The sequence below is a fragment of the Marmota flaviventris genome, chromosome X (assembly GCF_047511675.1).
Source record: "Marmota flaviventris isolate mMarFla1 chromosome X, mMarFla1.hap1, whole genome shotgun sequence".
NCBI classification, from domain to species: Eukaryota; Metazoa; Chordata; class Mammalia; order Rodentia; family Sciuridae; genus Marmota; species Marmota flaviventris.
In genome coordinates, this window is record NC_092518.1 from 105,622,596 (window position 1) to 106,776,028 (window position 1,153,433).

Sequence of the window (1,153,433 nt, forward strand, 5' to 3'; positions counted from 1 at the left end):
TGAGATGTACCTGATTAGTTCTTACAGCAAGCTCTTGGGGAGAGGCTCTCTGTTTCCTTCATTCTCAGTTTCATTACTTCTCTTTGTACTTAAATCTGTAAGTCACTTCTCTCCATCTACTTGCACTTTCCTTTCCTTTCCTTGTTTTTTTTTTTTTTTTTTTTTTTTTGTAATTTGATCACTCTCCTAGTCAACTTTCCCCTAAAGCCATCAACACATGTTATCACTTTTTTGAGTACTCCATTTTGAGTGCAAAATGGTCTGGGCAAATGTTTTACATAAAACAGGATAATTATGTGATATTTAGGATGATCATGCATCATAATTCTATGTACATTTTAGAAGTCATCTTTTCCAACACATTCATTTTTTCAAGTGGGAAACTAAGTCCCAAAGAATCAGAGGCACTACACTTATGTAGTATTTGCAAATTGCTTTCATAATTATCTCTATGTTTCACTAACCATGCAGGGCAATAGCTATTATTTGTATCTTATATACAAGAAAACTGGAAATTGAGGCTCCAAATAGTTGAGTAACTTCCAAGTCTCACACACAGAAGAGGCAGGAATCCTGATCTTCTGCTTTTTCCATCATACTCCTCTATTTTCTACATAAGGCTCAAAAAAAGAGAAGTATTGAACTTCTTTATGGGATGTACAGAGGTAGAGAAAAGGGATTGTGGAGGGGAAAAGTTGACCCACAGTGAAATTTATTATTTCTCCTGAAGAGCAGCCTACTTCTGCATATTTGTCACAGCACTTCTGACAGTTGGTGTAGTGCTGATAAGATACCAAGGGCACAGACACAAAGATTAGTTTAGACACAAAGCAGCATGGGTAACTTCAGTGGTCCTTAAGAGACACTTTGTCCCCAGGGAGCATCAGTACTGCCAGTTGGCAGACACAAGTAATGGGCAAGACCATGCTTTGTAACTCTTTGTGGATAAGTAAGAATAGAGTTCCTTTATCTGCTTTATGTGAGCAATTACCCTCTGAATTTTAAGGTAAGAGGGAATACAATATATTCCCTCACTTAAATAACCCTTACTTTTTCAGATGTTTTACAGTTAAAACTAAAATATGGAAGTTTAAATTGTAAAATGTGCCTGCATATGTATATGTACATTGCACTAATGATGATAAGCTTTATAATAACTTGAGTTCAGTATAAAATATTCCCCAGACAGCATCCTAATGCTACTTATGGTAAAACACCTTTTTAGCACACAGCCTCCAACAACTTGGTAAGAATACCTGAAATGCTGTGAGTAGCAGATTTAACATATCACAACTTCCCTTTTGTCTTTTATTCTCACCTAGATTCTAAAAGTTCTGAGTATCTTTTGGGGACATACTAAAGATGCCATTGTTGAGTCATATCTCTATATATTCAAGGTACAATATTTGGCTTTGGCTGTGGAATTCAAGCAATTTTCTTACACAATTATTTGAATTCTATATTTTGCCTTTCCCAGCAGTACCTTTGGCTTATTCAGCATCTTCATCTGTGAACAAATGTGTTCAACATGCAATATCTTATCTACAAGGAGTGGGTAAAACAAGATGACAAGTCTTGAATAATAGCTCTGTCTTACACCAAGCTGTTTCATACTCAGTTGTGTTTTAAGAACTTTACCTGTATAATGAGACTAACACCAAGGAAAAAGTGTTTGTTTCACACTGAGCCAAACATGGGTATTTTTATCCAACTAGCAGATTATTTTCTCTAAACTAAAAATGTAAATAGAAAGAACTACAAAAATAAACTGATTGGTTATTCTGAAACAATAGTGAGAAGTAGATCTTAAGCTGAGAAATATGTTTACCATGCTGGTTATATATACATCTGGTGGATAGAAAAAAGTAATACCACAGAAACTTTGGGTAACTGTCATAACAGAAAATTTCCAAGAAGGAAATAGGAACTGTTCAGGTGTGGATCACATATTCAGCTACTGATTTATAAAAATAGCTTTCTACCTAGTCTTACTTCTCCTTAATTCTATTATTTACACTAGTACTTGCCGCAATCTGGCTGGGCACAATTCAGGAGCCACTTGTCAACAGAAACAAACTTTATTTTTAGAACACACACACCACACCACACAGCTCCTCAGGAAAAACCCTCAGAGTCAAACTGCCACCACTGGCTTCTCACAAGCCTCTCCACCTCCCCCACACCTCCTGCTCTTGAGGCCCATTGGCTGGGTCGTGTGGGCGGAGCCAAAAAAGTCCCCCAATGAGCAGCTCAGTGGTCTGAAAGGGTGGGGAAACAGCCCAATGAGCATCACTGCAGAGGAGCCAATCAGTTGGCAGCTACAAGTTTGCTGGGGCCGCTGTGAGCCAATCATCAGCTGGCAGCTGGAAGTTTGCTGGCAGCTGGAAGTTTGCTGGGGCCCCTTCGGCTGTGGCTCTCAACAAGTACTGGAGAATCATTTTAAAATGTAAATATGAAAAAATGTTAACTATTTTCACTCTCTTACTTAAATTTATTCAGTAGATTCATATTGAACTTTGGATAATGTACCATTTCTTAACATAATTTAATAACCCTGCATGATCTGAAACCTTCACACATATCATCTCTGCGGTAACTCAATATCCCAGTCATAATGAATTAACTTCCATTTGGTTACATTGTTTCCTCAGCTTGGAACACTCTTCCTAGTGAGCCTCTTCCCCTCCATACCCACACACTCATCTTATTTCTCCTTTGCCTTGATAGTTCACATTCTTCCTTCAAGTCTCAGAATAGATGTTAATTTAGAAAGACTCTTTTCAGTAGCCCTATAATATAATCGTGTGATATCCTGTAAATTATATGTCATGGATCACAGTGATTAAAATGTATTCATTTAAATTTTAGTCTATTTTACTAGACTGTGTTCTTCAAAGCCAAGAACTACTTATTCAATGTTGTAAACAGATTAACACAATAGCTAAGAGTGACTCTGGAATGACTGTATGAGTTCAAATCTTGTCTCCATCACCTTGACATTAAGCAGGTACTTGACATGTTAGTATCTCAGTTTTCTCATCTACAAAGAAAAATAATAATAACATCTATCTCAGAAGGTTGCTAGAATGATTACATGAGTTAATATGTGTTATGCATGTGCATTTATTATGTGCTCTATAAATATGAATTGCCATTTGTCTTTATCCATAATATCAAATACAATGCTTGGCACATAGCACATACTCAGTAAATACCTGATGAATGAATTAGTGAATGAATGAATTAATTAATGAAAATAGAGTTTTTTAGGTTTTATTGGTAACTAGTAATCTCCATAAGAGTAGGGATATAATCTATTCTCCTCGTGACTGAGTTCTAACTGTTGAACAGTTTCAGGCATCAGGTAGTTTCTTCCTTCTTATAAATTATATGAATTCAGGAGATGAAGAATTCTAACTTAGCATGTCAGTTTATTGTGGAAAATTGTTATTCAAAACTTCAATAAATGAATTTCCAAAATCAAACAGAAATACAAAACCCAAATATTTCCCTGTAAACTATTATGCTATTTTATCATCATGGGGGATAGAGTCAAATTGTAGTTGGTCTCAATGAAACATTCCAGCAGTATGATTCATACCAAAATAAAAGGAAAAAAAAGTAAAAGAAACCTTTACAAAATCCACTTCTGCTTTTGAAAACATTAAAGGCATTACTTCCAAAGTGCTACGTTCAAGTGAATACTCCCACTGATTGTACAAGTTAATCCTAATATAAAATGTCTTTGAGAGTAAGATTTGAACTTTCTAACTGAACCATAGCACTCAAGGGAAAAGCGAGCAGAACTGTTCTCTACTGCATGACTGTACAGTATATGTGGGGATAGTTTTCACTGCATACATGGGAGAGATGCACAATCTTTGACGCAGCCTAGAAAATAACCAGGGGTTCATATCCTAGTGCCAGACTTTGCTGCCCAAGTTGCTTGACCTTTCACCTGTAAAATGGGATTGAGATCAACCTTACACTATGAAATTGTTGTAAGCATTAAATAAGATCCTGAACAGAGTGCACAGCATGGTGCCTGGCACAGGTTACTCAACAAATGGTAGCTATTTTTATTATTATGGACTTTAACCTTTAACATTTTAATTTGTTGGCTAATCATCTGAGCAGGAATGCAGTAGCCATTTGCCAAATGTAAACACTTACCACCTTGGTGACCTTTGCAAGAGAGCCTTTTCCTATGAGCAGCACAGAAAGTTTCTTAAGTCATTATATTTCAGTTGAATATGAGAGCCTTGGCTCTTCAACTTTCTAGCTCTGTGACCTTGTCCAAGTTCTTATAACCTCTTTGTCTTAGTTTCAGAAAACATAAGTACTAATGGTATCAACTTATAGGGTCATTCATTGTGAGGTTAAATGAAACTGTTTATTATAGTCCTGAACACAAAACCCAGAACATTATATAACCTTGACAAATTTCAGCAATGATAATGAAAGAAAAGGCTTATCCATGGCTCCTTGAAATATACTTGATATTCCTTAAGTATAATTTGTTGAAGAGTCACATGAAAGTATGAGTATAATCTTGAGAAGAGTATATTTAGGTGTGAAAGAGCTACTCCATTTATTAAGCAACTACTATATCCAAGGTACACTTTGGTATACTTTACAGACCTTACATTAATCCTGACAGCAATACAGTGTGGCATACATGAATATTCCCATTTAAAACACATCATATAAAATGTTTCCGGAAAACAACACAACTAAGAAATAAACTTAAGCAACAAGCAGAATTGAGATCTGATCTCAGGATTGTCTAACACCTATGCCTGTGTTCTTTTCACTGCATCTTTAATCCATCATTTTGAATTTATTTACCACATTAGCTAGCTGTCATTGGCAAGAGAGAGGGCCCCCAAGGATGATGGAGGGCAAGTGAGTACAAGAAAGAAGGAGAACAAAAGAAAACAGCTCAAACACTCATGTGGAAGGCCCTAGTCTCTGACACTTTCTCCAATTGCCTCAAGGTACAATGTTTTGCTTGTGCTTTTTTTCTGTAGGTTTATATTAATTCTCCAAACTGTGAAAAATTATGCTAAGTCTCAGTATTTTAATTTCCTCAGCACTATATGAAATGTTCTGACTTTCTTTGCTCTGCCTCTGCTTGTTGACTTGCCATTTTTCTTTTTGCTTTTTAATTCATGCAGAACTTCCCTTCACCTTTTCATTATAGAGCATTTTCTGCTTTCCCCCCAATTGACCTGAATCTCTCTCAATGCTCACACTGCTGGTGATAACTGCACATCTCTATCAAGTAGACATTAGGGGGAAAATAACAACATCATACAGGGGCAGAGGGTACTATTTAAATGGAATATATGGGTAATATGCCTGTGTTTTGTTTTTTCATTATTTCATCTGCTTTCCCATCATCTCCCTTGCCACTGAGAAAGATGTTTTGTTTACATTCCTTTTTTGTCCTTTAGAGCTCAAAGTCCACTTGGCCCTCCTCACATTCTGGACATGCAGACTGATTTGTGACATCATGAGTATAGCCAGACAGAAAATTGCAAAGTTATCCATACTAAATAATCTAAAAGGAACAAGGTGCCACAGTGAGGAAGTGGGTCAAGAATGTAGCATCAAAGAAAGTGAACATTTCTGAAAATTCTAGATCTTTCAACTGGATGCTGGACTTGTTGAGGTACTTAGTAGGTATTTCTATCTCATCTAAGAATCTCTGGAAATTCACACCACACCAAACAATGATGTACTATTATAAAGCCTCTTCCAAAGGAAAAGCTACTAAGACAGTCAAATTTAAAATCTTCTCAGTTAAGCTCTCACCACCTTTGGAGCTGTCCTTGGTAGTTCCCAATGTGCTTCAATTTAAGGTACAATTCAGACAAAAAATAAAGAGGTTTCTCCTTATTTCTCAGACTTTCAAACTTCTCTTTTCTTCCTTACCCATGGATCCCACTTGGTTAAACTGAGTTAACAAGTAGGAGGACTAAAGAGACAATTTGAGGAAACTGCTTCCAAATCTATAGGAAAGTAATAGATCAAATTGAGCATTTGTAACTTGATGTATTTGTATGCATAGCTATCACAGATCAAGGCAGGCCTGGGGAAAATCAATAAAAAACAGAATTATTAAGAGATGCATTCGTTGAAGTCCTGTTTACATTTCTAGCAGCTAGTATAATGATGTGTTTGAATTTGTACCTTTCCCCCTTCATTATAGCCAGTTGTGCCCATCAATTTAAGAAGCCAGGGACTGGACTAACACAGGGTGAATTGCCAACTTCCATTTCCTCAGGAACATGCAGCCTTAATCAATATTTTCACCGAATAATAGGTCTTAAGAAGAAAGAGTATGGTGTCTGAGTAAAGTTTTTAAAAAATGGTTAACCTTCACAGAAGAACTATAAACGGGACCCTAATTGACCCTAAATTTGCTAACAGTAATTCCCTGTTCTGGAACATTACACAAGTTTACCTTTTGGGAAGGACAGCTTTTCAATAAAAAAACACTGAAATAGCGAAACAGGTCTTTCTGGCTGACTTGGCAGAAAACTCTTACAAAGGACACAGCTAATCCCTTCCCTAGTACAAGTTGAAAACTTACCACCCACATTCCTCCATCACCTTTCTACATCCATGCCCCAATATTGTTGATTTTTTCCCCATGCTAGAGTCAGAACCATCCTTTTGCCAACTTCACTTCCTTACTTTGATCATAAAAATGAGAAGAAAGTTTTTCTTTGAGAGTTCATGACCAATACTTTTTTCCTTCTAAGTGTAAGAAAGACACCAGAGGCAGCAAGGTTGCTCCTGGAGTTAAAAAAAAAAAAAAAAAAAAAAAAGAATACAACACCCTCTGTTAGTGTAGAAATACCTACGGGTAATCTCTGTATTCTACATCAGTATCCTCACATCTAACTAAATGGAATTTTAGTGTAGGAAACTCATATTATAAAACTGCAGCTTGAAAACTACTTAAGAAACATAAAGAAATATTATACACCCCTTCCATAAAGAGATTTTCTATACAGATAAAGAAAATTAAGTCTGCATTTATATCAATGTTTTTCTTTTATTTTACATTTTAAGCAACTTATTTATGTTTTGTTTTCAATTAATGATCTATTTTTAACAATATTTTGTAATAGATGGGAGTGCAAGTGAGATTGCTCCTGCTATTGCAATGTAATAACTTAGGAAATGACATGGTGTTCTTCTGTTCAGCCATATCTAGGCCAGCTTAAAGTTTATTGCTGTCACTGTTGAATTGATTTTGTGATCTGAGAACGACTGATCTGCCAACAATGAAACTGCTAATCACCCTCAAAATGCATTTCAAAAGATCTGTTAGTGGTACAATCTTTGCAGCTTTTGTAGAAATCTAAAAATATTTTAAAATAAAATGTTTAAATTCAAAATTGTAAAAAAATGGACTTGGCTCTTTTTACTGAGTTCTGAGTTTTTGTCCACATTGCATAAGAAAGCGATATGTTTGTTGTGAATGTAACTAATGAGCAAGAACAGAGGCTGGGAGAAAACCTAGTAAGTGACTTTATTGCATGTACCTGGTAAGTCATAATAGAACATGGCGAGATTGTAGTAGCAAAGTGAGGTTGAAAGGTAAGAGGTTTCTATGTTACAAAAAATAAAAATAAAATGCCAATTAAAAGAAACACCAAGTATCAAGGGGAGACAGAAACCCCTAGTTCAGGATTCATGGAGTGCCTTGGCAGTTATCAGACAAAAGAAAAAAATCACAATCAGAATCAGAAACAAGGGTAGATCGTAAGACTCTGGATTGATAAGCAGTCTATATATTACTAGTGTCAACTTACAGCTTCACATTAATTTTATGTTAATGCTACAACAAATTATCCTAGCTGCTTAAAAAGCTAATTATTTATCTGAAAGTTCTCTAGAACAAAAGTTCAAGTAGGTTTGCCTGGGTACTTTGCATGCTCAGAAGGCCCACATCAAGTTGTTGGCCAATGATTTTCCTGGAAGCTCTAGAGGAAAATCTGCTTCCAGGGTCATTTCAGTTTTGGGTAAAATTCAGTTCCTTGCAGCTAAAGGACAGAGTCCCCATTTCCTTGATGGTTATCAATTGGGCATTGTTCTCAGCTTCTAGGGACCACCTACCTTCTTTCCCTTATATTTCCTTTCATCTTGAAAGCCATGAACAGTTTGGAAAACTTAGTAGGCTTTGAAACTCTATTTTTCTGTCTTTTAAATTTTTTAAGTGTTTATTTTGCTTTCAAGGGCTCACATGATTACAGTGTCTTATGCTAACCACCTACCAGATAATGCAGAATAATATATAGTTATTTTAAAATCAACAATTTAGTAACAACCCTGACAAAGTCTGACTTTTCATGTAAGGCATATACACAGTCCTGGGGATTATTGAGGGGAATCTTTTTGGAGGTTAACAGTCTCCCTCCCACAGGCTCTCAGTTGAGATGCATCCTAACGGCATGTACTGTGCAGCCTCCACCAGCATTTACTGCCTTTGCTCCTTCTATTTCCTCACATATATGATGATCTTAATGCATCAGAAGTAAAAGCAATGAATAGAATCCTGCTGCGCTCCATTTCCTATAATGTTACTACATTCAGGAGGCAAACATTGAACATCGATTAAGCATCAAATTATCTTAAAGTACCCAAATTATTAAAGATTCTAAGAAAGTGTTTAACTGTAAATTACTATGTCGATAGCTTCTTATTTCATACAACTCTGAAAACAGTGCTCGTTTGGGTGTGAAAGGGAACATTTGCAAATAACACCTCTGGGGTGCTCCCCAAATCGGGTACATTAAGAAGAGAGGGAACTGTACTTATGCTAAATTTAACCCTGTACCATCAGAATTGTAGGGAGAAGATTCACATTGTTTAGCGTTTCCCATAAACCTAGACAAAAGTGAATGCCTTCTTTACTGAAGAATTCAAAGCTCAGGAGCCTGCCCAGGAACAGGACTAGTGATGGCTCTAAAATGCTTTTTATAAATCCATTTGTTGAAGAAGTTGAGACAACCAAAAAAGGCTTTAATATATCCCTTCTGAAATACCTCTGTAATTGATTTTTTCCTCTACTTTTTATGAACTGACTATAGAACATGACTACAAGGCTAGCCTACTGACAGAAGAAAAAATAGTATAAACTATACACAAGGCACAAGAAATCACAGCATTGTCTCCTCCGGGGATGTTCCAAAGCACTAATCCGAAGGATATCTGATCCAAGTAGCTCAGCTACACAATTTCTGCATTTTAAAATGTAAATTGATTCAGTGAGTCATTTAAATTTACTTTATCTGATTATCATTAATACTTCAATAAAAGGCTTAAGAAATGAAAAATTGAAATTCTTTTAACTCTCAGAGCAGCACTGTGTTCACTTGCAAGTCTTTTTCTATCAACAACTACAAATGGAAAGTCCATGGGTATTTGGAAGAATCCTTCATTTAATGACTACTAACTAATGAGGTTTGTTAGGTAAAAGGGGTTCATTACCATAGCAGATCATTCACTTGCAAGAAATGTTTTACCCCTTCATTTCCATGGTTGTTTTGTTTAAAATAATGTTCTGTATCTCAGCAGACATTCTTACTTAAAGAAACAGTTGTTTTAGAGGATTAAGGAGTGTTTTCTTGGGTTTCATTGAAACATATTTTTTTCTTTGTATGTATGATTTTCATTTGTACTTCTATTTCTCCCATGTTGCTCTCTTTTACCCTAAATTCAGATATAACTGTTTGATATGTCATATGCCATTTTATTCATAGTTAATATTTTTTTCTCTCCAACACTTTCTGAGTCTTCACATTTAAAGACAATGAATTTGCTATGCATGTACTCTATAAATAGAGATGGTAAATCTTAATTATACTTTCAGATTGCAGTGCCTGATTCCAGCTGTGCATATGAATGTTTGTGATCAGGATGTATGTTCCAGTATGTTTATTTTTAATCCAAAATTACATCCTTCACAAGCCAAGACCAAATGTAAAATGATCAAATTTTATTTACAGATGTGTATCAATTGCTTGTAAATCATACTTTTCTCGATATAGCTCTCTGAGAGTTTTCCTTTGCCTGTAATCTGGGGGAATATGTGAATTTGAAAGACTTCTCACTAAAAGGTAGATTTGCTGACAATGCTTGCCAAAGTGAGGTACCCCATACCCATGCTTGGCAGGCATAAGACATTTCTAAATGCTTCTCTGGATGGTTTTCTAGATTTCTGTACTATTTAGGAGATTCAGATTTGAAGACTGAGACAGTTGCACTCCCTTAGGCTATTCACAAAGATCACCAGTACATGAAATACAAGCTGGATTGAGTACATCTTCTAATGTAGGATCAAGCTGACTAAAGAAAAATAAAAGAAGGAACAAAGAAAGGAGGAAGGGAGAGAAGGAGGAAGGGAAGAAAGGAAAAAAGAACAGACTGCAATACAGCATCCTTTAAACTAAATTAACACATTTTCTATCCTTCTCTAAGTAGTCACCCACAGAAACCAAGACTTACTTTTGCTCTGCACTGTGTGTTGATTTGACTAATGGAAATGCATTTTGGATAATTTGATAATCCATATCTTTCCTCATTCTTCTTTCGAATACTTATAGGAGATGGTAATTGGAATACATATGTTTTTATTAATTGTTGTACAAGAAGCAAAAATGGTAAGTTTTAGACTAAATAAGTAGTAAGTAAAATGGCAGAAGTATTTATTATTATATTTTTAGACTTTACCTATGGCCAATGTTATCTACACTTTATCTAAGAGAACTGGGCCTGATTTGTGGACAGGTTGAGTATTTAGGGGACTGTTAAACAGCCTTTTAACTAAAGTAACACTAACCCAAAAGTTTTGGGTTGCATATGTATATTGTTTGAGAAGAGGAGGCAGGATATTGATTGGTTAATTGGTGTTTCATTAGTGAAAGCTTTTAATTAAGTAATATCTCAACAGCTAAAGTTTACATAAATACAGTGGTTACTGTTGACATTGACAAATCACTTCCATATGACAAATTCAAGTCACTTATAATATCTGAATTTAACTTTACAAAATCATAGACACATTATCAAAAAACATGTTAAAATTCAATATACTGAATTTTGTTTCATTTGAAACTTTATCAGCACTTGTTATTTTATTTATTTATTTATTTATTGCAATACTGAGGATTAAAGTCAAGGCATCACTTGTGTTAGGGAAGTACCCTATCACTGAGTTACATTCTCGGCTCTTTATATATGTATTTTGAAATAGAGTTTTGCCCAGGCTGCCTTGAACTTGTGATTGCCCTGCCTTACCTTCCCAGGTAGCTGGAATTAAGTATGAGCCACTGTGCTTGTCTCTGGCTTATTTTGTCTTTGTTCACCCATTCTTAATGGAGTAAGGTGATATCTCCTTGTGGTTTTGGTTCACATTTCCCTGATAATTAGTGATATTGAGCATTTTTTATATGCTGTTGGCCAATTGTATGTCTCTATGTCTATTAGAAATATCTATTTAGGTATATTGTCCATTTTTTATTTTTATTTTTGGTTTGCAATTGAGTTTTTGGAGTTCCTCATACACCCTTCATCAGGAGTACAGTGTGCAAATGTTTTCTTTCATTCTGTAGGTTATCTTTCCACTCTGCTGATTGTTTCCTTTGCTATACAGAAGAGTTTTAGTTTGATGTAATTCCATTTGTCTATTTTAGCTTTTGTTTTCTGTGCTTTGGGTCTTGTCCAAAAAAAATCCCTTCCCATTCCAATGCCCTAAATCATTTCCCTTATGATTTTTTCCTAGTAGTTTCATTATTTCAAGTCTTATATTTATGTTTCTAATTGATTTTGAGAAAATTAGTATTTCAAAAAAGCAATTCACATAGTGCTCTCCTCCTCAAAATACTCCAGTGGCTTCCTATTATCACTGCACATAGAATAAAACCAAACTCTATCTCATTTCAGCCCCTACAGATCTAACTTTTGCCTTCCTTTTTGATTATATTGTATAGCACTGTCCCCTAATTCATTACACATTGCAGTTACAATGGCCTTCTTACATTTCTCAAATGCCCATGCATTTCTCATATGCCATCCAACCACACAGCTTTTGTATCCTTCCTTCCTTCTGCCTGTAATCCCCTGTCTTATAGTTTCACAGAGCTGGTTCCTTGTCATTCCAGTCAAAGCTCAAATATCCCTTTCTCATATAAATCTACTCTAATCTCTCAGTCTAAAGTAGATCCTTCCTCATTTCCATTTAAATCATTAAAATATTTCTGTTCATGTTTGAGAACAGTGTCATTGTCTCTCTGTCTAGCTACTATATCTCCAAAGTATATCTCCAAATATTGTTGAGGTTGTAGTAGGTACTTACTAAATATTTGTTAAATAGTACATATCATTACCTTAGTCGATGCAGCTTATTTTGCTTATATTTGGTATTTTTCTTTCTTTTCTTATTTTGTAAATGATATTATAATAGTCAAACTCATTTTTAAAATATTTTTTTTGGTTTCCCTTTCTGGCCAAGATGCCTGAACTTTCTATATAATCTGGAGCATGGAATCTGTAAATAGTTGAGAAGGATAATCATACATATACCTGATGTATACTCCAAATGCAGCTGATTTTTGTAAACTCTCTCACAAACTTTCTGTTTTCTTGAGAACACGATTTTGGTACCATAAAATGGATGTTACTTTGAGTTGGTGAGTTCATGAGTATGAGCAGATTCATTCTCTTACCAAATTAAAATTGTTCTAACTCTAATTCATTTACAGTTTGGGTTTCCTCCAGAGATTAGGACTGTTATATAAAATGAATCTACTTAATATATATGATTACAAGTTACAAATACCAGTACTAGGTGAGTAACAACTTCTATAATTGAACATCTTCAGAGCAATGGAATGATTTTGTCTGGACTATAGTCCAGGACTTTCACTATAACTGTCTGCTTGACTGAGATTGTAACTCAGTTTCTTACTTTTTGCAACTAAATTTTATATTTAAACATCAGTTTTGAACAAACATTACCAATTCAAGAATATTATTTTGACAATTATGGGGGCAAGGACAGTGGAATCTCCCTTCTCTGGCCCCCAATCACCATTTGGAGTAGAGAACACCTGAAGATTTTGATATGTATCACCTTAAATTTGAATGTTTGATAGATTGTTATTTGATACATGTTGTAGCTAGAGAGAAAGTGTGGCATTGGTAGTAATTTGTATTTTTGTTGTTTGTTATTTATATTGTTGCATTTCAATTAAACCCAGTCCCACAAGAGCAGCATTAATCCATTCATGAGGGCAGTGCCCCCATCTCCTCTCAGTACTGCAAAATTGGGGACAAATTTTTCAACACGTGGATTATGAAGCACAAATTAAAAGTATAGCACTAAGAAATAAGAAAGTCATTGCAGTATGCACAGTATGCACTTACTTGTAATTTTTATTGTATTTCCTCCATAGTCATCTGTTTTTTCTTCCAGATGCCAGGGTAGGAAGCATGCGTAGAATTGGCATGGTATACCTGAGCAATGATGAGATAATGTGTACCCCTGGTTTTGGTACGTTAAATCATAGATTTTTTTCCCATCTTTATCCTTTGCTATATATCCTTTACACTGTTCATGAGTTTCATCATTGCTGCACTGAACTAGGGAAACAAAATGGGAGATTGGCTCACTTTCATACATATCCACAAGGCATGAGTTAAAAAATACTATAAATAAATAGCAGAAAAATCAGCAAAGGTACAGGAATAGGAAAGGAAAAGTGGAAGGAGGAGGGAAGGAAAAGTGGAAGTACTGGGGACTGAATTAGAGCAAATTATACTCCATATTTTTATAATTATGTTAAAATGAACACTGATATTATATATAACTAAAAAGAACTAATAAAAAATAACAGAAAATGGAAAATTTGGGGGAACTTGTGTTTGAAAAAGGTTCACTAAATCTGGCAACCTTTCTTTTCTGATTTTTCCTTCTGTTTGGGGAAGTCTTTGTAACATGTACATGGGAACATGCACTAATGTAATTTTCATTCCAGTTCCTTTCCTGTGACTGTGACACTGGCTTCATCCCCTTAGGCACTGGAGTACTCACTGAGAGTCTGACACCAAAAAGAGAGAAGAAATGACAAGCTAAAACACTAATATAAAGTTGAAAAGCAAGATACCAAGCAATGTCAATAGTGTGAGCCTAATCTTTAAATGAAGGAGATTATCTTCATATATATATATATATATATATATATATATATATATATATATATATATACTATTACAAAATATATATTTGGACTTCTATCTTCTGACATACAATTCCTAAAAATCTTCAGAATCTCTGAAGGGATGAGAGTATCTTTTGTATGCTAATGAGATGATTGGTGGCAGAGGTTCCTATGTAGCTTCAGGATGATGGGTAGTCATGGGAAAGAGCATGATTAGAAAGTTGAGACTTTTAACTCCATCCCCCAACCTCCAGGGAAGGGAGAGTGGCTGAAGTTTGAGTTGATTACTAACTGCAATGGCGTAACAATTGTATCTATGTAATGAAGCTTCCATTAAAACCCCCAAAAGACTGGGTTTTAGAAGCTGTGGACTGCTGAAAATATGGAGGTGCCTTTGGGATGGTGTGCCTGGAAAAGTAAGAAGTTCTGCACCCCTTCTTCCATGCATCTATGCATCTCTTCCATTGGTTGTTCTCTTGTGTCCTTTGTAATATCTTTAATAATAAATGGGTAGACATAAGCAATGTGTTTTCCTACATTCTGTGCATTGCTCTTGCAAATTAATCAAATATGAGAAGTCATGGGACCCTCATCTTATAGCTTGCTGATCCAAGGTATAGATGACAAACTACTACTTGCAACTGTTGTCTATAGTGGAAGAAAGTCTTGTGGGACTGAGTCCTCAGCTTGTGTAATCTGACATTGTCTGCTGGTAGTGTCAGACTGAATTAGAGGACACCTAGCTGGTTTCTGCTGCAGAATTGTTTTGCTGCTGGAGAGAAGACCATGCATATTTTGATGACTTGGGTTGAAGTATACTGTCCTGTATTGAGAGTGACTATGCAAGAGGGAGAGGAAAAAAAAACATTTTGGCTTTTTCTCCCCTTTATCTATAACAACATTTAAAAAGCTAAAATGAAATATACTCCTTTCTTTTCTGCAATTTCTACATGTTCTCTAGTGAGACTACTAATTATTATAAATGAAAACAACAGAGAACTTTTAAATTTAACAAAGAACTCTTTTTAATATAAAATAAAAAGAAATGAAAAACTAATAAACCAACAAAGAAGAAATTTCTATTACAAGGAATAAATGCCTATATGGAAGGGAGAGGTTAGAAATACACATGCCCCTTGTAAGGGAAATACAAACTACTACTACTACTACTGCTACTACTAGTATTACTACTACTAATAATTGCCACTTAGAGCATTGTTACAAGATGCTAGAATCTGAAGCCCTTAATATACTAGGCCAGGAAGCCACCCACAACATTAATTTTGACCTACTGGTTTCTGTACTTCACCAATATTTCCTCTACATTGTTTTCTAGAAAAGTTTCATTTTCTAGAAAATGGGTATAAAACACTGATCCCTGTTTCTCTCTCTACTACCTGCAACAAAGATATGCCATTGTGCTCATTAGCATGCTTTTAAATACTTCACAGACTATCTAAGGTATTTTAACTTTTCTGAGACAAAATCTTTCAATGTGTTATTATTGCATTTTATAAAACATTAACTCTTCCTTTCTTCCAAAAATAGATAATCATTAGCTTTTTCTATTTAAATACTGTGCTCTTCAGATGAATTGAGCCTCATATATATTGCATTATCTTGATACATTTATTTAAGTTCTGTTCTTTACTTTAGCTAAAAAATGGGTCATTTCCCAGTAGAAAATCATAATAAAAATAGTCCATCCGCAAATCACAAGTGCATCCAGACACCAGATAATATTGGTTTTTAAGGGAAACCCATTGAGGCCTTTATGAGTATAAAGTTTCTGACTCCCTTATATTTTACTGAAATTATGGTGATTTAAACTGCCATAATAAACATTGTTAATAACATACCCATAATATCATCATCTTGGCACTGAGTTAATATGAAAATTTGTATTATTCTCTAGGCTTAGAGGGAGACATTAAAGAAGATGTGAACTTAAAACCATAGTAGCTTTACCCTGGTGAATTACCCTGGTGAATGGACATGCTGTTTGTTTATTAGCAAGATTCAGGTGCAATTGGCACCCTGTTTATACATTAGCAACTTGAATTTTGGTCACATTCACCCTATGAATACATAGGACATTATTCATTAATTAGGATATAATTATAAACTTGCTTTAGTTATCTGACAAATGTGTTAATTAGGCTCTCTCTAAATTATAGTGATTACATTTACTTCCTTTAGTGACACGTTCTTGAGATGTAAATGGACTCTGATACCCATGTTTGGCTCCCTTTGTGAAAAGAATCCAAGCATAGTTACTTTCCCATTCAGACTCAGTTCATAGGGACACAACCTACTAGGACTTGGGACTGAGATTCATTGGAGTTGTGAACTGAAAGGGTTTCTGAATTAGGGTTAATATAATACCCTGTCAGTCAATTCAACCCAGGTAAATTATATTCTGAGGCTCCCGCTATACAAAAAAGGAGCAGGCTCACTACAGGACCCCCAGTCACTAAACAACACAAGGGATGAGAAGATGACCAAATAAATAAAGAAGCTTATCTCTAGTTGAAGATATGTGTCAGCTTTTCATCACTATGACCAGAATACCTGAAAGAAAAATTTAGAGGATAAGAATTTTATTTGGGGGTCATGTTTTCAGAAGTTCACTTCATAGTTGGCTGACTCTATTGCCCTGGGCTCAAGGTGGGGTGGAGTGTCATTGCTGAAGGGAATGTTGGAAGAAAGCAATTCACTTCATGACAGCCATGAAGCAGAGAGAAAAGGAGGGTGGCACAGGGAAGATGCACCCTTCCAGGGCATGCCCCCAGTGACGCACCTCCTCCAGCCCTGCCCCACCTGTCTAGAGTTACCCCCAGCCAATTCATTCAAACTAGAATAGACTAGTTAGGTTACAGCTCTCACAGTCCAATCACTTTACTTCCAAACATTCCTGCATTAACACAAGAGCTGTGGGGGGACACTTCAAATGAGAACCACAACAGTACACCTGCTTGTACATTTATATTTCCTTTACCCCAACAGACCCTTTCTAAAACCTGAATGCCCTCAAACTGTCCTTGGCTGCTCACTGTGAGCCTCTCTCCCAGGCTTCTTTTCTCAATTACTACTTACTCTAGACCATAAGTTCCTTTTTCTCCTTTGTTCTTTGTTTCATGGGCCTAATATGATAAATGATGTCAAGTATCCTTCTACCTCCATTATCTCCAGACATATTTTTGTTCTCCTAAGGCCTTCTGTGTCTTGTCTCAAAGAAGTGATACTACAGTTGTATGTGCTTGTGGTTTGGAGGCAAGCTTTACAACCCACAACCAAGGCACAGAGTGCCAAGATAAGTACTACAGGTGATACTGAGCAAGGACTCACTGACTGACATACATAGCAGACAATACTACTGAGATAGGATAGAAAGAATAAAACATATAGGTAGAAGGGAGAGAAAAGAACTGCCTCCCCCATACCAGTTTTCTCTCCAAGGTGTCAACTCCAAATTTCTAGGAAATACACAAAATTGACTCATAATCTGAGGATTACTGGAAATCCACCTACTTATGAAAATTGCCCTATACATGTTAATTAGATCACGAATACATGTATTTGTAGAATAGATCAAGCAAAGGGGAATATGAAGCATCTAATATAGAGTATTTTTTCAAATGTTATCTGTTGATCAGATAATGGAGAAAATGATAATCTAAGGATCCAAACCACCACAAAACATCTTGTAATCACCAGACTGATGTTATCCCCACATAACTTCCCATGCCCACTCCTTAAAAAGTTTTCTTTAAAAAGAGGAGCCTAAAATTACCAAAGTGCTTCTTCTTCTTGAGATAGTCTGCATTCTCCCTTGAATGTGTACTTCTTGTTTCCCTAGATAAATTTCTGTGCTCAATACCTGGCACATGCTGCAATTATTTTCCTTCACTTACATCAAGGACCCCTTTGTCCTGAGTTGAGGTCTTCAGGACTACCTTGGACCATTTTCAGGAACACTATGGCTCAGGTTTTTGCAAGAAGAAAGAGATGTATTGTGAGGTCAACTAGTAAGGATGCCAGAAGCTGGGGAGAAAAACCTCAAGTCTGTCTCCAAGACCAGTTGGTACTGGGGGAATTTATATGAAGAGAGAAGGGAGAATCTACTTGTTGATTGGATAGCAAGAAGTAGTTTTACAGTTCTTTTCTGCAGGCATTGATGTTCACCATGCCTCTTTACAGGTTCTATTTTTCTTTTGAGGAGGATCATGTCTGTTCAGGGAATTTTTGAGCTTATGACAAAATGTCATTGACCAGATGAGCTGGTATCTTTTGCACATGTTTATTCTTCAAAGACTGGTTTAAATAGTCCTTGAGTAAATTCTGGAGGCTTTTCTCTGAAAGCAACTTAAGCACTGTAGTATTTCAAGTAGTTGTACTTAAGTGTGTCCAGGCCTCAGATAATTTCACAGGAAATGCTCCTTCATTGTCTCTGCATTCCTGAAGAGGACCGGCTACTTTTCAGGTCTTTGCTTTCTCGAGCTGTAAAATGGTGTTCTTCAACTCAAAGTTGAAAAACCATTATCAGGGAAGAGTTGGAAGTTTTCAGTGACTATCTAGACTAAGAATGGCAAATAGGTTTTATCCCAAGGGCCAATTTTATTCTATTAATACTCTCTGTACATTGTGTAATGTTAAATAGAATTCCGATGCCTTGCCTGGGTTCAGTGGTAAAGAATACCATCATTGGTTAGTACTGTCTACCACTAGTGTAAAAAACAGGATGTGGCAGCTTGTTTGTCAATCTTTTTTTTTTCTTTTTTTTCCATTTTATACAAGGGTTATCTCAATTAACCTGTCATTTTTCTATGTGAAAAGGCACAATGATGATTGGGGATTGCAATACTTTATTAGCTTAGAGATGGTACCACCAGATGTGGCATACAATCTACTTTTACTCTTACAAAATTCTGTTTCCAGGCACTTCAGAATTTATAACAGTATTCCCTAGTACAGCAAATGTCACCCCTAGGTAGTGGTGGAGATGGGTTGAAACAACATCCATAATTCCTTTGTAATTGCCACCTTTAAATTCACCTTTTTCAAGTAGAGGCAGAAAATATAATAAAATATAGCTATGTTCCATGAACAAAAATTAGAATTTCTCATTAGCTACCAATATTGACATTGGTTACAGTATTAGATTCACTCCTATCATATAGTGAAAGGGCAGTCCAGACCATGGATTGGATAGTATATTTTTCTGTTAAGTAAAATAAGAGAGTTACAGTTTGGGGGCAGTCCAGGAAATACAGATCTTCATGCACAAGAGTTAGACTGAGAATTTCAGATTCCAGAGACATTAGGATAGAGAGGAAAAATTAAAAATAAGGCATTTTACTATCAAATATTTTATCTTCAAAAAGTTGATACTTTGGAAACGACATTCTAAGTACTAAATAGCAGTTCTATCTCCCACTGTTTCTGAAGAACAACAAGTCCAGGTATGCCAACATAAAAGTGATTTACGATACCCTAACAAACAACTTTTTGTTTCACCAAACCTGGAGCAGGCTAAAGAAAAGGTAATTAGAAATGAGACAGTCAACAAAAATATGCAAATGAGAGGCAAACATGGTAACCAATATAGCAAAGATTGAGAAAAAGGAAAAGGAAAAACTGTGGAAAAAAAAAGCCAATTGCATAAAGAACACGAACAAAGCTCTTAAATAAATATAGAGGTCCACAAGACCCTCAAATTAAGGAGACTACCCTAAGAAAATTCTTCCCCCAATGAAACCACAAAAAGACAAATATTAAAAGTTAGCCTCAACTGCATGAACGATAGAAGCTAAATATATGAATAGGTGACAAATAGTGACCTCTTCTACCTAGGTATAAGATTTGTATAAGAAAATAGCCTCATTCCCCAAAAGCCCTCTTTAGTGTTCTGCCTTCTGAACTGCTTCATGGAGATAAATTAAGTGTTTTAGAAACCCTATGCACTAGGAAGATTGTTGTTTTCTCCTCGATGAAATTTTAAGATAAAAATAATAGTAAATCATTAAATAAACATAAAGCCAACACATTTACATTTTTGATGATGACTAATTCAATTAAACTTGGATATTTTGTAATTTTTTAAAAACAGTGTTAACTGACTTCTTTTTTTAAGTTATCAATGGATATTTATTTATTACTTACTTACTTACTTACTTATATGTGATGCTGAGAAGCGAACCCAGTGCCTCACACTTGCTAGGCAAGCGCTCTACCACTGAGCCACAACCTCAGCCCTAAACTAGGATATTTCTTATAAAAATGTCAAATGTCAAATTTTTCCTGAAAATACTTCTGGTGCCCTATGAATACATCCAGTTGCCTTATGCTTAAGGAAACCAGTCTTCCTTTTACAAGATGTACAATGGTTGGATTGATAATTCCAGGTTCCAGAGACATTAGGATACAGAGGAAAAATTAAAAGTAAGATATCTCACTATCAAATATTTGATATTTGATACACAGAGACAGAAGGAGGGAGGGAGAGAGTGAGTGTTAGGGTCTGTAAACAAGTCAAGATGGCGCCTGCCATTTTGCCAGAGGGAGTGGTTTGTGAAGTAAACCATTAAGTGTGGAGATTCCTTATTGGTTGACTGCTGTATCTAGTTTATGTTAATTAAGATAAGCTGTGTGTAATGTATATATACCCCTCCTGTCCTACAATAAACGGCTCCCACTCTTGCTGTATCAATCTAAACAAGTTGTTCGTCACCCCCCCACCCCCGGGGTTATTTTGCTGCAGCCTGACTGCAGCAAGTGAGAGCAACTTGTTTATAAAGTAAACAGTATTCAAATCTAACAGAGTCTCTCATCTAGATTATCTAGTTATTAGATAATAACTAGACTAGAATGGCATCTCCACCATTTGGTTGGCTTTCAGGTTAATCTGGTTCATAATATCTGGCAGCTGTGTCTTTGGAGACAATCTCCAGGCTTAACGAAACTTCAAAGGTCATAACCATGATAACAGTGGTTAGCAGAAATTCTGAGAACATCAACAATCAGGAGGCAGATTTCCCCCACATCCATGGAAAACACAATCAAGTTCAGTTTCTGAGCTGTGAAATCTGAAGCTGGGAAAGTCTGAGTTCCTTTTCTAGGGCAGTGATAGCAAAGGCAGCAGCACCTATTTGTTCAAATTACTTTTGTTTTGCATTATATAATTAAACTGCAAAATTGCTCTTAAAATTAAATTTATAATTTAGCTCTAGGGCTCCTAGTAGACTGAATTTTTACCTGCTCTACTTACCCTATAATAGAATAATGATTAAAAACTTGGGGTTTAGAATCAGGCTTCAGTTTGGGGAACATGTTTGAGTTATTTTGAATTCTTATATTTCAATTTGTTCATCTTCCATATGAACCTGAACCTCCTCTGGTGTGTTTCATTATAGTTATTTCCACCAGCATATAACTAAGCAGCTGCTAAATCGAATGTAGGAATACATATTAGCTTAGACTACCATAACAAAATATCACAGACTATGTGGCTTAAATAAGAGAAAATTAATTTCTCTTAGTTATGGAGACTGGAAGTCAGAGATCAAGATATTGTTCTGTGTCTTAAATGAGACATTTCTATCAGTATGCAAGTATTCCTAGTTTCTCTTCTTCTAAGGTCAGCAGTCCTATTGAATTAGGGTGCCACTCTATATCCTAATTTAACATAACTTTCCTTCTTAAATGCCTTATCACTAAATGCACTCACATTAGAGATTAGACTTCAGCCTATAAATTTGGGTAGATTTAACTCAGTCCATAGGAAAGTAATTAGAAATGCATTTCCCAAACTTAATGTACCATCAAGACCTGTTTTATATGATTACTGAAATATCTCTTGAATTAACCAAATTCACTCTAAATTCACCACAGTGCACTGATTCAAGTTGTCATGATTAACTTTTGCCTGAATAAATACAATCATTTACTGATTTCCTTTCATCCATTCTCTTTATCCTCTATATATTTTCTAATTAAGCAGAGTAATCACTTCAAAACACAACAGGACATCTTCCTCTTTAAAATCTTTCACCTGTCGCTCATGGGCTGAAATCCTTAACACACTTACCACATGATCTCACTTCTCCTTAACTCTCCATCCATACTTATGTTATTCATGCTGCTGCTGCCACACTGGCCAGGTTTTATAGTTATCCAAAAGCCCCATGATTCCTTCCCTACAAGCTTTTGCATATGCTATTTCTCCACTCTCACTCCCTCAGGGAAGCCTTTCTTGATCTTCATGACTAGCACAATCCCCCTAATTATACATTCTTGGAGCCACTTTTAAGACTTATCACAGTTGCAATTTTAATTTATTTATAAGATTATTTGATTATTGTCTGCTTTTCCCACTAGACTGTAAGCCCCTTCAAAGTATTGCTGTGAGGATTGAATGAGATAATAAATGTAAAATACTTTATCCAGAGCATGGCCCTTAGTAAGTGCTAAATTGATTTTAGCTTTTATCCTTTTGGAGTTGGAGGAATTTTCAGCCATTGCATATATTCCACTGGTTGAACTTAGTTTTCAACCCTAAATTCATTACCTTGCTTTATCATTTTGTTTAACACAAGCTACCCTTGTGTATGGTTAGCTCTCAATTAATTGTTTGCTACTATAATTCTTATTATAATTCACTGATTCTCTTCTATGTGGAGCTCTGTCTATGCCTCTTACTACTTATGTGAACTTGGGCAATTTGCCTAACTTTCCTGATGATAAGGCAGACTTTAACCAGCTGCTATCAAAATTAGCTGAATACAATGATTTGGGGAGAGAAAGTGCTATGACATATTATTTATCCTCCCTCACATTCTATGCAGTGGATTCATGCTTTCCTTTCTTTGTAGATCTAGAAAGCAAAAAGCATCTTAGGAAAAAAATGTTTTATACTCAAAGAAAACAAAACATTGTCTTCACTATGAGAGAGCTGATTTTAGATTCTCTTTGGGAATCAAAACAATTCTATCTTCTTCAAGTGCCAGGAGAATATTCATAAAATCCTTGTCCTTCTGTGAGATGGTTAGAAAGAGTGCCAATATGAGCTGCTTATTCCCTGGTGGAAATGTTCAGACCTAAATGCACTCACCTCCATTTCCAGCTCATCTTTGTCTTTCCTATGGTTGACAGCTGGGCCTTCAACAGTAACTGCAGATGGAGCTGCTTTAAGATAAGAATATTCAAAAAACTCAAATTTCAAAAACATCAATTTGAGAGTGATTATTCTCATTACTGGATTCTGTCTTGACAAAAAACAAAAAACAAACAACAAACAACAACAACAACAACATGGGATTACTTTAAACAGTGATCTCCCCCAGGGAATTGAAGTGTTCATTCACACACCATTAACTGAAAGAGAGGACTTTGGGGAGAACGTAGCCAGCTGAGAGGCGAGAACAAAATCACTTAAGTTGCAGCCTTAGGAATCATGTCATGACAAAACAATTGTAAATAAAATGTAAGCAATTTTGCAATGATAAGGTTGTAGAGGAAGGGGAAATGATTTACAAACCCTACATTTGTACACACCTTTTCAGTCTGCTTTATCTCCAAAATAAGAACATTGTTCTAAAGGATCTAGACTCTAGATACCCTGTTAGAATCAAAGAATGTCAGAGCTGAGAGGTGCCCCCCGCCCTCACACACAGTAAGCCACAGAGGATAGAAATCTACTGGGACATTGTTGCCATTTGAGAACATGATTGCAACAGAGTAAGTGCTGAAAAATAGAATGCGTGTAGCTCTGAAGGAGGGGAGAATTGAAGAAATTGTGTAATATGTCAGATCTCAGTAGCATATCTATTCTCTGTTTTCTTTTGCACCAGTTTAGGTAGCATCTGATATATCTGGTATAGTGTAGTAGTTACCACTACAGGTAGCTTATATTGAAATTCTTACTGTTACTTACACATCACTTACTAACACTCTGACCTTGGACAAGTTATTTCTTGATCTCAGTTTCCTCACAGGCAGGCAACAATATGTGTAAGAAGGTTACAAGGATTAAATCCATGTAATTAGTAAACTGCCTATCCCATAGTAGGTACTTAGCAACAACTACTAATTATTTCTATTAAATACTGTATGAATATTATAATATTAAATACCAGTTCCTTGACCAGATGTTCTCTACAAATTAAGTGCACAATGTGTACATAAAATGTCTCCAAAATACAGATTAAATGTTAGAGAAGTATTTAGTTGCAATACAATATTTTTTTCTTCCAAATGAAATTCATTTAGAAAAACAAGAGCAAACTGAATGAGGGTTACACAAATAGAATATTGAAAAGTGAATATATATATATATATATATATATATATATATATATATATATATATATATATTTTCATACTGTCAAACACTGGAACATAAGACATTATGTGAAAGGTCTGTGGAGAAATGGGAAATAACTTACACATTGAGACAGAATATTTAATGATGTGGAGAAGTATGAACAATACATAATTAAGGAAAATAAAAAGTCACTAAAATAACATGTACAATATGATATATTCTACATTTACATCAATCAATATGTACACACATTTTTTAATTTGGAAAAGAAGAGGTACACTATATAATTCATATAACTATATCTGACCAGTTAGATAGCAAATTTTTCATTTTAAATCTGCATTAAAATATTTTTATGCAAGCCAGGTGGGGTTGCACACACCTGTAATCCCAGCAGCTTGAGAGGCTGAGGCAGGAGGATCGGGAGTTCAAAGCCAGCCTCAGCAATGGTGAGGTGCTTAGAAACTCAGTGAGATCCTGTCTCTACATAAAATACAAAATAGGGCTGGGAATGTGGCTTAGTGCTTGAGTATCCCTGAGTTCAATCCCTGGTACAAATATATATATATATATATTGCAAAAGGGAATCATCTGTTTGGATGTTTCATTTCTGTTTTACCTCAAGTATCTGCCAATTTTTCCCTAGGTGTGGGAAAGAGAAAAAAGTAATCATTCATTAGATATCTCTTATGTATCAAGAAAAAATATATATGTACATATATACACATATATATTGTATCTTATAAACACATATACCTAGACACACATACACACATATATGTATGTATACACACATATAAATTATAGCTTATGTATACACACATAAATTTTATGTATTGTCTATATATAGAAAGTATAGACATAAAATATATCACACTGATCTTGCAAATTAAGAACAATTATCTTGGTTTTAAAGTGTCAAGTAGTTAAGAGACGGGATAGGAGACACAGATTTCAGATGCTAATTTTCAGAGTCTAATACCAAACTAAACAAACATTAACTGACCAGCTGAGTAGAAATAAACTGATCAGTTTTGAAATATTTTATGAAATATATCTCAGAGTAACCTAGCCCACACTCACTCCATGTAGATGTAACAGTCAACTACAAAATTCACTGAGTTATTTTTTTCTATTTTGAAGGGTAAATGAAAAAAATCTCAGTATTATGTGGTACCTGAATAAGAATGAGAATACAGTGTGATTTGAAATTGTTTGGCCCCAATCTCCAAGAGATGAGATTCTATATACTGTAGATATAAGTAAAAGAAAGCACTGTTTCTTAGTGTTTACCCAGTGGTTCTTTGACACTTTCAATTCACACGACCAACACAGACAACCATGATTGTTGATTTGGCCCAAATATTTGGCCCCTAATATAAACTCCTTAGATTTAACAAATAATCTGTCTGATGTTGCATGGAACTGTCTTAAACTGAATTGGTCATAACAAATCCAGTAAAGTAGGATATTCAGCCTATTACCCAGCAAGTAAAAATTCCAGATATATTACATAGCTTGCAGTACTCACAACTAAACCTACCACCTAGGAAATCATGTCTCTAAAATAAAATTTTCCCCAGTAAAATTTGACCATGAACTCTCTCATAAACCAATCACCTTGAATGTCTGTTCACTCACATTGCTCTGATTTAAGGCACATAGTAAGCAAACTACAGATTTCCTCCTTTTACAAAGTTTGCATGTAAACAAAATTTTACATTTAGCACTTGCTTTTATTTGTGAAAAATAAATTGTTCATGTTGCTCCTCCTCTGTATTTGAGTCCCTTCCCTTTTTCACACCCTTAACACCATACCACTTAAGTCTGACTTACTATAATCATGTAACTCCAATTCTTCAATAATAGTACCTCATTTCCTTAAAGAAAAATCTACATGCCTCTCAGTATAACATAAAAAGCCTTTCATGATCTTTCCCTTTACCTGTGACTTACAACTTATATGCCCCTCACCTAGCTTTAAACTTCTTAAAATTTCCCAAGTATGTCTCATCATTTTTGTCCATGATCTTCTTTTTGGAAAGCTATATCTAGTTATAATTTCTTAAATAATCTACTTTTTTCATTATAAAAAAGTAAAAATACATTATAGGGAATAATGTAGTAAATGCCTATGACTTGTAAAAATATGAAAAAAATGTTTTTGATAAGAGAGATTCTTTAAGTTCCTTTATGCTCTTCTTTTAAGACTAGAAGCAATTACTTATGTAAATCACAAGTGTACTTTTATCAAAGTGTTTATACATGTATTACATATATGTAGGCTCATAAACTAGTTCTAAAATATTTTTGTATAATGTAAAATGTATACACACAACTAGTGAAATTTGTGTATAAAACTCTGAAACTAACTTCATTCACTTAGTAAGTTCTTTCTTACATCTACCCATAGATAATTAGATTTAGATCACCAACAGACCCCAATACATCTAATCCCATATTGATGGATATTTTAATTTATTTCCAATTTCTGTTACAAATAATGCTACATTAAGAATCCCTGTATAAATCCCTCATATGTATTTACAAGAGATTTTCTAGGACATCTAGAAGAGAACATGCACATTTTCAATTTTTTCTGAATTTAATTTTATTTCATTTTTTTCCAAGCAGTTATATCAATTTGTAATTTCACCACTATATTCCTTTTTCTGCACTTTCTCCCACATAGGTCTTTGGACTTTTAAATAAAATAATATGAACATATCATAATTTACTTGCTTCTTCAAATGCTGATGGGAATTTGGAAAGTTTCAGATTTTGCCTTTTATGAATAAAGATGCTATGAAATTTCATAAATAAATCTTTGTGGGGACAGGCACTTTTTTATTTCTCTTGAATAAATAACTATAATAAAAATTATTGGGTCAATTCTGTTCATATAAATATAGAGAAGATATACTTTCCTCTTTTTTTCCCCACTAAGTACAAATAAAAACTCTTGGCAGTATATATAAAGCATAAGAAGTCTCTAAAATGTGGAGAGAAGATGACAGATGAGATAGATATCTTGGGACACAAGAGACAATCCACATAGTGGTAAATACTCTGGGTATACTTTTTTTCTTCATATATACTGGGTTGTAGCTAAGAAGCTGGAAATACTTTAACAAAATAAGTACAAATAAAATAGACTTTGTCTCCCCCATTACAAACATGTTGTCTCTGCGTGCTGAGTCAGTGTGGAGAACAGGCAGACTCAGGATAGCTCCACCAGTATCCGTGGAGACCACACTGGGTCCGAGCAGCATCTTTGAACACATTGCCCAACATCACCTCCCCCCCAACATGGCCTGACACTCCATCCCTGAAAGCAATTGCCTCCATCTTGGGATGCTGACATCGCCATCTTTAGTTTCAGCAACTCCCAGGATGGAACACTGGATGGGCAGGAGAGGTATTGGAACCCTGCAGGGGCACTGTGAAATAGCAGTAAAGCTGTGGATCCTCAGTGCTAGAAGAAAAGACATGAACTGCATTTAAAAAAAGGGGGGGGGGGAAAGATGCCCCAAACAAAACAAGATATTATATTATTAGAATCCATGGCTAGCTCAAACGAACAAATGACAGAGAAGGAGTTTAGGAGGTACATAATAAAATTTTTTATGAATTAAAGGATATATAAGAAAACAAATACAGGCACCAATAGATCATTTCAATAAAGAGCTACATAAGCAACTACAGGAAGCAAAATATTGCTTCAGTAAGGAGATAGAGGTTCTAAAGAAAAACCAAACAGAAATCCTTGAAATGAAAGAAAACAATAAACTAAATTAAAAGCTCAATAGAAAGCATTACCAACAGATTAGACCACTTGGAAGACAGGACTTTAGACAATTAAGACAAAATATATAATCTTGAAAAGAATGTAGATCACAAAGTGAAGATAGTAAGAAACCATGAGCAGAACATTCCAGAAACATAGGATAACATAAAAAAACAATAAATTTAAGAATTATTGGGAAAGAGGAAGGCATAGAGTTCCAAACCAAAGGAATGAACAATCTATTCAATTGAATAATATCAGAAAATTTTCCAAACATGAAGAAAGAATTGGAAAATCAAATACAAGATGCTTACAGGACACCAAGTGTACAAAATCACAACAGATCTACACCAAGGCACGTTATAATGAAAATGCCTAGCATACAGAATAATGAGAGAATCCTAAAAGCCACAAGAGAAAGGAATCAGATTACATATATGGGGAAACCCATTAAGATCTCTGCAGATATTTCAAACCAGACCAAGATCCTGGAACAACATATACCAAGCTCCAAAAGAAAATAGATGTCAACCAAGAATCTTATATCCAGCAAAACTAAGCTTTAGATTGATGATGAAATAAAAACCTTCCATGATAAACAAAACTTAAAACAATTTACAGGTAGAAAGCCAGCACTAGAGAACATTCTAGGAAAGATATTCCGTAAGGAGGAAATGAAAACCAACAACAAAAATCAGCAGAGAAAGGTACTACACTAAAGGAAAAACTAATCAAAGGAGAAACCAAGTCAGTTTAATACCAAAAATAAACAAGAATTGCTGGAAATATAAATCAAGTATCAATAATAACCTTGAATGTTAATGGCCTAAACTTACCAAATCAAAAGACATAGACTGGTAGATTAGATTTTTTTTTAAAAAGACTCAATAATATGCTGCCTCCACGAGACTCATTTCATAGGAAAAGACATCCAGAGACTGAAGGTAAAAGGATGGGAAAAAAAAAACATACCACTCACTTGGACTGTGGAAAGAAGTAGGAGTTTCCATCCTCATATTAAATAAAGTAGATGACAATCAAAAGAGATAAAGAAGGACATTTCATACTGCTGAAGGGAACCATATACCAACAAGACATAACAATTATAAATACATATGCCCCAAACAATGAATCATCTACGTTCATCAAACAAACTTTTGTCAAGTTCAAGAGTCAAATAGACCACAACACAATAATTCTAGATAAACAAAACTTAAAACAATTTACAGGTAGAAAATATCTATTTTATGACTAGATAGATCTTCCAAACAAAATCTGAACAAAGAAACTACAGAACTCAATAAAACAAGCAATAATTTAGACTTAACTGACATATATAGAATACTTCTTCTATCAGTGAGTGAATACACTTTCTTCTCAGCAGCATATGGATCCTTCTCTAAAACAGACCATATATTATGCCAGAAAGCAACTCTTAGCATATACAAAATAGGAGAGATACTACCCTGCATCCTATTAGATCATAATTAGAAATCAATGATAAAATAAAAGCAACTGTAATAGCTGGAGACTAATATGCTACTAAATGAACAATGGATTGCAAAAGACATCAAAGAAGAGATTTAAAAATTCCTACAGGTACCTGAGAACACTGATACAACATATCAAGATCTCTGGAACACTACGAAGGCAGTAGTAAGAGGAAAGTTCATTGCATGGAGGTCATTCCTTAAAAAAAAAAGAAAAAAGTCAATAAATAAATGACCTAATATTATATCTCAAAGTCCTAGCAAAAGAAAAACTAATCAACACCAAAAGCAGTAGAAGAAGGGAAATAATTAAAATCAGAGCTGAAATCAATGATATTGAAACAAAAAAAAGCAACTGAAAAAATGAAAAAAACAAAATGTTAATTCTTTGAAAAAATAAATAAAATTTATAAATTTCAGCCATGCTAATGAAGAGAAGGAGAGAGAAAACTCAAATTAATAACATCTGTAATGAAAGAGGAACTGTCATGACAGACACTACAGATAATGAAGATAATTTGGAATTATTTTGAAAATTTGTACTTCAATTAAATAGAAAATACATAAGGCATAGACAAATTTCTAGAGTCACATGATTTGCCCAAATTGAACCAGGATGTTATATACAATTTAAACAGAACAGTTTCAAGCATTAAAATAGAAGACACCATCAGAAGTCTACCAACTAAGAAAAGGCCAGGACTGGATGGATACACAGCTGAATTCTAAAAGATCTTTAAAGAAGAACTAATACTAATACTCCTCAAATTATCTCATGAAATAGAAAAAGAAGGAACACTTCCAAATTCATTCTATGAGGCTAATATTCATGTTGATTCCAAAACCAGGCAAAGACACATTGAAAAACAAAGAAAGAAAGCAAGAGAAAGAAAGAAAGAGAAAGAAAAAAAGAAAGAAAAAACTTCAGACAAATATCTCTAATGAACATAGATGCAAAAATTCTCAATAAAATTCTGGTAAATTGAATATGAAAGCATATCGAAAAAAAGTGCACCATGATTAAGTGGGGGGATACAAGGTTGGTTCAACATAAGGAAATCAATAAATTTAATTCATCACATCAATAGACTTAGAGATAAAAATCATATAATCATCTCAAACGATACAGAAAAAAGCATTTAACAAAACACAGCACCCCTTCATATTCAAAACACTAGAAAAAACTAGGGATAACAGGAACATACCTCAACATTGTAAAAGCTATCTATGCTAAGCCCTAGGCCAACATCATTCTAAATGAAGAAAAAGTAAAAGAATTCTATCTAAAAACTGGAACAAGACAGGGATGCCCTCTTTTACCACTTCTATTTAACATAGTTCTTGACATGCTAACCAGAGAAATTAGACAGATGGAAAAAATTAAAGGGATACTGAAAGGAAAAGAGGAACTCAAATAAGCACCATTTGCCAATGACATAATTCTATACCTAGAAGACCCAAAAAATTCCACCAGAAAACTTCTAGAACTAATAAATGAATTCAGCAAAGCACCAGGATATAAAATCAACACCCATAAATTAAAGGCAATTAATCAGTGACAAACCCTTTGAAATGGAAATGAGGAAAACTTCCCCATTTACAATATCCTCAAAAAATAAAATACTAACGAATCAACTTAATGAAAACTACAGAACAGTAAAGAAAGAAATCAAAGAAGACCCTAGTAAATAGAAAGATATCCCTTGTTCAAATAAGTAAGGTTGAAGCATACAATATCTACATACAGTAAGGCAGATCATGTTGAATGTCTGAAAGCAAAGGCAGAGAAAATATCTGGAAATCAGCCAGAGGAAAGTGACATCTTACCTATAAGGAATAAGAAATTCAAATGGTGGGTTTAATGTTCACAAGTAAATCTACCATATTAACATACAAAGAGGAATTTTAATTTTATAATACCAGCAGCTCTGGTGGCTGAGGCAGGAGGATCACAAGTTCAAAGAGACTCTCAGCAACTTAAAGAGGCCCTGAGGAATTTAGTGAGACCTTTTCTTTAAATAAAATATAAAAAGGGCTGGGGAATGTGGCTCAGTGGTTAAGCATCCTAGTCCTAAAAATTGAATTATAATTATATATATATATATATATATATATATATATATATATATATATATATATATATATATATATTAGCAATAAACATGTGGATACCAAAATTTAAAATAAAGTGTCATTTAAAATGGCTTAAAATATGAGAAACATTTATTGTAACTCTAACAAAGCATGTACAGCAGTTGCATAAGAAAAACCACACAATGGTAATGAAAGAGATAAAATAATGTCTAAATAAAGGGAGAGCCAATCCATTTTTATATATTGGAAGCCTCAAAGCAATAAAAATGCCAGTTTTTCCCAGATTAATAAACAGCTTTTGTGTAATTATAATTAAAATCTTAGTAAGAATTGCTGTTAGTACAGACAAGGTACTTCTGAAACTTTCATATATATATGAAATAACTAGAATTACTCAATGAAATTCTGGAAAAAAACAAAGTAGGAGAATTCAGTGTATCTGGTCACAAGACTAGTAAAATCATCACAATATTCAAGAATTAAACTTTGAAACTACTCAGGAAATCATAGAAAAACAATTTACAATATAGGCACAGAAAACAATTTTATGAATAGGTGATAGCTCAGGAAATAAAAACAAGAACTGGCAAATGGGATTATATAAAATTAAAAAGCTTCTTCATAGCAAAGAACAAATTCATTAGAGTGAAGAGACAACCTACAGAATGGGGAAAATCTTTGCTAGCTATTTGTGTGGCAGAAGATTGAAATCCAGAATAAACAAAGAACTCAAAAATCTTAAAATCAAAAGAATAAGTAATCCAATAAAAACCTGGCAAATAATCTGAAAAGATACTTCAAAAATGAAGAAATACCAACACTAATAACCAATACATATGTGAAAAAAAATGTTCAATATCTTTAACCAACAGGGAATTCTAAATCAAAACATCTGTAAATTCCTCCTTACCACAGTCAGAATGGCTATTATTACAAAAATAAATAAGAAATTCTGGAAAGCATGCAGAGAAAAAGGAACTCATATATACTGCTGGTGGGAATATAAACTAGTATAAAATACTTTGGAAGGGCTAGGATTTTGGCTCAGTGGCACAGTGCCTGCCAAGCATGTGTGAGGCAGTGGGTTCGATTCTCAGCACCACATATAAATAAATAAAATAAAGGCCCATTGACAACTAAAAAAAAATCTAAAAAAATACTATGGAAGTTTGGAGGTTACTCAAAAATCTAAAAATACAAATACCATATGATCCAGCTTTACCATTCCTGTATGTATACCCAAAAGAAATAAAGTCAGCATACTAAAGTAACACCTGCATACCTGTATGTATTACAGTCCTATTCATACTATCCAACTTATGGAATCAGTATAGGTGCCCTACAACAGTGAATGGATAAACAAAATATGGTATATATACACAGTGGAGTATTATTCAACTAGAAAGAATGAAATCATGACATTTGCAGAAAAATGGATGAAACTAGAGGGCATCTTGTTAAGCAAAATAAGCCAGACATAGAAAAACAAATATTGTATGTTTTCTTTAATAATTTGCTGCAGTCTGGCTGGGCACAATTCAGGAGCCACTTGTCAAAAGAAACAAACTTTATTTTTAGAACACACACACCACACCACACAGCTCCTCAGGAAAACCTTCAGAGCCCAACTGCCACCACCGGCTTCCCACAAGCCTCCCAACCTCCCCAACTCCTCCTGCTCTTGAGGCCAGTTGGCTGAGTTGCATGGGCGGAGCCAAAAAAGTCCCCCAATGAGCTGCTCCATGGTCTGAAAGGGCGGGGAAACAGCCCAATGAGCATCACCGCAGAGGAGCCAATCAGTTGGCAGCTAGAAGTTTGCTGAGGCCGCTGTGAGCCAATCATCAGCTGGCAGCTGGAAGTTTGCTGGCAGCTGGAAGTTTGCTGGGGCCCCTTCGGCTGTGGCTCTCAACAATAATTGGAAACTAAAAATGCAAAGCAAAGTAAAAGGATGACCTAAAAGTAAAGAAGGCAAAGGGAGTAAGAGTTGAGTAATTGGAGAGGAAGATAAGAAAGGGTAGTATGGAAGATCAATATGATTAAAATACAATATATTCATGTGTGGAAATATCACAGTGAATCCCATCTATTTGTACAACAAATATGAATTAACATTTATAATAAAAATAATAACTGAGACTTTGTGGTGTTTACATAGGGCCATGTAAATAGATAAATAGAATAAAATAGACACAAACAGGAAAAGCATATACAACTAAATTTTGAAGAAGGCAAAAAATTCAATAGAAGTCTATACAAAAAAATGCTACTGGAATAATTACACTTTATATTCATAAGCAAAAAAGTACCAAAATAACTTGACATGTTTTATACCTTCTACAAAAATTAACTCAAACTATATCATAATCCAAGTTTAAAATATATCAGTATAAGACATTTGGGGGGAGACAGAAATCTAAGGATCCAGGCCTAGGCAGAGTTCTTACATTTTTTTCACCAGAATCATAATTCATAGAAATATAAATTGAAATTCATCAACATTAGAACAATTTGTGCTATGAAATACCCTGCTGGGATGGGAAAGTTTATTAGCAAAATCATATGTCTGACAAAGAACTAGTATGAAAACCACCTGAAGAACTCATACACATCAATAGTAAAAAAAATAAAATAAAATAAACAATTCAATTAGAAAGTAGCAAATAGAGTTCTCATTTATGTTCCCACATGTAGAACTTGAAAGTCAGCACTCCATCCTAATAAAAGGAAAAGAGATTACCAAGTGGAAAAATCAACAACTTCTCTTGGATCTTGGATCTTCTCTTAGATCTGTAAGAAAGGTGATAACACATGGCAAACTGATCCCCACTCAATTGGACAGACTAACAGCTAAAGAAAATATGGTCTGTATATTTATACAGCCATAAAAAGAATTAAACCATGTCATTTGCAAAAAAAAAAAAAAAAATGGATGGAACTGGAGGACATCATGTTAAGCAAACTAAGCCAGACACAGAAAGGTAAATATGCATGATTTCTCTCATAGGTGGAAACTGAAAAACTAACCAAATAAAAAGATGACCTGAAAATAAAAGAGAGAAGGGGACTGAGGGAAGGGACTGATACAGAGAGTTGCAGTGCACAGAATGAGTAGAAACCCACAAATTGAAATGTCTGTGGAATCTAGTGATAGCACAGGTCAACTTCAACAAATTTCTGAAGATTCAGTGTTAATAACCCTGAGAGCTAAAATCTTCAGGTGTGCCCACACATAATTACAATGTGACCTCACAATTTTGTAAGTTTTATGTCCTGGAGCAAATCAAGTTCTCATTATTAATATCAGAGAAAAAAACTTCTCCCATTTCTGATGAGGACGGGGAGAACCATTTAAAAATTACTAGAGAATTTTATTGTTAATAGGATCTGCATAGAGGAGAAATTATGTAATCAGAGTGTAATATTCTGTTTTTTTTTTTCCCAGAGACTAACTGACATGAATAAAAGGAAATACCAAACTGCAGACCCTTGTAGCTCTCCATGTAAAAAAGGGAAGTAAGTCCAGCCCAGTTTAGACATCCTCTCCTACTTAAGGGGCATAAGTATGACTAAGAAGTACAGCTGCAGTTCATAGTACTGTATTATAGACTTATTAAAAGATTGAGACCTAATAACAGGAATATATAACAAACCTTCACCTTCTTCTCATACCTTACCACTACACTCTAAAGGCTTTTCTACATTCATCCTTTTACTAAATATTGTTAGTCAGATTTTCATCACTGTGATATGTCTGAGAAAAACAACTTAAAGGAGAGAAGGTTTATTTTGTGTCATAGTTTCAGAGGTTTAAATCCATAATCAGCCAGCTCTGTTGCTCTGGGCCTGAGGTGAGGCAGAAAATTATGAGGAAAGGGCATAGTAAAGCAAAATGGATCATTGTATGACATCCAGGAAGCAAAGAGAGAGGGAAAATGGAGCCAGGGACAAGAATTATCTTTCCAAAGAACACCCCCAGTGACCTGCTTCCTCCAACCTCCCAACCTCCTAAAGTTTCCACTATATCACACTAATGTCATCATATTTTAACCCATCAATAGATTAATCCACTGATAAGGTTAGAGCCCTCATCATCCAATTACTTCCCCAAAGCCCTACCTCTGAACACTGATTTATTTGGAACCAAAGTCTCACCATAAAAACATGCCCCTGACCCCCAAAATATCATGCCCATCTCACAATTCAAAATGCATTGAGTTCATCTCCAAGAGTCCTCAAATTATCAACAGCTCAAATATTGCTCAAAAGTCCAAGTCCAAAGTTTCCTCTGAAACTCAAGGTAAACTCTTGGCTGTGAACCTCTATAAATATAAAAAAGAAAGTTATATAATTTCAACATACAAGGTCACAGGGTAAACATTCCCATTCCAAAAGAAGAATGAGGGATAGAAAGGAAGAATCATACAAAAAGAAGACTTAAACTCAGCAAGGGAAACAGTACTATTTCTAAATTTCCAAGTCCAGTATCTAGGGAACATGGTAGCAAGATGTGGGCTTCAAAGGGCTTATTCAGCCCCACCCCATGACCTTGTCAGTTACAATCCAGAAAACCCTGCTCTTAGACTGGTTCTACTGATTACCTGAGGCTTTCTGCAGCACATGTTCCACATTGTTGGTATCTATACATTAAGGGTTGTCCACTGCATCTTCAGTTTCACTCTCACAGACTCACGAGTCTCTGTCTCAGAGTCTGCCAACAGAGATTCTTATCCTGTCACAATAATGCATGTCCCTCACCAGGCTTTCCTTTTAAATCTGAGTTGAAGCCACCATGACCCTGTAACTCTTGCATTATTCATGCCTGCAAAACCAGCACCACATAGACAATGCCAAAGTCTGCTGCCAGTGGGAGTAGTAGCTTATTCTGTATTACAGCTGCAAAAACATCTATGTTCCTGGATGGCTGAGCATAATGAAGTGATTCCAGGGGAAGGAACATTCTAGGCTGCCCTATGTAAGCAGGGTGCTGAGATGCTGTCTTCTCAAAGTAAAGCCTGTTGAGAGCCACAGCCGAAAGGGGCCCCAGCAAACTTCCAGCTGCCAGCAAACTTCCAGCTGCCAGCAAACTTCCAGCTGCCAGCTGATGATTGGCTCACAGCGGCCCCAGCAAACTTCTAGCTGCCAACTGATTGGCTCCTCTGCGGTGATGCTCATTGGGCTGTTTCCCCGCCCTTTCAGACCACGGAGCTGCTCATTGGGGGACTTTTTTTTGGCTCCGTCCATGCGACCCAGCCAATGGGCCTCAAGAGCAGGAGGAGTGGGGGAGGTTGAGAGGCTTGTGGGAAGTTGGTGGTGGCAGTTGGGCTCTGAAGGTTTTCCCGAGGAGCTGTTTTGTTTGGCGTGTGTGGTTCTAAAAATAAAGTGTGTTTCTTTTGACAAGTGGCTCCTGAATTGTGCCCAGCCAGACTGTGGAATTTGGTGGGCCACATGGGGAACGACTGAGGGTAAGTGATAAGGTAAACTGTTCACCCCTGAGGGCAGGGTGAGAGGATGGGTAGCCATTTTAAGATTCTTCTTTTGTTTTGCTTCACTTTTGTTTTAAGTTGCCTGTCCCTGGAGATGAGTGAGACGGAAGAAAAACCACTCACATCTGAGGGAAAACTACTTGCGTCTGAGGAACAGATAGGGAGAAAGGACGGATGGACATTTCAGGAGGATAGAAAGGCTATAATGATTTTCTGTTGTTCCACTTTTGTTTCATTCTGTTTCAGTTTTGTTTGGCGTTATCTTGTTGGGTTGTATTATAGTTATTGTAGAAATATTCAAGTAAAAGAGAAGGTCTCTCGAGCTATTCAGACAGAGAAAAAAATTCAAGTAAAAAAGAAGGTCTCTCGAGCTAGTCAGACAGAGGAAAAAAATCAAGTAAAAGAGAAGGTCTCTCAAACTAGTCAGACAGAGGAAAAAATTCAATTAAAAGAGAAGGTCTCTCGAACTAGTCAGACAGAGGAAAAAATTCAAGTAAAAGAGAAGGCCAATCAAGCTAGTCAGACAGAGAAAGAAAGTTTAGAGCAGAAAAAGCCATCAGGGGAAAAGTTACAACAGGAGACTGCTACTAACACCTTTCTATCACAAGAGGGCGTAAGTGTCCAACCAACAGCGCCACCTCTACAGGAGACTGCTACTAACACCTTTCTATCACCAGAGGACGTAAATGTCCAACCAACAAGGCCACCTCCATATGCTGGGAGGCCCCCAACCCCAGCAGTTGATAGATGGGATCCTGAGACAGGATCTCAAATATTAACATGCCCTGTATTTGAGGCAGGAGGGCAGCAAATTCACCATGCTTTAAATTTCAAAACAGTGAAGCAGTTAAAAGAGGTTGTAACAACCTATGGTCCTCAAGCACCCTTCACTGTAAGCATGGTCGAATCCATTAACAACTTGAACATGACGCCAGCAGATTGGGCTAATATGTGTAAAGCTGTGCTAAATGGAGGACAATACCTGTTATGGAAGGTTGCCAATGAGGAATTTTGCAAGGAGACGGCTAGGCGAAATGCAGCAGCTGGTTATCCTCAGAGAAATCTAGATATGTTGTTAGGAAAGGGACCTTATGAGGATCAGCAGCAACAAATTGCATATGATCCTGGCGTATATGCACAAATTGCTGTAGATGTGGTTAGGGCATGGAAGACTTTACAAGGACATGGAGGTTTACAAGGTCAATTATCTAAGGTAATACAAGGAGCTAATGAACCTTACGCTGAATTTGTAGATAGGCTTATTCAAACAGCTACCAGAGTTTTGGGGAATACAGAACAAGCAATGCCATTAATAAAACAACTGGCTTATGAGCAAGCGAATCGTTGGTGCAGAGAAGTCATTAGACCATGGAAACATGAAGATTTAAACACATATATTAAATTATGTAGAGACATTAATGAACAAGGGCAAGTCGTGACAGCTGCAGTAAAACAGGCTTTACATGCCAGACCAAGAATATGCTACAATTGTGAACAAACAGGACATTTTAAAAGGAATTGCCCCATAGGAGGAGGGTTTAACAAAACTAGGTATCAAAGGAGTAGAATACCGGGTATTTGGCCACGATGCCGTAGAGGGAGACATTGGGCTAATGAATGCCGTTCTCAAACCACCAAAGAGGGTACTCCATTATCAAAATATGAACAAGGACCAGGTGTTTATCCACGATATCGTGGAGAAAGGCATCGGGCTCCATTGCCAAAAAATGGACAGGGGGCCCAATGCTCCGGGGCCCAAGACCACAAATATATGGAGCACTGGAAGAACCCAGCAACCCCATCAGGGTAGTGCCCAGGACACATTGTCCATTAGATCCCTCATCAGACAAACCAGAGGGAGTGCAGGGTTGGACATTTGCGCCTCTGCCAGAGCAGTACTAATTCCAGAGATGGGAGTTCAAATCATTCCCACAGGGGTAAAAGGACCTCTTCCCAAAGGAACAGTAGGCTTATTATTGGGACACAGTTCTTCTATTTTAAAAGGACTTATGATAAGTCCTGGGGTAATTGATCCCGATTATGAAGGTGAAATAAAAATTATAGCCAGTTCTCCAAAGGGTATATCAGTAATTTCACCAGGAGATAGAATAGCACAGTTACTAATAATACCCAGCCTACATGATAAATTTTCCAGTCTTACTGTAGAAAGAGGTTCCAAGGGATTAGGCTCCAAAGGTGTACATTGGGCTATGCTTTCTTTAAATTTAGATTCTCCTGAGCCGCCCCCTCCCCCTGCGCCGGCATAGTAGAGGGAACTGGGACCAAACACAGAGCAGGCCCAGCGGCCTGCTGAGGGGCAGAGCCGCCCCCCACCCCCCTCGCCTGCCAGGTAGGGGAAGGGTGACCACCGACAGAAAAGGCCCAGTGGCCCGCGGCGGGACAGAGCTTCCAATCACTCCTGCAAGGTAGGCGGGCCTGCGACCCACCGGCAGAAGAGGAGCAGCGGCCTGCTGAGAGGCAGAGCCGTCCCCTCCCCCCCGCGCCTGCAAGGTAGTCGGAACTGAGACCACCATCAGAACAGGTCAGACCTGCAACCGAGAGACAGAACAGGCCCAGTGGCCTGAGGAAGGGTAGAGCCGCCCCCCCCACGCCTGCAAAGTAGGCGGACCTGCGACCCACTGGCAGTACAGCCCCAGAGGCCTGCAGAGGGGCAGTGCCGCTGCCTGCGCCTGCAAAGTAGGCAGAACTGCGACCACCGACAGAACAAGCCTAGCGGCCCGCAGAGGTACAGAGCCGCCGCCCGCGCCTGCAAGGTCGGCGGACCTGCTACCGACTGGCAGAGCAGGCCCAGCGGCCTGCCGGCGTGGTAGGCACATTGCCCCAATTGGAGGAGGTGCAGAGCCGCCGCCCGCGCCTGCGAGGGAGACTTTGCAACTATACAAGACCAATATAAATATATAGGGGGAAAATTCAATAGCACAACAGTTTCACCAAGAAGAAAGGAACACGAACAGTATGAAGAGACAAGGAAAGAAAGGACCACAAGCATTGCAGGTCAACTCAACGTTAGAAGAGGTAATAGCTGCAGCTGATGGAATGTCAGATAAAGAATTCAGGGTATACATGCTTCAGATGATCTGGAGTCTCAAGGAAGACATCAGACAGCAAAATCAGACAATGAAAGATCACTTCAACAATGAATTACATAAACAAATCCAAGAAGCAAAAGATCAACTATACAGGGAAATAGAGGTTATAAAAAACAAACAAACAGAAATCCTAGAAATGCAGGAAGCAATAAGCCAACTTAAAAACTCAATTGAGAATACTACCAGCAGAGTAGAACACTTAGAAGACAGAACATCAGACAATGAAGATAAAGTATTTCAACTTGAAAAGAACATAGACAGCTCAGCAAGACTGTTAAGAAACCATGAGCAGAACATCCAAGAAATATGGGATAACATCAAGAGACCAAATTTAAGAGTCATTGGGATACAGGAAGGAACAGAGTTTCAAACCAAAGGAATGAGCAATCTATTCAATGAAATAATCCGAGAAAACTTCCCAGACTTGAAGAAGGAGACAGAACCCCAAATCCTAGAAGCCTACAGGACGCCGAGTGTGCAAAATCATAAGAGACCCACACCTAGACACATTATAATGAAGATGCCCAACATACAGAATAAGGAGAGAATTTTAAAAGCTACAAGAGAAAGGAAGCAGATCACATTTAGGGGTAAGCCAATCAGGATAACAGCTGATCTTTCAACACAGACTCTGAAAGCTAGAAGATCCTGGAATAACATATTTCAAACACTGAAAGAAAATGGGTTCCAACCAAGAATTGTGTTTCCAGCGAAATTAAGCTTCAGGATGGAAGATGAAATTAAAACCTTCCATGATAAACAAAAGTTAAAAGAATTTGCAGCTAGAAAACCATCTCTTCAAAACATCCTTGGCAAAACATTACAGGAAGAGGAAATGGAAAATAACAATGAAAACCAACAGTGGGAGGTAGGACACTAAAGGGGGGGAAAATAATCAAAGTGGAAAACAAACCATGTTTAGTAACATAAATAAACAAATATGGCTGGAAGAACAACCCATATCTCAATAATAACCCTAAATGTTAATGGCTTAAACTCACCAATCAAGAGACACAGGCTAGTAGAATGGATCACAAAACAAGACCCAACAATATGCTGCCTACAGGAGACGCATTTGATAGGAAAAGACATACATAGGCTGAAGGTGAAAGGTTGGGAAAAATCATATCACTCATATGGACTTCGGAAACAAGCAGGAGTATCCATACTCATATCAAATAAAATAAATTTTAAGTCAAAGTTAATCAAAAGGGATAAAGAGGGACACTACATACTGCTCAAGGGAACCATACACCAACAAGACATAACAATCATAAATATATATGCCCCAAACAATGGTGCAGCTATGTTCATCAAACAAACTCTTCTCAAGTTCAAGAGTCTAATAGACCACCATACAATAATCATGGGAGACTTCAACACACCTCTATCACCACTGGACAGATCTTCCAAACAAAAGTTGAATAAGGAAGCTATAGAACTCAATAACACAATTAATAACCTAGACTTAATTGACATATATAGAATATACCACCCAACATCAAGCAGTTACACTTTTTTCTCAGCAGCACATGGATCCTTCTCAAAAATAGATCATATATTATGTCACAGGGATACTCTTAGACAATACAAAGGAGTAGATATAATACCATGCATCCTATCTGATCATAATGGAATGGAACTGAAAATCAACGATAAAAGAAGGAAGGAAAAAGAATACATCACTTGGAGAATGAACAATAGGTTACTGAATGATCAATGGGTTATAGAAGACATCAAGGAGGAAATTAAAAAATTCTTAGAGATTAATGAAAACACAGACACAACATATCGGAATCTATGGGACACATTGAAAGCAGTTCTAAGAGGAAAATTCATTGCTTGGAGTTCAATCCTTAAAAAAAGAAAAAACCAACAAATAAATGATCTCATACTTCATCTCAAAATCCTAGAAAAAGAAGAGCAAAACAACAGCAAAAGAAGTAGAAGGCAAGAAATAATTAAAATCAGAGCTGAAATTAATGAAATCGAAACAAAAGAAACAATTGAAAAAATTGACAAAACTAAAAGTTGGTTCTTTGAAAAAATAAACAAAATCGACAGACCCTTAGCCATGCTAGCGAAGAGAAGAAGAGAGAGAACTCAAATCACTAACATACGGGATGAAAGAGGCAATATCACAACAGACACTTCAGAAATACAGAAGATAATCAAAAATTATTTTGAATCCTTATACTCCAATAAATTAGAAGATAGTGAAGGCATAGATAAATTTCTTAAGTCATATGATCTGCCCAGATTGAGTCAGGAGGATATAGACAACCTAAACAGACCAATATCAATTGAGGAAATAGAAGAAACCATCAAAAGACTACCAACTAAGAAAAGCCCAGGACCGGATGGGTATACAGCAGAGTTTTACAAAACCTTTAAAGAGGAACTAATACCAATACTTTTCAAGCTACTTCGGGAAATAGAAAAAGAGGGAGAACTTCCAAATTCATTCTATGAGGCCAACATCACCCTGATTCCTAAACCAGACAAACACACTTCAAAGAAAGAAAACTACAGACCAATATCTCTAATGAACCTAGATGCAAAAATCCTCAATAAAATTCTGGCCACTCGGATACAAAAACATATCAAAAAAATTGTGCACCATGATCAAGTAGGATTCATCCCTGGGATGCAAGGCTGGTTCAATATACGGAAATCAATAAATGTTATTCACCGCATCAATAGACTTAAAAATAAGAACCATATGATCATCTCGATAGATGCGGAAAAAGCATTCGACAAAGTACAGCATCCCTTTATGTTCAAAACTCTAGAAAAACTAGGGATAACAGGAACATACCTCAATATTGTAAAAGCAATCTATGCTAAGCCTCAGGCTAGCATCATTCTGAATGGAGAAAAATCGAAGGCATTCCCTCTAAAATCTGGAACAAGACAGGGATGCCCTCTCTCACCACTTCTGTTCAACATAGTTCTCGAAACACTGGCCAGAGCAATTAGACAGACGAAAGAAATTAAAGGCATCAAAATAGGAAAAGAAGAACTTAAATTATCACTGTTTGCAGATGACATGATTCTATACCTAGCAGACCCAAAAGGGTCTACAAAGAAACTATTAGAGCTAATAAATGAATTCAGCAAAGTGGCAGGATATAAAATCAACACGCATAAATCAAAGGCATTCCTGTATATCAGCGACAAATCCTCTGAAATGGAAATGAGGACAACCACTCCATTCACAATATCTTCAAAAAAAATAAAATACTTGGGAATCAACCTAACAAAAGAGGTGAAAGACTTATACAATGAAAACTACAGAACCCTAAAGAGAGAAATAGAAGAAGATCTTAGAAGATGGAAAAATATACCCTGTTCATGGATAGGCAGAACTAACATCATCAAAATGGCGATATTACCAAAAGTTCTCTATAGGTTTAATGCAATGCCAATCAAAATCCCAACGGCATTTCTTGTAGAAATAGAGAAAGCAATCATGAAATTCATATGGAAAAATAAAAGACCCAGAATAGCAAAAACAATGCTAAGCAGGAAATGTGAATCAGGCGGTATAGCGATACCAGACTTCAAACTATATTACAGAGCAATAGTAACAAAAACAGCATGGTACTGGTACCAAAACAGGCGGGTGGACCAATGGTACAGAATAGAGGACACAGAAACCAATCCACAAAACTACAACTATCTTATATTTGATAAAGGGTCTAAAAGCATGCAATGGAGGAAGGATAGCATCTTCAACAAATGGTGCTGGGAAAACTGGAAATCCATATGCAACAAAATGAAACTGAATCCCTTTCTCTCGCCATGCACAAAAGTTAATTCAAAATGGATCAAGGAGCTTGATATCAAATCAGAGACACGCCGTCTGATAGAAGAAAAAGTTGGCTACGATCTACATACTGTGGGGTCGGGCTCCAAATTCCTCAATAGGACACCCATAGCACAAAAGTTAATAACTAGAATCAACAAATGGGACTTACTCAAACTAAAAAGTTTTTTCTCAGCAAAAGATACAATAAGAGAGGTAAATAGAGAGCCTACATCCTGGGAACAAATCTTTACTCCTCACACTTCAGATAGAGCCCTAATATCCAGAGTATACAAAGAACTCAAAAAATTAGACAATAAGAGAACAAACAACCCAATCAACAAATGGGCCAAGGACCTGAACAGACACTTCTCAGAGGAGGACATACAATCAATCAACAAGTACATGAAAAAATGCTCACCATCTCTAGCAGTCAGAGAAATGCAAATCAAAACCACCCTAAGATACCATCTCACTCCAGTTAGATTGGCAGCCATTATGAAGTCAAACAACAACAAGTGCTGGCGAGGATGTGGGGAAAAGGGTACACTTGTACATTGCTGGTGGGACTGCAAATTGGTGCAGCCAATTTGGAAAGCAGTATGGAGATTTCTTGGAAAGCTGGGAATGGAGCCACCATTTGACCCAGCTATTCCCCTTCTCGGTCTATTCCCTAAAGACCTAAAAAGAGCATGCTACAGGGACACTGCTACATCGATGTTCATAGCAGCACAATTCACAATAGCTAGACTGTGGAACCAACCTAGATGCCCTTCAATGGATGAATGGATAAAAAAAATGTGGCATTTATACACAATGGAGTATTACTCTGCATTAAAAAATGACAAAATCATAGAATTTACAGGGAAATCGATGGCATTAGAGCAGATTATGCTAAGTGAAGCTAGCCAATCCCTAAAAAACAAATGCCAAATGTCTTCTTTGATATAAGGAGAGTAACTAAGAACAGAGTAGGGTCGAAGAGCATGAGAAGAAGATTAACATTAAACAGGGATGAGAGGTGGGAGGGAAAGGGAGAGAGAAGGGAAAATGCATGGAAACGGAAGGAGACCCTCAGAGTTATACAAAAGTACATACAAGAGGAAGTGAGGGGAAGGGGAAAAATAATACAAGGGGGACAAACGAATGTCAGTAGAGGGGGCAGAGAGAGAAGAGGGGAGGGGAGGGGAGGGGAGGGGTGATAGTAGAGGATAGGAAAGGCAGCAGAATACAACAGACACTAGTATGGCAATATGTAAATCAATGAATGTGTAACTGATGTGATTCTGCAATCTGTATATGGGGTAAAAATGGGAGCTCATAACCCACTTGAATCAAATTGTGAAATATGATATATCAAGAACTATGTAATGTTTTGAACAGCCAACAATAAAAAATTTAAAAAAAAAAAAAACAATTTAGATTCTCGCCCCATGCTAAAACTAAATATTCAAGGACATGAATTTAATGGACTACTGGATACAGGTGCAGACCTTAGCATCATCTCTCGTCAAGAATGGCCAAAACATTGGCCATTACAACAAGCCACTCAAACGCTTCGAGGCCTAGGAGTGTTGACTAATCCCCATAGAAGTGCAATGCTATTAGATTGGAAGGATCCTGAAGGATGTGAAGGAACTATACAGCCATATGTATTGGATCATCTTCCCATAAATTTATGGGGACGAGATGTCCTAGATCAATTAGGTTTGACATTAACAAATAACATCAACCAAAATGCACCCAGTATTATGACTAGACAAGGTTTTAGGAAAGGAAAAAGATTAGAAAAACAAGAACAAGGTATAGCAGCACCAATACAAATAGATCAAGGAACGGACAGACATGGGTTGGATTTTCAGAACAGGCCACTGAGACAATATGAATTACTTGGAAATCAGAAAGACCAGTATGGGTTCCTCAGTGGCCCCTGACTAAAGAAAAGATACAAGCAGCCCATGACCTGGTCAAACAACAATTAGCAGAAGGACATCTACAACCTTCTGTACCTTCCCATAATACTCCCATTTTTGTCATCAAAAAGAAATCTGGTAAATGGAGATTATTGCAAGATTTAAGAGCCATTAATAATGAAATTGTTATTATGGGACCTGCTCAATCAGGGATTCCTCAATTGTCTGCTTTGCCAAAAACTTGGTATGTTTTAGTTATAGATATTAAAGATTGTTTTTTTTTTTTCAATTCAAAAGCCTTTCAAAAGAGTTCATACTTTCATACCCTCAAGCCTCCTATGAGTGGAGTTTGACCAATTCCTGAGATTCCCTCAAAGCATCTTTACTATTGTCACAGGGCAAATTACTTGGCTTCTTTTTAATGAGGTTAATATTTTCAGTCACCATGCTCTCCTTGGCCCCAACTTTATAAGGGCTTCTTTCTGGTGCAATTTTTCAAAACTTATTTATTTCTTTCCTTTTATTTTCCTATTATCACAGTAAACCTGGCTAAAATCAGCCATCCATATCCATGCCTCCACCTAAATATTGTGCTGCCTTGAAATTACTTAGCCAGATTAATTAGTCCATTACATTTAAATTTAGCATCACATAAAATCTCAGGAAATTGACAAAATATGGATGATTTTTTTTTGCCTGAATATAGCACGTATACCCTTTAGTTGCTAATAGATTTCTCAGTCTCATCTGAAACCTCATGACTTCATGAGCATAGTCTTTACTGTCTGCGTTCCTGTCAGCATCCTGATCTTCTAAATTCCTATTGTAATTTCCATTAAGCTCTTTTTTAAAACATTTTAGGGCTTTTCTATCCTGAATCTCCAAACCTTTCCAGACTCCTCTCATAAACCAGCTGCAAAGGCTTCTGAATCTCATGGTTACTATAGTCACATTAATGGCTCCACTTCTCTAATCATTTGCTTTACCAGATAAAAACTACATGAATCCCTGATAGCTGAGTATGGGCCCAAAACTTCAACACTACCCACTTTCAGGGCTAGCTGATTCAGCAGATGAGTTGTTGCAAATTACGTACATAGTGGATTCCGATTTCCATGGCCACCATTCTGCTGTCTCTATCATTCAACATTTTCTGAGGTCTGAATAACATTGGCATTGGGTTCCTTAATATAGCATTTGGTTTATCCTGTAAGTTCAGTTCTGCTTGCCAAAAGTGGTCCACCAGGCATTCACATTCCATGTCTGGCTCCATGCTAGTCAGCCATGCATCTTAAGCATTTAAAGTTTCAGAATAGGTTCCGATCATTTTGGCTCCAAGACCTCTAACAAGAACTCCATTTCTAACCCCTGCTGCATTGGGTACCAAGCTTCCAAACAATGAGCTGTCAGAGGATAGTCCAGATCCAAATCATAACAAACAGTGCATCATGTGTGGCTATAAAGAAAATGACAAGATGTAACAAAGGCAAGAAATACAGTTTGAAGAGACAAAGTAATCATCACAACCAGATACAGCAGGTACATTGGAATTATCTGACTGGAATATAAAACAACTATGATTTGTATGCTAAGAACTCTAATAGACAAATGATATATAATAATAGATGGAGAGGGTAAACAGAGAGATGGAAATTATAAGAAAAAAGAAGTTCTATTACAAGAATAATATTTTTGATGAGATTACTTGTGAACTGGACACAACTGCGGAAAGAATCTTTGATGAGGATATGTTAATAGGAACCTACAAAACTAAAATACAAACAAGAAAAGAATGAAAAAAAAAACAGAATAAAATTCCAAGAACTAAGAGAAAGCCACAAAAGGTATATCATACACATGATGGGAACACAAGAATAATAAAAAGAACAAAAAAAAAATATTTGAAGCAAGAATTACTAAGAATTTTACCTCTAAAGTAATTTCAGACAACAACCACTCTTCCGGGAAGCTCATAGAACATCCAACAGGATAAACTCCAGGAAACTATACCCAGACACACTATATTGAAGAAAAAAAAAAACAAATTGAAGATAGGGAACAAATCTGAAAAGAAGCCCGGACAGCAAAACAACTTATCCATACAGAAGGAATGATAAGAATTTTATTTAACATCTCCTCAGAAAACATACAATCAAGAAGAAAGTGAAACAAATATTTAAAGTATTAAGAGAATAAAACCAGTTTAGAATTCTATACCTATAAAATTATCCTTCAAAAGCAATAAAGGAGAAAATAATTTCTCAAATAAAATTGAAATAATTTGTTGCTAATATACATGCCTTGCAAAAATATTAAAAGAAGCTGATTACAGTGAAGGAAATTTTAATAAGTAACATAATTGGACAAAAAGAAAGAATTGATGAACATCAGAAAAGGAACAAGTGAAAGTAAAATAAAATTTTATTTTAATTATTATTAAAATAGCAGATGAAAATTTGTTCAAAATAATGAAAAAGCATTAATATATGTATTCATAAATATATATGTGAATCTCTCTATATGTAGATAGATAGATAGATATGTTTGCATATACTTACATAGAAGTGAAATGAATGACAGCAATGATCCAATGGATGAGAGGGAGGTATTATGATTATTTTGTCATTATATTGTAGTCACAATACCTGTGAAGAGGTATCATATTATCTGAATGTGGATTTGGATTCATTGTAAATGTATACTGCAAACTCTAGGACACTTATTAAAAAATGTAAAAAAAAAGTTAAACTAATATCCCCCCAGGGAAGATAAAATGGAAATATATAAAGGCTTAATTGAAACCACAAAGGCAGGCAAAGAATAGAAATCAAAAAGAAGCAAAGAGCAGTTGTAACAAAAAGAAGATAGTAACAAATATGGTAGATATTTGTCTAATTATATCAACAATCACTTTGGGTTTCAGTGATCTAAATACACCAATGAAAAGATGGAGATTGTTTTATAGATATTTCCTAAGTATAATTTATATAGATATTCAAGGTTTCTGTTTCTTTATTGATCTCCTGCCTAGATGTTGTATCCATTACTTAAAGTGAAATATTCAAGTCTCCAAATATTACTGTTGAATTGTCTGTTTCTTCTTATAATTCTGTACACTTTATGTAGGATGACCATTTACATTCTCTGATGTTCTGTGATCCTCCAAACTAAAAAAAAAATGCTTACTCATAATAACCCCAAGCAGCTCATTTTTATTTACCTCTGAATACTTTAACTTCTATTCATATTTCTGCCACATACATATTCATACTTCTTATTTTCAAGCTTAAACAACATTTTAAGGTGTTAATGCAGCTTAGAGTATACTGAATTAATTTAATTTTAATGCAGCTTAGAGTATACTGAATTAATTTAATTTTCAATGCACTTAATTCTAATGTTTAGAGTATTTTGAGTGTATTATTTTGAAACCCCCTTTTCCCTTTTTTCCACTTCTTCATCTGCTTATTATCTACCATTGTTCAGATTTGTATCCTGAAAAAAAGCTTCACTTGAACTTCCAGGATAAGTTTGGTGACTCTCAATTGTACTCTCATACCACTCTCTGCTTGACTCCATCATACATCATACCACTTATTACATTGCATTTTCTCCTGACCAAATCAAGAAGTCTTTGAGGCAATTATTTATTTTACTAATCTATGTATCTTTAAGAACTAGCATTGTCCCTCTGACATAGTAAATTTTTAATATTTATGTATTTAATGAAGAAATTTCAGTACATATTTCCACTTATTCTTTCATATCATGAATCCAAACTGTAAATGATGTTTCCAGTTCAATAAAGATAATATGGAAGGAGCAAATGCTGTCCAAAAACAAAGCAAAACAAAAACTTCCTAGAAATAATTTCTTTCTTTCTTATTCATCTGTAACCACTATCAGTATCAGTTCACTCTAACTTTATTTTTGTCTGTAAATATTTCAAAATGAATAACAGAATCAATTCTCAAAAACTTTCACCTGGGAACTGGGGTTGTGACTCAGCAGTAGAGCACTCACCTAGCATGAGTGAGCTGCTGGGTTTGATCCTCAGCACCACATAATAATAAATAAATAAAATAAAGGTATTGTGTCCAACTACAACTAAAAAAAATTTTAAAAAAACCTTTCGACTGGCTCAAGAAATGATTAAAGGTATAGTTAACATAAACAGATGTAAATTGCTGTAATTAGACTTAAATACTCTAAGATGCAGAAGACCTGGAATAATATCAGGACATCTGAAAAAGATCTAGGAATTTGGATTGAATATAAACCCAATATGAATCAATCACACATGAATATAAAGTAATTTTTGTTACATACTAAAATTTTAATATCCCACACAAGCGATTACTAAATACTGACTTTATTCCAATGTACCATATTTTAAGAGGACTGTGTAAAAATAAGAAAACTGTATATAAATATAAAATAATCACAGAATAAAGGTTACCATATTGAAGCTTCTTGATATCATGTTAAACAGCAAAGTTATTTTTTTATATCAGAGATTGAACCCAGGGGTGATTTAATCACTGACACATATCCCCAGCTCATTTTTATTTTTATTTTTTTAATTTTTTTATTTTGAGACAGTGTCTTGCTGAGTTGTTTAGGGCCTCCCTAAGTTGCTGAGGCTGGCTTCAATTTGCCATCCTTCTTCCTCAGCCTCCCAAGCCACTGGGATTACAGAATAAAGTTCTTTATTACTTAAAAATAAAAATAGTATTTGAAGGAAATAATGTCTTTAAAAGTCCAATGTTCATTCAAAGTCATACATATCATTTAAGGAATATATATGTGCCTAATATGAGGCTTATTTTACAATAAAATGGGCTCACCGATTTTGAAAGATTAGCTTTCTGGGAACAAATCTACAAAAACTTGTAGGTAATTACAAAGCAAATGAACAAAAACTTTGTTGTGTTAGAATTGGAAAAAAAATATTAAGACACTATGTTAACCACAACTGCAAAGTAATTTAAGCATAAAATTCTTTAATATGACAACAATAAATCTATCTTCTAGTGACAATAAAGATTTCTGCACATTGGAATCACCTGTCTTCTACCTCTAGTGGTTTAATTTATATGGCATATAATCTAAGTATCAGAAATTTTTGCATGTCTCTGTATGATTATAATGTACAAGTAGTTTTGGGAACCACTACTTTGTTATTATTATTTATGATGATAATAATATCTACCTTAATTGCACATCTACTGTGGGCCAAGAATATAGAGCAACTCTTTGTGGTATGCTTAGTACTATAATGCCCATTTTATAGATGTATCCCTCACTCCAATAATAATAATAAGAGCTAAAACCAATTTATCACTAAGATGACTTTCCAAAAGTCACATTCCTGGTAAATACCAGATTCAGTATTCAAGATCAAGTATATTTAACTTAATACTACTCTGTGCATAATACTTTACATACTATATTAAGGTAGTAACAATGCAGTAGCTATATTATTGAAAATTTTCCTGGATATGATATCTTGGTACATTGAATGGTATTTTAAATGCACCTGGGAGCTTGTTATTTGTAACAACCCTGTAGCAAATACACATTCATCTTCTACATTACTCTCGAGAATATAGCTTAGCAACAGGAGCTCTTGTAAAGGAACCTTCAGGATTTAATAGACAATAAACACAGATTGATTCAGTAAATGTAGTGCAAATACCAAAACAACTAATGCATTTATACTTGGGCTACGTTAATAAAAGTATATCTAAAGTAAGGGAGGTGATTATCTGGGCTCTGTTTTAGTCAGAACATCAGCAAAAATACCCCAACACTACCACAATTCGCTGCACCAACAGATAGTTCAAAATGCATACAGGTGAGCTCACAATGTGTCCAGGCAAGTTCTGCAAGCAGTTCAGTGATGGCTATTGTAGAAGGTGTAGATTGGTTTTATCTTTGATTTCACCAGCACTGGGATGAAGATAGGAATTCTGGCAATAATGGCTAAAGAAAAAATTATGTAACATTACAGAAGGCACTAAAAGAAAACAATTTTCTTAACAATTTACATTGTCTTCACCGGCACTGGGATGAAGATAGGAATTCTGGCAATAATGGCTAAAGAAAAAATTATGTAACATTACAGAAGGCACTAAAAGAAAACAATTTTCTTAACAATTTACATTATCTTTAAGAGAATTATTAAATATAATGAAAAGGAAAGGTGAAAGTAAACAAACAGATCTGTTAACCTTCTTTTTTGTTTACATATTAAAACAATCCTCAACAGTTGTTTACCCAATATAAATTAAACCATATAAATCACGTGAAAAAAAAAATATTTGGATCCATTTTATCATGAGCGCTCATCATATATGATATATGGACATTCAAACATATAACACAAAACACAAGTGTGCACACATAACATAATACATACAACACATAACATTATAGTAAAGGCCTTATAACTTTTTACAGGTGAAATCTCCATTGCAATGTTTAAAAACTCTATAGTCAAAAAATAGAACTGATCAGCAAAACATTAACCTAGGTCTGTATGAGCTCAAAAAACAAAATAGAACTTCATGATATGGCAAAGGGCAATAATAAAATAGATATTGAAAAAAGCATCCTGGTTCTGTTGCAGATGTAAGAATAGCCAAACTGGAGTTTTGGATATCAGTTGTTATGGATTTGAGCCAAATCATCTTCTTTTTGGTCTGTAGAAATCGCTTTAGTTAATCTTTCTGGAATCCAAATCGGCTGCTGTTCTCCCTGTGGAAACACATAAACAGACCCCCGACTCCAGACAATCACTGGGTCAGGACCTTGGTTAATCTCTCTGGAATCCAAATCGGCTGCTGTTCTCCCTGTGGAAACACACAAACAGACCCCCGACTCCAGACAATTACTGGGTCAGGACCTTTCCATTGTCCTGTTAGAATATCCTTCCAAAGTACCTTGGGCTTATGTACATTTTTTGGACACATATGCCTTTCCGCAGCACTAAGTCCTGATGAATCCAAATTTAAAAAGTTTAGAGTAAAAAGGGTTATTTTAAGTTTATCTTTGGGGAATATATACCCCTTCCCAATTCCTTCTTTTTGCTTTAATAAGTACATTTTAATAGTTTGATGAGCTCTTTCAACTATGCCTTGTCCTTGTGGATTGTATGGAATTCCTGTTATATGAGTAATGCCAAATGTTGAGCAAAATTGTTTAAAAGAGGTAGAAGTATAACCAGGACCATTATCTGTTTTTAACTGTTTTGGGACGCCCACAGTGGCAAAATTTTGTAAGCAATGAGCTATAACATCTTTAGTTAATCTTTCTGGAATCCAAATCGGCTGCTGTTCTCCCTGTGGAAACACATAAACAGACCCCCGACTCCAGACAATCACTGGGTCAGGACCTTGGTTAATCTCTCTGGAATCCAAATCGGCTGCTGTTCTCCCTGTGGAAACACACAAACAGACCCCCGACTCCAGACAATTACTGGGTCAGGACCTTTCCATTGTCCTGTTAGAATATCCTTCCAAAGTACCTTGGGCTTATGTACATTTTTTCTCCGGAATGAAGGGAGCCCATCAAAAATCCAGAAGAAGTATCAACTGTAACATGCAAATATTTTAATTTTCCAAATTCTGGCAAGTGTGTGACGTCCATCTGCCAAATATGGTTAGGTATCAATCCTCTAGGATTGACTCCAAGATTAACTTGTGGTAAAAAGGTCACACAATTTTGACATTGTTTTATTATTTGTCTAGCTTGTTCCTTAGTTATTTTAAAACGCTTTTGTAAAGTATTAGCATTGACATGGAACTTTTTATGAAAATTTATAGCTTCTTCTAGTGTAGAGAAAATATGTATGTCATGTGTAGTTTTATCTGCTAAATCATTGCCCAAACTAAGGGCTCCAGGCAATCCTGTATGTGCCCTGATATGTCCTATAAAGAATGGATCTTTTCTGTCCCAGATTAGACTTTGTATAGTGGAAAGCAAAGAGAAAACAGTAGAAGAAGGGGAAATCCTACCAGCATCTTCAAGAGATACTATAGCATTAACTACATACTGACTATCAGAAAATAAATTAAATACAGAATCTTTAAACATCACAAAAGCTTGTAAAACTGCATTAAGCTCTACCTTTTGAGCTGATTGTTTGGGTACTAAAAATGTAAAAGTTTGATCAGGGGTAACTACTGCTGCTGTACCATTATTTGACCCATCAGTGAATATATTTGGAGCATTCATGATAGGTGTTTTTCTTGTCATTTTTGGAAAAATTACAGGATGCAATGACCAAAAAGACAATAAAGGATTAGATGGTAAGTGGTTATCAAATGAAACATTAGATTTGCACATGATTATTGCCCAAGTATTTAACTCATTAGCTAACTCATCAATTTGATTCATAGTATATGGAGTAATAATTTTATTGGGAGAAATTCCAAACACTCCCTTTGCTGCTTTTATTCCTTTGAGTATTAATTGTCCTACAGCCTCAGGATACCTAGTAAGAATAGTGTTAGGAGAATAAGATAAATGTATCCATAATAATGGACCTTCTTGCCAAAATACTCCTGTAGGAATATTTTTTGTTGGTAGTATAATAAATAATAAAGGCAAACTTATATCAATTCTATCCAAATGCATATTTTCCATATATGTTTCAATGATTTTTAATGCCTTTCTTGCTTCAGGCGTTAACATTCGGGGTGAATTTGGATCTGATGGACCTTTTAGGATATCAAATAAAGGTCCCAACTCTCCTGTTGGTATACCTAAATAAGGCCTTATCCAATTTATGTCTCCTAATAACTTTTGAAAGTCATTAAGTGATTTGAGTTGATCTACTCGTATTTGAATTTTTGGTGGACGGACCATGGTTGAGGATAATAGAACTCCTAAATAATTAATTGGAAAATTTAATTGTACTTTATCTATTGCTATCTCTAGATTATAATTTTTTAATAAGTTTGTAAGTGTGGCATAACATTCTAGCAATGTGTTTTTATCTTTGTGTGCTAATAATACATCATCCATATAGTGAAATATTTGTAGTTCAGAATTTTGATTTCTAAGTGGCTGGATTGCTTTGTTAACATAAATTTGACACATAGTTGGGCTGTTAGCCATCCCTTGAGGGAGTACTTTCCATTCATATCTCTGATCAGGACCTTCATGATTCAGTGCAGGGATAGTAAATGCAAAACGTGGACTATCCTCAGGATGAATTGGAATTGAAAAAAAACAATCTTTAATATCTATAACTAAAACATACCAGGTTTTTGGCAAAGCAGACAACTGAGGAATCCCTGATTGAGCAGGTCCCATAATAACCATCTCATTATTAATGGCTCTTAAATCTTGCAATAATCTCCATTTACCAGATTTCTTTTTGATGACAAAAATGGGAGTATTATGGGGAGATACAGAAGGTTGTATATGTCCTTCTGCTAATTGTTGTTTGACCAGGTCATGGGCTGCTTGTATCTTTTCTTTAGTCAGGGGCCACTGAGGAACCCATACTGGTCTTTCTGATTTCCAAGTAATTTTTATTGTCTCAGTGGCCCTTTCTGAAAATCCAACCCATGTCTGTCTGTTCCTTGATCTATTTGTATTGGTGCTGCTATACCTTGTTCTTGTTTTTCTAATCTTTTTCCTTTCCTAAAACCTTGTCTAGTCATAATAGTGGGTGCATTTTGGTTGATGTTATTTGTTAATGTCAAACCTAATTGATCTAGGACATCTCGTCCCCATAAATTTACGGGAAGATGATCCAATACATATGGCTGTATAGTTCCTTCACATCCTTCAGGATCCTTCCAATCTAATACCATTGCACTTCTATGGGGATTAGTCGCCACTCCTAGGCCTCGAAGCGTTTGAGTGGCTTGTTGTAATGGCCAATGTTTTGGCCATTCTTGACGAGAGATGATGCTAAGGTCTGCACCTGTATCCAGTAGCCCATTAAATTCATGTCCTTGAATATTTAGTTTTAGCATGGGGCGAGAATCTAAATTTAAAGAAAGCATAGCCCAATCTACACCTGTGGAACCTAATCCCTTGGAACCTCTTTCTACAGTACGACTGGAAAATTTATCATGTAGGCTGGGTATTATTAGTAACTGTGCTATTCTATCTCCTGGTGAAATTACTGATATACCCTTTGGAGAACTGGCTATAATTTTTATTTCACCTTCATAATCGGGATCAATTACCCCAGGACTTATCATAAGTCCTTTTAGAGTAGAAGAGCTGCGTCCCAATAATAAGCCTACTGTTCCTTTGGGAAGAGGTCCTTTCACCCCTGTGGGAATGATTTGAACTCCCATCTCTGGAGTTAGTACTGCTCTGGCGGAGGCGCAGATGTCCAACCCTGCGCTCCCTCTGGTTTGTCTGATGAGGGATCTGATGGACAATGTGTCCTGGGCACTACCCTGATGGGGTTGCTGGGTTCCTCCAGTGCTCCGTATATTTGTGGTTTTGGGCCCCGGAGCATTGGGCCCCCTTGTCCATTTTTTGGCAATGGAGCCTGATGCCTTTCTCCACGATATCGTGGATAAACACCTGGTCCTTGTTCGTTTTTTGATAATGGAGTACCCTCTATGGTGGTTTGAGAACGGCATTCATTAGCCCAATGTCTCCCTCTACGGCATCGTGGGCAAATACCTGGTATTCTACTCCTTGGATACCTAGTTTTGTTAAACCCTCCTCCAATGGGGCAATTCCTTTTAAAATGTCCTGTTTGTTCACAATTGTAGCATGTTCTTGGCCTGGCATCTAAAGCCTGTTTTACTGCAGCTGCCACAATTTGCCCTTGTTCATTAATGTCTCTGGCATCTAAAGCCTGTTTTACTGCAGCTGCCACGACTTGCTCTTGTTCATTAATGTCTCTACATAATTTAATATATGTGTTTAAATCTTCATGTTTCCATGGTCTAATGATATCTCTGCACCAACGATTCGCTTGCTCATAAGCCAGGTGTTTTAGTAATGGCATTGCTTGTTCTGTATTCCCAAAAACTCTGGTAGCTGTTTGAATAAGCCTATCTACAAATTCAGCATAAGGTTCATTAGCTCCTTGTATTACCTTAGATAATTGACCTTGTAAACCTCCATGTCCTTGTAAAGTCTTCCATGCCTTAATTGCATCTGCAGCAATTTGTGCGTATACGCCAGGATCATATGCAATTTGTTGCTGCTGATCCTCATAAGGTCCCTTTCCTAACAACATATCTAGATTTCTCTGAGGATAACCAGCTGCTGCATTTCGCCTAGCCGTCTCCTTGCAAAATTCCTCATTGGCAACCTTCCATAACAGGTATTGTCCTCCATTTAGCACAGCTTTACACATATTAGCCCAATCTGCTGGCGTCATGTTCAAGTTGTTAATGGATTCGACCAAGCTTACAGTGAAGGGTGCTTGAGGACCATAGGTTGTTACAGCCTCTTTTAGCTGCTTCACTGTTTTGAAATTTAAAACTTGGTAAAATCGCTGCCCTCCTGCCTCAAATACAGGGCATGTTAATATTTGAGATCTTGTCTCAGGATCCCAACTATCAACTGCGGGGGTTGGGGACCTCCCAGCATATGGAGGTGGCCTTGTTAGTTGGACACTTACGTCCTCTGGTGATAGAAAGGTGTTAGTAGCAGTCTCCTGTAGAGGTGGTGCTGTTGGTTGGACACTTACACCCTCTGGTGATAGAAAGGTGTTAGTAGCAATCTCCTGTTGTAACTTTCCCCCTGATGGCTTTTTCTGTTTTACACTTTCTTTCTCTGTCTGACTAACTTGAGAGGCCTTCTCTTTTACTTGAATCTTTTCCTCTGTCTGACTAACTTGAGAGACCTTCTTTTTTACTTGAATCTTTTCCTCTGTCTGACTAACTTGAGAGACCTTCTCTTTTACTTGAATCCTTATGTCTTCTCCTTCCTCTACCATTGTCTGAACTGAAGGCTTTGGACTAAGCAAACAAGATACGAACGTCCACAATGGCAATGTGCCAACTGGCAGAGTCCCTGGGCTTTTCTTTTCTATTCTTTTTAAATCTTCACCATGATGGTTCCATTGTGATATATTTAACAACTCCTCCTTAAAAAGCCATGGGCTACATTTTTGTATTGTATCAACGTATGCCCTGACTGCTATTGATTTTACTGGGATGCCTCCTTCCTCTAACAATTTACTTAACACTCTTTCAGTTTGTTTTTTACTAATTTCTGATCCCGTATTTCTACTATAATACAACCCAACAAGATGACGCCAAACAAAACCGAGACAGAATGAGATAAAAAGGGAACAACAAAAAGTCATTATAGCCTTTCTATCCTCCTGACATGTGCATCCGTCCTTTCTCCCTATCTGTTCCTCAGACGTAAATAGTTTTTCCTCAGATGTGAGCGGTTTTTCTTCCGTCTCACTCATCTCCAGGGACAGGCAACTTAAAACAAAAGTGAAACAAAATAACAAAAGAAGAATCTTAAAATGGCTACCCATCCTCTCGCCCTGCCCTCAGGGGCGAGCAGTTCACTTACCCTCAGTCGCTCCCCGTGCGAGCCACCAGATGCCGCAGTCTGGCTGGGCACAATCAGGAGCCACTTGTCAAAAAAAACTAACTTTATTTTTAGAACAAAACACGCCAAACAGCCTCTCAGGAAAAACCCCTCAGAGCCTCAACTGCCACCACTGGCTTTCCACAAGCCTCTCTCTCCCCCCACAAGCTTCTCTCTCCCCCCACAAGCTTCTCTCCACCTCCCACAATCCTCCTGCTCTTGAGGCCGATTGGCTGGGTCACGTGGGCAGAGCCAAAAAGTCCCCCAATGAGCAGCTCCGTGGTCTGAAAGGGCAGGGAAACAGTCCAATGAGCATCACCGCAGAGGAGCCAATCAGCTAGATGTTGCTGGGGCCAAGGAGCCAATCAGCTAGATGTTGCTGGGGCCGCTGTGAGCCAATCATCAGCCGGCAGCTGGATTGCTGGCAGCTGGAAGTTTGCTGGGGCCCCTTCGGCTGTGGCTCTCAACAGTTTTAGTCAGAACATTCTAAAGTATTGTGTACAGTTTGGGGATTCTACCCCTTTTTATCATTATAGTGAAGTATCACAGGCTCACAATTATCAAATCTAAAATACCTAAGGATAGACATATTTCAAAAATTCATTTTTTCCAGTTTATAAAGATAACACAGTATCAAACTCTGTATTTATATAGCACATCCAGTGGGACCTAGGAGATATATATATATATATATATATATATATATATATATATATATATATTTGCATCAGTTCAGATTTTGATGCAGAATAATTCAGGTCAAGTCAGGTTTAGTGGCCAAATAATATGAAAAATGCTTTTACCTTTCAGGGTTTTATTTAATTTCTGAATTACATATAAAATGTTGTAGAATTATGTATAACCATAATACTAAAGATTCAAACAAAACAGAAAGAGCTAAAAAGAAAAAAAATTATTCTATTCCCTAACCCCTAATCTAAGGTTCAGAGATGTGATTAATTTTAATCATTTCTCTTCATGGATCTCTTTCTGATTGTTTCTGTAACTCAAAATACCATGTTTATACATACATATTTCTTGATTTATAAATCTGTAAGCTAACTTTTCTGCCAATATATGATTAGCTTATTCTACTTCCCCATTTCCTCCCTACTAACCCACTACCACCCCTTATAAATCTATACTAGTCACATTTTTATTTTTAGTTATAACTGTACATAATAAACTTCATTTCTTAACCGTTCAATTTTAGGTGGTATCTTTACCTTTCTTTTTGTGTAGAAAGAAATACTAGGTCTCATGCTTATAAAAGAAAATAGCCATAAGAAAACAGACATAAAACATTGTCATAAGAATCATAGAGCCTAAAGAAGAAGAAACTCAAGAAAAAGATGAAAGTTGTCCTCAAACAGTTGAAGGGCTGTCATGAAGATGGATGAACACTGAGTATTGGAAGTAATATGGAGTCTACAAGACAGATTGAGGATGGGTGTAAACAAAATTTTAAAGGGTAAAGTAGGACAATCAAAAGATTGTATAGACATCTTAAAGAAGTAGTGAGTTCCCTTTTAACAAAAAAGTGTTAAACAGGAACTTGATATTCTTTCGGCAGGAAAGTTATAGAGGAATTCAAATGTGGTTAGTGTGGACTAGATAACATTTAAGGTATTTACCATTCTGAAAATCTAATACACAGTTATTTCTTGGTCTCTAGGATCTTTTACAGTTAAAATTAATCTATAATCCTATGATATTTGTCTTTATAGCATTATGACTAAAACAAATGATCTAGATTTTCCAGTAAGTTAAGTTTCTATCGTCTATTGAATCCAAATCTTTCAGAATTCTGTACTTCTATTACAAGAAGTTTCACCACATTCCTTCTGAAGTCCCCACTAGTTGTCCCCATGCACAACTAGTTTTTTGAAGATAGCAAAGGAACTAAAAAATGTTTATTTGTGTTATTTTTATAAGCCATAGTCCGGGAAAACAAGAGAGAAGGGAGAAAGAATCAAATAAGCAGAGATTAATTTTGTCTGAGAATTGAGACTGAGATGTGAGGGGGGCAAGAGGGTAAGTTGACAAGATCATCAAAGAAATCCCCATTTTTCCAGTTTTTTGCCTATTGAAAAAAATTATTTCAAATTTAAACCCCAGGTCTCCAATTTATCCATTTGTACTTTTGGTGAGAAGGTAGCTATGCTGTTGCAGGTAAATGTGCAGGGAATTTCCCTTACATCCTTATCCTTGAAGATGATGGAGGTGGTTGGAAACATCTCAGGAACATGTAATAATAAATAGAAATTTATAAAGTGGAGAAAGACCTTAATATTTGTTGTCCTAGCACATCCAACCACAAATTATTTTCTTCCTCATTTCCTTTCTTTAGGTCTTCATTTAAAAGTGTTAAACAAAGTCTACACAAGCCTTAAATCTAAATGAATTATCAAAGGTTGTTTGACCTATTATGTTTTATTTTGCAGGCATGCCTATCATAAAGTTCAAGAGTAAGTATTCTTTTGCATATTCCTGTCTCATCTTATCAGCATTTGCTATGATAAAATCATAGAAGGTAATGCCTCCCACTGAATGACAGGCTTATCCATGTTTGTGAATGCATGCAAATACTACTGAATTGCCATGAATATAAATATATACATGCTCTCAAATACATGAGTGAAAATTAAATGTCTATGGTGAAACTTTTTAAAGAAATATTTTAATAATCCATATGAAACTGTAGTTTCAGCAAAACAACATAAAGTCCAAAGTAATTATTCTTAGTTTTGTTCTATTTTCTCAAAAACCAGCATATTTCCTTAAATGATGGCACTTAAATTAAGCTCCCACACATCCAAAACTTTCCACATGTGTGTATACATGCATACATATACACATTCCAGCTCACAGTCACAATATTTATCCACTCGTGTATTTTGAGCCCAGGAGCAAATACATGATACATCCATTTATTTCTGGATGCAGAGGTGGTCATAAATTGTTTGAAGTAAGCCTAGGGAAATATATCTAGGTTTACCAGACAGAGCCTACTTTAATCTAGAAAAACAAGGACTGAGAGAGTGAAGTGAAAACAAGGACTGAGAGAGTGAAGTGGTGACTAGTCATGAATTCATAAAGGAAATGAGGAGAATGATTTTGGTTGTCAATCTCTATAACATTGAACTAGAGCAGAGATGCACAAACATAATAAGAAACTTGAAATTGCTCAGATTGTCACCAATAAAAGGAAATCTTATATCACATAGCAATAAGATGGTAAATTAATAGGATTTTCTATTTAAAGAGGCTGTCATGATGAGTTTCAAAAATTATTTCAGCTATGTCATGGATAACTGTCACAATGATATGTAGACCACTAGCATGATGTGTAAGTCAAGTTTTCATGGAATATGGTTGTCTTAGTCTATTTTGTGTTACTATGACAGAATACTAAGAAAGAGTAATTTATTAAAAACTATTTCTCATAGTTCTTGAGGCTGAAGATTCCAACTTCAAGAAATTGGAAGATTTGGTGTCTTTTAACATCTGAGGCTTGATTGCCAAGATGGCACCTTGAATGCTGTATCCTCCAGAGGGAAGATACATGTTCCTCACATGAAAGACAAGTGGAAAAGCTAAGATAAAATGAGGAAAGGTTGAACTCACCCTTTTATACTGACGCCAACCTTACCCATGAGGGCAAAGCTCACATGCTTTCATAATTTCTTAAAGATCCCATATCTGAGTACTGTTAAAATGTCAATTAAATTTCAACACAAGTTTTGGAGGGTACAAATATTCAAACCATAGCAACAATCATTTTTAAATGTTTACCCTCAAAAATCTTCTTATTGTTTTCCATTTATTGCTATGTCTTTATGAACTGAAACCATGCCTTGAAGACATGTTGTAAGTTGTATTAACAAAATGTTAATTAATTGTGCCAAATAAATGCTCCTAAATGACCTGTGTAGTATAAGGTGGGGAAATGAGATAGTCAAGAGAACTTAAATTAAATACATGTGATCAACAAGAGGCAAAAGAAAATAAATCAACAGTTGTGGAAAACTGAGTAAAGGGTACATGTGACCTCTCTGTTTTTTTTTTATCTCTATGACTCTATAATTATTTCAAAATTAAATGGTATTAAAAGCCAGTCCATAATAAGTAAACATTTGATCAAACATGATGAAATTAATAGGAGTTAAGAGAGAGGTACCAAGGAGAATCCTGGCCTACATGATTACAGAATTTACAAATCAATCACACTGAGATTGTTTTCAATCTCTATACATTACTCATAGAAGGAATGGTCTAACGGGAGTGTTTTCAAATTCATGCTTAAAGAAGTAAGTATCAACAAGGACTTCTTATTATCACAAAGATATTTATAGAGATTGACTATTACTAATTTTCTGCCTTTAAGAATACAGGTTCTGTTCTGAAGGCCCAGGATAGAAATAGAACTGGGTTGTCCCATGCAGGCCAATTCCTTATCTTCCTCCAGCCACACCCAAACTCAACTGAACAACTATTGTGCTCTTATATGCAATGATGCCACACTCTTCATAATAGGGTGTATGAGAAGAGCCCTCATGCAGACAGCTACTGCTAAGTAGAATTAACCTGGGAGAACATCCCCAAATTGTTTTATATTGCAGATGATATCACCAGGCCACCTAAAACTTCCCTCACAAATAAATACATTAACCTGTCTCAAAAAATATGAGGTTGGAGTAGAAAAGTATTTTTCCCAAGACACTGGGCTCTGCATGGATAAATCCAGTAAACTAAACAGGATGCTTCCCCCATATTCCTCATGCTTTCCTTTTGAATGTACAGCTGATTCCTGAAAACACAAATGTTTTACTTCTATGTGGGCTGTAAAGGCATGTCTGTTAATGTACAAACCTTTAACATAGGACTTGTCATTGAATCTTTTTTTAATATTTATTTTTTAGTTGTAGTTGGAAATAATACCTTTATTCCAGTCATTTAGTTTTATGTGGTGCTGAGGATCGAACCCAGGGCCCCACAAGTGCTAGGCAAGCGATCTACCTCTGAGCCACAATCCCAGCCCCTCATTGAATCATTTTTGTAGTGAATGTTTCCAGTGGGTTTTGAGTACTAACTTTTATTTGTTAATACAGAAACTATCAGGGAGTGAGGGTGTGGGGGTAGGGGGATGGAGATAGAGGAGGGACAAAGCCTTCACTGTGTTGTCCTGGACTGTATTGGGATTCAGATTGGCTAAAGATGAAAACTTCTCTCCAGGCACTGGTGAGTGAGCTGACAAGCTGGAAATCACTCCCACAGCCTCTTTAAGGCTGTCTTTAAAAAAATATTCCTTAAACCCCACACCTCTTCCTCTCATGTCAATTGCAGCAAGATAAATGTTACATTAGATCCCATCACATACTTTCAATTAAAGAGGCCTTGCAGCATGTTAGTTTAATTTGAATGCAAGCACTTCATTTCTTTTTCTATTTTTTTTTCTTTTTTTTGAAGTTGGGGAAATGATAAAGTGTGCTACTTTGGAGCATTATGAACACCCTGAGTCATTAACCAGGTGAGTAAAGAGGGTATGAATGGGTTCCCTCCCCTCCACCCTTTTTAATTTTAATTTGCCTTATGTCTGGTACAATTCTGCCACTGACAGAACATTTCCTATCCATCCTACCTGAGTTACCAACCAACAAGGAGAAAGTGTGCCAAGTCATAGTAAATATCTATCCCATTACTTCTTTGCATATCTGGATTTGGGCAATCCATGACATCAAAAGAAGGTTACAAAAAGGTGAGTAAAAGAAAAAAAAATAGGTTACAAAAAGAAGCCAGGGGGAGAAAAAATTCAGTGATAAGCAGTATTCCTTCAGCACCCAGATGGCACTGGGTTTGGGGGATGTATGCCTTAGAAGGTCAATAAGAAAGGGATCATAAATTTACCAAAGTTTATGAAGGATGAATAATAGAAGATGGTCCTTCATGGATGCATGAGGCAAATACTGAGACATGTGGTTTTAAGGGACACTCTGGAAAGCCCACTTCCACCACCTCTATAATTACTCTGACAATTCACCTCTCTCTCAACTAAGGGAAGATTCCATATATGGGGAGCCCTAGGTGAAGCTATGCATTAGCTTGAATTCAGTAAACATGGCCATGCTGCACTTTTCATTCTGATTTACAAATCATCCTACAAAGAAAGTTATAGTGATTCCAGGTAGAGAGGAGATAGAGGAATCAATAAGGGATATATAAAAGAGATTGAAGAAGACATTCTCAAGAATGTTGACTTAAATTCAACAGAGATCTGTCTTGTATGCAAAATCTCTAGCCTTTCTGTACTCCATGCTATCGAAAGGTGTTGAGAGCCACAGCCGAAGGGGCCCCAGAAAACTTCCAGCTGCCAGCAAACTTCCAGCTGCCAGCTGATGATTGGCTCACAGTGGCCCCAGCAAACTTCTAGCTGCCAACTCATTGGCTCCTCTGCGGTGATGCTCATTGGGCTGTTTCCCCTGCAAGCAGTTCAGTGATGGCTCCTTTTGGAAAAATTATACCACCGATGATACCATCAGCAAAAATACCCCAACACTACCAGAAGTCGCTGCACCAACAGATAGTTCACAATGCATACAAGTGAGTTCACAATGCATACAAGTGATACATAGTCCAGGCAAGTTATGCAAGCAGTTCAGTGATGGCTATTGCAGAAGCTGTAGATTGGTTTTATCTTTGTCTTCACCGGCACTGGGATGAAGATAGGAATTCTGGCAATAATGGCTAAAGAAAAAAATTATGTAACATTCCAGAAGGCACTAAAAGAAAACAATTTTCTTAACAATTTACATTATCTTGAACAGAATTATTAAATATAATGAAAAGGAAAGGTGAAAGTAAACAAACAGATCTGTTAGCCTCCTTTTTTGTTCACACATTAAAACAATCCTCAACAGCTGTTTACCCAATTTAAATTAAACCATTTAAATCACGTGAATAAAAAAAAATATTTGGATCCATTTTTTCATGAGCGCTCATCATATATGATATATGGACATACGTACATACAAACATACAACATAAAACACAAGTGTGCACACAACACATAACATAATAGTAAAGGCCTTATAACTTTTTACAGTTGAAATCTCCATTGCAATATTTAAAAACTCTATAGTCAAAAAATAGAACTGATCAGCAAAACATTAACCTAGGTCTGTATGAGCTCAAAAAACAAAATAGAACTTCATGATGTGGGAAAGGGTAATAATAAAATAGATATTGAAAAGAGCATCCTGGTTCTGTCGCAGATGTAAGAATAGCCAAACTGGAGTTCTAGATATCAGCTGTTATGGATTTGAGCCAAATCATCTTATTTTTGGTCTGTAGAAATCACTTTAGTTAATCTCTCTGGAATCCAAATTGGCTGCTATTCTCCCTGTGGAAACACACAAACAGACCCCTGACTCCAGACAATCACTGGGTCAGGACCTTAGTTAATCTCTCTGGAATCCAAATCGGCTGCTGTTCTCCCTGTGGAAACACACAAACAGACCCCCGACTCCAGACAATTACTGGGTCAGGACCTTTCCATTGTCTTGTTAGAATATCATTAAAAAGTACTTCGGGCTTATGTACATTTTTTGGACACATATGCCTTTCCGCAGCACTAAGTCCTGATGAATCCAAATTTAAAAAGTTTAGAGTAAAAAGGGTTATTTTAAGTTTATCTTTGGGGAATATATACCCCTTCCCAATTCCTTCTTTTTGCTTTAATAAGTACATTTTAATAGTTTGATGAGCTCTTTCAACTATGCCTTGTCCCTGTGGATTGTATGGGATTCCTGTTATATGAGTAATGCCAAATGATGAGCAAAATTGTTTAAAAGACGTAGAAGTATAACCAGGGGCATTATCTGTTTTTAACTGTTTTGGAATGCTCACAGTGGCAAAATTTTGTAAGCAATGAGCTATAATATCTTTAGTTTTTTCTCCGGCATGAAGGGAGCCCATCAAAAATCCAGAAGAAGTATCAACTGTAACATGCAAATATTTTAATTTTCCAAATTCTGGCAAGTGTGTGATGTCCATCTGCCAAATATGGTTAGGTATCAATCCTCTAGGATTGACTCCAAGATTAACTTGTGGTAAAAAGGTCACACAATTTTGACATTGTTTTATTATTTGAATAGCTTGTTCCTTCGTTATTTTAAAATGCTTTTGTAAAGTATTAGCATTGACATGGAACTTTTTATGAAAATTTGTAGCTTCTTCTAGTGTAGAGAAAATATGTATGTCATGTGTAGTTTCATCTGCTAAATCATTGCCCAAACTAAGGGCTCCAGGCAATCCTGTATGTGACCTGATATGTCCTATAAAGAAAGGATCTTTTCTGTCCCAGATTAGACTTTGTATAGTGGAAAGCAAAGAGAAAACAGTAGAGGAAGGGGAAATCCTACCAGCATCTTCAAAGGTTACTATAGCATTAACTATATACTGACTATCAGAAAATAAATTAAACATAGAATCACAAAAGCTTGTAATACTGCATTAAGCTCTACCTTTTGAGCTGATTGTTTGGGTACTAAAAATGTAAAAGTTTGATCAGGTGTAACTATTGCTGCTGTACCATTATTTGACCCATCAGTGAATATATTTGGAGCATTCATGATAGGTGTTTTTTCTTGTCATTTTTGGAAAAATTACAGGATGCAATGACCAAAAAGATGTAAACAGCTGTTGAGGATTGTTTTAAAATGTGAACAAAAAAGGAGGTTAACAGATCTGTTTGTTTACTTTCACCTTTCCTTTCCATTATATTTAATAATTCTGTTCAAGATAATGTAAATTGTTAAGAAAATTGTTTTCTTTTAGTGCCTTCTGGAATGTTACATAATTTTTTCTTTAGCCATTATTGCCAGAATTCCTATCTTCATCCCAGTGCCGGTGAAGACAAAGATAAAACCAATCTACAGCTTCTGCGATAGCCATCACTGAACTGCTTGCAGAACTTGCCTGGACTATGTATCACTTGTATGCATTGTGAACTCACTTGTATGCATTGTGAACTATCTGTTGGTGCAGTGACTTGTGGTAGTGTTGGGGTATTTTTGCTGATGGTGTCATCCGAGGTACAATTTTTCAAAAAGGAGCCGTCAATTGGCTTGGTGTATCTTCCTCCCTTCTGCTTGTGATGGTCATTCAGCTAAAATTTGGGGGCCAACAGAGGTGAGGCAAAGAACCTCACCCCCCCGCTGGTACAAAGACCTATCCACAGGTGTGGCTGTATGCTGAACCGGTAGTCAATAATGGGTAAGATCCAATTGCAATTGTACCAACCTAAGACAGGAGGCTGACGCCTTGAGGTCAGCTCATCCAATTACGGGTAAGGACCATATGTACTATTGGACAACCTAAGGCAGGCACGGTCCCTAAGCCACATGCTTGTTGTTTAAACAGAGAGGGGGAGATGTTGAGAGCCACAGCCGAAGGGACCCCAGGAAACTTTCAGACTGCCAGCTGATGATTGGCTCACAGCGGCCCCAGCAAATTCTAGCCAATTGGCTCCTCTGCGGTGATGCTCATTGGGCTGTTTCCCCGCCCTTTCAGACCATGGAGCTGCTCATTGGGGGACTTTTTTTGGCTCCGCCCACGCGACCCAGCCAATGGGCCTCAAGAGCAGGAGGAATCGAGGAGGTTGAGAGGCTTGTGGGAAGCCGGTGGTGGCAGTTGGGCTCTGAGGGTTTTTCCTGAGGAACTGTGTGGTGCGGTATGTGGTTCTAAAAATAAAGTTCGTTTCTTTTGACAAGTGGCTCCTGAATTGTGCCCAGCCAGACTGCGGCAGAAAGGGACTAAGAATCTACCCACATATGGATATCCAGTTTCAGAAAATCTTTCATTTGCCACCTCTGCTGAAGTCAAAGGAATTATTAAAGCACCACTTGCCATGGGTAAAAGTTGGAAAATGCAGAAATAGTACCTGTATCTATATCTACCTGTGAGCCAATCAACAGCAAAGCTCCACTCCATTATAATACATATTGAAGGACAAATTTCTTTAGTATCTTCACAATATTTTTGGCCTGAGAACTTTCAAAAGACTCAGTTTTGGCTAAGGTAAGGCAACAGAAGACCAACTTCAAGTGGAAGACTGAAGCAGATACATAATTTGTAGATCCCACTGTATAAAATGGGTGGCCTTCTTAAAATATTAAGAAGTTCAAGACAGTGGCAGCAGAACATTAAGCCAAAAATGGAACTCTTTGATGGATTCCAGAAATGAGTCATTAAAGGAGATGCCCCTGAACAGCCAATATAACAGGTCAGGATCTTTTCTTCAGAATATCTATTGTAATAAATGTGAAAGGAACAAATCATGAAGGAAAAAAATGCCAGGTGTGGTGGTGCACCCCTGGAATCCTAGTGGCTCAAGAGGCTGAGGCAAGAGAATCACAAGTTCAAAGCTAGACTCAGCAACTTAGTGATACCCGTTTCTAAATTAAAAAATAGAAAGGGCTGGGAATATGGCTCAGTGGCTAAGCACCCCTGAGTTCAATCCCTGGTACAAAACAGCAATGAAAAAAAAACACTTATCGTCACTGATGTTGATTTTTTAACTCAGGGTTTACGTTTGTCACTGCTGCTTTTAATTCCTTAGTCAGGAGTATTCTGAAGAGGTTAGCAAGAATAATCAAATAATTTTGAGAAGAGTCTGTTGACAACCCCTCCAGATAATGGGGGAAGGTGAAACTCCATTTTTTTTTCTATCTTAATCACATCTCTACTTTAGTAATTCTAGATTCAACTATAGCTAACCTGTATAATGTTCAAATAATTTATAGTCTTTTGGTGGTACCCTGAATAATTCATACCATTGTTTTTCCCAGGGAAATAAATTCTCTTTAGATACTAAGCCTTCTAATTCCTGTGAATTTTAGTAGAAACAGTAAAGAATTTGGATGTCTTTCTAAGAGGAAGCTCCTTAGTCCAAATAGAGTCCCATGTGACCTGGAAACATGAAACGCATTGGTTATGATATAAAGATATGGGATGCTATGTTATAGGAAGAATGAAGTTTGCTGCTTAAAATGCCAAGGTCAAGTATGATCCCATCTATGTCTATTAATGTTGCTTTTATATAATTATGGAATATTACATAATATTCTATAATAGTTTCAGACTGACACTTCACCTTGATTAGTCATCTCATTGCTCTACCAGTGACCACACTAAAATTTATGAGAGGTTAGATGATTCAGAGTAATTTGTTTCACTATATTTTCAACTCAGATACATCTTTAGCTTCAGACTCATCTATCTCTTTTCCCATAGAACATAACCACTTGTATTTTCCCATGGAAAATTCAAACTCATCATATCCAGTATGAAATTTCTCTCCCATTACTATCTTTACCACGTCCATATATCAGCTTTCAAGGTCTCTATCCTGCTTCCATTCAGTTGCAAAAGTGAGTCCTCAGGATTATGTTTGAATTTTTTTATTTATTATTTTTAAAAAAATTTTTAGTTGTAAATGGATCTTCTATTTTATTTATTTATTTATATGCAGTGCTGAGGCAAACCCATAATTTCATTCTTCTGTAAGGCAGAGTAATATTCTATTGTGTATTCCTACCACATTTTCTTTATGCATTCATCTGTTAAAGAGCACCTAGTTTGGTTCCATAGCTTACCTATTGTAAATTCAGCTGCTATAAATATTGACATGGCTTCATCACTATAATATGCTGATTTTAAGTCCTTTGGGTCTATACCAAGGAGCGAAATAACTGTGTCAAAAGGTTGTTCCATCCAAAATTTTCTGAGGAATCACCATATTTCTTTCCATTGTGGTTGCATCAATTTGCATTCCCACCAGCAATGTATGAGTGAACCTTTTCTCTCACATCCTCACCAAAATTTATTTTTACTTATGCTTGATTCTTAATTTTCTCATTACCTATCCTTCATAGCTGAGGTGAGAGTTGAAGGAGAATTTAAGTATTAGGGACAAAGTAAGTCATTCCTCAAAAGGGCACCACTCTCAAGCCAGAAAAGTGATGGCAGAATTGTTGGCAACCCATGTAATATGGGTAGATGAACAGAATAACTATAGTGACTAAAGTAGAAAATCAAATGGAGGTCAAAGAACCAGTGTCAACACAAGCAAATACAGGGAATAGTGTTAAAAACAGAACTGGGTCCAAATCCCAACAACACTGCTGATTAGCTATGTTATCATAAGTTAGTCTCTCCATTTTCTTTTTTTTTTTAAATTTTTAGTTGTACACGAACACAATACCTTTATTATATTTGTATGTGGTGCTGAGGATTGAACCCAGTGTCTCACACTGCTAGACAAGTGCTCTACCACTGAGCCACAACCCCAGCCCTAGTCTCTCCATTTTCATGTTTATAAAATAGAACAGTGGTCAACAATTTTTTTTTCATGAATGACAAGGTATTAAATATTTAGGATTTGTAGGCTGCACATTCTCTATTAGAACTACTTAATTCTGCTATTGTAGCAAGAAAGCAGCTTTAGACTATGTGAATATTTATGTGTGTCTGTGTTCCATTCTAACTGCATTTACAAAAAATATGCAACAGGACATTTTTGACCAACTGGGCACAGTTTGATGATCTCAGAATAACCTATGCTGTGGTAACAAATTAACCTATTAATCTTAGAGATTGAACATAATAAAAGTTTTTTTTCTTGCTCACACCTCACCAAGGTGGATAAAATGCCTTCCCCCATCTTAAAGCTAATGTCATCAGAACAGGTGGTCTCTAAATTAGCATAAAAAGGGGAGGACCAAAGTATTCCATTGATTCACAAAGTAGCTTACATAATTTCTGCCTACTTCATATTGGCTAAAATTCAGTCTTATAGCTCAACTGTATAGAAAGATAGAAAAATATAGAGTAGTATATGAATATCTGATGAAAAACTATAGTCATTGCCAAATGAAGTGATAATAATTCTGTTTTATATGGTTGTTAGGATTGAATGTATATAAAACAGCACAGTGTCTGACACATAAGTATCTCTCAATAAGTGTTCAGTCACTACCAACTTCTAATCATTTCACTTATTGGAATACCATAAAATGCTTTTTACATCCATATAAAGCTAGTGATTGAATTTACATTGACCTTCCTTTTCACATTATATTTCTTCAACTTCTGACATTTTCATATAACTAATATGTATATCTTTTATACTCTTGCTTAAATATGATTTTTTATTTAACTTTCCCAAGCAGAATGACTAGGGCCCCTCCTCTTCCACCATCACACTTAGTACACACCATGAGTATTGTAATTTGCATGTTGTAATATAATTTGTACACGTATACTTCTTCAACCAGACTATGAACCTAGTAGGGAGAGAGCAATATCATTTGTGCCCATACTTGAGCATTTACCATAGAGTCTTATATATAGCTAGCAGTCAATGAGTGCTCAATAAATTCAATTGTTTATTCTTTTTCTTTGGAAGTTTTTAAACATTTGTTTTATTTATATGACTTTTATCAGTGTGTTGTTCTAATAAATTTTTAAAAACATTTATTTATTATAATTAGGTATATATGACAGCAGTATGCATTTGATTCATTGTACACAATTTCAGCACAACATTTCTTTTCTCTGATTCTACATAATGTAGTGCACACCATAATTGCTGTCATACATGTACCTATGATGATGATGTCCATGTCATTCTACCATCCTTCCTGCCCCCATGTCCCCTCCCCACCCCACCTTCCCCTTTGCCCAATCAAAGTTCCTCCTTTTTTCCCATGCCCCCCCCCCCGCACCAGGGAATCAGCATCCACTTATCCAGACAGAACATTCGACCTTTGGATTTGGGAATTGGCTTACTTTGCTTAGCGTGATATTCTCCAACTCCACCCATTTACCTGCAAATGCCATAATTTATTCTCTTCTAGTGCTGAGTAATATTCCATTATTTATATATATACCACAGTTTCTTTATCCATTGATCTATTGAAGGATATCTAGGTTGGTTCCACAGTTTAACTATTGTAAATTGAGCTGATCTGAACATTAATGTGGCTGAGTTACGATAATATGATGATTTTAAGGTATAGACAGAGGAGTGGGATAGCTGGGTAAATGATGGTTCCATTCCATTCTATTCCAAGTTTTTTAAGGAATCTCCATACTACTTTCCAGATTGGTTGCACCAATTTGCAGTCCCACAAGCAATGTATGAGTGTGCCTTGTACCCCACATCCTTGCCAACACTTATTGTTGTCTGTATTCTTGATACCTGCCATTCTGATTGGTGTGAGATGAAATATTAGAGTAGTATTGATTTTCATTTCTCTACATACTAGAGATGTTGAACTTTTTTTTTCATATATTTGTTGATCGAATGTATATCTTCTTCTGAGAAGTGTCTGTTCAGCTCCTTAGCCCATTTATTGATTGGGTTGTTTGTTTGCTGTTTGTTTGTTTGCTTGTTTGTTTTTTGGTGTTAAGTTTTTTGATTTCTTGATATCTTTGAGATTAGTGCTCTATCTGATGTACGTATAGCAAAAATTTGCTCCCAAACTGTGGGCTGTCTCTTCACCTCATTGATTGTTTCTTTTGCTGAGAAGAAGCTTTTTAGTTTGAATCCATCCCATTTATTAATTCTTGATTTTATTTCTTGTGCTTTAGGAGTCTTTTTTGTTAAGTTTTACTTCAAATCAATTTTATTTTTTAAATTTATTTTAATTAGGTATATATGACAGCAGAATTCATTTTGATTTGTTGTACACAATTTCAGCACAACTTTACATTTCTATGGTTGTACATGATATAGTGTCACACCATATGTGCAGTCATACATGTACATAGGCTAATGATGTACATCTCATTCCACCATCTTTCCTGCCCCCATGCACCCTCCCCTCCTTCTCCCTCCCCTTTGCCCAATCAAAGCTCATCCATTATTCCCATGCCTCCCCATTCCCCATTTTGTATCAGCATTCACTTATCAGAAAGAACATTAGGGCTTTGGGTTTTGGGGATTGGCTTACTTCGCTTAGCATGATATTCTCCAACTCGATTTACCTGCAAATGCCATAATTCCATTCTCTTTTAATTTTAATGCTGAATAATATTCTATTGTGTATATATATACCATAGTTTCTTTATCCATTCATCTATTGAAGGGCATCTAGGTTGGTTCTACAGTTTAGCTATTGTGAATTGAGCTGCTGTGAACATTTATGTGGCTGTGTTACTATAGTACGATGATTTTAAGTCCTTTGGGTATAGACCATGGATTGGGTTAGTTGAGAAGAAGCTTTTTGGTTTGAATCCCTTCCATTTATTAATTCTTGTTTTTTTGTTTTTTTTATATGGTTTTTTTATTGGTTGTTCAAAACATTACAAAGCTCATGACATATCATCTTTCATACATTTGATTCAAGTGAGTTATGAACTCCCATTTTTACCCCAAATACAAATTGCAGAATCACATCAGTTACACATTCACAATTTTTACATAATGCTGTATTAGTGACTGTTGTATTCTGCTGCCTTTCCTATCCCCTACTATCCCCCCTCCCCTCCCCTCACATCTTCCCTCTCTACCTCATCTGTTGTTGTTGTTAAGTTCTCTCCCTTGTTCCCCCCCGTTTCCCCTCACAACCTCTTACATGTGATTTTGTATAACGTTGAGGGTCTCCTTCCGTTTCCATGCAATTTCCCTTCTCTCTCCCTTTCCCTCCCACCACTCATCTCTGTTTAATGTTAATCTTTTCCTCATGCTCTTCCTCCCTGTTCTGTTCTTAGTTGCTCTCCTTAAATCAAAGAAGACATTTGGCATTTGTTTTTTAAGGATTGGCTAGCTTCGCTTAGCATAATCTGCTCTAATGCCATCCATTTCCCTACAAATTCTATGATTTTGTCATTTTTTAGTGCTGCATAATACTCCATTGTGTATAGATGCCACATTTTTTTATCCATTCATCTATTGAAGGGCATCTAGGTTGGTTCCACAGCTATGAACATCGATATAGCAGTGTCCCTGTAGCATGCTCTTTTTAGGTCTTTAGGGAATAAACCGAGAAGGGGAATAGCTGGGTCAAATGGTGGTTCCATTCCCAGCTTTCCCAGGAATCTCCATACTGCTTTCCAAATTGGCCTCACCAATCTGCAGTCCCACCAGCAGTGTACAAGTGTACCCTTTTCCCCACATCCTCGCCAACACTTGTTGTTGTTTGACTTCATAATGGCTGCCAATCTTACTGGAGTGAGATGGTATCTTAGGGTGGTTTTGATTTGCATTTCTCTGACTGCTAGAGATGGTGAGCATTTTTTCATGTACTTGTTGATTGATTGTATGTCCTCCTCTGAGAAGTGTCTGTTCAGGTCCTTGGCCCATTTGTTGATTGGGTTATTTGTTATCTTATTGTTTAATTTTTTGAGTTCTTTGTATATTCTGGATATTAGGGATCTATCTGAAGTGTGAGGGGTAAAAATTTGTTCCCATGATGTAGGCTCTCTATTTACCTCTCATTGTTTCTCTTGCTGAGAAAAAACTTTAGTTTAAGTAAGTCCCATTTGTTCATTCTTGTTATTACCTCTTGGGCTATGGGCGTCCTATTAAGGAATTTGGAGCCCTACCCCACAGTATGTAGATCGTAGCCAACTTTTTTCTTCTATCAGACGCAGTGTCTCTGATTTGATATCTAGCTCCTTGATCCATTTTGAGTTAACTTTTGTGCATGGCGAGAGAAAGGGATTCAGTTTCATTTTGTTGCATATGGATTTCCAATTTTCCCAGCACCATTTGTTGAAGATGCTATCCTTCCTCCATTGCATGTTTTTGGCCCCTTTATCAAATATAAGAAAGTTGTAATTTTGTGGATTGGTTTCTGTGTCCTCTATTCTGTACCATTGGTCCACCTGCCTGTTTTGGTACCAGGACCATGCTGTTTTTGTTACTATTGCTTTGTAGTACAGTTTGAACTCTGGTATCGCTATACCTCCAGATTCACACTTCCTGCTTAGAATTGCTTTTGCTATTCTGGGTCTTTTGTTTTTCCATATGAATTTCATGATTGCTTTATCTATTTCTACAAGAAATGCCGTTGGGATTTTGATTGGCATCGCATTAAACCTGTAGAGAACTTTGGGTAATATTGCAATTTTGATGATATTAGTTCTGCCTATCCATGAACAGGGTACATTTTTCCATCTTCTAAGATCTTCTTCTATCTCTCTCTTTAGGGTTCTATAGTTTTCATTATATAAATCTTTCACCTCTTTTGTTAGGTTGATTCCCAAGTATCTTATTTTCTTTGAGGATATTGTGAATGGAGTGGTTTTCCTCATTTCCATTTCAGAAGTTTTGTTGCTGATATACAGGAATGCCTTTGATTTATGCATGTTGATTTTATATCCTGCCACTTTGCTGAATTCATTTATTAACTCTAGCAGTTTCTTTGTAGACCCTTTTGGGTCTGTTAAATATATTATCATGTCATCTGCAAATAGCGATAATTTAAGTTCTTCTTTTCCTATTTTTATGCCTTTAATTTCTTTTGTATGTCTAATTGCTCTGGCTAGTATTTCAAGAACTAAATTGAATAGAAGTGGTGATAGAGGGCATCCCTGTCTTGTTCCAGATTTTAGAGGGAATGCCTTCAGTTTTTCTCCATTTAGGATGATGCTAGCCTGAGGTTTAGCATATATAGCTTTTACAATGTTGAGGTAAGTTCCTGTTATCCCTAATTTTTCTAGTGTTTTGAACATAAAGGGATGCTGTACTTTGTTGAATGCTTTTTATGCATCTATCGAGATGATCATATGGTTCTTGTCTTTAAGTCTAATGATGTGGGGAATAGCATTTATTGATTTCCGTATATTGAACCAGCCTTGCATCCCAGGGATGAATCCTACTTGATCATGGTGCACAATTTTTTTGATATACTTTTGTATTTGATTCGCCAGGATTTTATTGAGAATTTTTGTATCCAAGTTCATTAGAGATATTGGTCTGTAGTTTCCTTTCTTTGAAGTGTCTTTGTCTGGTTTCGGGATCAGGGTGATGTTGGCCTCATGGAATGAATTTGGAAGAGCTCCTTCTTTTTCTGTTTCTTGAAATAGCTTGAAAAATATTGGTATTAATTCTTCTTTGAAGGTTTTGTAGAACTCCGCTGTATACCCATCCGGTCCAGGGCTTTTTTTGGTTGGTAGTCTTTTGATGGCTTCTTCTATTTCTTCCTTTGTTATTGGTCTGTTTAAATTGTGTGTGTCTTCCTGACTCAATCTGGGCAGATCGTATGACTTAAGAAATTTATCGATATCTTCACTATCTTCTATTTTTTTGGAATATAGGGTTTCAAAATACTTTCTAATTATCTTCTGTATTTCTGTAGTGTCTGTTGTGATATTGCCTTTTTCATCCCATATGTTAGTAATTTGAGTTCTCTATCTTCTTCTCTTCGTTAGCATGGCTAAGGGCCTGTCGATCTTATTTATTTTTTCAAAGAACCAACTTTTAGTTTTATCAATTTTTTCAATGGTTTTTTTGTTTCAATTTTGTTGATTTCTGCTCTAATTTCAATTATTTCTTGTCTTCTACTACAGTTGCTGTTGTTTTGCTCTTCCTTTTCTAGGTTTTTGAGGTGTAGTGTGAGTTCATTTATTTGTTGTTTTTTTTCTTTTTTTTGAGGCAAGAACTCCAAGAAATGAATTTACCTCTTAAAACTGCTTTCATTGTGTCCCATAGATTCCGGTATGTTGTGTCTGTATTGTCATTTTTCTCTAAGAATTTTTTTATCTCCTCCTTTATGTCTTCTGTAACCCATTGATCATTCAGTAGCATATTGTTCATTTTCCATGTGATGTAGGATTTTTCCTTCCTTCTTTTATCATTGATTTCCAGTTTCATTCCATTATGATCAGATATGGTGCATGGTATTATCTCCATGCCTTTATATTTACTAAGAGTTGCCCTATGGCATAATATATGGTCTATCTTTGAGTAGGATCCATGTGCTGCTGAGAAGAACGTGTATCCACTTGATGATGGTTGATATATTCTATATATGTCGGTTAAGTCTAGGTTATTGATTGTGCTGTTGAGTTCTATAGTTTCTTTATTCAGTTTTTGTCTAGAGGATCTGTCTATTGGCGAGAACGGTGTGTTGAATTCACCCATAATTATTGTGTTGTAGTCTATTTGACTCTTGAACTTGAGGAGAGGTTGTTTTATGAACGTTGCAGCTCCATTGTTTGGTGCATATAAATTGATAATTGTTATGTCTTGTTGGTGGATGGTTCCTTTTAACAGTATATAGTGTCCTTCTTTATCCCTTTTGATTAACTTAGGTTTGAAGTTGATTTTATTCGATATGAGTATGGCCACTACTGCTTGCTTCTGAGGGCCATGCGAGTGGTATGATTTTTCCCAACCTTTTACCTTCAGCCTGTGTATGTCTTTTCCTATCATATGAGTCTCCTGAAGGCAGCATATTGTTGTATTTGTTTTTTTGATCCAGGTTACTAGCCTATGTCTCTTGATTGGTGAGTTTAGGCCATTAACATTTAAGGTTACAATTTAAATATGATTTGTACTTCCAGTCATGTTTATTTATTTATTCATTTTAGTTTGGCTAGTTTTTACTTTTTGGTTATTTTCCTCCCCCTTTACTGAGATACCTCCCGCTGTTAGTTTTGGGCACTATTTTTCAATTCCTCTTCTTGTAGTATTTTGCTCAAAATGCTTTGCAGTGCTGGTTTTCTGGCTGCGAATTCTTTTAGCTTTTGTTTATCGTGAAAGATTTTAATTTCATTGTCAAATCTGAAGCTTAATTTTGCTGGATACAGTATTCTTGGTTGGAATCCATTATCTTTCAGCGTTTGAAATACATTGTTCCAGGATCTTCTCGCTTTCAAAGTCTGTGATGAAAAATCAGTCATTAACCTAATTGGTTTACTCCTGAATGTAATCTGCCTCCTTTCTCTCGTAGCTTTTAATATTCTCTCCTTGTTCTGTATGTTAGCTATCTTCATAATTATATGTCTTGGAGTTGGTCTACTACGGTTTTGGATGTTCGGGGTCCTGTAGGCTTCCAGGATTTGGCAATCCATTCCATCTTTCATCTCTGGGAAGTTTTCTAGGATTATTTCATTTAATAAGTTGTCCATTCCTTTGGTTTGAACCTTTGTACCTTCTTCTATCCCAATGACTCTCAAATTTGGTTTTTTTATGAGATCCCATATCTCTTGGATAGATTTCTCATGAGATTTAAGCATCTTTTCTGTGTTGACTATATTCTTTTCAAGTTGATAAACTTTGTCTTCATTATCTGATGTTCTGACTTCTACTTGATCTAGTCTATTTGCAATATTCTCGTTAGAGTTTTTAATCTGGTTTATGGTTTCTTGCATTTCTAGGATTACTGTTTTTTTTTTTTTTTAATCTCTATCTCCTGGTAAAGTTCGTTCTTTGCAGTTTGAATTTGTTTGTTTAGTTCGTTTTCAAAATATACTTTCATTGCTTGGACTTGCTGTCTCATGTCTTCTCTAATATTCCGTTCCATCTGAGTTAGGTATGCCTTGATTTCTTTCCCTGTCCATGTTTCTGATGCTTCTAGGTCCTCCTGTAGATTCAAGTTGTTCTGTATTGTTTGTAATCCTTTTTTCCCTTGTTTTTTCATGTTGTTCACGTTACTTTCCAGCTCTGTTTGACTGCTTTTAACTACTTTCTCCTATACATTTGTTTTGGCTTTGTATATCTTTGTTGTCTCTCCTTTGTGGTGGGAGATTATGCCTAGAAATGTTGGGCTTTATTGTACTTTAAAGCTAATTCATTCAATTCATAAAAGGCTTCCAGGTTCTGTATGCATATTGTGATTTGTTGTTTGTTCTTAGGACTATATGTTTAGGTTAGGTACTATGATGGTACGAGGGTTAGTATGTCTTGGCTACTTTAGAAGATTGCTCTACTGAAGGTGGATACTAACAGGCAATTGGATCAGGGTGTTGGTAGTAGCTAGGTATTTAGGAGCCCTATAGACAGCCTCGAGACATTCACCTATTTGCATTTAGACAATTACACTTAATGGAAGACGTAATGCTTGGGATGAAAGTTGGGGGGTAGGGGAATGAAGGTGCTCTTAAAAAGAAAGAAGGAGAGAGAGATAGATTAGAGGAGAATGAAAATAACAATAAAACTTGAAACGGGAAAGAAAGAGAGAAGGAAAAGGGGAGAAAGGAATGGAGAGAGAAGAAGAAAAAAAAATTGAAGTCTTAGAGATCCACTTTCTTCTCTTCCAGTAGGCGGAGCTGTGCCCTCCGAGCGGAGCTTCTGCCCTCTACCTGCTGATAGCAATCCCTGTAAGGTGGCTCCTGGGAGTCTCTCAGACTTGTCAGTCCAGAGCCGTTTCACTTCTCCGGCCCTTCACCCCTTCCTCCTGTCAGCCAGCCAGCCAGGTCCTGTTCACCTGAAGCGGTTCCCCAGAGATCTAGTTACACTTGCAGCCCCACTGTGTGTCCCATTTAAGCCCCAGTGCTGTGGTAAACTGGCGGCTAAGACCTTGGGAGTCACCGCTGGTGATATGGGGGGTTGGGGGTCAGGGATCCCCTCTGCTTCCCTACAGACACGACCCCTGATAGGTCCCTGAAGTTTCCTGGATGCTTGTATCTGGATGGGGAGGGAGTCACACACCTGCTAAAGTGGATTCTGCTGGGAAGGAATTCCGTCGGCCGAACTCCGATGAGGTCACCTCTCTGCTATGGCGGGCCCCAGGCTCCTTGCCGGAGTGTCCGAAGGGAGGGGTGGGACTGGTCCGTCCCCGGTTGGCCTCAGCTCCTGGCTCACTATTTCATGAAGGCTTGGCTAAAGACTTCTTCCTGCCAAGCTGTGTCTCGGAGGCTAGTGGGACCCAGTCACGTTGGCTGCGGGCAGACGAACCAGCAGCTGCACCGTGGCGCGTGGAGTGAGGCTGGCGGATCTGGACCTCTGCGTCTCGTTGCAGGGATTCGTTCCTCTAGGGCAAACTGTTGCTTTAAAAAATCCTAGTAGCTCCCGGCCAGTCTCTCTTCAGTGGAATTTTGCTAGGAGATTCTCCGTTGGTAGAATCTAAGCGTTATCTATGCGTCTTTATGACCCCATCACTGGGGGGGTATTGAAAGCGCTACCTCCGCCCGCCACCATGTTGGATCTCTCTAATTCTTGGTTTTATTTCTTGCACATTAGGAGTCTTATTAAGGAAGTCAGGGCCTAATTTGATGTGATGAAGATTCCGGCCTACCTTTTCTGGTCTAATTACTAGGTCCTTGATCTACTTTGATTTGAGTTTTGTGAATGCTGAGAGATAGGGGTTGAACTTCACTTTGCTACATATGGATTTCTAGTTTTCCCAGCACCATTTGTGGAAGAAGCTATCCTTTCTTCAATGTATGTTTTTGGCTCCTTTGTCTAGTATGAGATAACTGTATTTATGTGGTTTGTTTCTGTGTCTTCTATTCTGTACCATCAGTCTATATGTCTATTTTGGTGCCAATACCATGCTGTTTTTGATACTATAGCTTTGTATTATAGTTTAAGGTCTGGTATTTTGATGCCTCCTGCTTCACTCTTCTTGCTAAGGAGTGCTTTGCCTATTCTGGGTCTCTTAGTTTTCCAAATTTATTTCATGATTGCTTTTTCTATTTCTATAATGAAAGACATTGGGAATTTAATTGGAATTACATAGAATCTGTATAGCACTTAGGTAGTATGGCCATTTTTACAAAATAAATTTTTTCTATACAAGATCATGGGAGATCTTTTCATCTTCTAAGGTCTTCTCCAATTTCTTTAGTGTTCTGTAGTTTTCATTGAAGAGGTCTTTCGCCTCCATTGTTAAGTTGATTCACAAGTATTTTTTTTTTTTTGATGCTATTCAATTGGTTAATCTCAATAGTGGGAAATTAAGGTCCTAGGCAGCCTGAAGTTATAGTGTGAAGACAAATGGGGGACTTTTCAATGCTTTTATCAGATATAGTCTTAGTACTTATTGGTAGCTCTATACCATGAGGTCTGGCCCAAAAGAATCTCTTAATATAAATTTACCAAAACCTGCAGAAGACAGAAGAGAAGAAAGAATAGCTATATGTTACTGTAGGCCCCCAAAATATGTTTTATTTTTCAAGGTATTCAGTCCTTTGAGGTGAAGAGTTGACCAAATCTATGTATAACAAACTGTGTGAATAGAATATTTTTTCTGGAGCATTTTCACTGTTATTTCACAGTGGGTCCATCAAGATACTTGTGAAGCCTATTGAACCAGTCATCTGTAGCCCAGGAACTAATGACCCTGAAACCTGGGCCTTCTTACTGCCATTTTCTTAGTGTTTATGCTTTGAGAGATCCCCAAAGCAGCATTGGTATCATCTATTCTGCTAGGTCTCTCATTCTTAGTGGAAATCAACAAATAATTTTCAATTTAAAAAGTCCGACATTGTTTTCTCAATTCACACTTTCAAATAATGTTTTTAATTCTTCCGTTGTATTCAGTGCTTCATTATAGTCACTGTTTTTTTTTATTTTAATTGAATATATTTATGGGGCACATTGTAAAAAAAAAAATTGATACATGTATACAGTGTGTAATGATCAAATGAGGTCTATCTTCCTTATGATTATTTAAGATAAAAATAGTAATCATAGTTGTAATGTCTTGAGCAGATACAATGTGCTGAACACTTTATATAAACTCCACAAAGTACTTTGGAGGTTTAAGAACAATTCCAACCTGGGAACCCTGATTTGGTTACTGCTCAATTTGGCTAACCAGAGAAAACCATCACCTCATGAAACCACTGAATATGGTAATATTTGTTCCTTGTCACTATAGTTGGAGTCCCCATAATTTCAAGGGTTGGCCCTGACCAATATCCAGTATTGCAAGAAATGGGAGACAGTATACAATGGTTAAGATAATACAGTTGTTAAGAGGAACGACTCAGAACTCATACTCCTTATGTTTGACACTTCCCAATGTATGGTTTTTAAGCAGTTACTTGATTCTGCTAATCCCATTTTCCCATGCACAAAAATAGAATTAATGATAGTGCTTATTGTAAAGATTAATTGTGAAGGTTAAACAAGACAATGTTTTTGAAGCATTTGGTAAAATTTCAGGCACATAATAAGCATTCATTAAAATTGAACTATTATTACATTGACTTCATTGAACAATTTTGGAGACACATGTTAAGTGATATATGAGAACATCCCAGGGAAGAATTTCCAAAATATTTATAGTCTAACAAGCAGAACAGTATAAACAGTTGTAAATGGAGAGTTCTTGAGTCTATATATTAACTGAAAGCAAATCCTATGTTTCTTAAGTAACTTTTGGAAAATAATTTGATTACTCTGGACCTCAGCTTCCTTGTCTACATAAGTTGCAAATCTGTGTTAATTTATTGTTATTTATTTATTTGCTCACTTATTTATTTATTTTGGTACCAGGGATGGAACCCAGGGGCACTCTACCACTGAGCTACATTCCCAACCTTTTTATTATTTTTTTAAAATTTTGAGGCAGGGTCTCTTTAAGTTGCTTAGGACCTCACTAAGTTACCATGGGTGGTCTTACCTCAAACAGAATCCCCCTTCCTCAGCCTCCTGAGCTGTTGGGATTAAAGGCATGCACCAGGACACCTTGACTACCTCTTTTAATTTATTAAGAAAGTCCACTGTAGGTCTGTGGTGTTGCCTCAGCGGTAGCATGCTTGCATAGCATGTGTAAAGTACTGGGTTAAACCCTCAGCACCACGTAAAAATAAGTAAATAACGTTATTAAAAAAGAAAGTTCACTGTTCAGCTGGTTTCATAAATAGGAATAATAATAATAATAACAACAAGAACTACCAACAAAGCAGAGTGGCTTTAGTCACATTGCACATTTGACTGTAACCTTTTTAAAAAAGTCTCCAACAAGTGACCTAATTGGAATATTATTGCCTGGTGACCTCCTCTAAAGGTGAGGTGATGTCTATTTTGGTTTCACTGAAGCAGGGGAGTTTGCTAACTTTAGGTATCATTTTTTGACCAAAGCCAATGATGAAATCTCATGTTCAGATTCCTGGTGAAGTTGAAACTTTAAAAATGCAAGAACTGGGGCTGAGATTGTGGCTCAGCAGTAGAGCGCTCGCTTAGCATATGTGGGGCCCTGGGTTCGATCCTCAGCACCACATAAAAAATAAATGAGTGGAATAAAGGTATTGTGTCCAACTACAACTAAAAATATATTTTTAAAAATGCAGGAACTGTTGATTATTCAAGGACAGAATCCACTGAATGTATAAAATCTGCCACCTACCTAATGTCTTGTCAGGCTAACTAACGCCTTTTTAAAATAATTAGCAATAGCAGAATTATCTTGGTGTAGAATCATAAAACTTATTATGCAAATGTAGCCATAAGCACAAGTAGCATTTCTAAGGTGCACATATGAAGGGTTAAATTTATAACAGTGCTGCTCAAATTTGTGTGCAGGCAGATAAGGAGAGGGGGGGTGAAATAAATTCAGCTATACATGTGACTCAAGATTACCTTGAAGAGTAATCTTCATTATTATATAGAAATCCAACCTCTCTTAAGGGGAAGTAAATGTTCCCTCACTTTAAATACCTGTTCTAGCTCTGAAATTTTCATATTTTTTGGCAAAATGGGAGAATAATGCATACTTCACATGGCTGAAGTGAAGATTCATGGTAAATATTCAATTAATGTTTATCCTTTCATATCATATTCATGCCCATTCTAATATGGGACAAGAGCATGAGAAAGAATTGGAAGGAGAGAAATTTCAGGATTTTAGCAATAAAACAACATTTTTCATGGATGTTGTTGATGAGCTATTGTTATAAACACAGAGGTGAGGGCTTTTAACAATAGAGACAGGGAACTGGACAGTGTTTTTTGCAAAATATGTTAAGTAAATTTTCAACAATACTAAGGGTACAGGAAGTTGGGAACCATTATGCATATGTAATGGAATCTACTCAGGAGAAAACACAAATAGATGCATATTATACAACATAGCCAATCTGCATTCTTAAAACTAAGGTCATATCCAGAAAAACAAAGACTAAAGAATTGTTGTAGAATAAAGGACTCTAGAATCATAATGGCTAAATGCAATATGTGATCTTGGAATGGGTCCTGAACTGGAAAAAAATAGCTATAAACACATTATTGAAATTACTGACAAAATTTGATTATAGTCTCTGAAGTAAATACTATAATTTTATTGAAATTAAATATCCTGATTTTTATAATTACACTATAGTTATGCAAAATAATGTGTTGCTCTTAGGATATATATATATATATATATATATATATATATATATATATATTGGAAATATTTGGAGCAAAGAGGAATAATGTCTATGAATTAATGTCCCATTATTAGAGAGAAGGAGAGAGTAAATAAGTCAAAATCAAAATGTAAATAATTGCTATTTGGTCAAAGTAAGTAAAGTATGAATCATTGTTATTTCAACTGTTGAAATATATGAAAATTTTAAAATTAAAATCAAATTAATTTGTGATGAGGGACATAAAAAAAACAGTACAAGGCTATGACAAAGGATACATAACAGGTTTTCCTGAATTCTTGGGTAGAAGAAGAGCTCAGGGAAAACTTGCCAGAGCAACTAACATCTAGGTTGTTATACAAAGAATAAATTATTCCTTAGATAAAATGATGTGGTGCGGGGGATATTCCATACAATAAAAGCAGCATACATGAAGGCCTAGAGGCAAGAAAAAGGAGAATGATTGGTTTAATATAGCAGCTTCACTCTCTGCAGTTTCAGCTATCCATGGTCATGAAGATGAAATATATTTTGACAGCATAAAACCACATTCACATAACTTTTATTAAAGTATATTGCTATAATTGTTCTTTTATTATTAGTTATTGTTGGTTATCTCTTACTGTACCTAATTTGTAAGTTCAACTATATAGGAGGAATATATGTAAAAGAAAGACTATATTATATACAGAGGTGGGTATTATCCATAAGTTCAGGCATCTACTAAGGACCTTGAAACATGTCCACCATGGTTGAAAGGGGACTACTTGTAACCGAATACACAAAGGTGGCAGTAGTGAACAATGAATCTGGAAATGGAATCTGGATCTAGAGCATAGTGGGCCTTTTGGGAAATAAATATTTGAACAGAGGTTTTTTAAAATGTGTGATATGTAAGGGAAAGTTATTGGCTTTGATTTGTGGTTTTCTGGCAAAGTGTCTTTAGAAGGCTTTCATTCTGGAGGCTTGGGTGGAGGAGGAGAAGAGAAAATTTTCTTGAGATTTCTTATGAATACAATAGACTAGGAAAAGAGGATAATAGAAAATCCTGAATACTGCTCATTCATAAATTCTAAATCCTCAGAAGTTTTCTACTACAGAGCACAATACTATATCACCAGTGATAGAAGGCACACTTTAAGGCAAAGTCCTCTTCTCAATGAAATCACAGAACCAACATCTGGCATAAACTGAAAGGAAGGACAGCTGGGAGGATATGTTCCTGAATATAGAAAGCATTCTGATGTGCAGGTTCTTTTTCTTTAGGATAGATAGTTTAGTATAGGCAATAAAAATTAGAATGGCTATGGGTCCTAGGAAGATTCATATAGAAGTAGATCAGATATAAGAAAAGCAATGTATAGTCAAAAAAGGACTGTACATTCATCTCTCTCTCTCTCTCTCTCTCTCTCTTTCTCTCTCTCTCTCTCTCTCTCTCTCTCTCTCTCTCTCTCTCTCCTGTTCTCCCTGGAAACAATGTAAGATGGAATAAAAGCACAAATCTGGAATGTGAAAAGAGAAAGGTGTACAGGTGTACTGATGATGAGAGACTATGAAGAAAAAAACATGGTGGCAATATATCTTAAAACATTACCCAATAGTTTATTCCTTCCTTGAATTTAATGGAAGCCCAGTTGATAATAGTAGGCACATCCAATGTATTCAGCAAAGGGAATTGATCAGGAGCCCCACTGACACAGGGGAAGCTCTTGCAAACCCTGCTGGACCTGATAATTCCCTCCACTGCACAAACATATCAGGTAGTCAGGCAACATCAACAAGGGGACTCCTGCTACAAGAACTTTGCCAGGACATGGTCACTCTCTTTTTCCATCAGAGAAACATTAGATAGTTGGTTGGCACTGTGATAGGGGAGATCATAGTATAATAAATGGACCATCCCAAGAAGTAGCACCTATCCCTATTGGGCCTGAGACCATTGTCCCAAATCTGAGATACCAGATGACCCAAAAAAAGTGAGCCATGTCAAGTACCAGCCAGGGAAGTTTTCTTTATTCCTCCAGGATATAGATTCCTTATCCCAAACTACAGAGGTTCTTTCCGCTCCTTTATTCAGTGCTAGTAAGATTAATGTGAGCCCAGTGACACTAAACTAAACAAACCAAAATATAACTACAAAGACTCAGTAAATGAAATTGTTATTAAATGTAGCTCACAAAAGTAGGCTAGGAATGGTATGCTAAACCTAAATGGCATGATTGTCTGCTACAATGAAAGATTGAAATAATACTCAGAGTCTTCTAATAGCTAAAATATCCAAAATATAATAAAAAATCACTCATCATGCCAATAACCAGAAAATCACAAATTAAGTGAGAAAAGTCATTAAACTGATATCTACATCAAAACAAATAATGTATATCTAAAAAGAACAAATTTAAAAATGAATTATATTCAAAACTATCCAAATTTTTAAAATGTGAAAAAAAACCGATGCTGGAATATTTTGACAAAAATAAATAAATAAAAATGCTTCAACAATCAATCACAAATTCCCTTAAAATGGTAAAATAGAAAATCTCACCAAATAAATACAATTTATTTTTTAAAAAAATTGAAATTATATGAAAGCAAAGAAATACAATAACTGAAATAAGAGATTCATTGGATTGGCTCAGTAGTAAACTGAAGATGACCCAGCACAAAATCACTGAACTTGAGGTTCAAATTTACCTAGACTAGATAACAGAGAATAAGATCAGAAAACAAGACCAGCTCCTCACTGGAAAATGACAAAAAAATCCAATGTTTCCATTATAAGAGGCCTGGAAAGGAGACTAAAGGTGGAGCTGGAAGAGTATTTGAAGAAATGTCTGAAAACATCTCAAATTCATGCCAAGACATAACATAATTAAACTTCTAAAGACAAATCAGACAAGTATGATTATTAGTATCAAACAATATTCTGCTGCAGTGTCAAGAGACAATATGGAATAGTGGGAACTCCAACAAATTAACAGTATATTCTCTCTAGTTCTATTTGGCTCCAGCTAGTTGGAAAGTCAGGCATGATTTATTTATGTGTGAAACCTAGCTCTTTAAGGCAAGCAACTAATTCTGTACATTTTAAGTCAAGCTTCCAGATAGTTGTGTAGCAAAAAATAGTGACTCAAGAGCCTCAGTTTGAATTCTTACTCTACCATATAATTTTGGACAAATCCATAATTACCTAAGTATCAGATCTTCATATGCAAAATTTTGTAAACATACTAATTCTATGTTTAGATGTTTGACTTCAGACCATTTTAAAACTGCATTTCAAACGCTAGGATTGTGGCTCAGAGGTAGAACGTTTGCCTAGCACAGGTAAAGCCCTGGGTTCCATCCTCAGCACCACATAAAAAAATTAATTAATTAATTAAATTTTAAAAAAAGAAAAAAACTACATCTCTGTCTCTTCTGCTACACATCTGAAAATCTGATAAGAAAGCCAGGGGGCTCTCTCCTTTAGTAATGGCAGAAGATTCAAATCATGGAAGTTCCTGTTTTTGACTAGTAACCCTTAGACCAGTCCCATCCCTAACCATAGAAAAAATCCTAATCCAGTCTCTTTTCTCCACTCTCTCAAGTTGTTTTTACACCAGTTTCAGGAGCCTAATATGCAATTCCCACAAAACTTCATTAGATAACTAATAAATCTCTTCATAATCTCTTGGTGTGTGTGTGTGTGTGTGTGTGTGTTAGCCTATACATCTGAATAAAATTTTGATAAGGGCCCAGCATGTGTCTCTAGAGTACTACAACAAATAGGAATTATAATATTCACCCCACAAATTTCCCATGAGGAATAAATAATATCAGAAAAATCTCCTGGCCACAATAAGTGCTTAACAAGTAGCAATTACCATGACAAAGAGTATAGGTGAATAGAATTTTCCCCAAACCCTTTTTTCTCCTTTCAAAAATGTAACCTTTCCTCTCTTTCAGTGACAGTTGAACAATTCAGTGGGTTCTAAGGCTTTGGTAGTGGGCAGAAATAAGACCATCTAGTAGGGGTTAGAACTGCTATGGCTTCCTTCCAATTCTGATAAATTCCTAATATATGCTCTCAAAATGGTTCTGGTTCATTCACTCAGAATGCCCAAGGAAAACTTGAAACTAAACTGACCCACAGATGGTTTTTGTTGAGCCCACAGAGTGTTTTGAAAATATTTTCACATTAGTTGCTAATAGTTTAAAATCATGAGATACCTTATAAAATTCTGGGTTATTAGTTTTGTTGAAACTTTGGAAGATCTAGCATTACTGTACTCATATTGCTTAACTAAATAGTAGCTGCCACCTTACCTGAGTAGTAGCTGCTCACAATTCCATATTATTCCATATTATTTCCATCACTAGGCCCTATATCAAATGCTTTTTATCATTATTAGTTCACTGTAAATATTTCTAACAATTGAGAATTATTTTTCTATGCCAGTTTATAACAAAAATAGGAATTAAAATCTAGACTATATCATAATCAATTTTCTGATGCTATAGCAAAATACCTGAGGCTCAATACTTAATAAAAAGAGATGTTTATATAACTTACAGTTTTGGAGGCTGATAGTCCAATATCAGTGGCCTTATCTGATCAGCCTCTGGAGAGGGCCACATAATGGATGACATCACAATGGTAAGAGTGTATACAGATGAGATCATATGTTAATATAGGAAGCCAGAGAGATTCAGAGGCCAATCTTGCTCTTTTTTAAAAATATTTTTTAGTTGTAGGTGGAGATGATGCCTTTATTTTTCTTCATTTATTTTTAAGTGGTGCTGAGGATCAAATCCAGTCCCTCACCCACACAAGGTGAGCACTCTACCACTGAGCCAGAAACCCAGCCCCCAATCTTGCTCTTTTAATAACAACTCACTTACATAGGAACTAATTGGGGCCTCAGAAATCTACATTAATTCTCTCCAAGGATGAAATACCCAGTGACCAAACCACCTGTCATGAGGCCCCAGTTCTTAAAGTTTCCACCACCTTGACACTACCTTATATTGGAACAAAATTCCAATACAAGAATATTTTGGAGATGTACTCAAATGGTATCCAAACTATAACAAAGAAGGTCAATATTTTTCCAGAAAAAAAAAGGAATTTAAACCCAGCATATTACACTCAATGATATACTCTTGCTGGCTCCCATAGCAATCACAAGGATTATTTTATACCAATAGAAGATTCAATGGGAGAACTACCAACCAAGAATAGTATATATGGAAAAATTGTACTTTAAAATAAAGGACATGTAAGACTTTCCCAAATAAGCAAAATCTGAGGGAGTCTATCATCACTAGACCTGCCCTAGAAGAAGTGCTAAAAGGAGTTTTATAAGTTAAAATGAAAAGATGCTGAAAAGCAACATAAAAACATGTCAAAGAATAAATCAATCTGATAAAGGTAAATATACAGACAAACACATATTATAGCAATACTATAATGGTACAACATAAATCACATTTAACCCTGATATAAAAATAAAAATTATTAAGAATGTATATAACCATAAAACTTATTATTATATAATAACTCTACCTAATATGATTAAATTGTTGAGATCTTTGAACAATATGGTGCATATAGTTAACAATATTGTATATGTAAAATTTGCTAAGGCAGATGTTATGTTAATAATCTTATCACAAAAGAAGAATGAATAAATAACAAAAATAATGGAGGTGTGAGAAAACTTTGGATGAATATATTTATGGTCTTGATTGTGATGGTGAATCTCATAATTAATTAATTTATATACATTAGTTATATATATATATCTTTTTATTTGTCAACCATACATTAATAAATGTTTTAAAAATAAGCTTTAGGGCTGGGGTTGTAATTCATTGGTAGAGCACTTGCCTAGCATGGGTTCAATCCTCAGCACCGCATTAAAAACAAATTAAAAATTTAAGGTTAAATTCTTTAGAAAATAAGATTTAATAGGGAACTAATGAAATAAGAGGCCCTTATAATAATGTGTTTAATTACTGTACAAATCAACCCTTATGAGATACTTTAGAAAAATAAAATGAAAATTCTTTTTGTTGTTATTTGGAACCTTGATTCATGACTTAATTTTATTTAATCCATTTCTCACTGCCAGCAAATATGTACCACTGAACTTCACTGTGTTTCATTTTGTATCAAATCTGGTATTGAAGGAAGCTTCATTTCATATAAACACAGTAAATTTAAGATTCTTGGGTTTCAAGTACAGGGGGATATATTTTTTCAGGTGTTCAGTAAAGCCTCAGGGCCAGACTTGCCTGAAATATGACTTCCAACAGCCAGCTATGATGCATAGTGTTATGTTTTGATATGAGGTGTCCCCTGAAAGCTCATATGTGAGATAATGCAGGATTGTTCAGAGGTGAAATAATTAAATTATGAGAAGTATAACCTAATCAGTGGGTTAATCCATCCACTAATATGGATTAACTTGGTGGTAACTTTGAGGGTGTAGGATGTGGCTGGGGGTGTTCCCTTAGGGATTATATGGTCTCTGCTCCTTGCACTGAAGCTCTCTCTGCTTCCTGGCTATCATGAGCTGAGAAGTTTTCCTCTTCCACGCCCTTCTGCCATAATGTTCTGCCTCACCTGGGGCTCAGAGCTTTGGAATTGGCTGACTGTGAACTGAACCTCTGAAACCGTGAGCACCAAAATAACAATTTCCTCCTTTAAGTTGTCCTTATTTGGTATTTTGGTCACAAGGACAAAAAGCTAACTAAAATACACAAAATTCTGCTTCACAGTCTTTCCTTCAGGTTAGGACATATAAGTTACCTAAAAATGTAAACCTGATAAGGTTGAGATAAAATGGGTACCCTTTTAGGGTATGTATCCTAAGTTGATATGAGAGCAGTCTATAATCCATCTGTTATATAGCAAACTTTGATGTGAATTGTGGGCAAAGCCAAGAAAAGATTCTAAAATTCCTAGATTCTAAAATCTAGAAATCTAGTTAAGAAAAAACAATAAAAGATAACTAAGTCAAGCTTCTATTCAAATGTAGGGATTTTGTTCTCTGTACTATACTGAAATGGGACTATCCAGCTTCCAGAAAGCCTACTGCTTTAAAAATTAGCCCATTCCATTCTCTCAATTCTAACCATTGGCTATTTTAACTCTCTATTGATTCAAAATACAGCTCTCTCTGCATCCCTTTTCTTATTCTATTTCAAAAATTTAGAATGACAAAAAAACTCATTAAAATTATACAAGAATTTACTACTAATTTCTACATTCTCTTAAATAAACATGACACTAAACTGACAGAGAATAGCAGCCAAAGTCACATTTTCAACAAAGGAGAATACTCCTCCCTAATCTTGTTTTCCCTGTGATTAATCTTCACAGTATAGAAAAATATCTTTTCTCAATGAGGTTCCTAGAGAATAGAATGAGTCAAGTGCAAATCAAATAATCAAGTGATCAAAAGAGGGGAAAATCCAGTAGTTTGAAATCCTAGGCTATTAGCAGTTTCTGATTCTTGACTGGGTTACAAGTGGCAATAATTATTCCTTCATGAACAAATCTGAGGATCAAGTAACACCGCTGAGATTAGGAAATGGGAAATTGCTCACAGCAATCATTATTTCATCATGATTAACCAAAAACTAATGGGTTTGGTTTTTAAGTAGTGCTTGTTTTTTTCTGTTGTAATTTCCTACTTAATTATAAGGATTACTGTAAAAGCATACCTGTAAGTTATGGTTTTGGCCTACTGGAAATGCTTATCCACATTCATCTACTGAGAGTCCTGAGCTTGCCATGAAGCATCCTGCCAAGAGCCACTAACAGTCTTTTCTAATAGTTCTCTTGGGGTCATGCCACTGATTTCATGCTTTGCATAAATATCATGTTGCTTAAACCTTCCACATAATCAGAATAAATAGCAAATCTGTTTCCATTAATTAAACATATTAACTAAATGTTACATTAGGAATGCTATAGATTTTCTCTCTTTTTACAATATAGAACAAGGTAAAAAAAATTGAAAGGTATGGCATATGGGAATGAATTTCCCCACTGAATGATTTGAAATAAGTCAATCTGGAATCCATTTTCATTTACTGCAGGAACAAGTTATTATTGACAAAAGGAGATAAATGACAATTTCACACATACCTTCAACCTTCATTCAATGATAAAATTTTCAAAATCTGTCAATGAGGAATATAAATAATTTCTAAACCCACCTATATAATAATGAAGTCATTAATATCTGATTTCTCCAGAAGAATTAATCAAGATTGATTCCTTAGTAAGGAATAGCAATGCAATTGGGATTTAATGAGAAGGATAGCTGATTCTAGTCCAACATGAGATTTAAAAGGAACACTTAGGAGAAAGCATGGGTAAATTTCTTCCACTTCTCCTATTAATCGAATTTGGTTTGGGTTATAAGTCTTCTTTGTATATCTTACAAACACAAGTTGCCAAATAAATACAAGCCTGTCTTACTAGCCTTTCCTTACATGATATCTTTATTCATATTACATTGAAACTGTAATATTTGGCAGAAAGCTATGGGATAACTGTAACTAAATAATTCCTAGGCATCAAAAGATGAGGTCCTCAGCTGAGGTACATGACCTTGAGCATGTCCTTCAGTGTCTCCAAAGAGGTCAGTTTACCACTTGTAAAATGAGTGCAGAGTTTTCAAGGTCCCTTCCAATTTGAAAATTTATTTGAACTTTTTACCCTATATATTTAACATTGTTGGTCCTTAGCCAGTGGCTATGTAGTATCCTATAATGATTAACAAATTGATTTTGATTGTACTGACTAATCTTGTATATTAGTCAGCTTTTTGTTACTATAATAAATGCTTGAGATAAATCAACTTATTAAGAGAAAAGTTTTATTTTTTTCACAGTTTTCAAGGTTCCAGTCCATGATGGATCCACTGTATAACTTCTGGGACTGTGGTGAGGCTGCATATATCATGGTGGGAAGTACATGGTGAGGCAAAGCTGCTTATCTCATGGGCCGAAAGTGAAAAGAGAAAGAGACTGGCTCCCATAATACATTTGGAGGGCATTGAATCCCCAATGACTAGAAGACCTCCCATTCAGTACCCTCCTTAATGTTCCCACCACCTCCCAATAGTATCAATATAAGGATTAAGACTTTAACACATGGGTTTGGTGTTAGGGTCTGTAAACAAGTCAAGATGGTGCCTGGCATTTTGCAGAGGGAGTGGTTTGTGAAGTAACGCCAGTGAGCCATTAAGTGTGGAGATTCCTTATTGGTTGACTGCTGTATCTAGTTTATGTTAATTAAGATAAGCTGTGTGTAATGTATATATACCCCTCCTCCGGTCCTACAATAAACGGCGCCCACTCCTGCTGTATCAATCTACACAAGTTGTTCGTCACCCCCCGGTTATTTTGCTGCAGCCGGACTGCGGCAGTTTGGGGGGGTACATTTTAGATTGAAATTATAATATTCTGCCCCAAGCCACCAAAAGCTCATGTCCATTTCACAATGAAAAATGAATTTAGTCCATCCATAAGAGTCCCCAGTCTTAATGGTTCCAGCATTGCCCAAAAATCCAAGTTCAAAATCTCCTTGAGACTCAAGGCAAACTTATATATGAGACTCTCTAAAAACCAGAAGGAAAGTTACATAATTCTGAGACAATGAAAAAGGGTAAACACTCCTATTCCAAAACAATAGGGAAATAATAAGGAGGGATCAGAAAAATCAAAACACAGCAGGGCACACATCAGATCCTAAATCTTCATTTCTGTCATCCAGAGCACATAGTGGTCAAATATGGGTTCCCAAGGGCTTGGGCAACCCCATCCCTGTTTATTTACTGTCTGTGCCCAACAGGGCCTTTCTCTTTGCTGCCAAAATGTTCTACAGTGTTGGCATCTCTAAATCCCTGGAGTCTTTACTGCCACTCCTCACTTTCAGAGCTCTGTGCACTGTCCTGCCAAGGGCTGCTTGCAGGATTCTGACCCCAAAACACACAGGCCTCCCAGATTTTCCTCTAAAATGTCACTGGAAACTTTCATGAACCCCAAACTCTTGCATTCTGCAAGCCTGCAAAACTAGCATCATATGGATGATGCTAAGGTCTGCCATTGGCATACTATACCTGGACCCATTTGAACCATGGCTGTAGGGGTTTGCAAGTGCCTTGGCAGCAATAGTTTCCTTAGCAGCACTAGGTGAACAAGACACACCAGGGTTTTCATCTGAAAAGATGCTACCCTGGCAAGTTTTTGAAAACATTTGTTCTTTTTTATCGTCAAGCCTGTGATGAATGAGTGGGGTTTTACCATATCCTGAGATGTCCTCAAGCCTCTTTTCTATTGCCCCAGTGTAAAGCATTTAGCTTATTTCTAATGATGCTAATCTCTTTAGCAACTTCAGTCTCCTTCACTGCACCTTTAAATGCACTCTCTTTCTGGCCAAACTGAAAAATTGCCAAATCTGTCTACTCTGTTCTTTTTTTGCTCCTGATTTACATTGTAAATTTGGCCCAAAGCAGCCAGTAATATTACTGTTACTTCCTGAATGCCATGCTGCCTTGAAATTTCCTGTACAGTTAAAGTAGTTCATCAGCTTTAAACTAAGCCCCCTAACAAAGTCTCAGAGAATGAACATTTTTTCCAAACTCTTTTACCATGATGTAAAACAGGTGGCCTCTATTCAAATTTCCATCAGAGTCTTCCTTTCAATTCGAGACTTTATCAGCATGACCATACTGTCCACATTCCTATCAGCAACCAGGTCTTCTGAGACTATAAGAGAATCACCTGTTAACTGTGCTTGGAGCAATTAGATTTTTTTTTAATTCCTCCCAACTTTTCCAAACTCCTGAAAATAAATTCTAAAGGCTTCTTTGCATCATCTAGGATACAGCAACAACTGCTCTACCTGTCAGTACCAATTTTCTACATTAACCAGTTTTATATTACTGTAACAAATGCATGAGATAAAGCAACTTACAAAGATAAATGGTTTATGTTGACTCACTGTTTTGAAGGTTCAAGTCATGATTTATTGACTCCATTGATTTTGGGCCTGTGGTGAAACATGACAGCTTGGCAGGAAGCATGGCTTGAAGTAAAATTTCACCTCATCCTGGCTGGGAAGTGAAAAGTGAGAGACACAAGGCTTTTGTAATCTCCATTGAGTGAACATCTCCAATGACTGAAAGACTTCCCACTAGGTCCTACATCTTAAAATTTATAACACCTGCAAATAATGCCAAGCTGGGGACTAATCTTTTAACACATGGACCTTTGGGGAACATTGAAGATCTAAACTAAAATACAGCCATTAAGGTTAAACAAAGTTGCAAACATATTTTATCAGCTTTATGGTCCTTCAAAAAGTAACATTTGGGTTTTATTCCATAAGGCAAAATCAAAATAATTTGGATATAAAGCAAGAAAAGAATTAAGTCCTTTGAAGATAACCAAACTCTGTTTAAAGAAAATTAAAATTATACCCATGATTTAAACAGTCTACCTACATCCATATCCCCTTAGTGTTAGGCTCCTGAATATACAATCCCTTTGGCTAGTGACTAGAACTGATTGATAGGTTTGGCAAATCCCACAGGGGAAGCTTTCTATGAAAGGAATTACTGGCTTTGAAAAATGCAGTTATTAACCTTGAGCATCTTTAATCGCCCACCAATTAAGCATAAGCACCCTTAAGCTCCCAGTGATTAACCTTTATTACCCCAAGTTGCTCCCACAGGCTCTCCTACTTACTTAAAGACAAAATAGCAGAATGACAAACTGTAATACTTTTAACCTTTTCACAGTGTATTTTGGTTGTACTGATGTAAAAAGAATACTTTATTGCCCTTGAAAATGTGTTGGTTGCCACAGTGAAGAAAAATGTTCTAAGATGTCTAAAGTATTTGAGTCAAAGGTTCTGGGCAAAGGTTTAGGGAATGCAGTATCCTGACCTAGGGTATTGAAAAAGCGATAGACTAATGGTGAGGAGATCTGGATTTTATATCCTATTCAGAATGAATAGAACAACTGAAGACTCACCAAAAATTCTCTGGGCCTCCATTTTCTCAGGTATAAATTGAGGGCATTGTAGTAAATAATCCCTAATGTACTTTTCAGCTCTAATATTCTATGAGTCTGATCTGTTGTTCTGTGATGAGCCAACAGGAACTAATTCAAACAAATCATTTTATTTGGGAACAGAATGATGAAGATAGGTATAATTGATTACTTTTCTGATTGCATTTGGACTTTGGGCAGTTACCAGAGTATAAACTGGTATGTGTGTGTGTGTGTGTGTGTGTGTGTGCATTCCCATAAACTAAAGTACATACACTCAGAAAACATAGCAGACATGTAGCTTTTAAGCATTTCAAAAAACCTCACAGAATTTCGATTTTTTGTTATCCTTTGCTAAGTTTCAATTTATATATCTAGATTTTTGCGGCAATTTATTTGTAGCTACTCATTGTACATTTGGGAAGGTGCTTCCAGGCAGAGACCAGCACTAGAAGTTCATAGGCCTAAAGGTAAGATGTCCTATGGCTTGGCTAAAAACAAATGTATAATACATCATATAATTTTCTACCAGCTAATCCTTTTACTAGAATAAACAGAAAATTTTCATAATAAATATACCATTTACTAATCACCGCAGCACTAAGAGTAACCAATTTTTTGATATTATTGCAATCCAGAGGCAAAACCCTTGAGTAGTCATTTGGGAGTAAAAGCATAAGCCTGAGATAGGGTCTGTAACTTGTGACAGTATAAAGGGAGTACTAAATTGCACAGAAAGAAAAAAAAATGAAACATTATTTTCTATAATCACTCTTCATAGGAAAAGAGGAACAGTGTGGAAAGAATAGGGGAAGTAGAAGAAACAAGGAAAAAGGTGGGAGGCTGAAAACAGAGCTGCCCAAAATAGTCCAAAATGTTTTAAAATAAAATGTTTATTAAGAATTCAATTTAATAGCTCTTACACTGCTGAAATCTTATGGTACTTTGGATCAGCCTCTTTGAGGAGGGAATGATCATGTTGTATGAGTAGGAAGAAAGAATCAAGGGATGTTTATCACATATATTTACATACCTAATCCACCACACTTCTCAGCTCTCTCACAGTTAGGTAGACACGTAACTTATCCTGGCCAATGGATATTTACTTCCAAGCTGAAGTAACTTCTGTTGAGAAACTCTATTGCTGCCTTATTGAAAAGACCAAAGTTTCTATATTGGTAGATCCACCATCAGCTTTGATCCCTGAGTTACCATGGGAGGCAAAGCCTCACACTGACCTGCATTGGATAGGTAGTGTAAAAGAGAAATTGTGTTTTATTAAGTCATTATGATTTAGTGGTATAATTATATCCTTAATATTTGTTAATATAATATAGGTTTTTCTAATATGTTATTTTCAATTAAATTCTTTATTAAAATAATTGTTCCCATGATCTCCTAAGATTATGAAGATATGCTTATAGATTCTTTTGCCTTTAGTTAAGGAAACACTTGGTCAAGATAAAAACTGAATCAAGAATAAAACTAAAAGCTCAAATATTAATCATGTATAAACACAAATCCAGAAAATTGAAACATCAGTTCTTAATCTTAGTTGGCTGACCTTTGTCCCATTGGCACCATTCAGAGCCAGGATACCCTTTCATGTACTTCTAGGAAAGGAAGGGGCTCAGAATCCAAGCTTAATAGCCTCTTTTTTTTTTCTTTTGGAGAATATGATGGAGAATTATTTCTACATAGTTTTCTATTCTTCCATTATACTATTATTTCATATAGAATATTAATATATACAATAATTATAATGTTTTTCCTTAGGAACACTATTACTCTTTGTTCATTTTTAGATACTGAGTTATGATATTAAGCCTGATTATTTTGTACAAATGTGTTCCTACTTATACAATACTTCCATTATCCTGGCCACTGGCCAACCTATATATGTATATGTATATCTGTGTGTGTATGCTCTTTTAATCAGTCAAATTATTTCAAAGACAATTCCTATAAATTAAAAGAAATTTCTATTAAATGTAGATTTTAGAACAGGCTGGAGTGGAGTGAGTGGTATGCAAGAAAATGAATTGCTTAGAGCTCCTTTTGTTTGAGGCATAAGTGATGGCCTCAGCTGTTGCCCCATGAACCTACCACCACATTTATGTAACACCACACATCCCTTGAACTGTTTCTAAAAACTAACTAAGCACAGTAAGAATATTAAAGCATGTTCCTTCTGACTAAAAGTGGAACTTTTCTGACAAGTGACTTTGGTTCAACATCTTCCTTCAGCCTGACTAAACCATTCTTGGAAATGTGGTTAAGTCTGAGTCTATTTCTCCGTCATTTTCTCTTTTGTTCCATAGTTTTCTGTCATGAAAAATGATCCAAAGGCTCTTTTCATCTTCTCTTCCTCACTTTTTGCCAAAAAATATGTTACATGTCTGAACAATTCTGTCTGAACATCTATTTCTAGGCAGAAACTACTTGTGTTTCAAAAGAGATGAAGTGATTTTCTTGCTTGCAACATTTTCTTGATTTGGCAGTTTCTGTACCCACCAACCACCTAGTTATTTTAATGAAAAGGAAAAACTTATTAACGAAGTTATTTCACATATGAAACAACACTATGTTTGGGAAAATTTGTATTGTTTTATGATTATTTTTGTTAATGGATCTTCTTGGAGAAATACCTCAAAAGCCAAACTTCAATAGTAACCAATGGGATATATCTTGAAGTGTCAGGGAATTCCAACTGCTTATTTTGGGAAATAGAGTAAAAAGAGATGGGAACCCAAGATTTTATAGTAGAAAGTGGTAATAGATATATCTTATCTCTTGATTTATGGGAAAGAGGAAAACAGATTCTTCACAGAAAAAGAAGACTAATAAGAGTTTTACTAGGTAGCAACCTGTAGAAGACTACTTAACAAAGTGCTTAATCCCAACTTTCAGAGATATTATATTAATATATTTTCCTAACATTTTGGTTATATAAGATCTTCTATGATGCACAAGCCATCAACAAGGATTTATTAAATTTTAATAACATTTATTTGTACATCCTTTCAATCAACCTGTGCTTCATTTAATTCACTTATTTAATTCTTACTGTAATTTTATGTGATAGGTACTATTTTACTCATTTTTCAGAGGAAGAAATGAAGGCACCAAGAGATTATGAGACTAACCCAAGCATACACCTATTAAGTGGCAGAGTCAGGATGTAACATTCCAGAGTGCATGTCCTTAACCACCACATTTTGATGACTGCATCTCATGCTTTTATAAACAACATAGCCTAAGTTTAGCTGAGTATATTAAATTACAGAATAGTCTTGTTTTCATTCATGGACTAGAACAGAACTGATAGAGCAGTCTCCCTACACATACCACTACAACTTCCTCTAAGACAAGAAAGGTGAGAGCAATATCAATTCAGGGGAGAAAAGTAATTTTCAGAATATGTGAGATAACCATTATCCAAGGGATGAATTGGCCATAGCAAAGAGGAAAGAACTGGAATAATGTTTCAATCTGTATGTATACTAATATGAAAAACAAATCCTGTTCTTGCCTTGTACCCTCTGACATATACTACAAGGGAATGAAGTTTGAAATGGAGAAAATAGATCCTACTATTCTTTTGAGGCAGGTTAACATGCCAGATTACCTTTGATTATATTTATAGGTCTATTTATATTTATGAGTAGGGAAAAGACTTCAATATAGTAAACTATCAATTAATTATCTCTGATATTGTCAGACTATGGTATTTTGATTTTTCCTCACCTTTTTATATGGATATTTTGCATTGGCTATATGAATATATATTGTTTTTTATGTTCAGAAAACAAGTTAGTAATATGTGATAGGTAGATTCCTTTTATTTTACATAAATTTAAAGTTTACAGCATAATGTTATGGGATACAGATAGTAAAATCATTACTATAGTGAAGCAGATTATCATACCTATCATCTCACGTAATTGCATTTTTGTGTAACATGAGTAGCTAAAATCTATTTATTTAACAAATACTACTAATATAATATACTTTTATTAACTTTAGCCCTCATGTTTTACATTAGATCTCTAAATGAGTTTATTCTACATATTTATGATTTTGTATTCTTTGTCCTAGATTCCCCATCTCCTCCCTCCTGCCCATGGTAAATGCTTTCATTCTCTATATCTGTATAAACTGAATAGCAAGAAAACAAGCAATCCAGTTTAAAAATGGGCAAAGAAACTGAACAGACATTTCTTCAAAGAAGACATACAAATTTTCAACAGGTATAGGTGCTCAACACCACTAATCATCAAGCAAATGCAAATTAAAAACACTGACATATCCCTTCACACCTCTAAGGATACTTATTATCAATAATAAATATAGGAAATGGTATGAAGAAAATACAATGTTTATGGGAACATAGATCATTATAGTTATTCATTATGGAAATCAAATTATGGAAGCTCCTTAAAAAGTAAAAATAGAAATACCACATCACCCAGCAATTCCTCATCTGAGTATAATACTATTCATAAAGGAGAAATAAAATCAGTACCTTGTATATCTGCATCCACATGTTCACTGTAGCATTTTTCATAATTGTGAATATATGGAAACAAACTAGGTGTACATTGATGGATAGATAAAGAAAATGTGTTACATATAAATGCAATGGGATATTAGTCAGCTTTTTTTTTTAAAAAAAAAGGAATTTTTGTCATTTGCCATAACATAGATGGACTTGGAAGATATTATGCTAAGTAAAACAAGCCAGACAAGAAAAAGTAAATTTTTTACTTGAGATATAACTCACAAAACATAAAATGCAACATTTTAAAATATACAATTCAGTAATATGTAATATCACAGAGATGTGTAACCATCATCAAACAATTGAAGTTTAGAATAGTTTCATTACCCAAAACAAAAACATGTATGCATTAGTTGTCACTTGCCATTCCCTCTCACCCTGGTAATCATTAATCTATTATTTTTCCCTATGAATTTACCTGCTTTGAAAATTTGATATAAATGGAATAATAAAACATGTGATATTTTGTGCCTGTAATGTAATGTTTTTAAAGTTTATGTATTTTGCAGGATGTATCAGTAATTTATTTCTTTTATACCTACATAATATACCATTGTTTGATATATTACATTTTCTTTATCTACATTTGCATTGATGGACATTTATGTTATTTACACTGGTATATACTAAATAGTGCTGCTATGAGCAATAATATAGAAATTTTGAGTGATCATATGCTTTCAATTCTCTTGAAAATATAATTAGGAGTAGAATTACTAGATTATATAATCTTCAGGGAAAAAATGATAATCTATTTTTTTCAAGTGGATGCACCAATTAGGTGATTCCAATTTCTCCACATTGTCGCCAATATTTCTTATTTTCCATTTTAAAAATTATCATTATATCCATACTAGTGAGTATGAAGCGGTATCTGCAGGTGATTATGATTTGCATTTTCTTGATGGCTAATTAAGTTAAACAACTTTTCATGTGCTGCTTGGCCATTTGTATATATTCTTTGGAGAAATGTATATTTAAATCCTTTGTTTAATTACTAATTGTGTTATTTGTCTTTTCACCACTAAGTTGTAGCAGTTATTTATATATTCTGGATAAAATTCCTTCTCAGTTATGGGATTTGGAAAAAATTTCCTCCCATCATGTGGAATTTCTTTCTACTACTTTACAGCATTCTTTGAAGCATGATCATTCTAAATTAAGATAAAATCTAATTTATCTATTTCTTATTTTTTCTATTGGTGTCATATTTAAGAAACTGTTATGTAATCCGAGGTCATTAAAATTTACTTATACATTTTTTTATAAAAATTTTGCAGTTTCAGTTATTATATTTAGACCTATGATCCATTTTGAATTAATTTTCACATATAGTGTGAAATAAGGGTCCAAGTACATTCTTTGCATGTGAATATGCAATTGTGTCAACACTACTTATTGAAGAAACTGTTCATCTTCCACTGAATGTTCATCCTATTCATGTTTAATGTCAGTTGACCACAGATGTATGGATTTATTTCTGTACTCTTTATTCCATTGGTTTATTTGTTTATGCTCATGTCAGAATGACAATGTCTTGATTATAGTAGTTTTGTGCTAAGAGTTGACATCTGGAAATATGAATCCTCCAACTTTGTTCTTTTTCAAGATTGCTCTGGCTATTTTGAGTCCCTCAAATCTTCACATGAATTTTAGGGTCATTTTATCAATTTCTGAAGAATAGCAAGCTGAGATTTTTATAGGTATTGTGTAAACCTATATATCAGCTTGGGAGTAGTTTTCAAATGCTTGGACATGGGGTCTCTTTCCATCTCTTCAGATAGAATTTAATTTCTTTCAAAAATATTTTTAACTTTGCAATGTACAAACTTTGCAAATATTATGTTAAAGTTATTCCTAAGTATTTTTTACTTTATTGTAAATGAAGTTATTGTATTAATTCCATTCTTGGATTAATAATTGTTAATGTCAAGAAAAACAATTGATTTGTGTATAGAGATCTTATATCTTCAAATCTGTTGAACTCCTTTATTAGTTATAATAGTATTTTTATGCACACTGGAGGATTTATTCTGCCATCTTGCTTATGTATTAGTCTCCTTATTTTCTTATTTTTATAAAAAATGTCTAGATTGTGGTAAATATACATTACATAAAAAATAATACTTTTTATTCTTTAAAATCTTCACTTTCAATTCTGATTTTAGTTATTTTAAAATAAATATTTATTTTTATTATTTTTTTGTCTTTTTTCTTTCAATATATGTGTCCTTAGATGTTGAGTTCTACTTTTTTCTTTTTTGAAGTCATTCTTTAAATCTGTGTCTTTTGAATGGGGAGTTTACTCCATTTGTATTTAAAGCAATTACTGATAAGGAAGGATTTATTTTTCATTTGTTATAGTTTGGATATGAGCTCCCCAAAGGTCCTGAGTTAATGCAGAAATATTCAGAGGTGAAATAATTGCATTATGAGAGATATAACTTCATAAGTCCATCCTGGTTGAATGGACTAGCTGGGTGGTAACTGTAGGAAGGTGGGGTATAGCTGGAAGAGATCATCTTCCATACAACCACTTATTACCTGCTCAGTTATAATAGTTTCGTTGAGGATTCCATAGGGTTTTCTATATACAAGATTTTGTCATGAACATAGAAAAAAATCTCCTTCTCTTTTTCCAATGGTATGACTTATTTTCCTTTTTACTGCCTATTGTTAAAGCGAGAAATCCCATTACACTGCTGAAGATGCAAGAGAAGATATTTTTGCTTTTTTCCTGATCCCACAGAAACTTCTTTCTGCCTTTTACACTAAGTATGACAGTACTTATAGGTTTTTCTTTGATTTTTTTTGGTTAAATTTAGGTAATTCCATTTTACTCCTAACTTATTAAATGATTTTATCATGAAATTGAGTAGGTTTTGTCAAATCATTTAAACAAATTTTCACATCTACTGAGATGATCATGTGGGATTTTTCTTTGATTTTATTAATGTGGTATATTACATAAATTGATTTAAATTGTTGAACCAAAGTTGCATCCCTGGAATAAATCATACTTTTCCATGATTTACAATATGTTTTATATGTTACTGCACTTATTTTGCTAAAATGTTGTTAAGGTTTTTTGCATTTGTAGTCAGGAATAACGCTGTTCTTTAGTTTTCTTATTATATCTTTATCTCACTTTTATATCATGGTAATACTGGCTTCATAGAATAAGTTGGGAAGTGTTTTATTCTCTTTCATTTTTTCAAAGAGTTCAAGAAGGATTGGTATTAATTTCTATGTGTTTGGTAGAAATCACCAGGGAATCTATCTGTTTCTGGGCTTTTTGTGATAATCCTCTAATTACTAACTCAGTATCTTAGTTTTTTATCTGTCTATTCAGATTTTCAAATCTTCTTACATCAGGTTCAATAGTTTCTATCTTCTAGAAATTTATCACTTAATTTATGCTATTGAATTAAGTGTTATACAATTGTTTCTAGTAGGTCCTTACAATATTTTTTACTTTCTTATGTAAAGCATGTAGTAATGCCTCTCTTTTATTTATGATTTTAGTAATTTAAATCTCTCTTTACACCAGATCAATTTTATTAAATTATTGTCAATTTTGTTACTCCCTTCAAAAAATCAACTTGTTGATTTTCTATATTATTTTTCTAGTCTCCATTTCAGTTATTTCTGCTATAATCTTTATTTCCTTCCTTTTATTTAAGTTTACTTTTTGTTTTTTTTTAATTTTACATTTAAGTTATCAATGTCAGATTTTACTATATTTTTAATACAGGAATTTGTAGCTACAAATTTTTCTTAAGCATTACTTCACCGAATTCCAAAAGTCTCAATGTTTTTACCTTTACTCATTTCAAAGTATTGTCCAATTACTCTTGTGATTTCTTCTTTACCCCACTGGTTATATAGAAGTGGTTTTTTTTATTTTTAATTTTCACATATTTGCAAATTTGTCAAATTTTGTTATTAATTTCTAATCTCATCCCATTTTGGGGAAGGAACATATTTCATATGGTTGCTATCCTTTTAAGTTTATTCAGACTTATTTATGGCCTCATGTATGATACTTATTCAAGATGTTCAATGTGTACTTAAAGAAAAATGGATATTGTATTCCTGTTGAGTGAAGTGTTATATAAATGTTTCTTAGGTCTAATTGGTTGATAGTGTTGATTAAGCCTTCCATTTACTTTTTGAATTCGTATCTAGTTGTTATATCCATTATTGAAGGTGGGGTAACAAAGTCCGAAACTATTATTGTTCAATTATTACTTCCTTCAATTCTGTTTCTGCTTCACATATTTAAGGGATGTGTTGTTACATGAACAATATGTTGATAATTGTTATTTTATCCTGATAGATTGAAACTTTTGTCATTCTAAACTATCATCTTTTGTTTACATTAACAACTTCTTCAAGTTCATTTTGTCTCCATCTATCTATCTATAGCCATTATCCCTCTTCTATTACTATTTTCAGAGTATATATTTTCCATCCTTTGACCTTCAACTTATTTTTATTTTTAATCTAAGATATCTATTATGTAGTTGGATTATGTTTTTTTAATCCATTCTGCCAATGTCTGACTTTCTTTTGGAGTACTTAATCCAAATACATGTAACAAACTAATTGATGAGGTAGAATTTATGGCTAACATTTTGCTACTGTTTTTATTTATCTTGTGTAATTTTTTCTCTTTTATCTCATTATTGTCTTCTTTTGTGTTGAATATATATTTCTTAGTATACCATTTTAATTCCCTTGTTGTTTCTTTAATTATATTAACTTTAGTTACTTTCTTAAGTGTTTGCACAGGGGATTGTAATTAGCATTTTATAGTAATAATTTAGTTCAAATTAATATCAACTTAATATAAATTACTTATAAAAATATTTATTTCTATCCTTTGTGCAGCTTTTATTATATAAATTAAATATTTATATAATGTTCCTCCATTAATACATATTTGTAATTATTGATTTATGTAATTGTGCTTTAGATAGCTAAAAACCCACAATGTGCTGGGCATGGTAATGCATGCGTGTAATGTCAGTGGCTTAGGAGGCTGAGGCCATGGATCACAAGTTCAAAGCCAGCCTCAGCAACTTATTGAGGCCCTAAGCAATTTAGTAAGACCATGTTTCTAAATAAAATATAAAAATGGCTGGGGATGGGTGTCAGTTAAGTGCCTAACCTGAACACCTCCAACCTACCAGATGAATTAATCTTGCAACACTTTCAATGATCACCAAATAGTTCTTGAACTAAATCTTCTAGCTTACTCAGAAACAGTGGGAAGAGTGCATTAATGAGGTTATATTTCAGTAATCATCTATTAAATATTTCTTCCTATGGAGACAGGGAATTATACAGGGTTAATTCTTATAACAGCAAACAATTGACAATTTCATCATTGGTAGTCTCAAATAACAAGAAAATCCGGGGCAATCATTTTTTTATATTAAATGAGATGTCAATCTTTATTTATACCATTTAAAAGTCACGAGTAAGTGATGATGTCACATATTTCAGAGGAAATGCCATAAACCCCAGAAAAATGTTCTCATCAACACATATCATAAAGAATTTAGCTGAATCTAAAAGGAATTACTATACTCTCATATGAAGTCCAAGCCATCTAGATTAAAATATTATCTAATTGATATTTTTGCTGCTGGGAAATATTGGAGGATGTTTACAATTAGCTATTAAACCTATTGTTTTTCAGTCTACTTAATTTTAGGGAATTAAACAAGAAACAATGAATGAAACAAAAATAGTGATAAGTTAAGAAAATAGAGTCAATTGGTTCTAATTGATGATATGGATAACCTGCAAGAAAACTATCAAGATTTGACTGTGCTTTATATTTACCTATAAAAAGTTGCTTACTTTGAATATCTCTTGATTTTCTCTTTAAACGAAAAAACAATTCAAGAAGTGGCTCAAGGAGATTGGAAGAAAAATGTGTGTTGACAGATGGGCAAGCCTTCCAGTGCTCTGCTGCCAGGTAAAATGAGTCCACTGGATTTGCTATCCATTTCTACCACAGCTGTGAGGCGGCTGGAGGCACATTTCACTACTTGTTAGTGCAGACCCAGTCCATTTGGAAACTGTCATGGGAAATAACAATTTGACATTTAATAATTCATTCATTGCTAAAGTCAATATTTTGGAATGGTTTGTGAGGCATCCCACATTTAATAGCAAGAACTTGAGCTATAGCTAGCAAGGTCATAACACCTTACTGGTTTTGAGGCTTGGAGTTTAATAGTTCAAAAAAAGATGGCTCCTTATATGCACACAACAACTCATGGAATTTTATTCTTTAAGATCTGCAAAATGGCAAACTTAGCTTAGAAAAATTAATAATTTGTAATTACTAACAACTACAGTTTATGGAATATTCCTTTCCAAGTAGAGCATATTATAAAAAAGGTTAACCTTACTTATGTGATGAAGGTGGGAAGAGAGAGTGAAAATAACATTCATTGAGTCCAGAGATTTTATATATGCTATCTAACTTAATTCTCAAAACAGACCTGTGATATTGGTATTACCCCCAATTTCACAAATAAAGAAAGTGAAGTTATAAAAACACTAAGTTGCAAAAGACCATACAACTAATAAGCAAATTAATTAGATTTAAAGGCAGATGTTTGTGACTTTAAAAGCTGTATACCTTTTATTATATCATGTTAGTCCCAAAAACTTGTAGGCTAATGTAATTCAAGGCTAAGTTCAGTGAGAAATTTTTCATGATTGAAAAAGGAATAAAGGAAAAATGAAATTATACCGTGAATCCCTGCTTTAGTGCTGAAAATCTATCTTTATGAATATATCTTTTTCTCTCATGCTTTACATCAGTTAAAAAATGGAAGAATATATTCTGTGGGCCAGAATTCTGCAAATTCTTTCCACAGAACATGAATACTGGGTAAATTTAAGGTTCATTATCTGACAAAAGGGTTAAATTAGTTTAGCAAGATGCTTGGTTAAACAAAGTTAAACAGATTTCTTTGCTGTTGAATTTTTCTAAGCTTTTTACATGTGAATATGCATGGCAAAGTTCCAAGAAACACTGTGGAAATGCAGGGTTTCCTAAATGTATCTTTTCACAGGAACTCACTTTACCAAATTTGTTTCACAGAATGCCAGCTTGAGAAATCCTCTTCTGTGCTGTTTCAGTGACTGACACCACAGTGTGAAGGAAGACAAGCAGGTTTGCTAAGGAAAGAGGGGCAAGGGCTTGAGACCCTGAGAATCAGGAAGATGTCTACAAAACTGCAAACAAGGAATGTAGAGTTTCTCCTTACAATCTATAATTTTGCTCATGGTTGACTATACTTAAAGAATTACTAAGAAAAACAAGGCTTTTGATGCCTGGTCACCAATATACAATTTCTTTATACAAACCACTGATAAATAGCTATGAATTGGAGTAAAAAAATTGTTTCCATTGCTCTTTCACTGAGACCAGTGACATGTAAATGACAATTTTTCCCATTGGTTTGGGATATGATGACAGCACTCAATCACCAAATACACGTGGACCAGACCACAGAGAAGAACTAGTGGCATTATGCAAAGATGGACTAAAATGAATGAATATAGCTACAGTTCTCACCAGTGTCAGCCATATGTGTAGTTACAGTATATAGTTGTTCAAATGTCATGATTTATGCCTCCCTGCCCTTAAATACCTTCTTCTTCCCCTCTCAAGGAAATTATAGTGCCTAGAATTCTTCCACTGAAGATAGATTCTTTGGGTTAAGTATTACCTTCTTTGACTTCCATTTACAAATGTAAAAATACCTCCAGAAGAATGAAATATGAAATCCTTTACCATAACTAATTTATCGGAAATTTTCTTTTGTGGTAAGAAGAATGGGGTGCCACACATGAGGGTGGGATCTGTAGCATATCGAAACTTTTCTTTCCAATTTGACTTTGGGTACTAAGCCAACAAAATTCTACAAAACAAAGCAAGTTAAAATGGCTCCCTGCACTCTTTCTTTCCCCCACTTGTCTAATAGCCAGAAGCCTCTATAGCTAGGGATAGATAACCAGACCAGGAAGCTTGACACTTCTGTCAGGGCCAATGTAGAAATAGGTATGAATTATAGTGTTGATGAGAGCCCTGCCCTAACTTGTTATTTGGAAATGACTCTCAAACATATATTTGGAGAGATAATTAAGATTCATGGAACAACTAAGAACTAAAATATGTGGTAGTAGCTATAAAGAAAATAAGATTTCCATTGAAGAGGAAATAAGTTTGAACAGGAATAATCAGGGAAGCTTTCTGGAAGAAGGAGAACTTGAGCTTACTTTTGAGTTCAAAAACCCAGAATGAGATAAAAGAGTGGTAGTTGTTTCTGTAGGATCAAGCAGAGTTAGCAAATTGGTTTCATCTCTTGTTCCAGTTCCAAACAATATAGAGAGGCTGCTGGCTGCCTAGAGCACCATGTTGAGAAGAATGCTGAAACTGTTACCAGGCTCAGCATAAAACAGCACAATGATCAACTAGTGATATATGCCATAGGCTACAAACATTCTAGGTATGGAAGCAAGAGCTCTCCAAAGGAATTTTGATCTGATATTGATAAGATCAAACATCTGAAACCCACCTGGGCTGAAAGAAATCAATAGAATAAATTCTTTCTACCACTGGGAAATTCTGTTCCCTACACTATAGAACTTGAAATGAAAATTTCTATAACCATGTCTCAGCATTAACAGGCAGGAGACACCCAGTAACATGGAAAATTTATATTTTTGGTTTAGTTGAGTTCAAACCATATTTAATGGTTTAAAAAATAATTAACATGGGCTTGGTTTGAAAAATTATGTATGCAGTGAGAATGTTAAACACAGCCTGCTTAAATGTCTGAGAACTAAAAGGATCTATTTCTATTTGGTGCCAATTTCTGGCTCTACACCAGATGGGCCTACTAATGGCTGTGGTCCTGTGAGTTTTAAGAGGAACTGAAGGGATGGAAAAGTTCAATCTTAATGCTTCTCCTCACTACCCACAGCATGGCTCTTCTCATAATTATACCTCTTAGAAGTCAGAGAAATCTATGTCCTATTCAGTATATTCTTGGTTTTAATGAATCTAAGATTGTATTTAAATATATTATGTTTGGTGAGCTTTGCTTTTATCTCCAACAAATTGTCATGTTTCCCTTTAAGAGAATGCTTTGCATTTGGTTGTCATAGCAACAAAATGTGCTAGTAGGCTGAAAAACTGACATTTCCCCCTGATGTTTATTATTCATGATGCAGACACCATTTCCCCCAACACCTCCATCAGCACTAAGGGGTCTCTCCATTTAAATGTAAATTGACCATAAAAAGATAAAAGACTCTACTTTTACTGGTCATGAAAGGTTCCTGTCTTTGCCATTTTTTTTTCTTTCTTCAGTGCTTCTGATTCAAAAACTCCATAAAGGAGATGATCTTTAAAAGTTGAATGGACATTTGCCATTCCACCAAAATCTGGGACCTTTCTTATGTACACATTATACAAAAGGAGAGGGAAAATTGTTCTTACCAACAGAGGGAATAACCCTGGCTAACATTTATACAGAGAAATTTACACTTTCAAAGAATTTGCACAAACATCTCAACCAGCTGTCTCTTCTGGACTCTAGACAGGCTTAAAATGCAATGCCTTCTATACAATGTTCAAAACAAAAGCATACAAGATCATTGTGCTTCCTGTTTTAAAATAAGATATTCACACTTCCTTCAGGAGTACTTCATAAAATGAGGGTTTCTACAGGGATATGGCTCTGTGAGACCACACAGAAGTACTGCTTCCCACAACCTCATCTAGCCTCTCTTTCCTCAGACAACCTGTTCAGCAGTTTTTCCCCCATGAATAGAGGATAGAAAAAAGGTTGAAAACTTCAACCCATTTAACATTTGTATAGTATGAAACCACAGAAGCAAATATATAAGTGAACTCCTCTTTCTTGTTCATTTCCATTTTTAGATATTTCAAAGTAAAGAACAGTCATTTTAATTTTCAATATTTTGGGGATCAAATGGATAGGACTGAGATTTTGATCTGGACATGAAGGAACTAATTGTTTGAATTGGAAAAAATGCTTTCCTGAAGGCTTTGGAAAAAATGTTTTAATGCCAACTCCAACTCCTAATAATTAGAATTTATAAGTACTTTCATATCAATAGAGTAATCTTGCAATTAGAAGCCTATAGTCAGGGAACTGAAGTCCCCTTCATTTCTCCTAATTCTATTTATTCCTAGATAAAAATTTCTCTGAACTAATGGCACATTTTCCTGCCATTAGTGGAATTAAAAATACAATATCCCTTTTTCTCCGTCTTTTGTTATTGTTATTGTTGTTGTTAAGACTCCCGTAGAAGCTCAAAATTTATGCTGGGAACATCAGTGATGCCTTTACAGTGGCAAGGCAGTGTGGCAATATAATTAGATACTCAAGTAGTAAAAATAAGACACACTCTAAGTTCTTGCTATGCTACTCGTTAGGCAAGTGATCATGAAAAGGTAAACTCTCTATGCTTTCATTTTCTCACTAGCAAAATTTTAAGAGATAACAGTGGGATTATTCATGTTATATGCTTAGCCCAATATTTGGCATACAGTAATAGCGCCCTGAATGCTAGTTTTGTTTATTAATTTGGAAGCAAGTACTAAGTAAACATGTCAACACCCCTAGAAAGTTGTTCTTTAGCCAAGTATTTGAAGTTTACTTATTTATTTATATTTGCTTTTGATTTCATCAAAAAAAGGGTAAAGGATCTGTTATAGGCCAAGAAAATTAGCAAATCTACCAGTGGATGATTTTTGCCACATTCACAATAGCTTTATAGAATCAAATTAAGAGAGCATTGAAGTCACCTAGTTAGAAACTACTTGAGATGCACACAGTAATGTTGTTATTAAAAGTCACCAATGAAATATTCTATATTCCATCATATTTTTCTTGGGTCTATTTGGAAACTCTCTGGCTAATATTCAAAACAACTTATTTCCTCTTCAATGACAAAGAAATACTGATCTTCATGCTTGTTTTACTAACCCTTAAATGAGCAAGAATTTAATCACAGAATTTTGGGCATCAGATTTGAAAATGATGTTGGAGATTTGCTAATCTGAAGAACTCCATTTAAAGATGAAAACATAAGGCTGTCATGAAAATTGACATGCCCAAATCCATGAAGATAGTTCATATAGCCTGAAATCCAAGTTTCCCACCTCCCAATCCATTGTCTATTCCATGAAATCATTCCATGAAGCACTGACTCTGTGATAGACCAATATTGCTACTTGTCTTAGTTTGAATTCTCCTGCTAGAGGAGCATGGGACAAGAACTTGGGTACAGATAGCTCACATGGGAAGTGATCCTAAGAAACTCTTAGTCAATAAGTGGGAGGAAGGGAAGAGAGAGAAGATAGTAAAGTGTGTGTTACTGAGTAAATTATCCTGTGAAAAACTGAATCTCAATCCTGCTGGAAATCAGGTAAAAAAAAAAAAAAAAAAAACATTTAGAAAGCATCTCAGAACTTTCCTTAAGGATTGGATGGTTAGGGAATTTATTCACTGATCTCCTATCCCCAAGTTGTTGAGAATTAGCTTCAAGCACTTTAACACCATCACCTTCCCAGGCTGCACCTTTGTGGGGGCCAGCAGTCTCCAATGCTTTGAAGATAGAGCTGACACACAAAAGCATAGACACTATAGAGTGCTTAATATGAGATGAACTGCCCTCTACAACTATACTAAAATCAGATGGACTGAAGGGGATGTTGTAAGAGACAATACAAGTATCTGTTACACTACTGTTTACTAGTATGCAATTATTTGCCTCTACTGAACATTATTAACTATTCTATAATAGGGTGGAACCATATGAAATTAAAATGCACAGTGATGTCCTGCCAATTCTAATCTTAGGTAATTGAAACCTCATGTGCAATTCTCCAGTACTTCTCTTTCCCTGCCATAGCACTCATGGGGGAGGCCTTGAGAGGCAAAAGACCAAGGCACCTAGACTGTGGTCATTATATGAGGGACAGCTATCTTTTGGAGTCATATTGTTGACATGGTTCCCAAGCTTCCAAAACATTCAGCCAGCCTATTGGTCCCTGCTGAGAAGTGGCAGCGGAACAGGGAACAGTGGAGTGGTGACCCAGGTGGTTGGAGCACAGGCAGTGAGCATGGTTTGTTGCTGCATGGAGCCTGCCATGCAGGTGTGGTGGGCCTGAGGCACTGCAAGCCAAGGAGTGCCAACCTGTCACCCTTTGGCAGCCAGATCTGGGCATGGTATGAATGATTGTTTCAAAAGACCACCACATGCAGTGCTGCAGCCCAGAACCTGTAAGCATAGACCATCCAACAACCTCAACCTCTCACTTCCTGACCTGGGTGGAGAAAATGGAAGTGGGGAAGACCTGTATGGAAGTTGGGACTCAAGAGTTGATCAGAGTTAGTACTTTTCCAAATGCTAATTAGCACAAGTTTGGACCCATAGCAGTGACCCAAGTGCTATAGAAACCCCTAGACTAGCACTCTCAGACAGATAAAACCTGCTATTGGATTCCCTTTTACACTGTAAGAGTTCTATTCCTTTGGCATTCTTCAATACATCTTACTCTTACACTCACTCATCCTGTTCTGTGAATTTCATTGTTTGAATTCACAAGATAAGAACTGAGAAAAAAAAAGAAATTGACAGGGAGCTGCTGGGGTCTGCTGCCACACTGGAGGGCATAACCCACCATTAAGAGCTGCAACACTTCTTAGCCAACACTTCTGGCCTGCATGTTTATGAAGACCCCATCCACCACCAGAAGCAGAGACTCAAGTTTCATCTCAAAACATTGGTTTCATTGGGAATCATAGTGGACTCTCTCTAAATAATAAATATACTTTTGTGGTGTTAAGCCACTGATGTTTTGGATCATTCTTATTAATACAATATGCTTATCCTTTTCTACATAATAGAGTTGTGCCATGTTCAAGTCCAATATCTTAATATATTTCTGAATTTGTAAGAATATACCATAGTGAAAAATTCTATTCTATCTTAACTGTTCTTTATAAGCATCACTATATTTGTACAGAGGTTGGTCAAGATTTGGGCTACAATCTGTGAGCAGAATAAAAGCAAAGTTAATGAGGAGAGTGGAAATATATTTTAGACCTCATTATTATAATACTCTTATCATTAAGATAATAAGTCAAACTATAGATTAACTTATAAAACTACCATGCTGTGGTTTCAATACTTGTACCCATGACAGCACTTCAATATAGTAGTAAAGAAAATTATTCTAACACTGATTCATTTCCTCATCCATCAAAAAATCCTGTATTAAGGAAACAATTAAGAATATGAGCAGAGAGCCTACTGAATGGGAGAAAAGTTTTGCCACCTGCATCTCATAGCATTAAAATCCAGGATATATAATGAACTCAAAAATCTTAATATCAAAAAAATGCACCAATAACCCAATCAATGGGCTAAGGAACTGAACAGACACTTCACAGAAGAAGAAATATGATCAGTCAACACATATATGAAAAGATGTTTAACATCAGTAGCAATTAGAGAAATGCAAATTAAAACTACATTCAGATTTCACCTCATTCCAGTTAGAATGGCACTTTTCAAGAATAAAAGTAACAATAAATGTTGGCAAGGATGCAGGGGAAAAGTACATTGATACATTACTGGTGGGACTTCAAATTGGTGCAACCATTGTGGAAAGCAGTATAGCAATTTATCAGAAAACTTGGAATAAAACCACCATTTGACCCAGTTATCCCACTCCTTGGCATATACCTAAAGGACTTAACATCAGCATACTTCAGTGACACAGCCACATAGATGTTTATAGCAGTTCAATTTACAATAGCTAAACTGTAGAACCAACCTAGGTACCTTTTAACAATGAATGGATTACTTTGCTTAGCATGATATTCTCCAACTCCATCCATTTACCTGCAAATTCCATGATTTTATTCTCTTTTAATGCTGAGTAATATTCCATTGTGTATATAAAACCACAATTTCTTTATCATTCATCTACAGAAGAGCAACTAGGTTGGTTCCACAGTTTGTCTAATGTGAATTATGCTGCTATAAACATTGATGTACCTGCATCACTGTAGTATGCTGTCTTTAAGTCCTTTGTATATAGACCAAGGAGTGGGCTAGCTGGGTCAAGTGGTAGTTTCATTCCAAGTTGTTTAAGGAATCTCCATACTACCTTCCAAATTGGTTACACCAATTTGCAGTCCCACCAGCAATGTATGAGTGTACTTCTCCCCCACATCCTTGCTACATTGTTGCTTGTATTCTTGATAACTGCCATTCATTTGCAGATAAATGGATGGAGTTGGAGAATACCATGCTAAGCAAAGTAAGCCAATCCCCAAAAACCAAAGGCCAAATGTTTTCTCTAATAAATGTATGAAGAACATACATTCCTGTCCCATGCCACCCCCCTGTCCATAATGCAGGGGGGTGGCATGGGACAGGATGAGTGGAAGAACTTTGGGTTGGGCAAATGGGAGAGAGGGGAGTGGAGGGGACATGGAGGTAGGAAAGACGGTGGAATGAGATGGACATCATTACCCTAGGTACACATACAATTGCACAAATGGTGTGACCCTACTTCATGTACAACCAGAGAAGGAAAAAAATTGTGCTTCATTTGTGTACAATGAATCTAAGAGCATGCTGCTGCCATCTATAACGGATTAGAAGAAATAAAAACCAGATGAATGAATAAACACAATGTGGTATATATATAAAATAGAGTATTACTCAGACATAAAGAAGAATTAAATTTTGGTATTTGCCAGTAAATGAATGGAGCTGGAGAATACCATGCTAAGTGAAATAAGCCAATCCCTAAAAACAAAAGGCAGGATTTTTTTCTGATATGCAGATGCTAATTCACAATAAGAGGAGGGGCTAGGGAAGAATAGAAGTACTTTGGATTAGACAAAGGGAATGATGGGAGGAGAGGAGGGCTGGGATTAGGAAAGATAGTAGAATCAATCAGACTTGACCATCCTATGTGCATATATGATTATATAACCAATGTAATTCTTTTTTTTGGGGGGGGGGGGGCGAAACAAAGTATAATAATTTATTAAAGCAAAAACAGGCACAGTGGCATACGCTTATAATCCCAGCAGCTCGGGAGGCTGAGACAGTAGGAATTACAAATTCAAGGCCAGCCTCAGCAACTTTGCAAGGCCCTAAGCAACTTAGTGAGACCCTGTCTTAAAATAAAAATTTTAAATGGCTGGGGATATAGCTCAGAGTAAAGTGCCTCTGGATTAAATCCCCAGTACCCCCCCCAAAAAAAAAGGAATTTATTAAAGCAAAGTGAAGCAAAGTTCTCATGCTTGGGAAGGGACCTCAGAGGGTTTTCAGTCAATGTCTAGGGTATTGTCTAGGGTTGATAAGGATCTATATATTTAAGAAAGTAAGCTTCTTACCCAATCCTGGGTCAAATACTCTGTGTCCAGGAGGCATTCATGCAGCCTCCAGTCCAATCAAAATATTGATCATGCATTTTTCCTTCTTTGGAGAAGCTGTGGACTCCAGGTCATGTATGTCCCAATTTTAAAATAACCTTTTTCAAATTTCTCAGCAAAAGCCTGCAGCTGCTATTTGTGCTCTGCTTCTTCTACATCACATAAACCAGAAGAATGGGAAGTTATACTCCTTATATGTATAATATGTCAAAATACATTCTACTATTATGTATAACTAATTAGAAGCAATAAAAAATAAAATTTAAATTGTAAAACCCCTGTTATTTAGCATTACAATAGGCTATGCCATTTTGAAGCCACATCCCTGATGAGAACATTTAGCACATCCTTGTTAGCAAAGATTGAAGATGTTCAAAGACACTTTTATCCAGGGTATATAAATGATATAAATATTACTACAATGATTTTTCATTACTTTATTCTATTTTGGACTGAGAACCATGTCTTTAAATGCCTTCCAGAAACATATAAATAGCAGACAGGCCCAACCTTCAAACTTCTGGTCTTGGATTCATCACTGTGTAACACCTCTTGAATTTACCCATGGATGATGCCAACTCACATAGTTTCTGATCTTATCATAAAGTAGGACTTGACAAATACCTGAATCTGAATCTACTTTTTTCTTCACTGATTGGGTTTGTTTACCTGTCCCTATTTTCTCTGACCTGTTTTTAATTTTTATACCTTTTATGTAGTACTGACAACAATGCAGCAAATGTACTCTGGAAATGAGAGAAACAGGATACTTATTGAGAATTTTATTTTCTCTAAGGCATCAGGAGCCTTCCCAGGTACCTGGATATCATGGTCTGTACCAGCAATTTTGGTGAAGAAATTCTAATGGACATTCCAAATGTCATGCAAAAGCATTCTACAGTCCCATACCTAAAGATGAATGTGTTAAGATGCATTTATTTTTCTTGCATTTGCTTTCAGAAATAAATTGGTACAATGCAGTCCTTTAGCTACATGAGTATGACTATTTCCATTGGGTAAGGTAGAAGAATAATGTTCAATTCTTATACTTCCTCCAAATGATTATATTTGAGCCTAATGGTGGCATTTAAGTCATTTTTCTTATGCTATAATTAAATTAACTTAAATTAGTTTCTCTCTCACCTCACCCTCATCACAGTGCTTCCTACAATTGCAGTGCTTGGAATTTCTTTTTATCCACTAAAAATCTGGGTAATCTCTAAAAGGAACTATTAATATGTTAGTTAAAATAACACTGAAAGACATTGTATAATAGTGAGGCAAGGGTCAGGGAGAGGTAGGAGCAAGAATTCTGAAATCGTTTTTTAACAATAATGCTTTGTTTGTTTAGTCAGTAAATGTCTGATTTGTGAAATATATTTCCAGGGAGTGTCCGTGATATGTATCCATATGAAGATATGTTCAAATTTTACAGGAAGACAATCCAATATGTGTTAAGATATATAAGTAGATATAGATATAATGTGTACAGATAATATATAGATAGATCAATAGATGGATGGATAGATAGATAGATAGATAGATAGATAGATAGATAGATAGATATGCAAGAGGAAAGAGTTCTTAGAGAAATTTCCAAATTTCCATTTGATGTGTGCCTTTGGAGTATAAATAGTATTTAATCACATCTAGATAGTATGATGATGAAGTATTTCAGGCAAAGGGAATAGATTACATAAGCAAATGTATCAGGGTAGCAAAATTAGAGCAGATACTTCAGGTTGGCTGAGATATATGATTCATGAAGGGGAGTAGTGCTTGGTAAATCCTGAGAGGCATATTCAGAGCCAGATCACAAAGGATCTTGAATGACAGACTGAGGGACTTATACTTAATTTAGTAGATAATGCAGTACTTACGATAAATTTTGAACAAGACTGTGGTTCAGAAATATTAACCTGTCAGCTGTGTGTACAATGAATTAGAAGTGTGTATGTGTATTAGAGTAGGAATGTGTGTGTATGTGTGTGTGGTTGGGGGAAATCAATATAAATGCAAAGGCATATTATACAAACATACCTTTAACCTACATATATTTTACTACATATATTCCATAACTTTCTTTGAAAGCATTTTGATATATTTTGTTTACCATTCCACTTGAGAAATTTATACCCTAGAGTGAGCCTTTGATGGAAGCATAATTGCATTATTTCTTTGGCTGATCTCTCATGTCCATGTGGGACTCTCATAATGTTATAGTTTGAATATGAGGTACCCTCTAATAAACTCACATTATAGAAAATGCAGGAATGTTCAGACATGAAATTATTAGATTATGATAGGTATAACATAATCAGTGCATTAACCCATTTAGTGGATTAATAATTTGAAAGGACTACTATACTGGGTGACAACTGTAGGCAGGTGGAGCATGGCTAAATAAAGTGGGTTACTGGGACCTTGCCCTTGGGGATTATATTTTAAACCCAGTCTCTTCTCTCTGCTTCATAGGTGCCATTAGGTGAGCAGTTTACTTCTTTCATGCCTTTCTTCAATGATACTCTGCCTCATCTACATCCCAGAGCATTGGAGTTAGTCAGCCATGGACTGAGACTTCTAAAACTATGACTCCAAATAAACTTTTTCTCTTATAAATTATTCTTAGTGGGTATTTTGGTCATAATGATGAAAATCTGACTAACATACAAATTGTAGCATCTCACCATGCTGTCTGTGTGATTCTATAATTAAAATAAATGTATTTTGTCTTATTATAACATTGCTCCTAAACTCCAGCTAACTGCATTATCTACTTCTTAAAAGAGGAGTGATCCATTTCAATTCTAGAGCAATTGCAGGCTGGACAGGACAATTTGCAGCATGATGTCAGCTTCCAAAGGGATTCTTTCTTAAAAGTTTTTCATTGACTTTTATAATCTAAACTCTATAAAGGGTGTTATTCTTGTGTGTTGTGATAACACAAGCAAGAATGAAATAGAGTTTTAAATAAGTCTGGTATTAGAAAGAGACCAAGATGATCTATATCAGAAGTTTCATCTACAGTAGTGTTTTGTTTTTGTTCTGGTTTCTGTTTTGGCCGATTGGTAACTCCTAAATTTGAGGCTCAGCCAACAGGTTTAATATAAAAAGTTGATATTTGGTAGAATTAGCAGATAGAGTCAAGGGTGAGGGCTAACCTAATGAGATTAGTATTGGACAAATTAAGTTTGAAAAGCTAATGGATCATCCAGATGTCAAACAAAAAGTTAGAAGTATTGACATGGTCCTAGGTCACTGATTTTCAAACTTTACTACACATTGGATTCACCTGGGGAACTTTTAAAAATAATAACTCCTGGTTCCTATGACAGACATTTTTATTTAATTATTATTGTGTACATTTTTGTCATTGGGAGTTTTATAATCTCTCCGAATAATTCTAATGTGTAATGGGAATCACTGACATATGCAGTAAAATAGAAGTTAAAGATGGAAACTTATGATTAATATAAAAATAAGTGATTAAGGCTATAAGAGTGTTGGTGATTACTTAGCAGATATAAGATAATGATAGAGAACCAGGCACAGGGGCACATACCTATAATCTCAGTGCTTGGGAGGCTGAGACAGGATGATCACAAGTTCAAAGCCAATGTTAGAAAAGTCCTAATCAACTTAATGAGACTTTGTATCAAAATAAACTATTAAAAAAAGGGTTGCAGATGTGGCTTGGTTGTTAAGTGCCCCTAGGTTCAATCCCCAATTAAAAAAAAAAAGATAATGATAGACGGCAGAGTCTTGGTGGACTCTTTTCCAGTTGTTGGCTATAAAAAGGGAATAGATGGTAGACAATGGAGTTAAAGATGTCACCACTGGCCACAGACAGAATAAAATTATGAAAGAAATATCTAGCACCCCATATCATGAATAATATCTATAATTTCTATGTGTCAAGATACCACATGTGGTACTTAGCATCATTATCATCATCATCATAAACAGCAACAACACTATTAGCAGCAGCAGCAATGGTAACCAACAGTCACTGAATAGTCACTATGTATCAGTGCACATGAAATGTTTTGGGAAATTTACACACATTATTTCATTTAATCTTCACAACAATCCTATGGTACCTCTATTTTATAAATAATGAAAATGAGGTTTAGACAGCTGAAGTCATTTTTCCATTAGTAAAACTATAGTTTAATATAGAACTATCTGACTATAGAGCCTAAAATATGCACTCTTCATATGTTTCTATTGGTTCAGGTAGTAACAGAAATGTTACTGTTACCTGGTAGTAACAGAAAATAAGGTGGCATTAATTCTCGAAACAAATTTCATATCCCTCCTTCATTTGATCCATTTAGAGAGGATACTATTCTACAAATGAGAAAACTGACACAGAGAGAGTATATGTGACTTCTTTAAGGTCACATAATTTTATTGATGGATCTTGAATTAGGGTAGCAAAAAGATTTGTAGATTTTACAAACTTTCTTCCTGAAAGATGTCCATGACCCACCATCTCATGCTGACTGGATCAGATGCCTGTCTTCTGTGTTCCCATGGCATGGTACTCTGAGTTTTTCCTCATGAACACCTACCATACAACATTATAATTGGATAGGTAACTATCTCCTTCCTTAGACTATTACCTCAGTGAGAACAAGAATCTTGCCTCTCTTATTTGCTCTTATGTACCAAACCTTTGAGCTAAACCTAACATCTATTAGGCACACAGTAAAAAGTGATTGAATTGAATTTATTGAACATTCCTTAGATTACGAGTAGAAAATAGACATGAGGCCAATAGTCCTTGTCCTGTACACAAGCTTAAATCTGGTTATTAACTACCTTATGTGTTATAATAATCATCAAAAGATGCAAGAGATAAGGATGGAGGTCTAATGCATAGCCACACAATTTTCTAGAGTCTTCTCACAAAACGAAATACCTTCCTTTCTTTTAAGCTGTTGATGGACTTTTATTTTATTTATTTATATGTGGTGCTGAGATTCAAACCCAGAGCCTCACACCTGCCAGGCAAGCACTCTACTGCTGAGCCACAACCCCAGCCCCTCCAAAGCCATCTTGAGAAAGAAGAATGAAGCTAAAGACATCACTTCTTCCAATTTCAAAATATATTACAAAACTGTCATAATTAAAACAGTGTGGTATAAAGTATGACATAAAGACAGATATATGGAACAATAGACTGGAATACAGCCCAGAAATAAATAAACAAACAAATAAATAAATAAATAAATATACACATACATATAGTCAACTGATCATTGACAGTAGTGTCAATATTTCATTGGGAGAAAGGATAGTTTGTTCAACAGATGGTACTGGGGAAACTGGATATAATCTACATGCAAAAGAATTAAATTAAATCCTGTTCTTATATGATACACAAAAATCAATTTGAAATGCATTAAGGACTTAAATATAAAAGCAGAAACTAGAAAGCATAGAGGAAAAGTTTCTTAATGTTGGATTTGTCAATTGTTTCATGAATACAATAGTGAAAGCATGGACAATAAAAGAAAAAAAAGTTTAGTGGAACTACATCAAACTATAAGGTTTCTGTGCCTTGAAACAATCAACAGAGTAAAAATGCAATCTACAGAATGGGAGAAAATATTTGCAAACCATATATCTTATAATTTGTTAAATATAAAAGGAACACCTACAATTCAATAGCAGAAAAACTAACAACCTAATTTTAAAACTATTATAATTTTGCAATCTCACTTCTGCATATTTATCCAAAAAGATTAAAATCAGGCTCTAAAAGACATGTCTGCATTCCCATGTTCATAGAAACAAAATTCTCAATAGCCATAAGGTAAAAGAAATCCAAATGTTCCACTACAGAATGAAAAAGAAAATGTGTTACATCCATACAATGAAATATTACTCTGCCTTAAAAATGAAGGAAATTCTGACATGTGCCTCAATGGGGATCAAACTTGTGAACATACAGTTACTGAAATGTCATTCAGAAGACAAATACTGAATGATTCCACTTATGTGAAGTATATAAAATAGTCAAATTCACAGAATCAAATCATGGAAAACTAATTTCCAGAGACTGGAGAAGAGGGAAATGGGAAGTTATTAATCAGCATGTACAAAGTTTCAGTTATGAGTCACTTCTAGAGATTTTCTGCACAATATTGTACCTATAGTTAGTAATAATGAATTGCACACCTAAAGATATGTTGAGTATAAATCACATGTTAACCACTTTACTGTAATAAATTTAAAGTTTAAAATATTTTAAAAATCAACAAAGCAGCAGTTATGAAGGCAAAGGTAATTATTGACTTCCAAAGTGGTAACTTGACTTCATTCACTATCAGCTACTTTTGCTGAAAGAATAGAGAAGGGGTGGGGAATATGGAGTCAGATTGGGAATATTGTGTGTTGAGCTTAAAACAGACCCTGGAGGATCCAATATTTTTGGATTTGACTAAATGTTTATATGAACTAGTTTTCTAATGAATTGCTTTTCTCCTCAAAGCACAGGGAACATTTACAAGAGAGATAAGGAAGGATCTCATCAATGTGACTATGGCTTTTTATATTTTATTATTAAGTTTTTACATAGGGGATTAAAAATATAGACAACATGAACTGTGCCCTTGAGGCAATTATACCTGGGATATACACAAAATTAGCCATTTAAGGATAACATCAGTGTGACTGCATAAAAGTGGTAACTATATATGTAAATGTACTAGGAGAGAGTCACCATCAGAAAGATCAAAGAAGAGACTAGTGGAAACCCCTTCATGTGCACAGAATCACAAAGAAAGAAAGTACCTTGGGCTTGAGACAAGACTTGGAGCTCACCCAGGTTAAGACAAGCAGAACCATTCATCCTGAAATCTATTACCATATTTTATTAAGGTTACTTTCAAGAAGTGGGAAAGAGCTAACAAGTTTTAGTCTCAATAGAAAATTAGTAAAATTAATGAACCTATAGGCCCAGGCACCCTCACTTGTGGGCTTGTGAAACAAAAAGATTTCAGAAAGAGTTTAAGCTCTGTTATTTGCTTTGTTGTCTCACAGAAATTTCTCTGAATGTCTAATCCTATGTTTTGTTGCCAAGACACCCACCAGTCTGCAGTAGGCTTAGTTTATGCTAAGCAAAAGAAGAAAATGAACTCCTGGGAATTCTGCAGAAACCATTTTTAATACTGAAACTCTTCATGTTGTTATAGACTTTTTTAAAATAGGAATTTTGGTCCCAATTTTTTCAGTTTTTGTAAAACTGGACAATTCAGGAAATGAAAGAGCATGGGAAAACAGCCAGGAAAGAACCAAAAAGATTTGGAGCATGGGTTTCAAAGGACCCCAAGTAGAAAGTCAAGAAAATGACTCATCATTTTAAGGTTTTCATAAAAAATGATAAACTGGGGCAATCTTCTATATAATCTGAAGTACCTTCAGAATGTACCTGAGCCAGGCAACTAATATCAAAGACACTTGCTTCAACTCACTTAAAGGAAATGTAAGATGAGTAGCAGGTAAAATGAAATTTGCAGGACATCTTTTACTACCCACAAAGGAATGGTTGTTGAGCTCTTACTTTACCTTTGCAAAAGAACCAGAAACAAACTTTTTCATTCTCTCATTCTTCACACGAAGTGGCATCTCCTTTGAAATCACAAAATCAAACATTCCACTCCACAGCACAACATAATGTTCTTTAAGTTCACTTGCTTACATAGCTTTGTGGAAAAGGGTCTATTTTATCAAGACCTCTTCTCAATTTTTTCTATTTATCTGTCCCCTCCTGCTTCAATTTCAATTTCTCCACAAATTATAGTTCAACATCTTATTGGCTTTTTACAGATTTAAGTGCTGTTTTTCTTTCTTTCTTCTCTTGCACTGCCAGTAAAATATCAACACTACATAAATACTACCCAGTCATGTGATTTTTTTTAAAGAGAGAGAGAGAGAGAGAGAGAATTTTTTTAATATTTATTTTTCAGTTTTCGGCGGACACAACATCTTTGTTTGTATGTGGTGCTGAGGATCGAACCCGGGCCGCACGCATGCCAGGCGAGTGCGCTACCGCTTGAGCCACATCCCCAGCCCCCCAGTCATGTGATTTGTGACTTGCAACTAAAGGTTTAAATTTAATGCAGAGAATTCTGGGGACAGGAAAATTGGACATTACTTATAAATTTATGACAAATTATCAATTTGGCACTAAACACTTAAAAAAAACTTATGTTTTTCCTAGTGAATTTTCTTTCTCTTTATGCAAGAACTAGATTTTAGTAGTCTCTTTCTTCCAACCCACCAAACTCACATTCTTCCTGCTAATCACACTCTTGGGGAAGATTTTGACTCATATATAGAATATAACCTTCAGATAGGAATCCATTTTGTTATACCAAATCTTCAAAACTACTTGCATCCATGTTCATATTTTCCCACTTTCCTTTAATTATAATAGGAAAGTAGTCTTCATACTATCAAAGGCCAAATCTAATGGAATTCTGTGTTGCTAAATCTAATGGATCATGTTTCAGTTCTCATCTTGACCATTTTGATACTAATGTTTGACTGAGTTAACTGCCCTATATTTGAAACTCCTTATATTTCTTTCAAAGTTTCTGGCTGCTCTTTCTAAAGTTTCTTTTTAATGTTATTACAACCTCTCTTCTGACTTTCAGATATGTATATAATATGTTTCTATTTGTCATTCTATTTCTCACAGGTGTTTCAAGCTTATGTTCAGGACTGGAATCAATTTTCCCACAACATCAAAAGAAATTATGTCCCCTTTCCAGTGATGCTCATCTCTCCAAATCATACTATTACCTATCCTTATAAACTTAAAAGAAAATAAATAAAATAAAAATTTTAACAAGTCCCTGAATTACCAACCACTGTTACCCTTATATCCTGCCAGTACTCTTCTCTTCCCAATAAGACCTAGCCCTTCCAGCTTTCTCATTTCCTCAAATGTATCTCAAGGGCTTGGTGCAAACTGTTCCTTCTGTCCTGAATACTCTTTGTCTCTTGCTCCCTCCTACTTATTCTTCAGTACTTGACTTAGATGCTTCTTATTCACATTAGATTTTCCTGACCTGTAATTTAAGTTAGATTTCTTTATAATTTGTGATTATAAGTTTATTTTCATGATTTCTTGATAAATATCCGTATTACCATGAAATTGTTAACTTCATGAAAATGGGGATTACTCTTTTGTTCATCGCTGTACACAGTACCTACCACAATACTAGTACATAATTCAAAAGAATTAATGAAGAAATAAATGCATGACTGAATAATGATAAAGCATTAGTTGAATTCCCAATGTTAATAGAAGGATTGCCTTTATCACCTCAATTATTAAATATACCTGTAAAAGTGTTAACCAATTAAATAAGACATAATAAAAGATACAAGAGCTTTAATCATTTGAAAATAGGTGCCAAAATTCTCAGTATTTGCTAACTGCTTACCCAAAAGTGAGATTCCACTGAAAAATTTATAGAATTCTTAAGATGATTTAATATGGTAACCAGTTTCAAACTAAATATATAAAGTAAATATTTCTTCTACCAGAAATAACCTGTTAGAAAGTAGGACGTATAAAAGATTCATTTCAAGTAACAAGGAAAAAATGTAACAATTGAGTATAAATAACTTCAAGTTACAGGTGTCAAAGCAAATGTGACACTGGTGTTCATCTCTGAAACCAGCTGAAAACAATAATGAGAAAGAGAAATGGAGAAAAAAATTACATCTTCAATGAAATAACAACAACAAAAATCTCAGTAGACACTCAAGTTCCAATCAATGAATTAGGTTGTTCAGTGAGGAGAAAATTGGACCTAGATGAATGAAGAACATAAGAGTAGAATACAAGCCTCAATAGTGGATCCTTGGTAATATTAAAGGTAATATAAAGGAGATGTACATCCTTATGGTTTATAAAATATAGTCTCTCTGGTTTAGTCAGCTTATTTGCTGCTGTGACTAAAAGACCTGACAAGAATAAATTTAGAGGAGGAAAAGTTTATTTGGGGGTTCATAGTTTCAGAGTTCTTGGTCCATAGACAGCCAGCTCCATTCCTCAGGGCTAGAGGTGAGTCTGAACATCATGGCAAAAGAATATGGCAGAGGGAAACGGCTCACATCATGATCAGCAACAGAGAGAGACTCCATTTGACAAATACTAAATATACCCCAAAGTCATGCCCCTAATGCCCACCTCCTGCAGCCACACCCGACCTTCCTTCAGTTACCACTCAGGTAATCCCCATCAGGGCATTAGTTCACTGATTGGGTTAAGGCTCTCAACCCATTCATTTAACCTCTGAATGTTCTTGCATTATCTCACACATGGGTTTTTTGGGAGACCCCTCACATCTAAACCATAATGATCTTTGCTTTCTCTTATAACTGTAAAATAGCAAAATAAAAAGACAAACTGAGGGAATAATAGATTATTCTTCCATCAATGGGGGCATGTGGGCAAAAGATCATCAGCATGCAGTTCTATGATATAATTATATGAAACACCTGTAATATACAGGCTTGTCATGGGAGGAATTGGTGAATTCTAGATAGGGCAGAGGGGAGGGAGGGAAAGGGAGGAGGCGGGGGATTAGCAAGGATGATGGAATGTGATAGACATTATTATCCAAAGCACATGTATGAAGACACGAATTGGTGTCAACCTACTTTATATACAACCAGAGATATGAAAAATTGTGCTGTATACATGTAATAAAAATTGTAATGCATTCCACTGTCATGTATTTTTTAAAATCAATAAAAACATAGGCTTCATTGCTGGTCAGTATTCCAGTGGTTCTCACCAAGGTTAGTACAACCTTCCACCCCTAGAGCAGGGATTTCCAAGCCTAAACACTAAGGGTATTTTGAATTACATAATTCCTTATTGTGGGGACTGTCTTATAAACTATAGGATATCAATAAGCATTCCTGGCCTCCTAGTTGTGACCATCAATATTGCCTCTAGATGTTTTCAAATATCCATGTGTTCACTATAAAGATAAAACCGGGCTGGGGATGTGGCTCAAGTGGTAGCATGCTCGCCTGGCATGCATGCGGCCCGGGTTCGATCCTCAGCACCACATACAAAGATGTTGTGTCCACCGAAAATTAAAAAATAAATATTGAAATTCATTCTCTCTCTCTCTCTCTCTCTCTCTCTCTCTCTCTCTCTCTCTCTCTCTCTCAAAAAAAAAAAAGTTTTAAGATAAAACCAAGAGGGGATGGATTTATTAGGAATTGGCTTACACAATTGTGGAAGCTTAGAAGTATTATGATAGGCTATCTGCAAGCTGGAGATACTGAGATGCCAGTATCATGGGACAAGTCCAAAAGCCTTAGAACCAGGGACCCTAACAGTATAACTCTCAGTCTGAGACTGAAAACTAAGAACCAAGGAGGGATTGGGGGTTGGTAGCATAACTTCAGAAATCTAAAGGACAGAGAATCTGGAACTCTGATGTACAAGGGAAGGAGAAGCGTATACTAGAAGGAAATGTGAAAGAAAGGGAATCAATCTTTCCTCACCTTTTTCTTCTATCTGGGCCTTGAACCATGTTTGATGCCCACTCATATTGAAGGTGAATCTTTGCCACTCAGTCCACCAACTCACATGACAATCTCCTCAGGAAACACCTTTTCAGATACACATGAAAATAAAGCTTTACTGGCTATCCCTTAATCCAGTCAAGTTGATATTTAAAATTAGTCATCACTGTCCGTTAGTGGACAAAATCATCCAGGTGGACAACCACTACCAGAGGACATCTGTAAATGTATAGGGGGTGTTTTTGATTGTCACAATGATGAGGGGTTGTTGCTGGAATTTAGTTATTTCGTATAAATCTTCATTTATTCCCTATGACCCATGTTGAAGAAGAATTGAATGAAAATTTCCAAGCCTGGCTAGAGAAAGATAATAAATTTTAGTTTAGATGCAAGGAAGAAGTTTTTATTTAGATTATATTGGATTTGGGGCTAAAGATATTTCTCAATGATACAGAGCTTACCTAGCATATATGAGGACCTAGATTCAATTCCCAGCATTATATATTGGATGTTTTGACACCTAAGGTTAGATTTTTTTAAAAATTAATGCCTAAAATTGACCAAAAATCTATGAGGTATACCTAATATGTCACTTAAGGACGAGAAAGAAACATCCAATAAAATATGTTTGAAGACAGTGGTGAAAAAAATTTGATTATTGAATTCATAATGTCCAACACACTTGATAATTTAATTATGAAAAGAACTCATATTATGCTGGAAAACATGATGCACAAATATTATCAACAAATCCGCGAAAGTAGCTAACTTCAAAATTAAACAAAGGCTTCTAAAGGCATCCATGCAAAATAATCACTTATGAATGGAAATAAGAACTCAGATGGTCTTAATTCTCTTGCTAAAATATAATATAACAATATTTTAAAATTCTCAGGGAAAGAAATTATGACCAAAAATGTTATGCCCATCCAAGCTATCCTCAAAACATAAAGGTATCTGGAATTACTTTCAACATGCAAGAACTCAGGATATAGAGTAGATCTAAGTAATTCTAAGAAAAACAATAATTCAGCTCAAAATCAAAACAAGCAAGAGAAGAAAGTGGATTTTAAAATAATGTGAGAGACCTGCATGTAGGGGTGCATGCCTGTAATCCCATTAATTACCCCATGTAACTTCCCTTCCCCTCCCAACCCTCTGCCCTATCTAGAGTTCCTCTGTTCCTCCCATGCTCCCCCTCCCAACCTCACTATGAATCAGCTTCCTTATATCAGAGAAGACATTGGGAATTGTTTTTTTTTTTTTTTTTTTTTGGCGGGGGATTGGCTAACTTCACTTAGCATTATCTTCTCCAATGCCATTCATTTACCGGCAAATGCCATGATTTTACTCTCTTTTATTGGTGAGTAATATTCCATTGTGTATATATGCCACATTTTTTTATCCATTGATTTATTGAAGGGCATCTAGGTTAGTTCCACAGTTTAGCTATTGTGAATTGTGCTGCTATAAACATTGTTGTGGCTGTGTCCCTGTAGTATGCTGTTTTTAAGTCCTTTGGGTATAGACTGAGGAGAGGGATAGCTGGGTCAAATGGTGGTTCCATTCCCAATTTTCCAAGAAATCTCCATACACTTTCCATATTGGCTGCACCAATTTGCAGTCCCACCAGCAGTGTATGAGTGTACCTTTTCCCCCACATCCTTGCAAACACTTATTGTTATTTGTTTTCATAATCGTGCCATTCTGACTGGAGGGAGATGAAATCTTAGAGAGGTTTTAAATTGCATTTCTCTAATTGCTAGTGATGATGAACATTTTTTCATGTATTTGTTGAGTGATTGTACATCAGCTTCTTTGAAATGTCCCTTCAGGTCATTGGGCCATTTATTGATTGGGTTGTTTGTTTGTTTGTTGTTTAGCTTTTTGAGTTCTTTATATACCCTACAGATTATTGATCTATCTGATGTGTGAGGGGTAAAGATTTGCTCCCAAGATGTAGGTGCTCTATTAACCTCAAAGATTCTTTATTTTGAAGAGAAGAAACTTTGTAGTTTAAGCCCATTCCATTTATTGATTATTGGTTTTAATTCTTGTGCCACAGGAGTCTTATTAAGGAAGTCGGGACCTAATCCCACATGATGAAGACTGGGTACTAATTTTTCTTCTATTAGATGCAGGGTCTCTGGTATAATTCCTAGGTCCTTGATCTACTTTGAGTTGAGTTTTGTGCATAGTGAGATATAGGAGTTTAATTTCATTTTGTTGCATATGGATTTCCAGTTTTCCCAGAAATATTTGTTAAAGAGGCTATCTTTTCTCCAAAGCATGTTCTTGGCACTTTTGTCTAATATAAGATAGTTGTAGTTTTGTGGGTTAATCTCTGTGTCCTCTATTCTGTACCACTGGTCTACCAGTCTGTTTTGGTGCCAATACCATGCTGGTTTTGTTACTATTGCTCTGTAGTATAGTTTAAGGTCTGGTATAGTGATGCTACCTGCTTCACTCTTCCTGCTAAGGATTGCTTTAGCTATTCTGGGTCTCTTATTTTTCCAGATGAATTTCATGATTGTTTTTTCTATTTCTATGAGGAATGCCATTGGAATTTTGACCAGAATTGCATTAAATATGTAGAGTGCTTTTGGAAGTATGGTCATTTTGATAATATTAATTCTGCCTATCCAAGAGCAATGTTGATCTTTCCATCTTCTAAGGTCTTTGATTTCTTTCTTTAGGGTTCTGTAGTTTTCCTTGTACAGGTCTTTCACCTCTTTTGTTAAGTTGATTCCCAGGTTATTTATTTTTTGAGGCTATTGTAAATGGGGTAGTTTTCCTCATTTCCCTCTCAGAGGATTTGCCACTGATATACAGAAATGCCTTTGATTTATGGGTGTTGATTTTATATCCTGATACTTTGTTGAATTTATTTACGTGTTCTAGGAGTTTTCTGGTGGAACTTTTATGGTATTCCAGGTACAGAATCATATCATCAGCAAATAGTGCCAGTTTGAGTTCTTCTTTTCCTATGTGTATCCCTTTAATTTCTTTCATCTGTCTAATTGCTCTGGCCAGCGTTTCAAGAACTATGTTAAATAGAAGTGGTGAAAAAGAGCACCCCTGCCTTGTTTCAGTTTTTAGAGGGAATGCCTTCAATTTTTCTCCATTTAGAATGATGTTGGCCTGGGGCTTAGCATAGATAGCCTTTATGATGTTGAGATAGGTTCCTGTTATCCCTAATTTTTCTAGTGTTTTGAACATTAAGGGGTGCTATGTTTTGTCAAATGCTTTTCCTGCATCTATTGAGATGATCATATGATTCTTGTCTTTAAGTCTATTGATGTGATGAATTACATTTATTGATTTCCATATGTTGAACCAAACTTGTATCCCTGGGATGAATCCCACTAGATCATGGTGCAAGATCTTTTTGATATGTTTTTGTATTTCATTTGCCAGAATTTTATTGAGAATTTTTGCATCTATGTTCATTAGAGATATTGGTCTGATATTTTCTCTTTTTTTTGATGTGTCTTTGTCTGGTTTTGGAATCAGAGTGATGTTGGCCTCATAGAATGAGTTTGGAAGTGCTGCCTCTTTTTCTATTTCCTGAAATAAATTGAAGAGTATTGGTATTAGTTCTTCTTTAAAGGACTTGTAGAACTTCGCTGTGTATCCATCTGGTCCTGGACTTTTCTTGGTTGGTAGACTTTTGATGGTGTCTGCTATCTCGTCACTTGAAATTGATCTGTTTAAATTGTTAATATCATCCTGATTCAATTTGGGCAAATTATATGACTAGAAATTTGTCAATGCCTTTAATATTTTCTATTTTATTGGAGTACAGGTTTTCAAAATAATTTCTAATTATCTTCTTTATTTCTGTAGTGTCTGTTGTGATATTTCCTTTTTCATCACATATGATAATGATTTTTCTGTCTCCTTCTCTTCGTTAGCATGGCTAAGCATCTGTCAATTTTATTTATATTTTTCAAAGGACCAATTTTTTGTTCTGTTAATTTTTTCAATTGTTTCTTTTGTTTCAATTTCATTGATTACAGCTCTGATTTCAATTATTTCCTGTCTTCTTCTGCTTTTGGTGTAGATTTGTTCTTCTTTTTCTGGGGCTTTGAGATGTAGTGTTATGTCTTTTATTTGTTGACTTTTTCTTCTTTTAAGGAATATACTCCATGCATGAACTTTCTCTTAGAACTGCTTTCATAGTGTCCCAGAGATTTTGATATGTTGTGTCTGTGTTCTCATTCACCTCTAAAAACTTTTTAGTCTCCTCCTTGATGTCCTCTGTAACACATTGTTCATTCAGTAGCATACTATTTAGTCTCCAGGTGTTAGAGTGGATTTTATTTCTTATTTTATCATTGATTTCTAATTTCATTCCATTATGCTCTGATAGAATGGGGTAGTATCTCTACTTTTTTATATTTGCTAAGAGTTGCTTTGTGGCATAGGATATTGTCTATTTTAGAGAAGGATCTATGTGCTGCTGAGAAGAAAGTATATTCTCTCATTGAATGTTTGAATATTCTCTATATGTCAGTTATGTCTGATATTGATTGTATTATTGAGTTCTAGAGTTTCTTTTTTCAGTTTTTGTTTGGAAGATCTATCTAGTGATGAAAGAAGTGTGTTAAAGTCACCCAAAATTATTGTGTTGTGGTCTATTTGATTCTTGAACTTGAGAAGAGTTTGTTTGATGAACATAGCTGCTCCATTGTTTGGGGCATACATATTTATAATTGTTAAGTCTTGTTGGTGTATGTTTCCCTTGAGCAGTATGTAGTGTCCTTCTTTATCCTTTTTGATTGAGTTTAGTTTGAAGTCTACTTTATCTGATATGAGGATGGAAACCCTTGCTTGCTTCCACAGTCCAAGGGACTGGTGTGATTTTTTCAAACCCTTAACCTTCAGTCTGTGAATGTCTTTATCTATGAGATGTGTCTATTGAAGGCAGCATATTGTTGGGTCTTTTTTTTTTTTTTTTTGATCCAATCTGCTAGTCTATGTCTTTTGATTGGTGAGTTTAGGCCATTAACATTCAGAGCTATTATTGAGACATGATTTGTATTCCCAGCCATTTTTGTTTATTTTTGGTATTTAACATGAGTTGGTTTCCCCTCTGATTAGATTTTTCTTTAGTGTAATCCCTCCCTCTGTTGATTTTCATCATTGTTTTTCATTTCCTCTTCTTGGAATATTTTGCTGAGGATGTTCCATAATGCAGGCTTACTCATTGGAAATTCTTTTAAATTTTGTTTATCATGGAAGGTTTTAATTTCATCATCAAATCTAAAGCTTAGTTTTGCTGGATATAAGATTATTGGTTGGCATCCATTTTCTTTCAGAGCTTGGTATATGTTGTTCTACAATCTCTTGACTTTGAAGCTCTGGGTTGAAAAATCTGCTGAGATACAAATTGGTCTCCCCCTATATACAATCAGATTATTTTCTGTTGCGGCTTTTAAGATTCTGTCTTTATTCTGTATGCTAGGCATTTTCATTATAATGTGCCTTGGTGTAGATCTGTTGTAATTTTGTACATTTGGTGTCCTGTAAGCCTCTTGTATTTGGTTTCCAATTAGTTCTTTATGCTTGGGAAATTTTCTGATATTATCTCATTGAAGAGATTGTGCATTTCTTTGGTTTGAAACTCTGTGCCTTCTTCTATCCCAAAGACTTTTAGATTTGGTCTTTTGATGCTGTCCCATAATTCTTAGATGTTCTGTTCATTGTTTCTATCTTTCTTCACTGTGTGATCAACTTTATTTTCCAGATTGTATATTTTGTCTTCATTATCTGACGTTCTTTCTTCCAAGTGATCTAGTCTGTTGGTTATGCTTTCTATTGAATTTTTTATTTGATTTATTGTATCCTTCATTTCAAGGATTTCTGACTGTTTTGTTTTTCAGAGTCTCTCTCTCTCTCTCTCTCTCTCTCTCTCTCTCTCTCTCAAAGTAATCTTTTGCTACCTGTATTTGCTCTCTTATCTCATTGTTGGAGTGATCAATTTTTGCTTGTATTTGCTCATTTAGGTCATTCTTTAATTCAGTGATCATTTTAATTATGAACCTTCTGAACTCCTTCTCTGACATTTCATCAACTTCACTGTCCATAGTTCTGTTGTTATAGTGTCCTGGTTTGTTTGGGGTACTTTCCTCCCTTGTTTTTTTTTCATGTTGTCTATGTGTTTTCCTTTATTGCAGTGTGGATCTGAGATATTACAGTTTCTTCTCCATATTCTTGTAGTACCTGTGCAGATTGTCTGTACCGCACCTTGATGTTGGGCTTTCCGACCCTGCTGGTGTCCCTCAAAGGATGCTACTGCATCCTGGATCTGGGTCCTGAGGAAGTTGGAGTGGGTGGGTCCCTCCTGCGGTAGTCTGCTAGTAGGAAGGGGCAGTCCTGCTCCAAAGGCTAGGTTCTGGCAGTGTCTGCCCGCCAGGGGAGGGGTGAATTTGGCCTACTGAAATCCTGGATCCCTCATGGGTTTTTGTGAGCCATCTGGGCTGGATCTTAGCTCCCGCAGTACTGCATTGGTCAGAAGGGGTGGTCCTGCACCAGAGGCTAGGCTCTGGTGAGTGTCTTCCCCACCAGCAAAGGGGTGCACCCGGCCTGCTGTATGCCCAGGCCCTATAGAGGCCGATGTGGGTGGATCTCTCACATTATACATTTTTAATCTAGAAAATAGTAGCCCAAGATATTTATCAATAAATAAGAGTAGAGAATATATATATGGCTTATATATGACTTTACTAATGTACCTAAAATAACATTCACATCTGATGAGTTAAAAAGAAAAACTTGAAGTATATTTTATTTTTATTTATTTTTTAGTTGTAGGTGAACACAATACCTTTACTTTATTTGTTTTTATTTTTATGTGGTGCTGGAAATCAAACCCAGTGCCTCATGCATGCTAGGCAAGCACTTTATGACTGAGCTACAACCCTGGCCCCTTGAACCATAATTTTTTTCTCTTTCATTTTTTTATTAGTTGCTCAAGACAATACAATGATCTTGACATTGAACTTGCCAAAATTTTTTTTAAATCCAGAACAATAACAATATGAAATAGTAAAATTTTACACAACAAAGGAGAATGAGGAGGGTAGGATGTTATTTGGTACAAAAATTAATTATAAAGTTACAATCATTAGAATAATAATAAACATACATATCTATGTGAAATTCTAAATATCTTGAAAAATAGATCCCAATCTGTACAAGAATGAGTACATTATTAGGTACCATTGTAAATCAATGAAAACATAAAGAATTCTTCAATAATGATGCTGCAACAGTTCGTTGGCAATTTGGAAATTTAGGAAGAATAGGTATTTTAGTTTATGCCATCTTCCAAGATAAATTCTAGATGGATTAAAAACATGAATTACTGACTTATAGTAAATGATGCACTAATTTCATGAACAAAATAAAACAATAGTTTTTAGATGCCTGGCTTACCTCTCATGAAAGAGAACAGAACAGGTGACAGAAACAAAGAACAGTAGGTAGTAGACTTATAAGCTAATTCTCCAAAAGCCCCTACAAATAAAGAAAATTTAAATAATCTAATAGAGTACAAGAAAGTAAAGAGCAAATAGAAAAAGGATGGTAGGTGGAAAGGATAAAATAAGATGACAAAATAAATTTGAGTGTTTGGTAAATACAATAAATATAAATTGACTAAGCTATCAGGTTGAAAGCCAGATATTCACAAAAAGAAATTTAAAAAAGAAATAATCTTTTCAAAGAATCCATTGGCAATAAAATGGCTTAAAGCAAAAAGATGGATAAAAACATAGGACCCATAATTCATCTATTCCTCCCATGCTCCCCATCCTTACCCCACTATGAGGCATCCTTCTTATATCAGAGAAAACATTCAGCATTTTTTTGGGGGGGGATTGGCTAACTTCACTTAGCATTATCTTTTCAATGCCATCCATTTATATGCAAATGCCATGATTTTTATTCTCTTTTATTGCTGAGTAAAATTCCTTTGTGTATATATGCCACATTTTTTTATCCATTCATACAATGAAGGGCATCTAGGTTGGCTTCACAATTTAGCTATTGTGAATTGTGCTGCAGTAAACATTGATGTGGCTATGTCCCTATAGTATGCTTTTTTAAAGTCTTTTGGAATCTAGACCAAGGAGAGGAATAGCTGGGTCAAATGATGGTTCCAGTCCCAATTTTCCAAGGAATCCCCAACACTGCTTTCCATATTGGCTGCACCAATTTACAGTCCCACCAGCAATGTATGAGTGTACCTTTTCCCCACATCCTTACCAACACTTATTGTTGTTTGTATTCTTAATAGCTGCCATTCTGACTGGAGTGAGATGATATCTTAGAGTAGTTTTGATTTGCATTTCTCTATTGATAGCGATGATGAACATGAATTCTAGATGGGGCAGAGGGGTGGGAGGGAAAAGGAGGGGGCAGGGGATTAGCAAGGATGGTGGAATATGATAGACATCATTATCCAAAGCACATGTATGTAGACTCAAATTGGTGTCAACATACTTTATACACAGCCAGAGATGTGAAAAGTTGTGCTGTATATGTGTAATAAGAATTGTAATATATTCTGCTGTCATTTATTTCTTAAAAAATTAATAAACAATAATAAAAACATAAGACCTATAAAATCAAAGCTGGAGCAATTATTTGTATTTCAGAAAAATTAACTTTAAAGAAAAAGGACCAATTGCTATTCATGATTAGAAAATAATATATGAAATTACATATATAAATATATTTATAAAATTTTTATAAATACTAAATGTGAATGGATCATTTTATGCATCTGAAAATATAAAATGTTCAATACATGGGCCAAACAAAACATTGTAATAGAAATTTGAAAAAAAGTGAAAATAATGAAAGAGCTATGAATCATAACTCAGGGAATTCAGCTAAAATAGCAATATATCAATAAGTGCTTACTTGATATGCTGGTATTAAAAAAGTCTAAGTTTCAAAATCTCAAGAAGTTAGAAGAAAATGAGAAAACATAAGGAAATTATAAAGACCAAAATAATATATATGTTATATAAAGAAAATTAGTTAAATTAAAAATGAAGCAATGCAGAGGATTAATAATACAAAGGATCAACAAACTAGTATTGAATCCAGTCTTTGAAAAGATTAGTAACATATGGAAACCACATATTAATTGTGATCATGAAAGAGAAAAGAAAAGGCAAATTAATAATACATGGAATGAAGATATAACTTGTGATATACTGGAACCAAAATATTCAAAATCATAACTACTAATATTAAAAAAAACAAATCAATCTTATTTTTAACATATATACAGTTTATAAATAAAATATTAGCAAACCAAATCAAACATGTATTTTAAAACACATGATGACCACATGTAGCTTAATCCAGGAATGCAAAGATCTTTCAATATTAGAAAATCTGTTTCTATAAATAATAATTTTAAGATTAAAAGGGAAGTATGAAATGATAATGTGGATACAGAAAATTGTTTTTGAAAATCCAATGCCCATGAGCTGGAGTTGTGGCTCAGTGGTAGAGTATTTGCCTAGCATGTGTGAGGCTATGGGTTCAATTCTCAGCACCACATCTAAATAAATGAATAAAATAAAGGTCCTTCAACATCTAAAAAAAAAATTTTTTTAAAGAAAATCCAATGCCCACTTATGAATGAAACAACCATTTTTAGAAAACCATGAATGCACTGAATCCTCCTCAACCTAATATAAAGCTATCAACTCCAAACCAATAGTGGACATGTTAATAGTAAAATATTTGAAATATAATATTCCTTATAAAGTTAGGAAAATAACAAGAATGACTTCTGTTGCTGTTTCTGTTAAGCACACAGTGGAGATAGTAGTTGATATAAAAAAGGAAAAGATAAAGGTCTATGGATTAAATATGAAGAATCAGAATTGCTATCATTAACAGTTGATTATGCTATCAAAGAAACCTATATAAACTTGTACCTGTTTGCTAATATGCAGAAAATATTTTAAAGTTCACAATTGTTCCCAAGTTGACCAATAAATTCAAGGAAATTCCAATATAAGTTCCAAATGGATATTAATAGAGGACAACTTGATCCTAAAACTCACTTGGAAACAACAAATGCATAAAAATAATCAAGAAAACATCAAGGAATAATAATGAAATAAAATTTGCCTTACCAGAGATAAAGATTCATCATAAAGCTACAGTAATTAACACAGTGGTAGCTGGGTCAGGGAAAAACAAAACATTGGGAGAGAACAGAAAGACTAGAAAAAGATATTTTTATGATGTGTGTTATGGTTTGAATCTGGAATGTCCCCCAAAAGCTCATGGGTTGAAGGCTTAGTCCCCTGTATATCAATATTCAGAGGAAGTGAGAGTGTCCTGGAGGGGCTCAGACCCTAGGAAGAAGGTTTGGGATTCTGGCAGTTGGAAAAAGTTGCAAACCTAGTTGAGATAGTAGACATGCTTTATTTGAAGGCAGCAGCAGTTCCCTGAATGTTCCATAGGACTTTTCTATGTGCAGGCCAAACAAAGAAGGCATGGTTCCAATAGGTTACATAGTGAGCACATGATCACAAGCAGATATTTATGACCTTGACTACATATGCTGAATCAGGGTGTTTATGACCTTGACTACATATTAAAACAAAACCACCTAGAAGTCTTGATGTGGGAATCTAAATATAGACATCTTGGGCCTTCCCCACATGGGGCTTTTGGTAAGTAATTGAATCATGAGATCTCTAATCCCATCAATTGATTAATCAATTGATGGATTCATAGCTGAAGGGACTACTGGGAAGAGGTAGAAACCGTAGATTGAAAAACCTAGTTGAAGGGAATGGGTGTTTGGGAGCATGCCATTAGATATATCTTGTTCCTCCTCATGCTCACTCACACATGCACCCCTCTCTTGTGTGTTCTTTCTCTCTCTCTCTCTCTCTCTCTCTCTCTCTCTCTCTCTCTCTCTCTCTCTCTCTCTCTCCCTCTCTCACCATGAGGTAGCAGCTCTGTTCCACCATGCAGCTGCAGTCATCCATTAACATGAGAGCACAAGAGGAGGCATCTGGCCCACACTGAGTAGTAATGCTACTTTTGTTATAAATCCAGTTACATATACTATAATTTGGATCTCAAATGTTCCTCAAGGCCCTTGTGTTAACAGTTTATTCTACCATGAATTCTCTGTCATGATGCTGTACCTCATCACATACCCATAGCATTGATGGAACCCTCTGAAACCATAAGCCAAATCAAATCATTCCTCCTTTAATTTGTTATTCTCAGATATTTTGTCACAGTGATGAAAGTTAACACACTATAACAAATACTTGAGACAATCAGTTTATAAAGAGAATAGTTATCGTTTGGCTCATGGTTTTAGAGTTTCTACTCCAAGATCAGGTGGAGTCATTGCTTTTAGTGTAGGTGCTATATGGCAAAAGTAGGGAGCACATGATGGAGCAAAACAATTTACTTCATGATGAGGAAGCAAGAAGGAAGATGCTGGGGTCCCATAATCATTTTCAGGACATATCCTCAATGACCTGAATACTTCCTACTAGGCCACCATTCAAAGATTCTACTACATCCCAAAATCAACATGGGCTGAAGATTAAACTCTTTTTTTGTTTGCTTGGTACTAGGAAATGAACCCAGGCATGCTTAACCACTGAGCTACATCCCCAGCCCCTTTTTTATATTTTATTTTGAGACAGGGTCTTGCTAAGTTGCTTAGGGGCTCACTAAGTTGCTTATGGCTTCATTAAATTGCTGAGGCTGGCTTTGAACTTGTCATCTTCCTGCTTCAGCCCCCTGAGTTGTTGGGATTATAGGTGTATGCCACAATGCCTGGCATGGAGATTAAGCTCTTAACACATGGGCCTTTCCAGAACATTTAAGATTCAAATTAAAGCATATAGCAACTTGATATGTAGCATTGCTACTTAGTGTGGGCCAGATGCCTCCTCTTGTGTTCTTGTGTTAATAGATGCCTCCAGCTGCTGAACAGGATACAGGTAACCACTGCCCACACTTGGAAAGTCTCCCTTGCTTCCCACTTTTAGCTCACTGCCAGTGCCAGAGGAGCTTACCAGCAATCTGGCCTAAATACTCTCTGGCTGACTGACTGGTCCCAGGAGATCTACCAGTTCAACAACAAATATATCCATCCAGCCAATCAGACTCCTTACCTTGGAGCACACTACCAACCTTTATCCTTTTACCAGTCATACCTTTGAAACAAAATAGCTCCTCTTGGGGATTAGTTTCATTGTAGCCAGGTTTCAGAATATGAGGGGAAATTTTGATAAAATTGGAATAAAGAGGATCATAGAAGAAGTTCTGATTGTAGAAGAGCACCAGCTACCCCATGTGCTAGTGCTATAGCTGGGAACATATTTCTTCAAATTACCTGGTAATCAGCTCAACATAGGAGAAGATGAAGTTGAAGGACTAAAACACTTAATAACAGACGTGCTATGTCATCAAGATGGAGTCCTGGGCCATCATTGACTGTATTGGTAACTGATAGAGATCAAATTCTGAACTTCCTTAGACTCCTTATATTTCCACACATATTACAAAGCCCAAGAATCATGAGAGGATTTTTCTGGTTCAGCTTCCAGAGGAAGATTTGTTTATAGAATCTATGATATACAAAGTGTCAGCTACACCATTTTTTGAGCTTTATGACAGTGTAACAGGATATGGACCCATTATTTCTAGTCTCCCTCAGCTGTTGAGCAGGTTCAATTCTATCTAAAACTTAATTCCTGCACAATGTAGAAGTAAAAGAAACCATCTCTGAACAAAGCTATACACAGTGTAGAAGTAAAAATGTACAATTGGGGGGGTCTCTCTTTCCTGATCCCTAAACTGCCACCTACTTTTTATTTTTTGAATAATAAATTTAGCCAGCCATGGTGACACACATCTCTAGTTCTAGCTGCTCCAGGAACTTGAGACCAAATAGGCAACATAGAAGACCCTGACTCAAAAGTAAGTGAATAAATAAGGAATAAAAAGTCATTAGCAATGTAAACAAATGTGATAACTTTTACATATTTTTGGTTCTACTCATATTTTTGTACATTAAAGAAAATGAAATTTGTATTTTTACAAAATTTCTCATTGAACTACAAAACACATTTATAAAGTGAAAACAAATCACAAACCACAAAGATAAAAGCTGATAAATGTCACCACATAAAAATATAAAATTTGTAATACATATATATAAATGATGATTACACATATAATCAGTATTGTTAAATTAAAAGTTCACCCTCAAAATCTATTAATCAATGTTGAACAATATTAATGAACAATACTCCATAAGGTTAATGCTTATTCAGTGAGAGCACCATTTTTATCAACCACTAGTGGGATTTTAAAGTGGATGACCTTTGTGAATAGGAATTAATAATATTAAAAAGAACATTAATATTGTTCATACTAAAAATAGACATTAACCTGATAAAAATGATAATGTCTAAGGAATGACATGACAAAAGTGACATAAATTATATTTTATTCATTTTTATTTTTTGTATCAGATTTGTATTAATTTTATAATTTGAGTTACAACTAATTTGTAATTTAAAATATTTCAATAAATACAAGTTTTTTATCATTTGGCCTTAAATTTTACTTTTAAGGGCACCATCTTAGGGAATTAAATAGAAATGGGCACAAATTTGATATAGCAGCTGATCTTTATATATTTATAATACCCAAATAGAGACACAACCTAAATATTAAACTATAAATGAGTAAATAAATACTTTGTGGTGATAGACATGATAAAATAACATTTTGATATTTAAAAAATGTTTTTAAAATACAAAAAGAATTGCAAAGGATACCTCAGTGATGCCATTTAGTGTTAAGTTAATGGAAAAGGCTTTGCAATATAATCCAGATTGAGGAAGGGACAAATGGTTTTTATTATAAGGTCATGGTTATGGTGGCAAGTGAGCAATAGTCTCCTATGAGGATCCAATAAATGGTTCTGGAAGGAAAGAAATTTTCCCTTTGAGATTTCCTTTTTTTTTGTTTGTTTGTTTATTTTGTTGTTTCCAAGAACATAAAAATATCAAAGAGCAAACCTCAACCTAGAATGGAGAATCACCCTGATATCCTTCCTTCCCCATATCTACCTCCAATTATATAGGACTCAGAATTTCTCTCTCTCTCTCTCTCTCTTTCTCTTTCTCTCTCTCTGAAATAACAGTTTCAACAGACAATACATGGTAGAGGCCAACAGTTTACATGTAGAGAAATAAACCTTTTTTTAATATAAAGAGGAAAGAAAAGCAAGATGGGGAGGAAGAGGGAAAAGAAGGAGAAAGGGAGAGAGGGGGAGGGAGAGAAGAAAAGAGACAGAGAGCAAGATGGATTAATTGATTGATTGACTTTGACCTAAGATTTGTGAATATCTGATAGAGGGATAATAGGCACAGAAGAAACAGAGGAAACGGACACTTCAAGAGGGAAGATAGAAGTTAAGCATGAGGAAAGGAAAGAAAGCGATCTTCTTCACACAGCTAGATTGAAACCCACATGAGACAACAAGAAAATGTGACCAATGCACTTTCTTTTTTTTACTTTATAATTTTTTTGTTTTAATTAGTCATACATGACAGTAGAATGGATTAATGAACTTTGTTATATCATACATAAAGGGTATAATCTCTCATTTTTCTGATTGTACATATTGTAAAATTATATCAGTCATGTAGTCATATATGTACACAAGGTAGTAATGTCTGTTTTATTCCGTTATCCTTCCTATCCTCTCCCCTCTCTTCACTCCCCTCTACCTAAACTAAAATAACTCTATTTTTCCCTAGTGCCCCACCCTTATTATGAATTAGGATCCACATAGCAAACATTCAGCCTTTGATTTTTAGGGATTGGCTTATTTCACTTACCATGATAGCCTTCAGTTCCATCCATTTACAGGCAAATGCCATAACTTCATTTTTCATTAAAGCTGGGTGATATTCCATTGCACATATATACATATATATCTATATCTATTATCTATATCTATATATGCCTATATATAGATATAGATATCACATTTTCTTTATCTATTCATCTATTGAAGGGCACCTAGGTCAGATCTATAGTTTAGCTATTGTGAATTGAGCTGCTATAAACATTGATGTGGCTGTATCACTGTAGGATCTGATTTTAAGTCCTTTGGGTATATGCCCAGGAGTGGGATAACTGGGTCAAATGGTGGTTCCATTTCAAGTTTTCTGAGTAATCTCCATACTGCTTTCCAGTATGGTTGCACCAATTTGCAGTCCCACCAGCAACGTATGAGTGTATCTTTGCCTTCATATCCTTGCCAACATTTATTATTATTTGTATTCTTGATTAATTGACATTCTGATTGGAGTGAGATGAAATTTTAGAGTAGTTTTGGTTTGCATTTCTCTAATTGCTAGAGATGTTGAATATTTTTTCCTTTATTTGTTGATTTAATGTATTTCTTCTTCTGTGAAGTGTCTGTTTAGTTGCTTAGACCATTTATTGATTGGGTTATTTTGGTTTTTGGTGTTAAGTTTATTGAGTTCTTTATATACCCTAGAGATTAATGCTTTATCTTATGTGCATATAGTAAAGATTTTCTCCCAATCTGTAGGCTCGCTCTTCACATTATTGATGTTTCTTTTGCTGAGAAGCAGCTTTTTAGTTTTAATCTATCCCATTTATTGATTATTGGTTTTACTTCTCCCCACTTTAGGGGTCGTGTTAAGAAAGTCAGATCCTAGGCCAACATGGTGAAGCATTGGACCTACTTTATCTTCTAGTTTACATAGGGTCTCTGTTCTAGTGCCTAAGTCTTTGATTCACTTTGAGTTGAATTTTGTGCAGGTGAGAGAGATTTAATTTCATTTTGTTACATGTGACTTTCCTTTTTTTTTCCCAGCACCATTTGTTGAATAGGCTATCTTTTCTCCCGTGAATGTTTTTGGCCCCTTTGTCTAGTATGTCTCTGTGTCTTCTATTCTGTACATTGGTCTACATGTCTGTCTTGGTGCCAATACCATGTTGTTTTTGTTACTCTAGCTCTATAGTATAGTTTAAGGTCTAGTATTGTGATGCCTCCTGCTTCGCTTTTCTTTCTAAGAATTGCTTTGGCTACTTTGGGTCTCTTATTTTTCCAAATGAATTTCATGATTGCTGCTTCTACTAGAACAAGACAAGGATGCCCTCTTTTTACCACTTTTACTCAACATTTTCCTTGAAATTCTAGCAAGAGCAATTAGACACAAGAAAGAAATTAAATGGATATGAATAGGAAAAGAACTCAAATTATCACTATTTGCTGATGACATGATTCTATTATTAGAAGATCAAAAAAATTAAACCCCAGAAAACTTCCAGAACTAATAAATGATTTCAGAAAGGTAGCAGGATATAAAATCAACACTCATAAATCAAACACACTCTCCTATACATCTGCAATGAATCCACTGAAAGATAAATTAGGGAAACTACCCCATTCACAATATACTTAAAAATATAAAATATTTGGGAATCAATCTAATAAAAGAAGTGAAAGACCTTTACAATGAAAACAAAATAACATTAAAGAAATAAATTTAAGTAGACCTTAGAAGATGGAAAGACTTCCCATGCTCCTGCATAGGCAGAATTACTATTGTAAAAATGGCCATACTACTAAAAGCATTATGCAGATTTAATGCAATTCCTATTAAAAACCCAAGGATATTACTCATAGAACTAGAAAAACTAATGTACTTTCGATAAGAAGACAGAAAAAGAGGGAAAAATTAAGGGCTCACCAAACAACTTTAAATGTACTGTCTTCCACCATGACTCTACAGTTTAGATTTATCACCTAGGAACTTGAGTATAAAGCAGCTTGAACTCCTTTCTGTGATGTCTATTTGTGAAGGTAATAAGATAACTTGCAGAAGGAGGGGAATAAGCATTCTATTTCTACAGAATAACAAGTAATGTCTATGGATGTTAGAGGAGATATGCCAAAGAGGTAATAACTCATCCAGAAAATTTGCCCTTCATCTCCTCCTCTAAGAGAATATGTAAAGATTTATCATATAGGTAACAAATAATAAGTAACCTATCCTAGAGTACACACATACATAAATATGTATACCAAAATTTTTATGCATATATGTATGCATAAAAAAATAAAGGAGATGCCCTGAAATATTATCAATGTTTTCCTGGGATTTGGAATTATAGTTGATATTTATTCCCTTATACAACATGATAATCTTTCAAAATATTTATTGATGATTTTTTTTCCTTCTTGGTAATTCTTTTTGTCCTACAATACATTACACAATTAAAATTAGAACCTAGGAAATGAAAATCAAACCCACAATGAGATATCATCTCACCCTAGTCAGTATGGCTATTATTATAGAAGATAAAAAATAACAAATGCTTGTAAATTTGTGGAGAAAGAGGAACTCTCATACATAGTTCATGGGAATGTAAATTAGTATAGCCATTATAGGAAACAGTACTGAGGTCCTTGACAAACTAGAAATAGAAGTACATATGACCCAGCAATCTAATTCCTGGGTATATACCCAAATGAATTGAAATCAATGTGTCAAGAGACACCTGCACTCACATGATTATTATACCACTATTCACAATAGCCAAGACATTAAATCAACCCAAGTGCCCATGGACAGATAAAGAAAATGTGGTGTGTGTGTGTGTGTGTGTGTGCATACAATAGAATATTATTCAACCATAAAACAAATGAAATTCTGTCATTTTCAGTAACATTGATGGAACTGGTATTTATTATTTTAAGTAAAATAAGTCAGGCACAAAACACAAATGCCTCATGTTTTCATTTATCTGTAGAAACTAAAGGTTGATCTCAATCAGGTAGAATAGAATAGTTATTACCAGAACCTGAGAAGGGAACAGCAGAGGATAGTATAGTTAATGAGTACAAAGGTACATTTGGATAGAAGGCATAATTTCTAATGCTCTGTATCACAGTAGGATAATTATAATTAACAACAAGTACTTGATTGTTTCAAAGTAAATAGTAGATAGAATTGGGGAGAAAATAATCTAGTAGAGAAGGGTTAGTTGAGAAAGAAATGATAAATGTATAAGGTGATAGATATACTAATTACTCTGATCTAATCACTATTTTGTGTACATTTATTGAAACATCACATTTTTTATACACTGTCCGGCAGCCGAACCTAGAGGTTGGAGCTGGGCTGCGTGCCGAGCCCTGTCCTCCGAAGGCTGGACTGCAGCCTCGAGTGTCTCGGTGGCCTGTTCGCCGCTGCACCTTCGGGCAGAGCCTGCTCTGGGGTCGTTCTGCACCCCCCTGCCAGGGGACCCGTGCTCCGGAGGAGGGGGACGGAGAGCCGCGGCGGCAGCCGCTTGGGCCCCTGGGGCCGGGCACAGGGCTGAAGAGCTGCGGAAGCCAGGGCGGCTCTGCTACGGTCGCAGACAAGCGTGGCCCAGAGACAGCGACAGCGGCAGGGTTTCATTTCTAGAAATCTGGACTGGAAACAGAAGCAGCAGTTTGTATAATCCCAAGAACTTGCTTATACCAGGAAGCTGTAAGGGCAACATGAATAGCATTGAGGAGATGTAACATGGTGGCAGGCGCAGAGAGATCAAGTCTCTGACATCTTCAACTGCGCGGGCATAGGGAGCCGTAAACTGTCTAAATGCTGTTTGCTCAGGATCACTAGGCAATGCTGAGCTGACGTGGATCTGGGGTGTACAGGCTGGGCCCCTCAGAACACACACACAGAGCCTGAATCGTAAGCAATTAAGCTCCGGTTCGCCTGCTTCCTGTGACTCAGCACTAACGATCCCGCTGAAATAATTGGCCGGCCCTTAGGAACTTACAGAGGTAAAAGCCAACCGAGCCTTCATAAGCAGTGGCCACAGGACTGAAACGGGGATTGGGAGAGACAGTCAGGACCCACCCGTTGCATTGGTCACCTGGCAAAGGGAACAAACGGTCACCATTTGCATGGGATATCACCATGGCAGAGAAACGGCGTCACGGGCGGAGGAGATAACTGCATTGAAACCAGCGCGACAGGTGTGTAATCCCCTAGTCATCTCTCTCCACACAGCAGGGAAAACTTAAGGGCCACTCCCAGCTCTCCTGTGAACGCAATAACCAGACCGAGGGAATCAGGAGTAGCGTGGGACTCGCGGCGCGGAACTCCCGGCTACCGCTCCCACCAGTGCTGACAACTGAGGTCTCTTGCACCAGCTACCGGGGGCGTGGCTACAGGAGGGCAAGCAAATTCGCTGGGGGATCTCAGCCCCAAGCTCTACAAACTTAGGGTCTGAGGGAGGCAAACAGGGAGAGTGAGCCCAGGTGTTCATGAAAACAGGGCTCCCAGGAGCAGCAGGCCTGGCGTGTAGCCAGTATTGTGGTGAGCGCCACAGGTGAGCACGGCCTGGCTTGAGGAAACACAAGACAAGGCCCTAGACACTCAGGATTGGAGACCCGCCCAGTCTAGGAGAAAGAGCGGCTGCACAGTGAATGGTTCCCACCTGTTGAGAGGAGAAGCTTGGCCCAGTGGGCACAGCGCCACCTACTGGAAGAGAAGTTAATAGAACTCTAGGACTGCATTTATTATTATTATTATCATTTTTTTTTCTTTTTCTTTTTTGTTTTTTTTTCTTTCTTTTTTTCTCTTCTTTTTCTTTCATTTTCAATTTTTATTTGTTGTTGTTCTTTAACTTTTTTCAATGTTTCTATTTTTTTTAATTTTTTTTTATTTTATTATTATTTTTTTTAATTTTAATTTTAATTTTTTATTATCACTATTATTTTTCTTAAAAAATTTTTTTTTTCATCTTTCCTTTCTTTCTTTATTATCTAATCTTTGTTATTCTTGTTTCTTTTGTCTTTTAATTTCTTTTCAATTTTCTTATTCCCCCTTCCTTGAATTCTACCTGCCTACTCTCATTCTCTTTAGTGACTTCTTCCCTTCCCTTCTAATATCTTTCCTCTCAAGCATCAAATAAATCTACAAGAGTAAACAGTAACTCAGCAGTCAAACAGAACAAGAAGAAACATGAGCAGCATAAAAAAGCAAGGAAGAAAAGTAGTACAAACAATGAAGGACAGCCTAAATATTCAGGAGGACCTAGAGTCAGCAGAAAAATGGTCATATAAAGAACTCAAGGAATACCTTAGACAGATGGAATGGAACCTTAAAGAAGATACGAGACAGAAAATTCAAACAGTGAAAGAACACTTTGAAAATGAATTACATAGACAGATAAAAGAAGAAGTTAAGCATCTTTATCAGGAGATTGAGATTATAAAAAAAAACCAAACAATAATTCTAGAAATGAAGGAAACGATAAACCAAATTAAAAACTCAATTGAGAGTATCACTAACAGAGTGGAGCAAGTAGAAGCCAGAACATCAGATAATGAAGACAAAATATATCATCTTGAAAAGAGCCTAGCCAACTCAGAAAGGCTGGTTAAAAACCACGAAAAAAACATCCAAGAGATATGGGATAACATAAAGAAACCAAACCTACGAGTCATTGGGATAGAAGAAGGTACAGAGATTCAAACCAAGGGAATGAGTAACCTGCTGAAAGAAATAATTACAGAAAACTTTCCAGAAATAAAAAAGGAAACGGATATACAAATTGTAGATGCATACAGGACACCGAGCACACAAAATCACAGTAGACCAACGCCAAGACACATTGTTATGAAGATATCCAATATACAGAACAAAGAGAAAATACTAAAAGCTACAAGAGAAAGGAGGCAGATTACATTCAGGGGTAAACCAATAAGGTTAACAACGGATTTTTCATCACAGACGCTGAAAGCGAGAAGATCCTGGAACAACGTATTTCAAACACTGAAAGACAATGGATGCCAACCAAGAATTCTGTATCCAGCAAAATTAAGCTTCAGGTACGATAACGAAATAAAAATCTTTCATGATAAACAAAAGCTAAAAGAATTTGCAGCCAGAAAACCAGCATTGCAAAGCATCTTGAGCAAAACACTACACGAGGAAGAAATGAAAAACAATAACCAAAACCATCAGTGGGAAGTGCCTCTATAAAGACAGAGGGCGGGGGGAAAGCTAACCATGGAGAAACAAACTAAATTAAAAAAAAAAAAAAGAAGAAGATAAATAATCAAACATGGCTGGAAGTACAAACCATATATCAATAGTAACTCTAAACATTAATGGCTTAAACTCTCCAATAAAGCGACATAGGCTGGTAACATGGATTAAAAAAACAAATCCAACAATATGCTGCCTCCAGGAGACACATCTAATTGGAAAAGACATACACAGGCTGAAGGTGAAAGGTTGGGAAAAAATATACCACGCACACGGTCCTCGTAAGCAAGCAGGGGTGGCCATCCTCATATCGAATAAAATTGACTTCAAGACTAAATTAATCAAAAGGGATAAGGAAGGACATTATATACTGTTAAAAGGAACCATTCACCAACAAGACATAACAATTATCAATATTTATGCACCAAATAATGGTGCTGCGACGTTCATAAAACAAATTCTCCTCAAGTTCAAGAATCAAATAGACCACAACACAATAATTATGGGTGACTTCAACACACCTCTCTCACAATTGGACAGATCCTCCAAACAAAAGCTGAATAAAGAAACTATAGAACTCAATATCACAATCAACAACCTAGACTTAACTGACATATATAGAATATATCAACCATCATCAAGTGGATATACTTTTTACTCAGCAGCACATGGATCCTCCTCAAAAATAGACCATATATTATGCCATAGGGCAACCCTCAGTAAATATACAGGGGTGGAGATAATACCATGCATTTTATCTGATCATAATGGAATGAAACTGGAAATCAATGATAAAAGAAGGAAGGAAAAATCCTACATCACATGGAAAATGAACAATATGTTACTGAATGATCAATGGGTTACCGAAGACCTAAAGGAAGAAATCAGAAAATTCTTAGAGATAAATGAAAATACAGACACAACATATCGGAATCTATGGGACACAATGAAAGCAGTTTTAAGAGGGAAATTCATCGCTTGGAGGTCATTCCTCAAAAAAAGGAAAAACCAACAAATAAATGAGCTCACACTTCACCTCAAAGCCCTAGAAAAGGAAGAGCAAAACAACAGCAAATGTAGCAGAAGGCAAGAAATAATCAAAATCAGAGCGGAAATCAACGAAATTGAAACAAAAGAAACTATTGAAAAAATTAACAGAACTAAAAGTTGGTTCTTTGAAAAAATAAATAAGATCGACAGACCTTTAGCCATGCTAACGAAGAGAAGAAGAGAGAGAACTCAAATCACTAACATACGGGATGGAAAAGGCAATATCACAACAGACACTACAGAAATACAGAAGACAATTAGAAATTATTTTGAAAACCTATATTCCAATAAAATAGAAGATAGTGAAGACATCGATAAATTCCTTAAGTCATACGATTTACCCAGACTGAGTCAGGAGGATACTCACAACTTAAACAGACCAATAACAATAGATGAAATAGAAGAAGCAATCAACAGACTTCCAACCAAGAAAAGCCCGGGACCGGATGGGTATACAGCAGAGTTTTACAAAACCTTTAAGGAAGAATTAATGCCAATACTTTTCAAGTTATTTCAGGAAATAGAAAAAGAAGGAGCTCTGCCAAATTCATTCTATGAGGCCAACATCACCCTGATTCCGAAACCAGACAAAGACACCTCAAAGAAAGAAAACTACAGACCAATATCTCTGATGAACCTAGATGCAAAAATTCTCAATAAAATTCTGGCGAATCGGATACAAAGGCACATCAAAAAATTGTGCACCATGATCAAGTAGGATTCATCCCTGGGATGCAAGGATGGTTCAATATACGGAAATCAATAAATGTTATTCACCACATCAATAGACTTAAAAATAAGAACCATATGATCATCTCAATAGACGCAGAAAAAGCATTCGACAAAGTACAGCATCCCTTTATGTTCAAAACATTAGAAAAAATAGGGATAACAGGAACTTACCTCGACATTGTAAAAGCTATCTATGCTAAGCCTCAGGCTAGCATCATTCTCAATGGAGAAAAATTGAAGGCATTCCCCCTAAAATCTGGAACAAGACAGGGATGCCCTCTATCACCACTTCTATTCAATATTGTTCTCGAAACACTGGCCAGAGCAATTAGACAGACGAAAGAAATTAAAGGCATAAAAATAGGAAAGGAAGAACTTAAATTATCACTATTTGCAGATGACATGATTCTATACCTAGAAGACCCAAAAGGGTCTACAAAAAAACTACTAGAACTAATAAATGAATTCAGCAAAGTGGCAGGATATAAAATCAACACGCATAAATCAAAGGCATTTCTGTATATCAGCGACAAAACTTCTGAAACGGAAATGAGGAAAAACACTCCATTCACAATATCCTCAAAAAAAATAAAATACTTGGGAATCAACCTAACAAAAGAGGTGAAAGATTTATATAATGAAAACTACAAAACCCTAAAAAGAGAAGTAGAAGAAGATCTTAGAAGATGGAAAAATATACCCTGTTCATGGATAGGCAGAACTAACATCATCAAAATGGCGATATTACCAAAAGTTCTCTATAGGTTTAATGCAATGCCAATCAAAATCCCAACGGCATTTCTTGTAGAAATGGATAAAGCAATCATGAAATTCATATGGAAGAATAAAAGACCCAGAATAGCAAAAGCAATTCTAAGTAGGAAGTGCGAATCAGGCGGTATAGCGATACCAGACTTAAAACTATATTACAGAGCAATAGTAACAAAAACAGCATGGTACTGGTACCAAAACAGGAGGGTGGACCAATGGTACAGAATAGAGGACACAGAGACTAATCCACAAAGCTACAACTATCTTATATTTGATAAAGGAGCTAAAAGCATGCAATGGAGGGAGGATAGCATCTTCAACAAATGGTGCTGGGAAAACTGGAAATCCATATGCAACAAAATGAAACTGAATCCCCTCCTCTCGCCATGCACAAAAGTTAACTCAAAGTGGATCAAGGAGCTAGATATCAAATCAGAGACTCTGAGTCTGATAGAAGAAAAAGTTGGCTACGATCTACATATTGTAGGGTCGGGCTCCAAATTCCTTAATAGGACACCCATAGCACAAAAGTTGATAACAAAAATCAACAAATGGGACTTACTTAAACTGAAAAGTTTTCTCTCAGCAAGAGAAACAATAAAAGAGGTAAATAGGGAGCCTACATCATGGGAACAAATTTTTACTCCTCACACTTCAGATAGAGCCCTAATATCCAGAGTATACAAAGAACTCAAAAAATTAGACAATAAGAAAACAAATAACCCAATCAACAAATGGGCCAAAGACCTGAACAGACACTTCTCAGAGGAGGACATACAATCAATCAACAAGTACATGAAAAAATGCTCACCATCTCTAGCAGTCAGAGAAATGCAAATCAAAACCACCCTAAGATACCATCTCACTCCAGTAAGATTGGCAGCCACTATGAAGTCAAACAACAACAAGTGCTGGAGAGGATGTGGGGAAAAGGGTACTCTTGTACATTGCTGGTGGGACTGCAAACTGGTGCGGCCAATCTGGAAATCAGTATGGAGATTCCTGGGAAAGCTGGGAATGGAACCACCATTTGACCCAGCTATTGCCCTTCTTGGACTTTTCCCCGAAGACCTTAAAAGAGCGTACTACAGGGATACTGCTACATCGATGTTCATAGCAGCACAATTCACAATTGCTAGACTGTGGAACCAACCCAGATGCCCTTCAATAGATGAATGGATAAAAAAAATGTGGCATTTATACACCATGGAGTATTACGCAGCACTAAAAAATGACAAAATCATAGAATTTGCAGGGAAATGGATGGCACTAGAGCAGATTATGCTTAGTGAAGCTAGCCAATCCCTAAAAAACAAATACCAAATGTCTTCTTTGATATAATGAGAGCAACTAAGAACAGAGCAGGGAGGAAGAGCAGGAAGAAAAGATTAACATTAAACAGATAGATGAGGTGGGATGGAAAGGGAGAGAAAAGGGAAATTGCATGGTAATGGAGGGAGACCCTCATTGTTATACAAAATTACATATAAGAGGTTGTGAGGGGAATGGGAAAATAAACAAGGAGAGATACGAATTACAGTGGATGGGGTAGAGAGAGAAGATGGGAGGGGAGGGAGGGGGGATGGTAGAGGATAGGATAGGTAGCAGAATGCAACAGTCACTAGTATGGCAATATGTAAAAACGTGGGTGTGTAACTGATGTGATTCTGCAATCTGTATTTGGGGTAAAATTGGGAGTTCATAACCAACTTGAATCTAATGTATGAAATATGATATGTCAAGAGCTTTATAATGTTTTTAACAACCAATAAAAAAAAAATTAAAAAAAAAAAAAAAAAAAAAGAAACATCACATTTTTCCCTCTAAATATGCTCAATTACTATGCGTTGATTAAAAATAAAAATATATTTAAAAATTGGACTCTGACACTGAAGCTTATTGCCCCTGGGAATGTAGGACAAACAATAACCCAGCAATAACAAAGAATCAAATTTTATTACATTTGAGTTTCACAATAATATTGTGAAGTCCTTGGTTAGGATAGTATAAAAGCCAAAGAAACTTTGGTTTGCTAGAGTGAGGCACTTAAGAGAAGAAGAGTACTTCAGAATTCTAAAAACCTGCTTTTTCATATCAAGATCAAAGACTGATAGTCCCAAGGTTTACATCTGAACTATCTAGTAGGGAAGAATTTATAATACAGGGACAGTTTTCAGCTATAAAAAAAAAAGAGGACAGAAAGATCTTTGCTGTACTGGGGGAGAAGTCTGGAGAGGCTTTAGAGAGAAAGGAAAACTTCAGATGTTAGTGGGCAACTATGGTTCCTGATTCTCTCTCCAGGTCAAAAACAAATGAAATGAAAGGGAAGATAGAAAGAAATTCAAATAGATTGAGAATTCTAAAAGTGCCCCACTTTCCAGTTGTATTGTTTGGAGAAAGGAGACTCTAAGATTGTCTTGGATTACCATAAACAGCAATGTAGCATGTTTAGGCAGAGAGGAATTAATATATCATCAATTTTCCCTAAATCTCAGGAAGTCTTAAAAGTTTCCAGGGATATGAATGGAGTAAGGAAAATGACTAAGAATTAAGAAATTGTACTGGGTGTGGTGGTGCACATGTGTAATTTCAGTGGCTTGGAAGGCTGAGGCAGGAGGATCACAAGTTCAAAGCCAGCCTCAGGACTTAGCAAGGCCCTGAGCAACTTAGTGAGATCCTGTCTTAAAAAATACAACAAGGTCGAGGATATTGCTGAGTGGGTAAGCACCACCGAGTCCAATCCCTGGTACCAAAAGTGAAAAAAAGAAAAGAAAGAAATTGCATGTCTGCCAAGATGTCAACATAGCACAAGGAATGGGAACTAAATAGTAGAAGATGCAAATCAGACCACTAAAGCCTAATACTGTTAAACTTGATTGAGGTTTTCAGCAACTCACTTATCTATATGAGCTAAACAAGGGGGAGATTCTATCAGTATAAGTTTACTACCAGGCTTCCCATCCTTTCACTTATCCATTTATCCTACCTCCAAATCATGACTATGTATTACTCATACCAAGAAGGAGCATCATACAAGTAGGAGCATCAGCACTGAATGCAGACAAGGTGATACCCAACACTAGGCTAGATAAATATATAAATATAAATATAGGTGTATGTGAGCATACACCTCAGTGGAAGTCAAAACGTATAGAAGGTTAACACTCAGACCCAAAGAAAATTAGTACACCCAGAAGAAGGGAGGAGGAAGAAATGAATGAAGAGAATCATAAGGAAATGAGTTTAAAACTATAAGTACTAAAGATCTATGATATTTAAGACTAAATTTACTGAAGATAGTTGAGACACAGGTTAATAAGCTAGATGAAGTTCAGTTATATGAAAATAAATAACATGGTGTTCTTGTTCATCTGAATTTGTAACTGTAAAATTGTCTACTTACTCTCTTTCTTTAAAGTTTCTAGAATTTTCCAAGTTCATTGCATATTTGCATTTATTTCTTTGAACCTCAACAAAACAAATATTAAAATAAAACTATCAACATTTTCAAAGATGCAGATTAATGTGTTATTTTTAAAGTTTGAGACTAGTAATATCTAAATTTATATCTAGAGTCATTATAAATGAGGAAGTTCTGCTTCAGAAAGTAAAGTGAACAACTTAAAAGCTGACAGGGACTTGTTAATATATTTTAAATTAATATACATCAAATCTGTTAGAAGCTGCTAAGATCTATATGTAAATGTCTGGAGAGAAAATTTTTGCCCTAATAATAGTAAAAACTTCATTTTAAATAAAAAATTGACATTTGATAAATACCTTGCTAAAGGTATAAACAAAGTGCTATGGGAGCAAATGCTGGGGAGCCATTAGCTCCTTTGAAAGGTCCATCAATCTTTTGCAAGTTGACTCTGCAATCCTAAACATATAAAATGATGACAGTGAACAATGGTATTTCCTTTTGTTTGGAAATTTCCATAATGGACACGTGATAGAAGTCAAAGTAAAAGGGATGTAATGGGATCCTTGCTGTCCTGGAATATATATGGTATAACTAAGGACAGAGAAGTAAAAAATATTCTGTCATTGTTGAACTCAAACCAGGAATTGAAACTCTTAGGACTCTGACAGACATGCATTTTTGGTTTATAATTTTCTTTTAAATAAACTTACCCATATACTATGCTTTCCAGTTTGTCACTGCACACATCATTCCCTTTTGGAAGTACAGTTATTATACAATAATAAAGAATAGATATTCTAGAATTCTGAGCACTTGAATTGAAATTGAAAATCTAACACTTTCTAGGCATGTGACCTTGGAAAAATGAGTTACTCTCCCTGAGTCTTGGTTTTCTTGTCTTTAAAATAGAGACAGTAATAGGAGAGTCCTGTTGAGAATTAAATGACTTAAAACTTATAAAGCATTTAGAATAATGCCCAATACACAATAAGTACTGCATAAAGTTTTTAAAAATAATTATTGACTTACCTCTAGCATAATTATGTACCTTCCATGGGCCCTGAAAACTTGTGGGCTTATATATCTGGCTTAATTTTGTCTTCAAAATGATTTCATCTTGATCCTCCATAGAAGGGATTTGGATGACCTTTTTTTAATGGTGGAAAATGATGGATTCCAAAGGGTTTTTTTTTGTACATCTCTTCCTTATATGTACCATGTGACTGACTCATTGCCATCATCATATGAAATCTTCTGAGCTTCTTAAATTATGGGGATACTAAGGGGCACAAGATACAGTCCTTGTCTTTGAGGTGATTACTGTCCAGTGCGAGAAAATGAAATTGTACATGGCAAGTAAGCACAGTAGAATATTGCATATGCTAAGTTATAGGTGAAATAAGTCTGTTGAAGAAAGCAGTAATCACAGAAAGATTGGATAGACTGATTCAGGTCTATAAAGAATATGAGAATGAGTAGTTCTTGAAAGGAAAATAGGACTTAGATCTAAGAATTAGATAAATGAAGGAATTATGAACAAAACCCATGCTAGCAAAATTATATAGGCAAGAATATATCTGCAAGCTTTTGAGCAATTATGCACAGATTTGAGTAGGGAGTTGGTTGTATGTCAGAAATTATAGGAGACAAGGCTAGACCCATAGATGAGGACCAGACTGAGGAGAACTGGGAATCCCAAATGAAGGCTCTAGGTTTTATTTTGAAAGTAGTAGTGAGTCAATCAAGATTTTTAACACTGGGAGAGGTTGGGGAGAGAGAATGAATTGTTTTTGCAAGGTAATATTTTTATGACAATTAATCTATTAGCAGGGCATAAGATGGATGGAGTGAGTGGATATTAGAGCAGTTAGGACACTAGAGAGGTAACATGAAGACTAGCTGAGAGACTGTTGAAATAAACAGTCTGAGATTAAGTTAACCTAGATTGGTATCAGAGTGAAACTATGAACCTGGAACTGAAAGGAGGCAAGCCAAAGATATTACTCGGGAAACAGAATCTTTCATTTTTTAATCAAATTAACTTCTCTTCATACATCAAGAGGATGAGTTAGTTATTCAAAAATTATGTTCTCCCATAGCTATATGGGCATTTATCTACACTGAGGAAAACCAAACTATGCTGTTAAAATAACTATTTCTTCTTAACTTTTAGGTTATGGGGTCTGTCTTGTTTCTTTGTGTTGTTTTTGTGTTTGTTGTATCTCTAGAATCTACAACAATGTCTAATATATATTAAATTTTTAAGAAGTATAAAATAGAACCAAATATGAATAAAGAAGTAGGTTTTGAGGCTACTTTGTATTTGGAAGATTAAGAGAATATTACAAAAAGAAGGAGTTCTAGATGAGGAGCAAACTAGGGGGAAGTTCCAGGAGAGCTTTAAAAATCAATATCTTCTCCTCTCTCTCCTTCTCCTTCTCCCTCCCTTCCTGTGTGCATTTAAATAACTTGGTGCACATTTGTTATAACTATAAAAATTAGGCTTCATTGGGAATGGAAATCAGGAGCAATCTGTTTGAGGTTGAACTATGGAAGGAAATAGAGCATCTGGGTGATATGCTATATGAAATAGGTAGAGAAGTTTGGATACCTGAGATGGAGAACCTAATTAAAGAGTGGATTAGGGTTCTCAAGGACTAAAAACATTCCTTGGACAATAACAATCAGATAAATGCCACCATGATTTCCAATTTTGGGGTTAACTTTCCACTATCCCCGAAAAGACAAAGTTGCATAGTACTAAAAGAAATATAGCCATGTTACTCTTGGGTTCATGTAGTATTTTATAAATTATATTTGTACTCTCATATCCATAGGATGGGAAAGTGTTTTTCCTAAAGACTATCTTTTAAACAATTAGAAAATGTAGAAAACTATCTTATCTCCTAAGGGTGAAAACTATGTCTTATCTCCAGAGTTAAAAGAGCTTATGAAACTTGACAATTTCCAAGTGGCAAGGCATACGAACTTCTCAGGAGGTATCTGCTTCCTTTTATCCTGAGATAATCACTAAATTATTTGTCTACAATCTATATCTCTGGACGTAATATAACAGCAATATGCCTCAAATGGCTCATAATCATCAGTGAAGCATGGATCTTACTCAAGAAGGGGCATACACTGAAGTTTACTAATTGTTCCTTGAATTACACTGAATTGCACTTGCAGGGATGATGACTGAGCTAGCCACATGTAGCCAAAAACCACCCAACTGTGATATTTCTAGTCAAGGTTTCGGTACATCTGTGGCTAGAAAGTAGAGCAAGAAAACCTAACACATCTAATGAGGCAGAGTGAGAAACTAGGATTTTCATGGGCCTTAGAATAAGACATCCATGTATTTGAGTCCTTTCGTTGAAACTATCTCTGTGAACTTGAGCAAGTTTATTAATTTCTCTGAGCTCCAGTACTATATCTTCAGAATTAAGATTATAATAATGTCTACCTTCTACAGTGATTATTAGGATCAAACAGGGTATTTACAAGCATCAGGGAAGCAATATTGGCCTCATAAACTTATGTGCCTTAACCAAGTGAGTAAAGCATTGTATCATTGCAGCTACACTAGTATGGCAGACAGAGTAATGTCCTCCCTCCAAAGGTGTCCACACCCTAATCCCCACAAATATTTTACATTACATGGAAAAGGGGATTTTTTTCAAATGTTATTGTTAAAGATCCTGAGAAGGAAAAAAAGTATTCTTCATTATTCTGGTGGGCTTCACATAATTACATAGGTCCCTGTCAGAGGAGGCAAGAGATTCAAAGAAAAAGGAGATGTGATGATGGAAACAGAAATTGAACTGATATACTTTAAAGTTGGAGGAGGGAAGCTTAAACTAAGGAATGCAGATGACCTCTGAAAGCTGAAAAAGTTAAGGAAACTGATTCTCCCCTACAGCCTTCAAAAGGAACACAGCCCTATGGACACATTGACTTGAAGATTTTTTTTATCTTCAAAAAAGTAAAATAATAATTAATGTAGGTTTAAGCCACTACGTTTGTGGTAATTTGTTATTTCAGAAATAGGAAACTAATATATTGACATTTGGAATAAAGGATTCTGCATACTGTCATCATTATTCAAAAAATAGTTTTATAGATGGTTTCATCAAATATGTCCATAGCATGGCACCATAGCACTCATTGTCTATAAAATAGCCAAAAAACCCTCCAGAAATCTTTTTCCAAATCACAGCATCACTCAGGAACATGAGCCCTCAATGGTCATCACTAGTAACATTTCTTACAACATGGCCATAGATTTCTAACATGGGCCAAATGAATTTTTTATTGATATTTGTGACTTTCCTCATGGATAATTCTCACTATGTGGCTACAAGAGATAGGAAAAAATGATGTTATCATTTCTTTTACCATTTAAGGAAAAATTTCCTGCTTTATACAACTGTGTGTGCATGAGGGTTGGTTCCAATTGAATGAATGATTGGTACTGTTCCTATGGGTAACATAAGCCTTCTGGTTTCTGCTCAGTAGACTCTAATATCACTTGATGCTAAGGTGATGTGGGCACCACTTCAACTGTCCAAGTGAGCCATTTGTATTGCTTTGGTGTGAAACAGGGAGATATGTGCTACCATAGAAATGTGCTTAGGTAAGATGTTTGCCATTGTCCCAGGAGGTGTACATAAGTTCAGAAGAGAATAAGACATATTCGAATGTTCACTTTCACTGGATTAGGAATTTGCTCCTTTCAATTTTATAAAATCACTGAAGCATTTTCTTTCAGTACTAAACCAATGCTGACTTGTTTTTTAAAAAGACAACCTTACCATGTAATGCATTTTAACTGTGAAAAGAATGGTTGGGAATTCTGTTCCTTTCTCCATTATTTTGAATTTTTTAAAATATAGCATTCAGTGTAAAATTCACTATGGACAACAGTGTTTACATTCTCCTGTCAGTGTCAATATATTCAGCTTTACTTTTTAAAGAAGCAAGCTTCTGTCTGTTGGACATAAAATCTTAACTATTTAGTTATTGGAGGGAAAATAGCAGATATACTCTGAGAAGACCAAACTTTGTATTTCCCTTACATATTGGTTATGGAAATTCCAGATGTCTAATAGTCAGATGCATGTAATCTTTACTTAACTAATGGGATCTCTACACTAATCCCTTCCTTTTAGGCAAATGACCAATATTACAACTTGTCTCAGAACTTCATACAATGTCTGGAATTTATGGAAGAATTAATTCATTCATCCCTCCACTTGTTCAACAAATATTTATTGAGCACCTATCTTTTACTAGGAATATGTGATGGGAATATAGAAGAGAATAAGATACATCCTTGCCCTCATGTCTAACAATTGGTACATAATAGACATGTATAATATGCCTGATAAATGAATAAATTTATTCATTCATTGATAGTTCAAAAGTTAACTTCTATGGGTATGTGTGATCATATGGTATTTAGAATTTAACTGGGTAGAAGACACTATAGCAGTAATGAATCTCCTATATCTAATCATCTACACCTATGTCACTGATGATTCTCATTTTAAAATGTAACCTCTGATGCTAATGATAACCCTGCAATCTTCAATGATGTTTACTATATTCTTATTAAAACAGGAAAGTAGCCTCAGATACTTTAAGCTAGAATTGGGAATGTTGGGGAAAAAGTAGTTTTAAGTATCCATAAGTAAATCTAATTATTTCAGAGTCTGTAAAGAGTAATGATTTCTAAAGAACACAAGATATGGAGTCATGTAGCCTGGATTTGAATTTCAGCTCTGTCATGGGGATTTATATACCTTTCTAAACTTCAATGCAATGTTTAAGATGGGGATAGTAATACTGAACCATCAGAGTTCTAAGAATTAAATAAGATAATTCAGGTAAATCATGTATCATAAGGACATATACATATTCTTTTACTGTAACAGAATACCAACTTAATCAACAAAAAAGTAAAAGGTTTATTGTGACTCACAGTTTCAGAGGTTTCAGTCCAAGTTCTCTTTGCCCTGTTGCTGTGGGCCTTCAGTGGTAGTACATCATGGCTGGAGTGTAATAGAGGACACCAGTTCATCTCATGGCAGCTGAGAAGCAAAAACAGAAGAAAGTGCTGAGATCTCAATATCCCATTCAAGGGCATGCTCCCAATGACCTAATTTCCTTCAAATAGGCCCCAACTCTTTAAGGTTCCACTGACTCTCAATAGTGCCATGGGGTGGGAATCAAGCCTTTAATGCTCAGACTTTTGAGTGACATTTCAGATCTAAACTATAAAATTATTGTTATCATTTTGGTGTCATTATGCTGATTTTTCACAGATTCACTTAAATTAAGAGTCTACTCTATCTTGGCTACTCAAACCTCATGGACTTTTAAATGCAACCACAAAAGAAATTGTGTCACAGAGAAAAATAATGTGACTTTGGTTCTCCTTTCTGATCCAAACATCCCCTCCATGATATCTTCTTTGCCTCTTTAGTTTTAAGCACCATTACAATCACACACACACACACACACACACACACACACACACACACGAAAGGGAGGCATAGAGCTAGAGATGCTATGCCAGTGGTGATGGATTGATGGATTGATAGTTTCTGCTGGGGATGATTTGTTGAGAAGGATCCTGAGATTGCACTGGGAATCAACACATAAAACTAGCATGATTGATTAGTAATGTGTGTCAAGTACTGAAATTAGTAAGTGATATCATGTATACTTTATTATGAAGAAAGGATAGGTCATTACCATTTCAGTATGATTTTAATCTATCTTTAAAAGAAATTTGTAATACATGCCTTTTAAGTTCTAATGCATATTTTGGAATAAAAGTCTAGGCTTCTTTGTTAATTGATTTTATTTTTAAATACATGACAGTAGAATGCATTACAATTCTTATTACACATATAGAGCACAATTTTTCGTATCTCTGTTTGTATATAAATTATGTTCACACCAATTCATGTTTTAATACATGTACTTTGGATACTGATGTCCATCATATTCCACCATCATTGCTAACCCCCTGCCCTATCTAAAGTTCATCTATTCCTCCCATGCTCCCCTTCCCTACCCAACTATGAGTCAGTCACCTTATATCAGAGAAAACATTCGGCATTTGTTTTTTTGGGATTGGCTAACTTCACTTAGCATTATCTTCTCCAATGCCATCCATTTACCTGCAAATGCCATGATTTTATTTTTTTATTGCTGAGTAATATTCCATTGTGCATATATGTCACATTGTTTTTATCCATTCATCTACTGAAGGGCATCTAGGTTGGTTCCACAGTTATCTATTGTGAATTGTGCTACTATAAACATTGATATGGCTGTGTCCCAGTAGTATGCTCTTTTTAAATCTTTTGGATATAGACCGAGGAGGAGGGATAGCTGGGTCAAATGGAGGTTCCATTCCAAGTTTTTCAAGGAATCTCCATACAGTTTTCCATATTGGCTGCAGGAATTTGCAGTCCCACCAGCAGTGTATGAGTGTACCTATTTCCCCATATCCTCAACAACACTTGTTGTTTGTATTCATAATAGCTGCCATTCTGACTGAAGTGAGATGAAATTTTAGAGTAGTTTTGATTTGAATTTCTCTAATTGCTAGATATGATGAACATTTTTTCATATATTTGTTGATTGATTATATATCCTCTCTAAGAAGTGTCTGTTCATGTCCTTGGACCATTTATTGATTGGATTATGTGTTTTGTTTTGTTTTTTTTTTTTTTTTTGGTGCTTAGCTTTTTGAGTTCCTTATATACCCTAGAGATTAGTGCTCTATCTGATGTGTGAGGGATAAAGATTTGCTCTCAGGATGTAGACACTCTATTCACCTCACAGATTATTTCTTTTGCAGAGAAGAAAGGTTTTAGTTTGAGTCCATTCCATTTATTGATTCTTGTGCTATAGGATTCTTATTAAGGAAGTTGGGGCCTAATCCCACATGATGAAGATTAGGGCCTACTTTTTCTTCTATTAGATGCAGAGTCTCAGGTTTAATTCCTAGGTCCTTGATTCACTTTGAGTTGAGTTTCGTTCATGGTGAGAAATAGTGGTTTAATTTCATTTTGTTGCATATAGATTTCCAGTTTTCCCAGCATCATTTGTTGAAGAGGTTATTTTTTTCTCCAACACATGTTTTTGGCATCTTTGTCTAATATAAGATAATTCTAATTTTGTGGGTTAATCTCTGTGTCCTCTATTCTGCACCATTTGTCTACTGGTCTGTTTTGGTGCCAATACCATGCTGGTTTTATTACTATTGCTCTGTAGTATATTTTAAGGTCTGGTATAGTGATGCTACCTGCTACACTCTTCCTGCTAAGGATTTCTTTAGCTATTCTGGTTCTCTTATTTTTCCAGATGAATTTCATGATTGCTTTTTATATTTCTATGAGGAATGTCATTGGGATTTTGATCAGAATTGCATTAAATCTGTATAGTGCTTTTGGAAGTATAGCCATTTTATAATATTAATTCTGCCTATCCAAGAGCAAGGTAGTTCTTTCCATATTCTAAGGTCTTCTTTGATTTCTTTATTTAGGGTTCTGTAGTTTTAATTGTATAGATCTTTCACCTCTTTTGTTAAGTTGATACCCAAGTATCGCATTTCCTTCTCAGAGGATTTGTCACTGATATGCAGAAATGCCTTTGATTTATGAGTGTTGATTTTATATCCTACTGCTTTGCTGAATTCATTTACTAGTTATAGAAGTTTTATGGTGGAGCTTTTTGGGTCTTCTAGGTATAGAATCATATCCCCAGCAAATAGTGCCAATTTGAGTTCTTCTTTTCATATATATATATATATATATATATATATATATATATATATATATATATATCCCTTTAATTTCTTTCATCTGTCTAATTGCTCTGGCCAGTGTTTCAAGAACTATGTTAAATAGAAGTGATGAAAGAGGGCATTCCTGTCTTTTTCCAGTTTTTAGATGGAATGCCTTCAATTTTTCTCCATTTAGAATGATGATGATGTTGGCCTGGGGCTTAGCATAGATAGCCTTTATGATGTTGAGATATATTCCTGTTATCCCTAGCTTTTCTAGTATTAGGCTTCTTATTAAATAATTTTCTGGCATTAGAAAGGAAATAAGTGTGTTTTGAGGGTACTATTGACTTTCTGAAATCATATCATATGATATAATGACGTACTTTACTTTTGCATAAGTTGGGCCTCAATTTTGTGATTCCACAAATTATTTGCCGTACACAAATATAAGACAACCTACTTCCTTTAATAAAAGTTCCACTAATGACCTATCAAAAGATGACATTGTATATTCATATGGTGGGATACTAATCAGCAACTAAAAATGAAAGAATTACTTATACATGCAATATTAATAAATCTCACAGTTTGCTGAGTATAAAAGGCCAGACACAAAAGGCTACATATTATATAATTCTACTTATGTATATGAATTTCTAAAACATGCAGAACAACTCTTTGCAGCAGTTCTCAAACTGGATTGTATTATAGAATTACCAGGAAAGCTTGTTACACATAGTTTCTGGCCCCCATTCCCTGTATTTCTAATTCAGTTGTTCTGCGATGAGGCCTGAGAGTTTGTATTTTTACTGAGTTCCCAAGTGATGTGGTTCAGGGTCCACACTTTGAAAAACAGTGATATATGGTGATAGAAGTCAGAATAGTGGTTAGTTATACTGTATGTATATGGGTATATAGAGGGAGTTATTAATAGGGAAGGGATACAAAGGAACTTGTTTGGAAGGTGTTAATATTTTATATCTTAACCTGGGTCATCACCTTGTAGATATATACACAGGTAAAATATTACCCAACTGTACCCTTTACATTTGTGACTTACTCTCTATATACTGTATATAAATTTTACCTTTAATTACAGGAAAGAACATAGGCTTTGAAATCAAACACATTAAGTTTACATTCCTAGCTCTGCCACTTACATTTCTGTGGCATTTGGCAAGATAGTTCATTTACCCAAGCCTTAGTATTTTCATAAATAAAATTGGGTTAATAATAATACTACCTCATATGGTTGTTAGAATCAAATAAGATGATCCTTATTATAAGGTACTGAGTATTATACTTTGCATAGAGTAAACACTTTCCAAATGTTTGCTATTATTTGGCGACATGAGTCTAAGTATATGTATCAAGTAGTTCTTCCTCATCTCCTACCACACACTCCTATTTATCCTCTCCATTTGCACTGGCATTCTTCATCTTAGAAAAGCCTTCAGTATGGGCTGGGGTTGTGGCTCAGCAGTAAATTGCTTGCCTAGCACATGCGAGGCCCTGAGTTTGATCTCAACACCACATAAAAATAAATAAATAAAGGTACTGTGTCCAACTGCAACTAAAAAATAAATATTAAAAAAAAAAACAGAAAAGTTCTCAGTATCTCATTGCTTAATACCACCTTGACTAGTGAGCTTCTACTGAAACAAAACTATTTCTCCATAATACTGGCAAGTCCTGACCTGGAACCACTTGCCTCCCTGATTGCAAATGAACAGCTGTCTCAATCAAGACAGGTGTACCTTGGTGCTCATCATGGGCACAGAGTGTTCCCTGAATGTTGCTGAGAGTCCCTGAACTAGGTAAACCACCCATGAAATCCAATTCAACTTAGGAAAATAGGTTATAAGTGTGACTCACTGAAGATACCTCTCTGAGGAAATAATCCTGGCAGTGGTTAGCTCCAAGGACATAAACTTGTAGAGGTAAACATATCCGGGTCACAGATTCAAGCTTTTTATCCCTGTTTTCCATGATGCTATAACTTACGCTCTCTATATTTCTTGGTTTTAGGCTCCTTAAATACCACTAATTCTCAAAATGCACTCTAACTAGAAATTTATCTTATTAACTCCCTACTTCCCCCTCTTAACTCACGATATCAGGTATTATTCTCTATTTAATTTGATGCAAAGAATACTGCCTTAGCCCTTTCCCTGTGCAAGCACTGTGCTATGTGATACAGATACAAAACTAAAATGTACCTGATTCCTGTCCTTGAGAATTCTGTGAATGGAGTAAAAAGGCCACATAAGTAGATGTTGATAGATAAAGCAAGGTGTATCCAGGTGACACTGAAGAGAACTACCTATATTAGAAGGTAGTTTTTTTGTGAAATAATAAACAAATGCTTCCTGGAATAAATCACCTTTTCAGATCTTTAGAATTAGAGGAAGTAGGCTAAAGCCAGGAACTTGTTCTGGTATAAAAGAAGAAAACACAGGTTTGGGGTGTTTGAATGGGGAGGTGAAAGGAAATGTAAGGACAAGTGTTTATGTGTAGTTAGGGATGAAATACGCCAGAGAGGTTCAAGGAATGATGGGCTTTGTTGGACCTAGAAGTAGGCATGAGTCTAGCCGTTTTGCTAATGATCAGGGTTTATCCACAACAGAGGTAAATTAAGGCTCTTTTTTGTCTTACCTTTTAGTGTGCTCCTATATGACCAATCCCCAAAATGACTTTTATGGGCCTGGGAATACAAGCCAAAAGAGCATACAAGCTACTATTAAAATAAGAAGAAGTTTGACAACAGCCCCATGACACAGGTTAAAAAGCTATACACAACTATGAGAACTGTTCTGCTCTTTCCCAACCCATCTCCACCCAACTGAGGGAAAAAAATAAACATTTATAAATTGGGGAGTTGAAGAGCCAAGAATAGGTGCAATAAAATATGTTGCTTTTGAAGATTGATTTTGTGCTTATTAGTGGGGAAAAAGCAGCCTCACTTTTATTACGAAGGCTTGCAATTGATTAGACAGAGTGAAGACTCATCATTTTTCCCAGTGTTTTTATTAAAATGAATAAGGCATTTTGTTTTTCACAATATTATTATGCAATTGCACAGCACATTTTTGCACCCCTCTGTTTTATAAGGTTCTTCCTGCAGGCAGTCCTGTTATATAACCCTAACCCTGGCCCTTTATAAATTGATCATGTTGCAGAGGTACTACTAACTCATTGTCCTCCAAGTAAGCATCTGAAATGTCATCTCTTAAAACTGGGGCCTGTTCTTAGGATTCTATTAGGAGTCCAATCATTCATTCTCTGTTCATGGTGATATCCTTTGAAAAGTGGTGGATCATCACTCATTTTCAGATAGGAAAAGAGCTGACCCCAATCCTATCAATACTTTATATGGAGGGTAAATGATATTCAGTAGAGAAAAACACAATGGAAACATCAAAAAGTGAAATTGTTGTACACATATATGTATGTGTATGCGCACATGTTTAGAGAGGGGAGGAGGAAGAAAGAAAATCCTTATTGAAATCCCTTTAACCATTTATCTAAATTGTAAAGGGAATACTGTAGCCAGGTGATGTATTTTATCTCAAAGGAAAATAACATCATGCTACATGAGCCACCAAAACAGCAGTGTAACCTTGAGTAAATTAAGTCCATTATGTGCATGCTACAGTGGCTCTCCTGACCTAATCTGTAGATGATTTCATTGCAGCATAGGCCAACCAAACTGCTTCAGTTGCCATGATGGGGTTCAGGGTTGCTGCAATATCCAAACTCTGGGGAGTAACATATATGCAGAAATCTGGATGAGTTTCTAGGTTTTGAATAATTCTTTAGCCTCAAGCTATCATAGTACCCCATCAGCTCACCATTAAGCATATTCTCGACCAAAAGAAAAGTTGGGCAAGAAAATGAGCTCTAGATCTAACTCTAAGCACTGGCTTCAGACCTCTTCAGTCTGCAGAGAGTATTTTTTATGGATGCTTCCAGTAGCATTTTTTATAGTACTCTTTTGTATATAACTTTTTTGTTGCTGTTTAGTTGTTGATGGACCTTTATTTTATTTATTTGTATGTGATGCTAAGAATCAAACCCAGTGCCTCACACATGCTAGGCAAGCACTCTTCCACTGAGCTACAACCCCAGCCCTGTCAATAATATTGTATTGCAATTTTCACGTGTATTTCTGAATGTGTGTGTGTGTGTGTGTGTGTGTGTGTGTGTGTGTGTAGGGACAGATAGAGAGAGAATGAATATCTGCCCAACTAGTCTCTAATTTTCTTGAGAGTAAAGAACTTGTTGTTTACCTCTTTCTTCAGAGTGACAACATGGAACACTGCTTAACTATGCCAGCTCGGAAGTGAATCTCTCTGGCTTCAAATACTAGTTCTATCACTAACAAGATGTGTGAGATTTAATAAGTTATTTAGCTTCTCTGAGACACATTTTTTTTGGTTGGTAAAATAGAGATGATATTACTTCATACCTCATAATTATCTTGAGAATATTATATAATATGAAGATAAGTATATGTGGAGATCATTTGTAAAGCACTCAGAGCATTGTTTGGCACATAGTAGCATTTAATAAAGTTAGCTAGAATTGTGATCACTATTATCTTAAAACTCAGAAAATACAAAGCACACATGAGCTAGAAGTAATTGCCTATCTATCACATGCATGTGTTTTATTTATTTACTGAAAAGATTGCAATAGTAAAATATACTTATCCAAAGAGTTTCAAATAAGGTAGACATTTTAAAAGTATACAGGCAAAGTGATCCCTTAAGACTCCCCCCATCAATAGCACTCCTTTCTTCAGATGCCATGGGAAACTCATATCCTATAAGACTTTTTCCTATGCAAATATATTACATTGAGGTTCTTTTCAAATTTTACAAATTGAAATTGATGTCATGTTATAAATGCTCTATTGTAAATTGTTTTTATATCTCAACAATTAATCATAGGAATATTTCCATACTTCTGTGCCCCTGTATCAAATACACCTCATTTAAAACAATTAGAACATTTTACTCAGACATAGTGGTTGAGTTCATGCCAATAGATCATATATGCATAGACTTCTATTTCATTCACATTCTTGTCCTCTTTCTCCCCACCCCCATTCTCCTGCCTCTATTCTATTGCTCTTCCTTTCATTCATCTACTTATTTATTTTTTATTGGTTCTATCTATATATAAAGGAGAAATTCCTGTGGTATATTTATATGCACATAGCATGAATTTTTAAAATTCATTCTCCGTTTTCTCACATTTTCTGTCCCTCCTATCTCTCTCTGGATTTTGTTCTTCTACTCTACTGATCTTCTCTATATCTTTATGCTATCTGATTCTACCCTCCTTATTTCCTTAATTTTGCTCTAGCTTCCATATATGAGAGGAAAAAATTGACCCCTGAATTTCTGAGACTGAATTATTTCACTTAACATTATATCCTTCATTCCCATCCATTTACTAGCAAATGCCATAATTTCATTCTTATTTATGGCTGAATAAAATTCCATTGTTATATATACACTACAATTCCTTAATTCATTCATATATAGACAGACACCTTAGCTGGTTCCACAACTTGGCTATTGTGAGCTTCACTGCTATGAGCACTGATCTACCTCTATCAATATATTATGCTGATCTTAGTTCTTTTGGATAAATACCAAGGAGTGGTAGTATTAGTGGTAGTGATAGTAATTCCATTCCCAGTTTTGTGAAGATTCTCCAAACTACTTTCCAGAGTGGTTGTACTAGTATACAGTCCCACCAACAATGTACAAATGTGTCTTTTCCTCCACATCCTCGCCTACATTTACTTTTATTTGCATTCTTGATCATTTCCATTCTGACTGGCAGGAGATCAAATCTTAGTGTAGTTTTGATTTGCATTTCCCTGATTGCTAGGGACATTGAACATTTTTCCATATATTTGTTGACCATTTGTTTTTCTTCTTGTGAGAAATATCTATTTAGTTCTTTTGCCCAGTTATTGATTGGGTTATTTTTTCAGAGGTATTAAGTTTTCTGAGTTCTTTATATATTCTGTATATTAATGCCCTGTCAAAGGAGCAGCTGGAAAAGATTTTCTCCCATTTCATAGATTTTCTCTTCACTCTCTTTATCATTTTCTTTGCTGTACAAAAGCTTTTTAATTTGATGGCATCCCAATTATTGATTCTTGTTTTTATTTTTTGAGATTTAGGGTTCATGTTGAAGAAGTCAGTGCGAGCACCAATGTGATACAGTATTGACCCTATGTTTTCTTCTAGCAGGTGTGAAGTTTCTAGTCTAATTCCTAAGTCTTTGATGCATTTTATTTGAGTTTTGAATATTCCTCATTTTTAAATGGCAGCATAATATTTCATTACATGAATATGTTATAATGGTTCACCATTGTTCAGCGGGTGGGCAGTCAGGCTATTACAATGAAATCTACAATAACCATCTTTTTCATATGCCTCCAAATGCATATGCAGGTGTTTTTCTGGGATATCTTCATAGACATAGAATTTGGGGGCTGATATACTTGATTTAATATTTTATGGATACTGCCAAACCATCTTCCAAAAGGTTATGACTATTTACACTTGTACAAGCAGTATATGAGTACATTCTCCCCACATCCTTTCCAACACTAATAAATGTTTATTTATTTATTTATTTATTTTTGTCTGTTTGAAGAGCTACAGTGATATCATGGTATTTGAATAGGAACGTTTCCCCAAATGCTAGGCAACCCACATTGAAAACCTCACTTGTATGTTCTTTCATACACAGGGATAGCTCTGTAAGAGTTTGAAAAAGGTTCATTTGCCATATTTGATAGTGATAATACCGCCCAAGACAAATGGATTTAATGCTGCCATTATATTCTGCTAGCTATACCTTTTTTTTCCAAACACTGCAGAAAGTTGCTCCCTGAGATATTGTGCACAAACCATTTAAAGATATTGTATCGTCTTTGCCTGCAGAATCGCATCATGCTTTCAGTGCTGCTGCATCTTTATTAGGATTCATCTTTCATGAACTAGGGCTCCCATCCCTCTAGATATCAGTCTCTCTTCTCTACCCCAAAATACCTCTTTCACCCAGGGGAAAGAATGAAACTAATATTTTCTAGGACCAACCACATACCAGGAAATATATTAGGCCATATATATTTTTTCATACCAAAGCCTCATAGCAACTTTTTGAAGCAGAAAAAGTACTTTTATCATCTTTATTGTGTAGATTAGAAAACTGAAACTGAGGCACAAAAGGTTCAATAATTTGTCCAAGTCCACACAGGTAATAAGTGGAAGAGCCAAGATTGCAACCTAGGATTGTCTCTTTTCAAAGTCCATGCTCTTCCCACTGCACTATAGTCTATTTCCATTTTTTGGAAGCATTTATATTGCATTATGAGACTTCTTATTTAAGAACACCTGGATGCAATCTTTTGTAAAATTAATTCATCAACCAACTAATTCCCAGTGTGAGAAAAGTGCTGTCTTGTGTTTTTTAAGTTAGAGAGTTATTCCAAATGTACTTTTGCTTTTCACTACAAAGTTTCAAGATTTTTAGTGAACTTTCTTTGGACTTCAATCAGGCTGCTGAACATTCAATTATGGCCTTTTGTATCACCATTTATAATGTAAACAACAGTGAATTCAAGAGGAAAATAATCAATGCTAAGGAAACAACACAAATTGGCTGTTCTAAAAATTCTGTCCCTGTCAAGATGGAGATGCTCAAAATCATGCTTTGGACTAGAGAGAGGTAAAGTTAATTTTGGATGCTCCTGCCTGCCTCTGAGTGTTAACCTTGCCCTCCACCTTTGCCATCCCACAGTACCCTCAAATATGCATTCAATAGAGTAGCTCTTATTCTCCTGGTCCATATTTCAGATTTAACACTTGACTAAAATTAAGTAATCTGTGACTCCCTCATACTACATTTTAGGGGGTAAACCACAACTAAGGAACTTATGCCATCAAATATCATTCCAAAATGGTACTGACATTTAAAAAAAAATATCCAAAATTGCCATGTCAGCCCCCACAGGATAGAGTGTCTTGTAAACTACCTTAATCTCCCCCACTGTGATTGAAAGCAGACACAAAGAAACACAGATTGGAGAAAATACAAGTTTTTCTGGTCTCTTCTTGTATCATGGTGCATACATATCCACAAAGAGATTCTTTGTCATGACAATATTCAACACATAGAGGATTATAGCCTCTTAATCCTGACAGTCAGGTTTATTATTATGATAGATTACTCTTAATATATTTCTAAAACAAGGGTAGCCAATTCTTTTAGTATAGAGCCCTTAGTGTTAATAAGGTTTTTCAATGGCAAGGTTTCAAAATCCTCTGTTAATCTTACATTTTTGAACTACTGAGATTGTCTCATTGATCATGAACAATCCCACATGATCAGTCTTTGATAGGAAAACTACATTAAAATATGCACAGGCATATTGGCCCAGTATTTGTTTTATGACAATTTAAATATTTGAAATTATGTGTCAGAGTTTGAATCTGGAATGTTCCCCCAAATCTCATGTATTAAAAGCATGATCCCCAGGTACAGCAAAGTTCAGAAGTGGGGCTCTTAGGCAATGATTGGATCATGAGGGTTCTGATCTCATCAGTGGACAAATCCATCTGATGGATAGCTGAATGGACTAGCCATGCAATGGATAGTGAATTTGTAGAACCAATGTAATATTGAGTAGGTCACGTAGTCTCCCTGAGGTTCTGTTTTCTCAAATGTAAAATGGAGATCATAATATTGTTTACCAGGCTGGAAGAATATCTTAGTGGAAGACCACATGCCTACTTGGAGGAAGTAAGTAATGGCATACATGTCCTTGAAGGGTCTTTCTTCTCTCTGGCTCCATCCTCTCTCTCTCTCTCCTTCTCTGCTATCTGACTTCCAGGAGCTGAAGAGCTTTCCTCACTATGCCCTCCTGGCATGATTTTTCCTGCCTTGGCACAAACTGACCATAAACTGAATCCTTTGAAACTGTGCAACAAAATAAATCTTGTCTTCCTCTAAGTAGTTCCAGTCAGACATTTTGGTCACAGCAATCTAAAGCTCATATAATACACTATGCATGAAACCACCTTTAAAGTCTAACATAGAAAGAAATGCTAATGGTTGACTTGGCTAAATATTTTAGCAATCCTCAAATTATAACACCTAGGTAATTATATAAGCCACCCAAGGATGTGGCAGTCCCCAGTTAAATTATCTGACTAGAAGATAGTAACCAAGGATATAGTCTCTGAAATCAGGTATGGTTAATTTCAGATCCTGGCTCCACCAGTTACTAGTTATGTAATTCTAGATCATGTAGCCTCTATGAAGTTCAGTTTTCTCATTTGTAAAATGGAAATAATAATAATGTTTACCAGGCTGCAAGTATAGGTCAGTGGTAGAACACATGCCTAGCATACACAAGGCCCTGGGTTCAATTCCCAGAACAAAAAAGATAAAATAAAATTTAAAAAAGAAGTAAGGTGGATTTTGAGGATCAAACAAGCATATATATATTTTAAATGCCTAAAATTGAATAAGCACTCAGTAATACTGATTAATACTCAGTAATAACAATAATACTAAATTGCAAATAGCAATATGCATTCTTTTATATGCTACATATTCTAGACTGGAGAACCAAAGTGAAATAAACAACAGACCTGTTCTGGAGCATTTAATTGTCTATCCACTTCTATCTTAGATAGCTAAAACCATCTGAAACTTGCTGCTGAAAAAAATTTGTTAAATATAATTCCCCATTTATGGATGCTTTTGTTACATTCTACCAGTCGCTTACACCATAACAAATTGGTTTTGTGCCTTCTGATCATAAAGAGTAGAGTTTAATAAGCCATACTGGAAAAAGACTCTTGTCAAGAATCTCCTCTAAAAGATCTGCTTCTGCCTTTGACCTTTACCTGGTATTTGCTGAACAGAATCCCCAGAAAGCGAAATACTGTTGAAAAGTGTCTCCAGTTTTCTAAGACAAGATGCCACAATTCTCAGTCTGAGAGCTAAGAGGTTGCTTAATAGTCATTAACTATTTTTCCCTAGTTAACATGAGAGTTGTTCTCGTATCAGGAAGAGTAATCCAGGTATTGTGCTATGAATACCAACCAATTTCTCTCAGAAATGAAATGACAAAACATTAGATATAACAGGTGGATGCTTAAAAAGTTGATCTTAGAGAAGTTGAGAATAGAATGGTGGTTACTAGAGGCTGAGGATAGTAGTGGAGAGATGGAATGGGGAGAGGTTGTTCACTGGGTTCCAAGTTACGGAAGCTCTGGTGTGCTATTGCACAGGAGGGTGATTATGTGCTATACATTTCAAAAAGCTAGAAGAAAGAATTTTTAAAGTTTTTACCATAATGAAATAATAAATATCTTAGGATATGTTTGCATTTAACATTATACATGTATCAAAACATTATATATATATATATATATATATATATATATATATATATATACCCAGTAATATGTATAATTTTATGTTTTATATATTAGTTAAAATAAATTTAAATAAGGAAAACAACAGAGGCAAAAAAACCCTTATAGACTGAGCATGAGTTTGATAAATTAGGAAACAGGCCCAAAGATAAAAGAGAATACCCAGAGAATCCCTATAAATCTCTAGCAAAACTGAGGTTAGAACTGTCATCTCCTGGTTCCTAGTCTAATTCTTGAAAGGTTCAGCTCCAGGTCTGAATCTTATGAAGTTTCTTTCATGTCTGGCTACAGACAATTATAAGTATTTGCTTGGAAGGCCTCATGGGGTAAAGCTGCTCTCCCCACACCAGACTTGGTACACAGCCAGTGCATTGCAATTTTCTGGAGGGAGTTATAGTAAAGAATTCAGGCTGCTCCTTTTGAGCCAGCCATATTCTTCCCCCCTTCACACACACCACACACCTGTTTTCACATCCCAAGCACCTCTATCTGAAGGCCAAATTATGTGGGCTTCAACTGAGATAGTTTCAGGCATCTCTTCTTTGACTCAATATATTTTTGCTGCTAGTGCTTCCCTCGCTCCTTATCTCCAGCCTACATGTTCATAAAATGAAGGAATCTATAGTTAAGGATTTCTCTGCAGTAAGAACTACCCCCACCTGTACTATATCCATTTGATCTTTGCCCAGTGCTATTGTATTCCATGGGGTGAAATGGCTCCCCCATGGGGTAGTTGTCACCATTTTAGCCTCTTGTCTGTACCATTGCAGTAAGTAAATAAAAATTCAATTGTTATTTTCAGTTTTATTTATTGTCCTAATTGACCACCTTGCCACCTGGCAGATTGAAAGCTTGAATCCTCTTTCTAATCTGCTACTCTATTCTCTTGCTTGAGAATGCCAGGAGCTATTTTGAAGAAAGCCTATTTTGTTGCATTTAAAAGCAACTTGTGAAGTGTAGATTCTGGGAAATCTCTAAATTAAATATATCCTTATGACCTTATTAATATCTAGAATCCATCTTTTAGTGGTTTTTAAACTTTAAGTTGTATCAGAATTATGCAGAGACTTTAAAATGCTAATCATTGGGTTTTAAATCTAGACATTTTATGTAGTAGGTTGAGGATGAGGATCATGAATTTTGAATATCATACTTGAAGAAATACTGAATTAATGAAAATAATCATCAAAATATAATTCTACACAAAAAGTAAATAATTACTCTGTATATGTGCGTGCATGGATGCATGTGCATGCACACGCACACACACACACACACACACACACACACAACAAAATTTCTTTGCCTTGAAATAGCCAGATACATTGTATAGGTTGCTAATCTGCTTTGGAACTAGATATTTGATATCTATCACTGGAGTTTGATTGAACTGTTTTCTTTAATAAAATATAAAGGAATACAAGATAAAATCTGGGACTCTTAGCAATAATCTTTCTAAGGGAAATCTCAATGTTTGTATGGCATGTTGAACTTAGAAGAATCAATTCAAGCCTGCCTGATGCCATATTTCAGTGGCAGAAGCTGTTTCTGTATATAAGAAAAAAGTCTGGCAACCTCAAATAAGAGCAGGAAGATCCTACATCGAGCCAAATCTCTTGGGATGTAGAATTGATGGGAGGTCTTAATTAGGAGTCATTAAGGCTCACAGTCTTACCTGATACTACAAAAAAGAACCATAGACTTCCTTTCTGATCTTTTTTTGCTTTGTTTTGAAACAAGGATGGATTTATTCTTCTTCATTGCACAAGTACACTGGAGAGAATTTAGATTTAAAATTGGGCTCTTCTACTTCTGGAAATTAAAAAAAAAATGTTGGCAAATATAACTCTCTGAGCTTTTATATTACAAGTAGAACAGATATAAAAAGATTTGGTTATTACAAGCTATCTATGCAATAATACATAGTGAAAACTTACCATGTTCCTGCATATGGGTTATCATTGAAGAGTAGCTGCAAATTTTATCATCTTCATCATAATTATTACCATCACCATCAACATAATTAATACCCATTATTTACATTAACACACTTGTTATCCATTATAATTATAAAATTATATAGTTCTCAAATTGTTTCCATATACTATGCCCACTTTTAAAGTCTTATTTTAATTGACTTATTATTGCATATGTTTATGGTGTACAATGTGATATTTTGATATTTATGTGTGTTATGCCTCATGGAATGATAAAATAAGGCTAACTGGTATATCCATCATTTCAAATGTTTATAATTTCTTTGTGGTAAGGACTTTTAAAATCCTGTCTTTTACGTATTTTGAAATATATATTATTATTATATTTCAAATGATGGGCAATAGGTTCCCAGATATTATTCCTCCTAACTGTATCTAGTACTCATTAACCAACATCTCTACTTTCCCTATCCATCCTTATACCAAGTCTCTGTTAACAACCATTCTACTGTCTATTTCTGAGTGTGATTGTTTTGGAATAACTAAGAACATGCAGTGTTTTTCTTTTTCTAGCTTATTTTACTTAATGTCCTATAGATCCATCCATGTTGTGGCAAAAGACAATTTCCTGTGTATTTAAAAGCTAAAGTGTGCTCTACTATATATAATATTTTCCTTATCCATTCATATGTTGATAGGCACTTAGATTGATTTCATATCATGGCTATTGTAAATAGTGCTACAGTGAATGTGAGAGTGTAGATATCTCTCTTTGGCATGCTGATTTTAATTTCTTTAGATATATACCCAGTCATGATATTGATGGATCATGTGGTAATCCTATTTTTAGTTATTTAAGGAAACCCCATTCTATATTCCATAATGTCTGTACTAAATTTATAATACTACATATAGTTTATATGGGTCCTCTTTTCTCCACATCCTCACCAATATTTGTGATCTCCTTTGAACTCAATGCCTCATCAGCAATTACATATACATACCCATGAATGCTAATTTCTAGTTTGGACTTTCATTAGTTCCTCATTGCCTACTGGGTAACATGTAAAGTCTTCATTCTGATACTAGCTAAAATTTATTTTAGATCTCTTCTACCACTATTTTTACCACACATATTTTACCTATTTTGAATTTCTTATGGTTTCTAGAACTTATGTGATCTTTTCCAGCTCTCAGCTTTTGTTACTTCCCCCACTAGAATGGCTTTCTTATGAATGTCTCCAATGAATTCTTACTCATTCTTCCAGATACACTCTAAATTTCACATTTTTTATGAAGTCTTTTGTGCCACAGAAAACGCTGGAGAGTTTTGCTTGAATTCTCTTTTTGAGCTCAGTGGAGGTTTCATGACTACTCTGTAGACACTACCTGAAGGAAATATGTAATTCTACACTACTAAACAAACAAAGCAGAAATATTGTATTTTATCCAATGTCCTAATGAACTATTAAAAACAACACTGGTACTAAAGTCATTGCTATCTTTTCAATCTTTAAAAATCAAAAGCACAGACTTCTCTCTGATTCTTTTCTTCCCTCCAGGCAACCCATATCCACTTAGTCTCTACACTCTGCAGTTTCAACTTTTTAATCATCTTGTAAATGATATAATTATCTATAATTATCTTTCCATTCCAACAAACATCATCTCTTGCCTACATTACTGCAACAGCCTCTTAAATAGTCTTTCTTCCTCCAATATGGTCACCTTTCAATCCATACTCAAAGATGCTTACCAAAGTACTTTTTTTTGCTAAAATGAAAACCTAATCATGTAACTAGACAACTTAAAATCCTCTAGTGACTATCACCTCCTCTATGGAGACCAAAAGTGTTACTTTGACCTTTTATAGTCACCACCAACTATATTTCCAGGTTTGTCTTTTTGCTATGACTCCATGAAATGTTTATACCAGCTAAGTTCAATGCTTGTAGAGATCCTGGAGCACACATAAAATTTTATCCAACTATACTTCTGCACATGTAAATTTTTTGCCTTTACATATTTTCTATGCTTTTCCCCCCAACTATTACTGACCTAACCCATGTTAGATCATCTTTGGTGTTTCAAGTCCATTTAAAACTTACCAATGGTTGTGCAGTTACTCTAGCAACTATTCCTTTGGTCCTTTAACCATGATTTTTAAATATTATGCTACTTATCCAGTTACCAGTCTGTATTCCCCATTAGACTATGAATTGCTTTAATGTAGTAATCTGCCTTCATTCATCTATATTGTAGTCAGCACCTACCACAGAGTCTGACATTCCAAAATATCCAAAAGTTATTCCAAAAACACCCATTTAATGCCTCCTAACTCTATTTTTCACAGCCCTTTCTGCAGAAGTGGGCATATAAATTCATTAAATGCTTGCTGAGGAATTAATTACCCTAATGGGTTCCAAGAAGCCTTTACAACAAAGGCCTCTCAACAGCAAATAAAACTATAACACATTTTCAAAGTATGCCAGAAATTGTTACTGAAGATTAAAATTTGGGTTATTTTTGTTTTTGTCTTTGAAGTAGTGACTATGTATATAAAGCAGAACTATCATCCAAATCAAGGCAAGAAAACAAATGAAAATAAAAATAAATCAGGATGTTTGGATTCAGTGTGTTCATGTCCACCTAAGAGAATGATATTAAAATGTATTGTCATATTGGTGTTTGTCCTTCCCATCAAAAGCAGAAAATCAGCCATGAAACTAAACTGTTATATGGATTATTTGTATATGATGTTTTCTTATCCAATGATTCACTTGATTTTCACAATCCTGAAAAGTCACCAGGGTAATTTTACCACATTTCTTTGTCTCTAAGATGCTACAAATTATAAGAAGAACTATCAGTTTAATTATAACTTTTCTGAGAAAAAAATAAGTAACATGTTAAATGGATCTTAAGACTTTTCCTGAAAGTAAAAACTTTTTTTTTGTACCATGGAATGGACCCAGGGGTGCTTAACCACTGAACCACATTTCCAGCCCTTTTTGTTTTTTATTTTGATGCAGGGTCTCACTGAGTTGCTTAGGGTCTCAACAAGTTGCTGAGGCTGGCTTTGAACTCATGATCCTCCCAGCTGCTGGATTACAGGCATGCACCATGGGTGCCTGGCCTCCAAAAACTTTAAATTGTGAAAAAATAAACTTTTATATAAGACTTGGAATTCAGGGGTGCTTAAACATTAAGCCACATCCCAAGCCATTTTATTTTTGTTATTTTGACACAGGGTATTACTAGGTTGCTTGTGGCCTTGCTAAATTGCTGAGGTTGGCCTTGAACTTGCAATCTTCTGACCTCAACCTCCCAAGCCACTGGAATTATAGGCCCATGTCACTGTACTTGGCCTGACCCATTTGATAGGTAGAACATTTCCTTTCTATTCTATTAGATTTTCCTAATATCTGTTCAGTGGAAAAATATCTTACAGAAATATTAATAAGCTTCTGTAATTAACTCAATTTGAGAAATTGGGAGTTTAAAAAATGTAGGCTTATTTACTATATAACTTCTCACAGCTTTTATTATACTAATTAAGGTACATTGTGAATTTTCAAGATAAGATTAAACTATACAACTTATGCAAAATTATTTGAACATGGAAACTTTTCCTCCCTCCTATAAAGTACTTTGTGGGGCTAACATTTGATGGGACATAATAGGAAAGCTATACTATACAAAGATAGAATTTCATCAGCTTCCAAAAGGCATGGACCACAATGCTCAATTTGTTTCCTGTCACCTTCAATGATCATATACAGGAAAGCATCAAGTGGTATATCTAATTGCCTAACCCTGGATCTAATTTAACTTTAAGAATGCTGAAATTAGATGTTCTATTCAAGAAAAACTAAAGAAACAGCCATCAACATAGTCATTAGTCAAAACATTACTAGTTTGGCAGTTGTCACATAACAAGACCTAGAAAAAAATTGTAGTTCTAAAATCAGAAATATATTTTTGTTTAAAATTTATCTATATTTATGATATCCTCAAAAATCTATTGCAGATTTTTCATGTTATTTTTCAACAGCAGCTATACAATGTCCCTTAGTCACTAGAAACTTTCATTCATTTATCCAACAAATAATTCCTGAATACCTAGCATTTGCCAAGCATTATGCTGACACTGAATATATGATGGTCAATAGGACAGAGCTATCTCTACCCTTGTGATACTCACAATCTAGACTAGGAAAAATTGATATAGAAAATATAATCTAATAAATATTTCATCCAAGTCTAGATATACAAAATGCTGCAGAGCATGGAATATTTACCTGCATAATTCATTCCCCAAAAAGTCTCAGTCTGAAATATCTGAATCAGAGATTCAAGTCTCTCCAAAGGAGAGCCAAGTGCTTAACTTAATAGAATGATTGGCCCAGCTTTTCTGCTTCTATTGCCAACAAAGTGCTGTGCTTACTGATGCCATGTGATTCCAAAGACAAAAAAAAAAAATATCTAACATCTTCACCAATGCCACAATTTTATCTGCACTCACAATAAATAACAAACAACATTTTTAAATGTATTTACAGAAATCTATCTGCCAGGTCCTGATGAACAATTGTTTATTTCAAAGATATTAGAATTTTTTCCAAGTTTCATTATCCAATGGACTCACCATAAGGAAATTACAGCTATAAAATACCTGCTAGACTGCTACCAATCTGTCTCCCAGCCAGTGCCAAAAAAACAACAGAAGCACAGAGTCCCTCACAGTATTAAAAGCACTAAACACTACTCTGCTGCCTAGAGTTTTCTTTGTCTCTTCTTTTCACTTTATAATACTTGAAAAATTTCTCCATTTTGATAGAGAAGAACACATTAATCTAATACCTACCTTCATTGATTGAATATTTTGTTTTTGTTTATTACCTTAAATGATAAAAATTTTCAACTATTTATAAAGCAGGTGAACTCTCTTTGTCTCTAATTTTAATGAATTTCTGATTTTACACCCATCTCCAACTTTTTTATGGTATCTATCATGTAACTTTAAGTTTTATATTTAATTGGAAAATAATAATTGTATATATTCATGGGATATAAAATGAAATTCCAATACATGAACATATTGTAGAATTAGCAAATCTGCATAATCAGCATATCTATCATCTCAAATTTATCAATTTTTGTGGTGACAACATTAAAAATTCTCTCATTTAGTTATTTTGAAATATACAATATATTATTATTATCAATTGTACTTTGCAATAGGACACCAGAACTTATTCCTACTATCTACTTATAACTTTGCCTTACAGTTTCTCTAACCACTCTACTACCTTCAGCCTCTGGTTAACCACCGATCTACTTTCTACTTCTGTGAGTTCTAATATTTTAGATTCCACAAACAATTGAGATACTTTGATATTTGTCTCTCTGTACCTGGTTTATTTCCCATAATGTAATATCCTCCATGTCTATCCATGTTGTCAGAAGTGACAGGATTTCTTCTACTTTTAAGGAATATTATTCAATTGTGTATATATACCACATTTTTGTTATTCGTTCTCCATTGATGGACACTTAGATTGATTCCATATCTTGAATATTGTGGATAGAACTAAAATGAACATGGGAGTGCAGCTATCTCAATCTTAAATGTTTCCATTTCTGATTCCAAAACTTTAATAATAGAAATAAAAAGGGAGGATTAAGGACCAATATATATGTTTTTCAAAAAGACTATAGAGCATTCATTTGTGGGGTCAACCAAAAATAATGTTTTCCTGTGTTTCTTATTTTTAAATCTGATGAAATCTTGCAAACTTAACACAGATTATTATATTGAGTGTGCTAGGTGTGCTAACAGGAGCTGGGCCTAACAGGCGGTTCATGAGCTTCCCTAAATTCTGGTCTGACCACTCACTGTTTAGGTTTATGAGAATGACTTCAAGAGAGGAATACCACACATAAGAATAATCAGACTCATTTCCAATTTGTGTTTGCTGAAACACTTGAACTATGAGCTCCTGTAATTATGAGGCCCTTAGTAAACACAAAGAGCAGGTGATATTATATATGACAAAATAATAATAGGTATTACCAGTACCTTATATCATATTACATCTCATAGTAAGATTTAGAAGACTTACTATCCGCCAGATATTTTTTTTCTAAATACTTCTAAGGTATCAACTTAATTCTCACAAATGCTGTGTGGCAATGTCTTATTTCAAAATACCAGCTTTTATGGTATTAGCATCAAAATAGAAATAAAGACCAATGGAATAGAAGACACAGAGACAAACTCACATACCTACAGCTATCTGATATTTGACAAAGGTGCCAAAATTATATGTTAGAGGAAAGATAGCCTTTTAAATAAATGATGCTTAGAAACTGAATACCATGTGTAAAATAATAAAATTAGATCCATATCTCTCACCCTGTACAGAAGTCAAATCAAAATGGATCAAAGACTTAGAAATTAGACCAGAAACCTTGCAACTTCTGGAAGAAAACATAGGGTGAATACGCCCTCATATTGGTGCTGGTACCTGCTTCCTCAATAACACCCCTAAAGTTCAAGAAATAAAAATAAGAATCAATAAAAGCATCAAATTAAAAAGTTTCTACATGGCAAAGGAAATGATTAAGAGTATGAAGAGAGAGCCTACAGAATGGGAGAAAATCTTTACCAGATGCTCTTCTGACAGGGGATTAATATACAGAATATAGAAAGAGCTCAAAACACTTAACTAAAAAACCCCAAAAGCCCAATTGATAAATGAGCAAAACCTAAATAGACATTCCTCAAAAGAAGAAATACAAATGGACAACAAATATATGAAACAAAAAGTTTAACATTTCTAGCAACCAGGGAAATGCAAATCAAAATTACACTAAGATTTGATCTCCTCCAGTCAGAAGGTCGATTATTAAGAACACAAATAATAATAAATTCTGTTGAGGATGTGGGAAAAATGTACACTGATACACTGTTGATGATACTGAAGGTTAGTACAACTACTCTGTAAAGCAGTATGGAGATTTCTTAAACACCAGGCATAAAACATACTAAAGCAAATACAGCCACTTCAATGTTTATAGCAGCATAAGTCACAATAACCAAATTATGGAATCAACCCAAAGGCCTATCCATAGACGAATGGGTCAAGAAAAATGTCATATATATGCACAATGGAAGTTTTACTCAGCCATAGAGAATGAAATAATGGCATTTTCCAGTAAATGGATAGAAAAGGACACTATCATGGTTAGTGAAATAAGCCAGTTTCAGTAAATCAAATGTTGAATGTTTGTTTTATCATATGTGAAAACTAGAGCAAAAGAAATGAAAGAAGATGTTGGAGGGAGATCAGATATCAAATATATAGGGAAGTTCAGTAGAGTAGAAAGTGAAGAATGAGAGGGAAAGAGATGGGAAGAGGAGGAAATATGAAATGCATTTACAAAATAATGTTATGTGCATATGTAAATGTCCAATGGGAATTTCACCTTTATTATATAAAGTACTCATTATAAGTAAATAAATAAGCTAAAGGAACAGTAGAGGAAGGAGAATAAGGGGAGGGAGGAAGAGAAGGAAAGTGAGAGGAGTGGAGATTGAAACCAAATTCCTTGCTTGTATGATTTTGTCAAAATGAACTCAATGCTATGTATAACCATAATGCTATAATAAACAAACAAATCAAAAATTAAAAATTCAGGCTGGGGATGTGGCTCAAGCGGTAACGCGCTCGCCTGGCATGCGTGCGGCCCGGGTTCGATCCTCAGCACCACATACAAACAAAGATGTTGTGTCCGCCGAAAACTAAAAAATAAATATTAAAAATTCTCTCTCTCTCTCTCTCTCTCTCTCTCTCTCTCTCTCTCTCTTTAAAAAAATTAAAAATTCTACTTTTATAGGTAGAGAAATAGAGGTATGGACATATTTATCCATGGTGACAGTTAATCAGTTATTAAGCTTGAATTTTGTAGCCACTAGTTGCTTTGTATTCCCACTCTCATTCCCCTTCCCCTGCTTAGCTCATCATCACAGGCAACAACCTTCAATATTCCTTGTCCTCTGGCTTCTAAGTATGTTTAGTGAATGGGAAACATTAGTGGAAGATTGTAGTGCAGGAATTGAGAAAAAGCAAGATTCAAATGTCCTTCCTTCAGAGCTGCAGGTCTCTCCAGGCAGCCCCCCACCCTCCACTTCAACCAAACAGCTTAGCTGTAGGTTTGGGCAACAACCCTGCCTTCCATTGTCCCTATACTCCTAGAACTAGAAGCAGTTTCCTGTTGTTACCTTACCATCTCCTCCTTGACGTACCAAGGAGTCCATCACTCATTTAACCATGCTTCTATTAAATTTACATTGACTGCATGGTCTAGAGTAGTTTCTGTTCTCCTGGAAAAACCCTAAAAAACAAAGCTTTGGATTCAGTCTATTCCCAATTTATGAACTTAAACCCTGTTATCTTACCCTACTAAAAAAGAGTTTATTTCCATGGAAATTTTCAAAGGATCTAAGAGATGAATAACATATCCTAGAAGCTATCATCTTTAAATCATCATTGGCTAAGGTAGCCCACAACTATCACAGAGCTTCATGCTTGACTTTAAGGTTGGTGGGAACAGTGATTGTGCCTGTTTTGTTCATTGTTGTCTCTCTAGTACTTGGCAAAATGCCTGGTATGTACTTGGTGCACAATATATATTTGTTGAATCACCACCTGAAATCCACTATATTTTCTTTTCATGCAAATAAAATTATGACAAAATCTGTGTCTTGTAATATTTGTTCAGCATTATACCTATTCTAATATGCACATATAACATGCTGTATGTGCATTGCAGATATTAATAGCAAACATGGGCTTAGGAAAAAAAACTACCTAAACTGATTTCAATCCTATTTCCACAGTTCATCAGCTATGTGAATTTGTGCATGCTACTTAAAATCTCTGAGCTGAAAAAAAGAGATTAATATTGAGATTTATTTCTTAGTGTTGTTATAAGAATTAAATGAGATAATATTTGTTAAATGCCTGCTACAGTACTGGAACATGATAATTGTTAAATAGAAGCAAATGTTGCTCTTACTATTGTTGTTCTTCTATTCGTATTATCATTACTATTGTTGTTATTTATACTTTTACCTTTTTTAAGTGAAGGCTTATGTATAACATTTTCTCGGGAGGTAGGAACTCTTAAAAATCCATTTTCTGCCTACAATACCCTATAGCTTCTGCTTTCTCCATAACTCCCTGCTATAGAAGCTGAAGGCCTTTAAAATTTAAGACTAAAACTCATCAAGTCCTTGAGCCTCCCTGCCAGTGAAGAAGAGTTTGTATTATTTTATCTGCCCTTAGTTTAGTACCAGTATGTCTAAGGAAAGCCCATAGTTATGACATATTGCATAAACTTGAGCTTCCTTACAACTTCCTGCTATGTTTATTTTATGTATATAACTGAGGTTCTGATTTTGTTTCCAGACTACTTCAGTTTCTTCTCTGACTGTAGGCCTAGGTCCTTGACTCCCTGATTAGCTTTTACTGATAGGGACATAATCCTCATTTCTTGTTCTCAATAAATGAACCTTATAAAGAAGTACATTGCCACCATACTTCTGTGTATAGAGTTAGCCATTGTTTGGAAACTTCTGCTTATGAACATCAAAATACCATTCAATTATATTAAACTACCCTCCCTCTTGGAGATATCTGCTAGTTAATTCTAAACATGACACTAACTACTAGCTTACTCCTTTAGAAACTATTGTTAAAATGGTTTAGACCCACAGCTCTTGTCGTGTTCTCTTCTGGGTCATTTTTCTTCCCAACTGGCCCTATAAAGCCCTAGTGAATTTTGTGACCCAGATTATACAGGTGATAATAGTTTTCATCCCAATACTATATGCAGTTAGGTTTAGCCCACACATTTTATAAATGTGAATGCTGGATTTATTGGACCCCAAAACATCCAACCAAGTCTGCTTCAAAGACAAAGCTATAACTTCAAGGCTCTTACCTTTTGCAGCATGAGTGCTCACCAAGAAAACATCCTGCAAGATTACCAGTCCCTCTGCTGTTGTTTTTATCCTTCTGGAAAACTCTTTCAAGTATCATATACCATTAATCCATTGTCTTCCACAATGATTCCCTTGCAAAGAAAGTGAATTTTGTGCAACTAATGATATCAGGAATAAAACTGATATATATTCTTATCTATCCACACACCCACGAAGTTTGTTATCAGTACTAAGGGGAATATAATTATTCTCATTTCACCAAAGTGTACCCCCAAAGAGACAAAGAACTCATAGGCTTGGATTTACATAGCAATGGAAGGATGGAAGGCCAAGTTAATTGCCTCATCAAGTGAGATGTTTAACAACATTCTTTAAGTTAGGAAAATGAATTGAGTATGATGTCAAGCCAGCCTTCATGTCAACAGTTACACTCTCCAACTGAGATGACAGTCCATTCAGAATGTCAATTCCAATCCAGAGTATCAGAATGATCGTTCAAATCTTACAAGAGTAAAAGACCCCATCACCGCCTCTTGTTTGCCCCTCTCGTTGTCAATAGGTAATAAATTGCCTCAGTGCTATATAAGAATTTTTCTAATGATTTATTATACAAATAACTAAGGAGAAAAAGTCTCCAATGGCATAATGTGCATAATGTGCATTTTAATTGGAAGGCAATTTAGATATTTATTTAGGCCATGCTCATATACAAGTTATTTCTAATGATGGAAAGCTGCTTTGGTGGAACTAATTATGATAAATTACTAACAGTGGTTGCAAACATTAGCTGTTCAGCCAAAGTGATCAATAGAACAAAAGCCAAACTTAGACATAGTTGTGAATGCTTTATATGAACATCTCACAGAAATTTTTTAAAAAGCCTATCCCCACTTATCCTTTTTATTTTAACAGAGAATGACTCCTCCAAGTGCATTAAGATCTTCTCAGCATTGGAAAAGTTATTTTATGATATAGGTATATGAGTTCCTAGATCTCAAGACATAGGACTCTGGATTTTCCCATAATATACTTAATTCACAGAAGAACTGGGGTGCTTATACAATGTTGAAGTATCCTAAGTAAGCTTCACTTTTCTCAGAAATCAATTTTATCTTGAGATGAGAATGCTGGGCTTAATGGGAACCAGTTAGGTAAAAATTTAATTTTGTAAATAGTTCATTTAATCTCACATTCACTGTCAATGAGAAAATAAAATGAGGCAATTTCCATATGAATACAAATCAAGTGCTACAGAAATGCACTTATAATTATGCAAAGTCTTACATTTAAAAATGGGTTGTACAATTGAAATTTTTGCTGTCCAAAACCATCTTACTCAAGAGTGAAGCTATTTTTCTGCTTCAGACCTCATCACAAAAGCACATTGGTTCTATGCATTGTAAAATACTCTAGAGTCAGTAGAACTTCCTATTCTTCATTGGTATTTTGAAGGCACGTACCACAATGAAAACAGATTATGCCCAGAAATTTTGGTTCCCAGTTTGTCAGAAAATGCTTCATGTATGAAGACTTTACATTTGTTCCCTTACTTAAGAACTGCAAAGTATGCAAATAACTAAAACCCCTGCTTATCCATCACTCATTTTTGAAATAAAACATCACAAATATAAACTAAGCCACTCATATATCTTTTCCTGTTCCTATTCCTTCTCTTATCCCTCAAAGTAAGCATTCTTGTAAATTTGTTTACTATTTCAACATGTAGTTTTATTCTATTCTTTATACATATACACCCGTAAACAATACATAATACCATTTTACATTTTATGGTATCGTACTGTGCATATTTTTATATAAATATTTTCTTTTATTCACTCAACATTTTAGTTTTTAAGATTCATCCATGTTGCTGCACACAGCTCTAGCTTAATAATTTGTACTTCTGTATGCATTCCATTCTCTTTGTGTATCAAAAATAAATAATTTTTTCTCAGTATCTGTACATTCAAGTTGTTTGCATGTTTTTGCTATTATCACTAATGCCGCTGTGAGCACGTTATCTGACACTCAAGTGTAAGAGTTTCTCCAGAGGGTACGCCTAGTCTTGGAATTACTGGACTGTAGGGTATATGAACATCTTCAGCTTTATCAAATAACGTCAAATTGTTTTCCATAGTGACAGTACCAATTTACATGGCCACCATAGCATAAGAGGGTTTCTATTGCCTTTTTTCTTAGAAAGTTATTTTATTACCTCAATATCTCTTGGCTCCTATAATACCATATCATTTTTTTAAGTGGCCCCAAGTCAGTCATATTGATTATCTGGGGTCTAGCTAGAGAGCCAAATGAATCATTTCAAGTTCCTATTTATCAGCTTAGCCAATCTCAGGACAAAATCAGCACAAGACATTTATCATTGGTAAATTTCCCCCTCTTTCTACACTTTCAACTCCTACTGATCTGATGCCTCTCCTCTCAGCACAGACATGCCACTACCAGTCATCATTTGTGTTCCAGCCAGTTCCCATTATCATCATAGCTTACCTATCAATCACTTGTTCATTTATTCCTTTGGTAACTACTCAGTTTTACAACAATGTAGACCAAGTGCCTATAATATTCCAGATACACTGTGACAGGGTTTTAAATGGTGGCTAATTGATGTGGTTAAAAATGAAAGGAAATTTCAGAATGGACAAGACTGATGCCTCTTATACTTATGTTCCCACCTTTTTTTTCTTTGTCAGAAAATCTGATCAATTAAATCAAGTTGAGTAATAAAGAAGCAATTGTTAATTGAACACCTACTTTGAACTAATGTATCTACTGCTGAAAGTGACAACATGTTCACTTTATATATAACATATTTCTATGGTAACATGGTCGTCCTTGCTCTGATGCAAAGGAAGGAGAATGTAAGCCGTAATTTACTGAGGGTAATATCATTATTTCAGGCATGAAATTATTATGTCCTTTTAATTCCATAATAGCACTATCAGAGAAGGATTATTATTTTTTCCACTTGGTGAAAAGGAAACTGAACTTCAGAGAAAATCAGCAACTTGCCCAAAATTTCATATAAGGCACTGATCTAAGATGCAAATCCTGATCTAACCTTACCAATCCATGGCCTCTTGTGACTGATAGGATTTTTAAACAGCATGAGCCAGAAAAGGAAAATGCATTTTTCCATTCCAAGCCACTATATGCAGGCCAGAGAGACAGGATGTAATTTGCTGATGTGATTTTTGCCAAGAAAACATCAAAGGAATCTTTAATCACTGTGAGTGGGCTGAGGTTCCATTGCCCATTATAGATGGTGACTCCCTCAGGACAAGGTCACAGTACACAATTCTTGATACACTGCCCAGTCTGGTTTTATGTCATAAGAGCTAAGGGCTATACCTCTGGATTCAGGATGCTTCCACAAAAAGGTTTCTGAGAATCCCTTAATGAAGGGCAGGGCCAAGACAGAACTATCTGAGAGGCTATAGGGAGTCCTTAAACTCTCTTTTCAATGCATACTACTTCTCTAGACTCAGCAGCTAGCCAGAAAACTGAGACATTATGGAGTCAGTTCCAGAGTATCAGAAAATGGCATCTGGCAGCTGTATTGTTGCTACTAGGAGGAACCTGAAAGTCAGATCTCTGTTTAGATATCACCTATTGTGGAAAGCTTTCCTTCACTACCAAAGCCTGGGCTAGTATTCTTCTTGTGAACTTCTGCAAATCCTTGTGATTCCCCTACTATAACACTGACACCACTCACTCTATTATAATTGTGCTATTTCCTGCCTGTCTCCTCCATCAAGACTGAGCTCTATGAAAGGTAAGACCATATTTGTCATTTCACTCTTCTGTCTGTAATGTCTATCACATTGGTTGGTACAAAACAGGCACTCATTCAGTGTAGGCAAAATAAATTAATGAATTAACAAATTCCATTCTGGCAGAGAATTTCGTCTCTCTCCACAGAAGAGACCTCAAAGTGGTTTGGGTGAAGCATTATAAGAAGGTGGAAATCAGGATCTCATTGATTGTAAAAACAGCTAAAGCACTTACTGTGCACTTACTATGTGTCAGGTATCATTATACTTTATATTTATTAACTTATTTAATCCTCACAACAACCTTATGAGACAGATGCTATTATTATCCCCATTTCATAAACAAGGGTCTGAGACATAGGAAAGTTCAGTGATTTACCCTGTGTCATTCATCTGGGTAGTGCTAGAGCTGGGATTTGGATCTAAACTCTGAATCCAATGTCTGTGCTCTAAGTCACTTGGATAAATCATAAAAATACAAATTTATTGGGGTGGGGATGTGGCTCAAGCGGTAGCGCGCTTGCCTGGCATGCGTGCAGCCCGGGTTCGATCCTCAGCACCACATACAAACAAAGATGTTGTGTCTGCCGAAAACTAAAAAATTAATATTAAAATTCTCTCTCTCTCTCTCTCTCTCTCTCTCTCTCTCTCTCTCTCTCTCTTTAAAAAAATACAGATTTATATTGTTACTTTTGTCCCACACTAAGTGCTAGTAATTCTATAGCCACTGTATTTTCTTATGCCTAGGGTCATTAAAATCCTTTAGACTAGACTGTACTTCTTGAGAAACATGATCCTTTCTCATGTATATATACCCTGAGATTCAAAAATATTTTGATTGTTCTGAAAAAGTACCATGCTAAGCTCTGCACAAGATCACCTATAGTTGAATCATACTAACATTGGATCTTACATAAACTATCATGTCTTGGGCTCTGGCATGATTTGAATTCCCAGGTCTGACATTTATTAGTGATAGGGCCTTGTTATGGTTTAAATATAAGGTACCCCACAAAATCTCATACATAAGACAATGCAAGAATAATCAGAGGTGAAGTGATTAGGTTATGAGAGTTGTAACCTGATCAGTGGATTAATTCACTGATAGATTAACTTGGTGGTAACTGTAGGCAGGTAAGATATGGTTGGAGGAGGCAGATCACTTTAGAATTTCATTTTATCCCTGGTGAACAGAGGCTACTCCCTCCTCCCCCCACCCCTTCCTTGTTGCAATGTCCTGAGTTGATTTCCTTTGTTGTGCCCTGCTTCCATGATATTCTGCCTTACCTTGGGCCCAGAGAATTGGAATCAGCTATCTATGGACTGAGATTTCTGAAACCATGAGCCCCAAATAAACTTTCCTACTTTACATTTTTTTGGTCAGGTTTTTTGTTCACAGTGACACACACACACACACACACACACACACACACACACACAAATGCTGAGTAAAACAGGCTTTAAACATACTACATAAACTCTGAATCTCAGTTTCTCATCTGTAAAATGTATCTCAAAAAATACTCTGAGCGCCAAATGTATTATGTAGAATGTTTAGCACAGTGCGTGGCATAGAGACACCTACTAAATATAAACCCCACAGATAACATTTATATATAAATATAAGATAATATTTGTATATTTAACTGAGATAATTTTAGGATTATACTGGCCTAATTCACTTATATTAATATAAGTTTAACCTGTGGGATTTATTTTCTTCCTTTGAAAACTAGGGATCCCACTACATATTTTTAAAAGTGTTGACTAACAGAAATAGGGAGAATATGCCAGCAACAGGCTATATCGTGCTATTGCCCCCCACCCATTTTCTCTTTCTTCACTCACATCCAAGCTTCACCATTATACTAAAACTATACTAAAACTACTCTTTAAAAGGTCAGCTATAAGTTCCAAAATGTCAATCCTAATGCTTTTTCTCAAACCTCATTCTATTTACTGTCTGCTAGTTCTTTATTTTTAATTGATCACCTCTGTATGTTAAACTTCTCCCTTATCAGTCCAAAATTATATTGTTGCTAATATTAGTACTGCTGCTGTTGCTACATGGAAATATCTCTTTAACTAGATGTTCCTCTCTTCCAACATCTTTCATAGACAGTTGCCAAGGTTATAGCCCTGGCACACTCTACTTCCCACTGAGCTCACTCTTTCTGGGCAATCACATATACTCATGCAGCTACAAGAGCTCGCTCGGTATAGATGATCCTCAAATTTATGACTCTGACCTTAACCTCAACTGAGCTCAAGTCCTACATGTCTATTTCTTTCTGGATATTAAGCTTGACAATCTATCCTTTCTTCCTCCTTAAACCAGCATTTCCTCCTATGTTTCCTGTTCTTAGTTAATGCTCTTATCACCCTCCCAAGACACCAAAGCTTGAAATCCTAGCAATCTCTTTCAGTTGCCTTTATTACTTTTTGTCCAAATTCAAATAGTAGTTAGTAAGCAACAATAGATACCTCACTGATTGTAGTCTCAACCTGCACTACTACACCTTTCAATTACCCCAGGTTCATAAACCTAATAAGCCACTTTCAGATCTAAAATGCATTAACACTATGGTAACAATTTTAAAACTGCAAATGCTTCAATCCAGTACTCTTGCCTTCAAAGTTCTTTACTAATTAACCCCCTTCTCAACTTAATATTATTCCATTTGGCATTTCCTGAGGTGGACTTAGGCTTCATCACAGAATTTTATACATTCAAGTTATTTTCTCTGCTTTTACTGTTCTACACAAGTCTCTCTTCCTTCAAAGACATCCCATTTTTCAAAAGCATACTCCTCCTTTATACCTCCCTGAAATATCCACTCAACCACATAGTCATCTTCAAAGACTCATTGAAAACTTCTCTTTCTTATAACCCCACAGCACCTAAATGTAACCTCTCTTATGGAGATTTCTATAGTCCATCTTATAACTATCTGTATTTAAGATTTTCTCTTGGACTAGTGTTTGTGTGCATGTGTGTGTGTGTGTGTGTGCGCGCGCGCGCGTGCGCACATACTTTAGAGTAATTGAGCTTTATGTACTTTCATTCTCCAGAATTTCTGAAATCCTCCTCATCAGAGAATCCTATGGAGTCTCATGCACTCCCTGAGTAGGTAGTCTTTAGAAAGCTAATTGAGCTTTAGCACCCAGTCTAGTGAATGGCCTCACTAGGGAATTGAACCTGTAAACCTCTACCTCACTATCAGCAGCCTGTAACAAGGAAGTGAGTCAGCCTCAAAAATTGACAATTTCAAGAAGCCATCAACTGAGATAATCTTAGGATTGCACTGGCCTAATTCACTGCCTTAGACAAATGTGTTAAGGATAGATGCTTATAAAGCACAGTGGGCAGCCTGTCATCTTGGGCTTATCATCATTAATTCACCCTTAAAATTTAAGTGATAAAATTATAGTACATTAATAATTCCCAGAAAATAATACTGATAACAGCAGGTAATTTTTGAAAACCGCTACCCATGTTTCAATAACAAATCCTGAATACAGTTGTGCTTAAAGTAGAGAAAGAAATGGAAATATTCCAATAATTATGTTTTATGGTAGTAATAGTTTAGAGTTCTAGCTTGAAGTTGTTTTGTATATCCTTTATATTTTAAATCTCTAGGTAACATCATTTAGAATTTTGTTGATCAAATGTCCTGGCATGAAAAGACAGTGGAATGAATTTGACATAACTTTCCTATGTTCATAGATAAATACATGATCAGTAAAACTCCACATCATGTACAGCAACATGACAAAATACACTCTACTGTCATGTATGACTAAAAAAAACCTAAAGAATCAGATAAAAGCACAAAAAAAAGAAAAAAGAAAAAAGTCCTGGCATAAGCTGATCTCACTTGATAGTGCTGCAATCAAAGAATTGCTATGGTCCAAGTTTCTTTCTTTCTTTATTCATTCATTCATTCATTATATGACAGAAGAATGTATCACAATTCTTATTACACAAATAGAGCACAATTTTTCATATCTTTGGTTGTATACAAAGTTTATTCACACCAATTCATGTCTTCATACATGTACTTTGGATAATAATGATCATCACATTCCACCATCATTAATAACCCCCTGCCCCCTCCCTTCCCCTCCAACCCCTCTGCCCTATCTAGAGTTCCTCTATTCTTCCTATGCTCCCTGTCCCTATTCCACTATGAATCAGCCTCTTTATATCAAATAAAATATTCAGTATTTGGTTTTGGGGGATTCCTAATTTCACTTAGCATGATATTCTCCAACTCCATTAATTTACCTGCAAATGCCATGATTTTATTCCCTTTTATTGATGAGTAATATTCCATTGTGTATATATGCCACATTTTCTTTATCCATTCATCTATTGAAGGGCATCTAAGTCGGTTCCACAGTTTAGCTATTTTGAATTGTGCTGCTATAAACACTGATGTGGCTGTGTCCCTGTAGTATGCTGTTTTTAAGTTCTTTGGGTATAGACTGAGGAGAGGGATAGCTGGGAAAAGTTACTTTTTTTGAGTTATTTTTTATTTGTTCTTTTTCTTGGTATACATGACAGTAGAGTGCATTTTGACATATTATACATGCATGGCATATAACATTCTAATTAGAATCCCATTCTTGTGGTTGTAAAAGATGTGGAATTTCACTGGTGGTGTATTCATATATGAATATCCAGGTAACTTCTAAAAGTCATAGGGCCCTATGGATAAAAAAATGTGGTATTTATACACAATGGGATATTACTCAGCACTAAAAAATAACAAAATCATGGCATTTGCAGGGAAATGGATGGCATTAGAGCAGATTATGCTAAGCGAAGTTAGCCAATCCCTAAAAACAAATGCCGAATGTCTTCTCTGATATAAGGGAGGTGACTTAAAACAGAGTAGGGAGGAAGAGCATGAGAAGAAGATTACCACTACCACAAAATAAGGAAAAGAGGTGAGAGGGAATGGGAGGGAGAAGGGGAATTGCACGGAAGATGGAAGGAGACCCTCATGGTTTCACAAAATACATATACGATGGTGTGAGGGGGAAGGGAAAAAGAAAAAGAGAGAGAGATAAGTGTCACAGTAGAATGGGTAGAGAGAGGTGAGGGGAGGGGAGGGGAGGATAGAGAGGGCAGCAGAATACAGCTGACACTAGCATTGCTGTGTGTATACACATGGATGTATAACCAATGTGATCTTGCAATCTGTACACGTGGAAAAAGGAGAATTCATACCCTATTGGAATCAAATGTATGATATGTCAAGATCATTGTATTGTCTTGAGCAACTAATAAAAATAAAATAAAATAAAAGCCATAGGGCCCTAGAAATGTTCTTGGCTCCATACTACCAAAGCACAATACATGACAGTCCATTTTCTATAAAAATAAGATTATTTTTATACCAAAGGACCACTCAAGAGTGGACAATTTAGAAAAAAAAAATATAGAGGATTAATGTTTAAAAGCAATGCATTTGGAGTCTACCAGACCTGAGTTTGAATCCTTGGCTTGTCTACTTCCCTTTGACTACTTAATTAATACCCCTTCTCTTAAGTTTCTTGTAAGACAGAGCTATTAAAATTCATCATTTATTGGAAGATTATGTGATATAATATACATAAGGTACCTGACACAGAGGAAGAACTCAATACATGGAACTAATCTCATTTTGAATTGATATATAGCATAAATCCAAAGTTGTGAACTTGATTTTCATGTGGGTCAGTTCACATATTCATGGATGTATTCAGCAAACTCTTTTGCCCTGAGGTATGCACAGGGAAAACAATCCTGAGAGTCCCTTCCCCTTTGGAACATACAATCTAGAAGACATCAATAAGAGATATCAAGGTTTCACAGAGGAAAGTATTCTAGGGCTTTAGAGAAGCCTTTTTGGTGAAAATGAGGGCCATGTTCAGACCTGAAGGAAGAGTAACTATTGCCAGGATAGAGAAAAGAGGAAAAAATGGTCTTTTGCTACAGGAGGATAAGCATGAGTAAAGACTTGCTGATATTTCTATTCTAACAGAGTACACAATCCAATCACATGCAGTCATTTATATGGATTTTCTTATACTCTAAGCCCTTAGAGAGAAAATAGCCCAGTCAGGAAAAATCCACCCAATTTCTAGGAGAATAACTGAAACTGTATGCTATTCTGATAGAATGAGCATTATTTTACTGTAATTAGGATAGCATTTACATAGGGTTCTCAAAGACCTTTAAGATACCAATAAGCAGAATTTAGTGGGGAAAATGGTACTTTAGTTAAACTTGGTAAATTAAAAGCATTTTCAATTTATTAATACTAGTTCTAAGAGATTTTAGGATGCATGAAGATTTCAATAGTTGCCTGGGAAAACTATTATGTGGGTCTAAACCAGGAAGTTGGTCTTTGTCAGCTATTATCTAAATCAGAGATTTGTGTGTAAGAGTTACAGCTTTGTTGCAATATCGGCTACCTTCAGCACTTCAAAGGGTGCTCAGGATGAGACTGGTGTAGCCAGAGTCTTGTACTATTCGGATCTGGCAGTGAGAAGTATTTTTTCTTTACTATAGTAGGAAAATAATTGTCAATGTCATGACAGGAAAAGAATTGAGAAACATCACTATGAAGTTCCTTTTCTAAAATTGAAACTGCCAGCCTGCATTATATCAGGGCTAGAGAGTTAAGGACATCATCATTGCTATGGTTAGGATAAGAGGTGTCTCCCATAATGCTCATAGTTAGATGATACATGAATGTTTAGAGGTGAAATCACTAGATTATCAGACAGATAGTCTAATTGGTAGATTAATCCATTTGTTGGACTAATAATTTGAATGGAATACCGGAAGGCAACTACAGGTAGGTAAGGTATGGCTTGAGAGGTAAGTCACTGGGGGGTGTAATCTTTAACTACATTTTGTCCCTGGCTCCTCTCTTGCTATTTCCTGGCTGTTATGAGCTGAGGGGCTTTCTTGCACCATACCCTTCCATCATGATGTTCTGCCTCACCTGTGGCCCAAAGCAGTGGAGTCAGCCACCTGTGGACTGGACTGACACCTCTGAAACCATAAGCCAAAATAAACTTTCCCTCTAAGCTCTTGTCAGGTACTTTGGTCACAGCAATGAAAATATCATAATTATCATCACTATCAGTCTCATCATCATCAACATCATCACCAGTAGTATTTCTTTTTCTTTTCTGGTTTATTTATTTCCCATCTCCATTCCAAAAATAGAAATTATATTAAGAATTTACAATCCTTTCTAAATGAAAATGCACATGGTCAAAATACCCTTTTAATTATGAGCATACTATTTAAGTAATTACCAAACATTACCGATTTAACTTATTAGAAAGAGCTCAATTTTAACTTCTAATTGGATTTACTTCCAATAAAGATGTTTATTGAGTATCCCTACCATTGCATGGGTAATGTTTATGGCAATTTCCTCTAATATTCTTCACAGTAACAACTGTTACCAAACAGGGTAATTAAGTGACTTCAGGTCCTACAGCAGTAAACACAGAGCAGGGACTGGATCCTCATCGTCTGACTTCATTGGTGGTTTCTCAGCCATTTTGCACTAGAATCCTTGCTGTCAAAGTTTACCTAGGAGGTACCTAAGATGCTTCTAAGTTTCAGTTGGGGGATTTGGGCATCTATGACTTGGATTTTCAGCACGCTTCAGAGAACCTTTTTTATGTTTCATATTTTGGAGTTTTCTGGAATGTCTTATTTGACATAGGCAGTCTGCAACTAAAAATTAGTTGAATTCCAATTTAACTACATGCCCTGCCTCTTAATTTCCATATCTCTGAATAGGAGGGATAGAGGTTCCCTTCAGTAACTGTGATTACTATTACCAATAGTATTTCTATTATTAAAGCAAAGTGTCCCCTATTCTGAAACATTCAGTTATGTTCTCACAAACAATCTTGTTTTGTTCTTGGTGTCAGGTGGTAACCAGAATGAATAGGATTATAATTTATTGAATAGAGAAGGCCATCAATCTTAATCAGAAGCCATTGTGAATGTAACTAATTTTTGACAGTACCACCCCCTATTTAGGGGGTGAGACTGGGTATTCATCTATCATCATATGAATAAGTCCTAAATGTGGCTGTATATGTACATAGAGGCATCATGAGACACTTTCTTCACACAATTGAAAATAGACACTCATCTAGAAAAGTAATGATGGAAAGAAACCCACCCCCTCAGTGTCCCTTCTTTTCTTCTTAAAAACAAAAGTGAACCAACCTTTGTAAATATCACAGTTTGGGCTTTTGTTTTCTCCGAAAACTTGTTTCAAGGGCCATTAGGGTAATGTTTCTGGATTTGCAGCTCTCCTGTCAGTCTTTGGCAGACTCCCCAGTAGAAGCCTCCTAATTGGCTTTCAGTGAGTCACTTTTATTCACCACAGATATCCTTAAAACCTTTCCCTCTCTGGAAACATAGCCTTTCTAAAAGAGCCTAGAATACATTGAAAATGTAGGTGTCTGGATGGGAGTATGAGATTGGGGAACCACACTAAACTGGTACTTTGACAGTTGTGAATAGTCCCAAAATGTTTCCACTATGAATGTGCTTCAGTAATGTTAAGAAATTCAAAACAGTTTGACAAGTTTCTGTTTGGCTACTGTGTTCACAATCTGATTAGCTAATGCCCAGAAGGGCAATTCCACCAAGACAGCTCCTAGTAAAGAGAATTTATGACTGTGTAATACAGTGATTGACCCTAAGCACCCATAAACTGTTACCTAGGGCACCAGGACTTCTTCAGAGCCAGGAAAAGTAAAAGAGTAAAATAAGATATTTTTCAACATGTAAATGTGTTCACCTTCCAAACACCTTTTTCTTGTCTTTGAATATGACTTTATTACCCCCATTTGGAGCTCAATTTACATATTGGCTCTGCCAATCTAATATCTGTGCAACCTTAAGATAACTAGCCTCTCTGAATCTCATGTTCGTATTTGTGAAAAAATGGGATTATGTATTCATTCCCACCTCCCAGGACTTTTGTGAGTTTAGATGTAAGCTCATTTTATATGTGAGAACACTTAACACAGGATTATTGTGAATTTATATATGAAAACACTTAGCCCATAGGTGATCAATACCTGTTAATTTTCTTTTTATTGACTAAAATGTTTGAATTAGGACTTGCTAGTAAGAGACATAAATATAGAGAAGACACTTGAGGCTCAAATATCTGCCCTATGCAGAATGCCAAAATAATCCTAATCTTAAAACTCTCTTCTGCCTAGTTGATGCCAGTTTTCCCGGTAGGATGCAATCTACCACTATATCTGTTATCCATAAGAATTTGCCTCTAAAACTTAATACTCTTTTGGGCTGCTCTTGGGCATTGATCTCTTAAGATGAGATATCTGAGCAGAATTCTTTGAACCCTATATTTTCACGTGCAGCACTTAGCTTTCCTAAAGTTCTTTCCTCTGCTGCTACTGAATAAATGACCCTCTAGTACATAAGTGTTGATGAATGCCCTAATTCTTCTAATATATTAGACTTTTAAATCATATTGTTTAGAGAGATGGAGTGCTCAGAAAGGAAATAGAGTGTGACAAAAAGTCAAATTGAGCTCTTACTTTCTTATTATTAGGATTGATATTTGTGAAGTTGAGGTGCCATTAAACCCAGGGACTGTCCCTCTTGTGTTTCCCAACCTTCCTTTTGATCATCTCATCAAAGTGCTTTGCACACTGTATTGTTACTTATTTCTGATATCTTTTAGGTCGATAACTATGTCTTGAACTTCGTCATAAACTCAAAAACTTAGGTTATGCCTGAAATATTATAGATGTCCAGCTAATATTTCTCAAACAATATAATAAATGAATAAAGGACTGAACGTTGGCAAAACAACTTACAAATGTTTTATGAACAACCTTCAAAACCTTCACAGTCCCTCCCTCCACTTCACAGTTCTATTCCTAAAGTTACAGAATCAAACATGGCGGCGGGGGGGGGGGGGGCTGTCCCTTTCTCTCTGAGAAAAATAAATTAATCATTAGAAAAGTCCCAATATGCCAGCTGTGCTTGTTGATTTCCAGCTAAATACACAGTCCATTATTTAACCCCAGGAGAAAGAAAAGAGAGAACTGAAATTCACACTATTCCCCAGTCTGAACATATATTGTAAATGTGCCATTTTTCTCTGTATGATTTGTAAATGTTGGCCCCAGTGAAAATGACTCACCCCCTAAACTGAGCTAGCAAATACATGGATGAAACCAGTTGAATGGCATTACCTGGGATGTAATAGCAGAGGTTCAATACAAAGCATTTCCTAATAGTCTATAGAGAACTTTAAATGAGCCACTATATACAAGAAAGTCAACACAGTATTTAGCACATAGATAATTGCCTTACATATCTGAGTTAACTGGCTAATTTCTTCCTCAGAGAGCCTCAAGTGGTCTTCTTAGCCTTCAACTTGCTCTTTAGTGTACCTTCAAACAAAAATGACCTGGAACAGTTACACATATCCCTTCCTACATGATGACTTATTTGTTGTTCTTCCAATCTAGCCAAACTACAACTGTATAAAATCCCAATTTATCCACTTTGGATCAGTCATTTTCCAATGCCCCTCCTTTTCCCAACCAAAGTTTTACTTCTGTTTGAAAAGATCATTGCCCTTCATACCAGAGACTTCCCAGTTTTTAATAATCTATTACACCTTTACCCTTCTTGAAGGAGCCAGAGTTCCATTTTTTTAAGAACAATTAAAAGTATATTGAAATGAGTTACTTTAAAAAAAGGTTTATATAATATTGTTTCCTTGAATACTATGTGCTCATTCTCACTACCCATTCCCACTGTACCCAAATTTAGAGGAAAACTATCCCTGCCAATACCAGTTTATGATTACTTTTTCCTTCTCTTGAACTTGGTCAGCATTTTCTACACAATTCCCACAACCTGCTCCTTCCAATCTCCTAGTTTCATGAAAATATTTGGAGTTTCATCAGTGAGGTGCTCATTTGTCTTCAACTTCTTCTGAATTTCCCCTAACATTTTGCCTTAAGATAGATAGTTCCTGGCACACAATAGGGATTTGTGATATCTTATTGAATGAACATATCATCTTTCACTGAGTCATGATCCCTGTAATAGACAGGACTCAGGTATGAATGGTTCCTCTTTCATTGCAGTCTTTCCCCCACAGTAGCTACTTCTCTGACATCTGGTGACTTCAAGCCGCAAAACACCCTCAATGATGTTCTACCAGGCCTAAGCAGAGCAAACAAGAAATAGCTCTCTTTCATTATTTTATTTCCAATACCGAAGTTCAGCAAGAGATCATGGAAATACATAGTCTATCCTTCTGAGCCATCTTCTTGTTCTCCTTCCTATAAAACAGATGTTTATCAGCTATAATACTCTCTAATGTAGAAAAGCATAAAAACAAGGATATTGTCTAACTTAATGGAAAAAAAAGGTATTTTAATTTAACCTGAATAAACAACTTAGTAGCCAGTGATTACATCTGAAACATGAGTGAAAGTAAGTACCTCTATAGTAAATAGGAGAAAAGAGTTTTACAATTTAGAGATTAGAAAGTACCACTCAGAATTTAGGTACCATTTTCATGTTGAGACTAAGAGGAAGACGCCTACTTAACAATAAGTATTTTTTTCTCCCTGTGTGATGCTCCTATATCCCATCAGAACTTCCTAAAGAATAGACCATGCATTCCAAAATTTAGTCCATCCTGACAGAATGAAACAGAATTTTCTGGAGATTTCCAACAATGTTAAAGCTATTGAAAGAAAAAACCATTGTGATAAGGCAGAAAGACTCAAAATAGTTCTGAGACTACTGAAGAAAGAGTAGAAGGGAAAAATGATATTATCTCATTTAATATACTCTATAACTCTATGAGATAAGTATTATTATTATTCCCATTGGGTAGATGAAGAAACCAAGGCCAACTAGCTGTCTAAAAAATTTTAATACTTTTAATCTTCCCATTAATTTTATAAATAAATAAAGTACAGATAAAGACAAAGATGTTATTATTAAAATCACACAGTCACTAAGTAGCAATATCAAGACCTGAAAACTTCTAACTCCAATTCTAGTGTTTTATCCATCATTTCAAGTTCCTTTCTTTTCCAGCCCAAATCCAAATCCTCTACCTCAAAATGTTTCTTTAATTTTTATCCTCAATTTGTCTATAGGATATACTTTATTATTTCTGGATTATATTATGTTTTTCAAATAATATTTCTTGAGTGTTATGTACAAGGTGAGGCATTGGTTCTTAGAAGGGAAAATAAAATGGAAAAATTCCAGTTCTGCTGGCATTTAAAATGTAGCGAGCAATACAGACATTAAATGATCAATAAATAGATAATTACAAACAAATGCAATTAAGGAGTACTATAGAGAATGAGTATACAATAGCAGAAATAATTTTGGTTTGGATGGGGTATTTTCAGAAAAAGTATTTCAGAGGAAATGAATTATAAACAGAGGTAAGAAAGATAAGTAGGTGTTGGTAAAAAAGAGTGTCCAGTATTCTCACTTAGAGGCTGTGTGTTTGATGGCTTTATTCATTCAATAAAATTTAATGTTTATCCACTTAAATATTATTTATATTTCTGAAGTCACTTCATTTTCAACCATTTAGTATAGAATAGTGAGCAATTAGATGCTTTAGAAAAATGTTCTGACAGTAATTTTATAAAAGGAGCCAAAGTTTATCTTAAACATTGATTGGTTAACTTTACCTAAAAGTATTGTTTCCAAAAAGTTTACAAGCTGCCTGTAAAGGAGGGGCATTGCTTGAAAAATTTACCAAAATGCTCCGTACTGAAATGATCAAACAATTCTACCTACAAGGATTATTAGCAATTTCAGTTCTTCTTCCCATATATTTCTACCAAGTGCATCATAATACCAATTTATTTTTATATTGGTTTGCTATTTGGTATAAGATGTTAACATTATTCTAATACTACACAGCTGAATAGGGAGTGCAAAGAGAACTTACTCACATATTTGGCAGGCATATACCAAGCTAAGATAAATCTATCTCATTCAAAAATGAGTTAAAATGACATAAAACCAACACAAGATCAATGAAATTGTTCTGTCATAAAACAAAAGGGAAAAAAAGTGAAGCAGGAAGTGAAGGAGAAGCATGAATTTGAAAAAGATTAACTACAGGAAACAGAAATTAATTTAAAATGGTATCTGCTTTATACTGATCAAAATTCAAAAATTTAAACTCTGAAATAAGGAACTTGTTTAAAAGACAAAAAACATTAGATTTAGGAAAGAAATTGGTTGAGTCAAAGAATATCAGGAAGCAAATAATGTTACAACACATTTTTAAATAGTATTATAAGATTTTGCTTCACCATTTAATAATGAATCAATGAATCTGCTCTAAATATCATTTTATTTTATTTCCATAGATCAATGAAGAGAAAAGAAAAAGTAACTAGGACCAAAATAACTTCTCCTGACTAGATAAAAAATTGTAAATATATATATATATATATATATATATATATATATATATATATATATATACACACACACATATATATACATATATATGTGTGTATGTATCAAATGAGAAAATGGTAACAATATTTTTAAGATCAACGTCAGTAGGTTAAATATTATAAAATTGGCAAGAAATTTCAAGTTCTTACCATATACAGTAAAAAAAAAATGGCATTAGTATTGCCCCAAAGTTAAAGGTCACATTTAATAGAGGATAACACCAATATTTTGAAGGTAGGATATCTTAGAAGAATTTTGTGCAAACAGTTCAGTCAAAAATTCAATTTTATGATGACAAGATACAGAGTAAGTATTCATTTAACTTTAGCTAGCCTTTTATCCCACCTAGCTTGTGTTGTTTTTTATTCTTTGTACCTGATTTGTACATATTATCCAGATAGTTCTTATCTTTACAACAAAGAACAACTTGTACAGCTCTTTGCATTTTTAAAAACACTTTTGCACAGGGCGTTGTGGTGCATGCTTGTAATCCCAGTGGCTTGGGAGGCTGAGGCAGGAAGATCTCTAGTTCAAAGCCAGCCTCAGCAATGGCAAGGTGCTAAGCAACTTAGCAAGAGCCTGTTTCTAAATAAAATACAAAATAGGGTTGGGGATGTGGCTCAGTGGTTGAGTGCCCCTGAGTTCAATCCCCAGTACCAAAAAAAGAAAAAGAAAAAGTAAAACATTTTGCTATAACACTCTAGAAAATAGGCAAAAAGATATGAAAAAACAATTCACAGAAAAAGAAATACAAAATACTTCTTCAATATTTGAAACATAAGACAAAAACAAATTAAATCTATATTGTGATAAACCATGTACCTATGAAATTGTACCTATTTTAACCTATAAAAATTGGCAAATATCCAAACATTTAATTAAGATCACTCTGTTGTTGGGGCTTTGGGAAAGTTGTTCTCTCTTACGTGGTTAGTGGGAACGCTAGATGATACAACCTCCCGTATAGGGGAATCTGGCAATATTTAACAAATTACACATGTATTTACCCTCTACTGAGTGAACTCACTGTGTTAGATAGCTTTGTGTTACTGTGACCAAAATACATGACAAGAACAACTTAGAGGAAAAAAGACTTCTTTTGTTTGGCTCGCGGTTTCAGAGGTTCAGTCACAGTCAGCTGGCACCACAGTAGAAACAGCATGGAAAAAGAACATGTCAGAGGAAAGCCATTTGACTTATGGCAACCAGGAAGCAGAGAAACTACAAGGAGCCAAGGACAAAATATAGCCTCCAAGGGTGCACCCCATCACCTATTTCCTCCAATCATACTCCACTTGCCTACAGCTACCATGCAGTAGTCCATTCAATTTATTAATCTATCAAATGGATTAATCCACCAATGAATTACAATACTTATCATTGCCTAAAAGCCCCATCTCTGGACTTTGCTGCTTTGGGGATCATGCTTTCAACACATGAGCTTTGGGGGGATATTCCAGATCCAAACCATAACACCTACTTCTAGGAGTCTATCCCAGTGATACATTGTTAAAAACATATATGGCATATGATGGTAACTACTCAGTTCAACACTATTCGTAATATCAAAAGAATAGAAACACTCAAAACATTTATCAGTGGGGCACAATTTGGATAAACTGGAACATTCACACAATGGACTACCTTTTGTCCATAAGAAATGAAATGAGGCAGGTTTCCATATTACTCTGGCATTATCTCAAGAATATACTCTTTTGTCAAAATAAATAAATAAAAGGTGAGGTCAAAACAGAGTGTTATGGAATGCTAGGTTTATATAGAAGAGTGAGAAAAGCCATCAATTATAGATATCCAAATTTGCTTTTATTTTTGAAAAGATAGAATGGGGGGATAAATAAATATTTTTTAATGGTTACCTATGAAGGGTGAGAGGGAGTAGGGCAATAGACATAGAGAGAAAAGCTAGACTTTTCATAATGTAACTTGTTTTATTGTTACTTTGGAACAATGTAAACTAAATTAAATTTAAAAGGCAACTATTAAAAGCAAAAATAAAATTCAATAAATTAATTTAATTATATATAAAGTTATTGGCCTAACCACGCAAAGAATTATTTCAAGGGACTTTAACACATAGTAGTCTAATTACACACCCAAAGGACAAAAAAAATTAAAGGTAAATACAAAGAATTCTCAAGTTGCTCTCAGTAGTCACTTTGATCATAATAATATTGTTTGTTTTTAGTAACTCCTTTGTTAGCAATAATATATTTATGTTATTATTTTGAATGTATGCATAGTAAAGAGGCCATTATATTTATGTAATAATCACCCGAGTTTCAGCATAAGATAAAAAAGAGAAATATAATTAAAGAAATTAAGTAAAACCTCATAAATTCAAATTAAAAATTAATATGGAATTACAATCTTTCTAGATAAACCCACTAAAAAGGTATGAAAGGTGGCCACTGTATTCAAAGTACTGAAAAGATAGAATGTCCCCTGCAAGGCCCTAAGCAGAACTCAGCAAGGAAAACATATAAGTAAATATGTGAGTACAGTTCAATGGGCAGTATTCAGTAGAGTTGATAAGTTCAAGCTAAATAGAGTTTCTCTGTAATGCAGAGTACATGAAAATGGAACACAAAAGAATAAAGTTGAAATGAACTATATACAAGATGGAAAACATAGAGATAATTGCCTTGAATGTAGAGATAGACTCCTTGGAAAAGAAGCAAGAAGGAAAATATAAAAAAAGAATGCCTTCCAGAGATGGATCAAGACCTAATTCAGCAGATAGATACCAGACTAAATTTGACTTTCAAGTGATTAATCCCTAAATATATACATATGATTTTAACTCCAAAGATAAAGATTCTTATAAGTATTAAGATACATTTTTTAAAGTCTGTTATCTACAAAGAAAATCAATATTACCTCAGTTTTCTCTTCTACAAAATGACTGGGAATAAACTACGTATTTTTTTTTGTAAGAAACATGCAAAAACCAAGCAATTAGGAAATATTAAAAGAGTAGTCAAAGGTGAATGAGGCAAATACAAACAAAATGAAATCTGACTCGTCAATATTGACATTCAAAGCAAAAAGTAGAATCCAAGGCAAGAAGCACTCTTTAAAAAGACAAGGGAAGTCAATGTTTATTGATAATTGCTTCATGACTCACATCCTCATATTGAAATTTTTCTTTAGTGTGTCAAGCAATATGAGATTGGAATAAGTGAATAATCGTTGAAATGTAAAATAGATCTTATTCATGATGATAACCAAAAATATAAAATATCTTTTAGCCAAAATTATAGAAATACCTATGAAGAAAAGTATAAATTTTAAACTTAAAATATAGAAAATCATCAAAATGGGATAATTCACTTTCCAGAATAAAAAGATTTATATTAAAATTGTGCTAATTATTCCCAGACATGTAAATTTAGTGCTACTCTAATCCAAAACACATAGATAATTTTTGACCTCTATAAAATATTTTTGAAATTTATAGAGAGGAAACAATGGGATGAATTTGCACTACTAGACACTGAAGTACATTACAATATTTTAAGAACAGAAAGAGAAAAAATAGATATGTCAGAGAAACAAATTGGAAAATCTAGGAGGATAAACCAATGTACTTAAATATATGAGCTCTAATAAAACCAGCATTAAGTCAGGCACGGTAGGATCGTGAGTTCAAAGCCAGCCTCAGCAAAAGCAAGGCACTAAGCAACTCAGTGAGACCCTATCTCTAAATAAAATACAAAATAGGGCTGGGGATGTGGCTCAGTAGTTGAACAGCTCTGAGTTCTATCTCTGGTACCAAAATTAAAATAATACTGGCATTAAAATGCATTTAGGATAGATTATTTAATTATAGCAACTCTACAATTGGTGAACATTTTCTAAAACTATGAAGTTATAATTACATATTGAAAAGTTAAATGAAAATTGATTGCAAGAAAATTTCATGAGTATCTGTGATTTGGGTTAGAAGACCTTTCTAAATATGAACATGATAGTTTTTACCATATACAATTCATTATGCTATGCATGATCCATTTATGCCCATGGTGACATAAAAATTGTTAATATTTTCATTTCCATTTTATAGATGAACAGCATGAGGTTTATAGAAATTAAGTGACTTGCCAAGACCACACAGCCAGTGAACATCAAACAAGGGATTGAAGTACAGAATCACATGATTCAAGAGCCCACTATCATTGTAAATAATATAGTGGTTTATAAGTTACAGAATATCCATATGAAAGAATGCTATATGACCATTAAAATCATAGTGCAAACTAGATAGAGACAGGAATATGTTCATGATTTGCTGTCAAATACAAAACTTTTATATTTTGGAGCATGTATTTTAAAATGTATGTCTTTCTAATAGTACAACAACAATTACTTTATATGTGTCCACAAAAAAATAATAGAAAAAAAGGATCAAGTTTGTGTTTCCTTGTTTCCTCATCACAGAATACCTGTGGTTGATAACAGTACAGGTAGCTGAGATTGTGACCATTGTGAACATGTAGATAAGATCATTGATAGTGATTTCCTGGATTCCCCATATAACCATGTTTCCTGAAAGTGTCTTGTGACATCTCTTACCACAGTCCTTGCAGTGGTTATGTAAGCTATTAATTTCTTGAATCATTATATGCAATTCTCTATGTAAAATAGCCAGAGTAACTTCTGCTTTTCTGAATGGACACTGATTGATTCAGGATTTAGTATCAGAAAATGGTGATACATGCTTCCTGGGAGATGCCAAAGACACCATAATCTCCTAAAAGGGATTGTACATTTTTGTAGGGAATAATATTCAGTTTTCCATTAAGCTTTTTATTAGCAGTGTCTGTGTACTTCAGCAATAAGAGGTCTGTGCTAATAACTGTAAAGAAAAATAATATTAGTACTAATCAACTCCATTAACTTAAAAAAACCTACTTAGGAGAGATGTACCTAGATATAGATATTGAATTTGAGCATCTTCAAGACCTTGCTCAAAGGGGAAATTGGCCTTAGTCCACTGAGTTTTATAGTAAATAGGTCTGGCTTATTTCTTATAATAATTAATCATTATCATTATTATTTATAGACAGCTTTATTAAAATAGAATTAAATTGAAGATCAGATTAAGCAGAATTCAAACTAAGAAAAGTCGAAAGCCTAGAATAAAGGGCCAAAAGGGAACGGCAGTGAGAGATTGTAATAATAATAATACCTTGGATTTATATAGCTCTCATCCTCCCACAAGCACAATGTGAATGTGAACAGCATATATAAGAGGATGAAGTAAATGCAATTTTGGTTTCTCAAGCCTGGATTTTAAAAACTCTGACAAAAGAGGCCAGGAAATGGAGAATCAAAATCTTTAAGACCAATTTGAAAAATCTTCTCATAGAAATACATATTTCAAAAATTTGTTTGCTGTTCCTGTTAAGGGGATGGCATTTTCAAAATAAAGTCAAGATTTGTATGCTAAAGATAATGAGATCAAAATAAATAAACAAATAATAGATGATATATTAGTGTTACCATCCTTCAGATATGATAATTAAAACTTTACCCTGTCCATTAGATTTTCCTAAGTTGCCTCAGCTACAAGTGATTTCTGAACTCCTAATCGGATTTTGCAGAAGTCTCATGGGGCACACGTGTGTGTGTGTGTGTGTGTGTGTGTGTGTTTGTGTGTGTGTGTGTTCTTATATCTCACCAGACCACTTATTCCCAAGCTTATATTCTTTAGAATCACTATATGAATCTACTAAAAACTATATATGGGATAATAATTGTCAGAGACTTTGATTCAGTTAGTCTTGGGTGGCCCCAAGAACACACATTTTTAATAAACACTTCTGGTCATGCCTAGACTGTGACTTCTTTGTGGGTAGGGACTTTGTTCCATGTCATATACATCTGGATATTACTAAAGTATGTTATATAATCCTATGCATACAAAATATTACTCAATAATTATTTATAAGATGGATGAATGAAAATTGAATAACCAAATATACCAGGTTATCTATGTAATCTGCAATATTTTCTCTAAGTGCTGTGGAGTACAGAGAAAGGTATATTATATGGGCTAAAATGACAGTTTTCCTGAAGGTAGATGTTGCTTGAATTGAACTCAGAAGAAAGGGGGGTATTTGGGACAGAGAAAATAAAAGGCAGGGAAGGTATAATAAAGAGTGAGCAATGATACATGGAGTATATCCATAGAATAATCGTTAGAAATTCCAAAGTCTGTACTTATCCCTGTATTTAAGTTAGAAGATATAGGTCTCCCTAATGTTTGAATATGGTTTGTCCCAAAAAATTCATGTGCTAGAAGCTTGGTCCCTAGTGTTGAGAGATGGTGGAACTTCTAAGAAGTGAGAGTTAATGGGAAATGACTAGGTCTTTAGGAGAGATTAATGCTTCTATCACAGGAATGCATTTCTTCTCTCATGGGTCCTATGACAGCCAGTTGTTATAAGTGAACCTGGAACTTTCCCATCTCTCTTTCTGTCTCTTCATATCATCTCTCCTCCCACATATATTGCCACCATTGTGACATGTATCTGCCATGAGGCCCTCAATAGAGCTGAGTAGATGTCATCACATGCTCTTGAACCTCCAAAACTGTGAGATAAGTTAACCTCCTTTCTTTATAAAATACCTATCTTCAAATATCTCATTATATCAATACAAAAAGAAGTAAAACATATCTCCTTTAATTTCATACATGAGCTAGAGATTTTCACTCTGCTCCTATAATAACCAAGTAACTTCCATTTTTATAACATGTTTCTCAAGGGTCTTCAGCTTAAATATTCACATGATGTACAGAACCCTTTGGAATATAGTCCTCCCACATATTTATCTTAAATACACACACACACACATCTGCTTTTGTAATTTTGCCAAACTCTTGCTGTTCTTAAGGATACAGTGTCTCTGTGACTTTGTTTCTTTTATACCACAACTTCTAGCCAGAACAATTTCTCACTTAAAAACTAGGGTCAGATATCACTATTGGCGTAAGCATCAAGAGATCTCCAAGCACTGGAATAAATTTCTCACTCAATGCTACCATAACTTCTTGGGCACCCCAATCATATCACTTAATACACTGTATTATCATTTACTCTAGCTTTTTCACAAACATATTATCCTCCACTAACATAGTCAGAAAAAGCAAGAGAGAATATTTATAGCCTTGGAAATCCTCTCTGTGGTAGGCAGCTTCTCATGACTTCCAATTATCTCCACTTCTTGCTATTTATCTCCTTCTGTGATTCTTTCACCTTTGGTGTAGGCTGATTTGTAACCTCTTTGTAATAAGTGGAAGACAGCAAAAGTTATGATATGCTACTTTTACGAGTACGATAAAAAATAACTTCAGTGCTGAGTTCTACTAAACATTTAAAGAAGAACTAACATCAATTCTCCTTAAGTCACTCCAAAAACTACAATAATTCTTTTAAACACACTCTGTGAAGCTAACATTACCCTCATACCAAAACCAGAGAAGGATATAACCCCCCAAAACCCCCCTACAAACCAATATTCTTCATGAATATGAATGTAAAATTCCTCAACAATGTGGTAGGCAAATTAAATTCAACAGCACATTAAAAACAGTCATCATGATCGAGTGGCATTCATCCCAGGGATGTAAAGATAGTTCAACATTCACAAAGAATATATATGATATACCATATCAATAGAATGAAGGACAAAATTGATATGATCATCTTAGTAGGTACATAAAAGGCATTTGATAAATTTCAATATCCCTTCATGATAAAATCTCTGAAACATAAGTATAGAAAGAAAATAATTCAATAAAATCCATTTATAATAAGCCAACTAACATTACACTGAATAAGGAAAGGTGGGAAACTTTCTGAGATCTGGAACAAGACAAGGATGTCTCTTTTCACCACTTTTACTCAACAGAGTAGTGGAATTCCTAATTAGAGTAGTAGGGAAAGAGAAAAAATAGAGGGCATCCAAACTGGAAAGGAGAAAAAATTATAAAACACTGATGAAACTAACTGAAGAGGTTATAAAAAGTAAAAACAAACAAACAAAAACACCATATGCTTATGCTCACAGATTAGAAAATATAATATTTTTATTTTTTGAGGCTTCTGAATTTATTCCAATTCAATGAATTCTGATATTGTGAAAAGACTCAAATGCTCAAATACATCTGATCTATGTGAATGGCATAGTTTACAACAGACAGTACCTCTGTCTGTAACTCTCCAATTCTACCACACCAAATGAGTGTCTAACAATTCAAATTTGATACTATATACCTGAAATGAGCATTGGTTACCACAGGGTTAGGGATTTATTCTAGAAGACCATTCCCACGTGGGTTTTCTTTTTATTCTTTTTTTTATTATTAGTTGTTCAAAACATTACAAAGCTCTTGACATATCATATTTCATACATTTGATTCAAGCAGATTATGAACTCCCATTTTTACCCTGTATACATATTGCAGATTCACATCGGTTCCACATCCACTTTTTTACATACTGCCATACTAGTGACTGTTGTATTCTGCTGCCCTTCCTATCCTGTACTATCCCCCCTCCCCTCCCCTCCCCTCTCTTCCCATCTTCTCTCTCTACCCCATCTACTGTACTTCATTTCTCTCTCTTGTTTTTTCCCCCTTTCCCCTCACTTCCTCATATATGTAATTTTGTATAACAATGAGGGTCTCCTTCCTTTACCATGCAATTTCCCTTCTCTCTCCCTTTCCCTCCCCCCTCTCAACCCTTTTTAATGGTGATCTTCTTCTCATGTTCTTCCTCCCTATTCTGTTCTTAGTTGCTCTCCTTATATCAAAGATGACATTTGGCATTTGTTTTTTAGGGACTGGCTAGCTTCACTTAGCATAATCTGCTCTAGTGCCCTCCATTTCCCTGCAAATTCCATGATTTTGTCATTTTTTAGTGCAGAGTAATACTCCATTGTGTATAAATGCCACATTTTTTTATCCATTCATCTATTGAAGGGCATCTGGGTTGGTTCCACAGTCTAGCTATTGTGAATTGTGCTGCTATGAACATAGATGTAGCAGTATCCCTATAGTACGCTCTTTTAAGGTCTTCAGGGAATAGTCCGAGAAGGGCAATAGGTGGGTCAAATGGTGGTTCCATTCCCAGCTTTCCCAGGAATCTCCATACTGCTTTCCAAATTGGCCGCACGAATTTGCAGTCCCACCAGCAATGTACAAGTGTACCCTTTTCCCCACATCCTCCCAGCACTTGTTGTTGTTTGACTTCATAATGGCTGCCAATCTTACTGGAGTGAGATGGTATCTTAGGGTGGTTTTGATTTGCATTTCTCTGACTGCTAGAGATGGTGAGCATATTTTCATGTATTTGTTGATGGATTGTATGTCCTCCTCTGAGAAGTGTCTGTTCAGGTCCTTGGCCCATTTGTTGATTGGGTTATTTGTTATCTTATTGTTTAATTTTTTGAGTTCTTTGTATACTCTGGATATTAGGGCTCTATCTGAAGTGTGAGGAGTAAAAATTTGTTCCCATGATGTAGGCTCCCTATTTACCTCTCTTAATATTTTTAAATGTCCATATTATCCAGAGATGTGTGAGGCTTCAATATCTACCAAAATACCAATGACAATCATCACTGCATTTTAGGGGAAAAGTTCTAATATTTAGAAGGAACCATAAAAAACACCAAAGAGCCAAAGCCACCTTCAGCAAAATGAACAAAGCAGGAGGCATCACATTAACTAACTTCAAAATGTAATGGAGAGCTATAGGAATCAAAACAGCATGGCAGTGCCATTAAAAGAAATATATAGGGCTTGGGGGTTGTGGCTCAACAATAGAGCACTCGCCTAACACGTGCAAGACCCCGGGTTTGATCCTCAGCACTACATAAAAATAAATAAATAAAGTAAAGGTATTGGCAACTACAACTAAAAAATAAATATTAAAAAAAGAGATACATAGACTAATGGAACAGAATAGAGAGCCTAGAAGTAACCCCATAAATTTATAGCCAACTGATGCTTTACAAAGATGCTAAGGACATGCATTGAAGAAAGAACAGACTTCTAATATGTGGCATTGGTAAAATTGGATATACACATGTAGAAGTCTGAAGCTACAATCCTATTTCTCACTACTTACAAAAATCAACTCAATGTGCATTAAAGATTTAAGTATAAGACAAGAAACTACTAGAAGAAAACAGGAAATGCTTCAAGGTATTGGAATAGGAAAAAAAAATTTGTACAAGACCTCCAAAACAGAGGAAACAAAAGCAAAAATAGACAGGTGGGATCATATCACACTAAAAAGTTCTCTATAACAAAGGAAATGATCATGAGTGAATAGACAACATACAGAATGGGAGAAAATATATGCAAACTACACATTTGACAAGTGGTTGATATCCAGAATGCATAAAGAACTCAAGAAACTAAAAAAATACCCTTTGATTATGAATATTTCTATATTTTAGATATTATGAAAAATGCCATTATAAATATTCATGTTCAAGTTTTCCTGTATAAATACATTTCCATTCTCTTGACTATATATGTTATATAAATGGAATTGCTGGATCATAGGTAATTCTATATTCAACTATTTGAGGAACTGCCAGACTGCTTTAAAAAGTGAATACACTGTTTTATATTCCCAGTGGCAGTGTATGGGTGTTATAAACTCCACACATCCTCAGTAGCACTTGTTAATTCTTATTTTTTATTCTCGCCATCCCAGTGGGTATGGAGTATCTCTTGTAGTTTGGATGTGCATTTCCATGATGACTCATCATGTTTTGGCCATTTGTATATATTTTTAAATAATTATATATATAAAAACACATACATATATGACTGTCATATAGAATATATAAATAACTAGGTTATATGTCTTTTAACTACCGAGTCGTAAGAGTCCTGTATATATTCTATGTACCAGTCATGCATCAAATATATAACTGGCAAATATTTTCTCCCATTCTGTCAGTTGTCTTTTCACTTCCTTGATAGTGCCCTTTGAAGCAAAATGTTTCTAATTTTGATGAAGTCCAATATTTCTATTTTTTCTTTTGTTGCTCATGCTGTTGGCCTCATATCTAAAAATCCATTGCCAAATCCAAAGTAATGAACATTTACTCAAACGTTTTTCTCAAAGAGTTTTATAGTTTTAGCTCTTACACATAGGGATTTGATACATTTTTAGCTCATTTTTTAATATGATGTGAGATAATGATTCAAATCCATTTATTTTTGCTTAAGGATATTTAGTTATACCAGACCATTTATCAAAAACAAATAAAAAACAGCAAATATTCTTTGTACTTTCAATGATCATGACATCCTTGTCAAGAATCATCTGACCATAGATTTATGAATTTATTTCTGGACACTAATTCCATTAATTTGCTCTATATATCTGAACTCATTTCACTACCATCTTGTCTTGATTACAATTACTTTGTAATAATATTTCAAGTTGGAAAATGTAAGCCTTTCTATTTTGTTCTTTTATTCATGATCATTTTGGATATTTTTAGTTATTTATGATTCTATATAAACTTTAGGATCAGCTTATCCATTTTCAGAGAATGGGAAGTTGTTGTAATTTTAATAGGTATTGTACATATTTAGAGACACATTCTTGAGTTTTACCATTTAAACAATATTAAGTCTTTTGATGAATAAATACGAGATATTTTTTCCACTTATTTACATCTTATTTAATCAATTATATCATGTTTTGTAGCATTCACAGTATAAAGTTTGCATTTCTTTTATTAAATTTATTCTTAACATTTTTGGGTTTTTGATGTTATTTTTTCTTAATTTATTTTTCAATTGTTCATTGCATTTCATACTGACCATGTAATCCCACTGAACTTATTTATTAGTTCTAATAGTTTTTAAATTAAAGTATTAGTATTTTCTGTGTACAAGGGTTGGGGATGTAACTCAGTGGCAGAGGGCTTGCCTACCACATGCAAGGCCTTGGGTTTGTTTTACTTCTAATTTTGGTAGTAAAGTATTCAGTAGTTCACCATAAGTAGAGATTTATCTGTGGGTTATTCACAGATGTCCTTTATTATATTGAGGAAATTACTATCCATACACATTAGATGAGTATTGTTATTTTTTTAATCATGAAAGCTTTTGGATTTTGTCAAACATCTTTTTTTATCTACTGAGATGATCATGGAATTTTTTATTTCCTTTATTTCATTGATATGTTACATTACATGAATTAATTATTAAATGTTAAACAAATCTTTCATTCCTAGGGTAAATTCCCATGTGGTCATGATACATGTTTTAGTCACCTTTTTCATTGCTGCAATCAAAAGACTTGACAAGAATAATACAGAGGAGGAAAAGTTCCTCTAGGGCCTCACAGTTTGAGAGGTATCAGTCCATTTACAGCAGGTTCCATTCTTCTAGGTTCAAGGTGAGGCTGAACATCAGGAAAAAAGAGTGTGTTGGAGGCAAGCAGCTCAAGACATGATGATCAGGAAGCAGAGAGAGAGATTCCACTCACCAGATACAAAACATATACCCAAAGGCACACCCCTAATGTCCACCTCCTCCTGCCATCAGTTACCACTCAGTTAATCCCTGTTGGGGAATTTGTTCACTTTTTGGGTTAAGTCTCTTCTAACCCAATCATTTCACCCCTAAACCTTCTTGCATTGTCTCACACAGGAGCTTTTGGGGAACACCTAATATCTAAACCATAACAGTATATGACATTTTCATATGTAGCTGGAGTTCAGTTTGCTAATATTTTGTTGAGATTTTTTTCCATCAATATTCATCAGAGATTTTGGAGTTTGGTTTTCTTGTGATGTTTTTGTTTGGATTTGGTATCAGGATGCTACTGGTAACACAAAATGAGATTGTAATTGTTCCAAACTCTTCTACTTTTTTGAAAATGTTTGAAAAATTGTTAATAATTCTTCAGTAAATGTGTGGTAGAATTCAACAATGAAGCCTACCAGGCATGAGCTTTTCCTTGTATTTTTTATTATTAATTCAATATCTAGATTGCTTATGTCTACTTGAGTACATTTTGGTATTTTGTGTCTGTCTAGAAATTTGTGATTTTATCTAGGTTTTCTAATTTATTGTTATATAATTGTTAATAACATTCATTCTTTTGTAATATGTTCCATTTATGTAATGTAGATACTTATGCTCCATCTTCCATTTTGATTATAGTTCTTTGAATCTTTTTTTCTACTTAATTTAGATAAATTATTGGCAGTTTTGTTGATCTGTTCAAAGAACCAACTATAAATTTCTAAGTACTGCTATAGATTTATCCCATAAACTGTGGTACCCTGTGTCTTCACTAATTTTCATTTAAAAAGTACTTTCAACTGGAAATCTATATGCAGCAAAATGAAATTAAGCCCCTATCTCTCCCCATGCACAAAATTCTACTCAAAGTGGATCAAGGACCTAGGAATTAAACCAGACATCCTGTGCCTAATAAAAGGAAAAGAAGGCCCAAATCTTCATCATGTCAATTTAGGCCCCGAATTTCTTAATCAAACTCCTATAGTGTAAGAATTAAAATTAAGAATCAATAAATGGGATGGATTCAAACTAAAAAGCTTCTTCTCAGCAAAACAAATGATCAGTGGAGTGAAAAGAGAGCCTCCAGAAAGGGAGCAAATTTTTACCCCATGCACATCAGATAGAGCACTAATCTCTAGGATATATAAAGAAATCAAAAATCTTAACACCAAAAAACTAATAACCAAATCAATAAATGGGCCAAGGAAATGAACACACATTTCTCAGAAGATGATATATAATCAATCAACAAATATATGAAAAAGTGTTCAACATCTCTAGCAATTAGAGAAATGCAAATCAAAACTACTCTAAAATTTCATCTCACTCCAGTCAGAATGGCAGCTATTAAGAATACAAACAATAATACGTGTTGGCAAGGATGTGGGGAAAAAGGTACACTCTTATATTGCTGGTGGGACTGCAAATTGGTGCAACCAATTTGGAAAGCAGTATGGAGATTCCTTGGAAAAGTTAGAATGCAAACACCATTTGACCCAGCTATCCCACTCCTCAGTTTATACCCAAAGACATACCACAGTGATGCCACATCAATGTTTTAGCAGCACAATCCACAATAGCTAAATTGTGGGTCCAACCTAGATACCCTTCAGTAGATGAATGCATAAAGAAACTGTGGTATATATACACAATGGAATATTACTCATCAGTAAAAGAGAATAAAATTATGGAATTTGCATATAAATGGACGGTGTTGGAGAATATAATGCTAAGTGAAGTAAGCTAATCCCAAAAATCCAAATGCTGAATGTTTCCTCTAATATGAGGATGCTGATCCATAATGGGGACAGGGTGAGGGGGAACATGGGAGAAAACTTTAGATAGGGCAAACAGAAGGGAGGGGGAAGGTGGGTAGGAAAGACAGTGGAATGAGATGGACATCATTACCCTAAGTACATGTATGAAGACACCTCAGCACTTCTAAGATATTCTAGATTCTTGCACATTCTCCTTCCTACCTCTGTTTTCCACCCAATCCCATGATTGGTTATCCTCTCTTCTGAGCAGACCTGGGATCCTCAGAGACCTCACATTGTCTTTTCAAAGCAGGGGGCTCAGGGCTGTAGGCATTCTCCTCTACTTTGCCTGAAGCATTCCAGGGACTTCCTTTGCTTCCTCAGTTTCCTCTCCCTCAAAAACCATTCCACAAATACCTGCTGCACACCTGCTGAGCGGGAGGGATTGGGCTGGGGGAAGAGGAGGTGGGAGAGGGAAGTTGAGTAGCCATGAGGCATACCCTGCCTTCGTGGGGGGTAAAGCAGGAGGGGCTGTGGGGGGAGCCCCAGAGAAGCTTTGGAAGCTGCTGCACCTGAGCTCAGTCCTGAAGGCCACCAAGCAGTAGGCCAGGCCAGTGAGGCCTACAGGCTCTCAGGAAGCCAGGAGGGGAGATCCAGGTTCTGAGGCAGGGCTAGTCCCCTCTTCTGTACTTTATGGACAACCAGACATGGATAATTGTGCCCTATATGTGTACTATGAATTTAAATGCATTCTGCTGTCTATACAACAAGTTAGAATTAATTAATTAATTTTAAAAGTACTTTCAAAAGCTACTTTTTTATTTCTTCTTTCAGCCATTGCTAATTTAATAGTATGTTCTTCACATCTACATATGTGTGGGTTTTTCTAATTTTTTTGTTATTTCTTTGTAATTTCATTCCATTTGGTTAGAAAAATTGTTTGTCATAATTTTTACCTTTTCAAATTTGCAGAGCTCTCTATTATTGCTCAACTTTTGGTCTATCCTGGGATATGTTCCATGTATACTTGAAAATAATTTGTTTTCTGCTGGGTGATCTATTAGTAGCTGACTTACAGTGTTCAGTTCTTTTATTTTCTTGTTGATCTTCTTACTTATTTTATCTATTATTAAAAGTAAGAGTACTTATGTGTCTAACTATTATTGTTGAACAGTCCATTTTTCCCTTTAATTCCATCACTTTTTGTTTCATGAATTTTAGCAATCTGTTATTAGGTTCATATAGACTAATGATTGTTGGATATTTTTATGAATTGATAATTTCAGCATTACAAAGTATCTCTCTTTATCTATAGTTACATTTTTACTGTTTGCCAATATTGATATAGACACTCCAGCTTTCTTTTTGCTATTATCTGTATGATATATCATTTTATTTCCTTTAAATTTCAATCCATTCATATCTTTGAATCTAAAGAGTTTTTCCTGTGGACTATACAGTTGGAAATATATTAAGACAGTCTGACAATTTCTATCTGATTATTTAATCTAATCATAATTAATGAGTTTATTCAGATAGTTTAATTTATATCTGCCATTTTCTTTTGTTGTTTTCTATACATTTCACATCTTCTCTGTTCCTCATTTATTGCTTTCTTCTTCATTAAATTAGTATTTCCTATGTAGCATTTTAATTTGTCTAATGACTGTTTCACTATACTTTTGAGTTATTTCCTTAGTGGTTGCTTTATGTCTTTATATATACAATTCCACTTCTCAGATTCAGTTTCAGGTATACTAACTTAATTATAGTGGCAAAGAAATGCACTTCTATATTGTTCTACTTTCTCTTTTGTGTTATTATATATACTGTGTCTATAAGTATTAAAACCCAATAAGAATTATTATAATGATTACTATACATAATTTTATGTTTTAAAAATATCTGAGACAAGAAATAAGTGCAAGTACATGTATATAACTTTTGTTATATTATCCTTCTTATTTGCCATTTATTGTTAATTTCATTTGTTCCCATGGATTTGAGTTTCTACTTAATTTTTTTGCCCAATGTACCTTTCTTTCCACTACCTCCTTTGTGATGCTATTGGCAAATATGTTACATTTCTATATAAGTCCAACATTACATTTTATATATATATATGTATTTTTATGCATTTTATATATATATGTATTTTTATGCAGTTGCTTTTTAAATAACTTGAGAAAAAAGAAGTCATTTATACAATCTTTTCTACATACATAATTACCTACTCATATTCTTTATTTCTTCTGTGAATTCAAATTACTGTCTATAGTCATTTGTTTTTATCCTGGAAAAATTCCTTTGGTATTTCTAGTAAGGCCTCTATGCTAGAAACAAATTATCTCCTTTTTGTTTATCTGGGAATATCTTTATTTCCTACTTATTTTTTTTTTAATTTTTTATTTTTGGTTGTTCAAAACATTACAAATTTCTTGACATATCATATTCCACACTTTGATTCAAGTGGGTTATGAACTCCCAACTTCACCCCATACGCAGATTGCAGAATCACATCAGTTACACATTCATTGATTTACATATTGCCATACTAGTGTCTGTTGTGCTCCGCTGCCTTTCTTATCCTCCACACTCCCCCCTCCCCACCTCTCCCCTCCCCTCCCCTCCTCTCTCTCTACCCCCTCCACTGTATAACCCTGAGGGTCTCCTTCCATTTCCATGCAATTTCCCTTCTCTCTCCCTTTCCCTCCCACCTCTCATCCCAGTTTAATGTTAATCTTCTTCTCATGCTCTTCGTCCCTACTCTGTTCTTAGTTACTCTTCTTATATCAAAGAAGACATTTGGCATTTGTTTTTTAGGGATTGGCTAGCTTCACTTAGCATAATCTGCTCTAATGCCATCCATTTCCCTGCAAATTCTATGATTTTGTCATTTTTTAATGCAGAGTAATACTCCATTGCGTATAAATGCCACATTTTTTTATCCATTCGTCTTTTGAAGGGCATCTAGGTTGGTTCCACAGTCTTGCTATTGTGAACTGTGCTGCTATGAACATCGATGTAGCAGTGTCCCTGTAGCATGCTCTTTTTAGGTCTTTAGGGAATAGACCAAGAAGGGGAATAGCTGGGTCAAATGGTGGCTCCATTCCCAGCTTTCCAAGAAATCTCCATACTGCTTTCCAAATTGGCTGCAACAATCTGCAGTCCCACCAGCAATGTACAAGTGTACCCTTTTCCCCACATCCTCGCCAGCAATTGTTGTTGTTTGACTTCATAAGGGCTGCCAATCTTACTGGAGTGAGATGGTATCTTAGGGTGGTTTTGATTTGCATTTCTCTGACTGCTAGAGATGGTGAGCATTTTTTCATGTACTTGTTGATTGACTGTATGTCCTCCTCTGAGAAGTGTCTGTTCAGGTCCTTGGCCCATTTGTTGATTGGGTTGTTTGTTCTCTTATTGTCTAATTTTTTTAGTTCTTTGTATACTCTGGATATTAGGGCTCTATCTGAAGTGTGAGGAGTAAAGATATGTTCCCAGGGTGTAGGCTCTCTATTTACCTCTCTTATTGTTTCTTTTGCTGAGAAAAAACTTTTTAGTTTGAGTAAGTCCCATTTGTTGATTCTAGTTATTAACTTTTGTGCTATGGGTGTCCTATTGAGGAATTTGGAGCCCGACCCCACAGTATGTAGATCGTAGCCAACTTTTTCTTCTATCAGACGGCGCGTCTCTGATTTGATATCAAGCTCCTTGATCCATTTTGAATTCACTTTTGTGCATGGCGAGAGAAAGGGATTCAGTTTCATTTTGTTGCATATGGATTTCCAGTTTTCCCAGCACCATTTGTTGAAGATGCTATCCTTCCTCCATTGCATGCTTTTAGCCCCTTTATCAAATATAAGATAGTTGTAGTTTTGTGGATTGGTTTCTGTGTCCTCTATTCTGTACCATTGGTCCACCCGCCTGTTTTGGTACCAGTACCATGCTGTTTTTGTTACTATTGCTCTGTAGTATAGTTTGAAGTCTGGTATCGCTATACCGCCTGATTCACACTTCCTGCTTAGCATTGTTTTTACTATTCTGGGTCTTTTATTTTTCCATATGAATTTCATGATTGCATTCTCTATTTCTACAAGAAATGCCGTTGGGATTTTGATTGGCATTGCATTAAACCTATAGAGAACTTTTGGTAATATCGCCATTTTGATGATGTTAGTTCTGCCTATCCATGAACAGGGTATATTTTTCCATCTTCTAAGATCTTCTTCTATTTCTCTCTTTAGGGTTCTGTAGTTTTCATTGTATAAGTCTTTTACCTCTTTTGTTAGGTTGATTCCCAAGTATTTTATTTTTTTTGAAGATATTGTGAATGGAGTGGTTGTCCTCATTTCCATTTCAGAGGATTTGTCACTGATATACAGAAATGCCTTTGATTTATGCGTGTTGATTTTATATCCTGCCACTTTACTGAATTCATTTATTAGCTCTAATAGTTTCTTTGTAGAACCTTTTGGGTCTGCTAGGTATAGAATCATATCATCTGCAAATAGTGATAATTTAAGTTCTTCTTTTCCTATATTTATGCCTTTAATTTCTTTCGTCTGTCTAATTGCTCTGGCCAGTGTTTCGAGAACTATGTTGAACAGAAGTGGAGAGAGAGGGCATCCCTGTCTTGTTCCAGATTTTAGAGGGAATGCCTTCAGTTTTTCTCCATTCAGAATGATGCTAGCCTGAGGCTTAGCATAGATTGCTTTTACAATATTGAGGTATGTTCCAGTTATCCCTAGTTTTTCTAGAGTTTTGAACATAAAGGGATGCTGTACTTTGTCAAATGCTTTTTCCGCATCTATCGAGATGATCATATGGTTCTTATTTTTAAGTCTATTGATGCGGTGAATAACATTTATTGATTTCCGTATATTGAACCAGCCTTGCATCCCAGGGATGAATCCTACTTGATCATGGTGCACAATTTTTTTGATATGTTTTTGTATCCGATTCGCCAGAATTTTATTGAGGATTTTTGCATCTAGGTTCATTAGAGATATTGGTCTGTAGTTTTCTTTCTTTGAAGTGTCTTTGTCTGGTTTAGGTATCAGGGTGATGTTGGCCTCATAGAATGAATTTGGAAGTTCTCCCTCTTTTTCTATTTCCTGAAGTAGCTTGAAAAGTATTGGTATTAGTTCTTCTTTAAAGGTTTTACAAATTCTGCTGTATACCCATCCGGTCCTGGGCTTTTCTTAGTTGGTAGTCTTTTTATGGTTTCTTCTATTTCCTCAATTGATATTGGTCTGTTTAGGTTGTCTATATCCTCCTGACTCAATCTGGGCAGATCATATGACTTAAGAAATTTATCTATGCCTTCACTATCTTCTAATTTATTGGAGTATAAGGATTCAAAATAATTTTTGATTATCTTCTGTATTTCTGAAGTGTCTGTTGTGATATTGCCTCTTTCATCCCGTATGTTAGGGATTTGAGTTCTCTCTCTTCTTCTCTTCGCTAGCATGGCTAAGGGTCTGTCGATTTTGTTTATTTTTTCAAAGAACCAACTTTTAGTTTTGTCAATTTTTTCAATTGTTTCTTTTGTTTCGATTTCATTAATTTCAGCTCTGTTTTTAATTATTTCTTACCTTCTACTTCTTTTGCTGTTGTTTTGCTCTTCTTTTTCAAGGATTTTGAGATGAAGTATGAGATCATTTATTTGTTGTTTTTTTTTTCTTTTTTTAAGGAATGAACTCCAAGCAATGAATTTTCCTCTTAGAACTGCTTTCAACGTGTCCCATAGATTCCGATATGTTGTGTCTGTGTTTTCACTTATCTCTAAGAATTTTTTAATTTCCTCCTTGATGTCTTCTATAACCCATTGATCATTCAGTAACCTATTGTTCATTCTCCAAGTGATGTATGCTTTTTCCTTCCTTCTTTTATCATTGATTTTCAGTTTCATTCCATTATGATCAGATAGGATGCATGGTATTATCTCTACTCCTTTATATTGTCTAAGAGTTGCCCTGTGACATAATATATGATCTATTTTTGAGAAGGATCCATGTGCTGCTGAGAAAAAAGTATAACTGCTTGATGTTGGGTGGTATACTCTATATATGTCAATTAAGTCTAGGATATTAATTGTGTTATTGAGTTCTATAGTTTCCTTATTCAACTTTTGTTTGGAAGATCTGTCCAGTGGCGAGAGAGGTGTGTTGAAGTCTCCCATGATTATGGTATGGTGGTCTATTAGACTCTTGAACTTGAGAAGAGTTTGTTTGATGAACATAGCTGCACCATTGTTTGGGGCATAAATATTTATGATTGTTATGTCTTGTTGGTGTATGGTTCCCTTAAGCAGTATGTAGTGTCCCTCTTTATCCCTTTTGATTAACTTTGGCTTGAAATCTATTTTATTTAATATGAGTATGGACACTCCTGCTTGTTTCCGAAGTCCATATGAGTGATATGATTTTTCCCAACCTTTCACCTTCAGCCTATGTATGTCTTTTCCTATCAAATGCATCTCCTGTAGGCAGCATATTGTTGGGTCTTGTTTTGTGATCCATTCTACTAGCCTGTGTCTCTTAATTGGTGAGTTTAAGCCATTAACATTTAGGGTTATTATTGAGATATGGGTTGTTCTTCCAGCCATATTTGTTTATTTCTGTTACTAAACATGGTTTGTTTTCCTCTTTGATTATTCCCCCCCCCCCGTTACTGTCCTACCTCCCACTGTTGGTTTTCATTGTTATTTTCCATTTCCTCTTCCTGTAATGCTTTGGCGAGGATGTTTTGAAGAGATGGTTTTCTAGCTGCGAATTCTTTAAACTTTTGTTTATCGTGGAAGGTTTTAATTTCATCTTCCATCCTGAAGCTTAATTTCACTGGAAACACAATTCTTGGTTGTAACCCATTTTCTTTCAGTGTTTGAAATATGTTATTCCAGGATCTTCTAGCTTTCAGAGTCTGTGTTGAAAGATCAGCTGTTATCCTGATTGGCTTACCCCTAAATGTAATCTGCTTCCTTTCTCTTGTAGCTGTTAAAATTCTCTCCTTATTCTGTATGTTGGGCATCTTCATTATAATGTGTCTAGGTGTGGATCTCTTATGATTTTGCACATTCGGCGTCCTGTAGGCTTCTAGGATTTGGGATTCTGTCTCATTCTTCAAGTCTGGGAAGTTTTCTCGTATTATTTCATTGAATAGACTGCTCATTCCTTTGGTTTGGAGCTCTGTACCTTCCTGTATCCCAATGACTCTTAAGTTTGGTCTCTTAATGTTATCCCATATTTCTTGGATGTTCTGCTCATGGTTTCTTAACAGTCTTGCTGAGCTGTCTATGTTCTTTTCATGTTGAAATACTTTGTCTTCATTGTCTGATGTTCTATCTTCTAAGTGTTCTACTCTGCTGGTAGTATTCTCCATTGAGTTTTTAAGTTGGTTTATTGCTTCCTGCATTTCTAGGATTTCTGTTTGTTTGTTTTTTATAACCTCTATCTCCCTGTATAGTTGATCCTTTGCTTCCTGGATTTGTTTGCGTAATTCATTGTCGAAGTGATCTTTCATTATCTGATTTTGCTGTTTAATGTCTTCCTTGATACTCCAGATCATCTGAAGCATGTATATCCTGAATTCTTTATCTGACATTCCATCTGCTGCAGCTGTTACCTCTTCTAAAGTTGCGTTGACCTGCATTGCTTGTGGTCCTTTCTTTCCTTGTCTTTTCATACTGCTTGCGTATCTTTCCTGCAGGCGCGGGCGGCGGCTCTGCTCTCTCCTTATTCCAATTGGGGTGTTGTGGCTACCACGCCGGCAGGTCACTGGGCCTGTTCTGGGCGCTGGCGGCAGCTCTGTTCTGCCCCTACTCCAATTGGGGTGACGAGTGTACCACGCCGGCAGGCCACCGGGCCTGATCCGCCGGTCGGTTGCAGGTTTGCCTACCCTGCAGGCGCGGGCGGCGGCTCTACTCTGCCCCTACTCCAAATGGGGTGACGTGTCTGTCGTACCGGCAGGCCAGTGGGCCTGTCCCGCTGGTCGGTCGCAGATCTGCCCACCTTTCGGGCACGGGTGGCGGCTCTGCTCTGCCCCTAGTCCAATTGGGGTGTCGTGACTACCCCGCCTGCAGGTCGCTGGGCCTGTTCCTGGCACGGGCGGCGACTCTGCTCTGCCCCTACTCCAATTAGGGTGGTGTGTGTACCACGCCGGCAGGCTCCTGGGCCTGATCCGCCGGTCTGTCGCAGGTCTGCCTACCTTGGAGGTGCGGGCAGCAGATCTGCCCTGCCCCTCCTACCACGCCTGCGGACCCCTGGGCCTGATCTGCAGGTTGGTCACAGGTCTGCTCACCCTGCGGGCATGGGTGGCGGTTCCGCTCCGCCCCCACTCCAATTGGGGTCACGTGGCCACCACACCAGCAGGGCCTGATCCGGGCGTGGGAGAAGGATCAGCTCTGCCCCTACTCCAGTTGGGGTGACGTGTGTACCACACTGGCAGGCCACTGGGCCTGACCCGCCAGTCTGTGACAGGTCTGTTTACCTTGCAAGCGCGGGCGGCGGTTGTGCCCTGCCCCTCCTACCACGCCCATGTACCACTGGGTCGCGGGTCTGCCCACCTTGCGGGTGCGGGTGGCGGCTCCGTTCCACCCCCTCTCCAATTGGAGTCACGCGGTCACCATGCTGGCGAGCCGCTGGGCCTGCTCCGGGCACTGGCAGCGGCCCGGCTCCTCCCCTCTGGCTCGACAACAAATTGAAGAGACTCGGGTGTCTGTGCCTCACCCCCCCGACCTGGAGACCAACTGTTTCTGTCGCCACTGGTACTGATGAAGTTCTCTCCTCCGCCGCTTTCTGATGACATCAGATCTCTGCCATGTTGGTATCCTATGCGAATGGCAGCATTTCGTTCCCCTTGCCGGGCAACCAAAGCAACGGGTGAGTCCTGACCGGCCCTCAGCAGGACCCGGACCGAGAAGCAGTTTCCGGGGGCTCCTAGCCCTGGGCCAGGGCAGTTCCGGGAGCCGGAACTCGGCCGCTTACTGCTCGGTGTATGCTCTGATAGGAGCAGGGTCCAAGAAGCAGCCTCTGCAGGCTCCCCAGCCCTGGGCCAGGGCGGTTCCGGGAGCCGGAACTCGGCCGCCCCGCGCTCGGTGTTCGCTCCGATAAGATCAGGTTCTAAGAAGCCCCTAGGCACTGAACCCTAGCAATCTGTCTGCAAGCTGCAGGCGAATGGCAGCCTGAAATTACCTGTTCTATGACTGAATGAGCTGCGGTCAGTCGAAAACAGGGATGGTGACGTCAGCTTTCCAACATGGTGGCCGCTGGTCTCCTCTGTGGTCTGACCGGTGTGGAGAACCGAGATGGACCGCTTCCTTCCCCCGTCTCGAACCCAGAATTCAGCCCTGTGTACGGTGCTTGCACGGCTGGCAGAAACTGCAGCGCTGTATCCCTGCGTCGCTATCTCCTCGTTTCCCAGCGCGCTGCAGACTCTAGCCGCGGGGCGATTTGCTGAATAAGCAGTGTTACCCTCCGTGCGACAAACCTCTCGCGTTTGAGTCCCCGTAGCCGATCCTCGTGCGATGGAAATCCTTCCTCCAGGTTCTGGAGCACCCCACTATTGCTGGAAATTCCTAACAAGATATCCTTTAGCCGTCCTGACTTGTCATACTCCCACACAGTGAAGCAGCACACGGGGGCAATGCACTCCCCCCGCTGCCATCTTCCTCTCCTAAATCTCCTATTTATTTTTGAAAAAGTAGTTTATTGGATATAGGATTCTTGATTGATTGTTTTCTCTTGGTGCATTTTGAATTTGTTATGTCAATGCCTTCAAACCTCTGTTGTTTCTTTTTTATTGATTTTTTTAAAAAATAAATGGTAGCGGAATGCATTACAATTCTTATTACATGTATACAGCACAATTTTTCATATATCTGGTTGTATATAGTGTAGGTGGACACCAAATCATGTTTTCAAACATGTACTTTGTATAATGATGTTCATCACATTCCACCATCCTTGCTAACCTCCTGCCCCCTCCCTTTCCCTCCCACCCCTTTGCCCTATCTAGAGTTTGTCTATTCCTCCCATGTTCTCCCTCCCTACCCGACTACGACTCAGTCACCTTATTTTAGAGAAAACATTTGGCATTTGGTTTTTGGGGATTGGCTACCTTCACTTAGCATTATCATCTCCAACTCCATCCATTTACCTGAAAATGCCATGATTTTACTTTTTTATTGCTGAGTAATATTCCATTGTGTATATATGCCACATTTTTATATCCATTCATCTACTAAAGGGCATCTAGGTTGGTTCCAGAGTTTAGCTATTGTGAATTGTGCTGCTATAAACACTGATGTGGCTGTGTCCCTGTAGTATGATGTTTTTAAGTCCTTTGGGTATAGACCCAGGAGAGGGGATAGCTGGGTCAAATGTCGGCTCCATTCCCATATTTCCAAAGAATCTCCATACTATTTTCCATATTGGCTGAACCAATTTGCAATCCCACCAGCAATGTAAGAGTGTACCTGTTTCCCCACACTCTCACCAACACTTATTGTTGTTTGTCTTCATAATAGCTGCCATTCTGACTAGGGTATGATGATATCTCAGAATAGTTTTGATTTGCATTTCTCTAATTGCTAGAGATGATGAATATTTTTTCATGTATTTGTTGATTGATTGTATATCCTCTTCTGAGAAGTGTCTCTTAAGGTCCTTGGCCCATATTGATTTTTTTTTTTTTTGGTGCTTAGCTTTTTGAGTTATCTATATACCCTAGAGATTAGTGCTCTATCTGAGGTGTGAAGGTTAAAAATCTGCTCCCAAGATGTAGGCTCTCTGTTCACCTCACAGATTGTTTCTTTTGCTGAGAAGAAACTTTTTAGTTTGAATTCATCCCATTTATTGATTCTTGGTTTTAATTCTTGCACTATAGAATTCTTATTAAGGAAGTTGGGGCCTAATCCCACATGATGAAGATTAGGGCCTACTTTTTCTTCTATTAGATGCAGATTCTCTACTTTAATTCCTAGGTCGTTGATCCACTTTGAGTTGAGTTTTATGCATAGTGAGAGATAGGGGTTTAATTTCATTTTGTTGCATATGGATTTCCAGTTTTCCCAGCACCACTTGTTGAGGAGGATATCTTTTCTTCAATGCATGTTCTTGGCACTTTTGTCTAATATAAGATAATTGTAATTTTGTGGGTTAGTCTCTGTGTCATTTGTTATTTCTTTTAAGAAGCCAACTGTTAAACTTAGTGTGTATAAACCAAGGAGAGGGATAGCTGGGTCAAATGGTGTTTCCATTCCCAGATTTCCAAGTAATCTCCATACTGTTTTCCATATTGGCTGCACCAATTTGCAATCCCACCAGCAATGTGTGAGTGTACCTAAGTTAAACTTACTGGGGCTTGTTTGTACATAAGTCATTTTTTTTTTCTTGAAAAATTTTATCCTTGCCTTCTACTTGCAGAATTATTATTATGATGTGTCTATGGATCACTTTGCATTTACCCTATTGGTAAGTTACTGAGTTTCCTGGATATATAAATGGATGCTTTTCAATAATATTAAATAAATTTGGGGAGTTTTCAGAAACTATTTCTTCAGAAAATATTTTTATGTTCCTTTCTGTATTTTCTGTCCTTCTGGTACTACCACTGTGTTTATAGGATTGCATATAATAGTTCCTCATATTTCTCTAAGGTTCTTATTTATTTTTTTATTTCTTTTCCTCAGATTATATAACATCTATTGATTCTGCCAGTTTAAATATGCTGAGGATCAAATACTAGAAGATGAGCTAATTTGTTAAACTGATTTCATTTATTGCACTTTTCAACTCAAAATTTTCCATTTCTTTATTTCTATAATTTCTATCTCTATATTTATATTTTCTATTTGATTTGACATTGTGATTATCTTTCATTAGTTGTTTGATCATGGTTTATTTTATGGACATATTTATTATGAATCCTTTGAAATCAGTGTCTATTAAATCTGGTATCTGTTTACTCACAGATATTTTCTTCTACCTGTTTTTTGCCTGATGCACTCCCCTGTTTTGCTGAATATATCATCGTTTTTTTGTTAGAAAGTGAACATTTTAGATAATGTATAAAATTCTGGGAAGCACTCCACACAGGGTGTGTTACTTTTATTTTCTATTAAATAACTATTATTTTATTGAAGCTTATAACTCTCTAGGCTATAGTAAGCCTCTGATGTTTCCCTCAGAGTAAGGAAAATTGCATGCTTCTCTCTGAGTTACCCCCTACACATACATAAGGAGATTTGTGCTTTGTGGAGGGGCATGAACAATTCCCACAGAATTTTTTAACTTGCCTCAGTTACCACATTATGAGCTGATACAAAGGCAATTAGAGCCCTACCATTTTTACTTCACTAAGATAGAACCTCTCTCCCATGAATGAGAACTGAAAAGTGGTAGCCTCACCTTTCAGATGAACTCACTTAGAACATAGACTCAGCAGTAGGAAACTGAGGGCAAGATGAGATATATTATCTCCTGTGCCTCACAAGAGGATAGCCTTTCAACTGGGAATTAGAATCTGAAGCTTTATGTTCTTGACTATACTGATTTAGGGCAATCTCTACTTCACTGACCTGGGATAGCAAATCAAGTGAATAAATTATTCTTGATTCAAATACCACAGGCTCTCATTGTTTTTACTGAGTTTTGGTAGACTTTATTAAATAAACATTTCTTCACTTGATGTATGCCTTTAGGACAATTTCCAGATACATTAAATTAAAAAAAAAACTATTTACACCAGTTTATCTGAAGAGCCCATCCATTGAGCTCCTCACTGTCATGGCAGAAGTGGAACCCCCTCTCTCTACAGATAAGGTGGATCTAACTCACTCTATAGCTGTCTCGAAATAAATGAAGCCAGATTTAATGTTTATACTTAATTAACTTTCTTTTCTGAGAGACATTGCTTTTATATAAGTTTAAAAATACTACAAAAAGAATTAAAGGTGTGGGGAACAGTCTTGTGAGTAGTGGAGGTGGGCAGCTTGACCATTTTTGGGACAAAGAGGCTGTACTTTCAGTACTTATCCAACAATTTTAGAAACAATAAAAAATTAATTCTTTCACAATAATAATTCCTACATTTTCCAGAAGCCACTGGATTTCTATAATTATGATTCTCAAAATATCAAAACACCATGCTCACTAATAAATATTAAATAAGTTTAAAAACTTGGAAATGCAATCTGATATTCCAGGAGTATTTGCTGGAAACCAGCTATGTGTAGAGAAATATCATTAAACATTCTGTAATAATAAAATGAAGTCAATGACATGAAGAATTTGCAAGATAATGGGAGAGAAAATTAATACTCCTGAAACAGCCAGAAAAGTCATTTTTAAACAATACCAAGTTCAAGCAATATACCACTCTATTAATGGAGTAGTGGATATGAAAACTATATTCCAATATGTATCTTGGAAGAGGTGAGATGGACTAAGGTTCACATGTTTTAAAAGTTACAATGAACACTTATACGTCAGCCAAATAATCTAATTCTAATTGGCACAGAAAATACATTGCTTTATTGCAGGATAAATGGTAACATAGATGCGATTTAGAATTTTTAAAATAATTATTTCATTAAGTTGCAGGCACATCATGTAGACATACACTCATATATTCTTTCTACCCTGGATATTTACCACCAGTGCCTTTGTAAATTCTGATTAATGACATTTGGCAGACATTTAATTGTTGGATATTACATAGAATATGTACACATTTTTAATTGTAAAACCTTAAGATCCAGTCATCCCGTCAACAGCCACATTTATAGTAAGTCCCCTCCACAAACTTTTTAAGCAGAAGGTATGGATTCATCTTATTGAATTCATGATCAACAAGTGTTCACAGTTAACAAGCAATAGCACATACTATAAGTAACTAGCCCCATTCTAACAATATTATGAGATTCCAACATTAATAATTTACTACACACTGAAATTATGAAAATAATAAAGGATAATATTGTTTAAGGAAAAATTGTTTGATTTTAGAGTTTATAAGATAATTTGCCAAATAAATTTTCATTATTTAGAAGTTAAGAGTGAAGGAGCGGGTATTATTAAGGTCCCTATTTCACAAAGCCTAAATAATTGTCTGAAATATGAGTGATTGAATCAATTGGTCAGGGATAACACCTCAAAGTCATGTTTAACTTTTTTATCCCCAGTCATTATTCCTCCTAATTATTATATATAAATATGATATTTATGAACATTGATAGACATGCAATGAGTGCTCAATAAATAGCATTAGGTACAATATAACTATTTGGTAGACTGAATAAATTTAACTGCCCTGACAAATATCTTAACTCAAAAAAAACAGTCAGGTATAGAGTCATTCCTGAGTGGTCAAGTACTGTGGTATTTATTCAGTCAGATGCATATAATACCAGATTAAAACTACTAGGCAACCTATGGAGTTCATAGGTTCACAGGTTTCATAACATGTTAATCAAAGATTGTCACAATAGGGTCACTACAACTGCTTCTACATTACACTTTCTTTAGGGCACATAAGCATTTGAAATTTGAGTATCCTAAAGAATCCTTGCTTGTAACCCCCATTGTATTTGACAGGGCTATCATATATTTGATCTTTACTCTCTGCTCAGGGAATATGGTTCTGCTCCAGGCTCAATCTGTTTCCAGGGTAATGAGTTGAAAAACCTTCAGAACTGAAGAGTTTTAAAAATATTTTGCATTAAGATAAAATTCATGTAATCTAAAAGTCATCAATTTAACCATCTTAAAATACACAATTCAATAGTTTTTAGTATGTTCAAAATATTGTGCAGGCATCATTAATACCTAACTCCAGGCTACATTTATCCAGAAAGAAACCCCATGCTTGTAATGCACTCACTACCAATTTCCTACTCTCCCAAACCCTGAAAAGTGCTAATCTTTCTGTTTCTCTGAATTTATCTGTTCTTTATACTGAATCATAATGTTAGTCAGCTTCCTGTCACTATGAAAAATACTTGAGGTAATTAAGTTACAGACAGAAGGTTAACTTTGGCTCACATTTCAGGAGGTCTCAGTCCATAATTGGTCCTAATGCTGTTGGGCATTTGATGAGGTAGCATATTCTGGTAGAGGAATGCAACAGAAGAAAATCATTTGCCTCATACCTGGGAAGAAAAAGAAAAGAAGTGGTTGGTTGGAGTTCCACTATCTCCTTTCAGTTCATACATCCAGTTCTACCTCTTAAAGTTTCCACCACTTCCTAATACTCATACTCTGGAGATCAAACCTTTAACACATGAGCCTTGGTGGGGGGGGGGGGGGAGATATTTAAAATCCAATTCAGGTACATATAATATGTGACCTTTTGTGTCTAGAATATTTCACTTAGCATGTTTTCAATATATCCATGTTATACAATATACCAGTAATTCTTTTATAGCTGAATAAAATTGAATTAAATGGATTCACCACATTATGTTATCTATCCATAAATTGATGAATAATGGGATCATTTTCACTTTGGACTATTAACATTTGTGTACAAGTTTTTATTTGAACATACATTTTCAATTCTCTAGGTATGAAAATATGTTTTTCATTCTCTTAGGTATATGCCTAGGAGTAGAATTGCTGGTTCATATGCTAATTCTGTTTTACTTTTTGAGGAATTACCAAACTGTTTTCTACAATAGCCTCATTATTTTACACTTGCATTAGCAATATATCAGAGTTCTGATCTTTATATCCTCATCCATGCATTTTATTTTCCATTTAAAAAAATTCTAGACATCCTAATGGGTGTGAAGTTGGTTTTGATTTGCATTTTGCTAAAAACTAATGTATTGAGCATCTTTCCATGGGCTTGTTGGTCATATATATATGATCTTGATACATGCGTATTTTTAAGTTCTATCTTCATTTTTAATTGGGTCATTTGTCTTTTTGTCATATAGTTGTAAAAATCCTTTATATATTCTAGATACTAGACCCTTATCAGATGCACGATTAAACATTTTCTCCCATTCTGTTGCTTGTCTTTTCACTGTGTTTATAATGTCATTTGATGCACAAAAATTTTAAATTCTGGCTATGTCCAATTTATCTGAATTTTTTTGTTGCTTGTGCTTTTGTGTTATATTTAGGAAAATGTGGATTTAATGAAAGATCATGGAGCCTTACACTTAACTTCTTTTTAAGAGTTTTATAATTTTACCTCTCACCTTTAGGTCTTTGATACAGTTAATTTTTGCATATGGTTATCTGGTTGTCTGAGGACCATTTAATGAAAAGACTATTCTTTCCCCTACTGAATGGTTTTTGGAAAACTTGTCAAAGATCAATTGACCATCAGTTTATGGGTTTATTTCTGGACTCTCAATTTTAATCCATTAATCTCTATGTCTACACCTCATGCCAAAACTATACTATTTGGTTATTGTAGCTTTGTTTTTATTTTATTGAAATTGAAAAGTGTTAATCTTTCTACTTTGTTAGTCTTTCTCAAGATTATTTTTATTATTTTGTGTCCCTTGAAATTCCATATGAATTTTAAGATGATCTTGTCTATTTCTGCAAAAATAAAAAGGCAGCAGAAAATTTGACACGTATAACATTGAATCTGGAGAAAATTTGGAGTAGTAACATCTTCCAATCCAATTTTTCCATTTATTTAGGTCTTCTTTAGTTACTTTCAACAATGTTTGTAGTTTTATGTATTCATGTTTTACCTGTTCTTGGTTAACTTTATTCTTGGGTGTTTTTTTTTTTCTAGATGTTATTGGTTTCATAATTTCATTTGTGGATTGTTTCCTCTGTATAGAAATATAGCTGACTTTTGTAAATTGATATTGTTTCAACTATGCCAAACTCATTTATTTATCTAAAAGGTTTTGTTTTGTTCTTTTCTTAGGGTTTTTTTTTAATATAAGTTCATAAAACTGCAAATAGACATAATTTTATTTCTTGATTAATAAAGTATACAATCTTTTTTTTTTCTTTCCTAATTGTCTGGGATATAATTCCTGGTGCAATGTTGAATGGAAGTTATGAGCAGATCTCATTTTATTGTTCCTGATAGTAAGGAGAAGGTTTTCAATATGATGTCAACTGTGGGTTTTTCATGGATGCCTTTTATCATTTTGAGGATGGTCCCTTCTATTCCTAGATGTTGAGTGTCTTATCATGAAAGGGTGTTGGGTTTTATCCAATGACCTTACCACATCTAATGAGATAATCACATAGCATTTTTCTTTCATTATATTAATATGTTGTATCTTAATCTGTTTTCTCTTGCTAATAATATAATGTCACAGACTTAGTAAATTATAAATAAAAGAGGTTTATTGTAGCTTCCCGTTCTAGTCTAAGGTCAAAGAGCCACATTTGATAACAGTCTTCTTTCTGGCAGAGTCATGATATAGCATAGAGTACCACATGGCAAAAGACAAGGAACATATGGGAAATCTAAAACAGTTTTTCTAACAGACCCACACTCCAGAGAACCTGTTAATCCATTAATCTGTTAAATTTATAAATGGATTATTTCTACTCAACCCATAAGAGTCCCATGAGATCCTACCTCTTAAGATCACATAATGAGTATTAAATTTAAATAAATTTCAAAGTGAATGAACTGTATTCAACACAGCACAGTGTATTACATTGATTGAAATTCTTATGTTGAACCAACCTTGCACTTTTCAGATAAAGCCCATATTGTCATAGGATATCATTATTTTATAATGCTGCTGGACTTGCTTCACTATGATTTTATTGAAAAAAATATTTACATCCATATTTACAAGACATATTATTCTGAGAAGTAAGGTTAGAAAGACAGTAGAATCAAAAGCCCTGGTATCTCTTTCCCCCCATGGACACACAATACCTGGGCCTCTGAGAGAAATATGTAAACCTGTTGAGGGTCTCTCATACCTGGATATACTAAAAGCAGTAATAAGATGGGAATTCAGATCAATAAACACATACATGAAGACAAAAGAAAGATCTAACTTTAAATCTCACACAGCTAGAAAAAGAAGACAAAAAAGCCCAAATTTAGAAAGAAGAAAATAATGAAGCTAGAGTAGAAACTAATGAATTAGAGAATTGAAAAGCAATAGACTAAAAGGAAACCCAATTAAGTGTGGTATTTTGAAGAGATAAATAACATTGACAAACTTTTAGTTGGACTAACAAAAAAGTACTCAAATAAATAAAATCAGAAGTGAAAGAGGAAAAATTATAATTGATTCCACAGAAGTAAAATGGACCATAAGAGATAACTATGAACAATTATTAGCCAACAAACCAAATGACCTAAAAGAAATGGATAAAGTGCTAGAAACATATAAACTATCAAGACATAGAAATAGAAAATCTGAACATATTTGTAGATAGTAAGGACCTTGAATTAAAAATCACTCAAAAATAATAACAACAGAGCTTAGGACCAGAGAACTTCACTGGCAGTTCTACCAAACATTAAAAAAAAAAAATAATGACAATCCTTCTTAATCTCCAAAAATTTGAAGATTAATAAATACTTTTAAGTTCATTTTATGAGGCCAGCATTACCCTAATACTAAACAAGATACTAGAAGAAAAGAAAAATTACAGGTTATTATATTTAATGAACGTAGATGCAAAAATTCTCAATACTAGCAAACTAATCCCAACAATACTTTAAAAGTCATAGACCATGACTAAGAGGGATTTATCCATTAGTCCAATGCAAGGATAGTTCAACATATGAAAATGAATTAATATAATACACCACACTCACAGAATAAAGAATAAAAATCGCATAATGCAGATAGAGCATTTGTCAAATTCCACAACCTTTCATGATAAAAACTCTCAATAAATTAGAAGAAAGAAATTACCTCTGCATATATGAAAAGTGCATAGTTAACATTACACTCAATGGTGAAAAACTGAAAGCTTTCCTTGAAGTTCAGAACCGAGTTAGGATTCCCACTTTCTACCAGTTCTATTCAACATAGTACTGGAATTCCTAACCAGAATAATTAGGTAAGATAAATAAATAAAAGTATCCAAATCCAAGAGGCAGAAGTAAAATTATCTCTGTGGATGAGATGACTTTATGTACAAAAAATCGGGAAGACTACACACACATACTGGAAAAAAAAAACTGTTAGAACTAATAAGCAAATTCAGCAAAGTTGTAGCATACAAAACTCAGGGACTTTTATGTACATAAGGGAAATTAAAAATATGATCACATGATAGCATAAAAAAGACACTATACTTAGACAAGACAACCAAGAAAGTGAAAGCCTTGTAAACTGAAAACTATGAAACATTGATGAAAAAAATTAAGGACACAAGTATATCACATGTTCATGGATTGAAAGATTTATTATTAAACTATCCATAATGATACAGTATAATTTTTGTCAAAATCCCATTGACATTTTTATGGGTATAGAAGGAACAATTCTAAATTTTCTTATGTAACAACAAAAGAACATGAATATCCAAAGTAATCATGAGGAAATTAAACAAAGTTGGAGCCAAGTCACTTCCTAGTTTCAAAATATATTACAAAGCTATAGTAATTAAAGCAGCATGTCTTTACTGGCATAAAGACAGATATGTGGAACAATACATCATAAAGGAGCTCAGAAACAAATCTATGCATATATGGTCAAGCAATCATTGATTAGAGTACTAAAAATACATAGTGGAGGAAGAAGCATCTGTTCAAGAAATGGTGTTGGGGAAACAAAAGAATGGAATTGGGTTCATTTCACAGTATACACAGTCAACTCAAAATGCATGTGAGGCTTAAATGTAGGAACTGAAAGTATAAAACTTCTAGAAAAGAACATAGGAAGAAATCTTCTTGACATTGGATTTGGCAATTATTTCATAGATAAAAGACCAAAAGCACAGAAAATAAAAGCAAAAATAGATAAACAGGATTATACTTAATTAGAAATCTGCACAGCAAAAGAAACAATCAACACAGTGAAAAAACAACTTACAGAGTGGTATAAAATATTTGCAAACTATATATCTCATAAGGGGTTCATTTCTAAAATATATAAAGAACTATAATAATTCAGTCACCAAAAAATGAATAAGCCTATTGAAAAATGGAAAAGGACTTGATTAGACAAATTTTCCAAAACAGACATAGACATGGTCAGATATATGAGAAGCTGCCTAACATTACCAATAACCAGAGAAAACTGATCAAAATGACAATGAGATATTTATTATATCATACATGTTAGGATGGCCAATACCATGATGATAAGAAATAACAAGTGTTTGCAAGAATAGGGAGAAAAGAGAACACTTATACACTGTGGGAGGTAATATAAATCAGTACAAACATTAAAGAAGACAGTATGATGGTTCCTCAAGAAATTAAAAATAGAACTACCATATGATCCAGAAATCACACTTCTGAGTATTTATCCAAACGAATTAAAATCAGCATCTTGGAGAGATATTTGCAATCCCATGTTCATTGCAACATTAGTTACAATAGCCATGATGTGAAAACAACCTAAATGTCCATCAGTGAATTAGTAGAAAAAGAACATGTAGTATATGTATATAATAGAATAATGTTTAATCTTTATAGAAAGAATCCTTTCATATGCAACAACCTGAATGAACCTGGAGGACATTATGCTAATTGAAATAAACCAGTCAGCAAACAAATACTGCATGATCTCATTTATATGAGGTAGCTCCAAATAATCAAACTCTAGAAACAGAGAGTAAAATGAAAGTTAATAGGGCCTAAACATAAGGGGAAATGGGGAGTTTCTTTTCAATGGGCATTAAGTTTCAGTTAAGCAAGATAAATAAGTTCTAGAAATTAATTATACAACATTTCAGCTACTCAGAGATTATAGTATTCTTTGGTCACATTATGACCCTTTTTTTACATTTCTTATTGTCTTATGTTAATTTTTATACTTTGGAAGAGGTAGGGGCTTTTTTCAGTCTTTTTAGACTTAACTTTGTCTTTCGCCAGTCAGCCTGCCCAGAAATTCTGAACAGGTCATCTGGTGTGGTCCAGGGGCAGGTTTAATGCTGGAGTCTTTGGATTGTCTGTCCTAGTGTCTGGGTTATAAGGTAGGTGGGCCTGGTGCCTGTACCTGAGATATTGTGGCTGAAGCCTGAATCCACTGAGGTATACCTAATGATTAGACCTGAAAAGATGGGCCTGGAGACTGTATCTATGGGGACCAGAGTATAGATGAGTGGGTACACAGAGGTTAAACTGGTAATGAGATGGAATTTGAGTTTGAGTTTGTGAGGGCTCGAGCAGAACTGGGCCAAGCCTAGAGCCTGAGTCTGCAAGGGCAGTTTGGAGTCCTAGATTCACTGACATTGGCTTGGAACCTGAATCTGTAGGAGTAATCTTAGAGCCTCAGTTTGTGGGGTTGAGAATGACACTGGGAATCTAACAGGGTAATTTGAGGCCTTGTATGTGCTGCAGCAGGCCTGGACTCTGGGTCTACTAGTACCTAGGGGGCCAAAGACTGACCTGTTACTGAGGCCAGGGTAAAGCCTGGGTCTGTGGGGGCTTGTCTGGAGCCTAGAATTTTAGGTACTGTCCTATTGGCAAGAGCTACTGGGGTCAGCCTGGGTCCATGTGGACAGACCTAGAAACTGTATCCACCAGTATCAGTCTAGAAATTAGTGTGTAAGGGGGTAACCTAGAGGCTAGGTCCAAAGGGCTGGGATGGATGCTGGGTACACAGGGGAGGTCCTGCCTGGGTTCATGAGGGCCAGACCAGTGATGGGGTCTACTGAGACATATCTGAAAACGTGGTCTATTGATGCATAGAATTACAGGGGTCATCCTGGAGGGTAGAATCTTGGAAACTGTCCTGGATAGGCCTAAAGCTTGTACTCACAGGTTGTAGGGGTATTACCCTGGAATAGGGTGGGACTCAATCCTTTCATCTATAGGGGCCAGACTGGAGGATGGGCACCAGGGTACTGGCCTGATGACTAGCATTGGGGTGATTAGCCTAATGATGTAGCAAATATGAGGTCTGAGTCAGCCTGCAACCACTAGGAATGTCCTGGTGGGGGTAGGTATAGACCAAGGTCACTGCACAGGCCTGGAGCTGTAGGATCTGGCCTGGGGCCAGGATATACCTGGTGGCTCAGTCTGCAGATACTGGCCTGCTCGGCTATGGGTTTTAGAGGGGCAAGTCTTATATTGGGTTCTAAAGCGAAGTCCTAAATTTACTCCCCTCTCCTTCCCCAATGTGAAGATATCTGTCTGCCTCCACACTGTACTGCCCGTGGTTGGGGACAAGTGGCAAGGGTAATGTCCTTCCTGGCCTTCCTATCCTCTTGAATTTTCCTTTTCTTATTTCATATTCTATACCCAGCTATTATGGTCCCTCACCATGATTCCTTAGCTCTTGTCAAGGTACTTTTATTTCATTTAATTTCATGGATAGTTCTTTATTTTATGGAGGTTTCTACAGGGATGGGGGTTATATTCTAGAGAGTTTTATTTTCACCATCTTGCTGATGTCCCTGCCGTGATGTATAGTATCATGCCTATAGTTGACTATACAGCATTATACACTTAAATTTTTAAGAGGGTAGATCTCAAGTGTTCCTATTTTGATTTTTAAAAAATGAAAATAAAAATAAAGGAATAAAATGGAAAAAAAAATATCAGTCTTTGTTTTTCTTTTCTTTTGATGTATCTGCCTAGATTTTATATCAAGATAATACTGGCTTCACAGAATAAGGAAGTGTTCTCTCCTCTTCTGAATTTTGGAATATTCTATGAATGATTGGTGTTAATTACCTTTAGAGATATGATAGAATTGAGCAGTGAAGCCATCTAATTCTGGCATTTTTATTGTTGTTATGAGAAGGTTTTTGATTATTAATTCAAATCTCTTATTTTAGTAGTTCTATTCAGATTTCCCAATGTTATATCATTTTTGGTAATTTGTGTATTATTCAAATTTTCCCATTTCATCTATGTCATTTAATTTGTTGGCATCCAGTTATTCACAGTATTTTTTTAAAGACTATTTTTAATGTCTTTATTTTATTTATTTATTTTTATGTGGTGCTGTAGATCAAACCTAGGGTCTCACACACACTAGGAGATCGTCCTACCACTGAGCCATAACCCCAGCCCCCTCAGTATTTTCTTATGGTCAATTTATTTCTGTCAGATCACTAATAATGACTTAATTTCATTTCCTGATTTTAGTAATTTGAGAATTCTGTCTTTCTTTATTCTTAAAGTTTTTAAAATTATTTTTATCTTTCTAAAGCATAAAATTTTAGGTTGGGTTTGTTGATTCTTTTCATTTTTGTACTGGGGATTGAACCCAGGAGCACTTTACCACTGAATGCTGAGTTACATCTCCAGATCCCCAGTCCTTTTCTTTTTTTTTTTTTTTTTTTTTTTTTTTTGAGACAGAGTCTTGCTAAGTTCCTCAGGGTCTCACTAACTTGCTGAGGCTAACATCAAACTTATGATCCTATTGCCTCAGCTTTCCAAGTTGCTGGGATTACAGGTATGTGCTACTGTGCCTGGCTGGTTTATTGATTTTTATACTGTTTTATAAGTATCTATTTTATTTATATCTGATCTAATCTTTATTATTTCATCAAATAATCTTCATTATTTACAGCAAATGAGTATAAGAACTCTTTGTAGGATGATAAAATGTTCTGACCTTGGATTGTGGTGTATACATAAATTTGTGTATTTACAAAAAATTATTGAATTGTATTCTTAAAGTGGATTCATTTTTGTATGTAAATTATACTTCCATAAACCTTTTATTTGATTTGTTGCAGAACTGAGAACTGAGTCCAGGGGCGCTTTACCACTGGGCTACATCCCCAGCCCTTTTGTTTTTTAGTTTGAAACAAGGTTTCACTAAATTGGCAAGGCTGGCATTGAAACTTGTGATCTAGCCATATTCTCCCTGCCATAACTTCCTAAACTGCTGGGATTACAGGCATGCACCACTGCACCCAGCCATAAAACTATTTTTAAATATCTCCAGTTCTACTGCTTAATGAATAGGTGATCTGCAGCAAAATAGTTAATTTCTCTGAGCTTTTATTTTATCAATTAAATGAGAATAGTTTCCATGTCAGAGGTTTATCTTCAGAATTATTATACATCATGAATATAGAATTAGAGATAATGCATATAAAGTATCTAACTCAACTCTTGGCATTTCATAGGCTTTCAATAAACATCAGTTAACTTTCTACTTCTGTTAAATGGTGGTGGTGGAGCCAGGCATGTTGGCGTACACCTGTCATCCCAGCATTTTGGAAGGCTAAAGTGGGAGTATTACAAGTTCAAAGCCAGCTGCAGCAACTTAATGAGGCCCTAAGCAACTCAGTGAGACCATGTCTCAGAATAAAAAGAAAATTAAAGGGCTGGGGATGTGGCTCAGTGGTAAAGCACCCCTGACTACAATCCCTGGTATGTATGTATAAATAAATAAATAGTGGTGTTGGTGATGATGATGATGATGATGATGTTGATTATGATCTCACACTTTGAAATAGAAGAAATTAGAAACCTATATAGTCCATGTTTAATTGGAAGAACAAAAGAATACAACCAAACTGGTACTTAAGAAAACACTGGTTTATAAAGTGTATCCTCAGAAGTATTTTGCTTTAAAAAAAACTATGTGTAATATTCGAAATTTTTAGATAACTGAGGCTTAAAAGAAAATCACATAATTTGTTCTAGTTATAGAGTTCATTGTTCACTTCACATCTCTAGCTCGAAGAAAGGAAAAAAAAATTAGGCTTGGGCCTTCTTCCACAGGTCTTAAATTGTGGTACACAATGAAGTCCTCAAAATGTTCACTTTCAGAGCACTTTTCAAGACTTAAATTTCCCCTTAATGGTTACTTGGGCTTAGAGTCCAGTTTGACTTTTGCTATAAGTTTCTTCTCTTTGTTCAAAGTCTATAAAAGGAAGGATGTAGTGGAGACTTACAGAGCTATCCTCAGAGCAGTTAGAAAATGAAGTTATCACATATACTCAGACTTGGGACAGACCTTTCTTAGGAGATACCTAACAGAGAAAGTCACCAATTATCATCTCAAGTTCCCGAAACAGTAGACAACCCTGCTAAATTTATGTTGATTTGGTTTTAAATGGCTTCCCATTCAGGAATAGCTGTTTTATTCCCCATAGAACCATAATGATATGGAGTGAAGATGTGAAAAGAGAGGGGGACAGAAGACAAGAAGATTAACATACTAGAATGATTCTTTTCTCAACAACTGGCTTGGCAAATGTGATCATCATTTGAATTCCCCATACCCTGGGTTCAATCCCTAGTACTACCCGCCCCCCGCCAACATACACTCACACACACACACACACACACACACACACACAAAAAAAAAAAAAAAAAAAAAAAACTTCCCAAAACAAATATCCCAATGGATAAGACAGAAAATGTGTTGTCTCTTAGGACCTATATCCTTGTAAGTCATGGTATGTCACTCCCAATGTTCTCTAATGTTTGAAACAGTCATGTGCCTGCCTAGATTCAAGGTAAAGGGAATTTGACTTCACCTGTTAAAATGGTAGTAGCAAGACTATATTGTAAAAGAGCATGTGTGATGGGAGATATTGCAGCCATGTGGAAAATTGTTTTAGTCAGCTTTTTCACTGCTGTGAGTAAAGGACCCAAATAGAACAACTGTATAGGAAGAAAAGTTTATTTGAGAGCTCATGGTTTCAGAGGTCTTAGTCCAAAGAAGGCCAGCTCTATTCCTTGGATCTCAAGGTGAGGCCAAACATCATGGTAGAAGAGTGTGGCAGAAGGAAGCACCTCACATGGTTATCAGGAATCAGAGAGAGTTTCCACACTCCAGAAACAAATATTTACCTAAAATTGATGTTCCAATTCCCACTTCCTCCAGCCACATCTCACCTGCTTCCAGTTACCACTCAGTTAATCCAATCACAGATTATTTCACTGATTTGGTTAAGACTCTTACAACCCAATCATTTTTCCTTTGAAACTTCCTGCATTATCTCACATGTGAGCTTTTGGAGGACACCTGACATCCAAACCATAACAAAAATATAATAAGCCACACATCCTCATATATTTCTTAATCAAAGTAGCAAACAAGCTGTTGAGGTAATTTTGCCAATGCCTGGTCTCCTTCTCAGATCCATTGCTTCGTACCTTGATGTGTTTTGTTGGGTGCATAAACATGGTCTAAGTCACTATAGAAAGAAAAGTTCCATATTTACCTTCATGAGAAGAAAAGTATCTTATGTGAAAATACTCCAAAGCATGTAAATATTGGTTTCAAGTGGTTCTTACATCAAAATACACTCATGATTTGAGCACCTATTATGTGTTATAAACTGCTAGGAGCTATGAAACTCAAGAGAAGTAAATTATATGATTTCTCTTCCTAGAGTTTGGTAAGATTTCACAGTGCTAGAATAGAAATCAGATAACTTCATTCCCATTTCCCCCATGATCATAAGCAAATCATTTATCTTGTCACTAAATAACTTTGTTCATCTAGCAAAGGGAGAATCTGCCCTATCTAAATCAAAGATTTCTAGCAGATGGCAAGAGCTCATATTTTAGAAGAATGAAGCACTAAATAAATATGAAATATAGTCATCTTTGGAAAGAAATATGTCTGTACCCCAAAAATACCACACAAAGTAGGTACCAAATTTACAGAAAATGACCAATCACTAATTCATGAAATACAGGAGAGAAAGCATCAGTAGTGAGGGCTCCATGATTAGAAAACCTGAATATTATTGTTGGATGTATTAATTACCTATTGTTGCATAGCAAGTCTTTCCAACACTCCAGGTCATACAATAATTTCTTCTTATTGTAATAGGTCTTCAGATAGCCTGGGTTTGTTTAATCTAAGTTGGGTAAATTTGAATCCAAGTTGTGGGATAGATCCAGATCTGCTCCATGTTTCTCTCCTCTTCCTTGGACCTGTGAGGTAATTCAGGGAAAATTCAACTTATAGTTATGGAAGAAGCACAAGATCAGCTAATCTCAACTAGATAGGCACATTTTTCAAATTGTTCCTAGAAACACAACTGTTAACAACACATTGACCAAAAAAAGTTACATTTCCAACTCCAACATCAAAGGACAGAGACATTTTTTTCTGTATCATAGAACCATTGCAAGGAAGTGAATATATGTTACCACTATAAGATACTAAAAAGTGTGATCAGTAATTTCATCTAACACAATAAAGGGAGGTAAGAAATGACAGTAATAACTAAAGCCTTGTTGATAGTATATATAGGGCATGGGACTAGAGAGAAGGACAAAAATTATAGGGAGAGTTAACATAAGATGTGTAACTCAAGACTACATTATGGATATTTCTAATATCTAGGACATGGTGTTTGGAAGAATTTATCCCTTCAATTATTTACTTAAAAGGGAAAATTGGATCAATGTGAGGTATCTCTGTTGCCTATATATGCCTAACAAATCTTAAAAAGCTAAGTGAATTGGAAATAAAAGAATGAGTATTTGGTGGTTTTAGGGTAATTCCTACAGCTTTCCTAGAACCATCTGTGAGGTGAGTCTTGGCAAAGGAGCAAATTAAATAATAGTGTCATTAAGCAACATGCATATTCATGCAGATGCTGTTGTTTACACATTCTTTTTGGTCATGACTAAATAAAACATACCACCACTTATGTGCAAATCACCACATAATGATTGTGCCATACTTCTAAATGACTCAAGGGGGTGTTATTGAGTGCAGGCTTTCCAAATCCCAAGGAATTATGGTTAGCACCCAAACTAAAGGTCAGTTGGTTTGCTCTGTTAGATTTAAGAATGAAGGATGAGCAAGATTGTGAACCCAGGAAAGAAAGGCATCTGTAAACTCAAGGGCTTGGGCCAAGATGAATCAGATGCCAGATAAGTCACAAAAATTAATAGTTCCCATAGAGGAGAATGAAGAAAAAGGGAAGAAGAGAACTGGTGTTACTGAGTGTCTACAATATAACAGGTACCATGCTAGGTGCTTTATACACATTGCCTAAAGTAATCCTCTTGTTGATCCCTTGAGATATACAGCAGTTTAGTCTCATTTTACAGATGAAGAAACTGAGACTCATCAAGGAAAAATGACTTCCTTAAGTTCACACCAGTTAGTATGCTATAAAATAGCTTGGTTCTCTCTGAATATACACTTCACATCCTCTCTGAAGTCTACATTCTTCCACCACTGCATGTTATCTCCACATAAACAAGACAAACATATCTGGGGAAATGTTCAGGCAAATAGTATATACTAAGGTAACAGAGAATAAGCACAGGATAGGGCAGGGCAAGATGAAGATTAGAAGTGGTAAATAGAAACTAGAAAAAAAAGTAGCACAAACAACAAAAGAAAATTCTTAAGTTGTGTTTACAGCCCCAAGTAAGAAATAATCCTGAGTGAGACTGTCCTGGAGCCTTGGAAAGGACAAATAGAGACATATGTCTGAATGCTCAGCACCATTGGCTGGCCAGTAAGGCCTTGCCTTCAAAGTACTTCTGTTAGAGGCTCTCCCCTGATAAGCCCTTTATGTAGATATTAGCACAACTGGCTTCTTCAGCCTTTCAAACCAGTGAGTAGCTTGTGCAAATATTAAACTGGAAAGAAATGGCATTGCGTGAACTCTATGTTTGTTCCTCTGCTGGCCCACTGAACATTAATGTTTGCAGAAAAAGCTGTTTACAACTGCTTACTCTGATCCTCTCAGCAAAGAGCACTAGAAGACTAGCATTTGTGTTAGGAAACTGCCATATAGGGGCTTGAGGAAAAGAGCAGCAGATAGAGCTTCTCTTTTTTCTGAAAACTGGGATATCTTTTGAGAGCACTGATGGGGGCGGGGAGTAAGGCTGGTATTAGACCATTAAATAAAAGATAGAATTTATGATAAAGTTTTGTATAAGTCAATTTGATGTAGAATAGGAATTCTTGAATGACAGGAATTGGCCTTTTCTGCTTACTAGAAAGGCTGATCACACATGTAAATGATCTGAATCAGGCATTTGTCGATTGATTTTAGGCATTTTCTCATTGAAACATAAAATTCCATACTTAAGTTTAAATCCTTCAGATTGAAACGCATTTTCATCCCTGCCAAAAGGTAAGCATCCTTGGACACTGTAACTCTTATATCAGCTCTGCTTTGCTGGACACTTTAATCAAAAATATGGATTAGCAAACTTATCTTTCACATAGTAAATAATTTTGTTTTTCACCATGTCTCTTCAATTCTACTCTTATAGCACAAAAATACCATAGACAATGTATAAAACAATAGATAGGGCAGTATTACAATAGAACTTTTTTTAAAATGGTGAGTCAAATTTTCCTGACTTCTGATCTAAAGATAAGTTGTCTGAGAAGGGGAGCTAAGATACCTGGGCAGAGGAGGTAGAAGGAAAGATTGGAGCTGCCCTCTAGGCATCTAAGTGGGTTAAGGCCATTATTACTGCCACCTATGTGGCAGGGATGTACATTTTTATGAAAAAAAATTCCTGCTCTTTCACCACATTTTCACAAGGACTTATGACCCCACAAGGAATCTAACAACACAGAAAAGGGGGAAACATCTTGTCCTGAAATCTTACTTTATCCTGGGCAGACCCTCAGCCTCATCTTCCATTGACATTCAGTAACCACTGTCTGTCCACTCACACATGTTTCTACAATCTTTCTGGAGAAAACACATTCGTTTCATATTTTATTCCCTTCTAAACTCCTTTTGGTGGGTATTTATTTAAATTACAGTAAAAACATATATTCATCAATGACAGGATGAGTTTTAGATTTTACTTATTCTTTACCTGATCCTGTCTAATGTAAATAAAATGATGTACTTATAGCTAATTAGCCAATTAGTGTTCTACCAGACCCTGAGCCTATCTTTCATTCTTTTTTATAGAAATAAAGTGATTGTAGATATACAGAAATATGGTGGTCAGAACTAGCTATCCTTGTTATTCAAAGATAATAAATAGTGGACTGAGTGGGTGGATTGAGGTTATAACTTGAGGTATAAAAATGAAAGTTTGGGGTTTAAAATTTTTTTAAAAAAATTTAAAAAAAAACATGACATTTCTTGGATGCATAAGAGAACTGAACTCACAGAGCAAATCACCACCCCAAAATCTGGAGAGACTACCATGTCCAGAGAGACATAGCCCTTAAAATTCATATACCTGTAACATAAGCCACAGAAATCCTTAAACTGTTACAAACATTTAAATGATTACTGAGACAAATTTCTGAAGGCTGAATAAAGACTACTTTGAGACTGAGAAACTTCTAAGATTATAGGGGAACTCTGAACACTTATGTGGGCTTTCACTCTGGGAATTTACTAGTTTCTCATGGTGAGAATCTGAAAATGATCTCCTCATGGTCCTGAATGGTACTCATTAATAAATAATTTATATTATTAAGTATTTTTAGAGAGAAGTATAAACTATATGCCAACAGAGGAAATAAAGTAGAATTACCGAATACACTCAATTAAAACCAGAGAAGACAGGAAAAAATAAAATATGAAACTAACAATACTTTTACAAAGATATATTAACCTAACTATAACAATAATCCATTAATTTTGAATGGTTTAAATACACCAGGAGAAAGAGATTCCAAGAGTAGATTTTAAAGACCCAAATATTTGTTGGTATCTTATCCATAAGAATATTGCTTTAAGTATAAAGTCACATATCTGTTAAACATTTGTGGACAGAGAAAGCTATCATGCTAACATTAATCAGAAGAAATCTGAAGATATTGTATTAATTTCAGAAAAAAATCATATTTCAGAGCAATGGAAATTATGAGGGATAAAGAAGGACATTGCATAATGATAAAAGAATTCTTCCAGAAGACATAACAATTATAAATGCACATACAAACTGCAACAGCAATATTTATAGAAATAAAAAGAAATAGACAAATCTATTATTACACTTTGAATTTCAATACTCCTTTCTCAGTAATTAATAGATTAAGTAGACAGAAAATCAGTAAAGATATAGATGACCACCATGGCATTATCAATCAACATGATCTAATTGATATTTATAGAAGATTCAATCCAATAAAAGAATTCTATACACTCTGCTTAAGCTTACATGGAATATTCACCAAGAAAGACCACACTTCTTTCACAAATTATGTGCCATAAAACTATACCTTAAAATTTATGAAAAAATATAAATCATATAAAGCTTGTTTTGAACCGATAGCTATAATCCCAGCTACTCAAGAGGCTGAAGTAGGAGGATTGCAAGTTCAAGCCTTGGCAACTTAGGTAGAGTACACTTGGTAGAGTACAGCCTTGGCAACTTAGGTAGAGTACACCTGGGTTCAACATCAAGTAGAAGGAAGGAAAGAAGGAAGGAAGGAAGGAAGGATGGATTGTTGATTTTGAGGCCACAATGGAATTAAACTAGAAGCCCAAGATATTTCTGGAAAAATGACCAAATACTTAGAAATTACACCACATACTTCCAAATAGCCATGGCTCAAAGAAATCTCAAGAGAAATTTTAAAATATTTTAAATTTAATATAAATGAAAATATATCTTGTCAAAATGTGTGATTCAGTAAAGCAATATGAAGAAGTTTGTTTTTAGTGTTAAATATATAGATTGTTTGGAAAAGATATAAATTAATACTCTATATTTCTACATCAGGAAACAATAGAAAGAAGAAACTAAATCTAAAGTGATCAGAAGAAAGGAAATAAAAAATATTAATGTACAAATTGATAAAATTGAAAAAAACAAAGAAAATGGACAAAACCAAAATTTCATTATTTGAAAAAAAGCAACAAAATTGATCCATAGCTAGCCAAGATAACCAAGAAAAAAAAAGAACATAAAATTATCAATATCACGAATGAAGGGTAGGTCAGCACTACTGATTTCCTGGACTTTAAAAGAATGAGGGAATAATCTGAGTACCTAAATTACCACAAATTTGATAACTAAAAAGAAATAGACCAAATCCTTTATAGACAAAAACTACCCAAACTCACCCTATTAGAAGTAGATAACATGAATAGTTCTCCATCTACTAAAGAAAATTAATTCTCAGTTTGAAAACTTCCAAATACAAAAATAAATATGCCAAGCTGAAATGGATTCAGTCCTGAATTTTGCAAAATATTTAAGGAAGATGTAATTTAAAAATTGATAAATTTTTCAGAAAATTATAAAAGGGAACATTCCTCATTTTATATGGCCAGAAGTACTCTATTACAAAAAACAGCAAAGAAAACTTCAGATATGTATATCTTATGAACATAATGGGAAAATCTTGATGAATATTACTAAATATAGTCCATCAATATATAAAAAGAATAATATATAACATCCCATGAAGTTCTTTCTTCCAGGAATATAAGACTGATTCAGGAATCATAATTAAATAACAAAATGTGACAATACCAAATACTGATGAGGATACAGGGATACAAAATAGCACAGCTACGTTGGAAGACAGTTTGTTAATTTCTAATAGACATTTCTTACCATATGACCCCCAAATCATGTTTCTAAATATTGTCCAATTGATTTGAAAACTTATACCCACAGAAACATCTGCATGTGAATGCTTATAGCAGCTGTATTCATAATCATCAAAAACTGGAAGCAACCAAGTTATGTTTCAATAGGTGGATAAACAATCTACACTGCATTTATACAATATAATAGTATTTAGTGATAAAAAGGAATACACTATAAATCCATAAACATTATAGTTGAGTCTTAAATGCACATTGTTAAGTGACAGAAGACAGTCTTAAAAGACTACATTTTGAATGATACCATTTTTATTATATTCTGGAAAAGGTAAAACTATAGATATGCAAAACAGACCAGCAGTTACAAGGGATTTTCAGGATGGGAAGGAAGGCTTTATAAGCAAACCACATGGAATGTTTAGGTCAATGAAATTATTCAACATGATATTGTAATGGTAAATACATGGCAATGTGTAGTTGTTAAAACTCATGGAAACTTTAGCATAAAAAAATTAATCTTCATGTGTATGAATTAAAGAAAACCTCACTTATGTGATCTTGGGATCCAGGGTATAATGTATGTATGGGGGAAAAAACCTAAAAATGTTACAAACTTCACTGACGCATATGAGGAGAACATTTTGACTAAGTAAACTTAGTCAAAAGTTCCTTTGGAAATGAGTGGGATCTGTACAACCTAATGCAAAAGGAAACTTTTATAAGCACTGTACTCTACTTAGTAAAGGTATTTCCCATGGAGATATGGATTAACAATTCTGAAACCTCTGTGTGTATACTGGCATTGGGCAATAAGTAAATGAGTAGCAGTTGGTAGGAGTCAGGGTTCTCACTATTCAAGAGAGAGGCTACATACAGATAAGCAAGGGGGAAGCTCAAATGATCCACATGGTAATGATTAAGAATCAGTGACATCAATAAGAACATATGATAAGCTTAATACAATTAAAACATGATTTCTAGATAATTCAATATAGATAAATGTATATACTTGAATTAGTAATAAACACATGCATTCCCTATATCTGCTAGTTGAAAGGACCTGTAATAAATTTAAATGCAGTAGCAACAAGCACAACCAGTACCCACATCTTGTTTTCCAATATCATTCTCCAATAAAAGTAACCTGGGTCCCTTGGAGAAATAGCTGATTCAAGGGCTGGGGCTGGAAATATACAAGATGAACCTGGAACATCTTGACATGCCTGAAATAAAGGAAGTGCTCCAAAGCACAAACACATAACCAACTAAAAGAGATTGCAATGGTCACAGCTGGAATAAATAGAGCAGCAAAATTAATGAGGTAGTATTACCGAAGTAAAACCCAAAGTATAAAAGAAACATTCAAGAGTTCATACAGTTATAAATTGTGAATAAATATATAAATGGGGGAGAACAGAGAAATATTCCAGGCAGAAATCCAAAATAATTATGTAGATACTCTATCTGCAAAGAAGTGAAGCATAAATCTCCACAGTTCTTAAATTTGGGCTCCATATAGTGACTTCCTTTCAAAGAGGACAGTATGGAAAAAAGAAGAGTAACTTTATAACAGAGAAACCTGACAAATCCTATCTCAGTCAGATTAACATCAGCAGTGATAAGTCATTTGGACAGCATGTACCCTTTTTATGATGTAATAAGAATAGCACTGTACCTCTGTGATCTTCCTTCTCCAAACCGATAGACACAATCTACTCACAGAAGTAGAGAGTAGAATGGTAGAAACCAGAGCCTGGGCACAGAGGTTGGAGAATGACAAGATTTTGGTCAAAAGGGATGAAGCTTCAGTTACACAGTAGGAATAAGTTTTAGACATCTCCTGAACAGCATGGTGACTACAGTTAATAATAATGTGTTGTATGTTTCAAAAGTACTAAAAGAGTATTTTAAATGTTCTCACCACAAAAAACATGTGCAGTGATGGATATGTTAATTAGTTTGATTTAATCATTCTAGAATGTATGCATATATCAAAACATCACATTGTATCCCATAAATATGTACAATTATTACTTGTCAGTTAAATTTTTTAAAAAGGAAAATCTGATAAAATATCACAGTGAAGAAGAGCCTTAAAGAAAACATGACAACTAAATATAATGTGGTATCTTGGATGGGATTGTGGAATGGAAAAATGATATTAGACAGAAAACTAAGGAAATCTAAATTATGTGTGGACTTTCATCAATAATAATGTATTAGTTTTGGTTAATTAGTTATGACAAATGTACCATAGCAATATTAACAATAGCATGAGGACATAGAAGTATTCTTGAATATGCTTACCACATTTGTATATCTAAATATACTATAAAATTAAAGGTCTGTTAATTGTTATTTTTAAAAGGCAATCTTTATCCCAAAATGCTTATTCCCAGCTCATTTCCACATAACCTGAAGTGCTTCCATAGAGAACCATAACTTTTGAGTTTTTATTTTATGAAGGAAGTCCTCCTGGGTACCTCATTAAGCATTATTATTATCTTGATTAACATTTGAAGAGGGTATTTTCCTCACTGAGGAGAAGGGAGGGTTACTATATGCCTGCAGTGCCAGAGCAGAGACAGATTGGTACCCTAGCAAAGGGCACCAATCCTGAAAGCCAAGGTTCTGTGAGAAAACCTACAGAATATACACAGTAAACAGGAAAGCAAATTGAAGTAGCTCCAGAGAGGAGGGTCTGCTAGCTCCTGTCAACTGTTACCTCAAGGGCCTCAGCTTGGTGTCATAGTAGTTCTTCAAGAGGCTCTCTCTTATAGAAATTCACAACATCTCAAATTAAAAGCAGTCTTTCCCTAGTAATTTATTACTTTTAGAACCTTACACAAATAACAAGGGAATCTTAGTAGCACTTGACTATCTATTTTGTCACAAGTTGCAGGAAGGCTGAGAAGAAACGGTTAGGGAATGGGTAAAAATGAAAAGAAATGCAAACTCAGATGCTTTCCCTTCCAGACATGTTGCAACTCATGTCTGGATTCAGTTTTGTATAGGTGAAATCTCACTTAGCCAAATCAGCGAGCTTGTGAAAACATCCTGGGGCAAGGGTGAGAGAATCAAATTTTATCAAGCAAATGTTGTTTTCTCCTTGGGTCTAACATAACTTCAGATCTCTTGTATATTCTTATCTCTCCGATCTTCAATGTGGTATGACCCCCCCCCCCCAGCATGAGTTTCAAAATTCTCAGTCTCCTCCTCTAGTTTCTCTGTCAACTAGTTAAATATAAATCTGTAACTGAATAATTAAAAACAGAAAAGCCTCCTATTTAATGGTTTGCCACTGTGACTCTTTCTCCTTGAACCAATAATTTTTTCTGGCTATGTCAATTAGCCTTCTCTTATGCATCTGTAGGCCTTGCTTTTCTTAAGCAAAGCATATGTCATCCTAGGTTTTTTTTCCCCACAGAGGAGCCTTTCACGGGCAAAGCTGGACAAAAAGAGAAACAGTCTGGACAAAGAGGTAGCACACCTACATAATCATCAGAATTGCCCAAGGACCTGGTTAAAAATAAAGAATTCCAAGACATGCCCCACATCTCTTGAATGTGAATCCCTGGAGGTATGGCTTAGGAATCAATATGCTAAAAATCATAACAATTTAAATTTAATCAAATAAGAAAAATCCCCCTGGTGATTATGATGATAAACCAGTTTTGAAAACACTGGTTTAGTCCACATACCAACTACAGATTAGCAGTCAGAACAACCAGACCATGTTAAGTGACTCCATATGGTTGGAATATTGCCAAAGAACCCAGTAGCATGTTGACAGAGGAGATGTAAGTAACAAATGGTTATTAGATTCTTTTTCATTTGTGTTCACAATTTTCCTGCCTGGAGGACAGGGCCAAGTTTTCCATCTCTTTACAGTCAATATAAGAAACATATTTTCCTTTGCTTTGACTCAAGAAATAACTTTCCTACTTCTTAATTCAGTATCACTTTAGCCCCTAGAAATCACTGTAAAATTATCACATTTCCATGTCTTAGTGTAACAGACATATGGGAGCAGTACCAGAATTTAAAGACTAATTCATAACCCACCAAACAAGAACAGAAACATTCACAAGAAAACACCTAGAATTTTCCAGGTTAGGATGACTCTCTAAATGCCCAAAAGGCTGAATCACAGGCAAGGTATTGTGGTGAATGGCCCCCTGAAATCCTTTAACTCATGATTAGAATGGCTTAAAGGAACAGGATTCTCGAACCTATACAATTATCTCTAAATTCGACTTCCAAATACACTCTAGAATTTCATTTTCTGTGATATACTACAATGAATACCACAGTGGGAGCCAGGAGACACCTTGATATTTGTATATTTCTGTTGTCAACCAATTGAGTAATCTTAGATGAATCACTTTTCTTCTTTGAACCTTAGTTTTTACATCTATAAATGAAGGAATTGTAATGAATAAGCTTTTAAAATGGTAGCACCGACTTGTCATTCAACCTGGTAAGGTCATTTGTAGTATGGGTTCTATACTTCTCAGGGCTTCAGCTATTTGTAAGGAATCCAAAAAGCAACTCCAAGAGTTACTTGTTTGTTAGGAAATTCAGCCACAGAGATTTTCAATATTTTCCCCTACTTCCTTTTGCACTAGACTCACCTGTTTGGCCAGTAAACTACCTAAACACTAAAAAGGGAGACAGGACAAACATTCTCAACATTGGTGCTAACTGTAAAAGGGTCTGTCAGAAACCCATGACTCTGAAGGTAATTAAGTTCCATGAATGCCAAAGGAAATAGTGTAAAAGGTATTATCTCAAACCAAAATTCCTGAAATTAGGTAAAATTCTAAGAGCTGCTCTATTGGGACAGGATTATTCAATTCTGGCATCATGTCAGCCAATAGAAATAAAGACAGGGACAGGGGCCCATACTTATCATCTGATCTCTTCTCTTAGAAGGTACAAATTAATATAATGAGTGATTATTAGGGGCCCTTAGGCTCTAAACAGAAGGCTCTCCCTCTCCCTTGTTTCTTTCTAGCCATCCTCAACCTGGGATTATGATTTCTGATGAAATAACCCTCTTTTCTGGCCAAACCACAGACACAGGCTTATGCTTGGTTTGGTTTAAGGATAGTGATTTTTTTTTCCTTTTTTTTCCATTTTTTTTTTCTAATGTGGGTTGGCAGGAGGAAGCAAGGGTATTATTTTTGTCCCAAAACATAGCTCAAGTTTCTCACACTATAAAGTTAACCAGCCTCATAAAACATCACGACAACATCCTTGCTTCTTCCACTGAGAGCCCATAAATAACAGAAGAGGCCACAGGAAGCCCATTTCTCCCCAAAGCATAGAAAGATCATTCTATAATACTGTTACCAGAGGTCAGGACCTATACCTAAGTATATCCAACTACTGAATAGTATAGTTAGCTCTGAGGAGACACCGTGGGGTGATTGGCAATACAATACACTGTCCTTTACCTGGAAAAAAAAAAAAAAAAGGTATTCCCCATGACCAAGTGAGGCCACCTTTCCAGAAAGCTGTAAAATCTCTGAACATTCACAATGTTAGCCAAAATCCATCAGACTTATTGCCAAAATTTATGACCATTTTTTTAATGCTTGGGTTAACATTGTCATAAAAATTAGCAAAACCCCCTGGAATTTAACATTCTACTAATTCCCATGTGAATCTTAAAGGCTGGTAGGCACTGAAGATATGAGATAATCCTGAAAATAAACTTTTCCCAGGTACATATCTTCCTATACTCTAGACCTTCTCTTTATAAGGATCCAAATTACAGGACACACTCTGAAATAGGGAATAGTGTGGAAACTTTTCAGGCCAATTGGGTAAGATGTGAATTAACCAACATAACAATTTACTCATTACCTTGTCTACAAAGACTTCAATCCTCTCTGCCAGGATTATTTAGTACCATATTTTAACTTCAGTGTTATTCCAACCTCTCAGATCAACCAGGACCTGAGTCAAAAGGAAGTTAAGAAACACATAACCAGTACACTGTATTAGAAAGCCTCTCTGCCTTTTTAGTTCGTGTTGGTTTGTTCCTTATGCTCAAGGTCTGTTGCACTTCCTTATTTTAATAACTCCCAAAAGAAAGTTAATAAATGCTTAACTAGTACAACCTGCAGATCCTCTTCTGCTGTAATACTGAGGGATATTTTGTTGTTGCTCCTTATGATCAAAGTCTGTCACATTTCCTTGTTTTAACATGTTTTTCTATACTTGATACCTGAGATTCCCAGGAGCATTCACCTGGTTCCTACAACTACACTCTTCCCATAGCTTGAATGTTTGTTCTGTGGCCTATTCCTAAGAACCCCCAGTATTGCTTGCTGTTTCCCACTAGGTTGATATGGTTTCTAGCCTTCAGCCCTCCTTGATCTGGCTTGTCTTATCATTACCCAAAATTCAGTTCTTTTTTTATTTGTTCTTTTCAGTTATATGTGACAGTAGAGTGAATTCTGACATATTATACATACATGGAGTATAATTTATTCTAATCAGGATCCTATCTTGTGGTTGTACATAATGTGCAGTTACACTGGTTGTGTATTTATATATGAACATATGAAAGTTCTGTATGATTCATTCTAGCATCTTTCCTATTCCCATCTCCTCTCTTCCCTTTATTCCCCTTTGCCTAATCCAATAAACTTCTATTCTTTCCTACCTTATTTCCTACCCCTCTTATTGTGTGTTAGTATCCACATATCAGAAAGAACATTTGGCCTTTGATTTTGGGGGGATGACAGTCTTTTGATTTTTTTAGCATGATAGTATCCAATTCCATCCATTTACTGGCAAATGCCATAATTTCATTTTTCTTTCTGGCTGAGTAATATTCCAATGTTTATGTGTACCACATTTTTCTTTATCCATTCATGTGCTGAAGGGCACATAGGTTAGTTCCATAGCATAGCTATTGTGAATTGAGCTGCTATAAACATCGATGTAGTTGTGTCACAGTAATATGTTGATTTTAATTCCTTTCATTATCTAATACTCAGTTCTGAAGACCCAGAAATGTTCAGTGTGACCTGGATCTCAACTGAGGTTAACTATGATTCATGATAATTTTATTCACTGTTAGAAGCTAGTAAATGACTGGGAATGTAGCTCAGTGGCTCCTTGGCAGAGTACCCTGAGGTTCAATCCCCAGTACCCAAGATAAAAAAAAAAAGCAAGCAAGCAAGCAAGCTAATAGCTAGGTACTCAGCTCAGGGAAGCCAAGAAGCAGATAGAAAGAAAGTGGAAGTGGCCAAGGACAAGATATAGTCCCCAAGTGCCAGCCCCAGTGACCTACTTTCTCCAGTCACATCCTGCCTGCCTATAGTTACCACCCAGTAGTTTATTTATTAATCCATCAAATGGACTAATCTACTGATGACATAAGAGTTCTTATAAATCAATTGCTTCCCAAAAGCTCCACCTCTTGACATTGTTGCATTAGGTAACATGCCTTAAACACATGAGGTTTTGGGGGACATTCCAGATCTAAAATATAGCTGACAGATTCTATTACTCACTTACAATGGTTACTTCATATGTCAATTAAACTAGAAATACATTACCTAGTTATTCGAACATTGTTTTACATTTTAATGTATCTTGCAGATGTGGTTAACATCTACAATCAGTGGACTTTAATAAATGAAGTTATCCTTGATAATGTGGGCAGGCCTTATCCAATCATTTGGAAGGCCTCAAAAGTAAAACTGAATCTGGGCACGGTGGCACATGCCTGTAATCCCAGCAGCTGGAGAAGCTGAGACAAGAAGAATTGTGAGTTCAGCCTCTCAACAGAGACACACTAAGCAACTCAGTGAGACCCTGTCTCTAAATATAACACAAAATAGGACTGGGGATATGGCTCAGTGATCAAGTGCCCCTGTAGCCCTCCCCCCACAAAAAAAAAAAAGCAAAACTGAGTTTTCCTGGAGAAGAAGAAATTTTACCTTAAGACTGCAGCATCAACTTCTGCCTGAGTTTCCAGCCTGCCAGGCTTCCCTAGATATTTCAGATGTGCTAGCCCCCACAATCAAGTGAACCAATTCCCTGAAATATATATGTCCTATTTCCTCTGTTACTTTGCATAACACTGACTGATACTCCACTTTGACAGATAAAGAATGAGATTCAAAGTAGTTGAGCAAGTCATTCAAGGTCAAACAGCTAGTAAGTGTTGAGAGATAGGAATTGAATCTGAGTAGACTGACTCCAAATGGCATATGCCACACCCTGCATTTGCTGAGATATCTGAATTCATTTGTTAAAAGTGCCTGATCCTGATCCTACAACTCTCATGGAAATACTTCAGGGATCTGAATACCTATTAAAAAATTAACTATAGTTCTTATTATTAGGGATAATTATAGTTATCATTTATTAAATCATTCCTATATGCCAGTTATTGTAAAGAGCATTTTGTATCCATTATTTATCCTCACAACAGTCCTATAAGGTAGCTAATATTACCATCATTTTATAGATGGTGAATACAAGGGTCAAAGATATTAAATAACTTGTCCAAAATTACACAGTAAATAAATGGCAGAGCTAGAGTTCAAGATCATTGCCCTAACCTGACTTCTCCTCAACTAGTGTGAGTAGAACCCAGTGGTTACCCTGCCTTAAACCCTAAGGAGTCATTGTTAACCTCCTTCAAATAGTCAGTTGACTATTTGAACTATAGAGTCATGTCTCTGTTTGCTTAAGGTTCTTGGATCCTGAACAATCTCCCAAATCAACTAAGCATCTAGAATAGTTTCTAACAGCGCTGGATCTGTCATGTATACTCTGAAACTGCAGCCACCACTTCTGGAACCTGTTTCAAGAAGGCACAATTTATGAGGTATGTTCTTTAAAAAGGTAGTAAGGAATTAAAATGTCAAGTCTTCTGAGTCTAAGGAATATGTTTTGAAGGAAAAAAAAAAACAGATTCAAATCTCTGTGAACTTCATTCATCAACTAACTTTTCTGACCCCAGTTTCTTCATCCATAAAATATAAATAAGAATTTGTATAGGATTACAAAAAATTAAAGCCAGCATAATTTAGAGACAGATGCACACCCATTTTTATTGCAGCACAATTCATAATAACCAAATTATGAAACCCAGCCTAGGTATTCATCAATAGATGAATGAACAAAGAAAATGTGGTGTATATACACAATGCAGTTTTATTCATCCATAAAGAAGAGCAAAATTGTGTAATTTGCAGGAAAATGGATGGAACTAGAGACCATAATTTTGAGTGAAGTAAATCAGACTCATAAAGAAAAGCACTGTATGTTTTCTCTCATATGTGGAAACTAGAGGGAAAAGCTGAGGAGAGGATATCATGAAACAAGAAGTGATACTGTTAGGGTAAGAAAAAGGGGTCAGGAGGAGGGAGGACAGGAGGATATGGAAGTACTGATGAATTAATTTGATCAAATTGTGTTTATATATATATATATATATATGAATATGCCACAATGAAACACAATTATGCATAGTTAACATGCCAATTTAAAGTAAAATAATTGATATGGGATTATTTGGGGGATTAAAAGGTAATATGAGGCTGGGTGCAGTGACACATGTCTTGAATCCCAATGGCTCCAGAAACTGAGGCAGGAGGATCCCGAGTTCAAAGTCAGCCTCGGCCAAAGAGAGGTACTAAGTAACTCAGTGAGACCCTGTCTCTAAATAAATATAAATAGAGCTGGGGATGTGGCTCAGTGGTCAAATGCCCCTGAGTTGTATCCCCAGTGCCCAAAAAAGAAAAAAAAAAGGTAACATGAGGAAGACATTATGACAGATTATGGGCTCACCAAATGTGAGCTATATATGATCACTTATAAAACCTTCAGCTCTAACTGTTGAGGCCTCAGGCTAACCTGAAATCTCAGCAAGTACCCTGAGAGCTCTGACTAAGCTTCAAACTGGAGATAAACTGTTCCAACACAAATATAGCCATGCCAGAATAATTTACCAGATAGAATCAAATAATCCATAAAAGGAAATTAATGGTGTATTCTAACCATAATTTCAGTAATATTAATGTTATATTGTTAGAGAGACAACATTATTATTATTTCAATTCAACTCTGGTTCTCAGAGCTCCTATGTAAAATCCTGTGCTAGGTTTTAGGGTCATAGAGAATAAGACATCATTTTATCTTCAATTGACTCATAGTGTACTATGTGCATGGGCATGGGAGAGTGAGGATAGAGTATTTTACTTAGCTTATACTTACATGACACTATTTATGAACAAATTCACATAAAGTAGTAGCTAGGTACTACTTTAACCATTTATTAAGAGCTTTATATCAACCCTATGAAATAGTTAACATTATTGTTATTACTACTACTGTTTTAGAGATGAGAAACTGAGGCACAGAATTATTTGACTAAGGTCAGTCGACTAATACATGACAGAGCCAGGAACTGAACGTAACTCACTCAATTACTGAGATCCAATAAGACTTCATCATATTCACACACTGATAGGGAGTACCTCCTTGTGAAGATTAGGACAGCCCAAAAAGGCTCCATAAACTCTAGGGATTGGTACATGGTATTATCCTCTAAGAAATAAGTAAATTCCCTAATCACAAAGCATAGAATGACCAGAATACCAAGTAATGAATTTGGGTATGCCTACTCATAGAATAGACCAAAATATGGGAATTCATCTCTTTATAAGCTATTTATAAGTCAAGTATCTGGGCCTAGCCTACTTAGATGCCTCTAGCTCAAGATCTTTCATGAGGTTATAATCATCTATTAGCCAGGGCTGCAGTCCCACCTGAAGATGTGACTGGGGTAAAATATACAGCTGAGTTCATTCATATGGTTGTTGTCAGGATTCAGGTCTCTTTAAGTTACTGGTCAGAGCACCACTGGCCTTCCCTAGATATCTACTTCAACTGCTTCTTGGGCACCTCCATAGAGCAACTCACAACAAAGCAGCTAGCTTCCCTCTGAGTAAGACAGGTAGAGTAATCAACCAAGACAGAAGACATCATTTTCATAACCTAATATAGGAAGTAATATACTTTTCTTTATGACATGTTCTATTTGCTAGAAGAGTTGCTATGTTCATCTTAAACTGAAATGGAGGGGATTACATAGTACCTGAATTTCAGTAGTTGGGGATTTGAGAACAATAATCTTTAAAATTGTCCATCACAGTCTCTGACATCATGTAAAGGCAGGAAGCTATACATTTACTGACCTAATCAAGTTAGTCACTGGTCTGACTTGTTGCGCTCATGTACCAGAACACCTGCACATTTAAATTCAGAAGGAATACTTGTATTGAAAATGAGACCCTAAGTCTAATAATATAAGCTACACTAATAATTTATTTGTACTTCTAATATTTTAATTAGTTTAATGTGTCCTTATTTCTACATTTTTGTCAAGCAGATTTTTTTAAATGCACTAAAGTTAGACTCTTCCTTTCTTAGTTCATCACCATTTCTGTCCCATATTCAAAAGATACATGTTGGTTCAGTTCTAGGCAGACTTCTCTAACTAATCTTAACTGGCACAAGGGGTCTTCTTGACTGAGACCCAAGTCAATTCCTTTAAGGCACATATATAGACAATTAATAGCAGGTTATGTGTTGAATTTGGAATTGATAAGGTTGATGTTTTCCCTACCTTAGGTAGAGGCAGTTATACCCACAGACCTGTAATCATATATGATATATAATTAAAAATTTGTAAAAACAGAGCTACCATCACTGGAAAAGAGAACAAAGTGTATAATTTGCCTCCAAGACAAATGCTTATTTCAGTATTTCCTGTTCATTTCTGTCAATATTACCAATTTTCTGGACTCTAGACTATCATAAATCTCCTTAGTTCTTTCTTCATGTCTTAGTTGGACTAATAAATATTAATTTTGAACATGCTTAGATTAATAGTAACTGCTTGATACTGCTTATTGCCTTAGGTTAACTAAACTTACTTATAGGAAAAGTGAACTTAATTTTTATTAAACAGTTTGTTCCACTATTTATAGCTCTTGGCTCATCTCACCTTATAGAAGCAAAACACAAGTCCTGGTTCCTCCTGTCCACCCTCCATCTAAATGTTACTTATTCCATACTGTAAAATTACCCTTTTAACCTTGAACAAATTCACTGTCTCTATCAAGAAACCAATACCTTTGGGCACAGACTTCTTGTTACAGTCCCATCTAAGCCTATACTGCCTAGGCTTTATATAAAACTTGAACATATTATTTCCAATTCCCTACATTTGCCATCAAATGTACCTATTTCCTGTTCAGTTCCCTCAGTGTTCTCCATCTGATGAACTAAATCATGCTGAGCTGTTGATTGCTTGGAATATCTTAATGATATACTCTATGTAAAAGTATCCTCACTTTGGTTACTGAAAATGAAAATGCCACTGTATAAAGAGAATAGCAATGGTAACGTTTCTGGCACACTGGCAAAACATTAGAAATTTGACTTGGGATATAAGGATATAATAGTAGTACCCTTTAAGTCACACTATAGTTGACCTCTTGATCCACTTACTCAAAGGTCTAGTCCTTTATAGAATAATATATATAATATTGTATAAAGAGAAAAAAATGGTTCTGGAAAAGAATCACATCACATTGACACACTAAATCTGTTCTTACCGACACATCTAACTACTTGAACATTTCCTGGGAAACCAAGAATTTCTTCAAAAGGCTTTTACTCTTTTATTTTAGATAAGTGGACAACAATATATTGTCCATCCAGGACCTTCCAATTGGCTCCCCTTTTACAACTTTGAAAGCATGATTACCTTCATATGTCAACTCCCTATGAAATTAACCAAATTAATCTTAAATATTCCATGATCTCCATTAAAAATGGAGAGAAAAATCAAGCACCATTTTATAAAGCATTGTTTCCAAGGCATAATGTGTTCCAAGATATAAAAAATTGCTTGATAAATGAACTTTTGGAAGTCAACTCATTTGCAAGTTCAGAACTGCCTATGTTATGCAAGTGGCAGTTTCCCAGCATTTTAAACTCTATGCTAGAGAAGATCTTGTAGCTCTTTGTTAATCAGAAGAAATCCAAATCTTTTCCATGGTGTTTTTTACCTCTTCTTACCAACATATAGTGAGAGACATATACCACCATTCCAGACTGGGTATAAGGACATTTTGGTGTATTAAAAAAATTCTTTGGTAGTTAAGGTATTTTGAGCTGTCAAACTCTTTTTTTCCTACCATGTGTACACTGTTTCCAAAGTGACTCATAAATAAACAAAACATACCTGAAAACTTCAAATAAATGTCAATATAAATGTCATTCCCTTTCTGGAGAAGGGTAAGAAACAAACCCAATGTCCAGATTAAAGATTTAGTCAAACATCACTCATCATATATGTCAACACCACACAAATTGATTCCTATGTCCTATATTTGGCACTTGCAGGATAGAGGCCAATGTACTTGGCTTGGCTTACACAGCCATTCACATCAGGCCCCAGGTTAACTTTACAAGTTCTTCTCTCTTTCTTCCTACACGTGAGAAAACTGAGTCTGGGAGAGATTGTGTAGAATGTATAAATTTCTCAGAATTATGTGGTAAGTGGAGGAGCCAGGATTCAAACCTATTCATATGACTGGATTTTGAGTTATAAACCTCACTAAGGGACAGATACTGGCCCAAGGACCCTACAAATTTTCAAAGGTCATTTCACTCTTGGTATCCAGATTTCACATGCCTAAGATGAAAAAGTGCATACTATATATTTGGAAGATTTTTAGCATCATGGTTTAAAAAAAAAAAAAAAAGGAGTTCTAGTTCACAAGACTATCCATGCATTCAGCTATTGCACATAATAACTGATCATTCTGAACTGAGGATCCAATATCTGTAAGGGGAAAGGGAATGGTGATCAAGGGAAGTCAGCTAGATGGACAGATGCCTAGTGAGTGTATGTCCATGTGGGAAAGTTCAGGGACTATTGCCTGCTGTGTCCTAGGAAGGCTCAATGTCCATCAAGAGAAAGAATCTATTGGGATTTGCTTAACAGTGCAACACAACAAATGGAATAAGAGTCTATTCAGCTACTTGGAGCAAGAAAAAAGTAACAGTGCCCACTGCCTGTGTGGGTGTTCTTGGCCTTTTCCAGCAAGGTGTACGTTTAAAAAAAGATTAGTACAATAGGGCACGAACAGTCCTATTGAAAACAGCCGCCTGCATAGACTTGGCAGATTTGTACTGTGGAACAGTTCCGCCTGACATTTAAAATGTGGCAAAACTACTTAAATTCAATTTAAAAATAAGTTTTCTATAGCCCCTTATTTTTTTTCTTATAAGCAGGAGTTCAATGAAGATGGCATCACAAGCTTTTCATGATGCCCTTCACAATGAATGCTTGCCAAAGACAAGAATATGTGGCACTAAGTGATGACAAGCTGATTAGACTGTACTGATTTCCAGGCTTGTACCCAAGAAGGCTGCTCCCTCAAGAAAGAAAACTTGTGGGAGAAATTCAGGTTCGAGTTGGAAGCTGGGATGAAGATCCAAACCACTGCAGCCAAGTTCACAAAACAAACATGTGGTCTTCTCTCTGGTAATGAATGATTCCTCATTATCAACAAATGGCAAAGAGTAAAGGGAATAGAGGGGACACTTTTGAAATGTCACCTAGGGACCAGTGACTTGGACCTGATTTGTGAAAGTGATTGCATTTGATGAAAAGGGCTGCAAAACTATGGCTAAATAACTATAATTATTCGTATTCTACAGTATAAACATTTCTACATATTCTACAGTATAAACATTTGAAATACTTTCTGAAGACCTCAGTAGAAAAGAATTCTTTTACTCCAAGAAGATACTGGCTCAAAAGCATTTGTCCATGTTCTCCTGCTTTCATCCCAATGCCTTCTGCTGGAACCATGGCAAGTACCTATAGAAACATATTGTTACTATATAATAAAAGCTTCCTTGTCTTGAGCATTGTAGAAGAAAGACCACCTTTCTGTCTAAGCTTCTGCTTCTTTCTTTGATAGTATCTCCACAAGGGAATGGTGAATAAGTATACTTATCAATGACAGCTGAACAGTAAGAATATTATTCCAGAATACATTCATAGCACTTTTTCATTTATACTTCTAGAAAGGGTCTATATCCTTGATTAAGACTTAGTCATCCTCTTCTTCCAAACATTCTTATTATCTTCCCACCTAAGGAACATATATAGCATTTTCAGTTGTCTCTGTGTGCCATTCCATGTGGCTGTTTGGATCAAAACACTCAGGAACCTTTTTTATTGATTGATTGGTTGTTTCTTTTTAGTTATATATAATGTTAGTATTTATTTTGACATAATTATAAAACCATGGAATATAATTTTCTCTAATTCAGTCCCTGGTACTTCACCTTACCCTCTCATCCTCCTTCCCCCATTCCCTTTACTCTACTGATCTTTCTGCTATTTACATACAGGGTTTTTTTTAGTGTCTTGTGTATACATAATGGTGAGATTCACTGTGGTATGTTCATATATGTGCACAGGAAAGTTAGGTCAGATTCATTCCACTATTTTTCCCTTATCCTATCCCTCCTTTCTTCCCCATAATCCCATTAATCTTCTCCATTGATCTTTCTTCTATTTTTATGGAATTCCCCATCTTCTCCCTCCCTCATCCTCTCCTCTCCCCTGCCTTATTTTTGGTCTAGCTTCTGAATATCAGAGAAAACATTTAACCTTTGACATTTTGGGGGTCTAACTTATTTCACTTAGTATGATGTTCTCCGGTTCTATCAATTTAGTAGCAAATGCCATTATTTCATTCTTCTATATGACTGAATAATTCTTCTATATGACCAAATAATTCATTTTGTATATACACCACATTTTATTTAACCATTTATCTGCTGAAGGGCACCTAGGTTTGTTCCATAGCTTGCCTATTGGGTAAAATTGATGTGCCTGCATTCCTATCATATGCTGATTTTAGATCTTTTGGATATATACCAAGAATGTGATTGCTGGGTCATTTAGTGGTTTCATTCTAGTTTTTGAGAATTATCCATCCTGCGTTCCAAAGTGGTTGCACTTATTTGCAAACCCACGAACAATATAGGAGGGTACCTTTCCCCCACATCCTTGCCAACACTCATTTTTTATTTGCATTTTATTAATAGACATTCTGACTGAAGGGAGATGAAATTTCAATATAGTTTTTATCATTAGATAAATCTTAGTTTTTTAAGTTAGATCTTTGTAGTTATACATAGAAATTGAATTTATCTGGACAAACTCATACATGCATGCAAACTGATTTCAGTTCATGATCCCCACTTGACCCTACCCTATCCCATTCTCCTTCCTCTATTAGACTTCCTTTCATTATTGATGTAGTTATGATATGCATTTTCTCAATTGCTAGAGATGTTGAACAGTTTTTTAATATATTTGTTGGCCATTTGTATTTCTTCCTTCAAGAAGTATATGTTTAGTTCATTTGCCGATTTATTAATTGGGTTATTTGGGTTTTTTGTGTTAAGGTTTTTGACTTCTTCATATATTCTGGTATTAATGCCCTGATGAACAGGTGACAAAGATCTTCTCCCATTCTGTAAGCTCCCTCTTCATGCTCTTACTTGTTTCCTTTACTGTGCAAAACCTTTTGATTTGATACCATCCCACTTATTAATTTTTGGTTTTATTTCTTGAGCTTTAGGGGTCTTGTTAAGAAAGTCAGTTCTCATGCCAATATGTTGGAGTGTTGGGACTACATTTTTTTCTAGCAATTGCAGAGTTTCCAGTCTAATTCCTAGGACTTTGACCCACTTTAAGTTGAATTTTGTGCAAAATGAGAGATACAGGTCAAGTTTCCTTATTCTACATATGGATTTCCAGTTTTTCAGGACTCTTTTTAAATCTGGGTTCCCCCCTCCCATTTGCTCTCCACTTAACCAACTTTGCCTCAAATAGGAACATCTGATCACACAGATTCCAAGATTAGGATAATGATGTAGGGATAAGGAAGATACTCTATTAAGCCTCTGATTCAGTTTAAGAACCCTATATTGTGAGTTATTGATCATGGATTCAGTAATTAATGAAATAGTGATTAGATTACCATTTGGCTATGTTCTTTGCACATAGCTTCCTTGATGCAGAACCCTGCAATGAGGACACAAAAGGAAAAAAAAAACAGACTTTAGAGTCATGGGCTATAATACCATTCTGAAATCACCAAAACCCTACCCATAGCTCCTGTTCTAAAACGGGAAATATATCTTGCCTAATTGCTGAACTAGATACATATCTTCCCTTTCACCTCCATTTTCACCATTCTCTTATCCATCCTTCTCATTATATATGAACTGCCTAATTAGGAAATCTTTTTATGTCACTCTCTTCCTTAAACATATTTACCCATGATTTTAGTATGGTTTTTATAAGACTCTTTCAAATCTCTCCCTGGGCAACTCTAAGTGAGTGGTTCTCAAAATTTGTGTTGACAAGAAGCAATTGGTATGTTTTTCCTACTCCAGAAATCCATCCATTAAGTATGAGAAGCCTGGAATCTGCAATGGAACAAATACTTCAGATTATTTTGACATAGATAATCTAAGGACCATATTTTGAGAAGTATTTCCTTGTGGTGTTACAGACTGGCTAACCAACTTCTCCTTACATTCTTGTTCTCCCCCTTAGCTGATTCCCCTACTGTTTCTGAAATACTATGTTCATAGACTTAAAATCTTGAGTTATAATAAACCTCAAAGATCATCTAAGTTTATTTCATACTCTATGTAATCATTTCCTCCATAGATTGTCTCACAGGTAAGTCTTCAGCTTCTGTCTCTGTTCTCTGAGTTGCATAGCTCTAAAAAGCCCAAATTTCATCTGATAAGAGAAACATCTAGACTGGTAGAAAAAGCACTGGGCCTAGTCAGACTATAGATCATGACTAACTTTCTAAATAATTTTATTGTATTTTTATGCCTTTGTTTTATTTATTTATTTTTAATGTGGTGCTGAGGAATTAATCCAGTGCCTCACATATGCAAGGCAAACACTCTACCACTGAGCTACAACCACAGCTCCTTCACTGAATTTTTAGCTTTGTGTTCTTGAGTAAATCACTTGATGTATCTGAAGAAAGGCATTAAGATGAAAGGCAGTATGGTGTAACAAAAGTATGGACTGGAGCCCAAACTGATGGAAATCAAACTTTAGCTCTGCTTGTTATATTACGATTTGTAGATGTATGATCTTAGACATGTTACTTAACCCCTCTGTGTCTCTGTATCTGATAATAAGAGTCACCAATGTGGGGGAATGTAAATGAGTATATATGCACAGCCTTTGGCACATAGAAAGCACAATATAAGTGTTAGCTATTAATGCATTCTGTTAAATTGGGATAAAATACCTATTTTAATTACTTCATATGGTTGATATAAAAATTTTAAAAAATTATCATACAGCAGGATGTATGTTAAAATGTTCAATAAAGTACCATATAAATATTATCAGATTTGGTTGAAATCTGATAGCTCTAAATCTAATCTCTGAATGCACAAAGTACATCTAGCATTTGAGAGTTAGAAAGTGAAGTTTATACCTATTATCTATCCCATCTTTCTAGACTGTAAAAACTTTTAATATCTATAGACTTAATAGGACTTCTCTCTATGTCTTCAACCAATTCATTAATAAAAATCATAAATGTAATATCATTAGAAATTTCCTTGTTTATTAATTAGTATGACCATATTGGAGTTATTTCATTAGTTATGGAAACATTTAATAGTATTGCCATCCAGGCATTTAAACAAAAATAGCAAATGTGTATTGAACAATTACTAGACACTCTCCCAAAGTCCTTAGATAACTGTCTTAAGGATTTTGCATACATAAATATATCTTACCCTCATAAGAATTCTATAAAATATTATTTCTTTTTTAATTTTTTAGATGAACACAATATCTTTACCTTGTTTATTTTTAAACGGTGCTGATATACTGCTACTGAGCCATAAGCCCAGCCCCAGTACTATTTCTATCTTGATTTTATAGGTAAGAAAATGGAAACACTGAGTGATGAGATCAATTGCCTGAGATTCCACATCTAATAAGTGCTAGAGCTATGATTTTAAACCTACATATCTGATGTCAAATTCCACACTCAATCACTATAATATGCCTTTGCTTGTTATTGAACAAATGAATTGAAATTAATTTGTCATAACATAACCTTTCATGAGCCATAGTAGGCCCTGGTAACCACCACTGCCTTTTCTTAGTGGTTACAATACATTTCTTTATGAATCCTCTAGAGAATTCCACTAAAGATTTATGTCAAGATCACTGGCCTAAAATTCGTAGTGTATGACCCCCTCCTTTTAAAATATGAGATTATCAGTACTTTTGTAATTGCATTCTGTCAGAGACCCCTCTAATTGTATTAATATGGCATTTTATGACCTGTGAGTAAGAAGACTGCTTGTATATCATAATTAAAAGTCAACTTCCAGAATTCTACTAAATATTTAATGAGTGTCCTTGGCAGAAAGGCAGAAAATCTAACTAAAATCTCAAAAAAAAATTTCTTTAAATCTATTCACTATGAAAGAAAATGAAGCAGAAGACAAGAAAGTTTATATTCCAAGCAGACACTTGTAATTATCACATTGGACCACGCATCTGTCTAGCCACCTTCTGTTCACAAGATGAAATTAAAACTGTTGGTGTGCTGGCTGCTATTCCTGTTAGCTATAGTCACCTCCTATTTCCCTGCAGGTAGGAATGTTCTGCTATTTCATTCACTGCTATTAAATTTCACTGACATTTTGAGAAAGTCAAGTGACCCTTCTGCTTTTATTTCCTTGCCCCTACTAGGGACTGTTACCTGTTTGCCCCCAGAAAAAAAAGCTAGTTATTGCTATTTTCTTTTATAGTTTTTCCTTTTATCATTTTGATGACTTTTCATGGAGAAACTTTATGTTAGTACTTGATTAGGTGGGAGGTGAGAGAAGAAGAAGAAGAGAAATAAATAGCTGCCTTTGATTCTTGGATATGAACCATGGCAGATTTTTGGTCAAAACTGTTCAGGTCTTTATTAATTTTGTGCAAATTATTAACCTCACAAGTTGAAAAAGAAAATCCTAGAAAAACTTATATCAACATTTTCCAATTGTGTACTGTAAGTTCAAAGTTATTTTTTATAATTGTTATGCTTTATTAGTGCAATAGTTTTAAATAATATCAGGGTTCATTTTGATATAATCATACATGCATGGAATATAATTTGAGAACAAAATAAGGAAACTGGGTTTGGGTTCCATGAAAATAAAAGAATAGTGGAGCAGAGGAAATGGATTGAGAGGAAGGGATTAAGGACAGGAAAAAGGAGGAACTGCAGAATTAAATTGGTCAAATTTTTCTATGTACTACATGAATATACCACAGTGAATATTACTTTTATGTATCTCTATAAAGCACTAATTAAAATTTTTAAAACTATAAATAAGTATGAAAGTTAATTTTTAAAGAGAGAATTTTTTAATATTTATTTTTTGGTTTTCAGTAGAAACAGCATCTTTATTTTATTTTTATGTGGTGCTGAGGATTGAACCTAGCGCCCCACGCATGCCAGGTGAGCGTGCTACCACTTGAACCACATCCCAGCCCTGAAAGTTAATTTTTTAAGGTGTGTCAGGGGAAGGAGGTGATATACTCAAAGAAATTTTAGGAATTCTTCAACATTTTCTATGTAAGTAAATATTTATAATTTCAACTTAAATAATTTTAATTATTTACAATTTCAAACATTTATATCTTTACCTTATGAAAAATGTTCATCAAGTACTCACTGTATTTCAGACATTATTGAAAAGTGCTAAAGATGGAATGGTGAAAAGACAGATACAGTGCCTATCTCATGGATCTAACATCCTACCTCATTGGGGAGACAGCAAATATACAAGTTGATGAGTGAATAAATAAATAAGGTAATTATAGATAATAGTAAATACTTTGAACTAAACAAAACAGAGGGAATGAGACTGAGCATGGCAGGAGAATGAGTTGGAATCACTTTAGATAGAATCATCAGGGAGGAGCTTTCCAAGGAAGCAATATTTGATCTGAAACCTATAGTCTTGTTCCATTGTTAAGAGTAAAGAGAAGATATAAGCACTGAAATAAAAAAATATATTGTAAGTTCTCTAAGACAAGGAAGAAAAATAGCAAAAGAGATAGTATTCTGGAATAGGTTAATATAAGGGGAAAGAATGGTACCAGATGATATTGAAAAGAAAGTTTGGGGCCAGCTCATAAAGGGCTTTGTAAACTCTGGTAGGGACTAAATGGTTTTGAGCAGGAAAGTGCTTAATTCCACTTACATCAAGAATTTGAGAAGTCCTGCCTAAAGAAATCTGCTTAGCATTTTTAATCCAGTAGTTCCCAAGGACATTTGATCACTAAAGACTTTTATCCCTATAGAATACATACTTACATCTTGTATAATAGCATCCCATAGCATACCAATTTAGGAAATATCTGCTGAGATAAATTTGTGGGTAAAATATTCATTTTTCAGTAATATGGGTGATATGGGGATATGTTGAAAATATAGATGAATATAGGCAGACAAATGAAGTAAACAAATACAAACCTATATGCCCTAGTTTTAGACCTGGTACTGAGTAGATCATAAGGTTAGACTGGGTTTAGAAATGAGGACATTATTACATTAATATGAAATAATCATATTTTCTGCTCTCAAACATTGCCTCTGGTTGTTCTCAGTAATATTTCTATTTTACCTAGTCTTCTCCCCAACCTTTGCTCATAGAGAGACCTGTGGGGAAAACTGTTAGATGAAGACCTACCTTTGTGTGGTTCACTTTAAGAAAATAATCAGTAATTCACTGTTATTTCTTGTAATATGTATTTTTCAGAAAAGAAAAAGAAAGATAGGGAAGTGAATAAGAAAACACAAATCAGCAATAGTTCGGATAAAGAGGATATTCAAGTTGAATCTATGGAGATCTCAACATTATGGATCCTCCCATAAACAATGTCATTTGTTTCTTTGGGGATATCAGAATAATAAAAACAACATATGCTTGAGCAAAAAAGAGGAATTTAGGGGGTACAGCCTAGTTGAGCAGTTAAAAGCCTAATTCAGATGTGGATTCCAGGACCAGTACTGCTATTTACTAGCTTCAATTAGACAATATGGCCCTTGGTACTCAGAATTCTGGAACTAATGGAGAGAGAACATATTTGAAATGCCTCTGGAATTGGAAGTCAGAGGAGATGAGAGGGAAAAAATTTAAAGGGAGACCAGGAGAAGAAATGCAGCTTCTAAAGAATTAAGATGGGAGGGCTATGGTCTAGTTCACTGGTAGAGCACTAGCTTAACATATAAAAGACCCTGGGTTTGATCCCCAGCATCATAAAAATCAATGAGATGAAAACATATGAAAGCTATTCTCCATCTTATCGCCTAGCCAAATGAAATCCTATAATAGGCTGAAATAGTCATCACCTACCGGATCCCCTTAAGAAACTGAGGAATAGGCCTATTACCTATTGTAACCTTTCTTTGGATTTAGCATTCAAGAATTTCTCTCAGCCCTTCTTGACCCTTTTTCTATGTTGAGCCTGCATGCTTCCTAAGGTAATGGATTCCATATGTCTACCACCTGCTGGATAAAATGGTATTTTTACTTTATTGCTTTCAAGCTACTACCTCTAGTTCCAAGTAATAGTACTTGTCTTTGATGAGTTCTAAGTGTTTTAAATATATCCCCCAAATAACCCAATGACAAGTGGACTGACAATTTTTCTCCTGAGAATCTTGGCTAATATAACTGCATTTGGTCCTCAAGGGATTCAGAGTCAGAAGAAACGCTCTAGTCTCATAACTTGTTCTAATTTGCCTTGGCACTTAAAATCCCTCTGATTAAGATTTTATACTGGGTAAAGGCAGCCCAATAAATGCAAGCCCATTTTAGAAGCCTATTAAAATGCAAGAATGTCATACCTGAAGCCAAAAGCAACCACTTAACACCTTGATTTACTTTTTTTTTCCATGTTAGATTCTGTGAACCTGGAACCATGTTTGGATTGGGAAAGAGTGTATAGGGGAAGCCATAAATCATTGAGGATCTGCTGCCTAGTACGCAGTATCACAAGAGTCAGTATGGCAGCCCTGTACCTATGCAGAGGAAATAAGAAGGCATAAAGAAGGATTTCAAACAACACTGATTTCAATAAAATTTATTTTTTGAACATTTTTAGTTGTAGGTAGATGCAATACCTTTACTTTATTTTTATGAGGTTCTGAGGATTGAACCCGGGGCCTCATGCATGCTAAGCAAGTGCTTTACCTCTGAGCCACAACCCCAGCCCCCAAATTTAAATTTTCACCTCCTCCACTATGGAATTCTTTATATTGTTTCATTACTTCACAGTGTCTGTTCTAAGATACAGGTCCAGAACCATGAAATGAAGCTATTTTAATTCTCTTCACAAATAACTGATTTAAATGGATCACTGATGATAAATAATAAAAAGTAATGTTTCATTGGACAGATCATCTTCCTGAGAACTTTATTTGGCCTTTGAGTGTTTTCCAGTTAATCTTCTTTATGTGGAGATTTTAATTGACTCCATGAAGCCCTCAGTTTGGCCTCTTTGACTCTATCTTCTCTGAATCTGTCAGTAAAATACCAATACATCATTTTGCCCAAGACCTACATCTTGCTAATGACACTGGTCCAGTACAAATTGAGTTCAAGGATAATCAGTATTCAAGTAATGACTCTGTTAATAGAACACTATGTTTTCCATTAAACTTAACAAATAGTTCTTGAGCATCTACTAATCAGGACTATAGAATGCATAAGCATAAATTTGAAAATAAATCTCCATCTTTAAGAAATATATGAAAAGAATATGAACTCCCTCTCCTATACATCATTCAATATTTATTTATCACATTATTGTTTACTGTCAAACTGTGCTAGGAATTAGGTAGGGGATGGAAAACATCCCTTGCCCTCAGTGAGCTTTGCATCCCACAGACATTTGTAGTTTATTTTTGTATTATGCTCAGCTCTTCTTAGTTTACCTAGCATAAAAGCTTTTTATTTAAGTATTTATCTTATGTATCTCTTAGGAAATGCATCCATGGAGTACATGATATTTAACATAGGGTTAGAAAGATTTATCAAAGAAGCATGAACAAGAAGACATTTGAGTTATAAAAAAAAGAGCATGAGTAGAGTGATGGATGTGTCTGAGATATACAAGTAGACAAGTTTGGCAGAACAATAGAGTTTATGAGGTGAATAATAAAATGTAAAGCTGGAAAATTGGAATTAATAGAAATCTGCTATAGTTGGGATCTAGAATGTCTTCCAAAAAATCATATGAGACTGATGAGCTGCCCACTGAGGCTTGGTGGCCAGGTTGATGTTATTAGAAACTGGTGGAACCTTTCAGAGATTAGGCCTAGTGGGATGTACTTAAGTCATTAGACCCATGCACTTGAAGATGATTTGGGGACTCCAGTATTTTCCTCATCTTCTCTTTTGCTTTCTGGCCATGAGGTAAGTTTACTCTGATATGGCCTCATACCATAATATGCTGCTTCACCACAAGCCCAAAGCAACGAACCACCATTCGTGAACTACAACCTCCCAAATTGAAAAACAAAATAAACCTTTTCTCTTAATAAGTTGGTCATTTTGTTTTAAATATAAAACTTACTATCACAATACCAATGAGAGCCTTGAGTTCTGGCATAATTATAAATTCTATACTTAATTCAGTAAACTAGGTTAAATTATATAGGACCATATATATCTTGTAAGTTTAGAATTTTTTGAACAAAGAAATGACACAGCCAAATATAAAATCCTAGATGATTAATCTGACATCGTGTATATTGAATGACTAGGAGGTGAAAAAAACAGGAGGTAGAAAAATATGTTAGGTTTCTGTAACAGTCCAGAGAAAAGGCAATAAAGGCCTAGACTAGGAGAATGTCAATGAGAATAGAAAGGAGTGGGTGGGTCTAAAAATAAAACCTTCCTGAATTGGGAAATGACTAATTTAGGTAGGAGAAATCAAAAAAGATGCCAAAGGTAGGGTGGAAATAAGAATTAATCATAGTTTTCACATTAGTTATAACTGAAAGATTTCTAAATTTTGTTTTAATTTCTAGGGGTTTTCAGGAGAACCTTTCATTTCAAATTGAGTTCAGCAATGTTAAAAAGAAATCAGAAGTCCATATAATCCATTTATCTATGAGTATGACTACTCAATTTCAATGCAAGCTTACTGAGCATCTACTATGTCCTAAGCATCCTTTAATACAATGGGGATAAAAAGGCAAAGTAAATTAGCATGGTCCTATATTTGAAAGTTTATACCTTGTGTTGGGCATGGTAGTGCATGCCTGTAATCCCTGCAGCTCAGGAGGCTAAGGCAGAATTGGCTCCATGAAGCTACGAGTTTTTAATGGTCATTACCAGTTTAATAGAAACACAGTGTTCTATTAACAGAGTCATTACTTGAATACTGATTATCTTTGAACTCAATTTGTACTGGACCAGTGTCATTAGCAAGATGTAGGTCTTGGGCAAAATGATGCATTGGTATTTTACTGACAGATTCATGGAAGATAGAGTCAAAGAGTCCTTTTACAAGTTCAAGAACTTTTGCAAGTTCAAAGCCAGCGTCAATAATGGCAAGGCACTAAGCACCTTAGTGAGACCCTGTCTGTAAATAAAATATAAAACAGGACTGGAGATGTGGCTCAGTGGTTAAGTGCCCCTGAGTTCAATCCCTGGCACCAAAAAGAAAAAGTTTATATCTTGTGGAGTGGATAGAAAATAACCAAGTGTTATTAATTCAATACATATTCCATGAATGTGCACGTTATGTCAGACTCTGTTATAGGTTTTGTGAATACAATAATAAGCAAAGCAGACAAAACTCCCTTCTCTCATGGAAGTTATATTCTAGTTGAGAGACTGGCCCACCAAAATTAAATGAGATTATTGCATATAATACTAACTGCTATGAAAGAACAGAAGTAGGTAACAAGATAAATTGGCTGTGGAGATAGGTTTTCCTTTACATAGGGTGGTCATGGAAGGGATCATTAAGGAGGAAGCCAATCATGCAAAATATCTAGAGGAAGAATACTCTGGGCAGGTAGAAAAGCACATACCAAAGTCTTCAGAAGGAAAAAAAAAACATGGTAATTTCAAATGATAGAAATAAAGCCAGAATGAACAAGAAGAACAGAGATAGGAAGTTTGTAAGATGTGGATATTGTTTGTCACCAATAAAACTCACATTGAAATTCAACTCCTATTATAATGGTATTGGGAAGTAGTGTGATCTTTAAGAGATTATTAGGATATAAGGGCTCCACTTTCATGAATGAAGTAAGGTTTTTCTCCAGAGACTGGATTAGGTATCCCAGGAGTGGGTTGGATATCATAAGACTGAATTAGTTACCAAATTAGTTTGTTTTAAAATGGAGGCCAACCCACATGCTTAGGTCCTTCTGCATGCCACTATTTCCCCTTATACTTCTCTGCCATGAATTGCACAGAACATGGTCCTTACCAGAAGCTAATTGGATGCTGGCTCCATGCTCTTGTACCTCTAAAACTGTGAGCAAACTAAACCTTCTTTCTGTATAAATTATCCAGCCTCAGGTATTTTGTTAAAGCAATATAAAATGGACTAAGGGACATAGGCAAGGACATGGAGAGTTCTGTATATCTTGGTAAAGAACTTCATTTCACCCTGCATTTATCAAGGGTTTTAAGAAGTAACATGATTTAATTTATATTTTAAAATGATAACTTTGGCCAGGCATGGTGGCACATGCCTGTAATCTCAGAAGCTTGGGAGGCTGATGCAGGAAGATCATGAGTTCAAAGCCATCTTCAGCCCTGAGCAACTTAGTGAGACCTATCTCAAAATAAAATATTAAAAAGAGCTGGGGATATGGCTCAGTGGTTAAGTGCCCCTGGATCCATTCCCCAGTGCAAAAAAAAAAAAAAAAGACTAAAGACTATGGCTGCTGGGTTGAAAATAGACTCTTGAAGGACAAGACTAAACAGGTAGACCTATTAGAAAATTATAAATATGCATGTACATCATTATGTATCTTGCCTTTTATGGAAATACAATATTTCTACCTTGCAAAAACAAAGAGAGAGAACCTATAATATGAAGACTTACCTATCACTTGTCAGTTTTTCTTCCATTATAGAGCAATAAAAACATACTTCATAGTAAGTGATATGAAATTATATCAATTTTCAGCCATTTAGGCAATTTGAACCTTCAACAAATATTTATTGAATGGTCTTAAGTGATAAGCACAGTACTGCACCCTAAGGATACAACTGTAAGCAAAAAAAACCAAAAAGACTCTTTTCCTTCATGGAGTTTTTGATCTTCTGTGGAAGACAAACATCTATGAAATGTACACACAATCACAAACTATGACAAATTCTATAAAGAGAAAACAGACTGTTCTATGAGCCTTCTCTATCATGCATATTTTGCAATGAGCATACATGGTCATCTACATTGCCATATAAGATTAGGACACAAGTAAAAGGGATAAATCCATATAAGAAAGATGGCAAGTTAGATTTCCAATTTATCAGTGCAACTTCATGGTCAATTCTAGTCCTACTTTGCCATTTATCATGGTCAATAACTGCACTCCCAATATCAGGGAAAACATGAATTGTAACTCACTGCATTAAAATAAGAGAGATATCCCCAAAAAAGAAATAAAACAATGCCATACAAAATCTGTTTGGGATCTGGGGTTGTGGCTCAGTGGTAGGGTGCTTGCCTAGCACATGTGAGGCCCTGGGTTTGATTCTCAGCACTGCATAAAAATAAATAAAATAAAGGTATTATGAGCAACAAAAAAAATAAATATTAAAAAAAATATTTTTGGTACGTAGCATAGAACTGGATGAGACTTAGAAAGAAACACTGATCAAGCAAGAACTTTGCCATAAAATATTTGTAGTGTCATCTCCTCTAAGAGGGCTTTCTTGATTGTTTCCACTGTGCCAAGACCGAATAAGGCATCCTTCTCTGGAGTCACATAGCACATGCACTTTATTCTATGATTCAATTCTATAGTCATTGCATTTTAACTTGTCTTTCTTCCCTAACTAGACAATAACTCCCATAAGGCCAGTGAAATCAGTCAGCTTGTTCACTGGGATATCACCATGTTTCAAATAGAAATAGCATATGATGGACATTCAATAAAAGTTTCATGAATCAACAATATAAGGTAAAAGTAATAAGTACCATGAGTAACATAGATAAGCTGCTACAGTTATTTATTAGAGGGAGAAGACACTTCCAACTGAGATGAATCAGAGAAAGGTTAGTGCTCATATATGAAGGTAGACAAAATTATATGGGCATGAGGAAATATTGGCAAAGTGAGTGTGAAAAAAAGGCATGGAAATGGAAAAAATGTCAGGCATGCTTATTAAATTAAAAAGAGAATATGAGAGGAAGGGAAAGAAGGGAGATTAGAAAGGTAGGTTAGGGCCAAAGTGTGAAGGGCCTTGGCTATGTCAGATGCAGGGATTTGATCATCTGACACGTGGTCCATTCTTCTACAACATACAAAATTTGAAACCAGATCTGTATTCTAGTCCTACTTTGCCATTTATCAGGTATGCAACTTAAGGAAAACTTTTAAACTTTGGTGGTCTCAGCCTGTAAATCATTGATACAACATATAGAAATGTTAACTACAGCAATGGAAAATGAAAGTGAGTTCTTTCTTTCATCTATCAAATTTGAGAGCCTCTAGTGACATCAAAGTAGAAACATCTCATGAGCATTAGAAATATTTGGAGGATTTAAAAGGAGTATGGGTTATTAGAAATGGAATAATAATAATTTTTTTAGATCTATTGCCCAGTGTGGTGAATACAGCTATATAGCTGAGTAATATACATTTCAATGTCATTGGGAGGGTAGATCTTGAATGTTCTCAGAAGTTGTCAAATATTTGAAGTAATGGATGGGTTGATTTATTTGATTTAGCCAATTAACAATACTTTAAAATCACAATATCACATCGAATCCTATAAAATGTATAGCTGTTATTTCTCAATATATAATAAAAAATAAAATTCTGGCTTGCTGGTACACACCTGTAATCCCAGTCTGTAATCTCCCAATTTGAGAGGCTAAGGCAGAAGGATCACAAGTTCCAGACCAGATTTGTCATCTTAAAATGACCTGTATCAGAATAAAAAATTAAAAGGGCTGGGTATATAACTCAGTGGTAGAATGTTTGCCTACCATGCGTGAGGTCCTAAATTTAATCCCCAGGCATAGGAAGGAAGGAAGGGAGGGAGGGAGGGAGGGAAGAGAGAATAGAAGAGGAGAGGAGAGGAAAGGAGAGGAGAGGAGAGGAAGAATAAAAGAAAGGGAGAGGGAGGGAGAAGTGGTAGGGGTAGAAATATTGATTTGGAAGTCATAAAGACAAGACAGATAGTTGAACCCATAACTTTTAGATAAATAGAAACAGTATTCATAGTTGATATCTGAAAAATAATTTTATTGAAAAATGCTTTTGATTAGTTTCGATCAAATTTAAGAAATATATGTGAATAACAAAAATATTTTACTATTAACATTCTGCTCCCAGATCCTCTTGTAGACATGGACATACCAACTTTTCAAACTAATTCTAGATATATGCAATTTTTAACTACCCAAACCTGTACTGCTTCTCATCCCAGAAGCTAAAAATCTCTAGTGAGAGAAGTAACTAGACTATATATACAGTTCTTATTTTATATCATTGTCATGTAAAGCTAATTTATGCCTTTCTAAATTCTTTTGTTAATTATTTGAGTTTAGGAAAAACTTCTGAAAAAACTAACAATATTTTCCCTGTGACTTCATTTATATTACAGAGTTCATCAGATCAGAAGTGGGTGAATAAATTTGAAACTTTCAGATACCCCCACTCCTCACTTTATGCTCTAAACAGGAGGAATACTATGACATAAATTTAAATATTCACCATCAAATCATCTAGTCTATCTTCCTGCTTCGGGGGGTAAATAAGAGGGTGATAACTAATAATCTACAGATGATGTGTCAACCCCTGCTTCATTTGACTGGGATCCTGATTCCCTGCTCTATTAGGGGTTGAATTTTGTCTCTGTATTTTGAGCTAAAACCTGGAGATATGCTTCAAACCTGAAAGATTTTTCTAACTACAGACTTTTCTCCTGTATGACTCAGGTTATCACGCCTATACTACTGCCAAGCACCACCCATGAGATCACCCTTGGAAAATAATGTTGATGATTGATGGAGCCAAATTTCATCAAACCAAATCACTTTGGACTTTGGGTCCTCTTCCACATGGTACAATACTGTAGGTGGGTTGGTCATCTTGAACCATATTACATCACATATTTCTCTTTTCCTATTTGTCTGGGCTTCTAAGGTATCATGCATATCTAGCAGTTAAGCTGCTAGAAATTTGGCAACAAATATGTGGATGGCTCAGCACAAATTCGTTTCTTACTATTAGAAGAACAATGCAAACATATGCCACCAGTATTTTCCACAGTGATGAAGCTAAGCCAAAATGCATTTCAACTCAATAGTCCATAGTGGATCAACAATACCAACTTTCGAGATAGGCCTACAATAAGGCACTACAGCTTTCACACACACACACACACACACACACACATACACACACACACAAATACACATGGACTTGAAAATGAATTATTAAGAAATCAACACATAGTAAATGAGAAGAATAAACACTCATTTTCAAGAAACTGACCTTTTGCAGAGCAGCAGAATTAGACTTTAATATGATAACTGTATTAATATATGTAAAAGAAGGATGTATCTATAAAAAGGGTAAATTGGGCAGATAGACACAGGGAAAATTATATTCAATGAATAAATATTGACGTTTGGCAGTACCCATCCAAGCACTGTTTAGGGGAAGGAACACAGAAATCAAAGGATTTTGTATTCTGATTCCATTGTCTCTGCTGTGATTGTGAATATAGGAAATTTCAGACAATGAACATCAAAGTATGGTATACTCATTAGAAATGCCTAACTTTTTTTAACATGTGCTAATCTATCTTACTTTCATATCATTAAATATTCATTTCACCAAACTCCCTTGAACTGATTCAAATATCATCAGGCTTCATAGTTAAGTGACTTGCTTAAGGTCATACAGTTTTGTTTTAGCTTTCCATATCCATTTACCTAGAAGGAAAAGTCATGTTGGTTATACATTCCTAACTCTTGGTAAATTTATTTTGCATAGTTATTTAATACAGTGGTATTCTGATTATGATTTGACTTCCCATGTAGGTTATTCTGAACAGAGAATTTCTGGTTATACCAAAACATGTTTTGGTCTATCTAGCAAGTATATTCTTCAAGATTCATTAATACAGTGTTGGTCTAATGTTATACATTAGTCTTATGACAATAATTACTATGCATCTGCCTTTTAGCGATGTATCTACTCTCAGTGTACTGACAATACCAAATGTCTAAACAAACAGGCTGAATGTTACATCTTAAATGAAAGTACAAGACCCAGTATATTGAATATTGACTAGTGACTTATTTTTGGAGACATTCAATTGTTCATTACCTAGGCAAGGTATCAGGCATTTCCAGTGTCATTTGTGATTACTAGTAAACATTTTGTTGAGTCTCTATAATTGCCCAAAATAATTTTATTTGATATATTTTAAAAGCATGCATTGAGCACCATGTCAGGAGTCTTACATCACTTATTTCTAATATTTAAGTAACTATTTTATATATTATTATAATTCTCCCCAATTAAAAATGAGAAAAATGAGGCTTAGGAATGTTAAGTAATTTGCTTCAGGTCCTAAAGAACGTAAATGGAAGAACTTTGGTTTGATCCCTATTCTGTAACTCTAAAATCCATAATCTTTAAAAACTATTATAATTGTATCATGTCACCAATGCTTCTTTAGATTTACTCACATTCATGCTAGTTTATTTGCTCAAAAATCTATTTTGCACTTCAGAGATTCTTTCTCAGTTAATTTTCCTCCTTCCTGAAGTACACCCTTTAGTAGTTTTAGTGAAGGTTTAGTAAAGTTAAACCCTAAGTTGCCATTTATTTCAAAATTTCTTTGTTTTATTCACACTATTTTTTATTGGTTAGAATTAGGTTCATCTGCAAGTGAAAAAAATAGCATAAACAAAATGAAGCATAGTTTCCCCTTACTACAATATAAGAAATCAAGGGACAGTATAGTGAATCCACAACCATCAAGAACCAGATTCCAGATCTATTTGTTGCTGTATAATTCTCAGTGTCAGATATCAAAATGTCTACTACATTCCAGCCCTTATAGGGGTTTGACAACCTTCTTTCCTTGCCCATATTCTTGCTGGATGAAATTTGGACATGACAGAAGTTCTCATATGGAACATTTGACAGCAAATGCTAGAACTTTTATGATATAGCTTTTTACTAATACATTTCTGGAATATGAATAGAGTTTAAATTCAAGCCCTAAAGCTACATTCAGGTGGGCCTGTGATTATAAATTCATAGGAAAGACATTTTCTCTGCCAAGAACACAGGCTGAGACAAACTCTTTTGCCATATTTCTCTGTGAAGGAAAAGAGTTTTCCTAGTACATTCTTTCATTGTATATGATATCAGTTTAATGTGGAGGTCTCAACTCCCATACCATGTATGAGTGATAAAACTCAAGTCTTGGTTACAAATATCCAAACCTTCAACATATCCAGGGAAATCACAGTGTTAGGTCACATGTATCACTCTGGATTTTAGTTCCTCTTTGTTTTGGGTCCCTGGAAATGTCCTCTCTATTTCAAAAACCCAACTATGCCTTGAAACTCTAAGTGTTCTACTGAAAGCACTGTTAGATTTTGGCTCTTGAATATCCCCCAAAGGCTAATGTGTTGAAGGCTTGGTCCCCAATGTAGCAATATTCAGAGACAGGGCTTTGGGGAAGTGATTGGACCATGAGTGCTCTGACCTCATCAATGCTTAATTCATTGTAGGTTCATAACTGAATGGGCTATTAGAAGGTGATAGAACTGTAGGAGGTGGGGTGTAATTGAAGGAAGTAGGTCACTGTGAGTGTGTCCTGAAAGGGTATATCTTGTCCCCAGCCCCTTTCTCTCTCTCTTCTTCTCCATCACCATAAGGTGAGCAGCTCTGCTCTACCACATACTCCCTCCCATGATGTACTGCCTCATCAAAGGTCCAAAGCAAAAGTCCATGGCCAAGTAACCATGAACTAAAACATCTGAAACCATAAACCAGACTAAGTCTTTCCTCCCTTAAGTTGTTTTTCTTTGGGGGGGGGGGTATTTTGTCACAATAATAAAAAGTTAACACAGCACACTCCATGGATTCAGGCATTTGTAATCATTTAGTTCACATCTTTATCACCTAAAACACTGTCTGAAACATAGAAAAAGTGTTCAAAGTATTTAGTAAGTGAATAAATTAATTTTATGCTGAATTTCTAGTGTTTTGTAGCTGGAAGTGGGATGGGAGTTTTCATATTATCTAGTCTAAAATATTACTAGAAATAAAAGTTAAATTCATGTCCTTTTCACTATGTTATGCTAATGCTGATGGTTACACTTACAGTGAGATTTCAGTATATATTTTTGCTAAGTTGGTCTATGGAAACTATTCCTAGTGAAGGCAGTTGGGGGAAAATATCCACAGAGAAAAATCCTCTGCAGTATAATTTTCATTACCACAGTGTATTTAGAAATTGGATTCTCTAACTGCATAGGTGCAGTGCAACCAGATTATGCATAGAGGTAAATTCTAATTCAGCACTAGCTGAGAACTAAGAGACTGTCAAAAGCTTCCTTGGAAAGTTATCTAGATGTAACACTCTCTCATCAACAGAGCTCCATACATCACTGGTGAGTAATAGCAGTGCCGTTTCCTGCATACTTTCTATGTGCCAGGTACTCTTGCAAATGCTTTACACTTACTAACTTATTTACAGATGAAGAAACTGAATCATAGAAAGGTTAAGTAGTTTGTCAAAGGTCACATAGATAATGGCAGAGCTGGGGTTTTTCCAAGAAGACTGGCTTCAGAGCACATAGACTTAACAATTATGCTATGCTACCACATATTTATTTGTTTTATCTATTCCTATCCTCAGTCCTTTTCTAATAAGAATGTTAATGCTCAAATGGGAAAATATAACTATAGGGTTAAATAGTTTTATTCTTTTTGCGAGAAGTCAAAAGTTAGTCTGTAGTATCATCTGCCAATGGCATTGCCACAGTTGGGTTTGTCAGAGCAACTGAAGAGGTATGAATAGGGATTAAAGCACTTTTTTGCCTTTTACCTCAATGGATCATTCAATTTTCTATTGAGGACATCACAAAGAAAAGTAAAGAGAAGAGTGTCTCATTAGCTCTTCAAAATGGGAATGAGCATACAGTGAGCACATATATAGTACCTATCAATCAAAGTCCTCACTCAAAAAATAAAGAGAATATATGTTTTTAATACAAGATTCTTGGGGCTCTTCACTTAAGAAAATGATTTAGTCTAGTCTGGTACACATCAGTGAATATATTAGATTGGCTTCAACTGGCAGCTGCAAAGGAAAATTTAGAGAAAAGTCAAAGTTAGAAAAATCACTAAAATATCCAGGTAACAAAACAACCTTGCTGTGAGTTTACTAAACCAAATCAATGGAACTATTTAAAGATGTTGAGGAGATGCATAAATAATGCAAATTGATTCAATTTTATTTTTTTCTGCACTGTTTTCCTAATGATTTAACTTTTAGCTTGCATGCTCACACTGCTATATGAGGGTGCATTTCAGCAGTCAATTCTATAGTAATTACAGATATTAAGGATTTAGCACATTGAAGAAATAGCTCAGTGAGACAGGCTACATGTAACACAATTAGAAGATACTATATATAAAATTGGTCACATTTTTATAAATTGTATGTGATATGGAAGAAATGGACAAGTAGTGAAAGGCAAACATGTTGCTGGCAAAGAACGGGAAAGGCTAATAACAAGAAACATTTACAATGTTCCAGGCATTGGATTTATTATATTATATACTCACTAGATTGTAGATGCTTCATTGTTATGAACTGCTTGCTGTACATTGTCATGTCTCATATCTGAAACCATGTAAGATGCTCATATGGGGTGCATTTCAGCAGTTTATGTATCTAATATACACAAAAGTCTGAAATGTAGTTGCTATTTCCATCCCCATTTTAGAGGTGAAGAAACTGAGACACAGAACAGTAAGTTTACTTTCCTAAACTGATAAGACAGAAAACTGCTAGTGCTGGTACTTGATCTCTGACAATCCAGGTGTATAGTGTGATTTCAGCCATTGTACTATACTGTCTCTCATAATAAAAAGTGAACTATTAAAAATAATTAAACAAACTTTAGAGAGTTCATTACTGTTTTGAATGCTGAGAGTGTAAGGAGAAGCATAAAATTGAAGAAAAGAGATGCTAATGCTTTCCAGGTATCTTGGAGATTATAGGGGTTTCAAGATGATCTTAATACAAGCTTCTAAAAAGGTCATGGGGAAATTGGAAAATGGCATTCATTGCGTCCTTTAGTAAGCCCTGCTTGGGCTTTGCTTCAGGAGAAAGACTTCATCTTAATGATAAGATGATGTGCAATGAATGTAGCCATAAAAAGAATCTCTCTGTAGGCGCCTAAATCCTTAGTATCCCCATGAAAATTCTCATGTCTGAGGAGCACTTTATACCACTGTATTGCATTTTATTTTCATCAACTTTTCCATACTTAAAATCATTCAAATCAAATGGCTTAAACTCACCAATTAAGAGACACAGGCTAGTAGAATGGATCACAAAACAAGACCCAACAATATGCTGCCTACAGGAGATGCATTTGATAGGAAAAGTCATACACAGGCCGAAGGTGAAAGGTTGGGAAAAATCATATCACTCATATGGACTTCGGAAACAAGCAGGAGTGTCCATACTCATATCAAATAAAATAGATTTCAAGCCAAAGTTAATCAAAAGGGATAAAGAGGGACACTACATACTGCTCAAGGGAACCATACACCAACAAGACATAACAATCATAAATATATATGCCCCAAACAATGGTGCAGCTATGTTCATCAAACAAACTCTTCTCAAGTTCAAGAGTCTAATAGACCACCATACAATAATCATGGGAGACTTCAATACACCTCTCTCACCACTGGACAGATCTTCCAAACAAAAGTTGAATAAGGAAACTATAGAACTCAATAACACAATTAATAACCTAGACTTAATTGACATATATAGAATATACTACCCAACATCAAGCAGTTACACTTTTTTTCTCAGCAGCACATGGATCCTTCTCAAAAATAGATCATATATTATGTCACAGGGCAACTCTTAGACAATATAAAGGAGTAGAGATAATACCATGCATCTTATCTGATCATAATGGAATGAAACTGAAAATCAACGATAAAAGAAGGAAGGAAAAATCATGCATCACTTGGAGAATGAACAATAGGTTACTGAATGATCAATGGGTTATAGAAGACATCAAGGAGGAAATTAAAAAATTCTTAGAGATAAATGAAAACACAGACACAACATATCGGAATCTATGGGACACATTGAAAGCAGTTCTAAGAGGAAAATTCATTGCTTGGAGTTCATTCCTTAAAAAAAGAAAAAAACCAACAAATAAATGATCTCATACTTCATCTCAAAATCCTAGAAAAAGAAGAGCAAAACAACAGCAAACGAAGTAGAAGGCAAGAAATAATTAAAATCAGAGCTGAAATTAATGAAATCGAAACAAAAGAAACAATTGAAAAAATTGACAAAACTAAAAGTTGGTTCTTTGAAAAAATAAATAAAATCGACAGACCCTTAGCCATGCTAGCGAAGAGAAGAAGAGAGAGAACTCAAATTACTAGGATACGGGATGAAAAAGGCAATATCACAACAGACACTTCAGAAATACAGAAGATAATCAGAAATTATTTTGAATCCTTATACTCCAATAAATTAGAAGATAGTGAAGGCATCGATAAATTTCTTAAGTCATATAATCTGCCCAGATTGAGTCAGGAGGATATAGACAACCTAAACAGACCAATATCAATTGAGGAAATAGAAGAAACCATCAAAAGACTACCAACTAAGAAAAGCCCAGGACCGGATGGGTATACAGCAGAGTTTTACAAAACCTTTAAAGAGGAACTAATACCAATACTTTTCAAGCTACTTCGGGAAATAGAAAAAGAGGGAGAACTTCCAAATTCATTCTATGAGGCCAACATCACCCTGATTCCTAAACCAGACAAAGACACTTCAAAGAAAGAAAACTACAGACCAATATCTCTAATGAACCTAGATGCAAAAATCCTCAATAAAATTCTGGCCACTCGGATACAAAAACATATCAAAAAAATTGTGCACAATGATCAAGTAGGATTCATCCCTGGGATGCAAGGCTGGTTCAATATACGGAAATCAATAAATGTTATTCACCGCATCAATAGACTTAAAAATAAGAACCATATGATCATCTCGATAGATGCGGAAAAAGCATTCGACAAAGTACAGCATCCCTTTATGTTCAAAACTCTAGAAAAACTAGGGATAACAGGAACATACCTCAATATTGTAAAAGCAATCTATGCTAAGCCTCAGGCTAGCATCATTCTGAATGGAGAAAAACTGAAGGCATTCCCTCTAAAATCTGGAACAAGACAGGGATGCCCTCTCTCTCCACTTCTGTTCAACATAGTTCTCGAAACACTGGCCAGAGCAATTAGACAGACGAAAGAAATTAAAGGCATAAAAATAGGAAAAGAAGAACTTAAATTATCACTATTTGCAGATGATATGATTCTATACCTGGCAGACCCAAAAGGCTCTACAAAGAAACTATTAGAGCTAATAAATGAATTCAGCAAAGTGGCAGGATATAAAATCAACACACATAAATCAAAGGCATTCCTGTATATCAGCAACAAATCCTCTGAAATGGAAATGAGGACAACCACTCCATTCACAATATCCTCAAAAAAATAAAATACTTGAGAATCAACCTAACAAAAGAGGTGAAAGACTTATACAATGAAAACTACAGAACCCTAAAGAGAGAAATACAAGAAGATCTTAGAAGATGGAAAAATATACCCTGTTCATGGATAGGCAGAACTAACATCATCAAAATGGCGATATTACCAAAAGTTCTCTATAGGTTTAATGCAATGCCAATCAAAATCCAAACGGCATTTCTGTAGAAATAGAGAAAGCAATCATGAAATTCATATGGAAAAATAAAAGACCCAGAATAGCAAAAACAATGCTAAGCAGGAAGTGTGAATCAGGTGGTATAGCGATACCAGACTTCAAACTATACTACAGAGCAATAGTAACAAAAACAGCATGGTACTGGTACCAAAACAGGCGGGTGGACCAATGATACAGAATAGAGGACACAGAAACCAATCCACAAAGCTACAACTATCTTATATTTGATAAAGGGGCTAAAAGCATGCAATGGAGGAAGGATAGCATCTTCAACAAATGGTGCTGGGAAAACTGGAAATCCATATGCAACAAAATGAAACTGAATCCCTTTCTCTCGCCATGCACAAAAGTTAATTCAAAATGGATCAAGGAGCTTGATATCAAATCAGAGACACGGCATCTGATAGAAGAAAAAGATGGCTACGATCTACATACTGTGGGGTCGGGCTCCAAATTCCTCAATAGGACACCCATAGCACAAAAGTTAATAACTAGAATCAACAAATGGGACTTATTTAAACTAAAAGTTTTTTCTCAGCAAAAGAAACAATAAGAGAGGTAAATAGGGAGCCTACATCCTGGGAACAAATCTTTACTCCTCACACTTCAGATAGAGCCCTAATATCCAGAGTATACAAAGAGCTCAAAAAATTAGACAATAAGATAACAAATAACCCAATCAACAAATGGGCCAAGGACCTGAACAGACACTTCTCAGAGGAGGACATACAATCAATCAACAAGTACATGAAAAAATGCTCACCATCTCTAGCAGTCAGAGAAATGCAAATCAAAACCACCCTAAGATACCATCTCACTCCAGTAAGATTGGCAGCCATTATGAAGTCAAACAACAAGTGCTGGCGAGGATGTGGGGAAAAGGGTACACTTGTACATTGCTGGTGGGACTGCAAATTGGTGCAGCCAATTTGGAAAGCAGTATGGAGATTTCTTGGAATGGAACCACCATTTGACCCAGCTATTCCCCTTCTCGGTCTATTCCCTAAAGACCTAAAAAGAGCATGCTACAGGGACACTGCTACATCGATGTTCATAGCAGCACAATTCACAATAGCAAGACTGTGGAACCAACCTAGATGCCCTTCAAAAGACGAATGGATAAAAAAATGTGGCATTTATACGCAATGGAGTATTACTCTGCATTAAAAAATGACAAAATCATAGAATTTGCAGGGAAATGGATGGCATTAGAGCAGATTATGCTAAGTGAAGCTAGCCAATCCCTAAAAAACAAATGCCAAATGTCTTCTTTGATATAAGAAGAGTAACTAAGAACAGAGTAGGGACGAAGAGCATGAGAAGAAGATTAACATTAAACTGGGATGAGAGGTGGGAGGGAAAGGGAGAGAGAAGGGAAATTGCATGGAAATGGAAGGAGACCCTCAGGGTTATACAAAATTTCATACAAGAGGAAGTGAGGGGAAAGGGGAAAATAATACAAGGGGGAGAAATGAATGACAGTAGAGGGGGTAGAGAGAGAAGAGGGGAGGGGAGGGGAGGGGAGGGGGGATAGTAGAGGATAGGAAAGGCAGCAGAATACAACAGACACTAGTATGGCAATATGTAAATCAATGGATGTGTAACTGATGTGATTCTGCAATTTGTATACGGGGTAAAAATGGGAGTTCATAACCCACTTGAATCAAAGTGTGAAATATGATATATCAAGAACTATGTAATGTTTTGAACAACCAACAATAAAAAATTTTAAAAAAATAATTCAAATCAAATATATATATGAGCATCTAGCATGGTTTCAGATATGAGTCATGACAATGTACAACAAGCAGTTCATAACAATGAAGCATCTACAATCTAGTGAATATACAAGGAATACCTATGAAATTATTACTAGAAAAGGCATTTTATATTAAAATACTTATGCAGTACAAAGAGTAAATACTTAAGAGAGTCAGATAAGAGAGAGAAACTGAGCTGAGTGGATCAGAGGCTTCACATAGACTTTGAATATGAGTTAGACCTTGAAGGATAGGGGACTTAAAGTGATGAGAGAAGAAAGAAGCAAAGGCATCCCTAGTCTGAAGAAACAGTCTTCCATAGGCCTTATGGACAATTGGTATAATACAGGGACCTGAGCATCCCTGGAGCTATTTCAGGTCAGAATCTTTCATAAACCAGTGTAATTTGAGAAGCTAATTTATTAATTAAAGCTACAAGTCAAGTCGGAGAACTCATAAGCTGAAGGCTAGAAATGCAAACAAATATTAGGAACCTGAGTACCTACAGCTACCAAGACCCAGGGCTGTGTGTTTTGTGACCAGACATACCTGGGATTGAATTCCTCTTTGCCATGTATTGAGTATCTGAGCTTTGTCAAGTTTTGTAATTCAGAATTCTGAGTTCATTTACTTATCCACAGTATAATGATAACAATACCTTCCATGTGATAAGTTATAGAAGAATTAAATTAGACCATATATATTAAAGAATCTTAATACTATAAAGGTCTAAATGAGTGTCAGTTATTGTTGACTATTGTTACATATGGTACATGACAAAATTATGGAGGGTCTTGGAGTCAGGAAAAGTTTACTATGACTTTCAATGTGAGATATGTACAGCTGCCTACAGTAGTGAAACAGAATCTTATAAAGCCTAGTTGTTTGCTTAAATATACATCTTTAGATTCTAACAAATTCCATTCCCTCATACATGTCCAAATAGCAGTGATTTCCATAGGGAACTACATTATTGAGAAGCTGATAAGAATGTGCCACATCCCTAGGTGATGTTGGAACAGTAAAAAGGTTAAAATCCCATTAATCTAGAAACTTATTGCAGTATTCAGACTATGAGGTGATAAAATGATAGCAATAGCAATGGAGAGAAAGGAACAAATTTGAAAGATATTAAGACAAAATTTAAAAAGACATGAAACATGTTTAATCTGTATTTTAAAATATTTTTCTAAATGTACATATTCAAGTTATACAAAGTGTTAATTTGATATTCAATTAGATTTTGTAGTGGGCTAAGGAACTAGGCAGACACTTCTCAGAAGAAAATATACAATCAATCAACAAATATATGAAAAAATGTTCAACATCTCTAGTAATTAGAGAAATGCAAATCAAAACTACTCTAAGATTTCATCTCACTCTAGTCTGAATGACAATTATCAAGAATACAAGCAACAATAAGTGTTGGTGAGGATGCGGGGGCGGGGGAAGTATACTCATACATTGCTGGTGGGACTGCAAATTGGTGCAGACAATCTGGAAAGCAGAATGGAGATTCCTTGGAAAACTTGTAATGGAACCACCATTTGACCCAGCTATCCCACTCCTCAGTTTATACCCAAAGGTCTTAAAAATGGCACACTACAGCGACACAGCCACATCTATGTTTATAGCAGCTCAATTCACAATAGCTAAACTGTGGAACCAACCTAGATGCCCTTCAGTAGATGAAAGGATAAAGAAACTGTGATATATATATATATATATATATATATATATATATATATATATATATATATATATATATATATATACACACATACATACACACACACATACACAATGGAATATTACTCAGCATTAAAAGAGAATAAAATCATGGCATTTGAAGGTAAATGGATAGAGTTGGAGAATATCATGCTTAAGCAAAATAAGCCAATCCAAAAACACCAAAGGCCAAATGTTTTCTCTGATAAGTGGATGCTGATACATAATGGGGAGGGGGCAAGGGAAGAATGGAGAAACTTTGGATTGGACAAAGGGGAGATAGAGGAGGGGGCATGTAGGTAGGAAAGATGGTGGAATGAGAAAGACATCATTACCATAGGTATGTGTATGATTGCACAAAGGTGTGACTCTACATCGTGTACAACCAGAGAAATGAAAAGTTGTTCTCCATTTGTGTACAATGAAATGAAATGCATTCTTCTGTCATGTATAACTAATTAGAACAAATAAAATAAATAATGATAATAATAAATTGGAAGTCTGTGTTGATCATAGTATCAATATGAACCAAAATTATAACTTGCAAAATGTATGAAGAAATCTGAGATTTATTTACTCAAAAACAATTGTTGCACACCTACCATGCATCAGGTACCATATCCTGGGTACAGGTGTTAAGGAAATTCACCATCAGTAAATGATTTTAAGACAATAATAACACTGACTTTAATCATTCTTCTTTTATTATTAACATGAGCTAAAGATGTTAGAAAAATAATTCCTCTCCCTGCCTGGGAGGATCATTCCATCAATCTCTTTCCCACCTCCAACTCTGAGTACACTTCAGGAATCCATATATTTTTGACTATGAAGTTCATGCTCTGTTCAGTAGAGCATTGTCTTTCAATCATTTTTAATTAACATCTTTGGTAAGAAATATATTTGACATTGTGACCCAATATAAACATACATATGTGACAGGTATACACTAGATAGATGGACAGAAAAAAACAGACCTACATGTACACATATATAAAATACTGCCACATAACTGACATAAAAGTTTCATGAGGTACTACTACCACTACTGTGGGCAATGCATGCTAATATTTTCTACTCTATTTTAATTAATTAAATTAATTACTCTATTTTAATTAATTTTAAAAGGAAAAATAGAGGTGAATTCTTTCCTACTAAATTTATTTCATAACTAAGTAATGGGCTGTGACCCACAGTTTGAAAAATACTTCACTGTAGTATAATACACCATACTCACTTCCAGATATAGTTGGACAGAATGTCAAATGATGGAGAAATGTCAGCTTGGGTTGAAGTACTAGCCATGGAAATTCTCAAAGTATAAAACTGAAGGACTGTATTTGTATATCCTGCAACTGAATTGTTTTTCTCTATAATATGCTCCAAATCACTTTTTTGCTACCTAAAACCCTTGAAAAAAAATGTTGGTGTTTTTGTTTTGTTTTATTTTGCTTTGTTTTATTTTTGCAGCCCACCTACAGTATTCAACTTGTAGTCTGACACCATTCTAGACTGCAGTGACATAGTTTTTAAGGAAGAAGAAAAAAATCTTAATTCGCTTGTCTTTGAGGGAAAAAGTCTTTGAAATTTATTCAGAGCAGGAGCTAGGCAATGGGGAAAGAATTCATACTATAATCCTCAAAGGAGTAGAACATGAATTGAATTAATGTTTCTTTGGGATATGGGATTCTCTTCTTATGAATAAAATCTTTTGAGATCAGGTAGGAAGTTGTAACCATTTTTCTCTTTTATTACTTTTTCTGATATGTTGCTTTGAATATTTGGGTTTATATTGGCAGTGAGTGATGACCAACAAAGCAGCCTGATTGTGTAAACCATCTTCCTGGGTAGATTTTATTTCACAGAATCTTTTTCCTGTATGGATATCTGAAGGAACCAGATAACACCTGTGATACCATTTAGTTCAATCATGTTATTATTTCCTTTGACCATATTATAGGTTCGGAGACTCCTTAATGCACATGTTACCTATTTCTATGGTCTCTTCCTAAATGGAAGCCAAAAAGTACAGTCTGTTTTAAGTGTGTCTTTATGATACTGGCTGGTTAATTCAGCCTGTATAATACAATAATTCAAATAATTCAAAATGAATGAAATTTAAAAGTAAACTAAGTTTATCCAGGATTTGATGAAACTTGAGCATGGATTAATAAACCACTTTCATCAATTTGCTAAGTAATGTCAACCAAAGTTTGCCCTTTGTTCCCCTTATGATGATGTTTCATTATGCATTCTCATTTAGCTAGTTTATTCAGCTCCTTCTTAGCATAGACCATTCAAACTATTTCTTTTCCTCATTTTGTCTGACTTGATCAGCTGAGAAAAGTTTTACGTTATAGTACTCTGATGAATACTGGTTTGATTAAAAGTAACTAACTTGCTTAAACTGTTCTATGGTTGTACTATGCCAGTTCAGTTATTTGACCAATCAATTAACATTGGAATAAATTGATCATTCAATCTGATCTAAATTGAAATAAATATGGCAGATAGGAAAACCTGAAAAAAATTTCTTTTTTTTTATTGGTTGTTCAAAACATTACAAAGCTCATGACATATCATCTTTCATGCATTTGATTCAAGTGGGTTATGAACTGAAAAAAATTTCATTGCTTTTTTTCCAGTTATATAACCTCACCATTCATTGAAAAAAAGAATGAACTCTTTTCTCCAAACAACCAATAGAAAATATACTAAATGATTAATAGAAAGATTGACTAAGTTCTTAGATCTAAATAAACATAAATTACCATTTTTTTTGGTACTGTTTTTTTTTAACTCAGGGGTGCTTAACTACTGAGCTACATCCCCAGCCCACTTTATATTTAGAGACAGGGTCTCACTATGTTGCTTAGGGCCTTGCTAAGTTGCTGAGGCTGGCTTTGAACTCACAATCATCTTGACTCAGCCTCCCAAACTTCTGGGATTATATGAGTCCAAAGGCCAGAAAGGACAAACATCTTAGCTCACCAAGTCAGACAAGAGGTGTTCCCTCTTACTCAGCCTATTTGTCTTATTCAGGTCTTCAATGAATTGATTAATTGTGGTAACCCACATTAAAGAAGGCAATCTGCTTTTTTTTTCCCTCCAGTCTAACCATTGAAACAGTAATCTCATTCAGAAACATCCTTGCAGATAGACCTAGAATAGTGTTTTACAAAATGTGTGGGCATTCCATGGTCCAGACAAGTTGACACCTAAAATTAACCATTCCTGGTTGTTTTTCTGCTAACTTTTAAGGTAGCCTCATGATGTTATCACCTTAAGGATATTTGTACATGATATGAGTCGATTTCATTTAGAGCTGGGATCTGTAGCAGTCTAAATGCTATAGAGGAATGGGATTCAGATGTCTTCTTAAACTAAAGAAACTAAACAAATTCTTCATCTCTAACTTATCATAGTTCCATCATGAGACTTATTCTTTTGGGATAAAGCAATGTAGGTGACATATACTAAAATGTACATATCTATGGAAGGGAAACATACTATTTACTACATTGACAAATTGGTTTAAGTTAGTTGTCAGGTAGCTTAAAGAAGTCCCTTTGTAAATGAGAATTGGGGAAGGAAAACTTGGAAATGGAAAGATCTAGGCTGAGAGTATAGCCACAAAGTAAGAATGTGTGTGTGTGCGTACATGTGCACACACGCACACAAGGGACAACTGATGGCAACAAGGAAGAGACATGTGAAATAAAGAAATGGCACCCAAAGGTCAAGTAAGAAGGAATTAAGGACATTTACTATTTTATCACTTTTTCTGAACCAGTTTTGATTGTCTGATGTAGATTAAAAATGAACACACTAGTTTGCTATTCTGGAGATATAGTGGAATCAATCTGGTCAGTCACACGCAAGTCAACTTTTTTCTTGGATCCAATCTATCTATATCTTCCAGCAACTCCGCCCCTCATCCATCTTTTCTCTACTGCGAAAGATCTTCCTCAGCCTCAAGTATATTTAAGGACTTTATTTATATAAACATTTCAGTCTTGTGAATGAAAATCAGAAGACTCCCTATGATTAACACAGACTGAGTCCTAATTTCACAAAGCTCATTCACATTTGGGAGGGGCACACAATGAAATTGTCCAATGTTTCTAAAACTGTGGGACATTAAAGAAGCAGAAGGAGGTTGTTCCACTGGATATATTTTCTCTTATCTTAATTAATCACTGTCCAAACCCCAAAGTTGTACAAGACCCAGAAGATCTTACCCAGAAGACCTAACATAAGTAAGTATAAATTAATTGTTCTTTTGCCTCTTTACTGGCATGCGTAGAATGTTTTGCAGGTGGTCAAATGATATTAATTATCTACAACAAAGGGGAGGATGCTCCTAAATGAACCAAGAGGTAGAATTTGGCCTAATATATTACTCAGAATGAATTCCCAGTGAGCACTAATAGTCTTTATAACTGTAGCAGCAAAGGCTGTCTAGGTAAATACAGCAATTAGTTTGAGCTCAGGGGGAGGGAGCCCAGTATGCAGAATGGAAAGTATTTGTATCTTTTTCATTGAAAAACAATTGAGAAGACATATTCAGAAGCCAGAAAGAAATAAGGAAATAAAAAGGGGAAACCCATAAAAAGAAAGGAGATTAGTAGAATAGAGGAAGGGGACTGAGGGAAAGTTAGGAGGGACAGGAAAAGGGAAGAACAATAGAACAAAATTGACCAAATTATGCTATGTAGATATATGAATATACCACAGTGAGTTTCACCTCTGTGTATATCTATAAAGCATCAATTAAATAAATAAATAGAAGGAATACCAGTAGAGTAGAGGAAGAAGGTCAGGAGGAGGGAGATGTGGAGGAAAAGTATAAGCACTAGGAATTGAAATAGGGTAAATTATTTTCTATGCATATATGAATTTGTCAAAATGAACCCCACTATTATGTATAAGTATAATGCACTAATAAAAACATTAAAAATAATTGAGAAGAATAGCAAAGATTGGTAACATTGGTTGTATAACTATAATCCACTAATAAAAACTTTAAAAAAATTAATAGCAAAATCTTGAAAGTGGGAATAGTGATTAAATACACATAATTTGTTTTATGACTTCAAAATCATTGAGATTATCTTATACCATGAAAAATTATTACACTAGTACCTGCAGGTATCTACTGTCCCTATAAAGAGCAAGAATTAATCAATAAGATCAAGGTCATACATTGGCAAAAGTCTGCTAGGCAAGACTCTTTCTTGATTGAGTAGAGGGTCAGTGCTTTAGATGTGATTAATTTGTAGAAGAGAAAATATCTCCATTATAGGAGCCACTTCCTGCTTCTATGTTTTTGCTGAGAATGGGGAAAAAAAAACCTGACATTGGGTATGAGATCTGACATTGGCTTCAGTACTAAAAATTTGCCTGGTATTCAGAACTAAGCCATGTTGTTTTCCTGTAGAACATGAACAATCTCACAGAATAGCAAAATTAGACAAGGTCCTTCTGAAACAACAATAAAGTGAGACAAATAATGCTAATTCATAATTTTCACCTAAAAGCAAAGAAAACAAATCATGAATGTGAGTACCAATTTCTTGGTTTTTTTGACAACTATTCTCAATTCATCTTTCCTTCCTCTGAACTTCTGTATTAATGATTATTTGTGATACAATATTGTACGCTTAGTTATGCATTGTTTTAGAAGATAATTGTTAAAGGGACAAAATTTTAGTTTTTTGGAAAATAAAAAGAATGGAATATTCCATGATACATAGCTGCTATTTTTAGTATATGTGGAAGCAGGGAGTAAGCTTGTGATGAGTGATCTCAAGGAGAACTTAGTGTTTACTCCAGGAAAGCAGATTTGGACCCTACATAAGCAACTACCTTCTTAAGTCAAACATCTAAATAACTAGTGGATAACTTCAGGAAAAGAGATCCCTATTGATAAGAGTATTCAGAGAAATAGCAGGCAACCTCTCTACTGGTATTGTTATGGACTGATTTGAAAGTTAAGTCAGGCTGACCCCATTCTACTCAGACATCTCACTTGGTGCAGGGAGTTGGCGCCCCTTCCTGTAAGAGCCCACTCACACAGAAGCTGACACTCCCACCCACTTGCACCCTGAATATAATGTCTTTAAACTATGGAGCTGTTCTGAGTAGATACAAGAAGTATGAATTCTAAGAATGTTGTTAGTTGGTACTTCCATTTTATGACTTATGATTATACCCACCCCCTTCTTTGTGGCTTATCTATAGTTTAATTGGCCCCTCCACCCACAATCAGTGTCTGGGCTGCACAAAGGTCTGCTTTCTGCTCCCTTGACACTGGTCAGAATAAATCCTTTGTCTTTTCTTCAGAAAGACCCAGAGTTTTATTTGGAATTTTAGAATTATCCCTTAACAATATGACCCAGGAATATTTAAGGATCAGAAGGCAGGCCGAATTAGATGTTTTGCCAGAGTCTTTAAGGTTCTTAAAAAAAAATCAATGATTTTTATGCATTTTTCTGTATTTATGTATGTATACAAGTCATCCCCACTGTACTAATAGCTAACTGCTGCAAGAATCTACCTTTCTTATTACTTTATCCTCCAAATTCCTACCCTGTATAACACTATTCTAGATCTACAATGAGAGCACAATAATTGCTTCCTCACTTTAATATTCCCACTAGAAGGACACTGCTAACTGGGCCACCACCCTCTGGGATTTCCAGCAGTAGTAGGCAAGATCTAAGTTGAGAATACAGTGCTGAAGTCATTATGCCACACTCCTTTATTATTTTTCTTTTAAGATTATATTTTTAGGGACCTAGTGTTCCAAGATATTAGACCATGTACGTGTTTTCACAGGTTCTTTGCCACGTTCACACAGGTTGCCAACTCTTTTGAGTGTATCTGTATTACCTACTAACTATAATATTGACCTTGACAATAAGCAGCCTCATTATTCTTTTCTGTATCTCCTTTCTCTCCATCCTATATTCATACTTTGTCATGCCCTTCTTTATTCCACTGGAACAAATAAAGAAGCAGGCATGCATGGTAGTCAGAGTGTATAAACCCAAAGCACCATCAGGCTGCACAAGCACTAGGCTAGGTCCTTCTCTGGGCTGTGCAAGCAGGCAAGTGTCTCCCTACATAGCTGATTGATGAAGTGCCCATTAATTAGCATCTTAAGACTAACACCAGAGAAAAACCATAGCCTATGAACAAAGCTTGTGATTCATGATTTCCTCCTTTTAACTTTATTGCTTTTACCTCACAGGAGACCACTGTAGTAAGCTCGTTAAGCAGTAAAATGCCATTTGAGTAGGTAGATTGAAGAGTCAGTTGAGAAGGGAGACCTAAAGCTTGCTTGAGAAACAAATTATGATTAACTGAATGCAAACTAAAAGTCAAACACAACAGGAACAGCACAATTAAACGCAGCCATGTTCCTTTCCTTTCGCCTGAGAGCACTAGCTACAAGAGCTCTCTTTCCCTCTTATTTATTGGCCTGTAATAAAATCTTGTTGGATGGGCATAATGGGAATTTTCTGAGTTGAGGGACTATATTGTGTCTGGATATAAAGATGGTAATCATCTTTATTTATCTATGACCCTGAAGTCACACCTACCTCAATATAACTACCAGACTATTAGCTTCTGTTCTGCCTTGAAATCTCAATAGCAATGAAGAGCACCTTCTGACACTTGATCAGTCCTCGAAATGATCCTCTCACACTGTGTTTTATCTAGCCTCATATTTTATTAGGGTTGATATTGTCTGGGAGTTCAATCCTTGAGTTGAACGAGCCAAGGCGAGGTTTTTCCTGTTTCCAATTTGGCTTGGTGAGAGAGGCTTAAGCAATTCAATCGAAGTTGGGTAACTTGAGATATTTTGTTAAAGGATACATTTTTTTTTCAAATACCAGAGGCTATGTTTACATGCAAAAATCAGGCTGACCAAAATAAGAACATTAACAGGTTGAATTCAACTAACTTAAGGCATAGAGGGGAAGGGAAAGACAGTTTCAATATATGTAAAAAATCCAATTTGACTGAATTGTTGGTACCACTAAACACTTGATTCAGTAGCATGTGGGCAAAGCTAATATGTCATTGTGTCCTCCTTTTCAAGAGAAAAAAAAAGAAAGAAGGAATAAATTGAGGTGATCCTGATATAGCACCTACCACAATTCTGGGCATACTAGAGACATTCATAAATAATTATTGACTGATTAATTGGCCAGAATACCTCTTGAAAATAGTAGCCTAACCTTTTACATTACCTGCAGCTTCCATCCTAGCAGCTTTGGGGGAAGGCTTAGTCATAAGTCTAGGGATAGAGCCAAAATAAAATGGACTTTTGAATTTTTGTCTTGGTTTCCTAGAAACATTTCATTATCTCTGAGTTCTGCCACTTAGTATTTCATATGTCTGTACATTTTTGTTAGCCTGCTAGACTTCACAGACAAGCAAATAAAAGGATTAAGAATTTTCTTTGGAGAAAAAAAAAAAACACCACAGAACATAATGTCAATATTTCACTTTGGTAGAGCCATAATTTACTGGGTCTTTAATAATGTAACTTTTGCAGAATGAAGAAAGGTCAGACTTCTATCCCTAAATCACCTTTACGATAATGGCAGTTTTTGTTCTTCTCCACCATTGTGAGATCAATCCTAGCCATCCAGAGGTCAGTATTTTCATTATTAATACTTGGGTATGATTTAGATGCCCTTTTCCCTAGTGCTATCTATTGGTTTCTCCCAAATGTTTCCCAAAACTTCAGATAATAGGATTATGGAAGAAAAGATATTTGGAACACATTTCCTCAGTTTCTCTTTCATGCATCTCACAAGAAAATGAGGTATAGCTGTTATACTATTCTCACAGGAGCTATGATGAATGAACTGTAGATCCACTAAAGACAGAAAATTAAAAATAAAACCACAAACATGACTTCTAAACAAAGATCAAAATGGAACTCATAAGTGTGTTACTACTGTTTGGAAACATCTAGAAGCTAGGGTGTCATCTAATAGCAACCAGCCTATACTCAGTCAATTTGGGTTAAATAAGTAAATCTGTATTTTACAGTCATACATTTATACAATCCACTACATGGAAGGACTCCATTTAATCTACTTACATTTATCACCTCTCAAGACAAGCCTAAATAAAGAAGCTGAGTTGATGCCTTCACATTTTCAAACCTGTGGTTAAATACCACTTAGTAGATATGTTTAAAATTCTGATTCCCAGATATTACTCTCAGATATACTCAGATACCAGCTAATCTCAGAGATAGCCTGTAAAAATACATTTTTTATTGGTTGTTCAAAACATTACAAAGCTCTTGACATATCATATTTCATACATTAGATTCAAGTGGGTTATGAACTCCCATTTTTACCCCAAATACAGATTGCAGAATCACATTGGTTACACATCCACATTTTTACATAATGCCATATTAGTAACTGTTGTATTCTGCTACCTTTCCTATCCTCTACTATCCCCCCTCCCCTCCCCTCCCATCTTCTCTCTCTACCCCATCTGCTGTAATTTAATTCTCTCCCTTGTTTTTTTTTTCCCGTTTCCCCTCACAACCTCTTATATGTAATTTTGTATAACAGTGAGGGTCTCCTTCCATTTCCATGCAATTTCCCTTTTCTCTCCCTTTCCCTCCCACCTCATGTCTCTGTTTAATGTTAATCTTTTCCTCCTGCTCTTCCTCCCTGCTCTGTTCTTAGTTGCTCTCATTATATCAAAGAAGACATTTGTCATTTGTTTTTTAGGGATTGGCTAGCTTCACTTAGCATAATCTGCTCTAATGCCATCCATTTCCCTGCAAATTCCATGATTTTGTCATTTTTTAGTGCTGTGTAATACTCCATTCTGTATAAATGCCACATTTTTTTATCCATTCATCTATTGAAGGGCATCTGGGTTGGTTCCACAGTCTAGCTATTGTGAATTGTGCTGCTATGAACATAGATGTGGCAGTATCCCTGTAGTATGCTCTTTTAAGGTCTTCAGGGAATAGTCCGAGAAGGGCAATAGCTGGGTCAAATGGTGGTTCCATTTCCAGCTTTCTCAGGAATCTCCATACTGCTTTCCAAATTGGCCGCACCAATTTGCAGTCCCACCAGCAATGTACAAGAGTACCCTTTTCCCCACATCCTCGCCAGCACTTGTTGTTGTTGAAGGGCTATATTAAAAATGTATTTTTATTATGAAGTCAAATAAAAATATATTTTTAATATAGCCCTTCACGTGAGTAAATACAACTGGTCAATAAGCCACCCTTTGAAAAACAACAGCAAACATAGTAGGTGTGTGATTATTCCACAAAGGTCATTGATCTGTCACTGAAGGTAAAAATGTTGTCATTTTAATGTTAAAATAGAGTATCCCTTTAGAGTACTACAGTAGTCATTATGCCAAAATATAAGACTCATTTCATCTGACAACAGATTTGAGGGGTGTTATGATTTGGATATGGGGTGTCCTCTAAAAGCTCCTATGTCAATGCAGGAGGTGACATGATTGGATTGAGAGATATAACCTAATTGGCCCATCCTATTTTGAATTTACTGACTGGATGATAACTGTAGGCAGGTAGTGAGTGGCCAGAGAAGGGAGGTCCCTGGGGGCATGTCCTGGAAGGGTATATCTTCTGTGAAACCCCACCCTAACCCCTCTGCTTCCTGACCCTGTCATGAGCTTAGCAGTTTGCCTGTGCCACACCATGATGTTCTGCCTCACCTCAGGCCTAGAGCAATGGACTGGCTGACCATGCATTAAACCTATAAAACCGTGAGCCAAAATAAACTTTTACTTCTCTCGAGTTGTTCTTGTCAGGTATTTTAGTCACAGCAATTAAAAATTGAGTAACAGAAGTGGGAAAGTAGATTCTGTGTGGCTAGAAGGCAAACTTTAACTTTCCTAATACATTGTTTAGATCTGTCCTATTCTTTTTTTATTCTTTTTCTAGTTGTAGATGCTGAGGATTGAACCCAGGGCCTCCCACATGCTAGGCAGGCACTCTAACACTGAGCTACAACTCAAGGCCCTGTCCTATTCTTTCCAATGAACTACATGCTTGCTGAAGGCATGATCAATCTAAGAAAAATCTTTCAAAGGCAGTGCTTTACCATGTGTTCACTAGACAGAGAATGATAGCATGTCAGAAGTATACAGGGATCATTGAGTCTAACCTAATTGTTTTATTTCTATCCCCACTCTCCCTGGGTGACCTTACCTTTTGTCCATGAACCTGTTCTCTTTGGTCTCATTTTTATAGTCTCATTTCTTGATACTGCCTTGATAACTTCCCTGGTCTCAGCCACTTTCCACTGTGGTTTGCAGTACCATAATTTATCTATAATGTTCAAGGACTTGTTTGATTTCTCATCTGATTTGCCATCTACTGGTCTTCCACCACCACTTTGCCTAGTCCTGTAGTTGCTCAGTATGACATTCTACTATGATTTTTCCCTTTAATTAATACCTTTTAGAAACTTTATAATGTTTAATTTTCCTCTTCTAATAAATGAGAAAAAGCAAAGGTGCTCAATCCCTATAGAGAATAGGGTGTCAGAAAGCAAGGAAGGCTACTTTTTAAATCCCCAATTTCTTGATCCTATCTATGGCTCCTCAAAGATGCTCTCATGGCATCCGATGGCCAGACACCTGGGCCACTGCCCCTAACACTCTGGATCATGGTTTTAAAAAATCACCACTCCCTTGGATTTCTGCCTCCTCTATAAAGGCCAATGAACGTTTTAAATATATATTTATTTTTTTTGTTTTAGGTGGACACAGTATCTTTATTTATTTTTTATGTGGTGCTGAGGATCGAACCCAGTGCCTCATGCATGCTAGGCAAGCACTCTACCACTGAGCCACAGCCACAGCCCCACCAATAAACCTTTGAAGCTCCATATTTTACTTTGAAAACAAATGCTCCCAGCATTTTAAATTATTATCATGCCTTCCTCCTTTTAACACTTTCCTCCTTTTACTTCTAGAATAAAATTTACATGATTTTCTGGTAAAATTAAACTTCTCTATTTGAGGAAGAAGAAGGAGTGGAGGTCAATGAATCAGGCCCCCTGAGTTTCCCACTTACCTTCCCATACTCATATTAGCCTTATAATAATTCAGTATAATCCCCAAGGCCCCTAGAAGTTTGAAGAGTCTGAACTGTATGAAAACATGTTCTACAAACAATTATGGGTGATACATAAACAGTATTCACATTTTAGATCACTTGGGGCTAAATTAAATTCTGTTACAATAATCAGATGACTATCTAATTAAAGACTTAGACACACACATACAAATTTGTGCAGCAGCACATTAGAAACTATATTTTTCAACCTGGAGAAGTGAATAATAACAACAATAGAAACTACTGTTTATTGAGTGAAAATAATGCATTAGGCACCATAATAGTTACCATAATAGTGGCTTGCATCATTTATTGTCCACAGCAACCATACAAGAAAACTGTGATTATTCCCATTTTACATATGATAAAATTGAGGTCAGAGAGGGTACATGGGTTAGTTTTCCCATCTAAGTGACAAATTTTCAGACATTTCACTAACCCCAATGCCTTTCTTCTTTACATCACATAATGCAGCACTGAAATATTGTCTCAACAGAATATCTAAAAACATTTCCTTGAAACTCTGTGCTTATCTCCAGTAGAGACAATACAGCAGTAAAGCAAAAGAATTTGAAAATAAAAGCTGAGCCAAGAATCAGTGGGGGAAAAAAAAACATGACAAGTTGGGTGTTTCAAAGCAAAAGAGTCCAGTGTGCCACAAATTTTTTTCAATATTGAACCACGCAAATGCTCTCTAATCAGCAGCAGTGCAGACATTTTGGGTTTCACTTTTGAAATGAATGTGAAAACTCTTGGTCTAGTATCTCAACACAGCTGTTTCAAGTCCCCTGGGAAGGACATTGAGAGAAGGCAGTGTTGGCATAGTGGAGATTTTGTCAGATGATTCCTTTCCACATTAGACTCTTTGCAGAATATTTCATTTATTTAACCCTATCATATCTGGTATCTCACAAGAAATCATTTTATATCAAAGACAATTTTCCTTAAAATTTGTGGGACTTAGCATTTTAATAGGCACCATTGTTTCTTCTGATCAAAAACAATAGGTCAATTTTTTAATATCATTTGTCATTTAACTGCTTGCCTAGAAGGGTATTTGTTTCTGCAGTCTATCCCTCTATTTATATAAATCCTCAATCTGAAGTCAGTGCCTCCCCTCTCCTTTCTGCTGTTCTCTCTGTCTCCCCAAGCTCTAATACACACACTGTCCTTGTTTCTATGTGATCCTTAGTTCTTAAGGAATCTTCTATTTCTAACCTCTTAATGATCTTTCTTACACTCCTTTCCAGGATGTCTATCCTGTTTGGCTGGTCTTTAAGGTACCACCTACCTTAATCCCCATCTTTCTGGGAAGATATGATTTAACTGCCTACATGGGTCTGATTCCTATCCATGCCCACATTTTCCATCAATACTTAAAGAGTTTCTAACAGAGTGCTCCCAGTATTCCTTCCCACAGCTCCATCCTTGACTCTAAGTTTTTATGCCCTACTTTGAGGGCTGTGTGACCTTGCATTAATTTTATATTATGGTTTTCAAACTATTAGAGAACTTGGGGTTTCTACTGGATTACTCCAAAGCCACAATGGAGTAAAAGGAAGATTCAGGGATTGTAGCTCATGGAGCCCCACTAAGGAAAGCTTCATTCAGAGCAGTCCCATTCCTATCTGGTTTTCATATTGAATTTCACAAAAATTTCATTTGAAACAGTCTGCCCAAAATATTTAAGATCTATACATCTATCCATCCTTTAACATTAACCTAAACTTAGTAATTCTATCTTTACTTTATGACTCAATTAATCCCCAATCCTGCTGCTAACAGGTAACAAGCTACAAATTTCTCTGTGAACAAAGACAGAACTTCAACCAAAACCAGAGAACAGATTTGAGCTCTATGCTGTCAACATTTGATATTGCTGAATTTTGTTTCATTTCAAGGAAAAAACCATGAGGATAAATTTGAGAATCTCAAGAAGTGCTACATCATTGGACAAAGGGTAAGCTTAGAGTAGTTCTACATGAAATAGTTTGATTCTAATAATGATATTAAAGATGTATTTCTCTAATCAGCTAAGATATCAAAGTCTGAAATATTACAGAAGGGAACTGTGAGTGGCAATAGCATCCTAGCTACACCATAATTTAAATCTCTTCACAAGGACTCCTTGAAACATGGGGAAAAGGAAGATGGTGAATGGATCCCAATCAAATCACTGTGGCTACATAATTACTTTCAGAATAAAGCAAAGTGGAGTGAAGGGAGGTGTGGCTTCAGAAAATAGTTATGGCCTTTAACTATATGAGTCTGAGATAACTGAATTTGGGTCCCTAAATATGTTTAATGCCTCCTTATGAATATTGAACAGAGGATTTATACCTGAGTCTAAATTCTTAGCTTTCCTCATATTGCATTCATTACTTCTTCTCACTCTCTTTTGCAGGACCTCCCTCCACTTTGAAATCTCCAAATGAGTTATTCTATATCTCAGTTTAAAGCCCTTTTTCTTTTTCTACAAACTCCCTCTATATAATATAATCTGTTCTCACAACATTAAATGCTGTCTCCTCTATTCCATTTTGCTTAAGCCACAAGGGCCTCAGTGATAAGCAGTCTTTATTCAATGGTCCCCAATGATGCCTACCTCATAGTATTCAAATCCTTGTGTAATTCTCTTCATGTGAGTAGAGAATGAACATAATGACTTGCCTTTAACAAAAAGAATACGGCAAAAGTGATGGTGTATCACTTTAGAGATTTACAGACCAAATCTGGATTCCTTCCTGTTCAATCATTTCATGCTGCTGTGCTTGATTGCTTTGAGTGAAGCCAGCTGCCACATTATCAGCTTCTTTATGGAGAGGGCCACATGCAACGAAACTGAGGGATTTTTCTAAGCAACCACCACGAAGGGACTGAGGCCTTCAGCCCAACATCCTGTGAGAAACAAATTCTGCCAGAAGCCGTGTGAATAAGAAGTATTTCCTCCCCAAGTTAAACACTGAGATATCTGCAGAATGGCTAATACCTGGGTTGTAGCCTTGGGAGATATAAGTAGCCAGATGAGTCACACCTAGATTCTTGACCTATAAGTACTGTGAGAAAATAAGTAATTTTTGTCTGAAACCACAAAGATTTGGGGTAACATTATATAGCAATAGATAACTGCTATAGTTTGAGTCTGCAATAACCCCCAAAGGCCTATGTGTTATAAGGCTTGGTTGACAGTTTGGCACTATTAGAAGGTGTTACAACATTTAAGAAGTAGGGCCTAATGGGAGGTCTTAAGAACTTGAAAGTGTGCCTTCAAAGGGAAGAGAGGGACTCTAGCTCCTTTCTGTCTTTCCTGACCCAGCCATGAGGTAAATAGTTTGCACTGCCAGACACTCATGTCATCATGTGATACCCCTCCCCCCTATAGGCCTAAAATCATTAGATCTACCCAGTTTGGGACTGGACCCTCCAAGTGATCCTTTTCTCTCTTTTTTCAAATATACTATTTTTAAATACCTTTATTTTATTTGTTTTATTTTTATGTCATACCAGGGATCAAACCCAGTGCCTCATACATTCTAGGAGAGCACTCTACCACTGAGCTGCAACCCCAGCCCAGCCTTTTCTTTTTAAGTTTATTGGTATCAATATTTGCTATAGTGATGGAAAGCTAACTAACAAAAGAACTAACACAGCTTCCTTCAACAAACCAGAACATGCAGACTTTAAAGCTTTTATACTATTTTCTGTCTGAGGTACATAGCATTCTCTGTTTCCTTCCAGTTTTTCTCAAGTGACATCTTTTCTGAGTAACCTTCTCTCATCACCTTTTATAAAAATAGCAATCACTCCTCAGTACTTCTAATAACACCATATTTTATTTTTCTCTATCTCATTTACTTCCATAGGACAAATCATATATTTATTAAGTCATTATTTGTTTGCCCCATCAAAATGAAAATTCTATAGGGGGCTTGTGATAGTATTCATTTTGTTCAGGCTATACTCCTATTACCTAGACTTACCTATTTATGGCATATGAGGAACACTGCATGAATGAATCAGTTTTCCAGTTCACAGTACAGAGTCATAGAAATTTTAAAACATACAGTTCAGGAGTGAGAATTGAATGAAGGGCCAAGAAGATATGTCTACCAAGACTTCAGTCTCTAAAGCATGGGAAGAGGAATAAAAATAATGCAGAAGTCCAGAAATAACAGGAAAATAAGTAGAATTGTAATAAGATTGTAAAAGTAATGCCTTGGATAGTATCTAGAACTAAGAAGTAGAGGTGGAAGTTGTTTGAAATGGTCATACTAGGACATATTTTGTACTAAAAGTTGACATAATTAAAATATGAATTGAATGTCACAGTATCACACAAAGAGAAAACTTATAGGTAAATTCTAGTCCTTAGGCTTAATCAACATTTAAGGTATAGGTAACAATTAGAGAAGAGATGTTTTTTGGAATGTGGGGCAGTAGAAAATCAAATATTTGGGTTTGAATATATTACATTTGAGGCATTTTCAGATTTCCAAATACCAGAGTTGTAAAGCTATAATATAAATATGAGTATCATCCATAGGAATAGATGAATTCCCTTAAGCAATCTGTACACATAAAGAAAATGGCAAAAGCTTTATCCCTAGAAAGTTGTCAGTTATTAGAGTTAAGAGAGAGGAAGAGGATTCACAAGAGATACTAAGAAGGTGGAAAATCAAGAATGTTACATTCTAGAAACAAATTAAGGAATATGTTTCAAAACAAGGAAATGCATGTGGTCATGGAATTGCTCCATTCAGATTTCCCTTGCAGGGGCATACTTAACCAGCAACCTCAGCTTTTTCACTGTCCTTTATCCACTGTGCTATTTGTGTTGAGGCCATGTTTTCCTTGAACTCTTGCCAACCAATGACTGAGCACAGTGCAGGGACTCCTCAACTGTGATTCCAATAACTCATCTTACTCCTTACTTCCTTTTCACTTTCACCAGTTTCTTACCTGCATTGCAGACCAAGATTCTCCCTGTCTCCTCTTCTTCCCTCCCTTTTATCATTCATAGACATTGTACTCAACAATTTTCTTATGACTTTAATTCCATCTTGGTATGTTTTATTTTGATATGAAACCCATTATTTTGTACAATCAGCATGTGCTAATAATTATAATAAAATTACCAAAAATAAAATTCCAGAACCTACAAAAAATAAATAATACCATCTGCTCCATGGAGGCCACAAATCGAAACCAAGGGATTAATTGTATCAATGACATTAAAAGGTAAATTAGGAAGAGGAAAGAACAACATATGACTATTGGATTGAACAAGATGATGGCCATTCATGACGTTAATAAGAAGCTGTTTTAAAGGGTAGGAATGATAGCCATATGAAGCAGTGATTTCATTTCCTTTCGATATATATCCAGAAGAGAATTTGCTTGGGGGCAGAAAATGGTGACATATAAGTCAAAGGATACAAAATAGTAAATAAATAGACTTAAGAAGTTGAAAGATCTAATATGCAACATGACCACTATAATTAATAATAGTGTTATATAAAGTTTTTGTTAAATTATTGTAGCTGCTATTGCCACAGAAGGGAAAAATGTATAATTATGTAAGTGATGAATATGTTAATTTGTTCCATTATAGTAATCATTTGACTGTATATGTATCCTATAAAATAATTTTGTTTACTTTGCATATACATGATAGCATTTGTTTTTAAAAATAATAAAATGAAAAGTAAAGGGTGAGGATGAGAGTCTGATTGGAGTTTATTCAAAAAATAATAAGAAATAGAGACATTGGGTACAGATGACTATTTTTAGGAGTTTTGCTATAAAAGGAAGCAGAGAAAGGGGAGAGAAGCTGGGGGAGAATGTAGGGTCAATGTTGGATTTTTTTTTTAAAATGGAACAAATTACAAGATGTTCATATAGTGATTCTAATGATCCACAAGGTGGATAAATTTGATTCTGCAAGAGAAAGAGAAGATAACTTCTGGAGCAAAATAGTTGAAAAGGAGAAGGGGTGAGAGATGAGAGATCCAGCACCTATGCAAAGGATTGACCTTAGACAAAACCAGGGACAGCTCATCTATTGTAAGAAGACAACAGAGGTGGGTTGGTATATTTGGTTGTGGGAAGATGAAATAGTTTCATTCTGATTGCTTCTATTATCTCAGTGAAATAAGGCAATCAACTCAAGCTGAGAAGTAAAGGGACTGTTCGAGATTTGTAAGGGAAGTAGATGAAAATAATTGTCTGGGAAAATGGGAGTTCAAATTGAATTGAGAAGTAAGTTAGGACAGTACTAACGGCTCCTTTGATATTTATAGGTTTAAATTTAAAGTTAATCCAGTCAATATAGCTGTATTTTTTTCCAGGCAGGTAGGTTTGGCCACTTCTGTGTAGAATCTGAGTTGGTGGAGTGCTAGATTAAGCCAGGGTTAAGGATTTTTGGTGAAGATAATAGAGAAAGTGCTTCAGTATTTTGCAAAACTGTGGTGATGATAAAGAAGAAATGAGACTATAAGTAGGTCACAAACAGTTAAACAAGTTGGGGAGTCAAGAAATTGGAAATCCAATAAGTATTTAAAGTAGTATTGAGAGAGCTACAAGATCAAAAGTTAGGAGTGTATGAAAAGTAAGATGCTTTAAATCAAGTTTTTGAAAGAAGTTCAGCTTATTAGTAATGACACAGTCTAGACTGTAATCATAGAAATAATTGGCTGAGATGGTAGGAAAGTCAAAATAACTGAATAATCCAGAGAATTAGAGCTGGGGTTAATAGCTCAGTGGTAAAGCGCCTACCCAGCACATGTAAGGTACTGGGTTCAATTCTCAGCACCACAAAAAAATAAACAAATAAAATAAAGGTATTGTGTCCATATACAACTTAAAAATAATTTTAAAAAGAAGTCAGAGAATTAAAAGATATCTATATAGATACTCATGGCACCAAGAATGATAAAGGAGAAAAGAGAAGTCAGTGAGTCAAAAACCAAAATTACCAATAAATGTGGGGAGTGACTAGTAATTCAGCATATTACTCTAACAAGGAAGGTGGCTGGTATGATGCCTAAAATTTCAGCAAAGATTAGTTTTTTATTAGCGTATATGTTTATACATAATATTGGGGTTCATTTTGACATAATGATACAAGAATGAAATATAATTTTTTTCCAATTCAGACTTTTGTATTTTCCCTTCCCTCCACTTGCCCTGTTTCCCTTTTACTACTGTACTGGTCTTTCTTCTATTTGTTTACAGTTTTTGAAATCAGTGCATTATAGATATACATAAAGGTGAGACTCACTTTGTTATACTCATATATATATATATATATACATAGGATACTTAGGTCAGAATTATTCCACTGTTCCTACCTTTCATGTCCATCCTCCCCCTCACCACTCCCCATCCTTCCTTTGCTTCCAGATGTCTGTCAACAGATGAATGAAGAAAGAAAATGTGGTATATATACACAATGGAGTTTTACTCAGCCATAAAGAAGAATTAAATTATGGTATCTGCTAGTAAATGGATGGAAATGGAGAACACCATGCTAAGTGAAATAAGCCAGTTTCAGAAAGTCCAAAGCAAAGTGTTTTCTCTCACATGCAGAAGCTAGAGCAAAATAAGGAAAAAGAAGGGGAAATGTCATTAAAATAGAAGAGAGATCAGTAGAGATTAGATTTTTTGAAAAGAGTAGGAAAGAGAAACCTGAGAAATGTACAGTGTATGAAATAAAAACAATTATTACTTGTAAAGGTTGCAGGGGAAGTTGCAGCCTCAAAGAAAGCCAGGACTCACTTGGAACAAGAATGAAAAGTAGATAAGGGGGAGAACATGATATTGGGTCAGATTAAGAGAATGTAGAGAATGAGGGATAGCCTGGGGATTATATATCTGGGCATGACTGAGGTAAATAGATATATAAGGCATGAAATGTTGAGCATAGAATTGGGTTTCTTAAGGTAAGGTAGGTAATTAGATCTAATTATAGGCTTTTTTTAATTAAGAGATGGTCTTTGAAGCAGTTTGTAATGGTGATGCTGACAGTGTTAAGGAAAGTTATCACATTAAATTCAGGAAAAAATACCATGCTCAACCCTTCAGTTGGTAGTGCTATACCTTGGGATGGTTGGGCTTCACTGAAGCACATAGAACTGGAGCCTCTTTTAAATCCAATTCTGTGTCTAGAAGGAGGGAATGGCCTCACAAAGTGGACATGGAGCTCTGAAAGTCTTAAAGTCTAGTTTAAATCTAGAAGATTTCCGTGGCCTTTTAAAATAAATTTTATCAATTTCAGAATATAGTAGGCAATGTTGAAAAGGATTTTATCAGGAGCTCATTGAACTACTTTTTTAGGTGTTGCTAGTTATACTGGGGTGGGGAAGAGATCATGTGGTCAATTAAGTTGGGAAATGCTAGGTTAAAGAAAGATAGAGGTTTCTTCTCTGCAGGTTAAAGAAACATAGAGGTTTCTTCTCTGCAGAACATCACAGAATCCTTTATATGGAAATGTGATATATCTAAAAGAGGTTTATGAGGGTAATTGGGGATGTGATACATGATAGAGTTACTCCTACAGCATCACCAAGCAAACCCAGGTTTAGAGATGAGAAAGGAAGAGCTTTAGATCCTGAACCTGTGCTGAAAAGAGGAGACAGATATGCATATATACACTGGCAATGTGCTACCAAAATGCATAAATATGATTTTATGAATTCAATCTTTGTCTTGCTATAGTTTGGATCTTGAACATCTCTCAAGGGTTCACATGTTAAAGGCTTTGTCCCCAGAATACTGTTAATGAGAGGTGATGGAATCTTTCAAGAAGTGGGGATTAGTAGGAGGTCTTTAAATCACTGGGAGCATGACCTTGAAGACTACTGTGGGACTTGATGCCCTCTTTGCTCTCTTTTGCCTCCTGGTCGCAAAGTGAGCAGTTTTGCTCTATTATACACCCCCACTATTCATGAGCTGCCTCACCACAGACAGAAAGCAATGTGGGCAATAGATCATGGACTGGAACCTTCAATACTGTGGACCAAAAAAAAACATTTTCACTTTACAAGTTCATTATATCTATCATTTTGTAATAGTAACAGAATGCTAATCTATACAATCCTTTGCCCCTTTCGTCTGTATAACCATTTAGAGTCACTTTTTCTTTACTGAAGGATTTTCAAAGCGTAGTGGCTCTTGATACTTCAGCTTTTAGTTTACCTTACACAGTGAATCACTGAACTTAAAGGCATCTGGAATGATTGGGACACAGCAGTTTTTCCTTTTATTTTTTGATGAATCACTTTCTAAAGTAAATATTTTAAACTTATGAATAACTCTCCTTAATTCATGTGGTGCGTATGCAAAACCCTATATCAGAACTTACAAGAATAACAACTCTAATTCAAAATTATGGTGAAGAAAAGGTATTAACTACACATCATTGTCAATTTTACTCATTTACACATCCTACCAATTTGATCTGTTTCTTAAATTGAAGTCATCAAGAAAGATAGATGTTTCATAATCATCTAACATAATGTAGTGAAGCCATTCTAATAAAAGTACTTAAACCCACTATAATTTTCAGTTGGTCAGTATCTTCAAGCTTCATTGTATACAGTACAAATAAAGAATCAAGTTTGGAAAATAAATTACATGTTACTTTAAAATACCATTTTACTTATATCCTTTCCATAAAATAATGGAATGAATTATAGGTTGCATATTTTAACATGTATTCCCTAAAGAGTGATGGAGTTTAGTCACTTAAAAGTGACCATTAATTAATGTTCTATAACTGGTAAGAAAAGAAAAAAAATCAAAATACAGGATCCTAGTTACTGGTTATTTCCCTATCTCTAATCCATCAGACATTGGCAGCCTTATAGTTGCTATACAAGTTTAGTATTATGGAGAACATAGAGTTGACACCTCTGAAATTGTTGCTGCACCAAACAAAAGAAAATGAAATATGAGCTTAGAGGTTAACATTAGCTTAAGTAGAAATAACAAAATGAAACTGTTTTAGACAAAATTCTGAGAAAACATGGGAATTCTTTATTTTCCTTTTTTTTTTTTTTTTTTTTTTTTTTTTTTTGTACCAGGAATTGAACCCAGGAGTATTTAACCACTGAGCCACATCCCAGTCCTTTTAATTTTTTTATTTATTTTGAGACAGGGTCTCACTAGGTTACTTACAACCTTGAGTTGATGAGCCTGGCTTTGAACCTGTGCTTCTCCTACCTCAGCCTCCCAAGCTGCTGGGATTACAGGCATGCACCACTGCGCCCTTTGGAGGTTCTTATTGTTGGTACTTTAGGTTTTCAGGAAAATAATAATCAGGAACCTATTTTGGATCTGTATCATTGTTGTACTCTTAAAAAAAAAAAACACTACCCATTTCCATGCCTGAAGAAATGCAGTATAAAAGCTATTGGGAACCAAGGTGTGATGACTGATAATCCTGTAAGGACTGGGACCATCAAATCTGCCAAAACTAGGATGAAGATTGAGATGGTGAGAGAAAGGGATCACTCAAGTTTCAGTTGTGGGAGACACTTTAGATACTTTATCTCATCTGATTCTCAGAAGAGCCCTATGGATTAGTAGAAATTAAGTGACAGGTTAGAACAGACAGATCCAGGATGCTATCCCAGGTCTGTATCATACTGGTTAAATGTATACTCATTGCAAAACTTTCTCCAATAAATTATTTCTCTTTTACAAAATCCTAAATGCAAATTTATCTTCCAAACACTTATCTCCCTTTCTTAAAAGCAGAATGTCAAAGAAAAAAAGAAATATAATGTTGGGTTTTTTTTCCTAGAGATTCTTTGACACCTAAATTCCATCTAAACCACATCCTACTGAAATTTAATTTTATGAATAAACTCCAAATGAGATAACAAATTGCATACATTTGAAGAATGCATTACATAAGACTTTGTCTTTAATGACAAAAATACAGCATACATGTATTTTTAAATTTTCACAACATCAGCACAAGGTAGAATCTACTATGTGATGGGTACTGTGTTAAGCATTCTATCCGTAGTACCTGTCAGAATCCATGCAGGAAACAGATGGCACACTAAAATGGGATAATTGAGAGTTTAATGGAGAAACTATTCACAAAAGGTGAGTGAGATTAAAGGATGGCACAGTTTGCCAGAGTTAGCAATAGCCAGAAGCCTTTTACCTACTTTGCTGAAGGATAAAGGAAATAGGAACATTTACAGGGCTTCAGAAAATACTATAGCTGAACCTATAGTTGTAAGAGACAGAGACACCTGACAAGAGTTGTGACTTTAGTTAAAGGAATATAGCCAATTATAACTCATGACAGATTTTAAGAGAGGGACCTGGGATAATAAATACCCATATTGTACTCCTGATTTCTAACCTCCTCGTGGTTGAACCCAACCAGAACCAGGAAAGCAAGGGAGGCCCAGCTTTCTTATGACATAGAACAAAGTAGAGCTGGGGTCTAGGGAAGGGAAAGGAGACTATTCAGCATACATGCATTTTTGAATCTTCACAACATCAGCACAAGGTAGGTCTGTGTTTATATAAAGACAGTGATTTGTGACTAGTTGGTGCTGGATGAGGGTTATACTATAATCCCAGATTATAGATGAATAAATTGAAGTTTAGAGAGAATAATTTGCCAAAGTTCACAATGCTAGTCACACGTAGACTCATATCAATCTATCTGAATCCAGAGATGTCATGCACTACCTAAATTGCACAACAGCATCTCTCATGGAACATTTTAAAATTGAATCACCCAGAGCCATATAAAAAGCTCCTGAAAAAGCACTCCTAGAGGGCCCAGAAATGTATATTTTAAAAGTTCCACAGATGTCTTTGATGTGTGTATTAGGGTTGAGAACCAATGACTTTTTAAATAATTTCCTCAAAAGTGAATTTCCATAAGTCACTTAACTTCTTAGAGTCTCAGTTATATTAACTACAAACTAAGAAATTATTAGCATCATAGAACTGCCGCTACAATTAATGGGGGATATATATGTGTACATACATATATACATATATATACATATATATACACACATATATATACACACATAAATATATATATATATACATAGCTATTTTATATATATATATATATATATATATATATATATATATATATATATATAATAGCTATCTATATATCACCTAGCATGATTTCTGAGATAGAAGGTACTCAATAAAATATCTTTTCCCTTTTATTTCCTCTTTACTTGTCCTAAAACCTAGATTTAGAGTAATTGACCCTTTTAGCCAGTATGGTAATATGGGTTTACATACTCTAAGTGCTAGATATTTCAGAATTATGATTCCTGATCTCAACAAAGCATAGTATAACTCTCATCCAGCACCAACTAATCACAAGTCACTGTCATTATATAAACCCATAATAATAAAAATACACAAAACACCTAATGTGATAGAAAAAGTAAGGACATTAAAATGTTAGTAATCATATAAACCATGCATAATTTTATAAAATAATATTGATTTATTATTTTTTCCCATAGAAGGAATAAGTTACTGGCATTAACATATTTCTTCAAACGCTGCTCTCTCCCTGAATATCATCTACATGTGTGGTTTTACCACTTTTTAAAAAATATTTTTTAGTTGTCAATGCACTTTATTTATTTATATGTGGTGCTGAGAATTGAACCCAGTGCCTCACACATGCTAGGCAAGTACTCTACCACTGAGCTATGACCCCAGCCCTGGTTTTGCCACTTTTATGCTCCAAGCTCACACATCTATAAATTCAGTCTTGAATTTTCTTCTGAGTCCAAGTCTCAAGTGTTCAAATGCCTACTGGGCATACCTACCTACATGTTCCACAAACACCTACACATATCCAAAATTGAACTCATAATGTGGTCTGTTCACAACCACACCTTCTCTATTCCCTTTCCTAACTAATGGTACTAGCTATAAAACTAGTAGTCATCTCTTCCATTCAAATGGTAACCAAATACTATTAATACTATTAATTCTTTGACCCCACTATAATTGAATTATCTCTTTCCATTTAATGAATACTAAGATTTTCCTGATTTTTTGTTCTTACAAATATTACTGCAATAGACATTCTTTTATGTATCTTTCTAAAGTCACAAAATTTTGATCTTGATTTTTAACTTAGCTTTTTAATAAGTAGGGCATTGGCATGGTTCAAAAATCCCTCCCAATCTATCCATCATCCACCTAGAAACTACTCCTCCATCTCTCCAGATAATTGCTCTTAGTAATTACTTATGTATCCTTCCATTGTATTTGTATGCATTTACGAAAGAACACAGATATATATTATTACATCCATTTTTATACAAAAGATCACATGCTTTGATGTTAAAATCAATTTTTAGATTAAATTTTGTGTTATTAAGGTGTTATATGAGTCAATTATAAGGACCCTATTCTAGAGAATAGAAAATTTAGAGATGAATAAGAAAAATGAAAAAAAGATGAATATGACTGGGCCTATTTCATTGACTCTTGTTAAGTGAATTTAAATATCTTTTATCATCCACATTAAAAGGCTTTGCAGACCTTTCAGATACAAACTAGTTAATGGCCTTAGCATTTGATAGAAATATATATATATATGGAATTTTTATTAGATTAGCTGTCAAAAATTTATGATTAAAAAAGAGACAAGAGTGGTACATGATCACCTAAATCATTCCACATTAAATTACACACTACTGGCATGTGTGCTGATTGGAAATATTTTTTAATTATGTTCATTAATTTTTTTGTAAGAAAATGATAGCCCAGGGAGATGGAGAACTAAAGACAACCTTCAGTCAATGTAGGAGTCACTTTCTCAAAAACTGTGGAAAACTCCACCTATAAGATAAAAGCAAACTGCAACAACTTTTGAGGAAAGTCATTTGGCAAACATATAAAAACACATTGAAATTGCATATAGGTGTGTGTGTGTGTGTATGTATGTATATAAATATACATATAGATATATGTCTTTTAACCTAATAAACTCACTTCTAAGGATGTAAGTCAAAATGCAAAAGAAAATGATAGGAGCTATTATTTTATAAGATCAATATTTAAAAACAAATGTCTGTGAATGGAGTAATTAATATATTTCATATATGTCTAAAATATTATTATTAAAATAGTATCAACAAAAATAAATATGGAGATTTCACCAAATTATTTTAATGAAAAAAGCAGGTACTCGAGAGAAATTTTTTCTCATGGCTGATTCATGAAAAATATTGGAAACTAGATATAATTGGATCCCAATTTTATGATAAATGCATGAAAATTATGAGGGGAAAATACATACTATAAAGGCAATTTTAAATTCTAGTATTATGAGTAATTTTAATTTTAATTATCTTTAGTTTTTAAATTTTTCAAATGTATACCAAAGGCATATATTGTTTTATAATTATACAGTTATTTTTATGTACAAATTGGATACTCCAAAAAGGAAGTATTTTGCAATAACCATATAAAACACAATAGAAGTCCACTTATAGCTATTATGGACTATTCTGCAGCAGACCATTCTTCCATCCCTGAGCAATTAGAAAAGTTGGATTTAAATAATAATAATAATATGCTTAATCGGTACAGAATTTTCTTTTCAGGTGATGGAAATATGTTGGAACTAGATAGAGACAATGAATACATTAAATGCCATTGAACTGTTCACTTTAAAATGGTTAATTTTGTGTTATATGACATTCAGTTTTTAAAAGAATCTGTTTAAAGGCCTCAGAAAGTTATCAGATAACCAGGAATTGAGGGAATAAGATCCCAGAGCAAAGAAAAATGTCTTAGTGTGATCTTGCCATTCTATGTATTATTACCCCTTGAAACATCTGTTAATTCATCAAATGCCTTGTCCTAGGTGCTGAGAAATAAATGGAAAGAAGTTTCTAAGGAAAGAAGCTAAGTATAGCTTTCAGCAGTCTTATGGTGCTGGGCATATTTGGAAAAATATTTTTCAACTGTAATTCAGATCCTGTCAAGAAGGAGAGACTATGCTAAATAAATATCCTAGTACTTTACTTGGGATCCCTGAAAGGTTATATCATTATAGTAAAATAAAATCATAAATAAGCCATATTTTACAAAGACTTAATGAAACCTAACCTTAAATAAGTTTGATCCTGATTTAAGTTACCTACTACTACTCCAACTTCTTGATAAAATTTAAAGAAAATTCTCTCTAAGCTTCTACAATTAAAAAAACCATTGTGTGTGAAATTATCATGCATACCAAAGACCAAGAAAAAATAGTCAATAGTAACAGTGTACTGTCTACATATATGTGTGTGTGAATTTAATCAAAATGTTCACAAAAATGTACACATGTAAAAAATATGCAAGAATGTTTAGAGCAGCACTGTTAACAATAGACAAAATCTGGAAACAACACAAAACTCCAACAGTAGAATGAATAATCACTGATGTATTCACACATTGGAATCAGTGCAGCAATAAAATGAATAGACTACTGATTAGAGGCAACAAGTGTGCATTAACTTCACAAATATGCTGTTGAATGAAACAAGACCAAAAATTATAAAAATATATACACATAAAATATATATTTAATTTATAATATATGAAATATATCTAAATTGTGATAGATGTCAGGATAGTAGTTAGCTTGGATGAGGTGTAGGGAAATAACTGTGAGGGACCTATATGGGGCTTCTGGAGAGCTGGTAATATTCTGTTTCCTTATTTGGGTGGTAGTTACATAAATTTGCACATTTTGCAAAACTTCATTAAGCTGTACATTTATTATCTGAGTAATTTTATGTTTGTATGTTATGCTTCAGTTAAAAAGCTTGCTTTAAAAATCCAAACTGGAATGATATGTTACTAGCAAAACTTCTGGGGTATTGTCTGTTGGCTACTCACATGGAGTGAAAAATTACAACTATCTGTTAAGTTCTGTGCATGGTTCCTTGGAGAAGTGAGGGGAAAAAAAGGTAGAGTACAGTGAAATTAACTTTTCCCTATTTCTCCTTCCCCCTACTCTCCCCAGCCTTTTATACAACTGTTATGGGTCAATTTAAAATAATGTTTTTTGTTTTTATTTTTTAATTAGAGACATGTTCTCTGCCTTGGGAAACGTACATCCTGAGAGAAAACACTTCCCCACAAACATTGCACCATCTTAAGTTATGCCTGGGTTTTCAAATGAGTTCCTTTCTGTACCTTTTGACTTCTCTAAATATGATAGATATCTTGGGAACCAAATGGTTTTCATTGTTAACCAATCTAGGCAGGTTCTACCTTCTGTGTGAATCTGACTAGAATTGGCTGATAATCATTAATCTATCCCATCAACATTCCTACTTCCATATCATTGATATTCCATATCAAAAAGACAGAAAATAATATATGCTAATAAGGATATAGAGAAAGGGAAACTTTTATATACTATCGATAGGAATGTAAATTAATAGACCCATTGTAGAAAACAATGTAGAGGTTCCTCAAAAACTAAAAATATAATTATCATATTATCCAACCATCCCTCATCTGGGTCTCTCCCCAAAGGAAATGAAATCAGCATATCAAAGAGATACCTGAATGCCCATGTTTATTGCAGCACTGTTCAAAATAGTCAAGATATGGAATCAACCTAGAGTCTATCAATGGATGGAAAAAGGAAATTCAGAATATAAAATGGCATATTATTCAGCCTTACTAAAAGAAATTCTGTCATTTGAGACACCATGGATGAAACTGGAGTACATTATGTTAAGTGAAATAAGCCAGGCATAGAAAATCAAATATCACATGTTCTTACTCATATATTAATGCTAAAAAAATTATCTCATAGAGTAAAATAGTAGTTAATAGAGTTTGGAAAATGTAGGGAGAGGAGGTAGAGAGGGATTGGTTAACCAGTACAAAAAAATGGATAGGAAGATAACATTCTAGTATTCTGTAGCCTAGTAGCATGGTATAGTTAATAATAATTTATTATAGATTAAAATAGCTAGAAAACAGGATTTTGAATGTTCTCAACACAAAGAAATTATAAATATTTGAGGTGATGGATATGCTAATTACTCTGATTTGATCATTGCATCTTATATAGATATATCAAAACATCACACTGTAACCCATAAATATGTACAATTACTACATGCCAATTAAAAATAAAAAGTACATTTAAAAATTCCTGCTTCCAGAGACACAGATCATCAGAGAGATTCATTTATGTGTGCTAATCTGAGCTACCTCCCCTCTTCTGTGTGCTAAATGTACTGCTTGACAAAGACTTCAGTTGTCTGTGAACTCCCTAGCAGACTACCCACAACCATGTCCCAAACATTTTCTATCCTTCTTAGTTGTTCACTTCTGAACTTATCCCAGTATGGTTCAGAAATTAAACTGACGTGAGAAAATTGAAGTATCAGGTATGAACTCCTTCCTTTTCTCCTGTGCATCAGCCTATCTAGGTTGTCACTTATCCTTTCTTCCTTGCCTCTTGTCTCAGAGAAAGACAAGCCTGTCCTTATCTACAGGGATAAAGTCTGTCCTTATCTATTCCACTGATCTAGTTTCTTTCTACTGTTGTGAAATAATGCTCAGTTACCCCAGGATAACTAGTCTTTTGGAAGTTACATACAAAGTCATATGAAGTCAATACAAATAAAAGCAAGAACTAATTTATTGATCACAACTTAGTGTCTGGGTACCTCTTTTCAGAATCTCCATCAAAGAGCAAAGCATATCATCTATGTTATTGCCTAACCCCATGATTCTTCAGGCAATGTTGAGGTATTGGGCTCTCTAACTTTGTATTTGAAGTCTTTGACCTGTTAAGCTCCCTGGCTCTGGGAAGACTGTAGCTAGAGCTTCTCTCTTTTTATAGCTGTAAATACTTAATTTCTTATTTCATAGAGCCCTGAGGAAGGACTAGTAGTTCCACCCCTTCTTTCTCTAATTTTTTCTATACTTCTTATACTTTTGAAGTATAGAAGAATTTGAGTATCCTACCCAGAGGAATTTTCCCTAGTTTGGTTTCAATGGAAAACACTTTAGGAGCCTTATCTCTGTGAATCTATAGCCTCTTAGCTCTAATGAAGAATCAAACCTTCATGAACTTTTTTCTTCAATTATTATTATTATTTCCTCATTACCTGTAACTTCAACTCCCTTTCCTCTTCTTTCTTGTTCTCTCCTCTGTTCCTCCCCTTCATCTTTGTCTTCACTGCTCTCTTTCCATAACTCCCTCCCACCCCTTCCCTTCCTCCCTTTTCCATTGGCTGCTTTTCTTCTGCCCTTCTACCTACAAATATAAACAGGTACCAGTGTTTCTGATCTTGAAAGCATAGTCATTTTAACTTTATGTCCCCTCTAAATACTCTTCTATATTTTATTCAAATCTAAAACTCTCAATGGAATGAATAGTTACTGAATCTTTAAGTCTGAAATATTGCTAATATACTAAAAATTTTCCTGTCTAAAGTACCCAATGACTTCCTAATCACTAAATCCAATGTCCTTTTCCAATTCTCTTCTCCCATATTTCTCTTCTTCATTTGGCATTCTGAACCAAACACTCTCTCCTTCATTTTTTTCTATGATACTTCATTCTCTAGGTTCTGTTTTTATGTCTGTTAAGGCTGTATCTCTGTCTCCTTGGCTGTTTCCCCAAGGTGTCTGTGTATACTCTTTCCCTTGATGATTTTGCCTACTTGCTTGGCTTAATTATCCCTTTTATGCAAAGAAACATCTTTATTTCTAATGGCAACCTTCTCCCCCAAGCTCTAGTCTTGTACATGTGCCTAACTGATAAACACCCACACCTGGATTCTACAGAAATTTTAAACTAAACTAACTAAATTCACTACTTCCTCCACAAACCTAATGCGTTCTTATTTCTGTTGAGAGCACCATATGTCACCTAGACTTAAAACCTCAATGATTATGAATTCTTCATTATTTCTCTCTTCCAATATCCAAACAGTTGCCTCAACATGTAAGATGGCTATTTATAATCTCTCTTGTTGAATTTTCCTCCTTGGTATTGTCAATGTCATCTGTGCAGCTCAGGCCCCTATCCTTTGATGGCCAGATGTCTGCTTCAGGCTCTTAGTTAATCCTCCTGCTTCTAGAATCTCCTCCTTAAACCATGCAGCATGCACTTGTTTAATCTTATTAATAGCTGAATTTTAAAAGCTCTATACCTCCCTACAAACTACAAATTAAAACCTACTTTACTTGGCATTTAAATTCCCATAGGGTAGTCTTGACCTACCTTTCCAGATTTCTTTCCCATTCATCACCCATATGAATCATAAGCCCCAACCAAAACTGCCTTGTGCCTTCCTGCCTCTATGGCTTTGATTACAATATTCTTTCTGTTTTTCCCTTTGCTAATTAAGCTATGAGGTTCTGCTCAACTAGCAGATCTACTTGATCCCTCCTTCCCAAAGTACTCAGTCTCCCTTCCCTGACATCATTTGTACTATTCATTTGGCATGTTTCTTAAACTGCATTGCTTTCTAGTTATATAAGCACAAACATTAAACTATAAGTTCTTTGACCTTATAATGAATTAGAAAATACCTGAGACAGGATTGGATTGTAACACATAGTTTTCAAATAAATGGAATAATTTAGTAAAAGCCAATAATGTGGTTTTGACCTGAAAAATAAACTATAACTTTCATGGAGATATTTCTCTGACCATTCAAGCCAGTAGCCTTATCAAATTATTAGTTTAATGTCATATGATTTTGGCCTCTTAAAATTTTCAGGCAATTGGCAATAATTCCATCTAATAATTTATAGAGATTTGAATGAAGCCTCATTTACATATATAATTTTAATCTGATTTTAAGTGTTTCCTAGAAATAGTTACAATAATAATTCTTACTTCCTACAACTTCTGTGGATGTTTGAATAGTTTTCTTATAAGTAATATGATGACTACAAACATGAGGACTCTCTCAGGTCTGTCTTGTTCTTAGGCAAAGGTAAGAATAAAACTGATTCTTGCCTCAAAATACTTCTATAAACTTGTGTGGATATACCAATCCTCATCAACCCTGGCAGTCCTTCTTATGATCTTTCTTCCTAGGCATAACTGAATATTTCCAATGCTAGTTATATGAGTGGGTTATTTTTAGAGTAAAATTCCCATGGATTTCTGGAAAATCAATGCAAATTAATCTTTGAAAATTTTATAACCTTATAGCAACAAACAAACCACCAAAACATTTAAGGCCAGGCAACCTCCACAAATCTCATATCACAAACTAGAGATTATATTGGTGGTAGGAACTGGCAGAATATCTGATGTTTAAAATAACATCTTCACCTACTACTTTCGCCTATTATATCCTATACCATTTGTCCCAAGTGAAGGTCAAAGGGTACTCCTCCACTCAGGCAAAAAACAAGTGAATGACTATTTCACAACCAATACTAGCCCTAAATAAGAAAAGCTTATAAACGAGTATATTATTAAAATGAGAGTACTGTCAAATTAAAACTTGAGCATTGGAAACAAACCACTGCACTTAGGAGCAGAATTTATTAATTATTTGGCTTATTTGTATGGAAGCTTCATAAGTAAATGTTGCTTTAATTTAATATTACTGATAAAGTTTTCAGATAAGACTTGGAACAACCTAAATGAAGAAGTTTTATTTAAAACCTCACAGAGGAAAGATAATTTCCTAAACATAGGTAATAGATCATATATTGGTCTCCTGTCTTCCTAAAACCCAACTTTAATTGTAGTAAACGATTTTTCAAAAAAATATATACTTACAAGGACTGAGAACAAAAGACGGTACACTAGAAAACTCAATGAAATTTCAGAAGATTGAAAGTAGAGTTGAGGTAATGAATTTAACAGAGTGAAGGATGTTACAATCTAATATTTTGCAGAGGGAGATGGTATTCTCTAGAGAAAAATCAGCTTTCCCTGCAGAACAAGGAAATGTCAGGTCTTAGAGGCACCAGGTATCACACAAGACAGGGATGTTGCACAGAACAGAAAACAATGAGATGATTTCCAGGTCTTTCTACTGAGCAATTGGACCTCCAGATCCCAATGATTGCCCTGAACAGCCAAGTATCTACTTTCTCTCCTAAAGGAGATAAGAGGTTTACACTTTAAATATATTGATCCTAAAGGCTTTGAACATGGTAACACCAGACATAATAGAGGATGATGATTGTATGTAAGGCTGAAAAGAGGAAGTTTAAGTGCTTATTGTGTAGTGAAATCTGACTACAGAAAATAGAGGCTGATATTCAACACCCAAAAGTAGTGGACTAGATCTCTAAGGAAAGAAGCCAGAAAAAAAAGGAACCCAATGATTCCCAGCCAGCAATCTCTCCTAATACCTTTGAAATTATAGATTAGTTGACTACTGCTTGTCTAACTAGGCAGCTAGTAAACCTTACCATGAGATATCAACATACAGTCTTACTTTCTCGGCATTCTGTAAATGGTAGAGGCTATCATTAAAGAAGAATGAAGAAACCATGAAGAAATTCATAGGCTCTGTACTCAGTTTGACCCAGATTCTATTGCTGTCTTTATCTTTTTCTGATTGTAGTGACCTCTCTAAGCCTCACTTTCTACCTGTAAAGTAGGAATGATAATAAAAGTCCCACCTTCAAAACACTGTAGTAAAAATTAGATAAAATATTTATTTATTGCTGGATAACAAAAAAAAACATAAAAAATCATACCATACAATAATAAACATCTATTTTTGCTCTGGAGTCTATGTGTTGCCTTGGCAATTTTGTTTATCTGAGGTGGGATCCGTGGGCTCCCTCATGCATCTGTGGCCAACTGCAATGGCTAGAGCAGCTTTGTTGATATTAGCTGGACATTCTCACATATTTAGAGCTTTAGCTAAAACAACTGAGCTGACTTGACTCCATTCCATGTCTCTCATTGAGCTACAGGCTATGCTCAGCATGTTCTCATAGAAAAGGCAAAGGAGTAAGATAGGAATTGTGCACACAATTTCCAAGTCTCTGCTTACATCATGTATGCTAATATTCCATTAGCCAAAGTAAGTCAAATGGTCCATCCCAGAGTAAGAATGAGAAAGGACATCACAATTACAGGGCTCAGGATGAGGATTTAGGATGACCATTCATTAGAACCATAATGTAATCAGTCTTCCACAGCACTTGAGAGAGAAAATGACTTAGCTTCCCAGATCCACTTTCCAAAAGTTATGACTATACAATGGTTTGGCAATAGTTTTCTTATAACAAGTTACTGCTTATCTGAGCTTTCTTGGGTAGAGTTCTATTCTCTGCAATCAAGAAATCCCTTATTAAAAGAGTCCTAAATTTAGTGGAAATAATTTATGACAAATATACAGAGTAGTACACAATGGCAATAAGTAAAACTAAAACAGAGATCTGTGTGTGTGTGTGTGTGTGTGTGTGTGTGTGTGTGTGTGAGAGAGAGAGAGAGAGAGAGAGAGAGAGAGAGAGATTGATTCTTGGTGATGAAATCCATAGCTTTGTACATACTTGGGAAGAACTCTACCATTGAGCCCTAACACTTGTATTTTGTTGGCCAACTAAGTCAGATTCCTTTAACCTTAGTACTGATGAAGAGTTGTTTAAGGATGCTTCTTTTTCCTTTTAATTTTGCTGTGCTTTTCTTTCATTTTAATCTGCTGGGATTTGGAAGAATTCACTAATTTTATGGTAAATCACTAAGACAAGGCACATTTGACAATTCCTGTGTGATTAAAAAAATATATATGCTGCCCTACACAGACAAACCCAGTACTTTGAGTTATCTATTTCCAAGCTGCCTGTTTCAGCTTCAAGAGATATCTGGAAATATTTCACTCACTTCAGAACTTCCATAAATATTCAATGAGACTGAGTGACCAGAATAGATCTGCACATTTCTTCCCTTTGCAGAACATGTAAAGAGCGGAGAGACGTTGTGCTGATTTCCAGCTTTGATTCAGAAAAATCTTGGCTCTCAGAGCCCTGAGCATCTGTAGCTCCACACCCACCTGAGCTAATCTTGAATCAGCTGCTGAGACACGTCCAAGGATTTGAACACTCACATAGACTCACTAAAAGCTCTTCACGTGGGTTCTCTCAACCATCAACTCTTACTAATATAACATTTAACAGAGACTGATATAGAGCTACTAAACACCCTGCACTGCTGTGAGTTACCTAAGCATGCATGATAAAATGAACCTTCTAAGGGATCTAAATCCTGGGAATTTTTACACTTATTATCTTTAATGATATAATCTCAAGTATCTGATTTGGGTTGTACCCCTTCCCAGAACCAAGTTCCAGTGGGTATCATAAGCCAATGTGAAATTGGCCTGGTTATAACATAATATTTTCCACCTAGCCTGGGTCCTTACAAAAGAATTCCAGATTTGCTGATGGTTTTAGCTCTTATATCTGAAAGTACACCAACATAGAATGCTAGAGATGGCTGCATTTTCAGTTTCATAGATATTTTACTAATTTAACACTGGCTATCCAAAGCCTCAGCAACACATTTCTTATGGAGAAGAGGAAGCTCAAACTGCACAGTTCAGAGCAGAGTGTAGAGTTTTACAAATGATCTATTGACATTTATTTAATGTCTATATACAAACATAGTCCTACCCTTTAATTCATAGTTCATCTATTTCAGTTACTTTGATCAAGAAGACAATAAATGAAATCTCTCCAATTAGAGTCACAAGGCCTTGAAAGAAGCTTTAATAGTATTAATCATGTACTTTTATTATATACAAAATCTTCTCTTGTTAAGATTAAAGAATTCAAAATAGAGGAAGTGCAAAGATGAGGAAACAATAGAATTTTTCAGTGAAATTATTTAGGGTATTTTTTCTCATTAAGGGAGAAGATGAAAGGATTCAAAGTGGCCAATTTGAAGAAGCCTAGAATCCCGAAGGTCCAAGAGTTCTATGAAAATATTTCTGAGAGGTCTTTCCCTACTACAGCAATAGTGGAAGTGAAGCCTAAATGAATGGATTTTCTAGTTGCCTCACAGCAAACATCTCTGTCATATGCAACAACTGAAACTAAAACAAATCCTTTTGTTTAGTAAGCAATTCATTGAACACAAATTGTGGGCAAGGATAGTGCCTCTTAAAGTTTTTATTGATTGAAGCAAAAGCTTTATTTAAACATGTACATGTCCATTATAACAATAAATGGCACTTCTGATCCATAGAAACCCCTCTTAAGTAAAAATCCTCTTCTAGGCTAGGGATTTGGCTCAGTGGTAGAGTATATGCTCATCATGTGCAAGACCCTGGTTTCTATGCTCAGTGCAAAAAATAGCCACCAATACTTCTTAAGGAAATAGTCTGTCCTACAACATATAAGTTTCAAAATCTTGCTACTTCCTACCTTTAAAAACCTCTTCTGCTGCTATTCCCACAGAGCTCTCTGAAAATTCTTTAACTCTTGACACCATGAAATACTTTCCATACAACAAATATTCCAGATATAGTCAGTTTTCTTTACCTTCACACCTGTTGTTTCCCCCATTTTTCCCTTCCTCTTTACTTATCATTTAAATACTTAGCCTTGGGCAACCATCTCAGTCCAAGAATAATCATTCCTTTGGTCTTGTTTACCAATCTGTATAGAGAATCCAACATATTCTGATACTGTAACTATTTCTAGGAAACACTAAAAATCAAATTAACAAACTATTCAAATGCAAGCAAACTGCCACTATTTCCTCATCCCCAGGCTCCCTTGTCCTTGGGACACAGGTCATGATTTTGATTAGTTCATTTTTTGGTGTTTTTCTGGGTTCCTTAATTCATCCCCCATTTACAGAGTTATATATGACAATTTGGCAGATACAAAGCTCTTTGTCATGACTCAATTGGCATTTTAAATTATTTTAATTTCAAGAGAGGCAGCAGTGACACAACCATTTTTAACCACTAACTACTTAGAAACTTCCCTATTTAGGCAAATCCATTCTTGCAGGTAGAATGAATTTCATGATAAATTGAATCAGCAATTCACATGTCAAACTGAAGAGACTTTAGTTTCCACCTCATGGTACTTGTATTTGGAAGAATTCTCAGTGGCTTTGGAAGCTCTACTACTGTTAAAGGACAAAACTCTTAAGTCAGTATTCAGCTCAAGGATGATAAAAAATTATAATAAACCTACCCCTAGAACCACTGAGCAGAACCCAGAAAGAAAAGAAGAGCCCTGGGCTTCCTGAGAACTTGTTGAAGTTCAGAGAACCCCAGGGAAGGCCAAAGACAACAGGAACTAACCGTAAAACCCCAAGGCCTATAAGATGATTATTTATACTGACTGCAACTGAAACAGAAATAGCTTTTCATTCCTACCCCTATTCCCTGAAGGAGACTCATTGATGGGCATGTGTTTGGAAAATGTATATAATGCCATATTTTTAAAAAATTGATTATACATACAGTCATTCAAAATCTACAAGTTCAGGGCTGGGGCTATAGCTCAGTGGTGGAGCAGCAGCCTCGCATACGTGAGGCACTGGGTTCGACGCTCAGCACCATGTAAAAATAAGTTAATAAAGATATTGTGTCCACCTACAACTAAAAAATTTTTTTTTAAATGTACAAGTTTGCATACATAACATACATCCACAAGACTGACAAGAGAAAAAATAAAATAAAATCTGAAGCCTAAGTATGGAAACCCAAAGCAAAACATTATCATGTAATAGAATGAAAAGCATTGGCCTCCTCATCCATATTTGAAAATCCACTTAAAACATCATGAGAAATATAAATGCCAGTTAAAAGTGTTTATCTCAATAAAACATAGTGAGATTTGAAAGGGGTTAAGGGTAGACCTTAACTTTTTATTGTATATGTAGTTTACTCTTTATTTTTTACAATAAGTATGTGTTCATGTATTATTCATAAAATGAACAAGAGAGAAAAATAGTGTGGCCTGAACTCCTGGTGTTCATGACACATATATCAGATATTAATTAAACAAAAGTTTCCCCTCTTTGCTTAAATTTGGCATACCTACTAGGACTCATTCTTTGATTTGATATTTTATTTATCTGTCCCTTAGACATTTACTAGTATGAACATATTGTAGTAACCTTCCAAAATGCAGTCTAACATAGGCACATACCTCCACATACCTGCCTTTTCACCATTGTCTTCAAGCTGCTTATCAAAAGTTGTTGGAGGAAGGGCTGGGGTTGTGGTTCAGTGGTAAAGCGTTTGCCTAGCATGTGTAAGGCCCTGGGTTTGATAGTCAGCACCACATATAAATAAATAAAAAATAAATAAAGGTATTGTGAAAAAAAAGTTGTTGGAGGAAAGAGTAAGGAAATCTTATGAAAAACCAAGGTCATCACCATAATCAAATATAGATTGAGTTAGCCAGTGAGTTAACTAGTTGGAATGATTGAGTCTGTGTTTCAAAAATCCATGCTTCACTGTGTTTTACGTTATATGTTTGTACATGTGTGTTTGAAGTCATTTTTCAAACAAGGGTTTAACTGCTTTTTCTTTAACACATCAATAGGTAGTTATAGGTAGGTAGGCAGGCAGAGAGATAGATAGCATTAAAAAATCCTTTGACTCTGATATTCTAGAGTTTATAAAAAATAAAAAGCACAATTTTCATGTACAAAGACTGGTCACAAAAAGGATACATATTCTAAAGCTTATTTTTATATTCTAGAAGTATTAAATAGATGCATTTGATGTTACACATGCCTACTATCTTCAGCAACGGAGCAGCAGGATTCATATTTCAATTTTGCTTATTCTTATTTGCAACAACTCACACTGGGAAAACCCTCCTGTGTTGTAACAACATAATTCCTTTCAAAGACTGTTTCTTTTCTTAAACTACATTTTAAAAGAAACTCTCACTACAAAGGACATTTCACTGTGCTCTTTGAATAGATAGGTAATGATATTGTGATATTACTGAGAATTATGCAAAATGAAACAAGATCTAGGGAAGCAAGTATGGTCACATACATGTCACCAAAAAGGCTTGAGAACTCTTCTGTGTTGAGTTTTGGTGACCCCCTGTTCCTTAACACAACAAAGACCACATTCATACACAGATATCCATGTAAATATGTTGGCCACTATATTATTTCATCTAGTGATTAGAAGGGAAAGTATATTATCATTGAACACACAGGAATAACTGAAAAAATAATGATATGAGGGAATTGAGACAACAAGTATTTACTGTAGGCTCTTAGAAGGATTGGCAGTCAAGGGAAAAGTGAAAAGAAAAATGATTTTAAGATTTCCTGTTCTCAAGGAACTTTCAATCTAGGTCCAGAGGAAAGATCAATCTTTGTGAAAAATGTAGAACAGTTAATATCCAGAACTAATTTTAACTCTCATAAAAAGTCATGTTCCCAAACTTTTCCCCTCCCTAACCAACTTAATGAATACAAATCTCTGATGGTAGAGATCAAAAATCTATATTTTAAGAAGCTCTTCCCTGGGGCTGGGGTTGTGGCTCAGCGGTTGAGTACTCGCCTTGAACATGGGAGGCTCTGGGTTTTATCCTCAGCACCACATAAACATAAATAAATAAAATAAAGATGTTGTGTTCAACTACAGCTAAAAAATAAATAAATATTTTATAAAGAAGCTCTTCCACTAATTATGATGATGAGTCCAGTTTGGGAACCACAAAAGGAGAGATAACACAAGAGTATATAAGGAGGTATTAGATAATTTGGGGTTGAGAGGAATCAAAATGCGTGAGGTAATTAGAGAATAATAGGATCTATGAGGCAGGACTGATCAGGAAAGATTTCCTAGGGAAGGTGAGACTAAGAATTCACCTTGAAGGACAAGTAAGTTTTTGACTGACAGGAAGAAAAAGGTATGATATTTCAAGAGGGATAATATGAAATGATCCAAAGGATGGATGTGAAAATGAACAATTGCAGAGCACACCAACAAACCAGCATTTGCAGAGGGACCACTATTGAGAAACAGAGTGAGAGATCATACCTATAAGGGGGAATTGGGTTCCTAAAATACCTAAACCAGGGCACAGTGCTATATGCGTGCAATCTCAGCGACTTGGGAAGCTCATACAGGAGGATCACAAGTTTGAAACAAGCCTTAGTGAGAATTTGTCTTAAGAAAAAAAAAAGAGGCTGAGAATGTAGTTAAGTAGTAAAGCATCACTGGGTTCAACTCCCAGTACCACCAAAAAGGAGCAATGCTTTGTTATGGTTTAGATATTAGGTGTTCCTCGAAAGCTCATGTGTGAGACAATGCAAGAATGTTTAGAGGAGAAATGATCGCGTTATGAGAGCCTTAACCTAATCAGTGAATTGATCCCCTGTTGGGATTAACTGGTGGTGACTGATGGTGGATAGGGTGTAGCTGCAGGAGTTGGGTCATTGGGGGTATATATTTTGCACCTAGCGAGTGAAATCAATCCTCTCTCTCTCTCTCTCTCTCTCTCTCTCTCTCTCTCTCTCTCCCCCCCCCACCCCCACCCCCCGATCATCATGTGAGTTACATTCTTCTGCCACACTCTTTCTCCATGGTATTCTACCTTATTGTGAGGCCCAAGGAATGGAGCCAGCTATCTATGGACTGAGATCTCTGAAACCATGAGCCCTTAAATAAACTGTTCCTCCTCTACAATTGTGCTGGTTGGGTCTTTTAGTCACAGCAGCAAAAAAAGCTGACTAAAACATGCCTAGAACAAAAATGTTTCTTCCAGGAACCATAATTTTGATAGTCTTTGCAAACAGATATTCCTTTGATTGCAGAAAAGAGAACAAGATATGGAAAAATTGGACAAAATAGAAAATGCAGTACCTTCTTTGTGGAACACAAATTACTGCCAGCCTCTACAATAACTCTAAAAAAGCATCAGATGATAGTTCCAGAGCAAATGCTTAAAACTCAGTGGTTTCCTATTTCCCCTAGGATAAAAGGCCAAACTATTAAGCATTACTTTCAAGGTGCTTTATAATCTTTCCCTGCTCTTGTCCTTTATCATACTTCTTGCTACTCATGTCATTGCACTCCATGCCCCAGTCTTACTGAACTATTCTATGAACCCTAACAGTCAATTTAATTCTTTCCCTGCCTTTTCTCTGCCTAAACTACTCTACCAACTTGGTTAGCTAATTTTTACTTACCTTCAAATTTCCTCTTAAATTGATCTCCTCCAGTAATCCTTCCCTGATGCTTCAAGTCTGTAGTCTGTGACACTCTTATGCCCTAGACAGAGCACTTTGTACTTGTCCCCATTTGTGCCCTGATTAAACTAAGGCAATATACAAAACATTATATAAGTACCATCTATTTTATGTCTCTTTGGTTAAATAGGGTCCTGATCCTGACATCAATTAGGTCACAATGCATCCTATTTACTATTATAGCTGCAGTGCCTAAAAAAGCACCTAGCACATATTACATGCTCAATAAACATCTCCTGAAAGAATTGGATTTCTATAATTAATTCAATGAATAAATGAATGAACAAAGAAATAAGTACAGGTACCATTAGAACAAACCAAAGGCCCCATACATGGCTTTCAGGCTGGGTCATATTGATAAAATTAACCTTCCAATCATTCCACTAGTAACAAAAGAAACCCAAGCAAAAAATTTTGCAAAATTTCTCTTTTCACTAATACCCCAAGAGTGATTCAGAACTTTCATTTTTCACTTTGCACTATCAGTGGTTAATGAAGATATATATCAAAATAGAAAAATTCTTGCATGAACGTGAAGGCAATAATGAAGCCAACTACATGATTACCTGCTCTCCAGTACACAAAAATGCTCCCTCAACTATTATTGATCAGTCAGCTGCTATTGTCACACCCTCTACACAGACAGCTATGGCACCTGTCTATTTAGCATAAGAGAAGCTGAAATTCTTGAAAGACTTAATAATTTTATACTCAGATGTTACAACATTCATCTGGCTCTGGTAATAGGGTTTCAATCTCTTGTTGAATCAAGCTCAGTTGCCTCCCATTTGATATACAATGCAAGTGAGACAAACTGAAAGTAATGCTGTTTAGCAGTTTTAGTCTCCTATTAAAAATTTAGTGGCCTCCAATATCAAATGAGAATCCATTTGATATCACAGATGTGCCCTGATTAAACTAAGGCAATATACAAAACATTCTAATTCATCCCAAAGACCAATTTGAAAGTGAGCAGTTATTTGCTTCTCAAAAACAGTAGAAATGAAACAAAATATATTTTATTTATTTTTCAAAAAGATTCACAATAGGATGTTGAGATAGTGAGTATTCCTAGTGCGTTGGAAACATTTTATTTACAACTATCCTATTTAAATATATGCTCTTGACAATATTATTTAGGATAATATAAAAAAAAACATAAGTTTTAAAGATGAGGAATTTAAATCTCCACTCTTCCACTTCCCAATATTGCACTTACTAGCTATATGCTACAAGTCTAAAGTTCAAAAAGGTTAAATAACTTGCCCAGTTTCCTCATACGTAAAATGAGAATAAAATGCCTACTTTACAAGGCTGCAGTGATGATTACATTCAGTAATAAAGGTGAAACATTTGGTAAGTGTGAGGCTCTCCATGAGTTCTATATTTTGTGACTGGTACATAATGCTAATTTTTGTTTTACTCTTTTTTTTTTTTTTTGTGGTGCTGGGGATGCAACCCAGGACTTCACACATACTATGTAAGTGCTCTACTCCTAAACTACACCTCCAGCCCCATGATTGTCCTTTCTTATTTATGTTTTCAGCAGCACAGTGTTGGAGAGTACATGGGTTTTGGTATCAAACAGCACCGAACGCAAATTCTAGTTCCACTATTCCTACCTTGGTTTAACCCATTATGTCCCATCATACTATATAGAATTGAACACTTGGGACTTAGTAGGTTAACCAAGTTATTCAGTATTACTGAGTTTTCACTTCCTTATCTACAAAATGCATTTAGTAAACCTACATCCTGGAGGTTGTTGGAAACAATGAAGATAACATTTTAAATGCTTATTTATCACAGTACCTGGCACATTGAAAGTCCTCAATAAATGGTAGCTATTATTATCCTTGTAATTACTGTCATCATTTACTCCATAATGAGGTATACTTGTGTTAAATTACTAAAGGAAACCTCAGCTAGGCCAAATAAATAACAAAAAAATACTTAGGAAAATTTCAATGGTTGATTCTAGCTATAGGTCTTTAAAAGTTGATTTGGTAAAATCATCATGAAGATAAAATTATCCACTAAATCCAAAGATATTTGAGTCATGTAGACCAAAATTGTTGTTCAAGAAATTATTCTTGTTGAGGTGGTTGTGTTATCACAGTGTGTACTCAGCCTAATTTTGCCTCTCATCAACTTGAACCAATTATTTGATGTTATTCAACTTACCTTGGAATAAGAATCAACATTTATTTTTAAGATTGCATAATCGAATAAACACAGAAGTCAGCAATGTGTATGAGAAACACACATGGATGATATAGAAGGAATGTCTGCTCTGGATTGGAAGTTGGCATAGATAATCTTTAAATTCCCTTCAAACTCTGAAACTCTAAATCTCTAGACTCTCACTTGCTGTATGACTGCGACCCAGCAGCTGTACTTTTCTGGGACTGGAACTCTCCATCTATAAAACAGGGCTGTACTTTTATGGGACTGAATCTCTCCATCTATAAAATAGGGGAGTTGGCTCTAACATACTGTGGTTTTACTTTAATCACTATAGTATAACTATGAGGGCAGAGAAACTGAAATTCTGATAGCTATTGCTCTTAGAAAAATCAACTCCAAATAAAGCTATGGGAAAATTTTCTCCCCCTTGTCCAGGGTCTGTGTCATTCATTATAAAATCACAGTGAAGTGATTACTAATTTGCTTGGCAAATGCAGACAAGAACAAAATCAAATCAGAACCTTCAAGAAATACCCTTTATTCTAGGATTGGAGTTTAATTTAGTAAGAAATTGTTTTAAGGGGCCTATACTGATACAGCAGGTGAGAACAACTACCTTTGGAAACACAAATACCATAGAATTCAAATCCTCTGATAATCAGGCAGGAGAGAACAGGAGATATACTTCACAGGGACAGTTTAGGGGAGAAAAAGATCTATTGAAATTTTGACATTACATGTGAAATGAACCCTTGGCAGAAGACAAAATGGGGATCAGATATTTTAAATTTGCTTTTGATGATACCTAGTAAAATGCAGGCTAACCATAAGTATATAAAAGCAAATTTCAAATTTCTATTATATTTTTGCTATATTCTGCTGTAAGGAAATTGTGGCTAGCTAAACTTCAGACAGCTATCAGAGCAACAATGACCTTAGACATTTCCTGCCACAATGCAGACAGTTCCAGAGAATGTTGCTGCAGCAACCCTTTTGAGCCTGGCTCCTACAACTGCCCCATGAAGTTCCTGAACCCTCAGTTAGTCACTTGGCCTTTATTTATATTTTTGGGACCTTGTACTGATTCCTGCTTTCACAGTATCCAACACCAGCCTGTTTTTGCCTTACACTGAATACTCAATCCACTGTAACAAGGTGTGTAGAATGGACTGGGAAACAAGAAAGGAAAATGAAAGACTATATAGGAAACTATTATAATACTTCAGGTGTAAGAGGTTTAAAATGGGGTGGTAGCAACAGAATGGGATAGAAGTAAGTGGATTGAACTATATTATGAAGAAGATACAACAATAAATTGACTTCTTTTTCTCTGGTATTTTATGTTCACAATGAATGCCTAATTGTGTCATCTGATTTCGCTGCTTTCTTTGTCAAACTGGTATATTTGTTTCAACATGCCAACCAAAAAATAATTCTACTTTGGAGACTGAATTTCTCACTTTTAAATACTTTTGGTGATATGTGGATATAGTCTAAAACTTAACAATTCCAAGAAGAGTGACACAGAAGGGAGCATAAATTTAAGTGATAATTCAATCTAAAGGAGCAGAAAGGCTATAGTGTGCCTCTGTCCAAAACCTCCTTTTATAAAATATTAATATCCTCAAATGGAAAGATTACCTATGATGCACACTGAGTGCTCTTCAAATGGCAACTGGCCAAGAAGAGAATTTTGTAACACCAATATATTAAGCTCTCTGTAAAAAAAAAAATTGTTTACTGCTAAAACTTGTGCACAAAAAAATTAGAAACAGAATCAATGAAGCATATGCCTCAGCATATCCTTTTAATCAGTCTCTTGCATATATTAGTTTAATTCCTATTGTTATATTTTCATCCTCACTGGAATGGGTCTTTCTTTACCATGTTTGAGCCCCCAAAGCCACAAATTTAGAAGCAATCCAAATAACATACTTATGGTCTGACCCAGGCAGTTCACCAGTTATTTTGATACCTAAAGTTTGTCTCTAAGCCAAGGTATGTCCAGAAAAACAGTCCAAAAGCTACGCTATCATTTAGATTCTTGAACATGGTGGTGTTTAAAAGATTTGGATGCTTCATGAATTTTCTTTTTCAATTTTAATCCAGCTGTTTACAGTTTCCACCACTATTCTTAGAAGTTGGCTCTTTGAGCCTGGCTTTCTTCAAATTGCCTATGGCCTGTTCAGAAACAAGTATAGACACCTGACAGGTCTCCAGGAGATTCCTGGCAGATGAATCAACAGCAAATTCAATAATTTCCCAAAGTATATGCGTTATACACGTTGATGATTCTTTTAACAGATATTTATCAGACATTTATCATTTAATTTAGACTCCTTTGGCTGAACTCTGAACTTACTTGTTAGTTTAATCAAGCAGCTGTTTTGACGCAGACTTTCTAACAAATCTCCCAGTTGTTTTGATGCCCATCCGAAAGAAGACCCCCTAGGCATAGGCTGGCACAATTAATATAACTAGTTGACATGATTACTCCTAAGGTTCTGGCTTTCAGGGAAATTTCATCTCCAGATTTTATTAAAGTAGCTGAAAGACTCACATCTTTTTATGTTCTAATGTTCGCCTACAAACCGTAGTTATAGTAACCAAGAGCAAGTGCTCAGCCTCAAAGGATTATCAGATTTGAAGCAATGGACTAGATTTGGCAGCTTTTCTGCTGTCCAAGGTGCTTAGGGACTTAGAAGCAAAATAGTCTTTTACCTTTTCTCATTCTTACTTTGAAATGCCCACTTTCTTGGGATGCCAGTCTGACTTTCATGAGAAGCCCCTACACACACACACACACACACACACACACACACACACACACGTAGGCAGCAGAGAGAGAGAAGATGGTAAAATGTCAGGTAAGAAAAGATGAAGGGTCAATGGAAACTACTTGAAAGAACAATATTAAGGGAAGAACTCCCCATAGTATCTGGACCTGAAACTAAAACAAAGAATGAGTAGAATGTGAATTCTCAGAAAGGAACACATAGTGAATTCCAGGTGTAAGCAAAGGCCTGGAGGTGAGAATAAGTATCACATGAGTACACAACCAAGCCAGGCAAAGCAGATGATCCTTACTGCTTCAGAGCTACAAATGGTGGTAGTAAAGCTTTTGGCAAGAAAATGTTGCAATTTCAAAACACCTTCAGACATGAATCTAGAATGCCACGTCCATCTGATTCAGCCAATGGGATGTGGGTTTTGATTGAAGCAGCATAGTAGGCAGAATAATTGCCCCCAAAGATGCTCAAGTCCTAATACCCAAGGACTTTAAATATGTAAATATGGTAAAAGGGACTTGAGATGGGGAGATTTTCCTGAACTATCTGGTCAGAAACAATGTAATTAGAGGGGTTTTATAAGTAAACAAGGTAGCAGTAGAGTCAGAGTTAGAGGAGATGTGTTTAGAAAAACAGTGGTCACTGGGGCTGGGGTTGTGGCTCAGTGGTAGAGTGCTTGCCTAGCATGTGTGAGGCACTGGGTTCGATTCTCGGCACCACATAAAAATAAATAAAGACCCATCAATGATTAATAAAAAAAGAAAAGAAAAACAGTGATCACAACTGTGATTGCTACCATTGAAGGTGGAAGTAGTCACAAGTCAAGAAATGCAGGCAGTTTCTAGAAACTGGAAAAGGCAAGGAAATTGCCTGCAGGAGGAATACAGTGAAATACTTTGGTTTCAGTCTAGCAAGACACATTGAACTTCTGTGTGATCTCCAGAACTATAAGACGATAAATCTGTGTTTGTTTTAAGTCATCAAGTATATGGTATTTATTACAGCAGCAATAGGAAACTAATATAAGCAGTCTAATACATAATATTCAAAGGGACATGAAAAATTCAGGGTTCACTTTATCTAATATGTATTTCCCATAGACCCATGATTTGGGGGTGGCAAAAATAAGCACTGAAGGTAACATGTTGAAAGCATATGATCAATCTATTAGAAAACAAACCCCCATTAAGTGACAAAAGGATAAAAGCACAAATTTACATACTATTAATAATTATTATGAAAATAGTGAAAGCACCCATAATTTTTCTATAGATACTCCATGCCAGGCACTTTACATTTCAACTACCACTAGAAACTTTTAAAAAGTATGTTGTCATTATCCCTATTTTACATAATCCTGTTCTACATATGAGGATATAAGCCCCAGGGAAGGAGTCCCAAGAACCAAAGAGACAGAAGCTCAGTAATGTAGGTTGATAATCAGGGCAAGGCTCTAGTCACAGAATAGAACTGTAGTAATAAACAGAAAAGTGAGGGGAAACCCAATGGCTCATCAGAAGTGCAGGAGGAAAAAAGGGCTGCAGTTCAGTGGACTTGTGTGTACCCAGGACTCATACCAAGTATGCTGGATCCACGCATGTAAGGCAACATAAATTATTCCAGGCTTTGCTTTTTTGGAGAGGTTGAAAGTTCAGCAGAGGGGCAAATCCAGTTAGCTGAAGCAAGCCTCTTCTTGTGGCTACCTTTCTGCTAATCTTCAGACATTCATATTACTCTGTTGAACTCACATAGATCATCAGTCATCTCCAAGGCTAACTCATTGGCAATAAACTCTGGGTGTTCCCACAAGTACCTCAGCTTCCTTCAGCCTCATCATCATATTCCCCCAAACAGACTCTTCTCTCCATAAAAAAAACATCTCCTTTGCCTTCTTTAAGGCTTGGTACCTAGGAATAAGTTACGCATTCTCTAGGAAGCAGAGGAGGCAGTTCTGGAAAAAATCTCCAGGATAATAATGGATAATGGTTCCTGTTGACCCCAGCCATTTCTACTGAGTTATTGCTTCTCCCTTAAATTGTTTCTCCTTTCGTTTGTGTTTAGAACTACTCCTGGTCCCCAGGAGGTGTGGATCACCTCATTTAAAACCAAAACCAAAAATAGAAAGAAAAAGAAAAACTCTCAAAATGAAACCTTTTTCAAACCTGCAGCATCTATATACAATCCTACAGTTCCAGCCTAAAGACTATGATCTAATTCCAAGGTGACAGGGAATGGTTTCATAGATTGGTATTTTTAAGCCAAAGATTCCAGGCTTTCTTGATTCCCTACAACATCACCATTTACCTTACAGGCATTCTGGGATGACCCATGCAGTTTCTTCCTCCCTCTCTTCCTCCATGGAAAATAGTTTTATAAAAGTTTGCCCATAACAGTTTGACAATAGAACAATTTTATAGTCAGGTAATCAAAAAAAGCAGAGTGAGTTACCACTAATCCTGAGAAGTTTTTCATGACCCTCATAAACTCAGTCAAATGTCTTTTTTTGGGGGGTGCTCACAGCACCCACAAGGGCCTCAGATGAGATGATACATAGTAACAGAGATATAGAGCAGGATTGGGGAAGACAGAATTCATCATACAACTTTAAATAGCATTCTATTATCAGACTGCACTGCTTGTAATGTACTATGAAATAACAAATTTATAAATTCTATGTAATTATCTTATGAATAGCACAATTATATGACATTGTATTCTTTGTGTAGGTTAAAAGAACTCATTTGTTAAATATAAATCACAGCTTGTTATTCCTGTTTTGGTATTCCTTTATTTTTTAAATACGTGACTCAAAACATGGAAAACACTTAGGTCTCAGTCTCTTAGGATCCCTGGTGGCCCTTACCTTTCAGAATTATACAGAATATCTACTTTTCTAACTGCCTTGGAGCAGAAGTTCTCAACCCTAAATGTACCTTAGAGCCACCTGGGGAACTTTGAAGACCATTGATACCTAATCCCCACCCTCACCAATTGGAATTCTGGGGAAAGCCCTAACATTTTATGTCTGAAATGTCCCCCAGGTGGTTCTGACACATACTGAGGGCCTAGAACCACTGGTGTGGCTTGGGATCTCCTTATGAAGACAGGGTCAAGTCTGTCCTATTTATGCCTTGTATCCTGTAAGTACTGCTGGGTTACTGGTTAAAGAATGGTCCATCTCTCCAAGCTTCTCTGTCCATGACTTTCTAACTTCTTTTGATGGTTCATCTTCTCTGTCAGGCACTTTCTCCCTTTCCCCAAGTCAGTGTTCCTCGCACCTGGCTGTGCTTCCAAATTACCTAGGGAGCTTGTTTTAAAAAAAAATCCACATCCCCAAACTCCACTCCAGACCACTGAAGCATGTCCTCTGGAGTAGAATCAGGAATCTTGTGTTCTGACCTGCTGCTTCCTTTGAAATCACTGCCATGCTCTATGCTAACATCACTTATAAAGGATTATCTCCTTTATAGTGATCCTTATTCCTACTTCAATTCATCTTGTAACTATTTTTCTTTAGGTGTTTGAACTTATGTCGAGGGAGAGGAAAGGGAGAGAAGAACTTTCCGATAGAACTTACATCATAATAGTGGGTATGAAACAGGTTTTCCATTCCTATTTTATAAAACTACCACAACGTAACGTCATTTAGCCCAATATAAGACCTTTGAAATGTTATAGACAAGTAATCAGACCTAACAATTCACAGATGGAAGTGGTCATGCCTGTGCCCCAAGTTGCATGGAAGGAAAATGTATGCCTGTGTACCTGAGATTAAACTGAGCTCACCAGCCTTTTTTCCCCTAAATCTCTGGTTTATTTTTAAACTACTTTTTCTTTTCTTCTGTGCTAAAATTAAACACCTCTGATAAATCTTGACTACCATTCAAAACAGTGGCAATAGACTGCATGCAATTTTCCTTTAGCTCCCTAACAGATCTCTTTGGGTCCTTTGCATTCTTTCGCAGGTTTGTTTTATCTCTTAATCCCTCTCTTCCCCCAAGGAAAGAGGCTGTTTTCCCAGAGAGCTTCCTTTAGTTAGCCACCCCACCGACTCCCCCGGAAGGCTGTAACACCAAGGCTAATGAGTACCCAATTTTTGCACTTTTACACTTTTCCTAATCATCACAACAAACACATATTTAGGAAAAAAAGAAGAGACTCAGGCCTGTGATTAGAACCTTCTTGACAAAGTACAGTGGAATACCAGGCTGTCTTTTCCTCAAAAAACTCTCTTTATATACTCAATGCTACCTAAAATCCTATCATTCCTGATGTACTCCTTTGGCTTAAGGATATTTTCAATCTTTTTTATTACTTGGCATAGTAATTATGTAATCATTCATTTGTAATTTAGTGAGAATAAATATCTCAGTAATTTTGTTTTATATCAAGGGAATAAAATGAGAGCTAGAGAATGTATGGGTCCCTGGGATCTGGGGGGAGGGGAAACAGGGTACCGCTTTGGAGAAAAGGAGCATAAATAGAAAAGTATATGCTCAAGAGAAAATTTTACCACCTTCCTCATTTTGAGTAGGTTGGACTGAATAAAACCTCTTAGATTAACAATAAAAACTTATTCTGCCTTCAGATGCCAGTGCTACCAACCAACCCTCTAATCAGTAGCTGTACTGTCATATTTACCTATCTTTTGGAGAATAGGAGTCCCACACATTGTCTTGAGAACCCTTTTCTATGAGTAAGAATGTTGAGAAGGGATATGAGCTAAATGCTGCAGTTGTTCTTCTCCAGCTCAGGATCTCATTACTCAGGACCCCCACCCCTTTCCCACCAGCAAGACATATGGCCACATAAGGTACTTAAAACTAAGAGGTGAGTCACACGGCAGGGGGGAATATCCTCATTCATTTTCCCTTTCTCTCTCGCTCTCTCCCCATTCCAGGGCTTAATATTAAAACTGGTAAACAATGGCTTTGCCTTTCCTTCTCAAGAAAATATGTAGATTTCTTGCCACAGGTCATTAGAGACATCATTTTCCAACTGCCTCAAAATATTATGCCAGGCTTCAAAGAGCCCTTGACCACCAGGGAACTCTCTCCACCGCTGATTAGCTTTCCACCTCCATACAGAATCCAGCTAATCCATTCTACTGCCTGCTTCTGCAGCACTGCACACAGCTTGGTAGGCAGGCAGGGTAAGAAGGAACTGTTTCTTGGCACCAAGCGTATTATCCAAAAGTCAGTATAAAACTCCACAGATTTGGACCAATTCAGGAAAAGGCTTCAGGGAATTTGTGAAAAGCCTGAATAATAGAATCTGTCAATGCTAGAAGGAGCTTTGGAGATCATCTACTCCAATGGTTCTTAAACTTCAAACTGTGTGTGTGTGTGTGTGTGTGTGTGTGTGTACGCACACGTATGAAGAGATGGAAAGGGATCAAAACCCTTTACTGAAAGGAAATCTCATCTAAAATCCTGGTATCTAAAATTGATTTTTTAAAGTAAGCTGGCTGCTCTAACTTGAGTAATCTGAAAGACCTAGACTCCAATCATTCAGCCTCCCCCTCTCCCTCCCTTGGCAGCCCTTGCGGCATTGTCACAGAATCCTAGGGCTTCCCACAATATTGCTGGAAAACCACTGATCCATTCCAATCCTCTGATAAGAAATTGAGGCCAACAGCAGGGAGCATGATTTGTTCAAGGTCACACAGCAATTCAGTGGTGGAACTAGGAGTAGAACACAGGTCACCTGGTGGCCAAGACAATGTATTTTCCAAATGCCACAAAACATTTTAATAGCATTTATTGAACTTTCTCAAATGACAAAAAATAACAACTGCTCATCATAGAAAATTTGGAAAGTCAATTAAAGAATCAAAATATCTCATAATTCTACCACCCGCAGAAAACAATGAGGGTCTTTTTATCAGCCTTTTTATATGTATGAAACATAAATTTTTATAAAGTTAGAATCAGTGTGGCTTTTACTCTTATTTCACAATTCTCATTCACCTTTCAACATCATTAGTCTTTTGCAACATCATTTTAAGGACTAAATAGTATTCTAATTTAATGTGCTATAAATAATTCAGTTTATACTTTTGAGCATAGTTTGGAAACAGGTGTAACATCTGCCTTAAAGAGTCATACAATTAAATATTAATATATACTTTTAAGTTAGCTAATCTCAAGAAACCATAAAATTGACCCATTAATAAGTACAAGTATCTCCCAATGACATTATATTGGCATAACTGGGAAGAGAAGCTTGTTAATTTTAACTGCTGACTATCTTAAAGCACAATATTCAAGCACTCCTCCCCAATGAACTCACTCTGCCTTTTTGAAAAGACCCCACCTATTTAAATACCAGTTCTACAATTTCTGGCACTGGTCAAATTTTAGACAAAAATCTACCATTGGTAACTGTCATCTTTCACCACTACTCTCATTTTTCTCTTGATTATTTGCCTTCAGATTCTTGCTAAGTGAAAGGGAACTGAGGGTGAGTGATACACTGAGCCATATCCTGAACCCACATTTCACTCCCCAGAATCTCTGCCCAGAGTAAGCCAAGAAAAGTCTCAACTTCAACCTCTTACCCAAATCAGATTCCTTCTCCATTTGTTCCTTATATCCTGCCAAATACCCCCACTTAAAGGCTAATATAGACTTAGGTTCTGAGTCTCAAGACTGCCCCTGGGCAGGAGATGTACAATTGATTTAAACTTAGTACTGCTGTCAATGTCTTTTACCCAGACCTAGCTCATCTTCGCCTGGTCAAATTTGTCAGTCTCAGTCCCAGATACCTGATTTACTGTTGTCCAGATACTCTCTTCAACCTCTATGCCATGATTCTATTATTTTTAATCTCTTTCTATGTATGATTCCATTATTTCAAGTATTCAACACTGTGTTTATGATCTGCCTAAATTCCCTGCATTCTGGATGCTGCTTTTGATACCTTCTTTGGTTGATCTTCCTCAACTGCTTGCACCTACCTGTTCCCCCTTGCCTTTTATGGTTTCTCCAAACATGATTGGTTTGGATACCTAATGGCCCCCTCTGTTGCCAAGCTGAACATCAGCATCACACCTGATGTTAAACACATATATTTATTTCCCTTCTCTGTCAGATGTCATGCTCTAATAAAAACTAGAAAGCAAAGTCTGACTCAGACTTTAAGTGGCTCTTTTTTAGAACCACTCCTAACTTCCATTTGGCTAGTATCCTCAGTCATCCATCTGTTTACACTCATCTACACACTATGCTGTCCTACTCATATCTGTTCCACCTGGACAAGACTTTATGCCATAGCTCAAAATACATTTGGAGTTTGCTTTTGAAAATTACCTGTGCAGGCATAACAAATTCACCTGAAAAACCTCATCAAAATTTCTTTGCTTTGAGTATAGATTTTATTGAGAAAGCAGCAAGAAATTTAAAGAGAGAGAACTCATGAATAAGCTTGAAAAATAATTTCCTGATCAATCCCTCCTAACAAGAAAGGACACTATGAGCTAGATCACTGCTAAGTAAAGAAGCTAGTCATATGGTTAATATTTGTTCAAAAATAAAAGTATACATTTTTTGATATAAAGTAATGTCTAAAAGTTTAGCTGCATGTAAATAATATGTACTCAATACATGAATACATACAATAGAAATTCAAAGTTCCTATTCCTAATCCCACCACTTCAGAGATAGCTATTTTTAAACATTTACAGCAATACTTTCCAAAAGAAATATGTGAAAACATATGTGATTTTAAATTTTCTAGGAGCTACACGGAAAAGGAGGGGAGTAAATTAATATTTTCTTTAATTCAGTTCCAAAACAATATCAACTAGTAATCAACATTAAAATTATTAGTGAAATAATTTACACATTTTGGTATTGTATCTTGAAAGTCCAGTGTATAGTTTACAGTTACAGCACATCTCAATTCTGACTAGCCCTCAAGCTGCTCAATATCTACATGTAGCTAGTGGCTACCATATTTGACAGGGCTACTAAATTGTACATACATTATTCCAGACATTTGTATGCAGATATAAATATTTATAAATATACTGCTTTACAAAATATAAATATGCTATTCATACTTTCATAGCCACTATCCTTTTAACAATATAGGATAGATGTACATCCACATTAACATCTATAAATATCCCTAATCCTTTTCAGTCACTGTATTATTTCTATTGATGACAATAAATATATTTTCCTATTATAATTAGCCTTAATTTTTCTTTCTGTTGCTCACTGTTCTATTATAATGTTCCTCAATTTTTTCTGTTCTAGCTGATTTCTATCACCTTGTAACTAAGAGTTGTGCTAACACAATTTGCAACAGTTCTTTAACATATGAAGAGAATTACTTTTTGTCTGGCGTAAATGTTGTGAATAGTTTTCTCAATTTGTTTCTCTTCCAACATTTTTATGTTGTACTTTGATACCAAAATGTTGCACACAGGTGTGTGTGTGTGTGAGTTAATAATGATTCAAATCATTTCATGTTGTTCCTGGCCTTTTTATCATACATAGAAAGTTCTTATCTGCCCTCAACAACATGTAAACATTCACTTACATTTTCTTCTAATATCTTTATTTAAATAATTAATCCTTCTGGAATATTATTTTTGAGATGTAGGTAGACATAATTTTTTCACACATTGCCATTCAATTGTCTCCAAATTCTTTTAAGAATAATCTAATCTTTCAAATATTTTAATATATAGATTGTTATACTGTTATATGGCTTGACAGATATTTTAGCTTCTGGATCTTCTATTCAGCTGTGTCTATCTATGTGGTTATTCCTGTGCCTGTCACATACATTATTGTTAAAGAATCTTTTGACATCTGGTAGGAAAATTGCCCTCTTTCATAATTGGTTATTTTATGTTTTTCAATTGCCTTAACTACATTATCCATTTGTCAAATTCACCCAAAAAAATCTTTGAAATGCTTCATTTTTTTTAATTATATGAGGACAACTCACATTTTTAAAATATTGAGGGTGTCCCTCCACCTATTCGTTGTGACCTAGTATATGATAAATTGTTGTAAATTATCCATGACTATTCTAAAATCTGCATATCCCACAAATTTATCTCAAAGTTTGTGTAAAACTGAGCTTTTTAGCAATGCTATTTAAATCTTTTCATTATTCTTAATTTTCTTTCTACTTGGCTTCCTATTTCAAGTGAAATATACTAAAATTTCCTGCTATAATCATATATTTTATGCATTCCTTACTATACTGGATTAAATAGGTATACTTCTTTTTAAAAATTTACTTGTTTGTTTGTTTGTTTGTTTTTTTACTGGGGATTGAACTCAGAGGCACCCAACAACTGAACCACATCCCCAGCCCTATTTTGTATTTTATTTAGAGACAGGGTTTTATTGAGTTGCTTAGCACCTTGCTGCTGCTGAGGCTGACTTTGAACTTGTGATCCTCCCATCTCAGACTCCTGATCCTCTGGGATTACATGCGTGTGCCACTGTGCCCTAAATTTATTTATTTATTCCAATTTGTTAAACATGACAGCAGAATACATTATAATTTATAGTATACATATAGAGCACAATTTTTCATGTCTCTGGTTGTATACAAGGTAGAATCACACCATTTGTGTCTTCATACATGTATTTAGGGTAATGATGTCCATCTCATTAACCATCTTTCTTACCCCAATGCCCCCTCCCTTCCTCTCCCTCCCCTTTGCCCTATCCAAAGTTCCTCCATTCCTCCCATGACCCCCCATACCCATTATGGATCAGCATCCACTTATTTGAGAAAACATTTAGCCTTTGGATTTTTGGGATTGGCATACTTCACTTAGCATGATATTCTCTAACTCCATCCATTTACCTGCAAATGCCATGATCATATTCCCTTTAATGCTGAGTAATATTCCATTGTGTATGTAGACCACAGTTTCTTTATCCATTCATCTATTGAAGGACATCTAGGTTGGTTCCACAATTTAGCTATTGTGCATTGTGCTACTATAAACATTGATGTGGCTGTGTCCCTATAGTATGCTGTTTTTAAGTCCTGTGGCTGTGTCCCTATAGTATGCTGTTTTTAAGTCCAAGGAGTGGGATAGCTGGGTCAAATGATGGTTTCATTCCCAGTTTTCCAAGGAATCTCCATACTTCTTTCCATATTGGTTGTACCAATTTGCAGTCCCACCAGCAATGTAAGAGTGTGCCTTTTTCCCCACAGCCTCATCAAATTTATTGTTGCTTATATTCTTGATAACTGCCATTCTGACTGGAGTGAGATAAAATCTTAGGGTAATTTTGATTTGTATTTCTCTAATTGCTAGAGATGTTGAACACTTTTTCATAAATTTGTTGATTGATTGTATATCATCTTCCGAGAAATGTCTGTTCATTTCCTTGGCTCATTTATTGATTTGGTTATTTATTTTTGTGTTAAGTTTTTTGAGTTCTTTATATATCCTGGAGATTAGTGCTCTATCTGATGTGTGAGGGGTAAAACTCTGCTCCCATTCTGTAGGCTCTCTCTTCACCTCACTGATTGTTTCTTTTACTGAGAAGAAGCTTTTCAGTTTGGATCTATCCCATTTACTGATTCTTGATTTTATTTCTTGCTCTATAGGAGTCTTGTTAAGGAAGTCGGGGCCTAATCCGACATAATGAAGATTTGGACCTACTTTTTTCCTATTAGGCACAGGTTCTCTGGTCTAATTCCTAAGACCTTGATCCATATTGAGTTGTGTTTTGTGCATGGTGATAGGGGTTTTGTTTAATTTTGTTGCATATAGATTTCCAGTCTTCCCAGCACCATTTGTTGAAGAGGCTATCTTTTCTTCAATATATGTTTTTGGCACCTTTGTCTAGTATGAGATAACTGTATTTATGTGGGTTTGTCTATGTGTCCTCCATTCTGTTCCATTGGTCTACAAGTATATTTTGGTGCCAATACCATGCTGTTTTTGTTACTATTGATCTGTAGTATAGTTTAAGATTTGTTATAATGACGCTACCTGCTTCATTCTTCTTGCTAAGGACTGTTTTAGCTATTTCAGGTCTCTTATTTTTCCAGATGAATTTCATGACTGCTTTTTCTATTTCTATGAGGAATGTCATTGGGATTTTAATCAAGATTGCATTTTGACAATATTAATTCTGCCTATCCAAGAACAAGGGTGATCTTCTAAGGTATTCCTTAATTTCTTCCTTTAGTGTTCTGTAGGTTTCATTGTAGAGGTCTTTCACCTCTTTTATTAGATTGGTTCCCAAGTGTTTTTTTTATTATTTTTTTTTTTTTATTTTTGAGGCTATTATAAATGGGATAGTTTTCCCAGTTTCTCTTTCAGAGGATTTGTCACTGCTATACAGAAATGCCTTTGACTTATGGGTGTTGATTTTATATCATGCTACTTTGCTGAATTCATTTATTAGTTCTAGAAGATTTCTGGTGGAATTTCTTGGGTCCTCTAGGTATAGAATCATGTCGTTGGCAAATAGTGATAGTTTGAGTTCTTCTTTTCCTATCTGTATATCCATTTAATTTCTCTTGTCTGTCTAATTGCTCTGGCTAGAGTTTCAAGAACTATGTTAAATAGAAGTGGTGACAGAGGGCATCCCTATCTTGTTCCAGTTTTTAGAGGAAACACTTTCAATTTTTCTCCATTTAGAATGATGATGGCCTTGGGCTTAGCATAGATAGCTTTTACAATGTGGAAATATTTCCCTGTTATCCCTAGTTTTTCTACTGTTTTGAACATGAAGGGATGCTGTATTTTGTCAAATGCTTTTTCTGCATCTATTGAGATGATCCTATGATTCTTATCTTTAAGTCTATTAATGTGATGAATTACATTTATTGATTTCCATATGTTGAACCAACATTGTATATCTGGGGTTTATCAATTTTATTTATTTTTTCAAAGAACCAACTATTTGTTTTGTCATTTTTTTCAATTGTTTCTTTTGTTTCAATTTCATTGATTTCAGTTCTGTTTTTTAATTATTTCCTGTCTTCTACTGCTTTTGGTGTTGATTTGTTCTTCTTTCTCTAGGGCTTTGAGATGTAATGTTAGTTCATTTATTTGTTGACTTTTTCTTCTTTTAAAGAATTAACTCCATGCAATGAACTTTCCTCTTAGTACTGCCTTCATAGTGTCCCAGAGATTTTGATATATTGTATCAGTATTCTCATTTACCTCTAAGAATTTTTTAATCTCTTCTTTAATGTCTTCTGTGATCCATTGTTCATTCAATAGCATATTTATTATTTAGTCTCCAGATGTTGAAGTAGCATCTTTTTTTTTATTTTATCATTGATTTCTAATTTCATTCCATTATGATCTGATAGAATGAAGGGTAGTATCTCTACATTTTTTATTTGCTAGGAGTTTCTTTGTTTCATAATCTATGAAGGATCCATGTGCTGCTGAGAAGAAAGTATATTCACTCATTGATGGATGAAATATTCTATATATGTCGGTTAAGTCTAAGTTATTGATTGTATTATTGAGTTCTATAGTTTCTTTGTTTATCTTTTGTTTGGAAGATCTATCCAGTGGTGAAAGATGTGTGGTAAAGTCACCCAGAATTATTGTGTTGTAGTCTATTTGATTCTTGAACTTGAGAAAAGTTTGTTTGATGAATGTAGATATTCCATTGTTTGGGGCATATACATTTATAATTGTTATAGCTTGTTGATGTATGGTTCCCTTAATCAGTACATAATATCCTTCTTTATCCCTTTTGATTAAAATAACGCCTACTTTATTTGATATGAGGATGGAAACCCCTGCTTGCTTACACAGCCCATGTGAGTGGTATTATTTTTCCCAACCTTTTACCTTCAGTCTGTGGTTGTATTTTCCTATAAGTCCCTTGGAGGCAGCATATTAATGGGTGTTTTTTTTTAAAAAAAAATCCAATCTGCCAGTCTGTGTCTTTTGATTGGTGAATTTAAGCCATTAACATTCAGGATTATTATTGAGACATGATTTGTATTTCCAGTTATTTTTGTTTATTTTTGGTAATTTAACTTGACTTAGTTTTTCCTTTGATTGGTTTTTCCTTTAGTGTAATACCTCCCTTTGCTTACTTTCATTGTTGTTTTTCATTTCCTCCTCATGAAATATTTTGCCACAGATGTTCTGTAGTGCAGGCTTTCTAGTTGTAAATTCTTTTAACTTTTGCTTACCATGGAAGGTTTTTAATTCACCATCAAACCTAAAGCTTAATTTTGCTGGCTATGAGATTCTTGGTTGGCATCCATTTTCTTTCTGAGCTTGGTATATGTTGTTCCAGGATCTTCTAGCTTTCATGATCTGGGTTGAAAAATCTGCAGATATCCTAATTGGTTTACCCCTATATATAATCTGATTCCCTTGTCTTCTGGCTTTTAAAATTCTGTTCTTATTTAAGCTAGGCGTTTTCATTATAATGTGCCTTAGTGTAGATCTGTTGTGATTTTGTAGATTTGGTGTCCTATAAGCCTCTTGTATTTGATTTTCCAATTCATTCTTCATGTCTGGAAAATTTTCGGATATCATTTCATTGAATAGATTTTTTTATTCTTTACTTTGTAAATCTATGCCTTCCTCTATACCAATAATTTTTAACTTGGTCTTTTTCATATTATCCCATAATTCTTGACTGTTCTGCTCATGGTTTCTTACCATCTTCACTGTGTGGTCAACTTTATTTTCAAGATTATATATTTTATCTTCATTATGTGAGGTTCTGTCTTCCAAGTGATCTAATCTGTTGATGATGCTTTCTATTGAGTTTTTAATTTGGTTTATTGCTTCCTTCATTTCAAGGATTTCTGTTTGTTTGTTTGTTTTCCCAAGAACCTCTATCTCCTTATTGAAGTAATCTTTTGCTTCCTGTATTTGTTTATGTAGCTCTTTATCAAAATGATGTTTTTCTGCCTGTATTTGCTCTCTTGTATCATCCCTTAATTCACAGAACATTTTAATTATATACATCCTGAACTCCTTCTCTGTCATTTCTTCTGCTTGCTGGCCATGAATTATAATAATGTAGTATCTTGGTTTGTTTGGGGTAATTTCTTTTCTTTTTTTAAAGTTGTTTGTGTATCTTTCCTTCTAGCACTTGATCTGAGGTGTTACAGTGTTTACCCTACAGGCTTATAGTGTCCCTTCAGGGTTCCAATACCTCTCCTTTAAGGGGGAGAACAATATTAACAAATCCCAATACAAACAATATATAGCCTTAAACCAAATAGCTGCTGTTAATACTTTTACAGTTTTGTCACAATATACAGAAATGTTGAGTTCAATTTTTATCTACAATATAAACAGTAGGTTTGCAAAAGGGTCTACAGTTTCTGATGGTGGGCAATGAGAGAACTGGGGTGGTGGGTGTAGAATGAGATGTTAAAGAGGTAGAAAGTGAGGATATAGAGTTATTAGATCTTAGGAAACCTGAAAGAGAAATCTAAAGAAGTTGGATAGTAGCAGGAGAAAAAAAGAGAAAGTTATTTGGGGGAGACAACTAAGTGGGAAGACAATAGAGAGAGTACGAAAAAACAAATACTGAATGTTTTCTCTGATACAAGGAGACTGATTCATAGTGGGGTAGGGAGGGGGAGCATGGGAAGAATTGATGAATTCCCAACATCTTCATCAACACCAGTTTCATTCAAAATTTTTATTTTTGCTGATATGATAAATAGTGAAATGTCATTTTGATTCTTATTTCTTTGAGTATGAATAAAATCAAAAATTACTACATACTGGGGGGCAGGCGGTTGTAGCTCAGTGGTAGAGTACTTGCCTAGCATGTGTGAGGCACTAGGTTCGATTCTCAGCACCACATATAAACAAATAACCATTGACAACTAAAAAATATATTTTTAAAAAGAATTACTACATATTAGATTTCTTGGTAATTTTTATTTCTCTTTTACTGAACTGCCTATTTGAATTTAACCATCTACTCATCCCTTTCTTATTTGCCGCAGTCTGGCTGGGCACAATTCAGGAGCCACTTATCAATCAGAAACGAACTTTATTTATAGAACACACGCCACACCACAGAAGCTCTTCAGGAATTCCCTCAGAGCCCAACTGCCACCACCAGCTTCCCACAAGCCTCTCACCACCCCCCCTCCTCCTGCTCTTGAGGCCGATTGGCTGGGTTGCGTGGGCGGAGCCAAAAAAAGTCCCCCAATGAGCAGCTCCGTGGTCTGAAAGGGTGGGGAAACAGCCCAATGAGCATCACCGCAGAGGAACCAATCAGCTGGCAGCTAGAAGTTTGTTGGGGCTGCTGTGAGCCAGTCATCAACTGGCAGCTGGAAGTTTGCTGGGGCCCCTTCGGCTGTGGCTCTCAACACTTATTGATTCATGAGGATTTATGTTAATTAATGAAATAAGCCATTTGTCTGTCTTATAGGTTGCAAATATGTTTTCCCAATTTTCAATTTGCCCTATTTTTTTACTTTTCTTTGTTTCATTATTTAAGTCATGTTTAAATTTTTCTTTTTATGTAGTCAAAAATATCAACCTTTGGTTTCATGGCTTTTGATTTTTCCCTTTACATTTCAAGAAACTCATTTTAACCTACATCTCTTTCAAAATGGAAGAATTTAAATATTATCCACTCTTTTCATACAAACTGTTAAGTTACTTGTGATCCATCATTTCCAATATTTTCTTTTCTGTTCTACTTTATTCCCACCCTAACCAATGGGGAAAGCTATCAAGTAGATAGTATAGTTCTGCACTTTGGTTTTCAGCAGTGTTCCTTTCTTCTGTTTGCCACCTCTGTGGAGTGATTGGTGGTAAGGGAGTTATGTAAGTAATTCGATATTTTTTAATTCTAATTCATCCAGAAAATATGTGTTCATTGCTTACTCTGTATCAATCACTGTGCAGTATAAAGTTGAGGTGGGAATAAAAAAATTGAATAAAACCAATTTTACCACTAATTTCATTGAAGCATATTTTAATCGAATATATGGAGGGAATGAAGAAATGGTAAACAACAAAAAATAATTAAGATGCTTGAAAAATTAAGTACTAGGAAGAATTCAAGTAAGGTACTAAGATAAAGTTCAGCAGAAGGTAGACAGAGGGCTAGACAAGGTAATTTTTATTCCTTAATTTCTCTTTATCAGGGCAGCTGACTCTAATTTTATTAATGTAATAACCTCTCAAATGTCACAAAGAAACTGGATTATAATTTTCTCAAAGTTATTTCCTGTTTCCCACATTAACTGTTTTAGTGGTGCCAAATATGCTGCTGTTCAGTTTAATCACCCTCTATCAAAATGTGGATTCTATCCATATGTCTGGTGACTTTTTCACTTTCTGTTCATATTATAAAGCAAGTCACAAATTGGTCAGCATCAATAGGTTGATGTGGCTTCTGCAATGATCATATGGATCACTAACTATCCTTAATAAGCCTCCCCCATCTTTGCAGAGGGCTCCAGAGGGCTATGACTGGCAATAAATGAGCTAAACAGCTGCTCAGAATCTAGGTAGCATTTTTGAAAATGATTTGTCTCCCCTGATGCTCCCTAACAAGTACTCTTCCTATTATATCCTCCTTTGGCCTCTCTTGGTAGGGTTTTTATCGCTGGCTATGCTTTGCCAGTGTGCCTAATGTCAAGGGGGAAGAGGAAAGAAGTTACTGGGAATATCAATCCTGTTAAATAAGGAAAGAAGTTGTCACACACACACACAAACACACACTCATTTGGGACTGCCAGAATATGGAGGGAAAATAAGCTACATAGGTCTGTCACAGTAGCAATTTCCACCCTTATTATCCTGAGCACTATCCACACAAAGCCTGGAAAGTAATATGCTCAGATGCTGGGATCAGATAACCTAGGTTTTCCAAGACTTGATTCTACCAATTACTAGCTGTATGACCTTGAGCAAGTTACTTAACCTGTTTGAGATCCTGTTTTTGCATTTTTAAGGCAGCAATTTAAGAAGCACTTTTTTCATGAGGTTTTTACAGATACATGATTTAAGTGAAAAAATACATGCATAGTACAATTCCCCAAGTCATTTAATTCCTTCCCCTTGTTCTGTGATCCAATATGTATCTATCCAAACTGAATATTTGACTCAACAGGTCAACTATAGGTAACAAAAGCATGCTTGCCCCATCCTCTACATATTGTTTAGCCTTGTTAGCCTTTGTGGACTTAAAGACACTGGTTTGTCATGATAGTCTTTCTAGGTAAGAATGAAAATGACATCTTTTATCCTGAGTTAACTATGTTCAAAGGCATTTTATTTGGCTTGGTTTTTCTTGAAAAAAAAAATGAATGTCAAGTATTCAGGGTTTCTATTTATCAAATCAGAATGCATGGCATAATCTTCACAAATACTTCTATATTCATTTTTTTCTATAAGAAATCTAATTGTTGCTATATTTAAAGTGATCTTGCTAGCCATTATTCTCAAAGTTCATCATCTATTTGAATGAATAAAATATTTGATGTCTTCAACATTATTTTGAGTCCCAATTTAAATTTTGAAGTTTTTAAAAACTTTCCTTATTTCAAAAGGTTTTTGAAGGAAATAAAGAAAATATAAACAAAAATAAAGAAGAAATATGTGAACCCTTTTATTGGAGAGGGAATAGATCTCCCCCACCCTTAATGTTCCCTTCTATGTGGAGAGACCTTGATTATTATAATAATCCCCCAAATATAGATGATTTTCAAGTATAATGTGACCTACAAAAATTATATAAGGATAACCCACCAAATTTATTACATCAAAATAGGGAAATGTTTGAAATAGACATTTGCTGTAAGAATGGGTGATTTTACAGGTATGTCATTTCACAGACCAAGAGAATATTCTTATACTACTTAAATTGTTACAAGTAATTGAAAAGGATATAAAATGTTCTGACTCACTTTTTTAAGTGCCCATAATCCCAATACTGTGTAGTGTTTTCACATTCACCTAACACATATGAGATGTTTTTGTTGTTGTTGTTGTTGTTGTTTTGTTTTTTTCTTCTGGCTTCAAAAGTCAAAAAAAAAAGAGTACTCCATGACTAGTATACTGCATGATATAAAATAGACATTCAGTAAATAACTATCAAATGAAAGCACAAGAAAACTGACAGACCAAACTCATTTATAATCATAAATACAAAACTACTAAGCAAAATATTAATTGAATTTGAAAGTATGGTACAAAAGAATGTTAGTTATAACTAAGTTTGTCTTCTTTCAAGAATTCATAAATGGTTTAAAAATCTTTATATCAATAATGTGCCAGTTTATCTGTGTGTGATGTTTTTATCCTATCAATAATCAAAGGGGGAATTATGATAAAATTCAACATCTATTCCTAAATAAAAGCAACTCTTATTTTAAAAGGTTTATGCATATATTATCATAATATGATAAAAATATCGTACTTGTGACTGTAAAACTCTAATATTACAACAATAGTAAAAACTAAGGCCAGGTCATTAATATCAGTGCTATCATCAATATATTTCCAGAAATTCTAGATTTTGCAATGAGAAATAATTTAAAAAGAAGAAACAGTTCTATTTATTATAGGTATTTATGCCTACCTAGAAAATCACTTTAATATTTATGAGCATTAAAAGGTTAGATGAATAGTTATAAAAGTAAAAATTCTGTATATTTCTTATATACAACATTGATTAGTTAGAAACTATTTAAAAGATATAATTGGCAATAGGAATAAACTTTGTAAAATATGACAGATGAAATTTGTAAAGACTTTAAAGTAATTAGGCACTTAAAAGATATTATTGAGTGAAAATACATATCATGTTTCTGAATATTAAGACTGGAAAGACTCAAAAGTAGATCCATGTCAATTTATCCCCAAATTAAGTCAACAAACTGAAGAAAATCCCTTTCAAAATTCTTCAGTAAAATTATTTTGGGGACTTGTTACAAAATGTTTGTGATGTTTATCTGAAAGAATATGTAAAAGTAGCCAACTTCTTTATAAAAGAAAATCAATAAGATGTTCTACTAGATATCATAAAAAGATTATTTTAATTTATTCATCCATTTAGTCATTCACTCTGTCATTTAATCATCAATACAGTGCCACTCACAATAAAATAAACAGAAATCCAGGGTTTAGATTAAAAAGAAAATAATCTCCAGCATGTTTTCTGAGTTGAAGAGTTATTAGCCCTACCTCTTAAAACATTTTCCTTCTCTTCCTCTGTGACCATCTCCACATCTCCATGTAAATCACTAACTTTAACCCCAGTTTATAAATGAGAAAACTAAAGGAGAATGAGGTGAAATAATTTGCCTAAGTGATAGATAACTACAAAAATGGGGAAATCCAGCTTCAAACTTGGGATACTTGACCATAGCATCTACATTTTCTACCACTACAAATTACTGCCTCTAGAAATGCTTTTTAGATAAAACATGATTGGACAGACTCTTTTAGAACATAACCTTAAATATATATTCATTAATCAGGATTTTACCATATTAAATTCAATAATCAGCAAATTATGCAAAAAATTACCAAACACTATGCCTGACATTGCAAAAAAATAAAGAGTAAAAAACCATGGTTTTTTATAATCTCATAGAATTTATAGTTTGCTACAGGAGGGAGGCACTGAACATATAAACACATATATTTATTGTTATGAATACCTTGAACTAGAAAAACAGGATGTTATGAGAAAGTAAAAATGAAGAATAAATCATTTAAATTGAAACATCATGGAAGGCCCCTCTCTGTGGTAAGGATAGATTAAGCTAAGCCCTAAGAATGAGTGGAGTCAAGGCAGCAATTATATAGCCTGAATGTTTCTGTCCTCCCAAAATTCATATGTTGAAATCCTAACCCCCAAGGACATAATATCAGGAGGTGGGTCATTTAGAATTTGATTAAGTCCTGAGAGTACAGCCTTTATAAACAAAACCCAGAGAAACCCTTGCCACTTTCCACTATGTGAGGACCCAGCAAGAAGACACTGTGATGGTTAGTCAGAATTGTCAACTTGATTGGATTAAGATATGCCTACCATTAAGAGAACTCTGGGTGTTGCAATGAGGGTGTTTCTAGGAATGATTGGCATGTGGGACAGCAAAGGAAGGGGAAACACCCATTCTTAGTGTGGACAGAATAGTCCAATAGCTTGAGGAACCTGAATGGAACAAGAGTTAAAAGAACAAGAAAGCAGCCAAAAATGCATGCTTAATTCTTCTTGAACAGGTTCTTTGAATGCTGGGGCAATCACCTGAACACATCAGATTCAAGCTCCTTCACTCTTCCAAAGCCGACTCTGACCAGTGACTTTTCAGGAAGTTTTTAAGCCTTGGAATTTGGAGCTACATCATTAATACCTCTTACTCTGAGACTGCAGCTTCTTGGACTGGATCCTCTAGCTCTCCAGCCTGCAGAGGGCCATTATGGGGCTATTCAGCATTTAATCATATAAGCCAATGTAATAAATCTCCTTTTTACTTTCTCTCTGTCTCTCTGTCTCTCTCTCTCTCTCTCTCTCTCTCTCATATATATATATATATATATATATATATATATATATATATACACACACACACACATACTCTCTCTCTCTCTCTCTCTCTCTCTCTCTCTCACACACACACACACACACACTCACTCACACATACGCCATCCTGTTGGTTCTGTTCTTTTAGAGGACCCCAGCTAATACTGGTGAACAAGAAAGCAGCCCTCACCAAATAGTCAATCTGTGTCTTGATCTTGGACTTCTCAGCCTTCAGAATTATGAGAAATAAATTTCTGATTTTTTATAAGCCATCCAGTTTATTTCATTTTTCATTAAAATCCTGAACTAACTAAGGTAGGTATTGCATGAAAAAATGGTATTTTCTATGTAATCAAATATATTAATCTGTTTTTTTCAAGCCTGCCTTTGCTATTTATTATCCCTTGACAGCCTTTCTTCACCTCAAAACACTATGAAGATTTGGCCATATTTTCTTCTAGCAAGAATAATATAGTATAACCTTTAAATGGTGCTTACCATGTGCCAGACACTCTTCTAGTGCTTTACAAACATTAATTTGGTTAGTCCTCATAATAACCGTACAAGGTATTTCTATTATCCTTATTTTATAGATGAAAAATCTAAGGCATGAAAAGATTGGTTGACTTGGCCAGATCACATAGCCAATATTTGACAGTGACTTTAGTCATTCTTAATCTCAATTATACTGTCTTCCAAATGTTACCTTTAAATTTTAAATTCATCTTTAATCCATCTGCAACTCTTTGGTGATATTATGAAATTTTGTTTTTGTTTTATTTTCTTCCTAGGTGGTTAATCAATTGTCCCAATACCATTTGCTGAATAAGCAATCTTAAAACATACTTTAAAAAATACTAAATTCTCTTCATCATGGACTACTTTTTGGCTTTCTATTATTCTGTATGATCAATCTGAGTACTCCTGTCTTGAAATGACTATCTTCTTCAAACAAGGTAAGATTTCAACCCAGATTTTTCAACATCATATGAAATATTGTATTTTTTTCTTATTATAAAATAGTAATTCCCTCTTTGGGGATGCTGGAGATCAAACAGTAATTCACTTTTATATTAACACAAAATAGCACTTCTATTCATGAGGGCTTTTAGCACACTGAGTCTGTTACTTACTGCAAATTAAATAAAACATGTTGAATATGTATTCTGTTCCAGCTACTGTGCTAGGTGCTACAAACACAAATGAATAGTATGTGGTCATTGCCCTAAAAGAAGTTTATGTAGTAGAGAAGGGAACAGAAAAATAAGTCAGGCATAATGGTGCTATAGGCTGATAGTAGAAAGTATAAGGTACATCTAAATCAGATGGGGGCAGAAAGCATCATTAAGACTTCTATAGAGAATGTGTGGCTTATACCAAGTTTTAAATGGTGAGTGGGACTTAAGCAGGGTTTAAAAGGTGAGGGAAGATCATTTCAAGCAGCAGAAATACTTGTAAAAGCCAAAGATGCTCAGAAAATTGTCAGTGGTTTGAACTGGCTAAGGCTTTGAGTTTGTATTGGAAAATGCCAATATTTGAAGCTTGAGAAGTAGAGATATTCCAGATGTTTGGGTTCTATAGGTAAAGGAACCTAAAGTTTTTTAATTAGGGAAATGCTTTACTTCCACAAGTCACACCAGTCAAATCAACTTATAGGCAAGTGTCCACAATTAATGAAGGTTTTTTTTGTAAAATCATGGGAAATTAAAAATGAATAAGCAATAGACTCCCCCAAGTCTGATTACAGAAACTCACCAGTATTGATCAGGCTTTGGTCTACACCTGTCCCTGATTCTGGTATACATAAGCTATTGATCCTCTCATTGATGCCCAGGACTTGAAATGAACATTTATTTGAACAGTTTCTGTATAAAAACTGTTTAGAACTTGGGCATTGATGAGAATTTGTCAAAATGGCTACTACCTGTGTGCCAAGGTCCGTGAAAGAAAGTGGTGGAGCTCAACTGCTGATTACTACCTTCAAAGTCTGCTACGTCACACAAAGACACTGAACTAAACTGTTATATTTTTTCCTGGGCCCAGACCCTAGATACAATGTCGAAGGAAGGGAAAGGATAAACTTAACAGGTTCTGATATGTCAGGTTCAACACCAAGCATTTTCCAAACAATATTTCATTTAACTCTTACAAACACAACATTATAAGGACTTATACCAATTAGAAATATCTAGATTTTAATGGATATAAAACTCATCTGAAGCTGATCTTTTTTAAAGAATTTATAAGGACTTATTGATTCATATAAATGGGTAGATCTTGCTAACTTCTAGTAGATTTTGAGTGGAACTTAGAAGGCATCACCAAGGATAATTCTCTAATTCTCTTGGTGAGAATTTGTTTTATTCTGAGACATTATCACTCATTGTGATCTTAAAATGGCCACATCAGCTTCAGACTCATATTCCCTCAGCTTCAAATTGAGGGGAAAAGAGTTTTTCTTCCTCCAAATTCATGAAGAATATTCCCATTAACCTGATAATATAGCCATTGTAGAACCCATCTATGTGATTAAGGATATGATTGGCTGGAACTCTTCTGTGACTGGGAGTGAAAGTAGAAGAGAAGTGTTTTAGTCACCTTTTTTTCCCCTCTGTGACTAAGTGACCTGACCAGAACAATTGTAAGAAGGAAAAGTTTATTGGAGGGCTCATGGTTTCAGAGGGCTTAGTCCATAAAAGGCTGGCTTCATTCCTCAGGGCTTGAAGTGAGGCTGAACATCATGGTGGAAAAGAGTGGTCGAGGAAAGCGTCTCATATGATGATCAGAAAGCAGAGAGAGAGACTCCACTTGCCAGCCCAAAGGCACATAACCAATGCCCACCTCCTCCATTCACACCCTACCTGCCTACACTTACCACTTAATTAATCCTATCAGGGGATTAATTCACTGATTGGGTTAAGGCTCTTATAGCCCAATCCTTTCCCCTCTGAACTCTCTCACACTGTCTCACATGTGAGCTTTTAGTGTAAACCTCACATCTAAACCATAACAAGAAGTAATTATACCTAAGAAAACTTTTCTTTTCTTTTTGAAATAGAAAATGATGAACAGATAAGGAAACTAAAGGCTGGGGATATGAAGTGATTACATTAGGGTTTTACAGGCTTGGAAAAGAAGAATTAGAAACTAATATCATTTAACTCTACTGCTACTGTTCTGTTTGCCAAACCATACTGCCTTAATGACTGCAACTTAACTGCACTTGTCAAAAAACTACAAAACTTGAACTTATACATGATATCACCCTAATAGACGGGAACTCCAAAAGATCAACCAAAAGCAAATATGAATTCAGGAATCTTCTTTAGCCTTGGAAATTGTTTTTGGAGACTATTACCCCAGAAGATGTATCTTCCTGTTACAGAAAGTTCTTAAAGACCATGCCAAATGAAAAGCAAAGGAAAGAATCTTGAGATATTTACTGAATAAAATTTAAGGATTTGAAACCAAATGTATCCACCTATGAGTCTTTGTGTTAGTTTTTCATCATTGTGACCAAAATACCTGACACAAAAAAATTAAGACAAGAAAGGTTTGTTTTGGCTCATGATTTAAGAGATTTTGGTCCATGGTTGGCTGGCTACATTGTTCTGGGTCTGAGGTGAGAATAGCATCACAGAAGGGTTTGGCAGAGGAAAGCTGCTCAGCTCATGGCAGCTGGGAAGGAGAGAGAGAGAGAGAGTGTGTGTGTGTCAGAGAGAGACACAGAGAGAGAGAGAGAAAGGGGTCAAGGGCAAGAAATACCCTCTGGGGCCTGCCTCTAGACACCTACTTCCTCCTCTTAGTACTCCTTTCAGCTATCAATAGATAATCCCCTGATGAGGTTAGAATTTTCATGATCCAAGAATTTCCCAAAAGTTCTACCTTTGAACATTGATGCATTGGGGATTAAGCCTTCAACACATAAGACTCAAGGGGAAGTCTAGATCAAAAAACATAACAGTTCCTTATTGTATATATTAGTTCTGAGTCTGAAAAATTGGCCCTATATGAAGATTTTCTAATCAATGCCATTGATTGATAATGTACAAAGAGTACACTCCTTAGAGACAGGAGTTAACTTGAACAGGTATCACCACTTACTTGCTGCAGAAATCTGAGCAAGCTTTAGTCTGTTCATGTGTGAAGCCAGTTTACAACTCAGAGTTGATGTAATAATTAGATGAGATAATATGTATTAAGGGCCTGGAACATAGTAAATGCTCAAGAAATAGAAATTTAATGAACTTGTGTTTTCCCCTTTGGCTTATTACTCTAATTTCAGAAACAGGGTGATTTTCAGTAGGATTTTTAGTGCATTATAGTTATAGTAAAGAATGGGGTTCATTTTGACATATTTACAAATACATATAACATACTTTTCTCCATTTAAGTCCCCAGTACTACCTCCTTCTCACTCCTCCTCCCTCTCCCAATCTCCTTCCTCTACTTTATTGGTCTCCCATTTATTTATTTATTTGTTTGTTTATTTATTTATTTATTTTTCTTTTTTTTTATTGTTGGTTGTTCAAAACATTACATAGTTCTTGATATATCATCTTTCACACTTTGCTTCAAGTGGGTTATGAACTCCCATTTTTAGCCCATATACAGATTGCAGAATCACATCAATTACACATCCATTGATTTACATATTGCCATACTAGTCACTGTCATGTTCTGCTACCTTCCCTATCCTCTACTATCCCCCCTCCCCTCCCCTCCCCACCCCTCTTCTCTCTCTACCCCCTCTACTGACCTTCATTTCTCCCCCTTGTATTATTTTTCCCTTTCCCCTCATTTCCTCTTGTATGTTCTTTTGTATAACCCTGAGGGTCTCCTTCCATTTCCATGCAATTTCCCTTTTCTCTCCCTTTCCCTCCCACCTCTCAACTCTGTTTAATGTTAATCTTCTTCTCATGCTCTTCGTCCCTACTCTGTTCTTAGTTACTCTCCTTATATCAAAGAAGACATTTGGCATTTGTTTTTTAGGGATCGGCTAGCTTCACTTAGCATAATCTGCTCTAGTGCCATCCATTTCCCTGCAAATTCTATGATTTTGTCATTTTTTAATGCAGAGTAATACTCCATTGTGTATAAATGCCACATTTTTTTAATCCATTCGTCTATTGAAGGGCATCTGGGTTGGTTCCACAGTCTTGCTATTGTGAATTGTGCTGCTATGAACATCGATGTAGCAGTGTCCCTGTAGCATGCTCTTTTTAGGTCTTTAGGGAATAGACCGAGAAGGGGAATACCTGGTCAAATGGTGGCTCCATTCCCAGCTTTCCAAGAAATCTCCATACTGCTTTCCAAATTGGCTGCACCAATTTGCAGTCCCACCAGCAATGTACAAGTGTACCCTTTTCCCCACATCCTCGCCAGCACTTGTTGTTGTTTGACTTCATAATGGCTGCCAATCTTACTGGAGTGAGATGGTATCTTAGGGTGGTTTTGATTTGCATTTCTCTGACTGCTAGAGATGGTGAGCATTTTTTCATGTACTTGTTGATTGATTGTATGTCCTCCTCTGAGAAGTGTCTGTTCAGGTCCTTGGCCCATTTGTTGATTGGGTTATTTGTTATCTTATTGTCTAATTTTTTGAGCTCTTTGTATACTCTGGATATTAGGGCTCTATCTGAAGTGTGAGGAGTAAAGATTTGTTCCCAGGATGTAGGCTCCCTATTTACCTCTCTTATTGTTTCTTTAGCTGAGAAAAAACTTTTTAGTTTGAGTAAGTCCCATTTGTTGATTCTAGTTATTAACTTTTGTGCTATGGGTGTCCTATTGAGGAATTTGGAGCCCGACCCCACAGTATGTAGATCGTAGCCAACTTTTTCTTCTATCAGACGGCGTGTCTCTGATTTGATATCAAGCTCCTTGATCCATTTTGAATTAACTTTTGTGCATGGCGAGAGAAAGGGATTCAGTTTCATTTTGTTGCATATGGATTTCCAGTTTTCCCAGCACCATTTGTTGAAGATGCTATCCTTCCTCCATTGCATGCTTTTAGCCCCTTTATCAAATATAAGATAGTTGTAGTTTTGTGGATTGGTTTCTGTGTCCTCTATTCTGTACCATTGGTCCACCCGCCTGTTTTGGTACCAGTACCATGCTGTTTTTGTTACTATTGCTCTGTAGTATAGTTTGAAGTCTGGTATCGCTATACCGCCTGATTCACACTTCCTGCTTAGCATTGTTTTTGCTATTCTGGGTCTTTTATTTTTCCATATGAATTTCATGATTGCTTTCTCTATTTCTACAAGAAATGCCGTTGGGATTTTGATTGGCATTGCATTAAACCTATAGAGAACTTTTGGTAATATTGCCATTTTGATGATGTTAGTTCTGCCTATCCATGAACAGGGTATATTTTTCCATCTTCTAAGATCTTCTTCTATTTCTCTCTTTAGGGTTCTGTAGTTTTCATTGTATAAGTCTTTCACCTCTTTTGTTAGGTTGATTCCCAAGTATTTTATTTTTTTTGAAGATATTGTGAATGGAGTGGTTGTCCTCATTTCCATTTCAGAGGATTTGTCGCTGATATACAGGAATGCCTTTGATTTATGCGTGTTGATTTTATATCCTGCCACTTTGCTGAATTCATTTATTAGCTCTAATAGTTTCTTTGTAGAGCCTTTTGGGTCAGCTAGGTATAGAATCATATCATCTGCAAATAGTGATAATTTAAGTTCTTCTTTTCCTATATTTATGCCTTTAATTTCTTTCGTCTGTCTAATTGCTCTGGCCAGTGTTTCGAGAAATATGTTGAACAGAAGTGGAGAGAGAGGGCATCCCTGTCTTGTTCCAGATTTTAGAGGGAATGCCTTCAATTTTTCTCCATTCAGAATGATGCTAGCCTGAGGCTTAGCATAGATTGCTTTTACAATATTGAGGTATGTTCCTGTTATCCCTAGTTTTTCAAGAGTTTTGAACATAAAGGGATGCTGTACTTTGTCGAATGCTTTTTCCGCATCTATCGAGATGATCATATGGTTCTTATTTTTAAGTCTATTGATGTGGTGAATAACATTTATTGATTTCTGTATATTGAACCAGCCTTGCATCCCAGGGATGAATCCTACTTGATCATGGTGCACAATTTTTTTGATATGTTTTTGTATCCGATTCGCCAGAATTTTATTGAGGATTTTTGCATCTAGGTTCATTAGAGATATTGGTCTGAAGTTTTCTTTCTTTGAAGTGTCTTTGTCTGGTTTAGGTATCAGGGTGATGTTGGCCTCGTAGAATGAATTTGGAAGTTCTCCCTCTTTTTCTATTTCCTGAAGTAGCTTAAAAAGTATTGGTATTAGTTCCTCTTTAAAGGTTTTGTAAAATTCTGCTGTATACCCATCCGGTCCTGGGCCTTTCTTAGTTGGTAGTCTTTTGATGGTATCTTCTATTTCCTCGATTGATATTGGTCTGTTTAGGTTGTCTATATCCTCCTGACTCAATCTGGGCAGATCATATGACTTAAGAAATTTATCGATGCCTTCACTATCTTCTAATTTATTGGAGTATAAGGATTCAAAATAATTTTTGATTATCTTCTGTATTTCTGAAGTGTTTGTTGTGATATTGCCTTTTTCATCCCGTATGCTAGTAATTTGAGTTCTCTCTCTTCTTCTCTTCGCTAGCATGGCTAAGGGTCTGTCGATTTTGTTTATTTTTTCAAAGAACCAACTTTTAGTTTTGTCAATTTTTTCAATTGTTTCTTTTGTTTCGATTTCATTAATTTCAGCTCTGATTTTCATTATTTCTTGCCTTCTACTTCTTTTGCTGTTGTTTTGCTCTTCTTTTTCTAGGATTTTGAGATGAAGTATGAGATCATTTATTTGTTGTTTTTTTTCTTTTTTTAAGGAATGAACTCCAAGCAATGAATTTTCCTCTTAGAACTGCTTTCAATGTGTCCCATAGATTCCGATATGTTGTGTCTGTGTTTTCATTAATCTCTAAGAATTTTTTTAATTTCCTCCTTGATGTCTTCTATAACCCATTGATCATTCAGTAACCTATTGTTCATTCTCCAAGTGATGTATGCTTTTTCCTTCCTTCTTTTATCGTTGATTTTCAGTTTCATTCCATTATGATCAGATAGGATGCATGGTATTATCTCTACTCCTTTATATTGTCTAAGAGTTGCCCTGTGACATAATATATGATCTATTTTTGAGAAGGATCCATGTGCTGCTGAGAAAAAAGTGTAAGTGCTTGATGTTGGGTGGTATATTCTATATATGTCAATTAAGTCTAGGTTATTAATTGTGTTATTGAGTTCTATAGTTTCCTTATTCAACTTTTGTTTGGAAGATCTGTCCAGTGGCGAGAGAGGTGTGTTGAAGTCTCCCATGATTATTGTATGGTGGTCTATTAGACTCTTGAACTTGAGAAGAGTTTGTTTGATGAACATAGCTGCACCATTGTTTGGGGCATATATATTTATGATTGTTATGTCTTGTTGGTGTATGGTTCCCTTAATCAGTATGTAGTGTCCCTCTTTATCCCTTTTGATTAACTTTGGCTTGAAATCTATTTTATTTGATATGAGTATGGACACTCCTGCTTGTTTCCGAAGTCCATATGAGTGATATGATTTTTCCCAACCTTTCACCTTCAGCCTATGTATGTCTTTTCCTATCAAATGCGTCTCCTGTAGGCAGCATATTGTTGGGTCTTGTTTTGAGATCCATTCTACTAGCCTGTGTCTCTTAATTGGTGAGTTTAAGCCATTAACATTTAGGGTTATTATTGAGATATGGGTTGTTCTTCCAGCCATATTTGTTTATTTCTGTTACTAAACATGGTTTGTTTTCCTCTTTGATTATTCCCCCCCCTTTACTGTCCTACCTCCCACTGTTGGTTTTCATTGTTATTTTCCATTTCCTCTTCCTGTAATGTTTTGCCGAGGATGTTTTGAAGAGATGGTTTTCTAGCTGCATATTCTTTTAACTTTTGTTTGTCGTGGAAGGTTTTAATTTCATCTTCCATCCTGAAGCTTAATTTCGCTGGATACACAATTCTTGGTTGGAACCCATTTTCTTTCAGTGTTTGAAATATGTTATTCCAGGATCTTCTAGCTTTCAGAGTCTGTGTTGAAAGATAAGCTGTTATCCTGATTGGCTTGCCCCTAAATGTAATCTGCTTCCTTTCTCTTGTAGCTTTTAAAATTCTCTCCTTATTCTGTATGTTGGGCATCTTCATTATAATGTGTCTAGGTGTGGATCTCTTATAATTTTGCACATTCGGCGTCCTGTAGGCTTCTAGAATTTGGGATTCTGTCTCATTCTTCAAGTCTGGGAAGTTTTCTCGTATTATTTCATTGAATAAATTGCTCATTCCTTTGGTATGGAGTTCTATACTTCCTGTATCCCAATGACTCTTAAATTTGGTCTCTTGATGTTATCCCATATTTCTTGGATGTTCTGCTCATGGTTTCTTAACAGTCTTGCTGAGCTGTCTATGTTCTTTTCCAGTTGAAATACTTTGTCTTCATTGTCTGATGTTCTATCTTCTAAGTGTTCTACTCTGCTGGTAGTACTCTCAATTGAGTTTTTAAGTTGGTTTATTGCTTCCTGCATTTCTAGGATTTCTGTTTGTTTGTTTTTTATAACCTCTATCTCCCTGTATAGTTGATCCTTTGCTTCCTGGATTTGTTTGTGTAATTCCTTGTCGAAGTGATCTTTCATTGTCTGATTTTGCTGTCTAATTTCTTCCTTGATACTCCAGATCATCTGAAGCATATATATCCTGAATTCTTTATCTGACATTCCATCTGCTGCAGCTGTTACCTCTTCTAAAGTTGAGCTGAACTGCATTGCTTGTAGTCCTTTCTTTCCTTGTCTTTTCATACTGCTTGCGTTTCTTTCTTCTTGGTGAAACTGTTGTGTTTTTGAAATTCCCCCCCCCCTATATATTTATATTGCTCTTGTATAGTTGAAAAGTCTCCCTTGCAGGTGCGGGCGGGGGCTCTGCTCTGCCCCTCCTCCAATTGGTGTGAGGTGTCTACCACGCCCGCGGACCCCTGGGCCTGATCCGCCGTTCTGTCGCAGGTCTGCCTACCTTGCAGGTGGGGGCAAAGGCTCTGCCCTGCCCCTCCTACCACGCCCGGGGACCGCTAGGCCTGATCTGCAGGTTGGTCGCAGGTCTGCCCACCTTGTGGGCACGGGTGTCAGTTCCGCTCCGCCCCCACTCCAATTGGGGTCACTTGACCACCACACAGGCGGGCCGCTGGGCCTGATCTGGGCGCGGGCGAAGGCTCTGCTCTGCCCCTACTCCAGTTGGGGTGAAGTGTGTACCACGCTGGCAGGCCGCTGGGCCTGATCCGCAGGTCTTTCACAGGTCTGCTTACCTTGCCGGCGCGGGCAGTGGCTCTGCCCTGCCCCTCCTATCACGCCTGCAGACCGCTGCGCCTGATCTGCAGGTTGGTCGCAGGTCTGCCTACCTTGCGGGCGCGGGCGGCGGCCCCGCTACTCCCCTCTGGCTCGACGACAAAGCGAGAGAGACTCGGGTATCTGTGACTCACCCTCCCTACCAGGGGACCAACTGTTTCTGTCGCCGCTGGCACCGATGAAGTTTTCTCCTCGGCCGCTCTCCGATGACATCAGATCTCTGCCATGCTGGCATCCCCTGTTCTATGGCTGAATCCCATTTTCTTCTCTTCCAATAGGCGGAGCTGTGCCCTCTGAGCCGAGCTTCTGCCCTCTATGTGCTGACAGAAATCCCTGTACGGTGGCTCCTGGGAGTCTCTCAATCCTGTTAGTCCAGAGCCCTTTCACTTATCCCTCCCCTCCCCCTGTTCCTCCTCCCAGCCAGCCAGCCAGGTCCTGTTCACCAGAGGCGGTTCCCCAAGGATCTGATTACACTTGCAGCCCTACCGCGTGTCCTATATCCCGAACGATGAACACCCTCTCTGTCATTCAATTAAGCCCCAGTGCTGTGGTGGGGTGATCTGGGAACCAATAGTTTAATTTTTCCGGACCCCTTTGGTGGGCACGCCCCCAGAAACTAGCGGCTAAGATCTTGGGTGTCGCTGCTGGTGTTAAGGGGAGGTGGGGATCTGGAATCCCCTCTGCTTCCCTACAGACACGCCCCCGGTGGTTTCCTGGCTGCTTGTATCTGGAGGGGGTGGGAGTCACACACCTGCTAATGTGGATTCCGCTAGGAAGGAATTCTGTCGGCGGAACTCTGGTGATGTCACCACTCTGCTATGGCGGGCCCCAGGCTCCTTGCCAGAGTGTCCGAAGGGAGGGGTGGGACTGGTCTGTCTCTGGTTGGTTTCAGCTCCCGGTTTGCTATTTCATGAAGGCTTGGCGAGAGACCTCTTCCTAGAGTCCCTGCACCGCTCCTGCTGCGCTGCGCCTGGAGGCTATCCGCCCTGACGCGGGGGCAGCGTGCAGGCAGCCGGCAGTCGCCGAGTCGCACGGGCAGCGGCTAGCGGGTCTGGACCTCTGCGCTGCGTGGCGGAGATTCACTCGTCTAGCACAGACTGTCACCTCCAAAAATCCTACCGATTCCCGGCCGATCTCTCTTTAGTGGAATTTTGCTAGGAGTTTCTCAGCAGGTCAAATCTAAGCGTATCCATGCGTCTCTCTGACCCCGTTGTTGAGGAGGTACTGAAAGCGCTGCCTCCCCTCTCGCCGCCATGTTGGATCCTCCTATTTATTTATTTTTAATCAGTGTGTTATATACAAATTTGGAATGCATTGTGATATTTATGCATGTATATAGAATGATTTGGTCTACTTTATTCCCTAATTCTTCCCCTTTCCTTCCCTCCTCTCTTTCCCTTCATCCCTTGCTTCTACTTACTGTTCTGCCTACTGTTTTTATGAGATCTCTTGTTTTAGTTAGCTTTTTCATTGCTGTAACTAAAAGACTTGACATGAACAAGGTAGACGAGGAAACATTTATCTGGGGCTCATAGTTTCAGAGGACTCAGTCCATAGATGGTTAATTCCATTGACATTGGTCTGGACCTAATTCAAGGCAGCATATCATGGGGGAAGGGCCTGGCAGAGGAAAAATGCTCAGCCAAAAATGGAGTCAGGAAGCAGAGGGAGGAGAAAGGGTCACAGGGAAGATACTCCCTTTTAGGGCATGTCCCCTGTGACCTATTTACTCCAGTCACACCCCACCTCCCTAGAGTTACTACCCAATCAGTTCCTTCAAACTAAGATGGTCTGATTAGGCTACAACTCTCATTATCTAAGAATTTTACCTCAGAATATTCCTGCATTAATAGGAGCTTTGGAGGAACACCTCACATCCAAACTATATCAGTTATGAATCTATCCATGGGTCAACCCACTGATAAGGATAGAGCCCTCATGATCTACTTCCCAAAAGTCCCATCTCTGAATATCTACATTAACAGGAGCTCTTGGAAGACAGCTTATATCCAAACCATAATATTCTGCACCTGGCCCCCAAAAGCTCATGTCCATCTCATAATGAAAAATTCATTTAGTTCACCTCCAAGAATCCCATAGTCTTTACAATCTCAGAATTACCCAAAAGTCCAAGAGACTCAAGTCAAACTCTTTGCAGTGAGTCTCTATCTCCAATATACACTGGCACCAAGTACATGTCCTCATTCCTAAAGGAAAGAATAGGAACATAGAAAGAAGTGATAGGGACAAAGAAAGAATGAAAAAGAATGAAACCTAGCCAGGTAAATTGATTCCACAAGTCCTCATACATCATCAAGGACACATGGTGGCAGGATGTGCTCTTCAAAGGGCTTGGGCAGCTCCATACCTTTGGTCTTGCTGGTTGCCCCACAAGTGGCCTTTCTTTTAGCCTGGCTCTCTCTGTATCCAGAAGCTTTTCTTGTCAGACAGTCCATATTAGTGGTATCTCTTAATTCCTTGGAACCTCCATTCCAGCTTTAGCTTCACCTTCACAGCTTCATACATCACTCTCTCAGGGGCAGCCCACGGGGACTTTGACCTTGTTACATTTTTTTTTGGCCTCCTAGGCCTCTTCTGAAATTTCAGTTAAAGCCTCCATGACCATTTAGCTTAGCATCTATATTCCTTCAGAACCAGCATCATATGGATAACACTAAGGTCTGCCACCAGCTTGTACAGTAGGTGGAATCACAGCAGCAGTGGCCTCTGAGCACCTGTGTGGCTCAGCATGGTGAAATCACTTCATAGACCCCCTGTGCAAGGAGGGCATCTTCATGATCTTTTCTCAAAGAAACTTTCTATGCCGGAGCCCGTAGTTTGTGTGGTCTTAAAAAACCTGAGACGCCCTTGAAACATCTTTCCTATTGTCTCTGTGGAAAGTGCTTAGCTTCTCTTCAGGGACCATAAGCTCTTCAACAACCACATCTTCCTTGGCCCCAGCTTTATATGCATTTTTCTGGCCAAACCAAGTCTTTTAAATACTTTAACTCTGCTTTCTGCTCCCCATTGTCATAGTAAACCTGACTAAATGGTGCCAGTAATATTCATTCCACTGACTGAATGCTATGCTACCTTGAATTATTATTCATGTTAATTAGTCCATCACTTTTAAATTCAGCCTCACTCAAAATCTCAGGACATAGGCAAAATGTAGCTAAGTTTATTAGAAGAATATAATATGAGTAACCTCTAGTCCAGTTCCCAAAAGAGTCCTTATTTCCCTCTGAAAACTTATGAGCACAGTTCACATTCCTGTTAGCCTTCTTGTCTTCTGAGCTCCACCCATAATCACCTTTTAAGCTCTGCTTACAATATTCTAAAGCTTTTCCAGTTTGTATCACCAAATTCAAATTTCCTCCTGCAACCAAGCTCCAAAGTCTTCTAAACCACATAGTCAAGTTACTCACAGCAATAACCCCATTTCTTGGTACTCATTTCTGTTAGCTTTTTGTGTGTGTGTGTGTGTGTTGCTGTGACAAAAACAACTGCTAAGAACAACTCAGAGGAGTAAAAGTTTATTTGGGGCTCATGGTTTCACAGGTCTCAGCTGTAGATAGCTGACTCCATTGCTCTGGGGCACAATTTAAGGCAGCACATCATGCAGGAAGGGCATAGCAGAGGAAAGCTACTCCCCTCATAGCAGTAAAGAAGAAGAGACAGAGGGAAGGAAAGAAGAGGTGATAGGGAAGATGCATCCTTGCAGAGTATGCCCCAATTATCCACCACCCAGCCATGCCACACCTGCCCACAGTTACTACCCAGTCAGTCTATAAAAACTAAAATGTACTGATTGGGTTACAGCTCTCACAACCTAATTATTAATCTTCAGAATATTTCTGCATTAATACCTCATATCCAAAACATAGCATCTCCTTTTTTATTCCCTTTTTTTCCTCTAGCTTCTGAATATCGGAGAGAATATTCAACCCTTGATTGATCTTGCACAGGAAGCAATTCCTATACTTTAACTTTCTGTTGTGGCCAAATAAGCAATAATCTGTCAATAAAAACAATGTGACTTAAGAAGTGTTTCCCATTTTAATAATCTTTCAGTAAATCCCTTTGTAAAATGAAAATTCCTTGTGACATAGCAAATCAACCACTTATTTTTATGCTTTCTAGTTTCATATATACTTATATTCAGACATGTTATGCCTCCTTTGAATCCTGGGTAAAGGGTTCTCCTGCATAATGATTTATAGACTCTTCTCTTTCAGAGACCTTTTGAACAGAAATGGCTTCATTTTCTCAACCCTGTCATTTAAGGGAAATGTTCTAAATGCATTCTTACTACCTCTTTAAATAAAAACACACTCTATGATGAGTGAAAGGCTGTAGGTCTGAGATTGGGTCAGCCACTAATGTACTGAAGTCACAGAGACAGCCCAGAAAGAGGAAATAATTCAAGAAGGGAGAAATATTGGTAATTAGAGCATCCCAGCTTTATGGCATTAATAATACTTAAGGGACACTGAGATTTACACATACAATTCAATAGTCTAGTTAAGGAAGAGTACAGCATTTAATCATAAGAGGGAGAAGGACAAGGTTCCCTGATACATTATGGTTTTGATTGCATAGCACAGGGCCAAAATACATCTGAAAGTCATTTCTTTCCATTTCATTACAGTTTACAAATTCCATGCCTAATTTTAGACATTAGCACTCCAGACTAGATGTATAATAGCCTCTATCTAATCCTATGAGCCATTACAACACAGTTTATAGTATCATCCACAAGAGGCTGGTGGAGCCACATTCTCGTTATGAAATAGAGGGCTATAAAGCAGATGGGGGTCCAGGGAAGGCTGCCGACAAACTAAACCAAGAGTGCGGCACTGAAACATCACTTTAGTTGAAAGTCTATGACAGATAGGATACTAATTTATACAACTGAGGTATTACTATGGCCTGGAAGCAGGAGGAAACTGAACTGAATTTAAGAGATTAATAACAAAAAGATGGATGGTAACATGATCTTTGTTTTTGTAATCCTTCAGTTAAATAATAAAAGCACTGGAAAACAAATCTTATTATAACAAACAGGATATCTATAACATTAAAGGCTCCGGGGCCCCTTTAACAGCTACATTTTTCTGATAAATAAGTACAATTATTTTTAAAATTTGTGCCAATGTGTCAGGTGTTTTAAAACCACATTGAAATATCAGAATAGTCCCTCCAAATAACTGAAGCAGTAACAATAGAAGGAAAAAGGTTAATTTAGTGATCAGTAAAAAGAAAAATATCCAAGGAGTGGTGGGAATTCTCCTTGTAAATATACTTGCTAATGCTAAAAGATCGTCATTGATTTGGCACATACTAACCTGGATTCTTAAAAATCTGAGCAGAAATAAAGTTACAGATTAATATTTTATTAGTATTTTTGAAATATTGGTGAACAATGGAAGAAACATGACATAATAACATGTTTAACCTGCTTATAAAAATATATATTATAGAATGTACTATAGCAGTATTAACTGTAATCAAATAATTGGCATTGTAATTACAAGTAATTCTTATGTTTATTGAAACAAGCTTAGCAGGGTCTTTACTTGACAACATTTTAACTCACTGTTCTTAAATGTAATACAATTTACCTTTTTGAAGCAGAGTTTTCCATTCATTTGAATGACCTAGATAATTGTTTCTGATATATCAAGAAGCAGAGCAGAATATGATATATGATATCATGCACACATGGCAAAAAATGAGAGAAATAGATACATTTAAATGTAAATAATGTGTAAGGCTAGATGATGAAACTGCAGGTGAATCTCTTCTTTGTGCTTCTCTTTATTTACTGGATTTTGTACAATGAAGTTGCATGATTACTGTAATCTGGAGGAAAAGGTTTTATTATGTATTTAAAATTGGCTTTCCCCTTTCAGTCCAGCCTACAGGAATTGTTAGATTATTTTCCCTGTAAAAACATTATTTGATCACGCCATTCTGTTAAATAAATAAATGTTTCAAAATCTTTAATGCCATCCCTACATTGCCTACAGAATTAATTACAAATTTTTCAGCTTGGCACACAAAGCGCTCCTCAATATGATTCCAAATTCTCTTTCCAGCCTTATCTCCAAACACTCCCTACAGGAACCCTGCATTGCAGACAAACGTTCCCTGTGAGTTTCCATCTCAGGTTTTTGCTCCTACTCCTTATGCTTACACAGTCCTTCTGTGCATTTCTGTTTATTAAATCATACCCATTCTCCAAAGTCCCTTCCAAATGCCACACCCCAAGGAAATCTTTTCAGGTGTATCCAGTTGCACATGATCTCTCCCCCTTTCAAACTGCCATTGCATTTTGTTCATTCCTGTTATGGCAATTCTTACATCCTGTCTTATTGTAATTACTTGCATAATTCTCTTTTCCTGGACAATACTGGTAGAGCCTGGAGGACAGGACTGGGCTCAACTCACTGTTGTACTATCCACAGAGCCTAGCAGATGATTTTTGTAAAATAGCAATATCGGTTTAATTATGTTAACTCCAATGCTACTGCCACAAACATGTTATGGGGTTAAATTATGAAGAACTTGAGCCAAACCTTTTAAGACAATAAAGCAAGGTAAGACCTACACACACACACACACACACACACACACACACACACACACAATTTCATCTAATATAATCTCAGAGAGGCAAAATGATTTGTCACCCCTCTGACTTTTTTATTTTTTATTTTTTTTAGTTGTAGATGGACACAATACCTTTATTTTTATTTGTTTTTATTTATATGTGGTACCAGGTATCGAATCCAGTGCCTCACACATGCTAGGCAAGCCCTCTACCCCTGAGTCATAACCACAGCTCCCGTACTTCTGACTTTTAATGTGTTAGGATAAGAACCTTCCACATACTTGTCTGTTGTCAAGGGAAGCCTGTGAGCATCAACAATTGAAAAAAATAACAATAATACCTCTTTATCACATTCTAAAATGATCATTTTCACACATTTTGCTGACTGCAGAAGGAAGGAAAGAAGGAAGGAAGGAAGGAGAGAGAGAAAGGGAAAAGAAAGAAAGACTTTCTGTGACCAACGAAACTGAATTAAGAAGAAAGGAAAAAGAAGGAACAGCTGCTCTCTTATTCTTATTTTCTCTAAATCCCCAGTGCTGAGCATGAAGCCTAAAGTGCTTAATTAATGTGTTGAACTAAACTGAACTCCTACACTGATGAAAAATAAAGCATATTAAGAGAAATAATTGCTCAGATACCCTTCTTGGAACAGGTATTTACCATTCTTAGAATTTAGCATTTACTTAACATTTAGTATCTGCTGTTATTATTCCATAATGTAGTTCCATGATTTTATAGAGCTACCTGTTTATCTATGTGAAACTAATGGAAACCCTTAAAACTTGGGAATGAATCAGGCCTAAGACTGCACCTTTCAATTATATTTGCTCTGGAAAAGCTCTTCTGAAAGCCAGCAGTCTCAAACTATCATTTCCCTCATGCATTTCTTCATTACGTAACAGGATTTCAAAGCTGAGTCCAGAGCCAAAACAAATACCTGCCACCAAAGTTAGCAGGAGGAATTGGAATCTCACTCTGTATGAGTGTGTGTGTATGTGTGTGTGTGTGTGTGTGTGTGTGTGTGTGAGAGAGAGAGAGAGAGAGAGAGAGAGAGAAAGAGAGAGAGACAGAGAGAGAGAGATCTTAAAGTGGGTTGATTTTTAACAAATTTTTTATATAATGAAAAGGAAAAGGTGATTTTTTTCTCTTTAATGAATAGAGGAAAATAATATTTTCTATAGCAAGATATGAAATGGTTCAATAGACCTAAAGTGACATATAGAGCATGATTGGGTTATGCATCTCAGACTACGCATTCAGTTCCTTGAGTGTACGAAACCAAATATTTCAGGGCAAAGTTCTTTCATATCTGTCTTCAGAAGCCAACAGTTACACTTCATCATAAAAAGTGCTCTCGTGCCACAAGTAACCAAGCTTGAAATCAGACAAGCGGCATTTTGGCTTATATATCATACATGTAGAACAAATTAGCTTTCTTGACTTATCATGGAAAAAAAGTGATAGTTTTTGAAAACCAGACTCTGCTGTAAAATTGACCTTTCAGTCTACAAACATACCATTTAATTTACAAGAGAAGTAAACCCTTTTGAATTGTATTTACCCAGTTACTTTAATAAAGGTTAGGCCTTTCAAAAACAATTGTAAATGTGGCATTTAGCTTCTCATATTTTCTGAAGCATTACATGAATCTTGGGATTCAAAAGAAATAACCAAGAAAATAATAACAAAGCAATATTGGGGTTTTCCCCAGAGTAAAATAAAATGCACAGTCTACAGATTAAAATCACAGATTTTTAAGTTTTACATTTTGAAGACTCACTAGCCTCACTGGGTTTCAGGAAATGTCATTAACATCTCCTTTGGGGAAAAGATGGCTGATACATTCATTAATTCATTCATAAAGCAAAGCTTATTCCTGATACACACTGGCATTAGTTACTGAAAGCTGATGATTATTAAAATACAGAAACACCATTGGGTAATGAAAAATACAGTAATTAAAATCCAAGAGGTGAGGTCTCACACTAAAATTCAGAAAGGTTTGATTTTACTCTTAGTTCTATACAAAAGAAGTCAAATGTGCAAGTTATTGTTAAACCACTGTATTTTAAAGTATTCAGCTTTTTACTTAACAAACATTTATCAGATGTCTACTGTATAAGTAGTGCTCTCTTCCAAAATTAGTTATACTACTATTGTCATCACATAGGATTTGATGTCTGAATATAATAAAATTTGCTCAAGAACACAGCTTATGATAAAAAGAACATAGACTCTGGATAAAGACCCACCAAAGTTCCGATCTTGACTCTGTTGTTTTCTAGCTGTGTGACTTTAGACAAACCACACAACCTCTCTGAGCTTCAGTTACCTTATTTCTAAAAATGAAGATAAAAATTCCTACTCAATTATTTTGCTGAGCCAGTGATGTAGGTAAATAGTACAATGCTTTGCACTTTGTAAGTGTTAGGTTTCTTTTTTCCATACCTTCACCAAATAAGTAAACAAATCAAATCTGTATGATTGAACTAAGTAAAAAGAATTAAAATATTTAAATTCCATGTAAAAATAAAATCTGCATAAGTCATTTGGAGTCCTTAATATGCGAGTCTCTTTCTATTCCCATAGAAAATAATTTTAAAATACAAGAATTTTCTATGCTTGACATTCCTTCAGAACACAATGGTAGGAAGCCACGACACCTCAATAATTCTGAAGAGTTAGATTCTGGAATGCCTCTAAGATGCTCACTCAAGGTCATTGCGTAAACTTGCGACACTTTCTTTGTTTCTGGGAAGAGATCAGCATTAGCCAATTTACTTCTGCATATAAAGCTATCCCAGACCCATTTTGAAATAACTGTCCTATAGTATAGAGATAAGGTTTCTACACTGGGTTATTCAAGGTATTATCTAAGAAATATATAATAGAAACCCAGGCAACTACCTAATGATTCTAGCATCTCTGCCTTTGACCACCAGAATAGCTCTCTGTGTATACAAATCAGTCTTTGTCTCAGGATTAGTCACCATCAACCCTGCTAGCCACATACAACCACTGGTACATGGACAGTCTGTTACCCCATGGTTTAACTTGACTTTGCTGGATTTGATCCCATTTCTGCATAGAATTATGGTATCGGCCAGACTCCTGCATTTGTCTATACTTAGCATCCAACGTATCCTGGTCATACCCAGTTCCAAATTCTGCCAATCTTATCTTGGTTTCTTCTATATTCATATTTGTTAGACAACTATAATTCCAAAACTTCCAAGGGTTTTCAAAATAGAAATGTTTTAACAAATGCATTGAATGGGTGGGAGTGGATTGATAGACATACATTTGGTCATCAAAGAAAGCTTACTAAAGAAGGAGGTGGAAAACTCAGCCTACTGGAACTAACAAGATAATTGGATGAATCAATGTATTACTGCCAGATTAATGCTAATCTTATGATTTACTAATATCCAAGCAGGACAGAAGAATAAATATTGCACAAGTTTTAAAGGAACACAATACCTAACTCATGGATTTTATTCTCTTAGAGTTTATATGATTTTTTTAAATAGTCATAAAAATGGTTTCAACTATTCTCTGCTTGTTAGGTCTGACTCCCAACCCTTCCAAAACTCCTTTTGTGTGATAGTTAATGAGAAAAGGATATATTGTTCATTAGTAAACTCTTCTCAGAAACCTATCAGAAAGCAAGGTGCTACAGTTGGCACTAAGGTAGCATCAGAACTTTCTGACAACATTCCAGTCATCATCTGTGGGAATTTTTCCCTGAGTCTTTCCACAGTTAAGAATTAAGAACTCTTACCCGCCTGCCAATTATCCATAGTGTAGTCATCCTGCCACATTTTTCTTATTTCTGACCTTGGCCACTAATCCACCCCCCTTATAGACATTAGTCAGACAGAATTCAGAAACTACAAAATGTGGACTTGAAGGCCAGATGCTTCCCTCAGACATGTTTTGTTTGGCTTGCACAACATTGTTCTAAATTGTGTATGTGAATGCTCTTATATTGGATGGTTCCTCCCCAGTTGGCAGTTCCCACAACTTCCTATTGTAGAGCCAGACAATTTCTAACATTGTGCTACCTATTCATCCAATAGGTGCTTTATTTTCTCAGGGCCTAATGCTGTCTGTGTTGTTGGTTTACTCCAATTGCAGTCCTTGACACAACCTCCATCCTTCCTGAAATATCAGAGAAATCATAGAACCTTCTAATGTACCCCACTGATTTTATTCTAATGGGATCAATGTTCCCATTGCTAGTGATCTTCATTGCTAACTGCCTCCGTATGGCTAAAGATATAGCCTGCAGAGAAAAAAAGGAATGAACAAAGCAAATCTCCTAAGGAAACTGAGGACAATATTAGTACTAGGAATCAACACAGGCCAGAATCACATCCCAAAAGGTCATGCAACACTAAAAAACCTGGTGTCCACCATGGCCAGCTTTCAGAAAGCAAGATCAAGATCAAGATAAGCTTTCAGAAATCAAGAACCATTGTTACAACACATCTGTAGCAACTATAGAAAGTCAGGCAAGGAGGCCACATCAAAAGCTTCATTCCTATTTGATCCTCAGGGGAGATTCAGAGAAAGAATCTGAGCACAGAAGAATATTAAACTAATAAAAAGGGATAGTGGGCCTGACATTGTGTGAACTAGGTAATGGCCTTGAATTACATTATTCACCCATATGTGTTATTTTGAGTTAATTAAAACTCTACAAAACAATGTTAATGATTTATTTCTGTCACATAATTCATGTTTTTTTCTTTTATTCAGCATTCCTATGAAAACTCAATGCCTCCTACAAGCCTTTCAACATTCAATTCAAAGTCATCAACAGAGGAAGCCATGTTAGAGGATCTCCAGATCCCTCTTTATGTATCTCCAAAATGCTCTCTGCTGCAGGAGGGGCTTTCTGACCTCTGGCTTCCAGTTGGGCTCAGCTGAAGAGGACCTCCAGTAGGAAATGGGAGGGAGAGAAAGGAGTAAAGTCACAGTATTTATTCCCCTGGATCCCTCCTTGCAAAGTTCACTAGGATTAGTTTTGTCCTTCAACAGAAGGTCACTGTAGCTCTCAACACAGTCTCTTCTACTCCACACTGTCCTTCAGATTCTAGTATATATCAGCCTCCCCCTTATCTTTGGGGCTCTCATCTTTGAGTAGTAACAACTCCATATCTACTCATCCCTCAGAGCTGATTCTCCCTTATACTTTCCTATACTCCACTCACATTTTAAAAATTAGTTAATTTATAAATAAACCCTCCTAGAACTATCTTAATATAAATATGCCCTCTTTTTTCTGTGTGACAAACACATAGATGCTCCCAAAATGTTTATATGAATGAATGATCTTTTTGGCTGTAGTCTCCTCAAATGAATCCAAATATCCCTTATCATTCAATCACATTTCACTGCTGATTTAAATTTTCTTGAACACCTCAATAGAATATATACCCCTTCAGGACAAGGAATGGATATGGTAAGGCCTAGATCTGGTAATAAACCTATATATTAAGGTTGGACAGAGACTTAGGGGTTATACCCTGCTGCGGGTAATGGGGAAAAATCCCATCTGGCAGGCAGATGACATCTAAAGGACAAACAATAGGTAATTAATAGTAGTTCAGATGATCAGCTGGTATCAGGGACACAATACAAAAGTAGTTTCTGTCTCCTATTTGGTACTTCATTTATTAATTCACTCATTCATTCATTCATTTGTTCGAGTTATCACCTATTGAATAAACTTTACCAAGTATATGAAAAGCCTTGCAGTGAATACTTGGGAAATTGGGATAAATGAGACATAGTTCCTACCATCAAGTTATTTAGATGGAAAATAGAAACAGGAAACCTAAGAAAGGGTGGTATTTAGATAAGTCTCTAAAATTGACTGTCTATCAGCCTGACAGCAGTTATAAGAACTCAGACACTGGGTTGGAATTCAGGGAGCATTCAGCATGGTAGAAGGGAGCATGGTGCTGACAAAAATCAAGATATAGGGGCCAGTCCTAGGGGAATGAAAATGTTGGGCAGGCTACCAAGATAAGGTCTCAAGCACAGGGAATAAGCTATTAATTAGAGCCAAGATACAAAGTAAGGAATGGCTCTCAGAATAAGACAGTTGGCCAATTATCAGAATGGGAGGGAAAGGTCAGGGTTAGCCTGGCAATAAGGGGAATTGAGGATGAGTAGGATAATATTGGTCTGGAATTGCTGAAAGCCTCTGGCAGGGATACATCTTAGAGTCAAAATGAACTGATACTGCTGCTGATAGAAGGTGGGAGGAGGGGATCCCCACAAGAAAGAAAAGACGATTGTGACGACTTATCAATTATCATGGGGTCATTGTGGATGGCTGCCTGGCTGGTAAACTGCCACTCACACAGATGTAGGAATAAATGAGATAGCTACAAAATGCCTTTTTCCCTTGGAATACAGACTTTGCAAGATTGGAGGCACATCATCAACTCATTAGAGAATTCAAATATCATATATTAAATTACTCATAGAATTTACAGAGTTAACACAAGCTTACAGTATTTAGCACCATAAATGTCCTTGAAAACTGTAAATTTCTCTTTTGAAAATCAAATCATTTTAAATCCACTACAGGGACATGCTATTTAAGTAAACCATGAAGCTAAACCTTTTGTAAAGTTAAGAATCTCTTGTGTTATGTGAATAATTTCCCTCTTGATTATATTTGTATATTTATATACTAGATCCCCTCAAAGTTAGAACATTTCAGGATAAGGGGTAATGTCAGTCTGAGGCACCACTCATGAGAGTTCAACATGCCCCATACTGCCAGACTCAGGATGTGACATTTAAAGGGCAGTGATTCAAGGTTGCTTCCATTGCCTCACAGTCCAAACAAGAGTGACACAACTTTATACACAAATTTACTCATGTTACAAGGCAAAACAAGGTCTTTCAAATGCAGAACCACACTGGACAATAGCCAAACTGAGATTAGGGAGTGTGAGGATTGGAAAAAAATCTTATCAGAGAAGCAGCAACAATATTCATTCAGAATATAAAGCAAAGAGAAGTGACAGAGAGAGGGCAGGGCCAATGTTTGGAGGATGAACAGAAGTCACTAATGCCAAGCAGAGCTGGTGCCTGAATTGAAACTGAAAAATGAGTAATGAATTAAGAATATCAAAAGCAGAATATTTTGTTAAAGTAAGATTGCATTGGTTTTAAAATAGTGGAGGGTCTGGAGTGGTACAGCACTTGCTTAGCCTGTGTGAGGCACTGGGTTTGATCTTCAACACCACATAAAAATAAATAAATAAAGGTACTGTGTCCATCTACAACTAAAAAATAAATAAAAATTAAAAATAGTGGAAGAGGTCTTAGAGAAGAATCTGAACATTTTAATACATATAGATGATCAAAGTTCCTATTTGATGAAACTGAGGGGATTCATGGAATGCAGGACTTTCATTGCCAAGACAGGGTAAACTAGGATGGTGGGTCACCCTAGTATACTTATGTACCTGGTCCTGGGCAGCAGGCAAGCCAGGTAGAGTTAAAAATGGAAAGCATTAGGCTGGGAAGTAGCTCAGTAATAAAGTGCTTGCCCCATATGCATGAAGCCCTGGGTTTGATCCCCAGTTGCAAAATAGTAAAGATAAAAAGAAGACTGAAATCATTTAGAGTAGTCACTCCTAGAATCTACAAATACTACTTAATTGCTACTTCTAGCATATTAGTTTATATTAGTTTCTTATTTTTGCTGTATGAATTCAGTGGCTTAAAACTACACAAATTTATTAGTTATAATTCTGAAGGTCAGAAGTCAGAAACAGGTATACATATGCTGAAATCAGAGTGTAAATAGGGCTACAAGTCCCTCTAGATGTTCTAGGGAAGAAACTGTTTGCTTGCCTTTTTCCAGCTTCTGGAGCTATATTTGTTGCATTTCTTGACTTATAGTCACTTCTTCCAGTTTCAAAGCCAGTAGTATAGCATTTTATTATCTCTAGCTCCATGTTTACATTGCCTTCTCCTTCTCTCCTTTTGTCCCTCTCTTATACAGTTATTATAGTTATATTGGACTCTGCCCAATAATCTAGGATAATATCCTCCTGTCAAGATCCTTAACTTGATCACATTTGCAAAGCCCTTTTTGTCATATAAGATAGCATTCACAGGTTCTGGGAATTAGGATGTAGATATACGTGAGGGGGCCAGTTTTGTCATTAGGAGAAGCAAGCCTGCTAGGCACTTGAAAGAATAATAAGAGTTAAATTAGAATTGTTCATCTCTGCTTCACCTCTGTCCATTCCTGTTGATAATTCCCCCAAATTTACAACTCTTAGGTAACAGAGAAAAAGGAAAACACAGAAGAGAGGCAATTGAGAAGCTGAAGGGAATACAGGAGGCCCTACGATCTTGCCACAAGCACAGAGGACACACAGCAAAGAGGGCAAGAGAAAAGAGGGCAGGGACACGTTCCTCTTTTATAATGGACCCAATAAAAGAGAATTTGTACTATAAGAATTAATTTATGTATTCCTCCCAGTTGGGAAGCTAGTACCATATTATTTAGACTATGTTTTAGAAAACTGACTTAGAAAATTTCACTGTGGTCACCAAGTTTGGGCTATCAAATCCATTCCCCCCCTGCCTTTTGAGGGGCCAGTAAATATCGTATGTGCAAAGCTATTCAACAGAGCCAAATATAGAAAGAGGAGAGTATAAATGGTTCAATGGAGATAGAGTACAGTTATGAGAAGTGAATGAGAGCCCAGTTGTGTTGAGACTGAATCTTCATAAGTTGTAAATGTGTTCCACAGGGGCATGGGATCTGGTAACATCAATAGATTGGTTGGTTTTCATTAGCCTGACACATATCTGTTAAGGTCCTACTGTGTTCCAGGCACTGGACTAGGCTCTTACATATTCATTTATTTTCCCAGCTGTTATGCAAGGTAAGTGTTATTATTGTTATTTGGAAGATGATAAAATGGTTGGAGAAATTTTGAAAACTCACCCAAATACCACACAGTTAATAAGCAATAGAGCAGGCTAGAATTGTGGCTCAGTGGTAGAGTGCTTGCCTAGCATGTGTGAGGCACTGGGTTCGATTCTCAGCACTACATACAAAAAAATAAAATTTTAAAAAATCATCAACAACTAATAAAAATATTTTAAAAACATAAGCAATAGAGCTAGGAGTTAAAGCCAGATCTCTGCCCAAAAGTCCTATGTACTTGCTAGGACAGAACAGTTATTTAGTCACAGTGTCTTCCTTTGCAACAATTATGCTGCCTTGGTTTCCACCAATGTTACAGAGAAAGATGGGATCTAGGTAAATATAAATTAAAATAAGCACAACATTTATTAGGCTATTTATGCATCGGAACTAAATCTCATAATACATCCATCCCACAGAGAAACAGTTCTGATAGGTAGACAACTGCATTAATGAGCATACGGGAAGACAGAATGGACTAGGAAATAATACTTCTGGAAAATTGCTGCTCAGAGTCTTACATCTACATGCAATTAATGCTTATAAACATTTACTAGTGTACAGATTGAAACTCAAGACCAAATTACTCTGAGAAATTAAGCTATAGTGTCAACATTTATAGCTCTCTGATACCTGTTTTCTGAATAGCTCCTTCATTCCCTTACCCCCAAATGAGAAAAAATAATTGTCCTCATTCCAGAAGTAGTTATAGTAATGAGGATTAAAAAAAGAGAGACAAGGAATCCCTATGGATCAGTGGTTCAATTGGAGCAACTTTTAGGATGTGATGCAGGGTGAATAGTAAAGCTAATATATCAAGGCTATTCCTTTCCACCTGTTCTAATTCCCTCTATAGAAATGAATTAGTCTACATTAGCTTTCAGGAAATAACCCCTAAGCGGTTTCTCCTTCCTAGAAAAGAGAAAGGAATTTGGAATGAGACACTTAGTATGGGGAAACAGGTAATTTCAAAGATTCAAAAGAGATAAAAGGTCAAAATCAAGGAATAGAAAGAGCCAAAGTACTTGTCTCACTGAACTCTTCACCCCCACATAGAAAAATATTAGTTGGAATAAGTGATGACAAGTTATGCCATGGTTAAGAAATCAAAAGGACTTCTATGGTGGAATATAGAATGACCCCAGTTATCAGCAAAGAATAAAACATCGTGCATGTTCCCTCTGGGGCTTCTCTCCTGGACAAGGTCAACCATAGACAGACCCTTTCAACTTTAACTAGTCTTATCCTTCTGCTACTTGCCTACATAGGTTCCCAGTGTCTGGCAGCCTCACTATGTGCAGGGCAGCAGCACTCATTGGGGTTAAAATAATTTACCAATCCCCTTGCCCCAACACACTTTCCAATGGCAATGACTTGGGAATCACTACCCAGTTAATATATTACCTAGTAAATTCTTTTGCTTTAGCCCAATAGAGTGTTACTAATGAAGAAATGTCAGGCAATGTCATTGACTGTCTCAGCAATGGGTCTCTAAAATGCAGTTTAAATAGTGAAAGCTAATAACTAGCAAATCAAGAATCCCTTCCACATTTTAATGTCAGATTACTGACTAAAGAGGGTTCCAAAGTTTCACCAAAGAAAATGGCAAAGAACGCACTTTTGATGAAAAAAAAAAAAGTGATAAGACTTTTTCAACACTGGTTTCTGTTTGGATCCAAGTTCAAGGTCCTCAGACATTGAACTAGTGGGAAAGAACTTTTGCCCCATCCCCAAATCCTTAAAGCAGATTAAATTTACAAAAAAAAAAGGAAGAGAGGAAAGTACACAAATACATAAACAAATCAAATTCCTAACAGTCCTCCAAGGTACCAGTATTCCAATTCCTTTGCCTGTATGAAATGAAGACCTCTGTCAAATGCAAAATCCTTGAAAAAGCTATGGCATTATCACATATATGGGCATTTTTAAATGATTTTGAATCTCAAGTTAGATTGTGCTGGGAAGACATCACTGAGGGAAAAGGCCCAGGGTCTGAATATCATCTTGGGCAAGAAGTCTTACTTACTTCCGAGGTAGAGAGCCCTGTATCCCTGGAGTTCTGGACAAGCAGTGTGTGAGTGAATGAGTGAGTGAGTGAGTGAGTGAGTTTTGGGGGATGGGACAGGTGGATAAAGAAGGTAACGAGGAAAGAAGAAAGAGAAATGGAAGGAGAAGGGGCATTTAAGACAAAGGTCACTAACAACCCCATCTTATTGAGTCTAGTCCAGGTATTCCAGTGGAGGAAGGGGAATGTACAAACTTCTTGAAGCCCTCTTTAGGCTTGAGGGCTCCCTCTACTAGGCTATCACTAAAAATGCTTTCTGTCAAGTCATCGGCTGCCTGTTTATAGGAGAAGACAATAATAAATCTCCAAACCAACTGAACAAGGATTTATGCTATATTTTAAACCATGCTTCTGCCATGTCATATGTCAGATGGAAGGAATGACAGCAAAAGACTAGCAGAATCCAGCTGAGCCAGGTATCTTATAAAAACTTCAGCAAATTGCTGTACCCACCCCAACTATCAGCCCCCAAATAAAGCATTTTCTAATCACGGATAGGAAGTGAGAGAGGTGGTACTTAATTTCCATAAACTCAGACAAAAAAGCTGAACAAATCTAGTTGATCTGAACTACATTCCCAAGATGAAGTACTAGTTGGCTTTCTATTGATTTGCTCTTTAATCATGATAAATTCTTTTAAAGCAAAACCTATCGTTTATGCAATGCAGTGTTTCTGTTTACAAAATTGTCCAAGTTCCATGAGGAAACATGAGAACATTCAGTAACTATAGAAAAGTGACATTACCTTCATGTTTTCACATTGTATATCCCCATATTCTGAAATATGTCTTTAAAAACTCAACAATGCATTCATCTTAATCTATTTAAACCATTTTTCTCTCCACCTTCATTATGTTTCCCCTCCCTTTTTGCTCCTGCCTTTTCCCTCTTTTGTTTTTCTCCTATCTTTGTCACTGACTTGAAAGAAATTCAGACCTAGACTGACAGTGTGACCTTGGGCACTTTTTCTCTTTTTCAGAGGTCCAGACCTCAGAATTGTCTACTGCACTGGCTTTGACACAACTAGAAGTATATTTTGAAAAATTGAAAGGAAAGACTATTCCAAGGGTGGAATGGGATGACACTGAGAATTAAGAAACCTAAATGATCTGCATGTCCCCACTGGGCTAGCAAAGGACTGGCTTTATAATTAAAAGCCTTTTGAAGACCTCAATTTACACTATCAATGGCTAGCTAGAATAAAACAAACTCTTATCCATTTGGACGCTAGTAAGGTAGGCATTTACACTATTAAGAAATGAAATATGATTTTATTGAGTAAATATTTAAAGACTCTTTTTTCCTCCAATGATTTCCAAAGTTAGAGAGAGAGAGAGAGAGAGAGAGAGAGAAATCATAAATTTTTGATATCTCAAACCAAGAGAAGAGTATGAACTTTTGAGTTTTAATCACCTTCTAGCCAATTGATTTTGAGTGAAGCCTCACTGTATTAATCAGGACCCAACCAGGAAATCAAAAGTCATCTTAGATAATATTCTTGAAATAGAGGATGTTTAAGACAAGAAATGAATTACACAGCTGATAAAGGAGCTGAGAAGCCAAATAAAGAAAAGACAGGTAACCTAGACATTAGCCATAGCAGGAGGCTGCTACCATTCCTAGGACTACAGAGTCAGAGAGGAGGTGGTATAAAAACCCTTGAGCTAGGGTCACCCAGAAAAAGCTAGAATCACAGCAGTCCTAGATGGTGGGAGATAGAGTCACAGAGTAAAAGCAGCCACTGTTAAAGATGTTTCCCCCAGGCTTTTGTACCAGTAAGAATCACCAGGACTCTTTCATCCTCCTCTTCCTCCTGCCCTTCATTCTCCTACTTACATCTGCCTCTGGGTAAACAAAGCCAGAAGTTAGTTATCAGTGGGAGAACCTGAAAAGTGTACCCTACAAGGGTTACCACCCTTGTACTACAAAACAAGGTTAGGATAAAACAAAGAATGAATCTCAGGGCAAACAGGCTCAGAATTGGCACATTCATTTTCCTTTTCTATAAATTCAAACAATAATACATAACTCCCTAAATTATCAAGATAATTTAATTAAAGAATATATTTGAAGTACCTAATACAGTGCCTGGTTTAAAGCAGCTTTCAATACATATCCATTTCCTTTTGCTCATTTCCTTTTCCAAATGCTCAAGAAATTCATGTTGTTTTGTTTTTTTAATGCCTGCTTTTAGGGGATGGAGTTGTGACTCAGTGGTAGAGCGCTCGCCTAGCATGTTCAAGGCCCTGGGTTCCATCCTCAGTGTCACATAAAAATAAAATAAAGGTATTGTGTCCAACTACAACTAAAACAAAATATTTTTTTTAAAAATGCCTGGGTTTACCTAGAACTAAAGTATTACATGTTTATTAAGAGTCCTTTGTTTCTAAGACACAACTGCTTTATATTTCCATCTGTGTTAATTTTTAACATTTCCTTTAAAGTAATAAAAATTACTTCTTTCCAAACAGTCATTTCAGACTTTTCACTTTCAGACCAGACTTGTACCACATTTTGCCAAATATGCTGTATTCTTACTTGATTTTGATGTTTGATATGTTCCTACAAATTGATGTCTCTTAAGATAAGTTTGTGATAAGCAATAGACTGGATCCAAATGGGTTAATGAATTCTACCAGTGAATACTAAAAGGGGGCTTTGTGAAGGAAGAAAGTCCCTCAACAAAAGGCTAACTGAAGATAAATATCCCCACTGTCAAACACCAGCTGGGCCCAAAGCTTTCTGTTTATGTTAGAGAGACCTCTGTCTTATAAATGTGTCCTTCAGCCTCACAGACCAAGCATGAATATTTCAGCAAAGAAATTTCCGAAAACCTTTGCTAGCCTTTACAGAAAATAAAATGCAAAGATTGAGACAGAAGGAATATTTAAGTCTCATGAATTATTTGTAATTTGAGAAGTTGATCATAAAAGGGAATTTGTGTTTCAATCACCTATGCTGCCATTTAGGAAATTTAGTCCTAAGGGATCAAAAATTATGAGAGTTTGAACTGCCATTGACATTTACATTAGAAATAGAGGAATGGTGACTTAAGAAATGGTTTGTGTGGGAAATGTGATCTGCAGGAACAGAGAACCTATTAAAACTATTTGTTCTTCCTTTCGGCACTTCTCCCTACATCTACTCTCTCTAGCTGAGACATGAATTCCCAGTATTAGGAAAGTTGCACTAGGAAACAAAGATCACCAATGATTAAATCCATTTTTTCAAAAGCTTGATATTTTGTAAATAATAATAATAATAATAGTGGGAGAAATAAGGTTGCTATTATGATACTTGGATTTAAAAAAAAAAACAGTCCTCCCAGTATGAGCACAGAATTATGGATCAGGGGATTTTTTATTTTATCAATAACTAAATAACTAGTCAAATGATTGTAGTCAATTACATCATTCCTCTTGATTTTTGTTTTCAATCTATACATAAATTATATTGTTAGCCAATGGTTTCTAAAGTTTCTAATAATTCTAAGATTCTATATTCAATGGATATAAGCTTTTGGGGGAAGGTGCTAATATGTGATAAGGAAGTCATCCTGAAAACAGAAAGGAAAAGAGAGCTGTTTATATATATGCTGAGCTACAATAAATAATTATCTTATTTCTGTCAACAAAATGCTTAAATCAGCAGATTAGGAAGACGATGTCAATGTCAGTAAGGACATATAGGGATGGTTACTCCTTGGGGTTAACCAAAAGTTGACTCTAGTATGAACTATCCAATTCCCAACCACTTAGCCCTTGTATACCTCAAAATCATTTTTGTGGAGATGGCAACATAAAGTAAAATCAAACATGAATCTAAGTGCTACAACTACTTAATATTCTGCCATATTTGAACCTTGTCAGCACTAAATACTAGGATATAACTAATCTTGTCAGGAGAGCAAATGTTGATGGGTGGATAGAAAATGAGAGTGACCACCAGCTTAGAGACCAACCAGGTAAGATTTGAAAATCTATTAGTAGATAGTGAGCCATCTATTGAGATATTCATTTCACCCCACAAAAGTTACTCATTGAAATTGTCCTGAGTCCCCAGTATATCAATTACATAGATTAGGTTGAGATCCTTGCTCTAGTCTATGCTTTCTTTCTTTCACCTACCCTTTATAACTCCCCTAAACTGTATACCTTTAACTAAGGCTCATGAAAAGTGAATGGTAGCTAATCTGATCAGCCAATCAAATGCGGTAATGACTATGTAAGGCTAATAGTAACATGAAAATATATTGATAAACATTGCCTTTGTAGTTAGCTCTGGAATACAGCACATACAGTTCATGATCCCCTGCAGAAATTATTTAAACCCACTGTGCCTCAGTTTCATCACCCTGAGCAACTGAGTGGTAGTTACTTACAGAGGCTTTGTGTTATATTAGATACAGCATCACATAGAATTTCAGGCATACAGGTCTTCAATATCTAGTACCTCTATCCTTCTCTTCCAGTTCTCCATGTTTTGTCTAAATAACTTACTTGTTTTAACTCCCAATGATTTTTTGTTTTGATTCCACCCAGTTGCTTGAACAATGATCATAATAAAGGAACCATAAGTGCAATATGTTGGCATCAGAATTGCTATGAGCACCTATTACCAAAACCTGCAACATGGTGCCGTCTTCTACTGCGAGATTATGCTGGCTTTTGATGAATGCATAGTAAGTGGGAATTTAATGTCTCCTGATTTGTGGAACAGTTTTCCAGAGGCATTTACTGAAACTAATCAACATCTAAGGAGCAGCTATCATAAGGTATAGAAAAGGGAGGGTCTTTAGCTCAGAGAAAGTCATTTCAGGACACATGCATTCTTATTTTAGTGCTCAGGAAATATCTAGGCTGTCTTCCTGAGAGTGGTAATAACACATCTCTCCTTCTTTTCCCAGATTTTTGCACAAGGCCTTCACCCTCTCAGAATAGCTACTCCAGACATTTCAAATGAACTCAACAAAACTCATGGACACTAACACATCTAAGGGACAGGGAATGGAGAGGGACAGATATTAGCTTAGAAATAAATTTGTTCATCAGGTCATAACTAGGACAGCCAGTCGGTTCCTTCAGGGCTTAATTCACAGAAGGGCAAATTGTAATCTTCTGACAGGAGCTGAGAAACTAGCTGTGGCCATCATCTTTATTAGTGTAGACAGTCAGGGATTCACAGCTGTCAGTATGCCCTCTTGGCACCACAAAAGAAGTCCATCCCAATGGGCAACATGAGGGAAATGGACAAGACTTGTGATGGCTGCTTATTAAAGACATACAAGAGAACCATCTCAGGGCATAATATTGACCTTTTGGTCTTTAAAACATGACTTTGCAGTTAAATCTGGTGAATTGATTCAATTCATGTGGCATTAGGCCTCTTCTAAGTGCCACAGCTGTTGAGACATAGAAGGTTGGGTACCAAAAAAAAAAAAAAGAAAGAAAGAAAGAAAAAAAGAAAAGAAATAAAAACCTCCAAGTACTTCTTTTTAAATAAGGAAAACCACAATATGAGGTTGGACTGACACAGTATTACCTTACTAATTTGAAAACTATATAGAGAAAACTACAGTTAATTAGTATAAGTCTAAATTCTATATTTGTAGATCTACAGGGTTTTAAGACATTCAAACATATCCAATGACCTAAGTAAATAGAAGTCCACAAGCAAGGGGTTCTTCCAGGGATTCTTTAATGCATAAATAAATATTTTACATCAACTGCTAAGGGCCAGATACATAGTAGATTCAGTAAGTGCTATAGGCATTTTCTCATCCTAAAGAAGTCAAAGAGGGGTTTATGAGGACAGAAGGACTTAGGTTACAAGAGAAAGGAAGGGCTTAGAAAGGCAAAGAGGAGTGACAATGATTTTCCCAGTACATTATTTAGGCCCTTTAAATTCAAAGAACAAAGACAGTCAGGTTACTTCAGTGAGAAGAGAAACTTTCAGGGCAAGACTACTAGAAGTAGTAAGAAATATAGGAAATAGTCCCAGTAGCTCCACATCCAGAAATTATGTAGACCTTGAATATCTTTTAAAATGTGTGATTTTATTAATTGAATAGCAACCCTAGGAATCCAAGAAGTAATCAAATTAGTAGACGTGTTACTTTCAATTCTAATTATTACTTCACATCTCAAATATTTTAACCTTATTTCTGTTGATCTCTTTCTCCTGGCATCTTTATATGTTGTTACTCTCCTAAAAGTGACTTGACAGTCTCTCTCAACTGACTATCCCCCTACCCTTTGGTTTATGCTTATTTGCAGCTTATTTGCGATTATTATAATATTCCTGTTTGTCTCTGGTTCTTGCTCACACTATCACCTACTGACATTCTTAGTGTGTTTTTCATACAAGTGCCACAAAAGAGAGAATCAGATATAAGTGGGATGGCCTGTCACTATTAAGTTTAGCATATCTTTTTAGGAGAGCTCTTATGCCAACTCACCCATAGATCACTGATCAGCCTGGATGACTGAGCTGGGTAATACCTAATAAATATGGCTAGGGTGTTAAAGCCATTTGGTACAAACCATGGTTCTCAGAAGGGGTTGTGCGGAATACTTCTCAGTAGGGGCTAGCATATCTCATCCCATCTTTCATGTACTGTCCACCAAGCTGGAGACAAAGCTTGAGCAAAGATAAAAAGCCAACAATTCACACATGTATGGGAAATAATGTGAAATTTTTCAGGGTTCAAAAAGACAGAACCAATAGAACACATACATAGTTACATATATAGAGAGAGAGAGAGGAAAGGAGATTTACTAGGGACGTTTACTAATATGATTATGGAAGCTGAGATGTTCTATGAGAGGCTTTATGAAAGCAAAAGAACCAGAAAAGTTGATAGTGTGACTCAGTTTGAGTGTAAAAGTCTCCAACACAGGAAAGCAGACAGTGTAACAGTAGGAGGCTGAAGGTCCAAGAGCCTGGGGGCCTGCTAGTATGAGACCAGAGTCCAAAACCCAGAGAATTTGGAGTTCTGATGTCCCTAAGCAAGAGAATAAGGACATCTCAGCTCTGGAAATGAGGGGGGGGATTTGCCTTTCTTCTACATTTGTGTTCCATTCAGGTCCCCAGTTGATTGGATAGTCCCTACCCAAAGAAAGTACAGATCTTTCTTACTTCCTCTACCCACTCACATGCTATCTCTTCTAGAAACACTGTCACAAAACACTCAGAAATAATGTCTTACTATTTCTTAATCCAGTCAACACCTAAAATTATCCATCATAAATGAGTAGATCAGTGTATTAGTTTGTTGGGGGTGCCATAACAAACTATTACAGGCCAGTGGGGACCTTAACCAACCAAAATTAAATTTTTCAACAGTTCTAGAAGCTAGAAGTCTAAGATCAAAGTGCCAGCAGGTTTGATTTCTTCTGAGATCTCTTTCCTTGACTCAGATGGCAACCTTCTCACTGTCTTTCCTCTGTGATACATTTATGATACAGTTGTGATACAGTTCCCTGTATGTCCAGATTTTCTCTTTATATAAGGACTTCAGTCATATTGGATTAGGACCTTATTTTAGCTCTTTAAAGGTCTTTTCTTTAAGTAGTCATATTCTAAAGGACTAGGGCTTCCACATAGGAATTTGAGGCAGATACAATTCATCCCATAATAATTAGCATGACTGAAGAAGAGGTGAGGGAATGGGCTAAGGAAATAATATGTCAAACTTCTGTTACAGTAGGTACTATGCTAGGTGCTTCTATAAAGATTTTCTTGTTTAATTCTCAAAATAACCCTTGTGAGAATGGCACTTATTATTTGTATTTTACAGAAAAGAAAACTGAAGATCAAATAGCTTATTAAATAATAATTGAATGGAAATTCAAACTCAGGTATAAGTTATACTAAGCCAGTATTCTGCCATTACATTTTCCCATATACAAGGATTACTTTAAGAGATGAATTTGGAAATTTGGGAATGGAATGTATATTACTGAGGTCTCTAATTTTTAAGTCAAAGAGTTTGGTAAATAATAGCTGAAGTGTTTGAATTGGGGAGGGAGAATATCGATATGGAAGGTGATATTGTGAGGAAATTAGTGAAAGCTAATTTTTATGGAGTTTATGTGCCAAGTGCTATAATATGCACTTCACATGGACTGACAGTTCATAACAACATCTTTATGGAACATATATTATTATCTCCAAAAACTGAGCCACAAAAATGTTAAGTAACTTGTCCAAAAGTTACATAGCTTGTAAGCAGCAGAGCTAGGATTCAAACACAAGCAGTCTGGCTCATAAATTTGACACATAATGTGAAGGATAAAACACAGGAAAAAGAGTCTGGATAAAAGGAGACCAATATGAAGGTAGTTATAGTCTTAGTTCAAGATGAGGAAGACTGGATCAAAGTGGTAAAAATAAAGGAAGATTATCAATTGGAAGGTTATCACACTGGTGAAGGATCTCTGCCTCTCACTGTTAACAGTAAGGCATTTGAAGGGAAATAGAAAGACTGTGTCACTTGGCTGCCAATTCTTTCTAAAAGTAACTACATCTCCTACCTATTTGTATTAGGTTTATATCACTGTAATGAAATACCTGAGAAAAACAACTTAACGGAGGAAAATTTAATTTGGCTCATGATTTCAGAGGTTTTAGTCTAGACTTGCTTGACTCCATCACTGTGAGCTTGTAGTGAGGCAGAACATTATGATGGGGAAGATATGAGGAACAAAGCTATCATCTCATGGCAGCCAGGAATCAGAGAAAAATTGGGAGGAAGGGGCTAGGAGCAAAATATACCCTTCTAGAGTGTGCCCTCAGTATCCTACTTTCTCCTACAGCTTTCACCAACTCCCAACAGTCTTTTTAATTATAAACCCATTAGTGGATTAATCAATTGATGAGATCTAAGCCCTCATGATCCAATCACTTCCCAAAAGTCCCACCTCTGAACAATGCTGCACTGGGGACCAAAGCTTTAACACATTAGTCTTTGGGGAATATTTTATATCCAAACCATAACACTATTCATCCATGGCTAAAACAGAAGGGAAAAAATGATAGAGTCCTGCAAGTGTGTTTCTCTACAGCAACATCCTAAATCTGCATGACTTGTTCTTTCTAATCAAAAGGTAGTAATTATCTAATCTCAAAGGAGAGAGGCATTTGCCCCACCAAACAAAAGTCTAACTACCATCTATTGTATTTACTTTGATTTATACACAATGGTTTCTTTAGCAACAAGGAACTAACAACTTGGTTGGCATTAAAGTGAAATCAAAAATTTCAGAAATTATGTTCTAAAAGGATGCAGTATCTTGTGCAGAATCATGTATTTTACCTAGTATTAAAGAGGAAAATGAAATACACTTGAAAATTGTTATTCAAAGTAGTTGTTGTGAATATTGACATTTAGCCTAACCAAAAGGCACATATTTCATAAAACTATGGAGAAAATTTAATTTTAAAAAGTTTAGGGCTGGGGCTGTAGCTTAGTGGTAAAGTGTTTGCCTTGAAAGCATGTGGCACTGGGTTCAATCCTCAGCACCACATAAAAATAAGTAAAATAAAGGCATTATGTCCAACTACAACTGAAAAATAAATATTAAAAAAAAAGTTTAGAAATTGGATTCATTGTAGATGGCCAGTCTACAATTGTTGCAGAAAAATGTACCCCTATTTTCCCACATCATATTCATTCATATTCATATGGAATTGAAACATGAGATAAATGAATGTTTGTTAATTTCCTGCTACTTAGGCACTTCATATGTGCTGCCACATACATGATCTCTTTTTAGTCTAAAGATAGCTTTCATACCATATATTTAATCTAATTATTTTTTCTTCAGTCTCCAGACAAGATGTTTGCTAATGAACACATTTCACTTTGGTGGACAAAACAAGAAGTCAAATGCAGCCAGTCTATTAGATGATTGTATATTAGTTCACATCAAAGGATGGATGCAGATCTGACAGCAGTTAGGTCAGACAGAGCTTCAGAGATCTAATGGTCAAAGTGATCAGTGCTTGCAAGGCAAAGTCATGTTAACTTCCAGCACAAGCTGCAAGAATGTCAGAGAGGCATTTGATCTAATCACTTTGCCAAAACTTGGTGCTACAGTGATACCTTAACATAGATGAAAAGCAAAAAGTCTTGTCTTTTCCAAAGCTTCTGATGGAACCTAGAAGTGGTGATTTAAAAACATGTTGACAATTAAGCTAGTTCCTAAACTATTTTCAGTTAAATCTTTTCTTTTCAATTTTGTGAAATGTGTGCCCTTCGGTGAGGCTCGGAGGTTATTTTAAAACAGAATCCTTTTCCTTTTTTTTCTTTTAATATTTATTTTTTAGTTGGACACAATATCTTCATTTATTTATTTTTATGTGGTGCTGAGGATTAACCCAGGGCCTCACATGTGCTAGGCGAGCACTCTACTGCTAAGCCACAACACCACCCCCAAAAGAGAGTCCTTTTTCCCTGTGAAGATCTAATATGAATTAGTGATCATATTCAGAAAAACATGATCAAGATATAGTTTATCAATATTTACCTGGATATTGGCAGAGACCTGTAGAACAATTTTGCTTTCTCTGATTGTATGTCTTGTTTATTTTCTTTGCAAGAAAGCTATTATGAGGAAAATTCATTGCAAAGTACTATTACTTTAAAGAGAAAAAGCTTGGCTTTTCCTTCCCCGGGCCAAATTCAATAGGAGTCACAACCATCATCTTTATTCTTTGTGAAGCCCTGAAGCAAGAGAATCCATTCAAAAACAGCAAAGTGGCCCTTATCTTTGCTCTGCCCAGTGTCTTAGGTCTCCAACATGAAATTATAACTGGTCCTTCAACACTTAATTATAATTTCCCAGTCCTCAATGCTTGCTTTCTCTTGCAAGTAAAATCATTGCTAACAATAAATTTTAAAATGCTATCAGGCATTTAAGAAACAATGTTTTGCCAAAATGAAATCAAATTCTTTGGAGTGAGACAGCTCTGGGTTTTAGCCATTTTATGCATTGCATGAACTTAAGTAAATTAATCTCTCAGTTTCTTCAACTGTAAAATGGGAAAAATAATATATCACCTCATATGTTGTTATGAAACTTAAATGAAACAATGCATATAAATATCTTGGCACAACAATGAGTAAGTACTCAATCTAATGTTAGGTATTAAAATATTAATAGTAATAAATTTGGCCTATGGAAAATATTTATCTTTTTCCTTTCTATTTTGCCCTCCATTGTAGCAAAGCTAGAGAAAATGGGAATAACAAGTATTCATATTTCCTCATGTTCCTCAAATTCACAGGAAGGCAGAACCTCTTTTCTGTACTTTGGGAAGTTATTCAAAACTGATTTTAACTCAGGTCTTCATATTTTCACATAACTGTGATGCATGGTCCTAGATTTAATCATTCAGACACATCAGGTTCAGTCTAGGGCATTTACACTGAAATACAGATAGAGCCAGCATAGATTTCCCTGGTCATAGACTTGCTATTAAAAAGAAAGAAAGAAAAACAGGGGGAGAAGGGTCATCATCTGAGCTACCATTCTGTCTAATGAAGAAAATTTAAGCCAGCTATGTCCAGGTATACTTAGAAATTCTCGGTCCACATTGAATCCTCAGTCATAATCACAATTTTTCCCTTTATTTCACTGTTTCCTCCCCCAAGGATCAATCATCAGCTCTGGGTATGAGTGGAGACAGGGAGACAGTGAAAGAGAATGGCACTGTGTGGGCCTTGGTTTCTTACTGCTCCAGATGTAACTTATCCCTTCTGATTTTAAGCACACATTGCATAACGCTTCCTTAAATCAGTTAAAGTTTGCTGTCTAACAAACCACATCTAAACTTAGTAGCTTAATATAACAACCATTTATTTAGTTCACAATTCTGTGGGTATGCAATTTGGACTGATCTCAGCTGGACTCAATTATGCATGCATCTGAAGTCAGCTGGCAGTCAAGGACCTCACTCATATATATGTCTAGAGACTGGCTGGCTGTCAGCTGGGATGAGAGAATAAGTAGACCACATGTCTTTCATAATACAACAGGCTGATCACAGAGTGATCAAGAATTCTAAGAGAAGCAAGAGAAGGAAACCCCCAATATATAAAACTTGTCATCATATTTTGTATTGTCCCATTGGCTGAATCAAGCTACATTACAAAGTCTAGAGACAGTGTGAATGGTGCCACCAGAGTGTAGAAACATGAAGACAGGGCTAAATTAGAAGCCATTACTGTGTCAACATGAAACAAGTGGAAATTGATTGTTCTATGGATATTTAGTGTCAACTCAGCCAGCATAGCCCAAAACATGGCAGAGACTATCCAAATCATATACATAATCCTCTTGTCCAGTTAAAACATCTTAGAACTGCCTTGACTTGCTTTCTCTTTCTCTCAGGTAACTTCTCCACCCAATTCAGAGGAACATAGGGAATTTTCATATTATCTTCTATGTTCCTGAAAGGTTCCATAAAACTTAGGGGTAGGGGATTGGCAGGTGATATGAGTAGTAGAGACCAATCTGTGTCTTCTTCTTACCTAGGTCTACCACATAGTACAACTCCACTGTAAGACTGCTGTATTGGATGAGAGGAAATAGATTACTCAGATAGGATTTCCAGGTCGCTAGTCTCTACTTGGAAATTAAAACTCAAGTCCTTCCTCCTTTCATTTCCTCAACTTTTATGTGGGTATTTCTATCATGTTTTATCATTCCTGAGATTTGGCCAAAGAGGATGGAAAGACAGAGTACAGGGACCTCCCCCCAAATTAATGCCTAATATCTTCTACCATTCTAAAATTCTGTGCTCTTATCATTCTCTACATGAAATGTCATGTGTGTGTGTGTGTGTGTGTGTGGAGAAAATATGGAAAGGCAAGAGAAAAACTGTTCAAACTGATTTTGTATTCTTCCTTACTTTTTCTTAGTTATGTCTAAATTAGTGGGTTTTTAAAATTCAGTGGTTAACATTTTCCCACCTTCATTGTTGGATTTCATTCTAATAACTAACTATGTGAATTCTGAATTTTTGCACATAAGAGCTATTATTCTGGATGGACAGATTCTGGACAGAAAATATTTCTCTCTGAATTATGACACAACCAAAAAGAGACTCCACAAGGGTCAGATGAACCTTGCAGAGGTCTTGTATAACTTGTAGGGAGAAAAATTTGGGGAGCAACTACATTGAAGAATCCAAATGTATTGATTCACCAAGGGAGAGAAATGTAGAGATATAATATCTTGAAGTATTAACGGATGAATTTTCATTCTCTTTTTATCCCTCATTACCCCTCAACATTTCCCATTAAAATTAGACCTTGAGGCTGAGGCTTTTTACCTTGGGCAAGGACTTAGTGTATAAAATAGTCACACTCATAGAGTTTCCTTTGGAATTAGATATCTAAAACCCTTAGCAGATTCACTGTCTCAAAAGATAAAGCTCCAGGTGACAAAAAGTCAAGATTTCTTAAAGAAAAAAAAAGAAGAACAATAGGTGTGGGGGAGGAGCTTCACCGGATTGGACAGGGCAGAGTGGGGGGGGATGGGAATGGGAAAGACAGTAGAATGGATCAGACATAATAACTTTCTTGTGTTCATATATTAATACACAACTTGTGTAACTTCACATCATGTACAATCACAAGAATGAGTAGTTATATTCCATCTATGTATAATGTCAAAATATATTCTACTGTCATGTATAACTAAAAAGAACAAATAAAAAAATTTTCAAGATATTAATAGTTTACTACAAAAAATAAAGAGATTTTCAGTATCAAAAGTTTAAATACTAAGTGTAAAGCCTAAAGGTTATCTAATAAACAAGAGATTTAGAAAGAAAGTATGATGAATAAGAAGTTCATTTTTTTCATCAAAAATGAAATTAAGTTAGATTCCCTGAGGAGGAAAAGAAAGTTAGACTAACTTCTTGGAAGGGGTTAATGAATACCCTAGAAATATTGGGGGAAAATTGAGAGCAGAGGCCTGTGATTCATATTCACAATGGAGTATGAATAGGCAGTAAGTCTTATAAAAAATGATGGCCAGCATATATATTTATAAAGGTCCAGAAAGTTTTCCAAATATCCTGAGACGCCAGAGGGTGAGTAGATACGCCAAAGTTATCTATGCCCTCAAAAAGGCTACAAATAGTTAAGAGATACATAGTGGGTTATAAGAGGCATCGTAATTTGAAGGAAACACTGATAGTGAATTCCAAGTTAACAGTACAATGTGTAAGTCTGGTAGGACTATGGACATTAGGAGACATTTTGGTAGGGATAAAGACCAATAGCTAAACTATAGTAGAGGCTAGATTCCCCCCACCAGATACCAACAGAGAATAATAAGCAAAATATTCTTCCTCTCTTTTTGGTACTTTTTAAAAAATTTTTATTATTGGTTGTTCAAAGCATTACATAGTTCTTGACATATCATATTTCACACATTTGATTTAAGTGGGTTATGAACTCCCATTTTTACCCCAAATACAGATTGCAGAATCACATCGGTTACACATCCACTGTTTTACATATTGCCATACTAGTGTATTTTGTATTCTGCTGCCTTTCCTATCCTCTACTATCCCACCTCCCCTCCCATCTTCTCTCTCTACCCCATCTACTGTAATTCATTTCTCCCCCTTGTTTTTTTTCTCCCCTTTCCCCTCACTTCCTCTTGTATGTAATTTTGTATAACAATGAGAGTCTCCTTCCATTTCCATGCAATTACCCTTCTCTCTCCCTTTCCCTCCCCCCTCTCGTCCCTGTTTAATGTTAATCTTCTTCTCATGTTCTTCCTCCCTACTCTGTTCTTAGTTGCTCTCCTTATATCAAAGAAGACATTTGTCATTTCTTTTTTTAGGAATTGGCTAGCTTCACTTAGCATAATCTGCTCTAATGCCATCCATTTCCCTGCAAATTCCACGATTCTGTCATCCTTTAGTGCAGAGTAATACTCCATTGTGTATAAATGCCACATTTTTTTTATCCATTCATCTATTGAAGGGCATCTATGTTGGTTCCACAGTGTAGCTATTGTGAATTGTGCTGCTATGAACATCGATGTAGCAGTGTCCCTGTAGTATGCTCTTTTTAGGTCTTTAGGGAATAGACTGAGAAGGGGGATAGCTGGGTCAGATGGTGGTTCCATTCCCAGCTTTCCCATGAATCTCCATACTGCTTTCCAAATTGGCCGCACCAATTTGCAGTCCCACCAGCAATGTACAAGTGTACCCTTTTCCCCACATCCTCGCCAGCACTTGTTGTTTTTGGCTTCATAATGGCTGCCAATCTTACTGGAGTGAAATGGTATCTTAGGGTGGTTTTGATTTGCATTTCTCTGACTGCTAGAGATGGTGAGCATTTTTTCATATACTTGTTGATGGATTGTATGTCCTCCTCTGTTCAGGTCCTTGGCCCATTTGTTGATTGGGTTATTTGTTTTCTTATTGTTTAATATTTTGAGTTCTTTGTATACTCTTGATATTAGGGCTCTATCTGAAGTGTGAGGAGTAAAAATTTGTTCCCAGGATGTAGGCTCCCTATTTACCTCTCTTATTGTTTCTCTTGCTGAGAAAAAAACTTTTTAGTTTGAGTAAGTCCCATTTGTTGATTCTAGTTATTAACTCTTGTGCTATGGGTATCCTATTAAGGAATTTGGAGCCCAACCCCACAATATGTAGATCAGAGCCAACTTTTTCTTCTATCAGACGCAGAGTCTCTGATTTGATATCAAGCTCCTTGATCCATTTTGAGTTAACTTTTGTGCATGGCGAGAGAAAGGGATTCAGTTTCATTTTGTTGCATATGGATTTCCAGTTTTCCCAGCACCATTTGTTGAAGATGCTATCCTTCCTCCATTGCATGCTTTTAGCCCCTTTATCAAATATAAGATAGTTGTAATTTTGTGGATTGGTCTCTGTGTCCTCTATTCTGTACCATTGGTCCACCCGCCTGTTTTGGTACCAGTACCATGCTGTTTTTGTTACTATTGCTCCGTAATATAGTTCAAAATCTGGTATCACCATACCACCTTACTCACACTTCCTGCTTAGAATTGTACTACCCTGTTATGGTTTAAATATGAGGTGTCCCCCAAAAGCTCATGTGTAAGACAATATAATTTAATTCAGAGGTGAAATGATTGGGTTATGAGAGCTTTAGCCTAATCAGTGCATAAATCCACTGATATGGATTAACTAGGCAGTAACTATAGGTAGGTAAGGTGTTGTTGGAGCAGGTAGTTCTCTGGGGGCTTGGCTTTGGGGTTTGTATTTTGTCTCTGGTGAGCAGAGAGCTCACCCACCCCCACGCTTCCTGGTAGCTTTGTCCTGAGCTGCTTTTCTCCACAACATCCTTCCACCATGATGTTTTGCCTCACCTTAGGCCAAGAGATATGGAGTCAGCCAATCATCGACTCAACTTCTGAAACTGAACCAAATAAACTTTTCCTCCTCTACATAGTTCTTCTGAGGTGCTTTGGTCACAAGTGATGAAAAAGCTGACTAAAATACCAATATAATGAGGATTTGAAACAAGTTTTTACCTGAAAAGACTGCTTCATCATCAATTTCATTAAGAGTACCTTAATATTTCTAAAACTGAGCAGAATAGGGGCTTCAACCAGTAATGGAGAAAGAGAATCACATTTTACTTATTTGAATTAGACTACATCAGGGTGTATCGGTTTCCTGTTGTAAAGTACCACAAACTTAGTGACTTAAAAAAAACAACAAAAATTATTATCTTATTGATCTCAAGGTGAGTTCCGAGTCCAGCTGTTACCAGGGCTAGATTCCTTCCAGAAGACCTAACGGAGAATCTGTTTTCCTTTTCCAGCTTCTAGAAGCCACTTGCATTCCTTGATTCATATCTCTTTCCTTCATCTTCCAGCAACATAACATAGCATATTCAACTTCTCTTCTGTCCACCTCCTCCTTCTCTACTCAGTCTTTATCTGACTCACTGTCTCCTACATTTCCAACATCTCTTTACTTCCAGTATTATACCTCACAATTCTTTCTTTGACTCAAATTCTCCTGTCTTCTTTCTCCCTTATAATAACCCTTATGCTTATGCTGGGGCCACCTATATAATCCAGGATAATCTCCACAACTAAAGATCTTTAATTAAATCATGTGAGCAAAGTCCCTTTTGTCATCTAAAGTAACATTCAGAGGTTTCAAGAATTAGAATGTGGATATCCTTAAAGGGCAATTATTCTACCTACCACACAGGGTAATATGAGTTGTGACACAGGAAGCTTCACCCTTGTATAGATCCCTTCTTATAAGAATCCATAGAGCCAAAAGCCTAGGAGCACAGTCTTCTATACAAGGCTGATGACCACGACTGATCTTTAACTATCATGCATAGATAGGGTTCTACCAATTATTCATAGCCAGAGTCAGTACCCTTTGATGCCTCTGCTGTATCTGTTGTTAAATATTTTGAATATCACCCCTGGTGACAGTAACAAGTTGAGAAATGCCACCCTGATGATGTGAACAATTAGAGTAAATCTCTTGTGCAAGGCAACCTACAGAGATAAATGGGCTGCATAAGGCAGAGATTTCCATGATGAGGTGGGCAAAGGAGGCAAATAAAAAATGATTAAATTTTCTGTGCATATGTCCTGGATAACATCCAAAACTCACTAGTGTTTGCAGAATCAAAAACTATGCAGTATATACCTCCAATGTTATCTTCCTTATGACTTCTAAAGAAGATATATATATATTTCCCAGATTTTGGGGGTGCTATGCTCTAATTCAATCATCTTCATTGAGTGTGTTTTATGTCATAAGCTGTTCTAGATGGTGGAGAGACAGTGGTAACCAGTACCATACGTTATGGGCCAGGGGTTCTCAAACAGTTGTGTGTATTTATGAATGTATTTGTTGTCTAATAAAATGCAGAAGGGCTGTGTTAGAAAGATAGATTCATGGCTCAGTGGTAGGGAACTTGTCTAGCATGTATGAGGCACTGGGTTCAATTCTCAGCACCACATATAAATAAATGAATAAAATAAAGGTCCATCAACATCTTAAAAAAGTATTAAAAATAAAGAAGAAAGGTAGATAGATTCCTGAACCCCTCTCTCAGAGAATCCAATTCAGAGGTTTGAGGCAGGTCATGAATCATAGATAGTGCCAGTGGGAATGTTATTCTGAAAAGGGCTCACTTAATAGAGGTGCTCATCATAAGAAAGAATCTTCAAGGCTAATCACTTACCATCTGTCTTCATTTCTTCTGACTCATCCCATGAGTTGAGTCATACAAATGATAGTGGGACTTGGTTTATACAGATGCTAACATGTCTACTGTCTCCATTTGGAACTCCCATGTGGACACTTATTAATATTTTCAGCATCATAATTCTTGTATTATTATCTGCTTATTTACTTCAACAAATCTTAAGGGAATCTGGATTAGATAAGGAAGTAAATAAGTGACTAGTCTCCAGATTAGAAGATGTTCCTCATTAGCCACTACTTGCCAAGCAGGTTGATCATTTTCACTTTTGACTGTTAAATAAAAGATAAATTATACTTTGTTAGGCTAGAAGTGTCTTTTATGTTAATGTCTAGGCCACTCAGAAGTTTGATATCCCTAGGTAAAATATGTTCCACTAACAAAATCTCCTAAGAGAAACAGGCTTCGATGTCACTGCTGTTTACTTGACAGTAAAGCACATAAACCCACCTTCCTAGTTACAGCTGTTAGACTAGAGATGGACACCCAAATGAGGATAGGTTAGCCTTAGACTTACAACTGACCTATGGCATGCCCTAGAAAAAAGGAACAAGCACTAAAAGAAATGAACCAGACCAATTATATTTCTGGGTTTTTTTTGTTTTTGTTTTTTGTAGTTTAAATAAAATGTCACAGAAAGAAACTGCAAGTTAGCTCTGGAAACTGATCTAGAAGTCATTACCAAGGCAGATCTAGGTACAGTATAGCATAAATCTTATACCATTGTGGTAGGGTGAAAGAGCTTTGAAAAAAAAAGAACAAAAATAAGTACAAGGGCTCAGAAGAGGCTCATGCAAATAGGCAGCTATGAAGTTTATGCTCATTAAGTAGTGGTGTTCTAGAACTAACCCACCCCCACTTATGAAAACAGATGTTAAACTTTCAGGAATTTTGCCAGCTTGTTGAAGTTATGTTTGTAGCTTGAAATCAGCCATGCTGTGAATATTCAAGCCCAGATCAGCAAGTGTGGTTAAAATTAGGACATTTTCCCTCTCCCAAGAGCTAGTTATTAAACATGTACCAGTACATCACTGCATTAGATTCCTTATAATAAATCCACCCATGATTGTATTTGATTAGTGGGATGCTCATTAGAAGCCACGTATAAGATAAGTACACAGAAGATGCCATAGAAGAGAAAGGGGTGCAGATTCCCAGAAAGAAATGATGAAATAATGAAAGTTTACACCTAAGAAAGAATCTTGATTCAGATAGTATTTTAGTTTAACTCCCAGTTTCACTGAGACCTACCTATTCCTTCCCCTTCCTTGAATTAGCTTGAATAGGCCTTTCTTCCTTTTGTAACCAAAAAAGTTTTAACTCACAATGTTAATAAGACTAAGAAAAATAAAGCATTCTATGAAATCGGCTGTTATAGAATGCAGTCCTTACTTAGACCAAGAGTCTTGCAAATATGTGTCACTGGGTGGGAAACTATAAATGGCTCATAACAACTCTACTCTTTTTTGAAAATACTATTTTGAATATTGCATGTTATGTTTGAGAAACCTATTAGATATTCAAATGCATATTTCAAGTTAATAGCTAAAACTCTTGAATTTAAAGAAATCAGGGTTAGGGATACAAATTTTGGTGTCATTGTACCCAAAATCAAGAGACTAGATAAAATCACTTAAATGGAGAGAATATAATAGAGAGGAAAAGATGGACCAGAATTGAGTCCTGAGGCATTTCTACATTTAGAAATAGGGTCGAGGAAAGGAGCCAACAAAGCAGAATGAACAGTCACTTGTTATGAGGGAAATATGGTGTCCTAGAAATCAACAAAAAAGTGGTTTCAATTGTATTAGATGTTTATGAGAGACCTATTAAGGATTAAAAATTAGCCACTGGATTTGTAAATACAAAGGTCATTGGAGTGGTAAAGAGAGAAACCTGACTATAGTAAGTTTAAGATAAAGGAGGCTGGTACAGCCAGAGGAATGAGAAGTTGTGCTCCATTTGTGTACTATATGTCAAAATGTATTCTACTGTAAAATAAATGAATTGATTTTTTAAATAAATAAATATTTTTTTAAAAGATAGAAGAGGCTGGGCCTGTAATCCCAGCCACTCAGGCCGTTGAGACAGAAGGATGGCAAGTCTGAGGCCAGCCTTGGCAATTTAGAAAAACCCTAAGCAATTTAGTGAGACCCTGCCTCAGAATTTAAAATAAATAAATAAATAAAAAGGACTGGGGATGTAGCACAGTGGCAAAACACACCTAGGTTTAATCTCTAGTACCAAAAAAGGAAAGAAAAAAAGAAAGAGAGAGAGTGGGGACTGGGGATGTGGCTCAGTGGTAAAGTGCTTGACTGGCATGTGTGGGTTTGATCCCCAGCACTGTTGGGGAAAAAGAAAAAGAAAAAGAAGTGGATCATGAGGAAATGAAGATAATCACCATAAAAATATTTTAAAGAAGTTTTATAATGGAAGATAACAGAAAAATCCGATGATATTTAAGGGGAAATGTGAGATCAAGGGAAATACAGGAACACGTTTATCTACATAGTGAATTATTCCAAGAAAAAAGGGAAATTGATGATACGGAACAGGAAAAGACAATCATGACAGGTGAAAAGTATTTGAGAAGAGAAGAGAACAAGTGAAAGGACTGGCCTTTGAGCAAAGAATATACAGAAGTAGGTTAGAAAGATTTAATAGTAGAAAGGTATGGGAGTTTCCATGTGAAATGTATTCGGCTTTGTTTTTGTTGTTGTTGTTGTTGTTATTGTTTTTGCTTTTATTTTTTGTGTTTTTGGTGGAGTTAGGGGATTTGGGAGGTTTTAGTAGAGAGACAAAGGATTAAAACAGTTATTTCAAAGAGTAGAAAAGCAAATATGCAAAAATAATATAATTCCTAGGCATGCTTTTTTGGCCATGATCTTGCTATGATGTCCAGGCTGATCTTGAATTTATGAACTAAAAAAGATATTCCTACCTCAGCCCCCAAGCACCTGAGACCACAAGCATACTTCACTATGCTTGGCTCTCCCAGGGAGTTTTAAGTTTGAAATTTGAGAACATGAATTTAAAATGAAGCCACTTTTTTGATGAGGTTACAGATAACAAACATTTGTCTCACAGCTCAGTCAAAAAACCAACATGGGTCTTAATAGGCTAAAGCTGAGATATTGGCAGGGCTGCCTTCCTTTCTGAAGGCTGTAGGAAAGATTCTCTTTCATTACCTTTTCCAGCATTCCTTGGGCCACCTCCATACCTTTGTTCATGACTCCCTTCCTCCATCTTCAAATCCAGCAATGGTGGGAGTCCTTCTAGTGTTACAACTCTCTACCCTCTTCCTCTCCAAGCACAGCTGAGGAAGACTTGCCACTTTTAAGCAATCATAGAATTCAACTGGACCCATGTGGATACTCCAGGATATTCTCGCCATCTTAAGATCTGTAACCTTTATCACACCCATAAAAGTACCTTTTGCAATTAAGGTTGTATGTTTACAGATTCCTGGGATTAGGGCATGTGCATGGAGGGGGAGGGGGTAATGTTCTGCCTAGCACAGCATGATTTTGTAGTATTCTCAGTAGTGTTCAGCTGCTCATATGCAGGCCTGGAATAGGCAGAAAGCAGGATATTAACAGGGTTTGGGTTTTGTAAACACTACAGCTTAGAGAGAGAAGCAAGCAAAAATTGAAGAGGTATTGAAAGGTGTGTATAAAACGATAACTAAATCAAAATTTTGATTACGATTGGTTCATTTTTTGATATTGAAATTTCAAGGATATGAAGGAATGGGCAGATCAGGCAGAAGAATGCAGAAGACCATTAGAGATTAGATATGAGAAGCCTGAGGAACTGAAGAGCCAGAGTATTGTATGAATCATCCATGTGAAAGTTGAAGTCCCTCAAAACATTACCAGCATTAAGGAAGGAGAGGAACAAATGAATGACAGGAACTGATTAGTTTAAAGGACAGGAGGAGGGGTAGCAGGTGGTAGATTAGGACACCACAAGGTGTAAAGGACAGTGGAGAATAAAAGAAAAAGAAAGAGAAATGGAAGCAAATAAGAAAATTGCATATCTCTACTGAGAACCTGTCCTATAAAACTGATGAATTCCTACCTTACAAAGTTTCAGCCTCAATATTTAGGCAATTTATATTTGGCATGAACTTCAGCCCCTGCCTTTACAAGGCCTAATGACCAGCTATACACTTAATCATTATATTTAGCATCCTTGAACTTCTGTATGGTCATTAACCATGAGTCTATAAAGTTACCATCACATCTAATCAGCACGCCAGTGTCAGTAATAGAAATAAAACACCATTTAGATTTACTAGTATCTGAATATTCACTTGCCAAATAGGAAAGCATTCTTCATGTTGAATCCTGGATTTCAATGCATAATCTACAAAAGATATGTTTTCATTGAAATTTTGTATTGAAATTTTTATTAACCAGTTAAAATGTAAATATGTATGTATTATTACAATAATAAAATATTAAAATAATGATAATTATGGAAACTATTTATCTTACATACAAGAACAATTATTAAAGACTTCCAAATGGTTATATAAATAGGCAAGCAAATTGACAATTAATATAAATATTAAGAGAGTGCATTAACCAGATAATTTTAGGAAGACTATTACATATTTTAAGTCAAAAATAAGGCTGATAATTATATAATTTTAATCTAATGTAATAATTACAAAAACAGAATAAATAGATGAATATTATAATTGTAATCTTTAGAAAATTAATTGGTAAACTAGTTAAGTACTGTTTGATTTACATTTATTTGAATTCCATTTATTCAAACAGACGTCATACTTTGTGCATTATATACATCTTTTGAGAAAGAATTAAAAGCCGAATATCAATTTTGTCATCTCAATTTCATGAGGAAAGTAGAAGAAGACAATTAGAGACAAGGAAGGGGATTGGAGGAGGAGGCAATGGGGGAAATTAAAGTATGTTATATGCCTGTACAAAAATGCCAAAATAAACCCATTATTCTGTGTAATTAAAACACACTGATAATTTTTTTTCATGAGGGAAAGACCTCCAAAATCACATACAAAACCTTCATTATAAATCATCTTTGATCCAGACAGAATAAAGAAGACAGAGTATGAATAAGATGGAAATATTAGAGAAAAAAATGGCTTGCCTTATAGCTATCTGTTTCTTCCACAAGCCTCAGTTTAAAATTATCTGTTTAGTATTATCACATGTAGTTCAATGACCCCAGGAGTAATCTAGTATTAGCAAGTACTAAGGATTTATTATTCTTGTACTATAATGTCAAATATAGTTTGATGTTTAAATGTATAAAATAAAATTATAATAATTAATTTTAGGGGAAGAATTTGAAATTTTGATCTTCCTACCATTTGCATCACAAGCTCATTCTATTGTGATAATATTTGGGTTTTATTGAGCTTCATATTGATTTTTTTACCATGGTTTATTTTTAAAATTGAGATGTAATTCTCATGCCATAATATTCACCTTTTTAAAGTGTACAAAGAGTGATTTATAGTATATTCATGAAGTTGTGCAACCATCACCACCACCTAATTCCAAAATATTTTCATGATCCTAAAAAAGAAACCTCATTCCCTTTAGCATTTACTCTTTTGATCTTCCTACCATTTGTCTCTGGAAATGTTTTCATTTCTGTTATATGAATTTGCCTATTCTGGATGTTTTATATAAATGAAATCATTCAAAATATGGCCTTTTTGCTTAGCTTCTTTCACTTAGCATAATGTATTCAGGGTTCATACATGTTTATAGCATATTATCAGAACTTTAATTTTTATTGCTAAATAATATTCCATTGCCTAGACACACCATATGTTGTTCATTCATTTATAACTTGATGGACATTTGGATTGCTTCCACATTGGGGATATTGTGGATAATGCTGCTATTATAAGTTTTTGAGTGAATGAATGCATTCATTTCTATTAGGTATACACTGTAGCTAGAAGTAGAATTACTAAGTTATGTGTTATCTTTTTGTTTAACCCTTTGAAGAACTGCCAAACTATTTTCCAAAGAAGCTGCACCATCTTACTTTTCCACAAGAAAATGAATGAAGATTCCACTTTTTCATATTGGCTCCTTTGGTACAGATGGCTATTGAGACCAAACAGGATTTCATCAGCCTTCCTGGATTTCTTAAACTACTGGCCACCCTTTTCTTGGGTCCAACACCCATGAGACACAGTACTACTACCAAATACCAGCTTACTGCTGTCACCCACCCCCAACAACCTTCTTCTGAAAATCTTCCATATGTTTCATGTTCAAGCCTACATAATTTTGATGTTTTGAATTGTTTCATTATTCAAATTATGAAAGCATTCAATTACTTGATGGAATGTCATCAGCAGCATGATTTATTCTTGAGTAACTCTTCAAAGTTCATGAGAAACAGTATTTTATTTATTTATTACAACATGGTTATACACTAAGAACAACTGCTTCTTAGAGGTAAGGAAATTAAATCTCAAGAGAAGTTAAGGGACTTGTCCAGTGTTACAGGGAGCCAATTAATGGTAAAAAACAAGTTCCAAGCTTTGATTCCTTTGCATGTTATTCCAGTCTACTGATTACCTAATTCTGCCACCATAAAATCATTTGCATAAATCAAATTGTGAAGACATCTTCCCAAATTATTTTTGGAAGATTCAAAGTTCTCCAAAATCTTTGAAAAAGAATTGTTCTAATTTTTCTATGATGAAGCAGTCTGGCTTTCTTGCCTATCATCAAATTCATTCAACTAACTGTTCTGCAAGAATCTGTTTGAACTATATGTGGCAGAGAACAATGGGAAAAAGCATAAAATGTTGTCAATGTTTATAATGTCTAACTAATAATTGCTATGTATTCTTCCTTAATACCTGTTCTTTTTCATTTTGTTCAATCCTTGTCATACATGTGGTTACACCTCTATTGGTTTGAATCCAGAAGTTTTAGTATTCAAAATTTTCATCATATTTTCACCTTCACTCTACTCTTCACTCAAAACAACCCCACATGAAATCTCCCTCAAGTCAAATGAATCTCATTAATGTCTGCATTATACATCATGCTCACTACCACCTCAACAGCTTTGTTCATGTTATTCCCTCCTGTCGCGACCCCTTGCCCGCAAGGAAGACGCAACACTCAGGAATCTTCTCTCAGCAGTTTATTCAGGTCCCTTGATATTTCTTATTCTTTCTTCTTCTCCTCTTCTCTCTCCCCCGGATGCCCTCCCAGCCTTAATAAAGCATCCCAAGCCCCAATACAAAGCTGCCGCGTGGAGCTTTCTCACAGGGTGGTGAAAATCATGTGCCAACTCTCTCAGATAAGGAGTTGTTTGTCACATACCACAGCGGAGCCAGCGCCATCTCGTAATGGCGACCATAGTCTGCAGAAACGGCAGAAGCGGCTCACCACAGTTCCCCCTTTCTGTTTTATTAAAACAATACAGGCGAGAGTAGAGGTCCTATCCCACTGTGCAGAAGTGGCTGCATAGTATGGCTCAGTCCTAAGGAGGGCCCTTCCCCAGATCCGAGGCCATATCAGCCGACGCCTTTTTTCGTGGGGCGGGGCGTGGACGCGTCTAACCCGCATGCAATAGGACATGCTCTCCTTGAGGTCCACGTCAAGGATCACTCAAGTGCAGTGCCTTGCCTCGCATCCTGTATCGTGACGATGGTGGGCGAAGGGGGATAGCTGAGGCTGAACTGTGGCTGTTTATAATGACAAACAAGTTGACAGCACCCTGAAAGAAAGTCACGGACTTTAAGGCGATAGAAAAGCACTAGTGTGGAAACCCATCTGCGTGCAATGGCAGTAAGACCGGCAGAGTGCAAGGGCTTTCCAACACTAAGAGAATAACAAGGAAAGTCATGTCGATCCCAGTGCTATGTTATAATAACTTGGGGTGCAACGACCATGACAAAGGTTTACTGTTTAAGATGCGCAAGCCAGACTTGAGGTGAGTTGCCATTTTCTAAAGCTGCAAGAGCTTGTATGATCATAGCCTTTTCTTGTGCATGGCGAGTTTTAAGGCGACAGAGAAACCACAAACAAAGTACAACACCGAAGCAACACATTGCCCCAAAAATGCCTACTCCCACCCACTCTTTGAAGAAGGAAAAAGCAGAAGATATCCAATCGGTGAATTGACCCAAAGTCACTGGTTCAACACGGGTACTATTCAAAACAGCAATCTGAGTTAGTTGAGACTGGATCAAGTTTTCTGCTGCCAAGGACCAGGTTCCGGATAGGTATTCCCCGATGATGCGGGAGGCATTTCTGGAATCATAAAATCTGACAGAGGTTATACATAAATGTGCACGTTGATCAATACAACCCAAATGTACTAGGTCAGACAATTCCTCAACTTGAGCTTGAAGCAAATCTATCCTTTGATTAGCAGCCAAAATCCCAGATAAAATGTGTTGATTAATTTTACTTTGGGATTCAAGTACAGTGGATGTTTGTTGAATAACCTGATTAATAGTGGCAGCAGTTTGTACTTGACTGGCCATGGCCACTCCGGCCTTAACCACTGCAGCAGCAGATACTGCCACAGCTGTCACTATAGCTGCCGTAATTCCAAAATCTCTACGGGTTCTAATCAATTCAACAATAGGAAAGGATTCTGGATCTGCAGTAACTGGGATCGGGACAAAGGTTGGAATTTTCATAACCACTGCCGTAGTCCAGGAGCCATTCCAACACTCAGACAAGTAGCAAGTAACATTAGAACAATTAAGCATCCCCTGTAATGTAACATTAGCCAAAAGAAACAGGAACGGAGATTGGAGACAGACTGCTGCGGAGGGCAAAGTAGCATTAGATAAAAAGCATATCCTTATCCCAGGCAGGGCGTCCCGCTGCATGATTTTGTGCAGCCTGCTCTACCGCGCCCTCTAGCATAAATGCTCTCCAGTCCAAGTATTTGCCTGGGGAGACACAAGCGCGCACCAGACTAGCCCAATCTGAGGGAGTCATGCAAAATCTAGTAAGTCCCTCCACTTGAGTGAGAGTGAAAGCGGCATCTATGCCATAAGTGCGGACAGATTCTGCCAAGGTTTTAATTATCTTAAAGTCTAAAGGCTCATGATATCTTCCTCTATTATTGTCCTGAAACACCGGGTACGCAAGTCCCATATCTGTATTAACTGTCCTCCAAACTTGCGCATGAAAAGATCTCCCGGAACCTTGGCTCCCCCCCACATACGGGGGTGGGGCAACAGGCATCATATCTTCTTCTAAATTTTCAACCTCCTCCTCCTCAGAATTTTGTTGACCAATATTAGATCCCTCCCCCTTCTTACAGTAGGCATGCGCGCCTTGTGTCTCCTTTTTCTTCTTTTTTACTTTTATCTTATGTAGTTGTTGCAACAATATATCAAGGTCCTCAGAACACTCTGAGCCGCTTGTGTCCTCAGATGTTTTGAATTCGGTCAAATCTGGATAGAGCCTTCTCCTATTTTTATCTTCAGGCTCTTTTGCCTTCTCACTACTGTTACTTTTGATACTCTCTGCCACTTCACTATGTGACCCTTCAGATTTTTCCTCATGTAGTTGTTCAAGAACGGCCTGACCCTCACTCACAGCTTCTTGGCATTTACCATCTGTAAGGCAACTACGGACCATTTTCCAAAGGGGTATCACCCCACCCTCTAATATGCCCTGCTCAGAAGCAAAGTCAAGATCTTTGCCTAATTTATCCCAACTAGGTACAGTAAGGCTGCCCGAAAATGCAAACCACGGTGCAGCGATATCTATCTTCTGTAAAAATCTCTGTAAAGTACTATGTTTCACTTCCAGGCCCTTGGAACGTAACAGGCCATCTAGGGCCAGGAGAAGCGGACTTGAAGATGCGGCACCCATGACACAACAACAAAGGAAGCACAAAAAACAAAAGCGAAAGTACACAGTGCAGCTGCAATAAAATGTAAGGCTCTCTCTGTGTTTACAGAGGAGCTGCCCCGCTTTGGTCGCGGATCCCATTTACTAGGGACTAACCCCGCTTTGGTCGCGGATCCCACTTACCTGGGATTAACCGGTGCACCACCCCTGACTGCTGAAAGTTCTGGTTCCCGGGTTTCGGCACCACTTGTCGCGACCCCTTGCCCGCAAGGAAGACGCAACACTCAGGAATCTTCTCTCAGCAGTTTATTCAGGTCCCTTGATATTTCTTATTCTTTCTTCTTCTCCTCTTCTCTCTCCCCCGGATGCCCTCCCAGCCTTAATAAAGCATCCCAAGCCCCAATACAAAGCTGCCGCGTGGAGCTTTCTCACAGGGTGGTGAAAATCATGTGCCAACTCTCTCAGATAAGGAGTTGTTTGTCACATACCACAGCGGAGCCAGCGCCATCTCGTAATGGCGACCATAGTCTGCAGAAACGGCAGAAGCGGCTCACCACACCCTCCCCTGGTAATACCCTCTTTTCCCTCACCAATACAATATCTACATTTCCTTAAGGCCTAATTCAAATCCCCCATGGGCCACAAAGCTCTCTCCCCACAATGGTACTTCTCAGTGCATGCTTTCTTCTTTGGATTCCAATTGCATCATTATAGGAAATTTTTAAAAAATTGCAATCCATGGTAAGAAAATGATACATTATCAGAAGTCCAAGTTTAGTACTTTTACTATTTCTAATATTTTTGGTAATGTTAAATCACCAAGATAATATCTCTGCTTCCTTATTATGATAAAATTGAGTGATATAATCATTTTCAGTAAAAAAAATGTATTCAATCAAAGTCCTTAATTAAATAGAATTCTTCCTGCATGCAACTTTTGCGATAATGATGTAAAACACAAAAAAATAAGCTAATTTACCTTTCCCCCTTCGACAGCTCTAGGGATGAAACTTAGGGTCTCACACATGTTAGGCATGCACAACTCAGCTGTGTCCCCATTCCCCTTAATTTGCTTTTAATCACCTTCCAGAGGCTGTCTTGGTCTTGGAAGGTCTCATGCCCAATATCTAGATGTATTCTCCATTCTCAGAGAATGAACACTAATTTTTTAAAATGTTTTTTCAATACCTTTATTTTATTTACTTATTTATTTACTTACTTATTATGTAGTGCTAAAGATCGAACCCAGTGCCTCACACATGCTGGGCAAGCACTCTACCATGAAGCCACAACTCCAGCCCCTGAACACTGATTCTTAAGATAATAAGTGTATGAGTCTGCAAAAATAAAGATGTTTAGCTTATTCTACTCTCTAAGGCAGGAAAGTAGACAGGAACTTTAAAAACCTTTCAAGAACATGAGAAAAAAATAGGATTCAATCCACTAAGAATTATTTAAAGGAAAATGTAAGCTCCTCAAAGACAGGAACAAAGTCTTAATTTTGTCTTCCCTGAGATACAGTGGAGTCTCAGTAAAGAAAATCCCCACCCGGAAAATGTCGGCTGTGTGTCTTCAATTTATGTCTTAACTTTTTTTTTTTTTTTTTTGGTACATTCCTCCCTGCCCTCTTGTCCTCTTTTCTCATTATCAGTCTTTGTTTTTTTCAGAGGCCTATTGAGCATGGCACACTCTCAGTAATGTTCCATTTTTCTTCTTGCTTTTCAATCAACCATATGTGTCCCCTATTAAGAAGTGAAGCTCTGATGATTCTGGCTTCCCCCTTTAATGAAAAGAGTTCTATTATAAAGAATAGAAATCTCACTCAGATCCAGGTCTCACTTGAGAAGCGAGAACCTTTACATTGGTATTTATTAGATGCAATATTTTTAAATGAAATGTGTGTGCACCCTCTCCAAAATTTTACCAGGCAAAAGCCCCAGTTTGGAATGTGTTTACATTAATCAGCTTTCCCGGCAGCATAATGATGCTGGAAATTAGGAAAGCAATGGAGGATTCTTAGTTGGATTTAATAGGCTCGGGCACTTTGCTAACACACTGCAGTGGATCAATTGAAGTTAATTATTATACAAGATTAAACCCCAAGTAACTACAGTACATCAAACCACTGCAAAAAGCTCTGGCTCAGGAAGAAGTAAAAACAAACATGAATTCTAGAGGCAAGACTTTTCTATCCAGTCCTTAACTCAATACATTGGATATAAACATAATGGACTAATACAATATGAAATCCAGCATATTAAATTCTGAAATTGAGATATAAACTTCACTTACTGTCTCTATGGGATACTTAACCTGGGAACCTAAAGGAATAGCTGTGAATTTTCTTAGCATTTCCATTTATTTTTAGGTAGTTGATTTGTCTTCTGCTGCTTGTCCAGATTTACATTTCCACTCACTAGGGACTCAACCTTTTATGATCATTGACCATTCTAAGAAAAATAAGTATCTGAGGAAGCCACAGAAGCAAATAAATGGGGTTTCACATTTATTCACTGCCTGAGTCACTTCAAGGGAGCATGGCTAAGCCTAGAATAGGTGCTTAATAAATAATTGTTGATAAGTTGAAAGAGAGTGTTTTAAGTTCTTTAGGGACCTAACTGGGAAAGACAAAAGAACATACTAGAAGGGAGAAAACAATGACAAAGCATATATATGCTAATTTGTGGTTATTAAGTGATAGTGATGTACCTTTTTGGCAGGATAATATTTTTTTAAATACAACCATTTCTTCCTGAGAGTTCCTTTTTATCCTTGTCCTTCCCTTCATTGAACAGCTAAACAATTCTGTGCTCATTTTGCTTTGGCAGACAGCACACAGCAGAAACAGCATAAAGCAGCGGGGAGCAAAAGTCTTCTCATATTGGCATTTAGGCTTCAAATGCCTAGCAAAAGGCTCACAACATAAATGATATTTGTGAGAAGACAAAGATTACCCCAATGATCTCCCACAAGAACCAAATAGATTCCCCAGAATAAGAGAACCAAGGAGAGTTAGGAAGAAGCAATGAGAATATAAATGTCAAATGATCCCACAGAGAGAATCAGAAATAAAAACCAAATAGGTTTTTTATTTCCAAGAATTAGGGAATTTGGGCTCCATTTTCTGGTACAGACCTCAGGAGATAATAACATACACCAGAGACAAAATGATCCTTATATAGATTTGGGCAGAAGAGGCCATAGACAGCATCACAGAAATTTACTATACCTCATCACAGTGCAGGAACAGCTGAGTGATACCCAAGAGAGTCATGAAAATAGCAAGAAGAAAAGCAACCTAAAGGAGCCATGAAGATAATAATGAGTATTTCCCCTGATGGTGTCTCAGGACTCTTGATATAGGCTCACATGGAGTCTTGGAAAGCTCATCAGATGCCTACTTGAACAGATAATATAAGGATATAATAAATTACTCCTTCATATCTTGGCACTATATAAAGTCTTCATTTATCCTGGGTGTGGTGATGCACACCTGTAATTTCAGTGACTCTGGGGGCTGAGGCAGGAGGATTGCAAGTTCAAGACCAGTCTCAGCAACTTAGTGAGAGACTATCTCAAAATAAAAAAATAAAAAGTGCTAAGCATGTGACTCAGTGGAGAAGCACCCTTGGATTCAATCCCAAGTTCAATAAATAAATAAATTCTCCACTTTACCTTTCATAACTTACATACAATCTGAAGGAAAAGTGTAATATCCCTAAACCGACTATTAAGTTTCCAGATTATGTTGGAATGAAGATTCTAAGTTGAACTTTTGCATAAAATTAAAGTTTTATTTTCTATACATGTAAATTTGTGAGCCAGAATTCATGCCTGTATACAGATAAGCATATATGAAACAAAATACAGACTAAAACATTTAAAGTAGGTTAGAAAAGTCATTTATTCTATAAACATTTATTCATTGGTCTTATGGCTTTGGTTAGGGGTTGGTGAAGGGAATACAATGACAGAGGGATCTGGTAGAAATTCATAGAGCCCTAACCAAAGGGTTAGAATTTTAAATATATGTCAAGATAGTAGGCAAAGAAAGAGAAAGGAATTCTAACATGGGAAGAAACTGACAATCATCTAGTTATTGGACTTTATGTTAGAACATTGACTCTTTAGTGGAAGTAAGGACCAGCTTATATGTTGTTGTGACAATGCATATGCTCACATCCTACTACCAGAGATTTTGATTCCATAGGTACATAGCATTCCATAGGTACATATTTTCTAAATGTCAAAATAGTAAGTATTTTAGATTTTCCCACCATGTGGACTCTGTTACAACTTCTTGATTCTGTGTTGTACTGTGAAATTAATCATAGACAATACATAAATGAAATGATGTCTGTTTTCCTATAAAACTTTATTTACAGAAACAAGTCAAAGTTTATACTTGCCCAAAGGCCACATTTTGTGGAACCCTGTTCTCAATCCAGGCCTGGACACCTGCAAAATTTTTTAAAGTTCTACAAGCAATTGAAATTCACAGCAAAAACACTTAGATAAACTGTAAATTAGAACATCATTTTCCAAAAAGCTATAATTTGAATACATACATGACCATGAGGGGGTAATACCTTAGTCCTTTATCAATCCTTACCAAATTTTAATTTTAAAAAACTGAAAATTGAAGCAAATAAACATGGGTCTCATTCACAGATAGCTATGGAAATATTATGCAAAAATGTCATATTAGATAACAGATAGAATCCTATAGCACCTTAAAAGAATAAACTATCATGATTCAATAGAACTAAGTCCAGGAATACAAGGACATTTCATATTCTTTGTCAGAATAATTTAATTATCATCAAGAGACTGGTTGATACCATATGCTTGAATGTGAATAGAACATTTCTGGAAGAATATACAAAGAAACTGGTAGGCTCAGAAAAAGGGTTGAGAGGTGAACTTGCTGTAAATACTGTACATTGAGACTTTAGGATTTTACATAATGCACAAATATCACATATTCAAATAACTAATTATTGTAATTTAAAATTAAATTGCCTTAATTGGTTCACTCAGCAGAGCTTTATTGGCCTCTTACCTGGGAAAGCAGTAATACAATGGATATCTAGCAGAGGAAACCATCAAGCAAACAATTCAGAAAATGTGGCCTGAGTGCCCAGCTTCTACCACCAGAAATTCTGACCCAATTAGCCTGGAAGAAAGAGGGAGGAAAATAATCAGTATTTTTTATAAAGCCCCAAGGTGATTGTAATGACTAGCCACTGTTTGAGGACTGCTTAATTTAAATAAGTATGGTGTGCTGGTGAAAAAGCCATTGAGAATCTTAATTGCATCTGAGGCTGACACTTCTCCAGAGGACACATCAGGTGCCTGGTGTCTTTTTTCTGTAAGACAGACGGAGGGGGTCAAGGAAGGAGTGAATGTCATACATCCAGAAAGCCTGTTGAAATGTCTGAGCTACAAAAAAACCAAAATCTTAGTGACATCCAGACAGACAAAACAGGTTATTTGTAAAGAAAAAATAATTAGATTAGCATTTAACTTCTCTTCTTCAACACTGGAAACTGGAGGACATTGATAGATACATACATACATACATACATACATACATAGATCAAACACACACACAAACACATACATATATAGATTTTGGGTAAAAAATAGCTTAAATATACATATCTGAGAGTAAAATATATTTATAAAAAATGAGTTCAGAAAGTATACCACTTAGATGTTCATTTTAAGTAAAATACTGAAAGATTTTTTCAAAAAATTATAGTACATCAAAGAACTTAAGATAAAGAAAGATAAAATGTACACAAAAGAGTGTATAAGTGATCATTATTAAAAATTTGTAGTTGAAATATAAATGAATAATAATATCAAAATAAAATGTAATATAAATACTAAGAAAAGTGTATTGAGCTATGATTTACATCTTGTAAAGGAAAATATTATCACATGCTAGAAATAAATTTGTATATATTTCTGGAGTACAATGTGATACACACACACACACACACACACATTGTGGAATGATTTTTAAAAGTTAATGATGGATTACTACCACTACTATGTCTACCACTTATCAGTCTTTTATGTGTGTGTGTGTGTGTGTGTGTGTGGTGAGAATGTTTAAAATTCTGTTTTAGTTATCTTGAAATATACAGTATATTTTCATTTACCATAGTCAACATTGTATGCAGTAGATGGTCAGAATTCATTCCTTTTATTTAACTGAAACTTTGTACACTTTGACCAACATTTTTCCATCCCCTATTTCTTTTTCCAGCTTCTAGAAACCACCATTCTATTTTCTACTTCTATGAGTGTGACTTTTAGTTTCCACATATGAGTGAGATCATGCTTTCTTTCTGTGCCTGGCTTATTTCACTAAATATAATGTCCTCCAGGCTCATCTGTATTGCAACAAATGACAGGATTACATTCTTTTAATGGCAAAATAATACTTCATTGTATATATATTCCACACTTTATGTATTCATTCATGATTGGACACTTACATTAACTTCATATTTTGGATATTTCAAATAGTGCTGCAGAAAACATGGAAATGAGATATTTTTAAAACATACTGATTTCCTTTCCTTTGGATATGGTGTGGCTGGATCGCATGGTAGTTCCATTTTTAATTTTTTAAACAACTTCCACACTGTTTTCCTCAATTGCCGTACTAATTTACATTCCCTCCAACAGCATACCAGGGTTCTCGTTGTCCACATTATTGTTAACAGTTATTACCTTTCATCTTTTTAAAATAACCACTCTGATGGGTGTGAGATGGTATCTCATTGTGGTTTTGATTTGCATTTCCCTGATTATTAGTAATGTTGAAGCATTTTTCGTATATATGTTGGCCATTTATATGTCCTCTTTTGATAAATCTCTGCTCAGTTCCTTTGTCCATTTTTAATTGGCTTACTTGTTTTCTTGAGTTCTTTGAGTTCCTTGTATTTTGGGGATATTAGCCCCTTACCAAATATATGGTTTACAAATATTTTCTTTCAATCTGTGGGGTTTCTTTTCACTCTGTTGATTGACTGTTTCCTTTGCTGCACCAAAGTGGGTTAATCTGACACAATCTCATTTGTATATTTTTTGCTTTTATTTCTTGTGCTTTGGGATTAGTATCCAAGAAATAATTGCCCAATAATTTGGAGACCAAAGTCATGGAGATTTTCACTATATTCTGTGCCGCAGTCTGGCTGGGCACAATCAGAAGCCACTTGTCAAAAGAAACTAACTTTATTTTTAGAACCACACACGCCAAACAAAACAGCCTCTCAGGAAAAATCCTCAGAGCCTCAACTGCCACCACCGGCTTTCCACAAGCCTGTCTCTCTCACACAAGCCTCTTTCCACCTCCCACAATCCTCCTGCTCTTGAGGCCAATTGGCTGGGTCACGTGGGCGGAGCCAAAAAAGTCCCCCAATGAGCAGCTCCGTGGTCTGAAAGGGCAGGGAAACAGTCCAATGAGCATCACCACAGAGGAGCCAATCAGCTAGATGTTGCTGGGGCCGAGGAGCCAATCAGCTAGATGTTGCTGGGGCCGCTGTGAGCCAATCATCAGCCGGCAGCTGGAAGTTTGCTGGGGCCCCTTCGGCTGTGGCTCTCAACATCTCCCCCTCTCTGTTTAAACAACAAGCATGTGGCTTAGGGACCGTGTCTGTTAGGCAGTCCAATTCAACATATGGTCCTTACCCGTCATCGGATGAACTGACCTCTAGGCGTCAGCCTCCTGTCTTAGGTTGGTACCACTGCAATTGGATCATACCCGTCACTGACTACCGGTCCAGCATACAGCTATACTTGTGGATAGGCCTTTGCACCAGTGGGGGGGTGAGGTTCTTTGCCTCACCTCTGTTGGCCCCCAAATTTTAGACCATCACTAGTAGAGGAGGATGCAAAATGCCATGACATTAAGCCAATTGAGGGCTCCTTTGAAAAATTGTACCACCGGTGACATCATCAGCAAAAATACCCCAACACTACCACAAGTCGCTGCACCAACAGATAGTTCACAATGCATACAGGTGAGCTCACAATGTGTCCAGGCAAGTTCTGCAAGCAGTTCAGTGATGGCTATTGTAGAAGCTGTAGATTGGTTTTATCTTTGACTTCACCAGCACTGGGATGAAGATAGGAATTCTGGCAATAATGGCTAAAGAAAAAATTATGTAACATTACAGAAGGCACTAAAAGAAAACAATTTTCTTAACAATTTACATTATCTTTAAGAGAATTATTAAATATAATGAAAAGGAAAGGTGAAAGTAAACAAACAGATCTGTTAACCTTCTTTTTTGTTTACATATTAAAACAATCCTCAACAGTTGTTTACCCAATTTAAATTAAACCATATAAATCACATGAAAAAAAAAATATTTGGATCCATTTTATCATGAGCACTCATCATATATGATATATGGACATACATACATTCAAACATATAACACAAAACACAAGTGTGCACACATAATATAATACATACAACACATAACATTATAGTAAAGGCCTTATAACTTTTTACAGGTGAAATCTCCATTGCAATGTTTAAAAACTCTATAGTCAAAAAATAGAACTGATCAGCAAAACATTAACCTAGGTCTGTATGAGCTCAAAAAACAAAATAGAACTTCATGATATGGCAAAGGGCAATAATAAAATAGATATTGAAAAAAGCATCCTGGTTCTGTTGCAGATGTAAGAATAGCCAAACTGGAGTTTTGGATATCAGTTGTTATGGATTTGAGCCAAATCATCTTCTTTTTGGTCTGTAGAAATCGCTTTAGTTAATCTTTCTGGAATCCAAATCGGCTGCTGTTCTCCCTGTGGAAACACATAAACAGACCCCCGACTCCAGACAATCACTGGGTCAGGACCTTGGTTAATCTCTCTGGAATCCAAATCGGCTGCTGTTCTCCCTGTGGAAACACACAAACAGACCCCCGACTCCACACAATTACTGGGTCAGGACCTTTCCATTGTCCTGTTAGAATATCCTTCCAAAGTACCTTGGGCTTATGCACATTTTTTGGACACATATGCCTTTCCGCAGCACTAAGTCCTGATGAATCCAAATTTAAAAAGTTTAGAGTAAAAAGGGTTATTTTAAGTTTATCTTTGGGGAATATATACCCCTTCCCAATTCCTTCTTTTTGCTTTAATAAGTACATTTTAATAGTTTGATGAGCTCTTTCAACTATGCTTTGTCCCTGTGGATTGTATGGGATTCCTGTTATATGAGTAATGCCAAATGTTGAGCAAAATTGTTTAAAAGAGGTAGAAGTATAACCAGGGGCATTATCTGTTTTTAACTGTTTTGGAACACCCACAGTGGCAAAATTTTGTAAGCAATGAGCTATAACATCTTTAGTTTTTTCTCCGGCATGAAGGGAGCCCATCAAAAATCCAGAAGAAGTATCAACTGTAACATGCAAATATTTTAATTTTCCAAATTCTGGCAAGTGTGTGACGTCCATCTGCCAAATATGGTTAGGTATCAATCCTCTAGGATTGACTCCAAGATTAACTTGTGGTTAAAAAGGTCACACAATTTTGACATTGTTTTATTATTTGTCTAGCTTGTTCCTTAGTTATTTTTAAACGCTTTTGTAAAGTATTAGCATTGACATGGAACTTTTTATGAAAATTTATAGCTTCTTCTAGTGTAGAGAAAATATGTATGTCATGTGTAGTTTTATCTGCTAAATCATTGCCCAAACTAAGGGCTCCAGGCAATCCTGTATGTGCCCTGATATGTCCTATAAAGAATGGATCTTTTCTGTCCCAGATTAGACTTTGTATAGTGGAAAGCAAAGAGAAAACAGTAGAAGAAGGGGAAATCCTACCAGCATCTTCAAGAGATACTATAGCATTAACTACATACTGACTATCAGAAAATAAATTAAATACAGAATCTTTAAACATCACAAAAGCTTGTAAAACTGCATTAAGCTCTACCTTTTGAGCTGATTGTTTGGGTACTAAAAATGTAAAAGTTTGATCAGGGGTAACTACTGCTGCTGTACCATTATTTGACCCATCAGTGAATATATTTGGAGCATTCATGATAGGTGTTTTTCTTGTCATTTTTGGAAAAATTACAGGATGCAATGACCAAAAAGACAATAAAGGATTAGATGGTAAGTGGTTATCACATGAAACATTAGATTTGCACATGATTATTGTCCAAGTATTTAACTCATTAGCTAACTCATCAATTTGATTCATAGTATATGGAGTAATAATTTTATTGGGAGAAATTCCAAACACTCCCTATGCTGCTTTTATTCGTTTGAGTATTAATTGTCCTACAGCCTCAGGATACCTAGTAAGAATAGTGTTAGGAGAATAAGATAAATGTATCCATAATAATGGACCTTCTTGCCAAAATACTCCTGTAGGAATATTTTTTGTTGGTAGTACAATAAATAATAAAGGCAAACTTATATCAATTCTATCCAAATGCATATTTTCCATATATGTTTCAATGATTTTTAATGCCTTTCTTGCTTCAGGCGTTAACATTCGGGGTGAATTTGGATCTGATGGACCTTTTAGGATATCAAATAAAGGTCCCAACTCTCCTGTTGGTATACCTAAATAAGGCCTTATCCAATTTATGTCTCCTAATAACTTTTGAAAGTCATTAAGTGATTTGAGTTGATCTACTCGTATTTGAATTTTTGGTGGATGGACCATGGTTGAGGATAATAGAACTCCTAAATAATTAATTGGAAAATTTAATTGTACTTTATCTATTGCTATCTCTAGATTATAATTTTTTAATAAGTTTGTAAGTGTGGCATAACATTCTAGCAATGTGTTTTTATCTTTGTGTGCTAATAATACATCATCCATATAGTGAAATATTTGTAGTTCGGGATTTTGATTTCTAAGTGGCTGGATTACTTTGTTAACATAAATTTGACACATAGTTGGGCTGTTAGCCATCCCTTGAGGGAGTACTTTCCATTCATATCTCTGATCAGGACCTTCATGATTCAGTGCAGGGATAGTAAATGCAAAACGTGGACTATCCTCAGGATGAATTGGAATTGAAAAAAAAACAATCTTTAATATCTATAACTAAAACATACCAGGTTTTTGGCAAAGCAGACAACTGAGGAATCCCTGATTGAGCAGGTCCCATAATAACCATCTCATTATTAATGGCTCTTAAATCTTGCAATAATCTCCATTTACCAGATTTCTTTTTGATGACAAAAATGGGAGTATTATGGGGAGATACAGAAGGTTGTATATGTCCTTCTGCTAATTGTTGTTTGACCAGGTCATGGGCTGCTTGTATCTTTTCTTTAGTCAGGGGCCACTGAGGAACCCATACTGGTCTTTCTGATTTCCAAATAATTTTTATTGTCTCAGTGGCCCTTTCTGAAAATCCAACCCATGTCTGTCTGTTCCTTGATCTATTTGTATTGGTGCTGCTATACCTTGTTCTTGTTTTTCTAATCTTTTTCCTTTCCTAAAACCTTGTCTAGTCATAATAGTTGGTGCATTTTGGTTGATGTTATTTGTTAATGTCAAACCTAATTGATCTAGGACATCTCGTCCCCATAAATTTACGGGAAGATGATCCAATACATATGGCTGTATAGTTCCTTCACATCCTTCAGGATCCTTCCAATCTAATACCATTGCACTTCTATGGGGATTAGTTGCCACTCCTAGGCCTCGAAGCGTTTGAGTGGCTTGTTGTAATGGCCAATGTTTTGGCCATTCTTGACAAGAGATGATGCTAAGGTCTGCACCTGTATCCAGTAGCCCATTAAATTCATGTCCTTGAATATTTAGTTTTAGCATGGGGCGAGAATCTAAATTTAAAGAAAGCATAGCCCAATCTACACCTGTGGAGCCTAATCCCTTGGAACCTCTTTCTACAGTACGACTGGAAAATTTATCATGTAGGCTGGGTATTATTAGTAACTGTGCTATTCTATCTCCTGGTGAAATTACTGATATACCCTTTGGAGAACTGGCTATAATTTTTATTTCACCTTCATAATCGGGATCAATTACCCCAGGACTTATCATAAGTCCTTTTAGAGTAGAAGAGCTGCGTCCCAATAATAAGCCTACTGTTCCTTTGGGAAGAGGTCCTTTCACCCCTGTGGGAATGATTTGAACTCCCATCTCTGGAGTTAGTACTGCTCTGGCGGAGGCGCAGATGTCCAACCCTGCGCTCCCTCTGGTTTGTCTGATGAGGGATCTGATGGACAATGTGTCCTGGGCACTACCCTGATGGGGTTGCTGGGTTCCTCCAGTGCTCCGTATATTTGTGGTTTTGGGCCCCGGAGCATTGGGCCCCCCTGTCCATTTTTTGGCAATGGAGCCCAATGCCTTTCTCCATGATATCGTGGATAAACACCTGGTCCTTGTTTGTTTTTTGATAATGGAGTACCCTCTATGGTGGTTTGAGAACGGCATTCATTAGCCCAATGTCTCCCTCTACGGCATCGTGGGCAAATACCTGGTATTCTACTCCTTTGATACCTAGTTTTGTTAAACCCTCCTCCAATGGGGCAATTCCTTTTAAAATGTCCTGTTTGTTCACAATTGTAGCATGTTCTTGGCCTGGCATCTAAAGCCTGTTTTACTGCAGCTGCCACAATTTGCCCTTGTTCATTAATGTCTCTGGCATCTAAAGCCTGTTTTACTGCAGCTGCCACGACTTGCTCTTGTTCATTAATGTCTCTACATAATTTAATATATGTGTTTAAATCTTCATGTTTCCATGGTCTAATGATATCTCTGCACCAACGATTCGCTTGCTCATAAGCCAGGTGTTTTAGTAATGGCATTGCTTGTTCTGTATTCCCAAAAACTCTGGTAGCTGTTTGAATAAGCCTATCTACAAATTCAGCATAAGGTTCATTAGCTCCTTGTATTACCTTAGATAATTGACCTTGTAAACCTCCATGTCCTTGTAAAGTCTTCCATGCCTTAATTGCATCTGCAGCAATTTGTGCGTATACGCCAGGATCATATGCAATTTGTTGCTGCTGATCCTCATAAGGTCCCTTTCCTAACAACATATCTAGATTTCTCTGAGGATAACCAGCTGCTGCATTTTGCCTAGCCGTCTCCTTGCAAAATTCCTCATTGGCAACCTTCCATAACAGGTATTGTCCTCCATTTAGCACAGCTTTACACATATTAGCCCAATCTGCTGGCGTCATGTTCAAGTTGTTAATGGATTCGACCATGCTTACAGTGAAGGGTGCTTGAGGACCATAGGTTGTTACAGCCTCTTTTAGCTGCTTCACTGTTTTGAAATTTAAAACTTGGTAAAATTGCTGCCCTCCTGCCTCAAATACAGGGCATGTTAATATTTGAGATCTTGTCTCAGGATCCCAACTATCAACTGCGGGGGTTGGGGACCTCCCAGCATATGGAGGTGGCCTTGTTAGTTGGACACTTACGTCCTCTGGTGATAGAAAGGTGTTAGTAGCAGTCTCCTGTTGTAACTTTCCCCCTGATGGCTTTTTCTGTTTTACACTTTCTTTCTCTGTCTGACTAGCTTGAGAGGCCTTCTCTTTTACTTGAATCTTTTCCTCTGTCTGACTAACTTGAGAGACCTTCTCTTTTACTTGAATCATTATGTCTTCTTCTTCCTCTACCATTGTCTGCACTGAAAGCTTTGGACTAAGCAAACAAGATATGAACGTCCACAATGGCAATGTGCCAACTGGCAGAGTCCCTGGGCTTTTCTATTCTTTTTAAATCTTCACCATGATGGTTCCATTGTGATATATTTAACAACTCCTCCTTAAAAAGCCATGGGCTACATTTTTGTATTGTATCAACGTATGCCCTGATTGTTCTTGATTTTACTGAGATGCCTCCTTCCTCTAACAATTTACTTAACACTCTTTCAGTTTGTTTTTTACTAATTTCTGATCCCGTATTTCTACTATAATACAACCCAACAAGATGACGCCTAACAAAACTGAAACAGAGTGAAACAAAATTGAAACAACACAAAATCATTATAATAGCCTCCTGAAATGTCCATCCGTCCTTTCTCCCTATCTGTTCCTCAGATGTGAGCGGTTTTTCTTCCATCTTACACATCTCCAGGGACAGGCAACTTAAAACAAAAGTGAAACAAAATAACAAAAGGAGAATCTTAAAATGGCTACCCATCCTCTCGCCCTGCCCTCAGGGGCGAGCAGTTTCACTTACCCTCAGTCGCTCCCCGTACGGGCCAACAAATGCCGCAGTCTGGCTGGGCACAATCAGAAGCCACTTGTCAAAAGAAACTAACTTTATTTTTAGAACCACACACGCCAAACAAAACAGCCTCTCAGGAAAAATCCTCAGAGCCTCAACTGCCACCACCGGCTTTCCACAAGCCTGTCTCTCTCACACAAGCCTCTTTCCACCTCCCACAATCGATTGGCTGGGTCACGTGGGCGGAGCCAAAAAAGTCCCCCAATGAGCAGCTCGTGGTCTGAAAGGGCAGGGAAACAGTCCAATGAGCATCACCGCAGAGGAGCCAATCAGCTAGATGTTGCTGGGGCCGAGGAGCCAATCAGCTAGATGTTGCTGGGGCCGCTGTGAGCCAATCATCAGCCGGCAGCTGGAAGTTTGCTGGGGCCCCTTCGGCTGTGGCTCTCAACAATTCTGTTTTAGTTTCTATAGTTTATGTCTTTGATCTGTTTTGAGTTGGCTTTGTGTATATCAAGTCTGATTTTATCCTTCAGTGTGTAGATATCCTGTTTTCTCAACACCATTCATTGAAGAGGCTGTTCTTACTCCAATGTATGTTTTGGGCACCTTTGTTGATAATCAATTGATCATAATTGAGTGTACTCCTGTGTTTATTCCAGTACAATGTTGTTTTGATTACTTTAATTTTGTAACATATTTTGAAATCAGGCAGTGTGATGCATCCACCTTTTTTTTTTCCTTTTTGTTCATGATTGCTTTGGCTATGCAGTGTCTTTTATGGTTCAAAGAAAATCCCAGGGCCTTATGTCTTCACAGCTAAATTCTACAAAAAATTAAAATAATATTACTGACCCTTCTCAAACTCCTCTAAAAATTGAAGGGGAGGAAATATTTTCAAACTCATTTCACAGGGCCAGTATTCCCCTAATATCAAAGCTATACAAGGATGCTATAAGAAAATAAAATTACAATGTAATACTCTGGTGAAGATAAATGCAAAAATCCTCAACAAATAATACCAAACAAAATTCCATGACACATTAAAAGGATCATTCACCATGATCAAGTGGAGTTTATCTCTGGGATACAAGGAAGATCAATAATATACAGATTCAAAAATATGATGCACCTTATTAACAAAATGAAGAACAAAAAATCACATTATCATCTCAGTGAAAGTAGAAAAACATTTTACAAATCATAAGATTTTTCATGATTAAAACTCTCAACAAATTAGGTATAGAAAGTATACACCTCAATATAATAAAGGCCATATATGACAAGCCCTCAGCTATCATGCTCACTGGTAAATTTGAAAGTTTTCCCTTTAAGATGCTTAACCAAAAAAGGGAAAGGCTTGTACAAATAAAAACTACAAAGCATTGCTGAGAAAGATTAAAGGAGACAAAAATAAACAGTGAAGAAAAAAACAGCTTTTCTACTCACAACACTTCCAATACCAAATGTGTGTTGTACACACACCCAACGAATCTCCAATTCTCTGCAGACATCAACTACATGTCTAATGATTCAATTAAATTCTGACACTAGCTACCCAGAGTTAATATCAGACCCTACATAAGTCTCAGCCTACTAGGCTACCCCACCCACTGTAAACACCAATTTCAAGTAGTGTGTCCCCAAGTTCCTCATCTTTTATTTGGCATGGCTACAAATCAGGGGTTTCAATTACCCTTTTTTTCAGGTTCAATGATTTGCTATAACAGCTCATAAAACTCAGGGAAACACTTGACTATTTCCAGTTTATGAAAAAATATATTAGAAAGGATACAAATGAACAGTCAAATGAAAGGGTACATAGGATGAGCTCCAGAAGGGTCTCCAACACACAAGCCTACGGCCCTGTGAAGTTTGGAGTCCACCATCCTCTCAGCATTTACTAATCTTGAAAATCTCCAAATCCTGTTTTTTCACATTTTAAAAGAAGATTTCATTATGTAAGTGTGATTGATTAAATCACTGGCCACTGGTGACTGAGCTGATCTCCAGTCCCTCTAACCTCCTGCCCCCAGGTCAGGAAGTGGGGCTAAAAGTTACAACCTTCACATGGTTAGATCCTATGTCAAACAACTCCCTTCTCAAAGCAAACCAAAGGCCAAACTACCAATCATCTCATTAGTATACAAAGACACAATTTCATCATTCTGGAGATTTCCAAAGGTTTTAGAAGCTCTTATGTCAGGAGCCAAGGATGGAGACCAATTATAGCAAATGATGCTTCTACCAATAGTATTATTCCGGAAATTGAGCTGTGTCAGAAACATAAGGCAGGGAACAATATATATTACATGAAAATGGGAAAATATCCCCTATTCATGGCTTGGGAAATGTAACATTAAGATTTCAACACTACCTAAACAAGCTACAGATTTGACGTAATCCCCCAAAAAATCCAATGACTTTTTTTTACAGAAATAGAAAAGTCCATCTTACTATTCATAAGAATCTCAATGTACCTGAGTCGGTGGTGGTAGCACACACCTCTGATGGCTCCAGAGGCTGAGGCAGACCATGAGTTCAGAGCCAGTCTCAGCAAAGGTGAGGCACTAAGCAACTCAGTGAGACCCTGTCTCTAAATAAAATACAAAATAGGGCTGGGGATGTGGCTCAGTGGTCGAGTGCCCCTGAGTTCAATCCCCAGTACCAGGAAAAAAAAAGATTTCAAGGTACCTGGAATAACCAAAACAGGCTTGAAAAAAAGGAATAAAGTTGGAGGACTTGTATTTCATAATTTTAAAATTTACTATAAAGTAGCAATAATTAAACCAGTGAAATTCTGGCATAAAGACAGACATAAATCAATGGAATAAAATAGAAAATGCAGAATAAATCATCACATATATGATCAAATGATTGTGAAAAAGAATTCTAAAACCACTCAATGTGGAAAAGAGAGTCTATTTAACAGAAGATGCTGGGAAAACTGGATAGTCACATGAAAAATAATATAGAGATGAAGTCAGACTACTATATACAAAAATCAACCCAAAATTGACCAAAGACATAAATATAAGAGTTTAAACACTGAGAAGATATCAGGTTAATATCAGGGAAGGGGAAGAAGACCAAGGGGAAGGGGAGGTGAAAAAGAGGGCAATATGGAAGGTAGATATGTTCAAAGCATGTTACGTGTATGTATAAAAATGTCACAATAAAACTGATTTTGTATAATTCATATGTCCTAATAATTATAAGAATAAAAGAAAAATGAACCAATAAAAAAGAAAATAATAAACATGTATTTTTAATACTAAGAAGAAAAATTTATAATAGAATGTCTTATGTTAGCCTTCCATAGTGTATGTTAATGATCTATTGATAATATTTAGTTAACTCTGTTATGTTTGTAATATGCTGATAATTAAACATCATCTGCTTAAAATCATATAGCAATAATAAACCCTTCAAAAAAAGAAAATGAAATGTCAAAATCTTCATGACAATGGATTTGAAAATAATTTCTTAGATATGACACCAAAGACCCAAACTAAAAAAGCAAAAATGGACAAACTGGATTACATAAATATTAAGAGTTATTGTGCATCAAGAGACACCATCAACAGATCAAAAAGGAAAGCTATTAAATTTGAAAATATACTTACAAATCATATCCCCCAAGAGATTAATATCCAAAATATATACAGAACTGTTAACACTAAATAACAATGACAGTAAAAACAACCAAATTTTAAAAATGAGAAAAGGACTTGAAAAGTCATTTCTCTAAAGAAAATATACGGATGACCAATATGCATATGAAAAGATATTCAATATCATTAATCTTCAGGAGAACACACAACCTAAGCAAATAGTGCATCATACCCATTAGTATGGCTACTATTTTTTTTTAAATTTTTTATTGTTGGCTGTTCAAAACATTACATAGTTCTTGATATATCATATTTCACAATTTGATTCAAGTGGGTTATGAGCTCCCATTTTTACCCCATATACAGATTGCAGAATCACATCAGTTACACATCCATTGATTTACATATTGCCATACTAGTGTCTGTTGTATTCTGCTGCCTTTCCTATCCTCTACTATCCCCCCTCCCCTCCCCTCCCCTCCCCTCTTCTCTCTCTGCCCCCTCTACTGACATTCGTTTGTCCCCCTTGTATTATTTTTCCCCTTCCCCTCACTTCCTCTTGTATGTACTTTTGTATAACTCTGAGGGTCTCCTTCCATTTCCATGCATTTTCCCTTCTCTCTCCCTTTCCCTCCCACCTCTCATCCCTGTTTAATGTTAATCTTCTTCTCATGCTCTTCGACCCTACTCTGTTCTTAGTTACTCTCCTTATATCAAAGAAGACATTTGGCATTTGTTTTTTAGGGATTGGCTAGCTTCACATAGCATAATCTGCTCAGCATGGTACTGGTACCAAAACAGGCGGGTGGACCAATGGTACAGAATAGAGGACACAGAAACCAATCCACAAAACTACAACTACCTTATATTTGATAAAGGGGCTAAAAGCATGCAATGGAGGAAGGATAGCATCTTCAACAAATGGTGCTGGGAAAACTGGAAATCCATATGCAACAAAATGAAACTGAATCCCTTTCTCTCGCCATGCACAAAAGTGAATTCAAAATGGATCAAGGAGCTTGATATCAAATCAGAGACGCGCCGTCTGATAGAAGAAAAAGTTGGCTACGATCTACATACTGTGGGGTCGGGCTCCAAATTTCTCAATAGGACACCCATAGCACAAGAGTTAATAACTAGAATCAACAAATGGGACTTACTCAAACTAAAAAGTTTTTTCTCAGCAAAAGATACAATAAGAGAGGTAAATAGAGAGCCTACATCCTGGGAACAAATCTTTACTCCTCACACTTCAGATAGAGCCCTAATATCCAGAGTATACAAAGAACTCAAAAAATTAGACAATAAGAGAACAAACAACCCAATCAACAAATGGGCCAAGGACCTGAACAGACACTTCTCAGAGGAGGACATACAATCAATCAACAAGTACATGAAAAAATGCTCACCATCTCTAGCAGTCAGAGAAATGCAAATCAAAACCACCCTAAGATACCATCTCACTCCAGTTAGATTGGCAGCCATTATGAAGTCAAACAACAACAAGTGCTGGCGAGGATGTGGGGAAAAGGGTACACTTGTACATTGCTGGTGGGACTGCAAATTGGTGCAGCCAATTTGGAAAGCAGTATGGAGATTTCTTGGAAAGCTGGGAATGGAGCCACCATTTGACCCAGCTATTCCCCTTCTCGGTCTATTCCCTAAAGACCTAAAAAGAGGTGAGTAAGATGGCGGCGAGGGGAGTGCATTGCCCCCGTGTGCTGCTTCACTGTGTGGGAGTATGACAAGTCAGGACGGCTAAAGGATATCTTGTTAGGAATTTCCAGCAATAGTGGGGTGCTCCGGAACCTGGAGGAAGGATTTCCATCGCACGAGGATCAGCTACGGGGACTCAAACGCGAGAGGTTTGTCGCACTGCTTATTCAGCAAATCGGCCCGAGGCTAGAATCTGCAGCGTGCGCTGGGATAGAGACGCAGGGTTACAGCGCTGCAGTTTCTGCCAGCCGCGCAAGCACCGTACTCAGGGCTGAATTCTGGGTTCGAGACGGGGGAAGGAAGCAGTTCATCTCGGTTCTCCACACCGGTCAGACCACAGAGGAGGCCAGCAGCCACCATGTTGGTAAACTGACGTCACCACCGCTGTTTTCGACTGACCGCAGCTCATTCAGCCATAGAACAGGTAATTTCAGGCTGCAATTCACCTGCGGCTTGCAGACAGATTGCTAGGGCTCAGCGCCTGGGTGCTTCTTAGAACCTGATCTTATCGGAGTGAATACCCAGCGCGGGGCAGCCGAGTTCCGGCTCCCGGAACCGCCCTGGCCCAGGGCTGCTGAGCCCGCAGAGGCTGCTTCTTGGACCCTGCGCCTACCAGAGCATACAACAAGCACTAAGCAGCCGAATTACGGCTCCCGGAACTGAGCCCGCGGGGACTGCTTCTTGGAGCTTACATTTATAGGAGCTTACACCGAGCACGGAGTGGCCGAGTTCCGGCTCCCGGAACTTCCCTGGCCCGGGGCTAGGAGCCCGCGGAAACTGCTTCTCGGTCCGGGTCCTGCTGAGGGCCGGTCAGGACTCACCCGGTGCTTTGGTTGCCCGGCAAGGGGAACGAAATGCTGCCATTCGCATAGGATACCAACATGGCAGAGATCTGATGTCTGCAGAAAGCGGCGGAGGAGGGAACTTCATCAATACCAGTGGTGACATAAGCAGTTGGTCTCCTGGTAGGGGGGGTGAGGCACAGTCACCCGAGTCTCCTCAATTTGTCGTCGAGCCAGAGGGAAGGAGCCGGGCCGCCGCCAGCGCCCGGAGCAGGCCCAGCGGCTCGCCAGCGTGGTGACCGCGTGACCCCAATTGGAGAGGGGGCGGAGCGGAGCCGCCACCCGCAACCGCAAGGTGGGCAGACCCGCGACCCAGTGGTACATGGGCGTGGTAGGAGGGGCAGGGCAGAGCTGCGGTTCACGCTGTGACGAATGAGCGTGCAAGGTAAACAGACGTGTGACAGCCTGGCGGGTCAGGCCCAGTGGCCTGCCAGTGTGGTACACACGTCACCCCAACTGGAGTAGGGGCAGAGCAGATCCTTCTCCCACGCCCGGATCAGGCCCTGCCGGTGTGGTGGTCACGTGACCCCAATCGGGGGCGGAGCAGAACTGCCACCCGTGCCCGCAGGGTGAGCAGACCAGTGATCAACCTGTAGATCAGGCCCAGGGGTCCGCAGGCGTGGTAGGAGGGGCAGGGCAGATCCGCCGCCCGCGCCTCCAAGGTAGGCAGACCTACAACAGACCTGCGAATCAGGCCCAGGAGCCTGCCGGCGTGGTACAAACACCACCCTAATTGGAGTAGTGGCAGAGCAGAGTCGCCGCCCGTGCCAGGAACAGGCCCAGTGTCCTGCAGGCGGGGTAGTCACGACACCCCAATTGGAGTAGGGGCAGAGCAGAGCCTCCACCCGTGCCCGAAAGGTGGGCAGATCTGCGACCGACCAGCGGGACAGGCCCAGTGGCCTGCCGGTACGACAGACACGTCACCCCATTTGCAGTAGGGGCAGAGTAGAGCCGCCGCCCGCGCCTGCAGGGTAGGCAAACCTGCAACCGACCGGCGGATCAGGCCCAGTGGCCTGCCGGAGTGGTACACTCGTCACCCCAATTGGAGTAGGGGCAGAACAGAGCCGCCGCCAGCTCCCAGAACAGGCCCAGTGACCTGCCGGCGTGGTAGCCACGACACCCCAATTGGAATAAGAAGAGAGAAGAGCCGCCGCCCGCACCTGCAGGAAAGATACAGAAGCAGTATGAAAAGACAAGGAAAGAAAGGACCACAAGCAATGCAGGTCAACGCAACTTTAGAAGAGGTAACAGCTGCAGCAGATGGAATGTCAGATAAAGAATTCAGGATATACATGCTTCAGATGATCTGGAGTATCAAGGAAGACATTAAACAGCAAAAACAGACAATGAAAGATCACTTCGACAACGAATTACGCAAACAAATCCAGGAAGCAAAGGATCAACTATACAGGGAGATAGAGGTTATAAAAAACAAACAAACAGAAATCCTAGAAATGCAGGAAGCAATAAACCAACTTAAAAACTCAATGGAGAATACTACCAGCAGAGTAGAACACTTAGAAGATAGAACATCAGACAATGAAGACAAAGTATTTCAACTGGAAAAGAACATAGACAGCTCAGCAAGACTGTTAAGAAACCATGAGCAGAACATCCAAGAAATATGGGATAACATTAAGAGACCAAATTTAAGAGTCATTGGGATACAGGAAGGTACAGAGCTCCAAACCAAAGGAATGAGAAGTCTATTCAATGAAATAATACAAGAAAACTTCCCAGACTTGAAGAATGAGACAGAATCCCAAATCCTAGAAGCCTACAGGACGCCGAATGTGCAAAATCATAAGAGATCCACACCTAGACACATTATAATGAAGATGCCCAACATACAGAATAAGGAGAGAATTTTAAAAGCTACAAGAGAAAGGAAGCAGATTACATTTAGGGGTAAGCCAATCAGGATAACAGCTGATCTGTCAACACAGACTCTGAAAGCTAGAAGATCCTGGAATAACATATTTCAAACACTGAAAGAAAATGGGTTCCAACCAAGAATTGTGTATCCAGCGAAATTAAGCTTCAGGATGGAGGATGAAATTAAAACCTTCCACGATAAACAAAAGTTTAAAGAATTCGCAGCTAGAAAACCATCTCTACAAAACATCCTCGCCAAAGCATTACAGGAAGAGGAAATGGAAAATAACAATGAAAACCAACAGTGGGAGGTAGGACAGTAAAGGGGGGGGGGGATAATCAAAGAGGAAAACAAACCATGTTTAGTAACAGAAATAAACAAATATGGCTGGAAGAACAACCCATATCTCAATAATAACCCTAAATGTTAATGGCTTAAACTCACCAATTAAGAGACACAGGCTAGTAGAATGGATCACAAAACAAGACCCAACAATATGCTGCCTACAGGAGACGCATTTGATAGGAAAGGACATACATAGGCTGAAGGTGAAAGGTTGGGAAAAATCATATCACTCATATGGACTTCGGAAACAAGCAGGAGTGTCCATACTCATATCAAATAAAATAGATTTCAAGCTAAAGTTAATCAAAAGAGATAAAGAGGGACACTACATACTGCTTAAGGGAACCATACACCAACAAGACATAACAATCATAAATATTTATGCCCCAAACAATGGTGCAGCTATATTCGTCAAACAAACTCTTCTCAAGTTCAAGAGTCTAATAGACCACCATACCATAATCATGGGAGACTTCAACACACCTCTCTCGCCACTGGACAGATCTTCCAAACAAAAGTTGAATAAGGAAACTATAGAACTCAATAACACTATTAATAACCTAGACCTAATTGACATATATAGAATATACCACCCAACATCAAGCAGTTACACTTTTTTCTCAGCAGCACATGGATCCTTCTCAAAAATAGATCATATATTATGTCACAGGGCAACTCTTAGACAATATAAAGGAGTAGAGATAATACCATGCATCTTATCTGATCATAATGGAATGAAACTGAAAATCAACGATAAAAGAAGGAAGGAAAAAGCATACATCACTTGGAGAATGAACAATAGGTTACTGAACGATCAATGGGTTATAGAAGACATCAAGAAGGAAATCAAAAAATTCTTAGAGATAAATGAAAGCACAGACACAACATATCGGAATCTATGGGACACATTGAAAGCAGTTCTAAGAGGAAAATTCATTGCTTGGAGTTCATTCCTTAAAAAAAGAAAAAACCAACAAATAAATGATCTCATACTTCATCTCAAAATCCTTGAAAATGAAGAGCAAAACAACAGCAAAAGAAGTAGAAGGCAAGAAATAATTAAAATCAGAGCTGAAATTAATGAAATCGAAACAAAAGAAACAATTGAAAAAATTGACAAAACTAAAAGTTGGTTCTTTGAAAAAATAAACAAAATCGACAGACCCTTAGCGATGCTAGCGAAGAGAAGAAGAGAGAGAACTCAAATTACTAGCATACGGGATGAAAAAGGCAATATCACAACAGACACTTCAGAAATACAGAAGATAATCAAAAACTATTTTGAATCCTTATACTCCAATAAATTAGAAGATAGTGAAGGCATAGATAAATTTCTTAAGTCATATGATCTGCCCAGATTGAGTCAGGAGGATATAGAAAACCTAAACAGACCAATATCAATTGAGGAAATAGAAGAAACCATAAAAAGACTACCAACTAAGAAAAGCCCAGGTCCAGATGGGTATACAGCAGAATTTTACAAAACCTTTAAAGAAGAACTAATACCGATACTTTTCAAGCTACTTCAGGAAATAGAAAAGGAGGGAGAACTTCCAAATTCATTCTATGAGGCCAACATCACCCTGATACCTAAACCAGACAAAGACACTTCAAAGAAAGAAAACTACAGACCAATATCTCTAATGAACCTAGATGCAAAAATCCTCAATAAAATTCTGGCGAATCGGATACAAAAACATATCAAAAAAATTGTACACCATGATCAAGTAGGATTCATCCCTGGGATGCAAGGCTGGTTCAATATACGGAAATCAATAAATGTTATTCACCACATCAATAGACTTAAAAATAAGAACCATATGATCATCTCGATAGATGCGGAAAAAGCATTTGACAAAGTACAGCATCCCTTTATGTTCAAAACTCTAGAAAAACTAGGGATAACAGGAACATACCTCAATATTGTAAAAGCAATCTATGCTAAGCCTCAGGCTAGCATCATTCTGAATGGAGAAAAACTGAAGGCATTCCCTCTAAAATCTGGAACTAGACAGGGATGCCCTCTCTCTCCACTTCTGTTCAACATAGTTCTCGAAACACTGGCCAGAGCAATTAGACAGACGAAAGAAATTAAAGGCATAAAAATAGGAAAAGAAGAACTTAAATTATCACTATTTGCAGATGATATGATTCTATACCTAGCAGACCCAAAAGGCTCTACAAAGAAACTATTAGAGCTAATAAATGAATTCAGCAAAGTGGCAGGATATAAAATCAACACACATAAATCAAAGGCATTCCTGTATATCAGCGACAAATCCTCTGAATTGGAAATGAGGACAACCACTCCATTCAAAATATCTTCAAAAAAAATAAAATACTTGGGAATCAACCTAACAAAAGAGGTGAAAGACTTATACAATGAAAACTACAGAACCCTAAAGAGAGAAATAGAAGAAGATCTTAGAAGATGGAAAAATATACCCTGTTCATGGATAGGCAGAACTAACATCATCAAAATGGCGATATTACCAAAAGTTCTCTATAGGTTTAATGCAATGCCAATCAAAATCCCATCGGCATTTCTTATAGAAATAGAGAAAGCAATCATGAAATTCATATGGAAAAATAAAAGACCCAGAATAGCAAAAACAATGCTAAGTAGGAAGTGTGAATCAGGCGGTATAGCGATACCAGACTTCAAACTATACTACAGAGCAATAGTAACAAAAACAGCATGGTACTGGTACCAAAACAGGAGGGTGGACCAATGGTACAGAATAGAGGACACAGAAACCAATCCACAAAACTACAACTACCTTATATTTGATAAAGGGGCTAAAAGCATGCAATGGAGGAAGGATAGCATCTTCAACAAATGGTGCTGGGAAAACTGGAAATCCATATGCAACAAAATGAAACTGAATCCCTTTCTCTCGCCATGCACAAAAGTGAATTCAAAATGGATCAAGGAGCTTGATATCAAATCAGAGACGCGCCGTCTGATAGAAGAAAAAGTTGGCTACGATCTACAGTCGGTGGGGTCGGGATCCAAATTCCTCAATAGGACACCCATAGCACAAAAGTTAATAACTAGAATCAACAAATGGGACTTACTCAAACTAAAAAGTTTTTTCTCAGCAAAAGAAACAATAAGAGAGGTAAATAGGGAGCCTACACCCTGGGAACAAATCTTTACTCCTCACACTTCAGATAGAGCCCTAATATCCAGAGTATACAAAGAACTCAAAAAATTAGACAATAAGAAAACAAACAACCCAATCAACAAATGGGCCAAGGACCTGAACAGACACTTCTCAGAGGAGGACACACAGTCAATCAACAAGTACATGAAAAAATGCTCAACATCTCTAGCTGTCAGAGAAATGCAAATCAAAACCACCCTAAGATACCATCTCACTCCAGTAAGATTGTCAGCCATTAGGAAGTCAAACAACAACAAGTGCTGGCGAGGATGTGGGGAAAAGGGTACACTTGTACATTGCTGGTGGGACTGCAGATTGGTGCAGCCAATTTGGAAAGCAGTATGGAGATTTCTTGGAAAGCTGGGAATGGAGCCACCATTTGACCCAGCTATTCCCCTTCTTGGTCTATTCCCTAAAGACCTAAAAAGAGCATGCTACAGGGACACTGCTACATCGATGTTCATAGCAGCACAGTTCACAATAGCAAGACTGTGGAACCAACCTAGATGCCCTTCAATAGACGAATGGATAAAAAAAAATGTGGCATTTATACACAATGGAGTATTACTCTGCATTAAAAAATGACAAAATCATAGAATTTACAGGGAAATGGATGGTATTAGAGCAGATTATGCTAAGTGAAGCTAGCCAATCCCTAAAAAACAAATGCCAAATGTCTTCTTTGATATAAGGAGAGTAACTAAGAACAGTGTAGGGACGAAGAACAGGAGAAGAAGATTAACATTTAACAGGGATGAGAGGTGGGAGGGAAAGGGAGAGAGAAGGGAAATTGCATGGTAATGGAAGGAGACCCTCAGGGTTATACAGTGGAGGAGGTAGAGAGAGAGGAGGGGAGGGGAGGGGAGAGGTGGGGAGGGGGGAGTGTGGAGGATGGGAAAGGCAGCGGAGCACAACAGACACTAGTATGGCAATTTGTAAATCAATGGATGTGTAACTGATGTGATTCTGCAATCTGTGTATGGGGTGAAGGTGGGAGTTCATAACCCACTTGAATCAAAGTGTGGAATATGATATGTCAAGTAATTTGTAATGTTTTGAACAACCCACAATAAAAAATTAAAAAAAAAAAGACCTAAAAAGAGCATGCTACAGGGACACTGCTACATCGATGTTCATAGCAGCACAATTCACAATAGCTAGACTGTGGAACCAACGTAGATGCCCTTAAATGGATGAATGGATAAAAAAAAATGTGGCATTTATACACAATGGAGTATTACTCTGCATTAAAAAATGGCTACTATTTTTTAAAAACAGAAAATAACAGCCCCAATGGAGAATGGATGATAGTCCTCAAAAAAAAATTAAAAATGCAATTACCATACAATCCATCAATTCCACTTGTATGCATATAACCAAAAGAATTGAAATCAGGGTCTCAAACAGCTATTTGTACATTCATGTCTATATAACCATTATTCACACTAGCCAAAAGGTGAAACAACCAAAATGTCCATCAGCTAATAGATACACAAACAAAATTTAGTAAATCCACACAATGGAATACCATTATGCTACAAAAAGAATGAAGCACTGATACATGCCAAAATGTGAACAAACCTTGAAAATCCATACCAAGTGAGAAACCAGTCACAAGAAGTCATACATGGAATGAATAGTCCCTGTGTCTTTAAACTTACTTGAAAATATAGAAGATGGAATACTTCTTAACTTACTTTATGAAGTTCTCATAACCCAAATACAAAACATTATACACACACACACACACACACACACACAAGAAAGCAAAATCATTCATCACACCAATGCAAAAATTCTAAATAATACCACTTTATAAATTCCACAGTTTATGGGAGACATTAAGAAATCTAAAACCATAGTTCATATTTAAAATGTAAGGAGAAAATCCATATAACTAGGCCATAAAATAATAATCACAAGAAACTAAATACTGTAGCCACTCCAGATAAAAACCTCAAAGAATAAAATAGAGATGATATGATGTTTAAAGGCAAAAAGCATTAGAAAGAACCTAACTTCCTGGGTTTGAATTTGTGATCCAGTATTTTCTAGCTATGATGTTAATTAATCTCTTTTACCTCAAGTTCTTCAAGTTTAAAATGAGAATTAGAGGGCTGGGGCTGGGGCTCAGTGGTAGAGTGCTTGCCTAGCATGTGTGAGGCACTGGGTTTGATCCTCAGCACCGCGTAAAATAAATAAATAAAATAAATGTCTTTCAACAACTAAAAAAAAATTAAAAACCGAGAATTAGAGTTCTATGAGTTAAAAGATGTAAGATAAACCAGTACCTGCTTTCCCGGAAAGTACACTATAGTAAGTTTCTGCCTGGGTTCAAATCCAAGTTCACCACAGTAAGCTGGGTGACTTTAGGAAAGTGACTTAGTCTCCAAGTTCCTCCATTTTTTCCTCCCTCTACTAAAAGGAATAACAATAAACCTACATCAGTAAAATTGAGAATATAATAAGCCTACTTCTAATAAACCTACTTCTTGTGATTACTGTGAGAATTAAATTGAAGCCAAAAGTACTTAGACCATAACTTGGTATATGGTAAGAGTTATTATGACAACTCACAGGCTCCTGAGGTTCGCTCTCCATGGCTCCAAATCTCTATGGCAACATGCTCACAAGTTCCAGCCACCTTAGTAGTCCCCAACCTGTGATCTCTGTCTCTTCTGCCCAATGAGGCCACCATTTTGTTTAGGCTCTGCAACCCTGGGAACTATAGCCAACAAGAATATTTGGGTGAATGTTAGACTTCAATTGTACACTTCCTCTTTCTCAAAGATTACAGTCCAGCTTTTATTGTTATCAAGTGCCTCAAATAGTTTTATATATTTTGTCAAGTTTTTATAGTTGTTCATGCTGTTACTGGGACCACAAGCTGCCTTTCTGGTTAGCCTAACTGTGAAGAAACTCATTTTTTCTTTTTATATTGTTTTTCTCCTACTACTGATGTGGACAGGTGACCGAATTCAACCTGTTGGGACACCCCACAGCCAAACCCCCGGCTGGGGGCTCCCGTAACCATGGTAGGAGAATAAGCTTTATAATTCCTTCTTTTATGGTCAGAACTGGAAGTCATGGCAAGATTGTTTTTTAATTGATAACAATGTTGTTGAGTCTGTGGGTAAATAGGTATTCTCTGACACTGTGGGTAGAACTATAAATAAATACTGTGTTTTAAAAATAATAACAAATGGCATTTACTGAGTTTATTGTATTTCAGGATTTCTAAGCACCTGATATAATTTACCATCTCAGGGGCTGAGGTTGTGGCTCAGGGGTAGCGCGCTTGCCTAGCATGCATGAGGCACTGGGTTCGATTATCAGCACCACATACAAATAAATAAAATAAAGGTCCATCAACAACTAAAAAATATTTTAAAAAATAATTTACCATCTTATTTAATTTTCACAACAAACATAAGTGTTTAGTAATTATAGATAAGGAGACTGAGTAAAACAGAGGTGGTTAAATAATTTGTCCAAGGTTACACAGGTGAAGTTAATCTTTGAACCCTGAAACTGTTATTCTGAAGCCCATGCTCTCAACCATTGTATTGTAATGATAATCTGGAAATACTTAATAAAATTAAAATGTGTATAAATTTTGACACAGTAATCTCACTTCTGAGAGCTTATCTAACAGGCGTAAAAGCACCAGTATATCAAGATATGTGTGTGAATTATTCATTGTAGCATTTATAATAGTTAAAATAATCCTCCTCAAGACAACCTGAATGTTCATTGATGAGGGTATGATTAAATAAATTACCATGCATTTTTGCCTAATGTTGAATGCTACTTGGTTACTAAATGAGAGTAATCTATATACATTGATTTGAGGATGTATGTGACATATTAAGAATGAAAAGCAAATTACAGAATACTATGTACACTGTGATTCATAAATGACTCACCTAATTTCTGTTTCCAGCACAGACCTCTCCCCTGAACTTCAGATTTCCTACTCAACATTTCCTCTTGAAGTCTCAAAAGCACTGCAAATTCAATATGTTCAAAACTAAACTTGGAATTTTCTATCACCAAAATAATTGCTTCCAGTGTCCCATTTCCTTGTTAATGGCATCATTGGACATCAATACATGCAAGGCATAAGCCCAGGACTTCTCTTTAATATCTCCCTCTCCCTCACTTCATATTGCTACCCAACATACCTTCCTCACACTGCATGTGTATCCAAACCTTCACTAAATTCTGCTCATTTTATTACTAGTTATGTCTCCAATAGATCCTACTTCACATTATTTCCATCACCATAATCCTAGACCAAATTACCAATACTTCCCACTTGTCTTGAAAAAATCTCTAACCCAGCTGTATTCTTCCTATCAACTCTAACACAGTTTAATTCATCCTCCATCCTGAATTGTGAAAGTAAAGAGAACTCTCAATTTAGAAAGCTTTCACCCTAATAGCTCTTGATCACAGAGAAAACAATGCAGCATTATCATAATCATACCCTAAAGAATTGAATTGCCTTTTGTTTTTAAAAGCAACAACAGATTCCTATGTGGGAAACATTTTAAGTCATAAATCTCCTTCCCCCTAATATATTGTATCTTGTGCTACAGAGTACAGGAAAAGCAACTGTTATGGTTTAGCAGTGAGGTGTTCCCTCAAAGCTACCTGAGACACTGCAAGAAAATTCAGAGGTTGCTTTCTCTATTTCTACAAGAAATGCCATTGGGATTTTGATTGGCATTGTATTAAACCTATAGAGAACTTTTGGTAATATTGCCATTTTGATGATGTTAGTTCTGCCTATCCATGAACAGGGTATATTTTTCCATTTTCTAAGATCTTCTTCTATTTCTCTCTTTAGGGTTCTGTAGTTTTCATTGTATAAGTCTTTCACCTCTTTTGTTAGGTTGATTCCCAAGTATTTTATTTTTTTTTTTGAGGATATTGTGAATGGAGTGGTTGTTCTCATTTCCATTTCAGAGGATTTGTCGCTGATATACAGGAATGCCTTTGATTTATGCGTGTTGATTTTATATCCTGCCACTTTACTGAATTCATTTATTAGCTCTAATAGTTTCTTTGTAGACCCTTTTGGGTCTGCTAGGTATAGAATCATGTCACCTGCAAATAGTGATAATTTAAGTTCTTCTTTTCCTATTTTTATGTCTTTAATTTCTTTCGTCTGTCTAATTGCTCTGGCCAGTGTTTCAAGAACTATGTGGTACAGAAGTGGTGAGAGAGGGCATCCCTGTCTTGTTCCAGATTTTAGAGGGAATGCCTTCAATTTTTCTCCATTCAGAATGGTGCTAGCCTGAGGCTTAGCATAGATTGCTTTTACAATATTGAGGTATGTTCCTGTTATCCCTAGTTTTCCTAGAGTTTTGAACGTAAAGGGATGCTGTACTTTGTCGAATGCTTTTTCTGCATCTATCGAGATGATCATATGGTTCTTATTTTTAAGTCTATTGATGTGGTGAATAACATTTATTGATTTCCATATATTGAACCAGCCTTGCATCCCAGGGATGAATCCTACTTGATCATGGTGCACAATTTTTTTGATATGAAGAATAAAAGACCCAGAATAGCAAAAACAATGCTAAGCAGGAAGTGTGAATCAGGCGGTATAGCGATACCAGACTTCAAACTATACTACAGAGCAATAGTAACAAAAACAGCATGGTACTGATACCAAAACAGGCGGGTGGACCAATGGTACAGAATAGAGGACACAGAAACCAATCCACAAAACTACAACTATCTTATATTTGATAAAGGGGCTAAAAGCATGCAATGGAGGAAGGATAGCATCTTCAACAAATGGTGCTGGGAAAACTGGAAATCCATATGCAACAAAATGAAACTGAATCCCTTTCTCTTGCCATGCACAAAAGTTAACTCAAAATGGATCAAGGAGCTTGATATCAAATCAGAGACACGGCGTCTGATAGAAGAAAAGTTGGCTACGATCTACATACTGTGGGGTTGGGCTCCAAATTCCTCAATAGGACACCCATAGCACCAGAGTTAATAACTAGAATCAACAAATGGGACTTACTCAAACTAAAAAGTTTTTTCTCAGCAAAAGAAACAATAAGAGAGGTAAATAGGGAGCCTACATCCTGGGAACAAATCTTTACTCCTCACACTTCAGATAGAGCCCTAATATCCAGAGTATACAAAGAACTCAAAAAATTAGACAATAAGATAACAAATAACCCAATCAACAAATGGGCCAAGGACCTGAACAGACACTTCTCAGAGGAGGACATACAATCAATCAACAAGTACATGAAAAAATGCTCACCATCTCTAGCAGTCAGAGAAATGCAAATCAAAACCACCCTAAGATACCATCTCACTCCAGTAAGATTGGCAGCCATTATGAAGTCAAACAACAACAAGTGCTGGCGAGGATGTGGGGAAAAGGGTACACTTGTACATTGCTGGTGGGACTGCAAATTGGTGCAGCCAATTTGGAAAGCAGTATGGAGATTTCTTGGAAAGCTGGGAATGGAACCACCATTTGACCCAGCTATTCCCCTTCTCAGTTTATTCCCTAAAGACCTAAAAAGAGCATGCTACAGGGACACTGCTACATCGATGTTCATAGCAGCACAATTCACAATAGCAAGACTGTGGAACCAACCTAGATGCCCTTCAATAGACGAATGGATAAAAAAAAATGTGGCATTTATACACAATGGAGTATTACTCTGCATTAAAAAATGACAAAATCATAGAATTTGCAGGGAAATGGATGGCATTAGAGCAGATTATGCTAAGTGAAGCTAGCCAATCCCTAAAAAACAAATGCCAAATGTCTTCTTTGATATAAGGAGAGTAACTAAGAACAGAGTAGGGATGAAGAGCATGAGAAGAAGATTAACATTAAACAGGGATGAGAGGTGGGAGGGAAAGGGAGAGAGAAGGGAAATTGCATGGAAATGGAAGGAGACCCTCAGGGTTATACAAAATTACATACAAGAGGAAGTGAGGGGAAAGGGAAAAATAATACAAGGGGGAGAAATGAATGACAGTAGAGGGGGCAGAGAGAGAAGAGGGGAGGGGAGGGGAGGGGAGGGGGGGATAGTAGAGGATAGGAAAGGCAGCAGAATACAACAGACACTAGTATGGCAATATGTAAATCAGTGGATGTGTAACTGATGTGATTCTGCAATCTGTATTTGGGGTAAAAATGGGAGTTCATAACCCACTTGAATCAAAGTGTGAAATATGATATATCAAGAACTATGTAATGTTTTGAACAACCAACAATAAAAATTTTAAAAAAAAGAAAAGGAAAAAAAAAAGAAAATTCAGAGGTGAAATGATTGGGCTATGAGAGTCTTAACCTAATCAATGCATTAATCCTTTCATAGGGATTAACTGGGTGGTAATTGTAGGCAGGTAGGATGGGGCTGGAGGAGATTGTTCCCTGAGGGCATGCCTTTGGGGTTTATATTTTGTCCCTGTTGAGCAAAACTCTCTCTCTGCTTCTTGGTGGCCACACCACGAGCTGCTTTCCTCACCACACTCTTCCTCCAAGATGTTTGACCTCACCTCAAACCCAGAGCAATGGACTCAGCTATCTATGGTTATGGTCTGAGACCTCTGAAACTATGAGTGCCAAATAAACATTTTTTTCCTCTAAAATTTTCTTGTCAGTTCTTTTTGGTCACAGTGACAAACAGCTGACTAAAACAGCAACAATAAACTGCAAATTAAAATCTTCCTTAAAATTTATCCTGGCAGGGACAAGGTACATGAAAGTTTATTTCTAGGGAGTTCCTCCAGCAACCTGCTCTGTTTATTCATCTTCCTGATTTGGTTACTACCTCATGTGTATTACAATAGAGAAATAATACAATATCCATGGTTGCTTGTTTTTTATTTAAACTGGGATTGAACCCAGGGGGTGCTCTACCATTGAACTACAATCCCAGCCTTTTTTAATTTTTTTTTTTTATTTTGAGGCAAGTTTCCACTTACCAAGGATCTCACTAAGTTGCACAGGCTAGCCTCAAACTTGCAATCCTCCTGCCTCAGTCCCCCAAATTGCTGGGATTACAGATATGTGCCACCACACACAGCTTAATATGCTTGTACTCTCCCTATGTGTTTAACTTTATATCCAGAAAGACTATGAGAACCCAAAGGTCTCTTCCAGTTAGCCTGGGCTTCTACTTTGTTTCCTCCTTCCAAATTCATCCTGATTCTTCAGATGAGGGCCCCAATATTCCTAGATTCAGATCTCTTCTCTTTATCTCCAGTCATTGTTTATACTCCTACTAATAGGCAAGTCTCCCAAATGTATCTACCTGCTTTCTAACCCTTAAGGACCTACTGTCATGCATTGCTTTCTAAACATCAAATACACATTAACAACATACCAATTCAGTTTTGACTGTGGCTTCAATCCTACTGAGATATCTGTTCTTTCATGCCAAACCCAGTCTCAGAATCCTGGAAAATTTCCTCAGTGACTTCCCTTGCCCAAGAGTTAAGTTTTATGCAAGGTCTTATGACTTGACAGTGGTTTCCAGATATGATGCACTCTCGTGACTCTAAAATTCCAGTGTGCATTGAGAAAGCAGGAAGAACACAGAATGTCAACACCATTTCTCGATTGATTAGATCAATTTATATAAAGCAGCTTTATTCAACCTTTTAGGAATCTCTGACTTTTTGACACATCCAATAAAATCTTAAGAATAATTCAATATGTAACATATTATTTTGCATTTTTGTGATATTTATACTTCTCGCAAGTATTTTCACATTGTCATAGAATTCTATTTGCACCTTCTATTTTATCAAATCTCATGGGTATCTTAGAAGACAAATAGAATGGCTATCAAGTGAACTTAAAATCTCTTAAGGGCAAGGACTGGATCTTCCATGATTTGAATCCTTCCTACCATATGGTAGGGTGATTTTTATACAAAGTAAGAGCTCAATATATAACTATCAATTCTATATTTACCCCACTTTACACATTCAGAAAGTAAGATTTAGAAATATTAGGCAATACATATAAGGTCCCACAACCAGTTAGTTCTGCTTCTCATTTCAAGCCCAGTGCCCATTTCATTAGATCAGTGGTATTCAGTGTTTCATAGGTATCTTGAAGCTCCATAGAGTTGTGCAGGGAGCATGAGGGGAGACCAAAAGCACATAACTGCTTTAATTCAAGCATCTTTACATTCATAGTATACACACACACACACACACACATTAAGATTTTATATCAGACTTTACTTGAATCAATGATTTTATTACTAACTTTTTAAGAACAAGCAGTCACTCACCCATGCTAACTTATGCCTTTGTGGTAAAAAAATATATAATTTAGTTGATGATTAGTAGGGGGAGCAGAAATGAGAGTTTCAGAATCAGAGCTAGTAGTCATGAACTACTCAGGTACCTGGATCTTTAATCCTTTGGCAAGTCAAGCACACTGCACAACTCCAGATAGCACCATTCACAGAGAATGCAAGTCTTTCCCTCAGGATAAAGGACTTCATATACCTAGAAAAGCATTCATGAGGGGCTGGGGTTGTAGCTCAGTGGTAGAGCACTTGCCTGGCATGTATGAAGCACTGGGTTTAATCCTAAGTACCACATAAGAATAAATAAATAAAATGAAGGTATTGTGTTCATCTACAACTGAAAAAAAATTAGAAAAAAGAAAAACGAAAAGCATTTATGAAAAAATTCTCTATATCCTGAAAGACACTCAGAATTTTCAATACAGTTAATAAAAGCTATTGTTGAGGTTTTCAGGATGATCACTGCTATTATTTTAGAATCCAACTACCTAACATGTTTTCCTGCCTTAGTTACTATTAAGATTTTTAAGCTCAAAAGGGAAAGAGAAAAGAGTGAGTGGGGGTTGCACAGCAACGAAGTTTTGATACTGGTTTGTCATTACAAAACCAAGTTACAAATGGCACTAATAGGCAATTCACAAAATAAGAATGGCCAAAAAGCATATAAAAATGCTCAGTCTTACCACAAAACAATAAAAAATACAAGTAAAACCTATGTGATTGTTATTGAGAAAATTAGTTTAAAAATTTGAATAGCAGCCAGAGTCGGTGAGATTCAGGGAAATGCAAACTATCACACTTTGCTTATAAGAGTAAAAAAAATATTTTTAAAAAAATTTTCAGGAAATTTTAACGATAAGCAGCTGATAATTAATATTTTGCATATCTTTTGACTCTGCAACACCATATCTAGGAATCAATCCTGTAGGAAGAATCACAAATGAGAATAAAGCTATATGTCAATGATTCCTCATTGCAGTACAGCTTGCAATAGTGAAATGTTGAAACCAGATTAAATAGCCAATAGTAAAGGATTTATTAAATAAATTGTTGTAGAGATGGGGATGTGGTTCAGTGGTAGAACACTTACCTAGCATATGTGAGGCCTTGGGTTCACTTTCCAGCACCACAGAAAAAGTTTTATGTGTATATGTATGTCTGTGTGTATATATACATATATATGTACATATATATGTATAATTTTGTATGTATATACCCACATGCATATACACATGTGCACAAACATACACATATATATTAATATATACATGTATCTATATATTTAAAACATGCATATATATTTATATACATGTATAAATATATGCATGTGTGTGTGTGTGTGTGTGTGTGTATCACCTTGCAGGAGAAGATTTAATGCCATGTAAAAGTTTTTAAAACATATTATTTTTAATATACACTGAATTCAAAAGCAAGCTGAATAACAGTTTTTAGAATATTACATTATTTTTAATATGCATGTTTCTGGTAATCATTAGAACTATTCATAAATATTCTTATGCTTTCCCAAGGGGCATGGTGGGTCCCCATTCCCTTTAAAGTTGGGCATGGCCATATGGCATAAATGGGCAAGTGAAGTGTGAGTGGAATGTTTAAAGGACAGTGCTCAATCTGACACACGCATTTTTCCTGCCTTGACCATCATGGAAGCATGTGTCAACCTGGGCTCCTAAGTGATTATAATGAATAGAGACTCACTGGATGCATGTGTTGGATGTTGGATATATAGCATGCAAAGTGGGGAAAAAAGCTTTTATTGTATGAAGCCACTAAAATGCTTAGATTGTGTGTTTGTGTGTGTGGGGGGGGAGTTAAGAGGAAGAGGAAAAATAAAAAGGAACAGATTGGTTAGTTATTCATAAAAAATAATAACAAATGGCCTGATGGGTAATTTTCATTTTCTCATTTTTACACATGTCTTCATATTTTAAACAATAAATATGTACAATTAAATTAATAGACTTTATAGAGTAGTTTTAGTTTTGGAGAAAAATTGAGCAAGAAGTACAGAGAATTCCCATATACCACCTCCTCTTCACATATACAACCTCCTCCATTATCAATATCTTGTATATGAGTGGTGCGGAATATCAACAGTGACACATCATTATGAACTAAAATCCAATATTTACACTCTTAGTGTTGAACATTTTATGGGTTTGGACAAATGTATATACCATTGTAGTATCATACAGAATAGTTTGACTGCCCTAAAAACCCTGTGTACTTGCCTGTTCATTCTGTTCATTAACCCTACTACCAGCAGTTTCTGAAAACCACTGATCTTTTTACTATCTCCATAGTTTTAGTTTTCCAGAATATCATATGGCTAGAATCATATGTAAACTTTTCAGATTGTAATCTTTCACTTAGTAGTATGGATGTAAGTTTCCTTCATGTCTTTCCATAGCTTAAAATCTCATTTCCCTTTAGCAATGAATAATATCCCTTTGTCTGGATATACTTTGCTTATCTAGACACTTACTGAAGGACAATACGGATGCTTCCAAATGTGGGCAATTATAAACAAAGCTGATATAAACATTAGTGTGAATGTCTTCTGTTTTGTGTAACTTTCATTTCACCTAACTAAAGAGTGTAATTGCTGGATCATATATTAAGAGTATAGCTAGTTTTGTAATAAACTGCCAAATTGTCTTCCAAAGTGGCTGTGTCATCTTGCCACAGCAATGAATGAGAATTCCTGTTGTTCCACTTCCTCACCAGCATTTGGACTATTTTAATAAGTATACAGTATTGTTTCATTGCTGTTTTAATTTGAATTTCCCTAAAGACATACCATGTTGAAATCTTCATATGCTAACTTGTCATCTGTATATCTTCTTTGGTGAGTTGTTTGTTTAGGTCTTTTGCACATCGTGTTAATTGCATTTCTTGGCTTTTTATTACCATTTCAAGTGTTCTTTGTGTCCTTTATCAGATGTGCCTTTTGAAAATTCTTTTTCCCAGCCTGTTGCATATATTCTAAATCTTTTGAAATTATCTTCTGCAGAGCAAAAGTTTTAAATTTTAATGAACTCCAGTTTATCAATTATTTCTTTCATGGATCATGGTGCTGTATCTAAAAAGATATTGCAATATCCAAGGTCATCTAGGTGTCCTACTGTTATCTTTTAGGAGTTTTATACTTTTATATTTACATTAAGTTCTATGCTCCATTGTGAGCTAATTTTTGTAAAAGATGTAAAGTCTGTTTCTAAACTCATTATTCTGCATGTGTATATCTAATTGTTCCAATAATGTTTGTTGAAAACATGATCTCTGCCCCATAATATTGTCTTAGGTCTTTGTCAAACATCAGTTGCCTATATTTAGTTGGAAACATTTCTGGGCTCTCTATTCTGTTCTACTGATCTATTTTTTCTGTTCTTTCACTAATATCATACTGTCTTGTTTATTGTAGCTGTATAGTAAGTCTTAAGGTCAAATGGTGTCAGTCTTCCTACTTTGGTTTGAAATTTTGTTTTCTTATACACTTTTTTTCAGGGTTTTGGCATTAGGGGAATAATAACAGAATGAATAAAGATGTATTCCTTTTACTTTTTCCCCCTGGAAGATATGTAGAGAATTGGTATACTTTCTTCCTTAAATGTTTAGTAGAATTCCCCAGGGAATCCACAAATGCCAGATGCTTTTGCTTGAGCAGGTAATTCATATTAATTCAATTTCTTTCATAGACATAAGTCTATTCAGATTGTCTTTTCTTCTTGTGTGAGTTTGACAAATTAAGTCTTTTAAGCAATTGTTTCATTTCATCTAGATTTTAAAATTTGTGAGCATAAAGTTATTCATAATATTTCTTTATTATCTTTTTGATGTCCACAGGTTCTGTAGTAATGCCTCCTCTTTCATTTCTGGTACTAGTAATTAATGTCCTTTCTCTTTCTCTCTCTCTCTCTCTCTCTCTCTCTCTCTCTCTCTCTCTCTCTCTCTCAGCTAGACATACTAATTTCATTGATTTAAAAAAAAACAGCTTTTGGTATCATTGATTTTCCCTATTGATTTCAATTTCAGTGATTTCTTCACTAATTTTTAGAATTTCTTTTCTTCTACTTACTTTGAATTTAACTTGTCCTTTTCTTTTTCTAGTTTCCTAAGGTGTAAGTTTAGATTATTAGTTTGAGATCTTTTTTCTAAAAAAATTACATTTAATGCTATTAATTTCCCTCTCAGCACTGTTTTCACTACACCACACAGATTTTGATAAATTATATTACTCTTTTCATGTAGTTTAAAATATCTTAAAGTTTCTCTTGATATTTCTCCTAGGAACCATGTGCTATATAAAAGTGTTTTATTTATTCTCTAAGTTTTAGGGAATTTTCCAGCTTTTTGTTATTGATTTCTGGTTTAATTCCACAGTGGCACCAAAAAAGACATATTCCTTTACCTTTGCTTATTCATTCTATGATGCCTTTTCTTTCTTTTTTTTTTTAATTTTTTTTTTATTGGTTGTTAAAAACATTATAAAGCTCTTGACATATCATATTTCATACATTAGATTCAAGTTGGTTATGAACTCCCAATTTTACCCCAAATACAGATTGCAGAATCACATCAGTTACACACCCACGTTTTTACATATTGCCATACTAGTGACTGTTGCATTCTGCTACCTTTCCTATCCTCTACCATCCCCCCTCCCTCCCCTCCCATCTTCTCTCTCTACCCCATCCACTGTAATTCGTATCTCTCCTTGTTTATTTTCCCATTCCCCTCACAACCTCTTATATGTAATTTTGTATAACAATGAGGGTCTCCCTCCATTACCATGCAATTTCCCTTTTCTCTCCCTTTCCATCCCACCTCATGTATCTGTTTAATGTTAATCTTTTCTTCCTGCTCTTCCTCCCTGCTCTGTTCTTAGTTGCTCTCATTATATCAAAGAAGACATTTGGTATTTGTTTTTTAGGGATTGGCTAGCTTCACTAAGCATAATCTGCTCTAGTGCCATCCATTTCCCTGCAAATTCTATGATTTTGTCATTTTTTAGTGCTGCGTAATACTCCATGGTGTATAAATGCCACATTTTTTTTATCCATTCATCTATTGAAGGGCATCTGGGTTGGTTCCACAGTCTAGCAATTGTGAATTGTGCTGCTATGAACATCGATGTAGCAGTATCCCTGTAGTACGCTCTTTTAAGGTCTTCGGGGAAAAGTCCAAGAAGGGCAATAGCTGGGTCAAATGGTGGTTCCATTCCCAGCTTTCCCAGGAATCTCCATACTGATTTCCAGATTGGCCGCACCAGTTTGCAGTCCCACCAGCAATGTACAAGAGTACCCTTTTCCCCACATCCTCTCCAGCACTTGTTGTTGTTTGACTTCATAGTGGCTGCCAATCTTACTGGAGTGAGATGGTATCTTAGGGTGGTTTTGATTTGCATTTCTCTGACTGCTAGAGATGGTGAGCATTTTTTCATGTACTTGTTGATTGATTGTATGTCCTCCTCTGAGAAGTGTCTGTTCAGGTCTTTGGCCCATTTGTTGATTGGGTTATTTGTTTTCTTATTGTTTAATTTTTTGAGTTCTTTGTATACTCTGGATATTAGGGCTCTATCTGAAGTGTGAGGAGTAAAAATTTGTTCCCATGATGTAGGCTCCCTATTTACCTCTTTTATTGTTTCTCTTGCTGAGAGAAAACTTTTCAGTTTAAGTAAGTCCCATTTGTTGATTTTTGTTATCAACTTTTGTGCTATGGGTGTCCTATTAAGGAATTTGGAGCCCGACCCTACAATATGTAGATCGTAGCCAACTTTTTCTTCTATCAGACGCAGAGTCTCTGATTTGATATCTAGCTCCTTGATCCACTTTGAGTTAACTTTTGTGCATGGCGAGAGGAGGGGATTCAGTTTCATTTTGTTGCATATGGATTTCCAGTTTTCCCAGCACCATTTGTTGAAGATGCTATCCTCCCTCCATTGCATGCTTTTAGCCCCTTTATCAAATATAAGATAGTTGTAGCTTTGTGGATTAGTCTCTGTGTCCTCTATTCTGTACCATTGGTCCACCCTCCTGTTTTGGTACCAGTACCATGCTGTTTTTGTTACTATTGCTCTGTAATATAGTTTTAAGTCTGGTATCGCTATACCGCCTGATTCGCACTTCCTACTTAGAATTGCTTTTGCTATTCTGGGTCTTTTATTCTTCCATATGAATTTCATGATTGCTTTATCCATTTCTACAAGAAATGCCGTTGGGATTTTGATTGGCATTGCATTAAACCTATAGAGAACTTTTGGTAATATCGCCATTTTGATGATGTTAGTTCTGCCTATCCATGAACAGGGTATATTTTTCCATCTTCTAAGATCTTCTTCTACTTCTCTTTTTAGGGTTTTGTAGTTTTCATTATATAAATCTTTCACCTCTTTTGTTAGGTTGATTCCCAAGTATTTTATTTTTTTTGAGGATATTGTGAATGGAGTGTTTTTCCTCATTTCCGTTTCAGAAGTTTTGTCGCTGATATACAGAAATGCCTTTGATTTATGCGTGTTGATTTTATATCCTGCCACTTTGCTGAATTCATTTATTAGTTCTAGTAGTTTTTTTGTAGACCCTTTTGGGTCTTCTAGGTATAGAATCATGTCATCTGCAAATAGTGATAATTTAAGTTCTTCCTTTCCTATTTTTATGCCTTTAATTTCTTTCGTCTGTCTAATTGCTTGGCCAGTGTTTCGAGAACAATATTGAATAGAAGTGGTGATAGAGGGCATCCTTGTCTTGTTCCAGATTTTAGGGGGAATGCCTTCAATTTTTCTCCATTGAGAATGATGCTAGCCTGAGGCTTAGCATAGATAGCTTTTACAATGTCGAGGTAAGTTCCTGTTATCCCTATTTTTTCTAATGTTTTGAACATAAAGGGATGCTGTACTTTGTCGAATGCTTTTTCTGCGTCTATTGAGATGATCATATGGTTCTTATTTTTAAGTCTATTGATGTGGTGAATAACATTTATTGATTTCCGTATATTGAACCATCCTTGCATCCCAGGGATGAATCCTACTTGATCATGGTGCACAATTTTTTTGATGTGCCTTTGTATCCGATTCGCCAGAATTTTATTGAGAATTTTTGCATCTAGGTTCATCAGAGATATTGGTCTGTAGTTTTTTTTCTTTGAGGTGTCTTTGTCTGGTTTCGGAATCAGGGTGATCTTGGCCTCATAGAATGAATTTGGCAGAGCTCCTTCTTTTTCTATTTCCTGAAATAACTTGAAAAGTATTGGCATTAATTCTTCCTTAAAGGTTTTGTAAAACTCCGCTGTATACCCATCCGGTCCCGGGCTTTTCTTGGTTGGAAGTCTGTTGATTGCTTCTTCTATTTCATCTATTGTTATTGGTCTGTTTAAGTTGTGAGTATCCTCCTGACTCAGTCTGGGTAAATCGTATGACTTAAGGAATTTATCGATGTCTTCACTATCTTCTATTTTATTGGAATATAGGTTTTCAAAATAATTTCTAATTGTCTTCTGTATTTCTGTAGTGTCTGTTGTGATATTGCCTTTTCCATCCCGTATGTTAGTGATTTGAGTTCTCTCTCTTCTTCTCTTCGTTAGCATGGCTAAAGGTCTGTCGATCTTATTTATTTTTTCAAAGAACCAACTTTTAGTTCTGTTAATTTTTTCAATAGTTTCTTTTGTTTCAATTTCGTTGATTTCCGCTCTGATTTTGATTATTTCTTGCCTTCTGCTACATTTGCTGTTGTTTTTCTCTTCCTTTTCTAGGGCTTTGAGGTGAAGTGTGAGCTCATTTATTTGTTGGTTTTTCCTTTTTTTGAGGAATGACCTCCAAGCGATGAATTTCCCTCTTAAAACTGCTTTCATTGTGTCCCATAGATTCCGATATGTTGTGTCTGTATTTTCATTTATCTCTAAGAATTTTCTGATTTCTTCCTTTATGTCTTCTGTAACCCATTGATCATTCAGTAACATATTGTTCATTTTCCATGTGATGTAGGATTTTTCCTTCCTTCTTTTATCATTGATTTCCAGTTTCATTCCATTATGATCAGATAAAATGCATGGTATTATCTCCACCCCTGTATATTTACTGAGGGTTGCCCTATGGCATAATATATGGTCTATTTTTGAGGAGGATCCATGTGCTGCTGAGTAAAAAGTATATCCACTTGATGATGGTTGATATATTCTATATATGTCAGTTAAGTCTAGGTTGTTGATTGTGATATTGAGTTCTATAGTTTCTTTATTCAGCTTTTGTTTGGAGGATCTGTCCAATTGTGAGAGAGGTGTGTTGAAGTCACCCATAATTATTGTGTTGTGGTCTATTTGATTCTTGAACTTGAGGAGAATTTGTTTTATGAACGTCGCAGCACCATTATTTGGTGCATAAATATTGATAATTGTTATGTCTTGTTGGTGAATGGTTCCTTTTAACAGTATATAATGTCCTTCCTTATCCCTTTTGATTAATTTAGTCTTGAAGTCAATTTTATTCGATATGAGGATGGCCACCCCTGCTTGCTTACGAGGACCGTGTGCGTGGTATATTTTTTCCCAACCTTTCACCTTCAGCCTGTGTATGTCTTTTCCAATCAGATGTGTCTCCTGGAGGCAGCATATTGTTGGATTTGTTTTTTTAATCCATGTTACCAGCCTATGTCGCTTTATTGGAGAGTTTAAGCCATTAATGTTTAGAGTTACTATTGATATATGGTTTGTACTTCCAGCCATGTTTGATTATTTATCTTCTTCTTTTTTTTTTTTTTTTAATTTAGTTTGTTTCTCCATGGTTAGCTTTCCCCCCGCCCTCTGTCTTTATAGAGGCACTTCCCACTGATGGTTTTGGTTATTGTTTTTCATTTCTTCCTCGTGTAGTGTTTTGCTCAAGATGCTTTGCAATGCTGGTTTTCTGGCTGCAAATTTTTTTAGCTTTTGTTTATCATGAAAGATTTTTATTTCGTTATCGTACCTGAAGCTTAATTTTGCTGGATACAGAATTCTTGGTTGGCATCCATTGTCTTTCAGTGTTTGAAATACGTTGTACCAGGATCTTCTCGCTTTCAGCGTCTGTGATGAAAAATCCGTTGTTAACCTTATTGGTTTACCCCTGAATGTAATCTGCCTCCTTTCTCTTGTAGCTTTTAGTATTTTCTCTTTGTTCTGTATATTGGATATCTTCATAACAATGTGTCTTGGCATTGGTCTACTGTGATTTTGTGTGCTCGGTGTCCTGTATGCATCTACAATTTGTATATCCGTTTCCTTTTTTATTTCTGGAAAGTTTTCTGTAATTATTTCTTTCAGCAGGTTACTCATTCCCTTGGTTTGAATCTCTGTACCTTCTTCTATCCCGATGACTCGTAGGTTTGGTTTCTTTATGTTATCCCATATCTCTTGGATGTTTTTCTCGTGATTTTTAACCAGCCTTTCTGAGTTGGCTAGGCTCTTTTCAAGATGATATATTTTGTCTTCATTATCTGATGTTCTGGCTTCTACTTGCTCCACTCTGTTAGTGATACTCTCAATTGAGTTTTTAATTTGGTTTATCGTTTCCTTCATTTCTAGAATTATTGTTTGGTTTTTTTTTTATAATCTCAATCTCCTGATAAAGATGCTTAACTTCTTCTTTTATCTGTCTATGTAATTCATTTTCAAAGTGTTCTTTCACTGTTTGAATTTGCTGTCTCGTATCTTCTTTAAGGTTCCATTCCATCTGTCTAAGGTATTCCTTGAGTTCTTTATATGACCATTTTTCTGCTGACTCTAGGTCCTCCTGAATATTTAGGCTGTCCTTCATTGTTTGTACTACTTTTCTTCCTTGCTTTTTTATGCTGCTCATGTTTCTTCTTGTTCTGTTTGACTGCTGAGTTACTGTTTACTCTTATAGATTTATTTGATGCTTGAGAGGAAAGATATTAGAAGGGAAGGGAAGAAGTCACTAAAGAGAATGAGAGTAGGCAGGTAGAATTCAAGGAAGGGGGAATAAGAAAATTGAAAAGAAATGAAAAGACAAAAGAAACAAGAATAACAAAGATTAGATAATAAAGAAAGAAAGGAAAGATGAAAAAAAAATTTTTTAAGAAAAATAAAAAATATTTTCCTTTTCTTTCTTTATGTAGATCTGTCTCTGACTTATGACATTTTCCTACTCTCTGAAAAACTTCTTTTAACATGTCTTGAAAGGCATCTCTATCAACAACTCATTCCTTCAATTTTTGTTTGTTTGACAGTATTTATTTCTCCTTTACTTTTTTTAAGTTGTAGATGGCTATTACCTTTATTTATTTGTTTGTTTGTTTGTTTATTTATATGTGGTGCTGAGGATCACACCCAGTGCCTCACACATGCTAGGCAAGCATGCTACCATGAGCCACAACTCTAGACCATCTCCTTTACTTTTTAAAAATTTTATTTTAACTGATGCATAAAAACATAAAATTTGTACACATTAATAAGGTATCATGTTATATATATATATATATATATATATATATATATATATATATATATATTTAAATATATTTTTGAGAGATAATTTCATAGCATCCAGCATTATAGGTTGTTATTTTTTTCTTCATATATATATATAATGTTTAAATAATTATATATATATATATATATATATATATATATATATAGTAATGTTTAAATCAGGTTAAATATTTATCTCCTCCAACAGTTACCTTTGGGGGGCATAGAAGATATTGAACCCAGAGCACAACACCACTGAACTAATTCCCAGCCCTTTTTTATTTTTTATTTACAGACAGGGTCTTCCTAAGTTGCTTGGCGTCTCACTAAGTTGCTGAGGCTGGCTTCAAATTTGCAATCTTCTTGCCTCATCCTCCTGAGCTGCAGGGATTATAGGGTTGTGCCACTGTGCCTGGCAAATTTCTTTTTGATAATAACTTTCAAAATCATTTTTCTAGCTTCTTGAAATGTACAGTGCATTATTGTTATCTATAGTCATCCTACTGTGCAATAGCACACCAGAGCTTCTGTTCCTATGTATTTGTAACTTAGTACCCATTGATCAACCTCTCCTCATCCTTCTGTCCCCCCTCCACATTCCTCAGCCTTTGGTAATCATCATTCTACTCTCTGATTCTATGAAATCAACTATTAGATTCTACAAATGAATGCATCATGAAATACTTTCTTTCTGTGCCTGGCTTATTTCACTTACTGAAATGGTCTCCACTTTCCATATCACTTTTGAGAGATAATTTCATAGGATTCAGCATTATAGGTTGTTGTTGTTCTTTTTCTTCTTAACAATATAATTGTTTCACACCTTCTTCTTCTTGCATGGTTCCTGAGTAGAAATTGGATGTAATTATTATCCTTGCTCTTCTATAGGTAATTTTGTTAAACTCAGCTTTCTTTTAAGGATTTTTCTTTATCTTTGATTTTATAAAATTTGCAAAGATATGCCAACATGTTGTTTTGGTATTTATTCTGCTTGGTGTACTCTGGAACTTCCTGGATCTGTGGTTTGGTGTCTGACTTTAACTTAGAAAAATTTGCAGTCATTATTTCTTCAAATACTGCTCCTTTCATTTCTTTCTTCTGGGATTCCTATTATGTATACATTATATATATAAAAGTTTTCTCACAGTTCTTGGATACACTGTTATGGCTTTTCAGTCAGTCTTTTTTTTTTCTTTGCTTTCCAATGTTGGAAGTTTCTAATCTCATATCCTCAATTTCAAAGGTTCTCTCCTTAGCTGTGTCTAGTCTACTAATGAGCCCATCAGAGGCATACTTCATTTCTATTCTAGTGGAGTGGGTTTTTGTTGTTGTTGTTTTACCTCTGGCACTTTTTTTATTCTTAGAAATTTCTGCTTATATTATCCATATGTGCCTGCATATTATCTTACTCTATCCACTAAAGTTATTTGTATATTATCACAATTTTTTAAAAATTTGTGCTGCTAGGTGCAGTAATCCCAGTGACTGACCTGTAATCCCAGTGACTCAGGAGACTGAGGCAGGAAGATTGCCAGTTCAAAGCCAGTATCAACAAAAGCAAAGTGCTAAACAACTCAGTGAGATCCTGTCTCTAAATAAAATATAAAATAGGGTTGGGAATATGGCTCAGTGGTCAAGTGCCCCTGAGTTCCATTCCTGGTATGCTCCCCCAAAATTCCTGCTATGATACTCCAATATTCCTGATATATCTAAATTCAGTGTTTATTTGGTCTCTTCAAATGAATTGTATGCTTTATGATTTTTTGTTGAAAGGTAAATATGATAAACTCAGTTAAAAAATTGGGGCAATGGGCCTTTAATAATGTAGTGGTAAGGTATGAGGGGAAGAATTCTATATTCTTATGATTAGGTCTCTGTATTTTGGTCAGGCTATGTCCTTTAACTGTGAATTTCACTAATAATTCTCAGTTTTTTTCCTTTAGGTAGGGCCGGACGGCTCAAGGGGCCTGGAATTGGGTATTTTCCCCCAAAACAGGCTAGGTGCTGATAAAAAAAAATTGTACAGGTACCCTATGACTAAGTCTTCCTAGAGTTTTATACTCTCATACTTGTCTACACTGTCTCTAGTAATTTGCTAATTATAGTTCATATTTTCCTACCCCAGGTGCTGTTTCCCATAAAAATTTCAGTTCCTGGGTTTCTGCTACTATAGGTTATAGTTCCCTGTATCCATTTGTCTGTTTTTTTCCAATTATTCAGGCAGTAATTTGCCAAGCCTCACATCTACAATATATTTAAAAAGAGTTTTTGATGTTTCATTTTGATCAGCTTTTTATTCATGGTTAAGTTGTAACAATAGTGGTGACTAGTTGGCTTAGATGGGATTGGAAGGATATAAAAAACATATTATGAAGTAAATTATAATTGTCCTTTGAAATTGATTTTTCAAAGAATTCTAATGCTTGATGTCTTAAAGTTAATTTTGAAGGGACATAAGTGGTAGAGTGGTAGAGTGCTAGGAATTTTAGATCTAAGAGCTCTTGTCCATCCTCCAGGCAATCAAAGTTTCATCATTCCTAGGAGACAAAACTACTCCCAAGGGTAGGTAATCATTTCCAGACCTCTACTACTTTAAAGTGAGTTCATGTTTCTGCCTGGAGCAGATCAGGCACAAATCTGGATTATCTTACTTTTTTGCTCTTTTATCAACTTTAACTGTTAAAAAAGAATTTGTATTGCCTTTTCACAAATTCAAGAAAATCTAAGATGATAGCACAATCCCATAGAGCATGTCATCTAGATGGCAGCATTAGTCTTGTCGAAAGACATTATAGCTTATCCAACTTTGAGAGCCTGACCAAGACAGGACCAATGTGGTATGAGTCATATGAGTCAGGTTACACTGAAAGGCTGTATCTTCTAACCAAAAAAAAAAAAGCACAGTTTGCCAAGGTGACTGAGTTCCTGCCATTTATATCTACTTCAGCGGACTAACAGTTATGTTTCTGGAAGTCCCTTTTTATATGTGAACATCAGCCTAGAGAAGCTAATATGTTAATTTTTCAGCATTCATTTCTGAACAGAAGGCAAAGTCCTGAGGGAATGAAATACTGTAGAAAACACTTAAACTTAATGGATGTGAGAAAAGAAAGAAAATTCTGGACATGATAGGGAACATGGGCACTGAAAAGCTAGAAAAAGAGTAAGAATAAAGGAGTTGAGGAAGTTACCAAAAAGGCAAGCTAGTAAAGACTTAAAAATCACCAATTTGCCCCCTGGGTCTCAAATGGCCCTGGTGCTACCTTATTTCTCATTTCTGATGGAAACCTGGAGGGGGAGCATCATTTAGTCTCTTATCTGCCTCTTCATCTGTGAAATGGATGACAGAGCAAAACAGAGTAGTAGTAGGTGATAGTACCTGTATAAATATAAAGGTAGATGGAGTAAACAGATTAAAAAGTACACAGTTTAAAGGTCTAGTCTCAGTCCCTACTAGTTTGGAAAATTATCACAGGATAAAGCATGATTGACTAGGGTTACTAAATTTCCTAGGTTGTATAGTTTACCTGAGGTCCTGGCTTAATTATTAATAGTGCCTCTTCCACTCTTAAAAGTGTCCCAGGTTAAATGATAAATGAGACAATCATTCTTATGAAAGACTGGTGATGTTGTCAAATGAATAGATTAGAGATATGCTGAGTTAGTGATTTCCTTCAAGCCTTAAGGCTTGAGTGGTCAGTGTCTCAAAACATGATTCCTGTTCTGAGGAGTAGCTTATGTGCACGCTTCCCACTACTTCCACATCATGGCACAGAGCTAGGAATAAAAATGCAAAGGTGAAGTGGAAGCATTAAGAATCCCCTCAAATCACACCCAAAAGAAGCACTTACTCACTCTGCCCAGACATAGGGGTTCACTTGATCTGTGTATTCAAGCAGTTGTCATGCCTTCTATTGCCATCCAAAAAGAAAATAGTGTTTGCTCTAGAAAGGGTCACTCAGCCACAGGCTGAGCTGACATTCATGAATGAGTCTAGCCATTTATTTAGCTTTCAACTTGTTAGAAACAGATCAGCCCTTGTACAATACCAAACCCAGAACAGCAACTATGAAAATCGAAAAAAAAAAAAAAGAAAGAACAGAAAAAGAAAGAAGAAAAAAATTAATAGCCTAAGCACAAAGAAAATGCAATATAAAAACTGCTATACTGATGTGTAAAGAAAAAGATTCATTAGATTATAAACATTGGATTCCAGTTCTCATTTTACAGCACCAGTGAGGAAATTGTTCTAAAATTGATAACTTGTGTTTTTCCTTCCCAAAGTTCGTGTTCCCATTCAAATTGCAGTAAATCTTTAGAGGCATTGTCTTCTGAGCCTAAAACCTATTTCCTCACCTAATTCTCATCTCTTGGTAAATACTTGTAATGTATCTGGGAAATCAAAGACATAATTTCTTTTTCAATATATGCAAAGACATTAATCTCCTATAGTTGAGGGGGTAAGTTAAATGCTACAAAAAAATCAGAGAGCAGGTAGGGACTTTGGTGTACCTCCTTGTCCTTTGGCACCCTTTTTATTTCCCTGCAACAGTACTAATGTCTGTGTGGGGGTGGGGGAACAAGGTTCTAGCCCTTAGCGGCTCTCAGAACAAGTCAGCATTCTCAATGAACACTAAGAAGCAGGTGAGGAAAAAAAATTAAAAAGATAATCAAAGCCCTCCTACCACCCTCTTGCCTGTAAAATCCTAACCAAGAGCCCAAGACTCTGTTATTTTATCTTCTGCTCTGTGCACAGAGAGCAGGTAATCAGCAAAGCTAATCAAAAATGCATTCATTACCGCAGAGCAGCAGTGGGTGAGAGTGACTGCAGCTTTCACTTGGCAAATGGTTTCTGGACTGGCACAATCCAGTCTCCATAGCTCTTTGGCAAGTCTTTTGCATCCCCCTGCCCTCCTCCCTCTCCCACCATCCCAGCAGTCTCTGCCATGCTCAACTCTGCTTCTCCATTAAAGGCAATCTAATTCTTACAGTTGACAATGTTTCCCCTCAATCACCATAATGTTGCTCTGTAAAAGCTGTTTTCTGTCTAATAAGTCTTCTGAGTATTTTTATAATCCTTTAAAGGTGTTTCTTCACTTGAAAAGTACATTTTTTTTCTTTGTTTTCAAAACAGGAAGCCATTTCTTGCCAGGGCTAAACAAACTTAAATGCTGACAGATTCTGAAAATGCGAAAGCCTTTCCTGCTTTCCCCAACTTAGCAAAATTGACTCTCTCAGAATCCTCAGAACCCAAAGCTCAGAGAGATCTGTGCTAAAATATGCTGATAAAGAGCTGAAGTGGTAATAGAGCACTTGCCTAGCATGTGCAAGGCACTGGGTTCAATCTCCAGCACTGTAAAAAATAATAAAATTAAATTAGAACATAAAATGTGCTGATGGGGCTGGAGTTAATAATAATAACAATAACTAATATTACTGAGCATTTATTACATGACAGGCATGAATCTATGTGCTTTATCTCATCAGTAATCACAGTAGTCTTAGGAAACATGGATTACTATTATGATCCCCATTGTACAGATGAGGATGGTGAGACCCAAGGAGATCAAATAAGTCCAACCCTAGTCATGGATAGGGTATACTGAATTCTGACAGAGTAGCTCTTGCTCTAAACTATACCCCCCATTGTTTTGATGGAAGAAAACCAATGTATCACTTGTTTTGCTTCATTCCCTCTTAGAGATTACCATTCAGTAAAATAACTCTTTTCTAAGGCACATAAACACTATCCCCTCTTCTGAAAAGATTAGAATATTGGAAACTTGAGAAAGCTAAGTATTTCTTATTTAAACTTTAGTAAGAGAGAACTTTTGAGAAGTAAATATCACCAAACAACATCTTTTTATTCAAAGGGATATGCCCTCTAAATTACAGGAGACTATGTTTTATTTTTAGCACAACATGTAGAAGAGCATAAAAATGACAAAATAGCCAATTTTTTACTTGGCAAAATGAATCACTTCAGATTTCCTTTAAGTGGCAAGCATCTTTCCTGGATCTAAAATAGGACCCAATTTACCTAAATTAATTTTCACTCAAAACTTTAAATGCATGCCCATTGCAAAAAGCAAGATTTGCCCACATTGTAGGGTACAGAAGCAAAACTGCTGACGTCCATTTCCACTTTGTCGGCATTTGCAACCCAGCTTCTTATCATGCTGTGGCCAGCTACAGACCTAGTCAGCCAATTTCTATGTTCTTGAGAAACAGAAAACATTATTCTCGGACCTTCAATTCTTCTCCATTGCCATCTGTCCCTTAATGGTAAAATAAGGACTGATTCCCACCAAGTACATTGTAGACTATACCAACCTCTTTTGTCTAACAGAATACTGTTAAGAAGAAGGAAACTATAGATTAAATTTTGACAGTGAGGAGGCAAGAAAGGTTAACTTCCTTTCTCCCTCCAGTTATACCTTCCAGCCTTCTCCACCATGCTCTGCACTTCAAGAGGCATTGTCCTAAGCATAAGATAGGAACACTGCTCTCTAAGAATATGCCAGAATTAATCACCCAGATAGATGGGCATTGAGTCTCTTCATTTTTAGTCCATCCATGTAATCGGAAACTGTTTCTTCTTTTTATTCCTTCTGGTATATTTACCATAATCTCAGACAGAACACCATTGGAACTTGCTTTTGGCTAAGAATTCAATCATTGATTTGAAAAAGAAGCACTTAGCATGTATTATGTTTCAGGCATCATTCTAGATGTTAGGATAACTGAATAAAAACTTTAGATATAAAAATAGATATCTTTCAGAATAGTTCCACAAGTTTTGCTCTTTGGTCTGAGTAATATATGACAAGAACTACTTGAAATACTATTATTACCATAATCAACAACTACACTGGAACTACTCCACCAATGTTTCTTTCCATAACACATATTACAATAGTCTATAAGTGTTGTATTATATAAAATAAAAGAATCCCTGCCCTCTTAGAGCTCACATCTTAAATATATTTTTAAAATTAAATGTCTATTTAGAGTGAAAATACATAGAGTTACAGTATATTCTAGTATCAAAGAAATTGGTACCCTCAAGTTTTATCCTGGTTAGAAGGACTTTAAAGTGTTTTTTTTTTTCAAATACAAATTATTTTGGAAATGTAAACAGCCCATTATTTTAGTATTTATCAATCACATGCCATTAATTCCAAAAATATTTTGAGGTAACCTAAAATAAAAAGCACAGAAGTTTATTGCTTTAATTTGTTATGCATATATCAAAAGCAAAAGTCAAATAATACATCAAAGGAAAAGTGTTAAGTTCAATATTGAAGGTCACTGTAGCTTTCTACTTTAGTAATTTGTCTGCAATTATTGGAAACTTCCACAGAGTGGTGGTAATAATGCCTTCACTTATAACCACATCAGGATAGGCTGAAATGGATGTGATTTGCCTGAAGTGAAAACAAAGTGTACTTCTCCAGTCACAAAATTTTGTTCATCAAAATCGTTGCAGCAGAATTCATGATTACAGCTCTTAATTTTATGAGTTTCTTTAAGAAAAATTAGATCTTAAGTGATCCCATGTAAGCCCTCATTTATTAATTGGTTCAGCATACTTTTTATAGAGAAGTCTCTGGTATAAGCTTTATGCAAAGCATTTACAAATAAATTTTGTGTACACAAAAACATATAATGAGACAAGCATACTAAATAAAGGGGAAATCAAATCACCTTTTAACTTAATAATGGGAACTGTGCAATTAGTTTCCATTTAACATCCCTTGTTTGACAGATGTTCTTCAGGTTCTCTTTCCTGTTAAGTTTGGATGAAATGCTTCTAAATTTGAATCTTGTTGACTATGGGGATACTAGTAGTACTTACCTCAAAGGGTCATAAGCATTAAATGAGACAATACATCTATACCATTTAGCAGAATACCTGGAATGAGGTAGAAAATAAATGTTGGCTGTTATTGTTATCATGACCATTGTCTTCTATATAATTGTTATATTCACCATTGTGATCAGGAAAAAGTAAATTAATCTGTATATATTAGAAAACTGGGTAAAGAAAATTCTTAATTGGGAGGGAGTCATTACTGTCCCTTTAATGGCAAAATGTGACAAATGTTTTAACTCTTGATCACAACCTTAAGAGGGAGAAGAGGCCTATTTTAGCTTTATTTTTAAACGTACTGCTTCAAAAAGACTTTCCTAGTGCAGTGCCTCTGGATATAGAATAGTCTTCTCCCTAGGGAATTCAATTTGAGGTTTGATAGCAGGGCAGGTAAGGTCAGTAGGACCACCTTTGGCCTCTTGCCAGATATAGTGATTTCAAGTGATTTTCTCTCTCTTGTAACACGAAACTTCTCCTGGGATTGGAACTACCCACTAAGGGAGGCCTGGGGAATCAGTGAAGAACTGTTTGCAACCTCCCTAGAGGAAGCCCCTTTATGTCCTTTGGAACCTGCAGGGCCCTTAGTGAATGAGCTTTCTCCCTGGGGCCTACAGTCAAGAGGGAAGTACTCCTTGCTAGCCCATTCTCCTCTAGGTGAGGTACTGCCCTCATGAGCATGCCCTGTGTAATTACATAGGGTCCTATTCTAGAAGTGCCCATGATTTAATGGTTTAGTATCTCTGTCATGGAATTCCTAACCATATTTGAACAAAGAACCTAACATATTCATTTTGCACTGAACCCCTCAAATTGCATAGCTAGTCCTGTCTGCCCTGAAGAGTTTCTAAACAATGGGTGAGCCTTATTCTTAGTCTGCAGCCTTCCTGATACTACTTAGCAGAGCCCATCTGACTTTTTACCCTTGAGCCCAAATAAGTGATCCTGGCTCAGTAGGAACCAGCTTTCTGCTCCACCCTGAGCACTGAGGATACCTGAAAAAATATTTTCACAACTGCTTCTTCCTCTTCATTTGTGTTTTCTCTAAACTAAAACAAAGCAATAACAATAACAACAATAATATTCCTTAAAGCACCAATAACTAGTAACAGGCATTGTAGGTAATTTGCAGTAAATTAAAGCAAAAGAGACAGCATATAAATTAGAAAGTCTGGGCTTCTGAACTGGATTTGAGGAAATGACAGGTATCCTGCCCTGCCTCTGTTCTTCATCAGTGAACTATTGCTATATAGTGTCTAGAAAGCAAAAGCAGTAGAAATATTTAGAAAGTTCAATATGACTGCAGCTTATCAACTTTCTCAACCTGAATGCCACAGAATTGAGTGGGTTGTATTTGTGATCTTTCCCCCTTCTCTCTCCCTTCTACTTCTGTCTCTAATACTTTCTGTGATTACAATGGAGGTTTTCAGATTCCTGGTCTAATACCCATGGTTTTGAATAGGTATGCATAAATCATGTGGTTCTTTTGCATTTGGTTCTTATGTATTTTGTTCTGAATGCATAAGAGTCTGGTTCCTCAGCAGTGACACCATTGACATGTGGGGTTGGATGGTCCTTTACTGGAGTGGGGCTGCCTTGGGTTTTTTCAGAGGTTTAGTTGTATGCCAGGCTTCTACTCACTAGGTGCTTGTAGCCTCCACTCCCCCAAGTTTAATGATCAAAACTGTCTCTGAACATTCCTAATTGTCTTCAGGGCATCAACATCACTGCACAACAATAGTTTGCAACCTAAAGGAAAACTTTGGTGAATATTTTGGTAAACCACACAATTCCCCCCAAATATTTGCTCACATTCAATTTCCTATTTTTAATGTTTTTATTAGTGCATTATAGTTACACATACTATTTTAGTTCATTTTGACATATCCATAAATGCATGTAACAGAGTTTGCACCATTTCAATCCACAGTACTACCCCTTTCCCACCCCCCTTTGACCCCTTTCCTCTATTCTATTGGTCTTCCTTTTATTTATTTATTTAATTATTTATTTGATACTGGGAATTGAACCCAGAGGCACAATCAGCATATTATCCTTATATAAAAAACTGAAATGCCTGGATTTTCTTAAAGTAGGACATATCTGTATTTCCAGACAGAAAAAAAAACACTGATTTTAATTTTGTGGGTAATATCCCAGAAATTGGTGATATAGTTAATATGCTTTTCTTTTCCCTCAAAATAATATTATGTTTGTGAAATTGACATCACAGAGATTTAACAGAATATGCCCAAACACACAGATCATGACAGATTAAACTTTAAGAAAATCATCAATTGAAACTCTTCTTTAAGAATTAGCCACAGGCAAGTCTCCTAAAATTCAACTGTTCCCAGTTATCTTTTTATTTCCCTAAATACTCTAAATTTTATTTCAAAGCAATAAACCCAGAACTTCTTACATCTAAAGGAGTGTTAAAATACCTTCTTCCTCAAGATGGCTAAAGTCAAAAAACCCCAGCTGAAAAATTAAGAAGCAGAAATTAAGTGATGGGAGTGACAAACCAGCAGAGAGCAACCATATAAGCCCCATGTGACCACAGCTAGATAAATCATACACATTAACATCCAAGCTGGGATACTTTTAAGAGTGAAATGGACACCACTAATTACTATACCAGGACACTGAGCGTAAGCTGAATGGTCGTGGGTCATCAAGGATGTATTATCATAGATCACTCATAAAAACACACTACTGCCAGAATCCTGCTGTACTAGTTAGCTATTGCTCTGTAACAAGATGGCCCAAACCTTGGTGGCTTGAAACCACCATCATTTGTCATTTTGCACCCATCTTCAGGTTGACTTGGGTATAGCTGATTTAGACTGGACTCAGATGCACACCTCTAACAAGGGTATAGTACCTGGGCCAACTTTGCCTCCTACTTCAGGTTTATGAATCAACTGGAGTGGCTCTACTCCATATCTTTCATGTTTCTTAGACCAGCAAACTAGCTGATATGTGTTTCTCTCATGACATTGACTGAGGTGAAAATGACAAGCATAAATGCATGAGGTTTCTTAAGACACAAGCTGGATTTGGTGCATTGTCATTTCTGCCCACAAGCCATAGGCCAAAGGAAGTCACATAGCCAAATTAAAGGGCAAAGGAATAAACCACCAACAATGGGGCTATGATAAATGTGTGGATTTGGGAAGGAGTGAATAATTAGAAAACTCATTCACTCTAACACATGTGCTTTACCCATATCAACCCCATTACCACAACCTTCACAAATATACAATGTCAAACATGGGAAGAAAAATGGATTTGCCTCATGTGGTATCATCTGACATGAAGCTAACTCAGTCCTTAACATCCAAATATGTAAGTTTCAGAATTCAGAGTCAATTTCCAATTTTCATATGTACTCGATAAATGGAAATTTGTCCACTTGAGCAAAAAACATAGCTCCTCAAACAACTGGCACCCAAAATTCCTCAACATCTCTAAAACTCTAAGATCTATTCAAACTGCAACCCCCTCTCCAAGTATAGCTGGAGATAGGGCTAGTTTTAGGTTGAGGGGTTAATTCCCCCCCCCCCCCGGAATTGCCTATGGTGTTTCATGGTGACAATTTTTAACCTTCCCAGAGGGATAAAAAGGTATATATTAATAAAAATGTCAACAATATCATCTCTGGGATATAACCTGGAATAACTCACAATAAATTAACACTTCCCATCAGAGAGACATTGCAGCTTATAAGAGTGTCACTTTGTGAGAAGTGGGAGTCTCGAAGCCATATGATTTCCATCTGCAGTTTTCAAGCCCATTCAGAGCTACCAAGGGATAATTACTAGCTAAGATGTACCCATCCCAGCAGAATATTTTTGTTCTCTCACATCCTCAGTCTCATAGTGTGAAGGAGACTTTGGTCTAGTGGATAAAGCCCTAGAGGGATAAGAAATTTCATTCCCCACCACTTGACTGTGTGACTTTGGGCTGCTCACTTACCCTTTCTAACTACTCAGCTTCATAGTATAAGAAGTGACACTTTAGACCCTGCTTATCCTGAGAAGGATGTAAGGAGAAGTCACAAATCCTTATCTGAAAGGTTCTGGAAGCTTATCTACCCTATAGGAAAAGGAATTATTCCTATATTAATTTCTCATCCTGAACTCTCAATATAATATGATTCTCTCAAAAACAGAACTAAATATCAGGCAGATTCATCTTGAACTGAATTTAAGGGGCTGCATTACTAAGGTAACAGAAGGATCTAACCACTGAGCAATCTGACTCAGACCAAGGATAAGACCATTTCAGCAAGTCATCAAAGTCCTATGGACCCATCAAGAACAAATTATTGCTGCCCAAGATTCTCAGAGAATCAGAACTAATAATGGCATTTCCTGGTCTCAAGATTGCATCATGAATAGTCATATGATTTACTTTGAACCAAAACAAGATGGTGGGATGAATATATGAAACCAAGAAATACTGCAACTATTTTGCCATCATGAGGGAAACAGAAAGGAGGGAGGAAAGGAAATTAGGTCCTAAGTGAAATTATTGAATTACTGAATCTCATCTATTCTCAAGCCAGCCCTACCTTTGGCCCTTCCAGGTATATGAGCCAATGCATCTCCATTATTGTTTATACTACTTTTAGTGGGTTTGTTTTTGCCTGCAGCATGAAGCATCCTAATTGATATAGGAGCTGAAGGGGTCAAAGCATGGTCAGTAGTTCTGAGGGTGTTTAAAGGAGGCAGTGTGAAAGTGTTTAGTCCAGGGAGGAAGGTGGTACAAGAGGGGCATTAAAAGTAAAAATAATAATAATAACTGTGCCTCCATACAGCTCCTGGATATGTCTTCAGGGCAAAAATTAAGTTCTACACACCCTTATTATGTAAAAAAAAAGGGGGGGATTTTAACTGAAGCTAATTTGATAAATAATTGCTCCCTTGGCCACTGAACTTGGTATGACTATCTACTTCAGGAAGTTTCTATAGATTCATTTCTGGGCATATTAAACCCAAATTCATAAGACTTTCCTTCTGACTCACACATATACTCCCACCAGAAGCAGCTCCAACTAGGCCTGTACTTGGAATTTCAGTTTCTCAAGGCTGTGGATTTATTCAGCAACACCAAGGCTGACACGTACATTAAGGATTTCTGAAGAGGTTTCTGGAGAGGTGATATATAATAGAGAAAATGGGATGATAAAGAAGTAGGATGGTGGACCCAAGCTTTCTTAGATATCACATTGAACCTTAATTAATCATCAGAAATGGCTGAACTGTAACATTGTCAAAGAACCTGGGAGTAGAAATGCAAGATGCAGCCATAAAGTAGTTTTATTCCTTTGATTAGAGTCTAGGAAGTTTGGCCAGTTTTTCTGACCTCAAGATATCCTATCTTCTCTCTTCAATCATTTGGGACTGAATCTGGGATATGAGAAGTACCTTGTTTTAAATATTTAAACACCCTCCTCTGTGCTGTCACAGAACCTGGTGCTTACTGTTTTCAGATCACTTACCATATTGCATTGTCATTGCCAGTGAATACATCTGCTCCTTCTCTGAACATGAAATTCATTGAAAGCAGAAATGTGACTTGCTTCCTTATATCTCTAGTGCTTAGCACAGCCTGTCATATAGCATGTGGTCAATAAATGTTTGTTGAAGACTTCAAAGTTTCAAGTCCAACGATGAGGAAATTATCTTCCCATCAGGCAAATGATAAAATATCTTGGTTTCATCATCTTTAAAGGATACAGAAGTTATCTTCCAATAAATCAAGATTATTTCTATTGCTATTTTCCTTATTTGCAAGGTATCAAGTTAGCAAGAATGTGATTCAATGTATAATATAGATCCCTCTCCAAATTTCACTGGCCAATATTCCTTTCTGCTTATCCAAGTACACCTGTCCTAAACCTGAAACAAGCATAAATCTCAGGAAGAGAAATGCTATTTTCACATTTCAATGGAAACTACAATCACTTATTATCTTGCTATTTATATTATATTATAGAGCTCATTTAAAAGTATGAATCAGGGGCTGGGGCTGGAGCTCAGTGGTAAAGGGCTTGCGAAGCACAAGTGAGGCACTGGGTTTGATCCCCAGAACCACATAAAAATAAATAAATAAAATAAAGGTCTAAAATAAAAGTACAAATAATAGATCCTAAAATTAGAAGGTAACTGTGAATCCAGTGGGGGATGTCTGTTAACCACAGAGGGAGAGCTAGATTTGGGGCTTTGTTGGCAAATTCCTGTGGCTATAATGCTACTAGTATAATCTCTAGTCCCTTGTTGGAAAATCAGAGATGATGTTCAAAAAGTGTCCCATGGCTCTCTTGGGTGAGGGATAGATTCCTAAAGAATTTGCATGTATTATACAAGCTTTTCAACCAACAGCAATATGCTTAGTCTACCACTGTGCCCCTGCTGGCTCAGATGAAACTAGTCCAACTCTGCCAACAGCTGCCAGTGACAGCTAAAAGTTGAAAGAGTGGCAGCAGATGAAAGAGAAGGAAAAAGGTAGTGGGCAGGGGAGGATGAAAACAGAAGGGATGGGTGGCATTTACAGTGATGGCTTCAATGGAGGATTTCCAAGTGCAGAGGCACTGAAATGTCCTACTTCCTCTCATCATTTGTTACTGACCCATTCTCATTATACTTCAAGCCAAATGACAGTGAAGATGGCCATGAATCTCTGCTTCCACCTCTTCTCATGGCTGGCCAAGCACAGATGGAGACCTGACTGCTTTCAGGAGTGAATTGAGGTGTGCTAAAAGGTACCCTCCCACTGCAAAATATATTATTCACCTACTACAAATCAAAACTAAAATCTCTTTATTGGAGTTATTGCTTTGGGTCAAGGCATTGAAGGTTCCTATTAAAATGCAACTATGTTATCTAAAAGGAGGAACATATAGTACCTGGCACAGAGAAGAGACTCTCTAAATGTGGCATTTTTAATATTAAATTGTCATTGCCTGCCATTAGAACTTTAGTAAAGATTCATCTACCCGATCCTCTCCAGTCTCCTGGGGCTCTTGAGGAGCTATGATAGGAAGATATTTATGTAGAACACTAGCAAAGATTTGGTAGCTGAGACTGAGGTTGTGAGCATGGTGGGGAGAAGGGAGGATGACCACATAAGGAGCTTTGGGGAAGAAAGGGAACACTTTTAAAAGGAAAGAAAGAGGAAAGAGAGTTTGGAAATTAAAATTTATTGATTCTTCTGTGAGTCAGACACTGAATTAGATGCTTTCATATCTGTTATTTTATTTAATCCTCATAATAACCTTGTAAAGAAAGAACTATTAATATTCCCATTTCAAAGATGACAAACTTGGAAGCAGATTAACAATATTGCTCAAGGTCAAATACTGCCTGTATGTGATGGAATTTAGATTTGAACCTGGATCTGCTCCTAAGTCTATGTTCCTGACTGATGCTATCTCACTCCGCACATGTCAAGAGGTAGTCAACCTCATCTCTGCTACCCTTTTGCCCTCATTCCCTTATGTTGATAGAATGAGTTTTCTCTGGCTCCCAAGTTTCTTCCTCAGTCCTAGCCATGGACTGTCAAAAAGGAGATAAAACATTTCTATGAATGATGCAGTAGAAAGAGACTTGCATTATCAGAACTGATAGAAATCTGGGAAGAGCCTAGAATATTTTTCTGGTTGCCAAAGCATTTTGAATTCCTTTGTCCCAGGCTCCAGCCTATGACTTGCCAGATTCAAAGTTCTGAAGTACTCAATGATTTGGCTTGGTCCCTGGGCCCCTGTCCCCTGTCTCCTGCCCCATGTGTATCAGTTTGGTGTACACTGGCATGAAGGGCTCATTATCTAATTAGGCTAGGAGGAGAGATATGAAAAGGACAATAGCAAGTGTGAGGAGAATAAAATCTGTATTTTATAGAGTAGCTGTGAGGTAGGAATAAAAGACTTGGGAGATAAAGAGGATTTCTCACCACTGGAGAACATAGCTAGGGAAAGGAATAGCCCAGGAGGTTGGAACACAAGATGTTTTGGAGGGGACCCTTCCTCACTGAGATCCAGACTAGACTGATTAACTTTATAGGCTCTTTCCTCCCTTGAGAGCAGAGAGAGGAAGAGTACAGGAGGATGAATAACCTCTGGAGTCATCACTCAGGGGCCTAGGCTGCAACATCCAGAGGCAACACCAAGGAAGCAGGGCAGCTAAGGACAGTTTCCTCCAACCTTAACTTTCAGTCCCCACCCCCACCCAGCTCATTCCCACACTTCTCTCCTTAGTCGGTGGGACTGAGCGTCCTTTTCATTAACCTTTTAGTTACCATCTCTATGCCCTCCAAAGCAGTCAGTCCCGCACTGTCCATCAACTACTCCCACCTCTCACAAACCTGCCTTAGCACTCTGATGTGGGGTGCACACCTCCCAAAGCTGCGGGGATGGGGGTGGAGGTTGTTAACTGGCCCTGGGATCTCTGCTGTAAAAACTGAGCGGCAGAGACCAGGCATGCGCAGCATCTTCGGACGCATTGTGATGGGAACTGCTTCTCTGAGTCTCTACAAAGACTCCGGAGTAACCACTAACCGCCCCCCAAGACCCCCCTTCTTTAAGACAGACACACAAACGCAAAAGCAATGCAGCTCTTTTTAAAAAGAGGGCTGGCTGCATCTCGAAAGCCTGGTCCACAGGAGGACTGCTGAATTTCTATTGATCCCATCTCCGGTGTTGACAAACGCCAGCGCCTAGGCTTTGCAGTCCGCGGCTGCAGTTTGCAGTAGAGCTAAGCGGTGTGCGGCTTTAATTCCACGTCAGATCAACTTTGATCAATATCCCCCTACCGGCCCAATTGGGAGAGCCCAATTCACCGGAGCTGAGCCTTTCGCTTTCTCCTTCTGTTCCCCCCTCTTTAGACCCACCATCTTCGGAGGGGGGTGTCTCAGGTTTTCTTTATAATTTCTTTCTTATTTCTTTATCTCTCTCCTTTGTTTTTTGTTTTTCAGTGTTTTGTTTATTTTGTTTTGTATCTTAGGTTTTTATATTCTCTCTCTCTCTCTCTCTCTCTCTCTCTCTCTCTCTCTCTCTCTCTCTCTCTCTCTCTCTCTTTCTGATAGGGAGAGAGACCGCTTTGGCGAACCCAGCTAGCAGCCAATGAACCCGCCTTCCAGATTGGTGTGAAGACAGAAGTGAGGTGGGGGGCAGGGAGGGGGTGTGAGAGATCCTGGGAAAGAGATAGGGAGGGAGAGGAGGGAAGGAGGGAGGGAGGGGAAGAGAGAGAGAGAGAGAGAGAGAGAGAGAGAGAGAGAGAGAGGAGAGAGGGAGGGAGAAAGAGAGCAAGGAGAGAGGAAAGAAGAGGAGGAGGCGGCGGCGGAGGAGGAGGACTAGTGTGGGGTGGAAAGGAAGAGTGAGCGAGAGCAAGTTGAGGGGAGGGGGTGTAAGAGCCGGTGAATTCTTTTTCTTTTTCTATTATTATTTTGACGACTCCCGAGTTGCGCCCATGCTCTTGTCAGCTTCGTTTTAGGCGTAGCATGGCCAGGCAGAAGAAAATGGGGCAAAGCGTGCTCCGGGCGGTCTTCTTTTTAGTCCTGGGGCTTTTGGGTCATTCTCACGGAGGATTCCCCAACACCATCAGCATAGGTAAGCGACAGCGAGCCAGCCAGTGGGGCCAGGCTCTTCTGCATCTGAGACAACTGCCCCGGCGGGGCTACCGCGGCCGCGCGGGTCCCCATCCTGCATGGTCTGGGGACGGTGACTGGGGATGGGGACTGGCAAAGATCGGGGGATCTGAGTCCCAACCAGCTGGCTAGTCTGGGGAGTGCTAAGGATGAGAGAGGGGTCTCCTGGGGCTGATGGGGACAGCTGCCGGGTTTTCCAGCTGGGAGGAGCAGGGGAGATAAGCAGAAGGTTGGGATGCTGCAAAGGGGCGAAGAGTCGCGGCTTTTTAGCTTGCTGCTCTGGACTTTGCCATGGCGTGAGTGCAGCCACTGGAAGTTGTCCCAGGGTGAAGCTGCCTGTCTGGTCGCGTCAGGGCGCATAACCGGGCTGAGGCTCCCTGTCCCGCGTCTTAGGCTCCAGGGAAAAAAGGCTAGTGCTAGGGAATGTGTGGAACCCACTTTGGATCCACCAGACGCGGGCAGTAGCCAGGTTGGTGGCGAATGGGGTAGGAAGTGGGGGTGAGACAAGGAGCTGAGCGGGCGAGCAGCGAAGTCACGCAGACCACGAATTCATGAATTGCCGCTGTGTCTGTCTGGAACCCAGCTCTGGGAGCCGGAAGGGAGTTCTCTCTGATTCTGTCTGTATTTACAAGTCCAGAAGTTAGAATTGTTGCCATTACTGAACTAATCCCCTGTATTGTCACGAGGGAGGTTGGCTAATAGAGAACGGGATGGAGCAGCAAGAGGAATAAAATTGTTTTTCTTTCTAACCTCTCCCTTTACCCTGGTAAAGATGAACCAGCTGTGGGGATGGGGGTGGGAGTAGAGTGTACGTGGGGGAAGGCTACCGCCTAAGAACCAATTTCCACTCTTGGATGCCTCGTCCTATGCCAAGGCAGCCCCCTCTTCCCTTTCTTCCTTCTCTCCAGCCTCTTCTCTTCAGTCTAGAGAAACCAGGTTTCTCTTGGCCAAAATCTGAGTTCACAAGTCTGGAGAAACACACAGGTTGAAAACCAATCCTCAGTTGCGCATCCCAGTAATACTTAGAGGTATCTGGTACCTAGTGTTCCCCACTTTCTAACTCGTCCTAGGGTCAGGGGACACAAGCCAAATCTCGGTTCTTTTTGCTTATAGGTGGACTTTTCATGAGGAACACTGTGCAGGAGCACAGCGCTTTTCGCTTTGCTGTGCAGTTATACAACACCAACCAGAACACCACTGAGAAGCCCTTCCATTTGAATTACCACGTAGATCACTTGGATTCCTCCAATAGTTTTTCTGTGACTAATGCTTGTAAGTAGATCTGCTTTTGCTCCCTTTGGGACCTTGGGAACCTCATTTGCATTTTGCTTGTGGTGCTGGGGGTCTGCTGTGTGCTGGCTGGTGATTTCCTCAGTAGACATTTTAGGGGCTCTAGTCAATTCTGGTTTCATGTTGCATAAATCAACCCCAGAGGATTCTGCTGCAGGGCTGAAAGCAGTGGGCAAAACTCAAGGCAGTGGACAAAACTCTGTTGTGAATAACGTTTGATGCAAAAGTTTCATTTTCCTGCCTGCTAAACTAGCGTTCCTTCCCCCGCACCCCACTTTTTTTTTTTTGGCTGGGGGAAAAGAAAGAAAAAAATAGCATGGTTGTTCAGGGAAATTGCTTCAGATGGGATTTAAAAAAGAAGCAGCAGCAGTTTCTTGATTGAGTCAATTCAGGATGTACATTACTTGAGTGTTAAAGCTAGTGACTGGCAAGTAAAAAGAAGCTAAAACTGACAATTGCCTAATATGTAAGAACCAAAATATAAGGAATTCCGCCAACAAGTGACCTTGAGGGACATATCAGGCTGGTTTCCCTGGCCTCTTTCTGTCCTAGACTATCACCTTTCTTACTGAGAGAGCTCTGATAGGAACTGATAAGACTACAAACTGATTGCAAGTGATGAGTGCCTGGAAAACTGAAAGTCAGGGAGAAGACAGTTCTCAGGTGAATATTTGAAAAGCTAGTTCTTTTTCCTCTGGTTCCCCCCCCCCCCATCCCCCAGATCCCCTGATTGTTAAGGACAACACAGTTTCTAATTTAGAGCAAGAGGTTGAGGGGGAGGCTGGAAGGAGGAAAACTGAATATCAAAGGGAGGAATTTCATCAGCCCTAAAACCCTTTCTGAATTCCATAGTTGTGTACCATGATTATTCTTGTGGAAAGGAGGTATTTTAAAAAGTAAAACCATGGGAATCCAAAGGGCTAATAGCCTGCCGGACTAAAGATTTTTCTTGAATTGAATGTTTTGTTAGAAAGATGGAGAATTCTTCATCTAAGCTTATTTCACTAAAAGTTTCACAACAATGAGGCCAGTGATGACACAAAGCATGTTTTATTTTTATGGCTGGTGTACTTTTTTTCATATTTCTTTCAAGGGAAAATGATACTTATGTTTGGTCAGGTGAAACTTTGTATATGACTTCCTTCAAATTCTTCTGTCTCAAAAGATATGTAATTTCCAAAACCTGTTGGAAGAATCTCCAAAGGCACAGGTTCCCTGGATTTGAAGATTTGGACTAAGGGAATGGGGTTGAAGTATTCTTCAAGTAATGTAACAGTTATTAGTGCTGAAAAAATTTTAGCTGAAGGTACAGATCCTTTTATATATGTGTTCCCAGATACACTGTATTTGACGTTCTTTGGCTTTCCGACATTGATAAAAATAGGAATTTATTAATTCCAGCTAAGTGTGAAAGTTACAAAATGTCTGTCTATACTTTGCATCTTATTTCAGTAATCCAGGCCTGTCTCCATAGCATTTACAACACACATCTGACTCTTAATCCTGCAGCACTGTGGTCTTGTCAAGAGGTTAAATCTCAAGTGCAGCTTCCTAAATATCAATTAGAACAGATTTAAAACCAAGTACATGAAACTACCAGCATTTATTATCATGTTGTTAACAAATAATATTCATTTCATCTCCATTCAGTTTCTTTCCACTGACAAGGATTAGGATAAGAGAGGCATTTAGCTTCTTAGAAATGAATTGATTTCTGAAATTTTTGGTCCTATTCTTATGGTTGAACCAGACTGAAATCTGCCAGCCTAGGATCATTGGAATGCTACCCAAGGAGCAATCAGGAAATAATACTTGCCATGTGAAAAATCTCAAGTTTGGGAATAAGTAATCAGTCACCCACATTCGTGTTGAGTTGCCTTCACATCTTACCTCTCAGGGCATTAAAGGAGCAACCATGGAGAAGGAAAACAAAAGTTCAAAATTCCTTACCCTAAATCCATAGCACTTCTACTTATGAGGCTAGGTTATGGCCAGGGGCTTGAGAATAAGGAAGAAGGGGTGTGGCTCACTGTGCAACAAAAAACACAAAGCAAAAAGATGACCTTGACCTTAGTCATGCCAAATACACATGTATACAAGTACAGACACTCACCACAGATGGAAGAAATATCTAGAAACCAGTGATGTGTACCCAGCTGCCTGTTGCACTCTCAGACTTTACAGCTCAGAAGACAGAGGAGGAAAGCTGTCATCTTCTCTGGTCCCCAAAACAGTCATGTCTGAATGTCACAATCTTTGAAAGGGTGCCAGATCTCAAAGCTGTCTCTCAGCAGCTGCTGCCTGGTAGCTTAGTATGAGAAAAATGACTAGTCCAACCATATAGTCTGAGTGCCGAAACCAATGATTTCAAGGGGCCAAGGAAGACTTGGAAGTATCTAATCCTCCCCTCCAACTGGCCTTGATGATATTTTTTTCTTGTATAGGTAGAGGTTAAATATTTCAGGTTTGGCATACAATTCTAGTTCGGTACTAGAACCTGGTGATGACCCCAGATTCTATTCCTCCAAATAACTACCTGATTGTGCAGAGAAAAGCCTCTGTATCTTCTGGTCTGCTCTTCTCTGGAAGCCTAGAAAAATTTAAGAAAACCCCAGATGAGTCCAAATCTGGTCATCTACCTCTTCTATCTGATGTGATATAGAAGGGGCTGTTGAAATTTAAAGAAACTTCCCCCTACAGCCATGCAGAATTACTAGTTTCAGTTTCCCCTAGCACTATAATTGATCTCTTCTCATGATCTTTTCTACACCTTCAATTCTGAGGCAGGCACATACTTTTTAGGGCATAGGTTCACAGGTAAACAGATACACAAAGAATAAACTAAATAAAAATAAAATAAAATGGTAATAACTTCTGTGAGTACCCCATCCTCAACTCTCCCTTTGTATTGCCCCCCACTCCCATAATGTATTCAGAAGGCTCCCTTGCAATAAATCCCAGACATTAGTTATTAAAGACTCTTATTCACCAGCAACCATTTTTTTTTTTTTTTTGCACAAGCCCCAAGAGGTTTGCTTAAGACAGACTCTAACTTCATTCTGTGCCTTAAGAGGCCAATAAAACCCTCCCTGGCTTTGAAAGGTGGTTCATTTGGGATTTCAGCTCAGGGGTGAATTGAAGTTTATCAGCGAGACTCATCTGATTTCAAGCACATGTTCCCATTTCATAGGAATTAATAGTTTGATGCCTTAATTTTCAATTTAGCTTGATAAACCCAGAAAGAAAAATGGTGAGAATATTCAGGTTTCAGGATACATGCATACATAAACATATATAGACACCCATACCCATGTGATCAGTATGTATGATAAGAGATGCACACACAAGTAAGTTAGCATCTATTCTTTAAAAAATTGGATTTGATTATCCTTCGGCTTTGGGGGCTGTGGAAATAACAAGAGACTGCAGGGTCCCATTGCGTGGCTTTGCTGCCCTGGTTCCTCAGGAAATGTCGTCGATTCCCTTGAAGTCCCCTCCTGTGTCTTGCTGCTGTGCACTTGTAGTGCACTCCACACTACACCGCCCCAGCCTCTGCAGTGTCAGCTCATTAGCACACAGATCTCATATTCCCTCTCCGCACTGTCATTGCAAAAATTGCTGTTGTACACCTTTACAGCCAACAAATGTGCTCGTGGATTACGCACTGTTTGCAAGAAGCAGGAAAAAGGCAAATGTAACCTTAAAGGTTATTCACCATAGAATTGTGCTGTAAACGCGTTGACTTAAATAAAAATCTGTTGATGGAGGTGCAATGGTGATGGTGGGACTGAGAGTCCGACTTAGGAGTGGAGTGCAAGCTCTAATGGAGCCCCAGGCAAAATCTCTTTTGCTGGCTAAACTTAACCCATCAGCAGGAAATTTTTATTCCATTAATTTTTTTCAAGCCATTTGAAATATACCTACTAACTGAGAACACGATCTTTTTATAACTGAGTGCATTTTGCTTCCAAGTGTACTTACCCGAAACAGGTTTCCGTCTCTTGCCTACAGAGTCACAATCTAATTATCTAATTATTCTAATTGCCAGGATCCCTTTAACCATTTAGGTCCGTTTGGGAAGGAAATGTCTCCCTTGATCCCATGCTCTGCAATTTGGTGAATTTTGTTTTGTTTATTTGGGTTCTGTTTGAGTGTTTGTCCTTTCCACTTAAGCTTTGGAGCCAGGGTGAAGATCCCAGGATCACAGCTCCTGCTCTCAAATAGATCTTCACATCCTAGCCAAAGTCTCCTCTGGCTCCACCACTCCCACAGGTTCCCCATCTTTGTGCCTTTGCTGCTCTCCCTCTCTCCTGTCAGCTGGCCATTCTTCAGTAAGCTCACTAGCTTAGCCCACTTCTCAGCCCCTCTGGCCAGCTGGCTTAGATCACTGAAGCATGAACAGGTTGCCTCAGTGGTGCCAGTCAAAGATTTAAGTCACCTTCTCACAAGGTTTATTATGGGTTTTTAAAAATCTATTTTTTATAGGGGGAGGAGGAAGCAAGGTGATGCTGTTCATTTGGGTCATAAAAGTAGGTGGCAATCAGCAGGCTGTAAAGGTGAGCTTCCTGCAAAGTGTGTTACCTCCTGTACAAGGCAGCTTCCCATCAATCTACAAAATGGGGATGGGGGAAAGAGCAAAGAGAATTATTTTGTTCTGTATCTGTGCTTACTGCAAAATGGTCCATGATTTTTATTCCTCTCTGGAATTTTAACTTTTTTCCCTAAAATGAAACTAGTTTTTCAAAACCCCCCACTTTTGCCTGTGTAGAAGTTGTTTTCTTAATTCTGCATTTCCCTCCCTAGTTTCTAAGACTGAAAATAATAGGAGCTGGTTCAGATTTTCATTTTATGTTTTTGACTTCTGATATATTTTAAAATTTCATTGTTCTGGGTAGTCAGAGGTGATTGGCTGGTTTTGTTATAACAGATTGAAAAGTAAATGAAGCTGCTGAGGTGGTATTATTTGTCTTCCTTTGTGGACAAGAAATTTTTCATTTTAATACAATCAGTTTAAGGATTAAATGACAACATGAATTTTAAGAGAGGGCCAGAAATTTAGAAGGTAGAATTCATAGCTTTGGGGGAGAGGAATAAACATTCTCACCAAGGTGATTTACTTTTAAACTTCTTAGATGGGGGCTGCAAAAATATGTAAAATCTCATGAGACTTGCTATCTCCTATGAAGGTCAAGATAATCATCTGTGTACTTTACCCACTCCATTAAAAAATCAAGTTTTGACTTTATTCTTTTGGCTTTGATACTTCGTGTCTAATGAGATGAAACTGTCCACAGGAGGGTGTAATTACTGCCGCAGGTGGGGACAATGGTTAGTTTTCAGCAGGAGTGTAGGAGTTGTGCAGACACAAAAGAACTCCCTCCCTCCTTAGGGCTGCTCAGGAAATGTCTGGGCTATAGACACAGAGCTGCAAATAGCATCAGCCTCTGTGTGGGTTCAGCCCTGAACTACCGCAGCCACCCACAAAAGGGGTCAGTCCTTAGCAAAAGGTTAACATGGACAGAATTTGTTTCCCCTTGTTCTATCTCTTCCATTGCCATTATTTTCTCCTGCTCTGTCTGTCCAGTTCATGCCCTTTTCTGGGTCTCTAACTACCTACTCACTAACTAGCCCCTGATTCAGTTGTTCCCAGCACACTAGACCTAAATCTATTTTGTGTCAGAATATCTCTGTTCTTAGTCCATCCTCCTCAGAGACTGCATTCACATTTGGGGGTGACAGCTTTTTAACTAATACAGAAACACAGATGAAAGTGGCAAATAAAGGATCAATATACCTAACAAGGAAGCATTTGCTTTGAAATCAGCGACCATGTGAACCATAATGTCTCAATTTCAAGGCAAGATTCTTAACTGGGGACATCTCTGGATATGATGCTCAGAGTGGCTGTTCACTCTTACCCAAAACAAAAGTCAGCTGGCTTTAGTCGTGGAGGACCTTTACAGGCCAAGGTAAAATACTAGCTACCCATAGTATGTGAGTACACCAAAAGCACATGCAGGTGCAACTTCCCCATGGTAAACCTAAAAGTTTTGAGGGTAATTTGGGAAACAGCCAAAGTTCACAGAGACTCATTTTATTGGAGTCTATTATAGTATCTGAAGCTACTTTGTAACCACTTGTAGGAAGTGTAGGGCACAAAAGGATGGTCATAGGAGGGGAGAAGGATAGTAAGGAAGTTGGCCCTCAAGCAGAAAGTTTCCATTCCCTGGGATTGCATATGGAATGCCATGTTTTATGAAGCAATATCTCTCTCACAGACACTAAATAATAGCTCTAGAGGCATTTGCAAACCTAGCCAAGAAGTGTCTCCTCTTCATTCTCTCCATCCCTCTCTTGCCTTGGCTCAAGCATACATTCTGGCTTCCCTCCTTATGGAAATAACCAGCATACTCTCTTCTGGATTTTCATTTGACCACTGATGAGAGAAATATGTGTTTGCGTCCTTCAGTCCAGACCTTCCGGCTCCTCAGTTTCCAATTGTCACAGGCTTCTTAAGCAATCATCCACAACCCAATCATCATTTGTCCTTATGTGGAGGAGGCAGGGGAGCAATGATAAGAATGAGAAGAGGAAACACAGCTAGTAATGATCCCTCAACACTCTGTGGCACAATTCAGTGTAGAATAGCCCTTCTCAACCTTTCACATGCACACTGATCATATGGGCATCTTGTTAAAATGAAGATTCTGATTCATTGGGTCTTTGGGTCTTCTGTGGAGCTCAAGACTTTGCATTTCTAGCAAGCTCCCCAGTGATTCTGATGCAACAGTCCAGAGCAGGAAAACTATGATCACCAAAGGAAAGGTTCTTTCAGACAAGCTTTTACCCATGTTCATACCTTTTTGCCTTCCAAAGAACGTTCTGTAAGAGACACATTTGGCCCATTCTGACTTAGAGATATCTCTATCATATTCCCAACAGCCTTGTATCCATGTCAGGCAGGTAGGTGGCATGATTAGATGTCTAATGAGAGCATTCACTTGGAGTTAGATTTTGTAAGGAATGTAGAGGGGAGACTAGAAGGCAAGCTGAGAGACGAAGTAGCTCATGAGTCAGGATGACAATATCTTGGCTTCTTGCCACACCCCAGAGTACCCCTTTTAGAAACAACCTGCTCAAGAGATCTGAGGTTGGCCTGTGGTTTCTACTCCCTTTCCACTTTGCTTCTCTGGGTCATTGAATGCCAGAAGGAGATACGTAACATCTGCTCCTCAGCTGTCTGACTTCTCTTAAACAGGGTTAGAAAAAAAGAAGTACAACACAACTCATATCCCATCTGGTCCTATAGGATTCTAAAGAAGTGACTCCATTTTCAAGGCCTGTGCCAGGCACTCATTGATAAAAAGGAAGAGAAGTAATGACACTTCTAAAATATCTAAGATAAGGACTACTCCAAGGATGTCATTAAAAGATTACCCAGGGTCATTTGAAGCCTGCAAAACGGCACTCAATTTCCTTGAAATATTATTCCCTGACAGTTTACCATTAGTCTGAAATTCCACAAATCAATTTATTTGTGTTACTATACTGAAAACCTGTGCTAAAATGCAAGTGAACTATCTGGAAGGTAATGAGTTAAATCCTTATCAGCCATTAATATTTCAGCCAGAATTCTCTGTTCAGCCAGAATTCTCTGTTCAGATTACACTGCAGAATCCTCAGAGGGGACTATCCAAGACAGGTAAGTGACCCAAAATAATACATCTGCCCAAGAAAGTGGAGCATCAAATGGATGGTGAACATTACAAAGGTTACTGGAAGACCCCTGAGGTTGAGAAAGGGTCCTTGAAAAACACTTTAATGCACTTTATCTATTTTTCAACATTTTATCTTATCCATGGATAAATTCAGGTACTTTATTCTCTAAGATCTTAGCTGCCATTCACCATATAGTTGCTTTTGACCCATCAAGTCATACCTTTACAGTGGTAGTAGGCCTGCTACCTGTTTTACACATGATTTTTTGCTGCAATAGATAATCTGAGACTCAGCAGTCTCCAGTTACTGTGGGAAATTTTCAGAAGTAAAATCAGTTTGTAGTGAGAATTTTTTAGAGTTTTAAAAATTGTTGTGATCAAAATAGTCCCCTCTGGGGGTGAGGATGTAGCTCGTGGTACAGCATTTGCCTGCTACACATGAGATCCTGAATTTGATCCCCAGAACTGTCAAAGTACTATCTCAACTGTCCACAGTTGGCTAATCTACCTCACCAATTACTCATTGCAACCAGTGCCCTCATATTTGCAGCTGCCCAGAAAGGGGTCAGGCTATCAGCAATGCATGAGATTAGGACCTTGCCCACAGAGGGATAAGTATGTGGGTAGGAGTGTTGATATAGGTCTCTGTATGGGTTAACAGCCTTAAAAATTTCAAGTAGAAAGGCCAATAATATTCAGTCAGCCAGAACTTCCTATAGATTCCCAAATATCCTTATAATTCTTTGTAATTTCCAAAGCTACTTGTTGATTAGATTAGAACAGTGTTTAATTGGACCACTTGCATCAGAATCACCAGAGATGCTTATTGCTTATTATATGAATTCTTGGGTCATACCCCAGGTATATTGAATCAGAAAATAGAAGGATAAGCCTTTTTAACAAGCTCTATGGGTTATACTAATGCTCAATTTGGGAATCACAAATTTAATAAACTCTGATACTACAAACAGAGATTTGCAAATTCAGATTGAATGTTTATTGAGCACCAGTAAATGCTAGGTATTGTTCCAGGTGCTTTCACATATATTGCTTCTGTATGTAAGTGAGGTGCTATTGGCCTATGAAAGTATTAGTGAGTTTGGCTCTCAGGCTGGAAATTCAAGCCTTGAAAGATCTGATACTTACCTCAACTCACGGTCCCTGAGAGAAACAAAGCAAAAATGCTCTTTGAGATGCTAAGTAGAGACAAGGGAATGTTTTTCATTTTAACAATGCTTCTTTCCTTCTCTGCTTGTTAGCTAATGATTGGTCCTTAGCTATGCTATAAACTAGATGTCATAGTAAATGCCAAACCATTTGTTAAAAATAGATATATAGCAATTGGTTCACATTGCATTCATTGTGCCCTCCTCCCCATTCTTGCTGTCAACAAATTTAAAATCAGAACTGAAAAATAACAACTATCATTCATTGAAGCTATACCATGTGGAAGATACTGTGCTAAGCATTTTATATATCTTCTTTCATGGAATCTTCACAACATTTCCAGAAGGAAGGAACTCACATCCCCTTTTTATAAAAGAGGAATCAGATGTGGTTCAAAAATGTATAAAAGACCAGCCCAAGGTCACCCAGTTAGCCAGCTAAGTAATAGAACCTGATAATTTCCTGCCTCAGTTTCAATTGGAGTTGACATCTCAAATGACCCTAGGAGCCAGACAGACCACACAAATGTGGAAAATGGACAGATGTGTCATAATAGGGAGTAGTGAGGCCTGTAGCAATCTAGAGAGTCTATGTCTCTATCTGAAGGCATTCAAATCCAATTTTTTAAAAACTACTATGGGACAAAAAGAACATTTGCAATGGTACATGAGGTGACTTGGATGCAAGGTGCAAATTTTTTGGCTACACTACATTATACTGCCTTTCCAAGTTGAGGGAAGCTCTGTTAAGTGGTCTTTATAAGTACAAAGAACAGCAAAGAAAAGCTCTTTTCAGTAAAAACCATATTTTTTACTTTCTCCTCTAAATGTACCATCAAGGTATCTCAATATGATAGAAATCTTTCCTTTGCACACATACTTGTGATCCTACATACATATGCAGTTTTTCCAGTAGCCTTCCATGGCTGAGTGCCAGTTCAACTCTAACTAACCTTCTCTAGACAATGCTGAAACCTATAGCAAGGTCAGAATGCTGGCACAGGGTCATTAGCAAGTGCTCAGCAGATCAGAAAATGTGCTTCTGAGAGGGCCTGCTTTGGGAAAACTACTTAGGTTCCAGTATATGTAAAGCCATAACTGGAAGGCCTCTGGATCAAATAAGAATCTGTCAATTATTACTCAGGGTAGAAGCTTCCCCAAGACTCCAAGAATGAGGCTCACTAACTTTAAACCAAGGTCCAAAATAGAGATGCTGCCTAGAGTTCTAACCTGACCTAAGCCAACTTGGTCATTCACAACCATTAGGTAACTGGTGGTTATGAACAGCCTGCTGTGACTAGAGTGAGGCCTAAAGGTCTTTTCACCATAACCTCATTATCAGATGTAAAAACAAACCTCAGACAAAATTCTGTTTCTTGTTAAAATAATAGCAAGCAAGCATAAAACAATTGGATATCTTGTTCTTAGGATCAGTCAAATTCAGCTCTTTCTTTTTAGGAGTTCCAATAGTGGCTTGCACAAAGGTTCACTTGAGGCAGACAAGACAACATCCCGATATCAGGATTTATTTAACCAAGAATCCCCAACAAGTGGCTGCCCACAAGACAACTGATGAATATAATTGGGGTACCATTTATAAGGGATAATACTATAGAGCTAATTACATCCTTATATCTTCTTTCTGCTAGTTTGGGAATACCACTACCCCTCTTCTAACCAACCCATAAGTGATGAATGCTACTAATTTCACCAATGAGAAATTTCATGTTATTTACCAAAGCTTCTGATGTTCACTGGATATAAACTCCTGGGGTGTTTTTAGAATGACTTATTGATTAGAATTTTTATATGTTAGATAACTACTTCTGGACATTGTATGGGAATAACTGGCTATGCCTAGGATACAAACTAAGATCAACCCACCCACGTATATACCACATAAGTCAATTGAAATCTTATGAAGTAAATGAACAGAAAATATAATGATTGAGAAATTATGTTTCTATGGCCTTAGGTAGCAGTAAAAGCTGTGGAGGGAACAGGGGTGTATGGGAATGAGCAGTCAACCAAGAGTTGGGAGGTCTGGGTTCAGCTCTGACCTCAACTTCCTAGATGAACTTGGTCAAGTTTTTCCATGTCTGGTTCTCGGTGTTTTTTCCCCCATTTTTAAAGTAGAGAGGATCTTCTGAATGATCTTTGAGATGTCTGTCATTAACATTCATTGATTAATTCTTGTTCCATTTTACCATCTCACTTCATTTCTTAATGAGGACAATCCATCCAAAAAGGAGCCCTTCAAATTCTAATCTAGAAATTTCTCCTCATATTCATCTATTCTGTGATTTTTAAAGACTCCATGATGAAAATATCAAATTCATGGAACCAATGGATAATGTTTCCAGCTAGTTATGGATTATCCTTGTTCATCCCAACTCTTCTACTTACCAAATGTGAGACTTTGGGCAAGTTACTTAGCTTCACTGTGCCTCGAGTTCCCCAATTTTAAAGCAGGGACAATAATAATTCTTACCTTGTAGGGTTGTTAAGAATTTTCAATGAAATAAGTCTTGACTCCACATAAAACACTTTTAATCATGTCTGATATATATTGGATATTATCATCAATGCAAATATTATTGTCAGTACCATCACTAATTCAAGATCTTTTGAAGTTTTTGTCCTAAAAAGAGAAAGCATCATTTGAAAAATAAAAGCTCTTATCATGTTAGGGATTTCCTTCCTGTGAACAGCTGTCCTCTGAGAATTTCTATAGTTTTCAGTTCTTCCACAAACTGAAAAAAAACATCACAACACCCCTTCAGAGTACCAGCCCATCAGCCTAACCTCAAATATCTCTCAACGTGTCCAAGTTTGCCCACCCAATTTACCTTTTGGCAGTGACAGGTACACAGATACCTTTGGTGAAGAAAGCCTGAGATGCACATTTCTGCATAATCTAAGGGCTAAAGTATTCAAGGGAAGACCTAGGGTTCTCTTCCCCTGAAAGCCCCAAAATCTATCTTTATCTCTAATTCAATCTGTTCTTCTAATCACAAAATGAGTCATCTTTCTGTTCCCTTGTGAATTCGTTATCTAAATAGTGCACATGTAGCCCCTGTGACTTTAAAGGCCTCGAGGCATCCACTTGTCCTCTGGAGGATGAGTCAGAAGAAAACACTTGGACCAAGCATCAGGAAACTGACTCTGCTGTCAGGCACTGGTACTTCTCTTGGAAATGGGCTGCCCACTGAGGAGCACCAAGAAAAGCTGCAAGAAATTGTTCAGAACCTCCCCGGTAGATCCTTTCACTTCCTTGGGTACTACAGATCCATTAGTGAGTGAATTTTCTTCCTGGTCCCTGGAGTTAAAAGCCCAAGGAACTGAAGGGAGAGACACTCCATACTGCCCATTCTCCTCTGGAGCAGACATTATCCTGGCACAACATATTGCATTCATTGTCACCTCATCTTTTCTACTTCTTGATGACACTCAGCAGTTGATAATTCTTTTAGTCTTTTGCCATCCAGATGATGAACGCTCAACTGAGATCCATTTTTAGCACATCTCTGAGTCTAGGCACAGCCTTTTATAAGAGATTAATCCACTTTGTATAAGAGCTATGAATAGTAGGTAGCTTTTGGCCTCTTTGATTCTGCCAGGATCAACTCTTACTACCCCCAATTCTTTGTTTTAGAGTCTATAAACCTATTGAACATGCAGAGAGGGAAACCATGAGGAAAGTTGTACTTTTCCCAGATAAACAGACCTAGAACCATTCAGCTCTTTCTACACTCCTGGCTCCAGAGAGTTGTACCTTACTCACTGAATGAAAGGGTTGTTGTTTGACCTTGCATAGTGGAAAGCTTTTTTCTCATATTTAGTTTGGGTGTTACTAAAGGGCAAAGAATGTCTCTAACTTGGGTTGCCTGAATTTGAATATTGGTTCTCTCACTAGTCATATGACCTTGTGCAAATTACTTAACCTCTCTGTGCCTCACTTTCTCATCTGTGAAATGGGGGTGAATATAATAATAAGTACCTTATAAAGGTGCTATGAAAATTAAATGAGATTATCCATGTAAAATATTCATCATGATATATCGCATATAGTAAGTGTACAAAAAATGGTAGCTGTCATAAACACCAAGTAATGTGGTGGCTGGTAAATGAAGGAGAGGAATTGAATTAGTCAAAACTAAGCTCAGGAAGAGACTCTTCCCATCTCTGGCCATTCCAAATTAACATGTACCCTCTGTAAATCTATAACTGAAAAGAAGCTCGATGGGGTAATCTTTACTAACAACACTACTTTAAGCATAAGAGATTTGCTTTGAGGTGAAAAAATGTGGAGAAAGAAAGAACTGATGTGGATATCTCCAAAATGCAGAATGAATGCACCATTAGGCTTAATCATGCCACCATTAAATGGAATTGTCTAGAAGGACATGATTCTTTTTTCTGAACTAGATAGGAATTTATTACTATCTATGCTTAGGATAAAGCAACATAGATAGTAACATGATAACCTTAGCACTTACTGGCTTAAAGGAAAGAACAATCTTTTCTAAAGTGTAAAGAAAACGTGTTAATGTGTTTAAAGTAGGAGTGTGGAAAAGTGGATCCTGTAGTCTTCACTCAGACAAAGAGTGATTTTCTGAGTTCTTTAATTGAGGGTGATGTGTGGATTTAAGTTTAAAGCATCTCTGTTTGAGTGGATGGATTTTCTTCTTTTGATGGTACTTGCCTAAGTCAGGCAGAAAATAGCAAAGGAAGGAGATATGGAAAAGGTTAAAAGAGAAATTTTGCTAATGTGATTTTCCAGCATTTCAGTCTTCATTTTCTCCAGAGCAAAGGTTAACTAGCTAATTCCACAAGCATAGATTCACCAGAAAGGATCCTGCTGAGTACTACTAGGCAACACAGACATTTTTCCTCCTTTCTCTTCCTCTGTATTCTGGGGTGATAACCAAAGGCAACTTTTTTCCTTCATAATCCATGTCCTACCAGCATGATCTCCTCTTCTCATTTCTATCCAATTCCACTGCTATATTTTATTATAGATCATTGTTCTTGCTTTTACCAATGAGGAGAGTGAGGAACAGAGAGGCTAAGTGTTTATCCCAAGGTTGCACAGCTATTTGATAGCTGAGCTGGGATTACAATGCAGCTCTTCTAACTTATAGCACTTCTCCAAAATGTCTTCCCACCATAATCCTTCTTCCTTTAGCTTTCACTGCTGCACAGTGATGTTCAATATGAAAATGACAACCCTGTCAGTTTTAAATAGGTGGCAGAGAGGAAGAATAAATTCACAGCAAGTGAATTGGAAATGTAGTAAAGTATGAGTTTCAGGGGCCATGGTTAATGGTATCTTCCATCTAGTGCCCCAGTGTTAAACTGTCATCATTTTACCACCCTCTGATTTATACTCAGGAATGAGCAAAACAAAGTCTTGAAGTCTAGTTATAGATCACAGACTTTTGGAGCTATAGCAAGTAGTTCTAGTACAACTACCTCATTTTATGACTGAGGAAAGTAAGGACAAGGAAGGAAAGATTTTCCAAAGATGATACAGCTCCCTAGTGGCAGCAGCAACAGATTCCCATATTGGGGTCTTTTCCAAAATGTTTTGCAACTGTTTATATAGAAAAATGTACTAAGGCAATACCATAGGCTTTATTACTTTCATATATTTCTAGAGAATCTTTTTCTATAATTGTTTCCTGTATATAAGTCATATTATCCCAACCTGATATTTTAAATGTAGGAAAACATTTTAACGATTATAGAAGTTAAAATATAAATTTAATTCATGCTCATTATAAAATAAGCTTCAAAAATATGTAAAAAATATCACCTAGGTAAGGTAAAAATCATACCAAATTGGGTTTTACCATATATTCCAATTTTTCCCACATTTTTAGTTTATATTATATTGAGAGTATTTTTCTAGACCCTTTAAATCTTCTTTAAAATTTTTAATGTTTTTACTATTTATAAATTATTCTATTGCATAGTTACTTTATAACATGTGTATATATAAGAGCATTACTATATGTGCATGTATTTATATATTGTATGTATTTATGCATACATATAAATCTATTACCTAATTCTGTGCATCCTGATAGATTCTCAATTCACTGAGGTTTACAAATTTTCCTCAAATTCCTGTAGCAGTTATATTCCAACACAGGTCTAAAGACATAGTAAATACATGATAAATACTTTTTTTTAAAGAGAGAGAGAGAGAGAATTTTAATATTTATTTTTTAGTTTTCGGCGGACACAACATCTTTGTTGTATGCGGTGCTGAGGATCGAACTGGGCCGCACGCATGCCAGGCGAGCGTGCTACTGCTTGAGCCACATCCCCAGCCCTGATACATACATAGTCATACTTTATGACTATTAGTTACTTGCATTGTGTCACACATGAGATTTTCAGGGATACCTGATATATAAATCATAATACACACTGAGTCCTAGACCAGTAAAATAATTTGTGAAAGGTCATAGGGCCAGATAATAACAGATATGGAATAAGAACACAGGTTTTCTGAGTTCAAGTCTGATGCCTTTTCCTTTGACAAATAATGGCAACTAACTATTCTTGAATGTTCACTAAATTCCAGGTACTTTCTATATATTTTATGATTTATTTTTTTTTTTTGCCATAACCATATAAGGCAGATAATCCAGCCAGTAGAGCAATAATAATTATGCTTAGAAGCAGATTCTCTGAGTTCAAATCCTGGATCTATTTCTTTCTAGTTGGATAGCCATGAGTAAGGAACTTAACCCCTTCAAGCTTAGTTTTCCTGTCTTACAAATCAAGGAAATTGTAATATCTGCCTTATATGGTTATGGCAAAAAATAAATCATCTAATCCAACATCTTAATGTTGCATACAAGAAAAGACATTCAGAGGATGAGAGCTCAAAGTCACAGAGCTAGTCACAAAATAGGACTAGAATCCAGATATTTCCCAAACACAATCCTAAAGTAATCATTACAGCATTTTATGCGCTGACCTTTACTGAAAATGGAGTAGAGAAAAACTCCAGTTTTTTTTTTTTTTTTTTTTTTTTTTTTTTTTTGTGGAATCCATGTAGGCAGGAACTGAATAACTGGGTTTTTATTGTTAGGATAAGCAAAATGTAGCATAGCTCTAGAATATTTTTAAATATCAATCTTATTCCAGATGAGAGAGAGTAAAGGTGCAGGAAGGTGGGGGTGGGTGAGGCTTGGTCAGATGTGGAGAATGCCCTCAGAGTTGACCAGATTCTGAAGAGATTTCTATTGTTCCCAGCAATGACCACTGCAGCAGATGGCCTTCCTTTGATTAGTAATATTTGTCTTTGCAGTCAGTCCTCAGTTATGTGTTTTTTGAAAACTTGTTAAAGTGGTTGAAATTGTTGGTTGCTTGAAAATACCATTGCCAATTGTTGGAATGGAGTAAATTGATTACAGCCAGAGGACTATTCATTTTCCCTTGGCATGCAGAGCAGACCATGTCAGGCAAGGGCTGCAACACTGATGGCAGCTCAAAGATCACTGCATCCCCTGAATTATATCCCTCCAGGTACTCAGCAAATATATGTGTTGGATACTTTCATCTTTACATTATTTTAGCTGAGATGAGAGCACATAAGCACTTCTGCCTGACAACCTTTTCAAGTTCAACAGCAGAGAAGTTTATTTTGAAAAGAAACAAGAAAGGAGTTTTTCAATAGCAGGCTCCAAAGGTGACTAAAAATGCCATCCAACAAAGCAGCCCATTAAGAAATGTAGTATGAAATGTGTTAAGATGATAAACCCAAATGAGGTCTCACTATTCTTAACTCCAGAATTTTGGCTGACTTTAGCTGCCACTGCTGTCTGGACAGTGTTCATTGAAGTTCGCCCCTCCTCCAATCCTGAAGTGCCCCTTTCTGCCCTTCAGGTGAAGGGGACCCTATTGCCAAAGGCAGCTCACTTTTGCCTGGTCATCCTCCCAGTTTCTGCTCAGAGGGACTACCTGCCTTGGCCAGAAAGCACTGCAGAAATCAGAGAGCTCTCTGTCATGCTGCAGAGATCACAGGCTAAAATGTTCACCAGGTGGGGGCCAGCCAAGATGAGGTCTCCTGCATCTGGAGTGAGTGGCCAAATTCTGAAACTACCAAGGTAGAGGGAAAGGAAAAATGACCTTGTTCACCAAGCCCTGTTATGCCACAACAAGCTGTCCCTGGAAGCCTGAAAGGAACAAATTCCAAGCAAGTCAAATTCAGGCTTACTTTACACTGTGGGAAGTAAACATATGGAATACCTTAGCCTAGAGTTGGTGCCAGCTGAAAATATGAATACTGTCAGGCAAGGCTCAATAGAGTCATGACTTCTAAGGCAATGATAGGTTTTTAAGGGGAACAAGGCTATTTGGGGTCATGTTTCATCTCCAAGTTCAAAACTAGTAAGGACAACCAGATCCTCTGACAGCCTCAGTGAACTGAGTCCTGAAGACATACCTGGGCTCATAATTGTGATTTTGTTCTCTAATTAAGCTGAGAGAGGGTGAGGAGATGTGGTATTTAGGGTTGGTTGCTTCAAATGGAGATGCTAAAATCTCTGGTTTGCTCAGGGTGAGATTCTCGCAGACATATTAAGGGGAGCAATATGTTGTAGAACAAAAAGCTTTCTATTCCTCCTGCCTTGCTCTGCTACTACAAACCAACTCTGTGACTGTTCCCTGTTTAGGCTATGCCTTTTTCCATTTGTAAAATAAGGACATTAGAGTAGGTGACTTCACATGTACATTCGAGCTTCAACTATATTTAATTCAGATGATATCATGGAGTTTCCTCAGACAGTTTTGGTGGGCCCTTCCCCTTTCTTTTCCCTCCATTACTCATGAGCTCAGGGTCTTCAAGATGCCCAGAAGATTCCCCAAATTCCACCAAGATGTCTCACTCAAGCCTGGCTTCTACAATAGAGACACAAGCTCTGGAATTTATATCTCATGGCCTCTTACTCCATTCCCCAACCCCCTAATGGCCTTATAAGGAGGTAACACTGGTTAGATACAGAGGTTTTGTTTTGTTCAGTGCAGTAGTCAAGTTTGGGCTTCAATTATCAGAGGCAGCATTGTGTGCACTTTAATGCCAGAGCTTACTTGTGTTAGAATTCTGGTTCTGCCCCTTCTAGCTATGTGACCTTCATAAAGTTACCTAAATACTCTGTGCTTCACTCTCCTCATCGGTGGAATAAGAGTCATATTACTATGTTCTTTCTAGGGTGATTGTAAGATTTAAATGAGGAAATTTATATCAGATGCTTAGCAAATTGCTTGACATACAGTAGACTTTCCACTAATGGGCATCTTCTTCATTCTCCATGAAAGAGATGTTGAGCTGAAAATCAAAAACAACAAATCAATACATATTGAGCTGATAAAGAAGACCATAACTTTAAGTAGAGGCAAATTGTCTGACTTCTCAGGGCTTCCATGTTCTGGTCCTTATAATTATATGTTTAGAATTTATCAGGAACATTCTGGAAACTGCACAGCCAGAGAGAACTATTTCTGGTAAGGGTGGAATCTGCATAACCTTCCAATTCTTACTGCATAGATGAATGCTACATTTACCTCCTGTGGAACCAGTCTAGTCTATGGAGACCCTCTGGGTCAAATGATAGAAAGAGAAGTTCCCTCAAGTGACTCCTTGATGTGGCTTATCTATTCAGTACTCAACAATATTTCATCAGGCCTGTTCAAGGTATGAAATTAAACTATGAGTTGAGAACAAAGCCAGGAAAAGGTAACAAAGGATCATTAATGTATTGTTCAAATCCTGTGTTCTGCTGTGTGGGTATGTGTTGGGGAGGTAGGAACAGATATTACGAAAAATCAACTTCTGGAAACCCTGTAGCTCATCTTAATCAGGATTCCAAAAGTTTTCTTCTTTAGCTTTTCTTTCTGAAAAATTCTCAGCCCTTAGTAGAAAGATCCCAGTAATTAATTGGGATACATGTAAGAACACAAATATGTCTTAAGAGTTTAATGAATCAGGTAAAGAAGTAAAGAGAGATGGTTCCTAGAGTGTGTACCAGGTCCAGCATGAGGGAGGATAAGAGAGATGATGATCTGCACTGACTGCTGGCACTTCAAGGGAACATTCATGGGTTAAACAGCTTTGTGTTATTGTAATAAAATACCTGAGATAATTGATTCATAAGAAGGAAAGGTTTATTTTGGCTCATGGTTTCAGAGATTCACTCCTTGGTTGGCTGGTCCCATTGTCTTAGGGCCTATGCCAAAGCAGAACATCACAGCAGGGAGTGCATGGTGGAGGAAAGTTCCTGACATCATGGTGGTCAGGAAGCAGAGAGAGAAAAGGACCAGAGCTCCAATACCCCCTTCAAGGGCATGCCCTAAATGACATAACTTCCTTCCATCATCTCCCAATAGCACCATGGTCTGGGGATGAAGTCTTTAGCTTATGAGCCTTTGGGAGACATTTAGTATCTAAACTATAACAATCCATGAATGAAGGATGGTAAACCTCTTATACAACAAGATAGGAAAGGCAAATGCTATTATTATGCCCATTCTATAGTTAAAGAAAGAGGTTCAGAGAAGTTAAAATTCTATTCTCAGTAAGTGGAAGGATATGGTACCCAAATCTAAGTTTAATCTTGTACTCTTCTCATTCACCATGCCATCTCCATTTAACTAGTTTTATAAGGGAGCGTATGGCTCCATCAAAATTAATTTTCCAGATAATTGAAGCACACGTCTTACAACAGTGCAAGTGCTATTTTTATTTTAACCATTTTTGAAGAAAAACTTTCTACAATGCAATGCACACCTCCATGCCTTTTTATGCAGAAGATACAGATTACTGTGCTTTTAATCTTCTATTTTCATAGCTTTCTCTCTCTTTTCTCAATGTGGCTAACAACGTTCAATACTGAAGATAGCATGTTTGCAATGGGGTACTCATAAAAGCAGATGTACTAAAATGTGACAGCTAACAGTAAGGTAAATACATGCAGAATCACCAACTACAAAAGTCCAGCAGTTTGGGACTATTCAGCATGGGACAAATAGATATAAGAGTCCAAATAGCCTCCCAGACAACAAACTCCATATTGGAATTGAAATTCCCAGTAAAGACCCAGAAACATAAACAGAAAAAATTGAATCGCACTCATTCTACTACACTGGTAGGCCATGGAGAAGGGGTAATGGGAGAGGTCCATCCCAGCTGGGAGGAGAATTTATTCCACTGATATTGTTTAGAAATGCCTGTTCATGGTGATAATAAAAAAGCAGACCTTTAGACAGTGTATTACCGCCTTTAAATTCTCCACACACAACACACCCTCTTTTGTTTGCACCCAGGCAGACCACTCTTCCCACCCCCACCTTGGCATACCAATGCTTTGCTGCATTTAAAAAGGTGGAAGGGGGGAGGGGCTTCCATTTGAAACAGACTCTCTCTCAAGTGGTATGTCTAAAGGGGTAAATATTCACTGATCTGGAAAATGTATCCCATGTGAGATGCATGGGAAATTACTGTGTGTTTAGCTTGTCATTTCCCTTTTCCTCATCCCACCTGTAATTTCAAAGAAAAAGAAAAAAAAAACCCTACAAACAAACCCTCTATAGATTGCCGGCCTATTGGCCTGCTGCAAGCAACTTGGATCTTTTCAAATTCCAATCAGAATGGGCTCTGCTTTGCCTTTTCCATCTCTGTCTCCTCTGACCCAGCAAAGTTTCCCATCTTTCATCCTGTCACTTAGCTAATGGTGTGTGTCCCTCTTGCATACATTCCGTAGTCACCAGCTTCTTTCACTAGTGGAGTCGTCAGCGAGATGCTCGGCAGATGGCTCACTGGCTGCCGTTCTTGTCCCCTCACTGCAGCAATCTGTTGTTCTAAATCAAAATGTTAATGAAAAATAAAAGAACACAGTGCCAATGTCTGTCTGATTTAAATTAATATAGAGTCAGTCATACCTTTTGAGGCAGGTTTTACTGGCACAAGGTTTTCTATACAGGCTACCCATATTGTGTGTACTTTTTTTCTCCTCTAATTAAAATTAAACACTTTCATTTATCTGATTCTCTCTTGGTACCCCCAACCTGTTCTTTTTAATAATAACAAAGGCCTAACAAACAGTCGATTTCAGTGTTCCAGGGAATGGCATCTCACCTGGTGGAACATAATTTTGAGAGATATTATATGTGATGTCTAATTATAAACATGCTTTGATTAGATGCTGTTTTCAATACTGAAATGACACGTTTACTAAATGCCTGAAGTGCAGCTCTAAGTTAAGCATGTGGTTATTGAAATCTCTTTCAATCCGTTTGTTTTAAAACTGCTGGCAAAATCATTGCTAATTTGCTACTTTATTTACAAGGGCCCTTCACTTTCTACATACTCAGCACAGTATTCGTTTCTGCTGCAGCAATAGGACTGTTCCCTTCTTTGGGGAAAAATGAATATGTCTGCAAGATCATCTATGCAAGACAAATTTTCAACTTCAATTTAGAGAGGCAGTGGCCACAATGATATTAATGTACCTGACAGGGGAAAATCACCTCTATGTTTTAACTTGCAAACAATTGTAGAAACCAAGAGAAAGGCAGTTTCAACAAATTGCAGAAGATCACATATTTCATATATTTTTCCTCTGAGTTCTTTGAAAATACTTCTAGGAATAGCTTAAGAAAAGGAATTATTATAATACAATGATTTAGGTATAATTTAGTATAATGTAGTATAATAATAAAAGCTGACAAGTACTTCTTATAACCAGGCATCCATCTAAATGATTTACATTTATTTAGTCTTTCAACAATCAAATTAACCCTATAACTTAGGTTGATGTCGCAGATGAGGAATCTGGGGCATAGAGAGGTTAAATTACTTGCCCAAGTTCACACAACTAGTAAGTGACAGAGCTAGAGATGAACATACTTATCTCCAGAGCTTTCTCTTTTAAGCACTATCCCCTTCCATTCTGTGCCACAAAGGACACAAATTCCAACATTTTGGAAAGAAAGCTATTGATTTTTTTTTTCACATCTGTAGGAAGTATGTTCTTTTGTTTGGTTGTGTTTGCTTCAAACTAAGTGAGAAGCAAGCTCTACATCCCTGGAGCTTGCTCCTTGATAAATGCATGTGCTATTTGCATGTGTCACTACAATTAAGACTAAAGTGAGTCAGACAAATCAAGTGGAGACAGCAGGTAGGAAGGAGAAAAGCCTGAGTTTGAGAGCTAGACGTAGGGCACTGGTCATTAAGTCAGTCATCTCCATGCTGTGCACTCTGGTCCACCCAACAGTCCTGATGAGAAGGTCAAAAATTGGTAAGGCCTGCATAGCCTATATCTGAACCAGTGGACCAAGTAAAGACTCCCTTCTGGGACAGTTCCAGGTCCAACACTTCTCCCTACTGGCAAACAGGGTGACCATACAAGCCCACAACCATTGAAATCCTGCTGCTCAGAAGCTAGTTCAACTGGAAAAGCAAATAATGGATGAATTATATATATATCCCAGGCCTAGGAATTTTCTGGGGTATCAAGTTGTTTAAAGGGAAAAAAAAACCCTTCCTCCCAGTAGAAAGGGATTGACTAGAGAGTCAGTCATTTCCCTTGCCAATCCTCACTTTGGTATTTGTATTTTTCTGGCCTTACAAGGGACTAAATGAAAATAAGAATTTGAAAAAGGATAGTATCAGATAGCAGGATATGTTGAACAGAACCCTGGGTTAAAACAGGTTCCAGCCCCAGCTTTGTTTCTAACATACCTCTGAGCCTCACTTAGATCCTTTATAAGATGAAAAGGCTCTATGAAGGCTTTCCAACATTAAATACTACATGATTTTAGCCTCCCCCACTATTTCTTAGTAAAAGGTGATTTTCCCTATTGCAAAAAGAAAACTCAGAAGATGATCTAACTAAATGGACCAAAGATTAGATCTGGTTTAGGGTGTTTCTGAACAACCAACTCAGACCCCTGGGGTCAGAATGTAGATTTCCTTTTGGCCTGTTCCTCCCAGTTGATATTGCTAGATAATTGCTCACTCCTCTAAGTCATGTATCATAGTCTCTTTGAATCTCTGGGATAAAAGAACCTTAAAGGTCACCTTTTCCCACTTCTCCTCAAGGCTGGGTTCCCCTTTATCTAAACACAGCCAATCTAAGAAATGGGACAAGTGCCAACTCTACACACAATCTGAAGTGGTGCTGTTCACCTAGCTGGATATCACAGATGCTGGGCTGTATCATCTGATGATTTCCCCCAAATATCCCTCATTTAGAGCTCACCTTTTCTCTCATAGTACTTCTTAATGCCAGAACCCCTTTAACATAATGCCCATATTTTCATTCTACAATAAAAATATATAAGATACAAATTCCCTGGGAAGAGATGGCACTATGTCACTCCATAGTAGATCCTAATATGAGAGCAGATTTCAATAGGAAAGAAAGCCAAAGATATGGAATTCTTGAAAGAATGAAATGGACTTCAGTGAGAGGTGGAAATTCTACAGAATGGGAAGAAAGGGAAGGGTAGAGACAATAAATTGGCAAACTAATATATATCTAACAATTTGGAGTCGCACTTGATTTTATCCCACAAACCTGTCACTTAATTAACTGCATTACCCTATGTATTAACCTCCTTGAGTCTCAGTTTCCTAAACTTCAATAAGGGGATAATAATATCTATTACACAAAGCTAGATAATATATAATTTATAATATATAAGTAAATAATATAAGCATTCATATACATACTTAGAGTGTAGTTAAGTACATTTTGGGCCCCAGATCTACAATGTTATCATAGTTTGATGGCTTTCAATATGTATGTCCTCAATTGTGTCTCTGCAGTGCTCGTAGGTACAAGTGATGCTGATATCTCTTCTGGTCTGTAGCCACCAGTAATAATTTAAATCATCTTAACCATACATGGGAGTCACTGAAAAACTGATTCAAGCACCAGCCAGAATATTAATTATCAAGAAACTAAAATGCCTATCTAAAATTTGATCAAGATGTGTAATCACAAAGAGATCAGTTAACATGCTCATGATTTGAAGAGAATCCATGTTTTCAAGTTTGTCCTGAAGTAGCCCAGTTAACAAGGGTTGAAGGTGGTTTCCCTGAGTACTTAGCTCCCACCAGGAGTAAATATGCATGGTGGCTTTCTTGAAGATTTTCCCCAAGGCATAGTTCAACCTTAATGTGGGAGAATGAAGTTAGCAGATGAAATGTTAAGGTTTCAGTATGAATTTTAGATTTGGGGTAAGGTAATGAGTTCAATATGCTTGTCAAAGATAATGATACCAAGGTCAAAAGTTGGCCTTTGATCATAATGCCGGATAGCCTGTGCCCTTCCTTCTATATTATGATTAGCTTGAATGTTGTCAGGTTTGGGGATGCTTCTTGCTATTTCCTTTTGCCCCCTTCAAGTGATGGTGTTGGCTTGGAATGTCTTATCAACTCCACAGTTTATTATTTCAATGATAGAAACCACACCATTCCGGGCCCAGGGTGCCTTCCTTTTCAAAACATGCTCAAAGCTCCCTTTAAAAAAATACTGTTTCCACCTGCTATATATTTTTCCTCCATCCTCCTCCTTTTGTTTTCCCAACTCTTATAATCTGGAATTTGTGTGAGTTGCTTCCTTTTCCCATTCCACATTCTGTTCCTAACTCTTAACAATCTGTTTCTATTCCTGCTAATGTACCAACATTTCTCTTTTGGGGTCACCAGTGATCTCCCTCTTGCCAAATCCAAGTACTGTTTTTTTCATTGTTTATCTTCCCTGATCTCTTTGGGGTATTTGACACACTGGTTTTATCTGTTCTTGATGTTCTCTGTTTCCTTACCTTCTGCTGACACTGCATTTTTTTATTCTCTGATTCTCTGCCCACTCCAATTTTGCCTGTAATATCAGTTAATTCACTTCTCCTTTTTAGGTTTGAGCCTCTCCAGTAAAATAAGAGGTTTAAAATATGATAATACTGGAGGTTCCTTCCACACAAACCATTCAGTGCCTCTGAGCATCAATGAGACATACTTTAGATCCTTTATTTGACTCCAACATGTTATAAAGTTTTGAATGTTTTGTATCTACTCCTGGCTACTTTCATGTTATAGTAGTTTATATATGTGCACAAACTTTATAAGGCTGGGCTTTTGCTGATTTATACCTATGTAATTCATGTTTGCTTTCCTTCTTTATCTGAGTATGCATATTTGAAATACCTGTATACTACATGGTGCCTTACTTGAAAATAGATGTACAGTGTACTCTAGAATGATATCCTGTTCCCTATGTTTAATATTAGTTTTTCAAAAATTTGTATGAGCCAGAAATCCTTCTCCTTGTTCCATTTAATTTGGATATTTAGAAAATGGAAAATACTCTTTTTAGCCAAGTAAGGGCATTATGACCAACAATAAAAGCCAGAATGTACCAAGGTCACCCACAAAGAACCACAAATAATATATTTGACAGTTTATACTGAATGCATATGTTAATAGAAATAGACTAGAGTGTCCATGTAAAATCACTTGAAAAAAATTCAAAAATTTATATTATAATACAATTTCTACTGATATTTTTATTCTTTTATCCACATTTTAGATGCTATACTTGAGACTCTCAAGAGATGCTTGAGATTCCAACGCAAAAGATTGGCTATCTGTGACTTAAAAACTATTCCCAAAAATTCTCTGAATAAGAAATTTTCCTTGTCTCAATTAAAAAGCAACAATGCAATTCCTGGATCTAGAAGGTCACCATAAATATATATTCCTAAGGAGAAAATTTGAAAAAGCAAACTTTGAGATCACAAAGTAGAAAATGCTTATCCATGCTGAGGAAGTTAGTCAAGAGTGGTGATGAGGGTCCTAAGCTGCTCCAAAGCAAACCACATCTTTTTAAAAAGCAACTGAGGTTTTCTTAGGTTTTTGTTGTTGTTTACCACCAAAGAATATATGAATTTGAAAGACCTTGCACACAAAGGAGCTCTCTTGATCCGTGGAACATAAATGTGTCAGTGTCTCAACAAGACATGATATACTATCATCCCTGCTCTAACAAGAAATTCAGTGACTTGTCCAAAGTTGTGAGAGCCAGTGGCTAAGTCAAAATGCTCCTGAATCTGTCAAAAATTCAAAACTTAAAAGCTGGGGTTGTAGCTCAATGGTAGAGCACTCACATAGTATGTATGAGGCACTAGGTTTGATTCTCAGCACCACATAAAAATAAACAAACAAAATAGAGGTATTATGTCCACCTACAATTAAAAAAATATTAAAATAAAAAAATACCTACTGAGAAGGTTTTAAAAATTTTAAAACCTATTAATTTATACAAAATATGATAACCAGTGGCTGCAACTCTAACTCTTACTTTCTTGCCCTCTCTTCCTTCTCCTTCTGCTCTTTACTCTCACACATACATATACCACATACCACTTAAGTTATTCTCAAAATCTGCTTAATGGGCTGATTTTTTAAAAAAATATTTCTTTTAGTTGTAGATGGACACAATACCTTTATTTATTTATATGTGGTGCTGAAGATTGAACCCAGTGCCTCACACGTGCTAAGCAGGTACTCTACCACTGAGCTACAACCTCAGCTCTGGCTTATTTTTATTGTATCACATTGTACTGTTATTGAGTATTTTCGGGGACTGGAGCATTCATATTAATAGACTTGGATATTTAACTTACTACAGAACCACTAAATATGCCATATCAGGTTTGCCAATTTTTAAGAGTTAGAATAAAATATAATTTACTCATGACTAAAAATGCATTGTGCATAAAGTTATAATGCATTGATTGTTCAGTAATATCCTGGAAGGATATCACATACTTACGTAACAGGCACCATCTTTAAAATGACAGGACATGTCTGTTTTGGTAACACAACTGATCCTAAGGTCTCTGATGAGAACAATGAAGATGATTTTTAAAGCAAGAAAACATTGTCAGAATTGTTATATAAAATGCTAAAAAATCCTACTTTGCAATTGTAAATTCACATATTAACACTTTGTTTTATTTTGAAATCAGAAATCCTTACTTACAGTTCTTAAAAATAATAATGTGGCATCTCATTCTGAAGCTTACTATGTTTTACATCTCTATAAACATCTTCATGTTTGGGGCTGTTAAGAAAGGGAGGAACAGTAGAATTAATCTGAGTTAAGTTTCCTAAGTACATATATGAATATACCACAGTGAATCTCACCATCATGTATATCTGCAAATCACTAATTTAAAAAACACTATTAATAAATAGCAGAAAGATCAGTAGAGTAGAGGGACCGGAAGAAGGGAGGAGTGGGAAAGGGGAAGTACTGGGGACTGAATTAGAACAAATTATATTCTATGCTTTTATAATTATGTCAAAATGTATCCTATTGTCATGTATAGCTAAAACACCTAATAAATAGAACAATAAATATTATTCTAAGTAAAAAAAGAGGTACCCCTAGAGGTCAATATTACTATATTGCATTGTCACAACTTCAAGCTTAAATGGGTTCAAAAAATGCCAATTTATCTATCAAGAGCTCCAGGTGGGATGGTGCCAGTGACAAAGTGTTTGCTTTTGTGTGCCAAGAATTATATTTAGGTCTCTGGCAAAAATTAATAATTACTTATAACATTTTGTAAAACAAGAAATCATCTTGACAGTCTTTCATCTAAAGCAATACCATTTGTTCTATTAGTTTGGGGACTTTTTGCATTGTCAAGGAAAAAATGGTGTGTAATAATAATATCAGTAATAATAGCTACCAAACACTGACCTCTTATCCTGTGCCATGCATTTGCTAAATGCTATTATATTTACTCTGACATTTAAATCCACACAACAAACCTATGACATAAGTACTATTGTTAGCCCCATTTTGCAAACAAGGATACTGAAACTACAGAAGTAGGGGCGTCCAAAGAATATTTTGCTCAAAGAAAATTACCTGAGTGTGAGATTGCATTGGTTGTTTCCTTAGAAAGAGCATTAATATTTACTAAACATCTACCATGTGCCAGGAACTGGGCCAAGTGTTTTATGTAAGTTGCCTCATATTCCTATCAGCTTTATGAGGTTATTATTTTTAAATATATTGTGTAGATGAAGGGAAGAGGGATACAAAGAAGTAAGGAAATTCTCTCAAGGTTGTGACACTAGTGAGGGTAGCTCTGGGATGTCAATCAAGATAGATTTGATCCTTAAAATTTAAGCTTTTTGATGGGCATGGTGGCACATGCCAATAATTCCAACAGCCTGGAAGGCTGAGACAGGATGATCATGAGTTCAAAGCCAGCCTCAGCAACTTAGTGAGGCCCTAAGCAACTTATCAAGACCCTGTCTCTAAATAAAATATAAAAAAGGGCTGGGGATGTGGCTCAATGGTTAATGGGTTCAATCCCCAGTACCAAAAAATATATATAAGTATAAAAAGGGAGGAAATGAATTTAGTTTAATAATAATAGTGTCATATTATTTCCTTGGAAGAATCATGAAAAGTCAATGCCAATGGTAAACTCCTGTACACAGAGCTTTTTATCCTATGGAACACAGGGTTACAGCATTCTGATCACTTTTAGCTTTCAGAGCACAGAGTAAGAACAGGTTGAAACAATTCTCCAGAATTATTTTCAAGTCAAATTGAAAAAAAAAAGCACTAAAAGCAAAATGATCCAAGCTTATCCACTTGCAGCTTCCTTTGAGATGATGAATTAACTCTTCCTCTTCATTAGATCTCCCCTTAGGGCAAGAAGCCAGTCCTTCCTATCTTCAGTGGCCCAAAAGCATTAATGACCTCCTCAAACAGAAACATTCTACAAGCATTTTTTCACTGGAATCCCTTGGGGTGACTGTTAAAAATTGCAGATTCACAAGCCCAAATCCAGAGAGCAGGACAGTGAATCTGCATTCTAAGAAATGCTGAATATCACTTTTACACACAATAAAATTTGAGAACCACTGCATACAGCAATAAAACTCAAATCTAGCATTCTGAATTTGGGATGCTGAAACACAGATAAGCTGAATTTATTTTCACTCTATACAAGGAAGGAAAGGCTCCTTTGAGTTAATATTAACAAGCTGCTTAACGTAAGCTTCTAAGATATTTTAGAAGCACTTACTGGCAAACAGAGAGTTAAGGTCACTCACATCCTTTGCATCTATTCATTATAGCAGGGTATAGAATCTGTAACACATCCATGAACATTATCTTAGCAGTCCTTTCTTAACCTTTAAAGATCCCTATATAAAGTTTGATGTTCCCCTAAGGAAATTATGTAACTCAGACTTTACCCAAAATAAGACTGATATTATATCAATTTAGCCCTAAATAATGAAGTTGAACCACATTTCCCTTCTCACAATTGATATCAAATCTAAAGCAAAGAATAGTAGCCTCCATAAAAAATAGCAATTAATTGAGTGCATACTGTATACTAGGTGCAATTACTGCATTAAAAGTTCCCAAGAGATGAGTGTTTAGACTGCATCCTCCTCTTGAACATTCACAATACACACGAACATATAAATGGCTCTGAGAAAACCTTGAAGGAAAGAAATCTATTTCTTAACTCACAGCTGCCAAAACCTATTTGATCACATCCCCCAGATTTTATAAGGAAATCCAGATGTATGCTTTGAGAATGTGCTGCTGTACACCAGTATTTCTCAAAGTGTTGTCCGTAGTGGGCTGAGGTATAATCCAGCGGCAGAGTGCTTGCCTAGCATGAGTGAGGTCCTGAGTTTAATCCCGCAGCACTGCAAAAAACAAATATTATCAGTGCATCATAATGCAGTAAAGATCCTTGCCTCAGACCTATAGCATCCATCTCTGTAGGAACTTCAGGAATCTGCATTCTTAAGGAACACTGCTCTAGGGTATACCAGAAGAATCAGTGGTTGCTCTGACAGTTAAGGGAAATCATTACAACTATACTCCTAAGACTGACTGAAAATTAAGCAATAAATTCCAAATGTGGAAACTACTCAGTGACTACATTTGGATGTTTGATATTTCACCATCTGACCAGTCCGAAAAAGGGCTGCTTATAATGGGGACAATGTTTTCCCTTAAGTAATATTCTGATAAACGGAAATGCTTCCCCCAAATTCTGCTGCCCTCAGGGTATAAAAGGAGGCCATAGGTGGGCAGATCTTCTCTTCCACTTGCTAAGCTGTAGGACTATAGTAAAGCCACCTTACCAACTCTGTTTCCTCATCTAAAAGATGAAAATGAATATCCTGACCTCAGAGAGCCATTGTGAGAACTAACTGGGGCAGTACATAGAAATCTTCTACTACAAATAGAAAGTTCAAAAAAAATGTTCCTTCCTTTTTCCCCTTCTCTCCCTTCCCTTTTCCTCTGGTATAGCACTGTGATGTCAGCTTTAGTGCAAGGGGTAGGCAGGAAATTTTACTGTTGAGTTTAGAGCAGCTACTCTCTTCCAAGGGTAGTTTATTTAATGAGCCCCCATGTCGGCAATAGGAGGGCAAGTACAAGGTATTGAAGTAGCTATTCAATTCTGCTAACTAGGAGCTGACATGCACTAGGCTCCACAGAGATGAAAAGACAAGTCCTGCCCTCATGGCAGAGTAGTGACAAAACCAAGTGTGTCTAGTGTGGCAGAAAATGAGGACTCTTTTTTTCTGGGGGCCAGAGAGAGGGATGCAGCTGGTCACAGAGGCAAGCCAAACTAATGCAAACTGCATTACAGCTAGGTTAAACTAGAGAGTCCAAGGACACCCAATGTCATCTTTATCTACCCAGAAAAGCCAAGTGCTGACCTAACCCAGGGCTACAGTTCCAGGGCTCAGTTCCAGCAGCCAGCACAAAGCCAGTCATAGGCTGCATTGTGCTTTGTGCCTGGTGCTGTACCACATATAGGACAAAGCCAGTAAAGCAGAGGTGATCCCTATCTCAGCAACTTGTGAAAAGAGTTGGAGATCATTGCCATTGTTAATTTTTAAAACATTGATTTAATCAGAATCACATGACAATTGGTGTTCAAACTAATTGGAATATATCTTTCCTAACATTTCTTCCTCCTTTTAGCAATTCTTTGTGCTGGGTGCATGGATAGGGGAGGAGAGAAGGGGAGCTATGAGGTTCTGTGATGCTTTTACATGGAACATTTCCTTGTCTATCAGTGCTTCCCTCTGGCTTAAGCTTCTTCAGGTAATGGGATGAACTCCAGGAAGTGGGGCAGTTCCCTCTCTACTTTCATCTCTTCCCATATGTAGCAGGGCTTTGGGGGTGGGCAAGGTTAGCATTTCTCAGAGATGGAGGGGAGGAGGGGAAAGAGGACTAGAGGATGAAGTGCAGACTTGCCAGCCATCTCTTGAATCTTCCATTTAACCCTATGCCAAGCTTCTACCACCACCACTAAGGAGAAAGCATACCATAATTACTCTATGAATAGCACAGGTGTTGTTTCTAAACAGAAAAAAAAAAGAAGAATGACAGGGGAAAGGATTATATTAAGCAAAGGTTGTTTTTTCCTGATTTTCTTCTAGAAATGTGTGTAGGGACAGGCTACAATGAACAGCCATAACTGAATACTCAGAGTAAACTATGCAAGCCATCTGAAAGCATAAGTGAGGTTTAAAACTGTGGTCTGGTTTCAGTTGTTTAGCCTAGAATCCACTGGACAACTGTGCTTCATTCCTAATGTCTAACTCCTCAAATAGCCTTTCAGTACTATCTGATGCTGCTAAAGGGCAAAAGGTGCTGACAGGACCATGGACATTTCTGCATTGCCTTTTCCCCCCAGCAGAACAAATAGTGTTCAGATCTTGCAAAGCCAACAAAACTGCAGCATAGGTCAGCTGCAAACTCCCCCTCATCAGAGACCTCCCTGAGCCACCAAAGTCAAGGCCATGAGCTCAGGGCCCTCAGAAGGTCGCTGAAGACGACAGTGAGTCTGCAGGATGAGTCAGGAGAATTGAGAAAGCCCAGCCAGTCCCCAGAGCCAGACCTCTCATAAGGCAGCCAAGAAAAAAGCTCTGTAAGAACCTGGAACACCCTGATAATGGAGGAGAGGATGGAGGACAGAAGCAACAGAAAGACAAACTGCCTGTCCTCAGCATTGGCAAAAGAGGAAGCAGACACATTTTATCCTTGACATGTCCCTATTCCACTTTCAAAACCCCTCTCTCCTGAAAGCATAAGCAATGCCAACACTGAAGCCAGCTGGCCAAGCATTTCCTGCCACCTCCAGGTTACCCCCCAAGCCCCAACATGTTTGCTTTTCTCAGACTTTCCCTAATAACCTACTGTCTTTCAAAGCAGTGTCTTGCTTCCTCAGCATTGCTCTGCCTTGCCATTTAATGATAACTGATCTGTGCCGATGCACCAATTCATGAGTCAGTGTGGTCCCTATCAGGGTCACATATTGGCAATTAAACAGCTGTCTCTTAGCAACAGAGTACTTTTTACTCCAAAGAGTCTATGTTGTGAGAGGATTTCCAATGAAGGGAGGGATCTCAGGCAGAGAGCTCCTGGAGGACCCCACATTCAATTCTTTGTATAGCAATACCTCCCTTTTGTGTAAGCATAAGCCAGCCCTACAGATATCTATCTGGCCAAAAGCCTAAAACCAAATTAAGGTCCAGTGCACCAAGATGCCTTCTTATGTGGGTCCCAAGATACAAGAACTTCATCTGAACTACTTCCAACAGATTGCAAACTGCTAATTTGTGATATCACCACCTGGGGTTGAGGAAGTAAATACAGGAATTAAAGAGATTGACCATATTATCAAACTGTGAGGAAGAAGTTTTTAAAAGCAACCCCCCAAAAAACACAAAAATTGCCTGCTAAAAAGTCTTCAAAACCTTACACTGCTCCAAAGGTGCTAAATAAAAGAGTATATAACCAGGAAGGCTTGCCCATGGCATCAGCTGTATACGTAGCACTTGGGCATTACTTGGGAGACAGGGATTTGCTGGAAGGAAGAAGATAATGATCAGCAGTAGAAGCTTTTTCTAAGATGACTGAAGATGAGAGAAACAGCTGGCATTTAGGTTATGCAGCTTGTTAGAGGCTGTAGACTATTGAGGAAACCGTTTGACTTGTGATGGGTCTGATTTCCTAACATAATGTGCTGAGTCACAACTGAGTTTTCAGAAGAAAAGTATATAGTCTGCAGTGCTGAGTTCCAGAATGTCTAAGAAAGCATCTAGTGATGCTAACTCCAAATGGACCTTACCGTCATTTTAAAGAGACTTCTCTGAACAAAGATCGCTGTGACCTCAGCTTTCTTGTGCAAGTGCAGGCCTGGCAAATGACTAAGCTTGTCTTTGGTTTCTTCCTCCTTCCAATTCTATAGCTCAGTCTCCCCACACTCCTAACATTAGGACGCATTTCTCTGGCAGCTTAAGACTCCCTGTGGCTCTATTCTGTCAAAGTGTCTCATGATACCTCCAAAATCTCTAGTCCTTTGTCTCCTTGCTTCTTCCCATCATAAGTTTCTGTCCTGAATCCTTCCTGAATGCTCTCTTGTCTACTTCCCAAAAGAAACAGCTGGGGACTTATTAGCTACTATGTGTAAATTTGTCATGGCTAAATCCTCACCTCTTCAAATTAGAGCAACCTGGTTGACAAAGAATGAATTTCTAACAATAACACTTTATGCTTGTATTAGCTCGGGAAAATGGTACTTGGGGACGGGGGACCATTGATATAGTGTTCATCACACGGTGGAAATCGCTGCCTACTTATCCCTAAACATAGGATAGAAGGTAGAAGGTACTATGACTGGTTTAGGGGATGGAAGCAATCTGATTACAAGAGATGTTACTATCATGGCTTACAATCCATTCATAGAGATGTGTCTGTTTCTAAAAAAAAAAAAAAAAAAAAAAAAGCCAGGTATTTTGCCTGTGATTTTTGCTTTGTCTTTTGCACTTGTGCCTTTACTGAGTCTGTGCAAGGCAAAATGAAGTTGCTAAATTGATACTGTATTTTTCCTGGGCCATCTAAAATTTTGCTTTCCTTAAAATGAACCTACCCATAACCTCCATCCTTCACCCCTTTTCAGGGCTCAAGAAGTAGAATTAACTTTACCCAGGAAATGCACTACTGAAAAAAATGTGTTTATAGGAATAGCAATACCATAGACATACCTCATTGATTAATCTGTAATGTAATGACTCCCAAGCAATCTGATCCATTCATTCAATAAAAAAGCGCAAGGTTGATTTTGACTAAACTGAGTAGTAAGGCACACCTGTTGTCAAAATATTAAATACTCCTCTACCAGTTGATAAATAGCCACTAACCCTTGCTCTGGCTGCTTCAGATGCTACTCAAAGATTCCACAGACCTCCATAAGATCAAATGACTAATAGGGTAATGCCTGGCACAGGAAAAGGCCTATAGGTTCTTGTTCCAAGGCTACCCCTGGAACTTATTCTGATTAGATTCCTGTGCCTTCTCATGTGAATATCATCCACAATATCAAGCCAAGCAAGTACCAGGTACAGGTTGTGTCCACAAATATGAACCATAATCGCTTTGCTTAAAGTTACAGTAGTGACACTGAGGTTTGTCTCAATTCACTTGGCCCCATGCATTCTCATGAAGCAGAACATCTATGACCTTCAAAAGGTAGATGACTTGAGCCCTGTTTCCAAAATAGCACTTGGCAAGCAGCCTAGACTCAGATGGGGACAGCAGACACAGGCTGTGGGCATGATGGGCCAGCCCCCTGTCATATCACCTCAGGGGATCCTCAGCCCCATGGGACTCACTAGAAAATCCTTTACATTTGAAAAGCAGAAATTATCTAGTCCACCTGAGCACCTAGGGAGCAGGTCTGTATTCTTAGCCTCTTGCTTCAAGTGCTGAGTTTAGAACAAAAACCTCTGTTCAAGGTCATATGATGAATCAGCTACTGAGTTGGGAGTGAAAAAAAGGGGGGGGAACAAACAACCCACAGCAAGGTTAGCTTGAGCTGCCTCAACCTATAAGAAAATCCTGGCCAAACTATTCATATTCTTCATATATTGTTTTAGTCAGCTTTTTTGCTGCTGTGACAAAAAGACCTGACAAGAACAATGAAAGGAGGAAATGTTTATTTTGAGGTCCATAGTTTCAGATGTGTTCCATAGACAGTAAATGCCATGCTTTGGGGCCCAAGGTGAGGCAAAACATCAAGGTGGAAGAGTGTAGTGGTGGAAAGTGACTCAGAGCATGGTACTAGGGCAGGGAGAGCTCCACTCAACAAGGACAAAATACATACCCCAAAGGCAAGCCCCAAGAGACTCACCTCCTCAGCCATACCCTACCTGCCTACAGTTACCATCCAGTGAATCCCAACAGGGAATTGATTCACTGATTGAGTTAAGGCTCTCATAACCAAATCATTTTACCTCTAAATCTTCTTGCATTGTCTCACAAATGAGCTTTTGGAAGACACCTGGAATCCAAACCATAACTTATAGAAATAGCTTGAAGAATTGCTTTGGAAGTGTGCTAATGAATGTAGGTAGGGAAGAATACTGATTATGGAAGATCTCTATTTAATCAGCAGACCCAAACTGGTGGTAATCTTGTGGTACAGGTGAATATGCACTGAGATTCTGCTTGCTGTCCTTATTTGTATCTCAAGAAAGAAATCACTCATTCTGCCTCAGATATAAGCTCATTTTTTTTTCCCAATGCACATTGGCTACTGTCAACCTTGCACTAATGTAAATGGATTGTCTTTGTTACAAAGGGAAGAAGAAAGAGCCCTATATCTGAATCTGGAAGGTCTGAGTTCTGCTGGTAATTCTAATAACTGTTTTGGTAACATTAAGGGAGGCACATTCTTTTATTTGATTTTCGTCATTTACAAAATAGGGATGACACTGCTACCTACCTCATGGGTTGGCATAGGGAGAAAATACTATTATAGATATGAAAACTATTTGAACACTCCAGTACCTTCCAAATGTGTGAGGAAGTATGTCTGTCTTCAGAAATGTTCAAGGAGTACTTGACAGAATTTATCTAGCACCTCTTATGTGTCCAGCACTTTCATATCCATTAGTTTCATTAATCCTACAGGAATCCTATGAAGGAGATATTAGTTGTCACATGTAAAATGATGAGGGACAAAAATGACAAAATATAACACTATGCTCAAATTCTAATTTTGTTTTAGGAATAAGTAGATTTGTTCCTAAAGGAAACAAGCTTGCAGACACAAAATAGAATTCAAAGTACAAATGACAATGCACAACAGTTAAACATCAACTTGTACCTATTAGATAAAATGGAAAGCAAACATGTGATTATTTCCATAATTTATATCATACAAGCACAATGGAAAACATTTAAGGTAAGGATTATCACCCCAGAAGGAATACATAGGTGCTTAAAATGTAACCAATAAATCCAAACAATTTCCTATGCTAAATGAGACACTACAGAAAGGCAGACATACACATTTACATTGGGTTTAAAGTAGCAGCACTGTGGGGCTTCCCAGGGGACATAAATACTGCCTGGAGAGAGAGTACTGGGTAGAAACCCAAGCGGAGATACAAGGGGGAACAAACACAGGAGGGCTGATTCATATAAATGCAAAAATATGGGAAATGTGTATGAGTAAATCCAGAGTACTGCAGACATGTAGTTTCTTTCTGGGCCAGTGACAGACTACTGCTGTAGCTAAACCCTATTCCTTTCAGCCTTCACCAAAGGAGGGGTGAGACCCCTGAGAAGAGGAGTCAAAGAAAGGGTATTTTCAACATTTTATTTTTTTCAGACATCTCATACAAAGATAATGGGGCCCAGAAATTTGTTTCACCAGGCATTCAGCTGATAATGGGGGCAACTGGGATTCAAATCAAAGTATGTGACCTTATCATACCCATGTCTTTTGCAAGAAAATGCACCACTTCCCCAAACCACATTCCCTCTCTCAGAAATGGTGCCCAACCCTTGGGTGACAGTGAGACTGATCTTTGCCCTTTCTTTCCTAAGTGACCCTCACTATGACCACCCAACTTGTTATACTTGACTAACTTCTGCAAACTTCCTTGCAAGTACTAAACTTCCGTTTCATTGTTCAATAAGGGAAGACTATGTGATCAAGAAACAGAGCTGTTGTCTATTAATAAAGCAACTGAACTTCCCATGGAATCAAACTCATCCATGGCCTTATCTTGTCTCCTTCTCCTCAGCTCCGTGGCACAGAGATCATTGAAGACCAAGACCCTTCTAAAATGTCCCATATCATCTAATACTTATATTACTTAACATATAGCAGACATACAAAATATATGATGAATGAATAAAGACCATTCTCTAACCATGTGCAATGATAAATGTATGTCTTCAATGTCCTAATGTTTTTAGAATCATTGGAATATTTTATCAGAGATTATATTTCCAAAAAGATAAAAAATTGAGATGTATCTAATGATAGCTCCTGAAAGACTCTTCACTTTCTCAGTTTCCACAGTAATAACACTTGTTCTAGTCTCAAATCTAATACCACCAACCAGAGGAACTAGAAGAAGACATCTTCCCTTTTGAAGCCTTAGTTTTCCTCCTTTTAAACCTAACAGTGTAGAGCTATATCAGTAGTTCTTATCACTGACTTAACATGAGAATCATCTGGGGAGCTTTTAAAAATGTTGGTGTTAGATCCTCTCCCCAGGGTTTCTAATTTAACTGGTGTATGGTAAGGTCTGAGCATCAGTGTTCTCTTTAACTCCCCAGTGAGTTTGATATGTTGCCAGGGTTGAGAACTACTGGGCTACATGAGGTCACTTCTTATTCTGAAAATCAATATGCTGACTATAGCTTGATCTCTCACAATACTGGGGCTGCTCTGCCTGTTCTCCACTTTCCTCTCTAATACCACATGCTACAAGTTCTTCATTGAGTTGCTCCATAGCCTAACATCTTGTTTCACCCCATTTACCTATTGACTTAAAACTTCATTTACTCTTGGGGCTCCTAAGCAGTGCTATTTAGATCTACTTTTTAATGCTATGTGAGTCATTTTGTCACCAGAGAAGCTCCCCTGATACCAGGATGTATCCCCAAAGCACTAGCTGGCCTGCCCTGCTTCTAGGCTGGGAAAGCTCAACAAGCTAATATGAGCAGACTGGAGGGCTCTTGCTGATCTGTAAGGAATCTGTAAGCAAAATGCACAACTTTCCGTTTCATTGGACTCTCGTGGCACTGAGCCTGCCCATTCCATTCAGCCCTTTGTCAAGAATGTCCTTGACACTTAAGGAATTGATTTGTTCTTCCTTTGCTTTAAATAATAAGCCAACAGTTACACAGGAATTTTATAAGCTATTGATTTAACATACAAACTGCATTATGGCCCTTGAATGCTACAGCAAGAACCAATGCCTCATCAGCTGGGAAGACCAATATAGTGACATCTTAGCATTTTCTTAACCTGTCAAAATATCCCCGAGCTCTAGGTTTGCTGAAGAACAGACATGTCAAAGATTTAGAAATGTCAGATTAAAATATTATGGGCTATTTTCAAAAAGACATGGTCCTTTTTAACCACTAGCATTCTATCAACAATGCTTTTTCAGAACATAGGGCTGCTAAAGGAAGGCTCTCTTTCAAAAGAATATTGTGAATGCCTTGCAGGGAACAGAATGTCTCTCAAGGTCATAAGATGGCTTTATTCTAGAAGCACTCACCACAAACATTTGCCTGCTCTATGTGCAGATGAGAAGAGCTGAAAGTGTGGCAGGACAAGAGTGGCAGAGAGCCCAGAACAGGAATCTGAATGAAAAATTCCCACAGTACCAAGATCCTAAAGTACAGATTTGTAAACTTAAAATCTGGTGTGGCCTTTTAGTTATACATAGTTTCATTACCCTTCAACGAGAGGAAAGTATAGAGGTATTTTATTGTAGACCCTTGGTCAAATTGTCAACAGTATGAGAGATCGTTCTTCCCTTCATTGCCAAATACCTTGGAAGAGTAGTCATCAATTCATTTTGTCCATTCATTCTTTAAACCTGCCTCTCATATTTACCACTCTGCTGAAATTGCTCATGTTAATATACCAATGATCTCCTGATAGCTAAGTCCTGTGGCCACTCTCCATTCTGATTCTTATTGACACCTCAGTAACTATTGGACACTGTTGACCATCCTTTCCTCCTTTGCTTTTGGTGATGTGATCTCTCTCCAGATTCTATTTTTCTCTTTTTAATTTTCAGTAGGTTATCTAAACTAGTATTCCTTTATCTATGTCTTAAATGATGGACATTTTTCTTGGATCTTTTCTCACTTTTACAAATGTACCTTTGCTATAACTTATGGAACTCTCAAATAATCTCTCTCTTAATCATTCTTCAAAACCTTAAGCCCATGTTGTCAACTACCTTTTGAACATCTGCACCAGGAAGTCCAACAGACTCCTATCGCCATTGCCAGTCAGGTTCCTCTCTCTTGTATTATTTCAATTGCTACAATAACTTTCTAACTGGTCTCCCAACCTATAGTCTCCTTCTCATTTCTAGTCTACCTTCCTCAATTTTTTCAGAGTTTTCTCTTGAAAGCATATATCTGATATTGCCACTCGGTTTTAAATCTTTTAGTGAGTCTTCCTTCGTTTAGTGAGTCTTCCTTCTATCTATAGAATAAATCTACTCTTTATCCCATGTCATTGAAGATCTCTAACAAGCTGGCCCTATTTTATCTTTCTAGTTTAATTTCTGGTATCTCCTCTGTTATTCTTACCACTCCTCAACACCTCATTTCTACCTATCTGGAGCTGAACCACTCCTCATATTTGCTATGCTAGCTCATGTATCAGTTCTTTGTTTCATGCTAATTCATATGGCTGGAAGAATCTTCCCTCCTTCCCCTATCTATATCCCATTTTTAAAAATATCATCTTGTCCAATTAAAATATCACTTCCTATATAAAATCTCCAGAAAGAATTAATTGTGGTCTTCTCTGGACTCTTGAGCTTTCTACAGACCATTATTTTAGCACCCAAATACATTGTTTTATAATTTTCTGGGTAAGAGCTCTTTATTTAAGGGCTGGAATTCTGCTTCAGCTTCATATTTAATATCTCAGACCCTGGCCTCACATGGACCTGGGATTGATTACCAGCTTTAATTACTTACTAGATATGCAATCTTGGGCAAGTTAACTAATGTCTCCAAGTCTCAGCATTCTCATATGTAAAACTGAGGTAACAACAGTGTTGCAGAAAGGATAAATGAGATAATGCGTATGAAACACTTATAGTGTCTGATGCATAATAAACACTCAACAAAAGTTAGCTATGTTTGTTTTTTTCTGTGTGTAGCATATGGTCTTGCACAGATTTGCACTCACTCAATAAATGGTTACTGAATAAATTAACCATAGCATGGAAGCTCTAAGAACACTTGCTAAATGGACAATTTCTTCCTTTATTGGATCTTGAGATTCCTTTCAGAGGCACAAAAAGTGGGTTATGTAATGAATTTCACTCTTTGTAGTCAAATCATTGTATTAGCAATAGGGGTAACCAAAAGTTTTATGAATAGACTTTTTAACTTGAACCTGAACTTATCACATCTTTATTCCCAACAAATTCGTGTTTTGAAAAGCACAACTCAATTTTTTTTGCCAGATAAACCCAAAGATTCCTTTTCTACTTTAACATTTGGCAAATAGGTTGATTCGATTAATGTGATAATAATTTAATAGAGCAAGCAGTAACTTTAAACATGTAATGGTGATTGAACCCAGCATGCTTAAAAATACCATTCTCTGAGTCAGGTTCAACAACATGCCTTGAAATTGGGACCCTAGATATTTGATTCATTCCAAACTCCATTCCCATTAAATATTTAAATTAATGGCATTTATAATATTTTCCCCCTTTTACCTATAATCCACCTTAATCTCTTGACTTCCATTTTAGTCATGAATTCCTGAAAGATTATGTTTCATACTCAACCTATAGTAATCTGTTTAATATCCCTTGATAAGGAATATCCTTTAGAAAAAACCAAATTCTGGCATACTTAAATAGAATCCCTGTTCTTTGAGAAAAGGTAAACACTCATTTTTCCCTTTACTTATTCCTAGAAAAGACCCAGAAGAAGACACATGTCAATAGTGAGTGAGTATGGAAACTAGACATTTGAAGTTATTATCACTTTCATAAAAATTAAGACAACACCAGTTCCAAAAGTTTAGAAAATAATTATGGGGGTTCGTCCAAATAAAATTAAAATCAGTTTTGCATGTTTTCCCATTCTTGTTTCATTTGTCTACATTTTTTAAAAGTTTCCCTTCCAATAATTCTCTGGAACACAGGAAGATTTTAAGAACTACAGAAAACTAGAGTTCTAATTGTATGACTGCCTAGAATGGTTTCAGTTTTTCGGAGAAAGATACTCTGAGAATATAGATGCTATGTCCCAAATCTCTGGTGAATTTTATCTCTGTGCACACACACTACCCATTTCAAAACAAGGTGTTGGGGATCTGCTAATGAGCTGATCTTTGTTATCTATTTGATAACCAATCATACCCATTACTAACTTGAACAAAGGCTGGGACCAGCACCTTTTACTTCAATTTAGATTCTGAAAGACAAATGGGATGAAGAGAGATGGGGTTCTCCACTGATAATAACTTTAATCTTCATGATATTAAAAATAAGAATTAAAAAAGCAGAGAACATTGAAAAAATTCCACTGAGATCCCAAAAAGAACAATACAATATGCAAATAGTCATTCTTGTATGCCATTTACTATGAGAACAGAAAGGAGTTGAAGCTTTAGGATGTGTTAAATCATATGAATACACTTTTTGACTCTAACTCCCTGTCCTTCCCCCACCCCCACCCTGACACACTTAGGATAATATTTATTTTCAATTACATTTTATATGATTGCGAAAACCTGCTGTTGGCATTAATTTTTGCTTAGATTTAGGGCCTTCTTACCTTTGTTTCTCAAATTAGTCTGCCTTTATTATCTTTTGCATGTCCTGAAACCTACAAATTCTTCCTCCTTAGGTCCCTTTTTTCACTTATTTGTCTAGGCTAAACGATTTAATGTCATAGATTTCATAATATGTTATGTTGTTATTGAATCACTTTTGTTTAAGGCTTGTCCCCTCAACTAGAACATGAGTTATTTGGCAGGCAAAACATATTACTTCTTTTCTATATGTTGTGGTTCTTGTCATGTACACTGAGCTACTCAGGCAAGGACTATACCTTCTTCACCTTTGTCTCTTCAGAACTTATTGCAATACCTGTCAATGGAGATATTCAATAAAGTAAACATTGAATGAATGGATGAATGGACAGATGAATAAAAAGACAGTATCCAAGAAACATTTTCTAGCTTATTAGTGGATTTCAAAGGACTCATCACCAAGAAAGGTAGCCAAGAAGTGTGAATAAGTCAGTCAACACTTACTGAGAACCTACTATCTGCCAGACCCAGACAAGGTGATGTAGGCCTAGAATTTAAAATCAACTGTATATAAGTCACAGAGTGAAACACAATTGCCCAATTACTTGACTTTTAGTCACTGTTGGCTTAGATACTTTTCTCTATTGCCTGGAGTAAATCAGTTTGGGAGGCATAATATTGCCATATTTTGTATAATTCTCTTATCATAGGTGGAGTCAAATGGTTTAAGTAGTGGGAAGTGTAGTCACTTCTGTGGTGTCTTCCTTGCTTTATAACCATCCCTTTCGGTCAATAGGAACAAGAGTAGATATTCTGAGTTTTGGTGAAGACATTGAAGACAACTGGCTAAAGATTGATAAGTAAAGGTCTTGGGTATGAGGAAGGAGTTGCATTCAAGGCTCTTTGAACTTTCCCTTTTAAGCCTTTGTTTCCATTTTAGAATAGAGACTAGAGCCTTCCAGATTCTCCTGCTGTCCCTCTGGCACCTCTTAGGAAAAAAAATTGCTTCAATAACAATAACAGAGCAGCAAAAAAAGGAATAATGGAAATTATCATAATAGCATGGGCTTGTTGCCCCAATGTCGTCAGCCTCTCAGCAACCAACCCTGTGGAGCTGCCCTATGCTTGTCAATGAGGGGATAAAAAGGATATGGAAGAGACATTTTATGGGGCTATTTCAGCTGCTCATTTTAAATACACTCTCCATCAAATATAGTGAGCTGGGACTTGGAGATCACAGACAGCTGGGCTGCTTGAAAAGGGAAAAGACATTATGGTAAATTGTATTATTGTACATTTACTGAGTTCCAGGGTGTCTAGGAGGGCCTTAAAGGTCCAAGAGAGCATTTCCAAGTAGCAATTTGAAACACTGCCATGCTGAGGGTAAGCCCAAGGCCAGCTAATGTGTCCAGTGGCATGAAACCATGACTTTGGTGGTTGGGAATTTGGTTAGGGGTTAGAATGGACTTTGTTAAAGAGTAGAAGCACTTGGCATGGGAGGCAAAAATGAATGTTTATATGGAAAGATTTAATAACACCATTGAGTTCACTCCCTGGCCTCAGTGATGCCTTCTAATACCAAGGATCCAATCAAAAGCAGATGTCTGAATATGAGGTTTAATGACAATGCCTCACCATGTCCAATATCATTCACTCCTATACCTCACCCCTCAGCACTTAGGAAAGCAAATATAAAATATATCTAGTCCAAAGGTCCAACTCAAGCAATCGTCCTAACAAGGCTGGGTAAAGTGAGTGGCTCCTTTGGATTGCTAGAGACCTAGGAAAATTAGAATATTGTTGATGAAGAAAAGTTAGGGTTGCCAGATTAGGAGGATAGTTCAACACAGAGGTCAGTAAAGCAGTTGGTTTAATTATACAACACATGTTTACAAAATGGGGCACATGCTTTATTGAGCCTGATGGCCACAGGCAACATACATACTTAATTCAAAAAGAGAAATATCTCCCTGGTGTGAAATGCTAGAAACTGTGTTCAACCCACCAGGACCCTGCCTGTCTCCATGCTAGGTAGTTAAAATTTGCATTGGGGAAATCTGAGAGCTGGAAAACTCCTTAGAGATTAGAGACTGACACATTTTCTTGGCAGATGGAGAAATGGAGGCCCGAGGTAGACCTGAGGTTACACTGCTAAGATGACAATCCAGGTCCTCTGACTCTCCATGTGGATTTAATTTCCCCTATACCATGTATACTATTTATACTACACTCATCATGATGACCCTGAAGCTGTAAAATACTCTTGAGATATCTAATTATTAGAGAACCATAGTTTGTTCCTTCCATTGCCAGTATGCCATGAATTTCATTGTATTTACTTCTTTTAACTTTTATATCTATAAGGAATGTCCATTAAATTAAACTTTAAATCAATCTTAATAGCCTATCCCCTAACCTAGCCACATAGCATATTGTGTTAGGAAATGCAATGTACTCATTCCTTCAGCATCCATCTCCTGGCTTACTTAGAGGATTCATGTCTGCCCAAGAACTAGAGAAAGGAAACTGAGGAAGAGTAAAGGACAGAGGCCAACTTTAAAAACAAGGTACTTATCTGGTATTATATTTTCTCTTTCTGTTTCCTCCAAAGCATCTATACAACATGGGACACACAGTCATCTCCTTAAGTGTTCAGTGGTTGATCACAGAGGTTTTCAGTCTGTGATGTGTTACCGCAGATGGAAAAGAGGGCCATTGGCTGAGTAAGATGAGTCATAGTAGCTTAGCAGAAAGATCATATATTTTGTACTTAAGTGGACCTGAGTTGAGATGACATACATAGGGGCCTAGCATGGTGTTTGGCAAATAATGAGTACTCATGAAATGATTTCATTATTTCTCATATTTCTCCTATTGTCTCAGTGACATTCATACTTATGATTATTATGAAGCAAATATGTTCCACAGGGACTAAAGTTGCCCAAGGGAGCTGGATCACTAATCAGGTACTGAGGGGGGAGTAAGAATGCTAAAACACAGGGGTGTTTGCTAAATGTATGAATTGGAAGGGAGACAAAAGAATTTCTAGTTCCTATACTTAAGGACCATTTTGCAGAATTTTTACTGGAGGAGCACACCCTCTCTTGCCATGGTAGAGTAGTCCCAGATGTTTTTCAGTATTCCACTGGACTTTTGTTGACACCTGAAAATGGGCAAGGCCAAGGTCCTCATGAATACTAGCTACTTGAGGGAAGCTTATTGTGATGCTCCCTAATCTCCTGAAGAGCACCTGCAGTTTTCCTAATTCAACCCTAAGGTCCTAATCAAAACTAAGCCATCTTGTGTCCTATGATTCCAGGACCCTGTCCTTTAATACAAAACTAATTTATTCTGAGGTAGTAATAATCACTAATATCTCATTAATTCCAGGGAATCTGGATATAATATTTTCATTTTAATGAACACTCTGTGCCAACCTAAAGCAGTTTGGTAGAAATTTATGGAACTTGAGTAGGTTGTCATGGGATCTATTCATGGCCATATAGGAGCATTTTGGTATTCCTCAAACTGTACCATGTGGGCAGCTCTGCTTCAAATCATTCTAGCAAGTTAACTGAGTATAAATTATAAAAATAACAAAAATATGAGAAAATTGCCTACTCAACCTATGTGTAGGGCCTCCCAGCTGTCACTTTATTTAATTGTGTAGACATTTTGAACACCTACTCTGAACCTGGCACTGTGCTGGCTGCTGTGGATACAAAGATGGTTATGACACATCCTCAAGATCCTAGTTCTATGGTCCAGCTGGGGCCCAAACAAAACTTAGAGCTGCTTATTTAATTGGCAAAAGAAGTAAAACAGCAGGAAAAAAAGCTGGCAGCTGTTTACTTATAACTGCTTACCATCATAAACCGCCCTCCCTTCTTTTTGTTTCAAACACAAAAATGATGAAGATCTTCATTTAAAAGCACCAATCTTAGAGGTAAATTTGTGTACAACCAGAGATATAAAAAAATCGTGCTGTATATGTAGAATATGAATTGTAATGCACTATGCTGTCATATATATCAAATTAGAATTAAAAAATCATTAAAAAGGGGGAAAAAGCTAAACAAAGAACAAGTGATCAGAGAAGTGAATTCTGCAAAGGGCAAATTGCTAGTCTTTTCCAAAACAAATCAACATTGTCCACCAGGTAATAGCCTTTGAAAGGAATTCACTAATTAAACCTGCCTTTTTTTTTTAATCATGACGATTAAAAATATTAGCACATTGGAGATCTCAGGAAAAAAGTGGCAGCAAATTCCATTTAGTTTAATCGAAATATTTTCTCCTGTGATAAAGAACCATAAACCTGATTTTAAAGGAAATGTAAAATATTCAAGCCAGAGAGAACCTTAGTAATCATTGGATCCTCATTATTTCAGGGAGGAGACAGGCTTAGAGAGGCCAAGTGATATATCTTTGGCCAAATCTCCAGAAAATAACAGAGGTAGGATCAGATTCCAGAGTTCCTTAATGCTACTTGTTAATTAATCTAGTCAGTCAGTCAACTAAATTTCTTGAGCACTTACTATCTGTCAGGCATTGTGCTAAGTTCAGGTAGTATGGAATACACAAGTAGATCTTATATCTGTCCTTATAACCCTGGGGAAGACAAACATTAAACAAATAATAAATTAATATTTATATTTATAAATCTGATCCTCACTATAAAGGATAAGTATAGAAAGTTACAAAAGCAATGTAGCCTTGTTGAAGGAATAAGACAAGCCATGGTTTAAGAAATGAAAGATTAGGGTAAATTCTCTACTTGGGTAAAAATTGCCCCATGTGGCTAGTGATAGAGGTTTGAAAACAGAAAATATTCTAGATAGCATATGGAAATGTACTGTCAGTCCAAAGCAGATCTACCTCCCAAATGTTTCTCCTGTCAGAATCAAAACTTCCTGCCCTTTCTATAATGCAGCAAGATCTCCAGTCTAGTTTATTTTTTCAGAAGCATTGGAGTGTAGTGTAGAGAAAGTCATTGTAGTCATCTGGACTTTTAAAATACTTATTAAATCACTTCTCTATTTAAACAGTTATTTTTATTTACCAATGTCATATACTAAGGCAGATAATCAGCATTTCAAGCAACTATAAAGGTCATATCCTCATGCTTTTGCATGGTACCTGAAATAAAATAAATCCATATTCAAAGCAGTCAAATTTAAGTGATGCTCACTGAAAATAAGTCCACAATTCAAAGGAGAAATATAGAATAATGAAATTTTCACATATATATGCAGAAAATAACATGTTAGTCGGTAACAGCCAGATCATAACCCCTTCCAGCCCTTATTAGAAATGCCCTAACCACAACACAAACAACTAATACTATGCAGCAGTTGCCAACCTCACAAGGACAGGACAATTAGAAGGATAATTCTGAAGCTCTCAGAAGTCCTAATTTTTGCTTCATTGCCTTGGATGTACCCATAATCCAGCCCCCTGCTTTCACCTCAGGTTAAAATGAACTATTAATAAGTAAGTAGAAAGGTGGTTGCCAGAAGCCAGAGGTAGGGAAGAATGGGGAATGATTGTTTAGTGGATACCAAGTTCCATTTTTACAATATGAAAAGAGATACAGAGATGGATGGTGGTGATGGTTGTACAACATTATAAATGTATTTAATACCACAAAACTGTACACTTAAAAACTGGTTAACATGGTAAATTTCATATTATATTTATTTTACCATGATAAAATTTTTAAATGAATTGTTGATATTAAGCATGATCATTTGCAAGCAATGTGATAATAATAAAAGCAACTCTGTTACAGGCACTATAATCCATATTATTATATGGTTTATATCATTTAATTCTCACAACAGTATCTATCCTCACACTGTTACAGGCACTATAATCCATATTATTATATGGATTATATCATTTAATTCTCACAACAGTATCTATCCTCACAAGAATAAAATCACTGTAATGACAAAGATTTGTGGTCATCTTGCTCAGAGAACAGTGATTGGTACAAAGTGAATGCTAAGTAAATATTTGGCAAAGTTGAAGTCCAGCCAAAGCAATCTTCATCTAGAGTCTACTTAGCCATTGGACAAAATGCCTTCAAGGTATCTATCCTTTAGGTCCCATTCATTTAGGTCCTTATTACCCCTCATCTGGAAACCATAGTATGCTTCTAACTATTCATCTTCACTGCCATTTCCATGCTTCCCAAGTTTGATAACTCTTCCTGACATAACACTTAAGCCTAAGGATACCTCTTTCTGAATAGCCTTCCAAATGTTATAGGCCCTGCTTAGTCACCATGAAGGCATTTCAAATAGTTCCAGGTTCATTTCCTAACTAGCATTTGCTATCTATATAATATTGGTCAAGTTATGTTACTTTGAAAATCACTTGCCTTCTCTGAGCCTCAATTTCTTATTTATCTCCCAGATTTCTTCCAGGTCTCATTTCTTTATACTAACCCATTAGTACCCCAGATCTCTAGCTGTTATGGTTTGGATATGTGGTTTTCCTCAAAAGTTCATATGTGAAACAATGCAAGAACATTAAGAGTTGAATGATTAGGTTATGAGATCATTGACCAAATCAGTACATTGATCCACTTGAATGGATTAACTGGGTGGTAACTGTGGGCAGGTAGGGTGTGGTTGGAGGAGGTAAGTCTCTGGTGGCAATGCCTTCAGGGTATATTTCTGCTTCCTGACTGTCCTGTCTTGAGCTGCTTTCCTTCACCACACTCTTCTGCCATGATACTCTGCCTCACTTTGGGCACAGAGTAATGGAGTTGGCCATGGACTGAGACTTCTGAAACCATGAGTCCCCAAATAAACTTTTCCTCATCTAATTGTACTTGTCAGGTCTTTTGGTCACAGCAACAAAAAAGCTGACTAAAACACCAGCTGTCCCATTCTTACTGGTTTACTGCCCCTTGCAGAAGTCCTACAGATCAGTCTGGCATCTTGAGAATCTGCTAGACTTTCAGTTCCTAAGGAATCTGTCTGCATTTACTGAATATGTAGAATTCAATGACTCCTTACCTCTTTTGAAGAGCCATTGCTACTATTTCTGCCTTTATCCCTACCTAAGCCCTTTTATGCTTAAGATCTAGAAATGAAAGAAGGAGCAGGATGACTTCTGCCAGGGAATTTGATGATCAGAGGTTGAAGTCATGAATATTAAGTATTTGAGAAGTATTAGCTATATAAAGCTGTTAGCTTGTTGATAGAACCTAGAAGGACTCCGATGAATAATTCCTACATACTTACCTTTTTTTTCCCATGTTTTCCTTTTCTGAAAGGAAATACCACACTAAAATGAGGAAAATAAAAGTCCTTGTTTTATAGTCAAAAATATTCATTCATTTTCTTCTTGCTTCCTTCTATTTTCATAAGCAACACTCTAGGGTCCTAGAAAAGTAATGTTATCCTTATATATGGAAATGATATTGTTGTCTCAGGTTTGCCTGGGACTATTCCCTTCTGTGGCTCCTCCTCCTTATAAGCCTTCACACTCCCAGATGCTACTTACTACCTGGATGCCAAGAATCTGCCCAGTAGTAGAAGTCTAACTGATCCCCTTACAAACTGGCCTGTGATTTTGGCCTGAGCAGGGTAGGGAATTTCCAGCCACTTCCCTCATTATCTCTGTATCTATCACTGCATCACAAAGCAACAGAGTTGTCCCCATGACAAATACCCTCTCAGTCCTTATGCCACTCCCCAAGGCTTCTACCTTAAAAGGATTCATGCTTCCTCTCCTGGAATTCAATTCACAAATGTTTCTGACTCTGGAATACTGATGGTATTATTATAAGTAGAATGGCAAAGTGATACATAGCAGCAATAACTATCCACCGAATGGATCAGTTCAGGGTGAGCTTCTTAGGGGAAATTATATTCCAGGCAGACAGCAAGCACCACCTTGGCTCTCTGAAATTGATTGGATGACAATCCAATTACAACCTGTACCTGATCATTTCATACATTGTGAAAACATATTGAAATCAGAAGACCCTTCATTTCAGAGGAGTGGAATATTCCCCTCAGCTCTTGGCCTGTACCTAATGGGAGTTTAGCACATAAATAAGGCAATGACATATAATAAAATAATGACTCTGTTCATTAAAAGCTAAGTTATCTACTAGCAAATGTATTATTTCATAGTAACAATATACCAGGGAATAAGGCAAGCAGGTGCAAATGGCAAAATCTCTTCTAAAGACGCATAACTGGATTGTATGCTCAAATAGCAAATACACATTGAGGGCCAGGATAATTGGTCCTTTATCTTCTCCTTATAAAAACAAAGGTTTATTTGCCCTTTAAATGGTCCAATAAAATTAAATTGGCACCCTATGGTGTGTGCTGAATACAGAATCAGAAATAGGAAGCAATAAAAAAGAAAGAGCAAAAGTAGAAAAATCTAAAACTCAGAACAGTGTAGAATAACAATGTAGAAATATAATGCAGTTCCCAATAATACTTCCTACTTGTGTAGCAGATCCCAAGACAGCCATTTCTGAAAGCCAGAGATTACCAAGTGGATCCACAGTACCTCAAAATCAGAGGCTGCTTATCTTTGGAGCACTGCCAGAGGATAGAAAAAGGGCAGGGCAGGGCCAGACAGGAAGTGACTCTCCACCAAGAAGAAATTCAAAAAACTTTGAAAGTAAATGCAGTACTCATAAAAAGGAATGCTTTGTGGTACTCAAAATGTCTTTTAAAGTATTTTCCTGTAATCCTTCCAAAGCTGCTCACGTTAAGATCTTCAGAGAAAAGGCACAACAAAAACCTCATAATACATAAGTGTACAGCAATCCAACTTCCAGGAAAAGGAGAAAGTCAGTGCTTGCTAACTGATGAACATGAAACACAGTAAATAATAATAATCAAAAAGCCATTTCCTCCTGTTTTCTAATTTTGATGTCCAGACACATAAATATTTGTTTAATGAGTGACAGCACATTGATAATACGTTCCTGTAGTAACTGGATAGATGAAAGAAAAGGGAAATTGTGTTATCATTCAATTACTTTTTGCATCAAATGCATTCATGTACTTAGAGAAATTATTAATCATGCACATAAGAATTTTGACTTAATCTCAGAGGCTTTATAGAAATTCATTGTGTATTGTATTCCAGTGGTCAGATAAATAAGGAAAGAGAGGGACACATAAGTCTCAAAGAATACTTCCTTTAAAATAACTATCTAGAGGTCATATCTCTGCCTCCAACCAGGAATGCATGGTCAGCCTGAATAAATTATGTGCACGTGCATCTTGACAGGAAGTTTCTAGGGACCTCTCCTAGCTTTCCCAGGCTAAAAGGACCAAATATTCTTTCATAGCTAAGGAAGTACATGTTTTGTTTTCTCTCTGTCTGTGTCCCAGGCACTCACCAAAGGACTCTGCACTTGGTGTACCTTCAAATGCCATTGCTGCCTGGCTTCCACTTATGCTCAGTACCACCCACACCTCTCTGGGTCTGAGACTACTCAGAAATAGATGAAAACCAACATGGGAGGAACACTGGCCTAAGTGGAAGCCTCAAGGATGAAAGATAGCAAAACATAGTCATAGTGTCACTGTCTACAATTCAGATTTGGGGAGTCTAAAACCAATAAGGATGAATCTTTAACCAAATTCATCAGGGATTGCATTAAAAAGGCAAAGAAGCAACTAGACACCAGTTGTGCACAGAAACAAAAATCACAAGCAATAAAATGAAATTAAATACTCATCATTGACTAATTGCTAGTATAGTTGATGGCTTTTCCTCCCAGAGAAGGTGTCTTCTATATGATTTCTGGAGTATTAACCAAGTACAGCTGTAATTATTATTATTCCTATAATAATAGAGTTCTTCATAGTTTTATATGTTTTGTAATCATTATGGCTAATCCGCAAACATCCCTTTAGGGTATATAAATATTGTTCTTGCCATTGTGCTAGAGAGAGGAGCTAGAGCTCAGAAAAAGGTAAAACAAAGGTCACAGGTTGAGTCAGCAGTGACTTAGGGAATAGAACTGGAAATTTTTTCTTCTCAATACCAATTTATGACAACAGTTCTTTAAGTACTTTACAGTATGAACCAAATAACACTAAGCAAGACACAAAACTAACAAGAACACATATTTCCTGGCTCTGCAAAAGCTTCTCAGCTGTTGATAATTCACATTCACACACATGAGGCAAGCAGACTACAGCTGGGTCCAACCATGCTATTCTCAACTGCCAAAATGGAGACTTCAGGCCAAGTACTGTTGGCACTCACAAAAAGGTCTCTTAGAGGATGAAGCACATGAAGAGCTCCATGGAGCAAGGAACTTCAGCTAGGTTTTGAAAGATGGACAAGAATTGGAATGGTAGATATTTGGGGAATGGAATTTCATGATGGGCACACAGCATGAGCAAGAAGAAGTAAAATGGCATAGAAAGACAAGCTAAGCTGAGAAAGAAAGTTCTTATTGAGAATTGTGGGAGTTAACTTTTAGATAAATCATAAGTCCTAATGATGGAGAACCACAGGATAGAAAACAAAATGATTTTATTGAGTACCCACTATGTATATCTCTGTACTTTTTGTTTTCTTTTCTTTTTATTGATATTTATTTTTTACTTTTAGGTAGACACAATGTCTTTATTTTTACTTTTATGTGGTGCTGAGGATCAAACCCCCCAGAGCCTCATGCATGCTAGGTGAGCACTCCACCACTGAGCCACAACCCCAGCCCCTACTTTGTGTTTTCTTAATGTGGATTCTAAGCTGAAAGTTTTAGACTGTGTCTGAGAGGCAATATGGTGCATAGGGCCTAGTCACTGGCTCCCAGTACCTAAAATGAGGCACACTGTGCTCACTTGCCTTATTCACGCATCCTTAGCTAACCTCTGGGGGCTTGAGTGTTTTTATGACTGAGCATACAGCTTCTCTCAGGCGATCCCATTGTTATCTGAAAACATAAAGCCTTTAATTTTGTGTGGCAATGCATAAGAAAATCACCAAGGCCTAATTCCTCTTCCTCTTGGAGCAAATGGACAACTCCAATGTGGTCAGATGTATTCATTGGTAGCACATTAAAATTACAAGTTCATACATGACTGAACAGTGAAGTGCTAGAGGGAGTACCTCATTCTGTCTGCAGATGAAACTACATTCTACAAGTTACATGCATTTACTTAATGCTAGCTATTTCTAGCTATTTTTAGTCAGATTCTTCCCCATGGAGCAAGTTAGGCACTTTAGGAGATACAGTCTTACTTTCAAGCCACTGAAAGAGCATCTGCAGGATTCATGGAAGAGGACTCGGCTGTTCTGTGTTGTTGCAAGAGGTTAAAGTAAGAATCTATTTGAATGATGATCTGCACCAGTGGTTTCTCTTGTTACTTCACAAATGGATTAAGTTCCAAAAGAAGATGTGCAATCTGGCTGACATACAGGTGGCCTGAGAACCAGAGCTGCTTGTTAAAGCACATAGGACCCAGGCTGGAAGTGAAGGATTGTACAACACTGAACCTAACCCCATTGCATGCTAATATCTCTGTGGGAAGAAGCACTCACTTTCTCAACTCAAAAATTCAGTAATACATGTTCCCTAATCACTCCTGTCTGAGTCAGTGGGAACAAAAACTCCTCCAGCTCCCATCCCCAGGTGGCAATTCAGTGTGACACCAGCTGGGTGGGGGGATGTGTTCAGATGGAGCTCAGAGGATCTAGGGAGGAGAGATGGATTAAGAGAACAGAAAAAAGAATAAGATAGGATTTCTGCAAGAGGAAATAAACAGTGAGGATGAAAATGTTGTAGACTAAACCATTGCTCAGTTTGGGACAGGACAGGGAGTTATAGTGGTGTAAGGTGGTAAAGAAATGCATTTTATTTCATAACCCACAAAACACATGCATGCATTTGATAACCGAAACATCAGTTTGTGAAATAATACTTGCCCTGCCACATGGATGCACTTTGACATTTTTTGTTCTACTTCATTTATTTTTTATTTTTTTTTAATTCTAGGTCATGACTCAGTACAATGATTTCATAAGCCACAAATTGGTTGTACCCAGCAACTTGCAAAACATTACTGTAGAGAAGGGGATAGAAGTTTACTTTTCTTTCATCCTTTCCTTTCTCCCTTATTGATCATAGACTCTGGTCTGGAACAAATCAGAAGAGAGTTTGATAAAAAGAGACGGAGATTAGAAGGTGGGTTCCTAGCACTATAGAGAAAAAGAAGTGCAAAGGAAAGGTGAAGTCATACTGTCACTATGAGGTCCCCAAAATGAGTTCATATGAAAGGGAACTTAAGCATAGAACTGTATATATTCAGTATCTGATACAGTACTTGGTACTCTTCAATAAACATTTAATTTTAAAAGTCTGCTGAATTGACACACATAAGTTATAGACTTCTTGAACATACATATCTGATCAAAACACAAGATCAGGTCTTACCCTTGGCAAATAGCATGTTAACAGGGTCTGTTGTTTCCAATTTTACTTCTTCCCTTTGCTTTCAGATGACAAAAGCCCACTAAATTGAGGTGTCCCCAACTCCCACAACTGGAGAAGCATTCTCCTAGTGAACAACAGAAAGTCACATAGAAAACTGAAATTGAGAGTCTTTCCTGACTCTCAATAAGAACCTGAAAAATTTACCTGATCAAGGTCCTATTCCTTCAGTATCTGGTTCTCAGTCAGAATTAATCTGACAAACCAATCCATACTGAAGTAGTCATAAGTAATACCTGTTACCAATTATACATTCTCCTTTTGGGCCACATTTGCAGCTTAACAGGGAAATTAACCATCCTAGCCAATAAAGGCAGATGTTTCAAACCTTATAGTAATCAGTGGCTCTCTTTCAAAGGGCAGGAAGTCTTTCTAGGGGCCCATATATTACACAAGGCTACTAACTGCCTACATATTGACAGTTGCCATTAATCATATAAAAATGCCCCCCCCCATACCAAAAATATGAAAGTCACTGATACAATGCCTAGAACAGAGTGAGTACTGAATAAATGCAGGTTGAATTAGAATCTAAAACATTTAGGTGAGTATTGGCAGGACACAACTTTAATATGAACTACTAGTCTAGCACTGTCTGTCATGATGCAAATGTTTTAGGTTGAACTGTCCAATATAGTAGCCACTAGCCACATATGGCTATGGAACGCTTGAAATGTAGCTAGTGCGACTAAGAAAAGGAACCTTTAAGACTCATTTAACTTTAAATGGACACATGTGGCTTGTGGCTACCACATTGGACACAACATTTAGACAGTCACTAGACATAGAAAAACACATTTTGAACAAGTTCCTTTCTCTAGTTGATGCCCTTTTAAAATGCTGAGTCTTTTTCTAAGTTACTTCCAAGACCTGAAATGCCAAGGAATGACCTTCTATAGTGAAAAGAAGTTTGGGGGGAATTTGTGGAAGCCAGTTTCAAAGGGCTTTGTTATCAGATCCAAGCTAGAGTACCTGTTCCCAATCAAAGCAGCTTTCAAATACAGAGCAAAAGGACCCTGCAACATCTTGTGTGGGCCACTGAGGTTTGCCTAAATGGAAGCCCTATGGTGACAGACAAACACCTCTACCTAGTATGGTGGCACACACAAATAGTCCCAGCTAACTGGGAGGCTGGATGGGAGGATAGCTTGAGTCCACGACTTCAAGGCCAGCCAAAGCAAAATTATGAGATTCCATCTTACAAGAACAATGAAAGAAGCAATTTAAACAGAACAGGAAATAAAAGCATGTGTTCCTGACTAATGATAGACCTAAACATTTCAATATTTTCATTTTTTATGTGTTTAAGTGATGACATATTTCAAAGCCCACAGAAAATAATACAAAAGGCAACCATTGTGTTTGTCACCTTTTCATGCTGTGACAAGATACCTGAGGAAAAAAAAAAAAAAAAACTTTAGGAAAGATTTATTTTGTCTCATAGTTTCAGAGATTTAAGTCTATGATCAGTTGGCTCCATTGCTTCTGACCGGAGGTGAAGTGGAACATCATGTCAGAAGGGCACGACAGAAGAAAGCCACTCACTTTATAGCAGCTGAGAAGCAGAGAGAGAGAGGGAAAGATAGGGGGTGAGATACAGTCTTACTTTCAAGCCACTGAAGGAGCATCTGCAGGATCCATGGAAGAGGACTCAGCTGTGGAAACCAAAAAGGAGTGGAAACCAAACAGGAATTATGGAGATCAAGCCAATAGAATTTAGTGCTCTGGAAACAGGAAAGAATTTCAAGGGAGGAGTCTTAAAGGTTCTTTTTCTTAGTCACACTAGCTACATTTCAAGTGTTCCATAGTCACATGTGGCTAGTGGCTACTCTATTTGACAACAACTTAAAACATTTGCATCATGACAGTGCTAGACTAGTAGGTCATATTAAAGTTTTCTCCTGCCTCTACTCACCTAAATGTTTTAGATTCTAATTCAACCTGCATTTATTCAGTATTTACTCTGTTCCTCTGGAGCAGGGGGAAGGTTCTGAACAATACATAGTCCCCAGGGGCATACCCCCAAAGACCCTTTCCCTTCAACTAGGTCCCACTTCCTACAGTGTCCACCATTTTCTAATAGGACATTCAATAGTGAACCCATTGATGGATTAATCTATTGGTGAGATCAGAGCCCTCATAATCCAATCACTTCCTGAAAGCCCCACCTCCAAACACCAAGCTTTTAACACATGAGCCTTTTAGGGAATATTCCAGGTCCAAATTCTAGCAACCATTAATTAGCTTTTAAGAATATATATATTATTTTTTGGTACAAGGGATTAAACCCAGGTACACTCAATCACTGAGCCACATCCCCAGCCCTATTTTGTATTTTACTTTGAGACAGGGTCTCACTAAATTGCTTAGCACCTTGCCATTACTGAGGCTGGCTTTGAACTCCCAATCCTCCTGCCTCAGCTTCCAGAGCCACTGGGATTACAGGCATGGGTCACCACACCCAGCTAAAGAATAATTTTTATTTGTGGACCCAGCTCACCCTCCCTTCACAGGATGGGTAACAAAAGTAAAAGATTTCCAAATACTTTATGATGTGGTATCAAACTTGAAGCTCTTAACTGACCTTGACAAACCTCAGTGTTGATTCAAAGGTATTATAAAAGCATTGCTTTTCTGTCCAGCTTTAGAAATTGTTTCATTAACTGTGATTGGATCACTGGATCAATTAGTTTTTCAATTAAGAGTCCAGCTAAATCCCATGTAAAATGAGTCATAAGTCAAAACAGGACCCTGACTACACATGATTGATGGAGATAAGTGAGTGAATGGAAGAAACTGAGGCTGAGAAGAATGATGATTCTGTTATTTGTTATGAGTATGATGATTACTAGGAGCCAAGTACCAACACTACTTACTCACTGACAGAGAGTTTTTGTCATTTTTCAAATATGAGTTTCAGCTATTACTCCTATTAATTTGCTGTACATCCCTGTGAGGTGGGTAGGGCAGATGTGTTGCTGCCTTATAAATGACAGACCTGAAGCCCAGTGAGGTGACTGGCCCAAGGTCACACAGTGATAGTGTTTGTCACAAAATAAGAACTCAGAATTTATTTGATGGATGAATAAACAAAAAATTTAAGACCCACCTCTGACTACTGAGATCCAATGTTTAACTGTAAACATATAAAAGAACCTCAAAAGCACCCCCTTATCCTAACCCATTCCAGCACCTCTCCCGCCATTTCTGACACTGCTATGGAAGGGTAGCTTATGCTTATGGATATAAAATGAATTTTCCAAAATACATGTGTTTGTATGTTAATGTCTGCATTTGCAAGCCGTTATATTCAGGTACGATCAAATGTTGATAATGAGTGTTTTCTTTGCTAGCGTTTAGATACATGCCATGTAATTGCAAAAATAACTAGTTAGACTGTCAAAAGGCAGTGTACTTCTGAGAGCAGAACAAAATGTTCAAGGGAATTAACCCCAAGATGATAATTAAACCATGGAATCATCAGCTGGAGAATGGGGCTGACATCTTATTCTGACTCTAGAACCTAAAAGCACCTGCTCTGGTTACTAGGATCAAAGATCAAGGGGCATTTGGGGTGGGTGTGGGCTGATCTACATGAACCCAAAGAAGGTATGAACTGACTACCACCCCACACCTACTCTACCATTTCCATCCTTCATTTAACACTCCTTCTCTCACATCTCCAGGTTAAAATATAAATAGCCAATTAAAGGGCAGGACAGGAAGTTAGCTGTGTATTTGATGGATATAATCCAAAATATCCACCCTTCCTAAATTTTCACCATGAAAACAACTCCTTTAGGATCTTCTAGATATGAATACATTTTCATTGGACTAAGGCTTTGTTCTATTCAAGAAATCATAAGCTAAACCTGTGGTTCTCTGTGTGGGCAAGAGTGATTGTTGCCTTCTGGGTGATGGTTGATGAGGTTTTGAGGCATTTGGGGTTGTCACAGTTGAGGGTAAAGTATGCTGTTGGACTCTAATGGATAGAGACCAGAGATGCTACTAAATATCCTACACTGCACAGGACAGCTCTCACATCAATTATCCAGCCTAAAATGTTGATAGTGCTGAGGCTGAAAAAATTTGAGCAGGCTCATTTGCAAAGTTTCATTTATTAGTTCATTAACAACTTATACACAGGGTAGATCTTTGCTGAAATAGGAGCTAGGATGGGTAAATTTTGATTGGTCAGTTGAAACCAAAAGAAGTTAGACTAGGAAAAGACTGGAAGCAGATGACCAGTTAAAAGACTACTCTCATAGTCTGAGAGAAGGAATGAGAACTGAAACTGAAGACAAACCAGATATAGATATTCAACTTTAGAGGTAGAATAGAACAACCATTACAAAAGAATGGGATATGGGAGTGAGGAGAGAGTGAAGGCATGGATTACCTTTAGGGTTAGAAGAAACAAGAGGAGCAGCACCACAGGTGGAAGATGTGAGTGGAGAAATAATGTGCTGAGTTTGTGATGTCTTGAAGGCCTCTGAGTGAAGCTGTTTTATGAGCAATTAGAAATGTGAATCTGGAACTTAAGAGTATAGCTGAAGGCACAGGTACCTACTTGGAAATCATCCATGGAAGTAGGGAGATGATATTCCCCTGCCTGGCACATAGCAGGACCTTCATAAATATTTGCTGAATTAAAATAAAAACATTTAAGGAAAGAAAAGGGCAAGGACAAAATTTTTGAAGGCATCATCACTGAGGGGTTAGACCAAGTGGAAATCAAAAAGGAGTTATGAAGATCAAGCCAGTAGAATTTAGTGCTCTGGAAACAGGAAAGTATTCCAAGGGGGAGGATTTGAACAACACTATCAAATGCTGCTCAGCAGTCAAGTCCAATGACATCTGTGAATAGAGTTGGATTTGTCAGTGAGGAGTTAGTTCATCATCAAACCTGAGAGATCAGCTTCAGTAGTGATAGGAACAGAAACTAGCCTGCAAAAGCTGAGGACTTCAAAGTCTTCATCATCCCATCATTAGTGAGAGTGGCAAAGGAGTTCAAATGATAGTTTCTGGAGGTGGCAAGAATAGAGAGGGAAATGAAATCTTTTAGCAGATGGTCAGTCTGACAGGAAGAAGGCAGCATAGAGAGACTACAGGCACAAACTTGAACAGCTAACGGCTATTATACATCTCCTTAGCACATCTCTTGCATTATTGAGCTTCCTGTAAAAATAAGTTGAGGCCAGAGCTGCTGCCCAAGAGAATTAGTGAGTTCCCTTGGTACTGGGAGGATTCAAGGTAAAACAATCCAACATTAGGGGAAGTGGCTCCTGTACTGAATGGGAAGCTGAACTGGATTATTAGTTTGTACCTTCTGGGGACTTCTGCAATCAGGAATATGTTGAAGCAAAGAAAGGTGAAGGAAGTATTAGACTAATCCAGAGAGTTACTAACGTTTTAATTTTGCTGTTTAATATTAGCATTCTATTTGCTGCTGCTGTGAAAATTTAACATAAATTTAGTGAATTAAAACAGCACAATTTGGGGCCAGAGATGGCTCTCAGTGGTGGAGCACTTGCCTAGGATGTGCAAGGCCCTGGGTTTGATCCCCAGTAAAAGAGAGAGAGAGAGAGGGAGGGAGGGAAGGAGGGAAGAAGAAAGGAAGGAAGGGAGGGAGGGAGGGAGGAAGGAAGGAAGGAAGGAAGGAAGGAAGGAAGGAAGGAAGGAAGGAAGGAAGGAAGGAAGGAAGGAAGGACCATAATTTTACTATCTACCATTTTTGCAAGTCAGAAGTCTGGTATGGGTCTTACCACACTAAAACCAAGGTGTCATCAGGACTGCATCCCATCTGGTGGCCCTAAAGGAAAACCCATTTGCTTGCCTTTTCCAACTTTTAGAGGCCACTCACATTCCATAGTCCATGGCCCCCTTTTAACTTCAAAGCTAGCAAAGCCCAGTCAAATGTTTCCCATATCATATTACTCTTTTTCTGGCTTTTTTCTTTGCCTGTGTCTGCCATATTTAAGGAGCCTTATGATCACATTAAGCCATGTAAATAATCCAGGATAATCTCACTATTTTTGTTATACTGGGGGCTGAACCCAGGGCCTTGTGCATCCTAGGCAGGCCTGTACCACTGAGCTACATCCCCAGACCATAATTTGTTTGGGGGTTAGCCCATTAGTAAACTTAATTCCATCTGGAATCTTAATTCTTCTTTACCATGTAACTAATTCATAGATTTATAGGATTGGACATAGGTATCTTTTGAGGGATAATGATTTTGTATACCAATAGAAGATACAGGATATAGACACAAATATAATCTCCTCCATGGTAGACCACATAATTATCATTAACATCACCATTTCAGAATAAAAAGGACTCTATGTTCAACACTAGAAAGTAGAAAGCATAAAAGGACCATGCTTCCTAAGAAATAATAGTCATTGTTCTTACCCCAACATAAACACACCTACACAAATACACACATATTTATTTTACCAGACTGGAAATGCACCAATGATCAACACTACAAGTTTAGAAATCTCTTAAGGTCCTTTGCAGTGCTAGTTTCTTTGGCCCACTAAAATCCACTATACTCTGGTATTATATAGAAAACCTTTTGATATGTCTCCACCAACTCCCTTATAGCTATATTTTTCTGCTTCCTGCTTGTTCCAAATGTGATCATTAAGTCAGCAAGAGATTTCAGTTTCCTTTTTCCTTCTTGATTCAAAAGGGTATGAATTCAAAAGTGTTCTGTAAATGATATGCAATATTGTTATTCAGATATTTGGGATAATCAAGTTGTTTGACATTTTTGTAATGATGCCTTTTGGAACATGGGTGGTGTAATTAGCTGCCACACTGTACATTAACAATACCTGTCCTCACCCTACAGACTTGGGGACTATAAATAAAAGCGTGACAGCTGGCTCCAGCCTTGCTTGTCACTCACCATTGAAGGAAACACAGTTGGGGAGCTACACTAGAGTCCCCAGGAATCCAGGATGTAGTCACAAACGACATTCTCAATGAGAAGAATTTGGTATTTTGCTAGTGGCTTGAGATGAAGACAGGCACTCTTAGGGAGTAGACAACCAAGCTGTTTCATACTGAGAGGGCATAGAGGCCCCGGGTGGGAAGCATTTTATAGCACTGAGACATTATATAGGAAGAGGAAGAGACAGAGGACAGCAACACATTCTTGAGCCAAATTAGCAGGGCTTCTTTCTTAACCCATTATTACCCAGAAATGAGAATAGAAAAGAGCACTGAAAAAATGGGGAAAGAAGGTAAAAGAGATGAAAAAAATATATTACCTATGAGATTGAGGGCAGTGGTTACTGTGAGGAGGATAATGTGATAGAGCTAACAGAGGGCAAAGGATGCTTTAAAAAGAGATGGCCATAGGAAAGTAACATACTTTTATATTTTACTTAATTATTTCATTTATTGTATTTTCCCCGCATGAGTATGTACGTTCCAAGAGGACTGGATATTTTTTCACTCCAGTATCTCCCAACACCTATAAGAGTGTCTAGCACATAGTTAATAGTCAATAAATATTTATTGAACAGATAAATAGCTAGCAATAATTTGGTATCTGTCATGTGCCAGGCACTGTTATAGGTGCTTCCCACGAATGAACTCATTTTAACTTTCACAGCAATACTAAGACAGGCACTATTATTATCCCAATTTTACAGATGAGGAAACTAGGTCAAAGGCACAGAGATATTAAGTAACTTGTCTAACAAAGATGGATACAGGGTTTCAATTTATATAGTCTAACTCCAGGACCTGCCTGTACAATAACAATCCTATACAGAGGAGCAGAGGGGCTAAGAAATTTGCAAAATAGCACACAGCTAATGATTAGAACCAAGGTCTGCCTGTCTCAGAAGCTAATGCCCTTCTCTCTGTAGCTTCATGACTTCATAAAATTACCAAGATAAATAGTTCTCCCATCAGCAATTCACCAAGGAGACTTTGGTTCAATAAGAATTCAGAGAAAGAAAATAAGTATCCTCCCAAAGAATCATAATTCCCCCAAATCACCAGTCTGCCACTGGCTCTCATTGTTGATTTTGGAGGCAGGAGGGAACTGAGAGAAGCAGTCAACAGATAAGTCATCGGACAACCCTGGTGGATCAATCCTTGGCTGAGAGCTAAGTATGGAGGGCAAGTCAGTTTTATGCCAAGGGAATCCCAGCCTATGCTGCCCTAGATAGCTCTGGAGGAGTAATGGTGATAAGATGTCAATAAAGCATTTCTAAGTGACTGGTTCATAATTCATTGTGTGACCTTGTATAAGATACTTCCTTTCTTTGTGCCAGTTTCTTTTTTTAAAATTATTTTTTAGTTGTACAATACCTTTATTCTATTTATTTATTTTTTCATGTGGTGCTGAGTATCGAACCAAGGGCCTCACACATGCTAGAACAGCCCTCTACCACTGAGCCACAACCCCAGCCCTCTTTGTGTCAGTTTCTTTATGATAGGGAAACAACAGACCAGTGGAACTCTCTTCAATCAGTGGAGCTCCACTTGCCTTTTTTATATATTGGACATTTCCACCTAAAATTTCATTTGTAGAAAGGATTCCATCACTAAATTTTATGCTTGAAAAAAAATCAATGAATTAAAAAAATGTTTAGTTTCTTTCTAGCTCATTCTAAGGACCTTAAAACATACAACCTATCCTGTGGGTCAGATTAGTGTTTTATTCAGCCCTACTTTCTGCAGCTAGGAATAGACCCAAGAATCTTCTTTGAAAGGCCATTCTTGGGTCCCCTATGCCCCAGCTTCTTTCAGAGACTATTAATCTTGTCCTCATATGGTAACTATTATTTTCCATTGAGCTACTCCTCACTGGCCCTTCTAATGTTATCTATAATTGTTGGAGTAGATGGAGCAAGGATAACTCTACACAAGGGTTAGTATTTCCAGGACAGCTTTATCTCTTTGATATGAAAAAGAATAGAATGTTTTCTGATTTTCTCTCAACACTTTTTAAACGATTTTATTAGTGCATTACAGTTATATCTAACAGTAGGATTCATTTTGACATGATCATACATGCTTGGAATATAACTTGCTCCATTTCAGCCCCTGATGCATTCTCTTTCCCTCCCTTTTCCCTCTCCCTATTTCCCTTCCTCTACTCTGCTGGTTTTTCTTCTATTTTTAATAATCTTCTTTTTTATTTCTACCACTATGTGTCTGCTTTTTAGATTATGGTAGCATACTATTCCCTGAGGATTGCTAATAATCTATAATACTCTTTAGTCCTCACCTGAGTCACAACCAAAGGTATATGTTTAGTTTGGAATATTTGATTTTCAGTTGGTTCCCTCACACCTCCTTCCCACTCCTTCCTATAATGTCTTCCTTTGTCTCATTCTGCTCACCATCATACATAGGCTTAAAATTTTCAAAGGGTACACCTTTCTGGAGATGATTCATAAAATTTTACTAAAGTCTGAGTTTTACATATAAAATCTGATTCCCTTGTTATGAAGTCCTAAGAGAAACAAAAATAAAAGAATAGTGTCTAGGTATATGTGTTTTATATATTTTTAAATGACTAAAATTAATGATAAATATGAAATCCAAGATAACAGTTATGGAAGGAGGGTTGTCAAGAAAGAGGTAAAATAGGGAGAAACATAGAAGTAAAAACAAGTTGTTGGTAATGTTACAGTTCTTGGGTTGGATGATGGGTTTATAGCATTGTTATCTAAATAAATAGATAAATAAATTTAATAAATAAAATATGAACATTTCACATTTAAACAAGTAATGATTAATTATATACCCCAATACTCAAAAACAATAGAAGAATAATACCATATTTTTCCATTAACCAATTTCCCCTCAATTATTATCCATAATCTAGTCTGGCTGTTGAAAATATGTTTCATCTTCCCAGAAGTCTATATTTGTATAGGGTTTATGGATCTTCATCTCCTACTTACTAGTCAATATGGACCTGAGAATTACCAGCTATTCACTAAATCATTCTGATTGAAGGATCGTGATTCTGTGTTTCAGCCATCTAGTCCCATGACCATTAGTAAAGACAGGTTGTTTTTCTAGGGCTACCAAATAAAATCAGAATTGTCAGTTGAATTTGAATTTCAGATAATCAACAAATATTTGTAATGTATGAATTTGAGACATATTTATACTCAAATAACTTATATATCTGAAATTTGAATTAATTGAACATGTCATATTTTCATTTGCTTAATCTGGAAACCCTATATGATATGGGCCAACAGTTACACTTCAATGACATTGTTGGATTTGGGTCCCAAGGAGTGTACGTTTTGAAGACAGACAGACTCAGGTTCAAATCCTGGCTCCTTCACTTAATAGCTAGAACATTTTTCAGTCTCAGAATTATATTTTAGAAGCAATTATTACAGGATTTTATTGCACTTTAATCTATGAAATTTTGTGTTAAACTTTGTGTACAAAAGTTATTTTAACAACTTTTTTAAAAACACAATTCACAACAGCTATACCATTGAACCAACCTAGATGCCTATCAGTAGATGAATGGATAAAGAAATTGTTGTGTATATACAGAATGGAATATTACTCAGCAATAAAAGAGAATAAAATCATGACATTTGCAGGTAAATGGATGGAGTTGGAGAATATAATGCTAAGTGAAGTTAGCCAATCCCAAAAAACAAATGCTGAATGTTTTTTTCAGATTAAATAGTAATAGTAGCAATGTATTAGTAGCTTGTGAAAACATTGTTTGTATAGTACTTAACATAGTGCCTAGCTAAGTACTGTTTATCACTATTATTGGCTGTAATTATTATCAGTGGCTGTTATCACACTTATTACCAATTTTGGAGAAAAATATTAGCATAAAATTGGACAATCTTTCACAGAACATTATATGTACTAAGATTTGAACTGGTATTGCAAAAACTTTCCATTTATAAGATTAATTTGAGAATGGGATTTTTCTTTAGTGTCTCCCTTGGTAATAACCAAAGGCATCCTTTTTGGTTTTTGAGTACTCCCTGTGTCCCCTGCCAAGAGGTACCCTAGATTCACTCTCTAGCTGGCTTTCTCCTTTTAACATAAAAACCTTTTCTGTGCATGTGTTTTGAGGTCACTTAGAATTCCTCAAGTAGAAGGCTACTGTTTCCCATGTTGGAGATGACTGAGTGGCTGATAATCTTTGAAATGGTACCCTCAAGCCAATGACTAATGAGTTGGGCTGATAAAAGAGAGCAGCCCTAATAAACAGATTTAAATGGCATGTGCAAAAAAATAAGATACCACAGACACTGAAAACTATATTTCTCACAAGAGGGTCAAGAAATAAGTTAATTTGGTTTTCCACTTGCCTTCATCCTACATCTAATGCCGTTCTTCTTTTTAGTGCCCAGTACCTTTATTGTTTCTCCTCCCAGTGAGGATCCAATTCTGTTCTCCAGTCCACTCATTTCCATCAAAACTAATCTTTTCACTTTCCCACTCAACTTGGCATCTGAATGAGCATTTCATCTTACCACGATAATGGCCTTAAAATATTTTATTTAATCCTCCTCCCAACCCACAAACTCTTTTTCAACACCCTAAACCTGAAGCAAGCCTAACACTGGCACTTAGGGTTTCCTAGCAGAAAGGGAGACCATGTAGGACCCCTTAAATCACACCACATTAAGCCTGTTATGTCTGCTTCGCATGAATGGAAGGGAGCAGTGGTGCAGATAATCTAAAGATCATTTCCACTTGGTTTGGGAATGCACCACACGGTGTTGTTGTAGCTGATTTGCTTTGCTAATTATGTCCTCCTGAAGCTAATATTGAAATTGGTTCACATTTTTTAAGCTCATCTGGGCCAGAAGAGGGAAGAGGCAGTGACATGGCCCACTTCGAAATGAAGGAAAATGGACAGCAACCACGAGGGGGACATGAAATTTTCACATGTAGGATAATGAATATACAAAATAAATGCAAGATAGAACTTTGTCAATTGTACATGGGCAGAATAGGCAGCCACCTACCCTGTGTGACTCAATAGGCACTGAAAGACCAGTCATTCCCAAGCATGCCCAGAATCTTAAGTCCTCCAAATCAGTAGCCTACACTAAGGGTCTTAATCATACAAAAGCTGTTGTTGAAGCATTGTGTAACATAGCTACATGTCATTAGCAATTAGTTTGACTAAATTATCAGTTTATTGTGACATGAAAGAAAAAGCACTGAAGGGGTGGAAAGACCCCTTGAAGTTGTAACTTGATGGGGTTATAGCTATACTAAAAGGTCCCTGGGCAGCTATGGTGAAAATACAAGAGCCCCAAATGCCTCAGAATTGAGCTGGGAGGGTTGCTGAAAGAGGGCAAGAAAGTTTGATCTCTTTCCTTCCCACATTTCTTTAGTTTCCTCTGGTCATAGTAGACATAGACAATATATAACTATTTCATATAAACTCTTGCCTTTCTTACTCTTCTCCTGCTGTGTAACTGGGCTTTCAAAGGCTTCTAGAAATTTTCTGATGTTTTGCTTTTCTTCTGAAGCATGTAATTTAGAGCTTAACTGTATATTGCAGCAAGGGACAGAGGGCCTATTGAAATTTCTTTTTCTTTTTCTCGTTCCAGTCTGCTCCCAGTTCTCGAGAGGGGTGTATGCCATCTTTGGATTCTATGACCAGATGTCAATGAACACCCTGACCTCGTTCTGTGGGGCCCTGCACACGTCCTTCGTCACACCTAGCTTTCCCACTGATGCAGATGTGCAGTTTGTCATCCAGATGCGCCCAGCCTTGAAGGGCGCTATTCTGAGTCTCCTGGGTCACTACAAATGGGAGAAGTTTGTGTACCTCTACGACACAGAAAGAGGTAAGAAGAGGTATCTGCTTCCTTATTGGTTATTCTTGTAATAGTGGTGTTCCATTTCCAACTCATTGCCTTTTTCTTCCCCCCAAAAATAAAATATAGTACTCTTTTTAAGTTTTTTGTATTTAATATTCAAAGGAAATTAATGATTAAGACAAAAATTAAAGTAATGGTAGTTTTAGAATCTAATTTTCAAGCTGTATGTATATCCTCATGCTGTATATGACTAATGCAATTCAGGATACCCTCTTGGTTGAAACACTGTTGTTGAAAAGGAGCCCGGCAACTCAAAAATGTTTTTCTGTTCCAAAATGCACAAAGCAGATCAGCCTATGGAAAGGCCTAAGCTGAAAAGTTTTGGAAGATTAATCCTGTCAGAGACAATAATTATCCACCTCATAGATGATATAACTGAAGCAAAGAAGGAAATGTGCTTTGTCCCACAGCAGTTACACCATAGATATGGGACTGGTGACAATGTCTTCTGCTTCCAGGGTTTATTCTACCAGATCACATTAGGTCTTCAACTTACAGGGCCTCAACCATTACCTGATAGAAATAATAAGTTGACACTGACTAACTTGGTCTTTGAGAATAGATGGTTTTTCTAATAGTGATAGAATATATTGAGAACAAATTCTTTTGAAACAGTTTCAGAAATTAAGTCTAATCTTAAACACTATATAGTAAGGTGTATTAATTAGCTAAAGCACACACATCATAATTCAGCTAAATGGTCTCCAAAACCCAGTTGATGTTGAGGAGTTGGTTTCTGAGTAAAACAAAGGGACCATCACCAAGACATTCCAGAAGAAAATGTTCCTTAATTAGTCATTTACCTGTAACTCTGGTTATGGAGTAAGAATGATTCTCTCTGGCTCAGGGTTTTCACTCTTAAGGAAGGAAGGGACAAATGGAAGGTCTGTCTTCCAGAGGGGTACCTGGAGAGGAGGTCCTTCTCCTAACTTAACTTGAAAGGCCATGTTGCTCTTGGCAACCCAGAGTACTCTTTACTCTCATTTTACCATATCATCAGATTCTATCATAAAATAATTAACCCTGTATTTTCCTATGGTACTCACCTCCAAAATATTATCACATTTCAAGACCCTGGAGCAGGAGACCAGATTTCTAATCCAAAATCTGCCACCAACTAACTCTCTGACCATGACCAACTCACTGAAGCTCTCTTGGCCTTGATCTCTCCCCCTCCAATAAGGTGTTGTCCTCTTCTTAATGTAGTATTCTATGATTCTGTGATATTTTTTAGAGATTATGTCAGACACAGGGCACTTTGTATCTTGCTATAATCCAAATATATATTATCAGTTAGTCAATCAATTCTACAAGCCGTTATCAACCAACCCACAGTGGTTTGCTCCAATCCTGTGACAGATGTATATATACTGTGATTCCAATAGGAATGAATAGGAAAGAATATTCATGAAAAAGTTCCTGAACAATACAGAATAATATCAAATTGTTCTGATTGCCTTAAGAAAAGCTATCATTCCAAAAGAAGAGTTTTCAGAGAAAGCTTGCTAGAGATAGCCTTGAGGGATAGGCAAGTTGCAGATTGCAAGAAAGGAGGGAGATGGAGATGGAGGGGAGCACAGGAACAAAGGACAGAGTCAGGAAGGATCTCTGTGTTCAACCAGAGCTTTGTTTGACTAGGGTACCAAAATACTTTGAATGTTCTAATTCACAATTTGCTAAATTTTAATGCATTTCATTTTGTTCAAGAACTGAGAATAAATTAGCCTATTTCCATATAATGTATATAATGCAACCTAATGCATAGCAATCTAGTTTTTAGAACTGAGGTTTGAAAATCAGTTCCTGAAACTTTTCAAAACTAAACATCCCTTCTACCAATACTGTTATTCCCATTTATTCACAAACAGAAGACTCAATTAATATATTCTCTCCTCGTCTCCTGTGACCCATCTCTTTTCATTAGTTCTCTATTAAAGAAAAGGAAGCAAATGTCATCTATGTCTATTTCTTATCCCTGCATCTCTTTTCCCAAAATTTTCTCACTAAGTAGTTTGGACAATTCTATGGTCTCAGAGCCAAAAGAAAACTTTCTTGTGAGCTGAGGGTACAGCTCAGTGGTAGAGTGCTTACCTAGCATGCATGAGGCCCTGGGTCCATCCCTAGAACCACAAAAATTTCTATAAAAATTAAAAAGAAGTTAGAAAGAAACATTTCCGACCCATATTATTTCATATTTCTTTCCCCTGTAGCCTCTAGTGAAACTAATGTGCTCTGTTTTTGAGAAGTACTTTTCATCAATTTTCTTTTTATTTTATTTTTTTTATTAGTTGCTCATGGCAATACAATGATCTTGACATATTATACATTTGATTCAAATGGGGTATGAATTCTCATTTTTCCACGTGTACGGGTTGCAGGATCACATTGGTTATACATCCATGTGTATACATACAGCACTCCTAGTGTCTATTTTATTCTGCTGACCTTCCTATACCCCCTCCCCTCCCCTCCCTCCCCTCCCATCGCCTCTCTCTACCCAATCTACTGTGACACCTTTCTCTCTCTTTTTTTTTCTTCCCCCTCACATCATCATACATGTATTTTGTATAATGATGAGGGTCTCATCAATTTTCGTGTGTATGTGTAGTACTGGGGATTTGACCCAGGCATACTCTACCACTACACTACATCCTCAGATTTATTTATTTATTTATGTTTTTTTTGAGACAGGGTCTTTCTAAATTGCTGAGGCTGGCTTCAAACTTGTGATCCTCCTGCCTCAGCCTCCTGAGCTGTAATTACAGGTATACATCACTGTACCCAGCTTCATAAACTTTTATACTAATCTTCCTCTTGGAAAATCTTCTCAAAACATGGTACCAGTAACCTGCCCCAAAATTTTTAATGGGTTTCTGTTGCCCACAATGGAAAAAGAAAGCAGTCTCTTTTTCAAGACTCTATATGATTATACCTCAATCAACTAACAAGCCTGTTCTCCCTATGCTACCTTGTAAGAAACTTCCACTGTAGGCACTTTCCATTTTCCACTATTGGGCAAATGTAACAGAACCATGCCTGCTTTAGTTGTTCACTTCTACAACTACCTGAAATTTTTCCTTCATTTTGATTATGAAAATCACGCCCATCCTTTCATTTTTCAAAACCCACCTCAAACTCTGCCTCTCCAAGGTATCCTTTCCTGACCACTTAAGTACATACTAGTTCATTCACTTTTTCATTCAGTAGATGCTAGGGTTATAATGATAAGTATGATATATTTGGTTCCTGCTGTTATAAAGCTTATGTTCTAATTAGGGAAATAGACAAAATCAAGTAAACTAATGAATTAATAACATATTTAGATAAGATGCTATGACAGAAACAAAGAAAAAATAATATCAATAGATAGGCCCTAATTTTAAAAGGAGGCTTAGTTACAGCCTAATTGAGATAGGAGCTTTTAAGCTAAGAACTAAAAGACTAGAAAGAGGCAACCATGTGGTGAGCAGAGAGAAAGAGTTTCAAGCAGAAATAGAACCTTAATCCACAATTTTTCAAAAATTATGGGGCTGACTAAGTATGTTATCTGCCCCCTCTGTACAATCTCTTCTTTATTGATCTCTCCATTCCTTATTTAAAAAAACAGCAAATGCAAAGGCCCTATGGCATGTTTGAGGAACTGAAAGAAGACACATGTTGCTAAAGAGTAATGCGTAGGAAGAAAGTTCCCTGAAAGATAATTTACCAGTGATAGGAATATGGATTCTTTTCTTAGTAGAATAGGAAATCATTGAAGTATTCCAAGCAAGAGAGTCACATGACTTGATTTAAGCTTCTGTAGAAAATGGAGTGTGGAAAAAGAAGAGAATACAATTAAAAGACCATTGTGATCATCCAGGTGAGAATGATGGCAGCTTAAACTAGGCTGGAATTGGAGGATTGGAATAGAAATATTGTTTGAGACAAAAAGCAACAGAACTTGAGGACAAAGTCAGACTGCAGGAAGTGAAGGGGAGGAAGGATTCATGGATGGCTACTGAGCTTTTGGCTTGAGAGACTGGATAAGACACTGAGGTGGCTGAGGAAGAGTAGAACCAGTTTCGACAAGCAGCGATCTTGCCCACCCCTAAACACCCACACAACCCTTTTGTCCATGTCATTCCCTTAGCACTTAACCACTTTCCATTAGTATTTCACCAGGTCTTCTCTACACCTTCCCAAGCCCTTCTCTCCAGTATGATAATTTAAAAAACTGGCTAGCCCCTAGATTTATACTTTATGCCTCCCCTAGTACATAGCACAGACCTGATTTCAGCCTCCATTACTGATTCATCAAGAATAAACCCATGTCTGGTTTTAATGTTGGAAAGAAAAAAGAAAAGAAGGAGAGAAAAAAACAGGAAAGAAGGGCATGGGAGGGAGAAAGGATAGGAAGGGAAGAAAGATGATGATGGGAAGGAGAGAAGAAATGAAATTAGGGAGAAGGAAGAAAGGAAGAGTGTCGCGACCCCTTGCCCGCAAGGAAGATGCAACTCAGGAATCTTCTTTCAGCAGTTTATTCAGGTCCCTGATATTTCTTCTTCTTTCTTCTTCTTCTCTTCTCCCTTCCCGGATGCCCCTCCCAGCCTTAATAAAGCATCCCAAGCCCCAATGCAAAGCTGCCGCGTGGAGCTTTCTCAGAGGGTGGTGTACAGGGTGGTGAAGAATCATGTGCCAACTCTCTCAGATAAGGAGTTGTTTGTCACATACTACAGCGCAGCCAGCGCCATCTCGTAATGGCGACCATAGTCTGCAGAAACGGCAGAAGCGGCTCACCACAGAAGAGCATATCCAATTTGTAAACCATTTGAGACAGGTCTTTAGACTGTTCAGTAAAGTAATAGTTTCACATTTTCTTATTTTTTGAAATGATCACCTATTACTGCAGTAATAAAAGCTTTGGGGAAAATTACTGCATCAAAATACAATTTTTGAATATTTCAAATTACATAAGAGAAGTGGAAGATACAGAAGAGAGTACCTACAATTACACTCAAATAAACTAAAGGTACAAATGATGTGACTCTGCTGTGCCAAGAGCAAGGATGAATGAGGAGCTGAGAAATGGGTTAAACATTTGAGGTCATTTACAAGATGTGTAGCACAAACTGGGTATTTTTATCTGAAATTATGAAACACCAAATAGATTTCAGGGACTCATTGGCTCTGCTTTGATTTCTGTCTGCAGAGAAAGGCCTGGTCTGGGGTTTTGAGGTCATCACTTCATTTAATTACTAAAACACCATCCTGGTTCATGAATGCCAAGTTAAAAATTATTCTCTTGGTTATATACATGAAAAGTCAGGTCTTGGAAAAATTATGGGGCTAAGTGTGTTATCTATACAATCTCCTCTTTATTGATCCCTCCATTCCTTGTTTACCCAGTGTCTCTCACTATGGCATATGTCTATGCTTGCTTTCCCTGACATGAGCAAAACCTCAACATCTCTATCCCTACCTGCCTCTATACCTACATAAAATCTTTCCTGTCCTACATTTTGTTCCCACTGATTAATAGTCTTCCTCTGCCAGTGACAATAGCTCAGCTCACCAATTTATTCATGCCAATTTATTATGGCAACTAATGACTCGTGTTACTGCATCCATGGAAGAAAAATATTCAGGCAAGGGACTGCTGTAGAAATAGAACCTTAATCCAAAATGTAGTTTTATTTTTATTATTTTTATTTTTTTATCATCACACAATAACCATACATATTTGCAAGATTCAATGTGATGTTTTGATACATGGGTACATTGTGTAATGATCAAATCAGGGAAATCAGCATATCCATCACCTTATACATTTGTCATTTCTTTGTGTTGAGAGTAGTCAGAAACCTCTCTTCTGGCTATTTTTAAATATACAATACACTATTGTTTAACTATAGTGACCCTCTTATGCAACAGAACATCAGACCTTATTCCTCCTATCTAACCATAACTGTGTATCCATTGATTGACCTCTATCCAAACTTCCTGCCCCAGTGTCTGGTAACCACTACCCTACTTCCTACTTCTATGAGGTCAACTTTAATTCCAAGATCCCATATACTACAAGTGCAGTTTGGGAGGCTCTTTGTTCAAACACCTTCCTATAGAAAGTCCTAGCACCAACCACTTCTTCTGGTTATTAGGCCTATCTTCTTGGTGCAAATGACCTACTTCTGCATGGTGCTAACATTTCCCCCACAACCCCGACATACTTGAGAATTGCAGCCAGACTCTTTCGTGCACCTGACAACTCTCCTTGCCTTCAATGGGCACGGCCCACAGAGATGAAAGAATCTGGCCCAGCTGTGACTCTCAGCTTAGATAATGAGATAATAGCTCTGGGTGCCCTTTGAGGCAACTAGTCCCTACCTTCTTGCCAGTGTTCAATAAACTCCTGCTGTCTTCCATTCTCAACCTGAAACTCCCTACTCAGTTCCCAAGTAACTCTCTGGAAATCAACAGCCTTCTGACAGACCTTTCTATTTTCTCTCAAAGGTTATGGCAGGAACATGGGCAGTTGTAACAATTATCCCATCAGTCAACAAGCTTTCCCTGGTTCTATTTCATACTAGCCCACTCGTGGGATTTAAAAGCAGCAGAATTAGGTGCTGCCTTTGAGGAGCTGACAATACTGTTGCAGAAACAATGATTTATCTTAGGGACCTGGAAAAAAATAATTTTAAACCAGCTGTTCCCACACCCACCAATGACATTTGCATTCATTAGGAGCAGGTGCCTTGGGAAAAGAGTAAAGTTGTTAGCTAGGAATGTGGGAAAATTTTGGAAGGAACTGAAAGACGTAAGTGAAGAGATTCCAGAAGACAAGGAGAAAGGGCCCTTCCTCAGAAGACTCAGTGTTTTCAGACTGGCAGGATTTGAACCCTACTGAGAAATAAGCAGGGCTTCAAACCTGCACACCCTCCTGCAAATTATAATTCACAACCACTTACATAACCTAGTCTCATCCCTTCTGTTCAATTCCACTTTCCCAAATAAAGCACAAGATTGCTCTCTTCCTCTTGCACTCTCATCCTCCTCCTCCTTTACCTCCTCTGTGTCCTCCTTTTCTCCCTTTTTTATCCTCACAAACACACACACCCTAATACGAATTAATAGCACAAATCAGCAAATCGCTGTTATTTTATCATTTTATTACCTTATTTTAATAAGAGCATCTGCCATTTCTTAAGCACTTAGTACACACTAGGCCCTGAGTTTATGGATTAGCACATTATCACATTCAATCCTCATTTATACCCTGCATCTTTACAACTGAGGAAACCAAGGCCTAAGAACATTAAATGATAGCTCTTAGGGTGACGGCTGCAAAGTAATGAAACCAGATTTCCACCTAAGTTTGCAGCATTCCATAGGCCATGTGCTCTTCACTGGCTGTTATACTGCCTCCCACACTCTTTTTTTTAGTTGTAGTTGGACACAATACCTTTATTTTATGTATGTGGTGCTGAGGATCGAATCCAGAGCCTTGCACATGCTAGGTAAGCGCTCTACCGCTGGGCCGCAACCCCAGCCCCCTCCCACACTCTTAACACTTGAAAACACCTATTACCTCTTCTCTTCATCATCCCTTCAGCCATTCTTCAGAAGACCTGGTACTCAGACCCTCTTGGTTGTTTTCCTATGAATGAAATCCAGTTGTCAATTTCCTTCTTAAAGCATGGTGTCCACAAATGAACACAGGTATGCAGGAGGTCAAAAAATACAAGTTAAAGGTCAGATGAGCTACAAAGTGAAAGGCAGAGGAAGGGCAGAGTTCTCAATGCATGCAAAAGGTATGTTTGCTCATGGTGCACAACAGTGAAATGCTGGGGCAAAAGGAACCCATATATTCCTCTCTAAGACAGAGGCAGTTTCCAAGGCACAGAAATATATGGACCTGCAAATCTTCATTTCTAAGGGGCTATTTCTGGTTAGAGAAGAATTCAAGGAATGACCAATGATGGGTCACTATCACGAACTTCTTTTAAGTTCTGGCCAAGCACTGGGAGTAGCCGGTATCTCCATTTAAGAAAATGACTAGCGAGGATTTTTCCCCCTCCTCCACTTTAAGAACTGATGAAAGGATGTGCAAAGGTAACAGATGGCTCCAATTCTAGTCATGTCCATTTGCCTTCTGGGAAAAGTGAAGTCAGGAGAGGTTTTATTGAAATTCAAGATACTTTTACATCTGAATAAATTAGGAAGGTCCAGAGAGTACATTATCCTATGAGAGACAGATACTAAATTCCCCCATTTGAGCAGCAGTAATCGGGGTTGACAGTACCTGAGACACTGGGTAGTTTCAGCAGCCTGCCTAACCTATTGTGATGAGTCTTCAACTATGAGAGCATCTTGAGAGCCTGCACAATAATAATAGTGAATGACTATTTGGACTGGATTGTGAATAAAAGACTGTACATATGTCTATAATGAGAGTTTCATTGAAAATGAAAATACTGAAGCTGTCATATTTTTTAATACTTCGATTTGCACATCCTTGACTGCTTTGGGGCATAAAAAGAGAAAGTGCCGAGCAATTTGTTGTCAGCTCTTGAAATAAATTATCATTTAAACACTTCCTCTCTGCAAAGGTTATTAGCTTACTAGCTCTTTCCTAGGGTTGGACCATCAGTAGGGGAAAAAAAATATCACAAGACATTAAACTATCCTTTCAAAAGCTGAATATTAGTTACTGTGGAAATTGTTCTCTCACTAGCTTAACATATTTTGCTGTAGCTCTCCACTGCTGCAGATTAGACTGCAGCGACTATTAATAAATACTGTCATATTTTACAGCTGTCATGCAAAGCTGAAAAAAGGCTTCGCTGTGATTAGATCCTGTTTACTGTAATATTTCCAGCTCAGACTCAGAAAGGCAGTTTTCCTATAAAGGTATTTTCCATAAGTAGAATATTTCTCCAACGAATGACATGACTAATTTTAATACATCGTTAACTCCTTGGTGGCAGTGAATTTGAGGTTGAATTGACTTCACAGCCAGAACTACATTCCTCTCCAAAGACACATTAAGCTAAAATGTCAAATTTTCTCTCTTGGGTTGTCTTTCATATGCAGAGATGGTGCTACTGTCAGATGTGCTTTGATTCGCTCCCCTCCCCCTTAGAAGGACAAATCTGCACTGGCTTATCCACCTTCTTTTACCTTGTCTCTCTTGTGACTGATTGCATTGTTTGCAAGACAGCTGGTCAGGATTTGGGGTGGGACTGTTACTTCAGTGGGCTATCTAGAAATTCTGCTTCCTGTGCTAAAATGTCATCATATGAGCAAAAGAAATAGATCTCTAGCCCCCCTACCATGCATTAGCTCTTTGGAACAGTACTCACATCTCTGAAAAAAAGGAGGTGACAGCTGGCAGGGTTGCTTTTGCTTTGACCTTCCGTTGCTTTTCATCAATTTCCTTGAGAAATTAACCCCCAGTAAGCTGAATATCTAGTTTTCAATGAATAGTAATCCTTAGACCATTAAAGGTTAGGTAGAGTAGTCTATAAATTCTGAGTTTGGGCCTGAGAGGTCCTTGAAAAGGTTCTTCTACATATTCCTTGGGGAAGGGACAGACTATGATGTAGACCTATGACTTTCAGGTTTGTCCCTTGAAGCCCTTTAGACAACATTTAAAGCAAAGGCATGGATGTTGTGGGAATTAAACAAAAGAATACATGTAAAGTCTTTAGCATCAAGGTGAACATAGTAACATGCTCAATGAATTTTAGCTCTTATTATTTTATTAAATTATAGAATAGTACCCCTCACTGGCAGGGAGGGTAATTTTGTACCCCCCAGGAGACATTTGGAGTGTCTAGACATTTTAACAGCAGGTAAAGGCCAGAAATGCTGCTACACATTCTACAATGCACAGGACGGTAATCCCCCTCCTAGTAAAGCATTATCTGATGTACAATATCTGTAGGGCCAAGGAAGCAGCAGGACAAGGGAATGGCTACCTGAACTCCTCAAGGGGCTATCAATAAACCAATTTAGCATTCATTGAGTGTCATTTACTGTGCCTACATTGGCATTAACAGCTGCATTCAGTAACAGGTAGTCTTTGACTCTGAAGTACTTGTACCATGGCCAGAAAGATGGGTTAAGGTTAATGCATACGAAGCATAATTAGTATGAAATAGCATAAGGCAAGAGCTAGATTGCATGGTACAGATTTGAAGGCCTGTGAGAGTCCAAAGAAGAGAGAGCTCATGACAGGCTGGACTAGTCAGGGAAGGCTTCATGGAAGAAAATTTAAGTGTTTCTGAGCAGCCCCCCCAATCCCCCGACACACACACAGAACTGCCTCCCCTAACAATGACCTTGCCTTGATTGCTTAGGCCAAGCTTAGAACCAAAACAACATGTAATTCCCATCAATGCTCTCAAACGTCAGAGCTCAGGGCAAAAAATACAATTAAAAGAAAAACCAAAAACGGAACAATGTTCCTTTTACTAAATGGAAAGCAATTACAGGGCTGTTGAAAATAGGCAGTAAACAAAGGGAGGGAGGGAAATACTGGCAAAATTCCATTTTCCCAAATAATCCCGTAGCAAAAGTACAATTTGCAACAAAATCAACAGTACTCTCCCTTGCAGTCAAACACATCTTTTGACAACAGCGTGGATACACATGATGCTTTAACTAAACAATGTATGGGGACCAGGAAGAAAAAAATATGGACCAGGGAGAACAGAGGGGAGGAGGTTAAGGTAGAGCACAACTCACTTTGCCCCCCACAAAGCGTCTACAGAGCAGCTTCATTCAGGGGAAAACAGGAGGGGCACAAAATAGAGACTACTTCACTTCCCATCTTCCTGGATCCTTTCCAATCAATAAGTTGCCAGTGTCGGCTGCTGTCCTGCTTTGTCGACTCCACAAACGATCTGATTAATTCTCTGGCGCTAACTGCCTCAGCGGGCTTTCTCTGCAGTAGAACAGAGGCTAATTAAGATCATGTCAGGCGAGGAGGCTGACAGGTTATATTCCTGGGCCACACTGAACTTTTAGAGGGTGCTTCAACTTCACTGCAGTCAGGCAGCGCTTGGCTAGGCACTGATTCCATAGCAAGCCTCTCATTTATTTCCACAGGTTCCTATATCAATGGGCCTCCGTTTTGTCAAGGATTTACATCCTTCTCCTTGGGGTAATTAGCTGCCACTGTGTGCGCTTTCGATTGCATTACTTCAGCTCCCTTTCATTTGAATTTTTAATATCCTTGTAAACAAAGATAACAATTAATAATGGGGTCATTTTCCCTACTAAATCACATGCATGTATGTCTGAGAGAGTGTGTACTTGTGTGTCTTACAGACATCTAGCCCACAGAGGTGATTTTAGGACAGAAAAAGAAGCTCTATTTCTCGCAGCAGGTAGAAAATGGAGGAAACATATGGAACTCATTACACCAAGTGGTGGATTAGACTGAAAATATAAATAGCTCCCCCCCATAAAGGCTTAGATGAACTCATGGATGACAGACCCATACTGAGTTATTAAAGGCAACAGAGATGTTTGGAGATTTCTCTAAACTGAGGTTGTCACAAATTGTACAGTAGACATTTGTGGCCATATTTACCTTCTCAAAGCCATAGAGTCATTCAGAGGACTGACATTGTCTCTGTTGAGTTTTAAAAGATCATCTCAAGAATGCACTATGCATCTAGGAGATAAGGAGGGATGCTCACAAATGGTGGAAAGTTTTCAGGGAATATTCTATCTAGTCTCAAATAATCAGATTAATCAGATTCTCTAACCATGGCAAAGATAAACATAACTGGATACTAAAGATTTAAGGATAAATTTTAATCAGTAGCATACTATTACAATAAGGAAAGAATTCATCATAAACTGAACTCACCTTCAATTTGTACAGAAGTGCCTGGACATTTAGAGGGGAGAATGAGCAAATAGGAGAAAGATTAATGGCTCAGGAAAATTAAGGAAATGGAAACTTAGAAATAATAGGAAGAAGAGACTGGTCTACGTAAAACTCGTCTAGGTGTGTTAACCGGCACTCTTTGTTTTTTGGTTTTTTTTGGGGGGGGAGGGTGAGTTTTTTATTTTTTATTTTATTTGTTATATATAACATCAGAATGCATTACAGTTCATATTACACATATAGAGCACAATTTTCTGTATCTCTGGTTGTGTAAAAGATGGTGGAATGAGATGGACATCATTACCCCAAGTACATGTATGAAGACACGAATGGTGTGAACAGGCACTCTTTGAAGTCAGGTCCTGCCCTGCCACAGTGGCCCTATATTCAAGTGTTAGCTGGACCAAACAGTAAATTCTTTTGGTAGCCTTGAGTTTTCTAGGACAGGCACTTTAGGGGTCCTTCTAGGGTTGTCCTAGGGATGTAGCCTAAGTAGTTAGAAACTATGTTAGCATTTTGTTCTAGCCTTTATAGGCCAAGGTTCAGATATAGTCAAGCAGAGGGCTCAAAGGAGCCTGCCAAGAATTGGTCAAGGACAGAATTTTTTGTCATCACACATCAAGAATGCTCTGTTGTGAGATGCACATGTTCCAATTAAGGGTATTGAGGAAGACGATCATCAAACTATAACCTCAATTCCAGGTTAAGCTCTGTCACTAACTAACTGTGTGATCCCAGCCAAGTCACATAGCCCTTCCTATCCTTAGTTTCCACATCTGTAAAATGAATGAGTGGACTCCATCATTCTGCAATTAACAATTCCTAGGAGTAGGAGTTGTATGTTGTGGGCATTAGTGGGGTTATGGAAGGAAATGAGACATAGCGCCACCCATGAATAACTTTATAGTTTAGAAGGGCAACATAAACATGCAAATAAATAGAATATCATGATTCTTTGAGATTCTAAAATTCTGTTGGCTATTGTAGCACTTCCATTTATAATGAAACATGTTCATGTTTCCAATGGCTTTTCTTAGGAAGGTTGTGGAAACATAAATAACCACCTACATTTTCTTTGGCAAATAGCCACAGACCCCAGAACATTCAAGTTTCTTTCTTTCTCATCTTTTAGCACTCAGCCCTTAATTGTTCCAGGACCCTGTATGATAGGGAAAAAACGGAAATGATGCTGGTTTATAGGTTAGGATGTCCTAGTAAATCTTAAAATCTTTACAGGACACGCCTGCACCATAGACTGCCACCACACACTTCTAATAAGATTTCTTTTAAGAAAATTGGCTGAGATTCTCAATAGTGGTCACCCCTCGGTTGAAAGTCTCTACTGTCAACACCCATTTAAGTCTTAAAACATGACCTTCAGTCCTTTGTAATCTGCAAGCTTCCTACCAATCATTATATGAATTTCTAAGATAAAAGACAAAGCAGTTTTAGGCTGAAGTTGTGGCTCAGTGGCAGAGTGCTTGCCTAGCACGTGGGAGGCCCTGGATTTGATCCTCAGCACCACATAAAAATAAATAAATAAAATAAAGGCATTGTGTGCATCCACAACTAAAAATTAAAAACAAATACAAAGCAGTTTTATCTCTTGAATATATCCAATTTCTCTAAAGATTCAAAATGTTTCACTAAGTAAAGCAGTCACAGTGTCACATGGGCTTTCCAGAGACCTTGTCCCTCCCCCCAATTCTGATCTATATATCTGATTTACCCCTAAACCTTTACCTTGATGCCCTACCTGAACCTGAAACTCAACATTCTGAACACTGAGTTTATTCACCTTCCCCAGAAAATCTTCTCTTCCTCCTGTATTTCCAGACTGAGTGAATGGCACTGCCCCATTGCCCAAAGCAGAAACCTCATCCTTGAAACTTCCCTGTCCACCAACTCTCACATTCCATCACCATGACCCTCTTTTACATCTCCACTACTTCTGATTAAAGTTCAGGCTCCTATCACCTCTTACACCATCCTGCTAACTGATTTGCCTGATTTTACCTTCTCCGCCGTTGCCAAATAGCAATCTTACCATCACATCATCCCCCTGGCTTAAAATCTTTCAGGGGCATCTCAATACTCTTTTATATTTTTAAAAAAGTTTATTAGTTATTTTTAGTTATACAGGACAGCAGAATTTATTTTGATATAATTATATCTTATGGAATGTATCTTATTGTAGCTAAGACCCCATTCCTTTGGATGTACATGATGGTAGGATTGACTACATATTCATATAAGTACAAAGGAAAATTATTTCGGATTCATTCCACTGTCTTTCCTTTTCTTATCCTTCCTCCCTTCCCTTCATTCCCCTTTGTCAATCTACTGCATGTGTACTCTTCCCTTACCCCTTATTTGGGTTAGCTTCTACATATTAGCAAAAAACATTTGAGCTTTGTTTTTTGGAGACTGGCTTATTTCACTTAGCCTGACAGTTTCCAGGTCCATCCATTGACATGTAAATGTCATAAAGTCATTTTTCTTTATGGCTGAGTAACACCCTGTTGTGTATATATACCGCAATTTATCCATTCATCATTACTCTTAAAGTCAAACTCTTAAATTCTCAGCATGCCACATGTGGCCCTTTACAATCACCAAAATTCAATCCATATTAAGCCTTGTACATTCTAGGTAAGCACTCTCTCACTGAGCTACATTCATAGCCCATGGTTCCCTTTTTTCTTTAATTCCTTTGCACATAGGGTGGATTTGTTGTAGTTCTCAGCCACTTTACTCCATCCTCCTGCCCCCACAAACACTTATACAATCTGGAAAGTAAACATATTCTTCAAAACTCTGCTCAAATATTTGTTTCCGCACGTCTTTCTCCCTGCCACCCTCTCTGCCCTCATAGTACTTTGTATTACTTCTAGTACAGCACCAGCCAAAAAAATTGTATTATTTTCATCTATGTATATCTCTCATAATCCTAATAAATTTCTTGAAGAAGAGATTGTTATCTTTTTCATTTCTGCCAGGACTGTGCTAAGTGCTGAGTTTAATGCAGTACCTAGTTATTATTTTAAATTGAACAAATGAATGAGTGAATGAGAACATTTAAGCTAAAAAGAAAATGTAGATTACTGGGGCCTGGAGAGCTAGAGAAGGACGTGGATATGGACTTGCTGTGCCATGTGTAGATGGTATCCTCAGATCATACATTAGATAACCACCTTCCTCCTATGCACTGTGCTAAACCTGATTTTGAGTCCTTCTGTGACTCAGCCTCCACACCAAAGATATTACCTTCGCACTCCAACTAACTTGGAAGCAAAACAGTTATTTTAGTGCTAGAAACTTTAGTTATATGTTTTTGGCTAAAGGACAAACCTGAAGTATACTAGATGGTCCCTGAATCTCAACCAATACAGAACATTAATATTTGAGGCCTTTCAAGAGTTAGCATATAAATGTTGAACTATTTCATGCAAACCACATGAATCCTCTATAGACGAGCATAGCATGATATTAATTTCCACAGCTCTCAGGGAAAAACAAAAGAAGGCAAATTATTTCAAAATGTCTGTATAGGTAAAGTGACAAAGATGAAAAGTAATGTGAGTGCTGATGTAGTCAGTTCTCACTTATTATACCAAAAGAGGCAAGGCAGACACAGATAATCCAAACAGCATTCCTGTGGGCAAGAAACAGTGTCTTTTCATAACAGTTTTCCTTCGTGGCTCTAACCTACTTAGGCTTGGCTGAGCATGGGAAGTAAGAAAGGTGTCCCAGAGAAAGGGATCTTTAGGATGTCCTTTCAAATTTCCCAAAGACAAAAAGCACCAGTTCAGAGGACTACCAGAAAAATAATATTAAAATAATTGGACGGAGCCCAGCATGCTGGCACATGCCTATAATCTCAGCAACTCTGGAGGTTAAGGTGGGAGGATTTCAAATTTGGGGCCAGTATTGGCAACTTAGTAAGACCCAGTCTCAAAATAAAATAAAAAGGGCTGGAGATTTATCTCACTGATAGAGCACCCCTGAGTTCAGTCCCAACACTGCAAAAAAAAAATCATATGGAGAAATAGAAGTAAATGGTGGGAGTGGGGAATGGACACAAAAGAAAGGAGAGGGATAAAAATGGAAGTATCAAGGCTCCAAAGACAGACATTGCTGATCTTACAATGACCAGTCTTATTCCTAAAACTATAATGGCCAAGAAATACAAATAAAGAAAATCAACAGTCAAAATTTGCAAGCCTAGTAATTTTGTCTAAAGTGATTTGATGTGAGGTTTTATATTACTTTTGAAACTCAAAAGAATTGCATCAACTGTAAAATTTCCATGTTCCAACAAGCAAACTACAGAATTATCCCACAGAAGCATTTTATACTTCTAGAAGCTGAGAAAGGCTTCCAAGGATTAGTCAGGTCACTTTCTCTCTTGGAAAGCTTTTGGCAGAAGAATGTTCCTTGTGAAAGTCCTGGAAAGAATTACTGTTTTCACTTGGCACAGTGTGGAAGTTAGCCTTAAGTTATAACAGGTAACTTAAGGTAAACAGGACACTAATATTACCAAAGCTACCTATTGTCTTCAATCCTTTGACTACTTCCAATAATATGTGTGTCATGTTTCATCAATAAAGTAGAAATTTTCAAAAGCAGGACTAAGACGTTAATAAGTGATTTTTTTATCCCACCACTTTTATCCACCTAGCATGGTCTGAATAGTAGTATTAAAAATTATCTTAGACATGTCAAGCTGGAAAGGTTTTTAAAGTTCTTAAATCTGAGGTTTCAGGTTCTGAAAAATGAATTGGCCCCATATTTTATCAAGTTGGTGAGTCTCCTAATCTGTAATTCTACTTAAAAAGTGGGATTCCAAAAATCTAAAGGCTGGCCCCAGATTTATTGTATCAAGCCTTTTCTACCATGTCTCAATTCTTTTATCTGCATAATGATGGCAATAGACTTTGCACTTTATCTCATGGGAATAAAGAAATATGACATAATGATGTAAGTTAAAATCAAATGCTGAGTATGGCTGGGCAATTGGCTAAAGCTAAAAGAATCACTCTGTAGATAAGTGGTTAATATGCAAGAAGAAGGGCTCATCCTTTTGTGTCCATGAAGTCACAAGGCTCTGTGTAAGGCTCTACTCAACTGAACTGAGTCAATGTACCTTCCCATGTTCTTCATATTTTCACCCACTCAAGGGATCCAGTCAGTTCCCTCCATTCCTTGACTTCACTTAAGAAGTCAACAAGTCACAGCATTAAATGAATATATATATATATATATATATATATATATATATATATATATATATATATATATATATATATATATAAAATCAGAACAATGGCTCCTTTGATATCCTTGGGCCATATTATGACTGGAGACAGGCATTAAGCCCCGTGTTGCATGTCTGTTTCTTCACCCTTAAAAGGAATGCAATAATTCTAACTCATAGAATTGTTGTATGTATTACATCCATGAAAACTTCTAGAACAGTTTCTGGTACACAGTTAGCATCTATAAGAGTTATCCATTACCATCATGCTCTGACTAGGGTAGCAGGAAAGTCATGACTTCTGAGACACAGAATGAAGTTTCTATGGTGTCTCCTGTACCTTGCTCTTCCTTCCACTGTGCTCATTTTGGTTCTTCTTAATCAGAATCAGAACCTCTTCCCAGGAAAGGAGCTAGGAAGGCCATTTATTATTACATAGAAGTAGAAACAGCTAGGGCACAACCACTCCCAGACATCTCTGCATCTCAGGCAAATGCAGAAAGCCTACGGCCAAAGGAAGGAAGCCTGGCTGTTGGAATTGCAATGCTGCCTTTCAGGAAGGGGAGCTCATTTGCTTCCTTGCATCTTGATTCCATAGAAGCCCTCCATCTATTCCACATAATGCTAAGGCTCAGTCCATTGATGAAGAGAAGGATGTGATTAGAAAAGTTGGGCGTGTGTGTGTGTGAGTGTGTGTGTGTGTGTGTGTGTGTGTGTGTGGTTTTACTGAGTATATATTTTGGAGAATAATAAAACATAAAATGAAATTCTCTTCATTCATAGCAAATAGAAATGCCTAAAGGTAACTTAAGCTGAACAGACAACCTCTTTGAAAAGTCTTGAAGTCAGTGACTCCACCAAAAATGTATCTATATTTTCATTTTTTAATAAGCAGACAGAAAACAGAATATATGTCTTTTCTGACACATTTTTAGGCTCTTCCAGCTTCACAGTACATAATGAATCCTAGAATTGGGAAGCAAAACTTAGTTTATGGTCTTATATTTGTTTGGCTTAAGGGGGTGACTCTTAGGAATTGGGAAGAAAAACCATGTCGAGGTTCCAAGTTCCCTTCCAGTTTCTCCCTTCATCTTCAGGCCCATTCCCTGAAGCCAATGCCATAGGGCTGGATGCACCCAGTCATCTGTGGTATCATCTGCAAGGAGCACTATGACAAGAATGCAAAGGACAAGTGTTAGAGAACATGAGGACTCTATGGTTATTGTGTGGAAGACTGTGGAGACAGTTTCTTTTTGTGGTCTTAAAGATGAACACACACAAAAAATGTATTATCAATTGTCCTAACTGACAGCCCTCCAAAATATGAAGTCAATATCCTGCAAACTCCAGCTTCTCTCATCGCTTGATCTTAGGGTTGTTCCAACCAAGCAGATGTTCAGAAAACTGATACAATAGCCTTTTTTTAACACAGAAAAATGATACATGTTCTGAAGATACTTTCTTTTCTTTTTGGTTTTACCAAGTCAGGCCTGAGGACCCAATTCCAGCCTTGACATTAATCAGCCGTATGACCTTGAGCAACAACCTCTCTGAGCATCTGTAAAATGGCAGTGGTTATAGCATCTACTGCATTGACCTGTTATAAAAATCAAGTGAGATACTCTAAATGGTTTAGTACAGTATATGATAAACAGAAATACACTCAATAAATATTAGCAATTATTACTTATAGTAATGTTTAAAATTTACAAAAATATCAACATGAAACTATATTTCATTACTAAGTTCAGGAAATACCTTTATAGAAAAAAAAAAAGATAAACTGCACTGTCCCAGAAAATCCTAGGTGTCTCATCATTGTGTATATGTGTACTGCTTCCTCTTTAGTTTAATAAGGCTTCTTAGAAGAGGAGATGGAAAAATACAAAAATAGGAGGCAAAGGCAACCTTCTCACTGACCCCATAATTCCTTATAGCTACTGATAAGCTATTTGTAGCTCCGTGGATCTGATGTCTATTCCTAGCACCCATCCATTTTGCTCTCTGAATGTTCCAACTCAAAATTAGACAAATATTTCCATAAACTATTTGCTTTCATGATCTCACCCAATATGTAACTGTGAGCTCAAAATTATTGCTTAGACTGGAACCCATTGAAATAGAAGAGCATTCAGTTATTCTAGTTAATATTATTCAAAATAAAACCCACCACTTTAAACTTCTAGGCACTTTCCCCCATGTCTTTTATAATTATTCACACCCAAGAAGGAAGGCAAGGCAGATGTATCATTGTTGGTTGACAGATGAAACTAATCTGCATGCCCAAAGAGGGGAATGATTTTTCCAAGGTCACATGGTTAATTAACAGTGAAAAGCCAAGAATCTTCATACCATGTCCCAAAATTCTTCCCCTCCACCAGACTGCTATATACCTTTAGGACAAGGGACTATTTCCTCACTGACCATGAATGATGCAGAGTTTGGGGGATGGTTTGGGAGCTAATGAATAATCAGTTCCTCAGACTAATATCTACCCTTGACTATGTACCTGTTATGTACCAGGCTCTACACTAAGCCTGTTAACTGTATCATCTCGGGGACTGGGGTAGTGGTTCAGTGGTAGAGTGCTCACCTAGTGTGTGCGACGCCCTGGGTTCGATCCTCAGCACCACATAAAATAAATAAATAAATGTATCATCTCCCTTAATCTTCACAACACTTTTACCAGGGAGGTACTATTGTGGTCCTCATTTTACAGATGAGGAAGTAGGTATAGAAAGGTTAAGGAATTTGCTCAATACCACACTCCTAGTAAGTATACCTTTCCTCACCTACTCACCCTGGGCTCCAGCCAAATCAAAAGGAGAACTCATGGTTGTCAGTCTGTAGCTCCTTCCTCCCATGGGAGCCTGGGACCCTGACTGTGATCCAATCTATCCCACATTCCTCGTTAAAATTGTACAGCTAGTACTAAACAGCCTGTTTCCTAACTCCCAGGTAAAGTGTTCCTTCTATTGCTCCATACTGAAAACCACCTTCCACTCTCCTATTTTTAAAGATGCTTTAGGGCAAAAAGATAAGCCAATACTATCTAAATTTCTCACAGTGAGAGGGGGGAGAAGTACAAAAAGCAAGCATATCCTGCCTAATCCCAAGCCATGAATGTGCAGCTGTGAAAGGACAATTAAGGTCACAGAGCCCCAGAGAGAAAAAAGATATACCTTCCCTCACCTACTCACCCTGGGTTCCACTGACACCTGGTTCTCAGACAAATGGAAAGGAGAACTCATGGTTGTCAGTCTGTAGCTCCTTCCTCCCATGGGAGCCTGGGACCCTGACTGTGTTCCAATCTATCCCACATTCCTTGTTAAAATTGTGCTGTTTCCTTTTCCTTAGAACTATGCTAGATATCTAGAGCCAAGTCCAAGTGCTCATGGCTGGTGTGCACAATGGTTGCTTATTTCAATGACATTGGCTTTCTTAAGAAGTGCCTTTTAGGCCTTCACCTGTGACATTTTAACAAGGGGATGTGGGACCAGCCCTGCTTACTGCCTGTCAGGAGAGAGCTAGGGGAGGGTTGCCATGGCTAATTCACTTACTATCTCTGAAATTTGACCATCTTCATTTTCCTGCCTCCAGAAATCCTCCCCTGAGGATACAGATATGTACAAATCACCCTAAAGACAGGAAAGGTGAAGCTCCAAGTGCACATTTGGACTGGGAAAGGGAAAAATCAGTTCATTATTTCAAGACCTCTTGAGATGCTGTAAATACACAGTCAACACAGAACAAAGATCCCTTTTTCCCCCCCTTACATTATTTATGTGCCATCTAAAAATTACATGCCCGTTCTCTTTCCAGTGCTGAGAGAAACATGCATATTCATGATCTGATAAATATTTAAGTGGGATTTATTTAAATGAGAGAGTCCATTTACAAACATTCCCTGGCTCTGAGATCTTATCCTGGGCACACAGAGGGAGGATAATTTCCTCTGGTAGATTCAAAACCTCCGCTGGCCACCTGTCCCCCTAAAATTGGAGCTCTTCCTTGAGAGCTGGTGAATGCCCCCTGCAGTATTTCAAGAGAGTCTTCAGTACCTCCTCCCTCCAATCTTGCCTTCCTGTTCTGAGATCATGCCATAGGATCAGTCATTGGCAAAATGCTAGAGCTGGCTTTTATTTGGGGGCAGGGGTAACCATCCCAGCTTTCTTTGCCTGAGTCCTTCCTCTCCATCACACTAGTCCCAACTGCAGCACTCACCCTGATACCCCTTGCCTTCCTATGGGAACATTTCTGCCCTTTCAGGAAGAATAATTATGTGATATACCAAGTTACCAGAAATAGTTGATTGTGCTACCCCTCCCAGGAGTACATACATTTTGATGTTTTGAAAACAAGTTGTCAATACTTGTTTTCAAAGGACTTATCTATCCATAGATGTTTCCATTTGCTCCTCACAAAACCCTACAAGAATTCCAAGGCAAGAATCATTTCTCCAGCCTTAAAGATGAAGAAATAAAAGACATCCTGCTTGCCCAACCTAAGTCACAGTTAAAGAGTTGCAGACTTAGGACTTGAAGGCAAGTCTGATTCTAAGATGTGGGATCTTTTCACTACACAAGGCTGCCTGTTATTTAGGAGGATATTGGAAAGAAAGTGATGGTAACACATGGAAAACTAATGTAACCTATCAGCATGGTGACTACTGGGGAAACCCAACACCTCTTTCATACGATCATATAGGTAACTATGTGTGTATGAGGTTAACTCTCATACCCACTCTCGAGTACCAACTGGATCTAGTCCTAACCCAGTTTCCTCTCTCCCAAATTAAATTTACTTATTTATGTCTCCTTTATATAGAGTTTATGAGATGATTAGTGAACTTACCTATAGAATTAATCTGGACTGGAGCATTAAATGATTGTTAAGGGCTTACACACATTTTGACAAAAGCTTCTAATGACAAGTCAATAACACTGAATATATCAAGGATGGCAGGCAATGAGTCAGGCCAGTGAGGGCAATACCATTGGGCAAATGAACTTCTCAGGACTCTAGCTTGTGTGAAATAATCATCTATTCTGCCTAATTTAGGATTGCCAGAAGAAATACAGACAGCCAATAAAGTCTTATTTTCAAATAAATGGCAAATACTCTTTTAGAATAAACAAACCTTAAATATTGCAAGGGACAAACTTACACTTAAAAGTTTGTTTTCTAATTGAAGTTGAAATTTACTGGGCTTTCTGCCTTTTTGTTTGCTAAATTTGGTAGAACAAGTTTAATTCTAAAACCCATCCCTCTGAGAATCACCATCCAAAAGTGCCTGTTGGGCATCTGCTTGCTTGTGACACTTACTTGTCATTTATCCTATAAATCTGTGCTAGAAGAGTGGGTTGGTAAGGAAGAGAGAGAGAAGGTAGATGTAGAGGAGAGTAAAGTATCCCATCATGAGATTGGTCTTAGTCACTTGTACATGACATAAAAGTAATGCCACTAGGTCTTTTGAGAAAGTAGAACTAGTCCTATTTGCCTCTCCTTACCATCACCACAGCAATGTGGTATGCTATTCTGCTGTTTTCTATTCTGCTCTTTAATTAATGAAAAAGGAATACATTTTGGCAAATCTCAGACCCTGTGTTCTCCAAGAGTGATCTGAGCCTCAGAAGGCACACCACAGCCAGCAAGGCGGGCTGGAGGGCGTGGCCAGGCTGCCTGCACAGACAGCAGGGCTGCCCAAATATAATTAAGCACCAGGTGCAGACCCCAGGAGTGACAGTGGGAAGAGTTCCATGACCAAAAAAATATTAGGAAAGTGAAGTGGAGAATGTTTACAAGCCTAATTAGCAATTTGCACAACTTCAGAATTAAACATTTTGCCAGTGTCAGACAACTTGGTGGACTGATAGTGTGGAAGTCAAACTGGACCTAAGGGAGGGTATGGAATGAGACTTGTGCTACTCAGCCCAGTCCAGTGGCTAAGATACCTACCAAGACATTCAAATTGAGAAAATGACCAAATTAGAGCAGCAACAGTGGGTTGACTCATTTGCAAGATGACAAAAGAGCCTAAGAAACAAGAACTCTACCATCCAAAGATGCATTTCTGGAGATTCTAAATGGGTTGAGTTTCTCTCTTCCATATTTTTGCTCTTACAGTGCATGTTTCTATTCCCAGAACCTACTTGTTCAATGTTCTCAAAGTTCATTTAGAAAACAGACACTCTGATTCCTTTCCCTAAAACCTACTCCCCTACCTTGAATCACTTTTTACATCCTCTCCGTAAATTCCCATATTGAAGTGATGATTTTCAGGATGTTAAGTTTTTAATGTTTTAAAAATTTTATTAATGCATTTAATTATATAGAAAATGGGTTTTGTTGTAGCATAATCACACATACAAATAGCATTACCCTCCTTTACCTTCCTCTCCCCTGTCCCTCATCCCTTTTTTGTTCTTTAATAGTTTCCTGCTACCTTCATGTCATCCATTTTTTCTTCTAGATTCCACACATGAAAGAAAACATGTGATACTTGTTTCTCTGTGCCTGGCTTATTTTGTTTAACATTATGACTTCAAGTCCCATCTACTCTCCTGCAAATGACTGCAATTTTTAATTGAAAGACATAGCTGGTTCCTATAAAACAGCTGAGCAAACCAGGACATCTCTCTTTTTCCTCCACACTCAGCACTGTGCCTACTATATGCAAAGCACAGTACTAAAACAATACATAGATTTTATCTCATCTCATCCTCATAATAACCCTATGGTGTAGACAGTGTTTTTGGTCCCATTTTGCAGGTGAGGATCCTGAGGTTCAGAGAACTTAAGTGATATTTCCAAGGATACACAGCAGTAAGTGATACAACCAAAATTTAAACCCAGGCAGTCTCAATTTAGTGTCCATGTTCTCAGTCTTTACTTGATCCCCTCTGGGACATCTTACATATTGCTGCCCAAAATATGTCATTATTGTGTCCTTCTCTACTGCCTCAAGAGTTGAACTCTCTGATACAGTAGCTACTAGACACATGTAGCTGTTTAAATATAACTTAATTATAACTAAATGAAATTTAAAATGCAGTACCTCATTCCCACTAGCCACATTGCAGGTACTCAAAAACTACATGGAGGTAGTGGCTACAATATTGGGTGGTGCAAATATACTGTATTTCCATTATTGTAGAAAGTTCTATTGGGCCATACTGCTCTACAGACTAATTTGGAATGTCTCTGGCTAATATTTCAAGTGTTCTGCACTCTGGTTTGTACCAGATTTTCAGAAGATAGGCAGAAAAGAAGAAGAAATGAAGCTGGAGACATAAGTCTGAGGATGGGAGGCCTGTTATTGTGTGAATAAGGCCTCATCCACAGGATAGAATGGTTTTGCTCCTTAAGAATAGAGCCAGTACATGTTGAATCCTGACTCACACACACCTCTCCTAAAATGCCAGAATAGATAACCAGAGAGGTCTGAAGATCATGTCACCCTGTTGACTGGGTATTCCCCACCAGTGACAGGAATGATTCTAATGCTTACAGATAATACTTCATATTTGAAATGGCATCAAAGGAACAGTGCTCAGAACACAGCTCTGTTGATTGTTAGCTTTGTAATATTAACACTGCCACTTATCTTCATCAAGATTATTCTCCTATTTTTAAAATAGAGTCAATAATACCTACTCTCCAGGTTTTTAATCTGGGCTATGATCTAGATTTTAACACCCCCCATCCCATATGATTCTGGGAGCAAGGGTTGAAACTCATCAAACTAGATGACCTCTGAGGTCCCTTCCAGCTTTAGATTCAAATCTTGACCCAACATATGAAGGGTCAGCAGTCAGTTGGACAAAATACTTACCTAGGTCCCCACATAGTCTGTAGGCTTCATCAGCAAGTAATTTGTCAGTCATCATGGATAGCCCAGATTTCCAAAAAATGTCATTATCTCTCAAAGCAGCCTCTTTGAGAGAGTGCAGAGTTAGTGTTAACTTCTTGACAGAGTCCCTCTCCATCAAGTTATAGACATAACCAGAACCCCCAGTCTGTTTTGTTGTTGTTGTTGCTATTGTTGTTATTGTGTTTATTACTAAGGATTGAGCCAGGGGTACCTAACCACTGAGCAACATCCCCAGCCCTTTTTATTTATTGAATCATTTAAAAGACTCCTTTGTCTCAAAGGGGGAGGGAATCAGATCCTTTCAGGCCTCCCCAACTTGTGTTCACCAAGCAAAATACTTTCCATGCCTAATTTTCTCTAGATTTTGCCAGGCTCGGACTAGGTCATGGTGCTGGTGTCTGCCTGTACTGTGCATTAAGACCAGTCCTATTTTCCCAGATCCAAGTTCTCAGTTCCTGTATCCAAAGTGTAGTTGCCTCAAAATGGCTCCTGCCTCAGCTCACCATGGAAAATTGTTAATCACAGGGCATCATTCATGTACCAATTTATTGTGTCCAGCAGCCTCTTTAGATCAGCCTAGAATAGGCAAATTGGGCAACCACTCTAGAAAGCAGTATGGAGATTCTTCAAAAACTAGGAATGGAACCACCATTTGACTCAATTATCCCATTCCTTGGTATATATCCAAAAAGATCTAAAATCAGTGTACTGTAGGGATGCAGCCACATTAATGTTTACAGCAGCACAATTCACAATAGCTAAGCTATGGAACCAACCTAGGTGCCCTTCAACAGATGAATGAATGAAGAACATTTTGTATATATACACAATGGAGTATTACTCAGCCTTTAAGAACAATGAAATTACGGCATTTGCAGGTAAATGGATGGAACTTGGAGACTATCATGCTAAGTGAAATATGCCAATCATAAAAAAACAAAGGCCAAATGTTCTCTCTGCTAGGTGGATGCTAACTCACAATAAGTGGCAGTAGGGAGAGAAGAATACAAGTTCACTGGATTAGACAAAGGGTAATGAAGAGAAGGGGTAGTGGATGGGAATAAGAAAGTCAGTAAATGAAAACAATATAATTTTCCCATGTACATATATGAAAACAACACAGTGAATGCCACCATCATGTAAATCCATAAGAATACGGTCCTAACTGGAATGAGTTATTCCATGCTTGTATAATTATATCAAAATGAATTCTACTGCCATGTATAACTAAAAAGAGCCAGAAAAATCTTAAAAAGTCTCGTTGGATTTAGTTTGGATATTGGCTTAAAGAATTTTCCTATCACATGGAATGGCTTTATATGATGGAAGTAGGAATTTCAAAACAGCAGGCAGATGAAGTTTGAAGGTATGCAAGGTGAAGAGAGCTGAGATGAGTCAGCAGAAGGGGAAAAATAGGAGGGGAATATTCTAATGAATTTAGATAACATCCTGTTGAGCCCCAGTAGAATAGCATTGCAAACTCTGATTTCCCAGCCCTTTAATCCTCCATCGACTTCTGTATTACCCAATCTGTCTTGTACATCAACAACACATGGAGACCTGGCGTTCCACCTCATGGCCCAGGAATCCTTCAAGGCCTTGAAATACCTCCTTCAATTACTAAAGAAAGATAAAACCATTCTCAACCTGATACAATATTAGTACTTATATTTCCATGTATATTCATAAAAATCACAAATCTCTGTAGGGTAAATAGAAAAGCACTCTGTTAAACTAAACTATTTGATGAATCAAGGGACCTTTGATTCAAACTGAACATTTGCAAGATTGCAGGTGTTTGTAACTCCATCTTGCAACTGGAGAAAAAGAATGTAGTGGAGATCAAGAGCTCTCACTTCACAAATGAATGGCATAGCTCCAAAAAGGGTTCCCAAGGCACATCCATAGTTGCTGCCTTGATTCTCAATCACTGCACACTCCTGAGTTTGTCTTGAACAGACAGCCCAAGGGTTGGGATGCCAAAAGCAAACCAGATCATGCATACGTTTCTTCTTTCTACTATACTCTCACTTTATTTCTTGTTTAGCTGTCACCCCTAAACTGTATAGAAAATACTTCATCTTTTTGTATGGTGTTTTTGAGTTTGGCTATCAAAAATGTTTTATGGAAAATGACAAATTAAAAATGTTCACCATTTTATTATTAAAATAAAGCAGTTGAGGATTAGTCCACCAAAATTCTCAGGGAAGGGACTGTTCAAATTAACAGAATCTAATAAATGGTTGAGCTGAAAGGAAAAGAATTTTGCAACAATTCAGTCAGTTTGGTCTACTTGTAGAAAATTTTCTGAAATACCTAGTTCCATGTTCTGCTTTAAAATACTATTGAATCTTTGTTTTGTATTTGAGGCCTTTGCAGGGCCCTTGAGTTATCATTTTGAACAACTATTTTCAATGTCCAGGATTAGAAATGTAGATGGATAAGGCTATAACATGAACTGAGCTCCAAAGTTTTCAATTTTAGTGGTTTATTGTTTGTTGCCTCTTTCAAGTCAATGCCATGGGAAAAGACAATCTTGTTAATTGAAGGTTCTGGTTACAAAAACTTAATGTAATGAAACTTTCAACTTTTCCATACATTTTTATACCTAAACTCACTTGATCCTCATTATAGTCTTGGGAGATAGAGTCCTCATTTTACGAGCTGAAGCCTAGAATGCTAAGGAACTTGCCCAATGCTGACATTAATCAAGCTTCTGAAAGCTCAGTCTAGTGTTCCTGTCAGTACACCACACTGTGATATCCGTGTCAATTCTACTTTCACTATATTTGTATTGACTTTCTCCCATGAAAGCCATGCTGGGCTCAGCTAATCCCACCACAGTAGTAGTAATATCTGAATGTGTACTCAACTTTAGTAGCACTCAGAATAGCTTAGGTGAAAGTCATGACTAAGATAATAACAGTTGCCATAATAATGTCCTTAAGCACCCCAGTTGAGAGCCATTTATTTTGCATAATATGATCTCAGCATACTAAATGTTCATTTGCATCCTTGTGTTGAGGACACTTGTCTGTGGATCATTTTCTGTGAGGATAAACTGTCCTCAGGAAGGTTTTAGTGTTTCCAACAATACACTACTGGACTTTTGAGTGGCTAAAGAATGCTAATATTTGAAAAGGGGGAATGTGTTCTGAAATTGTTTGTGCGTCCCTTTAGGTAATAAAAAAATAACCATTTCATCTTTACATTAATCTTACAAACTTGATAGAGTCATGACCCCATTTACAGAAGTGGGTACTGGAGTGCAGCTGGTTGTCATGGTACCCAAAAGGTGACTGCTCATCCCTATCCCCTATGATGTCTACCAAAGCTCACTTATCATCACAGTGCCCTGATAGCTTGTTACAAATACAGCTTTCCCAGCTTCATCCCAGACATACTGAAACTTGTCTACCCTAGAGACTGATATAATTTTATTACTGAAAATGAAGGAATTAAGATACTAAAGAATGGCAGCTGCTTTGAGCAACAATTTCATGATCACCTACTTTGTAATCAGCACCATATCCCAACTTGAAGGTTGAGTGGAGGAGACAAACATGCAAAGGACTCAGACTTTGCATTGGAGAGTTTATAAGGTGCCTGATTGCATAGCTCAATGGCTTTTAAACTCTAACATGTGAGACTCATCTGAAGGGCTTGTTAAAACTCCAATTACTGAGCCCCAGCCCCAGAATTTCTACTTCAATAGGTCTAGAGGATCCAAAGATCTGTATTTTAGCAAGTTTCCAGGTAATGCCAATGCTACTAGTCCAAGGAACATACTTTGAGGACCATCATCCCAGTCATCATTTAAAATCCTCTGAATGTTTTAGGATTTATAAGAGCCATTTCAGTCAAGCACAGTGATAATTCTGGTGATCCAGAAGGCTGAGGCAGTAGAATTGCAAATTCAAGACCAGCCTCAGCAACTTAGCAAGATCCTGTCTCAAAATGAAAATGAATATGGGTGGGATGTAGCCCAATGATAAAGCACCACTGGGTTCAATCCCTAATAGAGAGAGGGAGGGAGGGAGGGAGGGAGGGAGGGAGGGAGGGAGAGAGAGAGAGAGAGAGAGAGAGAGGGGGGGGGGGAGAGAGAGATTGATTTCAGAATATGTGTATGTGAAAAAAATTAAAAGGAAACAATGATCTGTGGTGTTCTATTGCCTCCCCTGTATTCCCTCCTCTTTCCCTTGAGTGCCTATACAGGGTCATGTGTCCATGTACCTCAGACACAGAAAGAAATATTACTGACTTCTGAAAAACAATCCCATTCTCTTACCACAAATGCACTGGCTGGCATCATCTCAAATTGAAAGATTTGCTTCCTTCATTGCCTTGTTTCTCTAGGACTGGAAAGTCCTGTCTGTGCTGTGGATTCCAGAAGGAGGCAACAAAGGAGACACCTCTCTTTCCACTGAATAAGGCAGTGCTTCTGAGAGGCTCATCCCCAGATAAACAGTTTCAGAATCATTGGGCATGTTTATTAATAATGGAAATTATGGGGACTCACAGCATACCACATAAATCAGAATTTCCAGAAGACCTGGGAATCTGACATTTTAAGTACCTTAAGTCATCAGGCATTTCTTAGGCTCACTGAAGTTAGAGAAACCTTAGTAAAAACATTTCCCCATCGTTCGGTTTAGACAGGATTCTAGGAAGGTCTAGACTTCTCTTAACTATAAGAGGAAGGTCTCATTTCTTTTAAATGATCACCATTTCCCCTTTCTTGGATCTGCACATCCCATAAAAAGCCTTGTGAGACTAGGGCAGAAGCCGGGCTCCTGTCTTTAACCTTTACACCTAATGCCTCGCCCCCACACCAACCCCCATGAATCTATTTGCCAGGGACATTTATCAGGTTGCTAAAGTACACACACCTAAGTCCCTAACAAATTCCACCCAGTGAGGAAGATTCTTTTATTTTCCTTTCTTTCTCTGTTTTAAAATTTTCATCTCTGCTGCTTCTTTATGACATATTCTGAAGATATTTCAAATCCATTTATATTCCATACTGACTTTGGTCTTTTTGATGTTCTGAAAATGCCATAGCTTATATTAAAATGATACATTAATGGGCTGGGGATGTGGCTCAAGCGGTAGCGTGCTCGCCTGGCATGCGTGCGGCCCGGGTTCGATCCTCAGCACCACATATAAACAAAGATGTTGTGTCCGCCGAAAACTGAAAAATAAATATTAAAAATTCTCTCTCTCTCTCTCTCTCTCTCTCTCTCTCTCTCTCTCTGTCTCTCTCTCTTTAAAAAAATGATACATTAAGATATGAGAGAAAAGAGAAAAAAGTGCTGAGGAAAATAACTGAGAGCAACATCTATTAGAAAGATGGTCAGACACAAGGATTGGAACACACTTTCCACAGAACTAAATATTATCAATTCATTCTTTGCATGCACCTCTTCCTATCTTTCTACAGGGGGAAGACTTTGGAAGTTTGGAGATAAAATGCAATCTTTTTACTTGGTTTGGCAGCTATGAGTCTGGCAGAATTTTTGCTTTTTGGTTCATTGTCAAGTTATACCAAATATATAATTTGTGTCTCCTGGGATAGTCACTGTATGTCTTCAATTTTCTTATTATACGCTTCTCAATACAGCTCCACATAAAATAGAATAACTAATTAAGGTCAGAAAATACTGTGGGAACATGGATTGTCAGGACACAGAACCAAACCAGAAGCGAGTCTTCTAAATGGGAGAGTGTACCCACCACATGCAATTTATCAATACTCAGTTTAAAATGGGCTTCTAATTTCTGTCCCTCTTGCTTCCTCACCTCAAGGAGTATGCATGTAAATGTGTATGTGAAAAAAATTAAATGTACATACACATATGAAATTCTGTCTAAAAATGTGGCTGCATTAGACATAACCATGTTCTCAATATATATAGCACAATAACTTTTATAATTCTGTAGAAGGTCATATCCAATTTTTTTCTTGCATGGCTTTTCAGGATAATGCAAATGTTACTGAAAATTTAAATAAAATCTTTGAAAATACTAAAAGTCATCATCTCATATAGTTCCAAATGGAGGCATAGATTTTGGAGGCATCTATTTCTAACAATGATGTTTCTGGACACCCAAAATCTTTCTCTGACCCAAAATGTGTCCTTTGATTTGCCTTCCACAGCTATCAACAAAGATACAAAGTCACAAACAAAGGGGTCACCCTTTGAGGCTAACATAGTAAAGAACTCTGCTATAAATTAAAGCTTTCACACATAGGCATTAATTTGATTAGCTTCTATCATTTGCAAGGCCCTGAGGGAACAGGACATAGAACAGGGTAAACCTTTCATTTTATTGGTGGTATTGGATGGAGGTCAGAAAAGACCTAAAGCTAAGCACATTGGCATAGCAGACTAACCTGGACAAAGTGCTCTAGTGAGGAGCACAAAATAATAGGGACTAACCCAAAGGTCCTAGAAGCCTGGTGGTAGGGAGATATTAGGCTGCAAGTAACAAAAACCTGACTATCAGTGGTTTAAACAAATAGGGGTTTTTTTCCCCATAATAAAAGCCTTCAAGTAGGTATTGGTTTGGCTGCTGGTGAATGCCATCAAAGGCCTATGTTCTTCCTGCTTCCCTATCTTTAGCACACTGGTTTTCATTGACATGCTTGTTACATTATGGTCACAAGGCAGTTGTAACATCAACGCTACTAAGAGGCAAGAAAATGAAAAAAGAAGTACTAACCACATCTGTCTCTTTTTATCAGGAAAACAGTAACTTTGCCAGAAATTTCCAACAGACTTCCATTTATATGTCATTTGCCAGAACTATATTGCATGTCCCACCTACTAAACATCAGTTGCAAGGGAGCCTGGGAAAGGGGTATTTAACTGGGCATATTGCCACCTTAAACAAAACCAAGATTGTGTTAGTAACGAAGGTAACAATGTCTGCCAAAGACCAAAGGAGAACCTTGGCTGCTCTAATTCAGTTCAACAAATCATCATTGGGCACCTACACTGTGCCATGTGCTTGCAGATCTGGCTTTTGCCTTACACTAACCATAATTCAAAGAATGAATCTTCCCCAGAAAAGTCAATTGCAAAAACAAACATCCAGACATGTGTCTAGTTTTATTTTGCTCCTAACCACCAAGCTGCACTGAGTTTTGAGAATGTAATTTCTTGAGATAATTTGGGGCAGAGACTCAAACATCAGCTGACTTGGCTTCATATATGGACCTTCACAAAGAATTTTGTAAATTTGAGCTATAAGAGTCATTTTTTAAAACCATGCATCTGTGTCATTTTATGCATGCAAATCCCTTTCTGCTTTTTAATTGGATTTGTGCCTGGATGTACTGCAAATTGCATTTGAAGATGGACTGCAGAATAGATTCCAGCTATTGACAGCAATACAATGACACAAGCATTTTAGATGCCAGCTCACCTCCACACCTTTATTTCCACACAGCTTCCAGTCTCATCCTAGCTGTTGACTGATCAATACAAAAGACTCCTTATAGCCAAAAAATGAGCTGTGAATACCTTTGCCCTCATTCTCTGTCCAAAACAAAGGGTGACTAAAACAAACAAACAAAAATCCTAAAAGTAAATAGCAGAAAGATCAGTAGAACAGAGGGGAGGGAAAGAGGAATACTGGGGACTGAATTAGAGTAAATTATATTCCATGCTTTTATCATTATGTCAAAATGAATCCTAATGTTATGTATAACTAAAAAGAAACAAATATATGTGTGTGTTTTTAAAAAAGCAAGGATGAAATGATTAAGAGCTCTATAATAATTTATGTTAAAGGTTTATTCCTGGGAATTCTCTCTACAAGGATATAGATTAATAACTGGCTCTCAGAAAAGAAAGGGCCTTTGCTGGTTTGATGTGGATAGGACCAACCAGGAAATCCCTGCGGTGTGAAACCTAAGCTCAGTAGCACTTTGCTTTTAGTCAGAATGGAAAGGGACTTTGAGAAAGTAAGTAGCCAGTAGAATCACATTGCACAGACTCTTCAAAATCAAACTTTCTGCATGCCGGCACCAATATCCTACAAAATGTGATTTGAGAAGGAATTGGGAGCCCAAAATTTTCATTTTCCTTGGTCTATCATGATGAAATTCTCATTAATGTTGTTTCTTAAAGGCCTTCTGGTTATAGATGTACTCTATTCCTAAGGATTCCTAAGGAGTGAGATGTCCTAGGAGAAACAAATTTTTAGGAATGGAGTATATAATATGCTGTCTGGGATTAATTTATTTGGTTGGCCTGCTGTTGCCTAGAAAAGATCAGGGTCAAAAGGCTATGGTTCAACCAAGCAAAACTCAGTAATATAACTTTTCACTCTCGAGATAGGCTGTAGTCTCTCCCTTGAATGTGTACCCCTTGCTTTCCTTAATGAATATCTCTGTCTCAAAACGGAGAGAGAGGCGGGGGTAGAGGGGAGGGAAGGAAAGGGAAGAAAAGAAAAGAAGCTGAGTGCAGTGGCACACACTTGTAATCCCAGCAACTCAGGAGGCTGAAGAAGAGGACCATGAGTTCAAAGCCAGCCTCAGCAAAAGTGAGGTCCTAAGCAACTCAATGAAATCCTGTCTCTAAATAAAATGAAAATAGAGCTGGGGATGTGGCTCAGTGGTTGAGTGCCTCTGGGTTCAATGCATAGTACCAATAAAAGGAAGAAAGGAAGGGAGGGAGGGAGGGAGGGTGAGATTTTCCAGGAGAAAGTCCAGTCTAAGCAAAGAAGAGCAGCTGGTCACTAGACTCCTTGGAAGAGAGGATATTAAAAGAAGAGCAGGAGAGTGGCAGGGCCCTGGAATGAGTCAGACAATCATGATGTCTGTCCTTGAAAAGCTCCTGTTTGAGAGCTCCTGGACTGGATAACTTAAACCACTTCTTGAATAAACCAGAAGCATTCAGTACAGTGTCTCACAGACACTTACAGAAAGTATGTAATACATTCTAACCATGAATGATTTCAAAAAGAAGTTTGAGAGGGAGAATAAGGTTGATGAAAGGGTAGAACTTCAATGGAATAAATGTAAATATTCATTTATACTCTGCACTATTCAGGCAATCCCCTGTGCTTTTGCTTGCCCAATCGTGATATGAACTCCCACCCAACTTAACATCTCTGTAGATAAGTCACTGGAATTGGTAGGTGAGGAGGGTGATAATAATATGTGAAATAGAAGAAAGAGAATAGGTAAGGAAGGGAGAGTAGGAAGGAGAATAAAAGAAGTAGCCAAGAGCAGAGATAAAAGGGAGAGAGGTATGAAGAGGTAAAAGGAAAACATTGAATATTAATAAATAATAACAACAATAACAGTATGATAGCTAACACTTTTATAAGATTATGTGCCAAGCCCTATTGGAAGCACTTCACAGGCATTGATTCATTTAATCTTCACCATAATCCCATGAAGTAGGTGTCTTTTTATTATTGCATTTTACACCCTAGGATACTGAGACCATAGAGTTTAAGTCAAAATTTGATATTTGTAAAACAGAGGCAAAGGATGACAGACCCATTTGGTTTGTAGGATTTCAGTTACTTAGTCCAATAATAATTTTTTCCAAGTCAGTTTAAGTCAGGTTTCTGTCCCTTACAACTGAAGAGTCCCTTATCATATTTTTAAACTATCAGTTGTTTATCATGGACAACATACTGGGTGAAAGTGTTTTAGACACAGGAGTTTACTTAATCCTGACAATTCAATGAGTTTGGTACTGTTATTATTATCCTTATTTTGAAAATGAAACTACTGAGGCACAAAAAGGTTAAATAACACCTAGTCATGCAACTAATAGGTAGTGAAACTTGGAGGTAAACTACAGTCTGACTCCAGACTCCAGACTTATAGCAATTATACTAATCTTTGGTTGACAGACAGAACATCTTACCAGTCAACAGTGAACAGTGGCAACTGAAGGCCACTTAATTCCAAGTGTTCTCTTTAATGAGTGATATGGTACAATTATAGCCATCCTTACATATTTCCAAGAAATCAGATGCCATGCTGGTGAGCATCTGTGTGGAGGCTCCTTATTCTGGGAAACCAGTATTTCTGATGTCATGCAGCCTTGACTCTTCAGTGAGGAATTATGTAGCACTGATAGAAGCTAGCTGTAGGAGTTCCTATGCCCAAAGAGACTCCATTTAAAAGAGGAAAAAGAAGAAATTGTGATGAAGATATCTCTTTGGCTCCTGCTGAGAGTACTTCTTAAACATTTTTTTTTTTTTGGTGCTGGTGGGGTTTGAACCCAGGATCTTGGGCACATTAGGCAAGCACCCTACCAACTGAGATGTATCACCAGCACCTGAGGGTGCTTCTTAGAATAGGAAACCAGCAGCATAACCTGGGAAGCATTGTGCTAACATTCATGAGGCCCATATCAATTGAGCAAAGCCTACTTCTGACTCTTACATGCATACAATCTCTCCCTATAGAGTCTGACATCCTGGATCCCTATGCTCATTGCTTCTTCCACAAGTATCCTACAAACAATTTCTGAACCTTCACTGCAGAAGTGTATGATTTTAGTGTTTTTGTTGTTTTATTTTTAATGTACACAAAGCTTGTCTGCTGGGGATAACTATTGGCCAAAAAATGATAGTCTATCCAATTGTAATTCAAATAGTTAAAAATTATAAATGGCCTTCATTGTTTTATAACTATTAGGAGGTGCCCCTGATAATTCACAGCTGATTTATATCTTGGTCTCGATTTCTGCATAGACACCATAAAAATGCTATGTTAAATAATTTCACATTAAAAACAAAACCAGGACTTAATCTTCACTTAAGAGGCAAACAATTTTTATCAGCATTTGTGAATGGGCCTTGTTTCCCATTCATTAAATGTCTATAAATGTTTGCTAGTTCTTAGAGGTTGAATGATTAAAAGGATAGGGGAGATGTGAATTTTAAAAAAATCAATCACTGTTTGTAGCTCTATTCCAAAATATACCCTGCATTGCACGGTAGATCTTCTCCATGAGACTAGTTAATAACAAGCATTCTGCATATTTTATAATTATGTGCATTGCCAGCAGAGTGAAGTTAGATTTATTGTGCATTTGAGCCCCCAGAATCAGAGTCGTGCCTCACAGCACCTATTATAACAAATGGCATAGAGGGGTTCTTTATGTTGCAGGATGCTGAGTTGGATATTTAAATAGCATACTCTGGAAGTGTTCTGAGTTATGGTCACCCTGCAAGAGGGGCACCATCTAAAGTACACTATGATTTAAGTGTCATGGCCCATTGCTGGAGTGAACAGCTGGCTGACTCAGAAATAAGATCTATAAAAATGGAAACAAGTAATTGTTCCAATAAGACCCTGGTTGGCTACAAGCAGATTGAGCAAAAACTTTTATCAGTTTTGATTGCATTTTTGGCACACTTCAATTTTTAGATGTAAAAACATGTAGGCAAAAAACATGTACAGTCACATAAGTCTCATATCAAGGACATAATTGGTGGAATTTGGGTAGGAGTAGGTCCAATCTCCTGTACCTCTTTTCTACCTCTATCCTTTCTAATGTTGGAATATATCACTAAAATAGCAACCTGTATCATAGGTATTCTTTCTCTGGTATAAAAGATATTCTACAAGTAGATCACCTTAGAGTGAAGGGAGAATGACCCTTGGTTTTCCATCAGAATGTAGGTAGTTGGAAGAATAATTTTTTATTCAAATGTATGCCAAATAATTGCTAATGCTCCCTTGACTTTTTATACCATTTTTTTCCTTGTCAACCTATTATCTTCAGATAATGTCTTTGGATCTGAATACTAACACTAGTATGATTCACTACATCTTGGCATGCTTAGAGAGGGTAAGCAATTTCTCCAAGGTCCTACAACCAGACGAATATAGAAGATGGTTTGGATTACAGGTCTCCTGGCTTGTGGTCCAATATTCTTACTACTGAACTGTGTTATCTACAGCCTCTGTTGACATTTGTTAATTAACCTTGAGAGAGGTATATAAAAAATATTTAGGATGCTGTCTCCTTACCCCCTGTTCCTGAATCAAACTTGTTCTTGTTCCCCTTCATGTTACTAGCAACCTCCCATCCCTGACCCCAACCTCCATACACCATTTAAATGTCTGTATGTCCTCATGCTATCCAAAAGGCTTATCTAAATGGGACATGAGATACATTGTGCTATGTTCCCTCAGAAATTACTTTGACACAAACAATTACTCCAATAATAAACAGTGGAAAATATAGTATTAAGTACAATCAGCAAATCTAAATGGCCTTAATTGGCATTACTAATTCTTGCACAAAATAAATAATTATACTACTTTCCTTCCAAATTTCAATTTGGACATGCAAAGTCCACTTAGTTCACTGGAGCCAAAGTGGAAGGCTTCACCAAAGTTGATTGGCTACACAGTAATGTGCAGCCCATACAATTAAGTTCATATTTACATTGTTCACAGTAAGTGTTAGCACAAGGTCTTGCATGTAATAGGGTTTTTAATGAGGGCCTAGTCAATTAATGATTATTCATAACCAGTCCATAATTTCCATATTATTGTATCATGAGAATAAAATGCTTGGTTTTACCTTATGTAATAATATATACCTTAGCATATTAATTAGATTCAAGAACATCTTTCCTAAACATACCAATTATGAAGAGGACCCTAAAGACACTCCATCATAGCCTTGCTACTTAAAGTGTAGTCCGAAGACTAGAAGCATCAGCATCACCTAGTAGCTTGTCAAAAATGTAGAATTTCAGGCCCCAACCCAGACCTACAGAATCAGAATGTACATTTACAAGATTGTCATGTAATTCACATGCACATTAAAGCTTTAGAAACTCCATGCTGGTAACAGTTGTTAGCTTTAGCACTTAATATCCCACAGTCACACTGCACATTATAGTCCATGAACATGTCTTAAGCACCTATGGGCTCTTTGGGCACTATAGAGAACATAAAAGTCATAGTTTCCACCTAGGACAATATATTATCTACTCCCAAATTGTGTGGCTTGCATTGTCATAATGCAATCATATGGACAATCAAGAGAGTTGGGTTACTGAGGGAAAGTTCTTGGGAAATGGAATAATTTACAAATTACTAATCAGTATTTGGGGAGGTGGGGAAAACTGGTAATAATAGCTAATGTTTATCAAGTATTTACTATGTGTCAAGGCCCTAGGTTAAATGTTTTTATATATCATCTCATCTAATCTTCACATAACTCAATGTGTTAGGTATAGTGTGGTGCCTAAGTGTACCAGCACTAAAATCAGATGGTCTGAGTTTAAATCCTTCCTTCACTATGTGACTAGCTCTGTGACCTTGGGATAGGATGTTTAAACTCCCTGTGCCTTAAATGGAGCTACCTCTCAGGGTAACTGCCTGAAGATTAAAAGAGGTGATATGTATAAAAAACTTAGAGAAATGCTCAGCACATAGAAACCATCCAATAAATGCCAGATATTCCTATTTTCATTTTACAAACGTGGAAAATTATGCACAGAGAAGTTGAACAACTTTTCTAAAGTCATACAGCTAGTAATTGGTAGAGCTAGACCTTGAACCCTGCTTTGGGGTGATACAGAACTCATGCTCCCAACTGAATGTTACATAACTTAAAAATGTGCCTGAAGAAAAAATGAAAAAAAAAAACTATTCTAAATCCAAATTTTCAAAATTACTGTGAGTCCCATCCTACTGTGGGTACTAGGCTTACACACAAAAAAAATAGAAAATTATCTAAAAATATGTTTTGTGTCTTCATATAAGACTTCAAGAAGATTCACTATTTGAAACAAAATTCATCAAAAGTTTGTTTTTCTAGCAGTAGGTTGGCTTTGCCCAACAGTCCACACTCTTCTGCCTGGATAACTTTATGACCAGTGACAAGGATTTCCTATATGGCTGACAAGAGTAAAGGATACAGGCTCTGCCCAAAGCCTGCAACAACATTATCTGGCCCTCATGAGCCCATTATTTAATAGGTGGAGCTTCTGGACAAACTATATCTCTGAAAAAAAATTTGAATAATTTCAGGATAGTTTGTAATCAGATCTTAGACAAGAAATCAGATGTCATTAGACTAGATATATGTGGGTTCTTGTTAAATGCTAGTTCTTATTTCAATGAGATAAATTCTGTGCTAAAATTTTGGCTAACCTCTCTTCTGTGTGGACACTAATCAATTAGTATCCTTCTCTGGACCTGTCTCCATATCTGTAAAATAAGACTGACTAGATGGTCTCTAAATGTCTTTCCATCCTTGATAATAGTCTTTTATCCATACCACTTTTCCCCTTCTGTTTTCTGGTGAAATTGAAACAGCATAGGCTTTGGACCCAGACAAACAGGTAGGGCTGTTTCCTTGCTCCCAGCACCATGCCTCTCTCTGAGCCTCAATTGCCTCCTTGAGATAATAATATTCCCACCTCACAGGGGTTACTATGAATTGTAGGTAGTAGAAGGCACTCAATTTACAGATTCAGGTCTCTCCCAACTTTCTGAACATCCTTTCAGAGGTCTGCTACTCTATCTGGTCTGTGCCACTTCGTATGTTAAGAAATGTCAAGGGCAACATGGGCCCATGCACTCTCTTAATACTGAAATCTTTCCCTATAAGCCAGAAGGTTCCATTGAGGGTTTTAATCTCTTGCTAAGTCAGAGAAAGGCCATGAAAGCAGCTATTACAAAGGTCATGGCTTTCCCCTTGGCAGCTCCATCCTCTATCTAAGCCTTAAAGGACAAGTGTTCAATATTACACACCCACAATTGGATTTCTTTTCTAAGGCCTAGGCTCCTAGGGACTATTTCAAATTTTGAAGCATAAAATTTCCACTGCCAACCCCTTCACCATTTTTTACCCCAGAAGTGTATCCTATTACTTTCAAGGACTACTGCAAAATTTCTTTACAAATCAAATTAATTTTAATGCATTTAGATTTTATTCCAAAATGCCCTGTGGTACTTCAAGGGAAAGGTAGGCTGCAGGATCTAGTAAGAGTATATCCAAGCTGATCAATCATGTGGAAAGCAGAATTACTTAGCAGTGAGAAAGGTATGGATTTGTCATTGACCAACCAAACAAGCCATCAAATCACTCACTCGTTTTCAGAGCAGTGTTTTGGTCCAAATAGGAAGGCTTATTTCTCTCTAACCAGGGACCATTCAGAGAAATGAAAGGACATGTCCAAGGAATATTTGTCACTTTGGTTTGGGTGATAGTGTGATATATATAGGAAAAGATGTCAAGGTGAATTAAAACAATTCATCCACAGAACCTCTACTACGAAAAATAGTTTATAACCCATTGATGAGAATCACATAGTCTACTATTTAAATATTTTAAGGAAACATGTCTGGGAAGGTGCTGTGGTTTAAAGGTGTGTCCCTTTCCCTGAAGTTCCTGCTATACTTCATATTTTGTGTTGTTGCTGATTTCAGGCAGGGTCAGTACTAGTCCAGTGTCACTCTGCAATATGGCCATGTCTTTTGACCTTTCTACCCTATTTTCTAATTTCCATACCCCACCAGCCTCCTGGCTCACTTCAAATGCCTCCTCTGTAGGGAGGATATCCCATCAGCCTCAAAGGCTCCAGTTTTAGTGCTAACTCCAAGGAGAATCTAGTGAAGGCATACCATGTGTCTGCCCTAATTTTAAGTTCTAAAATAACATTCGTCTTTCTTTTTATAGTAAAATCTCAATCAACCAGAGTCTAATGGGTCAGAATCTTCAAATAGTCAGAATTTCTGCCCAGAGTGTTTAGAAAAGAAATAAATGATTACCAAAGATCAGGTGATCTCAGGGATCTAGTAAAAGTGACAATTTCCTTGGGCTGCTCCAGGGTCAGTGCACATTTGGCTGATTGCATCTACTTTTGATTCCTACAGTCCTGGGCAATGAATACCTATGTTCAGAATGATGACTCTGAGATATTCTAGGTCCTTGGGCACTAAAGAAGATTCTGCAATAGGCATTTGATTATATTTATTAATGAAAGAAAGTAAACTTACATATTTTAGAGATGCTTACAATAGAATTTCAGTAACAATAACAATAGAAGGACTTTCTATTTAGCAATAAAATAACTATCAAATTCCATACATGTCACTGGAAGGCATTTTCCCCTTCCTCCTTCCTTTTACAATTCTCTGAGTGTGTCATATTGCCTTCTGGCTCTTAGTGTGTGAATTTGTAAAATAAAAACATTAGATTGGTTTCTATCTAAGGTCCCTTTCAATTCTGATCTGATTACTATCAACTCTATGATTTCTTGCTTGGCTTGTATATTTTGGGCATTATATATAATTCCAACTGAGCCTACCTCAAAGAAAATTTGTTCCACCAGGCTCCGTCTCTCATTGTGCCTTTGAAGTATGAAGGGCCAGGTACAGTGTCAGAACTATTAGCTCAAGTTGACTAAGGACAGAGATTTTTCTGATCCCATCTATGGAAGGCTACTAGAGCCCCTTTGGTAAATTATCAAGAGGGCTGATGAGGACAACTCACACCAAGAACAAAGGCCCATCTGTCAAGCATAGGGCAATAGTTTGAAGAATTAAATAAAGACAGTTTGGCAACTGCTTCCAAAAGGCTACAGCTGGCCTGAAGCTAGTTTAAAATTAAGTTTGTATTATTAATTGAAAGGCAAGAAAAAAGGCTTAGAATAAATCAGATAAAAAATAAAATGATTTTACTTACTGTCAGAAATACTGCAGGCAGTGGTGGGATTTGGTGGCAGACTTCAAAATGCCTTATCTTAAGATTTTCTTCACCAACTCTCAGCAGGTTCAAAATACATTTCTAGGTCCTCTCTCCTGACAGTGGGATATAAAGCTAAAATGACAAAAAGAAAACCTTGAAAATTCTATAATGTTAAATATTTCTGAGTGTACAACTCACCCTCTAAATAGAACTAGCACTTGAATACTTTCTCCTACAAGAAAGGATTGCTCTAGCTGCTTGTGTGAGCCATGTTTATTAAAATTAGGACTTGGATTATAGAAGTATGAGAGAAAACTTACATTCAAACCAGGTTTATGTCAGCTGACCTGTTTTGAACCTACACCCACAAAAATACAAAGTAAAACTCTGCTGCCAGTTTTGACTACTGGGAGTGACCTGTTCTGCTTACCAAGGATTGTAATGCTAAGACTTAGGAACTAAGAAAACAAAGCAAAACTACAACAAACAAAAAGATCAAGAAATAGGAAAAATGACTGCATAAATATTGTATTGTCTATATAAGTTCTATCTCCCAATGTATGGATTTTCCACATAGATCCAAAGATACTTCTTATACCAAAAGTTAACACCAAGACTTTGGAAGATTTTTGTCCTGTCCAATTATAAGGGATTAGTTATTTGCAATGCCAGGGCTGTTTTTGAGTTTGATCATTAGCATCCATTTTTCTTAATTACTTTTTTGGCATCCTAAACTTCCTCTGTTTACTTTCCATTCATCTTTTAAAACTGGCAACCACCCTCTACAGTACGGGGGAATTTGAGAGAGGGTGATTCTATGTGGGTGGGTATTTTGTATAAGTCTAAGAGGTGAAGATGGAGAAATTTTAGAGTTGAGGCTAGAAAATGTATAAGAGATAAGTATAAGAAACTAGAAACATTTCCTGTTTCCTTTAACACCGTGCATTTAGAGTTAAATTCATTCCTATATCATACAGACACATTCAAATATGAAGTATAAAAATATTTGAAATTAAATACAAGTGAGTTTAAGTGTATCCATTATTCAGTACTTTCCAAACCTTCGGTTCCCTGTCCCTGTTGCAAATAATCAAGAAGAAATTTTACAAAGCAGGCAGGCAGACAGAATGACTAGAAATGGGAGGATAAGGAAGCAGAGTAGTGTAGTCTAAATGTCTACTGAGACCTCCACTTGCTCTGTCATTGCATTAGGAGTCATTGATGTTAACATTCTTGGACTATTCTATATGAATAAGGCAAATTATAATAGACTCACAGATTGTTCCTTCAACAATCGGAGGCCTGTTTTGAAAGATGGAGCTTAAGTTCTTTTCTTATTCATCCCTTGGGTGTGTGGATAATTCAGAAGCAAGTACTAGACATATCTGTTGGTCTGTCAAACTAAATGGCCAACTTGATCTTTAATATTATGTCACTACTGTAGCTTTATGTAAGGCTTTATGCTTCTCTTATGCAACCAGGAAATTGACCAGATAGCATACATGCAAATGCAAGGCAGAGAGCAGAACAGATGATTATCATGGTTGTATCCTAGACATTTTGTTTCCTAGTAGTAAAGAAGGGAGTAAGCCAAGTTTTAGTAAGCACCTACTATGTTCAGACACTCCCAAGATCTTTGGTGTACATGATCTAAAGCATGTTCTATATTGGGAACAGAGAATAGATAGTGCATGGGTGAATAGAAGATGCCATAGTTGTTGTATCTGGAATTCAATAAATCCAACAATTAAATAATGATCCTAGAAATACCAGCATCCTCTCTCCAGAGGAGTTTACCTTCTAAAAACATACCATCACAGCTTCAGCTAGCTGAAGATAGGAATGTCAAGAGGCCCAAGGAAGGATGCATATCTTCTGAAATGAACATAGCAGCAGTATTTCTCAAAGCTACATTGAGCTTTCTTGGCACCACAGACAGAGTAGGGGAGCCAAAGGTTGAACCATCACACTTCTACCCATCCAGGTGTGGACCCATATCTGCCACTTCCAGATAACCCTCTCTCTGGCCCTGGGGCATAGGCTGATCACACACCATTTCCTGAAAAGAATTCTCCTCTGTCTTGCTCCAGAGACTTTGGCAGAGGACTGGGGAGGATGCTTTGTGTATCCCCTGGCATTCAAGTAACTATCTAATGTCCAAAGCTTGGAGCCAGGGGAGGTTTGTCCAAATGCCTGACCTAAAAGAGCCATGGTTTCACTTCTTTTCTAATTAGGATAATTAACCTTCCCTGCTCATTCATTCTATTCCAATCCAAAAAAAAAAAAAAAACTCAAATTAAAATGGCACAGGGGACTGTCATGCTCTAGGGACAGGAAACAGTTCACAAGGCTTTCATCTCCATACATCCACCATCAAGGCAAAGCAAGAACAAAGTCGTCATGGCAACTTCACCCTTGAAACAACCTTGGGGTGCCTTGAAGACCACTTTCAGAATTTTCACCAATTTCAATATTTCATCAGCTGTAAAATTTTGCTAAGCTCTATAGCAATTGCTTAACTAAACTGGAGCAGGAGTTGGGTGGGGGTGGACAGGGAGGATGCTAATAAGGGAGCATTATCTCTTTGTATTGCCATGTGGGTTTTGCAGTTGGTCCAAGAAGAACAAAAACTGGAAGGCTTTGAGTTGGTAGGATTTGTATGAGATTTACAGAATTTATTCTTTGGAAATAGCCACTGGAGGCAAAACTTCAGGAGCATTTCAAAAACCAGAATTGAATAGCCCTACGTCAAGTAGGGCAGACACACAATCCAATGGTCATGATACTGCAGTTCTTCTCCACTACCAATCTCTGAGAAAGTTTGAGAATTTCCTATCAAGGGAATACAACCTCCATGCTGCCCAGACAGATAGAACTGAGTACTGTTCTTTAGATCTTTTGTTTCTTCCAGCTACAAGATTTAGTGCAAAGTCTTTCCCACATGCAGCCCTTCCTACCTCTATGGGAAGCCATGATGCTCTATAAGTCTTCATTCCAATAACTCTTTAGCTACAGACTTTTGTGAGCCTCCATGGCTCACGAGAAATGCATGACAATATGTAACCGTAAGTTGGGATGCCCATTTGAACTGAGTACTGAAATAGTTCCTTCCAGCCCAGAAATTCTAGAATTTCCCCTTATCTGCCTTGGTTGTAGTTTTAGAATATCCTCAGTAGTTGAGGACTCTGACTTGCTACTCTTTACATACAGAGTCATCAGTATAAGTTTCTCAGCATGTTATTAAGGTTTGACTTGGGCCTAGGTTCAGCAAGTTAGTCATTCTCCAAACTTTGCCAATTCATGCTGTGGTCCTCTCCTACCCCTACACTGTTTATTCCCATCTATAATCCCACTGCATCCTAGGCCTTCCCTACTCCTGAATCACTCATTTATGTTAATCGACCAAGGTGTGATTCTCAGTACTTATACAATAATGACTAGACCAGTGCTTCTCAAATTCTGATGTGCTAATGAATTACTCAGGAGCTGGTTAAAATGAAAATTCTGGTTCATTAAGTCTGGGTGAGACTCAAGAGTCTGTATTTCTAACAATTAACTTTTTTAAACATTTTTTTTTAGTTATAGATGGACACAATATCTTTTTGTTTAATGTGGTGCTGAGGATCGAACCCAGTGCCTTACGCATGTGAGGCAAGCACTCTACCACTGAGCCACAACCCCAACCCCTAACAATTAACCTTATGATGCCAATGTTGCTGGCTTACAGGTCACAGTTTAAGTATCAAAGGTACAGCATCTTTAGGATCTTTTCTATAATTGATATGCTGATGCAGGAGCTATAGTTTAAGTAGCAAGAACATACCCTCTTTCTGAATGAGTTAAACCTAACTGGGATGCTTGGAATGAGAGCTTGTGGCCCATTTGACCTCTGTTAGCAGCTACCAATATCTTCCTTCTTACTAGGGCTAAAAGAATCATTTGGTGTGTATCCAGACCTGTGCAGAGGTATGGCAAAGTGGACCTTGTCATGGACCATCCTTCTTGGGACCTAGGTTACTAGAATAAGCCATCCTGTGTACCTGCCCTACTTTCTGAAGCCAGTCATGCAGACCAAACTCATTTTACATTCAGCCACTCCATTCATAGCATCCACTTTCACAGTGGCTCTGCATGGCTGCTGCTGCCATATCACTCATGCTGTGATCTGCATCAATGGTTAAGACTACGGAAGCAGCTACATCATCCAAAGCACAATCCATTTATTTCATGCTAGGAAAAAACCAACCTTCTATCCAAGTGGGGCCAGCTAAGCTGGACAGTTGCCACAGCTTTAAGATCATAGGAAATACGCCTTTTGCACTATTTAGCTCCTCAGTAGAGAGCATTGTACCCCTTGAGGAGGGCCCAGATGTCATTAGTGTATCAGTGCCATGCCGGACAGAGCAAGCCCATTTCACCTCAGAGGTGTAAGACATAAAACTTCTGAGGTTATTAAAATAAATTTTCTGGAGAAATTGACTGCCTTGTTTCTCTCCTAACGTTATTCCTGAATCCCCTCCCCATCAGCACCGCTGATGATTGTATTCTTTATTCAGAATAGCTAATAAACCTTAAAAATATTTTATTTGATTTTTTATTTTTTTAAAATTGACACATAACATTATGCTTAATCTTGCACAACCCAGTGTTATAAAGTATGTATACATTGTGGAATGGTTAAATCTAGCTAATTAATTAATGTATTGCCTCATATAGCTATCATTTGTGTGGTGGGAGCATATAATATCCACTCTACATTTTTCTGGAGTATCATATATCATCATTAACTAGTCAATATTGCTTTACTAGATCTATTGCTTTACAATAGATCTTTTGAAATTTATTCCTCCTAAGTACAATGATGTATTCTGTGACAAATATCAGTCCAACCCACCCCCTCCCCTTCCCCTAAACACCCCCAGCCACTGGTAACCATCATTCTATTCTCTATTTCCGTAAGATCAACTTTTTTAGATTCCACATATGAGTGATACCATGTGATAATTGTCTTTCTGTACCTGGCTCATTTCACTTAACACAATGTCTTCTAAGTTCATCCATGTTGTTATAAATGACAGAATTATCCCTTTTATTGATATTTACAGAGTTAAACACTGCAGATGGGAAGGTTCCCCTAAGATGATTCCAGAACATTTTGATTATGTGGTTTCAATCTAAAATATAAACATGTTTTATGGCCTAAGGGAGTTGTCAAACAATGTTTTGAAACACACTGGCAAATTTAAAACAGTTCTAAAAGTAGGCCAGTTTGAGGTTCCAGAATGGCCCCATACGTACAATTCCCCGTGGCTGCATATAAATAAGTCTTGTTGGACTGGCCCATTGCTGGCTTTGGTGGGGTCTCCAAGCTAAAGAAGTACTCATCATTAACTGTTTCCCTCTGTCTAGTATCCCTGCCCTCTTAAGCTGGTCAAATAGTTCTCCTGGAAAGCTTAATATCTTCATCTATGCAGAGCTCTACAGCACCAACTCTCCCTCAAAATTATATATAAGATCTAGCTCATTGGCTAGGGGGATCAAGTTTCCAGCCATCATGAACTCACTTAGCCATTTTAAGTTCTTTTGAGCACTTTTCCTGAATGAACATATAAGCTTGACTAGTCCTTCTATCCAATCATTGTGATGACTAGCTATGTGTTTTCTAATTACATTCATTTTATACAAATAAAATTCTAGTCACTGTAGTTTCCCAGCAATCTATCACCACAGTTGGCATCTTAATTCTAAGGGACTCAGGGCTCTCCCTCTGTAAACCCTGAAGATTCTAGCTTTCTGAAATTCCTAAATTCAGTCATAGTCATGGGGTTGTTTATCCTTTGCAAAGTTAGCCCAGCTGGGTAGATCCTCTTACTAAATGGAAGCCAGGACCATGACATTAATGGAAACTCTGGATATTTTTCTAATCCATAGGTTTAGAACTTTTTCCTATATTTTGGCCAGCCAATCTTCTTAGTTACCAATGCCATTGGTGGCAAAGGAAACTGGGCCAAATGGTAGACTGACATTGTTTAAATGTAATTGCTTTATGTCCTATAACTCTAGTAGAAGTGTCAATTTCCCAATTGTTCAACAAATACATGAAAAATGTCCAACATCTCTAGCAATTAAAGAAATACAAATCAAAACTACTCTACAATTTCATCTCACTCCAGTCAGAATGGCAATTATCAAGAATACAAGCAAAGATGTGGGGGGAAAGGTACACTCATACATTGCTGGTGGGACTGCAAAATGGTGCAACTACTATGGAAAGCAGTATGGAGATTCCTCAGAAAACCTGGAATGGAGCCATCATTTTACCCAACTATCCCACTTGTCAGTTTATACCCAGAGGACTTAAAATCAGTGTACTACAGTCACAATAGCTAAGCTATGGAACCGACATAGGTGACCTTCAACAGATGAATGGATAAAGAAAATGTGTTTATACACATGGAATATTACTCAGCCTTAAAGAAGAATGAGATCATGGCATTTGCCAGTAAGTGGATAGAGCTAGAGAATATCATGCTAAGCAAAATAAGCCAATCCTAAAAACAAAGGCCATATGTTTTCTTTGATATGCAGATACTAATTCACAATAAGTGGGGCTAAGGAAGAACAGAGGTACTTTGGATTAGACAGTGGGGAGTGAAGAAAAAGTAGGGAGTTTAGGGGTTGAAGGATAGTAGAATTAATTGAACATCATTACCCTATGTGCATATATGATTACATGACCTGTGTAACTCTACATCAGGTACAACCAGAAGAATAAGAAGTTATACTCCATTTACATATGATGTGTCAAAATGCATTCTACTGACATGTATAACTAATTAGAACAAATAATAAAAAAAGAAGTGTCAATTTCCAAGGGAAATGCTATCTGGGAAGAGTGAAGGTGAATGAACAGACATATTTAATATGTTCCCCTTTCAGATCATCTTTTTGTTTTCTCTGAATTCTGGCCTCCATTCATTTCTTATCAAAACTGCTTTATCTTAATCCATCCTGCAAATTCTATCCAATATTACCTATTTATATGATTTCTAAGAGACCCCTAGAAATAGAATATCATTTTACATAAGAGGAAACTGAGGTCCAAAATGGGGCGAGAACAAGCACAAGCTCATTCAGTTTAATGAGTCAGTTTAATGACTTTCTTAGAAGGTAAATCCTAGATTGCAAATAAGTTGAAACATTTATAATACCTGCTGTGAATTATATCCTATGCTTAAAGAAAAACTTGAGAAGTTTTAAGAGAAAGCATGACAACAGTATCATCAAAAGACTGAGGAGGTTAAAACTATTCTTAGCAGATTTGATGGAAGGGCAAGGATTGTTGCAGTAGCCTAAGTATCTACCAATAATAAGTTCAAAATAACTGGTAGTACTGAAAGGAGCAGGCATATGAAAGATGAATTAATTTTACTTCACATATGCTTAGGGCAATGAAAAGAATCCAAGCTAATACTCAGATTTATAACTAGGAAATTTGACAGAAATAGGGAAGTCAGAAAAAAACAGCTGCTTTGGAGGCAGGGTCGTCTGAGACAGTGTGAGAAATAAATAAAGACACAGCAATGATAAAACCCACCCAGCCTAATAATTCAAGCTCAGTTCAAAGGGTGGTGATTAACTGATGGGAAAGCTTTGGAAATCAGCCAAAGCCATACAACAATAGTTTTTATTCATGAAAAACTATTCAACTTTGAGTATAAACTGTGAGAGTTTATTGTGTTTGTGCTTGGGGATGGGACTCCTTTCATCCTGCCCCTTCTTCTCATCCAGTTCTATCCCAGTGGGACTGCCTATGAAAACCAGCAACTTTAATGCTAGAGGGGAGTCACTTGGCTTAGGATTAGAGAAAAGTAACCATGCCCACCAGTGTTGTCAGTAAAACTAGCAATCTCCATGACAAGTGAATTGGGAAAACCAGATTGCAGTCCTGGCTGTGGCAAGTGATAAACTAAAGGACTAACCAGAAAGTTAACAAGGAGACTGTCCTAAAGCAGTTTTACAAACACTCTATATACCTATTCTGGCCAGTACACTGAGTACACACAGAGAGAAGATACAAGATGTCCTAGCTGAGAGCAAAAGCCAGGGAAGACTCGAAAACTACCTAAACTTCAGTATCCCACAGAGATCTGATAGATGTTTGGGAGCCTTATTAGATTGAGGTTTGTGAAAGGCATAGTAATGTCCTTTCCATACTGCCCCATCCCACAAAGATGTCTGGGTCCTAATCCCAGAACCTGTGACTATGTTACCTTATGTGGCAAAGGATTGTGATTAAGGTTAAGGACCTTAAGATGAACAGATTATGGGATGGAGCTGAGATTTTTCTAGGTACAGAAGGAAAGCCAGAGAAAACCACTGGCAATTGCTGATGATGGAGTAAGCTGTACCCTGCACAAACATTTGTGTGATTAAGAAGGATGAGCCAAGCCATGGGCCCCAAGACCTGAGTAGATTACAGTGGGCCCCAGTACTCAACAGGAGTCTCAACATACTCAAGAGTGGCAAGAGGGCATACACATAAATATATTATCTTAAAGCAGATCAGAAGTCCACTACATGTCTCACTGGGATAAAATGATTTTGTGGGCAAAGCTCCATTTCTTTCTGGAGGCTCTAGGGGAAGATTACATTTCCTTGTTCTTCAATTTTTAGAGAACACCAGCATTTCTTAGTTCATAGCCTACTCCCTCCATCTTCAAAGCCAGCATGGCAGGTCAAGTCCTTCTCACATCACATCTCTGATCCACTGAGCTGAAAATATTCTTTGCTTTTAGGGAATAATATAATTAGATTGAGAAAGACATGCTTCAATGCACAAATTTGTGTGTGGGTTCTCTGTCTCCTCCATGCGAAGGTATTGAGACAAAAAGGAATGGAGCCCTTAAGGAAGTCACAGAAGTCTTGTCAGTAAAGCTGCAGGGATATATCCATCATGACATTTCTGTTGAGTTTAAACTTTTACTCTATTTCAAAATGAATCTTTATCCAGAACACACAGCAGAAACATCATTTTACATTAATATTAAAACAAGACAAGGATTATGGTTATGGCCAAATTTAGGAGCTATCATTGAGTAAACCATTTTCCTTCTCTGGGCTTCAATTTCTGATTTGCACGTCAAAGACATTGGGGTCATCACTAATTCTGGTTCTCATTCTTTGAGAATTCTAACCACTTCAGACAGCCTGACTGATCAACCTTTTTTTTTTTTTTTCCTGGAGCCCAAGACCTGAAGAAGATAGAACATTAGTCTGCTGAATCCATTTTCTTATCCCCATGACAAATATGTATTTGAAAGAAAATAACTAATCAAAGTGAGGTGAACTTGGGAATACTTTTATGTGTTTTTTAGTATAAGGGGGCACATGAAATTATTTACCTCATCAATTTCCAACATCTCATTTTGGGTGTTTCCCATGCAGAATTTATACCAGACTATTAAGTCAAAGGGAACTTTTCTTCCTCTAGGCAAAAGCTTGTTCCCTCTTGTCCTTGGGACTGTATCTTTGGCCCTCTAGGCAAGATCTTGCCCTTAATATTACCTTTGACAGCTCTCCAATAGTATTAGGATCAAGAAGCCTCAGCACTCCTGGCAGGCCCACCAGGCAGAATAAGTCATAGCCCTTTGCAAACATATGCAGACCCCTTGGTTTTTGACATAAATTCACTCCCACTTCTCATCCTTCTCCTTGCTATTAGCCATCATCCATCCCTCACTCCAAACGCCCAGAAATGTTAAGAGTTTTGTGTTGGTCTTGCTTTCTAAAAATCAAAAATTCTGGAGAATATCTCCAGATGTGTCATTTTACTAATAAGAAGCCTTTTGCTTAGTGGAACCCAACCACATCTTTTCTGAACCCAAGCTCCACTTGGGTCATTTCATTTTACTACTGCATAGGCATAAGCTATAACGTGAACTACTATGAGGAAAGGGAAGCCCAGGATGTGGATGTTCAATGCAAAATATATCCACTTCTGGGAATCTTGTCAAAGTTCATCCTGTGCTGGAAGAGAGGTGACAGAGTGGATGGTCATCTTCTTATTTGTAGTCACTAGGTTCCATTTGGAATAAATTAGACCTGGGAAGAAGATGTACTTAGCTAATTGGTAGCACTCTTTCCTAAATGGAACCCTTTTGATTTATGTGTAAGGCCTTCCCCTCAATGTCACCCAACTAAAACTGGCAAGTGCATTTTTCTGGTTGATACCTATGATCATCTTTCCCCTAAGGTATTCATAAAATGCCTGCTAATATCCAGGCTACTCACCACTTTCTTAAATACGGAACTCAGTCATGTGATCAGTGTTGGAAATTACCAGTTTAAGGGGATTAAGAAACCAAGTGAGGAAATATTAATGGACAAAACCATTCATCACATGACATCTGTTAGGTGTTTCACTGTCCACAGAACAGATTTGACATGACTCCAGCCCTCTCTGAGTTTGCATTGCAGATTATCTATCCTGGGGTAATTATTTAGATACCAAACAGAAATATAAAGGAATTATTTGTAAGCATTGTAGTAACCCCTTTAATCTAAACTCCAGTTTCTTTCAGGTATCAGACCTTGTGTGGTTGAGGATCCAGATGCTTGCCTACTCTACTTTTCCCAGACATTAAGCACATCCACTCCAGATGGTCTTCTAAATTTCCATTCAGCTGACAATGCAAAGCAAGTTTACTTTCACTCAACAAAACTGACACATCTATTTGGGCAGATTTTCTCAGCTTATGGTGAGGAGAATGAAGCTACATAATTCACCAGCAGGGAGACAAAGTTCATAATGAAGAACAGGATGAAAGTGAAAAAATGGAAAAGGCAGGATTACATGCACTGCCAGCTTCACAGCCAACCTTAAACTTGACAAGTAGTGGTTGCCTCCTCTAGTGAAATAGTGGGGTACCAGGAATAATACCTCAAGTTGCCAAATAATATCCTATCACTCTTATCTACAATTTCTCCATTAGAGTTTGCTTCTTTAATCTTTGATTCTAATTATTAAACCATAAATCCTTCATAGAGAGGTCGTCATTGAAGCTGTTATCAGTTATAGACAATCTAGTACAAGTAAAGAGTTTGATTTGGGTTAAAGGAGGACTTGTATTAGGGAAGAGGTAAAAGGACACTGAATTGGGAAACTAGGAGCACCTATGTTCACTGGTTACACAAATTAACTAAGGACATATCCTAATAATGTGACTATGAGGAAGAGAAGATTTGCAGAGGGTCAGGTCTTAATTAAAGAAAAACTTAAACAAACACAATTATAAGGAATAAAGGCCTCCAGGAAATCTTAATTTGCCAAGGGTAAATTGGGCTGGGTGTGGGTGAATATTTATTTTTATCCTGCTCCATAAAATTCACAGATTGACATCCATATGCAAACACAGAGGGGTTTTTGATCTTCCCATCTCAAGCTCCTCACATACAGAACAGTTTCTGCATTAGCATCTCAAATTTAGACAATCACTATATTGATTTTGGTAGAAACCAAAAATGTTTAAAGCAAATTAAAACAAAAACAAGCAACAACAAAACAACAAAATGTGGATTCAAATGTGCTATGGGAATCTTTCCATGAGTTATTTGTAAAAGAAGGTACACTTTGGAATATGAATAATCATCCCCTGAAGTACTGTCTTCTAGTTCAGATTTTTTAATATATCAGGTTTCTTAGATATGGCAAAATATAAGCTAAAATAATTAATTGGGATTCATCACCTCTCTCTTTTCCTTGCCTGTTTATCTACTCTTCACTTCAGCCTCAGAAACCAGCTTCATATTCCAGCTAGAGCTTGCCCATGCCCTTATTTTGCCACAATATGCAAGATAAATTTGAAAGTCAATGGAAATCAAGAAACAGAGGATGGTTCACATAAGGTTTGTGTTTAAAGCCCATGTGAGCAGTAGAAGAGCACTTTTCATTTGCCTTCTTTCATCTCACATGACTTTTTTGATGAACAAGAATATTAATTTCATAAAAAATTTAATCGTGTGTTCATCAAAAATCAACTTCTGTTGTTGTATTACAAACAACATTCAAAGTCAAATAAGATGGATTAAAATATATTGCATACATTACAGATATTTAATATATAATGCTTCTTACAAACCAATAACAAAGACATTAACATCACTAGAAATGTGGACGAAGGAATAAATAGGAAATAATCAATAAACTTGGACCAAAAAATGAAAAAGGGAGCAATATTTTACTTCAGCTGAGTTCAGTTGACTAATAGGAAGGATGGACTGAAACCCTCTGGGGATTTTTCCCACCATTGCTATCCTACTCTACTGGCTCCTGAGATGCCCACAAGCTACCAGCTGTTCACTTGTTAAATGCCATAAGGTCATAAACCACATCACCAACTTTCACATTCATCATCTGAATGACCCCATGAGATAGGAAGACCCCAAAGCAATGGTCAACACCTCCATTTCCTTTCCTTCCCAATTCACTGTGTTAAGGTAGCTGGTAGAATGCAACTGTGCTAGTTGGAAGGGTAGCACGTGAAGCATTCACCATTTTCATGGTACCTGAAGAAGGGCAGGGTGTTAATAGAATTGGGCATACGACAAGGAAGTTGTGATGTGGGCAAAAAGAAAAGGCTGGAAATTGTGGTTATAGGCCTAATTGGAGTACTGAATAGACAAGGAATATCAGGGTCTTGTGTGGCAACAAAGAGAGATGAAAGAGCACACAAAGAGACGAGGTCTGTCTGTTTGCCAAGTTGCCAAGGGTCATCTTATAATGAGACTGATAAATTAGGTTGGACAGCACAATGTATTTGAAAGAGCATGAAATTGGAAGTGACAAGACTTGCTTATAGGGCCAGGATTAGGGGACACAATTGAGGCTATACTTATGCAACCCTGAGAAGGTGGCTTCTTAAATTTTGTGTCCTATGTGCTTCACTTGCCTCACCCTAGCTCTAGACTTGCCTGTTTAGGTTCTAGTCTAATTTCTGACTCTAAACTAGTTGTATGATTGTGAGCAAGTCATTTTCTCTCTCTAACCACCACCCACCAAACCATAGCAGCTCTATTTTTATCTGAGATGTTGAGCTTCCATAAAAATTTCATTTGAAAAACAGATTTACACAGCTTTTAAAATTGTATCCTTCTCTGAGTCATCTGTACTAGTCCCTGTAGCCTCTAAGGCTGTGATTCTATGTCTGATATTTATAGTCCACAAGAGTTTTCATGGGCTAGTTTCAGCCCTTCTTTTTCAACCTGAAAATATTGAAAAGGCAGTTGCTAGAACAGGCCACTGGACAAATAAAGAATACACTCCGAGGTACATCAACTTGCCCCTCTAAAACATTTATAGAGGGTTAGTCAACCTTTTTGGGGCCTTGTGGCAAACCCTCTGAGAATCCCTGCTGGGCACAAATTGCTATAAATGCTGACATTTCTGTGAAACTCATTCATCAATATCAGACCATGTCAGAAGTAGAGACACTGTGGCTCTGAGAAATCTGGTACATGCTCCTGAGTAAGAACAGGTGGTGGGCTGGGGATATGGCTCAAGTGGTAGCGCGCTCGCCTGGCATGCGTGCGGCCCGGGTTCGATCCTCAGCACCACATACAAAGATGCTGTGTCTGCCAAAAACTAAAAATAAATAAATAAATAAATATTTAAAATTCTCACTCTCTCCTCTCTCTCTCTATTAAAAAAAAAGAACAGGTGGTGATAACCCCTACTAGAAGATGCAAACTAGAAAGAAGAAAATTCTCTTCAACTGTACTTCCTTAGATATATTCATTACCAACTCCCACATACCAATATTCTGTTTATTGTTCTGTGGTTTTTTTTCAGATCAAATACTAAATTGGTTCAGTGTGAAGTTGTTTTTCACTTTTTATATGTTGAAAAAAAATCCTGAACAATTGTAGATTTGAGAACATTTTGTATCTATTGCCATCCTTTTCATGAAATCAACTTAATGGTCACAGATCAAGTCCCCTGGGAGCAGGCTGTGAACTATAGATACACATGCAAAAAGTTCACTGGGGAATATGCTTATTATTGATGTTTGTGACAGGGAGAGAAGGATGCAGGTTTGAGCAGGAGATGGGCTATAGTACAGTCACAACAATTTCTCAGCCTTAGTCTTCGGGGAGCTCCAAAGCTTGGAGGACCCTTTAGAGTTATCCCACTAAGGGTAAGGAGGTTGTGCCTTCAAACCCTGTTGCAACCAGTCATTGCACACAGACTGCCCTAAGAAGGACATAACCTTAATCTAGGTAGCTGTATTCCACCAAGAACTATCCCAAGAGCTGAAGGTGTAAGTGTCCTTTGGTGCTGAAAGAGGACCTGGGTGTACAGCACAGCATCTACTCCACTGCCTTTTACCAAGAGAGTATCCTTGTTTTCCCTGAATAGCCCAACAACCAGTCCAATAGAATTGGATTGCTTATAGCAGTTGTTCACACACAATTGTCTTCCTATTCCTCTATTTCATGCTTTTGTATTATTTTGGTTGAATGCAGATGACAATGCAGCATTTGCCCAGTTACCTATATGATAAATCCCATTCTTTAAAATGAAGAAGAAAAAGAAGGTGAACAGCATTAATGGTCTGGAATCAGGATGACAGGATTTGCTACTCAAATAAAAGCAGCTTTCAGTGTTGCAAAGTTGGGCATGTTAAAGCCCACACAGAGTGGATGACAATTCTGTGGCTGCTAAAACAGCAGGCTTATTTTTACAAAGCCAGAGCTTTGTTACAAACCTCACCTCTTACAAGTACCAGCACCTGCTTTTGCTCTGTCTCTCCAAGTCAGACCTTTTCTTTTTTCCCTCCCTCGAGCTCCTCTTTACTCTCTGGTCAGCAGCAACAAGAATAGTCAACTATAATAAATTAAGTATGAAAACAAAAGCTTTGGTTAGATTGCTCAATGACATGTACTGAACCTAGGTAACCATTTCCCCCAGGGTTCTAGAGTGCAACAGCCACATGCTAAAGCAGACATAGAGAAACTCTGCATGTTAAAAGACACTGCAGTGTTAAGCCATAGTTCTGACTTACTCTGAAAATGCAAGCAAAGCTCATAGCTCAGGAGGCCCCTGACACACACTCTTTCAAACAAAACCAAAAAACATGTGCTTTTTTTTCTACTTATTTTTTGAATAGGTAATTCATTCACATGGTTTTAAAAAGAAAAGCATAAAAAGATCTAAAAAATCACTTCTTACTAAGAGGTCTCTTGGGCTGGGGATATGGCTCACTGGTAGAGCCCTTGATCAGCCTGTGTAAGGCGCTCAGTTCCATCCCCAGCATGGCAAAAAAGAAGGAAACTTTCATTTGTGGCAGTAAGCAGCACATAGAAAAGCAGTTGTTCCTTTGTCATACATGTCCTTCAGGAACTTATGCTCTGAGAGGACAGCATGAGTTGTACTTTTTCATCTATATTGTTTTTGCACTTAATACTTGCTTCTTATAAAATAGACAAATAATATATAAACAAATGACAGTGAAAGTAGAAGTTCCTGGTAATTCTATATCTCAAATATAACTTCTGCCAACTCCTTCATATTTTTTTCTATACATACACAAACATATGGGGTTTTCTACAAAAAAAATGGAATTATAGTATAAATGATATTTTGCAGGTTTTTTTTCATTACATGATACACATATATAGAGGAAATATTTCCTTGTTAGCATATTCATTAAACTGTCTTATAAACAGCAGCATAATATTCCATGTGTATGTACTATAAATGTATTTATCTGGCTTACTTTGCATTTTTAAATTTCTGTGATACAGTTTATCCATTGCTTATAAGTTTTTACCTTGAATATAAATCTACTCATTTCTTGAGAAATTGATGAGACATCAATAAAGGAAGCTTTCATCAGGGGAAAGAAAATCATCCAGAAATGTCCACAGGTAGTAGAGTCCACCTGGTAAAAGGATATGCGGGTAGTGATAATAATGAGAGTATTGAATGAACGGATGAAACCATTTTCCAGATTTGAAAGAACATGAAAACAGGGAATAAATTGGGACTGGAATGGGGTGACAGATTAAAGAAAGGAACATAAAAACAGATTAGAATGGGATGAATCCTGACATATGAATGGTGAATTGTTACAAAGCAAAGGTTTTATGAAGAGAAATGATGTGTTTTATTTTAATTCAAGCTCAATAATAATTAACAATATAATTTGGTTCTTTGAAATTTTTAGCTATCCTAGGCTACTAAAATAACCAACATGAAAGCAAACAACAATCCTATTGCATTCCTCTTGCTCTAGTCAGATCATATCTGAATTTTCAGGATCGATAAAATGTTGACAAATATCAATAGGAAAGAGACAGAACTGAGAGGAAGTTTGACATGTCATAGAAGTAATTGTTGAAGGATCAGGACATTTTTAACTTGAAGAAAGAAAGTTAAGCAGAGACATGCTAACTGTCTTCAAAAATGTGAAGGACTGTCACATGGAAAATGGATTAAACTTGTTCCATATCATTCCAAATGGTGGTATAGGACAAATGAGTAGATTACAAAAATTTAGATTTTGACTCAACACATGAGTACCTGTATTTGCAAAAGGGCTTTTTTAACAGTTTACTTTAAATATACTGATGACTCTCTGTGTAATTTCCTTACCATTATTATTCAGCCAATACTTTGTTCATAAATAGTACAGAAGTAAAATTCAACCCAGTCCTTGCTGAATTTTTATAAATTCTTAATTGGTGAGATTCAAAATAATGAGGCCTTATTGTACACTGCTTAAGAAAGCTTGTCAAATGTTTTAATCTCTTTCTTGCTATGTTTATTTCTTAATCCCGTGCCTTAGCCCACCATGTGCCCTCAACTCCCACTGAAGCAGAGAGCACATCGAAAACCCACATGAAAATGTAAATCTGAGAAATAAATATGCGTGGTTGGTTTAAAAAGAGTAAGAATTAACATTTAAAGCAACGGTAATTTACTCTGATCTGTAATTTTGAGCTCCTGTGCTGAAATTGCTCATTTGGAAATTACCAAGTGCTTGGGTCTCATTTGTGATCTTCCTGCATACACCCAGCACACAAAGGAGTCATAATGACCAGCTGAGTCACTGCTGCCATTTCCCTGAAGCATGCTACCCAAATCTCAATACCATTTTCTATGGTACAGTGAGGACAATTCCACACTGTAGCCTGCTTACTACTACAGGATGAGCTCGAGACAGCATAGAGCTTGGAATGTGTTCAAAGGGTGACCCGATCTTCCTCCATTCTCTACTCCTCCTGTGGTCCACTTGGTATGCCACAGGTCATTTTGACTTTGTAAATTATCCCTAATACCCACTCCCATTAGTCATTACCTGAATATAATGCAAAACTATTGTGATTTATGGGAAGAAGGGAGGTGCTTTTGATAACAGCCCAATAAAGTGATGTCTTTACTTGATGAAATTATAGTCAGCTTATTGATTCATACCAGAAGCAAAAGTATAGGCATAATACAATATTAGAGGTATGACTGCTCTAAAAGACCAGTACATAGAAAACTTTTGACTCACAAGTTAGATGTTCTGCTCATCCCAATTTCTCAAAGTGTAACTTCAAATAGGTTACCCAAAATTCATGATCCTTCAACAATGACTTCTATGACATGTCAAACTTTCTCTCTTTCTCTTTCAACATAGATGCAGGGTGTTAGTTGCTAATAGTTATCTGGTGTAAAATAACTAAAAAGGAACCAGTGATTCCTGGTAAATTTAATTGTGAAATAGGAAGAACTCATGAAGACTTGTCATGATTGAACTTTTTTGTAATGCTGTAATCAAGTATGATGTGTTTGTTATAGACTGTATTTGTCAGATTTTATGTGAGACACATAATTTACTTGTTGAATAGTCACATCCATGTAAGGCAGAGCCATGTTATAATAAGGCTTTATCTCTACTAAAGTTATTTCCTATTCTGAAGATTGGAAATATGTGAAAGATAGAAAAAAATGAGCTTCAATTGCAATAGGAAAAATCATAGCCAGATATAAAGAAGAAGTTCTGTCATTCATTCCACAAATATTATAATGCACATCAATAAAAGCCATTAGGTCCTATAATTCATCTGTGATTTCTTAGGCAGAGACTTAATAAACATCTGGATTGGTGCCTACAAATTATAGGATCTTTTTTCCTTTAAAACAAAATGGAGGTGCCAACTGTCTGGAGGTTTGAGAGTAAGCTTGCTCTCCCAAGTGGATAAATTTCAAAGGGACCCAATGAACTATGAATAGAAACTCAGTAGAACCTTCAATACCTACAGAAATATTTTTAAAACAAAAAAAAATCATTGTAGCTCTTTCCCCTTCTTTCAGGATTTTCTATCCTACAAGCGATTATGGAAGCAGCAGTGCAAAACAACTGGCAAGTGACAGCAAGGTCTGTGGGAAACATAAAGGATGTCCAAGAATTCAGGCGCATCATTGAAGAAATGGACAGAAGACAGGAAAAGCGATATTTGATTGACTGTGAAGTTGAAAGGATTAACACAATTTTGGAACAGGTACATTTGAGATTTATTCCACCTACCAGCCAACATGTTAAATCATCTTCCTGAAGCAGTCCCCATATTTTCTGATATATTAACTAGCCAACAGACTAAATTTGCCAACAGTTTTTGATAGTCTCTCTAATCCTTTTTCCTCCCCAGTGACTGTAGAAAAAAAAAAAGGAAAGAAAAGAAAAATCCAACCTGTTGAAAATTGCATACCATGATTAATCTAAATGTCTCTGCAATTTCATGCTACGTGTCATATAAACACACCCTTCCACACCTCTGTTTAATATACCTATTTCAAAGAAATTTCCTTCATTTCCTACACCTTCTTCCCAACATGGTACAGACAGGGGATTAGATAGGGCTGAACAGTAGGAGTTCTGTTTCTTATTGCTTGAGTATACAATCTTCCTAGACTCTTCCAGAGATCACCAGCCATTTTTGACAAATATTGGTAGGCATACTATCAGGGCAATACTTACCGAGTTTTAACCATCTATATTTTTGCACATTATTCTTCTGTTGGTATATTGCAAGAAAGAGAATATGTGGGTGTATAATAGAAAAACATCTTATTTTATTTATTTTTTTAGTTTTAGATGGACACAATACATTTATTTCATTTATTTATTTTTATGTGGTGCTGAGGATTGAACCTAGGGCCTCAACATGTGAGGCGAGCGCTCTACTACTGAGCCATAATGCCAGCCCCTGAAAAACATTTTTTAAAAGTAATATGGTATACAATGAAAGTGTTCATGGTTTTAAAAGTGTGAATAAAGTAAAAGATAATTAGACTAGGGAAAAACACAATTCAATGGGTTAAAATGCATTCATTATCAAGCTTGAATATTTAAATTTAATATTCAAAAAATAGAAGAAATATTTTGCCCTAAGCCAGATGAATACTATGTTTAGGGTAAAGACTCAAATTGAAAACTAGTAAAATTTTGTTATATTCCTCAGAAGTCCCAATTTGTCAGTTACAAACAAAGTTCCCATGCCTCCTCCATAAACAAAACTATAAGAGAAATATTTACATTCTAATTTGATCCCAGTGTACCTGGATGCCAAAACAGCTTCAGAGATGTAAATTATAATGAGCAGTCATCTCCTGGGAGAACTACACTGTAGCAAATTAAATACTAATAATTTGTCATATAAGCCCCCATAAGAAAAGAATACCAAAAAAATAATAAGTAAGAAAAGGGAAGGGAAGGGAAAGGAAATGAAGGGAAAGAAGGGAGGGAGGGAAGGAGAGATGGAAGAAGAAGGAAGAAAAGAAATTGCTGATTCTGCATGATAGAAATACAAAGTTGCCCCCTTGTTAAGAATAGCATTACTTCTAGTGAATCATAGCTCACAGAAAATGTAGAGCATTAGCCTGGTTAAATCAAGTTTCCCTACATTCTCTTGAGCTTCACAAATGACCTGCCCTCCTCTGTCCCATCACCCTCCTCCATCACCAAAAAAAAAAAAAACCACTTCCTTTGATTTTCTTAGATCTTGAAAATGAAGAATCAGGTCAGTGATTTTGGTGTATGTACTACATGCCCTCTAAAATTTTATACCAAAATAGCCTTTTAGTGGGTGACCTACTTAATAGCCCAAAGAGAGGAACATCTTCATGGCATTTTGTTTTCCTTCTTTTGTATTAGTAAGTTTGGATTCTTGAATATTTTATATTCTGTTAGTATTTGGGATTTTATAGAACCTTATGCTGGAGTCTGGGATTTTTCACCTCTATGCCATAGAAAAAGTGATAGGTAGAGCTCTGAATTCTCTATAACTAAAGTGTCTTGAACCCTTAAAAAATAAACTTTCTCTACATCACATGATTGGTTTAATTGTTTTAAAGAACATAAAATGCTATAGAAAAAAATCATTATTACTGTACATTTTAGGAAAAAATAAATTGGCATTATTTTAACATTCTGTTCTCTTTTCATATCACACTTCTCTGTATTCCTTTCTTCTATTTGCACATTCATAGTATCCCTCAAAATGCTTTTACACAATTTTATTCTTTTTCCTTCTTTCAAAAAATTGTCATAAAACTATCAACTGATGATTGCTTTCTCTGCCATCTAAGGAGTTCTCACTAGGCCATAAGTTCTATAAGGTAGGAACCCAGCTTATCTTGTTCTCTGTTATATATTCCATGCCCAATAAGGTACCTGGTACATAGTTAAGGATGGATGGATATTGGACAAGCACATTTCAGTAAGTCCCACTGAAATTTTGCTGTGTTTCCACCTAGAGTCAAAAAAGTACCTGCAGCCATGTGATGTGATTGTAAAAGTACACATTTTCAAAAGTTAAAAATGACAGCTCTCTGCTTAAACCTATTCCAATGAAATCATATATTTTCCATAATTTATTTCCTATATAAAATCAACTTCTCATTAAACAAATTATTTACATAACTTCAACTTGATATTTCTTTAGAAGAAAATATTTAATAAGAGATATATCAATTTTCTTGTTAGTTTTTAATTATTTTCTGACAAACTTATCATAATTCATATACAGACCTTAATTAGAATGATAACATTTATAACTCAATCAGTATCAAATTCTCCCAAGTGTTTTCAACTTTCCTTGAGGTTATTTTCATGGAAGGAAGCTTCTACAGTCCCACATAAAATGATGCTTCATACTAGCTTCCAAAGTAAAATAGCCTATTATACCACTATAATATCATTCTCAATAGATCAGATTTTGGCATAAAGTTAATATTATACTCTACAGCCAATGGGTGTTAATGAAAATACTTAAATTTGTGCAATTTTTCAAATATAAGCAGGTCTTCAACATAATGTTATATAGCATAATCTCTATATTTCATGATGTAAGTTCTTATTTTTCCTGTGAATGTTCAAACACTTATAAGGCAAATCAATATTCTTCTAACATTTCTCTCAAAGCTCTTTTTATAACTCTCTCAACTATTCATATAGCAGTAAAGAAAAAGATTCAATTAGGTACTAATCTGCCTTTAATATCTATAACAGTTAATCTATAACTTAACATTTATAACAGCTCTAAGAATTAACAGAGAAAAGGATAGATCTGGAGACAGATGAAACCATAAAGGGTCGTTGGAGATCAGAGAATTTATAGAAACTATAGATCCTGAATCCAGAAATGAAGAGTACCTTCTATAACCCAGCATGGTGGTGCATGCCTGTAATCTTAGTGGCTCTTGAGGCTGAGGCAGGAGGATGGCAAGTTCAAAGCCAGCCTCAGCAACTTAGGGAGGCCCTAAGCAATTTAGCAAGACCCTGTCTCGAAATAAAAAAGGGTTGAAGATGTCACTCAGTGGTTATGCACCCCTGAATTCAATCCCTGGTTCAAAAAAAAATAAGAAGAAGAAGAAGGAAAAGAAATAGAGTACCTTCTATAGTATATTGTGCTCATGAAGCTCTCTCCACTGGTGGACAGCTGACTTCATTCAAAGACCAATCTAAACATTAGCTTTGGAAAAGGTCACTTTTCAGAGAGTTAACCAGTCAGGAATAAATAGATTCTCTACCCCAGTTAAATATACCTATGGGCTGCTTTTGAAGATTAAGCCTCGTAAATGATATAGCTTCGTTGGACCTTTAATGTCTATTTAGAGAGGCAGCATAGCATAGCATGTCAGAGCATGGACTCTGGAGCCAATTTGCATGGATTCTGTCACTTATTAGCTGTGTGACCTGGGGCAATTTACTTGACTGTTAATGCCTCCATTTCCTCTTACTAAAATGGGAATGAAAACTGTATCTAGATGTGCTAATATATGCAAAGTATTTAGAAAGTTTCCTGAAACATTGTTTGTACAGTGCTTTGATACTAAAACAAAGTATTTTCACATAGATTATCTCATTTGAACCTCACTATGGGAGGCAGGCAGGGAAGATGTGTTTATCATAAGAACACAGATGACAAATTGAGGCTTGGAGACATTTAGATGACTTGTCCAAATGTGGCTGCCTGCCAAATCCCTCTAAATTGCAGAGAAAGGACACAACTCAGGTCTTTTGACTCCTAGTACAGTGCTCATGCCCCTATACTGAACCACCTCCATCAATTCATAAGTTACTCATTAAATAAATATTCAGCCAAGGCCAAACCCTGTATTTGGCCTGCTCATCAGATTATATCTTAAAACAGTTGCAAAGCAATTAGACATGATCCAAAGATGAGCAGCAAAAAAATGATTAAAGCATTAGAAAATAGGGCCTGCGAGGAAAGGCTAAATGAGTTACGGTTGTTTATCCTGGTGAAAGAGAGCCATGAGGCAGTTTAATCACCTTCCTCAAGTATAAAGAGTTATCATAAAGAGGGCACTGACGAACTGTTCTGCACACCTAAGGATAGTGCCAGAGCAAATGAGCTTAACTAGACTAGAGAGACAGTCAGCACTAGAAAGGACTCATTATAAAGGAGAGAGGAAACTGGAAGAAAGTAAAATCTTACCACTTAAGGTTCTATGAAGGCGAGGCCATATGAATTAGTAAAAAATCAGCTCTATAAGATTGTTTACAAGAATATACAGAAATTCCAAAACAATTCTGCGTGTTGACAAGTAAAGATCCTTATAGAAGACTTATTTTAATTAATAGAAAAGGAAAAAAACATCCCTTGGTGCCTATGTGAGAGTGATTTCTGGACCCCTCAGAGATACAAAAATCCATTGATACTTAAGTCCCTTTTATAAAATGGAATGATGCTTGTATATGACCTATTATGTCCTCTTGTGACATGATAAATTATTTCCATATTACTTATTATATCTAATATAATGCAAATGCTACATATATTGTTTCGTGTTTTGTTTGGGGATTAATGATAAAGGAAAGGGCATATTTTTTAGCACAGACACATTTTTTACAAATATTTTTATCTTTGTTGAATCCATGGTTGCAGAATCAGAGGATACAGAGGGCCTATTGTACTTCCTAATTTGTCTATCCATTACATATTCAAAAGGTTGTCCCTTAAAGAGATTTAAACATTCCCCATTCAGCCTTTACCCATTTTTATTTTTTCCATAGATAATTCAGTGGGAAATCTCAGCATATCCTATGCCTGAATTGCAGCATGGGCTAAGTTGGGCCCAAACCAATGTTTCAAGTTCTACCCAGGAAAATTATAGAATGTATGGTTTCTCCTGGAGCTATTTGAAGCTAAATGTACCTTATCATGGATGATGTAAAAGTAGAGCTTCTTAAAGAAAGAATCCTGGAGCAGATCAGTCCCTTAGGTCCCTCTTATTGAGGAACCTTAGATATCCCTTCAAAGACAGTAGTTTTATGAAATGGAACACTCGAGTTAGAAAGTCAGGTTTCTAAAGATAACAATTTAAGCAAGATGAACACTATTACAGGCCCTTCTAGGATATAAACCTATATTACTAAGGAAATGGTGCTTACTTCAAAATCTCTCTAGCAATTGTGGTTCCAGAGCACTACTGCCTACAGCTAGACCTAGAATAGTGCAGCAAAAATGGTACAGCTATATGCCTGCTCCCTACCTCACCTCCTGTTCAGCTGATAGTGGTAGTACACTGTTTCCTTCCCCTTTGTTGATTTCCATTTGTCCAAGCCCTTGTTCTCTGAGCCTTGCAGAGCATTAAGTTGACTTACCAATCCATAAAACAGTTTGGGTTAGCACTCTTAGAATATTTTCTTTGTGCTCCAGTTGAGTAATAGAATCTTGGGGATCAAATAGACATCACTTCAAATCCTAGCTCCCTCAATTGCATGACTGTTGTGTGATTTTTAGAGAGTGACTTTATTCCTTTGGGGCTCAATTTTTCTTTTTTCTTTCTTTCTTTCTTTTTTTTTTATAACAGGATTGAAATCAAGGATTGAACACTCAACCTCAGCCCTTTTTTATGTTTTACTTTCAGGGAGGGTCTCTCAGAGTTCCTTAGGGCCTCACTGAGTTGCTGAGGCTGGCTTTGAACTCGCAGTCCTTCTGCCTCTGCCTCTGCCTCCCAAACTATTGGGATTACAGGCATGCACCAGCACACCCAGCAATAGTCCCATATTAAAAGACTGTTTCACTACCTTTATTTAATGGGTGTTGTGAGAATCACATCAGATAATATGTGGAGAATATCTGGCACAGTGCTTGGCACCAGTAGGCATTACAATCTGGTAACCACAGCTATTTGCTCATGAGTGGTGAGTTTCTGTGCACATTAAAATAAGTTATTTAAGGACTGTTGCTCAAGAATGGTGCTCTTATGGATTTTCCAAGATATCAGTTCAATATAAGGTCATATCATGAGCAGAAGTTTCACTAACATGAGTTTAGTAGACTTGAAAACTTGTGTTTTTTTTTCCTCCAGAGTAACATTGGGTAACATCTATTGATTAGCTCATGCAAGATTTGAGTATTATCTAGGTTTTTCAGCATCACCTAAAATAAAGGCACTAAAACATTGAGCCACATGTGCTAACTGTGCATTTTGAATAACAAATAGGTATTAAGTGCTTACTTTGTTCCAGATACTATTTTAAGCAGTGTGTCTCTGTGTGTGTGTGTGTATGTGTGTGCTTCACTGAGTTAAACCTCCTACTAGACCTTTAATGTAGATGGAAGTATTATTTCCATTTTATAGATGAGGAAATTGAGACTTGCAGATTACACAGCTAATAATTGGTGAAGCTGGGGTTTTTAACCCAGAGAGTGTGACTCCAGGTGCTGTTTGTTAATCACTAATCAATTTTGCATCTGAGTTTTCAATCAGAGATGATTCAACCAGAAGTTGTAAGAGTTAAGAATCCTGATGAGGCCTGGAGTGGCTTTGTTTACACAACAAGCATTTCACAGGTATTTTCTCCACTTGATGAGGAGTTATATCCCATTAACACATGGAATTGAAAAAACGCCCTGTTTGGTGAAGAGTTCATTCATGACAAACAGGTTCATTTACTTACAGTACCAAAACAATCTGCTACAGAACAGGCATTACAAGAGTAGGCATCAATTGTGATGAGGACTTGCCCAGAGTGATCTGTACCCACAACTAGCAGGTACATCGACATGCATTTCTTATCAAGTAAAGAACTACAGTCTCTATTGCCTTACCAAAAACTTCCCTATATGTTGCCTATTTCCTTCTTCCCTTGCTAAGGAGTGATTTGAAAGTAACTGGCAATGTCTGACAGCTATAGCTGTCCTTTCCCCCACTGACCCCCAGAAAACAAAGCATAAAATAGGACTGGTTGTAAAGAAGCATAAACGCCTGTAGGAAATATATTTCAGGTGGGTACCTAAATTTTCTGGGTCACTACACTTGAACGGCAGTACTCCAAGGAACATGCTTCTCCCTCCCACCCAGCATCACCCTTGAGCTGGGGCCACTGCCTTGAACTCCATGCTTTGGAGGACTCTGGGTATCACAAACACTGGAACACAAAGATGTTTTCTTTATGTTTGGTATGAAGAAATTTTGAAAGATAAATAGCAGGTTGAGCATCAGAGGGAATAGTGGAAGAAAGGAAAGGGACACAAAAGCTATACTGGGCACCGTAGATCAGATCACACAGGCGTATGAAGTCTGGCAGAGGGTACAGGGTAGGGACATAAAATGAGAAAATGACAATTGATGTCATAGGAAACAAGAGAAAAATGGCTAATTTTGTTTAAAATTAGGCTCCCCAAATCACCCAAAGAATAAGGTTTGGACAGGTAATTTTCTTCAGAGACTGTGTTCCCTTTCTCTATGCCACTTGAATGACATTTGGGAAGGCACAAAGTGTTGCCTGGCAAGGCCAAGTCAGGAAAATAAGCTTTAGAGAAGAGGAACTTAATAGCTTCCTGGAGAGCTTGAAAAATATGCCCCATCTCCGCTTTGGATGGGTCTAGTCACCAGGAGGTCTGAGCCCTGGGCCTACCTTCTACCCTGCCTTGCCCTGTCACAGCAGATTTATGTACTTCACAGGGAGTGGGACATGCTGTGGGGGATGCTTGAATTCATCAGGTTCTAGGTTTATTTTGGGATATGGTCTTGCATGGACTCCAGGGGATACACAAGTCAGGCCAAGGTATACCTTGTTTTAGGTCTTTTTAACTTTATAATATGGTTTGTGGCCCTCCACTTGTACTTCTCCTGTGGACTCCCAAAATGTTAGAGGTGAGCCTGCTCCTATTTACCCATATCTCTCATGGCCTAAAAACATAAATACCCCTTTCAAAATATCATGTTTATTCCTGGGGAGTAGGTTTCGCTTAACTTTCTAATCTTATTCAGAGTAAATATAACTTTTCTAATCACCCACAGTGGTATTTGTTATTGAGGCAGGGTAGAGGAAGATACTCTCTCACAGAAATGGAATCTTTTCCCATCTAATTTAAATGTTATTGAGAGTTGATCAACTATCTGGTATAACTGGGATAGAGAGTAATGTTTCCTTTGGAAGATTTATCCTATTTTTCTGATCTTTCAGGAGTGATTACAGACTACTCCCAGGAAATCTTCCTGATACCCATCTTTTGCTTTATTCCATGGACATTGCCTTTCACATTACCCAAAATATGAAAAAGAAGATAATCACAGGGCATGGTTAGGATAATTATAGGTCTGGAGAGGGATAGAGAAGTAAATTACTCAAATTTCTCCTCTTCTTTTCCATGCCAACAGCGCCACAGACCCTGAAGCCCTATGTCTAGTCAGATTCTTTTCAACACTAGAGATCTAAAGAAAGATTCTCTATTCTTAGAACTTCAAGGTTCTTCTAGAGGAATGGCTATAACCTGAGAGTTAAATATTCTTCTACCATCAGATATAAGTCATTCTATACTTCACACTTAACTCTGTGTCCTTCATGACATTCAAATTATACAGTGGGCTGGGAACTAGACCAGAGACAGTACAGCTACACTGAAGCCATCTTTTACCAAAATGGGATGCCATTTCTTTACCAGCCTGTGACGACCAGTAGCATTTATGCTTATTTACAACCAGTCCTATTTTATGTTTCTCTTTCTGGGGGTCAGTGGGGGAAAGGACAGCTATACCTGTCAGGCATTGCCAGTTACTGGTAGACTGGGTGGGAAGTCTTTCAGAATCTTCTAAAGACAGGTAGAAGATTTGGCAGATGTTACTTGGATTTCAAAGGGAAATTTCAAGTCATGTTTCTGTAATGGAAACAAGGGCAGTACAGAATGAGAATTCTTGGAGTGGATGAGTAACTGCCTAACTGCATAAGAAATCATTGTATATTCAGGAGGTACTCATGAAGAAGAAAGGCAAAGGGGATTGAACTTCTAGAGTGGACATCAAAATTTACATGAAAAAAAAAAACTCACACAAGGACTTAATTGCAGAGTGCTATATTAGTCACTATTGAGAAAAAACAAAGTTCTTTCTATTTTTTAATTTGTAATAGCCTTTGGCAATGTTAATTGAGTTGGAGAGAAGCTTCTTAAATAAAAATAATATAACAAAGATTAGAAAAATAATTGTAGTAGAATAAGAGGAATTAGAAAAGCATACAGCTTATTTTTGCATACGATTAAATTAATCACAAAATTTAAGGTTGAGGTGTTTCTTGTACCTATAATGTCTCTCCATCTTCTCCTAAGCCAATATGTAAAAGATACCTCATTCCTCTTTGCTTTCTTTGCTTCCCAATCTCCTATGGACAAGCTTTCAGATACAAATCAATTCAGAGCCTAATACACCTATTGCTCTTCTTTTGTCTGAGTGTCATACTAGGTTGTTCCCTTTCTTTCCCCACCTTTGACTATTCTAGGCTACTCTCTATAAGTTGGCTATCTCATTTACTCTTTTCAGGGACCTTTTTTGTTACCTGCCAATCATGGTGTCCAGTGATCTATATTTGTTAACCTAATGACATGGTGATTTGATGCAATTTGCTTAACATTATTGGACTACCTGAATAAATATTCTGAAGCACAAATGCCCCCTAAAACTACATAACAGTATTGTCAAAGCAAAACCTATGTTTGGATTTCCTAAAGATGCTCTCTGTAAACATGGCTTCTCTCAAGTCCAACCTAATGTTCTCTAGGCCTAAAGTGAATTGGACTCTGTACTTGCACTGTAGGTGACCTGGACACTCACTGGCAACCTTAAATAAACTTGTTCCCTAAAGTGCAGATATTTATCCTAGGAGTTAGCAGATGTCTGTATTCTATATTTAGGGATTTTTATCTTTGGCTTATTAAAAAAGATGGCCTGATTCTCTGGTCATACTTCACACTAGACTGGCTAGACTAGCTTTGTGAATATTTAGAAGCAAATCCCCTCTGGGAAAATAAAGAGAAAAAACTCATTCATGATCATTACTTTGAAACAGCAAGAATTTTATTTATCTCAGATGATAGAAGCTTTGGTCTCAAAAAGGAAATGTTCCTACTCAACCAACAGTTCCTCTTCACATCTTTAAAAACTTGTTGCTTCATTGTTTGCCTGAAATTTTCCTGTGAGCTTTGGAGATTTGTTTTAAAAATCAACACAAATTCAAATTAATTTCCATTAGGGCACTTCAGGGTTCCCTATGAGAACTTTTAAGGATTGAGAATCCCTGGGATGACTAAAAATACCCTGGGGTTTTAAGAAAGAGAGTATAGATGCCTTGAGCCAGTAGACCTGTGTTTTTGACCCAAGTTATATGATTTCAGATAGTCAGTATCTCTGCATGTCTATTTCATAAGCCTTAAAATGAATGTGCTGAATATGATGGTCCCTTTCAGTTCAAACAGGCCGTTATTCCCAGAGCTGTGAAAAGGGAGGTAGAAAATTCAATTCAAGAAATATTGAGGGGCTAGGGATATAGCTCAGTGGTAGAGCATGTGCTTAGCATATGTAAGGTCATGGGTGCAATCCCCAGCACTGCCAAAAAAAAAAAAAAAAACGGGAAAATAAAAATTATTGATGGAATCCTGACCCATTTTACTGGGAAAATGGTGGGGGAAAAGAACATGTCTTCCCTACTAAAGAAGCTTACAACCTAGTAGGGGATAAAGCAGCACGATAATTCTGGAAGGCAGAATATGATAAGTATCAAAAAAGTGTGCGAATTAAGTTTCCTGCTTTCTCAGATTGCCAGGCTAGTGACCATCATTAAATGTATTTTGCTGACTGAGACTCTTAAAAGACTCAACATCAGTGAGCTTTACTGAGACTGGGAGACAGAGATGATGGGGAGATTGAAATAATATGCCCTATGGCCAGGACACAACCAGGAATTGTATCACTTACCTCTATCCCTAGAGTACAGAAAAACAAATGCCCCTTCCCTCACCAAATGAGTTTCTAGATGATCAAAGCTGTGCCACAAATGTATGTATGAATATCATATCCACCCTTTTGGAAAATGCTTAAGGAAAATCCCCATTAATTATGGGCTTCTGATAGCTAGATTCAGATTAACTGAGATTTGTTTGTTCATCATAAGTCTATCATAAGTTCCTCATTATATCCATATCAACTAATACACTCCTACTTATATGTCCTTTGCGTTCAGCAACATATAGTAGATTACAGTAAAAATCTATTAAATTAAGTCCTTCTCCTACACCTCTTAACATCAGGATTTTAAAATTAAGGCTTATATTTTATGCCAAAGTTATAAACATTATATTCCAAAATTATAAAATTATGAATCAATTTAAGTGGAACAATAAAACAATTAACTGCCTTTAGCTAATTCCATCATGTAAGTCAAGTAAGATCTCAGATTCATTCATTTTAAAAAAATGGAAAGAAAGAAAACATTGCCAAATATTGCTATTTTATCTCTCTACAAGCAATGCATATATACTTTAGTTTGCATAGAAGGAAATCACCTTGATACAACTTTCTATGGGTGGCTTACCCTGTGAACACCCCAGTTAAGCCTTTGCAGGCACTGAAAAGTTGACAAAGTCCTATGGGTTAGAATTAGTGGCTTATAAAAATTAAGAATTCTTTAAATCACCATTCAGATTTATCAAGAAATTTTCCTAGATTAAGAGCAATGAAAATATAGCAATTAATTGCTTTGTCATACAGCTGTATGATTATAAGAGTCCTATCCTAGGTTCTAACAGATGTTATAACAGACAGTTTCATGAGGGCTGCAAGAACCACCAATTACAACAGCAACTTAAAAGCTTGTTATTGTTCAAGCTCACATTGCCGCAGGACCTTAATGTTTAAAATGATTTCGACCTATGGGTTCCCCTACAGAGAAACTCTATGAGAATACAAAATAAAAGCAAAATTTAAAATATATATATATATATATATATGGACTCAACTTCTTTACCACACTACAACTGAAGGGTAAAGTCCATTGATAAATCCATGCAAAGGTCTAAATTTTGATAAGACTGAATATGGGAAATAACCCTGGACCACTTTGATGGCACTGTTATCAGCCAACCACCTGGCCCTTCCAATCAAATTGATCCCATCAATTGGTTCAGCTTTTCTTCAGTCCAGATATGACAGGCTTAAACTTTCTTTGCCCAAAGTTCATGATAAGTTGAAAAGTGAGAGGCACCATTCAATGGGTCAGGGCCAGGGTTTGAGGAGGTAATTACAATTAGTGTCATGTCACTCAGGGTAGAGTTTAAGTGGAAGAAATTCATAGGCAGACACCATCATTCTATCTCCAACTGATTTTTAAAAATATTTTTAGTTGTAAATGGACACAATATCTTTATTTTAGTTATTTTTATGTGGTGCTGAGGGTCAAATACAGTGCCTCACACATGCCAAGCAGGTACTCTACCACTGAGCTACAGCCCCAGGACCTGCTCCAACTGATTCTTAAACATAGCTATCAAATATCCTCCCAAATATGCACATTCTACCACTATTCTACTCTGAAAATATAGCAACTGGGCAAGTATCTTATGAATCCCATTCTAGGCCAAAGACTAGAAATCTGGCCGAGTTCTTCTTCAAGATCAATGTGTGACCTTGTATAGTCACCTCACCTTTCATCATCTTAGCAACTTTACCCAGAAAATATTTTAAAAATCCTTTCATACCTTACTAGATGTTAGCATGAATCAGACAATTTGTCAAAGGCATTCTAAGATCCTCAGAGAGGGAAAGTCTACCAATACTAGGCTGGAATCACAATACCTCATTTCTTTAGGAAGAAAAAAAAATGAATGAGGAAAAGAACATGTGTGGTCACTGAGCCTGACAACTCAGAAAGAATTGAAGCTCTTTCTATAACCTGAGGCAGGTCTGAAGAGAGGGGGACTAACCTGGCAGAGTTAGAGAAGAGTTCAGTGAAGCACCTTCACCCAACCTGTGAAAGAGCGTAGGAATGCTCCCAGGACATAAGAAGCCTTCCTGCTTGTCTTTGACAGTAAGATGCTTCTGTGTCATGGTCATCATAAAGGTTTAGGAGTGTGGGTGCCACCAAGAGAGTGGCAAGTGATTTGATTTCATAATGGTTTTGTAGACTGAACATGTCTATAGTGGGGTTAACTGGTCATCAAAAAGGGTATTGTAGTGCTTGCCTCACATGCACAAGGCCCTGGGTTCGATCCCCAGCACCACAAAAAAAGGTACCATATTCAAACGTAAGTGGTTTAGCTTAAATTATTTTATGCATTTAATTATATCTATAGTGGAACACCTCTAAATACCTGGACTATTTTTGAGGATCAGGGCAGGAATGGTTGGGTCTCTTTCAAAGTTCAGCATTGGCAAAAAATTGGCCTGCCAATTTTAAGAATGGGGACACACAAAAAGGATAAGTAGGGAACTGATTTGCAAATAAGAATTTGGAGGTGACATTAATAGCCACACACCCTTTCAGAGGCAAATAAGATAAAATAACCAAAAGAGAATACAACTGCAGTAATAACTGTGTCTTGGATTAAGAAAAGAGATCCAGGGACATTGAAGCACTGCAGTAGGCAGTCAAAGAGGGTACTATAGAAAGCTTCTTAGTGGCTACTTTTGAGTACCTTGCTATCACTGCTATCTCTTCAACAACTCTGAGAGTCCTTTGCACTTTTTTTGACCTATTTTCAGACTACTGCTGGTGCTTAACTTGAGCACCTTCTACTCAATAAATTGCTCCTCCTTCTCTCTTCCCTAACCAATATAAAATCAATTATTGCTTGACAGACTGCTTTCTTGCCATTTTCCCAAAGGTGCAAAGGAAAGAAACATGTATTATTTTTACACACATTAACTTAATTTCAGTCTCTCCCACTCAAGCACAGCACAATGATTCAAACTCTGACCCAAACCCCTTTGCCATTTGGTGTCCATGGCAACCACCACCAAGCTACTCTGGAACAGCTACAGGGAGTAGCAGGAAAGTGTACCTCCCAACAGAGCCATTAACTTTTCTGCATTGGCCACATCAATAACAAGTGGCAGCAGGCCCATCTCTGAATCCTCAGGCATTTTCATTCATCAGAGAAAGAATGTTGTTCAATTCTCCTTTCCAAAGACTGAGAGTTAGGTGTTGGATACTCCTCACACCCAATTTATTGAATAGAACACCGAGTGTGCATTCCAGGAATTAAATATGACAGTTTTTACTTGAGTAAACTTCATGATGGAATGCTTCCCCAGTGACTCCATTTGCTAAGCTAAAGCCAATGAGCCCTCCCAAAAGACAATACACATGAAATCCTACCCTCTTTCACTGATTGGTCCTTACTACTAAATGACCTGCAAATCATATCCATGTCAAGAATTCATGCATGATATTCTTCTGCCTTCAAGTATATTTCTTAAAGAAAAAGCAATATTAATAGTGTTACAGGTCCTTAAATATTTGTGAATCAATAGGAAATGGTATGGTTTCTCCAAATATGGAGAAAAACAATTCAACCTGCAAACTTCCACATGAGTTCCATATTATTTGTGTTGCTCAGAGCTTACCTGAAAAGTTGTGAGATGGCAGTGAGTTTCCCTTTACTGTATTCCAGAGGAAGAGACAGTTGGTTCATTGGAATGGTTCTGTCTTCCATCCCATTACAACAGAGCCCAACATATTCAACAGAAACTCTTGGCATAAAGAGGTCCAGCTCAGACTCAGTTCTTCATGGTTAATGAAAGGACCTATTATTCAAGTGTCCTCTTCATAGAATCTATATAGTAGGAATAATATGTGAAGTGGGAGAAACCAGTGAACAGCTTTATCTTCTTAACTTCATGATAAAAAGGAACCAGAAGGCCATTATGCACAATCCTTTCCAGTAGAACTGCTGAAAAGTAAAGAGATGTTTTCAAGCTCTTATTGAAAGCAAGCAACATTCGTATTCATGCTGCCTATCTTTGGATAGGAACTATTAATAAGTTTAAAGAAAAAGAAAAAAAGCAAATAAGACTTGGTTTCAACCCTCAAAGAGCTCATGGTTTAGTAGGGAAGTATCTAATAAACAGATGATCATGGTCTAGAGTAATAAGTGCATTGAACACAAAAGAAAATGCATAACTCAGAGCCTGATTCAGAGATCCAAGAGGACTTTCTCCTTGTGATTCATTGTACTGTGTCCACAAGAACCCACCAAAATTCATCTGGTTTGGTTGAAGGAGATAGGAATTGATATTGCCTATGAATGACAATTACCACTTACTTGTGAGTGTGAATGTTGATAAGCAGCATCACATGGGAAATTGACACTGTTTCATAACAGAATGGTAGAAACCCAATGCCAATAAGAAAATGGGCTATACTGGCCAGAACCCAATTTGACCTGTCATTATAACCTTCAAGAGTATCATTTCCCATCCTTCTTCCCTGTTTCTGGAGTCTTCTTCCTTCTCATTGTCCATAAACATTTCTTGACTATCTGCCTGTAGGAAATTATCTTGAAATTTTATATATATATATCTGAGGCCGTGTCCATGAGGATTGATAGGGTATTTGTGATGGCAGGACACGTGTCTAACTTGGGGAAGTAATTACTAGGCTGGGGGAAAGGTGAAAGGTAGAGGCCATATAGGGATGCATGGGAAGAAATGATCACTAAAAAGCTGAACTGGAACACAGGATTCATGAGAGCAGGGTTTTTTGGGTTTTGTTCACTGCCATGTTCACAGCATCTAAATTGTCTTGGAACTTTTATAAGTATTCAAAAATATTTGTTAAATAATTAATCTTTTTTAACTTTTAAAAGGAGGAATTCCTAATATTTATCATATGGAGAATAATCCCCAGTCCTATGTGGATTGCACATTGGAGCTTTTACCCGTAGTGTGCAATAGGCACTCCCTAGGGAGACAAAGAAATGGCTACTCAGCCTATGACTTAAACCTTTACAAAATCCTAGCAAAGAATTTTGTGTTCTCTGCTTCTCCCTGTCACAGATGGGCATTTCCCAGTGATAAAGGGTAATGTGGATCCAGGGCTTTTTCTTTATTTGCTCATTATGACCTCAAGCTCTTTTCAGCAAAGTCACAGCCCTTAGATTGCAACGCCATTGTGGGAAATACAAATCCCATTATTTGCTTGACTCGTCTAACAAGGCAGAACACAGATTCTGATTTAAAACTAAGCTCCTTTAATGAGTTTTGGTTAGGGTTGAAGGATAAACAGTTGTGATTATTGTCAGTAGGCATAGGTTGTAAATCTCTGTTTTAGATGCTTATATTCCATTAAAGGGGATTCAAACGAGCATCAGAAAACAATTCTGTTTAAAAAGTGGAATCAGAAAAGCAGTTTCAAATGTACTCATTTTGTGCATCTCTAAATGGTCAGTCTTGGTCTTCCAAAGTATTGTACTAGGTTATGAATTTTTTGCTTATTTTATTTTTACCATTCTATAAATTCTTTCATATTACTTTTGGCTTCCAGGGCTTGGGAATATATAGTTGATTAGAATGTATCAGAACACTAAAGGAAAGCCCAAACATTCACATAAAAAATCAGTGGGAACAAAAAATCAGTGTCCTGCTCTCACTGTGGCTTACTCTCACCTCATGGTACCACACAGTGCTGTGCCAGCATGTAATTTCCAGTTAAAGATTTATATTAACATGCATGGAAAAGGATCTGGTTTCATAATAAAAATGCTAAATTTGTATATTCTCTGGCTTCCTCTCAAAGCCCACAGGGCCAAAATTATTTTCAACTCTATGGATGCACCTCCAAAGGAATTAAAATGTCATATGCCACCACACAGAAATGGTGTTGAGCATATTACCCATTCTGATCCTTTCATCTTTCGAGTGGTTCAGAAGATAACATGTTTATGGCAGAGCCTAAGGAAAAAGTTTAAAAGGCCACACCTAGAGTAGATGTATAGTCTAAAAACCTATCATTAGGAAGCTTTCTAGTAAAGAAAGAATAAATACTGCCTTGTAGAGCTTTCCATATTTTTCATAAAATTTTTTCACGAAGTACCTCCTCTGACACTCTGAGGGGGGTGGGAATAATAGTGTTTTTTCATTACATAGATTTTAAATAGATATGTTAACTAACCTACCTAAGATCATATGATGAAGAGTGCTGAATTCTAATCCTTATTTTCTAAAGAGCTAGACCCCATTTTATGTACCACATGTAAATTTGTCAAGTCAGCAATGGAGCTCTTGTTATACAACATTAATTATGTTCTGCCCCAGTCAGCTATCCCACTTTTCAAAGGTGTGGCTAATAACCTCTACTTTGGGCCTGGGCATTTCTCCTTTCCCCTTCCCAACTCTGTTTCCTGAAAGAACAATTAAGATTCATCTGGGACTAATTATAACCATTCTTGAATTTGAACTTGTAGCCATTATTCAATCGAGGTCACCTATTTTAAATTAACTTGCCTGGTCAGAACACAGGTTTGGTTATCTTCAGAGCACAGTGCAGAGAGGCACTGGCTCACTCAGACTTTTAATTAACTAGCTAAATAACCCACACTGTGACAAGCTGCCTATGATTTGATGGAGTCATTCATTTGCATTCAGACAAGGATCAAAATACATTGTCAGAACTTCAGGGACTGAGTCCTAGAAACCTTCACACAGTCTCTTGTTCAAGGCTGTGAGCCACTTCCCTTTGGTTCCCTCTAATTATTTTTCCTGAGCTTTTGTTCTGATTATCCAACATTCATCACAAGTGCAGCTTGTGATTAAACAATGACAACTCATGTCATATGCTGATAGGGAATTGGAAATTGGAGTCATGATCATATGAACCATGCACAAAGTTTTGTGAAATAATTAGGGGAAACCAAAGGGAGATTCCCAGGATGCCCAGCAATAAAGGAGAATTTCCAAAGATTCAAGCCACAACTGCTCTCCACTTATGTAATAATACATAATAATGGTAGGTACTCCATCTTCATTGAATTGAATTCATGGTTGGAGCTGGTAATCCCGCAATAATGACAGTTCTTATCATCACTTATATTATTATTATTATTATTATTATTATTATTATTATTATTGCTAACACTTAATGACTGGGCTTTTGAGTCAATCAAATCTGATTTTGACTTCAGGCTTCATCACTTTCTGCCTGTGAAGCCTAAGTAAAGTTACCAAACTTCTCTGTGCCTCAATTCCTTAACCTGTAAGATAAAAATTAATAATGGGGCCTTCCTTACAAGGTTGTGGTGAGCCAGGTGCAGTGGCACACACCTGTAATCCCAGTGGCTCTAGAGGCTGAGGCAGGAGGATCATGAGTTGAAAGCCAGCCTCAGCAAAAGCAAGGTGCTAAGCAATTCAGTGAGACCCTGTCTCTAAATAAAATACAAAATAGGGTTGGGGATGTGGTTCAGTGGTTGAGTGCCCCTGAAGTCAATCTCTGGTACCTGCTCCCCCCCCCAAAAAAAAGGAGGTGGGGAGGCTTCAATGAAATAAAGCTCATTTTAAAAAATTATTTAATGCAGTGCCTCATATACAATAGAATTCAATAAATGTTAGCTTATGCTGGTCTTCTGCTATACTCCAATACCAGGACCCTGTGAAGGGCATCTTCACATATGGGATCCTGTTTTCCTTTCTCCTTGGCAGCAACAGTTACCTTCATCATTCAAGAGCCAGTCTACAAGATTCCCCCTTCTTCTCCAGATGAAAGCATTCCCCAGTTCATCCTCCTACATCTGACCTGTTCAGTGCTCACCCCTTTAATATACTTTTATTTATTTTATATTATTTTAAAAGGCACCATCTTGTAATGTTTCCTATGAAATCTGGACTTTTCTCTAGGGTATACTATCCCATAAGCCTTGCAGGATAGAAGCATTTATTGAGCTTTACCTCGGTGGCACCTACTGGGACTATACATGCTGTGGTGTACACAGGATGAGTCAAGAAATAGGAATTAGAGAAAGGAAAGAAGCATTGATTACATCCCTTATGTTGCAGGCCTTACATTAACCCTAATAGTAGATTATGTCTACTTTAAAATATGGAAACTGGGGTTTGGACAAGTAAAATGACTTGTCTGAGTTCATCTCAGCTAGGAGGGGCTGATCAGTCTGACACCAGAGTCTCTTTCAACACCATTAAGCTTTACTGCCCAATTCATGGTTTTGATTTGTTTTATCAATTGCAGTGATACATATCAAGGCAATATATAAACTGTCAAGTGCTATATATGTGACATAAAGATTATTGAGTATAGCAAATGCCATTGATGAACCACCCATATCCCCTTAGCACTAGCTTTTTCTGTACATGCCAATGGCATCCTATTATAAACTTGTTCTTTTCCACTTAAAGACTTCATCTCATTGTGAAGGTAAGACAAGTCAGAAGTGTAGTGGGAGAATTCCTGACAGCAGCTATCAGCCAAGGGGAAATGGCAGCTGAGAGTCAAATATCCCAGTTTTCTGGCCCTTCAAGTTGGTGTGTTTCACCACTTTCAGAGGTCTCCAGAGCTAATCTGCTCATTAACGTACCTGAATTGGCTTCTTGCCCTTGCTTCATTCCTCACTCTCGTACCAGTGCTTCCTGGAATCACTTCCACTTAAACTACTGGTCCTCCAATCTTTGTCTCAGGATCTGTGTCTGAATAAGCCCTGCTTTAAACAATACTCTTCAGGAAATTCCTCCTTTGGCTCCTTTCCCAGGAGTCTGGGTGAGTATCTCCATGTTACCCCTGCCTGGCTAGGAATTCTCAGGTGAACTCCCTAAGGGAGCACGCTATATATGCTCAATGTCCCTTTTCCTTTTATTTATTTATTTTGGGGGCATACTGGGAATTGAACCCAGAAGTGCTTAACCACTGAGCCACGTCCCCAGCCCTTTTTTATATTTTATTTAGACACGGGGTCTTGCTGAGTTGCTTAAGGTCTCACTAAGTTGCTGAGGCTGGCTCTGAACACATGATCCTCCTGCCTCAGTCTCCCAAGCCACTGGGATTACAGGTATGCACCACCATACCCAGCTCAATGTCTTTCTTCCTAGCCCCTTTCATGAGGATCCCATCATTGAGGGTCCTTCTTTTAACTTTTCAAAGTACATGTATTATGAGATGGAAATATTGTTCTTAAATTTTGATGTGCATCAGAATCACTTTAGATGACATGTTAAAATGCAGACTTCATAGCCCTAACTCAGACTTGTGAATTAGACTTTGAAAGGAGCTCGGTGCTTGCACTCTCATAGATTCCTCCAGAAGATTTATACAGTGAATACCTTGAGAAATACTGCACCAAGACATTCTTGTAGCCCAGGCCTCCAGGAGGTGTGGGTTGTGTTCCCTAGTATTCTCTCTTGAGAGCCGCGCACCCTGGTGGCGGCCGCTCCATGCTCTATCCCCAAGGCCTCTCGGGATTCAAGTAACAAAGCCAGGAATAGCCATGCCTCCCTGTTCCCAAGATGGAGTATGCAGAAAGCCAATGTCCATTTGTTACTGTCAGAGTGGAGCAGCTCAAGACACCTGGTCAGCGTTCTGCAATGCAGAGCAGAGATCCATCTTACTGCCAAATTTTTGCTGTCACTTCTCTCACTACCCATTCCTGATTCCTAATTTCCCAGGTGATGGAAACACTGTAATGACTACACATACCCAGTTAGGTTATGGTCTGTGCTCCTTTGTCTCTAGCTGGGAACCCACACACACACTTCCTTCCCAACCACAGTTGCTGTGTGGTTTGAAGTCAAAATTCTAATCAATGCAGGGGACAGGAAAGGAAGGGTCAATACAAGAAGGCAATGTGTGTTACTTTGTTGTTGGTTTACCCCCCCCCCACACAGCTTCTTGTCATTTTGCACTCTCAACTCAAATGCTAGAGCTCCAAGTGCAAATCTCAGCTTCCTTCCTCCATCTCCAACCCAGTACTGTCCTAACTAATAGCCCAATACTGCTCTGCACTCAAGCACTAATACCTGTCCATGTTCTTCATCCCATAGCAACAGGAAAACTCTATTTTGAGGGGCCTGGGAGACAAGAAATCATAGAAGGCTTTATGGAGAAGGCTGCATATGAGCTAAGCCTTGAAGGATATATGTGATTTTGCTGGGAGAAATGAAAGGAGGTGGCACTACAAAAAGGAAAAAGAAAAGAAAGCATAATTATGGGAAGCATTGGGCACTGTCTTAAGAACTATAGATACATTGTTTCATTATTCCTCATTGCAATTCTATGAAGTAGATACTAATGATAGATCCATTTGCATATAAGGGTACTGAAACCCAATTAATTTAAGCAGGGAAACTCTAACCTAGGCAGTCTAATATACACTCTTGCCCACCCTAGTCTATTGCCTCTCAACTATTGTTTCCTATTTTCCAGGTGGAAAACTGAGATTGAGAGGTTGCCTAAGTTTACAAAGCTCATAACTGGAAAAGCCAGAATGTCCTGCCTTTAGCAGATTCCATTCTCTTTACTATCTAGCCATTTATAGCCCCTCTAACTGAACTTCTCTCATAGATCATTTCAGTCACAATTTCTTATGGACTCATCCCTGGCTGCCATCACACCAAATGCTTATAGTTGCTCTGAATAAAAATCTCTCCTCTAGTGTGTAAGCACTGTAAAACAGCAAGGCTCTCCTGAAATCAAGAGAAATAGCCCTCCAAAATACATCTCTCTTCATTTTCAAAATAGCATTCTATTTAAGTTACCTGTTTGTCAGGTTCCCACTTATAAAAGCCACAGGAAAAATTCTTTAGATCTTTAGTTGGAGACAAAGTACTTTTTATCTATAGCAGGTTATAAGTTAATCATTGTCTCCTCAGTTGTACTTTGTACATATTTCAGCTCTCCCACTTCTCCCAGTAGGTTGTAATTGACTTGTTAACTTGACTATCTTTTCCACTCAATGGTGAGTTCCTCCAGGCTAGAGACCAGGTTTTTGTGACCTCTGTCTCCCCCGGGGTCTATTCCCCAAATTGGCATACACTCAATAAATGTTCATGAAAAGAAGAGAAGAATGAAATGTGGTTAATAAAGGCAGCCCTTCTATCCACTGGGACTTCAACCCACATTCTTTCTGATTCCCCTGGTATGCTAGAAAACTGTACCTTGGCAAAACAAAAAAATACCTTGATTTATAGTATTGGTGTTAATATTCCCAACATTGCTGATTTAAAACTACCAATGGTTTAATAACTGGCTCACAAAAATCCTGAGTAACAATCAGCTTTCAGGATCCCTCTGTGTTTGGATGAACGTCAATAATTCTGCCTAGGGTGCTTGAACTGTTTGCATATCAATATGATCACAAAGGTGCATGAGCTGGCATGGGTGGCAGGAATAATGCCACGTCCAAATAGCAAGAGTAAAAGACCAAACCAAACATTTACAAATTAGGAGAAATCTATGTTTTGCTTCCCTTGAACTAAGCCTTTGTCATTTGTAATCCATTTGTGAATTGAGATCCACTAAATGAAATGGCTCCCAGAAGAACAAGAAACCTGCCAAGTAAGCAATTTTCCAGAAAAATCAAAGGCCCAAAAAACACATTGGACTTCTGAAAGAGATTAACATTCATTTGAAAATATAAACATGATCACTCACTTCAGCAATAAAAAACTATTCTACTGATTAGTGTGTCAGATGCTGGAAACATTGCACAAATAAAAAATGCATTCACAGACGCACAGTTAGGGACTTCAGAAGGAGACCATCTTATCTTTTCTTCCCCCACAAGTTTCTTTCTCTCACTCCCTGCATGGAGGTTTAGTGATTCCAAGCTGGCCCTGGGTCTCTAAGGGTCTCTAGTACTCTACCCTACCATTTCTGCTTCAGTTTTGCACACAGTAATGGAACTAATAAATAAATGGCAGGAATTAAATCTAGAACCATCTGACTTCAAGGTTCATGGCTCCTTCTTGTATATCACCTTTAATAAATACCTATTTGCTTGAAGCTTTAAGGATACTCATATCACATCTATAAAGAATTTTGGACCCTTAAAATTTTAAACACTGTAAGATGTCATTTTAGGTCTGATGCTAAAGTTATTGATCCTAATAAATGCCTAAAAATGAGAAGGTGTGATTCCTGGCCAGTGAAGGAAGTCTGATTTTTGTTCCACCTATCCTCAAATGGTTGTGACTGGAAATAACACATATTTGAGTAACTTTGCAATCATATTCCAAATGTTGCCATTTCATTTTTTTAAATCCAAGCAATGAATTCACTGACACTCCCAGACCTGCTACTTAGCTCCCATACAGTCCCATCCAGTAGGTCTTTGTCAGAAACTCACGACCACAGTGATTTGTACTTAAATAATTTGGCAAAATTTTTAAAGGAGACAAAGATGCAATTTGATAGTTAGAATAAAGTTGTAAATATTAAAACAAAAGTTGATGTGAGTATAGATATGAAATACAAAAATAGATACAAAATACAAAAATAGTTCACAGTAAATTTCATAAAAGAACCATCAAGAACACTGTCATTTAAATTGCACTGTCTAAAATAAATAGATCACTAATTTGGGGGGATAGTCAATATAAAATAGAAAGAGGCTACAGAAAGTAATATGCACTGTCATGTTGAAAATAAACTATTTTCTTTTTGCTGTGCTCATCTACACTGGACACTAATTAAAATCACCCCTACTCATCCTCTGAAAAAAAAATGTCTAGAATATTTCCAAATGTAAATAGCATGCTATGAAAAATCTTCTAGATGAAGTACTCCAAGAAAAGGCAAGGTGTTCAGAAATGCATTATAGCTGGATATAGCAATATTTTGTGAGAAGTTGGCTGGTGTTTAAGTATTTATAATAGACCCCATGATCAAGAACTCTGGCTGATCAAAGCAGCAGGGCTTCCTGGTTGAGGCAGTACATGAAAAATGCCTTATGAAATGGCTTCGTAAGCCTCCATATTTGTTATTTGTACCCAGACTTGAGCATCATTTGCTACCTCCCAAACTCTGACATCATTTTGCTCCCTTAAAGTCTCAAGAACCTTTGGAAGTGGATGGGATATTTTTAAGATTTAAACCATAAACTAAGACCTTTCATAAGACCTTATGAATTCCCACCACCCCTGATGGTATACAAGAGGATTTTCAGTGATAACTGGAAGAAAATATTTTACTTTCATATAGTTGTATTTATGCTTTTTTCTGTGGTTTCATGACTATTTTCACCATGGATATGACTAAATTTAAAGAAGCAAGTAACTATAAAGAAAATATTAATAATAGTATTAGAGCACACAGATCATTATGTCTATGGAGTGAGATTTGAGAAATACTATTTTAGGATTAAGATAATGAAGTGTACCCAAAGACCAATATGCCTTTGAATGATCATTTGTCCTTAGGAGCAAGAATAATCTATTGCCCCTTTAACCTGCTTGTGGCCATTTATTGCCTCTTATTTGTGTAGCCCTTTGCCTCTCCTGCCATTTAATAGTAAATCTTCCACATCTTTCATTCATTTATGGGTAATGCAATATTAAAGGCTGGAAAATGAAACTGTTCCCCAACTATGTTCTTTGGGAAAATACTTGCCCTTTAATATGCATATGTTAGTGCTTCATTTGATGCCTTACTCAATTGACTGCTTTCTGCACAATCTTCTCTGTAGATAATATGAGCATCGATGAGGTTCCTCAGTTATAGTACCATTTTCCTTCTTCATAAAAAGATTCACCCTTTTTCTCTCTGTCTGCACCACTCCCACCCCAACCACCATTAGGCTGATTTCGGTATGGGTGATTGGTTCTTCTGTCTCACTAATCCAGAACATTTATTCAAGTCAGATGACTGCAACATGAAGCATTGTCATTCAATCTTTGGAGAGCATGTGTGTGCAAATTGAGATTATTCAAAAATAATTGTAATGAATTTGACTTCTGATGTGCATTTACTAAACTCAAACAAGTGAGCACCTTGGAGTCTTCATTCAAGAAGATGGACACCTTTTATCATATCCAAAATTTCTTCTGGGAGGTGCAACATGTTCTAAGGCTGATTTCTGTAGCATGTCACTCATTTAACTCCCCACACAGCTGAAATTATATAGCCAGAATTAGATAGGATGCCAGAAAACAAATATCATATTTTTCAACTAAGGGAGCAGGAAAGGGAGAGGGGAGCTGAAAAGTTTCTTCTCTTTGAACAAAAACAAACAAAAAAAAAAAAAAAAACATGTGCTCTAATAGCTTTTATCTTAAAGAGAAGATATCCATGCAATAAAGGAGAAAAGCCTAGTGAATTAAAACCAGCAATCCCACATTCCCACACTTCTTTCCTAGTCCCCCAAATATTCTCAGGGTATATAAATCAAAGAGTAACAAATTGAGGTGAACATCAAGACATGTTCTGTACTCAAAGCAAGATCAATCTTTATACATAGATTCTTTTTTGGCACTGATGTAGAAAATCCAAACATGGAGATACTTAGGTCTGCAAATAACCTAATCTGCATACCAGATGGATCTAAGGGGGGGGAAATACATACACACTTCTTCACACACGTATTTTTTTCTAAAATGTGAGCACAGAAAAACAGATGCTTTTTCCTCCCAAAGGATCTGTGGGCTTCTCTCAAGTAGTCTTGTGGAGCAATTTCATTTCAAATTCCTAAAATTATGAAAATGTCTAGATTAAACATTAAATTGAGAAAGGAAGGGCCTCTTACATAGAAAACCCAACTGACTATTTTATAGATTATTTTTAACTACTTAATATTATTTAGCCTTCAATTTCACAGAGAAGTGGATGAGGGGGTCAGTAAGGGAATGTCTCCCCCAAATGGGTAGACTAAGATTCATTGACTTCTTTAACAAATAATTTGATGCTATCTGCATGGTTCAGTGTGTTAGCATGCCCGAGCTTTTTCTTCTCATGAAGGAACTGCTGTTTAAGCTTCAGTGAATGAGGATTGTGGCATTTTTTTCTTTGAGATGCTATATGTGAGGATAAAAATAAATTTCCTTAAAACAATGAATTTGATCTACATTTCACACATTTCCCATTATTACATTTATCATATCTGCCATCATAGCAAGCCATCTATCATCTCCAACAAGTCTTACAAAGGCAAAGTGAATGCAGAATATAGATTTGGGAACTTGGTATTTCTTCCTTAAATTTCACAGTCAACTGTAAAAGCAGATTTTATGCTTAAAGTTCTGAAACAACTCAGAAAGAGCTATTATAATTACTGTAAAAGCAAAGTTGAATATCCTCATGGTTACCAGAGTCATTAAATAACTGAGGGTGCAATTTATGCCTTATTCATCAATAACAGATGGAAAGAATAAAGATTTAGGTCTAACTGAACAAGAACTGCTCCTATTAACCACAGAGTTCTTTTGTGCACCATCTTACACACAATCTACCCATCCCACTCTATTTCCACAAGCTCTGTACCAAAAATTTTGAAAAGGGAAGGCCAAGAACAAAACATGACATTTTTTTAAAGTGAGGCCTCACTTAGCTTATATCAGTAAGATCATAGCTGCCCCACATATGTAAGATTTCAAGATAACTGAAGTTTACTCTCTTTAGTACCAGGAGAACATTTCTGATGGAAACATCCCTGAAAAAAAATGTGTGTGTGTGTGTTTGTGTGTGTGTGTGTATCTCCAGATTTTTCAGCAGAAATCACTGAACATCATGAACTATAGCCTGATGATTCAGGCATTCACAACAAACGTCCATGATTATATTGTAGAATCATACAATGTTTTCTGCTTTTTTTTGTCCCTTCCATCTCCTTTAAGTCAGTCTGTCACTTCCTCTGCTACTAATGTACTTCTTTCTAATATCACTCCCTGCCTCCATACACACCCCTTCTAGTTTGCAGCATTTAATTTACTGTGAACTGGAAAAACAAGATTGGTAAGAACTGTATGTTAAATAAGAGTTAAGAAGGCACTGAAAGCAAGGATGAGGAATTAATTATGGGCTTCAATGCAGCAGCTTTGTGACACCTAAATGTTCCTATCTTTAGATAACTTTCCCATCTCTTCCACTTTAAGGCTAAGTTGTAAAAGAGCTACCTCCAAATAAGTCCATTTGTTCTGAGCACACCATCTAGGAATGGATTAAAACAGACATTCCAATAGCTTCAAGTTTTCCTGAACCTGAAAAAGCAATGACTTAGTGAATGACCCCTTCCCACATTCATACAACATCACATACTTATATAATTTACATCTCAAACACTTTAGTAGACATTATCTAGATTGAACCTAGCAACACTACTGAGAAAGGATGGACCAGATTACAGACAAGGAACTGGAGGCTCAGGAAAGTTGAGTGATTTATCCACAATCAAATGGTGAGTGAATGACAAGGTTGGGCTTCTGGGTTCTTATTCAGTACTCTTCTCACATACTATCATTCTGCATTACTCTTTTTTACCTTCCCTATGCTCAAAGGACACTAAGTTCTGCCTCTGGTGAAAGACTTACTCTTTCCTTTTGGGCTTCCTTCCTTAATTCTCCCTAAGCTTGTCATATGTCCTTAGGAATATTGCTCATTTTTTTCTGGCAGAACTCAAAACCCTCTGGTTTTATTATGTTGAGAGTTGTCAGTGAATTAAAAATTCAACAAATGTATGGTCCCAACTTGCCACCAAAAGTTAACAAATGTCACCAGCAAGGATGTTTCTCACAAGCAGACACTGAAGAATACATCCCAGAAGATACCAAACAGCTCATTTTGTGTCATGGCAGCATGAGAAATCACCTCCTCAAGACATTCATTAACCTTTCATTTCCTTCATAAATAATCAGTCAGAAATGTGGCTCATATTTTAAATTAATAGAAAACAGCTCTCTCATGCACTCTCTTTCTCTCTCACTTCTCTCCCCCTCACCATTTGAAATGATTTGAGTGCTTATAATGCAAGCATGATAAGTATGATATTCAAGAGTATTACTCCACTTCTCTGGGCCAGCTTAAACTTTGTCTCTTCCATGAGGCCCTCCCTGTCCATTTCAGGCCTTACACAGCTCTTATTCCTCTTCTCCAAGAACTTAGAGCAGTTATTGGCACTTGACATTTAGCACATACAGACACACCTCTACTTATGATGGGTCACATCCTAATAAGCCCATTATCAGTTGAAAATGTTGAAATGCATTTGATACACCTGATCTATCAAATATCATAGCTTATCCCAACTTAACTTAAGCATGCTCAGAACACTTATATTAACCTAGAAGTGAGCAAAAGCCATCTAATAGAAAACCTATTTTATAACAAAGTGTTGAGTATCTCATGTAATTTGTTGAATTCTCTACTGAAAGTGGAAAACAGAATGGATATATGGGTACTCACTGGTTAACACATGGCTAACATGAGTTCAAGTATAGTTTCCACTGAATGGATATTGCTTTCACGCCATTGTAAAGTCAAAAAAATCATAATTTAAACTATTATAAGTCGGGACCCATCTGTATTTACAAACCATGTGATGTACAGTCATACTGTACAAGATTGGTTCCAGGACATCTCCTGCCCCTGCAGCTACCAAAATATGCAGATGCTCAAGTCCCTTTTATAAAATGTTCAATATTTGCATAGAACCTAGGCACATCTTCCTGTATATTTTAAATCATCTCTAGATTACTTATAATACCTAATACAATGTAAATGTGATAGAAATAGATGTTCTATTTTATTTCTTAGTGAAATAAGAATAAAGTATGCTCAGTACAGATGCAATTTTTTTCCAAATCAAATTTTATTTGCAATTGGTGGTTGGCTGAATCTTCAGATGCAGAACACATAGATAAGGAGCCTCTGACTGTACTTCCCAGAATAGGAGTTCTAGAGGCAGAGACCTAGGTTATATTTCCAGTTTTACCACTTCCCAGCTATATGGCATTGGGCAAATTACTTAGACTCTTTGGGCTGAGATTCTTTATCTATAAAATGAGACTGTTAAATTGTTCTAGAGATTAAATACATATATAGCACCTAGTACAGTATCTGACGTGAACTAGACAATCAAATAAGGGAAATTGTATTTATGATTATCACAGCCTTACATATATAGTTCTGATTTGATACGCGTGATCTGATGGCTGCCCAAGTTGTTTTTAAATCCTTTGACAGCAGCATCCAGAGAGGGATTTATCATGAAACTTAAGCTTAACAGCCCTGTACTTGCACAACTTCTTTCCAAGGCCTTGTTTAAAATACTGTATTCATATTTGTGTCTCATTTTTTAAAAAGAGCTCCTAAAATTGTATTTGCTTCAAGGCCAATACAGAATATCGTCCTACCTCTGGTTGTGTCTTTTAACTCTATATTATATTATTTCCCTCCCTGTTTCCACTATCTGAATCTGGTATAGTACCTTGCACATAGTCAATACTCACTAAAATATATTATGAAATCCTTAATTAACCAGAACTTAGTTGTATTTTGTTACAAGGAAATATAATTATATCAAGTATGCAGTTAAAAGCTTTCAACCAATATATATGACTGGAAAATATTTAGGTGATAAATGAGGTGATAAAATGTACTTTGCAAACTGTAAGTTTTACTATTATTAAAGTATTATTCACGACACTTATGATAAGAATAATGATTCTGATGAATGCTTTCTCAGCCTCGGCCCTAGTGACATTTTTTGGCCACATAATTCTTGGGCACTGTTCTGAGCCTTGAGGGATGCCTAACATCATCATCATCTAACACACTAGATGCTGGTAGCATACTTCCCAGTTGTGACAATCAAAAATGTCTCCAGGCATCGCCAAATATCCCCTGAGGGAAAACCCCCCTGACTGCCCTAAGGCATTTTGAGCAGAACTAAAAGCTGTACAGATGGTCACAAGTCTTTCATATTAAGGCAGAAAAAGGAAGGCAACCATTTTAAAAGTTTTCAATAAGCAAAAGCAACCTCTGTTAACCTGAAAATCCCATTAACCCCGTTCTTTGAGTGTTCTATTCCCTAAGCATTCCAGATAACAAAAAAAAAAAAAAAAAAATGTACTGTACATTCTATTTTCTAATTTGTATGCAAAGTTCAGCTCATTTTCCATCTGAACAGCTAAATACAGAAATCTAGTTCATGGGTGTGGGGGGGGATCATCAGCTTCATTGCTTTTGCCATCTATTTTAAGTGACAATGATTCTACTGACCTGGAAGTTTAGAGGGTTTTTTTTCCCCTTGTTTTGACATTTTAAATTTGATGTTGGCAATTCTTGCTGTTTTATTTGGCTGAAAGTGAAAAGCAACAAAAAGAAACCTGGTTCAATTAACTGTGATTTTGCTGTATAAAAAAAGACATAACACTTGGTTGAGCATTTAAAAGCATTTGTTCTAGCCATCCCACTGATTGTGCAAAAGAAAATTCCCTTCTTGAATAAATAATATTTCTCATTTCTTCTTTCTGCAGGTTGTGATCCTTGGGAAACATTCAAGAGGGTATCACTACATGCTTGCTAACCTGGTAAGAACAATCGAGAGTTTAAGTGTCTCTGGGCAATATATTTTATTTAGTTTGTGTCATCTGTAATCACCCAAAAAGGAAATATATGAAGTACCTAATGTGTTCTCTAGAAGCTTGGAGATTGAGTTCACTAAATACCAAAACCTGAATGCAATAGCCTTGTTTTTAATTATGCTGACTTTGACTATAAAACTATACTGTTTCCTTATTTACAAATAAATTGATATGCTTTCTCCATTATTATTCTTAAATTCAATTTGGATTTGAAATGTAAACTATTTTATTCATGTTTGAAATGTAAACCAAAAGACAGATCACATAGAAAACAGACTCCCCATCGATTCAAGTGTATGTGCATATCAGTTCTACATTTATCCTTCAAGAGGCAGACTACCAAATCTCTCAAACCAGATGCCAGAGTATGTTTGAACATGGTACCTTAAGGACCCTGTGAAAATGTTATAGGCACCTGTCCACTGACACAAAAGGCAACTTGAATTTTTACCTTCAAACTTCCCAAGCCTTTAAAATTTGTGACATTTTAGAAGCTCGTATTTCATTAAGGTTATTTCATACCCTTCTTTATTTGAAAGGCCAGCATGTTTAGGAAGTAGCAAAATGGCTTCTAAATTAGTAATATCTGTTTGGCAGAGGTTCTGAATAATACTATCTCCATGGAATGAAAGGGGAATGTTAAATTATCATTACAATACTAAGAATTTATTAAATTATTACATAGCATGAATTCTAACTCCAATTTTGTTTCATTAGCACAACAGATTCATGATCATTATAAAGCTCTTAAATCAAAAGAATAGCAACAAAGGTGAAAGATTGTTGTAATTATATTCTTAGATTTCTTAAAGAAAATATCTTGTTTGGTTTTAATAATGAATATTTTTAAATGAGAAAGGAAATGTTATTTAAACCTCTTTCTTAAAATGTATGTATATTCAAGCACTTTATAAAATGAAGATTAGAGATACTGCTTTCAAATGTTATGTACATTTTCTCTAATAGTTTGCTCAAAGTGGAGCATTTCAGTCCATTTTGGGAATAAATGCATTGACTCATTTAAGATAAATCTTGATTCTTCGTTCGTATCTGAATATATTCAATTTGGTTTTTAGACAACTGATAAGTAAAGATGTTTTGATTCAATGGATAGTTGACAAGGGATTGGCAGAAAATATGATGTCACAACAAGGCATCTGAGTCAGCTGATGACTTTTTATTCCTCACCAATAAATATTCTATTCTACTTCCTCCCTCCCTTCCTCCACCACTCTCCCCTTTCCTTTTTCTCAGTCTTATATGTCCTAAGAAAGCAGAGAGATATATTGTATAGTGTTTGAAAATGTGAAGTTTACCTATCACTGACAATACATAAAGTGGCTTTAGGTAGTATGCATACAAACTTTTATTTTAATAGTAATGTATCTTAATAGGTATAAGGAAACTATAAAACGTGGGCCAGGGCTGTAGCTCGCTGGTAGTGCTTGCCTAGCATGTGTAAGGCACTGGGTTCGATTCTCAGCACCACATATAAATAAAATAAAGGTCCATTGACAACTGAGAAGGTATTTTTAAAAAAAACTATAAAACTAGTGCATCAAAATTTTTTAAATCATAGATTATTACCTCATACAGGGCTAAAGTAGAGATTTAATAAAAGTTAAATAGTTTTTTAAAATATTGTTTTACAATATTGTTCAAGTAAACAATTGCATGGGTGATTGATAAAGAGGTACATCCAAATCTGATTTTGGCATACTTTTGTAAAAAGTGGTTGTGGTTGTACATGGTTGACTGAAGTTTTAGGGAAAAAAAAAGCATTGGACTAGGAGTTAGAATGTTTGGATTGTCACACTGAATTTGCTACTACCTGGCTATGGGATCCTGGGTAAGCCACTTCACCCCTATAGACCTAGGTTCCATTACTGTGGAAGTGGAGGTAAGAGTAGAAGGAGTTTGTTCATGTATTGAATGGGTCCATTGGAAGCAGATGCTAAAACATAATTAGAAGTGCAAGACAATCATTAGGAATATTATTTGTTAAAGACAAAAGAGTTTTAGACTTATAGGAAGAACTTCAGACTATGGTGTAGCTCTGATAAAGTTGTGGCCACCACAACTGAGAGAGAGCTCTGACGCAAAGACTGGACATAGAAGAGGCCTAAGTTGCCCCAAAGAGCAAGCCATTGCATCCCCACTTTGCTTGGTCATTGACTGGTGGCTGCCCAGGAAGCATACATCTTCCACTTGAAAGTTAAGGCCAGTCCTGAAGGCACCTGAAGCTGGAGACTGTCAGCTAACTCCTTGAGGCAGGATCTATCAGAAGAAAGATCTGAGCCATGCACATCAATGGTTGTCTCAATCAGCCTAAAATGACCAGATGACTTATAAAAACCTTTTCCATTCTAGAGTGCCAATGGGACCTTCTTATTCCTACTGACAATCCTTTAGATGGGCTTTGGTTTCAACTTTGAGATTCAAAACTAGTAGAAATGAAAGCCTGCAGAGTGATAGATCTATAAAAGAGAATTGCTAGGATGAGGGTGAGGAAAAGAGTGGCAAAGTGAATCCTGAACACACAATTTAGAATTACGAGACCTTGGGGGGATGCCTACTACAAGAACAAGCAAAATCTGTTCCTTCAGAAAGAAAGTAATGTATAGTATCATGTCAGTCTGAGTAATGAAAACATGAACTCATTTATCACACTTCTCTTCCTCTAGTGACCTTCTTTTCATTTGAACTCAGCCATGTGTTTCCATAAGTCCCTGTACACTATATCAAATTGCATTTGGGCAATAGAGATAGGAACTGCTGCTCATCTCTGATAATAATAATGGGACAGGCCATCCCTACCATGGTTTCCAGATTTTTTAAGCAGATAAAAATACCCCAAACACCTCCAGCAAAGATATACACATACAGAGTAAACCAAAAACTATTTAAAAGTCATTTGGATGGTCAAAAAGGGAAGTAGAGCTAAGAAGATGTTTCCTTTCAAGATGAGCCATCTGGCCTTTCAAGATGAGCCAGCTGGGTGAAAGCTGAGGATGGATATATATACAGGGGAGCAAATTCTAATCTGAGTCTTGGTGTTACAACAGCACAGAGCCACTCCTTTCTTCTACAAGTACAGATTCAAGAACACTCACACTGCCTAAATAATCTTCCTAGAATCATCTTACCATAGCTCCAGTGTCCCCTTTGATAGTGAGCTCCATCTATCTGGCAAAGACTTCTATATTCTTTTACATGGACCTTCCCTAGTAGTATCCTAAATGAGAAGACTTGGATATTCCATGAATGCTTCAACAAAGGCCTTCGAGAAGTCTGGGTGTAAATTTCAGAGCAGACAACAAACTTCAAAACTCTAACTTGCTGAAATCCCTGGAAGAGAAAAAAGATTCTACCAGGACCACAGGCCAGAGATGTGATCTGGTCAGGACAGAATAGAGCAAGTAAGTCTCTTACAAACTTCATATCAGTTGGTGATGTCTTTTCTTTTTAGGGTTTGTTCTATAATTAATTGTTGTTTTCTCTTCCAGGACTCTAAGGCAGTGGGGTTTCTCTGCTGTAATCCCAGAAGTGACCAACATATACACAAGCTGTCAGTCAAGCAGCCTCTTTCTCTCATGTCAAGGTCTTGGATTAGGATCATTTACACTGCCATTGCCAGGGATGTTATGTATCATGATTTAATTTTTTTGTCATTATTGATAACTCAATCACTGTACACAGAACCCTAGACTAAAATTAGGAATAGACGCAAAGGAGGCAGGCAGTGTGGCATTATGAAAAAAAAAAAAAAAAGCACTTTACTGGGGCTGGGGCTGGGGCTTAGTGGTAGAGCACTTGTCTGGCATGTGTGAGGCACTGGGTTCGATCGTCAGCACCACATAAAATAAATTAATTAATTAATTAAAGGTCTATCAACAACTAAAAAAAAAAAATATATATATATATATATATATTTTTTTTTTTTTAAAAAGCACTTTACTAGAAGCTAGAAGACAGGTTTGAATCCCAAAAATTCATTTAACTAACTTTATGGTAAGCCAAACTTGTCTGAACCTATTTCTTAATTTTGAAAATGTAGAGTTAAACCAGATCACTAGTTCTCAAAATGTTCTATTTATACATAAGATGATAGTGGGTAGCATGTGGCAAAACTTCTTTTTAACTTAGTAGTTTTGAGCTTACATTAAATGTATAGTAGAAAAATTATATTCCACAGAAAATGTGATTTTCCTTAGAACGAGACTAAAGCAGATATTTAGGTTTTAAAAATGTGGCCAGTGTAAAGAAAAATATTAAGTAGATTATAAATCAGATGGTACACCAATGTATTTTATTTTTTTAAAGTTTTTTTTTTTTGAGAGAGAGAGGGAGAGAGAGAGAATTTTTTAATATTTATTTTTTTAGTTTTCGGCAGGCCCAACATCTTTGTTTGTATGTGGTGCTGAGGATTGAACCCGGGCTGCACGCATGCCAGGCGAGCGCACTACGCTTGAGACACATCCCCAGCCCTTATACCAATGTATTTTAAAAAGTGCAAAGGGGCATACTCATGACTAAAGTTTAGAAAACACTCCAAGGCCCCTTCTGGATCTACATTTCTTCCTTCTTGGAGATCAGTTTGGACCAAAGTAGGCCAGGATAAAGAGTGTAGATACAGCAGCTGGGTGAATGCTGAGGATACAAATAGGGGAGCAAAACAAGAGCCCTGTTATCCTTGGAGATATAAAGTCTTAAGGCAGACTGAAGTTGGAAAATCAGTCCAGATGGGCAAAAGCCAAGAAGGGTGTGAGTACACGTTTTAAACAGAGATTAGGATCTGAAGAATCAATCAAAACATTCTAGCAGTTGACAAAAGGTGAAATGGATGTGGGTTGAGATGGTCTAACAACAGATGTTTGGTACTCCCAAATTTAAGACCAAAATATTCAACCAATTGAGGTGCTCATGAAAGAACACAAGCTATAGCAGGGCTCACTAAGTGCTGTACCAGTTAAGCACTGCCTAGGCCAAGTCCAGTCCCAGACTTGGTGACAGTTGTTGCCCCTATAAGTAGAAGTTAGGTAATGTCAGCTGTCGGCTGTAGAGAGAAACAGGAGCAGGGAATCACGCTGGTCATTGTGCTCCTGCTCAGAGAGAAAAGAGAAGATGACATATATTAGACTACTCCCTGCTGTGCTAGTTGTTTTCTTTTGATTTCTCATTTGATTATCTGAGAATTTCCATGAGGAGAGACTTCTTGCCTACCCATATCCCCAAGCCATTTCCAGATCAGGAAGTGGACTCAGAAAAGATACTTGCCTCAAGTCTCATAAATAATCCATTGCCAAGCTAGGTTTACCAATTCAAGTTGGTTAGATACTTGGTAGAGCACCTTGTTCATCCCATTTGACCCACCTAAGCATCTTAATAAGACAAGAGGCCTGCCCTACAAAGGTCATGTAAGAGTATTTGTAAAGACATGACTGTAAATTAATGAAACATAAGTTATAAATTTATGAGAGTGAAGAGATCAGAGATAAATGGGTTTTAAAAACAAGGACAGTTTTGTGAATCTGGATTTGAAAGCTGTCCAACACGAAATGAATGTCAACTGGCATCAATTGCATTGCCATCACTACCTTCTGTCTGCTACCTTCCCTCTTCTTCTCATTCTCTCCCCCATATTCATGAGTGTGTGCATACATACATGCACAAACAATCTCTATCTCATCTCATTCGTTTTTCTTTCTCTCTTTTCTCTCTTCCCTCCCCATCCACCTCATTCACATTATTAGTATGCCAGGAAATAATAGTGGGATACTAGATGATATCATGTAACCTTTTTGTTTCATCAAATTTTACTAAGACAAAAGCATTCCGCATAAAACACAACCCAAAGAGATAGCCTAAGCTTGAAATAACCAAAGCTTGAAGAAATGAATTTTTCTCTGAGGCTTACAAGTTCTCAGAATGTACCTGAACAAAGAAGGGCCTGTGTTTAGAGAGAAAATAAATTTGAATGAGATTGAGTCATGCTGTTTTGCTTGCCAATAACAACTATTCCCTTCTGTTCTCTTCCCCTTCCAGATCTTCTTGTTCTGTTCACTACCTTCCCTTCCTTTGTTCTCCCATTTTCAATGTTCTAAATAAAAATTAAAATGCTCAAAGTCACATGTTGTGATCACTGACATCACAGCAGATGGCATGCTGACACAGAGCTCATTGGGCTGGAGCAATGAGTTTTGCAGGCAAGGGTGGTGGGCTTTGAGGGAAAACACTCCCACTGGTCTCCAGTGTCAGGGAACCTAGCAACCTCCCTTGGGTACACAACCTCTCTGGTGGCTCAGGATTCAATTTCTTCTCCAAATGGAGATAGGGTAAGCAGAATACCAAGGGAATGTGATGACAATGCGAGGATTGGGCAGGAATCCAACTTCTAACCATGCATTTAGAATGCCACAAGCACTTGTCAGTTTTAAGTAGCCAACTTTGAAATATTCATTCTCCCTCTCCCAAAATGCCTCCATTATAGTAAACCAATACTTTCCTCTTCTCTCCCCCCCACCCCATCTCCTCCCTTTCTATCCTACCCTTACCTCTTCCTCCTGCCTGAAATAAACAAGGAAAGATCACTTCCTGCCCAGTGTTCTAACAAGATGTATTAAAAGAATTCCATCTTCTCCCCAAGGCTTGTAGATCATGTCCTTTAAAACAGTGCTTTTTAAACTATTTATGAAGATGGATAGGTTTTTTTCCCCCAAAAAATCTTCATGGACCAATAAAATTTCACCAAAAATAAATTACTTAAAAAACTAAATACACAAAATAAAGAAGAAAATCTTTTTAGTATTGCATTCAATGGCTATAATATTACCATGTCAAACTCCTATAAAGGGTGATAAAGACTTACTTAACTCAAATTGTTTCCTTATATCATCTCAGACTGGTAACAGTGAATCAGCACCAATTTTCATATGCACACTACTTAAAAGTTCTTTACAGTGAGGTTTTTTTTTCCCCCTATATATCGCTTATATACCAAAAACTTTGTTCACTCTACTGCAAGGTAGACAAAGTATAGTGTCCTTGAGAAACTTATATTAGTCAGGCCAGACTTGCACAGCTTATGATAATTGGCATGGGGATAGACTGGGAATGAAGAGAATGTACTGTGGGGGTTCAGTACTCTGCATCGTGTGGCCATAGAAGGTCTTTTAGAAAAGGTGATTTCAAAATAATGATCAAAAAAGTAAGAAAGATGCAGCTACATGGAGAAAGGGAATCAGGACAAGTTTGTGCACCAGGAATATCACATGCCAAGGTCCTGAGGCAGAAGAGAGCTTGATACCTTCTATCAGAAGACAATTTTGGTTATAACAGAGACAGGACAGATATATAAGGCTTTATTAGGCCAAGTTAAAGAGTTTTAGGTTTTTCAACAACATTGGAAAGCCATTGAAGAATTTCAAGCCAGAAAATCACAGGATCCAATTTATGCTTTAAAAACAGATCAATGTGGCTGGGTGCAGTGGTGCACAACTATAATCCCAATGGCTTAGAAGGCTGAGACAGGAGAATCATGAGTTCAAAGCCAGCCTTGCCAACAGGAGGCACGAAGCAACTCAGTGAGACCTTGTCTATAAATAAAATACAAAATAGGGCTGGGGATGTGGCTCAGTGGTCAAGTGCCCCTGGGTTCAATCCCTGTACTAAAAAAAAAGATCAGTGTCAAATGGATGAAGTTTATGGCATATAAATGATATCTCAATAAAACTGATAGTAAAAAAATGAATAGAGGCTATTTCTCCTCTAATAGCACTTAAATGAAGTTATAATTAGTTGTTTATTCATACAAAACATTCCAAATAGACTGAATTGCCATGAGGGCAGTGACCAAGTTTGATAGGGCTCACCAATAAACCAATAGCTGGCACTTAGAAGATTTTAAAGTATGGTCCTTGATTGGATTAGAGAATGGAACGGTTAGTGAACAATATAAGGAACCTGTAATCAAGTGCTAATTTGTATGTTGTAATCTTTCACTCTATACATTATGCCCTCCCTGGAGGATGGACCTGCTTTCTAGAAAAAGACTTGTGTCTTTCATTTAAAAATCTGATAACTTGAGTCACCATAATTACTATGCATTTCCATATTGACGCATCACCCAGATGAACAATTCAAATAGCACTAAAGACAGAGCCAGCCTTCATCCAAATTGTGAAATAGTTGTCTTTGGCAGCCTTCCAGCCCTCATTCTACTGCTTTTATCTTTCCTGTAGGCAAACCACCTTTCTATTCCTCACCCATCATCTATCAACTCAATGAAAGTCACCCAACTTATCTTGTCTGTTTTCCTCTATGTACAAAATGCATCCTAAGAATAGCACTATATGAATGAAATCTCCATATAACATCTTGAAAATAAGTGCTCTACAAGTGAGCCTTGAATATATTTATTTCCAACACTTGATTATCCACATTACCGGAAGGGAAATAAATTGCAGTGTGTATAAATCAAGGAAGATAGGATAAAACCAAAGTCATTTGAATCTTTCAAAGTCTGAGTTGTCTGCCTATTCTCAAATCAGGGACAATCTATGTTTGGATGTCAGTTGTTCATTTTCTGTGTGAAATATGGCCTTGGAGAATTATCCAAGGGTAGTTTACAAGGCCCTGCATGAACTATTCAGGCATGAAGGTCACATTGGTTTTATTGTAAGCAACAGTGCACTAGATCAAACAGATATGATGTGATTGAGAAGTAATACAGTTGATGAAGTATGGCAAAATCCAAATGAGTAGCTTCCCTCTCAAAGTAATCCCTTCTGGAAATTACACCCATATTTCCAACAAACATTGCCATTGTTACAGAGAGGCAAATAACCAAATGTATAAATGTTGGGGGCTGAGGGACATATGCAGTGGTAGAGCATTTTCCTAGCATGAGCAAGGCCCTGGGTCTCATCTCCAGCACCACAAAAAAGTATAGCTATTTAGTATGTAGAAAGAGAAAAATCAGAGTTTTGATCCACCTATCTATGAGCAGTAGGATTGACGGCAGTCTATATCTGCTTAATATTTTCCCTCTACACACAAAGTTTACTGGCACAGCTAAAGGAAAGGATACCACTGTGGTAATTAGCCAATTGATTTCAACCAAATAGAATTTGTGAAATTCAAGCAGAATTTGAATTTGATAAGTTTAGTCTAAGCACACAAAAGTCATTGAATATCTAAACATCACCTTTAATTATGAAAATCCCTGTGAAATAATAAAATGGCCTTAACAAAAAATATCACTTAGCACAACAGGGAACTTTGAAACTTGGAGTCACTTAGCAATAACATTATTGGGTATACAAATATACTTATTGAACAAAAGGCATGGGAAGGCTTACAATAATAAACAAGACAACAGTACATAGCAATCATCAAAATGTAGAAGAGCTATGTGATCATGGCTTAAAAGAAAGGAACACAACTTTTGCTAGAAGATATAAAGATAAATTTGATATTGGACAATTCTTAGCCATTATCTTACTAATTGAAAATGTTGGTGAAAATGCAGAGAAAAGAGAACTGTTATACATTGTTAGTAGAAATGTAAAATAGTACATCCATTATGGAAAACAATATGGAGTTTCCTCAAATAATCTAAAAATAGAATTATCATATGATCCAGTATATCTACTTCTAGATACACAGATGCTCTTTGACTTACAATGGGGTTACATCCCAATAAACCCACCCTAAGTTGAAAATATGATACGTTGCAAATGCATTTAATACCCCTAACCTACCAAACATTATAGCTTAGCAACACAATTTACTATACATATGAGTATTTTCCCCTCATAATCATGTGGTTGATTGGGAGATGCAGCTTACTGTTACTGCCTAGCACTATGAGACAGTATCATACTGCATATTGCTAGTTCACGTAAAGATCAAACTTCAAAATTGTGAATATGGTTTCTACTGAATGCATATCACTTTTTGCATTGTTGTAAAGATAAAAAATATTTAAGTCTAACTATCATTGAGTTGGGGACCATCTGTATATCCAAAGGAGATGAAACCAATATATTAAAGGGATACAGCATAACCACATTCATTGTAGCTTTATTGACAATAACCAAGCATGATATCAATCTAAGTGTCCATTGGTGGACAAATGGAGAAAGAAAATGTAATGTGTGAATGTTCAGCCTTTAAAAGAGGGGAATCCTGTCATTTGTGATAGCATGCACAAATCTAGAAGACATAATGCTACGTGAAATAAGCCAGGCACAGAAAGACAAATACTGTGTGATCTCACATAGGTGGAATCTAAAAAAAGTTGAACTTATAGAAGTAGAGAGTAGAATGATAGTTACCAGAAGCTAGTATGGATGGGAAGGGAAGAAATGGGTACAAAGTTTCAGACAAGAAAAATAGGTTTTGTGGTCTATTGACCAGTGGAGTGACTACAGTCAATAATCATATATTGTCTCTTTCAAAGAATAAATTTCAAATGTCTCTCCATGAAATTAATAGGTAAATGAGGTGGTAAATATTAATTATCTTGATTTAATCATGCTACATTGTACATATGTATCAAAACATCACACTATACTCTATAAATGTATGATTTTTCACTCAAAATATCATTAATAGAAAGCAAGAAGGGTTCTTGAAGAAGGAAGGTTCAATAGAAATTCCTGGAATTATAAGTGATAAAGTAGGAGCGCTTTCTAGAAAAGGAAAACATACAAAGATACCAAGATTTAAAACAGCATGATGTGGTAGAGTATAAGATCTATTGAAGTAGTGTAGATGAGACAGGGCCTGGATAGGGGAGTTGTGGTAGGATAACAGATAATGGAAACCTGAGTGACAGTTAAAATATGTCTGACATGAGAAGGCCTTATAGAAATGATTAGAGAACTATTGGCTGAGGGAACTATATCTTCTTCATGGGTGTTTCTGTCAGAGAGAAGGAATGATATTGTAACATTCTGGAAAAGGCCACATGATAGGGGGACCAGTAAGAGGCACCTTCAGGAGTAGAATCTGAGGTAGCTGGCTATGGAGAATAATATGATACCTGGCAGACACAGACTACAGACTAGTGTCTCTATTCTTCCTCTACTGTTCCCTACCCTTTGCAACTCCATCTCTTTCCTCTTTTACTGTTTGGCTCTGGTTATTGAAAGACTAGCTCTGCTTCATTAGGTTTTTTCTCCTAAAGATAGTTCGAGTATTATTTATTTTTAATTTATTTCTTTATTTGTTCTAATTTGTTATATATGACAGCAGAATGCATTTTGATTCATATTATATAAATGGAGCACAATTTTTCATTTCTCTAGTAGGTTTTTTACCATTTGGGGAAACCAGGGTCTCTCAATTTCCTACATAGCATATTGTGGATGGCCATCACTAATGCTGTGATCCTGGGGAAAAAAGGAAATGGGAGGCAAGAAATTCTACCTGTTAACCAGAAGCTCTCTCCTAAAATCTGTCTGCATCTTACCCCCACTCTTTCCCTTTTCCACTATTACCAAATAGCTTTTGGGTGATAAAAATATATGCAGGCAATTTTATAAAAGCTTCAGGAAAGCCAGGGACTTAAAATTCTCAAAATAATAGAATGGCAAGTCCCACTTGTAGATCATACTATGAGAGAAGATAATTGGCCAGGAACTAGGAAACTCTAACCATTTAGCAAGAGGTGCTTATTATTAACTCCTTAAACATAACCTGTTAGAGATTGATGCTGGATTGTAAATTTTGTTATAGTAACTTTTTGCAGTGTATAGAGAAGGCAGGGGATCAAAATTCTCAAAAGTGAAGAATTTTGATAGCAAACTTCAAGAAAATATCATCAAAAGGAACAAAAAGATATCCAAAAGTCATGAGTAAAGGAAATGCCTTAAAAATACTGAGTATGTGAATAGAGACCAGAAACCAGCCAACTTCTGCTGTTAGATAAGATCCCCAATTTTGTATCACTGCCTCTAATTGCTTCATTTTCCTTAGTGTCCACTGTACTCTTGCCTTTCTAGAAAGTTAACTGGGACTTGAACTCAAATTCCCACCCATAGTTTGCAAGTTATCAACTCAAGTAATGAAACCAAGAGTGTAAACAAGTGCAATGTCTTAGAATGTTGTTATAGGCGACAAGGCAGGATCCAAGCAGAAAACTGCTGCCCTCATACAAAAATGGTCTCTTAATGGTCCCTTATTTATCCCCTTTTTCTTTGCCCTTTTTACTTCCAGGAGATGAGGTGGTGACTGCTGCTACATCAGTGTCCTTGCTGAAATTGTTGGGAGATTGCAACCTCAGTTTTCTATACATTGCAAACTGTACTTACTTATATTAGCTACAGAATCTAGCAATATGTGATGGAAAAGAGAACATACTTTGAATCGACTTAGGAGGCAAACAGGTGACCAATAGTCAGCACTACTCTCCTACCTTACTTCATTCTGCCCATGACTTTCACTTATTCATTTCTCCTCTTTTCCTTCCAGGTTTTTGGTAGTCATTCCCATTGCATTATTTTATTTATATATATTTTGGTGGAGCTGGGGAAAATATTCCTACCTGTATCTCTGCAGATTTTGGGGAGAAGTAAAACCTTGGAGGCATTTTCAACCAAGTAAAATAGTACCTCTAGATGATGTGACAGGAAGGAAAGCAAGACAACAGCCAGCCAACACTAACCCATTATAAAAAACTAATCCACTCTTATTACACTTCTTATCACAACCCTGGCCTTCTTAAAAACTCTCTTAAATTCTGGATATTTTTTGGTAAACTCTGTTATATTAGTTCCTTGCTGAAGTTATCTGAAGAACCTAGTCTCAGTTTTCTGTACCTGTGTTTATGCATAGCACCCATAGAATCTATCAGTGTATGATGGGAAAGTAGTGGGCTTTGGGTCATGTTAGAAGGAAAAGAGGTGAACCATGAATCAGCCAACTCCTAAATTTAGTGAGTATTTATCCTTTTTCTTCTTTGTATAGTCTTTGCACATCTATTTTACCTTTTACCTTCTAGATGCTTTGTGTCCATTTCTGTTACATTAGTCAATTCAGCCAGATGTTCCTTCCCATCTCTGGGTCTGCAAGGAGTTGGTTCAAGAAATTAAAACTAGCCAAGCACATGCCTGTAATCACAGCTACTTGGGAGGCTGAGGCAAATAAGTTGAAGGCCAGCCCGTGCAATTTGATGAGACCCTGTCTCAAAATTAAAAGGGTTAGGAATATACTCAGTGGCAAAGCACCTTAGGTTCAAATACCCATTACCATAAAAGATAATAAATTAAAACTAGATATAGCTTGTGAACAAGTAAAATGCTCTAAAATATGATAGAAGGTAAAGTAGAATCAAGAGCCAGCAAACTCCTGCCCTGCATGGAAAATATGGTCTGCCAACATAGCATGCTCATTCCTAGCATACTACATCGTGAATATGCATTACTCAGCTCTGCCACATCAGTGTCTTTGCTGAAGTTGTTCAAAGATTCTAGTCTCACCCGCCTATATCTTACACAGTCTATTTGTGCATCTCAACCATTCAATCTAGAAATATGCGACAGAAAAAGTATTTTAAAATATATTTAAATGAAAGCAAGTGAGCCAGGAGACAGGCAATTCCTGCCATTTATAAAAAGAATTGGACTCCTAGTATTCCCCTCTTGCTACATCCTGCCCTTTCTTTGTTTACCCTTGTATATTTGGTGATAATCTCAGCTATATTAACATTTTTGGCTGAAGTTGTCTATAAAAAACCTAATGTCAGTTTTCTGCACCTACCAATTGTATTTACACATATCATTCATGTAATCTAAGTGTTATAGAAAAGATAATGTGCTTTGAACCAGTTACATGAGAAGAGATGAACAAAGAGTGAACCAACTCCTGTCTGATACTCAGCACCCTTCTCTTACTTTCCTTTACTCTACCCATGACCTTCCACTTTCATTTTCTCTTTTTACTTCCCATGTAATCAGTGGCTGTTTTATTTCTTTTAGAGATCAGTGAGATTTAGCAAAATATTCTCAGCTACAGGGAATTTGTCAGCTCAAGTGAAACTTAGCAGCATTTATGGACAAATGAAATGCCTTAAAATGTTGTGGTTCAGTGGTAGAGCACTTGCCTAGCATGCACTAGGCACTGGGTTCGATCCTCAGCACCACATAAATGTAAAATAAAGATTTTGTGTCCACCCAAAACTAAAAAATAAGTATTTTTTTTTTAAAAAAAAAATGTTGTGGTAAGAGGCAAAGCAATACACAAACCTTCCTATACCTGCCTTTAATTAAAAATAAATAAATAAATTCTCTTAGTATTCTCCTCTTTGTTGTAACCACTCCTTTTATCCCCCTCTTACATTTGGGTATTTGTTGGTAAGGTCTCTTATATTGGTGTTTTTGCCAAAGTGGTCCAAATAGTGTAGTTTATTTTCTGTATCTGTAGACTGAATTTACACATTCTAAAAGAGAATCTAGAAATGTTATAGACAACACCACACACTTTGAACCATGTTAGATGGGAAAGTGAACTAGGAGTCAGCCATCTCCAATCCATTAGTCATTCTTTCCCTCTTTTGTTGTATCTTCCAGTATTCTTAGTTTTATTTCCCCTTCTATGTTCCAAGTACTCAGTGGTCATTTCTGTTATGGTATTAATATAATGACATCAGTGAGTTTGGGCCAAATATTCTCACCTGCTCTTCTGTACATAGTCAGCTCAAAAAGTAAAACCTAGAAAGTGAAATACCTTTATAAACAAGTGAAATACCTTAAAGTATTGTCATAGGAGAAAGGCAGCATCAAGTACCAGCCAACTACTGCCATTTTTACAAAGTTTGTCTCCTGGTATTCCTATTCTTATCATTTCCCTGTTCTTTTCATTTACTCTCTTCCCTTGTAGATATTTTTTGGCAAACTCTTTGCTAAAGCACTCCAGAGACCAAAGTGACTTGGAACTTGTATTGTCAAGTATCAGCAGTTGAATCTAGCCATATACAGTATAAATATAACATGTTCCAAAGCATGTTAGAATGGAAACAAGTAAACTATGAACAAGCTACTTCTGCCTCTTAGTTGTCAGTTTCCTTGTAAGTTTTTTTATTTCATTCAATGACATTCCTGATTTTATTTTCTCCTTTTTCCATAAGGATATTTTATCATTTCTGTAGCATTAGCATCTTTTCACGGTTTTAGAAGAGGCTACACTTCAATATGCTCACCTTTAAGTCCAAGGTCAAGTGGAGAAGTTTAACTGGCATATAAACAAATGAGAGTCCTTAAAATAATGAAATAACACAAAAGAGAACTATAAGCCAGTTAACTCCTGTCTTTTATCAGTTTATGTCTCCTAACTTCCATCATCCTACCACCATCCTCCTCCACCACCACCATTTTATCATCTTCAGATTGCTTCCAAGGATTCACAGCCTCATCTTCACCACCTTCACTGCTATGGGTATCTTGCACAATGAAAAATACTTAACAAGATAGTATAATATGTGTATTCTCTCAATATTTTTGGATGTTAATAAAGGAGGACCAGTAGTCAGTCATCTTCTGTCCTTGACTGAGATCCTAGAATCACTGATTCTCCTTCGTCCTATTTTATTTTACTCCATTTTACATGTTCTCATGCTGGGTAAATATTTCATGGTCACCCCACTCCCATCAGTATCTTTGCTCTGTTTCCAAACCTCATATACTATGGTTTTTCATAATATAAGGTAGCAATTTGTGAAGGAAAATAGTATATGCTTTGCATGATTGAATTGTGGTGGAAAGCAGTCCAGGAGCCAGCTGACTCCTGCCCCTTATTCAGCTCCTTAGCTTCCATTAGTGTTAGAAAGATGGAAACTAGAGAGGGTGCTAGCGTATGCACAAAGGTTTTAAAGAGACTTGGCCACAATATTCTCATTTAAGACCCTTTTGTGGCCAACTCTAAACAGAAATCTGGTAAGAGTTGTGAACTAGTGAAATGCATTCATATAATTAGATAAGAGGTGAAAGTGAACTAGGAGTCAGCCAAATTCCCCCAGCTAGAATTTGTACCCTCTTAATTTCTACAACTTTCTGCCACCTTTTTCTATTTATTTATTTATTTATTTATTTATTTATTTATTTATTTATTTATTTTAATTAGGTATATGTGATAGCAGAGTGCATTTTGATTCATTGTATACAATTGCAGCACACCTTTTCATTTCTCTGGTTGTACATGATGTAGTGTCACACTATATGTGCAATCATACATGTATCTAGGGTAATGATGTCCATCTCATTCCACCATCTTTCTTGCCCCCATGCCCCCTTCCCCACCCTCCCTGCCCTTTTCCCAATTACAGTTCCTCCATTTATCCCATGTCCCCCTGCCATTATAGATCAGCATCCACTTATCATAGAGAATATTTAGCCTTTGTTTTCTAGGAATTAGCTTACTTTGCTTATCATGATATTCTCCAACTCTAGCCATTTACCTGCAAATGCCATTATTTTATTCTTTTTTACTGCTGAGTAATATTCCATTATGCATATATACCACAGTTTCTTTATCCATTCATCTATTGAAGGGCATCTAGGTTGCTTCCACAGATTGGCTATTGTGAATTTATCTGCTATAAACATTAATGTGGCTGTGTTACTATAATAGGCTGATTTTAAGTTCTTTGGGTATAAACTGAGGAGTGGGATAGCTGGGTCAAATGGTGGTTCCATTCCAAGTTTTCCAAGGAATCTCCATACTACTTTCCAGATTGGTGGCACCAGTTTGCAGTCCCACCAGCAGTGTATGAGTGTGCCTTTTCCCCCACATCCTTGCCAACACTTATTGTTGTTTGTATTCTTGATAACTGCCATTCTGACTTGCACGAGATGAAATCTTACAGAAATGCAAATCAAAACTACTCTAATTTCTAAAGATGTTGAATATTTTTTCATATATTTGTTGATTGATTGTATATCATCTTCTGAGAAGCATCTGTTCAGCTCCTTGGCCCATTTATAGATTGGGTTATTTGGGTTTCTGGTGTTAAGTTTTTTGAGTTCTTTATATATCCTGGAGATTAGTGCTCTATCTGATGTGCATGTGGCAAAAATTTACTCCCAAAATGTAGGCTCTCTCTTCACCTCATTGGTTGTTTCTTTTGCTGAGAAGAAGCTTTTTAGTTTGTCTGTCACCTTTATTTTTCTCTTTTATCATTCATATGTTTGAAGGTCACTTCTATTATGTTAATGCCTGAACAGAGTCTTTGAACAGACTTAGCCACAATATTCCCCCTCAAGGTCTCTGTGTAGCCAACCAATAAGTGAATTCTGGAAAGAGTCATAGACAAGTGAAATGTCTTAAATTAATCAGACAGGTAGATAAATTGAACCAGTAGCCAGCCAACCTCTCCCATGAATCAGAACACTTCTCCTAACTTCCATCATCCTACCATTTCCCTCCCTGCCACTACCATTTTATTTCCTTTTTATATACTCTGTGTGTCTTATGTTCTCCTGTTCTGTTTTAGTATCCTTACACTGATTTCAGAGATACATGGCCTCAATAAAAACACCATGGGCATTGTATGTGCCCAGCCCAGTGACTAGAAATCTAATAGTACATTATGGAAAAGTGTAGGGCCTTAAAATTTAGATAGCAGACAAGGACAGCAGGCTTACTATTCCTGCCTTGAGCCAGCACTCTTATTTATATTCTCCTTTCCTCTCACTGTCTCCCCTTCCTTTATTTCCTGGCTACTTATATTGTGTGTCTGCTGGTCAGCTTTGTTATTTTAGTTATTTCACTGAAGCTGTGATTAATCTCAGGCGTTGATTCACAACTTTACCAATTATAGTTGTATATGACAATGGACTCTAGCAGCTTGTTTTAGAAATAATGAAAAAATGTATTATTTTTGAAAGCATAATAGATGCAGGATTTATAGATATAGGAGGCAGAGCAGGAGCCAGCAAAATCTTCCTCCTTAGCTATCTACTCTCTGCTAACTTCCTTCCATTTACCACTGACCTCTTCCTTTTTATTCTCTCTTTTGACCATCTATAGTCTACTGATCATCTCTTTTAGTGTCCTTAGAGAGGTTTTAAGAGACTGGGCCTGGATTTGACCATCATGAGTACTCTGGTTCTCCAGACTAAAGAGGAAATATAATAAGAGTATGGATAGGTGAGATGCCCTAAAATAATGGCGGTGTAGGAAAGCTATAATTCCAGTTCTTGAACCATAGCCAACATTCTGTCCTAACCTCCATCTTCCTAGTACTTCACAGGTTTTAGGAAAAAATCCATCCTCAATTATCTCAACCTCAAGGACTGTGAGTTGCTGCAGCTAAATGCCAATCACCAGAGTGACATTCAAGCCATAGAATCTGACAAGAGATCATGAACAAGCAAAATGAACATAAATAGGTCATAGGTTGAAGTAGTATCAGGATCTACCCCTTGCCATTTATCAAAAAGATCTGTCCCTTAATCTCTCTAAATATTGGTTATTCCTTTTTTTTTCTACCTCACTTCTGCTTTCTTCACTTTGTCAATGGGGCTGTGTTAGTGATTTCTGCATTTAATACCTAATAAGCTTTCAGGACAAGCAGTAAGAATTAGTAGTATAGAGGACTTGCAGGCCAGAAGAACAGGTTGAAGTGACCACCCTACTGAATTTGATTTGTGCAGCTGTGGACACATGTCATAGGGCAAAAACATCCAGTCTGAGGTGTGCCCGAACTTAGTCCCAGATACATCTGTCACAAAACATGGGTTTGCTGAGAAACTTCCAAGTCCTCAAAGCTATGATTAAAATATGGTAGAGCACTGAGTGCATAATGTACGTGAAAATGTCCTCCCAAATTATAACATGCTTATTGGAGAAGACAGCCAAGTGGGAATATATGAGACCTATGTGACAGGGTGAACCTTTCTGGAAGCAAATGAAGATGATTGAGGGCAAATCTCACTTCTAGGCCTTATGGCAGAAGTGAGATTTCTGGAATCAATTCTCCCTCTGTCTGTGCTTTTTTGTTATTTTTATTTCACATTTTAACATGCTATGGGTTTTACCTAAATAGAAGTGTGTTGTTTATCAATGTCAGAGAAACCACTTTCTAATACATCCTGTGATCATTGACCCTGGAAACCAGGATAGTAGCAGAAACATTCTCAGCTCCTTTCAAAAAAGGGAGTTCCATTTTTCTAGCCTACAAAACACAATAGGCCAAGCACCAGAGCGTACTCCCTTCACCCTAACAGCAGGTAGGTGTACAGTTGGTCCACATTCTTGTGTAATATTTGTTAACTGCCAAATATGATTTGGCACAGTAAATGAATTAAAGCTATGCATTGAAGTTTTATCCTTTGTTATTTATTTGTATGTATATTTGGAGAATGGGAGTCCAAGGTCGCCTCTCTACTGATTTTAGTACAGAATATAGCAAATGAGAGAATATACTGAGTCGCAGTTTCCTTCATGAAGGAGGCCTTTGGAAGAAAACTCATTATAGCAAGTTAATATTAATATTTAAATACTTTGTTGTTATCAGAAAAGAGGGGTGATTCTCAGTGATGCAAAACAAACTATTTGGCTCTTTGTCCAGTCTTTTTTGATTCATCACACTTATGAAAGGGAGAAGAAGGGGGCTGAAAGTAATAACTGAAAAAAACTGTTCAATTAAAATATTTTTGAAGACTACTTACTCATGTAAAGAAATATAAAAGGCAAGAAGTGGAGGTGGAGTGGCTGGACAGACACACAAGGGGAGCTTCTAAATATTGGTTACATTCACCTGTCAGTTTATAAATATTCATCACATACACACTTAAAGATATGTACATTCTTCTGTATTATTATACTTCAATAAAATGTTTTTACAATGCAAAAAAGAAAACTTTAAAGAATTGATAGGGGGGCTGGGGATGTGGCTCAAGTGGTAGCGCTCTTGCCTGGCATGCATGCGGCCCGGGTTCGATCCTCAGCACCACATACAAACAAAGATGTTGTGTCCACCAATAACTAAAAAATAAATATTAAAATTCTCTCTCTCTCTCTCTCTCTCTCTCTCTCTCTCTCTCTCTTTAAAAAAAAGAGTATATGAGAAATAAAGATCCCAATAAAGCTACATACATGGGTAATTAGATGAGCTAGTGCCATTGTAACAACAATTTGTAAATCCTTTAAAAAAAAAAAGAATTGATAGGGATTTTGGTAATACTGATATAAACATTTATCAAAACTCACTGAATGATACATTTAAAATTTGTGCATTGCATTGGGTGTAAACGTTGCCTCAAAAAGCAAGAAAGAAAAATAACTGTATATAAACATTGAATTCTAGTTAGTGACCTGCATGCTGAAGTCTTTAAGAGTGAAGTGTACTAATGTCTACAACTTATTATGAAAGAATTCCAAAAATAAAACAGATTGATGGATGGAGAGGATAATATTAATAGTAGAATCTGATGTTCACTGCATGTTTCTTTCAAAATTTCTGAATATTATTTTTTTTATATTAAAATGCTTGGTGGAATCTACAGAATGGAGGAAGATTTCTTCTCATTTCTTTATGAATAGAAACCTGGCTTCAGTCCATTAAGGGCCTTAATGCATTAACAGCAAATGAAAGCAGGAGATAAGTAGCCAACAGAATTAGCAGAAATTTCTGAGTGAAGCGTCCCAGATGACAGCAATACCCAATGGAGCTGGTGGTGCCCAGGTGGAGATGGCTTAGGTGTGAACCCTGGGGAGAGTACTTCAGGAAGATTAGGTGACAGAGACACCAGATGGTAACCAGAGCAAATTAAGAAGAAAATGGTGGATGTTATGCAGATGTCAAGACTCATTTGTGGACACATGTAAGACATACCCTGGGGTTTATACCATCATATACAACCAAGCTGTCAGTTTCACTCATTGGTATTTTTGTGAATCACAAGTGTCTAAAGTACTCATCACTAGAATCTGAAGCAATCTACTGTGTTTGGCACATTAACTGAAGAAAAGGTTTTTATAACCCTTGTTAGGGTTAAACTTGTTCAACATTTTCCAGTTTCATAAAGCATTATATTTTTATTAAAATAAGAAAAGCTGAAAATATAGGTAAATGAAACAATATTTGCTTGAAGTTGTCACTTATGTTTGTCCATATAGCAGCTACACTAAATAAAGTCAGAGGCGCTAAAATGGAAAAATGCATATTTTCTCCATCATGCCTATTATTCCAGAAACTAAGAATTAGTTCCATATCCAAGGCTTTCATCATTGCTAATATGTGACCCTAGAGAAGGAACTTTTAATTTCATCCTTAACACTTTAACAGATATGGTGAGTAGAAATACATAACCCTCACAATCATGATTTCCTTTCAATATCTTTCCAGGGTTTTACTGACATTTTGCTGGAAAGAGTCATGCATGGGGGAGCCAACATTACAGGTTTCCAGATTGTCAACAATGAAAACCCTATGGTTCAGCAATTCATACAGCGTTGGGTGAGGCTGGATGAAAGGGAATTCCCTGAAGCCAAGAATGCACCACTAAAGGTAATGTTCCATGGCATGTAGAAACCTACGGCCAGCTTTTCAAAGCATTTCCATTTGGCCTATACATACTTATAGTCATCCTGTGATCAAGTGGTCTTCCCTTAGAAGTAATTCAAAGATGAAAAAAAAAAAGAAAAAGAAAAACAGAAAACTAAATCTCCAAATAAAGAAGGTATAGATAATGAGATCTTTTCAAATCCTGTGTTCAAGAATAATTTAACTTAATTTTTTAATGAATTTCATTTATAATATATTCATAATAATTTACGATATTATAAGAATCTGAATCAGGCAAAGGGCAAAGGCAGTGGGAATAGGTAAGGAAGATTGATAGTCTGAAACTGAAAATTACATTTTACATTATTTATGTGATTGCTTTGTATTAATAAATTCCATGAATCTCAGAACACCCAAGTGAATTATACTCTAATACAGAGTATGTGTGTGTATGTATATGTATATATGTATATATGTATCTTGAACAGAAATGTTTCCTGCCTGCAAAAGTATCTTTAAAAATAATTAGACTACCTAAGTTGCTCATTTTCACAAAATCAAGACAAGACTATTAAAATCAGAAAGTCATTCTTAAACTGCACAATTTTATGTGTTCCCCTATGGCTAGAAATCTTATTATTTAAAACTCAGAAATTAAAACAGATAAATTAAGGGGAAATTATTCATGTTACACAAAAGATTCTTCAAATGTATTTTTAAGTAACTCATTCCCTCATTGTATTGGTTCAACTATGAAACTGACTTTAAATTCTTCCTTCTTGCTACAATGAAAGAATGTACCATGCTTGTAAAATAAGATGAGGGGTCAAGTAGAGTCAAGACCCTGCCCTAAAAAATGAAAGGGGGGAATCTCCTTTCTCATGTCAAGATACTCATCCTCACATCCTTTCCCTGTGGCAAGAATAAAAATGAACAGTAGGGAATATACACCAGAGAAGACAAACATTCTGTACCACCAGTGCAGATCCACCCTAAATGGGTTATATTCTGGAAATGTGAGTTAAACATAACTTTTCCATTCAGTTGTCATTTGCTAGTTAAGTGGTACCTCATGGTTGTAGTGATTATTATATGCCAGACTTTTCCAAAACAGCTTGTTTTTAAAACATTCTGCCCTGTGACCAGATCGTGTGTCTTAATTTGGTTCAGTAAATATGACCACAACCCCAATGTGGAATCCTGTGTAATTAAACATTTTATAATGTACTAAGTTGCTGAGAGCCCAGACTGCGGCACTAAGTTGGTATTTATCCCCCTACTCCATTTAGGTGAACTTATACAAATTTAGATTTTCATTAAACTGCCTATGACACTGCTTTAGGACCCTTAGATATATCAGGCAATAGAACAGTGAAATTCATTTATTCAAAACTGTAGGGGATGCCTAGATTGTTCCAGGCACTGTGTTAGGTACAAGAAAATGGACAAGGGTAAAAAACACAAAAAAGATACTGCAGAGAAGTTTATTCCAGCTCTGAACTTGTAGAAAAGAGAAGACAATCTCAGTTCTGGATTATCCATCAATAATATCTGAAAATACAATGTAAGCTTCCAGAACCAGCTGAGAAGAAACGTTCAGGTTTATAAGTAAAACCCTTCTGCAATGGTTAAATAGAGTGTTACAACTTTCATATTATTTCTGCTTAGTACTAGTTATCATAGAACCTTGAATTAGGCAAAAATCCTACTTTAAAAATTGGTGTACAATGAATATGCCACAGTGAAACCCACAAATCTGTATAATTAATATGTATCAATAAATGTGTAAATATTTCTATACATTTAGAAGAGCTCAGAAAGATATTTGTCATAGTTCAAAATGGTCATATTACAGGGAATAATGAAAATGTCTTATTATTATTGTGTAAGTCAGTGATATATAATTAAGTGGGACAAGCAGCTAAACATGAAAACTGATGTACAATATTTTTGATTAGGAAATAAAATTGTCTAAAGTTAACAATTGTCCTAATGCTGAATTTAGCCTGTATTTTATAAATGTTTCTTCTTATGACTGTCTTTTTTTTTTTTTGGAGGGGCACATTCTAGTGCATGGGTAAGTAGAAACTGAATAAAGTCAAAAATTAAATAGCTCTTTTTGAATGGCTTGGGAAGGAATTAAGATTGCTGACAATTTATGCAGTTGACTGGAAAGAAAATCACCACTATGCTGCCTTTGTGTGCTGCAAGGATGGGCAGGCAGACACAAAGATTTTTCTTCATGAAAGAACATAATGCCCCTGCTATAGTCATACTTGATGTTTACTTCTGAAAGAAAAGTAACATGAGAAAAGTCAGAAAAGTAAATTGATAGTTGTAGAGGCACAATATATTCACTCCCAATTGTATTTGGACATTCTATATAGAGAGAATTCCCTCTAGGACATTTTCTTACATTTAAAAAAAGTCAACAGAATTTTATATTCTACCAGTATATGTCACCCCTGCAAAACAGGGGCCAACTTATTTTAATCATACTTTGTTGATCCATTTAATGAAAACACATCCACCATTTCAAATTGCAAATAATCGAATCCCTTGTATTAAGACACTGGCCTCATCCCGAATTGAGCATATCAACATATCCAAGAAGAAGAAAGTAAGTGTTCTTGCCTGAAAGAGGTAACATCATAAAGTATTGCCTACAAATTGTCAACGTTATCAGATTTAAAACTCAATAACAATTGTAATTTTCTACAATTGAAAACCAGCTTTGGTCTTTGCTACCCCCCAGGAAACAAAAACTGATTTATTGCTGGCCAGAGGTCCTAGCTTGCTAGAAACCCGGACCAGACAGAAATGATTAATGTTTTCCTCCAAATTAATTTCAAGCTGTCTAACTTAGCTATTTCCATTTTCCCCTAAGTAAACACCAGATCTGAATTTTCTATTACAAACAGCAATAACCCATTCTTGCTTTAGGATATGCTGTTTCCTCTCCAATCTATACATGCCATCCTTTAACTTCACAAGCATTTCTTTCCCCATAAAGGACCTGGCCTTTTAGTAGTCACTCACTCAATATGAAACACAGTATTGAGGCAAGAGAGAGATTCCCTTGAGCAATTTAATCTTAATAATCTTAACACAAGCACACATGTGGTAAGAAGCATCATTCTAGAATGAATCAAAGTCAGGCTTGCCCACAGAGATCTCTTGACTCAAATAATTAGGATAACTTTGTAGAGCAAGAGGTGGAGACAAATGGAAATTGTAAGGAACAAGGCAAGTTTTGAGGATGTCATTTGTCATGATGTCTTATTTTCCATGCATCCATTTTAGTATACATCTGCGTTGACACACGATGCAATACTGGTCATAGCAGAAGCTTTCCGCTACCTGAGGAGGCAGCGAGTGGATGTGTCCCGGAGAGGCAGTGCTGGAGACTGCTTAGCAAATCCTGCTGTGCCCTGGAGTCAAGGAATTGATATTGAGAGAGCTCTGAAAATGGTAAAGACCATAATGGGCTAGTGGGCTGGAGGGGCCTTACAAAAAGACACAAAAAGGGGAGAACTGCCCCTGTAATCCCAGTGGCTCAGGTGGCTGAAGCAGGATTGCAAGTTCAAGGCCAGCCTCAGCAACTTAGTGAGGCCCTAACCAATTTAGGGAGAACCTGTCTCCAAACAAAAAATAAAAATGACTGTTGGTATTAACTCAGTGGTAAAGCATCCCTGGGTTCAGTTTCTAGTACCAAAAAAAAAAAAAAAAAAAAAAAAAGATGAGACCACAGTTTTTAAAAATGCCACACTAAAAGGAATAGGACTAGAGATACAGAAAGGATGAACATGGGTATTTATTCACCCAAATCTAGAACCCTAAAAGTAGGAGGTTCTACCTTAAAGTTGGAAAAAAATGGTAAATTGGGGTCAAATGAATTTTGAATAGCAAACAGAACTTGGTACCCTCAAAAGTTATGGAATGAATATGCAAATAACTTCCATAATTCAAGCCTTCCAGAAATATGACATTCCTCAGTGAGACTTGTACATTTTATAAGATTGTTCCTAACTTCAAGATAGACGTGACAAAGGACAATGGCATCCTCAGGCTCATCCAACAAATTATTAACCTGAATAGACTGAGAATCTGAGCCAGTGTGATAGTATTTCTGTTGTCAAAAAGAACACGTATTCTACATGGTGGAATGCAGGAACATGATACATTTCTAGACCTACTTAAGAGGCTTTTGACCAATGCTGCAAAGAAAAAGCCTAAAGAAAAGTACAAGGAATCAATGGATAGACAGTCAAATAGGTCACTTGTTTTTAGTATTTACTGGGTAGGAGATCATTTAAGGCTTCAAGCAGTGTCCTTTGAACAGATTCCATTATTTACACTAGGAGCAGCATCACCCATTCATTGCAGCTTTCCAAGCAAGAGCTCTTTCCTGAATATTTTGCTTTATCGCCTGCCACATGTGCCTGCATACATTAAAATGAGCCTTCAAGAGTACAAGAATCTCTTATTTCTACCTAATTATCCTGATGTTTGGGACATCCAAATGAACAAAGAGATAGGCAGTGATAAGATAATTCTGTGCACAACCCAGCAACGAAGAATTTGTAGTGGCCTCATAACGTACATCATTTTGTGTAGTTGGCTCTCTTGCTGCCACCTTCAATTTGCCAAGTTGGAAGCATTCAATCAAAAGGGGTTAGTAGCCCCTGTGTCTCTCTCCAAGAAAGAGATATGACTCATTCTCCCATCATGCAGATTTTTATGTCATTATGTCAGTTCCCTAACAAATGCCCTAAGTGTAGTTTTATGGAGGTAGCACTGCACAATTTTGAAGAGCAGTTAATTAAATTCAACCTTCATAGCAGTTACAAGATTTGTATTGTCAGGTGAAACATAATGATGAGTGAAATATAAAACTCCCTCAGAGTGAATCAAAAGGAGTTTTCATCAACAAAGGCTCAAGAGACAAGAGCCAGCATTTCCAATTGACTGCCCATTCATGACACAAACAACTACTTTCCCCAAATAGAAAACTGACCACCATAATGAAGGATAATAAATTAATTTGTTTAGAAGAAAATGAGTTGCTCATACAATTATACATAAATGTTTCTGCAGGTCTAACTTACTGATAAATCTCCATCTATAAGCCAGGTAAGTAACCTTCCTCCCCAGGCCTTAATGACTCAAAGCACTCAACCAGAAGAATCCTTCACCTCTCTTTTATAGGCCAACCTCTTTCTAATGCTCCAAAGAGTCTCAAAAGCATCAACATTTCCCAAAAGTAGACAGTGCTTCAGTAAAATTGCACTATTCAGGAGGTCTGCAAGTGAATCTAGTCTGAAGTATTAAATGTTTTATTGCATTAAAAGAAATCTCTTTTTACTTGAGTTAATTAAAAGTGAGAATGCATTATGCAAAAACATCCCTCATTGTGACTAGCACATAGTTATTTCTCAATAAATCATTCTCTTCCTTGAAAGAAATCTGGCAAACAAAATCATTGCCTGATAGAGGACCCTAAGGGGCCTGTTTAAATGAATATATAAGCATGCCACTCATTCAGTAAATATTTGTTAAGCACCTATGACTATGTATCAGGCTTAATATTAGTATGCAAACTTGAAAAGAAAGGAGGGGAGCTCACATTTAAATTTTTAATATGTAAACAAATTCTTTAAAATATCTTAAAGCCACTGGCTTTTGCACAGTCTACTGAGATATCTATCACAGAGTCTAAGTCATTTGAATACAAATTTATGGAACACCTGCTCTATCTCAGGCACTGTCTTAGTTGCTGAGAACAGGAAAAAAGAATGACTGTCATCTTGGGGTACTTCCTATCTAGGAGGGGAGCCAGAAATACATGGGTGATTAAATTAAGTTCTATGCAGGGTGCTATGGATTAAAGAAGGGATCCCACATGGTGGGAAAGTATAACTGACATTGAATACCAGACCACCAAACATTTGACTCATGAGGTCTGGAATGTTTTAGACAAAACTTCAACTGAACAATTCATAAATCCCATGCAGATAAGCTGAATCTTTAGAAATATGCAATTTTCAATGAAACTTAAAGCCCATGGTATTTTTCAGTAATGAAAGATTTTCTTAGTAAGTTTCTTTGCCATTGCCTCTGCCCTGCCTAACTCCTCTCCTACAATTTAGATGCTCAAAATGGAATATAAAGAGTTCATCATGCATTGCAATATTTGTCACTCCTACTCTAACTGAAAAACTAATTTCTATTTCGACAAAGTTCCTCTTCTTTAACCAGAAGTGTAACATCACCCTTTTCTGCAGGCACAGGTTGACAATAGTGCTTAGGTTTGTTGCGTCAGATAGGCATTCATCTTGCTTCCAATTACTCACATTATAGCACTTCTCTTTCAGCAAGAATTCCATAAACTCCTACCAGTAAGCAAGCTCCCTTCCCTTTAAAAAAAATGCTCCCTAATATTTGAGATCAATTTTCCCTTCTGCAGCACAAACCTATTATCACCTTCTTAGCAGTTTCTCATTTTCTCTAAATGAGGGGGGAAGTTATTCCATCCTTTTATCCTGAGAAAATGAAACAGATTCTCTTTCTTTAAAGCAAAGTTTTGACCCTTACTCATGAGATGAGTAATGCAAGTGGTTAACAGTAATGACTCATATCTATAAAGGGTCTTTCATCCAGTGTCCCCATACCATAAAAACAACTAAGGAACTCTCTTCATTTAATAGAAGTGGCCTCTTATTAGTTCAAAATAATGGGGCTGGGGTTATGGTTCAATGGCAGAGCGCTTACCTAACATGTGTGAAGCACTGGGTTCAATCCTCAGCACCACATATAAATAAATAAATAATAAGGTCCATTGACAACTGAAAAAAAATTTAAAAAATAATGTGCTCAGGCCAAGGAAATATTGTAGCTTAAACAAAATGTGCATTTGACATCCCAAGCAGGAGTTCATATTTCTAATACCTATGATTTTCTGGTGCCTCATATTCTTGAACCCCTAGACTTAACAATGGTCATAGGTTGAATAAGAAGAAAAGCTTATTCCTGACACTGTATAACTGGTAAATATATAACCCTCTCCAGAAACAACTAAATTCATTTTAATAATAATTAATATAGTCAGCATGTATAGCAATGCTTACTATGTGCCAGACACTGATCTAAGCATTACATATGCATAACTCATTTAACCCTCCCAACAACTACTAAGATTTCCCATTTTACAGATTAGGACACTGAGGTTTAAAAAAAGCATTAAGAAATGTGCCCCTGAATCATCCAGTTAGTAAGTTGTGGTGCTACATGAATTCAAGGTTTTCAAAGTCCATGTTATTGAAACAAAACTTTATTCAGATATTGGAAATACTAAGATAAGATACAGTCATCAGACTCAAGGAACTCATGATTTAGAAGAATGCATTAAACTAGTTCAGGGAGTAGCCTGAAGAGTATTCTTAAGAGGAAGGGACTAATGGAAATGTCAAGTCCTTGAAAAACTGGTGGTAGAGGTCTCACTCACTCACACCCACGCCAAGCTTTATAACTAAAAGCCATACTGAGAAAATACTGCATAAGAATTGAAGATCTGTATAGACTTGATCTGGTGAATACAGCACAATGACTCAAGATAGAAATTCTCTAAGATTTCAAAATTTGTCAGTGGACCTCATCCCAGAGACCTATAAGGCAATAAGGCAGTGGTACTTTAAATTTTCGTACTTTTTTTTTCTTTTTGCCAGGTGCAAGTACAAGGAATGACTGGAAATATCCAATTTGACACTTATGGACGTAGGACAAATTATACCATTGATGTGTATGAAATGAAAGTCACTGGCTCTCGAAAAGTAAGTAACCAAAACAGACATCCAGAGAAAAAGTCTCTTAGAAGGTGACACTAGTCAGATGCAAAGAAATAGGTGTTAGGAAACAGACACAAAACAAATTCCCACACATCATTTTTGCCCTTCCATTCCATGAGGAGTATAGATAAAATGCACACGTTGCTTTGTAATCAGAATGATACTTTTATTCATTTTAAAAGGAGGATTTCACTCTGAGGCTGGTCCTGTAAAAGTGATGAACTCAAAAGTTATTAACAACTTCCTACAATAAAGGGTCAGAATCACAAATTTCATAGCATGTTTTTATTTAAACAGAAACTTCCAAAGTACATATGGTCTCAGGAAAAATAGTAATAATAGAAAACTGGGTCTCCTTCTATTTTTCCAACTCACCTACCAAAAAGGATTCTGGAAAAGTACCTTTCTCTATAGCTGAACTTTACATGATCAATTTGCTTCTATCTTACTAATAGTTGAACTGGGCAGGAAGCAGGAATTTAGTAGATATTTAATAAAACCTCAGAATATAAAATATTTAGCATCATGTCTAAAAGATAATCATTGATTTCCCATCCCTACCTTCCAGCTTTCCTATGATTTGAAACAAAGGATTTTTCTGCTACAGGAATTTAAAGGGGGGTAAGGCCAATTATCCTACAATGGGATAAATTATGTCATATAATATCAGAGTGAGATGGAGGTGGAAACCCCCAGGACAGTACATCTGTGCATCTGTGTTGGAGTCCTTGTAGGACAGAGGAAAACAGGACATCAGACCTTGTAAAAGTCAAGCTACTAAAAAAAAGTTTCATTTTACAATAGCACTTGAACTTCATGCAGTACTTTTTGAGTGAAAAACACGCATCCAGGTCAAATGTCTGCTCTGTTGTAGGCTGGCTACTGGAATGAATATGAAAGATTTGTACCCTTCTCAGATCAACAAATCAGCAATGACAGTGCATCATCAGAGAACCGTACCATAGTTGTGACTACCATTCTGGTAAGTGTGAACAAAGAATAGGTAGGCTTTCTGTACAGTAAGACATCTGCTTCCTATAAAGTATCATTTAGCCAATGGAAAAAAATGTAAAGAGTTCAAGTAGTGAAAACTTCCAACAGGGCAGATCAGGAAACCCTCACAGTATTTTTGCCAGGATGATGACTAGCATGCAATTTTTAAAAAGAAAGAATAAAAATAATTCAGAACAAGTTCAGATATCATTCAACTCCTTTGCCCTATCACACTCCCATAGGACTGATGCTTCATCTGGACTTGAAATCTAATTCTTCATTGTGGGGGAGGCAGCATTGTGTAGACCAGAGAGTACATTGGGATTCTAATATTAGAACTCTTGCTAACCTCTGTAATCGTGCAAGTCACAACTTCTCTAAGCTTCAGGTTGTTGTTGTTTTTTAATACAAATAATAGGTATAATAGCAATCTCCTACCCATGTAATAAGACCATTTCAAAGCATAATTCACCACATTAAAGTTTTCCACAATGAGCTGGGGCTGTAGCTCAGCAGTAGAGCACTTGCCTAGCATGCGTGAGGCACTGGGTTCGATCCTCAGCACCACATAAAAATAAATAAATAAAGGGTTCTGGGGTTGTGGCTCAGTGATATAGCACTTGCCTCACATGTATGAGGCACTGGGTTCGATCGCAGCACCACATAAAAATAAATAAATAAAGATATTGTGTCCATCTACAACTAAAAAAAAATCTAAAAAAATTAAGTAAAGGTATTGTGTCCATCTACAACTAAAAACAAATTATTTTTTTAAAAAAGTTTTTCACAACATTCAAAACACTATTAAGATGATGTGAGATAGTAGAAGGGAGATCACTGGAGTAGAGGAAGGGGACTGATTGATTGAGGGGGAGGGAGAAGGGATGACAAAAGGGAGGAACAGTGGAATGAAATTGACCAAACTATGCTATGTACATGTGTGAGCATACCACAGTGAATTTCACCTTTGTGTGTGTGTGTGTGTGTGTGTGTGTATAAAGCACTAATTTTAAAAACTCTAAATAAATAGAAGGAAGATCAGTAGAGTAGAGGAAGGGTATAGGAAGGGAGGACGGGAGGGAAAAAGGAAGTACTGGGGACTAACATGGAGCAAATTATATTCCATGTTATATGATTACATCAAAATGAGCCCAAATATTATGTATAATATGCTAATAAAACATGTGAGATAGTATTCTTGATTAATTTTAAAATGTTTTTCCTAAAAGCTGGCTTGTTTTCATTTAGAAACCTGGGTTAGAAACAAGTATGGCACTAGGTATGAAAGTCTAATTAGCTGAATATAGACTTGGCTGAAGTTGACCTTTCATTTAAACATATATATCAAATACTCACTTTGTCCTAGGTACTGTACTAGGCCCTGTGAATAGAAAAATGAATAAGCCATAGACCCTCATCTTCCAAAGATCACAGTATGTTCCTATGACTTGGCCCATATGAATGTGGTTCCTACCTGAGAAATCAAAGGAAGTTCACTTTCATGTAACTAAGGGAGATACCTCCGCCCAATTTGACTAAATCAAAGACTTTACCAGTGAAAACTAGTCCTTCTTTCAAACTCTCAAAAAGAACTTTAATCTTTCTCTACTTCCTTAAATCATTAGTTAAGGACTCCAAGGAATATGTGACCCAATGAATAGTCAATTGAGGCTCTTCTGCTTATTAAGTGGGAAAAAAAAAGAAGAAGAAGAAAGCCCTTTTTCACACACCAAATCTCAAAAGCTACAGAGGGAAAAAATCATTATTACATTTACCATGTCTTAGAAAAATGTATAGGAATAATCATTTGATCTCCTTTTTGTATCCAAAGGAATCACCATATGTAATGTATAAGAAAAACCATGAGCAACTGGAAGGAAATGAACGATATGAAGGCTATTGTGTAGATTTAGCCTATGAAATAGCCAAGCATGTAAGAATCAAATACAAATTGTCTATTGTTGGTGATGGGAAATATGGCGCAAGGGATCCTGAAACTAAAATATGGAACGGCATGGTTGGAGAACTTGTCTATGGGGTAAGTATTTTTCAACTCTGTTTGCATTAAACTCTAAATCTCCTATCTTCTTTCTTAATTGAAAAGTATAATCTCCAATTGCAACATTTTTGCAACTGTTTAGCTTTCATAAAATCTGTAAGAAGAATGTTTTCTTCTGAAGTTGAAGTCTGGCTGTGGATATACCCAGTGGTAAGAGCAGTTGCCCAGCATGTATGAGGCACTGGGTTTAATCCTCAGGACCACAAAAAACGTAGTTGAAGTCTGTAAAGGTAGTTCATCAAAAGTAATCTTTTGGGTAACAAGATTATTCTACTAAAAGAAAAGTAGAATTGGGGAATTTTATTTGGCAACATTAAGCACGACCTGCCCTCTATTGAAAATCTATTCCTTCTGTGTTCCCTATCTCAGACAGCAGAATCACTCAACCACGTAGTTGCCTAAGCAACTTTGCCTAAGCAACTCCACCAGCTTTCCTCATCATTCCCTTCATATCTGGTCAGTAACCATATATGAATTGCTTTTTTCTTTTTCTTTTCTCTTTGTTTCTTTTTATTTATTTATTTACTTACTTACTTATTTTTGGTGTGTGTATGTGTGGTAGGGATTGAACCCAGGGACACCAACCCTAACCCTTTTATTTTTATTTTGAGACAGGATCTTGCTAATTTGCTTATGGCCTTGGTAAGTTGCTGAGGCTGGCTTTGAACTTGTAATCTTCCTGCCTCAGCCTCCTAAGCAGCTGGGATTACAGGTGTACATCACTGTACCAAGTTGAATTCTCATTTTAAATCTCTCAAATCTAAATGCATCCTTCATCCCCCACTATCATCACATTAGCTAAGATTTTTCACTGATTGTCAGTCACTTAACTGTTACCCTTGCCTCTGTTTTTATAAATCAGATTTCCATATTATTATAATTTCTTACCTTAAAAATCAGAATAAAACTCATATTCTTTAGCATGGAAAATAAGGCATTTCATAGTCTAGCACCCACCTACCTCTCTAGCTTCATCTTTTACACTTTCCCCTTCACACATTCCAGCTGTAGCAAAGTGTGTGCTGTTCTCTTCATATACTTGAGTTCTACTCAGGGTATATCTGGAAATACATTTGCCTCTCTTCAATCAGCTACCACCAGCTACTCATCCTCTAGAACTCAGAGATGATACCTTTTTCAGGAAGCCTTCCCTAATCTGACCTATGCACCTGCAGTTTGGGTTAGGTGTCCCTAATTTTTGTTTCCTTATAGTACTTTTTGTATTCATATAGTACTTCTAAACTTGTACTGTAATGATCAACTTTCAAGTTTACCTGTCCTACTAGACTATGAACTTTTTAAGGACATAAGACATATCTTTTGCATTTCAATATCCCAGAGCCTGGAGCATAGAATTTAAATAAATACTTGAATGAATGAACAGAATGTCTCTACCAAGTGTTTGGCCTAGGGCCAAGTGAAAAAGAATACTGATAATTAAAGCTTTTTAGGGGCTCAGTGGTATCCTCAGAGCTCCTCAGTGACTTAGTTTTAAATGGTTTTAGCCTCTGATTGGAATCTTAGGCAGCCCAATGAGGCATTCGGAGATAAGCAAAACTGGGCACAAGAACTGCCCATTAGGTAAACAAGTCACTAGGGAAGTAATACAATTGCAGGCAGAGGCAATGATTGGTCCCTATATAGACAACACCTAAGGAAAAGACAAAGGAATATAACGGGTAGGTAATACTAAGTCCTAGCTGATTTGAAGCAAACATATAGGTTATCTATAGGACTGAGGTTTAGGAAAAGGACTTGGTGCTTGAGATGGGAACCAATGAGAATAAGGTGTACCTCTCCAATCATAAAAGAATACTGGGGTCACTAAGTCTTTGGAACAGCCCTTTGGGAAGAAGTACAAAGGCAAAAGCTCATTTCTAAAAATAAGGGCACAGAAAGGGATCTAAGATTTAAAATGAGACTGGGCCCCAGTAATCAAAACTGGGGCACCATCCTCTAGCCATATAAGCAGCAAGGCAAACTGATCCTCAGTCTCCATCTATGGGGCTGGAACCAATCATGTCTAAAGCCAAGGTTGGTCCTAAGAACTGGCACAAGACTGAGTTATAGATGAAATCCAAGTGATCCAATGAGTGAAAAAGAGAAAATCTAATTCCAGAGAGAGCTGAACAAGGGGCATATCACCTGACATGATTTCTGAGGACCCTGAGAAGCTATGAGCCATCTTGACACACCTCTAACCTCTCACTTTACAATTTAGTAATAAGGACTTCTCTTTCTGGTTCTTGTCCCCAATACTCAAGATCCAAGAGGTCTTTCCTTGCTTAGAGTTCACCCTTGCACTTAGTACATTCCCTGCTACATAGTAAAAAGTCACTTTTTCTTTTAATGAATGAATAGCTGGCAAAAGTGATGCCTGGGAAACAATCATGTATCATCATCATCATCATCATCATCATCATCATCATCATCATCATCTACCACTTATTACATATTTATTTGTTGCCAGATACTATGGTAAGAACTTTACAGACACTATGTAAGTTAATCCTCATAATGCACCTCTGAGGAAAGTGCCTTTATTAACCTCCTTCTACATGTGAGAGAATTAAGGCTGAGAGTGAAGTCACATGCACAAAACCAAACAGCCTGTAGTGACTATTTTAGTTGGTCAGGCTGTTGTAATAAAATAGCTTAGAGTAGTGCCTTAAAAACAACAGATACATTTTTTTTACAATTCTGGAGACTTGAAAGTTCAAAATCAAGGCAGATTTCTTTGTCTGGTGAGAGTCCACTTTCTGGCTCATAGATGGCACCTTCTTACTGTGTTCTTACATGGTGAAAAGAGTGAAAGGTCTCGTCTCTTAAGCATCTTTTCTAGGGGTATTGATTTAATTCATGAGCTCTCTGCCCCATGCCCTAATAAATTCCTAGACCCCATTTTCTAATAACATCACCTTAGGGGTTAGAATTTGAACATGTGAATGGAGAGGACACAAACATTCTGATCATAGCAATGACATAATGATTTGAACCCTGAACTTTTATTATGAAGGACGTGTGCTTTAACCATTACATGATCATGTCCAATAGCCAAAGTGTTGTCTCAGACCTATCTCATCCTAAAAGACACTTGAAAATTATTTAAAAAGGCATTTGGTGTCTTAGCCACTCTGGAGAGACTTTTTTTGGCCGTAGCAGATGGCAAGAAATTTAGGGTGTCAGTTTCCACTGGCCCCAGGGTACCTGAGTTTCATGAGTTCTACCAGCTCATCAAAACTAAATGGCCAGAGCTCACTGGTATCTCAAAAGAAACCTGTCACACTCTGTAAATAGATCAGAGGCCTTCTAGCATTGAGCAAGACGTTATACACAGTGATGTAGAGCAAAGCAGATTTTCTGACATTGTCTAGACAAAGACCAGCTTTCTCAGTGGGTTTTGATTTCTCCTCTGGCATGTCCTCTGTGCTACACTCATTTAATCTACACATATTTCTTCTTTTTCCCAATTCATCTACTTGTCAGTGAGGGAGCTTGAGAATTACAGAGGCTTTTATTTGTTTAGTCATTCACATGCCACCTCTTCACTTTTGAAAAGGTAAAAATTCTGGAGGAAACTTCCAATCTTTTCTCTCCAGTTCTTTCTAATAAAGACAGAAATGTCCTCCTCCTTCCCTGATACAGAACAAGTCTCTGATGCTTTCTGGGATTATAACACAAGGCAAATTCAGAGAAGTGACAGCAAACCAAGCCATTGTAGTCAACAGCCAAATTCTGCTTTCCTTTAAAACCTGTGGCTCTGAAAAATAGATATTCATATCATGCTTGGAGTGAGCTTTCTGTTAGGGAGGATGATCTCATAATCTAAATGTGTCTTCATCCTCATTTAGAAGTTTTAATCTTTTGGCATTGGGAAATTTTCAACTTCTCTATCAATGATAGAAAGGGAGAAACATGAAAACACAGGGTTTCATTTCTGGCAGGACTGACCTCTTGTGGCTTGCAAGTTATTTAAGAAGAAGAAGGGCAGAAAGCCCCTGATGATTTCTCAGACTGCTTAATGAGCAAAAGGATGGAGAATAGGGAACTATTTCTTTCAGTGAACATAAAAACTACACAGATAGGCATTGCTTTATCCTTAGGGTAGTTCCTCTTATGCTTTTAGTATGTAAAACAGATCAGAGCAGGAAAAATGAAGGAAGCTTTGCAAAAGACATTTCAGTATCTGCCATAAAGTCTCAAGAAAGACTGAAAATGAATTAAATTTGTTAAAGAATAAAGAAGTCAATCAGCCTCTTCTCAGATGATTCCTAAATAGGCTTTTTTTTTTCCCTCTAAACCAATTCAAATCAAAGTCAATGTTGGGGCACCTTGTATCTCTAAGAAGGCTATTTTTGAAACAAACGTCAGTAGGACACAATGTATCCCATTATGTAAGCCCTTCAGAACACTATGGACTTGAAACTGTCCACCTGCTTTTAGTAGTTTTGATTTTGAGCTGCATGTCTGTAACACTGCCACATGGTAATTGTCCCAGCTCAAATGACTTACGGACCACAAGGTTTTATGGCTCCCAAATAGCAAGTGTTTTAAGAAGGCATTTTTAAAGAGCATTTTGTTGCTAGCAGGGCTCTTAAACTTCCTTTAGCCTAACTTTTCATTCACTTTACACATGACTATGGGGACAAGTCAAGAATGGACGTTAGATTTGCATATTGGGCAAACTAGGAAATTAAAGCCTGATGGAAGACAGGGAAATTTTGACAAGATCACAAAATAATGTGGCCTGGAAACTCAGGTTTCATGACTCCTGGTCTAGTGCTCTGTCAACCAGGTCACACTGGCTGCATTCACTAAACTTGTCAAATTATGGGAACATTGATGAGATATCAATCAGAGACAGTACCCCTGCCTGGCCTTGGGGGGCTTATAATCTAGATGGATCAAGAAATTTTCTATCCAAGATGCCCATTATTTATCTCTGACCTCTATGATAAAGTAATACAAACATCTGTTTATCATTTAAAATAGTTGAAAACCCAAAGTAGATATATGGGGTTTCTACCCTTAGAGAGGAGATATGACCTAACAAAAAACAAAGGCAGGAAAAGAAATTGTGGCCGTATCTAATTAAGAAGACACCTCCCAGTAAGGAGCTGCCATATTCCCTGTGTTCTTAGCACCTAGAACTAAGAATAAAATGGAGGGATGTTGCTTTTGGAAAGACCAGACTGCCCTGATTGGTTCCTCCGACTTACAAGTTAGCAGTGAGCTTAAGGATGGAGAAAGGGTTGAGAGAGTGGTTGATTTCAGGTCACATTTCCTGGGTGTCCCCAGACTCCTTCACACTCCCAGAACAAATGGCAATTCTACAGATACTATTTGTACTGACATTTCTCTGCCTACAAGAAATTATCTCTTAGGTTGTCACCATCCTAAGATAGATTCATTTGCCATTAAAAAAGGCAGAAAGTCGATCTGTCATTCCAGCTAAAAGGCAGAGAAGCAAGGGTCCAGTAACAGATACCATATATTCTCTTCTATTCTTCAGGCAATGACACTGGGCTTTGGCAGAAGGGCTGATGATTTGATAAAAGTTCCCCTCCCCTTCAAATGATGCATATTAACCCAGGAAGGAGTATTAATGACACATGGAAACCTGCCATTCTGAGCAGAGAGGATGGGAAAATATTTCCTACCAAATTTTGTCTCACAGGGCCTTCATCCAGCTCCAGGGAAATGTTTTTATCTTCACTTTGTCTTTAACTCTCTTAGCTCTCCAAGGACAAGAAGTCCTTATCAATAGATCCAGACTGGGACATCTGTTCTGGATAAAGAAATGAGGAGATCCTGTTGTGATGCTGCTTGTTATTGCACAGATTTAAATAGACCTCATCCCTTTCTCCAGATCTCAATAATCACAAACAGTAAATATCCCATAGAGTACAAGCCAATGAAGCAGTTTAAGTCCTATGTCCTAACACACAATAATTATATTCCTATTGTCTAGCTTGATTCTACCCCACTCCTTTTTCTAACACATTTGAAGTTTCCAAAGGAAAATATCTGCCAAAGCCACTCAAGTCTTATAGTTGATACAGGGAGAAGGGATCAGGTCAGGCCTGCTTTTTCTCTTGGATAATATATAATACTTTATGCATCACATATCAATACATTGTCTATACCCTCTCTGTGTCTTCTCCCTTGCTTTCAGAAAGCTTTTTAAAATGGTGGCTGGCAAGCTGCTGTTCATGCAAAGTCTCCAGATGGGTTACAAATTTCATATCAGATAGTCAGATGAAAATACTTTAAGACATAACAACCTTCCGGCTCAAAGAATTTTTAAAATTATATTTAAACTCAGTGTCATCTCTGCCTAAAATCCATTAGATTCTTAAGTGCATCATCCCTATACATATAAGTTTGCGGATTTTTAAGTTTTGGGAAATTTACAACTTTAGCAACCCACCTATGAAAAGAATTATAAACCCCCTCAAGCTAAATCCCCTCCAATAATGCAGTTGCTTTAGGTTTGCCACTGGTAAGTGGAAAAATCAAACCTAATTTAGTGTGTTTACCAAGCCCACACAGCCACTCTTAAGCCACTTGATTAAAATCCTTTAAGTTGTCAAGATGCAAGCAAAAACACCAGCAAACTCTTACCCTGGGCTTTTACCATTTGCTGGTTTTTGTCTGTCAACTGGAGTACCCTTATGCCACCTACTTTACCCACCTAGGTTTCTGAAAATGGCTCACCTACTGCTGCTACCAGCACAAGCAAAGGCTTGAGAACAAAAGGCTACTAGAATGGTTCAGAACACCACAAATGAGGCACTTCATTCCTTCAGTAGCTCCCTTCCCTTCTATTGGTTGAGACCTCTACCTGCTTGTCAATATCCCTTTGTCTTTTTCCATATATAGGTCTTTTTTGAGGGTCTTTAAGGATCAATAATGGGAAATTCTCATTTTAGAGCCAGGTCCACAAACATGAGGTTTAACTGAGCACGAATTTAATGTCATTCTTCATTGAGGGAACAACAGCCAGCAAAAAATAGAGAAGCTCCACCTTTTTTGAAAAAAGTTCCTCAGAAAGAAATAATTCAGAAAAGGTAGCCAGGCTGAGGAAAAAAGGATAGTGCCTGAGAGGAGCAGATTCTTCCAGTTGTCTTATGTGATTTCAAAAGTACTTCAGATTAGGAATGGCCTCCTTTGGGAATCTACTCTTTTGCTGAGTATTTCTGGAAACCAGACAACAGAAAGTCATACTTGTCTGTCTGACCACCTCTTGTTAGTATTTAGCAGTGCTTGCCTCATGGTAGAGGCTTTGGTTACTCAGTTTTTTTTTCTTTTAAATTGGGTCAAGATTCTCAAACTCCCTTGCATCCCTGTTTTAAAAAAGAAAGAAAGAAAGCTCAATTCCTTTAAATTCAAAGTGATTTTGTCACACAAATACCCCCCTTAATTCTTCCTTCCAAAACAAAAAAAAAAAAAGCAATTTCTCCTCAAACTATCTCTTAGACTTACAAAATTAAAAAAAAAAACTAGTTAAATTAAGTAATTAAATTCAAATGAGATCAAATGGGAAGTGATACTAGAAAGGTATCTGCATGTTCTGAGCAGGAGGCAGAGACATGTTGGCAAGGAGAAGAGGTGGCTTTATCTATGAATTCTCTTGGCATGACAAGACTCTTTCTAGCTGATTCAGACTCTCCCTGCCAAAAATCCCTGCTAGCTTTCTGGCCAATTCCATTCTCCTCAACAGCCTTTGTTCCTATGACCAGGTGTAGCCCCAGACAAAATAGATAAAATAGGTAAAATTTGTCTTTGGCTTCCATCCATTCAGCAATGTGGAACTACCACTAAAGGAGGTCCAAGAAGTTCCCAGAGAGGGGGACCTCAATCCAGGATGAGTGGGGTTCTTGACAAATGTCACAGAAATGAATTTAAGGGCACATCAGTTAAAGGCACAGACAGATTTATTTAGGAAAGCAGTGATACATTCAAGGGAGAAGGTAGGCCATCTCGACAGTGAGAAACTATTGGATAAAGTAAGGAATACACATTCAAGGGAGAAAGCAGGTCATCTCAACAATGAGAAGCAACCCCTTGATGTGAGGTATTAATTTTATAGAGGGACAGTAGCTAGGGGCTGGACTAGAGGTGGAGTCAGGGCAGAATTAACACAATTTCATACTAGTTTTCCTAGTGTTTATGCATTGCCCTCACATCGTGCTACTTTCTGCAGGCAAGGACTTGGACTGGGTGGCATGAGAATCACTTGTTTTGCATTCCAATAGTTCATGGGCATTTCCGGCATTCCAAAGGTTCATGGGCATTTCTTTTGAAACTTTGTATATCTTTCTGTATCCCCAAATTCCTATCTTAGAACTGAATATTAAGGATTCAGCTGCAGTGAGATGAGAGTATAAGCCATAGATGATAATACTGAGGGGTTGAAGGAAGGTGGTTAATGACAGAACTGTAAAGGGTCTTTCTTATTTGAAAAATCTTCATTGATAATCTCCTAAACCAGGTACCATAAACAGACTCTGGAGGTATAAAGAATACCTTGATTGAGTGAACAGAACTAGGAAGAAAAGCCAGAGAAGCAACAATCATAGAGTTAGGGAAACCTGTAGTCTTTAGTATCAGGGCGGAAAGAAAAAAGGACATATAGTGAAAAAGGTCAATGATGTCACAGGAGCAGTTGATGTCCAAGGGAAGTCTTTGAATTTGGTAACCAAGTATATAATTCAAGAAATAATTTCAGTAAATTGGAGGAGTGGGAAGTTAAATCTCATAGGTAATAAGAAGAAAATGACATTGAAATTCAAAGGCAGTAAAGGTGTATTTATGCAAGAACATTGGTAGTAACAGGAAGAGATAAAATATGGTTATGAGGGTAGCAGGATCTAAAGATGGGCAGAGTGGTTTTTGTTTGTTAGTAAACAGAAATACCTGAGTATATGACTTTGAATGAGATAAATCAATGATTTTCAAATCACTGTAACTATTATAGTAACTTAGAAGCTGACTGAGTCCCATCCCTAGAGATTCTGATTCCATACATGTTAGGTATGAGTTGAGCATTAGTATTTCTAACAAGTTCCCAGGTGAAAATTTTGGCTATAATCCAAGGACCATATTTTGAGAACCACTGAGATAGATGAATGGACAAGGATTAATTAAAGATGTAAAAGAGATAATAGATGGAACTAGGCTTAAAGAAGACAGAAGAATATGAGAGGCCTGGAATAAGTGGATTAAATCTTAGCAAGAATGTTACTTTCTATGACATGGAAATTCACAGAAGGAATGGATTAAGCTGCAGCAATATGTTGAGGAGAAGAGGAACACTGAGGTGGCATAAAGAAAGAAGCAACATCATTCACAGAGGCAGTAAGACTGATAAGAATTAGGAAGTGAGAAAGGTCTGAAATAAGCATCATTCACAAACTTAGAGAAGAATCTACTTTGAGATCATAGGTGATGGGTTTAATTTCAGAAAAGGTAAGTTTGAAATGGTGGCAAGCCACAAGATAGATGGTCAATAGGCTGTTGGCTTTGATAAACACATGCTTTCTGAAACTTCTACTAGGATATAAAGGATGTAGGATGTCCTCCATGCAGGTAAGTATTTTTTTAAATCTGTTTTGTTTGCTTTGTTCACCGGTCCATTCCCAGCACCTAGAACAGTGCTTGACACAGAATAGGCATTCAAATATGCATTGGAATGAACCTAAGGGGGTTTTGCTGAGTTGATAACTGCAGGTTTCTAATCCCAGCTGTTCAGCATTTCAGTTTCTCCATCTCTAACATGGGAATGCTAATTATACTAAGCTCAAGGTTTCTGTGAGAAGTAAATAAGATATGTATAAGGTACTTAGCACAGTGTCATACCAAGTAATCACCCCAAAATGAGTTAGCTATTTATCATCTGCATTTTCCCTTAAATTAAGGACTATTGCTCAACTGATTTGAATTACCATATATAATTCAAATCAGTAAAACTTCACTTTTTTGAACACATACTCTATCTCAGAGCTTTTCATTCTTTCCCCATCTCTCCCCTCTGGTACATAGGGGGACATACTATATTTATCATAGAAAAAAATTGATCAAAATTGATGTTTTCACTTTATATCTGATATATCATCTCCAAGCCTTTTCTTCATTGGAAGCCTTTTTTTTCCATGTGTCATTTTAAGGCCAGGTTTATTACTAAAACCTACTATTGTTGTAAAGGAACAGTTGTGGAAAAAAGAGAAATAAGTGCAGAAATTACTAGTGCCTCTTTTCCTGGGATTAATATAAAAACGTGGCTTACTTTTGCCTGAGATAATTATGCAATGCACTGCTGACATTTATTTTATTGATCTGATACAAGTGAGTGCAATACTGATATTCATCATTATAAAATATAGCTCAGTATATAAATTAATATGTATTATAATAACTGTTTTATCCATGTCATTGCCCATGAAGAGTTCTTTCATGTTTTCATACATCATATTCAAAAATCAACAACTTTTTAAGACATCTACAGTTTTTCAGTTTAAAATCTGTTGCAATGATAGATATAAAAATAGAAGACTCAGTCCCTGCTTTCAAAGAATCTGTTTTAATAGACATGCTGTCAAAAAATAATTCAAGAATAATATAGCATAGCAAACACTCAAGAATTAAACTGAATGCTATGACCCTGTGTTGCTCCACATGGCATAAGGAAAGCAAATATAAATATAGTCTATTCTGCTTGCTCAACAAAAGTTTCTAGTCAATTGAGGGAGATAAGACTGTAAAAAATATTTAAAATAAGAAAATAAGAGTTAAACAGGGATAGGTCATAAGGGAATACAAGTTTAGTTGCAAGGTAGCAAAAACAAATTAGGGGAAAAATGGAGTTAGTTATCTAAGCTAATATGTCTCAGGACAACAGACCAGTTCCCATGCCTTAATTTACCATCAAGTTAAAACTTATGAAATGCTATTACTTTTCTAACATAAGCATTGATAAGTGAATTAGTTGTGTCAATGTAAGATTTTATGTTTCCACCAAATAATTATATTAGGTGGCAAATGACTGAATGAAAGACTGTCTCTAAAAGTTATATACATATTTGTTTTTCAGAGAGCTGATATAGCTGTTGCTCCACTTACAATAACATTGGTCCGTGAAGAAGTCATCGATTTTTCAAAGCCGTTTATGAGCCTAGGCATCTCCATCATGATAAAGAAGCCTCAGAAATCAAAACCAGGCGTATTCTCATTTCTAGACCCACTGGCTTATGAAATCTGGATGTGCATTGTCTTCGCTTACATTGGAGTCAGTGTAGTTCTTTTCCTAGTCAGCAGATTCAGCCCTTATGAATGGCACTTGGAAGACAACAATGAAGAACCTCGTGATCCACAAAGCCCTCCTGACCCTCCTAATGAATTTGGAATATTTAACAGCCTTTGGTTTTCCTTGGGTGCCTTTATGCAGCAAGGATGTGATATTTCTCCAAGGTTTGTTTCCATGTCATACCCAACGCCCCCTTGCATTTTATGACCAGACTCCATTCATGTGCATCTGGTATTCATTCATCTCAACTCCAGATTTCTTTCCTCTAACATTCCATCCAGTGACAAACTATCATCAAGCCATTGTGTTTGCTTGCGTCCATGAAGTGTGTCATTGGTGTTGCTTTGAATGTCTGTCATGCATTTCTATGGTATTGCATATTTATATACACATGTTATAGCAAACATCTGAACTCCAGATAAAGGTAACCTTGCCAACTAATATTTATATTATTCAGATAAAGTGAATACTAAATCTTGATCAAATGGACATGGTTTCCTCATTAATTCAGCTAAAACATTTTCTCATTTGTCAAGAGATTGAATCTAGACAAAGTACGCAAGATAGAGCTCTCTTTAAAACCCTTTCCACCTTCCTTTTCACTGTCTTCTTTTTATTTTGCTCTCAGATATCCTTGAACTATCCACTGTCATATCTCACCCAAGTTTCCTAGCTAAAACTATAAAACTTCTCAAAGAAAACAGAAGTAAATCAGTGTGACCTTGGAATGGACAGAGTTCTCACATAGAGACCAAAAAGCACAGTTGATTAAAAATTCAATAAATTTCATAAAAATCCAAAAATTTCAAAAGATACCATTAATAAAAGGAAAAATCAAGTCACAGAAAGAAATTATTATCAAATCATATATCTGATAAAAGAATTATATCTACAACATATAGCAATCTGCTGCAAATCAATAAAAAAAGACAACCCAATTTTTAAAATGGATGAAAGATTTGAGAAGACAATCCCCATAAGAAGATGCATAAATGGTTAATGAAAAGATGCTCAATATCATTGGTCATTAGGGAACTGCAAACTAAAACCACAATGAGATCCCTTACACCTCCTCCAGAATGGCTACAATCAAAAAGACAGACAATAATATCAAGTGGTGACAAGGATGTGGAACAACTATAATATAGGGAATTTGGTTTAGAATATAAAGACTTAGAAGGTCTTTACCCAGTTTTTCTAGCATACTTCTTTTTGAGATTATCCACTCAGAGCACAAAACATTAAAAATTAAGCTTGGCAGTAAAACTTACTGGTAACCCTCTCAAGCAGCTTTTTTGAATAGCCTGTGTGGGCCAAAACTCGTACATCCCAATCATACATTTTCTGCCACCCTCAATCTGCTTGGTCAAATTCTCCAATTGTTTCACCTCCTATTCCTTTTGTCTACAGAATGTGTATCATTTTGCAATATTATCTGGGAGTTCATTTGGCTTGATATTCTCTTTTTAAAATTTTTTTGAAACATTCACTTCAAGAAAAAGTGGTTAAGCACCCCTGGATTCAATCTCTGGTACAAAAAAAGAAAGAGACTAAAGTTTCTGAATGATTCTCTAATTGAAATACTTTTAACATGGCTGGTGCTCTGTTTTGAGACAATGCTAGAGTCATCAAGGTTGAAGATCTTACTGGTTTCTGTAAGTGAATTTTCAAAATTAAATTTGTGTTGTCCTCACTAGAGTGCTGCATAATACTCAAACAGATTTTGTTTTCTTTTCTTTTCTTTTTAGTACCAGTGATTGAACTCAGGGGCAATAAACCACTGAGCCACATCCCCAGACCTATTTTTTATTTTATTTAGATACAGGGTCTCACTGAGTTGCTTAGTGCCTTGCGGTTGCTGAGGCTGGCTTTGAACTCTCAATCCTCCTGCTTCAGCCTCCCGAGCTGCTGGGATTACAGGTGTGCACCACCATGCCTGGCTCAAACAAGTTTCTTCAAAAGCCATTTTTGGAAGTATTTATGCATATTGGTTTAAGCAATAACTCCAAGATTCCAAGATGATGACCTGAAAATGACATGTTGGAGCAGTTTTTTTTTTTAATTTTGTAGAAGAATTGAAACATCAAATATTGTTTTCAAGGTACAGAGTTTTAATATCATTCCTCATATTGTCATATAGGGCAATGGCTTTCAAAATTTTTGACTGGTAACCCACAATAAGAAATTTTTCCAGGGCTGGGGTTGTGGCTCAGTGGTAGCGTGCTCACCTAGCATGCGTGAGGCACTGGGTTCAATCCTCAGCACCACATAAAAATAAAGACAATAAAGTCCATCAACAACTAAAAACAGATTTTTAAAAGAAATTTTTCATCATGACTCAATACACATTTATGTATATAACAAAAGTTCCAACAAACATTAGCCTTACAGTGTATCACACACTCATATTTTCTATTTTTTTAAATGCTGGTCACAACTCAGCCCAGCAATAGGGCACACAGCCTACAGAATAACACTTGTCTAAAGTAACAAGTATTATCCTAATTGTACTTTCAAGTGATAAATTATTACCTTTACAAGCTGTATATTTTCTACCTTATGGGTGATCCCTCCTCTGATAGTCTTTTGTGTCCTTCAAAAAATTATATCTTTAAGCTTTTTAATAAAATATTATTATATTTATTATATACCAGTAAGAAACATGTTTCTCCTTGTCTTGAGAGCTCTATTGATTATATATTTGGGCTTAGTTGTATAACAGCAAAGCCCACTATAATGTGTTTCTCTATTAACAGATTTTAAAATCCCTGATAATAACATAGTTGCACTCTGAGATTTGTGGTTGCCTTGACTGCAAACACCAGCATTATACATTATTTCCATTTAATGGTCACATTTGGAATGCAGGCTCTCCAGAAAGCCCAGAATGTGAGCATACATTGTACACTCTGACTTTTCTCAAAATGGAAGCAATTCACATTTAAAGTAGAATTAACAAGTATTAGAGCAGGCAGAAAGGTCAGAGAGAAATTAGTCCAACACCTGCCATTTACTAGGGACAAACCAACAACCTTCACTGAACTCCCATTGTGTATGGGCACTTTACCTACATTATCATCTGGATCAAAATCCTCAAAACACTACCACAGGATGAGAACATTGTATTTATTTTTAAATTGAAGAAAGTGACACAGATTAAATAATGTACCTGATCACACAGCTAATGGCAGAGCCAGATTCAAGCCTAGCTCCAATTCTAAAACCCTTGCTCTTTCTACTTCACACTGCTTTTCTCATATCACAGACAGAGGATTAGTATCCAGAGAAAAGACATGATGGAGCTGAGTACAGTGGTGCACGCCTGTAATCCCAGTAACTCAGGAGGCTGAGGCAAGAGGATTGCAAATTTAAGGCCAGCCTGAGCAAATTAGCAAGATCCTGTCTCAAATTTATAAATAAATAAATAAAAAGGACTAGGATGTAACTCAGGGGTGGAGTGCCCTAGGTTCAATCCCCAGTACCTATCCCCTCAAAAAAACAAGACGTGACCATGATGGAACCCAAAGTCATGGAGGGAGGGTCTAATAGCTGGCAGTACAATTATTTTCACAACAGTACACTGCCTTCCACTGTGCACCTGAAAGCACATTGCTTGTTCCATTCCTTCCCTCATGCTCAAAGCCGTTTTCCAGTCTCCCAGCCCCTGAAGAAACTCTGCCTTTGCCCTAGTGTTAATGCAAGTAGGTAGAGAACATTCAAAATACTGTTGAGCATGTGTTCACTTGAAGTAAAAGACTGCAAAATCAGCAATAAGACATCATGAGGAAAAATGCTGGCATCATTCCATTTCCATCAAATAAAGTTATTGACAGTTACTTAGGAGATTCAAGAGACTGCATCAATATTAGGTTTGATATTTGAACTACTCTAATTGGTCAGAGTAAATTATTTTGTTCTACATAAAGCTGGAGGCTGAGTCAACTTTAGAGAAAGTAATCAATGTAATAATCTGAGGTTATATCCACATACAAACTGACTTGCTGGGGGCACTCAGGAGAAGATGTGACCAGATTCAATGTAACCCTCTTCCCTGAGCAAGAGATAGAGAGATAGGCAGTGAGTGCAGCCAGATGGAAGGAGCATAGTGGTTAAGCATGTGGGCGTGAAGTTAGTTTCAGCAGATTCACAATCTGCTTAGCAGTTGTGTAACCTGGAGCAAATTACTAAACCTTACTAAGCTTCAGTTCCTCATCAGTAAAATGGAAAGCACAATGTAAGAACTCTATAAATGTTACCTGTCATTATTATTAAATTGGCTTCATCTAATCATTCTAGTTCCACAAGTACTAAAACATAATATTGCATTTTTAATTGAGTTCCTAAAACTCCTCAGGAATACAAGTGAAATATTGGTGAGTATCAAATTGCAGGTCTCTGATGAAAAATAACCAGCAACATTTCTTCTTGGTCCCCAATATCCTTCATTAAGGATTATACTCCTGGAAAATAATTTGATTGTATTGTTCCACAATACATTACAGATATTGACAGGAGGTTGCATTTTTCAAATATGAAATTGATTCCCTTTGTTAAACTTTGATAGAACCACTTAAGCAGTCCAGAGTCCAAGTCCAGGTAAATACTCCCCCTGCTGACTTTCTGTGGAGCTGCAGAGACATCTGAGGGCTATCTATATTGAAGAGATGAGGGTTGGGGTAGGTTTTTACAGGAAAAAAAAATGGAAAGAACAGACTAACTAGAACCTGATTAATTACTGTATTCAGATTCTTATAGAAGTATTACTTCCCATTAAGTTTTCTTTTTTTCTTTATTTGCTGTTTTCCTGGGAAGTTGAACCCAGGGGTGCTTTACCAGTGAGCTTCATCCTCAGTCGTTTTTATATTTCAAATAGTAAGTATCTCCCTAAGTTGTCAAGTGTCTTGCTAAACTGCAGAGGCTGACCTCAAACTTGCAATCCTCCTGCCTCAGCCTCCCAAGTTGCTGATATTACAAGCATATGTCACCATGCCCAGGTCCTATCGAGTTTCCAAGATATTAATTTGTAGAAGTAGGCAGGAAATCTGTTCAGGTTATACATAGATCCTCCACAGATAGTCTCCTTTAAAATGGAAAGTATGTCTGAAACAAATCTTTTCCTGTCATTTTCAAAGTTCTGCTGATAGTTAATGTGCTGGGGTTGCAAGTATGTGTATGGTTCAGAGGAGCCAATGTTTAAAATGAACCTTTGACCATTAGATAAGAACATCTCTTATAATAGGAACCACTTATAAAATAAACATGTCACTGGAGATATTAGAAAACAAAATAAAATAAAATGGAAAGTATGTGCAGAGTAATACATAACATGAAGTGTATAATGAATGGGATCAAAGACAACAGGAATTTTTTTGGCCCCATTTAAGCAATATCCTTTCCTCCACTGATATATCACCACTCTCTGCATCCTACTGCAAATTCACTTCAAAGCAGTAGTGATGTGGCAATAAATTAGTGATGTAATAGCAGGATTTTTATTAGAACTATTTCACAACTTTCCTGGCTGAAAGCTGTAGCTTTCTGTCTTTGGGACATGGTTACTTATTTCTATCAGAGAAGACTATGAGCCAAAGAGTGATTCTGCACATTTTTTACAAATGTGTCACAGACCCAGCATTGAATGGAATGTAGAAATGATACATATTTGGAAAAAGAATGATAAAGAGTTTGTACAAAGGAGAAGCAGTTTTTAGTTCCAGCTCTTCATCTTGTAAAGCTAGTAAAGTGCAGATTACAAAATTTACTTACAGGAGGAAGGTTAGAGCACATAGCTCACTTTTACTATCATGTTAGATGTCATAAAACACATTTTATTACTAACTCAAACTCCAGTTTCTTAACAATTACAGATAACAAGAACATTGTATATTATCTGATATGTATATTTTGCAATGTTTTATATTCTATTTTCTTTTGTTACTAATTTACTTTCATTAACTTCACAACTCCTCTTACATTTTTTTCAAAAGGCATTATATACGCCTATGGTACATTTATATATACTAAATGTACAGAATTTTACAGTCATTTCATTATGCTAACCTTGAAATCTATCTTGTGCAACAAAACTATTTGAAATGAATGTTAAACATTTGCAGCTACATTAGTGGAAAGAAAGGAATTGGAAAATGACAGGTCTTTTTAACTCAACTATAAAGTCTTGTCTTGTTTTAATAGGTCCTTTATAAAATGTGATGGGGTTGACCCATCAGTCACTTTTTATATAGCCTCCATGTGAAATGTGGTTTTAAGTGGCTATAGTTTCACTAATGAGAAAGGGGAAATGTAAAAATGCTTATGGAGCTTCTTCCCTGTGGCTTCCCCTTCACATTTTGTTAGTGAAAACATTTAAGCATTCATGTCAAACAAAAGAAGAAAGTGGTAGAAAATCTGCCAAATCTTTTGTCAAAGTTACTACTGTCTTCAGAGGATAATGTTGAATGTAACCTTGTACATTCCACTCTGATTCCACAGAAGCTCCTTGTTGAGGTTTGTAAAATTATTATACCATTTCTATGTGGATACTCACCCAAAATCTCCATGCACATAAGTACAGTCATCCCTTGGTACCAGGGATTGGTTCCAGGATCCCCTACGGATACCGAAACCCACAGATGCTCAAGTCTCTTATACAAAGTGGCATAGTATTTTCATATTACTTATGCACATCCTCCCATATACTTTAAATCATCACTAGATTACATAGTACCTAATATAATGTAAATGGTATGCAAATAGTTGCTATACTCTATTGCTTAGGGAATAATGACAAGAAAAAATTCTGTACACGTTCAGTACAGAGGCAATTTTTTTAGTATTTTTGATCTTCAGCTGGTTGAGTCTGTGAATGACGAACCTGAGGATATGGAGGGACTGGCTGTATATTACCCACATAATTACCAAAGTCAATACCAGGTAGACAAGATGACATGAAAATGACCATTTTGCATTTAGGTTTATTTTCAGTCATGTCAACAACCAATCTCAGCTGAGTCATTCAGATCAACCACATGATAATCTGAGTCAATATTAAGGTGGCCAAAATAACCAGATTATGATGTGCAGGCTTGATTTTAGATCAGACAGACATAGCCACAGTCCATTAGCCTCAATAAAATGGCACAATGTAATTTCAATAAATTACTGTATTTTCTCCACATTTCAAATAGACAATGCATAAAGTACCATTAGTATTCTGAGCAGCAGAGTATACCTCTTTTCATACCAAACTGTGATTCTGGAATTACTCCAAAATCAGTTCTCTCCTTGGTCTCAGCAAAAAAAAAAAAACATCATTCAATGTAAGGTTGACATTCACAGTTCCATTCCAAATGAACAATAGGTAACAAACAATATTCAGTTTTGCTACAAATATATTTCTCAGTGTTTGTAGGAAAATTGCACCTTCTATGATTTAAACACCATCTGGAATTTTCTTATACAAAATATAGGTATTTTGTAGTATAAAACTCTGGGCATTTCTCCCTAGTATGTAAGTATAGATGGTTTTTTTTTTCCTACTTCTCCCCTGTGTGCCTCAGTTTATCTCTAAATGCCTCTGTTTGCTTATATTTACAATAGCCCTTAACCATAGGGATAGACAATTTTAAAATTTGATATATATAAAGCAATTAGAACAGAGTCTGGCATATAGGAAATACTCGATAAACACTAATTATTGTTATCATCTTTTATTACCCTATTACTATGGATGCTACCTTGAAGCATTAATCTTTTATACAATAAAATTATTTCCAGAGTCACATCAGTCCAGAATAAATTGAATGTATCTGGCAACAATGAAGATGAAAGGTCTAAATTCCTAATTCAAACACTATACATATACTTTTAGCATTGGGAAGTGTGACACATTCTTTTTTGACTCATCCAGGTGTTTTTACCTCTTCTGACTAAAAGAGAAATTTTCCCAGATAAAATCCTGAGAGAGTATAACTATTAGTTAGGAAAATCTGTTGCAAAGCAGATTTTCACATCTGAAAAACTAAAAGTGATTGTGTTTTGAAATAAAGAAATAATGGTTGTTTTAGGCTTCCAGGGACTAATGGTAATTGGAGACTAAAAAAAATAGGTTTGCTATAGTTTAGTAGCAAAGAATACTATTTATCAAAACACCTGCCAAAAGTATTTGACTGGAGTGTAGCATCTAAAACAACTGAATTTTCCAGAGCCTGAAAAAGAAAGGTTATCTTGGGACACAGAAATTTGAATTTGTTTCCAAGTAGTGAAATGAAAGTACAGACAGAAAAGAGCTTGATTTGTCAGCTCTCCATCCAGAACTGCCCTCTTCCCACAGAGTCTGGAGATGTGCCAGGCTACTCTGCCTATTCTTGACTTTATGACAGAGTGGATTCTCTTTCCATGAGTTTTTCTTGGCATGGGAGAACATAGCCTAACAAGAATGGAGTTCTGCCTCATAGCAGAACTATCCTAGGGGTGATGTGGCAATATTTTATAAAACCCAAGGAGCAGATTCTCATTTCTGTGGACCAAACCAACCATCAGCAACACTGCAAAGGAGATGCAGTTTCCTAAATAGAATCCATTACCCATCATTGAGTATTCATTGCCCTCATGCTGCCCCCCTAACATACCACGTCCTTCTCCTGAGTAGCACTCATACTGTAGGACCATAACTGGCAACCCTGGCTGCACCTTAAAAATTTTATAAAGTTCTGCTGCTTAGGCTCATCTCCTAGAATTCTGATTTAATTTGTCTGGGATGGAGCCTAGACAAGTTATTTTTTGTTCTGTTTTGACTCAAGCTCCCCAAATGATACTGATGTACAGGTGGAGTCAAGAATAACTGATTAACAACATTTGTTTCTGTTTAGTCTGAAGATCTCTTTGCAGAAACCCAAGATGCTTAAGAAATACAGATTCTTGGTCACTCAGATGTTATAAATCTGCACCTTAACAAAGGCCCCTGCTGGTGCCAATGCACAGGAATATTGAAGAACAAAATATACCCTTATGAATTTACCTCTCTTCTGTCACATTTCCTACTGATAGGTACTGTTGAAGTGTTACATTTTGATCAAAGCCTCTGAAGACCCACAGAGGATGATTCCAATAATAAGCAGGCCAGGAAAAAATCATTTTGGGGGGCATTTTGGTGAGGGGAAAGGAAACAAGTGTTTTAATGCCTCACACACCCCATTGTACAGGCATTTTCCTGCATCATTTTGGGGCCTGCCTTCACTGGCTAAGGTTTAGTTTGTAAAAGGGAAGAGTTTTGATCTCCTGAGTCTCACTAGACACTTATATGAAATAACAATAAACATTACAATCCAGCTCCTTGCCTCATGGGTGATCAACTCCACAAAATCATAATGTCTTTATTAAATATATTAAACTCAAAGTGAATAGTGCTAACTTAGTAGCTGCCCATTTCTCTTCACACATGGAAAGTCTTTTGACTCTTCCTCCTATGATGTTGCCTTACATCAGTGGTTCACAACCTTGGCTGCACATTGTAGTCACCAGTGGAGATTTTAAAAATACATGTGTCTGAATTCCACTTCCCAGGTTCTAACTTAATTGATATCCAGTAGACCTGAGCATGAGTTTTTCTTTCTTTTTTTTTTCTTTTGGCTGTTATTTTTTTAAATATCCCAGATGATTCTAATGTGCAACCAAGGCCAAGAAACACTTGCTTTAAATAATGCCATATTCTGTAGATGTGCTTAATAAAGCTCACAGAGAACTCAATTGGTTAAATTATTACATGTAAGTGGGAGATAATAAAAATGTTTTTGTGATTAAAAATTCCTGTTTAGAAATCCTGTGTTAGTCAGCTATGTTAATAGCATTTACTGAGGTAAAAAACCTAAAAGGAGAAAAGGTTTATTTTAACTCATCACTTCAGAGATTTAAGTCCATGGTACTTTGCTTTGAGCCTGTGGTGAGGCAATATATCATGAGGGAAGCATGTGGCAGAGGAAACCCATCCAACTCATGATGGCAGGGAAGCAAGAGAGAGAAAAGTGTACTGGGATCCCAATATTCCCTTCAAGGCAAATCCTAGTGACCTAACTTCCTCTAGATAGGTCCCACCCCTTAAAGGTTCTACCACCTCTCAGGAAAACCACAGGCTACTAACCAAACTTTCCACATATGGACCATTAAGGGATATTCAAGATACAAAGTAGAACAAAACCTGTACAGTCCTGAAAAGCATTCTGTGTGCACTATCATATGCTATCATGACATGTAGTATTGTCATTAACATGTGACTTTTGTCTGATGTTAATTCTCTCACATCATCTACTTTCCTCCTCCATAAGCTGTACTGAAACTACTCCTCTTTCCAGAAATAAAGATAAGGATTTCTTAACTGAGATCTGGCCCCTTTGGGTCTGGATTTGTTTTTGTTTTACTTTGTAGATCACTCTCCGGGCGCATTGTTGGAGGGGTTTGGTGGTTCTTCACCCTGATCATAATTTCTTCCTATACTGCCAATCTCGCTGCTTTCCTGACTGTGGAGAGAATGGTTTCTCCCATAGAGAGTGCTGAAGACCTAGCTAAGCAGACTGAAATTGCATATGGGACCCTGGACTCCGGTTCAACAAAAGAATTTTTCAGAGTAAGTGCTTTGCAGCTAATTGGGCCTGCTGGTTTTTATTTTATTATCTTCTCACAAAGGCAGATTCACAGTGCTTTCAAGGGAAGACTGGGAAAGGGAGGGAATGTTATCAAAGGAGAGCATCTTAAATATTGTACTGCTTAGTTGGTGATCTAATTCACTAACCTTTAGAACTAATACTCATGTGAGATATAACAGGTGACATGTTGAGAGCACTGAGTTTGAACTCCTAGGTTTGAATCCCAACACTGCCACAAAGGAATTGTTTGTCTTTGGGCAAGTCATTTAACTTGTGTCAGTTTGGGTTGCCTTACTTAAATAATGAGAGAACTAAACTAAATCTCTCTTTCTTCTAACTCTTACAAAAGCAGTGATTTTATGTTTCAGCTGTTCACAGAAGTTGGGTAATTGACTCTAAGACTCTGACAAGTGATGGACTAGAAGAAAGTACATATTCTATTTTAGACATGGATTTTTCTATTGAAATGTATTACAGTTGTTTCAAGTATAAACATACAGGCTGATAATTTAATTCACAGGAAAGTTTATAATTCTTTTAATTTTTTGAGTAGATTTATTCCCCCTGCTCTCATCAGTCCAAATCTCTCTAGGGGAATAGCAAATTGTCCACTGGCAAAAGTTAGTAAATCTATGTAAACTCCATTACAGTTTTTTTAATATTTTTTTAGTTGTTCATAGACCTTTATCTATTTATATGTGGTGCTATGAATCGAACCCGTGCTTCACACATGCCAGGCAAGTGCGCTACCACTGAGTCACAGCCAAAGCCCCTCCATTACAGTTTTTAAGAAATCAAATGTTTTTCAGTTTCCCCAACAAACAAAACAGGTTGCTTTAAATTAGAAAATGGACCCCTTGAAGACACTGCCACTGCTTCTACTGTAGCCACTGTAACTGGTTGTAGCAATGATCCAAAAAGCAATTGAGTAGTAGGTAGAGAGGAAATGTTTAGTCACTCTCTCCAACCAATAGTCAAGATACTGGATAGCAGGTATAATTACTGACTTTTTCTCAAAGGAGCAAGTAAACAAATGTTGTTTCTAAACCAGCTTATTTTGATAAATAAGTAATATATTTCTACATGTATTACCATGAGATTTGTTCAATTATTTCATGGAAAACAAGGAGGAGTGTGTTTTTGACATTATAGAATTAAGTGAAAACAGTTTTTACTCCCTGAAGGAGAAAGGATCCATTCTGGAGCCCTTTCAAGAATGTTCCATGGTTCAGGATGTCTATATCTCACCTCTGTCACCTGCTTACTGAACACATCATAACCTCCACCTGGGAAGAGGAGCCCAGAGTTGGAAGCATCAAAATGATATCCAGACCCTCTGATACTAATCTGGCCTTGACTTTCCCTATTATGGCAATCCCAGAAGCTTTTTTGGGGACAGTTCCTCCTACCCATGCAATCACTCACATGTGTCGGGGCTAAAAGCCAGGGATTTCCATCTGCTGAATAGTCAGCACATGATCAGCTCCATGGAAATCTTATTTGATATCAACCTTCAACAGAGCTCATGTTCACCATCCCAGTAGACATGAAAGTGCTATATGAATTAACTGACCAGTTAGGATATCAAGACACCAGACTTGGGCCCTCTGATAAGAGACATTTGTTCTACTAGAAAACATTTTTCCTTCAACAATGATCAGAGATTATAAAGGTGTGCTTTTAATGGTAATCAATATGACATCAGTTCCCATTAAGTTTTCAAAGTCCATTCATCCTCATACCAGGCAAAAGGAGGTTCTCTGGGAAGATATGTTAGCACAAAGACTTAAAAGTGTGACCAAATAGTCATTGCTCCACACTGAAACTCCATCCCCCACTCATTTTGTGTCTTTATCTACTGATCCGTTCCATGATGGTTTCATTAAAGAGCATATTACTGGAGCGGATTGGAATCAACATTCAATTCTGAACAAATCTATTGCTACATTCTAATTGGTTTGTGGTTTCTAATGTTTACCAATTCCTACTGACCTTTAAAGCCAATGAGTAATTCCTATGGAAATAGAGCCCGTTTTGAAAATCTGATTAGAGAAGAAGCTGGATATTTCTAGGTATAAGGAAGTGCAAATCATTTTTTAATTCCCCTACATGCTACTTTTTCGTTTTCCCCAAATGGTTGTTAGTGACAACATTAAGGACTCTGTGGGGTGATCCTTCAGGGAAGCACACAAAGGTTAGTGATATAAGAACGAAACTGAGCAGTATAAAAACTCAATTATTTGAGCTTGCTTTGTACTGAAAATGTTATATAAACCTAACAAAGAGTATGCATGTTATTCATATAATACAGGGGTCCAGCCCATTGGTTTCCAAGCCACTTTCCTCACTATGTCCTCTATCCCACCCCGTTCCTGAATCCAATGGGGAAGAGAAGGCAGCCCACAGGAGTACATCATCCTGCCCCTGGGGCCTTGATTTGACACTTATGTCCCCTTACCCTCAAATCTCAGTAATCTCCAGGCATTGAGACAATTTTAAGAATATTAACTCCCCACACATTAAAAAAAATGGGGAGTTCTGATAGCATGCCTTCTGAATCTTAAAGGATAAAACAAGATCCCCTGCAACATTTACAAACATAATGAGTTCATTTCTTCCTATTTTCACTCCATCCTGAAACTGCAGGGACCCAATAGTAGTAGCATAAAACAGCCTAGGGCTAGCCCTCTAGTTCTTCCACTAAGACAGAGAAATAAATAAAATAAAATTCTCTTCTAATTGCCCTGCAGACATTTATACTCATCCTGGGTAAGGCTGCCATTAAAATGGTGATATTTTGAAATGATTCCTTTGTTTCCTTATTTTCTAAGCTTTCCCTGTCATCTTACACAAAGTCACTGGCACAGAGGGACCTGTTCCATAAAGGAAAACAGGGAGGGACTGAGCAAAATGCATGCAGCTGGGAGAGACATCTGGAATATTATCATCAACCCTCTTGACTTGAAAACTGATATACTTAGACAGCAGCTCCAAAACTAAATATCCCAACCAGAGGTGGAGGCACACATGCTAAAAAAACAAGTCGACAGCTTTATTGTCATTGCCCAAGGAAATGCCACTATGATTTGGAAACCTGCACCAAAATGATCATTCTCCACTAGGTTTTGGAAATTTAACCTGATACAGATTTATGTTAAAAAAGTAACACTAGGAGAAAAAGTAATTCCAAAATCTTCTCAACCTACAAACCTCCAAAAATATTAGATGACAACTAGGATACTTGATATCTTTTCCAAAAACTTGGCCATATTCCTACTGAAGATAGGGTGGGGATAAAAGGGATATTTTAAAAATACAATGTTTAATACTAACTCAAATCCCTTTAAGAAGATAAAAATAAATAGAGAGGAGTAAAGAAAGTGGACCACTGAGGGGGCTGTCCTGCCTTTTGAGTTGCAGACATTGTAATCCCCCCATGAAGCATCTGTTGAATTACTCATGAATATGTCTCAACACAACACCCTTTGACTGCTGTTTCCCTCATTTAATTTTTTTAATGCACACAGCTGAAGTATGGGCCTTTTTAAGCTGATTTGGGAAGTGGTCTCTGCTAATCATTTAGATTCTACTTATACTGAGAATTTCTCTACCACCCACTCCCACATACACACACACACAAACACACACTTTTTCACTTGGACTCCACATTTATTCAACATTATTGGTTATCTTTGATAGGACTTTTGAAGTATACAGGAAAAGGAAAAAAAGCTTCCTGCAAATGTACCTATTCAGACTATGGTGACATTTTTATATGATCAGGAAAATTAACCATTAATCTTTAAGCTGTATTACAACAGACCTCCCAGGCTCCTTACCCTGTCCCCAAATGTTGGAAAACACATTAAAATGTACAAATTCTTTTGTTAATTTTTTCCTCACCAAATACTATGATTAATTTGAAATTCTGACAGACAATATGCCTGGACAACTGTAACCAAATTTTATTAGCTTGAAAATCCAAATAAGGTGACCAAATGTTTGAAGACACAGCCAAACCATATGCTAGGGAGCACATAACAGTAAAAGCAAGAGACGAGTTGACACTAAAGGATGGTAGATCAGAGACATCCATTGTATGTACTACTGAGTGAATTTTTAAAAAGAAAAACTGTCTTTCAATTTTGACGTGGCTGTTTTGATGTTGTCATATTTTAAAAAAAGATTCTTACCTTATTGTGTTATATAATACTTTACATACCAAGAGCCATAAACCTTATAGGTCAAAACTGGAGATGCACAACATCCACAAGGTAAGGCTCTAAGGCCTGGCCAAACTGGCCTCTGGAAAAGGGAAAGACACATTGAGATGCCTGTTGGCTTTTCCCATCCCTCAGCAGCCAGGGATCCATGGTTCCAACAAGCTTCCTTGTAGGCAAGTCTCAGACTGGTGGCAAGTAAAATCTCCAGGGAAGCAGAGAGTGACCTGGCAATGTATGCACACAACAGAAAACACATCTAATATCTGTTTCCATAGAAAAGGATAAGATGTGGCAAAGTGGACAGGCTAATAATCCTTTAGGTTCCATTGTTTATCCATCACTTTTATTTTTCCATATTTTTATTGGTGCATGATAATCTATCACTCTTCTAATCACTCTCTTACATTTTCTGTATCAAACACTATGCTAAGGACTAAGTATCCATGCATCTCTATAAAATTAAATTCTATATTTTTTCCAAATCACCTAAAATACCTAGATAGGCTTCTTCTCCATACTCAGAGGTCATTTAAAAATATAGATATCTGAGATAACTTGATGATTATCCCTCCAGAGAAGATGATTGTTGCTTATTTTTTGAAGTTGCTTCCAATCATGGGCAAATCTATGGGTATGTTCCATGGTAACTAGCATCAGGCTAATGATTCTCCATAGAATAAAGTGTTCTACCATTTAGGAGCTCATAATCGAGTGAACCATCAATTTCCAGCACACTTTAACATACATTACCTTAGTCAGTCTCAAAACAATCCTACTATGCAGCCAGAGTAGGTATTATTACTCACATTTCACAGAAGAGACAACTGAGACAAGATGACATTTTGACATACTGAATGTGTTCAATGGAGAAGAGCTGGAACTAGAACCCTAATTCTTTGATTCCTCATTGGGTTCCCTTTACATTCCACCTCAGTGCCATTCTGATGGGAATATTCACAGAAATATGGAGTGTTCTGAATGAATCAAGCCTCTAATGCATCAAATACTACAACAAAAAAAAAAAAGCTCTTTAAAAGTATGAAGGGTTCTCCAATCCTAGGATACATTAGGCGTATGCCCTAGTGATAGAGCAATTAAAACATAAAGGCTCTCCAGACAAAGCTCTGTAGAGATTTGGGGAGTATTTCTCAAAAAATAAAATAAGAAAATATCTGTTTTTCTCAGGAGAAAGGGTGTGGATTTTCTTTAGCTTTGGGGGGAGAACAGAAACTCACTTAAATTCTTTCCCTTGTCCTCCTGAGCTCACTCCTACTTATAACTATAAAATATTACTGCAAAACTCATCTCTTAACCAGTACATCTTTATCCATTCCTTTGTGGCCTGCAGATTCAACAATTTTAACATGCACAATTTAGAGCTGCCCTTGAAGACCACCTAGAAATTCGGGTGCTTCCAAGGTGGCATGCAGGCCATCTGCCCAAAGTAACCAACCATATGGATATTATTAAGCCTATCTCTGTTCGTCCTCTCAGATAACCTACTTGCTTATGAGAGCATTTCACAGCCCAGAAAGCCTAAGGGGGTTAAGTCTCAGTTGTTCTTGAGGCTGCCAACTCTCTCAGACTACCTCAGGGTAATTAACATCACACAGGACTCCCAGATCATTGAGAGAACTCTGAAACTCTTTTCTAGAAGAACTCATCTTAAGATCTCATTTTCTTTTCTTCTCTGACAAAGTCAAATCACCTGATAGCCTTCCAGTTAAAGGAATGAGGCCCATCTGTTCAATTAGACTTTCCTTGAGTTCACCTAGCAAATCTGCACAAGTTAATTATTTACAATTCTTTTTCATCACCATGCAGAAGCCTAACTTGACAGTAAGTATCAGGTAAAATTCTTACCAACAAACAAGAACAATTAACTGGAATGCTTGGTCGCACTCCACTTGTAAAAAGAAAAGGCAACTCACACAAATAAAACCTTGATATAATTTTTTCCCAGAAAGGTTATATAAGGTGATGCTCTGTGGTTAGACTCATTCCAGTCTTTGACATCATCTACGTTTTAGTAGAGAGTAAATAAATACTAAGCATATACCTAGTAATTTAGACACCAGGGATATAATGCAGAAAACACAAGAAAATGACTTTCTTTGAGGCATTTGCATTCTGTTAGAAGGAGACAAACAATAAACATGAAATCAAAGAGATATATAGAATAATTTCAGGTACTAAGTGCTCTAGGGCATTATGATAGAGAATGACTTAGGATTAGAGAAGGCAGTTTTAACTGAGAGTCTGGGAGGTGAGGGAGGATTCAGGGAAGGCCTCCTTAAGGAGATAACTTTTGATTAGAGACCTGAGTGATAAGAGGTAGCCTTGTGAAAATGTTAGGGAAGAGTAATACAAACAAAAAAAAAGGTAAGTGCAAAGTCCTGGAGAAGGAACAATAGTGGAATGTGTTAAGGAAAACCAATGTGGCCAAGAAATGATAGCCCACATGATAGTGATGGATATTTTGCAAAGTGATCGTATCAAGGATCAATTTTAGAAGTAGATTCACAGAATTTGCTCAGGGTTTTGGGAAACATCTGTGAGTGAATGGGAAGAGCCAAAGATGACTCTCATATATTCGGCCTACATCCCTTTTTGGTAATAACTAGTGAAATCTTTAATCCTACATTCATTAAATGATCCAGGGATACTCATTAAATTGTACTGACATGGGCTGAAAAGCTATACTAGGACTGCTTGAGAAACTTTCCACAGTGTTGAAAAACATTACCTGTCTGAAGACAAAGTTATCTCTGCTATAATTTTTTCATGTTTTAAATGGTTTATTATTTTTAATTGTTATATACTAGTTTCTTTATTTAGGGGGTACAGTTCTATAATTAGATGCATGTATAAATGTGTAATCATCAAAATCAGAGTGGTTGGCATTTCTATCTCCTTGAATATTATCATTTCTATGCGTTGGGAACCTTTAAAGTCTTCTCAAGTTATTTTGATATGTATAATTATGGTAGACTATAGTTGCCCTATTGTGCTATAGAACATTAGAGCTCTTTCCCCACATACACTGTATTTGATACCTATTATCCACTTCTCATGATCCCCCACACCCTCCCACTCCTAGCTTCCAGTGACCTCTATCCCATGCTCTACTTTTGTGTGCATCCACAAGATAGTGAGAATATAGAGTGTTTGCTTTTCTGTGTCTAGCTTATTTCACTTGACATAATGTCCTTCAGTTCAATCCATGTTGTTGAAAAGGACAGGATTTCCTCTTTTGATGGCTGAATAATATTCCATTATGTATATATACAAATTTTAAATTTATTCATCCATCAATGGACATCTTGGTTGGTTCCATGTCTCAGCTATTGTGAACAGTATTGTAATAAATATGGAAGTGCAGCTATCTCTTTGGTATGCTGATTTCATTTCATTTGGATATATACCCAGAAGTAGGATAAATAGATCACCCTTCCATTCTAAATGGTTTAAAATGCTATCTATAGGAAGAGAAGGGCTCAAAGATGATTTATTGTATTTATTTTCAGTTCTGATCACAGGCATTTGTCTGTAAGGTATCCTTAAAATTAATCTCCTATCTGTACATTCGTTGATGCCCCAATGAAGATGTTTCTGAAGTTGGTTAGATTCTACTCCTAGAGAAATCTGAATTCCAGAAGTGAGTCTTACTTCCCAATTTTATCAAAATTCTTATGTGTTCATAACCTATATTATTTGACACTCAATTTTATTTCCTTTGAGATTCTGGTCTGGGTTACAGGCTATTTCTTGTATCAGTCAGTAACATTGATTTTCCAACCCACTGAGTAAAGAAGCCTGTCCTAGGTGTCTGGGAATAAATAGGAGCATCCATATATACCCCTGAGTCCAGTATGCAGACAATAAAAGAGTCAGATGAATTCATCAGGAACAGTTTCTAGATAAAAGGGGCATTTAAAAAAAATATTTGGAGATAAAGGAGAATTCAAAAATAGTTCAAGAGGTATGTAAGAATATATTTGTGACCAAAAAACACAACAGCAAAAAGCCCATAATTGTATGTCACATTAAATTGTAGCTACTATTGACTAAGGTACTGTTAGTTCTCGCTTGGGTTCACACTAACATTTTTTTCTGTGAAATAGCATATGTATGTATATGTTTGGAAGAGAGGGTGTTTAGATGGGACAAAAACCATTTGTTTTTAAAAAATGTTATTGCCGTGAAATAATTACATCATAGTAGAAATCAATATACTGCAAAGGGGAAATTAGAAATCATTGCTCAAGACCAAAGTGCTCTAAATACTATCTTATTTATAATTTCATAAACCACATTTTTCATGTAAAGATGAGGTTCATTAAAAAGGTAATCTCCAAAGAATATTTTGTTTTATTTTAAATTAGTTTGAGGAACCAACATTGAAAAGCAAAATCCATTTACGCTTTGGCAAATAAATGAAGAAAGATTTCATAGCAAACCTTTAAAGCAACCCCATTACATTAGTCATTGTTTCAAACAAAATAAACAGCCTCTTTCCTGAACATGGTGGTAGTATGAATGAAGTAATCATAAAGAGAATTAAACTAAAGTCCCATTGCACCAAGTTTGAAATTTGACTTCCAAATGTTGGTATCCTGCTGCTTCTCTCAGAACAGACAGAAAAACACACTCACACATACAATGAGGGTACTAATAGTGTATTATTGAAATGTATTATATGTGAAAACAGCAGGAAGAAAACTGCCCCATCAGCCAGATTCTGAAGAATACATTTGCTCCATTTTCTTGCTCTGAGGTTTTGGCCAATAATACAAACAGAAACGTTGAGAATATCTTAATGCATAACTAAGGAGCTATCTACCGGTAGAACTAAGTACTGGAGCACTTGCTTAGCATGCATGCAGCCCTGGATTCCATCTCTAGCACCAAAGAAAAAAGAAAGGGAGAGAAAGCAGAAATATAAATAATGTCAAGGCAGCTGAGATAAATTGATGCAGTATAGATCAATATAAAGTTGTTGAAGGTGAGGGGCTCAAAGGACACCTCCAGTTTTAGAGTTGACATACAGAGGACAAGCATCATTTCTCATAGTTCGCTGTTAGTCTTGTCTTAAAACATTCCTATCTGTAACTGCCCAAAGAGCTGACCTGCTGGGACTGTTCTACAATCTTTTACAAGATTATTTCCCAACATCACAAGAATTGAGACAGCAAATATATTAAAATTGTCTTCAAATATTTGAAAGATGATATTTTAAAGATGGATTGGACTTGTTCTGTGAGGTCCTAATGGACAAAACAAAAATCAGGGTTAGTATTACAGTGATAGAGATTTTAGATTAATGTAAAAATAATGCTCTAATATGGCAAGTGATAGATAAAATAGGCTGTCTCCATAGATAGTGAGCTGTTCATCATTGACAGGCATTAAGAATATGCTAATGACCACTTGTCACAAATGTTGAATAGGGGACTCTGTAATCTGATGAATGACTGCAGGTGGCTAGTGTTTCCCAACACTGATTGCACATAAAATCTCTTAGAGAGTTGTTTTATTTTATTGAGATTGGGGGTCTCACTATATTTTCCAGGCTGACCAAAAACTCCTGGGCTCAAGTGATCTTCCCACATCAACCTCCTGAGTGCTAGGACTATGACCTCTGGGCCACAAAATAGCTCCCCTGTGGGGAGCTATTTTAAAATACAGATTAATGGGTCTTATATTTGGGCTTCAAGATGATAATGCCATGGGTTCCAATAATCTTTTTTTAAACCAGCACCCCAAGGGATCCCAACACAGAAGACCAAGAGCCACTCTTTGAGAACATTCAACTCTACAATATATAAGGGAATCTCTGCTTTGATGATTTGCTTTTTTTCCCCTATGCAAAGGATGTAGGAAAGAGGCTGGATGCTTGACTTGTGGCACAGAAAAAAAAGGCTGAGGAGAAGTAGGTGGGGCCTATCTGGCAGGAAGTATCTTGAGAGTGAGCTTACTGAGTTGGAGCCACCTCCTCCAGTGTTTTTGTCAGGGAGGGAGAGAAAGGAAAAATCTTTCTTCTTATCAACAAGGACCAATGGAAGATGACTGTTTGAGGGGCTAGGTTCTAAGTTTGGGCTGGCATTATCACATTAATGCTTTTTGAAAGCTGTAGGGAGCCCCAAGTGCTGGTCTCTAGAGAAGCTCAAGTAATGGTATCTGTCTGGAATATGTAGACAACAAAGTTTGTGAAAACTATAAGAGGGAAAACAAAATGAAACAGCAGGTGAATCATACCCAGAAACCTCAAAATGTTTGTAATTTTAACCTACCTTTTTCTCCTATGATCCAGATAACACCTTCCCTTTTCTATTGCTCGTTTACTGGATGAGTCTTAGTCAAACAGGACTGTTGTATTTATGAACCCCGAAGGAAGCCCCATGGTTCCAACTTCCCATCCTAGATGAGTCATGTCCAAGCATAGGTTATTTATCAGTGAAGATTTTCAATTGGAATAACCTAAGTAATGGCTGTAGATAAGAGGAATTCCTTAGGCAAAAAATGGGACACATATTGAATATAGACCAGCAGCATGGAAAGTTCTAACCATGGCAAAGAAACTCTGTCCTACTTTTCTTTAGCTCATCCTTTCCCTTCTCTTTCATTCCTTTATCTGCTGGGTCTTGGGTGGCCAGGACTGTTATATTAGCATTTTTTCAGAGGCTTCAGGGAACCCCTTACCTCAACTATCCCTACCTAGAAGAACTTAAGTGAATATCCCTAGATGCTAATCAACATGTGAAAATAAAACCATTGAGGCTGCAATGAAGTCAGGGCACATGAAATTTTATAAAAAGGAGAAGATAGATCAGTTGCTTAGAAACACCAGCCAACATGAAGAAGCTGGCCTACCACCACTTCCCCTAACTCTTTCCCCATCTAAAATGCAGAGTCTCAAGTGGTCAGGTTTTCTGAGATGGCGTTTTTACAAAGGATAAAGGAAGTCCCATGTTTGAAAGTTCCCCACTCTAGAGGACAATAGGTGGATATAAAGAGCTGGGCTTTACCTGGGGAAGCTCATGTATTAAAGTATGAGTCAGAGGACTAGGGCTATAGCTCAGAGGCAGAGCACTTGCTTAGCATGTGTGAGGCACTGGGTTCGATCCTTAGCACTGCATAAAAATCAACAAATAAAATAAAGACATGCTGTCCTTCTACAGCTACAATAAACTTAAAAATATGAGTTGGAGTTTTGGGCAAAAGAAATCTCTTGGAAAATGAAAAGGGACAGAATGAGCAATTACACCAAGAGCTTTAAACTCTTAGCCATTAACCAAAAATCTCTCCTACTGACATGTTATCCCCCTTCTGTCTTTGTCTTTTTACGTACCTTTTATGATGAGGCAGCTCTACTGTGTTACTGTTTCAGAGAGCCTCAGGACTCAAAGTTCCCAACTTAGTGGGCTATATCTGGGTAGACATGAAGCTGGTCGCCAGGAAGAGCTCAAAATTCAGAGAATGTAAATGCTATCAGAAAGAGGAACAGAAAGGGGAGATACTGGGGAATGATATTGACTGAATTACTTTGTTATGTTCATGCACAAATTGTAACAATTCGACTATTTGTCATTATACATAATTATATTATGTATAATTATAATGCACCAATAAAAATATGGGGGAGGCAGATTTTAAAACTGGTACAGAAGAAAAAGATGAACTATAACTCTGGAATTTCTTTCCCTTTAGCCAGAGACACTTCTGTAACATTCTACTCCATATTTCTTACTCCCTTTTCCTTTATGTATTTGACCTGTTGGGTCTGGACATTGGGCAGCCAGTGCAGCTGAATTCATTTCTTAAAGGCACTAAGGAGAACATGGATTCAACCTTCACCACATAGAAAATTTGTGGGTGGACAGCCTCAAGTGCCCATGTGGCAGGATAAAGTTTCCTGGGAGCAAGCAAAAGTAATTGGTGAGGAGAATATGGGCTGGACCCTGTCAATCTAGTATCCCTATGAAGGAGCATCAGTGAGGGTGCATCTTTCTGAAAAACAGTGGTATGATGGGTAGCAACGAAACTGAAATCCTGGCTCTTAGGCCTTAAAGGAAGGAATGAGATTCCTGTGGTTTTTCCTCCATCCCTTTCATTGCCATCCATTGCCATTTTAACATTGTATGGTTGTTAGGTAAACAGAAGAGCGATTATCAAAGACACCTATCCAAGGAATGAACATGAGGTGTCTTGAACATGGGCAGCAGGGTAGTGGCAGGAGCATTACAATGCTCAAGCAGGAGAGAAATGTTTTCCAGCCCAGAGACCAGATTACCCAGCCTAGATTGTAATATGGTCTGCAAAACATACCATGTTGCAAAATGATATATTTTGCGTATCTGTTTGATTGTACTATCTTCATACATAACCAGTGAACAAGAACAGTTCATCAATTTTATAATCAATGCAGCCTTCGCTGATTAAGGAGTAAGCTGTGGACATTGCTATGATTCATATTGGGTGAAGTTGGAACTGTTAACAAGGTGGATAAATATATTGCTCATATCTATGATGAACACTTAACAGGACCCTTTCCTTCTTTCTAACATGCTTTGCAGTGTCTTCATCTCCCATGCAAAAGTTTGGCTCCCAACTATTGCAAAAAAGTGACCTCTCCCTTTCCCCTTGATAGAGAGTCATTTTTCTATCTTTTATGGAGATGAGATCAGTTTTTGTAAGGCTGGATCCAATTTTTTTTCATTGTATTCCACTGGGACCCTTGCTGTTACCATGGATACCTCTTTCTGCCCTTGGCACTTTGGGGATGCCTCACAGCAGACATTGTAACAGGACCTCCCACCTTGATTTGCTTTGTACTGATATTTTTTGTCTTCCCAGGCAATCTCTGAGCTTGCCCTTCTGCCAGCCCAAAGATTAACAAAAACTACTTTAAAATATTTGTTATCTTTCAAGCTTTCCTTTCTTTTCTTCCAAAATCTTTGGGTATCCAACACAGCTGGACCCTACCTTAAGTAATCCATATATCAGAAAATTCACAAGTGATAAAAGCAATTAATAGTAATTACTCAGATTAGAAACATATTCTTCCCTGGAAAACAGAAATCCCTTAGTGCATTTTGATGTTTACAGATCATTACTTGTCAGAGAAACCTAGGAGGAGGATTTTCTGAAATAAACATAAACTAGTCCATGCATTGATGGAATAAAATTTGATTTTCAAAAATGAATCTAATTTATGACATGGCTTTCTCTAGGAAGTCATCTGTTACATAATTTAAGGCAAAGTCTCATCTAGGAAAGCAGTGCAAAACCGCACAAACCAGGGAAAGGAAAGTTCAAAGATGTTTGAAACTTACTTCCTGTGATTGAGCCAATCTGAATAGGTAAGGTTACATCATTCCAGCAGTCTGATAGTTAATTTTGGAGTCTACTTTACACATACTGGTCACTTTTTCAATGTTTTTGGATCTACATCTTCCTAATGCTATACTATATATGCAGCATGTGCCATGTTGCTAAGACTGAAACAATGAGAAACTTAAAAGTTTTCATTCCTTGATTTTGTTCAGATTTGTAAACTTAATGTTGCATTAATAGTCTATTTTGCATATCTGTTTGATTGTACTATCTTAAAGATTCATTTAAACCTGGGGAGGACAGCATGACTCCTACCTGCTTCTCATTAATAACATACTTTTCAGCAGGTAGATAATGAATGACTTGGATATAAATCAGAAGAAATGCAGATTACCACTAGGTGCAGTAGGGGGGAGGAAATCCATTTTCTCCACAACACTGACAAGCAATTTTGAGGCTGAATGTAGAGAAATCAAGTCTAAAAGAGAGATGACTATATAGAAGGCTCCTAATTAAATATTCTGTTGTCTTTACATGTCAGACTGTGCAGAAAAAAATCATCCTAATGGAAATTAAATTTTCTAAGTGGCTTTAAAAATCTTTGGTTAATAGAAACAAGTCATCTAATTATGGAGAAGGAAACCAGATAACTGTTGGCCACAGCTTATCCTAATAGCAGTGACAGGTCTGCATAAACATACTTTAGTTTGTTGCTATTGTTAGTAGCACCCTTGGTGGGTTTGGGGTATGGGAGATAGTGGAGAGTTAGCACTTCAGCTGACAAAGGTTTACCACTGGTTGATCAGAGTTAGAATAGAAGGCAAGCAGGAGAGTCTTAAAAGAAAAATACATAAAAGTATTATTAGCCCACTCGAATTTTCTGGAAAATGAGAGAAAATAACATTCTTGCTCAAGATATAGAGGGTCTGTTTTTCAAATTACTGTATTTCTTTGGTGATAGATTACTGGCACAGAAATAAGGACTTAAGGGAAATGCATTTCAAACCAATGATTGCTAATAAATTATCCTACCAGCCACAGGTAGGATAATTTCACAGGCACTAGAAAATGCATGAAATTTGCAAAGGCAACTCAGGCTTTCAATTTCCTTTTTTTATTGTAAGTTCTTTAGGATTCAACATGGCTTCCTACTACAGTTTGATTATTGATCTTTACCAAATATAAGTGAAAACTGTATCTACTGGAACTTAAGTCAAATGAAATAATGTTGTAATTAGGCTTACTTTGGAGGGTTTTCAGACTTTGGTTTTATTTCTGTTCAATAGTGGTAGTGAATATACAGGCCTGAACATTAAAAAAAAAACAGTTAGTTGCTTCTTTGGGGAAAAGAAATTCTGCTTCAGCTCATGAGTCTTTTTTTTCTTATTTTTTTTAAAGATATACATGACAGTGAAGTATATTCTATTCCTTTTTTAACTTTATTTTGTTTTATATTAGGATTTGACTAGCAAATCTATAATTTGGCAGCATTTGTTTTAGTTTGGGCTCTTGGTATACGTTGGGTCAATTCTCTAGTTACTATATAACAGCAATCAAGTCAAATGACTATAACATTAAACCTGCCTAATTCCCAAAGTTTTACCTCCATAGGAAATGTTGGTCCTCTACTCCCTTTGGTGACTCAGATAAGGCAAATATACAGTTGTGACCTTAACGTAACTATATAACACAGTTTAAAAGTGCTAGGCAAAGGCATTTGTGAGTACTTGACAAAGTTATTTAGAATTCTTAGAAGAAAGCATCTCTAGAGATTCTACCACTTTCAATTTTGATTATACTAAATTCTTCAACCCATATATCAGAGCAGATACCGGAAAGAACCAGTTAAAAAAATGGGGAAATTGTGAGTTATCACCTGGCTGCTCACTCCTGTTGGAATTCTTCCCTTGGGAAGAAAAGTTGGAGAGAGATGACCCAAACAACTTAATGTAGGAATTTATGAAACCAAGAAAAGAAAATCAAGCTGGTCACAACTTAAAGTAGCATTCTGTATTTTTTTTCAAAAATATTTTCTTGTATAATGATCCACTCTTTTGAAAGAAATTATGTTTTTTGGACAGGAATAACAAGAATAGTTTTTCATGGCATTCTTAGATCCAGGAGGTCATTTATTTTCAATTTACACAAATAGGATAAATTTAAAGGAAACAGTCCCTGCATGTGTCTAAGGAATTTTTGCCCAGGAAAATAATACAGTTTACCTTTCTCTGGAGAGGCCTTCCATAAACACAAGCTGGGAAAGCTAGCCCAGAGCTACAGATTACCTCTGAATAAAATAGGAGTTATGTCCCTAGCTCCCCTGTTCCTCAGCCTAGGCTATAGCAAGCCCCCCAATTGGTGCAGGCAAGACTTCCATTTGATGCACTCATCACCTCCATCATCAGAGTAAATCAGACAAAGTAGTTCTTGTTGTCCTTTTACTGCCTTTTAACACCTCTGTTTTTCCTTTACTTAAACTATGAGATCTGTGCTATTCAAGAGGATACCCACTAGCTATATGTAACTACTTAAATTAAAATTACATTTGAAATCCAGTTCTTCAGTAGCACTAACCACATTTCAAATGCTTAACAGACATGTGTGGCTACAAATTAGCATATCAGCACAGCTAAAGAACATTTCATAAAGTCCCATTGGATGACCCTTCTATCATCTCTTTTAGCTTCTTGAGCATAATTACCACATCTGACACATCTTCATTCCCCACAGACTCTACCATAATGCCTGATACAACTATTGAATAGAGGATAAATTTAGGGTTGTCATGAGCTAAACTAAATTTATTTCATCTCAAGGCAGAAACTATTACTGTCCACATTTTTCAAATGAGGAAACTGAGGCTCAGATTTGCCCAAAATCACAGAGCTAATAAGTACAAAAATCAGGTGTTTATAACCTCAGGACCTGTTCTATACACCAAAAGAAGACATCACATAACTACAAATTTTATCTTGGACAGGCAGGCCCCTCCCAGAGCATTGGTGACTAAGTGGTTTCTCCACAGCACTCGCATTGGCCAAAGCAAAATAAAGACAGTATGGAATCAGGGTTTGAGCATGAAGAATGTTGATTTCTATTTATGTGTGACTATCAGATTAAGTGGCTATTTGACTACTCCCCTGTAAATGAACTAACAGCAAAATAGTTGTTTTATCTGCCATTTTGCCATTGCCTTGACCCAAATGATGAAGATTAGTGAAACCAAATCATTTTGTGAAGTCACCCTCACTTGCTATACTTACCAGAAGGTTCTGTAACTTAAGCCTCCATGCAGCAGAACTTGTGCCAGGACACGCAAATGCCAGAAAATCAATTTTCCTGCAGCTTTCACAGTCAGTGTGTTTGCCAGACAAAACCCCAGCCAGCCACTTTTTTTAATCAGCGTAGCGCCTTTAGAAATAATACTTACCACACCACTTCTAACACAGCAAGGAGGAAAAGACTTATATCTAAGCCCAACTGTTCAAAATGGAGAGCCACAGGAGAAGGTGAAGTGTGAATATATTGAAATTGAACATTTTAGTGGCCCCATTTAGCCTTATAAGGTGTTCTCTGCCAAGTATCTAGTGAGTTAGCCTTGATTCAAGTCTGTGCCTCCAAAATACTGACAGCACTTACCCTGACACCATTCTTCCTGCCATCCACATATGCATATGTCTTCATGTGCCCCTGACTTATCAGGGTGGCACTCCATCTTGTCCTCCCTCCCTAAAATCTATCTTGATTTCCCCCAGATCTTCTGGCACAAATTCTCAAATAAACTACATCATACAAAGGTGATGTATATGGGTTGTGTTAGCTTCCTATTTGCCATGAGAGCATAATCTAATTCGTTAAGGACTTACTAGGGGCACTGTGCTGGGGCTTTGTATGAATTATCTCATTTAATATTCTGTCTTCATTGCTCAGACAATTATTAGAGACCTAGAGAAATTGAAGTAACTTGTCCAAACAGAAGGCATTATCTCTAATGGTAGGATTTAGGTAGGGCCCTATAACAGGCTACTGGGTCATTTTACTGATGAATTTTACCTCAGAGAATGTTGTATAGTCTTCAAATTGAACCAAAGAAGAAGATTAGGCTCTGTAAAATCATGTTCAAAGACGAGTCAGAGAAATAAACCTCAACCAGTTCACACTTTAGTCAATGTAGTCCCTAGCAATTCGTCCACTGGGAGGCAGTGTGTAATATTAGGAAAAGCACAGGGTTTGGACGCCAAATGACCTAGATTTGAATGCTAATTATGTCACCTTATCTATGCAACCTTGGAGTTACTACTTTTCTTCTCTAAGCTTTGGAAGGAAAGAGAGGGAGTGAAGATAGACTTTGGTGTCAAATGATCCAGGTTTAAATTGCAACTATTCATTTATTCATTCAGTTAATATTTGTTGAATATATGCTATGTGACAGCCACTGTGTAAACAGCTCAAAACAAAGTCCTTTTGCTCATTATGGTGAGAAAAAAAAATATGTATATACCATGCTTTGTTTAGTGTTAAGTGAAAAGGAGAAAAATCAGGTTAAGAGACAAAATATTGGGGATGCTGTTTCATCTCAGCTGATTGAAGAAAGTCTTTCTGATATCTGAATGAAGTGAGGGAGCAGGACATGCAGTCATGGAGTAGTATATGGTAGGCAGAAAAGCACTTCAGACAGAAGAGCCCAAGCAAAGTCCCTGACATGGAAATGAGCTTGGCTGGTTTGAAGAAAAGTTCTCATACAGTTTGAGAGAAGTGAAAGAGGAAAAGAATGTTATGAAATAAGGACAGCAAAGACAATAAGCCAGAACTTATTGGGCTGGGCTTTCTAAGTCTTAATAAAGATTTTAGGGGCTGGGGTTGTGGGTCAGCAGTAGAGCGCTCACCTGGCATGTGCAAGTCCCTGGGTTTGATCCACAGCACCACATGAAAATAAATAAATAAATAAATAAATAGATAAAGATTTAGGTTTCATTCAATTTGATAGGAAGTCATTTAGAGGACTTTGAACAGAGGAATGACATAATCTAATATACGTGCAAAATGATCACTCAGACATCCATGTGAATAGAAAATTTGAAGAGCAGGGAAACTGCTTAAGAATTGATCAAAATATTGCAGGTGACCAATGGTTGGTTTGGATTAGGGTGAAGGTGGTTGCATTTTGAATATATTTTGAAGACTGAGCTGGCAGGTTGTGCAATATGAGGCAAAGAAAAAAGTTAAGGATGAGTAAGATTTGGGCCCAAGCAACTAGACAAATTGGATGGTGGAGCCATTTTTTTGCTGTACAACACTGGCAAGAGTAGCCAGCATGGATAGGAAGAATCAGGAGTTCTATTTTTTCCATGCAAAGTTGGAGATGCCTATGAGATCTTCAAGTAGAGATTTCAGGTGGGCAGTTGGATAAATGAGCCTTAAGTTTAGTGATGTCAGGGCTGGATATTTAACCAGCTGTGTCATCTTGAACAAGTAAATTAACTTCTATAAGTCTTAATTACCTCCTCAAGAAAACAGGGATAATATGGGTTTCACAAGATCATCTGTTTTTTAAAACTGGGGATCAAACCTGGGGAGGGGGCTTAACCCCTGAGCCACATACCCAGACCGTTTTATATATTTTAAGACAGGGTCTTGCTAAGTTGCTTAGTGCCTCACTAAGTTGCAGAGGCTGGTCCTGAGCCACTGGGATTACAGGTGTGCACCACCATGCCTAGCACAAGATCATCTTAAGCAATACTTATACATTGTGTGAAGCACCATTCCTGGTGTGTGTCAGTGCTCAATAAATTGTAGCCTTCTAATTGTCAGTATTCATTGCAATAACTGGAAGTGAGTTATTGCTATTGTAGGATCATCCTTAATTGTTCTAAATTCAGATCACAGAGTAGAATCACCTAAGAAGCATTGCTTTTAAATGTTGGCCCCACCTTGGGCCAATTAAATTAGAATCACTGGAGAAGTCATCAATAGTTTCCCAGGGATATATCACCAACAGATAGAGAACATATGAGCTGGCTTTAACAGAACTTTTCATCCTTTTAATTCCTTTCAAGTACATAACACTCCTTAAAACATTAAGTAGAAAATTTGGGCTCTTCTGGATATCCTAAGTAAATCCTTTATTTTCTTTATTGCTTTTTTCCCCTCAATATGAAAATAATTCTCTCTCTGGGGACCTGGAAGAAATGGCCACTGTGGAAACAAAATATTGCAATTCCAGGATAGATTATTCTAACAGTATACCATTTTTTTTCCTTTCACTTCTTAAGATGCACATTGTCAGATTTGGTGTCTGCACTACAATTAATTGATTCAAGAATAACAAGAGTATTGAACATATCTTTTGAATATTTTAGTTATAGAAAGTAAAAATACAGTTGGTCAGGGGTGATAGGTTCTGAATTGCAGAAGATAAAATTTTATTGAGAGAAATGACCCTGGAGTGTTCAATAGTGATAGCAGGCCTAGAGGCAATGTATGGCTTGGGAAACAGGGAATTTAGGCTTTGCTCTATTTAGTAGTAAAAAGGTATGGCAGGCACACTTTCTCTGTGGCCCATTCTTTATTTGGAAAACAGAGTCTACAGTCTCAACATGAAGGCACATAGTCAGCAAAGTCAGCTTTTCAATATACACACACACACACACACACACCTTGTTTACCCAGTTGGTATATCCACCATTAAGCTATCATTCCGTTGGGTGTTCTGTTTGTTTGTTTGCTATAATGCAAGTTCTCCTTTTAGGAGAATCACACTTTATTGTCTATCATTTATACCTCAGTATAAACATTTACCATCTTTTTCTGATATCAGGGTGGGGTGGGGAAGGACATATTGTGCCTAGTAAGGAACATGGGGAAAGGAGGGGTAAAGATGGCACCACTCAGGAGAGGGAGTGAAAATTGAGGAGTATCTGCAATAATAAAAGTTGACTCACAGGCTGGGGTTGTGGCTCAGTGGTAGAGCCCTTGCCTGGCACATGTGAGGCACTAGTTTTGATCCTCAGCACCACATAAAAATAAACAAATAAGATAAAGGTATTGTGTCCATCTACAACTAAAAAAATATATTTTTAAAAAAGTTGAGTCACAATATTACTTGATAAAAATCCTCATAGTCCATTATTACATATTTTCATTCTCAAAATAAGGAGGAAAATAAAACTTGTCAATTTCTGGTTTTAAAAGTGGGATTTATATGTTCATTAAAAGCAAGATACCTTTGTCCTCAAGCTCACATTTCAGGGTAGGAATACTAACAATAAAATGCCCTTTGAAGTTAGGCATCATTTCAAGCAGAATTTGGGTGGACCCAAGCCCAGTCCTACTATATGACTGATAATCATTCAATAGCCTATCTGGGGAAAATGTAGTGTATTGTAGTAGTTAAGAACACAAACTGAAGCCTACATGGGTTCCCAGCTCCCCATGTACCAGCTATGTGGCCTTGGCAATTTACTTAACTTCTCCGTGCCTAAGTTTCTGCATTTTAAAAATAGGGTAACAAAATAATCTATTCCTTAGAGTTGTTATGAGGATTATATGAATTGGCACATGTAAAACACATAAAGTAGAGCCTGGTACAAAGTATGTGCTCAATTAAATGCTAGTTCATGAATGTTTTCCCCACTCCATTAGCAGGGTTTCTCAACCTTACCACTATTGACATCTGAGACGAGTTAATTCTTGGTTTTAGGGACTGTGCTGTGCATTGTAGGATTTTTAATAGTGTCCCTAGCTTATACTCATTAGATACCAGTAGTGCTCCACTTTACAGTTTATGACAATTTAAAAAATCCCAGCAGCTCAGGAGGCTGAGGCAGGAGGATTGCAAAAGAGAGGTGCTAAGCAACTTACTGAAACCCTGTCTCTAAATTAAAAAAAAAAAAAAGAAATACAAAATAGGGCTGCAAATGTGGCTCAGTGGTAGAGTGCCCCTGAGTTCAGTCCCTGGTACCAAAAAAAAAAGTCTCTAAATGTTGCTGAATATTTCCTGGGAGACAAAATTATTTCTGATTGGGAGGCACAGAAGTAAAGGATACTATGTTCCTTCCTCTATTCCCTACCCCACAAAATAGGGCAACAGAACCTTAGAAACATTTTCATCAAGAGTTTGTTGACTCTGGATTTCACAGTCTCGCAGCCACTAACATTACTTTCAACCCATTAAAATATGCTTAGTCTCATTTGGCAAGAGAGGCAGAAGATGAATTAGAATAACAACTGAATTTGCATGCCAGGAAGGGACCCTAGAAAGGTCACTGGAAACATAGCTAAGTTGTCATCTATAACTTTATAAAGGAGACATTTGAAATAGCACTCCTTGAGGTAGAGGGAAACCTGTCCTCGGAATTTAGAATACAGTTTGAAAATGTTAGACAAAGGCATTTGGAGTGAGTACTTGACATTTTAGGACAACTCTCAAGGTCTAGGCAAAAGTGACCTCCAGCTCCAAAACTAAAGTTATCTAAGAGCCCAGCCCCCAAAATAAGTCAGACAGGATCATAATATACCAATAGAAAAGTTAAGAATAGAAATCAGCATTTCTTTCCCTTCTTCCCTGTTTTCACCAAAACACAGTCACAAGACAGTCGCTGATTGAAGCCAACGGAAACTGACAAGCCGTACTTGTCTGAATTCTGAATGTTTTTAAAATGTGCAAACCTCAGTGAAGGAAAGACAATGAAATCAGGGTTTCAATCATACTTTGGAAATGAAATCATTTCCTGTGTGCCTTGTTCCAAATCAAAATGGAAACCATTTCCTTTGCTTTGGGAGGAAATGTAAAATCCTATGATTCCAGTTTGCAAATGCACTTCATCAGAGCTACTGATTTCTTCAAAGCACTTATGGAAAAAAATAAACATATATCAGATGCATTTAGCAAGCCAGATGTGCTCTTCCTCTTCTGCCTCAAATTGCTCTGACCCCTCATGTAGTGAACTATGGACACTAGGGGACCGTTATAGTAAGTGACAAGAACATTGACTAATTCCAGTGTCTTAGTGGGAGGGAACTGGTATTAATTTACAATTTATCCTAATTCTAAAACAAAAGCTTGGACAAAAAGTAAACGATGTTTTTGAAGGTGAGCTGTTCTTTTTTATCAAAAACAATATTGTGAGTGTTACAGCAAAGGAGGCTGGGGTTGTTGGGAAAAATCTGTCTGTAACCTTCAATTCAGCAGACTTGAGAGGTGTCTCAGCATTGTTCCTCATTAGCTGTGTGACCTGGGGCAAGTTATTGAGTCAGCGGCAAATCCTCAAATTTCTACATAGGAGATCCTTCAAGGTGACATTGTGGTTGAGACTTAACTGGCAACTCCTCACCAGCAAGCACACAGTTTTTCCCAGACTTGTCTATTGGTAGTGATTTCGGGTAGATGGATAGAAATGAGCAAATGGGCAAAAGCCTACTTGGACACCTCTGGTTGTTGACTCTGTTTTAGTCAGCTTTTTTACTGCTGCGACTGAAAGATCTGAGCAGAACAATTGTAGGGGAGAAAAAGTTTATTTGGGGACTCACGGTTTCAGTGTCTCAATCCATAGACAGCAGGCTCTATTCCTCAGAACTCAAAGTGAGGCAGGATGTCATGGAGGAAGAGTGTGGCAGAGGGAAGCAGGTCACATGATGATCAGGAAACAGAGAGACATTGCTGCTTGTCAGATAAATATATACTCCAAAGCCATGCCCCCAATGAACCACTTCCTCCAGCCACACCTGCCTCCACTTTCTTCCTAGTCAGGGATTAATTAACTGATTATGTTAAGGGTATAACCCAATAATTTATCCTCCAAACCTTGTATTGTCTCACACATGAGCTTTTGGGGGACACCACATCTAAACCATAATACTCTCTCTTACCCTGAATTCCCTCAATCATAAAACATGAATTCAACCTATTTATTCATTAAACAAATATTTACTGAGCATTACTGGGCTCAGACACTATACTATTCTTGGTGCTGAGGGTTAAGCAATGAACAAACAAGTAGCTGCTGGACCGACCTCACAGGGCTACTGTAGGAGTTCAGTGATGGCATGTGTAAAATTACCTTGCTAACCAGAAACAGATATTTTACATTTGCAAATAGAATTTTACACCTTGCAATCAGAAAGTTTAATGGTATTCAACTATCTCCTGCTTTTAGTTTGACAAATGTGAGACCTCTGTGAGTAAAGAAAAGGAATATCTGAAAAGTTGTATCATAGGCAACATTCATGGGTCTAAACCAAGTATTTGAAATTCCCATTGTCAGGGTCACAAACTTAAAAAAATTCTGTAGAACTGAGATTTATGACTTTGCTAAAGAACTTAAGAGTAGGTCTACCCCATCCACAACTTTAAACTCCTAGTCTCCTACTTTCCCACCTGACTAGGACACACAAGCACAGATATTTTAAAAGGCAAAGAATACGGGGTAGAATAGGGCAAGTTAGGAACTCTCTAGAACAGCTGCATCATCAGCTTCCTTTCCTTCTAGTGGCTTGCCCTCTAAGGATCACCTGTCCATATCCTGGTATTTGATAAATTCTGTGAGGCAACATTTGCTCCTAAATGTCCAAAGGTAATAGGAGTTCTGTTAGTGCTCAGTTCAGGCACACTGACACCCAAAGCCACCCTTTGGAATTTGTACCAGCTAGCAATGACATCTGAGCCTTTATTAAAAGGCAGGAGGAGCTAAATGATTAAGAAGAAAAAACATGCTATAGTTTAAAATTATAGTATGATTATAACTCAAGGTATGGTCTAGAGAAGAAGTTGACTAAATTGTCAAGCAATAAGTAGTCCATAATAAAGTTAGACAAGGCAAAAGGAGAGAGGTAAAGTCATTTCTCTTTGGACCTTTTACCATATTTCCTTCTCCTAGTGTCCTATACACAGAACTGTACTTCTCCAGCTCCTAAAAGCCCCTTTTACAATGCCAAGAGATCCATTCTTCTTCTGGAGACACAAATCCCCTGTTCAAATAAAACAATCCCTTGTTCTGTGGCAACAGAAGCCCTTGTAATATCAGTGAACATCTCCATGAGGACCAAGACTGCTGATGCCAAAAAAGGGGTACAGGATGTATGACCAAGGGAGGCAGACAATGCAATAGGGAGAGTGGGATGGAGGCTGAGCACCCCAAAGTCAATTCTATCCTCTCTTTGGTGTATATGTACAAGGTAGTAATGGAAATGGACTATACAGGCATAGTTGGAACAGTGGCCAAATAAATAAATAAAGCTCTGTCCTCTTTAGGACACTGGGATACAAAGAGCCTAAAGCCATCTTCCCCTGACCTTGCCTTCATTCTGTTCTCTCAAACTATTCATTCAGAACACATCAAACATGTTTGGGTCATAGATATGTCACAAACACCAATACTGCTCTCTTTGCAAATAATGCAATCCTTTGCACTCTTAACAGTAAATTAATACCATAAAAGGAATTTGTTTATGCTATGCTTCTGTTGATAATTATGCTTCCAGTTTATCAGTCTCTTTTGTTAATTCAGTTAATTCTGGACTATCAACTTTTGGAAAAGCATTGAAGGGGAAAATTATGTTCATGTCCAAATCATGAGAAGAGATGGTTCTGTTGTCCTTTGTGTTAATGCCAGTACATCAGGCATATTTGTGATTAAGGCTGAGGGGACATTTTAGAAGGGACTTTGAAAAATTAAAAAGCATCTAGAAGAGTATGACCAGAAAAGGGGAGTTGACTAGAATTCATGTCATACAAGCAAAAGTGAAGGCCCTTAAAATGTTTAGCCTGTAAGAGAGGCAATTAACAGGTGACACTGTAATGGTCATTGTGGTAACAGATTTCAGGCTGTACATTGTATGGAAAAGAGAGCATATTATTCTGAGTCACTAAAGAATGAAGAATTAGAACTAGCAATGGCACTTCAATTTTAATATTCATTCATTCCACAGACACATACTGAGAATTTACTACATGCCAGGCATTATGCTAGATACTTGGCATGCAGAGACAAAAAAGACATGCTCCATACTCTGAAAATCTCAGATTTGCCTGGGAGCACCATTAGTAAGCAATAAAATTGGTGCTACATATAACAGAAAAATGGAAGCAGAAAGTGGCAACTGATTGGATAGAAGACACTTTCATTAAGAATGTCAGCCTAATAAAAAGAACTTTCTATCAACTTGAATTACCCCCATGGAATTAGGTACCTCCTAAACTTCTGTGAGCTAGAGTACCTCACCAGTAGAGTCATTAGAACTAAGAAGCTATTGCTTCACTGGGTGAGAGGCTGAACAAGATAGATTTGAAGGTAACTTCTAGCCCTGATATTGTATTATTCTATAGACTCCAACTGGATGTTCTACTGACCAAGTGGATATTCTGTTTTAACTCATAAGAAAACAGAAAATTTTATTCATCAGATTTCCCCAGAAACAGTGATCTGGTTAATGAGGATTTTAATGTAGAAACTCAAAAAAAAACTATAAAACATAAATTAAAAAAGGAAAATTTGCTATTTTACCCATTTCCCCCCACCAACAAAATTTGAAAAATGCAAAATCCAATGATAACAATTTTTGTTAACAGTAGACCATGGGAATTCTTCAAGAATACGTCTGGAGACCCAAATATACCATTAAAATTTAACATATGATAGCCCTCATAAAAGGAAATCATTCCATAAATATGGGATAAAACTAATTTACAATGCTATTAAAATAAATTCTGCCATTAAAATGAATTATACTTTCTTTACAATAAAATACACAATGTTTTTATACATTATGTTAAATACATATGCAAAATACATATGTATGTTCAATACATTATGCAAAATACATGTTTTTCACCACTTCCTGTGTTTCAGGTACTGTTCTAAGAATGTATTTCTCCCAATAAATTAAATTTCTCCCAATAAATCTTTGAATAGACATTGTTTTATAAAAAAAATTCATTCCATTTTGTAAATGAGGTAATCAAGGCATATAGAGGTTAGATAATTTATGGACCTAGCAAGAGGGATTCAACCCCAAGTAATCTGACTCTGCACCCTTAACCACAGCACTATTACTTTACCTTGTACTTACACTGGTCTACAGAGGAATACTTTCAGCACTAGAGAGTCACTATTTGCACGATGACTAGAAACAACCAACACCATTGCATTGCAAAGAGATAATGAGTGTTGGACCAAGTGACTTACTCAGCACTTGCTTCCATGCACCAGACTAAGAGGGCCTAAGATTCAAATTTTCACCACTACAAAAAGAAAAATTTCTCTATATTTTTAAGTTTCTTGATTCATTACAAATAGTTGGAATTACAACTGTTGACTCCCTTAATTTTATCTTCCGTTAGGGATTGATCTGTTTCTCCTTCAATCATGCATTTCTCTTTTGATTTCATTTGCTAATTATCTGTCAGTTCTATGAGAATTTCTCATAACCTCTCTGCATAACTGTGTTTGTTCCTTCTTTGACACAAAGTGGTGCTCTGTGGGATAAAAGAATAAAATCATATCAAGTTGGAGAAAAATGAACTTGTTGTTACACATCCTGCTCATAATTTTCTAAATTTCTCCCAGATGATTGAACTAAGATTCAATCCCTTTTATTGCTTTTGATATTTCAGGCAAAATAAGACAGATGATAAAAAAAGAAAGAAAATTCTAGTGATTTTTTTTTCCTTTATTTTGTTCTGAATGTTATACTGTCACTTAAATACTAGTTAGGAAGATAAACGTTTCAGCTTAATTTTTTCACTTATGAGTCATTTCTTTTCCCCCTTTCTAACCTCCTTCAGAATTCAGTTATCAACCAGGGCCCAATCATTTCTGCCACTAAGTAATTTGTCATTCACTGTGTTCATTAATATCTGCTGCATGTACACCACACACATTTAAAGTGCCCACTTTAAGCACTGTCATTTATTCTCCCAGAAATGCATCATTACCTAAAGGAATAAACCTTTTAACCTGTATCAGCAATCAAAGATCTCAAGTAAATGATGAAGTAAATGAGTCCAAATTATACTACACTTGGATCAGAATCCATGGATCCCATGCCCCTGCCTTAGAAATTTCTCTTTGGAATCAATGACCTACTTGCAAATAGTGTTAGAGACAAATTGGTCAGAAATCTCCTCCTCTCCACCCCACCTTGTACTCCAGTCTTATTAAGCCAAGATGAAGAATATAAAGTACCTCTCTATAAGTACACAAAAACACTGTATTATATATAATGACAAAAAAAAATACTGGAACTGATCTGAGTCCCTCAAAGGGGGATTGGGTAAATAAAGTATTGTGTATCCATAGATTGAAGTGCTATAATAACCATTACAAAGGGAATATGTTTTCTCTAATAAAAGAATAAAGAGGTACAAGGGAATGATAAAGGATGAATTAGAATAGTAGTTCCTTTTGGTGAGTGGGGAGTACGCAACTAGGGAGGAGAAGATAAATTTCAATGAACTTCATAATGTTCAATTTCTTAAGCTTTCTGGCAGGTACACAGGAATTCTTACATTATTTTTATATTTTCTTTATGTTGGAATTATTTGCTTTTACTTCTTTGGACAATAGACTAGGAAACTCTTGTTGAAATAAAGTCATTGACAATTTATTTCATTATGTGTCAGATGAGGAAAATTTATGGTATAAGCATAAATGTCTATGGGTGAGATTTCATTATTTGCTTATTCACACTTTGATTATTATGGTCTATAAAGGGAATAGTTATTGGTTTGGGCATCAGATGCAGGTAAAGTAGGATTTTAAAAGACGATTGCAAAGCATGCATCCTGGTTGGTTTATTGGATGACTGGACCCAATGACCTTTGGGAAAACTTCAGTTCTATAATTCTACGGTACTAGAAAGCAAGCGCTGGTAGCCATTTCTAACCAACCTTCTGATACCTTCGACCAGCAATCTGGCTGTCACACTAATCAACCCTAAGCTTTAGTTATTAAGTAAACATATCTTTAGGGGCTACTATGTATCAGGCATTTTGCTGGCTGCCAAGTGGGTACCAAGATGAATAGGGCATGAACTCTGTCTTCAGGAAATGCTCAAGTAACAAAGGAAAGGCAGATACATACACAATTCATATTAATACAATGTGAGAAGTTCTATAGCAAAGGTGTGAGCAACATGCTTTGGCAGAAAAACCAAGAAAGCACTTCTGTGGGAGCAGCAGAGAGTCTGGAAGGATTTCACAGAATTTGTGACATTTGCTCTGGATCTTGTAGGATGAATAAAGCAATTCAGGCAGAAGCAAAACCATAATCAAAGGCATAAGACATGAAAGTATGTGGCTTATTTCAGTAAACAGTGAGCAGTCCAGTGTGACTGGAGTACAGAAGAGCATCCAACATCCTAAGCACTCTTGAATATAATTCAGAGGAGTTTGGATATTATCCTGCAGGTATTAGGGAACTATCAGAAGATTTGTAAGAAGGAAGTAACATGAGCATATTTGCATTTTGGAAGAATCACTGGAGGATAAATTGAAGAGAGAAATTAAGCAAGGAGATTGCCAGTCAGGAGACAATAGAGTCCAGACCAAAACAAGAGATGAGAGTCTGACCAAGGGAAGGCAATGATCATGAGAACAGAAAGAAAAAGAAAAGACAGATTTTGCAGGCTTTTCTGTGCTAGAATAAGCATGGCATAATGAGAGAGCACGGGAAGAGTAAAACCAAACCTAGCTTGGATGGGCAGTGATTTGTTGGTATAATGTAGAAGGAGAGCCAGACTGTGTAAGGAAGGAAATAAGTTTGGATTGAAAGTGTTTAATGTGAAAGTGTCTATAGGTCCATTAGTTGGAGATATCTGTCAGCAAGACTTGTTTGCTCTTTCCCCAAAGCATATATTGAATCCAGTCTCTTTTTTTCCACTTCCATTGCTCCCACCCCAGTCCAAGTCACAGACATTTTATCCCCTGGACTATTAGAACAACCTCCAAACTAATCTCCTTGCATCCACTCTGGCCCACCTTATAGTCTATTCTCCATACATCAGAGCAATCCTTTAAAACTTTATATCAGATCCTATCACACACTTCCTCAAACATCTTCCATTAGTTTCTTATCACATGTAGAATAAATCCAAACTTTTTATCATGATCTATAATAGACCGTACAATATCTGATCTCTGATTATCTTTCTAAGCTCATTTCCTACCATTCTCCCTTTGGTTCATTCAGCTTCAGACCTACTAGCTTTTTTGCTGTACTTTATGCAAACCAAGCATGTTCCTTTCTCAGTGAACAGATTCAGTGACTCATTGAGGGCCTCAGTGAGAGTCTGATAGCCATAATGCTTAATTTTCATAGTGATAGCTCTGGATGTTCCAGCCCCCCTGGAATCCTTTGGACCAGTCCAAGCAAGCCTCAAGAAAACTGCAATGCATCTGGCCAAAGTTCAGAGGAGAGCAACTAAATAACTAATCAAACAGTTGAGATATATAGGAAACCTCATAGAAGGACACTTGAAAATATGGTATAAGTTTGTGGGTTTTGCCATGCTATCTCACCTTTTGTCAAATATCATCTTAGAATTTTCCTGCAGGGTTTGCATTCCTTAAGACCTAGCTTCCAACTTAATTGGGAGTTCTGGGGTCATTGTGATTGTTCTTTCTTTAATTTTCCAGGATGAGTAACAGAACTAGAGACACATCAAACATTCAATATGTGTGTTAAAGACCATTTGAATTGCAATGAAATTTAATAGGATGAAATTCAAGAAGGTAAAGATGAGGGAGACTTGGTTTGATCAAAAAGCATAGTTTTGGTTTGTCCTCAACCTGAATTGAGAGAAGAACTCTATTCACTCTATAATATTTTTCACACCTCCAGTAGAGTGTTTATCTATAACAGATGCTCAATAAATATTTGTTGTATGAATGAATGAATGACTAAACACATTAGTGCAAACTCAGGCAACATTGATAGAAAATAATGCTCCAGTAGCAAGAAGTGGGTTTTTTAAAAATTCTATTATGGTCACACACCTGGGGATACCATAGATGTGAGAGTTCTGCAAACAGCATCAGTCAGTGGAGTTTCTAATCAAAAGATGAAGAAGAGACATAATAAAAGCTTTGCAATAACTGAAGGATCACAGTGCAAAAGGATGTATAGAACTACTTCACATAGCTCTAGCAGCAGTGCTATAAGGTGGAGGTTATAGAAAAACAAAGATCAGCTAAGAATATGGAAGTGCTTTCTTGCAAAAATTGATGTCCTGTGCTGGGATGGGCTAAAATGATTTTACACTCTTCCACAACATTTTTCAGGCAAGTAAGGATTACATAGGAGATAGTGGGGTGTCATGGGGAAAGATTTCTTCATTGAGAGGAAGATTGAAATCACAAAGTGTTTTTCAAACCAGATTGTAACCAATTAGTGGGGTCATGAAATCAATTCAGTGGATCATGACCAGCATTTTTCAAAGTGAATTAGAATAGAAAATATCAGAGGACATCACACGTTGTAAGGGGGGGAAGTATTTTGAGAAACCTGTTTTAGAAAGGCATTGACATATGTCTGAAAGTGTCTGCTAGGTTGCAGTGGAACACATTTTTCTTACTGTGGACTGCAATCAAAAATGTTTGACAACTCCTGCAGTAAAGCCTCTCCCAGATTTCGTATCTGACAGTTTGAAGAACTCTTATGTCTTTGTTACAGAGATCCAAAATTGCTGTGTACGAGAAAATGTGGTCTTACATGAAATCGGCAGAGCCATCTGTGTTTACCAAAACAACAGCAGATGGGGTGGCCCGAGTGCGGAAGTCCAAGGGAAAGTTCGCCTTCCTGCTGGAGTCAACCATGAATGAGTACATTGAGCAGAGAAAACCGTGCGATACAATGAAAGTTGGTGGAAATCTGGATTCCAAAGGCTATGGTGTGGCAACCCCTAAAGGCTCAGCATTAAGGTGGGTGGAATAATATAACAATATCCGTGTTGTTATAGTATTCCACCTACCCTGATGCATTTTGTTGTCATTTTCTTTCTTGTGGATTTTGAGGTAACTTTTAAAAGTTTAAAATCTACAATATTCCATGGAGTTAAATAAGACGGTAAATTATGGTTTCATCTATTTAATGCATCCATTTTTTTAATGTTCTCTCTCTGTGTTGTCCTCTCTGACTGTTTGTTGCTGTTTTAATTTTACAGTTCAACGGCTTTTTCAATTTAAATGGTAAAAGCCAAGTTATGGTGCCATATGTGACGAATGTTAATTGCATGGATGTGGTGTTCTTGTTACTTTTTTTCTCAAAGACAATTTCCCCATCCCGCACACTTCAGTTTTGAGCAAATGTTATCCTCCATGCCACCTTCCAATATTTAACCCTGTATTTGCTGTACAGACATTTTTATAGCTCCACGTTCTGTGAAATTTAGCCAATTTGTCCTCTTGTGCTCCTTTTTATACGTTAACGATTTCCTAAGCATTTGTGCATTTTCTTACAAGTTATGTTTTATCGTTTCAAGAAATGCTGTTAACCTGGCAGTATTAAAACTGAATGAGCAAGGCCTCTTGGACAAATTGAAAAACAAATGGTGGTACGACAAAGGAGAGTGCGGCAGCGGGGGCGGTGACTCCAAGGTCAGCCTCAATGTCACCACAACCGGGTACCCTTAGTGACGAGTAATCGGCAAGACTGTTATTTTACTATTGAGGAGAGAGCACAAGACTCACACATAAAGTGGAATGACCAGGTTATTCCCCTGCCTGGCAGCTTTGGGAATCAGAAAGACTTTAGGGCACTGCCCATATTTTTGATCTAACTTGGGTCCCTTCTTAAACTCCCAGACAGAGGCTCCCTGTCCACCCCCCCCTCCCTCCCCTCACACACCAGGCTAGTTGCTTTATGAAGGCCATGATATGGGTTTCAATGCCCTAGGCTTTCAAGAGTCCAAGGCTTTCCTATTAGACTGTTCCCACCTGCCTCCATTTGAGTGATGTGAGAAATCAGATTCATCTACTGAAAAGTCAGGTTATAGTATTTTTTTTCCCTAGGATGTGATGGTTGCACACAAGTTGGTTGATTGAGTAGGGGTGACTTCTTCAATTATGTGTATGAGTGGTGAAATGTTGTTCTCTGTATGTAATGGCCCATTTAAGCAGGCCCCACTTAACTTGAAAACCAAACAACTAGACGGATTTCAAGTTAAATGGGGTCTTTCTTTAATAGGTCATCACATATAGAGACTTTGCCAAGTTATTTTGTGTATTTAAACAAGTGCGTCGCCTGTGGTACTATTTGTGTGTGAATCCTTGATTTGGCTTCTCTTTAGCCATGTTCTTGGTTCAGGTAGGTCTAATTATTATCCAGGCTGCCACCATGAGAAAACCCATCTTACTTGGCATTCCTTTGGTTCCTAACACTCTTCGGGGCTAAAATGAATCATCCAAGCAACATGAAATAGGGGCTCACTCAGAAGTCAAGATACCAAGTCATGAAAAGACACATTGGGTAAGTACAGGAGAGGACCTGAAAACAGAATCCTCCGTGGCCCAAGGGGCATGAGAATTATATTGAAGCATGTGAGATCAGCTCTTATAACAACCAAGATACCATGGGCATCTTAAGGTGAAGAACAGTGTTTCCCAACCATAAAGCAACAGACAGGCAAGCCAAAACTTTTCTCCTTCAGAGACAATGGCTGTACCTCTGCTCCTCTCTTTCCCTCTCCATCCCTCAGGATCCAAGTGGAAAAGTTAGTTTGCCAGTCTGCAGTATAACATGGGTTTGGAAACACTGATCCAGAGTACTTGCAAAGAAATAAATTTAAAAGCAATCAACTTCAGTTTATAATCTCACCAGGCATTGAAAAGGTCTTTTACTGTAAAACCTTGATTAACGAGAACTCTCCTCACCAGTGTCCCAACTAACTGAATTGCACCCCCTCAGAACTTCACATTGATGAGAAAACCTCAGTAGTACCAAAAAAAAGAAGACCTCAAGGAATTGATTTTTTTTAATCACTTGCCAAGAGATAACCTGTGATTAGGTCACATTCAGCTCTTTCTCCTATAACGTCTCTCCATCTGGATTGACCCTCAAACATTAAAGGCTGCTCTGAGGCAAGAAAGTGGAAACAAGCATTTTAAGAAAACATGCTATTAGCCAAGAATGAAACAAAATGAGTATTCTTATTGAAAATCCCACTCATCCCATATGGATTCCAATTAATCAAGGTTTTACTATGTGTCAAAAAATACAGTAACTTCCTGTCCTACCAATGTGAACTGATGACATTGACAATTTAGCCAAGCTTTTGGTTCATTTGATTTTTACAATGGCTAACCCGATGCCCAAAGTATTTAGCACCTTCTTCCTGGTCTTTTTCTCATGTTATTAGCAGGCCATGGAGAACTTAATTGTATCATTGAAGTGAGCTGCAGAAAGAAAATTGAGTTGGATTGGATACATTGCTCTCATGAATTCATCATTCATACTCAGCATGGTTAAAAAGGAGCCATGGACTCTATCAAGATGACTCTAAACAATCCACATGATGCCAAGTGCCCAGAAGCTTTCAAATAACCAGATGTTTGATATAATAGAAACAAAAAATCTGCACATATTTGGCTGAATTTTTACTTTTCACCATATGTTTTGGTATTGTGAAGACCCCAAAACTTTAGACCAACTATTTTCTAATTACAACCAACAATCAAGCTCTTTTTTCCTCAGTTAGTACTGCTGCAAAGTTTATCAAGTAACTTTATTGCCAGTTCACAATTTCCAGATTATCTGAATTTCAATATGTAAATAGAAAATATTTCAGCAGATCATAAATGTTCCCGACTTCTTGATCATAGTCCTATCTACCAGCCATCTTTCAAATAACTTTTCTTGGTCATTCCTTCAGTCAACCTTTCGATATAAATCAATCCCTTTCTCAACTGTGGATAACAGTGCTGCATTTCCATAATTGTTTATTCCATTTCTGGATTATAGAGGAGCTTGTCTTTATCTTCTTCCTTATTGCTATCTGCTGTTTTCTGAGAGTGAGCAAGAGAAGGAGAAAAAAATGAATCTGAGTCCACTTTACCATTACTTAGTGGTGTTGCTAAACACGAATCAATGGAGAATGAGAGAAAAATGGCAGTGAAGTTCATCAATTTGGAGCTCTCTAATTAATAATTTTGGGATAAACTATACAGGGACCAGTCTAAAAGTTAACTTTATATTATTAGGGATGGGGACAAGAGAGGTTTATTAAATAAATGAAGAGTTTAGACTATATTGTCAGTTGAATTTGTCCTTAAGAGAACAAACTCTTTTGCAAACACTAGAAGCACTTATTAGATATAATCATAATCATTACAAATTTATCTGCTAAAATAGTTCTCACAAGGACCTCCACTAAGGCAATGTCTTATAGTCAGTTTGAATTACAAAATAGACCTAAAGTAATAAAACTGTCGTTCTTCAGACCTATTTTGCAACTCATGACTTGCTTTACTCATTCAGAAAATCCTTCCCCTCTGTTATTCCAAATCAGTGAGGTTTCACTGCATTAGCAAAATGGCTTGAGAATTATACTTATTTATTGTATTCTATCCCAAGTTAATGTGACAATTGACTGTTAAATGTACTGTCATTTCATACTGAAAGTGAGATCCAGAGATGGTGGTGACTTTGAAAAGGTCACACAGCTAATGCTGTCACAAACGTCTGCTGAATTCCAGGTCACCTCTTGTGATATTATTGCAGACAGCAATTTATTGCATCTACCTACCCAATGAGCAATGTGAATCTGATTGCATGTGAAATGTTTCCATAAGAATCAGGTTCTTTCTCAACAAGCTTGGTTACTAGGCAAATGGCATATTTAAGCCATTCCAGCACTCAGTACTGATTACTAAAAATGACAATAATCACAAAGCCTGACATTTATAAGTGCTTTTACTTTTTCAAAAACACTTTCACACCTATTATCTCTGAAACCAGGAGGAGAAGAAATACCTGTATTACTTATCTCTCAGTCTGGGCTCCTGCAACCTTTAAATAATGATGAATGGGCAATTATGTTAAATTGTTGACTTTGTTCCTCTCAGGCATGAGCTATTATACATTCTGAGCCTATTCTAGAAAAGTTACCTTACTAGCAAAAGAACCAGCAACCTTCCAAGCTGCTGTAAATGTGCGAGTACTTAAAATAATGCAACAGATATTTTATTTATTTTATTTTTTCTGAATACAAGAAGTTAAGAATAATGTCAGTGACTAGGGCAGCCCTTGAACCAGACCCACAGACTAGAACCAAAACACAGCTTAGATTTACCAACTTCTCAAACATGGGCTAATAAGGCCTAAACAAAGCAGACTTGATCCTTCCTTAATGGACTATAAATGTATAGCAAAGATCATGGAAATTAGAGCTGTGATTTGGGAATTTTTAACCTGCAAATCACCCTTTTGTGTTAGTGCTTTATTCCAACATGTGTGCAAAAGCAGTAATTAAGAGCCAGTGGTCATTTCAGCGATAAACCCACATCACCAGGGGTTTGTGACAGAGCAAGTAAAAGTCTGTCACTGCAAATCATAGAAGAATGAGGATTTAGCTGGGAATTACCATATAGGTATATCAGCCTCCTTCCACAGCTATCTGTTGCTTCAAACTCCCACATTCTTCTGGTCCCTCCATCTACTCATATTCATTGCCTTACTTTCAGGAAAGGGTGCCAGTTTGGCTTTCCCATCTAGTTTAACCCTAGTAAAGGGAGAAGGATGTATGAAACAAGCTATTTGTGACTGGGGTGACAAGTTGTTGTCTTATCCTACCTCACCCTAGATTTGTACCTGGCTTTAGTTTTCCAGGGATTTAAATAGACTCCCAGTGCCATATTTTCCAAGGTGAAAAATAGCACATATTGTGTGCTTTGTGGAACAATAAAACAGAATGTTTAAATGAGACCATTCTGAACCCATTGAGTGCAATGAGAATTGTACAGTACGTGGATTTCTTAACTTGTAAGGCATATGGGGGAAAGAGGGACAAGGAAGGGCTACACCATTAAACCTCCATTATTTAAATAAATTGTAGGACATCATTAGGACTTACAGAATATTGATATAGAAATGCAGTTAAAATATATAGGAACTAGAAGAAACTAACCAGTGTGCATCACCCACATTGGAGAAAAAAACTTAGGGACTTTGTTTTAATAGATTTGAAAATTGCCTGCAATTAAAATTAGATGTTTCTTTTCATGTGGGTGCTTTTAAAGTACCTAAAAAAGTTTGTTCTCTTAAGAAATTCAAACATGCTCCTCCTCCCTATCCCTAGCAATCTTCTTTTAATTCCATGCATTTGCTTTTAGCAATTCATCTATGCAAAGACAGTAAAATGTGACACTTTGACACAGCCTATTTTCAAATTCCCTCAGCTTCTTAGTGGTACATAGATGAATAATGTTATGACCATATTTCCCATATGTACAAATGAGATCTTCAGTTTTGTGTGTATTTCATCTTCTTCCTTTTCTTCCTCTTCCTCTTCTTCTTTGTATGTCTACAATTCTCCTTTACTGTGCCACCATCTCTTAATCACTTCTCTTCCACACCCAGAACAGTCTGACACTCTTGGGCCTTAGGTAATGGATATGAATCTGCATCTACATTTACCTACATAAAAAAAATGGACCTTTTACTAGTAGGAGCCATTCCTAAAGATAGACATTTTGGACGCCTAAGAGTAAGGTGGATCCCAATGACTCTTTATTGACACTGTTATGTGCATAGGCAAGAATCATTACAGCTCGATGGCACTTCCTGGTCTTAGCAGATGTTCCGGTGAATCCCCAAGACTCTGGTTTGGGATCAAGGAGTAGGGTGAGTATATTATGCTCTTCGTTGGTTTGCATGTTTCTGTGCTGGTACTACCTCCTGGAAGTATGAAGAACCTGACAGTTTTATTTCCTGATAGTGATTAAATTTGCTGCTTGAACTTGCTAGGTCTTCCTCCCAAGAACAAATCCTCACGTTCTCTCAGATGGCTGCTCCAAGCAAGGAACTTGTTGCCTTGAGAACTGAACAATTCCAGTGGCTGCCAAAACCATTGATTTTGCCAAATGGTGTTAAAGGATAAATTCTTCCACCGGGGAAAAAAAATGTAATCCAGAAAGAAAAGATTTTTTAATTATTCCATTCTGTGAATTTTAAAAATTGACTTTGTGGCCTTAACATGATTTCTGTGATTAGGACATAATTGTTTGCCTTTGGTGATATCATAATAACATGAATGTGTTTCTTATTGACAAATAATGAGCAAATGCCCAACATCAGAACTACAGAAAGAGCAGCAGGAGTGAAAAGCCTGAAGGTAAGAATGCCGTTACACAATTGCCAAAAGGAAAGACACCGTTGCAGTGGCAAAGATTGAAATGGTATATTTCCATGCCCTTCCTGCCCCTTGAAGACCAAAGTACTTGGTTTCCTTTCATTTGGAGAGGTTATAGAACCATTGTCTGAAAGGTAGGATAGACATGGAAAAGAAACATGAAGATTTGATTTAACTGAAATACATTTTGTTAGGGTGGGAGTTGGGGTTGGTGGAGCAGGGTGGGGGAAATGTCTTTTATGGAAAACAATTGAAATCCATTCTCTTTTGACATTTTAGAGAGCGGTATAGCATTTGGCCCTTGGCACATGAGGCTAATACCCATTGATCAGAGATGGCAAAAGTGTGGTCCTAGTGCTAGATTAACCGTTTTGCTTAATTTCATCTGGCACTGAAGCAAATATTTCTCAAAATATAGACCTAAGGCAATAGCATACTTTACTCTTAAATATATATATATATATATATATATATATACATACACTATATATATGTATATGTACATATATATACACATACATACACATGCTATATATATACATACATATATATACATATATATATATACATATACTTAGTAAGACTGCTAATGTATCCTGTCTAGCATCACTGCTGGAAATGTAGATATGATGTGTGGATGCTAGAATGTGTGCTAGAAGTGGGTGGTGTGTACCTTGGCATGGCAACCAGTAGCTGGCTTTCAGATCCGATATATAGACACCATTTGTTGTAATCTATGTTTGAGTATAAGCTAAGACTGATTATTTTTCTATGATTCCTGGAAAAAATGGCTATTAGAGAAAAAAGAGGATGATGGCACCCATTGGACTGAACTATCAATGCATATTTTGCCTAGAATCAGGGAAATAAGCTAGATGTCTTCAGAAACACTCATCATTTGAGTTCCTTGTAAACTCAAATGATGCTTGCATATAACATCAGAAGTTAAAATCTGTGGTCTAATGACCTACATGTCTTCAGAAACATTCATCATCTGAGTTTCTGTCTTGTCTTGGTGCCATTGGAAGGAACTATTCTTAAGAAAATACGCTTATGCATAATAAAACCCAACCAAAGTTGATAATTTGAATATTTAATGTATATTAAAATAGAATTTTCAAGTGAATCATACTAATTATATACTTGGGAAAATATCTGTGGACATATTTTAACCAAAACTAGATTCTCCAGCTTAGTATCTTCACTGGACCCCTTGTCTTTGTCAGGGACAAATTGGTAAGAAGTCTTCCCAGACAAATTAATGATGTGATGTGAAATAGTCTACAACTGATAATGGTTTTGGATTCCTATTCTAGAAGAGGAAGTTGAACAGAGGTCTAATTTGGCAAAAAAAAAAAAAATCCTTCAGGGAAATTCATAGTATGTGGAATCAAAGGTTCTATTTCTTTGAATTTGAGAGGTTATCATTTGGAAATGCCTCTGGCTTCACCCACATGTCTCAAAAGTTGCTTCTGGGAATGCTGTGTTAGCCCAAATGCTCTTCAATAGGTTTCCATCACTAGCATTGTTAGGCCCTTAGTAAAATGACTCACAGCTTTCAACTCCTAATGTTATATGCATGCATTATTGAATTTGCTCTTTGCACTTATATTAAATTATGATCCCATTATCAAGGAGTTAAATAAGTTTGAGCTACATTTGTGAACTACATGGTTATAAATACTCTCTCAGCAGTGACTTTTAGCAGCCTAGCACTACATAACTCTGCAAATCATTGTAACTACCCCTGTGGAATTAGGGTTACTTGGGTGGCCAGAGTCTGGTAATGCCAGCAGTCATGTGTGCACATGATCCCAGGTTGTGGAGAAAGTTCAGGGTGATCCAAGGGTAGAAAGGTTGAAATGACTTAAACCTTCATTCTCTTGAAATCCTGCATGAAGGAAACCCTGTGAAAAGACATGGGTAGAGATTTCTTAAAAGGGTTCCAGACACTTTTGAACTGTCATAGCCTCTAACAGCTGCTATATAGAAAAATAAATCCCTTCACTACCCATACCCAAGTTAACCTACAGAAGAGAATTAGTAAATCCTATTATTCAGCAATGATTCTTCTTTTGCTTGATCATCAAGTGGCTGCAACTACATAAAACAAGACCAACCTAGGCAGGGATGTCTATGCCTGCCCACACATGCCTGTATATCCTGAATAATACTAGGACTTCTCCATGAAAGATAAGTTATTAAGAACGATGACTGGTCACTAGTGATTAAGAAAGGCAGCTTGTCATCATGAAATCCTGAAATATCTTCTGGAAGAAAAAAAAGGTCAGAAAAAGTGAGGATGACCATTCTTCCACCACTGATATTTCTGAAGTCATTCATAAAAACCCTACATACCAAGAAGCAAGCATTAATAAGATAGAGCTTTAGATATGGGGTACATGGGGGAAGGGATTCCCACTCAGGCTGTGATCAGTTTCCATTTTCATCATCCAGATACTGTGTTGTCAGAGCAAGTTTCTAATTAAGGGTGCAAATGTACTATTCATGCTCATATATTTCTTCTACTTCTCTGTGATCGTGTCTTTATAACCTACATACTTACACATGTATGTATCCCTCCAGAGGGTATCATTGAAATCTTCCATATCATTAATTGGGCATTTTCTCTAAAGCATCCCTGCTCAGAAAGAAAACTGAGGCCATTTAGAGTAGAATATATCCCACAGTCTCTCAAGTGGATAAATCCTACTATACCTGGGTTCCTATATTTTTCAGTTTCAGAGCCATATCTATCGTATAACTTCCCCTCTCAACCCTTCCAGGATCACCAGATTATTTGGAGAAATCAACTTGGTAATTATTCACAAGACCCAGTTTTCTTCCTTCCCACCCCCAGTTCAACACTCTCACATCATCCCGTCAGAGTTTCTTTGTCCACAATAAGGAATCCAACATGGCTCCAAGCTACTTTATTTACTACCTTCAAATATTTTCTGAAATCAAAATTTCAAAATAAATTGGGCAGTTCCTTTGAAATATCTCAAAAGTCTTATTTACTTTTTAAATAAATAACATATTTCACAGAAAAAAAAACAACAATGATGTTCTTATCCTAAAGCTGTCTCCATATGTAAGGTTTATCATCACTAAAATAACACTGATTCTTTGCAGTGGCTGGTTGCTACATCCCAGCAACTGAGCCTGGAATCTAGACAATCAACATCTGGAGTGGCTTGATGCCTTGGGCTGTGAGCACAATCCTCTGCAGCTGAGTTATTGCCAGGTGTGAGTGACAGAGATAAGCAGAAAGTTATATCATCCAATAATCTTTTCTTCAAAAATAGAACTCCTTATCAAAGCATTATGAATTACACTGTTGCCCCTACATATAAAAAATAAATAAATAGATGGCACTCCCATGACTCTGCTCCACTCAGGAATCAACATCCTGACACAAGTTAGCATTACTTTCATATACTTCTAAATGACTAATTCACATTTGCTTGTGCCCGCTCCATCTGATTAGTAATGATTTATATGACTTACATGCCATAAAACATTTTTTTCTTAGGGGAACTTAATATTCTTTCTCCAACATCTAACATTTTTTAAACAAAATACAATGCAGAGTTGTAGTTTGTAAACAGTCACTCATTGCTTCATTTCCCACTTTTTAGGAAGTTTTTTTTTAATTTATTTCAACAGAATATGTTGCTCAAACTTAAAGATGTGAGATTATCATAGTGGAATTTCATATATCGATGAGGAGAACATTTTTGGGCAAAGCGACATTCCCAGACCCCCTGAAATGATATCATAAAGCCCTGCTACTTTCTCCCCTAAGGTTGTTGACCTGTGTCTTTGTCTTAGGAGGGCTGTACTCAGCAAAGTTCATAGCAAGCCCTTCAGAGGGAGAATGCTTGACTAATTTCCATGATAGGAATCTGACCTACTTTGTTTAATTCTTTCTGTTCTCTATTGAGGTGAATACAATAAATATTTCTGAATTATAATTCTCTCAGGTACCAGTTAAGGGCCTGCAGTAATTGCTCCAAACATTACCCTGGAGACACATTGCTGCATCACAGTAAAAGGCCCCAGTTGCAAAATATGCCCTTGTGAGGTTGGTAGTTATTTGGAGAATGGTGGTCCCTGAAGGAAAAAAAATCATTAGGAACATTCAGAAAAGCAAAAATAAGGAGGGCTGTTACTACCCTTTTGTGTGTTCCATTGGTGAATGCACAGTACTGAGTTCAGTGTATACTAATTTGACTTGTGGCCTGCCCCATAATTTGCTGTAGAGGCTTGAGCAGATTGATTAATCTATTTGTGACTCAGTTTCTTTACATACAAAGGGGGGACCAAAAATCTGCCTTCTTGGCATGATTATTAAACTTGACTATAATAATTATATGATAACTATGAGAAGTTACCAGATTGAAAAATAAAAAGCTAAAAGACAGCTATCAATTTAACAGATATTTATTGAGAAAAGCATCCTAAATGAGGATATAGATGCATAAGCCATGATCCCTGCCCTTGAGAAGTACATGGTATAGAGGGACTCACAATATATGGACATAAATAATGAGGCAAGGTAGAGAATGATGGAAGGAAGAGAAAATATTGGAGTGAGAGACAAAACGGCTTCCTGGAGAAAATGACATTTTAAATGACCAAATGTCCACCAAACTCCCTCTTCTTCAAAATATCAATGTGTGTGTGTGTGTGTGTGTGTGTGCGCGCGCACGCGCGCGCATGCATGTGAATTGGGGAAAGGATGTCAGTACATTGGGTTGATTTGGGTTGGACTAGGTAATGCAATCCAGTAAGATTCAGTAAGAGAGAAAACAATGTAGATAAAAGCAGTTTTTCTGTACCTTCTTGGAAATTTAGTCTATCCCACAACAACATGGAGTTCTAGGAGATTTGCCTTTTAAAGTACTTTCTTTTCTTGGCAGCTATCCTAACCTTGTTAAGTGGTATTATCTGTGATTTCTGATTACAGCTTTTATGCTCCTTAGCTGTGCTGCTGCTTGAAATGTTTGTTTTTCTCCCTCATTTTTATTTAGAAGTTCCTAAATGCACATTGGCTCCCTGCCAGATTTCATAAACCCTGTGATTTTTTCAATCAAAGACTAAATTTCTTAGGGTGTATCATTTGTCAGCATTCTCTCACATCCTGGGGTATCTCAGAGGAAATCTGGATGATTTAAGGCCAGGTTTCTTGGCCCCAGCATTAACGGCATTTGGGGACCTGATAATTCTTTGTTGTGGGTGCTATCCTGTGCATTATAGGATGTTTAGCCACATCCCTGGCCTCTACTCACTGGATACCTATAGCATTCCCCCACCCAGTTATGACAAAAAAAAAAAAAACTCCAGATAATGCCAAATGTCCTCTGAAGGACAGAAAAACTCCTAGGTAAAAACCATTGCTCTAAGGTAACCTCCATTGTAACTGTGGAGACCATGGGAGTAGATAGAAGCTACTAGCCATTCTGTGAAAGACACTGGATGACCTAAGGTAGGAATAGGTCATTTGTCAGAAGTAGGATGGTATTTTGCTAACATGCTAAGCCTGAATTTTAATAAGACTATATAGTGGGCATCCTAGAATAGACCCCTGCACAGGTAAAGAGCCTGTGCTTCTCCAAAACTAGTGCATCTTAAACTTATGGTCCCAGGACCCCTTATACTCTTAAAAATTATTAGAAACCCAAAAAGGTTTTTTTTCAGTGCTAGAGATAGAACCCAAAGATTTGAACATGCTAGGCAAGTACTCTGCCACTAAGCTATCTTCCCAGTCCCCCCAAAAGAGTTTTGGTTATGTGTGTTATGTCATTAATATTTACGCATCAAAAATTAACACTGAAGAATTTTTAGAGAATGTACTCATTGATTCATTTAAAAATAATAAATCCAATATATGTTAGCATAAATAATATACTTTTATGAAGCAATTCTATTTTTCCAGTCAAAAATAGTAAGGAGAGTGGTACTATCCTATACTTTTACAAATTTCTTTATTATCTGGCTCAATATAAAAGAATGGGATCCTCATTTATTTTTCTTTACTCAATCTGCTGTGATTTTATACATCATGTGGCTTCCAAGAAATTCCACTGTATGATATAAAGGCATAATAGTGAGAAGGGCAAACAATGTCTTAGTAGTATTATAAAAAGTTTTGACTTCACAGGCCCTCTGAGGAAAGGATCCCCCAAAGGACCCTGGGGATCCCCCCAGGGGACCCTGGATCCCATTTTGGGAACCACTGCTCTAAACCAACATGCTATACATTTAACAATCTAGCTCACTTAATGGTTGACAAATGTCTTTAAAAACTAGGATTTTTATAGAGAGTAAAACCTCTCCATTGGACTACAGTGTGAGTACCTTTTATCAGACTTCAACTGCTCTGTTCCTAACACCAAATAGAGCAGCAGTTCTGAAGAAATTGAACGAAGTTAATTCAACAACATAGGAGTTTAAAGGAGGACAGAGCCTGTTAAGGTCTTAGTCAGAGAGCAGTGAGAGGACACTGTGCCCTATGTAATTTAAAAAAAAAAAAAAAGAGGAAACAGGAAAAAAAAACAGAAAGGAGGAAGAAGGGGGGGAAGTGCCAAGGAGTCATATTGGCCAAATTATATTATTATATTGTGAGCATGTACATATATATATAACAACAACTCCCACCATTGTGTTTAATGTGCCAAAAAAGTGAAAAAAAAAGTAAATAGAAAAATAAATAAAATATACACACAGAAAAAGAAAAAAAAATCCATTAAAAAAACAGAAACCAAAAAAGAAAGGAAAAAGAAGATGTTTTGTACTTTTTCTTGTGGTCCTAGTAGAGCCCAGGTCCCCTCTGTCACTGGAAAACATTCCCCTGCATCCTGAGCCAACTTTCACATTGCTGAGTCTCATGTCATTGGTTGACTTTAAGGCACAGCATTAGGGGAGAAGTAGTAGTGATGAGATAATAAGTAATTAGTGAAGGAAGATAGAGAAGGGGGTTAGATGGTCAGGAGTAGAGAAGAAGGCACTACAACACTGATCTAAGGGCCATAGATGGCTTGTCTGTCCTTTAAAACTTAAGACTTAATTTTCACTGCCAATAATCTGTGAAAGAGGCTCAAACTTTTGAATACCTTTTATTGCTTTGTATTCCAAGTAACTCTGGTTAGATTTGAGGAACCCAGGATGTTGAGCATTGATTGAAGGAACTTGTGTAAAGATATAAAAGGACCCCAATTTCCTTGTGAGATACCAAATGCAGATACTCTTACTGCCAGGCCCTGCATTAACTAAGAAAGTATCACCTCCCTGCCACCAAAGGTTTATAGTTTTTCGAATCTCAAGTACTCTGAAATTGCATATTACTTTAAAATAATGATACATGTCTTAGAATATCTCAAGATGAGATGGCCCCTCTGCTCTCAACAGCAAATGGGGAAGAAAGGAAATAGGTTTTGGAACTTGGTATAATAGAGGCCAGATGATTGTGCCTGTAGGCAGTCTTGTCAGTAAATGGATATGTTTATGGGCCCAACTTATCCAAAATAAGCTAAGACACTTTAATGCATGTTCAGGGTTACATAAATTTGTCTGATTTTCTTCTTTTAAGCTAATTGACATTCAGACCAACATGTACTAGTATTGGCAATATTGTTCACATGAATCTGAACCTACTATAGTCTCATCATAGAATTATGCTACACTCCCTATGTAATACATTTTTGCCCAAGTTATTAGAGATTTTTCATTTAAAATTCAATAGCTCACAGGACACAGTGGTGCACATCTATAATCCCAGCAGCTTGGGAGGCTGAGGCAAGAGGATTGTGAGTGCAAGATCAGCCTCAGCAACTTAGCAAGGCCCTCAGCAACTCATCCCAAGGTCCTGTCTCAAAATATATTATAAAAAAGGACTGGGGATGTGGCTCAGTGGTTAAGCACCTCTGGGTTCAATCCCTGGTACAAAAAAAAATCAATAGCTCTAAGAAGAAGACAGGGTAAAAGTCGTTATTCCTATTTTACAGCTGAAAAAAAAAATCTCTGAAAGAGAAAAATCTTTCTCTTAGGACTTATTGGGTTTTACGTATTTGCCGTGTGGCTCCCAATACAGTCCTTATACTTTAAGTAGTGAAGGACTGAGGAGCAGTTTCCTGGTCTCCTGGTCCTATGTTAGCTTCTCAGATGAGGGAGTCTTCTTATAGTAGGAACTATTCCTCTACAGTGCTACCAATAGGGGCATAGTCAGTTTGCCATTTTACATCATGCCATATTAATATTCCATCTTAAAACAATCTGGCCCACTGTCTGGTGATCTGTGTTGACCACAGTCATATGATCATAACAGATAGGCAGGCAGCAAATACTACAGAAACAGTCCATAGGCCAGTTCTTATATCATCGAAAATAATTCTCTTATGCAAAACTCAGAAGTCCATATCACACCTTTTAATACTAAGACCAATGTGTGCCTAAATTAGAATGCATGTTTGTGAAATAAGGACATGTATGTAGTACAGTTCTTTCTGGGATCATTGCTCTGGGTAACAGATTTGTGTAACAAGAAACACAACAAGGCACATTATTTATGTAGGGTCTATCTTCTGTTCAGATTCATCCATTTGTCTCAGTTCACAATATGGAAATGCTTCCCTTTCTGGCCCCATCACCTCTTCCAATCCTCCCATAAAACTTGCTTTCTGTCTGGAAGTACAACAAGACACCCGGTTAGATCAAACCTAACATGCCTCCGTCACAAAGCTACTGCAAGCTGCCGCTGACTATTGTCACTTGAGGGGAGACCCTCCTCACCACACACAGCCTATCTGAGGAGTGCCTTTTTTTCTATCCTCATTATTTAACAGTGTGTGCCGATTACTCAAAGCGATATGGGCAGGCCCTGGTAAATATAGCGTTGCTGTAGTGTTAACTTTTTATAAGGTAATGCTCAGGTTGCCTGCAGTGTCTAAAATTACTCTGTGGCCAGGGCCCCCTGCTTTATCGCTTTCTATAGTTTTAAAGTAGTTTGAAGCTTGAATAACATAAAATAACATAATATAATGTTATTTATGTTATTTCCCACGTGAAGAACGCCTGTAAACCTTGCAGTATTGAAACTCAGTGAACAAGGCATCTTAGACAAGCTGAAAAACAAATGGTGGTACGATAAGGGGGAATGTGGAGCCAAGGACTCCGGGAGTAAGGTCAGTCGCTGAAGGTCTTTTTGTACTGATTAGCAATCACATTTTGACCCACTGTTTATTTTCTATCCCAAAACGGCTTTCCTTCCCAACACACACTCCCTGACACAGTGGGACCCCTTTATAACACCAGCACTAAAGGAATAAGGCAAACACCAGCCTCAGAGACCTGCCACATAAAATCAATTGTTGGACTCTATAGAGCTGTTGTTATGATTAGGGAACTTGATCTGGCCCACTGTGTTTCCAAAGCTATAAAATAATGAGCTGTGTTATAAGGGGGTTTTACTGTATTTCACATTTTGAGAGTTCAAAGATAAAACAACAACAACAACAACAAAAGATCCAGTTGTGACAGTACTTTTTCTTAACCTCTTATAGTTCCAGAGACTTTGTAGTTGTAAATACCTTTGGTTATTAATATATTACATCTGTCCCATATGAACAAATAACAGACTGGTCTCTGTAAACAGAATGATTAGCTCCCTCCCAGCTACTGTTGTATTGAATTCAGCATCTATTTGGATCTTGAATCTCATTAAGTCTGTCACACTTCTCTCTTCCAAAGGTGTCATTTGAATCTGTACGTAATACTTTTAAAATTTAGTCGCATGCTCCTGAAAGGTATACATTGTCAGGATAACATCACATTGATAAGCATGAAACACTCTTCCCCGCCTCCTTCCTGCCCCCCTTTGCTCCCCTAAGAAAGTTCTTTTTAGTTTCAGTTTTTGCCTTTTCCTTTTTTCAGACTAATATTGTGGTATCAGTTAATTCATTTCATGAAATGCCACTCATTTTCCCTGTGCAGTGAACCATTTTGCTACTGGTTTTCTATGTCCCACATTAGGGAATTCTGCAACTCTTGTAAAACTTATACACATGGAACTTAAAACTGTTCTTGTTGTCACAGCTTACATGGTTTATGTTAACAGACCTTTCCCCTACTTTAAATGACATATACATATATGAATATGATAGCAGAGGGAGGGGTACCAGAAACTAGTCCATTTCCTAATGGACTGTGAAACATCCTTGCAGATAGCCTCACCAACCTCCTTAAGGAGATGACCTGTTGTTTTATAAGTAATAGAAATTCTTACTACCCACCTAGCTGCCATACATCCTAGAAGAGTAGCCATTTGCAAGGTTGTTGTGGACATGAGGCACCCCCACATCCCCTCCCTGAATGTGATTCAATTTCAAGTATCAGAAGGAAAAGACCATATTGTCTTTACATTTACTTATTTAAATATACCAGAACTAGCTGAACCATAGTATTGAGGGTCAGCAATGGCCATCATCTGCTAGTGGTATCATCATTTAAATAAGATGCTCAAATTCACTGATGTAATAATTTAGATATTGCATTCAATTACATTCAGCAGCAAAATGGTTACATTCCCTCTAAAAAGACTACAAAATGCTATTTTATTTTATTTTTTTTTTCAAAGAAAGACTCCTGGCCCTTGGTGTGTCCTACCTCAAGGTAGGGCTCAAGACACCAACTTTTTCTTTCCATTATTTAGTAGTTCAGTTTTTGCTTTTTCATAGAGTTAGACAGCTTAGTCAGATTTGCAGTTTGACCTGAAAGTCACTGACCGGCTTCCTCAATTTTTCCCCCATATTAAATAGAAAGCAGATAAGTGTAGTATTTTTTTAAAAAAATACTATCTATGTTCCCTGGAGTAAAAGTTAAAAAATGAGCTCAATTTAAATAAAATCATCAGTCCCCCGGAAAGCTTTCTGATTCATATAGAGCCAATCCAGGACCCAGTGGGTCCTCCTGACACTTCCCTTAAACTTCCAGGAATATCAGATGGAGCCAATTCTTTGTGCTGTGTCATTGTCCCCGCAGCACAAAGACTTGCTGCCCTAATTTTGACTAGGATGACAACTCAGCAACCAATTCCCAAGAGAAGCAATTTCTCAGTCACTGGGGAAAAGAGGATGTTTAACCCTTTTTAAACAAACCCTCATGAAGTAACTTCCCTGACAAGAATATCAGGTACCACTAATATTCTCCCCTGGTATCTTAAAGACTAGCTATTGACAAAGATTGTCACAGGGAGTACGAGGGAGAAAGGGGTGTTGCGGGGCAGAGAGGGGAAAGAGTGCTTCAAGTTCCCAAATGAAAAGAGTGTTACATATGTAGAGATTATGTCACAGCTCAACTCTGGAAAATGGTGTTTATTGAAGCCAGCAGAGGAATAAATTATGCTTGTGTTTACTCTTTTGCTCCCATGGCCAAGTGTTGTCTATAGTTGTTGAGCACCATTTTGAGGTACTAAGGGACTAAGGAATGAAAATTAAAAGATATTTAGGTGAGGCTCAAAATGGTAAACAGAAGCACAATCTACTATCTTGCTGGTTATTGTGAAACATTAGCCAGTTGCCAGAGTTGAGTCATTACACTTACATCAATGTTTAGTTATTTGACAATTTAGAAATATCCTATGCTGTTGTAATGTATGATAATGTCCCATTGCCTTCGCTTTCCCCAAGAACTAATCGCGTTGTTCATTTCTCTTAGGACAAGACCAGCGCTCTGAGCCTGAGCAATGTGGCAGGCGTTTTCTATATACTTGTCGGAGGTCTGGGGCTGGCCATGATGGTGGCTTTGATAGAATTCTGTTACAAATCTCGGGCAGAGTCCAAACGCATGAAACTCACAAAGAACACCCAAAACTTTAAGCCTGCTCCTGCCACCAACACTCAGAATTACGCTACATACAGAGAAGGCTACAACGTGTATGGAACAGAAAGTGTTAAGATATAGGGGTACGGTTAAGGTCTAGTAAACTAATTGGCTTTCCATTACTGTATGTGAAACCTTTATTTTTTTTTCATTGTTCTTTTACTTTGGTTTATTGTTTCAAGCTGTGTCTTCTTTGCAACCATTATATTTCTTTGAAAACTGTGCTTTCTTGTCAGGCAGTGGTGCTTTTCTGATAGCATAGTTATAATTAAAGTACAATCTGTGACCAAAAAGGAAAAACATTCTCTAGAGCCATACTGTTCAATAGAATCATATGTAAGCCACATATATGAACCACATGTATAATTTTTAAATTTTCTAAAAGTAATATTTTAAAAAGTAAAACAAGTGCAGCTAATTCCATTTAGGCCAATACATCTAAAATATTATCATTTCAATATGCTTATTAAACAAGAACATTAAAAATAAATGAGATTTTACATTTTTATTCATATTAATCTGGAAGATCTTGGGCATATTTTATACTTAGAGTATATCTCAACTCATACTAGTCATACATCAAATGTTCTATAGTCACATGTGGCTGGTGGCTGCCATGTTGGACAGTGCAACTCCAGGGAAAGCAGCTATTCTGGAAATTATGTTAAAATTAGGAATTTTAGCAAATTAGTATAGTGCTTCCATTAGGGAGTTAAGGTCCTTTTAGGTAAGCAGCATAACTGAGACAGTTTTCTCAATCTTTGGGTTACTTTGTTGTCCCTTCCATGGAGCGGATACTCAGGTAAGTAAGTGTCTCTCAAAGGACAGTCTAGGCACTAAGCTGCTGGCCAAACTCAAACTAAGGTGAACCTGACTGATATCACTGAGTCTGTCAGCTACAGCCAAACCCCACCAATAATTTGGACATGTTCAAAGGCAAGCTTGTCTTAGGATAATGTCTCCATTTTGGAAGTGTTTATAATAGAATATAGTCTTTTTGCCTTGGAGTGCATCTGCCATTACTAACATGCTTATCTAAAGTGGAACAGAAAAATTAGCAACTTCATTTCCCTTATTTTAAGTGATTGATTGACCTCATGTCAATGTGCTAGAATTTTTATTTGTGCATTTCTGTTTTGACTTTCTTATATTTCACATCATGGATCTAAATCCAGGCATTTTTTAAACATTTCATCCAAATAAGTCGTCTGTCTTTACCATGGAAAGTATCATTTTACTTGATAAAGTCGCTGCTGTCCTTTCCTCCTAGAGACTGCAACCTTTTGCCACAATATGTTCAGTACACTGAACTAACCTGCTGATAAAGTGTTTTCATTACATTGGTGGCAGTTCAACACTGTGATTAGCACTGTAATTAGCACTGTTTGCATACAAGCATTTAATGTCCCAGTATGTTTAAAATCCTTTACTTGAGTAGGTGATATAGGCCCACTACAATTGGGGGCATATTTTTTGCTTTATTTCATAGGATAGTACTTGACTGATTTTAATCTCACATAGCTTAATTATCCCAAATTCTAAAATGCAGGCATGCAAATAAATAATATACTTTAAATCTGTGTAGCAGCTTTCTAAGTATTCTCACATTTATTCCCTCATTTGAGATGACATGGATCAGGTCGTATTTTGTGTTTTGGGTAATTAAAACCCAGCTACATCAAGTGAACTTGCTCAAGAAAAAAACAACTAGGTACTTGCCATTCTTAGATTAGAACTCAATTCTTCCTTCTATAACTGTATTCTTTACTAAACCATATTTCCTCTGAGTACCCGTGGCCTTGTGGCCTCCAGAAAACTTGAAACCCTACTTAGACCTTCTCAAATGAGAAACAGATCTTAAGTTTATGTCACACTTGTTTACACATGCACAAAAAAATCTTAAAGAACTTCATGAAGCCTCCGTATGCTCCCATTTTATATACTCCACACCAGAATATAACCATTCCTACTTTCCCCAGAAAGAATATTTTTGAAACAAGTATATCAGGCTTCAGAATTAGGATAGCCTGTAGGATTATCAGTCATTCTATTTGAGAATCAATACCCTTACTTCCCAAATACTATACCCTCAATCTTTCTAAAGACCCAGACTGCCCCTCAAACATCATTGTGAATGTGAATCATATGGGGATCTTGTAAGATGTACATCCTAATTCATCAGATCAACAATGGGGCTTGAAATTCAACACTCTCACAAGTTGCTAGGTCATGCAGATGCTGCTATTCCAAGGAATAGTAAGATTAGAGAAAATAATCTCAGAGAACATTGACTAAGAAAAGAAAAAAGGAAGAAAGCAATTGAAAAGAGAAAGAAGAGACATAGGGGAGGATGGGAGGGAGGGAGAGAGGGTGTTTGAACAGAATGTTGTGGTCCTAAAGTGGAGGCCTGGGACATAAAACATGGGAGTAAAGCCTTATAAATTAACTTGCCACAACTCTGGCTCTCTGGTTTTCTTTTATTCATCTTGATCCACTTTTGTGGAATAAAATTCAGGTTAATTGAGACAAAAGTCACATTTCAATAAACACTGATGCCATTATGGTTACAGCCCAGTTAGCTAGCACCTTGGCAGCTATCTCTGGGATGGTAAGAAAATCTTGGAAGAGCCTCTGTAAACAAATCTGTCCTCCGAGCCTGTGCAAAGTCTCCAGACAAGAAGGAAAAGCCTCAGAAGATGCCAGGAAAACCTCACATGTGTCAGTCAAGAGGCACAAAGCAGGCTGAATAGGAAATAGAAACCTCTGTGCTGTCCTCAGCCAATTTGGTGATGTGACATTAGGGGAGTGTTGGTTAGGTAAAGAGTGAGCTCTTCACCCTTTCATCTTTTATTTCCAAAGAAGTTCTAAAATATCACCTAGTGACTTCTAATTTGTTACCTAGTTATTAGGCTTCTGGTTCTCTGTATTGACCTAGATCTGTCAGGGTCTATTCACAGGCACAAAGATGGAGAGGCTTCCTGAGATTTTTACATTTATTACTAATTATCAGAGTCTGCCTTCAGGGTTGATATTACTAGTAATTGTTCAGGAAGGATGGCTCAGGGTAAATCACCTGCAAGAATATGATCCATTGAAATCTGGTTAACAAAAGAGTACCCTTAAAAGATGAGGAAGTCACCTCTTATTTACTATGGGCAATAGTAAATGAGGATTATTGGGCCCAGGGGGACATGTGCCTCAACTTCAGACCATGTTTGGCACCCACTAGAGAAAAGATTGTGTCTTAATTACTTTATGCTTCTCTAGATTACTGACCAGCCACTAGAAGTGTGCCCCTCCCCTGCCACAAGCATGCCTTCACAAGTGACTGACCTTCTGGTGCCACAAATTCACTAAGGTGCTCCCTGAGGTTGATTCTGCTAATTGTTTTAAGAAACTCTTTCCAGTTTCCGCAATGCTGATCAGAACGACTTCAGGCTCCTTTGGCTTTTTCAACAATATTTCTGAAATCCCTCTCAGATGCAAGACCTCAAGATGCCTGAAGATGGGAGGGGTTCCATTTTTCTCCTAAGACTGTTCTCTTTAGTCTTCCTAGGAAATATTAACTTTGTTCATATTGTTGCCCATTTTCAGAATGATATATTCCTTCTGCAGCCTATGCACAGGTATACTTGCTGGAGAAGTTCTCTTGAATAAGAGAGCTCATTTTATGTGAAATGGGGACCAAATCCTGAATAAATGAGGCAGTGATATTCTTTTTCTCCAAAGAACTTTTACCTCAGTAATAATAATTTATTCTCATTTAAAAGCAGAAATCAAGGTGCTTGGGATATGGCTCAGTGGTACAGCATTTGTCTGGCATGTGTGAGGCCCTAGGTTTAATCCAAAGAACCATGAAATATAAAATAAAAGCAGGAATCAGAGGCACTGAGAGGTTAGGTCACTCGCCCAAAGTCATGCAGCTAGGTAGTGACATCTCATAACCAATGGAGAAATGGGGACTCTGACTTTCTGCCACAGATATAAAATTTTTCTTAACTTCTGAAAGAGATATGACCCAGGACTTAGGGGTTCCAAGGAAGAGATTGGCCCACTTCCATGATAGTCTTTTAGGCTTCAGGTGCATGCATCTTCAACATTCTTCTTGCAGATAACTTTTATTCCAGGGTCAATGGTACATAATGATTACATCATTCTGTTGTTATCAATTTAGTATTCACTCACAAGAAAGAGAAGTATCTCCTTAGTATACAGGGAAAAGATGTAGAGGTGGGTATAGTTTGAAGAGGAGCAAGAAAGTCTTCTTCAGTTTTCTGAGTTGGGGCAGATGAATCCCCTGCAATAGTTAATTGATGTCTTCAAAAGGAGAGTGCCACCAGCAGCATCTCAATCAGGCTCACAATGTTAGGGCAAACACCCATGGGTTCCTGGCCCTTTCATGGATATCATGCTCTGGCCTCTTTTGCTATCTCGTTAAAGTCCTTGTACTATTTTTAGGCTTTAAAAACTAAGGTTGTAGGTATTTTAAAAAAATAAACAGTCACCTTTCTTGCAAGGAGCAGTAAATTTTGTTCTCCAGTCGAAATGCACTTCAATTCAGTAAGTCATAAAAGATTTTTTTACCCTCTATTGTAAATGAATAGTCTTTTGTCACAGGTTCTGTAATCAGAATACACTCTGCCATGTAGTTCTCTTAAATATCTCTTTTTAAATACCACTACAACTTCCTAGTATACCTACATTCTGAGTGATTAAAGTCTTGAGTTAGACTTTGCAATAGACTTTGCCTGTATATTCCTTAGTATAATCAATTCAGATACTAGAGAATTATCCTAATTTAACATATTGCAAAGCATTCACATCAAGTTGAAGAATTTAACCAGGCCTGCTGTCTAAAGCCATTTGAATAGGCTGCAGCCCCAGTAATGCCAATTTGAGATAATAGCCATCATTTTTGTTCAAGATAGATTGAGCCATAATAAACTTCTCAATTCCAAATAGAAAACCCCTTCAAATTTAAATTTCCCCTTGCCTTTGCAGATCCCTTCCCACTGGAGGCATGTGATGAGAGGAAATCACCGAAAACGTGGCTGCTTCAAGGATCCTGAGCCAGATTTCACTCTCCTTGGTGTCGGGCATGACACGAATATTGCTGATGGTGCAATGACCTTTCAATAGGAAAAACTGATTTTTTTTTCCTTCAGTGCCTTATGGAACACTCTAAGACTCACGACAATGCAAACCATCATTGAAATCTTTTTGCTTTGCTTGAAAAATTAAAATAAAAACCAACAAAAAAAATGGACGTGCAAGATTCCAGTATGCGAAAAAAGTCTTATTTTAAAAAGTCAATTCAACAAAAGCCATTCTTTGATACCACTGCACAATATACAAACACCATGTTCTTTAATACACACACACACATACACACACATACACACAAATTTAAAATTCCAATTAAGCAAATAGGCCCATCTTAGCTAAAAGAATTAGTTCCTCCAGATTAAAAAAAAATTAAAAAAACCCTCTGTCTCCCAGTATTTGGAAAGACAGACTGGCATTTCTTCTAGGATCTGCTGATCAGATGTTTTTGGTATTTCCTGTTGGTGGTGATGTTCTGTGCACCCTATTTTCTTTCAATGTTGCTGAAATGTGTATATCTTTAGACTGTAAATGCAACACTTAAGAAAATTCAAATGCTTTGGAAAAGGGACTAAGTGGCGACTTCTCTGTGTTCCTGAAATAGTTTTGTGAAAATGCTTTGATAACTTCCCACTTGGTAAAGGGATCAACAGAGCTTTCAAAATTGTCTTGTGTGTGTAGCAAGGGACGGGGCACTATCAGGCATACCTATCGGTGCTTTCCTAAAACAGATCCCGAGGCTTTCCAAGAAGCTTGGAATTTCAGCTCACAGATCTGTTTTTCTTGCTTCAGTGTGCATTTTAAGTCAATATAGCTGAGTATTTAGCATTGAGGTGAGGGAAATGCTGCCTATACTCCCAGATGTGTTTAGAATATCTTTCTCAGAAACAACACTGTGTTTAGCTCTGCTTTCTCTGCTAAGTATGCCTTTCAAGTGTATACCACGGAGACAGAACCGCGTTGCAAGGCGGGCCAGTGGGTTCAGACCACAATTCTCAATCTGACTTTACTCTTGCTTGGTCTGTCTTACCAGCTGTTGCCTGTTACTGCCCGTGGCTCTCCGTCAGACTGCATGTGTCCTTTTCTAGTTTGCAAAGACTAAAATGCATTCCCAAACCTACAGCTAATCTGAGGGCCTCAGCATCACTCCCAGGTCCTTGCTTGGAGCAGTTTCTCTACTGACTCTCAGAAGATCGCTCTACTGCTCCATGGGCTATCAAGTAACTAATTGCATACCTGCCATTGGCATCATCAGAACAGTCAGAGGAAATAGTCTCCGCTCACTAATTACCTCCTATATAACAACGTATGCTTTCCGTAGTTCAGTAGTTCGCTCTCATCAGTAACGTGCATTGGGAAGTTTCCAGACTGTAAAAACTAGGAGCTCGCCTTCATTTCCCAAGTGTGACCCTTAGATGCTTAGTTGACTCGCTGCATATTTGCTCTTGTCTTCAGAAAAGAAAGGAAGAAGTCTTGTTCCAAGGAAATGTTTCCAGAAAAGTGTAATATAAACTTTCATTCCAAAAATGGTGTCATAAGCAAATAACTCACCTGTCAGATTTTAAATGGTATTTGAACACAAAAGAAAGCTGTTGTGTTTTTGTTTTGTTTTGTTTTCATGAAACTGTGATTTTCAACTTATGAATGCTATAATGTCCCAGTGTGGGAAGCTAACGCTGTGTGAATATGAAGTTGTATAAAACAAACCAACCAACCTACACACAAATGTTTTCATAGGCACTGTATAAAGAGAAATGTATGTTTATTGACTCAAATCAGTTTTTCAGAGAGGAAACTTCACTGGGATAAAGAAGCGGGTAAATTGGTTTGTTATTTAAAAAAAAAAACTTGCATGTTTAAAAAAATGTTAATTGCTTCAAATTTCTGCTACTAACTTCAAGCTATGGGAGTTTGGCAATAGTCACTTGAGGATTTTTTTCCAATTCTTTTCTTTTTGTTGTTAAAGCTGTACTTCAGTGAACAGAAAAATTGCCAAGCAAACTAATGGCCGTAAAAGCATAAATTGCATGTGTGGGCATAATTACGGAGCCTCATTGCCATGAGGTATTGTACAAAATTTTAATACATTTTGTAAATAAAATTGTAAAGAAAGAATTTGTTTTCTGTGCTTCAATTATCTGTTTAAAATTTACCTGGATGCAGATGCTGAGAAGTTAGTATTCACTAATTGATTTCCTACCTGAAGCTTTGCAATGGATGCAATAGTCACCTTACTTGTGTTTCTCACAAAGGGTTGCATCTCTCCTCACCCTGACTGCAATGAAAGGCAGGCTCAGACTCCTCAGCTAAACCCTAAGTTAGTTTGATGTTGGGGCCTTCCATCACCATTCTTGGCCTCCTCTACGTTTTGGGACCCCCCCCCCATGTTGGAAAACCATTATTTCTCCAAGGGTGATGCAGAGTGGGAGAAGAAATAATGAATTGAGGACTCTACAGTTTTTAGAATATTTCTGAGGCAAAAATGAAAAGCTAAAGATCTAGCTAGTCTGATCTGCAGATTCTGAACATGGAATACAACTTTCTCTGATAAATTAATCAAGTGCTTAAATGCAGACCAGTTTTATATGATGCTCACCATACAAAAGAGGAGACAATGATAGGTAGAAAGAAGAAAGGATAATTGGCAACAGAGCCAAAAAAGAGGAAACTGAGATACTAGAGAGATCAAGGAAGAAACATATCTGGAACTAGAGAGTTAGAAAGCAAAGAATTCAAGACCTTGGAGAAGAAAAATATAAATGGAAAAAGAAGACTCTGACACAGTGGTCAACTTGGCCTGTAGTCCCCAGCAACATTATTACCACTTTCACTATCCTCTGAAATGCTGATTGGTTATTGAATTACTTAAACTTTAGAGTTAGTCTTCAACTGCTTTCCTTTTCAAAAAAATTAAGACACGTGTAATAGTTCTACCAAAAGAAAAGTGATTATCTAGGGAGAAGATTCAGTGACTAGACTAGACTGATGGTCCTCTTGGGGGCTGAGGTAACCCATTCAAGTACCAAATGATGTCTCCAGATCTTCCAAAATAATAGATTTCTATTTTAACAGAAACTGATTCCTTACCCAAAGGAGAAGCTACTCTCAGGTGTTGTGGCAAATGAAAATAAAGCACTGTCTTGGTTTAGCTGGGGTTTGGGGTTTTTTTTCCTTGGAGGAAGAGAGAAGCAAAGAAGAATACTGTTTCTCAAATTGGATTCTAGGTAGCTATGTATTTTGCTCACATATAGGAACAGACTTGCCAACTAGATTTGCGAAAATCCCTTGAGCTTCAAATGACTCTCTCCCTCTGAGCACAAAAGGAGAATGACTCTTGATCTCTGCTTTGATTTTCCTGCCCTGTTAAGACTCACATCTAATCACACTCTGTCAATAGAACAATCTTCAAACAGAAAAGGCAAATGCATTTAAAGGAAATCTTGGTAGGATCATGGGAGAAATAGTGCTTCAAATTGCCACCCTGCTGTTGAATGGGGGAAAGAGTTGACAGTGACTTGAGGAGATGAACATAAAGAAGAACAAACTGAGAAACAAGAGGCAAAACCATATTCAGATTCAATCAAGCAAAAGATACACTAATATTTTATTTCACAAGAATCAGAGTCCAGCTATAAGTACAAATACCACCAAAACCTATTATTAGGGGAAGAGTTACTTTCAAAATTGGAGCCAGATTTTTAACTACTCTGGCTATATCCCTCCCCTTTTCTCTTCACCCTGCTGGACCAGGCTTCCTGGGTACCAATTTATCATCAGATTACTTGGCAGACATGAAACTCAGCAACAATATACCTGCATGCAATTGTGGGAGAACACAACTTAACACTCCATCAGGAAATCTCTCTTGATTCAAAGGGTATTAGAAGAGCTTGCAGTTTTACCCCTGTCACTGAACTAAAGGGAGAGCACATTCTTGGGTGAGAGTTTTAGATGGCACTAAGAATTAAGGAAAGCTGCCTCCAGAATTAAAGTGAAGGAATAAAGTGCGAGGACACATCTCACACATGTAAGACTGGGAGTCATGGATGAATCATTTATCCTCAGTGAAGACAGAGGGCACTTAGCACTTCTTTAAAGGCCCTTGGGAGAGCATTGTTGTCATGAGAAGATAAAAGGGGGCATTTGGGGGGTATCTGTCAGTATCCCAAACCTAATGCTATGTCCTCAGCATCCTCAACAGTGAGGGTTCACAAGCCCCATTTAAATGGGTAAGATCCCCAGGCTTTTTGACAGTCATTGTCATTGTAAGCAAACATCACCTGGACAATATGGTGGGGAGAAGTCATGTACTCTCTTCCTCTGCTTACCAGATGAGGAAGTAGCAAACTTGGTACCTGCCCTCATTGCAGTCTTGGTGACACTATAGATGATAACTAGAAAGAATTTGTGTCCAATTCTCTGCTCAGAGAAAACACCATAAAGAACCCAAAAGGGAGACTTTCCATTTGCCCCTTCACTTCCACTTGCTCTTCCTAACACAATTGGGTGGAACGTAACTGAGTATCTCTTTGTTCCTTGAAAGCCATGAGCCTTTGCAAGAGAGGAGTCATACCAGGCCCCTGTAAGCCTCTGCTGAGAACCTCCCAATGACTACTTTCCTGCCAGCCTGCCCACCCTCAGAACAGGAGGCATTGGCTTATTTGTTGACTCATGACGCCCTAGCTATAAAACTGTAAAAGAACCTGCAATGACAGCCTAAGAAATAATCCTCTCCCCATGTCAGCAGCTTTGGCAAAATTACCCCACAGTGGCTTCATTGAGCTTCAATCCTATAGCAAAACAGTTGATTTACAATTTTCCTAATAAATATTCATTAAGCCTGAACAAGTCAATTAAGCTCTGGCGGCAGCTCACAAAAAGCTTAAATATAGGCAGATGGGGAAACAACTTTCAAAATAATCCGAAACAACATTGCAGTGTTCCACCACAAGAGTGCAAAAGCTTCCCCGAGAGACCACAAACTCTCTCTGAACCTGATGAAATGCTCTAGGGCTCACATTTCCCCTTATTTATAGTATAGCTTCAGAAAAGCTTGATGCACCCTCCAACTCCATTTCCTCAATTATTGCTGTATGACTTCTGCCACCATCACTCTACAGGAACTTCCTTTGCCAAAGTCATCAACAAACTATAATTTGTACTTTATCATAAGAGCTGGCAAACTTCAGCCCTTGGGCTAAATCCAACCCACCACCTGTTTCTGTGAATAGAGTTTTATTGAAACACACCTACACCTATTTATTTATGTATTATCTGTGCCTGCTTTTACCATACAATGGCAAAGTTGGCTAGTTACAATAGTATTACCCACAAAGTCTAAAATATTTACTTAGCTGCCTTTTACATAAAAAGTTTCCCAATTCTTACTTTGCCCTACGTTGATAGTCATCATCTTATTTGACTTCTTTCCAGAATTTGGGGCTATTAACTTTTCCCATGTTAGAAATCTCTATTCCTTTGATGTATGTGACAGCACTCTTTTCTGGTTTTCCTCCTACCCTGCTGCTGCTAATATGCTTCCTGGTATCCTCTTCTATCTCTTAGTGTCAATGTTCTCCCAAATTCTACCATGTTCTTCCTTTCTCTCCAGTCTCTACACTTTTCCTAGGCACTATACCATGGTATCCAATGGTTTCCATTTCCACCTATATTATGTTGTCTCACAGCCTCTTTTTCTATCTCAAATTTCCCTCCTGAGTTCCAAACAAGTATATCCAAATACCTGAGCTGGGGATGTAGCTCAATGGCAGAGTGCTTGCCTAGGATGTGTGAGGATCTGAGTTCAATTCTTAGTACCAGAAGGAAAAAAAAAAATGTCTGTTAGACCCTCCTCACCTGAATTAACCCACAAGCACACCAAACTTGCTTACATTCCTAACACAGAATTCATTTCTGGTCTTTCCCTCACCTCATTGCAACCAGAGTTCCTGCTATAAGTGCCCATCTTGACTTCAAACCACATCTATGGGGACTAAAATAAAATATAATAAATCTAACACACTTTAAAAGGTAAATGTGATAATCTGAGGAAAAACATGCTTGCACTCAAAGTAGAACCCACAGTACAATAACATTTTTTTAAAAGATGCATCAGTTTAACATCAAGTTGGATAGCTAGAAAATGTAGTTAAAAGTAAACATATTGTCCTTGCATCTTTTAAATCTCAGAAATATAATACGGTTTGCACTCATGTGAAAGAAAGTCAAGTAGAGTTATCATCAAGGGGTTATCAAGCCCCAGAAAAGCTAACCAAGGGCCCCAAATCACTTCTCAAAACATAATAATAAAAAATAAAAATTAAAAAAAAATTTAAAAATTTAAAAAATTTTTAAAAACATAATAATAAAAGGAGGTAGATCAGCTCCTCCAAGAGAGATATTAGATATAAGAGTAGAATAACAGAATAAGAAAAAATATGTGAGGGGGTTGTGCATTCAGTTTATATGTACTCAAAACATATATATTTGTGTAAGGGTTCAGAATAGTCTACACAGCCCATTCTTTTTTAAAAAAAATATTTCTCAGTTGTAGTTGAACACAATGCCTTTATTTTATTTTATTTTTATTTTTATGTGGTGCTGAGGATCAAACCCAGGGCCTTGCAAGTGCCAGGTGAGCGCTCTGCCACAGAGCCATGACCCCAGCCCTACACAGTCCATTCTTGAGATTTTTTTTTTCCTTACCCTTTGCTGCAGACTGAATTGTGTCCCCTCTGAAATTCATATGTTGATCCCTAACCCCCAATGAAACTTGATTTGGAAATAGGACCTTTAGGAGATAATTAAGGTTAAATGAGGTCATAAGGGTGAGGTCCTAATTTGACAGGATTGGTGACCTTATAAGAGGAGGAGAAGGATAGAGATCTCTCTCTGTGCACATGCATGTATGTAAGAAAGGCCATGTGAGCACACAGTGACAAGGTGACTATCTGCAAGCCAGGAAGAAAGCCCTTACTGGAACCTGACCATGCTGGTACCCCACTCTCTGACTTTCAGTCCCCAGTACTGTAAGAAAATACATTTTGGGGCTGGGGTAGTGTCTCAGCAGTAGACTGTTCACCTAGCACACTCAAGGCCCTGTGTTCGACCCTCAGCACCACATAAAACAATAAATAAATAAAATAAAGATATTTTTTAAAAGAAAAGGAAATACATTTCTATTATTTAAACCACTAAATCTTTGGCATTTTGTTTTGGCAGCCCAAACTGTGTTATGCCTTTTCTTGTTTCCATGTTTTTGCACATGTTTCTCCATTTACCTATTATCCCCTTCCCCCACTTTTGTGCCTGACTAACTCATATTCTGTCTTTAAGACAAAATTGAAATCATTTCTTCTGGGAAGTCTTCCTTGTCTTTTCTGCCAAGGATGGTGCTAGGGACTCTATGGTTTTGCTCCCATTTCAGTAGTGCTTATGTTTTTCATAGAACTTGTTAGAGAGAGAGAGAGAGAGAGAGAGAGAGAGAGAGAGAGAGAGAGAACTCCCCCCACCTCATCAGGAACAAAATACATACCTCAAAGCCATGCCTCCAGGTACCTACCTCCTCCAGCCACACTCTATCTGCCTACAGTTATCACCCAGTAAATTCCTACCAGGGATTAATGCACTAATTAGGGTAAAGCTCTCATAACCCAATTATTTAACCTCTAACCTTTGTCTCACACATGAGCTTCTGGGGGACACCTCATATATAAACCATAATAGTACTCTAAAGGCATATTGTCTTCCCTACCAGATCATAGGCTGAGAACATGAACAGTCTCCTAGTTGTTTCCACAACTGGAATGGGGTTGTTAATGCTTCAAGAGCAAATGAACGATATGCAGAAGTGGGGGGGAAAACAGAGGCATAACTTAGGAAATAATGTTGAAGATAGAGAACAGGAGCCACCTTATACTATGTAAAATGCATCATGTAAAAATGTGGATGTGTAACCGATGTGATCCTGCAATCTGTAATTGGGGTAAAAATGGGAGTTCATAACCCACTTGAATCTAATGTATGAAATATGATATGTCAAGAGCTTTGTAATGTTTTGAACAACCAATAAAAAAAAGAAAAGAAAAGGCAATTTTCCACAACCTTCCATTTCTCAGTATCTCTCTTATCCCAAAAGAAGCCCAACCTCACACCAGCCAGGCAACCTAGCACTCATCTTCCCTTGGGTGTGACATATCTCTTACATTAGTCACCATCACCACTCTGTGGGTGCCCTCCTTGGCCAATGCCCCAAGCTACTTCACTGAATCTAGGTCATAAATTGATTCACAAGACACTCAGATGTGCAAATCTAATCTCCTTTGTGAGGTTCACCCACTATATAGTAGTTGAGAAATACAAATTTTAATCTATAAAAATTTAGCTCATATATATACTGCATTAGGCTCAGGCCATATGGAAGACATAGTCATATACTCTTTGTACCTACCTTCCAGAAAGGGCTTGCCATCTAGCTGCAAGAAATGTAGTTAGCTTACAGGCACCAACTGTTAGCATCTTCAAAATCTGACTCAGTTTTTGAACCCAGGTCACATTCTTGAGGCAGCTCATTCAGTAAAATGGCTATAATCAAGGTTGCACGCTCTGGGGGAAACTCCAGCCAATGACCAAGCAAAGCAATACTACAAGTACCTAGCCATTTCCACTCAATATGGGACTTCTCTAATGAGCAATCTCTGCTCTGGAGAGCCCCCTTGGGCTGGCAGAGACTTTGTCAGGTCTGCATCACAATCTCATGGACCCCCTTGCTCAATTCTGTTTGTCCTTCCCTGCCTCTCCTCGTGTACTAATCCTAATAAACTTTTTTTGCACTCCTAAATCCTTCTCAGCCTCTGCTTCTCTGAGAGTCCAACCTGTGACATTTGGTACCAAAAGTAGTCCAAGGAAGTAGGCCATCATATGGCTCTTGGTGACTGGATTCACCAGCACCCAGCTAGTAATAAGGACCTTAATCCTGGTGGAAGGTTATATATAGACAATCCCTGGAACAAGGTGGCAGCCCAATGGTTAAAACTTCCCCCTGCCATGTTTCAGAAAAATGTACCAGTGGGGAGGATACATTAGCTGGTGGAATGACTCAAACATTTTAAATTTATATGGGATAAAATGGAATTTTATGCTTTTTTACTAAGTTACATTAATGCCCTACAAACAGATAATTTAAAGTCGAGGGCAAATAACACTTAAAAAGTAAGTGTGAGCCCAGTGCAGTGCCACATGCCTGGAATCCCAGGACTTGGGAGGCTGAGGCAGGAGGATCACGAGTTCAAAGTCAGCCTCAGCAAAAAACAAGGCGCTAAAAAACTCAGTGAGATCCTGTCTCTAAATAAAATACAAAATAGGGCTGGAGATGTGGCTAAGCACCCCTGAGTTCAATACCCCATACCAAGAAAAAAAAAGTAAATGTGAGAACACAGAAGTCCCTTTTATAGCTTACAAAGAAGCCCTCATTTACAGCAATGGGTGAACATGAAAAGCTGAAGATTAAATCCAGGATTTGATCATTACAGTGACTAAACTTCAATATTCAAGTGAGGCAAGTAAGTTACACCAAAGTTGAGGTTCTAGTAGAAAAAACTTGGGATCCTGACACATGGGGTGGAGACATGTATGTGAATTAAGCAAATGCTCCCAAAGAATTTGACTCCTTAGTCTTCTCCAAAACTTCTGAGCCTCTAAAAGCAGCCCACTCCTCCCCCAATAACTGCCAGTACTTCCTCCATATAAGACAATATAAAGTTCTTTCTTCTGTAAAGCAACAGGCCTATTTGTAGCACAGCCCTTCTAAAAACAAGTATTGTGCCCCAAAGAAAATAAGACCTAACTAGTATGTGCTGACAGGACTCAGGAGATGAGATTCTGAAGGTAATTATCAAGGAGAGTTTCATCATAAGATTGGGCTAGAAAGGGATTGTTGATTTGGGGACACTCTCTTGGGATAAAGGACTGACCATAACAGGGACCTCAGAAGGTAGTGTAACTCACTACTCAGGTGGCTTGATAAGCCTGGAAAAATCAGTGACCCATACTAAGTGATGTTGAAATTCCTAAATTGCTCTGGCATATAATAGAGGAAGGAATTATAAGGCCAAAGGAAACAGGCATGCTGGATTGGATATATTGTTGAAACCAGAAGATACTATGCTGCATAGGAGGACATGGGGGACACATCCTTCACCTAGACCATCAAGAAGACAGGTAAAGTTGACATCAGAATTATCGAGAAATACAGTAGTGGTTCTCCTCTGAAGGCCAAGGCAGATGATAGGAAAGCTGTTCCCTTGGTTTGTTATTAGAAATGTACTAATTAGGGTAAAGCTCTCATAACCCAATTATTTAACCTCTAACCTTTGTCTCACACATGAGCTTCTGGGAGACACCTAATATATAAACTATAATAGTACTCCAACCCTCCCCAACCCCAGAAACACAAACCAGGTGATAAGCTTTTCACCACTAGAAGCCAAGGGCTTGTAATTATTGTAAAAGTACATGTGATTAGAGTGGCAACCAAGTGGGCCTGATCTGTAGAGAATTAAAGGGATGATTAATAGAACAAGCATCGCTGGAGGCAAAAGAGATGGGCAGCCAAAAAGGGTATTGCTTAATATGTATAATTTTAAAAGGAGTAATAAATTATCAGAAACTAGAAGTCAGTCTTCCAATTTATAAATTCATGATTTCAGGAATGTGAGTATAGCTCAGCGGTAGAGTGTTTGCCTAGCATGCATGAGGCCCTGGGTTCAATCCTCAGCACTACAAAAAATATATCATGATTCCTAGTCCTGAGCTAATTTTAAGCCTTAGAACCCATTGATGAAAGAGATGCCTCCTAGGAGAAGAATCCTGTAATACCAGTCTTTCCTCTGGTCCTTATCAAAAGTCATCTACTTGGGTGAAGTTACTGTGTTAATCAAGAGTTCCATTACTCTGACACAATACTCAAGTAAACAATTTGCAGGAGGAAAGGTTTATTTTGGCTCACCATTTCAGAGGTTTCAGTCCATGGTTGGCTACCTAGCTCTGTTGCTTTGGGTCCTGTGTGGAGGTGGAACATTATGGTAGGAAGTGCACAGTAGAGCAAAGCTGCTCACCTCATGGTGGTCAGGAAGCAGAGAGAGAAAAGAGATGGGGGTTCCAACATCCTCTTCAAGGGCACACCCCTATGACCTAACTTCAACCCAGTAGGCTCCAACTCCTAAATGTTCCACCACCTTTCAATAGCTCCACAGTGTGGCAACCAAGCCTTTAATACATGGCCTTTGGGGGACACTTCAAATCCAAACTATAGCAGTTACTTTACATTATTTGCACATAGTGTACATTTACCATACACTAGGAAAAGAAGCATATCCAGCTATTGCAAGGACTATTGGGGCCAGGATCTGAGTTGACATTGTTACTTACAGACATAAAGCATCATCATGTCTACCTGTTAGAGTAAAGTCAACAGATGTTAAGTGTTATATGGAGTCCTGGCCAATGCCTTACTTGTAATAGATCTATTGGGTCTGCTGACTAACCTGATGGTCACTTTCCTCGTCTCTGAGTGTATAGTTGAGAGAGATATGCTGAGCAGTGAAAGTAATCTTTATACAAGATCCTTGGTCATAATAGAGGAAAAATAGGAGAAGTTTGTGAAACGACCCCACCCCAAAGTAACTAAACAAGATAATAAATCAAAAACAATATCACATCCCAAGAATGACGGTGGAAGTTACTGCCATTTACAAAGATTAAAATCCTGTGACATTAAAAAAATGGATCTGCCTAGATGGATCCTGGAAAATGACTATGGACCACTTCAAATTCAACAAGGAGTACCTGGTTCCAGGTACATGATATGCAGGTATTGATTTAGTAAGTACTTTCCTATCCCAATCAGGAAAGATCCAAAACAGTGAGCATTCATATGAAAGAGGCAACACATTCATTTACAGTTTTGCCTCAGGGCTAGGTTAATTCTCATACCCTCTGTTATAATGAGATATGGACCATCTGGACATCTTTTAGAGTATCATTTTGGTTTTTTACATCACCATGCTGATCCAGCAGAACGAACAAGAAAAGACCAGCATGCTGGAGGCCTTGGTAAGATACTGCTCCACAGAGTGGTGTCATGCAGGGGCTCTGACCCAGGAAACAGATATGGGGTTTGGCAGGTGGAAGAAGATGCAAGGCCTGGTGGGAATATTGGTCATCCTTTATTCAGAAGTGGCCAAAGCCATTAGCCAGCACCCCACCCCCCAACATTTTCATAGGCCCTTTTTTTATATAGCACAGAAAAGAAGGCATACTGCAACAAGTTAGATGAGGGGAGGGGGCATGCTCACAAATTAATGTTTACCACCTTGAGCCTATACATTGAATCAGTGTTTCTGGCATTGATTAACCATAACATAGTTCCCAGCCCTGGCTACATATTAAAAATATAACATAGCCTGACAAAAGACTTGGCAAGGGAGCCTAACTAGAGCCATTTGGGGGCCTGCCCCAACAGGTGGGAAATCAAACCTTTAATGATTCAGGAACCTGATACTTCAGTATAGGTATTAGAGTCAATTCTCAGGGGCATACAGTCCCCACCCAATAAAAAAGACAAAATTGCTGAATTTTGTAAAATCTACTACAGAGCAGTAAATGCAATGCCTGATGGGTCTCCTTAGGTTAGAGAAGCAAAACATTCTACACATAGAAATAGTTCTCTGGTCCTTATAGTTGTTGAAACTAGAGGTTACCTACCAGTTTTGAGTGGAACCCAGAGCAGGAAAAGGCTTTGCAGCATATCTAAGCCAGGTGCAAAAGCCCAATTACTTGGTCCATATAACTGGCAGACTTTATATCGTTAGAGAAACAATGTGGAGTCTATGGGAGAGATGTGGTGGAATCACAATGAAGCCCTTGGAGTTCTAGAGAAAGGCCATACCAAAGAATATGTATGCCTTCTAAAAATAAAAAAGCCCTTGACAAGATATTAGGCCCTGATACAGATAGAATGATTGACTATGGAACAGTGACCCTACATCTAGAAATGCCCACCATAAACTGGATCCTGCTAGACCCATCAAGTCTTAACATTGACTAAGCCTAGCAAAAATTATGATAAATATGGAAATGGTACATCTGGGACCTCACATAAGTTGAACCAGCAGACACAGGCAAATCCCATTAGAAGGTAACTGTGATTTCCATGTCACCCACTATAGTTGCACAGTGCCTCTCTTTCATCTCACATTGATCACCGTACTGGAGGGGCCCCATGTGATCAGCTGAAGGAGAAAGGAAATGCCTGAGTCAGGTTTGTGCATGGGTTAGTTTGATATATGGTTATAAGCTAAAAATGAAAGTGACTGCATTACAGTGTCACTCTGGGATAATATTTGAGACAAAGGAGAGAAAAATTATCAGAAATACAGGAAGTGCCGTGGCCATCTACTCTGTATGTGTGGAGATACAGCCCAAGATTAGAATATATAGACTATACACCATGGTAAATGGCCAAGTCAGAGATCTGGAAGGAGAAAGATTGGAAAAATAGAGAAAACAGGTTCTGGTATATAAGCATATATATTGATATGGGCATGGGCATGAATTGTGAAGATCTTTGCACCAAATGTTATTGTTCATCAAAGACGATCTACTATGAAAGAGATACTAAACATTAAGTAGACTAATGGTTAGCTTATTGATGCTACTAGCTTTCTTCATCATCTAGAAAATGAATTCACAAAATATGTAGCATGGTGACAGGGACTGAAGCAAGGCATGGGCTCGGGGTATGTGCTCTCTCCTTCATTTAGAGTAGTCTAGCCACTGCTGCTTCTAAACATCTAAGTTGCCAGTAACAGAAACCAATGCTGAGGCCTAGTATAGCACCATTCCACAAGGAGAACAATCAGCCACTCAATAGACCTGATAACAAGTTTACTACAATGGGCCACATCTATCCTGAAAGAACCAGCAGGTCATCCTCATAGGGATAGCACCTATACTATGTTTTCGTTTCCCTTTCCTACTTGTAGAACCTCATCCAAACCATTATCTGGGGGCTTATGGAATGCTTGATCCACAAGTCTGGAATTCTACACAGTATGGTATCAGCAAGGGGACCCATATTACAGAAAAGGAGGTGTGGGAATAGGCCTATGACCATAGCATACATGGCTCATATCACACATCACCTATCATACCATCCAGAAGTAACTGGCCTCACAGAGGCACCGTCTCAGAGGCAATGCTCAGAAATAATTAGTTAAATCAGAAATCTCTGCGTGGTGTTGTGTCCTCTAAAGGAAAATACATTGTTCAAAGGAGTAGAAGCACAAATGGCCCCACTAACCACCACTCCCAGTGATCCAGTGGAGGCTTTTGTGTTCCCAACCCCTGAAATGCTAAGATTTATAGTGTTAGCAATTCTGATCCCCCAAAGTGGTATGTTCTCATCAGAGGACACAAGAACCCCCTTGAACACCAAACTATTACTGCCAGTTGGACACTTTTGTGCATTGACCATTGGACACTTTGGGATCCTTGTGTCCATAACTAAGAAGAGGACTCGCCATCCTACAAGGCATAATTGACCCTACTTCACAAGAGGAAAGAGAAATAATATTTCAAATGAGAGAAGATAGGAATATGTATGGAACTCAGATGACCCAGCTGAGCCATCCCCCAGTACTTCTCTAACCCATTGAGACTGTGAATGAACATGTGCATCAACACCAGTCTGAAAAGTGTATGGCTACAAAAGAGTTTGATTTTTCAGGAATGAGTTTGGGTCAAAACAAAATAAGTCACCAAAACCTGCCAAGATTATATATAAGGGTGATGACAATTTAGAATGGATAGGAGTAGAGGGAAGCAATACCAGTTGTAGCCTACCACCAGACAAGGTGGGTTTGGTGGGCTGGTACTTCATCTTAGTATCCCCCTACCTTTTCCTTCTTTCTTTCTTTTTTTTTTTCTCTTTTTGGTACCAAGGATTTAACCCAGGGGCTCTTAACCACTGAGACACTTCCCCAACCCTTTTTATTTTTTATTTAGATACAGGGTGTAAATTGCTTAAGGTCTTGTTAAATTGCTGAGGCTGGCTTTGTACTTGCAATACTCCTGCCTCAGCCTCCCAAGCCACTGGGATTACAGGCATGGGCCACCATTCCTAGCTACTCCCCTTTTCTGAAAAGGCAAGATCCAGCATGGTGGCACATGCCTGTGATCCCAGTGACTCAGGAGGCTGAGGCAGGAGTATTGCGAGTACAAAGCCAGCCTCAGCAACCTAGCAAGAACCTAAGCTACTTAGCAAGACTTTGTCTCAAAATATAAAATAAAAAGGGCTGGGGATATAGTTTAGTGATAGAGTGCCCATGGGATCAATTTCCAGTAATAAATAAATAAATAAATAAATAAATAAATAAAATGGCCAAGAGCCCTCATATGACTTTCTTTCTGAACATGTACAGAGAAAAGGGACAGATTAACATGGGGGGAGGAGACTATGGTAGACCTACAGATTGTAACTCAGATCTGTATTCCAGAAGGACTTATTTCCCAGATGCAAAGAGTAATTATTTGACAGCCACCCGCTGTTAGCACCTTCAATTTTGGCATCAGCTCTTCAACCAAGGTCATGCTTTCTACGAGCAGCCCCTGGCCAATGACTAAAAAAAATAGTCATACAAAGGTGCAGCTATTTCTACCCAATGGAAATCTTCTCCAGAATTCCCCCATCAAACTGGCAGAAATTTCTCAGGTTTGCATCAAATCACATGCCCCCCCCACCCCTGTCCTCCCGCCCAATCTTGCCTTCCTTCTCTGTCATGGATGTTACTCTTCTATAAATCTCAGTATCTTTTTCCCACACAGTTCATCTTTTCTTTAATAGTCCCTGTTAGGTGCAGGACAGGCTGAACTAAGTTGTCTGCAGGACATGCTAAACAGATGTTACCTGCAGGATGATCCAGCCACTCAAACCCCCTCTGTCTGGTTCTTTATCACTTGTTTGTGTCAAGTCCAAACACTCAACCCCCTGCTCAAGGCCGAACACTTAACCCCCTTTGTGCCAACAAGGCAGTTTGCAAACCCAGAGACCCTATTAGATTTAGGCAGCACAGCAGAAGGGCTATAAAAACCTTCCCCTGCCGGGCTCTCTCTCTCTTTTTCTCCTGTTTTGCACTGCTGCAATAAAGATCTCTTGGTCACTCCGAGTGTTTGCTGGGAGCCATTAGCCAAGTAGGTATGACAATTTCCTTGCCAGCGTACCCCATGTTGCAGTGACATTGAATGTAGGTGACCTTGCTCAAGGACCAGGGCGGATTAGGGTGTTCCGGGTTTAAGATAATCGTGTTTAGGGCGTTCCCAGTTTAGGTTCCAGGTTTAAGGTTTAAGATTATTCCTCCTGGATATAGGGCGTATCCTGCTGCCTGAGTTCCCCTTGAGTTCTCACGGGATTCAGACAGTATATTTTGGGAGACAGAAGCCCAGTGGGTGTGGATTTGGGCAGAGAACGTGGATTTGGGCAGAGAACGTGGATTTGGGCAGAGAAGGTGGATTTCCCCAGAACGTGATTGTAGACGGCTGGTGTGAGTTCGGGAATAAAGAGTTGCTGTTTGAATCTACAAGCTGTGTGGTGGCTCGTGATTTTGTGCCCAGCCAGACTGCGGCATTTGGCGTCCCGTGCGGGGAACTTCTGAAGCTTAGAGGTAAGTGAAATTTCTCGCTCTTGAGGAAGAGAGAAAGAATGGGTGAACATTTCAAAAAACAATGTGTTATTGTTTTGATTTATTTTGTTTTTATTTCAAGTTGCCTGTTCCTAGAACTTTCTCAGGCAAATTGGAAAAAATGGTTGACTCAAGGTTTGAAGTTGTTCGCCTCCGAGGAAGAAAAATTGTTAGAGGAAAGAGGCACCCCAGTGAGACCAAGAACAATTAGGGCATATGTTGATACAATACAAAAATGTAGCCCATGGCTTTTTAAAGACAAGTTATTAAGTATATCAATGGGACCATCATGGTATCCTGTAGAAAGATTTTTCTTCAACAAGAAAGAGAGGGCTAGTTCTATTTGCTACACTTGTCTAAGATCTTGGTTTCTACAAAGTTCTGATTAATTTACAAAGCTAAAATGTTGAAACAGCAACCACTCTTTACTTATTAAGTCCCATAAGGTAATATATTTAAACATGTGTGTTTTCATAAATTGGTAAATGGAAAAATGTTTAATATTGCTTTGGTCTGTGTCTTTGCTAAAACAAGGTTACTAAGTGTTAAGATTCTATCATGTGTAATTTATATACAAAGAGTAGAAAAATTTTCAGTTGGGTTTCAATTATAGTATCATAAAAAACATGAAAGTCTTTCATCTTATTAAAGTGGAGTAATTTGTCTAAATCAGAAATTTTATAAGAGTTGTTTCAAAATGTGAATTTATAAAAAGGGTTAACGGTTAAAAAAGAGATAGAAAAAGATTCAAGATATGGAAATATATTTTAATATAAAAGGTTAAAGGAGAAAGAAATGTTTCTAGATGAGATAATCTCTGTGTGGTAAAGTAAAAAGTTGTAAAATGTCACTGCAACATGGGGTACGCTGGCAAGGAAATTGTCATACCTACTTGGCTAATGGCTCCCAGCAAGTGTTGTGGTCACTTTCCTTTCAGTCCCCTTTAAAGTAAAATTATTCATCTTTAGGAATTCTGGCCCCTGTTCCAGGCATTGGGGAGAGTATGTGCCAGTAAGTGACCTTATGATAGCAGAGGGTTGACAGTCCATTAAGATCTCAATGTGTCCTTTGGTTTCTCACTGCTCTCTGCTGTGCAGAGACTGGTTTGTGTTGCTTCTGAGATTCATGGTCCCTAAGGTACAATGCTCCCACTTCTGGGCATTCTGCTGGTATCTGAGACAGGAGCTTACAACTGGAATCAATTGTGGACCATTGTGCCTTCAGTGTGCTCACGACCTGACCCATTTTCCAGCTGACTCAGTCTCACTGGACTCTTAAATGTGCTATGGAACTCCCTTTCTGGAAGACTGCCTATAACACTCTTTTGCTCTTACCCCAGGTACAGGTTACTTTGTCCCTGCCATAGTGACTCACTCTTGTAACTTCAATAGCCATAGTCTCTGCTAACTTGAAAGTATGGGAGGATGGCAGAGTCTTTGACTCCATACTGCACATAAACCAAGGGCAGTTCTGAAGCCCTAAATTCTGGTCTTCTCTCTGCAAAACCTTTCTTGACCACCAAATGTATTTTGTATCACGTGTAGTTACCTCCTTCCAGAGCTGTAAACTAGGAAAAGGACAGAGGTTTCTTTACTCTAGAACTTTGGCCCAACAATGGGAGATTGTTCAATCCCTGACCACATTTTGTCTCTACCTTGGCCTCTCTCTACTCTTCTTCCTTCAGACCAGAAGAGTCAGAAGTAGACTTTATAATCCCTTTACTTATTCTTGCCTGACCAAAAGGGCCCTTAGGTTAAACTTCATGATTAGCATAGCCCAGGACTTCTTTATAAGATAAAAAAGAGGATAAAGGAATTTAGAAAACCCCTTTCCCTCTCAAGAAAGTCTGGATTTCAGTCCTGTTTTCTTGCTTTGAATCTGAAAATTCTATTTTGAAAACCAAAAATGGAATACTGCCTTTTTTCTCTTTTGATTCTTACTATACAAGTCCTTATTCTACCCTCCTCTCACTGTCCCTGAGCAGACAGATGCTTTGAATCAACTAGACAGAAAGTCGTATATCTGAAAAAAAGCAAAAGAGGAAAGCACATTAATATATCTTGAGAAGATGTTGAACATTTTTTCATATATTTGTTAATTGATTATATGTCTTCTTCTGAGAAGTATCTGTTCAATTCCTTGGCCCATTTATTGATTGTTTTGTTGTTGTTGTTGTTTGTTTTGTTTTTTTGGTGTTAAGGTTTTTGAGTGCTTTCTATATCCTAGAGATTAGTGCTCTATCTGATGTGCTTTGCCCCCATTCTGTAGGCTCTCTCTTCACCTCACTGATTGTTTCTTTTGCTAAGAAGAAGCCTTTTAGTTTGAATCCATTCCATTTATTGATTCTCTGTTTATACCCAAAGGACTTAAAAACAGCACACTACAGGGACACAGCCATATCAATGTTTATAGCAGCACAATTCACAATACCTAAATTGTGGAACCAACCCAGATACCCTTCAGTAGATGAATGGATAAAGAAAATGTGATATGTATACACAATGGAACATTACTCAGCAATAAAAGAGAATAAAATCATGGCATTTGCAGGTAAATGGATGGAGCTGGAGAATACAATGCTAAGTGAAGTTAGCCAATCCCAAAAAACCAAAGGCCAAATATTGTCTTTTATATGAGGATACTGGATCATAAAGCTGATGGGGGCTGGCATGGGAGGAATGGAGGAACTTTAGATATGGCAAAGGGGAGGAAGGGGAGGGAGGGGGCATGGGGGTAGGAATGATGGTGGAATCAATTAGACATCATTATCCTAATACATGTATGAAGACACAAATGGAGTAAAAATACTGTATGTACAACCAGTGACTTGAAAAATTTTGCACTATATGTGTAATGTGAAATGAATTGCATTCTGCTAATATGTATAACAAATTAGAATAAATAAATAATTTACACAAAAAAAATCTTGAGAAAAACAAAAGAATTTCTATTACTTAATTTACCTTCATCTAAATTTTCCAGGTTTCAGAGCCCTGCTTCTCTTAATGTCCTATAAGAAGTATTTTTAATTATATGATAAATCAACATGCCTTGATGTGAGATGAAAATGACATACTTAATCATCACAACAAGCCTATGATGTAGATATTCTTGCAAATAAAGAAACTGAGGCACAAAGAGGTTAAGACACTTGCTGACCACAACTTGTAAGTAGCAGTATACTTTAATTGGGCCATCCTGCAGATGCAATACTACAAACCAAGGTGATGCACACCTAACACTAACATTTCAAGTCTGCTGATGGGCTAATTTCCAGAGGCAACAGAGCCAACACTATTCCACTTAAACTTTTGGAACATTCCTTCTGAAGAAACTAACATTCCAGGATCTTCCAAGACCTTGATTGGAAGCTCTAAGCTTGACAAATATTTTAGTGAAAATCAAGGCCCCTCTGAAATGGCTCAAGCAATGAGTGCCATACCACAGGCTTTCTCTTGTTCTCAACCCCTGTGTCCAACCCCACCCTCATTAGGGATCATGCCTTAACGCTGATCACTTCATTTGTGGAAATACAAAACCCAAAACTATCTGAGAAACAGATTGAAAGTGTTAATATGGCTTTTCCCTCTTCTGTTTTGTCTTGAGGGATTTACTTTACAGGCATAAATATGAAAAATACATATCACATATGATGATTTACAATTATTAAAATTAAATAAGAGAAAATCTTTGGCATTCACATTCTTTTTCTTATTCAGAAGAGACATCCCATTCTACTGATTGCAATATAAATAAGTTTGGAATAATGATTTTGATATTCCATTAAACTAATGGATTCAATCTCATAAGTCATTTTTATGGATAAAATTTAAAATACTGTATTAATTCCAAACAGAATACATTTGCAGTTTGTTCCAGGAAAACAGATTACTACATGTAATGCCAACAGTCATTACTTCCTGGTGTTATTTACCTGATCCCAATTTCCTAGCTAATACCACAGTGTGTGTAATGAATAATGCACTGTGTGAAATGTACACCATGCAAAAACACATTCTATATATAGTATAGTTATTCGTACATACATCACCTAATAAGATAATTTGTATTTCTTCCCTGCCTCCCACCTCCTTCCCATTATTTTTAATCTAATATACACCTGGAAGAAATATTTAAGAGGCAGAGGGAAAGAAGTCCAAAATGAACGATTTTTTCATTTATTTATTATAGAGATATAAATGAATATACAAGTAATCACCATCCAGATCAACAGACAGAAAGTTTTCAGCACCTGAGAAAGCTTCCCTTATATCCCCAGGAGGTATCCACTGTTCTGATTTGTATCACCATAAAGTAAGCAACTGTTTAAAAATGCAAATCTGGTGTTTAGAAATCCCCTAAAGTGAAAATTGAAGTTATTTGTCACTATGGAAAAAAAAAATTCAGTCAAAAGTCCAGCACTATATCCGGGATTGTTTACATGTTCTTCTTCTCCTTTTTTGCTAAGCTGAGCAGGCTGGTCTCAAACTTGCAACCCTCCTGCCTCAGTAGTTGGGATGACAGGCACGCACCTTCCCGCCAGGTTCAAAACTCTTAATAATAACGCTTAACAATAATAACTTTCAGTTTTTCAGGAGATTAATTGGATAGTTCAAAATTCTCCAAACCTCCAATCTTGCTTCTTCCTTTAGAGTTTTCGGGCTGGGGATGTGGCTCAAGTGGTAGCGTGCTCGCCTGGCATGTGCATGGGCCGGGTTCAATCCTCAGCACCACATACAGACAAAGATGTTGTGTCCTTTAGAGCTTTCAAAGCAGTTCTTTTTTCTTTTTTTTTTTCTTCTTTTTTTTTTATTCTTGCCCTCCCTCATCCCTCATTCTGCCTCCTTCCTTTCCACTTCTCACACCAAGTAGCACATTAGAGCCTGCTTGCAGGGGCTCTTGAGAGCTCATGGCACATATCTCTTCCTAACTCCACATTCAGCAATATTCAATTGGCATTTTAGACTTGGCCATGGTGGAAGTCTATACACTCGGAAATTGACAAATGCTACAAATCAAGGTCCCACAGGCCCATGTGTTGATTGCTAAACATTTACTGGCACACCACTGACCATTATGCCACACACAAATATATTCAAGTCATGTCAAATTGCTTCAAAGAGTTTTGGGATTTAAAATGCCACCCAGTCATACAAAACAAAATTAACCTCAGAAAACCTGATAGGAACAAGTTTCAATTCACAACCAGCCTACCATTGGTCATGGTTTGGTTCTGCAACAATTGGCACTTTGTGAATGGGCTCTACAAAATTGAAATGCATGGAGAACTTTTAATTGAGATAAATTGCTACTAACATTGCCTGAATTTTTTTCCCTTAGAGATACAATAGCATATTTCAGAAATAGTTGAAAAGTTACTATGTGGAACAGGATTCTAGTAACTCAAGTCTGTACTACAATCTCCATGTGTTTTACATGGCTTTATACACATGACACTTTGTGTATGAACCTGAAAGTAAGTCCACTTAGGTCAATAATGTCTTCTTTCTATAAATTCTTTGCAGTGCCTAGCATAGTGTTAGGTTTCAAACAAATGCCAGGTAACAATGTATTAATTTCATCTTTTACTCCCTTATTTCCTTCTCCATCCCATACCCCTAATCAGTTACCCCACACTTTCTTGGAGCTATTCTCTACCATCTCCCTAATCCACTCAGTGACACAAAATCAACCTTACCACAAAAAATTAAAAATTAAGTTATACTCCATGTATGTATAATATGTCAAAATATACTCTACCATCATGTATATTTAAAACGAAAACATTAAAAATTAAGATGTATGTTATAAGTATAGTATATTTCGGGAATAGAGTATATTCATTTGACAAACATTTGGGGACAAACATAAAGGGCATTGTTAGAATTTTTTAGTTACTCACAAAGATAGTATAGACACAAACCTTGACTTAAAAGAGATTCCAGGCAAACAGAGTATATTAGATACATATGTAAGAAACTCTTATGTAAGTAGGAAAGTGACCCAGAAAAAAAAATGCTATGGAACTTTAAGGAGGAAGAGAGTACTAGGATAGTTTGGGGCCAGGCTGAGTTGGAAGCAGAGGTGGAGGGGCACATAACAAGCAGGAAAGTACAAGAATATATACCAGGAATAGCATTTGGCCTAGAGTATAAGATGTGGGAAGAGGAATGGTTTAAAATGAAGTTGGAATGCATGGGTCAGATTATAAAAGGTTATCAATATTTTGATAAGGAGTTCAAGTTTCACCTTCATCTTTGTATTACTCAAAGTGTGCCAGATTTTGCTACAATAAAATCTTCAAAATAAGTGACTTAAAACAAGAAGATTGATTTCTCACTCATGCTATATTTCCATTGTGAGTAGTCTGAGGGGCTCTCACCCGTGGATCCAGGTCTACAAAGAAGCCACCATCTGGAGCCAGAGAGACAGAGAATGGATCAAATCATACACTGGCCCTTAAAACTTCTGCCCCAAAATATTTTGCATCACTTCTGTCCACATCTTATTTGCCATAGTAAGTCACATGACCACACCTAACTTCAGGGATTGAGAAAATGTTATCCTACCATGCATCTAGAACAGTGGAGAACCAGATAGAGTTAATAGAAAGCATTAATGACTACCAGATCTCTTAAAAGTCATGGAAATTGCATGGAAATGGAAGGAGACCCTCAGAGTTATACAAAAGTACATACAAGAGGAAGTGAGGGGAAAGGGAAAAATAATACAAGGGGGACAAATGAATGTCAGTAGAGGGGGCAGAGAGAGAAGAGGGGAGGGGAGGGGAGGGGAGGGGGGATAGTAGAGGATAGGAAAGGCAGCAGAACACAACAGACACTAGTATGGCAATATGTAAATCAATGGATGTGTAACTGATGTAATTCTGCAATCTGTATATGGGGTAAAAATGGGAGCTCATAACCCACTTGAATCAAAGTGTGAAATATGATATATCAAGAACTATGTAATGTTTTGAACAGCCAACAATAAAAAATTAAAAAAAAAAAGTCAATGTATAGGCTCATGTATAGATTTTAGAAAGACCACTTTAGCAACAAGTTTTGGATGAATTGGAAGGAGACTCACCTGAAGGCAGGACACCTGGTCAGGAAACTGGTGCAGTATTCTAGGGAAGAGATGATAATGGGCTGTTCTAGAGCAAGATAGGAGAATTAGAGAAAAGGGAACTGATACATGAGATACTCAATGAGATAAAATCAACATCAACAGGACTAAGCCAAGGAGTTGTGGAAGTATGAGTGAAGGCTGCTGTTAGACTTGCTGGTGGGCAGAGATTGTGGTGGTGGCCAGGGCTGTTGGAATAGGACTGGTGATAGAGAAAAATAGACAGACTTGATTAAGCAGGGCTAGCAAGTGTGGTTGGTTGTTGTTGATTATTGGTGATGAGCTGTGGATGGTGGATGGTGGGTATAAGTAATGAAATTAAATACAACTGAAGTGTAGCAGATAAGGTCAGGAGTAGGGCAAATTTAGGCTGATAGAAAGGTAAGAAGAGTCAAATAGAAAAGGCCTTGATCACTGTGGCATGAGTTTTCAACTTTATCATAAAAACAATAGGAACCACTTAATTATTTTAAACATATCCTCCTAATGTCCCTTCAAGCACATGGGCAGGTATAAACTGAGAAAATCATGTGGCAGAATAAAGTCAAGGGTAGCTGACTTTGTTAGTCAGCTTTTCCTCAATGTCACCAAAACACCTGAAAACAACAATTTACTGGAGGCAAAATTTATTTTGGCTCACGGTTTCAAAGGTCTCAGTCCATGGTAGTCAACTCCACTGCTCTGGGCCCCAGGACAGGCCTTGCATCATGGCAGAAGGTCATGGTAGAGGAAAGCTGCTCACTTCATGGTAAGCAGGAAGCACACACAGTGAAGGAGCCAGGGTGAAAAGATATAACTCTAAAGGGCACACCCCTGATGACTCACCTTCTCTACCATGCCCCACCTGCCTACAGATAATACTCATACAGTGGTCCTTTCAAATTATTAATCCATCAAATTAATTAATCCACTGATAAGGTTATAGTTCTTATGATCTAATCATTTCATCTCTGAACATTCTGCATTAACACAGGAGCTTTGGAGGTGGGGGCTCTTATCCAAACCATAACACTGACCAAACAATATATTTGACTGAACACAAAAGCAGAGAGATGGGTTGTCAAATGCAGACTGTGTTGTAATAATTCATGTCTATCTGACATTTGACTACTGGCTAGACAAAGGTAAATTGGAACAGACCCTGTTTTATTTTATTTTTCCATTTTTTAATTTCATTTTCATTTTTCCATTTTATTTCCGGCCACTCAGTGACATTATTCCACTGTTGAGCATGACCACAGGAACCAAGTTTAGAGAAGGCGATGCCAGCTAGAAAGTGACTTTATGGGTTGAATTCAAAAATCTGGACTTAGTAGAAAAACTTAGTTCAGAAAAATGAGGGATCATTTTGGTGACTGTTGTGAAGATGTCTGAGAAGTTAGCCCAGGTTTGACAGAATGGGCTGAAACACTGCAGAGTGGAGGTCTCAGATCCAAGCTGCCTTTATGAAGGAATTCAAATGCAACTATCATCTCCAACATTTACATTAATGCAAGCTTCATTGCACTTTAAAGTTCAGACATTTGAGCAACAAAATGCAGGGAAAAGAACATAGAAATGAAGTGAAAGTGGGTCACAAGGATATTCATATTTAATAGAGTTCAACAACCAAGTTGTAGACAAGTGGCAACCCACATTTTATAGGCATTGAAGCAAAAAGAAACGTGTTAGAAAATGTTCACATGCTACATTAACATTTTTTAGAATACTTTATAAGACAAAAGTTTTAAACTTTTGAACTAAAATATTTGAAAATAAATCAAAATATTCTATATGTAACAATATCATAGAAGAGAGAATAGAGAAGAAAATATTCTAGTTAGTAAAGAGCTATTTAACACAGGCAAAGTAGATCCATTTAAAGTGACTATTATGTATATATGTATGTATATTCAGAAACATACTACCATTTTGGGGGTCCTTCCTATGTAACAGATATCATATTATGCAATTTACACATATTACGTCAATCCTTTCAATTTCCTTTGAGAAATTGTTCATGGGTGCTTAGGTCTACATCTAACTTTCTTTTTTTTTTAAGAGCTGGAGTTTTTATTGTGATATTTGATTTTAGTTAGTAATGTTCAATAATTGGATTAGGATAATAGAGAGAATGAGTTCTGGAAAACAGCATATTAAAATAAATCATCTTTCTAAATTTATCAGTTTTTTTTTATTAGTTGCTCAAAACATTACAATGATCTTGACCTATCATATATTTGATTCAAATGGGGTACATCTAACTTTCTATCATCTTCCCTGTACTGCTGGGTTTGGGTCAAAACTCTCTTGCCAGCTAAGTTCTGGCTAGCTTTTTACCACTGGAAGTTCCTTGTACAAGATAATAAAGTAGGAGAGAACAGGGAAGCCATTGTGTGCTTGACTTCTGCAGTGGAAGAACCAAGTAACTGCAGGTGATTCTGGTCTCCAGAAATATCTATTTGATCTTGGAGTCCTAGCAACATCGTCTGTGCATGCTCATAGAATTTAGGCATATCTAATTTTCTTTATCTTTGCTACCCCAGGCTTGGAGAACTGTGCCTTGTAATAGTTAACAATATCCAGGTAATACCAATGTCTGCCTTTTGCACCTCCAGCCATTCCAAACTTTTGTAATCAATTTCCTGAGATTAAATTCACCTCTGTTTGAAACACCTAGAGGGATTTGGGGTTTTTCTTCCATGGATACTATGTTATGACATTTAATCATTTTCAACAACCCTTTAAGGTAGGTACTATTATCATCACAATTTCAAACATAATCCCATTATCACTTGGTCTAACCAGTGTTTTAGATACAAATGAATTCACATTAGCATCCATCAACCATATTTCATCTTTTCTTCCCTTTCTTCTCTCTTCCTCCACAATCCAGAATGTCCACTACCACTTTGAAAAACTCCCCTCTCCCCAGTATTTCTGGGAATTTTTAAAGGAGAGTCTTAAATTTCTTTCAAATTATTCAAGACTCTAAATTGCATGCGACAGGGACCTGCCTCAAATTAGCTTAAGCAAAAAGTAATTTGACTGACCCACATGGCTAAGAAGAATATTGGGTTAGACCAGAGAATTAAAGGAAGAGATACAGAACCAGAGCCTTGGGGAATGAAACTTAATGCCATCAGCAATTTCTCTCTCTTCAGCCTTTTTCTAATTGGCATATTGTCCTTCTTCACTCGCAGCTCCAACACTGCACCCTTGCAGTATGGCCACAGAGGCTAGACTGCATTTCCTCCATCTGGAAGTGAAGAAATCAGGGCAAGACTTCTGATTAACCATTTTAGATCATGTACTCATCCCTGAGTTTTATTGTGTTTCGCTGATTCATTTTCTTAGAAAGAGAAGAAAAGCACAGCATGACACCTGAGGGAGAATGAGAAAATCTGTTGGGCAGTTAAAAAACAAAAACAAGCATAGGTTACTACAGCTATTATCACCACCCAAGCTCTGACACCACCACCACCCAATGGTCACTGCCTGAAAAGCCAGTGGAATCTATGGCCATACCATCCTGAACTTGCCCCATCTTGTCTGAAAAGCCAGTGGATTTTCAAACCTCTGTTAAACCTCAGACAGGCTATAACATTCATAAGAACTGCAGATCTCATAACCATATGGCTTTTTTTAATTAGGTTATCAGTTTCCTTCCACATAGGAAGGTTCATTAGTGCATGGATTTTTGTCTCTTGCCTTCTTTACTATTCTTAAAGGTAGCTGATTACATATTTATTTATTTAAACATGGTAAGATATACATAAAACTTACCATTTTAAGTATACAGATCTATGGTATTATTTTTATATTGTTGTGCATCATCACAACCATCCATCTCCAGAAATTTTTCACCTTCCCTAACTGAAAATGTGTACCCATTGAACTATAATTCCCGATTTCCCTCTTCCCCAGTCCCTGGAAACCACCATTCTACTTTCTGTTTCTATAAATTCAACTACTCTGAAAACTTCATAAAGTGGAATCATACAGAGTTTGTCATTTTGTGACTGGTTTATTTCACTTAGCATAATGTTCTCAAGGTTCATCCATGTTGAATGTGGCAAGATTTCCTTTATAAAGGCTAAATAATGTTCCATTGTATGTATATACTACATATTGTTTATCTATTCATTTATTAATGGATTTTTGGATTGTTTCCACATTTTATCTATTGTGAATAATGCTGCTATGACTGTTGGTGTACAAATCTCTTTGAGACCCTGCTTCCAATTCTTCTGGGTATATACTGTTTTAGTCAGCTTTTGCATTGCTGCAACCCAAACACCTGATATGAACAGCATAGGAGAGGAAAAAGTTTATCTTGGCTTATAGTTTTAGAGGTTCAATCCATGATCAGCTGACTCCACAGCTCTGGGCCAAAGGTGAGACAGAAAATCACGGTGGAAGGGTGGGGTGGAGAAAAGCAACTCAGAACATAGCAACCAGGAAGCAGAGAAAAAGCTTCACTCACCAGAGACAAAATATAAACCCCAAAGGCATGCCTCCAGTGACCTACTTTCTCCAGCTGCACCTTACCTGCCTACAGTTACCACACAGTTAATCCGTATCAGTGGATTAACCCACTGAGTAGGTTACAATTCTCATAATTTAATAATTTCACCTCTGAACATTCTTGCATTGTCTCAAACATGATCTTTCGGGGGACACCTTGTGTCTAAACCATAACATATACCAAGAACTATAATTGCTGGATCACATGGTAATTTTCTTTAATGTTTTGAGGAATTACTATACTGGTTTTTTTTTCATTTTTTATTTTACTTGTAGGACACAATACCATATATATATATATTTTTTTTTTTTCTGATGATTGAACCCAGTGTCCCACACATGAAAGGCAAGCACACTACCACTGAGCCACAACCCCAGCCCCACTATACAGTTTTTGTACAGTTGCTGGACTATTTTATATTCCTACCAAACAGTGCACAAAGGTTCCATTTGTCCACATTCTCACCAACATTTGTTATTTCTGTTTGTTTCTTTTAATAGACATGATAATAGTTGTGAAGTTGTATCTTGTTGTGGTTTTGATTCACATTTCCCTAATGATTAGTGATGTTGAACATTTTTATAGGTGCTAATTGGCCAATTATGTTACTTCTTTGGAAAAACACCTTTTCAAGTCCTTTGCCCACATCAATCCAGGTTATTGTTTGTTGTGATTGCTGTAGCTAAGTTGTAAAAGTTCTTTTTTATATTTTGAATATCAAGCCCTTCTCAGATATGTTTGTGAATATTTTCTCCCATTCCATGGGTTGCCTTTTTACACTGATTATGTCTTTTGATGCACAAAAGTTTTTAATTTTGATAAAGTCCAATTTGTCTTGATATTATATAAGAATTTTAGGATAGATTTTTCTATTTCTGAAAAAGAAAAAAAAAACAAGAGTTTGATAGAAATTGTTTTGAAACTATTGATCACTTTGGGTAGTACTGACATCTTACCAATATTAGATATTTGAATCTATGAACACACAATTATCTTCCATTTATTTGTGCCTTATTTAATTTCTTTCAGCAACAATGTGTAGTCTTAAGTATACATGTATTTCATGTCTTTGGTTAACATTTTTCCTAAATATTCTTGATGGTGTTAATACAAATGACAATATTTTCTTAATTTCCTTTTTTTAAAATTTGGAATGGAAGTATTTTTACTTGTTATTTTTAGATATACATGACAGAATCTATTTTGATATATTTATACAAGCATGGAATATATCTTATTCTAATTAGGATCCCAGTCTTGTGGATGTAAAACCTTTTGAGATTCACTGTAGTCTGTTTATATATGTACATAGGAAAGTTATGTCAGATTCATTTCACTGTTTTTCCTTTTCCTATCCCCCCTCCCTTTTCTTTCATTCCCCTTTGTCTAATCCACTCAACTTATTTCTATTCTTCACTTCCCCCCTTGTTGTGTGTTAGCATCCATCTATTAGAGAGAACATTCAACCTTTGTTTTTTTTAGGATTCATTTATTTCACTTAGCATGATCATCTCCAGATCCATCCATTTACCAGTGAAGGTAATAAAGTCACTATTCTTTATGACTGAATAATATTCTAGTTGTGTATTACATTAGTCAAGGTTCTCTAGAGGAAGAGAACCAACAGGAGGTATAATTATAAAAAGGGAATTTATTGGATTGGCTTATACAACCAGAAGCTGGATAGTCCATAATGGCCAGCTGCAGGCTGGAGAGCTGGAGGAACCAGTAGCTGTGCAGTCCAAGATTCTGAAGTCTCAGAAAAAGAGGAATCAACAATGCTACCCTAGTCTAAGACCAAGGCTTCTAGAAACTCCCTGGAGAATCACTGGCAGAGGATGCTTTGGAAGAATGAAGGAATGAAAGTCTGATGTCTTCAACAATCACAGCAGCAATCAAGAACCCATTAGAGAAGAATCAAGCTTACATCTTCTGCTACTTCCTTATTCTTCCAACTTTTATTCCATCCAAGCCATCATCCTATTGGATAGTACTGCCATGCTAAGGGAGGGTCTCCATTTCAGTTCCCTGTCCCACATGCCAATCATTTCTAGACACACCCAGAAGCCTCTTAATCTTTGGCATGTCTAAATCCAACCATTACATGTGTATATACAATGATTTCTTTATCCATTCTTCTGTTGATGGGCAACTAGATTGGTTACGTAGTTTAGCAATTGTGAATTCTGCTGCTATAAACATTGATGTGGCTGTGTCACTGTAGTATGCTGATTTTAACTCCTTTGGATATATACCGAAGAGTGGAACAATTGAGTCAAATGGTGGTTCCATTCCTAGTTTTCTGAGGAATCTCCATAGTGCTTTCCAGAGTGGTTGCATCAACTTGCAGTCCCTAAAACAATATATGAGTGTAACCTTTTCCCCCATATCCTTGCCAACAATTATAGTTACTTGTATTCTGGATAACTGCCATTCTGGTTAGAGTGAGATAAAATCTCAGTGTAGTTTTAATTTGCATTTTTCTAATTGCTAGAGAAGTTGAACATTTTTCATATATTTGAGGGGTTTTTTCATATATTTGTTGACCATTCATATTTCTTCTTTGAAGAAGAGTCTATTAAGTTCCTTTGCCCATTTATTGATTGAGTTATTTGATTTTTTAGTATTAAGCTTTTTGAGTTCTTTGCATATCCTGGAAATTAACACCTTATTTGAGGTGCATGTGTCAAAGATTTTCTCCCATTCTGTAGACTCTCTTTTCATGCTCTTGCTCATTTCCTTTGCTGTGAAGAAGTTCTTAATTTGATGCCATCCCATTTATTGATTTCTTATTTTACTTTTTGCTCTTTAGAAGTCTTGTTAAGTAAGTCAGTTCCTCAGCCAACATTTTGAAGTATTGGACCCACATTTTTTTTTCTTATTTGTGCAGGGTTTCTGATCTAAAACCTAGGTCTTTGATCCACTTTGAGTTGAATTTTGTGTGAGGTGAGAGATAGGGATGTAATTTCATTTTGTTACATATGGACTTCCAGTTTTCCCAGCATCATTTGTTGAATAAGCTATTTTTTCTCCAATATATGTTTATGGCACCTTTGTCTAATATGAGATAACTGTATTTGTGTAGGTTTATCTCTGTGTCTTCTGTTCTATTCCATTGGTTTTCATGTTTGTTTTGATGACAATACCATATTGTTTTTGTTACTATACCTCCATAGTATAACTTAAGGTCTGGTGTTATGATGCCTCCTGCTTCACTTTCAGACTAAGGATTTCTTTGGCTATTCTGGGCTTCTTCTTTTTCCAAATAAATTTCATGACTGCTTTTTCTATTTATATGAAGAATGTCTTTGGAATTTTAACAGGAATTGCATACATCCGTATGACACCTTTGGTAGTATGGCCATTTTGAGAATATTAATTTCACCTATCAATAACATGGGAGATCTTTCCATCTTGTAAAGTCTTCCTTTATTTCTTTATTTAGTGTTCTAAAGTTTTCATTGGAAATGTGTTTCACCTCTTCTGTTAGATTGATTCCCAAGTTTTTTGTTTGTTTGTTTGTTTGTTTGTTTATTGAGGCTAATATGAATGGGATCATTTTATTAATTTTTCTTCTCAGGTGATTCATCATTGATGTATAGGAACTCAATTGATTTCTGGATGTTAATTTTATATCTTACTACTCTGTTGAATTCAATTATGAGTTCTAGAAGTTTTCTGGTGGAGTTTTTGGGTCTTCTAAATATAGAATAATGTCTTTGGCAAACAGAGATAGTTTGAGCTGTTCTTCTATTCATCTCTTTAATATCTTTCTTTTACCTAATTTTTCTGGTTAGAGATTTAAGAACAATGTTAAATAGACTTGGTAAAAATGGGCATTCCTGTCTTGTTCCAGTTTTTAGAGGAAATGCTTTCAATTTTTCTTCATTTAGAATGATGTTGGCCTTGGGTTTATCCTATATAGCCTTTACAGTGTTGAGGTATGGTCCTACTATCCCTAGATTTTCTAGTGATTAAAACATGAATGGATGCTATATTTTGTCCATTGCTTTTTCTGCATCTACTGAGATAATCATGTGATTCTTGTCTTTAAGCCTATTTATGTAATAAGTTACATTTGTTGATTTATGTATGTTGAGCCAATCTTTTATCCCTGAAATGAAATCCACTTGATAATTGTGCATTATCTTTTTAGTATGTTTTTGTATGCAATTTGCCAGTAGTTTATTAAGACTTTTCACATCTCTGCTCATCGAAGATGTTGGTCTGAAGTTTGTTTTCCTTGATGTGTCTTGTCTGATTTTGGTATCAGGATGATATTAGCTACATAGTTTGAGTTCAGAAGGATTCCCTCCTTTTCTATTTCATGGAATAATTTGAGGAGCATTGTTATTCATTCTTATTTAAAGGTCTGGTAGTACTTGGCTGAGAATCTATCTAGTCCTGAGCTTTTCTTTGTTGGTAGGCTTTTGATGAAATTGATCTGTTTACATTTTCTATATCCTCCTAGTTCAATTTGGGTAGGTCATATTTCTCCAGAAATCTGTCAATATCTTTAAGACTTTTCTAGTTTATTGGGTATAAATTTTCAAAATAATTTCTGATTGGCCTATTTATTTCAATATCACTAGTCTGTGGTGATATTTCCTTTTTCATCACAAATTTTAGTAATTTGAATTTTTTTCCTCTTTCTTTTCATTAGGTTAGCTAAGAGTTTATCAAATTTGTCTATTTTTTCAAAGAACCAAGTTTTTGTTTCATTAATTTTTTGACTTTTTCTATTTAATTTCATTGATTTTGGCTCTGATTTTAATTATTTTCTGTCTTCTACTGATTTTGGTGTTGATTTGTTCTTCATTATTTAGGGCCTTGAGATGTAATGTTAGATTATTTATTTGGTATATTTCTCTTATTTTAGTGAATGAGCTTAATCCTATGAACTCTCCTCTTAGAACTACCTTCATAGTCTCCCAGAGATTTTGATATGTTTCATCACTATTCTCATTTGCCTCTAAGTACTTTTTTAAATTTCACCACTGATTTCTTCTGCTATCCATTCCTCATTCAATAGCTTACTATTTAGTCTCCAGGTGTTAGATTAGCTTCTGTTTCTTATTTTATCATTGATTTCTAATTTCATTCCACTATGATCTGATAGAATGCAAGGTATTGCTCTTTTTTGTATTTGTGAAGAGTTGCTTTGTGGCCTAAGATATGGCCTATTTTGGAGAAGGACCTATGTGCTGCTAAGAAGAAAGTGTACTCAGTCATTGATAGATAAAATATTCTATATGTCTGTTAACTCTAAATTGTTAATTGTATTTTTAATTCTATAGCTTCTTTAGTTAGTTTTTGTTTGGAAGATCTACCCAGTAGTCAGAGAGGTGTGTTATTGTGTTGTTGTCTATTTGATTCTTGGTATTGAGAAGGGTTTGTTTGATATATGTAGATGCTCCATTTATTTGGGGCATAAATATTTAAAATTCTTATTTCTTGATGTAGTATAGTTTCCTTAAGCAGTATGAAGTGACCGTCTTTGTCTCTTCTGATTAACTTTGGCTTGAAGTCCACTTTATCTGATATGAAAATAGAAAGGCCTGCTTATTTATGAGATCCATGTGAATGGTATCTTTTTTCACATCCTTTTACCTTCAGTCTGTGGAAGTCTTTGCCTATAAATTAAGTCTCTTGGAGACAGCATACAGTTGGGTCTTGTTTTTTAATTCAACTTGCCAGCCTATGTGTTATGACTGATGAATTTTGGTCATTTACTTTTAATGTTATTGAGACATGATTTTATACCCTGTTATTTTTATTTATTACTAATTATTAATTTGAATTAGTTTCTCCTTTTATTGACTATTCTAGTGTAGCTTCTCCCTCTGCTGATTTTTATCATTTTTCATTTCTTCTTCATGAACAATTTTATTGAGTTTTTTTGTAGTGCAGGCTCTCTAGTTGTGAATTCTTCTAGTTTTTTTATTTATTATGGAAGGTTTTTATTTCTTCTTCAGTTCTGAAGCTTAATTTTTCTGGGTATAGTATTTTTGGTTGACATTCATCTTCTTTCAGAGTTTGGTATATATACTCCAAGGCCTCCTATCTTTTAGTGTCTGGTTTGAGAAATCAGCTAAAATATGGATTGGTTTATATCTAAATGTGACCTGCCATTTAGGACTGTTTTCCAGAACTGTTTTTCAGACCCAGCTTAGATTTCTCAGATCTGGTCTTCTGAGGTTGCTTCCACAGCCTCCTGCCACTGTAGCACAGTGCCAGTAGGCAACCGGGAGACACAGGGCATCTTTCTCATACAAGATAGTGCACCACACCTCTGGATCAGTCCCTCAGTGTCCCTGATCTCTGATTTCTCCATACCATGACATGCCATGGTGCCACCTGAAATGTGGTTCTCTTAGTCCCCCTCCTTGTTTTGTCCACAGTGGTGGATCAGCTCCAGCATTCACCAGTGCTGGTGTTGGGTTTTCTTCTTTCTTTTAGTGTATCAACCTTATTAGTCCCCAAAATCCTTCTTTTACTCACCTCACTAAAAAGCTGTTTATCTGATTTCTTGGTCTCACACCATGGAGTAGATGGGAAAGCAACCTCCTCTACTCCACCATCTTCAGAGACCCCCTAAGAATTTCATCATCATTGGAGTCTCCACTATGGGTAAGCTGAGGAAGATTTTTCTGCTATTGGGAGATATGTCAACTTGAGAAGAGAACCAAGTGGCTGACGGAGAGCTCCTCTGGGAAGGTGAAACAGTTCAGCTGTTTGCTTCTAGTTCCCTTTCACTTGCCTTCAATGGTTTCCAGAGGTCTCAGTCCATAGACAGCCAGATCCAAACTTCAGGGCTTGAGGTGAAGCTGAATATCAGGGTGGAAGAATGTGGCAGAGGAAAGAGGCTCACATCATGATCAGAAAGCAGAGAGAGCTTAATTTTCTTTGAAGATACTTCACTGTTAATATTTAGAAACACAAGTGATTATGTATGTTGATTTTGTATCCTGCAACTTTGCTGAATTATTTTCTCTTTTCATAATATCTGGATTTCTAATGTCTATTGTCTGTAATGTACTAGATGCTCAATGAATGTCTGTTGAATAAAGAAAAAATGTCTTGAAAGAACCTCCTTCTTGCTGCTGCTAATGGTGCTTCTCATGAGAATGTTAATTTCAAGGGAGTCATTTCACAAATGAGAAAGACCCTTTCCTGATATTGTATTATTCTTTGTTATTGAGGTCCCAAGGTAGCATTAGTTATTCCAAGAGCCCACAGAGTCTCTCAGTAATGCTTTAAATGAAGCTGGCATGTAAGAAGTACCTGTGCATCAAAATACTTCCATATTTTATTGATGAACAGTGGTTTCCTGTTATTTTGTTTGAATTTTGTATCAGAGATTGAATCTAGGGTGCTTAACCACTGAGCAACATCCCCAATCCTTTTATTTTATTTTTTTTCATTTTGAGATAGTGGCTAAGTTGCTTAGGGCCTTGCTAAGTTGTTGAGGCTGACCTTGAAGTTGCAATCCTTCTGCCTCAACCTCCCAAGCCACTAAATTACAGTCATGTGCCACTGTGCCTGGCTCCTTTGGTATCTTGAGTGCTTCTGCCACTTCTGCCACCAGATTTACCACCTATCAAAAATTGTTTCAGTAATGGTGTGACTAATGAATCATATCTATCTATATCTTCTTTCTCATGTTAACTCTGAGCTTGACCATGTGACTTGCATTGACAGATGGGACATAAGCAAATGTGAAATCAGAATATTATTTGTGTATCAGAGCTATTCATATTGAAGCCTAGCTGCCATGTGAAGCAGCCCAGTGTAGCCTGTATAAGATACATGGACCATGACAAGCAACAGCCAGAATCCAACCATCAGACATGTGAGCAAGATTATGTTAGCCTACAGAGTCCCAGTAAAGCCACTAGCTGACGGAAACCACAGAATTGAACTTAAGTAAGACTAGAAAAAATATCTTCTCAGCCCAAATCACCGAGCTACATAATAGTGAGCATATAATAACATTGTGGCTTTAAACTACTATGTTTTGGTGTGATTGGTTTATGAAGCCAAGCTAACTGAGACATCACCTAAGAATGACTGAGAATATTTCCTCAGGTTCCAAAGATGTATAAAAACAGAAAGTTCATGGCATTCAAATGCTAGTTATTCCTGAGATACCAACATTCACTTTTAAGAAAAATATACACAAACAGCCCCCAACTAATTCAAAATACATGCTGCTTATTCAAGAACTTGAATGAACTACGAATACCACCTGGTGTCAACCAGGTGGTAGATTATTTTCCCTTTGAAAGAGTTCAAGAATTATTTTCAAAGACTTTTACTCTATGATATATTGCTTCAATCTCCTTTAGAAGGCAAATAAATATTTAATTTTTACATGGGCTTAATTCTTTGTGCAATTTCACCTCCCATCCCTCCAATTATAAACAAGAGTAAATCTTACTTGCTAAAGAATTACCTCTCTAAGATTCCCTTTAAACTTCAAGCTAAAATAATTCACACTCTATTTCTTTCATGTTTAAAGAGTGCACATTTCTCAGTGTCTTCAAGGAGGTGACACAGCTGATGTTTCTTAAACCCACAATTCTGCTTTCATGACATCAACAAAGGCCTTCTGTGGCTTTCTATGAAGACAAAAGATTCCATTTCTAGCCACCTAAAGAAAAGATAGCTTTTCTATGCCACAAAGATTCAAAATTCCTTGAATCAAGCATCTTTGAGGTTTGGCAACTCTTTAACAATTCCACTTTTCTTTGCTTAAGAAAATCTGAAGCTCTAATAAACCAGTCAAGTGAAATTTCTCACAGAATACAATCTTTAGAGACCGCAGAATCAAGTTAGAATGACAAAAATGTGACTTTTCTCTTCTATGCCTAGGATCTTTTATTAGAATTGAAATGGTTTCATTTTGCCATTATTTTTCAACAAAACACATTGTCAAACTCTCAGGCTTTTATTTATTTATTTTTCATTTCATTTTATTTATTTATTTATTTATTTATTTATTTTTGGCGGAGGATTATTTACTCAATTCATTTGTGCTCAATGTTAGCCAAGCTGAGGTCTTCATGGATTCAGTCCCAGAATGGGCTAGTATGCTTTCCATAGGCATAGACTGCACCTTTGCCTCCAGTGCCAATTTGACCCCTAAACTTGGCCTCAAGAAGGTCAAGAGATATTATGGCTGCATCTATGCAAACGTTCCCACCATGGAAAAAAATCAGTCTCTGTTTCAGGTGTAATGAGATTTGCCATCATCTGCACAAGATTTAACTGGAGGGGGGAAAAAAACTTAACTTGAATTCAATACTTTGGTATGAGTCCATATAGAGCACATTTACAGTATTTGAGAGCAAAAAGATGAGCTGCTATAACAAACACTGCTAAAAATGCAATGATTTTTATTTTCCTCATGATGACTAACAAAACCACTTTATTGAGATATGACTGACAAGTAAAAGAATGTACTTATTTAATGTATACAACTCAATAAATTTGGGGATAGGTATACATAAAGTCATCTTCCAGAATTTTTTCCTGCCCTCATTATTATTTGTGTGTATTAAGAATACAAGATCTACTCTCTTAGAACATTCCATACAGTATTGCTAGCTGTATAGTAGGCACTATGTTGTATAGGAGATCTTGAAAACCATTTATCTTGCATGACTAAAATTGTGCATCCTTTAACTATCACTTCCAAATTTCCCTTCTTCCCAGCCCCTGGCAATTATCATTCCATTCTCTGCTTTATGAGTTTGACTATGTTATATTTCACACAGAAGTGAAATTATTCACTTTTTGTCCTTCTGTGTTTGTCTTATTTCACTTAGTATAATGTTCTCCAGGTTCATTCATATTGTCACAAATGGCAGGATTTCCTTCCTTTCTAGGGTTGAATATTATTCCATTGTGCATATATACCACATTTTCTTTGTCCTTTCATTCATCAGTGGTCATTTAGGTTGGTACTATATCTTGGCAATTGTGAATAATGTTGCAATGAACATAGGAATACAAAAATCTCCCAAACATGTTGATTTAATTTGTATAAATGTCTAGAAATTTAATTGCTAAATCACATAGTAGTTCTATTTTTTTGTAAATATATCTTTTATTTATTTATTTATTTATTCATTTTTAGTTTTTGGCGGACACAACATCTTTGTTTGTATGTGGTGCTGAGGATCGAACCCGGGCCGCAAGCATGCCAGGTGAGCGCACTACCGCTTGAGCCACATCCCCAGCCCTGTAAATATCTTATTGGTTCTTTTTAGTTACACATGACAATAGACTATATGACATAATTGTAAAAACATGAATATAATTTATTCTAATTCAATCCCCAATATTTGCCTTTGCTTTCCCTACTTCCCTTTTGTCTATTCTATGGATCTTCCTGCTATTTACAAGTTTTTTAATTAGTATCTTATGGATAGTTCTTAAGGTAGTTCTATTTTTGATTTTTTAAAGAACCTCCATATTGATTTTCATAATGGTTATACACCAATTAACACTCCTGCCAACAGTGTCCCAGGGTCATCCTAACAGGTATGAGGTGATATTTCATTGTGATTTTTATTTGCATGCCCCTGTTGATTAGTGATGTTGAGCATTTTTTTACATATACCTGTTGGGCATTTGTATATCTTCTTTGGGAAAAGACCTGTTTGGGCTGTTTACCATTCTTTATTATAAATTAACAAATTATAGTGGCATGTATTTATGGGGCACAAAGTGAGGTCATGATTTATTAATACAATGTGGGATAATTAAACCAAGCCAATTAACATATCACCTCAAATATTTATTTTTCGGGGGTGAAAATATTTAAAATTTACTGTTAGCAGTGTGCTGATGTACAAATTGTAAGTTCTCTCGGATGTCCTACAGGATTGAGAAAACAGTTGCCCTAAGCTCCATCCTTATATTGGCTCTCCCTTCTTCCCTGTTGTGCTTCCTTTGTCCTTCACTCCTGCTGCCCAGGATCACATTTCCAAAGAAACAAATGGCACAAAAGCTGTTGTGATCCGCACTTAAGCAAAGACCTTTGAGTGGTGAATGATCTCTGCAGATATCTAGCTGAATATCCTTGTAGGCAGTGCAAAGCCTTTGAGGTAGGCAGATAACCAATGTGGGTGAGGAACAGCAAAGTAGTCATGCTGGCCGGAAGGCAGTGAACCATAATGGATGAGAATAATAGGAGATAAAGTACATGAGGACATGAAGGAACTTAAAAATCACCAAAAAGATGGTGGCTTTTGCTCAGACAAATGAAGATCTATTGGAATATATGATACAAAAAGTAATACAATCTGACTTAAGTTTTAAATGTGTTATCCGGCTGCTGTGTTGAGAAGAGACTATGGAAGACAAGAGCAGGGAGAACATTTAGAAAACTATTAATATAGTCTAGGTGAGAGAGAACATGATGGCTTAGACAGAATGGTAGCAGTAGAAGTGGTAAGAAAAGGTATATTCTGGATGTATTTTGAAGCAGAATCAAAGGATTTACTGAGAATTTGAAGACTGTAAGAGAAAGAGAGGAGTCACGAGTTTCTACAAGATCCTAGCCCTGGGCAATCAGAAATGAAATTTAACTGCAATGCAGAAAATTGCAAGAAGATCAAGACTGGAGAGAGAATCTGGAGTTTAGGTTTTGGACATATTAAATTTTAGAGGCTTATTAAACATTCAAATGAAGATGTCAAATAGGATCTTGACTATGTAAGTCTAAAGCTCAGGAAAAGATGTGTTCTAGAGACATAATCGGAGAAAGAAGGTCTTTGAGGGAATAAGAGAAAGAATAAAGTGGAAACAATTCTGAGAGGAAACAGGATGATTTGGGGAACAGAAAAGGGAGTGTTCAGAGAAGAGGGGCAATAGTATTCACAATCCAAGGTCATTCTCTATGTCTGTTTCCCCGCTTTCCCAAAAAGGGATGGCTAATGAGTAAATTCAAGTAGCCAGCTAAAGAGGGAGCGGTCAGTACCTCTGTGGGTAGCCACTCACTCTCTGTACACCTGGGGTGACTTTATACAGAGTCACATTTGATCTGTGGGGCTCTCAGGTATAGAGATAGCCAGTTATGGCAGGCCCATAGAAATAAGATGAAGCAACTTGTCTAGAAAGAGCATGGAACTGAGACATGTGCACTAGAATACTGCAACCCAGAAATTAGCTATTCCCCATGGTAAGCAACTGGTTTTGCTTTCTAACCTTGACACTTGTTCACATACCCTCAAAAGGAGATCTACTGACAAAGCATCAAAGATTATACTGAAGATTGCACGTGAGAAGATTGAGAAAACATTCACATCACACACAGCTTCATCAAGCTGTCCCCTTGACATTCTCAGTCTGTTTTCCCAGCCCTCCCTCCCATGGGACTGTTTTTCATCACTCTTCTCAAGGTGACTATATTTGCTAATCTTCCCTACTCCTCTCATTCCTGCCCCAAACCCAACTCTAGCTTACCCAAATATTATTTAGCCCAGGCAGGCTTGGTGGCACACACCTCTAATCCCAGTGACTCAGGAGGCTGAAGCAGGAGGGTCACAAGTTTGTGGCCAATCTCAGCACTTAAATGAGGCCCTAAACAACTTAGCAAGATCCTGTCAAAAAATAAAAACTAAAAAGGGCTGGGGATGTACCTCAGTGGTAAAGTGCCCCTGAGTCAATCCCCACTACAAAAATAAAACAAAAAATATGTATATTATTCAGCCCATTTTGACCCAAAATAAAAAAAAAAAAGAACCTCTGGTTATTATGATCTCTTGGGTAGGTGATAGGTGAGGAAAACAGAGAAGAATTTAAAAAATGTATTTTCTTTTACACTAAAAGCTGATGACTGTATCAAAACATGCAGTCTATAACATCAAGTAGCCAACCAATATGTAAATAGATCATTGTAACTCAGTGCCATAAGTTTTATCATGAAAATAAGCACGGGTACTATGTCACCATAATGGAGGGGCACTTAATCAAGACTGAAGGGGCAGTAGTCAGGGAAGTCATTCAAACATTTTCTGAGCACCTACTATGTGCCAGATCCTGTACTACATACAAGTAGTACAGAAAAGAATCCTAATCAGTCTGTCTCCCAAATGGACATCTCCAGTTTTTGCTCTTGATTTATTAGTGCTCTAAGCAGATGCTTAGTCTGCCCATTTAGTAACCTCTTCCTGCCCTCTGAAGTTGTCCTCTATTTCTGAGTTCAGTTTACCCATCTGTTCATTGGTAGACTCTGACTAGGGTTTGGCAGAACCAGAATCACAACCTGGGGATTTTGGTTCTTACTACATGGGAATTAGAAAGTCTTAGAGGCTGAGAAGTGTTGACTCAAACAGTTGTTCTCAATGCTCATTTATCAGCTTTAAACGTATTGTTAATACAAATAGGAGGCTATACACATTGTGCGGCCTCTAGAGAATTCAGGGCTGATTTGCCTATTTATTTTCTCCTGCCCCAGTCTCCACAGTAATTCTGAGACCAAAGAAGTCTTACCTCTATAGCATTTCCTTGGAACCACAGTGACATTCAGTGGCCACTGGAAAACAAGTGTGAGAGAAAACACTTGTCTTTATGCTACAGAATGGAGTAAGGCGATTTTCCCAGCAATTTTCCCATTCAAACTACCACAATTTAACTAGGTCCTGCTATTGCTTAGGGAAATTTACCATAGAACTAATAAACTACAGGCTGGACTCAATTAAAGACTACTACCTAACAGACTATTTGTCCTGATTTGTTTTCCTTTTTAGACAAAAGAACAAACCAAAATAATTTACATTTTAATACTGATTTTCATTTGTTCCTAGATAATGGTTCCTTGATGAAAAAAAAAATGGAAATGAAAATCCAAAAAATACAAAACATTAAAATCATACCCCAAAAAATCATACACAACTTCTGTACCCAGAAATAACCCTCATTAGCATGTTTATTTATTCATTCCTGTATTTGCATGAATTATAAACTGTTATTACCCAACACACATTGATTTGTTGCCTGCTTTTTGCACTTAAGTTATATACAATGGACATATTCTCATGGCACTCCTCTATAACCTGATATATTTATGGACATATCATAATGAGTTAACCACATCCATATTGTTAAGGCATGCATATTCTAAATTTTCAACATTATAAACAATATTGTAGGAGTTTGCTTATATACAAAACACCTGATTATTTCTTTAGGATCAGTTCCTACAATTGAATCAACTCAATTAAAGAACATGCATATTTAAGACTCTTGAAACATATTGCCAACTTAGACTCCAGAAAGATTATACCAATTTATTCTCCCAACAGCTGTACTTGCAAGTGCTTATTTTCTCACATCCAGGTCAACACTGGGTATTATCATTATTTTTATTCCTCATAAATGGTAGGCAAAATTAGAAAAATTTTAAATGGCACAGCATTAATTTTCATTTTTATCATATCAGTGATTTGAACTTCTTTAATTTTTTCATTGGTTATTTGTATCTGTTGGTTTGTAAACTGTCTTTCCTTGACTTTTGCTCATTTTTCTATTGGAATGTTCACCATTTTAATGTATCATATGATACAAATATTCTCAGCATTACATTGTCTTCCTATTTCTTTGACATATAGAATATGGATTGTAACATATTCCAATCTATCCATGGTTTCTGTTTTTAATGCCATGTTTAAAAAGGACTTTCTTTCTCCTAAATTACATTTGTATTTTTTTTTCCCCTCTGGGTTACTTGTTTTGTAATTCACACTTAGCTATTTAATTAATCTCAAATTATTTTGTTATTTTCTTGTTTTCTGGCTTCTTCTGGGGGTTGGCCAATTGGTACCAATAGGAGTTCAGACAACATTGAGAGAGTGTAAGGCTATAACTATATTGAATAATGGTGCTGCAATTGTTAACTAGAAGAAACAATTTCTCACTAACTTTTGAATTTGAATGCCACTTTCAATTTGATTTATAATGGTGTCTCTTTCTAGATTACTTTTTCTATTCACTGACCCATCTCTTATCTCATTTGCAGCAGTAGGACATTTCACAAGAGAAGACATGTATGCCATCTGACACAATACACACACACACACACACACACACACACACAGTCACATATGTAGGCATAGGAAGGAGGAAGGGAGGGAAGGAGAGAGAGAGAGAGAGAGAGAGAGAGAGAGAAGTAAGCCTTCCCAAATATACAAAGATGCAACTTGCGAGCCAAGGAGAAGAATGAGGACCTCCAGGGATGTGTCAATTTCATGAGACCCAGTCGAATAGTAGCTACAATCATGCCTATACTGGATGTCTTACATTTGCCCTTCACCCCAAATCCCTTATCTAATTTTCTCTACCATGCTCTGTGCTACCTGACCACAAAGGCTAACCATTGTGAACTAATCAATGGACTTTTTTTGCTTTCTGGCTTCTGCTTGAGTTTGGCCAATAGGCACCAGTAGGATTTTGGAGGATGGAAGGGTATTACTCCAGCTCTCTCCCTTTGGGACCTAATGAAGACCAAGCTCCTATCCAGAGGCCCTATCCAAAGAGCTACCCTGCTCACATTCTGGTAACAATTCATAACTTCCTCTACTTGCCCTTTGGACATCAGATGTAACAACTACTGCACGGTTTTATCCCCGAAGTCCTGTACTAATTCCTCTAAACTTGCCCAGACCTTATTAAACTCTTCTCCAATTACTCAGATTGTGCCAGCTATTCTATCTGGGACCATTACTGATACTTACCTCTTTAGAAGGGCACTATACCCTTAAAGACATAAACATATACCATGACCCTGCCAGAGGTAATTATTCTAAACCCAGGTACATAATTTATGCTCCCCATCCCCTTGAGTAAACTGACAGTGTTCTCTCAAACTATAGAGTATACCAAAGACTTCTACAAAGAAAATAAAACCCAAGAAGCAAGCATGCAACAATTTTCCAAAAGATATAAGTGGGGTCCCAAAATGTTAATCATAGAAAATGTGGGTTAGAGGATTGTAAAGTTAACAAAAAGCTGTATTTTCAGTTGATTTGTATTATCTTAAAAAGCACAAAAGTAAAGATCTGTTAAACTTACTATACCCAGACTGCAAATTGGTATAACCACTCTGGAAAGCAGTCTGGAGATTCCTCAAAAACCTAGGAATGGAACCACCATTTGACCAAGTTATCCCACTCCTAGGTAACATATGTGACAGAAAGCTGAGTAAGACACAGGAGATCTTACACTGAACTGAAGAATTCCCAGATGATAGTCATTCCTAATCCCATCCTTCTGCTACCCACCTCCTCCCCTGAAGAAAATAAAGGAACATAGTCTTCCCCCATTTGAGAACTTAAGGTGGGTAAATAATGGGTGCAAAATTACAAATTTGCTTTATAAGAATTAGTATCATCATAAGGTTTGTAGTTTCAATTAAATTTGTAGTTTTGATGTTAGAGGTACGTAGTGGCAGACCCAGTACAAGAAGATCTTGAGAGCCTTCACTGAGTAGTGTTTTGGTCAGCTTTTATATCACTGTGACCAAAACACCTGACAAGAACAACTTAGAGGAGGAAAAGTTTATTTGGAGGTCAGTCCATAAATGGCTGACTCCATTGTTCCAGGCCCAAGGTGAGGCAGCATATCATGGGGGAAGGGCCCAGTGAAGGAAAACTGCTCAGCTCACGAATGGGTCAGGAAGCAGCAGGGTAAGGGAGAGGAATGGGTAGCCCGAAAGACAACCCTTCTAGGGAACACTTCAGTGATCCACCTCCTCCAGCCATACCCCACCTGCCTACAGTTATCACCAGTCAGTCCATTCAAACTAAAATGGACTGACTAACTTACAGCTCTCACAATCCAATCATTTCACTTCCAAATATCCCTGCATTAATAGGAGCTTTGGGGGAATACCTCATATCCAAACCATAAACCAGATTGGGCTTCAATAACAAAATATTGTAGACCTAGTGACCCAAACAATAAACATTCATTTCCCATAGTCTAGAAACTGAGTAGTACAAAATCAAGGCACTGGCAGATCCTGTCTTTGGTGAGGTCCCACTTCCTGCTTTACAGATGGCTATCTTCTCATTGTACCCTTACATGGTAAACAGAGAGTTAGCTAGTTCTCAGACCTCTTCTTATGAGGGTACTCATCCCATTTATGAAAGCTCCACCCCATGATCTAATCACCTTTCAAAGACCTCACCTCCATATACCATCATCTGGGAAATATGAATTCTGGGGGATACAAATACTCAGTCCATTGCAGATCATGTTGTAGATACTGTAGATTGGTTCACTTTTTCTTCGTTCCCATTCCTTTCTACTCTGCCTTCTATGCTGCAAAGACAGGAAAACTGAAAACAACCTATCACAGATGCTTTCACAGCTAGAATTCTGGGTATGAACAATAACTTCCACCAATTAAGTGCCCTGAGGTGAGTTTTGAAATGAAGTTAAGGGCATTTTCCGTGATCTTTTAGGCTCTTTTACCCTGGCAATTGAGGTCATGCTGACATGAGAATGTTCTGCAGCCATGTACTGCTGTGTAGTCTCTAACTTCCTGGGTGTCAAGTTACAGTGATGTTTCCTGATTCCAGCTTCTGTTCCTTGGATCACAGCCTTGATGCTATTCTAGAACTCAAGCATTCTGGGTGGTCTCAGAGTTAGGAGTTAACTAGAGATCAGCTTTAAAAGATTCTAGAAAATATTCCTTTAGGCACAGCCTAGAGCTCACTCTTCCAACCCTTCCAAGGATTTTTAAAAATTCCTTATTAATTTCTATTATCAAATTTCTTTTCTACTTAAAATACTCAGATTGGTCTCTGTTTCCTGTACTAAATCCAGACAGATACAGGTAGCTAGTCAGGTCTAGAATCTTAATTCCCCTCAAGATTCTAGAAAGATATGGGTTATAGACAGGGGCATTTCATGCAACAACTGGCTAAAAGACAGGAGAAAAACACTTTATCCACCATTTGTCTGAGTCACAGGCATCCTGCCCTTGAGACCAACACTATTATATATATCCGTGTGTGATAAAACAGTGTAGAGAAGAAAGGAACCAAGAAAGCAGAGCTTCTGGGTGTGGTGGCATTTGCCTGTAATCCCAGCAACTTGGGAGGCTGATGCAGGAGGATCATGAGTTCTATGCCAGCCTCAGCAATATATCAAGGCCCTTAGCAACTCAGTGAAACCTGTCTCAAATTTAAAAAATAAAAATAGAAAAAGGTCTGAGGATGTGACTTAGTGGTTAAGAGCCCCTGGGTTCAATCTCTGTGACAAAAAGAAGTAGTATTAAGTGCCTACTATGTGTCAGGTACTGACCTAGACACTTGCATGTGGTCTTATTTAATTCTGAGCACAACTCTGGAAGGTAAGTACAATTATCCACAATTAACGCATACATACTTCTGGACATATTATGTCATTTCTCTTGGGTTTAGATCATGGTCAAAATAAAGCAAGTTACCTAGCCTGGAGATCCAGACAACACATGGGTATAAATTTTCAGCCTCTCTAAGGACCCCAGGTGTGGCAGTATGTGACCTCTGTCAAGTGCTCTGAAATTAATAAAACTTGGCTCCAGTCTCTGTGTCTATTTTTTTGTTCCACTACCAACTGATAGATTTCCTTTTCGTCATGAATCAAAATTCCTAAAGAAATAAACTGTTCCTGTTCACTTATAGGTAGGTCACAAGAGTCAGCTGCTGGTCTCTGCATGGGCAGCAACCCTCAAAGAAAAACATCTATCTATCCCTGCTCCAATCAGCCTTGACTAAAGAGTCCCAGGCCCTGATGACTGAATACTTAGCAGGAAGATGGACAGGGGAGACCAGATTTGGGCACCACTTGAAAACTGGAATATTGGGAAACACTGAGCCCATGTTTTCATAGGCAACAGGAGGAAGGAAGCGTATTTTATTACAGTTTGCTGCTTGTCATACATTTATTTATTGCCTGGCCCTTTCAGACATTTGAGAACTCCTAAAAGTTCCTTCCAGCTCTAATAACTTCTAATTTTAAGATTCTGCACTCTTGTGGATTCCTTTACATTGAAAATATTATGGATTGACATGGGCCTCATTGAACAGATAATTTAGAAACAAGTTAAAAATGCATTTCATTTATCCACCAATTTGATTTTTTAAATAGAGACTCTACATTTCCACACTATAAAGCCATTATTCTCCTATACTAGAATTGCAGTAATTCTCAGTGTGCCATGTACCATCATCATCCTGTCAAAATGAAAATCTTACAGCATCTGCAAAGGCCTTATAAAATCAAGTGGATGTGATTAAGGACAGTAAAAAAATAGAACAATTATACATACACTATTAAATAATGCAAAGGACTAGAATCCAAATAATCTTCAGATTTTTAGAAGTAAGGTTTACAATTTGGTATTTTGTTGACTCAACAGCAAATTATCAACTCATTAAATGATTAAACCATTTATCAAAACTGTGAATGACAAAGCAATCAGAGAATGGGATAATCAGACTCCAGGTCTATTCTTTGTGTAAAATTTAAATGCACCCAGCACAATACAATTTTGTACTTAATTTCATTCATCTAATCAGCATATTTGTGCTCCAATGTGAGGTCTTTGTTTAAACACAGGATGCAACGAATATGGAAGCCACAAAAATATCATTTATATAGTCATAACAAGCAAGTTATCATGGCTGTCAAAATTAATTAAACCTAATTCACTCTATTTTCTAAACTTAAAATTGACAAAAAAATGTTTCGTGAAAGGCAAAAATGCTAAAGAATCACAGAAGTAAATATAAAAGTGAATTTTTTAACTGTATGCATTTTGTTTAGGTTGGAGGGCCAGCTAATATTGATTATAACATATTAGATTCCCCCCAAACATTTTAAAAGATCAGTTGAATGTGAACATTTTGTGAACATTTTAACCTTTGGCTTCTTTTAAGTAATAATGAGTCCCACTGGTACAATTACAATAAAAGCAGATTTGAAATAACTATTAACATATAACTTCTTGGAAAGATATTCTTTCCTAGGGCAAGGGATACCTTTATTGCAGATTACACTGTCATCTTGATCATTGTCCAGTTATAGCCAGAGTTCTGCCTACACAAGTCCTTGTCAAACTTTAGTGTGTATCAGAAATACTTGGAGAGTCTGTTAAACATGCAGATTTAGAGTTGTCACCCTGACCTTGATTCAAAAGGTCTCAGCAAGACCTGAAAATCTGCATTTTTTTTTTTTAATTTTTTATTGTTGGCTGTTCAAAACATTACATAGTTCTTGATATATCATATTTCACAATTTGATTCAAGTGGGTTATGAGCTCCCATTTTTACCCCATATACAGATTGCAGAATCACATCAGTTACACATCCATTGATTTACATATTGCCATACTAGTGTCTGTTGTATTCTGCTGTCTTTCCTATCCTCTACTATCCCCCCTCCCCTCCCCTCCCCTCCCCTCCCCTCTTCTCTCTCTGCCCCCTTTACTGACATTCGTTTGTCCCCCTTGTATTATTTTTCCCCTTCCCCTCACTTCCTCTTGTATGTACTTTTGTATACCTCTGAGGGTCTCCTTCCATTTCCATGCATTTTCCCTTCTCTCTCCCATCTGCATTTTTAACAAGTACACTACACGTCCTATTGTAGGTGAGCCAAGGACCACACCTTGAGAAACAATGAACTGCAAGGTGATTTCTGTCTCCCTTCATATTACATTGTTTTGAATACTTGTATTATAAATCTTCCCAGTATCTCTCTGGAGTGCTTTCTGCTAAACTTCCATTAAAATTCCCTGGGCTAGGGCTGGGGCTGTGGCTCAAGTGGTAGCGCGCTCGCCTGTCATGCGTGCAGCCCGGGTTCGATCCTCAGCACCACATACAAACAAAGATGTTGTGTCCGCCGAGAACTAAAAAAATAAATAAATATTAAAAAAAAAATTCCCTGGGCTACTAATATACTCTATTGTTGGTCTCTTTGTTTCTTTCAGGCTCAATATCTGGGGTTTGGCATTTGGTGGCTGGTGTGACATTTCTTGTTGGTTTGCAAACCATCCACCCATGGTTAAGAGAAGCCCCAGAACCTCCCATGTATTTGTTATGGGATCCTTTCATGAGACCATAGGTAGATGAGAGGACCCCGAGAGGGGGGCCCAATGCTTATGGGCTGCTATTTTCATAGAAAATTTTGAAATTGAAAGAAAATTTAAAGCAACCAAGATTGTTTTCAAGGCATCATGAGGGGACTTAGTATAGTTTCTTTTGTGTTCTTTCTATAATGCCTTGAGTCTAAGGGTTATAGGGAATCCCAATTAAGTGATGTATATGCCAACCATTGCAAATTGCTTGAAATGTCTTATTAGTATAGGTTGGCCCTTTGTCAATTAATAGACATGGGAACATCCATAATTTTAAAACAAATAAGCAGATGGGAGATGATCTTTTTTTGCATTTAGGGCAGGGTGTCTTGGGGCCAGGGAGGCTGCCACTCTTAGGACAGTAACGCTCAATGTGGCCTGGCTAATTACAGCCCTAGCAAATGGGATCAGATCTTGGTTGGGAAGGCCCACCATTTTTGTTAACTGCTAGTTTGTTAATGGAAGCTGTTAAAGCATGAATGGGTCCCAAAGAGGGAACTTTGTAGCAGAGATCCATTTTGAAAGGGATTCTCTGGGTACTGGGACAATTGCAGCCCTAGTTCCTGCAGTAGCTCCTTCCCATGCCAATGTTTAACTAATGAGCCTTGAGTAGGGCCAGGTTGAATGAGCTTCCCCAGTGCCTGGATTACTCTAGATAAGAAGTCAGGAAACCATTCATAGGGGCTTTGGATCATATTTCTGAACAATTCCTCATATTTTTTAAGAGTTCTTAAAGCAATGTCTTTGACTTGACAAGATGCTTCATATAGGGGCCCAAGACGTTGACATGCAGGGCCCTGACTAAGACTAACAAAAGGTGTGTTTAGGGTCCAATGTCTTGTGCTTAGTGGGGGGCTTCCTTGACTTGTTAGATCAAGGCCTTATGCCCACATAGTGTCTCCAGAGCGGAGTTCCCTTTAACAGAGAAAACCCAGGTTCCGAATTCTGGGAGGACCAGCCCCTTATGTGAATTCGCCAGGTGAACCAGGGGGGAGGAGGGGTCATAAAGTGTTGCCAGCCCTTATGATGGTGTGTGCCTGAACTCGGGGTACCAATGATATGACAGGGACAAGGAAAGGGGGTAGAGAAGGGCGTTCCTTGCTCACCTTCAAGGAGCCAACAGCACACGGAACACAAACGGGGTCTAGTACCTGAAATCCTACCTGAAACAAACGGGATGGCCAGTCCCGAGGTGTGAGGGTGCAAGAGACCACATTGACGCCAAATTGTATGTGTTCCTACGTTCCTGGTGTGGTCAATGGTTACTTGGGTACCTCAGCCGCAGGGGGTAGAGATGCAGTGTCAAATCAACATATGGACACTGGGAGCTGGTGAGAGACCTGGCTGATGAGAAACCAGAGTGGACATTCAACAAGCTCAGTTGACGTTCAGCAAACTCAAGCTCATTCATTTTTGGAATGCATACAGCTATTATAGGGTTCAGGTCATGCCTGCCAATCACACATAAGCACCTTAACATCTGTAAGCCAATCATCTTATGCCTAATGTAACCGCACTATGAGGAAGCACTAAATATTGCTGTCGTGATGGAAGGCAGTCTGGAAGGGTCTTTGTCCCTAAGGGAGGGGGGCTTTATGAATTGGGGGTTATATGCCCTGAAGCACTTGACTCTCGGTTTCCTGAACTGGTAGTCTGGTAGCTTGGCAACGCTGACCACAAGTGCTGAGGATGTGGTTTCACAGACGGCTTGCTAGGGCAGAGCACCCCATCCTGCAGGTGTTCCTGTCAGGCCTGTACAAGCGTAGGTTTTCCTAGCACTCTGAGCTGCTCGTAGCTACTAGCTGTGAACTGAAAGTTATTCCAACACCCTATTCCTTCTCATTATCCTGAATAAGATAAAGTTATAATTTTCTTTCTCCAGATTTCTCTCTCTCAGGTATTTACATTTGTATTCTCCTTTGAAAGCACCATGCACTCTTCATGAAAGCTTCCAGTCTTCCTTAAGCCAATCAATTTTCCAAGTGTTTGGGAAGAGGAACTCTTCAAGTAAATACATAGGCTCTGCTGATATCACTCAAACTTCTCTTTTGCCAAGGAGAGCTTATCCCAACAATTGGTGTCGTCAATACTACTCCACAAGGGAAAAAAAGGACAACAAAAAATCAGCTTGAATCATCTTTTCTTAAAAATTCTTAACTGTTGAAATGAATTATCCAAGTTCTCACTGAGCCCTCATAGCACAGACTGTGTAGGGATAAGTTTAATATGACTACAGCAATCTTGGTCATAATCTCCATTTTGCCCTCCAAGTTACCCTTCCATATACTCCAAACCCTGTAGAATAAACAAAATGGTTAAGATAATCAGCCACCACCCACTAACACCTAGACTGTTACTTAACTGGCACTTGACATATCACTAGAGGTTTTTGTTGTTGTTGTTCATTAGTTTGTTTGTTTGTTTGTTTCCAGAAAGCCCAGATGCTTGTCAGTTGGCCACAGCTCACCTTTATCTAGCTTAGCCTCTTACCTTGATGTGTGGATATCCTCCTGTCTTATTGCTTCTTTCTTAAAGTTCCTAATAAATTGTACTCTGTACAATCTTGGATTTGTTCTCTTTCTTCAGTCTCTTGGCAACTTTCTACTTTTGAAGACTAGTTTTCATACACCAGGTTCTCCCAAAACAAACAGTAAACTATCACCTAGGGCCAACTTGGAAATTTTTTCCTATAGATCAGTGCCTGGGGCCACACACAAGAGGTTCTCCACTTTGACAATATTAACATTTTGGGCTGGATCTCTCTGTTTTGAGAGACTGTTCTGTGTGTTTGGGATATTTAGAAGCATCACAAGACTCTACCCACTATATGCCAGTATCACAATTTCCCTTCTCAGTTATTACAAACAAAAATAGCTCTAGATGTCATAAATGTACCCTAGGTAAGGGTAAGCAAAATTGTCCCCAGCTATTTTTCTAGATCAATGAAATCAGAACTTTGGTGAGTGCAGAATAATATTCTTTATACCCCACCCCACATAATTCCAATGAGCAGCCAGAGTTGAGAGCCACTGCTTTATGTAGATCTATGAGCCTCAGCTTTGTCAGGTCTAAAATGGGGATGATGATAAAATATCCTTCATAAAATTGTTATACATATCAAGTGAGATAACATGTCTGAAGATACATTGTTAAATAAATGTAACATGACATTTTTCCCCTATTGTGAAGTATTAATCCAGAGGTTGTCAAACTGTCAAAATTCAGCTTGTTATCAGTTTTTTTATAACCCATGGGCTAAGAATAGTTTGCACATTTTTAAATGGTTGACCAAAAAATTATTTTTGACTCATACAAACTATATGACACGCAAATTTTGGTATACATATGCCATAGTTTGTATGTGGCTTCAGTGTGTCACCAAAGGGTTCTTAATATCACCTAGTATGGTAATATTAAGAGGTGGGGCCTAGTGGGATGTTACAAGACTGACTCCTTTCCACTTCTTCTGGCTTCCTGCTTCACCATGTGATCTCTTCTATCTCTCCCTCTCACATGTACTCCCCCCCCCCATGATACTATCCACTATGATGTGATATAGCCAGGGTGGCCCTTGCAAGAGCCAGAACCATGGTGTTTGGACTTTCAGCCTCCAAAAATATGAGTTAAAACAACTTTTCTTTATAAAGTATCCATCTGTCTGAGTCAGTTTTTCACTGCTGTGACCAAAAGACCTGAAAAGAACAATTAGAAGAGGAAAAGTTTACTTGAGAGCTCACAATTTAAGAGGTTTCACTAATGACTCCATTCCTCAGGGCCTGAGGTAAGGCAGAACATCATGGCATAGGAATGTGGTAGAAGAAAGCTGCTCAGGACGTGGAACCAGGAAGCAGAGAAAAACAGACCTCCCCTAACCACAGAAAAAATATAAACCCCAAAGGCATGCCCCCAGTGACCTACCACCTCAAGCCACCCTAAGTTATCACCCGGTTAATTCTTACCAGGGATCAATACACTGATTAGCTTAAACTCTCATAACCCAATAATTTCACCTCTAAACTTTCTTGCATTGTCTCACACATAAGCTTTTTGGGAGACACCTAATATCTAAACCATAATACTACCCTTGGGTATTTTGTCATAATAACAGAAAATAGACTAATACACCATAAATAAAAATTTTACAGAAACAGACACACCTATTTACTTACAGATTACATATGAATGCTTTTATATTATAAATTCAGTAGTTGTGACAGAGACTTATGATTACAAAGCCTAAAATATTTACTATCTAGCCCCTTACATTAAAAATTGTGATATACTAGATGAATTCACTAACTGAATTAGCCATGTACTCTTTGAGTTTTGCAGGAGAATGAAGGAAGAGAAGAAGACATTTTTTTTTTTTCAGTGTGGGGGCGGATACCGGAGATTGAACTCAGGGGCACTAGACCACTGAGCCACATTCCCAGCTCTATTTTGTATTTTATTAGAGACAGGATCTCACCAAGTTGCTTAGTACCTCACTGTTACTGAGGCTGGTTTTGAACTCATGATCCTCCTATCTCAGCACCCCCCCCAGCCGCTGGGGGAATCTTGCCCTACTATATTTTAAGATTTATAAGGAATTATATATTTTAAATGTGGTATTGGTAAAACAATATACAAGAGACAGACAACTAGAACATATCAGAGAGCCAAGAAATAGTCTCATGTATATAAAGAAATTTTGTATATGGCAGAGATGGAATTAAAATCCAGTGCTTAAGAAGAAAGATTATTCAAAAAGTAGGACAAATATCTTTTCAGGTAGAAAATTAGAAAACTATACCATATATCACACATGAAAAATAAATTTCAGATAGCTTAAAGACCTAAAAGTAGGCTGTGGGGAGTTCTACTATTTTTATCTTTATTATAATCTCCATCTCCTCCTCCTCCTCCTCCTCCTCCTCCTCCTCCTCTTTTTTCTTCTTTTCTTTTCTTTTTTTTTTTTTTTTTTTTGGTACTGGGGATTGAACTCAGGGGCACTCAACCACTGAGCCACATCCTCAGCCCTATTTTGTATTTTATTTAGAGACAGGGTCTCACTGAGTTGCTTAGCAGCCTTGCAGTTGCTGATGCTGGCTTTGAACTTGGGATCCTCCCGCCTCAGCCTCCCAAGCCGCTGGGATTACAGGCATGTGCCACGGTACCTGGTGAGTTGTAATACTTTTAAGAAACTAATATAAGTGACATAGGAGAGAATTTATCAATCTCAACACTAAAAGCACAAGTATTAGAGGGAAAAAAATTAACATTTGACTTTATTTTCTATTGGTTCTTCTTAGGTATAATGACAGAATTAAATTTGATAAATTATGCAAGCATGGAATATATTTTATTCTAATTAACAACTCATTCTTGTGGGTGGGCATGATGGTGGGATTCAGTTAGGTATTTTTATATGTGTACATAGGAAAATTGTGTTAATTTATGCTACTGTCTTTCCTATTCGTATCCCACCTCCCTTCCCTTCACTCCCCTTTGTCTAATCTTCTTCCTTTTATTGTGCTTTAGCTTCCACCTATCAGCAAAAACATTCAACCTTTGGTTTCTGGAATTGGCTTATTTCACTTAGCATGATAGTCTCCAGATCCATCCATTTACTGGCAAATTTCATAAAGTCATTTTTCTTTATGGCTGAGTAATACTCCATTGTATATGCTGCATTTTCTTTATCCATTCATCTGTTGAAGGGCATCTACATTGGGTTTCATAGTTTCCATAGGGTTCATAGTTTACCTATTTTGAATTGTGGTGCTATAAGCATTGATGCAGGCATGTCATGGTAATATGCTGATTTTAAATCCTTTGGATATATGCTGAGAGACTATATTTAAATTTAAAACTTCCAGATGACAAAATCCACAACTAAAAAATTGCAAATAAGAATCACAAATAGGAGAAAATATTTGTATCATAATATATATATATATATATATATATATATATATATATATATATACACACACACACACACATATGTATATATTTATATTATAGTATTAATTATATTGCTATATTAAGAGTTAGGCTCTATATAGTTTTATTATTTTCTTTGTGTTTCATTGAAACACAAAGAAAATAATAAAACAATATAAAAAATAGGCAGAGAATATGTCAGACAATTCATAAAAGAGGAAATCACAGTGACCAATAAATATAGACAAAAAATGTATAGCTTCACTTGAGATCAGTGAAATGCAAAGTAAAACACGAAGATTTGTGTTAAATCTGTTATATTGGCAAAATGTTTTAAACTTGATAATACCAGGTATTAATGAGAACATGAAAAAAGAGGAATCTGAGTACCTTGCTGGTAGAAAAGTAAATTTCTATAACCATAAAGGAGAACAACTTGGCAATATCAAGTAAAATTGAAGATGTGCACACCTACAATTCAATAATTCCACTTTCACCTATATGCCCTACACCTGCAGTACTCAAAAGTAAGGCCCTGGACCCATGGGGGTGGGGTTGAGATAGGCTGAATAATAACGCCCAAAATATCCAGGTTTTAATTACTTAGAACCTTGTGAATGTTCCCTTATATAGTAAAAAAGAACTTGGTGGATGTGATTAAGTGATAGATACTGAAATGGAAAATTATCCTGGCTCAATATAAGGAATGCAACTCCTGAAGCTGGGCAAAGCAACACAACACATTCTCTCCTAAAACCTCCAGAGGGAGAGTGGCCTCTCTGACACTTCTGATTTTGGTACATTGAAACTGATTTCAGACTTCTGCCCTACAGAACCATAAGAAAATAATGTGTGTTGTTCCAAATCATTAAGCTTATACAAATTTGTAACAGCAGCCTGGTGAAATTAAGACAAGTGGGTAAGACCACTGGAGCTTTAGTGTTGGGTAGGAGTTCAGGGACACCAAGATGGCAGGGATAGGGTATAAGAAGGATGCCACTGGAGGACAAGAGGATAAGTCTTATTACCTTGCCAACTCCCACCAATGAGGACTTATCACCATGACAACTCCCAACACAGGTTCATTATTTTAATATGACCAAGGTGGGTAAAGTGGACAATATTGTAATTAGGTTTTCTAAAGTAACCATTGGGGAGAAATTGGACAATATCCTAATCAGGCATTATAAGGTAACTAATGGGAGCAAGTGGGGTAAGGTCTTCCACCAGGTCTGTATAGGGGAGAGAACACCTCACAGCTCAGCATATAAGGCACTAATTTCTAGAGATCAGGGCCTTGAGCTCTTCTCCCTTGCTTGGCCCATTCTGCTCTATCTAATGGATTGCTACTCTTACCTTTACCTTCAATAAATCTGTACTTTGCCTGTTACTTGAGTGTGTCTTGCTCAAGTCTTTGTTCAGGACACCAAGGACCTGGACCCCAACTGGACACCCTGACGATAATATTAGCAGAAATTAAAGCAGTGGTAGCAAATGACTCTAATAGTCATTGTGTTCCATACCATCATATCTAGTTTTATTAAAAATGCCAGTTGTACTGAAGAATGTCTTAGATAAAGCAGTGAAATTATTAACGTTATAAATATTGACCCTTGAGAACATGTGGGGTTTTTTTTTAGTATGACAAAATGGGAAGTATGCAGAAAGTACTAAGGCTACATCCCAAAGTATAATAATTGTCTCAGAGACAAATATTTGCAATTTAAAAGCAACCCTTTCCATGAAACACCATTTTTAGTTAAAAGAATTACTGATAGACAAACTTTGGTTATTCAGAGTTGGGTTTTTGGCAGGCTCTTCTCTAAAATTAATAAAATGAGCCTGTCATTTCAAGAAAACAACTGACAACATTTTTTGCCAATTGTAAAATTCAACTTTTCAACTAAAAGTTAGACTCTCATAAAACTTATATCTTATAGCTTGAAAGGTTTCCAAAACATACATACTCACCTAATAAAATCAGTTGTGATAGTAACCAAGAGGAATTTTTTAGTACTATATCATGAAATATGTCAATATTTGGAAGAACTGCATGACTAAGTGAAGTAATATTTTTCAAATAATCAAGGCATGATGTCACAAAATCATACATGGATAAAAACTCCATTCCAGTGAGGATAAACTGATTTTTCATGTATGAGAACACAAAAAATTCATTGATATGGTTTCAGTTTCCACACTGGCGCTAAACTCCAACAAACTTCTACTTATCCAATATTAGTATAATATAAAAGAATATCCACAATTACCTGAAGAGTCTAATAAAACGTTTCTGTCTTTTCCAACTACATCCATAAATATATATATATATATATATATATATATATATATATATATATGAGAAATTATTTTTTCTCTGTATTTTAATCAGAAAAACATCAATAATCAATACAGAGTGAATACAGAAGGAGATAAGAGAACTCAACTTTTTTCATTAAACTAAGCATCAAAGAAATTTGGAAAAACATATCAAGTACTTCTCTCAATAATTTTTTTTGTTTTGAAAGATAGTTATTTTATTTTAAAAAATATTTTTAGCAGTAGATGGATTGAATACCTTTTGTTTATTTATTTTAATGTGATGCTGAGATTCAAACCAGTGCCTCATCTGTGCCTCTACCACTGAGCTACAACCCTAGCCCGATAGTTATTTTCTTGAAATAATTTTTCATAAAAGTAAATAATTTTAAATAAAACATATCAGATTCAATGTTAAGTGGATTTCTAATTAAATATTTTTAAATTTCTTAGGTTTAAGTTTTAATATAGATATTAATAGATTCAACTCACATAAATGAAAGCTAATTATCATTACTCAATAATTTTTAAGATTAAAATCTAAAAGTCTGAGAACTGCTGTCATGAAGAAACCATCACACTTACATGCAGGAAAATATGTCACTTGCAGCTTTGTCTGAAATGGTGAAAAACTGGAGATAATTTAAATATTCAAGATGAGGTAAATAAATACTATTGTAATGTAATAATATGTAGCTCTTGAAATGAACCAAGAGGTAAAAATATTAACATACTATAAATCACTAAAACATAGTAGGAAAGTTATAAAATTCTATATTTAAACATATAGTTGAAAGCATTCACAATTATACATGATTTTTCTATATACATACATATGCAGAAAAATTATATACATTAAAATGAATGAGATGAATGCATGCTAACTTCAGGATGTAATTCCTCCAGGAATGAAGTGAATTATTAGGAAAAACTACAAATAGACATCAATTGTATCCATAATATTTTATTTCTTTAACAAAATACAAATCCAAAGCAGGGGCTGTGGCTGTAGCTCAGTGGTAGAGTGCTATGAGGCACTGGGTTCAATCCTCAGCACCACATAAAAATAAATAAATAAAATAAAGGTATTATAAAAAAAAAAGTTGTTTAAAACAAATCCAAAGCAAATATGACAAACTATTAACATGTGAACCTGGAGTAGTAAATACATGGGTCTGTTTTATCGAATGATTGGTTAATGCCATTCTGGGGATTGAACCCGGGGCACTTAACCACTGAGCCAAATCCTCAGCCCTTTTTATTTTTTACTTTGAGAAAGGGTCTCTCTAAGTTGCTGAGGCTGGCCTCAAACTTACAATCCTACTGCCTCTAACTTCTCAAGTAGTTGGGATTACAGGTGTGCACCACCACACCCAGTTGCATCTCTTTAATTTGTCTCCCAGGTACATTTTCACACTGCTGCCCTCTCCCAGTTCATATATCACAGTCACAAAGTCTCCAAAGAGAGGAGCAAGAGTGACAAGGCAGAGGGGTTCTCACTACCATGCTCTCCTCTTCATTCTCTTTCAGAAGATTACAATCAGTTGTTGTTTATCTGTGCAATCATGAAAAGAATTTCAAATTTTATATATACATTTAAATAAATCAGGCTTTAAAATCTGGATAAGTGGCTTGAAAAGATTCTTACAAATAAATGAATTCAAAATAAGTCTGCAAATGGCAAATAACTTCGAATTGAAAAGAATTCTAAGAATAATCCAGGCACAGGCCAAAAACAAGAGCATGAAGGATCTACATTTCTCTTATTTCCAGTACAAGTCCTTCAACAACCACAATGAACAATCTAGTCAGATCAGATGATGTCAGCTCTCAGAAATGAATAATCAAGAAAAATATATGTGACTCTATCTCCTATAATATTGATGACTATCTCCCCAAATCTATTTTCTTAATAGTTCATGATCTTAATTGGTGATATTGACAAGATATTTTAAAATATTGTTAATTTCATCTTTATACCATTCTAATTTATATTTTGTATATGCTTATTATAATATGCATAGTATATTAGCATAATAGTGCATGCATACAACTCACAAATATATGAAATATCTACACATATGTGAATTTTTTTTTTTACTGTCAAGGGTTGTCTAATCAAAACTAAAATTTATTGGTCTATACAAGTGGTGAATCTAGTTTTGGGGAGCCCTAAGTTCAACAATTGAGGGAGCCATCTTTATGAAAAAATAACACATAGTTATGAATACAAAATTAGATAAGAAGTGAACATTTAGAATGTGAAAATAAATCACAAAATATTATAAATATTTGAAGGCTCATAACTACCACTAGCACCACAAAATCCAATAAGACAATGTAATATTTTTTAATTAAGCACCTGACATCACTACAGACTCCTGAAATTCTATAGGCAGGAAACAGACTAATAAAACATCTCAGCTGCAAGCACATGCTACCTGTCATGCAAAAGGAAGGATGGCTCTGAGGACCGAGTCTTGGGTCCAAAGGATTATTCCCAGGCCTTAAAAAAAACCTCATGTAAAGGGCTGCAGTTATGACTCAGTAGTAGAGCACTTGTCTAGCACGTGTGAGGGACTGGATTCCATCCTCAGCACCATACAAAAGTAAGTAAATAAAATAAAGGTATTGTGTCCATCTACAACTAAAAATTTTGGAAAAAAAAAAAAACTCATGTTACTTTCCCAGCCAGATTTCAAAATTACTTTAACTAGTGACTTCCTTTCCCCTCTTATTCTCTCCTTTTATGAGCATGAATATCTGTGTCTATCCTACCATAGTATTTTCAAGGCAGACAACTTGTGTTCTATTTTTACAAGTACATAAATGGAGATTTTTGCCTTCAGATGGCTCATACCCAGAGCCTCCCCCATATCTAATTTAGATGATGTGTATGATACTTGGCACTTTTGCATTCATAAGACCTAGATGAGATTTTGAACTTAAGTTGATGTTTTTAATGGAGTGAGATATTGGGGAACACTGGGATGGGATGAATGTATTTTGCATGCGAAATTGGCACAAATCTTTAGATTCAGAGGTCAGATTATAGTAGATAAATAATACCCCACTCAAGATATCCACATTCTAATCCCAGAGCCTGTGAGTATATTAATGTACAAGGCAAAAAACAAAAAGGAAACTTTGCAGATGTCATTAAGTTAAGGATCTTGAAATGGGGAGATTATCCTATATTATCTGGGACAGCCCAATATAAGACAAAGGTCCTTATAAGAGGGAGGCAGAGCCAGGTGCAATGGAACCTACCTGTAATGCCAGCTAGTGGGGAGGCTGAGGTAAAGACTGAAAGTTCAAGGCCAGCCTGGGCAACTAATGAGAACCCGTCTCAAAATCAAAGGTAAAAAAGGGAATAGGGATGTAGCTCAGAAGTAGAGTGCTTGCCTAGCATGTGCCAGTCATAGTACCAAAAAATAAAATAAGACGGAAGCAGAAGGGTCAAAGTCAGAGGAAAAAGATATGATGATGGAAGGTGGGATAGTCGTCAGAAAGAAAGATCTGACAAGGTGATGCAGCTGGCTTTGAAGATGGAGGGCAGGTGGCCCCTAGAAGCAGGGAAAAAAGCAAGTAATAACTTTTGTACTAGAGCATCCAAAAGGCTGCCAATACCTTGTATTCAGTCCAGTGATACTGATTTCAGACATCTGACCTACAGACCCATAAGATTGCATTGTTTTAAGCCACTGATTTTCTAGCATTTATTATAGCAGCAATAGGAAACTAATGCAGTACCTTAAGAATATATCTCTATAGCTTAGCTACTGTGAGTTGAGCTGCTATAAACATTAATGTGGCTGCATCACTATTGGGTATATACAGAGGAATGGTATAACCAGGTCAAATGGTGGTTCCATTCCTACTTTTATCAGGAATCTCCATTCTCCTTTCCAGAGTAGTTGCACCAATTTGCAGTGCCACAAGTGTACCTTTTTCCCCACATCCTAGCCAACACTTATTATTGCTTGTATTCTTGATTATTGTCATTCTGACTAGATTGAGATGAAATTTCAGTGTAGTTTTAATTTGCATTTCTCTAACTGCTAGAGAGATTGAACATTTTTTCATTTATTTGTTGACTATTCATATTTCTTCTTCTGTGAAGTGCCTGTTCAGTTTCTTTGCCCTTTTATTGATTGGGTTGTTTTATTTTTAGTGTTAAGTTTTTTGGGTTCTTTGTATATCCTGGAGATTTATGCTCTGAGGCACAGATGGCAAAGATTTTATCCCATTCTGTAGGCTCTCTCTTCATACTCTTTGTTTTCTTTGTTGTGTGCCCTTCAACAGATGAATGGATAAAGAAAATGTAGTATATATACACAATGGAATATAACTCAGCTATAAAAAAGAATGGCTTTATGACTTTTGCCAGTAAATGGATGGATCTGGAAACTATCAGGCTAAGTGAAATATGCCAGTCCCCTAAAAACAAAGGTTGAATATTCTGATATATGGATGCTAACACAACAAGGGGGAACAGGGGAAGAATAGAAGTTCAATGGATTAGACAGAGGGAACAAAGTGAAAGGAGATGGGGCAGGAATAGGAAAGACAGTGGAATGAACTGTACATAACTATCCTATGTTCATATATGAATACATGACCAGTGAAATTCCACATCATCTACAACCACAAGAATGGGATCCTAAATAGAATAAGTTATTCTCCATGTATGTATAATATGTCAAAATACACTGTATTGAGAATTTCTCAATTCTCACTGATGTGGCTCAGTAGTCAAGTGCCCCTGAGTTCAATTCCAAGTACACCACCCAAAGAAAGTGTTTTTAACACGTTAAAGCTTCTGCCATCCTTCTTTTAGTTTTTGCTTTTGACTTACACAAGGGTACTTTCTGTCATATTAAAAAAGAATATGACATATACCTAAAAAGAATAAAAAATATATCTCTATCAGGATTCAGAAATTCAATTCTTTTACTGAGATATTCCAAAATATCTTTCCAAATGGCATTGTGCTTTATCAACTTTTGAATATTTTATGTCATTTGTACTTGAATTTCAATTATCCACAATTATAGAGTACTTAAAACATCATTATATCCTTGTTGCAAGATTTTAAAAGCCTTATAATGGGCAGACTATCTTATTAGACAATAATGTCTAATATAAAATATAAAGTAGGAGGCTGAAGCAGGAGAATCACAAGTTCAAAGCCAGCCTCAGCAACTTAGGGAGGCTCTAAGCAACTCAGCAAGACCCTGTCTCTAAATAAAATACAAAAAAGGGCTGGGGATGTGGCTCAGTGGTTAAGTGCCTCTGGGTTCAATCGCCAGTAACAAAAAAATAAATAAAATACACATGTCTTTTAGAACTTCAAGTATTATGGAGGCTGCTTATTCACTTATTAAGGGAAGAAGCCACCTATCTTGCCTAGCTCTCAATGTCTTTAAAGAATTTATACAGCCCTTTATTCTAACCATTTTAAAAAATCAAATATAAATATTTTATTGAAAACATTAGTGTCAAACAAAACTTGCTGAATATCCTAACCACTCTTAACAGCTAAATTGTCCTGCTGACTGTAAATGTTCTTCAACAGGAGTTACAACCATCAAAGGGCTTGTTTCAGTGTGTTGAATAAAGTCACTGATAAATGGTTTTCACTTGGTAAAAATGCTGAAATAGGAGTAATGCCCAATAATTACCAACCAGTTGATGTTGGTCACAGCCAATGTATAATAATGGGGTTGTATTTGGTGTCTGGCTTATTAATTTCCCATTTTGTTTTCTTATTTATTCTAATAATTCTTTGTAAGCCAGTTTAAATAAATGTCACATTTGTTAATTTTGATGTTTTTCTAAGTGTTCATGTAAAAATCAAATTCAGCAATGTTTGATTCCCATGAAATTTCTGGTTTTTGAAGAATGCCACTTTTCATTGTAGCTTCTGAAGGGAATACTCTTTCACTTAAAACTTTAATAATTGCAACTGCTATTTTTTTAGCAATCTGAAATAGTATTGAAGCTCTTTGGCACTGGGTTCAATCCTCAGCACCACATAAAAATAAATAAATAAAATAAAAATAAAGACATTGTGTCCACCTACAACTAAAAAAAATATTTTTACAAAATTGTAATCTTTCATTGTGGTCTATTATGATGTACAATAATTTTATTCAACATTGCTTACTGAAAGACACATTTTCCCCCAAATCATTATCCTAGTGGTATTTATAGAAAATCAAACAGAATATAGAATCTGTATCATAAATGGTTAAATTAAACTGTGATATGATTCTCATTAGTCTATTCCAAGATAAAAGCTTATTGTTTTGCTTCTAAACTCTTTTCAACAATAGACTAGATGAATATATTAAGTCATTAAGACTCCAAAAGCACCAAAAAGGTATGTTTACTTGAGATACCTGAAAATCAAAACTGAACTAAATCAGTGTCTGAAAGACAGATACGAAGAGCTTATAGAATATAGATGCAACAGATTGATCATAATAGTTTAAGTGATGTGTACATAGAATTTTCACTATACTATTCTCCTTCTTTTTACTTTGCTTAAAATTTTTTCATCAAATTTCATTTCAATGATTTAAAATAATACTCCAGAAGGACTGATCTTTGGTCATTGTATACAAAAGTCATCCTGTGAGTTGGACTGATGTTTTACCTAAAGGGAGAAGACAGTCTCATTGCTAATAATCCATGAAGAAAAATGAAGACTAGAAAGTCAGGCTTAGACTGACTCCTGATGTGGTAGAGTACTAATGTAACTAGTATGTAATTTGTAATCCTAGGTTGGTGAAGATTGGTTATCCACATAAACACAAACATCCGGAAGAGTCAAAAGCAAAAAGCTAATAAGACACAAAATACACAAATCACTTTTTAAATTAATAAATTGAACCATGTAAAAATTAATAATTTCTTTTCACACTTAAACTAAAAGTAGGCCAGAGACTTGAAAAAGGTATTTGTAAAACAAATAAATTTGTAAAAAAAAAAAAAAAAAAAAAAAACTAACAGACCTTTTTATCCTGAATATATCAAAAACTGTTAAAATTCAACAAGGGAAAGACAACCTAACATAAAACTGGGTAAAAGATTTCAACAGGCACTTTGTAAAAGAGAGTATTCAAATGAGTAATAAGCATATAAAAGATACACAATTTTTTTAATCCATTCATCCACTGAAGGGCATCTAGGTTGGTTTCACAGTTGAGCTATTGTGAATTGTGCTGCTATAAACATTGATGTGGCTGTGTCCCTGTAGGATGCTGTTTTTAAGTCCTTTGGGTATAGTCCGAGAAAAGGAATAGCTGGGTCAAATGGTGGCTCCATTCTCAGGTTTCCAAGGATTCTCCATACTGCTTTCCATATTGGCTACACCAATTTGCAGTCCCACCAGCAATGTATGAGTGTGCCCTTTTCCCCACATCCTCGCCAACACTTACTGTTGGTGTCTTCATAATAGCTGCCATTCTGACTGGAGTGAGATGATACCTTAGAGTAATTTTGATTTGTATTTCTCCAATTTCTGGAGATGATGAACACTTTTTCATATATTTGTTGATTGACTGTATATCCTCTTCTGAGAAGTGTCTGTTCAGGTTCTTGGCCCATTTGTTGATTAGGTTATTCATTTTTTGTGTGTGTGCTTAGCTTTTGAGTTCTTTATATACCCTAGAGATTAGTGTTCTATCTGACATGTGAGGGGTAAAAATTTGCTCCCAGGATGTAGGCTCTCTGTCCACCTCACAGATTGTGGCATATAAACACAATGGAATTTTACTCAGCAATAAAAGAATAAAATCATGGCATTTGCAGGTAAATGGATGGCGTTGGAGAAGATAATGCTAAGTGAAGTTAGCCAATCCCCCAAAAAACAAATGGCAAATGTTTTGTTTGATATAAGGAAGCTGACTCATAGTGGGGTAGGGAGGGGGAGCATGGGAGGATTAGATGAATTCTAGATAGGACAAAAGGGTGGGGGGGAAGAGAGGGGGCAGGGTGGAATGTGATAGATATCATTATCCAAAGAACATGTATGAAGACACAAATTGGTGTCAACACACTTTATATACAACCAGAGATATGAAAAATTGTGCTGTATACATGTAATAAGAATTGTAATGCAGACTGCTGTGATTTTAAAAAAAAAAAATCAATAAAAAGGTGTACAACTCATTAGTCATCAGAGAAATATAAATTGACACATAATTACACATCCACCAGAAAGGCTAAAATGAAGAAAAAATAGAATATACTGTGTATTAACAAGGATATAGAGCAATTGGAATTGAAATATATTGCCATTAGGATATAAATTGGTGCAACCACTTTAGACAACTGTTTGACACTGTCCACTAGAGCATAATATGTACATGTATACCCTATAGTTATACAATTTCAATTCAAGGTAAGTACCCAAAAGAAATCCATGCATATACTCACCAAAAGATTTATACAATACCATTTATATCAACACTATTTGTAATAGCCAAAACCTAAAAATGGCAACATATTCATCAGCAAAGAAAGAATACATACATATAGCAGTGAGAATGTATGATCTATAACTTCACATAAGAGGTGAACCCCCAAAACTTAATATTGAATGAAAGAAGACAGACACAAAGAATACATACTGTATGAACGCACCTACCTAAAGTTCAAAACCAGGCAATTTCATTGTAAATGATAGAATCAAGAGAGTGGTCACACTTGGCAGAGGGGGTGGGAAAGTGATATAAGAGGAGGCTTCTAGAGTTTGCAATTCCTTGTATTTTTATTGAATGATGGTTATAGCTGTGCTTATTTTTGCAAAAGTGAATAGTTATTTACTTATAATTTTTCTGTATGAAACACTTCAACTAAAATTATCAGTTTTTTAGGGTGAAAGATTTAAAATTATTATTTTTAAAAAAGATGAAACACTATAATAACCTAATATACAGAGTTCTACTCCTTTAGAATCTTCTAACTTTCTCCTACAGTAATTATTCTCACTCAGTTTTAGGGACAAGGAATCTGAAAACAAACAAGCTTTATTAAGGTTTAACATATATAAGATGAAATTCATCAATTGTAATGAAAGGGAATAGTTTAATGACAGAGTAAGTGCCAAGCCCTCTGACAAGCAAGATACAGACATAAACTTGACACAGTCCTTGTCATTAACAATGAAAATAAGATTAAGAGGTAAATTGGGGCTGGGGATGTGGCTCAAGCGGTAGCACGCTCGCCTGGCATACGTGCGGCCCGGGTTCGATCCTCAGCACCACATACAAACAAAGATGTTGTGTCTGCCGAAAACTAAAAAAAAATAAATAAATATTAAAAAAAATTAAAAGGTGAAATTGATTTTTTTAAAAAAAGAGGTAAGTCAACAATCACTGAAAAGTTAGTATAATCTTTCAGTAGGGCATGGTGGCAAAGGCCCAGTGGCTCAGGAAGCTGAGGCAGGAGGATAAAAAGTTCAAAGCCAGCCTCAAGAATTTAGCAAAGGCCCTAAGAAAATTAGCAAAACCCTGACTCAAAATCATCATCATAGGGCTAAGGATACGGCTCAGTGGTAAAGTATCTCTGGGTCCAGTTCCCAATACAAAAAAGAAAAAGATATTTCATACCTCACTGACTTTCATGCCTCACCAAAGTAAAGAATATTTCAGACATCTACTTATTACTTAGAGAAGGAAATTAGACTTTATTTGAGCCAGTAGGTAGTTAGAATTTCCTTGGACATATCTCACAGGAAGCAGAGGGATATGACCCTTAAAATATTCCTAATGACTTCAACATACTAGCTTTAAAATGATTGGAAGAATGACTACATGTAAGGTCCACTTGGTTGCTATCTTCTACTACCCAAAAATATTTATTTATTTTTTTTCTCCAAAGATTAACATATTCCTGTTACCAGCACGTTGGAAGAACTGAATAATTAAATAGATCCTGGGAGCCTGGATCATGTAAATTACCTCGACAGTGTTATTTTAATCATAAAGAGAACGCATTTTAAAAAATTAAACTCTTAGTATTTTTCAAAGTTGCTCTAAACCCATTCTTTCTCAAACTAATGACAATTTGCCGCAGTCTGGCTGGGCACAATCAGGAGCCACTTGTCAAAAGAAACTAACTTTATTTTTAGAACCACACACGCCAAACAAAACAGCCTCTCAGGAAAAACCCTCAGAGCCTCAACTGCCACCACCGGCTTTCCACAAGCCTCTCTCTCCCACCCAAGCTTCTCTCCACCTCCCACAATCCTCCTGCTCTTGAGGCCGATTGGCTGGGTCACGTGGGCGGAGCCAAAGAAGTCCCCCAATGAGCAGCTCCGTGGTCTGAAAGGGCAGGGAAACAGCCCAATGAGCATCACCGCAGAGGAGCCAATCAGCTAGATGTTGCTGGGGCCGCTGTGAGCCAATCATCAGCCAGCACCTGGAAGTTTGCTGGCAGCTGGAAGTTTGCTGGGGCCCCTTCGGCTGTGGCTCTCAACATCTCCCCCTCTCTGTTTAAACAACAAGCATGTGGCTTAGGGACCGTGCCTGCCTTAGGTTGTCCAATAGTACATATGGTCCTTAGGTTGGTACCATTGCAATTGGATCTTACCCGTCACTGACTACCGGTCCAGTATACAGCCACACCTGTGGAGAGGTCTTTGTACCAGCGGGGGGGTGAGGTTCTTTGCCTCACCTCTGTTGGCCCCCAAATTTTAGCTGGACGATCATGACAAGCAGAAGGGAGGAAGATACACCAGGCCAATTGACGGCTCCTTTTGGAAAAATTGTACCACCAATGACATCATCAGCAAAAATACCCCAACACTACCACAAGTCGCTGCACCAACAGATAGTTCACAATGCATACAGGTGAGTTCACAATGTGTCCAGGCAAGTTCTGCAAGCAGTTCAGTGATGGCTATTGTAGAAGCTGTAGATTGGTTTTATCTTTGACTTCACCAGCACTGGGATGAAGATAGGAATTCTGGCAATAATGGCTAAAGAAAAAGTTATGTAACATTCCAGAAGGCACTAAAAGAAAACAATTTTCTTAACAATTTACATTGTCTTTAAGAGAATTATTAAATAAAATGAAAAGGAAAGGTGAAAGTAAACAAACAGATCTGTTAACCTCCTTTTTTGTTTACATATTAAAACAATCCTCAACAGTTGTTTACCCAATTTAAATTAAACCATATAAATCACGTGAAAAAAAATATTTGGATCCATTTTACCATGAGCGCTCATCATATATGATATATGGACATACGTACATTCAAACATATAACACAAAACACAAGTGTGCACACATAATATAATACATACAACACATAACATTATAGTAAAGGCCTTATAACTTTTTACAGGTGAAATCTCCATTGCAATGTTTAAAAACTCTATAGTCAAAAAATAGAACTGATCAGCAAAACATTAACCTAGGTCTGTATGAGCTCAAAAAACAAAATAGAACTTCATGATATGGCAAAGGGCAATAATAAAATAGATACTGAAAAAAGCATCCTGGTTCTGTTGCAGATGTAAGAATAGCCAAACTGGAGTTCTGGATATCAGTTGTTATGGATTTGAGCCAAATCATCTTCTTTTTGGTCTGTAGAAATCGCTTTAGTTAATCTTTCTGGAATCCAAATCGGCTGCTGTTCTCCCTGTGGAAACACATAAACAGACCCCCGACTCCAGACAATCACTGGGTCAGGACCTTGGTTAATCTCTCTGGAATCCAAATGGGCTGCTGTTCTCCCTGTGGAAACACACAAACAGACCCCTGACTCCAGACAATTACTGGGTCAGGACCTTTCCATTGTCCTGTTAGAATATCCTTTCAAAGTACCTTGGGCTTATGCACATTTTTTGGACACATATGCCTTTCTGCAGCACTAAGTCCTGATGAATCCAAATTTAAAAAGTTTAGAGTAAAAAGGGTTATTTTATCTTTGGGGAATATATACCCCTTCCCAATTCCTTCTTTTTGCTTTAATAAGTACATTTTAATAGTTTGATGAGCTCTTTCAACTATGCCTTGTCCCTGTGGATTGTATGGGATTCCTGTTATATGAGTAATGCCAAATGTTGAGCAAAATTGTTTAAAAGAGGTAGAAATATAACCAGGGGCATTATTTTTAACTGCTTTGGAACACCCACAGTGGCAAAATTTTGTAAGCAATGAGCTATAACATCTTTAGTTTTTTCTCCGGCATGAAGGGAGCCCATCAAAAATCCAGAAGAAGTATCAACTGTAACATGCAAATATTTTAATTTTCCAAATTCTGGCAAGTGTGTGACGTCCATCTGCCAAATATGGTTAGGTATCAATCCTCTAGGATTGACTCCAAGATTAACTTGTGGTAAAAAGGTCACACAATTTTGACATTGTTTTATTATTTGTCTAGCTTGTTCCTTAGTTATATTAAAACGCTTTTGTAAAGTATTAGCATTGACATGGAACTTTTTATGAAAATTTATAGCTTCTTCTAGTGTAGAGAAAATATGTATGTCATGTGTAGTTTTATCTGCTAAATCATTGCCCAAACTAAGGGCTCCAGGCAATCCTGTATGTGCCCTGATATGTCCTATAAAGAATGGATCTTTTCTGTCCCAGATTAGACTTTGTATAGTGGAAAGCAAAGAGAAAACAGTAGAGGAAGGGGAAATCCTACCAGCATCTTCAAGGGATACTATAGCATTAACTATATACTGACTATCAGAAAATAAATTAAATACAGAATCTTTAAACATCAAAAAAGCTTGTAAAACTGCATTAAGCTCTACCTTTTGAGCTGATTGTTTGGGTACTAAAAATGTAAAAGTTTGATCAGGGGTAACTATTGCTGCTGTACCATTATTTGACCCATCAGTGAATATATTTGGAGCATTCATGATAGGTGTTTTTCTTGTCATTTTTGGAAAAATTACAGGATGCAATGACCAAAAAGACAATAAAGGATTAGATGGTAAGTGGTTATCAAATGAAACATTAGATTTGCACATGATTATTGCCCAAGTATTTAACTCATTAGCTAACTCATCAATTTGATTCATAGTATATGGAGTAATAATTTTATTGGGAGAAATTCCAAACACTCCCTTTGCTGCTTTTATTCCTTTGAGTATTAATTGTCCTACAGCCTCAGGATACCTAGTAAGAATAGTGTTAGGAGAATAAGATAAATGTATCCATAATAATGGACCTTCTTGCCAAAATACTCCTGTAGGAATATTTTTTGTTGGTAGTACAATAAATAATAAAGGCAAACTTATATCAATTCTATCCAAATGCATATTTTCCATATATGTTTCAATGATTTTTAATGCCTTTCTTGCTTCAGGCGTTAACATTCGGGGTGAATTTGGATCTGATGGACCTTTTAGGATATCAAATAAAGGTCCCAACTCTCCTGTTGGTATACCTAAATAAGGCCTTATCCAATTTATGTCTCCTAATAACTTTTGAAAGTCATTAAGTGATTTGAGTTGATCTACTCGTATTTGAATTTTTGGTGGACGGACCATGGTTGAGGATAATAGAACTCCTAAATAATTAATTGGAAAATTTAATTGTACTTTATCTATTGCTATCTCTAGATTATAATTTTTTAATAAGTTTGTAAGTGTGGCATAACATTCTAGCAATGTGTTTTTATCTTTGTGTGCTAATAATACATCATCCATATAGTGAAATATTTGTAGTTCAGGATTTTGATTTCTAAGTGGCTGGATTACTTTGTTAACATAAATTTGACACATAGTTGGGCTGTTAGCCATCCCTTGAGGGAGTACTTTCCATTCATATCTCTGATCAGGACCTTCATGATTCAGTGCAGGGATAGTAAATGCAAAACGTGGACTATCCTCAGGATGAATTGGAATTGAAAAAAAACAATCTTTAATATCTATAACTAAAACATACCAGGTTTTTGGCAAAGCAGACAATTGAGGAATCCCTGATTGAGCAGGTCCCATAATAACCATCTCATTATTAATGGCTCTTAAATCTTGCAATAATCTCCATTTACCAGATTTCTTTTTGATGACAAAAATGGGAGTATTATGGGGAGATACAGAAGGTTGTATATGTCCTTCCGCTAATTGTTGTTTGACCAGGTCATGGGCTGCTTGTATCTTTTCTTTAGTCAGGGGCCACTGAGGAACCCATACTGGTCTTTCTGATTTCCAAGTAATTTTTATTGTCTCAGTGGCCCTTTCTGAAAATCCAACCCATGTCTGTCTGTTCCTTGATCTATTTGTATTGGTGCTGCTATACCTTGTTCTTGTTTTTCTAATCTTTTTCCTTTCCTAAAACCTTGTCTAGTCATAATAGTGGGTGCATTTTGATTGATGTTATTTGTTAATGTCAAACCTAATTGATCTAGGACATCTAGTCCCCATAAATTTACGGGAAGATGATCCAATACATATGGCTGTATAGTTCCTTCACATCCTTCAGGATCCTTCCAATCTAATACCATTGCACTTCTATGGGGATTAGTCGCCACTCCTAGGCCTCGAAGCGTTTGAGTGGCTTGTTGTAATGGCCAATGTTTTGGCCATTCTTGACGAGAGATGATGCTAAGGTCTGCACCTGTATCCAGTAGCCCATTAAATTCATGTCCTTGAATATTTAGTTTTAGCATGGGGCGAGAATCTAAATTTAAAGAAAGCATAGCCCAATCTACACCTGTGGAGCCTAATCCCTTGGAACCTCTTTCTACAGTACGACTGGAAAATTTATCATGTAGGCTGGGTATTATTAGTAACTGTGCTATTCTATCTCCTGGTGAAATTACTGATATACCCTTTGGAGAACTGGCTATAATTTTTATTTCACCTTCATAATCGGGATCAATTACCCCAGGACTTATCATAAGTCCTTTTAGAGTAGAAGAGCTGTGTCCCAATAATAAGCCTACTGTTCCTTTGGGAAGAGGTCCTTTCACCCCTGTGGGAATGATTTGAACTCCCATCTCTGGAGTTAGTACTGCTCTGGCGGAGGCGCAGATGTCCAACCCTGCGCTCCCTCTGGTTTGTCTGATGAGGGATCTGATGGACAATGTGTCCTGGGCACTACCCTGATGGGGTTGCTGGGTTCCTCCAGTGCTCTGTATATTTGTGGTTTTGGGCCCCGGAGCATTGGGCCCCCCTGTCCATTTTTTGGCAATGGAGCCCGATGCCTTTCTCCACGATATCGTGGATAAACACCTGGTCCTTGTTCGTTTTTTGATAATGGAGTACCCTCTATGGTGGTTTGAGAACGGCATTCATTAGCCCAATGTCTCCCTCTACGGCATCGTGGGCAAATACCTGGTATTCTACTCCTTTGATACCTAGTTTTGTTAAACCCTCCTCCAATGGGGCAATTCCTTTTAAAATGTCCTGTTTGTTCACAATTGTAGCATGTTCTTGGCCTGGCATCTAAAGCCTGTTTTACTGCAGCTGCCACAATTTGCCCTTGTTCATTAATGTCTCTGGCATCTAATGCCTGTTTTACTGCAGCTGCCACAATTTGCTCTTGTTCATTAATGTCTCTACATAATTTAATATATGTGTTTAAATCTTCATGTTTCCATGGTCTAATGATATCTCTGCACCAACGATTCGCTTGCTCATAAGCCAGGTGTTTTAGTAATGGCATTGCTTGTTCTGTATTCCCAAAAACTCTGGTAGCTGTTTGAATAAGCCTATCTACAAATTCAGCATAAGGTTCATTAGCTCCTTGTATTACCTTAGATAATTGACCTTGTAAACCTCCATGTCCTTGTAAAGTCTTCCATGCCTTAATTGCATCTACAGCAATTTGTGCATATACACCAGGATCATATGCAATTTGTTGCTGCTGATCCTCATAAGGTCCCTTTCCTAACAACATATCTAGATTTCTCTGAGGATAACCAGCTGCTGCATTTCGCCTAGCCGTCTCCTTGCAAAATTCCTCATTGGCAACCTTCCATAACAGGTATTGTCCTCCATTTAGCACAGCTTTACACATATTAGCCCAATCTGCTGGCGTCATGTTCAAGTTGTTAATGGATTCGACCATGCTTACAGTGAAGGGTGCTTGAGGACCATAGGTTGTTACAGCCTCTTTTAGCTGCTTCACTGTTTTGAAATTTAAAACATGGTAAAATCGCTGCCCTCCTGCCTCAAATACAGGGCATGTTAATATTTGAGATCTTGTCTCAGGATCCCAACTATCAACTGCGGGGGTTGGGGACCTCCCAGCATATGGAGGTGGCCTTGTTAGTTGGACACTTACACCCTCTGGTGATAGAAAGGTGTTAGTAGCAGTCTCCTGTTGTAACTTTCCCCCTGATGGCTTTTTCTGTTTTACACTTTCTTTCTCTGTCTGACTAGCTTGAGAGGCCTTCTCTTTTAGTTGAATCTTTTCCTCTGTCTGACTAACTTGAGAGACCTTCTCTTTTACTTGAATAATTTCCTCTGACTAACTTGAGAGACCTTCTCTTTTACTTGAATCAATATGTCTTCTCCTTCCTCTACCATTGTCTGAACTAAAGGCTTTGGACTAAGCAAACAAGATATGAACGTCCACAATGGCAATGTGCCAACTGGCAGAGTCCCTGGGCTTTTCTTTTCTATTCTTTTTAATCTTCACCATGATGGTTCCATTGTGATATATTTAACAACTCCTCCTTAAAAAGCCATGGGCTACATTTTTGTATTGTATCAACGTATGCCCTGACTGTTCTTGATTTTACTGAGATGCCTCCTTCCTCTAACAATTTACTTAACACTCTTTCAGTTTGTTTTTTACTAATTTCTGATCCCATATTTCTACTATGATACAACCCAACAAGATGACGCCAAACAAAACCGAGACAGAATGAAATAAAAAGGGAACAACAAAAAGTCATTATAGCCTTTCTATCCTCCTGACATGTGCATCCGTCCTTTCTCCCTATCTGTTCCTCAGACGTAAATAGTTTCTCCTCAGATGTGAGTGGTTTTTCTTCCGTCTCACTCATCTCCAGGGACAGGCAACTTAAAACAAAAGTGAAGCAAAATAAAAGAGGAATCTTAAAATGGCTACCCATCCTCTCGCCCTGCCCTCAGGGGCGAGCAGTTTCACTTACCCTCAGTCGCTCCCCGTGCGAGCCACCAAATGCCGCAGTCTGGCTGGGCACAATCAGGAGCCACTTGTCAAAAGAAACTAACTTTATTTTTAGAACCACACACGCCAAACAAAACAGCCTCTCAGGAAAAACCCTCAGAGCCTCAACTGCCACCACCGGCTTTCCACAAGCCTCTCTCTCCCACCCAAGCTTCTCTTCACCTCCCACAATCCTCCTGCTCTTGAGGCCGATTGGCTGGGTCACGTGGGCGGAGCCAAAGAAGTCCCCCAATGAGCAGCTCCGTGGTCTGAAAGGGCAGGGAAACAGCCCAATGAGCATCACCGCAGAGGAGCCAATCAGCTAGATGTTGCTGGGGCCGCTGTGAGCCAATCATCAGCCGGCAGCTGGAAGTTTGCTGGCAGCTGGAAGTTTGCTGGGGCCCCTTCGGCTGTGGCTCTCAACAACAATTACCACCAAAAGAAAAAAATTACAGGAATCTTTTTCATCTTCCATCAAAACAATTATGCAAATCTTAGGAAATCATCTCTATTATTTACCCAGATTATAGAAAAGGGGTGACAGACCTTATAACGTAGGGACCAACCTAGAAATTCATTTGTTCAGGTTCCCTGATGGAGAAACATTTCTGATTATCTGACTAGCCATCTTCAATGTATCAATAATTTGGGTTCCAAAAAAATGTATCTGCATGTCAACTGTTTCAAATTCAGAACATATTTTCCCATATAAACAAAGGATGGTTAGTATCTCAGATCAGCTCCCAAGTCTATGAATTATAAATTGACCTCAACCATAACACTACCAGTACTAGTCTGGGTCCCAAGAGCAATAGGCTGCAGTACAGGAGAGAAAAGGCTCTTCCTTTCCATTGCTGAGCACTTCAGAAAAAAGTTTCCCAAAGGGCCAAGCCCAGGTCTTCTAATATTCCTCTCCAAATGTGTTTCTCTCTCCCACATCCCTCGCGACTACCACAACCCCTATTTTAGGGCTTGGGTTGAGGGAGAGGGAAGCAGGCTGAGCAACAGCTGAGTCAGCTATGATATCTGGTATGTAAGACATGGACATCACCTCTAGAAAAACTGATATAGAGAAAGGATTCTGCCAGGCACATGCCTATAATCTCAGCAGCTTGGGAGGCCTCAGCAACTTAGCGAGGTGCTACACAACTCTGAGACCCTGTCTCTAAATAAAATACAAAAATAGGTCTAGGGATGTGGCTCAGTGATTGGGTGCCCCTGAGTTCAATCCCCAGTACCAGAGGAGGGGGGATTCTGTTTATGGGATATGGGTGCACAAGATGGGATTAGTCATAAAGGACAAGAGAAAAATTCTGTTAGCAAAACCTGCCTGCAAGGTTGAAGCAGGACCAACAGCAAATCTAACGCTGAACCTGCTAAATGATTTATCTAGCACTTTTTACACTCCTCCAGCCCAGGGACAGAATTGGACACAGCATCTAAGTTTGGGGGTCAATTTGGAGGAAGGTAATAGTCCAAGTGAGAACTGAAGGATTTCAGGTTGGAGAGTCAAACAGGTGATAATCATCTGTCGATCTGATAAAATGGTTTTACTCATTTAAAGGAAATAACACTAGGTCACTGTTTCAACAAGTATGCATTGAATAACTAAAACATGCCATGTGTACTGTTAAATGCTAGCATTAGACAGTCCCTGATATCATGGAATTTATATCCTAGGTCAGTGTGGAAGATTTCAGTGGGACCAAAAAATCCTGAATGAAGGAGCAAAAGTGGGAAAAGCAACTGCTTCAAACCCAGTTTGGAGGTAAATAAATTGTAAAGTGTGACCAAGTCAACTATTCAAGACTCATTTAAGTATCAGTTGTGACACATTCCTCCTATAGTGAAACTAGAGGAAACCAACAAACACAAAACCTGGAAATTTAACTTCACATGTCAGACCAAGGTGGGAGCATCAAGAGGCTAGGTTCTTTTGGGTAACTTTCCTACCTCTCCTTTACCCTCAAAGAGCTATCTGGGTTGCCCACTATGGCTACCTTCCAGAATCAGGCTGTGTCCTTTTCTATGACTTTTGCCTAGGTACTCTTACCTCTCTAACCTCTTCAGTGCTTTCCCAGGGAACATGGGATAATCATTGAAAGCATTTTTTTAGTGATAGTGAATTGAGTGCCCCTCCTGTAATATCCTAGCATAATGAATATGTACATCTCCAGAAATCCCTATAAAGTACTTAATTGTGAAAATTTCACATACCACAGCTAGCTAGTACCTATTTTGGAAACAAGGCCTTTTAATGCCCTAACTGCACTGCATACAACTGCCTACCCAATCTGCATGCATACATAACTAGGTCAAGTACCCTAGAATTGATATCGTAACAAGTTCTTCATCCTCTGATTTTTTAAAAAACATTTTAGTTGTAGATGTAAACTATATCTTTTTATTTATTTATTTTTATGAGGTGCTGAGGAGCAAACCCAGTGCCTCACAAATGGTAGGCAGGCAGTCTGCCACTGAGCTACAGCCCCAGTCCATCCCCTATTTTTTTAAAATGACATTTATCAAAACTTTATAAAATATGTGTCAAGCATCATTCTAAGCACTTTGTATAAATTATCTCATTTAATACATAGGACAACCTCATGAAATAGTTGTTGTTATTAGCCTCATATTACAAATGGGAAAACTGAGGCACAATCCATCTAAAACAAGGCAAAAAAAAGAAAAAGGACAATGAGACAAATAGAAAACAAATAGCAAGATGTAATATTTAACCACAACCATATCAATAATTACATTAAATGTATGGTCTAAACACGCCCAACTAAAAGACAGAGATTGTAAAATTGGATTAAAAAGCAAGAAACCTATTTTCAATATAAGGGGCAAACAAAAAACACACCATACTAATACAATAAAAGAAAGTCAGGGAGGCTATAATTAATATCCAAGTAGATTTTAGAAGTAGTATATAATCTTAGATGTGTATATGTAATAATGAAGTTCAAAAATACATGAAGCAAAAACTGACAAAATGTAATACAAATCACAATTGTTTCCAGATTTCAATATGCCTTTTTTAGTAATTGACAGATCAGACAGAGAGTAAATTGGCAAAATCTTGGAACACCATCAACCACCTTAAATGACACTTACAGAACACTACATCCAGTAAGAACAGAATAAACATTCTTTTCAAGTTCATACAGACTATTCACCATGGGAGGTCAGGTACTAAGCCATAAAACAAATATCGGCAAATTCAACAGGTTCTAAATAATTCAAAATAGGTTCTTTGACCACAATAGAAGTAGATATCAGTAACACAGGATATCTAAGAAATGTAGGAATATTTGGAAATTAAACAATGCACATGGGTCAAAGGAAACAAATGACAAGTTGAGAAGTATTTTAAGCTGAGTGAAAATGAAAATACCACACATTAAATTTTGGGGATACAGAAATACCACACATTAAATTTTGGGGATACAGCTAGAGCTGTGGTTAGAGGAAAATTTATAGCATAAAATTATTAAATGCTTACATAAATTTTCACTTGCCACCGGTACATTTTCCGGGGGGGGGGGGGGGGGGAACAAGAACAAAATTCAGTATTGAACACAACTCCAATCATAGAAAAGTGAACTACCATTGATGAAAGTTAATGGAGAAGGATGTTTAAGTTGTCAGAAGCAGCTCTAAACTTCAAATCGCTTATTTTGGTAATAGATGCTTGCTGGCAATACGTATCTAGGTGACTGAAGGTAGGGAAGGTAGTTTAAAGAAGGCTAGGGGTCAGTGAACAACAGCACCATGGACTAGCAAAGTTGATGAACTCTAATCCCAGGTCAGAGGCTGATGTTCTTGCTTTTAAAATATCCTTTGCTACCCATGGGTTGTGTGGGGCCTAATATACTTATCCACAGAAATAAGTCTCTAAATGAATCTGTCCCAAGTAAGGACAGAGATGTTGGAATTTCATACTGGTTATACACTGTCATTCCCAAATATTATTTACTACATTACAATCACCTGAAGACGTGTTTTTCTTGAATTCTCCAGGAATTCACCCTTAAGAGATTCTGATTCAATATATCAATATGTTTAAGTGAAGGTTTCCTAAGGCTTTTCAGTTAATTCTGATGCTTCCCAGTATGGAAACTAGTATAAAATATTGCCAATAATAACAAAACTGCTGCCAGTGTTTTAGGAGGTCCTATTTTTGGTGTTTCGCCTGTAATGTTAAGATTTAATTCATTAGAAAAAGGGCACATTTGAAAACTAGATGAGGAAGTGTAGGTCAGTTAGTATAGTTCATTTTTATACAGAGCAATAGAAATGGACAAGGAAAGTCATCTTGACATAGAGGCGACGAATTTTCAATTACCTATAAGCATACCACAAGTATGATTAACAGTAGTCTTGAGGAAGCATGACTATCCAAAGGGTTAGAATTTGCATCCTGAATCTGATCCAGTCTTGGGCCAGTGCAATTCACAGATTGGCATGAAAGATTCTGTGCAGTATCAGAACTGGTCTTGATTCTAAACTCAACATCCTCTCTCCAACAATGCCAATTTAGGATTAAGCCGGACACCAGAGGACCTATGCCTTCTAGATCTAAGTAAAAGTGGATTGGCTTCCTGAAAATCCAAATCCTTCGCGAAGCCCTCTGATATCAACCAGTTGTAAACAACACTTCCCATATTATTCTTAATTTAGGTAATTCTTACCCAGTATTCATCATCCTCTTCAAATATAACTGGTATGAATACCTTACTCATTTTACATCATTTCCTCCTTTTACCTTGTAAACATAATCTTCTGCTTTATTACTGATGTCTCTGATAAATTATCCAGGAAAGCACAGAAGGTGCCTGTATAATAGTACACATCCAATTAAAACTGATTTCTTTGATGATGATGAGTACTTATCTCTATGACAGGAGATAAGTACTATTGCATAATACATAAAAAGTCATGAAGTCCTTAGGGCTGGAGATGTAGTTTGGTGATAGAATGCTTGCTTACCATCTGCAAGAAGGCCCTGGATTCAATCCCCAGCATTTGAAGTGGGGAAAAAAAAAAAAAAAAAAACCTTTGTGAATGAAGTCCTTGAACATGGTTCAATATCACTGAGGTTAAAACAAGAAAATATTGTGGGGACAGAGGAAATAGTAGCATTTTGTAAGTCTGATAACTCAAGTCCAAGGACATCTAGCTGTCATGCGACAAATAAACAGAGGTCAGCTAAGCTCGAGGCTGTCATTTTCTAGCTCCTATCCCTGAAAATGAAGGTCATTTCTGATTTGCAATCTTGTTTCTCTCAAGTTCATGTGCCCTGTGCCTAAGTGGAATCTCCTTCCCCTTTCCCTCTTCTTCCTCCATTAACTACCACCATTTAGCAAAAACATCAAAGAAATTAAGCTTTTAAAACCTAACCCATGTAAGAAATGGCAATTACAAAGCTTAAAACAGTATGTAAGAATCAACAGTAGAAAAGCCCTATCATTTTTACATTAAGGCATATCTTCTCAGATTGCCACAAATCCCTTATTATTAATTATGTCTACTTATGTCTATAAATACAACAAAATCTGTATTCAATTAGCATGAATTAGCAACTTTTAAGCAGTTCCTCTTTTTATATTCAACTCTAGACACAAGAAAATCTCTTTGGTCCTGATGGGAAGTTATCTCCAGAAATATTACTGTAATTTAAAAACCTTTAAACTATGCTTCTGATGAGACTGAATATTAAGCAACTATTATAAGCTTTAGTCTACCTAAGAGACAGCCTACAGATCAATACCCATAAAAATAAAAAACAAAGGAGAGATACAGCTTTTAAACTAATAATACTGTTTACATTAATTGTATTTTTGGAACCAAACAATAGTCATAGAAGTTTTCCAATCTTTACACACATGCTTATAAAGAATAAGGTTATCATAAATCCCAGTTTACATACTCTGTCCCTAATATTCAAAAAGAGTTTTCCTAGACCAAACCAAATAATCAAAAATCTGTTTTTGGTATTGTAGAAATATCCTTATTAGCATGAAGTGATGTGTCAGGACCACTGCAAGATATTTTCTTTTTTTAAAAAAATTTCACTGAAATAACCTGGCTTCTTCAATAATCCAAAGAAATTTCTATCAGGCCTCAGTGCCAGGAAGCATTCTTTCCCACTGCAACTACCTTTTTGATTGATGGACATATCCATTGCTATAACTAACCATATTACCTTGTGTAGCCTACCAGTTTCTCAGAGCTGATTCATGTCCTAAATGTACACATTTTTGGATGTAACTTCATTTTGACTAATTTCATGCAGAAACAAAACTTCCCCATTTAAAAATACTGTACACTATTTCATAAATCCTTTTGGAACATGGGGGGGTAGAAACTAAATAAGTCTACTAGGATTTCTACCTGTACTTAGCTTAAGTGCTTCCTTGAAATAAAAATGATCCTATATCATGGGCCAATAATAAATTGCAATAATTTGCAAGGAAAAGAAAGATGCTCTCATATCCCTATTATATAACCCAAGGTAGACTATCAACTATCTTCCAACTTTTCACCAGCTCCAAATAGATCCAGGGTTATAAAGGTTTTAGACTTCTTTGGAACAAGACCTGGATGGCGGGGGGAGTAGGGGCACAAAAAATGCCACCTTAGATCTTTTTTGAGAATCAGACAAAAACTATAAATCCAGGAAAGTACAAATTATCACAAATTAATATTTACTAGGGGTGGGGGAGATAAATACTCCCAAGCTCAATAATAAACCTAAAGTTAAGAACACCTTTCTGGAAATGTCAAGCCTAGGTGCTCTTTAGAACTTAAGAGAAAATTTTTGCATATTATACAATTTTCACGTAAAAAGTTTCAAAGATGAGTTTGAGATCAGGAATATCTCTTGGCTCACATTATTTACTCTGTACGTAAAGTAGTAAACTCTACCTCACTCAGCCTTCTCAACAGGTTTACTTTTCCTCAGAGCACCTCCGTTCACCTAACATACATTTATTATCTCCACTGACTTGAATGGAAGCTCCATGAGGACAGGGACTTATTTTACTCATGGCTGTACCTCTGGTGCACAGGAGGCACTCAATATTTTTCAATGAATTTCCTAAAGGAGATTCCACTCACTATAGTGGAATTGGCAAACTATAGCCTACATGCCAAATCTAGGCTTCCACTTGTTTTTGTAAATTTTCCTGGAACTCTGCCATGCTCATTCATTTATGTATTAGTTATGACTACTTTCATACTACAATGGCAGAGCTGAGGAGTTGCAACACAACCACATGGCCCACAAAGCCTCAAATATACTTTCAGGTCTTATATAGAAAAAGTTTGATAGCAGTTATTTGGCCCGTATTTCCCAAGCTAGATTGAAATCACCTTGGGACCAGAATTAACTCTTTATTCCTTTTTACCTAGAACAGAGCAAATGTTAAAAATAGCTATCATTACAGAAAAAAATACAGATTTTCTACTTCCAGCATATTTTCACACAGTTAAATGCAAAGCTATTGTGTTCCATCATCAATGCATTTATAGTAAGGCCAAAACCAAAGAATACCTGTATTCAATGACTGGAGAACAAGTAGAAAAAATTTGGATGCTAATTAGTACCAACTTTCTGATTCAAAATAATAACCATGTAATCTTTAAAATGTGAATGCAACATAGCAATTAGAAAGTTCTTCCCTTGTGTTTCAAGTGATTTTGAGGTGAACCATGGTTATTTTCTCAAAAGTCAAAAATCACTTTAATGAAATACTTTTTATGTTAGGCACATTATGGGTGCTCAACAGTGGAGTGAATAGATCACTCTCTCACAAATAATTATTCTGCATATTACCTTCCACAAATTACAATTACCTGAAAGGGAGCATCACGATTCATGCCCCTTTGTCAATTCTAAGATAGGCTCAATATTTCTTTTTTTTTTAATATTTTTTTAGTTGTCAATGGGACTTTATTTATTTATATGTGGTGCGGAGAATCAAACCCAGTGCCTCACACATGCTAGGCAAGCACTCTTCCTACCACTGAGCCACAACCCCAGCCCCTTAACATTTCTTAATTCTTTAAAAATATATATACTTTTTGTCTCTGAAAATTTTGATTTGTATAAGTATCATTGTTTCTGAAAGCTCAACATGAAGTGGATACTTCTGGGCATATGTTCAGCCCACTGCTTACTCCAAGTGCAGAAGTAACCAAACAAAATGTTTTGTTTTTCCATATTATAGGATAATGTTATCTGACAATAATGTAGTTTATCCACAATAAAATGGAGAAGGGCTAGGAAGCTCAATGAATTATCTTTGCTAAGTTATTCTAAATAAGCAACAATATACACAATGATATACAATCATTTGAGAAAACTATTTTTTATTTAGAAAAAAGTTTACACTGGTAGAATTCAGTAGATTAAAAAATTCTCTTTTAAAAATGTCACTGTGAAACTTTTCCAGATGAAAGTTCAGCAATACAAAGCTCCTATAGCTGTAGAATTAAAACACAATTAACTTTTGACACCCCCCCCCCCCCAAGATTTGTGAATACAAGGAAAAAATGGCAAGGGATAAGTGAGCACTGTTACCTTTTTCTTTTTTAAACAGGTTTTAATGTACATGTTCTATGTAAAATGATTCCTAGGCATTGCATAAAGACACTCCTTCCAATTTAAGTAACTAATATTAAAAACAGGCCAAATAATAAATTAAAACCGAGCTTTAAAATGAGGTAAATTCAAAATGGTTCAATAATTGTTTATTTTCAGTTTCAAACAGTAAAAAGGAAGCATTTAAAATGGGGGAGGGGGGAGACTAAACTCAGGCAATATTTAGTTAACCAAAAGTGAAATTCTGTACACATGTAACCTTATTTGCTTGTTGGGAAGTGTATGCAGCACATTGTGCTAAAAATATGGAACAATCAACACTTTCAGCCATTACTGAAAATAAACATGTAGAAATTAAGCAACAAGTTAAAAATACAGTAATGCACAACTCAACAATTTTAGGTTTTCCACATGGAGCAATAAAGCAGATAACTGAATAATTTAAGGAGATGCAAATGGGCCCTCTTCATTCATAATTCTCGGCAATCTACTCAGGAAAATAAATTTCTGGTCACAGATGAATAATTTCATTCCAATCTCACCTGAAAGAAACAAAGTGATTATATTGATAGATAAGAAAGGAAGGAAGGAAGAGAGGGTATGAGGGAAGTCAAAGGAAGAGGGAAGGAAGTAGAAGAGAGGAAGCAAGGAAGGATAGAAAGGAGGAGAGTGGGCAGGGTGGGGAAGGAAGGTAAGGAAAGGAGGAGGAAGGGAAGAAAAAAGAAGGAAGGAAAGAAGTTTAAAGAAAGAAAAGTTAGTGAGTCCCATCAATAACAAAGACTTGAACTGAATTGCCAGAAAAGGATGAAAATATTCATGTATTTCTCATTGTCCACTCTTAGAAACCATTTAGACGGGCATAGTATGACTCATTAAAAAAAATACAACACTGAACAATTTGTGTATAAAGGAGTGGTAGGGGTTAGGGAGGGGAAAAAAATAGCAAGAAGTAAAACATTCCATGGGGCAAGCAATAGCTTATCAAAAATGAACAGAATACATTTACCAAAGAAAAGGAACCTATTTTACATGATTAACAAAAAAGAGGAAAATAACATCACATTTTTCACAAGGACACAATTTTAATAATGACTTATATTAAGATGCAACGTCTGCTAAATTATAAAAATTGCTTAAAAAATATATTGACTCAATTATACTCATTTCCTTTCCTTTATGTATTGACATTTTTCAAATACTGCATATTGAAATAAATTCAAAACATGATCATTACAACATGTGGCAAATAACTTCATATCTGCCTAACATTTGTTCTCAAATTTTAAACTAATGCTTAACGCATTAAACTTTATTGATGAAAATACTACATTCACATATTTCATAAAACGAGAGCTAGAAGGGGCCTTAGAAAATAATCACACTTGCATGAAATGCTGACAAATAATTTACATATCATTTCTACACAGAATTCTGTTCACACCATGTATTAATCTTGACATTATCAATTATAATTGTGGATACACTGATGTTGAACTTACAATTTAATACTTAAAGTCATTGTTCCTGTTCATCAACTGATGAATAGATAAACAAAATATGATACACATTCATACAATGGAATATTATTTACCCATAAAAAGGAATGGAGTACTGATACATGCTACAACATGGATGAATCTTGAAAACATGATGCTAAGTGAAAGAACCCGGACACAAAAGGCCACAGTATTGCATGATTCCATTCATATGAAATGTCCAAAATCGGCAAATCCGTACAAAGTACATTAGTGGTTTTCAGGGGTTGGAGGAAGGGGAGAATTAAGAGTGACTGCTAACAAACATGGGGCTTCTTTTGGAGGTGAGAGAAATGTTTTGAAATTAGACAGTGGTGATGATTGCACAATATAATGAATATACTAAAAACCATTGAATTGTACACTTTAAAATGGTGAATATCTCAATTTCTTAAATTGAAAAAAAGGTAATGTTCCAATAAAGAACATTATGGTGTCCATATGACCATAATTAGTAGAATAAGAAATGGGTTCTCAATCATGAAGACATCACATTAGGAGAATTACTAGGCAAGGGAAATTGTAATGACATACTTAAGGGGACATTAAAGGATAAAATTCATGTTGATATTAAAACATGTAAAGAAGATCTTTTCCAGGAACTGAAATTAAAATTTTTACAAGAAGCCAAAATCCTCAAGTGACATAATCATCCCAACGTTGTCAAACTTATAGGAGTTCGCACACAAAGACAGCCTATCTACATCTTTAAGGAACTGGTTCCACGACGTGGTTTCCTCTCCTTTCTGAGAAAGAAGGATGAACTAAAATTCAGTTAGTTAGTGAAATTTTCATTAGATGCTGCTTCTGGATGGCGTATCTCGAGTAAAAATTGTATGCACAGGGACCTTGCTGCAAGAAACTGCTTGGAGGTGAAAATAATGTTCTGAAAATCAGTGACTTTGGAATGTCTCATCAAGAGGATATTGGTGTATATTCATCTTCTGACTTAAAGCAGATTCCCATTAAATGGACAGCACCAGAAGCTCTTAATTATGGGAGAGATCGTTCTTAGAGTGACGCATGGAGCTTTGGCATCCGCCTCTGGGAGACCTTCAGCTTAGGGGTCTGTCCATTCCCTGGAATGACAAATCAGCAAGCACAAGAGCAAGTGGAAAGAGGATACTGGATGTCAATCTCTCATCAGTGTCCAGAGAATATTACAAAATAATGCTGAAGTGCTGTGATTACAAACTTGAAAATTGCCCCCAAGTTCAATGAACTTCAGAAAGAGCTAGCTATCATCAAGAAGAAAGTCACATAGCGATGAAACAGTGCCAAATTCAGTCTTTGGGACCCTATCTTCATCAGAGTTAATAGTTTTCTTCTCATTAACATTGAATTTATATCACATTACCTGCAATATTCTTTAAAGTTTATTTTTTAAACTAACTTCTTTAAAAAAATGTGCCATTTTAACCACTGTAAATAAGAAAGCATGGGTTCTAAATGTAAAGGGTCACAGAGATTTGTCTTTTTCACACCTAGAATTGTTGATGTTTCTCAAAAACATTGTCTCCTTCAGGCTCATTTCAGTCTGCTGTCCTTCACCACAGACATCGACACTATATTGACTACGAACCGTACTGGTAATACCACGTTTGTAGGACACATTCAAATAAAAGGTGGCCTTCTACCCCACTGAAGCAGGAATACATTTGTAAGCATCATTTTACACTGGTAATTATCTGGACTTCCTAGGTTTTCCTTTTTGCCTGAAATAGGTTCTGTATTAGGAAGGTTATCATTTTCCTATGTTCCACCATGACCTCCATTAGGAAATCAGAACACTATGCATGAAAAGTCCCTTAAAGAGCACTCTCTCAAAGAGTTGAGGCAGTTGACTCTAAATGATGTTCTAAACAGTTGTGACAGAAAGAGGCAAGTTTGGAAAAGTAAGGTGGTTTGGAGAAAAGGGTAGGTGATCAAAGTGGAGAAGGGAAACACAATCTTATCAGAGGGATGCCTTTATAAATACATGCTTATTAAGTTTATGGTCAACTACATCAAAAAGGTCCTAAGAAATGTCTCAGTAGTTCATAGATTCCTCCCTAAATAGCCGTTTTGATGGCAACAAAAACATTTTAAGAGGAACTATAAAATACAAATCCACCAAAATAATACCTTATTCATGGTTAAGTGTCTTTACCTCAAAGAAGGCATCCCAGAATTGTATTCCCTGCATTTGTATTAGTGTCTGAAGCTGTCAGGATTTCATAATCCGTGTGTGTGTGTGTGTCCCCATCCCCCCCACACACACACCAAGTAAAAATACATATACAAATAAAGTCAACGTTTAAAATGCCAAGTGAACATTTATAAGGAAGAAAGAAATTATAAGGAGAAAGACTTATAAGGAGAAAGACTTAGGGACAGCCATACTGATTCCACTTTATACCTTCATTTGCCCTTATACTGCAACCTAAGAACTCTCATAGCAAACAATTACTGAGATGTTCCATGTAAACAAAATGTAACAGAGTTAAAACAGGCTCTGTTGAGATGAATCTTGACTGGATCCAGGGATGCCTCTCAGAATAAATGTGTGCAGAGGACACTAACACTCGGGCAAAGGTGGCACAGGATCCATTTATAAGGGCTCATACCCATATCCAGATGTTTAAAAAAAAAAAAAAAAACAGCACCTTAGTGAATATTTGACTACCTTAAGAAGGAGTAAGGAACAGAAAGTTCCTCCTGCCCTCAGTTGTGTACTGTCTATGAATACCAGTACACAGAGCCCATATCCAGTACTTTTTAAAAGTATAAAGGATAATGCAGACAAAACTGTTTCATGTCTATCATTTCAATCTCCCAACAATAATTTCAAGCATACTTAATGATTACTACAAAATGAAATAAAAGCATAATAAATCTGCCCTCAAAATATGTTGCAACATATAAAACAACTTCTTTTTAATTAGTATGGTTTCCCCTTCTAATAAATAGTGTAAGTAAACTGAACCTACTTTTGATGGCCAAAAAATACTAAAGTGTTGCTCGTTATCAATGTTCACACTAATCCCAGAGAAAACACTTACTACCTCTGCACACAGCTTTCCATGTAAAGTGAACAGAGTATCTAAAACATCCCAGGTAATAAAGAAAACTACTTGGTTGTTTGATGAGAAGGAAAAGATACATAGCCTCTAACAAAATCACAATCTATGGAGGTATATATGCATAGGAACCAGTGACTAGGACAAGCTCACATGTAAGCAATGGCTATCCTAACATACTCCCTACCCCAGTCCACATTATCACCATCTAGGAATAGGCCTTAGAATGGCAATACAATCTTAAAATAAGAAATCTGTGAGAGCTTAGGAAGTAAATTTCCAAGTATGGACTTAAGGGGGGGGGGATTATAAAAATCACCTGTCTATAGGGGCTATATAATGAAAACAAATGAAGTGAGGTGAGTGCGGACTGACTGAGGTGAACGGTTTTAACTGTGGGCATTGGGGGTGTGCAGGGTGGAAGGTCCTAGCTCTATGTGGGTTGTACCTAGGGAGATCTGATTGTTGCCATGCAGAAATCAGGACACAATGTTATCAGATGTTCTAATTCTTCAAGAAAATCTGAAATCTGGATTTGTCAAATCTTCTGATTGCTAAATTAAACTAATGTTTTTTAAAAAAATTAATTTTGTGTGAGGCTAAAGAGGTAAACAGCCACAATTTGACTAGGGGCTGAGAATTTGCCAATCTTGGGTTCAAAAGATAAGAGTTTGTTTACACATATGACAATGGAGATGAGAATTTAACCAACCAAATACACTTGGCCTTGTTGGAATGGAATGTTACAGAAATATAATAAACTAAACATACAGTTGCATAGGATATGAGATGAGGATTACAAATATAAATTAAAATTGAGAAGACAAAAATGGCTTTGCAGGACAATCTTAATAGGCAGGAATTTATTAATTTATCTTATTTGTTTATTTATTCATTTGGGTGCTGGGTGACTGAATCCCAGCACCCACTTGGGCATTTTATCACTGAGCTACCTCCCCAGGCCCTTTATTTTTATTTTGAGACAGGATGTAGCTAAGTTACTTAGGGTCTTGCTAAATTGCTAAGGTTGGCCTCAAACTTGTGATCATCAATAGGCAAGAATTTTTAAAGAGTAAGGTAGAACAAAAGGTTAAATGCAAAGCTGCTAATGTTCAAGAGACTCAATCAAGGAAGGAAAGGATACATAGCCTCCAACAAAACCACAATCTAGGGAGGTAGATAAGTAACATACTTATATATGCTTATTAAATGAAATTGGACAAAAACTTTACAGGTAACAAAAGATGCAGCGAACAGGCAGAATTTGCAACTAAAAATAGCAGTCAGAACAGGAAGGCAGACTCTGAAAGGAATATAATCGGGGTCACATTTATATATTTCTTAGTTCTAATGTGATTATTTCAATGTTTCTAAAATCAAGGTGATGGATACAAATCAATGATACTTCTCTAGCTATTCTCCTAAATTGTTCTAAAAATCAATAATGAAATCTTAAAATTAGTGACATCTTTTATGACATATATTAGCAGCTCTCCTCTCTGTAGAATAGAAAATAAATTTAAAGTAAAGGCAGTAGACTTAGAAGCATCTTAAAGGTAGATGATGCCAATCAAAAATGATGAGATTTCTGAAGGAAAGGAAAAAAAGAACCAGAAGGATTTGCACAATAGCTGAATGAATCCAAATAGAAAGAGGCAGCCAGAAAACAATCAAAAGACACAGAGGAAAAGGACAAATCAAGAGACTAACAAAAGTTAAGAGTTTATCCAAGAAAAAAGTATATACATAGTTGTCAGCAAGAAAACTGAAGGAGCTACATGTATCTTTACAACAACATCTGAATCTAGAAGCTTTGCTACAAGATCAGGAGCCAAACATACAGCTTTAGCCAGCTTTTTCATGACTTTCCTCCAGAGGGATTATATAGACAAGTAAAGTACAAATTCATGGCCAGTATAAGAACAACTCAAATCTTTAGCACAATCCTCACATACAAAATAATACTACTTAGGAAATGAATAAAAAAGATGTATAAAAGCATGGTGAAAGTTGTCAGTGACAATGGTGGTCCCATTACAATGAAGATCTGAGAAGTAGGATTTTTGTTTCTTTAATGGAGATCCTAGGTGAAAGCAAAATGCCAAATTAAAAGAAAGATTAAGATGGTCAGGCATGATAGCATATACCTGTAATCCCTGAAGAAAGAGTATTGCAAGTTCAAGGCCAACCTCAACAACTTGTGGGACCCTCATCAACTTAGCAAGACCCTGTCTCAAAATAAAAACATAAGGGAGCATGGTGATGCTTGCATAATAATGCCAGTGATTTGGGAGGTCAAGGCTGGAGGATTTCAAGTTTGAGGCCAGACTCAGCAACTTAGCCTAGAGTCCCTAAGCAATGTAGTGAGACTCTACCTCAAAACAGAAAATATAAAAAATAAAACAAAATGTGCTGTGGATATAGCTCAGTGGTAAAGCAAGCCTGGGTTCAATCCCCAGTACCAAGAAATAAAAATAAAACAGACTGAGGATTTGGCTCAGTGGTAAAGCATGCCTGGGTTCGATCCTCAGTAGCAAAACAAAACAAAAGGTTAAGAATTAAAATAACAAAGTTTAAGTGTTTGAACTAAGGAAAGGAATTCTAGCCCCCTCCCCCAGCAAGGAAAACAGCTGGGGTGGGGCAGAGGTGAAGGATGGGCAACAGTATTTCTTTTACAATCTTCTTAATTAAAAAAAAAAAGCTAGTAAATTTTATATTCTCTTTCAGAACTCTTGTTTATCCTGGTCTACTACTTAGATAACAAACACAAGCTAACAAAACACAAAAGGCACACCACTATCCAGAGGTCACCAACCTGACAACCTTAAATCCCTGCTTTGCAGCCAAAATAAACATGACAAAACCCACACCCTAAAACCTTTATTCTAATACTGAACTGGCTCTCAGACATTTCTCATTTATAATTTAAACTATGAATAACCCTGGTTATCTATCTGGTTGCATTAAAAAAAAAACTGCAGCAGCCAATAACACTAGGAGCAAGGTAGAGAGAACAGGTATACTTAATACTATTAGGACAACTAAAATGGGCAATAAAAAAGCACAGTCAACAACTTCAAGAATGTCTCTTTGGAACTACTAAATGTAGGGGGCAAATCACCCTACAGACTTTGATAATCCTACAGTATCACCAAAAAAGTCTGAACACTCCAAATACTAAGATACACATAATTTACTTAAGATGTTTAAAACACTTTATATCTCACAAAAAAACTAAATGTATTACCTTGCAAACAAAGTTGTATATTTAAATTCTATAAAAGCACAGACCTTATTTTCTGACGTTGCAAAACATGGACAGTGGTAGGAAAAAAAGGCACAAAACCTTAAAAAAACCTTTGGATAACTCATTTACCTAACAAGGCAAAAAGAACAACAGAAAACACTAAATACTTGGGTTTGAGTACTGGCTCAATTAGCTCTGTGACCTTCTTTAATGCAAATACCACCAAGACTTACAGGGCTATAGGTATTTTTAAAAGGGAATTAATAATCTAGAAAATATGAGAATGAGTGACAAAGAGAGTGCCAGATGTTCTTAAATACAGTCAATGCTTTCCCCCAGCCTAAAGTGTGGCTAATCAACAAACTTAAAATGAAATCAGCTTAAAAATAACTGCAAATCTTACTCTACATCTGTACCAAAAGACTTGGTCATTATATTTAAGTGAAAATTTCAGGTAGCTTTATCTTGCAAAATTGATTTTGTTTCTTCAATATTATCCAATCTTATTTTTATATTTCTATATTTAAATGAAAAGAAGGTGAGAAAACACTCACCTTGGCTGAAAGTCTTCATTATCTGTGCTTGTCCGAGGACTTATGAGTAGATGACAAATTAAGGGAAAACAACTTTGGGGAGACAGTAGAATAGCATCCCACCTTTTAATACAATTCCTCATCTTCCAAGTCTAATTGGCTCTTACCAGCCTGGTAGACTCAAACTCTTATCAGCTCTGCTCATCTGCCACATCATTTTGCCCTTCTATTCACCATGCTCCCAGCCCAAGGCCCTCTGTTCCTTTTTTTCTTCTTGGTGACAATACTGTCAGAGGGTCAATAAATTCATTGTTGGCAAAAGACACCTCAGTCACCACAGAAGTTTAAAACCAAAACAAGAACATGAAATCTCCCACTTTCAGATTTCATACATTTGAGAAGATTAACTGGAAAGTTCATTTTCAAACTAATAATTTCCACAGTATTTAGACTACATACTACAAAATGTATAATTCTAAACATGATGGGTACCAAAGCTTTCCATTAAAACTACTGAAAATTATTAATTAATATTAAGATGAAAAGGATATTGTTTCTTCTCTTCCTTTCCTCCAGAACTGTCCCTTTTCTCTTTCTTTTCTATCTTTTCTTTATCATGCCTGGATTCCTATAAGGAATGGTGAAATTAGTTGGGGGGAAGGGAAACCAAACACATTTAAAACAACAATCAGCTCAAAATCCCTTTTCATCACCCAACAGCCATAATGTTTCTTCAAAAAGTTAATGACACCAAAAGCACAAGCAATAAAAGAAAAAAAAAAAAAATACACTGGACTCAATCAAAAGTATACACTTTTATGCACCGAAGGACACATCACAAAAATAAAAAGACAGCCTACAGAATGGAAGAAAATATCTGCAAACTATATCAGGGATCTAGTATATAAAATACATTAATTAAAAAAACTTGGGGCTGGGGATGTGGCTCAAGCGGTAGCGCACTCAACTGGCATGCGTGCGGCCTGGGTTCGATCCTCAGCACCACATATAAACAAAGATGCTGTGTCCACCGATAACTAAAAAATAAATATTAAAAAAAATTCTCTCTCTCTCTCTAAAAAAAAAAAAGAAAAAAAAAAACTCTTGCAACTGAGCAACAAATAGACAACTCAATTTTTAAACGGCCAAAGCTTTCTGAATAGATTTCTCCAAAGAAGATATACAAATGGCCAACAAGCAAATGAAAAGATATTTAACATCATTATTCATTAAGAAAATGCAAATAAGAACCATGAGATAGGACTTCAAACCCATTAGGATGGCTATAAAAAAGAAAAAAGCAAACAATAACCAGTGTTGACAAGAATGTAGAGAAATTTGCACCCTGATCACTTGCTGGAGAAATAAATGTAAACTCCACAGCCACTGGGAAAAACATTTTGACAATTCCTCAAAAAAGTTTAACATAAAATTATTATATAACCTAGAAATTCCATTTCTAGGTATATACAAAAGAGGATTAAATACTTCATAAAAGCACACAATTACCTGTAGTAGTACTATTCATAGCTGTCAAAAGATAAAAAACACTAAAAATCCATCAACTAAAAAATGGATGAACAAATGTGGCATATTCATATGCTATTTACTCATAAAAAGAAATGAAGTAATGAAAGATGTTACAACATGGAAGAACCCAAAAAATGTCATGCTAAGTAAAGAAGACAGAAATAAAAGGCCATATTATTGTACAATTCCACTTATATATAATATTAAGGATAGGTAAATCCATAGAGACAGAAAGCAGATTAATAGTTGCCAGGGGCTTGGAGGAGGGAAAGTAGAGAGTGACCGCTTAACAGATATAGGGTTCCCCTTTAGGACAACTGAAATGTTTTGGAACTAGATGGAGATGACTGTGTAACATTATCAACACACTAAATGCCACTGAATTGTATACTTAATTTTATGTTATATGAGTTTTACCTCAATTAAAAAACACATTTAAAAGGAGCAGCCTATTGTTGGAAGCAAACAGAATTAAACCGTTCAAAATCCTTTTTAATTTTTTAAAACTGCATTTGTGAACTACTAATATACTGCATATATTATGAATATATATAATAATGCTTTGCAAACACACTTTAGTAATGACATTACTTGATGTCACATGTATGAGATTTAATTTGAATATTATCCATTAGCATATAAGAGAATATACCTTATACTTAATTTTAAAACCAAATACAAATTTCTAATGAGTTTATTATTCGGATAAAATATTATGAAATTGATTCAAATCCCATTTAATAAAGAATTTGACACTGTAATGGTCAAGGAGAATCCATGATATTATATTTTAATTTCAGGAGTGAAGACACTAAAAGCAAAGAATTGTGGGTAGCAAAAAAAAAAAAAACACACACACACACACACAAAGAAAGCTTAAAACTCAAAGACAGAAGTAGGTGGAAGTAGAAGAGAGGACAGGAAATTTCAGAGGTATACTAACTCTACCCTCCCAGTAATTTGGGACTGATTTGGTTCAAATTCCCAAAACACATAATTTGCCCTCCCCCAATGCCTTTTCTTCCCAATATCAAATAATTTAAAAACAAAAAACATGACTTGACTAGGGTAAAAATAATCAATATTTGCCAAATTCTCAAAGGGTTGATTTTTTTCAAAGTGTAATGTTCCATTATATTCCTAATTTACCTTCTTGCCACCAGAAGAGATTTTATCCATCTTCTCAGATTTAAATGAATCACCACCGCCTTTTTCTTTGCCTGAAGATTTTGACTTATTTTTTTCCTTGTCTTTCTCATTTGGATAAGGAGACTCACATGGGCTTTCACTTTTGTGTTTTGAAACCCCCACTAAAATTACAAAAGAGAAATCATAAAAGCCTTTTCTGATTTATTTGATGATTGTTTTGAAGGTATCAATAAATCTACCTACTTGTTCCATTTTCCTCTTTCCGCCTCTTGGTTAAGTCTGGTGGCACTTCCCGGTCATTGTTTGAGTGATCCTAAAACCAAGAATTGTGAACTACATTGATCAACAGTTTATGCTTTTATTTTAAAGCATTATTTTTATACAAGAAAGGCACAGCTAACTAGCACTGGAGAATATTTGCAGCAGTTTCACATACTTGGTAAAATGGCATGAAAGACAAGCAGAGCTGGTAGAGATTACTAGGCTGAAGATCCTTATTACTGTAGAAGATGCAAACACACTTTAGGGTGAAAATACCAATTAAAACTCAAAACAACAGACTGCTATGGAACAAACTAGTATTTTTTGAAAGGTAAACACACTACTATACAATAATCAACTTTCCAAACTAGTTTTTAAAAAAGTACAAACCCTTTTCCGCTCTTTCCTGTCCTTTTCATCTTTTTTCTCTCTTTCTCTGGATCTTTCCCTTGACTTGTCCAAATCTTTCTTGTCCATTTCTCTCTCCTTACTCTTGGACAGTGGTGGAGGAGTATGATTAATGTAGAGCTGTTAAATTAAGGCAATATTACTAAAGATTATTAGTTTTCCAGTATTGGAATCTTTGGGGTTTTTTTGTTTGTTTATTAAATGAAAGACAAGTGGCAGTTAGACCCAAAGTTAAAACTGGTCAGCTGTCTGTATTACAAGAGATAAAATAAAAGAGCATCACACAAATACAAAGGTTTCATGTCTTGTCCTTATAAAAACAGCAACTTAAACTCAATCAGTTCATTATTGCCTTGACTGAGACTCCTTATTTAGTAAATTCACTAGCCAGAGTCCTCATCATCAATCTGTTGTAAAGACCTATAACCACAAATATTAAGAGTCCATATGTGGAAAACAATGACTGGACTTTCTGTGTTGCATAAAAAAATACAAACCTCTGCACAATCATGGAAATTTTAAATTCTTACCATCCATGAATAGGCAGTCAATGATGACTGTGAGCAAAAGTATAAAAATAAAACAGAGCTAAGACTTTACTAGCAAGTCCTTTCTGCCTCAGTGTAAACCATGTAGCAACTGTCCAAAATTATTTTTTTTATAAATGTAAATCAAAACTGCTGCATATTCTCTACTTCTCAAATAACCACAACTGAGTATGAAATTTGTCTAATTGGTTCTAATCAGCTCAAAAAGCCATCATGTCAGATGAGGGTGATTACATTACTAAAATACTGGAAAGTAATGAACATATATTCTCCTCTGCTTGTTCTTTCTCTGCCGAAAGACAGAGGGGCAAGATAACAACCAGACATCAAGGATATTCTAACTCTAAATAACTGAGAGATAAGCCTACTTATACAAGTTATAAATATGGAAATCCACTATAAAAGAAAATATTTAAGCAACAGTCAGGAAATAGCCCCAAACCTAATCTTAGGGTATTATAACCATCCTACAAGTTTATGTTTAATTTAATACATTCAAATATTAGGCAACAGAATACCAAATACAACTCCATTACATAACTGCACAATTCCAGATGTACCTTAGAAATTAACAGAATATTGAGACAAAAGTCAATTATTTTTACATGAAGGAATTCTTTGGTATTCAAAGGAATACAAGAAAAAGGAAGACATCAGTATGAGAATTAAACACATTTTTTTTACACCAAACAATTGCAATTCAGTTGGCTGAGAAATATTGCCATAGCAATGCAGAAGTATATTTTTTAAAATTTCAAAGTTTAAAAGTTGATGATCAATTGAAATATACAAAATGTTTATTAATAACAAAGAGCAAGAGAATGATAAACAGTCATAAAAGTACTTGCCTAAAAGATACTCTTGCTGGGTATGACTTAAATAACACTTCAGGATTTTTCTAATTGTGAGGTTTATTCACACCTTTGGTTAATATTATTTATTAAATGATAAAATAAAGGAAATAATTATTACTGCAATACTCAAAAAGATTTTTCTAAAAGAAGTATTGCTTATTTCTCCCAAGAAAAGAGGGGTGTGTGTGTGTGTGTGTGTGTGTGTGTGTACATGCACGTGCACACAACTCTCTGCAAGAATGATGTTTATACCTGTGCCTACTTGTATTCTGTATTGCAAGGAACTGAGAAACCTCCATGACTTACTTCAGGCATTAATAGTTAAATATTTCATTCTTGATGTAAAAAGTCAAATAGCTCAACTGACACACAATTAGAAACTCTTAGTTTAGAAATATATTCAATTCCTCCTTTCTGTCTTTCTAAGAATAATTATAATCACAATACTTTTTTCTGCAAAAACAGTTTCTCATGCCTATTGAATAAAACATATATATTCCTTAGCCTAGGCATTCCAACCCCTTCATAATTTTTCAGAATTACATCCTACTGTTTAGCAAACCAAGAAGTTCTATGCTGTGGCCATCGTGCTCCCTAACTCTGAATCTTTCCAGTAGTTCTCTTTACTAAAATGGTTACTCACTTTTAATTTCTTAAAATCCTACTTAGCCTTCAGACACAGCTCAATAGCCATCAGCACTGCAACCATCCCTCAACTCTGCAACTCATTTTCCAATGAACTCGTTTTATTGATTGATTGATTGACTATAACAGGTGTTCCCTATTAATTTCATGTCATTTGTTTTTATCATAATAGTTTTTGGTATGCTATCAGAGCTAGGGTGTCTTTTCTATTTTTATATATTTCCTAGTGCTAACTACACACAATGAGTGCTCAATACCTTTGCCAAATAAAATTAATAAAAGAGAGAATCCCAGAGGCAAAACATACCTAAAAGCAGGGAAACAGTTTTATATGCACAAGTGACATGATAACACAAAACACATATCCTCCAAACTCTAGAAAATGGAAAGCTATCCCAGAAACGGTGAGGTTATGCATAATCAATTTTAGAGATCACTCAAGTCCAGGAAAAAATTGTATTCTAACACATTCATATGCTATTAAACTTTCTAGACACATAAAAATGCAACATCAGCTACTACACATAACAGTACTTTGGATGTTTCAGCAAAGTCCAAAGGCTTAAGAGTTCATTTCAAGTATGTATTTAATACCTAATTTATTGCTGAGCATCATGCTAAACACTAAAGATCTGAAAAGTGGTATGAGTCACATAATTTTAGAAGCATATTTATATGCCATTTTCAAATTTTTCTGGTTGCACGCAGAATAAGTAATTGAATATTAAGTGCCCACAAAGTTGTCATTAAAAAAAAAAGGTGGGGAAACTGACTTGAATCACTATAATTTAAAAATAAAAACACACTAAAGGAGCTGGGTTCCCTTTCTACTGCTGTTGAAATGGGTGCTAAGAATAGAGGAACCTTGATTTTAGTTCCCATTTTGATACTAACTAGTTGTATGCCACTGGGAAGTCTCAAGAACTTTTTTCAGCCTCTCATTTGTCAAAAAGACAGTACCATCTGCCCTATATAGCCTCACAGCACTGTTATGAGAATGAAATGAGACAAATACATGTCATCTCACATTTTATTTTCAAAAGTGTTTTACGTATGTGAGAAACCGTAATTTTCTTCATTGTTTAGAAAATTCAGTTAATTTTTTAATAGCAGATCTCAAACTGCTTCATAGTACATTTCAGTAAATAAATACAAGACTGTTAACCCATGAATTTAAAATAGCCCACACACGCCACTGATGGTTAAGACTGGCACATACAATCCCAAACTGGTTATGAAGACCTACTATATTGCATTACATATTTAATTTAGCCAAAAAAAATGGTTTTACTTTGTTGTTAAAGGTACTCATGGTAAAACCTGATACTATTTTGATCAATATAGTATATTCTAAAAACAATGCCACATTCTTAGAGCACAAGCACATTAGCTAATCTACACTGTTAAAAAGTAGTGCTTATTTGCCCAGAATCCACAGACATTTCATTATAAAGCTATAGGTCTAAAACCAGTTAGTAGTCATGTCAAGTGACTTTCAAAGTTCCATTTGGTCCATCAGTAAGGAATCATAATTAGCAAATAAAATAGGCAATAAAATAGAAAAAGTAAAGGAGAGTATGAATTTTATAATAAAAGCAAAATGGCATGAACAATAAGCAATTCAACTATGATACTGAAAATAACTCCATAATTATAATGATACACAAACTGTACACTATTTTTAGTAGCAGAATACCCAGAAAAGTAGAATAATAAAAATACTGACACATAAACACAAACACCAATTTGAGTATTCCCATCCAGGGGAATTATTATCTTATATTAACTGTATTTCATGATATTATGCTACAACTGCCAAAAAGATATCTCAGGAAAGGAAATATTTTAAAAATTTACAGATTGAAATGGACTCAGCTTTTTAAAAAGTTATGTGAATCCATCAAATTACCTTTTTGGTCTTCTGAGCTGTCTTTAAAAAAAACAGTCCAAAATAGTCTGTCAGATTCGAGAAATTAAATAACCCTATGCCGCCCCAAAACAAACCAGAAACTCTCCCCTCCAAAACCTTAAACTTATTTCAAATTTTGAAGCATAAAAGAATGCATAACACAGCAAGCAAGGATAGATTATATAAATGTTGCCACATTACACATATTTAATAACAATCTCTGTAAAGGGACCATTGTCATCTGTTCTTTTAGTTTGTGATAAGAAATTCTAAGTAAACAGGGTACCTTTTCCCACTGATCCTGGCTTAATAATTTACTAGTGTGAGAGTATCTACTGAAAAAAAAAGAAGTAAAGAACTTTTTGGTTTACTTAGGCATGATGATTTTAAAAGACTCAAACCTTTGCGGAAGACTCCTTGAGTTCGATGAGACTGTCCTGTAGAAAATGAATGGAGATGACAGGTGAGCTGGCATAGTTCTCAGAACCCAGAGGAACTTTGGGAAGTATGGCTGTAACCTGGAAATAAATCAGCTACCTCTTGTGAAGATAAATTCCATGATATCATTATCAATATGAATATCAACAATAAAAAAAACTATGTAATGGAATTATGTAAAAAAAAAACTAAATTATATGCACTTGATGTAAGAAATAAAAAAATTTCATTCTTTCTGCTCAAATTTGTAAATGTCAATGCCACTTTTTTTTTAATATCTCTGCACTTATGCTTTAAGTAATTTAAGAGGGTTAAGAAAGCAAAACATTTTATCTCCACAAAATATTTAAAATAGTGGAGGTTACTGTGGAAGAAAATTAACTTATATTTTCATAGTCCTTCTTTAATTGGAAAATTCCAAACTTTACTTCATTTAAAACTCTTATACATATTTTTTTAATCCTAGCTGAAAAATTTAGTGGCATTATATTATAACAAAATATATTCAACAAAAGAGTAGAGCACTGTTTTTGCAAAGCACCTATGATTGGTGAATCTCATAACTCCCACAAGAAAAAAAAAGAGTATTAAAAAAAAAAAGAAAAGAAGAAAGAAAAAGAAATCAATTACGGTATTCCACCACAGTGCTCTTGATGAAGAATTAATAACTTACAGTTTTAAAAGTTCAACGTACTGCAAATTCAAAGATTCCATGAAATTAGATGACTTTAGTATTAAAATTAAATATGGAGCAAGGAATGGCTACCCTGAGTCTTCAAGAAGGCTACACCCACGATTTTGTGCTGCAGTTGAATGCCTGGGGTTTCTCTTTGCTGGGTGGTAGGATTGGATGCCACATCTGCTCTTATCGTAACGCAAGGTTCAACTTGTTGGGAACCCAATGGGTATAAACAAACCTCCAAGGGAAGATACAACAGAAGCTGCATGCTCACTGAATATACACAACTACAGGAGAACTGATCACCAAGGAGACTTTAAAATGGAACTCCTTTCAAGACTCCTTCTTAGAAGGCACATCGGTATGATGCTCATCAAGAAGCTTGATGAATTCAGAGGTATCTTGTTTATCCTGTATCATCCAGGAAGTCTTCAGTGCTATATATTCTTCAATATTTATGCTGAAAAATAGGCTTCTTTCTGCTGAAAAGATTCATTTGCTTGTAGCTACCATTGCACTCCAAAAAAGCCTGCTTAAAGCAGTGAGGCACTTCTGGGTAAAATTTCTCTTGCACTTTGAAACACTACAAAATTAGTGCTAGGTCCTTGAAGTTTTAACATTTTTATAATAAAAATACTCAATAGGAAAAAATATCAGTCCACCAATACAGAAAAAATTCATTTTCTAATGCAATATAAAACCTCCAGTGGCTCCAGTGAATACTTGGCACAAGACTTGAAGGAAGTCAGGACACTGGTATTCCAAACAGGTGAGCCTAACATGGACGCTGCCTTCCTCAGGCTATACTAACCTTTACTGTGGAGGAATGTGACGGAGAAGGGTGGGTATCAATTTTGCGGCGTTTTTGTTCTGTTAGGACAAAAAGAAATGGTCAGAATAGAGTGTATTTCCAGTTTTCCAAACACTTAAAAGAAAAGGAACAACTTTTAAGATCATCATGTGTTCATCTCCCTAGCAAAATCTCTACATAACTTACCAAAACAAGGAGACAACAAACAAATGCACATTAAAATAACAAAAAGGTAAACAAATATAAAGAAAGGCACACTTGCCCCTTTCAGGCTCTGCAATATCTGATCGGGGAACAGGTGACTTCAAGGACCCAGAAACTGTTGTTTTTTCTCCTCCTTTAACATTTTCCTTTGATTTCATTTCCTTTGCTATATCTCTTTCTCTGGATGGCTCCTTCTCTCTTTCCCTTTCTTGAGTCGATTTTGATTCTACGATGGGAACAGTCGTCTTGAATTTCTCATCTTTAGTTTTTTCTTCCTTCTTGAATTTTTCTTTTTCTTTGTCAGACTTAGGCGTTCTTTCCTTGGTCTCCCTTGCTTTTTCATCTTTATTTGGCCGCTCTTCCTTTGGTTTTTCTTTACCATCTTTACCAAGTACCCTGGCCTCTGGAGTAGTAGCTGGAGTCTTTTCTTTTTTCTCTTTTTCTTTGTCTTTCCCTTTTTCTTTGTCATTTTCTTTAACAGCTTTGCTGCTTAAGAATAAAAGCGGATTTTAGGACAAATACTCAAAAAATATATTCCATGTTTAAAATCATAATAGGGTTTCTTATTGACTTCAAAAATCCTAGAACTAAGAGGAATCCTTTGAAAAGTAAAGGACAACTTAAGTAAAAAGGAAAATATTTCTTTATCCAGTAAATAATAAGCAAATTCATGAAAGCAAATTAAAAGAACATCAGGTTCTTTCTGTACACATTCATAATCTTTGAGGCTAACAAAGTAAAATACAAAAATATATTCCACAAATCAACCAAGGGTGCTAGCATCAGGGGATGAATTATTGAGCTGGATGGATTTACTACTCTAAATTAGTGTACGCTTTTCCTAGGTTAACTAGACTTACTCAGATTGCCCACAGCAATCACTCTATCCTAAATTTTTTTCTAACTTCACCACCTACATCTCCCTGAATATCCCAACATGGGAAACAAAACTGCTAAACCATAATTTAGATGGTGAGCACACACCATCAAAATAGGTATACAAAATTTTAAAGTCCAACTTAAATGACTTTCATACTGCTCAACTACTACCCTCCTTCAATTTATGCTTAATGAGGCCAATTAAAGGAAATTTAGAATTGTGACATATGGCACTATGTTCCTACCTGTTTGAGCCACTATTTCCATTGCTTGAATTCCCTTTTGGTGTGGCACTAGAAGCTTTATTAACAGCTTTCACACCACACTGAGATCTCTCCCTTGATTTATCTGAAATAAAAATAAGGTTTTCTTTAACAAGCCCCTAAATGTAAATAAACAATTTCACAGCCAAATGATTAGAGGATAATTAGAATCAGCAGAATGATTACTTTTTAACAGTTACATATTCTCACCTAAGGAATAAAATTATAATATTAGGCTAGCACCATACTTGTCACATGATATAAAACATTCCAATATGATAAAACAAAAACTATTATTTATAAGTTTCTACAAATAAGCATACCAGTCTCCTCAGTACTGCTTTCATCTGATTTAGATGCACTTCCTATCGATGATGAAGAAGGCCCACCACCAGGCCCATTTTGTACACTGGCCACAGCATTCCTCGGAGGGGGGTCTTTGTGATGAAACTCATTTTCAGGTATCATGTATGACTTTTTACTTTTCAACTGCCCAGAGTAGCTGAAAGTCGCACAAAGTGTTTAAATATACAAATACAAATCAAAAAGCACAAACATGGGGTTTAAAAGAATAAAATTAGCAAGTTATTTGTTCAACTACTTGGTTCCAGAGAATTAAAAAATATTAATTTTCAGTAATTTCTTAAAGGTGCTTTTAGAGAGTCCTAAATACTTTCTTAAAAATAACTTCAAAATAAACTAATCCTTAAACTGACTTTTTTTTTCTCTTGAAGATCTGATAAATTCACTATGATGTTAATATTACATTTCCTCCCATTTGAGACGTAGTATATATGACTTGTGACACTATCATCCAGTATAGACCGGAAGTTGATAATCAGAAGTGACAACTCTCACCAGCCTGTGGGAACATGAGCGCATAATCTCCCATAATCTCCTGAAGTAAGGCAGAAGATAAACTTCAACACTGTAAAACATTTTAAAGTCTTCAGAATCCTTCTGTCAGCTAGTCTCATAAATTACATTAAAGTATAATTTTGTTACCCCATAGCCAATGCATATAGATCTGGCCTCTTCTCTTTTTCTTCTTGGCAGATTTTATGCACTCTTCTTTCCAAAGCCTGACCCAGATTCAAAACTTTTGGATACCAAGGAAGTATTTTTGTTAGCACAATCAAGATATTCCTGATGTGAGTATATTCGCCCGTTTCAAGGCAATGTACCGATGCCTACAACAAACATTTTAAGATCCATTATTATTATTAAGTACAAATATGAAGAGAAAATACTTTTTAAAAACCCAATTTTTTTACCTTGGTTAGTTTGTAATGCCATTTATGTACAACATGCCGAAAATTTTCATAATCTAATTGATCAGCTTTATTTCCACCATCAAATCCAGTTGCCCGTAATATGGTAAGGAATCCTGGGTAGTTTCCACATTCCTAAGGAAAAACAGTTTGTCACTTTTAAAGTTACATCTGACAAAACAAAAGCTGAAACTTAAGTATACTAGATCAATGATTCCACATAAAAACAGCATGAATATTTGGATAAGTTTGGATTATTGCATGATCCCAATTTGAAATGCCAGTTTAAAATAGAATAAAAAGGTATGCTATTCTTTACAACTGGATCTTAAACTCAGCTTCCCTTTTAAAACTGAAGAATCTAAAGATTACTGCAAGTGGTCATTCTATACATGAGTAAAACATAAGGTATTTATCATACCTTTTCATATGTGGCTCTATCACTATGCCACCTGGTCACAGTCTCTAACATGCAGCAAAGAAATCTCCCATATCGACTAGCTTCATTTTCAGTACAGCTTGCAACTGTGTAAATGATGTCAGAGAAAACCTACAGGGAATAGTAGTTAAGAAAAAAAAAGCCAAGGTCAAACCAGTTTAATTATTAGAACATTGTATTATAGCAAGTCATACCAGGTAAATTCAGTCAAAATGTATTTCCCCTTTTATATTCATACTTGCAGAGACTTTTGGAGAGTCTGGCTATTGAGAGATAATAGCACATTCATAAAGCAACAACAAGAAAAGAACTTTTATAAAGAAAGCTGATTTACGACAGAAAAAAACCTATCATCATCATCACATAATAACTTCTTAAAGACAGCTATAAATATGACTAGGACTGGGGGACAGTAAGCAGAAGCAAAACTGCAACTAAAATAGGCAGCTGACATGCTATAATGTACGACATTTCTAAACCACAAAATTCAGTAATTCAATATAAGAAAAAAGCCAGATGCAAAAATCTGTGAATATGACCACACTAAAAAGCTTCCCTGATTTTATGTAGGCAAGAAGATGTAAAATTTTTTATTGTTTTTTTTTTTTTTTTTTTGAGAAGTGAAGAATGGAGAAGAATCCTGTCTATGATGATAAGACATAAATTCAAATGATGATTTAATAGCTTAATCTTGAATGCTGTTACATATAGTTATTACTCAAAGTGCTATTTACGTGTAGATATTCATTTAATCATCACAACAATCTCATGAAGCAAGTGCTTTTGTCCCATCTTACAGATAAGAAAACTGAGGCACAGAGAAGTTAAATAACTTGTCAAAGATCAGACTGCTAGAAAGTAGTAGAGCTAGGATTCAAGTTATATGTTACTGAATGATCAATGGGTTACAGAAGACATAAAGGAGGAAATCAAAAAATTCTTAGAGATAAATGAAAATACAGACACAACATATCGGAATCTATGGGACACAATGAAAGCAGTTTTAAGAGGGAAATTCATCGCCTGGAGGTCATTCCTCAAAAAAAGGAAAAACCAACAAATAAATGAGCTCACACTTCATCTCAAAGCCCTAGAAAAGGAAGAGAATAACAACAGCAAATGTAGCAGAAGGCAAGAAATAATTAAAATCAGAGCGGAAATCAACGAAATTGAAACAAAAGAAATATTGAAAAAATTAACAAAACTAAAAGTTGGTTCTTCGAAAAAATAAATAAGATTGACAGACCCTTAGCCATGCTAATGAAGAGAAGAGAGAGAACTCAAATTACTAACATACGGGATGAAAAAGGCAATATCACAACAGATGCTACAGAAATACAGAAGACAATTAGAAATTATTTTGAAAACCTATATTCCAATAAAATAGAAGATAGTGAAGACATCGATAAATTTCTTAAGTCATATGATTTGCCCAGACTGAGTCAGGAGGATACTCACAACTTACACAGACCAATATCAATGGATGAAATAGAAGAAGCAATCAAAAGACTACCAACCAAGAAAAGCCCAGGACCGGATGGGTATACAGCAGAGTTTTACAAAACCTTTAAAGAAGAATTAATACCAATACTTTTCAAGTTATTTCAGGAAATAGAAAAAGAGGGAGCTCTGCCAAATTCATTCTATGAGGCCAACATCACCCTGATTCCGAAACCAGACAAAGACACCTCAAAGAAAGAAAACTACAGACCAATATCTCTAATGAACCTAGATGCAAAAATCCTCAATAAAATTCTGGTGAATCGGATACAAAAACACATCAAAAAAATTGTGCACCATGATCAAGTAGGTTTCATCCCAGGGATGCAAGGATGGTTCAATATACGGAAATCAATAAATGTTATTCACCACATCAATAGACTTAAAGATAAGAACCATATGATCATTTTGATAGACGCAGAAAAAGCATTTGACAAAGTACAGCATCCCTTTATGTTCAAAGCATTAGAAAAACTAGGGATAACAGGAACATACCTCAACACTGTAAAAGCTATCTATGCTAAGCCTCAGGCTAGCATCATTCTCAATGGAGAAAAATTGAAGGCATTCCCCCTAAAATCTGGAACAAGACAGGGATGCCCTCTCTCACCACTTCTATTCAATATAGTTCTCGAAACACTGGCCAGAGCAATTAGACAGACGAAAGAAATTAAAGGCATAAAAATAGGAAAGGAAGAACTTAAATTATCACTATTTGCAGATGACATGATTCTATACCTAGAAGACCCAAAAGGGTCTACAAAAAAACTACTAGAACTAATAAATGAGTTCAGCAAAGTGGCAGGATATAAAATCAACACGCATAAATCAAAGGCATTTCTGTATATCAGCGACAAAACTTCTGAAATGGAAATGAGGAAAACCACCCCATTCACAATATCCTCAAAAAAAATAAAATACTTGGGAATCAACCTAACAAAAGAGGTGAAAGATTTATACAATGAAAACTACAGAACCCTAAAAAGAGAAGTAGAAGATCTTAGAAGATGGAAAAATATACCCTGTTCATGGATAGACAGAACTAACATCATCAAAATGGCGATATTACCAAAAGTTCTTTATAGGTTTAATGCAATGCCAATCAAAATCCCAACGGCATTTCTTGTAGAAATAGAGAAAGCAATCATGAAATTCATATGGAAAAATAAAAGACCCAGAATAGCAAAAGCAATTCTAAGCAGGAAGTGTGAATCAGGTGGTATAGCGATACCAGATTTCAAACTATATTACAGAGCAATAGTAACAAAAACAGCATGGTACTGGTATCAAAACAGGCGGGTGGACCAATGGTACAGAATAGAGGACACAGAGACTAATCCACAAAGCTAAAACTATCTTATATTTGATAAAGGAGCTAAAAGCATGCAATGGAGGAAGGATAGCATCTTCAACAAATGGTGCTGGGAAAACTGGAAATCCATATGCAACAAAATGAAACTGAATCCTCTCCTGTCACCATGCACAAAAGTTAACTCAAAGTGGATCAAGGAGCTAGATATCAAATCAGAGACACACCGTCTGATAGAAGAAAAAGTTGGCTACGATCTACATATTGTGGGGTCGGGCTCCAAATTCCTTAATAGGACACCCATAGCACAAGAGTTAATAACAAGAATCAACAAATGGGACTTACTTAAACTGAAAAGTTTTTTCTCAGCAAGAGAAACAATAAGAGAGGTAAATAGGGAGCCTACATCATGGGAACAAATTTTTACTCCTCACACTTCAGATAGAGCCCTAATACCCAGAGTATACAAAGAACTCAAAAAATTAGACAATAAGATAACAAATAACCCAATCAACAAATGGGCCAAGGACCTGAACAGACACTTCTCAGAGGAGGACATACAATCAATCAACAAGTACATGAAAAAATGCTCACCATCTCTAGCAGTCAGAGAAATGCAAATCAAAACCACCCTAAGATACCATCTTACTCCAGTAAGATTGGCAGCCATTATGAAGTCAAACAACAACAAGTGCTGGCGAGGATGTGGGGAAAAGGGTACTCTTGCACATTGCTGGTGGGACTGCAAACTGGTGCGGCCAATTTGGAAAGCAGTATGGAGATTCCTGGGAAAGCTGGGAATGGAACCACCATTTGACCCAGCTATTGCTCTTCTCGGACTATTCCCTGAAGACCTTAAAATAGCGTACTACAGGGATACTGCCACATCGATGTTCATAGCAGCACAATTCACAATTGCTAGACTGTGGAACCAACCCAGATGCCCTTCAATAGATGAATGGATTAAAAAAATGTGGCATTTATACACCATGGAGTATTACGCAGCACTAAAAAATGACAAAATCATGGAATTTGCAGGGAAATGGATGGCACTAGAGCAGATTATGCTTAGTGAAGCTAGCCAATCCCTAAAAAACAAATACCAAATGTCTTCTTTGATATAATGAGAGCAACTAAGAACAGAGCAGGGAAGAAGAGCAGGAAGAAAAGATTAACATTAAACAGAGACATGAGGTGGGAGGGAAAGGGAGAGAAAAGGGAAACTGCATGGTAATGGAGGGAGACCATGATTTGATATCTAGCTCCTCATTGTTATACAAAATTACATATAAGAGGTTGTGAGGGGAATGGGAAAATAATCAAGGAGAGAAATGAATTACAGTACACGGGGTAGAGAGAGAAGATGGGAGGGGAGGGGGGATAGTAGAGGATAGGAAAGGTAGCAGAATACAACAGTTACTAATAGGGCATTATGTAAAAATGTGGATATGTAACCGATGTGATTCTGCAATCTGTATTTGGGGTAAAATTGGGAGTTCATAACCAACTTGAATCTAATATATGAAATATGATATGTCAAGAGCTTTGTAATGTTTTGAACAACCAATAAAAAAAAGAGAAGTGAAGAATGGAGAAGAATCCTGTCTATGATGATAAGACATAAATTCAAATGATTTAATAGCTTAATCTTGAATGCCGTTACATACAGTTATTACTCAAAGTGCTTTTTACGTGTAGTGATTCATTTAATCATCACAACAATCTCATGAAGCAAGTGCTTTTGTCCCATCTTACAGATAAGAAAACTGAGGCACAGAGTAGTTAAATAACTTGTCAAAGATCAGACTGCTAGAAAGTAGTAGAGCTAGGATTCAAGTTCAGCCACTTGGCTCTTGAGTTCATGCTTTTAACCAAACACACAATACATCTATAATGTTTTAGCTATCTTTGTGTGAGACTTTTTAAAGTTGCAATAAAAAGAACTTACTCGATCATAGCAAAGAAGTGTGGAAAAATTTGGAGTTTTCTGTTGATGTACCAATTCAACAAAACGAGCACAGTAAACAGCATCAATTGCTGAAAAAATACATCGAGGAAATATACACAGCTGTAGAAATTTTGTGATGGTCTCATTTTTGGTAGATTCTAAAAATAAGGGAAGAATATATTAAGTGGTAAATTTCTTCCTCAAGTGCCTCAAGGCCACTAAATATGACAACATATTAACTTTAGTGTAGAGAATGCTACAAAACCACAAACTATTTATAGTTTGTAACCAAAAGGTCATGCCTGGGATAAGACTATCATTTTTATTCAATGTGTACATATTCTATCTACCATTTTCCCAGAAATATGATTTTTATACAGAAAAGTTGAATGATAAGCTGCCAATATTATAGTTATGAGTTAATTAATTTCACTTCAAACTAAATCAGTTCCTTCAGTGGAAATGTGAAGTTGATTCTGCATTAATGAATAACCGAAGAATGGGATAGTGAATACTGAGTTGAAATACAAACAATACACTTCAACACCTCCAAAGTTATAAAGGTTTGTTTTTGCAAATTAGCAGTAGCAGGGATATGTAATATTTCCAACAACTTACTTGCTAAAAGCCAGTTGTCCTTTTCCAATTTCAGTCTCTGTAGAACTCTCTGTACATGTTCCATCTGTTTCTTTTCTTCTTCAAGAAGTTTGTCCTGAAGAGCAGTACAACGCTCCTTCTCTTTTTTCTTTTTATTTGGAGGCTACAAAGTACAAGTTAGATACTTTCTAACTATATGCACATTACCCTCCCTTTTTAATTAAAAAATTTAACAGCTAAATGTTGACACTTTGTAATAATTTCAATACAGATGTACAGTAGATCCACTCGGATGTGTTACTTTCACCTCCATTTCATCACATCCAGAACAGTGTCAGAGTCTTAGCACACCAGGCCACCTTCCTTAACAATGATAAATTCCATCTGGTGCATGCATGGAGTCATCTTTGACTCTTCCTTCTTTATTAATATATCCCAATTATTTGCAGTATCCCACTATCGTGACCGTGGTCAGTGGTCTCTATATCATAATGAATTACCCAGAAAAGTCACCTAGGGTCTCTAGCCTAATGCATGCTCCTTTCTTATCAAAAGTATCCTTAATACTGCTGTCATAACCTTTTTAAAGTACCATTTTTAATGATTATTACTTCCCTGCTTAGCTAAAGCAGCTCTCAATTTCATCTATTTTTATTTTTTATTTTTGGTGGTGCTGGGGATTGAACTCAGGGCCCTGTGCATGTGAGGCAAGCACTCTATCATCTGAGCTATATCCCCAGCCCCCTCAATTTCATCTATTTTTCTATCTTTCAATGCCTTATATAATCTGGCACCATCCTTACTATATAAATTTATCACTATGCTATTTCTTCCTTTACTCGAACACTATAGAGTGGTGTCCCTTTTACCTCCATATTTCCAAGGCCTGCCTGACTCTAGACTCAGCTCTTCAAGAAAGTCTTCTCTAAAGAGTTCCCCTTCTGGAAAGTCCTACTGTTCTTGCAATTGGAGTCACATAGGTCACTTTCAGTTACCAGCACAGCCTTCAGAAGAAAAGCAAACTCAACTGCATTTTTTTTTCTTAAATACTTTTCTAGTTGTCAAAGGACCTTTTTAAAAAAAAGCTGAGAATCAATCCCAGTGCCCACCACATGCCAGGCAAGCGCTCTTCCACTAAGCCACAACCCAGCATCCTCAACTGCTTTTTGATTAATCATAATTTCCATCCATTCACCAAGCCTCTGCCCCACCAATTAAGAGGTTACCATTAAACCCACTCAAGAAAATATTATTCAGCAACAAGAGCTTCAAGAATCCCGAGCTAAAACAAAATATGGAATAACACTGAATTAATTACCATAAAGTTATTGCACTTGAGTTGCTAGAACAAAAACATACCATCTCCTGATTGTCATCAATTGCTTTCATCTGGACTTTAAGTTTATTGACTTCTCGTTCATAGCTGGTATGTGGAACAGCAAGGTCATACATTGTCAATGACCAGAATGTGGCATAGAATTGTGGGCTGATGTCATCCCAGACTTTGGAAACATGTAAGGAGACCACTGCTTCATGGACAGGAGCCATCACCATCTCACATGACGTAATGTACTTATGAACTTTATGCTGCTGTTTACTTCCCTTTTCTGATTTTTTAAGTTCATCATACTTTGACTGGAGATAAAAAGTAAAAAAAAAAAATTCATACACACACAACACAATTTATAGCTTTGACTTTCATGATATAAAAACTTGTATTCCCTTTTAAAGAATCAAGATGACCATCTTAAAACTGTTATGGAAATTCTAGTTCCTGAACATTAACATAAGATAAATCATCCCTGGAAGCTGTTCCAATCTTTAGTCTCATGTTCCGAGTTTTTCAGGAGATTTAATAAAAGCTGATCTTCTGAGTGAGTGAACAAGATATATGTACCCCCAACCATTCTCCCCACCCTACTCCATCTTATTCCTCTATCAGGGACGGAACATGCAGGACTTCCAGTCCTCCTTTTGAGATGTTTGACAGAACCAAGAGGAGGGTTGTAACATTAGTGAAGAAGTACAATGGAACTAGTAACAGTCAACCAAAGATGTAACGTAGTATCACTGCACACAGTTTCCACCAACTGTTACAATTTGTCAATTAATAAGATGGATCAACTCTAGGAAGTTGAGAAAATTTCTTTAAGACTGCTAAAGTAGGGTGACCATCTGTCCTGGTTTGCCAGGGATCTAAAGGTTTACCCAGATGCAAGACTTTAGTGCTAAAACTGGGAAAGTTCAAGGCAAACCGGGACCAGCTGGTTACTCTACTGCTAAGCCAAATAAATTTTTCTATAATTAGCTATGGTATATTGAAGTTTAAAGCATGTGATAACTAATGTTATTGCTTCTTTGGCCTGACTAATATATGCTAACTTGGAAGAAAGTCAGAGGAAGGGCCATCCTCTTATCTATATGAGAAAAAAATCTGTTAGTATAAGATGGACTGTGTATTAGTCCATAGAGGAAATGTAAAAAAGAAAAGTAATACAGAGTAGAATTGTTATTATCTCATGTCCATCAGTCTCTTTAGGATAAAAGAGCTCTCACCAGGAAAATTACACTTGGATTAGGCATCGTCCTTAAAGTGTTAGGAAAGAACTTAAGTCTTTCAGTTTGTGCTAAACATGTAACCCAAAAATAGATGCAGAGGTCAAAGGTTCTATACCAGTTCTGTACTAATAGGCAAGAGGCTCAACTCCTTACAGTCCAGGTGCCTTACTTCCTAAGTGCCTTGGATGCTGCTCTACCCCTAGGTTCAATGAACTAAAAGCATAACAAGTCCTTAGTACTGTTCTAGAAGTTGGAAGACTTATCTCCTGTTATCTCCATGTTAGAGAACATGATGACAGTGAGAATATACAAGTGACAAAGCTACAAAGAAAACTAGTTATGAGTGTAAGTCTCAATTACATTAGAGACCTGAGAGAATAGCAACCGGGGAACACAGGGTTTTTAAATTTATAAAGTGGATCTTACTGAAGGTAACTAATATGAATCTAGGTGAGCAGAATGACACCTGCTAAGGTCTAACAAAACACAGGATAAAACAGTGCTGAAACTACATGCATTGGATAACATAGCTAACTAATTTGAGAAAGACTTAGAACATGCACTGGGGCAAAGCTTTTCCTTCAAACCTGTGTCTCAATATGTTTCAACAATTAAAAGTAGAAAGTATGCTACAGGTATGAGAGGGCTATTTGATAACCCCAGTCTCCCCAGTCCTCTGTTTCTGAACCTGTGACTTCTATGGCTAGGCCTCCTCCTAATCCCTATCTAGTTCGAAAAATAAGCTCGATCAGAAAAAACAGTGGTACTTCATATTTACCTAGGATGACTATTTCTTGGTCTAGTTAAACTAACTAGCACTTGAAGCTCATATCTTCAGTAGAAAGAAGAATCAAACAGTTTTCTACATCACAAGTCACCTGGGAAACAAGATGTATGGAATAGAACTGGTAACAAATCAAAATATACTGTACTTCTGACTACTATTCAAAAAGCTCTTTACTTATTGGCCTAAAAATCTGAGCAGTATTTGGTTGAATTATTCTCAAGAGAGACTTGTAATCACCAATTTATGGAAGGAACCAAACAATCCTCTAATATTCATGCACTTTCCTTCTTTCATGAAAGGCTCTTCAAAAGAAGGAGTTCACCTAAAATACAAAAGTAAGGATCCCCAGGGCAGTATGGATGACCACCCAGTGCAACCTATGTTGCTGAGGAACTCCCTTTTCAGAGAGGGGCATGAAAAAGAAGTTCTCTCTGCATGGACTATATAACCAACTTCATATACATTTGTTTTTCTCCTTAGCCCTGAGAAGGAAATTCCACTTCTTTGATTTTCTGTCTCTTAAAAAACACAGAAACAATATTTAAATGGGCCAGTAAATAGGTAAGTAGTTACTGGTATGAATGACCTGCTCCATTTTCTGACCAGAAAAAATTCAGACAACCAGGTGATCCTGTTTGCCAAGGTTCATTATCACCAATTAGTGTGTTCACTTCTCAGTACAGGACAGGACAAGTCAGAATTTCTGAGATTAAGCAATTCTCCCATCTCAGATCTTCAAGAAATCAGATCCCTTGTTTCTATAGCTGAGACACATCTACCGTGAGGTAGAGCAACAATTTAAGATATAACTACAGAAAGACAGCATATAATTATTTGGATTGAGAGATTCTAAAGGGGAAGAAGAGGCCTAACCCTACTCCCTGATCCTAGTTTTCTCACTAGAGTGTAGAGGACAGAAAGCATTACAGGATGCTAATAAAGTAACATTTAGTTAGTTATTAGAGGGAAGTGAAAAACTGCAGCAGTTGATACATAAACACTAACAGTGAATGGTCAATTAAACGATCAGTTGAACCTCACATTTCTCAGCACCTTTTTTGCATACCTCTACTACACAGCTCTGTGTCCCTACTGGAAAAAAAAGAAGGAATCTTAGTTTAAGAGAAAGGAACAAGATCTTCCCCAAAATCCTAAGTGAAATTTCTATATAGTACAGATTTTAAAACAACAAATAAACAAAAAGGCCAGAATCCATGTCTACAGAAAAAATGAAGGATATGCTGGGGGTTCCATAAATTGACAAGGCACTAAGGGGGGAATGAAAAGTAGGTTCCCATTAGAGGTCATGCTTTGCAGGGACCAGTACAGGTGACAGTTGAGGAAGGGCTATCTACTCTGCCCCATATCTTCACTGGAATTCCAATATAGTCACTACTGGGATGCCATGCTTGGGAAGTTTTCAGCTTATTTTTTTGGTGTGTGTTGTGGGGTGCTGCCAGGGATTTAAAACTCAGGGGCGGGCTGGGGATGTGGCTCAAGCGGTAGCGCGCTCGCGTGGCATGCGTGCAGGTTCGATCCTCAGCACCACATACAAAAAAAAGATGTTGTGTCCGCCGATAACTGGAAAATTAATATTAAAAAAATTCTCTCTCACTCTCTCTGAAAGAAAGAAAAGAAAGGAAAAGAAAAGAAAGCAAGCAAGCTAGCTAGCTCAGGGGCACTCAACCCCTGAGCCACATCCCCAGCCCTTTTACGTATTTTATTTAGACTCAGGGTCTGACTTGCTTAAAGTCTCACTTTTGCTGAGGCTGGCTCTGAACTCGAGATCCTCCAGTCTCAGCCCCCACACCACTGGGATTACAGGCCTGTACCACCATGCTGGGCGGGCTTTGGCTTATTTTGAGGCAGGTTTTTTAATGGTTTCATTTAAATGGAAATAAGAAAATAACCATAAATACACCTTTCCTAGAAGCTAAACAAAAGAAAAGGGCAATAATTTTTAGGCATTGGTTGTTAATTCTTCTTCCTTTCTAAGCATTATGGGTAATAGTCATCTGACAGGAATATTCTGAAAAAAAAAAAAAACAGGTTTCTCTGTAGCCATTAGGAATGTTACTCAAGAAACATACCCATATTCACAAGCATCAAAACACACACAGACGCACACACAATAACAACCAAAACCAAAAAAAAAAAAAAAAAAAAAAACCACACACACACGACACACGCACAAATTCCCAAGCACCTTTCAATTTACTGAATTAGAATTTTGCGCCTGAGAATGCTGAGTTTTTAAGATGCTTCTCTGGTAATTCTCATCTGGGTTTGAAAACTAGTTTGGAAGTGTCCATAAGACATCAACCAGGACAACTGTTGGAGCAGTAACAATAAAATGACTTTTGCGGGGGAGGGAGGTTACTGGGGATTGAACACAGGGGTGATTTTCCACTGAGCTACATTCCAAGTCTTTATTTTTATATTTTATTTTTTTGTACTTTGAGACAAGGTCTCATGAAATTGCTAAGGCTGGCCTTGAATTTGCAATCCTACTGCCTCAGCCTCCTGAGTCACTGGTATTACAGGCATGCACCACTACACCCAACAGACTGATTGTTAAAGGATGTATTTTCACTTACATAAATAGAGGAAGGAGAATGGGAGAGGGGAAGGAGGGCGGAAAGGAAAATGGGGAGATCATGAACTGAAATCAAATTCCATGCATGAATGATTTTGTCAGGATGTATCTGACTACTATATATAACTATAATGTGCTAATAAAAAAATAAGCTATTAAAAAAAGGATACACTTGTATTGTACACCATTTGGAAATGAATATTAACAAAAGATAATAACTCTAAAGAGACCTAATCTATATTAAACTAAAATACATTTAAAACTCAAACGCTTAAGAATTTAGAATCATTCTTGAATGGTAACAAAGATACCTGTACTTACCGAAATATGATGCGCATACATTGGCCTAGACAGAAAAAATGCTGCATCATGGGGTGTATGGAATTCATTACAGAGCACATCAATTGAAGGCACTCGCTTTATATAATCTTCTGTGCTTAGATTTGATGCTAAAAACCCACCAAATTGTACCAGGGTATCATGACACTAAATTTTTAAAATGAGACAAAAAACACAGAATGTTACATTCTATAAAAACCATCATAAACATTTTCAAAAATGATTAAGAAATGTCATTTTAATAACATTTTGATCAACAATTAAGAATTCAAATTTTAATTGTGGGAACATGGTTGGAACTGAAGGACATTATGTTAAATGGCATAAGCCAGGCACAGAAAGACAATTACCACATGTTCCCATTCATATGTAGAAGCTAAAAAAGTTGATTTCATAGAAGCAGCAAGCAGAAGAGTGGTCACTAAAGACAAAGAAGGATGAGGACAGAGGAGGAGTGAGATGTTGAGGGTGGATCACAGGTACCAAACTATAGTTACATAGAATGAATAAAACCTAGTGTTGAATAGTAAACAATAGGCAAATTATAGCTTACAACAATATATTTTACAAAGAACTAGAAAAGGGGAGTTACAAGGTTTCCAACACAAAGCAATGATAAATGTTTAAGGAGATGGAAACGCTAATTGTAATTTAGTCATTACACACTGTATATAGCTGATTATCACACTACACCCCATAAATACATAATTCTTATGTCAATTAAAAATTTTAAAAAACGTAAATCTGATGCTTTCACATATATATTGGCCAAATAAATATTTTACTATTGTCAAAAAACTACAAATTTTACATCTAAAGACTACCTACAAACACAATCACAAAATCATATTACAAAGAAGATGCCAAGGCCCTAATAGGTTGATTAATCTAAGGCTTTAATAGTCAATTAAGTCTCTTAAGTTCCAAGCTATTATTTGGCATTTTAAATAGAATATATTTACCTAAAATTACATAAAATAATATGCACAGGCAAATCAAATCCAATTCCTTTGCTGTTAAAAGATGAAAACTTTATAGTATACATAAATATTAAGCACTAAAACCTACAATTAGCACACTAAATGTGTTTAACTATCACCAACCATATTACAAAGAAAAATGAGATGGCATCTACTATGTTGTGATTGAATTCCAGATTTCCAGAGATAAATAAAGATAGGAAAAGAAACAACTTGAAATTTCAGGAATTTAATAATAGGATATTTAACTAAAAACATTACACATACTATAACATCTCCTACAGACATCTCTTAAATACCAAAAACTGTACAGAAATAGAGGCCCTAATTTAAGAATGCCCATTTGAACATTACTGCTCTTTCCCACTCACATGACGTGCAAAATTGAAATTTTCCAAATTATGTCACGTTCTCTATTTCCCTTTATCAGGATTTAAAAATCTACATCAATACAAAAGTCACTTTAACTTACCTGGTCATAGAGCTTTCCCACAAGTTTCAAATGTTTCTCTCCGCCTTCCTGAAAGATTACCCCATTCCTCTGCTGAGCCATAAGCAAACAGAGAGGAAGAGCAAGATCATGGTCCAATAATGCATCCTTTAATCTCTGAGAGGATTTTTTAGTGTTTCTAATCTGGCCAAAATAACCACCCTGCATAAGAGAAAATAAATTTACTGGCATACAGTGCACATAGCCCATACCCTCTGACTTGATAAAGACATAGAAGAAAGCTAAGTCATAATTTTGAAAATAAAACATTCCTACATTTGATATTCCTTCCTTTTTTCATAAATTTATTCTAATGACACTGTTATTGATCACACTGAATTAAAGATAACTGTTAATTGTATTTAAACTTCTGCATACTTTCCATTTTTTCACTTTGCAGTCCCTTGTCAATTTTTATTCAATGTGGAAAAGGTTCAATAGAGTTACTATGCATATCACTGAGGATATCACTGAGCACTGAAGATCTAGAACTTCTTTTTAGTACACATGTAAAACTGTCTTTTATACTGTTTTTTAAAAAGATTACTATAACTAATATATCTCAGTTTTTTTAAAGGGAGGTAGTATGGTTGCTGAAAGGGGACACATATGGCTTTGACATTGGCTTTATATACTTATGTATTGTTTAAATTTGGGGGGCTTCATACCTGGGATCAAACTCAGAGAGAGACAGGGTTGCTTAGGGCCTCATTAAATGGCTGAGCTGGCTTTGAACTCACAATCCTCCTGCCTCAGCCTCCTGAGCTGCTGGAGTTACGGTTGTATACCATCACACCTGGAACATTCCCTCCCTTTTTTTGGAGGGGGGTACAGGGGATTGAACTCAGGGACACTCAACCACTGAACCACATTCCCAACAACCCTATTTTGTATTTTACTTAGAGACAGGGTCTTACTGAGTTGTTTAGTGTCTCACTTTGGCTGAGGCTAGCTTTGAATTCACGATTCTCCTGCCTCAGCCTCCCGAACCACTGGGATTACAGATGTGCACCACTGCACGGAGCTACTGTTTAAATTTTTGACTATGACCATGAACATAGTAGTGCTACCTTATAATATATATACATATATACCTTATATATATTCCAAAATTCATTGTATATTTTTGAAACCACAGATAGCATCAAATTATAAACATACAGCATTTTTTCTATACAGGCATACATATATGATAAAGTTTAATATATAAATTAGGCACTGTAAGTTATTAATAGTAACTGATAAAGAATTATAAGAATATATCACAATAAAAATTATGTGATATTATGTGTGGATGTTCTCTCCCTGCCTCAAAATATTTTATTGTACTGTACTTTCCTTTCTTATGATGCAAGATGATAAAATATCTATGTGATGACATGAAGGACACAGGCATTATGATGTAGCATGAGCCTACTTAAGTGAAGTGTTACTTGAATTCAAGTACTATGATGATCAATCTGATAAGGAAGACACCTATTTATATCATCAATCTGATAACTTGAGAAGGCTACTAAGTGGCTAATGGGCTGTTAGCATATACAACATAAATATGCTGGACAAAGGGATGATTCACATCCCAGGTGAGAATAAGTGAGAGGCATGACTTCATCCTTCATCATGCTACGCAGAATGGAGTTCAAATTAAGACTTACAATCGATGTGTTTCTGTTTTGTGTTGTAGCATTTGTTCTGGAAGCTTGTATTTACATTTTAAGTGTATCTGGTAAGTGGGCTGGAGCCCTCGTCTGGGCCGGAAAAAAAAAGAAGCCCTCCGGTCAAAAAAAAAAAAACTTATAATCATTATGTTTTATATTATATCACATATATATATATATTATATAATAATTATATCTGGATTTTTCTATTTCATATTTTTGAACCATGATTGACTATGGATTAATTGAAACCTTGAAATACAAAACCAAAGATGAGGTGTGATCAGTGTACATTCTAAATTTTAAAAGTCAGTAAACAAAAATAGCAACTCTTACCTCAGCTTTTAGCTGCTCCCCACCAGTCATGGCCTCTAGTTGCTCCATTGTCATTTCCTCTGTAATTTCTATTCCTGCCATTTTTTGTACCACTTCTTTTAATATAAGCAGGTCAAAACTATTCCAAAAAGTAAAAACAAATATTCGATAGTTAAAACATCCAATATGAAAGCCACACTACATTATAATTAATATACTGAGAATGCCCCAATTATTTGTACATACACATGGAGGAAAGGTTAACATGGTTTTTAAAGAACTATTCTGAAAAAATATTTTATGCATGTTTAACTTTTTACTTGGAAATAATTTCAAACTTACACATAGGATACAAATTATGAAAAGAGTATAAAGCACACTCATACCCTATACCCCAATTTCATCTACTTTTACCACTTTTACTCTTGTTTGCTTTTATCTTTTGCATTTTCTCTCCTTCCCGTTCTATGCACGCACAGGATTTTTGAACAATTTGAGATGAATTATTTAAATCATGGTCTTTTATTCCCTAAAATTCCTAAGAACACATTTTTTAAAAGCAGAGCAATTCTTTTATATAACCACAGCATAGTTATCAAGTTCTGTAACTCTAATACTTAATCTACTATTCATATTTCATCTTCGTAAGTGGACCCAATTTCAAAAGAGAGTTATCGTGCAAATTAGTATACAAGTACCAATGAAATAATTTTTCTTTAAACTGTGTTTTAATCAGATGATCACAAAAATATATTCACAGTACAGAAAATATATCTATACTGAGTACAGATTAAAAGATGTGTGTTCTTCTAGCCTACAGACAGTAAAATGTATAGGAATAGCTGATAAATGATCTGTTGACAAAATCCTGGGTCTATACATTCTAAAATGTTTTCACAAAGTCAAAATAAGAAATCAGCCAAGAATCACTTTAATACTTCTTTAAAACAACAGATAGAAAGCAAACAAACTAAAAGCTATCAAAAAGCTTTAGGAGGGGCTAGAGTTGTGGCTCAGTGGGAGGACACTTGCCTCGCATGTGCAAGGCCCTGGGTTCAATCCTCAGCACCACATAAAAATAAAGGTATTGTGTCCAAGTATAACTAAAAAAATAATTTTTAAAAAAAAGCTTTTAGGAAAAAAATTCAATTTCTGTTATACTAGCCAATTTACTGCTGATGATGCTTAATTTACATACTAATTCACTATAAGTACTAATATTGGACCAGAATTAAATAAATTTAGGTACTTATAAAGAAGAGAACACTGTCCAAAAGTTATATAAGCCTTATGTACATCTTAAGTTCAAATTTTAAAAATTATACTTTAAAGATACTATACAATCCTTTAAAATAAACATGTTCCTACCAGATGCTCAATGTGGTAAATTACTGCCCAGAAGCACAATATGCTTTGTCATGAGAGGATATACAATATACCATGTTAACTATTTACTCAAAAGCCTAACAGGCAGTCAAATTAGGTAAATGTATCTTTTTAGTGAGCTACATTTATAGGCAAATATTACATTTATTTCTGAAAAAGGGTGTCTCTCTTTGTATTAAATTATAATTTCTCTTCATTAAAAATTCCATATAAATAAGTGAGCAACTGTTCTACTTGAGCCTATAATCAACAAGTAGTCTTTCAGGATAATAACAATCTCAATATTCCAAAACCACAGATGCACTCTAATTATTGAATTTCATTTACATATGTTATGATTACCTTTTGCCTGCTTTGAGTTGATTGGCCACATACTGAAGGAGACCAGCAAGATCAATTGGATATTTACGAAAAACCGCACCACAGAAACTAGCCAGACCTATATAAATTTTTTTAAAAAAAGAATAAACAGTTCATAAAACAAAATGAGGTAGGAATGATTATATTGCTGATGCCACTTGTATATCTAAAAACTACAAATAAATTTTTTAAAAGTTTTTAAAGCAAGCACAGGCAACAGAATACAAATGAATAGTGATAGCTAACATTTACTGAGAGTGTGAGTGTATGTGTGTGTGTATGTGTGTGTGTGTAAAACAGCGTATCAAACACTTTACATAGACTATCTCATTTAATGCTTGCAACAATTATCTTAGATTGGTATAAATGTACTGATGAGGCCAATATATGTCATATAATTTGCTCCTGGTCACACAGTACAAAGTAGTGATTCAAACCTATGCCACCTGATTAATGAGGACACAACAAAAATCTTGCAGATCACAGAGTAAACTTCAATGATAAAATACCCCTCTTGAAAGTTTGAATCAAATTTTTTTTTTTTTGTCTAGAAACATGCTACCAGTTGTAAAGCACCAAGGAAAGAAGTAAAGCATTGCAGACCAAAAAGTAGACAAAAGACCAGTTTTAACAAATAGTGCAAAAGGTCCCTGGAAAGTGCAAGAAGTTCAGATTAATGGAGCCTAGAATATTGGGGAGGGTGAAAACATGAGGCTAAAACAGTAACCTGATTCCATTAGAACAACTTGTATGACTTATTAAATATTTTAGATGTTATAGGATAATAGGGAACCAGTGCACAATTCAGATATCAGACACATCAGGTTGAAAGAAAGAGAACTGAGAAGGAGTGTGACCAGTTCCCCGTAAGATCAACTCCTTTAAAATAACAGTAATTTAGGGGCTGGGGTTGTGGCTCAGTGGTAAAGTGCTAAAGTTCAATCCTCAGCACCACATAAATGTAAAATGAAGATATTATGTCTACCTATAACTTAAGAATAAATATTTAAAAAAAAAAAAACAGTGATTTAAAAGAAGGGGATTTTTATCTCCCAGGTAATGCTTCCCCAAACTCTACCATAGTCAATAATGGTCTCAAGTTTGGAAAATCAATAAGTATTATATAGCAAAGGACTTGGACACTGTGTACACATCTGAGTGCCTCATTATTCTTAAGAGCCCTCGACAAATATATTCTTGTATAGAAGTTCATAGGATCAGACAAAGAGTAATGAAGGGAAGTGGGGAGAATAGGAAAGACAGTAGAATGAATTGGGCATAACTTTCCTATGTTCATATATGAATACATAACCAGTATAAATACACATCATGTTCAACCACAAGAATGGGATCAAAATTGTAATACGTTGCACCCCATGTATGATACTCTATTGTCACGTATATCTAAAAACTACAAATAAATAAATTTTAAGAAAGTTTTTAAGCATAGGCAACAATACAAAACATAGCAGTTATCACCAACAGTAATCTCATCTTTGAAAAAATAAAATTACTTACTCTGAAGCCAGCTTGAGATGGTTGTGTCATCATGTTTCATTCTCTCCTTTTCTGGATTAGCCAAAGCTTCAATGATACAATCTTTCATACATTAAGAAAAAAATATTTAACTACATCTCTAACAAAGACCCTCACAACAAACAAAAAATGCATCTTGAGAGAAAAATAAAACTGTTTGCTTCAAGTAATTACAAATTATTGACAAATATTCATTGTAATACCAACTTTTCTTCTTTAGTCTCTTTTCTACCTTTCAACAAACAAGATAGACTCCACCTATACCAAGATGTTTGATAAACCTAATGCCTTTATATAACACAAAGGCACTCACACAAGTGTAGAGACACTCATTCTCCAGCTCACAATCTTGCTGGGCCAAACTTCAGATAATCCACCTGAATTAACCTCATTTGGTTACTAAAAGAAATTAGAATGAAAATAAATCATTCACCATTAATGGGAAATCTATGTATTCCTTCACTTGAAAGGATACAGGCCAAGACATCATAATTCAATGATGTGAGGTATTTCAATGAATCAACTACAGGTGTTATTAAATTATCATATTTCTGTATTTGTGACAAGATCTGGAAGATAGCAACAAAAAACAGATGTCATTAACTAAACAAAAGAGAACTACTATGCCAACTAAGTGATAGCTACAATTTTCCAGTACAAACAATGCTTATAATTAAAATGTTTTCCTATAATTTTACATTTATACAAAACTTATTATTCTATCAATGCCTTAGAGAATATTTTCTTAGTCTACACTTTACAACTAAGAAATAATTCCAGGGAGTCTAAACATGGATTTTGAAAAGAGAGAGGCTAGTCTCATGTTAAATGTGTTTTTGAATCAAAGAAATGAAAGTCACAGTGTTATATCTGAATCACAATGAAATGCTATTCAAATGCTTCTAAAAGCTAAAATCAACAAATAATGCTTCTAGGAATGAAAATATGGTAAACAAGATAACAGGGTATTTATATTTGTAGTGCTATTGTGTATTACTACAAAAATAAGTCAATGTATTACATTGTGTAGTAAGTTTTCTTAGTACAACCAAATGTTCCATTTGCTTAAATTTTTTTCCTAAAACTACAAAACAATTTTAAGATTATATCTATTTCAATTTCTGTATTAAAGACAACCCAAAGAAAAATTCCTTAAAATAATATTAATCTTAAAACATACATAATCAAACAAAATGGTTGGATTGCTGTGGCTCAACTTCCCAATTTGTCTTCCTGAAGGCTTCACATTTTCCTTGGTTAAACGCCTACAAGGGGAGAGAAAGGTGGCAGGGATCATCTTAAGTAACATTACCCATCATGTTGACAGCTTTGTTATATCATGGGGTTAGGGGACTGGACAATAGTTCTTTCCCAAATATCCAATATGAATCCATGTAAACAACTGTATTTATCATATACTCTATTGTAGTAGTTAGGTTAGGGTGTCTCCCAGAGGATATCAAATGTGTAACATTTATAAAATACACATTTCCATTTTATACTAATAATCTAATAAGCAGTAAAATTTTTAATGTACTCTATAAGTATATAAAATTCTTTTTATAGAATGTCATAATCATTTTTAGATTTAGAAGTGCTCATTTATAAGCTTAGAGATTAAAATATCAAATTTGGTATAATACAATCAAATGCCTCATGTCATCTGGCTCAGTGACCCTAAAGAAGTAATAGTCAATGTTATACTCCTTGATATGAATGTTCTCTGCTTTTCTATTCAAGTTAAACTATTTAAAAAAATAAATTCTACTTCTTTCCTTCCTCTTTATTTCTTCTTCTGCTTGGAAGTCTTTTACCAACATTCTGCAAACTTATATCAATAAAACTTTTACAGCTCAAAACAATTATTACACCAAAACTTAAATACTTCTGATGAAAATTTTACACAATAAATTCAAAAACTTGAGAGACTTTTCACAAAACAATTATATGTGAAAGGAAAGAAGTTTTTTCCTTAAAAGAATTTTACATTGTGAATTTGGTATATAAATCAGGGACTGTGATCATTCTAAAAATAACAAATGACATAATCATCTCAAGAATCTTATGACAAAACAAACCCAATAATTAAAATGATTTCATCATTGGCCATTTTCCTTTCCCATTTTCCACTGCCCAGTTTCTTGCTCCTGCTTCCAGAAAGGAGAACAGTAGTTTTAAACTTTGGCTATATTCTGTTCCAGCTTCAAACTTACTACCACCTGTCTCCACCTATTTGCCAAGGCTAACCCTTCCCTACTTTTGATTCCACTCCCTTCTGCCTCCACTATGGGGAGAAGAGGGCAAACAAACAGAAATTAAAATGAATATTTACTTGATTATGCCTTACCCTCAAGCTACCATGGTATCTGGCACATAAAATATAATCAGTAAGCACTTGTAGAATGAATTATTAAATGCCCTACAGCAAGTTCATGTTTTAAGCAATATTCAAACCTTGTGAAATTCTATAAGTAGGGGCTTGGGACGTGGCTCAAGTGGTAGCACACTCGCCTGGCATGCATGAGGCACTGGGTTCGATCCTCAGCACCACATAAAAATAAAATAAAGATATTGTGTCCACCTAAAAAAACTAAAAAGTAAATATTTTTTTAAAAAAGAAATTCTACAAGTAATAATTAATATTGTCCACTCTCAGTGTAAAAAGTTCAAACAATATCAAACTCATAATGTTCAAGCCTGGTTTACAGTTCCAATTTACAAATGCAACAATAATCCAAGTGTATTAAAAACTCTGTGCATATTTTTCTATGATAAATTATATTTTTATTCATCAATTAATTAATTCATATTAATGCCCAGTATGACACACAAAAATGCTAAGTATCAGGAATACAAAGACGAATAACAGTCTCTGTTCTCGAGCTTGATATAGAGGGAAACAGATTTAAATCCATGTTTTAAATTTCTATAGTCTTAAAATTTTTCAGAACAGTACTTATATTCTATCAATAATATAAAAAGTGAGAATAAGGGATGGGATTATAGCTCAGTAGTAGAGCACTTGCCTAGTGTGTGTGAGGTACTAGATTCAATCCTCAGCATCACATAAAAACAAACAAATAAAATAAAGGTACTGGGCTGGGGTTGTGGCTCAGTGGTACAGCACTTGCCTAGCATGCGTGAGGCACTATGTTAGATCCTCAGCACCACATAAAAATAAAATAAAGGTATTGTGTTCACCTACAACTTAAAAATATATTTTAAAAAAGATGTGGTATCCAACTACAAGTAAAAATATTTTTTAAGTGAGGATAATATATTTGTATTGCCTTGTGCATACATAAAATTATCTTGAAAGATAAATAAGAAACTAAACCCTGAACTGTTAAATAAATAGATAGATAAATAAATGGAAGGAACTAAACATTGATTACTCCCCCTACCCCTTGGGGAGTAACTGAATGAAAGGATAATAGGATAAGAGACCTTTTATGGCATAACTTTTTTACTTTTTAAATTTTTTATATATCTATGGGGCAAATTGGGATGTTTTGATCTATTTATGCACTATAGAAAGATTCCATCAAGCTAATTAACATTCCATCACCCCACCAAGTTATCTTTGAGTATGTGCACATGCATGTGTGTGTATGGTGCTAAGACTAAAAATCTATTCTTTTTGAAATTCTGAAATAAACATTATCATCAGCTGTGGTCACCATGCAGTACAAGAGATCACTAAAACTTATTCCTCCAATCTAACTGAAATTTTATATTCTTTGATCAACATCTCCCCTTTCTCCATGCCTTCCCTCACCCCCACAGCTTCTGGTAGACTTTTTACTATACAGCTTTTAAAAAGAAAGAAATTGGATTCAAGGCAATATGGATGAAACTGGAGGACATTATACTAAGTGAAACAAGCCAGGCACAGAAAGACACTCACTATACGATCTCACTTACATATAAACTCTATATACCTCTTTAGATTTAAGATATATATGAACATATCAACTTTAAAGAGATTTTTTTTTAAAAAAGAAAACAATCATAGCAATGTACTTAAGTGATATGCTAGCATTATTTGCCTAAGGAATACTGATGGCACAAATAAAAGACAATCAATGAATTTGGGTAGTATGTGCTAGGGAAAGTTTCAGAGAAGTGACACTGGAGCTCCTCTCCAAGAATGAATCACCAATGGAGAAGGGAAAGGGAGGTAAGGGAAAAACCTGTACAAATATAGGAAACAAAAATATATGCAAAGGAAGTAAAGCTAAGGAGACCATGATACATTTAGGAAATACATTTAGGCTCAGTACAGCTCGAGGTAGAATCTCTTACCTCACCATGTCATAAAGCTTGACATACAACCTGCAGGCAATGGTCAGTAGGCAAAGGATTTTGAAGTAAAAGAATAATATAAGGCACTGTAATACTCCAGATCAAAGAACCAAGGTTATAGTGGTAGAGAGAATAGATGAAATGAATTCAAGGAATTTAATAATATTTAATATTATTAAAGAATCTAATAAAGCACTTAGTTCAGTGCCTAGCACACATAGTAATAGCTCCATAAATATTAACTTTTCTTAACTGAGAAACTGTACCTGGAGAACTTTAAAGATCAGAACTCTTTCAGGAAAACCAGGCCTAATAACTCGAATAAGAACTTGCCTAGGCAAAATAATTCACTCTTTTGTCTATCCTCCCATAGCATTTCATACATAATATAAAAGAGCACCTATTAAACCAGATTGTGACTCTGCACAGCTCCCAGCAGACTGTGACTAAAGACACTATCATTGAGCAAGGACATCATCAGTGCATACTATTAAATCTAGTTAAACTAAAGAGTATACAACTTTTAATTAGAATGGCCATACCACTGCATGAATTTATAAGTGGAACAACAACTGATAATACAGCCTTGCTGAAAACACATACAAATACAGCAAGTGTATTTAGTATCAAAAGTGATACTAATCAGAAGTATATAAGCTTTATAATTAAACTAGTCTACCAGGAAGTAGAATTAACATTACTCTTACATTTTTAATGACATAAAATAAAAGCACACAAATAAAAGAAATTTCTTGAAAGTTGGCTCCCTATGGAGATAGGAAGGTCTAATTCAATTACGCAGAACTAACAGATAAAACATCTTTATTAGAATAACTATCAGTGGAAGAAATTCCTAGAACTGTGACAACCTTGCATAAACCATCAACTGTATTATGCAAATTAAAGAAAAGCCACAGCAGGCTGTCTTTTTTTTTAAAGAACTCATCCTATAATATGATGCATTTAGATAATTTTTATTAGATTTTATACATAGACAACTATGAAAACATTAACTTGGTAGTTAAAATGAGCTAAAAAAAAATCACAAAAATTCATATTCCATCTACAGTATATAATCAGCTATTCCTTTAGTAAATATTTATGTGCTTTCTCAAAACTGAGGTGCTGACATAAGCTACCTTAAACAAAGTAAATTAAATCCAGATATAGTTTAGATTAATATGAAGAAAAATAAATTAAAACTTACTTCATGATATATTTGGCTCTGTCTATTGTTTGAGCTTTAACTTTTACTAAAAGTGGGTGACTGTTATAAGTTTCATTCTTCCACTGGCCATACAGATGATATCTTAAAAAATGATGAGATGAAGAATTAGGAAAAGTTAAATACTTGGAGGTTAATACACTAGAATTACTAGTAGTTAAAAATAGAAAAATAATGTGTATTTACCTATGCTGATAGGGAAATGTTTTAAACATCCCCCATAGTTCCTCAGACATACAAGCATTGCAGTCCATCAAAGAAAGAGATGGAAGTAGTACCTGGTCAGTAATGCTAAGCAAACAGCTAAGGATAACTTCCTAAGAAGAAAGGAGGAAAAAAAAAACTATATCAATAAGAGGTCCATACCAATCCAGCTTCAAAATAATTTTTGAAGAAATTACCATTTCTTGATTTCATAACACAATATCTAATTCCCCACCCTATCACTGTCCTTACTTGTTTTTCTCCATCCAAGATAGCAAATGGGGTGAGAGAAGGAAAGGGAGAGCAAGGGAATGAGGGACTTTTATCTCTCTTCCTTTCTCAACATGTTAATCTTCAAAAGAAAGGGATATTAATCTTAAAAAGGTAACTTTGTACAGTTGCCAAAAGCTGTACTCAGTACGTAAAGCATAAAATAATTATTTACACAGATGATTAAAGCTTATTCACAGTAAAATTTGCAATATGCTGTACCTAAACAAACATTAGATACATTATTGGATTGTTCCAATCTCTTACCGTTTTCTCTTTATCTTCTTGTTTGCTTCCATCAGACTGAAACTAAAATTTAAAAAAAAAAAATTAATAAAATACAAAGGTTGAAATTATGCAGTCACAATATAGTTTCTAATTTGAAAAAAATTAACTTACACATAATAGCAAATTGTTTTTACCTTTTACACACTTGTAGATTCTAAATATAGCCTATTAAAAATTAACATTCTTAAATTTTATCTATATTTCTAACCTCCAAATCATTCTTGGCACATGAATCTTAAGTTTTATAAGCCAATTCTTTTCTCAACCTCCTTATTATAAACCAAAGCATCCTAAAATTGATGAAAGTATATAGTATAAAACCAAATATTATAAAATTACAGCCAGTACAATCATTTAGTTATAATGCATTTGCATTTTCTACCCATATTTCCTCTACAGAATTAGTTTTTAAAAAAAAAATCAAACAATAACGCAACAAAAACACAAAAAGAAAATTAAACACAAAGAAATTTAAAGCTATGTTTTAATTCATGGCTACCAAAGTACTCACTGAAAATCAGCCCAATATTAAAAACATTGCTGATAAGGACAAAACCATTGCCTAACTTGGACTCACTGAATAAAAATCAACTTAAGTTCCTGTTATGTCATAATTTGCAGATAGTCCCCTAAAGTGATATGACTGACAGTGTTGACTACTCATTCAAAATGAAGCAGTAAATGGTACTTATGTGTGTTTATAGGGTAAAGGGTTGGAGGAATGCGTGTAGAGGCCAAAAGGACAACTGAAGAACCTAAGGACAATCTAGATTTCTGGAAAGGATTTAGTTCAATAGCAAGTGCAAGAAAGATAAAAGCTAGTATGTACCTAACAAAGTTCTTATTTTCTTGGTAAATAAGCATATTTTGTGTATGTATATGTTTTTGTACTTAAGCAGTTCAGTGAATGCTAACTACAGTGAAGTCTAAATACTACATTTTCACTTAACACTAGTTTGGGACCTACCATGTCTCCTTTATGGGAAAATGAATACAAACACTTCATTTTAAATTGACAGGTCAAAAAGGTTACCCCTCACAGAAACAATTACGTCAGCAGATATCCTGTTCCCAAGTAAGGAACTGGGTTACAGAGAAATGGCCTGGTAAAAACAAATTTAGATAGATGTTTTTGTGTTGTTTTGTTTCAAGTATGGGGATTGTAACTGTGGTGGCATACTACATATACACTTGGAAACACAAATGAGGGTATGCCATAATTGGAAAAAATTAAGTTTACAGTCTATTATGTTAAAGTTAAGCTAACCCTTTCCTAGAATACATACTACAAACCTTAAACTGCTACATATAGTTTTTACCATAGAAATAAAACATTTTCTTCATTACTAAGCTAGCCTAATTCTCTTACTAGGTAATTCATATGAGTCTATAACATCTATGTGTCAATTCTCGATTTCATAAGCAGGGAATTTTGAAAAAGAAACAGGGAAATAAAGTCATCTAGAAGAGCAGTAAGAAATCTTCCTATGAAAGGCTAATAAGAGCAAAAATGAACAAAAATAATTCAAGAGGTAAAAGCAAATAAAAGCAATTTTCTTTTGTTTGGTAAGAAGATAAATGAATTCCACTCCCTTGATGCTTTTTCTTTGAGCTTACTTTGCTTTTTAATTCAGAGTAATGTAAGATTCTCCTTTCACATAATACAATACTACAATTTTTTACTGAATGCCAGGCTAAATAATGGGAGGGAGGCAAAAGAGAGATATTTATTTATCCGTTTACTAAATGCCAGACATGAAAATTTAAAGTTGAACAGGACAGAACCCCTATATTTGAAAAGCTAACATCATTATAAGATCAAAACTATAAGTAGTGATTTAATTTTTATGTCTGAATAAGACAGAACACTCACAAATATGTCTAGAGAGGCTATCAGCTCAATGGCCCAAAACAAGTTCCAATATCACCCTATAAAGACAGAACAGCTGGTTGGGCTGCAAAGCAGTACTGGGCACAAAAAAAAAAAAAAATCACAAAGATCATCCATCAAGAGGGAGGCTTAGGGAGAGTTAAGGAATAAAGGGAAAAGTTATAGATATAACTACATAAATTACATTTTTATTACTAACAATCTATTTTTTAGTACTTCTAATCCATGAACATCTCAACTACTACTTGTGATTATACTTAATCTCAGAAGAGAAAATAAAAAATACTTCAGGCCTATGACCAGACTGGACCTGAAGTTAAATTATGGCACCATTTTCACCATGCTTATTCTTCTCATTCTTATTAACTACCATTTATTGAGTATCTACTAGGTGTCATGTACTATGCTAAAAACTTCATATTTATGTATTACAACTATACTGTGAGGAAAACTTTTGCTAGGAAGAATCCAAATAAGACCTATAAAATAATTTAGAAAATGGCAAATATAATCCACAAATAAAAGTTACAGGAACATGAGCTTAACAAGCTTGTATAAGAGATTATCAATCACCTTTCAGTTTTTGGTTCACAATTTTGCTTTTAACTCTTAAGACTTTATTAATGCTTAGAAATACACAATAATGTTGATAGTACATCATCTAAAGGTACTAATTGAAAAAGTATTATCTACCACATTTCATTTTTGGTCAATACAATAATATGATTCTGAACAATGATAACATGGTTACGTACACAGAGGATGACCATATGTGCTGGCTCTTACATTTTATTCCAGTATAATAGCGCAACATTTCAATAGAAAGAGTCGTGGTTTAGACAATAAATTACATGGTTTCCCTACCTATCACATTGGTAGAATTCAAATTGCAGTAAACAACTTTGTAAGAGTGATTTAAATATTAAAATACACCCAGAAATCTCTGCCATACAGCTCTATTCAATTTCACAAAATTGACCACCCAAAAGTAGAGCATTTTCAGTGTCCTTTATGAATATGTGCTACATTTAAACAATTTTCTTTATTTAAAAATTGCTCTGTAAATCTAATTTTGGGGAAAATTAAGGTTTCTACATTGAATTTGTTTAAAGTAACATGCCACTGTATTTTAGTTTCAATTCCCCAAAAACAAACCTTATTCTAGTGCAAGCACTATTTACTTATAAAACAGCCTTTAAAGTACCACCAGTAGGAAACTATCCGTGTGGGTAAATGCAGTTCAATCCCATGTGAAGACTTTGAGAGTCTGTGTAGAAATCCATCACAGGATTATTCCAACAGAGAGCAAGGCAGTTAATAGACCAACTCTCATCTTTCACAGGTTGAAAGTTGGGGAAGAGGAGAGAGATGTTAGCTCTGTGATAATTCAATCCTGCACTGCATGGACAGTGCAGGTTCCCAGGACCAGGCTCACAGGTACCATCAATTGAAAATTGGAATGGCAGACATTGGAACAATAAGGAACTGACATATAAACTGAAGAAATGCAGGTAGAATTTGACAGCTTTCTCCAATGTCCTACATATAAAAATGTCCAAACCTCCACTAGGTGAGCATTATCATAAATGTTTTCACGTGTTACCTCACCTTTTCACACTTTGTATTCTGAAAATAAATCTCAAAATTAATCTCAGAGAAAAAATTCAAAGTATTTGGGCAGAGGGACAGGGATTGAATAAATTGTTTACAACATGCATTTGGTCCACAATAAAATGTCTATTTTTCTTTCTTGTATAAAATGTACTTTTGCTGGGCATGGTGGTGCACACACCTGTAATCCCAGCTACTTGGGAGACTGAAACAAGAGGACCCAAAATTTGAAGCCAACCTGAGCAACACAGTAAGACACTGTCTCAAAATTTAAACGGGTGAGTGGAGTTTGCTGGGGATACAGCAGAGTGGTAGACAACTTGCCCAACATGCATGAGGTCCTGGGAGGGAAGGAAGGAGGGGGAGAGGGAGGGGGGAGAGGGAGGGGGGAGAGGGAGGAAGGAAGACACACCTCAGAGCATATTGTATTCCTTAGCAGGGTCTGACAACAGGAGGCAGGAGGGAGAGAAGGAGGAGCCTGAGAAACATAAGTCAAGTACATAGGCACAGGGTCATTAAAAGACTGAGACCTGGGCTGGGGTTGTAGCTCAGTGGTGGAATGCTTGCCTCACATGCCTGAGGCCCTGGATTTGATACTCAGCACCACATAAAAATAAATAAAGATATTGTGTCCATCTACAACTAAGAAAAAAAAAAAAAAAAAAGACTGAGACCTAAAACACAAGACTATAATATGCACCCATAATACTAAAAGCGCATCTACAACAGTTCTTTGTATCTAGTACATCAAATCATGCTACCAAGAAAAATTACAAGTCATATTGAAATATGAAATCAAACACAGCTGGAAAAGACAAATTGAAGACAATCTGAAGCATTAGAACCAGACTCAGATATGGCCGGGATGTTAAAAACAGCTTTAATTGATATGCTAAGGGATGAAGTAAAAAGCATGCAAGCTCAGATGGGCAATGTAAGCAGAGAGATGGAAATCCTAGGAAAGAACCAAAAGAAAGAAATGCTACAGATCAAAAACACTAACAAAGGGCTGGGGCTGGGGCTGGGGCTGGGGCTCAACAGTAGTGCACTTGCCTGGCATATGGGAGGCACTGGGCTCATTCTCAGCACCATGTACAAATAAATAAAGGTCTATCAACAACTAAAAACTATATTTAAAAAAAAAAACACTAACAACCAGGCATGGTGGTGAACACCTATAGTCCCAGCACTCGAGAGGCTTAGGTGGAAGAATCACTTGAGTCCAGGCATTGAAGAACAGCCTGAGCAATGTAGTAAGACCTCCATCTGGGGGAAGGAGCACTGTCACACAGTGAAGAATGCCTCTGAAAGCTGGGGTTGGTGGCTCACACCTGAAATCTCAGCAACTCAGGAGGCTGAAGCAGAAGGATCACAAGTCTGAGGCCAATCTCAGCAATTTAGCAAGGCCCTAAGCAACTAAACAAGACCTTGTCTCAAAATAAAAAGGTTTGAAAAATCAAAGATAAAGAAAAAATCCTGAAGGAAGCCAGAAAGAATAAATCTTACCCTTAAAAAACAAAAGTAAGCATTATATCAGATTCCTCCTCAGACAACATGTAAGCAAAAAGTAAATGAAGTAAAATATTTAAAAGTATTGAGGAACAAAAACACACCAACTTAGAATTCTAGACCTGTGTAATTACCTCTCAAAAGTGAAGGAGACAGGGGCTGGGAATGTGGCTCAAGCAGTAGTGTGCTCGCCTGGCATGCGCGGGGCGCTGGGTTCGATCTCAGCACCACATAAAAATAAAATAAAGATGTTGTATCCACCGAAAACTAAAAAATAAATATTAAAAAACTCCCCCCCCCTCTTAAAAAAAAGTGAAGGAGACAAAGACTTTCTTGGATAAATAAAATCTCAGGGAATTTGTTGCCCTTAGACTTGCCTTGAAAGAAATGCTAAAGAAGTTCTATACAGAGGAGAAAAATTATATAAATCAGTACTCAGATCCACACAAAGAAAAGAAAAAAAAAAGAACAAAGACAAAGGAATAAGTAAAGATAAAATAAAAACAATCCAGGCATGGGGGTGTATACCTATAATCTCAGCAATTTGAGAGACTGAGACAGGAGGATAGCAAGCTTAAGGCAAGCATCAGCAACTTGGCAAGACCCTGTCTCAAAATTAAAAGTAAAAAGGACCGCTCAGCCTGGGTTCAATCCCCAGTACCCACCTTGAAGCCCCCCCACCCCCCAAATACCCTTTATTTTTTTCTTAGGTGATCTAACAGATTACTGCTCAAAATAATAACAACAACAATGCATTTCATTATACATAATTATGGTGTTCTCCCTAACCTTGGGCTCAAAATGATGGAGTCAGCCAAACACTGACTGAACCCTGAAACTCTGAGCCCAAAATAAACTTCTCCTTTAAGTTGGTCTCGCTGGGTATTTTGATCACAGCAATGTAAAGCTGACTAACACAGTGGGTGAATGGATAAATATGCTGTGGTACATCCAAACATACTACAGGGACACAGCCACCTCAATGTTTACAGCAGCACAATTCACAATACCTAAACTGGGGAGCAAACCTAAATGCCCTTCAGTAGATGAATGGATAAAAAAATGTGGCATATATACACAATGGAATTTTACTCAGCATTAAAAGAGAATAAAATCATGGCATCTGCAGGTAAATGGATGGTGTTGGAGAAGATAATGCTAAGTGAAGTTAGCCAATCCCCCAAAAACAAATGATGAATGTTTTCTCTGATATAAGGAGGCTGACTCATAGTGGGGTAGAGAGGGGGGCAGGGGAGAATTAGATGAATTCTAGATAAAGAAGAGGGTGGGAGGGAAAGGGAGGAGGCAGGGGAGGATTAGATGAATTCTAGATAGGGAAGAGGGATGGGAGGGGGGGGGAAAGGGAGGGGGCAGGGGATTAGCAAGGGCAGTGGAATGTGATGGACATCATTATCCAAATTACATGTATGAAGACTTGAATAGCAATGTCAACATACTTTATATATAAACAGAGATATGAAAAATTTATGGTATATATGTGTAATAAGAATTGTAATGCAGGCCAGGGCTATGGCTCAGAGGTTGAGCACTTGCCTCATGTGTGAGGCACTGGGTTCGATCCTCTGCTCCACATACAAAAAATAAATAAATAAAATAAAGATACTGTATTCATCTACAACTAAAAAATATTTAAAAAAAGAATTGTAATGCAAAAAAAAAAAAACAAAGTGCATGTATAAAGGCATGAGTTAGTGGGAACATACTCTATATAAAGATATGAAAAAATGTACTCTGTATAATAAGAATTGTAATGCATTCCGCTGTCGTGTATTTAAAATGAAATCAATAAAACTTAAAAAAAGGTTTAGAAATATAAAAAAGAAAAGGCATACTATTTGCATATAATATATACTCATCCTCCCATATAATTTAAATAACATCTAAATACTTAACATATTGAATACAACATGAACACTATGTAAATAGTTGTTATATTGTTATTATTTAGGAATAACAAGACAAGAAAGTACATATTTAGTACAAACACTTTTTTATTTTCTAATTTTTTTATTCTACTTTGTTATATATGACAGCAGAATGCATTACAATTCATATATACTTATAGAGCATATTTTTTCATATCTCTGGTTGTACACAAAATAGAGTCACACCATTTCATATCTCCATACATGTACTTAGGGTAATGATGTCCACCTCATTCCACCATTTTTCCTACCCCCATGCCCCCTCCCTCTCCTTTGCTCTATTCTAGAGTTCAGCTAATCCTCCCTGCCTCCAACCCCATTATGAATCAGTATCCTTCTATCAGAAAACATTTTGCATTTGTTTTTTTGGGGGGGATCGGCTAACTTCACTTAGCATTATCTTCCCCAACTCCATCCATTTACCTGCAAATGCCATGATTTTCTTTTGTTTTAATGCGAATAGTATTCCATTGAGAGTGTGTGTGTGTGTGTGGTGTGTATGTGTCGTGTGTGGTGTGTATGTGTCGTGTGTGGTGTGTGTGTGTGTGCGTGTGTGTGTGTATCACATTTTCTCTGCCCATTCATCTACTGAAAGGCATCTAGGTTGGTTCCACGGTTTAGCTATTGTGAATTGTGCTGCTATAAACATTGATGTGGCTGTGTCCATGTAGTGTGCTGTTTTTAAGTCCTCTGGGTATAGACCGAGGAGTGGAATGGCTGGGTCAAATGGTGGTTCCATTCCCAGGTTTCCAAGGATTCTCCATACTGCTTTCCATACTGGCTGCACCAACTTGCAATCCTGCCAGCAATGTTTGAGTGTGCCCTTTTTTCCCCCACATCCTTGCCAACACATATTATTGTTTGTATTCTTAATAGCTGCCATTCTGACTGGAGTGAGATGATATCTTAGAGTAGTTTTGATTTGCATTTCTCTAATTGCTAGAGATGTTGAACATTATTTCATATACTTGTTAATTGATTGTATATCTTCTGAGAAGTGTCTGTTCAGGTCCTTGGTCCATTTATTGATTGGGTTGTTTATTTTTTTGGTGTTAAGATTTTTTAGTTCTTTATATATTCTAGAGATTAGTGCTCTATCTAATGTGCATGTGGTAAAAATTCGGTCCCAAACTGCAGGCTCTCTATTCACCTCACTGATCATTTCTTTTGCTGAGAAGAAACTTTTTAGTTTGACTCCATCCCATTTATTGATTCTTGATTTTAACTCTTGCACTATAGGAGTCTTATTAAGGAAGTCCCAGGTGGGGTGCCAAAATTTGTAACCGAAAGCTAAACCCCTGTCCCCACTGCCAATTTAATAATGAGAACAAGGTTTTGAGGAAAAGGAAAAAGAAGGTTTATTGCTTTGCTAGCAAAGGAGAAACACAGGGGACTCTGGTCCCAAAGGCTGTGACTCTGCTGATCAGGAAGGATAAGGGGGTTTTAAAAAAATTTTCAAGGGTTACATTCCAGTAGGGGGTCCCAGGGACTGCTGATGGTGTGCTAGTATTCACTTGTTAATTTGGGAGATATTCACTTCCCAGATCCTCAGCAAGATCCTCCTTCCTGTAGTGGGTGTATTCAAGGGAAGTTAACTAGGAGAATCAAAGATAACACTGTCTCCCTAATCTTGTTAGGGAGGGAGAGAGGGGAGAAGAGAGAAAAAAACATTTTTTATAAATAAACCTTACAGCAATGAGGGCTACATTCAGAAGGTGAAGGGACCTCACTTTTATTTTTCAAATATTTTATATCTTGGTTGAATTATCAGATGAAAACCCACAAAAGGCTGCCAGTATATGACATTCTGGAAATGGCAAAACTGCAAAGATAGCAAAAAGGGTAGTGTCTTACAGGGCTTAGAAGTCAAAAGGGAGGGATGGATAGACAAAGTACAAAAGGTCTTTAAGGCAATGAAAATACTCTTTAAGATACTATAACAGTGGATAAATGTCATTATACTGTTTAAGATACTATAACAGTGGATAAATGTCGTCATATTGTTTAAATCCCCAGAATGTACAAATGAACTACAGACTTGACTTTGAGTGATAATGATGTGTTGGTGTAGTTTCATCACTTGTAACAGTGAGGGACACTGATAACAAGGAGGCTATAAATATGTGAGAAAACAGGGTACATGAGAAACCTCTGTACCTTCAATTTTGCACCTAAAACTGCCCTTAAAAATATACTTTAAAAAGTGCTATGAAAAACATTTGAATATGTCAGATGGGCATGTCAAAGCTGTGGTCTACAAAGAAAGAAAATGTTAATGGTTCAAAATGTGTCCCTTGTAATAAGTCTATAAAATCACCACCACCACCTTTAAATCTCAAAAAGAACAAAACTGGTTAACATAGCAGAACAATTTGATCTTGGACTCCATCATAAACATCACCAAGGTACTTGCTAGAAATAAAAATTTTCAGGTCCCACCTCAGATCCTGATGAATCTGAGTGAAATACTATACCAGAAAGTCCTATATTACATACCTCAAAATTAAGAAAGATATATGTACCTAATCAGAGAAATAGATGATTGCAAATTACTATTGTTAAGTAATAACTGGTAAAAGCCACTTTTAAAACTTATTCATAAGCAACCCCAAGCTATAAATGAGACTTGTTAAAGAAGTTTAACTACGAATGCATAATTTGAAAGTAAGGCAACATTCACCCTTCAGAAGCAATTTTATGTGTTGGTCATAGTGAAATACCTTTTTGTGCAAAATGAACCAACATTGTCACTCAGATCATTGGAAAGATTCACTTTTCCTACCACAACCCTGGTAATGACAAAAGAAGGATTTCTTCTTACACTAGCCCTGGTGGTCAAAATAGATATATTTTTCTCCTCCTTTCTACCAAGAACAGAATAGAATGGAATGAGGTAAGGAAACAGGCACAAATGGGACAGTATGGAGAAAAAGAGGAACACAGCAAAAGTAAAGGGGGGAAGGCAAGTATGACAGCTCTAACAATTTGTATATCTTCATATCAATAGTGTATATGTTTATATTTATGTATAGGATTTCCACAAGTTGGATTTAGGCTTCCTGCTTTTAAGTTTATGACACTTATAGTCAAAGAATTTCAGAACAAGAGATATGAACATTAAGATTTTCAACTAAGGGGATGAGGTTAAGTAGCTCAGTGGTAGAGGACTTGCCTAGCCATGTGTGAGGCACTGGGCTCAATCCTCAACACCACATAAAAATGAATAATAAAAGGTTAAAAAAAGATTTCCAATTAAAAAGAACAGCATTAGTAAGGTGAAAGTATAATGAGAAACAGGCTATTTACAGTCTCAAAGTATCATCTCACAAGAAATATATTAACAAAGGGAAAAACAATAACTGCATAATAGAGAAACCTGGCAGCAAAGATCAAAGTTAACACCAGTACAGAAACAAATTGACTTCACATGCTTCCTGATATGATGCACTGAGAAAGATCTAACTCTTGTTTTTGAAGCACATATTAATTTAAAATCACTCATCCTTTTTCAGACTATAAGGATCAAGATGGTGAAATATTGTTATACTTCCTTTTCATATGACTATATTACACAGTAAATGATGTGTGATTATATTTAACTACTTAACAGATTTCTTTACAATACCTTTTCACAGTGTAAATTTATGAGCATTAAAAAAATCTACTAGCCAAAAATTAAAAGCCAAGTGAAGTTGGACAATAGTGGCCCACACCTCTACTCCCAGCTACTCAGGAAGGCTGAAGCAGAGGATAGTGAGTTCCTAGCAAGACTCCACAAACAATAACAAAAAAGTTAACAGCCAAGTCAAATACTTCAGGTGTCAGTGGATTAATATATCACAGCTGTTAATCTTTCTGTACACGTTCCTGTTATCCAAAATTGAAATCAGATACAATTACCAAACAATAGAGAAATCTATATTTGTGCCTATAACAATTTCTAGATCTTCTTTTGGGTGTTTTGTTTTACAACTGAAAAGAAAGAATATTTTTTTTTAGCTTCAAGGTCTTGAGTTGGGCAAAGTTGTCTTAAGGTATAAAACGTAAACTATAAAAGAAAAATATTCTTAAATTGGAATTAACCAAAATTATATCTTTTTCCTTTCAAAAAACAACTAACAAGATAAAAAGGGAAACCAGACTGAAAAAAAAGTTCAAAATCACATATCTGATAAAGACCTTATACGCATAGCACAATATACGAAGAACTCTTAGAACTCAGAAATAAAAGGACAACACAATTTAAAAATGGGCAAGTAACATACACTTTGCTAAAGATGATTACAAACGACAAATACACTCATGAAATGATGCTCAACATCACTAGTCATGAGATGAAAATTAGAAGCAACAATGAGATACCACAACATACTCACTAGAATGACTGAAATTTAAGAGAGTGACAATACCAGTAGTGGTAAGGAAGTCTCAGACAATTGCTTCCATATATGCAAAATGGTATAGACACTTTGAAACAGTTTGAACAGTTTGGCAATTTCTTATAAAGTTAAACATAAACTTACTGACGTGACCCAACAATCCCACCCCTGGTGACACAAAAATAAGTACCTCCCAAAATACTTGTACAAGATTCAAAGCAACTTTATTTATAAAAGCCCCCAACTAGTAACAACCTAAAAACCCATCAACTGGTGAATGGATAAACTCTGATATGTCTATATAATGAAGTATTATTCAGCAAAAGGAACTAATGTCATATGCAACATCTTGGATGAATTTCAAAAGTATTAAGTGGAAGAAATCACATACAACTTCATTCATATGAAGTTCTAGGAAAAGCAAAAATATAGAGGGCAGGAAGCCTCTCAGAGGTTGCCACAAACCAGCAATGTAAAGAGGAAACTGACTGCAAGGAAGTAAGAGGAAACTTTCTGGATAATGAAAATATTTCACAGATTATTCTGGTGATGGTAATGATAAACATACAACTGTATACATTTGACAAAACTCTTTGATCTATAAATTAAGATTGAAGAAACTTACTATATATAAATTTTACCTCAAAGTGGATTTTAAAAGTTAAAAAAAAAAAACCAGCATAAAGTCATGCCTGGGGTGGTGACTTAAAGGGCATACAAAGGAGACTTTGAGTTGCTGGTGCTATTCTATTTCTTGGCTTGGGTGTTAGACACGTGTGTGAGAGTTTGGGAAAGGTCACTGAGCTATTTAGTTATTATGTGTGTTTTTCTGTATATATTTTATTTTAAGAAAAAAGTTTTTTTAAAAAATTAAGGGGCCAGGACCATAGCTCAGCAGTACAGCACATGCTTAGCATGTGTGAAGCCATGAGCTCAATCTCCAACATGAATAAGGAAAAAATAAATAAATAAAACAATGTGTCCTCAACAGTCTAATATTGAAAGGGCTTCATAAAAATAACAGCAATGATTCAAAACTCTAGTCAAGGAAAAGAGTAGAAGACAAGGGAAAAGAATACAAAGTAATCATTACAAGGGGATTCAAAAGGCGGCCATTTGTCAAAAGCCATTTGGAGGCACAGAGAGAGGAAGGAGGTTTGAATAATAATTTAGCTAGATTTTTTACACAGATACATGTCTATGGTTAGGACACAAAGGACTTACCACAAACCTCACTCAACCTAACCTTTTCTTAAATTAGGTTTACTTTATTTTTGTTCCTAGAAATGTTTGTAAATACAAATATATTCCAAACATTTTCATTCCAACATTTAGTTTTCTACCAGGAAGAAAAAAATCTTACTAACCTCCTTCATAAATGACTTGCCTATGCGCACCACTTTTGCAAATAAAATGGGATCGTGAGAAAGGTGGGGACCAAGGTAACAGAACATATTGAATACGTCTCTCCTCAAATCTTCAAAAGTTTCTGCCTGCTTTGGTGCTTTCTTGTTTTGCAAAGCATTAACAGGTGAGCCTTTAGCACCTTTAGGAACGCCAACTCTTTAAAAAGAAGAGAAAAATTATAAATATATACACACAATATCTGCCATTTTAAGTTAAAATGATCATCTAAGTAAGTGAATCTTTCCTTGCTCATATTTTCTTTCTGTATTTTAATCATGCCTAACTTTATTATACCAAATAATTCTTAACTGTAGAAAAACAAAAATAATATTAAGAATAAAATTAGAGTGCAGAGGAGAATGGCTCAAATTAATACCTTAAAAACAGAAATCAGAGAAATACAGATCAAGTAATATTTAACTTACATCAAATGAAACTGTTTTAAATTAAACCTGGCCAGTATAAAGAATTTGGATATGAGAATGGAGAACAAAGGAGGAACACCTCAGATATACTAAAAAATGAAACCAAAAAAGAATATAGATATAACAATACTAATTCATATCAATAAAACATACCCCAAGCTGTATAATAAGAGAATATCATAATAAAAAGGACACCATGCCCAGAGTTCTCATCTTCTGAGTAGGTGTACCACTATGGCATCACAGAGGGTCACTCTATAAGAAAAAACCTTCACGGTCCATGGCCCAGGTGGCACTGAAGGCAGCAGCCAGTAGCTACGCATCAATCTCAATGTTGAAACTTTTGAGGAAGGCTCTGATCTATGGGGTTAAAGCCAGCACTGCTACTAATACTGCTAAGTACCCTGCAACTAGGCTAAAGACTAGAGGACTGTGGCACAGTAACTAGGGATGATAAGAGTGGCTAGACTAGTAATTTCCCAAATAGCAGCCTATATGCCAGGATTGGAGATAAAGAAAGCGGAGTAGCAAAGTCCTCACTCAGAGCCATTCAACCCAGGACAAAGGCATATTCCACTAAGTAAAACTTCAGGAATTCTCTGCCTCTCAAGAAAAGAAGAAAAGTTAATGGATAATGAAGTTTTCACTCTATAGAGCAAACCCAACCCACAAGTTTAACCTATACTTTTCATACTGCATTGCAGCACACATTCTAGAACCCCTGAACTAGATGTTAGAAGTAACTCATTAACATATATCAGACTCATCACTCTGAATAGTTCATATCTATTGAGAAAATGTACTAAAATATATGCTTGGTTTGACAAGACAATATAAATACACAGATATTTTTGGTAATCCTAAACTATTTCTACCTGAATGGTTAGTTACATACCTTCTGTAAAGAGGCTCAATAGTGATATGGATTAGCTTGCAAATAGCAAGGGCTATTAGTTTATGTGAAGCTGCATAGTACGGAGGCATCTGATCCATAATGTTCTGTGCATGCTGCCAATCGCCAATCTTTAACAAGGCTTCCAACAAACCAAGTTTTTGGTTGTCAGGTGGCTAAAAATGAATAGGCACAACGAAGATGCTTAGAATATAGACATGGAGCCAGGTATGGGGGCCCAAGCCTTTAATCCCAGCAACTCAGAAGACTAAGCAGGAGGATCGCAAATTCAAGGTCAACAACTGAGACACTGTTTAAAAATTAAAAATAAAAAGGGATGGGGATGTAGCTCAGTGGTAGAGTCCCCCTGGGTTCCCTCTCCATTGCCAGGAAAAAAAAAAAAGAAGGGGGCAGGGAAGAAAATCAGGATCTGCTTTTCTATTTAGGAAACACAGGCGTTACAGTTTATAAACTTAAAATTTAGTTCTACGTAATGTTATATTGTGCCACAGGGAGCTAGAATTCATTTATCATTGAGAATCCCTTTACGATCTGAGAGGCATTAATATATAATCATTACAATTTGTGATTTTACATGAAATACATGTTAAAATTTTTAAAAGGGCATCCTCTTTTGGGAAGATGCCATTCAGATTTTTTGTTTTGATTGATTCTTTTCAGTTATATATAATTTAAGTATACATTTTGACATAATCACAAAAGCATGGAATACAAATTGCCCTAATTCAGTCCCAAGTACTTCCCCCTCCCTTATCCCCTCCCTCTACTGTTCTTTCTGCAATATATAGTATTTTTTTTTCAATGCATGTCTTGTGGGTAAACTTGATGTTGGGATTCACTGTGATATATTCATGTATGTGAATACAAAAGTTTGGACAGATTCATTCCACAGTTCTTCCCTTTTCCCATCCCTCCTTCCTCCCCCTTAATCCCCTTCACATCTACTCATCTTTCCTCCATCTTGAAATTCCCTCTCCCTTTTATTTTCCTCTGATTAAAAAAAAAAAAAAAAAATTTCTACAAAATAATTATCTCCAAAATCAAGTTTTAGAATGAGCAAAATTAAGAAATCATGCTTACATAACTTGATTAACTATTATAAGTTAAATTTTATAATTCTAAATGAACAATGCTAGTCTTTTTTACTAGAATAAAATCATATTCCAGGGCTGCAGTTGTGGCTCAAGCAGTAGAGCACTTGCCTACCATGTGTGAGGAACTGGGTTCGATCCTCAGCACCACATAAAAATAAATAAAATAAAGGTATTGTGTCCATCTACAACTAAAAAAAGTTTTTTAAAAAAATTATATACCTTATCTACTTTGTCCTCTTCTTTTTCCTTTTCTTTCTCTCGCTCATCAATTTTTTCAGAAGACAACACAACCATCGTAAGTTTTCTAACAATTTGCTTAGCTTCCACAATTTCTCGTTTGTGTTCATCCATAATGCAATTATCAGCTGGAAGAAGCTAAAAATGGTTCATTAGAATTTCATAAAACAGCTAATAACAACTATTTGCTCACATAAAAAGCAAACAATATCTAGTCTCAAAATAAATATGTAAATTTTTTGATAAATTTGATAAAAATGTAAATAAGTAGTCTACTTATTTGTGACTGTGATTTCCTATCTAAGTTTCACTCAATTCTTGAGTTTAACAATAAATGCAAGCAAAGTGTACCTTTTAGGTACATGAATTTTATACTTTAAAATCAGGTAGCATTTCAAAGTTCCACACCTTCTATCTGGTAAAGGTCCTAAATTACTTCTACAACAGTGATTCTTACCATTAAATTTATTAGTTTACCCCCCAAAAAATAAGGATCTTCTCCATTAAAAATATAACATTTGGGGCTGGGGTTGTGGCTCAGTGGTAGAGCACTTGCCTAGCACTTGCAAGGCACTAGGTTTGATCCCCAGCACCAAATAAAAATAAATGAAGTATTGTGTCCAAATATTAAAATATATGTGTGTATGTACACACACACACACACATACATATATAACATTTTCTTTTTTAAAGATCAAACTCCAAATTAAATGAAGTACTGTATATAGACCAAATTTGGGAGAAGTAAGCTACTGTTGAATCTTTAAATGAAAATTATCAAGTACAAAAATTAATGATTAGACCTTTTTCCTTTTTTTCCCTTTGGTACTGGGGATTAAACTTAGGGTCTCACACACACTAGGCAAGTGCTATACCATTGAGCTACATCCCCAGCTCTTGTTTTTCATTTTCTAAGAATTTTTTTGACCTAAGTCACAAACTAGTTTGTAAATTTTTGCAAAGAGAAATTGTGTAGATCAAATCTCCATTATGAAAAAGGTTCAGGTGATCTGAAGTACAGCCACATTGTATGAGTGGAAGACAGTAATGTAAACATTAAATACAATAACTCTAACAAAGAAAATACAATCAACAAATTATTACTTAATAGTTTCTGGCAGGTACCTATGATGAGCTACAAGAGAATCACTACTACCCCCCAGGAATACATGACCTAATTTAGTAACTAAGACTAATGCAAAGTAAACAATAAAAGGAAAGGTGAAATATTAAATATTGTAGACTCCATCCTGTTATTTGAAAAAAGAGAGGGAGAGAGAAAAGTCATTACGGAATGGTGGAAAGAGGAAAGCAAAGACTTTCTCTCATTCTGTGTGGCAAACACATCCTTATTGCTTCACTTACATGCCTGGCCTATATTCTTCTCTCTTACCTGGACTACAGCAACTGCCTCTAAGGGGCAAACTATATGCTTCTTATAGTTATCTCAATTACTAGTTTTCTATTTTGAGAACATGTTTTTGAGTATAATATAAAGTTAGAACTATTTTGTCTTCCTAGTGAACACAATTTTATTATTATGAAATGATCCTTTTATCTTTTTTTAACCAGAAAGTCTCTTTTTTCTAACAATAATAATTTCTCTGATTTATTTTTCTCACTCTTTTACTTTCAATACTTTTTTATCATTGGGTTTTGGCTGTGTCTCACATAAACAATAAACTGGTTTTTAGATCCCATCTGACAACCTTTGCCATCTTAACAGAAACACTTGGTCTGCTTGAATTTATTGTTAAACAAATCAGTACTAAATCTATCATCATTTTAAATCTTCCATTTGTTATACCAGCCTACCTATATATCTGGCCAATTTTTGATTCTCGGTTTGTAAATCATTTCTCTTTAAATTCTAAATAATTTTAAATAAAGGTATTGTGTCCATCCAAGAGAAAAATCCAAACTCCTGGCTCGGTGCACTAAAAGCCCTTCTTATAGTTTAGGCCCTACCTATAGTTCTCTATCCTCAATCCTTATACATAACACCCCTAGGCTCCAACCACTCTCTCTAAGCTTCCTAAAGGATCACTTGCCTTTATACTCAGTTAATTCTACCTATAGAGCTTGTTACCTTTTAAACCTGAACAACTCCTACTCATCTATCAAGATTTTAGTTCAACATCACTAGTTTGGAAGAGTCTTCCAACACCACCCTGCAACACACAAAGTGATCCCACAGCATTTTGTGAATATCTCCAATAGAGTACTTAATACACAATGCAAATTTTTTTATCTTCCTTGCTAGACTATGACTGCTTCCAAGGTAGAAACCAACTTTTACTAAACATCATAACCACAGTATACAAAAATGGGAAAGGAAGTTTATAAAGATACTTCAAAGTCAGAAAAAATGATGTTAGCTTTGGACTAATTTAAGTCCATAGATATCCTAATGCAAAACCTAATAAAACAATTTTTACACTGCAAACCTGGCTTTGTCTAAACTAGAGGTCTTCTATCACAATCACAGACTCTTCTAAATCTTGGATCCAGCAATAAAAGCACAATAGTAGTCACTTATTACACAGTAAAATCATAAGAGTATTTTTTAAAATACTAAAAAGAAAAATACACTAATGGAGTTCCTCATTTGTCTTGAATGCCTAAGATTAAAGCACTGCAGATAGAAGAAAGAAGTACCTAGATAATTTCACATTTCCCATAATCTGTATCTAGCAGAAAAACCTAAAATCACATTGGGTCAGAACTTTGCCTTTTTCACCATGATATACAACTTGATGATGATTTAAAGAACTGAAACTTCATATCCAACCTTGATTTTTATAGACCATATAATTTCTATTGTTGGTCAAATAATTAAATGCACCACTTTATATAGTACATGCAAAGCAAGAATGTATTAGGGATTCAAAAAAAGACAACTTGCAATCCTAGAACCAAACTTGGAAGTGCTACATGGCTGCCTACTCCTCTTCCCCACCCCTGGGATGGACAACCAAATATTCTTAGCAGCCCACTTGACTTACATGTACATAAAGATCATCTAAATCAATAAGATTAAATTGCAGAAGTACTGCTGCAACTCTGTATAAAGATGATGGAGTCTCCCCATTTGGTTCCTTGAAAAACGAAAGAAAAGTTTCTATTCAGTATATAAAGCACAACAATTAAAATCATATTTTTTATTAACCAATAATAAAAACAATTAGATTGAATAATTCAAGAATATACTTCATTGCTCTTCCTTAGCATACCAAACATCTGAATTTAGGACAAAGATTATTTTGTCAGCATCCCTTTTCACATTCCAACATCTGATGAACAAAAGGAAAACAGTTTCAAAAATAGACACCTTTTACAATGCATGTTAATACTTAAATAAAATCTAACAAGTGAGATTTTTATACTGCATAATATTTTGTCTGCATTTCTGTTTACACGTATGTTTTCATAAATTGCTTTTTCAAGTAATTCTCTCAGTAGACATGCAGATAGATAAGGCCGACAAACTTGGAAGTGCATCGGTATTTGATTTGCAATTTCCCCTTACACTTTTATTTCTTGGGTTATATATTAAGTGTATCTGCTTTCCCACTGACTTCCCCTTTAAAACAAAGTATCTACACAAATTACAGATGGATAAGATACAGAATGGCAAAGTCAATTCCAGGCTAGCCGTGAGGCCCCCACAGAGAAACACAAGGATCTTGGAATGGTGCCCATTTTTAAGATAATTTTTAAACTGCTAGGGTCACAGGAATAAAAAAGTGTACTGAGAATAATAGGCAATACTGTAAATAAAATATAAATGAAAAGCAAAGAGTAACAACACACTATCCTATTATGCTACTCAATAATGAACAGAAAACCTCTGTAGCTAAGACTCCTTCCATAGTTGTGATGGGTACTGTGAATATAAAATATGAAAATAACCAAACTAATACACTCCATTTAAAGAAGGCATTGTTACACTTATTTTTTAAGACAGATAAGACAATCATTGACTTAACAATAGTGTCCTGGTTTCAAAATGATTATTTAGCATCAAACATTTTATTTATTTATTTTTTTTAGAGAGAGAGAGAGAATTCTAATATTTACTTTTTTTTAGTTTTCGGCGGACACAACATCTTTGTATGTGGTGCTGAGGATCGAACCTGGGCTGCAAGTATGCCAGGCGAGCACGCTACCGTCTGAGCCACATCCCCAGCCCACAAACATTTTTTAATAAAAACAAATGGTGGTCAGGATATCAAAACAAACTCACAAAAACTTACTGACAACTTCCCCTCTACTACCTGACTTGAAAGCACAAGTACCACTTTAACTATTCCCTTTATCCTTGTTTAATAAACAAATTACCACAAGAAATCACAGACTCAGAGGTGAAATATCAACTCCCATACTCTGATCCCTATATTATTCTACACAATCCCAGTACTGTCCTATTTCACGTTTCCACGTTCTTAAAATACTTCCATGGAATCCTCTGAAATTCATGATCACACTCAGCAAAACACCCTATATTCTGACCTCTCCTCTAAATGTTCCCTCTACCTTGATGCTTGAATAGAGAGCTTGGCTCACTCTGAGAACACCAATGGCAATGGCACAGTAACCCTCATACTATCAGGCCTGGGTTAATGTAGGAGCATTATTTCCATATTTGTTTCCAGTCAGTTCTCCCTCCATCCTCCCTAAAGCCTTTTCAGCTTTGAATTCCATATCACTCACTACCCTTCATTATAGCTATAATCTAATTTCATTCTATTGTAGTTAGAAGATACTTTGTGTGATTTCAATTAAGTATTGTTTTGGTCGGGTGTTGTGGCATACATTTGTAATCCCAGTGGCTCAGGAGGCTGAGGTAGGAGGCTCACAAGTTCAAAGCAAGTCTCAGCAACTTAGCAAAGCTCTGTCTCAAATTAAAATATAAAAAGGGCTGGGATTGGGGCTCAGTGGTTATGCACTCCTGGGCTCAAATCCCAGTAGCCACCACCCCCCCTCCAAAAAAAAAAAAACTTGTTTTGTAATCTGATGGTCTATGCTGGAGAACATCCCATGTACATTGAGAAAAATGTATTCTGTTGTTGAGCATTCTATACATGTCTATCAGACCTAATTAGCTTATTGTTCAAATCTTTTATTTCCTTACTTTTGTCTAGTTGTCTTAACCATGAATGAGAGCAGGATATAGAAATGTCCAATGATGATAACTTTCCTCCAATTCTATCAATGTTTTCTTCATATACTTAGGAGACCTGGTATTCAGTACATGTATGTTTATACAACTATTATATCTTCATGATATGTTGTCCATTTTATCAATATATAAAGTCCTTCATTATCTTGTAAATATTTTTGCCTTGAAGTCTGTTTTGTCTGATATTAATCAACTCATCCCAGCTTTTTCCTCAATACTGCTTACATGGAATATCTTTTTCAATACTTTCACTTTCAAATGTTGTATCTTTTTGCTATAAACTGAGTTTCTTACAGAAAACACATTGCTGGATCACACATTCTGCCAAATTCTGCCTTAAATAAAACTATTTGAAACTATTTAAAGTGAGTTTTAATCTATTTACATTTAAAATAATTACTGATAAGGACAAACTTCTGGCATTTTCCTTTTTATTTTCATACTTTTTTGTTCCTCATTTCCTCCATTACTGTCTTCTCTCATGTTTGATTACATTGTATGTGCCATTTTTATTCCTTCTTTTCCTTTTGTTTTTTTTTTCCCCTTAGTGATTACCTTGGATATTGCAATTAATATTTAAACTCAGAACAACCTAGTTTGAATAAATACCAACTTAGCTTCAATGGTATTTAAAAAGTCTATACATATACATCTCTCCCTCCCTCCTTCCCTCTTTAAATTGCTAGTCACAAATCCATCTTCATACAGTAGGCCACTTACCAGATTAATAATTATTGTTTTATGTCTTTTTAAAAATCATACAGGGAAAAAAAGAGGAGTTATAAACCAAAAGTATAATAATACTGGCTTTTATATTTTACTTATGTAGTTACCTTTGCCAGTGTTCTTTATTTTCCATATGGCTTCAAGTTATTGTCATTTCAGCATGAAAGACTGTTTAACATTTACTATAGGGCAGGTCTATTAGCAACAATATCCCTTGGCTTTAGTTATCAAGATTTCTCACTTTTCAAACATAGTTTTGCAAAACAGAATTCTTGACTTAGTTTTTTCCTATATGCCATTATATCTACCTTCTGATTTCCATGGTTTCCAAAGAGAAATCAGATGTCAAATTTACTAAGGATCCTTTGCACTGATGGGTATCTCTCTTACCATTCACAATATTCATTTTTTACCTTAATCTTTTAAAAACTTTAATGTCTCAGTGTGGATTTTTAAGTTTATCCTGCTTGATCTTCACTGAGCTGCTTAGATGTGTTGATTCATATCTTTCATCAGATTTGGGAAGTTTTCAACCATTATTTCTTCAGATATTCTTTCTGTCCCTTTCTCTCTCTTCTCCGTCCAGGATTCCCATGATGCATATGTGGTACATCTCACGATATCCTCTTAGGCTCAGTTAATTTTCTTCATTTTTCATCTCTTTCTGCTCCTTATACTGCATAAACTCACTTGATTTATCGAGTTGGCTGACCACTCCTTATGCCTGCTCAAATATACTAGTGAACCACTTTGGTGATTTTTCCATTTGAATTACTGTACCATTCAACTCCAGAATCTGTCTTTGGTTCCTTTTCATAATTTTTATCTTTTTATTGTTATTATCTATTTGGTGAGGCAGCACTCTAGTTTTCATAAGCATGTCTGCATATACTGGTTTAAATTCTTTATTTGGTATGTCTGGGCTTTCCTCAGACACAGTTTCTAATAATTTCTTTTGTCTTATGAATGAGCCATACTGTCTCTCCATGCTTAATTAGTTCTTACTGAATACTAAACATGTTGAATGTTATGTGACAACTCTAGAAATCAGATTCTCCACCCCATCCCCAAAGATTTGTTGATAGTGCTTTGTGTGGTTTATTGATGTCATTAATAGTGACTTTGCTAAACTTTTTGCAAAGTCTATATTCTTTGACATTTGTGGCCACTGAAATCTTTCTTTTAACTTAGTATCCAACTAGTAGACTGACAATTTTCTTTAAGATCTGTAGCAAACAAATGGGGGAGGAACACTCCCAGTCTTTGCAGACTGATACAGTGTAAAGGCACTGTTTTGCCAGGCCATTTACAATTCTGCCTTAGTCTTCACATCCTGTTTGATCACAGCATACCAACCAAAGCAGAAAGCTTAGGGTCTTCTTAGGCCTTTTCTAACCATGTGTTTAGCTCTGGGCACAGCATGGCCTTCTCAACTTCCTGGTATATGCAAAAGCTTTATAAAAGTCCTTATTTTCCCATCTATCTCCTTTTCTAACTTCTTCCCTGTCAGGCTTCTAAATCTCCCTGCTATTTGTCTCAATTTGCTCTAGGCTGCTACAGCCAATAGTTGTGCCTTCAAATTGGAAAAAGCAGCCCCAGCCATGGGAAAACACTCAGTTAAAAGAAACAAAGGCAGGCCACCAAGCTGGTCCTTCAGGGAGCAGCCAGACAGATGGAGACCCATAAATACAATTCTTTGAACATAATACTTTGCTCCCTCTGGCATTAGCAACCTGCACCAGAAATGTAGGATTCTCTCATTACAATTACTATTGATTTGGATATGGAGGAGAGTAGGCAGACAATTAAAATGTCATAACACTCCTTTACCCCCCAGTTACAGCTTCATTCTTCAAAAACCTTTCCCTGGATGTTATAAGATTTTTTTACTAGATTTTAAAACTCTGCAAAGTTGACAGTTTTTGCCAGTTCGTTAGTTGTTTCTGTAGAGGGACAGAGCTCTAGATTTCCCTACTATGTTATTTTAGGTCATATCCTGTCACTGCCATCTTAAGACCTCTGGGTTAATTCTCTTTCATTTCTGACTTTCCCTTCACTTCTGACTCACTATCACTCTAATTCTACCTTTTATTGTCATTAAGACAAGAGTCTCACTGTGTTGCCCGGCCTTGTCTTGAACTCCTGGGCTCCAGTGATCCTTCTGCCTCAGTGTCCCGAGTAGCTGATTCTATAGGTGTATGTTACTACACCTGATTCCCTCCTTCCTAACTTTTGGATGTTTTCATATGCAGGTATGAGCTTCTACCACACTAGTCTCTCAATTCCTTTAATTCCTTCATCACTTTCAAATACCTTCTCCTTTACCGTATCCTAGCTACTCACTCCATATCCTAAACCTTAATTTCACCAATAGCTACAATGCCAATTTCATATATCCAGCCTCAAGTGCACCCTGAATGCTGCTGACTAACTATACTCTATTTGTCTCACCCATTCACTCAAGTACTTCTTACCTTCTCTAAATTCCAATGTCTCCCTCACCTCGCCCCACAATGACGACTTTGCTTTCCATTTCAGTAAGAAAATGAGAATAATAAATTGGGTTTCTACAAATTCCCACAATCACACTTACCCACCTACCAACAACTGAACCTACATATGCTGCCTTCCCATCTGCTATTACAGGTGAACTCTTTCTGGTCCTATTTTAAGTCAAACCTATGCATCTACTTAAGCACTAAACTCCATTCTCTCTATCCTCTTCAAAAATAAACTGTTCCACATGGGAGGTATAGACAAAGTCTAGATAGGGCAGAGGGGTGGGAGGGGAAGTGAGGGGCACGGGGTTAGCAATGATGGAGGAATGTGATGGACATCATTATCCAAAGTACATGTATGAAGACATGAATTGGTGTGAACATATTTTATATACAAACAGAGATATGAAAAATTGTGTTCTGTATGTGTAATAAGAATTGTGATGCATTCGACTATCATATATTTAAAAAATAAAAGCAATTAAATAAATACATAAACTGATCCAGAACTGGGTACAGTGGTATATACCTATAATCCCAGCTACTGAGGAAGCTGAAGCCAGATAATCACAAGTTCAAGGCCAGCCTGGGCAGCTTAGCAAGACCCTGTCTCGAAATTTAAAAATAAATAAATAAATAAAAATAATAAAGGCTGGAAGTGTAGCTCAGGGGCAGAGCAACTGCCTAGAATGCAGGAGGACCAGTGTTTAATCCACAGCACCAAAAAAGGAAAGGAAGAGGAGGTGAAAGGAAGGACAAGGCAAAGGAAAAACTACTGCCCCAATAAGTCTCTCCTGTATCACTGATTGTCATTGTTGTTGTTTATGATGGTTGTTTTGGTTTTGGTGGTACAAGGGATTAAACCAAGGGCCTAGCACATGCTAGGAAGTACTCTACCACTAAGCTATACACCAGCCCTTTTTGCATTTTATTTTGAGATGGGACTTCTCCTAAGCTGTCCATGCTGGCCTCCAATTTGTGATCCTCCTTCCTCAGTCTCCCAAGTAGCTGGGCAGTTTCCCCCTTTCTACTCAATCATTCCCATATGCACACAAGTATGTTCTCACTCTCCCATCTTTGCACCCATTTCCTCTACCATCTACCACCCCATGTGTCTGCATACATTTGTAGTAACTGCTTGACAGTTGTTGATTCTGTCTCCAATTCAACTCTTCCCATTATATCTTACTACAACCCCAACTCCACCAAAATAGCTCACTGTTACCTCATAAATGATAAATCAAATAGTCAATTTTCAGTCCTTAAATGACCTATCAGAAGCATTTGACACAGTTGATCACTTCTTCCTCAAGTAAGCTTCCAAAATGCATTTTCATTGTTTTCCTCATACATGTTGTTCCTTCTCCACTTTTTCTGCTGGTTCCTCTTTCTCTCTCAGACCCCTTAACAACTGAAGTGCCCCAGTGTTCAGTCCTTAGGTCTTTCCTATTTCTCTCTATATCCAAACTTTGCTGACTTCATCCAATGTCACAACTTTAAATAGCATCCATATGCTTTTGATACACATATTTCTATTTGTAGCCCAGTCCTTTCTCCTGAACACTAGATTCCATGCATCCAGTTATTGATTCAAATTCAGTGATTTACCAGATTCAAATATCAGTTATTTACACTTGGATATGGAACACATATCTCAAAAATTAACACATACACAACTGAATTCTACATTCCCACCTCCAACATTCTGAACCCATTTCACCTGAAATTTTCTGCATCTCAGTAGATAATACCATCTTTATAGCTGCTTGGTCCAAAAAAATTTCAGAATAGTCCTCCATTCTACTTTCTCACATCCTGCATCCAATCCATCAAAAACTACTATTGCTCTACCTTCAAAATATATTTAGAATCTCATCAACATTCACTGCTACCATAATCAATCAGATGAATCCTTTGAAAATTAAAATCAACACAAATATGCACAAGCACATCCCACACACCCACTCACCATTCATACCACCACTGGAGGTTGCTACTAAAGAAACTCTTTACTCTGACAGCTGGTAATTAATGGGAAAAATTAAAGCACACGTCTGACTTTCCAGTAGAAACTGCATTTTTAAGGAAACCAAATGGCCTGAGCTGATAAAGGGAAGCTCTTCTTTGTTGAAGAATGACAGCTAATGATTATAGAGGTAAATTAGCATTAGTAAATCAGCAATTTAGAACCTCTAAGAAAAAAAAATGTGGCTCAAGAAAGGATTAACCATGGATTATAAACCATAAGAAACTGAATGTTCACAAGATGACATAATATTTACCTTGCTACTGATGAGAAGGGGAATGTCACTGTATAATGGAGGCATCAGGCTGCCACCATTACTGAATCATTTAAAGATAGTCATTAGAGTTATGCAATATACAACATTATAACCATATATTTTTGTCATTAATCATTTTACTCAGTATAATCAAGCCTTTAGACCCAACTCCAAGTATATAAGAAATACAGGGACAAAGAACAAATTAATTCAACTGTGAAAAAGCAATTATATAAATCCAAAAGGTAGAGTCTTCTAGGGATTTGCCTTGTCAATATTATTCAATGCTGTGGAGTGGGGAAGAGATGAGCTAAATTAAGAAAGTCTAAAAAATCTTTCTATTTGTTTACAGATGTAGCCTCAGCACCTAGTACCCAAGAGGTTCAATCAACATTTCTTAAATGAATGAATTTGGGGTAAGCATAACAGGGCTTGACCATGTTAACACTGTTTTGAACCAGAAATCAAGGGGTTGGGACACAGATGAGAGCCACAATCTCTTTTCCTGTGGCAAAACAACCCAGCCAAACTTGCCTTTTAGTACCCTCACGCTTCGTAGCACTTCTTTCCTACTGTTCTTTGTGCTTTACTTTATCCCTGTATTTCCCTTAACCCTGTAAGAGGAACAGAGATGTGCCTGCCCTACTCTTCAAAATGATCATGTGCTTTACAACTGCTTACATCTTCTATTACTCTTCCAAGTCAAAACATTCAGTATCCAAGGTTGATATTAGAATTAAATCCCTCTTGCCAACATCATAGTAGGAAAATTTAGTTCTGCCTACAGAAGCCTGCTGTTCCAAACAATTTCCAATTGGTCAAAATATGGGTTGGGAGAAAGGAGAGGAAACATCTTCAGGAAGTCATGGAAAAGGGGGATGGTGGAGTTAGGCAAAGTACAGGTTGACCATACATGCCTGGGAGCCAATTCTCAAGGATATATTTCCTAAGCAGTTTTTGATTTTCATAACTTTCCTTACTTTTCTTCCCAGATCACAAAATAACTAAAATCCCTGATATTTCTTTCCCTACCTTTAGTGGCCCTGGATACAATAGATTCTCACAAGGAAAAAAAAATAGCAATATAAACAATTTTTCTACTGCAATTAGAATAGAAACAATGTTAACAATTAGAACAGAAACAACCTTAACAATAGAAAAAATGTTCCTAGCAACAGAAACAGTGGACCAGTATTACTTAAAGCAATATGAGACTCACTCCTTCCAATAACAGGTTATTTCTAAATCAGATATTTTTTGGATGGATACTTCTTATATAAGAAAAACAATGCCCATTATCTATAAAAAAAAAGGATTATTTGAAAACTGTCAGGCACTTCTCCAGTATACTTTAATTCAGCTCAAAAAAAAAAAAAGCTACATAAGAATATTTTCATAAGATTTTCTTATTCTAAAACCAACCACTGAGATAACTTGATGTTATACAGTTCATCATTATTCACTGTGATATACTCTAAAATCTACAGTATCCAAAACCCTAACATATATTCTAATTAATCATGCCCAAAGTTAAATGTTGGCTACCCTTTTGCCACAGAGGTTGGCTTCATGTTCTCAAACCCAAAGCAATCATGCTGCCTCTTAAAATCTGATGGAGTACTTGAAACTCTGTTTCCTTATACTAAGAGTGTTTTCTCAGGCTCCTGACAGGAAAAGGAACACCCTGCCATTGCTAATTTTTAAACAAATGTGTAGTACTCTCTTGCCCAAAACGCTGCCATGCACCTTGTTTGGGCTTGAAAGCTATATGCTTTTGAATTCTGATCTGCTTTATCTTCTGGAGCATTCTATCTCCTGAACCATTCCAGGGAATGCACAAATAAAAGATAAGCAGAGGCAGTAGGTGCTATATCATTCTTATTATCCTAAACACAAGCTCCAAGAGTACAGGGATGGACCTTCCTCTTCAGCAAAGTACTACCAGTGTCTAGCAAAGCAACAGGATATAATTAACATTCAATGAATGAGAATTTTTTGACTAGCTGATTATCCCAGGTAAGTAGGCACATTAGCAAAGCTATACCAAAAGTACAGTGGAGGCCTTATTAAATTAAAATATTCCCTGCTCTCAAGAGAATTCTCTTCATAAAACATAGAGCACACATTTACAATTAATAAACATTTACCATAGGCTAATTCCAGACATTAATAAAACATAGAGTCTGCCCTATATGGCTCACAATCTGGCAAAAAAAAAAAAAAAAAGTTTATTCTAATGTAACCTGATGAAGTGTTAGAAATTGTGTGTCAGGTTTTATGTGAATACAGATTAAGAAATGACCAATTCTGAATAGGTAAAGTGCCAGTTAAGACTTTATAGAGCAAGTAGCACATTTATTCTTAAAAGAATAAATAGGAGTTCACAAGATAAAGAAAAGAAAGAGGGTTTTCTAGTTATAAGGAACTGCATGAACAAAAGTTCATAGCAATGTCTATAACTAAATGTGGGAAATAGCTAGTCATTTGATAATGACTAGAATATCAGATTTAAGGAAAAAAAAAATGACTACGATAAGTCTGAGGAAAAAAGAACAGTGCCAGATTGTGATGAGCTTTTTCTGCTACACATATACATTTGGATTTCATCCTATAAGCAAAGATTTTTTTAAATATTTATTTTTTAGTTATAGTCGGACACAATACCTTTATTTTATTTATTTTTATGTGGTGCTGAGGATCAAACCCAGGGCCTCGCACTTGCTAAGTGAGCATTCTATTGCTCAGCCACAACCCCAGCCTTTTAAGCAAAGATTTTTGAACCTCAATTAAATCAGTGATAATATGAAGGATGAATTTGAAAGAAATAACCAGAGGCATAGATTAGCTTGACAGCTTTTGTAGAGACTCAATGAAAAATTATGTAAGATATGCCTCACGTACTTATTTGTGTCCATAAAAAATTCCAATAGCCATTTTCTATATAATAAAATTCTAATCTTGACACACCATTCAAGGCCTATGACAACTAAAGTGCACCTACCTTTCCAAAGTCATTTTCTGTCCTTTCTTTTCCTATTTTATAATCCAGGCACATTCTAGACCTGGACCATTCCTTCAATCAGTTATGTATATTCACACCACCACATCTTCACTATCACACTGTTTACCACTCCTGCATAGAAATCTCATAACAAACTCCTACTTATTCTTTAAAGACCAGGTCAAAAAAAGGTTACATCAATAAAGTCTTCCCTGACTCCATCTTTTCTGAGACAAAATTTAATCATGCTTTCCTCTATGCTTTCACACCACATCATTCATACAACTAGTATGGTACTCATTATGATGCATCATTAGCTCTCCATTGCTTTAAATAAATCAGAGCTGAAACAAATCATTTATAAATGAAACTCAAATTAAATTATATTCATAAAAGTATGAATTTAATCTGTATATACATATATTTTTTTTACCTGGTAAAACTTGAATTTGAACCCAAGAATATGACACAGTGTTTGCGGTTCACACATACTCATGTAAGATTCTAATAAAGATATAAAGAAGTCATCGTGTTCTGGCCTGCATTCAAACACTTCTAAAATGACATCCAAAACTCTATTGGGATCCAGATTAAAGCATCCTGTAACAGATGAGATATACACAAATTCAAAAGTGATTATTGACATTTCTACTAAAGCCATTAACTTTCAGGGATAACATATAACAAGATAAAAATGGTTTCAAAAACAACTTCTTTTTAGTTTACTCACCCTCTTTTGGAGGAAAATCTTCATAACTTCCGAAATTATAAGAACACCATGCATTTTACAGATAATAATGTGACTTGCCCAGAATCATAGAATGGGTTAATGACAGAACTGGGTTGGAGCCTAGATCCTGTGATATTAGTCAAATAAACATGCTTCTAAGTCATACTATCTCATCAGTTCTTGATTACTCAGATTAGTGAAAGAGATCCACATTACTAATTCTTAGCAAAATAGGCAACTAAAGCAATTTTGAAAAATGTTTTAGGGAAAAGTATGTAGAACACCAATATATGTTTAAAGTTTAGATTCATGAAATTGGACTATCATTTTTAGAATCATGAATAGTTTATCTTACATACACAACAAAGCTACAAAATATACTTGTACCACTGATTTATATTGATAGTTTTTTGTTAGCATCCTAAAGGAAAAAGTGGTAGTCTACTGATACCAAAGAGATAGAGAACACCTAGGGAATCGGGGAATGACAAAGGAGTTTAGATGACACAAGAAAAAAAGGAAGAAAACAACCAACCTAGGTAGAGCATGGGAAGGAAAGGAGTGGGGCACTGACTGGGTGTCCACTGGCTACTTATCCATGCTAATCTCCTAGTGTGAACTAAAAAGGGGCAATTGGACCTGACCTTTGTAAACATTCCTACCAACCTCCCTACCCTGTTTTTTAACTCTATATGAATTCAGCTTCAGCTGTTACCACAATGATATTATAGTGAAGTTGTATCATATATACATTTAAGTTATGAGAATTCAACCATCTGCACATGGCAAAAAAAGAGAAATAATGTAAATAATATAAGCAATTCTATATACCATTCCTTTCAATAAAACATATTCTTATGACCTGGAGTGAGCATGTGATATCCATCTTCTGTTCCGTCAGTTCCCACATGCTTTGTATAAAGCTGAATGGGACTCTGGTATTGTAAATTATGTATTTTTTCATTAGATATTAAGCCCCTAAATGCAAACTAACCACATCATTGGGCCAGCAAAGAAACACTGGTTTCTTCTAATAGTAAAGAACTGTGCTGGATTTAGGGAGATATGTGAGGTTAAATATTTGAAGTTATAAATTCATGATAGTCAACTGAAGGAATTTTTCCAAGAAAACTCTTATATAAACGTATTCCTGCCCCAAACCTTTTTAAAGGATCTTCAGAGTTACTTCTAATAACTCCACATTTATTTTATTAATGCCATACTAACATCTGTTTCTTAGTATCTTACCAATCACTCAGAATACCAAATAATCCAAATACAAGTATTTTTTCCTCTTTTATGTGACACATTTAAGAACACTGTTTTTTTTTTTCAATTTCTCACACTAAGGAAGAAAAAAAGGACAAAAATATGATATTTTACCAATAAGAGTTCCAAGTTTTTGTAAATTATTCAAAAATGTTTTCCAAAAGCGTGGAGAAAAAAACTCCTAAATATTTTGCCTCCCTCTGTACCTCCAAAATGCTGCTAGTGGGAATGTAAAATGGTACAACTACTTTGCTAAACTTGCAGTTTCTTTAAAAGTTAATGTATCATATGACCCAGCAACTCCGTTCCTAGGCTACTTACCCAAGAGAAAGAAATATCTGTGTCAATACAAAGACTTGTACACCAATGTTCATAGCAGCATTGTTTGTAATAGGAAACACTCCCAAATGTCCACAAACATGTGAATGAATAGAGAAATAGTCTAACACAAGGGTAGCATGCATAGTCAAATACTGCTCGGCAATAAAAAGGAAAGAACTATTGATACAGGCACCAACACAGAAAAAATAATTATGCTAAAATAGTAATAATGTTGAATGAAATAAGCCAGACAAGAAAAAGCAAACTAATCTAAAGTGACAGAAAGCAGATCTATGGTGGACTGGCGAGAAGGAAAGGAGGAGTAATGGAAGATAATACCAAAAGATAAGAGGGTATTTGAAGGAAAAAGACAGGAATATGCACTATCTTGTTTGGGTGCTGTTTTCACAGATGTGTACATCAATTATGCCTCAATGAAACTGAAAAACTACAATCAAATTGCTATAACACTGACAATAGATTGTGTAAGACCCAGTAAATTCTCCAATCTTATAACAACTTCGTGTAATACAAAATCACTAGGGCTATGGCTATAGCTCAATGGCACTTGCCTAGCAGGTGAGAGACCCTGGGTTCAATCCCCAGTGCCACGCAAGAATTTTAAAAACAAATAATATAAAAGCACTAAAAAGGAATAACATTTTATCATGGAACCAAAGAGACACTGAATAAAATTTTCAAAACCAGCTAGCCAATAGTCACACATTAAGCCACATAGACAAAACTTGTGATTAAGGAGTAGAAGAGCAATATGTTAGATGGAAATCTTTTAAGCATTCCATTCACTTTACTTTGAAGTTTATGAACTGTGAACCAATGACATGTTCTATTTAATAGTATTCCTTCATCAAGGGTAGTCTATCAGTAATCTATGCTGTTAACTACCATTTCTTTCTAGGTTCAATTTAAGGCAGCAATATGAAAGAAGAGATACGTGTTTTTATAAATAAATAACAGCTTTCACAAAAGAAAAACTGGAAACTTCTAACCTCAAGTATCTTAAGTTAATCCAATAAATTCTGTTTATAAAAGTAGCCAAACTGAAGGTTTAGAAAATCTTTTTTTTAATCTTAATGTGTTAAGTAATAGTTAACCTATTTCATGAATAATGAGACTCTAATAACAATAAACTTGACTATGCAAAAAATACGTTTTATAATGGTGGCTGTGATAGGCACTCTTGTGTTAAGGCATCTTATAAAGGTTTTTCTCTATTCCAAGCATCAATAGACAAGTGATCTTGTAAGGAATCATAAGGTTAGCTCCCTACCTCTACCACCAGTTATATTAAGGAATACACACACACACACACACAAAATGCCTTTGGAGGAACAATCAGGAAACCACAGAAGGGAACAAGCAGAAAAATAAACAAATGACAAACTGTAATGGCTAGGGATTCCTTAATTTATTTAAATAAATATTAAATAACTACCCACTATGTGCCAGGTCCCTCTATCCTCAAGGAGAGTTCACACATTTTGGATGATAGATACTGGAAGAAATGCACTGCAAAATACCTGGAGTTTCCCCAAAGATGGACCAGATAGATGGTCATTATATTAGAGTGAATACAACTAGAGACAAGAAATATGATTAAACTGATTGCTGTAGGAATAAGGTCAAATTGAAATTCTTAGCAGGACAATAACAGACCAAGATAATATTGTAAATATGACTAGGAGAGATGTTCAATTTACACATTTCAGAAAAGAAAACAAAATTACAGACTCAATCATCATATCCCTGACAGAAGAGACCTTATGAGATAGAAAAACCAAGCTTTTAACAAAAGGAAATATTTGGAATACGAAAAGAATTCCTTTAGAAACAAGCTAATAAAAATATAGGCTTGATTATAGCCCACTGGGTCAGTAAAGGACCATAATACTCATATTTTGAAGACATTTTTAAATTAGAACTACTGTTACATGTGTACAGTTTATTCAAGACTGTCAGGTACATAGTAAACAAATTGAATCCGTACTTAAAACATCTACTGTCTCTAGAAGTTTAGAAATACCCACTGTATATTAAATGTTGAGGTAGTAAAATATATTTTAATAATAAAATATAAGAGATATCTCGTATATAAGATAATAATACTTAATAAAATGAGATATTTGTAAATATCTCTTTGCTAAAATTCCTATGAAATATTGTCTTTTGGGACTAGAACTGTTAAGCCACCATTGTGAGCAGTATAGTACTGTCCACACTTGTTCAATGATGTGGAGGAGGTAGGAGGGAAGCAATTGCAAAAGGTAGTATGTTAATGTGTTCATACTTGAACATTTTTAGATATCAGTTTTCTGCATGTTTTGTGCATTTTGTTTTGCTCTATATATAGTACATATAATGGACAAATGAATCCCAGTTTTGTAACATCTAGTCTCTAGATATTAAAGAGGTTGCCATATATGACCAAGTAGTTAGTAAAATTAGTATATTTTGTACATTTTGTACATTTTGTGTTGAAATTCATAGGAAAACTTGTACTCTATAAATGACTTCTGGATATGAATTTGTTTAGCCATCTTTAAATATTACATATGCCTATACTTCTCCACTGGAATGAAAGTAGAAAGAAGGAAGTGAGGAGGGAAAGGTTCAAGGAAAAAATGGTTGTATTAGAAGATAACCTCATATTATAACCATTGCCATATGTGCAGTTTTACTTACCAGTGCTACGTGCATAGTAGACAAGTTCTTTTGTAAAATATCTAGTTCTAGATATTTAGAAGTGCTTGATATATTTAAAAGTAGAATAAAACTTTTTTGTTAATAGCTTTGAAAAACTGATAGGAAATACTATATTTGGAATTGTTAAATCAACTCTCAACAGTTAAAAAAAACTTATGTAGACTATTTCTGCAAAATAGTGTTTGTTAAAAAAAAACAGCATCTCAGGGTTAAAAAAAATAAATCAAGATGCAGAAAAATATAGCTAATAAAAGTATTATTTTTTTAAAAGCCTATGCTTAAAAACATTAATCACTGTTTTCATAGCAGAAGGAAAAAATGACATTTAATTAACTTACAGTCAAGAAATTTTAATAAAGCCAAATTTTAAGTAAAGCTGGCAGCCAAATAGCTTCCCTTTCAAAGGAATAGGAGAAAGCTGACATGATGACAAGATGCATCTGGGCTAAATGGACCAGTTTTCAAATTAATCCAAAGATAATTAAATACTAACTATTCTCAAAATAATGTAGTCAAAGGGGTTAAGTGTACTATAAACTTCCCGAGGGGGAAAAAAAACTGTTTGGCTTGGGGTATTACTTTGTTTTCAATATTTCTCTGATCATTTGACAAGAAACCAAGAGGACTGGTGAAGTTAAAAGGACAAAGACCCTATCTTTCCTAGGTGATCTATAACTTTAGACACCAAGCAACAAATGAAGAAGGTTCTGAACTCTTAATTCTAGGAGAAAATAAGGATTAGAGCTTAGGACAACTAGACCCTGGAACTGCTAACCCCAAAACCAAAGAAGAATCATTCTTAATCACCAAAACTAAGCTCAAGTAAAGTAGCTCCACGACTAGTTTTTAGGCAGATATATCTATATATCCCTATATCTATAGAGATATATAGACATATAGATATATAGATATATGGATATATCAAGAATCAACAAGCTATAGCCTGTGGGTTAAATCCATTTGGCTGTTTTTGTAAATAAAGTTTCACTGAAACAGTCATATTTATGTACTATCTGTGGCTACTTTCACCCTATAATGGCAGAGTAGTTGCAACAAAAAACATGACCCCAAAAAATTAAAAAGAAAAAAAAAACTCTTACCTCTTACAAAAAAAAATTTGCTAACTACTGATTTAGAAGGAAAGAATACCTATCAATCACTTTTTTATTGCATATATTTAGGGCATATAACAGATGTTTTGATTTTTTGAAAGGCAAGCAGAAGGGTAGTATACTTAATAGTTCAACCAAAGGAGCCCAACTCTAATATTCTTTCCTCTAATTTCTAAAAAAGATGCTTTTTGCCACCCTGATGCAAGAACCACCTGAAAGGATCTATATATGACTTGGCAGATCAAGAGTCTACTAATCACTCTTCATTGCTCTTTAGTAAGTCATTCAAATTTAGTGTCAGACATGAGATTGCAACCACCCTACAGATTCATAATAGTTCTGCTTCTCTGCATGCACATGCAATAAATAAATAGCCCCAGGCTGTCAAACAAGATATAAACATTCTGCTGTGCCACAATCTTTTAGGGAGCAAACAACTGCCTTTTAGCTAAAGGATAATAAATAAGGATTTCTCTATCAAACCAAGTACACTGAATATAAGTATACCTAGCTTACATTATCTCTAGTAATGTACCCTGAATGTAAGTGCACCTATCTTACACATACCTCTCCTTCATTAATAAACTTGACAATGGTTAGTGAAGGAGAGCAGATATAAAATAGTTTTGTGGAAGGTATTATACCTTTTTAGATGGCTCCCAAAGAGAAACTAGTGGGAATAAACACAGAGAAATCCATCTGAAGATGTTATGAAAAATAAGATGCCTTGTTAGTGTGCTGTTCTAGTCAGAAGAGATGAGGTCTAAGATGGAGTTTGCAATGAGAGGGAATCTTAACAAATTCGTACACTCAAAAGAATACTCATTGGAATTAAAGTCTTGACTTCAATTTTCACATCAAAAGTTCCTTTCTCAGGCAACCAGGGGGAATGAGAGGTCATCTGCCACAGAGAAACAAGGACTGGGCAAGGGATATAAACTTTCTAAATTTCTCCAAGTCGGGGAAGAGGATAAGAACCACTATGAATTCTGTAAGAAAGGGAGAAGGAGTAATTCATTTTCTTTTTTTTTTAATTTAAATTTTTTATTGTTGGTTGTTCAAAACATTACAAATTTCTTGACATATCATATTCCACACTTTGATTCAAGTGGGTTATGAACTCCCACCTTCACCCCATACACAGATTGCAGAATCACCTCAGTTACACATCCATTGATTTACATATTGTCATACTAGTGTCTGTGCTCCGCTGCCTTTCCCATCCTCCACCCTCCCCCCCTCTCCCCTCCCCTCTCCTCCTCTCTCTCTACCCCCTCCACTGTATAACCCTGAGGGTCTCCTTCCATTTCCATGCAATTTCCCTTCTCTCTCCCTTTCCCTCCCACCTCTCATCCCTGTTAAATGTTAATCTTCTTCTCCTGCTCTTCGTCCCTACTCTGATCTTAGTTACTCTCCTTATATCAAAGAAGACATTTGGCATTTGTTTTTTAGGGATTGGCTAGCTTCACTTAGCATAATCTGCTCTAATGCCATCCATTTCCCTGCAAATTCTATGATTTTGTCATTTTTTAATGCAGAGTAATACTCCATTGAGTAATTCATTTTCTACCCAGGATTTATTTAGCACCCACATACCAGGCAGTAAGGAAAAGGTACTAAACAAACCAGACCAAAAAAAAAAAAATGCTGTCCTCATGGAGTATACATTTAGTGGGAACAAGGAGGATAAAATACATAGTACTGTTGTCCATCAGTATTTGAGAGAGGTTGTTCCAGAATATCTAAGGATATCAAAATCTACACATGCTCAAATCCCTTATATAAAATGGAACATTATCTGCATGTGACCTACATATATTCTCTTGTATACTTTAAACCATCTCTAGATTACTTATAATATCTAAGACAACATAAAATATACATAATGGTCCTAATACACTGTAGGTATCACACAGTATTGTTTAGGGATTAATGTCAAGAAAAGTCTCTAGACATTTAGTACTGTTTTAATTTTTTCCCTGAATGCTTTTAACCCCCAGTTAGTTTAATCTGCAGATAGAGAGGGCTGACTGTACATTATAAGGTCATAATTGCTAAGAAGAAAAATGATCAGGGAACAACAGGGAGTATTGACAGGGGTAGTCAAGAAAGGCTTGAAGAGCTGCTGTTTTGAGTGCATCTAGTCTATATACTTGATGGGTTAGAGCAAAGAGACAGCCCAAGAAATCAAACTGTTTATACTCATGGAATATCCACACGTCATGAACTTATGGTGGTAATTGTCACATTTGTTCTTCAGAGATAGTAACATATCCTGTTCTCTATGAGAGAAAATTAGAAGAAAAGTAATGTACATTTTCCAGTTAGATAAAAGCACACCTTCAAGCAAATCCCTTTGAAATGTTGCCCAAAATAACAAAGGAATAAAAAGGTATAAATTCATAAGGACCAAAAAAAAAACCAGAAGAAATAAAAATGTCAACAGTGAAAACAAAGGGACTGAGAAGCTTACATACCACAGTATTTTTATGGAGGGAATACTATCTTAAGTACATGACAAGATACAGGAAAGACAAATAATGCAACAGTACTAACAAGCTTCTCAAAAGAGATTTTAAAAACTACTGTAGGGAAAATGTAGAGCTTACCCTAGAAAGAACAGAAAAGAACAATTATAGGAGAACTTTTAAAAATGAGTCACTGCCAAACAGGTAAGCAAGAGTCCTGCCACTCTAGAAGACCACTCATCCTGATGTTAAATCAACACAGAGCAGAAGTAGCAAAGAAAGTAGAACTGCCAGAACTAGGCGTATTTCAAAGAAAAAGATAAAGTTGCCTTACCTTCTACACTTTTTTGGTTACCAAAAGCCAAACCACAGAACAAGGAAGACTGTAATAAGTATAATTTTATTTGAGTGCTTACAGAAAGCATTGGAGGAAGGGGATATGGATTAAACCACCAGCTTTCTTAATCACATATAAATTGCAAAAACAAAGAACCACCAAGAAGCTGGGGGAAAGCATTCTACAAGATAAAAATCAATGAGCAGGAAATAAGACTCCTCTTGCAGGTCTTAAAACCTAACAGAGCATAGTGTTGCAAAATCTTCCTTAACACAACACAACACCTAGGAAATAATAGCAGAAAATCTTTCTGCTCTCAGAAAATTAAGATTACCCTATTTTTCTATGATTCATTCAACCTTTTTATAGAAATTAACCCTCCAAATGCTCAATGCAAATAAATAATGCTATAGAAATGTTACTTAAAAGGGAGGGGGAATAACACAGCTCTTATCTGTTACACTTTCACACATTCTGCAAGAGGCTGTTATAAAGATAATGTGCATCAAAGTCTCCTTAAAGAGATTTTTTAAAATCAAGTCCAAAAGAACCAATAGATGCCCAGGTTTCAGGAGTGCACTGAAGATTTATTAAAGTTTTCACATTTGTTTATTTTCTGCCCTCTATAAGATGATTGAGAAATACTTAAGAATACAGACATGCTAAAAAGAACAAGAACTAATATAAACACATAAGTAACAGGTAACAAAAAGATTTTTCAGGAATACCATGTTAAATTTTATAATTACTGATAAAATACTAAAAGTATAAGCTAGGCACTTCTCTTATTTCTTAAATAAAAATAATTATATGTAATACAAGCCTTTTATCTTTATGGATATTATTCACCGGGTGAAAAAAAACTTAACATATAGAGTGTATATATCTTACCTATTAAAGATTTGATATTTTCTAAGATTAAATCACTAGTAATATTTCCAGATAAATCTTGCCCCAATTCAGCAATCAGCTTGGCATAACCTTCATTTTCTTCTCTTAACAAATTGAATTTTTGTTGCTTATAACTGAAATCAGAGAAATATCATTAAAGAGAAAATTTGAATTTCAATTAACAAGCTTGTACAGAAGAGTATATTCTTCTCATTGAATATCTCTAACTTAAAACAATCATAAAAATGGCTATTGATAGACAGTTAACCTCATTGTGTCTCTTTTAGTATAGAAAGCAACAGTAGTTCATAAAAGAACCCTAACATTACTTACATGGGGAATACAAGTAACAAAAGGAAAGAATATTACTAATACCAAGGAATAATAACAAACCATTATTTCCATTATTGATAAAGAATATATAGAATATGGTCATAGCTATGAAATTATTTTATTGCTAATAATACAAAGCATTGAGTATTATTTTAACTTTATAATGGACAAAATTAACATTGGTTTCACACATGTAAAACCCACTGCCAACTCAATAATCTTAGGCTACTTTTAGAAGGCAAAAAACACAAGACCCACACTAATCACAAAAAAATACTTCAAAGTACACTTAGAAACTGCTAGTATTTAAAATGAGAAAGTACATTCAGCTATTTGATCTGCAACATAAGATATATATACTTACAAAAGTTTTGTCTTGATTTTAACAGACTTTTGATTGAATTGCTGTGATTGTTTGATAAGCCCTAATGATTCCAATGTTTCTGGATCCAGGCGTTCCTTTAGAACTGTGTCTGAAACTAAATACTGTATTAAAAAATAATTAAAGAACTTTTATTCTTTAGCATTCCAATGATGCATCCACAATCTTAAATATATTAAAAATAACTTTTTTATAAGAATACAAAAAACACAAATTATAATTTGCAAAAAGGCTTGGAAAGTCTAGTGAACAAAAAATGACTACAAGTAATGAAATATATAGTATACAGCTCTTTCCAAAAATTTACTTAAAAATTATAAGCATGCTATACACTGCCATCAAACAATAAGAACTACAGATGAAATTCTCATTGAGTCTGTCTTAACTGAATTTTCACTTAAGATAATACAGTACGTACTTTGGCCTCCTCTAGTTTCTACTGTAAGTCAAATTCCAACAGCAAAGACAGGATATTCTTCAAGGTCAGAGTAATGGCATTCCTACTTGGTTCCTAGACAATGATTATAACAAGTTCTAGAATTTATTATTTTTAAACTACCTCCATCTTGTCCTTGCCTAATAAAGCGTTTATGAAAAAATTCAGTTTAAAAGCTATCTACAACCATTTCAACTTACTTTATTTATAAATGCTTACCTTTTTCTTTGTTAGGAACTTACTAGGTCAGGAATATCACTGAAAAGTTTTTCTTATACAGTTTAAATGATTTGGTAACAAGCTTATGTCATAGAAACAGCATGTCTAATTTCATGAAACACTCAATTCCAAAACCCAAATCTCACCTTATATTGAAGTCCATAGCATGTCAATATTCTTGTCCATTAACGTGAGTAACTGTGATTATAACTTTTAAATGAAAAATTTAGAAAAGGAACATATTTTTTTTAAAACTTACCAAACATGCTAATACCAACTGTGTAAAATAGTCTCTCTTGCTTTTTTCTTCTAAACAATTTGTCTCAATATCTATAATGATGAAAAAGAAAGATTAAAAATTTGACTAGACTTCCTTAGCACTAAAATAAATTGCTTATTTTTTAATGACTAATTTTATTTTTGAAATTTTTTTAGATGTTGGTGGACCTTTATTTTATTCATTTATTTATATGTGGTGCTGAGAATCAAACACAGTACTTCACACATGCTAGGCAAATTCTCTACCACTGAGCCACAACTCCAGCCCCAAGACTAGCTAATTTTAAAATGCTTCATTCTGAATTTGGAAAAATTTAGAATCACAGTAACATGAGATATCTTTCATATGTATATGAATGCTTTAATTTCTCCTGATATTAGAGAGTGACCCTATCACCTATGATATATCCATAAAAGTAAGTTGGTCACACAGGAACAACCTGCTCTGGCATTAGAAGCAACATAGCTTAAAAATATATATATACTGTTTTCACAGCTGGGCACAGTGTCACATATCTGTAATCCCAACAACTCAAAGAGGCTAAGGCAAGAGGATTGCAAATTTAAGGCTAACCTCAGCAACTTAGCAAGTCTCTAAGCACCTTAGGGAGACCCTGCCTCAAAATGAAAAGGGTGAGATCAGTAGTAAAGCACCTCTCGGTTCAATCTCCAGTCCCAAAAAATAACAATAATACTATTCTTAAAAAAGGGAAATATTCAAGTTTAATTATCACTTCTTGGAAACACTAACAAAGGGATGATTTCCTTTATTGCAAAGTTGAACTTGGTAATGACAAAATATCTTTTAATTTGAAAGATCCTCTAACTCTCAAACCTCTGACCATGGCCACTTGCTCAAGCTAACATATTCTAAGTTACCTGGCCACCAACATTATGAAAAGACAATACTAAAAGATACTTAACATCTTATTTTGAATGACAATTCTAGTCACTAAATTAAAAATTATTCATATTTATGTTTTCTTTCTACTGAAATATTTAAAACCAGGACCTCCCTGAGTTTCAACAAATTATTCAGAAAGCTTGTCAAGCTAGTTCTGGATTTGAGATGTGCAGAAATAAAACAATTGGTGGTAAATGCCAAGCATCAAAAATTCCAACCAGGATTGGCAGAAAGGCACACAAGGCTGATTTCAGGATTATTGCTCTAACTGATTACATACTATAAGCCTATCTTTGAATTTGATAACTTAGAATATTAAAAAGGCACCAATTTTAGTGAAGTAATAAAAATTGGTCTCTATGTGGTCTCCCAAAACAACAGAAGTCCTTTCACAGCTTTGCTTAGTTTACTTTCTATTGTCAAGACCGAAAATCAAAAGAAAGGGGGATTTATCATCAAACATAACCATATTTTTCTGGCCCTTTTTCATCTTTCCTTCTTCAAGAGTTGCCATTTCTCCATATCCTGGCCACTACAAGTAAGCACAAAGCCAGCTCAAGTGTATTAAGGAAATGTTAAGGGTTGGGGATATGGCTCAGTGGTATAAACACTTGTCCAGCATGTGTAAGGCCTTGTGTGCACTCTGTTGCACCAAAGAGGGGGGGTGGGGTTAGGGTGTAATCTATGCATGCAAAATGCAATATGATCTCCAATTTCTCATTAAGACTTTTTAGTCTGTTTGTATCTCTCATCAGGGACTCACTTTTCTCACACTATTAATCTGTTCTTCTGGTTCTTCCTCAATCTAGAACTTTAAGGATACTGACCTGAAAGGGCTGAAGCTAGTCTGTAATCACTCTTTGAACCAATAACTACTTATCCTCCAGGGCCCTTAAGTCCATAATATTCACTCCCCAAGGTCCTTAAGATCAGAGAACCTATGAACAGATTCATTTTCTTCAAGTCAAGGCTGCTCTCCTCTCAGCCACCTAACATGATGATTATGATATCATTATCTCAAGTTCTGACCATATGAGCAAATGCTTAACAGGACCACAGTAAATTTTCAGTAAGTTCTTTTTAATTTCCCCTTCAATTTTAATAAAAAGCCCAACCATTTCCAACTCTTGTCCTCAGTATCTCAGAGGTCACATCAGCACATCAAGTTACAACAGAGTCCTGCTTTCAGGTTACTACAGCTTTCACACTCCCTTCAAGTTATTATGTGAACCTGGAAATTACAGCACCCTTATAACTCTTAACATATTAGAAAGACAACATAGAAAAATCACTTCTCTGAACCTTATTTTCCTCATCTACATACCTACCTTACAAAAGATGCTATGAGGATTAAAATTAAATTAAATGGTTAATACAATACCTAAAACATACAAGGTGCTCCAAAAATAGCACCTACATCATCAGCATCATCGTTATCATCAGCATCATTACAGATAGCTCACATTCTTATTCCTATTCTCCTACCTTGGTCTGGGGTCACCCTTGGATTGTATTTTATTTTCTGCCAAGGGTTGGGGTGGGTGAGTGAGGGAGCAGGTGAGGGAAATTCTCTTTCCAACTGTGCCATCCTAATCTTGCTTGTAAAAATGGGCTGGATAAGCTAAAAGAAATTTCCCAAGAGAACCAGACATCATCTTAATGAATTCATGTTACCAATAAAAAGCAATGACTTGGGCTGGGGTTGTGGCTCAGCAGTAGAACGCTCGCCTAGCACATGCAAGGCACTGGGTTCAATCCTCAGCACCACATAAAAAAATAAATAAAATGAAGGTATTGTGTCCAACTACAATTTCATATGTATATATATAGTGTGTGTGTATATATGTACATATACACACATATATATATGCAATGACTTGTAACAATAATTCACATCACTAAATAATTATGAAGGGAAACTATATGCTAATAAAGTTAATAAAGACATTACTAGAACAAGTAAGCTGATAATTGATTACAAACTATGCTCTTGATTTTTTTGTTTGTTTTGGTGTGGTGGTGGTAGTGGAGATCGAGCCCAAGGGGCATTCTCCCAATGAACTACAGTCCCACCACCTTTTATCTTTTATATTTTGAGACAAGGTCTAAGTTGCTAGGGCTGGCCTCAAACTTGTAATCCTCCTGGCCTGGGTCTCCTGAGTAGCTGGGATTTCAGCAGGGCACCACGATGACCAGACACCTAACACTATTATTAAGGAACAATAGCTTTCACAAAACACCACCTACAAATCAGTCTTTCAGTCTTACAAATATATTGTTAAAAAAAAATCAAAATTGAAACTTGTTTCATATCATACTTTCTTATAAACTAACAAAATATCTTTAGCACTTATTTTAAAAATTAAGTTCAAAGGTTTTCTATTTGGCATCAATCAATCAATCCACCTGAGAGCCGGAACATGTACTTTATCTTCCAAAAAGGACAGTTTTGAGATTGAAAGAGGGCACTATCGATAATCATACCAGGAAAAATAAAACTAAAACACATGGTCGCCCTATCAATGGTTTGTTCTTTTCATTTATCACTCACAGTCCACATATAATTTGACCTGTTCCCAACATAACCACTATTATGAAATTTGAAACATCCCAAAAGATCAAGCACAGACATTTATATATTTGTTGAGATCAAATTCTGGACTCTCAGTGAAACATTTAATTTACCTAATTCTAGGGATTAAGATTAATGAGCTAAAATATTCATTACAGCTTGACAAACTCTCAGAGGATATCTTGTTTTACAGTGATTATCATAATGTCTAGAAATGTTTCCATTTGATTCAAAGTTTTAGGAAAAGCACAAAAGTGATGGGGGAAACAGTGTTCAAAGTTATTTTACTGTGAATCTAAAATTAGAAAAAAAATTGTAATCCACACTATTTTTTAAGTCTGTGCTTCCCATAGAGGGACACTACTTTTTGTTCTAAGTCAAAGAAATATTCCTTTTTTATCCTGCATGAATTCTTATTTATTCTGGACAAATAAAGAAGTTGCTATTTCCAAAGCAGGTTACTCATCCTCAAAAGTACTTTTGATTACTTAGGCTCTTTTTGCTCGTTCTAAAACGAAGAAGAATTAAGAGTTCAACAATAAAGTAAATATCTTGAATGTCCTAAGATTTTGACATCATTCACTGAAAACCTATTTGGCATAAATCAATTAAGTGACATTAATTATTTGGTTACTAACCTTTCAATAACTGAGAAGCTAAATGTTGGAAAACTTGGCTGTTTTTACTTGAAATAATTTAGCTTAAATTTATATGAATATATGTCAAACACTCAAAAAATTTGAATTATATTTTAAAACTATAAAGTGATTTACCAACATTTGTCTCAAAATACTATATTCTCTACAAAGTAAAAAAATTGCTTTAGATTTGTAGAAACTTTTACACACTTGTAAACTCTTTATTTTGAAAAAAACATTTTATTTAACATTAATTTATCAAACAACATACATTACAGGTGAAATAAAGATTTTATACCTACCTAATATGCAGAATACATCAGCAAGAATGGAAGGCATATCCTCACGAAATTCCTAATTTTAAAAATATATTTACAATAAATACCAGAATAATACACAACAAGTATTATGGTCTCAGAATAGCAGTACTCTTCAGTTAAACTCAAAAACTAACAAAATCCCAACATCACTAGGATAAAATTCTTCACGTCTCACAAATACAAAGAAAATAGGGAGAGAGAGAGGTAATGGTTAGATAAAAATGTTTAAATGTCTACCATGAAATAATCTGTTAAAAACAGATATGGGGGGGATGGGGCTGTGGTTCAGCGGTAGAGTGTTCACCAAGCACGTGCAAGGTGCTGGGTTCGATCCTCAGTACCACATAAAAATAAATAAATAAAATAAAGGCATTGTGTCCAACTACAACCTAAAAAAATATTTTAAAAAGATACCTGAACAAGTACCTCAGGTAAGCAATGAAATTTAGAGTACCTCATACCTACCTAAAGCAGAACTATTAAGAATGATACATTTTTTTATCCAAACTTTAAATGTTGTTGTGCTCATGCCTGAGTCAACACTTGATCTATGCAAAAATCAGTGATTCAAGCTGGCTCAGTGGCACACACCTGTAATCCCAGCAGCTCAGGAAGCTGAGGCAGGAGGATCACAAGTTCAAAGCCAGCCTCAGCAACTATGAGGCACTAAGCAACTCTGTGAGACCCTGTCTCTAAATAAAATACAAAGTAGGGCTAGGGATGTGGCTCAGTGGTTAAATGCCCGAGTTCAATCCCCAGTATGAAAAAAAAATCATAGTGATTCAGAACATCAAAAAAATCTAAAAACAATATAAAACTAATTAACAGAACTCAAAATTCTCTGAAGATGAAAATAATTATCAAAAACTATTTTTCTTTATACACTCAAATCCTCTGCTTCTGAATGAAAACATCAGCATTATTCTGTATTTGTCTCCTGACTTCCTACTCCCATGCTCAATTTTAGAACCATTTGCCAACCAAGGACCATGGTTCAATTATAGCAATTATAGTTTGCTAGCACTACAGTAACTCCAAAAATAGCATATTTTCAGACACTATAAGAAAGAAATTCTAAAGAAAACCAAGCAACTGCAAGGAGACACACAAAATACATTTCTGTGGCTAAGACACTGGACCCTGTGTAGTGCTATGAGAGCCAGGACAAAGACAATCAGCTGTAAAAGCATATACAAAGATATCACTAAATAATCAAAAAGAAAGGAGACACTAAGTCCAAGCACACATACATAACACTTACTTGGACTATTTACTATTATTAAATGGGAAAATAGTTATATTCCATAAACACACTAAAACTTATATCAATGCCCAATTTACAGAATGATATCATCTTCATGGTCAACCCAATTTAGTGAAGTTTCTCAAGGGCGGGCTATGAATTCTTAACTATATTTGATTGCCAAGTACTAAGGCTACCTGAAGACCAAAAATGAATCAATGCAAAAATTTTCAAACATGGAATGTTGGTTGTTTAAAAACAATACCATTCCAGCTGGGTGAGGTAGCACACATCTGTAATCCCAGTTAATCAGGAGGCTGAGACAAGAGGACTGCAAGTTCAAAGCCAGCCTTAGCAATTTAGCAAGGCCCTGTCTCAAAATAAAATTTTAAAGGGGAGGGGGGTGTGCTAGGGATGTTGCTCAGTGGAGGAGCACTTATCTAGCATGCACAAAGCCCTGGGTTCAGCCTCTAGTATGGCAAAATAAAAAAGCAAGAGACCATTCCAACATAGATTCTGCAGGTATCAGCTGCAGACAATCTAGGTATAAGAGAAATATCAAAGCCATACCATTCAAAACACACCAAAGAATGGGGGGCGGGGGGAGAGAACCACAATGCGCTTAGAATTTCCTAAAGAATTGTGTACAACTACAATGCACCAATGGAAAAATGGGCAGGGGGATTTCCTTAAGAGTATTCCAGGAAAGCACAAAAATCATACAAAAGAGATAGTCTCCCAAAACAGAAAAAGGATTCAGAAGCTTAAATCAACACAACAAGTGAAATTCATACTGAGACAAAAAGCCCCAGATTCCCAACTCAATATAAAAGCTGATCTGAACTGGACAAGTATTTTTATTTGTAAAAGTCTAAAAATCAACCTAAGTAGCAACAGACTAACATGCCAATTGTAAAACTTGAATCATAGCTACTGGGTTCAATCAACCCCTCTTATACTTTGACAGCCAATCTTCCAGTTCAAATACAAACTATCATGTAAAGCATCTGGTCTGAATCTTTTTTTGTTTTGTTTTGTTGGTTGTAGATGGACACAGTACTTTATTTTACTTATTCAATTTTTTATGTGGTGCTGAGGATCGAACTCAGTGCCTCACATGTACTAGGCAAGCACCCTATCACTGAGCCACAATCCCAGCCCATTCTGGTCTAAATCTAACTTTAATTCTAGAAGTAGAATTAGCTAACTAAAGGTTTAAAAAAATCTAATATTTTCTAAAACAAACAGCAAGCAGGTGAACACCAGAAATACATGTTAGAGCCATGGAACCACAATTTAAAATAATTTAATACTCAATTTTAAAAATAGTTAATTTTTAAACTTAACTGCAAACAAAAAACAGCTCATTATACTTTAATTAGGAGAAAATATTTTAGCCAACTTATTATTTACAGCAGCATTTTTCATTAAGGGTACCTAGACTTTGTTATCGTGCACTTTTTTGCTCTTCCAATTTCCCTAACATTTTCTGCATTACTTACAACCAGACAGAAAGATTAAAATACGTTTATTGCTGTCTAGCAAAAATAGCTTACCAATATTACCTTAAAAAACAAACTACTATAATTTTGAGTAAAATGAAACCTAAGCTACACACACTTGAAAGATCATTGTATCAGCTGGGCATGGTGACACACACAGGCCTGTAATCCCAGTGATTTGGGAGGCTGAGGCAGGAGGACTGCAAGTTCAAAGGCAGCCCTAAGCAATTTTAGCAAGACCCTGTCTCAAAAAAACTTTTTTTTTTAAAGGGATGGGGATGTGGCTCAGTGGCTAAGCACCCCTGGGTTCAGTCCCTGGAAAGATCTTTATATTAAACTCAAAAGGAGATATGCAACAATTAAGTTTTAAACATAGATATACTTACACTAATGTCATTAAGAACATTAGATGCCTGTTCGTGCTTTAGATTTCCTTTAATGACATGGTATGACAACTCATAGAGAGCTTGCTGGAAATCTGTTAAACACAAAAGAAATAGTTGAAGGACACAGTCTTCTGAACATGATAGGCAGACTTTTGGGGGAAATCTACATTTCCTACATCTCAGAATTACTATAAACATCAATAATAAAAAGAAAAATCTACTTCTAATGTTTTTATCTAGTAGTTTATACTTTCATTTTTTACAAAAATCCAATGCTAATGTGTTCTTTTACTTATGTCTACAGACTCCACATATTTACATCAACTGTGCATATTGTTTGGTATTTTGATTCCCCTACAACACTTCTAAAAACATTTATTCATGCTACTGTAAGGGGGCAAATAGATGAGGATGGTGGGAACATGAGGTTAAGAGAATAATTCTATAAAATAAGCCCCCTGTACTAACTCCCCACATGCTTTCTTTGCCAAAAAGCAATCTGCCTACAGCCCCACCTGGCCTGAGGGGACAGGAAATGTCACATTCCTCAACTAACTCAGGCAGGGGGCAGAAGGCCTGGCATTAAGTGTAGATAATGAAAGATGGGGGTGGAGAAAGGATGATGGCTGGTTATCACTGGGTTGCTAAAAGCTAACCCCTGGGATCACACTTCCCAGATCTAACACCTCCACACCTCCAGGGATCAAATTTCCCAACACAATGGATTACACCAGTGCTGCTCCTTATTGCCCTTAGGCACATACAAGGAGAAAAGATAGAAGGTGGGAGGAGATTCTGGGGTCTATAACAGAGCAAGACACACCCACATCCATAAAATTGCAGCAGCCCCATGCATTATTAATTATCAGCCCCATTTCCTGAAAAAAAAAAATCTTTTGTTTTCGGAGTGCAGAGTTAGTGGTTAAGTGGACACCTTCTGCTGGCCATCTTCAGTTCCACACACTAAAAACTTTACCTCTTTCTAACCACTAAAATCAGGAAAACAAGCACCTCTAAAAACACTTATATAAAATAAATCCTATTATAATTCCCTTTTGAGGGAAATCATAATTTTTCAGGGCAAAACAGCAAGCAAAGAATGAAATATTTAAAAATCTTCTCTCCTGGTATGACTACTATTTACAAAACAGGGACATAACAGATATCAAAGCATGTATCAATCTCCTTTTTACCAATAAAAACATGATTTTACAATGAAATAAATTTGCCCATTAAATCATTTGCTAAAGAAATAGAACTAAATTATTCCAATTCTCTATAGGAAATCATTACATATATTCTGCCTTTTTACAACTATGCCTTCACAGTGCTTATAACTATATTTTAAAACAGAAAGTGCCAGGCATGGTGGTACGTGCCTGTAATCCCAGCAGCTCCAGAGGCTGAGTTCAAAGCCAGCCTCAGCAAAAGCGAAGCACTAAGCAACTCAGTGAGACCCTGTCGCAGGGATGAGGATGGGCTCAGTGGTTGAGTATACCCGAGTTCAATCCCCAGTACCAAAAAGGAAAAATTTCTACCTGTTGGTACGGTAGAAACATGACATCAATTTCATGCCTTCCATTTTCATTAATAAAACATCTTACCACACATAATATTTATTTCAAATTATCCAGACAGCTACGATTTGGGTAAGAGGTTTACTGGGGAACTGAACCCAGCCAGAGGTTTTTGTTGTTGTTGTTTTGTTTTGTTTTGAACTGAGCGACATCCCCAACCCTTTTTATTTCTTATTTTGAGTCAAGATCTCACTAAGTTGTTTAGAGCCTCGCTGAGTTGCTGAAGCTGGCCTTGAACTTGTGATCCTCCTGTCTTAGCCTCTAGAATCCCTGGGATTACAGATGTACACCAAGGTGCCTGGCTAAAAAATATTTTTAATAAAAGCAATCACTCAGAAGGACAAAACAGCTGATTATCATAAACTACGATCCCATAAGAGTTATGTCCCCTAAAGATCATGGGGGCTCAGGGAATTCTCTTTTATCACAGAGAAAAATTTAAATAGAAAACAAATGGGGTCATCTTGCTAACACTGATGTGACATAAAAACATTCACATTATAATCAGTAAAGTAGCAAAGATAGTCCCCAATTCACAAGTTTTCTAAATGCTTATTTAAAAGTGGTTAGGAACTCCCATTGTGTTTATCTAGAGTAATAGTAAGTGATATTTTAAGTCAACCAGGCTAATCACACAAAAGCATGTAAAATCTATACTGGAGTCAAAAAGAAAATTTTACAATGGTGGGAGAAATTTATGTTTTTTGTTTTTTGAGAGAGAGAGAGAGAGAAAATTTTTTAATATTTATTTTTTAGTTTTTCGGTGGACACAACATCTATATTTTATTTTTATGTGGTGCTGAGGATCAAACCCAGGGCCCCGCGATGACAGGCGAGCGCGCTACCGCTTGAGCCACATCGCCAGCCCGGGAGAAATTTATAATTACACACACAAAAAAAAAAAATTAACAAAACACTTTCTATGCCATTAGTGTTATGTTCTAGCCAAGAAGTTGCCTACATTTTGCCCGTGTCCTGAGACTTTCTGTGGGGCTGATTTTAAAAGTGATGGACTAATTCTTAATCTGACATAAGAAATTTCTAGGCAGGATATTATTCAGGCAGTGGCATGGGTATTGCTGGAGGCTTTCAGCCAAGTTTATTGCAATATTCAGGAACACAAAGCACAGCGGAAAGATTTGAAAACCCTGGACTTGAAAGGTGGGAGTAAAACTGGAGCTAAGGAAGTAACAGTTGTTAAAGATATCAGGACCATTAAAGAAATGTTAAAAACTCTGCCCAGAGACAAAAAGAAAGACGGCTTGAGGGCATCACAGGAATTAGCAAGACCACATCCATCTTAGGCTCAAGGGAGTTTAAGAAAAAAATGAATCTATAGGTAAATGGCAGAAAGATCAACAGAAGAAAGGGAACAGAGGTGGGTAGAAGGGGAAAGAGAGGTACTGGGGTCTGAATTAGAACAAGACATATTCCATGTTTGTATAATTATGTCAAAATGGATTCTACTATTGCCTGGTGTAAAGGCACACACTTGTAATCCCAGCAGCTCAGATGTGCTCCAGATGGTGGACACAGAACTGCAGGACTTGTTTGCCCAGCTGGATTTTGGTCTTGTTTTGGTCCCATCCCTTCTTTCTATGCCCCTCTTTTTTCTAAATAGAAATGTAACTTTATACCTTTACATATATGACACCAATAAATTGATTTTGATTTTTTTCTAAGGAGCTCACAATACAAGTCTGCCCTGAGTCTAAGAGACTTTGGACTTGAACTTTTGGGCAATGCGTAAACTGCATTGAGACTATAGAAACTCTTGGAAATAGACTAACTGTACTTTGCATTGTGAGATAAGTCTGTACTTCTGGGGGCCAGAGGTAGAACATTATAGTTTAAGATATAAGGTGTCCCCCAAGAGCTTATGTGTGAGACTATCCAAGAACATTCAGAAGTGAACTGAATGGGTTGTCTCACTGAGATCCCTGAGGAATGGAGCCAACTGTCTATCAACTGAGTCGTCTGAAACCATGAGCCGCCAAATAAACATTTCCTCCTCTAAAATTGTTCCTATCTGTGTTTTTAGTCACAGCAACGAAAAAGATGACCAAAACAACACCAGTTCTCGGTTATGTCTAATGTCACTAGTACTATTCATGATTATAAACCATCATCACATTGTTGTTTTATTGGTGAAGGTCAGGGATAATTTAGAAAAGGAACAAGCAGTGTGTACCTGAAATGAAATTAACAGCCTGCCTGAAATGAAATTAATTCGAGGGAGGGATAGAAATGAAAGGTCAAAGGGAACACTACACAAACTTAATAACCCAGAACAGAACAAAGACAATTCCAAAGAAATGGCATCGACTCGGTTTTCTGCATGGACTACCAAATGGGGAACAGACCGAAGCCTAACTATTGGCAGAGATCAGCCAAAATGCACATGTGTTGAAAAAGCAAACAGGGTTAAAAAAAGAGCACTCACTGGCTGTTCAGCCAATGAGGCCACATACATAACTATTTTTGGTTTCACACATGAATCAAAATAACCATAAAAATTAACAATGATCCAACAGTTATTAAAGATCCACAGTCCCACTTAAAACTGAAAGAGTAGTAATGATGTGTTATATTAACATCATGGGTTTTTGTTTTTTGTTTTTTTTTTTTTTGGTTTTGTTTTTTAAGGACTCTCTTTTCCATCAAGGTTTCAAGCAAAAATCAAAGTTAACTGAGAAGTTAGAAAGTGATTTTAAGTGTGGGGGAGACAAAAATTAAGTATCCGAGTGTTTTTGTTTGTTTTTGCAATGCTGGGCTTGAACCCAGGGCTTCAAACATGTTAGGCAAGCACTTCATCACTGAGCTACACCCCCAAGTGTTTTTATGAAGAAATATTTTTATACATCCTTAATTTCTGGCAGTCAACTGACTTACTCAAACAAGAACATGTTACCTTAACCACAAAAGTCTTTATGAGTGATCACACAATCTTTTTTTTCTTTCAGTGCTTGGGATTAACCCCGAGCCTCACGATTGCTAGGCAAGTGCTCTATTGCTAAGCTAAACTCCCAGTCCTTAATTATACAATTTTATAAGTAGGATAAACAAGTTAATAATATTAGGGGGGGTTAGTACGCTAAGGATATTAAACCAAAAATGGCTCTTTGATTAAAAAAAATACTTTCCACTAAAGCATATAAACATTCCTTTTTTCTGGGGAGGTGGGGGGTAGGGTCTGAAGTCGGGGCACTCAACCATTGAGCCACATCCCCAGCCCTATTTTGTATTTTGTTTAGAGACTGAGTTGCTTAGTGCCTTGCTTTTGCTGTGGCTGGCTTTGAACTTGCAATCTTCCTGTCTCAGCCTCCCCAGCCACTGGGATTACAGGCTTGCACCACTACACCCAGCTAAATGTTCTTCAAAAAGTATATCCTCTTATGTTAAGGTAATATTTATTTTTTTATAAAAATGAAAGTAAACATCTATTGGAAAACATTCTGTCCTAATCTTCTACTCACAAAATCATAATTTAAATAACCAAAATAAATTTTACATATTGATTTTTAAAAATAGAATGTTGATTGTAAAAGTATTTTTTCATACTAAAAACACTGTGGGTTTTATGCTCAACAAAAGCTACATGTGAAAATGCTTAAAACTTAATTGATACAATTGCTTTTATTCTTGCCCCTCCTTTGACAAATCCAATACCTATTTCTAAATTAATAAATGTTTAATAGTAAAATCCTTCAAAATTCAAATCTACATCCAATTTAATTATATAACATTTTACATAATAAATCATATTTGTGTGATATGCAGTAAACAACTCCTTTGCTTTTCATGTTTTCCATGACAACTGCCTTTAACAAGATCCCCAGGTACCACCTGAACATAATCAGCTTTAGTAAAAACACTGAACTCTGGAAATTTTCTACTACAAACAAAAACAGTTTTTCTTTCCAGACTAGTTTTTTCTCAACTTTATGATTGGTACAGCTAACTGCCAAAATTTAAGTAAATATACAAAGTCCCAATTATAAAAATTAGTTAACAGCATATGACTATAATGCAGGTCAAATACAAGATGTATAGTCTAACTATAATTTTAATCCTGAGTGTAATGTATTCATATAAATGCTTTACATAATGTGGACTCATACATTTGGTTTTCATATATAAAAATGAATGGAAAGCAGGATAGTACAAATTTTAATCAAGCCAAAAACGACAGCTATGAAACTTTTTTAAATCTTACCTCTATAAGTCGAACTATCATGGCTTTTATTTTCACTGAGAATCCGGCATAAATGCAAACTAGAATAAAACAGAAAAAAAAATCTGTATCAATTTCCAATCCTAACACTAGAAGAGTCTTATAAAGCAAGTTATATCAGTTAAAAAAAATATGGAACTGGATGTGGTGGTCCACGCCTGTAATCCCAGCTACTCAGGAGACTAAAGCAGGAGGATCAAAAGTTTAAGGGCAGCCTCAGCTATTTACAGAGACCCTGTCTCAAAATAAAAACAAAACGGGCACTGGATTTAGTTCAGTATATATAGAGTGTTGCTGGGGTGGGGTTCAATCTCCAATACTGCAGGAGAGAGAAAATAGAAAGATTAGGGCAAAAGCAGCATTTGAACAAATGATAAGAAACAATTCAGTTTTCCAGAACTGAAGCAAAATCTACATCTGGGAATATAATAGTTAAGCTACAGAAAACCAAAGACAAAATTTTTCAAGCACCTAAAGGATAAAAGACAAGATTATATCATCATTAGAGGACTTCACAAAGTAAAAAATTTAAAAAAAAAAAAAAAACTAAATGCCAGAGATAGTAAAGATAGAGATAGTGGATATTCACGGTGCAGAAACAAAGTATCTGCAAATGTGAATTCTACACCCAAAGAAAATAGTTCCAAAAAAAGGCAAACTAAAGACTGAACTTCAGTCAGTCACAAAGGCATACATCTATAATCCCAGAGACAGGATGATCAAAAGTCCAAGGCCACTACATTTTGGGATCAAATTTTTATCATACACAATCAGATAGAGCACTAATCTCTAGGATATATAAACACAAAAATCTTAACACCAAAAAAAAAAAAATACTTCTCAGAAGATATACAATCAGTCAACAAATATATGAAAAAATGATCAACATCTCTAGCAATTAGAGAAATGCAAATCAAAACTACTCCTCTAAGATTTCATCTCACTCCAGTCAGAATGGCAGCTATTAAGAATACAAACAACAATACGTGTTAGCAAGGATGTGGGGGAAAAGGCACACTCATGCACTGCTGATAGGACTGAAAACTGGTGCAGCCAGTATGGAAAGCAGTATGGAGAATCCTTGGAAACCTGAGAATGGAGCCACCATTTGACCCAGCTATCCCACTCCTTGGTCTATACCCTAAGGACAGCATACTACAGGGACACAGCCACATCAATGTTTACTGCACCACAATTCACAATAGCTAAACTGTAGAACCAACCTAGATGCCCTTCAGTAGATGAATGGATCAAGAAAATGTGTTATATATACACAATGGAATATTATTCAGCATTAAGAGAGAACAAAATCATGGCATTTGCAGGTAAATGGATGGAGTTGGAGAAGATAATGCAAAGTGAAGTTAGCCAATCCCAAAAAACCAAATGCTTTCTCTGATTTAAGGCTGATGATTCATAATGTGGTGGGAGTGGGGGGCATGGGAGGATTAGATGTACTCTAGATAGGGCAAAGGGGAAAGGGGAAGGAAGGAAGGTAGGGGGCATGGGGGTAGGAAAGATGGTGGAATGAGATGGACATCATTACCTAAGTACATGTATGAAGACACAAATGGTATGACTCTACTTTGTGTACAACAAGAGATATGAAAAATTGTGCTCTATATGTGTAATATGAATTATAATGCATTCTGCTGTCATATATAACAAATTAAAATGAAAAAAAAAAAGTCCAAGGCCAGCCTCAGCAACTTTGTGAGACCCTAACTCAAAATTTAAAAAGAGGCTGGGAATGTAGCTCAGCAGCAATATGCCCCTGGGTTTAATTTCTAGTTTAAAAAAAAAAAAAAAAAAAAAGATCAAACTTCAAAAAACCAAAATAGAGTTTACGCATTAAATGAAATGCTTAAGGAACTTCCCCACTCTTTTTTTGCAGTGCTGGGTCTCACAAACAGGTCTCCAGAAAGCTAGGCAAGCACACTAACTGAACTACCGATCCACCTCCAAGCCCTAAGGATATTATTTAGGCAGGATAATAAAGATTCCAGATAGAACCTTAGAGTTACAGTAAAGTGATGAGGAAAAATAATAAACATATAGGTAATTCTAAATGAATGTTGTTATCATCATCATCATGGAATTTAAATACATACAGTATTAAATATATAGATATAGTTAGAAAAATAATACCAAAATATATCAAGACTAAATTAAACTTATCCCAAACACACAAGGTTCTTTCAAAGTAATTTACACCACTGTTTTCTAATTGTCTTTTTTTTGTGTTTTTTTCCCCCACATTATGGGGTTAGGGATGTAGCTCAGTGGTAAAGCACATGTGCAAGGCCCTGGGTTCAATCCCTAGCACAGCAAAAAAGGAAGTAAAATCATATAATAGTTCAAAAGAAGCATGAAAAGCATCTGACAGGGGCTGGGGATCTAGTTCAGTGGCAGAACACTTGCCTAATATGCATGACACCCTGGATTTGCTCCCCAGCACCATGAGAAAAATATATATATAACAAAAGTCACTATTCATTCATTTTTTAATAATTTTTTAAAGTCTCTTAGGTGAACAATAGAAGGGAATTTATTTAATTCAATGAAGTAGCAGTTCTGAGCATGTGCTTCAACAAACCCAATCTCTGAGTTTCTCTGGAGATCTGCAAGGTCAAACTTAAATTCCTAATAATACCCAGACATCATTTTCCTTTATTGCTGTACAGATATTTGCATTAATAACCCAAGAGCAGTGAATGGTAAGACTGCTGGGTGCCTAGGCACGTACCAAGACAGTAGCACCAAACTGTCTTATTGACTTCTTCATGGTCAAGAACTCAAAGCAAATTAAAAAAAAGGCCAATCTAAAGATGTCACCAGTTTATTTCAGAATTTCCTTGGGGCTTGGGGTGTAATTCAGTAGTAGAGCAGTAAAGTACCTGTCTGGCATGCACAAAACCCTGGATTTGGACCCGAGTACCACAAAAGAATAAAATGAACTTGCATACAATTTCAATGTGGCTAGTGAGGCCTAGCTAGCCCTAAACTGTGTTGTTTGTTTGGAGGTTTGGGTTTTCTTTTTTCCTTTTTGTGTACCAAGGATTGAACCCAGGGGTGCTGAACCAAAGAACATTCCCCAGCGCCCCCTCCCTTTTGAGACAGAGTCCAAGTTGCCTAAGGCCTTGCTAAATTGCTAAGGGTAGCCTTAAACTCACAATCATGCCTCAGCCTCCCCAGTCACGATTATAGGAGTACACCACCATGCCCAGCCCAAATCTAATTTTAATTTTCAATTAAAAAAAAACAAATAAATGCCCTTGATGGGACTGATTTCAGCAATAACAGACTGGGAATCCCCAAAACTTCCTCCCTCCTATTAAAACATCCATTCAACAACACAAAAAACAATTCCCTTTATGAGGAATCTAGACACCAATTGAGAGACTCCTGTACCCAAGGCAAGTACAAAATCAGTCACATTGAAGCCAGCAAGAAAGTTCAGGGGATGTTCTCACCAGAGTTGCTCCCCACCCCACCCCAGCACAGTTACCATGTGATCAGGCAAAAACTCCAACACCTGAAGTCTCCCAAGGGAGAAAAACAGAAGACTGGACTCTATGTCGAAAGTGCTGAGCATTCCACAAAAGTAAACCAAGGGAGGAGTTTCTATCTTGCCTGTATTGGAATACAGACGGATCTTAGTAGCCTGAGCTTGGCATCATGCTATAGCTCCATAGGACCAATTGCTTCTTCCTTAGGGAAAACAGTAGATAATATGTCCAACATTCCATCTTTTGCTGGAACTGCAGAAGGGACTGGGCTGTGACTGGCCTGAATCAGGGTGCTAACAGGATCTGGCTTACTCAAGATATAGGGAGTGGGGGGCACTGAGAACATAAAAGGGGGCATGATACTTCTTCAAAGGACCAGTAGTATAATACATGAACACCAGACAGACCAAGACATCACAAACGCCCAAAAACAAAAAGAAACCAGCAATTTTCTTACTATAATGTACAAACAAACACAAATCCAGAGAAGACATACCCACAGAAAAGGTTTGAGAGGCTCCCACAATTCCTCAGCTGGACTGATAAAAGTTCTCCCCTTTATAAAGTCAGTCCATAAGGAGTATAAGGACTAGGAAAGAAAATTTGCATATTTTCAAATGTGCAAATACCAATACAAAGCTACAAGAAACATGGAGAAACAGGAAGACATGGCCAAGGACCAAAATAAATCTGAGTTACCCAAGAAAGGATTCAAAATAACTATCATAATGATGTTCAACAAGCTCAGGAAAATGATGTATGAACAAAACAACAATTTCAACAAACAGCAAATATTTTAAAAGAACCAGAGAGAAAGTCTGGAACTGAAGAATGCAAAAAACTGAACTAAACTGGGCGCAGTGGCGCAAACCCATAATACCAGCAGCTCAGGAGGCCAAAACAGGGGGATCCAGAGTTCAAAGCCAGCCTCAGCAACTTAGCAAAGCACTAAGCAACTCAGTGAGAGCCTGTCTCTAAATAAAATACAAAACAGGGCTGGAAATGTGGCTCAATGGTTAAATGCCCCTGAGTTCAATTCCCAGAACAAAAAAAAAAATACAAACTAAAAAAATCCAGTAAAGGAATTCACCAGCAGACTTTACCAAGCAGAAGAATCCATGAACTCAAAGACAGGTCAGAAATTATCCAGTCAGAGAACTGAAGTAGAAAAAAAGAATGAAAAAGAGTGAAAAGAACTTAACAGACTCTGGAACAATATTAAGTAAACCAATATATGCACCATGGGAGTTTCAGAAGAATGGACCATTACTTTGGTCGAAAACTTCCCAAATATGGATAACAGATATCCAGATTCAAGAAGCTCAAAGGATCCCAAATATGATAAACGCAAAAGGGTCCACACCGAGTCATATAATCAAATTCTCAAAAGTCAAGAACAGAAGACTTATTAATAGTAGTATGAGAAAAGTATCACATATGAGGTAAACTCTATTAATAATAACAGTGAATTTCTCAGCAGACAAACCATGAATACCATATTTGACAAAAAAAATATCATTCAAAACTGAGATTTTCTCAGATAAAAAAAAAAAAAAAGCTGAGGAAGTTCATCAATAGTGGACCTGCCTTACAAGAAATACTAAAGGAAGTCTTTCAAGTGGAAATGAAAAGGCTGTAAAGAGCAACACAAAAGCATTTGAAAATATAACTCACTGGTAAAGGTATAAATACAGGATACTATCACCCTGAAACATAAGTGATTTTTAATTCTAGTATAGACATTGAAAGACAAAAGTACAAATAAACTAACAAAAATATATTAATGGAGACACATATTATGCTTTACATAAATCCCATGGTAACCAAAAAGAAAATATCTACAGAATATACACCCCCCAAAAATGAGAATGCAATCATAGCATGTTCAGTAGAAAAAAAGAAGACAGCCACGAAGAGAAAAAGAACTACAAGACAAAATACAACATAATGGCAACAGCAAGTCCTTTTTTGCCAATAACTAAACATAAATGGATTTAACTCCATGTCCAAAAGACAGTAGCTAAATAGATTTTTAAAAATAATAAGATCCAACTATGTGCTATCTACAAGAAACTTATCTTAAATTTAAGGACAAAGATAACCTGAAAGCGAAAAAAAAAGAATAAAGGTATTCATGCACATGGTAACCAAAATAAGAGCATGAGTATCTATACTTAAAATAAATTTTCACTCAAAACTGTCACAGGAGATACAGACACTATTTAATAGTAAATTCACAAGAAAAATAATTATAAAAAATATATACACAACTATACCAGAGAACATAAATATATGAGACAAACATGGACAGCAGAGGGTAAAAGCAACACAATAATAGGAAATCTCAATAATGTATAGAACATCCAGACAAAAGATTAATAAGGACATAGGATTTGAATGGTACAGAACAAGTGAACCTAACACATATACAGAACATTCCCCCATCAGGAGAAAATACACTCTTTTCTAGCATACCAAAAAAGAACAAGAGAAAGAAAGAAAGAAAGAAACTTTCTCCAAGACACAGCACATTAGAGCACAAAAAAATTAACAAATTAAAGAAGTATGAAATCATACCAAGTACCTTTCCAGCCACAATGAAATAAAACTAGTTATCAATCAATATTAGAATGAATACTGGCAAATTCACAATTATGTGAAAATTAAACAACACAATCTTGACCAACCAATGGGTCAAAGGAAAAAAACAAAAGGGAAATAAGAAAATACTTTGAGACAACTAAAAAAAGCAACATAACAAAAATTATGAGAAGCAGCAAAAGCAGTACTAAGGAGGAGGTTTGTATCAGTAAATGGCTACATTAGAAAGAAGTTCTCAAGGACTGGGGATCTAGCCTGGTGGTAGAGCTGGCCCACCATGCTCTGAATTCAATCCCCAGCACCACTAGAGGGTGGAGGGGATCAAATAACAACCTAATGCAAAACCTGAAGGAACTAGAAAATGACAAACTAAGCCCAAAGTTAACAAAAGGAAGGAAATACTAAAGATGAGAGAATAAACAAATGAAACTGAGAAGGGGGGCAATCAACAAATTTTTGGTGGGAGAGGGGGTACTGGTGATTGAACTCAGGGGCACTTAACCACTGAGCCACATTCCCAACCCTACTTTGCATTTTATTTAAAGGCTGGGTCTCACTGAGTTGCTTAGTGCCTCACTTTTGTTGAGGGTGGCTTTGAACATGCACTCCTCCTGGCTACTGGGATTACAGGTGTGCACCACCGTGCCCAGCAATCAAAAATTTAATTTTTTGAAAGATCCAGAAAATTGGCAAATCTTCAGCTATGCAAAAAAAGAACAAAGATTCAAATCACAAATGAAAGAGGAGACATTATAACAAACATTACAGAAAAAAGATTATAAGAGACTACTATACTCTGACACCAAAATCAAACAAGAACATTAAAAGAAAATTACAACTGTTTTGTTTTTTTTTTTTTTTTTTTAATTGAACTCAGGGGCTCTCTACCACTGAGCCTCAGCCTCCCAAATCACTGGGATTATAGGCATGTGCCCAGTTTACAGTTCAGTATCTTTGATGAACACAGACTCAAAAATCCTCAACAAAATACTAGTAAAGCAAATTCAACAGCACATTAAAGGGATCATTCATTGGGACCAAGTGGGACTTACCCCAGGAATGCAAGATGGTTCAACATATGAAAATCCATCAATATAATAAACCACACAAACAGAACAAAGAATAAAAATTATGTCTGGCCTGGTGGCACACACCTGTAATCCCAGCAGCTCATGAGGCTGGGGCAGAAGGAACAGGAGTTCAAAGCCAGCCACAGCAATTTAGCAAGGTCCTAAGGAACTCAGCGAGACCCTGTCTCAAAATTTTTTAAAAAAATTAAAGACTTCTGGCTAGGGTAGAGTGCTCACTGTGTGAGGCCCTGGGTTAAATCCTCAGCACCATATTAAAATAAATAAATAAAATAGAGATACTGTGCCGAACTACAACTAAAAAATAAATAAATATTTAAAAAAAAATTAAAGACTGGGGATGTGGCTCAGTGGTTAAAAGCCCCTGGGTTCAATCTCGGGTACTTCAAAAAATAATAAAAATTATAAAATCATCTCAATAAATGCACAAAGTCTTTGGACAAAACAACACTTTCATGATAAAAACTAGGAACAGAAGGCCATTACCTCAACATAATAAAACCATATATGGAAAGCTCACTGTTGACATTCTATCCAATGGTGAAAAACTGAAAACCTTTCCTATAAGATCAGGAACATAACATGAATGCCCATACTCACTACTTTTATTCAACAGAGCAATTAGAAAATAAATAAAAGGCATCCAAATCAGAAAAGACAATGTAAAATTCTCTCTCTTCACAGATAGTATGATCTTCTTTGTAGAAAACCTTAAAAAGATTCTACCCAGGGGAGATGGACCCCAAATATAAAACAGCCAGCAAACCTCCCCAACCTCAAACATAGATGGGGACGATCTGTGTTTCGTTGATATGATCATCTAGCTTCACTGTGTATACCACAACTTGGTTTAGAAGATGTAATGTGGCATGTAGAGACTTTAAACAATTATACTCAAACTGCCCTCCATGATGTTGAGGAAAGTATCTCTCTCCTTAACACTGAAATAACACTTATGAAGAAGGCCATCTTACAAAACCGGATGGCTTTAGATGTCCTCACTGCTGCTCAAGGTGGTACTTGTGCCATTATTAAAACTGAATTTTGTGTTTACATCCCTGACAATTCTGGCAATGTGACTAATATCCTTAAAGATTTACATGCTCAGATAGAAGCCATGTCCTCGCCAACCTTGTCATGGGAACAATATCTTAGCTCCTGGTACTCTGGTACTTCCTAGTGGAAAACATTGTTAGTCTCTGTCATTGTCATTATACTTGTTGGCATATTCCTATGCTGTGGCATTTATTGTTGTATTAATCTAGTTCCAGTGCTAATAACTACTTGTTTCTCTTATAGACTACCCATCACTCAAATGGCCCTCCAGCCTGTTACTTCTCAATCGGACTTCTATCATGGACCACTCGATAGACCCGATTTTTAAAAAAGGGGAGATAGACCCGATTTTTAAAAAAGGGGACTCCAAACTGCTTGCTCAACACCACCCCCTTTCAGCTGGAAGAAGTCAGAATTGTCATCACCCCCTTTCCTTACAGCAGTAAGGAGTTCCCAAAATTAGAGGGGGGAATGAAGCCAGATTTAAAGATAGGTAGTTAGTGTAGACCCGGTAAACTGGGTCTAATATCGAGTAAGATGAATAAAATGCAGGCCATTATTGAGAATGGAATCCAGGAAACCAGAGCAGCACTTGGGAAAATTGAAATGTTAATGTCCCCAAGGCCCGGAACCCATTCTAAGGAACTGTTAATGAAACAGCTCCCAGCAAACAGAGAAATGCTGATCAAAAGCTGCCCCAGGCCCTTCCTGCCCAGATTACTCCTTCAGCCCACCTGTTCCCAACCCTTTGGGCCTTCCCACCTGCATTCAATCACTGCAAGATAGAGGGAAACGGAACAGGAATGAGGGGAAAGCTGAAAGAAGACCTTAGCTATAAAAGAGGGAAGACCTCCCACTTCCATGGATTCCACCTTTTGGGTCCCCTTCTTCCTCTGGGGAGAAGTCTTTTCTGCTGTCCTTTAATAAAGCTTCTACTTTCCACTCTTAAAAAAAAGATTCTACCCAAACAAAAAACTATTAGAATAAAGTTGCAGGACACAAAATCAATATACAAAAGTTATAGCAATGTATTGGTGGTGCACCCATGATCCCAACTACTCAGGAGGCTGAGGAAGGAAAAGCCCAAGTAGGAGGCCAGGCTGGGCAACTTAGCAAGACATTGTCTCAAAATAAAGAAATAAAAATGGGTGGGGATGTAGCTCATTGGCAGAACACTTGCTTAGCATGCACAAGGCCCTAGATTCAATCCCCAGTACCACAAACATTTTTTTTTTTTAAAGTCTGTGTATAATGAACCACACAAATGTCATTGTATTACTCTTTGTGTGCATGCTCAATAGGATAATCTGGACATGGGGGTCATGTGGCACATGCAGAAAAAAAATCAAAAAATGAAAGGGGGATGAAAGAATCCTCCCCCCTTGGAGACATTAAATAAACTGTTGTACACATAAGTTTTGAATGCAACTTGTCATCTGACATCAGGTGTGAAATTTTTATGGCATAATGTCAGGACTCAGTATTTCCAATTTTGAATCATATTGTACCTTGGATTAGGGATGCTCAACCTGTATCTCATAAGGAGTTAATATCCAGCACATAAAAGAAACTCCAACAACAACAGGAAAAAAAAAAAACAGGACTTTAAAATAAAAAAAAAGAGCTGGGCATGATAGTATACACCTGTAATCCCAGCTACTTAGGAGGCTGAGGCCGGAGGATCTCAAATTTGAAGTCAGCCTGGATTACTTAGTAAGATCCTGTCTCAATATAAAACGGCTGGGAATATAGCTCAGTGTTTGAACGTCCCTGGGTTCAATTGCCAATATCCTCCCCCAACATATGCCCAAAGTGCAAAGGACTTAAAAGATACTTCTCCAAAGACAACATAGCCAACAAGTATATTCAAAGATGCTCAACATCACTAACTATGAGAAATGCAAATTAAAAACACAATGAGATATCACCTCTCACTTGTCACAATGACCATTATTTTTACAGTAAAATAAATAAGACCTAGGGATGTAGCTCAGTAGTATAGCATTTGCCTAGCATGCATGAGACCCTGGGTTCAATCCCCAGTCCTAGGGGATAAAAAAAAAAATAGAAAATAAGTGGGCTGGGGTTGTGACTCAGTGGTAGAATGCTCGCCTAGCGTTTATGAGGCACTGGGTTCGATCCTCAGCACCACATAAAAATAAAAAAGGTATTGATTGTGTCCACCTACAACTAAAAAATATATATTAAACAAAACTTTCTGTTAAAAATAGAAAATAAGTGTTGGGAAGAATGTAAAGAAATTAAAACTCCTGTGCACTGCTGGTGGGAATATAAAATGAGGTATACTACAGAAAACAGTATGACAGTTACTCAAAATACTGAAAAAGAACTACCATGTGATCCAGTAATCCCAATTCTAGGTATTTACCTGAAAGAACTGAAATCAGGATCTCAGAGACAACTGCACTCCCATGTTCATTGGAGCATTATTCACAATAATCAAGAATGTGGAAACAGATCAAGAGAAGAATGGTTAGTGTTGTTGTACATATATGCAATGATTATTCAGTCATAAAAATGGAAATCCTGCCATGTACTAAAACATGGATAAACCTCGAAGACAGTATTCTAAGTGAAATAAGCCAGTCACAGACAGACAAACACTGAATGATTCTACCATGCAAGTATTAATATTCAAACTCATAGACGCAAAAGGTCAAATGCTGGTTACCAGGGGCTGGGGTGGGGAAAACAGGAGTTGCTGTTTAAGGGGTATAAATTTCCAGTCTGGGAGATGAAAACGATCTAGAGATATGCTTATACCATGCTTATAGTTAACAAACTCTACTGTTCATTTAAAAATTTTTAAGAAGGTAGATCTTATGTTACATGTTTTGTTTCTTGGTTTTTTTTATTGTTTTGGCCTAGGGGTATAGCTCCATGGCAGAGGTGTTCTAAGGGTGCAGTGCAGTCCTCTTCCTTCCTCAGATAAATCTCCACCCTGGGACCTATGCTTGCTTGTCCAATGACTCTCACTGGAATGTTCTCCTTCTCTCCCCACTTCTCTCCCTCCTTCTTTGATCTAATCCACTTCTCAGGTGTTCTTAACCATTAACTACCTCAGATTTTATCCCTCCCAGAATCATATTTACAACTGCTTAGTGGATATTATGCATTGGATGTCTGACACAACAGATGAAAAACGACTCAACCCTAAAATCTTAGTCTTCTCCCCCAAACTGGCTGTGACACACTTTCAGTCTAAATAAATAGTAGCACTGGTTTTAAAAAAAAAAAATCCCAGCACCAAAAAGTTTAAAAAATAAAAAAGTTATTATTAATTCCTGAGCTCTGGCAGAGCACTTGCCTAGCATGGGTGAAGCCCCAGTTTCAATCCCCAGCACAATCACCCCCAAAAGAATCCTGAGCCCTAGGAATATGTCCTCTTTTAAAGAACAAGTCTTTTCAACAGTCTGTATAATAAAATGAGAAGTATGCATAATTTCTGCCATGCATCAAAATACCATGGTTGTCTATAGGAAAAACATTTGTGCAACTATTTGAATTGTAAGCTGAACCATCTTGTTTTTATGGAACACCATTTTTTACTTGAAAAAATGACAAGCAATTAAACTATGGTTACTTAGACTTGGATCTTTAGCTGGTCACTTTCTAAAAAACGAACCCATGGAGTCTGTCACTTCAAGGAAAACAACAGAGTACTTGTTGCCAATAATAAAATTTAAGATTTCAAACAAAAACTAGAATTTTGGAAAACTTGTTTCTGCCACCATGGGACTGACTATTTTCCAATTCATAAAGACTCTCCTGATAACTCAGTGAAGATATTAAGGAATGTGTTTGATATCATACAATGAAGTGTGCCAATATTTGGAAAAGCTGCATAATTCAGTGAATGAAAACTTTCCAACTGACCAATGCATAATGTCTCAAAATAATGAAAGCATGCATAAAAGATCCACTCCAAGTGAAAGAGAAACAAATGAGTTTTAATTTAACAAAGTAAAGAAAGTTCACTAATGTGGTTTCAAATTCAATATTGCAACAAACTGTCAAGAAACTGCCACTTGGGAGGAGGGAGCAGTTACTTGGGCCCAGGAATTCCAAATCAGCCCGGGAAACACAGCAAGACTATCTCAAAAAAAAAAAAAAAGAGAGAGAGAGAGAAAAGTTAATGCCACTTGATAGAATTTTGACATAATATCAAAGAATAATACATACAATTATCTGAAAGAACTAATAAAATTATCCTCCTCTTGCCAAGTACTTAAATTGTGTGAGGCAAGATTTTCTTTACATACTTCAATCACAGCAACACACAGCACCCAACCTCACAGCAAAACTCAACACCAGGTACTTAAGACTTAAAAATGAGAAGAAAAACAGCTAAGTTTCCAAAAGATTATAGAAGGATAACTTCATTTACCCTGGGGTCAAAAAAGAATGCTTAAACACAAAAAAGTACTAATCATAAAGCAAATGATGTATAAATTTGACTATATTAAGATGAATAATTCCTGTTCATCTAAAGTCACCATTTTAAGAGTAGATATTCAAGCCAAAGAATCAGAAAATTCCAACAAATGCAGTGTAATACAAAAGTTTCAAATGCAGACTATAAAAAAACCTCTACAGATCCATAAAAGAAATGAAAAAAATTCAAGAGAAATATAGAGGCCCTTCACACAAAGAAACCAGAATGCCAAATGACCAAAACATATGAAAAGATGCTCAATGGAAATATAAGCTGCAATTAAAAAGAAAATATAAGCCACAATTTTAAAATTATATATATACACATACACACACACACACACACACACACACACATATATATACATATATATCATATTGACAAAACTTTTAAAGTTTGACAGTATTGAACGTTAGTGAGAATGTGAAACAAGGTCAACTCTCATACACTGCTGGTGTGATCACACACAGAAATAGTTTGGCAATATCTAGTAAGGCTGAAGTTAACTGTAATCTATAATTCAGCAAATCTATTCAAGTATATACTCCACAAAACCCCATGCTTGCATACACCAAGACATATGAGATTTTTGTCTATTGGCACTGCTGGTAATAGCCAAAAACTGGAAAAAACAAAAATGTACATCAAAAGCATAAGAAATAAACACATCATTGTACAGCTTTACAATGGAATATCTTGCAACTACAAAAATAAATGAAAATGCAAACATGAACGGATCCTAAAAAACTGTTGAGCAAAAGCAGCCAGATACAATAGAATACATACTTATGATTTGATTTATATCATGTTCAAGAACAATATTAAACTTACTAGGTAGTAAAACTATAAAAGAAAACCAAAGAGAAAAAACAGAAATGTCAAGATAATGGTTACCACAGTGTTGGAAGGGTTTCATCAGGAAGGGAGATGATGTTTTTTGAATGAGTATAAGTCAGGTGTGTGTGCATTTTACAATGATTCTTCAACCTCTTCTTTTAGGTTTTATACACTATTCTGTATTTTTGTTAAAATTCACATTTTAGAAAAAAAATATTTTTCCTTACAAGTTTAAAGAAAATGAAACAAACCAATAAATGTACATACAAAAATTTCTTACTCTTATATCTAGCTATCCTTATTCTAGTCGATGAAACAAATAACTTTAAGACTTACATAATCATACACCATATCTAAGGCTAAATATGATGCCACATTTACCATCATCCACAGAGAGATTATCTACTTTGCAGATTACCCATATCCTTGGAACTCACCTCTGTGTCTTAACTATTTTAATACTCTATCATCAGAGTGAGCAAGGTAAGAATGTTAAAAATCAACAGAATAGGGGCTGGGGATGTGGCTCAAGCGGTAGCGTGCTCGCCTGGCATGCGTGCAGCCCGGGTTTGATCCTCAGCACCATATACAAACAAAGATGTTGTGTCCGCTAAAAAACTAAAAAAAAAAATAAATATTAAAATACTCTCTCTCTCTCTCTCTAAAAAAAAAAAAAAATCAACAGAATAAAGTTTTGCTGGTCAACAATTCACATCTGTCACAAAATTATTTTCAAAACCAAAGAATAAAAAGGTCAATGGAAAGCAATTATTAAATTAAATTTGCATAAGTCTGAAAACTTCACTGTAAAAGTTTTTAATAACCTCCCATTTTTAAAAAATTCAATAGCTAGTAGAAAGGATTTTGAATGTTCCTTGCAAAGAAATCATAAATGTCTGATGTGATAAATACACCAATGACCCAGATTTGATCATTATGCATCATGTATCAAAATATCACATCATATCCCATAAATATGTGCAATTATTGTATCAATTCAAATAAAAAATACAAATACTGACAAAATTATATTGTTACATCATTTGCATGTATCAGTATGTAACAAAGAATCCCACTACTAGATATAAATATAATACACCACTAAAAAAATGGAAAAATTTTAAATTGTATACACTTTTAAAAAAGAAAAAAACTCATAAGAGTACCTTATAAGTGGTAAAATAAACTGGTTTTAATTTGATCCCCAATATTTTAACCCTTTCTCTGGAAACTACACAGGCCTTCCAAGGAGTTAAGAACACTAGTTAAGCTTTTACATTCATAAAATGTTAAACCTACAACAAGTTTGTATGGAATATAAAACAAAATCAATCTTTCTTCCAGCAGGCAACATAAGAATAAAATCTGCTTCAGAGTATCAGAGAATATAACCTAAAAATGTCTACCATCTAGTTCTTTTGCTGAGAGTAAATACATAAAAAAGGAATATCTAAATTGCTTCAATAAAGAAAAAAATTTAAAGTTGTTTCAACATTTACTATAAGATATTAACCCCTTATGGTTCTCAATGTCCCTATAACTCAATTCCTTTTAGAATGTAATAGTAGGAAGCTTCATGTTTTGACAGAATTTAACAGACTCCAATAACTAATCTGTCCCTTTATACTCAGACTACAAAAATGCAAGGTCAAAAATTCCTTTTTATAGAAACAGAAATTAATCTTTAAAATGCCTTCTGGTGGCAAATACATTTGTTTCCTCACATTTTCAATAGCTTCATTTTCTACTTCTTTGAACAATCTTAATACACGTCTCTTTCAATAAGCCTTCCAATTGTTGAGGGGGGGTTGTGTCAGTGCTCCAAACTCCTACCTAATGGTGTAGTCATCATTACATAACCTGAGGAAATAATTGAAATATAATTCTATATTGTCATTCACTAGGCCACAAACATATTCATGAGGATGCAGATCATAATGTCTTTACCGGTTATTAATTATCATCTCTCTTCAAAGATTTGTTCAAATTGTGCACAGAATTATTAATAGGTTATTACAATCAATTCACTTGCATAACTATACACACAAGTATTCCTTAGTTATAGGAGAAAACAAAGTAATCACTAAGAATTTTCCCCCAATAACTACTATGGATTTATCTATGTGCTCCTTTCCCTAAGGAATCACAAATAGAAGGGCACCAAGTATCCTTAAAGAAATAATTGTTTTTCAATGCTGCATTTGTCTTACCACACCTGTCAGTTTTAGTAACCTAGCCTAAATTATGGAAAGGACACAAAATGACCTCCAATAGTTGCCCATTTTAATATGGCTTTTAAATTAATCACATTTTCTGATGCAGTCCAAATTCAAATTATTATTTTAGTTGCTTAATATACTCCAAATATCTGAGTTTACTGTACAAATTTTTTTTCTACATTTAAAAGTTTCATGCTGTTGTGAAGATACTTTCTCAGGTTGCTGAGAATAAAATTAGAATCTACTTTCTATCAAAGATCAATGAAAAACTGAATAAAATGATAAAATGTCTTACATTCTTCCAAGGACTTCAGAAGTATTTTGTGAATACTTCTAAATGTACATATTTAGCTTTTCACCTTATACTCCTATCTTCCAGGAAAAAGAAAATATGACATAAGCCTCACATCTCAAACTTGGCCTCACAAATAAAAGGCTGATATTCACCAGTGCAAGAATAAAAAAGGTTCAATTTGGTTAACCAAAGTGCTACATCTATTGTTACTGAGTATGGTGCCCCCCCACCTGTAATCCCAGCTATTCAGAATGCTGAAGATCACAAGTTCAAGGCCAGCCTCCAAATTAACAATAACTTGTCTCAAAAACACAAATTTTAGGGCTGTGGATATAGCTAGGTTGGTAGAGTGCTTGCCTCACATGCACAAGGCCCCGATTTCAAATCCCCAGCACCACACAAAAAAATACAAATTTTATAAGGGCTGGGATATCACTCAGTGGTAGAGTGACCCTTGGTTCAATCCCCAGTACCACAAAATAAAAATGAATATTGAGACATAATAGTTTTATCTTGTGGAAAAATGCATTTATAAAGTAAGCAAACAACAAATGTTTAAAAGACTTGAAAGAAATTTCTGCATTTACAGTAAGGAAAAAGCACAAATATATTAATAGCATTCACTCTACCTTAATGTTTAAGCATTATGAAATAATTTTTTAACAAAGAAAGCAGTAGCCTAGATAATCTCCTAATATTGCTTCAACATTTTCTGAAAAATGTATTTCTCTTCCCAGGAAGACAGACCAAGGTTTAACTTCTGAATAGAGGTTGAAATGAGAAAACTAAGTGAAAACTAAGACACAAAGAAAAGGTTGCTGGGGCTGGGGTTCAGTGGCAGAGTGCTTGCCTGTCATGTGTGGGGCACTGGGTTCGATCCTCAGCACCACAATCCAAAAAAAAAAGCAAATAAAATAAAGTCATGCTGTCCATCTCAACTACAAAAAGAAAAAAAGAAAAGGTTTCAGTAAAAGTTTCAGCTGAATTTAGTGCAACTCTTTTTTTGGAGGGAGAGCATTCAACCACCAAAACTAAAATTTCTTAGAACGATTATATCTCCCCTTCTTCCTTCCAAGACATTCACATCAGATGACATTTATTAAACATCTAAATGTACTAAGTTTTGCAATGTCTAAAATCATTTGAAAGCAGAAGAAAAAGAATGACATCTAAAACATTTGGCAATTACATTTTAAAACTTTATTAAAACTATCAATAATCAATAAGATCTAACAAAAACTTCTAATTGGAATGTTAAATTTTTAAAGAAAAAATTCTTCAAACAGATAGATAATACTCAATGAATGAAAGCATTTCAAAATTAGACTAAATATTGATTTTGAGAGTATATAAGATAGCATTTTCAGATTAGGAACTTGGAATATCAAATGTCCATTAAGATTATGACAAAGAAATGCTAAACTCACTGAGTTAATGATTTCTACAAGAAAAAGAATTCTCCACTGGATATACCAGTTACATGCAAGTTTATTACTTTAATCATGGGTAAGTCTTATGTGCCCATGAAATTATCAAAAAAAAAAAAAAACTAATTCCAAAATTAGAGTGATTAAATTCATATCTTGTATATGTGCAGAATTTGAAAGGGTTTGCAATTAGATGTGAAACTTGTAAGAGGCAGTCTTAAGTATTACTGAAAAGAACACCTAAATTATGTTGGGTACTCCTCCTCCGCCTTTCTGATACCCCTTGGGAAAGAACACATTAGGAGTTTAATAATTTAACATTAAAAACAATAAGTATCTCTAGAAACATAATAGGGTAGCTAGGTATGCAATGGATGTACCAGTCCAATGGACAAAATACAATTTTAATTTTCTGCATAATTATTTAACAAAGCTTATTCTTCAAAGCCAAGATCTTCTATCTAATAGAGAGTTGTCTTTCATGGGGCATAATTAAGAATTTGCCATCTTTGTTAGTTATAAAATGCCCACATATTTCATGTTGCTTTTAACAGTATGACAATGTAGTTGACTACAACTCCCAGAATAAACTTATGCTAGTAAAATGTGACAGACAGGAAGCCCAGCATAAAGTTCCACACCTGTAATTCCAGCTACTTGGGAGGCTGAGGCAGGAGAACCACACCAAGTTCAAGGTCAGCCTGCAGAACTTAGTGAGACCCTGTATTCAATTTTTAAAAAAATTTTTACATGGCCGGGAATGTAACTCAGTAGTAAAGCATACCTGAGTTCAATCCCCAGTATCATAAAAAAGAAGTGACAGAAAAGAAATGAATTAACAATCTCATTATATGCATTATATATTTTTTAAAAGATAATTTTCAGGGGCTGGGAATATAGCTCAGTTGGTAGAGCGCTTGCCTAGCATGCACAAGGTCCTGGGTTCAATCCCCAGCATCACCAAAAAAATAATAATTTTCAGTCAAGTAAAATCTCATCTGCTTGTTAAAAACAAAATACATAAGAAACAATTTGAAATATTGGTCATAGTCCAAAAGCCAAATCTATAAGTGGATTCACTAATAATTTGGTTGCACTGTCTTTATCGTTTTTTGATGCTGTTTTTCACTGTTTTTTTTTACACACTTTTTTTAGTTGTAGATGGGCACAATACCTTTTATTTATTTACTCATTTATTTTTATGTGGTATTGAGGATAGAACCCAGTGCCTCACACATGCCAGATGAGTGCACTACCACTGAGCCACAATCCCAGCCCCTCCAGATGCTGTTTTATATTTAAGATACATTTTTTTCAGACAAAGGATTTTCTGGTAATGTTTACAATACCATTTGTTCTAATAAAATAAAAATGCTAACATCTATCTTTAGCAAGATAAACTCCGAAGTAGGCTATATGTAATGAAGTTTTCATAGAAGAAAAAAGAAGTCAAATAAATGAAAGTGAAGTACTGGATGGTGGTGTGTCAATTTAAAATATTTCAGTATATAACTTTAAATTCCTTTCATGTAATACAGTTATAAAACTGACCATACTGATTTGGATCTACTATAATTCAAACCCCATTCCATAAGCCAAGCAATAACTACATGCATATAAGTGCTGATAACAGTTTTAAAGTAGCTCTTTAACACAAGGAACTATGACTGTTAGCATGGATCATGTAAATACACATAAAGTGAACCCAAAATTCTATTTTAACCTTACATCTCTTAGTCTTCTTCCAATCAATACCAGTCAGAAGCAAACAGAAGTTCACCTTCCAGCCCAATATTTGTCATTCTAAGTTGGAAGCAACAATAGTAAAAATGTCAAAAACAGCAGCTGGGGGCCAGGGATGTAACTCACCGAAAAAGAATGTACAAACACCACAAAAAAAATTTAAAAGTGGAGGAGGACACTAAGTAATTTACAAAAATGAAAACCCCTAAATAGATGATCTGGCTCTAAAGGTAAATAAAACAACGATGAACCAATTTATCCATTTTCAGGGGATTACCCTAAGATAGATGATGATGATGGTCTGGTTGGATTTGTTAACTAGTACATATGAGGATTTGAAAAATGTTCCTAACAGTTAAAAATGAATGTTTAGCTGTCGGTCAATAAACCAATAAGCACTATAAGTATATGCTGGAAGGGGGCGGGGGGTTAAACCAAGAGAAATATGAGACATAATCCCTATCCTTCAAAGACCTCTCAATTCATTAGAGTACAAGAGTAAATACACATGAAGGAGTCAGAGACCAATTAATTGCTAACCCGAGTGGTACAGACTTTAAGTGCAAAAGCTGTCCTGAGAAGTTTAAATATCTAAAGGCTGGAATAATATTACTTTTAATAGCCATCACTTGAGCACTTACTATAAGCCAAGTGCTTTACAGGCATTATTTAGTCTTCACAACAATCCTTTGAGTACTTATTATTCCCAATTTACTCAAGGGGAAACAAAGTGGTTAAGGAACTTACCCAAGGTCACTCAGCTAGTTAAGTGGCTAAGACGTCCGCTTATTCAGGCAATCCAATTCTAGAGCTCACACTAAGTTTCATAAAACAGTGGGGGGGGGGGGGGGAGTAAGCCATAATATAGGCTGGCAACATTACAAGAGCAAGACCGGGCAACGCGTTCCTGGCGCTTGGTTCCAAGTAACAAAGTTCCAAAGATTCGTATCTTTCCTACCAGCAACAGTAAACTGGTTACTGGAATTGGGGGGACGACCAAAATGACTAACAAGAATTAATATCATACAGGGTTGACCTTTAGCTTCTAAAGAGATTCAGAAGGAAAGTAGAACTAAATTATTTGGTTTTAAATTTGTGGTTTTACTGCTTAAACAATTTTTTTGGGGGGGAGGGGCGGAGCTCTGAAATTATGGGCGAGGAAATCGCCGGTATGGGAAACTACTGTTGTATTACCGAAAAGAAAAATAAGTTTTGTGACTAAAGGAAACGCGTTATCCTAGGTGCTAGAGAAGCTTGGAGAGTTGCCAGAATTAGTTACAGTACCAGAACAAAATGGGTTTTAGGAAACGTTCAATGACAAAAGTTGAATCCAACCCGAAATAGCTCCAAGGTGAAAAGACGGAGCAAAGAAATGCCGATAGGTCTTCGGGGAAACGGCAATCCCGGCCACTCTTCCCCACGGCCCGTGGCGCTGCGCAAGGCCGGGACAGTCCAAGACACCGCTCCCCCGGAGGACCAGAGGTGCCAAACGGGGCTCTTCACGACGCCCCGGGCTTCTCGGCGGCGGGCGGAGAGAAGGGGAGAGTCCGGGACGGTTCACCCTCCTCGGACTTCGTGCAAAGGAGGCGGCAGGCTCCAAACTGCGGAGTCGAACGGGTGCAGAGTGAAGAAATGGAACAGAAAAAAAATGGAAAGTCTGAATCGCTCCGGCGCAGACCCATAAAGAGAAAGGAGCCAAGTGAGCTCAAGCGAAGAGGGGGACAAAAAGAGAGAGAGCGGGAGCGTGGGGACCGGCAGGGACGAAACAGGAGTTCTGCTAAGAGGCCAAAGGAAGCTGACCTGCTGCGGACAGCAGGGATTTGGGGGAGGTCAAGGAAGGAGGGAGGCCGACGGCAGTTACCAGTACCGCTCCTCCCTAAGTTCGAAACTCCTAGCCAACCATCCACGCCCGCCACCGGGTGGGGGAGGGGGCACATCTTCCCCCCGACACTCACAACCTCCCACCACACTTGAGTGTATGGCCAACGCCCTGTCTCGGCCAGGCCCTGCGCCCACCTCTGGCCCGAATACTCACAATTCGCTTCTCCCTGATTTCTCCCAGTTCTTTATCCACTCTGCGGGAACCACCACAGTTGCGGCCGCCATCTTCCCCTCACTAGTAACAGAGGCCCGGATGTGTAGCACGCGAGCGAGGGGTCAAAGGGGAGTACCGCCCACGGGGAATGCCGGGAGCTGCAAGTTCGGTTTTCGATTTCCCGCCCCACCTTCCTTCCCTCCCTGCGGAAGCCTGAGGCCCAGCAGCCAACCAAGTAGCAGAGACTCCTGGGCCCTTTGCAAAGTGACTATGCTGGCCGCGCCCCGCACCGTCCTCGCCTTTGCTTCCCTTTAGAACAGAACAAATGCCACACCCGGCCCGACTCTTAGCCCTTACCGTCTTGCGTAATATCTACCCCAGACCACTATTTCGAACATGTGTTTTTCAAGCACCCAATACGTGCTAGACACTGGGGAAAAATAAGCCACTTCGACTACCTTCAACGAGCTCACAACCTGGGAAAGACAGAAATAGAAGTAGATAAATTACACCTCTGCTAACTGCCGAGATAAAATAAATTAATTGGGGAGGGAAGCAACCATTTATCATGTGCCAAGCAATATGCTAACACAAGGGATACAATCTATCCCTGGGAAACACATGAGCCTTGAGTTCTGACCCCCTGCTGTGTCTGCCAACCTAGGGGGTGCAAGTATGATGAGAAACAAAATATTTACATTGTCTCAAAGTATCTCTCCACAAGATACTATAACAAAGGTCAAAGTGGAATCTTTACCATGGGAAAACATGGCAGACATCATCCCATGTGGTAAAAATAATTTCTCCAAGATTGAGGGTGAAGTTGCAGGTAGAGCCCTTGCCTAGCATATGCAAGATCCTGGGTTTGATCCCAAAAAAGTAAATGTCCCCAGAAATAGAACAAAGGGACATCATATGACTCCTGATAAGGTGCTAGGAAAAACACTAATCAAATTTTTCATATTAATCATGCCCCAAAATTACATAACCTGAATTTAAGCATGAGGAAACTGTGAAACAGACCCATGTTGAGGGACAATATACAAAATTACTGGCTTGCACTCTTCAAAATCGTCAATGTCATGGAAGACAGATCGAGGAATTCTTCCAGATTAATAGAGACAAGAAACATGATAACTGAGTCTCGGCAAGATTTTTTTTTTTTTTTCATTTGCTGTAAAGAGCATTAGTGAGGGGCTGGGGTTGTGGCTCAGTGATAGAGCACTTGCCTCACACGTGTGAGGTACTGGGCTCCATCCTCAGCACCACATAAAAATAAATACAGATTTTTTTTAAGAGAGCTTTAATGGGAGAACTGACCAAATTTGAATACCTGTAGATCAAGAAATAATATTATATTAGTGTTAATTGCAATGCTTGGACTGTGATTACTAAGAAAACCTTTCTTTCTTTCCCCCTACCCCCTGTGCTGGGATTGAAGGGATGGGGCATTGAGCCATTTTTTTTTTTTTTTTGCACCAGGGATTCAACTCTGGGGCATTCGACCACTGAGCCACATCCCTAGCCCTATTTTGTATTTTTATTTTAGAGACAGGTTCTCACTGAGTTGCTTAGCACCTCACAGTTGCTGAGGCTGACTTTGAACTCATGATCCTCCTGCCTCAGCCTCCCCAGCCACTGGGATTATAGGCGTGCACCACTGCACCTGGCATAAATCACTACATTGATGGTGCAATCCTCCTGTCTCAGCCTTCAGAGTCGCTGGGATTACAGTAGTGTACCACCATGCCCTGCAAAGGAATTTCTTGTTGTAATAAACAATACTCATTGTAGCCTTGCTCAGGTGTTGCCCCTCTTAATCCTAGCTGCTAGGGAGGCTGAAGCAGGAAGGTTGGAAGTTCGAGACTACTGAGATAATGGATCATTGATTTGCAATTTACTTGGAAAGGGTTCAGAGAAAAACTCAGAGGAGAGCATTTTTGGTTCAAAAGAGTGATGATTGGGTGTTCGAGCTGGTGTGTGCTAGATATGTGCATCTCTCCCTCTAAACCTTGTTAAGATGTGGCACGTTGTCCAGCTGAAGTGAAAGAAAGAGGAAAGGGGGAAAAAAGAGAGCAAAACTAGTAGGATGAGTAAACAAATGTGAAATGTTAACACTTTAGGAAGACTCTAGATTGAAGGAGTTAAGGAAATACTACCCCCCAAAATACACTGATTTAGTATGCCATTACTTCAAACTGAACACATTCTAGGAACTACAAATGTGGGGAGGGGGTTTCTTTAGACTTACTTTATTTGCCTAAAGACAGACCTTCAGAAAAATACTCAGCTGGCATGAATTCCTCTCTGTGAAAATCCTCATCAATCAGGGAAAACTAAAACTCTTGCACTCTTCAAAATCGGGTGGGGGTGCACACTTGAGTTGCAACTAAGGAGGCTGAGGCAGGAGTATTTCAAGTTCAAAGCCAGCCTCAGCAACTTAGCAAGGTCCTAAGCAATTTAGCAAAATAAAAAGAACTGGGGATGTTGCTCAATGGTTAAGCACCCCCTGGGTTCAATCCCTGGGAAAAAGAAAAAATATTAAACTCTTGTCAGAGATAGAGGACTGGAGGTCAACACCATACCCAGATTTTGTCATAGCCTATCACCTATTCTTCTGAGGACCCATTCATCTTACCAGCAAATAATTTCTTTTTCCTTAAATTACCTACATCTCCCCTATACTATCCACTATTATGAGGGTGTAAAAGCTACTAGATCTCAGTGGACATTTGGGAATTGACTTTTCTTTCATGTGATGTCCCTGTGCACATAATAAATTTATACACATTTTCTCCAATTATCTATTATCCACTTATTTCATAGACTCAATAATCAAACAGTGGGAGAGTAGAAGAAAAGTTTACCCTCCCATTAGGATGAAGGACATGCAGGGATTTTCTGTTCTATTTTCAAAATAAAAAAAAAAATTTAGAAATACATATTTGGCAGAAATTTAACAAAATAAATGAATGAAATCTTCCACACATATATTAAATCATGAACTCTAGAACTAGTATCTTCTAAATTTGGCACATTTGTCAAATGAACCAGATTCATTTGCATCGAAAAACTGTTCAGGGGATAAACTATGTTCTGAATAGGTTGGGGAAGTCTAAGTTTTTTATTATTGTTTTTCACCAGCTATATCTAATCTCTTTTTAAAATATTTTTAGTTGTTGATAGACCTTTATTTTATTCATTTTACTTATACGTGATGCTGAGAGTCAAACCCAGTGCCTCATACATATCAGGCAAGCGCTCTACCACTGAGCCACAATCCCAGCCCCTATATCTAATCTCAATATCTTGTCTGACTTTAAATTCTAAAGTCACCCACTAAAAAAATACATCATTCAATTTTCAATAACTTTTGCACTCTTAAAAACCTTTTGCCATTTTGAGGTGAGTCAAAGATATGAATGCCCTCTGATCTTTTCATGTTTCATTATTATGAAAAATTTCAAATATATACAAAGTTAAAAGAATGGTATTGTTAATCTTCATGGACCATCATCCTCCCTAGAAAACTCTGAAGTCATTATTACAAGGTAGCTTTTGTAATGCAAGAAACACTGCCTTACTATTTATGTATACTTCTCTGATTAACCTACAACAGGGTTTTGCAACCTTGTGCTTTAACTACATTTGGCTCTAGATAATTATTTGTGTTTGTGTTGGGAGGGAGGGGGTTCCTCTGCATTGTAGGATGGTCAGCAATAACCCTAAACTCAGCCCACAAGATATCAGTAGCAAACCTCCACACACCTACATGCACCATTTATTACAACCAACAATGTGTAAATGTCTCCTAGAAGGTAAAATTGCCCCCTGTTGAGAGCCACCAACCTACTATATTCTGCTGTTTGGTGGCTTACCTTGCCACACATCACAATGATTTCTCTTTGCGAACACTACCCTGTGTACAGTATACATGTTACTCAGTATGCCACAAAGATGGTATGACCTGAGTGTAATGATACCCTTTGAGACCTACGTTTTCTCTTTTCACAGAGTCTGCAGAACTATTTTTAAATGATATGATGACTCCTTTAGGAATTACTCAGAGCTAATTGGCTTTTGCTCTATAAGATGGCAAAAGTTTGTCTTTTGCATCCTTGTTGTTGGCTTGCATGTTCATTGCTATCAGCATCTAGCATTATCTCAGCAGCTGGGAGTATTGTTCCCTGGTAATCTCACTGGCTCCTGGGTGCTAATGTGCTGGCCAGGGACTGAGTAGTTTCAATATTGACAGTTTGATGCATAAAATGATAGGTGATTGCAAAGCTTTTCTAAGATCCAAAGTGAAGAAAAGTTCCTTGAAATTAGCTACCTGATAGCTTCTGTATTTTAGGCTAAAGGTATTTATGCCAAGCCAATCTACATGGCTCCATCCTATCCAAACTGTTCCTTTAGTGAGAAAAACACCTTTTCATTATCTGTGTCAGGTAGTAGAGTTAGGTCTTCATTTTGGAACTGGAATCCCACAAGGAAGCAAAGGGGGAAGAGAAGGCAGAAGAGATACTGATTTAGATCCCTAGAAAATTCATCAAGGTCACAGGGCAAAGATGACCAGAGTGTGGTAACTGGGTTATGTTAGCACTACTTGTCTATTAGGCATTATTATGATCCAGATTATAAAGATTTTTATTGTCTCCTATTTTTCATTGTTGTTCTCCCTTCAATTTCATTTTCCTCTTCTCTCCCACTTCAAACCTAAGTAGTCAGGCTCTAGAACCAAATGTCTTAACTATACTGCTGGGGATTGAATGTGTGTGTGTGTATGTGTGTGTGCATTTAAGTTTTGTTGGTTTTGTGTGTGTGTGTGTGTGTGTGTGTGTGTGGTTCTGGAGACAAAACTTGGGGCCTTGAACATGTTATGAAAGTGCTCTACCACTGACCTACACCCCCTCTCCCTGATGGGGTTTGAACTCTGGTTTTACTACTTAGTTGCATGACCTTAGGCAAGTTAATTACCGTCTCTATACATGGATTTCTTCCTTTATCAACTGACCCAAACAGTGTCTGTTGAGATTGAAATGGACTAAATGCTTCACATTCCTCTTTTCTGACTTCTAAATCATTTTTCCCCAGTGCTGAAGATTGAACTCAGGGGCACTTAACCACTGAGCCACATCCCCAGCCCTTTTTTGTATTTTATTTAGAGACAGTGTTACTTTTGCTGAGGTTGGCTTTGAACTCTTGCTCCTCCAGTCTCAGCCTCCTGAGCTGCTGGGATTACAGGTGTGTGCCACTGCGGCCAGCAAATCTCAGCAATTGTGATGTGACAACATACCAGGGATTGCCATGAAACTTCTTACCATTAGTAATGAAGTCCTTATTATGTTCTACAAGTGATCCAATTCTAGAGTTTTATCTTGAGGGTCTACTTCAGAGGATCATTTCTGGTATCAATTGTGTTACTTTGAGTAAAAAAAGACCCTGAGATGGATATTTGAGAGAAAGCGTTTAATCAGGGAGGTAATTCCAGAAAGCAATGGAGGGAAGGGAGATAAGGAAGAAATAGAAAACAATACAAGGTCTGTTAATGAGCAGGTTAGTGCTGTGGGCAACTGGGACTCAATTCCACTGGGACTCAATTCCACTAGGCTCTCAGGAAAACTAAATAGAACATGCCTCAGTGTTTTCCACCTACAGAATAAGGAAGCTTATGTATTTTCCTTCCATTCATATCCATCATTGATTAAGGGTTGTTCCTATGACCCTTAAATCCCTGGCACTTCTGGCTTGACTTGTACACCGGCTAAGCATACTCCATGGCCAGAATGACTTTAGGCACAGAGATGCAGGTGCTTATAGTAAGAAGCCATTGGCTTGTACAGAAACAACTAATGCCTGGGGGTATTAGGAGGAGCATCAACAGAATCAACTGCAGGGAATAAAAGGGAATTCACTTTTTTCCCCAGTACTGGGGATAGAATCCAGAGCCTTGCACATACTAGGCAATTGTTCTACTACTAAATTACACCCCAGCACAACTTTTCTTTATGGATATGTATAACCATTATCTGGTTGCAGAGAGCATGTGCCTGTGCACTGGTCACCAAGGAGCAGAGAATTGGAAGATTTTCTCTTTTAGATTTTGAAGTAGGCAGTTTGATAATGCCGTCTACAAAAGCTGTACATGCTGGGAAATTTTCCCCCAAATAGCAAGGGGAATTAGATATTGGACAGCAAAAGAGGAGGAGGAAGAAGGAAGGAAGGAAGAAAGGGGGTCTGAGGATGTAGCTCAGTGGTAGAATGCTTGTCTAGCTCATGCAAGGTTGTGGGACTACAAAAAAAAAGGAGAAGAGAAAGAAGAAACCATATACATATACAGCCAGGTCAAGTCTCTGTAATATTATTTCTAATAGCCCCTTGTATTTTCACTTCCTTATCACTCAAAGATGCTTTTATCTATAAGTAACAAAATAGCTAACTACAATGGCTTTAAAATGTGATCTTATGGGTTCATTTTCTCACAGAACTGAAAGGCTGGAAATCAAGGTCTGCTGGCATTTGTTCAGCAGTTCAACAAGGTCAGTGATGATGGACTTGCAGTTCTCTTGGCCTTTCTTTCAATGTCACTAGATGACTTTTACAGCTCCACATTTAAGACAATAATAAAAACCTATGTGCTAGTTTTCTATTATTTCTGTAATGAGTTACCACAAATTTAGTGGCTTGAAAGAACAAAAGGACTGGTGTGATTCTATATGTACAACCAGAAGAATGAGAAGTTATACTCCATGTATATATGATATATCAAAATGCATTCTACTGTCACATATAACTAATTATAACAAATACAAAAGAACACAAATAAAATATCTTATAGTTCTGGACATCAAAAATCTGAAATGAGTCTCACTGGGCTAAAATCATTGTGTATGCAGGACTGTTCCTTCTTTTTTTTTTTTTTTTTTTTTTGGAGACCACTGAAGCATTCTATTTATTTCACAGCATTATTATGGCAACAGATAACTGATATAGGTAGGAAAAAGATGCTTTATTATGGGATATGGGGGAGGATACATGTCCTGATTATAATCTTAGTTCTGTACTCTTCCTTCCACCACTAGACCTAGTCAGAGCCAAGAGTCATCAATAAGAGAAGAGCAATCACTAAATATTCTTATACATACAAAAAAATAACAAATCGATTTGATATAGATTATGAGATAGTTTTGTTAAAATGAGATAAAACAAAAAACTTCTCTCACATAAGTATAGAGTCACAATACCACATTTAAACCAAATTGGTTATGATTTGGGTGTTTTTTCAAAAAAAGAACACTTTGAAATGGTTTACTCTGATTGTAGGATTTGCTGCCAAATCTCTTCTCAGCCACTTTGGCCTTGTTATCTCTGAGCCTAAACATTCCTTTTTGAAAATTCGAAGACATATGTTGTACCTATAGCTAGATATATTTCCATGTTTATGCAAAATTTATTGTCTAAATCATGGATATGAGAATGGTGGGCATATCAGGCCAGAGAAATAAAAGTGACAAAAGGATAGATACTGCAAAGTAGGAAATGTACTTACATATAGGTTGGTGTTTTCTTTTTACTAGAATGCCCATTATATATATGTATATAAAATATATATGTTATATATATGATATACATATGTTACATACACAAAAGTAATAACATTGTTTTTATTGTGTACATCATGATATTGCCATATATATATATATATATATATATATATATATATATATATATTAGTGGTTATTTTAGCTAATTGACAAATATATCATTTCTCATATTTATCATTTTTGTGGCAAATATCATATAATGTCAATTCTTATTACTTTTCTCAAGAATATAATATATTGTTGTTAACTATGGTCATCTTGCTCTATAATAAATCTCCTAAGTTTTATCCCTCCTATATAACAATAATTATGTCTACTCTGACCCACATCTTCCCTTCCTGCCTTTCCTTTATTTTTTTTTTAATTTTTTATTGTTGGTTATTCAAAACATTACATAGTTCTTGATATATCATTGCCGCAGTCCTGCTGCAGCAGAATAACCAGGGGGTGACGAACAACTTGTTTACGTTGATACAGCAGGAGTAGGAGCCGTTTATTGCAGGACAGGAGCAGTATTTATACCTTCCACATAGCTTATCTAATTAGCATAAACTCGATACAGCACTGAACCAATAAGAAATCTCCACACTTAATGGCTCGCTTTTGTTACTTCTCAAACCACTCCCTCTGGCATTTTGCCAGGCACCATCCAGACTTGTTTATGAACTCTAACATTCCCCTGACTAAATGCCAGGTGTTATTTTGACTTGTTTACAGACTCTAACATATCATATTTCACCCTTTGATTCAAGTGGGTTATGAGCTCCCATTTTTACCCCATATACAGATTGCAGAATCACATCAGTTACACATCCATTGATTTACATATTGCCATACTAGTGTCTGTTGTGTTCTGCTGCCTTTCCTATCCTCTACTATCCCCCCTCCCCTCCCCTCCCCTCCCCTCTTCTCTCTCTGCCCCCTCTACTGTCATTCATTTGTCCCCCTTGTATTATTTTTCCCTTTCCCCTCACTTCCTCTTGTATGTACTTTTGTATAACCCTGAGGGTCTCCTTCCATTTCCATGCAATTTCCCTTCTCTCTCCCTTTCCCTCCCACCTCTCATCCCTGTTTAATGTTAATCTTCTTCTCATGCTCTTCAACCCTACTCTGTTCTTAGTTACTCTCCTTATATCAAAGAAGACATTTGGCATTTGTTTTTAGGGATTGGCTAGCTTCACTTAGCATAATCTGCTCTAATGCCATCCATTTCCCTGCAAATTCTATGATTTTGTCATTTTTTAATGCAGAGTAATACTCCATTGTGTATAAATGCCACATTTTTTTTTATCCATTCGTCTATTGAAGGGCATCTAGGTTGGTTCCACAGTCTTGCTATTGTGAATTGTGCTGCTATGAACATCGATGTAGCAGTGTCCCTGTAGCATGCTCTTTTTAGGTCTTTAGGGAATAGACCGAGAAGGGGAATAGCTGGGTCAAATGGTGGCTCCATTCCCAGCTTTCCAAGAAATCTCCATACTGCTTTCCAAATTGGCTGCACCAATTTGCAGTCCCACCAGCAATGTACAAGCGTACCCTTTTCCCCACATCCTCGCCAGCACTTGTTGTTGTTTGACTTCATAATGGCTGCCAATCTTACTGGAGTGAGGTGGTATCTTAGGGTGGTTTTGATTTGCATTTCTCTGACTGCTAGAGATGGTGAGCATTTTTTTCATGTACTTGTTGATTGATTGTATGTCCTCCTCTGAGAAGTGTCTGTTCAGGTCCTTGGCCCATTTGTTGATTGGGTTGTTTGTTCTCTTATTGTCTAATTTTTTGAGTTCTTTGTATACTCTGGATATTAGGGCTCTATCTGAAGTGTGAGGAGTAAAGATTTGTTCCCAGGATGTAGGCTCCCTATTTACCTCTCTTATTGTTTCTTTTGCTGAGAAAAAACTTTTTAGTTTGAGTAAGTCCCATTTGTTGATTCTGGTTATTAAATTTTGTGCTATGGGTGTCCTATTGAGGAATTTGGAGCCCGACCCCACAGTATGTAGATCGTAGCCAACTTTTTCTTCTATCAGACGGCGTGTCTCTGATTTGATATCAAGCTCCTTGATCCATTTTGAATTCACTTTTGTGCATGGCGAGAGAAAGGGATTCAGTTTCATTTTGTTGCATATGGATTTCCAGTTTTCCCAGCACCATTTGTTGAAGATGCTATCCTTCCTCCATTGCATGCTTTTAGCCCCTTTATCAAATATAAGATAGTTGTAGTTTTGTGGATTGGTTTCTGTGTCCTCTATTCTGTACCATTGGTCCACCCGCCTGTTTTGGTACCAGTACCATGCTGTTTTTGTTACTATTGCTCTGTAGTATAGTTTGAAGTCTGGTATCGCTATACCGCCTGATTCACACTTCCTGCTTAGCATTGTTTTTGCTATTCTGGGTCTTTTATTTTTCCATATGAATTTCATGATTGCTTTCTCTATTTCTACAAGAAATGCCGTTGGGATTTTGATTGGCATTGCATTAAACCTATAGAGAACTTTTGGTAATATCGCCATTTTGATGATGTTAGTTCTGCCTATCCATGAACAGGGTATATTTTTCCATCTTCTAAGATCTTCTTCTATTTCTCTCTTTAGGGTTCTGTAGTTTTCATTGTATAAGTCTTTCACCTCTTTTGTTAGGTTGATTCCCAAGTATTTTATTTTTTTTTTTGAAGATATTGTGAATGGAGTGGTTGTCCTCATTTCCATTTCAGAGGATTTGTCGCTGATATACAGGAATGCCTTTGATTTATGGGTGTTGATTTTATATCCTGCCACTTTGCTGAATTCATTTATTAGCTCTAATAGTTTCTTTGTAGACCCTTTTGGGTCTGCTAGGTATAGAATCATGTCATCTGCAAATAGTGATAATTTAAGTTCTTCTTTTCCTATTTTTATGCCTTTAATTTCTTTCGTCTGTCTAATTGCTCTGGCCAGTGTTTCGAGAACTATGTTGAACAGAAGTGGAGAGAGAGGGCATCCCTGTCTTGTTCCAGATTTTAGAGGGAATGCCTTCAGTTTTTCTCCATTCAGAATGATGCTAGCCTGAGGCTTAGCATAGATTGCTTTTACAATATTGAGGTATGTTCCTGTTATCCCTAGTTTCTCTAGAGTTTTGAACATAAAGGGATGCTGTACTTTGTTGAATGCTTTTTCCGCATCTATCGAGATGATCATATGGTTCTTATTTTTAAGTCTATTGATGTGGTGAATAACATTTATTGATTTCCGTATATTGAACCAGCCTTGCATCCCAGGGATGAATCCTACTTGATCGTGGTGCACAATTTTTTTGATATGTTTTTGTATCCGATTCGCCAGAATTTTATTGAGGATTTTTGCATCTAGGTTCATTAGAGATATTGGTCTGTAGTTTTCTTTCTTTGAAGTGTCTTTGTCTGGTTTAGGTATCAGGGTGATGTTGGCCTCGTAGAATGAATTTGGAAGTTCTCCCTCTTTTTCTATTTCCTGAAGTAGCTTGAAAAGTATTGGTATTAGTTCCTCTTTAAAGGTTTTGTAAAACTCTGCTGTATACCCATCCGGTCCTGGGCTTTTCTTAGTTGGTAGTCTTTTGATGGTTTCTTCTATTTCCTCAATTGATATTGGTCTGTTTAGGTTGTCTATATCTTCCTGACTCAATCTGGACAGATCATATGACTTAAGAAATTTATCTATGCCTTCACTATCTTCTAATTTATTGGAGTATAAGGATTCATAATAATTTTTGATTATCTTCTGTATTTCTGAAGTGTCTGTTGTGATATTGCCTTTTTCATCCCCTATGCTAGTAATTTGAGTTCTCTCTCTTCTTCTTTTTGCTAGCATGGCTAAGGGTCTGTTGATTTTGTTTATTTTTTCAAAGAACCAACTTTTAGTTTTGTCAATTTTTTCAATTGTTTCTTTTGTTTCGATTTCATTAATTTCAGCTCTGATTTTAATTATTTCTTGCCTTCTACTTCTTTTGCTGTTGTTTTGCTCTTCTTTTTCTAGGATTTTGAGATGAGGTATGAGATCATTTATTTGTTGTTTTTTTCTTTTTTTAAGGAATGAACTCCACTCAATGAATTTTCCTCTTAGAACTGCTTTCAATGTGTCCCATAGATTCCGATATGTTGTGTCTGTGTTTTCATTTATCTCTAAGAATTTTTTAATTTCCTCCTTGATGTCTTCTATAACCCATTGATCATTCAGTAACCTATTGTTCATTCTCCAAGTGATGTATGCTTTTTCCTTCCTTCTTTTATCGTTGATTTTCAGTTTCATTCCATTATGATCAGATAAGATGCATGGTATTATCTCTACTACTTTATATTGTCTAAGAGTTGCCCTGTGACATAATATGTGATCTATTTTTGAGAAGGATCCATGTGCTGCTGAGAAAAAAAGTGTAACTGCTTGATGTTGGGTAGTATATTCTATATATGTCAATTAAGTCTAGGTTATTAATTGTGTTATTGAGTTCTATAGTTTCCTTATTCAACTTTTGTTTGGAAGATCTGTCTATTGGTGAGAGAGGTGTGTTGAAGTCTCCCATGATTATTGTATGGTGGTCTATTAGACTCTTGAACTTGAGAAGAGTTTGTTTGATGAACATAGCTGCACCATTGTTAGGGGCATATATATTTATGATTGTTATGTCTTGTTGGTGTATGGTTCCCTTGAGCAGTATGTAGTGTCCCTCTTTATCCCTTTTGATTAACTTGTGCTTGAAATCTATTTTATTTGATATGAGTATGGACACACCTGCTTGTTTCCGAAGTCCATATGAGTGATATGATTTTTCCCAACCTTTCACCTTCAGCCTATGTATGTCTTTTCCTATCAAATGTGTCTCCTGTAGGCAGCATATTGTTGGGTCTTGTTTTGTGATCCATTCTACTAGCCTGTGTCTCTTAATTGGTGAGTTTAAGCCATTAACATTTAGGGTTATTATTGAGATATGGGTTGTTCTTCCAGCCATATTTGTTTATTTATGTTACTAAACATGGTTTGTTTTCCTCTTTGATTATTTCCCCCCTTTACTGTCCTACCTCCCACTGTTGGTTTTCATTGTTATTTTCCATTTCCTCCTCCTGTAATGTTTTGCCGAGGATGTTTTCAAGAGATGGTTTTCTAGCTGCAAATTCTTTTAACTTTTGTTTATCGTGGAAGGTTTTAATTTCATCTTCCATCCTGAAGCTTAATTTCGCTGGATACACAATTCTTGGTTGGAACCCATTTTCTTTCAGTGTTTGAAATATGTTATTCTAGGATCTTCTAGCTTTCAGAGTCTGTGTTGAAAGATCAGCTGTTATCCTGATTGGTTTACCCCTAAATGTAATCTGCTTCCTTTCTCTTGTAGCTTTTAAAATTCTCTCCTTATTCTGTATGTTGGGCACCTTCATTATAATGTGTCTAGGTGTGGATCTCTTATGATTTTGCACATTCGGCGTCCTGTAGGCTTCTAGGATTTGGGATTCTGTCTCATTCTTCAAGTCTGGGAAGTTTTCTCGTATTATTTCATTGAATAGATTGCTCATTCCTTTGGTTTGAAACTCTGTCCCTTCCTGTATCCCAATGACTCTTAAATTTGGTCTCTTGATGTTATCCCATATTTCTTGGATGTTCTGCTCATGGTTTCTTAACAGTCTTGCTGAGCTGTCTATGTTCTTTTCAAGTTGAAATACTTTATCTTCATTGTCTGATGTTCTATCTTCTAAGTGTTCTACTCTGCTGGTAGTATTCTCAATTGAGTTTTTAAGTTGGTTTATTGCTTCCTGCATTTCTAGGATTTCTGTTTGTTTGTTTTTTATAACCTCCATCTCCCTGTATAGTTGATCTTTTGCTTCTTCTATTTGTTTATGTAATTCATTGTTGAAGTGATCTTTCATTGTCTGATTTTGCTGTCTGATGTCTTCCTTGAGACTCCAGATCATCTGAAGCATGTATATCCTGAATTCTTTATCTGACATTCCATCTGCTGCAGCTATTACCTCTTCTAACATTGAGTTGACCTGCATTGCTTGCGGTCCTTTCTTTCCTTGTCTCTTCATACTGTTCGCGTTTCTTTCTGCTTGGTGAATCTTTGTGCTATTGAATTTTCCCCCTATATATTTATATTGGTCTTGTATAGTTGCAAAGTCTCCCTCGCAGGTGCGGGCGGCGGCTCTGCCCCTCCTCCAATTGGGGCAATGTGCCTACCACGCCGGCAGGCCGCTGGGCCTTTTCTGCCGGTCGGTAGCAGGTCCGCCTACCTTGCAGGTGCGGGCGGCGGCTCTGTCCCTCTGCGGGCCGCTAGGCTTGTTCTGTCGGTGGTCGCAGTTCTGCCTACTTTGCAGGCGCAGGCAGCAGCACTGCCCCTCTGCAGGCCTCTGGGGCTGTTCTGCCGGTGGGTCGCAGGTCTGCCTACCTTGCAGGCGCCGGGGGGGGGGGGGGGGGCGGCTCTACCCTTCCGCAGGCCACTGAGCCTGTTCTGTTTGTCGGTTGCAGGTCTGGCCTGTTCTGTTGGTGGTCACAGTTCCGTCTACCTTGCAGGTGCGGGGGCAGGGGGTGGCTCTGCCTCTCAGCATGCTGCTGCTCCTGTTCTACCGGTGGGTCGCAGGCCCGCCTACCTTGCAGGAGTGGTTGGCAGCTCTGCCCCTCCGCGGGCCACTGGGCCTTTTCTGTCGGTGGTCACAGTTCTGCCTACCTGGCAGGCGCGGGGGGTGGGGGGCAGCTCTGCTCCTCAGCAGGCCGCTGGGCCTGTTCTGTGGGTGGTCACAGTTCCGTCTACCAGGACTGTTCCTTCTGAAGGCTCTAAGAGAGGATCTATTTCCTTGCTCTATCCATCTTTTAGAAGGTGCCTGCATTCCTTGGCTGGTAGCTTCTTTCCATCTTCACAGCCAAAAATCATATCACTCTGACTACAGTTTCTTTCTCTCTTATCTCTGTCTATTCTCTCTTTCTGCTGGAGATTAAACCCAGGTCCTCATCCATGCTAGGCAAATGCTTTACCACTGAAATACTTCCATAGCCTTTGACTTCTGTTTCTGTCACCACATCTTTTCTGACTCTTCTGCCCTCCATCTTCCACATTCAAGGACCCTTTTGATTATGATGGGCCCATCCAAATAATTCAAGACTATATCCCTATTTTAAGGTTAGTTGACTATCAACCTTAATTCCCTTTGCCTTGTAATCTAACATATTCACAAATTCTGGGGATAAGGACAGACTTTTTTTTTTTTTTTTTTTTTAGCAGGGAGGACATTATATTGCCTACCACAACCATTTATAAAACCTCATTGTCCAAAACTGTAGCTGGAAGGGAAATGAAGAAAATGGGATTAGGAGTGGGAATTGAGTCAGTTTAACAGTGTCTTCCATACGTTGGTAGTGCTTCTCACAGTTTGTAATTATACTTTTTTTTAAAAAAAAAATTTAGTTGTTGATAGACTTTTTAAAATTTATTTATTTATATGTGGTACTGAGAACTGAACCCAGTGCCTCACAATACCAGGCAAGTGCACTACCACTGAGCCACAGCCCAGCCCTGTAATTATACATTGATTGTATGATTTTTCTCCCTTTGTAGACCTTATATTCCATGAAAAAAGGAATCATGTCAATTCACCATTGTATCATCAGCATATAATACAGTACCTAACACATAGAATCCACTCAATACATTTTTAGTGCATAAAAGAATGCATGAACAGGTACACATGCACACTTACATGGGCATGCTCTTTACAGCATTTTGTGGTCATAGCTAAGAAGTGGAAACAATCTAGCTGTTCATCTATAAGAAACTGATTAAACAATTGATTTTTTCAAAATAAGTCCCTAGTATATCTATACAATGAAATACTATGCAGCCTTTATAAACAATGAGGCAGATCTCAAATGTAGTGACATGAAAGACTATTCATGATTTATCATTAAGGGGAAACGCAACTTGTAAAACAGCATTTATTGTATGACCTTATTTGTGTAATAGTAATCTGAACTTATTGCTCTGGGGAAGGAAGAAAATAAAAACCTAGAGAAAGCAAAGAATCAAATTCTTGGTTTTGAATTGTTTGAGGAACACATACCAAGCCACATTCCTGCCTCACAGTCTTTGCACTGAGTTTTCTTTCTGCCATAATACTTTCCCCTCACATATTAAAATATTAATATGAATGATAATAATTGGTAGCTTGCACTCACTGTTCATTAAGGTCTCTGTCTAATGCTTTCTTCTTTGAGCTACCTGACTTGACCACCCTATTTAAAATAGCATGCCCTATCACTCTTCTAACCCTTGTTCCAATTTACTTTTATGACATTATATGTCTGTTTAATTATTTATTATATCTCTTCTCTCAAATGAAAATCTCATCCCATGAGACCAGGAATCTAGGTGATTCGAATCTGAACTGCTGGGATACCTCACTTTAAAAACTCCTTCTAACATTTAGGGCATCAGTTCTCAAAATATGATTTTCAGAACAACAGCATTGTCATCACCTGGGAACCTGTTAGAATGGCAAATTATCAAGCCCCACCCCAGATCTACTGAATTAGAAACCCTGGGAGTAGGGCCCAGCAGTCTGTGTTTTAACAAGTCCTCCTGGGGATTCTGCTGCACATTCAAGTTTGATAACCCCTGATATTGGCTTTCATTTTTAATCAGCATTTTCTCAGCTTTCTTCCTAGGTATCTTGTCCAGGAAGAAAGATGTCAGCTCTTTCTCTCCTGTTATGTCATCTATAGTGCCCTTAAGAATATTCTAAATAAGAGGAATATTGAAATCCTGTGATAAACACCTTAAATTTAAATTTTTCTTGAACTTTACTGTCTGGAAAGGGGGCTAACAAACTTTTTTCTGTAAAAGGTCAGAGAGTGGGTTTTGTGAGCCACATGGCCTGTCACAACTACACACCTCTGCCATTGTAATGTGGAAGTATCCACAGATGACAAGTACATGAACAAATGTGATTGTTTCAATAAAACTTTATTTGAGTAGGCTGAAATTTGAATTGTTGGCAATCTGGTGGGAATTACATACATGTGTTTGTGTGTGTGTGTGTGTGTGTGTGTGTGTGATGTTATTTTTGCATTTCTCTGATTACATTTGTTCTCTTCTGTGAAATGCCTACCCATGTCTTTTGCCACTTTTTCTGTCTGCTAAAGGGAGATCACTACTGCACAACATCTTTGTTTATTCACTTTGTATGGAGAGTAATGAAGACTGATATATGGATATAGAGTGAGTCCTGGGCAGTGGCAAATTTCTTAGATCATTGGATAGAGGCATAGAACAATCAGTACCTGAATATCAGTGACAGGGAAGTCCAGGGAATACATGTAGATGGATCTTGGAAGTGGGCAGATCTTTGTGTCTCAAATTAATACCTGCCAGAGAGCATCTATTGCAAAGTAGATTTTCAACAACCAGGTGGATAAGACGGACTATTTTGCAGATGTTAGCCTCACTTCCTATGCAATACACCCATGAACAGATGGTTACCTAGACAGAATTGGAGACCATGCATGAGCCCAGCAGCATGGGCTTTACCTTTCCATGACTGATTTAGCTACTGCCACTGCTGAGTGTCCAAGAAGCCAACAGAATAGAGCAATTCTGAGTCTCTGATATACTATCAGTGACTGAAGAAACATTAGTCAACCACCTTGTGCCTGGCTGATTGCATTGGACCCTTTCCACCATGAAGGGGACAACGAGCTGTCCTGAATGGAATCAATACATACTTCAGATCTGAGTTTTCCTTGCCTACCTATACTGCCTTTGCCCAATCCTACTACCTGTTCTTTCCCTTCACAGGTTTCACTCTCCAGTAAAAACTTTGCACTCCTAACTCAGTTTCAGCTTCTGCTTCCTAAAGAATGCAATCTGCAATAACTTCTTTGCCCTAGCAAATGGGACACTCATGAAGAGGCATGCCCTAACTGGTGATTATGCAAATTATCACCAATGGTGACTTGAAATGGGATGCAATTGGAAGGCAAAGCTTTTAGAAATCAAGTGGTTAGAACACTGAGTCTCTATGGTGAGAATGATGATTGCAAAGGAAGTGGCTAAGGCTATTTCTGATGACCCTAAAGAGTTCACACAGAGGGGCTGGGGTTGTGGCTCAGCAGTAGAGTGCTCCCCTAGCATGGGCAAGGCCCTGGGTTCGATCCCCAGCACCACATAAAAATAAATTAAAAAAAAAAAGAGTTCACACAGAAAAGTGGAAAATTTGAAAGCCTTGAATGTACAACTCAGATCACAGTGGAAAATCAAAAGGCCTTAATGCCAGCATTAAAGTAGCCTTTATTCTCCTGCAGCTGTAAAACAGATATGCCTGAAGATCACGCTCAGGGACTGATTATAAATGTTGCAGAGGTGCAGCATCAATTAAAGGAACAGCCTTGTCAGGACTCTTAGGCCAAGTTAAGGGCACTCCTGGGAAAAGAACAGGACCCTATCACATTGGATGGAAATATCTGGGCATAAACAGATGATGCTGAGAACAATTTAACCTCCAAGTCCCCCTGAACATTCCTTGCAAATAGAGGCAGTTCTACATTCCTTGTCTAAACCTATGGGTCTTCCCCAGCATGCAAATCTTTTAGTGACTTCCACTGAAGTGGAACACTGATCCTCTTCAGGACCAACTCCCACAACACTTCATTGCTTCCACTCTCAAAACAATTGTTACATCTCAGCATAACCAGATGCCTAAATGCCCATAGGAAAGGGATGTTGAAGTAGATCTCTTATGTACCATTTTCTCAGTGCTACCTTCAATGATACTCTTAGAAGGACTAGGTTGTGGGATTTTCAGTTTTAAAACCAGTACAATCCCAGGAAAATGGGAGGACAGTAAGGCATCAAAAAATAAACTGGTGTGGGCTGGGGATGTGGCTCAAGCGGTAACGTGCTCGCCTGGCATGCAGGGGGCGCTGGGTTCGATCCTCAGCATCACATAAAAAATAAAGATGTTGTGTCCACTGAAAACTGAAAAATAAATATTAAAAAATTCTCTCTTCTCTCTCTCTCTCTCTCTCAAAAAAAATAAAAATTAAAAAAAAACTGGTGAGAGTAGCATTAGTATTAGTGAAAAGCTCTGTGAAATATTCTCTGTAGGCCACAGATGACGGTGAGAGATGCTTAAATGGAATTGGGCTCCCTGATATCAATAGGAACAATAGGGTTCTAAAGGGTGATGGTACCTAATTATTAGAACTAAGGTGGATGTAATTAACATAATAAAGCACAAGGATAGGATGGTAATAAAAGTATTTTCACCTCAATCTGTTGGAATGGGTGATTACTTATAGAATTCCCTAGCAATGAAATACATGTGACATAGAAGCAGAAAAAAATCTGGATTTGCTGAGCAGAAATTTAGTTTTCCTGGATTCTCATTCTGTTCCCAGATCTACTAAGCCAGTTTGCAGGTCTGGAGCCCCTTGATTATGAAGGAGGCTGAATCTCTTCAAGAACCTGTTAAAATACTATCACAAATATATACTGCAAATCTTCCAAGTCTTCCTCAGACTGAAACCTGTGACCATTTATTAGAGACCATGACCAAGGGGAAAAAATATCCAGAACTTTCTGAGAGTTTTCAGATCCTGATTCTAAACTGATGTTAACTCTTGTAGACCCAGTATGCTATTTTGATTTGTCACCAGGGTGGGGATTTATGGAGTAAGTTTATAAATGAAATCTTAGGGCTGGGGATGTGGCTCAAGCGGTAGCGCGCTCGCCTGGAATGCGTGTGGCCCGGGTTCAATCCTCAGCACCACATATAAACAAAGATGTTGTGTCCACCGAAAACTAAGAAAAATAAATATTAAAAAAAATTCTCTCTCTCTCTCTCTCTCTCTCTCCCTTTAAAAAAAATAAATAAATAAATGAAATCTTAGTCTAGATCCATTTCAATGGGAACTTGCATCTATTTTGGCAGAATAACCACACATTAACTTTTCTTTTTCACTCATTTATTCATTTATTTACTATATTTCATAGCTTTATTAAGACATAAATCACTTTACCATATAACTCACCAATGTAATGTGTACAATTCAGTAATTTTTTTGTATATTCACAGACTTGTCAATCATTACTATAGGCAAATTTGGAACTTAATGTGACATTAAAATAAACCACTAGGCCCATTATCAATTCCCCTCCTGTACTACCCAGGCTCACCAGCTATTACTAGGGAACACCTATTTTACTTTCTGTCTCTATGGATTTCCCTATTTTGGACAATTCCTAAGAATGGAATCATAAAATGCCCCACACATTATTTTTATGAACCAATGTTCCAGGGAGGGAGGGATCTTATAGGAAGAAGGAATCCCTGCAACTGTACCACCCCTTCCTCTCATCCCTGCTACTAAAGCCATACTTGAATCTCTAGGCAACTGAAGAGTTTAGAGCCAAAACCAAAAAACGTGTTTTCCTTTTTGGTACTTGAGGTTGAACCTAGGGCATCACACATGCTAGGCAAGTGTTCTATCACTTAATTATATCTTTGCTTCCCCCCTCACATGCCCCAGGCCTTTTTTTGTTTGTTTGTTTAATTTTGAGATAGGGTCTGGCTAAGTTCCCCAGGCTGGCCCCAAACTTGCAATCCTCCTACCTGAGCCTCTCAAGTCATGCACCACTACAACCATAAAAACCAAGAATTTTAAAAATGGAAATGTGATAACTTTAACCTCACACTCCTGTTTAACTTGCCTTGTTAGCCTATGGGAAAGCCATGTAGGTTTTAGAGAAAGATTGTGGGTTATTGTTAATTCAGCCAGATGATAACAGCACCATCACAACTGTGGTTCTCAAGATAGTATCTTTCCTGGACAAAATTAGTACAGCCTCTGGCACCTATTGCCTTAGCAAATATTATTGGCAAAGATAGTCAGATAAAAATAAACAGTTTACCCTTCTGTTTGTAGCTCAGTGGTACAACATTAGCTTAACATGTACAAGGCACTAGGTTCAATCCCCAGCACCAAAGATCAAATAGTTTACCTTTACTCTCTCACCTCAGAGTTATCTTAAACTGTTATTTTCCATCATATATTATTCCAGAAGGAACTTGATTATCTTTTTGTCCCATAGACATAATTCTGGTCCATTACATTTATGACATTATGTTAATGATCTACTGAGTGGGAAAAATCAAGCATCTTAGATGCCTTATGGCCAAGGGATAGGAGACAATCTCATGAAAGGTCAGGTTCTTACTACATAGATGATGTTTCTAGGAGTGGAACATGCCAAGATATCTCCTCTAAAACAGAAGTAAAGCTGTTTTTCCTTGTATCATCCACCACAAAGAAACCCCTCTTCAATAGGCCTCTTTGGATTTAGGAGGCAATATAGACCATATTTGGGCATGTTGCTTTGACCCATTTACTGAGTAACCTGTAAGGCTGCCAATTTTGAGTGGGATATGAAGCTCTGCAGCAAATCTGGACTACAGTGCATGCTGCCCTTTTATTTGGGCCTTATGACTCAGCAAACTAATTTTGCAAGAGTCTGTGGCAGAGCTATTCCATGAAGCCCAATAGAAGTCTCACAGCACAGATCCTTAGGGGGTTGAAATACAGCCATACTTACCTTGCTTGACAATTATTCTCCATTTTAAAGGCTACAGTACCTGGTTTGCTGCTAGGCCCCAGTAATTGTTGATCAATTTACACTCAAAACTGCAAGAGTAAAAGGACTTTATTTGGGGTCTTAGGAATTGCAATTCAGTGAGTCTCTGAATCAGTGTTCTAAGGAAGACAGGAAAAGTGGGAGTTTATATGTTGAGAAGGAACAGGGGCTACGTGACTGATAGAAGTAAATGAAAAGAATGTACAAACAAAATGGAAATGTCCCTAAATTGAGCCAGAAACCTCTTCATATTCATCTTTATTTTCTGAGCACAATATAATTTTCTGATCCTTTAGGTCATTTCAGATGCCTGTTGTCAGAATGCAGAGGTGACCAAATTTCACATCCTAGGCAACACCTAGAATCATGCCAAGTACACAAGTATAAAGTGCTTCTTCCATAATGGCCTCCAGACTACATTTTGAGAAACTCTTTCAATGTTGCTTTTATTGTAATTTTCCTCTTTTGTTCTGTTTTGTTTTTTGGTGGTGCTAAGGATGGAGCCTAGGACCTCACACATGCTAGGCAAGTGCTCTACCAATGAGCTACGTCCCCAGCCCAAGTACTTTTCCTTTAATTTTCACATAGTGACTAGATTTCTGACCATAGGACACCAAGAAACTATACGACTTCAACTGGATATAAGCTGACATATCAAGAACTAGATATCAGCTGACACATTCAATCATCAAATTATCATATGTAGCAGCATTCCATTGTGTTTTTTTTGTTGTTTTGTTTTGTTGTTTTTGGTGCCGGGGACTGATCCCATGGGCACTCAACCACTGAGCCACATCCCTAGCCCTATGTTGTATTTTACAGACAGGGTCTCACTGAGTTGCTTAGTGCCTCACTTTTGCTGAGGCTGTCTTTGAACTTTTGATCCTCCTGCCTCAGTCTCCTGAGCTGCTGGGATTATGACATGTGCCACCACTCCTGGCTTCCATTCTTAAAAAGATTGCAGACTAGATCTCTATGGCATCTGCCTGTAATCACAGCAACACTGGAGGCTGAAGCAAAAAGATCTCAAGTTTGAGCCTGGCCTCAGCAACTTAGCAAGACCCTCAGCAACTTAGTGAGATCCTGTCTTAAAGTAAAAAATAAAAAGGGTTGCAGATATTGCTCAGTGGCAAAGCATCTCTGGATTCATCCCCAGTACCAAGAAAGAAAATAGACATTACATATGAAACCAGATCCCAGAGAGGTAAGAAGTAAAAGTAAACTGAACAAGGAAGTGCCTAACACTCCTAGAGTACTTACCACTGCCTCTCCATCAGTTCTCTGTGACCATTTAACAGAGCAAGAAAATGGAGGCCTATGAGTTTATTGGATGGACTGCATAGTAGGCTGTCAGCTGTTAAAAGTAAGTTCAGTTATCCTATACCCCCATTCAGGGATGGCCCTAAATACAGAGGTATAGGAAAAATCTTCCCAAGAAGTAAATTTAATTGTCTACTTTGGAGGAAGGAGAAATGACCTATGAAATAATCTATATTGATTCATGGGCAGAGGCTAACAAGATGACTGACTAGTGAAGAGTGTGGAAAAAGCAAGATATAAATTTGATGATAAGGTGGCCTAGGAGAAAAATATATTCATGGGCCTCTTAGAATAGACCAGGCTATAAAGATATTTATGTTTTATGTAATTGTCTCCAACAGGTATCTATTGTAGAGGAGGCTCTCAGTAATCAGGTAGATAAGATGACCTATTCTAATGATGTTAGTCAACTTGTTTTCTAAGTTACCCTAGTGCTTGCTCAGTAGGCCCATGTATAAAATGCCCATCACAGCCAAGATGGAGCCTATATATAAACTTGACAGTAAGGTATTCCCCTCATTGAAACTGATTTGTCTACCACAGCTGTTGAATAGGCAATCTGCTAATCAGCAGAGACCAAACACTGAGACCCCATATTGTACCATTCTTCAAGGTGATCAGATAGTCACCTGGTAGAAGACTGGTTGCATTAGACCTCTTCAATCATGGAGTAGACACTGAATGCATTCACAGGAATAGATGCATATTTTGAAAATGGATTTGCTTTCCATGCTTGTAATGCTTCTGCCAGCATCATCATTTAGACTTACAGAATGCCTTATCCAGCACTATGCTATCCCACCCAACATTGCCTCCAACAAAGGAACTCATTTTAGGATAAAGGAAGTATGTTAATGTCTCATCTTATCATGTATCCCATCACTAGAAAAATTTGGCTTAATATAATGATGAAATTACCTACTGAAGGCTCAATTATGGCACCAATTAGGAGACAGAACCCAGCAAGCTTGGGGTCCTGTATTTTAGAACCTAGTATGTGCTTTATTTTTTTTTAAAGAGAATCTTTTTTTTTTGTAGATGGACACAACACAATGCCTTTATTTTTATGTGGTGCTGAGAATCGATCCCGGGTGTCGTGCATGCTAGGTGAGCACTCTACCACTGAGCCACAATCCCAGCCCATAGTATGTGCTTTAAAACATAGGCCAAGGGCTGGGGCTGTAGCTCAGTGGCAGAGCACTTGCCTTGCATGCGTCAGGCACTGGGTTCAATCCTTAGCACCAACATGAAAATAAACAAATAAAATAAAGGCTTTCTGCCCATTTTCAACTACAAAAAAAATTTTAAAAACCAAAATATGTCATATTATTTATTTCCATTGTAGCCAGAATGTAATAGTCCTAGCTTAAAGGGGGAGACATAGGAATTACCCCTTTTGCTTAAAAATATTTGCTTCTCACCCCTACATCTTGGATTCAGTGGTTTAGGAGGCTCTAGTGTCCAAACACAAATGCTTCTACCAGGAAAGGTGTCAGGATTCTGATATTTTAGAAGCTGATACTACTCTAAATGGCCATTTTATGCTTCTCATGTGTGTCAGTCAGCTTTTCATCACTGTAAATAAAATATCTGATCAAAACAACATAGAAGAGAAAAAGTTCATTTGGGGCTTATGGTTTCAGAGGTTCAGTCCATGGTTGGTGAACTCCATTACTCTGGGCCTGAGGAAAGGCAGAACATCATGGCAGAAGGGCATAATGGAGGAAAAGTGTCAGTTTATAGAAACCAGGAAGCAGAAAGACAGGAAGGGAAGGAGCCAGGGTCAAAATAGAATCTTCAAAAGCATGTTCCCTGCCAGGCATGGTGGCCATGCCTGTAATCCCAGCGGCTCAAGTGGCTGAGGCAGGATCTCGAGTTCAAAGCCAGCCTCAGCAATGGCAAGGTACTAAGCAACTCAGTGAGATCCTGTCTCTAAATAAAATACAAAATAGAGTTGGGGATGTGGTTCAGTGGTTGACTGAACCTGAGTTCAACCCCCTAGTACCAAAAAAAAAAAAAAAGCATGTTCCCTGTGACCTATTTTTTCCAGCCACAATCAACAACCTACTGTTAACAAGCAGTTAGTCCATTAAAATTATTAATCCATCAAATGGATTAATCCACCAATTAGGTTAGAGCTCTCCTAAACTGATCATTTCACCTCTAACCCTTCCTGATTTAACTAACACATGAGCTTTTAGCAGGATACCTCATATCTAAAACATAACATTCTACCTCTGGCCACACAGAGCTCATATCCATCTTATAATGTAAAATGCATTCTAAATGTCCCCATAATCTTAACAATTCCAGCATTGTCCAAAAGTCCAAGCCCAAAGTCTCCTATTGAGGCAGGAGATGGGTTATCTATAGGCAAACAGAAGTGAGGACCTCGAAGAATGGGATCCTACCACCCCAGATTAAAATCCTAGGTGAAATCTTATGGTTTTGTTTTTGGCTACCTAACTGGAAGACCTCACTCATGCTTAGATGCCTATACATTTTGTTGTTATGCAGGCTTCCTTGACTACCCTAACATTAGTCAACCCCAGAGAGTGGTTTTGTGTCTAAGCAATTCTTTTGTTTTAAGGAACAAGTACAGGACAGATTCAGGTCAACAAACACATTAAACCATCACATTATGGATATAAGAAATTGAGATCATACACTTTCATGTGCTGGGGATATAGCTCAATTGGTAGAGTGCTTGCCTCACATGCACAAGGCCCTGGGTTAAATCCCCAGCACCATAAAACAAGTTTTTTAAAAAAGAAATTGAAATTATACATTTTCAATTGAGTCAGAAAAAGAGACCAATTGAGAGACTTTCCAATGACTAGTTACTTCCTCATCAAAACAGTATAAAACTCCTAGACAGAGAACAACCAACAGTACCCTCTTTAGGACCCCTTCCATGCTGTAGGAGCTTCCCTTGCTTGCTTCTAATAAATCTTCTACTGAATTCTCATCTTCCCTCGTCTGTGCATTTCCTTCTTCAGGTGCATGAGAGAAGAACCCTCCAGCGCTCATATGACCCTGCATTACACTCTGCAACTTAAGGCAAACTCAAACATAAACACCTGTAAAACTCAAAAGCAAATTATATACATCCAATATACAGTGGTACAGAGTAAATATTTTCATTCCAAAAGGGAGAAACAGCGGCATAGAAATAAGGGATAGGACCAAAATAAGACCTAAACCCAGATGTGCAAACAGTGGGTTCTGTAACTCCATATTCTTGTTTCTGGGGCACATGGTGGTGAGACAGGAGCTTCAAAGAATTTGCACTGCCCCACCCTTGTGACCTTACTGGTTGTGGCCCATGTGACCTCTCTCTGGCTGGCTCTGTTACTTCCTGCAGCTTTCTATGGCAGATAGTCGATATTCCTGGCCACTCTTAATTCCTGGGGTCTCTATTTCATCTTTGGCTTCATTCTCACAGCTCCATATATCATCCTCTCAGGCACAGCCCACAGAGACTCCAACCCAGTTACACTTTCCCTGCCTCCCATGCCTTCCTTGGAAATCTCAGTGGAATCCTCTGTGACTCCCTTACTCCAGTATCTGCTGAGAGCCATAGCCAAGTAAGAATGATGCATGGCATTTTTGGTTGAAAGGTGACGCCAGCAAGCCATTGAGATGATATGATTATGTTAAGATCTGCATTCAATTGGATATTAGACCCCTGCTGTCCGCCTCGGCATGCTACTTTGGAGCTCTAGCGGGACTCCCGGAGAGTTCCCATTGGTTGTGGAAGTGTGGTAGGAGGGGATTCCGGAGGAGGGATTTCCTGTTGGGGTAGTGTGGCCCGGGAGAACGCTGCGTGTGTGGCATTTTCCCCGGGAGCGTATGTGGAGTGTGATGGTGGAGTTCAGAAATAAAGTTTGTTCCTGCTTGAGTGGCTCGTGATTTTGTGCCCAGCCAGACTGTGGCAAGTATCCTGCATTCATGCAGAACCAGCATCATGTAGATGATGACAAGATCTCCTGCCAGCTCAAGCAGTAGCCAGGCCTCCTTGGACCATGACTGCAGCAAGCTGAATGCTTGGGGTTCTAAGCATGGTTAAAAGAATCCTGGGAAAACAATTTCTTAGACATCTTTGTGGGAGCAGGGTGCCTCCAGAGTCTCAAAAAGAGTTTTCACTTTTATACCCTTGAGCCTTCTATGGGTATGGTCTTGGTGATTTCTGAGATGCCCTCAGGGCCTCTTTCCTATTATCTCTGCACAAAGTGCTTAAGCCTCTCTTTAGCAACAGTAATTTCTTCAACATTTTTCTAGGCCCTAATTTTACATGCACTTTTTTTGGCCAACTCAAAATTTTTAGAAATCCTTCTTCTCTGATTCCCATTCCTGATTAATCATAGGAAACCACCAGCAGTGTAAAAGTGTTTCTTTTTCTGCATCCTCTTCAAAATTTATGTTTGTATTTTTGATGACTGTCAATCTGGTCAAATTTTGAGTAACCTATATTCTAGATCTCACCATGGGATCAGGCAAAGGTTAGTGCTTTGTTTTGTCCCCTTGCTTGGCCTCATTCCCTCTTCTATCCTGTTTTCCTCACTCTCTTAGTTGTTTCTCCTGGTAGTACTTCTTCAATAAACTACTTGTGCCCAAATTTTCATTGCAGGGTCTGCATCTGTGAAACCTGTCCTGAGAAAAGGTATATGCCTATAACAAACCTCAGTGTACCGTAAAACAGTGTCCACCCAAAAACAGGCCTGAGTACAGGACCTATATCAACAATCTTTGCACAGCACAAATAGACAAATCCCATATTTGATTTTGATCCATATTTATGCCACTGCTCAACATCCTGCCAAATGTTGCTATGTTTAGGGCTCACACACATAAAAACAATAGTAGTTAATATTTTTTTAGCTTTTACTTATGTCCTTATCTCATTTTATCCTCATATCAGGCCTAAAAACTAAGAGGAGAATATGGCTGGGCACTGTGGCTCAGGCCTGTAATCCCAGCTACTCATGAGGCTGAGGCAGGAGGGTAGCAAATTCTTGGCCAGCCTGGAAATCTAGCTACATTCTGTCTCAAAACACAAAATTAAAAGGGCTTATAATGTAGCTCAGTGGTAAAGTGCAGTTGGGTTCAATCCCCAATACCTAAATAAATAAATAAATGAAGGGAGATTTACCCTATCCTGATGTATGCTTTTTTGGGGGAGGACAGTGTCCCTCTCTATAAAAGAACACCACTTGCCTACCTCTCTGTGGTCCCTGACTTCTTAATTTCTTCACCTTTTGTCCAACTACCATCCTTCAGGAAGTGTGTCTCAGAGAGTAGGTGTTCTGCTCTGGTCCAGTGCTGCAAGTCACTGGGTGGAACAGTCTATTTCTGGACTTTAGTATTGGAGGACCCAGTTGCTCACAGATTATACAACATTCTCCCAACCACTTCATGCTTTCCTCTTTGCAGCTTATACAGTAGTTCCAGCACTTGAAAGATGGAAATGTTAAGAATCATGGAGTTAGTTTCCTGGGGTTAATGACCATAGAAGCCTTAAAGGAAGAACACCATAGATTTGGACAGCCAACTATTGACTCTAGGAATGGTGTAAAAGCAAAATGCCTTCATGGGAACTTTTATCTGTTTTCATCTCTTCTAGAACATTGAAGTCTCTGCTTTATATTATATTGGACCCCAGATTTGATTGTGAGAGTGGTTGAGTTAAAAAATTATGGTTCTGTCTTCTACAACAACTGCTCCCATCTCAGCACATTCCTTCTATAGACTAATAATAAGGAACAATTCTTAGCATAAGCCAATAAAGGAAATTCTCTCTCTTTCTCTTTCTTTTTCTATTTCTTACATACATGACAATAGTGGAATGCATTACATTCAGAATTATCCATTCACAGCACAATTTTTCATAACTGTATATAAAGTATGTTCATGCCAAATTATGCCATTATACATTAGCTCTCTTTTTTGTATTACAATTCTTAATAACCTTTACAACACAATTTATATATATAAGATATGTTGACACCAAATTCACATCTTCATACATGTATTTTGTATAATGATGACCATCTCCTTCCACCATCCTTGCTATTCCCCTTCTCCCTCCCTTTCCCTCCCAGCCACATTAATGTTTATAGCAGCACAATTCACAATATCTGAACTGTGGAGCCAAACTAGATGTCCTTCAGTGGATGAATGGATAAAAAATGTGGCATTTATACACAATGGAATATTACTCAGCATTAAAAAAGAATAAGATTATGGCATTTGCAGGGAAATGGATGGCATTAGAGAAGATTATGCTAAGTGAAGTTAGCCTATTCCCAAAAAACAAATACTAAATGTTTTCTGTGATATAAGGGGGGTGACTCAAAGTGGGGTAGGGAGGAAAGCATGGGAGGAAGATTACCTCTCTCTCTCTTTCTCTCTCTCCCTCTCTCTCCCTTTCTCCCTCCCTCCTCTCTCTCCAATCTTGCTTTTTGCTTGCTTTGTTTGTTTTGCTTTATTTTTATTTTCTGTACTGGATATTGGGATATTGAACCCAGGGGCATTCTACCACAGAGTTACCTCTTCGTACCTTTTTAATTTTTCAAATTTTGAGACAAGGATCTTGCTAAGTTGTCCAGGCTGGCCTTGAACTTGTGATAGCCCTGCCTCAGCCTCACAAGTAGCTGGGATTACAGGTGTGCACCACCACACCCAGAAAAATACCATTTCTACTATGAGAAAAAAATAGAATATTCACTAAATAGTTGTAAAACTTGGTGAATCTATATTTGCAGGAATCAGATTCACAGCTGGGAATGGAGCTTGAGGGTGCTAAACAAGGGAGGAATACTAAGCTGGATGTGGGAGAGTTTATAGTTAATAACAACAACAAATAAACTCTCCCATGACTCAGGGTTTAACATCCTGGCAAGGACACCTGGAGCCAGTCCTAGTATATTGTTGGAATGGATCCTTGAAACTTGGAAGCAACAATGCCTGTGTAGTAAATAAATGGATTTGTTGGAACTGTCATGACTAAGAAAAGTGTCATGACTCTCAAAAGGCTCAGAGAAGTGGGCAAATTAGAGTGGCTTACCTATATAAAACCAGAAAGTATACCAGTTGATGACATCCCCTAGGGAGGTCCAGAAGACACTTCTTTTGTTAAGGTGTTAACTGGCAATGTTGAAAAATCCCATTGTAGCCATCACTATGTGTCAGGGTTCATGATAGGGGAGATTGCCATGTAATTAGCCTCCTTAGTGTCAAGGGGGATGAGAGGATTCTAAATCATCAGAGGGGATAAGGATACCAGTTAAGTGTCAGAGTCAAGGTGAGTGCAATAACCATAACAAACAGCAAGTATGGAATGACAAAGATGGAACTTTGACCTGCAGGAGTTTATATAGATAGTTGATAAACTACAACAGTGCTAGGAAGGAGACAGATGGAAAGCTATATTAATTTGCTAGGCTGCCATAACAAAATACTACAGACAGGTATTTAAACAATAGAAAATTATTGTCTCACAGTTCTAGGGGCTAGAAGTCCTATATCAAGGGATCAGCGGGGTTAGTATCTTCTGAAGCCTATCTCCTTGACTTATAGATTCTTACTCAGTTCTCACATGGGCATCTCTTCATTTGTGTGTTGTCTGTGTCCTAATCTCCTCTGCTTATAAGGACACCAGTCATATGGGATTAGGGCCCACCTATATGACCTCATTCTATCTTAGTTTATTCTTTAAAGGCTCTATCTCGTCACATTCTGAAGTACTAGGGGTTAAAACTTCAACATATGAATGGAGGGAGGATACAATTAAGCCCCCAAGAAAAAATAAGGGCATTGCTTATAAAATTGAAAAAAAAAAAAAAACATCTGGACTGGGGTTCAACTCAGTGGTAGAGTGGTAGAGTTTAGCATGAATGAAGCTCTGGATTCAATCTTCCACACTTCTCCAAATGGGGAATAAAACTGAAAAAAATCATGAATAGGTGAACAGTAGACTGATGTCAGTTATCATAATGGAAAAGTCATGAAGATCCCTTGCCCAGTTTCCATCACTGAGCACATTCTCAGACCCAGAACTCATCAAGTGAACAAAAAGTCAGTCATAAAAACAGGCACATAGACCAATGGCACAGAATAGAAGACATAAAAACAAATTCACACAGATAGAATCATCTGATCCTTCATAAAGTTGCCAAAAGCATACACTGGAGAAAAGATAGCCTTTTAATCAATGGTGATGGGAAAATAGGTTATCCATATGAAGAAAAATGAATAGATCCCTATCTCTTACACTGAACAAAAGTCAACTCAAAATTTATCAGAGTCCTAGGAATTAGACCAGAAATTATGCAACTCCTAGAAGGAAACATAGGGTCAACACTCCAACAATATAGGCACAAGCAAATATTTCCTCAATAGGACTCCGAACACTCAGGAAATACTATCAAGTGTTAATAAATTGGATGGTATTAAAAAGCCTTTGCACAGCAAAGGAAACAATTAAGAATGTGAAGACAGAACCTACAGAATGGGATAAAATCTTTGCTAGCTACTCTTCTGACAGAGGATTAATACCCAGAATATATAAAGAACTCAAAAAACTTAACACCAAAAACCCCCCAAATCCCCAAATAACCCAAGTAATAAAAAATCAAATGAATTAAATGACCCTTCTCAAAAGAAGAAATACAAATGGCTAAAAAATACATTAAAAAAATGTTCAACATGGTTAGCAATTAGGGAAATGCAAATCAAAACTACACAGAGATTTCATCTCACTCCAGTCAGAATGGCAGCAATCAAAAGTACAAAAATAGGGGCTGGGGTTGTGGCTCAGCGGTGGAGCGCTCGCCTGGCATGCACAAAGCCCTGGATTAGATCCTCAACACCACATAAAACTAAATAAACAAAATAAAGTTATTGTGTACAACTAAAAAATAAATATATATATATATTTTTTTTATGATAATTTCTTTTTTATTGGTTGTTCAAAACATTACAAAGCTCTTGACATATCATATTTCATACATTAGATTCAAGTTGGTTATGAACTCCCAAAAATATATTTTTTAAAAGTACAAAAATAATAAACACTGGAGAGGATGTGGAGAAAAAGGAACAATTTTACACTGTTGGTGGGATTGTAAATTAGTACAATCACTATGGAAATCAGTATGGCAGTTCCTCAAAAGATTAGGAATAGAACCACCATATGACCTAGCTGTACCATTCCTCTGTATTTATCCTAAAGAATTAAAATCATCTTACTATAGTGTTACGTGCATACCCATACCCATGGACAATTCACAATAGCCAAATTATGGAACCAGCCTAGGTGTTCATCAACAGATGAATGGATAAAGAAACTGTGAGATTATTTATATAATATATATATTAGATATTATATACAAGATATATAAATATATTATGTATAATGTTATATATTATAATATATAATGATTATATATATAAATGGGGTTTTATTTAGCCATAAAGAAAAATGAAATCATGTCATTTGCAGGAAAATGAATGAAACTAGAGACCATCAAATTAAGTGAAATAAGCCAAACTCAGAAGTTCAGGAGTCATATGTTTTCTCTCATATGTGGAAGCCAGAGAGGAAAAAGTAAAAGAAAGGTGGGGGAGATCTCATGAAAATCAAAGGGAGATCAGTAAAGGGACCAGGGGGAAGAAGAGGGGAGGGAAAGAAAAAATACTGGAGAATGATACTAGCCAAATTACATTGTTATATTCTGTGCATATATGAATATGGAATAACAAGTCTCACCATTATATACAGCTATAATGATCCAAAAAAAATATGGAAAAAAGAAACAGGCCCTTTAGAGGAAGAATCTTGCAATGTCACAGCATATTATATATATATATATATATATATATATATATATATATATATATATATATACAGTCACAATTCCAGCAATTCTTCAGGAATTGGTGAAGAATAGGTCATTTATTGGTGTGACTATATACTTGGAAAAGAGAAGTGCACATTTTTTGGGGTGGGAGAGAGGGGCTAAAACTAGAAAATCCAGAGAACCATCACAGGCCCCCTGTTAGAGTGAGATATACTGAGCCCTGGAAAGAAATGAATTCATGGGTATTGGGGTTGTAGCTCAGTGGTAGAGCACTTGTCTAGCACATGTGAGGCTCTGGGTTCAATCCTCAGCACTACATAAAAGTAAACAAAATAAAGATATTGTGTCCATCTACAACTAAAAAACATTTAAATGAAAGAAGGAAGGAAGAAAAAAGAAAAGGAAAGAAAGAAAGAAAGAGAGAAAGAAATGGATTCCTGGCCCAAGTCTCACAGTGACTCCAATGGATCTACAGATCCATCCTGTGATCATATCTCAGGTCCCCGAGTATATTATTGCAACATACATATTCAGCAGTTGGAAGAACCCTTAAATTGCACCTTCACCTAAGGAGTAAAAGCCATTATGGTAGAAATATCTAAGTGGAAGCCCCTGAAACTCCTTCACACAGCCAAAATCATAAGCAATGCCACATCCTGACTAAAATGGCAAAGTAATGCCAGATTCCTTAGCTCCTGCACATTGAGACAACTTTGAGGTGTGTTCCATGGGTGCCTAAAAATCCCTAGTAGGACTGAGTCCCATTTGCCCACAGCTATAATCTGCTCAGTAATATATTTTGCAATGATTTTCTTCTTTCTCATTTTTCTATTTTTCTACCATGCTTCCTGTGGTTTCCTCCCAGATAGAATATACACACTCAAATATTGACCCCCACATCTAATTCTGGAAAAATCCAACCTAATACATCTTTCTCTCTGATTTCCATTTATACTAAAAAAAAAATGGAAATTTTGTTGCTGTCATCATTGTTAGTTGTAACCAAAGAAATGATTTTGCTATATGCTGCATTCTGTAATGATCTTTTTTTTTTATTTTGTGATGCTTAATGAAATTTATTCCAGGTCAATAAATTATATATCTAATTCATGTTTGTTTCTTTTGTAGTATAGAGGACTGAACCCAGGGCCTCACTCATGCTAAGCAAGAGCTCTACCACTGAGCTACATGCCAGCCATTTCATTTTATTATATTTCATTTTATTTTATTTTCAGGCAGGATCTCACTAAGTTGCTTAGGCTGGCCTCAAACTTGTGATTCTTCAACCAGTGTAACTCTACATCATGTACAACTATAAGAATAAGAAGTTATACATGATCTATGTATGTCAAAATAACACTCTACTGTCACGTACATCTAAAAAGAACAAAGAAAAAATTTTTAAAAACCTTGTGATTCTTCTGCCTCATCCTATCCGTTAGCTGGATTACAAGTGTGTGCCACCATGCCTGGCTTCTAATACATATTTTAATATCTGTGCCATATTACATAGTATGGATATACCTTTCCCTTGTTGCTAAACATTCAGGTAGCTTTTAGTTTGCCTTCATAATGAGACCAATGTGCTCATCAATTCAGAATCATAAGCATTCTTGAACAAGTGTCCTTATGAATCAGTACCTCTATTTATAGAATGAAGGATTGTTAGTTCAAAAGGTATGTGTATATTTTCTTCTAAAGAATCTGCTTCAGGGGCTGGGATTGTGGCTCAGGGGTACAGTACTCACCTAGCACGTGCAAGGCCCTGGGTTCCATCCTCAGCACCACATAAATAAATAAATAAAACAAAGGCATTGTATCCAACTACAAATAAAAAATAAATAAATATTTAAAAAAAAAATCTACTTCATATTTCTCTCCCAAAGAGTTAGAGCAACTCAATTATCCTCCTCCATCCTTGATGGCATGCGATGTTGTTAATCCTTTAACTTTTGAATCATATGGATGGGGGCTGGGGTGTAGCCCAGTGATACAGTATCTGCCTATCATGCATGGAGGCTCTGGATTGGAGCCCCAGAACTTCAAAATAATTATTATAATAGTAATAATGAATCAAATAAATGGGAAAAGTTTCACAATGTTCCTTGATTTTTAGAAAGGAACTAGGAAGTTTGTCTACCCTTTCCTACATTCGCTGGCCATTTAGATATCCTCTTTGTAAAATGTTCATTCATATCTCTGGCCTACTTTTCAGTTAAGCTTTTATTTTACAGAAAGTCTGAGTATTAGAGATACTACTTGTATATGTATTGAAGATGTATTGAAAATATTTTCCCAAACTATATGATGTGTCATTTGATTTTATTTATGTTTTGGAGAGAGGCATAAATGTTTTTAACCATTGTTCAGTCCAGTATGTCTTTTATACAGCTTCTGAATGTTATGTCTTATTTCAAAAGTTCTCCCTGAGCCAATATATGTTCTCATAGACTCCAATAAATATTTACTAAATATTATTAATATTTAGAAAACATTTTATGGTAAAATTGTTCATCCAAACAAGGTTGGGAAAAGCTAGAAAGATCTGTATAGTAATGGGACAGAATTGAAGATATCAGCTATGAACTCATGTTTAGCTTAAGAGACACAGATAGTCACATATGAAATATTTATAAATACATATATAGACTCTGGTTAGTATAACAACATATATCTCTTTGCTGTCAGCTGAAAGGTCCTAGAAGCATGACATCCCTGCTTCAATGAGCACATGTAATGCCCAGATCTTGGTTTCTAACATCATTCTCTAATAAAAATGTACCAGGACTCCTTGGAGAAAGGGCTGGTTCTACAAGCTGGGGCAGGAATATAGAAGATGAACTTGGAACATCTTGTAGGGCCCTACAAGTAAGGAAATGCTCAAAAAATGTTAAAACCACAACAATGAAGCTATGTCAAAGAGTGTAGGAGCCAACTGAATGTATTAAATTATAACCCAAACTATAAGACAAATATCTATACTGTTATAGAAGAAAGAACAAATTTTTAAAAATTTAAATAATTAAATGGGAGAAAAGAAACAAATATCCTATGCAAAAAGAATGTCAAATAAGTTATATATATATTCTATCCTCAAGGAGGTAGATCATAACTACCCTCTACCTAAGTGTGAGCTGTGCATTGTGACACACTTCCAAAGAATAAAGTGTGAAAAACACCTTTTTAAAAAAAGAGCAACTTTACAGTGAAGAAATCCAACAAACACTACCTCAAACAAGTGTTCAAGGATAATACCAACCTATGTTGATGGAATCATTGATATGGGACAAAATGGCATGTTGCCTGTGAGACTTCTTTCCAAAAATCCAAAACACTAATCTAACTCTGATTTAAAAACATAAACAAACAAAAAACTGTCAAGGTCATCAAAATCAAAAAAAGTCTGAGAAAGTCACAATTAAGAGAAACCTAAGGAGATACTACTAACTGTAATGTGTTATCCTGAATGGTATATTTTCTAAAGGAGATTAGAGGAAAACTAATAATCTGAATAAAGTGTGGAAAAGTAATAAAATAAAATTTACTATAAATTAAAATACAGGGCCGGGGTTGTGGCTTGGCTTTCCAGCACTTGCCTGGCACGTGTGAGACCCTGGGTTTGATTCTCAGCACCACATAAAAATAAATAAATAAAATAAAGGTATTGTGTCCAACTACAACTAAGAAATAAATATTAATTAAAAAAATACAAATTAAAAGGTATGAAAATGTGTCAATATTCCTTTATTTATTTTTTTTAGTTGCAGATGGACACAATACCTTTATTTCACTTATTTATTTTTATGTAGTGCTGAAGATCAAACCCAGAGCCTCACACATGCTAGGCAAGCACTCTACCACTGAGCCACAATCCCAGCCCATCAATATTCCTTTATTAATGTGAACAAATTATGACAAACGCACTATATCAATGTTAGTTAATAAAAGCAACTGGGTGTGAGGTAACCTGGCTCTGTTTTCTTTCATGTGAATAGATAACTATGCCAACATCTATTTATCAAATCATTGAATTGAAGTGCTGCTTTTATTATATATTAATTTGTTGTGCATATTTACACTTCATTTCTGGGTAATTTTATTCCACTGGCCTATTTTTTATTCTTGTACCAATAAAATGCTGTTTTGATTATGGTGATCTTATAATATTTTTAATGTCTGGTAAAATATATCTGCAATTAATATCACCAAGGACCAAGTTTCCCTTAACATATAAAGACATATAATCAGTAAGAAAATGAAAAACAACCTAGTAGAACAATAGACAAAGAATATGATCATACAGTTTGCAAAACCATAAATACAAATGGCCCTTTAACCTATGAAAACATGTTCAAACTCCCTCATAATTACAAAAGTGCAAAATAATACCACACTGAAATACCCTTTTCATTTCACATGAGACCACATGTTCAATAACACATGAGAGTGGGGGGAACAGGCATTTCCGTGCATTGTTGGTGGGAGTGAAACCGTTACAATTATTTATTTGTTTGTTTATTTATTTATTTGTTTGTTTATTTATTTATTTATTTTTGGTGCTGGGGATTGAACTCAGCGAGGCTCTTGACCACTGAACCACCTCCCCAGCCCTATTTTGATTTTATTTAGAGACAGGGTCTCACTGAGTTGCTTAGTACCTCTCTTTTGCTGAGGCTGGCTTTGAACTCACAATCCTCCTGCCTCAGCCTCCCAAGCCAATGGGATTACAGGCATGCACCACCATGCCTGACTGTTACAACTCTTAAAAGAACAATTTGACAGTCTCTATCAAAAATTTAAAATGTGAATGCCATTTGACCCAGAAATCCTATGCCTAAAAACTTGTACCCATATACTTAGGGATATACAAAGTGTATATACAATGTTATTCATTGAATATTATTTGTAATAACAGAGATTGGCTAGCCACCATTAACAGGGGACTGGTAAACAAACCCTGTTAACAATGTGGTGCATCTATAAAATGAAATACTATGTGGACATAGAAGAAACAAGAAGTAAGTCCATTCTATGAATCTGAAAGTTACGTTAAGACAAAAAAAGCAACATACAGAGCAATGTGTATATTACTTGTGTAAAAAAATGATCCAAATATCTCTGAGAAACTGGTGACATATATAGAAGATAACTGGGTGGCTGGAGGAAGGGGTGGAAGAGAGCTTTGCCACTACATGATCCTTGGTAATTTTTAAACTTGAACCATATGAATATTATACTTATTCAAAAGAATAAATAAAATTTTGATTTTTATAATAATTATAAAATTATTTCTCTAATTCAATAGGATTTTTTTTACATTCCTATTTGAATTTCATTATATTTGTTATTTGGAGAAAGGCCAATTTTTTATGTCTTTCAATTTGTTCAGATTTTGTTTTATGTTCTCAAATAAGAAATTATAGTGTTCTTTGTATAAATCCCATGCATCTTCTGTTCCATTCATTCTGAGGTATTTTAAATTTTTGTCAATGTTGTGATTGGAATATTTTCCCATGGCCATAGCTGGTTATTGGTAACATAAGGAAATTCTATTGGTTTTGCTTATTATGTAGCTAACCACCTTACCAAAAACTTAATGTATTCATTCTGATAGTTCTGTTAAAATAGAATCCATTGAGTTTTCTAAGAATTTAATAAAAATGGGATAATTTTTCAATTTTTTCATGATGTTTATTTCTTTGTATTAGTTTTGGTAAAAGCTAAACACCAGAGAGAGAGAGAATACATATAGGATCAAATTGTAGTTCTTTCTTACATAGTCATCTGGCTAATTAGTCAGACTAATGGGATGCTCTTGTTTCACAAGGTTACTCAATGATCCATGTACCTTACCTCTTACTGTTCTTCCATCTATTGGGGTTTTATACCCATGTGTATAGTTTAAGCTGGGTTCAGTTGTACTCATATTCTAGCCTGTAGGGAGCAGGATAGGAGAAGAATCTAGGACAAGCAATTTTTAAAGTAATTGAGGGGAAACAATGGACTCATCACTTCTGTGCATATCCCACTGGTGTAAACACAGTCACATGGCTGCACTTAGCTTTAGGAGAAACCTGGAAATGTAGTCTTTCAGCATGTGCTTTAAAGCTGCTATGTTTAAGGAAGAAGTTGAGAACTTATCTGGGGGAACAACTAACCGTATGCTCTACTCCATTTTCTTGTTTTATTATTTAGACCATCCCAAACAATGTTGAATAATAGTGGTGATAGCATCCTTCTCCCATTCCTGATTTTAATGAAAATGGCTTTATATTTTCATGATTTACTATAGTGTTTGCTGTCAAGTTTTGGTAAACAGGTGTTTTTGTCATACTTACTAGTTTCTTTTTAGTTTATTCATTTATTTATTTTAGAGGACACGGGATTGAACTCAGGGCCTATGCAAATGCTAGGCAAGTGTTCTATCATTGAGCTATATCTCCAGCCAATTTCTTTCTTTCTTTCCTTTTTTTTTTGTACCAGGGATTGGACCCAGGAGTGCACTGAACCACATCCTTAGCCTTTTTATTATTATTATTATTTTTTGAGACAGGGTCACAATAAGTTGCTTAGGTCCTCGCTAAGTTGCTGAGGCTGGCTTTGAACTTGCAAGCCTCCTGCCTCAGTCTCCTGAATTGCTGGGATTACAGACTTGTAGCACCATACCTGGCCACCTTATTTCTTTTTAATCTCTATTTTACTTTGAATGTTTATTAGGAATGAATGTTGAATTTTTAAATGCCTTTTAGGTTTCTATTGACATATGATGTGAGTTTTATGCTTTAATTGGTTCATTTCAAATTATGCTCATAAACTTCCTATATTGAATCATTTTTGCATTTCTGAAATAAACCCGATTGGTCATGGTGTTTTATCTTTGCCACAGTGCTAGATTCAATATATTAATATTTTATTTGGAATTTCTATGTGCATACTATATGCAAATACTATCTAGTTTTTATATGCGGTCATATTTAAGGCTATGTTAGCCTTACAAAATAAACATGGGATCTTTTCATCTTTTTTCTATGGCCTGAGGACTGGTGCTAGCCTCTAAAGTGTTTGTTATCATCCACATGAAATAAATATAAAATTGAGAGGTTTGGAAAATTTTACGGCAATTTGACATAAGTCCAAACAGTAAACAGTATCAATGAATAATATATTCTTTTGCAATTATTTTCCTTGTTCCTATGTAAATACGTTCTTATTATATTTAATGAAATGTAATGTCTGAGAATTCTAAAATTTCAAAAACTGGAAAAAATGAACTGGCACTTTACATTTTCTTATTATTTAATTTTACAAAAATATATGTCCACCATAATAAGAGTTTTTTAAACTTATTCTACACTACAGATACTTTGCTAGTATGGAATAAATGGCACTGAAATGACTTGCTTTTGAAACACTGGCTTGAACTGCTGGGTGCTGTGGCACAGGCACACCTTTAATCCCATCAACTCCAGAGACTGAGGCAAGATGACCACGAGTTCTAGGCCAGGCTCAGAAATTAAGCAAGGCCCTAAGCAACTTAGTGAGACTGTCTCAAAATAAAACATAAAATTCGGGGGGTGGGGTGGGCTGGGGATATGGTTCAGCACTCACTGTGTTCCATCCCCAGTACCAAAGGAAAAAAATTACCTTGAACTTAGATGCACAACCAAGTGGATCTGGTGATTTTCCCATTCTTTTCTAGGGTTATTGCTCTCTTCAGGTTTTTCTACTTGGGTCAGCTTTGGTAGTTTATAGTTTGCTACAGAATCATTCCTTCTGTATACGTATTCACATTTTTTACACAGGATAGTCTCTTAAAATTCTTTAGATATCATGTATCTGCACTTTTTGTCATTTGATGAATATTTGTGCTTTTTAAATCTATTTTCACATTATTAATATTTTGTCTCCTTTTCCCCTCCCGTCCTCATTTTCAACTCTCCTATCTTAGTCGGGCTAGCTATGAGTTTATTTATTGGTCCCTTCAAAAATAGGTTTGGGGGCTGGGGTTATGGCCCTGTGGCAGAGCGCTCACCTGGCACATGCAAGGCCCTGGGTTCAATCCTCAGCACCACATAAAAATAAATAAAATAAAATAAAATAAAGGTATTGTGTAAATCTACAACTTAAAAAAAAAAAAGGCAAGGTTTATGGGGATGGGGGATTGTCCAGCCCCGGGACTGCGTCTTAGCTGACACGGAGTCCCGGATTTGGGGTCATTCAGGCGAAGGAAAGGCGTGGCGGAGAGTTCAGCCGACTCCAAGAGGCCAAGAACTGCCGGGCCGGAACTAGGGTTTTCCGGGCTTGGGAAGCCGCAGCGGGCTCCATCTTCCAGCCTCGCCTTCCCGGATGCCATCTCCTCCTCCTTTGTCACCGCCTCCTGCTGGATCTGCGGTGCCTGGCCCCTCCTGGATCCGCTCCAGCCGCGGCAGCCGCTGCTGCCCGGTTCAAGCTCTTGCACCAGATGTTCAAGCGAGAAATCAGGCAGTACACAGTGGTACACAGCCTCAGGACTTCAGCTGGATGCATAGCTAGAAAGGTGGCTTTCACAGGATCCGTTAACAAAAAGACTCCAGAGCTATTATCACACTCCCATACAGGACATACTTACTGTGTGTGGCTCTTGTTACTGGTGCTTGCAGCCTGTGTTCCCTGTCAATGGGCACTTTCCCTGTGACCTTCTTATCAATCAAAGGATTTATGGAGAACTGAAGATGAACAGTATTGATATACATTGGACATACATTATTAAAACCATACCATGTCATTAAGATGGAAACCCTTTTTTCTGTACTAGCTGGAAAACGGAGAGAATCAAAAAAGAATAATTTAGAAAACTCTATAGGAAATACTTAGTGCAGGACTGTTAATAGAAATATGATGTGAGCCATAAACATAACCTACATGTATAATTTTTTAAAAAATATTTTTAGTTGCCAATTGACCTTTATTTTATTTATTTATATGTGGTGTTGAAAATCGAACCCAGTGCCTCACACATGCCAGGCAAACATGTATAATTTTAAGTGCTCTAGTAGCCACATTTTTTAAAAAGTTAAGCAAAACACACACACACACACACACACACACACAATATGTACCACACATATACACAAAATGTCATAATTATTTGATCTAAAATGATGAGGTATTTTACATTTTTTATTCTAAAACCTTGAAATCTTGTATATACTTATATTTCCAGCACAATTCCTATCATATTAGATGCATTTCAAGTAAGAACTGCAAATATCCAGATGTGGTGGCTCAGGCCTGTATCCCCAGTGACTGGGAGGCTGATGCAAGAGGATCCCACCTTCAAAGCCAGCCTTAGCAATTTAGTGAGACCCTATCTCAAAATAAAAATAAGAACAGCTGGATATGTAGCTCAGTGGGTAAGTGTCCCTGGGTTCAATCCTGCAGTACCAAAACACAACAAACAACAAACAAAAATAAAACAAAAAACATGCACAGCAGTTTCTTCTGTTCTTGTCATTGAGGCAAAATGTTTTGAAGAATTACTCTACTGTGTCTCAGGAGAGATTTATAAATCCATTGGCTATCTAGATAAAGCATGTAGGAGTACTACAGAACAATTGGACCACATCTAGTTTTGCAATTACTTGAAGAAATACCATAATAAAATATGTGATGTATATGCTATATGTGATGTAAATGCTATTATGGAACTCCATAATATTGAAATGATTATGAGCTTTTCCTTTTTGATTTATGTTCAGTCATGCCAGTGTAGAAATAGGCAGGAATACCCAGTGAGTAGAGCAGCTGGAGCACTTTTCCACCATTAAAGCTCTGGATCTTCAGGAATGCTACTGTGTATCCTCATCCGTTGTCCATGAACCCAGCCCAGCCCTGTCCTTCCTGAAATACTGTCCCTGATTTTGGGAAACTCAAACTAACAGAATGTCCTCATTTTCTAGAAGGAGTAGCCCTTTTAAATTTTCAATTCGTTAAAAATGGCTATCTTGTTTAGGGCACTAGAAGGAAATAGTTTGATTTCGAGTTTCCACCATGGCAGGCAGCCCTTTGAATGCTACTTGTTTTTGCATAATATATCATTTAACAGATCCTAAATGTTCACGCTAAACATTTATGCATATATATTCTACTTGCAGAACAATTTTGCAAATTGCACACTGACAAAAAATGTAGAAGTTTTAATAGATTGAGTTTACTTTTTTTTTTTTAAAAACAGCATCTCACTAAGTTTCCCAAGCTGGCTTCAAACTCAAAACCCTCCCACCTCCCTCCCAAATACCTGGGATTACAGACATGAGTCACCACACCTGGCTTGAATTTATTTATATTTTAAAGGTAGATTTGGGGGTTTGGCTTTAACAATTTTTTTAATTTAATTTAATTTTTTTTTAAAGAGAGAGAGAATTTTAATATTTATTTTTTTAGTTTTCCCGGGCGGCACGCATGCCAGGCGAGCGCGCTATACCACTTGAGCCACATCCCAGCCCTTTTTTTTTTTTATTTTTGAGGCAGACACAGAGAGGTGCCACTCAAGTCTCACTGTTCAGTTGCAAGAAGTGTGGTTAGTCGTTAGTGCCATAAGTTGCTTTGTTTTTTGATGCCCAAGGTTAATGAAGGAGCAAGGGGAGGCACTGGTATGTAGCCTTTTTCTGCTTAATGCAGAACTCTTTTGTTGGATAATCTTTGCTCCAGATAGGCTGCCAGAGACTATCAGGTCTGCATTGCAATCTTGTAACTCTCCCCTCTCTTGTTTTTCACAAATATTACTCTTTAAAAAAAATATTTATTTTTTAGTTGTAATTGGACACAATACCTTTATTTTACTTATTTATTTTTATGTGGTGCTGAGGATTGAACCCAGGGCCTCGCATATGCTAGGCAAGTGCTCTACCACTGAGCCACAACCCCAGCCCTACAAATATTACTCTTCTATAAATCTTTTTTATCTTAACAATTCACTGTTTCCCAGAGAACCCAACCTGTGACAAGTTTCTAATTCAGAAATTTTGTGTTCTATCTTTCATTAATTCCCTGTTTATATTTTCTTTTTTTTTAATGTTTATTTTTTAGTTTGGGGTGGATATAACATCTTTATTTTTATGTGGTGCTGAGGATTGAACCCAGCGCCATGCCAGGCGAGCACATTACCACTTGAGCCACCTCCCCAGCCCTATATTTTCTTTTTTTTAATATTTATTTTTTAGTTGTAGTTGGACACAATATCTTTATTTTATTTATTTATTTTTTTATGTGGTGCTGAGGATCGAACTCAGGGCCCCGCACGTGCTAGGCGAGTGCTCTACTGCTGAGCCACAATCCCAGCCTCCCTGTTTATATTTTCTTTTGGATGATTTTTAAAAAAAAATACTTAGTTTACATATTTTCATTGTTTTCTTTTCATATAACAAAAGCATATGCTACAATAAGGCATTGCAAACTGCTAGATTTAAATGCTTTTAGGACAGTCACTACTTTCCAATTCCCCACAGACCCTGCATCTTCCAAGTTTTTCATCTAGCCACTGCCTATATCTGCATCACCTACATAGGTCCTGAACACATTTGTGATTTCTGATTTAAAGCTATGCATTTTCTTCTAAAGAAAACCTTAGCTCTGATCATGCGGCCAGCTGTCAAGATGGCACCACAGAAAGACAAGAGAACCACCTGGAAGTTTAATTTGGACCTTACTCATCCCATAGAAGATGGGATTTTTGATTTTGGAAATTTTGAACAGTTTCTGTGGGAGAAGGTTAAAGTCAATGGGAAAACTGGAAATCTTGGGAATGTTGTTCACATTGAACGCTTCAATTATAAAATCACAGTTGTTTCTGAGAAACAGTTCTCTAAGAGGTATTTGAAATATCTTACCAAGAAATACCTTAAGAAGAATAATCTTTGTGGTTGGCTTCATGTGATTGCATCTGACAAGAAAATTTAACAAACTTCATTATTTCCAGATTAGTCAAGATGAAAATGGATCAGAGTCTGAGGACTAACTGGGCTCCCTTTTAAGGGCTTTACTTTTTAATAAAACAAATGAAGTGTACATGAAAAAGAAACATCTAAAGAGGGACTATCAGTGAATAAAAAAAAATTGTTCTCAAAAAACCTTAAGTGCCAGGCACAGTAATGCACAACTATAATATAAATCAGGATGCTGAGGCAGGAGGATTTCAAGTTCAAGGCCAGTGACTTAGCAAGACCCTATCTCAATATATAGCAAGAGAATGAGAGAGAGAGAGAGAGAGAGAGAGAGAGAGAGAGAGAGAGAGAGACTCAGGTAATCATGTTTTGGGATAATGCAGTCACTTTGTTACTTCCAAAAATGTTGTAGTTTCTGTTTTCATTTTCTCTTTTATCTATGAGTATTTAAGAGAATGTTCCTCTTAAATTTCCAAGTAGTAAAAATATTTTGACAATCTTTCATTATTTTTAATTTTACTGGCTTATAATGAGAAAGCACAAACTCTAAAATTCTCTGATTCTTTAAATTTATGAAATTTTCCTCTAAGAAAAAGAACACAATTGATAGGAATTTGAAAATAATTTATATTTTAAATATGTATAGACATATATATGGTAGTACATTGAACTTGATGGTTATATTAATCAAATCATCTCTTCTGTAAATTTTTTTGTCTAATTGATACCTCAAATTCTAAATGAGGAATATTATAATCTTTCATTATGATGGTTGTTTATATCAAATCTTGTGTAAGAGTTTTTGCATTAAATGTAAACGTGCTCTAATAATTTAATACATAAAAATTTATGATTCATCTCTTCATTGAGTATTGAAGCAGTTATGCCCCTTCCTTTGATCTTTATTTAATGCTTTTGATGTTGAGTTCCACTTTTTCCTAATTAAACTTAGCAATGTAAGTAACTAACACACATTCATGATCTCACCCTTTCAGTGTTTTAGGTAACTGAGCATGGCCTAACTGGGTCTTTTCTTCAGAATGTCTCATAAGATTGCACCCAAAGTGTCTACTCAGGGTTTCACAGTGCAATCAAGGTGTACTGGGGCTCTGGTCTCATCTCAAGGTTCAACTAAGACAGAATGCACTCCCAACCTCACTTACATTGTTGTTGGCAGAATTCAGTTCCTTGCTGGCTTTTAGACTAAGGGCCTTGGTCCCTTGCCAGGCAGCCTGCTGTATCAGAGTAATCATACAGGAAGAGCCAGAGAGAGCATAAAACAAGACACAGAAACTAGTCTTTTGTAACCTAATTGTGAAGGTGGCTTCCCATTAATTTGGCCATAGTACATTTTTTTACAAGCAAGTCACTTGGTCCTATACACACAAGAGGAAGGATTTACACAAAGAAGTGAACATCAGGAGGTAGGGATCATTGGGAACCATTTCACAAGCCACCTACCACAGATGGTTATAGGATTTTTAGTTAACAGTTCTTTTCTCTCATGTTGTAGATGAAGTCTAATCCTAATTTGTTTCCTTTTATATGTATATTAGAATCCAACAAAATACAAAACATCTCTGTGTATTTAAAATAGACCAAATGTGATATTCCAGGGAATATATTACACAAATAATGGAAGAACTGATAAACCAAACGGGACAATGAGGGACATCCTAGAGACTAGCTATCGTCGGAAGTTACTACTATCCCTAGGCTGGAAGGTCAAACAAAGTAAATGGTGTTACTGGAGCCCAAGGATCAGGGTTACCCAGTGGAAGCTGCAACCACTATCAGAGATGTTAAGACAGAGAGGAAGGTGGAGAAATACTTTGGTTTCTCTCTGCCCCCTGCCTTCAGCCTTCCACCAGTGCCTCCTACTGGCCAAAGCCTGCTAGAAACCAGAATGTGTTCTGTTTAAAACTTGTGAGATCTTCTCTTTATCCTTGGAATTCAAGGCTTTCACAAGGAAAGGTTTGGGTATGGGTCTTTTTTTCACTATCATTATCATTCATGAGACTCAGTAAACACTTTCAATTTATAAACCAAAATTTTTCTTAAACTCAGGGAAATTTTCTTCTATTATTTATTTTCCTCCTTTTCTTAAGTTCACTTTGCCTTTCTGGAATCCTATTATTTTTATGACAAACCTTATGGACCTGTTCTTTAAGTCTTTTAACCCTCAGGATTTCTACTTATTTATATTTTGCAAAATCTATTGAAGATATTTCTTCTACTTTATCTTCAAGATTACTAATTTGGTTTTTAGTTGGTGCTCATCCTCTTTTTCAGATTATTACAATATTAAATTTTTAAATTTTAAAATCATGTTTTTTAGTTCTACAATGTCTTTTTTTGCTCTAATTGCTCACTTTTAAAAGCTCTCATTGTTTTTTGTAATAGTTCATTATTTTATAAACATGTATATGACACAGTATGTCAAGTTCTATCTGAAACATTTTACAAATATTAACTTGTTTATTCATTTAATAATTTTCTCTGAATTGTCCTGTAGTTCCCCATCAAAAGAAGCCACCTATCTAGTTGTGTGAATTAGTCATCCTACTTATAATTAATAGATTTCCCTAATGGTCATTTTCCTTTGTCTGCTCATGATTTTGACTTCTTAGCAAGTAGGTCAGATTATTAAGTTCTCCTAAGCAGTGATAAACCAGTTTTTGCTCTTCTGGGTCAAAAGTAAATTCTATAAAAGAGCCATTATGCCTTTGCTGAGATGCAGGGAGGAAACCTCTTTGCACCACATTTTCCTGAGGCTAAGTGGCAATCTCTTCCAATCATAGTGGCTGAAAGCAACTCAGTCCAGCAAAGTAGATGACAATGATGGGCCTCAAGGAAATCTACTTTGAGTAGAGTTTTGTGCATGGTGAGAGATAGGGATTTAGTTTCATTCTACTACATATCACTTTTCAGTTTTCCCAGCACCATTTGTTAAATAGGCTATCTTTTCTCCAATGTATATTTATGGCTCCTTTGTCTAATATGAGATAACTGAATTTATGTGGGCATGCCTCTGTATCTTCTATTCTGTTCTATTGTTCTTCATGTCTGTTTTGTGCCAATACCATGTCATTTTTATTACCATAGCTCTGTAGTATAATTTAAGTTCTGGTATTGTGATGTCTCCTATATCACTTTTCTGGCTAAGGATCTCTTTGGCTATTCAGGGCCTCTTATTTTTTTATAAATATATATTTTTAATATCTTTATTTTATTTACTTATTTTTATGTGGTGCTGAGGATCGAACCGAGGGCCCTGCACATGCTAGGCAAGCACTCTACCACTGAGCCACAACTCCAGCCCCAGGGCCTCTTATTTTTCCAAATGAATTTCATGATTGCTTTTTCTATTTCTATGGAGAACATCATTGAAACTTTAACAGGAATTGCACTGAATCTGTACAGCAATTTTGGTAGTATGGCCATTTTGACAATATAAATTTTCCCTATCTAAGAACATGGAGGATCTTTCCATTTTCTGAGGTCTTCTTCAATTTTTTCCTTTAGAGTTCTATAGTTTTCATTGTAGAGATGACCAACATCTTAATGATAAATTCCTTGAAGCAAGGGTGGCAAATTCAAAGAGAAGGGTCAAGAAGGTATGAAGAAAGGCCCAGGAGTAAGGGCATAAGCATTCACTGAATAAGTGGTAAGGACTGGTATGAATTCCAGAAGGCAGGCTACTCATCTCTAGTCTACACTGTAGTGGGTAAATTCAGTCTGATCCAGAGCCTACATTTTTTTTTTTTTAAAGAGAGAGTGGGAGAGAGAGAGAGAGAGAGAGAGAGAGAATTTTTTTAATATTTATTTTTTAGTTCTCGGCGGACACAACATCTTTGTTTGTATGTGGTGCTGAGAATCGAACCCGGGCTGCACGCATGCCAGGCGAGCGTGCTACCGCTTGAGCCACATCCCCAGCCCCAGAGCCTACATTTTAACCATAATGTCAGGCAACCAGCATTTAGTATTAGACCTGTACTGATACCACCATTCATCATACAGTAAAAAGGCTACAATGAGACATGGAATGACACTACCATTCTTAGGTACTTATAAAAACCACAAGGAAATTTAAGGTCTAGTATTGTGATTCCTCCTATATCACTTTTCTCGCTAAGGATCTCTTTGGTATGCTGGGCCTCTTATTTTTCCAAATGAATTTCATGACTGCTTTTTCTATTTCTATGGAGAACATCATTGGAACTTTAACAGGAATTGCACTAAATTTGTATACTTTTGGTAGTATGGCCATTTTGACAATATTAACTTTCCCTATCTAAGAACATGGGGGATCTGTTTTTAGCACCATAATAAGATTCAATGTCAACTTTCACTATATCAAGCAAAAACATTTGTCTAAACCAGGGCCATCATTGTACCATCATTTAGTTTACTAGGAGCTAATCTCTAATATAATCATGACCTATATTCAAACCAACATTTTACACTCTATGAGAAACCATTAACCAAGAAGAAGGTCTACGGTTGGGGACAAGTTTCAGTGGTAAAGTGCTTGCCTAATATGTGCAAGATCTTGAGTTTCATCCCCAGCACCACTAAAAAAAAAATGGTATGCATTCTCCCAATATTAAGACAAAACTGTGGCAATAACTTTTCTCAGGTAGCCACAATATAGACTCACCCAAAAGCAGGACCTTAACAGACACTACCAATTCACCCCTGATGATTCTAAAGTCCATGTCCATAACACTACTTAGCATGTCATGAGACAGCCTCTACTCAGATATGCCACACAATTCAGTATAACAGGGGAGCCCTAGACCATATAAGGGTTTAATTTATGTCACAACTCAGTGAAATAGAAGATAGCCCAGTCACTGCTCAGAACTGATGTCTCTTACCATTACTGAACACACCATGAGAAATTCAGTGTTCAAGAAGGAACCCATACCAATATCACCACTCAGCCCCCTGATCAGCTCAGAGTCTTCATCCATTCCATTTACTCAGAGACTCAAAAGCCAGGTCTTATCCAGAACATGGCACAAGTATACCCCATTTTTCAGCATACCTAAAGACAAGTCTCACACTTCTCTGTGTACCATGAAACATATCACACTTCACACACCAGGGGATAGGTCCTGATCTATTACTTATTCAGCACATCAACAAATTAGCCCATTCCAGGAGCAGTTCAACAGAACACGAAGAAAAAAGAATTCATTAAAATTAAAATATTGATTCAAAGGACAGTTTGACAAAGATTAGTTTCAGGTATTAGTATTCCATGTATTAGTCAATTTTGAGGAAATCCCTTGTACAAATTTAAAGAAAAACAGACAAATAAAGGGACAGAAAATGTTTAACATTATTTCATGATAACACAGAAATAGTCAATAAGTGAAAATCCAATGCTAAAACTTTACAATCAATCCATCCTTTCTATTTTGTGGGCTTTTTTAATGATTATTCAAAGGTTTACCATACACATTTAATTTATCAATATCAACTTCAAATTTATACTAGCTTAGTTGCAATGATATATAGAAATGATACTTGTACAGAACTGGGATCCTAATTAGAATAAGTTATACTCTATAATATGTCAAAATACATTCTACTGTCATGTTTATTTAAAAAGAACACATTTATAAAAAAAAAAGAAAGAAAGAAAGAAATACAAAGGAAACTCCACTCACAATCCCCTACACAGTTAGTAAGGCTGTAGGGGGGAGATTGGACACATCAGTTCCCTGTTTTCTGGGCCAGTTGTGAATGTGCATGGCTGTATTAAGAAGGCTATTTGGGATCTATCCTCTTAAAGGAATCCATCTTTTCCACGTGTCTTCATTGCTGACAAAATAACTAATAAAATAAATGTCAGAATATGCAGTTTCTCCACCTGAGATTTACAAGCATTCCCCCTCTTGACATAATGGCGAGGAAACAAATGAACAAAAGACATGCCATCCTAATTCATTCCAGCCTTACATTGCATGATTCCCTCACCTGCAGAGTGATTTACTGATTTAGATAGCTGTATTCTGTACTATGAACTGATCTGAATGATAGGAATGAATTAAAGTATAGACTAAGTAGCTGTTAATATAGAGACACTCCTGCCACCTCCAAAAATGGCTTTAAAAAAGCAGTTTATTCTCTCCCACTTTGTAGTTCACAAGTATGTAATTCTGATCTGGAAGGATTGGCCTGCCAATGTCAAGAAGTGGTTTCACTTCTGCATGATGCTTTTGCTAGCTCTCAGCTGGTGAGAAGAGAATGGGGCCAAGAAAGCAAGACCTGGAAACTGGACACATCACTTCTACTCATGCTTAGAACTTAGTTATAGCCACCCCTGGCTGCAAGGAAGGATGGGAAATGTTTTAAAGTGTGTAAAATGTTTTTAAAAATCTATTACTATGGGAAAAAGAGTAAATATATTTTGGGAAACAATTGTAGTATGTCACGGTTTTTAGAAAGGCCATAGCAAAATGATCACTGTCCAGAAACATCCACTCAGTAGATGAACTACAGCTGGCTGCATGGGGCTCCAATTTTTGGTTTTTGACCAAGGAAATGTGCACCTGATGCTCCCAAAGCCCAGGGGCAGGAGCCAAGAAAATGTGTTCAGAGCCTCTCTTATTCTATGCAGAGAGAAATATTTCCCTTTCTTCAATGGAAAGATAACTTCCTTCCAGGAACACAGGGAGGAAGATGGAAGGAGACAAGTGAAGCAGGTTTGATATAGCTGTCAACACAGTATTGTTATTATTTCTTCACAAGATTTAAGAGTGTTGTTTCCACTTGTAAAAATATCCATGTTACATGCTATTACATAATTGTTATATTTTCACCTTGTTACTCCATAATTATTACATTATTATAATGTAATATATAGCAATTATTTCACATTTGGTTAAAATTTTGTAATGTGAAAGATGCTTTTGCTTAATATTGGTGAATTTTTTATTATTTTCACATAACAGTAGACAAGAGGAAACAATGCCAGACAAGTTTTTGTTTTTTTGGATGAGTAAGTATATATTTGGTAGTTGCTGAATATTTCTGGAAAAAAAATTCTGCTAAATGTGGTCAGCATTTTGCTTAAGTTTTTATTTGTTTAAGGTCTAATAATTCTCAGGATTTAAGATTAAAATTATTTTAATGTGTGTAAAAAAAAGAGAAATGTTACTCTGTATGTCTCTATTTCATTTCCCTCTTTGTGTGATATTGTTGTTATACATATTATATCACTTAATGTTACAAAATCAGCAGTACATTTTTATGATTAGTACTTTATCCTCTGTAGTTATTTCCTTAGCCCAATATAGCTTTGCTCCCCCCACTTCCTTTGTGTTGTAACTGACAAATATATTATTCATATATATACATACATGACAGTTCTGTATGTCATAGACCCAACTCTTTCTCTCTCCCTCTCTTTTCTCTGTGTATTATATGTGTGTGAGTGTGTCTCACACACACACACACACACATACACACACACAAATTTTTTGTCTTTTTTGTGTGGTGCTAGGAATCGAACCCCAGGCCTCACACATGCTAGACAAACACTACCACTAAGCTCCATCTCCAGCACTACAATTCCTTGTTAAAACAGTTCAGAAAAGAAAAAAAAAAAGCTGTACATTTATAATGTCATTATAATTGAATAATTACTTTTACTGCTGTGTGTGTGTGTGTGTGTGTATTTGAATTACTTTCTGGGATCATTTGCCTTCAGCCTAAAGAATTTCCTTCAATATTTCTCGTAAGGCTAGCAACAAATTCTCTGTTTTTGTTTATTTGAGAAAGTCTCTATTTTGCCTTCATTTTTTAAAGATAGCTTTGCTTTATATAAGATTCTTGGTTGAAAATTTTGTTAGCGGGCTGGGGATGTGGCTCAAGCGGTAGCACGCTCGCCTGGCATGCGTGCGGCCTGGGTTCGATCCTCAGCACCACATACAAAGATGTTGTGTCCGCCGAAAACTAAAAAATAAACATTAAAAAAATTCTCTATAAAAAAAAATTTTTGTTAGCATTTTGATTATGTGATCTCACTGCTTTCTGGCTTCTAATATTTCTGGTAAGAAATCAGCTATTAATCTTATTGGAGTTCCCTTGTAAGTAGTGAGACATTTTTTTTTTCTTGCTGCTTTCAAGATTTTCTCTTTGTCTTCAATGTTTTGTTGTTTTATTTTGGCATTTTTTTTTTGTGGCACTGGAGATTAAATCTAGCAGCATTCTATCACTTAGCTACATACCCTCTTCTCTTTTATTTTTTGAGACAGAGTCTCACTAAGTTGCCTAGGCTGGCCTCAAACTTGTGATCCTTTTGTCTCAGTCTCCTAAGCAGCTGGGATCACAGTCATGTGCCACGATGCCCAGCAAAGTTGAACATTCTTAGATGGCATTTTATGGACCTCTTTGTGTTTATAATACTTGAGATTCATTGAACTTCCTGAAAGTGTACAAAAATCAATTTTCAATCAAATAATTTTCAGTCAGTTCATTTAAATAACTCATTTCATCTAACTTACTTTTGTTAGTTTATTTAAAAACTAATGCTCCATGTAACATAACTCATACAGAAACATATTAAGTACAAAATAAAAATTCTGAGGGATCTCAAGTGTAGGCAGTGGTACAGAGCTCGCCTAGCATGCACAAGGCCCTGAGCTCAATCCCCCACACCATGAAATAAATAAATGAATACATAAATAAAAATTCTGCCCCACCTTTTGTTACTCTAAATCCTTAGCAGTAGCTATGGATAACAATTTGATGTGTATCTTTCCAGACTTTTTCCAATGAATATTTTATCTATGGATATGTAATTGATTTGTTAAGCATTTTGAACTTGGTGGAGTATAAACAGAAAATAGCTTTGTCTCCAACCATTCCATTCAGTGTCTTTCCCCACTCCTAGTTCAGACCTCACTTCCACAGCTTTTCCCTCTCCTTTCTCTTACACCTGTTTCTGGGTCCTCTGGGGTAAGGTGGGGATGAGGCATTAGAGGAAAAATGCCAAGTGTTTTGTTTTTGTTTTTTGTATTTTACTCATTTTACCCTTGTTTTGGAGCTCTTTCCTGGCTGGTAGATGCTGGTCCTTGATACACTCTGGATAGTAGATATTCCAAATACTTGCTCTTGGAGGGTCATGCATAAGTGGATTCTACAGACACTGCCTAAAATTCTCTATACTGCACAATGTGCACAATGGATTCTCTTGCTGATTTTTTTCAATCTCTTTCAGTTCCTTTTCCTGAAAGTACACCCCATGATCTCTTACTACTGGTGGCCCCTTGCCTCAGCAGGCTGCCCACTTGAGCAAGGTAACTTAACAACAGCTGTATTCTAGTTATATTCTTAGGCAACTACTTGTCCCTTGGGAAACTAAAACATCCTCACCAGGCCTAGCCATGGACATATAAACTACCCCACTTCTGGCTTCTTTCCTCACTCATAAGCTACTCTAGCAAGAACTTCCATCTGCAACATTCTCTAGGAGAGAACTGGGAACCATATTCTTTCTTTACATCTGGTCCCAAATTCCACGGAACAAATGCCAAGTTCTCAAAACTTTTTTCCACCACCTTCCACTCTGGTGACACTATCAAGGTAGGTCTATGTGGCAAGAATAGAGGAGAAGTGCTAGAATCTCCTCTCAAAAAAAATTGACTGCTTAGGTACAAAGAATGAAGGTAGCTGACAGTCTCCAGCTGCATTATTTTCAGGACCTAGGGATCCCTAAGCATGAACTAGTACTAGAATCTATTCATTTTATGCCCAACATGTGTCTTGTCAGTCAATCTTTGCTCTGGAGCTCACCATTGGGTTGGCTGAAACTTTACTGGGTATTTATTGCAGCTTCAGTCTCTCTCTCTCTCTCTCTCTCTCTCTCTCTCTCTCTCTCTCTCCCCCCCCCCCCCAGTTTTACGTGTCTAACACCTTTTCCTTCACAGGTGTCATGTCTATACATTATAATCTTCAGGTTCTCTCTGCCCAATTCTGTTACCTCCTCCCTTATTTCACGGGTATCAAATCCACATCATGGTCTGGGGCTTTTCTGGCTCAATATATTTTTCCCCTTTATCTTTAACAGGTATTACCTACTCAATAAGCATCTCACACTCCTAACTCACTCTTAGCATCTGCTCCCCAAAGAACTCAAACTGACACAGCCTCCATATTTCTACAGATCAGCAGCCACCCCATGTTTTGAGGGGTTCATTGGATCCTCTACACCTGAATAGGAAAACCACCACACTTACTACCTTAGGCTGTCATTAATTGCATATGTCATTGGATTTGTATTTCAATGAACCTGCCTCATATTTCTGGTCTTGTCTTCACTTGGATTTCTTAGGATAGTAAGGATGATGATTGAAGAGACAATTCTGTATTTTACTGCATGCTGAAGGGTGTGCCTTTCAGTTCTTTGGTCCATTCTTTAGAAGGTAGAGTTATCACTTCAGCTTTGAACTTTAGCCAAAATTTCAAAACAAGAACTTTCTCATTCAAATTTTACACATATGCAGACACATTATATATGAACATAGATATATTAATATATAATGATGTTTACAAAATGAAATTATGCTATTTTATTTCTTTTTATTGGTTATTTTTAGTTATACATAGAAATAGAACATACTGAAATAATTATAAAAGCATGGAATATAATTTGTTCTTAGTATTTTTCCTTACCCTCTTTTCCTCCCACTCCCTGTTCCCTTGCCTGTACTCTACTGATCATTCTGCTATTTACTTATAGCTTTTTAATTAAATTAGTATCTTGTGGATGTACATGATGGTGAGATTCACTATGGTATATTCATACATGTACATAGGAAATTTAGGTCGGATTCATTCCACTGACTTTTCCTATCCCATCCCTCCTCCCTTATATTCATTCACCTTTTTCTACCCCTCTGATCTTACTTCTATTATTTTTAATGTACCCCCTTGTTTTGGATTAGCTTCCACATATCAGAGATAACATTCAACCTTTGACTTTTGGGGTCTGGCTTATTTCACTTATGATAGTCTCCAGTTCTATCCATTAACCAGAAAATACCATAAAACTATTTTTCTTTGTAACTAAGTAATAGTAATACTCCAATGTGTGCATTTATCACATTTTCTTTATCCATTCATTTGTCAAAGGGCACTGAGGTTGGCTCCATAGCTTATCTGTTGTGAATTGAGCTGCTGTAAGCATTGATATAGTTGAATCACTGTAGTATGCTGATTTTTTTGAAATTGCATTTTGTTGGTTCTTTTTAGTTATATATGACATAGAATTCATTTTGATATAATTGTATAAGCATGGAATATACCCATGCTTATACAATTATATAGTAATCCATTGTCATGGATGTACACAATGGTAGGATTCATTATGGTGTGCTTATATATATACATAAGAAAATTGTTTCAGATTCATTCTACTGTCTTTCTTTTTCCCATCCCTCCAACCTTCTCTTCATTCACCTTTATCTAATCTACTGAATATCTATTCTTCCCTTCTTCCCCCCTTATTGTGGGTGAGCTTCCACCTATCAGAGAGAACATTTGACCTTTGGTTTTATGGAATTAGCTTATTTCACTTAGCATGATAGTCTCCAGATCCATCCATTTACTTGCAAATGTCATAAAGTCTTTCTTCTTGATGGCCGAGTAACACTCCATTGTGTATATATACAACATTTTCTTTATCCATTCTTCCCTTGAAGGGCATCTAGGTTGGTTTCATAGCTCAACTAGTGTGTATTGAGCTTCTATAAACATTGATGTGGCTGTGTCACTTAATATGCTGATTTTAACTCTTTTGGATAAACTGAGGAATGGGATAACTGGGTCAAATGGTGGTTCCATTCTAATTTTTCTGAGGAATCTCCATACTGCTTTCCAGAGTGACTGCATCAATTTGCAGTCCTAACAGCAATGTATGAGTGTACCTTTTCCCCCACATCCTTGCCAACATTTGTTGTTAGTTGTATTCTTTTTTTAAAAAAAATTATATGCTTATTTTAATTAGATATATCTGACAACATTGATTGTACACAATTGCAGCACAACTTTGTTTTTTGGGTTTTGGTTTTGTTGTTGTTGTTTATTTTTTGTTTTGTTTTGTTTTTGGTACCAGGGATTGAACTCAGGGGCACTCAACCACTGAGCTACATCCCCAGCCCTATTTTATATTTTATTTAGAGACAGGGTCTCACTGAGTTGCTTAGCTCCTCAGTTTTTGCTGAGGCTGGCTTTGAACTTGAGATCCTCCTGTCTCAGCCTCCCAAGCCATTGGGATTACAGGCATGAGCCTCCATGCCCAGCTTATATTCTTGATAATGCCGTTCTGACTGGAGTGAGATGAAATCTCAGTGTAGTCTTAATTTGCATTTTTCTAATTGCTAGAGATGTTAAACATTTTTTCATATATTTGTTGGCCTTTTATATTTCTTCTTTGAGAAATGTATATTTATTTCCTTTGCCCATCTATTGATTGGGTTGTCTGTTTTTTTGGGGTGTTAAATTTTTGAGCTGTATGTATAACCTGTTTATTAATGACCTATCTGAGGAGCAGGTTACAAAGATTATCTTCCATTTTGTAGGCTTTCTCTTAACACTCCCATTTATTTTTTTTTTTTTTTTACTTCTTGTGCTTTACGGGTCTTGTTAAGGAAGTCAGTTGAGCTGACATGTTGGAGTGTTGGGCCAATATTTTCTTCTAGCAGGTGTAGGGTTTCTGGTCTAATTCCTAGGTATTTGAGTTGAGTTTTGTGTAGGCAGGGTGAGAGATGGGTGTTAAATTTCATTGCACTACATGCAAATATCTAGTGTTCATAGCACCATTTGTTAAAGAGGCTATCTTTTCTCCAATAATTGTTTTTGGCACCTTTGTCTAGTATGAGATAACTATATTTATGTGGGTTTGTCTCTGTATCTTCTATTCTATTCCATTGGTCTTCGTGCCTGTGTTGATGCTAGTATCATGCTGTTTTTATTACTGTAGCTCTGTAGGATAATTTAAGATCTGGTATTGTGATGCCTCCTGCTTCACTTTTCCCACTAAGGATTGCTTTGGCTATTCTGAACATCTTATTGTTCCAAAGAATTCTATTTCTATGGAGAACATCATTGGAATTTTCATAGGAATTGCACTGAATCTATATATTGCATTTGGTAGTATGGCCATGTTGGCAATATTAATTCTGCCTATCGAAGAACATGGTCTTTGCTCCTCTTTCTCCTCCTCCCTCCTCCTGCTCTTACTCTTCCTCCTCTTTTCCTCCTCCTCCTCCTCCCCCTTCTTCTTTTTAAATAATTTGTAAATACTTTTTTAGTTGTTGATGGATCTTTATTTTAATTATTTATATGTGGTGCTGAGAATTGAACCCAGTGCCTCACACATGCTAGGCAAGTGCTCCACCACTGAGCTACAGCCACAGCCCATTCTTCTTCTTCTTCTCCTCCTCCTCTTCATTCTCCTCCTGCTTCTTCTCCTCCTCCATCTTGTTCTCCTCCTTCTTCTCCTCCTCCTCTTCATTCTCCTCCTCCTTCTTCTCTTCCTCCATCTTGTTCTCCTTCTTGTAGATGGACAGAATACCTTTATTTTATGTATTTATTTTTATGTGGCACTGAGGATTGAACCCAATGCTTCACATGTGATAGGCAACCACTCTACCACTTAACTGCAACCCTAGCCTGATCTTTCCATCTTCTAAGGTCTTTCACCTCTTTTGTTAGATTGATTCCCAAGGTGTTTTTTTTTTTTTTTTTTAGGCTATTGTGAATGAGATGTTTTTTTCTAATTTCTCTTTTAGCTGATTCATTATTGGAGTGTAGAAACTCAATTGATTTCTGGATGTTAATTTTATATCCTGCTACTTTGCTAAATTCATTTATGAGTTCTATAAGTTTTCTGGTAGAGTTTTGGGTCTTCTAAATATAGAATCATGTCAGCAAACAGAGATAGTTTGAGTTCTTCTTTTCTTATTTGTAACCCTTTAATTTCTTCCTTTTGCCTAATTGTTCTGACTAGAGTTTCAAGGACTATGTTGAATAGAAGTGGTGAAACTGGACATTTGTTTGTATTTTTAAAGGGAATGCTTTTAGTTTTTCTCCATTGAAAATGATGTTGACCTTGGGTTTGTCATATATAGCTTTTACAATGTTGAGTTATTTTCCTTCTATCTGTAGCTTTTCCAGTGCTTCAAACATGAATGGATACTATATTTTGTCAAATCCTTTTTCTGCATTTTTTGTACTGGGGATTAAACCCAAGGGCCTTTAACCACTGAACCATATCTCCAGCCCTTTTTATATTTCATTTAGAGACAGGGTCTCACTAATCGCTTAGGCCCTTGCTAAGTTGCTGAGCCTGATTTTGAACTTGCAATTCTCCTGCCCCAGCCTCCTGAGCTCCTGGTATTATAGGCATGCAGCACCATGCCCAGCTGCTTTTTCTGCATACATTGAGATAATCATGTGATTTTTGTCTTTAAGTCTATTTATGTGATGAATTTCATTTGGTGTTTTCTGTATGTTGAAACCATCTTGCATTCTTGGGATAAAACCCACTTGATCATGGTGCACTATCTTTTTAACTTGTTTTTCATGTGATTTGCCAATATTTTATTGAGAATTTTTACATCTATGTTCATCAAATATATTGGTCTGAAGATTTCTTTTCTTTATGTGCCTTTGTCTGGTTTTGATATTGGGGTGATACTAGCTTCATAGAATGAGTTTGGTGGAGTTCACACTTTTTCTATTTCATGGAATCATTTGAGGAGGATCAGTATTAGTTATTTTTTAAAGGTCTGGTAGAACTTGGCTGTGAATCCATCCAGTCCTGGGCTTTTCCTTGTTGACTTTTGAGGGCATCTTCAATTTCATTACTTGAAATTTATCTGTTTACATTTTCTATGCCCTCCTGGTTCAATTTAGGTAGGACATATATCTCTAAGAATTTTTCAGTGTATTCAAGATTTAGAGGATAATTTGTCAAAATGGTTTCTAACTATCCTCTGTATTTCTGTATTGTGTGTGGTGATATTTCCTTTTTCATAATGAACTTTAATAATTTGAGTTTTTCTCTCTTTCTTTTAGGTAGCTTGACTAAGGGTTTATCAATTTTGTTTATTCAAAAAAAGCAACTTTTTGTTTCATTGATTTTTTGAATTTTTTTTTAAATTTTTTTTAATATTTATTTTTGAGTTTTCGGCGGGCGCAACATCTTTGTTTGTATGTGGTGCTGAGGATCGAACCCGGGCGGCACGCATTGCCAGGCAAACGCGCTACCGCTTGAGCCACATCCCCAGCCCATTGAATTGTTTTTTAATTTCAGTTTCATTGATTGTGGCTCTGATTTTCATTTTTTTCCTGTCTTCTACTGTTTTTATTGATTCGTTCTTTTTCTAGGGTCTTGAGATGTAATGTTAGATTATTTACTTGGTCTTTTTTTTTAATATTTATTTTTTAGTTTTCGGCGGACACAACATCTTTGTTTGTATGTCGTGCTGAGGATCGAACCCTGGGCCGCACACATGCCAGGCGAGAGCGCTACCGCTTGAGCCACATCCCCAGCCCTACTAGGTCTTTTTTTAATGTATGATCTCTGAGAACTGCTTTCACAGTGTCCCAGAGATTTTCATGTCATATCACTATTCTCATTTACCTCTAAGTATTTATTTATTTCACCTCTGATTACTTCTGCTATCCATTCATCATTCAATAGTAAGTCATTTAGTCTCCAGGTGATAGAGTTGTTTCTATTTATATCTTATCATTGATTTATAATTTTATTCCATTATGATCTGATGGAATACAGTTATTATCTCTATTTTTTGTATTTTCTAAAAGTTGCTTTGTGGCCTAAGAGATGGTCTAGCTTAGAAAACATTCCACGTGCTGCTGAAAAGAAAGTGTATTCTGTCATTGATGGATGAACTATTCTACATATGTCTGTTAGGCCTAAATTATTAATTGTATTTTTTTAGTTTTGTAGCTTGCTTATTAAATTTTTGTTCAGGAGATATATCTAGTGATTAGAGAAGCATTTTAAAGACACCCAGTATTATTGCATTGTGGTGTATTTCATTCTTGACATTGAGAAGGGTTTATTTTATGTAAGTATTTATGATCGTTATATCTTGTTGATGCATAATTCCCTTAAGCAGTATGAAATGACCTTCTTTGTCTCTTCTGATTAATTTTGACTTAAAGCCCACTTTATCTGGTATGAGAAAAGTAACCTCTGCTTGTTTACAGTATCCATGTGAATGCAATATTTTTTCCCATCCTTTCACTGTAAGTCTGTGGATGTCTTTGTCTGTGAGGTGAGTCTCTGGAAGACAGTATACTGTTGGGTCTTCTTTTTAAATCCAATCTGCTTATGTCTTTTGATTGATGGCTTTTTACCATTTACATTCAATTTTATTTTTGAGATGATTTTTATTTTCTGGCATTTTGATTTATTTCTACTTTTTAAGTTGAATTCAATTATCCTTTGAGTAACTATTCTTCTAGTGTAGTTACTCCCTCTACTGGTTTTCATTTTTATTCTCCATTTCTTCTTCATGAAATATTTTATTGAATATATTATTGACTATATAGTACTGGATTGCTGGTTGTGAAATATTTGAACTTTTGTTTATCTTCAATTCTGAAGTCTAATTTTGCTGGGTATAATATTCTTACTTGACATTCATTTTCTTTCAGAGCTTGGTATATATTATTCCAAACCCCTCCTTGCTTTGGGGTCTGGGTTGAGAAATCAGATAAAATTCAGATTTGTTTACCTCTAAATGTGACCAGTTGTTTTTCTCTAGCATCTTTTATTTTTTTTATTGGCTATGCTCTCTAGCATCTTTTAAAATCCTATCCTTATTCTGTATATTAGGCATTTTCATAATAATGTGTCTTGGAGTGGATTTGTTGTGATTTTGTATATTTGGAGTCCTGTGCGCCTCCTGTATTTGATTTTGCATTCCATTTATAAGGTTTGCAAATTTTTCTATTATTTCATTGAATAGATTTTGCATTCCTGATATGTGTACTTCATAGCCTTCATCTATTCAAATGAATCTTAAATTTGGCCTATTCATATTATCCCAAATTTCTTGTATATTCTGTTCATGGTCTCTTAATATCTTTTCTTTATGGTTGATTTTATTTTCAAGATTATATGGTTGGGCTGGGGATGTGGCTCAAGCGGTAGCGTGCTCGCCTGGCATGCATGCAGCCCGGGTTCGATCCTCAGCACCACATACAAACAAAGATGTTGTGTCCGCCAATAACTAAAAAATAAATATTAAAAATTCTCTCTCTCTCTCTCTCTCTCTCTCTATCTCTCTCTCTCTTTAAAAAAAAAAGATTATATGGTTTGTCTTCAAGGCCTGAAAATCCATCCTTGAATTGATCTTATTTATTGGTGATGCTTGCCATTAAATTTTTAATTTGATATTTTCATTTCTTCATTTCAAGGATTTCCATTTGATTCTTTTTCAGAATCTCTCTCTTTTTTTTGCAAGAATTTTTATTTTTTTTTATTTTTATTTTTTATTGTTGGTTGTTCAAAACATAACAAATTTCTTGACATATCATATTCCACACTTTGATTCAAGTGGGTTATGAACTCCCACCTTCACCCCATACACAGATTGCAGAATCACATCAGTTACACATCCATTGATTTACATATTGCCATACTAGTGTCTGTTGTGCTCCGCTGCCTTTCCCATCCTCCACCCTCCCCCCTCCCCACTTCTCCCCTCCCCTCCCCTCCTCTCTCTCTACCCCCTCCACTGTATAACCCTGAGGGTCTCCTTCCATTTCCATGCAATTTCCCTTCTCTCTCCCTTTCCCTCCCACCTCTCATCCCTGTTAAATGTTAATCTTCTTCTCCTGCTCTTCGTCCCTACTCTGATCTTAGTTACTCTCCTTATATCAAAGAAGACATTTGGCATTTGTTTTTTAGGGATTGGCTAGCTTCACTTAGCATAATCTGCTCTAATGCCATCCATTTCCCTGCAAATTCTATGATTTTGTCATTTTTTAATGCAGAGTAATACTCCATTGTGTATAAATGCCACATTTTTTTTATCCATTCGTCTATTGAAGGGCATCTAGGTTGGTTCCACAGTCTTGCTATTGTGAATTGTGCTGCTATGAACATCGATGTAGCAGTGTCCCTGTAGCATGCTCTTTTTAGGTCTTTAGGGAATAGACCGAGAAGGGGAATAGCTGGGTCAAATGGTGGCTCCATTCCCAGCTTTCCAAGAAATCTCCATACTGCTTTCCAAATTGGCTGCACCAATTTGCAGTCCCACCAGCAATGTACAAGTGTACCCTTTTCCCCACATCCTCGCCAGCACTTGTTGTTGTTTGACTTCATAATGGCTGCCAATCTTACTGGAGTGAGATGGTATCTTAGGGTGGTTTTGATTTGCATTTCTCTGACTGCTAGAGATGGTGAGCATTTTTTCATGTACTTGTTGATTGATTGTATGTCCTCCTCTGAGAAGTGTCTGTTCAGGTCCTTGGCCCATTTGTTGATTGGGTTGTTTGTTCTCTTATTGTCTAATTTTTTGAGTTCTTTGTATACTCTGGATATTAGGGCTCTATCTGAAGTGTGAGGAGTAAAGATTTGTTCCCAGGGTGTAGGCTCCCTATTTACCTCTCTTATTAATTCTTTTGCTGAGAAAAAACTTTTTAGTTTGAGTAAGTCCCATTTGTTGATTCTAGTTATTAAATTTTGTGCTATGGGTGTCCTATTGAGGAATTTGGAGCCTGACCCCACAGTATGTAGATCGTAGCCAACTTTTTCTTCTATCAGACGGCGTGTCTCTGATTTGATATCAAGCTCCTTGATCCATTTTGAATTAACTTTTGTGCATGGCGAGAGAAAGGGATTCAGTTTCATTTTGTTGCATATGGATTTCCAGTTTTCCCAGCACCATTTGTTGAAGATGCTATCCTTCCTCCATTGCATGCTTTTAGCCCCTTTATCAAATATAAGATAGTTGTAGTTTTGTGGATTGGTTTCTGTGTCCTCTATTCTGTACCATTGGTCCACCCGCCTGTTTTGGTACCAGTACCATGCTGTTTTTGTTACTATTGCTCTGTAGTATAGTTTGAAGTCTGGTATCGCTATACCGCCTGATTCACACTTCCTGCTTAGCATTGTTTTTGCTATTCTGGGTCTTTTATTTTTCCATATGAATTTCATGATTGCTTTCTCTATTTCTACAAGAAATGCCGTTGGGATTTTGATTGGCATTGCATTAAACCTATAGAGAACTTTTGGTAATATCGCCATTTTGATGATGTTAGTTCTGCCTATCCATGAACAGGGTATATTTTTCCATCTTCTAAGATCTTCTTCTATTTCTCTCTTTAGGGTTCTGTAGTTTTCATTGTATAAGTCTTTCACCTCTTTTGTTAGGTTGATTCCCAAGTATTTTATTTTTTTTGAAGATATTGTGAATGGAGTGGTTGTCCTCATTTCCATTTCAGAGGATTTGTCGCTGATATATAGGAATGCCTTTGATTTATGCGTGTTGATTTTATATCCTGCCACTTTGCTGAATTCATTTATTAGCTCTAATAGTTTCTTTGTAGAGCCTTTTGGGTCTGCTAGGTATAGAATCATATCATCTGCAAATAGTGATAATTTAAGTTCTTCTTTTCCTATTTTTATGCCTTTAATTTCTTTCGTCTGTCTAATTGCTCTGGCCAGTGTTTCGAGAACTATGTTGAACAGAAGTGGAGAGAGAGGGCATCCCTGTCTTGTTCCAGATTTTAGAGGGAATGCCTTCAGTTTTTCTCCATTCAGAATGATGCTAGCCTGAGGCTTAGCATAGATTGCTTTTACAATATTGAGGTATGTTCCTGTTATCCCTAGTTTTTCTAGAGTTTTGAACATAAAGGGATGCTGTACTTTGTCGAATGCTTTTTCCGCATCTATCGAGATGATCATATGGTTCTTATTTTTAAGTCTATTGATGTGGTGAATAACATTTATTGATTTCCGTATATTGAACTAGCCTTGCATCCCAGGGATGAATCCTACTTGATCATGGTGCACAATTTTTTTGATATGTTTTTGTATCCGATTCGCCAGAATTTTATTGAGGATTTTTGCATCTAGGTTCATTAGAGATATTGGTCTGTAGTTTTCTTTCTTTGAAGTGTCTTTGTCTGGTTTAGGTATCAGGGTGATGTTGGCTTCATAGAATGAATTTGGAAGTTCTCCATCTTTTTCTATTTCCTGAAGTAGCTTGAAAAGTATTGGTATGAGTTCTTCTTTAAAGGTTTTGTAAAATTCTGCTGTATACCCATCCGGTCCTGGGCTTTTCTTAGTTGGTAGTCTTTTGATGGTTTCTTCTATTTCCTCAATTGATATTGGTCTGTTAGGTTGTCTATATCCTCCTGACTCAATCTGGGCAGATCATATGACTTAAGAAATTTATCTATGCCTTCACTATCTTCTAATTTATTGGAGTATAAGGATTCAAAATAGTTTTTGATTATCTTCTGTATTTCTGAAGTGTCTGTTGTGATATTGCCTTTTTCATCCCGTATGCTGGATACACAATTCTTGGTTGGAACCCATTTTCTTTCAGTGTTTGAAATATGTTATTCCAGGATCTTCTAGCTTTCAGAGTCTGTGTTGAAAGATCAGCTGTTATCCTGATTGGCTTACCCCTAAATGTAATCTGCTTCCTTTCTCTTGTAGCTTTTAAAATTCTCTCCTTATTCTGTATGTTGGGCATCTTCATTATAATGTGTCTAGGTGTGGATCTCTTATGATTTTGCACATTCGGCGTCCTGTAGGCTTCTAGGATTTGGGATTCTGTCTCATTCTTCAAGTCTGGGAAGTTTTCTCGTATTATTTCATTGAATAGACTGCTCATTCCTTTGGTTTGGAGCTCTGTACCTTCCTGTATCCCAATGACTCTTAAGTTTGGTCTCTTAATGTTATCCCATATTTCTTGGATGTTCTGCTCATGGTTTCTTAACAGTCTTGCTGAGCTGTCTATGTTCTTTTCCAGTTGAAATACTTTGTCTTCATTGTCTGATGTTCTATCTTCTAAGTGTTCTACTCTGCTGGTAGTATTTTCCATTGAGTTTTTAAGTTGGTTTATTGCTTCCTGCATTTCTAGGATTTCTATTTGTTTGTTTTTTATAACCTCTATCTCCCTGTATAGTTGATCCTTTGCTTCCTGGATTTGTTTGCGTAATTCATTGTCGAAGTGATCTTTCATTGTCTGATTTTGCTGTCTAATGTCTTCCTTGATACTCCAGATCATCTGAAGCATGTATATCCTGAATTCTTTATCTGACATTCCATCTGCTGCAGCTGTTACCTCTTCTAAAGTTGCGTTGACCTGCATTGCTTGTGGTCCTTTCTTTCCTTGTCTTTTCATACTGCTTGCGTATCTTTCCTGCAGGCGCGGGCGGCGGCTCTGCTCTCTCCTTATTCCAATTGGGGTGTTGTGGCTACCATGCCGGCAGGTCACTGGGCCTGTTCTGGGCGCTGGCGGCGGCTCTGTTCTGCCCCTACTCCAATTGGGGTGATGAGTGTACCACGCCGGCAGGCCACCGGGCCTGATCCGCCTGTCGGTTGCAGGTTTGCCTACCCTGCAGGCGCGGGCGGCAGCTCTACTCTGCCCCTACTCCAAATGGGGTGACGTGTCTGTCGTACCGGCAGGCCACTGGGCCTGTCCCGCTGGTCGGTCGCAGCTCTGCCCACCTTTCGGGCACGGGTGGCGGCTCTGCTCTGCCCCTACTCCAATTGGGGTGTCGTGACTACCCCGCCTGCAGGTCGCTGGGCCTGTTCCTGGCACTGGCGGCGACTCTGCTCTGCCCCTACTCCAATTAGGGTGGTGTGTGTACCACGCCGGCAGGCTCCTGGGCCTGATCCGCCGGTCTGTCGCAGGTCTGCCTACCTTGGAGGCGCGGGCAGCAGATCTGCCCTGCCCCTCCTACCACGCCTGCGGACCCCTGGGCCTGATCTGCAGGTTGGTCACAGGTCTGCTCACCCTGCGGGCACGGGTGGCAGTTCCGCTCCGCCCCCACTCCAATTGGGGTCACGTGGCCACCACACCGGCAGGGCCTGATCCGGGCGTGGGAGAAGGATCTGCTCTGCCCCTACTCCAGTTGGGGTGACGTGTGTACCACACTGGCAGGCCACTGGGCCTGACCCGCCAGTCTGTGACAGGTCTATTTACCTTGCAAGCTCGGGCGGCGGCTCTGCCCTGCCCCTCCTACCACGCCCATGTACCACTGGGTCGCGGGTCTGCCCACCTTGCGGGTGCGGGTGGCGGCTCCGCTCCGCCCCCTCTCCAATTGGAGTCACGCGGTCACCACGCTCGCGAGCCGCTGGGCCTGCTCCGGGCGCTGGCGGCGGCCCTCAGAATCTCTCTTTATTAAAGTGATCTTTCGCTTCTTGTATTTTCTCTCTGATTTCACTCTTTACATCATCTTTTAGCTCATAGAATAGATTAATTACAAATTTTCTAAATTCTTCTCTGACATTTTCTCTTTTGTGGTGTCAATGAAGTCTGCTGTTGAAGTGTTAAGGATTGTTTTTCATGGTTTGTTTCCTTGCTTTTTAGTATTGTTTTTATGTCTACCCATCTATCATTATAGTTCTGACTTCGTCTTTTAAGTGAAGGACTACTATATGAGCTTTTTCTTAAGAGCTTTGTGTTGGGTGGATATATAGATTATGATATTTTAATTTGATATGTGACCTCTGCTGATCCCAATATCAGCTCTACTTTAAGAGATAGCACTGAGCCCTATTGATGTAATCACTTCTGAGGCAAGCTTCTTAATATTCAACCTGCAATTGTTCTCCGAAGTTCCTCAAATTCAGGTAAAAACCTATAATAAAGTTATGGAACAAGTAAAAAAATAGTAACTAAATTTAGTAAATTTACTATAAATTTAATTGAATGCTAAGAGGAGTGAGGAAGAAATTTAGGCAAATGTTTGAGGGGAAAGGAAAGGAAGGGAAGGGAAGGGAAAGGAGGTAAAATCTATAAAACAGTACTTTACACCAAGATAGAAAGGAAAACTAGAGAATGAATGTTATCTGAGGTAGTAGCAGATAGTGCAAGAGGATTGGTGGGGGTAAGAGAAGTAAGTATAAAACTAATGCTAGGAAAACAAAGATAAGAAGATTGATTCTAATTAATGCTTTAAACCATTAGATGACATACATTCATATAGGTTAGAGATACAGTGTTGGCTATGGGGTTCACAATTATCATTCAAGTTAAGGAGTTATTTATATGGTCAAAGTTGACATTAGAGTTGTTTATAGTCTCAGAGGGTGCAGTGTCATGAGTTGGTTGATTCTAATGTCACAGAAGTTCAAGATGCAGACTATGAAGAGCTCCTATGTTTGTTGTGGGTCACCAGTGTACTTGTTCCCCTCTGCTAGATTCTTTTCACAGTAGTGAAGATCCTAGTAGCTCTCTCTGTGTGCATGGACACTGGTTGTGGGTTTCCTGCAGAAGTTCTGTGGTGCAGGAGTATTCCCCCTGCTGCCTTTGCTCTCTGAGGTGCTATAGTGAAGGGTCTCTATGTCTGGACTCTAGTTTCTGCTGTCACATGTTGTGAATGTTGAGCGTTGATTCCTTCTGCTTGATAAGTCTGGTGCAAGATCCTGCAAGTATCCAAATAATGCCCTGTCACTTGCCAGTTGCAATCATGGTTCAGGCTGTGCACCTACTAAGTCTGGTATCTAGCCTTTTCTGCTGCATAGACTGTGACAATCACCAAGTGGGTCTGTATGTTACTGGATATTCAGGCAGCTTCCCTCTAGTATGGAGCCGTGATCCTGGGGACTGTACCTAGGCTTCCCATGGTGCCTCCCCCCAGTGCCCATAATTGGTGTATAGTGAATCAACTTTCCTTTATTTGGGGCCAAAGCTGCTTCCTTGTAGCCTCTGTCTTAGTTAAGAGAGCCTGTGTAAGTAGAGCTTTTCACCCTTGTCTCAGTTGCAGAGGCTGAGCAGGACTAGGTGCACTTCTTCAGCCCAGGTCCCCACCAGCCCACTGCATTCCTCTTTGCAGTGAGAGGGAAGGGGAGGGCGTTTCTAAAATTTATGGTTCTTCTAAAAATTCTTTCTGGCCAGATCTTAAGAGGGCCCACTTCAGGGGGCTTCTCTCTAGTTTAATTCCTAGCTTTCTGGGCATGGGAACATGCCATGCTGATTTAAGAGGTTGACTGGTTGGGTGCAGGCTCCACAAATGGCTGTGGGGGTCCCTGTTCAGCTTTCTTTTCATGATTTGATTTTAAGCAGTTTGTGCTGTTTTAAGGAGCCATCTGCCTTTTAAATGTTGTTTGTCTTTCCAACAGTTTTTAAGTGGGTGAGCATAAGAGAATATCTGCTCCCCCACTTTCTCTCTTTGATGCCCCTCCCCTCTTATCCACAGGTTCAAATTAGAGCACTCAGTTCTGTTTTCTTCTCTGGTAATCCACCTTCCAGTCTCTCCAGATCTCACACTATATATTCCCAATTCTTAGAGCATTTATTTTTTATCCACCTCTCAATTCTGCTTTTATTCACTGACTCCTTTCTATGTTGTAAGGAGATCTGGACTTGCTGCCTAGCTTGATCCCACCATCTTCTCTGCTTTTGATATTTACTTTATTTCTATATTTTATTTTTTTAAAAAACCTTACAATACACAGATTGGATAATAGCATAATGGTTAATTTCATGTGTCCAGTTGAAGAGTTTAGCATTTGAATATGAGCAAAGAAAATATGCCTTCACAAATGTGGATAGGCATCATCTATTCCATTGAGGGCCTGGATGAAACAAACAGGTGATCTGGGTGCAGTCGTGCATACCTGTAGTAGTCCTAGATACTTGGAACACTGAGACAGGAGGATCACTTGAGCACATGAGTTCAAGACCAACCTGGGTAACATAGTGAGAGCCCACCTCAACATCAACATCAACAAATTCTCATTTTCTTTGTCCACTTTTCCATTGGTCATTCTGTTGTTTTTTTTTTTTTTTTTTTTTTTTTTTTTTTTTTTGCATTAAATAAGGTTGTGATATCATATGTAGTACAAATATTTATGCTCAATTTGGTTATTTTTATTTTTATTTATGGTATTTTATGCTGTGCAGGATTTATTTTTTTCTTATTTTCATGTAGGTAAATTTATGTCATTTTGCTTTTAGACCTTCTTGGCTTTGTGTCATGCTTAGAAAAATCCTCACTAGTTTTCTTTTATATTACTTCTATGATTCTATTAGTTATATCCTTGATTCATTTGTATTTATTTTGGAATAAGGAATGAGGTAGCAAATCATCTCTATTTTTTCAAATGGCTAGCCAATTTTAGAGACAACTTTATTGGGCAATGTTATATTTTCCCTAATGGTTTCAAAATTCTACTTTTACCAAAATCTAAATTGTCATATATACTTAGTTTATTGTTTCTTACTATTTTTTCATGGTACTGGAGGATTAAATTCAGGGGCATTTTACCACTGAGCTACCTCTCCAGCCCTTGTTATTTTATATTTTAAGACAAAGTCTCACTAAATTGCTGAGGGCCTTGCTCAGTTGCTGAGGCTGGCCTTAGTTGTGATCCTCCTGCCTTAGCTTCCCAAGTCACTGGAATTACAGATATGCATCACCATGCCCAGCATTTGTTTCCTACTCTTTCAATTATCATATCATACTTTTAAAATTATTATCACATTATAATATTTTTAAATATGCAGTAGAGCTAGACTTTCCTTTATTAAACTTATTTTTATAAACTTCCTAGATATTCTTGCATATATTTAATTAGATAAATCTTTAAAATCATTTTTCCAGGGAGTTGGGGCTGTAGCTCAGTGGCAGAGTGACTGCCTTGCACATGTAAGGCACTGGGTTCGATCCTCAGCACCACATAAAAATAAATAAACAAAGTAAAGATATTGCGTCCATCTATAACTAAAATATATTTTTAAAAAATCATTTTGCCAGCTATCCAAAAAGTACTATGGAGTTCTAAAGTCAGAATTGGAATAAATTTATAATTTGATTTGGGGATAATTAATAGCCTTGCAAAGTTCAATCCCTTGCTTTGTCTCTAGATTAGTTTTAATGTCCCCAAGACAGGTATTATACTCTTGCTTTCTTTCTTCATTAAATTTGTTGTTATTGTTGCTGTTTGGTACTGGGGATGTGCTTAACCTAAGCCACATCGCCAGCCTTTTTTATTTTTTTATTTTGAGACAGAGTCTCACTAAGTTGCTTAAGACCTTGCTAAGTTGCTGAGGCTATCCTTGAACTTAAAGTAATCCTGCCTCCACCTCCTGAGGAACTGAGATTACAAGCATGCACGAATACACCCAGCTACATTTTGTTTTAGTGTGCTAGTCAGTTTTCCATTAATATAACAAATACTTAAGATAATCAACTTAAAACAAGGAAAAGTTTATTTTGGTTCACAGTTTCAGAGGTTTCAATTCACGGTTGATTGTTCCTCTTACTTTTGTTTCTGTAGCTAGGCAGTACATCATGGCAGGAACATGTAGTAGAGGAAACGGCTCACTTCCTGGCAACTGGGAAATGAAAGAGAGAAAGGATCCTCTCTTAAAGATTCTACTACCTCCCAATAGTACCAAGCTATGGGCCTAGTCTTTAACACATGGGCCTTTGGGGGACATTCAAGATCCAAACCATAACAAATGGGTGTCAAAAATTCTGAAATGTTTTTTGGTCAAGTTGTTTTCAGTAACAAGTACTAATTTTAAAGACTAATAAATGAAAACTCCCACACACAGAAATCCATATAGTCAGGATGAACCCAAATATTGTGTACAACTGTAAGGCTCTAAAAAATAAATAAAATAAGTCAGGCATGGTGGTTCATGCTTGTAATCTCAGTGGCTCAGGAACCTGAGGCAGGAGTATCGTGAGTATAATGACATTGAAGAAGCCTTCAAAAGCCTACCAACAAACAACAGCCCAGGATTCTCAAGTTGATTTCTACTAGACCTTCAAAGAAGAACTAACACTAATACTCCTCAAATTATTCTATGAAATATAAAAGGAGAGAACACTTGCAAACTCATTCTATGAAGCTGTTATTACCAAAACTAGAAAAACAGACAACCAGAAAAGACACATCAGATCAATATCCCTCATGAACATAGAGCAAAAATTCTCAATTAAATACTGGCAAATCACATACAAAAACATATTTAAGAGATAGTGCATGGGGCTGAGGTTGTAGCTCAGTGGTAGAGCACTTGCCTTGCATGTATGAGGCACTAGATTTGATTCTGAGCACCACATATAAATAAATGAATAAAATAAAAGTCCATTAACATCTAAAAATAAATTTTAAAAAATAGTACACCATGACCAAGTTGGGTTCATGTCAGGGATGCAAGGTTGGTTCAATATACAGAAATCAATAAACATAATTCATCATATCAACAGACTTAAAGACAAGAATCACATGATTATCTCAATAGATTCAGAAAAGGCATTTGACAAGATACAGCACACACTCATGTTCAAAACACTAGAAAAACTTGCTCCATTATTTCAAGAATTGATAAAAGTTGTGGAAGCTTCTTAATGGAATAATGGTATCTGATGTGTATATGGTCTTTATTGTAACAACACAATATCAATCCAGCTATCTTTAATACACAATAATACTTTTATCTATGTACTCGAAAAGGCCCCCTTTCCCCCACCTATACTAAAGAAAGAGCCTATAATATATAGACAGATCAATTGTTATATTTACTTGCATAAGGTCTTTTCTTATTTAGTGAGATCTGGGGATACCACAGAAATGGTTCAGTCTATCACAGCTCCCATGGAGTTTGTCCAGTCACCAGATGAGATTCTATTCAGAGGATCAGAATCAAAATGGTACATTGATCCACTTGAGTCATCATGTACTCCCTATTGTACAATACTCCCAGGCCTGCAGGAATGCAGCAGACCCTTTTTATTGTGAATAATAATGACATATTTTTCTTTATATTATTTTATTTCTTTACATTGAATGTGAGGAAGACAAAGTAGCTTAGTAAAAGTAATAAAATCAGTACAATCACTAATGTTCATTTGGATATATTATTTTGTAGCGTAGATGAAGATTACTAATTGATTTCAATCTTCTCAGAGGGTGCTGCTCTTTAATGAAAAGAAAAATTATAGCTTTATGGTGGTTTTTTTCCTACTTTGCTTTCTATAACCAATCAGTGTTTTAATGTTTGTGTATCTTATAAAATTCAAATGTGATTTGTTATTGAATTCTGTTTCCAGTATCAGTATGTATATAAACATGATAGTATAGTCTTTTTTCATATATGAGTTTAAATAAAATAGTATTTAAAAAAAATAAAACAGCATGGTACTGGCACAAAAATAGACATGCAGACCAATGGTACAGAATAGAAGGCACAGAGAAAACCTACATGAATACAGTTACCTCATACTAGACAAAGGTGCCCAAAACATACATTGGAGAAAAGATAGCTTCTTCAACAAATGGTGCTGGGAAAACTGGAAATCCACACATAACAAAATGAAATTAAACCCCTATCTCTCACTCTGCACAAAACTCAACTCAAATTTTTCAAGGATCCATGCATTAGACCAGAGAGACCCAATGCCTACCAGAAGAAAAAGTAGACCCAAATCTCCATCATGTTGGCTTAGTAACCAACTTCCTCAACAAGACTCCTAAAGTGTAAGAAGTAAAATCAAGAATCAATAAATGGGATGGTATCAAACTAAAAAGCTTCCATACAGCAAAGGAAACAATCAAGAATGTGAAGAGAGAGAGCCACCTGCACCTCAGACAGAGTATTAACCTCCAGAACATACAAAGAACTCAAAAAACTTAATATGCACACACACACACACACCCACCAAAAAAATAATCCAATCTATATATGAGCAAAGGAACTGAACAGACACTTCACAGAAGAAGAAATACAAATGGTCAAAAATATATGAAAAATGTTCAACATCTTTAGCAATTAGAGAAATGCAAATTAAAACTATACTGAAATTTCATCTCACTCCAGTCAGAATGTCAATTATCAAGAATACAACTAGCAACAAATGTTGGCAAGGATGTGGGAAAAAAAGGAAATTCATATATTGCTGTTGGGACTGCAAATTGATGCAATCACTCTGGAAAGCAGTATGAAGATTCCTCAGAAAACTTGGAATGGAACCACCATTTGATTCAGCTATCCCACTCCTCAGTTATACTCAAAGGACTTAAAATCAACATACTACAGTGACAGCCACATCAATGTTTATAGCAGCTCAATTCACAATAGTTGAACTATGGAACCAACCTATGTGCCCTTCAAAAGATGAATGAATAAAGAAAATGTGGTACATATACAAAATGGATTATTACTCAGCCATAAAGAAGAATGAAATTATGTCATTTACTATTTTCCTCAGTATATGTCCAAAGGATTTAAAATTGCCATACTACAGTGATGCAGCCACATCAATGTTTATAGCAGCTCAACTCACAATACTTAACATATGGAGCCAATCTAAGTATCCCTCAACAGAAGAATGGATAAAGAGAAGTAGTATATATACACAATGAAGTATTACCCTGTATCTAAATAAAATATAAAAAAGGTCTGGGGATGTGGCTCAGTGGTTGAGTGCCCCTGAGTTCAATCCCCAGTAACCCCCCCAAAAAAATAGAAATAAAAAGATAATAAAGAAAATAATAAGCAACATTATGTCAATGAACATGAAGTTTTAGATGAAATGGATAGTTGCCTAGAGTTTTATCATTTATTTTGGAATACCAATTTTGTATCTAGCAACCTTGTTAAACTCTCTAGTTAATCATAATAATTTACTGTACTTTCTTTTCCTTTTTTTTTTTTTTTTTAATTTTTAGAGACGGATTATCACTATGTTGCCCAGGCTTATCTCAAATTCCTGGGCTCAAACAATCCTCCTGCCTTAGCCTCCTGAATAGCTGGGACTATATATGCACACCACCACTCCAGACTCTACATCAATTTATTTTTAGGTTAAATTGAGCTTATGTTCTTAGGATAAATTCAATTACTTATTACTCTTTTATATGTTGCTGGATTCAGCTTACTAATATTTGTCCAATATTTTGTTAACTGTTCAAGCTACAGATTAACTTGTAGCTTTTCTTTCTTAAACTTTTTTTGAGATTTAATATCCAGATTATGATAGACTCATAAAATGGAGAGGGCACCCTTTGTGACCTTAAGCTAGGCAATTATTTCTTAGATATAGCATCAGAAGAACAAGTGACAAAAAAATTGGGCTTCATCAGAATTTAAATTTTTGTAATACATAAATAACCATCACAATACACAGACTGGAAGAAAACATTTGCAAATTATATATATATATGACAAAGATATATATCCAGAATGATATATTAAATAATCTTAAAATTCAACAGCAAACACAAAGACACATGAGTGATCAATATGCTCAACATTAAGGAAATGAAAATCAAAACCATAATGAGATACCACTTCATACCCACTGGAGGGCTATAATTAAAAAGACAATAAGTGTTGGTGAGGATATGAAGAAATGGGAAACCCCGTTGTTGCTACCAGCAATGTAAAATAGAACAATTATTTTGAAAAACAATTTGTCCATTTCTCAAAATGCTAACCATACAATTCTCATATAGACCCAGTAATGCTACCCCTAGGTATACATACATAGACATTTCAGTGGCAGAGCACGTATATGTGATCCCTGAGTCCAATTCCCAGCACCTCTCCCCAAATAACCCTACATAACAGCCAAACAGTAGAAACAAACCACCTATCAATTAGTTGATGAATGGATGAAGCAAATATGATATATTCATATAATGAAATATTATTCAGTCCTGAAAAGCAATCAAATACTGATACAACATGGATGAATCTTGAAGATATTATACTAAGTGAAAGAAACCAGTCATAAAGGACCATATATATGATTTTATCTATAAGAAATATCAGGCAGGAATTTTGAGGAAGAGAAGGGATTTCTGCAGGGTACTGGCAATAGTAGAACATAACAACACATACTGTGCACACTTGAAAAGACAAAGTCCCACAATGAGCAAGTGAATAAACAAGAACAGGTTTGAGACCACCTACTGGATTAGAGCAATGACTCAGAATGAAAAGGAAGGAGCCTAAAAATTGCACAGGACAAGAGGAAGCAGGAAAACATGAAGCAGTAACCATTAGAGGAGAAGCATCACAGAATCAGAAGATCAAATGACCCCTCTCCTCAAAAGCACCATTTATTAAAGAAATTGTACTTTATTATATCAACAGAAGAGGGTGCTCTTTAACTAATAAAGCAAATAAAGCATCCAACCATTTCTTCACACAGAATAAACTGTTACTGCTAAACTAGGGAAATTCGATATACTTTAGAATGATTAGAAAAAGGAGAACAACATTTGCAAAGTTACTATAAAGGGAGAAAAAAAAGCAAGCATCAAAATTTTTCAGCTCATAAAACTAATCATCCCTGGGCTAGGGCTGTGGCTCAGCGGTAGAGTGCTTACCTAGCACGTGCGAGGCCCTGGGTTCTATCCTCAGCACCACATAAAAATAAATAAATAAATAAAATAAAGGTATTGTGTTCAACTCCTTCTAAAAAATAAATGTTTTTTTAAAAAACCTAATCATCCTTGAATAAAAGAACCAGAAAGCAGAGAAAAACACAAATTAAATATAATTAAACAAGTAATTACCAATATGAAAGAATAAAACAGATCTAAAATTCAAAATTTCACATTAGAAACAAAAAGGAAAAGTGAGTGCTGACTGGACTCAAGAAAGATATTGAGCCAGGCGCCATGGCACAAGACTGTAATCTCAGCAGCTCGGGAGGCAGGAGGATCATGAGTTCAAAGCCAGCCTCAGCAAAGGTGAGGCCCTAAGCAACTCAGTGAGACCCTGTCTCTAAATAAAATACAAAACAGGGTCAGGGATGTGGCTCAGTGGTTGAATGGCTTTGAGTTCAATTCCCAGTACAAAAAAGAGAGAGAGAAAAAAAAAAGAAAATCATCTCAGAAAAGAAGTTACAAGATACTTAAAAAAGAATTGGTATAATTTAAAAATACAGTATGAGTTAGAAAGAACAGGCACAAAAAAAATTTTCGAAGGCCACAGAACCAAAATAAAATACAAGAGTAAAGAGGAATGGGGCTGGGGATGTGGCTCAAGCGGTAGCGCACTTGCCTGGCGCTACCACATACACAGCACCACATACAAAGATGTTGTGTCCGCCGTAAACTAAGAAAATAAATATTAAAATTCTTAAAAAAAAAAAGAGTAAAGAGGAAATGAAAGTGATAGGTATAATATATCTGGAATCCCTTGAGAAGAAGAAAAAGCAAACAAAGGAACTGAACTAATATTTAAAATACAATTTAAACAAAACTTAATGGAAATAAAAGAACACCTAATTCTACATATTTAAAGATCCCATTGTGTATTTGAAAACATTTACTGTCAACTCTGATAAAAACTAAGTCAAACAGACATTGATGATATAGGAAAAACCATTGTGAATCTATAGGGAAATAAAACCCTAAGTGACCTACAAGAAAAGAAAAACTGGTGGCATCAAACTATTGGAAAGAATTATAGAAATAAGATAACAATGGAGACACATTTTAAAGAAACTCAAACAAAAAAATTAATGTTTGAGCTCAAAATTCCCATTTAAAAATTTCAAGATCTCAGGAAGTTTTGTATTCAATTGCTCTTCCTGAGGATTCTACTAGGGGTCAATTTTCATCCAACTAAAAATAGATACTCAGAACTGAATATGTTTCATTATAAGTCTAAATTTAAACCAAATAAAAGGTTAAGTTGAAGAACATAGTGTAAGGATCCCGAGAAATGTCGGAGAAAGAGACCACCAAGTGCAATTGGCAGAAGGGGGATTTATTGAACCAGCATGCTGGGGCTCCGTGCCCACTCAAGAAGGGAAAGCAGCCCAGAGCCCCGAGCAGGGGCTGAGCACTGCTTAAGTACACTTTTTGGGGAGGGTGGAGGGCTTTGTATACATCAGAACAAATCATCATTAGGCGCGGGAAAATTGAATAACAACTCCTAAACATGATTGGTTCATTCATTGGCGGGAACAGGTCAGGCTGGAGTGATAGGTCATTCCTAAGGAGGGGGTTACATCTAAACTGATTGGTCCAGGCCCTGCAATGCCTATGTGCGACCACACAGAGCCCTTATTACTGGGCAGTTCCAAGCATTGTCTTAACAGCTACAGAAATTTAACTCAGACCTTGCAGCTTAGAAACTTTACAACACCCGGTCTTTTACCCTTTAACTTTTACGCTTTAACTTCAATTTCTTTTACCCTTACAATAGCAAACAGACAAAATAGAAATACAACTAAAAATACAAAGAAGAAATGTTGCATAAGCTTCATGATTGCTACGTAGGTAAAAGGTAGGAGTCAAAAGATATTATTTAAACTAGCAAACCACAGGGCTAGGGGAATAGCTCAGTACTAAAGCACATGTGTGAGTCCCTGGGATTGATCCCCAGCAAGGCAAAAATAAAAACAAACAGACAAAAAACTACTGAATCAAATAGTAGAAACCTGGGTAAGGAAAATGTGGACTACGAGCTAAAATCCTTAAGTATTCTAGTATAGATGACCTCATCTATCCTAGTTCATAGTGAAAAACCAGCCTCTGCCTCAGGGTAAAGCCTGTCCAAGGAAGGGACATGACCTTTGTCCTTGGAAAGACCCACAGAGCTCTCCTAGGCACATTCCCACCCTGCTAAGTTGTTTATCTACAAATAACAGGAGAGATCTGCTGCGCCAGGTGTCCCTGACTCAATCAGGCTAGGTGGGGATCCATAGCAACCCTCTAGCAGCCACCAATCAGCATGAGACAGGGAAATACCTGGGATGCCAGATGACCCTCCCAGTACTTTATGGTGGTTGATAACGTGTTGGGAAACCATGTAGTTCAGCATGAACACCCCTCTTGGCTTAAACCAATCAGTTCAAATGAATACCCCTTTTGTACTCACCAATCACCCCTACCCAACTTGTTCCCGCCAGTGAATGTGCTAATCATGTTTTAGAGTTGTCATTTGATTTTCCCGCGGTGTGTGACGATTTGCTAAAAGAGGCTATGATGTATGTGAAGTCCCTGCCTTCCCCAAAGAGTGTATAAAACTGCTGCAAACCCTGGGCTCAGGGCCTCTCAGCCTCACCAGTTGCTGTATGTGCGCACGGAGGACCGAGCTAGCTCGCAATAAACACCTCTTTGCTGTTTACATTGATCTTGGTCTCTGGTGGTCTTTGGGGGTCCCGAATTCGAGCATAACAATAGCTTCCCTTAAGCCTGTGCTCCAACCCTCGTGGGATCTTATAAACATTTCATGTATCAGAAAGGCTCCATCTCTCTCTCTCTCTCTCTCTCTCTCTCTCACGCGCACACACACACACACACATACAGAACACACAAACACACACACACATACAGAACACACAAACACACACACACACACACACAGCGTGCCAGTCCAGGCCACTCATTACATAATGCCTTTTGGTTCTGTTTTGCAATCTAATGGCAATGATCTCTCTCACATTCTCAGCCCACACAAAAATATTTTACCTTCCTGCTGGGCCGGCTGCCCCACTTTTAACCAGGGAATGCAGCTCCTCTTCAGCTTGCCAAAGGGCTTCCAGGGCAGCTTTATTTACACAGATTTACACAGCACATTTGTTTGTCTGTAGAGGCAGCATCCCTGCCTTCAGTCAGAGACAGATACTGAAAGATTTTTTTTCTATTTCAGTAAATTATAGAAATTTAAATATTTTTAAAGATATAAATTGCAATAGTTTGCTTCAGGGTTTTATTCAGCTGCTTGCTGCTCAAGCCATGCAAGAGCAGACAGGAAGTAGTTCAGAAAAAAAATATATGAAAGATGACACTGGCTTTTTGTTTCAGGTCTATTTTTATCATGTTAAGGCATTAACCATCTGTCTCTATTTTACTAAGGTTTTAAAAAATGGTATCATAAATAAACATTGAATTCTTCCAGATACCTTTTTTGGCATATATTAAGAGGATGATATAGTTTCCGACCTTACATCTATTAATTAAATAAATATTATAGGAGTTGGGGTGTAGCTGTGGTAGAGCATGTGTTTACCATGTACAAGGCCCTGATTTCAATCCCCCACAATAAAATAAATATTATATTAGTATATTTCATCATACTGAACTATTCCTCACATTTCTTAAATGAATCCCACTGGCCATGGTTAATGCATTAATGCATGATTAATTCATTAAATATTTTATTGATGCAGTCAGGAATACCCCCCCCCCATGAAAAACTGGATTTCCTTAAGATTAAGGGAAAAAAATCTCTCAGGGGGGTAAGGTAGCTCTCAGTCTTATAGAATTAACAGATGTACCAGAAAATTGGGAGTTAAAATGTGGACCAGTCTTTAAGTCTATGAAATTAAGATAACACATCAAGAGATGGAAGGTTGATCCTAGCTGCTCAGGAGGCTGAGGCAGGAGGATTGTGAATTCAAACCCAGCCTCAGCAATTTATTGAGGCCCTAAGCAACTCAGTGAGACCCTGTCTCTAAATAAAATATTTAAAAAATGGGCTGAGGATGTGTCTTAATGTTTAAGCGCCTCTAGCTTTAATCCCCGGTACCAATAAAATAAATAAATAAAAAGATAGTAGGTTAGGTTGAGAAAGCAGCTCAGCTTTTGAGATTGTGTGGTCTGCAGAAATGCCAAGAATCCAGAGCCAGACAAAGCAAAATCACCAAGACAAGACCACTGAAACAGGACAATATTCTGCCCCATTGTGAAAATAATATTAGGGATTCTCTGAGATAATAAGGGGAAATATTCCAGATGTTGAGGAGCAAAAGCATGCATATAATGAGCACTGAAGTAATCCATAGTTACCTTTACCTTTTTAGTAGTGTGAAACGTGCACCCCAAGGTGGAGACTTAAGATGGTAATGAGACATGTGTCACATGAAGAGACATGATAAACAGGAGCACAGGCAAAACAAAAAAACATGTTATATGAGATGACAACAAGACACTGGGACCCTGTCTACCCTATAGATGTCATAAAAGCTGTACACATTTGTTCTTTGCTCAGGGCTGGGTTTCCCTTCTAGCTTGAGCAAAAAGTCCGATAAAGTCCAGCGCATGTATTCACACTCAATTTGATTGTCTCTAGTATCATTTTTAAGGTTTTCACAGCAATCTTTTTTTAAGTGATATTTCATCAAATGTGTTTTAAACAATTGTTTTATTTAACTGTTTTTTTCCTACCTAATCACCTCTAATAGAACAGAGCTTGATCCATACACCATAACCCTGAGTACTGGTCCTTGTTCACTCCAGGAATCCTTCAGGAACCCTTGCATGGCCCACTGTCCCTAAGTATTGTAGCCAGCAAGTTAGGAGAGTCTTTCTTCCTGATTCAGGACCCATATATAGACTGTTGCTTCCCAAATCACTAAGCAGACAATCCTCCAAGCAGACAGTATCTAATCAAGGAAGATCCAGGGTCCTAACACATTTCAGTACACAGGGAAATAGATCCCACTTAGCCTATATCATCGTGTCTCACTACTAAACACTTGGGGTCACTCCAGGTGAACTAGGCTGCACGAAATAATCACACAGAGACAGAGAAATACCTTTTTCTTTGGGTCCTGTGACAGCTCTTCCGACCTTATGGATCCATGTAGAGAGAGAGCGAGAGAGAGCAAGCATGTGCTAAACCCTTTTTTGGGGGAGAAGCCATTCATTGAGGCAAGGGGTCAGGTTTCAGGGAGTTGAGTCTAGCTTCCTCATGTCTGCCGTCTGCAGATTGACTGACATCTAGGGAGGCCATGCCCATCTCATGAGCTGTATGGGGATCATGGCAGAGCAAGCAAAAGACCAGAGCGAGGCCCACCCAAACAGAGGGGCCACATCGGTTCAGTCCACTTTGTGCGCTCAATGCTCATAGTTCACACACACACAGCCCATGGCTGGCTTGTCACATCTCCACAGTCTCATCGCTCAATGCTAAGGGGCGCTTACTTCCTATGTGGCAGCTCCTAACATATATCAGAAATTGCAGGCTGGGGCTGTAGCTCAGTGGCAGAACATTTGACCAGCATGTGTGAGACACTGGGTTCGATCCTCAGCACCACATAAAAATAAATAAACAAAGTGTTTTAAAAAACAAGAAATTTCAAAGTAGTATCCTTCAGGTCAGATCTATCATGCATACTTTTGGCCCACACAAGTTTTCTTTCTCTTTGTTTCCTTCCTTCTTTCCTTCCTTCATTCTTCCCCTGTCCCTCCCTTCTTTCTTTCCTCCCTCTTTGCCACCCTTTCATTCCTTTTTTTTTGGTGTGTGTATAGTACTGAAAGGGAACCCAGGACATCATACATACTAAGCAAGTGCTCTACCACTCATCTGCACTCACAGACCTTTTAAATTTTATTTTGAGACACAGTCTTTCTAAGTTGCTAAGGCTGACCTCAAACTTGCCATCCTCCTGTCTCAGCCTCCTGAGTAGCTGGTGAGGGCCTTCTGGCTATAATCACAACATGGCAGATGGTGTCATGGTAGGAGTGCATACATTACAGGTGCACACCACCACACCATTCCTTTTAAATTAAAACTTAAAAATTGGACTATTTCTTATTTAAATAAATAAATAAACAAGAATAAAATGGACTATTTTGTCTTTAAGAACAATCTGGACTTTTAAAATATCTCTTAAAAATTGGAAAATCTGGCAATACTAAATTGCTTGCCTGTATATCTTAGATCAGAGTAGAAGCTGCTTTTACTCCCTTTAATCACAGCCCTGGATTAGCTACCATGTGTCATTGTGCTTATATTATTTATTTTTCTCTCATATTAAAGAACATTTTCTGAACTCAAGTTTTCATGAGGGATGTTTCAGGAAAAATGGGAAATCATTGATTTCTTTATAAAAATAATTGATATTCTCCCACAGTTAAATGTGTAAATACCCAGACTATAGTATTCATTTACTTACCGGCAGGCATCTGAGTTAGTGATCCCCACTGCTCAGCAAATATATGACAGTTCCCTCCAAGAATATAGCCGTAGCTGGGCGACATGGCACACGCCTGTAATCCTAATGGCTCGGGAGCTGAGGCAGGAGGATCATGAGTTCAAAGCCAGCCTCAGCAAAAGCAAGGTGCTAAGCAACTCAGTGAGACCCTGTCTCTAAGTAAAATACAAAATAGGGCTGGGGATGTGGCTCCTTGGTCGAGTGCCCTTGAGTTCAATCCCCAGTACCAAAAAAAAAAAAAAAAGAATATAGTCATATATATGACTAGAAAGCTGTTGGCCTAATTTTTGAACCCATACCCAGTCAAAGCAAAAACAGTATCCCCACAAATGGTGGCCATATAGATAACCCCAACCCACTACTCAGTAGGCTCTAAAACAAGATTTTCATAGGCCATATACTATGGTTTGCATAGGGTTTGATTGTGTCCCCCAAAGGTTAATGTGCTGGAAGCTGGCTCCCTTGAGTGATATTATTGAGAGATGGTAGAACTTAAAAAGATGGGGCTTAGTAGATGGTAATTAAGCCACAGGGGTACTACCTTAGAAGGAATTAGTGCTGGTGTAGTGGAATGGATTAGTTCTTGTAATAAAGAGTTATTATAGGGCTGGGGAAGTAGCTCAGTGGTACAGTACTTGCTTAGAATGTGCAAGGACCTGAGTTGCATCTGCAGCACCACAAAAGAGAGAGGGAGAGAGGGGGTGGTTTGTTATAAAGTACATTTGACTTCCTTAGTTCTCTGTCTTCCTGTCTTACCATATGATCACTCCCTTTTGTATGCACTCCTACCATGACACCATCTGCCATGTTGTGATTATAGCCAGAAGGCCCTCACCATAATGAGCAAATGCCAATGCCACACTCTCAGATGTCCAAAACTGTGAGCTAAATAAACCTCTTTTCTGTATAAAGTATGTTACTTCTGGCATTTTATTATAGCAACACAAAATGGTCTAAGACACAATGATATGTAAGTATGCTGCTATTTGGCAAATCAGAAGATAGTACCTGCAAAACAAAAACCTATGTTCACCCTACTACTCATAATGCATGATAAAGTCTGCACCAAACTGCTCATTTTTAGTGTGTGAAAATTGACCCTTCATAGTTCAATAAATAAATCCAGAATCATATTTGCTTATGGGTTATTAAACCATGATGTACATATAGTCACTGGTTTTACTGATGACTATTTTGCCCTAAACTAAGTGGCAATGTGAAAGTGAGGTTTAATCTAAATCCATGAGCTTACTTTTAAGTAAGCTAAGTGATGATATGCACATAGACCCTGTTCTAGGCATTTGTTTTGTAATATACTATTGGCTATAGTTTGCACATGGTTCCTGGGCTTTGAAGGGAGCATCGCCGATGGGACTACCTTTGAATGTAGATCTTATATGATGAGAATTGGTATATCAATCAAGTTAGGCTAGGTTATGTTGAATTTTAAAAATCATTGTATGTAATATTCTATTGGATGAATATGCCATGATTTATCTAAATCCTATTGTTGAATAAAATTTTCTGTAGACCTAATTATTTACATGTTCATAAGGTACATAAGAATGCATTTTTGTTACATGTATAAGTGTGGAATTGCTCAATTATTAAATATGCATATCTTCAACATTAGCATATAATACCAAATAATTCTAACATGTTCACAACAATTGACACTCCACTATTTTTCCATGTTCTTGCCAGCCAATATTAGTGTCAGATTTTTAATTTTCATCAATTAAGTACACTATGCTTTCAATTTGCATTTCCCTGATTACTAATGAGATTAAGCTACTTTTTATATGTTTACTACCTATTTAGATTTATAGTTTTATGAGGTGGCAGATCAAGTTTCTTGCTTATTTTTCTATTTTATTGCTAATCAAACTCATCAATATTTTCTTTTATGGTTATGCTTTATGTATCTTTTTAAAGGAATATTTACTTACTCCCCAATTTTGTCTTTATTACCTTCCAGAACTTGTATTGTTTAGTTCTTTTTCATTTATATATTTAATCCATCTGGCATTAATTTTGTAATGCTGTGACCTACATGGCCATTAATTCAGGTTCCTGGACCAGGCAGTCAGGAGATGGAGAAAAGAAACAGACCCACAAAGAGAGAAAAAGCTGGGTCTCGGTGATTAACTCCTCCTTGGTAGGGAGATAGTAACACACCACAAGCTCAGCACATTTATTAAATATGTATAAACATCAAAAGGATTTATTGTGAGAAAGTTTCTTCAAAGTAAGTGGAACCAAGATCATGAGTATGAGTAGTCGGATTATGATCATAAGCTTGCACCCACAACTTTCTATCAAGCAGCTGGTTTCTGAGCCTCAAGGTCAAGAACTGAATAGCAGCTCTGTGGCTGGCATAAAATCTCTTATTGAGTAGGGTGTCACCACAGCAACTAGGCAGTCTCAAATTGATGCCTTTGCACTGAGAGTTCCCCTCTGTCACAGGACAGTTCAAGACTCATAATTCAGGCGGCTCTCAACAGTATGAGGTAGGGGTCCAATTTCATTTTTTTTCCTGCTATAGATAGACAATTGTACCAGTAGTGTTTGTCAAGAAGATCATTTTTTTCCCTCCTGCTCTGTACTATCATCTTTGTTATACAGCGTAAATGCATACAATAGTCTGTTTCTGGGCTCTCCAAGCTGCTTCACTTGTTTATTTATCTTTCCTTAGACTTAACATCACACTGTATAAATCAATATAGCTTTACAATAAGTTCTTTTGTGGTGCTGGGGATTGAACCCAGGGCCTTGTGCATGTGAGGCAAGCACTCTACCAACTGAGCTATATTCCCAGCCCCCATAATAAGTTTTGATATCTGATAGAGAAATTGCTTTCACCTTGTCCTTCAAAGTCTTAGCTATCTCTGGCTCTGTGAAGAGAGACAGAGATTCAGCTTGTCCAGTTTCACAAAGAAAACCCTGCTAGGAATCTCTGCTTTTTGGTGTGATATCTTTCTTTTAATTAATTTTTTAAAAATAAATGACAGTAGAATGCATTACAATTCTTATTACACATATAGAGCACAATTTTTTATATCTCTGTATATAAAGTATGTTGACACCAATTCGTGTCTTCATACATGTACTTTGGATAATGATGCCCATCACATGCCACCATTCTTGCTAACCCCCTGCCCCCTCCCTTCTCCTCCCATCCCTCTGCCCTATCTAGAGTTCATCTATTCCTCCCATGCTCCCCCTCCCTACCTCACTATGAGTCAGTCACCTTATATCAAAGAAAACATTCGCCATTTGTTTTTCTGGGATTGTCTAACTTAGCATTATCTTCTCCAACGCCATCTATTTACCTGCAAATGCCATGGTGGCAGAACGCTTGCCTAGCATGGGTGAGGCACTGGGTTCCATCCTCAGCACCACATAAAAATAAATAAATAAAAAATAAAGGTATGGCATGATGTCTTGAGCCACTTCCCTTTGTACACTCTTCTGCTATGATGTTCTGCCTCACCTGAGGAAAGGAGCCAGCTCTCTATGGACTCAAATCTCTGAAACCGTGAGCTCCGAAATAAACTTTCTCTTGAGAGAGAGAGAGAGAGAGAGAGAGAGAAAGCCTTGCTAGGATTTTAAATGTAATTGTAATGATTCTATTGATCATTTGGCTTTTTAAGACATCATTCAGTCTCTCAATCCATGGAAATAATTTATTTCTTCATTTATTTAGGTCTGCCTTAATTGTTTCTTAATTTTTATATTTTTATCCATAGAGTATGTAAACATCTGTCTGTTATTTGTTTCAGGATTTTTCCAACATTTATTATGATTTTTGTCAAATATACAAAAGAGATAAAATAATTTTATGTGAAACCAATATACCTCCCATCCAGACTTCATCATTAACATATATAATTTACTATATTTATCATGATCTATCCATCTATCTATCCCTCTATGCATCTACTAATTCTTGATATTTGGGGTGTATTTTGAAGCAAATTTCAGGCATCAGTACAGTTGCCCCTAGGCTCTTCAACATGCTATTCTGTTTTTAATTTCCATTTTAATAAGCCTTTGTTGCCCTTATGTGGAAATAAAATTAAATACTGTATAAAGTCCTATCCAAAATCCTGGTGGAACTGTCTCATTAATCCTACTCATTGATCTGCACATACTTTCCAAATGTTTGCATACATGGTAATCTTATATGCAAATAATAAAAATTCTGTTTTATGCTTTCAAAATATTATACTATTTTTGCCCTTACTGTAGTGCATGAAGCCACCACTACAATGGTGAGGAAAAACAGTGGTGATAGAAATCATCTTTGTCACGTTCATGGTCTCAAAAGAAAAGCTTTCAACTGCTTGCCATTAAATTTGATACTAGCGGGAACTGGGGTTGTGGCTCAGTGGCAGAGTGCTTGCCTATCACATGTGAGGCACTGGGTTCGATCCTCAGCACCACATAAAAATAAACAAATAAAATAAAGATATGCTGTCCATCTTCAACTACAAAAATTTATTTTAAAAATTTAAAATATGATACTAGCTATAAATTTTTAAAGATCTTTATCAAATGAAGGACAGTCTTTTATATCTGTATTTTGCTACTAGTTTTTTTATCATGAATGGGTACTAAATTTTATAAAATGTTTTTCTACACCTTCTGAGTTTACCATATAGTTTTCTATTTTAATATGTTAAGATGGCCTATTTAAACAATTGATTCTCTAATGTTAAAATATACTTGCATTCCTGGAAATAAATCTACCTAATTCAGGATATATTATTCTTTTCACATATTGCTAGATATGATTTGTTAAAATTGATTTAAGATTTTTGCATCTATGTAAATGAGATTGGTATATCATTTGCCTTTATCAAACTGTCTTTCTTGATAGTTCTGACACCAAGAGTATAGAAGCCTCATAAATTGAATTAAAAACTATCCTATCTGTTTCTAATCTCTGGAAGAGATTGGAACTATTTGTTCTTCAAGTGTTTATATAACTCAACTATAAAAATATCTAGATCTGGAGCTTTAATTTTATCTGTGTTTTCTATTTTGTTATGCATCAATTTTGGTAAGTTGTGTTTTCAGGGAATTTATCCATTTTACTAAGAAGAGTTAGTATCAAGGCCATAAACAAGTTAGCTCAGCAACTTATCAAGGTCCTAAACAAGTTAGCAAGACCTTGTCTCAACTCTCCTTTGAAAGATAAATTTAAAAGGTAGTTTTTAACCATCAAATGATTTGAGCATGGTGGTGCACACCTATAGTCCCAGCTACTCAGGAGGCTGAGGCAGAAAGATCGCAAGTTCAAAGCCAGCCTCAGCAACTAGCCTAAGCAACTTAGTGAAACCCTGTCTCAAACTGAAAGTTTTGGGGATATAGCTCATTGGTATCCCAGGATCCAAACATCAAATGAGCAATTTATTGGTTTAAGATCCAGAAAAGTGGAACACTGTGGTGCATACCTGTAATTGTAGGTGCTCAGGAGGCTGAGGCTGAAGGATCGTAATTTCTTTTTTTTTCCCACATATTTTATTGGTGCATTATAGTTGTATAAAATGGTTGGTTTGGTTGTTACATATCTGTACATGCACACAATTTAACAATATAGTTTGGCCAATAACACTCCCCAGCATTTCCTCCTTCCCTCCCCCACTCCTACTCCCTGGTCCCTTTCTTCTACTGATCTCCCTTTGATTTTCATGAGATCCCCGGCCCTCCCACCTTTCTTTTTTTTAAGGATGGCAATTTCTAGACCAGCCTCTGCAACTGAACAAGACCCTGCTTCAAAATAAAAAAAGAAAGAAAGAAAAAGGGCTGGGGCTGTAGCTCAGTGGAAGGGTGCCCCTGAGTTCAATCCCTAGTATCAGGGGAAAAAAATTCCAAGAGATAATATTAAGTTGGTCATAATATCCTCCTATTATTTAATTATCTCCTGGAGTGTGAATCACTAAAATTGCCCATTTGATGGTTTTAGACATACCTTTTCATATGTTTTGTTCACATTTTTAACTTCTCTTTTGAAGAAGGGTTGGTTTGAATTACCTGGTCTGCTTGAGTCTGATGTAGAAGACTTTAAGCAGTTCTTAAGGTTTCACTTGAGTGATTCAAAGCTGTACAAAGTCAGACTGGTAGAAAGATCAGGAGTGGCACCTTGGGCGCTCCTTGCTTCCTAATTCAGGGCTTTCTAGACTTTTTATTATCATGGTATTCATAGAAATGAATCTTTTAAGCTACACTGTCAAGCAACTCATGGTCAAGCAACTCATGGCCAGAGACGATCAACCTGTGGGCTTTGAGACATCAGGTGCTGCAGGGCAGTCATGAGTACTGAGAGGACAATGTCCCAGGACCCCTATAACTCAGAGTGGACATACTTATGTGAAGTGGCACATAATTCCTCCTTAACTCTTCCCTTCTTTCTCCTCCCCAGTTCATAGCTCTCCCTTTTGAAGCTGTTCCCCATTCAGGGGTCATTCCTCCATACCCACCCTCATTCTCTGTCCTTGAGATGTATGCCATCTCCAGACAGGACAATGAACTCCTCACTTCCCAATCTTTTCTTGAGTCCTACAGAATCAGCCATTCTGGCTTCTATTAGTTACTAGTGTATTTCTCTCATACCAAGATGTTCCTGACAATGCAGGGTGGGGAGGGGTGAGTTTTGTCCCACTGCTTCTACTCTAATTCAAAGCTGTTTTATTTTACCTGAAAGTACCTCAAAATCAAACACCTCTCCTGTGCTTCACAGAGAGCCTCCAAAACACCTCTCCTGTGCTTCACAGAGAGCCTCCAAAACATAGCAGCCTTCAGCATACTAACAGGGGATCTCTCAGGTGAGGGTTTATATCTACAAATAGCTTTATCTATAGCAACAAACTCCTATGCAGCACCTGCATCTCACAGAGTTCACATGCATTACACACATCACACAGTGAGCTGGCAGACAGAACTTGCTCAGACCTCAGTCTATGCCCACAGAATGGCTTGGAACATACAGACATCTAAGGTTCCCAGATGAACCCTATACCCATTCCTACTGACTCTTCAAATAAGCGTGATTCATGGTCCACATCAGAACCAATACAGGTACCATCAGGGCATAGTCTCCCACTCAGGCCTCTCTATATGAAAAAATGGACCAGGAGAAAGTCAAACCTCAGGCCCAAATACATACTCTTGCTGTAACAACAAACCGCATGACGGCCTCCATTAGGAATTAGAGCCAAAGCACAATCCACTGCCCAGCACAAATAAATTCACAAATAAACCCTGTTCCACAGAGGTCAAGGATCAGTACAGAATGTGATAGCACAAGAAGACTCATTTGGGCCATCATTCATCATACAAGAAATTCTCACTCAGATTAGGCCTGTGTGTAATGCCCACTAATCAGTACCAAAGCTTGTTTTTCCTTGGACCCGTTGGGAATGGGACACATAGATCCTACCTGCTTCCATGAAACACTCCTCCAGTAGGACCTCGAACACTGCTCCTGTCTCTTCCTCCTTTTTAACACCCCTCCCAGCATCTTGGGAGATTGAGGGAGGAGGATCACAAGTTCAAGGCCAGGCTCAGCAACTTCTCAAGGCCCTAAACAAGTTAGCAAGACCCTGTCTCAAAATAAAAAATAAAAAGGGCCAGGGATGTGAACCCAGGATGTAAAGCACCCCTGGGTTCAGTCCCCAGTACTGAACAAAAAGAGACCTCCCTGGACCTGGGGATATAGCTCAGTTGCTAGATTGTTTGCCTCGCATGCGCAAGGCCCTGGGTTCAATCCCCAGCAGCACACACACAAAAAGAGAGAGACTTCCTTAATAGCCCCCTACTTCAGACAACTTGCAGATGGGCTGTGAGCCTCTGCTCAGGTTTCCTCTTCCCAAGAAGACTTGGGCCATCCCTCCCACAGCACCTAGACTTGCCCATCACAGTCTAACCACATGTTTCTGGGGGCCCACTTGTTCCCCTCCAGATCTTAGGCCCTCAGAACAAGGACCCTGTCACTCACCTCCCAGGCTCTCAGGACCAGGGCATTCATTGGACCTGGTTCTGAGCCACAGCTCCAAAAAACTGGGTGCCATTCAAGCTGGAGGCCTGTGTGTTTGGAAGCCCAGGGAACAGCGGGACCTGCACTTGAGGTTCCCAAGCTCCCGTGCACAGGCAAGACGGGACATTCAGGCCTTGCTCATTGCTGCAGAAAAGCCCTTGCAGAAGGCAGCAGGGGCTGTCAAATGAGGTCTGCTCCCAGCCAGTGGCAGCAAGGGCCACCTCTAATAGCCCCCAGAGGGCTCGGTAAATGCATGTTGAATCAGCTTAGAAGCGTCCATGCAGACTTAGCCATCCTGAGAGGCATGAAGGGCCCTTGAATTCCTGCTGTTCCTGAGGATAATTTGGCAGGCAGAAGACAGGGAGGCTGCAGGGGCAGCTTGCAGGGAGGGAGAAGCCCTCAGCTGCTGCAGGACTGGCAGTGATGGCCCTACAATTTCAGGTCAAGTGATGACTTCTGGACTCTGAGGGGAGCCAGCCCCTCCCTGCAGGCCTAGCCAGGAGGACTGTCTGCTCTCTCTTGTCAATGATGCATGTTCCATCCCAGGGAAGAGGGGCGGCTGCAGGGCAGCAACCATGCCAGCTTTCCTGGGACTGGAGAATTCCCCAGAGAGCCAGACTTTCCAATGTAAAAATCAAGACCTTCCTGGGCATGGTGGGACAGTTGGTCCCTCTAGGTGGGCATGCCAATCCCAGGCAGGGCTCCCTCCGTTCCCTTCTGCTGTAGAGCAGGGGAAGTTTAGGAAGCCTTGCTGTGAGTTGCAGCCCAGCAAGATGCAGCCAGTGGGTTTATTGACCTGCACTCAGTTCTAATGAAGGGCTGCTTGGAGGTGGCATGGGTTGAGCCAATTTCTGGAGGATTCACTCTAAAGGGGTTTTGTGTTATCTCTGGTTTGGGGACATTACTTGGCAGGTGTACTCATAAAGGCCAGAGACTGAATTGAGACCATTCTTTGAGGTCTTGAACTATGGTTTCGTGTAGCTCAAGAATGTCTTGGGGAATCCCTAATCTCTTTTTTTTTTTTTTTTGTATATGGCCACAATACTTTTATTTTTGTTTATTTATTTTTGTGTGATGCTAAGGATCGAACCCAGTGCCTCACATGTGCTAGGCAAGTGCTTTACCACTGAGCGTTTATGTACTAGGTTATGTACTAGGTTATGTTACTGGTTATGTACTAGGGACTGAATTTGGCATGGGTATATGCTCAGACCTGTGTCAAATCAGTGTCAGAGGGAGCAGGGAGGTATTTGCATCCTGGTCTCAGAAAAGCCTGCCCCCACAGCGGAGGCAGGATCTTGCATGTGAGGGCAGCTCTTTTAATATGTCTAGCTGAGGGTTGGGTATAAACTCTGGTTTGGCCATGAACTGGTCTGGGAAGTACTGTCTGTAGGCAGGTATTTGGGTCATATCTCTAGCAGTAATATTGTACCATAATGTCATTGTTGGTAATGTCTACTGAGATAAATGTGAGATTAGGGGACATATCATGACTATCCCCTGGCACAGTGGTAAGTGACGAATTTTTACCTGGTCCTTGCTAGACAGTGGTTCTTCTCAAGGTGTGTGTCTGGCCCCTACCTAATGGCTGACTCATGCTATTATCTATGATAGAATTTATGTGAGCTGTGCATCCTAAATTCGGAGCAAGGTTTGAGTGCCCTAGTTAGAGGCTCTCCATGTGTTAACAAAGATAGCAAATGTTCTCAAGTAGTGATGGTGCAACTAAAGAGAGCCTCTCAGTGCAGAACTCTTGGGGTGATGCAACTGGAACATCACAAGCAGAATCTGATTAGCTGCACTGCAGTGGTGGAGATGTGGCCCTGAGCGTGTATTAAGGAAACAAAATATTTTCTTTCTTTCTTTCTTTCTTTCTTTCTTTCGAGATGAGATGTCAGTATGTTGCTTAGGCTAGCCTTGAATCCTTGGGCTCAAGAAATCCTCCTGCCTCAGCCTCTTACATGCCGAGACTACAGGTACGCCTGACATCTGGCTCAAAATTTCTTTCTTTCTTTCTTTTTGATACCAGGGATTGAACCCAGAGGTACATTTCCACTGAGCTACATCCCCAGCCCTTTCTATTTTTTTTTATTTTGAGACAGGGTCTCAGTAAGTTGCTAAGACTGGCCTTGAATTTTTGATTCTCTTGCCTCAGCCTCCTGAGTACTTGTATTACAGGCAAGCACCACTGTACCCAGCAAAATTTCTCTTTTTTTTTTTTTTTTTGGAAGGGATGCACAATATAGTATTTCTTAAGGAGTGTAGGAATGTGTGCCACTTATTCCATATAGTCTAGGCCTCCTTCCTTCCTTCCTTCCTTCCTTCTTTCCTTCTTCCTTTCTTTCTTTCTTTCTTTCTTTCTTTCTTTCTTTCTTTCTTTCTTTCTTTCTTTCTCTCTTTCTTTCTTACCAGGGATTGAACCCAGGGGCACTTAACCCTCAGCTACATCCCCAGAACTTTTTAATTTGTTATTTGGAGACAGGGTCTTGCTGAGTTGCTTAAGGCCTTCCCAATTTCTGAGGCTGCCTTTGGACTTGCAATCCTCCTGCATCAGCCTCCCCAGCCACTGGGATTACAGGTATTCACCACTGGGCCCGGCTAGGCTTCCACTCTTCTAAGAGGTAAGTGGAACATCCAAGCATTTGAAATGCCAAGACAAAAGATTGGCATGCTGCAGTTGATGGGCTTGCTGCATGGTTTTATGAATAAAGTTTTAGTGAAACACAACAATATTCATTTGTTTATGTATTGCCTATGCTGCTTTCTTCACTATGATATCAGTGTTGAGTATTTGGGACAGGGACTATATGACCTGCAAAGCCTGAAATCTGGTCTTTCCTAGAAAAAGTTTGCTAATTCTTGTGCCAAAGGACTGCTCTCATTTGTTCAACTAACTGGGAGAATAACACAGCATCAAATAACATAAACTTCAGTCGTGGTCATAACAACCCTTTGACATAGGTTAATGTTCTCATCTTGTTTTAAACATGAGGAAATTGAGATACAGACAGGTGAAGTGACACAGCCAGTAAGTTCCAGAATCAAGATCTAGGTCTGTGGCTGTGGCTCAGTGGTAAAGTGCTCACTTGGCATGCATGAGGCACTGGGTTTGATCCTCACCACCACATGAAAATAAAATAAAGGTATTGTGTCCACCTACAACTAAAAAAATAAGTGCTTACCAAAAAAAAGAAAAGATCTAATCCAGGCAAGTTGGCTCTGCAGACTGGCTCCTACTTATTACAGGGAACCATCTCCCTTGTAGAGGAAGGCTAGGGATGCTGACTTCATACCACCTTCATTCAGCTAGTATCATCATGATTCCAGAATCCCAGCAGATCTCAGCTTGTCACTGGACTGAACACCACTTAAAACCTTGCAGACAGATGATTATATTATTCTTTACTTTCTGTATGCTTTGCTTGGTAATATCTGTGATGTTTGCCTCTTGTCACCTGTACTTTCCACACATGGAAAAGTAGAGAGAGCTTTGTGTAATGGTGCGCACCTGTAATCCCAAGTATTTGGGAGGCCGAGGCAGGAGGATCCTATGTTTGAGGCCAGCCCTGGCAACTTAGCAAGACCCTGTCTCAAAATAAAAAAATAAAAAAAGTTGGGATATAGCTCAGTGGTAGAGCATCCTTGGGTTCAACCCCTCATACCATGAAAAAAGAAAAAAGTACAAAGAATTTCTTAGTTAATATCCCACTAATCACTATTGTTAAATTCTGGCATATCCTTATTATCTGTTTCAGAATTTCATTTAGTAAGAAATAAATAAGGGCTGGGGATGTGGCTCAATGGTAGAACACTTCTAGCATGCATTATGCTGGCTGTTCAAACATCAGCACTTTAAAAAAAGGAAGAAAGAAAAAGAAACAAATTTTTTGCAGGGGTACTGGGGATTGAACTCTGGGCACTTGACCAATGAGTCACATCCCCAGCCCTATTTTGTATTTCATTTAGAGACAGGGTCTCACTGAGTTGCTTAGTACCTTACTTTTTCTAGGCTGGCTTTGAATTCGTGATCCTCCTGTCTCAGCTGCTGGGATTACAGGTGTGAACCGCTGTGCCTGGCTAGAAATAAAATATTGAATCTCCCTCTGCACTTCCCTCTGTACTTCCCTTCTCACTCCAGAGGTAACCACTGTTTTCAAATTAGAGTTTATCTCCCCTTCACCCTCCCCCCCAAAAAAAAAGAGTTTACCTTTCGCACACATGCTAGGACTCTGAAGTAGCCTGCTATTTTTTTTCTTTTAAAATTTTCTTTTTAAAAAAATTATTTATTTTTATTTGTTCTTTTTAGGTATACATGGCAGTAGAGTTTATTTTTACATATTATACATTCATGGAGTATAACTTATTTTAATTAGAATCCCTTTCTTGTCTTTTAAAAATTTCATCACCCAGCCAGGGCAAGAAATTCTAGTTCTTCAACTTCATGTCATCTCCCCAATCATTTTCATCCCTTCTCTGATGAGGTATACTTTGAGCTTGGTTGTTTGGGGTTCAGTGTCTTTGCTCTTGGCGATCTTAATCTGTTCATGAGTGTGGTTGCCATGCAAGAGATGGAGATGGAAATAAACAGAACCAGAGTTACGATTGAGCTATTAATCTACCACAAATGAGTGCTTTCTTTCTTTCTTTTTTTTTTTTTTTTTTGGTACCAGGGCTTGAACCCAGGGATGTTCTACCACTGAGCCACATCTCCAATCCTTTTTAAAAAATTAAGTTTTTTTTAGATTTAGGTGGATACAATATCTTTATTCTATTTTTATGTGGTGCTGAGGATCAAACCCAGGGCCTCACACATGCTAGGCAACTGCTCTACCTCTGAGCCACAACCCCAGCCCCCCCCCCAGTCCTCTTTTTTTTTTTTAATTTTTAGTTGTCAATGGACCTTTATTTTATTTATTTATATGTGGTGCTTAGGATCAAACCCAGGGCCTCACACATGCCAGGCAAGCGCTCTACCACTGAGCCACAACCCCAGCCACCCGCCCCAGTCCCTTTTTATATTTTATTTAGAGACAGGGTCTTGCTAAATTGCTTAGGGCTTCACTGAATTGCTGAGGTTGGCTTTGAACTTGCGATCCTCCTGCCTCAGCCTCCTGAGCCAGTAGGATAACAGGCATGAGTCACTGTGCCTGGCACCAAACAAGTGCTTTCCACCTCACTCTGTGACATCCAATTACCACTCATAGGGTCAAAGCAAATATAGTAGGAACAATTGCTATAAGAGTCTTTGTTCAAATCATGTTGCAGAATGAATACTGAACTGGGCACAGTTACCCAGAGAAGATGAAAACATCTTAGTCAAAGTGATGAGGGTAGAAGGAAGCCAGAAGTCACAAGTAAGAAGCAGTGACAAGCATTAATTTCCAAGGATGATCTTCAGTTTTACATAAGAAATTAGTTAAGAGGTTACAAGATGATAAGGTTGATATCTGGCTAGAAAATACACTGTAAGATAGATTGAGGTAAACAAGTCAAGGACTGGGCTGAACTGAAAAAAGAGAAAAGGATAACAGAGGACTGTGTTGCATATCCTTTATTGGTTCACTCCCCTAGATTGACTCTGTGCTCTGAGAGGCTGACCTGTGTATACTACATCTCTGAGCTCCATTGCCTATGGCTTCCAGTTGAGCTGAGCCCAGGGGAGAAATGGCAAGAATTTGCAGAAATAGCTGGGTGTGGTGGCACATACCTGTAATCCCAGCAACTCAGGAGACTGAGGCAGGAGGATCACCAGTTCAAAGACAGCCTCAGCAATTTAGCAAGGCCCTAAGCAACTTAGTGTTCCTGGGTGCAATTCCTGATTCTCCCCCCCAAAAAAAAAGAAAGAAAGGAAGAAAGAATTTGTAGGAAAAGGCTTATTCACTGGCTATTCCTCTCAACTGAAGGTCATAGTTACTCTAATAGCCTTTCCACATGTCACTTGCTGTCCCTCAAGCCAGGTTCAAGAAACCACTCCCTTCCTTTGCTGCCTCAGGTAGAAGGGTGTTAACAGCCTCCTACTTTGTTAGTCCCACATTCTGCAATTATCTTCTATGGCTTTTCTACATCCTACCCAAATTTTGTAAATAGTTGCTTTATTAGATGCTTCTTTAAAAAATAAGTGTGCTATATGTTCCTGCTGGATAGTAACTGATATAGGGTTCCTTCTTATATTGCTGAGAAAATTTCTAGAAAATTAATTCTGTTACTTCTAGTGACAAGTCATTAACTTTCAATTCAAGAAGGAGATATATGGAAAGACTAAATAACAATGCTGTGAAAACTCAAAATGGACGCATCCAAACTTCCCCTAAAAATTATATCCATAGGACTGAGTTATAGCTCTGGGGTAGAGTGTGTTTAGTATGTGCAAGGGCCTGGATTCAACTCCTAGTCCCCCCTTCCCCAACAAAAAAATAGATAAAAAGAAATCACACCCAGGAACATTGAGTCCTAAGACCAGGAATTTCTAATATCCTTTTATTTTTTATTTATTTTTATTTTGGCGGTACTGGGTATTGAACTCAGGGGCACTCGACCACTGAGTCACATCTCCAGCCCTACTTTGTATTTTCTTTAGAGACAGGGTGTCACTGAGTTGCTTAGTGCCTCGCAGTTGCTGGCTTTGAACTCTGTGATCCTCCTGCCTCAGTTTCCTGAGCTGCTGGGATTATAGGCATGCACCACCACGCCTGGCTGAAAAGAAAGGCAGGCTCGTCTGGTATTTGAACTTGGGACCTGTCAAAACCAAAGCTAGATCAATGAGCCATCACTCTAATATCAGTTTAAAATGTTGAGTTTTCCAAAGGTGATCTCTGATATGCTTACTTGTGTAATTTCTGTCTCCTTTACTATACTATGAGAACAGAGACTTACCTATTTTATTCACTGACGTATCCTCAGGGATCAGAACATATCTCTCAAACAGTAGATACTCAGCAAATATTTTTTTTATTTAATGAATGGATGAAAAAAATTATAAGCAGTAGTAACAATTAACCATCATGGATTACTTATGAGTCACTCTCTTAATTATAGGCAGACGTAATGACTCAGGCACACTTTTGGATATCTTTCTCAGAAGATCATGTGACCTCTTTGTGGCTTAAAATCATATCATTTTGTGAAGGTGGTGTGGGAGTGTTCAAGGTGTCTGCTCAATTACAGAGATAAGAGGAGATGGTAAATTTCAACATAGCCCACACCAAATTGTTTGGACTTTAGGAAACTCTCAACATACTCTGAGCTGAGGAATCCAGGGTACATGCTTCTTCAAGGGTGTGCCTGATATAGGGCATATCAAACAAGTTTCTGAAGGGAAGAAGAAACAACATCAAGAGACCTATAAAAGTTGTTAGTAGGTGTACCTGCAGAAATCCTTAGCATACCTGAACCCTTATCTAAACTATCTCCCAGGAAATAACCCTCATCAGTAATCTTCTGTGAGGTATTCATTTTTGGAAGCTTCTGGTCAATCAACAAACATTCATAACACACACAAAGGCATTCTCCCACACCCAGGCCTTGGCAATGATGAATAAGACAAAATCCATGTCTGTGATTGCTCACAGACTAGTGGAGTCATGACCAAAATATAATATAAGTACATTTGTGAAGGTATTAATATTTTGTTTTATTTTTTAACATTTTATTTGCAAACAATTTCAAATTTACATAAAGAGTGCCAGAATAAGAATAGTATAAAGGAGGCCAGGCCAAGTGCAGTGGAGCACACCTGTAATCCCAGCAGCTCAGGAGGCTGAAGAAGGAGGATCACTAGTTTGATGCCAGCCTCAGAAACTTAGCAAGACCTGTCTCAAAATAAAATATAGAAAAGTTTGGTGATGTGGCTCAGTGGTTAAGTGCCCCTGGGTTTAATACCTGATATCAAAAAAATAGTATAAAGGACCCTTGTGTACACTTGGGGTGTACTAGGGATCGAACTCAGAGGGGCTTTGCCACTAAGCCACATCCCTGGCCCTTTTATTTTTTATTTTGGGACAGGATCTTGCCAAGTTGCTTAAGACATTACTAAGCTGGTGAGACTGGCCTCGAACTTCCCCATCCTCCTGCCCCAGTCTCCTTAGTCACTGGGATTACAGGTGTGCACCATGGTGCCAAGCCCATTTATTAATTTTTTATCCCATGAGATTTATCATTTGTGTGTTTCTCTATGTATCTATATGTTTTCTCTCAACTATTGGAGTGTATCATATGTCATGGCCATTCCCCCCAAATATTCCAATGTATATTTCCTAAAGAATATGGTAAAAGGAGATATGTGTGGTAGTGCATTCCTATAAGCCCAGTAACTTGGGAAGCTGAGATAGGAGGATTCCAGGTTTGAGGCCCACCTCAGCAATACAGTGAGACCCTATCTCAAAATAAAAATAATTAGAGATGGGGATGCAGCTCAGTGATAAAGTAACCCTGGGATCAATCACCAGTACACACAAACACACACACACACACACATAGTAAAATAGGGTTGAAATAATAATCTAGAATATATATAATATTAATATTATTATAGTTGCTATATTTCCTTTTATTATATAAACATATAATATATGGTATATATTCAATACTATATTTAAGTTTTTATAGATGTTCCACATCTGGGATGATGGGACAAAATGGGTTAAACAATAGCCTCCCATTACCTCTTCTCCCTAGCCCTCGGTAACCACCTTTCTCCTTTCTCCACAAATTTGACTATTTTAGGTACCTCATTTAAGTGGAATCATGCAATGCTTGTCTTTTGTTTGTTTGTGTGTGTGTGTGTGTGTGTGTGTGTGTGGTTATTTCACTTTTCACAATGCCTTCAAAGTTCATCCATGTTGTGGCATGAGTCAGAATTTCCTTACTTTTTAAGGCTGAGTTAATATCCCATTGTATGTATATAAAGGTATGTTTTCTGGACTGGAAGCTTCCATGGCTGATGTTGAGTCCTTTGCAGGGTATCATATCTGGAGGAATATAATGTTCACCTGTCATTCATTGACAATGTTAGTTTTTTGGACCAATTACTTTATTTTTTAAATTTGTTCTTTTTAGATATACATGACAGTAGAGTGTATTTTGACATATTATACACACAGAGTATAACTTATTCTAATTAGGATTTCATTCTTGTGATTGTACATGATGTGAAATTTCTCTGGTTGTGTATTCAGGCAATGTTAATTTTGATTACCTGTTCAAAAGATTGTCAAATTTCTCTGTAGTGAAATTACTATTTTTCTCTTCTTTGAAAGCAATAAGCCATTCTACAAGGAACCACCTTAAAGCAATGCAAATATCCTTGTCCTCATAAAAAAAGTTCTTCCTGGATTTAGTATTCTTTGATAATTGTTGCCTGATCCAATCTGTTTTCTGTTGAAAATAATTGCCATTTTATTCAAGTTTATAACTTTAAAAATTAAATACTTACTAAGACACTTACAAAACTGATTTTCCTACTATAGAATTATACTTCATCAATCATTTGGCATTTGATGTTCCACTTTAAGCAAGAAACCTCTCTTCTCCCTTATTGATTGATTGTTAGTTTATACTATGGATTTATATTTTTCATTGATTTATAATTCATCACTGTAGTCAAATATTTTGGTGTTCAAATATTCCCAAAATTGGGCAATGGGGGAGTCTCCTTAAAGCTGGCTCCTGCATATTTATGACATACCCTCACTGGTTTGTTTCTGTTGTTGCTGCAACTATTTGGTTGGTTTATTTTATTGATTGATTGATTGGTTGGTATCAGGTACTGAACTCATGGGTGCTTAACCACTGAGCCATATCCCCAGCCCTTTTTATGTTTTTATTTTGAGGCAGGGATTTGCTAAGTTGCTAAGGGTTTCTCTAAGTTTCTGAGGCTGGCTTTGAACTTGAAATCCTCCTTCCTCAGCCTCCGGAGCCTCTGGGATTACAGATATGCACCACTGTGCCCAGCTACTACAGCACTTTTGTTTTTGTTTTTGTTTTCATATTACACGTATAGAGCACAATTTTTCAAGTCACTGATTATACACAAAGTATTTTCACACCATTCATGTCTTCATACATGTACTTAGGGTAATGATGTCTAACTCATTGCACCATCATTCCTACCCTCTTGCTCCCTCCTTTCCCCTCCCTCCCCTTTACCCTATCTAGAGTTTGTCTAGTCCTCCCATGCTCCCCCCATCGCTATTATGAGTCAGCATCCTCATATCAAAGAAAACATTTGGCCTTTGGTTTTTTGGATTGGCTAACTTCACTTAACATTATATTCTCCAACTCTATCCATTTACCTGCAAATGCCATGATTTTATTTTCTTTTAATGTTGAAATAATATTCCATTGTGTATATATTACCACATTCTTTTATCTATTCATCCACTGAAGGGCATCTAGGTTGGCTCCACAGTTTAGCTATTGTGAATTGTGCTGCTATGAACATTGATGTGGCTGTGTCCATGTAGTACGCTGTTGTTAAGTCCTTTGGGTATAGACTGAGGACAGGGATAGCTAGGTCAAATGGTGGTTCCATTCCCAGATTTCCAAGGAATCTCCATACTTACTGCCGCAGTTTTTTGAGACAGGGTCTTCCTACACTGTTCCACATGTGGAACTCATGTGCTCAAGATATGCTCCTGCTTCAGCCTCCTAAGTAGCTGGTACTACAGGCATGCACCACTGCAGAGGACTTTCCCTTCACTGTTCTTAGAGCACTTCCTGACTTGATGGCATTGAAAGATGATTCAGGTTGATTTTCTCTCTACACTGTCCCAGGCCTGAAACTGGTGCCTTGTTTCCTTTTAATGGAGAAATAGTATTAGAGATCAAGATCTGAGCATTAGTCATGCTCATTGCTACTGGGATTTCATTGTCTCTCAGCCCTTTCAGTAGCCAGAGTTAGCAAATATATGCACATATGTATACATACACATGAACATGTAAACATGTATACACACATATATGAACATATTTCAGAAATCACGAATTCACATTGTTACTTCCAATATACCCTCACAGGGTTCTCTCCTGCCCTTCTCCATTTCATATTTATATGTCCCTTCCTCCACAGTGAGAACCCCACCAACTACATCAACACAATTACTCATTTGCTCAATCCTGTGATACATCCAACATAGCTTCAGATGTGCATGCATGAATACGTAACAACAAAGCCCAATATTATGTATAATTATAAGCATCAATTTTTAAAAACCCAGGTGTAGTGGAGCACTCCTATAATTCCAGTGATGGGAGGCTGAGGCAAGAGGATCACAAGTTCACAGCCAGCCTGGACAACTTATCAATACTCTCTCAAAATAAAAAAGTGAAGGTCTGGGGATATAGCTCAATAGTAAAATGCCCCTGGATTCAGTGCCCAAAAATGAAGAAAAACAAAAGAATTAGTAAGACTTGGGTAGTGATTACGTATAAAGGATGGAGAAGAAAGAAGAACCCATGAGGTCTTTCCAGTTTTTGACTTGGAAGATGGGGTAAGCAGAGGTGCCACTCAATAAGGTAGGGAATATGACAGAAGTAAGTTTAAGGAAAAATAAAATAAGTTCAGTTTGGGACATATTAAGTTAGCATTGGCAAACGGATATCCAAATAGAACTTTTCATTAAGAAGTTTTGTGATACTCTTAGTGACATTTGGACAGGCCTCCTTTTTCTGATTTCGTTTTGCCTTTTGCAATCAAGATTAAATCAGGAATCTTGGGTAGAATATGTGCTTCACCATGTTATGTCTGGGAATCCCTAGGAGGTGTTTCTTTTTTTCTTTATTTTATTTTTATTTATATATGACAGCAGAAGGCATTACAATTGTTATTACACATATACAGCACAATTTTTCATATCTCTGGTTGTCTATAAAGTATGTTGACACCAATTTGTGTCTTCATACATGTACTTTGAATAATAATGATCATCACGTTCCACCATCATTTCTAGCCCCATGCCCCCTCCCTTCCCATCCTAGGAGGTGTTTCTAATATACTCATGAACCTGTCAGCTCTACTTAGGATGCAGTATCCACTATTCTCCTACCTGCTTCAGTCCCCTCATTGGTTTCCGTTGCTTAATAAAATACCTTAGCATCTCATTCTTGCCACAGCTGCCAGTGTCCATTGTCAAAGTTTAATTTTTAGCCAGCCAGTCACAGTGGTGCAGACCTATAATCTCAACTATTCAGGAGACTGAGGCAGGATGATCTCAAGTTTGGGGCCAGCCTCAGCAAATTAGTGAGACCCTGTCTCAAAATAGAAGGGACTGGACTGGGAATGTAGCTCAGTGGTAGAGTGCTTGCCTAGTATGCCTGAGGCTCTGGATTCTATCAACAACAGTGCAGACGCGCGCACACACACACACACACACACACACACACACAAAGATAAAAGAAAGGACTGGGGAATGTAGCTCCATGGCAAAGCATCCTTGGGTTTAAAGCCCAGTACTGAAAACAATATTTTTAGAATATTAAAAATGTGACTCATATAAAATATAAAGGGAGAACCTATAAAAATCGTAGCTAATTCGGGTGGGGGGAATGTGTAGCTCAGTGGTATAGTTTACCCAGCAGGTGCAAGGCCCTGAGTTTGATCTCCAGCACTGAAAAAAGAAAAAAAAAAAAAAACATACTTAACTCATTAATGAGAGAGCCGCAGTGTGGTAAGCTGGTCAGGGGAAAATTTGAAAGACAGTGCATTCATTGTATACATGTATGGAAATTATCATACTGTGCCCCATAAATATGTACAATTAAAATAATAATAATTTGCTTTGGAGGAGAAATCAAGAAGAGGGGAGGAGAAAAAGAAATGAAGCTTCTGCAAGTTCATCTTTAGCAGCATGGACCTTGACCTGCTGCTGTCCATATAGTAGAGCAGCTGCTGCAACATACAGTGCCTCAGGAGCAGGTTACTGAACCATGGTCTGTGGTAGAAGCAACACTGAAGCGCCTGCATGGGGCCAAGAACAAGGCACCATCCCTGGAGAAATTTGAGGTGGTGAAGATGCACCTGTGGGACTTGAGCCCTTTGGTAGCTGGTAGGCAACATGGTCCAGGTGTATAATGGCAAGACATCCAACTAGGTGGAGATTAAACCTGAGATTGTCAGCCACTACCTGGGCAAGTTGTCCATCACCTACAAGCCAGTAAAGCCCCACAAGCCAGCATGGGGGCCACCTCCCACTCCATCCATATCCTGCTCAAGTAGCCTGTTTGGCCAATATAGATAAAAGGGCACCTGTCTCTAAATTAATTGATTAATTTAAAAAGAAAGTGTATATAGATACAGCAATAAAGTGTTCTAGAATAAAATTCCTAAATTAAATACAACTTAGGGAAATATAACTGTTACTTTTGGGGCTGTCTTTTACTGGCCAGAAAAATATTAATTTCAAACAAAAGCCTGCAAGTCAAATAAGATGCATTTCCCTAGAAGGGTAAATAATCTTTGGACAGGCCTATTAGACAGTACTCCATTATGACATGGAGGGACATCCTGTTGCCTTATTTACAAGTTTTGAATAATTTTTCTTACCTCCACATAACAACATCTACAAGGTGTGCCCTCCTTAAATTGCATACTTTGAAGTGTCAGAGAAGTGCTCTCTCCCACACTATCACAGTTCAGCTGTGAACCAAATCAATCAGACTTTGCCATCAGCCTGTCTGTCCTTAGGGCTCAAATATATGTCTCCGAGGCTAGGCAGGGAAATCAGTATCCATGAAAAATAAGGTACCATCCTCTTCATTTTCATCCCTCCCCAGGTGCCAATTCAAACATCTTTTATACAGGTGCCCTATGCAATTTGATACTGATGCAAAAAAATATCTGTGAGTTGCCTGCCCCTCTAAGTCATGACACATGCCCAGACATGGTTGAATTCCAGCCATGGGAACAATTAACACAAACCAGGAGACAGAGTACTTATCTTCTTAGGTAATTCTTGTCATTCCAGGAGGTAATGGAGGATACCATACAACTGGTTTGGGAACAATGCAGGGCCATTGCCAAGTCCAAAGGCAGCACCCAGTATTCACATTAACCTACTAAAAAACAAAATGGCACCTCAATTTATCACTCTTTCTGGTTGGGATAAGATCACTCGTTTTCATGAAGTCTGGATTTGACAGTACCTTGGACCTCTGAGACTAAACATCGAGTCAGAGGCAAGTACAAGTAGATAGTGATTCTGTATCATATTCTTTGTTTAGGATCTGATAGTCCTTAGCAAAGTCTGGATGCCTCATCTTGTTTTTTCCAAAAAAATCTCCAGAGCCTTGTTAGAAAGAATCAGTGCCTCTTGCATATTTACAGGTTTGTGTTTGCCTATTTTTCCAGGATCTATGGCTTACCTGAAGGGGTGGAGAGCCCCAATTTTAATGGAAATGGCACTGTTCAACTATAATTCTAAGGCAGCTCCTTGGCCTGCCTCTATGAGTCAGGGTCCTGACAGGAAACACATGAAACACTGAAAGGACTTATCTGAGGTGAGTTGAATGAGAATGTAGGCAGGAATAAGGGAAGCAATAAGGGATGACAAAGTCTTCAGAGACTACTAATAGAGGAATTCATTACCACCACTTATCCAAAAGTGTCAAGGAGAGGAAAGTACTACTAACACTTGGTGAGAGATGGAGTTGTGGAAGAAGGATGCCTATTAGTCATTTTGGCCAGTGAGGAATTCTGCCCCTTCTAGAACCCTGGCTGGGCAGGAAGGGAACAGAGAGAATAAATACCCTGACTTTTCTGTCTTCCCACCCTCATGCCCGTGCTTGTCACTTGTCACTGTCCAAATCCATCTAGAAGCCAGTGGACAAGGGAGTTCATGTAATACAAGCATGGCAGGATTTGCTTCCTGGGGCACAGGGCAAGGGAGAGAAAGGTGAAGAGTAGATTTTGGAGGTAAGGGCTTGCTGTCACACCCTATCAAGTACATATTGGGCAGGCGAGGGAGTGTTCTTAGCAGGAGGCAAATGTGAATTTTTTAAAATATTTATTTAATTGTAGATGAACACACAGTATCTTTATTTATTTTTATGTGGTGCTAAAGATTGAACCCAGTGCCTCACACATACAGGGCAAGCACTTTACCACTGAGCTACAGCCTCAGCCCCATCAAATATGAATCTTAAGGTCCATTTTTTTCTAAGACATTGTGAAATAATGGGTTAAGGGAGGTATTTACTCAGGGCAGAAAGATGACAACCTAGATAATGGGAGAATTCCAATGGTAGCCATGTAGGGAGGAGGAAAGGAAAGGCAAGGAGAGAAAGAAGAGGGAGGGGAGAAAAAGAAGAAAGAAAGGAAGGAAGAGGTTGGGGGAAAGGAAGAAGAAGAGAGAGAGACAGGAGAAGAGGGAGACAGGCAGAAAAAACCTGGCAAGCATTAGCTCAAAGAAGAGAGATGAGACTCTAAAATGGCAGGACTTCTTTTGTGTCAGAAATCCTGAACAGAGATAGGAAGGCAGCACAAAGATGAAGCATGAACTTCAGTATCAGACAAACCTTGGACCTCTCTTATGTCTGCATGTCTTGTGTCTAGATGTCACATGATTGTTTTTCCATATCATGCTGGTTCTACCACCCTCCTGCTTCCAAAAAGCAACAAATAGCAAGCAGTCACAACTCTCTACTTAAAGGTTAAGTCATTAAACAGAGTTAGATTGTGAAAGTAGACCCAGAGGCCTCAACATGACAGTATTGACAAATGTACAGCCAACAAGAGAAAAATACAACATAGCAAGAAACTACGAATATGCTTCACAGGCAAGGACTGTCTCCCAGCAAGGGGTCTGGAGAGGCCAGATAAAAGCTCCAATTGTGCTCCTATGAGAAGACCATAACAAGATGCACTCTGAGATCAGGAATCACAGAAGTTCAACTCCAGAGCCCTGGTATGGGTGGGTGGAAGGTGGGGCAATGAAATCAGGTGCAAATTATTAATGCACTATTATTGGAAATAAAAGCTGTAGGAGTCAGGTACCATGGGGGCATGGCTGTAATCCCAATGATTTGGGAGATTGAGGCAGGAGGATCACAGGCTTGAGGACATCCTGTGCAACTTAGCAAGAACCTCTGCAAATTAGTGAGACCCTGTCTCAAAATTATATAAATAAATAAAACAAAGGGAATATGGATGTATCTCAATGGTAAAGCACACCTGGGTTCAATCCCCATTACCAAAAAAAAAAAAAAAGGAAAAGAAAAAAAAAGATGAGGCAATTTAAAAATGGACAAATACACAAATGACTGCTTAGTTATTAAGGAAATGCAAACAAAATCAAAATGAGATACCAGTTCAAACCCTTTAGAATGACTATACTTTTTTAAAAGAAAGAAAATTAAAAAGTATTGGCAAGAATGAAGAAGAAAAAATACTAAGACGTAGCTGGTGGAAATGTGAAATGGTACAGCTACTTTAAAAAATTATTTTGAGCTGGACACGGTGGCAAATTCCTGTAATCCCAGTGACTTGGGAGGTTGAAGCAGGAAGATTGCAAGTTTGAGACCAGCCTCCGCAACTGGCTGGAGATGTGGCTCCGTGGTTACATGCCCTTGGGTTCAATCCCTGGTACCAAGAAAGAAAGACAAAAAAAGGAAAAGACAATTATTTTGAGATTTCTCAAAACACTAATCATAGAATTCCCACACAACTCAGTGATTCCATATATACCTGAGAAGAATGAAAATATATATTCACTTAAAAACTTGCACATTGATGTTCACAGAAACATTATTCATAGTGGCAAAAGTAGGAATAACCCAGATGCCTATCAATTGATGAATGGATAAACAAAATGTGCCATAAATGGAATACTATTCAGCCATAAAAGGAATAAAGTACTGATATTTCCTATAACATGGATGAACTTTGAAAGCATTATGCTAAATGAAAGAAATAAGTCACAAAAGACTACATATGGTATGATTTTATCTATGTAAAATGTATGAAATAATAAATCCACAGTGAAATAGAGTAAATTTGTGGTTGCCAGGAGGTTGGGGGGGGTTGGGAATTAGAAAGTATCTTTTTATGATAATGAAAATATTCTGGAATTAGACAGTGGTGATGGTTGTACAACTTAGTTACTATACTGAAAACAACTGAATTGTATAATTAAAATGGCTAAAATGATGAATTTTAGTGATTATTCATAATTAAAAATAAAATAATATGACACTGTAGTATAAACTGTTCTGAAACTCTTCAGAACCATGGTTACAAAACCACACTATTAATCAATATATTTCCTGTTTTGGGGAAAGGGACAAGGGCTAATAATGAATCTTGACAAAAGCTCAGGTTAATTGCAAGATTGTTGCATACCTCAACAATGTGCTGCTGCACAAAAGGCATGGTCCAGAGGCCTTGATTCACTAAACTGCATAGTGTGCCTTCCAGGCACAGTGCCCAGGCCACAGCTGCAACCAAACCCCTTCAGGGTGAGCCCTCCCTGAAGAGGGCCCAATCCATGCCAACCTCAGGAAGTCACCATTAAAACTGAATGCAGAGGCAGATGTGGTGGCGCCATCTGTAATCCCAGCTACTAGGGAGGCTGAGGCAGGAAGATCACAAGTTCAAAGCCAACCTCAGCAACTTAGTGAGATCTTGTTTCAAAATAAAAATGTGTTGAGGATGTAGGTCAGTGGATTGCCTAGTGTGTTCGAGGCCCTGAGTTCAACTTCCAGTACCGGAAAAAAAAATTAAAAACTGAATGTAAGGGGGCTGGGACTGTGGCTCAGTGGTAGAGCACTCGCCTAACATGTGTGAGGCACTGGGTTCGATTCTCAGCACCACATAAAAAAATAAAAAAACAAAATAAAGGTAGTGTGTCCATCTACAATTAAAATAATAATAATAATAAACTAATGTAGGCCCACTGGCTGCATCTTGCTGGGCTGCAACTCACAGCAAGGCTTCCTAAACTTCCCCTGCTCTACAGCAGAAGGGAACGGAGGGAGCCCTGCCTGGGACTGGCATGCCCACCTAGAGGGACCAACTGTCCCACCATGCCCAGGAAGGTCTTGATTTTTACATTGGAAAGTCTGGCTCTCTGGGGAATTCTCCAGTCCCAGGAAAGCTGGCATGGTTGCTGCCCTGCAGCCGCCCCTCTTCCCTGGGATGGAACATGCATCATTGACAAGAGAGAGCAGACAGTCCTCCTGGCTAGGCCTGCAGGGAGGGGCTGGCTCCCCTCAGAGTCCAGAAGTCATCACTTGACCTGAAATTGTAGGGCCATCACTGCCAGTCCTGCAGCAGCTGAGGGCTTCTCCCTCCCTGCAAGCCGCCCCTGCAGCCTCCCTGTCTTCTGCCTGCCAAATTATCCTCAGGAACAGCAGGAATTCAAGGGCCCTTCATGCCTCTCAGGATGGCTAAGTCTGCATGGACGCTTCTAAGCTGATTCAACATGCATTTACCGAGCCCTCTGGGGGCTATTAGAGGTGGCCCTTGCTGCCACTGGCTGGGAGCAGACCTCATTTGACAGCCCCTGCTGCCTTCTGCAAGGGCTTTTCTGCAGCAATGAGCAAGGCCTGAATGTCCCGTCTTGCCTGTGCACGGGAGCTTGGGAACCTCAAGTGCAGGTCCCGCTGTTCCCTGGGCTTCCAAACACACAGGCCTCCAGCTTGAATGGCACCCAGTTTTTTGGAGCTGTGGCTCAGAACCAGGTCCAATGAATGCCCTGGTCCTGGGAGCCTGGGAGGTGAGTGACAGGATCCTTGCCCTGAGGACCTAAGATCTGGAGGGAAACAAGTGGGCCCCCAGGAACATGTGGTTAGACTGTGATGGGCAAGTCTAGGTGCTGTGGGAGGGATGGCCCAAGGCTTCTTGGGAAGGGGACACCTGAGCAGAGGTTCACAGCCCACCTGCAAGTTGTGTGAAGTAGGGGGCTATTAAGGAAGTCTTTGAAGGCCCTGAAGGTCCAGAGAACAGCATTCATGGGGGCACAGAACAACAGAAGTGGTGTTCAGAAGAGGGAAGAGATAGGAGCAGAGTCCGAAGATCTGAGAGAAGAGAGTTTCATGGAGGCAGATGGGAACCATGTGTCCCATCCCCAACAGCTCCAGTATGTGAGGGCTGGAAAAGCAGTCTTTGGGTATGGCAATTGGTAATCTCAAGGGAGGGGTTTATAGGCAAGGCATGATGACAGAAGCCAGCTGATCAGGTAGAGTGGTGCATGGGAAGTAAAAAAGTAGAGAGAAGGGCTTCAGACTGCTCTTAAATGAGCTTGACTCTGACCTGAATAGAAATAGAAAGAGGGTTTAGGAAGAACTGTGGCAGGTTATAAGAGAAAAGTTAAGGGAGGCTACAGTACAAAAGGAGTGAGTGAAGAATGGAGAGACAAGAGAGGGTTCTGTTTGGGGGCTTGGTCCAGGTCTGATGCATGGCGGTAAGACTCAAGGTCACAGGTTGAACCAATTCTTTTTCATTATTCTGAGCAGCTGAGAACAGTGGGGCCCTATTTTGAGAAAACAGCCCTGGCTGTCTCAAAGGCTGCTTGAGCGGAAGCATGTGTACAGATCCTGGTCTAAGTAAGTATATTCCTGTGCCTTGTTGGGTAGGGGTACAGGGAGGTTGCTGTCCTGCAAGGAGTTATTTTAGCTGTTGGAACCATTTTTATGTTCTGTTCTGCTAAGTAATGGCATGGGTTATGACTAAGGCTGAATCGTAGTTTGATGAGGACTAATCTATGTCCAAGTTTGAGTGGGGAGGCCCTTCTCATAGAGTCTTGAGTAATGTCCCAGATATGACTCACAGTTCTTGACATGCCTGATGGCAGTGTATAGACTGAGCCCTATAACCTCCGAGGTTGCATTGTCTGTACTAAGTGATCACTTGTTTAGGTTCTGTCCTAGGTAGGAGTCTATTCTTAGGGAGCAAATCAGCGATCTGATCATCTCAACTATCCAGGGATTTGCTGAATAGAGATATTTTCATGGGCTATGGTTTTGGTGGGGACTGTTTTTGTTCATTACATTGTGTAAGCCCTGGTTTGGTGTGGGCCATCTCTACATGTGTGAAGCATTGGTAGGAGAAGGAAAGAATGGCCTTTCCCTGGACAGATGCTGCCTTTATTTGTTTATTTTTGTGACACTGGGATTGAACCCAGGGGAGATTAACCACTAAGCTAAGTCCCCAGCCCTTTTTATTTTTTTGCAACAGGTTCTCACCAAGTTGTTTCAGGCTCAATAAGTTGATGAGGCTGGCTTTGAACTTGCAGTCCTCCTGCCTCAGCCTCCCAAGTTGTTTGGATTACAGATATGCACCACCACACCTAGCCAGATTTCAATTTTGATATGTACATTTTAATAGGTATAAACCCCTATCCAAGTGGGAGCTGATTCCTGACTGGCTAAGTGCAAGTATAGTCATCAGTCTTTATCAGGAACGACTTCCTTGTATGGAATTCAGTGGTGACATACATAACCCCTTTTCTGTATAATGTTTTTTTCTCTTGGTTGGCTAAGAAGTGATCTACAATATAGCCTCATTAGGAAAGGTCTACTGTGATGAGTGATGGAAGGGTTCTGGACTATTGCTCTTCATATGAGGCTCCAGCTGGCTTATGGAATATATGTCCATAAGCTGGAATGATGGAATATATGTCCCTGGTCTCTGCTTTGCACATTCATTCTATAGAATACTGAGATTTGGAGAAAGTACAGAAGGGTCTCTGGTCCTTGTAGTAACCTTCCCATCAAATGCTGGCCTTGCTAAAGAGTGGTATAGCTATTGTTCTTGTTGGAATCCAAATCTATCCTCTGGTATAATGTTTGTATGAATATGAGTTCTGGCCTGGTAGAGGGTTATTTCATGGAAAATTTTAAAGATACGTGGGTACAGGCCTGGTTCTATGGTAAGAGCTCTCTCATGATTTTCTGAAGAATGTATGGGTATGAGCAAGCTTTGAGTCCCTCTGTTAAGGTAGATTGAAGTTTTTTGTTTTGTTTTTTTGGTAGTTTTTGTTTGTTTGTTCTTGAACCAGGGATTGAACCCAAGCATCCTTAAACACTTAGCCACATCCCAACTCCTTTTTTATTTTTTATTTTGAGACAGGGTCTTGCTAAGTTGCTCAGGACCTCACCCTAGTTGCTGAGGCTGGCTTCCAACTTGCAATCCTCCTGCCTTAGCCTCCAAAGCCACTGGGATAACAGGCATGTGCCACCATGCCCAACATATATTGAAGTTTAATGGATTTTTGCTCTCACAGGATATGGCTGTCTCCACATGTTTTGAGAAACAAAATGTGTACATATGTGTATGAGCTTTTACTTAGACTTGTTGAATAGTGGTAGGGATACTACATGAGCTGCCTGACATTTTATTAACTAGAGATAGAATACAGTGCCACGGTGGCTCTAAAAAGTTGAATGGCATTTTCTGCATTGGCCTTGGTCTGAGTTTGGAAGAGGGTAAGCTTTGTTTTTTATTGTTTTGTCTTTTTCTTTTTGGTTTGGCAGTGCTGGATTGAACCCAGGGCCTCACACTTGCTAGGCAACAACTTTATCACTGAACTACATCCCCAGCCCCAGCCTTGTGGGTTTTGAAGCAGTTATATAGCTACAGGCCAGCTCAGAAAGGGGCCAAATTCTAATGTTTTGAGTGGTGGCAGGATATGGGTCCCTGTCTAGGTGAGGGCTACACTTTCCATCAGCAGTAAAACCAAGCTGCTCTCTTCCACACCCTGAATTTCTGCTGCAACAGCATAACTCACTCCTCAATAGAGCAGGCCCATCCTGAAGCAACTATGGTTTCCACACACAACACTTTACTCTGCCTACATCACTAGTTTACTTGCAACCTGGGGAATCCTCCCAAACATTTGCTCTGACCAGATCCTAAGAAATCTGGACAGCAAACAAATAGCAATGAACCTTCCCTTTCTCTGCTTCTTCAACTCTTTGCCTTTCTTCTTAAGCTTCTCTTATCAGTGTCCCCTGCCATCCCCAATGGTGGTCTTGGAAGCTCAGAGTACACTTACTGTCCTGATCATACCAGTTCTCAAGAGAGTGCATTTCCCTTAGGTACTAGATTGAATAGAGAGCCTTAAAATTCATGTCCACCTGGAACCTATAAATGTGACCTTATTTGGAAATAAGGTCTTTGCAGATATAATCAAATAAGGATAAGGTGATACTGGGTTAGAGTAGGCCATGAGTCCCATATGACTAGAGTCCTCGTGTGTGTGTGTGTGTGTGTGTGTGTGTTACCAAGGATTGAAGCCAGGGGCACTTAACCACTGAACCACATCTCGAGCTCTTTTTATTTTATTTTATTTATTTATTGTTGTTGTTGTTATTATTATTATTATTTTGGTACTGGGGATTGCACTCAGGGGCACTCAACCACTGAGCCACATCCCCAGACTTATTTTGTATTTTTTTTAGAGACAGGGTCTCACTGAGTTGCTTAACATCTCATTTTTTTGCTGAATCTGGCTTTGAACTCATGATCCTCCTATCTCAGCCTCCCAAATTCACTGGGATTATAGGGTGCACTACAGCACCTGGCTCCATTTTATGCTGCTCTGCCACTGTAACTTATTTTTTAAATGGACACATTTCTCTTCCTTTCTCCCTGCTCCTCCCTAATCTCAGGGGAAACAGGATTACCTTTCTTCCCTATTTTAGGCAGATATATCTGACCTTGAGTACACACCCACCATAGAAATGATGTAATCCAGATTTGGGGGATGGCACCAGAAGATTTCAGGAATGATTATCTCCCAAATTAACAACTAAATTACAACTCCAACAGAAAACATGTGGAATATAGCCTTTGAATTACCTCTTTAAAAGCCCCCTGTTCCTGCTGATGGGGCAGAATCACAGCCTTTGGTACAGGAGTTCCCTATATTTCTCCTTTACTAGCAAAGCAATAGAACTTTTTCCTTTTTCTCAAAACCATGTTAGCAATGATGGTGGAATGTGATGAACATCACTATTCAAAGTAATGTATGAAGACATGAATTGGTGTGAACATACTTTATATACAATCAGAGATATGAAAAATTGTACTCTATATGTGTAATAAGAATCGTAATGCATTCTGCTGCCATGTATTTAAAAAATAAAATCAATTTTTTAAAAAGTGTCCTTGTTATTGTTTTGGCATAGGGGACAAAGACAGACTTTGGTAACAACCCCACACATTTTTCCAGATATTAAGCCTTGCCCAACCTTTATTGATTGCCTTGACTATACAGCTATGCTCAGCCAGGACTTTGACTTCTCCACAGGGTGGTGTAGCGGTCCACATGCCTGTAATCCCAGAGATTCCAGAGGCTGAGGCAGGAGGATCACAAATTCAAAGCCAGCCTCAGCAACTTAACAAGACCCTGTCTCAAAATTTTAAAAAGATAGGGCTGATTGGTGTCAACCTACTTTATATACAAACAGAGATATGAAAAATTGTGGTATATATGTGTAATAAGAATTATAGTCGAAGAGCATGAGAAGAAGATTAACATTAAACAGGGATGAGAGGTGGGAGGGAAAGGGAGAGAGAAGGGAAATTGCATGGAAATGGAAGGAGACCCTCAGAGTTATACAAAAGTACATACAAGAGGAAGTGAGGGGAAAGGGAAAAATAATACAAGGGGGACAAATGAATGTCAGTAGAGGGGGCAGAGAGAGAAGAGGGGAGGGGAGGGGAGGGGGGATAGTAGAGGATAGGAAAGGCAGCAGAACACAACAGACACTAGTATGGCAATATGTAAATCAATGGATGTGTAACTGATGTGATTCTGCAATCTGTATATGGGGTAAAAATGGGAGCTCATAACCCACTTGAATCAAAGTGTGAAATATGATATATCAAGAACTATGTAATGTTTTGAACAACCAACAATAAAAAATTAAAAAAAAATAAAAAAATAAAAATTAAAAAAAAAAAAGTATTACTAATTAACTTTGGGATAGAATAAAAGAACTTGTGATTGCCCTGCTCATGGCTACCAAGTGAACCATGAGAACTGGATGAATTAAAGCTGATGAAGTTGATGTAGCTTTTGAGTTTATTGTTATTCAATAAATTCTGACATTGTAGAAAAACACACACACACAAAAAAAGAATTATAATGCAAAAAAAAAAATTACATGTATAGACATGAATTGGTGTGAACATACTTTATATACAAAGATATAAAAATTGTGCTCTATATGTATAATGAGAATTGTAATGCATTCCACTGTCATGCATTTAAAAAATAAAATCAATTAAAAAAAAGTCATACATTCTAAAATAAATAAATAAAAATAAAATGATGGGGCTGGGGATGTGGCTCAGCAGTACAGTGCTCACCTAGCATGCATGAGGCACTGGGTTCGATCCTCAGCACCACGTAAAAATAAATAAATAAAATAAGAATATTGTGTCCAACTACAACTAAAAAATATTTTTTAAAAAATTTTAAAAAGACACTTGAATCAAATGTGTGAAATATGATATGTCAAGAACTATGTAATGTTTTGAACAACCAATAATAAAAATTTAAAAAAAAAAATTTAAAGATAATAAAAAAGTTGGTGATGTGGTTCAGTGGTTAAGCACCCCTGGTTCAATCCCTGGTACCAAACAAACAAACAAAAAAAACCCCTGTTTTATCAACTACCCTGAGCTGCCCCCATTTTTCCCTTTATCTACTGCAAAATCTCTGGACTTTCAACTGTTTCATTTCCTTTACTCCAACTATGAAAACATGTCAAATGTGCAGAGGCAGAAATCACGTTGTAACATGAAAACATGTTAAAGGGGCATCTGAGAGAGAGTCATGGTCCATCCATGGTCTCCATGAGCATAGATCTTTATGAAGTCCGTGAGGACTGAAAGAGATGTCTAAGGGGTTGGGGGTGTAGCTCAACAACTGAGCACTTGCCTACCATGTACAAGGCCCTGGGTTCCATCCCCAGGATCACAAACAAACCAACAAATAAAAAGAGATATCTAAAAGAAAGTACCAAGAGCTTTTAGGAAAGTCCAGAAAGTTGTCATCCAAAGAGATGCTGACATCAGAAGGTAAGGGGCCTGATAAGGTTTGAGGGTTAAAAATATAATGTTGCTTTTGTTTGTTTGTTTGTTTTTGTTTTTAGAGGAAAGCTTACTAGTTTCTAAAAAAAACCCCTTCTTTCTCATGAGGGGTCAACCAATGTGAAAAAGCTTTCACTCTCCAGGCTTTTAAAAGTACTCCTTACCTCCTGATCCCTGTCTGCTAACTGCTGAGGTTAATCACTCAGATGGCTTTGATTTTATCTCCATAACCCGCATTGCTACCCAGAGGATTCCAGTCCCCTCCCAGATGAGTCAAAAAGATTACTCCAAAAGTCCCTTCCTCCATCATAGCCAAAGGCCTTATCCTGCCTCAGCTCTGAGGAAACCTAAAACCACTCTTATTATACATCTTGTTTGGCCACTGTCTAAGAAGATTCCCTCTGGCGATTTTCTGTCTTTCTTCTTTATCTGCATACTGCTAGGTGCTAACTCCTCTACCCTCCCAGACCTTTAGGGAATTCCCTTTAGGGGATTCTCATTCAAAGAGAAAAACTCCCTTCCAAGAAAACTCTTCCATTTTCTCCCTTAAATGAAAACACTCTCTTCCCTCAAGATACCTCTTACCCTGTGTCTCCCTTCCATGGAAGATGCTCTTTATCTATTTTCTACATATCATAGGACCGTATCCGAAGTGGGGTTGACACTCTCCTACCTTGTCACTACTTCCAAGCTATAACTCTTTTAACATTGCTTCTTTGAGGTTTATGCCAAGAAGTTTTTCTTTGTTGAAGCCATCTAACAACCTACTGGCCAGCCTGTCACTGAATATATTGTTACTTTTCTCTGTACTAAATTATCCATCAGCCAGGATGACTTCAATGCTTTTCTCAATAAGGATACATCTTGGGGCCTGAGGTTATGGTTCAGTGGTAGAGCACTTGTCTCACGTGCATGGGGCACTGGGTTCAACCCTCAGCACCACATAAATAAAAATAAAATGTGCCCATCTACAGCTAAAAAGGGAGAGGGGGTAGAGATGTGACTCAGGGGTTAAGCACCCCTGAGTTCAATCCCTAGTAGCACACACACAAAAAATACATCTTGGGAATCTGATAACCAGGTAGAACTGTCATCAGAGGTCTAAGGAGTTCCTGAAAGGGGGACCTCAATTCCGAACAAGTGGGTTCCTTGGCACACATGCCAGAAAATAATTTCAGCACAAGCCAGTAACCCCTCGGTGTGGGGTGTTAATATTTATAGTGAGACAGTTGCTCAGGACTGCACTAGAGATGAAACCAGGGTGGAGTTACACAATTTGGCACCAGTTTTTTTTTTTTTTTTCCAGTGCTTGTGCATAGTCCTCAAAGTTACTTTTTGCAGGCAAGGGCATGGGTCAGGGCATAGGTCCTGGACGTGGACTGGGTTGCTCAGGAATGCTTGTTTTGCATTTCAAAGGTTTGTGGGCATTTCCTGCATTCCAACAGTTCAAGGGCATTTCTATCTTTTGTTTTCTTATCTCCAAATCCCTATCTCAGGGCAGTCTAAAATGGCAACATTTGTTTTCTGTTTTGGTTGGGTTTTTGCAGTGCTGGGAATAAAACCAGAGCCTTCTGTGTGTTGTCAAGCACTTGAGTACTGAACTATATCCCCGGCCCAAGATGGCAGCATTTGCATAGCCTTAGCTGACTTACCCTTTGGTGACTTGGTATTTTTTTTTCCAATATAAAATGGCTGCAGTTAACAGAGACTCAATCTTACTTTGTCCAGGATAGAGAGTCTAGGAAGATCACAGTTGAGGAGAGTGTCAACACATTTGAATTTTTCTCAACAGCTGACTTGATCTCCAAGTATTTTGTGAGGTATCTGGGAAAGATTATTTAAGCAAGATTTGCAACTGAGTGAGTATAGGTTTATCTAGCCAGTGTCAATGTATTCAAATCAACTCTTCTACAAAGGGATGGCAGATGACTACTGTTTTAATGAAAGTTCCATGCTGTTATAAGTAAAATATTATTTCAAAAAATATTTCCTGAGAGCCTAGTATGTGCCAGGTTCTGTCCTGACAGCTGAGAACAAAAAAGAAAAAAATCCTTACCTTATTGCTTAAATTAGTTCATATTATTTAACATAAATTATCCATATGTCAAGTTGAAATAATGATACCCACTCACAGGGTCGTTGTAAGTTTTAAGTGAGATAATTCATGTAAAGCAAATAGCTCAATAAATGGTCAGTAAATGGTAAAGGCATAGGGCCATTATAAACCCTTAAATGCACCTCCCAAATCTAACCACCAGGTGTCAGACTTCCCCTGCTAAACCCTACAGGCCAAGAACGGCCCTGTTGTCTAACCTCTCCAACACCAGAGAAAGAGGCAAAGGACCTTGAAGCTACTATTTGCCCTTCACCCACTCCTGGTTTGAGATATTTGGGTACAGAAATTTTGTAGGACCAATTTGGGATGAGAACTTGTCTGCCTATAGAGATAAGCCCAATTCAAAGCATTCGGCAATCTCCCTAGGCACCACAATTTGGAAATGACCAATGTAAGGCCAAGATGCAGAAAAAGGATATTCAAGAAAAAGAGGAATAAGGCAAGCTGATTCAAGAAAAGGTCAGGGAGAGAATGAAATAGGAGGAAAGTAGAGAATGAGAGAGAGAAAACTTTTTTTACTCAGTCACCTCTCACATCCAAAGATTTGGCAAAGCCCTTTCATTTAAGCCACCAGCAACCTGAAACCCCCACCTCCCAGGCTCCTGCCACATGTCAAATCCCTTTTTAATCTTTGTAATCCCACTGATTCTCTAGCTGGCTTTCTCTCAGATATATTTCAGAGAGGAGCTTTAGAGTCCCTGGCAAAGAACCCATCATTCTTTTTTAGCCCATGTAATTTTTCCTTTGTATATGAGCTGCCATATTTTCCATACTTTCCTATTCTCCCCATTAGAAACTCTATTTCCATTTTTGAAAGACTGTTTTCCTCCTTACAATAGCCTCTTTGACTTTGACATTAATCACACTGCATATTTTATTTCCCAAGTGCCTAGTTTTTTGGTTTTTTTTTATCATTGGCATACATTTTTTAGGCTTCCAATAAGGTATTTTTAAAAATAATCCACAGGCTTCCTTTAGGTTATTGAAGTTTTGAATGATAGCCTTAAATTTTCCTAGGGTCCTGTAACATATGGCATACCCAGACAGGAATATGCCTTGTTCAAACACCATCCTGAAGTAGAACTGTTGATTTAGTCTGCTCTTTCTGGCAGAAACCTGGCTATAACGGTTAGTTAGGCCCAACCACCAGTTAAGAGGTCTTTCCTTCACACAGGAAAAAAAAACCTTTACTCAAGATTGTGTGTGTGTGTGTGTGTGTGTGTTGAGGATGGAACCCAGGTCTTTACTCATGCTAAACACATACTCTACCACTGAGTGACACCACCATCCCAAGAATTTCTAAAGAAAATCTGAAAGATTGAGAAAACTGAACCTACACTGTAGAAAGAACAATATAATAAAAATTAAAGAATATTGTAATTCATTTAAAGGGCAAACTTATAAATTACCACTAATTCTTCTTTTCTCTTGGCAAGGTTTGGCTACAGGAAGTAAAGTTATTTCTAAGACAACATAACTATTCTAAGAACTAACAGCCAGTTACCTGAAAAATCAGAACTTTTATTTCCTACAAATTGTACTCAATCTAGGTCATTGCCAAATCAGTCAAGAGAGGCCTGAGTTCTTCCACCCACCCAAGGCTGCTGCTATTACTGTTACTATCCATTATCAATAAAGAAATACAGGGAATGGCTCCACCATGGCACCCTGGCCACCCTGCTGAAAACCACATAGAGAAAAGCTGGAACCACAGCCCAAAGTTTTGGCAGAATGCTTGGGAGCCTCCTGGAACACAAGAGGACAGAAGGCTATAAGAAGCTACTACAAGGCCATTTCCCTCTCACTAGTCTATCTCCCTTGGGAGACTGTCATAAACTAGCTTCTCATTAGTTTCTCATCAACTCACAGTTTCTGCTGAGGAATGGAGTTTTCTGCCCTGCCCCTACAGAAAGCAAAACTGTTTTTATATATAATATTTACATATTAATTTATAAAAGGTAACTTTTATGTAAATATAAGATAAAATATAACTTATATATATTCTGCAGAATGTAAAGCTATAAAACATAAGGCCCCCTAGAGGCAGTCTAGAATAGGCTCCTCTCAAAGAAAGTATATCACAACTCACAGTGCAGTCATTAGCCCCTTTTGCTTCAGTGTAGTCCTTTTGATTACATGGGACAAAGATCACAGAGAGCTGGCACTTTAGGTTTATTCTTTTTGCTGTCTATCTGAGTAATAAAATGTCTAAATCTTTAAGTGATTCATTGTATCTTTATCAACCAATAAAATATAAATGTTGGCCCTGCCTTGTCTTATGTGTGAGCTTTATAATTCTTAACCCAGTCCACACAATCAAGCTGTGACTGAATTCAAAGCACAATTGGTGCTGGGCACGGTAGCACACGCCTGTAATCCCAGCAATTCAGGAGGCTAAGGTAGGAGGATCACAAGTCAAGGCCAGCTTCAGCAACTTTATGAGGCCCTAAGGACTTAAAGAGACCCTGTCTCAAAATAAAACTTTAAAAATTAAAATGGCTAGGGATGTATCTCAGTGGTTAAGTGCCTCTGGGGTCAATCCCTGATACAAAATTTTTTTAAAAATCATGATTGACAAAGTCTGAATCCTCCTACCTGCTGGAGGCCATTGCTACTTCTAACACTAAAAGTGGTTCACAGTTTGTGTTGAGTATTCTGTAAGTTTGGAAAAATGTATTATGATATGTATCCATCACTTTGATATCATACAAAATAGTTACATTGCCCTAAAAAATCCTCTGAGCTCCACCTATTCTTTCCTTTTTCCTAGACCCTGGCAACCACTATTCTTTTTACTGCTTCCATAGTTTTATCTTTTCTTTTATTTTTTAAAATTTCTTTTAGTTGTAGTTGGACACAATATCTTTATTTTATTTTTGTGTGGTGATGAGAATTGAACCCAGGGCCTTACACATGCTAGGAGAGTGCTCTACTGCTGAGCCACGACCACAGCCCCCATAGTTTTATCTTTTCTCAAATGTCATGTAGTTGGAATCATACACTAGCCTTTTCGGATTGGCTGCTTTTTCTTAGTAGCACGTATTCAAAATTCATCAATGGCTTTCCATAGTTTGATGGTTTATTCCACTTTAGTGCTGAATAATATTCTATTGTCTGGATGTACTACAGCTTTTTAAATTTATTAAATCACTTACTGAAGGACATTTTGTTGCTTCCAAGTTTGGACAATTATAAATAAAGCTGCTATAAACATATATGTGTAGGTTTTTGTATGGCCATAAATTTTCAACTCATTTCCATAAATACCAAGAAGTGTGAATGATGTATTGTATGGTAAAAACATACTTAGGTTTTTTTTTTTTTTTTTTGGAGGCGGGTATCAGGGATTGAACTCAGAGACACTCAACCACTGAGCCACATCCCCAGCCCTATTTTGTGTTTTATTTAGAGATAGGTTCTCACTGAGTTACTTAGCTCCTCACTTTTTCCTGAGGCTGGCTTTGAACGCGTAATCCTCCTGTCTCAGCCTCCTGAGCTGCTGAGATTATAGGTGTGCACCACCATACACAACCTATGCTTAGGTTTTTTTTTAAGAAACTGTCAGTCTCCCAAAGTGTCTCTATCATTTTGTATTCCTACAAGCAATGAATGAGAGTTCCTGTTGCTCCATATCCTTATCAGTATTTGGTGTTTTTTGTGTTCTGGATTTTGACCATTTTAACAGATAGATGTGTACTTGCATTTCATTATTGTTTTATTTTGCATTTCCATATATGACATGATGTGGATTATCTTTTCATATGCTTATTAGTCATCTGTATATCTTCTTTGGTGAGGTGTATTTTCAGGTTTTTGGCCCGTTTTGAATTGGACTGTTAATGTTCTTATTCTTAATTTTAAACAGTTATTTGTATGTTTTGGATAATAGTCCTTTATCAGATATGTCTTTTATAAATATTTTCTCCTAGTCTGTGACTTGTCTTCTCATCTTCTTGACACTGTCTGTTGCAGAACAGAAGTTTTTAATTTAAGGAAGTTCAGTTTATCGATTATTTATTTCATGGATCATGGCTTGGTGCCTAAAAAGTCATCTAAATTTTCTCTCATGCCATTTTGTTTGGTTTGGTTTGGTTTTGTGGTACTGGGGATTAAATCCAGGAGCACTTCATCTCGGAGCTACATCCCCAGCCATGTTTTTTAAATTTTTATTTGTTCTTTTTAGTTATACATGACAGTAGACTCTATTTTGATATATTTACACAAACATGGAATATATCTTATTCTAATTAGGATACTTTTATTTATTTATTTATTTTTTTAATTTTGAGACAGAGTCTCATTAAGTTGCTGATGGTAGATTCCCATTTGTGATCCTCCTTCCTCAATCTCCCAAATGCTGCAATTACAGGCATATGCCACAGCACCTGACTCTCGTATTATGTTCTAGAACTGTTAAAGTTTTATGTTTTACTTTTAGCTCCATGATCCATTTTGAGTTATTTTTTTGTGAAGATTTGTGTCTAGACTTTTTTTTTTTTGCACATAGTCATCCAGTTGAAAAGACCATCTTTGCTCCATTGCATTGCCTTTGCTCCTTTTCAAAGATTAGTTGACATTGGGTGCAGTGGCATACCCTGTAATCCCAATGACACAGGAGACTGAGGTAGGAGGATTGCAAGTATGAGGCAAGTCTCAGCAACTGCACGAGGGCTTAAGCAACATAGTGAGACCCTCCCTGCATCAAAATAAAAAATACAAAGGACTGGGGATGTAGCTGAGTTGTAAAGCATCCCTGGGTTCAATCCCCAGCACTTAAACAACAACAACAAAAAAAGATAAGTTGGCTATAATGGGTATATTTCTGGAACAAAATCTTCCAACTTTGTTCTCTTCCAATGTTATGTAGCTGTTGTGGTTCTTTTGCTGGTCCACATAAATCTTAGAATCCATTTGTTGATTGCTGGGAGCCATTAGCCAAGTAGGTATGACAATTTCCTTGCCAGCGTACCCCATGTTGCAGTGACATTGAATGTAGGTGACCTTGCTCAAGGACCAAGGCGGATTAGGGCGTTCCCGGTTTAGGTTCCAGGTTTAAGGTTTAAGATTATTCCTGCTGGGAATAGGGCGTATCCTGCTGCCTGAGTTCCCCTTGAGTTCTCACGGGATTCAGACAGTATATTTTGGGAGACAGAAGCCCAGTGGAGGTGAATTTGGGCAGAGAACGTGGATTTGGGCAGAGAACGTGGATTTCCCCAGAACGTGATTGTAGACGGCTGGTGTGAGTTCGGAATAAAGAGTTGCTGTTTGAATCTACAAGCTGTGTGGTGGCTCGTGATTGTGTGCCCAGCCAGACTGCGGCAGTTGATCAACAAAATAACTTGCTGGGATTTTGACTGGGATTACATTGAATCTATATATTAAATTGGGAAGAACTGACATCTTAATAATGTTGAGTCTTCCTACCCATGAACCTGCAATACTTCTCCACCCATTTAGTTCTTTCACTTCTTTTTTGAGTTTTGTAGTTCTCCTCATATAGATCTTTTGTACACATTTCATTAGATTTATACCTATGTATCTTGGGATGGTGAAGCATGAGGATCAGCAAGTTCAAAGCCAGCCTAGGCAACTTAGCAAGACTGTCCCAAAATAAAAAAAATAAAATAAAAGCGGGGGAGAGCTGAGGGATATGACTCATTGGTAAAGTGTTTGCTTAACCTACATGAATCCCTGAGTTTGATCCCCAGAACCACACTCAATCAATCAATCAATCAATCAATAGGGCTGGGTATATAGCTCAGTGGTACAGTACCCCTGGGTTCAAACCCCAGTATTGGAAAAAATTTTATTCCTAAGTATTTCTCTTTTTGTTTTCTTCCATTCAATTTTAACAAATCTCAACATTTACAATATTTGTTTCAAAATGTTTTTGGAATAAAACATTATGGATTAAAAAATTATAGATAGACATGAGTTGCTTTGTTTACCTATCTGCTATCCTCTTCCCTCTGTCCTTCCCCAAAAATCACTACTATAAATAATTTGGTATTGTATTAGTCAGCTTTCCATCACTGTGACAAAATACCTGACATAAACAACTTATAAGAAAGAAAGATTCTTTGGTTCATAGCTTTAAAGGTTTCAGTTTGTGGCCACTGACTCACTGCTTTTGGGCCTGTTACAAAGCATCATATCACAATATGGAGCACATGGTGGAGCAAAGATTCTCACCTAAGCACAGCTGGGGAGGAGAGAAAGAGATGAAAGGAGGGGCCAGGGTCCCAATATCCCCTTCAAGTGCATGTTCCCAGTGACCTTCCTCCAACTAGGCTCTACCTCCTAAAAGTTCTATCACCTCCCAATAGCACCACAAGCTTGGGACCAAGCTTTCAAGACATGGGCCTTGAGGGCATTTAAAATCCAAACTATAGCAGGTTATGTATCATTTTTATACATATTTATAAGTTTATAAACAATATATTATAAAGTAGTGTATGTTTTAAGGTTTTATATAAATAATATACTTACATATCACACAACATCTCATTACCAAAAGAAAAAAAAAAAAGACAATATGAACTCTATGCAAGCACTGTACTCTGGTTAGTAAATCTGTTTTCTGGAATATGAGATATAACAATTCTGAAACTATAAATAAACAATAAGTGAAGTGGATATTGCCCAAATTATATTGTTATATTGTATGCATGCATTCATATGTAATAACAAATCCCACCATCATGTACAACTATAATGCACTAATAAAAATATGGCAAGAAAAAAATTAAGTGTAAGGTGGGAGTCATTTCTTGCATTATTGGAATGCGAGAATACAGATAAGGAAGAGACTTGAATGATTTATGTGATAATGGATTAGAGTTGGAGACATCAGTATTATTATGGCAAGATTGTAATAAATCACCAAGCCAATCTTAGTGCAGGAGATGGAACCAAGTCTGCACTCCTCGATCCCCTCCAGGGGTTAGAGCAATTCTTTTATAGTTTAGAATCACAAGTAAAGCTGTCAGTACATTAATCATAAGTGGCTGTTGCTATGATTCAAAACTATAAACAAAAAGCATGAGATGTAAAATCATAAACAGAAGGAGAAGTGGGTCAAAATGGCTCAAGTTGAATAAAATTTAAAGAATGGTTACTAATGTCTAGACAAACATTCTCTGACATTCTATGCAGTTAGGGTACATTGCACAACTGCAATGTATAAGAGTTGCCATTTTGTGTTGCCAAATATGCTATGCTAAGCAACTGTTGGTGGGTACAGAGGTGGGGTTTTCCCACCAGAGAAGCATTTCTTACACAACATGGAGCCTGAGGATAAAATAGTATCTTTTTGATCATTGCCCATATAACCTGGCCCATAACTGTATGAACTCAACTTCAACTTAATATAGATACTGATGTTTACATACAAAATATTTATGAATATGTGTATATAATGGTTTAGTTGTGTGTGTATATATCCTTGCTCTGTCAACTGAAAGAGTTTAGAAGCAATGACAACCCAGTAGCAACAAGTACATCTAGCATTCACACGCTGGTTTCTAATACCATTCTCCAATAAAAGCAAATAAATACAGCTTTGAGGAGAAAATGGCTAATTCTAGAAATAGAGAAGAAAATATAAGAGTTTGGATCATTGTGAATGGCCAAAAAACAGGGAAGTACTAAATTTAAAAAAGAAGGGGAAAGAAAAAGAAAACCCACAAAGATGGAAGTGTATAAAGGGGCACAAGAGTTAGATGAAATAACTCCTTTGAGCCAAAGCTGGATAATTTGAGCAACAAACTAGTATTTATCATCAGTCTATATTGGTGGTAACAAATGATAGGAAGGAAGGAAGGAAGGAAGGAAGGAAGGAAGGAAGGAAGGAAGGAAGGAAGGAAGGAAGAAGGCCAGGTGCAATGACACACATCTATAAACCCAGTGACCCGGGAGGCTGAGACCGGAGAGTCACAAGTCCAAGGCCAGCCTCAGCAACTTAACAAGACCCTCAGCAAACACAGTGAGACCCTGACTCAAAATAAGAAATAATAAGGTCTGGGGGTATAGCTCAGGAATAAGGCACCCTGGGTTCAATCCCCAGTACCAAAAAAAATGGCTGTGAAACATTAGATTTGAGATTAAATGAAACAAGAACTAAATGCAATGTGTGACTCTTGAGTGGATTCTGAGTGGAGTATTTTTGTTCTGTTTTGTTTTCTGCAGTGCTAGGGATGGAACCCAGGGTTTCATGCATTTTAGGCAAGCACTCTACCACTGAGCTTCATAGCCCCCAGTTGAATGGCTATCAGATGTTGTTTGTCAGGACTGAGGGTGTAGCAAGATAATGCTAAATTACTCTCCAAGAGTGGTTTTGCCAGTTGGTACTTCCACTACATTTCACTATATTTTCAACACTTGATACTGTTGGTTCTCTTTTCTACCAGTCTGATGATGATTGTTTCCCCCCATATTTTATTATTAAAAAATTTAAACATATACAAAAGTTCAACTCCAGGTGATGGCTCAATATTCATAATTCAATCTATAATATTTTGTTATATATTTCAAAGCAAGTTATAAACACTGGTATACTTCACCCATAAGTATAAGCATGTACATCATTTAGAGTTTGACATTTGCTTACAAATTCTTAAGGTAAAATTTATTTATAATCAAATACCCAAACAATAATTATATATTCTCTGAGTTCTAACAAATTTATAAACACCTGTATGAACCAAACCTTCATCAAAATATACAACACTATCATTGCCCCCAGAAGATTACCTAGTTTGGGGCTGGGGATGTGCCTCAAGCAGTAGTGCGCTTGCCTGGCATGCGCATGGCGCTGGGTTCAATCCTCAGCACCACATACAAACAAAGATGTTCTGTCGGCCGAAAACTAAAAAATAAATATTAAAAAAAAAAAAGATTACCTAGTTGCCCTCCCAGCCAATTTCTGAGCCCAATCCCATCAAACAATACTGTTTGGATTTTATATATTTTTTTTTCAGAATATACTATTTTTGTCTGTTCTGAATACTATATATATATAGTTGTAGAAGGACACAATACCTTTTATTTAATAATACATTTTTATGTGCTGCTGAGGATCAAACCCAGTCCCTCACATGTGCTGGGCAAGCACTTTACCACTGAGCTACAACCCAGCCCACAAAATGTACTCTTTTGCAGATAATGTCTTTCACTCAGTATAATGTTTTGAGATTCATCCAGGTTCTTACATCAATCAGTAGTTTCTTTTGGGGGGGTACTGTGGATTGAACCCAGGAGCACTCTGTCTTAAGATGCAACCCCAGCCCTTTTTTGTTTATGGTTTGTTGTTTTATTTTGTTTAGTACCAGGGATTGAACTCAGGGGCAGTCAATCACTGAGCCACATCCCCAGCCCTATTTTGTATTTTATTTAGAGACAGGGTCTCACTGAGTTGCTTAGCACCTTGCTTTTGCTGAGGCTGGCTTTGATCCTTTTGCCTCAGCCTCCCAAGCTGCTGGGATTACAGGTGTTTGCCACTGAGCCTGGCCTTTTTTTTTTTTTTTTTTAAGACAGACTCTAGCTAAATTGCCAAGGGCCTTGCTAAATTGCTGAGGCTGGCCTCAAAGTTGGGATCTTTCTGCCTCAGTATCCAAAATTGTGGGGATTGCCAAAATGTGCCACCATCAGTAGTTTGTTCCCCTTTACTGTTGATTAGAATTCCATCGTATGAATATTGTTTACGCATTTTTCCAGCAATGAACACTTGGTCTCTTTTCAGTTTTTGGCTTTTATGAATGAAGCTGCTATTAATATTTGTGTAAAGTCTTTTTGTGGATATATCCTTTCATCTCTCTTTGGTTTATTGTTTAATTTTCATTTCACTGCTTACTAGTTAAATTGAACATATCTTTATAGTACACATATTTCATTTTGTAGATTTTTTATTTATATCCTTTGTTCATTTTTCAACTGAGTTATTTGTCGTTAATTCTTTTTTTCTTAATGCTCTTATTTCTGATAGTAATAATGTGTCTCTTACATGTTGTAAATATCTTGTCTTTTCACTTTGTTTATAGTGTTTATTCTTATGCAGAAGTTTTAAATTTTAATGTAGTTGAATTCATTATTTTTTTCTTTTACAGTTTGTACTTTATTCATCTTATTTAAGACAGTGGTATTCAATCTGAGGTACACAATCCCAAGGGTTACTAAGAAGACTGTCTATGAAGTTCAAGTGTATGAACGGCTTTGATGGACTTGATTTCTGTATCCTCAACTTCTATTATCTCCTCTTTTCTTTTCTTTCTTCTTTTCTATTTTTAGTACTGGGGATTGAACCCAGAAGCACTTTACCACTGAGCTATATCTCCAGTCTTTTTTTCTTTTTCTTTTTTTTTAGAGACAGGGTCTCACTAAGTTGCTTAGAACCTCACTAAGTTGCTGAGGCTGGCCTCAAACTTGTGATCCTCCAGTCTCACCCTCTCAAGTCACTGGGATTACGGGCATTCTCCACCATACCCAGCTCCATATCTCCTCTTCTCCTAAACTGAAGTATCCCAGAATGCCTGTGTGGTGGCCTCATTCTGGGGTTCCTTTCCCATACCTTTCCTTGCACAACTACTTGTATCACTTTTTCCCAACTTTAATCAGTATTGTTCATTACTCCAAGTGTAAAAGTGCTGGTGAGCCAAACAAAGAGGCAAATTAAAATACTAATGTTCTAAAGTGTACATACTGTATTTTTATGAAATTGTCAGATGAGGATAACTCATTTCCAGTGGAAAAATCAGAAGAGTAATTGCTTCTGGGTGGGACTGATACTCAACTACCTCCAAAACATGGTGGCGGGAAGGGAGAGCAAAGTAAATAATTTGCATGCTGATGTATTTAGAAGTAAACCATATTAATATCTGAAACATATTTTTCAATGCATAAAAACAAAATAGTTTAGTGGATGGATAGAGAGATGAGTAGAAGGAAAGACAGGTAAGAAAGAAAATCACAAAATTCTAATTGTAGAATCTAGGTGGAAATAATGGATAATTGTGTATAATTCTGTCAACTTATCTATTTGTTTAAATTTTTTATAATAATACGTAAGTGGGAAAGGACATAAATTACTGGTGCTGAGAAAGCCTCTTCTAATAAAACTCTTATGCCTTTCTCTGTTCCTGAGAGATAGGCCCATGAGTAAAAAACAAGAGCATTTTGGTAAGACATTCTGAAGGTGACAGCCTTATTTCATCCAGGCAAGACTCTGTGCTTCATCTATCTCAGAATTCAAAATGCAATAGTTGTTACAAAGAATGCATCAACATGTTTTTATTGGAATTGAAAAGCAAACTCAGACTTTTAAAAACAATATGTCTTACTTGACAGTTTTTTTTTAAGAGTAGGACAGACTCTGCCAATTAGATTACATGGTAGACATTTTCCATAAATTGAATGAACTGAAATCAGCAGATCCAAAGTTTTAATGAAAATGTATTTAAAGTACAAAAAATGTACTTAAAGTTAGAATAGAAGCACTTTGTTTTAAAATACTATAATGGGAGCTGGGCACAGTGGCACACATCTGTTATCCCAGAGACACTGAAGGCTTAGGCAGGAGGATTAGAAGTTCAATGCCAGCCTGAGCAATTTAGAGAGAGACTATCTCAAAATAAAAAGGACTATGAGCTGGGCATGGTGGCACATGCCTGTAACCAGCAGCTCCGGAGGCTGAGGAAGGAGGCTTGCAAGTTCAAAGCCAGCCTCAGCAAAAGTGACGCAATAACAAAATCAGTGAGACCCTGTCCCTAAATACAATACAAAATAGGGCTGGGGATGTGTCTCAGTGGTTGAGTGCCCCTGAGTTCAACCCCTGGTACCAAAAAAAAAAAGAGATAAAATTGAATAGGGAGGTGGAATAGAAAAATGAATTAAAGGAAAAAATTATATATATAAACTTCCTAGCTGTTGACACAGAATTTAGTCCCATAATTTACTTATTTTATTTACTTATTTTGGTACTGGGGATTGAACCAGGGGCACTTAACCACTGAGCCACATGCCCAGCTTTTTTTTTTTTTTTTTGAGACAGGATCTTGCTGAGTTGCTTAGGGCTTTGCTAAGTTGTATTCCTTAATTTTTACATGGATGATAGTGGTAACCAAATCACTATAGTGTTTAGGTTTCATTTTTTGGAGGGGTACCAGGGATTGAACTTTATAGTTCAAATCTTTATATCTTTATAGTAAAAACTTTCAAAATCTTATTTCTAGCTTTTCGAAATACATAGTACAGGTACCTGTAGTCATCCCATTGTGCAATAGCACACTGTTGACTTAGTTAGCTAGAGATGACTGGGAATAGAAGAAGGCAGAGATGAGAGAGAAGAACAGCTATGGGCCTCTGGCTGGGGATTGACCCAGTCTTCCGCCACATTCCAGAAAGAGACCCAGCACCATCTCCCATAGATTTACGGGCTACGGGCACACAAAAGTCCCCAAAGTCACACATGTACCCACAACCTTTGACAAGAGTCATTGACTGTTATATGACCTTCCACTAGCGGCGCTAGTCCAGAGAGGGCAAATTGACTCAAGTACTCAGGCCACACCATTTTAACACAGCACAGATATATGACTTCCCCAAATGGGCAACAGCTACACAAAGAACCAGCCCCACAGAGGTGTAGCTATCTGCCACTCCAAGGTTTCACACCACTGCAAAGTTTCTATGCCCTGTCCTAATGGAAGCAAAAAGCCTAGGCATTTTGGCCCATTTCTATCCCTACCCATCTCTGCAGGGTGTATTTCACTTTCTCTCGCCTTTCCCTCATCTTATAGTAAAGCTGATCTAAAAACTATTTCTGTCTTGCTGTACTTCTGTTTCTGCACCAGGGTAATTGCCCTGATTTCAGGAATTTCACCCAAGGACCAAGGATCAGTCCACAGTAAAATATCAATCCCCCGTAACAGAATTTCTTGCTCCTATTTAACTGTAACACAGTACACATTCATCAGCCTTTCCCTGTCCACCCCCTTCCCAATCTACCCAGCATCTGGTAACCAATGTTCTATTGTCAACTTCTGTGAGATCAATCTTTTAAATTCCATATGTAAGTGAGGTCATGTAATATTTGTCTTTCTGTGCCTAGTTTATATCACTTATAAGTGATCTCCAGTTCTATCCATGTTGTTGCAAATGACAAGATTTCTTTCTTTTTATGGCTGAATAGTATTCCTTTGTGTATATAGACCACATTTTCTTTATCGATTCATCAGTTGATGGACATTTGAATTGTTTCCATTTCTTGGCTATTGTGAAGAGTATTGCAATGAACATGGGAGTGCACATGTGTCTTTGACACAATGATTTCAATTTCTTTGGATATACATCTATAAGTGGGGTTGCTGGGTCATATGGTAATACTATTTTTAATTTTTTGAGGAGCCTCATACTTTTCTCCACAATGGCCATACTAATTTACAAACAACACATACTAATTCCCACAAACAACATGCAAGAATTTCCTTTTTTGCTGGGCACAGTGGTTAATACCTATAATCCCAGTGACTTGAAAGCTGATGGAGGAGGATCACAAGTTCAAATCCAGCCTCAGCAACTTACCAAGGCCCTAAGTAACTGAGACCATAAACAACTTAGTGAGACCCTAAGCAACTTAGCAAGACCCTATCTCAAAATTTATTTTTTTTTTTCACAAAAGACTGGGAATGTATCTCAGTAGTGAAGTACACCTGGGTTTAATCCCTGGTGCCTCCCACTCAAAAAAAGAATTCCCTTTTCTCCACATCCTTGCTAGAACTTGTTTTCTTTAGTCTTTTTTGATAATAGCCATTCTTACTAGACAGAGGTGATATCTCTTTATGGGTTTTTTGTTTTTGTGGTATACTAAGAATGGAACCCAGGGGCGCTTTAACACTGAACTACATCCCCAGTCCTTCGTATATTTTTAAGATAGGGTCTCACTAAATTGCTGAGGCTTGCCTGAAACTTACGATCCTCCTGACTCAGCTTCCCAAGTCTCTGGGATTACAGGCACCGCCCTGCTGCAACCAGCTTCACTCAAATGTCTTCTTTTGAGAAATGTCTATTTAGGCTTATTGCAATTTTTAAAATTAGTATATTTGTTTTATGCTATTGAGCTTTTTAAATTCCTTATATATCCTGGATATTAACCCTTTGTCAGATGTATAGTTTATAAATATTTTCTCCCAATCTGTAGGTTGTTTCTTTACTTTGTTGATTATTTTCTTTGCTGTACTAAAGAGTTTTAGCTCGGTGTAATCCCATTTGTCTATTTTTGTTTTTGTTTATTGTGCTTTTGGGGTATTGTCAACAAAATTCTAGTCCATTTCAATGTCCTGAAGAATTTCCCTTTTATTTTCTTTTCTTAAAATATTTTTTTATTTGTAGATGGACACATACCTCTAGCCTATTCCATTTATTTTTATGTGTTCCAATCCATGAACACAGGATGTCCTTCCATCCTTTCTTGTGTACTTTTCAATTTATTTCATCAATATTTTACAATTTCAATGTCTCTTTCAATATTTCTTTCTCCTGTTTGGTTAAATTTATTCTTAGATATGTTATTGTTTTATAGCTATTGCAAATGGAATTGCTTACTTGATTTCTTCTTGAGATAATTCCATATTGGCATATAACAGTACTACTACTTTTTATGATAATTTTATATCCTGCAAATTTGGTGAATTCATTTATTAGTTTTAACAGTTATTTGATGGAATCTTTGGGGTTTTTTGAGGGGGAGTACCAGGGATTGAACTCACTGAGCCACATCCCCAGCCCTATTTTGCATTTTATTTAGAGACAGGGTCTCACTGAGTTGCTTAGTGCCTTTTTTTTTTTTTTAAAGAGAGAGTGAGAGAGGAGAGAGAGAGAGAGAAAATTTTAATATTTATCTTTTAGTTTTTGGCAGACACAACATCTTTGTTTGTATGTGGTGCTGAGGATCGAACCGGGGCCGCACGCATGCCAGGCGAGCGCGTTACCACTTGAGCCACATCCCCAGCCCCCTTAGTGCCTTACTTTTGCTGAGGCTAGCTTTGAACTTGCTGAGGATGGAACCCAGGGCCTCACATATGCTAGGCAAGTGCTCTACCACTGTGCCACAACTCCAGCCCTGGAAAAGATTCTTGATGTGATTTCAATTTTTAAAAATGTGTTGGGACTTGTTTTGTGGCCTATCATATGACCTCTCCTACAGAATGTTCCATGTGATCGTGAGATAGTAACATTTCTTGACTGGCTCACCCATTCTTTCATCACTAATTTGTTATGCACATTGGTCATATATCAAGTTTCCATACAGAAGTATGTGGGTCTGTTTCAGGCATTCCTTTCTGCTTCATTAGTTTGTTTGGTCTATTTGCCTGTGTTTGAGCTACACCATGTTGTCTAAATCACTGTAGCTTTTATAATAATCTTGCTATCTAGCAAGTCTTCCCCACCTTGTTCCTCTTCTTCAAAATTATTTTGGATATTCTTGTCTGTATGTTCTTCCATTTGAATTTTAGAATTATTTAGTCAAATTTCGTTAAAGTCTCTTTGAAATTTTTATTACTATTATGCAGGATGTTTATTTGGATTCATTTGAGGAAAATATTTGTATAATATTAAGTTTGCCAATCCATAAATATTGTGGCAGACAGCTGGTTACCTATCCAAAATTCATAATTTCTTCCTTCTCAACAGAATATTGATTTATTCTGGCCAGGCATGGTGGCACACACCTACAATCCCAGTGGTTTGGGAGGCTGAGGCAGGAGGATCATGAATTCAAAGCCAGCCTCAGCAACTTAGCAAGGAACTAAGCAACTCAGTGAGATCCTGTCCCTAAATAAGATATAAAAAGTGGGGCTGGAGATATAGCTCAGTTGGTAGAATATTTGCCTTGCATGCACAAGGCCCTGGGTTCAATCCCCAGCACCCCCCCCCCAAAAAAAAAAAAAGATATTAAAAAAGGGCTACGGATGTGTCTCAGTGGTTAAGAGCCCCCCTGGATTCAATTCCGCACGCCTTACAAAAACCAAAAAGTATTGATTTATTCTAGTTGGTAATGTGGCCAGATAAAAGACACTTGGGGGTTTAGAGATGTAGCTCAGCGATAGAGCACCTGCCTAGCATGCATGAATCCTTGAATGATCCCCAACACTGCAAATAAACAAAACAAAAAGAGTACACTTTCCATTCTATTCTTCTTTGTAACTAGGAGTAGCCAATGATAAGTGCAAATTCCATAAGGCTTTTGAGATGCATCTTTAAAGGGTCCTGGCTTAGATTGTAAATCTGCTCTTTCACTTATACCTTCCTCTACTTCCTCCCACAACTCTTAAAAACGTGCCTTTACAGTTCATTCACACGGCCACTGTCTCTACTGGAATCTTCCTCATTTTTAGGGTCACTGCAATGGTCTCCTAAGTCATCTTACCACCTTGATCTTATAATTCCATACTTCAGAACTGAGACAAGATAAATTTCTGTTGTTTAAGCTACAGTATTTCTGGTCTATTGTTATGGTAGCCCAAACAGACTAAGACAAAAGAATTTTATCCTTGTCTTGACTACCTCCCTAGAGCTTCAGTTCCCTATCAAAGTTTTTTTTTTATCCCTGCATCAGTTACTAATACCACTACCAATTTCTTGTTTTGAGACCTTGGGCAACCTAAACTCTCTATCCCCAGTATTCTTATCTGTAAAATGGGTATAACAAATTACTTCCTTTATAAGTTTGCATGAGGACTAAGGGTAACTGTCTATTGTTAAAATTTTTTTCATATTTGTTAAAGAATATACTTTATTCAGGACTATCACAATACATATAGGAACAACTACAATGGGATTTTCAGTAGAGGGGAGAGATTATGTTAAATTCCAAATACAGCAAGGAAAAGTGGAAAGACAAGAAATGGGGTAGAGGGCTGTGGCTCAATGGTAGGACGCCAGCCTAGCATACGCAAGGCACTGGGTTCAATCCTCAGCACCACATAAAAATAAATAAGGAAATGTTGTAGGGGTCAGTGGATAGAAAATTACTAAGAGGACATACTAATACTAGAGGAATTTTGCTAGGTAGATGCAACAGGATTCCTGTTGGAGGTAGACCAGAGTGATGAGTAGGGGATTGCTGTGACCCTCCCATCCCCTTCAGCTGTGGCTATAAATTAAGGAGATACCAGATGTGCAGGAGTGATGGGGATAAAGAAAAGACAGATACACATAGGGAGAAAAATCTAGGTCCAGGTGGGTAGCCAAGCCCTGGTGAGACTTGACTGACTCAGAACTAGCACAGCAAGTTTATTATATGGGTTTAATCATCAAAAAAAAAAAAAAACAAAACAAAACAAAACTTTGTGGGAAAGTTTCAGCAAAGCAGGCAATATGAAGGATGCAGGCCTGGCAAGACATAAGGGTCATCTTGTTTTTTTCAGACTCCTCTATCCCTGGGAAAAGGTGCTGAACTCAAGGCCTTGACTGATAGAGCCATGTGCCTTTGCATGTAAGCACCCCTGGCCAGTGTTGTCATAGTAACTGGAGCATCTTGACCTGCACCTTGGCACAGGCAGCTCCCAGCACAAACATAGCCACGAAAATTAGACAAACTATGATTCAAATCACTGCTCTCCACAGGGGATGAGGAATTTGATCAGATATCGAGGGTGATCTGCTGCTAAGGGTGTGGTATTTTTACTAAACAGACTCAGCAGAAAACTGTACTAAGTGGACCTAGGACACAGTCCCATTTCAAAGCCTAGTCAGAAAGAAAGAAGAGTCTGACTCAGGTTTGGTCAAGGAGAGAGTCTTTTTCACTATGTAACACATTAAATACACTGTGAACATAATAAACATTCAGTAAATGTTAGCAGCTACACTCCAGCCATAAGGTTTTTGTTGTTGTTGTTACTGAGATTTTTTTTTTCTTGTAATACTAGAGATTTAACCCAGGAGAGTTCTACTTCTAAGATACACCCATAGCCCTTTCAATTTTCTTAATTTTATTTTGAGATAGTGTCTTGAACTCAAACTTGGGATCCTACTGCCTCAGCCTCCTGAGTACTGGGATTACAGGCATGTGCCACCAAGCCCAGCTGCATAAGGTATTAACTGCCATTTCCCACTGCGTGTTATTTTGCTCCACTTCTATGCATTGGCACATGCTGACTTATTTTAGAATGCTTTACTCCCACTACTTCGTCTAAATAACACTTGATTGTCCTTCAAGTCTGAATTCTTGGGATGTTACTCAGTGGTACAGTACTTGCCTAGCATGCTTGAAGCCCTAGATTCCATATCCACCACCACAAATAAAGAAAGAAAAATCAAAAAGAAAAAGATGGAACCTTTGGGGGAGACAGTTCTGATCTGGGCCCTGGGCCCTTGCTCTGGTTCCCACAGCCCTGTTCTTGCCTCCTTCCTGTGTTTGCACCCACCACTGCAGGGATTTAGATAGAGGAGCAACCTGACGTGGCTTAAGTACCAACTATATTCAAGCACCCTTCTAGGTTCTGAATCAAAACAAGAATAAAAGCCAGATACTGTAGTTGAGGCACTCTGAGAGGCTGAGGCAGGAGAATCTCAAATTCAAGGCCAGCCTGGTCAACTTAATAAGACCTGAATTAAAAAGAAAAAATAAAAAGGGTTAGGGCTGGGGATATAGCTCAGTGGTTGAGCTTTTGCCTATCATATACAAAGCCCTGGATTCAACCCCCAGTACAGCTAAACAAAAACCAAAAGGCTGGGCATGTACCTCAGTGGTAGAAGGAGTGTCCTGTCTTCAATCCCTAGTGCAAAAAAAAAAAAAAAAAAAAACAAGAATAAGAAGAACACAGGTCATAGAGTTACTGAGAAGATTATGAGAGATAAGGTGTGCCAAGCACTTAAGACAGTACCTGACATATGGTAAACACTCAGATACTTACTATCATTATCATTATCCATATTCAGGACACTCCCTTGAATCCTTTCGGGTCTTTGGCTTCTGGCTTATAGTCTACCTCTCTAAACACTCCTCCCACTACCATCCTAAGTGAGCATTCCTCCAACATGCCAACCTCTCCACTGGACCTAGCTGTCACCCCTGGCAACTCCACATACAGGATGACAATTCTCTTACACTGACATAGTTGTTGGATTGTTGACTTTTTGCACACCTATGGCTATAACATAGGAATAGATTAGTGTATAGAAAGCCCAGGAGGAAGGTGGATATGGTGTTGCACACTTGTAATCCCAGGGACTCGGGAGGCTGAGGCAAGTTCCAGGCCAACCTAGGAAATTTACCAAGACCCTGTCTCAATTTTTCTTTAAATAATGACTGGTGGTATAGCTCAGTGGTAGAGTGCCCTAGGTGGAATCCCTAGTGTTGCAAAACGAAGGAAAGAAGGAAGGAGGGAAGAAGGAAGAGGAAAGGAAGAAAGGAGAGAAAATTTTTTTGTCATTTTCCATATGGAAGTTTCCATTAGCTTGATATGATAGTGTACTCTTCTGCCACCACTCAAACAATCAACAAGTCTCTTATGTATGACAGGGTCCCCAGAAGATAAAGGCAGAGAAAGGAAAGTGAGGGCTGGCTGCAGATGCTAGTTTTACTAGCACAAGATAAGGGTAAACATTTTATGACTACACAAGGAGAGGAAATTACAGCTGCATTCTTTCTGGCAGCAAGGAGAGAGTGAGAGGTCAGTGATCCATACACTAGAGTAAAAGTCAGGAGACTGAGAGGCAAATGCTGCACATAGAAGCTATTTGACATGAAATATCTTTACAAAGGCTGTTCTCTGACTGATGAGTCAGGAACAATCCTCTGCACGAATGCACCCCTACGTGCCAAGAAGTGCATCAAGCCAATGGCTCTGAGGGTAAGGCTTGCAAGTTAGAGCTCACACCACACCCCTTCACTTGAAGTAGCTGTGCTTATCTACTCTGTTTATTTGGACTTTAACTTACAATGATAAGTTAAACCCTTTTTTGTAAAAAAGGGTTCTAGTGCTAAACCTCTGTTATTTCCCTTAGTAGATAACTACACCTTTTTCTTTCCATAGAATCCAATTGGCATGGAGGTGTGGTGATCACCCTCAAATTCCTCTCGACTTATTACATCTTGTGTCCTTCAATCTCTAAGGTTACGTTCTTTCTTCTGTTCATGGTTAATGCCTCTATTCAAGCTTCATTCCATCTCTTATTTCCTCTGAGCCTTTATGCCATCAATTTTCCTTTCTCCTGTTATGTGGAAGTATATTAAATTGCTGTTTGCAACATTGGTATTGGAACATTGGCAATTTTCATATGGTTTAATCTAACACCTCTCAGTCTTTTTCTTCCTTTCTATTTCTCTCCTCTCCCCCCTCCCCGCTGATATTGGGGACTAAGTCCAGGGGTACTTTACCACAGAACTAACCCCAGCTCTCTTTTTTTTCATAACTTTATATTTTATTTATTTATTATGTGGTACTGAGGATGGAACCCAGTGCCTCACATGTGATAGGCAAGCACTCTACCACTGAGCCACACTCCCAGCCCCCAATCCCCAACTCTTTTTATTTTTTGAGACAAGGTCTTGCTAAATTGCCCAGGTTGACCTCAAATTTGCAATCCTCCTATCTCATCTTCCCAAGTAGCTGGAATTACAGGCATGCATCCGACTAGTCTTTTCTCCTCATTCAAAACCAATCACAGCAGTTTAGTAGAGAACACCTGTAATTCCAATGACTGGAAAGCCTGAGGCAAGAGGTTTGCAAGTTTGAGGCCAGCCTCAGCAATTTAGCAAGACCTTATCTCAAAACAAAAAATAGCCAGGTGCAGTGGTGAACACCTGTAATCTCAGGAATTTGGGAGGTAGAGGCAGGAGGATTGTAAATTTGAGGTCAGCCTCAGCAAATTAGGGAGGTGCTAAGTAATTTAGTGACACCCTGTCTCAAAATAAAGAGGCTGGGGTTGTGGCTCAGAGGTAGAGCACTCGCCTGGCATGTGTGAGGCATTGAGTTTGATCCTCAGCACCACATAAAATAAAACAAAGATATTGTGTCCACCTATAACTAAATTTAAAAAATTAAAAGGACTGGGGATATAGCTCAGTGGTAACACAACTCTGGGTTCAATCCCCAGTACCAAAAATAAAGGACTGTGGATGTAGATTAGTTGTAAAGTGTACAAAACAAAAACAATTACAACCAAATATCCTTGTGTATGTTTTTTTCCCCTAAACTCACACCTAAACATCTGCCTGAAAATAAACTCTTCCCCAGGTATGTTTATATATCTCTATTGACAATTCATCCAACAAATATTAACCAAGAGTCTAGCATGCTCATGAAATGTTTATTCACTCATTCAACATATACTTCTGAGTCCATATACTGTGTCAAACATTATTCTAAGCACTTAGAATATATGGGTGGGAACAAAGCAAAGACTCATGCAATCTTAGAGCTTGTATTCTAGTAGAAGTGGGAAGGAGAGATAAATGATAAAGAAATAAGTAAGAGAACCATATGGCATGTTAGAAAGTGGTAGATGCCATGGAAAAGGGAGAATATAGAACAGGATAAAGGAGATTAGGATTGATGGGAGGAGGAGCTGTAATTTTATTCATTTGTTGGTTCATTGGTTTTGCACATTTGTTGGTTTGGCAGTGCTGAAGACTGAACCCAGGACTTTATACATGCTAGGCAAGTGCTCTATAACTGAGTTACATCCCCAGCCCTAGAGACTATAATTTTAAATATGATGGTCACTGTTGGCCTTTTGGAGGTGACAATTAAGCAAAAACTTGAAGGAGGGGACATACCATGGATATATTGGGGGCAGTGTTTCTGGAAGAGTGAACAATGGGTGCAAAGGCACTAAGGCAGGAAAGCTAAAGGACCAAGGGGGAGGGGATAAGGATATAAAGGTAACAAAAATCAAGACTGTGTAGCATCCAGGTGCGGTGGTGCAGGCCTATAATCCCAGCACTTTGAGAGGCTGAGGCAAGAGGATTTCAAGTTTGAGGCCAGCTTGAGCAATTTAGCAAGGCCCTAAGCAACTTAGATGCTATCTCAAATGTAGGGAAAAAAATTAGCCAGGCATGGTAGCACATGCCTGTAATCCCAGCAGCTCAAGAGGCTGAGGCAGGAGGATTGTGAGCAAAGCTAGCCTCAGCAAAAGCGAGGTGCTAAGCAACTCAGTGAGACCCTGTCTCTAAATAAAATACAAAATAGGGCTGGGGGTGTGGCTCAGTGGTCAAGTGCCCCTGAGTTCAATCCCCAGTACCAACTGCCCCCCCCCCCAATTAAGTGGCTGGGATTCAGCTCAGTGGTAAAGTGCCCCTGGGCTCAATCTCTAATATTATTAATAATAATAATGTCTTTATATTAATTATCTATTGTTGTATAACAAACTGCCATAAAATTTAGCCATTGAAAACAATACACAGGTATTCAAGAGTGGCTTGGCTATTAGTTCTGGTTCTGGGTCTCCAGAGTTTGCAGTAATCTGAGGTCTGGGCCTGAAGATCCCCTTCTAAGGTGGATTACTCACAGGGCTGGCAAGCTGGTGGTATCTGTTAGGGGAGGGGGAGAAGAAGAGAGGGAAAAACCCAGTTTCTCCCTGTGTGGGCCTTTTCATATCTTATTTGGGTATCCTCATGACATGATGCCTGGTTTCTCCCAGAGTAACCAACCTAACAGACAGAAGGCAGAAAATCACAATGCTTTTTATGACCTAGCCTTGTAAGTCACACAACATCGCTTCCATCAGTATTTTTTCTTGTTTGAGGCTGTGTCTCACTATGGTGCCCAGACTAGTTTCATTTTTGTTGTTTTTGTTTTATGTGGTGCCAGGGATGGAACCCAGGGCCTCTCACCCACTGGACAAGCACTCTTCCACTAAGTTGGATCCCCAGTCCATGATCCTGGCTTACTTAATGAACTCTGTGGACAAAAATATGCTTTACTTTTCCTTCTGTGATTTTAACAAAAATGGTGAGGGACAAGATACTGCTACTTCTTCTGAATACAGAAAAATTGCTATGTAGCCAGGCATGGTAAAGCACGCCTATAATCCCAGCAACTCAGAATACTGAGGCAGGAGGATCATAAATTCAAAGCCGACTTCAGCAATTTACCAAGACTCTATTGCAAAATAAAAAGAACTGAGGATGTAGCTCAGTGGTAAAGCATACCTAGCTTCAATACCTCCACCTCCCCACACCCCCCCAAAAACCTTATTGTCTAATAGCTGTAGTAACATCCTTTCTAAAAGCTATTTTTAAGCCAGCTGTGGTGGCATGTGCCTATAATTTCAGCAAATCAAGAGGCTGAGGAAATAGGATGACAAACTTGAGGCCAGCCTCAGCAACTTAGGGAGGCCCTGTCTGAAAATAAAAAAAAATAAAAATAAAAAGGGATGGAGGTGTAGCTTGGTGATACAGTGCTCCTGGGATCCATCCCTAGTACTGCAAAATAAATAAATAAATAAAACTTAAAACTAAAACTATTTTTATATTTTTATAGACTGATGTCCAAGTTGGCCTTGAACTTCTGGACTCAGGGATAGCCTTAGCCTCCAGAGTACCTGGGATAACAAATGTGTACCACCACACCCAGCTCACTTGCACTCATTTGTACCATATTCTACAACTTAACACAGGTCAGCTCTAGTTCAATGCAGAAAAGAAATACACAAGAGCATGACTAGCAAGAGAGGAAGAACATTAGGGGTCATCCCAGTAGCCAGCACTGGACCTTTTTTAGGTAATTATAAATCTATAGCTTTTACTTAGAGTGAAATGGGAAGCTAGTGAAGAAATCTGAGCAGAGAAATTATCTGATTTATGTTTTAAGAGTATAACTCTGTTTGCTGTGTGAATAGATAGGAGAGGGACGAGGAAATAAGCTAGAAGACCAATGGGGAGGCTATTATATCACAAGAGAGAGATGACTTGATGGAGTAAAGTAATAGTGGAGTTGATGAGAATTAGTGATATTCAGGATATATATATATATATATATATATATATATATATATATATAAATTTTTATTAGTTATTGATGGACCTTTATTTATTTACTTGTTTATACATGGTGCTGAGAATCGAACCCAGTGCCTCACACATGCTAGGCAAGTGCTCTACCACTGAGTCATAACCCCAGCCCCTCAGGATATATTTTGAATACAGCAATTATAGGATTTGCTGATGTACTGGATGTGTGATATGAGAGAAAAGAATTAGGGATGGCGCCAAAGGTTTTGGAAGAATTATAATAATGAATTTGATATAGACCTTGCTGTAAATGAGTTTGTACCACAGAAGAGAGAGGGCACATGAAAGAAAAGTGGTGCAGGACTAATCACACACACACCTGGGATAAGAAACAGGATTATTGTCAGGAGCCTGACAAGGCTGCTCTGCACAAAGAGAGGGACAGCAGAAGCATTAAGGAGGGAGAGCAGCAGCAACCCCTCCTTGAATGCTACCTTTTATAGGCTAGAATCATGGCAGTGCGCTAGGGGCGGGTTTAGCCTTGACTGACATAGTAAACCTCCCTGATCTTGTAGAAGGCAAGTTTGTTTCTTGGGAACAGAGACAGGCGGTTTTCCTATCTCTCAGAGGGGGAACAGAGAAATCAGCATGTCCCTTTATCTTCTCAAGGAGAGAACAGGGAAACCAGTATGTCCCCATCTCAGGGGCCAGTAAGTTGTCTCCTATCTCTCAGTGAGAGGATAGGGAGAGACTGGCATGTCTCCAGGGCAGCAGGTTTTATCTCAGGCTAGTTTCTATTCTTGGGAATAAGAACAGTATTCATAAAGTGGGGGTAGGGAAAAGGAAGATGGCTGCAATTATGCTAACAGCACATACACCAGTAACTATACCACGTGGCAGAAAGCAATTTATTCCATAATAAAGCACCAAACTTATATGCCAAGTAAGATGAAAAAGTTCTGAAGACATTTGGTGGAGATGGTTGCACAACAATGTAAATGTGCTTAATGTCAATGAAGCGTACACTTAAGAATATGTTGCAATGGTAAAATTTCATGTGCATGTTACTATAATAAAAATGATGCTGGGCTGAGGCTATAGTTCAGCATGTGTGAGGCACTGGGTTCAATCCTTAACACCACATATAAATGAACAAATAAAATAAAGGTATTCTGTCCATCTACAACTACAAAAAAAAAAAAAGATTCTATAAAAAAATTCAAGTGCCAAAATAGTTCAGAAGATGAAGAGATAATCTTTAGCCAGGGGAATTAGAGAAGACTTTGTGTAGGGACAGGCTGAATAGACTAGAATAGACCTAGGCAAAGGGAGCAGTTTGAACAAAATAATGAAAAGCAGGAACCCTGGGAACAAGACAGGTGAGAGTAAACATAAAGCTAAAGAGGTGCTATTTTTTTGTGTGTGTGGTGGGGTACTGGGAAATGAACCCAGGGGTGCTCTACCACTGAACTGCTTCCCAAGCCCTATTTATTTATTTATTTATTTATTTATATTCTGTGTGACAGCCTAAATTGCCAAGTCTGACCTCAAACTTGCAATTCTTCTGTGTCAGTCTCCCAAGTTGCTGGGAATATAGGTGTGTGTCACCACCTAGGTTTTAAGAAGTTTTAATATTTTTTCTTTTTCTTTCTTTCTTCTTTTTTGGGCAAGGGGTGGGGAGTATCAGGGGTTGAACTCAGCGGGGCTTAATCCCTGAGTCACATCCCCATCCCTTTCTAAATTTTTTTTTTTTAGTTGTAGATGAACACAATATGTTTTCTTTCTTTCCTTTCCTTTTCTTTCCTTCTTTCTGTGGTGCTGAGGATCGAACCCAGTGCCAGCAAGTACGTAATCACTGAGCTACAACCCCAGCTCTCCTCATCCCTTTTTAAACAATATATATATATATTATTGGTTCTTTTTAGTTATACATGACAGAATACTTTTAAAAATATATTTTTAGTTGTCAATGGACCTTTATTTTATTTATTGATACATGGTGATAAGAATTTAACCCAGTGCCTCTCACATGGTAGGCAAGTGTTCTCCACTGAGCCACAGCCTCAGCCCCTTAATACATTTTGACATAATATAAAAGCATGGAATATATCTTGTTTTAATTCAGTTCCCAATACCTCTCCTTCACCTTCACTCCTCCTACCCCTACTTTCTTGCTTCTACTGACCTTTCTGTCATTTACCATACTTATTTTTTTTAATTAATTACTTGTGGATGTACTCAATGGTGAGATTTACTGTGGTATATTCATATACATACATAGGAAAAGTATGTCAGATTCATTCCATTGTCTTTCCTTTTCCCATCCCCCACCCTTCTCTTCATTCCCCTTTGTCTACTCCACTGAACTTGTATTCTTTTTTTTTCCCCAAAAAATCAATTTAATTTTGAAAGCCTTACATTCACACTGCACGTGCAATAATGGTGTCAGTTAACTATTTTAGAGGGTATAAAACTGAATACAACCCAGTCCTTGATCTCCAAGAGATTCACAACTTTGTAGGTAGGAACCAGATCACTATTATGTAAGCTCTATTACTTGTCAAAACAGATTAAAGTTGTACACATATTATTTTGAGAGTCCTGAAAAAGATGATTTATTTTTATTCTCTAATATCATTTTATCAATGTTTTTACCTTCTACACTTTATTATTATATTTATTTACCATGAAAGGAATATAACTGTGATTCTTATTTTGAGAACTCTCACATTCAGATTTTGACATTTTATTAAGTTCAGTGATGATAAAGATGCTGATGGTAGTACTGGATACTCTCCAGTTCTGCCCATTCTTTTTCCTCTGGCTGTATATTGCATGAGGCTAAACTTCATGGCTTATTAATAAATGGGCATCTCCCCTCTGGCTTCCACTCAGATTAGGCCAGAGGTTCCTGCAGAAGATGGAATGACTGTATTCTTTTTTAAATCCCCCCTCCTTTTATTGTGGGTTAGCTTCCACATGTTGAGAGCCACAGCCGAAGGGGCCCCAGCAAACTTCCAGCTGCCAGCAATCCAGCTGCCGGCTGATGATTGGCTCACAGCGGCCCCAGCAACATCTAGCTGATTGGCTCCTCGGCCCCAGCAACATCTAGCTGATTGGCTCCTCTGCGGTGATGCTCATTGGACTGTTTCCCTGCCCTTTCAGACCACGGAGCTGCTCATTGGGGGACTTTTTGGCTCTGCCCACGTGACCCAGCCAATCGGCCTCAAGAGCAGGAGGTTTGTGGGAGGTGGAGAAGAAGCTTGGGGGGGAGAGAGAGGCTTGAAAAAAAGCCGGTGGTGGCAGTTGAGGCTCTGAGGATTTTTCCTGAGGAGCTGTTTTGTTTGGTGTGTGGTTCTAAAAATAAAGTTAGTTTCTTTTGACAAGTGGCTCCTGATTGTGCCCAGCCAGACTGCGGCATCCACATATCAGAGAAAACATTCACCCCCAGCACTTGTTAATTTTTATTTTGAGACAGGGTCTTCCAAAGTTGCTTTGGGCCTTGCTAAGTTCATTTAACATGCTAGTGGTACTTAGGACATTTCCCTTAAAATATTCACAACTCATACACTCGCCTTAAGAGTCCAAGTTCCTCAAACATAAACTTATAGTCAATCTGACAGTCCTATATTTGAAATAAACTCGGGGTATGATCAGCATTTTATGTACAATGACTTCCTGTTTTCTTTCTTCTTTCTCCTCTAATTTTTTCTTAACTCCTATCTCTTCCTTTCTTGTCATTCCTTTCATTTTTGTCCCCATGGGATTCTAATCTCAATTTCCTTATTTATTGGCCAGACGATACTGGGATAGTTATTCTCTCTGGGCCTCAGTTTCCTCTGTAAAGTGGGTTTAATAAGAGAGTGCTTACCTTACCGGATTGTTAAAATTACAACAAAGAACATGCTATATGCCTAGCACATAGTGCCTGGTCTACAGTAAGAACTGAACATGTTCGACCTCTTCTCCCTTCTCTTTTCAATCCTTTTTTCCCTTTATTCCTCAACCCTAGCGTCCAGCAGGTAATGAGGCATGTGAAAAAAAATCCTCGAGGCTAAAAGAGGAAACGGCGGAGCTAGGGGCGGGGACTGCGAGGTGCTCACTGCGCATGTGCGCCCGCTTGGGCAGGTTCTGGTTTCCAGCTGGGGGGGGGGGGAGTAGAGTGGGGGGTGAAAAGGACTTCGTTTTTTCTGGCTGCCCCCTTCCGGCTCCGGGAAGTGGAGGGACCTTGGCGGCGTCCTGAGCGGGCGCGGAGCTAATCGAGGGACGCCTGGGCCGTACGGGTAAGTTCGAAAATGGCGGAGGGGGGAAGAAGGAGGAGCTTTGCAAGGCTGACCTCCCAGCCGGAAGGTGGGAAGGAGACGGTCAGGGCCCAGTGGCCAGAGCCTGGCCAAGGAGGACGGACTGCGCCCGAGGCCTCTTGGAGGCCCTGAAGTGAACACACTTCGGGTTCCCCGACTCGCGGTTTCTCCGAGGGACGGGCTAGCTGGTGAAGGCTAGTGAGAGACTCGAAGGAACTTCCGTTTCCTTCTAGGCAGGGGCCCGGCCGCAGAGCGGAGTTGGCATTTCCAGATTGGGGCTCGGGCCGCCCCTCCTCTGGGACCCTCCCCTCAGGACCGAGCTGATCGCCGCCGGCGGTTAGGGCCCGCTTTCTTGGCGCGGTGGGTACTGCTTGTGCGGGCTTTCCTTCCTCCTCCCCCCCCCCCCTTTGCCTTTTCTCCCCTCCCCTCCCTTTTCCCCACCCTTCCCCTCCCCTCGGGCCAGGCGCTGCTAGGGAGGGCGGGAAGGCCGCGCCCGCCAGCCCGCGGGGGATGCCCGACTGGGGCTACTGGTCCGGGTTCCCAGGACCGCAGAAGGAAGGCGGTGGATTGGTGGGTGGGTAACTTCATGCCTTGGGGTTGGCGTCTTTGAAACCTAGACATTTACGGTAGATGAAGTCTGAGAACTTTTTAAAAAATATGATCAAAGGGACCCCCCCTTCCCAGTCAATGTCTGGCACGTATGGAGTAGGGTGGAGCGTGTCTGGCGGGGGCATGTGAAACAGAAAGAATAGAGGCCAAAGAGCTTCCGGAAGAGGAAATTAGCTAGTAATTCTTTCCAACCTTTGCTGTCCTCGCCACCTTCCCAGCATATTCTCTGAAACAAAATGTCAATTTGACTTTCATTTTCAGTATTTTAATTCCACAATTCACTTAAATTGTTTTTTTTTTTTTTTGAGGGAGGGGAGTACTTGTTGCCCAAATAAGCAATAGCCCTCTTCACCCCCCACCAAAAAGAAAAAAGAAAAACGTCAATCAAAGCTTTGTAAAAACCTATTCGATTTTAATCATCTACTACTTTGCCTTCAAATATAATTATGTCAGTAGTTCTGTTTCCACTATACCTTGATAGTTAATAACTCATAGAAATTATTTTTTCAAGTAAAACAGGAGGTTGCAATTGTATTCCTTTATTTCTTCTTTTCTTCCCCTTAATATTTGTTACAGCCAGTTCAAGAGAACACTGTTCCAGACGGCCATTTTAGAATTATAACATTTTAGAGTTGAAAAGGATCTTAGCTCAACCCTTTTGTTTTACAAAACAGAAAATAAGGCTCAGGATTTCATTACTTGCCTAAGGCTACTTTAGTTAAATTAGAACTCTGGTTGTCTGGTTCCTTGGCCACCACTCCTGTGCTATTGCTTCACATAGCCTCCAAGCACAAAAATTAAAATGTATTCAAGTCAACAGTTCTCAAAACTATACTACTTTGTGCCAGTGACTGCTCTGCCTTCAGTGTATTTAACATGAATGTGAAGTTGGTGCTCAGATTTTTTTTTGAAGTGAAAAATTTAGGTTAAGATGATTTATATAACATAGACACAGGCACATACACATATGTATACTTGTTCAGATAATGTCTTGAAAGACACACAGGAAAAATGTTAACAGTGGTTACTTATGGAAGACACACAGGATGGGAGACTTTGCACTTCACATGTGGCCTAATGTACGTTTAAATTTCTTTAAAACAAGTTTTAAAATTCACACACATCTATATGCATTATCAACATAAGTAAGTATATGCCATTGTTATGTACGTGTATGTATGCATATATTCATATGTATTAGTATATTAATGATTTGTACTCTAAAATGCAGTATGGTTTATGTCAGCTCAGCTAACAAAGCAGGCTCAATTATGGGGTGCTCATGTTTCTTCTGTTTTGTCTTATTGTTCCTTGTTAATATAACATAGCAAAAATGATACGTATTTTTAATACATACATTAATAATATGTATCTTTACAAAATGTGCTCAATTTCAAATTTTTTTAAAATGAAGCAAACTAACATTTAGAATATCAAATTTGACACCATGAAAGAAGTCTGAATTATAGAATCTTTGTGGATAAGAATTAATTTTTAAAATGATTTAGGGCTTGTGATGTGGCTCAGTGGTAGAGCACTTGCCTAGTATATGCAAAGCCTGGGCCCCAGTACCACCAAAAGAAAAGAAAGTTAACACTGGAAAGATGCCCAGTGATTAGGAGTTTAGTTTTCTTGCTTTTTCAAATATATTAATTAAGATTCAAAGACAAAAAAGTGAATTGCCCAAAGTTAATAATAAATAATTAATAATATCTAATTATTAGTGAAACTTAGACTGGGATCTAGGTTCTAGTCTGGTGCCCCTGGTACTAAACCTGTAATTTTATTGCTTTCTAGTGCATTCAGTGATTCCAGCTAGTCTAACAAAGTAATGGGGAAGGTTAGGCCAATTTCAATGGGCAATAATTATTGTAATTAATGTACCAGTTCATTTGTATAGTGCTTGAAATATTTTTATGAATGTAAATGTTCCCTTGACATTACATTATAAAATTAAAATACTCTATATTAAATGCCTGGACACCCCAAATGTAAAATAATGAGATTTTGCTGTTTTTGTTTAATATTTAAGTCTGGTAGCTAGGGCCTGGGGCGGGGGAAGCTATTATTTATAGAATAAAATTTACTAAGTGTCTGGGGGGGGGGGGCATTGTGCTTTTTGGTAGAATTTCCAGGATGAATATGGTAAAATAGATGTCCTTGTTATCTTGAGACTCAAGATAATCATTAGCTGTCTATTCTTAAATTTTATCTCTCTGGGGTAATCTGGTAATGGTATTATAAAATGTAATCTGTTAGCAATTTTAAGGTCACTGTGTGAATAGACTTGAGACAGAAACAGAATTGGTAAAATAAAAATAAAGTTATATTGAACAAATATATGATATAGTGGAAAGTACCTTGGATAAAATGCAACAGGACCTATGTTTTTGTCTTGACTTTTGTTTTCAGTTAGCCATAGAATTGTGTTTCTTAGCACTTTCATGTTTCTTTTTCTTTTCCTTTCACAACGTGATATGTTTATTCTACTGAATTCAAAACATATAAAGGGTATTTGAATATTTTTAAGTTATAAAAGAGATGTGTTATAGAAACTTTATGAACTTTGGAATAGGACAAGAATTAAGATCATACTGTATATAGATTGTTTTGATTCTTTTTTTCCCAATCAGCATTCTGTAGTGAACATTTCCTGTCCAGAAAACCCTTTCAAAAATAGTTTTTATCCTATATTATTCTCTGTACCACCTGTAAAATAACAGATTTAATGTACTCAATTTCAAAGATCAAAAATCTATTATTTTTTTTCGTTTATTATCTCAGATTTTATTTTTTTAAAATGCCTTGTATGAACCAGGCATGATGGCACATGCCTATGTCAGTCCCAGCTACTACTCAGGAGACTAAAACAGGAGGATCACTTGAACCCAGGAGTTTGAGACCACCTGGGCAACAAAGCAGGACCCTGTCTCCCCCACAAAAAGTCTCTTAACAATATCAAATCTATTTGCAGTAAATATCTTTTTTATGTTTATTTTTTTAGTTTTAGGTGGACACAATATCTTTATTTTATTTTTATGTGGTGCTAAGGATTGAACCCAGTGCCTCACGCATGGTAGACAAGCGCTCTACCTCTGAGCCACAACCCCAGCCCTACAGTAAATATCTTAAAGGGTCAAAAAATTAAGAACAAGGTGGAGGCCTGGCATGGGGGTACATGTCTGTAATTGCAGCTATTTGGGAGGCTGAAGCGGGAGGATTGCAGGTTGGAGCCAGCCTTGGCAATATAATGAGACCCTGTCTCAAAATAAAAATATAAAGGTCTAGAGATGTAGCTCAGTGGTGGGGCATCCTTGATTAAGTCCCCAGTATCATACACTCAAAAAAGGTGGAGATACAAAACTTGATAATTTGAGGTTTATTTTCATGTTCTAGGACTGGGGATGTGACTTAGTGGTAGAGTACTTAGTTAGCATAGATAAAGTCCTGAGTTCAGTACCCAGCACACCAAGAAAATAAAAATAAATAAATTTCACATGCTAGGTATTTAAGTTTTAATTTGTTAGAGGTACAAGTAATACATGTTTCTATACTGTGTTAAAAGCTGTTGAGCTGGATACCTATAATCCCAGCAACTCTGTAGGCTGAGATTGGAGAATTGGAAGTTTGGGGCTGGCCTGGGCAATTTGGTGAGACCCTGTCTCAAAAATAAAATAAAAAGGGCTGGGGATGTATGTAACTCAGTGGTACTTATCTAGCAGTGTGAGGCCCTGGTCCAATCCCCAATACTACAAAACAAAAGTAAAACATTACAGATTTTAGTTATTATCAAAGGGTAATATGGTGAAAAGAGGATGGGCTATATAATTATCCAAACCTATCCATTGAATTTTGGAAATTTTTAACATGCTTAGTAGATTAGAAAAAATATTTACATGTAGCTAAATATTTAACTGTAACATGGGACCAAGGAAAATGAATATTCGTTTGTACATAGTGTTTGATACTCATGAATGTTAAATATGTTCTATTTTAATTTGGTTTGTAGTCTCTTATTGTGGTACAATTTGCTTTGTTTATTTTAAAATTCTGCCTAGGCAGAAAACAAACCTAACTGTTCAAATATAGACAACAGAATGGCATTCAGATAGAGCTAAATATTTTTAATATGAAAAAAGAAAAGATGTAGGCTCTTATCCAGAACTTGTTTTAATGAAAGTGAGACTGGTAGGATAGGGAAAGAGGGTCAGGGGAAGAGCAAAGTGGAGGTACCAGGAATAAAATTGATCAAATGATGATATGTACATGTACAGATATGCCACAATGACACCCACTCTTCTTTATAATTATTATGCACCAATAAAAAAAGACTTGTTTCAGCTGGGCACAGTGTACCTATAATTTCAGCTACTTGGGAGACTGAGGCAGGAAGATCACAAGTTTGAAGCCAGCCTTGGCAACTGAGACCCTGTCTCAAAATAAAAAGTGATGAAGGTGTAGCTCAGCCAAAGTGTGCTTGCCTAGCATGGGCAAAGCCCTTGGTTCAATTCCCAGTACTGAAAAGAAAAAAAGAATACTTTCATTCTGAGAATTATGTAGGATAGATATTACCCAATTACTGAGTCATCCTTTAAAAGAACCTCAGCATGGCATTTGTGGAACAATCTCCTTGTAAGTACTGTATCCTAATCAGTCTGTCAGATTAAGTTCCAGTTCTGTGCCAGTAATCAGCTCTATTGCTTTAGTCAGATCTTAAACTTCTGTATGCCTTAGTTTCTATAAATCTATAAAAAGAGTGGTTTCTGCTATCCTGTTTAGCACAAACATAGACCATTATTGTGAAAAATTTTTTGCTTATGTCTATAAAATATAATGTTTTTATTTTTTCAGTTTAATTAATTCTGAGCAACCTGCCCCTTTTCTAAGAATTGTTTTAGGGAGGTTTTTGGCCATAGGTGGGTAGACTCTTTTGTTCTTGCTAGGCTCCACATTCATTATTTTTACAAGGCATTGAATGAACAGGTCAGAACTCCTGAGATAGCCATCACTCAGAAATATTTTTCAACAAAATCAGGAACTTCACCTAATCCCCCCTTCTATTTTAAAACCTGATGATCAACAAGGTCAAGTCAATTTACAATTGCTCCTCTCTCATTTGAGTTGCTCAGAGGTAGTTATCTAAGTAGCAAGCTGGGAGAAATTCTCATGATAGACAAAAAGATAAGAACCAAAGAGCGTATCTGTCCTCCTCCTTGCTGTAATATATGAAAATTATCTTCAGTCAATGAAAAGCGAAAACCTTGCAATACCAGGCCCTGATATTCAGTGTTTACTAAGCTAATGAATTCGTAGATGAAGAAAGCATTGTGACACAGCAAATAGCCAAATAATGCTCCCAGTCTGATAGGAAGGATTGTACAAGGGTCCCCTTACTAATGAAGAGTCCAGCTGCTGCTGCTTTTTTTTGCGGCTTGAACCCAGGCGTGCTTTACCACTGAACCATATCCCCAGCCCTTTTTATTTTTTGAAACAGGTTCTTGCAAACTTGCTGAGACTGGCCTTAAACTTGTGATCTTCCTGTTTGAACCTCCTAAATCACTGAAATTGCAAGCGTGCACCACTATACCCAGCTTTGCTTATTTCTCTCCCCCCCACACTTTCCCCCTCTCCCTGCCCCCCCCTTCTCTTTCTTTTCATACCAGGGATTGAACCCGGGGCACTTAACCACTGAGCCACATCCCCAGCCCTTTTTTATATTTTAATTTTATTTAGAGACAGGGTCTCACTGAGTTGCTTAGAGCCTTGCTAAATTGCTGAGGTTGGCTTTGAACTCTAAATCCTCCTGCCTCAGCCTCCCAAGCTGCTGGGATTACAAGAGTATGCCACTGTGCCCAGCTGCTTATTTCCTTTGATTAGGATATGTATATGCTGGATAAAATTTAGAAAATTGGGGCTGGGATGTTGTAGAGCACTTGCCTAGCACAAGCAAGACCCTGGGTTCAATCCATAGCACTATTTAAAAAAGAATATAATGTCAGATTACCTCTAGAAAAACTGTATTCCTTTTTTTTTTTTTTTTTTTTTTTGTCAGTGATTGTTGGGTGTTGGGGACCAAATAGCCGGGGCCTCATGCATACTAGACTATCACTCTACCACTGAGTTACATCCCCACCCCGAGATGTACCAATTTTTAGTTCTATCAGGGGAAAGTGCCTGTTGTTGCTTACCTTCCCCACCTTTGTGATTTGTTTTTTGTTGATAGTGAAAGGTCATCTTTGTTAAATAGAATAAAAATGGTATCTTTTAAAATGTTCATTTCTTTTTTTTTCCAACTGTAGTTGAACACAATATTTTATTTTATGTGGTGCTGAGGATCAAACCCAGAGGGCCTTGCACGTGCTAGGCGAGCACCCTACCACTGAACCACAACCCCAGCCCAAATGTTCATTTCTTTCATCACTTATGAAATTTAATATTTTTATGTATAGTTGCTGACCATTCATACTTCGCATTCATAAATTTGTCTATTTCTATCAAGGTGTTCATCTTTTTTTTTTTAAGATTTGTAAATGTATTCATGCTGAGACTTCTTTTGGTACCTGAGATTGAACCCAGGACACTTAACCCTTAAACCACAACCTCAGTTCTTTTATTTATTATTATGAGACAGGGTTTCACTAGGTTTAGGGCCTTGCTGTATGCTTCTGCTTAAGACTATTACTGGCATCAGATGGGTGCCGTGTGGTGCATGCCTATATAATCCCAGTGACTAGGGAAGCTGAGACAGAATTGCAAGTTTGAGGCCAGCTTCAGCAACTTAGTGAAAATCTGTCTCAAAAAAAAAAAAAAATTAAAAAGGGCTATGGATATAGCCTAGTGGTAAAGTGCCCCTGGGTTCAATCCCTAGTACGTACGTACGTACATACATACATACATACATACATAAACAAACAAATAAATTTTAAAAGCATGTGTAGGAACATACAAATAGGGTTTGTTTTGTTTTGTACCAGGGATTGAACTCAGTGGCGTATAACTATTGAGCCTCATCCTCAGACCCTTTTATTTTTTATTTTGAGATAGGGTCTTGCTTAGTTGCTTAAGTCCTCGCTAAGTTGCTGAGCCCGGTGTTGAATTTGTGATCCTCCTGCCTCAGCCTCCCAAGCCAGAGAAGTTTCTTGAAGGATATTTTCTAAAGTGTTGAACGTCTGGTTTGTAGGATTCTCCCTGTTTCTCTTAAAAAGTACAACAGTTGTTTGTATTAAAGATTGGGTTAATAGCCTTCTTGAGATTTTTTTTTCTATCTGCTCTGATTTTAACAATGGTTTTTAACTGAGTTTTGAATAAGCATAAGTGGTGTTATGGTTCCACTGTTTTTACTGTAAATGGTTTGTTTTGGAATCAGTGACAACGGTTTAATGATTGTTGTAAATTGTCTTAAGTTCTGAACAGTTTTCAATTAAATGGAATAGGATATAATAGTAATTAGTAATGAATTCTTGAGCCAGAAACAAGTTGGCAAAGATCGAAGGGAATCTGAACAAATTTGAATAGTTATGATTTTCTAAATTAGGTATAGACCATGTAACTAATATTCCCTTTGTTGGTTCTCAGTGTGCCCTTTCAAATGCTTGCAGAAGTATGTTTAAAGGTCAAGCATATATTGTACACTGCACTATTGATTCCTTTATGTTACTGAGCTTGTGGACTAAATGCTTATTAATGCCATTCATTTATATTAATGGATCTCGTGCTTATTTATTTATTTGTGGTACTGGGGATTGAACCCAGGGGGACCCTACCACTGAGCTATATCCCCAGTCCTTTAATTTTTTTTTGTTGTTGTTGAGACAGGGTCTCACAGAGTTGCCACAGCTTGTCTCGAACTTGTGGTCCTCCTGCCTCAGCCTACCGAGTGGCTGGGATTCCAGGCATGTGCCATCAAACCCAGCTTAGTGCTTAATTTTAAAGAAGGAATGTTTTTGTTTTATATACATGTGTTTATTTACTTTTGTATATATGTATGTATGTGGTGCTGGGGATTTGAAGCTGGGGCACTGTATCACTGAGATACATCCCCAGCCCTTTTTATGCATGTATTTATTTTTATAATACTGGGGAGTGAACCCCTGGGGTGCTCTATCACTGAGCTACATCCCTACCCCTTTTTACTTTTTGAGACAGGATCACACTAAATTGCCAAGGCTGGCTTCAACCTTATAGTCCCACCCTACCAAGTAGCTGGGAATTGAACTCAAGGTAGGTAAGGGCTCAACCACTGAGCTATACCCCCAGCCAATTTTTAATTTATATATTTGTGTGTGTATGTTTAAAATATGCAACTTAATGTTTCTGTATATATAATAAAATGATTACTGCAGAGCAAATTAACATGTCCACCATCTCGGATTATTACCTTTTTTGTGGTGAGAGTGGGAAATAGCTTTTGATTTGACTAAATGTAATTAACCTTAAAAATATTTTGTTGACCAAAGTTAAAAGCAAATATCCTTTGTATTAATAATTTGTCTTGGGCTGGGGATGTGGCTCAAGTGGTAGCGCGCTCGCCTGGCATGCGTGCGGCCCGGGTTCGATCCTCAGCACCACATACAAACAAAGATGTTGTGCCTGCCGATAACTAAAAAATAAATATTAAAAATTAAAAAAAAAAAGTTTAAAAAAAAATAATAATTTGTCTTAAAGTTTTTGTTCATGTAAATGTATCATGTAAAAATGCCCTCCCTTTATTTTGGTGTTCCTGGGGATTGAACCTAGGACCTCACATGTGCTATAAACAAATGCTGTACCACTGAGCTAAACTCCAAGACCCAAAAGCTGAATTTTTAAAATGATATGTATGCCCTGTTTTTCAGGGCATATCATTTTTAAAGATCCAACTTTTATGTTATTATTTATTTCCATAGATAGATTTTCCAGATAACTACAACAAAGTACTTTTTTTGGTGGTGGTACTGGGGAACAGTGTGTACTGTGTAAATCAAAGTGCTGTTTCCTAATAGGGAACTGTCCATGACTAATACTTTAAGATAATTAAAAAGGGGATTAACCTCCATTGGGTCAGGGAAAATGCTGCTTATTTGTCAAGTGTCTTTACCCTGGATCTTCTACAGGGAAGAAAGAAGCTAAAGACAAAACTTGTATTATTTCTGCAAGTAATGAGCAAAAAAAAAAATGTCAAGATAAATTTTAAGTTATATGAGGATTTTTGATTAAAATGTACAAATTTTTTATGTTACTATGAAAAAATTTATGAATACTATATAAGTGGGTTTTTTTGTTTGTTTTTTGAGATGAGGTCTTACTGTGTTTCTCAGGCTGGCCATGAACTCCTGGGCTCAAGTGATCCTCCTGCCAAAGTCTCCCAAGTAGCTAAGACTACAAGTGCACACTAACATACCCAATTAAATACTGTAATATTTTTGAAATGTGACGCTATTATAGGTTTTTATCACTAAAAGAATTACAGTGTTTGTTTGGACTTCACATATTTCTTTATTTTGATCACATTTCCTGAAGGGTGTGATGGCGTAGTGCAGGAGGATCACAAGTTCAAAGCCAGCCTTAGCAATTTAGGCCCTAAGCAACTTAGTGAGACCTTCTCTCTATATAAAATACAAAAAGGGCTGGGGATGTGGCTTAGTGGTGGAGGGACTCTGGATTCAATCCCTGAACTGGGAAAAAAAAAGGGGGGGGGCTAACTTGATCACATTTCCTAGGAACAGTAGCATACAACTTTTAGTATCCACAGCAGTCTCAAGAGTCCAGGGAAGATGGTTGGTTGGATGTGGGATAACAGTGGCCTTATACAGGTGATTCAATATTTGTTATTTTGTCTAACATTTATTAAGCACTGTTGTGTTTCATACATTGCTATGGGCATTAGGAATACAAACGTAGTAAGATATAGTAGCCTTTGGCATAAGGGATCTTCAGTGCAACAAAGACATATACACATACATATCTATGTACATACATGCAAACATATGCACATGCAGAAATGATTAAATCTTGTTCTCACATAACTTGGGTAATCAGAAAACTATGTAGAGGATATTTAAAGGTACAAAGAGTTGTCATTCACTGGAGTTTTTTGTTGTTGTTTTTGTAGATGGACACAATATATTCATTTATTTATTTATTTGTATGTGGTGCTGAGGATAGAACCCAGTGCCTCACATGTGCGAGGCAAGCACTCTACCACTGAGCTACCGCCTTAGCCCCTCATTCACTGGAGTTTTGAGAGGAAAAATCAGCAAAAATGTCATAGATGAGTTTTTTAAATACATGTTTTCTGAGTTTTAAACAGATGCCTTTAATTACATAATGTATTTCAGTCAGCATAATAGTAATGGAATGTAAACTAGTCGGATTATGTTTCTTATATAACTCCTGTCATTTTTTTTTTGTTTGTTTGTTTCTGGTACTGGAGATTGAACCCAGGGGCGCTTTCCACTGAGCTATGTTCACAGACCTTTTTTTTAAATTTTATTTTGAGACAGGGTCTTACTAAGTTGCTGAAGCTAGCCTTGAATTTGGGATTACAGGAAAGAACCACCATACCTGACTAGGCCCTGGATTTTGATCCCTACCACTGGGGGGAAAATTACTTTCTTCACTATCTGGTACATATATAAAAACTACTTTTTAATTTTTTTTCTAAGATGCTAAGATAACTGAAATTCATGATATCATAAAATATCCTTTTTTTGTGTGGTACTGGGGATTGAATCCAGGGCTCCTGAATGCAAGGCAAGCATTCTACCTCTGAGCTATATACCCCTGCCCTAGATTGTTTTTTAAAGTTGCTTAAGCCAGTAGTAATTGACTCACAAATATCTTTTACCTAATTTTTTTCCACACTCAGCCTTGCATATGCAAGTGCTCTTATCACTGAGCCACACCCCCATCCCTCTTAAAACATTTTATTTTTTTAATGTTTATTTTCTAGTTGTAGTTGGACACAATATCTTTATTTTATTTATTTATTTTTATGTGGCGCTGAGGGTTGAACCCAGGGCCTCACACTTGGTAAATGAACACTCTACCACTGAGCCACAATCCCAGACCAAATCATTTTATTTTTTGAGAAAGGATCTTACTGTGTTGCCCAGACTAGTCTCAAACTTCTGGGTTCAAGTGATTCTTCTGCCTCAGCCTCCAGAGTAACTGGTACTATTAAGAGCACACTATCTTGCCCATCTTGTTATTTTCATCTTCATTTCAAATAATGCAGATTTTTTAATGAGGAAGCTTAATACTTAAATACATTTCTGAGTAGTGTTCTAATATTAAGTTTTTCTGTGCATGGGAATTTGTTTCTATTGCTTAACATTAGAGGGGTTTTTAAAATTCATTTAATCAAAGCTATTTTATTTTTTACACATAAGACTATTAATGTATTTTTAACATATAGCGAAAATGTCCTTTAAAATGAGGGGTCTTGTTTTTGTTTGTTTTTGAACTGGGGATAGAGCCCAGGTGTACATTACCACTGATCCATATCCCCAACCCATTTTTTTCTTTTTTACTTTTGAGACAGGGTCTTGCTAAGTTGCTGAAGCTGACCTTGAATTTGAAATCTTCTTGCCTCAGCCTCCTGAGTTGCTGAGATTACAGGTATGGGCCACCACACCATGCTTCTTCATTGTTGTTTTTGCTTTTTTTTTTTTTTTTTGAATGAGTATTTGATCCAGGGGCAGTTTACCACTGAGCTACATCTCTATACTTTTTATTTGTTTTGAGACAGGGGGATCTTGCTAAATTGGCAAGGCTAGCCTTGAACTTGTGTCAAAATATTCACACTACTGGAATACTATAGGTTAAAAGATTAATAGCACACCAGCATACATATAGACATACAAAGGAATGCTTTCCATTAAGACTGAGAATAAGGACAAAAATTAAAGGAGAGAGGCTTTTACATTACCAGAGGCAGTGAAATTTATGGCTTGTTTGTTTTGGTACTAGGAATTGAACCCAGCTACACTTTACCACTAAACTATATCTCCAACCCTTTTTATTTTATTTTGAGATAGGGTCTCACTGTGTTGCCCAGGATAACCTTAAGCTTGGGAGCCTCCTGCCTCGGCCTCTCAAGTAGCTGGGTTACAGGCACACACTACCACACCTGGCCCTTCTTTTTTTTAAAACAAATTTTACCTAATAGTTTATAAACATATAAGCTTTAGGGTAGACACCAATGTGAACAACTATCTAGGACTTCATAATTCAGGAACATAGCTTCAGGGCTTCATTAACATGGAAAGCTATTCCTTAAAAGCAGCCAATTGTTTTGATTTCTTAGAAGCTAGAAAAAAATGCACTTGGGCTGGGGATGTGGCTCGAGCGGTAGTGCACTCATCGGGCGTGCGCGGGGTGCTGAGTTCGATCCTCAGCGCCACATAAAAATAAAGATGTTGTGTCCATCGAAAACTAAGAAAAAAATAAATAAATACAAAGAAAAAAATGCACTTAAGAGTGATTTGTTAAATGAACAAATGCCTATTCTAGGTCATTGGCTCAGAGGTTTAAAAGCTTTAGATAGGGCAAAGGGGAAAAGGGAATGGAGGGTGCATAGGGGTAGGAAAGTTGGGGGAATGCGATGGTTATCATTACTCTAAGTACATGTAAGAAGACACAAAGGATGTGGCTCTACTTTGTGTACAACCAGAGATATGAAAAATTGTGCTCTATATGTGTAATATGAATTGGAATGCATTCTGTTGTCATATATAACAAATCAAAATTTTTTTAAGAAGCATGATTTGTGCTATTAGCAACGGAAGAACTACATTTGTAAATAAAAATACTGGGAATGTGAGAATCAAGGTTATCAGAGTACCAAAAGAGATACAATCAAATTTTTTTACATTAGAATTTAAAGAATGTAGTTAAAGGAAAAATAAACTGGGCTCTGTGAAACAGGTTAAAAATGTAACTACTTCAAACAGGTTGTGTAATCCTTACTACTCTGAGGCAGAGGCAAGAGGATCACAAGTTCAAGGCCAGTCTGGGCAACATAATGAGATCCTGTCTCAGAATTTTTAAAAAAATGAAAAGGGCTGGGGATATATTTCAGTTGCGCATCCTTGGATTCAATCCTCGGTACTGGGGGTGGGGGGGAACAATGTGTAATGGCTTCAAACAGAAATAACCTACTCCTCTCACATAATTATGAAAATGTTGTACTATCATATTTTCCAAATGAAAAGCACATAATTTAATTAGCAAAGGCCCTTTTGTTTTAGACTTGTTATACTAGCTGGATGTAGTAGTACATACCTGTAATCCTAGCAACTTGGGAAGCTGAGGCAGGAAGATAGCAACTTTGAGGCCAACATGGGCAACTTTGAGGCAACCTGTTTGAAAATAAAAAATAAAAAGGGCTGGGATGCAGCTCAGTTGTAGAGTGCCCCTGGGTTATATCCCTAATACCCTTAAAAGAAGGGTTACTAAAAAAATTAAACTGCTATTTTTTAAAAGCTTTATTTAGCTATATAACTCAAATACTATAAGATACATTTACAGCATAAATGCAAAGCTGTGAATGTCGCATAGTGGTAGAACATGTGCTTAACATGCTTGAAGCCCTGGGTTCAATCCTCAGCACCAACAATATAAATACATAAATAATAAAAATATTTAAAGCATACATACAGTTCAGTGCCTTTTTTAGCATATTCAGAGTTGTGCAACCATCACCACTATCTAACTTTAGGACATTTTTATTACTACAGAAAGAAACCCTGTAACCATTGCAGTTGTTCCCCAGTCATTCCCTTCCCCAGCCCTAGGCAACTTCTAGTCCTCTTTCTATTTTATTTATTTTAATAATATTAAAACCATGTGTGATGGTGCATTCCTGTAATACCAGAGGCTGAGGCAGGAGGATCACAAGTTCAAAGCAAGCTTCAGTAATTTATTGAGGCCCTAAATAACTTAGTGAGACCTTGACTCAAAATAAAAATATTTTTATAAAAGAGCTGGTAATGTGGCTCAGTGGTTAAGTGCCCCTGGGTCCAATCCCTGGTACAAAAATATATTTTTTTAAGGTTGCAATATTGTTGTTCTCATGCCTATTCTAGGTCATTGGCTTAGAGGTTTAAAAGCTCTTATACTAGCGTAATTTATAAGTCCTGTGGATTCTTACTTAGGAAACTTTGAAAAGATGGTTTCATGTTATGATTGTTCGTCTTCTGGGAGTTTGTGATTTGGAGCATGTGTTTCAAATTTTATGTTTGTACCACTTGCTAAGCTCACTTAATTAGAAGGAATAAAACCATTCTTTCCAGACTCAAAACAATTTGTTCTATTTGTGTTAAAGATTCCAGGCTGCTTTCAGTTGGAACAGCTTTAGCAGTGACATACCATTATCTTCAGTAATAATGTCATCTTCATCACTGTCTTCATCCTTTGGCTCAAAGTTGGGCTCAATTTGCTATGGATGGCCAAAAGGGCTATTATCAGTAGTAGATTAGCAACAGCCGCCAGAAGGCTAACTGTTCTTAGCAATGTTATTCTGGTTTACTGGTTTCATTGTTAGGATGAGGTTGCTGTTGGTTGCAATCATCGTGGCTGTTCCTTGATTGAGACGTTTCCCTTAAGATTTTATACCATTAACTTCTAAAATGTCATCATTAACAGTTAATCGCTCTGTTCAATGAGCCAGACCTCTTGTAACAATCTAAGATAAAGATCCCTAAGACTTTCTTTAAGCCATGTGGTGTCTCCTTTAGGCTGAAACCATCCCAGATGAGGAGTTCTAGGGAATATTTAGCATTGTGTTTGTAAAGATGAACCCTGCCATAAGTTTCTGGGAGAACAGCCACATCTTCAATGGTGCATGCCTGTATTTCTAGCAACTTGGGGGCTCTGAGATAGGAGGATTGCAAGTTTGAGGCCAGCCTCAGAGAGGCTTTAAGCAACTCAGTGAGACCATGTCTCAAAATGATAAAAAATAAAAAGGTCTGGGGATGTAACTCAGTGGTAAAGCACCCCTGGATTCAATCCCCAGTACCAAAAAAGAATATCCACATTTCTAATAGAAGGTCTAAAGTCTTGGGGCATACCATTGATTATATATGGCCTTTTTCTGTGGTTAACAAATCAAAATGCAGTTAAAGCATTTATCTTCTCTGTTAATATGCCAGTATCAAAGGCACTGTTGCCTGCTTTTTCCTTCTTTTTAAAAAAATCTTTAACAGTGGGTTGGCTATTGAAACAACTTTGTGATAGTTATCATAGGGTTTCCTACTCCTGCCCAATATTCCAGATTGAATTCATACCCTTGCCATTCTAGGCAGGCATTCTACCATTGAGCCACAGTCACAGCCTTTCATTATTTATAGGTGTTTTTTTTAAACACAATACCTTTATTTATTTATTTATTTTTATGTGGTGTTGAGGATTGAACCCAGGGCCTCACGTGCTAGGTGAGCACTCTACTGCTGAGCCACAACCCCAGCCCTATAGGGTTTTTTTTTTTTTTAAGTCTTTCTGGATGTCTCCATAGTCTACTACAATTTCAACATTAAGCTGGGTGCAATGGCGTACTCTCCTGTAATCCCAGTATCTTGTGAGGCTGAGGCAGGAGGATAGCAAGTTCAGCCTCAGCAACTTAGTGAGGCCCTAAGCAACTTAGCAAGACCCTATCTCAAAATAAAAAAGGGCTGTGATGTAGCTGAGTGGTAAAGTGCCCCTGGAATCAATCCCTGGTACCCAAAATAAAAAAGAAAACAAAAATTAAAATGTCAACATTATATAACTTATGAACATATGACAGTAATTCATAAAACTTAAAACTTCCAAATTTTGCTTTTTCTAGTGAAAGCCAACAAAATTCAGCACCAAACCTGCTCTTCATCTCTAGGAAGCCAGGTGCTGCTGACCACAGTGGCAACAGTTCATGCTAAGTGCTGGGCTGCCTCTTGGGGGTATGAGCCAGTGAGCTAGTTTGCATATGTGTTGTGGCCTAGGCACCTACAACCCATGAGATTGAGCACCAGCAGAGGCAACTTGGGTCTGGGCCTAGAGCTCTCCGATGCATGCCCTACTGTGTGGCCTTGGCTAAGAGGCTAGGGGGGGTGGCAGTCCCATCTACCTCTTTGTTCTCTGCCACCTCTCCTACAATTTGGTGGGCATCTGACCCAGGCAAGTGGGCCAGCTTGAGAGGTTTTAAATAACAGTGCTAATAAAGGCATTTTGGAGATAAAGATTACCTGTAATCTTGCCATCTTTTTATTTTATTTTATTTTTGTAAGAGGAGGGCTCTACCACTGAGCTATACCTCTAGCCCTTTTTATTTTTTCTTACGAGACAGGGTCTCACTAAGTTGCTGAGGCTGGCCTCAAAATTGCAGTCCTCAAAATTGCAGTCTTCCTGCCTCAGTCTCTTGAGTCTTGGATTACAGGCATGTACCACCATGCCAGATGTTGCCTGGCCATTTTGACATATTTTTCCATTTTTTAAAATACCACCCTCTGGGTCTTGTCCATAAGTACATCTTTTTTAAAATTTTTATTTTTTAGTTGTAGATGGACACAATACCTTTATTTTATTTATTAATTTTTATGTAGTGCTGAGGATCAAACCCAGTGCTTCACACATGCTAGGCAAGTGTTCTACCACTGAGCCACAACCCCAGCCCCGTAAGTACATCTTTTAACACAGTGGCAGTCTGGTGTACATCCTACTTTATATCATTTTCCCCATTAAAATAACTTTTATGCTACATGTTTGTAAAATTTAATAATAAGAAGTTGGGAGAAACAGAAACTTTTTATTGTGTGCAGGTACCAGCTAGGTGAATTTTCTGGGTTTATCTCTGCCTGTCCTCCCTACAACCTTCCCACTTTCTTTCTAGATTAGCAATCAACCCTCTCTCCTTGTCACCTGCCCATAGCTTTCTTCACACAATTGACTAGGCTAAATGTGTGTATGTACATGTGTATTTTAAGTCCTCACAACATATCATCATCTTAAAATCTTCCAAACCCTTCATATAGCATGCACCATTGCTTGCTGGTCCTTTTTGTACCATTGCTGGCTTTCATAATGCAGTTTTCCCAACCACTGTTCCTCCCAAGATTCCTGGCTGCCTACCCACCCCATGGCAAAACTTTCTTTGACATCTTTCTCCCTGACTTCCTACCCTTCAACTCACTTAGTGGCTATATTCTAAATATGCTTTCACAGAGAAGCCTTAAGTTATGTCAGCATACTTTATTGCACTCAGACTTTTTCACTTACAAAGTCTTTATTACCCTCCTCCAATAGTCATACCCCATTTTTCTTCCATTTTCACAATTCTGTACCCTCTGTTATACTCATTGTCTGCAATATTATTTCTCTACCTTCTTGTCTCTTGGATCTTTTTTTTTATTCTTTCCCACCCCTTTCTTTTGGTGCCTTCCCAGCCCCAGTTTTCTATCTTTTGTCAGTTATCTTTCTGCCTTTCACTTTTAATTTTATTCAGAAGCACTCAAATGAATAACATACACATTATCAGAGCATGAGCCTTTGGAGAGTTTATGTAGTATTCATTTGAGTGCTTCTAAATAAACACATGCTTTTCAAAACAGTGGAATTTAAACTAATATCATAGAAATAACCCCCGAGAAGATGACATCTCCTCTTGAAAGCTTCGGATAGAGATTCTCCTGCTCCTGTACAATGATAGAATTTGATCTGCTTTATTTGAAATGGGGTGACTACTTGAACCTCACAAAATATTCACCATTATGAAATGAGATCTTAGATTTTATAATTCTATTTTGATTGACCTGAGAAATAAAACTTATCCCTTTAGGGAAGGTAATTTTCACATGTTTTGGATTATATTGAGCACTTATTCTTCAGGATAATTACAGACTTGAAAATGTTTAGTCTCCTAGTCTGAAGTCCCTGTCAGTAACAGGAGGAACTCATAATCTACAAGACAACCCAATCCATTTTGAACTACTATTGATTGTTTTAAGGTTCATTCTTGTATTGGGTTAAAATGTACTGGTTATGGGCTGGGGATGTGGCTCAAGCGGTAGCGCGCTCGCCTGGCATGCATGTGGCCCGGGTTCGATCCTCAGCACCACATACAAACACAGATGTTGTGTCCGCCGAAAAACCAAAAAATAAATATTAAAATTCTCTCTCTCTCTCTTTAAAAAAAATGTACTGGTTATAATTATTGACCTTAATTTTGCCCTCAAGTTACACAGAATTTGGATCCCCTTTCCATATAACAGCCTTTTAGATATCTTAAGGTAGTTATTCTATCCTCTATACTCTTTCCCTCAGAAATGTTTCCCCCTTTGGGATAAACATTCTCAGCTCTTCCAACTGTTCCTCATATGATATCATTTTCATCATACTGATTGCTCTCTAAGGACATTAAAATGTGTTTGGAACAGGAAATAATATTCCAGTGTAGCTGAATTGGACCTGGATGTTGCACATCTGGACACTAATGCAGCCTGAAGTTGTTGTAAGTTTTTTAGCAGCCATGTAATGTTGGCTTATAATGAATTTGTAATTAACTAAAATCCCAAGGTTTTTAATCTGGAGGTTTGCCTTCATATGACTTTGTTCCAAATCAAGTCTCCATCTTCCTTAGTTATGCTGCAGATTTTTATTAAAGCAGAATATTGTAATTGACATTGCAGTAAACTGATGTATGGTTCACTCTTAAAAAAATAAAAGTAAAAGCAAAATATAAGATTTTACACTTATCCCTATTAAATTTTATCTCACTAGCCAGCCAGCCAGTCTTTGTTCCTTTGAATCTTGGTTTTTATCATCTAGTTTATTATTGCTGATTCAACAAAGGACTTTGAAGCTAATGTCAGAATGTTTTCAGATATCTGTAAAATGTTAATGAAAAGTCATTATCTACTTTATGCAGATTGAACTTAGCTCTTGAGGAATATATGGATTAATCCCAGTGTAAATTGATAAGGCTCAGAAAATCTGAAGTTCATTGAAGAGATATGGATAATTATTTCTAAGAAATCAATGTACATATGAAGTAGAGACAGTCATTGTAACCATGCCTTTTAATATATTTTAAAAATTTTAATTGATGTATTTATGGGGTATAGTATGGCATTTCACTACATGTATACAATGTGTAATGATCAGATCAGGAAAATTGTCATCTCATACATTTATTTTTCTTTGCATAGGAAACATTCAAAATCCTGTCTTCTAGCTATTTTGAAACATTCAGCTAATTGTTATGGACCATGTTAACCCTATAAAACATTAGAAGTTATTTCTCCTTTTAAATTGTACCCTGTGAGGTGTGTGTGTGTGTGTGTGTGTGTGTGTGAGATTTTTGTTCATTCATCCATCCATGGGCAACTATGTTGATTCCATATCGTGACTGTTGTGAACAGTGCTGTATAAACCTGCAAGTCTCTTTAATATAGTGATTTCACCAGTAGTAGGATTGCTAGACCATATGGTAGATCTGTTTCTGTTTTTTTGAGGAGTCTGCATATTGTTTTCGATAATGATACTGGTTTACATTTCCACCACAGTGAGAGTTCTCCTTTCCCTATATCCTCACCAGCATTTATTGTTTTTTGTCTTTTAGTTAATAGCCATACTAACTTAAGGTGTGAGGTGATATTTCATGTGTTTTTTTTTTTTGTCTTTTGGAACTGGGGGTCAAGCCCACAGCTTTGTGAATGTGAGGCAGACACTTTGCCACTTATCTGCATCCCAGCCTTTCATGTGGTTTTGATTTGCATTTCTCTTGATGATTAGTGATGTTAAACATGTTTTCATATGCTTGTTGACTGTGTATCCTCTTTTGATAAATATCTATTAAGGTCATTCACCCATATTTTAATTGGTTGTTGGGTTTTTTGTTTTGTTTTTATTTTGTGTTGTTGAGTTTTTTTGTGACCCTTTTCTTTTGCATCTGACAAAAATAAACTGAACACAGTATCAGGCAATGTGGAAGATTCTGGAGAACCAGGTTTACCTCATAGCTGGAGTGACTACTTACTCTGGTTTGCCTGGGGAAAACCTGGTAAATGCTTTTTGTTTTTTTATAATTATTAGTAGCATCATTTTTCACTTTCAAAGTGTCCAGGTTTGGAGGATAAATTATTTTGCTACCTTCTCATAACCTAAGTGGCTCCTTTTAGTATTTTATCTGGGTTAAATATTACACAGCTGTAATTTAGCAGCACTAATGAGGCTGCCAAATTCTCTCCTATTTGAACAGATTGTTCCTTGGCCATGGGAAGTTGGTAGCAAAACTGCCTGCAATTAAGGTCTGCAAATACTTAGGATTTTTCTTGAGCTACCCTCTAGAGGGCAGTATTTTATATGGCTATATCTATAGCTATCTGGAGTGATCTGATTCCAACAAAAATGGACTCTTGTTTATTTATGCAGAAAAATTAGAAGTATTTGATGCTTTAAAATAATGGAACCAATATTGTGGATACCTTATTTTTTGCTAAGCAAAAAAGTAAGGAAATATTAGAAATTAATTCATTAACATTCTGAACATTCGTTTCTCTTTCAATTGTAAAAACTGAACTTTGATGCCTTGAATATACAATGATCCATTATAACAATTATGCATAGACTTTAAGAATCTGAATATTTTGTGCTTCTTTCATGTTTTTCCTAATTAAAAATGATTTTAGATGTTTAATAATTATAACATATTCTGTATCACAGTTTTCATATTTATATAAAAATAAGAATTTAATAGTTTGTTCTTCTTGCTTAAATATTACTTTCCTCAAAAAGAGAAAACAGGCCAGGTACAGTGGTCCATGCCTGTAATCTCAGCTACTCAGGTGACTGAGGTAGGAGAATCCCAAATTTAAGGCCCACCTGGGCAATTTAGAAAGACTGTCTCAAAAATACTAAAGAACTAGGGATGTGGCTTAGTGGTAGAGTACTTGCCTAGCATGTCTAGAAAGAGCAGAGAGAATAAAAAAAGAGTTGGGGATGTAGCTCTAGTGGTAAGGTGCTTATCTTGCATGTATGAAGCTCAATCTCCAGCATCACCAAAAAAGAAAGAGAAAAAAATAAATACCAGATTATATGATTTGAATGGTGTGGTAATGTAGAATTCTAGTATTTAGAATTAGAAAGTGTTTTAGTGATTGTGTAGTTATTTTTAGTCAATAATTTGTTAGCTCCTAATATCAAAAGTATATTGCTTATGTTTCACATTTTGGATTTCCTAATGTAATGTTCTCTTTTTAGAAAAGGTGGACAAATCCTATTTTCAAGAGAAGATGACTTTTAACAGTTTTGAAGGATCTAAAACTTGTGTACCTGCAGACATCAATAAAGATGAAGAATTTGTAGAAGAGTTTAATAGATTAAAAACTTTTGCTAATTTTCCAAGTAGTAGCCCTGTTTCAGCATCAACACTGGCACGAGCAGGTTTTCTTTATACTGGTGAAGGAGATACTGTGCGGTGCTTTAGTTGTCATGCAGCAGTAGATAGATGGCAATATGGAGACTCAGCAATTGGAAGACACAGGAAAGTATCCCCAAATTGCAGATTTATCAACGGCTTTTATTTTGAAAATAGTGCTGCACAACCTACAAATCCTGGTGTCCAAAATGGTCGGTACAGAGTTGAAAACTATCTTGGAAGCAGAAATCATTTTGGTTTAGACAGGCCATCTGAGACTCATGCAGACTATCTTTTGAGAACCGGACAGGTTGTAGATATATCCGACACCATATACCCAAGGAACCCTGCCATGTGTAGTGAAGAAGCTAGATTGAAGTCATTTCAAAACTGGCCAGACTATGCCCACTTAACCCCCAGAGAGTTAGCTAGTGCTGGACTCTACTACACAGGTATTGATGATCAAGTACAGTGCTTTTGTTGTGGTGGAAAACTGAAAAATTGGGAACCTTGTGATCGTGCCTGGTCGGAACACAGGCGGCACTTTCCTAACTGCTTCTTTGTTTTGGGCCGGAACATTAATGTTCGAAGTGAATCTGATGTTGTAAGTTCTGATAGGAATTTCCCAAATCCAACAAATCCACCAAGAAATCCAGCCATGGCAGAGTATGAAGCACGGATCATTACTTTTGGGACGTGGATATACTCAGTTAACAAGGAGCAGCTTGCAAGAGCTGGATTTTATGCTTTAGGTAAACATAACCAATAAATAACTTTCCAACTATTCCAGGGCTCTTAAAAAATTAAGAGATGCCTTTAACCCCCTGAACTGGTAAATATTTTGGTATAAGCTGGTGTGCTTATTTATATCAGTATTATTCTCTGATCTCTTAAGTTGAATCTGTAATGTCACTACTATTTATGTAAAAAAGTCTACCATGATGGCTGGGAATGTAGCTCAGTAGTAGCCTAGCACACACAAGGCTCTGGGTTTAATTACCAGTACTGCAAAAATAAGGGAGAGAGAGACTACCATGTTATGAATCATGTTTACAGTCATGTAAATGTTTTTTAAGAGTGTGAAAATAGGCAAATGATATATATCGCTGATATAAAATGGGTCTAATAGTAACACTAGCTATCATTTTTTGAGCATCTACTACATGTGCTCAGTACATATTACATGAATTTTCTCTAAGCTTCATGACAACCCTGTAGAAAGAATTAACATTTAAGAGTTTAGTTTTGGGGGCTGGGGTTGTGGCTCAGCGGTAGAGCACTCGCCTGGTATGTGCGAGACGCTGGGTTTGATTATCAGCACCACATAAAAAGATAAATAAAGGTATTGTGTCCAACTACAACTAAAAAAAAGAGTTTTGTTTGGCCTGTATATCAACTATATATATTTGAAAGCTTCCCTGTATTGTATTTTTGCTTCAAATGAATGCGTTTCAGATAGATGTTGTGGATGTGTCAGGAGGGGTCATTAGTGCGATGGGTTCCAGAAATATTTTTTATGGTTATTATATCTGACCCATTAATTTTAGGATTGAATAATGCCAAAATGCAAAATACAAGTTATTTCAAAAATTTTCATTTATATAGTAATCATCATATGTCTTAAAAGTTTGCTTAGTGTCATGCAGCTATCACCTTAGAGCAACTTATCTTGTAATTTCATTGCTGAACTTTGTTGTTATTAATGCTTGGAACATAATTTATTTTAAAGTTTTATAATTTGATAAAATAAATGCAATATTAATAGCTCAAGTAACACACATTAAAAATAATATAACAATTAGTTTTAACATAAAAATTGGTCAGTATTAGCTGGGTGCTGTGACATATACCTGTAATCCCAGTGACTTGGTAGGCTGAGGCAAGAGGATCACAAGTTTGAGGCCAGCCTCGGCAACCTAGTGAGGCCCTAAGCAAATCAGTGAGACCCTGTCTCAAAATAAAAAATAAAAAGGGCTGGAGATGTGGTGTAGTGGTGACGCTCCCCTGGGTTCAATTCTGTTACCAAAAAAAAAAAAATGGTCACTTTTATTTTTTAGTTGTCTTTTGTTAAATATCTCAGATCAACTCATTGAGTTCCATGTGTATTTCCTCCTAAAATAAATAAAGATCAGCCTGACATGGTGGTGCATGCCTGTAATCCCAGTGGCTTAGAAGGCTGAGGCATGAGGATGGCAAGTTAAAGGCCAGCCTCAGCAACTGAATGGGACCCTGTCTCAAAATAGAAAGGACTAGGGATATAGTTCAGTGGTGAATCGCCTCTGGGTTCAATTCCTGGTACTGGGGCGGGGGGGGGGACTTATCTACTACTTAGATGCAAATATGAAAGTGCTGAGATTTTTATGTAATTTAGATATGTTTAAGTTGTAGGTGTTAGAATAGATGTTTTTGTATAAGCTTCTAAATGCACAAATGCATGTATTTGTACTGGTGTTTTCTTAGGTGAAGGTGATAAAGTAAAGTGCTTTCATTGTGGAGGAGGGCTAACGGATTGGAAGCCCAGTGAAGACCCTTGGGAACAGCATGCTAAGTGGTATCCAGGGTAAGATGTTTAATGATTTTTTATGTGATGCCTGGGATGTAACCCAAGACCTCATGTATGCTAGGCAGGTGCTCTACCATTGAGCTACATCCCCAGCCCCAAGGAAGATGCTTAACTGTTCATTCAGTAACAGACAAGTTGGACAGTATACAATGGAAAGACTTGAATTACTTTTCACCTCAACTATTTTTGCCTTTGCTGTGTATGGCTTGAAATCTGTATGATGTTTATTAAAGTGGGATCACCTGCATTATTAAAAAAATTACCTAAGCTGCCTCTTGTGGCCAAAACATTCACTGCAAAAATGTCTGAATATCTGTGACATTCAGATTGTCCCATTTCTAAACACCAAATTAGAAATTGTATACTTTTTTATTTATTGGAAGTAGGCTTTTTTATGACAGGCTTAAGAGAGCTTGTGTTGCCAAGGAGAGTCCTGAAGAACCTATCATATGCCCTAGGAAATACTAATGGGTTTCACTAATTCTTTTTTTGTGGGGAGGGGGGGAACCAGGGATTGAACTCAGGGACACTTGACCACTGAGCCACATCCCCAGCCCTACTTTATATTTTATTTAGAGACAGGGTCTCAGTGAGTTGCTTAGCACCTCACTTTTGCTGAGGCTGGCTTTGAACTTGCAATCCTCCTGTCTCCTGAGCTGCTGGGATTTCAGGTGTGCGTCACTATTTTAAGACCTCTGAAATCAGGACACAACTGGTGGTGGGTCATAATTAATTAGCAGTTTTAGGTGGTATATTAAATAATCATGCTTCTTACTGTAAGTGGCATCTTAGGATGATGATATACCCCTAAATGTCTCTTTGCCATCTTGCCTCTTTAAAATAATGTACTCAGGTATAATAAGTGATGTGAATTTCTGGCCTACAAAATGACAGCTTAAAACTTGAGGGTGATTATTTGAAAAGACACCTTACCCTTAAACAAGTCAAGGTGCTAATTCAGTAATTCATGCTTAAAAGTTGAAAGTTCTCAGGTTGGTATTTTTTGTTCTACCAAGTCTTATCTATTAGCATAAGTAACGTAAGAAATGGAAAAATTTTTTAACCTTAAAATGACAGTTGGCTAGGGCATTGGGCAACCTTTTACTTTTTGTGGCTCCTTAGAAATAACAGAAAGCAATTAATGGAATTAACATGATGGAGATTCTATCTTTACTAATTTATCAGCTACTAAAGTTTAGTGTTATTATATTGTTTAGGTGTAAATATCTGTTGGAAGAAAAGGGACAAGAATACATAAACAATATCCATTTAACACATTCACTTGAAGAGTCTCTGGTAAGTCCCTTGTTGTATAATATGTATTTTTGAATAGTGTATAAATTTGTTTTACAATTGTTTCCTCATGTAAAATTATCGGTATAGTATCATAAGTTAATAATGTGTGGTGAAATTTAAAGGGGAGATTTATATTCTTGAAGCAAATTTGTGAAAAGGGTATTGGGATGAAATGACTTTGAGTATCACTGTAGACAAAAATGGGATTGAAGAACCAAAATATTGAAGTCCCTTACTCTTTTGAAATTATCTTTGTATAATGTACTTTGCATTCATAAGTAGTTTTAACCTTTTTGCAGATAATATTTAAAATCTCAAAATGTATCTAGGCTGGGTATGGTGGTACATGCCTGTTGTCCCAGCTACTCAGAAGCTTGAGACAGAAGAACCATAAAATCCATGACCATTCTGGGCAACTTAGTGAGAATAGTCTCAAAACAAAACAAAAGTTGGGGTATAGCTCAGTGGTAGAGCACATGTCTTTGCATGTGAGAGATCTTGGGTTCAATCCCCAGTACTACAAATCAAAAAGAAAAAGAAAAGGTATCTAAATTGATAAAGGATAAACTGGATGTTAGTAATACATGGAAAGACTCCTGATCTAGAATGAGAGACCAGAGTTGTTAGGATGACTCTAGCCTTAATTACATTATCTCCATGAAGTCATTTAATCTCCTTGGGCCTCAGTTTCTTGTTTGTGAAGTGAAAAGATTGGATTAGATATGTTTTAACTTTTATCAAGTTGTGTCTCTTCTGAATATTCATATTTTTAATTGGAGTAACGTCAATTTATTTCAATTTTTTTTGAGAATTTTAATATTTATTTTTAGTTTTTCGACAGACACAACATCTTTGTTTGTATGTGGTGCTGAGGATCGAACCCGGGCCGCACGCATGCCAGGCGAGCGCGCTACCGCTTGAGCCACATCCCCAGCCCCTTCAAATTTTTGATTAATGTAACTTTTCAAATTGAGATAATTGCCTACTACCATAAAGAATTCTTGTTTACAATTTATATTTCTATTTTAGGTAAGAACTGGAGAAAAAATGCCATCACTAACTAAAAGAATTGGTAAATATGCTTATTAAAATTAATATACTTTTAATTTCACTGACAATTTATTATAGTTGTTATTTATGGGTTGAAAAACTAAGCATAGTCTTTCATAATATCACAGTATATTGATTAGAGATGAGATTGCTATAAATTTACGAATTTAATGAAGTGCTTATAAATTTAATCAGGTATTTCTATATTAATATTAGTACAATCTGGGCACTATGGCATGTGCCTGTAGTCCTAGCTATTTGGGAGGCTGAAGTGAGAGGGTTGCTTGACTCTGGGTCAGCACAATTCTATATAAAAAAGTTAATTTTCTAGGGGCTGGGGTTGTGGCTCAGTGGTAGAGGGCTTGCCTTGCATGTGTGAGGCTCTGGGTTTGATCCTCAGCACCACATAAAAATAAACAAATAAAGGTATTGTGTCCAACTACAACTAAAAAATAATATTAAAAAATTAATTTTCTAAAAAAAGAATGTTGAGCCCAGCACAGTGGTGCATGCCTGTGATCCCAGCAGGAGGCTGATTCAGGGGGATCGCAAGTTCAAAGCTAGCCTCAACAACTTAGCAAGGTCCTAAGCAACTCAGCGAGCCCTTTTCTCTAAATAAAATACAAAAAGGGCTGGGGAATGTGGCTCAGTGGTTAAACACCCCTGGATTCATTCCCTGGTACCAATAAATAAATAAAGAGTTATCAGAGATGTGGCTTAGTGTAGAGAGATTACTTAGCATGTATGAGACCCTGGGTTCAATTCCTAGTACTGCCAAAAAAAAAAAAAAAAAATCTGTGTAGCATGTGAATGTATATGTGTGTATCGGGGGGGGGGGGGGTACTGGGGATTGAACCCAGGACCTCAAACATTCTAGGCCAAGTGCTGTATTATTGAGCCATATCCCCAGCCCAAGGGTATAGCATATATTTTTAAAGTTATTCAGAAAGAATCAATAATGTAAATGTTGATAATTTTTGGTATTTAATCATTGTTACAGTATTTATTATTCTTTTATGATGAATGAAACTTTTGTTTTAGGTTAGGATTAATATCTTCAAATTGAGATATAATTTATATATCGTAAATTTATGATATATCAAGAACTATGTAATGTTTTGAACAACCAACAATAAAAAAATTTTTAAAAAAAGTGTAATTCATTGTTTTTTAGTAAATTCATAAGGTTGTACAACCATCACTCTATTTAATTGCACAACATTATCATCACAAAAGAAGTAAACCCCATACTGACCCATCAGCAGTCATTCTCCAGTCTTCTACTACCAGGCAATCACTAATCTATTTTGTGTCTCCATGATTTTTCCTATTTTGAAAATTTAATGTAAATAGAATCATGCAATATATGGTCACAGGTGTCATCCATGTTGTAGCATATATGAGTACTTCATTCTTCATTATATTTTGTGGTGAAAAATATTTCATTGTATAGATAATACCTTAATTTTTTTTATTCTGAGAAAGGTTCTTGTTAAGTTGCTAAGGGTCTCACTAAATTGCTGAGGCGCTTTGAACTTGAGATCCTTCTACCTCAGCCTCTCAAGTCGCTTGGATTACAGACATGCACCACTCACGCAGTACTATGTTTAACCTTATAATGAACTACCATAAAGTTTTCCAAAGTGGCTACATCCTTTAACATTTCTACCAGCAGTGTGTAAGAGTTCCAGTTCTCCACATCTTTGCTAACATTTGTTATTGTCTGTCCTCTTTTTTATAGCCATTCTATCAGGTTGATGTGGTACTCGGTTTTGTTTTGCTCTTCCTCCATAGCCATTGATGTTGAATATCTTTTCTTGTGTTTATTGGTTCTTTGTAAAATCTTCTTTAGAGAAATGTCTGTTCATCTCTTTTGACCTTTTTTAGTTAGGTTGTCTTTTTATTATTGAACTCTAAGAACTAATTATATATTATAATTCTTTATATGTATGTGTGTGTATTTTCCAGATTTATGATTTTGAAATATTTTCTCTCATTCTGTAGGTTGTTTTTCATTTTCTTGTTGGTATCCTTAGAAGTACAATGTACAAAGTGTTTAATTTTGATGAAGTCCAATTTTTCCTTTTCTTGCTTATGCTTTTTTAGGGTGGGGAATACTGGAGATTGAACCCAAGGGCACTTTACAACTGAGCTATATCCCCAGCACTTTTTTTTTTTTATTTTGAGTTGCCAACACTGGCCTCAAACTTAGTCTTCTATCTCAGCTTCCCATGTCTGGGATTACAGGAATATACCATTATTCCTAGCTTGTTGCTTATACTTTTGATGTTGTATTTAACCATTGCATATTTTCTGCTCCACAGAAATATGAAAAGAGTCATTGAATGAATAAAAATACTAAATGCATTAGTATTTGTGACTCAATGGTACCAGCATTTGCCTAGCATGCACAAAGACCTGGGTTCAATCCCTATCACTGCAAACAATTAAATAAATATTTACTGAGGTATAATATACAGACAGTAAAATGCTTTAAAGTATACTAATCGTAAATTTTCAACTCAAATTTAACGTGTATATATACTGTGTAACCATCATGTAGATCAAGATATAGAGCATTTCTTCTGTCCCAGAAAGATCCTTCAGGCTGCTTCCCATTCAGTATCCACCCACAAGTTATATTCTGGCTTCTATAACCATAAATTAATTTTCCCTATTACCATAGTTCAGTTTTGAACTTCTTAGTATATACTCTTATGTCTGGTTCATCATTTTGATGAATTTTGCTTTCTGTATCTATGAGATTCATCCATGTTGTTTGTGGCAATAGTTTGTTCTTTTTTATTCTATGTTGTTTTTTTTTTTTTTTTTTAAATTGCACTTGGATAGATAGATGCACGGGAATAGAGATGGAACGTGGATACGGTGCAAAACCTAAAACCCCAAAACTTTGTGCATCCTGAAGGATCCTCCCTCCACCGAGGCTCGACCTACCCGGTAGCCCGCTCCTGGACCCTCGGGATAGATAGCGATATCTTGGACATTTGCAAACTTGCATTTGTACTTTTTGTACCCAAACCACGTACTCGATGCACGAGTCTGGTGTCTTCGTTATTTTATTTCTTTTTTTTTTTTATTAGAATTTTAATATTTATTTTTTAGTTATCGGCAGACACAACATCTTTGTATGTGGTGCTGAGGATCGAACCCAAGGCCGCACGCATGCCAGGCAAGCGCGCTACCGCTTGAGCCACATCCCAGCCCCTATGTTGTATTTTAATATACCAAATTTTATTCATTTACCTGATGATGGACATTTGAATTATTCCCAGTTTGGGGTTATTATAAATAATAGTGTTATGAATATTCATGTGCATTTCTTTGGCAGAGATAAGTACTGGTTTCTAATAACCAGGAGTAGAATTGATGAGTCAATACAACTGTCCTCTCTTTATCTCTCTCTCTCTCTCTCTCTCTCTCTCTCTCTCTCTCTCTCTCTCTCTCTCTCTCTCTCTCCAGTAGTGGGAATTGCAAACCCAGGGGCATTCTTACACTGAGCTACATCCCCAGCCCTTTTTATTTTTATTTTTTTTATTTTGAGTCAGGATCTCACTAAGTTGCCAAAGCTAGCCTTGAACTTGAAATTTGTCTGTCTATAAATTGCATTATAGGCATGTATCTCTGTGCCCAGCTGCAGTTCTCCTCCCTAAGGATTGCCCTATATATGCTGTATTCTACTTTGAGTATTAGAACAGTGAATTTCCATTTACTTTCTTGTCTTATGTAATCTAACCCCCTTAGATAGAAACTAACTCTGACACCTAGCAAACAGACATTTGATGTCACAGACTGGGACTTCCCCAATTTTCCATGACTTTAAAAAAAAAAAAAAAAAAAAAACATTGGTAATGACTCAGCAATAATATCTACTTTTTAAGTACCTTTGGTTAATTTGTACAACTGATTTGAAAAATATTCAGCTTTGCAAAACACTTTTCTTACCTGTTTGCCTTCTTTTACACTGTTGTATTTTAATATTTTGTTTTTGTTTTGTCATGCTAGGGATGGAACCCAGGGCCTCACTGATGCTAGGCAAGCACTCTACCATTGAACTACATTCCCGGCCTTATCACTGTCCTCTTTTCTTGGAACCTAGGAGGGGCACTTAACCACTGAGCCACATCCCCAGCCCTTTATTTGTATTTTATTTTGAGCACTGCATTGCTTAGGGCCTCACTAAATTTCTGAGGCTGGCTTTGAACTTTCAATCCTCCTGCCTCAGCCTCCCGAGCCTCTGGGATGACAGGCATGTTCCACTGCTCCTGGCTCCTATCACTGTCTTTAAAACCCTCAACTTGAATAATCCATAGTGTTAAAAAACTTACTGCATTTACAGTTAATTTTTTAATAGGATTCTGAAAGTGATGCTTCAGTGCCTGAATATTTCAGAAAAATTTTCCTTCCAAAGCAGCTTTGGTTTAATGGTTTGGGGTTGGTTGGTTGGTTTTATTTTTTGCTTGCTGTTTAATTTTTATTATTATTATTATTTTTGGTACCGGGGATTGAACTCAGAGCACTCAGTCACTGAGCACATCCCCAGCCCTATATCTGTATTTTATTTAGAGATAGGGTCTCACTGAGTTGCTTAGCACCTCGCTGTTGCTGAGGCTGGCTTTGAACTCATGATCCTCCTACCTCAGCCACCAAACTACTGGGATTACAGGTGTGTGCCACTGCACCTGGTTGCTTGCTGTTCAGTTTTTTAAACTAATTTACTATTGGGTTGTTTTAATAATATTTATTTTGGGAGCTGGGGATATAGCTCAGTTGGTAGAGTGCCTCACATGCACAAGGCCCTAGGTTCAATCCCCAGTACCACAAAAAACCAATAATAATACAAAAAGTAATAATATTTATTTTAATTCTATTGTTTTTCCTCCCAATTTTCATTTCAGATGATACCATCTTCCAGAATTCTATGGTACAAGAAGCCATACGAATGGGATTCAGTTTTAGGGACATTAAGAAAATAATGGAGGAAAAAATTCAGACGTCTGGGAGCAACTATATATCACTTGAGGTTCTGATTGCAGATCTAGTGAGTGCTCAGAAAGAAAATACACAAGATGAATCAAGTCAAACGTCATTGCAGAAAGGTATGAATGGCTGTTTTTAAAAAGCAAGAAAAACCTAACCACTATGTTTTGTTTAGTATCTCATATGATTCTAGCTCATTCATCCCCCCCCCCCCACATCCCCTTTAGCATAGGGGGGCACTGTGGATTTAACCCAGGGGCAATTTACCACTGAGCTACATCCCCAGCCCTTTTTTTTTGAGACAGGGTCTCACTAAGTTGCTTAAAGCCTCACTAAATTAATCTCTTGTTATGAAAAATTTCAAATATACCAAAAGTGAAGATAAGAGTGTAATGAACCTTCATGTATCCATCACCACTTTTCCAATTTTGTTGCATATTTTCCACAACTTTTTTTTTGCTACAGTACTTCAAAGTAAATGCCAGACAGCCTATATATCATGTTCTATAAATACTTCAATATATATCCAACAGATAAGGATGGTTTTTAAATGTAACTTTTACTGTGTCTATTACTTGGCTTAGTCTTCTGTAACAAAATATCACAGAGTGACTTAAACAACAGGTATTTGTTTCACACATTTCTGGAAGCTAGGAAGTTGAAAATCAAGGAGACCAGTTCCCCATGAGGGCCCTGAAGATGGCTATCTTCCCTCTGTGTCCTCACATGGCAGTTAGGGGTTCGGAGTGGTGCATAAATGCTCTAGTCTTTCTTCCTCTACTTAAAAGGACACTAATCCCATCAAGAGGCTCTTACCTTCGTGACCTCATCTAAACTTAATTATAGTAATGCATTGCTTAACAGTGAGAATATAGTCTGAGAAATATATTTTTAGGCAGTCTCATTTTGCAAACATGAAGGCATATACTTATATAAACCTACATGGTATAGGTCAGTCACTCAACATGGCTGACTAATGCAATCAAGAGATTTGGTAAATATGAAATGTTTGATATGAGGTTGCTTTGGGTTTGACATGCCAAACTGTTTTATGAAACATTTTTTAAAAATATTTTTTAGGGGGCTGGGGATGTGGCTCAAGCAGTAACGCGCTCACCTGGCATCCATGGGGCGCTGGGTTCGATCCTCAGCACCACATAAAAATAAAATAAAGATGTTGTGTCCACCGAAAACTGAAAAATAAATATTAAAAAAATTCTCTCTCTCTCTCTGCTCTCTCTCTTTTTAAAAATAGTATTTTTTAGTTGTAGTTGGACACAATACTTTTATTTTATGTATTTATTTTTATGTGGTGCTGAGGACCGAACCCAGGGCCTCACCCATGCTAGGCGAGCACTCTATTGCTGAGCCACAACCCCAGCCCCTTATGAAACATTTTTATAAGTAAAAGGAATACATCCTAAAATAATGAAAAAAGTTATCAAGTATTATGTACTGTGACTAATTGTGTATGCTATACTTTCATATGAATAGCAACTAAGCAGGTTGGTTTATATTACATCACCACAAACACATGAGTGTAATATATTGTGCTTGCACGTTAGGATGGCTGAGATGTCTCTAGAAAATAGGAATTTTTCAACTCCGTTACAACCACTACTAGATATGTGGTCCCTTGTCTGAAATGTATTTCTGTAGTATATGACTGTACTTTGCAAATACCATTACAATTAAAGATTAGGGCTTTAACAAGTATACCTTTTTTTTTTTTTGAACCAGGGATTGAACCCAGTGCTTAATTACTGACCAACATCCTAGCCCTTTTTATTTTTTATTTTGAGATGGGGTCTCACACAGTTGCTTAGGGGCTTGGTAAGTTGCTGAAGCTGCCTTTGAACTTGCAATTCTCCTGCTTCAGCCTCTCAAGCTGCTGGGAATTTAGTTGTGCACCACCATGCCTGGCTGTAACATACTGTTATCACACTTAGATGAAATTAACAGTAATTTCATCACATCATCTGAAACCAGTTGGTTTTATCCCTCCACCACCCCTTTTTTCATGATGCTGGGGATTGAACCCAGGACCTTGGGCACTATAGTAAAGTGCTCTACCAGTGAGCCACACCCCCAACCATTCCCATTTTAAGATATTTTCACAATTGACTTGTTCTAATCAGAATCTCCATAAAATTCATTGATTTATTAATTAAAATGAATTTATATTCTATTCGAGACAAAGAACAACAGAGGCTAACATCATTGTGTGTAGAATCTATAAGTTTTGTAGTTGAAATAGTTTGGTTTTAGATTGTTTTATAACTTTTGTATATGAAAATATGAAGGGGTCATTTTATTAAATAAACTTTGAATAAATGGCACCCTAATACTATAAATCATATATAGGAAGTGTAGTAAATAATGTAGAATAAATGCATTTAACCTACTTTTTAAGAAAAGGATAAAAAATATTAGTTTTCATTTAAGGTAATGGAAACTATAGTACTTGCCAGCAACAGTGAAGATTAAAGAAAAGGTTTCAAACTGAATGGACTTTTAGGTACTTTATCTATAATCATGTTTATGAAGCTCTTGACCATCTTCCTCCAAAAGATTAAAATTCTTTTAGTTCTAATAAACCTAAAAATTGACTTTGACACGTTAAAGACTTTTTGATCTTTGTTATTTTGAATGCTCTTGAAACATTATTCAGATAACTACATGAGTCATGAAACAGTATGAACATTTATCATATAACTACATGAGTCATGAAACAGTATGAACATTTATCATATATATACATATATATTTTATGTATATATATGTATATATTTTTGGAGGGGGTTATTGTGGATTGAACCACCAGGGGTACTTTACCACTGAGCTACATCCCTAGTCCCTTAAGTTGCTGAGGCTCTTGCTAAATTGCTAAGGCTGGCCTTGAATTTGCAAGTGTGTACCACCACAGTGGACTAACTGACATAGTTTTAAATATCATTAATGGCCAGTTGGGCACACTAAACCCAGGCATTTAGAAGGCTGAGGCAGGAGGATAGCAAGATCAAGGCTTTATCTCAAAATAAAATTTGAAGAAAAAAAAAGGCTACTGATAAAGCTCAGTGGTAAAAGTACCCCTAGGTTCAGTTCCTAGCACTGCAAATACTGCTACTAATGATGATGATGTAAATAAAATTATATCAGTTGATATAAAAGATTTAACAGAAATCCCACTACTTTTTCCTTGAAGATGCATTTATTTAAACTTATACAAGCTTCATTTATTCCAGTGATAGTAAAATAAACTATTTACTTGGTCATCTTTTTACCGTAATAGAACTACAAATGATTGTCATTTCCCCCTACATTTTAAAACTATTTTTAGTTGTAGATGGACACAATATCTTCATTTTTATTTATTTTTATATGGTGTTGAGGATCCAACCCAGTGCCTCATACATGTGAGGCAACCGCTCTATCACTGAGCCACAACCCCAGCACCTCCCTACATCTTAAATACAACTCAAGCTTAAGTAAGTATAAGTCTTTATACTTACCTCTGTTGCAGACAATGTCTGCAACAGAAGTATTTAGTGGGTTGCAATTGGAAGAGAAGGGTCAGAATGAATTGGGGAGTGTATTTTCTCTGTCCAGCAGGAGTCAGTGGGGTTCTTATTATCATTAAGACTACAAACTAGGATGGTGTGGGAAGGAAGGCTTAAGCAAATGACAGCTCTGGGGGGCAGGCAGGGTTGGAATTCCTGGGTCCATTTCTCCTTAGTCCACTAAATTGAGAGGCAGATAATTATTTTATTTTTTTAAAAAGAGGTGGGTCTAATTGAAGTCAAGCAGGCAAGTTATTATAAAAAGTGTATACTATCTCTTACTGAGACATCCTAGATTCAGTGCTAGCTTTTCCCACAATGATTGTGTGGCAGAGAATACCCCACTAAACTATCATGTAAAAATAGTACCAAGTCAGTGCCTTTTTTAAAAAAATCATGCCAGGTGTGGTGGCACAAGTGTGTAATCCCAGCAACTTGTAAGGCTGAGGCAGGAGGATCACAAGTTTGAGGCCCCCCAGCCTCAGGAACTCAGTGAGAGCCTGTCTCAAAATAAATTTTAAAAAAAATTTAAAAGGGCTGGGGATGTGACTCAATGGTAAAGAGCTTCTGAGTTCAATCCCCAGCACCAAAAATAAATAAATAAATTGCACAGTGTGAGATAAAGCACTTAACTTAGTACGCTAACCCACTTGTTTTAATCCTTATCTACATAAGTATTACTATACATAATATCAGAGTCAAGTCGTATTCATTTCTTACCTATCTTTCCACATGGATCTGCTCTAATAGTAAAATGAATAACATTAATATATTTTAGAAGAGGTATAAAATAAGGTAGTAAACATATTAGCAAATAACATCAAAAGTTGTCTAGATATTGACTTTATTGCTCTTGTACCCAGAACCTCCTGATCTAGAAAAGGGCTGTTTAAGGCCAGTCTGGAAAACTTAGATCCTGTCTCAAAATAAAAAGGGCTGGGGATGTAGTTCAGTGGTAGAATACCCCTGGGTTCAAACCCCAATACAAAAAAAAAAAAAAAAAAAAAAAAGAAGTCACATTTTTCATTACTTAAGTGAGAAACTTGAAGTGCCAGATGAGCTGTTGCTGAAGATGACACAGATAGTTGGGAGTAGAATGCAGATTGGTCTGATGTTTTTGAGGGTTGTCTTGTTTTGTTATTTAATTGTGACAAGTTATACATAAAATTTACCATCATAGATCTATGAATATAATACAGTATAGAGCACTTGCATAGCATTCACAATCCTGAATTCCACTGCAACTTTGCCAAAAAATTGTCATCTGTTTTTTATTTGTAAACGATTTTTAAATTTTTTAAATGTATTTATTTTTATTTGTAAAATTACCATCTTAACCATTTTAAATGTATAGTTCAGTAGTGTTAAGTGCATTCACATTGTGCAGCCAATCTCCAGAAACTTTTTTAAAAAAAATATTTTTAGCAGTAGATGGACACAGTACCTTTATTTATTTTTATGTGGTGCTGAGGATCAAACCCAGTGGCTCATATGTACAAGGCAAGCACTCCACCACTGAGGTACAACTTCAGCCCCAGAAACTTTTCTTTTTGGCTTTGTGCTGGGGATTGAATACAGGGCTTCCACATGCCAGTACTCCTGAACTGTGTCATCCATTATGCCCAAAAGGTTGCTTTTTAAAAAATATTTATTTTTTAGTTGTAGTTGTCACTACTTTTATTTTATTTATTTTTATGTGGTGCTGAGGATTAAACCCAGGGCCTCACATGTGCTAGGTGAGCGCTTTACCAATGAGCCACAACCCTAGCCCCCCAAAAGGTTGCTTTTTAAGAAGGATATTAAGCCAGGTATGGTGGCACATGCCTATCATCCCAGTGACTTTGGAGGCTGAAGGAGGAGGATCACAACTTCAAGGCCAGCCTTAGTACTTTAGCAAAGCCCTAAAATAACCTAGCAATAAAAATTGAAAAGGTTAACATTAAACAAAGACGAGTGGGGGGAGAGAAAGGGAGATAGAAGGGAAAGCATATGGAAATGGTAGGAGACCCTCTATTACACAAAATTACCTATAAGAGGTTGTGAGGGGGAAACAAGGGAGAGAATTGAACAACAGCAGATGAGGTAGAGAGGGAAGATGGGAGGCTAGGGGAGGGGGGATAGTAGGGGATAGGAAAGGTAGCAGAACACAACAGTCACTAATATGCCATTATGTAAAAATGTGAGTGTGTAACCGATGTGATTCTGCAATTTGTATTTGGGGTAAAAATGGGAGTTCATAACCCAATTGAGTCAAATGTATGAAAGATGATATATCATGAGCTTTGTAATGTTTTGAACAACCAATAAAAAAAATAAAAATAAAAAATAAATTAATTAAAAAAAAATGAAAAGGGCTGGGTATGTTGCTGAGTGGTAAAGCAACCCTAGGTTCAATCCCCAGTACTCCCCACTAAAAAAAAAAAAAAAGGGTATTAAATCCTTTCCTCTACCCTCTAGTCAGAGAAATCTCTCTGAAGCACAAATGTGATCCTATCTTTCTCCAGTTTAAAACCCTTCACCAGTTCCCAAGGCCCTCAGGATCAAGTCCAAATTCCTTTACATGGATTGCCAAAGCTTTCATGATCAAGCTATTTCTAACCTTCTGTAGCCTCATCTGATGCTATTTTCTCCTCTGGTTCCTTGCTCATGCTTTACCTGTGAGCGTATAGGCCATGTTCTGTTCTGCCCTTGAGCTTGCTTCTGCCATTTCTCTTGCCCAGAACACCATTCTCCCACTGCCCCTGGCCTCCAAGATCTTCTCTTGCTAATCCTTTAGGACCTAGATTAAGTATAATTTCCTCCAGGAGGCTTTCCTTTATGCGTGCATGCATACACGCACATGCGCACACACCCTTCCTGTGCTCTTCATAACACATTGTAATTACCTTTGTTATCATGGCAAATTGTAATTTCCTGTTTACTTGTGTTCCTGACTGATCTATTAACTTTTGGGGATCTGAAATCTGTATATTTGTTAATTGTATCTCTAGTGCCTAGAAGCTAATTAAGTGTTCAGTAAGTATTTGTTGAATAAAATTTAACTAATATGTTTTCAAACATGTTTTCAGAAGTGTTCCACAGGATGTTAGAAGGGATGTCATGAAAAAGAAGCTCCCTTAAATAAGGAATTGTGTTGTATATTTCCAAGATGGGTCATATACTATTCTGTACTATACGGCACTTGATGACAGTGGTTCTCAAATGCTGTTTTGCCTAACCCCAAGAATTGTAGACCCAGTGATTGGAGCCCAGGAATCTGTTATTTAAAAATGCCCCAGGGGCTGGGCACAATGGCACACACCTGTAATCCCTGCAGCTCAGGAGGTTGAGGCAAGAGGATTGTGGGTTCAAAGTCAGCCTCAGCAATTTAGTGAGGCCCTAAGCAACTTAGTAAGACCCTGTCATAATAAAAAAGAAAATGGATTAGGGGTGTGGCTCAGTGGTTAGGTGCCCCTGAGTTCAATCCTCAGTACAATCAATCAGTCAATCAATCCATCAATCAATAAATAAATTTTAAAAATGCCTCAGGGACTGGGTATGTGGCTCAATGGTAGAACACTTGTCTAGCAAGCACAAGGCCCTGGGTTGATTTCCAGCACCACAAAAAAGAAAAAAGCCCCAAGTAATTCTCATTTGAGGTCAGATTTGGAAACCATTTGTATACAGTGATTAAAAGATAGTTAAAATATGTAATGCATTTGGAATAGTACCTAGCACATAGTATCTATTACTGTTGACTGCTGCTGCTGCTGTTGTTATAATTATATATGACCACAAAATGCATTTTTGTGGCATATTTGTTAGCATTTCACAAAACCTATTTTGAGAAAAGCTAAATTAAGCAAGTACTTCACTTATGCTGATGACACCCAGATCTCAGTGTGGCCCTGGTTTCAAGATTTGACTCTCTGCTGGGCATGGTGGTGCATGCCCATAATTCCAGCATCTCTGGAGGCTGAGGCAGAAAGACTGCAAGTTTAATGCTAGCCTCAGCAAATTAGCAAGGCCCAAAGAAACTTAGTGAAACCCTGTCTCAAAATAAAAACCAAAGTGCTGGGGAATATGGCCCAGTGGTTTAGTACCTCTGGGTTCAATCCCCAGTACCACACACACACAAAGTTTTTGACTCTTTATTTGTACTATAAACACCTCAAAAATATCAGAAAATCCCAAACTCATGCCTCTTTTGTTGTGTTTTTCTCATACTGGAGGTCGAACCCAGGGATACTCTATGACTGATTTCCGTGCCTCACCCTTTTTTATTTTATTTTGAGACAGGATCTCAGTAAACTGCCAAGGCTGGCTTCGGCTAGCTTCAAACTTGAGGTCCTCCTGCCTCAACCTCTGGAGTAGCTGGAATTCCCACTGCAGAAGTGTCCCTCAAATCCATTCCTTTCTGGGATGCTATGGCCTTTTCATATGCTGCTACTTTTACCTAACTCTTTTCTGCATGGCAAATTGCTGCCCATGCATAAATGGCATTCCTCTGCTCTCCTCCCCCCACCCTCCCATGAATCCTTTGCCAACTAGCCTGAATAGAACTTGTTCATCTTGTCCCAGAGCACTTTGTACATAACTTTATTATAGCACTTATCACTTTGTACTTTGTGCTTACCTCTATAGCCTCATCTCACATCCTCTCCCACTAGCATGCAAGCTATTTAAGAACACATGCCGTGTGTGAGTCATCCTGATATCTCTCAGCACTTGCGTGTCTAGAACACAGTAGGGGTTCAATAAATGTTCACTGAATTTAAACAACTAAGAAAGTCTAAAATTTGTATATTTATTTTCTCTTTGTGCAGAGATTAGTACTGAAGAGCAGCTAAGGCGCCTGCAAGAGGAGAAGCTTTGCAAAATCTGTATGGATAGAAATATTGCTGTAGTTTTTATTCCTTGCGGACATCTGGTCACTTGTAAACAATGTGCTGAAGCTGTTGACAAATGTCCCATGTGCTACACAGTCATTACTTTCAAGCAAAAGATTTTTATGTCTTAATCTAACTCCGAAGTGGGCATGTTATGTTCTTCTTATTACCCTGATTGAATATGTGATGTGAAGGAACTTTAAGTAATCAGCATTGAATTCCATTAGCATTTGCTTACCAAGTAAGAAAAAATGTTAACAGCAGTGTTTTAGTTGGCAACCTAAACTGTGAATATCTGGATCTTTCAGGTTATTAGCTGTATGATTTGTCCAGTTTTTTTAAATTGTTATTCAATTGAAACCCTAGACTAAGGAGCATTATATTAAAACTTATCACAATGTATATTTGTAGTACACTGACTTAGTTTCTAAGTGTAAGTGAATTAATCATCCAAATTTTTCATTCTTTTCAGATAGGCTTAACAAATGGAGCATTCTGTATAAATGTGGAGATTAGAGTTAATCTCCCCAATCACATAATTTGTTTTGTGTGAAAAAGGAATGAGCTGTTCCACACTGGTGGAAAGATAGAGATTATATTTAGATGTTTGTCTTTGGTGTTTTAGGATTCTGTCCATTTTCTTTTAAAATTATAACATTTGTGTGAATTATTTTTTTAAAGTGGTTTTGCCATTTCTAAAAGGTTATTTAATAACAGAACACCATCTAACCAACATGTACTGACATGGAAAGATGTCAAAGATATATTAAGTATAAAATGCACATGGCAAAACACTATGTATAGTCTGAGCCAAATCAAGGTGTGCATATTTTGTATCTGTACAGAACAAAAGATTTGGAAAGATGTACCAAACTGTTAAATGTGTTTTTTTCTTGAGGGGTGGGGGGTTGGGTCCCAAAGGGGTTTTTAGGGGCCCTTCACTTTCTATTTTTTTTCATTTTGTTCTGTTTTGAATTTTTATAAGTATGTATTACTTTTGTAATCAGAATTTTTAGAAAGTATTTTACTGATTTAAAGGCTTAGGCATGTTCAAACGCCTGCAAAACTACTTATCACTCAGCTTTAGTTTTTCTAATCCAAGAAGGCGGAGCAGTTAACCATTTTGGTGCCAATGTAAAATTTAAATGTTTTTATGTTTTACCTGCCTTGTGGATGAAAAATATTTCTGAGTGGTAGTTTTCTGACAGGCAGACCATGTCTTCTTATCTTGTTTCAAAATAAATATTTCTGATTTTGTAAAATGAAATATAAAATATGTCTCAGATCTTCCAATTAATTAGTAAGGATTCATCCTTAATCCTTGCTAGTTTAAGCCTGCCTAAGTCACTTTACTAAAAGATTCTTTGTTAACCCAGTATTTTAAACATCTGTCAGCTTTTGTAGGTAAAAGTAGAAGCATGTTTGTACACTGCTTGTAGTTATAGTGACAGCTTTCCATGTTGAGGTTTCCATATCATCTTGTATCTTAAAGTTTCATGTGAGTTTTTTACTGTTAGGATGATTAAGATGTATATAGGACAAAATGTTAGTCTTTACCTAATTTTTTTTTTTGTTTTCTTGACTAGTAATAGTAGTAGATGTTTCATCTTAAAAAATGTTCTCTTGAAATTCTAACTCTTGGAAATTATAAAATACTGACGAGAAGAATAGTTGTTTAAAAATATTTTTAAGAACTTGAATAAGAGTCAGTATAGGTAAAAAATGAAAGTTTTAAAATTCTTCATAGAACACCCAGGATTTACATTATAAGATGATCATGACAGACCTATTATAGAGGGAAGTGAGGCATTTTAATGCAGAGATTAGTTTGAGAGTGAAACTATTAAAGATATATATTTTCATTGTATTTTCTAAGAGAAAGTATTGTTATAGTCTCCAAACCTCTGTTCACTACTATGTTAAGTGATATTCATTTAAAGCATTGAAAATTAAAATAAGAACTTTAAGAATTAAGTAATGACTGCCCTATTTCTGTTTTATTATATAAATTCTCAGTTATTCTTCTTTGTACTATCTTCTACTTAGGTTTGATGATATAGTCATTAAGTTAAATTAGATCTGTATAGTCTAAGCTTTGAATTTAAATGTACGTTTAAAGCATTCAACAGGGGAGAAAAGTGTTAAAGTTTTTGAAACATGTTTTCCAGGACACTTAAGCTCCAAGTCATGTAGGTAGCTCAATCTAGATGTTAGCCAAGGACTAAATTGTTTTAACATAAGGCTTTTCCTGTTCTAGGAGCCTCAGTTCATTATAACTCTGCTTTTAAAATTTGTGTTTAGAGTTAAGCAAGACCTCTTTTTTTTTTCCTCTCTCTCCATGAGTTGTGAAATTTAATGCATGAAGCTGAGGTGGCTAACAAGTTTATTTTAAGAATTGTTTAGAAATGCTGTTCCTTCAGGTTCTTAAAATCACTCAGCACTCCAGCTTCTAATCAAATTTTTGGAGACTTACCAGAGTTTGTCTCTATCCGCATCACAAAAAGCACTGGTTCCTTTCCATCTAATTGTACAAAAATTTGTCACTTGCAAGGTCAAAAATACAACCAGATCTAAATATCCCCCCATACACACACACACAGAGTTCTCAGTATCTACATGTAGATGTTTGTTTTCTGTGCAACATTCACTCTGGGATTTTTCAAGTCACCACCTATTTTACTACATTTTAGTCATGTAAAGGTTGAAGTTATTTGTAATAAATAGGCATCTTCATTTGTAATAATTTAGTGTCCTGATCAAAAACTTGGCTTAATTTCTAAGAAATGAGTTTAACATTTGTAAAATAAATTCCAGTTTATTAATTAGTGGCTTTATATTGCCTTTCCTGCTAGATTTGTTTGTTTTTTTTCCCCTCCCTTTGGTTAGGGACTGAGATTGGGTGGGGTGAGTGTAGTGAGTGTATATAATATTATTTGGCCATGTGTATTTTGATATTTTGTTATTTTTGTTGTTATTTAAATTTTAGTAGTTTTTTTTTTCTGTTTCCATTTTAGTGGATAAAATATGTGTTTTGAACCCTCAGAAAGGAAACTATACCACCCCAGCATTAGTTGTATACATTGTTCCCTTTAGATCCAAATTATGGTTTTATTTCTGATTTCTTACATGTCAAATGAGAAGGGGGTGGAATGAGGGTAGAATAAATTGGATAAGTTGTGTCCTTGCCATTAGAATGGGAAGGAATTGTTTGGTAGATATAGCTATTTTTAGTCAAATTGGTCTTTTTTTTAAAAAAAAAAGGTAGCCATTTCTTCATCTATAAAATGAGAATAATACCTGTCTTCTAAGGTCATGAGAGTTCAAGAAGACCATATCTGTAAAAGCATCTGCTACATTAATTCCTGTCCTAACACCCTTTTACCCCTCTGCAGGTTTGCCCTGAATAAGATATTTGAACTAAAACTTAGAAAAAAATCTTACATGGTAACTCTTTCAGTAACTGTTTCTTGTCCTTTTTTTGTTTCTCATAGTGTAGATGTAAACTGAAATAATAGGTCATCAAACCCTTTAAATATCTAAATTATTTTAAAGTATTTTGAAAAAAAAATATTAAATTCAGTTGAGCTTTCCTAGTAGAAACAATTGACTTATTCTCACCCTAATAATCCATTTCAATCTGAACCTTATACACTTAACACAATGTAGATTTCTTTCTTGGTATAATAAAGTCATAATGTCAGGGTTCGAAGTGATTTTAGAGAGGTCCCCCTCATTTCGCAGGTGAAGCAACTGAGACTCAGAGGAGAGGTAATTTGTTCAAAGCTACATAGCTAATCAGTGGCAGAGCCCTGACTGGGACATAGTTTGAAGGTGAGAAATTCACCAAAGCTACTTGTCCTGGGATGGGAGGTCTCAAATGTTTATTTTTCAAACTATTCTTTCTGCTATGCCCTAATTTTCACTAAATATTAATTGACACTTTATAACTGATACATAGGACAATCTTAAATATATATGTTTTCAAATTAAACAATACTACATTAATGTTTGGTTGGTAAGATTGTATTTTGAAACCTGACATTTGCAGATATGCATACAGATTTTTGGCATTTACTACGTTTATTATGTATCATTAATGTAACATTTAAGATTACTATACAAGTATATTTTGCCATTTTGTTTGTACTTAGTAACAAATTTGCATTTTTGATTTGATGTAACAAAGGCTTTGATATAATTTCTGTTAGATTCTGCATTTTTTATTACTGTTATACTTAACCTCAAGAATGACTGATTCATATTGTATTAGTATTGTGAATAATCATGTGAAATGTTTTGAGACAGAGTACTATATTTGTGAATATAATTTTATGGCTTTTTTTTCACTTAGTAGGAACCTTCCCATCAGTATGGAAAACTAAGAAAATTGCTTTTTGCTGTATAATCTGGCATTTGTTGTAGATTAAAGCTTATTTTTCTGTGAATAAAACTTATTCAATAAAGTACTATTCTTTAAAATGATATTACTTTGCATTTGTTTTACTGTCTTAGAAAAAAATAAAATAAGCTGGGCATGGTGGCTCACGCCATGAGGCAGGAGGATCAAGAGTTCAAAGCCAGTCTTAGCAACTTAGCAAGATCCTAAGCAATTTAGCAAGACCCTGTCTCAAAATAAAACATAAAAATGGCTGGGAGTGTGGCTCAGTGGTAAATCACCCCTAGGTTCAATCCCTGGTACTAAAAAAAAAAAGAAGAAAGAAAGAAAAATGGCCCTCTCACCTTTACTAAAGTGGGTGCTAGAGTGTAGCTTATTGGTAGAATGTACACCTGGCATGTGTGAGGCACTGGGTTCAATCCCCAGCACCAAAAAAAGATCTTTAAAAATAAGAGCAATATTTAGCACCCCTCTCCATACAAAGATTAGTCTGATTATTGAAAGAGGTAGGATAGTCACTATAACAAAGCTCCAACAAAGTGAATAGCAATGAACCTAAAAAATCATTACTCTTTTGAAGCATTGAGCAAAGAAGGATTTTTTGTGAGTTTGAAGAAGTATATGCCCTGAGAGTTTCAGAAGCTGGGAGCAATCGCATGGGATAAAGAGCAAGGGAATAAAGGATCCTTTGGCAGAGAGAAATTTAGAAGTAGATATTTCAAGTGGCTATTCCTCTACCCCTTCCTGCCCACAATGGAGGTTCCTAAATTAAGAGGTATATTTCAGGCTTCATCTATGTAGGGACTGGTTATCTAATCTTTGACAGTGCTATCACTGTATCTGAGATAAACCAGAACTTTGCTGAGTGCAGTCGACAAAGTTTTTTTCTTACACATCAGCTACATTTCTTTCTCTTTGGGGGAGGAAGGGGTGCTGGGGGATCGAACCCAGAGTGTTCTACACATCCCCAGGCATTTTTATTTTTGAGATAGTTCTCACTAAGTTGCCCAGGCAGATTTCAAACTTGTAATCCTCCCACCTTAGCTTCTAGTCACTGTTACTGGACCCATTTTCAGTTAATATTGAAGATACAAATTTTCTTTTTCCTTTTTTTTCCCCAGTACTGGAGATTGAACCCAGAGACACTCTACAATGAGCTACATCTCCAGCCTTTTTAATTAATTTATTTATTTCCGAGACAGAGTCTTGCTAAATTGCTGGTGCTGGCCTCAAATTCGTGATCCTCCTGTCTCAGTTTTCCTAGTTACTGGGATTACAGGCATGAGCCATCATGTCTGGCAGAAGATGTGAATTTTCAAAGCTATGACATATATTTTCAAACTTATACAAAAGTAGAAAGTATAATGAACCTATGGTACTCATCTGTCAACTTCAATAATTATCAACATTTTGTTAGCCTTGTTTCATCTAGGCTTCCCCCAACCCCTGAATATGCTAAAGTATCCATTCATTTCTCATATAATTACCTATTTAACTGTCTCTAACAGAAAAGAAAAAATTTCACGTAAATGTGTCAATTTTAACTCGCTGTGTGTGTGTGTGTGTGTGTGTGTGTGTGTGTGTTACTGGTGATTGATCCCAGGGATGCTTTTACCGCTGAGCTACATCCCCAGCACTTTTTATTTTTTTTTTTAATTTTGAGACAGGGTCTTGATAAATTGCTTAGGACCTTGCTAAGGTGGTGAGGATGGCCTCAAACTTCTGATCCTCCTGCCTCAGCCTCCTGAATCATTGAGATTACAGGCATGCACCACTGACCCTGACTTGACTCACCACTCACCACTATTATTGCTGAATTTTAATGGACATTTAAACCATCAAAATCAACTTTAAGGTGGGCATGGTAGTGCATGCCTATAATTCCAATGACTTGGGAGGCTGAGGGAGTAGGATTCCAGGCCAGCCTCAGCAATTTAGCAAGACCCTTAGCAACCTAGCGAGACACTGTTTAAAAATAAAAAGGGTGGTCTGGGGATATAGATCAGTGATACAGCAGTTGCCTATCATGCGGGAGGCCCAAGGTTTAATCTTCAGTGCCACAAAAATAAATAAAAAGCATCACTGGGTTCAATCTCCAGTATCCCCCAATCAAATTTATTTCCCCTTTCCCCCTTATTTGAAGATTAAGGGAAATGAAACACCCAAACTTAATAGTGCCATAAAAATTGCTTTGCCTGATGGTGTAGCTCAGTGGTAGAGCACTTGCCTGCACTAGGATGTGAAAGTCCCTGGGTTGGATCTCCAGCACTGAAATAACAAGCTTGAAAGCACTAGAATATTATATGGGGTCTGAATCCAGAAAGAACTAAATGGTTGCAGTTTGTAAGTCAAATCAAATTGATTTCATTCTCAGGGAATGAATATATCCTCATCTTTTTTATTTTCCCTATAACTCGTTGCTGAACCAGTACTGTATTTTTCTCATGTTACCAAAACATGGGGTATAAAAATTCAACAACTTGCCTAGCACACACAAGGCCCTAAGCTGGATCCTAGCACCACTAAAAATAAATAAATAAAAATCATATAAGTCCTTTCTGATATTACTTCTTGAAAAAGTTTTGGATACACAGTACATTTTGAACTTTGTAATGAATATTTCTTCAACCCTAGCATTGCTGAGTTCAGAATAGCCTCATCTTGCTCATTGCCATTAAACTATCCTCCAGTCAAGCAGTGAAAGAGTTAAGTATTTGAAGTCTCCCTCTTAAGTGCTAGTACAACAGACACCAGTTGAGATTGTACAGAACAGATCTGCACTTCTTGAGAGAGCCAAAGCTTTGGTGAAATGTGAGACTTTAATTTGGAATGAGACAATTTCAGAATTGGAGTCAGCCTCTCTAATTCATAATAATTAACAGTTCTGTACTTTTGAGTTCTGAAAATTTTAAAGTAATCTATAACACAAAAGGATGAAATATAGTAGGGTGAAGGTCTTGGCCACTAAAGGTCTTTAGAGTTGTATAAATCCACACTTGCAGGTCTATATTGGTCTCTACTGTGACCAAAATAAAAATCTTGAGAGGTGAGGCTAGATAACAGTCAGTGTCCTCACTTTTGTCTTCCCCCAAACCACTGATTTATTTATAACAAATAAGTGTGTAACCTAGGCATTTGTATAGATTTGGTCTGCTTCAAATTTAAGTCTTATTCCAGTTAATTTGAGATTTTTCAAGATTCTATATGTACCATAATTTATGACAATAGCATAAGAACTCTTTTGCATGGGGCTTATACTTGTTGATTTGAAGCTCATGAATAGATATTGGAAGGATACTGGTTAAAAACTAGTAGCAGATTATGTTAAGTGAAGCTAGCCAATCCCTAAAAAACAAATGCCAAATGTCTTCTTTGATATAAGGAGAGTAACTAAGAACAGAGTAGGGACGAAGAGCATGAGAAGAAGATTAACATTAAACTGGGATGAGAGGTGGGAGGGAAAGGGAGAGAGAAGGGAAATTGCATGGAAATGGAAGGAGACCCTCAGGGTTATACAAAATTTCATACAAGAGGAAGTGAGGGGAAAGGGGAAAATAATACAAGGGGGAGAAATGAATGACAGTAGAGGGGGTAGAGAGAGAAGAGGGGAGGGGAGGGGAGGGGGGATAGTAGAGGATAGGAAAGGCAGCAGAATACAACAGACACTAGTATGGCAATATGTAAATCAATGGATGTGTAACTGATGTGATTCTGCAATTTGTATACGGGGTAAAAATGGGAGTTCATAACCCACTTGAATCAAAGTGTGAAATATGATATATGAAGAACTATGTAATGTTTTGAACAACCAACAATAAAAAAATTAAAAAAAAAAAAACTAGTAAGGAATAGAAACCAGGGCTGGGTTGTAGCTTAGTGGTAGATACTCATGTAGCATACAAGAGGCCTTGGGATTCGATTCCCAGCACTGCCAACAAACAAACAAAAGCCCGGGAGAAATCAAACTTCAATTGTTATTTTTCCCTCTTAATTTCCCAGAAGAATTTAAATTTGCAAAGAAAGACTAGGATATAATTAATCAAGATATTATATATTGAAACTGATCTTTCTTTCTTTTTTTTTTTTAATTTTAATATTTATTTTTTTAATTTTCTGCAGACACAACATCTTTGTTTGTATGTGGTGCTGAGGATCGAACTAGGGCCGCACGCGTGCCAGGTGAGCGCGCTACCCCTTGAGCCACATCCCCAGCCTGAAACTGATCTTTCTTCAAAATCTAAATTATTATTTCGATAGATTCTTTTTGGCAGTGCTGGGGATGGAACCCTCAGACTTACACAAGTGCTCAACCACTGAATTGTATCCCCAGCCCCCCAAATATATATTTTACATGCAAAATGACAGATATTCATTTGTTATGTTAACTTTTATTTTGATAGTCATTTTTTCTTTGTGTGTGTGTTTATCTTTATTCCGTTACTAGGTACTAGGTACTAGGGATTTCTTTTTAATTCCATTAGCTTATATAAGGGCTTTGCATTTTTTGGCTAAGGCATAAAAAATGTATTTTCTCATTAAATATTGGAATTTTGTTTGGCAGAGATTAGGCTCTGCTTCTGCCAGATTACTGGCAATTGTATTGAAGGGAAAAAAAGAACATATGAGTATGTTCATGAGCACATAACTGATGTTTCAGAGGAATTAGTACTAAAAACAAAAGACTGCAAATACCCCCATAAAATTAATCCAAAGTAGAGAAAAACTTGCTAAAACCATTTTATTTTTCATTAAACAAACGTCATACATGGATTTCTTAGTAGAAATTTAACAAAGGACTGTGTTAATCATTAAGTAAAGAGAGTGACCTAACTCATCTGGAAAAACCTGTTTTTCCTTCAACTAGATTTTTTTGTGTGTTTTTGATTACTAAAATGAATGTACTCTGCTGCCCTTATTCCTTTCTTAGTTTGCTGTTGTAAACTTTTCAAATATGCTATATTTAATTTGATCTATAAGAACTAGGTCAAAAAGGGCTGGGGTTGTAGCTCAGCAGTAGAGCGCTTGCCTATCATGTGTGAGACACTAGGTTTGATTCTCAGCATCATATACAAATAAATAAATTAAAAAGATATTTTGTCCATCTACAACTAAAATAAAAATTTAAAAAAGAATTAGGTGAAAAGACCTATGCTAAATATGTTATAAATCAATGTTTGCTCAGTTATCTGCAATAAAGCATAACAAATATTACTATATGGGGATAATAACTTCTGTTCTACCTACCTTAGAGGATTATTATGGGGATGATATGAGAAAATGTACATGAAAGGATTCAAAATGTATAAACCCTCTATGTAAGCCTAAGGAATCATGCCTCTAATTAGGGTTTATTGGAATAATTACAGGTTAGTTGAACACCAAATAAAACATGTGGACCAGTGTGTGATTAATCAGGGATGTAGGGTGATGAAATTCATTTGTACAGTTTCTTGGCCATTTCCATAACTTTGAAAAATCCTTCACATATATTATCTCTTTGCCTTCCATTCTGCATTGTTGCTCTTTGTCTAAATCAGAAGTATATGGGTAATACCCTGGGGAGAATTGGAGAAATTATTGCTGTGTATAGTGGTGGAAATGGTATTCTTAGACCTTACCGTTCAAGTTGCCCTGAAATAGGGGCTGGGTGTGTAGCTCAATGGTAGGGAACTTGCTGGGCATGAGTAAAGCCCTAGGTTCCATTGCCATCACTGCTAAAAAGAGAGAGAGAAAGAGAGAGAGAAACAAGTGACTATCAAATAGATTTACTTGGGCAGTCAAGACAGCTGTTTTTTAACATGTGAAAATAAGAATATATGAACAGGGACTGGGGGCATAGCTCAATGGTAAAGCACTTGTCTAACATATGCAAGGCCCTGGGTTTCATCCCCAGTACTATAAATAAATACACAAACAAATAAATAAATTTTACAAGATGAAAAAGTATATATGAAGCAGAGATCATAATTTGTATTCCCAAAGGATCTCTTGTTACAAGATAGTGTTGCCAACTTAACAACATCTCTGAAACTAGTTTTCAAAGCTCTTTAACTAGTCTATTATTTCATAACATCCCTCTGAACATGGGCAGTTTATTATAATTCTGCGGATAATGAAACAGTCACAGAAAAGTTACATGATTTGCCCAAGGTCATACAGATAAATGCAAGCAAAGCCATGACAAGAACCCTCACAAGTTTGGTTAATCTTGCACTATGCCATTGTGTCTCTCATTCATTATTTTCCTACCATCCTGTAATTTACAGCTGAGGAACCCCAGACATAGAGGTTATCTGACTCACCTAAATCATATGGTGAGTCACCAGTCAAGCTATTCTTATAGGCAGTGAAGCTGTTTCTAGCTAATTTTTGGCGTGAGTTAGCTAAATTGGCTGTCTCACTGTCTGACATATATACATCTAAATCCAGGCTCTTTTTTAGATGGTAATATCTGGTTGACCAGATGATAAACCACAAAACCAAATTATAAATGATAAGTAGGTTAATGTGTTTCTTAACCTGTCTAACTAACTAGAATTGCACAAAGTAATTCTCAAAGAAACAAAATTTACAACTACATTTATGATCTAAAGAATTTGGAAATGGGGTCAGGCACGGTGGTACATGCCTATAACTTGGGAGGCTAAGGCAAGAACATTGCCAAGTTTAAGGCCAACCTCAGCAACTTAGGGAGGCCCTGCCTCAAACTTTTAAAAAGGAGATGTAGCTCAGTGTACAGGCATCCCTGGATTCAATTCCTAATACAAAAAAAATAATTTGGAAATGAGGGCTGGGGTGTAGGTCAGTAATAAAGTACTCATCTAGCATGCTCAAGGCCCTAGATTCCGGCCCCTGCAGGGAAAAAAAAATTGAAAATGGGAACGAACACTTTCCACTACATTGTCAAGGCCAATCTTGTCAGGAACCATGATTCCCTAGTCACTATGTTCCCAATGACTGGAAAACTATCTAGTCTTTTCGTAGACTGGGTTAATTTTTGTTCAGTACATTGATAATATGAGTGAAGGAATGAATGAGCAAATGAATAAACACTGGGAAAACTTCTTTATCAGCTGTGCACTAATAAATATGATACAATTTGGATCAATACTGATTTTCTACAAACTCCTCCCCCTCCCCCCAGTACTGGGAATTGAACTCAGGGTTGCTCTACCATTGAGCTATAATCCACAGCACCCCCTACCTTTTTTTTTATTTTGAGACAGTGTCTTTTTTTTTTTTTTTTGACACCAGGGATTTTAACCCAGGGTGCTTAACACTGAGCCACATCTCCCGTCGTTTTTTTTTTTTTTTTTAATTTTTTAAAAGAGAGTGAGAGAATTTTTAATATTTATTTTTTAGTTTTCGGCGGACACAACATCTTTGCTGTATGTGGTGCTGAGGATTGAACCCAGGGCCGCACGCATGCCAGGCGAGCGTGCTACCGCTTGAGCCACATCCCCAGCCCTCTTGTTTTTGTTGTTTTATTTTGAGATGGGATCTCGCTAAATTGCTAAGGCTGGTCTTGAACTGGTGATGCCTCTGTTTCAGTGTTCCCAGTAGTTGGGATTACCAGCATGTGCCACTGTAGCCAGCTCTATCTATCTATCTATCTATCTATCTATCTATCTATCTATCATCTATCATCTATCTATCTTTGCTGCTGGGGATTGAACACAGAGGTACTTTTACCACTGAGATATATCCAAGCACTTTTTTTTAAAAAGAGAGAGAGAGAGAAAGACAGAGAATTTTAATATTTATTTTTTAGTTTTCGGCGGACACAACATCTTTGTTTGTATGTGGTGCTGAGGATCGAACCCGGGCCACACACATGCCAGGTGAGCACGCTACCGCTTGAGCCACATCCCCAGCCCAATATCCAAGCACTTTTTACTTTTTATTTTGACACAGGGCCTCACCAAATTGCTTAGGGCCACACTAAGTTGCTGAGGTTATCCTCAAACTTGCTATCCTCCTGCCTCAGCCTATCAGGTTGCTGGGATTATAGGTGTGTACCACCATGCCCTGCCAGGCTTCATTTATTTTTGAACAAACATTAAACATCTACGGAGTTGGGCTGGGGGTGTAGCTAAGGGGTAGAGTGCTGGCCCCACATGTGGAAGGCACTGGGTTCGATCCTCAGCACCACATAAAAATAAAATAAAGGTATTGTATCCACCTACAACTAAAAAAAAAAAAATCTCTTTAAAAAAAAAAAAAAAAAAAACATCTACGGAGTGCCAGCAGGCTTTATGCTAGACCATTTGTCATAGAGCATTGAAGAGCAATAGGAACTAATCTAATTTAAACTGAAGGAGGATCTTGGGGATAGTTTTCTGGAGGAGGTAGAGACTTCAGGGCCTTAAGAGAAATAAAGCAGAGCTTTGAATCAATGTCTGGAATGTCTGAAGAACTAAAAAGGGAAGGTATTTTGTTTTGTTTTGTTTTGTTTGTTTGTTTACTTATGTTGCCCAGGCTGGCTGAGAATTTGTTGTCCTTCTGCAATACAATTTGGATCAATACTGATTTTCTACAACCCCCCACCCCCGCCCCAGTACTGGGAATTGAAATCAGGGTTGCTCTACTATTGAGCTATAATCCCCAGCCCCTGGGCATGGGCCACCATACCAAGTCTTTAAAAATGGATGTTTTTCATCTCTGGTTGTATACAAAGTAGAGTCACACTATTCGTGTCTTCATACATGTACTTAGGGTAATGATGTCCATCTCATCCTACTGTCTTTTCTATCCCCTTGCCCCCTTCCTTCCCCTCTCTCACCTTTGCCTTATCTAGTGTTCATCTTATCCTCTCATGCCCTCCCCAACCACATTATGAATCAGCATCCTTAAATCAGAGAAAACATTTGGCATTTGGTTTTTTGGGATTGGCTACCTTCACTTAGCATTATATTCTCTAACTCCATCCATTTACTTTCAAATGCCATGATTTTATTCTCTTTTAATGCTGAGTAATATTCCACTGTGTATATATACCACATTTTCTTCATCCATTCATCTACTGAAGGGCATCTAGGTTGGTTCCATAGTTTAGTTATTGTGAATTGTGCTACTGTAAACATTGATGTGGCTGTGTCCCTGTAGTGCTCTATATGTATAATATGAATTGTAATAAATTCTGCTGTCATATATAACAAATTAGAATAAAAAATTGTAATAAATGGACATTTTGGATGAGAGGTCTGAAGGTATTTATTGAGAATCCCTTAGAACTCTGTATGTGCACTAGTTCTTGTTGGTTTCATATTTCGGATAAATTTGGTCTCTCTTTCCCCTCCACCGATTAGAGAAATTCAAGCTCTTACAATGGGTTTTGAATTTCTGAGCAGGAAACTAGTCAGTTTTTCTCAACCAAGTTTTGTGAGGTATGTTGGGGGATAAGGAAAAGAATATTCATTTACCAGGCAACCATCTTCTGTTTTAAGTCTTTGCTGGGGCTGGATGAACTGTATGGGTCTCACATAGATTCCTTTTTATTTGAAATATGTACTCAAATTAAGCCACCTTGTTTAATGAAACCTTGTTTCATTTCATTGTCAGTCTCTACCATTGTTACTCTCTTTATCCCATTAAGTCAAGTGGTATATTAAGTACTTGCTGGGTACTTAGAAATTCTGGGAGGTATGAATCAGAAAATAAGACATAGGGGGGATGGAGGTGTAATTCAGTAGTATACCGCTTGCTTAGCATGAACAAGGCCCTGGTTTAAGGCCCTGGGAAAGATCCCCATCACAGTGCCCCCCTCCAAAAAAAAAAAAAAAGGAAAAGGAAAAGAATGTAAAGATGTTATACAGTGCTGAGACAGGAATTTGGGGATAAAGAAAAACATACTCAGTCTCAAAGGAAGTGCCCAGGAACCACTGAAAAGCAGGAAATGCCTATGAACAATTCTTAACTCCTAAATGATCCAGTCAGTGCCCTTGGCCTGTGCCCTTGACCTTTGCACTTGTTTGTTTAAAGTAACACAAGAGCAATGTGCAAGTGCTGGAGAAACTGGAACAAAATTGTGTAACTCCACACTGACTCCACCTTTAGTGTAGCCCCTAGCAACCATCCCACTATAAATATTAACACCCCACACCAACAGGTTGTTGTTTCTCCCTCTGGAGATAGCCCACATTTGCCCTTGAATGTGTCTCTGCTTTCCTAAATAAACTTCTATGTCTCTATCTGGTATGTGCTGAAATTCTTTTCCATCACAAATGCCAAGAACCCCACGGTTCCTGAGTGGAGCATCCCTTCTCTCCAGGAACTCCTCAGACCTTTCTTCAGAGAATTCTCTTCTGTGGCAGAGCTAGATTAGATGACAAAGAGTATATCACAATAGGAAGATGGAACAAATGAAGGTGTGGCCCAATAACCAGAATAAATTTCATGAAGTAGTACTACTAAAACTAAAGGATCTGAGGTTGTTCCAGATCCTAAAGCTTTATTACTGTATCTGATATATTTGCTGTTACTTTATTTTGTTTTCTATGCAACTTTAATGATGGAGGACAAAAAGACCCAGTTAGACTACTTCCCTATAGACCTACATGTTTGTTCTGGCATGAATCTTCAATATTTTAATGTTTCCATACACATTCCATTGAGTAAACAGCTCTTCAAACAGCATTCCACCTTAAAATGCATTAAGCCTTCCTTTTTTCCAAAGAAATGAAAAATCT

At 36.8% G+C, this 1,153,433-nt stretch overlaps 3 protein-coding genes, 1 non-coding gene and 5 pseudogenes across 16 annotated transcripts; 7 read left to right on the top strand and 2 right to left on the bottom strand.

Annotated features, from left to right (window-relative positions):
* The first annotated feature begins 80,492 nt into the window (after window positions 1-80,492).
* LOC114089927 (cleavage and polyadenylation specificity factor subunit 5 pseudogene) lies at window positions 80,493-141,563 on the top strand (annotated as a pseudogene).
* Window positions 141,564-479,201: 337,638 nt separating this feature from the next.
* On the top strand, window positions 479,202-743,073 carry Gria3 (glutamate ionotropic receptor AMPA type subunit 3). Of its 2 annotated transcripts, none has more exons than XM_027932362.3 (15): window positions 479,202-479,310; window positions 480,462-480,620; window positions 547,531-547,770; window positions 607,867-608,054; window positions 638,758-638,811; window positions 660,215-660,376; window positions 663,677-663,844; window positions 668,098-668,202; window positions 669,092-669,199; window positions 671,042-671,248; window positions 682,362-682,738; window positions 692,997-693,195; window positions 724,440-724,687; window positions 725,248-725,362; window positions 742,828-743,073. In XM_027932362.3, the coding sequence occupies exons 1-15, from the start codon at window positions 479,202-479,204 to the stop codon at window positions 743,071-743,073; spliced, it is 2,685 nt and encodes an 894-aa protein (XP_027788163.2). The 2 variants fall into 2 exon arrangements, with proteins under 2 accessions (XP_027788163.2, XP_027788155.2); XM_027932354.3 differs by lacking the exon at window positions 725,248-725,362 and adding an exon at window positions 740,183-740,297.
* A 17,082-nt stretch (window positions 743,074-760,155) lies between these two features.
* Window positions 760,156-834,365, top strand: LOC114089934 (tyrosine-protein kinase Fer-like; annotated as a pseudogene).
* Thoc2 (THO complex subunit 2) lies at window positions 831,690-952,207 on the bottom strand. 8 transcript variants are annotated; one of them, XM_071606631.1, is made up of 39 exons: window positions 952,125-952,207; window positions 930,841-930,899; window positions 925,048-925,139; window positions 921,899-921,950; window positions 917,463-917,533; window positions 916,531-916,652; window positions 915,834-915,967; window positions 906,415-906,581; window positions 895,298-895,390; window positions 892,275-892,430; window positions 890,944-891,116; window positions 889,584-889,779; window positions 876,860-876,901; window positions 876,305-876,435; window positions 876,101-876,202; window positions 871,769-871,853; window positions 871,064-871,157; window positions 870,571-870,651; window positions 869,035-869,131; window positions 867,328-867,445; window positions 865,316-865,495; window positions 863,846-864,010; window positions 858,942-859,217; window positions 857,604-857,745; window positions 856,986-857,143; window positions 852,211-852,339; window positions 851,793-851,924; window positions 851,524-851,708; window positions 850,842-851,020; window positions 850,501-850,603; window positions 849,435-849,862; window positions 849,173-849,231; window positions 847,646-847,681; window positions 843,271-843,408; window positions 842,863-842,932; window positions 842,620-842,780; window positions 840,492-840,568; window positions 839,962-840,007; window positions 831,690-834,180 (listed from the first exon to the last, which is right to left on the bottom strand). In XM_071606631.1, the coding sequence occupies exons 1-38, from the start codon at window positions 952,193-952,195 to the stop codon at window positions 839,980-839,982; spliced, it is 4,782 nt and encodes a 1,593-aa protein (XP_071462732.1). In that variant the 5' UTR covers window positions 952,196-952,207; the 3' UTR covers window positions 831,690-834,180; window positions 839,962-839,979. The 8 variants fall into 8 exon arrangements, 6 of the variants coding, with proteins under 6 accessions (XP_071462732.1, XP_071462729.1, XP_071462731.1 ...); XM_071606628.1 differs by having other exon boundaries at window positions 847,646-847,762; XM_071606630.1 differs by having other exon boundaries at window positions 849,435-849,865.
* Trnaa-agc (transfer RNA alanine (anticodon AGC)) lies at window positions 949,237-949,309 on the top strand. The gene has a single exon. It is a non-coding gene; the product is annotated as a tRNA-Ala (tRNA).
* Window positions 952,208-954,057: 1,850 nt separating the features above from the next.
* On the top strand, window positions 954,058-954,168 carry LOC114092473 (small nucleolar RNA U13; annotated as a pseudogene).
* A 41,988-nt stretch (window positions 954,169-996,156) lies between these two features.
* On the top strand, window positions 996,157-996,459 carry LOC114089496 (ribosomal protein eL22-like pseudogene; annotated as a pseudogene).
* A 101,436-nt stretch (window positions 996,460-1,097,895) lies between these two features.
* On the top strand, window positions 1,097,896-1,142,831 carry Xiap (X-linked inhibitor of apoptosis). 5 transcript variants are annotated; one of them, XM_071606275.1, is made up of 8 exons: window positions 1,097,896-1,098,020; window positions 1,110,169-1,110,245; window positions 1,119,858-1,120,766; window positions 1,122,475-1,122,574; window positions 1,123,795-1,123,873; window positions 1,124,903-1,124,945; window positions 1,129,840-1,130,040; window positions 1,138,287-1,142,831. In XM_071606275.1, the coding sequence occupies exons 3-8, from the start codon at window positions 1,119,890-1,119,892 to the stop codon at window positions 1,138,478-1,138,480; spliced, it is 1,494 nt and encodes a 497-aa protein (XP_071462376.1). In that variant the 5' UTR covers window positions 1,097,896-1,098,020; window positions 1,110,169-1,110,245; window positions 1,119,858-1,119,889; the 3' UTR covers window positions 1,138,481-1,142,831. The 5 variants fall into 5 exon arrangements, with proteins under 5 accessions (XP_071462376.1, XP_027786937.1, XP_071462378.1 ...); XM_071606274.1 differs by lacking the exon at window positions 1,097,896-1,098,020 and adding an exon at window positions 1,098,104-1,098,398; XM_027931136.3 differs by lacking the exon at window positions 1,110,169-1,110,245.
* Window positions 1,112,889-1,115,925, bottom strand: LOC114089948 (partitioning defective 6 homolog beta-like; annotated as a pseudogene).
* Window positions 1,142,832-1,153,433: the final 10,602 nt, after the last annotated feature.

Excerpts from the sequence above, each read along its gene's own strand:
- Gria3 (XM_027932362.3), top strand. The coding sequence starts at position 479,202 with ATGGCCAGGCAGAAGAAAATGGGGCAAAGCGTGCTCCGGGCGGTCTTC. Across the intron at positions 682,739-692,996 it reads GGATGTGATATTTCTCCAAG|ATCACTCTCCGGGCGCATTG; the intron begins GTTTGTTTCCAT and ends TTTACTTTGTAG. Across the intron at positions 693,196-724,439 it reads CAACAAAAGAATTTTTCAGA|AGATCCAAAATTGCTGTGTA; the intron begins GTAAGTGCTTTG and ends TCTTTGTTACAG.
- Thoc2 (XM_071606627.1), bottom strand. The coding sequence starts at position 952,195 with ATGGCGGCCGCAACTGTGGTGGTTCCCGCAGAGTGGATAAAGAACTGG. Across the intron at positions 871,854-876,100 it reads AGAGCCAAATATATCATGAA|GCGTTTAACCAAGGAAAATG; the intron begins GTAAGTTTTAAT and ends CTCCCCTTGTAG. Across the intron at positions 851,709-851,792 it reads GGCATTACAAACTAACCAAG|GCATCGGTACATTGCCTTGA; the intron begins GTAAAAAAATTG and ends TGTTTGTTGTAG.
- Xiap (XM_071606275.1), top strand. The coding sequence starts at position 1,119,890 with ATGACTTTTAACAGTTTTGAAGGATCTAAAACTTGTGTACCTGCAGAC. Across the intron at positions 1,120,767-1,122,474 it reads AGCTGGATTTTATGCTTTAG|GTGAAGGTGATAAAGTAAAG; the intron begins GTAAACATAACC and ends GTGTTTTCTTAG. Across the intron at positions 1,124,946-1,129,839 it reads ATCACTAACTAAAAGAATTG|ATGATACCATCTTCCAGAAT; the intron begins GTAAATATGCTT and ends TTTTCATTTCAG.